Below are 1,153,433 nucleotides of genomic sequence, written 5' to 3' on the forward strand. Positions count from 1 at the left end.
TATTGCTCGGAAAACAACCGGAGCGGCCCGCGGGGAGACGGGAGCGCACTGCCCGGCCCAGACCGTGATGCCACCGCCCGCCCACCTCTCCATTTATTTGTTTATTTTTCCAAGCGGGGCACATTCCTCAACACTCGCACCTGGGGGCAGGCGCTCGGGAGGCGTGAGGGGCCGCGCGCCGTGCACGCCCCGCCGCCGCGCGCCGCCGAACCCCTCGCGCGCCGCCCGCCTGCGGCCGCACGCGAACCGGCGCGCGCCTCCCGCGCCGCGAATTTTCCCATTGGGCGGCGCCGCTGCGATCGCGCTCGGCAACCAGAGCGCCATTGGCGCGGCCCCGCCCCGCCGCCGCGCGCTGCAGGCCGCGCCGGGCGCCATTGGCCCGCGGGCCTGTCCGTCACACGCGGCGGCCCCGCCCCCGGTGGCCGGCGGGAGTGGCCGGAGGAGCGGCCGCAGCCGCGGGGCACCGGTGGTGTGCGCTCGGCAGGGGCGGCGGGGACCGCGCTGTCACCTCCCTGCACGGGAACGCGCCCCCGCCCCGCTGCGCCTCTGGAGGGTTTCTGCGCTCGGGAATAAACGGCGCCTTGCACAGCTGTTCGCCCGGGGGTGGCGGGCCCAGCTGGTGGCTGACATGCTGTGGCAGAGGGCCCGTCAGGTGCAGCCAGCCAGGTAATGCTGGCACGCGATCCGCATGGATTTGTCTAACTTGACCTTCTCGCCCTTTGCAGTGGTCTGTGCGCTGCCATCCTCGCCTCTTGGCTTTGTCTTGGGTAACCTGAATAGCTTGAGCTTCCTACGCCCCTATTTTATATTGTGTTATCTCCTTCATTAATGTTCCTCCTTTTAATAATTTCCTGTGGTTTTCCTCCCCCCTTAACCGTGGGTGCCAGAAGTGGTGAAGCATTCCAGTGTCCCTGTGCTGTGGACAAAGACAGTGTCACTCTCCTGTCTCCCCTATATATTCTGTATTTTATACAGTAAATGGTTAGAGTAGTCCAGTTTACCAAAGTATTGCCCTGAGAGGTTATACTGTAATAGTAACAACTAAATTCTTTTTTGAGGTACTTTTTGCCATTCTAGCCCCAATCCCTGCATTCTTTATTTCCAGATGCATTTCCTCACTTTTTATGATATTAAAAATGCAATTTACTGGACTGGGATGGGCACATCAGATGATTTTGTAACCAGTTGTGAATTATTACTCATTTATTAGGCTACAAAATCTACTAATAAATATCTTGCATCATCTAGACAATTGGTAAAGATATGAAACTAGATCTGGGCAAAAACCCATCTCTAGAAAACTGTCAGGGTCCCTGATGTCTCCCCTTTAAAGCTGCTTTTTGAGACCTCTCAGGGAAAAGATATTTAATTCATCTAAAGTGTGCTTTATGCATTCCAAATAATATGAATTCCAGCAATCGAAGAACAAACTTGTTAAATAAATGTCAGGACTATTTCTCTTTTAGTTTTTGAAACCAACTCAGGACAATTCTACAACCTTTTAATTATTCTTCTGCTTGTATTTTAGCCTTCTCCAAGAGAGTTTCTGCCCTGACAGTACCACTCTCTTAAAGTGGATACAGAATCAGAGCCTGCTTGGGATCAGTCTATTCAAGTTTGACAAACAATGGGAGCTATACACTGATCCCCAAGGACAGGGTCTAGAAGGGGCAACAATAACCTAGCTGGTTTAGGCAGAACAAAAGGTAGACACAAGAATAAAAGGAAGAGTCAAAATGGCCACCAAATCCACTATTCACAATTTCTTGCAGTGGACTCTTTTTGTGCAGCCTCCTAAAAGGCTTTTGAAATTACTCTGAACTTATTCTTACTTCCCATATGTATTAAAAATAGAAACAAAAAATCAGGAAAAAACACTGTTCAGTTTTAAGCCTATGGACACTTTCTTCTTCCCGTAGATGTGACTGCTGTTGAAGGTACGCAGATTATCATCTGCAAATTTTAAATGAGAATTGAGCCTAGAAGCTAAACAATCTTTAGTGATGAGTCTATACTTTAAGACTCAAACAGAGTGCCAAAAAGAACAATACATTACATTTAATGTGCATACATTTTACCAATTTCAGTGTAACAGAGATTTGTATAATTTGTCTATTTAGTCACCAGATAACTGCTTTAAATAACAACTCTGTACCTGAAAACATTAATACATTCTAGGTTTATATGTCTCACGGTAATAACTGCAATCTATTGTTGTGTTCAGAAGCAGTAGTACAAAGAATGATGATCATACACTCACCCAGTAATTTTCATCAGTAGATCTCAAGAGACCTTGCAGAGGTCAATGTGATCATCCCATTGTTGATGATGGGGAAGGAAAGCATTGAGATGAACTTGCTCAATGTCATATGCCAGAGCAGTGCTAAACCTGACAATTGACTTTGGGTTTTCTGTATCCAGGATAAAAGGTTTTGCCTGACAAGCCACCTAACACATCCATATACCTCTGGGAATTCTTTTAATTATTGTTTCACATCTTGTGTGTATTGTGTTTATTAGTGTTAGAACCTGGAAGAACACTCCAGGCTTTTATGGTCTTTCCTTATAGGCTTCACTATAAAACATTTTGTAATTTACAGGCTCCACTGAAACCCTCTATTGCCACCCATGAAAAAACAAAGTCAGAAATAAAGTTTGAGATCTTTTTTGAAAAATGAAATAATCATATTTCAGTAGGACAAAAAGGTGACACAGATCCAATCCCAACCCAAATCTGCAGATCTAGGTAAAATTACTTAATGTTTGGTTATCAGTTCTGATCATGCTGTGCTAATAAGTGAAATCAAATTTGATGCTGTCACTTTTGTTTTCCTCAATCCTCAGGAAAACTGTCCTGACTGGAATTCATTCCATTGCAGGCTCAGGGCTCAGTGACTTTGGGGCCTTCCTGGAAGCAGAGTCTCAGCTGAAGGAGGTCAGGGGAGCAGCATCCCTCAGAGGGGCCTTGTTCTGAGGGGTCAGAAGCTGCATCCAAACCCACTAAGATTGTCAGCAGCCTGGGAGTATCTGTCCTCAGAGGTATGAGCACTGTGAAGCTCAGATCAGTAATATTATTATTTCACACCTTCACAGAATCACAGAATCAGCAAGGTGAGGAGAGTCCTTTAAGATCATGAAGTCCAACCTCATTAACCACTGTAACCTCTATAAACCACTAAACCACATTACCAGATTTAAACACCTCCAAGGATGGCGGCTCTGCCACCTCCCTGAGCAATCTGTTCCAATGCCTGACCACTCTAACAGTGAAAAAAATTTTTCTAGTGCCCCAATTTCTCATCTCAGCTTGAAACCAGCTACGCTGGCAGCAGGCTGAGGCAGCCAAGAAGCAGCTCAAGCACTGGGAGAGGACTCCCCAGTGCGCTGGGGGATGCCGGGCGGTGTGGCACCGGGCTCTCGCACACGCCCCGCGGAGCTGCAGGGCCCCGGGCTAGGGGCACAGGGAAGGTGCCGGTGCCGGTGCCGGTGCCGGTGCCGGTGCCGGTGCCGGAGGGCCCCTGGCTAGGGGCACAGGGAAGGTGTCGGTGCCGGCAGCGCCGGCGGGAGGAGGAGCCGGGCCCAGCCCCCGGAGGGGCGGTTCTGGTCGGCCCGGCCGCCCTCCGGAAGCGGCGCGGGGGACGGGCGGTGCGGCGGCCGTGGGTGAGTGAGGGAGGCGAGGGAGGGAGTGAGGGACCGGGGGTCACCGTGCCTGCAGGGCGGGCTCGGACACAGCCCGGGGCCGCCTGAGCTGCCACCAGCCTCCGGGAGCCGCCGGGCTCCTGCTTTGGGGGCTGTGTGTGCCGTTCCTGGCCCCCGCCGCAGCCCCGGCCCTCCCCGCCGAGGAAGGTGCTGCTCCTGAGCGCCATTTGCTTAAGGTTTTTTATCCTAAATTTATCCAGCAGCACCTCTGGGGATGTTTTCAGGTGTCAGTTCGCACCTGTTTTCCTTGGTTATGCGATGGCATTTCACTCCGGCGTGGGTGGTGGCTGGTTGGTATTTGCGTCACGTACAGGAGTAATTGTAAGTGTACAGGAGTAATAAAGTAATTTTTAAATTAAGTTTTCATATGAAGTGACCCTTTGAGGTCAAGGAATAGTCATAGTTGGACAGTGAAAACTACTAATGTCTTTTGGTGGTTCCTCCCTGAAGAAAACCTAAGAACTGTACAAGCTAAAAATACAGCTTTTATCTAAGGAACAGGCCCTGCGAAAGGCTCTGAGTCTGCAGATCCGTTGCTGATCGTGCTCTTAAGAAACTGGGGCAAAGGCTGTTTTACTCCATTGTTGTAAATGTTTCTAAAACATGATGTGGTGAAAGGTTATGTTTACTGGCGTTTGTTTCTCATGGGAGCTGTACAGTGGACCTAGTCTAGTAAAACGCCAGAGAGAAATCAAGCAGCTGAAAATAAAATTAGCCCGTTAAACTTGGGAGTGCCATTCACCTTGCATATTACTTTCTGTGTTTTTTAAGTGTTGTATTTTTGCTTTGCTGTCTCTTGCAGGAAAGACTGACTCCTCACCTTGGTAGGGTTACAAAGCCTGGGTTACTTACAAGTGCTCTTCACAGGGAACAACCTGGAAGTCATCAAATTATAGATCTATCTATTCCACTTCATCTGTAGTTATTAGTATTGCTACTGTGGAGCATATGGTACATAAGGGAAGTGCAAAAATGAAACAGTAAAATGCTTTAAAAATGCAGCCAGGAGACACTTTTCTCTGAGGGAGAAAAAGAGATTACTTTAAAGAACTAATCAAGCCTGCCTTATTTTTGATGATTTTTAAGTTTGCTATTAAAAACTTCATTCATTTCAGTAGTGTAAGAAAATGCATCCAATTTTATGGTTCTACGGGCATTTGAGGACTGTAGAGTTCAGTTTCATTTAGACATACTCAAAAGAGACAGTAAAATAGTTCTGTACTCTGCTGAACACAAGTTATTGTTGTAGTATATAGAACTAGCAGATTCCAGTGAATAATGTTTTTTAGCTGTGTTTTAGACTGCACCTAAACAATAGTTTTGGATGAGTTGAGATCACTGTGGTAACTGACAGATGTTATTTATGATGCTTCATTTGTGAATACAAAATACATTACAAATGGCTTCCTTTTTCAAAGCCTGCTACTGGGAGTTATTAAGGGTAAAATAGTTTTATGCCAAATTATGAACTGATTGCTTCTAATCAACCAAATGATGGTAGAACCCTATGGAAAGAACATACACAATCTATCATGTTTGGGTGTCCTGAAAGTCCCTCTAAATGCTACCTTATGCTGGCATGTATCCACTCAGGCTTTTAACAGATCCTTCAAATAAGCAAAACAACACACTGTGCTGTCTAACAGAAGTGTAGCACAGAACAAGAATGTTAGTTACTTTAATGTCATTTCCAAATTAGCGGTGCCATTTGGAGCAGAACGCTTAATTACAGGATGTTTGTGGTTCTTGACAAGCTGGTTTGTGTGTATTAGGCATAAGTTGGACAGCAAACTAGAAACATTACAGAAATAGGAGATTGTTGCTATCATGTCATCCTTGGTAACTGTTGTCTTATTGAGTAGGAATAAGCAAACTAGAATTTATAAAAGCTCATTATCCAGAGAGCAGTCTTCACTGTCTCCAACCTAGAGCACAGGATTTCTCCCCCCTTCCTGCAGACCTTGCCATGTTTCATAGTGTGTATATTCTGGCTTGTAGTCTCCTCAAAAAGAAAATCAGAAAGCGAGTGTTGTACCACAACTTAGCTTTTTCTATTTGAACTCTTTTAAACTGTGGCACCTCCTTCATTTCTAAGGATGGTTCTGAAGACACATTTTTCTGCAGAAATGGAGATTGAAAATCAGGTTTTGATCTGGCTTGGACTTGCTGTAGGATCAAGTTGCAAGTGGAAGTCAGTGCTGGCCTAATCTTTTTCACCTTCTCCTCTCCTTGGTCTGTGGGGACTCAGCTGAGTTGAGCACATGTGCTTTGCAGCTCCAGCTCTGTGCCATGTGCTCATCCCCGTGCTTGCAGCAGCAGCTTTTATGTGAGTATGAGCTCAAGAGAATGGTACCTGCATGAAGACTTCTTGATTGAATGTCTGTGTACTTACAACATCTATGACAGCCTCTCTTCAGTTTTTTTTCCTCTTAGTGTTTTGTTAATTATCATGAATTTCAGAATATCCAAATTTGAGTCTGACTTTCAGTATGCTTCTATTTAAGAATTTAAGGGTAATATCCACAACAGGTGTTTCAAGTGCAATGTCAGCTTTAAACAAAGAAGGTACCTACATACATTGCTTGCCTCCTTTGCCAGTTAAATGTTGCTGCTATTTTAAGGGGTAGCTCTGTTTTATCTGCCTTAAACATTTCTGTCAAAAAAAAAAAGGTTGGACTGTTACATAGGACCTATAAACATTTATGCTTGTCTCAAGGCTGGCAGGTGGAGCCTGAGATAAAAAATGCTGGTTTGATATTTCAGGTTAATAAAAGCATAAATGTAACTTAAAGAATTCTAATAACAACAGGCAAGGTTGATGGGGGGAGAAAAAGCCTTCTGTCAAAGCAGTAGTGCCTAATAATAATGACTGGGGATTCTAGAAAGGTACTGAAGTGTTCAAAATATTTGTTCTTCTAGATAATTGTGATGAGTATTGCAAACTTATTCTGCAGCTGTTTTCTGACTGGCAGTTTTTGTTTAAGCTTTACGCTGGCCACTAACTTGCATGAACAGCTGGACCTACTTGATTATTTGAAGGGAACTGAATAAATCAGGCAGTGGAGCCTGAAACCTGTTTATTAAAATATTGGTTTTATGAGTGATTAATTGCAAACAGTTTTCTATCAAGTAATCCATTTAATTATCTGGCAAGGCACCTAGCAGCCATATCTCCATAGTCAGCAAGAGTACTCAGTGACAGTTGTCATTAAAATTGTATTTTATATCCCTGCTTTCACCAAGTGAGCTTCTTTCCACTTTGCCAAAAAAAAAAGTTTTTAGGATTCCCTGGCATATTCACAGTAGTGCTGTAGATGGGAACCTCTAAACCCACAGATTTGAAGGTGATCTCTTCTGAGCTGTGAGTGTTGTTTCTGAAATAATCTGTGTGTAGAAGATCCAAGTCTTCCAGCACTGGCAGTTCAAGTCCAGTATGATTGCAGTCTCCTGAAAATTCAGCTGTAAAAGTCTGAGAAGGGGCATATCACCTTCTCAAAGTGGTTAGATTTTCTCTATAAAGCTGGCTATGGTCTTTTTAAAGACCTGGCTAGTCAATCAGTTATCCAAAATTCAAGACTGCATCTTCATTTTATGGTGAATTTCTAATGCAGTTATTTTGGGATTGACTTGATAGAGGCAAAGAAAACCAACAGTGTGTGTTATTGTGTAACCTGTTTAACACAGAATAGTTGGGATAGCTCTGCTATTGCTGCTTTTAGCTCATGGATTATGAGTCAACTTGGGAGGGAAATTCCTTTTGTCAGCGAACAGAATTTAAAATACTTTGAGGTATATTTATATATATATACAGACACACACACGCTCCTGTGCACTAATTTTCTTGTCAAGCATGTCAGGAGTGTTGCACCTCTTTCTGAGTTATTTCATGTCCTGCAGCAGAAGAGTCTCTTTGCAGGATACTGGGCTGCAAGACTGAACTTGTTGTGCTCTGACAACAACAGCAGGCTGGTTGTGGTGCTGAACTGTGACTTAACAGGAGCCAGCAGCTATGGGCAAGCTGTTAATTTAAGAATACAATCTGTATAAATGCTTCACTTGGAGTTCTGGTTTTGGTAATGTGAATGTAGTCGAGATGATCCATTTCCTGATATCTCTTATGACAAATTATGAAGCAATTGAAGGGCAAGAGAGACACTTTCCACATATCTTGAAAGTACAGTTAAAAATCCTGGGTTTTGTACAGAAGTTTTTTCAGTCGTTGAGTTGCTTAGAGGGCCTTAGAGTTGTGCTGTTGAATTCTGCCTCCCTCTCCCCTTGACTTACTTTGAAAGTCCTTGCATGGCAAAAGCTCTCAGTAACAATAAAAATGGTTGTGTGTCATTGGATGGTGGCATTCTGATAATTGTTTAAGCAGCCTCAAAAAGTAAAGATCAGACTGCAGTTTTATTAGCAGAAAAATGTTAATTGGGCAACACAAAATATTTGAAAGCTGTTTTGTTGATTTGAAATGGAAAGCACATTTGTCATTCCATCTGGATGGCCAGAATTTTAAATATAGCACAAGTGCTGGAAACTCCTCATCAAAATGTAAACTCTGGACACAAAATGTCCCATGTGTTTCTGTTTGTTCCTGACCTTTTACCCAATGCTAAAAAATAATAATTTCTCCTGGACATTGATAGTAGCTTGGCCTAAGTTATACTTTATTTGCAGGTCTGTGAGTGTCTTTAATGAGGCTTTTTCTGTCTTTTGCAACAGTTTGAGTGTTATTTTCTCCTTTATTCTAAAAGAAGCATTTTGCCTTCCGTAAGAGAGGGAAAAAAGTAAAGGTGCTTTATTGGTAATGAGCAGAAAATTGCCTGGTTTTTTCATGTATTGCTAGCACTCTACATTTTGTCAATATTTTCCTGATGCTGGTTTTTTCCCTAAAAATCTGAACTAGCCAGGCATAACTTTGAAAGTACTTCCATAAGAATTTGGTTAGTAAATCAGTCTTTAGAACTATTCTGTTTTGGTGGTTGTATTTTATTTGTGTATTTGTATTATGAGCTATTAGTCAGTACATTGCAATCCTTAAGCTCCAGCGCAGCAGCAAGTTTCTCTTTTTATAATTTGCAGTGTAATAGATAATCTTTATTACCATTTTAGGCTGTTACAGAATGACCTTGCATTGAGCCTTTGTGGAAGAAACAAGATTTAAACATCAGTTCTTCAATGTGCATCCTTCTATTCAAATTTGACCCACGGCCAGTTTCAAAAAATGCATACAGGTAAGATGGTTGTAGTTGAAACAGACCTGTTGCTGTAATATTTTACACACTTTTTTTTTGTAGCCAGTGTGTGAATTACAAACTCAAATCAATATTATGTGTTCAACTGTGCATTTGTAGTGTTTAACTTCATTGCTTTCCCCATTGGAAGAGTTACTGTAGCCTTTTTAGAACCCTTTGGTTTTAGACTATATCAGATGTTTTGGGCTTTCTAATCATGGACCTTTTTTGCTGGTGTCGTGCTGTGTAAGTCCTTTAAATATTGTACTCTAGTGCTTGGAAGTCCTGCCTTCTACTTTATTATTTCAACTAAGTGGAATCCTGTTTGTTGGGCATCCCAGTTGTACCTGTCCCCTGCTTTCAGTGTGGTAGACATGTTTAAGGCTTCCAGTTTGCAACCAAGGAACTTCTAATAAGTGTCCTAGCCTTTCCCCTCCCTAAAATCTGTGTGCAATTGAAATTGTAGGCAATAAACTAAGTTGTGTGTATGAAATGCTTAGCTAAGAACTGAAGAAAAAATAAGCTTGCAGGCTTCTAGGTCAGTTTCTAAGAATTTCTCAATGTCATGCAGTGAGTTTCCAAAGTATTAAACATCCTGCAATCATTTTCTCTCTCATTGTAGCCTGTTCTCTTTAAATTTCATTTCCAACATCAGTGTCTTTGAGTACACTGAGTATGTAATAAAAAGACAGCAAGCACTTCAGGCTGTAAACAGACTATGAAGGTTTATTGCTATGTTTATATATACTGTATAGGTTCCATATTACTTTGTAGGGTACAAATATTGGTATTCATCCAAAAACCATCAGTCTGCTCAGTAAATCGTTGTGCCTTTCGCTGACTTGTTTTCTTGTCCTCTTGTATTAAGAAGCAGATGCCATTCTATAGAAAGAGAGGAAACGAGAATGGAAACCTCAGTTGTCCAGAGTGCATTCCTTTCTGCATCTGGAGCCTGCCTGAAAAGGGATTTTTTTTATGATGTGACTGGTGCTGAATTAATATATCCATTTATTTGGTCTGACTTTCTTTGTGTTGGTAGTTAGCAAAAGACAGATTCATCAATTTGATGCCTCTTGGGAAAATCCTTTGGATGTAAACTGCAGTTGCTTGCCAAGTGAACTTTCTGCCATGATCAATATTTAAAAGTAGAACTTAGAGTAGTTTGCTTGCTATAAAAAATTGCATCAAGATTGAAGTTATTAATTTATATCAGAAAACAACTTGCTGTTAGCATCAGAATAGGACAACACTTTTGAGATGTTGGCCCAAATTCAGGAGTATTTAATTGCATTTAACTTTCTTTATATCTTTTGTTAAGCAGTGCCTTGCTCTATACCTGAAATAAGTCACTCTGAGCTACCTGTTAGGGTGATAAATGCCAGGCCACAATGTTCTTGGTGTCAGATTTTAACATCAGATCCATAACTTTAGTCTTTTAATTATCTTAACACCAGCCCTCTTAATTCCAAGCAGTGTTATAGCCATTGGACCAAGTGAGACATCTCTCTCCGAGTTCTTGCTAAGGGTGATTTTTCTTGACAGTTCAGGCATCACTGTGCTGTATCTCTGTTTATTTCATGGTGAGGTCTTGGAACAGTTTTCCCAACTAAAAGGGGATTCCTGTACCTGCAGACACTAATTTCTTTGTCCATCACAAACCAGGCAGTTTAACTTTCCTTGCTGTTCTCTGCTTTGCATTGCTAACTGAAAGAAAGTGTCAGTAATAGGCATTAAAAGTTGAAAAGACAAACACCTTGTCATTGGCTGAGTTTACTGGCTAGAAGAAAGTAGCCAAGCTAAAACATGTTCTCTCTAACACTTGGGAGAATTTTCCAGCCAGGTAGACTCTGGTTTCTAGAGCAACATATTGTTCAATTTTCTTGAGCATCTAATTAAGCAAAGAGCTCACTCTTGTGACACACTAACAAATCCATCTGCCTGTAGGATTGCAACTGGTTCTGTTTTCCCTCTTGGGGCTTGTTTGTGGTAAAGTTTAGTGCAGTGTAACAAGCACTTTACTGTAGTCCATTATTATTGTCAGAGGTAATATGCTGCCTTTACATCCTTCTGAATAGTACTTTGTGCATCTTACAAATAAATTAATGTTTCAAGCTTCAAAGCTATAATCACAGGCTCTTTTCTGGAGCTGAATTGCATTGTAGGAAATCACTTTAATGGAATGATTTCTCATGTTTTCATTTCTCTCAATATTAAATCTTAATGCGTAAATCCTAATACAGTTGAATTATTTCAGCTATGAAAATAGCTGAATAGGCTTTTTGCAATTTATTAGAAGATGAGGGTTACTTAATATTGCTCCTTTTCACTATAATTATGTGTCATAAATGACAAAATAAAGATGTTTTTATTATTATACTTTTGTATACTAGCCTTGTGCTAAATTCAGGGGTCTGCATTAAACTTGAGATGGGGAATATTAAATCACACAAAAAAGACTTTGCTTATTTTTAGGATTTAGATACTATAAACAAATAGTAACTATGGAGTTTAATGTAATAGAAACGATGCAGTTTCGTGTTAAGAATTATTGAAGGCAAAGTATAATTGAAGCTTCAGGAGATGAGAAGTGTACTTCAGGCAAACTATTTTTTAACAGTGGAGATACTCATTTAAATAAAAATCAGTGAAAGGAGGCTGCATCCTGTTAATGGAGCATGTTGAAGTAAGGTGGCAGAAATTTGGTAAACCTGCAGAAAGCCTATAGCTCAAAGACTAGAATCAGCTAGAAGAAGAGAAATTATGTAATTTTGAAAGGAACAATATTATATTTGCATTGGAAAGATAAAATTGTACATACCGTTTGCTTTCCAACAGATGTTATCTTTGTTGGGGAAAATACTAAGCACTTACCTTACAGAAAGGATGCCATTGAAGTGTCAGGTTTTTCTAGTTTCTCTATGGTTGATTATGATTCTTTTTCTGTAGTTTTTTTAATGTGCAACTTGTACCTTGCAGTCCTCTTTTAAAACACTGCATTAGGGAAGAGATGAATTTGCAGGAAAGTTCAGAAACCTGCAGAAAATGAAAGTACATCTGAATGCCAAACAAAGTAATGAGATGTCATTGGAATTGATTCTTGTGTGTTGTGGCTAAAAATTAGAATTAAAATTGTATGGTCTGTCTTCAGTTTCCAGTAGCAAACTTGTCTTCTGCTGTGCAGCTGTAATTGAGATGCAGCTGGCAGGAGGAACTGACAGTGACGAAGATAACTGAGGTTAAGGAAAACTGGTTAAGAAAATCTGCAGGTTTTTGAAAGATAGCATTTCATTAAAATTAAATTAAGCAACATAGCTGGAGAGAAGGGGGAGCGTTCACTGTCTTGCAGATGAAATAAAGGCAAGTCATGTTGTGGGTACTGATGAGCAGGACTTTGGGAGCTGCCCTGGAGCTGTGCAGGTCCGTGTGCAGTCACCTGCTGCCCTGAGCCTCCACACAGGGCTTGCCTGGGGTCACCATTGTCTTCTACCTTTACTTGGATCCATTACCTGCTCCTCAGGTGAGGATGTTCTACCAATGAAAAACACTTTAAAAAAAAGAATTCAAAATAATACTAATAATTTTCTTTAATTAAGCTGTAACTTTGTGCCGAGGAATCTTAAGGTTGTTTATGTGACCTTAATTCAGTGTCTTTTGTAAGAATTAGTTTTTGAAAACAGCAGTTGCCTCATTCACTCACCAAGATGGACTTGCTGAGTGTCTCATGGCAGTGAGAGAGAAGGCTGCTGTCAGATGTCAGTCGAACTTTACACTGAGTGATAAAGGTGAGGTGGGAGATAAAGGATAGTTTCATGCTTGAAATGAGTTAATGCTCTGGAAAAAATTGGATTTTGCTCCTGCCTGTACTGTGAAGTTCCAATTTGTAAGTAATAGTATCTTTTTTCCTCTTGTGTTCTGCAGGCTTATTCTAGCAGCTAATAGGGATGAATTTTACCACAGACCATCCAAATCGGCCGAGTTTTGGGACAGCAGCAATGAGATCCTTAGTGGTATGTATGTCTTGCTGTTTGGAGTGGGTTATTATATAAGGGAATCATGGCATGGGTTTTTCATTATTAGGGTGTTGCCTTTCTAATAAGAAATTTTCTTTTTTCTTATACATCTAAGGAAAACATGTTGTGAGTTTGAAACATTTTTTAATTTTAATGTCTTTAATAACCTAACTCTTGCTTGTTCCATTAGGTCTGGATATGGAGGAGGGAAAAGAAGGAGGGACATGGCTGGGAATCAGTAAGAAAGGCAAGATGGCAGCCCTGACAAACTATATGCAGCCAAAGATTGATAAAAATGCAAAAGGAAGAGGTATGGAGGAGTTGAAATTAAAATCAAAAAAGGAAGTGGACAAACAAGCCCTGATGTTCCAGTAAAATAGTGATGATTACAGTATTAATTTTCTTAACACAGCTTTATGGACAAAGAGAATGTTTATGTGCTGTAAACCAAAATTTTTGACTGCTGAGTTTGAGTACATATGTGAGGAACTTGACTTGGGATAATGTTTTCTTGATCAAGCAGACATAAGTAAAACAAGATGTAGTGCTTGGAGCCTGAAGTCACATTCATACCAGCTATGCAGCAGCACCGTCTCCTCTACAAAGTAATTCTAATTAACAGGCAGAAAAATTAGCCAAGCATTGAGCTGGTTTTAGATTACAGTAGACTTCTTAAAGTGCATATTCATATTCAAACACCTTTGTCAGGGAATGCAACTTGGATTATGCTGGAGGTGGCCTAAAAAGATTCTTCTTCCCCATTGATAAATCAGAGGAGGAGAAATAATAGAAAAAAAAACTCCTTCAAAGAGGATGCTCAAAACAGCACATCTGTGGGTTTTTTTAAAGTAAAAATAGATTTGTGTGTAAACTGTCAAATGGTACTGGATTGGGAATATATTGCAGTGACAAACCATGTTATACAGAGACACAAATGAACCATGTCATTTGTATTTCATTTTAGGGTCATATATCAGGGAAGTGAAGCAAGACAAGAAAGAATTTGTAAGGTGGGAGGAGAGGAAAGGTGCATCCAGTCCAGAATAGTTAGTAAATGTGAATTCCTAGAATTTTACCAAGAGCTTTAGACTGAGTTCTTCAGAGTAAAAGTCATGCTCTTAATGTGAACATGATACAATGATGTAAGACTTTGAAAGGTTGGTTCATTATTTGGGTTGGTTTTGTGGTTTGGGGTTTTCTTCCACTGTTACAGCCTGTTGGCAACAGGAATCTTTATCTTTCTGTTTGTTTTACCAGGGCTGTCAGGATAGTGAGCACGCACATACAAGTTGCTCTATGTACTTCTCTTTCTTAGGTGCTCTTGTAACAAACTTCTTGACTGCAGATCTGGACAGCTACTCTTACTTGAAGAAAGTTTCAGTAGAGGGACATCTTTACAATGGATTTAATTTATTAGCAGCTGACTTGAAGTAAGTCTATAAAACATCACAGTTCAAATATCAGAGGGAGAAAGATAATAACAGTGCTGTACATACAAGTCATAGCACCAAAGTGTAACAATGCAAAGTCTGTCACAAACTAAAGTTAGAGCTCATGTGTTTTGCTAATTGGCATGCAAGGCCCCAGTTTTATTGTAGTCTTCCTTTCTTTTGTTATTGTTTATCTTTCAAACACTGGAGAGCAATCTTGTGTTCTAACCATTGCTTCCCATAAAACTTCTTGCAACTGCCTGATAGGCTGTAGCCAGTCTTTATCCTGGAGGCTCTGGGTTTTGTATTTTCAGAAGACAAAACCTCAGCTCATAATTTCTCAGACACCTTTTTTTTTCCTGAGAGTTGACATGCTGCAGCAGGATTAGAACAGCTGAAAGCTTTCAAGCTATTATTCCTGTCAAAGTGTCTGTGTCATTAATCTTTCCTTAAACATTAAAAATCATCACAAGACAAATAAACATTAACTTAAAGTTTCTGTAGCTGAAAAAGGATGTTGGATACTTAATAATAATCAGTGTGATTGGCACAATCCTTTCTACTGCTTGTGCATGTGTCTATGCACAAGTACATCTGCTACATTGCCTTTGCATTCTGCCTGATAGGGAAGAGTGGAAATCCAGGGCTAAGGCATCTCCAGGCCCTGTGTCAGTTCCCAGTTGGATGCACACTGCATGACTGGGAGCACATCTAAACTGCCAGGAGCACCCTGCTGCTTTGACACACTTGGTGCAGAAGCATTTATCTTATTAGACAACCTGATGGTGCAGGGCCTTCTCCCACTCAGCTTTCCTGCATGCTCCTGGGAATGCACTTAAAGCAGAAGGCCAGAGTGTTTACTGTTTTCAGTGGAAATCATTTCTAGCACCCTCTCACTAACTGGCCTTGTATTTACATTTTTCACTTTCTGTATTAGACCACCTTCAGCTGATGGCTCAGACTTACCAGTCAGTTCTGGGAAGATACCATGACTCTATTTCTGCTTGGTAGGCCTGCTTAGAGATAAATATATAGGTTATGTTTCCAGAAATTCAATCCAGAAGATGGCCAGGCAGTTAGAGGCTTTGATACTTTTTGGTCTTTTTACTGTCTACTTTATAAAGTTCATCATTTCACCAGAGACTTCCCAAAATTTTTCAGTTGCCTAAATTAATTTTTACCATGGTCAGAGGATTTGACTGTTTGAGCTTTCTGCTGTATGTTGCTGCCTGGCTAGATTGCATAAATTGGAAGGCTATCTTTTACTGAAAAGGCAACAGAAGAAACAGATGTTTTCAAGCAAACATCGTATCCAAGGTGTGACCTAGCAAGCAGTAAGTTTGAGTTTCTTCTTTTAATGTAGGAAAAGAGAATAGATATAATGGCTGGTAGTATGGTGATATTAAAGTAGGTTTGATTGATTTTTTATTTAAGGCAATCATTCCTGTGTTGGGTTTGTTTGTTTATTCCTCCATGCTCGGGTGATAGAGAGTTGTATGCTCAATTGAATAGTCTTTCCATGGTGATAGAGGTCATAATTCCTTGTTGAGTATCACTCTGAAAGCTGTGTGTGTTGATTAACTTCTCTGCTTTGACATGTCCTTAGCCTTGGATATTCTGATGAAATGAAATTCTTGGCAAGCTAATGATGCAGAGCAATTTCAATAATATTTGTAAACTTGTCATTTTAGGAAATTAGAATTACTCCAAAGAGAAATGTGGTATATGAACGGGAGCTGCTTTTCTGTGTAAATAGAAAATGGTATTGTAGTTGATGCTATTTTGTTGGGCCATGTTGCTGTTCAAAACAAAGACTGAGGTCTGTCCTTAATGTGTTCTTCCATTGTGTAACAAATAGTGATTGGCTCTGTTAGAGTGTGTGAAATGGAGGGGAAACTCAGATTGAAAGTGTAAATGAAGCACTGGTGAAAAGGGATGTACCTGAGCACATGATTCTGCTGAGTGTAAGCAGCATATTTAGAGAGATTTACAATGTTTGAATCTTCCGGTAAACGTTTCAGAAAAAGAAATTTTATCTTCTCTCAGTATGATTATGATGACAGTATGCTAGATGACAGGTGCAGTAGTACAAGAAAGGGAGCTGGAAACAACTATACAGGTTATAAAAATCTCATTGTTTATTTCCACAGCTTAGTGTGACTCTTATTTTTAACATGCATGGGTTCTGACACTTTCAGTGTAATAATCTATTTACTCTGTGGCATCTCTTTATATCAATTTAAACACTATTGATTTGTTGTTTTAAGAAAATTACTTAGTACTTTTATTTTTCTGATTTTTCAGTTTATCATCTTGGGTGTACCTGCTGAGTATGAGAGTCATGAATATTTATTCACTTATGCTAAACATACTTTTATGTTGAATTATAGCATGTGGCAAACAGTGTCTGTTTGAAATCTTGTGCAGCTGCAAAATTGGCTTCCAGGAAGGCAGTGTTGCCACTCCTCTCATTTTTGCTGTCTGTAGGTCTGATTAGAAAGGAACAAAGTTATCAGAGGCTGGACTGTTCTGTAAAGTAAATACCTGCTCAATATTCAAAGGGGTTTTCCTTCTTTCTCCATTTGTGATAATACCTGGAGGCAGTGAGCTGCTTTTGTTGATGATCAGGACATCATTTCTGTCCTGGGGAAAACCTGTGTTCAACAAATCTGCTGCTACATCTACTCAGGCTTTCATGGGTACCTCAGACTTGTGTCAGGGCTGTTGTGGCAGCATCTTACTTGTGTTCCTTACTGCCAAGTGTGGAATTCAGAGTGCCCTGAAGGACAAATTGGCAGCTTCTTGTCACCCACCCAGCAAGTGTAGTCTCTGACAGGCTGTCAGTTAGACCCCATATAGTTTATGTGCAATAAGATCCCTGTGTAACAGGAATGAATCACTTTCTCCATGATGAATAGACAAATTGTGCCTTACAAACAAGTCAGCTGGAGGGGATTACAGAAAATTGCTTTTTGGGTGAACTTGTCTGTTTCCCCCTGTCACAGGCAGTTTTCAATCCCTGCAGGGAAAATCTAGTAAACTATACCATCACCTGCAGGCTCTCATTCAGCATGGTTAATGTGACCTGGCTGGGTGGGAAGGATTTGATTGCTCTCCAGAGATTGGATTTAGGTGCCTTTTCAAAGTAAGATAGGGTCAGAGTGCTGGTATGAAAAGAACATGGATGGTCAGGTCCCTGGGATTGTTCTGTAAGCTCATTTCCTTTTCTTCTCATGCACTGTCCTAATTCAGTATCACCTTTTGCAGAGTATACCAGTCTTGCTTCTTGTGGCTCCCTCATGAAAATGAGGTATTTCTGCATAGATCTTTAGTCACTTCCAGTGGATGGATGGACAGTCCAATGTCAAAAGAAAGAAAAGTGCTTCTGAAAAACTTTCTTATCTCTTTCCTGTACTGTCAGCTTCTACCTGGCCCAAAATATTAGGACAGTGCCAAAGAAATGTTTAGACACTAACCACAAAATCAGAGTCTATTTTAAGGCAGACTTTGTATGCTGTGAGTATCCAGCATAATTCTCTTCACCATTTTATTTGATGGTAGGTGGTACATGTTTGGGCTTTATAGTTGGTGGTTTGGTGTTTGCTTGCTTATTTTTAGCTTCAGAACAGAAAGAGTTATCTGATTAGCTCATGAACATTGAAGAAAAGAAAATGAATCTGTGAGCCATAATACTTATTAGAAACTACTGTACAGCATTTCAACATTGCTGCCAGTTTCATCTTTTGTCCTTGCACAAAAAATACATGCACAGATTATTCATAAAACAATCCAGTGTCCTTGTCTGTAGCAGAGTAGAGTTCAGTGCCCAGGGGAGTGATCTCTTGGTGATAACCACACTCTGTGTAGCTTTACTGCCTCGCTACTTCTTTCCTTTTTTTTTCATCCTGAGTTTTTGTTGGACATGACTTGGAGCCACCTTGAAGGTGAAGCAGGGCAGGAGTGCAGAAGGACATTGCTTATATTTCATCAACATTAAGAAGTGGTTGTGGCAAACTCTGTGTGGCTTTCATGTTGCTTTGAAGCTTCTATTACTACTGAGATTTGTGCTGCCTAGAATATTGCCTAGAACACTTATTATTGCTTACATTTTTTGACAGAATGATGTATCTAAGAGCATAATTTTAGTTTCTTTCTGCTGCCAGCTATGGCTGGGATTTAAAAATATGTCTGTTGGGTCCTATTGTCATCACTTTAATTATGCCTTTATTACTTCTGCAGTGAAATTGGTATCTGTACTTGTAAGGCTGGGAGGGAAGAGAATCTTGAGTGCAGGCCAGGGTTTTGAGGCTATTGCTGCGATCAAGCTTACAGTGATTTTTTTTCATCTTGGCTTCTGCTTTGATGTTCAGTTCTGCGTACCTGTAAACAGTAGGAAGGGAATAGGCAGAGCCAAATGATAAAAGAAAGAGTAGCTGACTGGCACAGTGAACTAAATTTTGAAAGTATCCCCATTTCAGAAGTCTCTTGGGAGGCTTTAATCTTCCTTTGACAGAAGGCAGCAGCAGTGCTGCAGTGGAGGTAAGTGAAAACACTCCTCTGGAGGAGTGTGCATGCCATAAAATACGGATGTCCTGAATTAGTGACCCTGCAGTTTGTATGTATTCCCCATCTTCTTGATAAACTCCAGGGGATCTTGTTACTGAATTTGTCAGTGACACACATCTTGGAAGAGATGCCAGAGGATTATATTCTTTCATGAAAAAAACTGTTCTGAAGGAAGTCAGTAGTGCCAGCTTACTCACCATGCAGTCTCATCTGTGACAGGCCTTGTCTTAAAGCTGTGTTCCAGGGCTTGCTTGGGCCATTTGTCCACCTTTCCATCTAACACTGTCTTGTGAGACTTCAGATTATAACAATTGCTCTGATCTTTTCACAGATCTTCTAGAGCAGGTATTTGAAAAGAGAGTAGTTAATGCACCAATACGATAGTTTGTGTGATTTCTGATGTCTTAACTTAAGACACCTGAGGTGGGCTGTTGTCTGTGAAGAGTTCAGGTGGTCAGTAGGTCTTGGCATCAGCATAAATAAATTTGAACAAGGATATTAAGGATGAGAAGAAAAAGATAAGGAAAATAAATGTCTTTTAAGCTGCTAGAGGAAAGATTACATGTTTCTTTTAACAGTTGATAAACTGCGAATTGAGTAACTGATGTTATCATAGCTGATGTTATGTCTTATATGATATTTAACAACAAAAATAGCATACACAATATGCTTGCTGTGATTGCTGTCTTCTGCCTCTGCTGAAAAACTTGATGATCTTTCTGTGTGGTATCAGCTCCTTGGGTTTGGGAGGAGGAAGAGTAGTGCACAGAGAAAGGCATTTCTATTTTTGCTTTATGTGGGCTTTTTTTGTATTCCTCTTCTTGACTCCTCTGACTTCTATAATTAATAAGTTAATATTTCCTTCTTCATTTGGCTGTCTTGCAAAGGACACTGTAGAATGTCTTTCATAATGGCTTTTCAAGAAGAATATAAACAGCTAAATCAAGACTGTTTTGCTTGTTATTAAGGTTTGAGTAGCGGATGCTAAGTTATGCAGAGCAATTTAAGTTCCAGTACATCATTAATGAGATTGCATTTTATATACTCTGATTTGCATCAGCACAGAGATACTCCTTTTTATCTTAGGAAAAAAATGAGGAGTTGGAAATAGTTTCTCTTCTGTATTATGCTTTGTGCTACTTAATCCAAATTCAGTCTTAACTGCAAGTTTTGTCTTTTGGGTTTTTTTTTTGTTTGTTTTGGGTTTTTGTTTGGTTGTTTGGTTTTTTTTCCAATTTGGAAACTCTATCTGCTGTCTAAGGAGCTGGAGCTTGGGAAACAAATTAAAAATTGAACTATGATGAGAATGTGTTTGTTGGTAACTGTGAGCAAGTAAATCACTAGGGGGAAATACCGAATTAGATCTCTGCTGTATTCTGGCAAATTAAAAAAAAGCCAAACCCCATAAACTGGAAGTGATCTGAGGAATCACGACTCCATGTCAGCTGAGTGAGGGATGTTGAGAGTGAGCCATCTAATGGCAATCCATTTCCCACAGGACACCCACCCAAGGCTTATTGATGACGTACTTTCTCTTTTTTTCCCTTATCAGTTGGTTTGGTGTTTGTGCTGTCAGTATCAGTGTGACTATGTGGGTCCCTGCTGTTTGGATGTGCTGATACCATCTCTGTCAAATAAGAGTTGTTTGCAATGTTGGAAGTTGTCTCTGAACCTTGTGCAAGACCCTCCCTGTACTCTGTGCACAAGAGAGAGTGCTGCAGCCAGTGCCTACAGCTAGAGAGAGTCAGTGACTACAGTGATTTGAAAACAGCCAAGAAATGCACAAAGGACCCAGCTCTGCCCTGCAGCATTGCTGGAAATGGGCCTGAGATGCACTTCTGCCATCTAAAGTGGCCCACAGTAGTCAGTGGCTTAGAATGCAGGAAGGATTCAAAAGAAGTGATGGGAAAAATGGTACTTGCTGTATGGACAGTTCCTTTGTTTCCACATGCCCCCTTCTCCCAAGCAACTAAATCTCCAGTTAATCAAAACCAGTTTTTTGTTATTAAGCCTGGCTACTTCCATGCAGAAGTTATGGGTTTTACTGAATTTTACTGCAGTTATGTTTAAAAATGATAATGCTACTTCCTGATAATGCTGCAGTGTTTTGAGAGGAGGAAAGTAATAAAACACATCAATGTCTGGTATCATAGGAGCAACAGTGGGAGAAGCATCTTAATGTGCTCAAAGATTGCATGAAATTAAAGCATAATCAAATATAGAAGCTGATGGCTTTTCAAGGAGAAATTTGTATTTATATTTTTCAGTACCACCAAAGGAGATGTAATTTGCTACTATGGAAACAGAGGAGAACCAGAACCTGTTTTCCTAAATGCTGGTAGGTTTACTTCAGAAAGATCTGAATATTACTTTTTCTTATGCAGCTGTGTATTGTTCTAGTAATTTAGCTACTTAAGCATTGTCTTCACTGACTTTTTCTTTGCATTCTTTAAAAGAAAATATTATTAAATGTCCTTGAATTCATATAAGTTTTTGTTAATAACATACATTAAAGAATCAATAGTTCATTAAAAGCTTCTGTCCATGTATGTGTATGTACCCACCTGCAGTGCAATTAGTGGAATCCTGCTTAGGTAATTAAGGCAGAAGGACAGAAGTCTGTCTTGAGAATGGAATTTTCAAAGGGTCTAACCCTAACTCCCCTTACCCAGCAGCTTGAAGGTCATAGTATGACTATGCTCCCCCAGGGACAGAGTTGGCTTTAAAAAAAATACAATCTGTCTTATCAGGTGAATTGATTTAAAAATATTTCAAATTTAGTTCTTTGCTAGCTAGCTACAGAGAGCAGTGCTCCAGAAGTCATCATCAAAAAGGCAGTTTAAATGAAACCAGGAGACATGGAAGGCTCTGAGCAGTGTAACTGCCTGGTAACAGTTGATGGCAGAGCCTTACTTTGCCTGCTTAGGTTAATGGTCAAATTGTGGCTGCCAGTAAACAAATTGTTATTGTAGCAATTACAACATAAATTCTTGGAAACTACTGTTAGATTTTGTACAGCTACAAACATAAAACAGATTTTAATACAGTTGGGTTTTTTTTAAGATCTGCCCATGTTGTAAGGAGAAACTGAGTCACAAATTCTAGGTATTTGCAGACTGTACCAAAGATGGTCTCTGTGTTTAGACAACAGACTCTTGTGTATGTGGCTCCCTTTAGGAGGAGAGGGTGTTTGGTAATCTTTCTTGTCTGACTTGTGGTGAGAGGGTGCCTGTAAAGAGAAGGGTCCTTCTTGTCTTGCAGTGCTGCTTCGCAGTGTTTTTCGAGAGTAAAATCAGAGGCAAAGATAAATTATCATTATTATCCCTACACTGGACAGACTAGATTGCAGAAATTATAAAATTTTGTTATGCCTTCATGGTTTAGCAAATCAGAAATTTAAACTAACTGCTGTAGATGTGAATTAGAGTACAACTAAAAGCAAGTACTGAGCATTAGCATGAGGGGAGTGCTTAAGCACAGCCCAGCATAAGATGGGAGCCTGTTGTATTCTCCTGTTCAGTAATGGGGCTTGTGTGTTTCTGGCACACCTGAAGGTAAAGGTTAGCTGGGGAGTCACTTAGACTTCATTAAAATTTTTTTAATCTGTAACGACAACTGAAATCACCAGAATGCACTTTCCAATTAAATTGGGCTTTTGTGTGTGTATATGTGTGTAGGAATATATGGATTGAGTAATTCTTTGTTGGATACACCATGGAAGAAACTTCAGTATGGGAAGCAGCTTTTCACAGAAGTGGTCAAGAGAAGTCAAGACCTTACCAAAGAAGACTTGGTGAAGGAGCTCCTTACAGTGATGAATAATCAAGAGCCGTAAGAACGTGATAGCTGGAATTTACTCCAATACAATATGACCCATTTCAAAACATGCATCTAAAAACTGTTTTGAAGGAAAAAAGCACTTTTACCTTCATATTAATTGAAAACAGTGTTCTCACAGAGCCTGACTTTCAACAGTATTATTTTTAAGCAGGAGACGCCATTAAGGCTACTGCAATCTTAGACCTCATCAGCTGTGCACTGGTTTCTCTGTGCCTTTTTTTTTTAAGATTGCACTTCTCTTAGTAAGGGCAATGAGTGCATGACTAGGGATGTGCAAGCTGCTTGCTGTCAGCTTTTTGAAGGCTCACATAAGTTTGGTTATTTCACTTAAAGAAAGCACTTATTTACATAGATCATAAAATGATTTGGATGGGAAGGGACCTTAAAGATCTTCTGGTGCCAACCTCTGTCATGGACAGGGACACTGTCCACTAGCACAGGTTGCTCAGAGACCCATCCAACCTGGCCTTGAACACCTCCAGGGATGGGGCACCCATAGCTTCCCTGGGTAATCTGTGCCAGGGCCTCAGCACCTTTGCAGGTGATGAGCAGGTTTGTGTTAGTAGGTTTTACTGTTCTGTATTGCTGCTCAGAGTGTAGACAGAGGGTGGAGAAGCAGCACTTGAAAGTTTAACCAGCTGCCTTCCTCAAAAGTGAAGTTGTTTCAGGCTGAGTGGGGGAAGTAGAAAAGGAAGTGTGTGTACAATTCAGTCAAGGAAGTTCCACTCAAGGTAGTCCCCAAGAGATGAGTTTGAGATGTAAGGAAGGTTCCTGCACTCACAATTGATTGCACAGTGAACCTGAGCCCGTCAGCTGGATGCTCAGAAGGAAAGGAAGTTGATAGCACTACATTCTACACACATGGAGTTGGGTACAGGACGTGCTGTGGTCTAAATTCATATCATTGCTCACCATCTGGAAATTTTCACTTTTACCTTGACTTTTATCTGTCCTGGGAAGTGATTAGAGTTGAAGCAAAGCTGTTTCTGGTATATAGATTCAATTTCCCAAATTTTACAGCAAATTTTAATGCCAGCATTCATGAATGTGGCATTTTTCAGTGGTTCAAAATAAAGTTTTGTATAAGAACTCAGACATCTGAGCAATGAGTAGTAATTGGGGAGTCTGCTAAGCTGTCTTAATAGCTTGTTTCATCTGCTGTCACATCAAGTGATTTTTTAAAAAAATTGTTAGACTTTATACTTTTTACTAGTAAGAAGACAAGGGTATAAGATACAATATAATCAAATGGTCCTCCTTTAATGTTCAGTAATTCCATTTGATCTCATCTGAAACCATCTGACTATAAAAGGGAAATATTTACTTACAAAAAGCAATATTTAAAACTAAGCCTGTAATCTTTCCAAATCACACTTCAAGATGAAATGATCTTTTCATAATAAATATGAACATGTGGATATGCACTAGCTTTGAACTTTCTTAGAATATCCTGTTTCATATTACTTTATGATCTCTTTGTGTGTGCATATTACAGGAATGTAGTGGGTACAGCAGTTGGTTTAATCACAGAATTCCATTCTTTCCTGATGGGTTTTTGTCCTTTACCCCCTCTCTTCTGCTTCAGCCCTGCCTTTGACTGTGATCTCAGGGATGTCCTGGAACTCCTTCCAGATCAAGAGGGATGAATGTGTTAATATTGGAGATTGTTTTTTTTATTTTTTTTTTACTCTTTTCCTACTTTTTTCAGTCAGTTACCAGACCCTGCAATTGAAGACCAAGGGAAGGACTACATCCGCCCCATCCTGGACAAGTACGCGGCTTTGTGCGTTCGCTGCCCGGGTTATGGAACAAGGTAAAAACAGAGCCAGAAATAGATCTGTGCTGCATCAAAGCACACCTCAAATCAAAGTTGTGCTACTATAAGGTTAAATTCCATAGTGACTGCAATAATTTTTTTAAAGATATTAATCTGGTATAATTCAGTCACGTATTTCCTTGGTCAGTATTTGAGTGTCTGGGATTTGCTGCTGAAGAGCATTTGAAGCTCACACTGTGGTTCATCTTTGATGGGAGAGCACAGCATAGCTTTAACTTGTCCCAGGCAAGATAATACAGTTCTCCTGCTTCCCCAGTGTAATAACAGATCTGAGCACATCTAACTTTGGTTTTACAAGAGATTTGCAGAACACATTTCTCCTCCACGAGCAGGAATCCTGTCACCTGCATTGCTAAATCAGAGTTTTCCTTAGACATTGCATCATAAAATGGATCTGCCATTTTCATACATTAAGAACCTATTGCTCTTGTTCAGCAGAACCTGTATTTCCACTTCTCCCCTAACTGATGCTGCTGTTTTTACTGAGATATTCTCACTCTCTGCTCTGACTGTTCCACCAAAGCTGCAAGAAGAATAGAATAATGCAATGCAAATCTTCATTTTATCTTCAGTGGGACAAAATTGCTGGTGAACCCTGTTGCTGGTGGTAGGGAATTGCTGCTCTAGAAGTCTGCCAATAATTTTGTCAGATTGGTGTGTGGCATGGTCCAGCCATAGTATTTCCTCTGTAGAGATGGGAATTGATAAGCAGAGTGCTCACTGCTGTAGGCATTTTAAGTTGGTATTCTGAAAGAGATACTCAGAATTTATAGTGGTTTCTTTAAATGTATTAAAAGAACATTTTAAATATAGGATAATGAAGACTTAACATGGTAACAAAGCACCTTCCTCCCCTTGCTTCACAGATAGGAGTTCAGCCATTTCAAAGGAAACGGGGATAACTTGGTAGAAATACTGACCTTCTACTGATGAATTAGCACACATTTCAAGTCTCCCTACTGCTATAATTGTGTGCTCACACTTACCTTTACCTTAGCAACAGGGCTTAGTGAATAGAGGTTGTTAACTGGGCCTCACTTTCTTATGAGGAAATTAAGTGCTTTTTTGTATGAGTGAACAACTGTGAAGTGACTTGGGAAAGGCCACCAGATGAGGATGGTGCAAAATTCCTACTGTCAGTCATCCCTTTGTGGAAGGGTAGTGCAGTGTCCATGGAGAAATGACAGCTTAGCCAAGGCAAAGTGGAATAGATGCACAACTGGCATCTGCTTCTCATGAATACAAATTTCCTTTTTGGAAGGTTCCTAGAGAGACACCTTGTTCTTGATCATATATCAATGTCCTGTGATAATAATTAACATATACAATTGATTTGAAAGGAAAGGATGAAGGGAGTACTATTGATATCAATAATCCATATGGGTACATGTAGGGTGTGAAGAAAAACTTAGTTTTATGCTACTTCTTTCTGAATGGAGCACTTTGCACTAAGTTTAAGCTTTTACCACAGTCTCTGCAATGAGCAGGTTTGTGTGTCAGCTGCTGCAAGTGCAGCAGGGAATCAAAGCAGTGGCACGACAGAAGAACAGACTGAAAATGCCCATTTGAACTTGTCAGGATGATTTCTGCCCTGCTCTTGTGTTGATGATGTGCTTAAAGGAAAAAAAAAAAAAAAGGTTAAAACATTTGGGAGTGAGGGATGGCAGGCTGGACGTGTCTGTGGTGGAGCCCAGGTGTAACCTTGTGCTGCTGGCTGTTGCAGGACGAACACGGTGGTGCTCATCGATTCCGAGGGGTGCGTTACTTTCACCGAGCGCAACATGATCAATGCCGATGTCAACCAGTGGCAAACAAGAACCTATGAATTCAAACTGCACAGTTAACAACTTTCCACACGAGTGGTTTGTAATAATAGCAATGAGACAACAAGCCATTAAGCTCTAGTAAATGTTTTGTGCCAGCCTCCACAAACTAAAAATAGCAAGGAAAGCAAAAGTTTCAATAAACTGGTATCATACCCTATCAAACTCACAAATGCTTTGGATAAAGCCAGATGAAGATGCTTTTTTTTTTACAGGAAGTAGCAACTTATAATCAGAAATATTTTATTTAATACCACCCTGCTTTCAGGGCAAGGCCATCTTTGTCCAAGACAAAGTCATTGCTTTTTTTGTAGGTGTGGATTTTTTAAAAGATGTTATTAGTGGACATAAACTTGTTTTTAGTTCTAATGGTGAGGAAATATTTGCTGCTTTTATTGTTCTCAATGAAAGTTTTACTAAACTTTGCTTTACCTTCAACATATGCTGTTAAGATTGTACAGTTGATGCCAATGTGCATTAAATGAATGTATGTTATCCTGGTAGTATTAAGTGCTTTAGTCTCATTTAAGCTTTTCAGTGCCATGGTGCAATGTTCTGCCTGGCGAGGGCAGAGAGGGGGGATTCTTTACATTTGTTTTTCTATAGATAGTACAGCAATAGATCTTATTTCTAGAACTTGATCTGAGAATCAAGGTAGGGAATTTAGTTCAGTCTCTGTTCACTTTTCTTGAAAGAACCATGGGAGCAGACTTGCTTATCTTTGACCTGAATAAAATTGTTTATGCTGTGACATCCTGTTTCCTGATAGTCTAATTAGCAGTATTGTTTTTATTATTTTCTTCTCCAGTAAGCAGGTAAGGAATAGGTACCTGTTTGCAAACAGAAGCTGAAGATGAGGTTTTCATGTATTGCCTGTTTTGTGCATATAAAATTTTGGATTCATTTCTTTATTGGTAGAATGTGTTACAGCCTGGAGTGGATTCCATCTCATGGATTATTAGTAGAAATAGCTATGTGTTGTAAGGTGACACTGTTGCAGTCTTATATTGCTGAAAAAGTTGAATATTAAGGGGTACTTCCTATGTTCTAACACCTGTGAATTAAAAAGCTATTTAAATGCATGCTTTTTTCAATTATTCAGTGCCACTGTGGGTAATGGAAGATTCTAGCTAATATCAGGATATTTGAAAATCCTAAACTATTTTTGTTTCTATTGGTGTTCTGTTTTGATTTTTTTGAATACTGAATATTAGGTTAGTAATGGATCACCACTATTTTTTTCCTTTAGGTATGCTGACTGTATTTTCACAAGCCTCTGATTTTAATTAATTACTGCAAAGTAGTCAGATTTTTGATACTCTTTGGAAGATGTGCAGCTGTGTTTCTGTACTCAGGCTGGTGTATTTTGGCATTCTCACGTGTGTGTGTAATGGGGGCAGCAGTAAATGAGATTTTCCATTGAGGTGAAGTACTGTGAAAGGCCATTCCCAGATTTGTATTTGTCAGGAAATGCTAAAGCAGCATTTAGTCAAATCTCTTTTTATATTTGCATATTTAAATAGCTTCTAGATACCAGGGCTGCTTACATGACTAGTCACAGGTTGTGGATTCAGTTCTGTATAAATGACTTTTTGACCACCTTGATTGCAAGACAATCAACCCAATTGTGTTGGGTTGTACATGGTTTGGAACTCAAAGCCTTCCAGACTGTCCTTCTAGCTGCAGGAAATGGTCAGCCCTTTGTAATTTTTGGATGACTTCTTAAACCCTATATTTTTATGGCTAAAAATGTTAACTGTTATTTTTAGATGCAAAGTAGCTAAAGCTGTCTTAAATTTGAGTTTACACATGCATATCTAGAAACAAAGCCCTGCCTCAATAGCTTGCTCTGAGAGTTTGCAAAGCAAACTATTTTATATCCACTTACAAACAGTGGGTATTTCAACATGACATTCTCTTTGAAGACATCAGAAAGGCAAGCAAAATGCATGCAGTATCATGCTAAAAGCATTTGTAAACTTCAGTCTTTATAGCAATCCTGTAATAATGAAAATTTATTCTTAGTTTTTACATATAGGCAAAGAAGGGTGAGTCAGACCTTAGATGTAAATATGGATTATAATCATGTATTTTGATATGCTTGAATCAAAATTCTGAATCTGGGATTTGCTTTTTCTGACAATTAAAATAAACAGGAAAGAGCCCAAACTTTGGATGTTGTTTTTTATCTCATCAGAATAGTTAATAAAGTAAGGTTTTTTAGCTTTTTTGGAGGCTTTTGTAAGAGGTGTGTCATTGGCTTCAGTGGAAACAGGATCAGGACTGCTGTGCAGATATCAGCAAGTGGTGCTTGTCCATACAAGTGATAAGGTATTTGTGAAGTACATGATCTACTCTGTGCCAATTAGAGTTGCAATGAATCCACTGGAAAAAGGATACTGTACCTACAGTTAACAAAGAAAGTGTTTTATTTTTATAGAAGTATTTTTAATAATAAAAGGGAATTTTAAATACCAGTTTTAAAGGATATAAAGGAGAAAGGTGTATATAGAAAACTACTGCATGGCATTTTTATTAAGTTTGCTTATACGTGTCATCTCTTCAAAGTCATACATTTGCAAGAGATTTTTGTTTCCTGATTTTTTTTCTATTGGAATGGTAGTAGAAGAAATTTTAAAATGTGTAAAACCTCAGCTATGTTTTTTTGCTTAAAATTGTGTCATAAATGTTGTTTACGTGTGTATTCAAAACTAGAATCAGAATAAAGTCAAGCTGGTGACCAGTCTTTGTTGGCATTAGTAGATTGTGCATTTTTGCACATATGCTTTTGTTCATTTGCCTGCAATTTGGTGTGATACAATGAAGTAAAATCTTTAATGCCATATTAATGATGAAGGAGCTGTAATTTAAATTCTATTTCTGGTACTTAATTCCATTTTAAGAGTGCTGTATTTTTTCTGGGGTTTTCATGTTGTTGTGGGTATTTCCTAATTCTGTGCTATTGTATGGTTGTCTTATACAGGTAAGAAATTGGAAAATATTTGAAAGGTAGGAAAGAGCAAAATCAATGCTTCCTTAGGGAAAAGTGGAGCTTCACAAAATTCTACTGGAGGATGGGAATCCATGTTCACTGTGGAAAAGGTTTGGATCCTTGGCAGACCTGAGACTCTACTGTTAACTGAGTAGAGCCTGCATTAATGTTCTGCTGTACTGGCCCCTGCTGTGGAGGTGCAATTGTCTCATTTCCCTTGTAGTAGCTTAATAAAACACACCTGAACAGATCAGAGGAGGAGTTGGGCCTTTGGAGGTCCTCACTATGTTCAAAGCTTAATTGATATTTGTTGTTACAAATGAAATACACCAAACTGAATAATTAAGATATAATATTGATAAGACTTGGAACACAGTTTTTGTAATATCATAAGGAAATAAGTAATTTTGGAATGAATCTATGAAATACTAAGCAGTAATAAGGCAATAATTAAAGAATCTCACATTTCAATTTTAGGCTGTAGAACTTCATGCACATTTATGGCTTAGCAAGCATCCCTATTTATATGGAATATTAGCTAGTAGGAGTTAGTTTTATTTCGTTCAGATTGATGTAACAGGACATGGCTGATGTTCTTCATCTGATTAATTTTCTGCAGAGAAGTCTTGTTGATAGCTTCTGAAGATCTAGGAAATAGTCTTGACTTGGTGAAAATAGAATCAGTACTGTGATCAGCTGGAGAGACATGGACTGTGAGAATTACAAAACCCATCAGTGTGACTCATGCTGCAAAATGTAAGTTAAGGTGAACAGAGTGAAGAAATGTTGAATATATTTCAAATATATATATATATATAAATTATCTGTGTAACATTGTGTTATCAAGAACTTAGAAGCTGAATTTAAAAAAAGCATATCATATTGACATGCTTTAAATTTACCATATCTTTTAAAACAGAAGATGTAAGCACTGAACTTATGACCACAGATGAGGGAGAAATAATAAATATTATAATATTAAGCAGGATAACCAAAAATGACAATGCATAAATCACACACAACAGGAATGAGGAAAAAAAGCAGTATCTCTGCTGATGCACATTAAATTTTTGTGTGTTTGTACTAGAACGATAAATGGAGAAAAATAAATGAAAGCTAAATGCAGATTGAAAGATGGAGAAAGGAAAGGGAAAGCAGAGAACACAGAGTGATGTTCTGGTTTGTGATCCTGTTCTCTTTGAGGCCTCTGAGAATGACAGTGCCCACTAAGGCACTCAGGTACCTTCCAGCTTCCCTCTGGTGATGCAGGAGCGTTTTCCATCGGTGTCTCAGCCGACACACGGAGCCAGCCCTGGTCAGTAACTTGCCAGACTGGCTAAACACATTGCTTGCTTCTGTTCTGTGGAGAAAACCACATCACTTCTCAGATGTTAATTAACATGTATTCAATAATAAACTGGAAAATATGTGGGGCCAGCAGTCTCTCTTGTAGTACAACATTAGTATTCAATGATTGAGGTTTTTGCCTCTGTTAAAGGAATGTACTCTTCCAAGAAAAAGGTGAATGAGAAAGCTAGGTTTTTTTTTTCTTTCCCCGTGCTATCTCTGCTGTCAATAGCTATTCAAAATAACTATGTAAAACCACATCTTAGTCAGATGCATTATCCACCTCCTGTTTACCATGTCTCACTGGAATGACTGGCATTTAGAGAGGAATTAACTGTCCTCTCAATTACAGATGGGGCTGCATTATCACCCTGGTTTGATTAGTGCCCTTACATGGTTTTCCTGATTGTCCCTGTTTACTGTGCCTTGGCTCACATTTCAGGGCAGCCTCAGGTGTCAGGGTCTAGGCTGGTTTCAGATGGAACAGAACAGGTAAGTGTGGGTAAGTGTGCTTGAGGAATGCAGCAAGTGTTCTCCAACAGGTAATGAGTTTAACCTGAGAAAAACTGTCTGAAATGTACCTTGCCTGAAGATTTAAATTCTCTGCACCAATTGTTTTGCTGCATAAATCTTCAAATGTTGGCCTGTTGTACTTCTAGATGTAGCATGTATAGATGTGTTGTATCACTGTCTTTGAAATATGGCAGTTGCAAATTTTTCTGTTTTCTTTAGCGATATATTGTGCCAGTCAAGTCTGAGTTCTCTCTTGTAATGTGCATGAGTTTAGGCTGGCAAAGCAATCCCGGGATGGCAGTTGCATTAAAAACAACCCTAGCAGCACAACTGTGCTCTCAGAACTGTAATTTATTTGGCCTCTGTCAGGGAAAACAAAGGTACTGACATTTATGGTTTTACTTATATAAGTGCAAGTACACCTGGATTTTTGACAGCCAAAGATTATGCTCCTGATTCACGTCTGTGTGCTGCCAGCCCTGTAGGGAGGAGTCCAGGCTGAGGGATTGCAGCAGCAGCTTCTTAGCTGTACTTCACTCAAAGTGTGTACAGCAAGTGTGCTTTGTTACCACAGCTTTGAGTTACAAACATTATGGTGTAAGATGGCTCACAAGAAAAATTACCATGCAACAGCAGCTGGGGAGAAGCCAGAATGTCTGAAGTAGTCAGTGCAATACTACCACAACTCTGTGAAGTGACTAAGATTGACTTGCAGGGGTGGTTTAACTGGTGGAGATGCAGCATGTGCAAAAGCCACGAGACTGACTCAGAGGATGATGTTTTTTTTAAAATTTAAAAAAAGCAGATAAATATTGCCCATATCAGCACAGTGTTCTGAACTATTTGGATGACAGGACCTATAGAAAGCAAAGTTTGAAGACTATTATTCTGTCCCAGATAGATACTATTTCTTCTTTTCTAATATTCCCCGTAGATAAATTGAGTGTATTTAGGAATGCAGGATCTTCAGCCATAGGAATAGGTTTGTTCTATGTATGAAGAATAAGTAAAGAAAGCCTCAGTCACTGTAGGATAGCACCAGCCCAGGTACAAGTGGTGCAGGTGCATTTGAACAGAATGTTCCTTCTGCGTGGCTTGTGCAGCTCAGTTTGTAAGGTGAAGGTAACTTGGCTTTGGCCTTATTTTTTCTTGTTTTAACTTCCAGATTTCAATGTAAAGCTGTTATTTTTTTATTTTGACCACTTGGACATCATACCCCTCTTTAAGCCCCTCTTTAGAAAAATGTCTGCATTATTGGGAAAATTCTGCCAGAAGTCTGGAACTTGGCAGAACCATTTGGCTGAAGTATTTCCAACAGGAAAATCAGAAGTCATATGTGATTCTGTAGACAACACAATTTAGATTATGTTAAAATCTGTGAATGGCAGGAGCAAGATTAGTAATTCTGCGGTATCCTTGAGCCAGAGAATCTGTCTACTTTGATTATTTTTTGTAACAATCAACCACCTCTTTTGACATTCGAGAACTGATCTGAGATTGCTCATGGGGTCCTTTTGACATCTTTCCATGGCTGTGAAGTGATGTCTGACAGAGACTAGATTGGGGAGAGCATATTGCAGCAAAAAAAGTGAAAGACAAAGACAGGTAATGCAAGCAAATACCAAGTTTACCAATGCCCCAAAAATTGTAAAAAGCTGCAGTGCCACTTATTATTTTACTGAAATAAAAGTAATGAAGGCTTAGCAAAACTTGCCTTGCAGCAGCTTTTGCTGTTGGAACAGCACAGTATGTGCTGCAGTTACTGACATAGGAAGAATATGAAAAAGCCACTGGCTCCACCTAATTTTCATTCTGATGAATGCAGCCTGTGAACTTTATTGGGAAGCTCATAGTTTTGTCTTTATAGGCTTGATGGCTGTCTTTTGTGTTGACAGCAGTAGTTTCTATCCAGCATTCAATATCTTCTATGTGAAAATCTTGTCATTAGGAACTGGTTTTTGTTGATAATGACACTTCATGGTACTGTGGTTAATCCTGATTGCACCATGCAGCTGGAGCCGTACACTTCTAATTCAAAAGTTGAAGATTTTTGTGCATGTTTGACAAGTCTTCCATCAGAAGTCCAAGTGGTGAAAATTTTCAGATGAATTTTGCACCTTATTAGACAGAGCAGATCAGATCAGGTTTAATTCTCCAGGGGTCACATCAACCTTCTGGTGTAAAAATTTAACTAAAATCTGAGCATTTTTAAAATGAAAACATTGTTTTGTTAATGGAATATTATCCTTTTGTTCATAAAAGTTAGAAGTCTATTTCCTCATAGTGTCAGTGTCTCAAAAAATCAGCTGTTGCACCATTGGTTTAATACACACTATTACAATTCTCTGAGAACAGATGCACAATGGAAAAATTAAAACTGTTTTGTTTTCATTTTCTAAGCACTGCAGGCATTTTGATTCTCCAACTCCATGCAAAAATCTGTGTGTGTGCATCATCTGATCTTAACTGAAGCACTGCTGTTCATGTATATTTAAAAAATAAAACCTGTTTTCTGAAGTATGTGATCTTCTTACTGCAGTAGTTCATTTCTGCAGTCACATTAATGGGATGCCAATGAGTCACAATACTTGGATTTTGATAGACCCTTTGCGAGGGACAATCTTCTGTCCCAGTGTTAGCAATTTGAGGTGACCTGACACAGCAAATGCCAGCATCAGCTCAAGCAGTTTATTAATTATGAGATCCTTTTTCCTCAGCTTCGGCAGTTCAAGTGCGATGTGAGTGGCTGTTTTGCAAACCGTGGGTGTTCATTAAATGCACATTCTGAAGTGTTTTGTTTTAGCATTAATAAAAGCAGTCATAATTTAAAAATCACTAAAATAATGGCTTGAGTGCAGAAGCCTGTTGTGAGGAATTAAAAATTAGAAACTGCTTTTAGTGGAAACTGTGTTCAGTGTTTGAGGACAGCTTGGAGTGATTTAAAGCTGCTTTGGTAACCTGATCTTTGTGTTGACACAGTACCGTGATGTTATGTCCAAATTATCACCCTGTCATTGGATGTGTTGGTGCAGCGAGACAAACACAAAGATGGAAAGACCTAACGGCAGTCTTCTGAGTAAGTTTTTAAAGTTTTATTAAAATATTAGTTATGTTTCATTGCAGTATTTGGGGACCTCAGCGACATGAGATCTGTGGAATACTGGAAGATTCTCATGTCCTGAAGGCACACATGAAACAAATACAGACATACTGTTGGTGACCAAACAGGATGCATTATCACAATATTTTGTGTCTGATGTTGATTTCAAACCAGTGAAGAACAAAATAATTGACCATATAAATAAGTACATCAATAAAAGTTCTATATTGCTCGCAAATGATAAAATAATTGAGCAAATTAGGACAGCAAATGTTAACACTTTAGAAGAAATTTTACATAAATTGTGTAAGATATTTTCAATAATTATTTAGTAATCCTGTCTAAACATTGCAGTCAGATGTGGGACTTGTTCTGTGAACTGCTTGGTACAACAGACCAGCAGAAATGGCCATACTTTGATTTATCCTTTTTAGGTGAATCAGTCTTGTAGTAATGCTGTAGTTTTCCTGCTTAAAGATACAAAGCAGCGTTTGCAGGAAAAGTCGCTTTTTTTGTAGCCGGTCCGTGCAGGGGGAAAAGGCCCGAGCGGTGCCCGGGCCACACAAAGGATGCGCCCGCCCCGCCATAGCCCGGGCCTGTGAGGGCGGGCATCTCTCGCGTTTCTATTGGCGGAACGCGGTGACAGACACGGAAACGGACCAATGGCAGCCGGAATTTCAAATCGGCGACCGCGGCTGCTGCGCACGCCATTGGCTCAGCGGGCTCGGGGTCCCGCCCGCGGGCAGCGGAGGGGCCCAGCGCAGGCGTTTAAAGATGGCGGCAGCGCGGAGTGTGGGACGGCGATCGTGAGGCGGCCGGACTCGCCCTCACCCGCAGCCCCGGCACAGGAGCGGCGGGGCCGCCGGGCATGGCCCAGGTGGGTGCGGGCCCCGCGGGGTGACGGGCAGGGCGGGCCTGCGCGGGCACCAACTCCTCGGCCCCACAGGCCGCAGCGCCAGCGGGCCCGCCGCGCTCCTGCCGCCTGCCCGGAGCGGCCCCCGGGCGCGGAGCCCAGAGGAGCCTCTCCCCGAGCACCGACGGCCCATCGCTGCAAGGCGCCGCCCTGCCCGGCGGGTATTGCCGTGCGGCGCTTCCCCTGCGGCTGGCCTGAGCGGCCTCCGCTCAGAGCTGGTGTTTTGTTTTGTTCAGGATTTTTCTTTGGTTGTTTTGTGTTTTGGGAGACTTTTTTTTTTCGTTTCCCGCCAACCCCCTCCACCTCCCTACTCGGCTCCGTGGGATTGTGGAAGGGAAGGAAACGCCATGTCTGTGCCCTCGGCCCCTCCTGCTCGGGGGTGACGGGGAGCACCGGCTGCGGCCGTGCCTCCGCTCCGGGTGTGTCTGGGCGAGGGGAGGCCCGGGGGGTTCCGCCGCTCGGAGCCCTTTGTACAGGGCCCGGAGCGTGGCTCGGCTCCGCAGCACAGTCGGGAAGAAAAGGCTCCAACGTGTCTGCGGGCACACAGGGACTTTTTTAGTTCTGCTACATTGAAGGTAACGTGATGTCTCTGTAACTCTCAGGATTCTTCTTAATGTGTTCTTTCTATTAATAGCACATCATCCCCTACAGCCTCTGAAAGGCTAATTCTCCCAGCTTTCTTCACCTTTTTTTTTTTTTTTTTTGGTTGGAAACAGTTCGTTCTGTTTTACCTCCGTTTCTTAGGCTTCGGGTTTGTCTGCAAAGTTTGTTTGCCCGCTGAGACCTGAATACCCAGGCGTTGCTCGACCATAAACTGAACTTGGGTGAACACACTCAATTTCTTTATTCTGTTAGGTTGCGAATTAAAAGTCTTAGAATTAGATCTTTTGTTTTGTGATTTGAGAGGTTGTTCTGTCTGGGTAATTAAACCTGGGGGCTCCTATTTTTAATTCTCGATGAGAAGTTGGGTCGCTAGGCAGCTCCTTTTGATTATCAGGATTGTTTTGCTTTTTTAGAGAAAGAGAAGGGATTTTGGTTCCTGGTGTCTGTTTTTCTTTTTAAGGAAGAAGCTTACGTATGATGGGAAAGGAAGAATATATTTTCTCTTTCCTAGGCTGTGATTTTTGCCTTCTGTAAATCAATTTGTTGTCTTACATAATTAATCAAGCCATCTAAACCTTGCCAGAAAACTGCTCAAGCTCTAAAAGCAACTGTTGTTTTGCCATTTCTGAGGATGGCTTTCCAAAATGATGTACTCTGTTTGTTCTGAAATGGAATGAAGTGTTAAGAACTAGAGAAGTTCTTGAGCCTTGTATTTGCCAGTGATAATGCAGCCAGAGCTCAACAATACAATATTTTAACTGGCCTTGGTGACTGACTTACACAAAATGGTTGTTTCATTCAGAATCTTTCTTCACTAAAGTTGGTAATGAGAAGAGCTGAGTTCTTACATGCAGTATCATCTTGAAGGATATTTTCTTTTGCTGCTTTCTGTTCAGGTTTAAAGAAAATAAATCCAGTCTTCTCTTCAGGTTTTGTTTTGGGTTTGTGGGGTTTTTTTTAGCAGTGGTAACAAATAGGATTAACTTATTTCTAGAGTTGTATGTGTTGAAAAGACACAGTAGGTATGATGAAAAGAAGGTAGATGACTGAGTGGGGAATTACTTTGACATGGGTTAATGGATCAGCACCTGAGTTGCCATTTGTGGCTGGAGGATGAGGAGAAGGACTTTGTATTTGGTTAGCAAATAAGGACAGTTTGCTCTGAGCCACTCTTCCTTTTGGGGTCCACTGAATGCGAAGTAAGCAGTCTCTGACACAGCTTCTTTTCAGAAGTGACATTTTGAAGAGAGAATCTGTTCTATGCTGTTCATTGCTGCAGCTACATGTAAGAAAATATTTGTAAAGAAAATATGTTCTTTATTAAATTTATTTCTAGACTGCTGACCTGCTGTAATTGAAGGAATTTTTCTTTGAGGTTGGGTGATGATGGTTCCAAATTTTAACATTCTGGGGTTTTTCTGCCTTGAAAAAGGATACCCTTTGCTCTGTGTATTTCTCTCCCATTTTCTGTCTGATTGTGGGAATGGGCAGTGGTACTTGCTCATCTAACTCATCCTTTTGCCTTTTCTCCCTTCTGTCTTTTCAAATACCTGGTAGCTCAGTGGTTTTGTTGCTTTGTTTTGGTTTTTTGTGGGGTTTTTTTGGTTTTTTTTTTCCCAGCCCTTAATAGAAAGGGCATATTGTAATGTCAGCTGGCAGGGAAGTTGATGGGAATTGGACCTGTGTTCCACTGCTTCTGCCTTGCTTTTTGTGGTTTATAGGCAGGTATTGTAGTCCAGTGGAACTGTACAGCTACTGTTACCTATAATCAAAGGAAAGAAAAAAACCCTTGTTTTTTAGGGTTAGAATAGTAACAAACAGACCTTTCTTTGGAAGCTTTCAGGTGTCTGGTCACGATGGGCACACCTGGCACCAGATTTCTACTATTACAGGGTTAATTAAATAGGGTATAACAGGTACATCCAGGAGATTCTGTTACCACAGTAACCCATCCCTGGGTCAGCCCCTTGGAGTTGGTCCAAGGGTTCTCTGCCCACTTCTTATGTCTTATTGTAGGTCCCCTACTTAGAATAAGACTAAACAATATTCCAGGAATGTGTTTAGAAGGTCAGCTTATTGTTCTAAAATCCAAGGGAAAGGGTAGGAAAAGTACCAGAGTTAATTAAGGCGCTATATAACTATATAATAGTAGTCTAGAGAGCTGCAAATATATGAAAAACATATAAAAGGCAAAAATCTTTTTGGCATCACTACCAGACTGTTATCTTACCCCAGGGATGTGGCAGGTTCATGGCTAGAAATGGAAAAAGCTCATTTGAACCCATCTTGGTGTAGTACTTGTCCTGACCCAGTGTGTGCTGAGGAGCAGACAATCCTGGCTGTGATTTCCTGGTCATCATTCAGCTATTCATGGTTTCACAGCCAGCAAGAAAGGGAAGACAACAAGAACATAATTGTTAGCAGTGCTTGAATAGAATAACAAGACATCTTTCCTGCAAAGAGCAGAGGTGTTGTGTCAGTGAGCTACCCAAGCTGGGCAGGTAAAGGTTAAGTTCTGTTTTGACATTGGTATTATTAAAACACTTTAGCATAGGAGCAGGACATGTATCGGGGTCTGGAAGTGGCATTCACAGTTGTGTCTTAGACTTATTTTTGATAAGGCTTTCTTGTTGGACCAGGGAGCTCCTTGAAGACAGGGGAAGGTTTTGCTCTTACAAATTCTAGAATGCTGACTTCAGTGTTCCATTTCTGTGGGAATTCTGCTTGCTCTTTTCAAGAGTCTTTAGAAGACTCTTTGAAGATGGAAAGATTAGATGACTTAGGCATTTAGTTTCCAGGAGTTACTGAACTCGTGCTGTGACTTTTGATTATTTTGTTCAGAATTAAGACACTTATGATTTACTGTGAAGAATTTAATAATTTGTCATTCACTTTTTTTTTACTTTTTTAATCTGGATATGGGGAAATTTATAGACAAATTTATCTCTAGGGGTGTTCTCTACATTATCTATTCCAGAACCTGTTGAAAGATGAATTGGTCGTTGTATTGAGATCATCTTGTAGGATAGAATGGAATTAGATATATAGAATTGTCTTACTGGTGAATGAGCCATTTACCAATCTGAGAATTAATATGTGGTATCAGAGAAGATGGGATTATTTTAGAGTTCTTACCAGTTCTTTTCCTTATTAATTTTATAATGCATGTCAAACTCACCATGCTGGATGTGTCACAATTTTGAGAAGGCTTAAAAAACTCCTATCAAAAAAACACCACAAAATATTAATTCCTCTGCTGCCCCAGCAAAACTTGCTTTGTTGCCATATTAGAGTTTGTTCTATATTATGCTTTCTTCCAGCTTCCAGGTAGGTAACTTCTGCATATTGCTGAATTTTAATTGATTCCATTACAACTTCTGATTGCCAGCTTTGTGCTTTGCCCCAGTTGGTGTTTGGATATTGCTGTTGGTTTGTTGTGCCTGGACTGGCATAGAGATACGTGAGAGAATTACTCTTGGTTTCTTGAAGTCCCTCGTGACAACCCAGACCTTCTGCCCTGTTCCTGCAGTCTTACACAGCAACATTAGAGATCTTGGAGCTTGTCTTTCCAAAATACTTGGGAAGACTCTCTCTGCTAGCTGGGAGTACTTTAAACATAGAAGATTCATCCAGCTGGCTGCCTGGGGGGCAGAGTGGCAGTGCTTCATTTCTAACTTGTGGGAAGATTTTAGCCTAGTTTGGGCTGGCATGGAGGGACTTGGAGAAACCAAAATCAACAGGTAAGAAATGATTCTTTTCTCCAGGTGCTTATGGTCCTGCAGAGATGACAAAAGTATAATTGAAGAAGCTGTCATAGACATGGTAGAAAGAACCACCTAATGGGGAAAATAAGCCTTAAACAAACATTCCCCTTGCCCTGTAAAATTTCCTAGAGGAATTGAATACTTTTTCCAGGTTAAATTCCCTAAAACATTGGCTTCTAAATACCTTCCAAAATTATTTTGAACTTTAAAGCTATGTATCTAAACCTGAATTCCTTGGACATAATGAATAAATAGTTCCATAATAGTGCAAAATACAAGATCAAATGTCTAATATCTGATTATCTAGAGAGTAATTTTCTGTGTTATTTTAGTAAATTGTGAGATTTCAGAAGTAGCTGATAACTTAAATTTTGAAAAGCCATGACCATAGTCTTTAAAATCTTGTTGGTTTTGCAGATTGTCTTAAACTGTAAGCTAATTATCCTTTCTGCTGTGTGGGTAAGTATGGCTTGAATACCATCTTGTTTCAGATTATGGGAGAATTTTCCCAAAATGCAGTTTTTAGTCTGTCACGCTTAGTGCCCAGCCTGCTAACAAAGCAGAGATAGTCAACTAATCATAAAGGCAACTGTTACTAAATTCTTGTGCTGGTGTACAGCTCAAGCAATAAAACCACTCTAGTTTTGGCCTCACTCAAGATGGTATCTGGGTACCCTGCTTTTCTTACTGTAAAAGTGTCACTCCTCTACTTGAAATTTATGCTAGAAGGAGTGACAGGTTTTCTTTCTGCTTGGGATACTATTTCTCATTTTTGCCTCTGACAAATTTTTTTTGTTTGTTTTGTTTCCTCTTGTAGGTTGAAAGAAGAAAAGGAGACCAGCTTGTCCAGTGAAGATGCGCTCTTAGTCTTCAGCTATTTAAGCTGAATGCATTGTGATTTCCAATAATTGAGACAGTGATTCTGAAAGCTGTCTACATTAATGAAAAGAACAATGTAGTCAGCTTAACTGAATCATCAGTGTTGCATATTGAATAGGACATGATAAACCAATCCTGAAGGACTTATGCATGTTAGGAATATAGGGATAAACATTTATTAAAGCATTGTTTTTTTTAAAACAGTAGTTTTAAAAATGGAGAACTATGAAAATGTACCACCCCTCCCTAAAGAACCTGCAAGAGAAATGAATGTGGAGAATCACACTTGTCGCCCACCTCTGCCTCCCAACGAACAGCCTCCACCGCCTCCCCTGCAAACGTCCAGTGACGCAGAGGTAATGGACGTTGGCTCTGGTGGTGATGGACAGTCAGATACCCCTGCTGGGGACACGCACAGTCTCTGCAGAACACAGCTGCTCACAAAGGGATCTGCCTGCTACAAAAGTCGTCTTATCATAGACCCCAACAGTAGTGACCAAAGCCCGAGAACTGCTCGTCACGCACCGTCAGTTCGAAAGTTCACCCCAGATCTTAAGTTACTGAAGGATGTCAAGATTAGTGTTAGCTTTACAGAAAGCTGCAAAAGCAAAGATAGGAAAGTTCTGTACACTGGAGTTGAGCAGGATTATAAGGCAGATACAGAGTTTGGTATTAATAATGTCAATGGGGATTTGCATGTTTGTCCTTTCGGTGGTAGTAATGGTAAAGCTGCAGGGATAGGGGGTGAAAGTGATGACAAGAAGGATGATGAAAATGATATTGATCAGGAAAAGAGAGTCGAATTTGCAGTTCTGGATGAGCTAGAAGACTTTACCGACAATTTGATGGAAATAGATGAAGAAGGAGGAGGGTTCACATCTAAAGCAATCGTTCAGAGAGATAAAGTGGATGAAGAAACCTTGAATTTCTCCTATGAGGTAAGTAAATCCACACGTCTTTGCTGGGAAAGAGGTTTCCAAGTGGCTAGAAAAAATATGCAAAGAAATAATCTCTTCTAAAAGTGCAGTACCTGAGTGAAAACCACAGATTTTTTTTAGAGACAGACCTTTGGCTGAGAAACTGTAAACTATTTTAGTCAAACTTCTGAGTTGTGTTTCAGCTTCTATAGTTTTTTGTAAAAACAGCCTTTAAAAGTCTTCTCATGCAATTGCAGTTCATTTTATCATCACAAACTTACTTTCTTATTTTTCAGTCTTTTTACTGGAATCATTGGAAATTTCTAGTTTCTGTCTGTGTGGAAGTGCATATAAAAGTGTCTGTTTTCTCTTTGCAAGGGAAAAGGGAGGTTGGTAGGCCCAGAAGGACAGTGTCTGATGAAGTCTCTTTCAGGATGACTTTGATAATGATGTGGATGCTCTGCTGGAAGAGGGTCTTCGAGCCCCCAAAACAAGGAGACTAGATAATGAGAAATACGGTGGTGAAAGTGATCACCAGTCTGATGGAGAGACAAGCGTGCAGCCAATGATGACCAAAATTAAAACTGTACTGAAGAGTAAGTTAATGTGCATTTAATAACTGTAGGTCCTGTTCATGGCTCGTGTCTGTAGAACAAAAGTATATACACAAGCCAAGTGTGAGACAGCAGTTTGTGTGAAATTGTTAATGTGTTGGAGAATTTTATTGTTGGGAGGCTTCTTATTGTGGAATATGATTTTTCGTGTTCTTAAACAGTGAATTTGACTTTTGCTTTTGATCTATTGTATGCTAGAATAATACATTTTGGTGTGTGGATTTGTGTAAAATAATGAGGTGAACAAGGGTGATCTAGGGCTTTTGTCTCTGGACATTCTGGCCTTTTTCCTGCTTCAGTTACATAAGTTGTGCTGTTGGAATTGCCCCATGTGAGGTCTCCATGAATGCAATCTAGGTTAAATATAATAACTAGAAAAGTCAGTGGTTTACATTTAGCCAATTTCATTGTGTTAGAAACTGCTAATAAAGAAAAGCTGAGAATGCAAACCCATCCAGAAGAATGTAATGGAAAATATTCTGAATTAGAATTAAAACTTAAACATGTTCCAGAGGAGTATTTTACAGCTTCACTGTATTCTGAAAAAATAAAAACCAAATAACTTTTTGCTTCAAAATTGTTTAGTAACATAGGATTGCCAGGAAACTTCCAGCAAAGGTGAATAGTCTCTGATTTGTGATTTAGGGAGACCTGAGACCTTGGCTTAGTGATGAGCCCTTTGCTGGCTGTTGGGGTCTGTGAATCTGGTGGTATTTCTATGCAAATTTATTCCTGATTGTCAAGTGAAAGATTTTTAACGGAAAATGAAGTTGTTTCTGAAGCAAGTATGACTTTTCCAGTAAATACTTTCCAGTGGTGCTTGTGATAAGTATAAAAAGACTAAAGAAAAGAGAATTCAGTGATGAAACAAACAAATCAGTCTTTATAAAAATTGTTGCTACGATTGCCTTTAGCTGAGAACGTCACAGAATCTGTAATTTTGCAGGATTAGTCTGGGTTAGAGGCATATATCTTGTTATTAAACAACATCTCTCTACAAAACATTGTTAATCTTGTTTCTGTGCCATTTTATTCTTTGGGACACAAAAAGCAATAAATAAAAACCTGGATTTTATTTCTATTCTTCTAAGCAGTCTATCCAAGTTTAAAGCCATTATTTGCTTTGAAGGTCGTGGCCGCCCTCCTACAGAGCCTTTGCCAGATGGATGGATCATGACATTCCATAATTCAGGCATTCCTGTATATCTGCACAGAGAATCTAGAGTTGTTACCTGGTCTAGACCTTATTTTTTGGGAACAGGAAGCATAAGGGTGAGAGCTGTCAATTTTTTTAATACTTAACTAAGATTAAAAAATTAGATACATTCCTGAAAGTCATTGAATATTTTTCTGCTTTGGCAGGCTTGTTTCCAGTGTTTGAATTTATTTAAAAAAAAAAAAGTATTTTGTGTTTGAAAATCTGATATGATTTTTTTTAGGTGCTTTGTTTTTCTGTTTGGGCAGTTAAAGTGAATGAGATTATCTTGTTTGGTGCCTTCACTTTTCTAGTATGGCTGCAAAATTGGGGGTTTATTGCACCATGACATATATCTAGGGATCATTTATTTGTAGCTGTAAATTAGTCTGAGCTGTGGCTTGTGGCCCACATTTGCAGAAGTAAGGATATGACATTCTTGCACCCAAGGAATCTGCAGAAATTGGATTTAATGCCATGGGCCTATGCCTCAGGAAAGCTCATTGGATTTTATGAAAGCATGCAGTATTTGCATGAACAGGTTGCAGTCTGGAGCTAAACCAGCAGGATTGTGTCAGTGTCATGCAGTGTGAAGGTCCCCCAGGAGTGGCCCTGCTCAGCTCTTGAGTAGAATGACTTTACTGACCAAAGAGGAGCTTGAGCCTAGGCTGGATACAAATAGCTTCCATCTTGCTTGTGTCTTTTGGGTTTCAGTTTTGCTTTTGGTGACCCTGAGATACTGAAACCTTCTGTATTTTTTATATTTGCAGAAACATGATCCTCCCCTCAGTAGCATTCCCTGCTTTCATTACAAAAAAATGAAGGAAAATGAGGAAAGGGAGCAAAACAATGACATAACCCCAAATGGGGAAGTATCACCTGTAAAGCATCTAGATAAATCCTCAGAACTGGACTGCCAAACAGAAGAACCAGATTCCACTGCTGCTGATTCTGGGCCTTTAGATGACAAAGATCCCTCTGGGGGAGATGCAGCACAAGGAGCTTTGGGACAAGTTAAGGCCAAAGTTGAAGTATGTAAAGATGAATCTGTAGGTATGTATGGGAAGTAGAGTCTTTTCTTGACTTGAGTTGGGGTAATGCCATTTGGGAAATTTTATTCCAGACTTGGCTACTGAATTAAAATCTTTCCTGAAGCTCTGAGAGTCCACATGGAAAGGATTTACACAAAAATAGTGAACATTTTGGTAGTTTAGTCCTGTAGACTTTATCTCAATATAAGAATCAGTTATGTCAGTGTGTTCATTTGCTGTTGTCAAATGTGTTCATGTGACTTCCTCAAGTAGGCTTTTCTATGCACTCTGTATTGGCTGAGTTATATCTATTTTCAGGATGATCTCTTAAGATAAATGCTGTAGTTAAACTGTATTTCTGTATTTGCACAAGTCTAGCAGACTAAGTCGTGCAAATATAATTGCACTCATACAGAGGGGTGTGATGCTTCTTTATTTTATTTATACAACTCTGATAGCCTCTACACAAAAAGTTGTCTAAAGACATCATGCCAAAATCACCACCCAGCAGAGAGGAACTTGAAGAGGAAGTTCGTGTGTTACTTATTGCATCTTACCACATCTGCATACTCAAGAATCCCATCCGTGTAAATTTCTGCTGCTCAGAGTATTGGTCATAGGCTGCCATTTGTCTTTGTAGTGCTCAGACATAAAACTTGTCCTTGTCACTACGTGTGTCATGTCCAGTCCAAAAACCATTCCAAAAGATGTAAAAAAAGCCCCAAATCATCAATATTTAGCTGCAAAATTCAAGCCAGTAAGCGCTTACTTTTCTACATGAAGTTCACCTGTCTATCTCTCTCTTTAAATAGGATCTGTTGTGTATTACTGAAAAAGATACTGAGTGATCAAGTATAAGTGTGACTTGCATTTGGAATTCCTTGTAGAAGGAAACAATACCAGCAGCTTGCTTTTGTTTGTTTACATCTGTGGATGCCACTCTTTATTTTTGTTGATTATATTTGCAGACTAATGGAGAAGCAGCTGTACTGAAAGGGGGCAATCTCTTAGTACTCTGTATGTGAATTTAATGTGTTAAATTCTGCATAGAGGTTGCAGATACCCATGGAGTTGATGGAACATCACTGTACAGTGTTTCATGGTAGTCTGCATAATAATAGGTAGGCAGCAGCAGTTGGGTTTGGCTTCAGGGAAGTGAGGCTGAAAGCACAACCACTGTACTCACTGTGTACCTTCAGGTAAAGGGAAGGGAAGGGGATTAGATGTTCAAGCAGACCAGTTACTGGTGTTTTGTTGCAAATTGTGTATTAATGCTGGTTAGGGATTAGTAAAATCATCAAGTGACAGAATAAAATGGTGTTTTGTTTTATTTCCTTTTCTTTGCACTAACATTTTGCATTTAATCTAATTTAATGTAGTAATAGGAGAACTTAAAATTACTTCTGTTAGTCCAAAACAGCATCTTTAACCTTTTGCTCCAAGTCTTAAGAGAATAATTACAGCTTGTTTACAAGAGTGGAAATTGAGAACTTAATGCTTGTTCAGTGGTGAGGCAGAGAGAGTAACCTGGCTATGTTTCTCAGATCTGGAAGATTTTAGACGCTACCTGGAGAAGCGTTTTGACTTTGAACAAGTGACTGTGAAGAAGTTCCGGACCTGGGCCGAGCGGCGCCAGTTCAACCGGGAGATGAAGCGCAAGCAGGCCGAGTCCGAGCGGCCCATCCTGCCGGCCAACCAGAAACTCATCACCCTGTCTGTGCAGGATGCACCTATAAAGAAAGGTGAGCCAGTCTAGCTCCAGTTCAGATAGGCTGTGTTGAAGACTAATTGCAGCTCTAAGCTTGACTGAAAATAAAAAAAATCCTATAATAAGTCCCCTTAATTCCTGATCCAGTATTCTGCGTTCTTTGACCCATTGTATATTACATAGGAAAGGAAAAATATTGTCATAATATACTTCCTATTCAAAGACTAATTTCTAAACAAAAATAGTTTTATTTAAGGTTACAGTCCTGGTAAGTAATGGCTACCTTCAGCTCTTGTTACTGCTGAGTGTTGCTCAGTATTGATTTCTTTGTCACAGAAATTATCTTTCAGAGGCTGGAACTAATGAGCTTCTTCCCTTCCTGTCTTTTTTGCAGAGTTTGTCATTAATCCCAACGGGAAGTCTGAAGTTTGCATCTTGCATGAATATATGCAACGAGTCCTAAAGGTTCGCCCTGTTTACAATTTCTTTGAATGTGGTAAGTCTGTTTCCTTAAACAGTTCTGTCTTGGTCTTAATGCTTAATCAAGAATCCAAAGATGTTGCGTATATGAAAACTAGAACTGGAATCAGGTTAATATTGGGGGGTTTTTTGAGGGTACCTTATAATTATTCAGAATTATGCTATTCCTGTATTGCAGTATATAATACAACTGAAATTTCTATATCAGAGCGTGTAGCTCTTGTATTCACAGCATAATGCAAAAAATTTGGAATTAGTGTTTGAGTTCTGGCAGATTACCGGTGGTCTCTTAAAATATTTTAAGTTATTTATTTGGACGAATGAAGTATATGGTGGTAAGTCTGTTAATGGAAAACGCTGTTAGTTAAACAATTTTTCAGTCTTCATGAAGAATAAACCATTTTTATCCCTCTTGAAGCTGAAATGAAGAAAACAAATCTTGCTAGTGGTGATATTTCATGTATGTCAGGAGTTCCAAAAAGCTTTCTTTACTTTCCTCCTCCATTTCCAGAGAACCCAAGTGAACCTTTTGGAGCCTCAGTGATTATTGATGGAGTAACCTATGGGGCAGGAACTGCCAGCAGCAAAAAACTTGCCAAGAATAAAGCTGGTAACTTATTTTTCTTTCTGAGTACCAACTGCTGAATTTTTTCTGTTTGCTTTTTGTACCATTCTGGGGTTCCAAGGGCCGTAGTGATTCAGTATTGGGGTTTGGCTGTAAGAACTAGAGGGTGATTATATTGTTTAATTTTTGGTCTATGTTACTTCTAAAATGAGACTAGAATATTTTTCCTTTTGTAGGCACTTTTAAAAAGTAGTTTCTTCTTATTTTAATTAGTTATCAAGCTGAACTAGTAGAACTTTTTTTCCCTTGAAAAGTGTAAATGAATACATTTCTTACCAGAAGAAAATGCCTGACAATTTTTAGATGGGATATTTTTGTTTAAAATAAATCTAATCAAGATATTTAATCCATTTCTGCAGCTCGAGCTACACTGGAAATCCTTATTCCTGACTTTGTTAAACAGACCTCTGAGGAGAAGCCCAAAGACAGTCAGGAACTTGAGGTACTGAGCTCATGCTTCCTGGCTGGCATAATTTGAATTTGTTTTTAAAACATTGCACATTTAATATCAGAAATGTTACTGAAAATTATTAAGATTGTTTTCTCAGTCAAATAGAAGTGTAAAATCCTCCATTTAGAGCAAGACTTAGGGCAAAGAGAATACTTTTTTTCCTATTGGAATAGATCAGAAAATTCACTCTGATGCAGAGAACTGGGTCTTTATTGACCAACAGGTCACTGAACACCTGAGATGTTCCAAGGCACCAGGCTCCCTGTACTGCCCTGCCTTCCAGAGTCCTCTGGTTGATGCCAGGAAATGTTTAGAGCTAGGTGCTGTTTGGTTCTGTGTGATCATCTTAGGACACCTCTTAAGAAGTATAAGTGCTCAGGCTTCTGAGATGTTTTTATTTTACCACACAGTCAAATCCCATAGTTTAGGCAGTGACATTCGAGAAAATCAAAGGAAAAATTCTTTAGGAGGAGAGTTGTGCTATTTTCTCAGGTACTAGGAGAATTAAATAGCTCATTGGTCAGTGATACCATCAGTAAGGAGTAAAGGAAAAATCAGTGATCAGCCTGAAAGGAATGTTTTCTAAAATGAAGTAATACACAGGAGTTGTTTGTACCCTTGCTTTAACTTAGAACTGTATTGTATGCCCTGCACTACTGAAACGGTCATTAAGGAAATGCAGACAATTTTTTCCATTCTTTTAAAAGAAAATACCAAATGTGCCAATAGCTCTTCTGTTCTCTTTTAGTAAACCATAGCATTTTGGTAAATGGAGTTTCATAATTTGCTAAAATAACCTTGTCCTGAGGGAGAAATGATGATAAAGAATTCATAAGATTGTCATTTTAATGTTCATATTGAATATAAGATTGGAGTTAAAATTTCTCTCTGCAAATGTTTGATTAGGTGTGACAGTTTTAATGGTGTTGCTTTTAACCCATTATGGATTTAAAAACACATTTTAAAGTACTAAGCACAGAGCAACAGCATTGGTTTAACATAGCAAAGGAGAAATTAGGTTTAAGGACAATATTGGGGTTTTACTTGCACAAAGCACAGTAACCCTTTTCAATTCCTTTGCAGTATTTTAACCATATCAGTATTGAGGACTCACGGGTATATGAACTCACCAGTAAAGCTGGACTCTTGTCTCCATATCAGATTCTCCATGAGTGCCTTAAAAGGTAATGCTGCAGCATGGGCACCTGTGTGTGGTGTGAGGTGTTGGCTCAGGACCCATTGCTGGTGATGGTCAGTGACCCTGCCTGAGCTGCTGAGCTCCCTGGGCCTGAGACACGTGGTGGGGGCTGACCTGGGTAATGCTGAGTCCTCATTAATTCACATGTGCTGTTTGTGCCTCTTTGGAGATCAGGATGCAGTTGGTGGACAAATGTATTTTGTTTTCTCTCATACAGGGTTGGTTTTTCGTCTAACTCAAGTTGCTGATATAAAAAAATTCTGTTAATTTTTCTATTGACATTTATTATTAATAGATCTAATTCCATTGCAATGACTGTCCAAGATGATAACTGCAACCATTTCACTTGTGGTTTTACTTAGTATGTGATCTTGATTGTGTTTGTGCTTAAGAAACCACGGAATGGGTGATACATCCATAAAGTTTGAAGTGATTCCTGGGAAAAATCAGAAGAGTGAATATGTCATGACTTGTGGCAAGCACACAGTGCGAGGCTGGTGTAAGTACAATAATTGGTGTGATGTGTGAATCTCCTCTTCCTCTCTTCCCGTTCTCCTTTGCTGTCCATTCTGAGGATGCTTGTTCAGCCACCAAGCCTGTTGTGTGCTTTTGTGCTCTTCTCTGGTATCTCAGTTTTGACTAACTCAGGTGAGTATTTGTGGCTATCATCACATAAGGAGCTGGTATTGACACACTTCCATGGTTATTTTTACAGGCAAAAACAAAAGAGTAGGGAAGCAATTGGCTTCTCAGAAAATCCTTCAGCTACTGCATCCACATGTGAAAAATTGGGGCTCTCTCTTGCGAATGTATGGCAGAGAGAATAGCAAGCTGGTTAAACAGGTGAGCAGGCCTTTGTTTGAGTATAACCTACCCTGTGGCTGGAGCTCTGCTTCTGGTTTGTAAATTTGGTTACAACAAAACTTTAAGGTGCCTGGATTTCACTGACAGTAATAATTGTGTTAATCTTGCATCTCCCGTGTCAAAATTAAAGAACCTTTTGAACTAACTCATGGAAGTAGATGTTCCTACTTAAGGAAGTAAACTAACTACAGACTAACCTTTGCTCCACATTATTTTTTTTCCATGAAAAAGTTGATCAGTTGTTGCTCATGTTTCTATTGAATAGGAAACCTCTGATAGAAGTGTGATAGAACTTCAGCAGTATGCCAAAAAGAACAAGCCAAATCTGCACATCCTGAACAAGTTACAGGAAGAAATGAAAAAACTGGCACAGGAAAGAGTGAGTATATATTGTCATGTATTTACAAACTGCATGAATGTAATGGGTCATGTGTACCAATGATCAGGGGTTTTTTGCATATTTTACACAGTATTTGAAGTAAAGAGAGCTCTTCAGAATTTGATAGGGCATCTGCTTCTGGGGAGATTGCCATGCTGTCTTTTAAACTGGCTCATAACTTGATTGTACCTACTTCTGTACATTTATTTTTAACATTAGCCCTAGTTAGCCTCTTGCAATAACTGACATGTTTGCTGCAATGGTTCAGAATTTTACCTGGTTTATGATTCTGTTCTCTTTATGACTGCGTGGTGGGGGCTGTTTTGTATTTTTTAGGAGGAAACCCGAAAGAAACCCAAGATGACAATAGTGGAATCAGCTCAACCTGGTAGTGAACCTCTCTGTACTGTTGATGTTTAATGAGAAAATGTGCAAGTGGGGAGCAATAACACAAATGGAGGAACTAGATTTTCAACAATTATTTAAAAATTGTTTGCTGCAGAATGCAAGATAACTTTTAAAATCCAAGCTGCTTCAGTTATGCATTGTTCGTTTTGCATCATCAGGGCAATATTACTTTTTCCTAGTTTCTTTTTCTTTGTTTTTTTTTTCCTTGTTTAATACCTCTGAGATATGTACGTTTAAAGAATTGATCATCAAGATCTCTACTGGGGCAAATGCACAGAGGACAGGCATGTTCACACAGGATAAAACCAATCAAGCACTTTCTCCTGGAAAGCCATCCATGTTGTTTGGAATGGATGTATTTTAAGTATGAAATTCAGAATATCTATGTACAGGTTGAAGCTGATACTATATATATATATACACATTCACATATATGTATATGTAAAAGAAGTATATGTACATCTTCTTGTATGAACATGCCTAGAACTATTTTTGTGAAAAGTTTTGTTGCATTTCAGCACATAATAATATGCACTGATAAGACACTTTGGTGACAAATACAGGAAAGTGATGAGCAATGTTTCTAATGCCATAGGATTAGGCCAGTAACGCTGTTTCTTTTTGTCTTGTTTCTTGTCTCCTGCCAGGCCTAGTTATTTGAGATTAGAGGACGCAGATTTTGTTATTACTTGAAAAGAACAAGAATACCTGGTAGTGTTAAGAGTAACAGGTTGGAGATTCAAAATTACTGGGGTTTATTTTAAGTGAAAAAAGCCTGTGTTAGTTTACAGATCAGTTGAACAGGGAAAATATGGCCCCGCTTACACGATTAAAATAAAAACTGTAATTTGAAAGGCTGTTTTCAAAGCTTGGAGCCAAAATGCAGCTGATGATGGTTGATAGTCTGAAAATATTTTGCCAATGACTTTCCACTCCCTTTCCCCAGCAATAAAACAATTTCTCATTTCTTTGGTGTCAGATTGCATCTGACTTGATCAGTTAAGTCTTAATTTGCACCATAAAAGCAAAGACTTCAGAAAAAAATCAACAAACCTTTAAGTCTGACTGCAGCAATTTAGATTTTTTAACAAGTTCTTGTTTTTACTTTTTTAATTACATTTTTAGTTTTTAAAGAAAGTGTGGAACTTCTGCAATGAAAATTAGAATGTAGATTTGGATTATGACATAGAGTAAATAAGTAGAATGAGACCATAACTGGTTATACTCATAAATAAGAAAATCACAAATATGCAACTACCCTAAAATACAATCCTGGCAAACAGGCAGTACTCACTGTGTCATCTGAGGCTTTATGAAGCCAAGCACAAAAGAGCTAGTTTGGCTGTGTGAAAGCACTGCTTCCTGGGTTTCGTTCTTCACAGGGTTCACTGGGTGACTGCAGGAACTCTTCTCTTGCAACCATTTTTTGGTTTGGTCTTAAAGAATAGAGCGAAAGCCAAGCTGGTGGCAGGGCTGCAGTGACTTATCCAGGAGCTGCACTGCTCCATTTTTACACTCCTTCTGCTCCTGTTGGGAATGAAAGGTCAGTTCTCTGTACCTGCTGCAGCTCCTGGTACTTACATTGACAGGGATCTGGGGGCTTGAGGGTTTTTTTTCTTTTGTTGTGTTTTTATTCTGATTTTGGTGTGGTTTTGTTTTTTAATTTACCATGTTACATAGAGAGTGCTGCATTATATTGAATTTAGTGCCTACTGGATTTTAAAAATGTTGGCATCAGTATTGTAAGACCTCCTTTTAACATCACACGTTACTTTGGAAATATGTGGATTTTAATTTACATTTCGAACTAGTGTTCTCTGATGTGTTGCATATAATGTTAGAGGTTAAACAGGAGTCATGGAGTTTTACCTGTTTCTGTATTTAAGTGATATGCTTGGAGGTCTCTGCAAATATGAATCCACCCATTTTTTATATTTATATTTAGCTTTTTAGTTCCATGAGTTGTAATCCTGTTACAACAGGATACGGGTAGTTGGAAGACAATATATAAACTATTCTTTAAAAAGTGGCCTGTCTGAAAAAAACCCACAAAAAAACACTGCCTCTGCTTTTTTTTGTATAGCTTTAATAAATCTCCATCTTTTGAAGGGTATATGATATTGGTGCAGTAGTGACAAGCAGTGATTGCTGTTTGTCTCTTTTCATTGTTTTTATTGGGACTTTTCTGTTTTCATGAAGACAGGGCTTTTATCTTCTATGCCTAAATGTATTACTCTTAGATAGTTTTTACTTCAGCTTGTGTTTTCAGCAGAAAAATCTGTACTTGGATGGCACTGTAAAAGACAAATCACCCTTGTAGATCTTTTTATTTTTCTGAAATCAGAATGTCAATGCATTTGCAGGTCACCTGCAGAATATCCATAGATGCCTCACTTACCAATTTGTTTTCATTAATTTGAAGAGGATTGCTGTATTACCTCAGTCTGCCACTATCAGAATCACAAGGTGACCATTGCCCTTAATTAAAACATCCAGAGATTTCATTGTGAACCAAAGCCTAGAACGTATATTATGCATTCTAAACAAAAACAAACATAAAAAGATGGTATTAGACCTTGCTGCAGCCTTTAACTGGAGAGTTGTCCAGAAAATAGCGCAATAACTGCTGGAACAAACAACGTAACTGCTGTTTATGTCATTGTGAAGTATTCTTGTGTTTTAATGTTTACTATTGTTTGGAGTGTAACAGTCTTGCATTTGCACATAAGCACGAGCTGCTGTGATAGAGGATAGACCATTGCATTAACTTCAGCTTCTGCATGAACACTTACAGTGTGATTCAAGATGTATCCTAAACTTGTCTTGTAACTCTTGTGTGTTTTCTAGGTAATCGGCTGTAAAGGTTTAGATCTGATTGTATGAATGCATAAAACTGCTGCTTTTGTCACTGATACTTGTTATTTATCCCTTCTATATCCAGGGGAAGATGGGTATTTTTATAGGGATGGAGTGTATTTTTAAGAACTGTTCCATCCTTTGGGGATTAGACAGATTTTGCTTTGCATATTATGTGCTTCTCGACAAAAGTGTGGTATATTGACTTTAAGGATTAAATTTGTGTGCATTCAAATCTTCATGGTACTGACGGAAAACTTACTGTGACTAGTCAGATGCTACCTACTGAAACACCAGTCATCAGCTTTTTTTAAACATATTTATTAGACAAAACTGAATTAGTTGGGTACTCAGAACTTTGGAAAGACTATTATGCATAAACTTTACTGTTGTATGTAAACTTCCATTCTCCTGTGATGCTGTTAGGCTTTATACAAATAATATTTGTAACGTCCAAGTATTTAAAAGCATCATGATTATCTTATTAATTCACTAAACTGTACTTTGGTTCTGGAGTGAAATTCAGGAAGTGATAGCCTCCTAACTTCGTGGGAAGAAATGTGAAGTGCAAGAAGCCATGCTGTTATTAACCAAATAAAATTATCGGTGACAGTATTTCAATGTGTATCTGAGAACATGGGAAGACTAAGTTCATCCTTATTGCCCCAGCAGGTACCAATGGTTGCTGTTTTGAGTTGTGTTGGGTGCAGTTGCTTGGTGCCAGTGCTACATTGGTACAACTATAAAGCCTCATTTTCACTGAGCCTCTGCTTGCTTTTTTTCTGCACAATCATGTAATCCTCTGTGTTCGGTCTTTGAGTACTACATGTGTATTTTTCAGACAATTAGTTTCGAGCAATAAAGTTTGATATTATAAAATGTGCCAGTGTGATCAGTATTATGATAGTGTAAGCATTTATAGAGAAAGGAACTCTTCTTCTTCAAGTCCTCTAGGTATTTTTAAAGAGAAATTAGATCAGTGCAGCCTCATTGATTATAGAAATACTGAATTATGTTTTTGGTGAGGAATTGAATGTTTACATGGTTAAACACTTGGAATGAAATTAAGTTACCTTTTTTTGAATTGGGATTTGTATTTTTACTTAAAAGACTGGAAATGCTACAACTCGAAGTGCTGGTTTTGGTACCTGTTGGGTGCAGGTACCAAACACGGGAAAGGTGAAGTACAATTCTTTTGTTGGTGTTAGGCCATATTAAATGTATATTAGAAGTTGAGATTTAAGGTGGTCACTCCTTCCAGCAGTGTTGCTGTCTGGATCACAGTCCTTTAATGGTAGCTGCTCAGCCTCTGGCTGCAGTGAATCCTGACTGGAGAGCAGCTGGTGGAGCTCAGATGCACTGGCAGTGCAGTGTTAGGTGCTGGTGTTGGTACAGTTCAGTTCTGGCTGTCAGTTTTCAGTGGTGAGGGCCTGCCTTGAGCAAAGTCCTCTCAGCTTTAGCAGCAGGGTGTAGGAACTTTACAGCCTTTATTGTCTTGTCAGTGATGCTACAGTCTGAGAGTAGGACTGACTTCAACTTGGAAAGTGCAGCATTTTTCTTAGACCGAGTTTGTTACTTCCTAATATTTAGCAAGTAAATTATTTATGAAAGGGTTAATCTTAACTTGCATACTGAAAAAACACGGCACAGTTTTGAAAGGGGGTCAGAGTGATGAAGTACTGACAGGTAAGTCCAGGTCCCTGTAGCAAGATGATCTGCTCTGGGAATTATGGGTGTCTGTATACAAATATATGTATGTATCTAGGCAGGAAGAGAAAAGCAGGATTTGGGCTAATTTTAACATCCTGTCCCTGGAAGTGTTCAAGACCAGGCTGGATGGGGCTCTGAACAACCTGGTTAGTAGAAGGTGTCCCTGCTCATGGCAGAGGGCTGCTAATGAGATGATCATTAATGTCCCTTACAACACAAACCCTTCTGGGAATCAATGATAATGAAACTTAATTCAAATTAGGATGATGAAATAAGTTGGAAGCCTTGCAATTACTCTGTTGTACAGAGATTTATTACCTGGATGTTACAGAAGTGATCTTACTGATGCACTTGAAAAGCAAAAGTTTCTGTGAAGTCTCTCAGGAGTTAAGGTGAGCCCCCTCCTGGACTGCAGTCCCCATGGCCAGCAGCTGCCTGGCTCCCCTCGCTGGCTGCTGGGCTGATGCCATCGGTGCCCTCGGTGCCACAGGCTGCTGCTGGGATCTCGCTGGCAGCAGGTGCTGCTGCTGCAGAGCTGCCATTGGCGTATTCCACCCTCTCAAAGAAGATCAGTAACTCACAGTGCCTGGTCTGAGGAAACAGATCCACAGCCATGGCTCTCACGGGCCGGAACGAGGCTCCTTTCACCCTGTTGGAAGGGGCCCGGCACAGGCTTGATGGGGAAGGGAAAGAAGAGCAGGGAGAAATGAATTCATGTTAGAACACTGCTCATGCCTGCTGCTCTTCTCAGAGAGGTTTTTCTTCCCCAAGCCTGTTCCATGATAGACTTATTCACTACCCCCAATAGTTGCATTATGACTTGTGTATTGGGCAGTACCATTCCAAGCCAGCTGCTGCAGCTCCCAGCTGTTCCTGGTGAGAGGTAAGCCTCAAGGAACATGGCTTGCAAATAAAAATTAGCAATGGTACCCCCTCCTCAAAAAACATTGTTTTCTTCTTACTACATTTAAGTAAGTCAATTTAATGCAAGAAACACTCACTCCACAAAGTTATTCATTGCAGCTCTGGGATTGCAGGAGACATAGATGAGCTTCTTCAGATGTTCAGCTCTTCTAAGGGCAAGAATTACCTTGGAATCTAGATGATCAAAACCACAACAGCTGTTGACTGCTTCTGTGTGCAGCAAGAGCCTCACAGAAAAATGCCAGGTTATACTCAGCGTGAACAAAACTGCTGCAATGCTGCTCCAAGCTATACCTGAAACCTCCACTGAGTTTATCCCAATGGTGTTTTCTTTGGCTTCCCACCCAACACCCATTAGGAGAACAGGCTTAAACCCCTGGGGAACTTACGCAGCCCTGCTCGTGGTGGATCTACAATCGTGATCAGGTTGTGGGGAGCTAAAACGTTCATCAGGGAAGGAACAATATCTTCTGCCTTCCCACAGTAAAATTCAATATTATTCAGTTCTGTAAGAAAAAGAAGAAATGTTACCTGTGTACTTGTCTAATCAAAGCATCTTTCAGTTCTTTACCTTGGATATTAAGTTTTGATGCCTCAGAAACTCCAAACTGTTTAGTCTACCCAGTGCCATTTAAACAATCACTGTGAGCTTCAGACCATTCAAACAACAGTAACTTGAGCATCTTCCACTATCTGGACTAAAGCAAAAGCCCACAAACACCAACTATGTTAATGCTTTCTTTAGGAGGGTAGCTAGCTGTGGTTTCATTTCATTTTTACACTGAAATAAATGGTTTACTTTTCAAGCTGTTCAACTGGAAAATGGATCTCATGGGCCAACAAGGTGTTTGTTTTCAAGAGGGATTAAGTGTTTAAACAGGACAAGATCACTATCAACAACATGTAATTCCAGGCTGCTTAGATAAGCTAAAGAACAACTGGCTGCAACTACTGCTTACCAAACAAAGGCTTCAGAATTTCAGCTTAACTCACCGTTAATCTGGGCATTTGCTTTGGCATCCTGCACAGCTTCCTGACAGAGCTCAATTCCAATTACCTTCTTCACTCTCTGTGGAATCAAAGGAAAAAGTTCCCTCTGTGGTCTGTATGTGTTAATTTAACCATTTTTCATAACATCAGCAATTAACAGGGACTTTCACTCCTACCTAGGCTGCTCAAAATAAGGGTGAGCTTTCATAATGATATGGTAAAGCAGCTGCACACAGCGGAATTACAAATTACTTCAAAAAATTAAGATCTAATCTGTTGCATTTCACATACTTTAGGTATTTTCTTCCCTTGCAGCCACAGTTAAAAACAGGTAAGAAGTAGTTTCTATCCAGGAAAAGAAATTGCCAACCTTTGCTAAAGAAATCCCAATGGTTCCTGTCCCACAACAGATGTCCAGCACAGTGCTCTCTTGGCTCAGTTGGGCCCACTCCCCAATGGCAGTGTACAACACTTCTGCAGCTTGTGTGTTCACCTGGGAAATTAAGTTTCCAATAGATCTACTTCTTCATAAACAGTAAATATGTTTTAATGAGTCTTAGTAAAGCATGTTTCCTTGTTTCTGATAAACAAATCATTATATGCTAAAACCACAAAGTGTTGAAAGGGCAGAACTAAGTTTTTGAAAAGCAAACAAAGATTAGTAATACAAGACTCTTGAACTGTATTTCTGCATGTTCAGTGTTACAAAAGGTTGCCATGAAACAGGAGGAAAATTATAATGAACTAGTAAATGAAAAAAGTTGTCTTCAATATGCTCCCATCAAGCTTACATTCACTGCTTTTACAGCCAAACATAACACTGCTATTTAATCATACCAAATATATAAAAGGTTACATTTCTAGGTATGTAACATCTTGTTCCACAGCATTAGTCAAGCTCCAGAGCATTCATGCAGATCCAGTTAAATGAGCAGCTTCACATCATCCTTACTTGAAAAAATGCATGAGGAGAAATTCTGAATTTTAGGCCAAGGAGTTCTTCATATATGTACTTATCACCAGCCACATGCTCCAAAGGCAAATCTTCTAGATTGGGAGATTTCCTGGGGGTAGGGGAGGAATGGAGAGACAAAATAGAGGGGGAATCAAAACCAAAAAAAGAAGACAAACATGATTGCTACAATCTTTACCAAAGCTGTAATCATCCTAAAAACTGCAGTGCTACATCCTAAGCAGCACCAGTTATCATCTGCTCTTGGAGACTCTCCTTGGCCATTAATGTCTCAGAGTGTGCAAGGACCTCCACCATCTCTAGATGAAGATGGTGTCAGCCTTGTGCTCCATGCAGGATGGGGAGATTGAAAAATTCACATAAATAGGGAAGAAAGGCAGAAGTTACTTGATAACAACAAACATTCATCTACTGCAGTAAACACTTCTATAGCTTGACAGCCAGCAATGGCCAGTGGGTTCACTCACTGAAACTCTTGCTGCCTTTATCCAGAGAATGGGAAATTTCAGGAGTCTCTTGTAGTAAAGGTGAGTAACTTAAATTAGTAACAACTGCTGCTACTTCTACGAAGTAGACAAACAATGCTATGAAATTTGCAAACATCAAAAATCCAGACACCACCAAAATCCCCCAAAGCAAAGTCAACTTGCTCACCTCTGTCCTTCCTCCACAAAGTACAGGGAAGTAACACCACTGCTCTTTCCCATCCCTTCTGTGAAGTATTTTGCCAGAGAGATTTTCAGGTCAGCTAGCTCTTCTTTACTCAATTTCTAAAGTTTTCAAGTGACAGAAGGGAGAATAATCATTTTAGTGACTTCAAGATATAATTTAGTGTATGTTTTACATAAGAATAGTACTTGTTCATTTCCATGCATCACATTAGTCTAAATAGAATTAGAGCAATGTAGCAAGTTAAACCACACCAAGTAATTCTTCTATTTCTGTTTTGCATGCACAATTCATAAATATAATAAATAATAAAAGTAATTCTAAAGCTGAGCCTGGGCTGCCCATCACCCATCAGGTGAAATACCTGAGGATTGAAGTAAGCAATGGCCATGATGTGGCCGTGGCGGCTGGTGCGGACCGTGAGCTGCTTCCAGTGCCCTTCGTAGGTTTCGGGGCTGTACACCGAGTAAGGAGTTGACCTGCAACGTGCAGAAGCTCGGTCACTTACACAGAGAATTCTTTATTTGTGTAACATTAAACAGTTCATTGAATCAAACCAAGTGATGGGAAAAAATGCCACGTACAAAAAGAGGATACAGCGATTGGTCAAACAAAGAATGACTTCCAACTAAGAAAGACTGATGGGTAGTATCTCCTAAAGCCAAATGACCTGTCCCTCCTTCACACAATCCTCTTGCCCGTTTTAACCCATGCAAAATTACAGAGGTAAGAGGCAGCTTCTCACTGCATTCAGAGAATGCCATAACTTTTTATAATGCTTTCATTAGCTTCTCTGCTTCACACCAAGTTCAAATCTTCCATCTTCATGATTCTTCTGAGGTTCTGTTTTTGTGCATTTAACTGCCTTCTAAAGAATGCATCCCTTTTTCTAAAAAAGTACTCCTATTAAAATGTGCAACTTTTGGTTTATTCCTTTCCATAGGATGATTCTTCTCATCCAAGAAAACAACGGACCTTGGTTAATTAATTCCTCCTTTCAGAAGTGTTTTTCTGAGTGCCTCTTTACAGTTAGTGGAAGAAGCTCCTGAGTAACACACACTTTTACTGCAGACTTACACATCCCTTTGCTTGCAATGAAGCTGTGTTCAGCTGGTACCTGACCCCACCTCTGAGCAGCTGAGCAGGAGCAAGGGCAAAACTCCCCACGATGCAGGCACAAGGCAGAAACAAAGAACTGCTAAAATATGAGACTGGTATATCTTAGATCTCAAAGCTCAGAACAAACACTAATTAAACTTAGAAATATTTTGGATTAAAATATCAAAACCTTTATGGATAACTCATTTTACTTATGCTCACCTTATGTAGTCTTGGAAAGCTTTTACTACTTTTTTGGCAATAGCAGGAATGTGAATAGTATCAAATGGCTCCACTACAGCACATGTACCACCCTTATATTTGCCAAGACGACAACCCACAGTTTTGTCTTCTTGATTTACACCAATCCCAATCAAGAACTCACATTTGTTGCGATATTCAGTCTAGATTTAAAATAAAGTTATGTAAGATATTTACACAGCATTTATTTGTACATGCCAAGTTTCTCCTGAAAAAAAATCCCATGTGGTTAAATGCATTTGAAAATGGACATAGGACATTTAGCTCATATGGACAATACTGATGGATTTTGATGTGTGTGAACTAACAGTAATAATGAAAAGGTATTAGTAAATCTTGTTATTTAATAAGCAAAATATTGCCTCTGTTGAGGAATGTATTAGCTTACAACACAGGCTTACAAAGACAGCATATTAATTTTAAATTCATTATATTCTCCAGTTATCAATTTTTCAGCTTCCTGTTAATATTTCCACACAGTATTTACATGAAAGACAACAACATCTAAAATTCATCATTTATTGCAAGACTAAGTCAAATACTCAGTTTGTCCAGTGTCTTCTCAAGACCAAATAATGAACATAACCCTCTGTTCATTAACCCTGTTCCACACTTTACCTGAGATTACATTACCTGCAAGGGTGATGCTTTCACTCCCTCCACTGGGCAACATAATTTATTAAACTTCTGCTTCTGCAGGAACAACCAGGGTAATAAAGCTCTGTTGTTATTTCCTATTTCCCTGCCCAAATCAGAAACAAAAAACGTAAAGCATACATTTAGAAATATTGAGGTCAAGAGTTGCACAAGACTTCTTTTCTGTATAGGGCACAAAAAAGAACCAGACTATCACATGGAAGAGTGTTTCTTCCGGATTTTTTTAACAGGCAAACCCTCTCCAACTTTGTAAGAGCTGTGACCTGAAAAAGTAAGGGTTAAATGTACTGGTTACATTATGGTTAAGTACTGGATTTATCAATGTACCCATGCATGATAATTAATACCAGCTTTGTCGATAGCAAGAGACAGAAGTGATACTTTGATCTTCAAAGACCAGGCATAAAATTTTGAGGGGATTTTAAAAGATAAAATCCTAGTAGTAATTTGCCATCTCTACAGACTGATTCTCTCTCACACCATGTGACAAAGCCATTTTTTTACAGGCACAAACACCCTTCTGCTTATGGAACTAGAGACTTTAAAACCAATGCCCCTTCACTATGCAATCTTTTGAAGGTGACCAAGAATATCAATAGCTAGTTTTGTCAGATGGAACAGCTTTTAAGCTGTAGCATCGCAGATCATCTTGTAATTACTTTGACAGGAGATCCGAGTTTTGCCCTACCTCTAACTCACTTCAGTTTAGAGGTATCAATTGGTGTGAATTTAGCTATATCCCATCACAAGGCCAAGTCTTGTACACATTACGTTACAAACAGGAATTACTTTGTCAGCTTCTGCAGCACTTGCTCGCACTCCTGCTTCTTCTGAGCCAGCTGCGCCTCGTAGGGCACGTTCCACAGCGGGGTCACCACATCCGCGATCCGCTTGCTCAGGGGCTCCTCTCCGCAGGGAGCCGGACGCTTCGTCTCTCCCTGCTCCGAATCCTCTTCTTGCTTCCTCTTCTTGGCGATGGGATCTGCCTTGGGCTTGGCCAGGCGCACGCTGAGGTGGCGGCTCTTCCAGAGCGCGCCGTGCAGCACCCGCATGGCCTTGTCCCGCTCCTCCTCGCTCTTGAACGTCACGAAGGCGAACGTCTGCTTCCCGAAGAGTTTTATCTTGTGAGGGCTGAGCCCGTACTTGGCAAGGAACTTTTTTACATCATTAAACCCAATGTATTTGGGCAGGTTCTGAATTTCTACTTTGTAAATCTCGGAGGTGAACAAGTCTCCCTTAATGTATCTGTATACGTCGGGGCTCTCCGCGGGGTCTTCCCCGGCCTGGCTGTCCGGCTCAGTCCCATCTCCATCCTCCGCCACAGGAGCCGTGTCGCGGTCGGGGTCGCAGCGCTCGCCTTCCTCCGCCATGGTCCCGCCACCCCCTCAGCCACCCCGCGCACCTCCCGAGGCGGGGCTGTAGCCTCACGGACGGGCCGCTTGCGATGAGAATGACGGCAGAGGAACGATCTGGTTGTTTTTTAAGCGCTGCCCCTCAGCGCTGCCGCTCCTCGCGCCCGAAAGCACCCGCGGCCCTTAAACACATTAAAAGCAGCAGCTCACACATCACCCCTTCCCTCACGCAGGCGCCATCTTGGGCCGGGACGCGGGCGGTCGCCGCCATGGCGCGGGGGGTGATGGGAAAAGCGCCTGGGAAACGGGACAACAAAAACGCTTCTCGGGGGGCGGAGGGGCCGCGCCGGCGGTCGGTACCGGCGGTCGGTGACAGGGCCGGTATCGGGGCCGGTTCCAAAGATCCATGGGGGGATGAGTGTGACGGGACCGGGGCGGGCGCTGCTCTGCCCGCGCCGGGGGCGGGGCGCGGGGCTGAAGGGGAGCGGGCGTTTCCCATCGAGCCTTGCGGCGGCGCGGCGCGGGCTGCGGGAATGAGGTAAAGGCGGGCGGGGCGCGCGGCAGGAAGCGGCGAGCGGAGCGCGGCGACCGGGCCCATGGCGGACACGGCGGTGAGGGGCGGCCGCGGGCCGGCGGCTGGGCCGGGAACAGCGCGGGGGCGAGGGCGGCACCGAGGGCCGGGGTGGGAGAGTAACGGAAACAGGTGGGGCCCGGGCGGGGGGAGCCGAGGTCGGGCAGGGCCCGGGGGGGACGGACGCTGGGCCTTGCTGGGGGCTGGAGTGGCGGCGCCCGCTGGGCCTGGAATTTGTGGCCGCTCCGGGCACGTGTGGCCGCTCGGCCCGGCCCCTGCACCCGCCTTGGCCGTTCCCCGGCATGAGGGAGCCCGGGCGACCCGGGATCTTTCGGCTAGTCCTTCTCCCCGTTTTCCTCCTTTCTTCTCCTCCTCTTCCCGCCCCTCCCCCGGGCCGCTGGCCGGACCCCTCGTGCTGCACCAGTTGCTCACGTGCTTTCTATCGCGGCTGGGCGGGATCGTGTCGTGATAACGGGATCCACGTTCTCGCGTGTGGCTGCTGTGAATTGTGCATTTCTGATGGTCTGTGTAATTATTTGCTCAGGCGCAGAACGCGTGATGAATTACCCTGCGGGATGTGCTGCTTGCACACATGGATACAATGTATAAAAGTTTGGCTAACATTTCCTTTTTTTTTTTTTTTGAAACAGATGTGATGTAATTCCTTTCTCACTTTTTTGCTGGAACGCTGTTTATATAAAATTAGCGATAGCTTGTGTGACGTTGTTGATACAACTAGATTTTATTTTGCACCATTTTTACCTAATTTTCCCTTGCCCCTCTCTTTTTTCTCTTGCTTACTATTTAGTAAAAATAGACTGCTTATTTGTGTTGCTTTATGCACACGTGGTGTATATCTACTCTGTAAAGGACATTGTGACTAGAGCCTGTAAGAGTGGACTCTTCCATTTGTAGAGTAAAAATATTATTTAAATGTCTTGTATGTGTAGACTGTCTTTCCTTTCTGCTGCTTCAGCAACAGAAAAAAAACCCCAAACACAAATCAGTTTTCTAGACCTGAGATAGCTGTTCTGTGGCTTTGTTAAACTTGCATATGAATCTCCCTCCTAGGCTTGTGGGCTGAGTGCTTCTTAGCAGTCCATATGTATGAAGTACTAGAGATGTTTATCATTTACCTACTAGTCATGGTAGTAAAAACCATTCTTAAGCTTAATGAATGCTCTGACAGATTCCTAAACAGCTTAAATAGGAAGTATTATTTCGGCCATTTAGCTGTAACCCAAAGCTCCTTGAGGAATCTTAAAGCAAGAAATCTAAATTATTTTATGACCATTACAGCTGTGCCTCAAAGTATCTTTGGTTGTGTTGACTGTAGGTGATTCTAATACATAAGACAGAATGATGAACTCGGGATGCAGCGTGTCCCTTAAGCTGGGTTAGGTGGATGTCGTGTGGGTTTTTTTCTCGTTTTCCCATTAACAACAGGTCATTAGGCACTAAGAAATAGTAGGGTGTTAGTAGCACAAAACACATTACATAGGAAAAACTGTTGATGAAATTATTTTTCCATAACCCAGAGCTATTACTCCAAGGCCAAGGCTGTGCACAATTCATGAGTGGTAGGATTAAAACACCTAGCACTGCATGAGCACTTTTTTGTTTCTTAGTGTGCCTGTATGTTGACTTGGAAGTCATTTGTTTCAGGTAGAATCATATTTCTTTACTTTTATGGCATATTACAGTTATTAGGATCTAATTGCTGAAAATCATAAATATTTTAAAGGCAGATATAAGTACTTCAGTTGGGGTGCATAGCAAGTTTGTGTTTTCTTTTTTTCTCCTCAGGAAGCACACGAGGAGCATGATACGTCTACTGAAAATGCAGATGACTCTAACCATGATCCTCAGTTTGAGCCCATAGTTTCCCTTCCAGAGCAAGAAATAAAAACTCTGGAGGAGGATGAGGAAGAGCTGTTTAAGATGTGAGTAGAATGCTTTTCACTATTATCTGAAGGTTCATTAGGCTTAAATTTGACAGTGTTTATAAAAACTGCAGAACTTGCAGCAATCTCTGTACGAAGGCTGACTTGGTTGGTCTGCACTGTGATGGCAGAGATTGAGGGGGGGTCATTGATGTTGCCCCAAGTAAATGAAGTCTGGAACCATAGAAGGGAGCTGATAATGTGACTCTGGCTTTAGCATTGTTTGGATAAAAGAAGACAGCAACTTAAATAATAATTATTGAAATTGTGATCACAGAAGGTGAAACCAGTGTCTTGGGAGGAAGGAAATGAGATGTATGTGGTGGTGCTGCCATGCATCCCTGGGTAAAGGGTGATGTACAAGATACTGAAATAATAAAAGCAACAGCTGCAGTACTGGGGCATTTGTGGCAGTTCCTGCTTGTTGTCTTCAACACAGTTTATCTGTAGATTATGCTTATTGTCAAATCAGGATGGCTTGATCTGCCTGAAGAAAAATGTAGCCTAAAGGCTTAAGAAGCATTTTGAATTTGATCCCTGATGTGCTGGCTTGAAACAGGTTTTAAAAATAATACTTTTGCTTAATCACAGAATGGTTTTGCTCATCTGGAAGAGAGATTTCAGTTCTCCTTGTACAGATTCTGGTAGTAGCTAAAGTGATGGTCAGTTTCAGACAGGTAGTGTGGGGAACTCTGGCTATAGAAAAACCTGTTAATTAGCTACCTGAATTTAAAGGATTGCCTATACCTAATATGTATATGTATACCCTAAGAGTGTTCAGAAGCTGTTGAATTTTAGTACAATTATTACATAATTCCTAATCTTTTATTATTCAATTTTAATTTATCATATCAGTTTCCGAATGTGAATATTGAAGCAGAGCAGGGGATCTTATTAAAGGAATTGTTTCCTTCTTGTGTGTGGTGTGGCTTTTAAAAAGAACTGTGCCCTTTGGTCAGGTGTGGTATTTTAATACATGCAGCTAATTAAATTTTCTGTTCTCCAAGGCGAGCAAAGCTCTTCCGGTTTGCATCTGAGAACGACCTTCCAGAATGGAAAGAACGAGGAACTGGTGATGTGAAACTCCTGAAACACAAGGAGAAGGGAACCATTCGCCTCCTCATGAGGAGGGATAAAACCCTAAAAATCTGTGCAAACCATTACAGTATGTTATACGTCTCTATACTTATTCTTGATTTTAACAATAAGCTTGCAGAATTTAAGTATTGTTGTTTCTTGCTCTTCATACAAGGCTTCAGGCGTCAAAAACCATGAGGAGTTATTTTTATTAATGGAAGGAAGCTGGAGGTTTTTTTCTTTAAGAGTCTGATAGTGCTGTAAGACTAACAAAAGTCACTCTAAAATTTAACTGTGATAAATGGGCATTATGTGATTGTTTCCAGTGTGTGTGTGTGCTTTATTTGAATGATTAATAAAGTGTAGAACATGTAGGCCTTAATACTGCTTGAAATACAGCTAAGAATTTAATGTATGCTGGCTTGCTTTTGTAAAAGAGGGAGAAGAACCATGATGTAATAATTTACTACTTTGAGCTAAATGTCTGAATTTCCAAAACCAATCCTTAACCATCAGAAGACAGATACTGAGGTGCTAAGCAAATCTGAGTCTGCCTTTCTCTGCTTGTGAAATAAACTGATAGGAATGTGTTATATTGGGCTGACTCATTCAAAAAAGCATCCTCTTTGAATTAAAAAAAATGCCATTAAAGAGCAAGACAGACTTGAAAGTCAGCACAGCTTGCAACAAGTAGACCAGTTTGTGATACTTTGCTTGCTTTGCTGATACTCAGATTTTTTTATGAGAAATCTATAGTGTTCTGTGGAGTTAAAATTCATTTCAATAATTTGAAATAAGAAATAGCTTAATGCAAACCTCAATAATGCCACCAACCAGCAGGAATAAACCTTTTGTTTAGGGAAATAAATGTTGCACATAGGAAAACAGAATTAATGAATTTACAGTATTCATGTCAGAAGTTGTTTAGTTTTTTTTTGCCTGGAAAAGCTGCTCTCCATATAGATTTGTTTATTGAATTTTTGCTGACTCACAGTCAGACAAAAGAACTCTCTTCATTTTTGCAAAGCATTAAATGGAGCGAAATGTATTTTGATCTCTAGATGTTAAAAATGCAGGGAAGGGAGTAGACTCTTCAGATTTTCCTGAACTAGACAGGGCCCAAAAGAAAAAAAAAGCCCTGCTTAGACTTTGCATGTCTGTAATGTAAAAAGTCTTAAGGTACTGTGGGAAGTAACATTTCAACTTCTCCAGTCAGTCAGGTGAGGTAATTGTAGTGTCTTGGAGGGACAGGGCCCCATTTACTGGGAGGGAACAAATAGATTGACAAGACAGTGTGTACACTTTGCAGCACCACAGAATTCTGTAATATCTTGTAGTACAGCTTTAAACTGATGGGACAGGTAATTAACCTGATGATTTATTGAAGGGAAAATGCTTTTTAAAATTAATTTTGGTAGTTTTGGTGTGCAGAAAAAGAATGAGTGTTGTTTGTCTGTCTGGGTGCCTTTTCCTTCTAAATCATTTTCTGTACTGCAGGGCTGTGCTCAGTGACTGCATCTCTTAGTATCACAGTCATCTGTTTTAAGCAAAAATTGAATCCAACTCTTTTTCCTAACATTAGTGAATCCAGCATCCTCTCACACAGTAATGGCTTTGCATAATTTTGACAATGTAAGGAAAAATATATATGAGCACCACTGTCTTGTATTCATCCCTCAGTAATTCTGCGTCAAGTGCTTTATGTAACCATCACAGTCCATTTTCACTGAGATTTACAGAGGCTGGTGTGGAAAACATTTGCTATTGTGCTCTGTACATCTTTTAATGCTTTCCTTTCAGTCACACCCTTAATGGAGCTGAAGCCCAACGCTGGGAGCGACAGGGCGTGGGTCTGGAACACACATGCTGACTTTGCAGATGAAAGCCCCAAGCCCGAACTTCTGGCAATCCGATTTCTAAATGCAGAGAGTGAGTGGCACTGGCACTGAACTTACACTGATTGTAAACTGTTATGTTACCCTGCTTGTCTAAATGCTGCTCTAAACCATTGTTGGAGATGTGCTGTATTTCACCCCTGCATGGTACTGTTAGCTAATTAATTCTTTATCTGAGAGAAGTCTGTTAATCACTTAACCATATCTGTTGACAAACAGTGTAGTAATTAGGTCTGCAGTAATATTTGTACAGTTTCTGCCCTAGGCACTTACTTACATTTCATGTAAGTGCTGTGCCAATTAGAATAAAACTACAGGCAGTTACGAGACTCACAGCTTACTGTCATGTAATTCGGGTGCTCAGTTGTAGTTAAGATTAGATTTTTGCATTAGAAACAAGGAAATCCTGATATTTCTGGTCCATCTGCATTAGCAGAATATCCAGGTTGGTTTTTCTTTTTTTAATGAAGTATGTGGTATCTTCTTTGTTTTGATTAAATGGAACCCTCAGTGAAAAGTGCAAGTCATACCCATCATACTAGTTGGTGGGTTTTTCTGGAGTGACTCCACTGAGTACCAGAAAAGGAACTCTAATAATGGATCACCCACTATTGAATCCAATAAGTGTTTGGAGGCAGAGGGGGTTTATGTTGTGTTGTTTTGTTGTTGGGTTGTTTTTTTGTTTTTTTTTTTCCCTAAAGGAGCAAAATGAAAAAGTTTTGCATTTCTTGCTTTAAATTTGCCACACAAGTTTAGTGTGGTAGCCTCCTTTTCTCCTTACATACTAGATGAATCATAAAGTGGTTGAATATTTTAAAGCTTGATTGATTGGGCTACATCAGGAAAGAACTTAGTATATCTTGCCTTTTTCCTTGGCCTCAAGTCTCCAATGTCATTTTTATTTAGCCAAATAAACCTTTCTGGTCCACCTGCTTAGTGCTTGCTTCATGATCAAGTAGGAAGTGAGGGGGCAACTATTTGCTAATCTCTGAAAAGTCTTACCCTCTTTCTGGTCGAGGCTGTTCAGTTTATTGAATGGTCTGTCTTGAGGGAGTAGTCCTTTCTTCCTGTTTGCCCTTTGCAGTACTGACTAAGCAGATGACAGGTGAACAGACCTAAGTTTGTCTTTCAGGTGTCTCTCCTGTTTGAGATGCTGGAAAAGGAATCGATACACTTCCTGGACTAGTTATTAAGTGCCTTCAGAATTCCTGTGGGGCAACAGTGACCTCCTGTGGTCAGCCAGACCAGCCTGGGATGCCAGGCTAGGACTGCCTTGGTCATTGTGGTGGCAGGAAGCTCATTGCCCAGTCCCTTATTGCTGGTATTACTTGTGTAGAGACATTATTGGAATTTGATCAGCTGCTTGGCATGGTTGTTGAATCAAGTGGTGGCTTAGACCAGAAGGTAATGAAGATTATGCATTGCTGACGCTTGCAGTGAGGTGTAGCCCTCAGGTACAGAGTCTGCATGCTGTGCTGGTGAAACAGGCATTATCTTCCTTTGCTGATGCTAAGACCCCCCAGTTATGGTCAGGTTGTGGAAGACTCTTCAAGTGTAGCTGGCAAGGATAGCAGTTCAAAGCTAATCTTCAAACTTTTGCATGTAGTTGTATTAGCAGTCTCTGACATCATATTCCTATTCCTTTAGGCTGCAGCCAGCTGGGAGTTGCAATAACTACAAAACAGCTCCTGCTGGCATTACGTTTTGAATATTTTGCAAAATAAACTGCTTTAGTAACTTGCTGAAGAAGATGAATTGCTTTTGCACAAAGATGTGATTGAAGAATTTTGCATCTTGTATGATTTACTAGATTACTTCATAAGTCCCTACAAATTTTGTTTACACAAAGCTTCCCCAGGGTATCTTTCTTCAAGATTAGAAGTATTCAATGTTGTGAGGCAGGAGAAGTAATGAAAAAATATTTTATCTTCACTGAAACAGATGCACAGAAATTCAAGGCAAAATTTGAAGAATGCAGGAATGAAGTAGGCAAGACAGCAAAGAAAGGTAAGGTAGTCTCAGTGTACTTGGTGCCACATTTCTGAGCTGTGTGAGTGGTTCTGGTACCCTGGAGTGTTGTGTTCCAGCAGACTCACTCTGTGCTGAACTGCAGCCTTCAGTTCAGGTGCTTTTCTGTCTGCGAGAGTAAGAGCTCACAGGAGTGACCATGGCCTTCTTTCCTGTGGAAGGCTGTTACTGTTGCTGTTGGGACATGGCTGCTTTGGAATGGCTGTCAAGGAAATATTTATGGCTTATAGTAAACAAATGAGCTGTGAACACTGCAACCACAGTGCTCTTTCTTCCTTCCAGGTCCCTTTCCCAAATTTTGCAAATGTATAATCATGCAAGTATAATATTTAATGTTTGTCATAGTTCTTAGTGTGTGTGAGGTTGTTCACAAGTCTCTAATAGATTATTGCACCTCCCTTTAGAATTGCCTTTGTGATGAGGTATGTCACCATGTAAATAAAATAAACATTTCTATCTTAAGTACAGACTACCAATGATCTGCAGTCAGTATTCTTCAAGATATTTAGATTGGAGTTTTCCAGTCATAGGAATTCCTATGCCCCAATTTCAAACTGGGGAACTTGACTTTGGTTTTTTTGGTTAAGATGCCAAGAAACTAAGGGCTTGTCTGGATACTTTATTGGTAGCAGCACAGCTGGCCAGATGCTACACGTTCCTCAGTCCCTGTGATTAAGCCCTTGTGTAGTGATTAATGTATGTGACTGGTGTTTCTTGAAATCTGACATCTGAAGTAATTACCAGAGGAAAAGAAATGGAATGAGTCACTTCAGTGGTCAGTGAAGAATATTTTTGGCCAATCCATTACTGCTTGTATGTAATACTTGTCCTAACCAATCTTTTAGCAGGCACAGACAAAAATGATAGTGCTGATAAAGTTGCTGAAAAACTAGAAGAGCTTTCTGTAAAGGAAGAGAGCAAAGAATCTGAGAAGAAAGAGACCAAGGAAAAAACTGAAGAAAAGCAATAAATTCATCCTGGGCCTTGCAGTTTTTCCTTTACTTTTTTCTTTTTTTCTTTTTTTTTCCTTTTTTTTTTTTTTTTTTTTTTGTTTGGTTATTTTTTTAATTTTTACAAGGGACTTTATATGGAACTGCATTCAACATTCACATTGTTTTTTCTAGGCTTTTGCCCTTTGGAAGGTGTCTTCAGAAAAATTCATTCCCCAGTCATGAAAATGTACTGTGCTAACTTTCTTTTCCATAGTGGAAACACTTATTTACAGTCATCCAAAAGAGTGAATAAAACAAACTTGAAAACAGCATCAGGGGACAGAACTGAGTTTTCTGTATACTGTAAAGGCTTATGAATACACTTGTTTAACTGAGCTGCATATCATCATTCCTGTGGATTAAGTAGGTTAATAGACTTTGTCAGCAGGGAAGATTAGGATTGCATTTGTGCTTCTTATATGGCTTCTAAATTGTAATCTAACAGACCTTTCACACCTATTGCTGTGTGTACCTGAGCAGGGAATGTGCCTGTGCTTCTTGAAATGCAGCAGACTTCTGGAATTAGGCAATAAGAGAATTCCTGGCACACTGCTGCTGCTGATCCATCAGATGGTGAAAATAAAGGTGGGGGACAAAATTTCTTGTGTCAGATTTGAGAGAAGCATTTTCTTCTCACAAAATGAAATCTGTGCTTTCCCAGCCTGCCCCAAATTTTAATATTAGGAAGGTTTGGTTCTAGCAGAAAGCTCCTGCTGTTGTCCCAGATCTTCCATGGTGCTGCTTGCTGACTGAAGGCAGCTGCAGCAGCCTGTTATGCTGAGGTGTGTGCAAAGGAATCTGAGCTGTTTGAGTATCTTCCTGTGAGAATCCCCTTGCCAGTATATTGTTGTAGTCTCAAGAATGTATAGGTCTAAAATGTGTAAGCTTTTTTCCCAGGGCTTTGGAGCTCGTGTTTTTACAAACTGGAGGAGTTTTGAACTTCTCAGATGTTTGGTAGGGAGGCTGTCCTTGGAGAGCAGCAGGCTGGAATTCACTTTGGAACGGTTAATTATGATGCACATGCTTGAGGGACACCCTCCTTGCCAGAATGGGCAAATTGGTCAAATCTCTTCCCAGCAAATGTTTTTTGTTTGTCCAATTTCAAATTAGTGCTAGAGAGTAAGAAAATAAACTATAGTAAGCAATAAAATCAACACAATTAAGTCTGGTAGATAAATTGAATTTTGTTGTTAAACACTAATACAAGGATTGTGTTAGGAATAGAGATGAAATTTTATAATAGTTTCCAAAATAATTGAGAACTGGACAAAACTTGCTAAACTGAATGATGTTAACATGGGATAGCAAGACCTTTTTGTCTTCATAAAGAGGCTTTTAACTCAGATTCTGCAGTCTACCTAAGGAAAATATATTTTTTAAAAATAAATCATGTCTTTCTTCTTAGCACTGCCTTTTGATGCTACAGTGCATGAGTCTTAAATCTGGAACTGTAATTAAGGTACTCACTTCATTCAAACAAAAGAATTCCTTTGGTGTTTTGCACGTTCCCCTTCAACTACAGCAGATATCAAAAGTCTGTTAATTAACAAAGATGGTTGAAAGGCAAAATAAAATGCTCTTTGGTGTTTCTGGTTTGGAAGTAACAAGACAAAGCTATTTTGAAGTATTTAACATTTGAATGTAAAAGCCAAATCTTTTATCCATGAATCACTGTAAATGATCTGATAATGTCAAACTGTGTCTAAATTGATAGAAATGACTTAAAAATTTCAAAATAAACTTAAATTTTCATTTAAAGGATTCGCTTTTTATTTTGAGAACTCTTACTGGGAATGCATTTTAGTGTGCAGGGGTGAAGGGATGAAGGCAGCAACATGGGTGAGTTGCATTTCACTGTGAAACATTGTACAAAAGGGAGGGGGCAGCACCTGAATGATTTAAATTGTCTTTATATTAGTTATTGATGACTCCTGCTTAATGTTATTACCATCTCTTCAGCATGCTTAAATGACTTCAAGACATTTCCATTCTTGTTTAGGTTAACTGATCTGTGTTTACAGTTCCTGGATTGCAACCATCCTTGCAAGTCTTCAGTCTCAAAGAGCAGAGTTAAGAGAGAGACACTCAGTAAAATAATTTCTCTGGGTAACATTTGGCTGAAGAATGTTTTAGTCCTCTAAACTAAAGGATGGTCATTCAATGTTCTGGTCACTTTAGCTGTTCTACATATTCAAAAGCAGTAAGTATTTTTAAAGTTATCTCAGTGAAATAAGATTTGTTGTTTTGTGCTAGTCATTCTAATGATTTAACTTGCCTATAGGCAAAGTAGACTGCCAAGTGAAGATTTTTTAAAAGTCCTTATCCATTTTTTATAAAGAAGGAAAATACAACAGGGTTAATAAAGCATTGTTGGGTGCTAAAGTCTGCAATTCTTACAAATTTTCTGCTTCAGGTTTAGAAGGATGCTACATAGAGATGCTATATAGCCAGGCTTACTGATCCAGTCTGGTGGTGCAAATGGTTTTGTGTGTATGTGCTGAATGGATGAATGTCTGAGGACTCCTGAGTGATAAATTCAACTTAAAAATTTTTACACTTTGACAAGCATCAAAATAGTGTCTTCTTAACAGCAAGTTCAGGTCTTAAAGAAGTCTACTTGTATAGAAAATAATTCAAACTAGTTCCCTCTAAATCCCATGTTAATTATTTTGAAGACTACATTAATCTGTTGGGGTTTTTTTCTCCAGGAGTAAGTTTGCATTAGTAACACTGAATGTCTCATTCACAGATTGCAAGCGCTCCCAATTTGCTGTGTTCTAACACTAAATGTTGATTTTTTTTTTCCCCTGTAAAATAAGGTAACTTGTATCAAATACAAGTTCTCAGTGATACCAAAACCTCAGAAAATTAAAATTCTTCTCAACACTATGCAGATAGGAGAATGTTTAAATTCTTAATTTTGATGCAACATGCTCAAGGAATACCTGTATGTAAAGGGAAGAAATATGAGTCTGAGTAGTTCTTTGGATTTTGTTGCTACTGTTGTTACCAGTTTGAGTGTTGTGTCCTCTGGTGGATGCTGTGTGTGGCTCACAGTGAGTTATGCTGAATTCTGATGTCCCTCAGCAGTGCTGGGCCTTGAGCTGCTCCATCTCAGTGCAGTCCTTCACATAGCTCAGTGAAAAATGTGAATGTTATTGGAAACCTTTCTCTAAAGAAAAGACTGAATCAGTCAGAAAACTCAGCTTGACACCTTAGTAATATTAAATGGAGACAGTGGTGGAGATTACATTCCAAACTGCCCTGCTGGGTTTTGATCTGTACAAATTGCCATTGGCTTTCAGTGCAGAGCCCTTACAGAGTGGGTGATTATTTAAACAACTCCAAACCTCTCCAGTTAACTTCCCATTGCTGTCTTTGTTTATGCCCTCCTGTTCCCAGGACACCCATCTGTCCTGACTGCTCCAGGTTGCTTCTAGCAAGCTGTATTTTCTGAGGTGTCCATGGCAAGCCAATGTTTGAATTTTGATTAGCCAAAATAATTTCCAAGTGTTTTTACATTGCTGAGGTCATGTGTAAACTAGTTGAGTGAAGTGAGCTGTGTGTATATGATTTTGTTTTATTTCATGATGGTTTATGTAGGGCCTACTTGAAAGGTCTTCCTAATTAAATTTAGCCAGAATTACTCTTTAAATAGAAAGAAGAGGAATTACAAGTTTTTTACCAACCTGAACTAAATCTTTGACAATGTATCATTTTCAGAGTAAGGAGCTAAGGAAAACTTAACTGCAACAGATCAGAATTATTTTGCTTGAGGAAGAAAAGTTTGAAGTAATGAGCTGTAGAGTGGATTCCACATGTAAGTGATTTCTCCAACTCTAGTTTGTGTGAAAACAAGATGCTTCTCAAGTAAGCAGTTTATGCAAGTAAGAATAAGGAAATAAATATTGAGGTTGTGAAAACTGACAAGCACAGTAGCACAAATCTTCCTAATATTTAAGAGCTGAGTAGCGTTAGTATCTACAACTTTGGGTCAGATTTTGTGACCACTATATTTTTATAATTGTAAATTTAGGTATGGAATATCTTTGTCCACTTAAATCACATTAGACACCAACCACTGACTTAAGACCTGTTCATGTTTGTAAGACTTGTCAAACTAGTTTGCTGTAGTCTAGTGAAAATATGACCTACATCAGATCCATAAATTACATTTGTAGAAATGCACCTTTTTTTAGGTATTAATGGTGCAGGTAATGTTTGTGGGGTGTATTTTCTGTTACAGCAATATAATGTTTCAAGTACAAAGAAGGTACTAGCACAAATCTGGATTAGATGTTGCATACTGCATATTTTATTTTGTGGAAGGTGTCTGACTACCACAAGTATTTCATCAACTTTACAGTCTTAAACATGTTTCCAACTTTCAAACTGGGAAAGTCCAGCTCATTTATCAGTCTTGACTGTACAAATTTACATCAGCTGATTCACTGAATTGTAGATATGAACTGTTGTATCATGATGTGTAATTTACTGACAGCCTAAGAGAGAAGCTAACAGTGTCATGAGCTCTTGCCTGTTCATGTTGTGCTGGCTGGCCTCATTTCAGGTAGTTTAAATTTCATCATTTTCTAATGTTTTTTTTCCATAAAAGCAATTACAGCTATTGTAAACATCAACAAAGATGGATTGGACATTAAAATGACTGAATATTTTGTATGCTTGGAGGATATTTCTCAAGACTATTCTAACAGGTATAATTAAAGTTACATTGCTTCATAGAAATAGTGCTTAGCAGTTTTAACATCTTGTTTGCTGGTTTATGAACACTGTTGGCTTGCAGAGTTTCAGCAGCATCATTTAGAGTGATATTTCATTTAGAGGAGGAGAATTGCACTTTACTAATGGTTTTAAAGAGGATGGTTAGTGAATCTTTAAAACTGCTTGGAGGCCTACCTCATTCTAATGTAAGTAGTTTTTTGTGGGGATCATTTAGGATTCAATATGCAGAGTTACTAAAGTCTCATAGTAAATGCAAATGGACATGCCCCATCACTACTGTTGGGAAATACACCAGATCTGTTCTGAGCAAATGCCATCCCATGAAAAATATCTATTGGAATCATCTAGAAAATTTTGTCATAAATCTGTTAAAGCTACTGAGAAGTCGTTATTAGGCAATAATTTCTTGCTTTATTGGGTAAGAAATGAACAACTAAACTAAATTGTCATATTAAATTTCCAGTTGGTAGCCTACTAGGCCTGGCTTGTACCCAGAACTGTCTGGCCCTTGCTTGGACTTTTGGCAGCACTGTGCAGCACAAGATGATGCAGGTTTCTCTGTTCTGAGTACTGTAAATTTGAGGGGAAAACCAGCTTTTATTAAACAATGAACTGTGATCCTTGAGAGTTCTCCCAATTAACAGTTTGCAGGTCATCACTTCTACATGGGCTGGCAACATTTTTAGTTGTAGTAAGAAAATGCAGTAAGAAAAGTATCATTATTTATTGTGGTCACTGTTAAATGGCAACAGCCAATACAAGCTAGGAGGTAACTTGCAAGTGACCGATATAATATTCCAGGGATACTCAGTATTTTAAGTGTGCAAAATAAAATAATTTTCTTAATCATTAAGCTAAGATTTCCAGCTCAAATTAATGCTGTGACTTGATATGAAAATTGCTTAGCTTTCAGGCTTTCTTGATTCTTGCTCTTTTGTAAGTTTCCTTTCATCTTATGAGCTCTGAGGGGTACCCTGCCATGTGGCTCCAGCACAGCTTCTGTGGTTGGCCCTTCCTCCTTTGGGGTGAAACCTCAGAGTGAAATCTTGCAAGAAGACATGCAATTACTAGCCATGCTCTGCCAGATTATTTTTAGATTGTTCTTTGTGGCTGTCTTTGTTCTTTGTCATTAAATCTTTCCCTAACTCATGCTGCCATTGCTGTTTACCTCAGTGCTGCCAAAATCTTCTGGCATGCTAATAAGATAGTGTGAATCCAGAAACTGTAGTCCTTGAAATAAAGGTGTTCCAGGAGAGCAATTCTGAGACATGCCTGTTCTGCCTTAGTCAAGTCTTCCTCAGACATCCTTAGTGTTTGACAGGTAGAGTCATCTGACTGCTTTAAATATACTTGGCTTGTAATAACAAGATTTGAGTGTTGCTCAGCAGTGCTTTGTGCTGGCTTGAAAACAGAGCGTTCTTGAGAACTGGAGTGTTAGTGGGAAGGAAATGAGGTGAGCTGTGGGAACTCTTGGACACAAAATTACAGAAAATTACTGCTTTGTGATAGGTAATCTACAATGTGCACCAGAAAAAAGCAATCCCAAAGCCCAATTGAGCATAACACTGTAGCCTTGTAACATGAAATGTCTCAGCCCCCTTTTGGAAATGCTGGGTCTGCATGACTGCACAGCACAGGTGTCATGATCCACAGGATGATTGTGCAGCCCCAACCCAGCTGGCACTATGATCTTCCAGAGATCACAGTGGAGATGTACCTCTTGTTGCTATGAAAGGTACAATTCTTTGTGTCCTGATAACTCACAGTTATCTTTAGTCTCCCTCTAGAGAAGTGTTATGTGATTGGGATATTAAAAAAAAGCCAAAGTTGCTTGCTGCTTAGAGCCTCCTTTCAGAACAGAAATGGCTTGAAAGATTGGCCCAACAAATGGGGGCTGATACAGCAAGATTGGATCAGCATCAGTGTGTCAGAGTGATGAAGGGAAAACCATTCTGAGGAGTGGAATGAGCAGAAGTGCTGAATCCTCCCCACTTGCAAAGCTGTCTTTGAGAAGCATGCTTTCTAGAGAGGAAAGAGTCCTTAGGGGAAAATACAATTGAAAATAATGAGGTGCAGAGGAGGCATAGTCTCCTTAAGAATAACTCCACAATTCACATGAGGGAATGTTAGTGTCCCAGAAAGGCTTCATCTTTAAAAGGAATGAAATTTAAATAAATCTTCAGACTCCAGATTTGTGCCTGTTGCTTCCCAGCTCATGCTAGAAACTTGACAGGATGCTTTTGTGGCTCACCTAGAAAGGAAACTTGCAGGTCCATGCTAAAAATGCAGATATGACTGTCACTTGGGAGAGAACTTTTTTTACTATTTTTCAAGACTTAAGAAATGCATTTGAGTAAATCTCATGCTGCCCATTACAGAACATTCACCCAACTTCATAGACAGTCTATAATGCTGCTTAGGATAACATTCTCTAGATTAAAATAAAAATATCACTAGAAAATTGTCCGGAGTTCTGTTTGCAACTTAAATTCTTTATCCAGACTGTTGCTCGAGTGGGAAGGAGGAAGATGATTAAACTGATGTAAGCGATGAAGTCTCTGCTTTTGTCAAGTAAGTGGTGCTAAACTAACTTGTGGCCCAGAGCATTAGGTGTGCTCCTGAAATGGATCTTCCAGCCCAGTTTGGTTGAAAAGAGACCCAGCTGATTCCTTGGAGACCACTCAGGAATACACATCAGACCTGGTAAGTGGAGGTGGTGGGGAGATTTGCTTCCCAGGTGTGCCTTTGATCTGATTTAACATGCTCATGCAGCTGCACCTGAAGCCTTTCAGCTTTGTACAGAGAGCCTCGTTCTGCATAAAATTGTTGACCTTTTGGTTAGTTACAGGGGGTTTGAGAATAAATAATTCCAATAAGCTGGCATGACAAGGAGTAGTGAAGCATAGGAAACATTCAGTCCCCCAAGCATGCAAAAATAACTAACTTTAGATAGATGTTTTCTTTCCTGTTCCTTAAAAATCTAAGTCTGGAGATTATTTTAGGTTGCCTTGTGGCTTTAGTCCCTTTTGGATTAGACTTGTTTTTCTGTGAAGCAGGGCATTTGTTAGTAAAAGCTGAGATTTCACATAGCCATATATCCTCAGGCTGGAACTTGCTGGCTTTGCTTTTTGTTAAAGCTGATGCTCAAAATTTGGGGTTTTGTTTGGTTTGTGGTTATGGGGGTATTTTTTTGCAAACTGCAAAGCTGAGGACCCTTACAGATTTTTGGTCAGGTTTTACTTGTTCTGTTCTTAAGACTTCTAGGACTGTGGATCTAATCAAGTCTGTTAAAATGAGAAATTATAAATGTCCTTTCTGAACAGCACTGCAGTGTATGCCTTCTAGGGCAAGCTTGCTTTTAACAACACCCAGCAGATGCTGCAAATGTGGCTTTTGTGTTAGGCGGGGGTTACTTTATCTGCATGTTGGCAGCTGCAGAAAAGGGATTAGCTGAGAAAGAAAGCAGGAGGGAAGGGAGCAGGATGTATGCAGCTCCCGGTCTTGACTTCTAAACTTCCAAGTGGCCTTGAACCCTTCTTTCCAATCGGAGGGTTTCCTTGAGACAGGCGAGCTGCTGGGTGGTGCCCCCGAGTGTGAACAGAAGAGCCATTCTCACTGCTCTTGGGAAAGCAGATTCGGTGAACTTTCTGTTGTTACCTTAAATTACCTCTTCTGTCTGCATCCTGATGCTAATAGATAGATTCTAAAAGAACAGAGTATAGTGTAATTTCAGTCGTGTTTGCACTCAGTTATGGATCTTGGAATAAGCTAGATTTGGCAGAGTGCAGCAGTTCCCTTAATGCTGTGACTCTGGGTGTAGCAGAATGAAAAGTAGGGTTTATTCCTGAACGAACACGGCAGGATTCGCTTGCAGCTGGCCCTGTCCTGCAGGGCCCCGCTCGGAGCCGCTCCCTGCGCGGACCCGCAGCGCTCCGCGGCTGCTGCGGCGGTGCCGCGTCCGCAGCCCCCTCTAGAGCCCCGCGGTTCAGGGAACTGCTACAGGAGCTTCGGCGTCCCACACAGCGCCCTGTGCAGCTCACTGCATTGCCATTTTTCTTTCCGGAGAGGGGGGGAAGGGGGGGAGGGGTGTTTGTCTTGTAGATATAATATGATTGCCCCCCCCCCCGTCCGCAGGGGCTGCCCCGCTGCGGGCGGCCCGAGCAGCCGCGGCTCGTTCGCCCTTCCGTGGAGCTGCGCTGGCTGCGCGCCCCGCTCCCGTCTCCCCGCAGCGCTACCTTAAGGGGCTGGTTGACATCAGCCGAGTGGGCTGGGCGGTGTGGGTGGGATTTCCTGTGCTGGAGGTCAGCTGCTCCCGTCCCTCTCCCGTCCCTCCCAGCCGCCCGGGTCCCGGTCTCCCCGCGCCGGAGGGACCCGCATCCTCCCGGCTCCCTCCTCTCGGGTTGGATTTACATAGTGATGTGTAAACTACAGGATGCCCAGCAGCACTGGAAAAAGGTTTAAACCTACGAAATACATCCCGGTCTCCACAGCAGCTGCCTTATTAGTGGGTTCGACTACTTTATTTTTTGTTTTCACGTAAGTACCGCTCTGGCGGAGGGGGGGCCCGGGCTGGGGCCGCCCGGCCCGGCGGGGGGAGGCGGCCGGGCTTGACAGTCCTCCAGGCCCTGCCGCTGCTGGTCCTGCTCCCTCCTGCTATCCCTGCCCGGCTTTGCTTTGCAGAGGCTCAAGATCTCTCCCTATCATAAAATGTGCCTGGTAGTCAGATCCACCATTTCATGGCACGTAAAACCCCGTCAGCCTCCCGCAGCTGCCGGCTGTGTGCATCAGAGATGCCCGAGCCCCGCAGCCCCTTTGCCTGTCTGTGCAGGGCTGGTGTACGGGAGGGAAATGCAGCCCCAGCCGCCCCGCTGCCGGCAGGCGTGGATCCAGCCTGTGTCTCAGCTGGCCGGAGTCTCTTTGCTCCAGGAGGGAGAGCTGGCCTCTCCGTCAATCAGTGTCTCGGGGTTTATCCGGCACAGCCTTTTGAAGTGGAAGGAATCCTATTCTAAGCATTACTGATTTTACATATTTTTATGTTCCTGAAAGCTTGAGGACCTAATGAACAAATTTACATTTGCTTGGAGGAAAGACGAGGAAACTTTTCCCCTCTCTGTTTCTTCTCTCATTCCCTTCTCCCTTAAATGCAGAATGGAGCCGTGGCTGTCGGCTTGCAGTTCTCCTGTAGTTATATTAATATGTGAGTGCTGTAGTGCTTCGGCTGTTTCCCTCTCCATGCACTCGAGTTCTGTAGCTCGCTAACCCTTCCTGTGCGGGGGTAGCGGCACCCTCCCTGCAGAGGTGTCCAGATGCTACAAAACTGTGCTCTGAAAGGAGCTTTGACTAAGCTGCCTTTGGGAAGGTGAAAACATGGCTATTGCATATTAAGATTTATTGTTTCACTTATTTTGGAACTCTGTTTTCCTTGTTTTGCCGTTGCTATTTTTTAACCGAGCTTAGTGAAGCTGTTGGAAGCAGAAGGCTCTATAAGAGTGGGAGTATGTGTCTGTGTCATTATCTTTTGTGGTTTGGCTGTGATATGATTCTCGATGTTTCAAAATGCTTGTCACTGGTATGGTAATCTCAATGTAGGATTTCAGAATAAAACGTAAATGTTGTTTTGTCTAACAGTTTCTTAAATCGGAATGGATTTTGACACTGAGTTTTGCTCAGTGATTGATTTAATGTGCGTTGATTTTTTTTCCTTGCTTGTTTTCAGTGCATTTGATATAGTTTGGTGCTCACAGGCAAACATAGGACAGAAGTTGGCTTTTGTGATGAGCTTGGTTGACACTGGAGTGGTGAATATTAAATGGTGAAATAAAAAAGGCGCCTTTATGCCAGCATTTATTTTTCTGGCTGCTTGGGGAATGGATGTATGCTAAGGTTGTTTTGGAAGCTGTATATTTGTTTTCATATGATACTTCCAGTGTAGAGCTGCAATAGTGATGTAAGACTTTCCTGGTAACACAGTTGTTGTTGAAACATCCTTTTGGCAGCAGGACATCAACTGAGATGTTAGCTTTACAATTTGCACAGAAGAAGCAATTGCCTGTAATCTGTTACCGAATCTGAAACTTCACTCTGCTCCCTCTGTTATCAGTGAATAATTACATGCAAAATGAAGTATTTTAAGGATCTCTCCATATTGTAACTTGGCCTGTGTATCTCGAAGTGCTAGTAAATTTTTCGAGGATTGTCCCAGACATACGTTCTCTGCTGCTGCCAAGTCTTGTGTGTAATAAAAGTAACACATAATTGAGCAACTGTTGTCAGGCAGAGTCTGAAGTCCTGTCCATTCAAAAAATACTGAGATGAATTTGTATGGGATTGGTGTTGTTTTTCATGCTGAGCAGTGTTAGTAAAATCTATCTTTGTTGTGAAATCAAAGCAAGCCATATGCATGCGATTACTTTCTTTTGTGTGGCAGTGGGTTTTTTTCCCCTTTCCTGAGCATTTCCATTTTTTATCTTTTTCCACCGGCAATGTTTTATCTCCTGAAGATCTTTTTGTTGTAATATGTTATTAAAGGCTGAGATAGACCTGAATTTTCAGGTGTGTTCATTTGTTCAACTCTTTTGATGTTGGATAGGGCTGTGATATACAGCAGTTGAAACACTGGCCTAAAATTGTTTTAGCAATTTTAGCAGTGCTTTTGATACAATCCATGCTTGCTTGTCATAGCACAAGAACTTAATCAGATGAAGATTTACATGTGTATTTATTAATTACTTATTTGTGTCATTAAGCTCTAAGGCTGCTGTGTCTGTTAATGAAGTAACCTGTGTATAAATACGTGAATCTGATGAGATTCCTATCAAATTTTGGGTGCAGATCACCTCAGTGGGATGTCAGGGATTAGAGCAACTTCAGTGCAGTGGAATTGAATAATAGAAGATAATATATGTGGAAAATTTTGATAATAACTATTTTTAAACCACTTACTGAATAGAAAAAATAAGCTTTTTAGGGCACTGGAAACATTTCTGAGTAACACATACAAAAACAGCCTCTGACTTGGCTTTTTCTTTAGACACGTTTGTGGTCTCATGCCACACATTATGAGTGTCTTCTGCTGGATGAAAAGCTCTTTGAACTTGAAGGCCAGGGTTAGCTTTTTAGCAATGTGGTCTTTATTTTTAGCTTTTTTTCCAAACACCTTTGCTAAAAAGCAGCCCATAAAGAGTGTTTGAAATACACAGTGTCTGCTATTAGTTCATCATGGTGCTGATCACTGGTACTGTTATACTTTAGGAAAATTCCATTTTAGAGTCTCCTTTATTAATTTTTTTTCCCTCAGCTAAGCATTTAGGATTCACTGTATCACTGCTATATTTCTTCTGGTTTTATGAGCGGGAACTAAACTATTTAGCTATCAAGATTATTGCCTGGAAAAGCAACTAAATATTGGAGTTGTATTATTGCAGGCTTTTAGCACTCCATGTGTGTTCCTTCACTAATAAATACAGTGTCTGAGTAGGTGGTCTAATTTGTCACAGTGGGAGAGTAAATAAGCATTAACTCTAAGCATTATGAAGGAACTTATCAATAATGTTGTATAGAATGATTAAGTTAATTTACTTATAGGAGCAAATCAAATGGTGTAATGAAGGAAGAACTAATTCTTCTTAACATAGGACAAATCCAGTGATTCAGTTCTAGCAAACCTGAACTTATTTCTACTAAAATAATTTTTTCTTCATAATTCTCATAAGACATTTTGTTACAGGTAGCAATTTAACCTATTTAAGTGAAGTCTGGGCTCTTATGCCTTGGACTACCAAGTGCTGTGATGTAAACCTAATTATGTTCATTCAAAGACCCTGAGTTTCAAGAATTTCCCACCTTATTTTTGACTGTACAACTTTAGTGTTACCAGAGAGTGCAGCTTAATTATCAGCAAGCAGAATGTCACCTGTGAACAGTTGCAATCAATGATCTAAAAGGACTGTTCCAACCTAAATGATTCTATAATTATTCTGGAGCTAGTAATTCTCTTCACCTGCTTAAATTGGCTACTTGCTGTAGGTGCTGGTGCTGAGAACTTCTGAGGTAGTTCAGCAGCTGCAATGCCTGTGTCTGGAGATTACACAGCCAGCTGAAAGCATATGGTTTTAAGGGGAAACTGTGGCTCATTTTAGTAAGGAGAAAAATGCTCATCATTCTCTCACTGAATATTGTAGGCCTGAAGTTTCTCATAAAATACCCATTTTCAGACTATTTTCTGTAGCATGCAGCCTCTTGAGCATCTTTGAAATACAGTGGAAACATGTAATTCATAACAAAGGTCTAGGTGCCACTACTTCTTTGATATAATGGTAGCAACACTGCTGTATATTATTTCTTTAAATGGGATAATAAAATGGGTAATTTTCTGGGTGAAGTGAAAGCACAAATAAGGTGAAAACTCATTCAGTCAGTACTGAAAATACAAACAACTTTGTTCTTAAGAGTCATAATGGGAGATAATCATAGATATACACCACAGACATCTGCACTTGGCACTCTGATGCAGTCTGTGGCACAGGGAGTCTAATACTAATAACCTTCAGGAAACAATTGAGCAGTGATAAATTGGTGTAGAAGAGCAACTGAAGTTGAAGTCGCAGTAGGGATGGAAAGAAAATAGAGAACTAGCCTAAACCTGTGCTGTTCAGGTGGCAGAAGGAGGAAGAATGGCTGGCAGACTGTGCTCCATAGCAGGGCTGCTGGATTTACCTTAACAGGGCAGAAAGCTTGGCTTTGGTTGATGAATATTTAAAGAAAAATTGGTGCTCCCCCTACATTTGTATATCACGTTACTGCATTTCATGAACTAGAAAGACTCAGCATTTCTGCAGTTAGACATGTATGAATCCAGATGCACTTATGATGCATTCACCCCTTAAATCATAGGCACTACTCCTTCCTGCAGTTAGTTGATCCTGCACTGGAACAGCTTAAAATAAACAGGTAACAGCACTTTAAAGTTTAAAACTATCATAACCATCCTGGATTAGTTAATGAAAATATAGTGATATGTGTACCTAGAGTTCTTGAAGTATCTGTTAGATCTTTTCCTCCCATGACTTGCATATATTCACAAAGGGAAAAATACAGTCTGCTGTTTTCACTTGGGTTTGTTAAGTCACTAGCAAAGGCCAAGCTAATAGAAGATCATCTTTGCTTTAGTGAATTTGATTTGTATCCAAAGATGTTTTCCTTGCCTAAAGTATTTAGTTCCAGATGTGCAGATGTTCTCTTCTGCCAGTTCAGTGTTCTGATTTCAGTTAGATCAAATGATAAAATGTGATTTAAAATGTATATTGCAGATGTTATGGAGCTTCATCTGTAACACAGGTGTGTTTTATACCAGCCTAGAGGAAATAGAACTGAATGCTGAGAAGTAGATGCACAATAAAGAAAATAAAGATAAAACAATCTGAGCTACAATTTTATCTTGATATGCTGCTGGACAGCATCAATTCTGTCTTAGAGTGTGGTCTTACATCCATCTTACAGTTTAGCTTTGCCCAATATCTTGCTAAAGGCTACTTGAGGATTTGGGAGAGCTCTGGTGGCAGTTGCTTGTGCTGTGTGATGCCAGAAGCTCCAGGTGTGCTGTGGTCTGTATGAGAGCACATGGAAACACTGCCACTCCACAAATCCACTCCCCCCCATCCTAACCAGAGGATCATACCAGATATCCTTGGCATTCTGAAAACTTTGGAGCACAAAGCTCCTCTACCTTGTCTGTTTCTAGCTAGGGGTCCATGTGACAGTGGTAATGGTAATTATGAAACAGAACAAATTCCCCCCTCCTTGAATGTTCTCTCCACACCATTCTTCACTACTTGGAATAATAATGTATTTCTGATTTTTCTGTTTTGCTTTCCATATGGCAAACAAATCACTGGAACTGGTAGGGAACAGCTTCACTGAGAGCCATGCAGGTAACACTGTACAGGGGAAAAAGAATGTGCAAAAAGGTGTGGATTGGTTTAATCAGGTGAATTTTAAAACTGACTTCTGTCATATACAGATTTCAAGCAGTGCAGTTTGGCCTCCTGGGATACCTTAACATTTTCCATGTTAAATGCATTTTTAATGGCAGGTTTTTCCTGTCCACTCTACCTGCAGCCCAAAAGAGGCAACGCTTGCCTGTTTGACCTGAGTCATCTCAGTTGTCATGTCTGTAATCTTCTGAAAAATTTGATTATGACAAAGAAATGTCCTTTTAAGCTGTGCAATTTCATCTTGCTATAAAATTTTTGGAAATAGAATCTAGACAAACTTGTCAGTCTAGATAAGATGGGCAGTCTCAACAGGAAAATATATTTAACTGAAGTGTGAAAAGTTTTTGTTTTGTTTTTTTTTAATGCCATAAGAAGCCTTAGTTTTACTACTTTTAGCTAATTAATTTTATGATCTTTGCTTCCAACAGCAAAGTTGGCAATACAGGGCCTTTCTGAAAGCTATTAAAATTCATTCCTTTAGGAAAAAACTTTATTTCTTATTTTATTCTTCCTGTAGTTTGAGAGAGTAAAAAGGAGAATCATGTTTGTTGAGGGCAGTAAATGGGTACACATGTTCAGCTGTGGATGCAGAGCTTTCTGCAGCCACTGCAGGGGCATTTCAGTGCTCACTGTAGACCCACTTTGAAAAAGGCAGAAGAGCTACTGGAATGGAAGTTATTGCTGTGCATGGGCTACAGCTGTAGTCAGTGTGTGATTTATGCCAGTAGCAACCTCCTTTCTATTTTTCCTAATAGGCAGAGATTAAGGTCATATGGAAATAGGAAAGAGAATGTCTCAGATTAGGGTGGGCCTCTCAGCCTTTGTACAAGAATATACAAGCAATTTTTCTTTTTTGTCTAAAGTCCTTTTCAAGATGCTAATTTAAATACTGTCTTTTTTTGTCCAATATGCCACATGTGTATCCTTTTATAAATAAAAACAATCTCTACAAGATTGTTCAAGCTCATTTGGTTTGTTAGTAATGTCAACTAAGGAACGTTATTGTCAAAACCACAAAACTTACACTGAGAGATAAATACATGTGGTGACCTTGGAGATCTGATTTTTGAGATTCATTACCTGGGATAGTCTCTAATTATACACATAACATTATTGTATAAACCACTTATTCTGCTACTACCTGCTTCTCAGCTGAAATCAGCTGTAGGGCCCTGTGGTGTGGGGATCTCTGGGGGACCTGTGAGAGGTGACCTGGAACAGGATTTCTGTGCTCATGTAGTGTATAAGCTACAAGGAAACTTTTCAAGGCCATGAGCTTTGTTCCGTTTGCACTGGAAGATGTCTGAAATACAGCAGTAAAGTGGTGTAAGCCAATTTAGAGCATGAAGGAGATGCACACTGGAGTGGGAGAGAAGTATTATAAGGCTACACGAGATACACTTGTGTAATCAGAGCAGAAGTGGAACACTGATTTACTGTCCTTTGGTTCAAGCCAGTCAATACAACACTTATTTCTCTATAATCCAAGAGTAATGTTCAATTTGGCTGCACTGTTAGAGATAGTATTAGTTGATCATTTGTCACTGGGAGCAGCTAATGAAATTGGGAGGAAAAGGCATGGAGGTTGAGACAGAAATGCTGCAGTTTTTAATGGAAATTCTGTATTGTTCTTTTGCAAAGAATACCATAGATTGGAAAAACCTACTCAGCCTTGATCTTATTTTACCATGGAGAGGCAATTTTAGGAATCCTTGTTTGGTGATTGGAAAAATTAATTCCAGTGAGTACACCACAGTGTAGTGTCTACTACATAAATCTTCAGCCAGTAATCTGTATCCAGAAAGAGGATTTAATTAGACACTGATTGGTTTTTTGCAGTTACTAATGCAATTTAGCTAGACTAGCTTCAAAGCTGTCCAAACTGCCTAAAATTCTGCACTTGAAACTATTGTGCAAACATGAGTGAGTAACCTGATTCTTTGTTTTTCTCAGGATGGATATTATGGAATAAACTGTACAGTAACCCATATTTAGATATTGCAGTGTTACCGTGGTTCTTTGTGGAAGTGTAAACACAGAATTTGTGCACTTCAAATGTGAAATCCTTATGAAATACCTGTACTCTGCTGCTGTGTGTTGAGATCATCCAGTAACAGAAGACAGGGGTGCCAGGTGCAAGAAAAATCTCTCTTGAATTTGAAATGTAAACACCAAAGCAGCTGTTTCCAGTGTACGTGTGCACCATGAAATGACTACTCTTCAGAAAAGCTTGGTACACTCTTAGACTAAAGTAATTGCAGAATATTCTTAAATGAACAAATTACTTTTTAGGTTGGAGCCCAACAAAGCAAACTTGAGACTGCTTAAATATATAAGGGCTTTCATAAATAAAGCCAGACAAAGCATTACTCTCCAAGGATTCTTAAAACTAAATTGGCATTTACATTAGCTCTTATTCATGTCTTCAGGGAAATAATGTAATGTAATATCTATATCAACACAATTTAAGTACAGTTCTGGGAATAAGGAAAGCTTGAACATTTCTATAAACAAGCGTAATTTTAATTTAAACTTGGGTCAATCATAGAAATGCTTCAAAATGGAAAAGTTCAGCTTAAAACTTTTCTGCTTACTATGATCCCAGTCAGCAAGGAGAGGTAGTTATTTTGTTATGGAAAAACACTTCCTCTCCCCCTTTTCAGCCAGTTCAGTTTCAGAAGTTATTTAGGATTATTTTCATTGTGTAGGACTTTCAGTTCTTCCTCATGAGTGAGATCTCATTTTGCATGTTTAGCTTTCTCTGAAGATTAATGTTTGCCCCAGCAATAAGACTCTCCAGATGTGTTATGATCTAATAATGCTGTGGTTAGCCCTTGTCTGCTGTCAGCAGCTTGCTGAACCACCTCCTGTGTTTTACCAAGCCCCAGCATTTGATGATGCAGTTTCCTGGCTCCAAGCAGCAGGAGCCATGAGTTGTGTAGGTGGGCAGCTCTCCCTCCTTGGGGTTTGTATCTGGCACTGGGCTGAGGAGCCACTGCCTCGAGACTTCCCTGTGGAAGCACAATGTTAACTTGGCTTATCCTCCAATATTCCAAGGCACAATGATGGAGCAGGGTCTTGAGGATGTCTTTATGGTCACCTTCATGTGCTCAGACAGGTGGCTTTGACCAGGAACTCTAGATCTCTAGGTTCTTGTCTAATTTCTCTGTTGTGTGGTGCTTAAGTCTCACATCTTTCTTTTCTCTTTGAAGCTGGCTTTGCATGTACTGTATCTTGTGTAAATGGCTAATGAGTCTTTGTGGCAAAACCAGTAAGAGCATCAACATGCACTAGATTTTTTTTTAATTACTAGGTTTTGAGAATTCTGTACAAAGAGGTATATAAAATGGCTGCTTTCTGATACACAGTACAAGTCAAACAGAAGGAGGTATGAAGCCTCTGAATCTGATGACTTCTAAATCATGTATGGAAGTTGTAGCATCTGCAGCAAAAGGAAATTAATATCTGCTACAGAAATTTCAGTACAAAGAGACAATGCAGGATTAAAATAATAGGACTTTCTGGGTGCAGCCATTGAGTCAATGTGATATATTTTTTTGGTTGTGAAACAAAACTTCTAATCCATGTCTAGATAGTTTTGTATCAGAAATAAAATGCCAGGACTACCTCAGCTCCTCTTGGCAGAGCTCTGCTGAGAATGTTCCCTCATCTTACGTAATCTATTAATTTTGCAATCAAAGCCAGTCTGTATGAGCAGTGCTCTCAAGAATCTGGTGGACAGTGGAGGAGGACAGGCAGATTCAGGTTTTTAGAATATTGGAAGGGTTGGTTCCTTGAAATTAAGTGGTTCTCGTTGTGTCATCTTTGTGTATTTTTAGAATAAGGCATTTGACAAATAAATTGCAATGATAATAAGTACAAGGTCTTACATATGGCATTGAAATTTGGTCTGCTGATGATAATAAACAGGTTGGAAAAAATCTGCTTTCCTTCTCTGCTTCAGTTGAGAAGACTTTGCTGGGGCAAAGCTGTGCTACTCCTTAGGAAGTCTCCATCCCTACTGGGCTCTAGTAGTGCAACTTTTGAATAAGGTCATCAGTGCTATGATCCCTGTTCACTTCTTAAACTGAGGCAGAGAGGCGCTGTACAACTGGAGTGCTGGTGCTTAGCAAGTTTTGCACAGATGTGTCAACTCCAGGCTGAAGCCCTGGCAGCCCAGGACTGGATGGAGATCATTCTTTCACAGAGGGCTTCTGAAGATTTGCTCATTTCTCCAGTTTCTACTCTACCTAATGTCATTTTGGGCCATCCATCATGCACCCATCAAGGATGTTTTGTTTCTTGAACACTGCATGAATGTATGAATAGAGAAATACATGCACTAAAGCTTTGTTGTCTCTCTTTAAAAGTTTAATAGTAACATTGTAGTCTTTAAATTTTTATTTGTATGTGATTCCACAATGACTAGTTACTTTTGCAAGTAATTTTTCTTGCATTGTATTACAATGACTAGTGGGATAGAGCTAAACATGATATCTATGGTTTGAGAACTGAAAAATTAATGATTTCTCCTCTAGCCTGTTGTGTTTGATTTATAATTCATATCTGATAAGAGACATTCTCTTCTGAGCCAGCTATCATCTCTCCATTTACATCTAGGTGGGGTATTTTTTTAATCTTCCTGTGGTGGGTGCTGGGGGGTTGTGAATTTTGAGCCCTAGAGTGCTCCTGAAGAAGGTTTCCAGACACACATTTTCTCCACCTCTCATTTCCCAGGAGACTCTTTATCCTCTGTAGGATCTGGCACCAGGGCTTGTGTTGACCCCAAATGTCACGGCTGCTGTCCCAGCCCACTGCCATGACCCATAACTCAAGTACATGGTTTACCTTTCAGAGGCACTTGTCAGCAGAAGGAAATGGAGAACTATGGGGGTTTTAAGTGTCCTGAGTAGCTGCTTCCAGCCCCTCCACCTCTCAGGGAGAGGCATGGCTGAGGACTAAGCTATGAGCCCTTTACAGAGCACACCTCTCACTTCCTGTGTTTGGTCTTTTCCATCACTCGGGATCTTCCTGGGCTTATCTGGCTGCATTTTGTCTGTCTCTTGTACTGTTGTGGTTTTTCTTGCTGTTCTGTCTCTCTTGACAGGTGATCTCCAGTTCCGTCTGTTCAGCCCTTTTGCCCAGTACACACACAAAGGGTGATCCACTGCTTGTTTACCCTCTGAAATGCCAGAGTAGAGGCCTTACAAGATGCAATTCAAAATCTGAACCCATCTGTTGAGCTGGGGTGGCTTTTAGGGGTTGATGAAACAACTCTTCTGTATTGAAACTGTAAGTGCTCTCAGTGGGCCACTGTCTTTAATGTGACTCACACACATTTGGCATCCTCTCCAAAGAAGCTGACCAATATTTCTATCTTCTTGCCCACTAAGAGGTTTTGTATTCTTTATGAATTTATTTGCTCCAGAACAGTAAGCTGAGTCGCTGGCTGGTCAAAAAGGAAAGAAATGTGTAGCAATTTGCCAGTTACATTGTCCTCCTCTGAACACAAGAGAGCCCTGTTTAGTGGAGTGAGGCACTGATCCTGCATTTTTGTGATTAATATGTTTCGTGCTTTTGTTTGTGTCTTTGAGAGTGACGTTATTTATTTTTATTGCTTCAACTGTTTTGGAAATGAGAAAAAGCTATTTTGAGTGTAATATCGACTTGGCATCATTAAAAAAGTGTCTCTTCTTGCCAGTTTTTTTTCTTGGTTCCCCTAGAAATACATTTCTTTTGGGCTGCTTCTGCCATTGTGTATGTTGTGATAAGTCTCCAAAGCAGCACACTATGCATGTGTGATGGGTGGATGCTTGCATGTCTGATGAGGGATTGATTCCCCTGGGCATGTGAGTCCTGCCAACTCCTTGGTTAGAAAACTTGAGGTTTTAATATACATTCTGTCTTTTAGTCCCAGTTTGGCCTCTTCTTTTGGAAGGCATTTCTTTTCCTTTTTAATAAAAAAAGCTTACAGTTATATTGAGCTAGTTAATTAAACAGCCTGCATCTAATTCAGCTCTCTCTTAGTTTCCTTCTCACTTTTCCTTAACTGTGCCTACTTAAATAACCTGATGAAGCTGTGTAAAAATTACTGAGATGGGTTGAAGCCCATCTAAAGCTAGAACCTGAATCTGATCTCCTGACCTGCCCATTAAAATCTCACTGCAAAGTGAGATATTCCAAGATATTCAAGGGACTGCATGCTTGGTTTAGATCCCTTGGAGGGCTCTCGGTCATCGTGGCTTGGCTGATTGTGTTCCTTCAGCAGCCTTTAGCATGCACATGTCCTGGGCTTTACCCTTCTGAAAGATGTCTGACTGTGGCCCAAGGACAAGATCCTGTTCTGTAGCTCTGAAGGGATGAGCTTTTCCACAAGAGAAAAGAATAACATTTGTCAGCTTCCTCTTGGAAACATCTGAATCGTTTTGGTTAAAGCTGTAATTGGGACAAATACTTTGCTTGAAGGGCAGAGGTAGCAGAAAGGTTGTAGCCTAACAGTTAATTTGGCAAAGTGATTCAGAATGGAAAATATGCAATATTGCTTTATACCTGTGCCTTTTCAGTCCCATCAACAGATATTTAAACACATCCCATCAGCTTTTCCAGTGGCTGCTAGTATTCAGATGCTTCTCTTTGTTCCTTAGTTTTCAAGTTGGTCTTTCTAAATTTCAGGATATATTGAGCTTTCCCTTTGAAAGCCAGTCCTCTTCAATTTGCTTCTTCCATAGGGTGACAGTCTTAAAAATGTATTGTTTACTCTTTTGTTCTTCTGAGTTCAGAAAACAGTGATTTTAAGCTAAATTATCTCTTTTAGAAGACATTTCAGACAATTTACAGTCTGCACCCATTTAAGTGGTAGGGGGCTGGATGGAAAGACAGGAGAATATAAAATAGTGCTATTATGAATTATTGTGCAGTAGGCAAGGATTTCTTTCATTCCCTCCCCCCCACCCCCCCATCTTATGTATCTAAGGAAGACGTTTCAGGGTGAGCAGGGATATTCTGATTTCCATAGCAGTAACACAGAAGGAATTTTCTGTTTTCTCCAAGAGTACACAAACACTTCACTATCACTTTCCTGACATTACCTGTGATATTTTGAAGGCTGTTGGAGAGAAGGTACATCAAGGGAGGCTTAGACTTCTGATTCTTGCTTTGTGTTTGCCTAGCCTTGACTAGGTCCGTGTTCAGAAAGCAGAAACCTGTCAAAAGTCAATACATCTACACTGAATTTCCAAATTACTGTTAGTATTCTACATGCAGATAAGCTTTTTGTGCTTATTTACCTGTATCTTGGAAATAGCCTTCTAAAAATATTAGCAATAGATGAATACAGGATGAGTGCTGTGCTAGGCACACTTAAAATGCTCTCATGTATATCAAATCTAAAATTCTTTATTTCAAACTAAAGAAAATAGAAGGGAAAGAAGTCAGAATCCCTAAGGGGAAAGTACTGCATGTTCAGGTCTCTTGTCATGGCCTATTTGATTTATAAATATAAAAAAATGTTTGTGTTCTAGAGCTGTGGCTGGTCCACTGTTCTTTGTTGTTCTCCCACAACGTGACAATCATCCAAAAAGCTTGTGTCCATGTGGATACCATGGGGCTTTAGGTGCATTATGATATAAATGCTAAATCTGGATATAAACTGTCAATCTCCATATCTGGGTGAGCCTTAAAGGAAGGTTCAGGCACAGTAAAATAGACTTGTTTAGTGACAGTTCAGCATCACTTCCCTTGCCATGTATGATCATCCTCTCAAGAACTGCATCCTGCTGTGATGACAGTTTGCTGGAAACTCTCCACAGATTCATTGGAAGTTGGCTGAGCCCCAGCTCCACAAATTACTGGTCAGAAGAGACTGTTTGTAGGGCACAAATCTATCCAATTTGTAGTGTTGATTTGATTCTTTTTTTAATTAACACTTTAAAAGTGTGTCAACCGAGTGCCAAAAAGACAAGAAATGATCAGCTAAAACATTTTACTGCAGCACATGGTGCTGTTCCATATTATTATGGAAACATGGCACTTAGATACAGCAATATTTTATTTCCTGTTACTTTTGTTCATTTTTTGGTCAGCAGTAATTTTAAATAAACAGTCTTCAAAACAAATGCTGGGGTTTTGCCCTTTTTCCTTTTTACTTCTTCTTGATTCTTATCTTCTTTCCCTGTATTCTCATCTTATTGAATTTAAAGCTAAAAAGTTGAATTTTCCCTCATTTAATTTTTTTTTCTGTAAGACTGCTTTCTGTCTGGTGTTTCTGGCTCGATGAGGTGATTGGCAGGAATAACATAAGGAGTACACTAGTCTGTGGTCCTTTGGAGATCCTGCAAGTACAGTCAGGATTAATAAAATCTGGCTGGCTGTTTTTTGATGAAATCATCTTTCTCCTTTTTTTTTTTTTTTTTTTTTTTTTTTAAGCTGTTGTTTCCTCAGTGCTCTGTGTGAGACCTGTCACTCCTCCATGCATTCCTTCAGTCTTGGATTGTGAGGGTAGTGAATGTCAGCATGAAAGATCAGAGCTGGTGTTGACAGCAGTTTAAATGCACCCTTGCTTATGTTTCCTATAGCATCGCTGGTTTATAGCTGCAGATGCTGGAAGTATTCTGTGCAGGGAGTCTGCTGCAGGTGCTGGAGCCATGGCTGCAAAGCAGAGTTAGTGCTGTGTCAGGGCTTCATGCTGCTCGCAGCCCAGCGTGGAGCCCCTGGGCTGGTTCCCATTCCAAGCTCTCCCTCTGCCCTGCCCTTCCCGGATGGCCTCGGCTGGCTGCGTGCCCACCCAGCCACTCTGGCACTCTCCCCCTCCCAGGACAGAGAAAATGGGATGAAAAACCTCGTGGGTTGAGATAGAGACAGGGACGCCACTTACCAGTTGCCATCAGAGACAAAACAAACTCAGCTCGGGGAAAAATTATTTAATAATTATTAAATTACATTTGGATGATGAAAAGCAAAGATAAAACCTAAATACCTTCCCCTCATACCCTGTTTTTTTGCAAGCTCAGCTTCATTCCTCTATTCCCAACTCCTTTTCCTCTTCCATTCCCCGAGCAGGGCTGAAAGGAGGCGGAACATGGGCTGTGGTCAGTCCATTTCAGCCCCTCTCTCGCTCCAGTGGGGGCTCTCCATGGGCTGCGGTTCCTCTCTGCTGCCGCGTTCCCTCAGGAAATACCTCCTGCTTTGGCACAGCGTCTGCCACAGGCTGCAGTGTGGATTTGCTCTGTGCTGGCTGCCAGGGAATCCAGCACAGCCACTCCCAGGGACATTGCTCACACTTTTCCCCTCACTCCAGGGACATTCCTCACACTTTCCCCCTCACTCCAGGGACATTCCTCACACTTTTCCCCACTCTCCGTGCAGGTTTTGGCCTTTCCCGAGATGCCGCGGCCTGGCTGAGGGCTCCCCTCACGGAGCCCCAGCAGCCCTCAGCGTCTGGGAACAGGCACCCAAACCCCAAAGAGTAAATGTTTCTACATACATGTTCCAGCAGTTCTACATTTAAATGAGTCTTGACATACAGGAGAAGGAGACTGTTACCAAAAAACACGGATTTGACCTTCATCGTCCCCACCTGTTCCTCAAGGTCAGTCAAACAAGTTGGGAGGAAAATGGATTTGCCTGTTTTTTCTGCCTGTGAATGACTTGTTTTTCAGTAATGCTTAACAATCTCTCTTCAGGAAAATTGCTGAATGTCAGAGTGCAGCAATGGCTCACTCTGATTTATGAAATTCCTCAGAATTTCCATTGTGATTCTGTGAGTCACGTTAATGTGGCTTCTTTAGCTCGAGGATCCTCCATTGGCGTGTTCCACTGTAGTTTCTCTGTCATGGTCTGGGGGCTGTTGGAGGCCAAGCACAGGACACAAAGCCCATCTGTTCTTGTGCTCTACAAGTTGCTAGTGAGGAGGGTTCACTGGTGAGAGGCTGTGGCTGAAAATGTCCCCAGCAGTGGAATTACACCAAGGGCTGGCAACAGGTAATTAATTCTGTGTAGCCTCATGAGCCAACTGCATTGCTGCTGAAAAGCCTTGTCCCTCCTGCTAATCCCAGAGAAAACTGGATGGGTTAATTTTAACCCCTCTTAAATACTGGGGTTTGGTTATAGGGCTGAGATTTTTAGAGGAAACTTTCCAGAAAATAGCTGCCTCTTCTCTGGGGACTAAAAAAGGTTTTAAGGTGTGGAAACTTCCCACACTAATATCCATGTAGTAGAAGGACAAAATGTGAAACATTTACCACAGTTTTACAGGGATATGTTTGGGTAACTTTGGCAGCTGTACCCTATTATTGGAGACTACATAGGAAGAGCCAAGGAGAAGTAATCATCTTCTGTCAATGTCATGAAAAGTGACTAGGTCAGAAATTCTGAGAAATGAAGTTTCCAGAGCAGAAACACTAAAGCTTCAGCCCAGTTCGCAGTTGTCTCTTTTCATGTCCTGAAGCACTCCATCATCATTGCCTTTGCTCATAATCCACCTGTCAAGAGATGACACTGTTATGCATTGAACTTTGTAGTGTGACAGCAATGCGTTTTGCCCTGCCAGAGCAGAGGTGGCTTGTGCCCATCTTCTAGTACTTGCTCAAATCTACCAGTTTATTTCCCCCTAATTTAGAAATAATGCCAAACAGTAACACATTGTGTGTATACCAAATTGACTGTCCTTCCTGGGCCCCTTTAAAAATACTGGAGAGCTGCTTTTAATGCCACTGTTTATTTTGGTACAGCATCCAGACTGCTGGAAGTATGTTTATAGCACAGTCCAACAAGCTGAGGCTCCTCTCTAAGATTTCAGTGCCTCATGGCTGGGTAAAAAAAGCCAGTGCACTCTAAATGTGTATTTATGTCAGACTCTGGCTTGCAGTAATAGTTAATGCCACCTAAGGTAAGTTTGAGCAGCAGTTTTTCCTTCGCACGTGATAGAGTGATCCTTGTTACTGTGGTGCTCATTAGTCAGACTTATCAACACCTGTGGTTGTGAACATCACCAGTTACATTAGGTCATCTGTATTTAAGCTTGATGACTTGATGAGAAACCATTTTAACTTGCTTTCTACCTGTGCAGCATGAATTCCAGGTTAACTTTGAAATCTGGTAATGTTTTAGATGCAAGAAATACAAGTATATTAAAATAGTGTTATCTACATTGAACTGAAGTTAAAACTCTGCTGTGAGTGCCTGGAGTGAATAAAAGTGAGATATAAGCTGCTCTTTACTGTGCTGATGGCCTTTCAATCCACATTAATGCAGTGGGTTTAATCTCCTACTCTTCACACTTTTCTTTCTGAAAGGAAGTGGCTTTAGCTTGATGCACAAAGACTTCATTAACTTGAAAACAGTTTTGAAAATGTTTTATTTCTGATAGAAATATCTTCCACACAGGGAGAAAGATTGAAACATAAAATAAATTTAAAGTTTGCTTTGAAACGCAAGAATTATTCTCAACGTTGACCAGATAATCCTGCAAGAATGCAAGATTGGAGTTGTTTAAATCAAACTTGTTGCATAAAGTACGTTTGTTTCCAAATGGTTTAAAAGCCAGTTTGCCACATCTGCTCTCCCTGCCTATGTGAATATCCTCCTGCCCCAGTCACTCATGGCTGGCGAGGAGTTGGTGCTCACTATCACTTTTTTGTTGAGGTTCAGACCACTGAACTTGTCAACTCTTTCTCATAGCCTGGATGATACAGAAGAGTGATCATCCTTTTCCCTTGCTGTCCCAAATTTAAAGCCACTGCAAAAGCTTTGCTGCAGCTGATAGTTCACTGACATAAAGTGTGGAGAATGTTGCTTCAGTGCCTGTTGGAAGGAACCAAACTTTTCCAGTGTGCCTCTGAAAAGTGCCTCTCTTGTGTTCACTTTTAAAATCTCATGCAGTCCCAAAGCTAATATTAGCAATGAGCTTTAAAGGCTGACTGGAGAAGAAAATTGATTTGGAGTATAGAATAGCTCTTCTGTCAGTGTTTTGGCCAGCCCTCTGTACTATGGGCAGTAGTTAAATCTTCCTGAATTTCAAAAGAATGTAGGCATTTAAATGATTTACAGGTTATTAAAAACATTGTTATCATACCATGACAGCATTTTAATGAATTACTTTTTAGAATTACAACTGGAACTAATATCTGCTGGAGTAGGAGCTCCTTCAGAATGTAGCAGAGTTGTTGCCAGGAATATATTGAGTATCTGAAGCCCAAATTATATGTAATGAGCCTAGTTGGCTCATTCAATAAATTATTAGCATAAGAATCCTCCTGTAGCAAACTCATCCCGGGCTTTCGAAGAACATTCCTGTTCCTTATTGACAGACTGAAGATTGTTTAAGCAGTTGGGGGCTTTGGGGAGGAGTGTCCTTGTGCATGCTTTAACAGCCCACTGTCTGTCTGGGGGGTTTACAGTGCTCAGCTGTGTGCTGCAAAGTGCTCGTCTTCCTCACCACGCTCCTTCCCCTTTCCTGTGCTGAAACTGCTCAGAGAGCAGCAGCTCCTCTGAGGCACAGCCCTGGCTGGCACCTGCAGCACCTGCTGAAAGGAAGGACAGTATTGCTAAGGGATGACTCACAGGAACCTTATACCTACTCTGTTACAAGCAGGAATTGCAGCTTCCTGAGGCAGACAAACATGATCCCTGGGTACCAAGTTGCATCTCAGGCTTCTGGCCTTTCCTGAGCACCAGGCAGTGCCCCAACCCTATTGTTTCATCCTGGGGTGCACTGGACTATCCCTGTTTCACCTGAGTGGGTTTTGCTTTAGCAGGTGAGGCCCGAATGAATACATTTTGGGGAGGAGTGACTGGGAACCGGTGGGTATTTAATCTGTGCTTTTTCAACAATGCTGTTCCTCACAACAGTGGTTTTTGCTGGCTTACAGAACAAACCTGCACAGGAGAGAGGAGGGTGTGAGAGGTAAAGGGAATCTGAGTGCTTTGGTCACTGTTGTGGATTTTCATTTAGCATTGGCAGTTTCAGAAAGGTGCTCAGGGGCTGGCAGGGAGACTTTGCTCCCCAGGACTGAGGCATGAGAGACCTTCCTTTGAAGTCTTTGGGCAGGAAGAAAGTGAGTCTATCCTGCTGCCTCCTGTTTTGTTTCTGGGGTGAAATGTGATCCAGAGTGACCAGAGACAGGTGGGCAGTGTCAGAAGCCCAAAAGAAGAGGCTAATAAAAAATTAGATCCTAAGGCTTAAACGTTTTTTTATACACATGCCAAGCTTTATAAAAAGCCTGTCCTTCATTAGCTATTTTAAAACATATTAGAAAAATGAAGTGACTCTCATGTGCCTGTTGGTGACTTCAATTCTTTCTGTGTACAAGCAATTTCATTGATTTAAGGTAGTGCAAAAGCGTATTTGAAATTTTAGTGGAACTGATGTGTCTCTTTGTGTCATACTGAAAGAATTATGAATACTTGAATGAGCAAATAATGCAAAGGACTGAAGTTGTCATGGTATTTAACACAAGAAAGGAGACCTAGTTACAATCTGGGTTCTTTGCATACCTGATCTGTCAGTGAACAGCAAATATGTACAGAACAAATTAATTTTTTTTTTGTCTCATTTTCTTTCACCTGCAAAAAAAAAGGTGATAAACTGCACTACGATGATTACCAGTCTCATTCCTGTAGCTGTGTGAACAACTAATCTTTGTAAGTGGGTGCTAGCATGGATGGAGAGCAGAACTGGAAATTCAGTGTTGTAATTTGCAGCTTCTTTGATCACTGGTGTTTACTGCATGATTTTATATTCTAGTTACAAATCTTAAAAATGCAGGTTCTCAAAAAGTTACATTCTTAATGAAAAGTGCAATTTACTTGTTGGAAGTTTATCTGTCCTTTTTATCTCCTCTGTGGTGAAAGGGAGTAAGTACTTGGCCTTGATAAACTCTTGTGCCAAGTGTTCTTTTGAAAACAAAAAAGACATTATGGCCCATAGTTATTTTCAGCATAGTCTTGTTTGGAAAGCAAACAGAACTTCAAATTAAGTAATTCCTCTTCATAGATTAAAGACATGTGGGTCTTCTTCTCCCCTGTATATTGCTTACTTGTTCAGTGCTTTAGCTTATACTAAACTCTTCAGAGCCAGGATGCTGTTGGGCTAATTAATGAAAATGGTTTTCATTGATTGCTGTGGAAAGAAAAGAGCTAACTGGTTTAATTAACTCAAGACTATGCATATCTAGAAGAGTGACTATTGATCTGCATGTGTTTAATTAAAATAAAGGACTTGCAATTTTTGCAGACCTTTTCACCTCACTCTTTGAGTAGGACTTCAGAATGTGGATGTGCCCTTTTACAGCAGCTCCATTTGCAGACCCTCCGACTGCAGCAGCTGGGACTGGCACCTGGGCATGAGGGAGCAGAGTACCCAGCTCCAGAGAATCACAGCAGTGTGAAGTGATGCTGAAATTTCTGCTCTTTGTCCTCCCATTTGAGCAGCAAGCTTGTCTGGAAATGACATGACTAAAGCTGTAGGAAGCCACTGTTTGTGCTATGTACTACTTCTAAAATAGAACACTTTCAGAGGGGGAACCCTTCTGCCTGACATTCCCAGGTTTCTCATAGGTTAATGAGACAGGAGATCCAAGGTATTATTTAATGTCTCTTTTTACTGTTTTTTTTAAGCTTCTATATTTATTTAGCTCTGTCAAAGTAGTGCAGATTACTTATCCAAATCAGAGCTTTCTGTGTTGCCACCAAGGCTTGCATTGGATCAAAAACTGCCCAGCTTTCTATTGCTGGACTGAAAACAGTAGTTGTAATGTAGTCCTCTTAAAAGCAAGTACTTTCAGCTGCTTCTTAAGCCTTTGGTCAGTATTCCCTGTCTTTAAAACTTGTTTTCCTGGCTTCCATCTGGAAAGCTTCCAAAAGTAAGGAAACGGAACAAATAAAATATGTAGGCTATGATTCTAACTTTTGCTGGCCACTTTGGGTACTATGTGAATAGGAGGGAAAACATGGGAAAGCAAGACTTCAAGCAGTGAAATGGATTCTGACATGAGTGGAAGACAGAAGCAACCAGTGGAATCACTAAAAGCTGTGATAGTTTTTGGGACATTGTTTATGATTGCAGAAGGTGACTTACCCTGTGCTGGTTCTGAAAAAGTTACCAGACCATACACCTTATGGCATCCCTTTACACCCATTGTGTGCCAGCACTGATGGTGTGCTGTTGTGGTTCAGTTCCTGTGTAGCCAATAGCAGGGAGGGTTGGTTCTGTGCTCTCTCTGCTCTTGGCATCAATTTTTTGTGAAACTGTGCCCTTAGTCTCCCCTGTGCATGAAATCACTGCTTTGAAATTTAAATTGCAGGTTGCAGTGTACCTTAATCGTAATTATCCCCAACACTTGCACTATGAGACCTTAGCTTTAGTTCGGTGAAATTTGCCATTTGGGTGAGGAAATACACTTCACACCAAGGGGTTTTTGTGTGCTTAGGCTAAACCAGAATGATTTTTAAAAAAACCAGTTTTGCCTATCAGAATCTTCAAGTTCAGCAGGACTAAACCCTAGAGACTTGAAATGGGACAGGATTGATTTTGTGGTTGGACTTTTTCTGCCTCTGCAAGAGCAGTGGGGTTTGTGTTCATGGGCAGAGTGCTACAGTCTCTGGATGTTCACCCTCACAGGGCATGATCTGGTGCCTAGGGCCTCTGCCCTGCCCTGAGGAGGCAGCTCTGCTCACTGAGGAGGAACATGGGACTCTTTGCCCATGTTTTGGATCCTGCAAGCAGCAGAAACGAGGGCAGAAGGAGATGTTTCAGAAATAGTCGTGTGTTTTCTTGGTGCTTCTAAGGTGGGCAATCAGGGAGCTGGGCAGGGGAAGGCAAAGAGCCTGTGAGTGCCTGGGTGAGCTGGTTTCAGTCATCTCACAGTGACTGCAGTCTTGGTTTGTTCGCAGAGCAGTTTCATCTTGAACTTCTAGCTCTGAGCGATACCAAGTGCATGTTATGTTGGTGGTGCCCCTTTCACTGCCAGTGGCCCTGAAAAGTCACGTTCTGGGGGACACACAGCATCCCGGGTTCCCATCTACAAAATCCAATGAGATGGAGAGATGATAACAACTCCTGGGGTGTTAAAATGATAACTGCTGATGTTAGCAAAGCACTCATATGAGGTTAATTATAACAGAACATCCCAGAAGGAGAACAATTCTATATTGAGTACAGAATGTGCACAGCATGCAGTGAGGATGGCCTGAGGCCACATGTTGGCGGGGTGCAGTGATCCTGAGCAGTACCTGCTCAGCCAGCATGCAGAGCAGCAGCAGCCCTCTAGGGAATACAGGCAATAGAGAGATTAAATTTGGCCCTCTTGTTAACATGCAAGTGGCTTTAAAGATTCATGGACAGTTTTATTCCAGCAGTCCAATTTTCTGAACACTTGTCTTTATGCCAGTGTTGTCACTTTAATGTATTTTAAAAATATGATGGTGAATATGAACTTACAGTGTCAAGTTGCAAAAAGAAGTGTTGGGCTTGGGGCTGGTTTTTTTTCCTTACTCAATTATTAGTCTGAGGAAGATGAGAAATACAATATTATATCTATAAAGTGGAAAAGCTTAAAGGTTATAAATAACTTGGGTTCCCTTGGATTGATCTGGATTGTTTCAATGCATTTTTCTTCTTTATTGTCAAAATCATCACAGCTGATCTTGGAGCAAGTAAAAGATGTTACTGCATGCAGAAATATTCGGAAAAATGCTTGCTTCCCCAGGAATTACAGTAAAGTCTATTAATCTTAGCCTACAGCCTATTTTTACAGATAGAATTATGGGTTTCAGTTTGTTGTGGTCACATTTCTGCAAGACTATCTTGGATGCTTCTATCTCTCACTTCTAAAAAGGGATGGTATGATGTATTAAGCAGTATCATAAATACAAGTCTTATTTTTAAGAATAAAACCTTAGGCCTCCTTGCGTTCTCCATGATGTTTAATATTTCACAAGTTTGACTCTTTTGCAATCCTTTATGACTTTACAAGTTGTGGTTTTATGGATTAGAGTTCAAAAACTGGTGGATTTTTATAACTTCAAATAGATTGGGTGAAAGTAATTATTATTCTTTGAAATAATTACAAGCATGGCAACTATTTGAGGCAGAAATAACTGGGATTTCAAATTCTTATAGGCAAAGCTATTAATCCATCAAATAAATCAGTCCCTGATGGGAAAGGGAGAAGGAGTAATCACCATGTTTTTGTGGCACAATAAAACAAGGAAGGTATTGTGTCCTAAAAGTCCTACTGCACAGATTTAAGATATCTTTTTTCCTCTACTACTTTTAAGGATTAGGGAAAAAGAAAAAGCCAAACTCTATGTCTCTCAGGCTTTGAGATAAGTATAAATAATCTCTTGTCTAAATGTAATTCCTACATTCTCTAAAAATCTTCAGAATTCTTTTTAGAATAAAAAATGTAGTGTGTATGAGAAGACTAAACAGGCTAAAAATCTGGTAACATTTTGGGTTCCATGAAATTGCAATCTTTAAAAATGGCTAGGAAAGGAGCTTTATTCCCCCAGGAATCAAACTGGGCTTAGTAGCAGCAGTGGGAAGGGTGTACAGGAGTAGAGTGGGAGGACTTGCCTGCTGGGAAAGTGGTTGCAATTCCAGTCTGGAATAGTATAATCAAAATTTCTTTATTCTATAGCAAGAAAGAAGCTTGGGAAGAAAAGAAATCAAATTGGTTTATATTTAGACTTCTTTATATCCTAATGTTTGTTGGTTTGCATTATGAGAATTGTGGGTTTCTGTCTGTATTGACAGCTGTCGCCTCCGTGTCTCCTGGCTGCTTGAGCAACCAACCATCTTCTTAAAGCTTGTTCATTTCCCAGAGGGCAGGAGAAAATATTTGGACCATTTATTTTGAAAGATAATTATTGCTCTAAGCAACCGCTTAAAATTGACACTATTACATTGATTCGAGTGTAAACATATGAAAAATGTTATGATACTGAAAAAGAACATTTAGACTGAGAACGTCTGTTGTGAAACAGTCACAAGTTTTAAATCACTGTTGCTCTAGTAGGAGTCCTGTTTCTTTTCTCTGTAGGATTATGGGTAAAGAGTTCAAATTTTGATTGTTAGAACTCGAGCTAGAGGAGCAGTTCAGGGAAGGATAATTCTACTGTGGGATGACTTTTCTTGGAAAGAAAAGTTCCAGAATGAAGCACAATATTCTGTAAGATGCCAAGCCACCCTTTTCATAGTTGTGGGATTTTTCAGTTCAACTCCTGCATGTCAGGAGTTTGCTGGTAATCTAAATTTCATATAAACGTTAAACCTGATTTGGCTTTAGCAAAAAAAAGCATAATGAGCTTTGGTCAATGACAAGATGATCTCCAATACCAAATTAAGCATTGCTTTCACTTCAGGAGGGTTTGTAATAGTTTCATGTGTTTATTGGTTGTCCTCCTCCCTCTCATGTAATTTGTTTGTTGAAATGTAAAAGCCCTGTAAGTGTTGAATCATCTCACCAGAAAAAAAAGCTATTCTAACCTCTTTTGACAGGGGAAGAGGAGGAAAAAGGAAGAAAAAGTCTGCATAGTCTACACTTAGGAAAGGATTTTTTTTGCCAGCTTTGCAAATGGAAATGATGCACATGGATCCTTTTGTCTGCTTCCTTGTCTTTCCATGCTGGGTACTGTATGTGTAGAGTTGTTTTAAAGTTCAGCACTGCTTAACCCTCCCTGCCCCCAGTTATGCTTTTTTTCATTAAGTAATAATTTACAACAGGATCCGATGAGCTTGTCCAGTCTGGCCACACCTAATCTGTGCAGGGACACTGACTTCATTCACGGGTAGGTGTGGTGCTTGTTAGACAGTTTGTCACCGCACCCTGGAGTGTTTTATTGCAACATTAAGTGGTTCAGCTAAAGGAAACGTCCCCTTTTCTAGCGGAAACAAATGGCAACTTTCTACCTCTAAAAGAACTCATTCCAGGAATGTGTAGTGTAAAAATTTCACAGCCTGGAATAATCATTGAACTTGTACCAAATTTACAAAGAATTGCATGGCTTTTTCCATTGAGTAACAGCATACTGCAATATTTTAAAATAATTATCCTGGTTTGTACGGTTCCAAATTTTCATCAGATCTTGTGTAGAATGGCTGAAAGGAGGGCTCATACTTCTTTTCTTCGTCTGGCATGCAGAAAGGCTTATTTTATTGTGTGAACTTCTTTGTGGGCAATCCAGAAGGCAAACTGCAGAGCTTTAGAAGTGGAAATACTGTACTTTTTTAGCTGGTGGGTTGTTCATGACACAGAGCAACATTGGAGGGTGAAAACAAATAAAGCTCATGGGTATTTCTGGTGAATATCAATGTTAATTGGGTTTTGAGCATCAGTTCAGTTTACAACACTCTTTTGCTTGCTGTTAAAAGAAGCCTCTAACTTAATCAAAAATTATAAAAAGAAGCCGTTGTGCCTTGCAGAGCAACAGAAATGCCACTGATGAATGACCAGTCTGAGGTATTTTTAAATTCAGGCTTGCTGGAGGGAACTGAACTTGGAGTCACTTCCAAGTAATTAAATTAGAAGGAAAGACTTCTTTAAAAGTCGTGTAAGGGATGAACCATATTAAGATGTGCTAGTTTCTTAATGTGAATGCAGCTACGCTACTGAAATGATTTCCCTGGGTTATAACTAGGGGAATTGCTTAATACTAACCAGCTGGAGGTGTGATTTCCTGTAAAAGTAGGAAAGGACAGAAAATCTAGTTTAAAGCTGATTTGTGACCTTGAGGAAAACAAGATGAGACAAATGATAGAATTTCAGGAAGTGATGATCTGCTCATTCCAAGCACGTGGCCACCCACAGGAGATATTTTCCTCTGTCTTTTACTCTGTGCTTCATCCTGTCATGTTGTAAGCCAATGCTGAGGTTCCAGAACAGTGCAGGGTAGCTGGGCAGCAAGAGCTTCAGTCTCCCTAAAGCAAACCTGCTGATCTCTATCTAAACTGAGTTTAAAGCATGATAGTCAGGTAGTTGGGGATAGAGGCACAACTAATAAAATTCAGTGAACTTGATAGTCCTGTGTTTGTAAAGAGGAGTGAGAAGGGAAGGGCACTGTCTCACAAAGCTGAGCTGTGATGATGGTTGTCCTGGAAAATGTTGTGTCTTTGTAATAATTTTTAGAAAGGGCTGACAGCTTTGATGGCAGGGAAATCTTTCATTTCATTTATGCTGTCGTCAAAAATCTTTTGTGGATGCTATGCTAAAATATCCTTTCCCAAGTCCTTACATCTGTAGTCTCCTTTCCCAAAAAAATTTGGACTGAAGAGAGAACATGCTAAACTGGACTGTCTTGCTGTTTGTCACCGATCAGTCCCATTTCCTAATTTTTTGATTATAAAATGAGATGTAGAAGCCAAATATGTTTGCCATGCACATTTGGCATATTGAAGAGGCTATTTTTGTTCTGAGTGGAGGAGTATTAAGAAATCGTGATGGAAAATGTAGAGAGGCAGCAACACTGCAACTGCTTTGAGGCTCAGTAGTAGCATCTATGTGCTGTTGATTTCTCTGCATTTATCTACGTAGTGATTGTGGTCACCACCATTCTAAAGCCTCCCTTTTCCTTGCAGTTAGTTTTTCCCAGCTGCCAAGCTATTTCATGTGTCCCTATCAATGGGAAATCCCTTTTCCTATGCAGGGAATGTAAAAGAAGCCAAGGTCTCCACCCCTTTCTTGCAGCCATGAGGTGATGTCCAGTTCCTGTGCTGCACTTCTTCCATCAGAGGAAGGAAGTCTTCTCCGTGTGAGTCTGCCAGGCAGAGTCTGGGAAGGAGTACAGCAGAGGATCCTGAGAGGCATTCCCCTGGCCAGTTTTCTTTTCAGGAATCTTGAGGTTGGAGGAACTAAGCAAAAGATGCTTGCATACACCTTGAAGATGAGATCTCTTGGGTGCTGTGTAGTATTTTGGATTACTGACATTTTTTTAATGCTGGAGATCCTGTAATGCCTGAGTTTTGGGCAGTTTGATTAAAAAATGGACTCTTGACAAAGGTGTCTGTCTCCACATCAAGTGTTTGGGCTGCCTTCTTGTAAATCACAGACATTTCCTGAGCTACCAGTCTTTAGGATAATTCATATATTTCCCTTCTCTTTTTATTTTTATTGTCTTTTTTAAAATCACTTTGTACATATTATTTCTCCATAAGTGTAAAAATATTGTCTGGAGAGCAATAAACAAATTAGGAGCTTCTCTGTGCTTGTATACAGTAAGGCAGGAAATGAACCTCCTAAATGTGTGTGCAGGTGTGACCATAAAAATGCTAGAATGCTATTGTTCATTGGAAATGAGTTATTCTGGTGAAAACCCTGGAGTGCTGGAGTGGTTTGGAACCAAGAAAAAGCTGAACTTGGCAGGGCTGTGCTTTACAGACCCTATAGCCCCCCCTGCCCCTTCTCTGGCTTGTTTCTCAGCTCTGGGTTACTGATGAAGATTTTTTTCCTTTTGAGTTACTGAAAGTGGCATGGGCCAGAGAGCTCATCTTTCCTCTCCACTTGTGAATTTGCCTTATTAGGAGGTAGTCAGACAATTTTGTACAAGTGTGTGACTAAGTTTGGACTCCCTTTTGTAATGCTTTTGTCTATAGAAACAATTAAACAATTCTTCAGGCACAAAAGAAGGAGAAGGACAGACATGCTGTTTTCCTGAAGTCCTTTCCAGTGTGTGCCTAATTAAGGGCTTGACCAAAGCATTTTGCATTGCTGTTACACAGCCTAATTGTGGTAAGGGTCTGATTCTGGTTGTAGTGAAATGATCCCCCTAAAAAGTTGGCAAAAGCAGGCTGGCAGCATCTCCCATTTAGACTTGAGGATTCTCAGAAGACCTTGCTGCTGGACATGCTTCATTTTGCTTAGAGATGCAGCTGCCAGGCTGTTTCACCTTGCATCTTTCAGTGGGAGAGCTTTTAACTGGTTTTAATACCTGCACAAATTGTGCAGGTAAGAAACTCTCCCTCTTTTTGAGGCTAAGACTGAATATTTTGTCCAAGGGAACAAGAACTTTATAGCAAGAGCAGTTTCTCTGGCAGAGCTGTAGAAATAAGACAGCTTAGCAGCACTTTTTTTTTTTTTTTTTTTTTAAGTATGCTTTATAAAACATTTTGTGGAGGGAAACTTCACATCAGCAGTGATTTATCTTCCTCTAGGGGAAGGACTAGAGGCAGTGAAATATTTTGCTGTTTAATATCCAGTGGAAGAAATGGCTTCACTCTCATACTAATGATGTTGTGTTAGTATCACTGAGGTCATATACCTCTGTGCCAGCCAGTCCACTGGGCAAAGTTCATTGTGGGTTCTTATGGAAGCTAAACAGTGTTTTCTCTTTTGGGAGGATATTCTGTCTAGTCTTTGGCACTTGACTTTGTATTGGAAACATAACAGTTCCTTCCTAGTGCACACATGTTTTACAGTAATATCCTATTCTTTAGGTATGGAGCACAAGAATGTGTTTGCAGGAAAAGGCCCTGCTTTAGTAGGACTGTAAATTATGTGTAAAGGTGCATTATGGGGAGGCTGCTTTTTCAAATTTCTAACAGACCATAGTTGTAAAGCTTTCTAAACAAATAAAAAGAAAGCCACTCTATATAAGTGGAGCTTTTTGTCCAAGTTACAGCTTGGAGAAATGTTTCATTGGGATACTAATTTTAAAGGATTTTTACAATTCTAAGTTTTCAAAAATTTTATTTGTATTAATAAGTTCTTATTTATTGCTTCAATTTAATGGCAATTTTGCAGTCAATATGCTTATAATAGTCCTAAAGAACAGATGCACAAAGATTTTTTTGTGTATTCCCAAGCTACAGTGAGGGGACACCAATGAATCACCCAACAATTGCCTTGGTTATTGCTTTTTCAGTAGGAACTTTGAGAGTTTAAAAGCTGTCTGCCCTTACCAAGGAAAGTATGTATTTTGAAAGCTTTTATTGAGCTTTGAACAGCAAATTGTGAGTTTGCTTTTGGCCCAGTTAAAGGTCTGATCCAAAGCCTACTGAATTTAGGTGGAGTGATTCCAGTCATTTTGGAAGAGTTCTGGATCTGACCCATATTTTTAGCCAAGAGATGAGGAAGGGCGGTACCTCAGCATCTGTCAGTTCTTTCTAGCAAGGCCACATCTGGGTTCTTTTGTAGTTTGCTTCTGCTTTATCTTAGTTCCATTCCTGTGGGCCAGGAGCCCAGGCTTCTGTTGTTTTTTATACTCATGTCCTTCCCCTCTTCTTGAACACCCATCATGAAGCAAGCAGGACAAAGTACCGGTGTAAAAACTGTAAGATCTTCCAGACTTTGCATGTTTTGGCTTTCTTTGTGTGTTTTTCTTCAGTTTGTTTTTGCCAACATATCCCTCCTATGTCTCTCACATATTTACTGTTTTTCTGAGATACTGGAGGAGTGTTTCTAACAAGGAACAGCATAGCTGTAGCTACAAAACTGGCAATATATTCCCTTGCTGGAAAAAAAGCTATGAAATTTATTTGCCCAGATAGGATGTTAAGGGAATGATTTTTCCTTTTCCTTCATATCAGATTGTTTTGCGAGTATAGTGTAAGTGGGAGGATGTGTTTAGGACATATGTTTTAGGAAACTGTTTTCTTATCTGTGTTGGCCTGACTGACCAGGCCAATTTCATACTCTTGATAGTTTTTTTGCAGTCAAGTAGGTTTGGGTATGAATTAGTGCATGTCTTCAATGTACATCTGAGAATTACAATTTCATAAGGTTTGGGTTTTATCAGAGGTGATGCTGGAATACTGGTGTATATTCTCACACATGTCATAACTATTTAAACAATGTTGGATGTAAAATTAGCTTACAGATGTGTTGGACTGGGGAATCAAGAGCTGCTGATGCCTCATTCTTCTGGCAGCCCTTGTGATCACTGTGCTTATATAATGCTCTTTGAGGGAGACACTGTTGCATAAACACCTCTGCATTGCCTTACTGAAGGTTGCTGCTTTTGAGCCACTCATTCTTAGTACCCTGCTCAAGAGTCTGTTGGGCAGGATTAAGATGTGGCTTTGTACACTTGCTGTTCAGCTGCTGGGAGGAGTCAGGTGGGAAGGAAGGACAGAATGCAGAAAAGATCAGAAAAAAGCTGCAGGGAGAATATTGCAAATTCATAAGTGTTAAAAGCTGTCAAAACCTTTAAATAGCTTGCTGTGCCAATGGAGCATCAGTAGAAATGCATTGCTGCAGAGCTCAGTTCCAGGCAGCCTCAGTATTACTGAAGAATGAGGAGTGATCCTGTCTCTGATGTCTCTCTGTGATGTAAAAAAGATTGCTAGATCCATTTTTTGAGGTCTAAATGTGCTGTAAATAGGACCCTGTTTCTTGTGGTGATGTTTCTGAAATTAAAACACTCTAAGAAAATGTAATTTTGGATACCTTTTGGCTTTCTGGGACTTGTTAAGATGCTTCAGTAAGGGTTTGAGGTAATTGGGTAGGGAGCTAGGAAAATGAACTTCTCTCTATAGTGTTTTCAATGGTTTATGCAGCATTAGCATACATATATATATCTGAAATATATGCATACACACATATATATGTAAATAAAAATACCCATAATAGAAGTAGGACAATTACACTTGCTTCAGAAGAGTCACCAGATCAATTTTTTCTTCATCCTGTGCAGTTTCAAACCCATGAAGCAGGACCTGCATTTCTCTCTACTTTGTTCCTTCATTGCTGTGTTTGATCCAGCACAGTTTGTTGTTCCCTCCTTCTGCTGCACCTAAATGGTTTTTTAAAATAATTTGCTTATGAGGGATGTGTGAGTGAAAGCCATGTCCAAACAGGAGATAATGTTTTGAACGTTTCAGGTGTTGGACTAGTACATTGAAACTACTCCAGGATTTTGTTTGGTTTGGAAAAGGAAACTGTGGGGTTTTTTGCTCTTAGTAATAAAATCTCCAGGGTGAATTTTGATGGCTGAGGTCTGTTTTTCTGAGTTTAAGCATTCAGCCTGCGTAACTGAGATTTTTGCCAAGGCAACTGGAGCTACTGTGTTGATCCTATGGAAAATTTTAAAGTGAGGCTGTACCGGAGTGTTAAAGGTGTGTTCAGGGGCTCATCCTTTTGTAGTTTGACTTTGGTCCAGAGAGGTACAAGAAGATGTGGGTGTCTGGACAATATGTTGGATAGGAAACTTGACTGAAAAAGCTCTAACACAATCATGTTACTGGACATAGCCAGGAATTGTTTCTAATATCTTTATTTTGGATTGTGCTACAAGTTACTTGTTCTTTATGAGTGTAACTAATTGGATCACTGAATGAGAAGGATACAGAGAGAAAAGAGGAGTAACAAGTTGGCATGTGCTGTGGACTTGCTCTCTGGTTGAGGAAAGGAATGGAATCCAGTGAATGGATGTGCACAAAGCTGTCTGCCCGTGGCTGGGAGCTGGGTAACTGCTAATCCAAGAGCTGCATGCTGCTGGCTCTGAAGCCACAGGCTTTGCTTGGCAAGCAGATTTTTAAAAGAATGGGACTCTTCTTGTGTCCTTGAGGATGGACACATACTCTTTATCATGGCTATTCTGTACCAAGACTGAGAAATCAATTCTGAAGGAGGATAGAGAAATTTGAGCAGGCTTGAACATGTAGTGGAAATGTAGGAGCTCTACCTGTGTAAAAGAAAGATTAGAGGACAGCATGCACCTGGAGCACTGCTTGGTGGTGTTCTTGGTCAGGTAATTTATGGCTCTCCAGTCTATCAGCACATGCAATGGCCTTAGGGTTTAATTGTGCTGTACCTGGGGAAAAGGCAGGGCTTTGGCCAGACACTCAGCAGAACCATAGTGAGAGGTCTGGGCTGTGCTGCTGGGGTAAATCCTCTCCTGCTCAGCTCTACTCTGAAATGGGCTGCTTGTAGCTGTAGAGGGAATAATTCATAGTGAGAGGAGATCTGGGAACAAGTTAGTTTAAACTCCTAAGCCATTCTTGTCCTATCCATGAGAAATTGGTATTTGAGCTTCTGCAAGAATTGAAATTACCTATAAATAACAGGATAGGGTGGCTTAAATCAGAACATGTATTTCTGTGCTGACAATGCACAGCATCTGCTTCTGCTTTAAGCAGGGACTGAAGAGACTTGGCAAAAAAAAAGCCTTTGGCATCACATGCAGGGGGAGCTAATAAAAGGCTATAAATCGAGCAAATATATGGCCCTCTTCACATTGACAGTTGCCTTTGAGAAAGTAATTAAGGATGGGGATGAAATTTTAAAGAAAACACATGCACTGGGAGACTGAGTGGATCTCAAACAACAGAAGAGCAAAGAATGTATCAGTACTTTCTTGTGGAGTATAAAATAACCAGCCTTTAGAGGTTGAGCTGGAAGTCAGAAATTTTGCCCCAGACTCTGGTGCCTAATTGAGGAATGGCTTAGCCTATGGTATGTCTTCCATTTCTGATGAATCTTTGAAGTGAACTGTGTTGCTGGATAAAACACATGGTATTTATGTTTCGACAGCAAAACAAATACCATGTATTCATATGCTTGGACACTAATCTTTTGAAGAGAAAAACAAAACCCAAACTCAGCCGTGATAAAATCTTGGCAGCAAAGTAGACCCAGATGAACTGCATTTTGTATGCAATACAAAAAAGCTTCAGTTTTTTCTTCCCCTTCCCTGGCTGACTGGCCTTAACACTTTCCAGTAGATAGTTTGCAGTTGCTTCCAGGTTATTTCACAGGCTGTAGTTATCTTTGTGATTACATTCAATATTCTGTCAGTGATAAAATTCCCCTGATGGTTTTAAGGAGAGTCCATGAATGTGAGATGCTGCAGGACAACTAAGCAATGGAATTCTTAAAGAATCACTCTTGACTATGATTCAACTTGTTTGCAATCTGTCCTAAAACACACCAGGACTGCATATGCTTCTGCAGTGGCTTTCTCAAAATGGTATCGTTTGATGGGTAGTAATTTCAGGTGTGACTGCAATGAAGGTGGTTTTACTAGACAAAGTTATAGTTAGAGAAAAATCTGCAAGATTGATTTTTCTGTTTTGGCAAGAGTGTTTTTATTCAAGGAGTAGCTGAAATAGTGTTGAGAAAATCTGAACTTCTCAGGATCAGTGGGAAGAAATGGTGATAGAGTGGGAAATGGCTCAAAGCCACCTCATGTTCTTTCCTGTATTTCCCTGATACAATCAGGGCTTTGAGCTGAAGTCTTGGTTTCTAGTGGTAGGAGGTCTTCTAGAGGGCTTTTTCTGTAGTGAGATTTTTCTCAGACTGCTGTGCAAGGCTGATGACATTCCAAGAAAAAAACCTGCATTAAAGGAAGACATCAGCAATACTTGTGCTTCTTTTAAAGTCTGGATTCTGCTTCCTTAATTCTTTGCCATATTTTAGCCCCAATATTTCCAGTGGGATTTAAATAGACTCTTCACTCTAACACAGGGCAGACTTGCTGGCCTTTGGTTAGCAAAAAGCAGGAGTTGAATTAATATCTTTTCTGACAGTACCTTGAGAGTTTGAATAGCCATTAGCAGTAAATGACTGGTAATTACTCTGCCTTCCTAACCTAGCAGAAACCCTGCTGCTGTATTAATCTCCTGGCTGTGGAATGCTGTAGAAAGGTGTTAGGCTGTGAAGGCTGCCCTGTGCAAACTTGAACCAAATCTCAGTCAATAGATGAGCATAACCAGCTGCTGCCTTTTGATCTGGAGAAATACAGGACTTCATTGGCTCAACAGCAGGTTATGCTCTCATTAGGTACCAAGTAATGTTATTTCTTCATCAGATTTCTGTAGAAGTTTGCCGTTTACACTGCTTAGTATTGGTCTAGGGAGAGATTTTACAGGACTCCTGTATTTTCACACAGCTCTAGCCTGGGAACTGCCATTCCAGAGATGTTTCAAAAGGAGCTCTTTTCAAAATGTTCCTTTATTGTGGTGGCAAAGTTCTGCAGAAGAGCTCAGGAAGGTGTATTAGTGGGAAGGATTTGGCTTAGAACTGCTGACCACCATTTCAGATCTTAGTGTTCAGGAAATCAAATGTATGCTTTATGAGTTAGCACAATTGAAGCTGTATATAATTTTATAATGAACCATGTAATAAAGGAATGAAAGGTTTCATCTACAAGGAGTGCTATATTTAAAAGAAGGGCTTTTAGTCAATTTCAGTACATTGAAACAAACCTGTGGATACTTTTTAAATCTGCAAGCTTCACGCAAACATGCAGTTATGCTCTGTAGATCATTTGCTGGCCAGGGGTGTTTTTGCTAACACATTCAAGATGGGTGTTTGGCAGTGTTTACTTTGAACTGCCCGCATGGCTGAAAGGCCGAGTGCTTTGTTCCACATCTCATACTGGGACTGCTCTCAGTGCTACCAGAGCCGTGTCAGCATGTCAGTTTTTCTGTTGGTAAAGTTGCTAGTAAAAGTCTTGGAGCATGTTTTGGCCAACTAGAAAGCATTTCAAAATCTCATCCAAGAAACAGAATAGTGCAATCTGTTATTTTTGTGGGATGGTGGGTGGATTTACAATGCAGTTGAACTAAATAAGATCATGCATAGGCTTCTGAGTCTCTGTAGTAATTCTGCTTCCTTCAGAGCTCAGCTTCTGTTTTGTCTTTTTTGTAAACCTTCTCAAACAGTATGGATTTAAACCTGTTTCTGGAATTGAAATTATCAATTTAGATCTGGGAAAAGCTGATCCAACAGTAAATTGGTGTCAGTCACAGCCAATGTGTTCAGACCAAAGGCTCTGACTTATTTGCCTGCTGAGACCTGGACCATAGGGAATCCCAAGTGTTGCAGAGCTGAATCAGTGATACACTGGTGTCATAACTCCAGAATTACTGCTTACTTAGGTATCTGTATATAAAAATAAAGATATTTAAACTTTTGAAGCAGATTAGAGTGAACTTTTAGGCCATTTTTCAGTGGTACTTATCAAGATGTCTGGGTAAGATTCTACATAACATTGTATGTGCGTTTGGGTGATGGCAAAATAAATTGTTGTGATTTACTACTTTCTCCCCCCTCTCCCTACTCACTGGGCTTGAAATCTTGAAAAGTGCTCAGTAAATCCTTGTTAACATCTCAGATGTTCTAAAACTTAGTCCCAAATTCTGTGCTTCAGTCTTGTGGAGTACCCACAGCATGCAGCAGTTTCTCCAGAGAGAATCTCTCAGTAATTCATTCCTAGAAGACTGTAAATCTGTTTCTGAATTCCATAAAATACCCACTGGGCTTTCCTTGACACTAAATATTGATCATACACATAATTGAATATTCTATTTCTGGAGTTTAGGTCTGAAACAGTATAGAACAGACTGCCTTAGTTTAGCATTCAGGTATTGAAAACTTGGCCTGCCCTTTAAAACTGCAGGCCTTATTTCCCCAATATTTCCCACAAAATAATGAAATAACTTGGGCTTTTGAAGCACGTGATATAAGGTGTGATCAGATGCAGTCTGCCTAATGTTTGCTTATTTACCCCAGCTGTTTCCTTTCAGGGACAGGACACTGGTGGACCTAATTTCTCCTTCCCAAGAAGTGTGCCTACAAAATACAAAATCCAGCATTAGGTGATCTGTGCAAAGTCTCTTGCCAGCAATGTCTAAATGTAAATGTAGAAATTGAGAATTTAGTGAGTCTTATTAGCTGAAAGCTGAAGTTTGTTATTCTGTCAATAAAATAGGTTATGCTCAACATAAAATTAGCTGTTACCAAGTGTGCCACAGTGCCACTTTTGAAGGAAATGCTTGTTGTAATTGACTGTTGATGTTCTGAATCAATCCTCTGCTTGTACCCCTCTTAAAGCACAGGAAAGAAAGGTCTGGAAAGGGAGGCAGCATTTAGTCAGATGGACAGAGTTTACAGGATAGGTACTGAAAATGGAAAATAATATGAGAGGCAAACACCTGAGAGATTTTCAGATGGTTTATGTGTTAGCACATTGTCCTACTAAGCACAGATGAGTAGTAAACCCCATTCTTTCTACTCACCACCTGTTTCTTTGAGGTTTCTTTTCTTCCTTCCTCCCTCCACTGCAGGAAAAACCCTACTCTTTGTTGATGGAAGTACAGCAAATAGGAAGCATTATTTCCCCATTTTCCCAGGAGGTGATTTTCTCATGAGCAGTAAAACCCTGAGGTGTCTGAACTGCAGGTTTACCCAGATCCCAGGGTTCAGTTCAGTCCTCGTTTTGATTTGTAAAGAAAAGCAGTCTCTCGTTGAGAGGGTTAGGAGACATCCTGCCTTGCGTGGTCTTTCATAAGAATTGAGATGCATTTGAAATACAAAACAGATGCATTTGAAATACAAAACATTCTCTCTTCAAAGTATCTTTTCAACTATGGATAAAAGTCATCCCTGATGGGGTGGATTAGCTTTATCTAGGGTGAGATTTACTCTTCAGCTTAAATACTGGTCTTCTTCTCTGGATTTCCTGGGCTTGAAACTGAACTCAGAAGAAGAAGGATTTTGTATAGGTGGCTGCTGATTTATTTTACCTCCTCTTCAGAGCAAAGTGCCACCCTGTAAATTCAAGTGGCTAGAAAGTGCATGGTGAATTGATTGTAATGGGGTGTTTTTCTACTCTCTGCTCTTTCCTCTGTGCCTATGCAATCCAGCCAGGCTTGCAAGTGGTTGAGAACATGTCAGTTCCTAGATTCCATGGGGCATAAGGCAGCCAAGCAGATAGTACTTAAACCTACCCAGTGATTTGTATCCCCACTTAAACTGAAATTCTCAGTGTCAAGCCTTTAAGCTGGAGGTTGATCAAAAACACCTTTGTTTTTGTGTTAAGTTACAGTGTCAGTCTTATAGAGCTAAGTTTTTTCACCCCTAAAATGCAGGTGCTATGCATATAGACTTATATTTGAATTAATTACTTCCATTTGTCATATATTGGCTGTATAAGTCAACAACAAAAAAAATGAAAGGACCTGTCCAAAGCCTTTAGGGAGCTCATCTAATGTCTCACATAAATATTGACTTACAGAAAGGCTTATCATTTACATTAAAGGGTGAGTATAAAATAACCAATAAACCATTTTCTAGAATTGTGATTCAGTGGCCAGCTAAAAGAACATAAGATTTTCATGGAGTTTGATGTTCTGCATCACAGGAACTAGAGATCCCAGGGGTGGGTTACATCTTTAGTATGTGAGTTTGTGTTTGGTGCTGTTGGATATTGAGAGGGTAAAACAGTGAAAGAATGCAAAAGAAATATCACTAGTTTATGAGCATTTGAAAATGGTCTAAAGTTTTGAGGGCCTGAATTTGACAATGTCCCTTTTTAAATATAATTATCATTTATCCTGTGCCTAATAAGAGGTAGAATATGCTAAGCAGTACATAATCCTTGCCCTAAAGAATTGTTCTATGCTCAGGGCACCACTGAGAGCCATGGGGGTGTCATTATGGATGTAAGAGGTGCAGTAGGTGGGATTTGAAGATGCACAAAGCACTGCAGTTATAATGAAAAATCCATCTGAATAAGAAGCAATGCAATAAAAGTCACTTGCACCAACAGATACCAGGGGTCAGAATGTGCTGGTTTAGAGGCTCCAGAGTCATGGTGACACTGACACAGAGGGTACCAATGTTTCTTGTACCTCAGGTACAAGAGGAGTGGAAAAAAGAAACCCTTTCTTTATAGGGGGAGCAAAAGTAGCTTAGTAAGCAAAACAGCTGCCAAGAAAAGATCTGTGACCATCTCCTGCATGCTTGACTGCAGGTAAGAGGCAGCTCTGAGATTCTTTCAGAGAACAGTAATATCTCTGTATATTTTTAGCCGTCATAAATGGTGTTCAGGTGTGGTAGAACTGAAGGGGAAACAGCCAAAACAAAGAGATATTACAGACAGTTTTGAGCAATATGTAAATGGTTAAGCTGAGGGATAGACACTTAGAGAGGCTGTAAGGAACGAAGGCTTTGTAGTGGCTTGAGTGCTTTAAAACCATGGGGGAAAGAAGCAGCTGTGTGTAAGTGTTGTAATTGTTTATTAAGTAGAAACTGGCTGTTTGTAGTTAGTACCTCTCAACTGAACTCTGCTTCCCAAAGACCTAAAAGCCATTGGAGCTTGGAGCACGTGTCCTTCTGGGAGTTGGGAGCATTAGAGAGCAGTTGGAAGAGAGTTTTGTCTGGGAGCCTGGGCAGAAGGAGGTCAGACTTGTGTTAGTCCCTGTCAGTGTGATACAGCTGCATTTGCTGTCTCTGCTGCACTTTTCAAATGGATCCCATCCCTGGGCTGTGTGGCCCAGGGTTGTGCAAACAGTGCTTTTCCATTTGTGGTTCCACAAACAGCACTCTTTTTTAGAGCTGAAGGCAGAGATAAGTGAATGCAGCTCCAGATGGGAACTGACAAGTTTGAAAACATGTCAGCATGTGTATATTTTTAATTTCAAAGGCATCACGCTAGCATTAGAGTTGCTTTAATTCTAGAAGACACTCTGTGGAACTATACAATTCCTAAACATCTCTGCCATAGAACAGGCACGTTGGCAAAAACACAAGCTCCTGTGAGCCAATTAATCTGTAATGAAAGTGAAATATTCTTATTCTGGTCTTTTGGACTGATCAGCCACTTATTGAGGATGTTGTTGTTTGGACGTATTCTGACATTACGTACATCAATTGCAGAGAACTGAGGAGGAAAAATTTGTTATGGATACCTAAATAATCTTGGCTTTTGGAATTCAGTCCACAGAGTTCGGTAAGGTTGAAACTGAAGATTAATCTAAACAGATTCTATTAATAGTGGTGCTGCTAGGAGACTGAGCCTGAATTCTCTGTACAACAGCTGATGTGTGCTCTGAAATATGTTTGGTGTTGGTGCTTGAGATGTAGATTTGGAGGTGGGAAAGATTCTTAATGCAAGATTTCCTCACATGGGGATTATTTTATTTCCTAGTTGACTCTACAAAATGACATTGCTCTCCAAGGCCGTTTTTTTGCCAGCAGGGATGCTCAAAGGGAATGGAGGGTGTGCCTTTTGATAATGGAAGTCAACATATTGGACTATTTACAACTGCTTCTCACTTCCACTGTGCAAGACAGACGCAATAAGCAGCAGCTCTGGAGGTTGTATCTGCTGTGCCTTGTGTGTTGGCAGGAAGGCAGTGAAAGGCAAGATTGCATGCCCAGTGTCTGTGGGTATTTGAGACCTTTAGGAATGCCAAAATGTAGGGTACAGTGAGGTATCTAAACAAATAGACATCTGAGTTCAAGCTTCCCTCCACACTACACCTGACTTGCTGAGCTGTAAGCTAAAGTGGAATCTGGGTGCCTGATTCCTACACAACTTCTCTCCTGAGCTGGAAAATATTTGGTTAAATAAATTGTTAAATAGTGTCCTATTTCAAACAGAAAGAAGGTTTGGGGTTTTTTAATTTACCTAGAAAAAAGGCTGATGCTGCTTCATCATGGCCTTCACTAACAATGGGTTTTGTTTCTTTGATATAGTTTGTCAATGTCTCTGTTTTGCTGCTCATGTGCCATAAATCTTAGAACAACGACCTGTGAGAGTAACTGGTACAAAATGTCTGTGGGCTTAATCAGTGCCTCCATCAACTGCTTTCATCTCAGTGAAAAGAATAAAAGAAAAGAACAGAAATAGCCTCTGCTGTAGTGATAACCTGAGGTCCTGAGGCAGCCATTGCTTTCTGACCTGCTTGCACAGTTTCCTTCATAAAGAGACCCATTTCCAGAGCAGGACTTTGTTTCAGGTGTGTGGAAAGCCTGGAGGTGCTTGGTTAGTGGCCCCTGGCAATTGACCCTGGAGGCCTTTGCCTTTTCTGCTGGGATCATTTTATTGCCTTCCTGCCTGAGAACAATGAGCTTTTAGTTCTGACACTTAGTGAGATTAGATGTTATATAAATGGCCCTTATATAAAATGCAATTGAATAGTAAAATTACCTAATTAGTAACACACCAAACAGACTACATAATTGCATAAAAAATGAAAACTGCAGATGTGAATACCTGGCCATGCTGTGTGGTGTTATTGTAGGAAGCCTAGTTATCGTTTCTGGTTTTTTTAATGAAAAATGTTTATTGAGCAAGTTTTAATCATCTAACTCTGTAGAAGAGATTAAACCAAAAGTGACCTTAAAAGATAAGAGAAACTGCTAAGATACTGTTAGACCAGGTTTGAAATGGCTTACTAAGGGCAAGCTGTGTTCACGTGGGTTCTCTCTGATGGTAAGAACTAACCTGCCACAGGTGTGGTGCTGAAAACCACTGAATGTTACAGTTAGAGCTTGCATGCTGCTGGGATGATTCAGATATTGGTATTTCCCAGCTTCACAGATATCTGCAAATGTTACATTCCTACTTTCTGCTTTTAAAAAGACATTTCTATTTAGCAATTTCTTATCTCTCTTTACTATTTTTGGTATTCCAACCAAAGATGCCCAGATTGAATTTGAATACTGTATAAGGCTATTTTGCTCTATTTTGACTGCTTCCTAAGGAAATGCCAGGATTTTGCAATTGCCCTGTCAGCTGAATAATTTCTGCATTCATTGGTGAGCTTTCACATTTGAGAAGAGAGCTGGAAGCCTGGAACAGCATTGCTCTTTCTGAAATGGAAGGGTGACACAAGTGAACATTTCTGCTCAGGAGGAAGCAGCAGCATTTAGCTGTTGCACATCATTTGGCAGGAGCTGATCAGTGAGTTGGCCAGTGTGGACAGGTCATCTTTACTTAGATTTGTCTCTTTCTATATGAACTATATACACATATATCTCTAAAACAATGGGAAGAGCTGTAAGAAATACCTGAGCATGTCAAATGAGACCAAATGACAGAGAGGAGACTACCTCAAACCTGAAACACATTTCCTCTGAAATATAGCTGTGATCCTTGGGTTGTTTTTCTTTGGGGCTCATCTCAGTGCTTGAAGTCAAAGAAAACAAAGTGCTGTTTGATTTGATATTATTGCTGGGAGGAACTTCATGGGTCATCAAATCCAGCACTATGAAAAACGTGCATTCAACCAAAAGCACAGTTGATAGATGTACCTGCCCTTCATCTTGTGTCTTGAACTGCTTCAAATTTCTGATAGCTCAGATGTCTTGCTTTGAATGAGAATGGAACATTTTACTGTTGGTGCTAAATTATGAGCTTGCTGGCTCTGCCTGCCCTGAGCTTTACTGTTAGTGGCACAAGAATGCTGGAATAGATAAGAAGTGATGAATGAGTAGTTCTTAGGGTTTTTTTCCTAAGCATCTGCTGTTGGCTGCTGTCAGAGACAGAAGCCTGAGCCTGCTGAACTCGTGCTCTGGTATCAAACAAGTGTTATTTTCTTAAGAATTTTGAAAATCCTCTCTCCCTCTGAAGCAGAGGAGGGGAAGGAGGGGGGTCCTGCATGACTGGGCTGCTGTAACGCATCATGCTTGGGCCAAGGAGGAGCAGGGCTGCAATTCCAAGCAAAGCATTCATGTTGCCTCATGTTGGCTGTCTTCACCCAAGGACTGATGGCTGCACATTGTTCCTGTCAGCCACGCTCCACTATCCCTTGGACTTTCTCAGGGAAGCAGCTTGGGCAAATGGTTTTTTCCTCCATCATGCTCAAGTGTCAGAGAATATCTGTGGAAATGGGAGGCTGCTCCATCACACTCATATTTTGAAGGAGACCTGGAAGCTGTGCAGAGGGATGATCAGAGGTTCATTACACACCACCTTGGAAACAAAATGTTTGGTTTTATCTTTAACTTTGCAAAGCTGTCTGTGTCTTAGCCAGAGAGTCTGTTGTTTTGTTTGAAAGGCATGACTGAATGTGAAAAAGACTGAATTGGGACTTGTGTATACAATGTTTAAGACTGTAAATGATTGAATCCACCATCTATCTAATATCTGAGTTTCTAGGGGGATCTGTAGGTTTCACTTGTGCAAATGTGACCAGTTTGAACATCTGAAATTGCAAATAAACAAGTTAAGCTTGGTGCTATGAATACTAATGTTTTCACCATATGATTTATTGGTTCACTGCTCTTCCTCCCTCCTTGATTAATTTGAATGTCTGAAATTTCCTGACTTTAACATTCATGAATTTAAAAAACCTGATCTTACAAACACTTGCACAGACACACATATGGGGTCACTTTATCTTTTGACATTAGAGCTTCATGAGCAGTAAAAACATTGACATAATCCTGGTGCATCTGTTTCTACCTGGATGATGAGTCCACTCCTGATTTAATAAGGAAATAAAGGGAAGCAGTGTTTTGTATCTTAATATCTAGGGCAGATATGAGTGGAATAATATCTCAATTAAACTTTTAATTTTTTTTCTTTGTAAGTATTCCAGTTTAGTAGGTTTGGGTCTTAAACTTTTCCATTGCTCCTTAGGGGATTGCATTGGATGAGCCTTGGACAAGGAACATGTGATGCTTTTTAATATTGGCAGGTCTTGAAAGCTCCTGAATAGATTAAATGTCTTTTTGCCTTCTTAGAGATGGCCTCCTTGCCCTTTTTAGAGTTTGGATTTAATCCAAGAAAAGGCTAGGACTTAGCTCAGCTGCAAACAAAACCTGACTACTGGCTCCTGAATTATGAATTGAAACTTCACATAATGGAAATTGGAGGCCCAGTAGTCTAAACATAAAAGTTGCCTTGCAGTATTGTTTTTGAATGAGTGCAGGTAGTTTTGCTGGGTTTTTTTCTGCATAGCTTTTGCTTCCCTTCCTGTTTCATTCTTACTTGTTTTAATACCTAATTGTAGGCATACAATATATAATTAAGAGGCTCTGGTACAGGAAGCTTTCAAAATGCATGTGAAATTTGGAAAACATAGCTCTTTAACTTAATGTTTAAAGGTACAGTGTGATAAGGGTCTAAGGGAATGACTGCAAGATTAAGTAAATGTGTATATAAAATCCAGCTAGCTTTAATTACCTTCTTGTTCCCTATAATGTTCAGGGGAGATTTTAATATTGATTTGGTATTCCCAATTGCTAATTTTGGCTAGAAAATGCCAATATTAATTTAATTACTTAATGTTTCTATCCCTGTCATCATCATAGCCTTGAATTACTTCCTTTTCTTTCTCCATTCTCAAATTTAATATTGAAGTAACTCAATATTTACTTCATATTCAACCCTTACTAGAATGATAGAGGTGTGCATGCCCACAAGTATAGCTGAAAGTCTGTGCAGGATCTGGCACAGATGTAAAAAAGGTACAGCTAAAAGGAACAATTATCTTGTTTCACCATCTCTCACCCATGGGCATTCCCATATCCTTGTTGATTAAAGTACATTTTTCTGAAAAGCTGATAGTTTTGATCTAATGACACTAAGTGAAGAATTTGATGTTTTACTTCTTGTTTTCTTCCAGTAGTTAATTTGCCTCACCCATAAATTGGTGTCGTATTTCTAATTTGTCTTGCTTGAACTGTGCAGCAGCTTCTGGGACTGAGCCCCACTGTGTCAAGAGTCCTTTAGCATTCCTCAGGATTACTTCTTGCTGTTTGTAATTGTCACTTCCCAACAGAAAGCATGTTTAAAGCCTTCTATAGAAACCTTTAGTTTCAACACAGATTTTTTTTTCTTGGAGGCTTCTTTTCTGCCACCTTCAATTTTCCAATGCAAGTTTAAAAATTTGGATACTAAGATTTGAATGTAATACATCAGTGGTGCCATGGAATCACATCCTGACTTTCTGTTCCCTATTTCAGAAAGCTGAAGGCTCTGTGAGTCATTTATTCATTGTGCTGTGGCAGTGGCTGCTCCTGAGTCACTCACCTGCCATGCTGCTGAAGTTCTTTAAGACATCCTCTTTCCTGGAGCAGTTGCCTCTGCTCTGTGTTACCAGAGGAGCAGCTCTGTCTCTGGCTTTGCCTGTTTTAACTGATATTGCCTGAATATGTGCACATTTTTCTTTCTTCTTTATACTTTTATTTTTTATTTCATTCTGCCAATCTATGTGTTAGCAGAACATTTCTTCCAAGGAGTTGCTTATATCTAGACTTCAGCATTTTTATGTATCTGCATGAGCATGTGACTAAGTCTGATAAATGCAAAACCAAACTAAAGCAATTTCATTCCCCAGTGACTTTTTACTGTCAACTACTTTGAGATCTGTCAGTTAGCCAACCCTTAATCCATTTAGCATGTGCTTTATTGACACGAGCCAAATTTGTAGTTAGACTATCATGTGGTGTAAGTCACGTGCCTTGAAAGTCTCAAGTACTCAATCAACTCTACCAGCCAAACATGTGATTTCAAATTCTGAAATCAGGTTTGTTTGAATATTGGTATCATAAACCCCTTGAGATTGCCATTAGTTGCATTCCTGTCCTTTAATAGAAACCTATGCAAATTTTTCAGTTTCAGTCCATCACTGGTTTTGGACAAATGAAGTTCCAGTGGCCAAGGCATGAAGTTAGCAGTCATTTCTTCTTGGAGCCTTGGAGAATTGCATCCAGTGAGATTTACATTTAAAAAGGAACCCATTACAGGCTGAGTATTGGTTAATGTTGTTAAAAACAGCAAGCAGACTGGAAAATATGGAGCTGATATATTAAGTGTTGGGTGAGGAAAGTGTTTCAAATAGATCACAGGCTGCTGGCTTCCATCAAGACATTGGTGACTCTTGTAATTGTGCTTCTGTGTTCCAAGTGCCTGTCAGAGGTCAGCATCTCTGGGAACGACAGTGTTTGTACTTCATGTCTTTGTTTATACTTTGATTCACAAGTCTAGTTTCTTCTTGTGTTTTCTTCAGTGGAAAGAGATGTTGTTAATTAATGTTCCCAGATAGGAATGCCCATCACAGATTAGCTAAATGTAGCATGCACTTCTTAATAGGAATGCTCATCACAGTTCAGCTAAAATTAACATGCATTTCTTAAATCTTAGAGCTCCTTGAGTGGAGAAACTGGCCTGGCCTCAAAACCAAAAATTACACTGGGGTTACTGCAGATTTCACCTTGATCTCTTGCTTTAGATTCTCAAGTTCAGTGGCTGTTGCAGCAGCTTCCCAGGACCCAGTATCTCAGGAAGAGGATCTCACTGTTAATGTCACACACTGAGGGTTTGGGAGGAGAAGTAGAGCTGATTTGATGAGATAACTTTTCTGCTTGAAAGATAATATTGAGGAAGTTTCAGAATATTCAAGGGCTTCCCTCTTTGCAAATTTATATCACTTTACAGTCATTTTGAAAGAAGAATCTATTACGTTGTGGGAAGAACGTCATGGAGTTTAAAATCAAGTCTATTTTAGTTCTGCATAAATCCATCCTTACTAATCTTAATCTGCCTTTACTAATCTTGCTAACCTTCTGCAAAATTGGAAAAGGCTTGTTTGAAATCAAAATTGTGCAAACTTGAGTCAAAACCCACTTTCTGAAGCCAGCTGGTGTGCAGTCACCAGTCCTTTACGTGCTTCTGATGGAGCTTCTGATAACTTGAATTATCCATGACTGATGTCTTTATCACATCCTCCATGCTGTAAGGTGAGGGAGAGCCATCTGCTCACAGCAGGGTTAATCCAATTGATGGCCCATGAACACAAGCTGCTGCTTCACGGATCTGCCTCTCTGAGTGATGGGAGAGCCCAGTTGCTGTCATATCACTGTAGACACAGGCATGTGGCTCACTGCACTTGAAAAAAGTCCCCTAGGATGCCCAAGCTTTGTTTTCTACATCAGCAGCAAAAGAAACACTTGTTCAGGGTGTTCTCACCTACAGCTTGTGCCTCAAGAAAACAAGGCTGGAACTAAAACCCATAGTATGCTCAGTATTGAATCATGGATTAAATCTGTTTTTGCTTAAGGAGTATAATAAATATTTATTTTGGGGAAATGACAATGTCAGCAGAAGACTTAAATGCAAAAAAGTAGCTTGTGATTTTCTTCCTTTTCCTTTTAGTTCCTTTGAGCTTTTCCTTTGGGCTTTTGTTATTAACAATGAAATAGCAAACCTGCTCAAGGGCAGAATTGTGCTCTGAGAATCATAAGTGAGGTTATAAAAACAATTTTTTTTCCTCCATAGTATACCAGATAGCTTAAATTTTAACCCTGTAAAGCAGTATCCATGAACTGGGCCATATGAATTTTTGCTGATAAGGTTTTGAATTAATCCCATTTTGTACTGACCTGTGGTTGCAGAAGCTTAAGGAAATTCATCACAGTTGCAGATTGTTTTCCAAGTAATATCCTCATGGACTATGAAGCCTATCATTTTATGATAAATGCATAAAGGTTTTGCTTAACTTCATTTTTGAGCCGCTCCATCTCTAATCTCCGTTGCTCAGTTTTTAAGCAGGCTTTGGCAGTCTGGCTGAACTACAGTAGTGCTGACATTGAAATTGCACAGTACCAGGTGGGGGGAGGGATGTTAGAGGAGGTTCACTGTAGACACAGCTTGGATTTTTCCTCCCCTTTGATACAGCTGAAACTCTTACTTCCTGCACAGACAAGCAGTCAGCGTGATTTTTGAATATTTGGGTAGAGGATAATATACAGCAAAGTAATTCCACTGTAATCCCTAAAGATGGGATAACAAATAACATCCCTGCTGCACAGGCAGCTAGAATTATTCAGAAGGTGTAAAAGGGCTTTAATGTTGTGAGGAGCTGCCTTTAAAGGGTGCTTTTGAGTAGGCACATCTGTAACTTTGCAAATGAAGTCAGAGGCAGGCACAGACGAGGCTGCTGAGTTGTTTGCTGTGCTGAGGAGGTGACTAAGCATCTGCAGCTGCTGGCAGGTGAGCTCAGAGCTGCAGGTGGGGCTTCCGAGGCCGCTCTGCAAAACAGGCATTTGCTCCCAGTGATCGAGGCATTGTTAGCATTGCTCGTTCCAGAACAATCGCTGTTGAGATTACAGCATTAAGTAAACATTTTCCTTTATATTAGTGCTAATATCTTTAATCTGCCTGGGTAAGGGGGAATGACAGTAGTTCTGGGAAGAGCTGTAGTGGGGAACTGCCTCTCAGGTATTTGGCTCAGGGCTGGTCTGCTCCGTGGGGCTGTGCCAGGGCTAGAACAGGGGCAGCAGGGGGATATTTGGGCAAGGATTTAAGCTGCCACTGCCAAAATCTAGGCCGAAGCATGAATGGCTTTGATAATCAACATTTGCATTTTAGACATGGTTCCCTCATGCTTACCATAGCAGCAGATACTAAAGTTTGAATTTCTGCAGGTTGAACTATTTTGAGATAACTGCAAAGGGGAATGATTGTGTGAAGAGATACTGAAATGCTGTTCTTGTTTGTGAGTACACCTGAAGAGAGAACTCTCCAAACATTTTTTGTTATCTGTGGTCTGTGACATGAATTTGCATTACATATCTGCTTCTGAGGCAGATGACAAGCTTTTACTAAAAAAACTCCTAAAAAGCCCCCAAATCTTCAAACTCACTGATTGTAACATCCATCCAAGGTAATGTTTGTTAAAAATGATTGTTAGTTGTACAGGAGTGGATTGGCCTGTTCCTTTTCTCCTAGTTTGGGTTTTACAGCCTGTGGTGTGGTGTTAAGCTGTGGCAGCGTGGGAAGTGAGCAGGGTGTTGGCAGGCAGGAGCTCCATTCCCCATCCATTCAGAATCAGATGGCCCAAACCCACCCCAGGTTTATTCATCTTTCTACAGGCTTGTTCATATTTCTACAGGTTTCTGTCCAATTCCTTACTTCTTACTGTCATCTAAGTTATTGTAGTTACAGTATGTAGGCTTATATGACAAATAGCAATGAAATGAAGTTATGCACAAGTGGGTGCTGTTAATTTCAGTTATAGTAGTTGAAAGGCTTTGAAGAAATTAAAAGGCTTGGGGTTTGTTGTTTTTTTTTTCCCTAAGAAGGTATAAATGAAAAGTGCACCTTCTAAACAGATGGATGTGTGAATGATGAGGAGGTAATCTGATCTATAAATATAAATGGAATTTTGTCTACTGGCTTCAGGCCAAAAAGCAATAGGTTTAAAAATAATTTTGAATCAAAAACCCTTGCTTTAACTTGAAAGTAGTTTTTCCTCTGAACAGAGTATTTCACAGTGAATGACCAGAGAGGCTCTTGATGGGAATTGCTGTTTGACTGAGGAGCTCTGTGAGGCATGCAGATCTCGAAGTCGCAGCATGCTATTCAACCCTTGTTGCCAAAGTTCTGCAGGCCAAATTATTCCCAGTATGACACCTAAAAACTTAATCTGTGTTGATGTGTATTTCCTCTTACAGGGCTCTTTTGAAATTATGAGTTCAGCTGTGCTGGGTCCACCTAGCTCTATATCCTGTCTGTGACTGTAGCCAGTAGCAGTTGCCTGAAAAGGAGTGTTGGAACAAGCCAGATGAGCTGCTTGGCCAAAATACTGTCCCTGATTCCCACAACTGCAGCCCAGAGTGCTCTTAAATCAGCAGTGGTGCCTTCTTTGCACAGTGTCAGGCAAGGATCACAGAGTGTGTTGCAGAGAGTGCCCTGGCAGCACAGCTCGTGCCAGGGCTGGGGCTGCCAGCTTTGGGCTCCTTGTGGAGGAGTCAGGAGATCCATCCCCAGCTGTCTCCATGGAGAAGCTGTGCTGGTCCCCAGGTTGGGAGGGACAGTCTGCTCAGGTGAGCGTGTGGCTCCTTCCTCACCAGCAGGAAGAAGAGGCAGCATCCCACACCACAGCTACTCCGAGCAGGCCTGGGAAGGGAATTTGCTTTCCTGAGCTCAAGCAATATTATGTTTTGGGCATAATTGAAGAATAATGGGTTCTTAGTCTAAATAATTTCTGTAATAAAGCTAAATAAGTTAAGAACACCTTCTGTAATCAAAAACTATTCAGCCAAAGCAGAGACTTGAAATATGCAGAGGAAAGCCTCCTCAAATAAAGTGAAGGGCAGCAGAGGTTATTAGGATCTGTTTTGCTATCACAGAAGTGCTGATCCCAACTCTCCATTGCATTTCTATGCTGGTGCTTTTCTTCCTGGGAAGGCTGTGAGGGTCATATGAACTGTGCTTCCTGCTAACAGCCCTACTGTTGAAAACTTAAGAGAGCTTTTCAATTTGCCAGACTTCTGGTGAAAGCCTCTGATCTGAGTTACACAATCGAGCCTCAGTTCGTGCCTGTCGGAGGCCGGTAGCTGGTAACATGTGGGCAGCTCCAGTCTGCCTCTGAAAGGTTTTGTTCAGTGTGTGCCTCTGCTCAGCCCCATCAGGCCCTTGTACTTTTCAAAATGTTAAGTACTCAGCTTTGCTCCAGTACATCATCTCACAAATCTTCTATTGTTTGGCCCTTTTCTGAAGAGCACAGTATGTGTGGTGGCACGAACCAGGCCAAGCTGTGACTGCAATGCATGCAAAGGTGCTCTGGGCTGCAGCTGGTACCACCTACCATTGGGTGGTTTGGGGGTGCTTTGAACTTGTTTTTCTTGGCCTAAACTTGTCAATGAAAGCATAAAGTACTGTGGCTTTTTTCAATGGGGACAAGCAGTGACAGGTACATAATGTTCCTTTTCTTAGAATTGTCAGATGGAAGGGAGCTAATATGAAAACCCATAATACTTCTGTGATCTTGAGAGATAGCTGTGCTTACGCATCTGATTTCCACTGGAGAGGGTTGGAGGAAAGTAAAACAATCCCTGTTAAGGCTCAAATCCAGTCTAGCTAAGCTGCAGAGTTTTCATCAAAGGCAGGAAACAGATGGATGGGCACAGCTGCAGGAGGAGCTGCAACTTCTTTGGAAAAACTACCCAGGCATGTACTGCAAGCAGGGACACCAGGACAGCACTGCTGTTCTGCACAGGGCCTCAGCTCCATGCCAGTGGGTGGATGGTCCCACAGCCCCTGCAGCTAAGGGAGATGCCATTTTGGAGAGGAACCTGCCTGGAATTTCTCCCAGCGCTGTACACTTGCCTCTTTTCAGGATTTGCTCATTGTAGTAGAAGAGAAGTGCATCTAAGACTTATTTATGTTTCCAAGTCTTACATCTCTGGAGTGTGCTGCAGGCCCAGTCCTAAGGAGCTCAGCCTTACCTCCTTTGCAGCAGCACCTCATTGCCCTGTGTCCCTGCTGAATTCTCAGTTTTGGAGTAGACTGTTGCGTGATAAAGAGTTCTTGTACCTTGGTGGGCTCACAGTTCTTGTACCTAGTTACCCCAGAGGCAACCAGAGAAGCCTCTGGGTAAGCTGGGGTGCTGTTTCTTATGTTCTTTGTGAGACAGAAAGGAAAAGGAGGTCCAGCACCGTGTCTCTGGTGTGTGCCCAGCCACTCACCCAGAGCCAGTCTGACAGTCAGTCATTTCTCCTGTGAAAAATGACTCTGTGCATGTTCTTCATCTGGCACCTTCAGGCCTTGACTCCTCCTGTTTACTTGGAAGGTGCAAATATTTAGATCTCTTCCAGAACAGATCTGTGTTATTGTTATTTAGAAGGTTTCTTTTCTTAAGCAGTTTAGGTTTTTTCTTCTTGTGTGTAATCAAAGATTTTTCCAAGCAAGAAGCCTATGTAAGCACAACTGTGTAGTGGGGAGAACTTTTCTTAGCTTGCTTTCCCTTTTCTAAAGACAAAAGAGCCTTATTGAAATGTGCTTCCTTTCTGACTGCTAATGGCTTTTCCTTCCTTCCTCCTTGAAATGATCTTAACATTCTCCCATCCTGTTGGGTATAAATTTCAGCCTGGACTGTTTTCCCTGTTGAGGTGTTGAGTCACTGGCCTTGAATGGGAACCTGTGATGCATTAGGGAGAAGAGAGGGCTTGGGAAGAAAGAGTTTTTCCAGCAGTTTGGTGGTACATGGGATGAATTTTTTTTAAAAAAAGGGTAAGGTGCTATTCATTTTAGCTTGCCCATATACTCTTTTCCTAGTTTTATTTCTGGATGCTTTCTAATGATGGATCTGGATAAATTCCAGGATATAATACACAAAATACATAAAGGAAGAGCTGGTTCCTGCTCAATAACAATGTTCCATTTTAAGCTGTCTCAGGTTAAAGGAGAAAAAAATATGATGCCATATCACTCAAATCCATTTGTCTCCTGGAGGAATGATGCTGAAATCTTGTTTCAAAGGCTCTGTGGGGGAATTATGTCCTGGAGCCTGGATATTCTCCAAGGCTTAATTAAGCTTATTCATAGAAACCCTAAACTTTATGAACTGGACAGCAGACCTCTAAATTTGGCTCTAAGTGCAGAGAGGGTATTGTTTCTGCACACTCTGATTAGCAACACTGAGCACAGACATACACTTTGGAATAATTAGTAAAATGGACAGGAATTAAATACAGCTTCCTATCTGTATTTTTCTCCCTTAAGTAAGGTTGTATTTTGTGTGGTGTTGGGTTGTGTCATGTTGGATGTATCTTCTGTCTCTTTCTTCCATCCAGAAATTCTTTCTGATCTAAAGTCCACATTGGCAGATTTGAGACAAAAATCTGCATCTCCTCCCATATCTTCTTGCTCTGAAAGATGTAGAAAACAAGGATGAGCAATGCCATTAAACCAGCAAGAGTAAGGTTAGGTTAGTGCCTCACATACACTTTTGATAAGCTCAGAGAAATCTGAACCCAAATATCTTTGTTTCTACTATTATCTATGCTTTGGAGATTTCTTTTGCCCTTTTTTCCTCCCCCAAGCAATACGGCTGAGAAATTAACTTCTAAAATCAAGACTCGAATTATTGTTGTAATTATTGTAAGGTATCTGAGCTTGTGTGAAAGCAAATTATTGTTCAGTTGGCTTAAGAAAAAAGGGTGGGTTTTTTTGTTTGGTAGGAAAGGAGGTGAGACTTCAAAACCAGTTGAAACCAATGTGTACTGCTGCTTTCATGGATTGATTTAGTTTGCAGTCCTCTCTCTGGAGAGCCAGCAGTGAAAAGGGTCACAAAACTGGTTTAGAGGACTTTTTTGTTGGTGTTTGAGGTTTTTTTTTTTTTATTGTTCTGCTTTAATTGCAGATCAGTTTATAAGAGATAAGACTCTTCAGTAATACTTCCTTTTTAGAAAGCTCCCATATAGGTGAAACTGATGGGTTTGCTTGGGGTTTTTTCAGAACTCTACCTTGAAGGAATATTTCCTTATTTTGGTATTACTTAGGATTTATCAGGAAATTTTTTTACAACTTTTCTCAGAGCATCTTAAGTGTGAAAAAAAGTCTGAACAGAAGTATCATTTGGACAGAGTGAGTTGTGTGCTTTGCTGTTGTCACAGTTTTGTCAGTGTTGGGGCAAATAGCAAAATGTCTTCTCTTCAGAATTTTGTCCACCCAGAATTCCACTCAGATTAGTTTTGAAACTTGCTGTTCAAAGGAATTTAAGAAAAAATATCCTATGTAAATTTTTTTTTTAATTTTGTAGTGTTAACAGATAGAAATGTTGATTGACTTTATTTTTTTAATGTAAGTCATAACATTTAGACATGTAAAAATGTAAGTGCTTTTTAAAATGTAAAATAGCTCCATGAGACTGCCTAACTCTCTGTGCATGACATCTCCAGGCTGCTTAAGTACTGTTTGCTTTGTTAGTGAGATGAAACAAGGGTTTGAGAATGAAAGACAGTCATGGTCTGGAGAAGCAATTGTTATCAGTGAAATTTATCTCTTGGAGAATGAGGCTCTTAGAGCTGGAAACTTTGGCTTTGACACTTGGAGCCCATGTTTCCCACAGATGTGCAGGTCCTGTTCTGTTGACCAGGAGTCACTGTGGATTTCAGTGAGCTATTTCAACTTCCATCCTGCTTGAAATTGTGCACCTTCCTCCTGTCTTGCTTGAATAATGAGGAAAGAACCACAGGCTGGAAAGCAACTTAACTAATCCAGGTTAAAGAGGCTGCAGTTTGGGATAGCTGAGGTCTCCTTACTATGCCAATTGCCTACCCAATGTGTAGAGTGTGAGTAAAGTGTCATTACAGCATTCCCAAATCTTGTGGCTGCTGACCTGATACTGGAAGATTTTAATCTAACATAGAACAAATATGATCATCGTCTTTCATATCTCTGAAAGCAGCACTATGCTCTGTATCTTTTATGTTTGATCCTTGCAGGCACTTTGAATGTGTATCTTTTGCCCAGTATCCTGCTTTTGAATTTGCAGTGCAGTATCATAACATTCCATCTTTCAGTGAAAGAGCCAGCTGTAGGATGAAGCCTAGGAAAAACCTGAGGGTTACACTCTCTGTCTGAACTGCTTTAGAGATCAACCCAGCTGAATTCTGATTTAGAGAAGAAAGCTTCCCATGCTACATTTACACTGTAAACATTTAGGGAGGTTTGTAAGAGTTGAAGTGTCCTTTAGGCTGATGGTTCTGTTTTTATGAAAATTTTGTTTGTGAGAGCCCTTGAATACACTCTAGGGAGGAAAGAGGTGAATAGAAGTAGACCATAGAATTCTGAATCTAGATAACATCATATATCAGGAGACTAAACTTCATAATTAAATATTGAACGATTCTATCCAAGCCTTTTCACAGCTTACATTTGAGGTTCAGTAGTGTAGTGCTAGCCCATCTTGGATCATATGTCCATCAAAAAATTCAAGCTCAAGAAGGCTCAGATCTACCAATCAGTTCCTTTTTGGTTGGGAATGCTTGTAAGAAAGCTCTTATTTTTAGTGTCTGACATTGGAGATTGGAACTGGAGTGGCTGGAGGGATGGAGGTCCTTACAAAAAACATCAAACCGAGCAACAAGGCTGCTTCCCTGAGGAAGGACACGATGATGTTTGGCTGCCAGAGTCCTGGACAGCTGCTGGCTGAGCAGCGTCTGAGTGGAGATCAATGCAGGGGTATTCCCATTCTTTTTATTGAGCACAGTTCTATGGGCAGAAGTAATTTCAGCAAATCTAGGATGGTTTGGGTTCTTTCTCTGCCCTTTGGCTTAAGGCTCTAGTTATCTGTAAACTGAAAACACCATTGTAAAAATCCAAAACCACAACCCTCTGTAAGAGGTCACCAACCTGTCTGTAAGGAAGTGGCCATGTGTGAGAGGGACAAGTCTGTCACCTGGGCAGGCAGCAGGGAAGTCTCACTGACTCCTTGGTTAATGGCAGCATCCTGAGATGTCAGGCTCATTAGGGACACGCTGCTAATTTGGTCAGGCAAGGGCTGCCAGGCTGCATTGTGTGGGGTTAAGCAGCGTGAATAGAGCCCCTGAGCAAAGCTGCTGGAATCTGCTTTTGTGCTCCTTTTGGATGCCTGTCCTCTGCTCTTGGCTTCTTTTCCAGTTCCAAGTGGCCACGTGGAGTTTTGGCACAGTGAGTGCTGTCCATGGATGAGTTACAGATTGCAGAAGTGATCCAACTTGTGCTGAGAGGAGTTACCCGGCTTCTCTTCTCAGCTGCTTTTGCATACATTCACTTAGAATGTCAATTCGCTACTTTGTGGGACTTAATTAGAAATGGATTAAGCCCTTTCTCTTTAAAACCCAATTTGAACTGCTATAGGTATTTTCCTTATCATCCCTGCTCACATGTTCTAGGCACTGCCTATATAGCAATTAAAGTTTGCATTTCTTCTCTACCATCAAAAGATAACCTTCCTCCCCTTCCCACGTGCCATGGAGTCCTGCAGGTGGGTTTGCAGGTCTGACAGTTGTGCCTTCCACACACACTCCAGTCCCTGGAAGAGCTGGGAGATTGTGGACTGACCCTTTGGACCCAGGAGATTGGTGATGGGGAAAACCTGCCCTATGCAGCCTGGCTGGGTGGGTGTGCTGGCTCTGTGTGTGTGCCTAGCTGGAGTAATTCCTCATGGGATTGTTGTGGAAGGCTGAGCAAGGAGAAGAGATTGTTTTCATCTCATCAAGGGAACAACCAGATTGTCTCACTGCTGCCTTTCCCCAGCGTGCGTCAGAATATTGTTAATTTAGGAGCTGGAACCCAGTGGAGGATTTTCTGATTCTCTACATGTGTTTGCCTTTGTGACTCCAGTTTCTTTCTCATCCTCTGGGGTTGTTTTCCTCTGACATCTTCAGCCTTACCAGAACTTATTTTTGTTTCTGCCAGAGAAAACACTGAAATTAATAGTTTTTGGTAACCATTTTCTACATCTTCGTCTGATTGATCTGATTATGTTAAGGCTGAGTCGAAACTCCATTAAGAGTTTCAACTGCTCTCAGAACTGAAGCAGGAAGAGGTTTCCCAGGAGACTGACTGTGTGTGACTGTGTGGAACAGACTTGGTGGGGAATTGGCCTGCACAGTTCCCTGGCAGAGCAGCGCAGCTCCAGCGCTTCTGTCACCAGATACCCAGGCTGGGAATAGACACCTGCTGGGTCAGGCTTTTTTATCACACTGGAGGCTGCCCTGCCCTCCAGAAACAAGGGAAATTCATGCCTCTGCCTGTTCATGTACAGGGATATTGATGTAATGCAGCACCCCATTTTGGGAAGCAGTGTTTTTCCAAGGGTGGAAAAATGCTGGCTCTGTGGGAGGGAATACTTCTCGCAAACAAGCACTGAATTTCTTCATTTTACTTTAGTAGGGATTTCTATTAGAAAATAAGGCTGGAGGGGGGAAGTTTGGAATGATTCTGGGAAGCTTTGACTCAGAAAGGGGAGAATGATTCATATTATTACTGTTATTTATTAAGGAGAGCAGACCACAAACCTGATCTTTTACTTATCTTTGGAAGCTTAAAGCACTTATGCAGTGACCCCAAAAGAGTTTTGTGGGTTTGAACCAAGGTCTTTCAACATAAAAGCTAAATCCCAGCTGTGGGAGCTGGCCCACAACATTTTAAGAAGATTTATTTGTATTACCTTCATACTTGTTAAGTATTTTAATACCCTCAGTGCATCCCTCCTCTGTTTGTGAAAAGGGGTAGTAAATAAGGCTTGAAAGCTGACCCTTTCTGTGCTGGGACAATGGTCAGTTTATCTCTGGTTATTGCTGGAGTCTTGATGTAAGAGGGCATTCATTTGAGACTCAGTCTAGTTTTGATGGGGACAGTTTGATTACAAAGAAAAGAAATTTGTTTAGTAGCAGCATTTTTTGTCTTTTTAATTTGGAAATAAACATTTACTTCTCCAAAAATAACTTTGCTGTTAATAATCAAAACCTAAGATAATCAAAGGTATATGTTAGAAAGAAGGTTTTAAGCTCCATCTTAAGATAATACTGAGAACTGTGAGGTAATTTATATTTGTGTTTGTGTTCTGGTACTATGAAAAAAAGATAAGTGCAACCTAAACAATGTTTTAATTATATTTGGCAAGAAAATTTAAATAAGGAAAAATCAAAATGTGACACAGTCTTTGTCCCCGTTGTAACTTCATTGTTGTACTTCAGAAGGTGGTATAACTTAATCTTTTAGCTAATTCCCTAGGTCAGTTCTTTAAAGAATCAATCAGACAAGGTTCTGTCTACTTTATGAAAATGGAAAGGCACTTGACTGTGGCCACACAGTTTTATCTTCTCCACTTGTAGTGTCATACTGTACACCCCTGATACTTCTGGTTGTGCTGTCACTGGCTGAGAGTCAGAGAAGTTAAGAGAAAGTTTTAACTTGTAGGTTTTCATTTTTAGTGTTTGAGACTGGAACAAATATCTCCATTATCCTCCTGAAAAATCCTGTTAGCAAAGCAGTCCCATCATATCTAAGTTACTGCCTTGAATATTGCTGGTATTGTCTGTTAAAGTATAGCAGATTAATCTCAGCAGAGATTGAGAAAGCATGCAGAGACTCTGCTAGCAAGAAAAAATGGAGAGAAAGGACAAATTGTCACAGCAAGTATAGAAACTTGAACTTAGACTGTATTTTACTGTCTTGGGGAAGGCAGAAATCCTCAGCTTCCACAACTGAATCAAACACTTCTGACCAACTCAGCATCCAGCCCAGAAGGATTTCCTTACAGGCTCAAGAAAACTGACTTATGTCAATTGGAATAAACACACTGTGCAAAGTTAAGAGGTCTCCAAGGGTTTGGATAATCAACAGAAATCTTAATTATGTTCAACCCCAGATAAGAATTTATCAGTAATTACAGACATTTAGTTGACATGTAAGCAGTCCTGTGAGGTCACCAAAAAACATTTCTTGGCTCATATCTATTAGTGGAGTTGAAAGTTTTCTTTGCTTAAAGGTCCAAAGTAATGCCAGCCACATGGCCATGGAAGAGATGTGAAGGCATTGAAAATCCATCAGTGTTTTCTTCATAAAGCTGCAAAATAAACACATTGAACTCTCCTGTAGTCAGTTTATGCCTGAAATCATCTTGTCCTGTGTCCTGTCAGAGAGTCTGAGGAACTGTTATGGTAGAAATAAGATCCTCTGTCAGGACTGTAAATACCTTCCAAAAGTGAACTCAAAGAGAGAGCCATGCACTCGAGTACTGGAGTCTCTGGGTGCCATTACAGGGAGGGGCTGTGTAAGAACAAACATATGTCAGACATACTGTAGAGGTTTCCTCCTACTGGGCTTGGACTTTGTAGCTCACTCAGGTTGCCAGAATTGAACATGGTGCAGAGTTTGTGGCTTTTGTGTCAGATTTCTCAATGCAGTGCCTGATGTACAAATACTGCAGCAAAATATAGGGATCTATAGTCACCCTGCCACCTGGCCTGACTCCTGTCCTTGATTTGACCTCTGGAGCTCTCCTTGGCTATTCTCTTCTCCCTCCCCAAATTAGCAATCTCTGCATAAAGAAAATGAGCATCAAGATCATTCCCAGCAAGAAGTATCCTCATAATAAGACCAAAAGCTCCATTTCATGGAAACATTTTGTGAGTCAGCATGCTGACTGAATCCACAGTTCAGGCAGTACATCCCAAAGATCATTATTAAGTAGTGTGGCTAAGAACTGTTTTCCTGGGAGTGATTTTGCTGCTTGGGCAAATCTCTCACAGGTGCAGCCTATTAGGAAGTGTCCAGACTGTTTCCTATAAACAAGCAAGAAAAACAATCCAAAGGACAGCAATGATCTCTTGCCTTGCCAGCAGGGAAAGTCCAAGAGAAGACTTGGACTTCAGTAGAAGTAGAATCTGGGGGGGGGAATCCATAGTCTATAATGGGATTTTTGGAAGGAACCATTTATTCTGTACAAAATTGTCCAGTCAAAAGAGCTGATAAGTTTAAGGAACAAGCAGAAATACCCAAGGAAAAGCTCAGGCAACCCAGCCTGGTTATTGAATTGAATGCAGCCCTCTCTTTGTATAGTACAGATGGGCCTGAGAAGAGATTTAAGTCATCTGCTATGCAACGTGCATACTTTGCCACAGCCAATTTCATCTGCAGCAGCCAACACTGATTGTTCAAGTGGGTTAACTCCAGCATTTGCAATCTGAGAATGCAGCCCCCTTTTTTTCTTTTTTTCTTTTTTTTCTTCTTCTTCTTCTTTTTCTTTTTTTTTTAATTGAAGATGACCGAAAGAACCCAAATTACAGGGACCTTCCTCACCTGAGAGGCACAGAGTTTGGTAAGTAGATATTTTTGAAAATTCCCTTTAGAACACCCCCAACTTCAGCCCAGTGATGCAACACTGATATGTTCCTCTTTTCTCCTAGGAATGAGAATTCAAGTACCAGCAAGAAGGTAAGCTGTTAGTTATTACAAATTTCACATCCATTCCAAAAAGAGTCTTCCTAGAAATCCTTTGAATATGAAATTCAAATACTGTTTGAAGTAACTTGTCTTGGAAAATTTTCTGGTCCTCTTTTCTACCCAGTTCATGTAGAATGTGATAATTTATTCTTTTGTTTCCTTGGCTGAGGGGAATTCAGTGTGTATTTTTGCTTCACCCCACTAGTTTGAGTGATTCATCTTGCCTTCCAAAGTGATTACATGTCCATCAATCCAACCAAAAATCCCTTTTTGAAAACTCCTTGCTGCTGTTATATGTACTGAATAAATCCCAGCCAGACTACCTCAAATATATGTTTCTGTGACACAATAAAATGATTGCAGGGATTATAGCTCTCTGTAGCTGCAACTGAGAGCTATTTCAGCATTGAGCAAATAAACCAAACAACCTTCCCATTCCCCACCCCACTCAGTAAAACCACTGCAGAGTGTGTATAACCTGTATTTCATCTTTTTCTGCAGCATCCAGAAGGGTCTGTGGAAGCAGCTACCTGGAACAGCCCTCTCACTGTTTTCCACCTGCAGCCTCATGAGCCTTGTCTCCAAACAGCTGCACTGGGCCTTTCTCCTGGCACTGAGTACTCTGCATGTTGTTAAACATTTTCCCATTTGGTTTTGGTTCCACAATGGATTTCTCCTGAAGCCTGAAAGCTGTGAATTCTTTTGAATGAAAATGACCTGAGTGAAGCAGAATGCAATATGAAGAGTCTTCCACATGTTAGTGCTATATCCTGGAAGCCTCCCTTCAGGATTAGTGGTTCCTCAAATACTGCAATGGCCAGGGCTGGCAGTGCTCTCACAGGCAAGGCACCTCTCAGGGGGCCTCCTTGACTCTGGCTTTGCCTCAGGTTATTTTCACTTCTCTTTCCTCAGAGCTGTCTTTCCTCATCAGCTCCTCTTCTTCCTTTTTTACTCGTGGGTGTTGCTCTTCAAGAGCAAATTCTCATAAACTTAAATCATGGTTCCTTTGGCTCCACCTTCTGCTCTTTGTATTTCAGTATTACATTTCACTTGTTATGGTTTATTTTTAATCAAACTATATCACGTTACTTTTTGGGGCCACAGCAAGTGTGTTTGACATGTTTAAGTTGCCACTGTGAGGTTCTTCTCCAAACAGAATTCAAACCATTGTGTTGCAATCTGTACCAGAGCCTTTCTAGCAGCTGTGTTTATACAGTTTCTAGTAAAATGGGTCCCTGATTAGGATTTTTGAATAGCTCATTCACTGAAAAAATGGTGTTTTGAACCAGCTAAAGCTATTTTAAAATTTGGGATAATATATGATTAAAAGTTTTGGTTTGAAGGAATCAGTGGCAACACCCTGCCAAATTTTAGGCCCCAAACATCATCACCATTAGTAAAGATTAAGTTACTGGATTTTAACTGGGCAAGAACTGTTTTTCTTTTGCTTGTTAAAAAAAATTAGCTGAAAAAGACATTTGTCACAGATTGAAAATTTAATGTTCAGTCACCCCAAAATTGTTGAAGTTTGGTACATTAGATAAAACTGAAGACCGGTTCTTTTTTTTGGAATTGTCAAGCAACAGTGATTTGAGGGCAACCTGATGTAGAACAGAAGCTGAACATGAGGCAGTTCTGGGGTTGCTCCACAGTTATCAAGACAAGCTGTCTGAGAAACCAAACCCTATCCTCAGCTGAGTGACACTGACACACAGCCCAGACTCTGTGTGTTGGGCAGGTGGGTTTTCAGGAGCCTGTCTGCTCCTTCCGTGCCAGGCAACCTCCTCAGGAGGATGGAGAAGCAATAGCTGCTGTGGCAGCAGCAGTTTTCTGCAGGGAACCCTGCAGGCTCTTCTTCCCACTGGTGAGGCTGGGGGGGAGAGGTTCCTCATCTTTGCTATTCCCCACGGTGGGGGTGGCAGCTGCATTCCCACAATTCTGCAGGTTTGGTTGCTTGTGTTCATGCTGCAGACACTGGTACTGTACAAAACCAGTAAGTGCACATTAAGGCAGGGAAACACAAGTGCTGCTTCTGCTCCATTAAACTGGAGCTCAGGATTAAAGGACCAAAAGCTGCTTCGACTGACAAACTCCATATTTAAATGTTTTTTAAATCCTAAACTAAGAGCAAAGATTTATAAGTTTGTGTCATGATCCATAAATCTAAATCTCGTCCTTTGCCTCTAGACAAATGGCTTGTAGAGGAATTTGTAGTGGTTTGGATAAGTCTAGGTTTCAGCAGTCAGCCCTCTTAAGTCAGACATATATGAAACATCTGTGATTGTTTGAGGAATTTGGCAGACAATCGTATACTTAAATCACATTTTCCCCTTTGAAAGTTGGAAATGTCCATGTATGAATTAGACACACAAGCCACATAACTCTGCACTTGTGAATTAGACAAGGGATCAACCTGCTGTTACCTTGCAAATCCTACTGCAAGATAAGAGCAAGTTCATACTTTGCTATAGTGAAAGAGACCAGCTTAAAGTTCTTTAAAACTGTGTACCTTTTTTGTGCCTCAGAATAAAATCTAAGAGCTTTAAGGGAAGTTGCTGCTAAATGGCAGGCTACTTTAGTGTTCAGAATTTGCCAGTTACCCAAAAGACTAAGACTGAAATCAAAAGGTTCTTTTAGTAAAATTATACAAACCCTCCTTTGCAGGCAGAATTGCTGAGTTACGTGTGTAGTTGTCACATGCTGGGCCCCTGAGTGCATTCACCATGCAGTTGTGCAGAGTCTGTCTAGAATCATCTCATCCTGTAATGAGATCATGTGAACTTAAAGCATATTAAACTTAATCCTAGTTTTCAGGATTATACCTTGTAAATTTAAAATTGCAGAGTATGAAAAACACATAATGTTCTTGACTACTTACTATAAAAAATGGGGCCCAGCTCATTGTGAACCAGCTTTGGTTCTGCCACTGAAAGCAGAATTTGGTGAAGGGACTTCAGTGGGAGATTCAAGCTGATGTCTGGTGACCTTTGTCAAGCAGAACAAATGATTGCTATGTTTGCTAGAATTGTATTACTGCTGGATGCTTCTGGTACAGCCCAAGCAAATGAAGTTTAAAAGTCTGGCTGTCTATCAGCAAATTTTGCCTTTTGATTGAGTCTGTGCTGCAGCATGGACCCTCCAGGCAGGAGTTGAGGCTCTGCTTTATTTGATGCCAGGTCCTTCAATAGTTTCAGAAAGTAATTTTGCTTGTAATAGAAACGCATGATAAAAACAGACATAATCCTAAATAATGTGGTAAAATCAATTCCTGTGTGTCGGATTCCTGCATAGCAAATGTCCTTTGGTACACACAGGAATTGCCTGAACAGCCCAAGGAAGAGGGTGTCGCACACATACAGGCTGCACCTCTGTGAACTCCAGCTCTGGAATGACAAAGCAGAGCTATCAACTATTTAAGCATAACCTAGCTCACAGTGGACACAAAGCCAAAACTAGGCAAGAGAACAACCCCAAAAAAGAGAAGCCAAAATTTGCAGCTAGTCATTGAATAACCTCTAAGAGGTTACATGATTCTGATTTGACCACTGAAATGCTGTACATTTACTGTGGAAGTGCCCTTGGAAGCTTTGAGCTTGAGGATGTACAAGATTTCGTAGCAGCATTCAATGACCTGTCTTGTGTGATGCCAAGCCTTTCCATGTTTTCCTCCCTGTTTTATTCTAAGGATAAGCTTAGTTGGTTGCCAGTAGTCCTTCTGAGGCAAAGGTTTTTACTGTGCCTGATTGAGCAGCATCACACTGCAAGGAAAGAAGGTGGAAGGATTGTCTTCCCCAGCCACACTGGCTTCAGTATATCACTGGGGAAAACAGGCTCATTGTTTTCTTGCAGCTCTTTCTGCTGCCTCCTTTACCTTTCTTTCCTTTCTGTCTTCTGTACTTTGGCCTCACTGTTCTCTCCTCTACATCTCTCCCTACTGCTCCTTTACACACTTAATCCAAGGCAGTCAGTTCTAACTGAGGTTTTTGCTTTATTCCCCAGGAAACATCTATATCCTTTCTGTTCCCTTCCCAGGGGCTTTTTAGAATGCCAGCACTGGTGCATCTCAGCCAGCTGCAAACTTCCCCTTCCTCCAGCTAATAGCAAGAAGTTGATAGCAACAGACTGGGTGCCTGACTAGACTCAGCTGAGCATCTCCCTTTGGATATTCTTTGGTGGCTGCTGCCATGCTCCCCACACCATGGCCCAGTTTCTCTGTCTGTGGTGGAGGTGGCAGGGAGGGTTGGCACAGAAAGTGCAAACCAACCTGGCATCTTCCACAACTGTATTTTTTTCCCCCCTTGAAGAATATAGGTGTCCTTTTAACCTGTTTGGAAGGTATTCTTGACATCTATGGGGTAATGCAGTGTAGTATTTCTCTTGCCAGCCTATCTGAACCATTTCAGGAGGTTGTGGCTGATTGGCAGCTGTCAGTCACTGGGTGTACATTGTCAATGTTTTGCTTAGGCAGGCTGAATTGCCTGATACAGCTCTCTGGAATGTAGCAGGAGGCAGTGCAGCATTTTCATTTAATTGCTTGTGGAGATAGCTGCAGGATTGTGGTGTCAGAAAATATTGCTAAATCTCTGGGGATTTCTTGGCATTTTGTTGCCACAATAAAGTCATAGTTGTCACAGTGGCTTAGTACAGTCACCAATATATGTTCACTTATTTATGCAGCCTGAAAATGTAGTGCAATAATAAAATACTCTATTTACATTTCTGCGACTTGCATTCATTTGAGTCTTCTAATGCTGCTTTTGTTATTCACTGTATTGTCTAAATGCATATTTCTTATATATGAAATTTATAATGATGTTAAGAAGAGTTGTCAGTAAAGTCACATTTTGCAACCAGTCTTAAACATGATCCTACTTGTGGGTTGTGTCTCTGCTGTTTTTATTACCTAAGCATTTCAGTTTTGAAAATCCATATTTATAAGGAATTTGTTCCACAGTTGAATTGCCATGGCATTGTTAATACCAAGATGACAAGTGGCCTGAAAATGAAGTGTTGAGCAAACACAAGCAGTTTCCACTTGAGCTCTTTTTGACTGTCCTGAAGCCCAGCCAATCCATGTTGTGGAGCATTTGCAAAGTAAGATTGATGCAGTGCAGAGCTGCTGCTGAGTTACAGGAAGGCAGTCAGTTGAGACCAAAAAATGAGGTTCCTGTGTCTCCAACTGTCCCCCAGCCAGTCAAAAGTTTGCTTGCTTTGAAAATGTAAAGGTATCTGTTTTTCTGTATGTCATGGTTGAAGCCTCCATGTTCAGGGTTATGTTCACTGTATGTAAAATATTAACTACATGAAAAATATTAGCCTGCAGGAGGGATGGATTTTTCCAGTAGAAATTACCTTAGTTGCACAAGTGTGAAAAACACTTGCTTTGTATGGTGTTTTTGAAGATCCTTTTCTCACACTGTATTTGTGTCTGTTCCTCTTGTCTCCAGTTAGATGTTGCACTTAAAGCATTATGGATAAGTCAGAAGAGCATCCATCCTGTGAACAACATGGAGAATATTCCAAATTATCTTCTTACCCATGTCTGTGGGACTAAACCATGGACTGAACATCCCTGCCAGGTTGCTCAGTCGTTCTGGCCCAAACAGGACTGCTTGCATGAGTAAAAAAAAAATCAATGTGATCTTGCAGTGCTGTTTAACACTGGTCATGATAGGGTGTTATTGGAGGAGCTTTCCTCATGCTTATCTGTGCTTTTACTCCTTCCATTTGTCATTGCCTTGGTGCCTCTCACTTGTGGGTTTTTCTTTAGGAGGAGCTTTATGTCTCTGTTAGGATATATTTGTGAATTTACTGCTTTTTCTTACAGAACTTAAACTGGAGAGAGATTTTGAGTATGTCTAACAGAACAGATGTGAAATCCAAGCTAATCAAACTAATCTGATAAAATAGGTTTTAGAATTAATCTAACATCAATCTGCTGCTCTGTAAAAAGCACACATCAGCAATGCTTATTGTCTGTAGCCATAAGAGAGGGAGAAAAAAAAAGTCCACATGCATTCAGCTACTGCAGCAGCAAAGACTTTACTTAGAACAGTGAACATTATAATCACAGTGCAGTGTGTTAGCCTAAACTTGCTAATAAAGGTTTGTGCTCAGACCCAGCCTCTCTGAGAGAGACTGAGCTGAAAATCATCCCTGGAAACCTGGCAGATTTGTGAGTTGGGTGAAGAGGAGATAAAATATGATTTTCAGGCTGTAATGAAAGATGGCTTTGGAGGACATGTGCATGTGCAGGGAGCCTGAGGGAGGAAGTGGAAGATAGGAAATTCTATGTCTTTGAACACTGACAAATCACCTGGCTGTGCTTAATGATCTGACAGCATCTTCTCACCAGCTGCATCAACATTTGGGCTATTCATCACCTTTATAGATTCACAGCATTAGGTAGCACAACTTTTCTATCAACACATGATTTTTCCTGCCTGCTGAGCTGCAGAAAAGCTTCTTACAGTTCCTTTGGTAGGGGAAGCACACAAACAGGCAGGTAGTACTCCATGTCAGATTATGGGATTTATGTCTCTGAACCATTTCTGTCTGCCACAGCCATTTCAAGTTTGAGACATTAATTCCAGAAACTGGTATCTTGCTATTCAACATCAAAGATTTGGTCAAAATTTTCTTCTTTGATTGAATTATTTGTCTTCATAAACTTGCCTCTCAGTAAGACTTCCCAGTGTCCCCTGTGATGAGTTTAGGAATGACTGAAGATCATTAAAAAAACAAGTGGAGAGGTTTTCATAGAGATAACATTCATTTGGGGAAGCAGTGGGATCTTTACCATTTATTACTGGGAAGCAACTTTGTCCTCACATTTGTTGGGAGACAGCTGTGTACAGCTGCTGGATGGAACTGGTTTTTGGAAAGCTGGTTTATAAGAAGTGCCATTCATCACTGATCCACTGAAGGGCATAGGTGCTGCCAAGACTAATGGGTACACTGTAAGATCAGCAACCCTATTGAAATAAAAAAATGAGAGGTCTTTCTTACAGTGTTTGGGGGTTGGATTTAATAACATTTTAAATGTTTCTGGTTGAAGGTGGTGTTGATGGTTCTGGTGGTGATGTTATATTGGTCACTCACGTGATTTGCCCTAGATAGAAACATAGATCATAGAATTTGGGAAAGATCTTCCAGCTCAAACAGCAGACCCAGCCCCTGCTGTTTATAGTATGGAGTTTCTGTCCTGTTTCTCTAGCACAGCAATAGTGAGGAGCCAGTTCAGGAGCATGTTCTGATTTGACTGTGCTTATGAGCTTTTTTGTTTTCATTAATTTTATTTGCATATCTGAATTTGCCTAAGAGAGACCTACTAAGCAGTGTTTAAATTAAACTTTAGCATTTGCCAAAATAAAAAGGAACGTTGTACAACTGATGACAAAAACTACAGTTTATGCAAGCATTAAAGAGGACTTTAGCATAACTAACACAGTACCCTATGCAAATATTCTTAGTTGAAAAGGAATTAATCCCTTTCCAAAGGGCCAGCACAAATCTTTGAATGGCACATAAGCCTGCTTTTGAGGGAGCAGGTGCTTAGCAAGCCCTGAGGATTCTGATTTCCAAACTGTACACTGCATTGACACATGCAAATACCTTAAAAACAAATTTCCAAACTTTTATTCTCTTACAGATTTGCTGTAAATTCTGTGTTTTGTGAATTCAGATGTGACTTATATGGCATGCAGAAATTCTGCAAGAGCAGGATCATGTCATTTTGGGACTGAGCAAAATCATCTTTAAGTTGGGGTCAAACCAAGCTGTAATTGAGGATTGGCCAGGTTCATTTGCCAGGCTGCTCATTTTGATCATTCATAGCAAGACACTCTTATTTTGTAAAAATCCTTTTGTGGGTGAAGACAGCAGGCAGGTTCTATTCTGTCCTCGAAGAAGGTGGCTTGGTGCCAGTGTTAGCAGCCAACAATCCAAAGTGTTTTGTTTAATCACAAGATTAATTTTTCCTTTTATTGGCTTTTCCTTTCAATATCACCAAGCATGACATGTTGTAAAACAGAAACAGTGGTTGAACAAGGGTTGGCGAGCATCTCTAAGCCCCCTGGCTATGTTGATAGCAGAGTGAACATTTGGCTTGGTGTACAGCCATTAGAGACTCCCAGGAAACCAAACTGGGAGAACTCTCCTGTCAAGGCATGGGCTGTGTGCCTGCTGAGGAAGGAGGGAAGGGGAAGCAAGAGCTGTGCTGGGGCTCACGTGCTTTTCCTCCTTTCACACTTCAAGCATCTGCAGTTTCCATAGCACATCAGACACCTGAGTTTTTGTGCTGTAGATCCAGTCCATGGATGGTCTGTGGTTCCATTAGAATGTATTTTTTTTAGCCTTAGTGTGGCCATATGCAAGTTAACTTCTAAAAGGAAACGGCAGAGGATCCAAATCGAGTTAAAAATTTGTACTCATCCCACTGAACACAAGGACTTGTGCCTTGCATTGAATCACATAGAAAAAAATTACTTTTTTTTTCAGAAGGATGATGTTAGATTCTAAACTTCTTTATTCTCAGAGTTTTCAGCAGTGACTGGATTAGTATCTCTGGTGTTCTGAGCCATCATGCAGAAATCTGGTCATGGGTGGAAATGCTTATGGTGGAGAGGCTCTGTCTGTCTGCTCCTGTATCTGCAAACAGCCACATCTGTTCATCTTGATTCAGGGGACTCTGGTGGTCTTGGAATGGAAAATTTAGCAGAGTTTGGTGTGAGTGCAAGATTGAATAACTGCTTGGCAAAGAGCTGTGAGCTTCCAGAACCCTGCATTTTGAGGCTTATTAAATATTTTAAAATTTATATGCTCTGTCTTTCTATAGTCTATATTATAACCTATGAATGAATATTGTGTTCCCAGTGGTCAAAGACAGATGATAGAACTTTACTGAGTTTAGAGGAAGGTAAGTGTACCTTCAGGGTAGTGTCCCTTTCAATTAAGATTTCTGGTTTTGGATTTGACTTGCTTTACTGACCTCTTCAGTTATAATAGCATTGATTTGCATGTACCTTTTCCAGCCAAATTTGATTTATTCGCTTTTCACAATCAAACAATAGGGCAAACAATAATGTTAATCTCCTGTATGAATATTACAGCTGCTGAAGGATCAGGGATCACTTCATGGTACAGTCAGATGCTGCTGGTAATTTGTCAAGGTCAGGTTCCCCTGAAAACAAAGGTTAAAGATTGCTGCCCTGACCTATGGTTGTTCCAAGTTCCTGTGCCACAAGGGCTGCTCCTGTCAATTTTTTCTTCTGCTGACATCCTTCTGCAGTGAGACTGTTCTGTGATTGATAATCTTGTGAAAAGATTTCAATAACTCTATAGTAAAAATTTACAAATGTCCCTTTTTCGAACGGACACCATGTGGCAGCTCTCAAGGAAGAGACCTAATTTTTTGTTTTGAATATTAAACTTCTAAGCCCCAGTTTCCACTTTTGCCTGCTCTCTCAAGGAGCTGTGACTTGAGGGTGGGGGGATTATGTACTGTTATGCATTTGTGTAAATATGAAACATTGACTGGAAATTGCAGGAGGAGACTGCAACCAAACAGCTGTCTTTGCAAATTTAATATTTATTGCAGAGTTAAACAAAATGCCTTATTGTTTAGAGCATTATTTGCCTTGGGCATTGGCTTAGACAGACGCGTTGGCTGAAAAGAATTTCCTAACTCCCTTTTCCACACAACAGAAGATTAAGCAGATAATAGCAACAATTGGCTGTTTTGATCTGGCCTTGACATATGTTCCAAGCATCTACTTCATGATTCAACTACATTAATTTTCTCTTTCATGGCTGCAGCATTTTACTCCTACTTTACCATTGCTGCCACTTATGAGCCATCAGGGGCTTCTTTCTGAGCCTTCTTTCTGGTCAGAAGTAAACAATTATAAAAGATTCTTGCTGCACAGTATGTAAATTCTTTATGCACAGGGAGTATTCCTGACACATTATTAGTATGCAAAGTTTTTCAGAGTTAAGAAAAAGCTTGATTGAATGAAAAAAGTTCAAATCAAAAGTTAGAGGAATTGCACGAGGAAAAAGGCCCAGAAGAGTTGTGATGCTACATGGTGATGGTAATGAAAGTTGGAGACAATGAATGGCAGAATATTTCTGTGCAGAGCTTTCCCCTGAAGTTTCTCTGGCTGTCCTCATGCACCATCTCACTGTGTGCTAGGAGGAGGCTTCTGATCAGCAATATAAGTGGGTCACATAAGTTTCCTGCATCTTGCCAGGCCCCCAGGCAGCTGTATTCAAACCTTTTTCAAAGTGCTTACTTGGTTTCTGAACAGAATTTATCAGCTGGCACAGAGCAGAGGTTTAACTAGTTCACTCCTTGATGCAAATGGGAATTGTAGGAAAAAGTGTGGAAGTCCTGCTTTCCTTTCTGTGTGCTGCTCTGTAGACAGGGCCAGCTGGTACAGCGGGATGGTGGTGACAGTGTTGGTGCCCATCTTCTCTGGAAGGCAAAGGTTTGAGGCTTCTGTCTGTCCTTTTGACCAGGCTCAAGGCTGGCTCCAGCTGCTGCTCAGCTCCAGCTTTGCTGGAAGGTAGTTTTTTGATTCCTTTGCTTGTACTACAGTCCTGTTCCTCTCAGATCTTGGATCAGAAGGAAGGGATGCACTTACACTTAGGAAAAATTGTCTTCCTGTGTGCTTAGGCACCGTGTTAGTCTCTTAGTCTGTTTTATGTTATCAATGAATTGCAAAGTCCACATTGTAACTGGCTTAAATGTGAATATGGAGTAGAGTCTGATGCAGTGGAGTTGCAGTGAGTGGTTGCCAAAGCTTTGAGGGGCCAGAGTTTGCAGCCACATGAAGACAGGACATAACTGGAAGTATCTGAAAGTTGAGGGCGTATCTTTCCTTGACCCATTTTCCTCTCACACAGCTGTGGTGGCAGGAGATGAGGGAGCACTAAATGATTGTAATACCCACAGCACTGTGTTTCTTTATGCTTATTTAGTTGCTGTGTCTGAGTCTGAGCAGTCTGCACACACTGCAGGCACTGTTTCAAACATGGATGTTTCAACACAGAGCACTCGGTGACCAAGAGTTAAGGTCAGTTTTGCAGAATCTGCCACAGTGTGGAAGATGCTGAGCAGCAAACTGGTAGTGTTGCTTCAGTTACTGAAATTAAAATACTTAAGCAAACTGACTTAATAGGCTTCTGCATCTGCATTGCAGATTTGCACTGACCTGGTAGATCGATGTTAAGCTTGGCTGTGCTCATACAATTTTTCTACCAGACTGCAGTTAATTACCCAATACTGGCTGGCAGCATCCACTTGTGAGGGTGTATCCACTCTGCAGAGACGGGATGCTTAAGGAGCAAAACATTTCAAGGTGACTCTCACAGCCTGGCCTCCACTTGTGAGTGTTACAGTACAGGAAAGTCCATATAGCACTGGAGACAACAACACTGATTGGCTAAAATGTGACTGTGTGGAAACTGAAAACCGAGGGGAGGGTACAGTAACACAGTATTCTTGTGTTGGCTTTCGTGAGTATATAGAAAATGCCATCATAAAAGACAAAGGTAAACCATGTTTTTCCTGTTCACTAGAAAAAGGACTTTGTGCCTACTGGAAAGTCCAGAAATTTCCAAAACTCAGAAGTTTCCAGAGAAATAATGAGCAAATTTATGTGTTCTTTGTGAAAACAGTTTTTGATCCAGGAGGTGCTGTTCTTATTATGCCTGTTAGTCTTTGTGAACTTCTGTGAAGTCACACAGCAGTTAGACTAGGTGTCAAGCCAAACACAACTGTTTGTAATATTGTTTGCACACAAAGCAAGGTGTGGTGCTAGAAGTAGTTTTCAGCACAAAAGCAAATGACAAACAATAGATTTCACTAGTAGAAAAAAAAGAATTGGAGTGGTTCAGCCAACAACTTTGCTAGTTATAAAAAATAGCCTGAACAAACCCTGTCCTTTCCAATGGAGGTTATCCAACAAATCTTTCACATTGTTATCAGTCTGCAAATCAACTCGACACAGTCATTGGTTCCTATAGTTTGAGATCAGGTGGTAACTGCTGGATTTTAACTGGCTTAGGACCCACTAGCAGGGCCCCTTGGGACTGGCACTTTCACCATTTGCCCTTTCTCTGAGGCAGCTGCAGGTCATTTACTCTGCCTCCTGAGTCACAGTCAGGGAACCCTTAATCCAAAACGAATGCTGGAAATCGTCCCCTGTGGACCTGGCAAAGTCATCCAAGCTGAAGACAGATGGGAAATTACAACAATTTGCAAGAGAGATGTTCCAGAGAGGTTCTGCTTTTCGTGCTTTGTGCTCCTAACTCGTGGAGGGAGACCTGGAGGTTTAACTCTCTTGCAGACACAGTGAGCCTGTGTGCAGACTTTTCTGGAGCGTCCCGAGCTCCATGTGGTGTGTGTGTGTGTGTGTCTGTGTGTGTGTGCATCGTGGGGTGGTGGAAAAACAACTCACGCATTCTCTAGCCTGTCACCACGGGCTTTCTTCCTGTTTGAAGGGCACTGAGCACTTCGAGTTCTTTTCTTTGTCACTGGATGTGCTGTTGTAAATGAGCAACACAAGGCTGTGTAATTTGAACAATTCAACGCCCGCGTGTTTGTGCAGGCGAGGGCTCGCAGTCCGATCAAACACGTAGGAAACAAAATCCTGGTAGAAAGGGAGTCTGTTCTCCTTGGCTGCTCCTCCCCTCTGCCCAGGCAGCCCTGCTGCCAGAAGTGCACACCCAGGATGGCTTTTCCAAAGGGCACAGCTTTGCTGGGATGGTTTAACTGCGTGGATACAGTTAAACCATCACTGAGAGGCCCCTCAGTGTTTGGAGCACTGGCACAGGGGCTCCAGTGCGAGCACACCCTCTGCACAGGCTCTGCTTTTTCTACATCTATTAGGATGTTCTGAATTCACTTAACCCCTTTTTTGTTTTGCTGGCACAAATTGTGAATAACTGAAAACATTTCCAGTTCAAGGCAGGGTTCTGCTGTCTTGGCATCTGTTCCTATTCAAAATGAGGATACTTGCATTTTCTTGCTGGCTGTGTTTACTGCATCTTTAGCATAACCATATCATTCTCTCTAGCTGTTATTTTTTTCCAACATCCACAAAAAGTCCCTGGTTAAACAAAGCCATGGTTATGTGAATTTGAGAGAAGCAAGGAATACCAAAGGAGCTGCTGCATAGCAGTTACTAAAGAAACAAGGCAGATGCATTTTCTCATCTTGCACCGTTCAGACAACTAACATGGAGCTTTTATTTTCTTTCTAATAACCTTCTGAAGAAGGGCTGTGTTCTCTACAGCCTTTGCAAGCATGGAGTTTTGCAATTCAGAAATACTAACAATTCCTAAATAATTATTAATTCAGCAAAGCTGATTGCTTTTGTTCGTGGCAGGAAGGGATGCAGTCAAGCCCCAACCTCCAGATGTCCCAGGGACTGTGGTTTGCCTTGAGCTGTTGTGGGGAGGGAGAAGAGAAAATATGATGCTTTAGAAGTTAAATGCAGAGTTAAACTGCTGTATGGCAGTGCTCCATTTGAGGGAAAAGACAAGATCCAGACAAGCTTATGTTTAATTACAAAAAATCAAAGCAAAGCACCATGAAAAGCAAGCACATTTGTTAACTTGTCAATGACTTGATGGATCTGGTATTGTAAAAAAAAAAAAAACCTGCTGATATCTCTGTTTATTGTTGAACAGCAGATGTTGAAGAGCTGATAAAATGAGGGTGTCAGTCATGTCCAAGGAATAAACAATGTTAAAGGCTCTTTTCCTCCCTGTAGTGTCTGGAAGCAGGCCTGTAAGCATGGCAGGTTTATCAGAAGCAAGAAGCTTTGTGAGGGCTGTTGTGACAGAAGATGAGGAAGAGGATGGGCCCCACTCCTCACCTGCATCTCCATGCCCAACCTGCAGCAGTGTAAATCTCTTGTTTAAGGATGTACTAGTCTCTTGCTGAGAGTCATTCATTTCAGCCATTCTTTTAGTAAATCTCTGTCCCTAGTTGTTGAACTTCTCTTGGGACAGGCTGTAATACTTTCCAGTTAATTTCTATTGACATATCTTTGTATTGTTTTAAATTGGAAACTTCCCAAAATTGCTGAAGTTAATGTTAAAAGTGAGGTGTTTCCAGAGGAAAAAAAAAAGTGCTGAATTGTGGAATATATAAACAAACTGGTGAAAAAAATACCCACCCCCCCACAACCAGGTCACTCAAAATACCTGACTGTGCTTCTTCAGGTAAATAAGCAAGGGCCTGGTTTTAGTCCTTTGGGTGAGCGAGAAAAATATTATCTGGATGACTCAAATGTGCATCCTGGAATTAAAACATAAAAAAGCCACTCTTCTGGCTCTGAAAAAGAAATTGCTTTTCATATTCACCAAAGGGTACTTCAGGGATTTAACTCCCCAGAACATGGTTCATTTCTACCTTGTTCTTGACCTGTGGAATCAGGTGCACTGTACTATAATTTCAGAAATTACAAGTTTTCTTCAAAGTTTTCCTCAGAGTATGAATTGCAGCTCTGTGCTTGGATTTGCTGATTACTCTGATTTTCTTTTGTTTTTTTGTTTTGTCCCCCCAAGTCAAAGGCGATGATGGGGAAGTTTCATCTTAGCAAGTTTTGCTTATGTCTCTGTGGCTGTTCTCCTGTGATGTGCAGCTCCACATTCTCCTATCCGCTGTGGCTGACTCATCTGCTTTTAAAGAGGAATGCAAAGGGCAGTGAGGTATCCTAGAGTTAAAGAAGTTTTCTAGTATAAGCCAAAATTAGTTTGCTGGTGGTTTATGGCTTTCAGGAAGTATTCAAGGAAGAAAGGACAGGAGGGCTGAGGGATTCATTCAGAAAAACTGAACAATAAATTGTTTTCATTACACTGTGACAGCTGTTCAACAAGAAGTAAATGTTCATTTTTTTTCTGAAAAGCAGAATGATGTTCCCTACTCTTAAAGTTAAATCAAGGGAAAAAAACATTAAGTAAGAACTTAGCAAAGTTCAGGAGCAGCTGGGTATTTAAAAAGTACACATGTTAGAGCAAGCTATTGCCACTGGAAGCAAGAACAGAACTCCACAGACAAAACATCCCACAGTTCAGGTCTGTAGCCAGACCTCTTGCTTGAAAATTTGGCCTGGAAATTTCTCAACAGTTAAATCATAGGATGCTTGACACTCCTCATTCTGGTCCCAGCTGGGAATCTGGAAAGTGTAATGTTTAAGCTGAATATTCACTTGGAATTCTTGGAAATGGGAATGAGTTTCATCAAGAAATTGTTTATTTTTTTAATTTTTCTTTTCTTTTCCATCCCTGAATTGGTTTGCCTGTTGCATATCATTAGCAGATGGTGGCACATATGTCATTTCCATAGTCTTCTATTTTGGTGCAGGAGCTGCTAATTGTCCCATTTTGACTTGGGAGTATTAAGCTTTGTTAATGCATCTCAGGTAATTGTAATTAGCTTATGTTCCTGAATTCTGGCCACAGAGTTGGAAGGGTTTTCATTCATCACATCCAGTGCATAAGTGTACCTTTTCTGGTTACTCTGTGATTCTGCCTCAGAAACACATTCCAAAACCCATGGGCTTTTAGTGAACACTGAGGGATTAACAGGGAAAACAGCTACCCTGTGTCCACTGCACTGTGTGAGCAAGCTATTCTTCTGCCTTTAAAAGTTCTGAGTTTGGGGGTATAGTCAATAATACAAAAGTAAGCAGTGACACTTCCCCACCTTTGTGGCTGCTGGGGGGCATCCTCGTCTTGTGCACTTTGGAGTGGGATTGACAAGAAACAAATCTATACCAGCCTGAATCCCATTTCCCTGTCTCTGTAATTAAGATGCTATCCCCTCATAGGATGTTTTCTAAGAAAGTAATTTTGTTTTCTGTCAACCTGAATTGAATACCTGTGCTCCAGCACAAATATTGGAAGACTGGCTTTATATTTTGTCTAAGCTGACAGAGGTGCTCAGACCTAAGGTGGTGATGCTGCTAGGTTTCATCATTTAAATAAAAAAAAATTACTGTTAATGTGACAGTCACTGTGGTCTGTTTTAGGTTTTTATTGCTCCCCAAAAGCATTTTGGTTTTTGATGGGTTCTGTAATAAGATTTTCCCTGCAGGAGAGGCTGCCTCCAGAAGCCTGCCCTAATCCTGTTAGATGGTAAGCAGAGATGTTTCAGTCATTGATGTGCAGGCAGGGGAGTCTTGGGACAGTGATTTAATAGTTTGAGAAGGCTGTGACTGTTCTCCCTTAGTTGTTATTCTTGATATCTGTTGAGAGAATGCTTGGGAAGAGCCACGAGTCCTCTGCATGTGTCATCTTTGCCCTGAGCCTGGGACATCTGTGTGCAGCTCTGCCCATGGGCTTCCAGACCCGTGGAGGCACCTGAGAATGCCTTTGAGTGGCCACACACCCAGATTAAAGCAGCAACTGCATCGTGCTGCTCTGCTGCAGGAGGATGTGTGGGACTGCTCAGTCATTTGATTTAGAACAGGACAAAGGGAGGGAGAGAAGATGAAACAGTGTCTGAAAGTCAAGGAGATCCAAGAAGAGGAGAATAGTTCCACTGAGGGAAGGAAAAGGCAGATTTCTAGAAGAGATGTTTAGAAAAAGGCTCTTTTGACTCTGCTGCTGCCTGGGGGTGTCCTTCCCAAAATTAGAAAGGGGAATGAAGATGACATTGTTACTGGGGGAGGATGGAGATACTGAGAACAAGCTGAGTTTGTGTGTTTCTTCATTTGATGAAAACAAATGAAGAAATGTGTTTAGTTTTGTAACATTTCCACCAGGTTAGGCAGTGGAGTTGTGGTTTTGCACCCTTGGTTAGGTTTGAGCTGCATGTATCTCTCACTTGCAATAAAATCTTACACATTTGCTTGCAGGCTAGTGTGTCCCACTACCCTCTGCTGGAAGAAATGAAGATTTTTCAGCTCTGTCCTTGAGCCCCAAAACAGACCCAGACTTCCAGCAGAAATGGGCTGGGAAGCAGTTTGGGAGGACCCCAGTTCTGCCCTGTTGTTGCTGCCATCCACCCTGCAGGGAAGAGGCTGGGGTATAAAAATGTGTTGCTGGGTTTCAGAACACTGCATGGATGGTGTGTCCTGGTCAGTTTTGTTACATTGGCCATAAATGTTAGGTCTGTTCCAGTTTGTGATTAAAGATGTTGCCAAAATAGGCTGAATCACGGATGATTCTCCTCTGATGCCCAATTTCTAAAGGTGACTGGTACCTTCAAGCTGGTGGCTTGAAGAAAGGGTGAAACATCCCAGAGCAGGTGGCCACAGGAGCATGTTCTTTCCAAATGCAAAGTTTTATATGTTGAAACATGACAGTCTTTTATATTTTTCTTAAATCAGCTAAAATAATTTTGATTTTTCGTTCCCTGCTTAAAATCTTAATATATTAAGGCTTTATGCCTGCTGTGCTAATGTTCTTTTTCAGTGTAGTGAGAATGAGGTATAAAAATGTCATGCTCCCAGTTCAGGTTTCCATAAAATCCCTTCAAGAGGATATTCCAGAGGGAAATTAAAGATGGGATTCTAAGAGAGACTTTTGTTTTATTATTATATATTTGCTCCAGTACTTGATATATGAGAATGTTTATACTTTCTACCCTGTATTCTGTATCTATTTGCAGTAGAGGCGCCTTTATCTCTTTGTTTTGTTCATCTCTTCTGTAAAATATGAAGTCCCTAATCATTTTGGTTCACACAGGGGAAGGCTGCAATAACTGCAGTAGTTTTGCTGCTCCATGTGTCTAGAAATCTTGAAACAAGAGAATTCAGATTGGAACTGGTTTCCTTTCCCCACATGGGCAAGCGACTGCATAGATGAAGGACCTTGTGTAGCAGCTCTGAAGCATGTTGTTCAGGCCATGGACAGGTATTGTTTCCAGATTTCAAAGGAAATACAAGGTCCAGACAGGTCTGCAAGAACCTCTGGTCTAAATTAGTTGTAAATTTCCTGAAGAGCATTTTCCAGTCATGGAAGAAATTTAACTGTTATCACCCACCTGACAGGATTTTCCTGCCCCTGCCTTGTCCAAGTCTCTGCAGTGCCCCAACCCTGCCAAGAGCAGCTGGCAGATCTGTCAGAGCCAGCTGGGTTTGGGGTCCATTGCTACATTTGGTACATTGGTACATTTGCCCTGCCAGACTCCTGGGTGGTGGAGGCAGTGTCAGACCTCACCTGCAGTGGATGGTCTGTCCTGTCCTTCCAGGGTGGTCATGCAACATCCCTGGCAGGGCCAGCTGGGCTCTCACTGCTGCTTCTTGGAGGGGTGGGATCCTCCAGTGAGATATTCCCTGGCAGTGCCACTCCCCTGGCAGCCCTGTGACTGCACCAAGACACCAGGACACCCAGCCTGCCCAGGATCAGCCTCAGACACCTGGGCTGGCTCTGCTGGTGTTCCTGCTTTTCTTCATTTGCCCTGCATCTTTGAAAGCACGCTGTGTTACCCTGTTCTCTGCTGATCCACCAAGGACATGATCACAGAGTTCAGAGCTCACACTGACTGCTTCTTATGCACATTGGCTCATTGTTAATGTAAGTGGCACATACTTTCATCTAATAGATGCTGTCTTTTAGTTAGGTAATTGCTCCAGTAGCTGTAAAGGGATGGTATCTTGTGAAGTTTAATTTCTTTCCACTGAGCTCATGTGGAAAAGGAATATCTAAAAAATCAAATTAACTTTTCAACTAGGGTCATGTAGACTGCCTTTTCACTGATGTCACCACCTCCCTCCTTATATCATAATATTTCTAGTTTCTCTCTCTCTCATCACCACATACTTTGAGCTGCCTTGTTTCCACTACCCCACTATCTCAGGAATTCAAACACTGAATGTGTACTAGAAGTTCTGCCAGTCTGTGGTTGGGGAATACAGTGAGCAAGTGTACAAATCCTTGAGTGCCAGTAGCTGGGATCACCCCGAGTGTCTGAATTAGGCTGCTGATAATTTAAACTTGCTTTAAAAAGCAACTCTGTAGCAGCAGCCCGCCTTAGCTTTCCACATTGCTGAATTCATGTGTGTATTGACAAGGATGAAGACAATAGAGAAACAGGAGAACATCCTTCAGCCAGGGAGGAGCTCTCCTGTGCCTTTTTTCCATCTTGGGATCTGGCAAATGCAATTCCTTCTGTCCAACAAAAACCTGTGTAACTGATTGCTTGGAGGTCTGGAAGGTCATGAGAGTCACTCTTGGTGACCAAATAAACCATGTTCTTCATTACTCAGGGAAATGGGATCTGGAGGACTCAGGATGAGGGGCTGTCCTTTTTAGCACTGCTGTAGTCAGTGTGACATTCATTTCATAGTTCTGATGTTTACAAATTGGAAGAACAGGTTTGCATTCCAAATGGTGTTTTGAAAAATGCTCAGAAAAACTCGGCTTGTGTAGTGTTGTGTCTCCCTTTCAAACACTGTGAGGTATTTTCTGCCCTCCCTGGACACTGGCCTGGGCAGCTGGACTGTCATTGCTGAAGTGGTGCACAGGGGAGCACAGACAGGGCAGTGCAGCCTCATGCACTGAACTCTGCTGTGTTATGAACTATTGGTTCATACAGCATCTTTTGGAGATAATTCTCTGATTTCCCATTTAGCAAGATTTCCATGGCTTGATGACTCCTGTGACCTTTGGAATGGGCTGGAAGTCACTCAGCTGTTGCACTGCAGGGATGCCTGTGGCCAGCCCTGTGCAGACAGGACAGCACAGGAATGTTACTGAGTTCCTTCTTTTGCTAACCAAGTGGATTTAAACTTTCAATGTGACAGGGCAACTAGTGTCTCTCCTGCTGTGGCTATTTTGCAGTTACTCCTTATTGCCCTTCTCTTCTGTCATGAACCAGCATCACCCATACACTCAGCTCTCTTACTGGCTGCTGGAAAAAGCAGAGTTCATTTCCAGCTGCCCAGCATGGTATTAATAAAAGGTTGATGCATGTCTGAGAAGCCCTGGATTACACTTGTCCTTGCCTCTTCCAGCTTATGTGGCATTTTAGGCTTTGCAAAGTCCAGGATTGAAAAAGCAAACAAAATGTGTTAGACTCTGGATTTGTGTGCTCACTCCATGTGCCTGCACCCAGAATCTGGTCTGATTTGCCCAAGCACTGGGAATTGGCTCCTTTCCTGAGGCACCAGAGCATTCTCTGCTGCTTGGAGCGATGCTGCTCCCAGCCCATTAGACATTTGAAGTGCCATGAAGACCTACTGCCTCACTTTGCTGTGAGCATCATCCTTCTCCTCATACAAAAATGTTCCCAAGTGCTCTGAAATGCAGCCTGGCTGTACCCCAGATCAGTGTGCAGTGGATGCCTTCCATTTGAGGTGCAAACCAAGAGCTGGGCCTTACAAGTGCTGCTGCCCTAATACAGCATATTCCTTTACAGGTACATCAAAACCTCTGTCCTGGGCTGCCCTGTATGTCAGCAAGTGCCAACTGACTCTGAGCAGGTCCTTAACTCCCTGCAGGACAGTGCACATTTCAAAGCAGGATTTTGCTGGGTTGCTGTGTATTTGCAGGTGAGCCCAGCCCCTGCCTGCCCAAGCCCTGCTCTGAGCAGCATGAGAGCAGCTCCTGGCAGTAGCCAATGGCTTGGCTACAACTGGGGTGGCTCTTTCAGGTTCCTGGGCTCACTGAGTGTCCAGAGAGCATCTCTGCAAGGCCTGAGCACTGAGTCCAGCCCAGACCAGGCCTATCCGCTGGCTGTGCACACCACGTGAAGTCACACAGTGTCACACAGCACCTGCTGCCCACTGGCTGCAGGGTCAGCCTGTGCCTGGACTATAGGTCTGGGGTGGCTGGACAGCTTCTGAATGTGAAGGTGATGGGTGAGTTTGCACCTGTTGTAGTCTCACTCAGATTGGGTTGTGGGTATTCTTGTTCCTTCTCTGTGTTTCTCCCACATTAGTTCACATGACAGTACTGGCTTTTCTCAGATATTTGGAGACTCTTAAAAAAGGGAGGAAGGGAGCATGATCCAGAGATTTCAGGCAGCTTTGTGAAAAGGGTAGATTGTGTTTTACTTTGGGGGTGATGTATAGCCCGGATAAGATTTTTCACCAAGGACCATTACATCTCAAGTTGGCTTTTTAATTGATTTAGCTCCTCTGATCTGTAAGTTGCCAGACATGAACCACTAGTCTTTGGATGGAGTCCAGAGTGTAATGGAAAGTTCACTGAAACCCCATCAGCTCTTGTTAAACCTGAGTGAATTCCAGCCCAGCACATTTCTTGTGAATAATTAAACACAGTTAAGCAGGTGATGGATTTGAACCTCCATCTCTAGTGTTCATCTGTATTTCAGTGAGCAAGGGACTCATGAAATCAATGAGGTTTTTGGTGGTGGGATTTGGGGTGATTTTTTGCCTCTTCTGCTGGATAACTGCACCCGAAAACTCAGGGCAGATGTTTTGGTAGGTCCTATTTATCACCTGCGTGAGCTGTTCTATGTAGCAGTCAGCTCTCATCATTTATTGCTTTTCAGTAATAAATTTTCCAGTATTTACTTGTCCTTTTCCCATTTTTTGGTAACATTTGGATTTGTTATCCTTTACTTTGATATCACTTTCTGTCAGTACAACTGCCATACTCACAGTGAGAGTGTAGTGCTATGGCAACGATGTATTATCTGCAGTCTTGCCAATGAGTAAGATATGGTGCAGAAATTAGTTCACTTATCAAAATCTGATGTGCAGAGCTGAGCAAAGAACCTGGCAGTCCAGAACCTCCTGCTATTTTCACAAGACCTGCTGTTCTGTTTCACATTGGTTATGACACTCACATAAATTCTCTTCTGACTGTTTCCAGTGATGCCTTGTTAAACCTACAGATGTCTCAGCACCTTGGAAAATATTTTTAGATGTACAATAATCTTCATACTGTCTTTGATAGTCACAAAAAATGGAAAATGAGCGAATTTTTTTTCTTCTGTTACTATTCCAGAAAGGTACTTTGCTGTAATTTCAGGTTAGGAAAAAGCATATAAATAGAAAAATCTTGCCCAGACTGGGAAATGTGAGAAATGTTTTAGATTAACACTGCTAAAGACTAAGAGAGCTCTGCCCTTTTCTGCTCTGTGGTGCAGACTGGGCCATGCACAGCCTTCAGGATGTGTCTTGCAACTTCTCTGTTCCACATACAAACTGGTGTAATGGTCTTTAAAGTACAGTGTTTACATCCAGCTCCAAATCCTTCTGCAGTGTGGGTGTTCAGAATCAGACAGTTGATAGCCCTTTCATTTATGTTCCAGCTGGTGCAGTGCTGGTTGAGGGGGACTTTTGCCTCTCTGGACCTGTCTCTGCCCTGGTGTGTCCTTTCAGCCTTCCTGACTGTTTTGTCTTACAGGGTAGGGCAGCTTTTGGACAGCCCAGGATGTTGGTTCCAGCTGCTAGGGTTGATATTAGAAATGTTAAATCTTTGGTCAGATGATTAGAAATTGTTTGTATGGATTTTACAGTGCAAACATGTTCTTAGCAGTCAGGGTTTGGCTAGAAACTCTTGGAAAGGAGTCAGGGACAGGCTTCTACAGTCTTTGGACATTGTTTGAAAGTTTCCAGTGAAATTAGTATTAGTTCTTAGTCAAATTATGTTTGCTTGTTGACCCCTCTTATCTAATTAGTCCCTACTTTGCTGAGCTGCTTCTACTTGCATGCACTGAATCAGCTATTCCACATTACTCTTTTACCACTGTAAGGGCAGAAGTACATTTGGGCTGAGAGATGCTTTCTTTTCTATTTTGTAACCCATGCCTTGTGATTCATGGAGAGATAAATTGTTTTGTGATGCATCAGCCATCTGTTTGGGGCTGAGGGGAAGGATGTGTGGTAATCTCAGATCAAATATTAGGTGCAGCTGAGCAGCCAATTAGACAATCCTTGTCGGTCTTCTTGTTAGGTGTGGAAAAGTGTCCAAAGCTTGGATGACCATCTCTTGAGGTTCCCACATCTCTGTGCACTGCACAGGCAGCTTCAGGAAAGGGCAGGGTTGTGGTCTCTTGCCCCATGTCCTGCTCCTTGTCTCTGGCCTTCAGACATGCCCACATGTGCTTGTGGAGCTGCAGGCAGGTGTAAAATGAACCAGCCTTGTTTGCTGGGTAAATCACAGACCCATCCTCATCCCATGCCCTGTTCAGGGGAGGCTGCTGAGTACCCAGAGCTGCCTCCAGGGACACACGAACACCACAGCCACCAGCCTGGCCCTAACAGAGATCCTTCAGACTGTCAGACTCTCTGCCCTGCACTGGGGAAGGTGGTCTGACAGGGGTTTGGTCTCATTTATAGGATATGTAATTGGGGTGGCTGGGGGGAGTAGGTGACTTTTGGTGGCTTGTGGGCCAGTGTTAGAGCCAAGACTAGAACCTTGTTATTGAAATCCCAGGCTCCATTCTCTGTTTCCTACTGTCTCTCTAACAATGTTTTAATGAAAAATGCAAAATACTAATTTAGAGCAGGATTCAAGAAAAATGTCCAATTCAATTACTTAATCATAGGTGAACTATAATTGTAAGACACAAACATGTCTTGCTACAAAGCACCAGGCAAAAAGCAGAATGGATTATTTGTTGTTTAATTTAGCAGGGGAAGGCAGCTGATCATGCTAAGTCTATCTGACACCTAGCAAGTTGTGTGATCCTATTTGTTAATCTTTTTAACTTTCCGTTTTATTAGGATAGGGTTTCAAGAGCAAATAGGATAAATGAGATTAAATCTGTCGCCCTGAATTACTCTCCACTGAGTTATGAACAGAATCACTCTGTGTCAGAGAAGTATAATTATGAGGGAAATGGTGCCTGTGTAATTGTGTGCTTTGTTTGGGAAAATTTGAGATCTGTAATTATCCTCAGCGTGCCATGGTGGCGTGTGCTGGCTCTGAATCTCTGCAGTAAACAAAGCCAAGGGAAGTTTCTCTTTGGAGCAGTCCTTGATGCAGTATGGTTGGTACCTGCAACATTACCCTGCAGGTCATCTGGTTCAAGGGAGGGATCCAAATTAACTTGGAATAGGACACACATTGTATGTAATTTTCTCTGAGACAATTACTTTGTCTCAGAGAAAAATCTGGTGGTGCTCCATTAGGGGATTATGCACTGGTCCTGGCTCTATGTAATTGATGTAGCCCTATAGAAGTTGTGGTACCTTTCCTGATATATAATTCCACTGTGAGATGAGTTAAAGATACAAAACTGTAGCCTCTTGAAATTTTGGATTCACCAGCCAAAGAAAGCTTTAAATCCTATGTGCTGTTTGTCTGGATTCACAACAACTTCTGTTAGGAAAAAGGAAAGGAAAAGTTCAGCTGTAATTATTCATATATAATAGGCACAATTGCTCCTGGAAGTAGATCTCCTGGAGAGAGAATATGCACAAAGTAAAAAGAAACTTGCTACAGGTCCTGCTTCAACACTTCTGCAGGTTTTTTCTTGAGGCAGAGGGGCAGAAGCCAGGCTTTCACATGATGGATTAGTGATAAAACAACCTGCTAGGCTCAGATTAGAATTTCTGTTATTTTGCCAAAAATCATATGTGCATTAGTGAGGGGCAGGGAGGCTGCATCATTTTGGTGAATCCTATTGGAATTTTTTTTTTCAGACCTCTTTACAGTTATGCGCCAGGACTGGATCTCCACATCTGTTTTTATTGGCCAGCCTAGTTTACAAATGAGGCCCCTTTTGTCCCATCTAATTTTATGTAATCTGTGATGCTGCATAACAATTCTGGGAAGAAGAAATGGAAGGATTGTGAGCTGACCTTGTGGCTAGTATGTACAGTGACTCACTCTATTCTTTATTTCAACTTCCGTGAAGTCTTTTCAGATACACTGTTTACCCATTAAATGAGCTGTGCAGTTTATCTTATGGCTAAAATTCTTCCTAATATTTTGATATATTTGTTGGGAACATGACAAAATAAATCACAAATGAGAATGTTAAAAAATGCTTGCATTAATCATCTGAGAGTCTCTCTCATTATAATCTCGTTCAGAGTAACTAGTTATCTGTAAGAAAGGGTTTCCTGTCCCTTGATTTGCCAACCTACGTGACTTTACTGCCAAGGACGTCTCTCCTCCATGCTTGACAAGCAATGGGGAACTTCATAATCTTTCTCTGTGTAGGCAATTTCTTCATGGGAAGAAATTAAGTCAGTCATGCCCATTACTGAATCTAATTTTACTATAATTTAGAGGGAAGAACTCTTCCCTGAGTAGAATTGATTTTATAACCGCTTACTTCAGGACTTACATTGCTTTCCTCCAGAGGATGTGGCAGAAGCTGTTGTTAGTGGCAGGCCTGCAGTTTGCTTGGCAAGGTCACTGCAGCAGCCCCTTTCCTGGCAAGTGAGAAACTGGTGCCTTGCTTTGGTTTGCAGTCACCAGCAGCTGCTCTGAGGCAAACTGAGCAAGGCAGCAAGTCAGTATGAGCTCACTACTTGTTGAAATTCCACCTTTTGGGAAACATAATGTTCCTAGGGTAGGTAGGACTCCTGGAGTCAAGCTGTCTTTGGCTGGCTTTTTTAAACTTCTCCCTTAGTCAGCCTGGAGGTTTGGCCCTGGCCACAGACGTGCCTTGCTCATGGCTTTACAGTTCATTCACCCTGGGTAGGACTTGTCCATCTTCTCCTCAGTCCAGGCTAGGCTGAGTGAAGCACACACAAGGAAGGGTCCTTTTAAAAGCAGTTTGCAGCCATGCAGTGATAAAAGCCCAGCTGTGAAGGGGTGGGGAGTGCAAAACAATCTCTTTTTGCCTGCCCACAAAGAAACAGGAGAAGAAAACGTGGTGACTTCCTAACACTGGTCACAAGAGCATGTTTGACAGTGTCCCTTCAAGGTCAGTAACACCATTCTCAGCTGTTCAAAACAGCCTCTTAGCAGCAAACCCAGTGCAAATTCGTGGAAGAGGGCTGCCTGCTCATTGTTTTCCCCTTGTTTGCTCACGCTTCAGCCAGGCAGACAATCAGACCCAACTGTAGATGTAATGCAGGCAAAATACCAGAATACATGGGCCAGAGTGTGCTTTATGCTAATGGCAGCAGGCATTGCTGAATGTCTGCCTCCTCAGCAGCCTTGGAAGAGTCCTTGGCTGTCGAGACAAGTGGAAATCTAAGGAGCAACTCAGTGAGGGGTCTTTTCTTCAATTACATACTTTGACCCACATTCTTCCTTACTTACATTTGCAAGTATCATGAGATTGATCAGATTTTTCTCTTCATTGGCCCTGTAACACCAAACCTCCTCCTGCAGACAGGAGAAATGCATTTGGTGGGGTGTTCAGAGGCTGTGAATGGCTGAGTGAATGCACACTGCTTTTTGTTTGGTGAAGCTGCCTGGAAGGGAGGTTCTTTACTGCCTCATCATGCTCTTCTCTGCTGGTGGGAAGTGTTCTTTGCAGTTTGAACAATTTTCCTCTAATTAACAGGCATTTCCCAAAACTCTTCCCAAAGTCTCCTACTCATTCTCCTTTACCCTTTATTTTCAGTTCCTCTCAGTTACACTCACTGGGTAAGCAGCAAATCTTTCTGGTGCTTCTGAACATTGTTCACATGGCATATGCCATCTACTTTCTTTTTGATATTGCATTTTCTGCTGACACCTGCAAAGCCTGGTCTGACAAAACTTTCCCCCAAGGAGAGGTTTTGTAATGTTGGTTCTGAGTGTTAAAAACCATGGAAGCTTAGTGAGAAGCAAATGTGATTCTCTTTGCCCCTGCTTCAGGGATCAATGGTTTGAATCCTATTGTGCTTTACACCAGGGAAAATTGAAAGTAACCCCAACTGCAACAAGGCAGTAGAGAAGGTAAAAGAATTGCAACAATGGCATGAAGCTGCTACACAAAGTAGTAAAACGCCAGGTTGCAGATAAGGCAATAGTGTGGCAAAGCCCTGTGAGCCCTGTGAACAATCAGGGCTTTCTGTGCTCTGGAACAAAGAGGCTTTACAGAGGGTGTTGCAGTGATCACTGAAACTGGCTCCGTGGAAATTTCTGTTACATTGCAAATTCAGCCTTGCTGCATGGCTGGGTGGCCCAGAGTACTTCTCTGTGTCAGGGTAGTGAGTGGGAAGAAATCATGTGTTACAGCTGGAAGAGCCTTACCCGTAACTTTTCTTCTCCACAGGTGCCCTTGGTTGACAAAAGCCATCTCCCCAGCCATCCCAGTGTACAATGGACTCGTTTTCTTGTTTGTGCTGGCAAACTTCAGCATGGCAACTTTCATGGACCCTGGAGTTTTCCCACGAGGTAACAGAAATGGGACTGTTGCAGGGGTGGAGGGAGGGGGGACATTGAAAAGCCAAACCAAAGGAGCTGCCAGGTATCCAAACACACAAGTTCCTGATTAATCTTGTAGACTTTATTTCTTTATTTACTATACTTGACTGTCAGTAGGGGTGGGATGGCAGTGAAATGCTGGGCACCCTCCAGCTCCCTTCTGAGCTCCTGGGTGTCCTCACACTTGCTCAGACTGGCACTCGAGGGCACGGGGTTGTGTAGAATGGTTCTCCTTGGATAGCTCTCCTGAGTGATGTGATTTTGATTGCTATCCCCTGTGTCATGCTGGCACACTGGATTTAAGTCACTGTCTTCACAACAGGTAGCAGAGCATGGCAGAGGGGAGAGGCTAAACTTCCTGCAAGTTTCATCAAAGCAGTCCTTCCAGAATACCTTAAAAGAAATGCAGAAGCATTGAACGCTAGAACTGATAATGATTAAGGCTTGCCTTAGAGTGTCTAAAAATGTATACATTTAGAAAGATATTCCTGCTTAAATTAGTACTGATTCACAGCTGATTAAATAGGATAGAGATCACTCAGCTTTTGTAATGGGAACCACAGTGCAGCAATCTTTTTTAACACATCCTAATGAGAGAATTATCACCTCATTTTATCTGTCTTCCAATAATTATTCACACGCAGTTTGCAGCAGAGACTGCTCTAGGCAGTCTGTCTAAGCCAATGGATCTGTGCTGTCTGCAAGCTGTGCTTCTTCACCTCTATTCACCAAGTTCAGTGTCTGTTTTGAATTGCTACCTGACAAGAGCAAGGTGCCAGTCCTGCTGGTTTCCCTGAATAGCAAGGCCGGGTTTCTCCAGGTAGCATGGTCTAATAATGAGCATCTCTCTGCCATTCCTCTCAGCTGAAGCTTCTGAACCCCTGATTTAGTGTTGCAGCACTCCAGTTAAGGAAATTTTTGTGTGTGAAGGCGATCTAAGGCAGAGGCAAGATTCAGTCACTTGTGTAAGATCAACTGATACACTGTATAGGTACCTAAAGCTACAAATGCTAGTGACTGTCAAAAGAACTTACGCAGGTGGAGTTTTAAGGAGTTTCCTGGACTTGTTAGTTTCTTTATCACAGCAGAGATAGCAATGGTTAATTAAACATTATCAGTCTGAGAATCCAGTGTTTGTGCAGAGCTGGACAAAGAGCAGAGCTGGACGTCACCAGGCCCTGGAAGTGATCAGTGCTGAATGTATTGTCAGTTCATACCTTCCTCTTGGCTTCTCTAACTTCCTTTTGCAAACAAGTTCTTCATTTTGGACTTTGCATTTAAGGAAGAAACACATGGGGAGATCAAACAGAAACTTTCTCATCACCTTCCCTCCCATCCCATCTCCCTGTACGCAAGGGAATCAGGAGCAAAGTAGGAAGAGGAGGAGTTCCTAAAGTTCACCCCTCTACTGTCTCTCACTTCATTTGTGGCCTTGGCCTTGCATCTCTGTGCCTGTGCCTTGTCAGGAAGATGCTGGGAGCAAAGGGAGAGAAAAGACATGGCATTCGTCCTGGGAGGAGGTAATGGAGTAGGAGTTTAGATGTGTGAAGGAAGCAAACTGATAAGGGAAAAGATGGAAAAGACTATAAATACCAGTGCTGGGAGGAAAGAGGAGCAGATGTTATTTCAGATCACAAGTGTGCATGTGAAAAAAAGCTTATCACCACCCCACGCCGCCCGCAGAGCTGCCAGCGCAAGGAGTTCAGGAATTGTAGGAGTGACTTAAAATGAATACCCAATCACTCTGTTTGCTTTCTGCTGTTGAAATTAGGTTCAGTCTTCTCGGCTTTCAAGCTTCTTAGCTCATTTCTGATAGTTAGGAATTTATTTCAAAACCAAAACAACAAATAAGTAGTACAAAAGCTGAGACTCTAATGAAATCACACAATTCCTTAAGGAAGCCATCAAAAATCTGTTAGAAAAATATGAGACTTGGCTGCTCCATGTCAGTGGATCAGTGTGTGAGAATTTGTGTAGTAAGATACATTCCTTTGTCAATGTATTCTTCTGCTCAGGTCTCTGGAAACTGGAAATAAGCACATTTCTAGCTATATTATATGAGCTTGCAGGTCTGGCAGATAGAACTTGGCCTGTGGGGGGAAATGATAAAAGTTGGGCTGCAGAAACTCAGCTTGTTGAAGAGGAGCTTAATCAAACTCACAGCTCTGTTACTCATTTTAATTTTTTTTTTTTTTTAATTTGTTGGCTCTCTGAATCTTTCTGGTATGAATCAGTATTGGCTCTGTGTGTGTGAATTTCTGGTAATACACCAGAATGAATGAGTAGGAAAGGAAATATCAAGTAACTGAAATTGGGGCTGCCTTGAAAAATCTGATTTACAGTCTAGGCTGAGACTGGCAATGTTTTTTGCTGGCTAATTATACCAACTACAATCAGCTTTCAGTATTTTTGATGTGGATCTGTTTTGTACAAACTCAGTGTTTGAATTCTGCAAAAGGAACATGTTTAAATGCATGTAGGTATATATAATGTACAGACTTTTTGTCAGCATAGTCAGATTTTTTATGAGAGCTTAAATGGTTTGACTGTTCTGGTGTCTTGTTTTCATCTGCCCACATGTATTACACAGCTTGGGCAGGTTTATAATGGTATTGGAGAACCTAAAGACTGTATTTATAGAAGTGCCTAAGGGATTTAGAGTCTGGCTCTCTCTAAGAGTCCCACTGACTAGTTAGGAAGGAAAATTATAGGGAATGGTGCCAGTACAGCACTCTGCTTCCACACACAAACGTTAATCCAGAGAATACTCTTGCAGATAAATACTGTAGCTGAGCCAGATCCTAAGCTCATCTAGGTGAAGGGAGAAATTCCCTCTGAAGTCAATGGAAATTGGATCATGATAACACATCTAGAGAAGATTTAATATAGAACTGCATGACAGTAATTGATGCTCCTCTGGGACAACATTATCAAATTCCACCTAATTTGGAGCCAGTCAACCAATGCCAGCTGCACTATAATGTTTAACCAGGTGTTAAATAGATGTGAACTTCTTAGATTTTCTGTCAGGAGGAAATAAATAAAGATCACAGGAATCTAGAATAATATTTTTTCTTCCCAGTATATATTTGTCTGTTATAGACTGGCATTCTTTTTGTGCATTTATTTTTAAATGGACTCTTTTCTTAAACAGGTCAGCAGTGATAAACCATCTGTCCTGTGCATTGTCCCCAGGAAGGGCACTGTGCAGTGTCCCTGTGTCCCAGGCACTGACAGGATTAGCTCTTTTCTCCTTGCCCTGTGCTGCCTGCACTAACTCTGAGTTTTGCGTTGAGCAGCAGACGAGGATGAGGATAAGGACGACGACTTCCGCGCGCCGCTCTACAAGAACGTGGAGATCAAAGGAATCCAAGTACGGATGAAGTGGTGCGCCACCTGCCACTTCTACCGCCCGCCCCGCTGCTCCCACTGCAGCGTCTGCGACAACTGCGTGGAGGTAACGCTGCTGGGCTGCCCCACCCCGCCTCTGGGCTTGCCCCTGCTGCTGGGAACGGGCTGCTGGGCTGCCCCAGAGTTCAGTTCTGGGGAGTTCACAGCTGGACTCCTGTGGCCAGCTGGGGGTTTATGTACAAATCACAGACGGGATGGGATGGCTGAGGAACGTGCCTTGTGCTCTTTTATTTTCTAGCATCAGTCTCATTACATGGTTATGACAATGGGAAGATGCCATCAGCTCATATTCTAGGCAGCAGACTAAGAACTTAATGTTACAACTTGCTTTGTAAGTTTTTTGACTAATGACACAAAGCAAAAGCATGTCAGGGAGTTTTGGGGAATTCACAGCTGGACTGCCGCTGAGCAGTGCCATTCGAAGCACAGCCCTCAGTTATGTGTTACAAATGCAATGATGCTTGTTGTCAGCCCTGTCGCCAGTGGTGATTAAAATAAAAATTTATGATGCTGGCTGCATCTTCCTTGAAGTAGCTAAGGGATTGTGAATGTAAAAAAAGGAGTGAATGGGAGAGTTGGTGCCGAGTTCAAGAGAGCAAGAAATTCAGGGGGAACCATTTCAACTTGTCATGTATGAGTTTAAGGTTCATCATTTAATTTGCTGCAAACTGGTGACAGCATTAGTGGACCAGCGGAGAAGCCACAATGGTGTGTAAGCTCAGGAGAGCAAAACTCAGAGTTCAGCAAATGGTTCTCCAGTCAATAGAAGGAGCCTAAGTCTTTGTCAACACCCCAGCTCAGAGCATGAGCTCATTCATGTTTCTAATGTTGATTGCTCTGAATTAGGGGACTTTCTTGATTCTTGTTACCCTTGGGGTCTTGGTGAGTCACACGGGATTTTTAAAAAATAACCCTAAACAGTAAGATGTGCTTTTGGGCTATAAGCATCTCCCAGACATGTAGGTACAGAGCACTGTATTCACAGCAGTGTGTTGCCAGGGGACTTTTTATTGCTGAGCTAAAAATTCTACTTCTAAAGGATAATTTCTGCTGCAAGGTCTATTTTTTTTCTAAATAGAAAGATGAAATCTTAATATGTCTAAAATATATTCAGCTGTGCCATTAAAATGAAAGGAATTACTAATCAGAAAGGGAAAAATACCAGAATCAGCTGGAATGCTGTATACACTACCTTTGTCCTAATCCTCTTTGCCATAAGCAAGGGAATAGTCCCAAAGAGAGCAGCACATTTACAAGTGAGAGAAAGGCTGCCTGGATTTATCTTGTGTCAGTCCTATATCTAAGTTATAATTATCTGGAAGCAGTGCTAGTAACCATTGATAAATAGGACAAGGCTGTCCTGTTTTGGAAGGCTTTAGAAGGATGTGGGATTTTAGAAGCCTGAGAGTGAGGAGCTGCTAAGGTCCCTGGGTAGAGTGAAGTAGCCATAGCTATTTGTAAGTTGTGACACACAGTTTGTTTAGACTGCTGTGAATTGTTGTATAGAGCTGGATTTTTGGTAGAAAACTTGAATCATTGTTACTAGTTTTAAAACATAAATGTTTTCACTAATTCCAGGTTCTGAGGGTTGTTTAGATGATGGCAAATTCTCAGTTGTCCCATGGAGTTTCTTTCTTCCACCTTCCCTGGTGGCTCAGCATAAAAATTCATTTTCAGGAAATGAAGTTTTCTCAGAAAAAGATTGCTTAAAACTCAGTGGTATAAACACTTGAAGTTTCATGCTGATCTAAGGCTTCCATGGGAGTCAGTTCTGCAGCAGAAATGAAAATGGGAGGGAATCCAAAATGAACCTGCATAAAATAGCAGAAGGCAAGGTGACTCTGGCTAGCTCTTCACAAGTTCTATTGATAGGTCACTTGAATGTTCCCTACTATTCTGGTGCACAAGTAAAGAGCTCTGCTTGTAATTAAATTACTGCTGCTGTGGAGGAATGTAGGCAAAAAGTGTTAATGACTTCTGAATCAATAAATCATGGCCTTAAACATGTTTTATTGATTCTTGTGATGCTTATTTCCCACTCACCTGTCATATTCTAGAAGAGCTTTGAGACAGTAATGGGAGTGACTCTGCTGGCTTTCCATGTAGGATCCACTCAGGGTTGTAGTTCACATGTTTTCACTGTCAGTCTAGAATGTAAAATCAAAATTATTTTCCCAAATATAAAACTTTTGAACCAATTTGATAAAAATGAGTAAACAGCAAAAGCAGACAACACTTGCAGAAATAAAACAAATTAAAACTTAAAGCACGCTGTTACCAGAGGGACCCAAAAATGAATCTGTGACAAAAGTAGTCAGATTTTTGTTTTCTTAATTGGAATGTTTGCAGTGAGTATTAACATAGTTTCATAATTCATAGGTATTTTGGGCTGTATACAGCCAGATTTGCATAACAGACAGATGTTATGTCAGCATTTCAGATGTAGCCTGAAATGATCTTAATATTTAAGTTGCCCCTGTCCTTTTCTAATATGCTTTGAGAAGGCTCTAATACATTTTTTTTGTATTTTGTAAATTTTTGGTAAATGCATTGTGCAAAACTTAGAAATACAAAACCCCCTGTGTCATCACTGAGCAGTGCTTAACATTGAGCAGTGCTTAAAAATAGCATTGCCACAAAGTGAAGAATAAACAGTTCATTTGTCAGTGCAAGGAATGTGTAATATCTGCTCTGAAGAACACAGAGGTAAGAAGGGTTTATTTCTTACACCTGATCTTGTCTTCACGTCAGGAATAATCCCATTGGAGACAGTGGATTTACATGCTTACAAAACTGTGTAAAGGCACTTGGAGGGTGTCTGTGGCTTGCCCTCATTATTAAATCTCCTGTTTAAAGTGATCTGACTTTGTGAGGGACTCTGGACTTGTGACTGAGACAAATAGTTAGGTTTGGATTCATAATTTAATGGACCTGTGCATAACTTTGCCTCTGTCTGATCCTGCTGTTCTTTTTCTTTGTGACCTGCTTGGTAAAAAGGTACTTTTGTGTTCAAAATGGACTCATTGTTCAAAGTGGACTCATTCAGTGATGTGTAAATACTGAAATGTGGGACAAGGCATTCTGCAGCACTATTGCATCTTCAAACCATTCTAGGCTATAATAACTTCATTGTAATTGACTCATGGTAAGGATGATAAAAATGAGGGCTTCTGCTGCTAGCAGATAAATAGCCTGTCCTTTATGTTTGATATATCCTCTCTCTCTTCAAACCCTATAAACAGTCAAGTACCTCTCCATTCATGGATAGAGAAACAACTTGGTCCTAAAAAGTTTTATAAAAGACAGTCAAGCATTTTGTAAAGCTGCAGAACTAGTCTGATGTAATTTTACATGACAGTGGTTCAGATTCCTCTCTGAGGCAACGTATTTTCTTTCACTGTTTGAATATTTTTCCCTATCTCTCCCTTTCTTTACAAGGATTTTGACCATCACTGCCCATGGGTCAACAATTGCATTGGACGGAGGAACTACCGCTATTTTTTCCTCTTCTTGCTGTCCTTAAGTACACACATGGTTGGAGTGTTCACCTTTGGGCTCATCTTCGTCCTGAACCACATGGAAAAGCTGGGAGCAGCTCACACTACCATTACGTATCCTTCCTGCTGGTCTTTCCAGACTCAAGGTGACTGAGGAAAATGGGCAGGAATGAATCTGAATATTTGTCCTCTGGGAGCTGGTGGAGCCTGTCCTGATCCCCCACTGCTCTCCTCCTGTAAATGCTCAGTGCGGGATTTCCTCTGTTCCCGTTGTACCTGTGTGAGCATGGATTGCTCCAGAAACTGTAGGTGACCCTTTGTCTTTCTCAATCTTTGTCATGACAGCCCAGCAGAAGGATGAGCTGCCTCCCTGAATTTAACTTACAAGCAGGTGTAGCTCTCAACTGCTGCTTGCTGTATTTAAAACTCTGTTGCTGTGCTTTGGAGCAGAGTGTGCTCTGGAAGTAGCCCCCTGCATGCTATGTAACACATGAATTGCTGGCTCTGATGGGGTGATACTACTCTTGATAGGTCAGTGCAGAATATTCTTTACAAGGTAGAAAGGTAGAGCCAGAATCACTGAGTTCACATTACTTTTTAACCATCTCAAGGGTGAGGACCCAGACTAGGAGCAGATGGACTTAACTTTGGGACTAAATTTAGTTAGACTTTGCTAAAGGTGAGGAATACTTTGCACTCATGAGACCTCATCTGGAGTGCTGTGCCAACATCAGAAGGATGTGGAGCTGCTGGAGCAAGTCCAGTGGAGCAAGTCCAGTGGAGGCCTCAGAGGTGCTCAGAGAGTCCCTCTGCTCTGGAGGCTGGGAGAGTTGATGTTGTTCTTCCTGGAGAAGAGAAGGCTGTAGGGAGACCTTAGAGCCCTTTCCAGTGCCTAAAGGAGCTCCACAGAAGCTGGAGAGAGACTCTGGAAAAGGGTCTGGAGTGAAAGGATGAGGGGGAGCAGCTTCAAACTGAAAGAGGGCAAGTTTAGATGAGATATTAGCATGAAATTCTTCACTATGAGGCCCTGGCACAGGTTGCCCAGAGAAGCTGTGGCTGCCCCTGGATCTCTGGAAGTGTCCAAGGCCAGGTTGGACAGGGCTTGGAGCAGCCTGGGATAATGAAATATGTCCTGACAGCAGGGGTATTGAAACTAGGTTATCTTTAGGGTCCCTTCCATGCCAAACCATTCTATGAAACTGTGACACTCCCCTGTTTATTTTTTTTTCTCCTTTTCCTCTCCCTGTCTTTCACAGACCCTTTTCCCCTTCGCTCATCCCAGTTTCTTTAACTCTTGGATGCAGAATGGCTGTCATGTGTGTGGCTGGGTTATTCTTTATCCCAGTCATCGGTCTCACTGGCTTCCACATTGTTCTAGTGGCCCGAGGGCGCACAACCAATGAACAGGTAAGAGCAATCCTGTCTCCATGTTTGTGGCTTAGGTGCTGAGGTGGGAAGCTAAAGATGGTCCAAATCTTACCAGTAATGCTCTTATTGGTGCTTCTGTGAAGATCTAGGAAGGTTGCCTCTTTTTTTATTTTCAGATTTTTTTTTAATACACTGCAGGCAAAGATTTCCCTTTTTTAGCCATAGAGCATCACCCCAGACTTATTTATTGTTTAAAATCTACTCATGACCTTGAAATAGGTTATATGTGGTAAGTACCATCAACCCCAGAAGTTCAAACTTTATGAGTCAGACTGAACAACCCATGAGACTGAGTGAAAAAGAAAGGAAAATATTAAATCATTTGCCCTCTCTCTGGTGTTTGAACTACCCCAGCAAGCCCTCACTGCCCATGATAGGGTCTGAGTTAGCTCTTTGTCTCCCTCTGTGTCTCTCTCTTGTTCTCATGCTTATGAACACACACAGAGTGCAGTTGGACCCAGCTTGCTTTGCTTCTCCAAACCAAGTGCCAGCATGACACCTTGTGCCAAAAAGCCTGGAAAACTCCAGTTCCCCTGCAGTTGCTCCAACGTCCATGACCCACAGTCCCTGTGGTTGATGCAGACCTGCATTCATGTGCACATTAATGGCTTGGTGTGGCTGATAGAGATCAATGTGATGGGATCCATAACAGGTCACTGCCACCCCAGGGGACAGTTTGCAGGTGTGGCACTGGTCTCAGCCTTCATCCCAAGGCTCATAAATTCTGTGCATTGCAGTGCTTTACCCTTCTGCAGCTCCAGCTCCCAAGTGCCCCTCATATCTGGGGGTTTTTTCACATTTTTCCCCACCATACTTCTTTTCCCCTGTGGTTTGGGGTTTATTCCAGACGGGTTTTTGCTGCCCTTGCTCCCATGGGTGCTCTGCAGCTCCCACTGAACTGTTTTAGCTGTCCTGGGGGCTGATGGCTCCATGCTGTGGAGCTGTCTGGCTCCTGGGCAGGCTGTGAGCGATGAAAACATCTGTCTGAGGCCAGGCCCTCGTAAACTGAGATGACATTGTCTCCATCCCACAAGAGACAATAAAAACTCTTATCCAGAAGAGTGTGGGAGGTTTACATAAGCAAGGATTCTGAAGTCATCCTGAACAGTTGCCTAACATGGCCTTTGAACAAAGCAAGCTTCCATAGCTGTCATCTTCAAATGCTTTTCTCTGTCCTGCTCAGAATCATCTGCTCTTCATTTTAAAATTAATTTTGGCCAAGTATTAGATTTGATAGTGCTAACAATAGTAGCATGAAACACAGGGCATTTTGGTCTCATAGCCCAAGTCATGGTTTGCCTTAGGCTTGTCTTTGTGCAGTGATATAAACTCTCCATGAAAATTTTCGGCTGAGAAAGAAGGAAATCTTTAACTTTAAAAAATGTAAAATTTAACTTCCTGTGTTTGTGGCTGCACTAGAATTTAGAAAGGTTGAGGATTTTTTTCTGTGATCAAAATAACCATTGGAAAATGTATCCTACCTTGGTTTGGTTTCCTGAGCTACCAAACCACTTGAGATTTATTACATCTTTCCATGCCATTTTGAAAATTAAATATAATCTGGTCTTAATTTCTGCTTAGTCATATGTAGGGGTTATCTGTAACTGAAGGATGGATGTTCCCAGCCCTGAAGTCCTTGCAGAGGAAGCATATCTAAGTAATTAGAGCACCAGACCAGGAGAGATGGATGTGAGATCTGCTCCTGGCTTTGCCACTGTTCTAAAACATTCTCTTTTCTCCTGCAGTCTCAGTGCTGATTCTGTTTTCTCACACTGGTAGTTATCTGCTGTCAGCTTTGCAGTTGCAATATGCTCAGCTTATCTTGTTCTCTTTTCCCAGTACATTTTATAGGCCAGTGGTACAGACATTTTTGGGTTTTTACTGTAAATTTTTGGTATTTATTTGTTCTGGAGTTTGTAAGTTCTGAGCATTCATAGTAGGCAGATTGTAATTGAAAAGTGCATAGTGGCTGGGTTTAGATGTTTACTGAGCTTTCTGAATGCCTCTGAAATTCTTTTATGGAATGAAAATAACCCATAACCCAACATCTGCTCATATCCTGGTATTTTTAGTTTCTGAATAGAGTAAATAAATACCCTTCCCTCTTAGATTGCTTTCTAGCAGTGATTTTCAAACTACTTTAGAAACCAAACTGATATAATTAGTACTGTAATCTGTGAGTTGGAGAAATTTTATTTTCATACTGTGTTTGAGAAAATGGGCACAGAGATCTGAAATGTTTTGCCAGCATCTGGCACAAGTCAGTGTGAGCCTAGGATTGAATGCAGACCTGCCAAATGTCCCAGGCCCATGTTTTCATCAAAAGGTTGCTCTTCCAAATCTCAGAACTTCCAGCCTCTCTCTCTTGGCCTCTTAAAGAGCTTTATGTTATATCAACAAGGCCAGCATAATACATTGCAGAATCATTTGATTGTTGTTATTTTATGTGCAAGTTATGAAAGTATTTCTGGTGCTCTATATACTTGTTGCTAGATCAGAACTATGAGCTGATTAAAATGCTTTACTTGCAAACAACAACAACAGTAATGCTTTTAATGGCAACCACTGGTAATCTCCCTGGCTTTATTGGTATTTATCCCCATATGGTGACTTTTGAGCATGTGCCTGTAGAGTACTAACTCTTTATAATGCTTATGAAGCCTTGAATGGATCCCGCCAGTCTAATGAGGCTTGGCTTTTATTAAACCTGCTCATTTACAAGCAGACATTGTAATCACCAGGGAGGTCCTGGCACCCTCCCACATAAGGCAGTGGTTTGTACTGATTGCTGCTCAGGATGGGATCTGAGAGAGAGAAACATTGCTCTCATCCAGCATTTGGGAACGTTGATTCGACTTTGCTGTTGGTTTGGAGGGGACTCGCCAAGGCAGAGGAGGGGAAGTGATGGGAATAATAGAGACCAAAACAGGATGTCTGGCTGGGAGCACAGATCCAGTGAAGGAGCAGCATGGAGAGGTGAACATATCACTTTGAAGCCCAGTCACATTCAGCAATGTCCTTTTGGGAGGGGTCTTGAGTTGAGTGCCTCCTAGCTGGAATTGGCTGACAGAGGTGGTGTATTAGAGCTGGAGAGAAAAAGTGCAGCATTCAAAGAAAAACAATCCTTTTGGGAAGGACAGAAGGGTCAGACTTGTTCTTGGCTTTCTGAGGCTTGGATGATGACTTTTATATAACCAGAGGTTTGAGCAGTGTCCTGAACATGTTTCCAGGTGACAGGGAAATTCCGTGGGGGAGTGAATCCTTTTACCCGTGGATGCTGTGGAAACGTGGAACATGTGCTCTGCAGCCCCTTGGCTCCCAGGTAAGAGAAATGCTCTCAGCTGGAATGAGGGAGCAAGAGTCCCTGTTGGGCCAGGGGAAGAAATGTGCTTGGCTGGGCTCACAAGCCAAGAATCATTGATGGAATAAGAGGAAAGCAAAGCAAAACAGTCCTGAAGGTAGAGCTCTGTGATAGCTGCTTTCCTGTTGCATGGCTGTAACCTGTAATTTACCACCCTTATCCCAGAAATATTTTTTTGGAATGAGCTTGTCAAATTATGTTGAGCTTGTCTTCACCAGCTTGTTTATCCAGTGGATTTCAGTAACAAGGTAAATATCCATATGTTATCATGTTGCCCACACTACTTCTTACACTGTACAGGCAATGTCCAGTCTGCTGGGAGAAAGGAAGGAAGCTAAAATCAGCCTTTCTCCTTAAGACTTAAATCTAATTTAAGGCTGCTGTGGTTTTCAATCTCACTGGCACTTTCATTATCATAAAACAGATTATCAATGAGATCTACATCACGAAACTTGGGATTTTATTTATGGCTTTCTATTTTTGGGGAAATGGATTTATTGTTTCACATTTTGAAATCAGGATCTTAATGCAGTAGATCAGATGGACTATAAATAATTCTAGGTGCTGAGCTGTCTAGCCTGCAAACATGATCATAATCTTACTACAAGACTTATTTGAGCCTTTTTAGGGTGTTGAACAATTCCAGAGCCTGACACTCTTTCTGCCTTTTTTTCCCCTTTGTTATACAACAAATAATTCCTAAAGGACTGTTACATGTGTTAAAGACATTGGAGTAGCTGCTTCTCAAACCTTCCAAACATGAAAGTCAGGTCAAGGTGGATGAGAAGAGCTGGGTATTAAACGCTGTGAGACACTTGTGTTAAGAGAGGGGTTGTGAGTGCCATCATCATGGCTATTCACAGAATTGGAACAAGCAGAACATTTGTGTTTTGTGATGACCTGTTCAGATTGTTCTCTATATTGAAGGCCCCTGAGCCATCAGTACTAGAATGTCCTGTTCACTACATAAAACAGAGAAAGCTGGTGTGTGTATTATTGTACAGACACTGGCCAATTGCACTTAGAGAATTCTATTCCACTGGAGGGAAATTAGATATCTAAAATCAGCCATTTCCTCTTAGATTTTTTGCTTCCTATAGACTTGGCAGTCTCTTTTACCTCCATTTATTTGAACACTAAACATGCTACAGAAACAAGTCACCATGTGGTAAGTTAGAACTGGCAGCACATCATCTTCTCCATAGTAACTCCCCATGTGCTGGGTCTTGTTCCCCAGTCGCTGACTCCCACCACAGGGCAGCTGTTTCATGTTAACTGGGAGGATGTAGTCAGTCACTTCTGTTGGTGGCAGGCCTCTCTTGCTCTCTTTGTGCTCTTGTCCATTAGTGCTTAAAAAATTGCTGATTTTTTTAATACATCTTCTCCTTTCGCTCACTAATTTATTTTTTTTTATTGCTGCCTAATTATTACATACACTGAAATAAATGGAGATTCTTACCTAGATTCTGACACATTCTTAAATCATTACCTGGAAATGGGAAGATTTTTAAGCCTTGTTCTTAGGTTACTGTTTATTTTAACGAGGACTGTTGCACAATTCATCAGGTATGTGGTTGAGCCCAAGAAGAAGCAGGCTGTGAGTGTGAAGCCTCCTTTCCTGAGACCGGACTTGTCCGAGCGACAGATCACGGTGAAGATCAGCGACAACGGCATCCAAGCCAACCTCAACCGCAGCAAGGTGAGGGAATCTCCAAGCTCTGCTTTTGGAGGGCATGGAATGAGCATTATCAAGGCTGGGAATGAGTCTGTCATTGACAAATCTCTTTGAGATGATGCAGAAACTAGGGTCTGAGTCCTTGTCATACACTTCATGCTACGAAAGTAACGCAGGTTCAGTAACAGCAGCTCTTGATCCAGTAACAGGCATCTCTAGCATGGAGCCCTCTGGGCTTCTTTTGGAAGAGTTGCCTGTTCTTTGCAGTAGTTATTTTCTGTCCCAAGAGCTGTCGCCTCTTGGTGTTCAAATTAATTTTAATGGACCCTTGTACCACCAGACCAGGTTAGCTGTCCTACTTCAGAGAATGCTCTGAGCTTCCAGGCTGCAGAAAGACTTGTGGTCCGGGGCAAGGAATATTGACTCAGGAGTTGAGTTCTCTCCTCTTTTCAGTTTCTCCTGGTATGAATAACAGAGGATTTATTTAGTCCCATAAAAAGTGGTGGATTCAAATGAAGCCAACTTGCAAGATTTTTGTGGATAGCTACTTCCTTTGGAAGTAATTTTGGATAGTTACTTGCTGAGAGCTACCTGGAAAGTTGCTGAAAAATGCTAGAAAGCACTATTGTCTTCTACCACACATTAATTAGCATGATGATTATAGTACTTAGCCTGCCAAGTAGACCAGGATAGTGCATTAAAAATTCTACTGGCTGGTTATAACAATGCTAATTTTACTTGTGACAGTCCTTGCCTGCAGTGGATGCTAAATCCTGTTTGTCATTTTAGGTATAAGTAGTTCTAGTTCTTTGGTACATCCAGCACTCTGCCACATGGTGTTATTTAACCAAGTTTCATGTAATGATTGATTTTTTTGGATCTTTTTCAGTCTAAAATCAGCCTGGAAGGTCTGGAGGATAAGAGTATGGATGTGCAACCACCTCTTCCACCCAAAGGAGATCCAAACAAGTACTCTGAGCTAAAAGGGCAGCTGGGCACCAGTGAAGGTATAGTTGCATGATCGGCATTTTATTTTTATTTATAAGAAACTATTTTAGCCTCTTTAAAATGTTTCTTGTATTCTTTCAAAACATGGGATCTGGGCAAAGGATTTTTTCTATTTATAAGATTTCCATACTAGGGGAATTAACAGCAGGAAAGGGAGAGAAAAGCCAGCTTGAAGTGGTTTATTCAAGCCTAGGTTTAATTTTTCATGTCAGTTTTGCAGGGTTTATAAACTCTTTTAAACCCCTTCTTAAATCAATTTTAAAAATAAAAACGTCTAAGGAATCTAAGGAAATCAGAAATATTAGCATGAAATTCTTAGGCATTGCAAACTATTTCATTCATAAAAATGTGAACTTTATGCTTGATACTATTAAAAAAACCTTTTTTTTTCCAGACAGAACTAGTCGCTGAATTTCTTACAAACATTTAGCATTTCAAATTAGGCAAAATTTCTACTCACCAAAACATGTACTGCAAGTTCTGTTCTCTCCAGAACAGATCTGCTTGCAGAACATGATGGATGGCAAGGAATTATGGCTGACATATTTCTGTCCACATACATTTTAATAGAAAGTTGTTTTTTTTTTTTCTTTTGCAGAAGGTGGCCTCTCACCCAAACTTATCAGCCCTCCCACTCCTGCCATGTACAAATACCGACCAGCTTTCAGCAACAATCCCAAAGTCCACTACCACGCCACGGCCGAGCAGGTGAGCGAGTTTCTGCTCCCAGCTAGCACCAGGCAGTGTGGGGCTGAGGAGGAATTCACTGCAGGGCTCCAGCGAGTGCCAGAGTGTAAAAGTAAATAACAAAGCTTGGCACTGTTGTGTGGCAGTGTATTATTTTCACTGTGCTCCTTATGGAAACATGTCTGGTTTCACAGCTTCCCCCTGCTGACGCGTCTGTCCCTCTGCCAGGCGTGCGCTGCCGCTGCTCCGGTGTCTCGGTCTGATCTTGGGGTGCTGAGAAGTGTCACCTCCTGTTGGCTTCTCCTGGCAGAGGTGCCACCTCACATTCCCTTCAGAGGGAACTGGGTATGCTGAGTGCTTCTCTGGATCAGACCCTTTGGTCAACACTCAGTGTACTCACTGATTCCTTAAGACGTCAGCTTGCAGAATAGAAAGAACTTTTAAAGCATCCCGGGAGATATTTTACTGAGAATTAACAGAGGACTCCTCATGTTTGACCTTCCTCAGCACCTATTCAGTGCATTTGGGTTATATGGAAAAAAACACCTTCCTAACTCTTGGCATCATTTTCACCTATCAAGAAAACTGAGGTCAAAACACTTAGACAGATTTGCTGTGGAATTTTAACAGTTTTCTCTTTTGCTTAGAAGTTATGAAACTTATTTCTCATGGATTTATTGCAAATATTCCTTGGCCCCCAGGACCTGAGAACAGCATTTGAAAAATCACTGGTCTAACTTGTATATTTGCAATATGTATCCAAATCTTCACGCAACAGTGGAGACAGCCTTAAAAAACCCATACCACACACAGTGTAGTTTTCTTAAAATTAATTTCATCAGGTCCTTCAGTATCACTCCTGGAATAACAAGAAGGGGGTTATAGGAAGGAGTATTATGAAAGAAGTTAGCAAAGGAAAATATGGTAGATGAAAACAATTGACTGTAGCAACACTGTAATAAGACAGAATGTTCCTTATATGATGAGGAAAGCTTCTCCTGAATCCTTCTCATTTTGAAAAGAAAGATGGTGATAGATAGTGGAATTGCAGCTATGACCAAGTTTAAGTTTTAGTCTTGCTGCGATAATGGTAAATCTTATTCTCTGGATATGTCCACTTAATGAAGAAATGAGTGGCTTATGAGAGGGAACACAAGAACAACAGTGTTCATGTTCACTGTATCCAAAAAGTTTAATATCCTATCATTTTCATTTTATTGCATGAAAAATGGCTTGACATCCAGTTCAAAATAGTCTATTTACAGGCATCATCTAGCAATTTTGAGCTGTGGAAGCCACAGCATTCTGAGTCATAATGCCAAAAGTCAGAGAGCCAAGGAAGGTAGGCTTGTTGTGTTCATTCAGGGCATAGCCAGAGATGCAATATAGATACAGGGCAGGTTCTGATTAGGCCAGGGGACTGGGCAGTGCTGTGAAATGATAACAGGGAACAGCACCTTCACTCTGAGGGTTGCTGTTTGCTGTTGCTGACTGGTGTACAAGCTCTGGGGCCTTGTTCAGTTTTATAGTAGTCACAACTCTCTAGTAGTCAGCTGGGAGTATCATAAAATGGGGTTCACGTGGTGAGCTGATAGGAGGGCATGGATTTGTCTGCCATGCCTAAGTGGGAGGTACAGGGGGAAAGAGACTGGGCTGTGTGAGGAATGCCATGGTGTCTGTTCTGTATCAGTTCTTCAGCCTGTCAGTGCAATTCTGCTTTTGAGCAATGAAAGCTGCTAGGAAAGAGGCATTGGGACACAAGGATAAGTAGCACAAATATCCTTAAAAGCTACGTCATTGCTCTCATCCTCCTTTACAGGCTGTCACTTGGTCTCCTTTTTCCAGAGAAAGCCAAATTTAGCACCATGCTCTAGAAGAGAGTGAGCTGTTTTGCATATTTCTCTATCTTCTAGCTGAAAGGAAAAAGCTTTTTAAAAACATCCACAATAAATCAGGGATTTGTCATTCAGTTTATTTTTTTTCAATAGTTTTTCTTTAAAAGAAACTAAAGAACAAGCTGTGCCAACTGCATTTTTGATTAAATATGTGACTGATAATAACTCTTTGTTTGCAGAGCCAGTGTAGCCAATTTATTGTGCATTATGGCAAACTGTTCCTTAAAAAGAGCAGTGAAAACTATTTGCTTAGCACAGAGTGGCATTTTAAGTGAACAGAACTCTGAGCAATTTTCACAGAGTAAAACAAAGTGAAATCCTATCTGTTTTCAGAGCACATAAATAAACTATGGGCTTTGTTTCCTTTTCTGATGTGGCCACTTTCTCCTACACACGCAATAAAAAAGAGAAAATTGCTTCATTTCATTGTCTAAATGGTGGGAAGGAGCCTCTCTGCTTTAATTAAGGTTAAGTGCCTAATTTTGAAGACCTATGACCAGAAATTCAGAATTACTGAATATTCATAGTGCAGAGTAGAGTGGATAAGAGTGTGCTGGTCCCCAGCATGTTGAAATGAAGCTCAAAATATTTCTGTCTCAGCACACAAGACCAGACATCCTGCAACTCGAGAGCTATTTGTAGAAAATGTGAAGTGCAGTGCATTTTCCAAGGGCAGTATTATCAGATAACAATCTGATTTACCTTGACTGAGACTTGAGTCTCAGCTTGGGTCTCATTCAGTGTTCATGTATTAACTTACTTTTTACTGTCAATATTATTTAGCAACTCCTCCTTGGTTCTAAGGTGCTAATCCATATGTTGAACAGGAGTCAGGAGATTTTCTTGTAATGAACCTGGGCTGACAGTCAGAGGGAAGACCTTCAGCTCTGTCCTTCCCATGCACTCGCTGAGAGACAAAACCTGTACTTACGTGTCACTGCCTTCTGTTTCTCACATTCACCTCTGTTTTAGATCACCTTGCAGGAGGGACACAGTCAAGGGGCTCTGATAGAAGAGGATGGCAGGAGCCTTGATTACCAGTCTGAACCCAGCTTGGACATCCCCAGCTACCGGAAGAGCTCCCTCCACAAGACCTATCAGTCTTCCCCACTCCAGATAGATTCCTTTGCCATCAATTCACGATCCCTGAGCCTGAAATCTGCTGGCAGGAGGGGGACAGACAAAGTGCCCCTTCATCCAATAAAGTCCGAAGGAGCAGCTTCCACCCCTTACAAAAGCATCTTTTCTCCCAATTCCCTGTCAAACAGAAATGGGAGTCTTTCGTATGACAGTTTGCTGAACCCCATGTCTCCCTCGGGGAGGAAGTGCATTGCCCATTCTGCAGTCAGCTCTGTTGGGTACCACTCCCCATATTTGTCAGCCAAAATGTGCCACCTCCGGGGCAGCGAGCTGCAGCGCCAGCCCCCGCAGAGCTTCAGCCCGGTGCTGGGCAGCCCGGCCCCGCATCAGCGAGACCCCTCCCCAGTGCGCTATGATAACCTTTCCAAGACAATTATGGCATCCATCCAGGAAAGGAAAGAGATGGAAGAGAGGGAGAAGCTCCTCCACTCGCACCCTGACTCAGTGTTTGCAGACTCAGGTGTCTATGACACACCCAGCTCCTACAGCCTTCAGCAAGTGAGCACGCTCTCGGAAGACCCGCGCAGCATGGCCATGAGATACGGATCCAGGGACAATCTGATGGCTGCCACCAGCTTTAGCACAAGGAACCCTATACTGCAGTCCTCAGTGTCTTCACTCTCAAGTGCAATGACAAGAGCCCCAAGGACTTCCACAACCTCTCTGCAAGCTGATTTAGCCAATAATAACGTGCAGTCCCATCAAGCACTACAGGGCAGGGTGAGCAATGGCTCCTACAAATCCCCAGGCCACCAGGTCCCATCGTCCCCCACAGGGATGCCTAGGTCACCCTCTTACGGAGGCCCGAAGGCTGTGTCGTTTGTAAACACTGTGGAAATTACAGAGGTGCAGTCAGTGGGAGCACAGAGGTATGTACTGCTTGAGGGGCTGAGAGCACTGGAAATCTGCTTCTGAGCAAGGGCTGGAGCTGGAGCTGCGCTGGAGGCACACCCTGATGAGGTGTTTGCTGTGGGCCATGATGGTGGGAGGTTTGTGGGTGCTCTTCAGTTCTGTCACACCCCCACAGCAACGTCATCATGACAAAATGTTTGCACTTCTGCTGTACTTTGAATTGCAGGTGGTCAGTTTTGCTGTAAATTCATAGTGATATGGTCATAGTCATAGCTGAACTGGGGAATTATTTCCAAGGTGTGAGGCGGATTATTCCTTCCATTATGCACAAAAGGGTGTAATTATTCTACTTTGTAGCCTGAAGGGAGGCTGACCCAGACATTGCGTGGATACAGAGGCAGAGCTGGGATCCTACTTGTGCAACATACTCTGTGCTGAGGGAAACAGGCTGAGATCCTGGTGCTTGGCATTGACAGCTCTGTATTTAGCAGTGTTGAGTGTCCATAGTACAGAACTGCTGCTAAAAGCATAGAGCTTCATGACATTACCTTAAGGCCTTGCTGCTTCCTTTCTTTCTGTGAGAAAGCAAGGAGAGAAAGGATTTGCTGTGCTGAAAGCCTCAGTAACTGCCACCTGAGCAAGATGCTCAGCTGCAGCTACTGCATGTGCTTCTGTTTTCCTTCTGGAAGCCATGGAGCTTGCAAAGCCTGAAGAGATCATGATCCTGCTGAGGATGCAGTATTTCAGTTTAGTTGGGACCTTGAGGGCAGCTCTTCAGAAATATCCAAGTTTCCTTTGTATCTGGTACTTACTGTGCTGTGTTAGCCTCTGGTTTAGACCCCAGGCTTCTCTCTCCTGTTATCCAACAGTTAGGGAAAACATTGAAATGTGGAAGAACTATTGTTGTAGATCTCCTGAAGTTAAGTGCAAACAAGTTGTTTCAGAGATGAGCAACAAAGTTTTGTTTACCTGGTTATTCAACTGGGAAATGTTTTTTCTGCTAATTTGTTTCTGCTTTTAAAACACAGTTTGGCTTAAGGTCAGTGGTGAGCAGTGGTAACAGTTAAACTCTCCTGTGTCCTACAAATGCCTATGCAATTAGTTTGGAACAACAAAGCATTTAAGCAAGTAATTAAATTAACAAATATTACTCAGGCGTGGTCCACTAACCTAATGGCCAAATTAGTTCTCTCATTTCAGTGGCTTTTCATCAAACGCACTGGCTTCAACCAGCTTGCTCCCAGGCTTGAATATTTTGCAGTGCTGGGAACTCAGGGTGACAGGGGTGACTGTTTATTCTGAATGAAACCATTCTGTATCACACTTTGTCACTAATATTGCATCTTTTGATATTTCTTTTGATGCAGGGATGACATGCAGTTGAAGACACCTCACAGTAAAATAAATGGACAGCCAAAAGGAATAGCCAGGTTGGGTTCAACATCAAGTTCCCAGGGGACACCAGTCAGCCCTGCTAGACATTCTAATGTTAAGAAGGTGTCTGGAGTTGGTGGAACAACCTATGAAATTTCAGTGTAAAATAAAATGAATTAAAAACAAAGAGCCATCCACTCAGCCAGCCATGAAGCTAGGAGCACTGTGAAGACTCAAACAACAACAAAGAAGGAGCAGCAGCAGTCGGCCACTCTCCTTTTCTTGTTTTGGGTTTGTTCTGTTTTCATCTTTCTCTTTTGGCCAAAAACCAGCTGCAGCCTTATTCTTGAGGGAATAATAAAATTGTACAGTCTATCAGACTCTTCCTGAACCGACAGGCGGGAACTGGCTACGACCTAAGACCACACCGAGCGGAATTCCTTCCTGCAAGAGAGCGCTAAAGCCATTGTGCGCGTGTCTGTCCAACCACTCTGTTGTGTACCAGTTGTGCTGTGAAACAGTTCAGTCAGTCCAGGATCAGTCAGTTCTCCCATGCCCCTTCCCAGTTCTTCTGGCCAGCGATGTGTCTGGCAGGAGCCAGAGGACCAACTGCTGTTTTCCTGCTGACATGGAAAATAGGGTTCTTGCGCTGGGCAGGAGCTTCTCCTCGTCCCCTGGGCGCTGCAGCTCTGGTTCCTCCTCCTGGGAAGGAACAAGGCAAGGCCACTTGGGCTGCAGACACCATGTCTTCTTTAAAAGCCCTCCTGGTCCCAGATGGGGGCAGGAGAAAGGATAGCAACAGCTTCTCCCTGTCTGCCATTGGCCTCCCTGTGTGTGAAGTTGTGTGTGTGTGCGTGTGTTTGTCTCCATGGAAAAGGACCGCAACATCGGCGAGGATCTGCCACTCTGACCTCCTGCTCCCTCTGGGTTTGAAAGGCTTCTCTGACCCAGCAACAAAACCAAGCAGATAAGAAAGGAAATGTTCAGATGGAAGCATATTCTAAACAGCCATCAGCTGCTTTCCCTGCACCCTCCTTACCTGTTGGATTTAGGCAGTAACAGAGTTTACTGCCTTGCCCTGGTGCCGTCAGTGTAATCCCGCAGCAAGGTTATCATAAGCTGTCGAATTTGCAGTGTGTGTAACTGAGCCAAGCGTGCATCTAAAGGATATAAATTTTCTGTCTGCCTAATTACTAGCACATTCCCTCTGGTCTTCAATACTGTTAGACAAAGGATTTTCAATTTGGGTTTTTCCCCCCTGGGGAACAACTTTTTAAAATAATATCAATCAAATCTATTTAACATTCTGAGGTTTCTTTTTCCTGTCTCCAGAAAACTACATTTACTTTGTTGGATTTAAAGACAACTTTACCGTAAAAAACAAGAAAGGGGTGCATTACTTTTGTCAAAAATATGAGGACTCTGGCAAAGCTAATTTTGGGACAAATGGATTTTTATTTCTCTATTCCTTATCTCCTTTTCTTTACCATTCAGTTACCACCTCAGAAGTCAAAAGTACTGAGATCTGGACCAATGCTAACTTGCCAGATCATGTGTGCAATTAAGAATATCCTGAGCAACTGTTGCCAAAGTCACTAAAAATTATTATTTATCACTAAGCCAGTCAGCATACAAGACCTCGACTTCCCACCTGGTTCTCATGGTGAATAGTTTTGATTAGAGATCTAAATCCATTTTAGATTCTTCAGGATATTCGTTTCAAGGGGTTAAATCCTTTTTAGTCCTTGACTATAATGGAAAGCTCTCCAGGTATTTGGTAGCAATTCAGAATGTGTTCATAATATCTTATTTGTTTTCATGTATGTTGAGATTAATTATTCCAGAAGGCAAATATTGACCTTAATTTTGCCTGGTTACAATTTATATTTTGATTTGATGAATCTTGACATCTGCTGCAATACATGGTTATTATGTCCCTTGTATATCACATTATTTTTTGGAGACAAAGGTTGAAGAGAACATAAGAAAGTTAATCATCTCTCTGTGTAATGCTCTATGTTGCCTGAAGGAAGAAACGTGGAAAGCAATGCATCTGCAATAGGCTAAAGTTCTGAGAGAGTGAAGTAGAAATCAGTGTGCATTTTATTGCCTTGGTGGTATTTTAAATGCCTGGTGTAGGGATATTGCAGAGCAGAGAAGCAATAGTCTTTCTGTGCAGATTTGCTCACTGCCATGTAGAACATTGTCTTAGTTGGAGGCGCTATGGTACCAGAAGGATGCTGGCAAACTGGATCAGGTATAGATGGAGCAATATATATTAAAGAACTGGATGGGCTGGCTAATGAGAAGATTTAAAGGGCTAAAACATGCCACTGGCTAAGCAATGAAGTGGAAATGAGTATCATAATTTTACAAATATGTTACTTAAAAGTTGTAAAACCAAAGGTTAATCCAAGGGTTGTCACTGGTAACCAATGCTCTACATTTAGAATGGGGCAGAAAAGATGGAGAGGAAGGGGCAGTGAATAGTCTTCCAAGCAGAGTTTTGGACAAACTGTTTAGGACAGTCAAACTGTATTTGGACAAGTCATTAAAAAATTTCTGTGAGAGGTGAGTCTGTAGGGACAAGGGGTAGACCAGATGGCCTTACAGATTTCTTCCATCTTTAACTGTTATTAATCTGCAGTCTACCCTGATGTTAACTCCTCAGGAAGATGCAGTACTTCTTTAAGGACTGGAATTCACTCTGGTGCATAGAGTATCACAAAATTACTTGTTTTTAAAGTATCATGTATGCCATATGTAAGCCCTGAAAAAGAGGGGGTAGGAAACACATGGGATTAGGGAGTGACACAAGGGCACATTTTATCATGTATCTTTGAATACGTACATGAAATTCATGCAAGCAAGGCTGAAAATTTGCACCAATGTAATATTTGAGATTTGCATCCCAGTGATGCTCCACTTTGATCGTTCTTTCTCTTGCATTTATAAATGAAAAAGCTACTGAGGAACTTGAAGGGCCAAAGAGCCTTTGAAGTTAACTACATTAGTTCATGAGAGAATTTCTCAGTAAGACTAAACACAGTATTGTGTGTATAAAGCACTAATATCCAGGGTTATTTTGACATAGTTCACAAGGGGTAAGGGAGAAAAATAGGATGCACTGTGTCAGTACAGGTTCAACAGGAAGGATTATGTATTTTGTGAGTAGTTTTGCCCACAGTTGAGAGACATTCAACTTTTTCATAGGTTTACAATGGTACCAAAGTATTTTTTTTGTTTTTTTTCCTTTTGAGGTTTGCATTTAATTCAGTGCACATAGCCTGGAGTAAATGATTCAGATTTTCTGAAAGAATAATCTAAGCAGAACTGTTAACAGGAGATTGCATGCAGCAAATCCAGCCTCATTTCCATCCAAGGCACTGAACTTGCAGCTATTTACTCATAAATGTAAGTGTCTGTTCCATAGTTCCTGTTGTGGAACTGGGGACCTGTTTATTAAATCTAATTTTTTAGCAGAATCCAGCCCATATTAAAGCATAGTTCTTTAAGCAGTTTACAGATCAGCAGTAAGGTTCTTCTGTCAAGATACCCTGTTTTTACAGACACTGCAGGCCAAATCTTCAGCTTGTATAAATTAGTGTGGCTCCATGAAAGCTCATTTAATTGATGCTAATTTATAGTAGGTGGGGATCAGCCATGAAAATCCAGCACGAGTTAACACGTCCTGTAAAGTAGCTTCTTTATTTTTGTCATGCTTATTTCATGTTTCAAAAGTCTTAAATATTTTCAACATGTTTTTATTTGTAGCTGTGGATTGTATTACTTATTTAAAAAAGAGCAATAGTTTTTTTTAGTTTACGCATCAGTTTTCATTGCATATTGCATTTTATTATCCGTTTGTTCCCTGTTCATATGCTCCCAGTTAGCCTCCAGGTTTTCATTGTAGTACTTTTCTGCCTTGAAAAGTTGGATCTCTATATCTTTAGTTGTATAATATATTGAGTATTATGGAATTAAATGTACCTTACTACATGGGTGGGAGAGAGAGAAAATATTTTTACTTGAAGCCTTAATATTTTCTTTTTTTACTACTTTCTTTGTTGACCTCATAGGAAAGTCTGAATAGCAAAGACTTTGAAACTCTGGGCCAAATACTGCACTGACAGACAACCAGCATTTGGCCCCCCTGTCAAAACTGGATGCAGACATAACCTGAAGTGAACAAGGGAAAAAGCCTCAGGGTGGCATATTTTCCTGAAGATCATTAATACAGTTTCTAAACATGTCTGTAAGCAAGTACATTAAAGAAGTCTTCAAGTCTTGAATTTTTAAGGAAGGTGATAGCAGGAACTGCCCTAATATCTTACATCTGCTTTTTTGGGTTTTTGTTTGGTTGTTTTTTCTTTTTTTTAATTAAGCAAAACAAATGTATTTACTCAGTTTGGTTCAGCCAGCTCGGGGGGTTGCACAGAGCTCTGTGTTGGTAGCCATGTGCAGCACAGGAGCTGTGGGGTGTTGCTGTTCTCATTCTAACCAAGCGTGATGTTGTGTCAGCTCGGCCCACGAGGATCCCTCCCGGGCCTTACAGTGGACGTTCCTCAGATGATGCCTACTCTCCTACAAGCCTAATATGGAAATTGCAATGTGGTTTTCTTTGGACTATATCTGTGGTCCAGACTAGAGATATATAGAGAGATATATATATAGTCAATATTTTTTTGTGTGTGTGGGAAAGATGGGGTCAAGCTTTTCTGTCTCTGACAGTCTGGAAAGTTAATGTCGAACCGTTTTTATGGTCTGTATTTCACCTGTTCTGCCACCTTGAATTGTTGGAATGTATCCGTGCAGGCTTTGTGGAGCTCTGTCTGTAACCTTTTTTGTGGCTCTCGTAATACATATATATTTTTTAAACCTTTGAGTCACTTCAGTATTTTCAAGTGTCTGTTTCTGCCTCAGCTGCATTCGTTTGCTGAGATGGTTCACGGTGCGCTGCCATTTCTCACTTGCACTTGTGCAAAACCTGAACTGGAAGAGCAGAACTGGAAAGGCCAGTTCCAGTGCAAAGGAAAAAACTGGAAAAATATTGAAAGAAGTGACTGCACGTTAAATCTCATTTTCAAGATGCCTATGGTAGAGTAGGAGATATGGTGAGTCTTTATTAGAGTGTCTCCCAGTTGTGACCAATGAATCATGTTTGGGAGGTCACTGCAAGTGATCTATGAAACAACACTAAATGAAGTTTTCTGTACTGTTTATTTAAGTTGTGGGGTTAACAGGGATTCTGTGGTCCCACACAGTTTTGAATCACTGCCACAGAGTAACTGGAAAAATTTTTATATTGGTATTTGTTGAATACATTCTGTCCAGGTCATGTGGGTTTAAAAATCCCAAACATGCGCAATTCTTAATCTGTCTTCATCTGTCTATCTGTTTGTAGTCTTTGGAAATATGTCCATTTGATCTGTCAGACTGTCTTACAACATACGCAGCTGCCAAGCCCAGCAGCTGCTGCAGGATTTCTGATGCCATCATTTGCATATATAGGCTAATTGCATTAAGCAACGATCCATTCGAGCATGTTCATTATAAATGCCAGTCATATTTGTGTGCTGTTGTGTCTTCACGTGGCAGAGATTACCTTTTATATAAAATGGCCCAAACTGTAATCACCAGGCTCCTTGGATTGTGGCTACATCAAGCAGGATTATATAAGGCCATGATCAGTTTCAATAATTTTATTTAAAGATATCTTGGCTTAGAGCAATCTCGGCTTTCCTCTCTCTAAGTAATGAGTAAATTATACAAGTTTGTATTTCATTTTTTCATTGTTGTTATTTTTCATTCTGCAGGACAAGTTTAGGTTCACATTTTGGAACATAATAAGAGGAGACAAAGGAAACTATTTATACAGGTGAATATGTCTTTTAAAAAGAGAGAATCAGTTTTACAATAAATAGATTAGAATTACTGTCAAAATTGGTTTTGTTCATCTTGTCACAATAACTTGAAATTTAACATAAGGCTTATTTCAGAGCTGATATCTCTAACCCTGAAACATTTTTTAAATGTTGAAAAACATTTCAAATTATGTGAAGAAATATGATCTACTTTTACAGATTGAAACAGTCCTGGTAAAGTGGTGGTACATTTTACAGTGCCTTATATATATGTGTATATATTTATATGTATATATATATAATGCCTATATGTATATAGTGTATATGTAATTGTGTACAGAGTCAGGTAAAACTAGTTACAGGTGTCTCTCTGTGATATATTTTAAATGGAACTGATCAATCTTGATAGAAAAAAAAACGGTTGTAGCAGCACCAAAATACAAAACCGAAATTACTTTTAAAAAATGTAAGCAAATAAAGTAGACTGGAAATTGTGTTTCTGCCAGTGGTTATGCTCCAGGCTATGGAAGACTGGTAGACAGACACACCATTTTAAGGGATATTCAGAGAGGAGAGAGGCAATGCTAGAAGCTTGGAGAAAGTAGAGAATATGTAAGAGCAACTTGCCTTAGAAGTCGTGTTGCCATCCTGTTCACCTTTTACACATCCATCCCTTGTGTGGATTTTTCAGACAATAATGTATAAAGCACTGACATAGCCTGTCCATTTGATATTGGATGTAAAATACCCCTGGCCTGGGATGGACAGTGAGCACTGTGGGCAATGCTGAGGTTTCATAACATTTCTAGTCTGTGTTAATATATTCTGTCAATCTGCTCCTCATTAATGGAAGTAATTTCTGCCTTTGTGGGCCTGGTCCAGTTTGATCAGACTACATGGCAGAAGTGCACAACATGGCTTAGGCAGCAGATTCTGCCAGACCAGGAGCTTTTCTAGGGGTTTAGTTGCATTGTAGAAAAAAAGGAGAACCACTGGTAAGTCTTTTATTTTAAAAAACATCCCCTTTCTGAAATAAAATTCTTTAATGAACATTAGTAATTCAAAAACCTTTCTTTCAGCAGACTTGGTAAAGTATCAGCCATAAAGGCTGTGTGCTGCCTTCTGAGGTGTATTTCACATCTTTTAACCTCCAGCCTCCACAAGAGGCTTGGACTATCCATCTATCTCTTCAATATGGGGTAAGAGCAGGGTTTTCAAGGATTTATTTGAGCATTGTCTGTGTGTGTGTGAAACCCTGCCACCGAGTTCAGTGGTAACTGAAAGAAATAATGGGAAGAATATGTGTGGTTAGCCAGAGAAATGGCAATGCCTGGAACGCTCGAAGGGAAAAGTTGCCTTCCATACAAGTGAAGAACTGTCCTTTAGTTAGCACTGTTGTTTTGGAACTAAAGCATGCTCGTGGGTTTGGCTTCAATAAACCTCACCATTGCACACAGTCAGCCATGAGGACTCGAAGCAGGGCTTTCAGCACAAAAATCACAAGATTTGAAACCCCAAATGAACACCTAAAATGAGAATTCCTGATTTCAGAATAACAATAACATATCGAGCTCATGAGTGCCATGCCTAGCTCACACTGAAATCTTACTTCCCCTGAAATCAGTGGTAGTTTTTCCTTTAAGATTAATGGTGTCTCATTATACTTTACATGCCATTAGGAGTGGCACCCACAGGAATTTGCTCTCTGCTGTAGTTCATTAACATTAGGACTTCTTCAAGCCTCTGACTTGGAGCATATCAAATACTTGCCATCTTTTTTTTTCTCACAACAGCACAAAGGGAAAAGTGGAATTTCATAAATACATCCCATTCTGGGATCAACTCTATTTTTAATGGAACTTCTGTCCCTACTCTACAGAACAGAGACAGTCTTCATGGAGGGATTTTTGAGTGGCAGGCAGCAAGGAGGAATTTGGGATTAGTGGTGGAGCAGCAGTGTGGGCTCTTCTGCCTTCTGGCTTGTCCTTTCCTGCAGTGTGCAGGGGAGTGGCTCCTGGGCAGTGGTTTCCTCCTGCATTCACTGTTCCCATGGATATGAGGTGGATGGCTCCTGGTGTGCCAGTTGCACACTTATATATCTTGAAAGCCTCTTTCAGTTACATAAGAGCAGAGCACATGGGGATCTTTGGGTCAGAGCTGACTGTGGAAGCTCATAAAATTGCATTATATTCTGGTTCTAGTCACGGGCCCAGGTGGTTTAGCAGAATACAGCTTTGCTGTCAGCTTTTTCTCTTGTACAGTCATTGGAACAGATGGTGAACGGATTGTTGAGGGTCTGTTTTAAATACAAGCAATGCTGCTTTTTCTTAGGAAAAGCTCTTGTAGAAACTGCAGTGTCTGAGTAAATTCAGTGAGTAACAGCATAATCCATTTTTTGCAGCCTGTATATTATGGATCCATCTGGCCTTGGGATCAGCCCTTATTGTCTCATTGACAGATACCTAAAACAACAGACTTAAAAAGAGAGAAGTAAGTAGTTGTGAATAGGTGGTACTTGGTTATGACTAATTTTTCAGGCACACTGTGACATAGTGGAGACAAACTGCTCTGTTGTTGGCCACAATCTCCTCCGTCAGAACTCACGTGCTTTGCACTGCTGTTGTTGGGAGCTTCTCAGCTTCCAGCTGTGACTCACAGTGACAGAGGTACCAGCCAGATGTTCTTCTCCAAACATGGGCTGCACGTGAGGCACAGGAATGGGCTTCAGGCCTCCTGGCAGCAGTTCCTGACTCCACTGCAGATTCCTGCTGCCTCATTTGTCTTTCTGTGCCTCTGCTCCATGTTGGATGGGGATGTGACTTCCTGACTCACAAATGTGTTGTGTTTGTGAGAGGCTCAAGCCCTCCTGTTCTACAATCAGCTCTGTAGCTGAAGACAGGCAGGTGCCTCCCATAGGTATCCTGGAGCAGTAGGACATATTTGGGGCACATTTAGCCTCAAATGAAAGCATTACTTAGGTAGTGTACTTGAGGAAGTTTTTGGGTGTTTGTGATGGGTGTTTTTGACAATGGTCTTGGTACGTCACGCTGACTTTGGCAAGCTGTTTCAGTAAACAGATAAAGACATTTCTGCCTTGATCCTTCCATTGACTCCCTGCATATTTCCCTATAATCCAAAGCCTCTGCACATTACCCACACAGCACAATCCTCATCCAAGAGACCATATGCTTCATTGCCTTAAGCAGTTCTGCTCTCCCCTGCCTGCTCCTTGGAGCAGTTGCACATATGTATAATAATATCCAAAATGACTGAGCAGAAATGCAGTAAAAGAAATGGCTGTAGCTTGGGAGTGACCTCGAGAAGGGGGGACACTGTGATGTGCTGGTGAGGCACAGAACACATCAAGAGCTGAGTTCCACAGCCATTGACATGTCGTGGGCAGCTGAGGAAACCCAGGCTTTCACATCTCTTGAGGGCAAGGACTAAGCTGCTGTGTTGCCATATGAAAAATGTTACTAATTTCTGTCTTTTTTTTGTGTCTGTTTCAGTGTTGTACAGAAATACTGATCCATTTATCTACATTGTCAGATTAACAGCACATAAAACTCGTCAGAGAAAGAATAATGTCTATTAGTGCACAAAATTACTACTTTTCTAGTATGGTCTTTCACTCAAGGAGCAGGAATAAGATGGAAATCATTAATTCCTGAGATTTTAACACAGGAAAGCACATCCTGATTAGGGAATAGGAAAAAACAGGTGTGTCCATGTGTAAACAGAAGTCACATGAGTTTATTTAACTGTAAAGGCGAAAAAAAATGTTTCCACTTATATTGAACCACAAAATAGCCACATTTTTAAAAACATCATATGAATCGATATCATAGAAATTTAGTGTATTTCTCCCTTATTTTAAACAGCATTTTTAATATGGTTCTCTATTAATATTTTAATTTCTTTTTGAGAATAACATTTTTAGTATATGTACTCAAATTCTAGGGGTATTTATACAGCTTCTGTTTATGTATCTCTGAAGCCCTGGATGCTGCAGGACTGCATTTCAGCACTGTGACACAAATGAAGGAAAGGGTCCTTTTTGGGCATAACAGACTTGAGGTGTGCTCTCTGCTTTTGGTTCAGTTCTATATGTATGAAAATATATATACACTCTGCTACTATTATTAGCAATCCCCTGCATGGGTTGGGAAAGCAATGCTCTCCTTAGCCTGGGTTGACATTGCTTGATTTTTGAAGCTGAGTTCCTTGGATGCTCCACGACTGCCTAATCCTAGGCTTAAGGAGAAATTAATCACTTGAATCCTACAACTAGTGAATAACTTACACTAATGTGGTGCTCATACTGGCTCAGTGCAGCAGGCTGATTTTCACCTGAGGGTCCTCAACATTTCCCTAGGAAATGCATGAATATATTAGTGGAAATTCGATGGAATAAGTTCAGTAACATAATTTGGAAGAGAGGAAGAGCCACAATGCCATTTTGTCTGATCTATACCTATAACAATTTCCAAGTTGTTACACACACACATATAAATATACATTTACATATATATGTATATGCCCAGATATTTATAAAAGCAACCACAGCCTTTCAATTGTGTGTGCTGTGATTCATCAGCAGCAATCGTTTTTGGCAGGGACATAATTTCAAATCTTCTGCTGAGGATGCCTGCCAAGACATTGTTGGACAGAGATAGGATGAGGAAAGTTATTTATAAATGGGGATAATTAGGTCCTGTGCTTATTAGTGTTGAGGATGAGACAGAAAGACGGCATGTGTAGTAATGAGTATTGTAATATGGGAAGATGCTCTCCATGATTTTCTAATTGTTGAGAGAAAAAAATTTTTAAAAAACCCTCTCAGGTGAAATAACATCATTATGTGCTGCTCCCAGCTATGAGATTCAGACTGGGAGTTTGTGTACTATGCTGTAGGAGAGGTCTCAGACTAATGGAAGCTTGGAATACTTCCACAGGATCCAGGTGCTGACTGTCATAACTGAAATGAGATTCTGTTTCCTCGGTCCTGGACTTCACAGTTTGTGTTCAGGCAAAAACAAACCCTGCTCAGACATAGGAACTGCATTAACTCCTTTTATGTGGAAGCAGTGCTCACAACCACACCGTCAGGAGTGAGCATTGTGCTGCCTGGTGCTCTGCTCATCACCTCTGTCAGCAGAGGCAAGGCTATTTCTGTGTTCCAGCAGTCATGTAGATGTGTGTTCCATCCCTTTTTTTCTTCAAGAGATACTGTCACTGGGACAAATTCACCTTTCCACTGGTATTCTCCCTAGGGGTATAAATGCAGTGAGCACAGTGTGAAATTCCTCCCTGCAGGGTCTGGAGGGCACCTGTGCTCACAGCAGCCAGGGCAATGCTCTCAGCCAGTTACTACAGAAGAGCAGTATGAAAGATTTCTTAGCTCCTGGCTTTGCACCAAGCTTACTAGGTAGTGTGACTAATGTGTAGGAGACACCTAAGCACACATCTGTGTTGAAACAGTTGAATATCCCATTAACTTTTCTTACTTCCAAGCTATTTGGACTGGTCTCACAATGCTTGGGATTTTTATGGCCTGAAGCTCCTGCAGTCTCAAGTAAATGGTTGCTTTGGGGGTTTCTGAGTTTTTCATTAGACGTGAGGGGAAGAAATTGTCTTCAGCATTGCAGCGAGAAGCTTGAAATACAAAAATGGAGTCTTTCCAAAGGTCATTATTTCCCTGCACAGTGTGGGTTTTTTAAACTCTGGCACAATACTGACAAGGTCCAGTGCCTTCAGAAAGATTATTCATGTATTTAAAGGTTTGTGCAGTGTAAGCAAGTGCCTGGCTTGGCCTGGGCCTTGGTCTCTCTGAAGGGGGAGTGTTGGGAGAGCTCGTCTGGCTAAATCACTGCCCCAGCTGCTATTTCTGCCCTGTGGCCAGCACAGAATGTCACCTGTGTGGCTGAGTCTCTCCCAGGCTCTCCAGACCTGGAGCTAGCATCACTTCCCCCAAAACTATTTCATCCCAGGGTTTTGCCTACACATCCTCAATGCAGCCTGTATGTGAAAACACTGCATTTAAATGCTGTTGCCAAAAAAAGAATCAGCAGGGTTTAGACAGCCTGTGCCAAGCTCATCCCTAGGGTGATTTTTTGAAGTAAAGCAGGGAATATCTAAAACAGCTCCTGGCAGAGAGATAGGAAAGAATATTTGAGGGAGCTAGAATTTTTCCTTTGTATTTCTTGTAAAGCATTAAAGGGATCCTTAGAACTAGAAATCTCTTAAAGTGTGTAATTATGTACGTCATGGTGCCTCAGATGGTTCTGCAGGCAGAGCACTCTCTTTCCTGCTAAGGGAATTTTGCAGAGCAGGTTTTTTTGTGGTTTGCAAGGGCACCTAAAAGCAGTGCTGGGTTTACAGACTGCAGTGCCTAAATATTAAATACTCAGTAGTGACAGTTACTATCAAACACAATAGAAGTTAACACTGTCAAGACCATAACAACTATATATTTTTCTTTCTAAAACAGATAAATAAAGGAAAACTGTGCAAAGGGAGATTAGTTGAACTTTGCAAAAGCACCATGTGCTGTTGCAAAAGCAAATTCTCACTTGCTAATCAGGATTAGAAGAAATGCCTGAGTTGTTTCATTGTTGGGAGCTATCAGCAGCACCTGTGCTTCATTAGCAAAATCAAAGTTTACTGTTATCTAAGACAAAAACATTGGGGGGGCAGGTGGTCCTTGAGGCAATAATATAAAATCCCCTTTTGTTTCCTGGAGAATGATTACAGTGAAATACTTTGCTTATGTTTCCATTCTTTAGACCATCTGTTTCAAATTAAGCCCTTCTGGCAGGATACATCATCATTTATTAGAGCGTTACATTAGATAATGCCGTGTTAGTACGGCTGTTAGAAACCCTGAGCTCTGTCAGTGTGACTTCAGGGACAGAACTGAGGTGTTTGCTTAATGAAAGGGCCAGAGACTGTTAATAAAACTGGTTTTCCAGTTCAGAAATGACTTTTTTTATAGGTCTTTCCCAATTACATTTTTGGTGTGTCTTGATCTGCAACTCTGAATGCGTTTGGTAGAGGGAAAACTTCTGGATTTAGATGACTGAAAGCAAAGGTACTGAGAAGGACTTGTCAGTGACAAACTCTGGGACACCTAAGGCTGGAAACACAGTCCCTGCACGTGATGGGGTGACAGCCATTTCCAGAAATCTCCAATGCCCTGTAGCATTCAAGGCACACCCCATGTGACTCTAGAGCACACAAAGATCTGGCAGGTAATACCCCTGCATCTGAAGGAATTTTCCACACTTTCATTCTTGTTCTCTGTAGAAACTTCTTTTTAAGCTTTCTGTCAGAGGCAAAGCTTCACATGTCAAGAGACAGAAGACTGGCCTTGGTCCTAGAACTGTCCTGTCCCTGCAGTCTCAACCATTTGGGGACAGTTTAAGAAACACAAGACCTTGCAAGGAGACTTTTGTTTTTTACTTCTCAGTCCCAGTGTACTGAAGAGGCTCACTCACTCCTTACTAAAGGAGTAGGGAAAAGGATTCTGTCCCAGGAAACAAGAGCAGTTCTTTATAGGTGTATTTCAGATACTTCAGTTTACCAATGATGCCCACTGTTACTAAAAAAAAATCTTTCAATCTACTTCAGTTAGAAAGATGGTGACTGTGAGAGCAAAATTAAGAAATAGATTAATCATTCATGATATAAAGACTTTGTATGCTTTAGATAAGGCAAAGTCTGCTTTTAAATATGCTTATAGAGAGTGTGCCTGGGGAAGAGGACAAGTCTTTCATCTTAAATGTGTTTCTCATTTTTTTTCTGGTCAAAGTAAATCTGAAGAATCTTCTAGTAGATGATTCATACCACCTAGATTAAATTCAAGATCTGAATCATGGCTACAATATATATGCAGAGTTCCTTTCATGCCACAATCTCCCAAAATTTTGTGTATTTAACCAACACAGTATTTGTCCTGGTTACCCTTCAGCAATGCAGTCAAACACAGTCAGGAAGCCAGCATCTGCTTCAAAATATTTTGGGTTTTTTTTAAACTAACCAAATCATACCAACCAAAGTTGCTTAAAACCAGTATTCTCTGTTGCTCCATTAAAAAAAAAAAAAAAAGAACTTAAGTAGCATCATTTTATAACCCAAAAGTTTAGTGTATCATTTAAATGTTGCAGGATCTGAAGCAGGCCAGGATGACATCAGTATTTCCTTTAAGAAGGCCAGCAGTAAGTCCACAGTGTATGTCTGAATACATGTGGTTCAAATGACATAATGTTAACTTTTTTCCTCTCTCTCTCTCTGTTGTTCTTTCAAGAATACATTTACACTTTTTTATTTTGTTTTTTTTTTAATAGTGGAAAGGTGATACATGGTGAGTAAAAATTTTTGAGGTCACAGAAGAGGCTTTTCAAAACCACATTTTCCTTGTTTCAGATGTCCTTTTATTACTCTGTTTTGTTAAAAAAAAATAAGCCTGAAAGTTCATAAACTTTGCTTGCCAGTTGTAGGCTAGAGACCTGCCCTTGCTCTCCCTGTAGCTAATGGTAAAACATCCAAACACTGACTCATCCCTGTGCTGATCCAAGTCCCATCTAGAGATGGTTGTTTGTATTCCTGGTGAAGTTAACCCTGAGGGCTGCTGTGGGCCTGCTTTAGCCACGGGGTTTTTCTGCCTGCCAGGGGAAACCATTTATTTGGCCCTACCTGTGTTGACCTTTCTGAAACCTTTTTCTGGCTTTCTGACTTCTCTTTTCTTTGTTCTGGTCACAGCACAGTTCAGAGGCTGCCCTAACCTTGGGCATCCTCCTTGGAGGTATCTGCATCAAACCACAGAAATGGGATATCATCCCTGAGGACTGGACCTATGGCATCAGTAGCACGAGCATTTACTGTTTTCACTAACAAAATAATTCCATTAGTGGGCATCAGTAGGTTGTTATCCTCTTAGATGGATTTTCTGCTTACAGATGAAATACAACACAATAAAACTGGATTAAAATAGCAGCAATATAAATACATATGAAAAGAACAAAGAGCAAGAAGCTGGGTAGTTATTGATGGAACACAGGACTGTATATTCAAGCTAGTGGTAATCTTCAACAAATTATTTCTGAGGGTTTTTTTTACCTAATTGAATTGCAAGTTTTAAAGAGTGGTAAACATAATCTAATTAATAACATTTTGGACATACTGAGGAAAATCTAAGGTAATCTCAAAAGACTTTTGAACATAAATTGCCTAAGTGTATTAGTACCTAACCCAAGCAAAAATGAACTGCAGAATGGAGCACAGGCACAGGACATTCCTGATGGTGAAGTGTTAAGGCAGAAGAATGACAGCCAAAATGCTGCACTGAGGCAAACAATCAATATTAGCCATTTTCATTTTCTAGCATCATGAGATTGCCCAGATTTTCAGCAATACTTTTTTGTGCTGGGGAAACAGTTTTGACTATTGCTTAATAACAGTTTGAAACTTCTGGTGGTGAGCAGAGCTCAGCCCTGGTGCGTTTGGTGACACTGTCATCCAGAAACTTGCCTGTGTTTATTACTGGGATTTTGACCTCAAATGGCAGGTACTTGTGTGAGCAATGCACCTCAAATAGCACTGAAATTTCAAATGGAACCATTTGATTTTAGAATTCAGTTGAAAATACTGAGGGATTTATCAGGAATAGTTTTATTTGTCCAATCCAGCTTCAGCCTGTCTCCAAGTGAGCAACAGTGTCTGGTGCAGTTTTTTCCTTCTTTTGTGAGATGCTGGAGGTCAAATGGGATTCAGGTTAGAGGGCAGGATGGAGAGGAAGAGGTAGGACACAAGTGGGAGCATTTAATGGAGAATAAGTATTACTAGGATAAAAGAGAAAAAGCATTATGAGAGAAAAGATTTTGAAAGCATTTGCAGGACTTTGGGAGACAGACCTGGGGAAAAGGGACCCTGCTACTTTAGGAGGAATTGGATGGGAGGTTTTGAAGCCAAACATTTTTCTTCTGGGCTCTTGGTAAGAAAGAACATGCACAGTATAAATACACACACCTGCCTATATAATAATATAAACTGAAGAAAATGAATGAAATTAACATTTTAAAGCTATATAAAAAGAAACAGAAAGCTGAGTATCTTAAATACAGAGAATGAGCAGGCAAGAAGGATGAAGGAGGGTGTGTGGCAGATTTTCATCAGGCTCTGATTTACTTATGTGACCCCTGGGAGCCACTGACGGTCTGTGAAATGCTCCAGAGCCAAAGGACCTGTGCTCCGGTCAGATGTGCCTCTGCATCGTATATGTGTGAGACAGAGACACGGAGTGGTGGGCAGGGGAAAGACACTCCGCTGGGAAAGCTGGAAGGTGGCTGAACTTTAACAGAAAGACCATTTTCTTTGGGCAGGCACAGCGTCCTTGTGTACCCCTGCTGTCCCTGTTAACTCTGGGCTCAGGGGAACACATCTCCGTGTGCTCGGCAGGGGCCAGGCTCTGGTCTCAGTGGCTCTGGAGTCACACTGGTTGAAATCTGGCAGTTGGAAACTGTCTGCCCAGCTGGCATGCCAGTGGAATAGCAGGAATAGTATTATAGAATTTGTGGTGTGGGGAATGTGGGAATGGAGTTGGAGCTTGAACAGGTGGACAGAAGTGGTAAGAATGCATAATTAAATAAGCAAAGGCTGGATAGTGGAATCTGTAGAATCTGCTGGCATCCCAAAGTCCACATTCAGCAGCAGTTCTGTCACCATTTGCAAACCACTGAATCTGACAGGTAGAAACCAGTGCTGAATTTGGGATGTCAGCTCAGAAAAAGGGGGCTCTGTTCTGATTCTCTCGCCTCTGCTGTAAGGTTAAGACAGCATCACTGGCCATCTACAGGTAATTAACATTCCAGTGTGAGGTAATTAACATTCCAGTTCCACTGTGCCTTTATTCTGCACAAGGCAATGTGTGGAGCTGTAATGAGCTCTGTCTTCTGAAGGGAGTCTCTGTGTGAAGAGGGGAGCAGTGCTCAGGCCAGAGGCACAGGAGGTGGGATGGGAATGCCCAGGTGGGTGCTGCCAGCTGGGCTCAGCTGAGTCCACCTGGCCGGTGACCACTTTTATTTCCCAAAATGCAGGTTCCTGGTTTCCAGTGCCAGGGACCCAGTGCTGCCTGAGAGAGATCTATTCCTGTAGGACAGAATCACAGAATCGCTGGGGTTGGAAGGGACTTCTGGAGATCATCCTGTCCCACCCCCAGCCAAAGCAGGGTCACCGAGAACAGGAGACACAGGAACACATCCAGGTGGGTTTGGAACGTCTCCCCAGAAGGAGACCCTGCAACCTCCCTGGGCAGCTGTCCCGGGGCTCTGCCACCCTACACGTAGTTCTTCCTCGTGTTGAGGTGCAACTTCTCTGTTCCCGTTTAAGGCCATTGGTCCTTATTCTGTCACTGGGCACCAGTGAAAAAGAGTCTTCAGACTAAACAGGCCCAGCTCGCACAGCCTGCCCTAAGAGATGCTCCAGACCCTTCATCAACCTTGCGGCCTCTGCTGGACCCTCTCCAGCACTCCTGCTCTTTGTTGTATGAGCAGCTGGGCACAGTGATAAGGCTCAGGGCTTATAATTAAATATGACGGCCTCGGCAGTGCCGGGTTAATGGTTGGACTCAACGTACAGGTCTTTTCCAGCCTGAAGGATTGATTGATCACGCATTAGGCGATTAAACCAGGCAGAGCTGGCGGGGATCCCCTGCCCAGCCCTACACGGTGACCCGCCTGGAGTGGAAACCGGGTTGGGAGCGGCCAGGCAGGACCAGCCCCTGAGCCCGGCCTGAGGCGGGCGCAGCTCCGCGGGCACCGCGGCTGGGGCAGAGGGGCCCGGCCCGGGCCCGTGAGGGTCTGTGGGACCGAGGGGTCGGTGGGCTCCGAGCCGCCCCGTGCTCCCCGTTCGCGCAGGAATCTTGCCCCGCACCGCGCTCCGTCCGGGGCGGGGCGCAGCGGGGCGGGCTCGCCGGTGAGGGGCACGCGGCCGCCCCGCCATGTCGGTCCGCCGCGCCTTGGCGCTCGCCGCCTGCGGGCTGGCGGGCGGCTCCGTCCTGCTCTCCGCCGTCGTCGTGGGCAAGCAGCCAGCCCGCGGCGGTGGCGACAGCGAGCCGCGCCCGGGGGGCTCCGCCGTGCCCTCCGCCGTGCCGCCCAGCTTGCTGCTGCTGCCGCCCACCGCCTCCTGCCCGCCGACCGCCGGCTGGATCGAGAGACCCGCCGGCAGCGGCAGCTACTGGGACAGCAACTGGGACAGGTGGGCGCGGCCGGGCTGCGGTGGCGGGGCCTGCTCCTCGCCCGGGGAGGTCGCGGCTGTCGTGAGGGGCCGGGGGGGATCCGGGCGGCGGCGGGAGCTGTCCTGATCCCCTCTCCGGAGCCCCGGGGGGAGCGGGCTCGGGGCGGGGCAGGGCCCCTTGGGGGTCGGGAGGCCCCGGGTCCCCGCGGGAGCAGCCCCCGGCCCGACGGAACCCGTTTCCCGGTGAAATTCCGTGTGGTGACCCGCTCAGAGAATCCAGGTGAAGTTCGTGAACACCCGGGGAGCACTGGAGCTCTAGAGGGATCAGCGGGCTCTGGGTTTTGTTCAGACAGCTCGGAGACTTACCCTGTGCTGAGCCCTTTATTTGATGCTTTCCGCCAGCAAGACTGCCAAGCTTCAGGCTTGTGATAAATGTAAGCTGGGCAGAAGCTTGCCTTTTTTTTTTTTTTTGGTTTTCCAGCCATGCCTCGATGTTGCTGTGTGTCTGCACCAGGGTTTTTCAGCTCGGCAGCAGCTCCCTGTGGATGCCAGGCGCTCTCACGTGCTGGGCAGGCACTGGGCCTGCTGCTCATGGAGCTGCCTGGGCTTTAATCCTTGTAAAGGCACTGTGGCTTTGAACCCAGCCCACTCGTGTTCTTCAGCGTTGAAACACATTCACACAAGGGTTGGCTACGTTTTTTCTGAATCTTTAATTAGAACATGCAGATATCAGCATGGAGCTTCGGCTCATTTGGCTTCAGTCTGGTAGAATTATCTCCCAGGGGAGACTTATGTCAGGCTCCAGTTTAATCATAGTAAATCCAAACCTAAGCACTAACAGATTTTTATTGTATAATGCGTCATTTTGATTTTTCAGAGGCTACAGGATCAAATGCTCCTGTAAATAGGGCTATGTACACCCCAGTGATAAAAATACCTTTATTAAATAAGGTTACAGCTGGTTACACAATTATACTGAGGGAGGAACTAAAGCTGCTTGTTTAACTGCAGCTCCAGGCCTTCCTGGTTCTGCTAAATGGTTGATTTTCTTCAAGGATTCTACACTACTTTCAGACTCGAGTAATTTTTTTTAAACCAGTCCAGGAAGTAGAGATTGTGCTTTAGCTTACAGAGCTGTCACCACTGCCTGAGCAAACATGGCCAGATAATACTTCCTAGCAGGCCAGGATAGCCAATCACCATTTGTCACAGTGTGCAGACAGTGGCAGTGGAATATATTACTTACCCCAGATCAATTTGTTTTCTGCTGCTTGTGGTCTACCAGTTGTGGCTTATGTTGTGCCTGCTTGAAATCTTTATCTTGACTTTTGGATGTTATTGGCAGAAGCAGTTAATGTGCAAAGTTGTTAAATGGTTTATAAATACACAGAATATCTGACTACTGTTCTTTGGGTGCAGGGAATGTTTAGAAAGTCAAGTCTTGAGCAGATAACTAGATACTACAATATTCTTAACAACCAATGGCTTTTCAAGTTTGAAACAAACAAAGGCAAATATTCGACTTGTTATTGGTCTGACAGGGTATCACATGTGGAATGTTGGTCTCTGCCACTTGCACAGGAATTGTGCAGCTCAGCTCTCAGAGAGGACAGATCTGGTTTCATTCATGTGGAATATGTAATGGCAGATATCAGATGAGTTATTCCCCTTGCTGCTTTACTAATGTGCTTGAATTGATTTTAAAGATTTTTTTTCCTATTGTATCTTGCCAGCAGTATAGTTTCCAGTGAATCAAAAGTATCCTGTGAAGTAGCAATAGAATTTCTTGTTACTGGCCTGTTGTTTCATTTTTAATGTCTTGCTGAGGAATTAACAGCTTGAGGACTGTGTAGAGCCTCATTGTCTAATGGAAATCATGTGTTCAGTAAAGCAAAATGGAGGCAGGAGGGCTTTGCATGGCCAGTCTTGCTGTGAGAAGTAGGTGTGGGAAGCAGCAATTTTCTGTGAACAAATTACTTTGTCCCAAACTGAATAAAAATTATTTTCCATTTAAATAATCTATCATCAAATAAACAAGTTTAATACTGGAAGAAGTGCGGTGTGGTATGAATAAAATAGGCTCTGAGGTGGAGTGACATAGAAAAGGATTTGCATTAATGGGGTGGAGGATCAGTGCAGAGAGGGGCCAGACTAATGTGGGAAGGTTTGGGCAGGGTTGGTGCTGATGGTGCAGGGTTGGTGGAGGTGGCAGATCTGTAGCACTGAACCTGTGACAGCAGAGAGGGGGAGATCCCTGTCCTCAGGAGGAACCAGGTCAGCTGTCTGGGTGATGTGCAGAGCAGGGTGCTCCTGTGCACTGTGACAAGTGGAAGAGAGATTAAAGTGGCATGAGGGGAGAGTGCTGAAAAGATGAAAGGATAAATAAAACACTCCAGGCTGAAAAAACTTGTTACTGGAGAGACCTGATGTGACCTAGTTTAAAGCAGAAAATAATTCTCAATGTGCACTGCAGAAGGTTGGACTCTTTCTAGGGTGTTGTTGGGGGGGGGTGATTTTTTAGTCATTTTATGTAAATGGGATTGATAAAGTGCAATTTTTGTAGGTGTTATCACAGGGCTTTTAAGATATGAAGCATTTTCTTTCTTTAATGGTCAGTCAGCACCTTTTCCTCCTTCCCTGGGCATCCTTCCTGGTTAGTTTTTCTTGTCAAAAACCCTGCTGTGATACCCTGCAAGTTTTTCTGTTGCTCATTGCTTTTTTTTCCCCCAATAATTAATTCAGGTAGCTGGCACTAAGTGGCAAATTTACTTATGTCAAGTTAGGCCTTTTAACCCATGACATTATTTTTTTTTTCATGCAGGCAGTTATTTTTACTTTTCACACAAAGGTTTGAACCAGTTTCATGATACAAGTGACTAAACTGTCAGTTTTAGTTCTTCAGCTATGTCTGGAATTAAGGCAAGACTACATATCTGTAAAAATCCCCTGCCTCTGTCTCCCCTGTCTAAAAATGACTCTTTAAATGTGTTTGTTTAGACGTGAGCCACTGGCTCTTATCAACCTCAAAAAGAAAAATGAAGAAACCGGGGAAGAAGAGCTCGCCTCTCGCTTGGATCACTGCAAAGCAAAAGCCACCAGGCACATATTCCTGATCCGGCACTCCCAGTACCACCTGGATGGCCGGGCTGATAAGGACAGGACTCTGACCCCACTGGGTAGGTATCACCAGCAGCATCATGCCTGGCATCTTGAGGAAATGATTTTTTACCTGATGAGGTCAGTAACTCAGCACTGGGTCTTGCTGCCAAACCTCAGTCTACTTTCTGTTTTCCTGTTTTCCTTTGTGGCAGAAAGATGTCATGAATAAGTGTTTTCTTTAGTTTTGATCCAGACATTAAGATGTGATTTAGAGAGTTCTGAACACGTTCAGTGGTAAAGAAACTTGTCAAAGGAAATTCCAAATTATCTTAACGTTGCTTTAGCAAACTTTCATGCCAGCTGATGTAAGTCCTAAGGGCTGTGGCTTATAAACTTCATTGAGATGGATTTTTCTTTTGTTTCTCTTAACTTAATCTGCTGATTTATTAAAAAGAAAATGCCTCTGACTTTCAGTTGGAGTGCTTATAATTAAATACATTGCACTTTTGTCACTGTTTCTGGGAGTACTGCTAATCACTCCCATGAATTGAGGATAACCTTTGTCTATGTTAATCTTAACTCACTGATCCTGTGACTAGGTCTCAGATGCTAATTAGTATTACTTTAAATAATGTACTTGAAGAGCAGTGAACACTTCCTTGATGATATATTTGCCAACACTGTTTTCAGAGGGGGAAGAATTATTACTGTAGACTTTTTTTCCCACCCACATCTCAATTACTGGTGTGCAAACAGGAGTGAAATGCTAATTGCAGGCCCCAAGTGCAATCTTAAACTGGTAACAAAGCATAATGTTAATCCTGTCTCATCCTGTGCCTTAAGTAAGTGACTTAACCTGTCTGTTGTCTTTTCACCTGCCTGCCTGAAAGGTGGGCTGAACCTTCCTGAGGCTGCCCAGGTGCTGTGAACTGTGCCAAGCTGGTGTTGCCTTTATGAACAACAGCACATTCAGGCCTGAGGGGGATTGTTGCTTCCTGGGGATGGGGCTAGCAGGGATATTGAGTACTTCAGTGAAAGTTGCTGAGTAAGTTTTGGGTTTTGGGGTTTTTTTCCTAATTGAAACAAAGCATTTTTTTTCCTACTGATGCAAGTATGACTTGAAATTGTCCAACCAGTAAGCTTGGCCTGAGTAGTGGCTCTGATGAAAATGTTTTCCAGTTGCTTTTTGACAGGAAAAAGCCCAGCATCGATGTAGACCTTTTATGTCTGCTGGACAGCTCTCTTGGTAGCTTGTGTGAGGTTCTAATGGGAGTGTCACCAGTTTATATAATGAATGTGCTTTTTAAGGTCGAGAGCAGGCTGAACTGACTGGACGCAGGCTGGCAAGTTTGGGATTAAAATTTGATCAGATTATCCACTCCTCCATGACTAGAGCAACTGAAACAACTGAAATTATAAGCAAACATCTCCCAGGTGAGAGACTTTCCTAATTTTTCATTGTCTTCTGATCCTTAAAACTGCTTCCAGTAGAATTCTAGGCTTTTCCTTAAGGATGAGATGTTATTTAGCCATTTCCCAGCCCTGTGTGAATGTCTGTATTTATAAAGAAACCTGCAACTGTAATTCTGCTTGTTTCCAGTTTATCTTTAAAGTACAAATACACTTTTTCAAGGTGTAACAGACAGGCTGTTCTGTTCAGTTGGAATAAGTTGTCTTGCTGATGGCAAAACAGTTTTGTTGGAGAGTAAGCCTTCCTCAAAGAAAGACTGTGAAAAATGTATTGATTGTGGAGTTGTGGGGCTGTCTGTAATGGCATGTGAACAACTTGTTTCTGACTGTGTATCTAATATTTCAGGAGTCAAAAAAATCAGTACTGATCTGCTGAGAGAGGGAGCACCTATAGAACCAGACCCTCCAGTCTCCCACTGGAAACCAGAAGCTGTGGTAAGTTTTTCTTTAAAGTTTTTTTTTATTTATGGTTTGGAGGTTTTTTCAGTATGCTCTGTATGGACAGTAGCAATAACTTGCAGTGATTGAGCTGATGTTTGTTATCACAGCCCTTAGATAATTGCCTTCTTTCCTCCTCCTCAGTAAGTGTGCAGAACAGTTACAATAACCTGCAGTCCTTGAGCAGTAGTTCAGCCCCAAGAGTGCACCCAGGGGGCAGGAGCTCTTGAGGAGGTGAGGCCCAGGGACGCAGGCAGTGCTGCTCTGAGCTGTGTGTAACTGTGACTCGCTGCCCTCAGCAGTATTACGAAGATGGAGCTCGCATCGAGGCCGCCTTTCGAAACTTCATCCATCGAGCTGATGCCAAGCAGGAGGAGGACAGCTACGAGATCTTCGTGTGCCACGCCAACGTCATCCGCTACATCGTCTGCAGGTACGGCAGCCCTGCTCGCTGGGGCTGCTCCAGGGAGGGCTCACTCCTGCAGGGCTGGCTTGTGCCACCACTGGGGGAGGACGTGTGTTGATTTCACTTCTTTGAAGTGTTGGAGATCAGTGCCTGCATTGTGAGCAGCTGCTTCTGCAGCTTTACCGAGGTACATTTGATAATGAGAACACTTTCATTCTAATTCTAAAGCAAAAGTGGCTAAGTCAGTGAAACTTAACCTTTTTTGTACATCTGGACAGTTACTTTAATTACTATATGCTTCTGCTTCCATAAACCTTAGGGTAGTGCCTGTTGGAAAAGATTATAATAGATGCATTACTGGATGCATCTCTTTGAGGTGACATGAATTTGAGCTTGCATAATTAAAGATTGTTTCCGTTTTGGGAATTCTTTACTAATAGATATTTTTGAGTTATATTGAAGTTGCATCAGTGTGTTTTTGCAGTACCATCCAGTATTGCATTAAAGGAAGAGGGAGAGTGGATCTTTCTGATAACATCAAGGTTGTTCATAAAGGAGAAAAAAGTTCTGGATCTTTGCCTCTCTCTGTATCCAGTCAGCTGAGTGTATTTTATTCCTCTTCCCCATCAACAAAGCACTGTCTGTAGAATAATTTGTCATGAGCAGGACAGATGTGATTAAACTTTAATCTGATCAATACCTACAACAGTTTCATTTAGCTTTATTTAGCTGAGCTAGGTAAATGCTAGCCTGTCTGCTCTATGGGCTGGTTTAGAGCTTTTCAAAATTGCTATACTTGCAATTATTGATCAGATAAACAGGCTTTTCTTTCCTGTGCTAAAAAATACCACGTTGTTCTTGCCAAGGCTTTATCTGAAATACTTACATACCTTTTCTTTTTGCTGTTACCTTCCTCTTCATTTTAATGTCTTTTTTGTGCATTCGATTGCAGTCAATCTGATAGTACAGCTGAACACAATCCATGTAATATTTCCTTCAAATCTAGCTTGGCTGTAGCTGGTATTTAATTTTTTGGGCTTTCTGCAAAACTGTCATAAGAGCCAAAACTAAGTTATTTCTGAGTATCAGAGGCAAAAGCTGTTTGATGCAACATGGTATTTTTTCCAGCTGTTTAATACAATTGATGGAGCTCCTGAGGCTTTTGAGTTAGGAAATTCAGAATGGCTGCAGACCAGCTGTGATGCTGTGTTTCTGTGGAAGGTACAATGTACTTGTCCTTGTCCTTCCTGGGGAATGATGTAGCCCATTGAAAGTAGTTCCAGTGAATTTCTTCCCTAGGCACGTGCAGGTCACCGGAGGGAATCCCGTGTCACTGCCTTTGCTGTGGGGGTGTGGCCGAAATGGAGTGTGACAGTCACTGTTTGCTACATCCAGGTCCTCTCTGCTCAGGCAGCCCTTGGGTGCTGAGGCAGCTCTGCCTATCCCACCTGCACAGGTGTTGTGGTGCTGCAGCCTTGCTGGGCCATCCCCTGCCCTGGCTGTCACGGGGCTGCTCAGAGCACTCCCGGCAGCCTCACTGCATTGGAGCTGCTGCCTTCTGTCCACTGGAACTAATCCTGTCAGCAGTAATCACACCCATCTGCTGGACTCTGCTTAGCCAAGGGCACTCCTGGCCCTGCTCCAGTTACCAACGCTGCAGTTTCACAAGGCTTTTTTCCAAGGCTGACTGGGGGCATTGGTACTCAAGCTGCAGAGTGCCCACCAATTTTGAGTTTCCCCTTCATTCTCCCCCTTATCTGGGACAGAAGGTGATGCTCTGAGGGCTTGTTAATCCCACTGTTCCTGAACTCCTAATCTATGTGTTTTTGTCACCAGGGCACTGCAGTTCCCCCCGGAAGGTTGGCTGCGCCTGTCTCTCAACAACGGCAGCATCACTCACTTGGTGATCCGTCCCAACGGCAGAGTGGCCCTTCGAACGCTGGGTGACACAGGTTTCATGCCTCCAGACAAAATCACACGCACCTGAGTGAGCCAAATGGATGGAAGGCTGTCCAGGAGCTGCCTCTAGTCTCTTTGCACTAGCACATTCTGCTACAGTACCACTAGATTTTTATTACATTGGGGTGTGATGCTGTCTTAAAATGTCCTTTAGCCCCTTTCCTCCTTCATATTCATATCTGCCTTTCAGTCCAGAAAAGAAGAAACCTTTGTAAGCCTGAACATGTCCAGTCCTTAAGTATTCCCCAAAACTCAAAGCTGAGCTGTGGAATACAGGTTGAATGTCTGCTCAGCAGTTGCAAGAGCACTGACTTTTCCCTCACCCTGCTGTGAATTTCTCTAACCAAAGCTTGCTCCTGTGGGTATTTTTCTTGTGCAGGAAAATGACTGGTGTGGGAACAGCCTTGTATCACACTGCAGCTAAAAGAAAAGGTGAGCCAGCGTGTTCCAGCTCCTGCAGAAGTGACAAACAGGGAATTCTGCTGTCCAAAGGACAAAGGGATAAAGCTTCAGTTTTTGTAAGCTGTTGGGTGTGTATGTTGATGTTGTGTCATTGTTCCCCTCTGCCCCCAAAAAGCCCATGTAAACTGTGCCTGGAGGTTATGAGCATAAAGGAGAGGGTAGAGTAACCATTTGCCTCAGAGCTGTGGTGCTAAAACTAACCACTGCTTATATTAAGTGTTCCACCATCCTCAGGATGTCCTTTAAGCTGTTTTAAAGAATATTTTTCCGTCTTGTAAAGCCTTTAACCAAAAAAACGTGGTCTGGAGAAGGCTGTAGGGGTGCGATTGTAGCAGGAGGATGGGAGGAAAGGAAAGCAGCAATCTTCTCAAAGTGCTTTCAGTTACTGACATATTTTTGAGTGCTCTTTGCCATTGATTTGTATTTGCTGATACCTTACTTTCAGAGTAGAGCAATACCACCACTGAGTTCAGGGTAGTGATGCTGCAGGTCAGAGGTGCTGCAGCACTGGGGCAAACTGCTGTTGCCAGAATGGTGAGCAGGTGGCCATGGGGTGGCTGGTCTAGGGCGAGTGTATAGGACAGGCATTGGGCAGAATGCTTCAAGGGCCTCCTTCATACAGCTCTGATGCTGCTGGGCTTGTGGGAGGGGAGGGCTCAGAAGCATTCTGAAGCTTGCTGGCTACCCTGAGCCAGTGTAGAAACTTGGCTCAGTTTATAGTAGGACAGCAGACATAACTAACTTGTTTGACAGAGTCTCTGATCAATAAGGATGTTGATGAGATGCTGAACTTACTCCTGTCAGAGCTGTGTGAAGCATAATCAGGGCACACTGCCCATGGAGAAGAGGATTTAAGGGCTTGAACTGCTGCTACATCAGGATAAGTTCAAGGGAACAGGGTAGGGAACAAACTGATTATTGTGTAGTGGAAGGTGTGGGGGGCAAGAGGAAACCATCATGACGTCTCTCATTGATGCAATGAGAATAATTTATCAGTTTTTGTCTATTAACTTTTTTTAAAGTTTTGAATAAAATACTTGGTCTGTCTTTCCTGTCTCTTCAGCTGAATGGCTGCATGGGCAGCTGTAGCAGGTGTGGCTGGAGCTCTGCAGGGACTGCTGGTGCAGGACCTGGTGTGTCCCACACTGCTCAGGGCAACAGCTCTTTCACCAACCACCTGAAATATAAACTGGAGCTGGGAGCCAGAGCAGTTAATTGTCATCAGCCACAGAGCTGCCCAGGAGGGGAACAGCTGTAGCCTAAGCACAGCCATTTGCAGGACTGTGTCACCACCATGAGGAACCAGCACCTGTAAGATGAAAAGTCTGGGATTTTTAGTGTTGTGTGGGTGCACATGTACCCCCTCACACACATCCCCTTCTACATCCCCTGTGTCAGTGAATGAGCTCTTGGTGGGCAAGCAGAGGACACAACACCTCTTTGCACAGGTACAGAAGTTAACAGTAGTTTTGGTGGCACTTACGGTGGGGGTGGAAAGTGTGAAATTTAAAATGATGTCTTTTTTACCACAGTCTGAGTTCCTGTCTCTTCAACACTGTCAGACTCTTCTTTTAAGTCTTTGGTGGTGTAGTCCATTGTCACTGTGCACACACACAAAAGCTGCAGCTATTGGACAAGCAAGGCCTGGACAAAGCAGAGTTGCCCTGTCATGCCCAGCTCCTCCTCCCCACATCCCATAGTCAACACAGCTATTCATTTCAGCTAGTCATTTGATTTTAATAGAAAGTAGGATACTTCTGTATTTTTAACATGACACTTTACTAATTGAAAAACAACCAACAAAACCACAGCTATTTTGCACCTTTAAAAGTGAACTTTTGGCCAAGAAAACACAATTCAAGCACTATCACTCTGATTTAAAGTGTCTCCACAGGCTCAGTGTTGGAAGGGCTTTCTTCACAAAATCACAAATGATCGAATTGTTTATAAATTGCTATTTTTGTCATAGCTGAAGTAACACATTGTTAGAAAAAATGACCTCTTAAGTGAAGTACAACTGGACTAATGCACATTATATAACACAGTTAAAAAAATACTCTCCTGACTGAACCAAAACAACATTACAAAGTGAAAGGCAAGGGTGTGGTGGGTGTGTGGGGGGTGTCTGGCTACATGTACATACCAGTAACATACATTTAAATATTAAAAAAATAAAGCAAAGCATAATAAAAGTAAAAAAGGACAACAAACTCGAGTGTTAGTATCAGTCTCCTGGCTCAGTAACAAACTCTTAGCCAAAGGGCAATGCTGCTGTACCACAGCTGTGAAGGACTAGGGTGGAGAACAGCAGCTGCACCCACAGCAGCTTACCCCAGCAGTTTGGCTCTAACATGGTATTAGACAATTACATCAGCTGATCAATTTCTCCAGAACGATAAAGAAGTAATTTACAATTATTGAAAAAACCCAACCACCCGGAGTAAAACTCTATGTGAGATCTTAAAATATTTTGAGACCATGGAGCCTGCTACATAAAAATAAAAAATTAAAAAAACAACCCAACAAAATACCCTTATTAAGTCAGTTAACATACTTATTAGCAGAAGGTTATGGTTTTGGTTCTGGGATTTTTTTAAACGTTTCCTAAAGTATGACACCCCCCAGACCCCTGGTACTTGTCTGGAATATGACTGAATGAGAGGCATTTATGTAAAGTAGCTCCTCCTAATGTCCAGCTCCATAGAACTAGGTTCAATTTTAACAAAAGAACCTTTTTTTTTTTTTAAGAGTAATTTCTAAAAGAGGAGTCTCTTCCCCCATGGAGAGGTGTTGCACCAAATAATCTTAGACATTAAAAGACATCCTGTTCAGAAAGCCCAGAGGAAAACTGTTTTTTATCTGCCCATAGTAAGTGGATGCCACTTTATTTAAAAAACTTCCAAAAGAACAAAAAATTTAATTAAAAAAATATATTACAAAAGGCACTACTGAGCTTGCAAAAGCATTAAGTGCAGTGTTTAGGTTTGTACCAATGACGGAGCTGTGAGGGTTTGTGTAGAACAGTCACTGCCGTGGGAGAGCCGCGGCTCTGGAATGGCCCCCGAGGGGTGGGTGGCACCCTGCGGGAGGCCGGCCCGGCCCCTCCTGCCTCCCACCCGTGTTTGCTCAACGTGGTGCCCTTCTCTTCCAGCCCTGCCACGTGGCTCTGAGCTCTCACTGACTGTGTGGCACCAGCCCAGCACAGTCCTGCAGAACTTCATTTTCTGATCAGATTTATCTTGTAACAGTAGATAGGTCTTTTTTCTTTTTTTTTTTTTTTTTCGTTTTTTTTTAACCTAGAGAGCTGTTTCTGGAAGCCTTTCATGCAACATTACAAGCACTAGGCTTGATATGGAAAACTCTCTGGAGTTTTGAAAAGCTTTCTTATTCTCAGCATCACGCTGTCAAAACAAGTCATTCTTACAGAAGGCTGCAGAATAAAATTATTGACTGCTGTAACAAAAACTCATTACCACATCAACACTAGAGACACAGTAAAAGCTCAGATTTCATAAAAATATTTTGTCCTTAGTCCTCTCTCTTTACAGCTGGGAAATAGCCACCTCCTGGGCCACTGGCTACCATGCTAATATATTACAAACCAGACCATTAAGATAAAGTATCTTGCTGGTAAATTTGCTGAGTTATTGCTGATGTGCTTTTGTGTAATAGCTATTCAAATCTGCTAGTGTTAATAGCTTCTCTGGGGAAAAAATAACCAGCTAATTTTTAAGCTTTTCCTTAAATCTTCCCACTACCACTAAAGGAATCCCAATAGCTTCTACAGTGCCCTGTTTCTAAAGCACTTGGTAGATCTCAGTGTCTGTAACAGCCTCAGAACAAGCAGAGACTCAAGGGTCTCTGTGCAGATCTGTGCACACACACACGGACAGACAGGTGAGGGTGGGTGTGGGTATCAACTGCCCAGCCCAGCTGGCTGGAAACACTCTGCTTCTGCACAGGGTCTCACATCCCTGCTCCACACTGCCAAGCTATCCTCGCATTCCCAGACATGTTTGAGGCTTTTCCCCCTGCAAGCAGGAGAACGTTTCACTTTCTGCCATCAATCTCCTCTCCCACATTCTATTTGCTGATGATACATTGCCTCGACTATCCAAGGTCAAGAAAGGCAGTTGAGGGCTGTGTGTTCATTACAACGAGGATAAGTAGTGATAGCAATTACCACCATTGCTAAGGACAGTTCAGCCCACTGTGGTACTGGCAACAAGGCTTAATTCAGCTACTGGACAACTGCACTCACAAACTTCTTGCTTATCACCAGTAATAATCTACCTCGTATGTGGCGTTAAGACATATACTCCATTGTTTAAACATACAGTTGTCCTCAACTGAGGAAAAATAAAATAGCTGAGTACAAACCTCATGTCACCTCAGTAACAGTGCAGTTTTTCCTCCACTCTAAGAATGAGAACAGAACTGAAGTCCCAGGATGAGGAGCTGCACTCTAGTGGGCAGGAGGCTCTGCAAAGTAGCGCAGGACGCAGGCGGGGCTGTAGCGCCCGGGGCTGCCGGGCTCCCGAGGGAAGGAGGCAGCGCTGCCGTGTTTCCCCGGACTTCCTGGGATGGGACTGTTTCTTCCTGAACTAGGATACACTGAAGCATTTGGAAGACCAGCAGCCATGGACTGGGACTGGAATCTTGCCTTCAACGCTGGACTTGGCCAACTGAAACAAACCAGAAGTCATTGCACACGTTTTAAAGGAAACTGCAATAATGAGAGCAGCACTTTTAACTCAGAATCACTTTTGATTTAAGAACCAATGCACCAGCTGAGAAAAATCCTCTCTGGTAAGAGACAGGTCTGGAAGAAGAGAAGGAAAAGGAAGAGCACGAAATATTCTATATAGATTGTTGCCCAATATTCTATATATTCTAGATTCTATATAGATTGTTGCCCAATATTCTATATATTCTAGATTCTATATAGATTGTGTTGCCCAAATCAGTAAGACATCCTTTCTTTCAAAATGGCCATGATGACACCACCATCTTTCACATGAACAATTCTTTTGGACTGGGGTAATAAAGGGTAAAAATAAAAACTCATAAAGAGATGCATAAAGATATTAAATTCACCCTAATATCCCTCAGCACAATCTAAGTACCACAAGGCAACAAACACAACATTCCTGCACTGCATCAACAACAGGGATGAATTACAAACCAACAGTACAACTATCACTGAGTCCAGTGAAGGATCCAAGTACCAAATCAGTAAAATGAGACACTGGCCAGGTGGAAAACAGTCATGTCTGATTTGATTGTGGAGACATGCTCAAATTACTTGGGACAGCAGCAGAATGGTAAGAACAGGACTGCAGCACCAGGAAACTCCTTATCAATAGACACCAGTCAAAAATGGCTTTGGTGATTAACTCCAGAACATAGTTAATTCTGCTGAATTTAAAATATGGGTTTAGGGGCAACAAGGCCTGAAATTCTGCTATTCAAGCTGACCCACTAAAAATGTACTTCAGCTCCTGGGACTGAGTTTGCAGCAATACCTCTGCCTGTCAGATGAGGAGTAGGATTGCACTGCGTGTTTCCATTTGTAAATCATTGGGAATTTCTGGGGATCAATCTCTGCTCCTTCTATAGCTGCTAAGACATCACCATCCAGCTTCGAGGGCTGCTCCCTAGAATGGAAACAGAACTAGATGAAAAGAGAACCATGTATCTGTTCAGGCAATGAAACACCCCAATTCCAAAACACTTAGTTTTATATCAGCAAAGAGATTGTCTGTGCAAGTAAGAATTAAAAAAGACGATTCTTACCCAAGAAGGAATAACTTTATATTGTCATTTGTGGGAGAAGTCTTTGAAAGAAACTTCTGGGAAGAAAGTTCCTTACGTTGTTGTGGCTCCTTAGTCTGAATTCCAGATTCTCTGGACACTCTTTCCTTTTCTAATGATATTCTGTGGTCTGTCCTTAACTTGGTCTCTCCATGTTTTCTTGTACCACTTGGCTCAGAAGAACTTGCCAGTGACACTGCAGAGCAGGTCTTGTCCAGAATTCCCTCATTGTCAGTTTTTTCAGTGATTTTATGAGATACTCCTGCGACCTCTTGTTCTTGGAATGACAGGCCTTCAAATTCTGACATCAAATTGGAAACAGGTGACATGAGGCATTCTGACCCATCATGCAGCTGCTTTCTGTCACTGATGATCCTTTTACTGGACACAGGACTGCAAAACCCATTTTTGCTGGCAGCAGCCCCTTTTTCATAGTGCCGAGGGTGAGCTGAGGTCTCGATGATGTTTCCTGCACACTCCATGGACAGGATATCACACTCAGCATCTCCAATGGCATCAATGCTGGGCTCCTTGGACACCAGAGAGGGGCTGATATTTCGTGCTGCATTTTGCCTGTTTTTAATTTCTTCTAAGCTCATGTCATCATCATCCTCATCCAAAAATGCTCCAACAGAAATGGAATTGCAGGACTTTTTGCTTTTGCCTGTAAACAATTTTAACAAGAGCAACACATAAGAAGACTTTAAACAGAATGTCAAGTACATAAACTAGGAAAAAATACACATTCCTTATGCCTTATTCTATTTCCTGAAGACACCTCTGACTATATGTAACAGCGTGAACTAAACTGACTAAAGTTACAAATGCAAAATACACACATAGCAAGCAGTGGTTTAAGGTATAAAAGCTTTCCTGGATTTTGCTTCTTGTGTCTTTTCAGGTTCACAGTTGTAAAGAATTATTCTTTTATTTTTAAAATGTTATTTATTCCATATCTGTGGATTACAAAATTCTACGCTTTAAGATGAATGCCCAAATGCTCTGAGTGAAAACATACTGAAGACAGAGGTTTTCTTTCAGGGATTTCATTTGGGGGCTACACTCAAGCTACTTCCCATGAAAGATAAAGTCTGTACTTCTACATTCACAGTTGGCTCTTTTTTTCATGCTGTACTCAGACTCTCTGGATAACAGAATAATAATAGCAACCACAACAGGTGAATACTGCTTCCCCTGGGCACCATGCTTTTTCTGTCTCTCTTCTCCCCAGGTACAACCCATTGTTTGCAGCATTTGCCCTTTTCCTACCAGAGGGATGTGGAGTTTTATATCTGTTGCAGGTTTCATTTTCCCCTGTTTCTGGCTGAGCCTTTTCGCTCATTTCATGATGACTCAGGTACTCTTCTAATTTTCGCAGCCCCTCCTGGGAAGACAGATCAACAAAACAGCCCAGAAATTCCCAGTATTCAACCCACGGGAACCCCAGTTCATGAGCTAACTCCCTGCAATAAATAAATAAAATAAAACGAATCATTTGTGAAGACATAAATATCAGTTTGACAACAACTTTTCTGATCACATTTTAACAGCTACAAACAGGAGCACAAACGAGCAACCAGGCAACACAATCCCACCCAATCAACAGCCTGCAAAAGCACACACACATCCTTAGCAATCAAAGTATCACCTCATTTGTTCTAGAGCATTTTTCACATTTCATCTACTATTTTTACAGTTGGCAGCATAAACATTGCTATCTTTGAGCTGACTGTATCTAGACATCAGACAGAAGAATCCCCACTGATACTGCATGCACCAGCTTTTTCTATTTGGGAATGGGAGAGGGAGGAGGAAGTGAGGGATTGTTTTAAAGAATGAAATGCAGTCAGCTTTTAACAAAGTATTTTTTCCATATGTTGCTGATAGAAGGTATTTTAGCTGCAAGGACACATCACACACACGGCTTTTATAAAACAGCAGATTTGTATTAGGATCTTTTCATTCTGCTCCCTTTTAACAATCCCTCACTTTCACAGAACAAACAGGCTATGCAAAATTTTTAGATCTGACAAATGAAGCAAGTAAATGTCTGTGAAAAGTATTCCATACATACCATCAATAATAGCTAAAATATCTTTATTGCCAAAGCTAAGAAAGCCAGGTCTCACAATTTAACTATCTTATTTACACAAAAATACAGTAAAAATCCAACTGCAAAATATTTCATTAAATATTTCTGCAATAGCTTTTTCTCCAAGCTACTGTGCAGTGAGTAATAACTGTACTCTCAGCACAGTCTTTTGCTTTTACATGCTCTATTATTAAGTTTTTATATTGACAGTCTTTTAGATACCTTCCAACTCTTTCAACACCTCTCTCCAGATCAGATTTCCTGACATTGTGAAAGAAGCCAGCTCTCTCTCGAGGTGGAGTCTTCCACAGCCTGCGAAATTCTTCAGCCTTTAAAAAACAGAAACAAATTCAAAAACTACCCCTCACAGTATGAACTACCTCACTGCTGGCTACACATCTGCCTACAGGCCTGGAAGGTGGTCAGCTGTTTGCTGTCCACAAGTGCTGCTCTACTCCAGCTATGGAGGATCTCACACTGGATCTAAAGTTACTCCTTTCACTACTGGTGGTTACTCTGATCTCTTAACTGCTCATGAAAGAGAAGGACCATAATGTACAATCATCTGAAAATCAACTGCACAGACACCACATCTGCCTGGTTTTAATGTGTGTGCAGCAGGAAACAGAAGTGTCTTGTGATTTTGCCATGTCATTCTATTTAATTACAAATGCCTCCTGGTCACTGTTTTCTAGGATGCAAAGGGGATATTTTTTATGTACAGACTTGCTACAATTCTTAGAATAAATTCTTGCTGTCTATTTTGAAGTTGGAATGTCTCAGGGGAAATTTTTTGCAAAATCCTGCACTTCCCTTTATATGACAAAGATCACAACGATGACTAAGAATTACATTCAGACATTAAAAATACATGTCATCAAAATTATGATCTGTTTATACCCTAGTTAATATTTTCTGGAGTATTTAAATTTCTGTCAGTTGAACAGAAAATTGATCAAGGACATTTAGGAGAAAAAGCATTAAGCATTTTGGTAGAACTCAATCTTAAAGAATGCAACCATGAGTCCTCCACTGTATGTATTCACTGTTTCTAAAGCTGTTATATTTGCAGCATGTTCACATTAAATAAATGAGTCAAATAAACACCTGTAAGTTTGGAATATATTTAACAGATATCTAAGTATTCCTTCTGAAAAGTGAAGACTTTGCTTTTCCACTATACAGTCAATTCTCTTCCAAAACCATCCCAACACCTCCTACTTGGTTGACAGTTTTTCCATCTAGAAAAATATATTTATGTTAATTCATCAAGCAGAGGTTAACATTCAGTGGCAACTTCTAGAAATGAGATAACAATACAGTTAAGGTTTTTAAAACTGATTCATATCTGCTTTGAAAGGCTTTGCTTCAAGTTAGAAAGTTACAGCAATCATCTGTAAGAAATGAAAGGTTTGCCAAAGGTGCTCTTTGTATAGATTTTAAGAGGAAAAATAAAACAATTTTTTACTGAACTTCTACTCTTATTTAAACCACATTTCTGTTTTCAGCATTCAAAAAAAAAATATTTACAAGTTTCTGTGCTTCTCCATGGAGGAAGATCTATCCTCAGCAAAGAGAGAGCCACAATCTGTACCAAGAGCAAGCTACATCACACAAGGAACCCTGTGGGGATCTTCTTTATTCATAAAAAGGAGAAGAATAGGCACTGGAGTCACAGGAGTTCTCTCCTTACCTTGGAGGGGCTCATGGGGCCTGCAAAAGCCCTGATGGACAGCACTGGGTCCTTGGGGCTGCCAGGGTATTTGGGCCAAGTTCTCTGGGGGCCGTCGTCCGTCTGGTCGGGCGACCACGGAGCCCCAATGACCGGAGCTGAGGAATTGTCTTCTGCCCTCAGGAGTGGGACATAATAGTGACCTAAAATAAACCAGACAGAGCTTTCTCATTCAGTTTATGTTACATCAGCCTGCTGCTTCTTCCTGCACTACCAATGCACCCCGACACTGAACCATCTGACTTTACTTCATTTGTAAAACTGCTTGTAATTCAGACTCACTGCTTCAGTGATTACAGATCACATTTCAGTGTAGGTTCCCTTTTCTTTCAAACACAAAAACACTTGCAATAATTCATAAAGCCCTTCCCTCAGGCTCTTTAACATTTTTCACAACCTCCTTTTACGAACACACACGTGACAAAACAGAAAGTTCTTTGTCAAGGAAATTATAAAATGACAGGACTCCTCAGCATGACAGATACACCTCTTGCCCTGCAAAAGGATTTGTTTCTTTTAGACTGAACACTCTGCTCCAGGCTTACTGAATCAGGGCCTTGCCTCCATTACAGAGCCATGAGGGGAACCCTGTGATCCATACATTCAGAGTTGTGACTGTCATTTAGAAGACAAAAAGTTCTCTGTCCCTGCTCAATGTTAGAATTTCCCTTTGGTTTTCAGAGTGCTGTACAGCAGCATCATTTATGAACTCCAATGCTACAGAAAGCAAACAGGAGACAGCCAAGAGCCAAAATACATCCTTGATATAGTAAAAAATTCTGCATACAGACCTTTCAAGTACTCTCTTATCTTTTCTTTCAATTCAGCAGATTTGTTCTTGCTTCTTTCACAAACTACCTGTTAATATAATTGTACTTGTTAGGGCAGCATAATAATCTCATTTTCAAATCAACTGCAATGTGTCTTTTTTCAGAACAATCACATTATTGGCCCCTACCCATCTCACCCAGTACTTTCAATTCATAGTAGACCAACTAAAACACATCCACCTCCATAAATTCTAAAACTTTTCCACAGACACAATCAGCATAAAATATTTTTAATGTTATACAGAATTTACTTTTTAATCATTACACTAGCACCTTACTACAAGTCTTCTATCTATGGTAGTCAGTAATGTCTGAATATGAAAAATATTGATCAGGATAACATTTCTAGGTTTGCTGTGGCCATGGAGAGACTTACTTCTGCAGGAGTTTGATCATATTTGTTTCTTGGATTTTTTACAATGGCTGGGTGTGAGGTGAGCACATTAACCACATCCACATTCCCAAACTTGCAAGCAAAATGCAATGGAGTATCAAACCACTGCAGTGGGAAAAAGGGAAAAAATTCACATGCACTTAGAAAGATTATACAGTCAGTACAACACATTTAATTTCGAGACTGAGGAAAGTAAATACATGTCATGACTAATTATCTCAGCTCTTAACAAATCTGTTCCCACCATAGTGCAGAATAATGATTACCAAAATCCAAAGAACTCATGGACAGCTCCCCTTCTGTTCTCTTTCAGTCTCCCTTACACATCCTTAACCCCTTCCAGTAGTAGTGGTAGTAGTAATAACAACAACAACAATAATAATGTAAACCAACAACAACAACAACAACAACAACAACAACAACAACAATAATAATAATAATAGTAATGTAACCCCCCCCAAATCTTACCATTTTATCTGGAGTGTTCAGGTAAAGGTCAACAATATACTGGATGCGTTTCTTCAACATGACATCGTTATCATCGGGGTACATCAGCCGCATAAATTCTGGATTTTCCAGAGTGTCCAGCAATAACTGGCAGATAGCAGGCTGATTCTCCTTGGCAGCAACATGCATGACATTGTACCTACACCCTTCCTGGAAAAAAAGACCAGTATTAAAATGGTCAATCTAAATAACTTTCTTACACCCAGAGATGTAACTGATTTAACTGTGAAAATTCATGGGTTCCTACACTGAGTTTTATATGGATATTTTTGTAAAGACTTATCTTTACACCCATATTATTCTCATAATTAATAAAATTATTCTTACACTCAGAGCCTTTATTTAAGGAAAGAATGTGGCAAAAAAGATACATTAAGATACTATGCAATAAAGGGAGGTAGGAAGTTCAGTTTAGATAAAGAGCAGGAAAATGGGTATAGATATAAAAAATTCAGCTGCTTTGCTATATTACATAAAAAATTCCAACAACTTCACAAAGCTGGTCTGATACAAGTTGAAGTAAGATAGTCAGTGTTTGCTAAATGACACCTTATACATGGTTTTGGAATTTAATAGAGGTGCTTAGGTAAGCAATGCTGTAGGAACACCTAATTACAGGCCCTACCCTGATCCTTAAATTTAGTCTGTTTTAAAAACATTGCAATTACTCGGAGGAGACCAAAGAATAAGAAGACAAGACTATTCCTGACCTACTGAATACAACTATTTCTCCCCTGAAGAACTGCACACTCAGTTCTTTTAACTCAGCTGGAGCAAAGGGAGCTCTCAGGGTGACTTACAGAGAAGTGCCCCAGCTGCTGTCAATGAACAGAAAAACCCTGCATTGGGTGGCACAAAGTGTCTTGGGGGAGGAGCAGGAAACATCACTCCTTCCACTTCTGGGGCTTTCAGGCCCCAAAAGCTACATCACTAAACCAGAACCCAGATTTTCCTGTTTTGTTGCTGGTTTTTCACCTGTACAATGGTTGGGTTGTCTCCTGACCCAATCAGGTAACGAGGGTTGCTCCAAATAAGGTCTGAGAACGTTGCTGTGTCTCCTTTCTCCACAGCTTTCCGAAGCTTAGCTGTGAGATCTTGAGTCCGTGGACTTTTGTAGCTGTTGGCTCTCTCCTTACTGGCAGTGTCGCTCTCGGGGGAGCACAAACCATCTATCAAAACACAAATCATTCCTTTCTACACACATTCTTTCCAGTGATCACCACCTGCACACCCAGGCCATGAAAATTATGCTTTTAATCTAAACCATGTATTAATTTGGCATCTTTAATAATGCAGGAGTCAGGAAACTGAACTCAATAACAAGACATTTAAATACACTAGTAGTTAGTAATAGGGAGGGAGAGGAAAATGATGAATCAACTTGTAAAACTGTTTCAGACTTTAATAGGGACTGGTAAAATTTGTAATTACCAGTCTGCTCCAATCCAAATTTAAAAGCAAAATTCAAAAAGAAACAACACTGTTCTGATTATTGAAATTGCTTCTGCAGTTCTGTAACTCCTAAATCACTTTAATCTAGCAACTGGGAACACTGAAATATGATCAGTGCTTACCCTTTTATTTCTGAACTCACACATTTACTCAAGAATTGAGTACAGTTTGAATGTACTGTGCAATTTTATCAGCGTCTTACTAAACCTGAAAATCCTGAAGTCCACGAGTAAACTCAAATCCTAACAAATATGACCATGAATACTAAACAAGGTATCCATGCAGACCATTACCTACATTTCAGCTTTAGAAGAGTAGCAATGGTACTTTACATTTAAAACACCTTCCACATTTTCAAAGTTTCTACACTTAAAATAAAAGTGATTTTAAACTTCAATTTATTCAAACTTCAATATATTCTTATTCAGTGCTCCACCTTTGAATTTTTTCTGTTATTAGAGTATTGGTAAGACAGTTGCTGCTTCTCTCACCAAAAAAAAAAAAAAAAAAAAAAAAAAAAAAAAAAAAAAAAAAAAAAAAAAAATCAATGCTGTCTATTGCATCTACTGTAGAGAGATGAAGTTCCCCACTTACCTCTGTTAAATGATCCCATTTTCACTGGAGACAAACATAAAGAAGACTTGCCTGGAGATGGGAAATAATCACAGATTCCTTTAGCAAATTTCTCAGCATCCTCTCTGTTTGTAAAAGCTTTAAAACGGGAACCCTTAATCATCTTAACAGCCTGGAGAGCTTCCTTCCTATCTTCATAAACATGTATTCTCTCTGCAACAAAGAACCACCAAAGTTACACTGTTTCAATAATCTCAGATTTCAATTCCTAGACAGATTACAGAATTCTTAAAACTATCATTCCAGCTTTGGTCTCACATCATTTCTCTTCCAAACATGACATGAAGGTCAAAAGTCCTTTTAAATTCTGTCTCTTGGAAACTGAGTAGGAGCCTCCCACACACTCCAGGTAATGTCAGGTGATCCCTGTACAGGGCTCAGCCATTCCCTTCAATCAACACCCTTTTAATGGACGGGCCACCTTCAACAAAGCATTTCACTTCCAGATGGAAAAGCAAACTCAGAGCTTATTCACCCTCCATTACTTTTGATGCTGCCTTGTTCAGAAAGACCATTCTGTAACTGATCCACAACTTTAAAATCTCTATAGAGAATCTCAGACAATAAACAAATCCTTCTTCTTCTCCTTTAAATGATATTGTTCAGATAAAGATAATTTAATGTACCTTTTCTTAGCAAGAATTCTTACTACTGTCTCAGAGGAAATAATCCTGTGCACTACTCTACCCCTGTCAGGAACAGAAAGGAAGATGTGAAAACTTTTAGAAGGGATCATTTAAGCTTCAACTGATGACAATATAAATAGTTTTTTGATTGTTTATTTACAGGATTACTTTTTGTTCTTGAGAAGGATTAAAGGCACAGGATGGATCCAAGAGTAGCAATAAGAAATAATTTCTTCATCTGAGCTACACAGAGTAGAGGATCCTCATATGTAGTGGCAACTGTAATGGCAAACACCTGGGATGTCTTGAACTGTTATTTCTTTGCCTCAGAATAAATATTATTTATAGGAACAAAGAAATACTTCAAACAATGCTTACAATACTAATGCAGTGGTGTTCAGAACACCTGCTACATGAAAGAACTCTACTCAGACATGACTAAAATGCCTACCACTGGGAATAAGGGAAGCGAGTATTTACCATTCCTGGCCAGTATGTCGTCATAAACTGGGCAAACACCATAGAACAGTGGAGGATCTCTGGATGGTGTCTGAGCAGTGATTTGTGCATCAGCACCACAGGCTGGAGCTGAACAGTTCAAGGCTGTCACAGCATCTTCTTCTGGAGGGTTCAGGCCCACACAGTACCCAAAGTCTACCTCCTCAGAAGCACTTCCACAGCCGTTGTGATTCACTGGGACATTTCCAGCAGCCTCCTCTGACACAGCAGACCCTTCCTCCCCCAACGGTCCTTGCTGCTCCAACAGTGCCTGAGCCAATTTTTTTTCAAAAATAAACCTTGTAGTTGCAGTAATGGGCCCACATTTCAGTCCTGCTCTCACAATCTCTTCTCTAAGCTCATCATGGCTGAGCTTCTTTAATCGGGATAATATTGTATCCATTGTTACTCCACCTACAGGGAAGGCAAAAAAGGAGAAAAATTGTAAAAACCAAAACTACTTCTTCTACTTAAATGGTGTATTAAAGCAAAGGAAAAAAAAAAGCCTCTTAGCAATTTCTTGCAATTCTGAAGAGATCCTTGCAGTGCAGAAACAACAAAACATTTTTCAATTCAACATTTTTAAGCTACCAGACCCATAGCAAGTTTACTTCTTCCTCTCTTGACTACTTAAAAGAATATTTATAGCTAACATTTTGGTTTTGGTAGTCCTTTTTCAATTTCTTCTCGAGTGAAAATTCAATCTAGAGCATTTATTCATTAAAATTTATGACAGGCTGAGAAATATTTGATTCCTGACAAGAAGGCACAATCTACTTGTGCAATGCAATACAAGGACAGGAGCACCAGTCAGCCCCAAAACAAGGGGCTGCACCTCCAGCTAAAGGCACAGAACTATTTCTAGTATTTCCTCAGGACTTTCTGGCTGACAGAAGTCATGGGGACAAGCACAATGCAGCAACCAGGGCAGGCTTTCTCTGGCTGTGATGCAAGGCTGGAAATATGTACACAGCACGTTGTTTCCCAGGCCTGTTTTGAGAGCAAACAGCCAGAAGACAAAAACAACTGATCTTTTCAGATCTCTCTCTCCAACAGAAAACAGAAGCTGGGAGAATTTCTCCATTTCCAAAGGAACATCCTTCTCTCTGCTATGATACAATTCCCCAGGCTCATGTCCCTCTATGTAATCCACACTGACATCTTCCAAACTGGTCAGCAAGAAGATACTAAAACCAAGCTGATGCCAACACAAATTCCTTGCTCTGAAAAACACAGCTGGAAAATACAGGATTTGGGCAGCTCAAAAATGTAAGAAGCCTTCACATTATTTCATCAGTACTGCAGCCATGTACCTGCACACAGGCTGTGACTCCCCTGGCACCACTGCTCAGGAAGGGAAGCTCCAGACAGGAATGATTCAGCTGGGCTATTCCCTCAGCTTGCCTTCACTCCTGCCTTGCACTGCCCCCTCCTCCACTGCTGAGCCATTTCAGGAGCCTTGTTCTGCTTTGGAGAGGGTGTATGGCCATTTTAGTACTTTATTTTCAATTTTAGGTTTCATCCTCAGGTAATGAAACTAAAGACTACTTTTCATATATTAAAAAAACCCAAATGCAAACTACAAAAGCTTTTGTAGTTTTCAGCAGCAATCAATAGAGCACCACATTAAGTTTCACTGCCATCTGAGCTAGAACAAACACATTCCTAGCATTAGGAAACACTGTGAAAATGTACTTAATGCCAAATTTCAATAGTCCTTCAATTCTTACAAGTCAACAGTCATGTGAGTTTGAGGGTTGTTTCCTTGGAGGGGTATTTCCTTTGAGAGCTGTCTCTTCTTTTATAAACATCTTATTTTGAATGCCTGTGGTTAGAGAACAACATAACCTCAGCCTCTGAACATTTCACAAGTATTAACTGGAATTTCACTGAAACAATGGGAAATGAGAGTATTTCCAATTAAAAAAACCCACCAAAGAGCAGCAGAGCCACAGCTGATGCTGCAGAGCCACTTCCCCAAGGTATTGTAGCTCCCCTGTGAGGCCTCAGCCTCCAAGCAACCTCACTGTTTCGATTATCTGACTTGCCCACAAGACTACAACAACAGATATGAAAGATCCTCTTGTTTTCAATTCTTAATCCTCTATTTTTTAAAATAAAATTGGATACCAGTATGTTTTAATTAAGGGATGTGCTCCTAAGATCAATTAAAATATCCAGACTTGCTATTCTGAGGATTTTCCTTTTGAAACTGCATAACTGTAAAATAACAAGAAAGATGAAAACTCAGGGGTGAGGAAGTTCATTGCAAAAACAGCTCAATGAAAACACTTTGAGCAGTCAGCACAATGCCTTAAAGAATTAGCTGAGAAATGCTCCTATTTTTAGGGTTCAGAACTAGCACAATCATTCTGCAGAAGAGCAGACCTGTAGATATATATAATTCATATATGGAGAGCAGACAGGAACATGCAAAAATCCTTCCTGCCTTGTGGTTAAGCAAAAAAATGCCGTGAGGGAGTAATTTCTCTGCTTTCTTGTGTTTTGACAGAACCTGGTACCTAAATCTTAGTGCTCAAAATTTTGTCTGTTAAAAAAAAAAAGTTATTTATTTTGTGTGTCTATTACAAGTCTGGCACAACTGAATCAAAATGAGATGGCAAAGCAGACCAGCAGTGAAGAATCAGGTTTAAGATCTGTTTAAGAGTTTTCTACAGGGCATTTGGTGTGGAAAAAGGGAAAAAACATTGTTGGAGTGACAACACAGAACTCTCACAAAATCCATTTGTGTTCTGAGAAAAGGATGTCAGCTAATTTAGATAAGCATTACTGCGTTTTAATTTCATTACCTATTTTAATCTGTCCAAAACAAAACATGTCACTTGCAAACCTTAGAAACAGCAACTGCTCATATTGAGACAACCCTTCGACCGTTTGTTACATGCAGGTGCAAAATGAGATTATTTGAACTGTAAAATGTATTATATAACTACAAATAATCCCGAGCACAGCCAGCACTGAGGTTGGTACTTCTAGTTCAGCATGTAAGGCCTTGTGAGTTACCTTTGCAAATATGAATAACTGCTTTAACAACAACATGTTCGAGGGTTCTTCCATATCAATCAAAACCTGGAAGAATGGGCAAGAATTGTATTTTCTCTTATCTCACTGGGTCAGAATGAAACAGCAGAATCTGCTTCAAAAAAAAAAAATTAAGACTAAACCCAAGACAGAATGAACGACCGACTTCTAAGGATGGCAGTATTATTTTACTCTACTACTCTCATCAAATCTTTCAATAAATGAATAATAGAAGTACTCTTTTCGGCTGGGGTTGTTTGGTTCTTTTTTCTCCGAGGCAGGAATGGAGAGTCACATCCCGTCTTTGGCTGTATTCGGCTGATAGGATTTGCATATGTTAGAGCAACCGTGGCTCCGCGATGGGGTGATCTGTCTGTACCGCCTATGGGCAAATGAGCCACCAGTTATGAACTACGTGGCTAAAAGGGAACTGCTGAACAAACTTGAAATAAGCCACGGGAAAAGAAAAAATGGAGGGGAAAAAGGGACAACTTTTCAGGGAGGAGAAAGGCACACCTATGCCTAGACCCGGCCCGGGCAGGGCGCGGGAGGGGATGCGGGAGCAGCCGCAGCAGCAGGGCCGCGGGAGCGGGACCGGGCGGAGCCGCCTCTGCCGGAGCCGGCGGGGCCCGGCCGTGACAAAGCGGGAAGGGGAACGGGGCGGCGGGGCCGGGGCCGGGCCCGGCGGGGCCCGCGGGCGCTGGGGAGGCGGGCAGGGCCGCGCGGCCTCCCCGGGCGGTGCCCGGTGCCCGCTCCCGGCCCTCCCGCGGGGCGAGGGGCAGCACCATCCCCCGGCCTCCCCTGAGTCTCTCACCTGGGCGGCTCCCGCTGCAGCGCTGGCTCCCCGCGGCGAGCGGCGCCGGGGCCGTGTGGGGAGCCGGGGACGCGATGGGGGTCGGGGAGGAGATGGCGGCCGCTGCCGCCCGGCGGCCGCCCGGCCTCCTGTCCCGCAGCCGCAGCAGCCAGCCCACGGCGCCGATGACGGCGCAGGCGGCCAGGAGCTCCCAGCACGGCCATCGGCCCCAGCCGGCTCCCCACAGCGAATCCCAGCCCCCGGCGGCCCCGACCCACCGCTCCATGCCCGGCCCGCGGCCCGCCCGCCGCACGCCGGCCGTGCCCGCACGCCCTCAGGGACGGTACCTCCGCGGCCTCGCGGCTTCCACCTCCTCCGCCCCGCGCCCGCCCCCCAACAGACGCGGCGGCGGCTCCGCCCGGCGCTGACGGGGCTCCGCCGCCTGCCTGGGCCTCACCGTGGCCGCGGCTCCGCTCAGCCGCCGCTGCCGGCGGCGGGGAAGGGCCGGGCAGGCGGAGGGAGCGCGGCGCCGCTGCTCCGGCGAACACGCGGCGGAGCTGCCGCAGCCGCCGGGCGGGCGCTGCCCAAGGCCGGGACAGGCGGGCAGGGTTTGAACTGCAGCAGCCCTGGGGACCGGGAACACACGGGCACTTCCAGAGGCCGCCGTAGAAAGGTTCCGTCCGGGTATTAACATTAAAATGTTGCAGCAGTCTCGTATGAGCCATGAGAGGTGGAAAACCAAGGAGCAGGAGGCCTCCAGTGCGTGAGAACAATTCCCTGCAGAGATGTGAGCCAGCGCTCCCAGCAAGTGCAACATTCCTGCCTTAGGGGTACGGGCACCTGCACTATGTGCAGTGCAGGCACTTGGTGGTTTAAGTTGCTGTCCTTAGAAGAAAATAGTATTGCTTTAACTCACACTGTTTAGTATTGCAAGGAAGGTGCAGGAATTTCTCTCCTCATCATTTTAATTGGCTAAATTAGAATGAAGATGACATTTCTGCATTCTTCCATTTTGTACACTCAAACTCCACAGGCTGACAAATTCAGGCCAAGGAATTGTGTTTCTTTCCTGATGAGTTCAGCTGAGAAAAAGAAAATATAATGGAAATACAAACACAATGAAGTTTAGATGTGTGAAAAAATCAATACACAATAATGTTGTCTTTCAAAATAAGATTTTTTTTTTCCTTAAAGGTGGCTACACAGCATATTCAGGATCCCAACGCAAGAATTACTGTCCAAAACTGAAGAGAAAATGGCAACTCTTTCGAAGCAGAAACAACATGGGGCCCTTTAGCAAAAATAGTTTATTGCACAAAACTTTTAAAGGAATCCCTATGCACAATTTTTATAATCAACATGCTTTGTATGATCATAAACATTAATTGTACATAGTATAACTCCTCCAGCCCCTGGGTTATCCATTCTTCAAGAACATGGAATTATTAACTTCTATCTTTACAAAAACGGCCTAAGCAGACATTACTGAATGTCATACATGAAATAGAACCCTTTCATTTACAATATCCAGAACATCTTTCCCTCCCCTAGAAATCTGTGCATGTGTATTGGAAATGAGGCTGCCCAAGACCCAAGTGTTGCTCATAGCTGGAGGCAGAGTGATCAGATGACAGCTGATGAACATTAGTAATTCCTCTGGACAGCAATTGTTTTCATAGGAAAATACTTAAAGGCTCTGATCACAGCAAGTCACATGCAACTATTTCCACTTTCCCCACAAAGTTAATAAAATGTACATCACAAGCTTCTGCATCACCAGGAGTGAATTTGTCATCTTTAAGGTAAATTTATACTGGTAATACCACCTGTCCCCAGCACACCTTTCATGTTGTCATAGCTAACACTAAAATAGCTGTGCCTCTGCAGTTCTCTCCCCTAAGGAGGAAAATGTAATCCATGACAATATGAACAGTAGAACATTCATCTTGGATATTACTTTACACATGTGAAAATTCCATAGATTTCTGCTAGAATATTGCCTGAATAAACACAATGGGATCAGATCCTCCTGCTGCATGAGTGGATAGGAGGCTCAGCTGATCCCAATACACTGCACAAATATTTCCAAGAAATCTGGAAGACAACGGAATGGAGCATTATGCAATATTCAGCAATGCCAGAGCCTCAGTAACATTTTATTCTATTGTAGGGTTTGCTGGTCTTTGTTGTGATATTCATTTGAAATGCACAGTTATTCAAGAGCCCTCAAAAACTCAACAGCATCTGAAAAAATAATGCACCATTTACCAGCCTTCAGCACTGGGGAACATTCTCACATTGCAGTGACATTTCTCCTTCATTAACTAGATTTGGTTTAGTACATAGCAACCACTGAAGAAACAGAAAATACATTCTATTGCAGTGCTTGAAGAAATAAAATAAAATTTTAAGAGATTATTCTTCAGATTCTCCTGATTATTTGGCAGTGCTGTGACACACAGAGGGGAGAATTTTCATTCCTACAGCTAAGTTATTTTATTGCCTAGACAGCAGACCTGAAGCTTTGCAGACTGAGCATGCTCAGCCTCAGGGTGAAGCTTTTTAATAAAGCAGCAACTATTTCTCTGGGTCATTAAAAACATAGCTGATGAGCTTCAAAGAAATGGCCTTGCCTGTATCACACACTGCATGCTCCTTCTAGAAGACCTCCCATTGACTTCTGTAACTTCTCTTAGTACCTCACCAGATTGAGACCCTCTAAAGTCTCCCTGTCCTTCATTTAAGTAAATGACACGGTGTTTGTAGAAAAAGCACATGGTGAATATAACAGGACAATGCCCAGTGTCCAGGTACTGCCAGCAGCAGTTGGGCCAATGCAGGAATCTAATCCACAACAGCTCCCTCACCTTGGAAAGGGAAACACACATCTAAGGCTACTTGATTGTGCAAGCTCAGATGTCTTCAGGAGCTAGTGAGAAACTGCAGCAGGAGGCAGAATGGACACAAAAAGGAGAGCTGACACTCAGAACAACTAGGAAAGCGTCTAAAAATTCTGGCTTCTTTAATACCAGATAAAACCTTTATCCATACAACCACTGCTGAACTAACAGATTAGAACATAGTGGATTCTGAACTGTAGGCAATGTATTTAGTAAAGTGAACAGCAACATTAACGCTGCACAAGTAGTATTTTAAATCCTGGACATTTGGTAGTTTTCTTGTACTGAATATATTATTCATTACAGTTTATTTTTTTCCTTTAACAATACTGTGGTTTGGTTTTTTTCTTCTTTGAGCTTAATATACAGGCAACTTCAAGAACATGACAACAGCAAGATAATCAGTACCATTTACTCTACAAAGCAGACTGCAGCAGTGTGCAGACATGTCTTAAGCTAGTTTGTAAAGCTTTTGATTTTGAATTGTTTGGTAAATCCATCTGATGGGCATCTAATGCCACATCAATGCATTTCTTCCTTTACCAGTTGCAAAGCTTGACTGTCAGCATCACTTGACTTTGATCCAAATAAAATCTAAGTTAAAATCTAATAGCTGCAGGGCATGAAATCATTCAGTAAAAACACTTATAGTGCAAAGTGTTCAATTGGACAAGAGCTTGAAGTGGTAGCTCCAAGAAATCAGACTTTGGATAAATATAGGGGGGTTTGGGAGTTTTGTTTGGTTATTTATTTTTTGCCTTACAGCTAAACAAACTGCAATATCCTTCCCCCTCCTCTGCAACAACCAAACCCAAAAACAGCGACAACCTCTTTGGAAAAATACATGAACTGGAATTTTTTTTCCCAGCCTTTGAATCCACTTGTACCTAATAGATTTTTTTTTTTTTTTTGTGAACACCAAACTACAGTGGATATAATTTACTTGTTTTATGTTTCAAGGACAAAAACATTCTAGTATATGAGTAACCACTGAATGTTCCAAATACCCTAACACTGAATTTTAGAGTGAGGAGAGGACTGGCTTGTCACTGCACTATGAGCCACATGGAGCAATGGGACCAAAGATGAAGGAAACTAAAGTGAGCTGCTTTAAAAATAACTTAGTCAAGGTGCTCTGCAGAGGGACTGCCACAGTACCAACACTTCCATTCACCTTGGAATAGAGGGTGCAAAAAGTAGAGGGAGTGTGTGGGAGAAGATAAAGCTATTAAAAATAATAATTTTATAGGCATTATGTCTTTTAAAGTAAAAATAATTACATTTCTAAAAGCTCTGGCTTTAGGGGCTGATTTCCCTAAGCCATTTGTACAGTATGTCAAAGAAGAGCAAACTTAAACATAACATTAAAACAATGACAGTAACAAAACCCCTCATTGTAGCCTTAACTTACAGTGTATAAGCATATTAAACCAGATATTCAAAGTCAGAAAATTATGATTTTTTCTTATGTATATATATATATATTTTACACACATACTTTTAAATGGGTGTCTACTTCAAAACTTGAAATAAAAAGGTGCAAAGTATTTGTGCAGTGAAGCAAAGCTCACTACTGGCCTGTGACTGTAAGAGAAAAACATCAGCAAACGTGCCAGGCAAATCTGCCAAAGATACCAACTGCTCTGTGTTGTTTGTCTTTACAGTCTTGTTTCTTCTGCTATAGGTCAGAGGTCATCTTCAAAACTGGAAATGGCTTACAATAACTTATTTTCCTTCAAATACAGATATCTATAATCTGCATTTCAAAAATAAGAGATTATAGGAGGGACAAGAGAATACTCAGCATATCCAGTTCTCAACCACTGCTAATGGCTGAACATGAGAACTTATTTTTCTATGTAGTTTGGCTACAATCCAAGATGAGGGAAAAAATGCATCCTACTCCCACAAATTAAAAAAAAAAAAAAACCCAAACAAGAAAACCTAGATGTTACATAATTAACAGTAATGCCTTAACAAACTCATCCAGATTGAACAATTACATACTTGAAACCAGATGCTCCTCTTGACCTCATTTTAAATCTTCATCTCAATCTCTTACTAAACCCTCAAATGAGCTAGATTCACCACTTGGCAGTACCCAACGTGACAGAATTGTTTCAAACAAACCCTTAGAATAGCACATTCTGCATCTGCTATTCCATCAGTTTCTCAAATCAGTGCCCTTTGCTTCTACGGGCAAAAGCACAACTTTGAACACCATTTAAAAAAATGAAATAAATAATTTTTTATAAAGATTTGTTTATATACTTAAAGCAATAGGAAGAAAGACAACTGATAAGGAGGTTATAGTGTCAAAGCTTCCTTGTCACTAACACTACAATTCTCTTTCTTTTCATCTGCAGTAGGAGTCTCCTGCTGGTCTGATGCAGCTGTAGGACTTGTAGAAGTAAGGTCCATTAACTTGCCCTCAATCTGAGTCCATGAAGACATTGATTCGTGTACTGTAATGGTGTGCTCCTCCATCTGGCGCTGAAGGCTGTCCATTTCTTGCCTTTGGATGTATTGAGAACAAAAAAAGCCAAAATTAGCAAGCAGAAAACTGACTGCTAAATGCAAGACCAAAAAATTACTTTTCTAATTCTTGATATCTACTCCAAGACTACCTAAGATATAGCTGTATACAAGAGAGAGAAATCTACAAGAAGCTTAGGAACTGTCTTAAGAGCAAAACAAATACAATGTGCTTAATTAAAAAATATTAATTGCTGCTTTTGATTTTTTTCTGTTGTGTACAATTCAGGATGGACATTTTGTTTAGTTTATTGTAAAGTCTTCTTTCACTATGGCAATGACCATATAAGCAAGCACTTACAAAGAACATCCTACTGTCCTAAATATAGTTCCAATAAATAATTAATTTTACAAATCCTTTTTTCCTCATGGTGGCAGCTGGTTTCCTGAAAACATTTTTGAGATTCCTTACTATGGTTTAAAACAACAGGCCATACTTTAGCTGCCGGAGACAGCTGTTCAGGTTCTTTAGAGGCTCCTTGCTCACAGCTGTTGGTTTCAGCAGTTCTTCCAGCAAGGCAGCAGGCACTGGACAGTCAGGAATCTTGACTGGAGTCACTGGATTGGAAGAGTTATTCTCGCCTTTCAGTTCTTTCCTCTGGTTAAAGGAAAAAAAAGGAGTCAGAAACACAATTTTATTTCATCAATGTAATTTTTCCCACCTAGAAAGAGTCTCACATCACACTACTGGTGCACATCTGCACTAAGGAGCAGGAATCACAGGCACATTCATGTTAGGTTATTTAAGAGCACTAGCAGAGAACTTTCCTGTACTTTACAAAAATTGTTCTATTTAAATACCTTCTTCATCTTGCCATGCTTCAGGTCCAACTTCAGCTGCTGGTTTTGCTGCAGCAGTGACTTCATGCTGTTCTTCAGTTCAGTCACTTTAGCCTGCAGCATAAACTTATCCTTATGAGTTGCTGACAGGTCTTCCCTCACCATCTCTAACTCAGTCTTGATGTTCTAAATGGGAAGAGAATCAATGTGATGTAGAGAAACAGCATAAAAATTCCAGCCAACTAATGTTTTTATAATCTTTTCAGTTTCCAGAGGAAACTAGAAGAAAAAAACAACACACACAAAAAAAAAACATACAGCACTGAATCAAACTGTTTGCTGTTTGAAACAAATTTGCCAGATCTAGCAAATGGCAGAAAATCAGAGGTTAGGTTAAAAGAAAAGTCAGTAGCCTATTTTAATGGCATAGAGGTTGAAGAACTACAAAGGCAACAGCACAGTTAAAATAAAAATTCAGAAAAAAGTGTAATATGCTTTTAAAAAATAAAAATCTAGTTTTAATTATCCCCCTACAGCAATCAAAATTTCTATCCATCAGAATTGGCTTGATTAAATACCTGCAAGACAACTTGTACCCCTTCTAACTCCTTGTGGCTGCGCTGTTCAGTCATGTCCAGCTGCTGCTTAAGTGTTTCAATTTCTCTTTCTTTTCGTTCTACTTCCCACTTCAGGTCTTCCACCTACCAGGGGAGAAAGAAATATATAACTGGAATTATCTACAGGCACAATCAACCACAAATCCAAAATATATTCTTATGTTTCATGAAAACCTTCTTGAGAAAACCTAGCAAAACTTTATTAAATATGCTGAATAAAGACAAACTCATACAATGCAATAGAAATACAGATAAACACAGTAAAAGTGTTCACTTTTTACCTCTTGGCTTACTAGAGGCTGTTCACCAAGTTTGTCATCCAGATTTTTCTGCAGAACTTGGAGCTGAGACGTGGCTTCTGCCAGCTCTTGCTGGAACTGAGATACCTCCTGGGAATGTTTTTCATCCTGTACCCTGCACAGCAAGATTAACAGACACAGCAGTTACTCAATCTGTTCTTTAAAACAAGAACTCTGGGTTAGCCAGTTAACTATAAATGACATGACTGTGCACATGGAACCTGCACAATCACAGCTCTGACTGAGGGCTTTGCCAAAACATTAATAGAGCAAGAGTTAAATCACAAGAAGATTTTATGAAATATATGTATAAATATTAAATATTGGAAAAAATTATGAAATTCTTGAGCACCAGTAATAGTCCAATTACAAACAACAGATTATGCAGCAAAAACTTAAAACAAAATCTCGTCAGCAATTTTTGCTTTGTTTCTGGAGGAGCAGAGTTAAGCTTATATCCATTTTCATGTAGGTCAGATAGTTTCTTTTAATTAAGAAAAAATTTTATATATGAGCAAACTGAATTTTAATACATGTGGAACATAGTCAATAATCAAATTAATTCTCTATTCAGTTCCTCATAGTCAATAATCAAATTAATTCTCTATGCAGTTCCTCAGGGATGTAAAAGAATAATAGTATGTATATAAAGTGCTAATCCTTGCTAGCAAAGTGAAATAGTAGAAGTGTGTGGTGAAAGTGAAAAAAAAGCAGATAGTGAAGCCTAAAAACAGTGTACCTGAGGGCTAACTGAATTATAAAGAGAGAAAAATGCAGGTATTTGTTCAGAGTCCAAACAAGCATCCATGGTCAAGTTCTGCTGAGGAACATTCAAAATAATCCACCCCAAAGAGGCAAACCAAAAAATTCACTGATGTATGGCTTTTTCAGAGGATTTGTTTTAATTACTGTTCTTTTTGAGACATTTACTTACTGCAGCTTGTCCACCTCAGCCTGCAGGGCCTGGACCAGCAGCTCTTTGGCGTGGAGCTCCTTCTTGATCTCACTGAGCTCCAGCATCGCTGCCCGGTGGTGTCGCCGGTTATGGGCTGCATCCGCTTTGGCTGCGGCTTCCTAACAGGACAAAAAGATGCAGATTTACTTTGTTTTTTCTCTGCAGGTGAATCAAAAAGGGAGCTTAACACAGGACTCAAAAGAGGAGGCATCAACTGATCTTTCAGCCACTGGCCATCGTGACAGGCCCCTGCAGGAAGCAGGATGTTATAAAACATAGATTTCATTTCAATATACTCTTTAAACACCTTTAAATTGCTTTGTAATTAAATAAAAGATGAGCCATTACCTGCTTCTGAAGGTCTTTAACTTTTAACTTTTCCTTCTCTAAGGAAGCCTGTAAAGCCTGAATAAGTTGTTGCATTTGCCGATCCTCTTCCTCTTTCCGCTTTAGGACTGCCTGAACCTGTAACACATCACAAAAACAAATGCATGCTTTGTGTGGGCTCACTGGAAGTAGAGGAAATGTAAACACAAGCCAATGCAGGGATTGCAGAACAACTCTCTGCTGTTCACTGATTACTCTTTCCTCACAGTACCTTCAACCTTACAATGGTAGCTCATTGCCTATGTCCACATGAATGTATTAGAATAAAAATTCTTTATCTCAATGAATCCATATGTAACACATATGGATTTGGTATGTTCCAAATACCTACACTTTCACTATTGCAAATATTGTAGTATTAATTTTTTTTCTAAAGTAAAGTCTGTTTAGTGCCAAGTCCCATTTCTGATCTTTTGTTCAACCCCCATACTGATCCTGTTACACAACACACAGGGGACCCTGAGCTGAAGAAAATGCACCAGCTTTGTATCGTGTGAGCCAATTCCCTTTCCTGAAGTTATTACATCAAAGTGAATTACCTGGAGATTCAGTTGTACCAAGTCTGCCTCTCTTTTTGCTAGTGCTGTTTCAAGGATATTATTGTGCTCCCGCAAAGCAGCGTTGGACTGGCTGAGACCTGTAAGTTTTCCACGTTCATGTTCCAGTTCAAGGGCCAACTTCTTATTCATTTCTTCTAAACGTTTTATCTTCTTCCTGAAGCCTCTAGATTCCTGAAGCTATAGTCAAAGAAAAACACAAATCAAACAAACATAACCAAACAGCGTCAGGCTACTATCACAAAAAAATTGTGAGTGAAACTCATTAAACTTCCTGTTTTTCCAGAGTGGGATTTATTTTTTCTTTTCTTTTTTAAATGAACATTAAAAAATAAGTTCACTTTGGTATTTTTTCCTGTTGGAAGACTAAAATGCTTGCTAGAAAGAAGAATTCAAGAGTACTGTTCAGGTGCAGATCCAGAGCAGCTGATATATGTAATTTTTTTTGTGCCACTCTACAACTGAACACCATCACCTGGCCCCCAGCATCACTGATGATCCATGACTCCCAGTAGTTCCAAAAGCTAATGGTTTATGTATCCTCATTGTCTCATGACCAGACACAGCTGGTATCTAATACAGGAACCATTCTTCTCTCTCATCCTCTTGCCCTATAGGACAATGACTCATGAAACCACAAAGAACCAGCACAAGGCAACAAAATTTGCAAGTACCACTGACATAATGTTTCCCATCCATGATTCTCATTTTCTCCACCACTGGAAAAAAATTTTGGTACTAAAATTCTTCCCTGTCTCGCAGGCACTTTTTACTGTCACATGCCCATCTACCAAGCAAATTCAAGCCATCACCTCATCTTCAAGTTCCAGCACTTTCTCTCTGTATTCTTCAAGCTCCTGGCTGGTCAGTGAAATCACTTCTTGCAACTCTTTTTCCAGCATCAACTTACTGCCGCTCACAGCTCGCAGTTCTGCCTTCAGAGCTTGGATCTTCTCCTAAAGACAAGGAGGTCACATGTGATTAGTGCATCACCCCCCTTCAGGAGTCACTTCTGCTTTGGTAAAAAACCCTGCTTCTCTAGCAAATATGAAACAAGGTGCTAGTGTTTAATTTAAAGGTCTTGCTCAGAGTTTTCCACCTCTGCATCCAGCTACTGCTGTAGGTGTATTTGATATCTTGCTCCATTGGTTCAAGAAATTGGAACTTCCTTTAGTAAATGAATTTTTTTATTACAGGCCTAATATATAAGCAAGCTATGGCTACCTTGAAAAATTTTTAGCTGTCAATGAGAAAAAAGCAGTAAGAGCTAGAATCTTGGAAAACTTTTAGATACCAGCCCTTAAAAAAAAAAATTAAACAATTCCACCAAAAAAACAACCAACAATAAAAATTTAATCAGAAACTCTAGGTTGCCAAATCACCTCTCTCAAACATAGTTAAAGAAGTTCTCAGTGCTCAGAGCCCTGACACCATGCTCTTATCTAGCTTTATTTTCCAAATATTTTCATCACTTCAGGGTGAAATAGTATTTCAAGACTTACAGCTCTGTCTTTGTACAATGTCAAAGCACATCGGCATACCTGAGCAATCTGGTCATTGCCACCATCAGTAATTTGCGCTTTTAGTTTGCTCAGCTCTGCCTCAGCAGATTCCTTTGCAGTAAGAGATTCCTGCAGCCTCCGACTGAGAATGCTGACTGCATTCTCATAGGCTTTGTGTTTTGCTTTCATCTCTTTCTGAGCACTCGTCAGGTCTGACCCAAGACGCTTCATTTTCTGTTTCTGCTCTGTAATGGCCCTGGTGTGAAAGGAAAAAAAACACCAGGTAAAAACAAAAGCTGCTTGACAAATAGCACTACAAGATTAATTTTTCACATGACCCAACAAAACCCAGTATCTGAAAGCCAAATATGAAAACCAAATGCTGTAGTTCTTTTGTCTGTGCTAGAAGAACACTTACTTTTTTGCTTCTTCTTGCATTTGTTCTACTTGTTGTTTTAATGCCTGATTTGCCTCAGCAAGAGATTCCATTTGTTCCTTATCAAACTGCAAAGACTTGACAGGAAGGAAAAGAAGACCCATGAGTGTAAGACCAAAAGCATGTTTGCTGTGTATGTTTGATTATAAAAGAAAAAACATGAAATTTCAAAATTACTTTCATCTCTAAATATAAATTGCTCTCCAGTCCTCCATATTGTCTTTCCCTTTTATTTTGTATTTAACTATTTCCTTTGAGGCCACCACTGTTAACACATATGAAGAGTGTTTGGATCTTGTTTTCTGATGGAGTTCACTGTAAGACCAAGCAAACTGCTTCCACATCAGTCTTCTACCACTCCTGTAGTGCTTCTCCCCACTTACTTACACAAGATATTAATAAGCAGTCATGCCTTTACAGAATTTTGGTAGGTATATGTTGAACTGTCTAAACTATTTTAAATATATAACCAAGACCATTAACTTGCAGGTGGTCATTCTGTTTCTTTACAAAGTTACCAGAAACAGCAGTGTGTCCTCGATGTAACACTCTCCAAAGCCTTACACCTTCCATACCTGCAGGCGTGTTTCCATTTCATCTCGTTCTTTCTGCACTGACTGGAGGTGATTTTCTAGTTCCACCATCTGCTGGTGAACCTGAGATACTTCCTTCTGTAGTTTTGAATGCTCAGATTGGAGTGACTGTTTCTCAATTTGGATTTTCAGCAGCTCTTGTTTTATCTCCTTCAGCTCCAAGTCCAGCCGTTTCTTTGTAGCTTTCAGCTCACTGATGAGCTGGTCCTTGGAGCTCGCATCTCTTCGATAAGCTTCCACCATGACCTTGCACACAAGAATTTCAAAAGGACAATGTCACCTCTGTTTCAGCTTTGCAAATTTTTGACTAATTTACTAGAAAGTATTAACTGATATTCTTTTAGTTTGAGTGGGTGGGGGTGTCATACAAACCAGCACCAGCTTCTGTAAGATATTTACTCTGGTTCAAAGGCTTTTATGCAAGCTCAGATATCAAATAACTGTTCATATTAACAGGTTATTAAATGAAACACCTCAGTGTTCTCTGCAGTAAGGGATACTCTTCTTCACACTCTTTATGGAAACTACATTATGTGCCACTTTTAAAAACCAAACTAATTGTAGAAAATTAACTATCCTACACACATAATTAGTAACTTTTGCCATGAGAAGAGGGCTTAACTATGACTGACAGTTTAAAGAGCCTTCCCAAACTTAAACATAACAAGCTAAAACAAACTTTGACATTAGGCTAATAAGCAATCAAGCAGCAAATTAATGGTGCCACCTTATAAATAAGACACGTATATGTGCAACACTAATGACATATCCATTTCAAATTACTGTTTCACAACTGTGTAAATTCAGAATAAAATTTGCAGTAAAGCACTTATTTACCATCTAATTACTGAAGCAAGTATTATTTTTCAAAGCTGCAAGGAAATGACAACACTTGAAGATTTACATGAGTGCTTTTGCAAAAGCAAACCTACTCAACAAATCAAGACAGATTTTCTGTGGTGGATCACTTGGCAAAGGCCAAAGCCCTATCAAAGCATGCATTTGTTGGTGGATCAGCTTTCACATTAGTTACAGACAGAAATCCAACTGAAAGTTATACATTTTCTGTATTCTGATGTCACAAAGTTCTGTGATACAAAAAATAGATCTAAATATCCTCAAAACCTCCCCAGAAGTACACGCCTTCACTGTAAAAAAAAAAAAAGTGTATTCCTTGGGTTTATGTATCTGAAATTTCTTTGGTTTTACTTACCTTCTCCTTCAGGAACTGTTCCTTCACTTTTTGAAGCTGTTTTTTAAGGCTGGCATTTTCTTGTTGCAGATTTTCCACCTGCCAGAGGGGGAAAAAGCAAACATTGCTTTATGTGCCCAATGTCATATTATACCTGATTTCTTTGGTGAGCTTATCTGTCTGATTTGTAACAATTGTCTGAACTAACAAGGATCCTGTTTCTGACTAAGCATCTCATTGGTTAGATAACATTTTATACAGAAATACACTCACCAGGTCACCACACTATGAACCAAATTACTGCATTAGAAAGATGTTTAGCCCACAATGCCACAGAAAAGAGCACACTACAAAATTACTACCCAAACTGTGACCTGTACTCCAAATTATTGTGTTTTAAAACTGGTTAGATTTCAGAAAGATCATTACCTGGCTTGACTTGACTGCCATTTCTTGCTTCAGCTGCTCCAAGATTTGTGATGTTACCTCTGTACCTTCTCCAAGGCGTGTTGACCCTTCATCAAGTTGCTCTTTACTTGCTTTTGCTGTCTGCAGAGCCACCTCCAACACAATCTTCTCGTTCTGCAAATACTGGATTGTGTCATCTTTAGAAGCAGCATCACCCTGGAGCTCTTCTAGCCTGGCCTTCAGCTCATCATACTGTGTTTGCAGGTCATCCAGGGACTGCTCTTTGGTGTGCAGTGCCTCCTGGGTTAGAGTCAATTGTTTCATCAGGTCGAGGTGCTCTTGCTGCAAGGATTCAAGCTGCAGATCTCGCTGATGCAAAGTCAACTTGACCTGACAGGAAATATTTTAAAAATGAATTAATACAAAACAAAGGTTATCTTTGTAAAAGCACTTTAATCAAAATCAAGTATTATAATTAATATTTCAGCCTGTAGGAGAAAATAGCAGAAGGTGAAAATATTTTTAACTTTCCTAGGCCACTTGTATTTGCTCTGTTAATTGTATCAGCTGCCTTGAGCAGCATCTGTTACCTTACAGGCTAAGCAATGACCAGAATGACAAATCTAAAATATTCATAATATTCATTATATTCAAAAGTTTTACTTGAAAAATGTGTCCACAGAAAATTCAGGTAAATTCAGCATTTTTAATAATACCATATCATGACATGGAATATAGTACTGAGCTATCAAATACTTCGTGTCACTGCAGCCCTTGACATGCTGCCTGCATAAGGTTACAAGGTTAAAGCAGGGCTCTGTAAGTGTAAATGTAGGTAGTGATATCCTGACTGCCTGACAACTTTGAACATGGATCCGTGGTTTTTGTCTATGCTTACAATAATCACATACTGAATTCACTAAAAAAAACCCAGCATCTGGCAAGACAGTAGTTATGAAATTTTTAAAAAGTATTATTACTGACATGAAAAAAGACCTTTTCACCTGGAACAGAATGACTTTAGTATGCACTTCATTTTTGCAGCAATCTTTCAGGTTTCAAAAAAAAGTTTAGAGGTCAGTATCAGTTTACCATTGCTTTTTCTGACAAACCAGCATTTCCCTTGGAATTCCTGGGAAGTTGATTAACAACAGTCTACCTGTTCCAATTCTTGCTCCAATGTTGCTGCAGAATCAGCCATTTTCTGGAGCTGTTCTTTCTCATCCTCAAACTCCTCTAGTTTTCTCTGCAAGTCTTCTTCCACCATGGTTTTAGCCTCCTGGATCTGCATGAAGGCAGCTTCCTGATCTAACATGTCAGCCTGCATAGAAAAAGCATGGAATCAACTACTACAGTTTCAATGGAGGGGAAGGAGTGGGAAAAAAATAGGAAAAGAGAAAAGTAAATTATCAAGAAAATTTGTAGAGGAAAAACTCAAAAATAATTCTGATGTCTGCCTTACACACCTGTATGCCTTTATTGAAGTCACTCATTCCTATACTTAAAACACCTTAGAATAATAGTGAATGTCTTGCATACTTGTGACAATCTGAATTCCTATTAAATAACACCTGGTCCTTTCTCAGTTGATGAGCAAGACATGAAGAAAAAGAATCTTTATTAAAATTAAGCTGTCTGGGAAAATTCTAAACCAGAAGGGACTCCCTGGATGCTGTAGCTACTCAGGAAACAGTCCTGTCATTTACACCAGCTATCAGTAACACTGCAGATGGGTGCTTCCACTAACCTGCTGCTTTACTCTCCTTTGAGACTCAGGAGCAGGAATGTCACTGAAAATCAAGGGATTTTAAGGCTCTAAGAGCTTTGGAAGTGACTGTACCACACTTCAGATTTTACCCAACTTTTCTTACTGGAGGGAAGGAAGGACAAACCTGATTACTGAGCAATTTCACACACTTAAAAAAAAGCACATTACTGATTTAGATTAACTTCCAATTAAGTTTCCTCTTGAACAAGTTCATGGATGGGCAAAGGACAACATTTACATTTGCCTTCAAAGTTCAATTAAAAACAAATATCAGAACTGAAAATGCAAGAATCACCTTTGAATGGGAAATACATGGCCTTGTTCCCTCTTATTGTTCATAATGCCATGCAAATTTATTTGCTCTGAAATATTTACTGCTTTTATAATGCAGGCTTTGAACCAATTCATGAGAATTCTATGTTACTTTGCCAGAATAACCTTGATTTTGCAAAACATAAATACACAACCTAGACAGAACATAACTCATGAAAACCCTCTACAACCATACCTCAATATTTTGTAGTTGTGCTGCAATACGTTCCTTTTCTTTAATGGACCTGTGCTGGGTTTCAGTCAGCTGCTGAGACAGGGCCACATTCTCCAGTTTGAGATGTTCCAACATCCCTGCCTGAGTCATTTGCCCAGCCTAAAGGAAGGAAAAAAAAATCACAGATAATGCCAACAAAATTTGAGAATTTCAGGAAAAAAAACCATGTTGAAACTGTGTGTGCCTTATCAGCTACTACTTTCATGGCCTGGTGCAGTCAGGCCACTGTAGAAGGCCACTAGATGTCCTGTGGATAAAACTGACAAAAAGAGATTTTCAGTTCTCCCATATGCAGTAAATCACCATACCTGTATATTGGCCATCTCACTCTGCAGCCTGACACGGGCCTCCTGTGCCAGGACCAGCTGCTGCTGGTACCACTGCCTCACATTTTGGAGAGATGTGATTTCTGTTTCAGATGCCTTCAGCTTGTTGGTCAGTGTGGTCCGTTCCAGCTGCACCTTCTGAAGCTGGGTCTGCAAGGAAGCCAACTGCTGTCGCAGGTCATGAACTAGAAAAACAAAAATAAAGAGCTTGGACTAACACACCCCACTGTGCTATTTTGATGCACACTTTTTCAAGGATTACTGCTGTATTTGTAATTTTATCTGTTTTCCTTAATTGTTGAACAAAAGCACATATGCCTAATTATAGAAAGATTGGTTTTTCCTGCCAAAGTGCTAGAATCCAAAGTGCCAGGTCATAAGCAGAATAAAATTAACTAAATTAATCACTCCTGTAAGCATTCACAGTTCCTTAGAGGCAGAAAATATGAACTAACTAAACATCAGGAAGTAGGTGTCCTGGCACATAGAGTCATCATTACAAATCAGCATTTGTACAATTTTCCAATAAGACAACTAGGCCACTGTCTCCACTAAATATTTATGCCTCCCTCTCCAGGCTGGCAGTGGCAGCTTGCAAACTGTGACACTTCTGTGACACAAAATTAAAACCAAACATCTTAAAATTGAGACCATTTCATTAGTATGATATCAAATAAACACAAGTTTAAATTTCTTCTTCTTCTTTGACTTCAGATTCAAGTTGAAATAAAATGATTTATGGAACAACAAATTTTAAAGACTGGCATTTTCATCATCCCACCTGTACTGTCTCTGGTGAGAACATTTTTTTGCATATCTTCAACCTTCTGCAGGAGTCTCTGGTACTGCTCCTCTGCTAACTGCAAATCATTGTTTGAAGAAGCCAAACTGGCATTCTTTGCTTCCAAGGCATTTTGCAGGTCAGCCATTGCTCGTTCCAGATCCCAGCAAGACTGCTTTAACGTGGCCACTTCTGAGCTCAGGGATTCCTGCTTCTGCTGGCTGTTTTGGCTGTGTTCCATCTGTGCCTGAAGTTTCATGTTCAAAGCTGCAAGTTGGGCTTGTAGCTCAGTCTTCTCTTTGAGAGCCTGAATGTGTCCAGAAAAATCAAAATGCAGGGGTTTCATGAGAAAATGTATTAGTGGCTGACTAAAAAAGATGCCCAGCAAAGTGGCTTTGATAAGGCAAAGACCAAAGGAGGTGCCCCATGCTCTGGAGCTGAGATTCCCCATCTCTCTGTCCTTATCTCAACCCACAAGCCTTTCATTGTTATTTCTTCTCTTCCCTGGCCAGCTGAGGAGGAGAGGGACTGAGCAGCTTTGGTGGACACCTGGCATCCAGCCAGGGTGAGCCCACCATGGCATTCTTGTAAGACACCTCATTCAACAATGTTTTTACAAAACACAATTCCACAAGTAATGAGCAAGATGTTCTTGAATATTAATTAAAATCATTTTTTGATTTGCTGAATAAAGAATTCCAAATTCATTTTCTACCTGATTAGCTTCTAGTGAGAGTGCTTCTAGCTGCCCTTCAAGTCTCATCTTCTCCTTCATAACCTGCAGCATCTCGTCATGAGTTCCTGCGATAGAGCTTTCCATAGAAACACTGGAGACAGAGACAGCACAAGCACAGTTACAGGGCTGGAATACAACACTTGTCTAATTGAAGAAAAGTGACTCTGAAATTAAGAGGTACTCAGAATCCATGTGCCTTAGACTGTAGGACATTTTTTCTGATTTATGATAGATCCAGAACACAGTGTAACAACCTCTGGTAAAAAGAGAAAGAAATTATATTCATGCTAAGGTTTTATACTTAATTTCCTGTACTTGCAGCATCTAGAATCTAGTGTGGCACCATATATTTGTTATTTTTCAGAACTGCAATCAGTGACTTCGTCATATTCTGTATTTACAGATCCGATTTTAAGCAGACAACTGGACAGGATGGGATCACAAAAGCTTCACAATTTTATTCTCATAATTGTCTGCTTAAATGTGCCTGAGAAATGCCATCAGCTGCTGCAAAAGAAGGAATAACAGCTATTTGGCATAAGGGATTCTTTATGCTGATTCCTTGCTGTATAGCCAAGGCATCTGGAGAAAAAGATCTTTTCTCATTACCATGAGAAATAAATCTAAGCCAGAATAATCATCAACAACTGATTGTACACCTCAACATATTTGGGGATGTCACTTTATTCCAATAAAGCGGGGGGAAGTAATTTCAAAAGTAGGACACATAAAATATACATCTGCAGACAAATGATAAAAAGCACACATTGTTAAGGGCTTCATCAGTTATGCACTTGCTTTCTGAATCAGTTTAATATCTGTCATATACACACAAGCTTGGGAAACTAAATCTCATTCTCAAAGGACTGAAGAGGATAAGATATCTAGGACAAGACTCTTGGCATCTCTTAACTATGTGAGGTCTGAAAGGTACATGCATAGGTTAAGAAAAAGACAATACTAAATATCATTGAGACAGTCAAGTCTATACTTTCAGACTTTGTAGACAAAGGCTCATGAGTGATTCAGTGAATTAAGTCCTTCTATACAGACAGAAACAACTGCTTGCAGTACACTTAACACAGCCAGTGGCAAAAATATCTTTCTCTAAAGATATACTTAGTAAATAGGTACTCAAGTGAAGTGACCTCTCAGATTGTTTTAGAATTTGTAAGCTACTAACAGACTCAATAACTGTGTAAGTTAAAACTGGATCTAAAGTTAATAGGAGAGAAAAGTAATAGGCTGCCTATTCCAAGAAAATATCATGAACTAACAATAGATATTCTTACCTGCTAGAAATACTGTCTCTCCTGCTCCGTACCTCCCCATTAACTTCCTGCTCTTGGGCCTGGTGCTCCACTGCTGCAGCCTGCAGCACCTCACTGATGGAAGGAAATTGCCCCATTGCTTCAGGATGTATCTTCTGGCCATTTATTGTATATGGAGTGTCCTGTCTGCCTTCTGTATTCTGCAAACTGCTGTACAGCCCTTTCCCTGACACACTGCTATAGGTAGAGCTGTCGCTCTCATTCCCATCCAGCCTCATTCCCACTTCACTCCCATCAATCTCTGAAATGCTGTCTCCTGCCAAGGACGAATTCTCTACTCGATCATCCACGTCAGAGGGCAGACTGATCTCAGACACAACTGATGTTGGGCCACTTCTGCTTTGCATTAGAGCCCCCCCAGGTAAGTCAGTAGCCACAGAATTCCCAGTAGCATTTTGAGCATCTGAATCTTCAGTTCTGTAGTCAGCCAAGGACCGGATTTTGCTGGCCTTAGATTTTGAGCTTCTTCTTTCTTTTGAGGATGCTGGAAGTCCCAGGCTACCCAGCTTTGGCCCCCTGGGGACGCTGGTCCGCAAAAAGGAGTATTCTTTAGTCATTGCTACAGTGCTGGCTCTTGGCAGGATTTCTGGATTTAACATCAGCTCAGGATCCAGGGTGCTGGAGGGACGGGTTTTGGATGTAGACTGACTTGACTAAAAGAAGCAGAGTCAACAATAAATTCCAGAATGTTAATTCTGAAATAGCATCAAAGACTTATTTTGCTGTAACTTAAGATATAAAGCTCTACACTTTGACACTGATATTAAGCATATGTCCTTTCATAAACAAGGTAAATTACATCAGCAATGAACCCTTCAGCATATAGATGCTGAAAATGTTCATTTGAGACTCCAAAAGGTAACTGAAAAATATAGGCAAAATTTAACATTTAGGTTGCTTTAAGTTTGGTGTCTGTTTTTTCCTCCCCTATTTTAAGTAGCACAAAATGCTACATTACTGATGAGGTAACAGAACCAAATTTTGCCTGTCCAGAAGACAAAAATGCTTTCTCTCGTTTGAGAAAACTACTGAATGTTTTAATTCAGGGAACAGAAATGGTAAAGTTTTCAAGCTTCTCAACAAAACACACTCTAGAAGATGTGTTGTGTGGTACTCACTCTTTCTTGGTGTCTCTTCACTCGATATTGTTTGAGCTGCTCTTCCAGACGCCTTCTTGCCTGAAGTCTGATTTGCTCTTCATTTTCCAGTGGCAGTGAAGACTCTCCTGAGCCTATAAGGGAAAGGCATCTTCACAGTCAAACAGAAAACTCCAACACAGGTAAAAGGGATGCAAAAGGTAAAAGCTCCTTCTACCATCAGCAACATGCTTCATGCTTAAGCAAGGAACAAAAGGAAAGCCCACTGACATGCACCTCAAATGACCCTCTTCAAATACATCCTTGTGTAAGCACTGATAAAGCCTGTGGACTTCCACTGCTCAGTTTGCAAATGCTATAGTTCCTCCACAGAGGGAGGAGATGACAAGAGATTATACAGCAAGAAAAAAAATATTGCTGCCACTTAATCTCACTTGTCCTGCATTTCTGACAGTACTAAAATTATAAAACTAAGCAGGGCCTACATAGTCCACTCACTCCCTATAAGTAGTGGAAAATGGTTCCCTAGATATATTTTCTTACCTTTTATTAACTCACATTAAACTTTAATTCACATTAAAACTTTCCTGTAGTAAGACTTTTTAGACACCTTAATATAAAGGCTTTCCCATCTCCCCCCCTTCATTGCTCTTCTCTTCTTTCCTTTTTTTCTTAGCTTAAAATCACCTGGTTCTGCTGTTCTTTTTTTTTAATGTCACCTGTTACTCCTAAAAATCAAGAAGATTAGAATAGCTTCAGCCCCAGAAAGCCTGAATTCCCCTGCAGTGAAGAGCCAGTTTTAAATGGCAAGGCACGTGCCTTAGCTGTAGCAGAGGGTGGTTTACTGAAAGAAAATGAATAAGTAAAAGTTTACTGCAAAAATGAAGTTTAGTTCAAGCTTAAATGATGTTACAGAAGTCCAGAGCCAGGCTCAGAGTAAAAAGCTTTATGCAGCAAGAGGAAGCAGGGGCACCATCATAAACAGATGCTTACACAATTCAGTTTCTTGCATGGGAAGACTTAGTTTGAGAGACTGCAAAGCTTCTTTTCTAAGAGCTATGCCCTCAGCACTAGTTCCCTGAGACTTCCTTAGGCTGCCATGGAAACCAGTCACACCTGGGGATGACTCTTCACCCTGCTCACTGCTGGTAGGATCAAAAGACCCAGGAGAGTCAAGGCAGAGTGACTCTGGCCCATTCTGGCAGGCATCCACTTTGCTGTTTATCTCCAGACTTCCCTCTTCATTTGGCACTTCATTGATGTTATTACTGGTAGCTGGAAAAGAAGAAAGTTTTACTGAGCTACAACTTCAAGCCACTTAATTCATCTTCACAGCTCCACCCAAATACAATGCCAACACTACTGCCTTTACATTGTGTGAATACAGAAACTGCTACTGACAGCAACTGGCAGGAGACATTTCAGAGAGGATTTTTGCTTCTTTACTTCAGAAGACCAGAACAAGTACTTTTCATTTGTTTTACTATGTTGCCCTCAAGCAGGACCTCGAAAGTCATCATAAAACATATCGTCAAAACTTCATGGAGGTTTTTAAATCTTGTTAGGTTTAGAAGCATGAAACACTGAGTGTAAGGAACTCTGAGGGACAATCTACTACAAGTAAGCCTCAGCAGCTGCAGGCCTGTGCAGAATGATTCAGCTCTTTGATGTGCAGCTGGGCACTGGGGAGAAAGCATCCACCATCCCCATTTCCAGCCTGCCCCAAGCAGTTTCTCAATTTTAAACTGAGCATACATTTTTTCAAATAGGATATCTTCATCAAAAGCAGAGTAGAAATGATCATATGTATCAAAATAATAAACCTACCAATTAAAATGCAATTCAAGAACCACTTCAACACCAATTTTATCCCCACTTACAAGTATTTTTCTTTTCCAGCAGTAAAAATGCATATTCAAAACCAGATAAACATTTCACAGGTTTATACTCCAGATTTCTCATTTCTATTTCACTTGGCTGGGGACTACTAACCTGAATGTATGAATTTATGAACCTGCTGTTGCAAAAAACCCATGTATCTAACTTTAAATTAATTATTATATATCTCAAATGAACAGAGCACTGAAACAGCCACTGCCTTTCTGCTCATTCCCACAACATGTTATCACTGAAGTAACTGCAACTCACTAGAATAATATGCAAGATTTAATTTTTCTTTTCTAAAGATGATGGAAAATATTTTACATTTATGATCACAAAGTATTTGCAAGTGCAAAATCAAGTTCCCACCTCTGCAGTGCATCTTCCCTCAGGCCAGCTCAGTGTGAACCAGCATAGAGGAAACTGAGTTTGAATAGAAATAGAAAGCTTTCAGACTTGGGCTGCCAAAAGCCATCAGCTCTAAGATTTCAATAAAATACTTTTGAGAACCTTATTTGTCATGCAGACAACATTTCAGGCCATTTAGCCTTAATCACTTCTCTGATTTAGGTCATCATGTTGTCACAAAAACAGTCGCAGGCATGATGGAAGGGGTGAGTTCAACAAGGATGTAAAGGAGGACAGAAGGAAAGACTGCTTTTTAATGACCAACATTTTAAAACTAGAGTATTGGCAAAACTGAATTTGAAATAGGTGTCAATGCTAAGAATAGCCACAAGAAGCCAAAAATAACAAGAGAACTCATACATTCAGAAATATTGTTTCTGCCCATCTCAGAAACTGCATCAGGTTTATACTTTATTCACATTTTTTCTTCCCAGCAGTGAGTGGTATACATATACCAAAGTGATGCTGGAGCAAAATTCTGGAGGAATGGTTTCCTGGTGACTTTTTGAGGCCAGGAGACACTCACAATCTAAACACTCCTTGAACTAAAGTAATTTAAAGGCAGTAGTGTCAATACAGCTGCAGTCTTTTAGTAACAATGGGCAAGGAGATGCAATTAGAATAAAAACAGTAGAAAGACAAACTATCTAACTCTAAGTCACAATTTGATTGTCCAACACAGGAGATGACAGGAATGTGTGATCTCCAGCTTCAGAAAAGATGAATGAATCATCACACTCTGCCACTCTGATATCAGACAGAGTAAGAAAAGCAAATAAAGTGTCAGGGCCTCCTCTCTGCTGCCTGTGACAAGGTGACAAACCTGTGGTACCAGAAGGCCCCAACCTCACCACGTCACCTCCTTTTACACAGGGAACCACTGTGGTTTTGTGTATCTAGGCAGCCACAATGTACACACCTCTCCACCCAGCCACCCCCACTCCTTACACACCAACATATCCTCGGACTCCTGCCAGGAAAACATGGAGATTTCAGTTCAGTGCAGGGAAAACACTTTCACAATGAAAGCAGGTAAATACTGGAATGGGCAGGGAGGCTGATGAACCTCCCTCTACAAACACTTCCAGAATTCAATAGGATGAGGGCCTGAGCAACCTGATCTTGCTCCAGAACTAGGTGTGCTCGGTGCAGCAGGTTGAACTAGAAAACCTGCACAGCTCCCTTCCAACTCAAGTTTGATTCTATAATCTACTCAGATAGTGGACTCCAAATAGTTTCTCATAAACAGCTGCATGATTATTTTATTATAGAGCTTGTCTGCACATAAAAGTTACTTTGAGATAAACTGGAGAGTACATGAAAGCATCTCTCTTTCATAAAGGGAAGCACAGCCAGACGTTTTGGGTTTTGCCTGAGTGATTTAATTTATTAGGAAGATTTCTTCTGCCAGAATAAAGTACTCCAGTCATAAGTTTACTCTGGCACAGTCATTTCAGAACTGCTTGTTCTAGAGAGCTTCAGGTGTACAGTCTTGGAAACATTATCTGAAGACGGACTGACACCCTGAACAATAAATACTCACCTGACAGCTGATAGTATTTAAGTTAATAGTTTTGTTTTGCTTTCAAAAGAACAAGTTCTACATGCACACAGAGCTATAGATTTCACCAAACTTGCTTAAAACTGCTGTACAAAAAATTCCTGACCCCAAGGAAAAACTTCACCTGAACAACAACACAGATGATTATATAAAAGCCTGGGTAAGACTAGGAAATTATCTGGTGCATATTAAATAACTTACTGTTAATTTCATCTGTAGTAACTAGCTGTGACTTGGCTTTCCAATCTGAAAGTTCTTCAGAGCTGCTGGGAGCCCCATCACTGCTTCTGCTCTCCAAGTTAACATCCTGCTGGTCAGATGAGGAGTCCATGGTAAAAATGATCCAGATCCCTGGAAAGTTCTTCTTGTCAACAATTTGCCACCAAGTGAACTACCAAGTCCTGTTTCTCTCCATCAGCAAGAACAGCATCCAGGTGTCACACAAGAGCACAGTTCTGAGCTGAAGAGCTGTTGGTGTGCAGCAGGCAGCTTTAACTCCACATCATGGAAACAGCTCGCAGCCGAAGTCACAATCACCAAGGAGCTGCATCCTCTAGAAACAAAATGTAGTGAATTTACAAACATTTACTGGAGCTCTGAAAATAGGAGTTAAAAATAAAGTAGTGGCCACAGACAGAACCAGGACATGCAGTAACAACAGAGACAATGAAATACAACCAAGTATCCATCTCTGGGGATAAAAAGTGATCTGTTTTATGCTCACTATTTTAGCAGCACTGATACGCTGCAGAAGGATGCAACAGATATTTAGCAAGACAGCTGATTTAAAATCATTGTCCCCTTTAATAGAAAGATCTCTTTGGCCTCTGCTTTAAGAACAAAGACAGTAACAGAGTAGTATTCTCCTCTGTAAATTACAGTATGTATATGGAAACATACCATATATTTAATCTAAATAAATATTTTGTTAAAATGAAGTATGGAATTCAGATTTAACTTTTTAAAAATTAAATTACATCATTACTGTTTACTTGTCTGCAGAATAACAAGTGTGAATCACTGTACAGACTCTGAACTACTCATTACAGCACAAGCTGGCAGTCAGAACACGGCCTGGACTGCAGCTAAATATTGCCATCTCCTGTGACCAGCCAAGAAAAGGATTTCCAAACACAGTTTATGGAATTTGCAAATGACTCTTCAGGTATTCAGATCTAACTCCTGAATGCCTAATCTAACCGCCGGGGGTGGGGAGGTGTGGTAGTTGGAGAATGTCAAATCAGGAATATTTTGACTGCATTTTTACATGAACACAAACATTATGAACAACATTCCTTCCATATCTCCAGGGAGCACTTGTGTAACTGCTACTGTGCCACACTGCTGTGGTCGCCCTGCAACACCACCATCACCTCCAAAATGTTACTGAAGCAGCAAAGAGCTCAGGACACACAGGAAAACATGGTTATGTAGGTGATCCTTACAGAGGTGAGCAGTGAAGGAGCCAGAAACCTGCAGCGCCTTTCCAAACGGGAAACCTCCCCAAAACAAAAAAATTAATACCTTCACTGTGATTTGTTACTAATTTTTAACGACTTTTAGTATAATAAAGCTTTCAATAAAACTCCTAGAACTGCCACTGTACAGCAAATAGATGCTGAGTGACAGGTCACCAAGAGGAATCACGGACAAAAGGCAAGCAAGATTTTGGCTCCTTACACCTTGTCAAAATCCAGCCAACACGAGATGGTTTGTTGTCCTTGTCATAAAACGCGTTTAAATGATCAAGGTGATGAAGAATGGCTTCCTCCTGCACAACCCATCCCCAGTATTAAACGGAGGAGTATTCTGGCCTCCGAGTCCTTTTGTATCCCTGTGTTGTGCACAAGCAAACACACATATAAATGTAGGCACGCCACGGGGACACAGCAGTAAGTCCCTATGGAAAAAGCTGTATCAAAGACATTGATTTTACTTAAAACACGAACAGTAAGAACGACAACGAGTCCCGGTCACAGACCGGGAGGGACCGGCAGACAAGGCCGCGGGGTCTCTGGGCCGGGCACGTCCCTGGGCGCCAGCAGAAGCAGCGGGAGGCCCGGGGCCGCAGCCCATGGGGCCGAGCCGAGCCGGGCCGGGCCGGGCCAGGCGGTTCCCCGGTCCCCCGGGCAGCCCCGAGCGCCCCGCGGCCTGAAGCGGCCGCCGCTCCCCCGCCCCGAGCCGCCCCCGCCGCCCCCCATCCCGGCCAGCCCCCGCAGACCTGAGGCCGCCCGCCCGGCGCCGGCTCCTGCCCGAGACGTGGCGCTGCCTGCGCCGGGAAGGGGCGGGCGGGGCGGTGCAGCGCGGTTCTCGCTCCGCCGCCGGCCCGGCGCTGCCGCCGCTGCCGAGCGCGGCCCCGCGCGGGCCCCACGGCTCTGCCCCCGCGCGCCGCCGGCCGCGGCCCCCGCCGGGCACAGTCGCGGCCGAGGCCCGGGCGCTCCGAGGCGGCGGCGGGGCCGCCGGGCCCGTGGAGAAGCGGCGGCTTTTCCGGACGGACTCTTCCGGCAGCGCACGGAGGGGGAGCGGCTCTCGGGCCGGGCCGCCTCAGTGCCCGCCCCCGGCTGTGCCGGGGCTCGCTGAGGGCCGGGGGTGTGACCGCCTCCTCCGTCGGGACCCTGGGGCCGGCACCGACGTGCGTAAATTAAAATTAAGTTGTGCATAAATTAATAATTAAGATTTCTTTGTGAAGGTGGTGCGCCCCTCGCAGCTTTGTGTATCTGCATCATTCCTGTTCCTGCATTAGTGTTGCCTTTTACAGGGTCTGAGTCAGGAGAGTCCCGTGACATGTCTGTAAGTGTCACGTTTTCGGCGTTCCCGATGGTCCTTTCCTCATAAATCGGTCCTTAGAGTTTCCAGCGTCTTTCTGGAGCCGGGCATCCCACAAGTCCTTTGGGATAGTGGGAGCTGGTGAATCGGAGCACATAATTTCATGATGAAAAATACTGCCACCCTTAATATAATTGCCAGGTAAACAGTGTTCGCTTTGCCAGATATTCCTCTGTTATCAACCTTTCCAAATTATCCTTATTATGAACATGAATCCTCTGAGCTGTTTCTCTAGGAAGCTGGAAGGCTGTTCCACAAGTCCAGAGAGTTGATAAACCAAAACACCAGCATGTTGTTTGAACTGCAAACCTGTTAACCGAGCTCCTGGATCCTGCCAGCAACTGGGTGTTTTCCTGCACACATTACACAGCCCTCTAGGCATTATTTGGAAGAGACCATTACTTTGCAAAGTCAGGAAGAGGCTTGTTCTCGAGTGCAGATGCATGGATATCGGAGAGGCTCCCAGCAATGATGACCAGAGGTATCAGATAAGTGGATCTGGATTCACGGGACAGCCTCCTGCTGTTCTGCTGCCCGAGCCAGATGCCAGTATGAAGGGACAATCCCAGGCTGTGGCTCAACAGCACTACTGAAGTTTGACCTTGGCTGCATGCACATTTGGCACTGGGCTCATAAACCATATGTGGGATTTAAATGTGTGAAGGGGAGCTGAGTGAAAGAGGCTCTGCTGAGATATGAGAGGAAACCCTGAGAATTGCGTGCATGAACAAGTGTTCCAAATCTTTAGCAGTGACCTTCACTGGCTGCTCTTACACAGAAGATGTCAAAAACAATATGGTGAGGAAGACTTGAATGCTTGATCTTCATTTGATCTGGTTTTAATTTTCTTGTAAGAATGTAAAAGCTTGGAGTTTTGCCTCTCACAGAGAACTCAAAACCAGGAAACAATAACTAACAGAGAGCTCAATTGTTGAGTCACTGAAGTAGCTTTTCTCTTCAGTTGGAATATTTGTCTATGTTTGCTTCTTGACTTTGACCCCATCTCTCTAGAACAATGTAATGCTTGGGTAAAGCTCCAAAGTATCTCTTTTTTACTTGCTACTCTGCCACATAGCACCAAAGCCCCAGCTACAGGAATAGCCTCTTGTTTGGAGACTATTGTCCAAGAATGGCACAAAGCTGCAACAGGCTTACCAGGCTGCCTGAAAGAGAATCCTTCATACTGAAATCATCAGTAATGTAATTTTTAGCACAACAGAGGAATGTAGTGGTTTAAAAAGCCAGAAAAAATGTCAAACACTATCACAAATGAGGCCTTTAAGGGAGGGAATTCCTGTAAATTTGCAGGAGACAACTTGTATAAAGTACAGTCCCTGTCTCCAGCAGTGAAAGAGCCCATGGCTTATCCCAAAGCCTGTTAGAGTTCTTGTTGCTGAGCACTCTTTAATTCTTCAGGAAGAAAGATCAGAAGGTGCCACAACAAATTCTTTAACCACAGCCAGCTGCAGCATTCTCTCATCCTGCACCTATATTGCATACAGGAACTGCCATGCTGCCTTCTCTCCAAGTGAGCTCTGTCACACCTTAATAGAAATTGTCTTTTTCAGGGCCTTGTTCCTAAAAGGGAAAGGGAAGTTTATTCATCTTTCCTCTGAGGGAAAAAAAAAAAAAAAAAAAAAAAAAAAAAGGTGGCATATAATGCAGTTAAAGAGATGACCTAACAAATTTACCAGGGAATACTGGCCACTTGTAGAGTTCCTGTCCAGCTGGCTAATTTTGTAACTCACTGCATGAGAATTGCACTAGTGAAAGAAGAAGAATCAGGAAGAAGAGAAAGGCTCCATACTCTGCAGGAGCAGAGGGTGGCACTCTCTGCACAGCACAAAGCCCATGCCTGGTGCTTTCCACTTATAGCTTTTACAGCTACAAACACATTTCTCTAAATATTTCCTTAGGGAAGTTCTTGCTCTCTAACCACTGACAACACAATGTTCCAATTCCCTGTACTTACTGCATGTTTTTCTGCTTACATATTTCTGTTATTTGGTGTCACTCAGTCTGCAAAAAATTCATCAAAAAAGGAACCTGTGCTAACCACATATAAATAGCTCTATTACTGGCAGATTGCAATCAGACTCAGGCATCCAGCTCGCCTCTCACACCCACTGAGGAAAAAGATGGTTTTACATTAAATACAGACAATGGAACTAGAATGCAGGTCTTCAGAAACATGCTTTATTAGACATTGCCTGAATTTTTAATTTGTATTTTATTTACCCATAAATTTTATTTATATATGTGAAACATTTTTACAGCATTATACCTAAGCAATTTTTAGCATGTCTTTTCTAGCATGGATAAGTATTTAAAATGTTGCTTTCCTGACTCATTGCTATAAACAGTGAAGACAGATGCAAATGTGGTGTGTCTGATAAAACAACAGAGCTCAGAATGGATTTAATCAACCTTTACTATACCTAAGAGAAGGCTGGGAAATCATAAAAAGCCATGTTGTGTAACCATAAGGTTTGCATATGGGAGCTCTTACGTACAGAGAATAAACTAAGATTTAAGGCCTTGTTACTGAAAGTATGTTGCAAATGCCCTCCTCCTGTTTAAATCTGGATTCAGTTTGGTCACAGCAGCTGTTTTAAAAAACAGAAACTGCTAAGAGCTGCATTCATTTCTGTGGGACATTCTACAATAGTCTCTCTGGGCAAGGAGAGTTACTTTTGGTATCAGGATGCCTAAATATTCCAGGAAATTAATTCAGAAAGTTCTTTCCATGTATCTGTGTGTGTGTGGTAGAGAGAGAGTTGATGGAAATTACTGGGGGTTATTTCAAGCTTAGATTTCCCACAATAAATGATTTTTGCTGCCAGTCTGGAAGCAGTAAATTTCTATTTATTTTTTTTCCTGGAAATTACTTTCCCAGCCTGGAGCTGCTGGTTAGGAAAGTGCTGCCATTACACACACAAGTCCTATCCACTAACTTCATAAATGTCACTATTCTACTGAAATTGGTGCTTGCTTCAGCATTTCAGGAGCTCTCAAAATGGCATGGTACAATAGGAAACATTATCCTTGGAAGGACTTTTCATGCTAAAAGAGCATGAAAACCTTGAAGTTTTCAATGGAGAGTCCAACACAGAGACATTTACTTTCTTAAAGATGTCTCAATGACTGTGGAAGAGGCTTGGCCTTTGTTCAGGGATGTGCACAGTTGTTGCCCCTGTATCTCCCCTTCCCTGATGGGTGGTGAGAATGGGCTACAGCTCTGATCTGGGCTGTGTGGCAGCTCTGTGAGGTGTTGCTGTAGGGAGTGGGAGATGGGGAATAAAGATTAGGCAGGAAACAAAGTGCCTTTTACCCTTCTTTCTTGATCCTCCCAGTAAATCCTCCAGCTGCCTGACACATCTGTCTAACAGGCAGCTATGACACTGGGGGAAGGCAGCTCACCTGGAAGAGGTTTGCAGGTACCACTTGCAAGCCTGGCTTCATGGTCATTACCTCCAGTGGGCAGTCAGATACCTTTTGGACCCAGTCTTCTCTGCTGCCTTCTGTGGGAAGTTGTTCAAGCCCACACAGAGTCCTCCTGCCTGCTCACAGAAGGAGATCATAAATATAAAACATAATCCTCATTAAAATATGAGCTGAAGATACTTTATGAGCAGACTACTGTACGTTTGATCCTTAATTCTAGATGCTAAGTCATTGCTGAGCTGTAGTGATGAAAAGTGGTGTGGACAGGCTCTGCTAGCAGAGGGATGCTGAGATAAGGGAACAAAGACATACTGACAGAGTTTGCCAGGCCAGCAACAGGGCAAACACAAACATGAGAAATCAGCACACAGTTGTCTGTGCTACACACCCAAGGTCTACAGCTTGGAATGGCAGTGTGGCCTACAGAGCACCTTCTTTGCCTCCAAAGGATTACGGGTGCATGCACTCAGATGACCCCTGAAAAGGAATCCAAATAACAGGGGTGTAAGATCCTTAAAAAGAGAGCTGCTAGACTTGGACTTGTTCTTTCCCTTTAATTTAGATATTTTTATATTATTATTCCAGCAGTGTCCGAGTAAAGAAGGGTTTTGAATGTCCTTTTCTGCCAGCTAGTCTTTGACTTACATCCTCAACAGCTGTGCATCAGCATAAGGAAACAGCAGATGGAATCTCTGCATTTACTTCTTGTCACACTGAGCCTCATGTGGCAAAAAGTAGATTTCTTGTTTCGGGGATTTTTCAAAGCTTAACAAACATTTATGGTGACATCGCCCTGAGATTTAACTGTGAGTGTTGAGAAAAGCATTGTGCTTTAGTGCTATGCTAGAGAGACCAGACTGCCCTTCAGGCACAAGTGTTCTGCTCAGAAAAACCTTCCTGCCAAGGATGCCAAGTGCCCTGGGTTTTGTGTTTATTCAGAACAGATAAAATGTAGTTATAAATTCTCTGATATATGCTTTTTCATCTGACAGGTAAGTCAAAGAAATATTACCTGGGAGAAGCAAAATGTAAATTCAAACACAGGCAGTCACAGTAAATAACTGACAAGGTCAGAGCCCACGAACGCCCTTTACAACAGTTTGCCCTGAAAAAAAGAAGGGTGAAATAAGAATTGGTCACACTAAGAATTATTTGCATCTTCTGCTTTCAGTGCAAGAAGTATAAACAAGCCAATTAAGCTATTGAGACATTCCTTATGTGTCCTTCCTTCTAAATTAGCACATGTACATTTCCCAGGGAGGCAGCCTGGTCCTGGCGGGCAGTGAGCAGTCCTGTCCCTGAGCCTCCCTCAGCCTTAGGCTAATCATGTTGTTACTTTTTGTAGGTGCCTAGTAGAGGCTACAGGCAGCTTCATCCCACGAGCGCTGGAAGGATTAGGTGGAGATCTGTTTCACTTCTTTGGGATTCAGGCATTATCTCCTGCAATCAGGACATCAAACTCATGGAGCAGGTGAATGGCCTGGACTAGACATGAGGTCAGTGCCAGGATACATTCAACACAAGACTGCATTTATGAAGAAAAAAAGTTTTCTTTGACAGCAGCCCTCCAACTTCATGCTTGTTATATGCATCCACTTGGACACCAACTGAAGGTGTTATCCATTTTTCCCATTGATTAAATTGTTGTCTGACACTCACTGCAGGATATGGTGTGAGTCAATGGGGTACAGGAGAGTGTAAACCAGAAAGGTGCATCAGAAGCAAGGAGTGTCCCTTGCCCTCCCATCACCCTCAGAAAGGTAAAGTGACTGCTGTACCCTGACTCCTGGTTTTTGTGCAGGTCCTGTGCTTTGGGCTCCCCAGGATGCTTGTGGATATTCTTCTCCCGTCCCTTGCTTCGTGCTCAGATGAAGCCGGGTTGCTTTTAGCTATGAAAGACCTGAGCCCTTTTCCTGTTTCCCATTCCTCTGTCCCTTCACTCCCCTGACTGGGCAGGGGACTGGAGCAGCGGCCGGGTGCGCTGCCCAGGGCAGCCGCCCTCTCCAGTGCCTGCACCGCAGCCCCTCCATCTCCCACGGCCCCGAGGAGAAACTTTTCCCGCAGAATCCGCTCCCGCCGCTGCTCGCAGGGGCTGAGCTGCCTCCAGCCCGGCGGTTCCCGAGCCCGCCGAGGTTACAGCACCCCGGGGAGGGCTGCTCGGACCGGGCTACCCCCGCTGCCCCCCAGCCCGCTCCCCGCCCGCTCTCCGCCGAGCTCCGCGCCGCAGGTGACCCCCCGGGGGAGGGCAGGGGCCGGGAGCGGCCGGGGGAGGGGGCGAGGGGCGGGGAGGCCGGGCTCGGGGGGTCGCTGTCAGCGGCGCCGCTCGGGGCACGGCTCGGCGCGGCAGCTGCGCTGGCTGAGCGCGGCGCGGCACGGCTCGGCACGGCTCGGCACGGCGCGCCATGCTCCGCAGCGGCCCCGGCGCGGGGCTCGTCCTGGCGGCGGCCGCGGCGCTCTGCCTCGGCGGGGCGGGAGCCAAGGTAACCCCCGGCACCGGCGGCACCGGCCCCCGCCCGCACCGGGCAGGGCAGCGCGGCAGCGGCGAGCCCGACGGGGAGGGGGAGCCCCGGGAGCCCCGCCGGGAGGAGGGGAGGGACCGGCAGTCCCGGGGCGAGGGGTGCAGCAGAGCTGCCGGCAGCCCGGGTGAGGGGTGCGCCGGTGCTCCCGGGACCAGGGATGCGCCGCCGGCACCGGCAGGAGGGATGCAGCGGGGCGGCCGTGGCGGGGGCGGCTGCGGGTCCCTTCGGCCCCTGTCTCTCGGTGTTCGGGGTGTGGGGCTGGCGGGCACTCGCCTCGGAGTGCGAGAGGCACCGCGAGACGGGATGCTCCGGGACTCCGGATCAGCCCCACCGCTTCGGTACAGCCGGACCCGAAATCCGGTGAAAGCCCAGTGACTACGGATTCCCAGCAGAAATGAGAACCCTTGCCCAAAGGCATCCCTGCCACGGGCACAGCCGGGCTTGGGGAGTCCAAACCAAATACCTCGTGCTGTTTTACTGTCACCGCTCTTGTGCACCTCGGCTGTAGCAGGGGGAGCAGGTAAACTATGCAAGTGACAGGTACAGCTCCCAGGGCAGGGATCCGGGCAGAGCTGAGAGCAAGTGGGCACGGGGAGCTGAGAGAGCGGCTCCCGAGCTGCGGTGGAAAGGCAGAGGAGGAAACACGGAGCGCCCCACAACCAGGAGCAGCTGCAGAGCAGTCGCTCTGAGATTTGGGAAGGATGAGCAGTCCTGGTCCCGCTAAAGGGAGTGGGACTTTTCCTATGGACCCTGATAGAACCACGGTTTGACACTTCTAGTAGAGATTCTCAATTTTATAAAACATGAGCCACTAAAGTATAAGGAAATATTATTCCATACATTTATGTCTTGCCGCATATATATGTATATATAAAGAAATAAAAGGTGTGGGGTTGCTTTCTTTGCTGGCAAACAGCATTATAATTCTGCCTGATAAAGTAATTCCCTGCCACAGCCCACAAACATACAGCAATGACTGTGGTTGAAATGAAGATGTTTTATCTCACTTTGGTATCCTAGTGAAGATAGCTACAGTGAGAACTTAATTAAGCCACATTTCTGGCTCTGAAATACTAACTTTACCAAGATTTATTGAATTGTATGGTTGTGGGTCTTTGTATTTTGTTTCTCTCTCAAGTCAGGATTGCATTGCAGAATGCAAGCTTACCCTCATCCAGTTGCATACCTCTCTTATTAAACTACATAACTTGCTTGCTTCCCTGAATTATTGCATCCTTCCTGTGCTGCTTCTCTTCTGCCTTTGCCTGTACAGTTGTGAGGAGCAGGTACTGGCTGTGTGCTGTGCATTGGGGGCTGAAAGGCAATAGTGGGACTCTGAATGCATCAGCAAACTCTCTAATTTTTGCTAATTTTTCTCTAATGTTTCCTAGTCAACTTCAATTGTTCTGTAACTCTGAAATCAGGAGTCTTTGATTTCACACCAGGCAGTAACTGAACTAAAGTATTGACCAACAGCACTACAGAAAAGAAAATGCCTCCTCAATGAAGAAGTCTTCTGCCTGCTTTCCCCAACTTGACTTCTTGCTGTGTCAATTATTCTTTTGATCACCTTGTTTATAGGCTCTTAACATACTGGACAATTCCTTTAGCAGAATGAAAAGCATTTTCTGTTGCTTATCTACCTCAATGTGACAGGGAATTCTGTGTCCAAACAGACGTGTGTGTACACCTCTTGCTCCCTGTTTTTATTATTTCTTGGAGTAAGTTGCACTTGCTCTTCACTCATCAAGGACTGCACTGAGCTGCGTAGGCGTCACTATTTTTATCTTTTTGGCTACACTGATAGTGTTGCTATGCTAGTAAAGAAATATACATCCCACTCTAAGTTAGTGGTTCAAATGTAGTTCAATTTATCAGTTGGAAAAAGGCATTCAACGATTTATGAGAAATTTTTTGTCTTCTGGCTTAGAGTTAACAATGTAAACACATAACAGAAACTCCCTTGGCAAGGGCAAAATCTGAATGAGGTACAGGGAACTGAATTGTTCTTTTCATCCAGGAAGGTGGTCTCTGCCAGTAAGAGCTGAGAAAATTTGTGATGCTGTGAGGTAGCGTGGATGTTTGCAACATGTTTTGTGGCAAAGTAGAGCCCTCTCTGTAATCCTTCACCAAGTACTCCAGCAATTTAAAAGTAGGAGTTAGATGAAATGAAAGAAAATGTGAAGATAAGGTGCATGATGTTTCCTCCTGCGTGTCTGTATCAAATGGAACAAGATGTGCAGATAAGCAGCTTGTTTATCCTGAAGGAAGAATGTAAGCCTGATGAAAGAGTAACACAGTCAAAATTATGTCTCTGTATGTCCATTAAATATTATCTGTTTAATCAAATCCCTGTGGAGGAGTTCTGTATGCCAGTGCCATCCTTCAAATGGTATTCTTCTGTTCACTTGCTGGCTTAAAGAAAAAAATCAAGCCTTTCTTGTTCTGTTTAAGAGAAGAAATCTTAGCAATCCTAGACCCTCTAGTGAAAGTCTTAGTCCTTTACCCAGCAAGAACTATGGCAAAATTCCTGCTGGTTTCAGAGGGAGCAGGATCCTTCCCAAGATCAGTGAAAGATTTAAAAAAAAATCAACTACTAAAATATGCACCTCAATTAGCAAAGAATGTGGCCTGATTAGTAAAGTGTATGAAATTTCAGCTATTAAATTCTACAGCCCTGATCAACAAAGCACGCTGCACAGTTGGCAATGTATCCAGAATCTCAACTACTGTACTAGTCTCCTACCAGATCAACCAAGCATGCAGCTGAATCAGTAAATTATGCAACTGGAGCAGCAAAATATGCACTTCTGATTGGGGCAGGAGGATAGGGAAGGTCTCAAATGTTTTAAATTGGCACACAATAGGTCTGTCAGTGGTCAGCATCTGCCTTGAGAAAAGTAGGGACAAAATAAGTAACTTTTGCTATCTTACTGGACTCTTGCAGGACTGGAAAAGTATATCCCTCAAACAGCTCAGTGTTTGTTAGCAGCAGTTCCATTCTTTACCAGATGTACTGCACATCTGGTTCCAATCCCAGCAGCTGCCAGGTGTGGTGGTTATTTTAGTAACACTTTATTGGGATTTTTAGGTCCAGGTAGCTTTTGCTTTATTCCTCACTGTAAAGCACTGAGTATGCACACCAGGCTGTATTTCTGTCTCAAGAAATGAAGCCAGTCACGACAAATAAGGCACCTTCAAAGAACCTGAAAGTTTTGTTGGCAGTGGACTTAATATCTATTAATCTCTTCACTGTTTGTGAAAGTACTTTGTGCTTGAGGAGCAGAGAAATGATAGGTCTTTCCTGTTTTCTTTGTATCTTGATTAATTGCCATAACTGCATCCTATTGTGTTTACAATGTATCTTGGCAGATCAGATGTTTACCGTGCACAGAGTTTGGATGTTTGGCCAGTTTGGGGAGCAGCTATCTTCATATATTCTGAAGCAGTAGAGCTGTTTCTCCCTAGCCTCTGTGTATGTGCTTTAAAAATCCAGTCACAGTGGCTGGTTCTGAACTTCAGAAGCTGTTTTTTCTTTAAATTATTAATTTTTCTTTATACAGAAGACCTGCAGGTTGCTGTATTTTAATAAAGATGCAGTTCCAGGGTTTCTATAAACCACTTTTTGGTTTTTTTTTTTTTTTTTAATGTCTGGAAGGAAACAGTGTTAAACTGCCTGGGCTCAAGGAAGGCATGAGAATTGCTTTGTTTTATTGCACTGTTCTCTTTAGTACCCAGGAGCCTGAAACATGAGTCTAAAAATTATCTGGACTAGGGTTTTTTTTGTTGTTTTGGTTCATTTTTTTTCTGACTTTGGTTTGGTTTTTCTTTTTTGTTGTTGTTTTGCTGGTTTTTTTAATCCACTAAATTTGGTTCATAAAGCTGGCTTGCATTGGATTTCTTATTTACCAAATTTCTGCCTCATTTCCAAGTCAGTTCAATGAATGATCCTATTTAGTTCCTTTTCCTGTTTAAAATATTTCCTACTGAGTCCAGAGCAGTGCCCTTAAAACATAATTGATTTGGGTCATTGAACCCTTATTTTTCATGCATGTTAGTTTACATCCCGCCACTGGTCTGACTGGTATTTAAATTAGAAAATTGCAGGCGGATTTCTCCTAGAGGCTAAAGTTCACGTGGAGTCTCTGGCAAAATAAGATCCTGGAGTACATATCCCTGGAACTGGGCAATGATTTGTAACTCTTTTTTAATTCTGTCTGGCCAGAGTGTTATAAATCTGGCGCTCGCTTGTTAGCTTCACGCTAAGCAGTAATAATGTCCGCAGTGTTTTAGTCCTGATAATTCTAATTACGGAAGCACTGGAGGAGCTGAAAGCTGAGAAGATGGACAAGGCTGGCCTCAAGTCCTGCACAGCACAGGGGATTCTCTCTTTGTAGAGCTGAACCATAATTCTCTCTTTCACCAAGGCCAGCAATGGAAGCAGCAGCCAAGGTAAGAGAAACAAGGCAGTGGCAGAAGATTTCTGGAATTATATGGGTAATCTTTGTGCAGAAGGAGCTAAAAGACTGTAGCTGGTAGTGCTGTTAGAGATACCAACCATCCTTGGGGTGAAAATGCTGAAATAATTTTTTTCCTTACTATCTAAGAGGTTGGAGCAAACAATCCTGTTGCTCTGGTTTGCAAAGACCCAGCAAACAAACTTTCCTGTGGTAACCAATAATTACTATTCTCACCTCTGCTTTTTTGTGTGACAGACCAGGAATGGTGGTAAAATATTCAGGTCTCTTGCTTCCTGCCTCCCTTTCTTCATTAAAAAGAAAAGGAACTCATGGCATGTTTTGTACCAGAGAGTGGCTCCCCAGCAGCAGTGTAGCTAGACCAGGTCTGGTACAGCAGTTCTTGCCATTACACACTGTCCTTTGTATGCACTGATATCCCAGACCTATAAATAATAAATATTCAGCCTGCTGCTTAGATACTTGCTTGAGTATGGGAAGTACTAAATAGAAAAGTCACCCTCTTGTACAAATTCATGGCAGGAGAAGGGTGGAGCAGGGACAGGGCACTGTAGGGACTTGCATTAATATGTGTAACAACTTTACAGCAGTAGGAAGAAGCCTGAGTGTCAGCCTTGGTTTTCAAACTCAGTGTTAAAACATTATCATTCCTCTTACAGGCTCTCAGGAGCAAATGGCCCCATGGCTCATTTTGAATATCCTTGCTCATGTCATTGCCATGGAAAGGAGGTTCCAATTTTGAGAAGAGCAAAGGCTAATTTGCCTGTATTTCCTTTCTAGAGTTCTTGGAGCCCTACTGGAGCTCACAGAAGTCATCTGAGACTTCAGGAGGATTTAAATCAGGCCATAAGTACTGCTGGCTTGGATTAGTAATGATGTGCATTGAGGACAACATCTGTATTTGGGTTTGGGTGGAGCCCTTTCATGGTGGAAGAGTTGGTAATACTTTCACCGTACCTTTCATCAGAGCATTTCAGAGTTTCACAAATATCTAATTACAGAAACTATTAAACTAAGTGAAATCCTTGGTCCTGGGGGAGTACAGGTAGTACCATTATGCTTCAGTAGAAAGCAGGGGTGGGTGGTGTTCAAAGTGGCAAAACAAAAGCAATTTTTCACATGCAAGCCATAACCTGCTACACTATCTCATTTTCATCCTGTGTTTTACTCCTCTCATTTCTTTATATTAGCAGCCAGGTTTCAACACCAAATGAGCTCAACAAAATGGGCTGCCACAAGCCTCCATTCAGAACTACTGTCAGCTCTTAGGAGGGGATTTTGGAAGTTCACCCACCTCTTACTGATCTGTTTTTGAAGTATTTGTATTTCTTTATTCTGTGAAGGTGTAGCAGGACTTGGCTAGGGTCAGGTGCCAGGGAGGCCAGTAATGACAGATTCCTGGGAGCAGGAGCTCTGGGATGACATGCCTCTGAAAGTCCAGCCTGCTCCAAATGCCAGGAAGTTGGTCATTCAGCCTTTCCAAGGACAGTGTGCCTGCTCTGTACTGTGCTTCATTTGGGATTAGCAGTGGGAGATCTAATCCATTTATTCTACTTAAGTCCATCTCTCTCCTGGTCTTGGTTAGTAAATATTCCACTGTTTAGAGACTGAGTTTTTATTAAAGGGATTTTTTGACTGAAAGTGTGAAGCCTTTCCTGGTAGCACTGAGGCTCAAAGCCCGGGCTGCCCATGTCCTTGACTTCCTCCTATGCTCCAGATCTGCATGGGTGGGCACTTCAGGTAATTCTGAGCTCTCACTATTTGAATACGAGGGCCCCAAGGAGTTGCTCATCAAGACTAACTTTAAACGCGAGCTTAGCAGGCTGAACGCTTTGATTTGCCTCTAAAGTCAACAGTAACTTATTCCAGGTTTCCTGGTTGGAACTTGAATGGGAAGAAGAAAGGATGTCTGCAAAGCAGATTTATTTAGGAAAACAAACTGCTCACTGGTTGGGACCCTGTAACAACAAACCCAGGCGAAGTTTTTTCTTGGTCTGCAGTATCTGTGATAATTTTTTCAGCTTTCTCCCAACCCTCCCTGCTGTGCCCTCATGGTGTCTCCTTATGTGTAAGCAATAAAGTAAAATTTACAAGCATTCTGCTCTCTGGAATCCTGGCAAAGACAGAGTCTTGGAAATTTCCCTTTCCAGAGTGCACAAGAGGAGACTAATCCTGGGAGAACAAGGTGGAGAGAAGTGCTGCTGTTTGTGTACCATCCAAAAATAAGGATGATCACTCAGACCATAGCAGAGCCCTGGATGCTCCAGCTCCAGCTGCAGCAATGGCTCATGTGGAAGCCCAGCTAAAAAGCTTAGATGAAAGGGAGAAGATTTTTCTTTGCTTGCATTTGAAAGATCACTACCCATGTCCTCTGCACAAGCCCTCCTACCTGCTGGTGACATTTAGTGACACAACAGCCTGGTTCCCAACAGGCTGGGGTAACAGCTCTGCAGCAGTAATGGTGACACAGAATATTTGCAGGTTTGGCATTCTCATATGGAACGTTTCCTTCTCCATGTGTTTGTACAATAGGCTTCCAGCACGTGAAACATCTGAAGTGTCTGAAAGAAACAACTGGGTCATGTAGCTGGAAGTCCAAGCACAAACAGCTCTTCTTTTCCAGGCCAGTTTACATGTACATGAGTGTGTTTTATTTGATTTTAAAAATCCAAGTTTATTTCCCAAGAAGTGGTCAGCAAGTTTTGGCTGGGATTGCCTTTCAATTCTCCTTTCTCCTGTTTCTTGTCCTTTCAAAATGAAACAAAGCAGCTCTGGGCACCTAAGGTGCATATGGATTTCATTATTTGTTTCTCCCCCATGTATTTGGGAAGTGATATATCTGAAGTTAATTTGGGAACATTCATTTTACAGATTCCTATGGATATACATAACTTGTTCAAGGCTGTTCAATTTTTATACTGAACTCCACAAATCACCTTTTGCTGCAGGACTATTTTTTTTTTAGTTTTTGTTTTGTTATATATTTCATCTGGTTGCCAAGCAGTAGAAAACAATCTGACCATGTTTTCTACTCTTCAATTTGAGCTGCTTTAAACTGCTCAATTTATAGAAAATGAAAACCAGATTGATCTTCTGGAAATTGTGCCATCACCCCTGTCAGTTCCCACCAACCCTATCATTTACTATTAATTTTTCTATGGTGTGTTGTGTACACTTTGTTAATGAGAACTTGCTCCAGTAGAGAATAGACCTATGTGACCTATTAAAGCCCTGAAGCAAATGGCCATGGCATCTTGAACTCTTCATTACACTGCCTTACTTTTATTTACCATGGTCCCATCATATTCAGGATTATTTGCCTGAGGAGACACTCTAAATGATGCCTTTGTTTCTCTTTCTAAGGCTTTACATTTTTTTGTATGTTTGAATGAGGGTATTTTCTGAAAAAGGAGCCCAACAAACTAGAATATGGATAGCAGCTTTGTGTAGATGAAGGATCTTATTTGATAGGGCATCTTGCAACTTTGTTGGAGAATCTCTATTTGTTTGCTGAGTGTCCAGTCACAAGAGTTAGCTTTGTTCCCCCCTCACCCTGTGAGGGTTAGTCAGAAAGGTCCACAAGGAAAGGCTGGGAATTCCAGCACTCCCTGGTGGATGTTATGTCAGATGTGTTGTATGCTGCCTTGGGCACAAAAGCTGATGTTGTGATGAAAGGGGAAAGCCAATGTTCAGACTGCTCTCCTAGGGACATGGATCACATTTGTTGCAGGAGGATAGCACAATAAATTTATGAGAGGTTTCTGCTTAAAATAGTTCTGCTTTATGGGTGTAATGGTTACAGTCCCCAAGGGAGCACTGCCTAGTCAAGTGGGTCTTTCCAAGCACTGGATTTGCATATTTTAAATAGATTTTTCAAATTATTTGATAGAAAAACAATCTGGCTTTTGTCCTTTCAGACTGAAATGAGAAGAACGAAATTAATATTGTAATGTAAATGAAATTAAAATTTTAATGAAATTAAAGAAAAAAAGGTCCTGTGCCTTGGCCTAGGTCTCTTCCAGAGCACTTCTATCTGTATTTCACACTCTACCAACATTTTATCCACTTCATAAGCATGTCTGCAGCTTGACATGCAACAGCTATTGAGTAATCAGTGAATGCTAGGATTACTCCTGTAATGGTAACTTCAGTCTGAGAATCTGACAGGTAGCAAATGTACCCATGAGCTGCCAAGCCCAGAGAAAAACTATTCATCATAAGCATTTCTAGTTCTAAAAATATAGATCATAGCTGTAACTTGTAAGAGATCTTGTAGGTGAATCCAAGTCAATCCTAACTAAATAATTGAAAGGGGAGAACTGAAGCTTCTCCCTATTTGTGATGTGGTGGAAGAGAACAAGAATTCTTTTCAGTGTTCTGAGGCTTCACCTCTGAGCCCTTATGTAGCTGAGCTAGCAATGAGCCTCCTGCAGTCCCACCTTTGCTGAGAGGGGGACATACCCTTCCAGACCATCTCTAACTCTTGCTCTGAATCTCCCTCTGTAGGAAACAACTCTGGCTTCTGCCTGCAGAAGGAAATGAGCTAAATTAGCCAGCATTCCTTGCACCCAGAGCTGGATGTTCCTCATCTAATATAGGAATCTTGCAGCAGATACTCAAAAAGGTCTGTGGCTGCTGCAGAAAATTCTGCCCACTGCTCGTAATTGTGGTGTAGGTTGGCATCTCTGGCCTAATGAGGATGAAGTGGTTTTCCTCCTCAGCAGAACCTCCCAAAAGCAGCAGAGCATTCTGCTGCCTTTGCTCTGCATGCTCTGAAGGCGAGCACGAAATGTCAATGTATGCTCAGAGTGCATGTACTGCTGATCATGCTATGGAAAGCTGGGCTGGTCCATGGGTGATTGTTCACAAAACAGCCCCTGCTTGTGTCCCTGGGAACAAGCATTTTTTTGTTGTTTGGGAACGAGCATCTCTGGAGTTAAATGAGGAGGGCTGTTGTTCTCCACAGTGCCTGGTGGTTGTCGGGGTGCCCGTGTTTGTTTTTTTGTGATTTTCCTTTTCCCCACCTCCTGCTCGGAGCGAGGATCAAGGAGGAGGGATGGTGACCTCATGGTGCAGTTATGCAATCTGCCAGAGCCAGGTATCAAAACACGCTGCAGCTGTGGAGCTGGGACCTCGCTGTGGCTGGGGGCCCTGGCCTCCTGGCTCTAATGAGATCACTGACCTTCTCCTGCCACTTCTTCTGCAGCTGCTTTGATTCCCAGGGATTTGTTGTGGCCATGCCTGCCTAACGGTTTGGAAAGCTGCTGCAGGGAATGCTGCATCCACAGGCAGGCTCTGGGAGCTGGCCCTGGAGACCTACAGCAGGTGAGGGTACCTTGAGCCCTGCCAGCCTCTTGCCATCCCAGCAGAGCTTATTTGCCTCCATCCAAGGGTATGAAAACATTTCTTCCCCCCTGATTATTCTTTTTTTTGGTAGGAAGTGAGGAGAAGGTTGCCTGTTCTCCAGTGAAATAAAGCAGTGCCTTCCCAGCAATCTTCTTGTGATGCTTGAGCTGCAGCAGAGTCACATATGGGGGGAATAAGAGAGAATAGCCTGTCTGCAGTCTGAGGCATATTTGGGCCTCCAAGTCCTCAAGTCTCATTCAGACTTTGCATTCTTTGCTCTAATTGCTGAACTGCATTCCTGCTTCCCTCCCCTACTCTTCTAGCAGTATTTTTGTTTTCCTTGTCTCCTTCAGTAGGAGGCTTTCACAGCCTCCTTTCCTTCCTACCTGCATATTTGTTCTCTTCAAATGTCCTGCAAATTATTAAAACCAATATAAAACTCAGAGATAAATGTGAAAACAGGGCCCTGTGAAGCTGTCTGATGTGTGCCAAGAAGAAATACAAGACAAGTCCATTTCCTGAAAATGGGATTTGCAGAGTGGAAATGTCACATCCATAATCACTTTCATGTGCTGGAACTGCTGCTGCCCACCACTAAAATAACAGAGCATCTGTTAAAAAATGTGGGTTTGGTTTTGCTTAAATCCAGCAGGTTGCACTCATTTAAAGAAGTATTAGGTCCTCATTTAAAAACATGAGTGCAACTGCTCTGGTACCATAAATGTATTAAAATGTAGGATGGCACTCTGGTACCATCCATGTATTAAAAGCAAATGTATGCTCAGCCCAGCTTGAGTCCCACACTGAGCCCTGTTCAGAGCTTGTTTGTGTGAATGGGCTCAGGAGCAAGGAGAACATACATGTGTGCAGGAGGTGGGTTTGTGTTGGGAGGGCAAGACCCCTCAGCAAGCAGGGTACTCTCAAAATTGATAGAAACTCTTTTGGAGATCAAGCTGAAAAAATAATTACAAATAAAGACTAAAAAAAGGAGACAGGGGAAGCTAATAACCAAAGTGTCAGCAATTTTTGTTGTGCTCTGTCAATGCCATGTCTGATCTGCTTGTGCTAACTCTGCTACTTTCAATCATCCAGAGACTCTTGAAGAGTGCCCTAACGTGGGATGAGAGAGTCTCCTTTTGCTGTTGCCTCATGCTTCAAACAGCAAAGGCAATTTGGCAGCGAGGGAAGTGATGATTCCAAGGCATTTCTAGGAACTCTGGTACTGCCAGGTGGGAAAAATAGGTTAGATGTGCTGCAGCTGTATCTAGCTCATTCTAATGGGAGAAAATAAACCTTGCATGCAATGATGAGCTGAAAATGCAAAACTAAATAGAGCACTAATTTTCCAAAGTCTCTGATTAACTTTGTCCTGTGCTTGGAAAAGGTCCTACCAGCTTTGATCTCTAGATCAGTCAGCTAGTGAAGGAAATGTGGTCATTTCTTAAACCAACAGACTGGAGTTTTCTATCTCACTCTTGGGATAGTCTTTCCACAGATCTTGTATTTGATGAGCATCCAAAAAGCTCAGACTTCCCTAGCTTGGAAATACTGTGAGAGGAAAACTTGGGGCTTTTGCTGGGAACCACAAGAATCGTATTTCTGGTAGCTTTGCAGGGAGTTCCAGCCATGTCAGCAAGTAAAGACTTGTCTTTATTTTCTTTTTCCCTTGTAAGCTGGGATTGTGGAATGACAACTTTCCCTTTTTCCTTCTCATTTTCTTTTTAAAACCCCAAGTTTAGCATTTTCTCTCTGCTCTGGCTGAATGTTTGGGCCACTTCATATTTCAGTCCAGGTGGCTGGCTCTGTTCAAATGTCCTCAGGAGCCCGAGTGATCTTTAACTTGGAATGAACTTCCCAGGTTTGGAGGGGAGAAGGGGGAAGTAGCTGGGATGCCATACCTCTCCCTCTGTGTTTTGAGCAAAGCTGTTGGTGTAGCCAGAGTTTTAGAGGTCCCTTGGGCAGGATAAATGTGAAGGAGCTGGTGAAGGAGCCTTGAAGCAGTTCCAGCTCTTTGAAAGAAGCACACGTGTGTGTGCATGTGTGCACATAAGATGTTTTTAATTTCGGAGGGTGAGTGATCCCAAATAAAGCTTGCTGGATTTTCATCCCACTGATGCTATGTTGAACTCAGATGGCTAAATTTAATCATCCAGGCTGAACAATCTTGGATTCTAAGGCTGCATCCATCTCTGTGCAGAAATTATTTGCTTACTCCTGTGGCTTCTGTGGAATCAACTGTAGGCTGACCAGATAAGGCTGCTGGGGGATGCCCAAACACTGTCCTGTTCTGGCTCTAGGATGTGCAGTGGATTTTGATTTTTAAATTAAGCAAAAAAAAATCTACCTGTAGAGGAGTTCTTTCTTTTCTACTCTTAGAAGTGTTTAAATAGTGGGGCTATTTTACAGGAAGGGACAAAACATAAAATAATCTTCTGATTCAAATCGTGGGATCATAACCAAATATCCTTTCTTCAGAATGAGTTTTTAAAGGGTCTGCATGAAAAAGCTTCTATCCTCACCTTACTCCAGAACTAGTTTTTTTCCTTTCAAGCAAAGACCAAAAAGCCCTTTTACTTGGATAAGGAGTTAATACACATCTGTGCTTGAAAAGACTAATAAATGCAGCACTTCTTAATGTTCAGTCAGTTTGAAATATAGTGGATTATTCCTACGCTTGTTTCTAAAAAGAAGTGGAAGTGACATTTTTAAATCTGCCTGAAACTCGAAATACATGTGAGAAATGCACAGAAGTTGAGATGTGCATAAAGCATTAATGAGGGCAAAGTGGGTTAGGAACTTTGCACATCATTTCCTTGCAAGCCTGCAGCTGGGTACCTCTATGAGGTGAGTGTTTTGGCCCCAAGGATGTAGTGGAAATTCAGTGGCTCAGCTGTGTGTCTCCAGTTCCCTTTGCTGAGCTTTGACTCAGGGTGTGCACCCCAAGAACTTGCTATTCCTTGGGTGTTTTATAAAAGAAAACAAGCTACATGGAATAAGTCCCAAGCCAGAGAATCTGAGATGGTGCTCACAGAGGAGTATCAAACATCAAGACAGGATGTTCTCCTTCCCCTTCTTTGAAATAAATACACTTTAAAAATAAACAGTCTCTGGGATGCAAGTGAGGCAGTGTCCTCTAGGATGTTGCAACCAGCAGCTCCTCGTAACCAGCAATAACACGAGTGGAGAAAGAGAAGCAAAACCTAAGAACACAAATGGGCTGAGGATTTCCCTGCCCAGGGCCTTGCATCTCTTTGTTTCCACTTCTCTTCAGCAGGGCTTGTATCTTTACAGGCTGAGCCACATGGCCATGGTCACCTTCTCTGTCACAGCATCCCCTCAGGCCAGCAGCACTTCTCTCCTGGAGGCAGGACAGGGAAGCCTGAGAAACCAAGCCATGGCTGCTCCCTGTGGTTCAGGCAGAGGCTGGTACCCATCACTGAAGAGGCTGGGGGCCAGCTAGTGGCTGCCACAACTTGCCATTCATGGCTTTTTGTGTGACCTCTGCAGGTTTTGAGCATGAGCTTGCTCTGAGCTGCTGCAAGAACTTATCCTGTCCTGGCAAAATGAGGAGCTTGCTTCTGAGCATGCCTCTGGCCCTGCTCTAGCCTGGTGCCTTCTTTGGGAGTAATTGTGACTAAAGGGTGATAATTATATTATTAAATTAAATTAATCTTGTAGAGAGTGGGATTCCCTTAGAATGTGTTGATCCCCTGACAATGTTCCTACAGGAAGAATGCAGAGGCTCCAGGCCTACATTTGTAGGTGTTGTGTGAGTGGAGAGCAGAGTTAAGAGTTTTATTATATATCAGATGATGATAACTACTCTTCCCAGTGCATATTCTTGGGTGGGCCTTATGGTAAAATCCCATCTGGCCAAAACAATAATTTTCTCCTTTTTATGCATGGGAATTCTGCTTCTCATCAGTGCCTCCTACTTCTTAAGAGCTCTTTGATGCACAGAATCCAGTTTGAAGCAGGGACACACTGGCTTTGTGCTGCACCCCTGTATAACACAGCAGGGGCTCCTCTGTCTTTGGGAGCTGGTGCTCCTCAGGAAGCAGCTCAGATCTGGTGTCTGCAGTGAGATTCCTGAGCAGTGTCCTGCAGTCACTTCTGGCCACATCTGTTCCAGCCCAGCACAGCTTTATGTGTAAGAAAACCTCCCTACAACTGCATCACAAATGGGTTTGCTGCAGATGTGCTCCTCAGAGGGCAGCAGGGCATTCTCAGCACCACCAGAGCACCACTTCCACTGTCACCTCGGGGGGACAGCCACAAGGTCCTCCTTGTACTCCTTAGCCCTGTGTTTCCTGGTGCCCAATAACTCCCTACACGTGTGTATCTTGAATAGCTCAAAGCTGATGTCAGTATTAACTTCTCAGTCCAAACACCAGCACAGGAGGAGGTCACTACATGACAATGGGGCATTTTTTAGTAATGGCACAAGATTTAAGCTTTTGAGAGGTCTGTGTAGTGTCAAAGGAGGAAATTGAACATCTTGGCATGTTCTGAAATAGCCAACCATTGTGTCTATGGCTGAGCAGCAGTAGCTGAGGTTTGAGTTACTTCTAAACACACTAAATGCAGTTCCCCAGTTCCCCCAGTACAGAGAGCAGATGGGATTTGTCTGCCCACGATGGACTGGAGACACAACAGTTGGAAACATTTGGAATCTCTGTCCAGAGAGGAAAGCAGACAAACAGGACTGGTAATCTGGTTCTCCCTGCTCATAATTCACCTAATTGGTGTGGGCATATATCAAGTGTTGTTTTTAAAAAGACAACAACCTATCATTTGCAAAGATTAAAAATGTGCCAGGTTTTTTTTTTTTGCACGCATCTGTCAAAAGCCCACGAGTCTGTAGCTTGCTGCAGAAGGGAACATCTGTGTCTAATTGGCAAAACTCAGGGTTCATAATGGGTGATTCAAATGAACAAAACCATTTTGTCATTCAGTCAGTTGGGGATTATAAACTAATCAGAAATCCTTCCCCCTCCCGTTCCCTCAGATCTATCTTGCATTTCCTGTCCCTTGTGGATTTTTTTACCCTGATCTCAGAGCAAGTCTTGAATCTTTTTGGTCTCACAAGCCATAATAAATTAACAATTCCCCCACTGCCACAACCTTCCAGCCCTATTTCTGGAATTCACACATTGCAGTTCCCTCTCTGCCCAGATTTGGGGGTGCAGGGCAGCTCCTGGGGTTTTTATTGTAGCCAGCTGGTGGCTCAAGAGGCACCTTGCATCTGAGACTCCCTGGGTGTACACAGAATGTGCAAGATGTTCCTCCTCAGATGATGACAGTTTGACAGATCTGAGTGAAAGGGAAGGCAGGAAAGGGAGCTTATCCTCAGGGTGGGGTGAGGGATCTGGGGGGATGCACTTCCCCATTCAGCACTCTGGTGCTGAATCCCACAGGACCCTCTGATCTGGTGGCTGCAGCTCTGGGGTGTTAACAAAGGCTCCTGGTAGTAGAGGAGGGGCTGTGAACGTCTCCAAGTGCCTTCTCAGGGTCTGAAAAAAGGCAACTGGATCAGTTCACATCTTCCCCAAACCAAAATCTCAACCCTCAGTCACTGCTAATTTAAGGAGGTTTGAGCCAATCTGTGATCCTCCCACATCCAGGAGTGCCACCCTGCGAGAGCAGCAGTGCTGGTGCACATTCTGCCTCCTAAACTGGGCACATATTTTAGTGCAAAAGTTGGGTGCTGTTTACTGTTTCTTGCTATGCAAGTGCTTGTTTAAAAGTGAGCTCAGAAGATTCGTATGGAACAAGGGCAAGACTGCACTGATAGGCTTTGATGAAGGGAAGGAATACAAGAGAAGGAACAGAAAATCCCTCTATTCTTCTTCCAAGTGGAAGAGGCATCCTCTCCCTGAGGAAAGAGGAGCATATTCACTGGAAATCAGTAAAATCCAAGTGGCAACAACTGTGTCTATAATTCTGATGGGAATTAGTGAATGGATCTAACTGTTAGGACCTGTAGCCTCTTAAATTGACATAAAGATTTGCTTGTTTCCCTTGGATTTTTACAATAATTTAACTAATACAGACTGAGCCCCAACATTTTGCCGCCTGGAGAAAAGATCAGTAAATTTCTATTAATATGTTTTGGTTTTACATGTGGGACTTCTAAGGCATTAGACAGAGAATAATATGTGTGTGACAATGAATGTGGTTTCTTTTCCACTTGAGACTTCCAGCCATAATCCAGCCCAGGTGCCTTAAATGAGCAGCCTATAGTTTATTCCACTATAATTAACGTGGGCTTTGATTTAGATGACACTTTTACAAGTCAAATATTGGATTCCAAGTTGAATACAGAACACAGTTTCCACCCACGTTACTGTTTTGGTCCTTTTCTGTGGCCATCCTCTATCCACCCTGAAATCCCCCAGAATATGAGCAGCACCTGCTGGCAAACAAAGGATGTGCCTTGTAGAACAGGTCTGGCTTTTTGTTTCTATTTAGGAGCTTTTAACATTTGGCATTGCATTTTTTTTTCTTTCCATTTCAATATGAGCCAAGGGGAGGGACCAAGAGAAAAAAAATTTGGAGTATTTTGATCTTTGTGGCTTTATATGGACTTCATAAGCTTCGTTTGTTCTACTGCCAAGTTCCTTTGTGTTTAAATAGATAACAGACCAAGACAACTAATCATTTCCAATAAAAAAACCACACCAAACCCAAAGCATTCCCTTTCTTTTCCAATTAATGCTCGTAAACCCATGCTCCTAGACCAGGCTTGTGACCTAAGCACTTCTGGATTTTTTTCTTTCCCTTTTCAAAAACAATTGCCTAAGGCACAGACTGGGCTCTGTGCTCTGCAAGTTTATGGAAGAATTTTGAAAAAAGGCTCTGAGAGTGGCTTTGGGAGAAGGTAGTTGTAAATATGATGTGCAAAAGCAGCCTCATGCACCTTTAGAAAAGCACAGGATGGTGGTTTTTATGGCCACCATTTATGGACTTCCTTCCTCCTTGGAGGCTGGAGGCTATTTGTGGAGAAGGCAGAAATAGCAGATTTACATGGAACTGTCACTCTGTTATGTAAAATGCATGTTGGTTGCTGGTTTACTGGTGAGAGCTGATATCTGCTGTCACTATTTTGAGAGGCTTTGCACTTGAAAAAGAGACAATTTGCCCAATCAAAAGCAGCTACATTTTACTGAAGTAAATAAGGCTGAATGCCCTTGAAACAGAAGATGAGTTGGTTGGATGAATCATGGGTGATCATCAATGCAAAGGTTCTTTTTTTACATGAAAATGTTTTTGTAATGAAAATAACACAGAGTTTTAAACGCTGTGACACATTTTTCCTTTAGCTTCTTAAGGTTTTTCTCACACAACCAACTGTTTAGGGCAACATATTTGTGTGGTCAAAAAGTTGTATGTTTGCCAACAGCACAAATTATCAGTAGTAGGAAGTGAGAATTATGTGAATTACTTACGTGGGTTATATTTCTCTTGGAGGTTGACCATCCAATATACACTTCCTTAGTTTCTAAGAGTGGCTTCCCATATTAGATTGATGCTCCACAAAAGTAGGAGCTGAGACTTGCACAAGATTAATGAATTTCCCTGTCTTGGGGTATCTTAAACCAGTCTCTGAAGGGAAAGAAAAGAGCTGGAGCTTCCATTGCTCTGGCAGACTGCATCCTGGGTGTAATCCATGGCAAGGTGTAAGATTCTCTGTTTTATTTCCCAGGTGTATTACTCCTGTGGTGCAGTGGTGGAATCCATGGAAAGAGGCCTGATTTTGTCACCAGGTTTCCCAAACAACTACTACCCAGGGACACACTGCGTCTGGCAGTTCTTCATTCCCATGAGGACCCATCTCATCTTGGAAATATTTGACTTTGACATTTTTGAGAGCTCTAGTGAAACTCCAACCCCCTGGGATGGCTTTTCAGCCCCTGCTACAACAGAAAATAAGGACATGCCTTCTCTTGAGGAAAACCTGGGCTTTGCTGTCCACACCACAAAACCCTCTCTCCAGAGCTCGACGTTGAAGGTGGCTCAGAACCTGAGCAGCACTGGAGACCAGCCAAAGGACCTTGCTGGTCACCTGGATGAACTTCCAGGAACCATCTCAAAAAAGAATGAAGCCAAACAAGCATCTGAAGAAAACCAGTGGAAGCAGATGAAGGAACCCAAAGCAATTACCAAGGCTCAGCCCGAGGAGCTGCCATTCCCTGTGGCTGGTAGTGCCTCAGTGCAGAGGCAAAACACCAGTGGCCTGGAAACAGGAGAGGATGTGGAAGGGAAGATGTTGCTTGCCCACCTAGCTGCTAGTGAGAGAGATGAAGTCACAGCAGAGAGCTGGACTCTTCCCTCAACAGCACTGCCCATGGAAATCTCCTCCAGCCCTCAGGCAGCAGGGGATGTCTGTCCCCATGATGTATTGTACGTTTCCGACCTCATCACGTTCTCCTCTCGCTTCTGCGGCCCAAATTCCCCTGTAAACAAGACCATGGTGTTTGGTTCATCTCTGGAAATGGTGGAGGTCATCATGGAGCTGATCACCACCACGGACCGGGGCCGAGGCTTTGCCATGCTGTTCGAGTTCAGGAACATCAGCGAGCCCAGCCCCATGGGGGCTGTGCGGCAGGAGAGGAGGGAGAACACCATGCTGCTGGCAATTGGAACAGGGATTGTTGTCTTTGCTCTTGCTCTGCTCTCTGCCCTCTGCGTAGCTTGCAGGTAAGGTGATGCCAGAGCCTTGGAAGCATGTGGTATTATCCACAGGGAAATGACCAGAAAAGAGTTACATTTCCAGAGAAGGGTGACCTTTCCTTTGCTCTGCTAACTCCTGCTGTCCTCCAAATGTGGTGAAGTGGGTACAGAGGGGGTCAGTGCCCCTCACTGCTCCTGCCCCAGGCTCCTCAGTTTTCTTTCCTACTTCTACAACTCCTGTACCTCGGATTTATTTTCTTTTTCCTGCAGAAATACCGGAATAGTCAGGACTTTCCTGGGCATTTTTGTGTTTCAATGGCAGTGGTGCCTTTGAATCTCAGCTTTTGGCTGATGGACAAAATCAGCAGAGAGAGATCACCCTTCCCTGAGTCTCCTGAGCACTCTGAGCTGACAGTCACTTCATCTTTTCACAGAGATCCCACAGTTTGGCTCTAACTAACCATCACTAGCACTCTGCAGAAAAGTAAATAATAACCAAAGTATTACCACATAAAATTAAGATTTAAAAATATTTTCCCATCTGTAGCATATTTTATCCAAGAGACTGTGCAGAAATTCTAAATCCAATGCATTCAGTGTGTTGGGAAGTCATCTGCACATCCCTTTGATGCTGGGGAAGAGCCCAGAGCCATGCTGCAGTAGCTCTCATTGTTCCCAAATGCAATCCAAAACAATCCAGTCAAACGAGCTGATGGTCAGGCTGGGTTGTGGATTTCCAGGTCCTGATGCTAACTAGTTAAATGCTAACAGTTACACAAGCAGCCTCTCTAGTCAATTGCTTTTCCTTTATGTATTTCTTTCCTCTATATCTATCCAAGGAACACTTCTCCGCCCCCCAGCATATGTTTGCATTTTTCTAACTCCCTAGTGAAAACATTTTTGTAGAAACCGTGATTTATTTCTCTCTCTTCCAACAAATTCAAAACAGAGGCCCTTCTCCCCAGGTTTTTGTCAAAATAAACACCGTTTTCCAAATGATTTGACTTCCATGAAAACATCAGGTAGACTGAAACAAGCAGTGCCCCTTGCAGGGCTCCACTCTGGGCTGGGTGTTGGCAGAGTGTTCATTTCCCAGAGCCATCAGGCAGCTGCTCTGGTTTCTCCCCTCCTGCATCCCCTGCCTCATCCAGTGTGAATCCTCCAAGCCCAGAGTCTCAGCATTCCCAGACACCCTCGACACCGGGGCTGGCTTGGCAGAGCAATTTGGTTTTCCTTGTCCTGGTGGAGGCTGCATTTTAGCTCTGGCAGAATAAACACGAAATGCAGGCCAGTCACACTGGGCACCAGAGAGCATGGGCACAGTGGTGAAGCTTAAATATCATCTCTGTTCTGTGTATATAGAAGTTCCTGCTTTAAGGGTCTCAGCTTTTTGTAGCTGTAAGAGTTAAATTTGCATGCACTACATTTAACTAACCTTTTTGTTTTTAAAGAGCTCGCAGAGCACTAATTTAGACCACAATTTTTTGCTAGCTCTAAAGGAAAAAGTCTGGTGGAAAATGTCTTCCAGATACCAAATACTTTATTTTTATACCCTTGCCAATCTCCAAAAGAGACAGAAACAGGCTCCCTTGGCTATGGCAGCAGCCTGGGCTGATACACATGTTGAGTAGGCTGTTCTTGCTCCAATACCCCTATTTAATTTCACTGTAACGATCCATGAACAGAGCATTATTCAACCCAAAAAGGGCACCAGCAATCTGAGGCTCCACTGGCTGAGGTTTCCTCTGCAAAGCCTGTTTAGAAAGCCAGGCCATGCTGCTCACATTCACAGTTTGGCTTTCTGCTTGTTAGATGTTTACAAAATAATGTTCTGCTCTTGCTGACCGACAGAAAAAACAGTCCACAGGCTTCGGCCCCCCCCAGCAATGTTTGTGTGTTCTGGTCACTGGGAACACATCCTACAGGGGTCCCTATGGCACAGGATTAGGCTTGCATCTTTTAACTCTGGCATTTATGCCTCTTCATTGCTATACAACTCTTTTTTTTTTTTTTTAAGACGTTATCTATACCTCAGCCAGCTATTGACTGAATATAAATAGAGTCTACCCCTACTCCTTTAGCCTCTTAACAGGGTGTTTACTATCCCAGCCTCCTGTTTTCCCTGCATGCTGTTCCTGGGAAGCCTTGATTACACCACTCTATTTTTTATCAGACTCAGAGCCCTTAAGTGAGACCAGGTGGAAGTGATGCCATGGCCTGTGCTGAGCTGCTCACCTGTGTTGCACTGGAAGAGCCTTCTCTCCCTCTTTCTGTGCTAACTGCTGCAGGGGCATTGGTGTCTGGCCCCAGAACCACTGGCACTGGCTGGAGCTTGCCTACCACTGGCAGCTGTGGGTTTTTAATGCAGCTCAGAATAAGACTGCTGAGGCCATTAAGCACTAAGCATTAAACTTCTTTTAGATTGAGCCCATCAAGCTCTATTTTATGCTTCTTGTCCTAAGTAGGGGCTTGAAACGAGGTGTCAAATGTGTATTAGCCACAGTCTCTCTTCTCTGCTGAAAGTGTCAGGATGGCACGGGGTGGGCAGAGGGGAGATGATGCTGCTTTACCAGTGCAGCACACTCAGAACTGGGACCAGCCCCCTGAGGCACAGGGACACTGCCCTGGCTGGACTGGGCACTGCAGAGGATGCCAAGAGGAACCTGGAAGCTCTTGGCCTTGTAAACTTGCCTTCAACTTTCTTTTCTCTTCATACTTTATTTATTCCTCTGGTACCAGATTCAGCTGTTGATTTTTTTTTTTTTTCCCATTTCTATCTGCTGCTCTTGCTTAGCTAAAAGTAGCAGGCTCAGCCTTGCCAGGAGTAGAAATGGCCTGGGATGGGCTTGGCACCCACTGCCACTCCAGTGCACCAAGTCATCAGCAGTATCTGCTCAGGCTCATTGCATTGAGCAGGGCAAAGCTCTCTGGGGAAACTCCAAGTCTCTGCCACACTGCAGCTTTTGTTTTCTACTTGGGGAGGGAATGAAAGCTTCAGTTGTTAGTTGGCCAATAATTCTAATTACTTTTGGCCATGAAGCCTGGCTCGAGTAATGGGGGATTTTTTATTTTCTTTCCCAAGCCCCAGGAACAACAGATACGTCCATCTTATTTTATTTTAATCCTGTTCCATGCAGTCAAACTTTTGCTGTGTGGTTGCAATCCATGAATTGCAGCTGCACTTTAGGTCTGCATAGCCTCCCCACCCTTGGGTGTGCAGTGACTCCATCCAGCCTTCGGTGCTGCCATCTCTCCCCACCCAAGCTGCCCTGCCAGTCACTGCCTGCTGCCCATCCATCACCTGGGGTGAGGATTTGCCTTTGCAATGACCTGGGTTGCATCCCATCAGTCAGTGCTTAATGGTCCCCTGAGTCTGCCCTGTCCCCTGGAGAACCATTGGGCACAGACTACACTTGTTTCAGCCATTATCAGGTCCACCAGTGCCAGCCTTTCTTTGTGATGTCTTTATTCATCCCAAAGTTTATAACACTAGTTGTTTTGTAATCTCAGTTTTAGTAAAAGTGTGAAAAAATGGCTAAGAACATGCACATGTCTCCCTTCAGCCAAGAGGCACGTTCATCCCATCATCATCTGCCACAGCACTGCCTTTTACTGAAACAGTCACACAAGTGAGCAGCATCTGATGCTCTCTGCTTGCTAAATATAACCCAGTGTGCAGTGTTAGCTATGCAGATGAACTATTCTGTCTAGCAGGAGAAGAGGGATGTCACTGCCCAGACTGAAGGATCTCAGTCCTGCTGTTCAGTCGCTGATGTGAAAGAGCAGCTGCCAGGGGGGAGCCTGGTGGGACTTGGCACAGGTCTGAGCTCTGCTCCTGCTTTTGCAGTGAGCAGAGGAAGAAGATGACAGCTTCTTCTCTTCTTCAGCTGACTTTCCACCACATGAGCATATCATTTTCTCCCCTTGTTTACAGGCCTTGCTGCCTTGAGTCTTGGCAAGTATTTTGGATGCTCATATCCTGCTGGGTTCCCCTCGCAGGATGAGCAGAGCCGAGAACTTTCCTGCTGTGGATCTTTAACTCACTCGAGGGCTTGTTGTTGTTGTTGCTGTCTCTCCTTTCCAGGCAGAGAACGTGCCCCAAAAGGAGCTCATCCAACGCATGCAGTGACCAGGAGGTTAGTGCTGATGGCTTCAGCAATTTCTCTTTCTCTCTTTCATATTGGCTGTTGCACTGTTTATCTGACGATGTTTACTGGGGCATGTTCTGAGTTGTAGAACAGGATCCAGAACTCCACTGTCGATATCAATGAGCTCCAGCTGGTGGTGCCAAGCCGGGAGAATGAAAACAACAACCACTCTGTGAGCCGGGAGCAGGCGGGTGAGTGCGGGGCGTGGGCCAGGGCAGCCCGAGCCCCGGGCCACTCCATCCGGTCCTTCCTTCCCTGCAGCCCGGGCACAGCTGGAGAGCTGCTCCTCGGCAGAAAGGCTTTGTTGTGGGCACTGTCCCTTGCTGCTCCCCCCTCCCTGGTAGGGTAATTCCCCTGGCAAGGAGCTCGTGGAAGCGCAGCTCCAGCGTGCTGCCAGCACAAGCTGTCACAGCACATGGCACTGCAGAGACTCTGGGTTAGCAGAGCAAACGTGCTGGGCTCAGGCTGCTGCAAACAGCCTGCACAGACCCACCAGCTGGGGAAGAGATGCACCTGCCCTGGGCCTAACTTTGTCCAGAAAGGAGGGGTTTTACAATGCTCAGATTGTCTTTGGCCAGCTCCAGCTCCCAGAGCTCCCTGTTCCTGTGGGGCTGTATGGATGGAGGTGCTTTGGGTGGCATTTACCTCACAGTGCCCTTCCAGGAAAAATCATCCCAGCCAAGCTGCAGAGAATGGCACGTGCTGCAGTTTTGAGTCACAACACATGAACTGTCCCAGTGCCCCTTTTGGTTAGTGGAGGCCAACAGGGAGGAACTTGTGCTGTGACCCACCATCAGTTTCCCAGTGAGCCATCAGCCACTACACACTCAACTCTCACGAGGGTACCTCCACAAAAAGCTAATCCTGTACTCCCAGCCATGACAGCTTCCCATCTCCTTCTTGAGGAGCTTGTGGCCAGAGTTCTCCTTGCCTGGACCAGGTGACAGGCCTTGGGGACACATGCAGACACACATCCCCCTCCATGGCAGTGCCTGTAGGAGCAGATTCGCTGGGGTTTAACCAAAAACTACAGCTCCCAATATCAGCAGGTGTGAGTAAATAAAAACAAATAATGAGTTGAGCAAGTTTGTGAGTTTCTGATCTGCAGCACAACCTCATGTGTTTAACACAAGGGATTTCAGTTCATGGCTGTTTTTATTAGAAAGCAGCCCCAAGGGTGTTTCTCCTCTTTTGTTTCATTTTTAAAAGCTTGCAGTTTCAGGAGAATAAACTGTTGACTTGAATTTTGTTCTGGCTGGTGCAACAGCCAGCCAAAGGCTGTTCTAGATTGTCTGGTGAGGGAGGCAGGAGCTGGAAACAGATGTCTTGGACTCTTGCAAGCAATCTTTATTGATTTTCTTCCTTTCTCAGTCACTTCCTGCAGAGGCAGCACAGAACGGTCTCCTCAGGACACTGACCCAGATGTGCCCTCCTCCATCTCTGCAGTGACCACTGAGACTGGGAGTGATGAAGTGTTTATCATTTCTGCTGGACCTGGGACCAGTGGGCTGAGCTTTACCACCTACAGGATACAGGTACATCCTCCAGCATCTCTAGCAGGCTGCAGGATGTCCCTCCTGGGCAGCACTTGTCATACCTGTCCATTTTTGCCTAATGCCCATTTTCTAGAAAGGCAGGGACTGACCCAGGCAGTTCTCCTTCCCCTCAAGCTGAGCTGCCATCAAATGAAGTGGGCTGTGATCCCCTGAACCAGTATCTTCCCACCTTTGGGAAGAGCAAATGCAGAACCCTACCAGGAAATAATGGAGATGTTTGCCAGCAGACAGTAGGACCAGCCTGCAGAAATGTTAATTGGCAAAGCTGATGTTCCATTAAAATTACCACCTGTGGCAACTGAGAGACCTGAGAGTCAGACCTACCCCTGCCCACCACTCCAAGTGACCAGGGAAGTTACTCAGCTCCTCAGCTTGGCAGAAAGTGTCTCACCAAGCCGATGTGAAAATTAACAGCTTAGGCTCCAAAAAAATCAAATACTTCAAGTGAAAGCACTGAGGACCTCACAGATTCACAGACAGAAACTTGAATTGATTCAAGAGGTTGTCTCTTATTTTAGCACTTTCCCCTGGGCTCCTGGTCCTTTATTTGTTAGAAAGAGATGATGGCTCAGAAGCTTCAGGTCTGGCTGCCACCTCTTCAGCCTCGAGTGGGTGCAGACAGAGCACATCCATTGCAGGTGTCTGCTAAAGCCTTTCCCAGGTCAGTGCTCTCTTCTCCAGTGCCCTGTCTCTTTTTCCCACAAGAGGATAAACAACCAGCACAAGGAACTCACATGCCCAGGACAGGCTGTGTAATACTTCTGTCACAGTTTACAAAACAAAAGCATTCTGTATCCCTGCACTTGATTAGGAAATTAGCCAGGAGGCCAGGCTGGTCAGGATTTTCCTACACTGGTGTAAGACACGTGCTGAGCTTTGCCTCCAGCTGGCCACCCTGATGAAGAGAAAGAGGGAAAGAAGGAAAACAGCTCTGGAGCCTTCCCTTGCCTGAATGTGAACTTCTGGGAGCTGCAGCCAGACTGGGCACCCTTGAACAAACCTGGTCCTTTCCAGAGCAGAGAGCTTCACCTGGTGGCAGCCCCACACACATCCAGCTTCTAGGCAGGAGGGAAAACCATTTTCCTGCCCCTTTTCCCCACTTTAGTCAGAAGGAACAAATACACATAACCCCCCCATTTCTATTCTGATATTGCTTCTGCAAGCAACCTTCAGAGGGTATTTATACATAAAAAAATAAAAGGGCATTAATACAGTGAAAGTAACCAAAGAATTAAACACATTATTAAGTCAGAAAGCATCTCCTCAGTGATGCCCATGCAGCACACAAGGGAGACAATACTCCCAACCAAATTCCTCAAGGAACCAAGGCTGGAAGCATGGCAGCACCTTTTTAAAAGCCCTGGGTCTTTCCCCACAGCTGAAGCCCATCCTCTCCAGGGCTGTGAAAACTGAGCACAGCAGACTAATTACAAACCTGCATTCAAAGGGGTTCTCATCAGGCCACTTGATACTGAGGGCTCCTGGGTGTCTGATGTGTTTACAGCTGAATTTTTAGGTGTGTATTTTTAGGGTGTGAAATGCTGCTGGCCAGCCATCCTCCAGGCCTCACAGAGGCTGTGGTGTGTGGCTTTGTGGCCAGCACCAGGCAGTGGGATGAGATATCTGCTGGAGCCCAGCCCGTTCCTTGGCAGGAGCTGAGCAGTTCTCCCCTTGTGAAAACATGTGTGAAATCCTGAGCCTTCCCAGTGCAGTAAATAATGCCAGCAGACTCACCTCATGCAAAATGCTTGGCTAGAATTTGTTAAATTATAAGGAGCTTTCATTAAAAAAAATTATCTTGACCTTTTCCCTGAGAAATTGTGTCTGGCTGCTTGGTCCTGTGCTGCCCACCGAGTGTGAGCCTGAGCTCAGCTGGGCCTGAGCCAGTGCTTAACTGGGCTTTGCTCTGCAGCTTTTGCTCTGCAGCTTTTCAAACCTATTTGAAGACACCAGTCCTGTGTTATAAGGGAAGAGCTGGGAGAGTAAAAAACCTCTCTGTTTGTGACTGGTGTGAGGAAACAGAGGGTGGGATGGCTTTTGGGGATATTCCAGGTGTCCTCCAGTAGTCATGGCTTGCTAAATCCCCTTTGGTTCAAGGCATCATTCACCCTCTGGCTGACTTAGGACCATGATTTCTGATTTCTGATCAGACACTGCAGGTTTCAGATGCAAAGGTTTGAGTAAAGAGTATGATAATGGAAGTTTAACAAAAATTTCTTGCCAGAACATTTTCCAAAGTCAGGAAAATACACTGTTCATCTTCCCAGCTACTTCCAGTGCATCTCAAAACCAGAGGCTAATTTTTACATCAGTTTGGAGGTATTTATAATAATATTAGAATAATAAATCCTAAGACAGCCTTAAGGGGCCACTAAGGAGAAGACAGCCAGCTTAAAATTTATAAATAAAGATTGTCCCTTTAATAAAAATCTTAGACTAGGAGCTTAATATTGAAACCAACTTATTCAGAGCCTGATGCCTCTCCTGGCTTCCTACTGAGTTTCTTTTTCTGATCTAGTGCTAATTTCTTGCCTCTCTGCCCATCCATTTCCAATATGACACATTCACTAAATAGTTTCTTTGATTTGCAGAAACTTGGGAGATTCAGATTCTCAGAAATAACAAATTACATGTTTCTGGTTTCTCAGGATTTTAAAATCCAGGACACTCTGGGATTTATTTCAGGCACTCTTTAAAGACTAGATAAACTTTGGAAATATGGATTTTGCATTCTTCTCATGACAACCATATTCACACAGCTGAAAATTAAAAATATATATGGAGTTGTGTAACAGGAGGCTTAAATAACAGGTGAAGCATTAGTAAGAATGAAAGGAGATTCATAGGAATGTCAGGAATTCTCTAACTTTCCTGGCTCTAAGCTCATATCAATATTAAGGACAAAAACTGTGATTTCAAATGCAACATCAGAACTTATAAAGTATGGAAGAGATATTTGTCTATAGTTCATTCCCCTGGCTGATCAACTCTGCTCATTCACAGGGCTGGTGACAGCAGGTTAATGTAGTCTCACCTTCTGATGATGCCAGTTTACAGCTGTCTGGATGTCTTGTTCTACTCCTAGGGCATGTTGTCCACCTGAAGAGCATTTTTTATGTGAAATGCAAATCCCCTTGGCTCCAATCCAGTTCTTGTTCTATTCAGCACAGACACTGAGAACAGATTATTTCCTTTCTCTTTATTTTTCATTATTTTTATTTCTTCCCTAACATAGGATAAAGAGCACCACTTACTTCAGTCTTTTCCCCCAAACTGTGCATTTTTGAGACTTCTAATTCTCTTCTTGCTTGCTTCTGGATTTGTTTCAGTAGGCTCCATCCCCCTTAAGTTTTACTTCCCCAGACAGACACACCTGGAGCCTTCCAAGAGCCAAGCAGAGGGGAAGAACTCTGTTTTACACAGTGAAGTTTATGACTCTGATCTGTCAAATACTTCCAGTAAAATTAAGCTGTAGATATTTCATTTATTTAGTGAGGGTTGTAGGACTGTATCTTACAGAACTGAAATTTCCCACTTCAGCTTTAAACCCAAAACTGGGGGAGCAAGTTAAAACTTTCCTCCAGGGAAGCCAGCAAGCTTCAGGCAGCACACTGGAAGAGAAATGACGAGAAGTTGCATTCCTGAGTCCTCTGAGAACGACTGAATCTAACTTGACTGTTAGTGCACCAACAGCCTGTTTCCAAAGCGTTTTTAAAATGTTTTGATGAAAGATGCCTATAAACGATCTTTATTTACTCTTTTCAGGACAAAAACCTGAAAAGAAGTGTCACAAGCCCGGGCTCTGTGTCTGACTGGCTGAGCTCTCACCCTGCAGCTGCAGGGGCAGAGGCTGCAGAGAAGGGGAACGTGCAGCTGGAGAATCCCTGTCCCCGGCAGCGCACCTGGAGCGCCCGCACCTTCCACGACCTCCTGGCTCCAATACCACAGCTGCAGAAAAAATGGTGCAGCTGGAGCACCAACAGCCCCTTCACCAAGCTGGTTGACAGCAGTGTGAGTCCTGCAGGGAGGGGAGGATGTATTTCCCCACTGTTTGCTGATGGAACAGGTTTTCCCCTTGGCCAGTGCCTCGCCTCTCTGTCCTGCAGTGCAAACACATCTCAGTCCATCCTCCTCGGTGCACGGGAAAGTCTCTGGCCTAATTATGCTGTAATTTAGCCAGGCTTTCCTAAAATACTAAGCAGCTGTATTTTCCAGCAGTTGGCACCTGGTTAAGAAATTATCCCCAGTCCAGAAGAGCATTAAAAAATGCCTTCAGACGGATTATTTCATTGAGTCTCTGGTATGTGCTTTTTCCCCCTGGTTATGCCTTGAATTTATTAAATTGGTGTATTATTGCTCTGCAAGGAATCCATAGGTGTGGCAGGGATATCTGGGTCTCACTGTCTGTAGTCATCAAACCAACAGCTTGCTACAAAGCTAATCAAGGATGTTTCTTCCTTTTTAAGGTAATAACATAGGTTTTTGCTAACGAATGCATCTTGCCTCTAAAAAACCGGGAATTTTAACTTTTAGTTAAGTTTCGAGACAGAGCTGCTTTTCATGGCACATCTGCTAATTTTGTACCATTTTGTGCAGGGTTTTTCTACAGCTGCAAGACCCCAAGGTGTGCCAACCAGAAAGGTCATCTCAGCCACTGAGATAGAGGGAGCATCAGAGACTGTTTACTCCGATTCATCTGCCAGTAATGCCTCGTATCCCCTCACTCTGTCTGCACAGAGGCAGCGAAAGTTAACCTCCTGCAATTTGAAGAAATCCAGATTTGGAAACCCTTATTTTGGCTTTTTATCCAGTTCCCCTGACAGCAAACATATGAGGTCCTTGGATCCCTCAAGACATCTAGGGGCAGCATCTCCAGTTAACAGCCAAAGCCCCAAAAATCTTCTAGAGAGCTCAAACCCACTGAAAATCAACTTGGTCAATGGTTCAAAAACAAAGGAGCTTATGGTAGAAACAGATAAAAACAAACCAGTTTTTGTTATTTCTGAAGAAGGGGATGATCAGCAGCCTCTGGTCCTGGCAGAACACCTTAGTCAGTGTGGAGATCACCTGTCAGAGCAAAATGCTGTGTATGCTCCAGCTGTGCCAGAGAAACAGCCAGTGGTTCTGACTGTGGAGAGGAACAGCTCTGCCCCCTTCACATCGAGCCTTCCCCTTTGGGCTAAATCCCCCACGTCATACAAAGGTCATGGGAAGGCTCCCAGCTCCTCCAGGGACCAGCAGAGCTCAGCAGGTGGAGATGCCAGCACTACTGAGCCCTCACAGAACTGCGGCACCCCCGCTGCTCCCACGCTGTGCCAAGCTTCAGTCCAGTGATGAACTCAGAGAGATTGAAACATCAGTTCCCAGAGCCAGAGGGAGCAGGGACATGAGCAGAGCAGAAGCTGTGCCCAGCAGTTGAGTGTGGCAGTCACATGTGGCAGCTTTGTTGAGAGCAGTCTGCCTCCCACACGTTGGGACTGAGATTTCAAGGATACAAACCACAGCACAGCACAGATGCCATCTCCCCTTCAGCTCACTAACCTCATCTCTCTTCTCCTGCATGGGACTTGGATGTAGTTGGTACAAGAAAGCATCCTCTGAAAAGGTACTTCAGACTGCAGAACTCCTTTTCTGGGATGGGAAGGAAAGTAACCTGGGGTGGTCACACCATGGTTTATATCTGAAATGTAAATCAGTCCCCTGTCCCTGTGGCATCACCTGAGTCTTTCTGTTGGGAGCTCTGAGTTAGCTTCTGTTTATAGCTCTGCCTGTACAATCCAAGCCTTGCCAAGCCAAGGGTAAGAATTCAATCATGCATGTTTGCATACAGTTTTGTAAACTTCATTTTAAGTATTTCATAACTTCTGCAGCCTAGCACAAAGCTTACCAATCATTAGCAACTCTAATATTAAAGAGCAAGATTATCTCATCTCCTAACTCTTTAGGGAAGTGTACAGACAAGCTGAGCAACCCATAGCAGATGCTTGTTCTATTAAAGTCTGATGTAGCTTTATCTTTGTTAGGTCTACATAGGCTTAGAACACCTCAGTCCACTACACTAAATGACTCCTCATGGCAACAGGAGCATGTGTACAAACCACTGAAATACTAGGAATAGTCTTCAGCATCCAGCACTTGGATATTTGCAGCTGCTCTGATCTTATATTCACCAGCTGTTTATTGCTGGTAATGCACACTGACTAGAGAACTGCTCCCCTTCCTTTAGTAGGCAAGACTTGAAAGACAAAATTAAGGTGGGGCAAACTTTGAGTGCTCACTTTCTTTAGAAATGAACCCTACATGGCTGTGCCTCCCTGAGTCCAAATCCAGGGCATTCAATGAAACACTGAACCAAAGGGAAGCCTGCTAGTCCTATTGCCTTTAATAACCCCATCAGTATTTTAATTTCCTCCTGGTGATATTTTCCTATCTTTGCAAGAGACTCCTGCATGTTTGTCCCACAATTCAGAATTTTCTTTCTTAAATGAAACAATTCCCTCTGAAGCTGCATTTTGCAGCTGAGACAGCACATTGTTTTAAAGCAATAGTATGTCATAAAACAGGTGCCAGAAAGAAATCTCCTGCACAAGTCTTCCCTTGTATTAGCTGCAGTGTGCATCCAGTTATCTTAATCCTTCTCTGTGAAGGCATTTAAGACTGATTGCTGAAATATTTAACTGAATTATTTATGACTTCACCTGCTGTTACAGCTTCCATTTGCCACCATTAATGTCTGAGATATGCAACACAAGACTATAGGTTTTGCCTTCTATTTTCTCTGTGTGTTTACATGTCTACCTAGACATAGAAGCTGTGCAGCTGGTAGCAGTGGAAGCAAAAACACATTTGCCCTTTAGCAGTTGACTCAAACATGAACAGCAAACAAGTCTCTGCATTTATTATTTCCAGACTCTGTTCAGTGCCAAAGTCTGGCTCCATGTTGGTTGGTTCTTTTTTGGTGGGTATGTTGTTGTTGTTGTTGTTTAAATTAATTCTACTTGATTCAAAGGGAAGAGATTAATATATTTATGGTTTTAAAAATACTTAGAAGTCTTCAGTACTCTAACAATAACTTCCACTGCATTAAATTCATATACATCGTAATTTAATGTTCTGTTACTTATTACATTTCTAAAGTTTGAAATACTAAAATCTAATTTTGAAAAGTACTTGTGTTCAATTATTGACAATAGTTACATTTGAAGGGCTGGAAAAAGTGGCTTTTTCAATAAAAGCATGTTTAACCACTCATTTCTATGGTGTAACAACACTTAATTTGTTTTGCTGAAAGCCTGAGTTGTGCCTCAGAGCACCAGGAAAGCGTGTGGGTTACCCCAGTGGTGGCAGAAGAGCAGAAAAGCAAACAACCCTTTTTAGAGCCTACCCAATTTCTCTGAGACTGAAGATGAGGTGGTTGTTTACACCAACCTCCTCCACTACCTGTTGTGTAACCAAAGATCAGACTTTGCTCACCTGGTTTGTCTAACTGCTGCCAGAGGAAGTTTCTGTGGGAGTTTGTGTTTCCTTTCAGGTCCATCAGTGCCTGCTGCAGCAGCATATGGGCAAATATTCATATTCACAGGACTGCAGCAGACACCCTGGCTGCAGCATGGACTGTACACACACACACACATTTTATAATTTTATATATATATATACACACACACATATATGTGATGAGAGAGGCCCTGCTCCTGATGACCATGCACTACTGAACAGTGCTGCTTATTCTCTGAACAGAAATGATTTACCAGCTATTTAAAGGTGATGCCTTCTGGCAATAGAAGATGCTGAAGCCCAGTGGCTGCAGGTGGGTCCTGCAGGTACCCCAGAGGAGACTTCAGTCCCTGACCTGCCTTTTGAAGTTTTTTTGGTTGATTAGGGGTTTTTTGGATTTTTTTTTTTTTAGGCAGATCACTAAAATTAACTGCTAAAAAAGCATTTGTGTTATATTTTGTATCTTCAAAGAATGTATAAATTTTTCCTCCTCTTACAGCTAAAGCAACTGTTTTGAAGTTCTCATATTTTAATATTTCCCCCCCCCCCCCCCCCAGGAACACAAACAGCTTCTACCTAAACTCTTCCAAAAAGTCACAGTGCAGAGTTAAGAAATTCTGAAAGCTCTGGGTGGAATAAAGCACTTTAATACTCTCAGCTGCAAATATTGACTAGGATTAGTTTTTAAATAGTATTACTTATGGCATTTATTTTGTTCCTAACAGCTCTTATTACTTTGGAGAGCTATGCTGCCACTTTTAAGGACAGAAAACCTCATCCCTCATGCATGGGCTTGGATTCAGTTTTACCCTTGTGCAGTGCAGGTTTGCTGCTGTGATTCTGTGCTCTGTAACCAAGCAGCAAATGGGATAAGCACTCCAAACACTCACTGAAGAGGGGGGAAAAATCATTCCAATCACAATTGCATGGGAGAAAAATGTAAAAAAAACCATAAGGAGCTAGCAAAGAGAAGTATTCTTTTCAACAAAACTGAGTACTATTCACCTTTATTTTCTTTAAAATTAATTATTCTGGAATATACTAGTCAAACCCTCTAGCCAATGTGTTAGGTAGGCTAAATGGGACAAAAATATGTGGGCATTCCCTATTTTTTCACTGTTCAAACAGTGCTTCAAAATAAAAGCTTGAAGCTATACAAGCTGACAAGAATCTCGTGTGCTGAGGTTCTTACTGTCAGGTACTTGAACTGGTTGGGAATGGAGGCTCAAAGGGAAAACAACAGATTTAACATCCAGATAAAGCATCCTAACTTGGAAGATTCAGAATAATATTTAGCAAGAAAAATCCACTTATAATTTAGTAGAAAAACGTGAACTGAGGTTTCCTTTCAGAACTCTAACTTTTTGTTAAGAGCAGTTGGTTGCAACTCTTTCTACTCAGAACTGTTTTGTTGGGGTTTTTTCCCTCAGGAGGGCGGCACACGAGCCCTAACAAAACACATTTGACTCAAACAGTCCAGTCAGGAGATTTTATTCTAAGCAATTAAAGATTAATTTGAATTGCAAGGCAAAAGAAAAGGTAAGTCCTAAGCCAACACTTACCTAATGAAAGCAAGTGAAACTCAGCAGCACTGAAGAGAATACCCAACAGAGACTAAATACAGCTTCAACATATATTCATGGTCTGTCTAGAAATGTCTTTGATGTTAAACCTCATATGGCACACTTAGCATTTTTTATAATTCATTTCCTATGGAAACTAATGAGCTTAAGGGTGAAATTACCTCATTGAAAGTCAAAATGGAAGTGTGAAGAAAAGAAGGATGACCTGGAAAGCAGATTTAGAAGCAATCTTTGCATATTAAGCATTGCTGTGGGAAATAGTATAATTAGTTTTCTTCAGAACTTATTCCTTGGAATTGCATAAGTGGTATTTCAGCTCCCAAACATCATGCAGAAGGAATGTTAGATAAAATAGGTGGAAAAAATGCAGAATCCTCACATGTTCTTCAAATCAAGATGGTTTTTCCTAACTTTCCGTGACTGTTTACTTATTTTTAAGAGGGCAGACCATAAAAAATAAGGCTCCTTTCCAGCAGACTTCTAAGGGGCCATAAGAAACCAGATTATCAGAGCATATTTTGGAATAAGCATTCACTTCCCAAATTCCTAACTCCTTTTACTTGAATCAACTTATTTCCCTAAGCTCCTGCTGCAGGCTAAACCATCTGCCCTACACAGTTCTACTGAAGACTAGAAATTGGTACCAAATGCATGTGTTTTGTTTGGTGACTGAGAGAGCTAATGATTAACCTTAGACTGTCAAATACCAAGTTCTTCCTGTTAAATACAATGAAAGCAGTTTCAGAGTTTAAGCAGAAATTATCCTGTAGAGTTTGAGTACCTGAGCCACTCCAAGGGCTCTAGGAGCTGCCAGTGGCCATACATTTGTTCCCCTCAGTACCACCAGCATTTTTCTTTTTTCTTTATGGAGAAAGTGCTTGGAAGAGCTTTGGCTGTGCCAGACCTGATCTCTCAGTACTGCATAAATCCCAAAGCAGCAGCTTCCTCCAACTAAATTAGTTACAAGTCATTTGTGGACATAATGGAGTATAAAACATTTAAATCCACCACTGCAAGTGCAAGGCCTGCCAAATTACCAGTTTTAAAGCCTATCAGCTCATCCTTCTGGTGCACAGAACAACACTGTGCTTTCACTTTTACAATACTTAACCTGAGTTTGAGTTTCACTTAAATTTAGCCTGACAGCTGGTTGAAGAACACAACATAGATTAGCTACAACATTAAAGGGTATCCAGCTTCAAGTATGGGAATGGCAGCAGCACAAAAATCCTGGGATGCTAAACTGCAACTTGAAGCTTAACAACTCTGACATCACTGTCTTCCACCTCAGATACAACAGGGTGCAGGCAAGTCCTCCTATTGACTCAGCAAGGCTCAAGTCCTGTGCAGAAAAAGTTGTACTAACAGCAGTCCTTTGAAACCTTGTAATTTATACAATTGTAATAAAGATGAATACAGTATTACAGTCATTTCATCCAGGCTGCTGTTAAATCAGGTGGTAAAATACTTGTCACTTCAGTGTTTATGGTGTTGCAAGAAACTGAAATAGTACCTGCTTTTTAAAAAGTAGCAAACTTTTGAATTTGTAAGCATCTTGGAGCCCTCTTACTTCTATTTAATAATCTCTTGCTCATACAATTTATTATACATCCTGTAGGGATACTGATGATCCTTTGCAGTATCATCTGACACTTTTAAGGAAGCTTGAGAATGACACAAAAACTCATGTCATTTTCAGTTACTCCAAGTTCAGGGATGGTATTTGCTTGTAAAATCCCAAGATTCAAATAACTAAAAGCTTCACTGAGTATTAGAAAGTTTTGCATACATCCATTTCTGTGGTGACAGTACATGCCACAGAAGAAACACAAACAGACAACTTCAGTAGCTTTTTTTTCTTTTTTTAATTAATAACTTCTTAGTTCAGGAAAAAAAAAATAAACCACAAAAGAGAACTGGAAGAACTACTCTCCACCTTCTTTATAAAAGAATTTTTCTCAAAGAGAGAGACTATATACCTTGTTCACCACTATGTTTCCACATCTATTCTACCACATTTCATGCTCAGCTTCCAAACATCTCTTATAAAGGAGGTGGGGATGTGCTTTAGACAGGTTAAAAATATGCTGCACCTTTAAAGTATTTAAACAATTACACCAAGCATAGTTCATACATTAATCACATTAACTATCACCTGGTTACCATACATTTAAAAAGGTCTAATGTAGAGTATGTAATACCCATGACAGATACTCTTACTTACTTAAGAGCATATAAAGATCAGGATTTATTCACCCTCTCCATCTGCAAGCCAATTTCTGATCTCTTCCTGGTACAATATAAATGACCCAAAAAATCCCTTCATTCCATTGCACTACTGCAACCCTATATGCATAGAAAGGCAGATTAATTACCTGTGACAGGGAAAAGGAAGAGGGGTTTAGAAAAAGAAGTTGAAGAACATCTACTGCACAGGTACTTTAGATGTTAAGCACATGAGTTCTGCTGTTGGGGCTTTTTCCCCCATTTTTTTTTTTCTTATGGTCACACAATACACCCCAACACAAACGTAACTTGAGTAAGTGCAAGTTACTCCTGACCAGCAAAACAACTTCAGCACAAGAGGCTTGAACACCAGCACAGTGACAAGGCTGTGCTGAAAGCCCATCTGGGCTGTGGGAGTGGTGAATGAGAATGTAAAGCACATTTCTGCATATAATGTGCAAAGGCTTGATCTCCACAACTGCACTCAATTTGCTACATGCACAGCCAGAGATGAAATGAGATCAAAACCAGCTGGGAATGGTTGTCCTGAGAAGATACAATAACCATTAAAAAATCTAAACATAAAATACAAATACAGAAGCAACAGAACATTGTTAATACTAAAAGACAGAAACACACTGTTGTTGTTAAAAGAAGTTTCAAGTAATATTCCAGATCCAATTTCAATCCTACTCACAGGAGAAAATGCCCAGAGATTAGGAAGAGAAGTCCACACCAAAGTGTATTTTTAAAAGCATAAGGGCATGGTCAGCAGACCCATCCTTGCGAGAGCTATTTTCAAAAATAAAAAATCTAAACAGAAAGACATCATTCTAATTAGCATTCTTATTAAGATGTGCATTACTGGAAATAGTTGCTTGATTCACTGCAACCAGTAGACACGATGTGCTGCATCATTTGTGCTCCATTATGTCACAAGATACTGTGTGTACACTTTTTAACATCCAAGTATAAATCCTGCTCATAAAATAAGGCATACTTAAAACAACATGGTCTCTACAGAGGTAACTTTGTATGCTTTCTTCTCATTCTGCTTCACTCTTCTAGGTATGATGAGAACAAAATTGGTCCCAGTCGAGGTTTGTCAACATTAGCAAGCAGACTATGAGGATATCAATTTGTAGGGAAGGGGGAAAGTTGGGATTTCTTTGTTTTTAATGACACTTGGGACATCTCCTGAATGAGCTCTGCAGAAGGCATGAAAATAAAATGTACATTTCCTATGTCAGTGACACCAGTGTGCCCCTTTCATGAGCCCTATCATCTCTATCCCTATCTAGAAATGCCTCCATATTGCTACAATTTGTCCAAATTCACTCATTTTCTGCAAGACTGTTCCTTCCAGTAAATCTGCTATATTCTGTTTTAAATTATAGCTTTTTCTACATTTTTACCAGTGTATGTATGCTAGAGAACAGCTGCATTGGAGAGGTACATATTTAGCACATGGTATCAAACCAAAAAAGAAATTTAAAAAATGAACCAGTGTGTCCTACTGGCTGCTCTATGTCAAAAGCACTGTTTGGTCTTCTGATAGAAAACACTACAGAAGTAATATTAGCAGATGTCTGTTCTGCTTCAAGTATTACCCCACCTTTAAATGTGATCTTCAAATTTTTGTGCAATTCTTTTTGTAATTTCACGTGAATAAAAACATCAACATGTCTAAACTAAGAAAGGAAACTGCACTACCTCCACTGTAACACTGCACATATGGCAGAAGCTTTAAGGTGAAACAGCTGTTTATTGGATGGATTTTTTAAAAAGGAATATTAATGTGGTTTCTAGCCCAAATGCAATGGGTAGCAACAAAACATCGGACTACCGCAAAATGCAGTTACAATTATACACTGACAATATCCTCCTTAAATATTAATGGCTCTTGAAATACCCATCAGATACTTTTACAAAACTTCTCTATTTTAAGTCTAACGATTTTTCTTAGTTTCTTCACAAGTAGTGCAAATACACTCCTTATTCTTAGGTCACCCCAAGATATGGCTGGTTTTTGTGAGTGTGATTTGTTTGTGTTCTTCACTGAAGTGACACAGGGACACTGCAGTCATGAGCATGGAATGCAATGCTTGCTGGACTACCTTGGAAAAAAAAAATCTACCTTATTCATGTACAGCTGTAAAATTCTACAAATTAAAAATGTCACATCAGGTTGCCTAATGGAAAAGTTAATGATTCCCTGCTATGGGGAAACTGAGCAGATCCCCAGAAACCTTAAACTGTTCAAGCAGTGTAACAGGCTTTTGTCCCCTTTCTACAGACTACAAATTTTCAGTTCTTGAATCTTGTTTGCTCACAAATGTGATTGAATTTCCTAAAATAAAGAAAAACACAAGAATATTAAAATGTAACAAAGTTCTCACAAGTCAGGCAACAAAAGCATGTCAGCATTTTGCACAGGGTATTTAAATGTTAAACAGTCTAAAGCAGACCATTTACACACTAAAATCTCTTTTTCAGAACCTGTTTAGATCATATTTACTGTCATTTTACACGTAGCAGGATTTTCAACATCTCTCCTGCCTAAGCCTCATTAGTTTTATAATGCACACAGAAAACCTGTTATTAAAAAGCATTCCTCTATACTCCTGCATACTTCAAACCCAGAAGGCAATTAAAACAGGAATCAGTGATTTAATTTTCCCCTGCAAGGTATTAGTAACTTTTAGTAGACAGCACTACACAAGTCATTAAGAACTAGAATTAACTAGGCTAATTTTATATTTCAATATAAACACATTTTCTCAGTGGCTTAGAATCTTCTGGAAAGAAAAAGTTTTTCTCAGCCTGTATTATGTAAGTTTTACTGTCTTCATGGATTAAACAGATAACATAATTTAGTACCAAGCACTTCCTCCCACTTCTCAACAACACTTCACTGTTCACTTCTTGTTTTTCTCTTGCTTGGGCCATGTGGCCCCTCACACACAACTGAAACAGAAGTTGGGGGGCTGAGTGTGTCACTACCTGTGGAGGAAATGGTGCAAAGGAGACCCTGAATTTCCCCCTCAGCTGTATGAGATCAAAGATCAGAATAACCTTGCTCACATAATCTTCCTACTTAGTAGAACAATTTAGCTCAATTAAAAAAATTAAAATATTATCTGGATATAAAGGAGTGGTATGACAGGACTGTTTGCTTTTATGGATTTTAGGAACTAAGAGTAGCAGCCAGTAAAGTTCTAGGAAGGACTAATGCTTGGGAAAAAAAAGAAAGAAGGAAAAAAAAAATAGGAGAAAAAAAACCCCTGAGTCATTTTTATTCTAGATGGAATTACCCACATCATGAACAAAGATGACTGGAGAGTACTTTGATATTGAATTAATGCTAACATTTCAAAACAAAATCTCCTCTGGGAACACAGACTGTCCTATAATGTGAAGTTACAGATAGCAGTGGTACTTCAAATTACATCTGCAACTTAAATCCAAAATTATTTTTGAAAGCTATTTGGTAAAACCCTTGAATTTGTAAGAGACTGCAGATGAATATTTTACAAGTCTGTCTTATGATCTGCTTGCCTGAGCTGCACAGACTGGTTATTTTCAACCCACAGTACCTGAAATATTAAAGGAATTATGCTAAGCGGGTATGTACATTGCAACATTAGAAAGATACTGCAGAATCTTCTATTCATCAAGGCAATTTCTCAAAAAGGGGTAACAGCTCCTCTATCTTAAATTACACTGAAAATTTGGAGAATTATTCATAAGGCAAGAAGGATTTTTCAACCCTCCCTGAAACCAGTTAGTTCTTAGGGAGAAAATTTTTGTTTTGTTTTATGAGTCTTTAATGTTTGTCTTACTACATATGCATCTTTTTATAAGAATAAAACTGCATTGGTCATCAGAGGCCTTGATATTTTTACTCAAGAAGCTTGATTTACTTTGGAAGGACATTTCTTACCAGACACCAGGAGTCCAAGGCTGGTATTAAAACTCCTGACAAGTAGAGGGTTAATCTCTTTTCAGGCTCAGTATTTAATTTTTGAGGCATGCCAGATTCCTTGGGTCAGAGATGTAAGATCTAGGAACTCCTCAGGAACCTGCTGTGGCTTATGTTACATACTTCAAGCTGCTCCTGTTGCTAATTATTCCCACCAATTGATCCTTTCAATGGAAGCTGCACTTCACTAAAAGAATCCTTCCACCCCAGTGGGTGGAAAACCAGACTCCACAAGTGTCAGCCATGGGTTACATGAACTTACAAGTGCTGGCAGTGCCCCTGAGATGCACGGAGGGCTCATTTCAAAGTTGTGTTAGGAACAAAAATAACAAAAAATTCCCCAATGTTCACCCAATCCTGCTTTATGCTGCAAGTTCTGACACTTGAAAGGCTGCATTTAGATGGTTGTTGGCTTGTTTTTTTTAGGGAACACAAAGCAAAACCACCTTCTGAAGTGTACAACTCACATGGCGTGATGTGCTTTGACCTGAGTTCGACAGTTGCGTCCCCAGTAGCAATCAGGACGTGACGTGACAGTCACTACAAGAAGAGCAAATGAAATGTTGCATTTATCACAAAAGTCATTAAAGTGACCCAGATTATTAAGCCACTGCTAATGGTGGTTACTCAACAGAAACAACACATGATTGGCAAGAAATGACTGTAGAACTATATTGTTTCACCTTCCTGGAAACAAAACAAACACTCCATGAAGGACAAAAAATTATTTTAATGTTAATGTAGACTTATGCTGAAAGTATTTGGTTCTCAGTGCTGTCAACTGATGTTTTACCATTTATTTTAATAGAGATAGATGTGATTAGACACTCAGCATTTGCCTAGATGTATTTGCATACCAAAGAAAAATTATTAATTTGGGTAGAGTTTGCTGCTTTCCCCCACCTTCACATATATTACAACTCAGCTGAACTGAAAACCAATGCTAAGGGCAAACCAGGTACCCAATTTTTGCTCATTATGCACAGGAGCACAAGCAGGTTTCTCAACAACTTAAGACTGGGAAGCTGTTGCTAACAGCGAGAACTAAGTAATATTTCAAAGCAAACTGTTGGAACAGCTTCTGTCCCAAACAAATTTAGGTCTGAATGAGGGACAGTCACTTGCATGCCATTTTATACTAAAATTGTAAATGCAAAGATTTAGAATCAGTTTATGAAAGCATTCTTGTTCCCAGTTGAGAGCTGGTAAAATGTTAAATTGTTCAGAAGATGCATCATTTTATGTATTTAAAAGGGAAAATAATTAATTACAGCAATTGGTCCTATATTGCTAATTGGTTTACTATATTCTGATTTTACTGAGTTCCTCTTTTCACTCTGCAGATATACTTAATCTACAGATGAGAAATGATACTGAAAGAAAAGGTTCCATTAGGGAGCCTGAAAATAACTATACAAAAGCTTAGCAGCTGACAAGTAAAGCAAGGAACTAAGACATTAGCCCTGCAACAAGATTTGCAATGGGCTACATGAAAGAACACCAATACAAAGATAAAACTCATGTTAACTCTTTAAATTACTTTTCCCTTCCTTACTGAGGGGAAAAGGAATTTAAACCACTCCCCACCTGGCAATTCAGCAACAGGAATATTCTGCCTGTACTGGTAGGCAAGTTCTCGAAAGCTGCGAAGGCCACAACAGTAGCAAAGCACCGTGTTCCCAGTAATTCTGTAATCTGGGGAGAAAACCAGTTTGTAAAAATGTAAGGCTTAATAAATCAGGTTTAACTAAAGAGCCAGGACTGCACTGGTTCTGTACACAGAACTCCCAACTTCTTGGTAACATTGCTGAGTTATATCCAGACAAGGAGTCATGCACGTGCAAACTGAACACAACACATACCTGACAACATAAAAACTCCTCTTTGAAGAGCTAAGAGACTTTCATTTAACATATTTTTCCATGTCAGACCCCTGGATGCCAGGTAATCCTGAAAAGAGCAATTTAAGTGTTTAATCTAGAAAAATCTCCAATCTTAAAGAGTAAGCAAGCCATTCATTCTCAAATATTTCCAAATCTATCAGTAACTATGTTTTCAGAATGGGTTTATGCTGATGACAAGTAAAAATTAAATACCTGTAACTGAATTAGCATGATACATTTAGACCACCAATAAAACCTTCCACTAAGTATCTTTAATTCAGATCTCCACTTTTGCCAAAAGTTTACAAATAGATTCATCCCAGTCACATTCTTATTCACCTCAAATCCAGATTTCAGCTAGATAACCTAATTTAGGCAACCCTATTATAGTATGGGCAAAATATTTTCCATACAAGTTAGTGTGAAATTTAACTTGTCTGGGACAAAATATTTAACAAGCTTTGCTGTCCTGGCATGTTTTTATTGAATTATTTTTCTCATAAATAGTATTTTGGATGATCATTTGGAGCTCAGTTAATCAGCCTTTTAGAATCAGGTTCTGCAAGTGACACAGTGCTGCCACTGTAACTATTAGGCAGCACATCACTTCCATTAAATCAGTGAGTACATCTTAAACTTTGTACATTTGTTATTATCACACACAGTGATTTTTAAACATACCTTCAGGATATCTGATTCATAGTGGTTGTTATTCAGGACGCCATCTAAACACTTATCACCAAGATTTATTTCTAAACAGAACAATAAGAAGAAAAGTTACTGTTTCTTGCCCAAACCCTGCGGCCCTCACACACTTTCTGAAGGTTCTTCTGTTTCCTGAAATAACATGCACAGGCTCATGTGAGCACCAAGTACCTGTCTGCATTCAACATGTGCTAATGCATGTGATTTGTAACTTCTAGTGGCACAGACAAGATACTGAGATTTTAAAATTTCAGCTTCAGTCCACAAACACTACCAAGCTGCACAAACCACCAGTGCTAATAAAGCATATTTTATTAGCTCCAAACTGCAGCCAAGCCATTCCAACTGTTCTAATTTACTTTTTTAAATGTCAAAAAACTTTGAGTTTCAGAAGTCTGCATGTTTAAGAGGGCAAGATTCTTTTCTTAACCAATACCATCAGATGTTCAGTGCTTTTGCACTGGTTTCTATGATTCTCTTACTAGACTGAAATACACCACGGTTTTTTATATTGGAAAAAATTGTGCTCAGCAAGTGTAGTTTCTAACCCCCATGTTGTATGAAGACACAAAGTTAAATCCTCTCAAAATTAAGACATGTGCCACTTCAATTTTTTGTGTTTGTGATGTGAGGACACAGGCCTTGCTTCTTTTTGCATGACTGTGCTACAAACTAATCTGTCTCTTTAAGTAACAAAGTTCAAGACAGGCAGACATTATTGCAAAGTGAACAGGCTGATAAGCAAAAAATTACTCCACAGTACCACAGAATGGTGCCAAGCAGCCAAAACACGCCATGCGAGTGCAGCCCCAGTACAAGTGACAGAAGGGCTGCAGACAAACTGTGCCTGTTAAATAACAAAGAAAACCCTTGTAAGGACAAAACTCAACAGTTACCATTCTCATAAATCAGCAACAACAGAGCCCTAATAAACTTGTTTTAAAAAAGGTACAACTTTCTCATTTAAAATACATTCTTTAAAGGACTAATAAATTCTTTAAAGGAAGATTCTTGGATTCTGTCACTACAAGCATCCATATAAAGAGGATTCATACAAAAACCAGTCTTCTAAGTAAATTTAAGTTTAATAATAAATAAGGAGAGAGTTCTGTAGAAAATAAAAAGTGTACACACATTGCTGAGGAGCAACATGAGGATTCTGTTCACGCTCTGCTCTACGGTCAGGCATTGGCTGAAAGCAGCAAGTGCATATTACATGACTTCCTTGAGCAGGACACACATATTCCTGAACAGCTGCAGGAGTTAAAAAGGAAAAAAAAAAAAAAAAAGGTTGAACAATTTACACAAGCGCAATTTGGATGAGGAATCTTAGTGAATATTAACAACATAAAAATCTTGAAGTAACAAGGAACCTTTTTACAAAGACTCTATGAAGCAGCATTCAGAAAGAAAAACAGCATTCAGACTTCTGAACTGCACAGGTGTGTAAAATATTTCCATATGTAGAAAAGGTTAAGAACTTTTCAACCATCAGCAACCCATTTTGGACAATCACAGTCAAATGTGGTATTTGCAAAGACATTGGTGTGGACTTGCTCTCACAGTCCTGTGAGAGGGAACTTGCTCAGGTCTAACTTAGTTCATTGTTGTAGCACAGCTCATTGCTTAGCTCAGGGGAGATGGAGATGATACTCAAGGGTCCCTTCCAACCCCAATCATTCTGTGATTCTGCCCTGAGTGTCTGAGTTGCAGTATTTTAGTGCTGCACTGCTGGGGCAACGTGACACTGACCTGCAGGGAAGTTGGCAGAGGTTGATGGAGCATCTCCCAGAGCCTGCATTCCTCCTGCCTCTGTCTCCTGGCCTGTGCCAGGCACAGTTGGAACAGAGTGTCTTCGGTACCCTGGGCACTGTCTGCATACTATATATGGTTGACTGAAAGAACAAAATGAAATTACACCAAACAAATGCAAATACAACTTAGGTCACTATGCTAGACAAGGTTGGTCAGACTCTCAAAGTTTAAATTTAGGATTTCCTCATTCAGTAACAGATGAAAGCTTATGTAACTCAGCACCTAGCTCTGCTGTAGCTGTGACAGATAAAAACTTTGAATTTGTAGTATTCCTCAAGAAGTTTTAAAGAAAAGGTAAAGTAAAAAACGAGCAATGTGACTGAAAGAGAGAGGAACAAAGCTGGAATAGTTATCTACCAAGAATTCTTCTGTAGATATTCAGCAAAAAAATGTTTGCTGTTGAAAATAAAGAGGAGGTATTTTGGTACTTGGAAATTCCTAGAGCATCAGCTGCTCTGGTACCATACACCAAGTGAAAGCAGCCACATAAGAAAGCACAATAATTGCAAACACATTCACAGGATCATGGACTGCTTTATCTCCCAATAAGATCTTAGCCAGAAACTTGTCTTTTTTTATTGCACAATTCAACATAGAACTCTTGGTCACAAACTGAATCTTTCTGGATTTCTAGGAAGTTCCAATTTCTGCTGATTGCTCAAGGTTCAAAAGGATGGCCAGCAAAACTAGCAAGTTAATTACTGTCAAGAGTCAACTTAATCTGCAAATAGATTCTGGCAATGACCATGGAAACACTATCAGGAATAAGAGCGTTTGTGAAACTAGCTCAGTTTGTGGGTCTGCGCATTCAAACACAGGCATATCTAATTCAGCATACAACTTAAAAACAGACATACCTGATATCTGAGGATTCACTATCTACATCAGACAATTCCAGTAAATCTTCAGAACTCCCCTCCTCATCTGAAAAGGATCTCCGCACCTTAGGCTGCAACATGTCTTGGGTAATTTTGTTTCTGGCATCCATGCTCCGAACATCCTCTTCATTGCGGCATTTATCTGGCAGGGGAACCAAATTCCAATTTCAAGAGAAAATGACACCCCACATCACTTATCTGCACTCTGCTTTCTTAATGCAGTTACCACTATTGTGTTTTCATTTCCGTAAGACTTGTTTTTGGATGAGAGAGTTCTAGATCATCTGAGTGAAATTCCCCTCTCTGTTAAGGAGGTCCAGTATCGGGCATCTTGAGTTTTGTTTTCAAGAGGCCATGATCAAAGTTAATGAAATCCACATTCAAGTATGTTTTTCAAAAGTATCCTTCTCATGACTAAGTAACAAATTAAAATGAACCATTCTTAGCACACTTACATTATTAAATCACCTTCCACAGGTTATGATGTCATCTTAAATGCACTTGTTTTCTGACAAGCCATGTCACAGAAAACATCAGGGTAAAAAACCACACAGGTATTTTATAGACAACAGCATGTCCTGACATCAGTTATGCAGCCCATGTGAGAAATCCATTGGATTCTGCCACAGACACTGTTCAACTTGCCTGGATGCTGAATCAGATAAGCTTCAACCAAGTTGTTCAATATGTGATTTTTACAAATACGTTCTACTGGACAACGACAAGTTGGACACAAAGAAGATCTTTCCATCCATCCTGAGTAGCAGGCAGCACAAAAAGTATGCATACAAGGCTGCAAGCTGGAAAACAAAGAAATGGAGTCAAAATACAAATCTTTGGTTTTTTTCAAATACATCCATAACCCTGAAAAAACTATTTAGCATTGATTTGACTACCTGCATAGGGTAGGCAAAGGAAAATCAAGAGGGCTTGTGAAAATGCTGATTATCCTGACCTCCTCAAACAGCTGTCACTGAATGTCTTGCATTATTACCACATGATTAAAGCTTTTGTCACTCTTACATACCTTACACAGTCATGCAGCAGTTCTTGGCAGATAATGCAAGTTAACGTCTCTTCCATCTTATCTGGTTTCACATTTGATGTTTTTGCATCTTCAGAGCCAATTTTAATTATACATTCACTTGGAGCTGCTGGTGAAAGATTTGGACAAGTATCTTCATCTACAAAGACAGAAGGAGATAGTTTTTAAAGCATTTTTTAACTTATTTTTATTCAAGTATTAAAAAAATCCCTGAAAGATCTGCACTGATTCGCTGTTCACTGGCAACAGTCCCAAAAGAGGTTCTTGCTTTACACACTACAGCTTCTGCTACTGAAGATATTATTTTCATGGGACCAGAAATCAAGTAAGTGAGACACAAGAAACAAGCTGAAGGACTGATGACAGCTGTTGTAATTCAGTTTGGAGGGGTGGGGCTGAGGGTTAAGTTGCAGAATACTATAGTATACTAGCCTCCTTTTAGTTTCTTCTTAGCAGGTTCCAAACCTTCCTCCTCCCCTGTTCTTTGAGAATCTGATTCTGCATTTTCTTTGTCAGTGATTTCTGGAGCAACTGCAGAAGTTTCAGCATTCACATCCACCTTTTCGTGCTTGTCGTGCAGTGCTCTTACACACATGGATTCCAAGATGGGGAAAGCAGGCACAGGAGTGACAACGGAGGACTGGGATCCTATAAAACAAAAACAGAAATATGAACATGGCTGCACACAGCTATAGGATGTGTAAAAACAAAAGGTACTCAAAATGATGTGGCACACACATCAATCCAAACATCTGAATAGGAAAAAGTGGAGCAGAAAAGCAAAGCCTGCATAACTTACTAAACACACTCTGAACCAATCTGCTAATTGGAAAACCTGTGGGAAAAACAACCCATTAGTTGTGTAACCTTACTTAAAATCCCCATTCCTATTTGAATTGGGGAGTATTTATTCTTAAGAGTATTATCCACACCAGGTCTTCCTGACAAAGATGCCAGGCCGGGGTTATGCAATACTGATCATACGTAACAGGTTGGGATCACAGCAACGGGACAGCTTTGTTTCCAGGAGCCAATGAGGTCCCAATGAACTGCTGACAAATGCATACAGGAATTCTCACAATTCCTTCACTCATCCATCAGGATTTACCCTGCCTACCCATAAAGTTAAACTGCATATATCTACCTGATATTTTTACTAGAACTTTACAAAGCAAATTCTAGAGATAGGGGTAAGAGATCAATCTGTTTAAATTAAAAACTGGAGCAACAGTTGATGAGTTGGACTCAGTGATCCTGATGGGTCCCCTCCAAACTGAGCATATTCTATGACTGTATGATCAAACTTTAACTACTTGACCCAAGCCTCACCAGATGTAGATGGATTATCCTGCTGAACAGATGCAGACTCAACCGGAGAGGTAGGAGAAGCATTAAAGAGGTTTGATGTAGAAGTAGATGGCTGTGGTTCCTCATAGCAAGACTGAGTAGCTGACAGTGATGAGGTAATTTGGGTCTCATCATTACTTCTTCCTGTACTTGAGGTATCTTTGGTCACATGGCATTGGTTTTCTACATTAACTTCTACAGTTGGAAGGGGGGAAAGGAAAGAAAAATATCTTTGTGACAGTCACCACATCATGGCTTCAAAATTCCAAGGAATCAAACTCTCTCAAGGGGGTTACATTAGTCATGGGAGCTTAGCTCCTTTCCATGGATCTTGAATTACTTCCTTACCTACTGGTTCTTGAGCTGCATCATGTTTTGTGTTTAAGGATTCATAAAGATAAGCAACATCTGAAAGAGATTTTAAAATATTAATCATGGTGTTTAACCAAAAATTCACTTAATCCCACATAAACAACTTCTATTCACAAGTGGCTGCATCCCTAAAGTGTTTGACAATGGAAGAGGCAAATGAGGGGTCACCTCAATAGTACCATGTTAATACTCCTACTTAGAAGGCAATTAGGAGCAGCACAGCAAGATCTTTTCTTCCCAGGAAACCAGGCAGAGCAGCTTTTGTGTGACGTTTAACTTGTGCCAGCCATGGAACCAGACGCTTAATCATTTCTTAAACCTAAAATCTGCTCTGTCAGAACAGACTGTATTTTTACTGATGCTTGAATCAAAGTTCTTCGAAGAAGCTTATTATTTCTGAGCTCACTTCTCAACCTCTTCAATCAATATTATTTCATTTATTTGTGAGATACATGAACTCTCAAAAATACACACTGGGACATGCCATAAGTTTCAGCCAGAAACCAATTTAGAATCTATTAATAAAACCAACTGGATAATATCCTTTTCTTTTCAACCTTACTTGAATTTAATATTGTTCCAAAAATTCCTCTACCTTGCTACCTTTTTGTCATCTCCAGCCACCTACAAGCAAATAAGACTGTCTTAGTTTGCAGCAATCCTTTTTCTGATCAGAAGTTAAAATATTGTCCCCTTCAGTAGGACTTAGAATGGCCAAACAGGCATGCCCTATCTAAATTTTTCTCTGTGTTTAAAGATGGAAAAGCTGAAAAAGCAAATCTGGAGGCTTGGGAATTTAACTACTTATTAACCCAAATGAAAATCAGTGATTCAGTTCATTGCCTGGAAAATTCACCCAAGTGATTCATCTAAGTAGCATCAAGTGCAATCGTGCCAACTCAGAAAGGATTTGTGAGATAAACTCCACAGACAGAAAAATACAGCTTATCACTGCTTCATGTAGCATTTACACCAGACAGCATAAATCTGTCTGTCTGTATATAAATTAACAGCAATTTCATAAAGGAAGGATTTAAAGAATGAGTATGTATCTACATTTTTTAATTTAACAGTTTATATGTTCATTACTGTATGAAAACTGTAAATACAGCATTATTCCAGGTTTACCAATTCTACTTGCACTGTAGGGCTTTCCCCATCTCCCCCCCATTTTGTATCTTCCCTCTTTAAAACAAAAAAAGCCAACCTACACACACAAAAAACCTACACACACAAAACAAAAAGCTTCTGCAGCCTTTCCTGCTGGTGCTAAAAACTGCTTGACTGGGATATATAAAGTATCACTAACTACCCCAGCAATTTGACTTCTAAAAGAAGCACTGGACATGTGATTAGAACCTCATTACTTCCCATTCCGAGCATTAGTTCTACCAAAATTACTTCTAGGCACATTTTAATTTCAGACAGTTGCTCAGATTTGTCTCTGTAAAAACTGGCACACCCATGACCTCTTCTCTAGAGACTTGTTTTTAAACACATTTCTCTTTAAAGCAGAACTACTCAATTTTATTATACTGATATTTCTTTTCCCTCATGACTCAAAAGAAAATGACTAAGCACACCATTTAAAAAGTATTATTCACTTACTGTTCTCTGGCTCATTTTTTCTGTAAACAACATAGATCACATCCCCAGTCTGTAATGGGTATGTCTGCTTCTTAACCACTTTCAGTTTATTAATTACTGTTCCATTAGTACTGTAAAGAGAAAGAAAAGATAACTTAGCATAAATGTTTTCATAATTACATGGGAGAAGGAAGGGAAAACATAAGATACATTTAAAGAAGAAAAGCTATTGGCTGCCCCCTAAAAATGTAAATGGACTAAAAAATATTTCGAAAAAAAGGAAGTCTAGAAACAAAAAATTTCTCCCAAAGACAGAAATGCAGAGCTACTGGAACTTCAAAGCTCATTTGCACTGCTGGTACAGAGATGGCAGCTGACAGACAAAAGACCCCTGATATTTGGTTAATGCCTCCAAATGATTAGATGATTGTTTGTGTACAATAGTCTCTACCCTTTAAGTATAAAACCAAAAGGACAATACGAGTTCTATTCAAAAAGTTCCAGGCTGTGTTTTCCATTTAATACTGCTGGAAACCCCCTGAGATGTTCTGTGACAAAGGAACTTCTCCTGTACAGTCAGGGATGTCATGCAGTGTTAATTTTTTTGCCCCCTCCTCCTTCAAAAAGGAAAAAAACCAAAAATTATGAGGTTACTTGGACTGTTAGCAATTTGAAAGTGAGAAGTTAACAAGGTGAGAAAAGTGGTATGTAATGAAAGATGAATTGGAATGAATTATTTTGATATTGATAAAAATTTCAATACTTGTAGAAGAAATTAAACTAGGGAAAATGAAAATGCAGAGCATTGCTATTAATATCCCCTTAACTATGGGTGATGTATACACAAGCCATTAATGTTTTATAATCAAGTCAAGTTATTTAAGTACTGAATAATTCCAGCTCACTTGCAGTAAGCATCCTTCAGGGCTGCAGCCCTCTCGAGTTTCAGACTTCTGCCACTCAAAATCTCAGCAACTGGTACCAAATATGAATGAACAGAAAATATCTGCTTTTCATCCTCCGCAGAGCAGCTGCAAGAAATAACAGCAAAGCGGTGCTGCCACCTCCTGGAGGCACGGCCCATGCCCAGGGCACCGAGGACTGTGCCTCACTGCAGGGGAGTTATTTGGAAATAAGCACCTTCCCCCCTTCTCTTTTCTAACAGAAAAGTATGAATTAGAAGTCCAAAAGGAAAACCAAGCCCTTTGGAAGCACTACAGCAAGTCGTGATCAAGGTATTAGTTCTTGGTCTTGCTGCTGCAGCTGCTTCCACAGTCTATGTGGTTGAATCTACTAATCCAACATTAATGAGGTGCTACTTTAAACTTTTAAGAAATGAAAAAAAAAAAGTTGGGCCACATTGATGAAACGTCAAGCTTCTCCTAAAAGCAAGAAAACTCCTCAGAGCTTATCCTTTCCCCCTTAGGCATACAGATGTTGACTAGGCTGAAAGACATAAGCACTGAAGAGCCAGCAAAACAGAAGAATCATTAAATGATAGCCAAAGGTTAGCAATTAAGAGGAAAACAGAATTTTAGTCATCTGTTAAAAGCAACACTGATTTTTTACTTCATACTGATGGTAGTGATAACATTTAGAAAGATTATGTTGAAGCAAAAATTTTATCTCTTCAATTGCCAAATAAATAGTTAAGTTTAAGCCAACCTCTGAAACCTGTCAGAGGTCCTTTAACAAAACTACGAAACATCAAATTTGACCTCCTCAGTTTTCCAGAAGGCATCTCCCATCTGCCCCAAGTGTTCTAGACCTTCTTTTATAATAAATCAGCTAAATTCAAGTAACAAGACTTGTCTTTGACTGAATTTTAACTTCTACAGGCAATTCCTAGCCCCAACATTTCACTAAACAAAGGGGGCGAAAAATGTCAAAATAATGTGTTTTATGAAGTAACTCTGTCATGACTGCCAAGTTCCAAGATTATTCTGCAGGACAATAACATAAGGTATTTCTGGGGAAAGGAAAAAGCCCAAAACATCACACATCTAGTAACCACTCAGGTTTGGTTTCACAAAGCAAGATGCAGAAATAGCTATGCAAGATCCTATTCATCAAATTGACCACAGCCAGACAAATCTTTTCAGTTCTGTAGTTACACAGACTTCAGTGAGAGCTGACTAATGAATTATTTGGCACACATGGACCCAAATGAAATGGGAATAAATGGATATCACTTAACACAGAAAGTCATAAGCTTTTCTTCAATGCATTAGTAAATGAAAGCAGTTGTATTTATCTCTCAGCCAACAACCAAAGGGGAAAAATTATTCAGCTATCCCAGATAATTGTATCAGCCTTTCACTTCCAATTCCAGGCTTTATCATGAGGCTTTTAACAGATATGGTGACATTCTAGATTAATGTTGTGGGTAGACACACATGATAAATTATGACATTTATACATTCTTCTGATGTTTCAAATTAAGCTCCCCATCAAATAAGCAGAAAGTACAATGAGAATCCAAAATATGAAGGCCATTCATTAGGACTAGATATTGAATTGATGCCAACTGGCTGTACTATTTTTCAAGTGGAGAAGAAAAACAGTACTATCAGATATAAAATGTCTTGTGAAACTATGTCACAAAATGTTCCAATGTCACTTTTTAAATCAGTGAACGAAAAAAGTCAGGCCTTGACTCAATTCCAATGTGGTTGATGACTCTACAGTTTCATTAATGAACCATAAATTCTGTTTACTTCCCAATCCCATCTGCTGTGCAGAATTGATATGAACAGCTTCACTCAGAACAGAGCTACTTTTGAAGTAGATGAATGATCTATGTCTTGTAAGAAACTTTCATATCCTTCCAAGAAAAATGCCAGTCTAATAATTTCTAATATTTATTTGCATCCATCCAGGAAAAGAATGTAGTTTATGTTAAAGCTTCTGGGTTAACAGTTATCTGATATTAGAGTGCATATAATCCTGAACACACTGTAAACTGAAATGAGTTTGAATTCTATTAAGGTACAGAATCCCTTCTGTACTGTAATTCTCCATTCTATTAATGTTCATAGTTTTGGCTGGAGGGTGAGGAGAATTCAGTAGCAGAAGGGACAGTAGCACCAATTGCAGATCAACCTCTGATTTACCCACAGAAAGGGAGTATCTGCCTCCTGCCATGAGTATCAGCCTTGTCTAAATAGTTTCCTGATCAGAAGCATCACCTACTACTTAGAATCCTAAAACAACAAGAAATTACACTAGTTGCCTTTAAAATTCCTTTATCAAAGTGGAGAATCTTACAACTGCTTTTACTGGGAGAAATCCAACTGCTGCCTCCACTGTGTTAGGTCAGCTTGTACAATTTGTTTTCTTTCAAGCAGTATATAGCAACTACTGCATGGTTTGGAAAATAAAGCAGAAACATATCCCAAAAGAGTTTGAGTCTGAGTATTTTATTTTACTATTTGCTAACTCTTAGCTTTTGTAACTTCCAAACTTGTATTTACTCAATAATTTTGAATGCTCTACACATTTTCTTTCACCTGCAAATTTTGGGTAATTCTTTTGAAGTACATTCAAGAACTCATTATGTTATCAGAAGACAAAAATGTTGGCTGTCTACATATATTTGATTATATTCTTTGGATTAGACACAACAGAGAAACAAAGTCCGCTCAGTTTGACTGTCCCACACTCACTCCCTCCTTCAATGCATTCCTATTCACCAAAAAAATCTGAGTTTGACCACAGCAATGTTTCCAAATTATTTTCCACTTCAGCGAAGTAAAAGCTGACTTTGCAGTATTTTTCTGTGACTCTGAGCATCTGTACTGCCAACTCAAACATTCAAGAACCATCTTCTTTCAGCCTGATTTTTAGGGACTCATCTGCTATTTGGCACAAACACTGGAAGACCCAGAAGAGTTTTCTGCAAGCAGTTATATCAAACCTGTTTGGTTTCTTGATTCAGCAATTGGAGCCACACTTCAACTCACAAGAGGGAGAGCACTTCAGTGATTTACTCTTTGTTAGATACACAGAAGTGTAACAGGCACAAGCAGCTCCCTGGCAAAGCTCCACGGTGCAGCCTTTCTGCTACACTACCTTGTAACAAGCCTCACCTTTTCATGAATATACCACACACAAAATTAACTTTAATTTGGCTTTGCTAGTTTTCAGCTGGCTGCACCTTCTGCCTTGGGAGGGGGGTGGGTAAGGGTAAAAAAAAATTGGCAGGAATGTTTCTGCATCACACACAATTTATTTAGCTTGTTCTGTCACAACATTGGTCTAAACCAATTCTGCCATGGACAGTTGCTCAAGTGAGATTTATAGCTACACTCTGAGACTGCCATGACAGGCAAACATGGTTTGGTTTGTTGTCTGGAACATCCTGAAATTTAGGAAAATACTGGAGAATGACAACTATAAACCTTTCCCAGACATCCCAACGAATCTTTTTTTCCCCAAAAGTTAAGCATTCTATCCCACAGCTTCTGGGAGTATAAACCCTGCAGGAATCTATCCTGGATATCCTGTATCTACCTCTAATTACAGCCTCGAGGAGGAGAGGGAAGACACCCTAATCAGGTTTGCAGATGACAACAAAGCAGGGGCAGAGCTGCCATCAGGGGCACTTTGGCAGGCCAGCAGAACGTGCCCATGATGTACAAAGACAAAGAGGAAAGTTTCACATTCGAGGTTGTGAAGGATATTATGTTCAATCCCTGTTTCAACCCTGAAGGCAATTAAATGTGTTATTATGGAAACTCAGGGTTAGTGTTACCTGCTGAGCTTTTAACAAAAGTCCCTCCAAGAACATTCTGAGAAACCAACCTTGTATCTTCCAATGACACTTGACCAGACTCTTCATCCACTATGATTTTACAGTGATCTCCAGACACCAACTTGTTGCCAGGGAAAGATAAGTCGCAGCCTTAAAAAGAAAGATTTTCCAGCAAGCTTAAAAATACACATTACACAGTCAGATCAGCATTCTACATGGCTATAAATGCAACATAAACTGACTCATGTACATCTGCAATAGTTCAAAACTTCTGCTGTCACACAGCAACACAGCCAGTGTAAGACACATAAATACAAGTGGTGAGATAGCCCCATGTGCTGATATAACCATTTCAAACATGTGAAAATGTTTCAGTTCCTTTTTTCCCCCAATCCCAGCCTTCAAAGCTGGAAATCAAATCACAATTACTCTGTTGTAGAGTGCTACAGAAATATCCACACATATCTGAGGTGCTCAATTTAACTCCTAAAGGCACACATGTCACAGGTTCTTTTTCCACATCACTGTAATGCTGTTTAATTGGATTTAACTTCGATTTTATTCTGGTGTATTGGGGGGAAGCAGTAGGAGCCATTAACTGATAAAAAAAGTAGGTAAAAATTATTATCACTGTTCTTTCTTACAGGTTTTTGTTTGTTTTCAAACAGGAAAGTTCTCCTCATCTCTGTTGACATTGTTATGTTAACAAAGCTGAAGAGAATTATAAATCCAGGACCAAGATTTAGGGATACACAGGAGAAGTGTCATGACGCTGTGACAAAAACATTCCTACCTCTAATTCAAAGGCTTTGAGAAAATCTAGTCTTTTTGCCTCACTTTAACACTGAATATTCAAAGCAACACCCAAGGTTCTCTACTGATCTCTCACAAAGGACTCAAAGCACTAGCTTACACCAAAGTTATAATTAACAACCATGACTCCCCTCCACCTATTCACACTGTGAATGAACTGATCTCAACAACAGATCCAGCAGGAAAGCAGCAAGCACTACCTCATATTGCTTATAAAGTCACAATTTGGTATTCTAGTAACCATCCATTTAACTAATCCATTAGAAAACAGCTATTGAAAGCTGTTTGCAACTGAACAAGAAAGATTTCACCTTTTTTTCTGCCAGACAGCCCTCAAACAGACATCAGCTTGAAGAATTTACCCACAGCTTAATGATAAGCAATCTCAATAGATATCACCAACTGTAAATTTGTAAAACATTTTTCCTACAAGACACCGCCATTCTCAGAGAGCTATAGCATCTGGTGTTTGTTCACAACTATTTACAGGAAGTGACTGATCAGCCAAACAGCTTGAACTGATGAACAGGAAAAAGAAAATTAGCACTGTCAAGGCAGTGTAAAAGAAAGTTAAAACACTTCAGTCCTTGTTTCAAATACAGTGAGCATCAAATTCTTTAAAATAAAGGCAAGTAGTACAAGTCCTAGACTCTGGGAATAAAGCTTTCAAATCGAATCTCAGAGAAACTTTCAGTACTTGTTGGCAGGCTTTATAAGGCCAGAAGAATTAAGGGCTTTTATGTGGGTGTTTTCCTCTCTGTGAAGCCAAAGCATTTTGCATTGCAGTTCCAACTTATTTTAACCACAGAAACGAAACTAGAACGTAAACAAGACTGAAGCACAGAAACTTCTGAATCAACAATGGAGTTTCCTTATTTACAGAAACTGCCACAGACTACCTAAAAAGGCACACTGACTTTAAAACGTGTCACGAGTTACTGATAAAGAGAAGGTCAGCATAAAACTACTTATTCACACAGCTAAGAGGTAAACTGGGAATACGGGGGGCCTAGCAAGCACCTCCAACAGCTGTAAGCACCAAACCCAACTAGTTTCAGTCCAGCTCCCAGCGCTGTAAAGGCCAGGAGGGGGGATGGCTGCTGTCCCCGAACACCGCCCCAGGCCAGCGCAGCGCGTCCCGGTCCCACCTTTCTTCCGCCCAATGGTCCATTCTCTTTTCAGCAGCAGGACGTGCGGCTCTGCCTCATCAGCACCCAGCCGGATCAGCTTCCCCCAGGGCTGCGGCTGCTGCTGGCTCTGCTCGCCTCCTTCCGACTGCTCCATTTGGATTCACATCTGACAAAAACAAACAAAGCGAACCCAAACCCATCACCACACGGCGCCCGGGGCGGCACACCGCTCCCTGGCACCCCCGGAGCCGGGCCCGGCGCGCCGCTGCCCCGCAGCCCCTTCGCCCCCCCGGGGCTCTCCCGGCCCCGCCGCTCCCTTTTGTGCGGCCCGCAAAACCCTCCCTCCCCCTCGGCCCCCCGCAGCCAGCCCACCCCCTTCCCTGCGCCCCCACCCCGCAGGGCCGCTCCCCGCCCGACGGGGACGGAGCCGGGGGAGCAAGCGGGGGCGGCCTCCGTCCGTCCACTGCCTTCCCTGGAGCGGGGCGGGGGCGGCCGGCGAAGCCCGGGGGTGCGGCGGCCCCGCAGCGCGGCCCGTCCCGGGCCCCTCACCCCAGCGCCGCGGCCCGGGCGGCTCCTGTCAACAGACATTGCCCCATCAGCTGATGCGGCCGGGGCGGGCCCGCGCGCCCATTGGCCGGCGTGCCGCGCGGGGCGGGTCTTCCGCCGCCCGCCACAGAGTAGCGCCGCGCCGGCCGGAGCGCCGCCGATTCCGATGAGGCTGCGCTGCGCGCCGCCCGTAGGGAAAAGCGGGGCTGTGGAGGGGCTAAGCCGGCGGTGACGGCCCGGCGGCCATCTTGGGTTTGGGCAGGAACCTTGGGTGTGGGCGGGCCCGCCGGCCGGACAGGCCGCGCGCCGCCATCTTTATTACGGGCAGATCGGTCCCATCGCCGCGATCGTGTGTGCTAGAAGCCGGCTGAGGTCGTTTCAGCGGTCTCATCCACTAAAAAATTGTTATAGTTTAACTCTTGGATGTTGAGCACGCATTGGTTTTCCCGCAGCAGCTAAATAAAAAACACACCCTGATGTTCCAGGGCCAAGCTTTCAAACACAAGCTCGGACTGAGGAAGGATCAGTGTCGAGTGGTGAAGGGGTCACACATGGAGGGGGCACCACCAGTTTTGCTCAGAAGAGTCTTCCAAGTTAACCCTGGGATTATCGGGGACAAGAGCAGGGGACAACGCTTAAGGAACTTTGACTTGTCTCTTTGTTATAACATCGACCACCTCATTACCAGGTCCTCCATTTGGTGGTCCTTTGTGTAAAGCAGTATCACTGCTGTGCATTTGTTGATCTGCTCGTTTATACAGGTTTTGTTCCTTTTAGTGGACAATCCTTTTGTTCCTCTGGACGTTTGCCCAGAGCCCCAGGCACACTGCAGCTGCAGAAGGTCTCCCAAGGGGAGCACAAAAGTGCCACAACGTGGCTTTCTGCACAGCTTCTTCCTTGGAATCAGCCATAGCCTTAGGCTGCTTTTACTGCCTGGGGTTAGGGTTTTGAAAAGCACAGAGCCCAGAGCTCCAGGCACACTGCTGCTGCAAAAGGCCTCCCAAGGGGAACATAGAACTTCCACAACATGGCTTGTTTCATATTTTTCTCCCTCGAACCAGCCTTAGCCCCAGTCTGCTTTTACTGCTTGACTTCTCAGATTTTGGTGTTTTTGCTCTTCTGGGAGCCTTGGGGATCCCCTTGGACACACAAATTTCATAGTAATGCCAGCCTGTGCAGATCTGTTCAGAGCTACTGCTAGAAGAAAAATTTTTCAAATATAGCCATGTTTGGATCTGCACTTTTAACTGATACCTAACCGAGTATTGTTCCAGTGTCCCAATGACATGATCCCCAGGTGAGGGAAAAAATATAATCACAGCAAGTAAAAATTGATGCGTGTACTTAAGAGCTTTGTGTTATTGACCTTAGTTTTTAACTCTTCCCGTAGTAATAATATTATTAAGAAATTGTTCTTTGATACCTGAATGTGTACATCCCTCCAATAGGATTTGTCTGTAAAATACCCTGCTTGCTTTCAACTTTGTCCTCACTGAGGAATGGAGCCTTTTATACGTTTGAAGAGAGGCACATCAATGGAAGTTACAATCACTCAAAAGCATTGTCATGCTTCTTCATTTTTATTACTGCTCACAGTGACTGGTAATTGTTATCTCTGAGTGACAGAGGAAAATACCAGCACATGGGAGATGCAACTAACAACCCAACAACCAAAGCTTTTGTGTAAACTGTAGCATTAGCTAAGAGAAGAAGTTGTTTTGTTATATTGTGGCATTGAGAAGACGAATTTTCCAAATATTCCTGCCAAGAGATCCCTCTGCAATCATACCAAGGAATTACTGCACCTCGGTGATAGCACAAAGCAAGCACACCATTGGTTCAGCTCCTGCAGCTCTCCCATAGTATCCATGTAAAAAGACAGCAAGTGAAACATACAGCTAGCTTAACGAGTCCTGTGTGGATAGGAGACTCAATTAAAATTAAATTATACAACAAATTAGGTTTTAAATGCTGCACTGCTTAGCCAGCCAGACAAATAATAATTAGAGATGTACTGATCTGCTGTGTGCAGTTGACTGCTCTTACTGCTCTCCATGTACACTCACCACACTTCCCTCCCAGCTCAGGGTCGTTTTATACCACATTCCAAATAATCCATCTCTCAACAGCCCCATTTTGTATTTGTCACCCTCCAGAGCTGGGCAGAATGGAGAGGATCTCTTTCTAGAGATCACCTTTCCCATCTGTTCCCTCAGTTAATGTTTCTTTAGCAATACACCTCCCTCTCTTTGTTCCTAGCTTTGTTCAAGCTCATTCTAGATGGAATTAGTTTTCAGGCTCTGAACTGTGTAGGTACACGTATACCAGGAGAAAAAGAAGCTACAAATATTACTTCTTTTTTTCTCTACAAATAGTGATTCACAAGCCAGCAGTTTGAAAATACCCCATCATGGATGGAAGGGTACAAGCTAGATACTCTGATAACTCATATCACCTCTGATACTGGTTCTAGCAAAAGAAATTTAGGACATCCTTACAAAGTACAGCATAAAAAGGAGTTCAGTTGAAAAGGACCTGAAGGCAGCTACTCAAATCCTACTGTAAATGTTCAAATGCATTTGTATTGCATTAATGTTTGAAGCTCTCTATCACCTTGTAGATAACATTCAGAAAGACTGGTGCTATTTCATTTTCTCCTCAATTTTTTTTTCACCTCTGGAGAAAGCAATATCAAATTCTTAATATCAGATCTGGAAAAAGTAACTTAGAAAACATATTTCATGATTAAACTAATAACTATGTGTTCTGCATGGAAAATAAAGTATTTAAAATCATCCTAAGCCAGCAAGAGTAATGCTATCCCACAGCCATCTTCAGCTATGTTTTCTGACCACTGGCTGCTTGTCTGTAGGTAAGGAAAAAACTATTTTGTAGTGCAAAAGAAAACATACCAAGGACATGCTTTTACTCAAGCATTTTCCCAAATACTGATAGCCCAGTCCTGCAGATAATCTATGTTCTGCTATATTGTAAATGAGAATACACTATTAACAGGAAGGGTTTTCCAAGTCAGGCAGCCAGCCCCAGATTTCTTCCTTATTATGTGGTAGAGAAAGGGAGGCAGCCAGAGACGTCACATGAAAAGGAAAGAAGAAAAGTCTCACTTATGCTTTTCATCCAGATATCCATTACTGACCACTGCTAGTGTTTGGGACACTTTCAGAGTGGGGAAAACCAGCATGGAATTATCCATGAATTACAAAGTTAAGCAGCAATGAGTCTAAGTACCTCCAAAGGATGGACTCCCTGGGAAATTAAGAGGACCTTCCAGGAAAGCAAACAAAACCAACACACCAAAATCACACACAGCTAATGAAGGAAGCAGGATGCAGTGCAGTTGCCAGGGAGAAGATACTCTCAGCAGGGACCACAGGTGAGTTTTGTTGCTGGGGAAGAAGGAGCAATGAGGAGAGGCTGGTCTGTGCTCAACTGGCAAACAGAGATCAAAAATAATGCAACTCTTGTTCACACTTCCACAGTGAGCTTCACTGGATACAGCACTGATCAATAACACTCCCAGTTGTCTTTGAAACCACTTTGTAAATGCAGCCAGGTATTTCCCAAAGAGAGCTAATAATAATAATTTAAAAGAAACCTTATTGACACTTAGAAATTGCTAACAGCTATTTTATTACATTCAAATGGAATTTTAAAGCTGCATTTGGCATTATTTACTCCCTTCTTCTCCCCAGGCTGGTGTGGGAAAGCAGTTCAAATTCTTGCCTTTGGCACTATTTAATTTCCAAACATCAAACTCTATAGGTAGCTTGCAGGCCCCAGCAGATGGTTTCTTCTGTCTAATAAAGAAAGCAATTCCACTTGATTGGAAAATTGAACTATTCCTAATAGCCTTAGGATTTCCAAGACATGGGTTTGGCTTTTTCTGCAGATCCAGGCTCAGCCCTACAGTAAAGTCTTCCCCCATCTTACCTAGCAGGAGCCCACCCTAGCCACAAGAATATGGACATACACTTACTTTTCTTGGACCAGACTCACACAGACCTTTTTAATGGTTCTTCTTGTCATTTATAGGTGACAGTCCAAGTTTTCTTCTTGATCACGTAATTCATGAAGTTTGAGAAGTCCTCCAACACTACATCAGTAAATCGTAGATTGACATGTTTAGTGTAAGGAAGAAAAAAATTGCACGTGTTATCTCAGGATGAGAAACTGCCTACAGAAAAATTACATTAGTATTTCTGCAAAGAATCCATAGAAAATTGGGAAAAATTACAGTCTGGTTGCAGAATTGATTGCATCAAGGGGGGTTTTTAAAATGTTTCTTTCCTTTGAGTGTTTTGAAATATACTTCCTCCAGGGGGTGCCAGATTAACACCAGTGGAAAATGAAAAGCTGTGAGTTATCCACACCAAGGACAGAACTGTCCATCCTGCACATTTCAAGAGCCTCGTGAGTGATGCACCCCTCCAGTCTGAGCCAAAGGCTCCAGTGTCCAGAGTGAAATTTTTCAGCTGTTCACTTGTAAAACTCTCTTAAAGTCAGAAACTGCTGACTGGTCCTACAATTAATGTCACACACATGTTCTGCCGAGTTCAGACAGGCTACATCCCTCAGAAAAGAGCTTTAAGAGTGGCTGAGTGGAGAAATACATCCATCTTAGCCTTTGAAAAAAAGAGACCTTGGGGAAGGAAGAAGTAACAAATGCAGTGGCAGCTGTATGTAGCTTCAACCAGCTTATAAATAAGGACAGAAACCTGGACACAAGAACTAAAATGACACAGAAAAGCTGGAGAAAACATGGTCAGGAGTGTCATCAGGTTTTCTATAGGTCTGCAGGGAATGGCAGCTATGAGTAGGATGTCTGTAAATGTCATTAGAGCAGTGAAGAAGTTTCACTGGCTCAGAAAATAGAAATCTGTCACTTAAAACAGAAACTTTGCCTTGAACTGGCGACTGCTTTACTCTTAGGGAAATTGATCTAATCACTAGTTCCAGACAAAGGAGCAAAAAAAAAAAAAAAAAAAAAAAAGAATTGTTGAGAAGTCATATAATAATATCAAAACCTTTTCAACATTTCAATGCTCATGTTTTTCTTTTATCTACACAGCAGCTAAAATAATCACACAGTCAAGCCATTCTGGTTCCCACAGAAATATTACTGAAAAAGTGCCTGGTTATCTTCTACTTGACAGTAAAATCTCTGCTGAATAAGTATTTAAGGAGACAATTTCTGTGAGACTCCAATACTAAAAGACAAAATCTCTGTTATATTCTTAATTTGACCTCTTGCAATTTTATTTTTCTTACTTTGAGATTAGCAACAACAGTCAACACTAGCAGTGAAAACCAACATAATTAATCCATAATATCATATAAGTGTGGACATTGTCAGAATGAAAGAAGACCCTGAATATTATATAAATCCATTATTAGAGTGATATTGGACCCAGGGCTGTCAGTTAACACCCTACTGAGATGGAGAAGAGCTGCTTATTATTTCAAAAAATCACCTCACTTAATTCTCAGCTGCTTATGACAGTGAAGCTCCAGTGCAGTCACTGATTGGCAACTTTGCATCAGCTAAAAATATGATCACTTGTGTAGACTTTGAATTGCTGTGGAAGCACAGCAAAGTCATGAACCAAAGCCTTGAGTGCTGGGAGTGGTTTCTGTGACCGTGTAGGGAGCTGTGCCTCGTGTAGGCAGTGAGGCAGAGACAATAGATAATAATTAAAAATCACTTGCAGTACATACCTGGAAGTCTAGTAATGGTTTTGGTAAATGATAACATGCCCTAAATAGCATGGTCTTCAGACTAGACACTGGGATTAATGGAACATTTTACTTTATTCCTCACTTTCTTTCAATGCCATCTTCTAGAGACATGTTTATATTTTTGTTTGGCATTACCTTTGTAGACCCAGACTTGTGCAGTTGGTTACAAACTAACCTGGTTTACACTGAACTGTCCCCTGAGACAGGCAAAGCTCTCTCTTTTCTGTCCTGTACAGAAACAAAAGGTCCCATAACATCTTCTCTGGCTTATTATTGGCAGGGAGTCAACCCTGGGGGATGTGGCAACATTTTTTATTTGTTATTTGATTTCTTAAAAATCCCTGCTGTGGATATTAAGAGGAAATCGGCCATAATTCAGGAGCAGTAGTTCTGATGGACAGTGAGATGGAAGGCTTCATATTAAAGCCTTAGGAGGCCAAAAAGAAAATTGAAAATCTGGAAGTATTGGTTGATGGGCACTATACTTTCATTATAAAGAACACCAAGTTCTATAAACCTCTTGGTGGGAGGGATAAGAGGAGAATGAAAACAGTGACCTTGAGATCAGTGTCAGGCTAGAGAATAGTAGGTTTACAACAAAGGCCAGGTAAAGGAAAGGAAGAGGAAATGCAGGTCAAGACATCATCTTCAACTTCGACCTCATTCTTGGCACTCCTGGTCAAAAGATGCCCACATTTATAGCTCCTTTCTGTAAACCAAATCAGATACATGCTTTCTGTCCAGCCATGAAACTGGAACCCATAAATATGTTCTCTGTGCTTTGCATCTCCACTGCTGCATTATTCTCTCTGTTTTTGTCATTTGGTTTTTTGCCCCATTCCTTTTCCTAGCCAGTGGCCTATTTTGACCAAACCACTTTCTATTTACAACCCTACTTTGATTCACCATTCTTTAGTGCAGTAAGGAAAAATTAAATTCTGTTAATTTTCCAAGACCTGTTTTGACCCAAGTGTATCCATCCTATCATTTTAATTAACTTTTAGGAGTCAAAGCTCACCTCTTACATGCTACATTGTCAGTCTGTATCACCTCTTTGTTCCATTTTCCCACATTTCCTCCTAAGTCTGGTCTCAGTCTAAAGAAATCAAATTGTAGACCATTATTTGGGGTAGGTTTTGAGAAGCCAAAAAGCCTGTATTATCTGCTGGCTAACTCTGGAGGCAACTGGCTCTGATTTATGGGGGTGTTGGAACACCCATAGCTCAACATCCACAGCCACTGAGAGCATGGGACAAGGGGTGTTGGCACACCATCACCATGTGGTTTTTCATAAGTAAACCCTGGCTACTTAAATACCCTGCATTCAGCTTTGACAGACTGTTAAGTACTGGAAGTCACAATCCCAAAACATTGGTCTTGTTACTGGTTTTATGGCATTCTCATCTTTTACAGCAATGTGTTTGTGGAGAAGCAATGGTTCAAGAGCTCACCTAAATCATTGGTTTGCAGCTTATGGTCTGCAGAGTCTGGCAAGCCCATGAAAAACTTCTAAATAATCTGAAAAAAGAAGTGATTGAGGAAAAGAAAATTAATATGTGCCAGACAGCAATCTACATATGTGAAATTCCTAAAGGAGTCTGCACTGCTGCTGGAAATTTTTTAGGGGTCCACAAATCAAAAAAGGTTGAAAAACCACTGACCTAAATCTTCTCCTGCAACAGCAAATGGCCTAGAACTGCAGCAATATGATAACTTGGCACTAAGAAATGGCATGACAGCTAAGCAGCACAAGACTGCTGCAGCTTCTCACAGATACAAGTGGAAGGGAATAAGACAGGCACATATAAGTTTTGCCTTTGTATTTGTTCAGGGATTAGTGTTAAAACAGACACAGAGAATAAAAAGGGCAGTCTGTCTCAATGCTAGCTAAGTAATCTTAACTACAGATTATGGCATGCAACAAATTTGGAGATGGATATGTTCCTCATACAGATTGGTCATTTCAAAGGGTGAACTTTCACTAATTTAAAAAATAAAATCAGACAAGCACAAGCCCTATTAAGGCATCACGTCATTATTTCAGTAGATTCTCTGGAAATAAGCTTGTTTCTGTGCTAATTTTTCTTCTGGCAGAACCAATTCATTCTTGGCCTTTACAAGCTGGTCTTTTACATTTGATTCAAAATTGGATTTGGGCCTCTGGAGATATCTGATGTCAGCCTTCCTAATGTAGTGTCAACATGAAGACACAAAGAGATAAAAAGTCAGTTTCACTTAGAGTTTCCTTTTTCCAGGGTCTAATCTGGATTTTTCACTCTCTTTCACATTTGCAGGCTGGATCATTGCATCTTCTTGTTGTGAGTCACATTAAGCAAGAGGGCAAGAGAGTGCTCAGCCAACCTCCCTGGTTTACAGGCAGGGTCACTCTCACAGCTGGAACACATACTTATGCTTCATGATATCACCTCATAAAACGATCACATAGCAGACAAATTTTAAGTGCATATTGGAAAAGCAGAAACTCTGGGGTCAGGGTGGTGCAGAGTGGAGGAAGGGTAATGTAGGCTACAATGAGAAATAATGAGACTCACTTTGCTGGAGGAAATGGTCAAACATTAGCATTTCAATAGAAGAGGTCAAACCATTTCATCCAATACAGGATGTCATTCCCTGCAGACCAAGCTAATACAACCCATAACATCTGTACTCTGTATCATACTTTTAAAATATGACATCCAAACTGTGGGTTACTCCCCACAAAGGCTTCTATTATCCCTCCTGCCTCCCTCCCTGGCCCAGCATGCAGTCTGTCCTCATTTGGAGCATATGAATTAAACAACTAAAAAGGGGACAAAAAGGAAAAAGAGCAAGAACACAGAATATCTCAGAGGTGTTAAGGAAAACTGTGTAGGCACACAGCTCAGGTCTATCATAACACACATAGAGAAAGACTGAATTACAGTTCTTTGGACAACCTTAGGTCTATCCCATCCAGGTAGGTTCATTTACTCTTTTCTTGGAAGTGCAAAAATGCTGTGACCAAAAAAAAAAAAAAAAACACCCTAATAAAACCAGAACAGAAAACCCCAAACAAACCAGAACAAACCCCACAAAACATAAAAAGCCAACCAAAAAAAAAAAAAAAAACAAAAAAAAAAAAAAAAAAAAAAACCCAAACCCAAAAAACCAAGAAAACAAACACAAAATCCAACCAAACCCTCTTCCCCTTGCATTTCCCAACCTGCAGCATATTCATGGTTCCAAACAACTAGAGACTCAAACTTTTGCTACCACCACCATCACTGCAGAGCAGAAAGTAAAGTTGCTTTTTGCAGTGTCTTGCTTAGCATGTTATATTTCTCAAAAGCAGTAGAGGAGATATTTTGTTCCCGGTCTCACATATGGCAATTGAGACAGGCCACATCAACTTTCTACTATATTGCCTGTCTCTTACCAAGGTTAGGGAAATCCTCATGTTCAGATGAGCTGTACAGCTGTTCAGTTTTGCAGAAGCCTTGTGAATTTTCCTTGATGCTGTTTTCTCCTTTGCTTACACCAATGGATAATTTAACACCTTCTATTTCACTGTTTTCCCACTGCCCAACAGCACATCCTCCCATCAGCCTAGCAGTGTAAACCAGCCAAGAGCACACTAAACATTTGATTGGATTCAGCTGGATCTTTCTGCATTGTGGGAAGAGCAGACAAGCATTTGAATAGAATTTCTGGGTGTTGGTCTGGACATCCACATCAATCCCTTGCCAGAAAGAGAAAAAGCAGCATCACATTTTTCATAGTGCTTTTCTTTAGCGACATTTCCTTCCTTCCATTAAGCAAATGTCCAGGGGAGATAAATGAATTACTTTGTATATCTTGAGGATCTTTGAAACCCTTGATCTAGCAAGAATGAGAAAAATAACAGGGTGTTGCCACATTTCTCTTCACAGAAAAAAGCAAGGCACAATTCTTCCCAAGAATATTTCTGGGTTTCACATTCTCTGAAGCTCAGAGAAAGAAAAAACAATTATCTCATTTACTGCTCCGGTGTTGTTCACAGGTGGAATGCATCATGGGAGATTGTTTACCTGAAGAGAATTGGTAATTGGATTCTGGTGTGAGTGTTTTGATTCACTGACCAATTGGATCCAGGTGTGTGTGTGTCAGGACTGTGGGCTGACAGTGATGGTGCTGTGCAGGGGAGTGCAGTTGAGTGCTTGGCAGATTCAGTTTAGGTGTAATGAAATATAGTATAATAAAGTAATTGATTAGCCTTCTGATAAGATGGTGTCCTCCCCATCATTCCTCTCCTTTGTTGAGGGGTGAAAATATCTACTATAACAGGGAGCTGAATGGAGGAAGGAGATTTAAACACACAAATTCTCAGACAGAAAAAAATAATAAAGAGCTAGAAAATGGAGGCATGCCACAAGAAAATAACTCAGACGCAGGGATACTCCAAAAAACCACAGTTGCTGGAGGAGAAGAAAAACCAACACAAAGGGACCTCATGCAGCAAAGGAGAGTTGATGTTCGGCACTGCTCAGAAATTTTAATACTGATGTGTAAAATTAAACCATGACAGCAGAACAGGCTTATCTGCAAGCGTCACGTTACTTCCCCTGGGATCACTACCTTCCCACTGGTGCTTCTGTCATCTTCTCCTCCCCCCTCCAAATCTCACTTGACCTGAATTCTCATGATTTGACTCCATAATCCTCTGGTTTCCACTGTATGCACACAAAAGATTATTGTACAAAAGCGAATTCCCAGGGCCTTGGGCTTTGCTTTCCATTTAGTTAAAGAATTATCCTACAGTAGTTTAGATGCTGGGAAACTTGTCCTGTAGATTATTGCCTACAGGGCAAATGCTGAGGAGGCTGCTAACGAGAGAACAGATGTTCAGTGGCTTATGAGCCTTGCTGAATGTAAATATCTTCAGCACACTGCCTGTCAATAAGCCTCTGCCTGAGAATCACAAACCTTATGGACAAAATTCACCCCCCCTTGTAAATGTATGGGCTTAGGCAGAATTACATTGAGGAAGAAGCTGTTCCTTCAACTGCACCAGAGAGCCAGAGTTTAAAAGCTTGTATAGACATTGAGACTGAATGTCATGAAAAGTTAATATTTTTAAACAAAACGTTGTCTCTTTCCAAGAGAAAATGCAGCTCTTGGATCTGTTATGACCCAGCAGGCCTAAAATAAACAGATTTTAGTGAAAAATTGATATGAGGGGTGAAAGATTTTACAGTGACTGGATTTCTAAGTTTGCTTTTCTCCATAAAAGGATGTTCTGCTGACAGGCCTTCAGTAGGTGATGTTTTTCCAGAGAGCAGTAACTTAAGGGGAGGTGGGTGCCACTGGGCTCTCCTGAGCATCACTGTTCATCCCTGCATACCCCTCTGTCTCCCCCTGTGACACCTGTAAGACCTTAGACAGACTTCTAGGCAAAATGTGGAAAGAGTTTAAGCCCCCTCTTCCCCCAATCTTCTGAACACCTGCAAACATTCAGCTACCAAACCAGTACTGTTTTCTCCCTTTCCTTGCCTGATGAGTGACCCTCAGAGCACATACATTCCCGTGAGGGCTGAATAGCTGATCACAATCAGTTGATGCTTCTGAGTGGCTTTTTCTTTATGAGGTTTCCTGGCAGAAGACCAAGATATACAAGGAGGACTTTTGCCCTCAAGCTTCACCCCTTCCAGCCATCATTCCTGGGCCAAGAGTAGGCTGATCTTGCTCTGCACCTCATCAGTTGTACCTGCATTGTTGGAAAGCCATGAGCTCTTGCTGGTCACTTCACTGTTGAAGTGCAGTAGCTGCACATTGTCATGAAGGTGCTTGGTACAATTTTCAGGAGTCCTTACAGCTGAGTGTGCCACATCTCTCTGCCTTTGCCAAGTGGTGCTCAGAGTTCCCTGTCATGGCATGAGAAGGGAAGGCAAGTGAGTAGAGTCTCCCCTCTATCATTGAATCCATGAAACCATGAAGTGGCTCTTTTTTTCTGGGAGTCCTCTGTTACAGGGGCATAACCACAGTCTTAAAAATAAACAAACTCCACCATGTACAACATTTAACTGAAAAGACTGGCTGGCAAGCTGAAAATTGGGAGACCTGGGTCAACTACTGAACTGTTTTATGATGTGGAACAAAAAACTGTGCTGTGTTCACTCCTCTGTCCTGTCCCAATCAGATTGCCAGCTCTGCACAGACTAGCCTTGAGTTTTATTAAACATGCATACTCTACTGAGCACACTGCACCCCTTGTCTCACCTGAGGCTTCTAGGTGTTCTTGTAACACCCATAATAACCCTTTACAGTTCAATCTCTTATGGTGGGAAGTCCCATGAGAAATACTTAGTATGTGCCTTTTTGTGTATAAAAGTGATTGGCATGGAAGGATACCACAGAAAATACTGTAATTACAGTCTTGTATTTTGGAGATAGAGATTTACTGCTGTAGGGGGATCGAATATAAGAAAATAAAGATGGGGTAGAAAGTAATATTACCCCTAAGGAGTTGCAACTGGGCCAATTATCAAAGATTAGGAACAGACCTGACTTTAAGAGGCCACAGCTGTAAGCAATGAGAAGAAGAGTGCTATAAAAGAGTGGGGTGGCTGGTTGAGAAGGGAACTGGAGTCACTTGGCTGCTTTATGAAGGTGAATGAATCAGTGCTCTGAGGAGCTGCCCACAAGAAACACCAAGGAGGTGTGAAATTTTTGTGCTAAGGAGACAACAGTATGGAACCCCTGCAATAAGATGACAGCATACTGCTGCAACGTGCTCACCTCTGGGTGGAGAGCACAGGAGCAGCAGCAGCACTGCCTGGACAGACACACAGGGTCTGCATCAGAAGCAGGGTGGGACCCAACCTGCTCAGCCTGTCCTTCCCCTCACCTTCTCCCTGCAGGCAAACCACAGCTGGCAGGGCAGAGCTATCGCAACTGGATCCTGGCTAGGGCACCGAGGTGAACACCCCAGTTCTCACCAGAACTGTCACCATTTAGTGTTACTGACCAAAGTCCTCTGCAGCACCTCAATGCTCCTGTGGGCACTGAACCCACAGCCATCCAGCCCTGCTTGGCACTGAAGCAGAGCAGGGCCACAGCAGCCAGGCTTGGGGGGGGGTAGGTTAGAGGTACATCACCATGAAAATACAGAAATATTCAGTACTTCAAACACTGCTGAACCTTACCTCATTTGCTTCATTGTTAGGATGAGCTTGTTAGTAGCTGCAATATTTTGCTCTTAAGCAAAGCTGTTTGCACGTTTCTTAAGCCCTTCAGTGTCCGTGGGACAAAGCAGGGTCTGTGGCAGGGCTGCACGTGGACTTGCTGACTTTTGGCAGAGCAGCCTCAGATTTACGGGCCCGCCTTGCGCTTCCGCAGCGAGGGGAGTTACGGGCTCCAGGGCGAGCGGCCCGGGGCCACCTGTGCGATGCCTGCCGGCTGTCCTTGTACTCTGGCGGCACTAGATGGCAATGTGGGTCTTCAGCAGCCCTGCCATGGCAGTCTTGGGGGGGGGGTGGGTACCCCTGGGCGCCCCTGAGCATCACCGCGCATCCCTGCACGCTCCTCTGCATCCTGCCCTGTAACCCCCGCAAGAGCTCAGGCAAAGCGTGGAAAGAAATGCTGCCTGGGTGGCTGTCATTGTCCTGTGCCTCCACTAACTGCTTCACTTCCCTAATGAGATTTTATCCTTATCCATCTCCGGAAATAAAAGCTGCAGCCAGCAGCAGGGCCCTGTAGTGCTGGCCACAACCCGTGTTCCCGCCGAGGGGAGCAGCATCTCGCTGCCCAACCTGCTACTGCTGGTACCCACGGTACCCATGGAAGACAGGATGGGGCACAAAACCCATGTGCCAGCATTGCATTTGTGCCCAAGTTGTCACCAGGTCACATATCTGCAGCTCTGCAGGCAGTGCTGGGGCACACCAGCCTGGGCACCAGCAGGCACTGCCACCACTAGCTGCCTTCTGCAGATTTTCCACTAGAAAAGGTTAACATTTCCTTTCCTGAGTCCAGAATAACATTTCTGAGAGTTGGCTTCTGGACATTTTATTAATCACCCTTAATCCAGTGAATTTTTCTTTAAAAGGAAAGCATTTTTCTTAATAAAAAGTCACAGACAAAGCCTTTTCTATTGTTGCCTTTGGATGGAGTTTTATCAGTGTCTCTGTCAGTCATGGGCAGGTTTTTAAGAGGAAATTTTCAGATGAATGTTAAAGGACACCCTGAACTCTGCAACACAGAGATGATCTGCCGCTGGGTTTCTAGTTTCTGTTTAGTTTTTAGGTCTGCCATGCCACGGAACATTTCCGTTTCAGAATTAATGGGCTTATCCCCTGTCTCACACCTTACTTCTTAGGGTTGCCTTCCCTCTGAGTTCTCTCTGTGCCCATGGCACAGCTAGAATTAACATTTCACAGCAAGAGCTGTGCTCTGCAGGAGTATGGGATGAACACTGGGCTGTCAGTCCATGCAGACAAACTCCCCAGCCTAATTTGTGCTGCCTGTTGCACCAGGGACTTACCATTAACTCTGTTGTCATTCCTTGTCTGCTTTAACATGATTGCTTTCAAGATTTCTCTCTCCAGGAAAACATCTGTGTTTTGGATTAGTTTTCCCTAGACAGATTTACTTACAGTTTTCCACATTAAATCTCCCTATTTTGTTGCTTTCTAGTCTATCTAGGTCCTTTTTTTGTTATTATTCCTCCAGGTGCATTAAAAAATCTCCCCATTTAGTGGAGTCAGCAGTGCTCTGGTATCCCAATTTACTCTTTGTATTCAGCTATGAATGAATCACACATTCCTGGATGTCCTTCTTTAACACAGTGCATTCACTTCCTGCAGTCTTTTGTTTACAGTTCATGCTTTTGTCATCTGCATGACTGTGCCAATACCCAAAAGGATTTAAATTACTGTTTCCATCAGTCACATATGAAAAAGCTATAAAAACCAGAATAACTACCCCAATTGTTCTGCTTATCAGCCATAATTACATTATCTTTTGAATGTTAAAAGATCTTCCTCTTAGTAGCTGCATTATTTTACTAAATATAAGCTTACAGTAACTTTCAGATTACTTTTGATTCCTGTTTGAAAATTGTTTGGATATTTAATTTTCACCCTATTTTCTGCCAGTATAATATCAATCTTCTGTTGCTTAGTGGTAGCTAGCAGAAAATATTTTGTCCTTTAATTCATGGATATAACATTATAAATAAGGCCCATAAAAGAAATGAAAATTTTTGAACGGCAGCAGTCATGTCTAACAACAGAATGAAATGAGATGGGGAGTGAATTTAAAGAGTGCCTTTTCCGCCCTTTTTTTAATCCACGTATTGAATTCAGGATGAAAACATATGTAGACAGTGTCCCCAAAATGTGCTTCCTCTTGTCAGCATTGCTGTATTTCATCCAGATATGCTGTTATTTTCAACCCTCATGCTCTGAGGTCAAATGCTACACAACCTGTCTTGAGAAAAAGGAGCGGAGCTGGAGGTTGTGGCTGTGCCAACAACTGGGGCTGCCCCAGCCCCTAAAGCTCCCTGTTGTTACAGCCTGTGAGAAAGCTCCCCTTTGGGACACACAGATGGCAGAGCTGCCCAGAGCACCAGTGCAGCCCAGTGCATCCCAGCAGCTGCAGCACAGCCCCTGTTGCTGCTCTGTACAGCTTTGCTTGGCCCTAAGTGAGCAGAAGGAGGTGGCTCAGTGCTCACTGCCCGGGCTCCCTGCTGGTGAGCGCTGCACAGCACCATCACATCATTGCCTGCTTTGTGCCCCAGCATTGCTTGCAGCCAGAGCTCCTTCCATTTCCCTCTGCTCCTTTCTTAATGGAGACAGACCCCACATCTTATGTTCGCTCTTATCCCTGGTAGGTTTGCAATTTGAGCACTGCACTGTGATTTTTCTCCAAGGTCTCATTCTCTCAAGGCATTTCACTGCTCCTTTTGAAAGCACTTGAGAGACAGGACACAGGTACTGTGTCCTTCTGATGAGTCACAGGAAGAGGATTTTTACCTCTTCTACAGCTGGCCTCTTGGCCTATCAGGTTGTCACGAAAACCACAACAAGGCTCCCCAGTTTGCAATACTTCTCCCCAAACTCAAGTGCTCCATTGTTTTAATATCACCCAGACACAACTCACTCCACCCCACTTCCTTCTGCAGGACTTTTAAATGCTCCTAAGATTCCTTTGTTCATTATTATTTTAAAGCTGAGCGTGGGGTCAAGCAGCTCAGTTCCCAGCATGCTTTCTGGATGATGTGGCCAAGACACTGGTGCCTTCTGCTGCCTACCACAGAGTGTGAATTCATCCTTCATGAGGGGGAGGATGGCAGTGCTCACCTAAGGACCTTGCTTAGCCTGGTACTGATCTTGGAGGTCGTTGTGCTTTGCCTTATGCCCATTTTCTAGATTCTCCCACTCTTGCCCCCTTTATTTTCACTGCGGATGATGGTGAAGTGTGAGCACAGTGGAAGTTGAAGGTTCACTGTGATCATTTGCAAGAGCAATTAGCAAAAGCCTGTGCTTGTGCAAAGCCTCCATGGCATGACAGAGTGTAGGGCATGTCCTCCAAATCCCATCCCTGCTCCAGGCTGTGCAAAGTCCTATAGGATCAGAACTCCCAGCTTAGCATTGCTGACAGGCAGACAAAGGCAGAGACAGACAGTCCTCATCCCTCATCCTTATTCAGCTGTCCCTCCTCCTCCTCCTCCCACCTGTGAGGCTTTTGCTGTTAGATCTTAGAGCATTCAGCTGTCTTCCACCTCCATCATTGCTTTGATAACTGATAGCAGGGAAGGTATTACTTAAAGAATCTGGGTGACTGTTAGCAAAATAAACAGGAGATGAAAGATAAGGCAGTCTCCTTGGTGCGTAATTACCTTAAAGGAAGGTCTGTTTGCTAATACTGTTGTTTTGATGTGCTAAATAGCTTGGGCTTAACGCCCCAGCAGATACCAAAACTAACTAATTCCCGATGATGTCATCCCAAGATTACAGAGACTGGGGCGGTAAGGGAGGAGTATCCACAAGGCAGTGGTGTGTATGGAGTGCTCCCAAATCGCCCGATGTGGCAGACGGGAGGAGTCTCGTCTTCACAGACAGCTCTGCTGTCAGCACAACAAAACCCCACCAAGCAATGCCTCCAGGGTGGCTCTCTCAAAGTCACCTACTCCCTTCCCACCAGCCTGCTCTTGAGGAGATGCTTTCAGGTGTGCAATGAGGAGAGCATTCACTCTGCAGTGCTCTGCCTGGGAGCTCTTGCTCCCCAGTTCTCCCCATAAGGGGGATTCTCTCCCTCTGCTCTGAACTGGGTTGAAAGGAGCTGCAGCTGGCTTGTAGGCAGCTGGGTTACCTGTGTGTGTGCATCATCTGAACTGTGTGTGATTGCAGGCTTCCTCTCTTATTTGTCTGCCTGGAAGGATCTTCTGACCTAATTATGCCTGCAGTTGTGTCACTTGGCTTGTCCAGTGTGCCGAGTGGCACCGAGTGAGCAGGGCCCGCTGTGCACATGCTGGCACACAACTGAGCTAATAGACACTGACAGTGGGTATCGGCCTTTTTAAGACTAAGAAGTCTCCTGGGGTGTTAGTAATCCCCTAGAGGTGCCATTAGCTTATGATAACCACACCTTTGAAATTGTTTTATTGCTTTAATAATGCGGTGGTGATGGAAAATGGGGAACATGCCACATTTATTATTTATGCTGGTAAAAGATGAAAGTTAGCAATTAGAAGCTTTAAACCACAGGTTCAGCAGAACTACATGACTTACATTTATTCCTTTTTGGGCTGTGCACTCCAGCACTGGGATGCCCTTACTGTCCAGGTTTGTTATGTTGAGCTGCCTGCAGAAACCACGGCAAAGTGGCAGGGCCAGCACAATTAACATTGTAAGATGGATACACATCTCACTGCAGGGATGGGTGGAGATTTCCTGGTGGGGAGCTGTTGGAACAGTGCTTTATGATATCTGAACTAATCTTGTGCTATGATAATTCTGTCTTGCTTAAGTGCTTGCAGCCTCTCTGTGCTGCGCAGTCATGCTGTGGCAGCTGCTGTGTGCATCTGATCCAAACTCGCTGCTTCCCCACACACTTAATTGGTAAAATTGCCACATATTGTTTATAAAAAAGTGTGGAAAGAGTGAGCAGAATCTCGGTCCCAGGACTGTAGAGCAGTGGCTCTGCTGCCACACAGCTGGGAATCACACTCTGTCAGCTCAAGGCAACACAGAGAGGATGTGTGTTGTACCATATGTGTCATGACACCTGCATCTGGGTAGAGCAGCTCTACTGAAGTAAAAGAAGCTGGTGCAGCTGATGTTAGAGTATAACATCAGGCCCTTCAAGGCTGCCATGCTTCCCAGGTGTGGGGTTTTAACCTCAGCACCCAGAGAAAGGGACACCAACACCACAGAGGAACTGAAGGGAAAGGCAGGAAAAGTTGGGCTTGTCATAAAAGAAACATGCTAAGACAGCAACTGTCCGTGCCTGGAGCTGTAATGGAAGTGATTTCACTAATCTGCCTTGCAGGCCACTTTCTCATTCTGTGTGATCCTTCAGCAAGGCTGCAAGCGTGTTTGATCGCTTCACCTTAGGATCAAACAAGCAGAGGGCTGACTGCGTGTTTTATCTGCAGCTGGCAGAAAATGGAGGTGAGAGAGAGCAAGCAAGTGAGTTTCTATTAAGAATAGAGAGATTAATGCACCCAAATTTAATTGGAATTGCACGAACAGGCAAGAGGTGTCAAGCTCTGAGTTCATGCATAGGTTGTGTGGGTGTCCTATGGACTACATTTTGAACATCTGCAGCATGATTCTCTCTGCCTTGTACTTTGGTCCTTGCTATGAGCTTTCATGTTGGTTACTGATGTTGTACATCCTTATTTCTGTTGTACACCCTGGTGCCCTTTGCCTCGTTGCACTGCACCACTCCCGCTGATGGGCTGTGTGCAGACAGAGGTGAGCCAGGACCTTGTCCATGGCTTGATTTCCTCCTGGCTCCAACAGCCTCAAAGTTATCAGTGTCAGAGTGAGCCAGGACCTTCTCCATGACTTGGTTTCTTCTTGCCCCCAAGAGCCTCAAACTTATCAGTGTCACACCTATGCCCTTACCCCTTCCCTGAAGCAAACCCTGAAGTAAACTTAGGCCAGCTATAGGCTATGTCCAGAGCCTGGTATTGTGAGTGAGCAACACTGGAGTGCAGCACCTGGCTGTGCAGGGCAAAGCAGGACCCCTGAAGTCATTAACATCCTTCTATTAATTGGAATCCATGTTGCTCCTTTTGAAGGCTGATTCCATGGCCTAACACAGGAAGATTGCATTAGCATCAGTCACTGGCACCCACAGTACTCAGGCAAGAAGAAACCACTTATGCAGCCTGCGGTCCCAGCCTGCATCCCTCACCTGACAAGCTCTCACTTTGGAGGACCTGATTCACTTTGTGTGGGTCTCTCTTTCTCCAAGTAAAGTCCTTAGGGCTGAACATCCCTTCCTAAAGAAACTGCAGATGGTTCCAGCCAGGCTGGTGAAGGGCTGGAGCTGGTCAACACTGCAAGTCTGGGCTACTGCCACTTAGAGAAGGAATTGGGTTTAGGCCCATTCACTACCCTCTCACATGAGCATCACCCTTTGACAGACCCCATGCTTTTGGTTCAGGTTATTCCTGTGAGGCTGGAGCTCAGCAATCCCCTTGGGCAAAGCTCAGCCAGGAGACAGGTTTTGTTTCTTTTCCTCAAGGCTGTTGTCAGCCTTGGCCATGCTCAGGGACCTTCCCTGGCAGCACCAGCGGGACAAGGAGCCCACCCTCACTTGGAGGATTGTGCTGTGCAAGGAAAAAATGTTTCTGGCTCTTCTCATGTGTATTTGGGGCAGAAAGAAGGTGTAGTTTAGATTAGAGCACTGCAGCTTTATCAGTGTTTATCAGTGTAGGAGTTCTGCTCCGTGTAGCATAACAGCCTCAAGTCCTTTTAAACCCTGACATCAATATGTGGTGATAAGATAACACTGGTTATCCTGTACTGGTTGCTCTAGATAAGATAAACCCTTTTATGCTTTAAAACTGGACTCAAAGTTTCTGCTATGTTTTCTTTTCCTTTTAATGTAGCAAACTCCAGAAACATTTTATTTCTAAGGGAGTTGTATTTGTTAAGAGCAGATAAAAATAGTACATATCATAAATGAGACTTTGCCTGAGGAGCATGAAACATTTTCTTTCCAAGACTAAATAGAAATGAGCTAGTAGGAGGTAGATTTCAATGTCTTAGAAAATTGTTGGATTAATTAGAAGCTAAAATTATTCCAAGTAAATGGTCATGCCTACATTTATTTTGTCAGAAGTATGTCCACACAGTGATATTTTAGCAACAGTGGATGTTAATTTTAATTAACATGAAATAACTTTGGTAGTATTGCTTGAGACAGCAGTAGTTTGCATTTAAAGCTGGGACTGAATATCTCTGTGCAAGCTGGCATATCCATAAATCTACAGCACTGACTCTTCAGTAGAGACAATATCTTCAGAGAATTTAGAGATACATCCACTCATTAGTGAGTTAAAATTAATAACTAGGTCCTCTATGAAATTTAGCACTTTAGTCTTGTTTGTCCCAAATGATTTTAACAATGGAATAACAGACTATTCACATTTTCCGTATAATTAAAATTAATTGAAATGACGTGCATTAGTTGTAATTAAGCTATGCAGCTAAGAGTGGTTGTATGTAATTGCTATGATTATATAGGCTACAAATAACCTCAAGGAATGAAAGTGGAGTTGTTATGACACAAGAACTCAGCCTCTCAGCACCTTCCCATGACTGATGGTCTGCACAAGGGCAAGTATGTCTCTAGGACCAGGCAGTGCCCCATCAGGAGGGGATGCTTTGGGAGATGAGCTGGCTCAGCTGCCCCTGTTTTTAAACTCATGTGAGTGCCCCAATGTAGGGGGGTAGAATATAAGAAAATAAAGATGGGGTAGAAAGAAATGTTACCCCTAAGGAGCTGCAACTGGGCCAATTATCAAAGATTAGGAACAGGCCTGACTTTAACAGGCCACAGCTGTAAGCAATGAGAAGAAGAGTGCTATAAGAGAGTGGGGTGGTGTTAAGAAGGGAACTGGAATCACTTGGCTGCTTTGTGAAGGTGAATGACTCAATGCTCTGAGGAGCTGCCCACAAGAAACACCAAGGAGGTGTGAAATTTTTGTGCTAAGGAGACAACAGTATGGAACCCCTGCAATAAGATGACAACACCCCAAACCTGAGCATTAAGGGCTGCCCCTTCCCTCAGTTTTAGGGTAGCATTAGTCAGGGGCGCAAACTGAAGTGGAATGTAACCCCTGTGCAGCCTTTGGTACAGGCTCTGGCACAGTCTGTAAATCACTGAAGTAGCTCCAAATTCAGCTCCACATCCACCAATCCATCCCAGTTACACCAGGCATGCCCTTACCCCAGCACCAGGTGCACTGCAGGAGCTGTACAGTTCACAGAGGGTGACCTGTGGTGGCAAACTCCTGGCTTTAGCTCCAGTGATTTCCTTGTCCCTGTGGAAATGTTCTGTGGCTGCAAAGCACCTCCAGTCCACTTTGTCCAGCTGCTTCACACCAAAGCTGCCCACAGCAGGGCCAAAAAGGGTCAAAGAAACGAAAAACATCCCCCACCATTCCATTGCTTGGAAAGCTCAGTCTGAAGTGCCCAAGCCTAAACCACAATTCTGTAGGTCACTGCAGGGTCAGGTTGAGGGATGTCATACCCATAAAATCACCTGTTTGTTTGTTTGTTTGTGCTCTGTTTAGGCTTTTAGAGCAGTGTCTTTAAAATGTGGCTCAAATTGTGGGTTCCTACATTTTTAATTATTGTTTGGGGAATAACAATTCCCTAATATTATATGTATTTTAGCTGGAATGACAATTCCCTTTTATTTTATTTATTTTAGTTGTTTTTGGGGTTTTTTTTCACTGCCTTGGAAATACTGAGCTTCATTTCATGGAAAACTCAGGGAAAAAAAATATTTGTAGGGTTTTTAAGGGAATAAGCCCAAAGATTTGAAACAATGCTGTTGTAGTCTGCCCTCTTGCCATCTGTGCATGACAGGCCCCAGAATGCAGGGCTGTGTGTCTTGCAGGATGTTAGAAAAATGAACATTTCAGCAAGGTTTTGGCCTCTACAGCACATAGGAGAGGGAGGGATATGACTCTTCTCTGCCAGCTGTTCACAGGCCCCTTCCCAAGGCAAAGCAGCCCCCCTAAAGCATTTGCCTGGTACACCAGCAGGGCAGGTGCAAAAGTCTGTGCTCAACACACAGCAGGCAACAAAGAATTATGGAGTGCCCAAATTTCCCTTCTCAGAGTGCCTTGGGAATGATTGACAGGGCTGCCAAGCAAAGCCTCTTGGAATGTGCAGCACATGGAAACCTTCCTGGTAATTAATGGGGGATTGTGCTGTGGGCAAGTGGCTCCTGGAGCCTCTCCCACCTGGGTCTGTCCCTAACCCAGGGCTGGTCTCTGCCAAGGAAGCTCTGTTTATTCCCAAACACTCCAGAGGAGGATGTAACCTTCAGGCAGCCACTGGCTAAAACCTCCTGGCATGCTTCAGCCTGCTCCACCATGAGATCCCAAGAATTCACTTCATGGCCCAACACTGCAAGATCAGTTTTATCCTTGAAAGACTCAGCTGTCTACCTGCAGGCTTAGCAACAGGACTGCAAGGAAATATTTATTTACACATGGGTAAAATTAGTGACAAGTATGGCAATCTGACTGATTTCCCTCTTATAATTTCTTTGATAACCTGCATCCTGTGAAGATTAGGGTACAGATTTGGACAGCCTAGGGGTAACCACATGGCCCATGTGTGCTTGCACTAGCATTGTTACCATGGGGAAGTAAAGTCTTTTAAAAAAAGAAAAAAAGCAACCCAAAAAACCCACTTAAGATGGGCAGACCATGGTATTGGCTGGGGTGTGGGTGAAAGAGTGCAGGAAAGTGAGAGAAACCATTAACATTTTGCACCATTAGTCAGGAGCCTGGAGACCTGCTGTAGCAAATAAAAACCCCATATAATTTAGTCAAGGGAATTCAGCCAAAAAAATTAGAAGTTCCTTTTTTAAAATGTAATAACTTTTTACTCCATTTAATTTCTAGTTTAGCCATCTGAATAGATAATAGAAAAGTACTGTGAGCTAGGGAATAATCTGAACTGAGGGAGAGAAAAAAAATGCTGAGAAACTTTCAGGCATGTTCACAAACAAGAGTCATCCAAGATACCAGAGAAACCAGGAGGCAAGTAAATCAGGAGAAAACCAGATCTTCCTTCCCATCCCAAGAAACACAAGGAACCTGCTGTGCATTTCCATCTGGCAGGAATGCAGACCAGAACAGGATCTGTGTACACAAGATCCCATCAGCAACCCCTGGGCTTGCAGGTTCAGTAACTCCCAGTCTCCAGCTATTGCTGCTGGAGAGATCAAGTCACAAACTCAACAACAGGTTTTATTATTTATTTATTTATTTATTCTGTTTAAAAGCTAAAATACTAGCTTTTGTACAACTTGTGGCTATAGTCCCATCATTTTTGCTAATAAATATCCTGGAATGGATAATGATATCCCCAAGATACTTTCTTATCCTCCTCAAAACATTGAATACTTAAGAGTAATCAAGAAGCCACAGCAACTGCTCCTGGCAGGAAGCTGCCAAGCTGTTATCCAGAAGCCTGACCAGCATTATTTGGAACAGATGCTCTTTCAGCTTTGTAATTTTCAGCCAAAAACAATGGCAGTAAGTGAAAGTAAAGCTGTGGGTCAAAGGAAGGCTAAACTGTATGAGAATCATGTGAAAATATTTTTGATTTCACACATCCTCTCATTTACAGCACATGCTTCTGAAATGGTCTGGGAATGTTAACGTGCAGCTGCAGGTTTGACCTTCATGTCCACGGCCTGGATGTGCCAACAGCTGAGGAAGCACAGGGTCACTGTCCTGCTGGAGCCCTGGCACAGCCCGGGCCAGGGAGCAGCTCCTGTGCCTCCCCAGGCTGGGGATGGGCCACACCTGAGGCTGTTGCCACCTGCAACCCCTGCCTGGCACTGTGGGCCGAGCAGGGGGTGTTGGTGCAGCCAGCAGCCTCTGGCTGGGGAAAGTCTCCAGCCCTACCTGTGAGGATGCAGGCACACAGGAGGGAGCTGCTGCCCTGCACAGCCTCTCAGCACCAGGAGCTCACCTGGCTCCAGGGAGGCAGCTCCCATCCTCAGGAGCTCCCAGGGACAGGGCACAGCACAAGGCCTGCAGAGCAGGATGGAGCTTTCAGTTGTTATGGCCAGGCAGGCAAAGCCTGATCTCCCCAGCTGGATGAAGGTTCTGCTGGGCTTGTGCCACTCCCTTCCTTTGCTAGGCAAGCTCAGTTTAACAGAGCTCAAGAAACAAGCAGGGCTCAGGAAATAAATGCTTTCAGTCTCTCTTTTTTATTGCCTGTAAAATAGCAGGAGGCTTTCAAAGCAACAGCAAATCCTGTTAAAAAAAGTAGAGAAAATTAAAGAAATGTTTCTTGTCTCAGATCCAGCCCTTTTCACCTTAACTTTCCATCATGGTACATAAAATTTTGTATATTTTGGCAGAGCAGAGAAATAACTTTTCCCCTTTCTCTTCCTTGCACAGCCCAGGAGCTCTGAGTGAGCTTTAAACCAGTTTTGCACAAACAGAGAACGGCCAAATAATAGAGCAAGAAAACAGCATTAAACTTTGTAGACAATCAACTTTATTCTGTGCACAGCAGCTAGTTTCTCCTGCTCTCAGCAGAAATAAAAAATTTACAAGTGTTCTGGGAAAGCATTAAAAACCAAACACATCCAGACAAAGTCTAGTGCAAACTACTTGGAAATAGATCTGTGCATCACCTTCTGAAAGGCTCATTCCAGCTGTGCTGGTGTAGCCAAGCTGATGGCGGCCAAAACAAATACACCCTGTGAGTTCAGGACAGGATTGGAGGGTTGAGATTTGGGTACCAGTCATCCTTGTCTCCCAGAGAGGCAGTCCCAGTCCTCTGCTTGTGAGAATCTCCTCATGAAAGAGGTTTTCTGCTTCATTCCTTGCACACTGGCACAGAGTAAGGATGCCTATATATTTGGGAGAAAGTGGAACCTCCCAGCTCCAGGAGGAAAAACCCAGCTACGGCAGAGAAGTGATCAAAGATAAGAGGGCAGGATGCATTCCCAGGCCCACACCCCAGCCCTTTCCACAGGGACCATATTAGGTTTGCTGTACGCTCTTATTGCACTGAATGTCATCTTCCAAGCATAGCAAATAACATTTTCATAAAGCACTGCTTTTAATCAAGCACAACCCTCACATCCCCAAAGGAGCTATCTGGAGTCTATCCCTTTTCTCTACTGTTCTTTTTTGCCCCCTTTTAACTCCCTCCCTTAGAGGCTTGTGCCTCCAGCAAGGAGGGCTCCATGTGGTTCCCTTCGGAGCTCATTAACTCGGGTCCATCCATCAGGCCAGGAGTGTGAGCGGGAGCCGCACGGAGCCGGGGCCCCTCGGGGCTGTGGCACAGCCAGGCACGGGGCTGTCACACAGAGTGCTTTAATAACCCGGCTGAGACGGGGAAATGCAGCCTGGTGCCTGATTACACAGCCCCACGCAGGCTGGGACACTTGAGCAGGATGCCAGTCTTGATGCAGCAGTGGGATCCAGAAAGCCTCGTGCTTACGCAGTGTATTACAAACACTAAATTCAGTGTCATCCAAGCAGAGTGGGTTATTTGCATACCCAGACGCTGTTGCAGCTGGAGTTGGGTTTGAAACCACCTAAAATGCATTTCAGAACATCAACCCAAAACAATACTCTCATTACAGCAGTGATGTAGCCCCTTCCCAAATCCCGTCCCAGTCCATGACCTCCTGTGTGATCACGAGTTGACTGGCAAGCAGCTTGTGTGGCTGAGGGTGAGACCAGGTCCCCAGAGGCAGACAGTGATTTCCTGCAGGGCAGATGCTTCCTATTCAACACAAAGAAAAAGCCTTCCACATATATTTGTTTCTTTATCAAGAACTAATGCTTGGAGCGAGGGGTTGAATCCCTTTTCATGGGCAGTTTGCAGCCTGTGAGTTCTGAGCAGAAAGGCAGAGCTGCCTGTACAGAGGATATACTGAAGGCTGATGAGCACAGCCAGGCAGCACTGATATAAGCACACTCTTAGCTAAACACAGAGAGCTGATGGTCAGATTTACCTGCCCTCCTGGCTGGCTCTGGGCAGAGCCCATCATCTCTGAATCTCTGAGCACAAGGATGGATCAGGAATGAAGTAGACTGAAGGCTTGTGCTCTTAGGTGCAAATGGTTCATTATGGGCTTTTTCAGACTGTGCTGATGAGAGGAATCATTCTTCATTGATGAGAAATCCTGCATTTTCTTCTCTGGGAGAACACAGCTTTGTTCCCTTCCCCCATTTAATAATGCACAATTTATCAGGCTAAATTGGTGAGCCTGGTAGCAAGTGATTCAAATCAACTTCAGTGGCTATGAGCAATCACATGTACTTGAAGAAACCCACTTATGCCACTTTCAGTAAAACCTGAGGAAAGCTGGCTATGAATGCACTACCATATCCTATTAATGCTCAAGAAAACCCATTTAAATGAACCTCTAATGGCTGATTGAGACTTCTATAATGAAACTCCATAAAAAGTCAGCTCCTTCCTTCGGGCTGGGCATTCCAAGTGCCTCCATTGCTCTCTTGTTAGCTGTGGGTAGGAAAAACAAATGGATGGAAGCACAACTGTGCTGTGGGCACAGAAAGGAGGGAAGGCTCCCTGCTTTTCCAGGGTTGACACTCTGAGCCTCACCAAGAGGGGCACAAGGTACTAAGTCTCAATTTACCAGACTGTGATCACTGTGCTCTGAAGAGCTGCTCAGACCTTTCCCCTACACAAAGCACAAACTGCCTCCAGTCTATAAACCCCAGTATTTCTCTGTTGGAAGAAAATTTTCTGTGTCTCCTCATTTCTTATGTTAGCTCAGTGTTTTAAGCCTGCCCAAAACTGGAGAGGTTGCCTAGGTTGAGGGTGTGGAAAGAGAGGGGAAGACAGTCCCTGCCAGCCCTTGTGTCCTGCTCCTTACTGTCTTAGGGAGCATCCAGCAGGGACCTGCTGTTACCCATAGCCTGGTCAGCATGCAGCAGGCTCCCACACTCAGCAAAACAGGAAACAAATGGCCACGAACCTTTCCAAAGCATTTACATGCCATCCACCCACCTCCCTTTCAGGGCAAGAGGACCCTAATGGGGAAACGCCCCTTTGTTCTGGAAGGGGAGCTGCTGTTCCCTCTCCACCCCTACAGACCCACCAGGCTTCTGATGCCTCCCAGGTGCCCCTGTTCTGGGCAGACTGGCCCTTGCCAGCACCTGGGGGGGTTTGGTTTGCCAGGCACTGTGCCTGCAGGCAGCTGGCACCAGGGTTTGGAAAGCCTGGGCATGAGTATCCTCCAGAGCCTGGCCTGCCCGAGCCCTCCCTGGGCAACAGCCACCAGCCCTGGTGTTCCTGAGGATTTGCATCACCCTGCTGGAGAGTGGGTGGTCATCAGAATGGGGATGGGGCATGCTGGGGCCCTCGAGTTGGAAAGGCCATGGGTGCCTCTGGAAAATGGGGACCATCCTTCCATTGCTGCTTTTGTAGTAGCAACTGCTGGGCTGAGATAAAAGCTTTTGTTTGCCTTTTCTCTCCTACATTCCTAATCTCCCTCTGTGCTGGTCTCCCCTATAGTCCATCAAGCACTTTTAATCTCTAATTGCATATGACTGATGAGCCTGAACTCCATACACAGCGTTGCCAAGAACCACTTTTTCGGAGCCTGCTTTAGCTCTTTAGGCCAGTCATAACACACTGCAGGACCATTAGGAGTTTATAGTTTGTATACATAACACCCTGGGAGTACCAAAGGGTGGTTTATCCAAACAGAAAAGAATTGAGATGAATGAATGCAGAAATGACTTTTGGCCAGGAAATACTTTAATTTTAATTAGGGGGGAAGGGGGTGAGAGAGGAATGAAGAGGCTTTCTTCTCTCACAAAAGACAAGACTAATGAGTTTACAGCTGCAGGCGCTGACCTTGGAGCATCCCGTATAATGCTAGTGCTGAAATGTTTGGATGTGATGTTAGACCCGATAACCTTGCTTCTAAAAGGAAGAAATAAAGGGAAATGGCTGAATGGGGAGGGATTCATTTCATGGGGATGTACGGACATATTTATTTATTTTTCCCCCTATTGCATTCCCGTTCAACAGCCTTTGGCGACACAGCCGTTCACCCAGCTGCTGAGCTTCATATGGGCCTCATCTCTTCTGCAGGAAAAAGAAGTCTGTTGTGGCAATTTTCCCATATTTAGGACTGTCCCTCATCCCAGAGCCTGTCTCACAAGCCCCCACCTCTCTGGGGCCTGTGGCTGGAATGAATGGGGTGCCAGAGCCCAGGGGAACCCCACGCTCAGCAACCCGTGCACAAGGGAAGGTGCAGCCAGGGCTTCTGATGCAGTGGCTTGAAAAAGGCTGAAAGCCTGAGCCTGTCCCTGTGCAAGGATGTTGTCACCTGCTTCAGCTGGTCACTGCTTTGTGGTGCTGGGTCCTGTGCTGGTGCCTGCAGCGTGGGGCTCACGGCATTCTCCAGCCCAGGAGGCTCCTGCTCCTGCCCTGGCAGTGTCATGGCTCTGCTGCCCTGTCCTGGAGAGCAGCAGGAGCAGATCCTCTACCACGGGGCTGAGCTGACACCAGCTGCCCATGGGGTGTTCCTGGGGCGTGTGCCAGGGCAGCAGGGATGTGTCCCTGGGCCTGCTGGGCTCTCCCTCCTGCCTGGAACATGGCTGCAGGGGTGATCAGGGCTGATCTTGCACCTCCATCCCCAAAGACCGTGGCTCACACGTCTTCCAAAAGCTGCAAAGCTGCTGCTCCCACCCTCCCTGCCCAGCCTGCTCCTTCTGGGCTATATTTTCCCTTGGAGCTTCCAGGCATCCTGACATCTCCTTCCTTCCCCAGAGCTCTTTCCATGGCCCTGTGAAGCATCATCTGGCTCCGTGGATCCTCCCATGGGTGCTCCCGTGCTACAGCCAGAGCGATTATTAAACTCTGAGTGTGAAGCTGCTGTGGCTGTGGAGCCAGCTTGGCCTCCAGGGAATCAACACCCCTGCCCTGTGAGCTGGCAGCCAGAGGGCTGGAACAATAGTGCAAGTTAACGGAGCAAAACAACCATCGGTGTTTCCTATTGAAAGTATTTTTATGATGTTGGTTATTATTAATATTATATAGGGGCTGTAATTTTCTCCCGACTCACTCCAACATCTCGCAAAATAAACAGTTGCTGTATTATCCCCTTGTAAATGAGACCACAGGATTGTAAACTTTAATTTGTTACTTTTGGCCGCTCTCAGGTTTGGCAGACAATTAAACCAATTCATTAGTTCACAGAGGCACATTTTTGGCCGTGTCTGGCTGCGTGAAGTCATCCAGTGAACACATTGGAGGCAGGGTGTAAAAAAACCTCGCTGTGCCTCTGCCACAAGATCTGTCAGTAATGGCCCAAACAGGCCACTGTGGACTTTGCAGACCCAGGTGGGAGAGGGTGTCCTTGCTCCTGTGGCTCTGCTGTGCCCTGGGCATGGGCCATTAGCAGCCCAGTGCCCCTGTGTGCTGGCCACAGAAGTGGTGATTCTGAATCTGACAGCAAAGTAGCTGCATCGTGCCTGAGGCTTAACCTTTAAATTCTGCAGAGTTGGACAAGTGAAACTCCACAGGCCATGGCAGAAAATGCTGAGCTCTTGGAAAGGCTAATCTGGCCATGTGTGATCTCCAGAGCCAGCCCCAGCAGCTGAATTAATTCCTTCAATAGCTGGGCTGCTTTGGGTCCCTGCTTTCCCAGCTGCAGACACATGGTTAACCTGCAGAGCCCCATGACAGCAGAGCACAGCTTTTGGCCTTTTCAAGTATGTGCTGGGAGTTAGGGTGAGTTTCTTTTAAATGGAAGCTGTAAGAGTGTGTTTTATGGTACTACCACTGCCCCTGTCCAGAGTGGCTTAGTGCAAATCACCCCTCAGATGAGGTTCCCTTGTCAGACATTTTTCACTCTCTATAGTTTCTTAGATGTCCATTAACAAACCAAAAATCCTGAACCATCTCAGTTTTGAAAAAAGCTCCGTAAAATTAATCCCTTTTCCTTTGTTCCCTCCACAGGAGGAGGCTTTTTAATAGCATTCAAAAAGGAAGGAAAGATTTTTGAATACTGAAACCTAAAAGCTTCCCCAAACTAGTTCCTCACCATTGTGTTTTTCTCCAGCCAGCACTTGAATCTGGATTTGCAGAATTCTTCTGCTTTGCAATTTCCTCCGAGTGATCCCACCACCACCAGCGTGTCTGGGGAACATCGCTGGGCTCTGGCCCTCCATCAGCTGGAAATGCTGGAGGGAAGGGAGGCTGTGGAAGGGATCGGAGCATTTTTGAAAAGCTGGTCACTTCCTTCAGTGTCTCGACTGGTTTTTCCTTTTCCTGAAATAATAATATTAACAATATTATTATTATTATTATTAATAAAAATAAAACCAATAATAGTAACAAAAATGTTTTTGATAAAACAGTGAGCAAACGCTGCAGAAGAGCTAATTATGACTTTGCATGTGATGGCAACTCCTGTGGAAAGCAGCTGCAGAAACCTGCCCGCCCCGCCGAGCCGCAGTGGTTTTCTTCCAGGGTTCCTCCTGCTGCTGGTGTGTGACCGAGGCCGGCGTGGGTGTGAGCTGGGCCCCATCTCCTTTGGGTGTCACACACATCCTCTGCCCCTCAGACTGCCATGGGGGGAGATGAAGGGCTTCACCCTGCTGCGGGCAGCTGCACCTCGCTGCGTGAATTCCAATCAGGAGCTGGAGGAGGAGGAGGATGAAGCTGGCTGGGTTTTGAGTCAAAAAAGAAGCCCTGTATTTTTCTCCTTTCAGCTATTTATCAAGACTCAGTGCAAAGGGCCTGACACCCGGCCAGCAGAGCCCGGCTGCTGTGATGTGTGTGACACACGAGCGAGTAATGAGGGACCTTCTGCAGAACGGCCAATTGAGCAGCCGGTGCCTCCAACAGCTTCATCTCCCAGGGACGGCGGGTGGATCTCTATTTTGACACATCCTCGCTGAATGAGGAAGAGAACAAGCAGAAAATGGCTGATGATAAATGCAGCAATTAGGGAGGCTTAATGGAGCAGAAGGTTTTTTGTGAGAAGACAAAGGAATTGCCGTGCCGACACCTGCAAGGAGGTCCCAGCCGCTGTGCAGGGAGCCTCCAGCTGTGCCGCAGCAGCAGGGGCTGGGATGAGGGGAGCCGACCTTTTTACTTCACACACACATCCCTCAAAGGCTTTGGAAAAATATTTTCCAAGTTAAACTTCAAAACATCATTTGATTTTTCTTTTTCACCATTATGTTCAGAAACGGGAGCCTGTAATTTAGGCCTGGTGTAGCCTTCCCCCACTCCTTGCTTTTTATTCAGTTTCACATAATACAGTGCACTACTAGGAAAGGCATTTTCCTGACAAAGTATTGATCTTGGTGCTGTGAAAGAGCTGTGGCCTCAGCAGGACACATCTTGCTGGACACAAGTGGACAAGAAGTGGCTCCCTGGACAATGCTGCTTGCCCGCAGCGATGCCCAGCTTGAGGCTGAGCCCTTGACCTGCCCTGCTCTTCCCAAAGCCCTGTGCTTCTGAGCTAAGCCCTGGGCTACCAGCTCCCCAAGATTTGAGCAAAAGTGCTAAATTTATTTGCCCAAGCCCCATTTTTCTTTATTTCCTTAGCTGTTGGCTTTCTCCCCAAAGCCAGCTGCCAGTGCAAAGGGGCACCAAGAAGCACTGGAGAGAGTTCTGCAGGGGGTGTTGGCATGGGGTAATGCCAGTTTGGCCTCTCACAAGACTCTTACCAAAATCTCCCAACACTGCAACACAACTATTTTCTGAGACTTTGGCAAAAATTAATTTCCTGAGGGAGGTAAGGGAAAGGCTTCCTTTTTTTTTTGGCACAAGCCAAGGAAAACACACATCTTGTTTTCCCCTCTGCTGACGGTTTCTCGGCTGCAGCCTGAGCTGCACAGCACTGATCTCTAGCCCTGCTCTCATTCTGGCACTTGGGCTGCCCGAAGCACAGCTGGTGTGTCTCCCTCTTCCCTAAGCTCTCAGGACACTGCATTCCTGACCAGTTGGCTCCTGTTGCTTTCCCTCCTCTGGGCCCGGGTGGGGCTGGTGTTGCAGACCTGACCCGAGTCCTTGGGCTCCCCTGCATCAACCCTCTGTTTGTCTGACTCCAGGTCACCAATAGCTAACTACATATTTATGGTATCTATATAGGCTAGAAAGGACAATTCCCACATGCTTATTTTAGGCTATAAAGCTGGCTTTTTAGGGAAGCACTAGATCTTTTTTGTCAAGGAACAGTTAATATTTTTGACAAGTGATCTGAGGATGTGTTACAGCTTTACAGATTGGCTTTTTCCCTCACTCCCTGGTATCCTGGCTATTTTATTGACTGGGCCAAGAGTGACCCCCATTAACTGAAGCTGGTGCACCCATTTTCCATGGAGCCCCAATGGGCATGTGGCATTTTGGACAAAAGGTAATGTAAGTGCAACCACTGGTCTCCCTCCTTACGCCTTCCTGAGTATGTTTTTAAACACAGGTTGCCTGAGGCAAGCAATGAACTTTCCAAATCCCATCTTTTTCCTCCCACCCACTGTCATTTGTTTGCTAGATTCCACTCTTTTTTGGTGACTGAGGGAAGTCTTTAGGGAGACAGCCAAAAGTAGAATAAAAATGGTGAAAACGGCACAAAATGAAAGCTGAACAGTGGCAGAAATGCATAAAACCCAGGAAGTCCTTCTGTACCAGTTCTTTTAGCAAAAGGCTGCTCAGCTGGGGTGGCTTAAAGGAATAAGGCTGAATTAATTAGTTTCTCTGTTTAGGTAATAATACCATTAATCATGATGAACCATTTTGTGAGAAGGCTGATACTCGACACTGTGCAATTCCACAGGAATCCCACTGTAGTGCAGCATTATTGATGGGTCATCCTCCAAAGGCGTGAGAGCAATGCCTCCTAATACAGTAAATGGCAAACCACTGATTTTCATTTAATATTCAGACCACCACAACATCAGTCATGATGAATTCTTCTGGCACCAGGGTGGCTGCAATAAGCAATCCTTCAGGAATGCCAGGGGAGCATAGCATTGATTTAACGCTCACTTTTTAAGTCATACACAGACCAAATGCTTCCAAAGGGTATGGCCCATTTTTGCATTTCTTTCTGAAGTTTGCAGTAACAACCTCCTTGCTCACATGTACCTGCATTAGGAACATGCAGCTGTGGACTCTAGCAGAGGTTAGGGGGGCTCATTTATGCAGATCCACGTCAGAAGTGGTGTCAAACAAGATCCCATGTTGGACACTGGCACCAGGAGAATTGCAATCCCCCTGAGTCAGCATTATGAATCTTTATGCTGAGTCCAACACGCTTCTCACATCCACCATGTGTTCTATGTTCCTCCAATTTCAGCTGGGAGAGCAGGTGCTGATTTTTAATGCCTATTTTTGTTTTAAGCCTCCTTTCATCAGATTAAGGACCCTGCTATTTTATTTCACTTTATTTTTTCACGCTCAGTAATTCAGTCACACGCAGACTTAACCCCAGAAGCTGCACCATGCTGCTAAAGCCCCGTCAGCCGCGGAGCGCGAGGGGCGCGGGGCACGGCTCCATCCCCGCAGACAGCTCAGCCCAGGGAAAGGCTTGGGAAGCAAACGGGAGGTGCAGAGCAGCGCTGGAGGTGATAACCTTCCCGTGGTGATGCTGGCAGCAGGGTCCCTCCACACGAGCTGCTGCACACAGGCCATGCTTCCTTTGCTGTCCTTCCTTCCCCTGGCAGGAGAGGCTGGGTCAGCCCTGGGGGCTCAGAGCCCGAGGTGCCCCCCGGGCTGTGGGATGGAGATGCTGCAGGGCTGGGGGCACTGCTCTGCTCTCCTCCCCAAACCCCCAAACCCCGACCTCCAAAGCGTGTTCCTTCTGCTGGGAAGGATTCACAGGCAGAACAAATCCCTGTCCCAGCACCAGCCCCTTCCGCCAGCTGCCTCCTCCCAGCCGTCAATAAACCATTAGCCTCGAGTCAACAGCGCTGGCTACGACACACAAACACTCAACTGCCTTTTTCATCCAAAATCAATGTTGTATTTATCTTCATTGATCTACAAGGAAACTGAATGTTTAAAATTACAGGGGGTGCAGGGGGGAGGACGGGGAGGGGGGGGAAACAAGAGTTACAGAGCCAAGAAAATAGTAGCGGATGGCTGAATTAACTAGAGAGAAAAAGCCCAGGATATATAAAACATGGACACTGAAAAATAAAATAAGGGAAAGGGGGATGGTACAGCAAGTAAAACATGGCAAAATTTACATATGGATGAAAAGTAAAATTGGAAATAAAAAATAAATCATGCCAAAAAGCAGTTCAAGGCAGAACCACACTGAAACAAACATTTGCTTATGGTCTTCATGTACTATAGATAATATATCAGAATTTCTTTTTTTTTTTTAATCAACCATTAGACTTTTTTTTTTGCACTCCTAAAATTCTACTTTGTCTTGTATACAGATTCCAATAAGAACACTGCACAATTAGCACAAGGGGTCCACGGAAAATTGTCCTTGCTTGCCAGCGATCCTGCCCACAACACAAAAAAAGAGAAAAAAAAAGGAAAAAAAAATAAGGAAAGGGTCTGCCGCATGGTACTGTGCCAGTTCCATCTGCTTTTGCCAGCTTGAAAAGTAGGAAACCAAAATTCCCTTCCAGGAGCGTGTGTCTTTCTCTTTCCTTGACGAACTGTCCCTTGTGTTTGTACAAAAAAATTCAGTCTCTCTTTTTTTTTTTTTTGTTAAACACAAGCATCCTTCTTCCTGTTCACATGCCATTGCCATTCTGTCTCCAGAGTTGCGAGTTGGTTGTTTTTGGGTTGTTTTTTTTTAATTTTTTTTTTTTTTAAAACCTTCCTCCCCCCAACATCCACTAAGACCTGCCTCCGAGTTCTTGCATAGTTGAAGTATATATGCCGTACTGAGCTTTCTGAGTGTGAATTTCTGACTGTGACAAGAGTATGAGTTGTAACCATGTTAACAAATAACCAGAGTGGTTCTAGAAACCATTTTTATAAAGTCTACCTATGTTAAGAATTTAATATTGGTGTACATTTATATTAACAGAATATTTACAGTTTGTTTTCTTTTTTTTTTTTTTGTTTAAAACAAGAAGTCAAAAAAAATTCCTCTTAAATTTCTGCATAATATAATAAGGCAAAAAACAAACAGTTTTGTACATTATTATTATTATTAATATTTTAATATATATCTGTAACTTCGGTTCCAAAGTACCAAGGTAAGTGATCAATTGGCCTCAGAAGGGAACCTCACAGTGGACTGTAAAACTACAGTATTTCCATAAATAATACTTTTAAGAAACCCTGGGTATTTTTTTCTTAAGGATCTGAGGCCTTTAAAATGCAAATTTAACTAAAAACAAAAGCAAAATTTCTTCTTTTTTTAAGTGAATAAAGAGCACAAAATTAAAAAAAATACAAATCCATTAAAAATGTTTCTCACATTTGGGAAAAAATGTACAAACTTGATATTCTTAACTCATTTTTTTTTTAGCACAGAAACAAAAAACAAAACCAAAAATCAATACCTATATATTAAATTCCCATTCTCAGCAACCTTCTTGTTGGAAAGTCCCCAACCCCGTTATTTATGGAAATGTGCTTAACTTCTACAAATTTTACATTAAAAAAAAAAAGTTTACAGCAGTGCATTTTGTAAAAGGTTTGTTGTTTTCTTTTTTTGTTGTTTTTTTTTCCTGTTTGTGTTTTTTTTTGTTGTTGTTGTTTGCTTGTTTGTTTGCTTGCTTGTTTTTTATGTACAGGTGAGTTTAAAATTCAATGTTGGGGACTATCGTGCCTCTACTTCTTTGGGGTTCCTAGAGGGGGAATAGTCCCTGGACTCAGAGTTTGTGAGTGGGGTAGTCCTGCGAGGGGAGGCAGGTCTGGTGCTGCTGGCTGGTACGAGAGGCGGCGGCGCGCTCAGCGCTGCGGTCGGCGGGTTCCTGTTCAAAATCCCGTTGTGCATGGCAGTGGATGGACTCAGTCTGGGGTAATGCATCCCGCTCAAATGAGGCATGAAGGATGGCACGTGTGCCAGGTGGCTTTCGATGGGGGACGAGTGCAAGTGGTGCATTCTGGCACGCTCAAGTTCTTCCCGTAAGTGCAAGCGCTCGCGCTCCTCCACTTGCCGCAACCGCTCCTGCTCTCGGCGGGCTTCCAGAAGGTTCTCGTGGTTGTAGTCGTGGGGTTCCCTGTCTCTGTAGGAACGCTCGTGGTCATAAAAGCCAGAGGTGGTAGGAAACCTATGGATAGGATCTGTCCGGAGCTGGAAGTCCATTCGACGGTGCAGGTCTAAGCTCCGGTAGGCATCTCGCAACGGGTCCCTCATCGGGTCCCAGGAAAATCCGGGATGCGGCAGCCTCTCTCTTCCTGACAAAGGGTTCATGCCTATGAGCGGGGTCATCATCCTGCTGCGGTCCAGGACGTTCATGTTGTTCATCTGGTGCACGCTGCCCATGGAGATGGGCATGGAGGCAGCCATCGAGTGAGGCAATGATAATCCATGGAGAGTGGGCGGTGGGGGATGCTCCACTGACCGGGAGTGCTGGGAAGGCTCAGACCCAACCACTAGCACATCACTGTCTTCCTTCCTCTCCTCCTTGACTTTGATGTCATTCTTAATCTTCTGGAGGTCGCTGGGAAGCTCTGTCTTTCTCTCCATGTCCTTGCTCATTAGATTGGTAAGCTTCAGGCTGTCACTTAGTGCAGGTTTGCTGTATGGGGATACAGACTGGATTACTGGCTTTGTGTTGTCCTCAGAGGGTCTCTTATCATGGCTTGGAGTTTCCTTCACTGGGGAACGGCTCTCTTTGATCTTGTGTTCAGCTATGGGCGGCTCTCTCAGCCGGTCAGGGTGCTCTCTCTCGGGCTCCTTGGACCTCTCCCTGTCCCCGAGGCTGACCTGCCTGATGGGCTCGCTGGAGCTCTGGCTGTTGCTGCGGATGAGATTGCTGATCTGGTGCGTCACCGGGGCGGATGCTGGCGAGGATCTGTTCGAATGCCTGTTTTTATCCATGAGGTCTCTGTAAAAAGACAGAAGGTACAGACTTGGTTATGTGTGCTGTTGGGCATGTACAGTGCTGTGCCCAGTTGTGCCCTCTGGGATTGCTCAGGAAAGGATTTGGAAAGCTCTACAAACGATGCTATGGTAAGCAATATGCACAATCTGCCTTTACATACTTTAAAGACAAAAAAACTTAAATGTTCACAAATGTAGGACTAAACTGGGGATGTGGCTGGAAGAACACTATATTCACCCAAAGACCATTTCACTGAGAAATGTAAGGAAAGAAGAATTCTAGACAGCTTATTTTTCTTTTAAAAAAGCTTATTGTGTGCTCATGTGTACATCTTGCTGCCAGGCAATGACCTTCCCAGCTGTAAAACTTGGGCTCCTTTCCTAAAACACTGATCCAGGCACACAAAGCAGAAGCCTACAGAAATGTATGCAGGTCCTTCCCAAGTCAGCCTCATTGACTGGAAGCAGCCATAAGGTGAAGCTGATTTTCCTACAGAACTGCAACACTTCTTGTTGTTGGCAGTTCCTGTAGGTAAGCCAGATGCTTCAGGAGAAACACCCTTGAATCAGCCACGAAACTGAGCAACTGAGCTGTGTTTCAAGAGGACCTGCTGCGATAAACAAGGGGTCTGATGACAACATCCATGGTTTAGAAAGAGAGGCACAAAGGTTTACATTTCCAATTGCACCTCTGCCTCTGAGCAAGCCAATTAGTCACAGTTAATCCCACCTTTTTAACAGGGGAATAAATAATGCTCACCTTCTAAAAGCACTTTGCTCTGAATGAGAGACACTTTAAATGCAAAATATGATCGTGTGATTGAGAGAACTGCATTATGCAGCTGAGAGGCTCACTTTGCCTAAGTTTTATGTTGTGTTTGCTTTTGAGAGCTGTAAGACCTGAGTGCTGAAAGCTGGAGATGTTTTGGGGAGCTGTGTAGGTATTTATCCCTTATGATTACATTTGCTAACCCAGCTTTTTTCCTCTGTGGTAATCCTGATTGCTGGTCAAGGATGTGGTTTATTAAAACCATGGCCAAATAGGGATGCTGGGGACAGCTTAAGCTAAATTAATAGAAGTGTAATAGAGCTGTTAACCCCTGTGTGAACACTCCTGAGAGTAAAGTAACCTTGGTCTGCAAATGAATTCCATTAGAGCCAAGAAGGGATACCTTCCCTACCTGAACGAAATCTGTGCAAGGATGTCAGACAATTTAACATGTAAAGCAAGAAGATTTTCAGCCTATTGCTTCCATCTAATCTTGTTCACAGGTACTGCCTGAAGATCTCATTAAAAGCACTCCAGCAAACTCTGAAGCCCTATCACTAGTCAAGCACGCACATCTAAGGCTTGCAGGCTGTTATTGCCTACAAAGAAGTAGCCTGTTGGAGACAACTGGGCTCTGAAATACAAAGGGCTTCACAGCTTCAGAATCATATAACTGGGAGCTAATGAAGTAACTATAGCCCAGGTGATACAGGCCTGTCATCCTTAATAAGGATTTGCCCACAATGCAATTTTTTGAAATCAGTTTTGCTAATGGATTCATGCACACTGCTCCAGATACAGGCATCTGCATTGTTATCTCCTTAATGTCCAGCTAACATTTGAATTCATCAGCATACCTGTACATTAATGAGAACATTGACTGTCTCCAAAGGACCTGTCACAATTTCAGAATACACAGCAATCCTAAAGCAGCTGCACTGACAACAACCAAGTTTTCAGCACTCTGAAAATACAGAACACACTCAATTTCCCAGCCTGGTGTGATGTGTCAACAGACTAGCAGGGACTAGGTTACTCTATTTCCACAGAAGACAAATCCTAAAAGGCAAAGAGGAATTTTTTTGGTGTTGCTAGCACTTGTGCTTATCTGAGAAAAAGACCCATCATCTGCTTTAAGGATCAGCAACATTTTAGGGAAAACAGAAAAAAATACAGAGGAAAATCAGTCCCAGGAGGACGTGGTCAGGAGCCCACAGTGCTCACCTCTCTTTGTCTCTGTCGTCCTTGCTCAGAGAAAGGTCCCTCTTGTCGGGCTCCCGCTCCCTGTCCCTGTCCCTGTCGTGGTTTGTCACCGAGGAGCTCCGCTCCGAATCCAAGGGCTTGGGCCACTGGGGAGGGGTTGGGAAGGACGGCGGGGTCCGGTGCAGTCTGTTCCATGGCTCATGGGGGTTATTGAAATTCTGCAGGTTTGGGCCATCTTTGTGAGTAAAAATGTTGTTGTGAGCTAGAATAATGGCAGGGGGAGGAAGAGTTAAAAATAATTCAAAGCCAATCGTTATACAGACATTTTTCACAATATTAGTCACAACCAGAGCTGTCCTTTTAAGGCTTTTTAATGGTGAGGGGGAGCTGCTAGTGAGTGGAGACAGATAATTCCAACACTGGGTGTAAGATCCACCAGCTCTTTAAAGGCTGTTGTTGGAGGAAGCTTTATACATTTCAATAACTCAGAGAGCACTGAAAATGCCCAGCTTCTCTTCTCCCCCCACCCCAGGCAAGGGCTCCAGCACAAAAGCAGTATTTTTCCTCAGCTCCTCTCTCTGGCAGAAACTTTAATTTGTGGGTAGTTACAAGCAATCAGCTGCCTGCAGCTGAGGCTTCAGGGACTTTTTTTGTTGAAGAACCCAGACTATTTGGTGGTATGTATGTGTGTGTATAAACACAGAGCTTGGCTGTAGGCTTTTCAGAACAGTCACTCGATTTTCCTCCATCCATCTTCAGCTGATTCCTGTTGCACCATGAGATGCACAAGCATGCTCTCTTATGTGCTCTCTTATGTGTGGCTCTCAAGCATGTTTCACCTACAGGTAACATGTTTTTGAGGTAGAATTATTTTACACAGGTAATTTAAACTTCAGCCAACAGTTACAGGGATGTCTACACGAATTAGAAGTATCAATAGCTGCTCCACTGTGCATCTTCGCTGGTGAAGGGTGTTACTTCAGGTGCCCACAGGGTCCCAGAGCTCAGTGGGGTTTTGCAGCTCCAGTGCCTCTCTGAGCACTCAAGGTACCAACCCTCAGCAGTGAGGAGGCACAGAGCACAGCTACTGATCTCTGTGACATGCAGAGAAGCTCCCACCGCAGAGACCTGGAAATCTTAGGTGCAGTGTTTTCAGATAGGAGAATGGAGGTTAGGAATGAAACTTCTTTAAAAACTACCACCAGCTGCTGTAAATATTAGCATGTGGCTTTTCTGGAAGGGATGTTTGTCTGCAGTAACCCAGCCAGTACTTACTCAGAGCATGACTGCCTAATCCTCCAAAGGCATTGCTGCCTAAGTTCCCAAGGCCGCTGAAGGTGCTTGACCTGCTAAATGGATCTGGAAAGGCAAACAGGGATTTAGCAGGCATTTAGCCAAGAATGTTGGAGAATGAAACACACCCCTCCCCTTCTTAACGGTTTGAATCCAAGTAGGATTAGGCCAGACTTTAAGCTGATCCTTCTCATTGCAAGGTTCTTTGCACAGAAAATTCCCATCATGTTAAAATGGAGAAGGGATTCAGTGCTCACTCTGCAAACAGGTGCTGTAATAAACTTTTGTATGTGAGTCAGAAGTGAGTTAGAAATTAGGGTCTAATAGCTGAAATTAGGGTGGCTGCTGAGCTATAACTCTCTTTCCTTATCAGTACTAACAGTAGAAACATTGCAATTGCCTTGAAAGAAGAATCACAGCAGGCCCCTAGGCCAGCACTGAGGAGATGACTGCCTTGTTTCTGCACCTTTTTCCCAGTAAAGGCACCCATCACCAGAAGAGGTTCCTCTCTGAGAGCACATAGCCCATCTCAGGTTTCCACACTCCAGAGACAGTTATGGGTTAAATCCTACCAGTGTACCTGCTTTTTCCTACTGATCATCTCTAAACAACTCCTCCTCCTGCCCACTGGCTTTTTGACTGTCTCCTTCAAGCCCTTAGCTTGCCATGTTACAGGAGGTAATGCTGCTCTCCACTTCCTCACAGATATCACATTTAAAATATCAAGGCAAATGGCACAAATAGCTTGTATCTTAAAGCAAACAGCTATATGCTTATTTACTTATTTAAAACAGTTCTTGCCCTTCCTCTTTGATCTTAAGTGGCTGAGTGACTCGGTAGAGATAGTTAATTTTGACAGAATGTTCAGGAATTGATGTAAATCTGGGTATTTGCAAGAGAAAAAAGTCTACTAGGTCATGTGGCATGCCACATTTACTGATTGGATGAATGTTACTAAAACATTAATCAACAGAGCTTGAACTTTAATTGGCAATGAGCTGCTTGTGAGCTTCTAAAATGAGGAAATTTGACAGAATCAGGCTCTACTTACTGCCAATTAGGAAACTGAAAGTCTGGCAAAATGTGCAGAACATCTACTTGCCAGGAACTGCTCCCTGAACTCTTTTAAAGAGCCTAGTCAAGACCTTTCATAGGTGGAAAATGATACAGGAGGAGCTCATTTTAAGCTGAAGCTTGTCTGAGGCATCTCTGCATAAATGTCCCCCATTTCTTCAGGCACATTCAGGAGCACAGGACTCTGCAGGTCACATTTTGGCTCTGGTGCAGTGTCCCAGCAATGACAGATGTGCACTGCCCTCTCCTTTGGGACACAGTGAGGGCATGTGCTGGGAGCTGGCAGGGATGAGAAGCTGGCCAGCTTTGGGATCCTCAGGCAGTTTAAGCCTTTCTCTCCCCTAGTGCAGGTCCACAACACTGAGAGCCAGGAAGGGGGCAGAGGTACAGAGGGGAAGGCAGGGCTACTTACACTTACCTGCCAAGTGGTTTGTAGGCAGGAAGCTGCTGTGGTGAGGTGAGGGACCAAAAGGGGTGGTGGCTGGATGCGTCGCACCTGTGAGAACAAGGTCCCTTTTTAGTTCAGGGCAAGTGACTCCTTGCAGACCCAGAGCTCCTGGCCATCCCATTCAAGAGTGATGGCCACATCACCACATTTAAACAACAAAGGCAAGGGAAGACCCCAAACCTTGGCTGAGTGAGCAACATGGATCTCCCTGAGAGCCCTGCCAAGGAGTCTAACAGGGCACTGGAGGCAGGAGGAGACCTTGCACTGAGAGCTGCTGCTCACCTGCAGTACCAGGGAAGCCAGGCTCTCTGTTTTCAGTCATTACTCCATGTTTACATGAAAAAGGGCCAGCCCAGGTTATGGACCCAGCCAGAAGGTGCTCAGAGGTGACTGATTAGTCTGTGTGAAACACCAGTTAATGACAGGCACACAGGGAACATCAATCATGCCTCTCCCATGAGAGCTCCAGCTACACTCTCACATCTGTCTCTGCATCCACAGGCTCCCCCCTGGTATTTTTTCCCTTTCCTAGACACTGCTCACTGCCATGGTGCCACACTTCCTCGTGGGAAAGAACACCACTGCTGAGCATGCTGGATTACACCAGGCTGAGGAGATGGGAAGGAAGGGCTGAAACAAGCAGGTCTGCCCTGTATTTCAAGGTGGACCAGGCTCATGCAGGAAACTCTGCTCTCTTTTCAGACCAGAAAATGAGTTTTTCTTCCTTTGCAGGCAGGCATGTGTGAATCTGAACAGGCTCACAACTTCAGAGTGAAAAGCACTGGTGTCACCTGTCACCGGGGTACTTGGTCAGCCCCTGACCTGGCCTTCCCTGGGGACAGAGCCCAACCCCTGATGGCTGCTGTGAAACACACTCCTGTGTCCAGAACATGAGCAAACTGTGAAACCTGAGAGGGAGACAGAGCTCTGTATCCCTCACCAGCCTGGGCACCTCAAACCCAAGCAGCCAGAAAATGAGTTGAAGAAACTTAAGAGAGACCACGGCAACGAGACCTATCCAGTACCTCTCTATAAACATTCCGACTGCTCCAATGCTTCAAGATGGATGGAGACTGTCATCTTTCTAATCCTTTAAGATTTCAGAGGGTGTATAATGGATGGGAGATTTCTTCAAAGGAGACGGCTTACAAACTCCACTACATGGGCTGATAATAAAAAATCCTCTGGAGGAAGGCAGGAGCAGCATTGCAGGCTGTCAGGCAGTTATTAAATAGACTGTCTGCCAGGCAGCCCAGCATCCCTCCTGGAGACAGGTGGCCCTAAGATAACTTATGTCTCCCCCAGTAACCAGGCAATGCAGCAGAACCAATGATTCACACCAACTGCACACGTGCTCAGTAAGGTGAAAAGAATGCCTCAGATATTCCAGACTAAAAGCTTTATTCCTCCACGTATTCCAGCTGCAGTGTTTGCTCACACTGACAGCACTCTTTACCTGGATTTACTGTGTGATGGCTCTTGTGATTAATATACTCACAGGCAAGTTCTTGTAAGGTTGTTTCTCTCTACTGAAAGTTTTTTATTAGTTTGCCTTCTTTAATGTTTCTATTTCATACTACTTTCCCTCTTGCTTTTACAAATGAAAAGCAAGCCATGCTTGCATCTCTTAAGGGAAAAAACTCCAGATACCAACTGGACTGGTGCTTTTCTGTCTGTTAGGGTAATTCTGTCCAGAAGAGCCTACAGTAGCAAAACCAGATATGAAACAAAGTTCTTGTAATGACAACACAGGACAGTGATAAGGAAACACTTGCCACAGGAAAACAGCCAGAGGTCTGTAAATGAGCAATGCTTATGCATCCAAGTGGATGCAGTAAGTATCTTGGCTTTGTACTATCAAAACACCTTTATAGAGACCAAAATACAGGGTAGCACCCTACAATGTAGAGCTGGTACCAGCACTGATTACTTGTGGTAGATGTGCATTTGATGCTTTCATTTCCATCCACAGACAGAGCAGAAAGACAGACTGAAGCACTGGTGGAGTTCCTGAAGGCATCTGCATGTGGAACTCAATTCTTAGAGAAACTTCAGCTCAATTGTCATCTGTTGCTTTTCTGTCATTTTTGGGACTGAGTTCAAAACTAAAGTCATTAATTTCCACAGGGTTGAACCAAGGCTGAATATGATCATGTCTGCACTGAGTTAAGGTGATTGTGCAATATTGCATCATACAATCAGAGTAACATTAGGGAAGAAAATGACATTATTTTTCAATTAATTACATACATAAAGAGCTAAGTTACATCTCTTCAATTGATGCAGCTCATTCAGAATGCAGACTCTGGCATCTCAAACACAGACAGAAAATGTGAAGAAGTTGAGAAGAAAGTTAAGTTTGAGAATAAGAACAACATTTAGCATTTGGTAGACAGATATCCACATGAATCCATGCTGGCTCCCATGGTCAGAGCCATCCAGAACAACACAGTGAAGGTTACTGCCCTTTGGTAATTGTGTAATTACTTCTCCAACAGATTGGAAAACAATTGATCAGTGTAAACTGTATTTAATTCTTTGAGGCTCTTTGTAAATTCAGTATATCATTTTAAGCCCTGGACTTTGCTTAACTTTGTAACACATAGAGGAATTTTCTATTTAAAGAACAAACTGCAAATATTCGGTGATATTTTCAATGCTGTTATTGAAGTTTTCCTTTTACAAAAAAACCTTGTTTTCAGAAAACAAACAGAAACTTGGTGAGTGGAGGAGCTGAGAAGAATAACATGGCAAATATAAATGCAAGAAAGAGACTGGGGTCACTTCCAATCCTGTGCAATGGAAACATTTTCAAGTGTTTTGTCAAAATCGCTTTTAAAAAATCACTCTATAGCCTACTAATCAGGGACATAAGAACCAGCTGCACACAGAGGACTGTGGGCCAACTGCTGCAGCTCAGTGATGTGCAGAGGATCCTGCACTGGAGGTGGTGGCAGAGCCCTGGTCACAGCAGTGTCTCTGCACCCCTTGAACCAACCTTGCTTCTGTTTTTGAGGCATATATAGCTGTAAAGTCATGCATGACATACACTGACTGTTTCTTGTTTTGTTTTGTTTTTAATCAACAAGGAATAATCTTCCCTTACCTGTAGTAGAAAACAGAGGCCTGGCAAGATCTTGTGGATAATGGAAGCCTGGAAACACTCCAGGGGCAGGAGGTCTGCTGAACAGGTCAAGTTTACCACCTATCTCTAGCTTGTGGGGATCCAGCTGCATTTGCTGTCAAATGATATAAAAACAATCTCATTACACACTTCCTTTTTTATGGGAAAACAAGAGAGGGAGTTAAAGCTCATTCCTCCTTAGCCCTGCCAGGGAGTGTTAGTGACAGTGACAGCAGCGTCCCCGCTCACGCAGCGCAGCCGCGGCCGTGCTCTGCCAGGCTCTGCAGGGCCACCCCCCCCTGCAGCCTCTCAGCTGCCTGCCCATGCCAGGCTGAGGTCAGCAGGGAGCACTCAGCCCCCAGCACAGGCTGCAGCAGCAACAGGACACACTGAGTGCACGGCACCCCAGGAGCAGCCGTGCTCTCTGCCTGACAGAAATGCTCTGCAGGCACAGAGCTGCTGAGAGAAGCCTCGAGAGCTGGGTGAGGGGCTCTGGGTGATGGGCTCTGGTGATGGGCTCTGGGTGATGGGCTCTGGGTGAGGGGCTCTGGTGATGGGCTCTGGTGATGGGCTCTGGGTGAGGGGCTCTGGTGATGGGCTCTGGTGATGGGCTCTGGTGATGGGCTCTGGGTGATGGACTCTGGGTGATGGACTCTGGGTGAGGGGTTCTGGGTGATGGGCTCTGGGTGATGGGCTCTGGGTGAGGGGCTCTGGGTGATGGGCTCTGGGTGATGGGCTCTGGGTGAGGGGCTCTGGGTGATGGGCTCTGGGTGATGGGCTCTGGTGATGGGCTCTGGGTGATGGACTCTGGGTGATGGGCTCTGGGTGATGAGCTCTGGGTGATGGGCTCTGGGTGATGGGCTCTGGATGAGGGGCTCTGGGTGATGGGCTCTGGGTGATGGGCTCTGGGTGAGGGGCTCTGGGTGATGGGCTCTGGGTGAGGGGCTCTGGGTGAGGGGCTCTAGTGATGGGCTCTGGGTGAGGGGCTCTGGTGATGGGCTCTGGGTGAGGGGCTCTGGGTGATGGGCTCTGATGATGAGCTCTAGTGATGGGCTCTGGGTGATGGGCTCGTCTGTTCTGCCTCTCCAGTTTGAGAGAGACGTGCCCATACTGTTCCCTTCCTGCAGCCAGGGCAGCTCAGTGTGCAGACAAGGGGCAAAGGATGAAGGAAGCTATGAGGCTCCTCCAGAGACTGATTTTATCCTTGCCCTGTAGAAGTGAGCATGGCCAGAACTGACTCAGTCACAGAAGCCTATGAATAGCTTACAGGTTACGTATTTGCTTATAAAAATATATAGACATACAGCCCTTTCAGAGACACCTACTTAAGCAGAGAATAGCCTTCATTAATGGGACAAAAAAACTACTCTAGGAGCTGTGAAAAAATAAAATCTACACAAGTCCTTTTATCAGCTATTCTACCTGCCATAGGGAGTCTAAAGGCTGCAGCAGCACCCCAGGGTACCTACATCCTGTTACTTCTCGAGTGTTAAACCCCCTCCCTCTGCCCACCATCACAGGAAGCCCTATAACCTCTAACACTGATGTTATCAATCTACTCTGCTGCTCTCTGCTCTGTAATGTTCTTCACTGCATTGGCCATTTCATTACCTCCTCCACAGGAGGTACTAATGCAGAAGGGAAGCGACATTAAATGTGCATGCTTTGTGGAAAAAAAAGATTGACTTGGGGAGATTACTCTGCCCCTCACTTTCTTCCCCTCTTTCTGGCTGTACACCCTTCCACCCAGCTCCTCTGCCCTCAGATAAACTTTACAGTTGCTACAATAAATGTTAAAGGACTGTAAGTATTAGTTAATCAATAAAGGCAAGCTTGAGAATCACCACAGTAACTGCTTCCTGCCCATTACTCACTCAAATACAATCTGTAAGCTAAAAGACCTGGCTTTGTTCCAGAAGCCATCTGAATTACCTTTATCTTTTGCTGGTGATGGTAGATCTGCCAGGCGATCTGCACATGAACCGCACACCACTTCCCGGGTTTCTGTAGTGGAAAGCACAAGAATTTAGATTAATTTATACGTTAGCAATCTACATCAGATAGAACATTTCATTTCCCTCACTGTCAACCAGGCAGCTAAGCAATGAGAAAGGCTGATTACTGAAATGGCACAATGGGTGATCAACATTTTCTGCTGTACTGCAGCAGATGATGTTTAAATTAAGAAGGAAACAGGAAGAATGTGGGATATCTTCCCCATCTCATGGACATCTGAGATCCTGCCTTGTTCTTTCCTACTTGCACTCCCCCCTTCCCAAATTGAAATGAATGGCAGCAAAGAACAGTATGCCATGCTTAAGAGAAAGCAACTAATGGCTGAGAGTTCTGTTTCTGAAAAGAGCCCTGTTCATTCACCCCTGCTGCACTGCAGGCTAAGTCATGCGTGGTTATTATGCCTACTGGCTTTTGGGGAGGGAAAGGGTAGGGACAAACAATCCCCAGGATGAGCAGTGCCACAGCTGAACAAGTCCCTATTTTCAGCTGAGCCATGGTACTCACTGTTCCACTGCTTATGTGGAACATCAGCACATTGACCTGAGCCACCACGAATCTGTTTGCTGGTGAATGTCTGCCCATGCTCACAGTCATTTATTTCTGTGACCCTCATTTCATACTGTGAACTATTAATGCACACAAATGGATGCAAAATAAGGCCGGGATTCAACCTAAATGTTATTAATCAGAAGTGGCAGAGAGCTAACTGACATTTTGCTTGAAGTAAAGGATGAGATTTTCTACTGGACATATTAAATTTCAAAAGCACATGCACAATATTCCAAGTGTCTGTGTATAAATATGTATATAAAATCCCCCACAAACCTTACTTACTCTTACTGGAGGCCTATAAGGGTCTGACACCTATGGAAAAAGCAGAAATAAAACAATCAGTCTTTCTAAAACTAGCCAATATACAGAAAGGTGGGGAACTTCCTTCCTCTGGACAAGTGAAAGCATTTAGAAAGCAACGTTCCAGAGAAGTCCCCTGTGACACAGGAAACCTAAAAGGCTTAAAGAAGGCTTAAAACTTCTCTTTCATTCCTTGAACCAAACTCAGCAGAATTTTGTTATAAACAAAGCAGCTTCAGACCAGCAACTGAACAGTGCCTGGGCTTTTCTGAACCTTGTAATTATTCTGAAATGGAGAGCATGGAAGTACTCTCCAAGCAATACCTACAGGAAAGACATGGAAGGGGTTTCCTGCCCCACGTTCCTCTGACATTTGAAAGAAGCCAATACATCCCTCTGAATTCATGACTGCTGGAGATTGCTGTCTCACCAGAAAAAGACAATTTCTCTCCTCACCATGTTCCCAGTCTAGAAGACCAATTTGCTCACCAGCCTACTCTCATTTTTTATCAGCAATCACTGTGTTTACTGTACACCCAGATAAGCTGAAAAGAAGTTTATATATTGTTGCCTACCCCTGGAGTCTTCTGCAGCAGCGTATGGTGGACTGTGCCTGGTCTACCTGCTACATCAATAGGGTTTGAAGTCTGAAAGACAAGAAGAGAGCATGAATAATACTGTATCACACCAGTGGCACATTTAACATCTCTATCTGATGTTAACAGCATTAATTAGTCCGTGTTTGCACTGTGCTTTGAGCACGCATATTGCTACATTAGTGCTAAATGTTATCTCTTACTGACAGCCAACAGCATTTAACCACCATGTCATTTATTATTACTGAGCAGCAGTAACAGTATTCCAGTAGCACCCCTAAGCCCCACGGAGATCACATCCCCTTGTGCTGTGCATGTGCATGGGAAGGGACAGTCCCTGCCCCCCAGGCTTATTCTTTAGACAAAACAGGCAGGAGGTAGGAGAGAGAATAAGAGAGCTGGCCTGACTTCCTCCATTTTCCAGGCAGCAGACAGGAACAGAATAACTTGAGCATCCCAGTCCCATATTCCACAGACTGGACCACAGCCCCTCTCTGACTGGGGCCAGGTAACACAATGCCTGAACCAGCAACAGCCCATCTATTTGCTTCGACAGGGCAAAAATGAGAAACCTTAGAAGGTGCTTGTGGGTCTTTTATAGCCTTGCATTGTTTACTCCATCCTCTTCCAGCAAGAATTAAACACCTCATTGAAGGAATCCCTTCAATCTCTGGATCCCACCTGCTGTCCTGTCCTAATGATCCCCAAGAACTCATCCATCTCCTCACTCTGGCATTCTTCCATCTCCCACTCCCAGAGCAACGGCACCTGGTGTCTTTGCACAGCTGAGTGCAGAGGGGTTAAACCTCATTCCCCAAGGGATTATTTCCCTCATGCTTTAGGTCAAATTATAGCAGATTTCAAACAGTGTGAGGCATGAGTATAATCCTGGGTGTAGGAGGGAAGGCAGGTTTTAGTTTGTCTAAGGCTATGTAACTTCCAGACTCATTAAAAAGTGAATTCTCATGTGTGTGTGTGTGTAGGTAAGTCAATGCACTCCCCAGGCAGATTTGAGCTCTCAGGGCCTCTCTGACAGCTGAGGTAGATATAAGGTGGCAAATAAGTTACAGCTTTCATACAGGCAAGAGCTTAAAGATCACAACATGTTAATAGTATGGTGTCATCCTGTCCCTTTGTCCCCTGGAGAAAGATGTGGATGCTTCCTCCAGCAAAGTGAACTGAATACTTCTGACCTTTTCAAGTTCTTAGCTTGTGAGAAATGGCCTTGGGGAACCTCACTGAGAAATTTACCGTCAGCCTGGATTTATGTGCTGTGGACTCACACGCACAGCTGTAGGCAAATGACATGGGAAGGGGAAAAACAAAACCAAGATCTCTGCTTTGGAAAGCAAGAAGTGCAGGAGTCAGAGTGCTAAAGCCAAATCATCAGGTCTGTAGTGATTATGCAAGCTTTAGTCAAACAGCTTGGGAGGGAGAGACCAGGGAAGAACAATGCAGTAACGGTGACTGGAGTGGCTTTGCCTAGAGCTCAGCTCTGCCTCCTCTGGGAAACTGCAAAGTAACCTGCCAAAGCAGCAGATACATTTTTCAACCTATCCCTCTCTTTTTTCAGATGTTAGATTGCATGTAAATACTGCACTGTGCAAAGATCAAATTATGTCAGTGATTAACCACAGCACCAGAGTGTGACCTTGCACTGCTTAAACTCAAGCTAGCAAATGCTGGATGTATCCAAAATGAATTAAAAGGTAGTTATAACAGCATTAGGAACTGCTTAAAAATGTAAAGGGTCTGTGCTCACTTCTTCTTTCTCACTATGTAACTGCTCCTTGGCCTACTGGTATTTTACAGTGAAGATGGAAAGTAGAACGTGCCACTGGTGTAGCAGCAGCTCCTCATGAGCAGGAGGGAGCCTGATGGCAAAACAGCCCTGGCTGCACGTGAGCAAAGCTTGTCCAATTCCACCTTATTCCTACAGCTCCTTTTCTTGGAAAATCAAGTTCACACCCTGACTGCTCAGGGTGTGTAGGGACTCCCTGCCATCCCTTGCAAGAGTAACAACAAATTAACGCTGGCAGACAAAGTCCATCAAGGGATGGCCATGTTCTGTCCCTCTTGCTCCCTCTTCTTCCATGAACTGCTCCTTCTCCAGGCCTGCAGCCACCACATACAAAACTGCCTCTGAACAAAGCCATTTTAGAGACTTTGCTATTTGTAATGTACCCCTAAAACAAAATAATGTCAAGGATTCAATGGGCACTGAGGAAATAATGTGGCTTCCATTAAAAGCATTAGGTTAAGGGGGAAGGTTGCAAAAGGCCTTATTTGCAGTTGCTAACTACTGACTTCCACTGACATCAGTGACATTGCTGAGGGAAAGCACATCCCTCAGACCTGCCTGGTGTGGATGTGGAAATCACCTTCCAAATGCAAACAGGAATGGCCTGGCTACAGTGCTGCTCCTTCAAGCCTTCTTACACAGTAGCAGAGTTCTATGGAAATGCAGTTCAAGATAAGAAATCTCTAAAATCACAGCATGTGAGGAAGCTGAACATGTCACCTTACAAATGGAGTACGTGCTCCATTTTCAAACAAATGCTATATAGATACAATCCATTATTTCTTGTTTGGAGAGATTTAATGGTTTTGATACATTTAAAAATAGTTAATAAAAATAACACGTCTGGGAGGGAAAAAAAAAGAGCAGTGCACACCACAGAATTTGCCAAAAAATGGGGGTTATCATGGCAACATTTCCAAATGCCAATCAGTGCTAGTTGTAATGACATGTTACAGCTGCAGTGCACCTTTCAAACACATTATCTCAAAGAAGCTTGCAGGCATTAATCAACCCTTATAAAACCCACTGCAAGATAACTTTATAGATGAGGAAGCTGAGGAACAGAAGGTTTAAGCAACTTGCCCAAGGTCAGACAGTGTTGGAGCTGGGAATAAAAATTCAGCTCCTTCAAATTGCTCTACCCATTTCCAGCAGTCTCTCCCTATTGTTCCCACACTTGTGCAGTCAAATTCTCTTTGTTTTTTTCTGGGAATAAACATAGTTTATCTTTTGCAATCTCAGACCATTAGATTTATAAAATGATTTGGGACTCATCGGTCTATTATGAGCTGTAAATATTTCAATCAAAATAAAGCACTTCACTTTATGCTTCTCCTCCAGTTTCAGCAGACCTCCCAAGTGAGCCACTACATCCTTTCCAAGGAAGGATCTGCAGTGCCAAGAGAAAATTTCTGCTAAAGTGTTGGCTGCTTTGTGCAGAGGATGCTCACAGTTCTGCGGGGTGATCCTTTCCAACCCTGTGCTGCACTTCTGCTATTCAAATCATGTGCTGCAAAATCACCAGAGACGAGACTCTGAACACAGTTTCTCTCCCAGCAAAAGAACAAAGCCTTCAGAAGAAGAAGTTTGTACCTTCGGTTGAAATGCTCCCTGAAGTGACCCAAAGGGACCTGAATGTGGAAGCATGGGTGGCATTCCAGGCATTGCTGGAGGATAGGTTGGAAAGAACTACAAAAGAAAAAGAGATGCTTATGTCACAGGATGACTTGAACAATAATGGAGGTAGGTGCCAAGCCTGGCACATACAAAAATAGTACTGTGCTGAACAAGTGCCACAGTGAAAATACACGATAAATTTGCTTTCAAAATTTTTAAGAGCAAAGCCAAAACTTGAAAAATGCACTCATCTGATAAATTTTCTAGATAGTGCTGAATGAGTGTGCCTTTAAAAATTGTGGACTATTGCAGGAAGCACAGAGCATAATTTGGGGTTTATGTTCACTTTCCATTAACTTTGCATTTTTCTGCTGTTGCAAACAAATCGATCCTGTTTTGAAATGTGACCTGCTTTAATTTTTAAAGCAGAAGGAACCACAAGATGCTGCACTGCACTCTAACCACAGGCAACATGCACACCACCTTGTAGTTGTGTAGGCTGGGTGAAATTTTGCTTAGGCCTCTCCTGAGCACACACAGCAGTTTTACAAGTCCCAGAACGTGTAGTTTTTTTAGTGCTTTGGAGCAGTGGGGAGCACCAGGAAGAAACCACCAGTCTGACTTACTCCTGTGACCTGAGCAAAACCTTGTGAAAGAGCCATGCACTCCGGGCTGCTGCACTGGGAGAAGCACCAGCTGCAAAGGTACTGCAGTGACCACTGACTGAGCAATTCCTGCGCATTCCCTGCCATCCCAGGCACAGCCATACAGAGCCGCAGCAGCAAAAATGCAGGAGACAGAGAATTAAAAAAAAAACAACAACAAAATAAAGGAAAAAAAAAAGCCCAAAGAAAACTTGGTACCTTAAAAACATAAAAAATCAAGACGGAAAAAAGAGCTTTAGAAATGAATGGATCAAAACACTACTCATCAATTGAAAACAAGCAAAAGAAGAGCAAGCAGAACCATTAACAAAGAGACCAAGGAGGAAGGCAAGCACTCACGTTGGAATGTCGAAAGTAAGGGTTGTCTAATTTGGGAGCGTACTTGTCAAACTGGAAAGAAAAGAGAAAAAAAAGGAAACAGGTGAGTTTGGTTTTGGCAGGAGCAGACACATCAGGATTTCAACACAGACAAATAATCATGGCCCGTGTGTAAGCGTTTAACAGAGCAGAACTGACTGGTTATTCCATACTCGCTCATCAGGGAGATGACTGATTTCCCCAGGATAACACAGAGGAGCCCCCAGGCCACGCTGGGCACTGCCAAGGCTCACTGCAGAACCCTGTCTCAGGCACTGCATGACCAGGCTGCTGCTCTGGGAAGAGAGCAGTCCTGATACTGCAGCTCAGTGAAACACAGGGAAGTTCAGCTCCAGGTCCACAACTGGGATCTGCTGAACTAGATCACAGACTAGCAGGTAAGAAACATTTTCCATTAGACCCCAGCATCTACTTTGGGGCAGGCAATTCCAATTCCCAGTTTCCTGGGTTCCTGTAAGCACCAAAATTCTTTGGGAAAGGGCTGAATTACTTTAGACACACGGATCTCGATATATTCGCCCTCCCCTGCAAAAGGGAGAGTTCCCCAGAGAAAAGGTGACTGTAAATTTTTTCCATTCCAGCATGGGGTTTTAACACCTCCATGTCTGTAGTCTGTGCCCTGTTTGTCCTATACCATCCTGGAAGAAAACTCAAAGCACACACACGTTGCATTTCTAAACAGTATGTACATTCTGCTGGGGAGGAGGGAATGGGAAGGAAGGCAGGGAAGGGAGCTGTAGGACCCCAGGAAAAGCTGCTTATTTGGCAAGTCAGCTGCTGTTTCACACTCCTTTATGTGCAGGAGAGTAGATTTGTAATTTCATTAATTACAGTTATTACTGGAGCCATGTCCCCTCCAGTGTAAATACCGTAAATTACCAAACACATGCAGCTGTAATTTCAACACTCTTCTCTGGTGTTAGGATTAGCAGACCTGATCTGGTGGAATATAAGATGTGAGTGAAATACAACAAAAGAGCCTTGCAAGTTGGCTGTCATCAATGGGCATGGGTGGGAGGAGAAGGAGCTGTTCACAAGCTTGGGTTTCACAGTTCTTAAATAACACAGGAGACTTCTGAGAAAAGATTCAGGATTGTTTTACACAGACCAAGCAAAGAAGGGAAGGTGTTTACATACAAGTACACTGAGCAAACACCTGGGGCTGGATTTTGGGTGGATGATATTGCTTTTAATTGTCTCACTGCTAAGCAGATTACAACCCAATAATGTCATTGAGCAGTCAGCAGTGGGAAAGAAAAGTGGGAAACATTATGCTCCTTGAGTCCTTGGTAGTTCTTCCCAAAGGCTGCTTTTGCTAGCCTTAAACAGGGTTGTTTCTGCATTTTGGACACAGTGTGAAACTGAGAGGGGGAAAAAAGCTCAATCTTGTGCTTTCAATCTCACAAAGTAATTGCCAGAAATGGGGAGAGAGTGCATTTCAAAGTACTGACAAAATCCATTTGTAGCAGAGCCCTAACAATTTTGTAACAGCTGCAGTAAAGTCCCATTGTGTTACAAGCAAATTCAATGACCAAATGCTTATTACACGGCCAGGAGGATCTCCCAGCAGAACCAGCCACACACAAATTAGTGCTTGTTGATGTAATCAAGTAATAAAATGCCTGAATCAATACAGATCAGGTATTAGGAGGAAGAGGGACAGAACTGGTATCAGATGAGATCACTGTGGTGAGAGCTCTGGGTAAGCCAGCAAGGTCTGCCCTGCACCCAGCAGCTGTGGAGAGTGTTTGGGGCTGGAAGCCACCCATCCTGGTTGGTGTCATCTTTTGATGTGTCAAGGCAGCTGGCTCTGGGAAAGGGGGAATAGAAATACACAGCAGGACACACAAAAAGGAAAATAAAGGGATTCTGGACTTGTCTCGTGGGTGCTGTATCTGCTCATGGGTAGCAGCACGGGGGGACCAGGAGGCTTGGTGTGGGGGCTCCGGGTGGAAAGGGGTCCCTTTGGGAGTGCTGGCCTCCAGGTGGGAAGGGCAGGGACAGCACCCCTGGCTGAAATGAAGAGGGCTGGGTTTTGTTTGACAAGAGTGGGTTAGGCTTTTTGACCAGTTGCTCTACTTATCCTCACATTTTGGGCTGGGGTACGCACCATGGGAGGTGCAGAGGGCGGCATGAGCGGCGTCTGGGGCAAGCTGGATGGAAAAGGAGTGAATGTGTGCTGGTGGGTGTGTTGGTGCTGATGCGTGTGTTGGTGCTGGTGAAACTCCGCTCTCAGCAGCGGCACCGGGCCAAGTGAGGCAGCGGCCCGGTCCGAACTCTGAACCAAAAACCGGTTGTTCAGCTCTTGCCTGAGCAGTTCGTGATCTAGAGGAGAGAGAGAGAGAAAAAAAAAAGACACAGAGGCCCGTGGGCCTGTGAGTACCACAAAGACGGAGGAGAAAGAGTCAATATTCACCTGGCATTCCCTGTTTCTGCAGGTCATGCTGTGGTGGTTTTCTACGTGAGGACTCATTGGTGGAGGTAAGAGAGATGCCTGTGACAAAGTACCAATCAGAATCCCCGAATGAGGCTGGCAATACATGATTGGTTGGTTGAATGATATCAACAGGCTGGTATCTAAAGACAAGAGAGAACACCATGAGTCATCACAGCAGAAAACATCATCGGGGCTCGCACTCCGCCCGGCCCGCCCGCCCGCCCGCGCCCGCCCGGCTTCCTCCCCGGCACTGCTGAGCCAGCTGTGTCTGGGAGCACAGCCCAGAGATCCAGCCTCACCTCTGGGAGCACAGCCCAGAGATCCAGCCTCACCTCTGGGAGCACAGCCCAGAGATCCAGCCTCACCTCTGGGAGCACAGCCCAGAGATCCAGCCTCACCTCTGGGAGCACAGCCCAGAGATCCAGCCTCACCTCTGGGAGCACAGCCCAGAGATCCAGCCTCACCTCTGGGAGCACAGCCCAGAGATCCAGCCTCACCTCTGGGAGCACACCTCAGGGGTGCAGCCTCACCTCTGGGGTCACCCCCCAAACTCACGGGAGCTGCACCTTCCTGCACCACCAAGGTGCTGAGGAGTGCTCTGGAGGCCAACAGCTCACTTTGAAATGAGCAGTACTGATCTTCATCCTCTGGGTGTGTGACAGTCAGAGGCACACACACACTGTGAATTGATGTGTGTTAAGCTCTGACATACAGGCACTTCACAGGTAAAATTTTGGTAAAATCTGCAGTGCAGTGAGATAACTGTGGGTTTGGGTGGCTGGAAACTGCCTGCTCAGACATCCATCCCTGTGCCATCCATCCCTGTGTCATCCCCCCCTTCTCAGCCCCAGGACATGCACGCAGTGACCAGAAACATCTGTCCTATACATCAAGGCCTTCTCTGCAGTAAGCAGTTTTTTTGAGATCTTAAATAGCAAGCAGTCCTTTCCTCAATTTGTAACAGGCTGTGATTCTTGTTTCTTGTCGTTTCCTCCAGGGCTTTCTCCTCTGAGAAAATACAGAGGAGGAATCAGTGGGGAGGGGGACAAACACTGAAGTGGCTCAAGATCTCATCAAGGTTGCAATGACTGCTGAAACAAAATGTTCCACCATATGATGCGGCCTCTTCTCAGCATCTTCCTCTGGAACAGCAACTTGCATTGAATGTGAATTGGTTTAGGGCAGGGGAAGACACCAGTGCTTTAGAAATGATGTCACTGAAGACAATAAGGACCAATGTCCACTTCTCCAGAATGTCTGCTGGTATAACAATTAAATCTCTCTCTGGCTTTGCTTAAGAACTTCAAGCAGGGATTAGCATCCAACATGTTACATATATTTTTTAAGTGGATATCAACTGGGTCCCCAGCTGTGGATGACACACACCCAGTCCTGACTGATCTACTTGCTTCTGAATTTACATGAATTCACTTCTTTCACTGTAACAACCCCTTTAAACTACAGCTCTGAATATAAAGGGGCAAAAGAACACCTGCACTTTAAAGTTTTATTTCATGTTCTGCAGGGATTTCTTTCACTTCAATTTTTTACAGTAACATTAGAAATGTCTAAATCAATCACTTTCTGAAGTGACATGGTTAAGATCTTTAAAAACAGGCACTCTGATGGGGAACTTCAAGGTCTCTACTACCACTTAGAAGCCTACAATTGAAAGTCACATTTGAAAGCAAATTTTGGGTGCCTAAGTCATTTGCTTTTCAGTAATAAATGTACTGCTACAATCCATATAATAATTAATACAAAAGCAGAAAGTATATATATTTGTGATACCGAAGCCTAAGGCTCTGGAGCAAAAGAGTCTGTAATGGGTTCTCCTTGGATTGAGCAAATAAGAAAAAAAAAAAACTATGGGCTGAAAGCGCTTAGGTCCAAAACCTAACCTCTTTAGAGAATATGAGCATGATTTCACATGTGTGTGTGTTTACACTTTTAAATCTGGCATGGCTTAAAGAAACTGAATCCTTCTGTTAGCATCAAGATAATCCACTTTTCTGGAGGGAGAGATAAAAGCAAGTTGGCAGTTGTAAGTGCTCTGATATCCAATTTCTTTAAGAGACTGGAAGTCAGACTGATAGATTTGCAGCTGGCTCCAGCCCATAGCCCTCTACCACAACTTTGGCCTCCATCAGGAAAAGAAAAGGCCTGGAGATGTTTGGAGAAGCTGAGTGGCACTTGGAGGAGTGGCTGCTTCATAGTAAGGATGGAATTGCAAAGGAATAGCCAGCTCTGTGAGGGGCTCTGAGCAATGTCTGGATCAGAACTAAGTTCTTGTGCCTGCCAGTGATGTCAGGTCCAGTCACACAGTGACACAACCAGGGGCAGGGCGCTGAGCAGCCCCTGGGACCTGCCACCACTGTCCTGTGTGCACACACGAGCTGGGCAAGGCACAAAATGTCACTCCTGCTCATGGTGCCCTCACCTTCAGGAGAGGAGAGACACAGACGACTGTTTCCTCTGGGTACCCCACATCAGGGCAGCCCTTGAGCAGACAGCAGAAGCCCAGCAAGGGCTGCTCCTAAGTTACTTCTATTAGCTTTAGGTTTCAAAAGGAAGAAATGCCACCAGAAGTGCATTCTTGTCTCACTCTTCAGGGCTGCTCAGCAATATTGTTTGCTTTTAAGGAAGTTTTATGTGTATGACAACAGAAGCTCCTGGCTCTGCAGCACTCTGTATTGATTTTATGATGTGCCATTTTGCAGGCATTTCATATAGTGCAGACAAGAGGCATTTCACTGTCTGCAGGGTTAGACACCCAGACCTTTCCCTCCACTAACTTCAGCTTCTCCTACTTAAATTGCAGGAGAAATCCTTTTAGTAGGAGCAAGACTGTTACTGTTTCCTGGCAAGCTGCTGAATGTGAATAGGTCACTTGATCTTGCATCTCCTGAAGTTAATGGTGAAAACATACTTGCTTTCAGTGACTGCAATATCATGCTTTTAGTGAGAGCTCTGCTATTTCCTTCAGCTATGCTTTCAAAGTCTCCATCACAGTAGTGCTTCGCCTTAAACAGGGGAAGCAATGAATAGGTCTCCCACAGTGCTGCCAACATCTTCCCAGCCATGTGGCTGAAATTCTAGATGGTGCCAGGGCTTGTGACAGCTGCCAGCCTTGGCCTATGTGGTCCTGTCTCTGGCAGGGAACCCACAGCACTATCATGGCTCTCAGAGCTCACTTTGGACCCATTCGTACTTTTGTGTTTTTCACTCAGAGAAGCAGTAATAAATAATGAGACATTATTTAGCTCCTGGAAGCAAAAAAGGGGGATGGAAGACCATCAGATTTTTCCACAGCAAATCTGTCATTTCCTTATTCCTTTAACTGACTTCATAGGAAACAGAGAGTGTGTTTTTTGCAAAATGCTTGTCCTGTTTAATCCCTGCTGAGTTAGTTGTGGATTCAAATGCCAGATCAAAAGGAGGCCCCAGCAAGTGAAAGTTGCTGGGAAGTCTCCAGCTGCCAGGGTCTCTTCCAGGGACAGCTGTAGGCTAATGGATAAGCTATAAACAGGGCATTTAGGGCAGAAGTGACAATAGAACGGGGGCCAGGATGAACAAAGGAAACTTTTTAAAAGGATGCAAAGATAGTGAGAGTAGAACAGCAGAGCTTGTCAGCTGAGCTGTCTCTGACAGACTGAAAGGCCAGGGAGCCATGGGCACAGAGCAGTTGTGCTGCTGCAGGCAGAGGATCCTGCTCTGCCAGCAGGATGTGCTGCTGGTCGAAGGATCAGGCAGGGGATTCAGTGACATTCAAGTGCTTGGTTAGAACAATTGTAGAAACAGTATTTTCTCAACAGCTCTAACACCAGCAGCTTTCTTTGGAGAGGGGAGAGAGAAGGGGAGAATGGCAAACCGTGCACCACTTCTCTGTTAATCTAAAAAATGTCTGATGATGTGGAATGCCACACTGGACAACTCATGCCCTGAACAGGACTTTTTTTCTTTTTTTGAAGCATTTGCTTTGAAGACTTCCTATAGGAAGTGATGTGCCTACAGTCTCTCATCTGGTAAAGCACGTCAAGGTCTCCCACCTGTTTCACGAGCATTGTCTCAGTTCCAGCACACACTGAGGGGTCTGTGCCAAGGGATTTCACCTGCCCACCAGCCAGCCCACGTCTCAACACCCTGCAGAGCATGCACGGCCGGTTAGCCCTGGAGGAGGAGGCACCTACCCGCGGGGTGCCCTGGTATCACGAGGCTGTTGGTGGGTAGCGCTGGTGGAGGTGGCAGCGTGGGAGGGGTGGCGAACATGGCCGGATGGTGCTGGTGCTGGGCCTGCGATCTGAGAGAGAAGTGCGAGGTAGCAAGATTAGAGATGGAGAGGGGCAGAGCTGGGCCGGAGGAATGGTGTGCTGGGATCTGGGGAGACAGGGGCAGGTGCTTCGGGAGGCTGATGCTCGTTGCACTGCTAGCACTGCTGCTCCGGCTGCAGAGAGAGAGATGGGAGGGAGGGGAGACAGACAGACAGACAAAGAGCGTGTTACAATACAGGACTGGAACAGTGCAAGAAATACACTACCAGAAACAACACAACTATGGAACACTGATCTCCCCAGGCTCATGCTTTTGCTGGTCTTAATGGCAGTGGAGATAGTGATTCTTAATGAACGTCTCCAACAGGGCAGAACGGGCCCTGGGCTCTCTGGAGGGACATCTCCTCCAGTGCTGCAATCCTCAGAGCTATCTCTAAGTACTGACGAGGGCCACAGAGGCAGCTGGATTGTGCACCTTTATGGAGCCTCTGATGACCTTGCAGTGTCCATGTGGATCCCTGTGACCAGAGGACACAGTGACACCAATTCCTTTTTCTGCTGCTCTGGGTGTGCAGAGCTGCACAGCACGAGTGACTGGGGCCCTGCTGGATCTGCTGCACACGTGCTGTGCACTTGTAGTCACACAAGCATGCAAATGCACACCATGTTAATAATTTTTCTCATAGTAATTTGTAATTTACATCTTCTTCTATTGTTATTACTCCATTGCAAATGATCTAAATTTTGTGGGCGGAAACACACTATCACTGCAGTTATTAGTTGTGTAATTCCCACAATACTGAATATCTGTTGCAAGCTAAACCTCAGAGAGATCTTGAATAGCTTGAAATATTATTCACCATTTATACCATGGTGGCATTTACAAGGTAAAACCACAATAGAGCTTAAGTATGCAGGATACTGTGAAATACACATTAATGGCAGCTCTCTGTATTCATATTCTGACCTTTGTGCAGTCAAATAATATGCTTTAAATCAGTTTTCTCATCTTGTTTAAACTAGTCTAGCTCTTGCTTGGGAGGCAAGGCATGTTTTCTGTACCAGCAAAAAGACTATACAGGTTCCAGTTGACTGACTAAACTCTTTTCTCTAGAAACATTTTATCCATACCATTTTCACCCACCCTCCTGACTGGATGGAGGCAATTTAAACAGCAGAGCTAAGGCTCCTGCAAGATCTGAACATGTCAGATTGAAGCAGATTTTTCAGCCCACAAGGGAGCCCTGGTCTCCAGGGACACAGCATTTTCCAATACAGATCACAGGATATTCTGATCTGGAAGTGACCCACAAGGATCAGAGTCCAAGACAGATATCCCTCTTTTCATGCTGGTGAGCCAAAAAACCTGAGAACCATGAGCAATGGAAGTACTTCTGAATATGGAACAAAGGTGTTGCTTAAGCTCAAACCACCTTAAATTTCTGAGTCGAGAACTAGCCAGCTCAGACAAGACCATGCAAAATCTTACTTGAAACTGGACTGAAAGGAACACGTGCCTTTCTCCAGAAGGTGTGCATTTATCCCTCAAATTCAAATTGCAAATGCACTGCAATATTCAAATGCACTGATCCACCACAGCTGGAAAAGCCAGCCTGGAGTCAGCCCGTGAAGTCCAACACCCAAAGCTCGGACCACCTCGCCCCAGGTGAGCGCTCACCTTGCCTCCCAGCAATTTCTACCCACTGGAAACAGGCTTTAGCCCTGCGGCAGCCTGAAGATGACGTGAGCATCCCTTCCCCCTCCTGACCTGATGTTGTTGAGTCCGTTGTGGGCCACCTGGTGATGCACTTGGTAGTTGAGAGGCGGAGGGATGTGGCTCGGGGGCTGGCTCCGCAGCTCAGGGATCAGCTGGGGCTGGGACTGCGGCCGGGGCTGCGGCTGGGACTGCGGCCGGGGCTGCGGCTGGGGCGTGAGCCTGGGTGGTGCTGGTGCTGAAATCACTGGCTCCTTCTTCAGCAGGGGGCTCGCTCTGGCACTTGACGTGGGCGCTGAGGAAGTCGAGGTGACGACGGCAGCGACGGGCTGGGGGCTGGGGATGGGCAGGGCGAAGGGCACGTCGGTGCTCAGCTCCCGGCTCCGCTCTAGCCCAGACACCTTTGGGACATTGGCTGCTTTCGCTTCTGGCTTGTCATTCAAGGTGGGACCTTGTGGAGCGACAAGAAAAAGAACAAAGCGCGTGCTGAAAGGTTTGTGTTTCTCTCTGTGCTTGGTAGAACGTGTGCCTGGGAAAAAACAAGTCATGTTTCAGCTCGTGGGAGCGCCGTGGGAGCGCTGCTGCTACAAGATGGATGTGTGTTTGAGTCTGTCCTTCCGCTGTCCTTGACTGGCCGGTCCACAGCACCTCCAGCATGTGTGCAAGAGACTTAGCTGTCGTTAAATGAATGCATGCTACAGAGAACACACAGCTTTGTGACTTCTTCAGGGGCCCGAGGTTATGTACAATAGGAGTGTGAACATGTCTCAAGTTACTGCTACAGTATTTCCTGCTCAATCTAAGTTCCATGTTCATGTGACACAGGCCTCATCATTAAGACATTTCATTTTCTCAATGCTCTTTCAAGGTAACCCACATTGGAGTGAGGCTCACCTCTAGCTCCAATGCACCAGGACCCAAGCATCAATCCTTAATGATAACCCTACCTGTTTTCTAGGATGGAGACTACCTGGAATCTCTGTGACCAAGGATGGGACAGCTCTGCAGAGAAGCTGTGACGCTGCTGTCCCCTGGCCACACACTCGTGCGGAAGAACAGAACAGAGAACGCTGGAAAAATCCAGTCAGAAGTTCAGGGGGCACCCCAGTGTAGTTCTGCTCACCCTAAACAGCAAACATCTGCATGTTCAGTATGCTGAAACTATCAGGAATGCTGCAACCTTGCAAAATGCACCTACAGAGAGAATTCCATGTGGAATTACTCATTCTGTGGTGCCAAACCCTGCCATTTTTCATAATTAAGCTAAACAAAGCATCCCAAAGAGTTAAAAGGCTGGAAAGGAAAAGGGAGGAAAGAAGAGATATTTCAGATCAAGCAGTATCCAAAAGGTTGAAGACAACTGAAAAGACCAACATGAAAGCAATTCAACTCCCACTGCAACTCCCTTTTCACCCTCCTCTGTGTATCCTCAAGTGCACACATACCCACAATTACAAGAAAAGCTCTTCATGGGCTACGAGGTTATTGGTGTGTTTCACACACATCCCACTGTGCACACACAGCACCTCTGCCTTTCAGGAGACACTTTTGTTACCCACCAAAACGTGCTGGGGGCTGCTGGCATTTCGCTGCCTTGCAGACACGCAGGAGATGCTACCTACACTCATTAACATGCTCCCACCACCCTCACAAACAAATTCCACCTTTGAAACTCTCCCGTCTCATCAAAGGACCGAGCCAGTTCCTGATGTAGGAGGGTGTGGAAATAACACACAGCACACCCCATGAGCTAATTCTGGCCGTGCAGCAGCTCTGACCCTGCGAGGACAGAGCCCCAAGGCCACTTCCACAGCCTGAGTGGTGCCACCATGCTGGCATCAGGTGGGAGGAGGACAGCACTGAATCAGAGCCTGCAGCACACCAGCTCATGCTCTGTACCCACAATGCCCACGTGGTGATGGCATCTCCTCCCTGAGATAAAAGGCAGCTTCCCACACTGCTTCTGGCTCTGCCTGCACTCTCACCACTGCCCCACTTCCCTCAGCCATCAGTCACTCAGCTCATCACTGCACATGAATAAATTCAGAATGCAAGAAGAGGATGAATGGAAACATATGAACTATATTTATCAGCTGAAAATGTCTTGAGGTCTTGGGGCCTCAAACCCACAAGTAACAGGAACAGAAGCCTTTCCAAACACCAGTGTTTTGGCTGGCAGCAAGTACTATCAACACTGTACTTTCCAGCACCTTATATATCTTTACAGGTTTGACACAATGTCTGGAGATCCTAAATTAATCTCTACAATAAATACAAGCCTCTCATTTCACTGAATTTCTTTACCAAATATGAATTCATGCATCACAGGTAACCTGGCTGTGTGCTGTAGCTAGACTTGGTTCCAATGCTATTCAGAATTTATTTTTGAAGTAAAATTCTCAATGCTTTTGCGCACCATTATTTTTTATAATATGTTTGTAAATTTTCCTCAGTTTTTACTGCTAACAGTTGAAAAATTGTCATTGCCTAGTCAAGCCAGGGCTCCCCACACTGCATTTTGGAGCAAGTGTGCTCACAGCTGTAGATTCCACTATTTTTCAGGAGCTACCCATTAAAAGCAATTGGGTTTCATTCCTGAGCATAGGTTTCCTCAGAGCCCATTAGCTCTTTGCATCCAACAGGCCTCCTCCTACAGAGTTAAACTTCATATTGTGTAATTATAGGCAATGCAGACTAATGGTGTATATTCAAAACACACTGGCACCACCAAAGTTAGTTGAGTAAAAAGTCAATTAGATCCAAAACAAATCAATAAAGTCCCACATTAAAACCAGCTGTTTGACCAGTTTTATGTGCAACTATTGATTCCCTGTGGTTTCAGCATTAGCTCTCATTTGCAATTTTCTCAAAGCAAAAGCTCAGTCTCCCTTGCTGACTGAATTGACCAGCCAAGCCTGGTTATGCTAGTTAGTACCAGGGGTACACAACTAATTCCTGCTGCCAACTTCCATCTCTCAGGATGCAGTACCACAATGTTTTTGCATTTCATTCTCGACAGCAATGAAAATATCCACATGCCAGTTTCCCCCTCGCCAGAAAAGCTACAGGCACGAGTGGGAGTATCTTCTCTCCTTTTGCAGCCATGTTGCACAAAAGCAGAAGCACTGAGAAGGGAAAGATGTGATGTGAATACAAGGGCAAGAGGGGAAAAACATCTGAGAGAGCAGTCCCCAAGCCTTCTCAGCCATACACAGGAAGGGGAGAATCCTGGTGTTTGGTGACTTTGTCATTTTTCCTCCTGATGGCTGCAATGCACACATGGAAGTCTCTGAGCTATCCTTCCTGAAATTCCTCAGAAAGTTAATGATTTCATGAGGGATGTTGCCCATTCTGATCAGGATCTTGCACTTTGTAGTTTCTCTGCAGGATACTTGAATATCCCCCCTAAGAGAACTACACTCCTGCATGCCCAAGCTCTGACCAGGCTGACTGCTGCTCACATATGGAAACATCCCAAGGAAAGCAACCAAATACTCCCTTTTGTGCAAGCTGGATCAGGTTGCATTGAGATCCTTTCAGAAATTTCTGTTCTTGGCCTGCTAATCCAGCCCTCCTGAGCAGATGGACCCAGGGAGCTGAGCACAACTGCCCCAACAAAAACACAGACCCACCCGACCACACCACAATGTTCTAGAGGCAAAAATGTGTTTATTTTTACCAAGTCCTAGAGTAATTTTCATGCTTAATGATAACAGGCTGAGCCAATTTGCCTAAGACTTGACAGTCAGCTCCAATAATTCAACCTTAATTAAACCTGAACGCATGTCAGTTCAGCTTGTCCCTTCACAGGAAATCTGACATTTGTAATGATTCATGTTCCAGCCATGCTATGGGAAGGCTGGATCACATCTGCCACTCTCCACCGTGCACAGCACTACCCCTTCTGAGCATGCCAACTTTTGTTTGTTTTCTAACCAAACACCTTGGACTTCTTCCATTGAGAGGTTTTCTTAAATGAACAGACAGTGAAACACGTCTCGATCTCACAGGGATGAATGATGAGTGTGAGAGACAGGGAAGAAAAGGCTGGGACTGCTCTAACAAGAAAAAAACCCCAACAACCTGGGATTAGTAATTCTTGCCTCCCTGATCGACTAATTTGTTCATTTGGAGTGTTGCAAAAGGTTAACCTCCCCTCGTCTTGGGCTACATCCAATTCCAACTTCAACCGGTAAAAAAGAAAACGTAACAATTTTTAAAAGCACAGAGAGCTTTAGCTCCTGCTGTGTAAATCTGCAGAAACTGGAGGTGAAGTTTCAGGGAAACCCCGAAGTCACCAACAGCTTAAATTACTGTATAAAGTGTGCTTCAGGAGGAGTTACCCAAAGCTGAGGGACCATCAGCCAAGACCCCATCCGAAAATACCCTGAATTCTGGATCTGAGGCTGGAATAACCATCTGAGGCTGGAGTAACTCTGCCCATCCCCAAGGCTGCAGAGGGTGACATGCCTGCCAGTGTGTAACTACACAGCACTGCACCCTAGGCACAATACAGAAAGTCCCAGACACAAATTAAACCTTTCTGCTACAGGAATTTGCTTTCAAGCTGATTAAGAGTAGCTCAAGTGCAAGGGATTAAACATGTAAAGGCTGCTTTGAGAACTCCAATAAGCAGTTACTGTGTTATACAAACAGTACTTAGGGCAACAGCAGTTCCAGCCCTGCCTCTTGCTCTTTGCAAGCTGCTGGTTGCTGCTGAAAGGGGACTGTCAACACACGTACAATGTGATTGGAAATAATCTAATCTTGCTTGCACGCCTTTCCTTTGTCTCTTGAAAAAAAGAAAAGTGGAGTCATTCAGACGTCTTTCTGCAGCCTCCCTCTGCAGTCTCCCTTGTTGCATTCAAACAGCAAGGGTGATGGGGTGATGTGAGAAAGAAATTCCTCTCCTACATCCATCAATGACATCTTTACCAATGGCAATTTCCCAAGAAACACAACAACCACCATCTGTAGCCCATCTATCCGCCCTGTACATATCCTTGAAAACAGACACAGGCCAGACTGGCTATGGTGAACCCTGCTCCATATTCCAGCAAGAAAAGCAGCACCACAGGAATTACACATGGCAAGAAGCTGAGAATTTCAGAGTGAGCTGATGAGTCCCAGAGAAGAGTTTTGAAACACCAGCAAGGGGAAAGAGTAAAGAAGAGCAGCATTTTTCAGTAGGAGGTCAAAACAAAGAAATAACTAAATAAACGTCAGTAAACTTTTTGTGGTTTTTGGGTTTTTTTAAAAAAATATTTTAAATTGAACTTTTAGGCTGCTGCATAATGTGTTGTGGATATGGAACATATAATAAGCAAAAGACAGAATAAAGCATTTTGCTTTGACAATGATAACACTGATGCTGGTAGAGTGCTTACAAGTGAAAATCAATATTTAAGTGCTAATTCTTTATCCCTAGATGGCTTTTGCTTTTATATAAATGGCTTTTTCATTGCATTTTAGGAGAGTAGCACTACTTAAGGCTTTAAGCGATTAGGCTGTTTGCAAAGGTAAGGCAAGCAGAACTACAGCACAGAAGCTCCCCAACAAAGGAGCACAGAGTTCCTCCACCTATTCTAATGCAAATCAGCTCAAGATAAGACATAAAGACACGGGACTTGCACATAAAACTACTGTCTGGAAGGGTCCATGGTGTGCAACACGATGATTTTTAACATTACTGAGAAGCAAAGGCCAAGTTTCCATCACAACAGCAGTACTACACACTAGGCTGTGTCAAAACAATGTTCTCCTGGTGCCATGGGCTCCTCTGAACATCATGGGCTCCTGGTGGATTTTCCACAAAAAATTACAGTGTTTTCTCACAGAGAGAAGCAAACTGAGTGTGAGCACAAGCCCCTGTGCCCGGCTCTGAACCCATGTGTTGAAGAGCTGGCCTTTGTTCCCGGAGTGGCTCCCACAGCATTCCCAAGACCAAGTGGGGAGCTCTTCCAGCCGGCCTGGGCTCGTCCCCCATCACTCAGTTCATTTGTACAGAGCTGTCTGTCAAGGCACATCGCCCGCTGCAATCTGAAACACCCTCCCAACAGCTGCCACTATCAATTACTCTCCCAGGCAGCCCTGACTATCAGGAAGAGAACTGGAGCGAGCACTTGCCAGTTTTAATAAACTGTGTTGCCCAAGTCATTTAACCTGCTAGATTGCTGTATGCTGGGGCTGTAACAAGCCTTCAGCTTTTCAACCTAAAAGAAAGCAACAGTGGCAAAAAGCTGTCAGCTTGGTCCTCAGAATTAACTTCCAAGGGTATCTTCCCCCACCCTCCCTCCCGAAGTGCCCAAGTTTAAAAAGTGAAATATCTTTCGAGTCATTTTCATCATGTCACGATACAGAAAGCACCTCTCATTTTTATCACAGAGCCAGCAACTCCCAGGAACGAAGGGCTGATGTGCTCCTTGATTTCCACATTAGGGGCACAGCTGGACAGAGAGTTCCTCTCTCCTGCACCCACAAGGACACATCCAGTGGGCACTCCCCAGAGCCAGCTCTGGGGCACCAGCGCCCAATGCTGATGAAACCCAAGGGCTTCAGGGTACCCCAACCACCTCAAGGGCTTTGCAGTCCCCCACTCTCAGTATAATTAAAGTTTCTCCCACAACCAAAACCTCAAGCATGGCAAATTTGCATTTACTTTGATTCTTTCAGAACTGGTAGGAAAGATTCCTTAAAGAATACTTATTTAAAATTAAAACACTTCCATCCAGATCAGTGTTTTCAGTTTCAGTGGCTCAAATATATACCAAGATGTTTGTGAGTGTTAATCAATAAGAAAAGGTCTGCCATCACTAGAATTTATTTGAACATAGGAATCTGCCATCCACCAGAAAGCTTACTGGACTCTACAAATCAAAAAGAAAATTCAAACACACCACACTGCACGTTTTCCTCACCCAGCTCTGTAGATAAGAGCCTTTGTTGAGAAAGCTTGAAGCACAGAAAGCTTTCACCCCCTCCTGCAGAAACTGAGGAGCCCAGCAATAAGATCTATGGACTTGATGCCTATTTGCTGCTCTGTGGTTCTTTAATGGGATGTTTTATTCCTAGAGATTTGGGAGCTTTCCATGCTCTATCGAGGCATGTTAGCTGTAAGCATGCATGATGACACACCAAAGCTGCAGGAGCTGAATGAAAATGGGTGCCAAACACAAGGATTGGGGCCACAGCATAAAGAAGAAGGATCACCATTCAAATCCCCCCAAAGTAAGTCACACTGCATTTTCCTAGCAATGCTGCTTCTGGCAATATCTCAACGCAAAGCTGGAACTGGATTTGCAGCTAAATCACCTACTGTGGATGCTGGCGTTGTAATGAGATTGAAAGTTTCATACAGGCTTTTTAATCCAGGGCTATAATGCTGGATCAAATGGGTTAAATCTCTTCAGCAATGCTCCTAAACAGATGCTGAATGCCTACAAACCAGTGATGTAGGAGCCACTCTACTTCTCTGGCCAGAAAACATTACTAAAGCTTCTTGTAGTTGTATACTAAAGGTGTGTTTGTCTTGTTCAGTTTTTAATGTGTAATGGCCTCTTGTACACCTAATCTGAGTGACAGACAAGCAACAAGGCAAATAAGTTATTTAGAAAGACATTCCCCAATATCAAAGCAAGCAAGCACACATCCTCAACTCCAGCTGTAAGCTTTTTAACAGACAGAACTGTTATAAACCAAGGAATGTTTTGATTTTAATTAGGCAAACAAGGGCAAATAATAAACCATCAACTACTACATTACCAGAGAAAATGTACTACTTTTGCTGTTTGAAATCCATATCGATTCCCATCCAGCCTGTGAGTGAGTTATTAATCACTCCAATTAAATCATGAACACAGGTCTTTACACTGAAATTGAACCCCCACCAATAGATCGATAACTCAAACCTCCAAGAGCAATTACTGCTCAGCATAATAGAGCAGCCTGTAACACAGAGCTCCATGCAGACCACAATTCTCTCTGTCATATCCTTCACAGGCAGTGCAAACAAACTGGGAAAAGAAAGATTTTATAACTATTATTTTCAAAATAAACAGACATCTGCTTAGAGTTACCTAATCTCTCACATCACAGAGGCAGATCTGCCAAGGTCACATTGGAGACATGATTACATTTTTTCACAATTTGTTATTCTAGCAAAGCCCTGATAAGATTGAACTATTGAAGTTCACACTCTGGTTTAATTTCAAGAGGTTAAATGCCAAATCCTTTTCTTATTGCTACAAGGAAGGGATCTGCCAGGCTGCATAATACCCTGTGTGGGCTAAGACAACAATTTTGTTTCATCTGCACAGTCTTATGAAGGTTTTGATTCTTTTTTTTAAATGACATCAGAGAGCTCCAAGCTCCCAAAGAATGATTTAAAGTAAAATCAGAAAGTGAGACTGTTCCGGAGGAGCGTCAGTGACCTTTCGCATCTTCCAGCCTGGAGAAGTTAAGTCAACGTCTGGCTGAGAAAGCACACTTGCTAACCAAAACCAGAAAAAGGCAAGAAAGAACATTCTGAAAAACCAGATCATCTCTGCTGGGAACAGATGATTGTCCTAACCAGCCAAGCATATGCAGGGTCACAGAAATCCCCATCTCTGCCTTGGAAGACAACTGATGCCTGTCCTGAGGCAAGGAAAGAACTGTCCGTGCTCAGGCTCTTGGCTCGCTGTCCTTTCCAGGTGAGATGTGTTTTTCTGAGCATCCCTGCTTCTGACAGGCTGGCCCCCTCCCACAGCCCTGGAGCCCCATCCATCATCCTTCATTCGGGAGCTATTGGCAGCCAATTAAGTGGTGATGGACCCACACCTCAGAGCTGATCAAGACGAGTTCATACCTTACCCTTCAGCCCCTGCCTCCCTGCTTCCCCTTCCTGCTGGCATGGAAAAATGCACCAGATCAGGCACCACAGGAAAAGCAGCAGGCAGGGAGGCAGTGTTACTGCTGGGATCTCACCATGGCTTCCCACCACCAGGCAGCTTTTACCAAAGGAAGGCAGAGGGATTATCTATTCCCCACTGCAGCTGAGCCAGAAAGAGCCCAAAAACCAGTTTTCTTCCTCCCTAAAGGGCAGCAAACAGATCTGTTTAGAAACAGTGAGAGTGACCTGAGTGAGGTCCACACCTGATGTTATGGCTGGAGCTGTGAGAATGCAGAGTTGTGCTGCAAGGTGACAGAGTCTCTGCTAAGCAGGAACCGAGAGGAGAGACCGACCACGCACGAATTAGCAAAGTCCCATCTTGTTTATTTGTTTTGTCCAACCCTCACAGCTCAGTAGCTGCTGTCACATTAGCACTAATATGCTCATAATTTGTGAAAACAACACTTGAGGTCGAGTGCTTGTCAAGTGGGGCCACTGCTTTCCAGCCAGCAGCTCCCCATACCCTGCATTCTCCCACCGCCCTCCCTCTTCATTCCCAGGCACAAGGAGGCCCCTTTCAGGCAGGATCCCTCCATGGATTCTGAATCCATGCTGCTACTAAATCCCTCCCATGGATTTAGTAGCAGCACTTTACTGCCCTAAACCAACATGTTCAGCTGTTACCCAATTGCCTCCATTCTAAATAGCAGCTGTGAAGTAACACCTCTTTCATTAACTTGGTGAGAATGTAGGGTCAAGATGAGGAGAACCTGGAAGAGTTTTCCTGCAAGTCTAAAAGCAATTCTCTTTGCATGGTCAAAATCCAGCTACTGACCTGCTGGAATGGCATCTTACAAAAAACTAACAGACTAAATACATTCAACAACATTTCCAGTTGCATCATGGATAATTAAAATATTTAAGGGACAAGCTGCAAGTTGTTAATCAGGGTACATTTATTGAATGGTGTGTGCCCTTTGGATTTGGTCCCTATGGCAACCAAAAATTCACTCCAAAAGGATATGCTGGAAGAAGCATGTCAGGAGCTGCCTCAACATTTTAATTCACAGAGTGAGCAATGAATAAATCCAGCTACTGACAGCACAGGCAAAACAATGTTTGTAAACAGCATCAGGAAGTCACAGATGGCCTTTTGCTTGTTAAGACTGAAAAAGTTCACTCTGCCTTTAAACATGCCCACTATCAAGAAAACTGGACTGTGCTGCACATGAGTCACAATTATTAACTACTGATAACAAAAGTTCTGGAACAGAGGAGCTTTTCTTTACTTCAGTTCTCAATCCTTGACTTTTTGTGATAGTGTTTGCACTCCTCACATTGGAAGGTGTTGCATCCTCTGAAAAGTCTTTCTGTCCCACCTGGTTCAACAGGAACCACACTTTAAAGAACTCAACAGCATCTGAGGGATGGCTTTGCAGAATGCTCAAGAAGGAAAATGTGAGGGATGATTGGTTTTTCCTTCTAAACAGGAAAGAGTGGTTTGGTATGCAATAAGGGAAAGAAAAGAACGCTTCACTGCACTGCAGAAGGCAAACTCCTTCAGCATGATCTCAGTGTGTGAAGTGCAGCTGCAAAGCTCCTTCCAGCTTTCTCCTTTGATGAAGTGTGAATTCTTCAATGGGCAGTAGAAATTCTGGAAATATTTTAGTGCTGGATATGCTGGAGGATAATGTATGATCTGGCATCTAGTGAGACCTAACAGAGGAACACTGTGCTGTGCACTGCAATGGAATCACACCCTATTAATGAAAAGGTACTCTTGAATCTCTTCTTGTGGGAGGCTTTATGGCTGTGGAAAAAAGTCTTATGAGGCTGGAGGGTGCAAGGCAGCAAGGATTGCTGCAATGCCAGCCTGGATGTGCAAAAATCCTGGAACAGTCACTCAGCACTTGCAGAGCCAAATGTGTGCTCTACACTCCTCTTCCCACTGACTCCTTGAGGTCCCTTTACATCCACTGCAGTGGCCCTGCAAAGATCATCAAGCACAACAATTTCCACAAGGCTGCTGGATGGAATCTGCTGCAGGTTGTCAAGGCTATGGAAAACCCTTGTGATCCTGACATGCATGAGACTACTCACTGTAGAGAGGGAAGTTGCTCAGGAGAGTATTCACTGCCCTACTGACTGAGGCATTTGGCTTTCTTGCTGCCTGGGGTGTGCAGGAGCCCCAAGAGCACACAGCTCTGAGCTCTCCCCCTTCCCAGGCAGAGCCACAACTCTCCCAATGCCCACGTCACCCTCTGAGCTGGGACTGGGCAGGCACTGCCACATCCAACCTCTGTGCCAGCCAACAAACAGGTACAGGCTCAGGCTTCTGCAAAGATCATCACAGGAACAGTCTGCTCTGAAACTGCTGCACATTTTCATTTCAATATTGGGTGAAAGAAAAGAGACAAGTAAGTATGTGGGCTTAGCCTGCAGATACTTTTCTGAGACAGTAATTGCTGCATAATTCATAATCTTGTTTTTACATGTTTGCCATGTGTACCAACAATCCCACTGAAATCACTCTAAATTTTTCCTTCAAGTCCTCTCCATGTCACAGTTTTTCCAAACTGCACACACACAAACATGCCTAGTGTCCAGTACTAAGCAGTTACTTGGGTTTGGCAAATTCCTGTATTCCCAGATTCTTGCACATTAGGAGAGGAAAGTGGGGTCTAAGCTAATTCTTGGGAGTTCCCACTCCCCATTAGCACAGCAGACAACATCATTCACTCATTATACCTGTACTTCCTTTCAAGCAGTCCTCTGTGAAGTCAGAATTGAGAGTTGCATCTCTACCCAGAGCCACCTGGCTCCCCATCAACTCCAGACCCCACTGCCCTCTGCACGAGGCAGGGCTCAGAAATAGAAGTATTTGCAACTGATAGGAAATCTTAGCCCAGGAAGAAGCAATTCAGAGCTGCTGTACCAGAGAGGCTCACAGGGAAGTGCAGTGATGCAGTTCCTCATCTCAGCCCTGCAGCAATGGTTTGAGGTATTTTTGTTCATATTAAACTAACTGGAGATGACATCCTAGATCCTTGCAGGGAGGGGAAATGCATTCCTTCTAATGGACCTCAAAATGGTTAATCAATTCAATGATTACAAATGAAATGCCTCATCTCTCAAGGGGCAGAATCCAAGGGCTGGTGCCACTGGTTTTGGTTTTGAGGACACAATATGGTTTTGTTTTTGAGGACAACACTCCAAAGTGCCAGCAGTTGGTTTCAGGGAAAACCACCTCCTCCCACATTAACATATTCATTTGCAAAATCTATCACATATGTTGCGTGCAAACTGGCTGAGAGTTGATTCAGCTCTGACAGCCTGAGAGCCTCTAGCCCAAATATCTGAAAGTAATAAAATCCACACCATCCTCCTGATTCCTCACCCTACCAGAGAAGTGACCTATGCTTGCTTTGCATGGTCAGTGCTCCCAGAAGACAGAAAATAGTAGCACTGGTCCATGCTGGGGTTGTGGACCTCAAAGTGGGGTAACTGTCACAAGAAAATCACAAACAACAGGGCTTTTCTCACAGGTTATGCTCAGGCTAATGGCAATGACTGGGCTATCACATTCTACCTCCTGGTCACTCCACAAACAGGAGTTAGGCCAGGAGGGACAGAGCACCCATTATTTTATATATAGAGATGGGAAGCAGGGGAAATTATGGAACAATCTCTCACAGACAGCAAGTACTCCTGTGTTTTTAAGAGGGCTCTCCTCAGCCCTTTGTTTTGCAGGCAGGCTGGCTCTGAGCTGGGCTGCTCCCAACGAGCTCTCAGCCTGCCAGAGGCTCAGAGAACATGCTCTGAATGAGTATGTTTCTTCCCATGAATTTGTTAAAACCAAAGCCAGATTCCCCTTATGCTGGGTGCTGCATGTTTCTGAAAAATCCTGTCCTCTTTTAAGGCTGAACACAACCAGGAGTGGCAGGAAAGAAGCAAAGATATTCCCCATTATGAAAGGAGGGAAAAGACACTGAGGGAGCAGTCAGCCTCTCCAATGCCACACCACATCTCTGGGGGCTAAAGCTTTTCTGCATCCACCAGATAAATCCACCTTCTCCCCCTGTTCCCACAGCAGCAGAGAACAACTCCCCAGTTACCAGTGCTGGATGCCAGTAAAGGTCTCCTTTTTCTTCCTTGTGTAAGGCATTTCCCTCCCCTTCATTTTATAAATTACCAGAACAGACATTTAAATGTTCAAGAATAATCTTAACAGAGTATTCATGCCTTGGGCATTTTCATGCTCTACAAGGAGTGAAACAAAAGGGCCTCATTTAATACTTCCCTACAGCATTCTCTATTCCTGCTCTTCCCTTGTGAATCTCCAAAGGCAAGCCCTCAGTGGTTCAAGGCTCCCTACATACCCCATCCCTCCCTTCTCCCTTTTTAAGATGAGCTTCTAAAGCAAATCTTGCTGGCTGACAGGAACAGGTGGTAGGAATCCTTCAAAAGGAGAGAAAAGCCATTTGTAACCAATAAAAGGAGAGGAAAAGTCTGATCCCTGTGGTTTTACTGAGCAGCCCTGGGAGCTGCTCGGATGGCAGGCACACCCTGCTGCCCTGTGTGCTCCGTGCCCCCCTGGCACCCCAGCCCTGCAGCTGCAGGACAGGCAGGATGGGCATCCCTGGGATGCCAGGGAGCAGGGTGGCTCTGCCTGCTTTATGGGGGATTTCAGGCACACTGAACCAGCTCCAGAGCCTGATGGGACAGGCTAAGGGCTGGGCCTGTCTTCTGCCCTGGATCTGAGATCTAGCTTTACAAAACCAGCAAAAGCCTCTATCCTTTTCAAACGTATAGAAACCATCCAAAGTTTGAACAAAGTTTTGTGCTAGATCAAAAAGCCAGACCTGCAAAGCCCTCCTTGGGGCTTTGCTTTTATTCTTTAGCAAAACCCCTCTACAGTAACTTTCTGATCTTCAGCCTTGGAGAGAAACATCACAATACACTGAGGTGAACAATATACCTTAATCTCTCGCCTTATACTTGACAGGCAAAGAAGTCTGACTTGGAAAGGACCCCCAGGACATGGCTGGCAAAGGCTGGGCTCGCTGTGTGGCACTTGGAGACAGCAGCTCTCTTGGAAAGGACTGCAGCCCAGGACAGCAGCTCGCTGCCCAGCTCCCCTCTCCAGCCCTGCCATCCGCCTTTTTCCTTCCCTTCTTGTCAAAATGGATGAAGGGAGAGGCGACAAGCTGGAAAGGCATGGCCAAGACTGGAAAGCAAGCTTTCAAAGCACCCCTGCTGTGCTCCAAAGTGCTGTTATGGCTGCTCCCTGTGTGCAGGGAATTAGGATATGGTCTCCAATCCAGCTACAAGCAAAGGAGGCAGAGGAATAGATGTGCTTTCTGCAGAGACCTCAGGTATTGCTTCTTTCCTGTATATGCTGGCAAGCACAGGGTGCAAAAACATCCATGACCAGGAGCAAATGCTGGAATCCAGGTTTATCTGGATGTGATCTAAGGGATACTTCACTATGGATGTGGCCAATGCAGTTGTTTGTTCAAGAGCTAAAAGGAAGGGATATTTCTTCCTATGGAGGAAGATCAGGAAATTAAACCTGGACTTGACTCAGCTCTTCCTCCGTTCTCATACGGGTTTCTCTCCACAAAGAGGGGGTGGCAGTGGGTTTGAATGTGCTCCAAATGTGATTTCCCTTTCCTCCACAAGAGATGTATAGAGAAAAAGGTCTGAAGTCCTTGCAGTCTTCTACAGATATGCCACATGGACTCCTCCCCATATCTTTGATTCTCCGTACCAATTCTGCCTGTTCACAGCCTGCCCACCCCACCCCATGCACTGCACACACGTTTGGTGAAACTCCATCACTGACCAGCTTTTCAGCAGCCAGCCCCATACCAGTGCCAGAAAGTCCATCTAGTCTGTAAGACTACAAAACCCAACACACTCCTTTTCACAGCCTGGAACAGCACTGCAGTATTTACATCCCTTCCAAAGAACCACAGAAACATTTATCACTGTATGGTCACGCTCTGCTTGTCACACACCAGCACTGGCATCCTGGAGAGGACTGTATTACAAACAAGCGCCCACCTCAAGTACCTTTGGGGTATTCAGCGTGTTGTGGCTGCACTGAATTGGTTTCTGACCAGAAAAAAGAACACTTTCTTCAATCACCCTGTAGAAATGTTTTCCTTACGGGCCAGCTTCAGAAATATCCACCGCCTGATACTGAGGTTGGTTTTTCTAAGAGCTAAGGGTCGTAAAGTAGCCACGTGTTTAAACAAGAGGTCATTATCCATCAGCACCAGGGTTCAGTGCAAGCTTCTAAGCAAGAAGCAATTTGAAAATAGAGCTGTTAAAGCAGTAACAGTAATTTAGTGTAATTTAAGTTTCTGTTTTACTGATTTTTCTGGCTAAGATTCATAGTGCTATCAAATTAGCATCTGGTTATCTTGTTGAGGGGAGTGAAGTCAATAGTCTAACAGGCCCATTTTGCTTCTCTTTACTGCTGCAATTGTGTGACTTCATCGATACTAAGACCTGAAGGCAAAGGACAAGGACAGTGCCCTATGGCAGATGCCAAGCTCCTATTTTGTGTGTGATACAGCACAGTCCAACAGATGAGTTTTCAGACACAGTAATCAGAACAAACTATTTCTACTCAAGATGCCATAATATTAACTGGTTAAGACTAAATTTATTAGCTACCACCCAATTAGGAAATGAGATTTTTCAAATGCATGAAGTCACCAAGAGATTGAGAGTTTGACCCAACCCTTTAAAAGCTTTGTAGTAGTTCACCTGCACCAAAACCTGGAAGCACTTCAGGACCAACAGTAGCATATAGTAACTTTTGTTATTTAAGCAAATGTGCTCCCCTAACTCTGCAGAGAAATCTGCTTTACCCAGTACCAACCTCCTGAGTCTCTCCAGCTTCATCTACCCAGTGTGGTAAGAAGAGAAGCTCCTCCACACCCTTCCTTCCTCTCCCTCTCCTCCCCCTCTGGACAGCACATCATTTTCAGCGCCGGTTTATGCTGCCCTCAGCGTTCCACACTGCCAGACTGGTCAAACCCACAGATGGAAGGAAAGATGCCTTTCCAAGCCCACCTCTGGAAAGATGCAGCTGTGGTAGGAAAAGCCCTGCAAGCTCCCCTTGTTCCCTTTGAAACCCGAGGAGAAGAGATGAGCAGCACATTTGAAATTAATTACAGCAAAACCTACTGCATTGTTCTCTCCTCCCCTTCCTTTTCCCCTGACCCCCCCTCCTCGCAGAGCTTTCACTGGAACCTCTGTGGCGTGTATATTTTCCTGAAGTTGCCAGGGCCAAAATGGTACAGCTGAGACATTCACAGGAGTCAAAGAAAGTGCAGGCCCAGGTTAGTGCACAGGGGTACAACAGTTCCTTAAGAGCGAGCGTCTCCCCCGCTGCCGCCCCCCTCCTCCCAAACCTTCCGTCTCTAATGAACCTTTGGTGTCTGTCCACAAAAAACAAACATCAATCAGGCAACAGGCTGTTCCTTTTCCCCTGTTGCTAGTCTGAAATAACAGGCATCCCCCGCTGGGCTGGGAACGCCACTTCCCTCTCCAGCACACATACGGGATAATAAGGGGGAGGCGAAGGAGGGAGGAAAACCCGCTCGGAGGTGCCAGAATACACAGCGAGACGTGCCTCCCAGAGCCAGAGAAAACTTGGGAACACAACAGCTTTTGATTCCTCCTGCCCCACTGGGTACGTTAATTATTTAATAGTTGGCTTGTGAATTGGTGGTGGTGGTAGGAACAGGGGGGAAGGGAAATCAGGCTTTTCCCCCCTGCCCCCAGTCTCCTTGTGCTGGCAGAATTGTGCACGCACACACACACACACACACACACGTGTGTGTGTGTGTGTGAGGCTTTGGGCACACCTAGCAGCCTCCTCTGCACCCTGTCCTCTCTCCACACCCACACAAGACCCTCCTTGTTGGCCTGTGACCACAGGGGCCATAGACAGTATGGGACAGCATCTGGATCAAATGATGCTCGGGGCAAAGAAAACCCATCTGCTCTCCCTTTGGAGACAGATATTTTTCACTTATTATGCTTGGGGGAAGGGCACTTCGAAGTTTATATTGGATTTCGACAGAGTTGGAAATGGAGCTGCAAATCAAACAGAGATCAGCTTATGATTTGCAACCAGGGCTTTCTAGGTGTCTGAAGCAACACTTTGGAAGGAGCGTAGGGAAAAGGAGAATGTAACTACATCTCATTTGGATGGAGAGGACTCACAGATGTTAGGAATATTTTTGATCAACAGCTTTCCTGGCACTGACTGTGGTGGAATCCACAACCTTGACGGCTAGCTGAGTAAGAAAGAGCTGGCAAGCTCCTGACTGCATGCAGGCAATTTGCAATGCTGCCAGTCAATATTTCAGTGAAAACAAAATTGCAGGGATCATATTAAAATAGAAGAAAACAGAAAATAAAACAAAACAAAATCCAGCCTTTCCTTTTGAAAGAAACTCCGACACAAACTGATGGGAAAGTCCCTTCCAAATCAAAATGCAGTCTTTGTTTGTTTAAAATTAACACGCTGTGATGGGAGCCCTGCCGTGAGCACGCAAGGGCAAGTCTGCCAGCAGCAACAGAAGCAGACACAGCAAGAAGTGGCTTTACACGGGGACACCTGGGTGGCATGTTTAGTACAGGCCCGCAGGAAATGATGCAGAAAGAGGTTTATAGTTGTGTCCATTTGGTGGAGGAAATGTATGCAGCAGGCAGGGGTCTGAGCCAAAAACCTAGACCCAGTTCTCTTCAATCTTTGGGAGGAGAGAATTGATGAGAGAAAAGGAGAGAGCTTCTCTGGCAGTGTTTTCAAGCTCTGGCTCTTCATGCAGCCATGGTGGCTTGTTAGTGTGAAGCAGTGGTATTACTGTGAGAGACTGCAAGCAGTGTAGCCTGGGCAGTATCCCTCACTGGACCAGCCTTGAGATGACTGACACGGACTCTCGGGGGCATCTGAACTCCTGGTACAGCTCACAGAGCCATCTGGAGAACCTTCAGAGGTCTCTGAATTACTCCCACCTGCGTGGCTGGCAAAAGGGTGCTCTGCTGCTCACAACCACTGAGTCAGGCCCTCTTCTGCCCTGGCCTCAGGATTAAGCTTGGCTGAGTGTGCTGCCAGTCAGTGGGGAGTCCCCAGATGTCTGCTGAAGGCAGCTTTACAGCACATACTGCTGGAATGACATAAAGAGCCCAGAGACTGGCCTGTAACACAAAAATATTTCAGGCCAAAAGGTACATTCTGCTCAGAGAACATTTTTGTTGATACAATGAAAGGCATAAAATAATCTGCTCTAGTTTGGTTACTAAATTGATCAGTACAGAATGCAATGAACATATTCTAGTTGTTGGTTGCATGTCTCTAGCTCAGTTTCAAAGACTGGTTCAATAACAGAAATAATGACATGTTCATTATTGTATAAACATTCAATGCTCACCCTGTAAATTTCTTCCTCCAGCCATTAAGCCTGTATTAAATCAGGTTGTCTCTGCAGAGCTTGCACTGTGAGCACCTCTCCTGTGCCCAGAGAAGGCCAGCCATGTACGAAAGCAAGTGGCTGGGGACAGCTCAGCTGTTTGGAAGCCAAATCACATAATACTGAGAAACATTAAAATGCTAGCTGCTTCATCCAACAAGGCTGGCCCTTTTCTGCTACCCTGCCTAGCACAGAGCTTACCAGGGAGCAGCTCTGGCTTTGCAAGCCAACACAGCTTGGGGTGGGTTTGCAAACTCTGATGTAAGCTTTGGTGATGCTGCCTGGTCCTGCACTTCCCAAGATGTCCCAGGGATGAGGACTCATGGGACTGAAGGGACAAAGTAACCTTCCACAGGTTTCACAGTATGGGACACCGAGCGTTCAGGCAGATCTCTCCCAAAACTGGATCACCAATAAATATGGAAATACAGAACAAACCTAGCAGACACCAGCAGCAGATGCAGGTTCATAGATGTCTGCTCATTACCAAGCCTCACTCCAGCTGAGACTTAAATAGGCTCCTTTATGCACAACGGGAGAGGGAGCGGAATTGAAGGAAACTGGCAATTACACAATTTTATTTCCCTGCTAGCCCGTTTGCTGTGCATCAGGTGGCTCTGCACTCACACACCAAAGGGGCTTGTGAGCACTAAGTGAAGCACAAAGCCAGCTTGATGCTCTGCTTTCACTGGGAGGAAGTTTCTGTGTGCTTTTCTGGATGTGGTGTGAAAGCACAGTGAACACATTATTTTGCATTATTTAGAAAGCACCATGAGTGCCTGAGACACAGAGACTTCCAGGCTTCACTGTGTCTCTTTCTGAGAAGGCTGCAACCTCTCTTGAACATGAGGGTGCTCAGAAACAGATGCCAGGGTCTAAGTTTAACACCACACCAGGGTTTATCTGGTTTATAGATGCATCTGCAATCTTCTTCCTTACCTTTTAATACACCAAACTTCCACTTTCTAAAATCTCCACCCTAACTCCAGTGGGGTTGACTGGCAAAGCACCTAACACATGATGTAGTGCTTGATGATGTACTTGGGTGCAATCACGCTCTCTCAGCTCTGCCACTCACCTTGCTGACACTTTTAAAGAATCTATCTCCAAGAGGGCAAAACATCAATGTCCACTTCATTGGAAGAGATCTGGAACTGTGACTATTCCCTTATGGATAAGCCTTTGAGAATTTATTAGTGATGAAACCAGTGTGTTTCTTCAGAAACTTAATAGGTTCCATAAAATTACTTCAATAACTTTAAAAATTTAATGGTGAACAAGAACCTTTCCAAAGGCTTTTTGAACTGTCCGACAGAATCCCAGAGTGGGGATATAATTCTGCAATAAATTTTGCAGGATGGTTAAAAGATTTTAATTTCCTATTACCTCCTGCAAGTCTTTGCCATCCATTTAAAGCAGCTACATGAACTAAAAGCACTGTAGTCACTTTTCTCTCCCAGCGATTTACAAGAAAATATTTACTGTTGGGGGAAAAAACCCAACAAACTAGAACAAGTATCCTTTTCAGAAACACAGACACGCAAACACAAACACTCTGCCAAGCCCTGCTCTTATACACTGGTGCAAACCCAAATAAACACGGGGAAGTCAATGGAGTCAGTATGGCTTTACCTGGCTGAACCGAGGCCGGGAGCCGGGGCCGAGTGCCCGGAGCAGCAGAGATGGAAGGAAAGCCTCATGCTGTGAGTCCCCAGGCAGCTCAGCAGCAACATTAACAGGCTCCACGGGGAATGTGTTCAGCCCTTGTTAGCAGGAAGGATGGCCAGAGAGGCAGGGAGGTGAGGGAAGCAGCGAGCACACGCGTGCATGGCTCACACGGTTATTAAAGAAGAAAACGGCAGGAACCCCACGTCTGAAAGCAAACCCCGAACCTGGCCTCCCTCCTCCCCTCCCACAGGACAGGAACAGAGAGCTCCGTCACTCACAGCACTGATTTCAAATGAAACTAACAGAGAAAAATCAAGCCCAAAGCAGAAACAGCATGAACTGCTAGAGGCTGATCAGGACAGCAGGGTCCTGTCGTCAGCCCCAGCCCTGCCCCAGGAGGAAGGAAGGAAGGACTCAGCCTCCAGAGGGGCAGTGAGAGGAGCAGGAGAAGCAGTGACATGCTGACAGCATCCTCTGTTCCTGAGATTTCTTGCTGGGACTTACAGACCTCGCCAGCACTGCACACAAAAGAGTAGCCAGATCCATTTGCAATTAAACAGCACGCCCTGGTCTCATTGATCACTCCCATTGATTGCCCAGAAGGAAACACCAGCTGACCCGGGGTCAGATCCAGCTGCCCCCTCACCAGCACCGCCTTGTCAAATCCCAGGTGGATGGCCAGGCTGCCCTGTTCTGTGCTGGTGACCTGCAGGGTGAGGGGCTGCTGTGCCTGCAGCAGTCCCCAGTGGGCTGTCCCAGAGCCCAGCACAGCTGCCCATGGTACCCTGTCAAACTGCTTCAGAACACAGGAGCAGAGCTCAGGCTGCAGAGCAGCTCAAAAGGGGCATAACAGAGCTGGGAAAACCTGCACAAGCCTGGGCTGAGCAGTCTCAGGCTGGGCAGCTGGAGAGAGCAAGGACTCTCCTCTGCAAGGAGCAAGGCTGATTTAAATCCTGGGATGTGCTGGGCACAGCTCAGACCCACACCAGACACCTCCCCTCATCCTGCACTGCTCGCCCCTTGGAAGAGGGAATCAGGTTTATATCCAGCGTTTAATTTTCTCAGAAACTGAAGCTTTACAAAATCTTCCATGAATAAAACATGTATCTGAGGTATTTTAAAAGCAGAACTGAGAAGACCCAACGGTTTTGTGGGGGTTGCAACTGCTGCTCCTGACATCACCCCCCTACAGCATCCTTCTGTGCTGAAATGCAACCAGGGACCACAGCTGGAGACAGCACTGGGACTTTACCCACTGGCTTTTGCTACTCGAGAAAAAGGAAAAACAAACTACAAACAAGGAGTAAAAAGATGGTATCTTTCAAACGTCCTTTAAAAGCCTAGGCAATGTAAACTACTACAGGCACTTGGAAGGAATTTCTATCTTTTTCTTCTGATTTACAGTTTGATGGTCCTTTTATCTACTTTTACATGAACTGAGAAAAGCTAGAATGTGCCTACTCAATCAATATGAGCTTGTGCTGGCCCGTTCAGGATATATAATATTTTGCTTTTATAGTTTATTTTAAATAAAAAGTATAATTAAAGAAAATAAACCACCCACTTCATAACATTTATACAACGAAGACTTTATTTATTTTATTTACGTTTTGGTGGGCAAGGCACAGCATGCTGTTAGCTTTCTGTGATACTTAACAAAGCCGCATTTGAAATTTAAAATCTTTAAGGAAATTAACAAATTCTGTGGAGGAAGGGCAGTTGAGCAAAGAGACTTCTTACATTACCCTAGATAATTGTGCATATATATGTTTCTGTGAGTCTCTCTCTACTCCAAAAACATATCCATGACTTGGAAGCTTTAAATCAAAAAGCAATTTCAGTCTGTAATTCTCAAATAAATAATTAAACACATTTTATCTCCTACAGTATTGCTTCTATTCATTCTAATCCCACTGACAGGAATGCAGCAACATACTCCACCACATCCTTAAAGTAAGAAAACAAAACACAAGATACCAACCAGAAGGCCTGGAAATGTTTATAATTCAACTTTTCAACTCTCCTGGCTGCAGCCTGAAGCTACAAAGAAAGCTCTATGCTGGCTCAGTGCAAGGGGAGAAGCCTGGAGATGGCTGTGCAAACCACATGGCCACGGGTGCAAGCAGAGCCTGCTGGCCTGCACGAGGCAGCCCTCACTCTGGGAGGCACACAACACTCAGTTTGTGTCAAAGTTAATAAATTATCCACTTTTGCAGCCTGAGTTCTACCAAACTAACTGGACAGTGTGGTTACATTGAATGGTCTCTTGCTTGTCCATCATAATTTCACAGACAGCTGCTGCAGGTAGGGGTGGCTATAGCCTGGGCTAATAAACACACACTAAATAGCTAACTGGGGAGACACAGAGTGTATTCCCATTCCCAAAGAGAAGGCTGAGCTTTCCAGAGCCTAGCCTGAAAAATCAGAAAACTACAGTACTAAAAGGCTGTACTTACTGCACTATTTTCTGTGTTTAGTTTTGATTTGAAATGTGGGTAACTGGCTGTGACTTGGGTGATTATCTTGGTTACCCATGCTTTTTGAAAATCAAAGTCCTCCTTCTCAGACCACTGTATAATTATGTTTATACACATGCAAGAAAGCTAATTTGCTCATCCTGGTGGCAAAATTAGATGGAACTTTCCAGAAAGAGGATGCTGAGATGGGCTCACACGCTGGATTTATCATTAAACTCAGGGCATCCAGTACTGTCAACTCCAGAAGCATTTACAGATCAAAAACTATCTTTAAAAAAAGGTTGAAACCAAAGTATTTGGGCTTCTTTATGACTGCCTGCTGGCTCTGAAGCACAGAAGAATCAAAAATTCTAGGCTCTTCTCTGTAGTCAGGAAGACTGAAGTCCTGCCTAAATAACGAAATTAAATCTTAGATTTTGGTACAATCCTCTGAGGGCTTGGGTTTCATGAAAAAAACAGTCTTGTAAGCTTGTGATAAAATCACCAGAGATGCAGCATGGGGAGCAGAGCAGCTGCAGAGCATCCTGAGCACTGTATAAATCATAGCAATATGGCTGCTATCTAAATAAATGCATTACTTATTTTATTTATTATTACAGATGCTGCTGTGGAAATTTTGCATGCCTGTAATCATGGTGGACTCTTATCCAAAGCTTCAGCAGTAAATTATCATCCCCCTTAAGCTCCCTGGCTGCGCAGGTAATCAAGCACAAGATGGTGACCTCATCAAAATCTAACCAGAACATGGGGATAAAACTGAGATCAAGAGACAGGATGTGATCAGATCCCACTGTGGACCCCACACAAGAAAACTGGGAAAATTTATGACATCTCTCCTGACCTCCATTCATGTAAAACACAGCTGACTGCCTGGCCAGGTGCAGTGAGACTTGTTTGCTCTGTCTGTGCAGACCCTGCAGGGATGAAAAGCTCACTCTCCTGGCACAGCAAGGTAAAGCCCTGAAGGAGAGGGGGACTTGATTACAGGAGATGCTGTCCCAGCCCAGACAAGGAGTCTCTGACCCTGACAACCGGAGACAGAGCACTGGGGGACAGGACCAAAGTGTGCAGGCAAGCCCGGGAGACACTGGGCTCCTGACTGCCCTGCCAGTGCTGAGCATCCTCTGAGCTGTGCTGCTGCAAACCAGTGCCAAGCACGGTATTCTGAGCTCAGCTGCATTCAGGTTGTTTTCTGCTTCAGCAGGCACTCACAGGTTCCTCCTGGAGAGCTGACTTGCTGCTCTCCCGTCCTGCTCCTGCCCCCCTTGCCCCTCCTTTCCCCTCTCACCCCATCTCACAGTAATAACCATCAGTTTTTAACAGCATGTCCTACACTGGAGGTTTTGTAGTTCCAGCTTTTAAAATGATTTAGTGTGACAGTTTAGTGCTGAATTAAAGAGAAAAAAAAAAAAGAATAAGAAAAGGGAAGAGAAGAAGCAGAGAGAAAAAGGAGAGACAGTCCCCTTAAGGCAACAACATTACGGAGCAGTGATCTCAGAGGAACAAGGGTTCTTCTCTGGTTCAGATGTGCTTGTCAGAGCTCAGTGTCGTCTCTGAACAAGAAATCTCTCTCGCTGGCCCAAGGCACAGTTTTGTGGTCAAGAGGACAGAAAATAAAGGGAGGGAACTTCAAAGAAGCATAAGCTGCATTAGCCCGCTGGGGCGGGTGGCTGCGGCACATCCCATGGCTGACAATTATGACCTGCATGCCGAGAAAGCTTGCCTCCCTCTTGTCAGAGGGATAAGACACAGGCTGTGAGCTTTAGAGCTTTGAGGATGTGTACAGTTCATGATGAAAGATAGCACTTCAAAGCCCTCTGCCTAGAAACCCAGGGAGAAGTAAGAGCGGAGGGTAAGCAATCTTTTTTCCTGGGGGGTGCGTATGCGGGGGAAGGATAAGACTTACTTTCACTGTCATTTATTATTGCCATGAAAATGAAGCCTTGCACTGTTTATGGAATCTCTCATTAAAAGGATCTCTTGATAAATCGCTTGACAAACATTCATTAATTAAGTCTCTGAGCGCACTTGGCTGACAAGCATTAGTCTTCATTTTGCAGGAGGGGGAAATAGAGGCATGGAGCTCAGCGAGCCCCCAGCAGCCAGGGCAGGGCTGGGTCCTGGCCAGCCACTCTGTGCCACCAGGCAGATGGATTACACTGCTCCCTCCGTGCCCAGCTTGATTTGGATCCAAAGACAGGAGCAACATACTTTTCTCAACAGACTTCAAAGCTCTTTTTCCCCTCACTGCTGCCCAGTGCCTCCCAGGGCAGACAGGGCTGTGCAGGTCTGGCTCCTCCATGGGCATCTCATGCCCCAGGGGCTCCTGGACACCTCTTTCATCTCACAGGCACCTCCCCACCCACAGCCTGCCTGGGGTTATGAATGGAGAAACCCTGGCTGCTGCCCAGGCTCCACTTTTCGATGGAGGTTTTCCTCCCTGGGGCCTCTGACCTATCAAACCAAGCAAGAGAACAGCTCCTTTAAGACATCCATTACACTCTCACTGCTGCAGTGGCCTTGGGTTCAAGCACTGGGGACTCAGCAGGTCACCTGGGCTGCAGCTGCAAGGCTGTTGTGGTACAAACCTCTCCTGCTTTCCCTGGCATACAGCAGCTCTGGAGCAAGGACTGGTGCAAGGAAGCTCAATTGCCTCCAGCCAGACCCACGAGGGAAGCCCACAGCTGGAGGGAGCCAGCAGTGAGGACCCAACGCTCAAGTCCAGCAAATACCAACTATCCTACCCCACACACTTCAAAATATGATCACAGCAGGCAGGAGGAGGTCCTTGCAGTGACTTAGGGGTGACTGTCCCTCTCACCTCCTCAGCCCCACAACTCATCTGACCGTCACCCCTCTGCCTTATCCTCCTACCTGGAGACAGAGGGACAGATTTGGGTCTCGCCCATGCTTCCCCTGCCTTTCCTGGTACTTGCCCTTCAGAAAAAGGAAGGGCTGGCTGGCAGATTCCTGTGAGAAAGGAGCTGCATGAGAGAGCAAACAGACCTTTATTATTTGTTTATTGATTTATTCTCCAGGAGGATGTAACACCCGGCCCTCGCCCTCGGCAGCAAATGCCCTTGTAACTCTGCACTGCAGCGACAAGTTGGCCAAACAAACACTTTTCTGCATCAGAAAACAAAGACTGTCAGCAGAGCAGATCAGGGCTTCTCTGCTCTTACTTTTAATTATTATTTCCTCACACAGAGGATTTAATCTCCTCTTCTGCTGGAAGCTCAAAGTGCCCCATTCAGCCTATTTCACAGCTGTGACTACCGAGGTCACCCCGGGTCAGGACACCTTTCTCTGCAGCATAATAGTGCCTGCTCCCCGAAGTGGACATGCACGCCGTGCATCTGCTGCTGCAGATGAACTGGTGTCAGCAGGAGGAGCACGGCCACCTCCGTGGCCCCACCGGGGAGGGGGCAAAGGCAAACGTTACCCAGAGAGCTCCAGACAAAAGACGCTGCTCCTCCGGCCCTTTGTGGAGCTCTCAAATGTGGTCAAAGGTTACATTTTACAGCTGTTCCAGCCTCAAATAAGCGTAACCCGCCTATCTTAATACTTAATTGCATTGCTAAGCTGCTGATAAACTAGGACAGCATAAAACAAACACACAGGGCCAAACACATCCCCAGGGAAAGTTTGTGGGAACAGAGGGACTTGCACCAAACAATGAACTGGGAACACAGGGAGTTGCACCAGACAATGAATCCACTTTACGTGTTTTAGAAGCCTGGCTACCCTCAATAAAAGCTGCAGCATGGATGCTGCATGTTTGCTAGCTAATATCTCTCCAAAAAGGCCGCCAGTGTTTACAAAAGAAGGGCACGGTGCAAATGCCCACGGGAGAGGATGAGCGCGTGCCGCACCATGCGTGTGCCCATCAGGAAACCGCGCTGAGCTAATCCCCTCCCCACAGAGCCACCAGGGCTCCAGCCCTGGAGAACACAGTCTTAAATCAACGCTCTTATCTCACAAAAGGAATTTAAGTGCAATGCTTTGAAAGTCACTTTCTCCCGGCCATATGGCATCCCCGAGCCTGGTCGTGTAGGAGCGGCGTTCATTTGCATGTGCAAGAGACAAATCTGGCTCTTGCATCGCGGGAGTGATAACAGGGCGAGGGGTAAAATTTAGCACTGTTTGGGTTTCTGCACAATATCTTTGCTGAGGAGAATTTCTCTCACCTATCAAGCCAAGTGCCAAATGCTGAGGTAGCCCCAGGAGAGCCTGCCCACGATGGCAGGCCATGCCATAAGCAAGGTACAGGGGCCAGGGTAAAAGAGAAAATGAGATAAAACCCATGATCTGAACCCAAAGCTGGCAATGTCTACACCCACATTAAAGCAAATAGGAACAGGCTGAAATTATAGGGATATAAACAGCACTGAACACAAACTTCAAGACAGCAAATTCACAGGCATTCGCACATTTAACTTCCTGATAGGGAGGTATTTTGAAAACTCATGTTGCTGAGCTGCTCCACGATATGAAGGAGTGGGGGATCTTGGGCTTCAGCACAAGGAGGAGCCAACAAAGCTGCTAACGCTTCAACATAAGCCTCTCCAGCAGATCTCTGTGCCAGGCATTATGCAGGATGGCAAGATTTTTGTTTTGCCGAGGCAGTGCCATATGGGCAATCTGGTTTGCCTTATCAGCAAGCCAAGTGAGAGAAGAGAAATGTTCTTCCCCACCATTTGTTTAAATTTCCCTCTTTCCCCCAGATAAAGCTGCATACTTTTGTAAAAATATCTACAAATGTAATAACATAATGGGCTTGTCATCGGTTTCCACATTTGGCATTGAAAATCTGCAAAGCTTGGAAAGAAAGAGAATTCCTAATAGTTACTGCTGCTGAAGAGCCCAGCTAAAAACTGGGCCTGGATCCAGGTGATGGAGCACACAACCACCAAAACGCCTTTCCACGTCCAGCACCTACTCCTACACAACTGCAAATTGTTCCTTTCTTGGCCCCACTGAAATAATGCAAGAAGTTTATTTCATCACTTCTTGTTGATGGGCCTCATCTCCCCTCTTTGGGGTATTTGCATGCCCCTAACATCCACTACTGCTGTGAACTGATTTTATTTTGCAGCTCAATGCAGAGGATGCTGCAGACAGCCACAAGCCCTGGCAATTAATCTGGAGCCACACAACCCTCCTAGCATGGCAAAGTGGAACCATTCCCAGCACAACATTTTCCACTGTGTACCACAGTTTGCCTTCTCCAAGGCTGTTCCTTTGGCATTTCTGCCCGGTATCCATCTCAGTGACATTATCCCTGGGAACACACAGAGCAGCCCGGTTTTATGGCTGTGCTGAGCCCTCAGAGGAGGGCTGGGCATATTTAGAGATCTGTGGCTGTGCCCCCCAAGGGGCTGTGGAACGAGGCAGTCTCTTAGCAACACCCAGTGCCTCTCGCAGGTGACTGCCATTAACAGCAGGAGCGGAGCTGTGCCGGGCTGAGCACCCTCCACCATGTCCTGGAGAACCAAGATGTACAGGCACAAATGCTCCGTGGGCACTGGCAGGGGAGGGATGTGCAAGCCCTTGTCAGGATGACACAGACAGCACTGAAATACTGATTTGTTTAAAAGAAATGAGGATTTGATTGTATTAGAGGGAGAAGCACATCCCCTACAGTAAGGACTCCTTTGTCAGTAATCCCTCTCTCCAAGACTCTTGATACAAATCTTACTGGAAGGGAAGAAGTCCCACCCCACACTGAGACAATGCAGCTCTAAATTTTAACTTAAATCATCACAAGCCTGTAAAGCTGATCTTTATGACAATGTGTGTGGCCAAGCTACAGGCTCTGGCAAAACTGATGTCCTGCTATTCGCACGACACGGATTCACAACCCAAATCTCTCGCTGTAAGATAAGGAAAGCATTTCTCCAGATCACTTACCTTTATTTGCTGCAGGGGAGAACAGCTTCTCAGAGCCTACAGAAGCCTGAAAAAGGAAGAGAAAGAGAGGGTGAATAAACGTGAAGGAGAAACTGGGAAGGCTTGCTCACAAAAACACAGCTCATAAAACAAGTGGGTTATCTGGAGACCTGCAGTTGCGCATTGCACCTGGAGGGTGCAATGTTGTGCCATTAAAGAACGAGCATGCATCCTGAGGAGATGAAAGCCAAGCAAGAGGACTGTCCTGATCTCACCCAACTACATCCTCCTGTCTCGTTTGTTTAGGCAGCCATGCAATGCACAGCTATTTTATCCATGATTCCTCATATAAAAACAAAACCAGTGAAACTGCTATCAAGCTGAAGGAAAAAAAAAAAAAAAGAAACCAAACCAAAACACATTTCAAAGGCTCTCTCACTGAAAATAAGCTCAATTCTTGCTGAACATGCAAAATGTAATTTGTGTATTGGAAACACAAGTTGCAACTGAACACATCTGTATGAAGGAGGGTGTTGTTCAATATTATGCCAAATGATAGGTACATGCTGCTATGCACTTAGTTGAGTATGAAATAAAACGACTTCCTCTTGGAAGAAGCCCGTATCCTTGCAGACTGGGTTGCACTATGCTGTCTGAACTTCACAGCAGTGTATTTGTGCTCCTCACAGCTCTGGGAAACAGTTAAAGAAATCCAATTAACCTAAACCTTGTAAACAGCTTCATGATAATCAGGGTCACTGGGTTACAGACAAGATGATAACGACAGACAGGGAAAAAAAAAGTCCATTCATCGTAACTAAAGCTTTTATGAGTTAATTTGATGGCTTCCTTTCCTCCCCCCACTGATATCAAGCAGTCAACCGATTTCAGCATAAGCTTTTCCTCCTCGCTATCTGATAAAATAGCAAGCAGCCTCTCCAGAATCAAAGCTGGTCTGGGAGCAGGAGCACGATCAACATTACTACCATCTACAAGAAAGTATCATCAACGTGTAGGCACTGACTGCTGCATGAATAAAATGGGTGAAGAACAAAGCTGACGAGCAAAAGATACTGAAAGTGAAAAAAGCCTTTTTCCCCTGGCTCTGCTTTAAAAACAATTAATTAATTCAACACATGGCTGAACGAAGTTGTTTTTATTTTTGATTTTATTGATTTTATTCTAAGGTGCCTTGGGAGATTTGCATGATAAAGAGCACTACAAATTGTATTACATTGCTATATATTTTAAATGACGACTCAGAAGGAAAAAAACAAATAGTAAAATGCAAGAAGTTCTGCATGAGATATAGTAAGAAGCAAGAGTGATCCATTAATGTTACTTCTAAGAAAAGTGGCACTGCAAGCACTGAATGTCTTACTTAATGCAAATGTATAAAAAAGAGAGGAAAAACAACATGAAAAATAGGTTGAGGCTGAGACACATAAAAAAATTCTGAATTATGTCCACAACAAAGCTGCACGTGTAGCTGTGGCATGTATGATCATTACACAGCTCAGCAAAAAGATCCTAAAATCTTAGGGAAAATCAGTTACCTGCACGATCCCTTCACTGCATGGATTAAAAAGAGGAAGAACCAGGATTAAACAACGTTTTGCCTAGGCTGGTTTGCAAAGAAAGTGTAACAGAGTCACACAGCAGCAACAACAGTGGTGCATAAAACGTTTGACAGCCAACTCTGAATTTACAACCCATTGTTAGGAGATTTTTCACTTATAATCAACACCAAGTCACCACGGATGCAGAACACATCTGCAGGCTCCGGGAAATCACCCATGCTAAGAGCTCACACAAAGCCAGGGCCTACTCCCAAAGCACTCCACAAGCCCTGGGACACGTGGCAGGTGGATAAATAAGATTCCCCCATTTTACAGGCCATGAAACTTCGGCATGTCTTGCCCTAAAGCCCCAGCAGTAAATCGGCCACTGAGCCACAAATCCTACGTGCCGGGTCCAGACGCTGGAGGGCTGCTGGGGTGTGCAGCCCTCCAGAGGAGCCTGCTTGGGAAGAACCCTTCCTGGGGAGCCAGCCACGGCCCGAGGCAGCCACCCCAGCTGGGAGAAGCTCTGTGCTTCCCCTGGTCTGGAGAGTCTGGGCTCATGGTCACCACCCTGTGTCAGCCACCAGCTCACTGCCCTCCGTGCGCCTCGGCAGCGCGGGCTCAGCGCTCAGCCGGGAGCCAAAGATCTCAGTGCTACAGGTCCAGACTGCATAAAAACAACGTTTAAGGAAGTCAAGCCAGAAAATTCACTTTAAAGACCAAGTGAAACAGCCGGATTATTGCTCAGTCTTCTGCTATCAGCATGTGCCACCGCCTTCCACAATCAGAGTCAACATTTACAGAGCAGCGTTTTCAACATCGCAGCTTCAGTTCACAGACACAAACCTTCACACCTAGAGTTTACAGCAACTTTTGCTCTCACTTCTGGTGATTTCTAGCTCCAGATCTGAGCAGTTTTTGGCACGAGCACCATTCTGAAACAGTGAACGCCTGTGCTATAGGATATTCTGCGAGCTGCTGCAAAGGCAGGAGGGAAGCTGGGGGAGGAAGAGCCTGAATACATCATTCAGCCCTATCAGTCACCCTTTAAAGAAAGCGTACAATAAAACCTATGTGTCTGAGGGAGCCCACTAATGAGGGGAAAAATCCAGCAAACCAACACATCTGCTAAAACAAGTCCCCTCCCAAATACTGCTGTTCCAAGCAAATCATTTGCATATGTTGAAGAAGGGTTTTAAAAATAATATTAATAGAGTGGAATTCTTCCCTTGTGAACAAAACCAGGCATTTGGAGCCTTTTATGCCGAGTTCAAGCCATCACAGGAAATCACATGTTCTTTGATTGCAAAATGAAACTAAAAATTTCCTTTTTCCCCCCTCTTGCTGCCTCCTGCCTGTCTCCATCTGAAGGACCATTTCACAAACCCCTCAAGTTCCTCTTTGCTGCTGCATAAGGCAGCGAGACCTGCCCAGCCTGAAGCTCACAGACACAAGACACCCTTGCTTGTTCATGGGCTGCTCATCTCCCTTGCCCCAGAGCACAGCCCACAGCCACAGAACCCACCCTGGGCTTGTGCTCATAAAAATCCTGCTTGCACAGTCCCACCTGTCCCCAGGAACAACCGTGGCACTTGAAGCATATCTGACATGTGTCCCCAGAGCAGCAGTTCCTGAGGTTACCTCATGTTGCTGAAATCCCTCAGACCCAGCACCCTTTCGATGACACCAAGCCTTCCAGGTCCCCTCGTGGCCTATTCAATGAAGTTACCAATCCTTTGTCACATTTTGATTTTCTTTCTTTTCTACTCTAGACCTAAAGGGGAAAATGCCTCCACCCAGTTCTGTGACAGCTTGAAACCAGGCTGAATGCACTGCAGGGGAAAATAACATTTCTGCCCTTTTCTGCTCTGTGGAGAGCAAGCAGAGGAGTGGTGCTGCAGTCCCTCCCCCTTCCTCCCCTTGAACCCAGCACGTATAAACACTGATTCAATTTTCAGCACTAAAAGCTCAGCAAAGGCAGCTTTTTCCTCAGATGTGAGGTGGTAACCACAAAGGATGCAGCACACCCTCGCCAGTGAAGGTGAGCAGCAAGGCATAATGAAGTCCATGCCTCATCCATCCTGGTTCCCACCAACCCAAGGCAGCTGAAAGGTGCAAGAGCTCTTGCAGATTAATAATTTAATGGTTATATATAACAGAACAACATCATCTGACAAAGACAGCACTATAAATTATGCCAGGCCTCACATCAATTACTTCTTTTTGTCCCCTTTATCTGTAGCCTATAAATGGCTCACAGGGACTAGAACTGCTCCTTATCACCAACAGCAGAGGCTCTGTGGACCTTCATGGCATCTCCTGGAGCCCCAAATGCCAGATCCAAGCCTGATACTCCAGGAGCCTGACAGCAAGACACTGGGAAGCTGCTAATAAGGCTGCAGTTGTGGGTCACAAGGAACAAGCAAAGTAGTGTTAGGGACCTGGTGTGTGAAAAAAGCCAAGCATTCCCTCCAAGTGAGTCCAGTACAGTAGGCAGAAGGAGACAGTAAAATACAGTTTAAATTTTAGATCTGGATCTCTGCCTATCTACTAGACAGCCAAGAGCCAGTCTCAAGAGAGACTGTTTGCACAATTACTGAACTTAGCAAGCACTAAAAAGCTCACAAGAAAACCCTTCTCTGGGAGATTTCCAAACTAGAAGTGCTGGATATGCTTCAAGAAAGTTTTAGCAAAAAGCACAGACAATACCTGAAAATTCTGGATTGATTTTCATTCTTCCCTTTGATCTGTATCCCCTGCTTTTCCCAACCACTCCAACGCCACTCGATCGCTTGTCCAGCAGAGAATTTCAGCACGTCAGTACTGCTTTACTACTCTGCAGTTCACTCTGCAAGTCATTCATACCAGACCCCTCAGCCAGTAATATGAGAACAATAACTAAAACAGGAAGGTATTGTTTGGGTTGTGATTCTTCTGTAGGAAATGGAAATTGATACATATGGAAAGGTGCAAGAGAAGCCTAGAAATAGCACACATGCACACAAAAACCCAATGTACAAAATCCCCCTTAAGACCAACAAAGTACTCTACACATTTCAGGATATAGGAGCAGACCATGGGTAACACTGCCTGCATTGTGAGGAGATGTTTCAAGGTAGCCCACAGTCTTTCCAAAACCTGCATTAGTTTTGGAGAGAAACCACAGCTCCGTCAGGAAGACAAAAGAAAAGTTAGACCTGCAATTCAGCCATTTTTGTGAACCTACTAGGAATATCCAGCTTTGTGGTACACAGCTGGCTGGGACACAGCATAGCCCAGCTGTGTGAGGGATTAAGCAAGAGGGAACAGGACTTCTACAAATCCACACTGTGATTATCTTCCCACGGAATTTATAGACTGGGCTTTCAAGAGGGCTCAACACTCAGCAGCTGCCTTTGGGGCATCAGCCTGACTGGAGCTACTGGGTATAGAGCATTTCCAAAAACCCATTTAGAAAGCTGAATGATGAAAAATCTGGCTACACCTGATAGTTGGGATCATTTATGAAATTCTATCTGTTGACCTCCAGTGCAAATAAGGACTAATAATAAATAAAATTCCCAAAGAAAGAGTCTCCACCTTTCCAGCAATCCTAAAGTCACACTTGTACCTTCAATTACACCATAACACACCACAGTGAAACACACAGCACAAACACCCCAAACCAGCAACTACTTATTGATATGGCAATGCTTTAAATGCCACAGATACTTCTAGTTCAATTATGATTCAAGGCCATCTCTGAGAGGTAGTGATGGTCTCCTGTATCTTTCATGAATTTACTCTACAGAAAGCTCACCAGAAACAAAATGTTTCTTGGACTGTACTTCATACAGCAACACACTTGTTTAGGTTCCCACCTACATCCATTTAGCACACACATATTCAGTACTGCTCTGCTCCTGGAAGGGACTGTCACCATGCACTCGCCTCTTTGTCACTTTTTCTTCCAAGAATGCTCATTTCTCTCAGCAGTTTATATAACCATGACTGTTTTCTGCAACAGCCCCTTTGAGAAGCTAGCACGAGTCTGGGAAGACAGATTAAATTTGGCCATAGAGAGCCTAGAAGCAGAGATCACTGGTCCTAACTCACCACTGGATTACACTGACTTTACACAGTGGCAAGTGGAATGGGAGGGAGTGGATGAGGACTGGAAGGCACTGAAGGAAACGCTGTTTGGAGCCTGGCTCCGTGCAGGGCAGTGAGGAACCAAGCTCACTGCTCCTCCACAAGCTCGACATCTTGTTTTGGTCCCCTTTTGGCAAGACAGTGGTAAGCTTAAATTGACAATGTTTTGAACCCTGAGCGTGTTCCTCATCATTTTACAACCATCGTGGGACTGTACAAAGTAGTTTCAATCGAGCAGCAGCAGCAGTAATTCTTAAACACAGGCTGCTGTGCTGTGTTATTGCACAGATGTGCCTCGTCCCTGACAAAGGGTGACTGAATCCTGACACAGAGGGACATCTGACCTACAGCATGTCTGCCACCAGAGCCTCGGGGCACAGGCCTGCTAACTCCTCTTCCCTCTCCCCTCAAACCATCCCCCCAGCCCCTGGGGAATGGCTGCAGCCCAGAGTTCTCCCCTTCCCATCCCCTCCATTAGCGATGCTTTATGATTCATCTTCCTCTGAGCAGTTGCTGTCTCCCAAAGGAAAAGATCAAACTCCCTCTCCTTCCCAGCTCAGCTCCAATAAATAAATAAATAGATACATGTACTGAAAAGAAAATTAGTGAAGGAGGAGAAGGGAGGAAGCTGGGGAGTTCCTGGACCTCACCTCATCAGACAGCTGCAGAAAGTTCCTCGGTTGTTTCCAGAGACACCAACAAGGAAAGAAAATTTCCAGCTGTCCCTCATTAAAATCAGCCAAAATACTTGCTTAATGTTAGCGTGCCTGTGTGTCCTAATTTAAATTAGGGTGCACTTGGTCCTTATCTCAGGATCTTCCTCCTTCAAACCTCAGCTCCCCAACCACTACCAAGTCTACCTTTGCTTTACACTCCTGCTATTTTCCACTTTAACCAGCACTGATTTCCCCGTAACACATGTTCGTATGCTCCTGGGTGTTCTGGTCTATGAATGGCATCCAGAGGACAGTCCTTTCCTGTGCCACTGGATGAGGCTGCAGCTCTCAGTGTAAGTTGGAGGCAATGATGTGTCCATGTTCAAGGCAACTGATACACACCACAGCCAGAGAAACGCAGTTCTCCGTGACACACTGAGAAAAGGGCTTTGTGTGGCCTGCTTTAAAACATCCAAACACCAGAGCCCTCATGCCTTTCTCAGAGAGTTGACTCCTTCCCAAAACAGACTTCAGCCTACACTTCCACATTCAAATTTTTTTCATTACTCAGACACTCACTTGGGCAAGCAGAGATTTGATTTATCTTTTGCTAGAAATGTAAGGGAAAACCTACCTTCAGGTAGGAAAGGTTAGGAATGCTGTGTAACACACTGCTACAGCAGTTTGTATTATTGTCATTACAGCTTGATCCTATCTAGTCAGCCCATCTATTTGGCAGGGATATGGCTTTTTATTTGCACTAAATCAGGGGGAACGGCGAGTGCTCTTTGCAGAACTATCTAAAACTTCTTATAATTCAAAGGCTGCGCTGTGGGAAGAGCGATGGGGGAGAGCAGGGACTGTGCTGCGAATGACAGGTGGCAGACTGTTGTTTGGTACCTACCAAATTACTCTGCTGCTCCCAGGGCTGCCTTGGCATTTCATTATCCCAACTCTCTCCTGGAAGGATGCGGACATAAATTCACACCTCATGTCCTGGTTTCCGTCAAACTGAGTAAGAGTGCAAATGCTGGCACCAACTGGGAATGCCAAGCAGGGCTTGGCATGCTAGAACAAACTCTCAGCTGTGGTCTTTGCCAGCTACCTGCATTTATCATTGTAATGGCCTGCCAGACAGGACTTGGCAAGCGACGGAGGAGGGCGGGAGGAGGAGGGCCAGGCTCTGCACTGCCAAGCAATTCATTCCTGTAGCTCCTGCCATCACTGTACCAGCAGGGCAACCTTCATTTTATTTTATCTTTTAACCAATTATGTGTCACCCAAATCCCACCTGCAGCTTTCTCCAACACAAATGGCTATAAATCACAGTTCAGAGACCAAGAGGGTTTTGCAAGACATTTGATTTCATAAAAAGGTCACTGTCTGTCTGAGGATTGCTGCAGTTCAAAAATGAACTGAATAACAACCTGCGTTGGCAGACAGGGAAGGAACTGCTTCCATCGTCTGTTGCATGTTGTCAGATAATATTAGAACAATTAGGGAGGCCAACAATGGCAGGATCATTAGGATTCAGCTGAACCAAAGCACTGATAAAAATTCAGCGAAATATCTCCTCCTTTCAATTTTTGAAGAAAACATAATCAAATCAATAAAAAAGGGAAAATTCCATGAGCACACCAGAAACATTCAACATAACCTTCTTGAGCAGACAAACAGAATACATGCCTGTCATCACTGCAGCCTTCTCCAATCTGCCTGGATATTCCAGAGCTTAACCCCCAGCTTTGCTATTTCTCAGAGCACTACTCTGTGGTCTCAGAGCACTCAGCATGGTCTGCTCTCTCAGGAAAATGCTGTGTTCTTGTTTTTAATCCATACACAGTGAACTCTGTATAGAATTTAATGTGAACCATATCACAGAGCAAACATTTAAGGGTGCTCAGAAATCGTTTGACACTAATGCTGTTCTGGACACCCTCAGTGTCCATCCCTTTCTTGCAGGTGACATGTCATGCCAGACAGCCCTGACAAACCAGCATCAAATTCTCTGAAAAGCATCAGGTTAACCACAGTGAGTACATGAGACACAGGGAAGATGGCATTGTCCTCCTAGCCCAGACCATGGCAGTGACACACGGACACCCCTCTGTGACACAATTTCCCACTGTGGATGCAATCCTGACGTGGCCCTTTCCTGGGCCTGAGGGGTCAGGGAGCTTATCAGGAAAGCAGCTCTTGTCTGCTGCCATTGAAACTTGCTGTCTTACCCACAGCAACCTCAAAGGAGTGCCTCTGCAGAAGGCTCTTTTGTTGTTGTTGTTTCTAATTCACTGCTCCAAAATATTTCTTGGCTGCATCCCAGGGCTGAAGCCTTATCTGCCCATCCCCCCGGCAGACACACAGCAGCTGCAGAGGCTTATCACAGTTGCCTGTCCACTGAGTTTACAAATTAACACCCTATCGAGGCTGCACGAGGGCTGATTAATCAGAGAGAGGCAGTCTGAGGGCCTTTATCACCGTAAGCGGCTGCTGGGAGAGAAGTCACAAATCTCTCAGGAGGCCAGAGATGCCTTACAAATGAAAGAGCAGGAGGCCAGAGAGGAGGAGGGCCCAGTGGTAGGGGAAGAAGATATTTTAGAGATAGTGGCGGTGGAGGTAATGGAGCAGAGGGAAGGGGGGAGCTGCAGGCAAACGCCAGTACATTATGACAGCTAAAAAAAAAAAAGATAATTAACAGCCTATACCTCATGATTCTAGCTTTCCCTCCCTGGGCTATAATTTAGCCTATTGCTCCTTTGCTCCAGAGGACAATAAACATTTATTATGTTAAACACATAACTGTGCTGCACAAAAGCACCGTTCTTTCCCAGGTCCACTCCTTGCACAGCTGCGCAGCCCAGGAGGATGGGGCTGCTCAAGTGGGCTCCCCTTTCATGCAGAAGATTATTCAGCTTGGACACAAAGCACATCCCTGGCTTCACCCACAGCTGCAGCGTGCTGGATGTGCTCATCCTGAACGTGAAGGCAAATCCCATGAGACTCAGAGCTCTGGGATGGGGCCACTGGCCCACCAGCAGCTGACAAGGATGTGCCTGGGCACAGGAGCACGAGCAGGCAGAAGCAGCTCCTGCAGAGATTGTGTGATTCAGGCAGGCTTCACCAGCTAGGAAGTATCTCCTCTTTCTAATTCAGCAACCTTGCTAAGAGGTTTACTGGGAAATTTTCATTCCCACCAGAATTATGTGTAGGAGAGATTCCTATTACAAGATGAATATTACAGTCATGTGAGCCATACCAGAGCAGTGCTGGCCCTGCCCCCTCCGAGCACCTCAGCTGCTGTAAGAGCACAGAGATTTAGGAGATTTATCTCTGCCAGTGGACTGTGGTTCAGGGATTGCTCTCCTCTGCTTCAGCGCTAGACCTGCTGCCCTCCAGCTTTGTGCTTGTGGCAGGACAATGCAAAATAATTATAAGAACCAAGGGGACTCACACTAAAAAGATTTAAAATCTAATACAACTTTAAAGGAAACTAATTTGGACATCTGTCTACATTTGTCAACATTAATTTCTAAATTCAAGTTTTCAAGTTTAATCTTCGAGACCAAGGCACACAGCTGGATTTTTCCTTTGAAGTGTAAAATGTGTGGAAGCTGAGATTCCCATGCAGCAACAAGACTCCAGAAGGTAAAATTTTAATAAAAATGTTACCAACATGAAGACATTCATAAGCATACAGTGCAATCACCTCCTCTCCAGTGCTTTCTATTAACACACCAGTAAAGAATTCAACAAATAACCTCTGGATAAAAGTGTCATTCATTGCAGCTTTGCCACCAACACTGCTGGGTGCGTGCACGATTTTGGAAAATGCCCATTCCCATTTTGCCCATGGAAACTGCAGAAATAGAGGGCTGCCACCTCCTAACTCAACATCTTCAGACTAGCTCTTTTCAGACAGCACAGGAAAGCAAAATCAAACAAAAATGAATGATCATCTGCCTTCTCCTCCTCTCTTGATCCAATGAGGAAACTCTTTCCCAAACCACCTGGATTATTGGTCTATGAACCCTTGCAGATGCCCAGTTTTAACACCATCCATTAGGTTAATTAGAACTGGGCAAGTAGATGCTGAGTATGAGTCCAGGAAGGGAACGACAGCTTTTTTATTTGAGAACTCCCTGCCAGGTTCTGTGAAGCAGACAGCTGCCCAAGGTCTTCTCATGGCTCTCCTTCGCCAACAGACACCAGATTAATTTGAGCTGGACTGGACCCCCACTCATTATGCTCAGCAGACACTGGGTAATCAGATGGAGAAGCTACAGGACTACAACACCTCCTGTCACCCCCATCACGTAACAGCAACTCTATACATGAAGGAAGCATCAAACATTCATTAGGTAAACAATACCAATGCGGTAATCCCAAAACATGGTGAAATTCTAGCAGCTGTCTCTCTGGTGTTTATTAGATTGACTCTTTTAACTTCATTATCAAGTCTGCCCATCATCCCTTCTCCCTCTGTCTCAGGTCTTGTGTTTCTACATTTTAGGGAAAAAAGTCTCTGTTGGACTGGCTGTTCCCACAGCTCTGTTCCCGCTGCTGGACTCCCTCACCCACCACAGAAGGCACACCACAGGGCCACGTATTTAAACACCCAAAAGAAGGGATTAGGAACGCCTTAGAAAAGGACAGCATATAAATTTCCCTACAAATGGAGGCTTCAGAGGAAAAAATATGGAAGGAAGCCTGTGGTTCACATCTGCAGAGCATCTGGCTTCCTATCCCTCACGCATTCAAGGGCAGTGAAGTGCACTCACCTACTTTCTACAGGAAAGGGTCACCAAGCTTTTCTCCTGTGCTATACAGCAAGTCAAGAAAGAAGCTCTCATTGTTGTACCTTGATGAAATATGGCATTAACTGACCTCATCTTCTGTATAAGGTGGTGAATGGGGCAGTCCCCCATTTGCAGCCAACATATAGTCTGTCTTCTCCAATTAGATATGCTATGCAACAAGTGTGGTGGATCCATTTATTTCCATACTGCAATAATGCAGATAAATCCAACTTTGGCTCCAGTCCCACTGCTTTCAAAGCTGGGGCTCTGCATTTCCAATTGCTGCCCTTTCTTTTTTTTCCCTTTTTTTCCCCCCCTTTCTGCTGCAAAATGTCACCAATTTACTTTAGCCTGGGGGCCCATTTCGAATTTTACCACCAATATACGAGAAATGCATTTTTCAAGCTGTTACCACTTAACTGTACTGATATCAGCCACTCAGGGGACACAATATTGTTTACACATCCTGCTCTATGGAATAAGCACGGATGCCAAAACTCTGCCTGGGTTGTGAAGGAGACGTTTACTCTCTGTTTTATGAGATTTCCTCGATTTGTGGCTGCCTCAATGGTCGTAAAAACAGCTGTAAATCAAAAGAGCACCACAAAATTGCAATAACAACTGTCGAACTCGGCTCTAAAAAGCATAACTCCCAGCACCAGAAGGTGGAAGGCTTTTCTCTGATTTAATACCAGGTGTGGGGGAGCCTGATCAAGCCCGTGCGCAGCACTGTGTCTGCCCACAGCCACCCAAACCCCTCTATTTTGGCTGCTCCCCTATCGCTCACCCCTCCTCTGCCCCACGTAGTTCCTTCCGGCCCCTTTCCTCCTCTTCTCTGGAAAACAGAAGTCTCTTTCAAATGCCTGGAGAACACTTACACAAATAATGCTGCATGCACAGCCCTGTTTAAAGCATTAAAACAGACAGACAGTGAGCATGGCTGTGCTCTGCAGGACAGCGATGGCTTTAGCAGGTGACCTCAGACTGTCACCCTGCTGCTGGCCTGCCCGGGAGAGCCCAAATTCCTGCACAGCATCCCAGCCCAGTTTTTAGGGAGTGGAGTGAAGGAGGAGAGGGCTGATGAGACATGAGTTATTAATGACCTTCTTCTGGGAGCTGATTTGAGCTAAAATGGTTCCAGAACAGGCAGCTCCATTTGAGCCTCCAGCGAGGACTGGCCAAGCAGCAGATGCATGAATTCAAAAGTTTCTGTTACTCTGTGCCACTGGCTAAAGTCCAAACCAAAGAGAGAGTTTCACCCGTGGGTAAAATAGCCTTCCTGGATTTTTCCATGCCCCATTCCAGTTGCTTTCACAAACAATCTTCTCATCCTTGTCTCCAAAAATCCTAAAAGACTCTCAGTTCCTGCATCTCGCCACCCCCTGCAATCTAAGGCTAACTTGGCCAACAACAAACTCCCTTCAGCACCTCCCAGCTCTGAGAAACCAGCTGTGGCACCAACAGCCACACTGTAAACCCTGGGCCAACAGAGTCACCCAGGCTCTTTGTGCCCTCTGCCCAAAGCACGAAAAGCTTTCCTGGCCTCACCAGCCAGGCCTTCACTCTCTTTTCAAAACTGCCTCTTAAATCAAACTTCTTTCATGGCATTTAGACAACCCAACTTTCTCCATTACAGAAAGAGGTCTGTATGTGAGTAAGCCAAAGTATGTGAAGAAATGATGAGAGAGAGTCCACGGGAAGTAAGTTTAGCCAGTGCTCATCTCAGTTTTTATCAGCTGCAGCAGACTAAAATACACTCGAGTTCCAGTGTGTTACTGTATCTCTGTCTGGCCCTGCGTTTTTTCAGATGCACATCCTAATTATGCTCTTCCAGCAAATGCCCTGTGGAGCAGGGTAGTAGAAGAGAAACCCTCTTTACAGTCACCACCATGCTGTGATCCATTCTGGACAGGAACTCCCCCCTGCATTTAGAGGACAATTTAATTTCCATGGCCCACTTGATGCAAAGGGAAAAGGATCTATATTCTTTTGTCTGAACCCCACAAAGTGTCAGCCCTTCTTTCCCCATTCTTCTAGTAGATGTGTACATTCACATTCTTGAGAAAATTCCTAATAGATGGGAACAGTCTTTCACTTCCAATACATTATGCCTCCCTGCTATAATCTTTTCCTTCTTGTACAATGCCTCTTGACTTTCCTTTGACTCTTTTCTTTGCAATTTTCCCTTTATGAATACAATCAGAGAGACAAAACAAAAAAATGCCCCAAACCTAAATGGACAAAAAATGTCATTCAGAGCCTTTGCCAATGATGTTACTGGCAATTCCAGTTGAGAAACCATCTGTACAGACATGAACTGATCTGACATAGGGAACAGCTAGTTTCATTTCAAAAAGCTGTGTGTTCCTAATGTTCTGGGTACAAGAACTCTACAGGCCAGCTGAAGCTAATAGGGTGAATATGTGATCAGCTACACACAAGCAGTTCCTCCAAATGTATTTCTTTTGTACTACAGCGAGTATTTGGGTGGGGTTGCAAAAACTATTAAAGCAGTCAAATGCATACCATGCCAACTGCTGACCACAAAACCAGGCCATTTCCTCACGCACAAACTATAAGACACATCTCCAGTAATTGGCTTGTATCAGTAACCAGCTATTTCCAACAAAAACATGGCTCTGCTCCACTTGGAGTCTGGTGGTTCTCAAGAAGGATGGAAGGCTGTAAGTGCAGATGCATGACTCGTACTGGGAAGGTGGTGTAGCAGGACACGCCATCTAACAGCAGTTGCTTTGATGAGGCATAATTGCAGGGCAATTACTAGGTTAATTTTCCATATATACCAGTACAATTTCACCCATAAAGTTTCATTTGCCTGTGGCAAGCAATAGATGTCTGTCTGTTTTGTGCTCTAAAACTCTCTACTGTGTTTGCTCATGGACCTGGGAATGTGCAGAGCACCACTGGTCTGGCTTTGCTCTTCTCCCTTCATGGTGATGACTGAGGGGCAAATGTTTTTTCAGTCACTGACTAATGCTTGCCATGCTCAGCCACCAGCTGGAGAGTTTCCAGCACACTCACAGACATGGCTTGCCTTGTTGTTGCCACAGGCATGGCCGTGGCTCTGGGCAGGAGAGCTGTCCAGTTGGAGGAGGAACATCACTGGTGAGTGTTCAGCCACCACTTTGCACGGGAGATGCTTTTGGAAGGAACAGGGGAGCAAGCTGTACTGGACCCTTCCCTGGCTGACCATCTGCTCGTTGGCCAAGGCACCAACAACTCCATTCAGCTGTCAGGTCATTTACCCCAGACATCTGCACCTCCAGGAGCTGAGTGCTGGGCTCCTGTGCTCTGCTCCGGGCTCATCTCCCTTTGGACTCTTTGTGGCTGAAGCCACTGCCCTTTCCCTGCCTCTCTTCCCAAGTCCCACAACTGCTAACAGCTCGTTTTACCAGAGTTTATTTCTAAACTGGAAGCACAAACGGAGCATTGTAAGAAACCTTTGTGATTTCAGCCCAGACATGACTGTGCTTGCTTAGTAAGGAGATGAAAAGCTTACAGTGAAGAAAGAGGCAGAATAATCCTGCATGTTAATACACAGTGACTAACACTTTCCTGGTGACAATCTCCTTGTAGTCTCTGCAGAGGGATGTGTGTAATGATCCTCCAGAGACACTATCTTGAAAATGCACAAAAGGCTCCCATCAGACCTCAGCATCTCCCGATTAACTTAGCAAGAGCAGTGGAAGGGACATCAATTTTCTAGAAAGTGCATTCAGAAAAGCACTTGATCAAATGCTTAGTTCCATGTATGTGCTTAATCTCACTGTAGCTGAAGCACTTTCCTAAACCAAAGCTTTGTTTATTCCTCCTGTGAAAAATAAAATGGTGGAAAGACCTCCAAAAACCAAAAATGTACACCTGAACAGTCAACAGTTTAGAAAATTTCTGAATTTTTGTGGCTTTCAGCTTATCTGAAAAACAATTTAAAAGTGCTGACTCTGGCAAATTGGAGGAGGAAATCAATAGAAAATAAAGAAAAATAGCCAGAATGGATGCAGGTAGGTTATCATAAACAAAGCCTAGCTTAGTGCAAAGCAATGTATGTCTCTGTTGTTGAGTATAACCTTCCTGGGATTTTATTGGTGTTTTCCCTTTGCTCAAACAACACCAGATACACCTCAATGAACCTGGCATGCTGCAGCCAATCCATCAGCTTCTCTACATCGAGCAGACTGCAGAAAATGGAATTTTGCTTTCCCATTTGCCTCCCATTTGTCTCACTGCTGCTGCTCCCCACGAACACAGTTGCAAGCCCTTCCCCTGTGCCCTGGCTGGTGCAGGCTCCTGGACTGGGAGCAGATGGCTGATGGAGCTGGGACTGCTGCTGCCTACGCACTCCAGCGCTTCCCATCAGACCCTGGTGTCTCCTGCCTAGCCCTGCAAGAGCACAAAGCAAACCATACAGCAGGGCTACACCCAGGGAGCCAAAGCCACTTCTTAAGCTCATTTAAAATATCTATTTGACTGGGTACTTCTCAGAATAGGCACCTCTATGCACAGGCTAAATGAGAACAGCAAAAAAAAAATCTACGGCACCTAAATACTTTGGATTTTAAATTTTTCCCCCAAACATGTCTGTTGCAACTTTATCATTCTGGACAGCACAATTTTGTGCAAGACCATAAGCACAATTCTACCAGACTAAGGAAATGTTTGGTTTTCTACATCCAGCCCAAAGCTTTCAGGTCCCAAGACTTACTGGTGTATGCAAGTAATGCAAAGAAGTCAATCCCTATGCCTCTACCTTAATCTCCAGACATGTAATTCCAGAGCCCCAGGTCCTCCTCCAGCAACAGAGAGCAGCCTGAAGCATGTTCTGAGCTGGGTACTCACAAAGAACCACTGTGGGTTTTGTAGTCTTTATTATGAACACTTCAGGGCAATGACCACATTAATTTGTGCCTTCCATAACATCAAACATGATATTAAAACCTCAGAAATAGTTGGGCTTGTGCACGATATCCTGAAGGCTTTTTTTCTCTAAACCACTTCCAGCAAGTACAGACAAAAGAAATAATATCATCCTGCTTCCAACACTCCCAGCCATCAGAGGCAACATTAACCATAACTTTGCTTCTGTTCCTCATGAGTGTTTCAGTGCATTACAAATAAGCACCTTATTCAAAGCTCTCTCCCCAATTTATTTCACTCCAAAAAAGGAGACAGATGGTAGAAGACAGAGGGTTTTACAGTAAGAGGGGTTGGATTTTTTTTCCTCTTCATTTGTTCCCTGTGCTGTTTCTCATCCTTGGGGACCTGGAGTTTCTTTTGATAGCACTGTGCTGCCTAATAAACACGCATACAAGCACAGTCACAAGTATACATCTATCATCAAAGAGCCCTTCTTGTCTCCACTCCCCACAAAGTTGATTAATGATTACGTGTTTAACACATACATTATACATGGGAGGGGGAGACGAAGAGGGTAAATCCAAGCCCCTGTATACATTTACATATATTTACATACTCACATATAAAAAGCAGAGGAAAGCAAAAGAGGGCTATTCCCATTGGGACAAAAATCCATTTTGGTAAACATACCTCCTAGCTCCCATTTTTCAAAATACAAAGGCAAAGGAAAGGCTTTACCTGGTCTAAGGAAGAAACTGAAGCTTGAGCAAGCAGCCTTGTTTGGTTCCTGCAGTCCAATCCCAACATGGAACTGATAACTGCTATCAGCAGTTGCATTACTTATGGTTTGTAAATGTGATCTAACAGCTGCAACTCAGTTTGAGAGAAAGGAAAGGGGTTTAATTTTTAAACTATTAATTCATACAGCTAAAATCCCAGTTCATCTAGCAATAGATTAGGTAATTAATTCAATGAAACGGCACCTTTATGTACAAAGAAAAAACAGTCTGTCCTGTCAGATCAGTCAATACCTAGAGATACTGGGAGCATTAATGGACTCAACGTGATGTGTAGTCACTCAATGGGGTGACTACACATCAGCCACAAAGCCAGGCCTTCCAGATGTGGAAGGGTACAACACAGCAAACTTCCTTCTGCATCCTTCCAGGCTGAGCCAACCCTTGGACCTGGACAGCTGCCCTTGTAAAATCAAGCTGCCTGAAGGCTGCTTTAATCATGCTGACTGCCAGTGGTCTCAAGCAATTGTTCCAGCAGCTGGGGGAGCAGTGCCATGGCAAAGGACTCCCCTGACAAAGTCCCTTCTGGCAGCTGGGACAAAGCTGGCACTGAAACTGCTATTGTGGCTCTCTGCTCCCCAAAGTGTCCCTGTGCAGAGTTAATCTTCCAGCCACCCGCTCTGCTGGCTTTCAGACATCTTTGCAAGGCTCAGATTTAAATGGGGCTGTCGTGGCACACCAGTGGCATTAACCTCTGCTGAACTGATCCATCCCAGCTTTCTGCTCACCCAGCTCCACCAGCTGCAGCCACAGCACAAGTGCTGGTGAAGACAAGGCGAGAGCAGTGGCCACTGACAATGTTTCTAAAACATATTTGCCTAGTATCAATCCTAAAGAGTGGGAGGGATAAACTGAGGGATCAACTGGAAAAGAAAAGAAAACCTTCCATACACAAGGCTGGTTACAGTCCTAAGCCTGTGGCAGCTGGCCAGACAGAAAACTCAACTACTTAGAAGGCACAAATAAGGAACTCTATTTTTTTTTTTAACTTCTTTTTTACCCTGTAACCTTTTGATGCTGAATCATGACCACTGACTCTATGACTTTACACTTTCTATTACAGTAAGGCTCAGGGCTGGCACTAAGAGAGTCACTTTCTTTCACCTGCTCATCCCTTACTCCAAATATAAACATTTCCTTTAGCTGTACAAGAGTGGAAGAGATTTGTCTTGAGTTTTTCAAACAGAAAAATTCACAGCTCTTCTGGAAGTCCCAGCTAAGACATTCCATTGAAATTCAGATAATTGCCAGCATTCATTGCCTCATCTGTATCCCCTCCTTTGCTCCCTGATCTCTCCAAGTCCTTGCAGACCAGGTTCTTTCAATACACTTCACCACACCAAAGACTGAAGTGGATGCAGCCAATTGCCACAAACAAATCCTAACACAAATCTGCAGCAGCCACTGTAAAGTATCCAGTTCTTTTGTGCTGAAATGAAGGAGTCCAGAGCAGAACTGGAGTCATAATGCATGGCAGCAAATCCTTCTGGTGTGCAAGGTCACCAAGTATGAACACCAGCTATAGGGCCAGGGCTTGCATCAGGCACACGTGTTTTTAAGGGCCCATTTTATCACTGTCTCATAAACCTAAATATACTTCTTTTGCATTGCTACTGTAGCATTTTGTGGTGGATATGTCACATCTACCTGGGCTACAGCCAGGAGATCTAACCTTTATAACAGGGAAGTAATTAATGAAGAAATACAGCTCTATCAAAGCACTCTTTGTTCATCTCCACTAGCACAAACATACACTTGATCTCATCCAGTGCTTATCTGTTTCCCAAAACCATTTTCACACAATGGAAAGAAAAGCATGGTAAAACATAAAAAATACTAAGCTATCCTTTCCCAGAGGGAGTGAGCCATATTTGGCTTGTCTGAGTTCATATCTAGGTGGCCTCTGGACCAGAGCCAGACTTCTGAGATGACAGGTAAGAATTTAGACACTTTTGTTTCTGAGACAGGGAAATGATCACATTTAAGGTGTCGTGGCTCAAGCAAAATACCAGGTTCCTTCTGCCCCTCCTTGGCAGATGGAATTCAGAGTGCTGTGCTCCAAAAGCAGCAGCCATGACCATGGGTTATGGTACCAAACACGAGTTAAGTGACCTATGGCTGAACACACTGCCTGCTTCATTATCTCGCCTATGCAAGGGGTTTGAAAAGCACTGTAATCAAATTCACTTTTATCTTCCCTGCTTCTAGATTTCAAGTTCTTTTACTTCAAACTGACACTCACTCTGGAGACTGTTCAACAATGCATGGCTGAAGCCTCAAGACTCTCTGCTGTCTCCAGAGGCAAACCTCTTGCACAACTCTGGCAGCAGAAAATGACTCAACTTGTAGACTCTGGGGACTTCGGGGTTGAAGAAATGACAAACCATGCATGAAAACACTGTGATCACTCTTTGCACCTTTTAAAGCAGGGAGATATCACAGAACAAAACTGAAAGGCCAACAAGAGCCTCACTGAAGAGTGTGCAGGACAAGGAAAGGACCACAGCTACTAAACAGGTACCAGCACTCCTGCACCTGCCCTGACGACAGGGCTACACCTCCACCCAAACAAAATGACATTTTTAAATCAAAGACACAGATTAAGGCACAGATGTCATGAAAATATGAGGCATGACTCCAAGATCTCCAAATACTGTTTGAAACAAAGATTTTGCTCTCTAGAGTAACTTTAGGGAGCTCTGTTGTACCATCTTGCCAAAACATAAAAGCCATATAAACCTGCAGGTGGGATAAGGGCCATCTTCATCCTGCTCTTGGGTAGGTAGCCAGGAATGATGCTCCACAATAACTACACCTAAGACATGTTTCAAGAGGCAGCAGTGAAAAGCAGGGCATGAGAGAGCAAAAGGGGTACATCAAATCAATGCAGAGAAAAAAATTGGGTTTATCAGATTCAGGGTTTGGGACTATTTCACATTGTGCACAGAGAGAGGGTTGTGAGTTCACATTAAACACAACACAAGGAAAAGATCCTTCCATGGTTTGGGATCTTGCCTTGGAGGGAGTGATGTGGGTGAGCCCAAGGTGAGCAAGAGAAGTGTGTTCAACCCTTCCCTGGTGCCTGAGCCACAGCTTTGGAGGGAATGCCAGCAAAGGCATGGGAACCACATGGTGTGCTGCCAGTGTGGCTGCACCTCTGCTCTCTTCAGCCATGAGAACCCCAGAGACTGCTGCAGGGACCTTCCTCACAACCCCAGAGACTGCTGCAGGGACCTTCCTCACACCCCCAGAGACTGCTGCAGGGACCTTCCTCACAACCCCAGAGACTGCTGCAGGGACCTTCCTCACACCCCCAGAGACTGCTGCAGGGACCTTCCTCACACCCCCAGAGACTGCTGCAGGGACCTTCCTCACAACCCCAGAGATTGCTGCAGGGACCTTCCTCACTACACAAACGGAACTCACGAAAACACAGGGGGGATAAAAAATTAGTGCCTCATGAGATAGGAGGGGCAGAAGTTGCCCTGCTGTTAGTGCCTTGGGTGGGCAGTGAATCCAGTGCTCTGCACCAGAATGAAGTGGAGCCAAGCTAGTAAGAAACATGGAGCATACAATGGAGCACTGCTGCTGAGATATCCGAGAGACCGAGCAAGGTTTAAAGCTCACAGATTAGAGCACAGTACAACACAGTCAGCAAGGTACTCCAGTGCAGAAGTGACTCCAACCTTGACATTTTGACTTTGAAATTCCTGTTCAAATATGAGTTTCTCTACAGCTACAGAAGCAATGAAAAAATGTCATAGCCATGTCTCAAAAAACCCCCAATCTGCAGCACAGAATCCTTTTTTTCCCCACCATGTTTGTACAGAACCTAGTGTGGTGAAATCCTGGTCTGCCACTCAGGTCTTCAGGTACAACTAGATTGCAGAGAGCAATAAAAACACCCACCCTTGAAACAACAATCTTGAAAAAAACATTGCCCTTGGTACTGCAGATACCCCTGTAATAATCTCCACCATAATACGAAAATGTTACCATTGCACCAGGAAGTGGTGGAAATATTTAGTGCTACCATTATCAACCTGGGTTTAGTTGATTGAATGAAGAACTCATTCAATTCTCTGTCTCTGCTAGTGGTACCCTTCATGGGCTCATGGAAAGCACACATAAACCCGTTATCTCTGACAGGACTGGACACATGTGTGCATGCCCCAGATTTGCAAATTGCATTGCAGCGAATGCAGCCTTCGTGTCACTCAACTGCATAGCTTAGAATTTTACATTTTAATTTTTTTGATGTCTGGGGAGATTAAAATGGAACTGGCAGAATGTGCAAGGGATACTGCACTTTGAATGCCTTATCTATAGTGATTCAGGCTTCCCGGAGCTCCAGATGAAGCAGGTTTTTCACGATGGAAGAAACCACATTACATTGCTCCCTAGGAAGTGAAACAAAACAATAAAGGACGGTTAATCTCTTCTCTAATTCTGCTCTGTGGGACAACTCCTTCAGCAAGCAGCGCCTGGCTGTATCTACCTGGGAGGGGGTCATTTTACTTCGGCTTCCTCTTCTGCTTCCCTCCGTCCCTGGGAGCGCTCTGTCTCCCTGCTGCATCTTTCAATGGCTTTATCAGAGCTTGCACCAACTCAAGCGTGAGAAGTAGCTCTGGGCCCAGCAGGGAGAGGTGGGGGAGTGTGTCTGTGTGTGCCGCGGGGGGGTGGGGGGAGAGAGGGGAAGACGAGGGAGGAAATGTTATTCTGTCCTTTGTCTTTTCAACAATTTCTTTTTAATGCAACTTGCAGAGCAGCATATAATTAGGGGTCTTGCAGAGCAGGCTTAAACTCAGGAGTAACCCTTCTAACGACCTCGGGAAGGGATAATCAGGTGCGCGGCTGCGGGGCGCAGCACGGCTCCCCACCCGCCGCGCCGCTCGGCCTCGTAATTAGAAGCCTCCACACTCCGCTGCATAAAGGCAGATTGCAAGGACAGCGTGAAGCCCTTGTTTGAAGCTGGGGGCACAAAGATTGCAGTGCCTCTGATGGATGGAGACAAAGACTCCGGTACTGGAACGCTTCCAGCAGCCTCCGAACGCTCGCTGCGTTTCTGATGGACATTTTCAGGATTTCTTAGAGCGACGAGGTTTATTCTCCTGCTCTCCGTCAACCCCCCTGCCTCAGAATTCCTCCACAGCTCCCTAAGCCAGGGATGGGGATGTGCCACTGTATGTGCACACGTCTCCAGAGATGCTTCCATGGTTGTATTATGAGAAAAACACATTGCCCCCTTTCCTCCATCTATTTTTGTTAGTTCTCATTCCTGACTGGGAGACTCTTTAAAAATGCTCAGAACATGGGGCACCATCCAACCCCCCACCAAGAAATTCCCAAGCTAGAATGGTGTTTTAGCTAAGTTCACACTGATTTGAAACTGGTAGCAAGTACCATGTTTAAGTTGTAGCTGATGTTAGCGTAATTCCCCTCAACACTCTAGCATGAATAAAAAAAAAAATCCCCTTCTTAAAATCACATCTCTCTTTGCTGATCACAACTTGCTTTTCTCTATTTACATAACTTTAGGCACAGGACTAAATGAAAATTGACACTGCGGTGTATCCTAGCTACAAGAAGGAAAGAGGAGGGGGAAGAAGAGGATGGAGGACAGGACCTTTGGGTGAGCAGAATCTAAGAGAGCGAGGGCAGTGTCAGTCTGTGTCATGTAGCCTGCTATAAAACAGTCACTGACTTCTATTTTACCCCGATTTCACCACCTTTTTGCATCTTCTGAGCTGCTGCCACGGCTTGTTTGTGGGTTCCTTTGCACCTGACCCTCCCCAGCAATGCTGCAGCGTCTCGTCCCACTGCAGCAGCAAATGAGAGAAAACCAAACAGCTCAGGCAACCTGAACACAGCACAGCAACAGACTGACAAAAAGCAGCAAAGCCAAAAATGCTTGAATAACAAAACTGAGGAAAAAAAAACCAGTAGAGCCACTCAGAAACTGTGAATTCCCAGACAAGCTCCCTTGGAAAGAGCATAAGAGGCAGGTTCAGGGAAAAGCAATATCCATAAGGCAACACAGTGCCAGTGGTTTTTTCCCTCTATGTATAATGACAAGTTAACAGGGAAAAAATCAGGACACTGTACCAAGGATGGCTGCCCTAAACTCAAGTTATCCATGAACTCACATTTGTAAGCACTTAAAACCTAGCAAGATCATTAACAAGCTAACAAGAACCACCAGTGAAAGGAACATAACCTGGATTCACTAAAGTGTTTCATTCTGAATGATGAAAGGGCAAAGGCATTCAGACACTGAGTTGCCACAGCTAAAAAAATCTAACAAAAGCTGTGATGCACACTACCCTACCTTTCCCATACCAGTGCAAATGCTGCTACATCAAAGTGGTCTCCATCCTATTGCCAGTCTGTCTGTCTTGTGCTCTCCCCGCTGTTCAAAAAGCACAGTAATTTCCTAACTGCTACAACATCCTCCAAAAAAACAGACTGGAACAAACACTGTACAGCTCAGCTCAAGAATTTCCTTTGTCCCTCTGCACAGACTCATTGAACCACTGAGCTCCATGACCAGCCCACTGCTCTTTGGAAATCAGCAGTTTCAAGGGAGCAAGGCAGCCTTAGAGTGTGGGATCTGCAAGGCCATCTCTTGACTCACGACTGTTTCTCATTCACCAGGGTTTGAGGAGATACACTATGGGTAGTCCTGATTTGGCAGGTTATGCCAACCTTGAACTCTGCAGTGGTTCTGCTTTGGCTGGCAGCACACAGGGACAAACCTGTTTATGCCTTCTGTCTGAAACGATCTTACAAGCTTCAGATCCACTTTTATGCTGGTTGTATCACATATTTCAGCAAAGAGGAGCATGGTTTCATCTGATTAGATCTGCTCTACTTTTTCCATAGCAAGACGTGTAGTCACCTGAACAAATCTTTTCACCAGATCTTTCTGGGGAACTGATGATGAATACAAATCTGGGGAACTACAAAGAGGTAAGCTGTAGAGAGCTTTTGAACGTTTACAAGCTGATCCAGATCTGTGGCATTCAGAAACTACGTGAAACCACCTTCTCTTCTTCCAACTTCCCATGCTACGAACAGTTTGCATAAACTACTTCATAGATCTTAAATTTACTTAAGAAAGCACCTCTGCCAGCACCTTTCTTCCAGCCCAGTTCACACTCCCTGCAGCTCTGTTCCCAAGAGGACATGCAGTAAATCCCATCAAAGCAGAGGGAGAGCCCAGCCCGGCCATGGAGCATACAGACCATTTCGGCACGGTTAGAAGAAAGGCTCCTGCCCATTGTGGAGGGGCAGGGGAGCAATCCTTGTCTCCTAAGCTCTGGCTCGGGGGCTCCCAGCCTCCCAGAAGAGCAGGCCTGCCTGTGCTGCCAGCAGTGAAGCCAGGCAGACAGAGCTGGCACGGCTCCTGGTGACCTTGGAGATGCGGCTCCTCGGCATCAGGGGGAACTGTACCAGATCACACAAGGAGGAGAAGAGAAAGGGAACAAGAGATCCAGAGGGCTCTTCTGCCTCTGAATCTTGTTACTGTTGACTCCTTTACTGTGATTAACTCCTTGACATCCTCCTTCTGTGACAAGTGGGGGAGGACAGACTGAACTCAGTGATTAATTTATCAGTGAATTGCCTCCTTCCCTTTCAAACCTCGCCCCCACTGATGATCTTTATGATTTAGCACTACCTCACGAGGGGTTTACAGCTTGATACAGGTTTGGCAGTTGTCACTTCACCACTGAGAAACTCCATTTGGGACACTGTATGTTCCTTCAACAGACCTGGTGGTAATAGCTTGCAAGCTTCAGCCTACCCCACAAGCTCTGCATGAGGAAAAGAAATCCTCTCCTCCTGAACCTCTTGCTCAAATGACAGTAATTAGGGAATCTCATCACTCTAGACCTGGAGAGAGAGGGGATGTTCATGGTAATTGGAGACATTATATGAAGCCACACTGTGCTTATAAAAAAAACAAGAGTAAAACCACACACAGAGGAAACCAGCCCCCTTCTCCCAACCTGGCTGGCATTTCCTGAATAAACTGCCTTTTTCCAGGCACATCGTGTGCTTTTTAATACTGGAGACTACTGGAAGGACTCCTGCAGCCCGATTAAGTGTAATGCAGTGTAAAAAAATAGGAAGGAGGGGGGAAACCCTTGGAAAGGCAATCGAAGTGAAAAATCTATCAACAGCACGGGGGCTCCAGTGGAGCCAGGAGTCCTGTTCTGAACATGCTCTGACTTCCCAGTCGTTTGCTCTGCCGGACACTCCGGGGACCCCAGCACAGCAAACTACAATTTCTAGTAAATATATCCCAGGGACACAATTAGTTTTTCAGCTGGGGGCATGATAAATTGGTCATGCATAATTCAAGGCCAGCACAGGCTGAGTATAAACTGCTCGGTGGCAGCTTCCAGCTCCCTGACAGGAGAATGCAAATGTGCTGCTGCCTGCATCTCCCTGCCTGCTCCCCTGCCCAAAGACCACTCCAGCCCTTCCTCCTGTGCATCTCTGGGTGATTCTAATTTCACAGCCATGTATCCATCACTGTCCAGTGGCCTTTTGGGACCCAGTGCACATTGTTATCACAACAAATACCACTCTCTGCTCGATCTACTCTGTTTTTTCCATATGCAGGCACAAGAGAATGGTTTTGGCACAGAAAGAGGCCGAGGGACTGTGTGGTCTATTGTCAGCACTAGATGGCCTGGGGCAAGTAATTTCCAATCTGCTTCAGTGTTCCCATCTACACAATGGAGATAATTCCAAACGCAACTGCAGAGTTAGGGAGACACGCTCAGTTTGGAGGCTGATAAAGGTCTGAGAGATCCTGAGGATGTGCAGCCTCACAAACAACAGTGTCAAGTTCTCTGAGCCTGTTTTAGGTATCTAAATAAATACATCTGCCTGCTCAAAGCAGGAGCACAAGAGAACTTCCTTCACGGAAGCTGGCTCAGTGATACATGAAGTGAAAACTCCAAAGAAACTTTGGGAGACCTTCAGAATGATGTCCTCAAGTTTCTCAGTGCATTCCAGTACACACTGGAAAATTCTGCAAGAAAAACCATTACACATACATTCTCAGATACAGCTATGTAACTGAAGGCTGACAGACACGTTTCACCAGCTGCAGTTTTCCCAACTAGCAAAATCATGAAACCACTTCTCTGGATTCATTGCCATTTTCTGGCATTTTAAGTCCAGCTTGTGGGAAATTTTCTCAAAAAGCAGGGCTGAAATGGAAATTTTTCTTAATAAAGAAAAATTTTGTTTAATTTTGGCTGTGTATCTGCAGATACAAAAGCCCTTTGGTTTCATGGTCAGTTGCACATACCCAAAGGGGTGAGTTTGATTTACCTAATAATGAAAATAATCCAGGTCTGTCTGTCTATTTTAACAGAAATACTCTTTGGGTTTTTTTCTGAGCATGACTCTCTTGCATAGAGCTGGGTTTTCCTTGAACGAGATGAAATAAAATCCAAGCAGAGACACAGAGGGTACAAATCCATGGAGCATAAATGTTAACCATGGTCAAGACTGAGCATCCTCGTTAACTGCAGTCACACTATTCTGCCACTACTCAAAGTAACCCTATTATTGAGTCCAGGAAAAAGCCAAACAGTAACAGTGAGGATACTTCTCTCCTCCCAATTTATTTTTAAACAAGCACTTCTTATCCAAGGAGTCAGGACCCTTTTGGCAAGACCAGCACAGAGGAAATCTCAGTGCTCAGTTCACTGCAACCTTGCTTTGAAAGGGCCAATGCCCTCTGTCATCCTCTTGTAACAGGAGCTCTCTGAGCTCTGGTGACCAAGCAACATGCCACCTTCTGACATCCTTTGTGGAGAAGGTAAGAAGTCTAATGTAGCTGAACATTTCACTCAGTTTTTCCCTTCCTAACTAAACCAGTGTGCACCTGTGTGCACATATACACACCCAATTATCTAAAAAACTATCACAAGAGTAAGTAGGCCAGACTGAATTTCATTTTGGACTCGATTAACTAAATTAGTGCTTCAGAAATAAACCACACATTTAAGTGAATTTCCAGAGTTTTGATTCAGCAAGTCTGTCTTGTGTGGGCACCTTCCAGAAAGAGATCCTTCAATGACAAACCATTTATCAGGCTGCATTACAGGGACAAGGATGATGGTGCTCCTGAGGCTGAGACATTTGCAGGACCGAATGTGAAGACTGGATTTTGGTCCCAGAAGGTTTTCTAGTCACTAAGAATATGAAGCTCTGACAGTTTCTGATGTTTGCCAGCAGACTTTTGAGGAGCTGCTGAGTGCAACAATTTCACCAACAATTTCAAGTGATGCCAAACTAAATTGTGGGCTGGAGCTTAAGCCATTACAGAGCAGGAGCTGAGGGGGAACTGAAGGATCACTCACTCTTGGTAAGAAAAACACTTCCTGCAAGACACCAAGCCCCTTCCTTTCCTAATTAAACAAAAAATATACAAACCTTTTAAAATTTAAATAGTGTTTCAAAGGTCAGCTCTGTTCACATCAGCCCATAGGGATTACATTAACAAAAAACTCCACTATGAACATTTTTTTTTACTTAGTGAAAACAGCAGGAACTAAATAGTGCTAATGAGGATTGTTCTTTTTACACACATTGGTAGGCTTTTTATCTTCACACACCAAAGTCTTCTCCATCAAAATTTCCTGGCACACATGGCACACTAATTGTTGTCCCAGCTACAAGGGCTGTCCATCTCACAGCAACTCACAGAAACACAGAATGGTTTGGGTTGGAAGGGACTTGAAAGCCCATTTAGCTCCAACCCCTTTGCCATGGGCAGGGACATCTTCCACTGGACCACACTGTTCAAAGCCCCATCCAGCCTGGCTGTGAACACTTAATTCCACCTGCAGAAAAAATGTGTGCTCTCAGCTGGGCAAGGTGAAAAGAGCAAGGAGGAAGCTTCGAGGTGCCACAGCAACACAACACTCCTCTGGGATAACCACTGCAGAAGACTGTCCATAAATATGGTGATGCAGGGAGCAGCAATACCTGCGTAGTCACCATCCTGCAGACAGAATTCTGCATTTCATTTACACAGCTCATATCTACAACACACAGGAAGCGGAGCCTCCCAGGCATTTACAAGGCTAGAAAATTAAAACTGCAGTTTGGTCCGAAATACTAAAACACCCTTGGTCGTTTCACGGAGCCGAGAGCCTCTGAGAGAGGCTGAACCAGCAATTCCTTCCTGAGCTTCCACTGGAAAAAGATTAGAAGAACATTACATATAATATACCCATATGCTTTGTTTTACTTGCTTTTTGTTTTGCCTTTTAAGAAACTTCCCCTCCAGAATATTAAAAGTAACAAATTTAAAAATTTTTTTAACAAACACTAACCTCAGATCATTAGCCAACCTGGCAACAGACCAGAGAAAATTTATAGCCGACGTGCAACATCAGCTTTCATCCAGAAATGCTAATTTCAGTAAAATGAATAGTGTGTGGGCTTTTCATACTGCTTTGCATTTGGCTCCTCACAGCCCTGTTTAAAGCCTGGGAACCGGCCATATAGTTAAACTGCACAGATGTTCAACAATCTGTACTTGTGTTAATTACCCTAATGTGAGCAGAAACTCAACAGATCCCTGCTAATGAAGGAGAAAGTTTTCCAGTGTGACTACCGTATGTTTCATTGTCACTGTATTACCAAGCTTCTCCCCCTCCTTCCCCTGCCCCCCCAGCTCCCATTCTCTGCAGCTCCTTTGCATTCACATCACCCTCCCACCTCAGCATGCATGAATTGGACCAACTAATGACTGTGTATTCGCAACATGGCAGACACCATTAGGCTGATCGGAGGTGCGGCTGCTGAATTTTAACAGGCACTTTTAAACAAGGTAAGAAAAACAGATTCATCACGCTCCCCCACTCTCTCATCCCCACCCATCTGCCATTCTTCTGCCCTTGCCACAGCTCAGAAACACTCACGAAGTGCAAACACACTTCCCCCTCCATAAAACACGGCGGGCGTAAAAAGCAAGGCAAATAGATGTTGCTGGGCAATTACTGGGGGTGGGAGCCCAGAGCCGGGTGCATCTGGGAGGCCAGGCTAGCGAGGAGGAAGGCTGGCTCAGGAGGAGGAAGGCTGGCTGAGGGACTGGAGGGAGCAGCACGCTCTGCCTCGGAGGGCAGCAGAACGAGCTCCTGCCAGGGAGGGAGAGCAGCAAGGAGAATGTTCATCTGCACCCAGGAGGTAAGACAGGGCTCTAAAGGGCAGGATGGGAAGGGTAAGGCAACGCTCAAGTGATCAGTGCTGCCAGTAGCAATGAGCCAATACTGCTGTGCAACTTAACCCAGCATTAAAACGTACTCGACCTCCGAAGAACTGCCTTTCCCACTGAGGTTCTCACTTTCTCTTCCAGCGTCTGTCTGCTCTGCTCCCTGCTGCCAATCATCACCTCCAGCCACCTCTCTCAAAGCAATCTGCTCAGCAAGCAGCAGGCAAAGGGGGCTGGGGAAGGGCAACTGACTTGCCCCAGTAAGCCCCAAGTGACCTCTGAATGATACCAGCCCTGGCCCGAGCCAGGGTTCACATCTCCCAGGTGCCACCACTTCACAGCCAGGCCAGTCTGCACCAGCAAATTGTATTACAATGACCCCCATGGGAACAAATGTACTCGCCGTGCTTGACTTGACTGGCAGACTCCCACCACAGAGGGAGGGGGGGAGGCAGTCAACTTTGCTCATTTATTAGATCCACCCTGCTAGGTCAGTCTCTTTGTTGTTCACAGAGCCAACAACTGCAAACTCAGAGATGGGGCAGCAGCTGCCATCCAGAGAGCTCAGCGTGTTTCACCCACACCGTTCCACCCTCTGCTCAGGACTGGGCACTCGCTGCCAGCTCTCCACCCGACAAAGCTCGAGCTCCCTCTCAAAAACCTTGCTGTTCATGAATTGAGGAGATGGAGGAGAAACGGCACACAAAAAGGTGGGGAGGGGATCCAGCATAACCCAGAAAGAGGTGAAAATTATTTAGAGAGCACTTGGCTCTTTTCTCCTACCTCTTCATCATTAGCACTGGAAGCAACACAGCTGTCTAATGGCAACTTCAGACACCCATGGGCCAGCAAAGCGACATTTTCCACACTTAAATAACACTGAGCTGATTTAATTACTGCACTTAATAGTAACAAAAGATGTCTCAATTTAATCTTCAAATGGCCCTCCAAGATCAAAACACAGCTGGCTGGATAACAAGATGGCCTAGGCCAGCAAACAAGTAGGTCCAATTTGTTCAAGAGCTGCATCCACTCCTGGGTATGAAAGGCCAAGGAACACTTGTGTGTCGAACGAATCAAAGGAAGCAGCGCTCCCATCGCCCCCTCCCTCCCTCCCCGACTTCTGCTACAGAGAGGAAAAATAAAAAGGCAGCTGATTCATGGGCAAAGAAATGCAACATGATAAAAGAACAAATGATTATGTTTGGGAGAGGAAGAAAAGAAGTAAGAATCAAGATTTAACAGGTTTTGCTTTTATAATCCTTCAAGATGATTAGGAATGAATGAATCAGATTAAAATCACATGGAGACAAAGGGAGGTCTCTAACTCTTTTGTTTTTCTTTCCATACTGGACACAAGGAGATGGCTCATTAAGGAAAGCCCTCAAGACAAAGCTACAGTGAGGAACAACCAATCTTCTTTTTTGAGCAAGAAAAGTGGGGAAAAATTAACCATTTACTTCTAATATTCTCTGATTGTCCATACTAGGCTGTGATTGTTAATTTTTGCAAACTATTCTAAGAAATGCCCCTCTCTTGGACAGCTTTCAATGCATACTCCTGCTGACACAAGGGCCAGGCCTCTCCAGGCACCTTCCAAAAATTTTCAAGCTTTTGCACGTTCCATTACAGCTAAACACAGAAAGGTTACAGCCAGTCTTTCTGTCACTGCCACATTTCTGTGATCCTGAGTGGCAGGGAAGTCTAAATAAGCTCTCATCATATACCTGGGATGTAGCTTTCCAACTCCCCCTTCCAGCTACTGAGAGCAGCATCAGTGGCACACAGCTCACATATTCGACCTAATTTTAGCACTAATTAAAAACAAGTTTGCTATAAACCAGGTTGCTGAGCTTCGTGGGGTTACTCTGGATGAACAACAGACTGTGGGATATTGTTGCTGAAAGCTTAGAAAGTTTTCTCTAGCAATTTTTCCTTAACTTTTTCTCTTGATGGAGAACTAGGATGAGGCAACTGAAGTGTAACAATTTTCTTGGAGCCCTGGATCACGTTTCTGGGGAATGTGGTTTCTTTGGGCTTTGTTTTTCATTAAATACAGAGCTTATTTCATCAACAGCAGTTCTTAAGCAACAGATGATGTCATTGGCCACTGCACCATGAATGTGGAAGACTGCGGATATGGGGGAACTTCCCTCTAACTCTGGTAACTCCCCAGCCCTCTCCCTGGACTGTGACATCACACAGGATGATAATGTCCAGGTTTATAACAATCAGAGCCAGACAAACCACTGCTTTGCTCAAACCCCTTGGCAGGGATGAGACGTCTAATCAGAGTCACTAAGTAAAAGGGGCTGGGAGAGGTCCTGCGGCTCTGTCTCCTCCTCAACAGGGCTAAATCTATGTTCAATTGGGTTCTAAAGGGCCTGGGTTATCTGAATCTGCATGCAAATTTCAGACTAATTCCCTCACTGTTTATTTAACTACCTTTCTTTCCCAGTGACTTTGACCCTGGACAGCCCTGTATTTTCAAAACCCAATTATTTTGCAATAAACTACTGAAGAAATATTCATTGCTTCAATTTACAACCTCCCTACTGATCTGTGTTCAAGCTCAGGAATCGAACCTTCATACTTCAAACTAGCTGGGTTCAGCCACCTGAATGGCAAGTACGAGTAAAATTTCTCATCTCTCTGCCCAATTGGTTTCATTTAAGCATGACTGAACTTCATCTTAGAGCCACTTTCCCAATCAGTTTAAGTTCTAGATCAGTAACAAGAGATCTCGAGGAGGCACTCGCCGCTGAAGCCTGAGCAAGTGCACGTTTCCAGTTTGCATGTTTGTTTAAGTAAGTGACAAAGATGGAGGGACCAAAAGCAATTCCCTTAACTAGAATTCACAAGTGCAGCCAAGTAGAAAATCTCCCGCCTGCCCATGAGGAGGGAGTCAGGGTTTCTCAAAGGCTGAAAGGCGGCTGCGCTCAATGCCCGGCACAAAGCGCCAAGCGCGGAATCCTGACCCCGCTGAAGTCAGCGGCAAAATTCCCAGAGATTTCCTCAGGGCCAGGATGCTCAAACCTGTTCAGACAATTCACAAACCACCATTTCAAGGGCACACCTTCGCATGAGATTCCCAAGGGCCTTTTGAGTTTTGACTTAAATGCTTGGATTATTTTTACAATTCCAGTTATGGGTTCTTTGTTCGCAGGGAGTTAAGCAATACAAAGAACACAGCGAGAGAACAATGAAGGCATTACCATGCATGATTTGTCTTAAAAAAAATTCTTCTTCTTTTCATGAAGTTATAGATCCAATTTCAGTCTTTATTATCACTTTGCCATGTGAGAAAGTGGTTCTTAATTTTAATAAAGGAAGGGAGCTTCGTATTTCAACAAGAGCTTAAATGCTTCCTGCAATACAGGAGGTGGAAAGCTCTTTTGCTAACAGTTACCGCAGGCCAGATTTATGGAGGGAAAGGGAAATAATCTGCCTACACCAAGTAAATAAACCCTGTCTAGGACATACCTAACAGTGGGCAGTAGCCCAAAGACATCTTGTCCGATGAGATCATTTCTGCCCCCTCCATTTTAAGGGAAATTAAAAGCTTGCTCTGCCAAGCACATATTAACATTTCACTTATCACTAAACTCGGGGTCCGAGCAAGTACATATGCTACTGCAGTCTGTAGTACACGACTGGACTGATAAAAATCTTTCCACCACGTTAACCCATCTGGAGAAAGAACCATATATGCAGCTTTCAATGAGATTACTAGATAATTATCTTCCTCAAATCTACTTTGCCCTTAGAAAGGAGTCTGCAGTATATCTAAGGAGGTTCTCATCTAAAACTTAAATGTATTCTATTTCATGTGAAGAATGACAAGTTTAACCCAATTCACAAAGTAAGTGCCCCAATTCACAAAGGCTTGTGTAGTTTACCTTTGAAAAAATGCTACAAGTGGCCCACTGTTCCACTGCATGCTACCATACAATTTTAAATCAGAAATGGTAGTTGGGTTTGGCCAGCCAAACCTTCAGAGCTATTCCAGTTTGAAATCTACTATGGAAATTTCTTTCTCCCCAAACATGACCAATAGCTCTATTATTTTACAGCCTTTCCCATCAGACCCTGTTTATGTTAGCACTGGAGCCATAATACCAAAATCTGTCTTTAAATATGGTCCTCACTGGTAAAAAGTAAATATAGCTTTGCAAAATTGTTTTTAAATTTTGTTCCATCTCTGTTCTGGCAAACGAAATGAAGCCAGTTGTAACCTCAGTACCAAGAATCTGGTTTAAACACAGCCCATGCTGGAAGTGAAATAAAAATTTGATGCAACACACATTACTTGGATGATCTATGACTCAACTTGGGCTGTGACCAAAAGACCTGACCTGGGCTGCAGCTACACGTTCACCCAAACAAACAGGACTGTGGACAGTGCCAATACTCCCATTTTTCACTCGAGAACCTCAAGATGCACAGCCAGGTGAGGTGCCTTGCCCATCAAGGGCATGCTGGAGAGGAGCACACAGCACAGGTGGGTGACCTGGCCACTGGGACACACCATCTGGGTGCTTCCCATACTGCATCAGCACAGAGGGGCAACATGTTATTCGTTTCATGTGTCATTCATTATTAATTCCACACTCTGAATCTCTGTATAAGGGGGAAAAAAAAACCCCTAAGAAACTGAGAGCCATGTATGGAACACAGTCCTACTGAGAGAGGACTAACAAGAATGTCAGTAAGACACCTCCTAGCAAATTTCAAGCCAGAGCCAAAGAGAGAAATGGAGAAAAAGCAGCAACAACTAGCATTTTTATCTTCCAACTTGCTTGCATACAACTCCCAGCAAAGGGATTTAGCTGTGATAAAAAGGGCTGCAGGATACCAAAGGGAGATGTGGTGGTTTACGATTCCTTTCAGGTAGCTGAGTACGAAATCCCTGTGCCTTCTTCTCCTGGGGCCATTCATCTTGCCCAGGTGATGGAAAGCCAATCTCCCAGCAGGTGGGCCTGCTCTCGCAGACCTTAATGCTTAATTGCCACAAATCAATTCCAACCCTGATGCTCAGGCTGCTGCTACCCCATCCCCGTTTCCACCCCTTTCTCCTCACACTGATTGCAGCCTGGGATCCTCTCATGTTGCCAAATCCACCTTTGGACACAGCACCCAGGAAAAGCAAAGCTCCAGACACTGCTGACTGTGGCCAGTGCCATGAGCTGACCTTACACAAGAACAGCCTCAAAAAAATTTCATCTCTGTGTCCCTGTGCATGTGTGCACACACACATGCCTTCTGTTTTATTTTTTTGTTCAACTGGAATTAATCAGGAATGATAAACACTGTTTGTTTCCTGAAAGCAGCAGTGGGGGGATGAAATATGCCTCTTAAGCTTATCAGCTTCAGCGCCACTGAAGAGAAAGCTGGCTTCTAAGCCCAGGGATAATGGGCTGTCCTTTCAGGAAGGTATCAGAGGTCTCAGGAGAGAGAGACAGCACAATGGTGTGACCTTCAGCTAATAAAGCCCACCCTAGAGTCCAAAGAAGCTTGGGGAATATTGACAAAAGTTCATATTTACAACAGCCTGGACCCTTTCCAGATACCATTACCAGTCTAGAGAGCAGCAGCCCCTGTGTGTACACTCACACAGGCTTTTATTCTGCCTCCTCCTTTCTTTCTTTGTTCCCATGCTGGCAAAAAAAAAAAAAAAAATAGTCAGAAGATGGCAATTCTTCTGCTAACAAGGCTCCAGCAGCATCCTTCTTAAAGAAGAGAATGATTTAAAATTTCAGTTTCAACCTCAGCTCTACCCTCTACTTGAAGGAAACTCAAGGCCTCTTGCAAGGATTCTTGGTGCATCATCATGCTCATCAGGAAGAAAGCATATGTGTATTTGTGGAAAATCTGCTGATTTATTTATAATTCTTTAAACAAAAAGGCAGCCAACATATTGTAAAATGAGAATGTTGTAGGGTTTTTCTTCAAATAGGCACTGGCAATCAAGGCAGCCCGTCAGAAATACACGCCCAAAGCATTTTCAGGCAGAAACTGATCTCCCCCAGTCTGCCTTGTGGTTGGCAAAATGACGTTCAGCCCATAACTAGAGTGCACAGGCATGACTGGAATACAAATAACAATAATATTTTAAAAATTGTTCATACAGTGAAGAAAGCCCATTTCAAAACATAAAAACTGTTTGAAGCTGGAGTTTCATTTTTCTGCCTCCTAAAATAGTTCCAAAACAAATATATTAAAAAAAAAGGTTTGGAGGAAATCTGTTTTCAAGGTAATTTCACTGAAATCAATATTAAATCTCAAAACATTTAATGGAAATAACATCGTCAGTGACAGAACTTCTTTGACCGCACTTTCCAGTCCAGCTACATGCCAGTCTGCCATTTTTATTTATCTCCTTCATAATTCATCTTTGCCATCCTGAAACTAATCCTGTTAGGGATCAAAAGGGATCCAAGAACTGGAACAGGTTAGAACTTACCCCAATAACATCCTCTAAAAGATGCCTCTGTGTCGTGGTGGTCTCGTTTGCCATGCCAGTATTTGACAGGCAGGAAGTGGGCTGAACAAACATCTATGAAGACCACACACTTCTCACTTCTGCAGCTTTTTTTTTCCCCAGTGAAGAACATGCTTCCACCAAGTGCTACAGTTACACCAGCTACACAGGCTCACAAGCAGTTTTCCAATTTCCTAGAGTTATGGCCCAGGCAGGCATTTTATCCTTTCTCCTTAATCCCATCCAACCATATTTGCTATCAGGAGAGTTCAGGTGATGGATTGCAGCCTGTCTGAATCCAAAGTAGTCAAATTAGCTATTAATGTTGTGCTTAATGTGCTCACACAAACAAGGTCATTGGTTGCATTGAGACTAATAGAAGATGACACACATTGGGACTGCACAGTCCAGGGGACTGCAAAAAGGATGAAAAAGTCTTTGGTTTATTGCCACTACTTCAAAATCAAGCCTGATGCTACAGACATCCTACCCGTGCTCAGCAGTCCAGCTGGGATCCACTCACAGCACACACCTGGGGGGGAGCACTCGGTCCTCCACCACCTCAGACAGAGGTGCTGTTGGCTCAACTGCAGCCACATTTTGATCCCTGTCAATATTTACCATCCTTCCTCCTGGCCCCCAAACACTGCTCCAAATTACATTCATCCTCCCTCTTGAGGTGAGCTAACAAAATCCATCAGCAGCAAGCAGCACTGAACTCAGGAAGTGGCGTAACATATCCAAAGGAAAACAGAAAGAGTTAACAGTGCCATCAAAAAGAGGAAGCCATGATCATCTTGGAAAAATACCAGCTAATTCACCTGTGGGGAAATACTCCTCAGGACAAGCAGGAAAAGTGAAAGGCATTGGGTTCCTCCAGCAGGAACCTGGAGCCCACTAGGGCAAAATACCCATTACCAGACCCATTACCAGCCCACCTGAGGGCACAGGGACACAGAGATCTGCTCAAGCAAAGTGAAACACCATTTTCTATGAATAAGAGAAGGTGCTACACATGATAACATGAAACACTTGGAATCAGTTTCAATTTCTCTACACACTATTTCAAGGATGAGAGGTGACATCTCCTGGCTGCCACCAGAGCCCTCTCTAAGGGCTTTTCATTGCCTAAACCTCTACACCAGCACTGTTTTACTAACTATAACAGTGAGTTCCTATTGAGAAGCTCCAGAAACAACTATGTCTGGTAGTAATCTTATACCTGTTTTCCATGGCAGAACCCCCTGGTTCTCAGGAAACCATGGGATATAAAGTGTATCCCAGAGAAACAGACAGATCCAGGACACGTCTTCTGCTGCAGTGGATGGGCAACTGCTCTGAACTGCTGCCCTCTCTACTTCCAAACCACAAATACTCAGAAAATGCCTTGCTTTTAGGGTATAATTTTAACAATGAATATTGGAGTTATAAGGCTGAAAAAGCAAGCTCCATTCTGAGAGGGTGTAACAATCCCACCTGTGGCTGTTCCCAGCACGCTCTCCTTGAAGCACAAAAATGGGAAGCATAAATGGCCTGCTTCTGATGCTACATTATATGGCACAGGGCTTTGTCTTTCTCGAGTGAAGAGGTGAAAGAAAAAAAAAGAAAAAAAAAAACAGGGCTTGAAACTGCAAAGAATTAAGCCTTAATATCAGCCAAGCTGGTGACTGGATCTCGGTAGCCTGTTTCCCTCTGAATTTCTCCTTGCTGCTGTGACGTGCTCACACTGAAAATTTTCCCCTGAGCAACTGCCTGACTAAAATACAGCACACCCTTACCATAAAGCCCTTTGTTAAAACATCTTTGCCATAAAGCTGCAAAACCTTGGCTCCCAAGTACATTAAATCGTTATAAACCTGCCTTCGTTTTAACCGCGCAGTATTTCAAAACACAAAGCGCTTCTTCTGAGAGACAGCACTTTAATGAGGAGAGGGGTAAAATATATAAACCAAACCTCATTATAGCATAATTTCCAGGAGACAAGCATGCTGTTAGAAAAGGAATCCATGGCAATAGCATTTCACATAGCTTGAAGATTTAATACTTTTAAACAGCCACTGCTACTTTCAGCCTTTGGTGGTGTTTTGTTTTGAACGTAAGAGAAACAACCAAAATTATGGGTCCGCTGTCAGCTATGTATTTTATATTCTGTAAATTGTTGCAAATGGTGGATTCAGCTAAGGCACGCTCAAAAAATGTAACGGAGTCAGTAAGAGACTGACTACAAGTTACTGTGTATACTTTTTCCTTTAAACTTCTGCATTCTTAAAGGTTGTTGCTTTAAACACCGTGATGCATACCCACGGACAGGGTAAATTACCCACACCAGATCCAATCCATACTGGATTGAAAGTACTTATAATGATACAGTTTGTTCATGTATTAACAGTGAAGCCAAAGAAACCTATCACACTACAAGAAAAATCTGGAGCATTAACAGACAAATGAAAAGAATGGATCTAACGCCATTTAATACCACCTGTCAGATAAATCAGGGTAACTGGCACATCAAAGGGACTGCAATTAGTTTCCAAAAATGAGAATACTCATTTTTCTTGAAATCTGAAACTTGATTGCTTTCTACAAAATGACAAGTGGATCAGCCTCCCCCAGCCAACGAGAAAAATGTTACTGGAGAAAACTGTTCTTCCTAAGAACAAATTACCTATCAAAGGAGCCTCCTGAATTACACTGGTCTACAAGACTTTTAAACTTAATCTAATAAGAATTGCCATTATTGATTACAGTTCTTCCACATTAGTCTTCCAGCTGTAACTTCTGAAATGAAAGCTTAGCAATGATTAGGTATTTACTACAGTCAGTAGAGAAAAATAGTGAAGAGAAAGATGACCGTAAAGGCCACCAAAGGAACAATGTACCTCTTTTTTTCTGTTTTGTTTTTTTGAGAGAAGGAAAATAAAACAAGCAAAAAACCCAACCCCCGCCCCCCAAATAATCCCATCCCAAACCCAACATCAAGCAAGGGGAGATGCACTTCATGGCAGCTTTGACTTAAAGCACATGTAACACTGATTGATGGATACTGAAAGCAGAGACACCTGTGGAAAATTAAATCCAAGCAAGCACCAAAATTGGGACAGGTTTTTTATGTTTCTTGGTTCTACTTTAGAAAACTACTCAAGAAGGATCAGAATTTCAGGAAATGATAATTCTAGCTACTGTCACAGATCTGGGTCAACAGCAGGGTAAAAGTTGACCTGTAATTGATGCCTATAACCTGGTTAGGATAAGCATTTCCTCTTATCTCTTTGCTGCGGCTTATGACGAATGATATTCTGGACTGAAGGGTGCTTATGCTCCCTGATTACCAGAAGGTTCAACACTTACTACATGGCTACAGAGATGGAGTGGCACTTCTGACTGCAGTTCTCAGAGAGGTATCTGAACAGAACACAACACACCAACCCTTTTCCTAAATCCAACATCCATGATTTTGCCACTGAAGTCCTGTTTCCGAGGTACTTCTTACAATTTTCATTTTTACTGATGTGACTCTTGTTTCCAGGTTTAGAGCAAAAGGATAACAGATTCCTCCTTCACCGTCATCACTCCCTTGTAAATCACTAAAGATGTTTGCAGCTCTTACCAACTTTAGCATGGCAGAAGACAGCAGGCTGGACAGTCTGAGGCAGCATGTCAGCACACAATGATAACAGGATGTCTGGTGCTAAGGTAACCCAGCCTAGCATGTGCCTTCCCCTAGCTCAACTTTAATATTTTTCTGTTTGGCTGTGCAACTAAACCTCGAGGAAGACGGCTGCAAGCAACTGCATATGCTACTTCTGTTTTACAGTCTTCCCACTTCCTCCATTGATAGCTGAGGGTTTGGGGTGCTAGAAACAAGAAGACTTATCACAAATGTGCAATGAGACCCTGAGCTAACGGGTTAGCTGACATGGAACTGTTAACAGTGAATTGGCTTGGAGACAGTGGGGGGGAAAAAAAAAGGGGAGGAAAAAAAAGGGAGACAGAGTGAGAGAGACAGAGACAGCAACCAATTCAGCTGCAAGAAATCAAGCTAAATCAGTCCCAAGTGCCCATGTTGGAGAGACTTGATCTCATACCTTGCTTGTTATCAAGGCACTCCTGATACGAGTCAGCTCCAGTTCCGTTGCGGTCTACAGACAAAACAAAAAGTTTCATTCATATCAAACATAAATATTAGAAACGTCTCAAATGGCAGCCCTGCTGGAGCAACATGCTAGGTGCAAGCAGCACTGCTGCCTTCGGAGGCCAGGCTGGTTGGCTGACAGAACCTGTGAGTGGTCACAGACAAGGTACAACAGACTGACACCAACCCTCTGGGAGGAACTTTACTTCTTTCAGTCCTGGGCAGGAGGTGCTCCCAGCCCTGCCCATCTGTCTCCACACTGCTGGCAAAGGGGAGGGGGCTACAGCTCCAGCTGCTCTGAGCTCCTTAAGCACATGGAGGATGGAATAATTGGAGTTAAATCCATCATTGCACTGTTCTCTGTAGGCCCTATGAAAGCACTGGTTTGAACCAGCAGAACTTAAACTACAGTCTGGAACAGACTTCTCTGTGGCTGGTGGTGCTGTGGTCCTTTCTGGGTTTTGGCTGCTACACCATATTAAAGGCAGCTGAAGATACAAGAACATGCTTTCCAAAGATTACTGTTCCATGGATGCAATGTTACTGTAGGTACCACTGGGGTTATCTGACCCAGCAGCAGCAGGGGAGCTGGTCTGTGCCGTGAAAATGGAGAGAAGCTAAGACTCTTGTACACTTGTGTGCTCCACAGAGAGAAGAAAACAGACAGCTCCCAAACACAAGTGTGGTCATACGAGCCCTCTCACATCCAACATGGATATCACCTAACAAAGCCCTTCATCTGCCTTAGAGGTGCAGTTAGAGCTCAGAACCTGTGTGTGAAAATGGTTTCACCTGCAGGTTAGCAGAATCAGGTTACAATGTGATTTGACCTTAAATGCAAACCAAAGAATTTCCCAGCAGTTTCTGCTCCTGCTTTACAATTCAGTTCAATCACAAAAAATGCTTGGATGGTCCTTGAGAAAAAAAAATTAATACATCTGTAAACCCAGGTAAAGGAATGTTCTTTCAGCAGCTGACATGCACCTTACACACCGTGTTACACATGAGGACTAAAGCCATTGAGCCCATGAGGTGTCTGCACAACCTCAACAAGTGAGGTTTTCTACACCACACATCTAAGAATGCACCTGGTGCTAAAATCAGTCCTGTGTGTAACTACCAAACCATTGGATCAGGTCACCCATGGCACATGCTCCTACCATAGCAACCCCAGTGGCACTGGAGACAGCTCCTCTACCAAAACAGATCCCAGAGGTGACCACCATTAATGAAGGAGCCACTCCACCAGGCTGCCCAGGCCATCCACAGCAGTATGTCAGCATCAGCATCCAGGGAACCAGCACAACAACGTGTTAATTTCTTTCTAAATATGCTGTTGTTTAGGGCCTGAAGTTTATAAATATTGTTCATAAGAGGAAAAAAAGACACTAAGGAGAACCCTGCCACCCAGGCACCGACAAACAACTGCATTTCTATACCTCCAACAAGCACTGGTCCCTGACTGTGAGGGCTTGCTGGCACTGCTCCTGTGTGCCAAACACATTCCCTCATCAGCTGCCCCTCTTATCTTTGCTCAACCATCAACTGGTGATGGCTCCTTGAAGAGGAAGAGATCCAGATCCCAGTTAAAAGGCTTCACATTCAGCAATAGTATTTAATGAACAAAGAAGCAAAAATTGAAGTTGCCCCACTGTTTGTGTTGTGTAAATCGCAGATAATAGATCTCCCTAATCCTAATGAGGCCTTCCTATTAAAATCTTTATTAGCTTTCAGTTCTGCAGATTGCCCAAAGGCTCATCAGTTTCCCTATCTCTCAGTACCAAGATCTGCTTTAACTTTTACAAATAGCTCTAAGATATTTCTCAGCTTATCAGCATTGCCAAGCAGTCTGTCTTATCATTACTATTGCAGATAAAATAAATGAGCTCACGATGATATGAATAATGGCATTTTCTGTAGGCTGGTTTCCCATTACATTTTCAACAGATTGTAAACTTAAGCACAAAAGAGAGAAAAAATAAAAAAGAACACAGTACGTGTATGTGTGGGGGGGGAGAGAGGCTTTTTTTTTTCCTTCCCATTTACCTTCAGTGCCTTAGAGCACAGGCTGCATTTTTAAGCTCACCTGATGAGAGCTAGTAATTAATTTTGAAAGGGAGCAGAAACACCTCAGCTCTGCTTTCTCTGAAGACCAAAACCCCAGTTACTTCTGGGATGTTTTTTCAGCTGCATTTATTGGAGAGAAGCAAGGGCTAAACCACGCTCTGCCTAATGAAGCCATCTTCATTAGCTCGCTCCTTTCCCTCGCAGCCTAGGAACACCAGTCAGATTGGGAATTGAAATCATGAAAAGCAACAGAACTGCATTTGAATTAAAAGCCTAAGCTACAAAGGTCTCCGACGGCTGCTCGGGGCTGATTAGCGGGAGGCGCGTGTGGCACCTCTGCGGCACAGAGCGAATTCTGCTCGCTCGCGGATAAAGGCGAAGCGTCCGCGGGAGAGCCCGGAGCCTCACCCGGCTCTGCCTTCCCCTGACAGCCAGCAGGGAGGTCATGGTTCTGGCAACCATTTTCTGCCTGGTCCCTGCAGCAAGCACTACAGGGTTAAACGCCTTTCCGCTCCCCCCCTCCCCCCAAATTCCTCGCCCTGTCACTGTATCAAGGTTATCTATTATTGGCAGTGACAGGTGAAAATTAATCTCCTAATTATTTCTTGCTGCGTAATCTGCACTGAAGGAGTAACGTAAAAGGATTACAGTACACCCTCTACGGAAGGCTTTGCTAGAAAGCCAATCATCCAGGGAGATAGAGGGGATGTGGGAAAGAGATATTTATGACGGATTTCCAACCATTTTGAAGGCAGAATGCACCATAACTTTATAACCGACAGCTCTGGAGTGAGGATATTCTTGCAGGTATCTTAACAGCCTAAACACTTCTTATTGTTGATTTCTCCAGGAAAAAACTCCTTAAGATTTATATGCATTATTGTCCCTGATTCTCCTCTGGAATAGCAGTTACTGCAGGAACAGCATCCATGTACAGATGTTTTTTACCCACCACAAAAATATTATGGCAAACAATGTACCCAGACTGCTTCAACTCAATATTAAAAATCTTGCAGCTACCTTCCACAGCAATTTAACTGTAATACTTTTTCCGCAAGAACAAAAGCTAGAATGAGTATTTGCAAAAATAAAAGCATTTTTAAAAAAATCTCATTTTGTAAGCAAGCTAGAAATATCTTTGGTAACAACACAAACAGCCACCTTGAAATGCTGGCTTCGTGTAAACTCCAGCTCTCCTCTTACCACCCACCATAAAAGAAGGTTTATTTTTATAGTATTGAAGATCACACATTTATCTTTAACCCTTCCCATGCAGCCATATAAGGCACAAATGGGTGTTTTCAAGAACCTATTTGTCTATGTCCATGCCAACAGCACTATTCTAGTTGAAGTTTCCAAGAACAATCAATCACAGGTTGTGCTAAATTACATTAGCTACCTTGAGAGATGCTGTCACTACCTGTGCCTCTGAGATGGTTAACGGAGGGGTCTCTGTCTGAGAAACCCTAACAGGACAGGCAGCAAGGAAAATCACCACTCGCAATCAAGTCCTGACACCGGTATCACTCATGCTTATCTTCCATTTCCTTGCTGACAACAGTGCAGAAACAGTTTCTACACGCTGCAGAAACATCACTAATTCCTTTATGCAAACTCTCGGTGCTCAAATCCAGCACCACGTTCCTAATTCTTGGAAAGCCAAGCCCTGACACAAACCTGGACAGTAAGACACATGTCAGTAGTGAGTGGCCAGCACTGTGGTTTGTGCTTCCAAGGACCAGGATCTCATGGCTGAGGACAGGTAAGTGACACAGGTGACAGTGGCGCGAGCTGAGGCAGGGTCTCGCAGCTGAGGACAGGTAAGTGACACAGGTGACAGTGCCCCGAGCTGGGGCAGGATGGTGCAGCTGAGGACAGGTAAGTGACACAGGTGACAGTGGCCCGAGCTGGGGCAGGATGTCACAGCTGAGGACAGGTAAGTGACACAGGTGACAGTGTCCCGAGCTGGGGCAGGATGTTGCAGCAGAGGACAGGTAAGTGACACAGGTGACAGTGGCCTGAGCTGGGGCAGGATGGCGCAGCAGAGGACAGGTAAGTGACACAGGTGACAGTGCCCGAGCTGGGGCAGGATGTTGCAGCAGAGGACAGGTAAGTGACACAGGTGACAGTGGCCCGAGCTGGGGCAGGATGTCGCAGCTGAGGACAGGTAAGTGACACAGATGACAGTGCCCCGAGCTGGGGCAGGATGTCGCAGCAGAGGACGGGTAAGTGACACAGGTGACAGTGCCTCGAGCGGGCGCAGCCCCCGCGGCCGGGGCGGCGCTAGGGGCGCACCTGGGCGCAGTGCGCGCCCTCGGCCACACGGTGGCGCAGCCGCGCTCCGAGCGCGCCCGGCCCCGCACCTGAACCCCCAAAAACTCCAAACCCCCAAAAACCCCAAACCCCCAAAAACCCCCAAAGCCCGGGCTGCGCCCACCTGGGACCCACCCCCGCCACCGTCAGGGGTCACTGCGGCCCCACAACCCGACTGCTAGAGGGAGCCGCCAAGCTGGAACGCATTTGCAAGTCCAGGGAGAGAAGCTGGCCGAGCCATCCGAAACGCGGGCAAAATCACCAGCACTCGAGGTTTTAAATGAGCAGCTCAAATTAGGCAAATTCCCCAGCAGTGACAGAGGTGCTAAGGTTGTTCACCTTTTCCTCTGTTGGTTTTAACACCTCTGGGGCAGGCTGTGGCTCCTGGAGCCTCCCTGGACTCCGAGCATCAACAGTGCTGAAAGGCAGGTGTGTGGAAACGGATTCTTTACCTCCTTAAGGCAACTGCTACTAAAAGAGTAAGACTCTGTTGAAGTAACTTTTAACAAACGCTTGCTTCTCCATCTGAAAGACGACTCCTAGGTGATCCTCAAGATATCACAAAGACTCTGAAAATAGTGTTTTGCCAAATCGAAGCTATAAATGTTTCTATATATTTCATTTTCATCAGCATGATGGTAAGGCAATTTGAGTTTCCCCCATTAGGCTAGCGATTTACTTCTCCTCAGGACCTATTTTCAATAGACAAACAGACAAAATAATTTAACAAAGCCTAGAACAGAACATAAGCCCTTAATGGTTTACCCTTGGTGTTAAGTAGATGAGGAAATCATTCACTGGCATCTCTCATTCTGCGGATGTTTCAATCTTAGAGTTACCTAATCTCTTACACAGTAGTTATGAGAACAAAAGAAATGTGTATAGAGGCAAAGCACCCACCTACTAACATATCAGTACTACTTCTAACAAGCCTGTTTCCCAGTAATATGTTTTCCTGATGGAAATCTGAAGAACAAATTCCTATCCATAGGCATTTTCCCCAAATGCTCCATCATCAACCTCATTATGCGATACAGAAATTCTCCCAAGGGATATTATGTAATGGCAATCCCTCCTTCCTCCCCCTGAGGAGTATATTTCTCATTACATCTCCTAGTAATTGATCAGTCTAGGAAATCATTTCTGGTAAAACCATATGTTTCTTTACCTAGTTTAGAATTTCCATCTTTATTCAGAAGGATAAAAAAAAACCTTCCAGGAAATCCTAAAATTTCCATTTCTGATGTGTGATGCCAATCTCTCCTCAAACATGCTATTAAGCAAGGAGTAACACATTCTTATACATGCCTGACCTCAGATCTTGCAAATTCATAAAGTCATTAAAATTAAGCATCTTACAATTCCTAACCTGATGATACAAATAATTTTATTTGAATGGATTTTAAAAGATTGTTTCGTGTTCCAGTGTATCCAGACACAAGTCCTAGATATTGTGGGTAATTAAACATAAGGATGTAGGGAATCAAGGAATAAAAAAGAAAAAAAAAAGAAAGAAAGAAAATATTTAAGGCAGAAAATGACATACACATCTGTGCTCTCCAAAAGTACCATACAGCACAGACCAGCCAGCTGAAGAATGCAGCCCTTTTCACTGCCACTTCTGTCAACATATCACCACCAAACATCCCACCAGGTTTTACTTTAAAAAGCAACAGCAAACACTAATATTTATACCCCTTGTTCAAAGTTAACACTTCAAGATGGCACATTCTTGAAAATCAGAGGAAAATAATTGTCAACTACTGCTAAATATCTGTAGCTTGTCACTGGAACCAGAGACATACTCCAATCCCTTTTTAAACCTCAAAATTCCAGAGCTACGTGTGACACTGCTAGTTGATTTAGCCAGCCCAGGCCACAAGGTCCAGCAGATGACTGCATGTCCTGATAGAATAACACTGGGATATATTTTACTGCTTCGTTTGTTTATGAGAACAGACTGCCCCTCTCAGATAAACAAGGCTTAAGGTTTCACTCAGAATAGCCCACCTTCCAAACAAAATAAAATTTAAAAAACACCCCACTGTATACTAGTGAAAACTTGGTATCCAGCTAAATAAAATACTGCCCGCCTTGTCTTACAGAATTAATCTCCACTGGAAAAGAAAATCAGGCATCTCAAGCTGGTGCCTTTTGGCTTGAGCACAGGGCAGTTTTAGGGAACTGCTGTCAGCAAAGAAGAAAATTCTTGAAGAGAGCATTAGGAGGCTGCCACTTGTGGGAAGTTAATGCCGTGTGTATAATTCAAGCAGCTCACCCTTGTAAGTCTGTATGTGGGGAAAATCGGATTTACACATAAACATAAACCTCTGAAGTAAATTCTGATCAGGGATGACCAAAGATTTAGCTCTCTAGAAAGAAGAATGGTAAGACTCTGTTTTTCTGTAATACCTTGGCAGCCTTTTCCAGTTGAGCAAGGCTTTCTTTCAAGAATTGATAACGAAGTAAATAATTCCACTTTCTGCGGCACAGGGGAGACCAGTTAAGGACGCTCTCCAAGACCCAAAGCAATCATTCAGAACAGTAACTTACATAACAAGAAATTATCTTTGTTACAAAATTAGGTTAAAAGGACCTCAGATACTGTAACGTTACAAAAAATCAGGACATGCCTTGAGAAGATTAGCTGCCAAGCAGCCTCCTGAGATAAATTCGCAACTTCAAGAAGATTTTACAAGCCTAAAAACCAGTTTAAATTCCAGAGAGAAAAACAAGCCTTTGCCATTTAAAAAGGTCCTTCTTTCCTTCCCTCTGCCCTCACCTTATTCCCGAGCTCTTTCTCCAAACCATCTTTAGTAAACCAGTGACCTGGAAATCTTATTTCGCCTCCCCCTCCCCTTCTCAAATTTGTCACTTTAAACATACAAGGTTTAATTTCTTAATTGGATTAAATTTTTCATTCAGGCTAAGCAGAGGGGCCCCGCAGCAGGCGCGGGGAGGGGAGCAGAGCCCGGCAGCCCGCACCCCGCGATCCAGCCTGGCCCGCACAACCTGCCCGGTCCGGGAGCGGCGGACATTTCTCATGCCAAAAGACACAGGGAAAAAAAAAAAAAAAATCCACGACGACCATTTTCAGACTTGCTATTCTTTGCGAGTAGAGGGGCTGTGGCCGCACCGAAGGGGTTAAACCGCCGGGCACGGATTTTTGAGTTTGTTACCGTTTTCAACAGCCAGAAATCCCAGACCAACACCGGCCTCATCCGGCAGCCGGCTACAGCGCCAGCCAGCCAGCAACACCCGACAGAGCCAAGTCGCGATATTCCGCTCGAGGGGACCACCGAGACGCCCAGGGAGCCGCGCTGCGGGGCTGGCACGGCCGCGGCCACCCCGGGTGGGTGGGAGCAGCCGTGTCCGCCGGGTCACCCGCGCTGCCCCGGCTCCGGAGAAGGCAGAGCTTCAATATTTATTATTCACCCTCCCCGCTCCCGCGAGGGTGGGAAGGGGGATGCGGTCGCACTGGAGGAATGTGCGAAATGGGGTGAAAAAAAAAAAAAAAAGGCAGCTCGGGAGCGCATCGCATCCAAGCAGCTCCGCGCTGCTGCACCTCTTTCTTGTCTTCTGTTTTATTTAAACACACCCAGTTTCTCCCGTAAAAAAAACCCTCCATAATTCTGCTCGGAGAGCTCCTCGGTTCGCCTCCGGGAATGGGCAACGAGCGGCTCCTGCCCCTCCGCATCCCGACCCCCGCTCGGGAGAACGCGGAGACAACCACCCCGAGGAAGCCACCGGGGCTGGCGGGGGCCGGCAGCGCGGCCGGGAAAACCGAACCAACCTCTCCGGCTGCACCGAAAACGGCGCAAGAGGGAAAGAAGAAAAAGAGAAACACACAGAGACCGCACGCACGGAGCCACCACCACACCGGCGGGAAGCACGGCGATTTCCTCCCCTCGGCTGACCGCAAAGCCGCCAGCTCCCCTGCTGGAAAACATTTCCCCACCGAGGAACGGGGCTCGGGGAGGGGACCAGAAGTCCCCGGGGGTGGGGGGTCCCCGGCCCGGAGGGCTCCCACCCGCCCGCCGCTACTCACCGCGCGGCGCGCAGACCATGGCGAGCCCCGCCGGCCCGCCGGGCCCCCGCGGGATGATCCTCCGGGCGCGGCCGGGCGGGCGCGGCGCGGAGCGGAGCGGAGCCGCTCGGGGCCCCCCCGCAGCGGCACAACGCGGCTCCCGGCCCGGAGGTGCCCCGGGGGTCCCGCCGGCCCCCGCCTCCTCCTCCCGCCGCGGTCCTCCGCCGCTCGCTCCTTCCCTCCGCTCTTCCTGGGGCTGCAGGCACAGCGTCTCCTCGCTTTTTTTTCCTTCTTTTTGTTTTTTCCCCCTTGTTTGTGTTTTTTTTTTTTTTTTCTTCTCTCCCCCCGGTCGAACCCGGGGCTCAAAGTTTGCGCCCCCGCGCCCGCTCAGCTCCGGAGCCGCCGCGCAGACGGCGCTACGGGTCCATCACCCGAGGGGCCAAAAACACACGAAGGGGTGAAAAGCCCACAGACGCACCAAAAAAAGGCAAAAACACAGCAAAAAAAAAAAAGCAAGCGACCCAGGCAGCGGCTCCGGCCGGCATCCAAGGAGGGGAGCAGGGGAACGCTCAGCTCCGCAGGCAGCGCCAGCCCGGCCCCATCCAGGGGCTTCCCCCGGCGGCGGGTTTCTTTCTTTCTTTCTTTCTTTTCGTGGTTCACGCCTCGGTAGCCATTATTCCCAAGCATGGACGGGGAGGCACCGCGCCGAGCCCGCTCCGCTCCGCGGCGGCGGTGCCGCTCCCCGGGCGCTCCGCGGCGCGACTGCTCCGCGCGGCCGCGGCCGCCGCGCCCCGCCCCGCTCCCGCCCGCCCGCGCCGCGGGGCCAATCCGCCCGCGAGACGCGCGGCCCCGCGCCGCGCCCGCGCGCGCGCCCGCCGCGCCCCGGCCCCGCCCCGCCGCGGGGGCGCGCGGGACCCGCCGTCGGGGCAGCGGGCGCGGGGCGCGCGCCGAGGGAGCGCGCGGGCGGGGGACGCGAGAGGCGCGAGAGTGAGCCCGAGTTTAGCGCGGGTGCGTGAACGGCAGCGACCGTGAGCGTGTGCGGCAGCGCCCGCTCCGTGCCCCGTGGCTGTCTGGGCGCGCACACGGGCACAGGTGTGCAGGGGCCGTGCGGACACGGCCCACGTCCAGGTGCACGGGGTGTGTCTGCGCGGCAGGTGTGCGTGAGCCGTGTATGCGATCTGTGTGTGTGCACCGTCCTTGTGTGCACTGTAGGCGTGCACAGTCTGTGTCTGTGTGTGTGCATAGTCTGCAGCTCCGTGCCGTGCATGTGCAGTGTCTGTGTGCACACCTGTGTGTGCACACCTGTGTGTGCGTATGTGTGTGTGCACAGCCGTGTGTGTGTATGTGTGTGTGCACACAGCGCTGTCTGGGTGTGTTCGTGGTGTGTGTATATGTGTGTGTGCATGTGTGTGCACACAGCGCTGTCTGGGTGTGTTCACGGTGTGTGTGTGTATGTGTGTGTGCACAGCCGTGTGTGTGTGCATGTGTGTGCACACAACGCTGTCTGGGTGTGTTCACCGTGTGTGTGTGCATGTGTGTGTGCACACAATGCTGTCTGGGTGTGTTCGTGGTGTGTGTATACGTGTGTGTGCATGTGTGTGCACACAGCGCTGTCTGGGTGTGTTCACCGTGTGTGTGTGCATGTGTGTGCACACAACGCTGTCTGGGTTTATTCACCATGTGTGTGTATGTGTGTGTGCACACAGCGCTGTCTGGGTGTGTTCACCGTGTGTGTGTGTGTATGTGTGTGTGCACAGCCGTGTGTGTGTATGTGTGTGTGCACACAGCGCTGTCTGGGTGTGTTCACGGTGTGTGTGTGTATGTGTGTGTGCACAGCCGTGTGTGTGTGCATGTGTGTGCACACAGCGCTGTCTGGGTGTGTTCACCGTGTGTGTGTATGTGTGTGTGCACACAACGCTGTCTGGGTTTGTTCACCATGTGTGTGTATGTGTGTGTGCACACAGCACTGTCTGGGTGTGTTCACGGTGTGTGAGCTTTCTGCCTGTGTGCACACAGTCGAAGGGTGCATGAAGCGTGTCAGTGCTCTCTGAATGCCCCGGTGTGTGCATCCCTGGTGTGCGTGTGTGTGCATGCTCCCTCCCCGCCACCAGCCTGTTGATGGGCTGAGGTTGGGCTCCTTTCCCTCTATTTTCCATGTCAGTTGCAGTCTCCTGTGTCCCTGAGATGCATTTGGACCCCCAGAGGATTTGGATCCGGGCAGAGGGGAAGAGAAAAGCAAAGGAACTGTTTAATTGTGATTAACCTTCCCCATTGCAAAACAGTTGTTAGGAGGTATATTTAAAATATAATTACTATTGCTGTGATTCACAGGTGCTTTAATAAATGGTTAATCAATGGCCACAGGGCCGGCAATCCCCGCTGCTTGACATGCCTGGTTAGCACCTGCTGCAGTGAACGTGATTCATGGGGACAGGGCCAGCCCCTGCCCTCCTCTCCCCCTGTGGGATGGGGGTGTCACACCCACGAGCCTCCAGCACAGCCCCTGCTCACTCAGCCTGCACCCCACAGCCTGTTCCGCACCCCAACACCCCGCTCTGCACTGCTGGCCCTCACCCAGCAGGATTTTGGGGTGTCCCTAAATGGCCCCAGCACTGTGACTGCCTCTGCGGTAGGGGAAAGGAGCTGCCCGAGCCTGGTCTTCAGCTGGCCTGCAGAAATTATCTGAAAATCTTCAGGGAGAAAGGCGGTAAACATCTGTATACTATTAAATCCATTAGATGTGTTCATTATTTTATATTGATTGGAATATCACTACACAAAGTTAATATATTATGATTATTAGTATATTGTTAAATCATTAAATACGACAGCAGACACAATAAATAATTTCCAGGGGATCTCAGCTGACATTTAGAAATTGATGGGTATGTTTTTCCCTTTGCATCCTGGCTGGCTGCAGGACTGCAGCGACGCTCTGGCTGCTCTGACTGATCTCATTCCCCAGCTTTCCTCTGCAAGTGAAGGCAGCAGAAGGAGCCTGCTCTGCCATGCCCAAGTTTGCATTTTAAAAGATGAAGCTGAATTAATAGGAGCCCCAAAGAAACCTGTTGGACGAGGATATTCAAACCACTTGCGTGAAACAGGGAGCCACAAGAAGGATCCACACTGGAGGCTGTACCTTGGTGCTGCTCAGGGAGAAGAACGCCTTCTTGCAACACCAACAAGATTTTCAGGTGAAAACGCAAGGATGGAGCTGCCCTTGTGTCAGGAGAGCTGCCACCTGCCTCCTGCAGGTACCCACCCTGACTGGGGAGCACAGGAGCATCCCCAAACCCTCAGCCCAGACTGCAGGTCACGGGGGGGTTGTGGATTTATGGCACAGCTCCTCACGAAGCAGCAGATGTTGGAGAGCATGCACATCTGTATCTTTACAGCAGGGGAGCTGGATGCCAATCAGGGTTAATTCGGGCTAAATTTACAAGAGCTCACAGCATGACCCAAGGTACCTCTTTATTGGCCTACTACAGGCCTGCTAAATGCATTGGCCGACTACCACACATTAAAGCCACATGAGCTTGTATGTTCAAAACGTATTTTACAGGAAGACACAGGGATAGAAGAAGGAGGAGAGCCTGTGTCACAAATGACATCCAGATGTGAAAACACTGTAAATACAAACATCAAAAGGCTCACCCCTCCACATTCTGCAAAGACAACATTGGAGAAAGGACTTGCTGCATTTAAACAAATATTCTCGGCAAGGAAGCCAAGGAGCCTGCTGTCCCTGGTGCACAGCAAACCCCCACGGATCTGAGTGGGAATTAGCCATTTGTCAAGGCAAATATGCAGCAAATATTATGCCATCCTCTAGACAGTTCAACCTTGGATCAGGGGCAAGGAAACAGGATGGAAGGGAAGGTGTTTTGCTAAGAAGACCAGAAGTTTAAATCTAATAACTCATATCTGAAAACTGCACTCCAGAAAGCTGTGATTATTTAGATAAAGTCTCCAGGGCTATGACATACTTCTTACTAGAACTGAAACCATTCAGGGACAGGACTTAAGCCTTGCCAGTTGCATGAAATAACTAAATAAACAGGTGCCTTTTTCAGCCTTGTTATTTGCTGCAGTGAAGATACAACTGGAGTGGTAGCCTAGAAAATCTGGGATATCTGGTAAACCACTCATTAACATTGTTTTAAGAAGATGTGGGGAATGAAAGGCCATTCCCTTGAAAGGGTTCTGAAGAGCTCCAAACCTCTGTTTGCATGGACCTACAGAGGAAGTGGCAGTGAGTCACCACCAGTGAAGGACAAGTGTTCCTGGAGCCAAGGACTCATCCCACCAGTCACCTGCCACACCGTCCCTTTCCCCTCTTCCCTTCTTCTGACTGCAGTAGAACACAATGGGGAACAGAGGTGGTTTGAAGCAGCACAGAATTAACCTAAAGTAGCATCAATGGCAGGGGAAACCACTTAACACCCTTCCAGAAAGGCGGGGATTGGTGACTAAGTGCACACAGGGTGCAATATCAGATGCTCATTTTGTGTTCTCGGTTCAGCCCTCAAATGTGCAAACCACGATGACAACATTGGGTGTTACTTGCTTGAACCCTGAGAGCACCACGGCCAGGCACGGGGCTGGGGCAATGTGAAAGCCACGCTGAGATGGGGTGTATTCTTGTTTTCTCCTCTTTTCAAGATGCTATCTTGAGCACCAACACCTTACACACAGCCTGAGCAGACCACACGAGGGACTCCACACCGAGCTGGTGCTGAGTGCTGGGACGCCAGGGTGTGGGGCCAGCATGATTGTTCTCAGAGATGAGATGAGATAGGCTGGGGCTTTGTTTTCATTCAGGCCTGATTCAAGGCTGCAGGATCACAGCCATCCACTCCACCAGCATATCTGTCTCAAGTGGAGAGCTCTCCCTCGAGACAGGATCCATCAGACCAGACTGATGCTTGAAGAGAGCACGGAAGACTCTCACCCTGAGACAGAGCACACTTCTTGTTTTGGAGCTAAAAGCTTCAAGCAGTTTGATACTGGCAGTGCTGACAACAGACGGAGAAAGCACTTAACCATTGTGTTGCATAAAGATATCATGAGGAAATCAGGATTATACAGTAGAGAGAGTAGGAAAACACTCAGGAAGAGCTTGGATAAACTCCGGGCGAGATTCAATAACAGATGCTGCCTCCTCCTGCATTGTGTGTCCCCACCTGGGCTTCAGCTGGGAGGCAGCCGGAGAGGAGTTTTATTGAATCTGTTATTGAGCCTGCTCCCAGGCTGGGGCTGTGCTAGGTACCCTCACAGGGCCTACAGCAGGAGTGAAGTTACACAGGAATTTGAAGTGCAACTGTTAAAATGTGGTCTGATTTGCCTCAAAGACGGTGTGTGAGGGGAGAGGGAGTGTGGTGGGGATGAGGAGTGCCAGGGCTGAGCAGACAGCACTGGGGCAGGACTGCAGCTCTCCATCCATCCATCCATCCATCCATCCATCCATCCATCCATCCATCCGTCCGTCCGTCCGTCCGTCCGTCAGTCCGTCCGTCCATCCATCCATCCCAGAGCCTGCTGGTGACACACAGCTCCACTCCCAGGCCCAGCAACACTCCAGAACTATTTAGCCATTGGAGGATCACATTACATGCAAAATCTATAGCTGCTCAAGAGCTTAATTTTGACGTACAGTTTTCACTTGCTGTACAGAAAAGGGAGGGGAAGTCTGAAACTGTCTAAACAAAAGAATGTTTTTTTCCACTGCACTTTCAAATGTTCATAAACTGAACAGAATACATTTAGAGACGGCCCTTCGCCTCGGGGCATCCAAGGCTATGGCTCCAATTAAAGAGAACAAGGATACAGGAGGTGGTACCTCCAGTCTGATTGCTCTCGCCTGGGGCAGCTAAGCCTCATGAATAAACACTGTTGACTCTAACTCTCAACAAAACAATTACACGTTTGTTTTTAGAATACATTTTCTTAGCCTTTCCACTTGCAATTTTTGCTACTATAAACTAGCCAGGACAAGAATAAATACCTTTGTGATTCTCTAAACATCCTTGTAATTGCAGTGCTTCACTCATGAATGTGTATTTCGACATCAGAAAAGATCCCGAGCGATAAGACAAAATGTTTCTTTGAAGTAACCTTTCAGAATTAGATGCAAAATATTTACAGCTAATTATTTTTACAAGAACTCCTGTACACACACTGCCAGCCACAGGAGTGAAAACCTTATGTGCAAATCCAGTTACCTTTGAAGACCAAAACCACAAGGAGACGGGTGAGACTTGTATTTTTCTGGACTCTTGCCAAGCGTGGTGCAGCCCCTGGGGTTCCCCATCTCCCCATGGATCTGCCAGCCCTCACAGACCTCCCTCCTGGCAAACCATCCCCAAAGGGATGCTCCTGAGACACTGGCGGTGCTTCCACACCTCAAAAGTGCTGGCTCAGCTACCTCCTGGATGCAAATGAAAGGAGTGGCAGGATTTCTACTGCTGGGAGAGTCTAAACAGAACAGGTAGTGGATGAGTCGTCCCTGAACTGTGTCGGAGACCCAACACAGCTGTTACAGCAGCTAGGACAAAACCTGCAGCTTCCACAAGGACAGAAGAAGACAGCTCCAGCCAGCCCTTCCTTGGCTCAGATTACTTGTAAAGATGGGTGCAGAAGAAAGCAGAACTCTGGTTTCCTGCTGAGGATAGTGATGGAAGGGGAATAATTATTTACTCAACTTTTAAAGGATTTTTTTCCAGAAAGCCAACCTATTGCTGCAAAGGAACAGCCAACCACCAGCCACCATTTCAAAATGGCAAGCCTTAAACTGCTTAGCACAAAAAATTTTGGCCAATAAATACCACTTTTGTTTTTTTCCTTAGAAACGCTTCCAAACTGGATTATTATCCTCCTTCTCACTGTTAGTGTGAGGATCAGAGAACATGGGATGGGAAAGAAAGGGAGAGCCTGCTACCCTGTGGGTTTGGGAGCAACTCAAGCTCTCCTTGACAATGCTCGTTCCACGTTCCAAGGCAGACTACAGGAGATGTTGCCTGCTCCTATATGTTATTTATACATTGTGTTAAGCAACAATGTGCAAATGAGCTGGAGTACAACACGTCAGACACGGCAAGATGTTGCAGTGCAGTACAACACAGCAGAACACAGGGAAGCGACTCTCCCTATGGGGCCCTGGATCCTAGGAGTGTTTATACTCCATTGGATAATTGGGAGCACAGCCAGCTCATCCTAAAATATACAGCATGAGTATGGTTAGGCATCGCATCTGTAACATATACAACTTTAGATGTCAAAGCATCTTTGTTTGAAGTCAACAGCAATAAAAACTACATTTGTACGAGAGCTTAGCATGTGGGAATACATATTGCTAAACCAGGATGTTAACACATGGCCCTCCTCAGTTGGCTGCTGCCAAAAGTATGCCTTTCAAAATTGGGATCAGCATGCCAGTAATCTGTAGGATATTTTAAAACTTGGAGAAGTCTACAGCTATCATCCTGTATTGGAGAAAACTCTTTTTTGGGCACATTTACCTTTGGCAGAAACTGGCATAACTCCCTCTACTTGGAAAGATTTGGGTCCTTAGCATATATGGACATGTTATGTGTAAAAAACACAGAAAGATTCTTCTATCCTGTTTCATTTTGCAGAAACTTTGCTCAGTCACTTAGTGTCAAATTATTCACTCGTGTAAGTGAAACTTTCAAATGTACACAAACTTTCAAATGAATACAAACCTATCTTACAAGGTTGCTATCTTACTATTACTTCATTAAGGCACACCAAAATTACACTAGAACTGTGTTAAGCTTATGGGATTTCAATGAATTTCCTTTCTGTATATTAAACTTTAAACAAATATTATGATTGTATTCCAAAGGCTTGAATGGGCTGATGATTTTGAAAGTGCTACTTTGGCATCACTGTACAGCTCCATTCTTTCATGTATGTTTTGTTGTAACACAAAGAAGCTCTATTTATGAAAAGCCAGTCTTAAATCTATAGTTTGTGAAGCCATAATTTGTGGTTGCAATTGTGGTTAATTTAACAAAGCAAGCCTTTTGGTTCACAGTGCACCATACTTACTATTTTTCATAAACTATCAGAGCAAAAAAAAACCCCTTCAACATGTCAGATATATGATGATCCAGCAATGTTGCAATTTTCCAACTCCTATTTTGTGGTATACCATATTATATGCACAGGAATGCTACATAATTTATTCTGGAGCACAGCCCTGTAATTATTGCTGGCAAACTACTAATTACATACCGCCATCAAATCTAACCATTTTCCCAATAAAAAACCCCTACTTTCGTGTGGAATACAGCAAATCCAGCCCTGAGTGTACGCATGTTTTTATTTTAACACGCATGCCATATGGTATTGATCCTCCACTCACATATACTTCACCTAAAATATCTGTACTGACTGGGGGATTCTGCAGGCTTTGTGCTGTGGCACGGTGCCATGCAGCAGAAAAGGTCTCAGCTCTGGTTCTGCACCAGCATCTTCCCCCTTCTGAGGGCCAAACCTCTCAGCTCACACGATTTCTGGCTTGGTCTAAGTCAGATTCAGGCCCTGCTACAAAATGGGAGTCTAGATCTTGAGTTCCCCAGACTACAGGACTGGGGTGTTTGGAATTTTAGCACCAGTTCATCTTTAAAAGCTACAATATGGCTCTGCTTGTGGGTCGCCCCCCATGAGTACAGTGGTTACCCTGTCAGCTGGCCACAAAGCTGCTCTCTGCATCCCGAGGAGCTCTATGAGCCGTGGCACATTTCAATTGCAGAACTGCACAGCTTTGAGATCCTTCTGGGGAAAAAAAGGAGGGATTGTGGGGAAGAGGGAGCACGCAACAAAATTCCCCAAAGATACTGCCCTACATAGACTGACATTTCCAGAAATCGGCCAGCCTGCAGAAGCCCCAGTGCTCCCATGCAGCACGGGCAGAGGAGCAGCAGGGACACATTGAAATTTGGGTTTCAGCGTTTCTGCTCGAGGCTGTGCCTGTCTGGCACACTCGAGGGGCTCAGGGCACGGCTGTCCCGTGCCCAGGCTGCCGTGGGCTGCCAGGGCAGCTGGGGAGAGTGGTGCTGCAGCTTCCCAGGAAAGCACAGGGCGAGGTGGGAGCTGCCTGCAGCGCTGCAGGGAGCCAATTATGGATCTGAGGCTGCAGGCTGCTCTGCTCACCCGCAGCATCTGCCCGAGCGGCTGCGGGGCTGCTGCGCTCACAGCTGGCAGCAGGATCACCTGCAGGGATGTGGCCGAGGCCAGCACAGCTCAGCAGCACAGGGCAGATGGGGCCGTGGCTGCAGGAGCTGCTCTCCCCCAGCAGCATTCCCTGGAGGGCATCCCAAAAGCTCTGGGCAGCCAAGGACAGGGGGAGAAGCCCAAGTGGCATCAGCTTTGACCGCATCATTTTAATTCGTTCACAGAACCCCCTCCCGGCTTGGGGGGCTATTCTGTCCCCCAACATGACTTCCCTGGACTCTATCCTCCTGAGCAGTGCATTTCTGACTTGGCAATCTAAACACCTGTGAGACTTGCTCCCTTTTAAAAACATGACAAACGGCATGGGTATGTGAGACAATTTTCTTAATCTTTCTCCATTTTCTCCTATTCCCAAACTGCAGTCAGAACTGGCCGTGGAGCAAACCCCCTCTCTCACTTGTCTGAAGGTCTGGAGCACTGCAAGGAGGTTGTTGCACACTTTGATGATAATGTGTGAAATGAAGCAGCCAGGGGCGCTTGTGAAGGATGTCAGAAAAATCCCACTGGAGCACAGTAACCCCAGCGCCTCCGTGGCAGCACAGGGCACGGGCTGCCAGCACAGGGCTGCAAAGAGCTGCAAAGAGCTGCAAAATCTGGCCCAGTTCTGGTAAAACATGGACTATTTGCTTAAGTTTCTGGCATTTGCTCCGCAGTATCCTTAGCAGCTTTAACAAGAATAAAGCGTGCTTTGCATGCCAAGCAAGTTGGCTGATCTTAGTCGTGGCCTTGGTCAAACACAAGGAGTTGCTCGACAAGAAAGAACTGCCACTAAAAACATTAAAAAATGTTAACAGAACTCGCAGCTTGCAAGCTTAGTGTTGCACCTGAAGGTCTTTGGGAACTACCCTCAACATTCATCTCAGCAGTTTCCAGACACCAACACTCCTTTTCCTCTTTATATCTCTGTTCTTATTTATTTCACAGCTACAGAAATGGTCTGTTAAAAAAAAAAAAAAAAAAAAAAAAGTGACAGGTATAAGACTCAGCTCATATGGATAACTCTGGAAAAAGAGATTTTCTTCCCTGAGACTACTTTCAGGTTTGCTGCTATCAGCCAAGGATTAGTCAGCTAACATGGCATCTCTGTTGACATACATTTTCTCCCCACAGCTAAGACAGCTTAACTACTTTATGCTCCAGAATATTGCAATGGTTAACCAGATATTTTCCAAAAAAATAAAAGCATCTCCTACTTATTAAATTGTAATTCTGCTTTTAGTATTGAACTGGGATCCACAGACAAAGAAATAAGCACCTGAACACCCTTTTGACTCTAAAATATGCTCAATTGAAAAGCTTGAAATATGGTTAAATAAATAAATGAACAGAAAAAGTTGTTTGGCCATTCTTACAAGAGCACAGAATCCACTTAAAATCTTGCATAAGTTTTCTTCTTCAGCACATACACATTACAAGGATTAAACAGAAAGGGAAACTTACAGCTTTAGACACACTTTGTCTCTCAATACCAACTGCAGCACCAGCTTCTCTGTAAGGATTATCAAGGCTACAGCCCCATGCAGCTGTCAGTCCCTGGGGCTGTAATTCAGCTATCCTGCTCTCACTCTATCCATCACATTTACACAAATCCCCAAGGTGGACTGCCTTCTAAATGTCTTTACCTTGTGCATTATCCTGGGGCTTAACAATCCAATATTGGTGCAGCCAAGGATAATTACTCTCCATTGATGATAAAACACCCTGAATCCTGTCAGGCATGGCAATTTGCATCTTACAGTGCTGAGGATCAATAGATACAACAAAGGAGTGAAACCTGATTAGATACTGCTGCCTCTCAATGGAAAGGGAAGAGCTGATTGTTTTGCAGGGTTGAAGTCCTGGTTAAAAGGGAAACAGAGGTCTCCCATTACAACACAGTCCCCAAGCCTGCTGTTCACCTAGAAACTGCTGCAGGGAGTTTGAGACTCCAGGAGAAAGTAGTTGAATGAACAACCAGGTCTTACAGGCTCCTGGTAAAAAAGAAGAGTTATTTACTTGGGCCAGCATGGCTCACGCAGCTTCACTGGAACCCAAGGGAATACAGAGGGTGTGGATTGTCTGGAGCTCCAGGAGGTTCTACTTTCCCCCTGGTTTTATAGATTCACAGCATAAAGAGGACAAGTAACTTGTTCACACACTGCTTCAATAGTGAGCCTGGAAAAATTGGCAACTGGCTCTGCAAAAGGATCTCTTTCTGAGGACTCCTCTAGGAGTGTGGGCTCAGCCAAGAGCTCCTGCCCTGTCGAGGCAACAGAAATGTCATATATATTTAAAATAAGGGATTGCAGGATTTTCCAACCACAATTAACCAGGTAAGCAGATGCATGAAGGTGGAGGTGGAATAAAAAATTATTCCAACAGTCTTCAGTCTTCTGACACTAATCTAACACAGAATCTGATCGAAGATAAGAAGCGTGGTGGGTGAACTTCGGTTCCCACATTTAATCTAGAGAGACATCACAAGCTTCCTCCTCTTCAAGTCTTTATTTGGAGGCCAGTAACACATTGACAGAAACCCATGGTTTGGCTGACAGCACTGCTGGGCTGCAGGCAGGGAATGCATTCCCATTTGGACGTGATTCTCCACCACTGACACTCCCTGGGCTCAGCTGTGCCCATCTCCCACAGCCTGCCCAGATTAGTGATACCAAAGCTCAGCACCAAGAGCTCCCAGAAAGGATGCAGCTAACTGTGTTAAATCTGGGCTTTTATTTGGTTTCTGGTGGCAGAGCCACATTAAACAGGGACTGCATGTCTCCATGTTCTTGCTTGATTGGAAGAAATGCAGAGTTTTCTTCCATGGAAATTAGTCAGCAAAGGAAAAGCTGAATTTGGGGGATTCCCAACCATGTGAAAGATTATGTTTTAAAAAAGGCCTCAAAATGTGCAGAAAATAAAACAACATCAAGAAAAGAGCTGGGCACATCTTTTCAGAATGCGTGCTCTGAGGCTGATGAAGGGCTCAAAGCAAGAGAGAAGGAAAACAGAGAAAAAGAGAAAAACTCTTCAGAAACCAGCTGGGAATAGTCTGTTCTTATCAAAACACGTTGCTGACACAGACCTGTCATGGAGCCAACATCTGCTCCCAACTCTCAGTCAGTCCAAGCAGGCTGAGTGTCTCCTGCACAGGAACACCAGGAGTTGACTTGGCACGATGGACGTAAATGAGAGGAGCTTCTGAAAGCACCACTGAGCAAAACGGGAAGGAAACTTGTTCCTTTGATGAGAAACCTTTTCATTTTGACCTACAGGCAAACTTGCAGATTTTTTTCCTGCAGAAAGGCATCTCTTCCAACACGGGAAATGAGAAAAAAAGCCTGATTCTGGACATCTGACGCATATGGTAGTGTCTGCTAAAGCCAACGGGGGGTTGCATATGGCAAGCCTGGAAACCTGAGGCTCATTAACATTATGGCATTGGATTATCACTATTTTATGGTCATAAGGATCTGTCTCTTTCATCCTGATGCCTGCTGAGTGATAGTGGATTCAGATGCCCCACATTAACCCCTAAGAGTAAATACAGTATTGGTGAGATGTACCAAGCCCACATCTAAATTCCTTTGTCTCCACTTGTGCAGTGGAGTAGAAACACGCTTTCCCAGCTTGATCTCCTCCTGAAACCTATCCCAACCCTTAAAGGCTTTCACTCCCCCTGCCTTCTTCAACCTCCAGCATTTTTGGGGTACTGGAGAAGATTTGCAAACAGTCTGAGACAGCATCACTGTAGAACAGATGGCAGCTATCCCACCTAGGGCGAGACACCACGCAACATCCGTTGGATTCTCACATGAGCATCCAGCTCCTGGCACTGCTGAGCCTCCGCAGCAGCACTCGGAATCTCTCCTGCCTTGTGGGAACCCATCTCTCCTCACAGAGAAAGGGACGTTATGATGGTTTCCCATCTGTCAGTGCAAACTGAAATGTAACTTGGTATTGGGCTCTCCACTCTGCACTCAGCCATGGAAGATTTAGAGCTTGCTGTTCTGTACTTGAAATGGGAAATTGGAGTGGAGCTGCTGAGTCATGAGAACAGGGGCTTCTATTGCCAGCCGTTTCTCCCTGAGGAAAACCTCTAATCCTCCCTGCTGCACCTGGGTGCTATTGATTCCTCAGGATTCCTGCACACTCACACAGCCTCTGACTGTCAGAGGTGCATTGATTTGTTCAGCAGTGGAGAACAGAATGGATATAATGGAGGTGATTTTTAAGGTGATGATTGCTATGGGTGGGTGAAAATAAAAGCATATTAAATAAGCAGCCATTAGAGCTTAAAACTGAGCAGTCTGCTCCTGCCTTCTGAAAGGAGGATGATAACACTGTCACATGCTCCAAGAACAGGTGAGCAGGAACCTAATGAATTCACAGGGTGTAATAATCCTGGTGGAAACTGGCTCAAAATGCCCTTGTGGTAATAATGCATCCTCTTGCACCACAGTGCACTCAAGGACACTGTCCTCAACTGAATGATGTTATGTGTGGAAGAAAACAGGAGGAAAACATAAATGTAGGAACCTTATACACAGCCATGACCAAGTCCCAAATGAGAACATCCTATTGAAGACAACGATGCTGAACCCTTGAAATCAAATGCAAACCTGCAGGTCAGTTTGCCAGGAAAGTTTCTGGTGATTGTTAACTGCTCCTTGCAATTGGAAGGGAGAAGAAAAGGGTCAGGGTAAAGACCTATTTCCTTGTCATTTCATCACATCACTCTTCATATAAGCACCCTGCTGACCAGCCTTCTCCCAGAACTTCTCAGCGATTAGCACCATGCTGTTTCTTACAGTGAATTCGAACAGGAGTAGCACAAAGCTATCAGCAGGGACTTCAGTGATCAGAAACTGCTCAGCCAATTTTCACTATCATTTTTTCAATGTCAAACAAATGCCTATTGTCACCAGGCCTGCTCCTGTGGCATGTTGAGCGCTTCTGCAAATTGCAGAGCCCCCTGTCTCTGATTTTAAATCCCTAAAATGTTAGCTCCCACCTCATGACTAACAGATGAGCAAAGGACAGGGAGCCAGGAGCTGCTGGTGGTAATTCTGGCTATTGATGCACAGCATAAAATCCTGGGTACCCTGCCCCTGCCTCAACCTTCCCTGCCTGCACAACAGGGATGGAAAATATCAGTATCTGCCACAAGGCAAAGGGAAGACAAGTTTTTTAAGATGCAAAGTGCTAATTACTAGCTCAGACAACAGGTCTTGGCACTGGAATTAGAAGCAGCAGAACTATGTGAGCTGCTGTTGCACCACAGACAACAGGCCTGCAACAGAGACCTCCCTATGATCCTGTGCTTGTGAGATCCCCATCAGCTGTGATGGGAATGTTCACATTGGTGGGATGTCATCATTCAGCCACAGGACTCTGGAGGAAGTGGAAAGAGAAGGAGCAGGCAGGCTATGAAGTGTATAACCCTGATTTAATGCCATTAATGCAATTTGATAATTAGCAGAGGTATTATAGGCCTTACAGGAAAACAAGGGAAAGAGAAATGGATTTAAGCAAATAAAGATTATGTTTTAGAGCTTCCTCCAGCCTGCAGATTTCTTTTCAACAGCACATATACAGCATTTTTTCTTACAGCAGTGACTGTAGGGGCCAGGGCATTGTATAACAAGAAGAATGGCCAAACACAATTTTAATGTGTCTAGTAAGGCAGAGTGCAATACTTATATATATCAGAACAAGCAATGTGCCAAAGTGCCTGATGATAAGGAAGAAATGTGTCCTCGATCAAGAAAAACCAGTTTAATGTGCACACTGGGAGCAGAGTATTACACAGATACAGCTTTCTCTTGGCCATGTGAATTTAAGGAACCCCTGCTGGTAACTGAGATTCCTTGCAGACAATCAGACCAGAAGCAAAATGTTATAAATTCTTAAGGTAGTGTATGACGTGAGATACAGCCTCACATTTTATACAAAACCAAGAAGGGGAAGATAGCATGTAAGCATCTGAACTCCCATACAACAAATGCCATTTCAAGCATCATTTATTATGCTGCCTTTCACAGACTTTTACAATCCTCAATATGGTTAGCAATTTCAGCTGACTCGTAAAGAGGTTTTAAAATTCATCACTGAAAAGAATGTTTATCTCTGTGTTTCCTCCAGTTCGGGAGTAAAATTAGACTCTTAAAACCTGGGGATGGTATGTCTTTAATTTTGTTTAGAACAGAAAATAACTGTGATATGAAAGGTTTAATGAGGTTAGAAATCTAAAAGGAAATGGAGTGGGAATAGATTATCAAGAGAAATAAAGCCAACCGCTGGAGAGTACACTAATATTAAATATTAGGTTTCTAAACCAAATATATATAATCCATTTAGGGACTTAATGGTGGTTCTCAGAAGCACATTTATCTACAGCTTATGGTTCAACAACCAATATTATAACTCCATTTGTCATTGTTAGGCGAGGGGGATGGATGTCGGGGAGGCGAGGGTCAGCGCACGAGGCGGAGCTCGGGACACGCCTCGGGGGGAAGAGCTCACCTGCACACTTCTGGCTCCACACTCAAGACCTGCCCTGGAAACATCTCCTTACAAAAATACTCCCACTTTGATTTGCCTCAGGAAGAACAAAGGCAACACATTCGAGCAGGGATTTGTCTTAAATTAGGCTTTATACCCATTTTTCATTTAGAAAGATACTTACACGAGTGCCTAACTAAATGTGGGATTACGCACTTGATTAAAATTAGCGACATGCTTAAACTACTTGATGAATTGGGTCATTAGATACCTAAGTCAATACGAGATAAGGAGCTCTGAAAATCAAGACAAATTGAAAACTCAAAAATGGATTTTGGTTCTAAGCTTTTTACACCTATACTAATGAATTTACAGTAGAGGCAAAGATTTAACTAAACCTCCTGATATCAACACCCAAAATGAAATCCCTGCTTAGGAAACACCTGCTCCCTTTCTGGCCCTGCTGGGACTCCTGGGTAGGGAGGTGACCAGCTGTGGGACAGCTCCGCCCTCTGTAACTCCACTCAAGCAGCTGCAGAAAAAAACTTCCACCATTAAGAATAAGAGATTTAGGAGACGAAGTATTTAGGGAAAAAATAGAGAAAGATGCATGAGTTGTCACATTTCCATTTTAGAAAAAGCCACAAGAGCCCTGTGTGGAGACAGCAGCTACCTGGCAACATGGAGGGAGAGCTGCTGGGAGACCTGCAATTCCTGGTTACTTTAACCCCTCCGTGCCACCACAAGCATAGGGTGAGGTCTATAGGCAGAGGTAAATTTTTGTTGTTGTACTGAATAGTTGCACAGAACATACAGCCTCTGCAGTGGCCTTTTTGTGAGGGCTGTGTGCCAGAACTCTTGTCCTTCTGCTGCAGTTCCATCTGCTGGCCAAACATCAGGCACCCTCTGCCTCCCTCCACATCCTGCCTTGCTCTATCCCATCAAAGAAGAAGGAGGCTGATGCTCCATTTTACACTTGGGATCACTGTGTTATTTTGGTTATTCTTTGTGTTTTCCCTGCCTTTTCCTTTCTGAAAGCATGCCTGCTGTCAGGGACCCACCACTTCCAAGTGAGCGCTCTGCCTGCCAGCTCCAGGCTTCTGGATGCAGCCAGCAGCTCTCTGAGGACTCCCAGACAAGCTTCCTTTCTCTTTTCACAGGACAGGAGGGAAGCTGAGCTGGGAGGATGACACAGTAGGAAACATAAGTGTGCTCCTTTCTCTTGAAAGGCTCCAAATCTGCTCCCTCTCCAGCCCCAAAGCACTTCTTGTGCCAATTCCTGGTTGACTGAAATCTCGAAATGCCACCAAGATCTGGAGAAAGCCAAAGGAAAACACTTGTTTGAAGTGGTCAAAATGAAGTAAAACATACTCCACTACAAACAACACTTGGCTAATTCCAGCTCGAATGCTTTTTGCTATCAATGAAAATCTGAGGAAACAGGGACTTCAGGCAGCACCATATGTTGGCTATCACTCTGCTCAGGCTGGCTATTAGTGGGTTTTTACTACTAACACCATCAATAACAGCAACTGAATTAGCTGTAAGAGTCAGAAATCCATCTTTTGAGTGGTATGACCAAAATCTTTCACATAATTTGCCTGACTGACAGAAAAATATGTTGCTAGTGTCAAACTAGTCTGGAAACTTAAAATGTTTTTAATTCTGCAAAAAAATAATGCAGAGCTTCTTGACTCTAGAGAGCTTCAAACCAAGACCTCGATTCAGAAAAGTGCTAATTCTGATGTTTGAGCTGAAATCAGTTTTGCTGAATGAAACCTGCAAACCTTTCTTCACAGCAAACACAAGGAAGCAGTTTTTCCACATTGACATGTCATTAAATTGTGGAATTCACTGCCACAGGATGTTGCAGAGGCCAAAAATATAAATGAGTTCAAAAAAAGATTAGACAAACTCACGGGGGATAAGTCCACCAGTGGCAATTAAACACAATGGTCGGGATACGACCTCTGGCTCAGGAAGTTCCTGAAGTGCCGATGGCCAGACGGGAGGACGAGACTGGGGCAGGGTTCACCCTGCACAATCCTGCTTCTCACACTCCCTCCCAAGCCTCTCCTGCAGACCACTGATGGAGCAGGGATTTCTGTGCTAGACAAACCATCCCCATAGGCTGATTCCTCTGATCTCCACTACATTTGCTCTAAAATTTGTTGCAAAGCCGGGAATTTGGTCACATGCAGAATGTTGCCATTTCAACCCCCCCCAAAATCTTCACAGTTCTCAATAAAAGACAAGCTTTACTAATCATTTCAGTGACAAAATATCTCACACTTCTTGCCATCCCAGTTCAAAAAGAAGATCCAAATAAGATATTAAACGGAATAAATTGTTTATTCCTACGGGTACCGTGCAGCTGCTCTATTACTGTGATCAAATTCTGGTGAAACAGCTGAACATATTCAGCAGAGTTTTTTTGACTCCTATTCCTCTAAGTAATTTAAACAATGCTGTGTCCAAATGTCTTGCAAAAGTAGAATTATTACGGCATTTTATGCAGGAGGAGTTTGCTTCAATAGGGTGCAGATGAACAGGGACATAATTCTGAGGTCTAGATCTCCTTCTCTGACTTATATTCACAGTGCAATTCTTAAGTCTTATGATTGTTGTTGTTTTTCTTGAAGCCCATCTCTAAGTGTAATTCTGTGGGAATCTTGGTGTTCAATGAAACAGAAAATGATAAATTTCTAGCACTATGAAGCTTAAAAATGTGATCTAAATGCATTCCCTCATCACCCAAAGGCTAGGGTAAGCAGAGAAAAAGACCTTATTTAAAAACCAAGACATCCCTGTTAAAAACAAAACATTTTCTGGGAAATGGGATGTTTGAGGAAGTGACTGAAATCTATTTATCAGACTCAACCGAGTCCTACATTGCAAGCACCCAGATGTAACTTAAATTTCATATTCTATGAAAATGGCACAATTCTTAATCCCATTCTTTAATCTCATATCTCAAAGCACAGCCCAGATTTGGAATTAACCTGTATAAGTTTGCTGCAAGACATAATGAAAACGTCATGATCCAAAATCCTGGGCTAACAGTTAGCCAAAGCCATCTAATTAATTAAATAGCTTAATTCACAATAACATCCTGTCTATGTACAAATTTCCACTGTTTTAAAAAACAATTTTGCTAATGCATGGCAAAACTTAGATCAGTTGTTTCAAATTCAATTTGATTTAAGCCTAGGCAAATTTAAATTAAGATCAAGATAAATCTATTTAATCCTGGTTTAAAAGGGAAGAAGAAAGTCCATGTTGAGTTTTGCACAGTTTACGCTCAATGATTTAAGTCATGTCCTTAGTTAGAGACTAGTACAACTGTGAATACAAACAGTGCTTAAGTCAGATTGTATTTTACTTCTCAGCACTTGTAAAAGTAATTCTTAGAAAAGATTTTTTTTAAAAAAAAATCAAAGGCTCTTTTGTGCTTTTATTGTTACCTTGTGCTGTACAAAGATGGTCCAAAACATTTTTTAATAATACACGTATATACCTACTGAGATTTTATCCACTGTACTTCTTACATAAGAACCTTCAGCAGTAGAAAGCCTAAACAGCTTGAATAAAACTATTTTATTCTTTTAAGCTTTCCATCTGATGATCCTTCCTGGGCATGTAATTTCATGGATTCCATAAGTCCTTAGGTGTCAGCTGGACAATGCACGACTAGCAGAAAATTTACAGATCAAACCAAGGTTTACAGACCAAGCAGAGCCCCTAACTCCCCTAGTCAGCCTTTGGCTATCTTCATAAATCCAGGAAAACACTTACACCTCTTTTTTTTCTTTTTTAAAGCTACCACCTATAAACAACACCACCATTTGTTCCTTTCAGTTTCTATTAGTCATAAATTTTGCAAAATTAAAGAAAAGGCATGAGCAGGGCCTGAGCATGGAAGCCAATTTGAAGACAGACATCAAGATGAATGCTAACACAGCACCAAGTTCCACACCATCAGCATATTCTTTAAGTAGATCTAAATTATTTTTCAGTGCTGTTTTATTCAATTTGTTGCATCAGGTTTAGTTGTTTTCAGGTCAGATACCAGCAACTATTTGGTAATTGAACACCTCCTTAATTTCAATCAGAGCCATGCTATGCTAATGCAATTCTAGCTGGTTTAATTTGTTGTTTTTCCCTAATTTGCTTTTAGTCTTCTAGTCCCACAAAAAGTCTGTAAGACATTAACATTTCTTCTCATCCCTGTCAGTTGGGAACATACTGGAATCTGTAAGAAGTTATCCACCCTGTGCTCAAAAGCATCAGAATTCAGTGTGGTGACCCCAGCAAAAGCCAAGGAGAGGCAGTGGTCCCCAACAAACCACTCCCTCTGGTTTTCTCTTTTTTCTTGTCCCCTCATGAGGTACTTTTATTTCTTTGGAGGCAATGGGAAGGCAGGAAGAGGGCTGTTGGGTGTTTTTTAAGAAAAGTTTTGTTTCCAACCCATGGCAGCTTCCATTAGAAGAGAAACAAAGAGAATGAGCAGATCCTGTTGTGGTGACGTAAAGCCTGAGAGATATTTCAGGGTCACCAGCTATCTTATATAGACAACATCTGGCAAAGCCATCCAGCAGCAATATGGATACCAGCCCCAGGAAATACTACTACACATAGCCACAAAAAAAATATACTATTCTGGGTTTTATATTCTAAAAAGAAATCTTTCTTTTTGTCGAGAAGAAAAAAGTGACATATCCACAAACGGCAGCGGAGACTTCCCGGCGCAGGCAGTGATAGATGAGGACTTTTGCTCACTCTCAGATGCATGGAAGAGAATAGTTTTTTGTGTTAAGAGATCATTACAGCTTCAGCCCTCCTACTGCACAGTTTCCTCTGAAATCAGGGGCAAGATTAAATCTGTTGTAGCAGAGCGCTCTGTAATGGCTCTGACAGACGTTGTTTTTCCTCGGCCTCACATCTGGGACTTAACCAGCAGAGTGCTTGAAACCAACCAGGTCAGCTCTTTAGTTGAGTTTCGTGTCTAATCAGCCAGGAAGGCTGAGGCCTCAGGTCACACATGGAAATCACTAGAGCTATTTAAGTCGCCAGAGGTTATTAATAAATCTCCCACTATTTCCTTAAGTAAATAATTGGAGGCCCATCTTTCAAACAAGTTATGTCTGGCCATGTTATGGTACCAATTTTATCCTTCCTTTTTTCCCTTCACCAAGCAGGAAGAACAAATCTCTGGTGACAACAATGGCAAAACTGTGAATTATAAACATCCATGTGTCTCTCATTTGAATGCCTCCTCAAGTTTCCTTGACAGCTGGGGGAGAGAGAGGCTCTTAGTCTTTCCACCAGAGCCTGAGCCACTGAAACTGCTCTTGCACCAGCAGAGACTTTGGGGAAAGCTGTGCAGCTCTGGCTGAAACAGGAGCCCTGCTCTCTCCATTAGGTGCAGTTAGGTAGCCAAGTTCAGGTCTTTCTGGGCTGCCACCAGGGAAACGAGGGGAAAAGCCTGACTGTGAAACATGGCCAGAGGCAGAGCTCTGGGGGTTCTGGAAAGGAGGAGAGGAGCTGAGGGAGATGGGGCTTGTGATGCCAGATCCTCCCTTCAAGCCACGCACAAGGAGCTGCACCAGGCTTGACACACACAGGTCCTGTGAGAGCCACAGCCACTTGTCCCATGGCCAAATTCATCCACACCACAAACGACAAGCCCTGCTTTACCAGAGCCCCAGACCTTCCTGGATATGTCCCTCTTTCAGCTTTGGAAATAACATTTGCTCACACTAAGGTCGGTGAGCACGTTCTCACACACAGAGATTAACACCAGCCCTGACCACTGGCCATGGTTAAATTGCACCAGCAATCCTCTGCAGGACGTTTTTGCAGCAGGACTCCTGCTCACCCCATCTCTGACAGAAAATCCAACACGAGATGGTTCCTGCCTGCCCTCCTGCCCTGCCCACCAAGCTACTGCATCGGGCTCCTTGCAGGTCTCGGGGATATTTATGGCAGCTGTGATAACCCCAACGCATCTTCCAGCTGCCAGATCCCTTCCACCCCTGTGCTGAGTTATGGTTGTCTTTGTTTGAACTTCTTTCAAGATGATGCAGAGCCTCAGGCATTAGGGGTACAGAATGGGTGCTTTAAATGAAGTGAAAGACCACATGGAAACAAGTACCTTGTGCATATATACGTGTACACAAATACATCTGTCCCTTTACAGCAAATAATCTCAAATTTGCCTCTGGACAAAGAACACCAGCTCCATCCTTCAAATCACATCAGCAACCAGCAGGTTAATAACCATCACAACTCTCAAACACATGAAACTATTTTTAACTTGCAATAAAACCCTTTTCTCCCCATTTTTAAGAAATTTTTCCCTCTCATTAGCACACATTCTTTTTTTTTTTTTGTGATCTAAAAAATGTTCATACTTGAATAATGTTTTCGTTCTTTCTTTCTTAGATTTTCCCTTCTCTCTCTCTCTTTCTTTTCCTCTTTCTCTCTTTCCTTCCCTCATTCTTGCCAAGATTAATGCTTCCAATCTAAACCCCAGCCTTTCTGAGGGAGGATTCTCCTCACTCCATCATTGCTTTGCAGCATTTCTAACAGGGGCTATCGACTTAATTAACTCTAACTTTAGGTCTGAATCTCCCAACGGAAAGCAAATGTGAGCTGGAGCTGCTTTAGCCAAGCAGTGCCTTTCAAGCAAGCAACACTGAAATACAATCCTCCCGTGCCTGCAGAGAAAGGTGGAGGGAAAAGCAGCCCTACCTTTGGGGCGTGCTCGGGCTGCAGGAGAGCACGTCAGGGCTGGACCCCAGGAGTCCCCAGGCAGGCTGGCAGAGATCTGGGGGCCCTGGCAGCACAGCTTGGTTCCAAAAGTGACATATTGAGGCTGTGTGAGCAGGAATGTGTGGGTGGGAGAGGTGCAGGTAGTGCAGCGCTCCGGCGCCCGGGCTGTCGCCCAGGCATCACTGATGTGGGCACTGGAGGGAGTTGCTTGCCAATCCTTCTGGCAGAAGAAAAACTGCTACAGATGGCAACTGCCAGCAGGGAACGAACAGCAAAAACAGAGGAATTCATGACAGAAATTATGGAGAGGAAGAGGAAAAAAGCGTTTCCAATGTACTCGTTTCGTCTTTTCAGTCAAAGGAAAACCTGTTATCAAGAGCCCAAATGAGCAGCTCCACTAAAGCTCAGGGTGGAAATCACTGCAGAGCCATCAGAGCCATGGAATGCCTCCAATTAAAAATTTACCATGTGTTTGCACAGGCAGCACACACATGTAACATGTACATTTGCTTGTGAAGATGTGCATGCACCTACTGAACGACAGTATTTAGGCACATATATATTTTTGCGTCTGTGGCTCAGGAAGTAGGTTGAAGACAAGCAAAATCTATGGAATTTGCACATCTTTCTGTGTGACAGAAGGTGCCAGAAGAAGATATTTGCTGTCCTATTCACTTAAAACAGCAAAAGTAAGGAGCAGGAAAGGAAAAAAAAAAAAGAAGGAAAAAAAAATACAGCAAGCAGAAACACTTAAAATGAGTTACTATGTCTGGTCACTCAATCCTTTAAGCCCTGCCAACACTTTTCTGTGATTAGTTAGTAAATCTGACAAGGCCTGCGTTTGTTCACAGCTTATTGACAGAACTGTATTGATAAAGCAATATCCAAGCCTGGGGAAAGAAAGCCCTCAATCTCATTTTACTTTCTCAAGTCTTTATTGCACAAAGGTGTTTTTCCTGGATGAATTCATTTTCCTGAAACTAAATTTTGAATTTTCTCAGAGTGCAGCTCTTATATCATTGCTTAATAATTATTTATTGACTGGGTAGCCATTAAACACAGGAGAGAAAAACATGTCACACGAATTTATTTGTGCAGATTTCTGACCTGATGATGCAGGGACATTTGTTCAGAGATCATGAGAGACAGAACAACGGTGGCTGTGGGGGTGATAATTCTTCCATCCCCCAGAGATATCCTGTGCTTTCCTGTTCCCTATGTCCTCACTCATCCTGAGGTTCTTCCTAAAACCAGCCCCAGTCTCCCCTGGAGGTTTGTGTTGTGGGCATTGCATCCTGGATGAGGCTCCTGATGGGGTCCCTTGAGGACCCATTAGTGCTGCTCATAAATTAGCCAGATGGGGTTTGCCCTGACCCAGCTGCAGCAGGTTTGCTCTGGAGGGGATGGCTCCCACCCCATGCAGAGGGAACTACATCTCCAAAGATAAGGAGCAAGCACTGGGATATGAAAAAGCAGGAATGGACAGGATTAAACCAGTGATGATTTCGTGTTAAAACCACATCTATTACTGAAGCCTAATTGCAGCATTTCACATCCAGTTAAATTTTATGAGCTTGATGCATCTGGAGTATCAATAAAGAAGTGGCAGTGTGGGATTGTTCAATTGGGGCAACCCAAAATGCAGGGAATGGGCTCAGTAACCACCACTGGATACAAACACCATCAGAGAGCAAAAGGTGCTGAAACAACTGTGCTCCAAGAGGCTGAAGAAGGCACCAAACACATTATTATGTGCTCCTACTGGAGACTGTTCAGTTTAAAGAGATCTAACAGCACTGCTGAAGCAGGTAGTTGAAAGAAATAGTTGAAAAAACCCCTATTTGTTGGTGTTTCATTTACTTTTTCTCTTTCTTTTTTCTGTGGGTAGTGGAAATTGGCAGATATAAGCCAGCAAAGAAGTGGAACATCATCACCAAAACACAGAGTGATAGGGAAAATCCCTTTATCATTTGAGTTAAACCATCACCAGATATTAATGAATCATATCACAAAAGCCTATTTAGGCTTTCTTGGCATTACAAATCCAGAGTGTTCTCTGGGCTCCTCTGCAATTGCTATTGATTATGACTTTAAAACCAAAAAAGTCCTCCTTGCTTACAATAAAAAAAAAAAAAAAAACAAAACTCCTTCTAAACACAAAATAAAGTAGTTTTCAAAAATGGGCTGAAAAAGGGTACACACATGTCTTTAAAGGCTATTTCCACTACTGCAAGCATGCACATATTAAGTCTTCTAAAATTTATGAAGGAGAGAATAAGTAGGAGAAATTATAACCAGTTGAAAAATGGGCTGTGCTAGGAAGAGGCTAATAAAGTATATATACTTCAAGGGGTGACATGTTTATTACTAATAATCTATAACAACATTGTCCCTTTATTCACCAGTGTTGTATTAATAAGGAAAGTAGTTAAGAACCTACAGATGTTACATGTGTTTTGAAAGGATTAGTTCACGTACCAATGACTTTCTGAAAAAATGCAAGTGTTACTGCAGCTGTATTGCCCTGGGCTCCTGCAACTCCAATTCAGCAGTGAAACTGGAGAAAGGAACCACCTCCAAGTGTGTGTTCACAGCGAGTGCTGAGACGTGGCAGAGCTCAGCACTGCTCTCCCTCCCCAGGTGTTGCTTCCTCAGGAGCAGATTCCCTTCAGCTGATCCTCTCCAAGGAGAAACCCCACTCAGACAAAGTCTGTCAGGAGAGAGGTCACGGCAGGCTGGAGACACGACCCGGCCATGTGGGGTCTCAGAAGTTTTCTTATTAATACAACACTGGTGAGATGCCACAGCTCTTGCTGAAGCCAAGCAGGGTTGCAGTCTCACAATTCTCATTTTGACAGTAAACAAAGAGCCTGACCCTCTGTGGTAGGGATCTGGGGATGACTTATTGTCAGAGCTGCATGTTGGAAATGATTGCTGTGGCAATACTTTGTTCTGCATCGAATGCCATTTCATAACATAATCAGCTCAACCCCACCACAAACATGGATTATGCTCTGTTCAGGAGAGATCTGAACAGTTTGCCAAATGATGTTTTACATCAGTTACCTCTGGTCTAGTCTGCTGTTTCATGCACACTTGGACTGGACAGAAGTTGGTATCTGAAAAGTCTGTGGCAGCACTGTGGCACTAAAACCAGTGCAGGCTCCTCCACTGCAGCCAGTTCTGAGCAATATAAATCAGAATCTCCTCACTACCAGCTTTTCAAAGTACCTTCAGATTTAGATTTCCTGAAGCAATTCACTATTGTGGTAAAAGACTCAACATTCTTGCTTTCTAGAAAGTTTGAAGAGTGTAGACTCCAGGAAGTGCTAAGTCTGGTTCCATCAAAGTTTTTCCATATGGCTCTGGACACAAATCTCAGAATTACAACTTCTAAGAACAAAAGTGGCACAGTAGTCCAATGTCCCTGAATTTCTGGATATACTTCTTGAAACCTCTCTGGCCCAGCTTGGAGAGGAGCTGGGCACTTGCAAATCCCCCAATAGTCACAGCAGAGTTGAGTGCTCAACAATCTTAGCCCCGGGTATTTTAGAGGACAGGCCTAAAAATCAATTTCTTTTTGTTTCTTGTCAGTCCTTGCGTTTCACTACATTCTTGGTTGACACACCTATGCCATCCTAAAACTTAAGTAGCTTAATCTCCATCCAGGGTGTATCCTCACTGCAGACAGACAGACACAGGCAGTGCACACCTGCTACCGCAAAGCGCATCGAGCCAAATGTGCCAGGCCACCATCATTATATGCTCAACTACAAGTTCTGCTTATAACAATAAATATTCACTAATTGGTAACATAATTATTCACAATGCAAGAAGGAGGAGGGCTGCAGAGAGGAGAAATATGCCCCTTTTATTTTCACAGTCTCTCTGAAGCCATGACACATCTACACATTTTCCTACCACATGTGCTGATCTAGAACTAAGGACGAGATGGATGCTGAAGAGAGCCATTTTCATCATCCCTGGAGAGATTTGTAAAACAAGAGGGAGGGTTTCTTATTCCCCTCTCACTGAAAGAAGCATTGGCTCCTTTCCACTTCCAATTTCACCATGGCTGCACACGACTAAACATCCATTTTGACACTAATGCGGAGTGGTGCTCTCTGCTAGGCTGGGTCAGCCAGCTCGCCTGCCTGACTGGCCAAGTGATTGTAAAATCAGTAATGGTATATTTTACACCCCATATTTCTTAAAAAACATAATTACTAGGGAAATTATTCTTCTTTTACTCTAGGATTTTTTTTCTTTTACTTTTTTTTTTTTTTCCTGAAGACACATCTGCTCACTCTCTCATAACATTCAAAATGAAGTCAGAAACTTGCACATATGTGGCTGTGTGTGCTTTCTCCTCCAACCAGAAATGACAAAGCAGAGTTTGGCAAGGCAATAAAGGAATGGCCACAAATCAGCCAGGATTATCTGACTTCCTTTAAGAAAGCCATAAATTGTTTACAGCAGCATTGGTCTTTAATGGCAGAATGGGGCGTGATGGAGGAGAAAGCTTTAATCTAACAATTTCAACACATTGCCAAAGTCCTTTCCTGTAGTTTACAATAAAAGAACTTCCAAAGCATCTAACTTATGTTGGCTGGACTTTTTAATTTCAGGGAAAAAAACCTTCCCATGCTCCCTTCTCCTTCAATACAGAAATAGACTGGAGTGTAATGAGGTTAAGTTTTAAAGCATTAGGCATTTGACAAAAATGCTTGCAAAGATTTTAGCACCAGAAAACCTCTAGAGAAACTGGACAGAGCCTGGGATAATACACAACAGCCTTCTCCAAGCTTAATGCACTGGGAATTGGAAGTGCATTAGGATTTTGGCTGCAGCTGGGCTTTTTACGGCCACTGGATTCTCGGCACCACTGCTGCTAATGTTACATAGGTGAGGGGACATGGAGACAGACAGCTTGCTGTGATTGCCACTCACTGTACACCACAGCTCCTAACAGGAGAAAGCAGCACTCTAAAAAATTATCCTTTGGAAATGGAGGAAATCTGCACAGTTCCTGTATATGAATTTCCAGCACTTCCTCCTTGCCCCCACAGTGCAAATCTACATTCAAAGTTGTTTGGGCTTATCCTTTTGCTCTTGTCCTAGAGGGCAATTGTGAAATCCAGAACCATCACTGGAATTTGGACAATGAATATTTGCAAAGTTTGAAGGTGCCCATAAAGGCATTTTTAGAGGTAGGGTCTATGGCTCCTGTATTTCTTTGTATGTTTTGCACTTCAGGGCTATTTCTCAGAGTGCACCATTGTGCAACGTGCATCTAGCCCAAAAAATGCAAACTTCTCCATTGCCTGGTATGGAAATCCTCTACATCTTTTCCTTCTGGGATCAGCCCTGCTGTGGTACTGCACCTCTTTGTTCACATGCTACTTTTGGAAAATGCATTTCTGCTGAAAAACTGATGTACATAAATACAGCACAGCTCACATGGTTTGAAGAGTTTGTAAACAGAAAATATCCATTCCAGACTACTGGCTTCTGAGAACTGGAATGTTTCCAAATCTATTTATCACATCACTTTATAGAAGCTCTTTTCTCCCTCCTCTTGATATTTCAGAAATTTATTTGCCTCCCATTATAAAAATAAATACAAGTGCTTTCCCTCCCCAATGCCCAAACAGTAATTAGTTATAATGATTGTTATTTATGTTGTGGCAGTGCTGTGGAGCCCCAGACAGAGGCAGGGACCCGATATGGTTACATGTTTATAATCCCTCCTCTACATGCTACTTAACAGCATATTGCTTAAAAGCCAGTGAAAGCAGTTTCTTCAAGTATCACAAAGGAGACTGCCAGCAAAGTTTCCCCAAAGCTTTGGATAAAATTCCCATGAAACTGAGTGGTTCCCCAAACTGCAACTCCAGCTCTAGTGAGAGCCAGTCATCCGAGCTGAATTTTTTGTCTGGCTCAAAACAAGCTCACAAGGCTGAAGTACAAAAAGGCAAATGTACAGTCTTTCCAGGGCAAGAGGGAAACCATTCCCCTGTTGAAAAGCTTTTCTTTAATAATTAGGCCTGAAAAATTACTTGTATTTTCCCATGCACTGATGAGAAAGTTATAGGAAGGAAGGAAATGCAGGAAGATCTGAACAGCACAGAAGCATAGGATGAAGTACTTTTATGGATAATTGCCATGCAACTCTCTATTTTGTTCCTGGTGCTTAGATATTATTAAGTAAAACTAATTAGAAATGCAATAGATAAATGTACTCTGAATTCTTCATATCCTCTAAGTGGTTCCAATACCACCCATCAGGGACTCTGTGTTTGCTGGCTAGGCAAATGATTTTCTCATAAAAAGCTGGACGACTCTTACCATGGATCATTTTCTCCTTTAACCTGCTCTATTACTGCTCCTCCTCTCCTCCTCCTCCAAAGTGAAATATAATATCCATCAGTGGAGTAATGATTCCTGAACTAGAGACACAAGTAAAAAGCAAACCCCCCTCCCCAAGCCCTCAGTGCAGAAGGCTTGATGAGCACAGCTAGTTATCCCTGTCTCTAATTAATGCATTTTGCTTTTCCTGCCAGGTGTGGCCCCATTTCTCACTCATTGGTTTCCCTCCCCAACAATTTACTCTTGAAAACAGAAACAAGCAATGGAAACAGAACCTGTAAAATACAAATAATGGAGCGAATCTGTGTTGTTGTATTTTTTTTCCTTGCTGCTCAAGAACTTTAAAGAGGTCTGGGGGAAAAAAAAAGCAACAACAAACCACAAAAAAATCCCAACCAAAACAAAAACCTTTCCACTAAGTAATTGAGTCTGCACTCTTGTATCAGACATTCAATGCTAATTTGGAGTCCTGTCTTATCGCATTACAGACAAACACAGGGCCCCTTACATCAAGTGCAACAAAATAGCTACACTCGGCATTATTAATGAAGTAGATGGATTAATTTCCTATTTATGAGAAGCTAACCAACTGGCTAGCTTGCTGACAGCACTATTAATGATCCTTAATGCCCCACAGGCGGTAATGGGTCCCGCTGGGAGATCTAGGAGCGCTGCAATTTGTATTGAGGATTTAGACATAACAAAAAAAAAAAAAAAAAAAGCAAAAAAAAAAAAAAAGAGCAAAAAAAAAAAAGCCCTCCTGGGAGCAGGCAGTTGATCAGCGGGCGCCCCGGCGGAACACAGCAGACAAATAATAAATGACAGCCTTGCGATTAAATCAAACCTTCTACTTTAAGTGTTAAAGTGTCTGACTGTCACTAACAATCTAGTGGTTGTTAAAGCCTCCCGGGGCCGCCGGGAACAGACGCAGTGAGCTGGAAGGTAAAAGGGGGGCGAGCGGCCACGGCAGCAGCAGGAGCCCTGCTGCCTTGGGAAGGGAAGCTGCTGCAAGGCAGGAATTTACACAGCCACCGAGCCCCAGCTCTGCTTTTTGAGGTACCACAGACCCAGGGCATGGGACCCCCAAAAGTTTACATGAGCCCTAGAAGAAAGATTTTACCTGGGAATGAGACAGCCTAGAGATTCCCTACCCCCAGCTCTCCAGCCCTGCTTCCAGTGGACTCACAGCCCAGTGGGAGTGGGAGTCCCACATATAACATCATGTTTGTTGTAAATGAACGTCTTGGCTGCTGCTATCTAGGAATTTTAGTTTCCATTCACCTGCCTGTGCATGCAGGATGGAAACCAGAGGGCCATGTTTCCAGATTCAAAGGGGACAGGTCGAGGTGTGAACAGAAGCCCTGGAGGCAACATGGATTTCATTCACTTAGTCCTCCTGATAAATACAGCCATAGACACCCTATCTTCCTTATATTTAGTTTCCTTGCTGCCCTAGACCCATCACATCCTGAGGCTGGGTGACAGCTTGGAGAAATCCCAATGCCTTCTCTTCTGGAGATCCATGTTCAGAGATAGAGATGAAACAGGAAAGTAGGTGAGATGAAAATAAGCACTGAAAAGGTCCTTTGCCCATCACCCTCTATCAAAACACCAAAGCAAGAGCCGAGGCTTAGTGAGTTAAGGAGGCACAAAGCCAACATTCTGTTCTGTAAGAATAGTCTCCTTTCTCTTTGTCGTCTTCTCTTTGTGCCATGACCAAGTGTGGGCTTCTGTCTTCTTAGATCTTCTCCCACCCCACTTAAAAGTCCAGAGCTACACACAATTAAGGTGAATAACATGAATATTTCAAACAAGGTTAATCTATCTTTAAAGAAACATTTAGAATATCAAGGGGAGCTGGATGTTGTATATCTGCCATCAGCAGTAATAGAAATAAATTCTTATAATCCAACTCAGGTAGTGTCAAATTCCTTTTAGGTGCTTAGCAAAACCTCTGAGGAAGATTTATGGCTCATATTAGGTTTCACAGGCACTTAAAGGTGGACATGACACAAAGGGGCCATGTAGTGGCTCCCCCAGCCCATAGAGGAGCCCTTCATACAGCACATAGCTGTGAGGAACAGCAGACCAGGAGAGGGAACTGGAAACTCCAAGAACCCATCAAGGGTGTGGGATGATATCTGGTCTGCTGTCCTGCAAGAAACTCTCATGCAATTTATGTCATCATCATACCTTGACAGTGCAGCATGGGATGAGAAGCATAAATATTCAGCTCATACATATCAATTAATTTTATTAGCAATCCATGTGTGTTTTCTGGCAGAATTAGTATTTTTCAAATACAACTTCATAACAGGTTGCTGAAGAGAACCCACTGGAAAACACAGCAGCCAACTGGAATTTCTTCCCCTTACGTGAGCTTCAGCAAAGAACACGTAATAGAAAACATGCAGTGCATGATGGGGAGCTCTGGTGAGCACTGACTGCCAAGAAGGTGGCATGGATAGAACCACACTTATTTATCTATCAATTCGTACAAGCTGCTCTGCTATAGCCTCTGGGTGGGGAAGCATTGATTTTTAAACATTACAAGCTAAAGAACAATGGATCTGACAAAATGTCAGTGTGGAACAGAGGCCTCCTGATGCAGGGAAGGCAATGCACTGCCTTTGCCCTCAGGCAGAAGCCTCAGTCCAAAGGGTGAGAGATGTGCCCAGAGGCACCTGAGGGCAAGGGGAGGCTGCTGGGGGCTGAAGCTGCCCATCAGACCACAACCAGGGCTTGTCATGGAGGCAGCAAGCAGGAGTGGCAATTGCCACGCTTTCCTGGCTCCAAGCCAGACAGCACCTGATTTAAAGCCATGCCCCAAAGGGCACAGGTAGGACTGGGCAGTGTCAGAGTGGTGAGGGGGTCCCTGGGAGCTGGTGGAAGCAGCAGCACTGGAGGGTAAGGGCCTCTGAGTGGCTGTAGAAAGGACACAAGTTTTGGGCAATGGTCAACAACTGCACATCAGCTTTATGAGCCTAATTGTGAGTTCCAGCTTCTCCTGGTAAGACCACCAAGTTTTGCTTCAGCAGGTCATCACCTTTGGACACGTGGATCACTAAAGGCAGGGCTGCACATGTGTCAGATGACAACAAAGTCATTATGTACAGAGAAAATGCTCTTTGTAAGGCACCTTTCTCCCACTCATCACACAAAGAATTAAGACATACTGGTAATTTCTTTAGCTGTCCCCTCCTGTCTTCCTCACGCTGGCATAAAATTGGATCCTGAGCCTTGTTTGCTTGATCATGCTTCCCCTCCTCCAACCTGTCCTCGCCCCTTGCACCTCCCACCAATTTGCCCCCACCATCCTTGCTTGGATGGGGAAGGCAAAAAATAATAGTGACAGCCCCCAGGGGAAAGCCAAGGGCCCCTGCAAAGTGCACGGCGAAAAGGAGCGCGCCTGCTCACTCATCACATTTCGCATTCGTTCTGCCACTCGCTGTCAAATTAAAACGTGGCCAACAACTCATTTCTCCTGCTCTCACAGTTACAAATTAGTCCATTAAGCTGTCTGCAGCAAGCCTTTTTTCCTCTTCCCAGTAATGGCCTCCGAGAATTCCTTCATAATCGCCAAGTCCTCCTGGGATGCCCACCGAAAGCAGATGGAGAAGCTCCCGGGTAATACAAGGCACTTTTTAATGACACAACATGCTGTGGGTCTTTTTTTATTTGGGTTTTTTTTTTTTATGTCCCTGTTCTCCCTTCATCATCTTTCCCCCTTCCCTGCTTTCTTCCACCAAGATGATTAGGAATTGAAAAAAATAAATAAAAGACAAGCGTGGATGGAGGGACACGGATGCTCCCGCGCAGAGGCTGACAGCTACAGGAAGGAGTGTGGGGGGGAATCAGCTTCAACTCCCTAATTAAAACCTCCTAATTGAATTATCTTTATTGAAAAATTAGATCTTCCATTGGAAGCATAGAGATCTGGGAAGACAGACAACCAAGTCCTCCTGTAGATGACTAATCTGTTTCATTTATTGTGCCTCCTCCTCCCCAGGCAGAGGCTGCACAGATGACGACCGTCTCTTCCGCGGGCCAGACCCGTCGCAGAGCGAATCGCTCCTGACAGAACAAGTTGCTTAATGCAGAATCCCCTCTCTTAAGGGATGTTTTGGAGAGCCAAAAGGACTTGAGTGTTATTAGCAAGTAAAGGGCTAGTACCTGCTGGGAGTTGTCTTTATTTATTTAAAAGAGCATCTTAGAAAGTGAGGCTGTTACAGCAGCTTGTTCGTGCAGGTGGCACAGGGAAGGGACTGCTGACCCCAGCTTTGGTGAGGGTTCTGTAACCCCCACAAAGCTGCTGTGTGTAGAAACATGGCATTTAAAATAAGGCAAACAACATTTTCTGTACATTGCTGATGCACAGGACAAAAAAATACACTCGCTAAATACAGCCAGCTGGAATTCTGCTGTATGTTAAATAACAGCAGCTCCAGAGAGATCTTTCCTGTCCACTTGTTAACCCAAAGTTAGTCCTGGAGATGCTGCTCTGCTCACCCACAGCCCATGCAGCAGATGATGGTGGCGAGCACCTGGACTGGAACATGGCTGTGCCCAGTTGGGACTTGTTCTAAGCTGGCATTAGTGCCCATTCCCAGCACAGAGCTCGGGGGCCTCCTGCCCTGATGGCAGCAGCTCTCAGGGCATCACCTTCCACACTGCCCTGTGCTGAAGAGCCTGGCCAGGAGGATGTGAGGCTTTATACTGTTCAATAAGAAAAAACTTCTGGGGAACTTGGTCCTTCCTTTCCAGGTTAGTGACATAAATTGAGTTCAGCCTCTATTTGATGTTTATGTGAGAAGAGAAGAGGCTGTGAGAAGAGACTGGATCCATCCCACATGTAGCATTCACCTCCCAAAACCACTGCTGGCCGTTGATGGAAGGCTCTGGAGACAGAAGCAAGATTAGTGGTGTGTGAGAAGATCCTATACTAACTCATTTTTTACTTTTTCAAAACAAGCTCTTCTCAGTAGGAACTACCAGAGGCATGACAGCAATTCTTTTTTCCGATGAACCACCAAAGGGTAGAGAACAGAAATCCATCTTTGCCTGTTTGCCTTCCTCCCTTTCTCCCAACAAATCAGAAGATTGGCTTCAAACTTGGGAGACGAAAACCTAATTAAATAAATACAGTGGGCATTCCTTCTATTTGCTCGTTGACTTTGCAGTGGGGTCCCCCTTATTGCCAAATCTCCTTAGTGGCTGCATGGGTTAATTCATCTTTTGTAGCAAAGCCGAACTTCCTTATCTCACTGCAGATATCCAGGAGCTGTGCCTTTAAGGATACATTTTGCAGCAGAATTATAAGGTTTGGTGACACTCCAGTAGTCCCTCTTCAGCCTCCTCCCACACCAAGCAAAATTCAGCGACTCGGCTGTCACCCTGCCGCTCTGCTCCCCGCTCTGCCGTGAGTGACAGGCATGCTGTGCTCTCCCCATCCTGGGGAGCAGCCAAAGTATTCATGGATCTCATTGCTAGACAGGCTGTGATAAGGCTGTTTTCATGGCTACACACCCCGCAGACAGGCATAAAGAGAAACAAGAAGGCGGCAAAGCAGAGTAAAGTCCTCTCAACACCTTTAGGAGATGCTGTGTGCTGGAGGGGGAGGGAGGCTTTCCATGGGCAGGAGCTGTGTTATGAATGTATGCATGTCGAGGTGGGGAGGGGAAGGAATAAACCAGTTTCCTGGAAGTGAAGAAAAATTGGCTGTCCTTGCAAGTCTGAGGCCAGCTGGGAATACAGAGGCGTGATTCAACTTTTTGTTTAAAGCAAAGCCACTCCAAGTGGCAGAAATATCCCAAAAAACCCACAAGCAGCCCGAGCCCAAAACCCCAAAGTCCTGCAGCAGGAGAAGGAAAAACACAACTTTCTCTAAACACAGACAAGTCAATATGAATAAAAAGTGTCCTTCATGCATCATAAATGATTACTTTACGAAGAAAACAGACAGTTTTTCTTTGAACAGGAATTTACAAATATTCCCACTGGCAGAACACAAAAAAGGAGGAAGACTGCAAGTAGATCACTGAACCCTTGAATTTTCTTACTGCTATCTGCTCATTTATCCTCTTTTCACAACATAGACTTTCTGATTGTATTATGTTTATAGCAAATATGAGACAACATCCCTAGGCTTTTTCATGGTGTTCTTTTCTTGTTTTTACAATAAATTCTGTGAAAGACAGAACTTTTATCTTCCCCATTTACATGTGTACTCTAGACAAAGACAACAGCTAGAAGAAATCAGCCAGTAGCAAGAAATGAAATAGTGTTTAGTAGAAGGTGAGGGAAATAGGTACATTTGAGCTTGGACAAAGCAGGAAAACATCCATCCATGTGGGCTCTGATTTTGGTGCAGACAGCTGGAGAAGGCTTGGCCAGCATTAAAACAAATTCAGTGGCATTTGCAAGGATGTCTGCTAGCTCTTCTCTATTTCTGTTGCACTGTTGTCCCAAAATATAATGAGAAGAGACGTGCTACTGGAAATGCTAGTTCAAATAAAAAGAAATCTCAATCATTGACACTAGGGTTGTACAGATGCTCATTTTAATGCTCCTGCCATATTTAAAATGGCACGAAAAATCCAAGTTAATCAACTGAAGTCCCACTCACTTTCTGTAGGAGTCAAGTTAACACCTTTGCCTTGGCCAAGCAAGAAGGACTCTGGTTTAGCTGCTTGTGACAGCAATTGTGCACACGGATCTATTTGCATACACATCTTTTTTATCTGGCTCACTGCTCTGTTTAAAACATTTCCTTGAAATAACCTTGAACCTACAGCATACGTGCAGTGTGCATGCCCAGATATAAATGCACGTGTGAGCTCAGTGTTATCATTATAAAAATATTTCAGTAGAGCTGTGCTTCAGTTAAGCATCAAAACTCCATAGCTTATAATTTTATTTCACTTCTTGGGGCAATTTCTGAGAAAATACTTCAGTATTTTTAACAGTAGATATACTAGAGACCATATACACCACTGCTGGCCTCTTGCTTCCATAAATCTTTCAAAACCAATATTTATACTCCCATGAAGGAGTGCTGGCTGCTTATTTTCCATCTCCGTAAAAGTGGCCAGATCAATAGCTCTGTGTATGTTACTTGGAAACATGTCACAGCAGCCTCTAAAACCTCTTTTTCCTTTGTCTGAAATTGATTTCTGCAATATGCAAATATTAAGAAAAAGGAAGCTTTAAGTTTCCTCTTAGGATCCTTTGTGAATCCTTCGGTATCCAGACACCACTCCAACGGAAAATTAAAACCCTGCCAGCAGTTTACCGTCTCCCCTGAGCGCCAGCCGTGCTGTGATCCTAACACTTTGCTCCAAGCTATGAAATCCTGAAATTTGCATATTCTTCACTTTGGGATTGTTTCAGGAAAAAGGTAAAACACCACGCAGCTGCCTGCCTGCAAAAACAGCCCTCTCCTCCGACAACCTTCCTCCCTCTGAAGATGACAAAAGAGGAGCAGGAGGATTTCCTCTGCTCCTCTATGCCAGTGGAAAGATAACACCACTCACTCTCTTGCTTTAGATGTTGCTGCACACCCAATTTTTTAGTTAATATGCAGGATCAGGAAAATTAAACTTGTGTTATGGGCTCTTACTTTGAGAAGGAGCAAAGAGATGTGCTATTCACTGGAGCTTTTTTGTGAGAGACTTGATCACCCCCCCCCTTTTTTTTTTTCCCAGCACAGCTTGAGCCCTGAAGCTTTTATTAAAAAATAAAAAAGGGGAAAAAAACCCCAAACCAAGCAGTGTACAAAAGTGGGGGGAGTAGAGAAGGTTTAACAAGCTCCAAGTCATAGATTATAAGCCTCTGCTAAAAATTTATGGCTGTTTGGATCTTTGCCACACTGAACAGATTGGCAAGCTGATCAGAATCGCAGCAGGCTGCCTAATGAGTCCCACACAATTTTTCACCCCATATTTTTCCAATAAAAAAGCAGTTAAATACCAACCGCAGCCACAGCAGAGCCTGCCATCTGGCTGCTTTTTTCTCCAGCCATCATTAAAATGGTTCTTGGCAGTTTACACCTCGCTTTTTTTCTGTACAGATGTGGAACGAATTTTCTGACAACCCTTGGATGAAACAGGGGGCTTTATTGAGCTTTACAGATTAACTGCCTAACTTCTGGTCCTAATTTTAAGTGTCTTAGCACACCGGAGGCATCATTTTAAGTGAGCTAATTGTACAGATCTGAGCCCACCAGCAACATTTGGTTAAGTTAAAGTGAGATTCAAAATCAACATTTCGAGGAGCTGTGTAACCCACGCCACCATGGTCACCAACATCCAGCCCGTGCTGTGAGTTCATAGGGATTAAAAATAATAACTACAGGCACAGTGTTTGAAAGTGTCTGCAGAGGAAACCAAAGACTTATGGTTGAAACCCATTTATTGCAGCCAAATGAGTACGAGCAGCTTTATTTTTTGTTCTTTGCCTTGCAGCAGTTTGGTTAGGGGTGTGAGGAGCCCTGTATTTGTGGTGACTCCACTGACCTGGCACAGCACAATGAAGCTGCAGCCCTGGTGTCTGGTCAGATGAGTTTGAGCCACATGCAAGCAGCTCCCCTGGAAGATGAGAGTGAGCAGAAGGAGAAGAAAGTTGATTTTGGGGCACAGTGTTTACACACTGAACATCTGTTTTTCTACAATCCGTGTTCGAACACAGAAATGCAAAGCAAAGGTCTTTTAGAAACCTGGAAAAATCAAAATATAGGCAAGAAGCATGTTTAAAAACGGCTTGTGGGCCAAGCAGAAGCAGGACAGGCTGGAGATGGACACAAGTGGCTGAATGTCTCTGGACAGTTTTGATTGATGCAGTCTGCGAGGCCGGGCAGTCTGGGGGATGGGAGCAGCAGGGCAGCCAGCTGAAGTGCAGCTAAGATGCTTTGAAAACACTGTCTCAGTCTTTCCCTAATGACTTGTCAAGACCACAAAAGAAGCAGTGGAAGTGCAGGGCCTGGTGCCCAGGTCCTCTGAGGGCAAAGCTGGAGGGCTGTCAGAGCCCTCTTTCTCCCAGAAGGATGACAAACAGCAGCAGAACATCAAGGAGGCTTTTTATGGTTTCGCTCTCCTTCGCATCCCTAACACAGATTATTACTTATGCCAATCATCTTATAATGACCAGTGGATTTAAAAAATGAATAATTTATAGGAATGTTGATAACATTTATTTGTTTTCAGCAAGGACTTCATAGAATCATAGAAATGCAGTACAGAAAGGGACCTTAAAAGGTCATTCTAGACCCCCTGCTTTGAAAGAGATTATGTGCATAATAATGTAAATGACCCTATAACTGTACTCCAGAATCAACATTTTCATTAAGAAATATATTGCCCTTGTAATCCTACTGGTTGGGTGGATAACCTTGGAGCACAAGCTGACGCAAGCACAGCTATCCAGGCTGGAAACAGGCAGGAACAGCGACCCTGAGACAGCACGAGTGGGCATTTATACAGAAACCTACCAAGCACAGGCTGGAGAGGAATACAACTGGCTGACTGTGCAATGATAGCTTTAATTAATTTACACTTCTGTGGCTGCCCAAAAAGGATGGCAGTTTTGGGGGACAGGAGCAGCAGAGCAGTCAGGTGCAGCTGCGAGTTGCTGTGTTGGAGATGAAGGGCTCCACACTCGTGCTCTGCTGCTGAAGGCATCCTTGGCCCCCAAACTGTGATGTGCCCTATACCCATTACTGGAAATGGCTGTGCAAATTGCTGATGAAAAAGAGGAAAAAAATTACCTCCATCTCTTTAGTGGGTGCTGAAAGCTCCAATTTATCTCCTACCGATCGACCTAAAACACCAGTTCACCCTAACAGCACTGATGTACTTTCAATGCACAGCCCTGCAGCCCGCTGCAAACCTCATGGCAGTCATAAAAAGAATTGACTTGATCATCAGTAGTCAGGTCAGACAGTTCTGGGGTTCCAAGCTCTATAATTTGGGCCCGGTGTGCAGGCTAGGGTAAAGGAACTAAAGGAACTGGTTTTACAGCAAAGTAAATTAAAGACTAACCAAATCTGTCAGAGTAACTTTTTTTTTTTTTTTTTTTTTTTTTTTATACTGTTACACTTCTGGTAAATTTTGCTTCTAAGAACTATTACTGTATGAAGAGTTATTCACATACACACTGCCTTGACATTTGCACTTTTTTATATAAACATTTTTACAATATTCCATTACCACAGAAGGCACCAGCTAATAGCCAAATCCCTAAAGCTGCTAACAATCAGGGCTGGCTCAGAGTCGCCTCTGAATAACTTCCATTTCTTCAATGCTTTTGCACAGCAGGATTGCTAATAAACAATTGGGCAGTAAAACTACAAGTCAGCCAGCACTGCCTCTGTCTTCTCCAGTTCAGGGAATTGCTCTAATACAATGTGGAAATATATCCTGTGACCAAGCAGCCTCTGGGAATTCTTACATTTCAGGTTGGATTGTCTTCATTTGGGTTATTTTGGGATATCCACAAAAATGAATCCCAATTCCCTTTCCCTTGCTCTCTACCCCCCACAGTCACACACTCCACCAAGCAAAACATTCTAGCTACTTAAAATGTGGTCAGGGAATAAACTATTTCAAGGAAAAAAAAAACCAGTCTCATCTTAAATGGTTTCCATCCAATCAAACAATTTAGCCCAGAGGCTAAAATGATTTAGCCCTTACACAAGTCTCACACAATAGTGTTTGCATAACTTACTGAGCTTTCTCTGCCCCATGGAGAGTTCTCAGCCCCCTGAGAAGACACAAAGGTAACTGTGCATTTGATCCAAGGCTAGTTTTCATTCTGTTTAGGACTCACCTAAACTGCAGGTCTGCTAGGTTACCTATGCACAGCAAAATGTGTTCCACAGGTCCATCAACCACCACATCCTCTGTGGTGCAGCCCCAGCTGCATTTTCCAGCAATGGGGCCAATGAAAAGCAGGAGCAAGAGCTTCCAAACAAAGTAGGGGGCAAGGTGCTAAACAGCAGGTGTATCTTCATGCAGAAACCCTGACAACAGCAGCACTGGTCAACCACACCATTATGGAACATTCCAAAATTCACATTTTAGGCTTTCATGCTTGTTTCAGCCTCGCAGTATGCTTTATTTTTATTGCTTATTATTGTTAAGTCAGTGTAACCAACAAGCAGCCTTTACAGATAATGTTCTTATGGTGAGTCTCAAAACTAGTTTTAAGGTTATTAATGATCCTTTCCTCCTCACTATTTTTAAGGGTTTATACGTTAGATTTGAGATTTCAGCTGTAGGCAGAAATATGGTGCAAACTGATCCTAGAATTTTTCCCCTCGATCCTATTAAAAATAAATTTGCTTTATTGCAATGGCACAAGAAAATTCACAGGGAAAAAGGTAAGAAATGGATTAGGGGTATTTTCAAGTCATTAGTTTTCACGAAAAAATAATATATTGAAACCACACTTTATTCCTAAGAAACAAGGCTTTGCTTTTGTCATTCAAAAATCTCAGCACTTCAAATCCATGGGACGTGTGTGAAAAAAGGGAAGTAAATAAGCAGAGAGGCTCTAAGAGCTGGGCTCAGAATCTTACAGCCAGCCATTTGGATGTCTTGGGGTTATATAGTTTGAATTCCCCATTTATAGGCATCAGCAGGAGTTTTGCCAATGACTTAACTGACTTTTATGCTATAAAGCTAGAATGATCCATTTTGATTAACTGCTCTGACCTCCTGCATAACACAGGCTTACAGCACAGGGCCAAGATTTCATCCCAAATCTGGACAGAAAAGAGATGCACAACATATGAGTCAGCAGGACAAGCACAACAATTTTAATTTTAAAATGCCAGATCGTGCTGGCAGGGGAAAACAGGGTGGATGATGGACAGTTCTGGATACTGAGAGGTTTCTTGAAATATTGGGAGATACTTGGCTATGTCAAGCAAGCTGACTGAGCTAGCTTTCATCTCTTGTTTTTAATTATCTTTACTCTTTCAGAATTTCCTTGTTGTGTTAAAAGTTGTCCTGGTGCAAGCCTCCTCCCCAGAGCTAATCTCTTTGCTTGAGGCAACTGGGGCAGGGTTATTTTGACACGCAAAAGAAGAGGACATATGTTGCATGCAAATGAAAGGGCCACAGCTCAGAGCAGACAGATTTTTTTTTTTTTCCCCTGCCCCAGGCACTTCTGTTGTTGCTTAACAGGATTTCCTGGGGATCTAGATCAACACTTTCACAACAGGGTCTCTAAAGCCTGGCTCCCCCACCCAGCCATCCAAGGGCAGCCTGGGGAGGGGGTCAGAGCCAGCCCAGCCAGGGTTCCTGCCTTTGCAGGGGGAAGGACAGGGAGCTGCTGCTGGCTGCAAAGGCTCAGCCCCACTGAGCACTGAGCTCACCTTGAGCCAGGCTGACTGGAGAGACTTGCCTGGGGGAAAGCTGGCCCAAGGCCACCAGCCTGGGCAGCCTCAATCCCCATTTGCTGTTCTCAGGTATTAACATTGGAAAATTGGCTACTGTGCACTGGCAGTAACTTCTCAATGTTATTTAATACATGTTATTGTATTCACATTGTAAAGGGCCCACACCCTGTTCTGATTCAAGACCTAGATACAGAGTCATTATGGTGCTATAAACACCACTTTTCAAAGCCTGACTATGTATTGACACAGACTTTAGTATGTGCAGAACAGACTCTCAAAACCACTCTCAAACATTGTGATGACATTTTACATTGGGCTCATGTGTCCCCAGGATGGCATTAAATGAAATAGGACCGTGAAAACTATGGAACAGCAATATCTGTGCAAAAAAATCCAGCTTTGGAGATAAGAAATCAAGGCAGCTTGGAGAGGAGGCCAGGTCCTGTGCTTGATCCATCATCTTTGCTTGCCAAGATTGTAACAGACATCCAAGAGTGAATGTCACCAGGGGAAACTTTTGAGAACTTGCCTTTTGCTACTAAGGAAGGTGCTTAAATTTCAAAATGCCAAAATGGTAGGCTGTCCATACCCAGACAAAAGTACTGAATACATGAATATTAAAAAAAAAAAAAAAAAAAAAGAAAAAAAAAAAAAAGAAGTTAGTCTCAAAACACTTGGCAGAAATCACACCATTCATTGCAAGGAATCACTTCTGGCCAAGCTATCCCCATGGGCTTCGAGGGCTGTCAGCAAGCAGCACAACCAGAATGAACTTGCAGGTCCCTCCCTTTGGCGGGTCTGCTCCAGCCAGGACAGGACTGCTGGCTGCTGGGGATGGGGCTGCCTTCTTCAGGATTAGCTAATTATATCAAAATACTTGTCCACCACCCTCATAAGGCAGATTTGGAACAGAAGCAGAGGAAGAAAGTCTTACAGATGGCACTGTCACTCGGCAGCTTACAACAAGGCTTGGGTGCCCTCCTGACCTTTGCTGGCTCTCCCCAGAGAGCAACCCCACAGGCACAGGCAAGAGCAAGTCAGATGGGGTCAACAGATGGCTGAGAATATGGTGCACATTAACACACATTCTTCATGAGCCTGCCTCTGGCCCAGGAATAAGCAGGAGAGGGATTTGGCCCCAGAGCATTCAGCAAAGCCATGGTCAATACTGCACTGAAACCTCTCCTGGCATCCACGAGGCAGAGAAGTGCTTGCTGCCAGAGTAAAATATCTCATTCTTAATGCACTATGGCATGGCTTCTGTGGTTTTGAGAAAGGCACGTTATATTCTCTCAAAATGTGCTAGGAAAACCCCTGGTGCATGATCTGTGTACAAATGGATGCTGCAGCATCAAACTGTGTGTGTGGGTAACTTGATAATCAAATAATTTGCCTTGATGCCTCTCTAAAAAGACATCATTGTCCCTCTAATTTTGATTCCTTGTAAATAACCAATCAATTAGCTAATCTGCTCAAATGCTCCCCCCACCCCTTTATGTTTTCAATTAAAAGTGTGAAAGGCAAGTGCAGACAGATTTACATGATGTGCAAGAGGCAGTAATGGGTATTTTTTCACTGATCTTATCAGGTGCCCTTTAAATACACTTGGGGTTTCTTGTGATCTTGGCTGCTAAGCAATTCTGAGCATTCATTTTTTCCCTGATGGAAGACATGTCTTTATGAGGCTGTCTTTTGGAAAACTCCATATATAGGATATCCAGCAAACTACTTAGGAAATGGTATTTTCCTTTCAAAAGCCTACCTGTGTTTTCCTGAAACTCTTGGAATGTGCAAACTGATCCTTCTGAGACTACTCTGATTTGGCAGGACTTATGCAACTTTTGTAGAGATAGCAAAAGGCATTTGTCTTCCACAGGGCTAAGTCCTGGCCAAATTTCACATCCTTGCTTCAAAGTATGCAAGTGTGCAAGTTCTCTAGCAAACTATTTGCAAGCACTTATGACCAAACCAATTTATTTCTCCCTTCCTTATTTTTTTTTAGGCAGCCAAATCTTTCTATTTGAACTTTCAAAGAAAAGGAAATCAGCTGCAGGCAGGCACATGACATGGAAAATTTCAGCTCCAACAGTTAAAAGTTTGGCAAAGCTACAGGCAATTGTCAACAGCCCTGCAAGGGAAGTGCCAGACAATCCCCACACCGGGCTGGGCTTCCAGCTCCACCTGCAGCCTGGCCAGGAAGGCATGGACATGGTGTCAGCTCCATGCCCTCTCCCAGGCAGCCCTTCCAAATGAGTCAGGAGCAGTGATTTCTGATGGCATTGTGAGTGGATTGCTAACAATGTGGAGGCTGAAGTGTAGAAGGCACAGCCTTACAACTGGGGGGCTTTATAGCAAGGGAAGATGGATCAGTCATGGCCACTCCATAACACTTGAAAGACTCACCCATTATTCATACAGATTTGGAGTCTACTTTAGACATTTTAGGTGACACTTGTTGCAACACAATGTTTACATATAATGTTAAATTATATTTTCAATCAAAGGGAAATGTTAATTCCTCAAACTGTGAAATAACAAGTCAGGATCTTGCCAAGATAAAAAAATCAAACAAAGAAAATGAATCAGAACAACACAAAACTGAGCAGCAACTGGAAAGGCACAACACTTTTCCCCAAGCCAAAGGCTTACACATGTATATCATATGAAATAATTCTTTCAGGAACTGGCCAAATTTTTAAAATTGAACACAATCAAGCTTAATAATAAATTTTATCCTTCTGTAAGTGGCAAGGATATGCTTTCTTAGCATAAAGCATTAGTGATCACACTTATCTCTGTTTTTCAGATGAGAGGTGGCATTGCCCCGTGGACTAAAAATGGCAAAGCAGGTGAGGCATTCACATCCCTGTGGGGTTTTTAATTCCTGGGAGCACGGAGGCAATGCCACACTCACTTATTTCTGCTGCATAACTACCCTAGTATCCCTTCTGTGACAAAATCATTGCACTGGAGCTACAAAGTGCCACTACTGCCCTCAGAGCAACAGTCAGACACCTCAGTTATTTCAAGAGAAAACCTAGTGGCAAAGGAGGGGGGGGTCTGTAGGAATTTTAATGCACCAAGATCTCACCTTTGGTATCATTTTCCCCTAATAAAACAGGGATGATCACACTTGCATATCTGTTAGAGTGGGACAAGGACAAGTTAATGTGCGTTCTGCATTCTGAATGTGGAGCATAATAAGTGCATGAATTATTTATGTGTATAAATTTAAACTCTTTGATTGAAATGTAAGACTGGTTGATTAGAAATAAACTTCCTTCATCTTTGATACCTGGATGCTCTGCCACAGGAGCTTTAAACAGTGTGGGCTCCCTGACTATGGGTTGCACATTCTCATCCCCTCTTCAGTGCCAGCACTGGAACTCATGAAATAACACAGAAACCCAGAGCTGTCCCAGATGAAGAGAAGGCAAACAAAAGTACCCCAAACCTCCTGAGTTTCCTGGAGCAGCTGACTGCACAAACACAGAATGGTGGTAGTGCCAGAGGGAACACGTGGCTGCAACTCAGGGGCCATCAGCTGCCATCAAACCTCACACCAGGTTAAACACCAGGCACTAGCACATCCACCTCCTCCTAGAAATGTTTGCTTTTTCCTGAAAACATGTCTCTGTATCTCTAGTTATCTCTCCCAGTAGTACAGTAGCTTAACAGAGGCCCATCGGTGATCTCCTGCACTTAATATTTAAACCACCTCATTTAATAATCTGTAGAAAGGAGAAAGTCCCAGGCAATTAAGTGACACAGTGATTTCTTATCAGGGAGTCTCAAAGGTAGAGCTGCAAGAATAAGAAATATGTATTGAGAAAACAAAGTGACACAACCAACAATACTCTGTGTAGATAAGGCCTCTCAATTAAATGTGTTCTCTTGCTGGTGTGGATTTAAGTCAGAGCTTTCAACAGCTCTTTCCTGCAGACACCAGGCAGGTATCAACTACAACGTGGCTTCCTGTAAGAAAGGCACTCTTCACCCCTAATCTGAAGAATGACCTCTCATTACCCCTTGGGCAGCAACTTTTCCTGCAAGTTCAGATCCCATTGATACAATTTATTTCCTCAGTACTGCACTAAAAGCAGTACCTGAGTACCCATCCTGCCAGAGCAGCATGCTCAGTGAGGGATTATAAGCAATTTTGTAATTTTGCCTGGTTTAGTTGCAGATGCTGAACAGAGAGTTTGTATATAATATGAAAAGGAGTAAGAGAACATCAATTATTAATGCAGCCTCATGAAGCAATTAATTTGCCGGGTCATTAACTCACCATCTACACAGAATTCTAAAATCCCATGGCAGAAAAATGCTGGTCTGAGTATGGCTGAAGGCATTTCTCTGTGGGGCAGTGTCTCCAAAGCCCAAGGCCAAGAGCTGCAGGATTTTGTGGTAAGCCTGGTGCTATGGACCACATGAATTGTAATGACATTTATTCCAGGAGATGTGCATGACCACCTCAGTGGAGATCACCATCCATCACTGCTCTGCTTTGCTTACAACCTTCCTCATTAATCTCAATGCATATTTAATTCCAGTTCAGTCAGTCCATGCTTTACAGTAACCAGAGATGCCATAGTGGGTTCATCTTTTGTTTCCAAAATACATTTGGCTCACTGTTTTTAAGCAACACAAGTGGCATTTGTGCACCAGCACACCAGACTGGACTTCTAGTACATGTTAGGTCTTTCAGAACAGCTCTGCAGCACAGCCAACACCATCCAGAGCTGCTGGTGTCATTGTCATAGCTGAAATATTTAATTTTTTAAATTATTTTTCAAAAAAATTATGGTCTTCACACTTTCCTTGACACAAGGTAAGACATGCTGTCTTCCTTGTACCTAAGGCAGCTTCCCCTCCCAGCCAGTACCAATAATCACCGTTCCAGCAGACTGATGCATATGCTGCCTGGCTTTGCCACATTAAGCCTCTCTCTGCTGGAAGAGGCATTAATTATAAGCAGGCAAGAAGAAACTTCTGCAGCATTGATGGCTGCTCTGCTGGGTGCTTTTCCTTGTACTAAGCTTGTTTTCATTAACTTTCCAAATAAATGATAAAAGGCACAGGCATGGGCTACAGAAAGACAAAGCCACAATCAATGGAGGAGCTGGCTGGCTGCCTGTGTGTGTGTGAGGAAGCTTTGTTTGGATCCGTGCAAGCACACACACACACACAGCCTTTCCTGCCGAGCAGTTTAACTAATCCAGCCAGGAGCACAAAACATCAGCTCACTGGGAACTCCAGCACTTGGCTGCACTCTTGGTGTCGTGGCTCCAAGCTCAAACCAAACTTGCTCAGGGTAAGATGCTTCGTGTTCTGTCTCCAGGCTTGGTAAGAATCAGTCAGCAGAGAGGTGAATCAATGCATTCTCCTCTTACTGAAATGCAATTCTGACAACTCTGAGGATTTTAATATAAAATACCGATGACTTTTATATTGATTATGTTGATTAAAATTGTGATTATTAACCGTTTTGAATAATTACCACATTTTATATACATGTTAGAGTTCAGAGCATGGACCACAAAAGAGACTTCCCTCCAAGTGCTGCCCAGAGAGCAAGAAGAACATCTGACTAAAGTTCTGCTTTAAAAGTTCTAAGTTTACAAGCTTTAAAGGAGTGCTGTGCTCGAGCAGGAGTCACAGCTTCCACAGGCAACTGCAAACTAATCTTCCAGACCCCACAGATAGGTTAAAGAAAAGCTACTGCACCTGTCAGCAGAAACATTAAAAAAAAAATTAAAAAACATACCCCCAGTCCAATGTGTCGTTCTAAATAATGATTTTAAAGAAAAACCACATTATTTTCTGGAGCCTGACTCATGATTTTTAAATGTTTGGGGTTTGCCAAACTGCTGGTACAAATCTGGAACCGCTCCACCGACGCCGCTGAAACTGCACCAATGTAAAAATGGCATCAGGGAGAACAGAAACAGGCTGAGAGAATTGGACAGCTGTGACCACTAACACAGGCTGCACATTAGGAAAGATCAAAGACTAATTTTTACAAAACATTTTGGCTTGTTTTTTATTTTACTGAATTAGGGTAAAACATGGCTCACATTTGCTCTCGGTAGCTTGACAGGCTAAAAATTCTTCCCTGACTTTTGGACACAGCACAATACCAATGGACATTTAGCCAGCTATTTTTCTGAGAGGTATTTTTATCTCCTGTTAGGAGGCTTCAATCACTTGAAATACAAGACTGTCTTTCCTCCCAACTGCATGACTGTGGTGAGGATGCCATAGCAGATAAACACAACCTTCTGGTCCAAAGTCCCACCCAGCTCCTGGACTTCATTATTCAGAAACATCCCCATCCTCTTGGCAAAGGGAACAAAGACCAACAATAATGCCTCTAAAGGTTAAACACATGAACCTTTTGTCATGTAGAAAAAGGGGAGGAAAAAAGAGCACAGGCATTGGAGAGCACTACAAATCAGGGCAACTGACTGCTCAGCAGAAACAGAGGGCAAAGAGTGGGTGCACCATTATCCAGCAGGGATTGTGCCCTCCAGAACCACTGCTCACACCCATCTGCAGAGAAAACAACCATCATCCTCAAAAGCCCCTCAGAGCTGGCAATTTTTAGGCACAGCCTCTGTATCAGGAAATGCCTGATCTTGGCAGCAGGCATGTTACTGATAGGAATGATAAACCAGCAGGGTTATATGAACATGTTTTTCTCCAAGGCCAGAAGAAAAGGAAAGCTAAAATCCCCAAGGCCCTTTTGAGGGAATAATCATAAAAGCTACAGACTGCATTTCCCAGTTTTTCTGTATCGTGATTAAATCTGTTTCTAGCATTACACCTTTAAGAAAGATCAAAGAGAGGCAGTGAGGGAAGGAGGTGCACAATGACTTCCACTAATTGAAGCAAGCTGAAACCTCCAGCACCTTCTGGGTTTTCCAAAGTTTCCCCCTCTATCTCAGCATTTCCTCTGCCCTCCCCTGCGGCCTCCCTGCCCCAGCCTCTGCAAAAGCATCCAGATGACTGACACAGCAGAGATGCCTTTACAGCTGCCTGGGTACAGAAACAGGGGCAAAACCATCCCAAATCTCAGTATAATCACTGGTAGAAACTCACTGCAGTTCTTCCATTGTTTCACTTCCATGACTCCTCTTTTCTGTCTTGAAGAAAGGACATCCAGGTGTAGAAACTCTTAACAACTTGTGTGTATTAATGCCAGGAACAAAACCTATCAAAGCAAAGCTGTACTGAGAAAAAAACCCCTAGCTTCTCAGCATAACTGTATGTGCAGCAGGAGTTTCTGCCAATCTCTTCCTAGCCCAGACCAACCTAATTAAGCTGCTAGAACTTGTAGTGTAAAGATACCCAGGGCATCCCAAGTGGGGCTGTGTAATAACCTGACTGACTGAAGCGCAATAATGCCGAGAGCATCGTGGGTTCTGCACTCAGCCAAACAAACGCTCCTGGATACCCCTATCCTCACCATTTACCTTCTCCAGTGTCTCTGCTTCCTTCTCTCATCCATCTGTGCCTTGATTATAAGCTCTTGGGGGACTCCTGGGAGGTGCTGGCTTCACAGGAGAGGCTGTGAGCCAGGGTCTGCACCCGCCTCGATGGAGGCTGCAGTTCCACCCACTCATCCCACGGCCCCTGTGCATGAGCAAGGAAGAGAGCAGCTTCTAAATGCCTCCAAGGGTCAAGTGCAACTTTGCCTTTGATGCTTAATAAAGTTTTGAAATCAAAACCACCATGTAAATGTTGTTCTTATTATCAGGAAGGTGTGCTCTGGTTTTCTTCCAAGGGAGCTCAGCTGCTGAAAGTGGCTGGTGCTACGAGAAGGTCTTGGATGTTCGACATTCAGCTTTGCAGGGAGTAGACTGACATAAGAGCTTGGCACACAGCAATGAAAGAGGATGCAATCTGATTTGGCAAATTAGCCCCTGGGATGATGCAGTTGCCATATGTACCTTGGTGCCAAATTTCAAATGGAGCAGAGTGACCTGACCCTGACCTTTAGCTCTGAGCGCTAAATTCCCTCTCCAGGGAGCCTCTCTAGCCTGAAGCGTGTTTCAAAGCTGTGAAGAGAAAAAATGTATTCACCTGGGGGATATTTACAGCAGAACATTTGTTTTCACTTATGCTGAAATCTAAGGAGAGTTTTGGTAGAGTCCCTGCATGTCATTCATTCCATCAACAGGTTTTGCAGCTCTTCTTATGCAGGTGTCTGAGGCCTGTGCAAATCTCTCTGACTGACCACAAGTATCTGATGAAATCTTTGTTCTAGACAATAATTTCCTCAATTTGGGGTTTTTCAAACAGAAGCATACATTGTCTTCTTTCTCCCTGTTTGCCAAAGACACTGCAGGACAAGATAAGGAGGCCACCAGCTAGAAAAATTCATCATTCTTAATAAATACACTCAAAAAGTATTGTAAATAACTTAACCCACACTTTCAAGAAGCTAAGTGTTTTGTTTAGTTTGGGGTTTTTTTCTAATCATGGCACTGCAAACTAGTAGTTAACTTGCTAATTAAAAACAATTGCCTAATGGGTCATCAGGCAGCAAGTAAGACAGGTTAGAAGGAAGAATGAATGTTAACTAGAGGAAATGCTCAGAACTTTCTGAGCATCGGACAAGTGTTATGATACCCAAAGTACAGGTATGGCAAAGAAAGGCAAGCAAAGGTTCAAAGACAAGGCAGATTAGTTAAAATGGTTCTACAACTCAAAAAAACTTTAGGCCTTTACAGATCAGCTCAGTCATGAAATGTCACAAAAGGCATCCTCCATGTGGACATGCTTTCACTTGGCTTTTGGCTTTATCATTTCAGTTGACTTGCATTAATTTTTCTGAGTAACCTGGTATGGACACAAAGCCAGAGAACATCTCAAACATGCCTGCTCTTCTGGAAAGCAGTGTCAGTTCTAGAAAAAAATGCCTTGCTTTTTGCCAATCCACTCAAATATTGATGGTTTGTAAACTTATCCAAACATTCTTTCAGACAGGTTGGCATGAAAGAGATTGTGGAAGTATTCAAAGCAAAGCTGAGAAGAGCTGCATGCAGTGTTATGGGCCATGTAGTAGCTTTGAAAAAGGCAGCTGTACAGATGAGCCAGGCCTCCATCTAGTCAGCTAGCAGAAATTCATCTTTATTTTAAGGAACTGAGTCACTTCTGAAATGCACCATTTGTTTAAATTACAAGAAATAAAGGTTTACAATCAGGGATGAGCACCGTAAACCTTGTTAAGAAAAAACAATGGTTTGCACCATCTGCAGAACCTGATTTCTAGAAGGATGATACATCCCTAAAAGCAGCAGCAAAAGATGAGAGAAGGATCTGCTAAACTTGTGTTCCTATCCAAGTTTCACATCGAGAACATCTGTTTGCACCCAACAACATACACAGGCATTTGATAAACACTTTCTTGCTTCTCACTTTAGGATGGCTCTCTAGCTCATACAAAATGTAACACTGCTTTTTATACAGTCTCACTTATTTCAAGTACCATAAAACCAGGCATGAAAAAAGCAAACGTTTAAAGATGTAAAGTAAAGCATTTCAAAAAATCTGGGGAAAAAAATACTTTGGGTTGTCCATGCAATCTTAGTTTAGCTCCCTTTTGCACACATGCTTTAGTTGTGTCTTGTTTTCAAAATCTGGCTCCCACATTTCCTCAGCAATCCCTTCAGAGGCTCTGGTTCCCCAACACCACATCAGGCCCACACCTCCAGCCTGCAGCACCTGTCATCTTCTTCCACACTGCTGGATGCCAACAGGAAAAGCTGTAAGTGTAAACGGATGTGCTTTTGCCATCTACCATATTCACTGCTCCAGATCTTTGCTGGCAGCAAGGAGAACTAAGCGGAAGATCTCACTCTGCTGAAGTGTTTCAGCTGAAATTCACCCAAATAATTCCGTCTGAAGAAGACACTCAATATGGAAATACACAATGACAAAGTCTGGGCAGATTGTAAGCATGTAAAAGCAGGGCTTGATGGTATAAATTGCAGGATAACCTTGACATCTGGCTTTCCTTCCCATCCTGTTTACAGGAGGGTGGAAGAGACCTCTGTGTTCTGTGACTTTGAGCAGAATGAAGAGAACACGTCTCCAAAGCTATTCCAAAATAAACAAGGATAATTTGTGTATCCAGGATGACAGCAAAGCTTACCAGTGAGAAGCTTTGAGCAGAGAATGAAGTCAGCTGCACATGACAGAGACAAATGCTGTTTCAAGGAAAAAATTTTTGCAGAGATTGGACAAGATTTTCCATGCTCATTTTGCCTTTAGAAAATAACCCTGAACTTTGGACTTACAAGAACACACTGAGAGACAAGCATCTTTTACCTTGCCTTGGGAGCTTCAGAAGAATGCTAGGAATAAATCATAGGAACAAAAAAAATAGTCATAAAACCCCCTTGCTGCATGACACAGACTGGAGCAGAGGATGTACTCAGACAGTGATTCATGGGCAATGCTCCTGAAACTGCTATGGTGTCATTTCCCAACACCTCCCAGTTCCTACCAGCAGGCTAAAGCAGCAATTAAAGAAGGGGGAGTGCTCTGCAAGCCTTCCCTGTCTGTAACAGGCCCACATCCAGCTATTTATTAGGTAATCCAATTACTATGATGTGACCTCCCTTCATGCATAAATGTCTAGTCAGGCTGCAGGACAGCCTATCTGTCTGGGTGTTTTCCTCAGGACACAAGCTTCTCTTCCTCTAATGACAGAGGTTGTTACAAAACAGAGCTACTGCACACAACACTGCACCTCCTCTGCATCTCCTCTCATTTTCCAGGTCTCTGGAGAGCCCAACCACAGTGGGAAGAGGCTGAGACCAGTCTCCTGCACCCACCTCTTGGACCATCCTCTCTTCCTTGCAGCTGGGAGGAGCTTCCCACTGACTCCTACAGACCTGCCTCCTTATCCTCCTCAACATTACCTTGATGGAATGCCATGGCCAGCTGTTAGGCCTGTCTGACAGAGCCACTGCCCACCTTGCTGGCTTGTGGGACCTCTTCAGAGCCCATGCACACTCTGCCTTCTCCCTGCTCCATGAGCTACCTGCAGGGGGGACAGCCTTTTTGTGACCTAAGTATCCTAGTGAGGATGTGGTCCTTGGCCAGAGCTCCTGGGGGCTTTGATACAACACACAGGTGATTTCCAGCACCACCAGAGAGATATCTTTGGAAATGAGTGACAAAGCTGCACGACTGACTATCAGGACCCAGGAAAGTGGCACTGAAGAACCTGGATTCCTGGCCAGAGTGTGAGGCAAGTCCCTGCTTATACTTCATTTGAAACAGGCTTTTTTCAAGGGATGCAGGGATTGTGCTTGGAAATAAGCCAAGGGAGGACCTTGGGCTGTATCCATTGACCTCTGATGACAGAGATTAGATAACAAGTGAATGGAAGTACTTTCAGCAGTGGTGCTGTGTGCTGAGAGACATAATAAAGAGCATGTATCATGGCAATACTCAGCATATGTAATTCCCTGGAGAGACTACCCAGTGAGAAAAAAAGGCTTTGGTATGTCCCTGTTTGTTACACTCATTTTCCTGACTTTTCTGAAGGACAGAATACTTTCCAGCTCACTCCTGCTCTGAAAAATGCTACAGCCTCTGCAAACTCCAGAAGAAAACTGCAGTTCTTGACGCTCAAGGGTCACTTCAAATCACCCTTTATTTCCTTTGATTCAATGTTTTTCACACTATGCTTCAACACGAAATATCTGATAAAGGAAGAAGCAAAAGTCAGAGGCATAGGAGAGGAAGATAAGCAGGTGGAAGAGCAGGTACACACCTCTGGCCAAGTGAAAATGATTAATTCAAAAGCACTAAGGGAGCTTCTAGACAGAATAGATCACAGCAGCCTGTCCAGAGGTCTGTCAGGGAGGGTTCACAGGCAACATCCAAGCCACAGCCACAGAGCCTAAAGCTCCTCTCCCTGCTCTGTGTCTCCTTCACCCTGTGCAGGCAGAGGCAGCTGCTATGAGGAACAAGGGACGTCTCTTCCCTGTGTGAAGCTTTACTGAGCCCTGGAAACATCAGAGAGCCTTGGTGGAGCAGCTGATGTGGACAGGAATCCCAGCAATCAAATCCCGGCGGTGGCTTCAAGGCGATTGCCGCAGCACTGTACGAAAGCCACGGGCAAGGATCACCCAGGACAATTTGATTATGTGTGAAAACAGCTGCAAAGCTTTATGGGGTTTAGGGTTGTTGTTCTTTGGACAGGAGGGGGGAAAGGAGAGGGAATCAGACATGGAGTGAGCTGGCTGGGAATGACCTGTGATGGCAGGGAAACACCCTGCCATACACACGAGCTGAAGATTAAGGGCTGATATAGACAAAGCCAGTTTTTCTCAAAGGCCAAGTCTTTTTCATGACTTGTCACCTGGAATGGGGTCAGTGTGACCTGGTGCACCCCACATCCCCAGTGCCACGAGAGATGACTGCTCATTTCCTGCACACACCTTCATCCAGAGAAAAGCCAACTTTCCTCCTGCTTACCTGTGCACCCACGTTAAAAGAACACGATGGCCTAAGGGACAGTGAGGTGCACTCTTGCTGAGACTAGCTGAAATCTTGGTCTTACTTAAATGAAACAGGATTTTATTGCTGCCTTTGAACGGGCCAGAGATTCACCCATGAGAATACAGTGTCTGGAGAACAGAAGGTAACAAGGTCCAAGGAAAAACTACACATTGTCTTTTAGACCTTTTCCCTCCTTGAGTCCATTAAAAGGTCCCCGTGCCTTGTAAAATATCTGCAGAGGAAAACAAGCCACCACAGAAAATACTTCACTGGGTATTACTTTCCTCAGGCACGATGAGAGCTCATCAATGCAGTCTGTAAGCTGTTTGATTTAAGGACTCCACCAAACATGTCTCACACAAAAATTACAATACATATGGTATTTGTTTGTTTTTGTTTTTATTTCTGGATTCTACTTTGCTCTGTAAGTTATTTTTCTTGCATGACAAGCAATATCCAGTTATTCATGTGCTGCCTTTTTTGTTTTAAGTTTTGACATTCTGCCCAAATTGAAGACAACAAGATGCTTCCTAGAGGTTCTCCTGGCTTCAATGAGGTCTCCCACACTCCTGGCTTTTAAAAACTAGTACATACTAAACCTAATACACATAAAACCAAGGCACAGAGTTAGTGACACCAGCCACAATTTCCATTCCACATCCATGTATGCTCTGTCTATGCACAATGGTGCTTCCCATCTGAAAACAATGCATTCAAGGAAAGAAATATGGATTTGTGTGATGGGATTTCCAATGGAGCCTCAAGGACTCTGGTATCCCTAGACTATAAAGAAAGTCCAGAGAACAGAATGCTTAACATCTCCAGCCTCCTTTGAATTCCCAGCCTTACTGAACGAAGAATAAAGAAAGCAGGAATCCACTAATTAAAGAGAAATGGGGCTTATTTGTCTTGGTTTCTGAAGTCACAGTTCTCCACTTCTGAAAACACCAGTTTCTCACCAGTTCTCTTCTGCCCCAGGGCTGTGACCTAAGCAGCTTAAATGATACACAGATTTTGGTCGAAATCTGCTCCTTATTTACTGGACTTCAAATGTGCAAGCAATTACTGAATGGGTCTCGTTTATTGAATAAAAGTATTTAGGCATTATGTTTACAAAGGCCTAGAAACATTAAAATCTAGTGAAAAACAATTACTTTTACAGAATACATCTGCAAGCAATATGAAGTCATTTTGTTTTTGTAAATTTCTCCGTAATAGACTTATTGTTGATGTGGAAAATGTTCACATTGCAGCAGTGAATAATTTTGAAATGCCAAACTTAATAAAGGAGAAATTATTGCAAATAATATCACAGCCCTAAAAAAAAAAAAAAAGAAAAAAAAAAAAAGCCAAAATACCAGCGGTTTCCTGACTAGTCAATCCTCTTCAGATTGGCAGAACCTCTTCAGACTAATCAGGAAGAGTTAGACAAATAGTTACTTTATTATGGAGGCTGTCAAATAAATCAGAATCTGGCAAGCAACTGTTTTTGAGCCCTGCAGCCGGGCTGGCTTCTTTTCCTGTAAACCCAAGGCAGTTGCAACAGACCCAGGGATGTGTGTGTTTGTCTGCAGAGCAACGTGTAGGCTTCAGGCCTCTAAACAAAACTTCTTCCAAATCTGGGCCAGCATTTTTCTTGGCTTCCTCAGGTTTTGTTGTGGAACATGGCTGAGAGAAGAAATGTTTTCTAACCAATTAATTCAAGTCACTGCTGTTATTTTTAATGGAGAGCTCTGAAGCTCAGCTCACAAAGGGTAATGAGAAAATAATGTTTTAAACAACATCATCAGAGGAATTAGGCCATGGACTTGAACTACATTATCCAGTTCTCACCACAGAGTTATTCTGCCCCCCCCAATGTTTGCTCTTTACAATGGCACGCTGAATGGGAATTGTGCCTAAGGTACAAGCCTGAGACAGCCACAGCTGAAGGTCAGAGAACAGCGAGTTTCAGCACTCAGCCACAAGAAATGGCTCTGGTGCTGCTACAGCCCCGACTCCAAGCAGATCCCAGTGCCCCTGGGCTGTGTGTGCTTGGGAGGGAGTGAAAAACGAGATCTGGTTTTAGCAGGGCACTAGGGCACAGGCTTAATCCACTTCTCACAGCTCTCCAAGTATTTAAACTGATGCAGAGGAGACTTAGCTACATGATGAGCATTGCTCAGTCATTCTGTTGAACAGAGGGAAGAAGAGTAACTACACTGAGAGGTAACACCACCTTTCCTACCTCCATTCAATCCTTTTTGTGTTCCTTATCTGCCTTGGACAACATTTACTTGAAAGGAGCACAAGGCAGAGGGAAGGCGAAAGGGACACAGGGTAGGGAGGGAGAAGAAAGTTTGAAATTATAAGACAGAATGGATTTAATGATCACTGGGGCTTACAGGCCTGTTGGAAATGTTTTCAAGCACTGCTACTTTACCAAATATATCCACCAGCTAAACAGCTAAGAATTGTAGCTGGAAACTGCAAGATTGCCCAGGCAAGAACTGTCCTTCCTCCTACCTTCTTTACATCTATGGCAATGCAAACTGGCAGCACTGACAAACCAATTCAACACCAGTGATCATACAGACTAAGAAGGTGGGATATAATAACTTTTGAAGCTAATAAGATGGCTTTAAAAGATCCTTTTTTTTTTTTTTGCACTAGATCACATTAAAAGCAAGTAGCACAGACAGACTTGCACCTGCTTCCAGATGAAAGTGGTAGCTAGTGCAGTGCTATTCTTAATATGAATTAACTTCTAATACACATCTGCTTTAGCTCTAATTGACTTTACAGGGCTACTAAAAATAACTGGCAGGCACACTTCTCCCCTTGCCTGTGTCTCAATATGGATTCTCTCTTATGGATCCTAAAATGCAACACTCGCCATAAATACAATCACTACCTGCATACCATCCTATATATAACATTTTTTAGGTTTTGTGGGGAAGAGCCACAGATTGGTCCTTGAAGGCAGCCTGTCTCATAGAGAAAACCACCAGCAAGAGATTGGCATCTCACAGCCCAGGGCCAACAGCACAGGCAGAGCAGAGGAGGTGCCACTGATGCTGTCAGACAAAAACTGAGAGATGGGAAAAGGACAAGAAACTCATGTTTCACAAAAGAAAAGGGAGACTAAAAATACAAGGATAGGAAGGAGACCTTTTTGGTAGGATATATGTTGTTTTATGGGAACAAGCTCAATAATCACAGTACAAAAAATCTTACTTCCTTCAGCTTCACCTTCTGCAGGCAGGGTGAGGTTATCTACAAATTTAAAGGGGTGAAAGTGGCTGCAGTCACTCAGTAACTGGGATCTGAGTGTCCATAATACATAGTGACATGTATAGCACATGCTGGTCACTTCAGCCACCTCTGTGGCAATTAATAAAAAGAACAGACACCTTAAAATCTTTGTTGGTTACCAAAGGTTACTCTGTGCTTTTATCCTTGCATGATACCTTAATTGAGTTTATATATGAATGGGATCCCCTTCAATTTTAGGCTAATATTCTTTTATATTTATAATATTCAGGATAGCGACACATGCTTGATTACCTTTAAAACACTTATCATGATTCCATTTAAAAATAAATGAATCCCATTTAAAAGTGACTTGTCCCCATCTTCTAGTATTTATGGACAAGGACATATGGGGCTGATTTCCCTCATTATTAAGAAGCACGTCTGAGGCTTAAATAATTTAAATTATTCATTGACAGCAATTGGGCTACTCATACAAACTCCTACTTACATGAGGAGTCCCACTGATAGACCAGTCAAGTGGATGAAGATGGCTGAACAGATTTTGGGATGCACAGAGCATCCACAGACACTGCTGACTATGATTAGGGTGAGGAGCACTTTTGAAAATGGGGCCCCACCTCCACTAATTAATGTAATTTAGCTGAGACTTTCAGCATGGTTGTTCTGAATGACTTTTTCTTCACAGGTCACCATGACTGAGGTCCTGAGGGGTGATCAGCAGCAGCTGGAGGAACAGGAGTGACTGTGCATCAATTACCTCAACAAAACCCCAGCCTGCTACCAGACATTTACCCAGTGTTTCTAGAGCACTGGGTTAGATGGGGCTTCCCTTTTTGGTGTGGCTTCACAGTGATCCTGAGAGCAGCCAGACACAAGGTGGACATCTCTGCCCAACCTGGGCAGAAAGAAACCTGAAAGATTTCACCAAAAACAAAGCCAATTCTAAGCAAATAAAGAAAACCATCTCCAAGCAGCAGAAAATGCCCATCTCTAGTGTGAATTTTCCTCTTCCTGCAATACTGAAATCAGGGACAGGAGGTGGATAAATCAACTGCTGAGCTTGGACTGTAACAGTTCAAGTAACAAAGGCTGTAAGCATTTAAAATTCTGCTATGAAGAGACTTTCCAGCCTATCACAGACTACTGTGCTCTCTCACCTCAGCACTGGAAGACCTTGAGCTAACTGCTAGCGTGTTTCCAACCAGGGCAGTCAGTGAGAGGACAGGAATCATCCTTCGTGGAGAAAAGTTATTGTTATTCTTTGCAACGTTTTCTTTTTAATTAAAAAGACATGTTTCTTGCTCTCCTCAGAATGAGCCAAAGGAACATTCTCAGTCGTTTTCAGGCCACATCATATTGCACATATTGCAGCTGATTTCACAGCTATGTGGGCAATTATTATTTTTCAGCACAACTAAATCATTATCAAGGTAAAAGCAGACAGTGAGCACCACCAACACCTAGAGGAACAATATATTTTAGGAAAACATGGTCTAGCTCTTGGAAGAAGACACTTTCACATTTCAGCCATTTCTCTCTTCCCTGCCCAGCCCCAACTCTGATCCCCAGCATACTCTGGACTTTGTTCCCATATGTGATCTTGATGGTAAAGATATTTTTTTGTTTCTGTTTCCCCTAAGAAAGGCAAAAAAGGTTAGCAAGTCTTTAAACTCTCAGTTCTTATGGCTGTTAATATTTCACATTGCCAGCAGGGAAAGGAATTAAAACTGCCAGTAGCTATCCAGATAGATTTTAAAATCCCCTTCCCTCCCCCTTCTCTCTGCCTCCCTCAGCTTCAGAGGATATTTTCCCCGCAAATTGGTTTTAAATTAAGGAAGGTGATGAAGGCAATGTGCCGTCTCAGCATTTTCCCAGGTGCACTTAATCTAATTTCATTAAGGAGATCAGGACAGATGATCGCTACAGTTGAAACATTAAGTCTGTCCATTTTTGTATAAAAAAACCATTAAGTCTGTCAAAGTGTCGGCGGGTGGGCTGTTTATTATTGGAGATGAAGGCACGCTTTGCTTCCCCAATAAACTGTCAGGAGTAGTAAACCACAAATTAAGTCAGCTGCTGCCAAAGATTTAGGCAAAGATCTCCAACTAATTTTGACACAGGTGTGGCAAAGGCCAAGGAAAGGCTTGGAAACCTTGGAAACTGAGCCTGTTATGTGAGATATTTCAATCTGACCATCCAAGAGTGGAAGACTGAGCATCAGTGGGTGTAATCAAGACCTGCTGATGCTTCTGTCACTCCAGACACAGAGCTGATGGGAGCTGTGCTGCCCATGTGCCCCAGAGCACAACCTGCAGCGCTCACCTTAAGCAGACAAGAACTCATAAAAGCTTCATTCAAGCCACTGCTCTGTTTTGAACTTATGCACAGCTTTGACTGAATGTACATTCCTGAGACAGTCACACAGGTATCAAACAAAGCTAGAGCAAACTCATGAAAATGCAGAAACTTTGGAATACCAAGAGCCACACAAAACCAAATGTGAGTCATTGGGAGAGCATTTTTCTTCTCAAGAAAAATGCAGCTGGGTAGAACTCAGTATTAAAGACCATCAGGAAATGTTAGAAAGTATGAAGTATTAACTAGAATTACACAATCTTTACAGTACACACAGAGAAACTAATAATGACTAATGTGGAATCAGAAGTGACATTCTAACTTGAATTTCGTGCTGAGGGGAGAGTACCATGTTTGCAGATAATGTGCTTTGAGGATCAAGGGTGGGCAGGGCAGAGGAAGGTTCATTTTCCCACTGCAGATGCAGCCAGGGCAGGAGCAGAGCCCATGTGAGCTGTGTCCTTTATTCCTGCCCAGGGGACATGGTGCTGCACACTGTGCCCTTCTGTGTTACCTAAACTGGCAAATGATTTTGGAATACAGGAATGAGAAACTCTGCAAGCCAAATGAGGGCCTGCAGTTGTGGCTGTTGGAGCATGCATCCTCCAGAATTCTCATCTCCTTGGCATCTTCACGGTTAATTATTTCATTCGATTTAATTAATTGAATTGCCTAACTCAGTTGCCAATTCCTATCACCTGCCTACTCTGTTATGTTCTATCACCTCCCAAGGAGTTCCAGCTATTGCACAGGTAGCCCTTTGGACTCAGGCTCCCTTACAATGTTATAATGGTTTTTCTTGATGTGGGCAGACAGCTGTACACAACTGCTCTCTTCTCTGTTGCCTCACATCTGAAAAGTTCCTTCACAAGGTCCCTGGTAAGATAAGAAAATGCTCCTGGATGGGGAACTGGAACAGGGAGATGTTAAACAATGGAGAAAGCAGGGAGCCAGGGACATGCTGACTGCCAGCAACAGAACTGGTATTATCCTGTTGTGCCCAAGAGCTCCACATAGGATCTCGTCAAGCCTTTTATGTGAATTGATGATGGATTTTTTTCCAGCAAACCAGAAGGCTCTTCTCATTGTTTGCTCTGAAAACTCTTTTCTACATTTTCAAGAATGAGTGTGGGCACCACAGACTGATGACTCAGCTTGTTATATACAGACTAATGCACTTAAAATTTGAGTTTTTGTCTGGATAAGAAGAAAACACAAAATCTCAGTAGGAGGGGAGCACATTGGCGCTGAAGCTTTGACTCTGTTTCATTTTTTAACTGCATTCTTGCTTTATTTAAATATAAAGGTCAAGAAGGGCTATTATTACTAATAATATTTACCAGAGCTGTAGTTGAGAAGCACAACTTGGAAGGCTCCTCTCCCTCTGGAAGGACTTGCAGGGCTTAACTCAGCTGCCCCAAGTCTCAGTGGGAACCTTGGTGTCTGCTCCCTGCACATGGTGGGTGGAAGGATGGAAGCCCGGGGCATGCCAAGCCTCTCCCCCATCTGGCATTTCCCAAAGAGCAACTGGGTATGCAGTGGGCTTAGAGGATGCTATTTTTCTGGTAAATCTATTCATGGATAATGTTGAAATAAAACAAATTCACTGAGTGGTGAATTTTTGTCTTCCTGTACTGGCAACAAGATTACATTTGCCTGTTTATAGCACCCAAATCTTTCAAGGGCTACAAGGTTATTTTAAATTCAATATTTTGATATTGTTTAAAAAGCAGATCTGTTTTTAATAACAACACACAGATTGTCTGTAAAACAGAGGCTTTCTTCCATTAGGAGAAGTAACAGTCTTTGCCCAGTTATTACTGTATGGGAGAGGGCTTTCTCACTATTTTTCACTCTGTATCACTGGGTTTTCAGTCTGTAAGAAAGAAACCTCAGCAGAAGCACTGATTCTGTGCATGTATGTGCATGCACATGCATGTGTGCAACACTACTGCAGGATGGCAAAGCCTGCAGCAGAGCCCAGCCACACACTTCCACAAGGACATTCAGCACTGCTGTCCATAAGCCAGAGCATCCTATGGTAAAAACCACTTCAGCTCTGCCTGAGAAGCCAGCTGGGAAGTAACTGGCAAATGGAGATGTCTCACTATTAGCCACAGCTGAGAACTGTCACAGGCTGAAGTGCAATGCTAACAGAAGTGCAAATACTGCCATGTGAAAGCCCTCAGTTCAATTCCATGTTTGATCTTCCCCTTCTGCTGCAACCAGTATGAATCTCAATTTCTGGGAAAGAACCAAGTTTAATTTCTCAGAGAAAAGGACAATCAAATGATGGACAAAACCAGTCTGGGGATCTTGGTCTGGGTAGGCTTCAAAACCAGCAAATAACAGATTACCTAAAGTGGGAACTAAACTTCCAGCCTCCCAAAAACACATCAGATGGAACCCACCTTTTCCATTGCCAGATAAAATGTAATGAGCAGAGGAAGAGAAGAGAAGGCTTCAGCAATAGCACTGGAGGGGGCTTTTCTTATTGCTGGGTAATCTCACACACAGAGTGACCATTCCTGCTAGAGCAACTCCCAGGCCTTTCTTCATTATTGCATCCCTTTCTCCTGCTGCCTGAACTGTGATTTTTCCTGTGGGCTTGTGGATATCCTTTCAAGGTCAACATAGCTGAAACAACAGTGATAATTTCATCCCCCAGATCTTCCATACAGTTTATTCTTCTCATTGCTTCTACTCTTATCACCTCCATCTCTCACTCAAGCCCACAGTTCTCAGCACTCTCTTTGACTCACAATACTCCTGACATCAAAATATTCAACCTATGTTTTAAGTCCTCTGTATTCTTGTTCTCTAAAACACAATGAGCATCCTCTGTTTATCCACACAGCTTCATTCTTGGTCAAGCTACATCACCCTTCCCTCACCCTTTTGTCTTTCCTTTGATGACAGCAGATGTAACTGTGTCCTTGTGCCAAGGAAAAGTTGCTGCAAGATAATTTTCCTAGCCTGTGGCTTTTCTTCCTACACAGCTTCTCACTTCCTGAATGGGAAACTATCACTCTTTGTGTTTTGAGTCTTTCACAGCTTACATCTTCTTCCCAACACTGGCATTCAGCATTGCTGCAAACTTCCATCTCTCACTGGTCTGGTTCAATCACCCCCTTGGTAAACTTTCAAATAAGCACCTCCTCACTACTTACCACTGTGCCTTTTGCTACAGAGAATAACTTCCCATTCATGGCCATAAAGCTGCCTGACTTTCCCTCTCAAATGCCTCCTAAAACATTAATACCTACAAACACCCCCTTTAGATTAATGCCTACAAAATCAGAGCTGGACAACAACGAGGCTGCTGGCATACTGAAACAGTGCTGCTGTTAACCCACTCACCTGGGTCCCTTCTCCCTCATCTCATCCTTAAGCCATGAGCTGTTCTGTGTTTCTACAGCACGCAGCAGGATGGGAACCCAGCCCCAGGAGGAGGGATCACAGCCCCACTGTGCTGCTCCCCTCCCATCTATCCCAGGCTAAACTGCACCTGCTCTCCTGTGGCTGCCAACTTCCAGCACCTCCTGGGACGCTGGATTAGCAAACTACAGCATGGCAAGGCTGATTCACTTTGCCACAAGCACAGCCTAAGGAACTCACTGGGCTGCTGCAGAAAGTCGTGAGAAAAAAATGACTTCAAAAGTTTTTGTCTCCACCTTGGATTTAACTTTGCCTGTCTCAGAAGTTGCTTACTATAGCTTAAACACAAACTATAGAATGAATATACAGTAAATACTGACTGAACTTAGAAATGCAGTTCCAGTTTTTGCACATCTTACTTAGCACCACATTTAATGAAGAATGCTTGCTATCTAACCCCTGATTTGGAGAGCTCACTTCCATGGTGGGGCCGTGTAATTAAGCTGACAACCCACAATTTCACACAGAGCAGACAGAAGTCCAAGACTGAAAGAACATGAACACTTTTTAAAGAAAGAAACAGGCGCCTTTTTAATGCAATCTTGAACACTGTTATTAAAAAAATGAGAGCAACATTTTGGAGTAACGAGCAGAGATTACTCATTCCCTTGTTTTACACAAGTTGACTTTTGGCTTTCTGCAGAACACCATTTAACAGAGCACATTACCAAGCTGCTAGCCACTTTTCACAGTGATGCTAAAGCAGGTAAGAGACAATAAGTGGAACTGTTGATGGTTTATATTACTCTATTATGTTAATGTTCACTAAAGTATGCCATAAGCTCTCTCATTACATGTGTATAAACCAATTCTCTGTGGTGTTATTCCTGTGCTAAATGCTATAACTACATAAATCTTGAATTAATGGAGACTTTATAGTTCCTGAAAATGAAGGGTAATTGCTATCTGTTAATGCTGTTGTTGCTATTAAAGGAAGTATATATTTTCAGTAACAATGTTTATGGACCGTGAGCTTCACATCCCAGCTAGTGCACAGAGAAGAGACAGTGTAATACAAGTATCAGACTGACTCCCTTTCTCTCCCTCCTCCCTCTCAAAAAGCACAGTATCACTTCCACAGCTTCAGCAAGCAACACTGCAATCCTCCTGGCAGCTGCAGAGCCCAGACCAATGTCCTTCACTGAGCACAGAGTACAGAAACAGGATTTGCATTTCCATCTCGGGGAACGCATGATTTGCTAAGTTTCTCGCTTGGTTAAATGGCTGGACAGCTCACTTTATTAGTTTGGGTATCTCAAACAGGTCTGTGAGAAGCACATGGTGACAGAATGATAGGTGTGAGAAAGTATCATCCCACTTACTTCCTCTGAGATTTCAGCAGTGATGCAGAAGTGAAAGGCTATACTTGGCCAGAGACAGTTCTCAGAAAGTAGATGGGATTGACAAGTCCCCTGCCTTGAGCTCCTCTTCTCCAATTATTAAAAACAGCAGCGCAATGTTTGGAAACACTCACAATCTGCTGTGAAACTGTACCTTGCACTCAAGTAATGGCTCCTCTTTCTGACACACTGTACATGTGACTGACTATGCTCAATTGCTTTTCTCCCCTGGAGCCCTGCACAAGGAAAAACACCAAACCATCAGGAGGGTGTTTATATTTTACAATGCAGTGAAGGTAAAACCTTAATTTTACCCTAACATCTATGTTTGAAAACATTAGGAGCTCAATAGCCCGTACACCTATGAACAAAATAAATAGTGGATAATTACTAGCATGGTACAGAGAGAGAAGTAGGAGGTGGAAAATTTCAGTTTTGCTTCTAGCTCAGTCGCTGACTCAGTTTGTGCTTGAACACGAACTTTTTTTGTCTGCCTTCCTCGTGAGTTCTAAGCAGACAACACTGACCCGCTGTTTATGACTAAGAAAAATGTTATGCAAATCAAAAGTACATTAGTAATTCCTGCCCTGCCCTTCCTTAGTGCCAGCATGTGTAGGTGTACCTTGAAAAGGCTGGTTCTTGCTGACCAGGCAGCATTGCTCTGCAGCAGTGGGGAAAGAAGCCGACCCATCACGTAATTTGGGAAGGCTGGTGCTGGGCTGGGCACTGTGCTGAATCCTCCACCTGGCTGCAACAGCCTGCAGCATTATCAGGAGACACATTTTGCCATCACAGGGAGCAGGAAAATGAGTGTAGTCCCTCAGGACAGCCACACCAAAATTTTTACAGCTCTTGGTTGCATCAGTAGGCTAAAGTTTTAGACAAACACTGAGTGAGTTTCCAGGGGAGTGCAGAATCTCAGGTATCAACAGAGTGAGTCAGGCTGCCCCTGTGCTCCCCAGCTGGAAGGCAATGTTGCACTTACATTATCCCCATGAAAGGTTTGAAGCATCTTCACTTCAACCCTCGTGAGTTTATGTGCATGTGCCCACATCTTTGCTGACAAGAAAAACAACCCCACTTAATTCCAGGGACCTATTTAATAGGACTGTGTCATGTTTCACATCTCTGCAGATCAGGCAAGAGATAGAAAGATGATGGTCTTGTGCTGCTCTCCTTATGAAGAAAAGAAATGTTATTATTAAGGCAGAGTCACCTTAAGGAGAAGGTAGCTGGGAAATAGGTAAGCCTAGAAAGTCAAATTACAGTTACAGAAATGTAAAGAAATGTCATATTAATGGTAAGGAACACTATAATAGCCTTTCATTTGCTGTAAAGGACAGCAAGTTACCAGCCAAACACAATGCAGCTTCCTCTGAAGGTAACCTCAGATCCCACATTCTGAAAGCTAATCAATGTTGTTCAGATTTCAATTTCTTCTCTACAAGGTGAAGTCAAACCTAATCTAACAAACGTCAGTCTCAGATGTAATGCCGCTAGCTGGGTCTACCAGTGTAATTTAGATAATCATTAATAGCATAGCTGTATAATAAAACTACATGTCACTTACAACTTCATCTGAGGTTTGACTGGCAGATCTTTAAACAGTTTTCTAAGTGATTGCTTTTACTTCCTTTGATTGGGCAGTCTGAGAAACGTTTTAACCCCATGGTATCTAAGCTTTTAGGGAACAATATTTCACCCTCACCACCCCTGCTGTCAGCTCTGCTGCTGTGTAACCTTGTAAGAAAGAGAACCTGGGGAGAGGGGTGGCTTCAGCAAGAGACTTTATACATATATACTCATATAAATTTAAAATAATTTAAAATAAAATACGTACAGTATCTTTCATTCAACACACGATTGAAATGTTTCTCTTCAATCAAGCTGTCGTCTTAAAACACAGCTTGCCATACTCCAAGAATATTTAGTATCTCATGTTATTTTCAAAAGAAGAAGTTGAAGAAACCCTAATGTTTCTAGAGCTCTAACAGTACTAACAAAAAGCTTTCAGAGAAGACTCTTGAACTCATGGTAACCTCTGATGCAGCCGGGTGTGCTGCTGAGGACACAGGGCTACCTGAAGTCAGCCTTTACTTGTGTAATGCTGATCCAGGAGAAAACTCTGTGCCACAGCTTCTCAGCAATGAATGCAAGAGACTGGACAGCCCAAATATAATAAAGGTTTGATGAAGGGCTGACCTGAGACTGACAGGTTTGATCTGCCAGAAGCTGGCACGGAATACTCAAGTCTTTTATCTATTTGATGTTCAAAAGCATGGTGCCACTGGTGCTACACAGTGGGACTTGTCTGTTTTCCTTGCAGAGGTGAACAAGAAATCCCCATACACAAACTACAACCTTTCAATGACCAACCTCTGTATTCAAAAGAAGGTCAGAAAAATCATTGCTCTGTGATAAATATGCATGCAACATGACAAAACACTCCTTGACAGTTACCACACTGCCTTGGGAGGGCAGGTCCTATCTTCTAACTGATTACAAAGCTGACATCTTCAAAGGTTACTATATATAAAATATTGGCTCCTGACAAGTTATCAGTGGAAACTTCCTCTGAAACAGCACTAATGCTGTAACTCAGGTCTCACAAAATGCTCACATAATAATCAATAAAGACTATTATGTTAACAGGACTCTCTTTCCTCTAAAGAGAAGCTAGTGAGGATCACAGAGTAGCTGATCTGATGCTTTTTCATTCAGTTGTAGATATTTTTAAATTTGACACGAAGACTGGAGGAAAATGTTATTTTTAAATTCATTCTTATTTTGACTATCAGGGAATTTCCAAGCATATGAAATAAGAAAATTCAGTCTTACCTTATCGTCAATATCGCTCTCGCTGTCACACTGTGGATTAGAGAGAGAAGAAAAAGATTTTGAGAAACACCTTTATGTATAGGGATCTTTTGCATCATCCTCTTAAATCTTTAGGATAGCTGTTTATGATGTTCACAGTTCAATGAAACACACTTCTGATGGCTGCAGTAATGCCTTTTACATTGCTAGCATAAACCAGACAAAGCCAGATCCTCTCTCATACAAATTTATGGTATACTCTTACTTGGATGGGGAAAGCAAACTTTAAACAAAAAAGACAATCAGTGATCCATGATAACAACCACTGTAACACGAGTACCACAACAAAAAGCATGCCTTTTTATCATCCCAAATCATGGAATATATAGTAACAGTTTTGCATTGCTTCACCTTGATAAGCACTTTGTCATCTAACAAGGAAACTGTGAAACTGGCAATCAATTTCTAATTTAATGAGTGGTACCAAGAATAGTAATTAAAGTACATCATAAATTCTGGTACATTTTTTAGTTTGAATGAGATCACGATCCCAGGAGGAAGTGTTTACTTAAAGAGTTTTGGAGTGCAATCTCTTTCAGGCTCTGAAAATGAAATGCTGTATTTTCACAGCACAAATGATGGAGAGATAACTTGAGAACTGAACGTTTCAGGACACGCACATCTTGCTGGCTGGAGCTCAGAAAGATTTACAGCTGGGAGCAGCAGTAAATCTCTTGGTGTCTGTTATGCTGACAGAAGTGGTCAGTGTGTTCTGTAGCCTTGGTGGCCAAGGGGAATTTTCTCCTTCAGCCAGCTGCTGATGGGGATGGCCTGGTGGGTTTCTGTAACTGGCATCACCCTACAGAATTCACTGGGTCAACAAGAGGGGACTCTGCAAGCCAGCAGTGACAACCTCCAAATGTGGAAATGGTCCATGAGAATGCACATGGTTTGGTGTCATGAATGTGAAAGAAGGAATAGATCTGTTTGGTCATTTTGTCCAGATTTTCTCCTGGAGTGGGGAAGGGGGATCTCTCCTGTCACATTGTTTTATCCTCAAGTCACACAGCAGAAATTTCAGCTGTTACATTCTTAATTTTCTGCTGATTTATGAGAGAATATTTGATCTCTTCTTCTTCTATCTGAACCTTTTATTTTTAAATTCTCTGAAACACACTGAGCACACAAACAGCCCCAATATATTGGAGGAATCTCCCACAGTGATTCTGCAGTGAAGAGTGCTCAGCTTCCCAACTGACACCTTATGCCCATTTTACTGCAGTGAAAATGCTTGGTTTAAGGAATCTGTTTTTCTATAGTCTTGACTAAGCAGAACTCTTTTTCTTTTAAAAGGAAACCATTTTACACTGCCCCACCTGATCCACAGCATGTTTTTCACAGAGAAATCTGACTGCTTAGCAGGATGTGCACAGATCTAATTGTAAGTGTAACTATTCTGGAAAAGAAAGAACCTGAAGAAAAATGGAAGAAGTAATGGGACACTGGCTTGCAGGGGCCAGGAGCTGTGGGTGGGCAAGTTCTACAGGAAAAACCAGAGTTTAATACCAGCAAACTGCACAGAGTCCCAGCCAATTGCTTTGTAGTAGGCAAGAACATCAGGTAGCCATGTCTTTAGTAAATACCTTGCCATAAGCCATTTGTGCCTTTTTTGTGACTTTTATTCTGTCACTGACCTTTATGAAAATTATTATACGAAACACAGGCTCTGGTTTTTTTTTTTTCACAAACCAAAAGTAAACTCAATCCTGATAAATCACCACCAGCAGCCATCTGCTGACTTCCCCAAACCCCTGTGTGTCCTGCAACCACAAACAATTAGAAGTGTCTGCTCTGGGCTTGGAATAGGACTAATTGTCCATCACATTGAGACAGGCTGAAACAGGTTTGCTGGGCAAAGGCTGCCCCAGTACCTGCTGCATTTGTGCTTGCCCAAGACAGAGATAATTCATGCTGACAGAGCAACACATTCATCAAAACTGAGGTGGGGTGGGGGGAGATGCAGTCACAGCAGTCCACTTATTATTTACATGCTCCTGAGAAGCACTGGCTGAGGGGAGGAGAGCCTTTCACCTCTACCCAGGGGGAGCTCAGATCAAGCCCTAAAGCTACAGGGACTGTGCATTCCCCCAAATTATTGGCATAACGGAGTGGGTCACAAGGACCTTGTTATTTTACCCTTTAAAGCCTGTCTGCACTAAAGTATCCCAAGTTACCATTTTAATCTTGGTGCTCATTCACATGAACACTCATATTTTAGAGGGAGAATATTTTGACTCTGATTCATTGTTCAGACTAAAGCATGTTACAGCAGAATTACAACTATTGCAGGAATGGCATAAAAATAAGTTAGCACACTCAGCCATGAGTGTCTTCAAATTGTATGCTTAGGCAATATCAACACAAATTGCAATTCTAAAAGGGGCTTAAAAATTATACACTGCAGTAATAAAATAACCAAATAAATTAAACTTTGAAATCCATTGACTAGAAAGCATTCAAAATTATCACTAAATCTCAGATACTTTTGCCTACGAGTCCTGGCTCAATAAAACCTCAGTACTGTAAATATCACCAAATTTAGCTTAAAAATATTTAAGATGTAAACAATTTTTTTGAACTTTAGTAACCATTATTATTCAAATACAAGGTAGTATTTTAGTCTTCTCTGGTCTTGTAACAAGACTTGTCTAATTCTTACTGCATTATGACATCACAAAAAAAGACAAGAGGGTTTTTCTTGTTGAAAACAGATTTTACCTCCAAAATTTGTACACCTCTAATGAGTATAAAAGCCTTACAGATGCTTTACATTACTAAAAGGTGCAGAACTGCTTTATTTAGGTGCCTAATTCTGCTTTGTACCAATATGCAACTTTGTCTCATGTAGATAAGTGAAAGTTGCAAAAAGCCAGTGAACCATCAAATCCACATGCTAGACTTTATAAACAGACATATGAATGAAGCAAACATCTGCTCTCTGAGGATACATTTTTCCCCATTCAGGATCTGTAAAGACTTCATAATTAATTGCTTTTAAAATGGAAAAGACAGCAAAGAATTTTGTTTCATTTTAGCTTACATCTTCCTTACTTTAATCATGATTGCATCAGTCTGGAAACTGCAGAAGGCAGCAGGGCTGAGGATGTGAATGTGGCTCCGTGTGGACACAGAGCCTTCTGTGAAGCTGTGACTGCGAGATGAGTGGTTTAAAAACTGCATTTGTGGCAGTGAGTTGCCCAATTTCTTGTTTGCCTTGTGCAAGCAAATCCTCTGCCCCCTCTGCAGCCGTGTAGGATCACTCACACACACACCGTCCCTTCTATTGGTTCCTACCTGGCTTTAAACCACCAAAACACTTCTCTTAATCCATGTGAGAATGTTCAAAACTGGCCTAAAGGATGAGGGATTGTGGGGAAGAATTAACACATTGATATTTATAAAACTGGGACTTCTGCTTAACATACAAGAAAATAAAAACTTGAGACTCATGGCTACCAACCAATGCTAACCTCCCACCAACCCCTAAAGAAAATACAACGAGATTTGGTGGAAAAGCCCCCAAGCTTCAGAATTCCCACGGGTTTTCTTTGTTTCCTGTAAAAGGAAGAGGCTCCCACACTTGCATCAAGAAACAGGAACCCAGAGGCTGCTGAACGAGCAACAGCACAGAAAAACCAATGCCAGCAAAACCAAACGGGCCCAGACAGAGCTGTGAAAAGCAGAAGCACTGCTGACCCCTGTCCCTCCCCTGGCCAGGGTGTGCATGTTGAAAAGCCCCAGTTTGGAAGGGCTGGTTCAGTTTTTGTGGGAACTCCTTCAGCCTCACATGCCTGCTCTCCTCCAGCCTCCTCCTCACCCCTGCCTGCAGAGCCCTGGCTCAGCACAGAGGCTGAGGCAGGGACCTCCCATCCCTGGGATGCTGGAATGAATAATGCAGTCATGGGAGAAACTCTGCTTTGGCCACAGAGGATTTTCTGTGTCTTAAAAGCCACCTTATCCTGAGTGAGGAGGAGGAGGAGGAGGAGGCCATGCTGAGAAGGCTGAGGCCACCACCCGGCGAGGCTCACCTCCCACGCTGCTGTTGTTGAAGGACAAAAGCCCTTGTCAAAACAAAAAAAGTTAAAGAAAATGTGGAGAATGGCAACTGTTGAAAGCAACGGGGGCTCATTGAAAGACAAAAGCTTCAATTACCTGGATTTTTCTAAAGTCCTGTTAACACTCCTGGTCTATAAGCAGGACTGCAAACAGCCATTGTAGGGGGTTCATAAAGGCTCCTAAAGGGATTATTCACTGGGTTGTGCCAATTGCATCCCAATTCCACCAAGAATGTTTGCAAAGTCCACCCCTAATTGCACAGCTTTTTGGAAACAATTTCTCGCAGTGACAGATTCCAGCTGGAAGGAAGCCTCCCATGAGGTGAGGTTCAGCAGGACAACACCAAACTCAGGAATCACAGATGGAGCATCCATGTGTGTAGACTAGGCCCTGTAGTTTCTCATTTTTTGATCCCTAGGGTGAAACTCTCTTCACAAGACCCCTCTCCATCATGGCTTTCCAACCAGGCAAGGAGCTGTGATGTATTCCATCCACCTACAAACCTCCTCAAGAGGGGACAAAGATGGACTTATGGCTACTGTAAAACAGGCAACAGCATATTTGGCAAAGGATCTTCTCTTACCATTAGACTGGCATTAAGCTCCTTACAAGCTACATTAAAACTGTACTATGATTCTCATTGTTTTCTGGTGGGTTTAGGAACCAGGAGAATGTCCTTCAACTCTTTTCTAACCCCAATATTTTAACTACTACATCATCCAGCTTTCCTTCACATAATACAAACTCTGCATTGATTAACTGACATCACACAGTCATGTGAACTGTCTCATACTAGGAACAGGAGCTTCCAGAAATGAAAACAAAACCAACCAAGTCTCCTAAGACTGCAACAAGACTGGCAATACCTGATGCTATGTCATGATGGGTGCAGAGAAATGCAGTTATTTCAAATGGAGCCACTTCCTCCAAGCTTTTGAGAAGTCACCTCAGCTTATCCACACAAACATGGTTATCCCCTACTTCACCCAAACCCAGTGGTTTTTGATTTAGGCTGTGGGCCCTGCTGTGCCAGACACTGCACAGCACAGGACTTACTGCCCAGACAGCTGAGAGAAAGGCTTGTTTTTTTCCTCTCCACATAAACACACATACCTACAGATATTATTTACATTATGATCAAGCAGAGGGTGATAGACATCTAAGCTAGCCATGTGAAGAAACAGATCCCAGCCCGGAGGGACATGCAATCTAAGCAGTCCACCTGCAACTAGAACTGTCTGGCAAAGTGCAAGGCTGAGAGGACAGGAGGCAAAAATATTAAATATACTGCCTGTAACATTACAATGGAAGCTGGCAGGGTAGAGTGTGTATGTAGAAAGCTGCACAGAATATCTGAACAGTGTAGACACCTATGCAGCCTGCACACCCCCTCCACTGCCGTGTTACCGCTATCTTATTATTTCCAATCATACTTAGTTACTGCATTTTCTTTTAATAGGAAGGCTTGGGGAAGCACTAAGCTTAAATCCCAGGTTGTTAATGTTTCTTTTAAAGGAAGGAGTAAAATCAAGGCTGTTTTTACGAGCCCTCCCTTCTCCATGCCCTCTGAGCTGACTTCCCGGGAGCAGCGGCGGTGCGTACGGATGCGCGCTTGGGTGTGCAGGGGAGGGTGTTGTTTCCTATTAAGTCTGGCATCAGATTCATGTCTGCAGGGGCTTGCTTAAGATGATAGGAAGAGAGAGTTTTATCATGAGCCAGACTGACAGAAAAGCTTGCTAATGGGACTTGAGGCATACACAGGAAAGAAAGTGCCAAAACATTAAGCTACCGCCAAGTGTCAGAGGGCCACTGATTTATTGCAGCAATTTTGCCACTGTGTCCTTTATAAGGTCCCACAAGTCCTTCCTCCTGGCAAGAAGCTGTGAGCTGCTGCAGCTCGGGGAGAAGTTTAGATACAGAGCACAGAAAGTGTCCAAGCGAAAGGCGGGGGCCGGGGGGAGGACGGAAATCGAATGTTGACTTGAACTTGCCCCAGGCAGCAGAGTCCTCTTAGCTCCACTGCCTCCCTGACAGCTTGATGAAATGAGTCAGGGCCTCCCCATGGCTAGACCAGCTCAGGCTTCCAAGTGCCGGGGTAGAGCTGTAAGAAACAGATTGAGCCTCAGGGCAGCAATTTTTTTTTTTCCCTTTCTCTCCTCAGCATTTGGCTGGGGGAAGGGGGAGGTTATGAGCACTACAGATGTATAGGCTGAGCCTTTGTCTGCAGAGGGGGAGGGCGACGGGGAGAGAGAAGAACAGCAAGAGAGTATTAGCTATGGCAGCTGAGAATAGCCCAGAGCACTATAACTAATTTTGAGGGGCAGTGATGCATTGTATGGGCTATGTGCTGTTTGGTCTGAGGGGGCCCCTGTTGTGAAGCAGCAATCAAGAGGACATTTTGTTAAGTGACCAACAGCTGTCATCTGCAAGCCCAGAGTGGGGAAGGAGGGAGCAAGGGGAAGGGAAAAGGGGAAAAGGAAAAAAAAAAAAAAAAAAAGAGCATTTGTCCCTTGGAGGCAGAGCACATTAATCCACCAATGTGCCACAGCTTTAACTCTAAACGTGCTCAGTGCCTCCAAAGACCCGAGCTCCTCTCCATCAGCCACCTGGAGAGATGGGCACCTCCTGCCCTGCTCCAGCCTGCTGGATGCAGGGAGCTCCTCTACCTCTGTGGGTTGAGAAACCGACGCTAAAAATACTGTTTAAGTCTCTTTTCATTCCATAAAATTGAGTTGATCTGCTGCAGCTTAGGGTCAATCCCTCAAGGACTGTTTTTCCCCCCTTCCCTTTTTCATAGCACTCATAAATTAATCAGGAAGACCCTGACTAAGTCATTTCATGCTGTACAACATAAAAGAAAGTCCCCTGATGATCCATGCAAGGATCTATTAAAAGCGGGAGGAGGGAGGGAGGAAGGGTTAGGGAAGAGGGAGAAAAGGGGGGGGGAAGGAAAAAAATCTCAACCTTTTTGATATTTTAGGATAAAAGCTGGAGGACTTTGTTACGAATTCTAGCCAACATCAAAACACCTTAAATAATTCAAAGAACATGTTAAAGGGAAGAAACTGAATGTTGCTCTGATGTTCAGTTGATGCAACGCAGAATATTACCCAAAACAGCACAGCCTGTTAAGGGAGACAGCAGCCTTGAGCATTTCAGTTCTTTAGAAAAATGTCAGAACCTGTAAAAATCATAATTTCCAGCAACTTTTTTTTTTTTTTTTTTTTTTTTTTTCTTGCATGATATAAACTCAGCGAGACTGAAATGTAGGTTTCTGACAAGCTGTTAACAAGACAACTTTAGAAATCTGTCTGGAGCTCTCAGGGAGATGGGCTGCCATTTCACTGCTTCGAAGAAGTTCATGACATGACAAGCAAAAATCAGGGAACAGAGACCTAAAAACCACGGTGTAATTTTCATTTGCTTCTGTCGTGAAAGAATTCAAGCAGAAATATTAGAAGGCTGCACAACTAAAAAAGCCAGGAACTGGAAAATCATTGCTGTGGTTTGACAAGCACATCTTTTATGCTGAAAATGGTTTCTTTATTATTATACCTATACACAGGAAAGCACTTTGGAGAAAAAGGGATTATCACAAATTATTCCTTGAGATCTACAAAACAAGATCTACAGCTGCCTACTTTCCAACCAAGTCTAAAAATTACCTGGTTCAAGGCAGAGAGTGACCAACCCATCCTGAAAAAAGCTGTAACAGCCACCAGATTTCTCTTCATTTCCCACATCCTTGCCCTTCCCCCCCCAACAGGAAAGGTAAAAAGATCTTTCCATAGTGCAGTCTTTTACTGGAGCATACACAGATGAATGTTACCTAAATGCTTAAGAAAGACACATTCATTAAAAATAGAAAAGTCAGCATCCAATGCCATCTACACACAGGAGTTTGGTACCACACTCAGGAGAGGCCTTCTGGCTGGTTTACCAAATTATACCTCCTACTTCAGGCCTTAATATACCAGTAGAGTGCTTTGCCATAATTTTTGGATGAATTAATGATGCTCTTTCCAGAATCAATCTATTCTACTCAACGGTCAGTAAAAAGTAGATCAATCTATATCTATCTATATCTATATCTATATCTATATCTATATAATCTATATCTATATCTATATCTATATCTATATCTATATCTATCTGTCTGTCTATCTTTCTATCTATCTATCTATCTATCTATCTATCTATCTATCTATCTATCTATCTATCTATCTATCTACCTACCTACCTACCTACCTACCTACCTACCTATCTACCTATCTGTCTATCTATCCCCCTATAGTACACTTCTCTCAATATATAGTCTTCCTCACTTTCACTATCTGGACTAAGTATTTAATGGTAGGCTGATGTAGCTGCCTGGAAGTCAATTTACTGACTGTGATTGACTCATTATCTATGGTTGCAGAATCTCAGCACCCTTGGGAAAGCTTGGGAAACCCAACATACAATTTTATGCTTAATTTCAGCCCATATTTCCCAAGAAGGAGAGTGATGGGACAACGCAGGAGGTAATTTTCACTTGTACTGTCTATGACTACACCAAAGGGTAATGTGAATTATGGACCACACTTAGGCCAGCATTTGCAGGGATCACACAAATAATGAACTGAAGCCTTTTCACCTCTTTCCTATCTCTCCTTGTTTCCACACCATCTCTGGTGGTGCACCCACAGCCACACTTGGGTAATTGAAAGAACAGTGCACACAGAGTTGAGTGGTTGATGCTGCATTTCACCAATTTACAAAACAGAGGAAACTCTGACAAGAAAAGGGATGCAGCCTGCTTCTCTTCTGAAGTGCTCACAAGCTCTTTTCCCTCTTCCCTCGCTTGGGCATTGTGTCACCTGTCACTCATTTTCTTTTCATTAGACAGACACTCTTGGAGACGTTACAGAAGCTGTACATGGGTTTTCACTAAGGAACCAAAGAAACACCCATTACTTTCTAATTCTCTTGTTTTAGGCTATGACTAACACCATGTGCTTGTCAGAGACATCTTGCCTTGCTGCCTCCCTTTTACCACAAGTCTGCCTGAACCCCTGCCCCAGCTGCTTTGGTCCCTCATGCTCTCCTGGGAAGAGCAGAAACCAAGATGGGATTTGCAGTGGCTCACTGCACAGAGCAACTTTAATTTTGTTTAATGCAAGGATGCCTAGATGATATGTCCAAGAGAAGAAAAACGGCTTAAAGCCATTATTTATAACAATGAGAGGCTGCTGCTGTTTGGAGAGGGGGCTGTAAGCTTTCTCTAAAATTAAGGAGTTCAGGACTTAATATGGATATAGTCAAAAGCCACTTTAACCATAATGATCTGTCTAGTAATTTCCCACTTACTATAAACATCAGTTTTCTTCTATTTGGATTGCAAATCTAGTCTATTACTATGCCATGTCCACGTCACTGTGGAGTCACCAAAAACTACTGGGCCAGTACAAAACAACAGAATTTGCTGAAGTACCCTCCTCTAATGGAAAGCATTTAGTTATTCTCAGCTATGTGACTCCATGCTATGTGACTCTGTTTGGGAGCTCCATTTACATATTTATTTAGCAGGGAACATGCATGGCTGTCTTCCCTCCGTGCAGAACCATTATGAGCTGCAGGAAGCTGTTACAGAGGATTTCAGCATGGAACTCAGGAGGAAAGGCATTTCCAAATACCTCCCTATCCTGCTTAATGACAGCCACCCTCTGGAATCAGGGTGATGGATTTCTGGTTATGAAACTTGCTGTGGTTTCTTACAGCTCATTCACGTGAATGCTTATTTCATTTCATTTATACATTTAATTTCTTGGTGTATATATTTACACACACAAACTTTTTCTCATGCTGCCAACTTCCTTTCCTCCTTATTTCTCCCTTTAAGTCCAAGTGGTGCAGCAACAAAAGAACACACCAGGTTATGCACAAAGACACCCATCTGAGAACCCTAAAGTTCCCCCACAGGTATATTACAGCTTTTTGCATTCAAATTCAAGCTGAAGGCCCAAAAATGCCTAACATGAACTTCCAGAAGAGGGGACTAATTTTAGAACCAGAGCAGACATGACTCAGGTATGAAGGCAAATCTCTGCTGTGCCTTAGGCTGGAGCTGGCAGAGTGGCAGATGCCAGGCTGAGTTCAGGTGGGTGAAGCTGGGCTGACCAGCTGCACACCTGGAAATACACCACCACTATCCTGGTAAATAGAATATTTCAGAGCACTTTTTAATTAGGGATTCTGGACATGGAAAACAATGATAAAGCACCTACTGTGCTCTCAAAATACATTAATTCAGTGAAAAGAACTTCAGCTCATTCTTCACTTAATGAATATATGAAGGTTATGTGAATCAGCTGCTTTGTTTTGCCAAATGACTTTAGTCACTAAAAGTCCCTGTTGCTGTCAGGGACAAGATTAACTATACTTATATATAATTAATGTAATAATTAATGTTATTTAATTCCACTGCTATTTAACTCATAGCAAGGTTTATGTTGTTGTGGATAAAAATATTAAGCTTACTATAGCTACCATTAATGTTTGCATTATTGAACATTAAAATTCATATCTGGTAAAATATTTAGCACAAGAATTGAGACATCTACAGAAGGCCTATTCCTCCAAGGAAACCCAGAGCATGTGCTTACAGATTTCAACCACTGCTTTTAAAATAAACCTTAAGTGATGGCTGCCCCACTCACCACAGGCAAACTACCCTGGAACAAAGAAATTCACCAAGAGAGAAATAAAAAAGATTTTGAATATGAAAACTAAAAACCACCTCTGCACACCCCCACACCCCCAATATCCAGCAGCTGTCATTAGCATTAACACAATACAAATTAAGTCTACTTTTTTTCTTTCATTCCATTTAGATCTTAGAAATATTAAAGAAGATAAGTCTTGGACCTGAAGGACAAGCATTGCCTAGGACATACATTGGGGCATCTCCAATGGAATCTAAGGAATACAGCAGAGACTTCAAGCTAATTTGATAAGAAAATAACAACTTGGTTATTCACTCTTACAGAATTATGCCCCATCAAAGCTAAATATAAAAGCTTCAAGACCTATGCCATTACCTGGAGAATCCTTCTTTGGACCACTAAATGACAAACTTTAAAACACTAAGCAATGTTGAAAACATATGTATCCTACTCCAGGTAAAACTGTAAAGGCTTCCCCCTACCTTAGCATGTCTGCTCCTCTCTTTCAAAGCCCCTAGATACTCATTTGTTCTTGTCAGCCCCCAAAATGCCCATGATGGATGGAAATGTAATGATTTACAAATGGAGCCTCCTACCTCACTGTTCTGCTTTCAGACTGCCAAGGCAGCTTGAGCAGCACTGACCTCAAAGACCAAGACAAGGGCTGGCTGTACATGTTGAAAGATGGGAATGTGAGTATCCTCAGCTAAGCCATCCTGAAACTTTCTGAACAGGCTTGAGCAGATTTATGCTTTCTGTTGTCACTTTTTAAATTTGTATTTTCCTTCCAGAGCTGATGAGGAAATGCTCAGCTCTGTGGATAAATGTCATTTATGAACAGAAGTTCCAACATGTCAGTGTTCCCTCAGCACTGACGACCCCCTGTATGTCTAATCCAGACTCGAGCAATTAGAGAATAAAAGAAAGAGAAAACATCTCAACAGGAGGGGAAAGAAGAGAAAAAGAACAGACTGAAGAGTAAAAGTGGAAAAAAACAACTTACTGCTCTGTGGACCAATAATGAGATGGGGCTACCAACACTGCTGGGAATGGACTCTATCACCTTTCATTAGCACAAAGAGGAAATAATAATTAGCTGGAACAAGCTATTATGTATTTGTCACAGAGTCAGAACACAATGAATTATACAAACCTTTTATTTTCCAGTAAGTTATGATGAACAGAGGCAAATGTGAAATCTATTTGAAGAACTGGAAACTACCTTGACCAAGATATTTTAACCCCTCTCAGTTTGTGTGCACTATGAAGCAGGCAAGTTTTCCTGCTCCAAGGGGAGCTGTGGCACAGTGGGCTGTTCTTTTTTCACTTGTGAATGTTGCTGTATCAGCTGTGATACACCAACCAGCTCAGGTGTGGTTTGCAGCCACACTCAGCAGTAAAATGCATAAATTGCAGGATAATGCTATTATTAGTACGTGTCCCTGCTGCACATCCAATAACAACAGGGGCTTTCACAGACTGCAGAGCAATCAGGTGGCTTTAAAAATGCTTCAAAGCCTCTTCATGGAGTGAGTGAGGGGAAGTTCTTTTCAGAGTTTATGCAAAGTACTTGCACAGGTAACTGAAGGCTCAAGAGCTTCTGGGCAGCTTTTGGAAGCACAAGCTGAGAATGACAGTGCTAATAATCAATGTAATCAATGTACAGCAAAAAATATTCCTTTAAATTCACACCTAATACTTGTTCATGAAGCAGAAGCAGTATTCAAAACAAACCACTGTGTTAGCTCAGCTGGCTAATGAATAATTGCCACAATTACAAAAACAAATCTTTGTTTTCAATTTTCAGTAAGCAGAGCTTTAGAAGAACAAACTGCTTTTGAAAGCAAGATAGTTTTTTTTCCCCTAAAAAAGGAAAGAAAGAAATCCTTCCTAGCAACTGCAATTATGATACTTTCATGTCAAATGAATTATATTACAGGAAATAAATCTTTCTAAGATGCACAAGAGGGTTATCTGGCTCCAGTCAGACTTATGCATTACTGGTTTTATATGTTGTACTCTACTTGATTAATATAGGTAATCAAATTATACTGCCTTCCACTGTGCTCTCAAATTCAAGGCTATAATGTTTTCAATGACAAAGTTCATAGAGTTGTATAAAAATGTACCTCATGCTGTACCAGCCCTTTATTGCTGTAGTAAAACACCATTTTCAATTTAGTAATAAGTGATATAAAACAGAGTGTCTTGATTGGCAGGGTCGTATTCATTATGCAGTGCCCTGTGACACAGCACAGCTCCCAGGGAAAATTTAAGGACAGAATCTCCCACAATCTCAGATGTTGATACTTAAGGGAATTGAATGATTCCTTTCTCATGAGTTCTCCAAAGGAAGGGCAAGAAATTGAACAGAAACACACACACACACACACAGAAGTGTGGATGGAAAGGAGAAAGGGGCAGGAATGGGCCATCATAACATCCTGGCTCTCTTGCACCAGAGCCAATCCTACACTGTTGCTTCCCACCTGGAATAGGAAAGAGGAAGAGGAAAGGACAGAAAAATAGGAAGCATGACACTCAGGATAGCAGCAAATATTGGAGAAATCTTCCTGGCTCTTCCAGGGGCCTGACCAGTGACCAGAAGAAGAGACTGTGAGTGTTTAACTTGAGGGGCCTTAATGAAGTTGTGTTATCAAGTGCCCTTCATTTTATGAACATCAGGATTCTCTTAAGAGCTGTAAATTAGCCTGTCAAAACCGGTAACATCTTAACTTTGCAGCTATCTTTGAATATGTAAATTGTAACCCTTCCCTTCCTCCTTCTCCCTTCCATAAATCAGGAATAATTTACCTTATCTGTGAACAAACCAACCAATCTGTGGATTCCACAGAGGCCAAGTATTCTGGTGAGCCTTGTCATCACTGTGAACACTATCTAGAGGAGCAAGAATTATAAAGCCATTTTCTGTTGAACTAAATGGCAGAGATATTGTCAGCTGGTATCTTTTCTAAGCATGTACAGTGAGCAAATGATATGATCAGGAAAGACAACTCTTGGAGTCAGGAATTAGTAATGTTATCTTAGTTTTGTTTCCTTGGCAACTTGACCTTTCATAATTTGCCCAAAGGCAAAATATGGGCAGCATATCCCTTTCAAATCATACCTCAATAATCTTCTGATTAAAAGCATCACCAGAATGTGGCCTTGCCATAAGATGGAGAATTAACGACTCTCTACTAAATGATCCACTGATGTTGAATCTAATTTAAGTAGCCTTGCAAGAATATTTAACACTTAATGATAGGCTCTGTATTAGAGTAGGTTTAATCTAGGATGCAGCCACAGATGTCATAAGAAGGAATTAATCAGCATTGCTTCCACTAAAACAGAAATGCAAAATTGCTGAACAGAATGTATTAGAAACAGATTAAAGAACTGGGACTTAAAACATAAAAGAAAGAGAGTTGATACCACCCTCAGAGAGCTAATTTTAAATACAGGAAAACTTAATTTGCCTTTAACTGAGGAATTGGGGTGTTTGAAGTTACTAAAGAGAAGCTTGCGTTATCAAGAAGCAAAGAAAGGCAGATAGTCTTTTCCTTCATCAATTAAAAATGAAAGCCCAACCCAAATATTAATGCCTGCCTTAAAATCCCAGCAAGATGAAGTTATTGATGCTCTTGGGACTATGGCTGCATCCCACATGACGCTCTGTACTCAATGGAGTGCTGTGGAAGTTTCATTGGTCTGAAAAACTCCTGCCTAATTTAGATAAGTTACCTTTCAGAAAAGCAAATCTTGGAAAAAGAGAAACAGACCCTATGGTTATTGAAATGTGTGCACTTGGGGGGAAATAGGAAATACTGTGTTTGAAAGTTCACTCTAAATGCCCAGTACTGAGAGAACCTGCCCATCCAAAAGTTTGTGAAAAGATCTTCATTACAATTAGTTGCTGTTGCATCATTCAATTTTTGTTCTCCCCTGTTGTTTGAGGACTTCATGCTGCCCACAGGGTTTGCCCTGCCCAGGGTCTTTATTACAGAAGACATGTTAAAGCATAAAGGCAGAAGGGAGCACAGAGCATCACTTCAGAGCATTCATCTAGCACAAGTCATTACACTTCAGACAGTAACTCTCCTCTGTTCTTGATCTGAAGATATTCAGAGTGAATCCCCTAATCATCTGAATCTTTAGAAGCACATGTCATGGACTAAAAATTGCATTCTTAAAATTTTTTAGTCACAGCTAACGTTCCTGGTAATGGCATGGAAAACCTCCATTCAGCACAACTTTCTCCTGAAAATATCAAGGTGTGTGCTGAATACTCCAATGGCCTGATTCAACAAGTCCAATTCCTGATTTAGTATCATGGCTATTAAATGGTTTTGGGCTCAGTTGAGTGGCCCTTCCTTGAAAAATTATGAAACAATCTAGCTTTGGTCCCAAATTTCATTGACAGCCTAATAGAACATACAAATAATCCCAGTGCTTGTTCCCAGATGAATGAAAAACTTATATAAAGCTTTGATCTCGATGGAAGAATCCATCAAGACTTCCCATTTGTCTCCCTAATTACTTGCTTTGATGCTCATGGCTTGCAATCACTGCATAAGTTAATGTCCTGGGGTTGCCATGGCTACCATCAGTGAAGCAGAGTGAGCCATGGCTCTGCACATCAGCCACCTTTGCTCCAGCTCTGCCTCCCTTCCCCGGCTGCTCCTCCACCAGAGATGGTGGGAAGCTTCTCCTGAACTGAGCCAGAGTTAATAAAATAATTCCTGCTGGTAACATCCACGTCACCCTTCTCTCTGCTGCTCACACACTGGAGGTCTGGGAAGCAGGGAAGTGGCCAGAAGACAAGAGTGCAACCAAGGACTGGATTCACTTCCTAACTTGAACCACAGATTGCCAAGTGGTTCTGAACCTTGATTTTCTGACTCTTGGAGGACAACAGTGGTGCATCTTTCACCCCACAGAGAACACAGTGCTAAGAGAAAAGGAGCAATAATATTCAATTTTCATTAAAAATTTGCTTTAAGTGAGTTCCCTATATTTTTACAACTTTCTGATTATCTAAAGACCTTTCATTAAACCCCTACAATTCTTTATTAATAAAGGACACCAAATAAGTAATGATGCATAATATACTTCAAGATTACTAGTAATTGCTCACTGAAAATAAGAAATGAGAAAGCACTTTCTTATTTGCTTATCTGATGACCTCTAAAGACAATGACACACATGATAAACCCACAGTGGGATGTATTTCCTCATTTATTGTATTGATCTGATTTAATGTAGTGTCCAGAAATGCAGTAGTAACCCATTAATTGTCAACAAAAGTTATGCTTTGCTCTGAAGTGTATTTGTAACTTAAGTCCACACACAAACTTTTGTACTTTGTGCAATTCACAGTACAAAGTTCATATAAGTTTTCAGCACAATCTGTTCTCAGAAATTTCCATTCTGAAAAGGATGACAAACAAATGAAATATATGAGTGGGAACCATCATCCTACCATATTTCAAATAACTAACCAAGGATGACTGAAAAATTCCTACAGCAACAACACAATGCTGCTTATTTCAGTTATTAGGAAGATAGATTACTTCAATACTCCTTCCTGCCAAAGTCTTATGCATTTTTTTAAGTATATGAACTCTAAATCTTTTTTGTTCTGAATACAGTATTTTCCTCTGGGAGGTAGAGTACATGGTAAGTATGAAAAGTTAACATGTAATTAGCAGGGTAATGTCTAAGCAAATTGCATCATGCTAGAGTTATTAGAGGTTCAGATCAGAAATACTCCTCTGAGCACAGGCAGCAGGAATTACAAGTTTCTATAATGCTCAGTCACCTGAAAGCCTTCAGGATCCTAAAGCACCTGCCAAACTCCCTGGCACCTCAGATGCTCTGCTGCTCCTTACCAACCTCTGGTGGTCAGCACAGCTCCCCAAGGATTTGTCCTGAAGTTTGGAAACCATTTGGACACAGCTTTTGTAATGAGCAAATGGTTGGTGGGATGGTGGGAAGTGACACCACTGACATGCTGCAGGACCAGGCTCTAAATATTTACCCACAGTATGACACCACGACACTCTGATTAGATGCTCTCTTGCTAATTTCCCTCACAACTAAATTCACTTATTTTACTCAAGGAGTGACTATTAAAAATAAATCTACTGCATTTTTATTTTTGGTAGATGTTGTAGTTAAGCCACGCCTGACAAGATGTGAATCAGAAGCATTGCAGTAGTAACAGGGTTGCATTTGTGACAGACAGCCCAGCACAGTGCCAGTGCTCCCTCTGAACCCACCAGTACTGGTATCCTAACAAACTCTTACTATTTCATTTAGAGACAAATAGCAAGGAGCAAGAGAGAGATTCCATATTAATTAAATGGGCTTAGGGAAGAAGAATCAATTTGGGCACAAACACTACTTGGTGTATTTTTTAAATTAAACCAATGCCACATTCTACTCAGCAACTCCAGGACCTACACAATGACAGAAAACAGCCCAGTGAAGCAACAATCAGAAGCAGCAGAAATCAGAGTGAACAGATCAGAGCAATCATAATTGGACAATCCATAGACATAAGTATTTTTTCAAATGACTACTGATGGTGCCAAATGTTAAAGACAAGGAAGAAAAGCAGCAGGAGCTATTTTGAGACAACTGCCTTTCTTCTAAAGAACACAACACTGAGGAGCTTGGATTCATCTCTCCAATACCATGGCTCATAGTATGATGGCTGTAACACACAGCACATGAGAGAGAATACATAAGCCAACAAAAAATTCAGCATGATTAATATATGATTAGTTCACGTTTGTACAATGCTTTGAAGATGTAAAGTGCTAATTAGAATTTCTGGCTTAGGCTGGCTGATGCCCCAATGCAATCCACATCAGTAAATAAGAAACTGCAGAAGTTTAAACTATCTGCCCAAAGACTGAAGAACCCACGAGAGGTAAGGAAATGCTTTAAATTTCAAGTGAATAAACAAATGTATAAAAGGGAGAGAGAAGGAGTATTCAAAGCCCTAGTGAAGATATTTAAGATAGATAGATGAAAATATTTAAGACAGAAGGATGGAGCTCATAATTATTTGAAAAACACTGTTTTAACTCCCTGTACCATCAACAGAAATACTCTCATTGGTTTGTGAGATACAGAGATATCTCAGGAATCAGTAAACATTTGCTGAACTTCAAAAATCTAATGGCCTTAGTGGAACATAAACAAATATCTTCCCAAGAGTTGTTCTGTAGTAATGAGAATGAAAAAAAAAATTCAGTCTGACATATACCAAGAAAAAAAAAATTAGATGTACCCTCAGAATGGAGAGTGGAAAAAGAAAAAAAGAAAGGAAGAAATTCCTGCCCAGCTTTCATCAGAAATCCTGAAAATGAACTTCAATAAGGTGGTAGAGAATGACATCTGCCTTAGAGGAACAGTGTGTGGCAGAATATGTAAAATCATCTACAGCCAAAAGGCCATCCCAGTACATCACTCTCGTGGGCCCAGTGCAGAGCCCAGGATCAAACCAGAATGCCATCCAACAGAGAGATGTTGACTCTGCTACTGATCTGGCCTTTTCCTGCTTAATTAAAGCCACTGAACACTCGAGCTGGAAACCTGTAATCCCCATTAAAGTGCCATTTTAGCAGTAGGTGATCAGACCTTTCAAGCTACACTAAGTAATTATGCTAGCAGGAACCACGAGTGGTATAAATGTGGCCACGGGAAGGCTCTTAATGCCCAATCTGGTAACCTCTGAGGATTACCAGGCAAACTAGTACCTGCAGCTCCAGCCATGTCTGAATGGAGACTGAGGTCCCAGGAGGCAGCTGAATCCAGTGCAATGCAGGGAGCTCGTGTGGCTCTAATCCTATAAAAGTACTGAGCAAGATTGGGTAACCACATCTGCAGGAGCAGGCACTGCATGTAGGGTTTGAAATAAAATGAAGATGAAATGTACCAAACAGCAGGGACAAAACAAGGAAATAGTGTGTGAATATTTACTTTTGATCTCTATTATGATGCAGAAATAGACATGGAGGCCCAGAGAACAAAAACTGGGGTTTTTTTAATGGAATAAGAAACGTGACCAAGGAAAGTCCCAGTAATACAAAAACCATGCAGAATTAAAACCACTACAGGTGGATCACAATTGCTCTTCAAGCTTAGCAAAATCTCTGTGAGCTGATGTCAAAAATAATATTTGGGGACCAGGGAAAGTGGGGTCCCCTAGTGATGCCCCAAGGTTGGAAGACAGATTGACATGATGCAGAAATCACATTAAGCCAGTTATTCTCCTGTGCCTGAGTTACTGAAAAGAACTGAGGCAGAAGAAAGACAAAACAAAGCAAACCTCCTAATTACTGTTAAAATGAAACAAAGGCACTTTCTCATTATGCAGGATGCACATTTGTCTGTAGTGGGCTCTTGTAGAGGTCTAGGACTATCACTCACATAATGTATGAAAAGATGTAATCCCTAGGTATATACAAATCTTTGCCAAGTGTTTTTAAAGCTAGAGTCTGTAGCAACACATATTTTGCAGCAAATATTTAGAATGAAATATTTCATAAAGTACTTCAGCACTTCTTTGAGTGTTTAATTTATCTGACATAAAAGAACAAGAGTGTATAGCATTTTCCTGTAAGTGGATGTAAAATACGCATTGCATGGATCCCTATAATTAAAAAAACAGCAAATCATTGTCATTAATGCACAAGCAAGATCATAAATGAATACATTATTAAGTCCTACTGAATTAATGTTTAACTGCAATAGAGTTGAAATTGAATGAGGCAATTAATCAGAGTAAGAACTGAAAAAAAAAAAGCCACATCTGTCTCACTTTGAATACATTGAGCAAAACGACCTTCAAAAAGGCACTGCCAATCACACCACGCCACCCCCTGATTTGACAGCCTTGGTGCCACCACAGAGAGAAAGTTTAGTCAGTGTAACAGAGACAAGCTTTCCATCTGAGTCACTTCATGGGTACATCTCGCCCTGAGGGAATAAAACATTATGTCTCAAGGGTCTTATTTCATAAAATCATGAATGTTCAGATGGTGAAGATCATGCTGGTTATAAATGTGAACTACATCTGCTCAAAGTCACCAGAAAATGAAACTGGGGGAGTTGACATACATTAATGATAATTTTTACAGGCTTAATGCTCTTCAACATCTAGGGGAGGCTAAAAAAAAAATAATGTTCAGAAGCTTTTGTTCCATGGATTGTGCTTTGATCAACTAAAATACATTAATTTAAATTTCCCTTCATCAGTTTTCAACTCCGTAGTGGAATTTTCTCTAACGGGTTAATTAAACTCCATCAGGTTCTTAACTGTTGAAAAGTCTTAGTTCAATTTATTTCAGAGTTTAAGGAGGAGTAAAATGATAATACTAATGATGATAATGACCCTTATCCTAGCTAAAGCTTTTTGCACTTCCCATGTAGAACAGTATCTATTGTTCACCAGTCCTACCTTTGACAGATCAGTAGGGATATGTACTTTTCTTCTGTGTAACATATTATGAATATTAAACAATATTTAAAAAGAAAAATCCATTGGTATTTTTGTAGCAAGTTCTTAAGCAATAATTATCTTTGAATAAAGATTTTTTTTCACCCTCAATGCAAATGAACTGCAAATTTTCCAAGCCACAATTGTTTTACTACATTGCATTGATGGAGTGACTGGCATGAAGGTAAATCAGCACACTCCCTTCCCTTTCAGCAACAATAAGGACTAGGTTAAGGATTTTCTGGTTAAAAAAAAAAGAATTTCTCAGATATTCATTGATAAAGCAGCTAATTAGGGGTTAGAAAAGTTTGCTAGAGAACTGAGGAGTGGTTAACTGTTCCTACACTCCTGCTGTAGGAACTATCAGTGAGTGTGTAAAGTCATCATATTACTTTACAATGCACAATAATTTGTCATTTATCACAATACATTGTTTTTTGCACCAAACAAAAGCCAAGCCAGGCTATACTCTTATCTTTCCATTAACATTTTACAACCACACGTTTGCCCACAGTGCCAGAAATGGGGACTGGAGGTCAACATGACTGGATCTGTACAGCACCTCGGGTCACCAGGGGAAGCTGGGGTCTCAAAGCCACTGCCACAGGCTGGGAGGGAGGTCAGCAAAACTAAAAGTTCATTTCAGCTGCTGTAGGAAGCCTGAGGAATACAGACCTCACATGCCTTCTCTCTGGTCCTGTTTAGTAATGACTATGGACCAGAGAAGGCCTGGGAAGCATCAGGTCTCCTTTCCTGAGAAAAGTGACAGCTGGCATGTGCCAAAGCTCTCACTGGATAAACATTATTCCCTTTAAGAACAGGGAACAATACTCTTCCATATTTTAAGGGCATTCAGACAATTTCCCAGGACATATTTTCAGGCTGGCAATCTTTTCTTTGGATACCAGTGTGAGATCTAGGCATGAGCTGTGACACAGGGTATGACTCTGGAGGAGCACAGCAGGATGGAGCCAATGCTGCTGGAACAGGAGTGTTCCAGTCTCAGCTGCCAGGTCTAAGATACCAAGGCTCGTATTAAACCCACCACAACAAAAGAGTTTATCAGCACCTAAACCCCAAGGAGGGCGTTGATAATGCCAGCTTCCTGCAGGGACAGTTAACCCACCCTGCTCCATGGGAAGATGCAGGATTCAAGGCTGAATCCTGACCTGATCATAGCCAGTGGTGTGTGTTTTGTTGGCTGCCATGAGACTGATGTTGGGATCTGTAACAGAAAGGGTGAGCGAGGAAGGAGGAAGAGAAAGAGGAGAGCACGAGTGGGGCCTTCACTGACACCCACAAACCCAAAAGATAAAATCAACACAGCAATTAGGCTTCAACAGAAACAAGACAGTTCTTTTTGTTTTGGTTTGGGTTTTTTTTTTCAGTGTGAATGTTAATTACCGTGCCTTACAGCAGAGATAACGAGAGGGTTTTACTGCCTAGCATTTTTCAAACAAAGACATGAAAAATTCATGAGCAGGGAAGACCTTGGCGTTGAGCTTCAGTTTTCTTGTCAAATATTTCAGCTCCCGAGGTCCTTGGGAAGGTTACACAGCAATATTCAAGTCTAAAGGATGCCTGTCAGCTGGATCTAAAAGGAACAGGAGTTTTATAGGCTACATGTGACCTTGTCAACGTATTTTCACTGGCCAACGGCGTCTTCCAGCATCATTCACTCAGTTTACAATAAAAGAGAACACTGAAATGGCTGTTCTGCTAAGGGCACAGCACTCACTACACCAACCTGTCCAAAACACAGCAGCTAAGATGGTTCATCTGGTGTCATGAAATGCTGATGTCTGCATATTGCTCTGAAAATGGTCCAAATGTACCTTTGTGCTGACAATCAGATATTGGGCTCCAGGGAAACTTTGTCCATCACAAAAAAAAATTTATCAGGACTCTATGCTGTCCAAAATGTCACCTTTTAAATGGGAAGCAAGATCCCACTATGTCTGGCATGGCTTCTAAGATCTAAACCTTCCTTTCAAGTAACTGGCTTTAGACACACGAATGCTTTGCAAGTTGGCTGCGCCTTTATTAAAACTCAGCTGAGGTGTTTTTTTCCTTAAGATTACAAAAGGAATTGCTGTTTGCTGACATGTAGGTCAGGCATAGATCAAGTGCGAGGAGAACAAGGCTGTTTAGTGGACTAACAAGAAACAAGTGTAACACAAAAGCTTTTGGGATCATGTGAAACTCCTTCCCTTCCCTAATCAAATTCACCACAGCAGAAGCAGGAATTTGACGAGGCCTTCAAAGTCTGAACTGCTCAATGTTTTCTTTCCTTGTTAGTTTAATAAAGAGAAACCCCTCAGGTGAGTCACTAAGAATCACACTTCAAATCAAAAACTTCCCTAATCCGTGTTCCCATGCTTTTAAAAATTCTTCTGCATCAAAATTCTCAACATACCACCTCTTCCAGAACAGCCTATTGGACAAAGACAAGCCAACAGCCTCACCACAGTCTGTGTGCTCTACCTGTGTTGATCTCACAAAAACACCACACATCAGTGCCATGGAACATGCTGCAAGAAGAGATGCCTGAATTGTGAATTTGAGGTAATTTCTTAATTAATCTCACTTCCCAGAAAGCTTTTTTGGCAAGTAGGCAGATTTAACATATGCTTAAGTCTCTGAACTTAGGCAAGAACCTTCAGCTAAAAATATTACTAAACAAGGAAAAGCCTCTCATAATCATGGCAGTGTGTTTAAGATCTCAGTGGAGCCAAAACTTCACAAATGTATACTCATTCTCTCCCACAGCACTGTTTTGAAGCTAGACTCTCCTTCAGAATCCCAAATTTCCTGATCTGAATGGTTTGCAGAATGGTTTGTACCTGTGTTAGGCATAGTTTCATAGGTAGCACCATATTGCTGCTTGTGACTCAAGAGGCTGGGAAATATTTCTCTTCCCAGTATTGGTGCCACTAAACCCAGAAGGGGTTTGGCAGTCACAGAGGGACTCATCAGAATTTTCTAATAATGACAGTGGAACTGGAAGGCAACACTTGATTAGGTTTCCCAGTCCTGAGCCTTAGGAGTAAAGCTGCAGCCCATCAGTTAAAGCAGAAGACTGAACACTCACGAGTGATGCAGTCAAATCCCCCAAAGTGTCTGCCACCAAAATCAGGAAGTTTTAAGTTTCCAAGAACTACAAACCCCTACAAGCAGCAAACTCTTCAGTCCATATACTTTCTCCTTCACATCTGCTAAAATTTTACTCAACTCTTGCCATCATGTCTCTGCCCGGAAAAGAAATGGGATTCAACTTCTACTCTAAAAGCAAAAAGTTATTAAGAATACTAAGTCTTTGTTTTACAATTAAGTGACAGGAAAGAATGCTAGCAGCTTCTTTCTCTTCTTTTATAAACTGTTGCTGATGAATGCCACCCTGGCCTTTGAAAGATAATCTGTTGATGCTTAGAGGAAACACAGTAAACAAGAGATGAAAAGTCAAAGGCAAAGTAAATAAACACACTGGCTTCATCAATTCTGTATCTTAGCTGGGTGATAAAGAAAGATGCAGTGCATTTAACCTCAGCATGCCTCTCTCAAGCACCAACACTGCCCTGTGTGACAGCCACAGGCTCTGAGCTAACCACGCTGAGCTCCCACATCCCGCTCCAGGGCACGCAGCCCTCCAGCACTGCTGCCTCAGCCAGCCCCTCTCAGCTCCTCTGGGTGCAGCAAGGCACAGCACTGCTCTTCCCAGCTGCTCCTCTCCATCCTTTGCTCCCTGGCTGCACTCCTCTGAGCAAACAATCTTCTCCTTCTTGGGACGTTATTTTTGTTGCAGGAAGTATCTTTCAGAGATTTGCCTTCCTGGCAAAATTGTGAGGATGGATTCTCAGCTGCATTCTAAATCTGCTGGGAACAGCGAGTGGGGATAGACAGCTGATGTAAAGTGACTAATTTTGCTTTTCTAAAGCTGACACTGTACTCACTGTGTCTTTTGGACAGCCTACACTTGCAAATCCCATCCACACACGGCTGTTTCAGTGCTTGGTAGACACATGGAGAACTCAGCACTGGGTGTGGAACATTTTGGAAGTTTCTGGTCCCAGTCTGAGCCTGACTCCAGCATGACTCTAGCAGAACAGTACTTTGTGACTGCTAAGAAAACACCTGGCCTGTTAAAAACCAGAAGAATTCAAAATCCATTTGCTGCTCTTGTGACCTGAGCTTGCACCTCTTCATCATGCAACGCTGTGGTGACCCGCAAATGAAAAAGAAAAAATAAATATACCTCCATAATAATTTCTGAGTCTGCCCTGGGGAGCAACAGAGCAGGGTTCAGGTGTCAATCCTGCACTGATACCGAATTTCCTCCCTCTCTGAGGTTACTGAGATCCTGACCAGCTTCCTTCTGAAATGAGTCTTTGGGCTCCACCACTCACTTTCAGTCTCAGTGAGCACGAATCCTTCACAAACCATTTTGTTTCAGTCCTCACTCCTGCCAAGTGCCTTCTTTTTTCTGTTTGTTTTATACCCAACAAAGCTGTTGCTTCCCCTGCCTGTTCCTCCCTTGCACTCCTGTCTGGTCCTGCCATGGTGGGAAGTGCTGCCTTTCATTTCAGATCACCACAATGCTGCAGGTGAAATCTGTTAGATCACAGAGCAGCTCATGCACAAAGAAGTTCTGACTAGAGAAAAGTGTCCTGTAGATTTTCATATCAGTATCTCAGCTGGACCAATTTGTAGCTGGTTTGTGCTCTGGAGCTCCTCACTGAGAACATAATGGAGCAAATGAGGGCAGGTTTTGTCCATTGCTGCTGGCCCAAAACATTCATCAAACCTGAGCTGCACCCCAGCAACTGCACCACTTTGCTCCAGTTTTAAATAAGAAAATGTCTCTATGTGAGTCACCAGCACTACCAGCATGACCAATTTGGTTTCTACTTTACCAGACATCCTGTAACTAAACCTCCAAGGGAGAAGACAAACCTAATGACTGTATATAAAAGAGTGGATCCCTCATGTTTTTCCCAGATTGTCCTAGAAACAAGAGAGCTTGAGATGAAACAGTGCTAGTAATGCCTTGCAAAAAATTAAAATGTTCTTGTATTCAAAAAGTAAACAGGGAACTTAAAGTTGGCCTATCATTTGCCATGGAAAAGGCATTTACTTTAGGTATAAGGGGAACTTCCATGGTACCAAACCACAGATACTCTTTCTCTGCTTATACCTTCAGACATCTCTGCTTGTGTATTTTTAAATTACTACCCAGCACATTTATTTTTCTGGTTTGGGTCCAATCTACAAGATAAAGTCTGATTGAAGAGACAGAACTTAGAAAGGACAAATCCTTCACCAAAGAGAAGAAGATCTAAAGCATGTCTGCTCCCAGATTTCTTTCCTCTAAGACGTTTGTTTCTGTTTATTACTTACTAATATGTTTAAACTCTGTTGATATCTTACCTTGGCATTTTAAAGATCTATGTTTAAAAAACGATCTGTCTCTACTAGTAATGCAAATAAGATTCAGAATATCACAGACTGATCTCCAGGGAAGCGTGTCCACGTCCCCAAGACACGAGACACCTCTGTCCCCCTGGGGCCACGGTGGCTGCAGTTAAGCCCTAAATAGCTGGGGCAGTTTCAGGGTTATGACTGAGCTCCCCAGCAGCACCTGCATGTCCCATGCTCGGCTACCGCTCGCTCTCTCGCTTTCATGAGAACCAAAATTCAGCCTCCTACACATCCACCACAAAGAGGAAACTCGACACAGACGCAGCCAAATCGATCGTGGCCAATGGTTCAGCAGAGGGGAGTGTACAGGGCAAAGCCACCAGAGCAGTGACTAATCTGCTGGGTGAAACGTGGCCAACCTCCACCATCCTGAGCTGTGAAATCACGGCGTCCTCCATCCCAGGCTGATTTGCCCGAGAAAATAACGCAGCTGCAGGGTCAGTTTTATCATGGCTTAAGCTCTTTTCCTGCTGAGCTTAATAAAAGATGGAGAGTACTCAAATGATTGAGGCATCTCTTACAGTGGGTTGGTGACTCATCTGGGTTTAGAAAGAATTCAGGGTTTTTCCTTGCTCACAGGCCTGTATTTCAAACAGTGTTTTCTTTTGACTGTTCTTGTTTTCATTTCATCTGGTTTCCATTGAGTAAAATTAGAAGCATAAAGCTTAAACTATATTGTGGACTGGTGAAACATTCAAGCACACAGAGGAGTTTGTATTGAATGCAGGCCATTTGCTGAGGCTCATTATCAGCTAAGCATCTCCTAACGAAGGCTGCCAGATTAACTGTCCTCAGCCATGCAACAGAAGAACATTTCCCTTGTCTCCAGCTGCCTATCCAGGATTTTTTCATTCACAGATGTGGCTTAGAGCTACATATAGAGACTACTAGACACAAGAGCTCAGAGGCACAGGTGGGCTGCTTTGGTTGTTCTGAATGCAATCCTGAAGGAACCTTTGAACATTTGGTACTTGCTATTCACCAGCATCAGAAACATGGCAAGGCACAGGTAACACAAAAGGAAATTATTTGGCAATAACAGTAAAGGGAATAAAGTAGATTTGTTTTCAATATACTGAAAAATAAAGCAACTTTCTGAAGTTTAGAGACATGGCTCCTCTAAAATCCAGATGCTAGATCATCTTCATACTGAGCTAGATGGTCTCAGTTCATCCCACATTCAGATGCCAGAACCTAAACCCTAGATCCATGTAATTCACTGGAAAGGAGACTGAAAAAGACTTAAATAAGAGACCCTATCCAGTATTACTGCCTTACTCATGCTAAGCATTGCTCTGTAAGCTATGAATACAAACTTTCTGGCAAACTCATTTGAGACTTTACCAACCTGTAAGAATGCACTTGTGTGCATTCTACTGAACTTCTTCAGGGTCCCATTAATGGAAAAATGGCTGAAAATGGGATTCATTAAGCCCTGTAGGGTGCAGAAAACTCTTCCTGTTGAGAGAACTTTGTGCTGCTGCAGGTAACCAGGTACCCATTTGGGAAAAGAAAAGCCAAAGAAGAAATCCAGCATGACTGCTCAGATACTTGTCTCAGCCATGGCAGCACTCTGCAGGATTTGCCCAGCAGTCCATGGCCTAGCAGAGCCTAAAGGAAATCTTGCAAAAGAGCACCTGAGACGTTTCAGTCATGGTGGTTTTGGTAATTTTTGTTTTGTAATTGACATCACAAACCTGGAACCTTCCTACTGCTAGTAGTGGAAGTTGCTCTTTTACCAAAATATTGTATCATTTCTGACATAAGCAGTATGGGAATTCACTGTAATAGAGATCTATATTCCCAGGCTGCTTTTAGATTGGGTTAGCAAACAATGTAAGAATGCTGAACTATTCCAACAGATCTACTATTCCAACTCTTCTGAGAATAACAGAAAAAAATGCAGTTAGGCAGGCAAAATCCTCTGTTTTCCATATGAAAAAACCCTGTAATGAAGAAACACTTTTTTTTTTTTTTTTAAAGGCTCTGGATTAAGTCTCAAAAACCATCCTATCAACACAATATAAACATTCTTGCTAATTAGGAAGAACTTCTTATCTATTTGAAGAGAACTAAGACTGCAGTCCATATTATCACACTATTAGGAAGGATGTTATGCCACGATTCCCACATGGAAATGCTTTTTTTTCTTAATAACACCACAACACTTCTTTAAAATGGTGTGACAAGTGTCATGGCTCTTAACAACACTTTGTTATCTGAGCAGCTGGCTTTGGGAAGGAGATGTGGCACCAGGAACTCGGGCGGCAGAAGCAGCCTGTCAATCACAGGCACATCCCGTAGCCATCGCTCCATCTTTGTCATAACTCGCCCTTGCCCTGTTTTGAAAGAAGGCAAAGGACTGGAATCTGTTATTTAGATGGTATCTGACAAGTCTGTTTAACATTCAAGCCATTCTCCAGGGAATCAGGGCTCTGGGATCCAGCACAGCCACTGAGTCCCTGGCCGCTCACTGGGGTCACAGCTCTGCCTTGGTCACAGATTGAGAGGAGCCAAGTGCAGGCATACAGCTGAACTCATTATTATATTTTAAATGTTTCAGGAACCTCAAAAACACATTAAGTAATGCAATAATAAAACTCTCAGTGAACCTGTGCAATAAAATCCATCAACAGAGGAGATGGGTAATATAATCTCTTTAGAAAAAAAAAATCCTCTGCTCTATGCCTGAATTACCTTGTGCACCACAAGATAGAGGATTTAGACTATGGCAACGGACTGAAATCTCTCTTCAGGGACATCCTTCTCATAATTGTACATTCATGCCTCTCTCCCCAGTAGTAGCCTAAATACAATTTACCGTTGCACACATTTTTATAGGGTTTCTGCAAATCCGCCACTTTATTACCACCCCAGTTATAAGGGGCCACACGGCAATTCCTAAGGGTTCACTAACTGAGCAAGATATTAAGCTTGAATAAAAAGAATCAAAAACGTCTATCTACAATTTATAGTTCTCTATAAAGGACCTTGGGGAACCGCAATTTGAAGGTGAAAAGTAAATGGAAAGCAGATTTCAGCTGAAAAATTCCATATGATCGATGGAAGACTTACTGAGAATTATCCAGAGAGGTTTTTAAGGTGTGCTAGAGGTAAAAACATCCAACTCCAAATTACACACAAGACACACAACATCCCGCTGTGGATACATCTGATTAATCAGGTCTATTCAGAGCTCGGTAACAGCTGCCTTCTTTATGCACATCTCGTGAAAGCAACCCTATTTTACACCTTTCTTCAGAAGACAGAAAGGTAAAAAGAAGATTTGAAAACCCCAGTGAGAGCTCAGAGTACCTATCACACTCCCAGTTTGTCTGGGAGATCCTGAGGTGCAGAGGGGAAATCTCTGCTCTGAACCAAGCCATGACCCCTTGGGACTGGAGCAACTGACCTAACTCAGGTGTGCCTTGCTTCCCCTCTTGGTGAGTGAGGCAGTTTCAGATCTTTCACCATTTCTATGCTCTCTGAAGCCGGCATGAAAATGTTATAGGAATGAATATTACATCAATGTTTTTTGTCTTCCTAAAGTTATAAGAACAATAACATACAGTCACTGTGACATCTAATTATAAGTAGCAAAAATGGAGGGGAACACTACGCAGTTAATTATAATTACCTACAGAAATTAGGAATAAATTCAAGTATTTAATATGAACGAAAAGAAGTGAGGTGTAGATAATGTGGCAGATGCATGCTCTTGCCAGACTCAGAAGGTCTGAACGTGGCAGTCCATCACTAACACCATAATACCTTGTAACACTTGAAAATCAAGATCGGATGTTTTAGTGAAAGATAAACTATCTCTAGTGCTCCAACACCCCCTCACGTTTGGCTGAGTGCAGCCCCCCCTGGAGCACACGAGGAACCAGGAATGGAGTCCTGATAAATGGCTCTTACTTCTGAAGAGAGGGGCCAAAACCTCTGCTGTCTTATTCCTCAGCTGCAAAGCATCCACTGGTGTGCTTGGCCCACTGAATTTATGGAACGGAATGTGCCTACAGGAATGAATCTGCACTGAAATGTTTTGTTTTTCCCTGATCCCAGCCACTGCTGCACTACAGGATCTTGTAGGATGGAGGGATGGGATATTTCCAGGCAGTGAACTTTCTTGTTGATGAGAAGCAAAATATTTATCTCTGAATCTTTGGCAATTTTTGAATAGTGTCATAATCCCCAGAATCTGTGGAATCTGAAACACTGACATATGGTAATTAACCCTCTTTTCATCTCTTTTTGATTCAATTGCACAGGATAAGTATAGTAATGCATAACAGGTGGGAAAATCTGTATTTATTTATTTATTTTTGCTTTGAGGTGATGGAGATAAAAATCATAGACTGCATTTGATGCAGAATCAAATGAAGACATGGTGCACTCAGGCTGCTGTATATCCATTCTGCCATGATGTTTTTATTAGTTCTCCTCCTAAGGCTACTGTTAGGTGCAGGAATAATGGCTCAGAAGCTGGGCTGTGAAGGTGACACTCTTCTGCATGTGCTGTGACCTTTATGCTGATGCTCTGGACAGCAGCACAGCTCCACCAAGTCACTTCCCATTATTTATGACAATTTGAGCCTTAATAAATCACGCTCAGAGACAGTGTGATTTCCCAGCTAAGGAAATGCATACAAGGAGGAGGTAGGTGCAATCAAATGTCTTGGGAGTCCATGGATGATGGGCTATTAGAGGAAGATGTGTGGGGAGGCAACCTTGGTTTTACATTGGCAGACTTTCAGTGGAGGTTTTTTCTGGAAATCACATTCCCTGCTGGCGCTTGGTTCGTCATCCAACCCTCCTTCCTCCTCCTCCTCCTCTCCCATCCTGCTTCCCCCCTCAGCTATCGAGAAGGCTCTTGGCAAAGACTGTCTCTAATATGTGCTTGCATATGGCAGAACATCTAGCTGGATGGAAGCAACCACACATTAATGTATAACACAAATAATGAACAATGATTCATCTGAACAGGCTTGATAGGAAGGGCTGCTTTTTTCAAATCTGGGCCTCAGTAAAGCTTTAAAGGATAATTTCCACTAAAAATTGGATCAAGTCCATCAAGAAGAACACAAATCCCTGTTTCCTCCAGATTGTTTCACTCGATTCACTAAAATGTTTATTCTACACTCAGAAAAAAGTTGCTGGAATTTCTAAACTGCATTAAAATTAATCCTTTGCTTCTTTACAGTTGCCTTTTTCAGTGCTTCCTTTGTTCCAAGCTGGCGCTTACAGGAGCTTTCATAACCAGCAGGCAATCACATACATCCTTCCTGTTTGCAGTTTTTACTGTACTTTACACAAACAAAAAATGTGGAACAGTCCAAAGTACATCTCAGACATCTGAGAAAGAAGAAGGTAAATGCTGCTAACAGTTCCCAGCAGAAGACAAGATGAGGATAAAGCCACCTAAGACTTGAAATGGAGCTGCCTTATTAACTCACATGTACCTTGTGAAAGTAAGCTCGTGGGATAACCCAGCAAGACTCACACAACCCCACAGTGCTCCTGAAGCACAGATCTGCTCTGAAGGGACCATTCAAACACCAGGATAGTGGCCTTACAAAGGGAGGTGGAAATTAGTACACAGAAATTCCACACCAGATCATAAAAGCATTGGTCCTGGCACCTAGGAAAGGACAAGGCTTGCCCTACAGCATATCTGACAAATTAATATGTAGAACACCAGAAGCCTTCACTCCCTGCAGTGCTCTTCAGCTATCTGGCCTGTATAAGGCTCTCATTCCAAGTGAATTTTAATTAAAGACTCTTTCCAGTGCATACCTCCAGCAGGTTGGAAAAGCTTGATTTCAAGGTACTGGACAGCCATGAGAAATGGCCAGTGGCCAGTGACACTTTTCTGTCCCTCTCCTTAACACATGGAGACCAGACTCAGAGAATGAGCAGCGAGTCACACACTGGCTGACAAATGTCCTTCCCCATCAGCTGACACTGAAAACAGACACCCCCCTCTGCAGCAAGCACTCCAGGATGGTTAACAAACCCTTATTACCTTTTGTGAACCTGTGTCTCATCAAAATTTAAGCAGACACGTTGTCACACTTCAAAAACATCCTATTTCCTGCCAATGAAACTGGGAATTGCTGCTTAATGTTCTCCAGCAGTATTTGTTATAGAGCAGGGGGCCGGCTCTGGTACCCTACAAAACACACTCACTTACCAACAGCCCTGTGCATCTGAAAATAGACAGGGCTCAGGTGTTTTCACTACAATGCCATGAGAAAAACCTTGTCTACATGAGCATTTGATTTTGTTAGCCCTGGTGCAGCTGCAGGACAGAATATTCAAGCGTGCAGGGGCCTTTGAGGAAAAAAGAAGCTGTATGGTTTTATGTACCTATCTGATACACCTCAGTGAGAAAGGACTGGCTGATTGCCACAGCTTGAAAGAGAGAAAATACTTTCAGCTGCATCCTTATCCTTCTACCTACTGACTCACCTATCTACCTGTCTGGTGATACAATGGGAAAAAATACTTCTTCATTTGTCCTTGCCCAAGATTTGGCTACGTGCCACACCAAAACACCATAAAAGACATTTGCTGCTCCAAAGCTAAAGAGGCAGCAGGGAATGGCCATGTGCAGGGTTGTGGAAGCTTTGGAAGTGAAGCTGAAGGCTCTCAGTCCTGCTCCTCTAACAGACTCACCAGCACCACTTCATGCCCAGTGCTTCAGAGATGGCTGCTCATTCTTTATGGGACAAGAGCAGCAAGTACAGAGGGATGGAAAGAAGCTGGATGCCAGAGTGTACTAAGCACCTGGATGGAAAGCAGCATCAGAGGGCAAAATTGTCTTTGCTCTTGCAGGAAAGGTCTCTCTGAAATTACTGTCCCACCAATGAATAGGGTTTGCTGCCACACAGCTACTGCTTGACCATCAGCCACTTGTTGCCTGGGGAAGTGGTGGAATTGCCATCCCTGGAGATATTAAATACGTGTGGATATGGACATGAGGTCATGGTTTAGTGGTGAACATTTGGTGGTGGTGCTACATGGATGGCTGACTTGATGATCTTGGAGGTCTTTTCCAACCTTACCAATCCCGTGATTTCTATACTTTACTCTCTTTGGAGGAGGAAAGAGAGTAACGTATAGAAATCACGGGATTTAATTATGGAAACAACAGTTAAAATGTCATTGCAAAAATAGGAGAAGAATAATAATGCATAGTTGCAGTGGACTAGAGACAATTCTTTGCTAAGAGGCTGCAGTGGGAACAATATGCAGTCTGGATGCCTTTTTTCTTTTTATTGTTTATTGCTTAAATGAATGATGTTCATAAGGTTTCCCACAGCCCCACAGAGTACTGACTGATATCAGTGCCAGCCACACAGGTCAATAAAGAGAATTTCTCTATTAGCACAATGATTCATGAAAGTCATTACTCCCACTTTGACTTGCTTCCCAAAAAAATCTGCATGTAGCAGCACACTTGCCAAATGCTCTGTGTGCTCTTGGTGAAACTGGTGCAGACATGGTTTTGTGAAACAGGACTGGAAATACTGAGAAAAGTGGAGGACACAGAGCACATGCAATCCCTGAGGATAATTTTCATGCTGCTGGAGTGAGCAGGAGCAGCTGCACAGCGGGATCTAATGGCTCCCCAGTCTGTCACACCTCCTGCCATGAGGAATACAGAGAGATGGGATGAAGTCAAGGGCCACTGAGGAGCTCCTGGCTCTGTCTCCAGCCCTGCTTCAGGATTTCACTAAGAAAAACCATCTCTACACAGCTGGAACCCAGACCCTGCCCACCACACCCAACATCTCTGTCTGTCTCACACACACTCAGGCTTACTTTCTTTTTTCCTGCTGGCAGGAGACACCTTATCTAGACGGTTATGCATTACTGTGATACATTTGCTTTTGAAGTACTGAGTGGCTTTTAGAGTCTGGCATTTTGAACTTTCAGGAGGAAGAATGTTACTCTCACAGCAAACTTTGAAGTCTGTTTCCTGAACACATTAACTGTTTACTCTCTTTTTCTCTCTCTTGGCCACTTTAAGCTCCTCTAGAGTAAACACAGTCCTCAGACCTGAAAAATCTTATCATCCAGGTATCAAATAACATCCTAAACACAAGAAATTAACCCACCTATTCAAAACACATGCAGTCTGAGAGAGGAATGACACCACATCTGTAATAGGGGCCACAGTCCCCTCTTCACATACTTGTCATTTACATTCTATGGACGTGGCATCTTTTGCCAGTTTTAAATGCACACCATAAGAAGCAAAAGCAATCACCAAATATTCTTCCTTTTCCAAATCTCCTCAACACAAGCAAATCTGGACCTCAACTCCTCTTTCAAGGCCAAGCATTTTGGTTCCTAATCATCACCTGTGTCCTGAGGATTTTTAACAAAAGCTTAGTTGTGTGTTTAAAACCTACAACTGCAAAAAGAAAAAAAAAAAAGGCCACATCAAAGAAATCTTTGGCTGTATTTGTGTATTCAAACACTTCCAAAAAAACTAGGTCATAATTTCATATTCAGTTACACAATCACTAAATCCAGCAACGACTACAGAAGAACCTGATCCTGTAATTTATTCTATTCCAAACATAAGTTTAGGATAACAAAGATTCAGCCTGATAACTTCCCTCATTTAATGTAATTCTTTGTCATGAAAACAGAAACAAAAACAAGTTCTTTGCGTTAGGCTGTGTTGTCAATTTAAATACCTTTGAAAAGACTTTTGTGGTTGAGTGACCTGGGCTGTCTACGTGCTCAAAACAACCAGCCTTCCATTAAAGAACAAAGAGAAGTATGCTTTACTTTTCATCTGATAAACTTACATCCTGATCTTAATTGCTAAGACTATTTTGCAAAATTTGACTTCTTTTGCATTAAAGAAACAAAATTTCTGACTAGAGTTGGGCTGTTTATTTAAAACCATCAATTTAGGAGACACTAATGTTAACAAGCATAAACCTGCAAAACTCCACCCAGCACAGACAGGGGAGTTTTGTCAGTGAGTCACCCATTCCTCCTTAGCAGAATTAAAATATATATTGATTCTTTAGCTTCTTTGCAGTAAAACACATTTAAAACAAGTGTTAATAAACATTTCTCAGTTTCTACTTGAACCTGATCATCTGCTTCTTGCTATCCTTCTAAGAAACAGGAGGAAGAAACTTGCTCAACTCACTGGAAACAAATGGCTTTTGCATAACTGTAACTTCAAGAGAAAACCAGTGACAAAATCACCCCACAGAAGCCTGGGTGAAGGTGCAAGCCAGACAACTCCTGGTGCTGCAGTAAATGTCTGAGCTGAGGAACACAGCAAAAAGGTGCACCACAAGAGCACAGCAGAGAAAACACAAGCCCACCTTGCTCATTCCCCCTTTTCCCTCTGCCACAAGTGCAGGGAATGAGAATTAATCAAGGAAACACATGTACCCAAGATCTCCCTCTGGAGTGCCTTGATCTTAAGAGTACATTCCTTCCACATGTGTATCTTCTCAATCTTACCATATTGTTTTCCCTGTGAAAGCTTATGAGAACATTCTGTGCCTCCTTTTGCTCCCACCCTTCCCAGGAAAAGAGAGATCAAGAATCTCAGAGCAAATACTTGCCCTCCACATTTGGGCAGGATTCCTACTGCTGATTCAGGAGCTTCAGAAGATGGAAACTAGAATTATATATCTTTTCATATGCTGGACACAAGGGCTTCTTTGCTTTAATCCAAAAATAGGGCCACAATGATTATAAGCTAATCACTGCTGTTTCAAAATTTCCTTCACTGGGCTTGAAGAGATTTATTGGTAATGTAATTGTTTTTATTCCTGGATGAACAGAAAACTTAACAAGAAATAGTGAGATGGTAAAACTGGACCAATTCAGAAATCTGGTGCAAGATAGTGGGTCACTGCTGCTGCTGAAATATGAAAAAGGAGAAAGAAAACCAGGGATTTGAACCATCCTGAGGACAAGGCTGGAAGCAGCTGTGATATGCAGTATGCACAGGAAAGGAAGCCAAGAGATATCTGTCCAGCTATCCTCCCAGAACACTCCCTGCCCATTCCCTGGCCTACCTGCTGTGGTTCATCACTGCTCAGAGTCTTCTGACCCAGACCAGGAGAGCTGAGCATGACATGAACTGGCCAAACCCAAGTTATCAGCCTCACAAGACTGAAAGAATAAAATTACCTGGTTTGGGTTATACATAAAGTGTGAAAGGAACTGGTTCCATCTGGCCCTGAAAACTACCTTTTTATGAAAGAATATTCTGTACTTTACTATGTTGGCTTAAAACTCCCTAAAGCTCTTAGCCACCTGTATTTGATCACCTGCAGTCTGACTGCGAGCTGTGCTGCCTGTGCTCAGCTGCTCTCACACCCACAAGCCCCCCATTTCACACCTCCATGGCTGCTCTCTGAGTCACAGGGATCCCTTTCGTCCCAAAGTTTAAACATTTGCTTGAAAAATTGGGATGTGAAAAAATGGCAAAAAGAAATAATTAAAAGCTGGCTTGAGAATCCAGAATTTTACGCTTGCAAATGCTGCGCTGGCTTGCCTGGTTTTCCTTAAAAAGCCATCCCCTCTGCCCCGAGAATGTGGTTTTCCTAGAAGGAGACTTGGAGGGCTGTTTCCTTTTCCAAAGCCTCAGTGCCACCAGTGCTGGTGGCTGCTGCTCCTTTGCAAGGTGACAGCCCTGTCCCCTTCCCGTCACCGCGTGTCAGACGCCGCTGCGCTCAGCCTGCCTTGGCCTCTGGCCTAGAACCTGCTCTCGGCTCCCTGGCTGCCATTTGGCATGTTGGGTCTATTTCTGTTTTAACTCCTTTTCCTTTCTTAGAACATTTTCCAGGCCGGGAAATTCGATCAGAGGCTGCCCCCAGTGGCCTGGCTGCCAGCAGGGAGGATTGCCAGCCCGGAGCTGGCAGGGTGAGAATTGGACGCTTCCACTGCCGGCTCCTCATGGACCTCGTGCCCCCAGCTCAGCCTGGCCACTGCTGCAATGGCACTGAGAATATGGGGTGTCTCTGCCTCCCCACTGCCCCCAGGGAACATGGCCAGGGCTCCTGGTTTTTCAGCAACATGGCTATTCCAGGCAATGAGAGCAGCTCACCAACTGAGAGGCACAAGGGAAAAACATGTTAAAGGAAGATGGGGCATGTTTCTTTAGCCTTGAAGAGGCTGTTGAAGACTCAACACCATTGAATAAGTGTCAAGAAGGTGGAAATAAACCCAAAAGGTCCCCAGTGTGTCACATGCCTCCATTACTTCACCTCCAAGTTGCCACCACTTTGGTGGTTTTGCTGACATAGAAAGCTTGGACACTTTGTGCATGAATGTCTCTCTTTTCCTATGACAGATCTACACACAAAAGGTAAAAACCTGGGGTGGAATCGAGGCAGTGCCAAAGGACATGGCCAAGAGGGAAGGGAAGCTGGACTGCAGTTTCAATGCTGCCATGTAGGTCACAGAACTGACAGCACGTTAGGAGTGAAGAGTACGGCACTCAAAAATCCCAAGTAATATAAAATATTGGAATTTGTCCCTTTGGCAAGAGAACTTACTGTAAGAACATCAAAATCTTCAATTTAAATGAAGTTTCCATACAATTTTGAATCAAGTTCAAAGCCTTGGACCTTATTGCTACGGCACTCCCCGGCTTACATCCAAGTTAGCCAAGAGATTATTGAGTGCTCTGGGATGACAAAGAAAATGTTGACATATTTACAGTTAGCTTTCTATAACTTTTAAGATATGGAATTGATGTCTGGTATCTGCAGACAATGTGCGTGATACAGACACTGAAAAAAAGGCATTTGCTCATTTGCTCCTTAGACCTTTCACTGCAAGCATTCACGATATAAATAAAAGCTACAAATATTATTTCACTCCCAATACAATTATTTACGTTCCCCTACACAGCCTAATAACAAACATATTTCTTTTCAGCCAAGAGAGATCTCAAGTGGTTTAAGGGCTACGCTGCTTTTATCAGAATGGCAAAATGAGCTGCAGCCGTGTCGTAGGGCAGACCCAGCCAGGATAACCCTGTGGGTTATTAGAAGAGTTATAAATACATTTAGACCACACAAAATCCATGTGTGTGTGGATTTCTTTTTTGAAGAAAAAGAGAAGCAGACAATAAGTTTTGAAGGCCCAAGATCAGAACTGAGCTTCTTTCCTGTGACTGAGACAACTCAGGAGAGCGCGGGGTCCCTCAGGAGGGTTTGTCCTGGGGATGCTCCCCTGGGGACAGGCCAGGTCACCACGTCTGCTCCCAGCATGAGACAACTGCATCTTTCCTAACATGCTCATTTCCTGGATTTCCTTTGGCAAAACCCTGGTGTGGCATTGCTGGCCCTTCTGCTACTGGTCCCTGGGAGGGGAGTCTCCTCCACAGAGAAAGGTGACATTCCCACCTCCTGCAGGCACAACCTAAGTAAGGGAACTACTGTGACACAAATACCATTTTTTCTGCTTAAGTCATGAGCTGCTGCCTATCTTGCTTTAACTGTGTGAGAAGCAAGAGAATTTAAAATAAATTACTGAAAAGCTTTTTACTTTTCTCACAGAAATAAAAAAAAAAGCCAAAATAAAAGCCCCGAACACCAACAGTTTGACAGCAAGAGTAACCTCCAGTTCAGTGTCAGCTTTAATGGAAAAGAAAACATAAGGAAACGTTTTCATTTTGAAGGTCCCAAGAGACTCTTCCAAACAATACCAAGAAAAAACATTGCAGAAGTGCCAAGAATCAGGGGAGTGCTCCATTTACTTATTTTTATGGTCAGTCACTGATCATGCTGATATTTGTCTTTGGCTCTGAAATCTTAGCTGTGTTAAAATAAAGATAATATACAACTCAGGGTAAATCCAAAAACAAACTGAGACAGTCACAGAACTACTGTTGCTATCTCTGAATGCTGTTTTGTATTTGATATTTTATATTTTTACCTTACCGATTTCTAGGACAGTGATATCCTTCTGTATTACATTCCATGCAGTGGATAATTTTCTGTTAGATTTCCTATGCAAGTAGCTAAAACACTTATTCTTTTGCCAGAAGAACAAATCTGAATTTATAAATTTAAACCATCAAAATGCTTACCATAAGTTGTAAGACTCTCAGTGGCATACAAAGGCTTCCAATAAAGTACAGGATGCCACAAAATAGAAAAAGTAAAGGCAGGAGGCCAAATAAAAACACTCCCAGCTTTCCACAGGGTCCTTCAGACTATGGCATTTCCATACCTTCAGACAACAGCCAGCACTGGAACTATCTTTAAGATATCAGCTGTCTCACTTGCTCAAGCTTCCACAAACATTCCACCTCTGCAGTGCCTGGGAAAGCCACGGACCCTGGGATGGTGGCCAATGGCCACTGGAACTCTGCAGAGCCCGTGGGGTGAGTTACAGAGGCAAAACCTGTCACAGCAAATGGGCTCTCCCCTTGTACCTGGTCATGCATTCTACAAAAATCACCATTTCCACTGCACTGCTGTCCCTTGGAGCAATGGGGGAGATCTACCAGGGCTCAGATTAGTTACCACCCACTGAACAAAGCACTCAAGGTGGCACACTGCTCACTGCTGAACTGAAGAGCTCTATTCTAATTTTACAGTGTTCCTTAGACGAAGCATCTCATGCTATCTCAGTGACTCTGTCTGGGTTTATTTGATGCTGCCAAATTTCCTCCTCCAATCCTGTCTACCTCCTCTCTCACTGGCCTCTGTATTAATGAGACTGAGCTAACAGATTGTGGCATGTCAACATGCTGAGCTGACATCCTGCTGCCCCCTCCGTGCCTGTCTGACTTTTAAGCTTTTTCTTTCCATTTCCCTTCTGGATTATGTGTAACATGCTCTGTAGTCCAGGAATGCCTCTTGCTTTGGCTGCCTTGCCTCTCTTTTTGGCATGCTCATGGAGCCACAGGGAATCTTGCTGAGGCCAGCTAAGTCACATGTTTGCCCTTTAATGAACATTAAAAAGAAAGCAGAATCTCTGCCATTTTGATGTTTCTATTAATACAGGCCACAAGAAAGCTCAGGTTCCTGTTACGAAGATCACAAAAAAACCAAAGGCTTCTGTAGCAGCTGATGCAGAAGGGCTTGATCATATTGCAAAGAAAAGATCAATTATCAGGCAGTACAAAGCACGTGCTCAGTTGAAATTTGCTCAGCACAGCAATTTGGTAAATTTTGCTGTCGCTTTCTGGCATTTCTGAGCTTTGTCTTGAATGACCTTTACTTAAGGATTTATTTTCACTCACTGAACTAAAGATGCTCAGCACAATGGAAAGATGTCTTTGGGAAGTCACTTTATGGGATACATCTTGAGATTAGGAGCTGAAACAGTGACGTTCCTTCATAACCCTTTCCTGCCTTCTCTTGGATCCAACAAAGGGGGAGAACACTTGGGGAATTATAACTTGCTTTTCCACAGATGCCCCACACAGGGACATCTCTTCTGGAGAACAGCAAATGTGCAGGTGTGCAAAGACCAGGGGGAGGCAGGGAGAGGGAAGGACAACATCCCCAGCCCCTCAATTTCAAGTTCACACATGCAGGAAACTCAAACTCCATCTCTCTAACAGTGATCTGCTGTGTAAAAAGCAACCACCAAACCAAAAATATGACCGTGTTCAGCTGGAGTGACCTTTGCAAGAAATCTAGGGGAAGAGAAAAGAGCAGAATCTTTCCTTCCAAGGGAGGATTGTGAATTGTCTCCCAACTGCACTCCTGAGCGTGAATCAATTTTCTTCCAGTCGATAACTAGCGCAAAGGTTCTAACCTTCATTTGTGCTCCAAATACTCAATCGGGGATGTAGAACACATACCAATTAAGCAATTCAGCTAAAATAAGAAGGCCGTGAACCAACATCGTTGCTGCAGCTGCCCCTGAGGGATCGAGGGTTAGCAGCTTGGGGAAAAGGTAATTTATTGAGCTTAATACTCTGCGAAATGTTCTCATGATAATAAGATTGTAAGATCGTTTTAATATCTGAAGTCATGTTGAAAAGGTCATTTCTCACTTTTTACGCCTACCTAAGTCATGTAAATTAGAGCTACTCAAACAGAGTTGAGGATGTTTGCAGCCTAAGTTTTTCTACGTTTTTGGATGACAGAGAAAAATGTCAGTAATCCCATGTGGTGGACACAACCAGCCAGTGATCATGAGTTTCAGAATAGCAACAGTAATGGAAGCAGCTACTTTTGCTGTGCATAAGGCCAGCATTTCATCTTTGACCTAGCTATAGCTATACTGTTCAGACTTTTGTTCTCCTTTTTAATGTTGTGATTTGTTAAAAAGTTATTTCAAACACACTACATGTAATCTGAAAGGGGAGGGGAATACAGTTGATGTCTTTGCCAGAAGTTTTATAACCCAGGGAAATGGGACATTGGCAATTTCACAAAGTACTTGCCTCTTTCCCAACATGCTTTTTTCCACAAGAGAATTAACTTGGAGATTCTTTTTTCTTTCCTTTTTTTAAAATGCTTTCTAGGCAGAAACTTTGTAGACTTTGCCTCCACATCTCCCAGCCAACATTCCTAAATCACAACTTGCAGCTGCCCTTGCTGTTGCAGCCTCAGAGCCTCCATTTGGCAGAGCACCAGCATCATGCCAGGATGTGATGTTTCTGTGATGTGCACAATTACCCAACAGGGATGGAGCAGAGATCCCCAAATGCATTTCACTAAGGCCCCTGAATCATATTTGAAACCAAGTCTTCAAAATTTATAACAGCATTAGGCTATCTAGGCCCTTAGTTTCATTTATGTTTTGAAGCTTCAAATCCATCACACAATGGAGCTAAACGAGGGCATTATTCAGAGCAGTAATGCACTTGATCCCATGGAGGCTAAATGATAGAAATCCCATCCTGCTCTCTTCTGTTATTTTCCAGCATCTCCTTTCCTCCTCATTTTTCAGCCCCAACTCTCGTCCTTTACACAGCCACTATAAAACACAACCCTCCCAGGAAAACCTCCCTTGCCACCCCCCTTCCTAATAATTTTTCCATCTCCTTTCTGCTGAACCACTGCCCCATTTGTGACTCCTCACTGGTCAGGCCATAAGCTTTTCAGAGGAAAAGTCTCCTGTTTTTCTCTGCTTGGCAGCATGCTCCAGAGGTGCTATGCAAACGATTTATTATAACAGATTATGGCCCAGAGTAATTTAATAGACTGGAAAGCCCAGCTGAGGAGAGGCAGCCATTCAGCATTCACAAAGCGTGCCACGCTTGTATTTTTCAATACATAATACATAAATCTCTCTGCTGCTGTGGCTCTGTTTTCAGATTTGCTGGGTTTAGTATGTGAAAATTTTCCGACTATTTATCAGCTTGATCTTCTCTGTCAGCCTTTATCATCCCTTACAGTCCTCCTGAAAACTCCCTGAAACAGAGAGATCAAGGCAGCTGCCAAACAATGTCACAGCCTTCCAGGGGTGGGGCTCTGCAGAGGGCTGTACCCCTTCATGACAAAACTGTCACCCTTATTATGATACCAGCAATAATAACAATAACATCTAGCTGAACCACTCTATCTCAGCAGAAAATCTGGGAGGGAGAAGAAACTGCATGCTTGGCTTCCTTGGTTAGGTCCAAAGGGCTGGGGGCAAGACACTTGGGAAAAAAGAATCCCCCTCTGACATTTGGGGGATTCACTGAGACAACTCTTCCATGATAATGCTTCACCCCATTATGATCTGTTTTGCTATTAACTGGCCACACCTAATAACAAGCCTGCCAGGAATTTGCCAATTCCCATGGGAGACCTTAGCTGACAAGAAGTTCATGCCAACATCCAGGTAACTCCCTCCTCCCCCAGCTCATCAATGCTCACTTTGCTTTTCAGGCTCAGTTTTGCTAAGGAACACTGCATCCAGCTAGAAAGTTTTTCCACTATGAACTGTGCTTTCAAGGAAGGTGATTCACAAATGAAAGATGGAAAATATAATCCTGAAAAAATGGAGATCCTGAGCAAAAGTGAGAGAAGTTTTCATTTGGCCAATGGATTAAAGGTTAAACCTGAAACCTGCCTTGATTAGATTACCTCACTCAGTTAGATAAATGTGAGAGTGCATTGGCATGCAAGGCAAAAGAACCACAAGGAGCTTCAGTTTAGAAGAGTGTCTTCAATGAGAGGTTCCAATCAGGATGTTGACTGCTCCTAACAGACCATCACAGAAAACTCTTGATCACGGGTGCTTACAGGGCTGTCTCCTTTCCCCCTCTCCTCAGCAGCTATGGAGCAAGTGAAGTTTCCTAAACACGAGCAGGACTTAGGCAACTGTGAAACAATAAATCACGTTTGCCTCGCCTTGGCAGTCTGTCTGCTTTGCAAATTTGCACCCTGCTTGGGACGAATGTGGCTGTAGGTATTTCATGGGCAGGGCCAACAGTGGTTAACGGGAAACCTGCTGTCTACTCCTTCCAGCACGTGCCAGGCACTGCAGCCTGAGCATTAATAGATGATGAATTGCTATTTGGGAGAAATATATGTTTTACATATAGCTTAATATGCGTTCATAAAGAAAGGCTGAAACCTGTTAATTCCCGGCATTTATGCCTTCAGCCAATTTTAAAAATTCCTGCACAGTTTTGGAGGAGCCAATATTTCCTTGTAGACTGGAAAAATCTCCACAAAAGGGAAAAATAAACCCTTGAAGTACATGAATAGTACAAATTACAGAATACATTTTCTGCAATTCTCTAAAACTTATCTGGAATGCTACTTTAAAAAAAGGGTGAGGGTATAAAGTTACGTGGAAAAAAATACACACCTTTCACACATGTTTTTTTAGTCAGCATTTTTGTAGGGAATTTTGCAGCATACATAAAAGAAGCGCAGAAAAAGGCAAGGTATTTCAAATAGTTTCATTCTTTTCATTAGGACCACTCTTTCCTCTAATTCTTTTTATAACAACAGCAAAGTCTCTTCCTGAGTTTTTACAAGTTTGGTATGGCACAATCTCTCAAGAACTAAAAACAATAAGTGATGGTCTAGTGGAGTTACTGCAGTCAACATAGAAAAGGAATGTTTATTGCCCAATTAGTGACTTCAAGAAATGCCAGGTCTGTGAGAGACAATGAAGACAGGATTCATCTGGCTATTGTAATTCCAGGCGCCTGGTTCCTAACTCTGGCCAGTCCTTCCTTTAGCCCCAGCCCTCCTCAGGATCAATAAAAGGATGAGGCCACATCCAGCCGGATTCTGAGCACTAGAAAACCACAGCCACACCACCAGCCAAGCCCTTTCATGCTCCAGTGTCTCACAACACAGCAGCAGCTACGTGGCAAACTTCTGCACGTTACACACAGATGGGTTTTAAATAAAAGCACACACCAAACCAGATCTCCAAGAACCTCTGCTCCCAGGAGGCCATCCAGAGCCAACCTACGCCGGAGGGAAGAGACTGGTGCTCTCCTTCACAGACCATTCAGCCCTTTGCTAACTGAAGCCTGTACAGAGCACAGCCAAGAAAGCAACCATAGACAGTGCTGAATCTGGAAAACGTGAAGCATGAAAGAAGTGTTTAACTTCATATATTCAAGCTGATCAAAGATTTATAACTCAAACTTTCTACGCATCAAACTTCGCAGCTGTTCCCTTTATCAGCTCACTAGGAAAAAGTCTCTGTGGATTGGTACCATTCTTCGTAAAACCTCAATTGCTCTGCAATAAAAGAGGTCTAATTTTTACAGCACAGTTCTGCTTATATTTAGTATCAACATCTGACCACAAGTGCCAAATATAAAAGTTACTGGGACTCACTTTAATTGCGTTTCGTGCTCTCTTTGTGCACCAAATCCTTTAGCCTTAGTCAGTGAATGCTTAGGCAGCTGACATTTGCATCTACCAGTAAATACTTAACTTCCCTTCAATGTGGAAATCCAGCATTAACTTCCATTGCTTTAGACTGGAACCAAAATGTTCTTCACATGTAAAAATCTATATGTAACATTACACACGAGAGCACTATTCTACCTCAGCTGTCCTCCCTTTAAAATTTTCTCTAAAGCAAGAATAAACATACTAAAAAACGCACCAATTCCTTTCTTTCTGGCTCTCCTCCTCTTGAGGAGTTCTCAAAGCCAATTAAGACATCATTAAACAGGCAGGCCCAGCAATGGAAGGCAGAGCACCATGGAGCACCTACAGCAGGACTGCAGCCGCTCGTTAGCTCGTCACCCCAATTAGGGATGTTCACTGTTTCAGCTGCATGGAAACTGCAATCCTTTTGGCATTCAGGACTGTGTGACCCTGGCAGGGATGAGGGTGCTGTGATCCTGTTTGGGAGTGCAAATTAAGCTTCCTACAGTTGGGTGCAAACAGGGTTTCCATTATCTTCATCCTTTCCCAATATTTAGTTTAACTACCTGTGTTAGAGCCAGGGGGACTTTTACTGCTAAGAACATTCATTTGCAGGCCCATCTCTTGCCCAAATACCTAAAGCAGTACAGCAATAGTTTCATGTTAATGCACATCTTGGTTAAATAAACCAGTTTTCCAGGCTGCTGGGTTTTCATTTACATTTCTGGTAGATTAGTCTGAGCTGTGGAACTGAACACCACTATACCAGGAAATGGGAAGAGGTAAATCAGTCCTTTCTTGCACAGCTTCCCACCTAGAGCCAACTGGCTCCACCAAGCCCCAGCCACTTGAGCTGCCCAAGAACCTCTCTGCTTCTGGGGGCAGTACACAAACCCCCTTGGCCATGGAATATAGGCACCACCCTCAGCTAATGAGATATACTGGGGCTCCTTCCCTGGGCTTTGAACTGGGATGTTTATCCAACCTACCTGAGGCAGTCACCAAGAGGGAAAAAAAAAAAAAAGAAATGATAATAAAAGGTTGATTAATTATGTGCAATAACTGGGACAGCATATCATGAAAATTCCATTCTTGTTTACTCAGCTAATTCACTTTTTATGAGTGTTTAGGCTTTAAAGCAAAACAAAGCACTAATTACCCAATTAACGAGCAATTAAGTTACTGCAGCCTAATAGCCTGTACAGTGGCTGCCTTTATGAGTCTGATGGTGAGTTAGAGACCCATTAAACAAATTTATACACAGCTGTAGCAAACATTACATTTCCAGAGATGTTACATTACATGCTAATATTTTCACAGCCTTGAAACATCATTCACTGGTTTAGTGAACAGTTTGCCAGTTTACTCAGCCAAGCTCTGACAAAGGGAAGGTCTCTCACATTGTACCAGCAGCTATAACCCAGGGATGGATAAGAAGTGGACGTCTGTATTTCAAAGCCTTCTTGAAAAATCAGGTGGCTTTTAATCAAGGTGAGTAATATTCACCTTAAAATTTTAAATTTTGCCTTTATTTAGGGAGAAATCATGAAATGACAGTTCAGTCATTTTCAACAAATAATTGCAGTTACTTCAGGAGTCTAAGCTGCTTTCTGCAGCAGGTGACATTGTACTGGAAGTTTTAGGTTGGCAGCTGGGTTGTGAGGACATTTTACTTTGTGGAGAGACAAGATGTTTCTGTAAACTCCTGAGACAGATGGGATTACCTGAGACAAAGAACTGCAGCCCTGAATGATGGTGTACTATTAGAAACAAGCTCTCCCCTCCTGCACACTGAGCAGCCACAAAGCACAGTGGCATGAAAGCTAAGCAAGAGTTTGGTCTTAGCTCCAATGCTCTCTTCCCTTCAATAACTGCACTGAACCCACCATATTATATCTGTATTTCAGTGTGGTTCAATTTTCACATCAATAATGGGTGTATCTTTTAGTGCAATTTTGATTGCATGGAGAAAAAGCTCTATTTGTAAAGCAACCATTTCATCACAGTTTAAGAAAATATTTTTTTTTCTGAGTGAGACTAAATGAAACTCAATATAGATCAATCATTTCTTTCTGCCCATATGAGACAGGTTTCCAGTTATCTACTAGCACACAAAAAAACCTTAGTTCACCTCTTTCACAGGCATAGTAACACTTCAAAGCACAGGCTGCACTATGTAAATAAGGACTGTTTCATAGACCAAAATCATGTAAGCAGTGCAGCATTTCCCTACCAGGCTGCTGCATTTCCCCAGGAACTCCATGGAAACATGCTGTAAACAGTAAAGATTATTGGGTACAGTGGTGGCCTGACTTCAACCTGATATTAAAGACAAGCCATTACTTGGAAGTCCAGGAGCTGGAAGTATATAATTTTTTCAAGTTGCACACACACACACATCAAACCTTCAAGCTGGTATCATCACAGTCCCACTGAATTCCACCAGCTGCCCAGGTCTGGTTCCTGTATGTTCATTAATAAATACGAGACACACCTGTGCTAACAAATGCAAGAGGAGACCTCATCTGTCCTATGGATAAACAGAGTTCTGCTCACATCCTGTCCCCAGACACTTCCCCAGGCAGAATTGCTAACGAGGCCCCATTGCCTTTGGCCTGTGCTTAGAGTTCCTTCTTGTGTAAATTCTCTGATATTTAATAAGGCATAAGCTTAAGCTTCAACATTTTCCCTATGGGAATACTGAAGATGTGTTCTTTTCTTTTTTTCCCCCACAAACACTGTAAGTTTTCTGGGTTTGAGATATTTATTGTTCCATCAAATTTGATAGACCAACTTTCTGATGGGATTTAAGAAATTATTAGAATGGGGAAGTACAAACACACACACACAAGGACATGTGATCTCACAGATTGTGCTTTCTTAGGAAACCAGGCTAAATGAGAAAAGCAACCATCTCCTTTGGTGGTAGATGGCTGCATGGATAAGTGTATCAAGGCAGGTTTTGTAAGGTATTTAAAACCAGCATGGCATGGAAAAAGTATGGAAAAACATCAGGAGAAACAGCACAGCGCCAGAACAACCCTCTTTTTTGTGATCATAAAGAGTGTAGGAAGGTAAATGGACAGGCAAAGTGAAAAATGTGGAAAACAAACCTGAGGGCAACAAATGAGAGTCAAAGCAACTACATCTCACCTAAATAGGGACATATTTTAATCATGTCTTTATTAATGCTTTCTTAAAAACTTCATCACCCATCAGCCACTCAAACTGGCAGCCCAGCAGCATCTGGTTTTGATTGAATAATGTCTCCCAATTTATCTTTAGTCTTTCATTTTTTAATTTTAATTTTTATTAAAGAAAAGGTCTTACCTGGCCTGTTTTGTATTGTTCTCTCTGCTCTCTTTTTTTTTAATCTAAAGTAATTTCAAAGAGTGAGCGTCAGATATCAAACCCAATATCCTTTTTCTCATTAGCACTTTTCCCGTGCAGACCTTCAAATGTGGTAATAATTAATGAGTCTGTGTCAGAAAATGAATAAAAGATGGCTCAGATGCTTCACTGTTCAGGGCTGACCTTTAGCTGAGTCTACTGTATTAATATATTCTTGTGTTGTCAGACTCAAAGAGCTAACTGCCTTATGAATTATTTATCAACACAAAAAGTCTTAACCAGAAACAGTGTTAACATTAATTTCTAACCCTCTGTGTCACAGCAAAGCCTGCCTGCACTGCATAATTGAATTTTAGTTTTAGACAAGCAATCAAAGCACAAGTCACTGTTGTTGTAAGTGTGGCTGCCTATGATAGCAAGAGGAACGGCTGCTCTTTTTGCACATCTGGTGCATTACAGGCAGCTCAGGTTTCTGTGGGCAATAAGCCTGACTGCAGACGAACGTGGAATGGGTTTGCAGGGATGAGGAGAGCTGTGGCTCCCTCCTCCCCAGCACACTTCTAGATGCTGAGCTGCTTTTTACCCTGCTATTGCCATTTCTGAGCAGGGCTGGTATGGAGGCGTGCGAAGCCTTCTCTGCTTTGGGCACCCTGAGGGGCTGCCTGCTGCTCCTGAACCATGGGGAATGAGGCTGGGAAGACTCTGCTGGCTCTTGGTTTTCCTCTTCCACCTGCTCTCTCCTAGCTGAGAGCCCATCTATCTCCCTGCTCTCCCCTGTGTGCTCCCCAAATGCATGAGCTTCCACAGCCCCATCATTTGCAGCTGCTGTAGAAGTGGGTTTCAACTGCTATCCCCAGCCAATTCTGAGTAACTGGCAAATTGATTTACAGGTTAGGCTTAATTTGTATCACACCAACCCTACTACAGCCTAAGATTCAAGGGCTCAGTCAGGACTAAAGGGCTGCAATCACAACTCTTCCCTGCAGGAGAGTCTTGGGAAATTATGCTTGTGCTGGACCAAGAGCAGAGATGTAACAGCACATGTGTAGGAGGAAAATGACTCTATTCCCTGGTGGAACGCATCAGCCTGTGCTCACAGCTCCTGGAAAAGCAGCACCAGTCCAGTACCTTTTTTTCAGTTCACACTCAGTGACTGAGGCTTGTTCATCCCTGAAGAAACAGTTCAGAGATTACCAACAGAGCATGAGGGCCTTAAAGAAATGAGACATAGCTTTAGGCTCTAAATCCTGCAACAACTCAGCCAAAGAGCAGCTTTGGTAGCTTTCCCCCTCTGTTCTCAGAGTCAACAAGGGCAAAAAGAGAATTAAATCCCTTTGGCTCGTTCCCATCTAAGTAAAGAATGAAGGGGAACTCCTCAGTCCTACAAGATCTCTTACTTTTCCTGGGAGCTAAAACCCAGAGGCTGAATGAGAACCAAGAAAGGCCAGCACAGAGAGAAGCTGCTGCTGCTGGACCTCCACAGGAACTCAGGTCTCAACAGGGATGATGGAGAAGCACCAAGAGCTCAGACAAAGGACCATGCAGCCGAGGAGAGGAAGACAGACACCCTGTGAAGCACAAATGCTGCAGCTCCTTCAAGGGAGAGTAACCCCACCCAAAGAGGAAAAGGAAAGCAGTCCTGTCATTCAGCTGTGCATCACTCAGTGCCTGACACAGGGAAGGACTCTGACTATGTTTGCAAAACCTGTTGTGGCCTCACACTGAACCCAGCTCCTGCTGGGAATGCCGGGATCCAGAACAAAACCCCTGAACTACAGGTACACTGACTCTGAGGAAAAAAAGCTGTTTTTACAAAGCTACCAGCAGGATCTGGATGCTTAGTTCAAATGAATGGAAACTGGGTGCCTTAATCCCCGAGAGCTTTGTGAAATTTTAATAAAGAAGATCCCTACTGTCTCCAAAGTGAGGAATGAGCACTTCCCCTTACCTAATGACTGACTTGGTAATCAAAGGTTTGCTCTTCCCAGGAGCTGTGTGCATCACGCCTTTGCAACAAGAAAGCAGACGAGTGTTTTAATCTGAGCTGAAAAGTGCTGAGCTTTGCGGGTGTTAGGCTGTGTGATTCTGGGTTTTCCATCCAAGATTGCCAGCCAAGTTTCAATGGAAAACAAGACACGACATTTTTCAACACTCTGCTAACTCTTCTTAAGACTAATCTTTTATAGGCGCTGGGATCTTCAGAGCAGATTATTTTCTGTAGTTGTTTTTATTTTTACTCTGGAGCCAATGACGGAATAAATCAGTCTTTGCCAAACCAGATACTTTTCTTTGGCAGACATTTGCATATTAAATCTAAAATTGTTTGCCATGACACAGTGAAAAGCAATTCTTGAAAGCCACTTCACATCCTTCCTGCAAGATCTCACTAGCACCTCTGTAAGTAACACCAACCTGTTTTTTTGGAGGCCTGATAACCTGGCAGACTCAGCTGTTCCTTGTACTCTTAGTGCTCCAAGCAAAATCGATGATCAAAGGTCTGGAAGACACGCACTCCTGCAGTAAATCCCCAAGACAGCTCAGGCCTCCCTTCAATTTGGTATTTATTAGCTTTTTCCCCAAATACAGCACAAGATGGTGACGACTAATTCCCATCTGTACACGCCTGCTCCCAAGCTATGGAAAATGACTCTACAGGCCAACTGGAAGCTGAATAGTTTATCCATGAGCCAAACAAGTGAGATTTAAGGATGAGTGATACGCTGGGATTGACTCTTTGCCCTGCCAAAGGCTCTGGGAGGGTACATCCTCTGCAGCACGTTGGCAAACAGATGGAAACAGCCCCTTGCTTTATGGCTCTTGCAACTGCATGGTGACCTGCTCCGGATCCTGCTGCTTCCCATGTCCCAAACTCTCTCTGTTGGTTGTATGAAATATGTTGCAATTGGGGATATATATATTTTTTTAATCTTCCACTTCAATATACCAGACTAAGCTAGTAAAAAAATGAGACGGTCATGCTCTTTTAAAATAACAAAACACCCACCCTGGCAGTTATGACATAACCCGGCAGATTTTTCTTGTTACTTTGCTGTTTTAAGTGCCTCACTCAATGTGAATCCAATTACCAAGGCCTTTGTTTTCCCTAACAAAGGGACTGTGTTTCGGGGCTCCGACTCATCTGGCTTTAATCATCTCTCATGAGGGGAGCTCACTAACAACCACCTTGGGATACCTTTTATGACAGATTTGGGAAGGCGCATGAAAGAGGGGGTGGTTGGAAGAAAAAGGAGATGAGGTAGATCCCCTGCTCCCTTTTTTTGTTGGCTTTTTTTGACAAGTGCATAGGCTTTCCACAGCGCTCCAGTAAACTCGAGCATGACATACCCCCAGCCACGGATGGAAGTGATTTCAGAGTGGCTATTTTCTTGGACTGAACTGTGGTTTATTTTAGAAGTCTCCAAAGTATTCTGAAAGAAGGAAGGAAGGGAAAAAGTCCAGCTCTGGATCTTCCCTGGCCCATGTGGCTGAAAATTACCCATTTTACTACTACGCAGGCCTGTGCCAGTTGGCCAGTCTGGACAGACATGTTTTCTTTTCCCTTTTAGGCTTATTCTATAACAGATTTTTCCTCATAAAAGTTACAACTGGTGCAGCTCCTCTCAAGTTTGAAAAGCAAAACTTTTGAAATCCATAGGGCTCAATTCATGTGGCTGAGCACCAGAGATCCTTCAAGTGACACAAGGAACGAAACTTTGCTGTGGTAGAAAATGGGAATTTCATTCTCTCCCCCTTCATTGCAGGAGGCAATCAGGGTTGCTCAAGTCACGCTTTAAAAGTAATCACTTCAATACCAGACTAGTAAACAAAGTCTTATTCCATCCTGAAATGTTGTATTTAAAAGGGAAAACCCTTCCCCAAAGCAATCTTTCCCTGCTAATTGCAGTGTAAAAGACCATCAAACATACTGTAAGTATTATTTTCTCAATGTTGCATGGAAAATTTACGGTCCAATTTCCATTGTATTCAATAACCAGCACAAGGACTAGTGTTAAGCTTAGAAAAGCTTGTTTTAATCACACATTAATATCAGTTGTTTTGCTTTCATTGAGCTTAATAAATTTTTTTGCAGGGCCATGAGCCGGCTACAGCAATTCCCAAATACCTGATAGGGAAAAGTATTTAAGGTTTCTGGGTCAGTCCTTTTTCACTGCATGTGACAAGGACAGGAATCTGCCAATTATCCCTTCTCTCAACATTTTGGTAACCCCAGTAAATGGTCACACAAAGTCTTCTGAAGGCTGGTCTATTGTCTCAAAGGTTCCTGGCTGTTGCAGCACTTGCTCTCACACCCTGTTATCCCCCTTGTGTACTGGGGGGGATAAAAGAAATCCCCAGCTGCAATGGTAAAAACCTCATTTAAAAAAAAAAAAAAAAAAAAAAAAAAGGGAGTACAGTAGAGAACTATCCAACTTTGATGAGAATGCCAAACGTTTCCTGAAGGCCCACAAAATTAGAAGAATGAGGCCAACAATGAGAAGTAGCAGACTCCAGGCTCTACCACCCAGCCTTGGTTTTTGACCTGATAAACTGGGATTTTTGGGAAGAACTTCACCCTGCAGTGTTCACAGCACTCCAGCTCTGGACAGGACCATCTAGTCCCTCCTTTCTCTCCTGTGCTCTTTGCTGGAAGGATGGTGACCTACCCCAGCACCTCTGCTTTTTCCAAAAGCTTTGGGAAGCCTTTCATGTGCTCAGTTTGCCTCTGCCTTTCAGAAATCATTTTAGATTGATACAACCTTTCCACAAACACAGGGCAGAATTTCTGCTCTGGGACAGTCTACTCACAATTTCTTTTTTTTTTGGGTTGGAAAACAACACTCATACCTGTACCAGGCACAGCACTGCACTGACAACCCCATACAAATCACAAGAGCTACTGTGTTAGGCTAATGTGGGCAATGACCCAGGCAACATGATTTACCAGTACAGTAACTATCATGCATTTCATGTTGATTTACTAAGTCCTTACATGAGTGCTGGAACTAAAACTTACACTGGATGTTGCAGAACTCAAATGAGAATTGTTTTGTTCTGCTCAGAGTGCAGGGGCATCCCCAGGGCAGGTCTCCAGCTGAAGCCCCTCCACTCCAGACCCTTCCTCCTACTGATCCCAAATGTTCACTGTGTGTTAAACACAGGACCATACAAAGGCAACTGAGTGAATCACAGACAAAAAATAAGCATGTTCCCCCAGAGGAAAAGGTTTACCTAGTTATGAGCTTTCCCACCCAGCTTAAAAAGTCTGCTGAAATGAGATTGCTTGGCCAGACTTGCAGTAATGCAAGGGGATCTTCAAAATTAGCTCTGAAGGTTCAGGAGCTGAGAAACATTCAGTGATCATGAGCTGATGGATGCAGTTGCAGGTTTCCTGATGCTTCAGCCAAGAGACCACGCTGCTTGCCACTGCTTATTATTATTATTATTATTTACTATTACACAAACTAATCTGCTAAGCTTCAATGGATTAGCTTTCATTTTAAGAATTTTAACTTCTCTTCTTGAGAAACGAATCTGCAGGGCTAAAAGAACCCCAACAGTAAAAAAACAAAACCCTGGGATACCAAGAGTTTACCTAAGATTTTGATTAAAGTTCCTACACGTCCATCTCTCCTGGTTTTGCCCTAACCCCCTGTCCTTGTACATAGTTGACATCAGCTGGACAGAGGAACCATCTGGGCACAAGGTAGTTATGCCTTGGTTTTGTGGGTACTTTACTATACAGAAAGATCAATGCAGTTTCTCCATAAAACACTAATCATTCCAACTCTCACCATGAATAATTAAGAGCATTAATCATATTTCAGGCAAATATTTCCATACAGTTTATTAATATATGCCAATCAGATCAGAAAGACTCAAGCCCAGTAATAACTGAGATTCTAAGCCCTACTAAAAGCAGCTTTTTAAGACATACTGTGGTTCCAGATGTTTTGCACAGCTATTTATTTAGCTTGTAAACAAGCCACCAAAAACATTCCACATAATGATGGGAGAACCGCAATTACATTGTTGTGGGGATTTACAAAGAGCTCAGCATACTTTTGTGATTTAGAGAAGAGAAATCTCTCATTCTTTCTGAGAGCTGATTTCCAGATTTATGTCTGTGCTGTGAAGTGCCCTGGGAATCATTAAAATGGTGACAAAGAAAAGTGATTTTCTTTATTAAAAGAGGAATGAAGGAGGGGAGGGTGAAAGAAGAGAAGCCTCCCTGCTCTCCCCCACAACAGATTACTTTCCTCCTTGTCACAAAATTTATGTGGAGTCAAATGATCATGAAGTAGCACTGATACTCTTTTGCTTCAATTTTTATGCATATTTATTTACAACAAACTGCTAGAACAGCTGCACTCCAGTCTATCCTATGACAAACTCCATCCTCTGCCTTACCAGGCCCTGCTCAAGGCATGGCACCAGCAGTGTGCCCACCCCAGAGCCTCTTGCCCACGTGGTACCTTTATGGTGCTGGTGCTAAAAATTGGAGAAGTGGCACAAAACTCCCTGCACACCACGGGAGGCTCTTGCTCCCTCGCTGCCATGTGGCCACATCCATGCTGGGGGTGACCTCAGCTGCTCCTGCCTCAAACCCCCATCCAACCTGGCCTTGCACACTTCCAGGGATGAGGCAACTGCTCTGGGCAACCTGTTCCAGTGCCCCAGCACCCTCCCAGGGAAGAGTTTCTTCTGTGTATCAGTGAATGCTTAGAGAGCAGAGCCCAGGGGCTGCCCTGGGGCCAGTGGCACTGCCAGAGTTTGTGGATAACACAAACCACCTGCTGGGACACACTGTGCTGGCACCCAGAGCATTGCATTTCAAGTGTGCAACATGCAACAGGCAGCTACAGTTTTTAACTGATTCTGATTTGAGCTGCCCAGTGAAAATGGAAATTTCTATATGCCACTAGCAGTTCCCTGAGCTGCAAAGACCTCATGATCACCTTATCTCATTTTGTCATTTGTAATACAAGCTAATTGCTCCAAGTCAAACTGAGTTCAGCCTTCATCTCCAGGTGCTCTCTTTGGTCCTGCAAAGGGTCAATTCAGTTCAATGTTCAAACCTTATTCTACTTCAACAGCACAAAAAATAAAACCAGATATCCTCTATAGAAAAAAGACCAAAGAACGAAATCAGCATTTTCAGCACTTCATAGATTTGCTGCTTTCATTCAAATCCAGCCCAATGGCTGTGACTCCAACCTCCAGCTCTGGGAAATGCTCCTCTTTATGCTCCAAGTCACACGTGGGGATGCCACACAGCTCACCTTTGTGCCCTGACCCTGCCTGCCACTGCCAGCAAGGGGGGACAGCCCATCCTCAAACCCTGCCCCGGGGTCAGGATCTAAAGGCAGCCACCTCCAAACACAAACACTGCTAAATCCTGCTTACAAGGACACAAAGGTGCCTTTTTGCATCTAATTTGTTTTGAGCTATTTCAGTAAAATACTTTTATAACTCCTGGCTATGTGGTGATAGCTGAAGGTGAAGATTTTAATCTTGACAAGGGTGCAGAGCTCCAGGGCAGGAGAACAGCTGAGCTGCAGGTGACCTGTCCCAGGGCTGGGGCTGACCTGTGCCTGTCACCCTGCAGGGCATGTCCCTGTGTCCCACTGTCCCCAGCCAGCACTCACTGCACAGGTAAATCCTGAGCCTGCTGTGGTAAATTAATGAAGAAGTGACATCCTCAGCATAATTCCTAGGGAGAGAGTGATGAGAGGCCTTAAACATGATTGCTTTCCATCTGTATATGTGCTTAAAGACTGTAAAATAAATTAATGGGGAAATCTAAAACATAATGATAAGGATTCCCCCCCGAACAGGTGTTTTTTCCATCCATGAAATTACAAGTTGCCAGGAAAAGACATGGGCCCAGCTCAGCTTTATTTCAATCTCAGCTCCTTCTGTTAAAATAATAACAGGCTTTATGTTCCTGAAGCTGTAATTAAACAAGTGCTTTGCAAGGAAGACCTACAGCTTATTGTACTGGAAATAAAAGGGAAGCTACAGCAAACTGCTTGCATTGGTCATTCCCACTTCTTCTCCCTGCTTCCTGATGTGACTTCCTAGACCAAGATCTCATTTCATGCTGCTGGGTTTATTGGTTTGCCATCATATTGTTCCCTCCCCTCCTCTTTTAAATGGAAAATATGTAATCATTGAAGTACATTTAAGATCTAGCCAGAACACACAAACTAGAAATAAAGTAGGTCCTCCAAGAGCTGCACAGACAGTCTCTGCCTCCAGTATCTGTCAGGGACACCCAAACAACTTGTGCACAGCACTGAGCATCCTTCCAGTCACTCAGAGTGTAAATGATGAATTCTGCTCTCAAACATGTAACATAATGTATGGTGTGAAAAAAGAGAAAACCCACGAGTGCTGTCGCTGCATATTTATGATATAAAATAAGAATTAGCATATGGGAGAGCTCTAAAGGGAAAACAGAGCACAATTTTCTTCAAATTTAGGACAATTGGATCAGTCTTAGAATCCAAGACTTCCAAAGGAAACATGCATTTTTACTAAGTCAGAAGTCAATTAACCTGTCTATAAACCCCTTAAATAAAAGATTCCCCCTTCACCATGCATGACAGAAAAATAATAACATAAGGTGAGATGCAATTTAACTTATGATTTTTAGTTTTAAAATATAATTTGGGAAAGAAGATGAGGAGAATTTTTTGACTCCTCTGCCCATCCACTTTTCTAAGGAAATACGTTTATGAAGCAACAATGAAACAGAAAGAACACAGGCCATAAAGTGATGATAATTACTAAGAAGCAGCTACAGTGAAATCTTTACTTGCATGCTGAGTGCAGAGCTGCACATCACCAAATTGAACATATTTATGACTGGAACTCTCTACTAATACGTGCAGCTGACCTACAAACATCTTGCCCAACAGAGACTCTAATTATTAAGGTTTACATGATTTAGCAATACGATTGGAATACAGAACAATTTAACATTGGGGGAAGAAAGTGGCAGAGAGTTCCTGAAATACTGGGAGCCCATGGCTGTGGAGGGGAGAGGTCATTCCACCAGCCTAGACCCCCAGGCAGGACTGACCCCCACCTCCAGGGGGGTTCAAAGTCTTGTGTGGGAATGTTCTGCAGCCCTTTCTGCCAATACCCCAGAAATAAAACCAGAAAGAGTATGGACTGCTGCAGCATGAGCACTGCCAAGGCTCTGCAGGCAGGGATGGAAAGCAGCACAACCACTGCAGACTCCAGCTAAGGAAACACCACCACAGGCAGAAAAACCATCACCCAAACCAAAACTCAGGACTGGTCAAGGCAAATTCCACATCTGCTGTGTGCAAGTTTTCTCCACCCCTGGGCAAAAGGCAGAGGGCAAGCCCTTGATCTGGACAATGTACAGTCCTACAGGGACATAAATGCACAGACTTCAGTGAAACACTGAGGAAATGAGCCCTGTCTGCTTGCTGCAACTCTGCCATTTCAGAGTGCACAGAAAACCACTGGAAGTTTTAAAAATATTCTCTTCTGGTGCTTCCTTACAGACCCACAGCACGAGGAATTTCCCCCCCTCTGACTGTATCTTAATTGTCGCCCAAATTGTTTCCTAACAGATATCTACATGCAAATGCAATGTTTTGGTTTTATCTTTCAGCTCCAAGATAAGGCTTCAAATTAAAATGGCAGGGTTGTGTTCCAGACTTCAAGAAGTGAGGTATAAATAACGTGGAGGTAATTAGCAGCGTGCTGATAGGTGCCGGCACCACAAAGACAGCCCTGCTGCATTCTGTGCTGGGTGAGAGCTCCTGGGCTGCACAGAGCACCCTGCTCCTGACCAGCCCTTCAGAGAGGGGCACTGATATGGGCTATTTGTGAGGGCCACGAAACAAAGGTCCCACAGGCTGATAAATGCTCAGCATCCTGGAGGAAAAGGCATCAGGAGGCCAAAAGTGAATTTATCAAAGGGCCCTGCAAGCTTTGCCCACTTGGAAAGGCAGGGCAGGCTCTTGCCAGATGGGAGGAGAGGAGGAGAGCTACTCCAACTCTGTAATTTAATGTTGTCTTTTTCAATAAAAGTTAAAGATACTTGGAAGCTCAGGGTACATAAATGTTGGAATTTATAGCTGTCTCAGAGACAGCTGCATGATATACAGTTCAACGGGAAGGCCACCACAATTAGGCTTCCAGGATTAGTTTACTGGAGGAAGGGGGTGATAGGCACTGTTTAGAAAGTGGGAAGTAACAGAGAACAAAGTCTGTGTTTAGAATCATTTTACAAGCCTATGCAAGGATAAGGTGCACATACAGGCAGCTCCTCTGTGCAGGGAGAGTCCCTTGGAGAGCTGACAAGGGAGGGGAAGCAAGGCAGCATTTGTTGTTCTAAAAACACAGTTTTCTGTGGCAGGATTATCACTCTTTTCTTGAGCTGTCCATTAGAAAGACCTGCACTGGCAAACTCCTTTGGGAGGGTCAGACACAACACAGCACAGCCACGCTCCTTCCCTGGTGCCTGCAGAGGGAACACAGTGTGCTGCAAAGTATTTAGGAATCTCCAGGCCATCAGAGCACAATGAAAAGCATGTGGGTCACATAAAATAATTATTTGCTAGAAAGTTGCCCTTGTAAAACTCACCCCCCCCAAAAAGCACTTTGCAAATACTGTCAGGATGTGCATAGGAGGTAAGGAGGAACAGATGGTGAGTGCCCTGTCTGAGGTCACACTGGGAAGATTTTATAGTGTTTGCAACTGGGGAAACACAGAAGTGAACACCAAGATAAAGACTGTGCATGCAGGACTGGGTGTTTGACAAGTCTGCGTGTTTAACTTTATTGATTTTCATAATTCCATTAAATTAAATTTATATTCCTTTATGTATCTAGCTATACAACTTTAAGTACATTATAATGGAGTGCTACCTGCATCATGTTCAGTGCTCCAGTACAGACCCCACACCAGCAAAAAGGGGAGGAAGAAGGTATCATGGCCAGGGAGGAGTGTGGTTGAAATGCTTTTTTTTTTGAAAAATAGCTATTTCAGCATGCATAACAAGTACTTTCTGTGTCACTTAACACTAAGCCACTTCCCTGTCCATGCTAGGATAATTATTCTGTTTTCATGAAGAGCTGAGCCCTCACAGATTGAGGCCAAGTTGAGAGAGCTTTGAAGAACGTGGCACACGTTCTGCCTGGTGTTTGTGTGAAATACCTAATTCCTTCTAAGAACACAGAACCACCTAGCAAGGGAAAAACATGAGCTCCCACATGACAAATTAAGCTGCATTTGCTTTTGCTTCTTCATATTTTTTTTTCCAATAAGACTGGAGGTGCTTGAACATGACAAGCTCATCCCATTTACCCATTCCTAAGCTGCACTCAGCAGGAAGTTTGACACTTCTGCTCCAGACCTAAAGAAGGGCTTGTCTGTTTTCTCCAGCTACAGCAGTTTGTCCAATAAAAGATTGTCTAGGTACCTCACCTCTTCCATAACCTTTCCTGAGAAAGCTTTTTACTGACATCTCAATGGTAGGCAAAGCGAGAAAAGGATAAAGCTACAGCTACTGACTTTTAGAGGAAATAATTGCACAATCAATTTTAGGGGAAAAAAAAAAAAAGGTCAGGATTAAGCTAGCAGGGCTTCAAATCCAAGAGCTGATTTGTGGTTAAGCATTATCATCAGGAGATGGTGACAGGTCTGTCCTCTGAGTGAAGTATCATACCCCTGACCTCGTCCTCAGCTGCACCAAGGCCATCCCTGCTACACTGAACATCTTCCTTATTTTAACTCTGCTTTTCATAATCATGATCCACATGTGATAACAACTCTATTTGTCCACAAAACAGGATTAGTCTTATCAGTCCTCCTTTGAATCTAATTGATGTGATAATACTTGCAGCATGTTTTGTCTCATTACCTATAAAGGTAAGAAAGAAACCAGGATGACTGAGAGCAGCTCCCAGCACCAATGCTTTTTAGCTCTCCCACAAAAGAAGCACTGGCAGAAATTTCACTCAGCTCATGTGAAACTTAAGGGAGGAGTAAATGAATTGCTCTTTTATCATGTCTTATTAAGAATGCTCAGTATATAATCCATTCTTCAAATTATGCTCTGTTGAAACAGTCAGATAATCATATTAAAAAGGTGAATGGAAGAGGAGAGCAGCACAGTTAGTACCTGTCACTTTAGTAAAAGCAGATGTAGGCATGCATAATACATTTGTTTCTTAACCAGGACTCTAAAATAGTGTCTTTTAGAGCCTTACATTTCACTAAGTAATACCATGTACTGTGATAACACACTGTAACATTCCTCAAACTGCTGTCACAAATGAAAACTAGAGCTCTTAAATACTGGAGAAAAAATTGGCTACTATACTGCAGTAGCATTTCTTCAGTCCCCCACCCCAGATCATGGCAATATGAGGAGGTAGCAAGGCACTGGGGGAGAGAAAAGAGCTCACAGAAGGTCACATGAATGCAGTGGCACCATGGAGAAAGCACTCCCAGTCATTTGAAAACAGAAATTTCGAAGCTGGAATAAAATATCTTCACCTTTCATTGATATACAAGTATCAAACAGTAAAGTACATCTACATAATATGTATTATGCAGCTTTATTTTTATCACAGGGTTCTTCTTGCTGAATGCACAAACTGCTTTGCCTCTGCTGTCATGATTTATTTTATCACCCCAAAACCCCATACCAGGGAATCTTTTGTGTGCCATTTGACAAGCTACAGGCTCTATTTATTTCAGACTACAGCACAAGGATGGTGTGCTGTTCCTCCAGCCAGGAGACCCAGGCTGAGCTTTGTGACTCTCTAGTCTCTTCTCATTTCTGCACTTCTCCATGTGAACACCTGCCATGGTCCTGCTGACTGCTCTCTGATGCCCAGCACAAAGGGTCACCAAGGGACTTCACCCTTCTTGCCTCTCCCCAAAGATGACTTCAGTCACAGTCTCTACCCAGCAGGCTAATGAAGAGCTGCATTGCACTGAGGTGCTGGATCTTTTTAACAAGAAAACACATTCAAGCCTCACACATTGGCTAAAACTCCACTTACTGTGCAATGCCACAGCTCTCACTGTGCAAGTGAGGATTTTATAATGTGATTTCTCACCTACGTCCTCAGAACATCTGGTTTAGGAAGCAAGTGTACTTTCCAGTGCTTACAGGAACGTTCTGACACCAAAGGGAAAAACAAGCATTCCCTTATAAAAGTTAAGGACTCCCCAGATTTTTAAATTTCTCACTTTGCATGTTCCATCCAGGCTTTCCTTATGTCTTTGCACCTTCCAACAGCAGAGTTCCCTCTCCCACACTTTGATTCTGACTGAGGCAGCACTTGTTTCTTATCCTACTTCAAGAACTTTCTTTAAATGATCACTGAATCATGAAATATCATTTCTGCCAGTCCTGAGTACTTCACTGTAGTGTTCCCACCAGATCTGCTTATCAAAGGTCATAAACCTTACACTGCTGCTAATAACAGCAGCAGCTCTGTGCTATTGTTCTGTCAAATTTCTGTATGCAGCTGCTGGCTGCAGTTAAACTTCTGATCCCATTTACAGTAGATAACAATGTGATACCATTCCACCTGGCAACAGCTGTTCAAGTGCTGATGTTTTGGGGCAACTTTTTTTTTTTTTTTTGATTTAGCTTATTTCTCTTTTCCAAAGAAAAAGCTTCTTTAGTTACAGCTCTGAAGTGGGAGTCTGGACTTTTGGGTCCTGTTCCAGTGCTGCTCAAACCCCAAATTTCCACGCTAAGAACCTGTGGTTGTAGCACTAAGGTTATCTACATACAGAACATATGCATTACCACGTAGATTTGACATGTGCAAGTATACCTGTGTGAACTCAGACACACAAAGCTGGCAGGTTAGAAACAAAGCTATTTGTCTTTTTTGTCTAAATCATTGACAAACCTCCTTAAGAAGTTGCCAGTAAGACAAGTAAGCTAATCAGTCCACTGCTAGTATTAAGTCTAAAACAATCTCCAGCTGAAATGTGATTAATCCATGCATGACAGCTTAAAGGTCAAAGCTAGAATGCAGAGCTTCTTGACTGCAAAGAAAGAACTGACTTATTTTTATCTCTTCTTTAAAAATTACAGCAGCCATGAAGTGGCTCAAGGAGCAGAGTAATGAACGTCATAAACCTGCCTCATAAAAGTGGCATTCATGCAGTAATACAGCAGGTCAGATGAGCAGGGAACATTTCATTAAAAATTCCCCTTCTTGCCTACCCAAGAGAGACTTAAAACTAATCATATAAAATGGCTGAGTGACACCATTAACGAGCATTAATATTTTAAAGCTTTAATAGTACAACAGAGCTAGGCTGTTACATCAAAATTATACAACCTTATTAGACAGTGCACTTGGCTGCATTGTACTTGAACTGTCACTACCCCTGATTGGAAATATTAAGGTGGCCATGAACCACAGCACAAATACCCTGTTGACTGTCCATACTTTGAAGATTTGGTAGTTTCCTCACATAAGCCAAATTCTGGATGATTTTGTGAAGAACAAGCTGATTTATCTTACCCATACCAAAGGAGGGAGACCTTTACTGTGAGAAATGGGAAAGGCTGCTTTCAGAAAGCTGTTAATTTTAAAAGGTGCTGATTAGAATTCAGATTCTTGTGACCTGCATTACAGTTTTGCACAAAATCAGAACAACCATGTGAGCAGAAAAACGCCTAAACTTTCCGTCAGCAGCAAGATGTGAAAGGGAAGATTGGAGAAAGCAGAGAGACTAAAATCTGAGACAAAGGTAAATGTCACCCACATCACTCTCCTGGGGACAACTAAGGATAGAGTTGACAAGGTCAACTGAAACTTTCATTGGGGATTACCTGTGGTCACACAGTAATTTTGTGAGTTACAACCATTCACTTCATAAACAACAGTTTCCAACTTTGCTTCTTTTCCTTGTGGCAAGATCAAATCTCAATCACAGTTTCTGTACATGAAACACATAGAAGGGAAATAGAGGGATACAGACAAACAGAAGGCTTAAAAGAAGTAATTTATCAATATTTTATGAGTAGTGTAGATCCCATGAAACCTCCCAAATGTATGAAATGCTCAGTGCCTCCATTGGTGCTCTCTTCCTTGATGTTGCACTTCTAAGCACATTCAGAGCTGGTGGCAACTAGCACTGCCCCTCTTTTAAACTTTAATGACTTGCAGGACAGTAATTAACCAACTGTGACCAATAACAGAGCCTTACACTGCAGCCTTAGCAAGCATCCTACTTTAGGATCATCTGAAAGATCAGCAAAGTTATCATTTAAGAGAACCTCTTAATTACTCTGGCATTATAATGAATGTTTCTGATAGGCACCCAGCTGTTTTGTTTCCTCTTGCACAGAGGCAGAGAAATGAATTGCTCAACAACTGCCTGAGTGATAAGACACTGGTATTCTTAAGATTGAAGAGATAATGTTGATGACTGTGAGCTATTTCCCTCTCCTAAATGCTATAATTTTAGTGAGCAATTCAAGAAAGGATTTCTCAAACAAAAGAGAAATGGAAGAGTTGGCTCAGTGTTGGTTACTTAGGCAATGTTTAGAGTAAATTGATGCTGTGATTTTCAAGGAGAAAAGAGATTTTAGAAAACTGCAGTAATCCAGTACTTGACAGCCTTGTCTTTCCTAAATACTGCACATAATTTTCATCAACACAGCTTTCTACACTTCATGAATGTGGAAATTGAAAGAAATACTAATACCTCGCATGTATGAATGCTGTTTGGCTCAGGTAACAAATTTTCTTGGCCATATGTAATTACAGATTACCAGTCCTTGAGTCTGTTGAAGGAATCACATCTAATAGCATCCCTCTCAAAATTCAGGAGCATCTGACAACATGACAATTCATGGGATCAAGCAATAAAATGATAGAAAACCAAAGATGCTGCAAGAGACCTTTCCCCAAAACAGAGGAGACAATAAAACCAGGAAATGGGCAGCAGTAAAAGTGGGTTATAGGGCTTATATTCAGTCCCAGATTTTCAGCACACACCTGTGGCAGCCTCACAAAATTCTATGCCTTTGCTCATCCAGAACAGGTAAGTTGGACACATACACATAATGCTGCAACATCTTTGTCTTCTGTTGCCAAATAATGAGCATTAACATCAGTCTTAGTTAAGACCAGCTGGCTGGGTCATATATTTTCAGCTCAATACACTGATTGAAAAAACTTACAGCAATGATGTATCACTGTGACGTATGAGCAGGCACTGCATGACAGAGAAGGAGAGAATCCATCATTTGGTGTCTAACAGCTTTGACACTGCTCAAAGACCACGGTCAGCAACAGACCTTCCTGAATTACAGTCATGCTGCTCAACTGGAGAGAATCAAACAGCAAAAATAATTAGGGAACTGAAGCAATCTCTTCATGACTTATGACAGAATGAAGTGAACGAGAAGGCCTTGACAGCAACAGCCATGCAAAAATGCCATGCTGGAGGGGAAGTGTGTTGTCATTAAATCATGTTAAGAAAAACTACAACTAGCAATATACCGAAACATAGCCACCTAAAGAGGGGAAACATTAAATCTCTTATTCTGGCTTGTCTGCAATGGAAAAATACTAAGATTCATTAAATAAATTACAATTTAGAGCAACTGTAGGAGTTCAGCAACCTTCCCAGGGGAATGCAGAAAGGCTGCTGCTGCTTTGGCCACCAGCAGCCAGGCTGCATGTACCCAGCTGGGCACAGTCTGATCACCTGCAATGGGACAAACTTAGACAAACTGTCTTTTCCATCTCTATTTTCCACCACCATTTGAAATTCAAATCTGACCTGCCTGTAAATAACCTCTCTCCCAGCTAGAAAATAAAAAATCATAGAAAACAGAACTTTTCATTTATGACTGCCTTAAGATTCAGACTCCCCTGGGCTTTGTGTACTTGGTTACACAAGAAAGCTGCAAAAGCAAAGAGAAACTGCTGCTAAGTGAGCTGACAGTAGCTCCACTCAAACGTCAAAAGGAACATAATTGATAGGACTGTTTGGAAGCATACAGGCTGAGAAGTATCTTTGACAACTGAAACTGTGCTAGAAATATGCAGTAATTTGCCAGATAGAGTTTACAACCCATAATCATTTCAGAAGTTCCTCTTTTTCAATAGAGCTTGACTGAAAATTAGTACAAGACCCGCAGGGAGCAAACATCCATTATTAGTAGCACATAAGTGTAGGGTAATTGCCACAAAGCAGGAGCATGACTGCTTTGAACTGCTCGAGGGGATGAGGGAGGTGGGGTAGGACACCTGAATTCAGGAACCAGTGCAAAATGCCTGGCTTTAAATATGACATTTCAGCCCCTGCCAGGCTTGCCCTGTGTCACTGATGGATTTGCTAAGCAGCTGCTCCTCACAATTCTCCCCAACACCTCCAGGTTCTCTATGCCCCAACTGGTGAAGAAGAAATGGGAAATCAGAAAGAGAGCAAAGAGGCAGCAGAGAAAACAGGCAAACATAAAAATGCCAGGGCTTTTATCAAGTGTGCAGACTTTGGGAATCATGGCATCTCACAGACTGCTCTGGAGGGCAGGGATGTGGTTTCAGTCAGCCTCAGCAGACTCTGCTCATCACACAAATGCAGAGTAATTTCAAATGTTGTCATGGGGGCACAGTCTTCCTTGCTCTTCAAAATACTTACAGAATAATACAGGAAAAGAAATATTTCTCTAACCTCTTTTTGTTTTTTAAAGTACTCATCAAGTTAACTGAGGAAAGATGTACTTCAACCTGATGTACACCCTCAAAAGGATTAAAAAAACAGAAGGGAGAGAAAGTCATCACAGCCCTGCTGCTGTTAACCAGGTCCAGTTTATGGCATTTCCAGCTTAAGCCTGTGTTTTATACCACATATTCTGAAAGGCCCTCCACACCTCCACTTCTCAATTTCACCTTTGCTTCTCTTGCTTTGTTCCTAAACCAAGTGACAAGAAAACACAAGGATGGTTTCAGTGACAGAATCATTATGGATGGTATTGCTTAAAAAAAAAAAAAAAAAAGGCACTGAACTGTTCACTTGCCTGAATAATTATTGAGGATGAAGAATCCCCTTCGTGGGATGTGTTCTCTGTGGTGGTGAGGACGGGAGGCAGAGACAGTCTATCAATCAAGTCAGACAGAAAGTGTCTGTCCTTTTTTATTCAAAAAGGATTTTGCATTTCCAAGTGTGTTGCTCCAGTGTAATGAAACCAGCGGCTGCGAGCTCCCATGTAGCACTTCAGCTCTGCAAGGACATGCAAAGCCTTCCAGCCTTTTACACAATTTATTTCTTTATCTAATAAATCAAGTCAGGCCTTTTTGAGTAAAGCATCACTCCTCGTGAAGGAGTGAAGAACCGCCTCATTTGACAGTGCAAGGAAGGGGAAAAAACCTAATGGGGGAGCCAGCTTCATTTCAAGGTGACACTAAGCAGAGAAGGAGGAGAGGCAGCAGATTGGTATTCTGTGAGGCTCCACGCAGGCGTTGGACAAGAGATTCCTCTGAATTGAGGGAGTCTCACTCCATTAATTCAAAAACCGATTGAGGTGGAGGGAAAGTAGAGCAATATGCATTATGTATTTGTTACAAAACTATTGTGTCAAAGCAATATTTAGTGGTAAATTATGGCACTATCAGGAGTAGGATGCCACATACATAAATCAATTTGTCTCCTCTGCTGGCAGGAGTGTGACAAAAAGATAAGAGCTCATCAGTGCCATTATTTCCCTGGGCTGGAGGAGGAGAAAGGACGAGGGGGTGGGGAAGAGCTGCTGGGAGAGCCCAACATACCAGTGATGTAAGTGACAAAAGGAGAAAGGCCTTTAACTTTGAGAAGCAGAGTTAAGATGCTATCGCTGAGTTAAAACAAAGAAACCAAACCCCCACTAAGGGAAGGTTGTTTAGTACAAATAAACTTGACTCTTCCCCACAGGAGAGGGAAGGGGAGGACAGAGACAGACTACTCAGTCATCCCCATTTATTTTCCTAAAGTCAGCTTGAAAAATTGATAAAAATTGGAACAATAATATTTTCTGTGGCAGAAGGATGAAATAAAAAGAGGCTTTATTAGAATAAAGGGAAGTACAACTAGCGGCCTGCTAAATGGTAATTATGCCTTTATGGAAATATCCTGTTAATTACTAGGTCATTTTTTGTTTTACAATTGAGTTGTCAATTTGCAGTTAATTTAGGCCATGCCAGTCTAATAGCTATTTACAGATCACACAATTGCCTATACGGGAGGAGCATGTGGCCTCCGGGCAACAGATGCCATTTTGGGAGAGCTGGAGGTAAAGTATCATTGAACAAATGCAAGCCATCAACCCAAGGCGGCTCCAGAGGGGGGACACGGCACAATAACAATAAACACAGCGAGTGCAGTGACGGGAGAGGCTTCTTCACTTCGCTCAGTGCTCAGTTTATGGTAATCAGACAGAGCAGCATGGTAGAGACGCTATTAAATAAAATCATAATTATCCTTCTCCTTAATAGCACCAAGCAGTTGTTAGCTCTTCTCTAAACATAACACATCTGAAGTTGCAAACCCAAAACAAGGGCACTAAAAGCTACTGAGACATCACCACGATCTGTGGGGAGATTTGCATAAGCTTGGCCCTGAGACAGGTGACAGCATCGTACTCCTGGCACCTGCTTGGCACAGGTGCCTTCACACAGGGGTAATGGGCACAGAGCAATAGCCTGAGAGCCAGAGATGTGGCTGGGAGGTGACAGCTGAAATGGCTCAGAGCTGCCAGCCAGGTCACCATGAAAGCCTGGGCCAAATGACCAATTTGCCACAGCACCAGGGAGCACCACTACCACCGAGCTCTTGGCTGCAGAATGAAGTGCACATAAAGCATCTCCCGAAATTGCTTTCCTCTCTGAAAATACAAAGATTCTTGAGGCATCCATAGGGACTACATCTACAAGCCATTTAGAAATGTAAAATACAACCCCAATACTCAATGCTTTCCAGCAGGCTCGTTCCCCTGTCCCCAAATACAGCTTTACATATTTCAAAGGATAAATCGCTACCCTGTGTCCGTGGAATGACTGTAAACAAAAAAGCCCATTATTGTCTTGTCATAAACTTCAAGGAAGCCCAAGAGTTCCTCCAGATGTTCCCTTCCTCAATGTCTTTGAAGGACAATGAAAACATGGAAACACGTTTTATTGCTCAGTCCCAGCCTTCAATTTTTCAGGAATTTAAGACAAGTGAAGTGAGATGGTTTCTCGCCAACATCTGTTTGAATAAAAGGGATCTCACACACCACATTTCACATAGAGAACTTTTCCTAAGACCTCCTGAGGTGCTGTCATGTATATTAAAAGTTAAAGCCCTGGTTTTGTTTGATAAAGTGAAGTAAGGGGCTCTATTCTTAGTAACATGTTGAGGCAACAACATGAATAGTCTCGACAAGCTGTTCCACTTCCAGCTTAGTCCAAAGCATGATATCAACTTCCCATAATAACTACAGATGGAAGTAATGAAGGGCAGAGAGGAAAAATACAAAATAAAATACAACAAACAACTCAAGCAGATTAGCAGGCACTTTATGAAATTATCAGTTTGCAACAGTATAAACAATTTTAAGTCAATTTATAAAAAATATTCCCAGAAGGCAATCAAGTAAATCAGGTAATTATATCCTGTAAAGGGAGATAACATCAGGAAAATTAGAAACACTTCTGCACATAAATCAGAGGAAGGAAAGCCTTCACACTTCATTTACTCATTATCACATTTTATGTATTTCTTTGCAGAAGACAGGGAGCTGGCATGGTTAATGTTGGCTGCTGGGTGCCCCAATTATCATCTGTACTTATGGAAATGGCTTGAGGTCAGCTTACATAATGTTGTCAATCAACAAAACATGGAAAAATTGACAGACAGATGATGGAAGAGAGTGACAAGACTTTATTCCATAGGAATAGGAGTTTACACTCTGAATACTGACACAGGGAGAGAGGCTGGAAGTGCAAATTAGAGCCTTGATGAGGCAGGATTGAAAATAACCAAGGTTTTGGAGGAGCTTGGGATCTCAGGCTCTTAATTTCACTTCAAGTCCTGTCAGCAGCACCTGCACTATGTCATTTTTCTCCCTCTACCTCCAGTCAATCATGGCACATCTCCATGTCTTTCAGCAACCATAACCATGGGGAATTACTGTTTCTCTTCTCACCAGAAAAAGAACATCAGTGTCATGTATCTAAAATGTAGCTCTCCACTCAGCTGAGCTGCTAAGCATCTATTTAAAGTTAGGCACACGCTTAAATTTCATTAAAATTAACAGGACTTAAAGTGCCTGGAGCCAAGAATGTTTTAAGTGCTTTGTTGAATAAGAATGTACTTAAGCAAATGCTTAAATGCTTCCATGAATTGGTGTCAAACTTATATTAAATCAGTTTTTATATCTGTATGTCACAAGTCATGACGAAGAGAAAGTGTTTAACCAAATCTTCCTTTTTTTTTTTTCCTTAGGATACATAAGAGTTGTCCTATTTCCTGCTGCAAGCAAAATATATAAGAAATGTCAATGGGGAATTACTAGTTGCTGAAGCATCTCTAAGATATTATGGCAGATAAGCCTTTTAGTAGTTAATATTCGTCCCCAGCCACATCCCTGCTTTATAGATTATAATTTCTCTTTAATAAAGGAAAACCCTAAATCCCGCAGCTTCAGCTGGAGATGGATTTTCATTTATTTGGTTGCAAGAAACCAAATTAAGAAAATTACTTTCTAACTAATTTTATAGTGCTAAAGAACGTCTGATCATATGCTGCAGAAAAGCTTCAAGCTTTCTGGACGAAGCCGTTAAGACATGAGTAATAATTGGAAATTTACTGTGCATAAATCTTGATGAAATTAAACTGCATTTAAGTATGTTCTATAAAAACCAGGTCAAATGGCAAATGACAAATGCCCCGTGTCACTTGGTGCAGGGAAAGGTATTGCAGAAAATCAGAATAACTAATTCTTCCAAGCACTAAGCACAGGCAAAACCGGATTTTTCCTTGTGTACAAGAAATCTAAGCAAAAAGTTGCTTAGATTTATTTATTTATTTATTTATTCTATTTCTTTATTCATTTTAAGTTGCTTAGATGTATTTCTCTATAATTCCTGACTCATACTTGGCTCTGGAGGGAAATGGCTGGAGCTGCACATGGCACAGGAGGACAGGAGACACAGTCACCCTATAAACATCCCCACTGTGATTACCCAGGGCTCACAGACTGCAGTAAATCAGCCCAAGAGCTCTTCACACAGAACTGGGACTTAGTTACATCAAAATTACTCCACAATCATTTTCATAGCTTGGTTAAGACTCTTGACTCGTGTGAGCAAGAGATGAGACAGCTCAGAGATCCCAGCTGCTGACCTGCCCTACTGTACAAAGCCCAAAATCTCCCAAGGATTCCCATATAACTTGCAGATAATGCACAGGTGCAGTGCAAACCAAAACCCAAACATTTATGGCAGAGGTTTAAAGTAATAACTAAAAAGGAGAAGCTCCTGCTCAACTCCCATGGACTAGGATTTTACTGGCATCTGCAAAGCATTATCACCACAAAACAAATATTCTGAACACAGACATCTCTCTCCTTAAGAGAACAAAAAAATAGTTACATTTTTAGAAAGGACAAAAAGATAATTCAATCATGAGCTACCATCCTTCTAAAGACTGTCACAGTACATTAAAACAATAGAAAACTACAAATGTGATAATCAAATGTTTTTGTAAGTTAATAATTTCGGCTTACAGGACCAATTTTTCACTGGTGAAAGCTGCCACACTCCGTTGAAATCAATGGAGCTATGACAATTTACTCCAGCTAAAGGTCTGGCCCATTGGTTTTTGAAATTTAAGCTGAATTGGAGGAAGCAAGCATAAATTTACAAGCAAAAAAGATTGAGAGAGGCAATGAACCATCCTGACCTTTACTTTCCAAGTCACACACCAGAGAGCACAGCCCAGAATAAGGCAATGGGGAAGAACCTGTGCTCTTAATTTACTTCACTTGCACAGGTTGCATCATCAGCCTCAGCTCAGCATTAAGTTACAAAGGCATCTTTCTAGAAATCCCCAGTCAGAGCGATGGAAGCTGGGACATGGGAATACCAGAAATGAAAGAGAGGGCATGGGGGAAGAAAATCAACTACCAGCATGAGACACACCTGCATTTTGATGGAAAAGACAGTGAAGCTGTGACCTGCACCTTCTTCACTGAGGGACTGAGGGCAGAGAAGGGGCAGGCCAAGGACATGGCTCAGAGACTGACCTGGGCTTTGTTTCCTGCAGCCCTACTGCTGACCCAGGCCTGGAGCTGAGCTGCAGGGGAGGGAAGAAAGCTTGGCAAATTCTCTGGACACAGCTCAGACTTCAGCATGAAACAAAAATATTCTAAGTTAGCATGAAAGGGAAGGTAATTCCCAAGGAAAACATTGATACTGTCCTTTGATGAGATTATGCAGCAAGTATCTACTCATAGGTATGTGTTAAATACCGATAGTTTTTCCTTCTCAGTATGTTGCATTTACTCCTGTGCAGCTAAAAACAAAAGCCCTGCTGGATCCAAACCCTTTCAAGTAGTGTCTGTTGTGTTTCTTGTTGCTACTATTTGTCCAGTAATGCTTTGCCACAGCAATCAGGCAAACTTGTAATGGAAAGTGTCTAAGAAACTCCACGGAGACTGGCCCAGAGCCCTGTCCCTGCTCTCACAGCAGCTTGGGTGCCCACCCAACTGCAAGGCATTATTATTATTTTAATCTAGAGAAAAGGAAGATAGGACTGATGCTATTGATCAGCTCAACAGACCATCAAGACCCACCAGATATGTCTGCTGCTAATCTGTAATTTCTGGTTCACAGGAAGGTAACTGCACATGACGTATGCGCCATTCATCTCTGATAATGTGCTGAGAATAATTAGCTTGTGACATTTCTTTGTTCCAACTTATCTTTGTGTCTCTGCCTATCTCTATTTCTTTTTCTGAGACATCCTTTTAGACTATCCTATTTCTGATATTTATTTGCCATGAGCACACCATTGGCAGGCATTGTTAACTTTAAGGCACCAAGAAGAAAGAGCTCTGTGCTATCTGAATTATTTGTCGTATTTCTTGGCTGAATGTGGGTGTTTAAAAAAATATATTTCAGAGCATCAAACAGGAGAGAGAAGGATGAGTTACCTGAAAAGACTTTATAAGGGGTTTGGGATTTAGTAACATCTGCTCACGAGGAGACTGCAGATCTTTTAGGGAAAGTTGGAAAGCAGCAGCCAAGCCTGTGAATTGCACATTATACCCTCGTGAATACAGACAGCTTTGTGGAAACAGAACATCCTGTCAGCAGGGCTATTTGACAGCCTCAGGTAGCACTTGCTAACAAGGATAAGCTTTATTTATTTATTTTCCCCGAAACTCATTTTTGTGATTACTCCAAACCAAAGTGAGATTTTGGGATTGAGTTTGAGAACTATTATCAAGTGCTGCACAAAGGCAGGGACTCTTCCAGGAAGGTCACGGCTCAGTGAAACAGGGAACCAATTATACACCTGCTCCCACAGTGTGTGCTCAGGCTACACAGAGATACAATGACAGTTTCTTCCTGTAAAAATTGTGGGGAAATCAGATCTGGGAACAGAAATCACCGTGCCTTTAGACAAACAGGGCTGCAGTTCCCTGGACCAAACTGTTCAAGTCTTGTTTTCTTTAGGGGAAAGGATGGGCCCTGCAGCTTCCCCTGGGGTCAGTGCAGCTGCAGACCCAGGAGAGAAGGAATACAGAGCTCTTGCTGTACCAATGAGAAAATGGCTCCGGCTTCAGACTGAAACGTGTCTTGGTGACATGAAACAGCAGCTCTCACTGCCTTCTGCCCAATTATTCATCAGCACCTACCACCAACCGAGCTGGTCAAAGGCTGCCTCCGACTGTTTGTTGTCCTCCAAGAAGTCAGCAGCAGGGCGCCGCTTTTACACTCCAGGTTAGGTTTCCTCTCCCATCTGGCCTCTGCTATGTCTTCAGAGAGAAGATTTCATTTACAGGCTCTCTGCCACGAAGGAAGGAAACAGCCTGCTACTTCTGTTCTCTGCAGGGATGATGATACAGCATGCCTGCATGCCTGCTCTCTAACTGTCTGCTATGCCTTTGTGGCACACACAGAAAAAGCCTATTGACTGCCACTGCCTAGTAAAAATACTCAAGAGAAAAACAACTCTCTTTTTCTCCCATGAATATGCTGCTCTTGAGCTCTCACTTGGATTCAAATTGGTATTTTCAAAGGCAGCACACTGGCATGGCCAATGGGAATGAAGAAATACAGGACTCCCTGTTACTTGCAATTTGGCTTTGTATGGAAGAGATGAACACAAGTTTTTCCTTGTGTTCTCTTCAGTCATCAAGTCCAAGGGACTCCATCATGGTCAAGTAGATAGCAAATGCTGCTGCTCATTCTTTTTCATTCTTATTTCCTCTGAAAAACACTTTTAACCACCATGCTGCAACTCAGTACCCTGGATAGGAGGAAGGGGAGGAAAGAAGATCTCCAGCCAATGAGGGTTCATGCATGTGGTACAGCCCCATCACAGATCTCCTAAGGAACTGGCACGATCTCCCTGTGGACATCAGACAGCTGTGATCCTCTCCCATCCTTTTCAGTTCAAAGTATGTGAAACTCTCCCCTCAGCTACAGCTTCCCATGGCTCTGATCCATGGAGCCAAATTCACATATGCATCCTGCTCCATTTGAGACAAAGGGATTTTAATGATTAAAGTTGTGAGAATGCAGCAAAGGAGGTTAATCATTTTCCCAAGAACCTGAGCCAGAAAATCTAACATTTATGGTTTGAATTCAGGTTTGGGCTTGTGGATTTTTTTAGCCCTCCCTGAGGCCTGAAACCCTCGAACAGTCCTGTTATCCTCAGCTGAGCTGAGGCGCCTGCTGTAAGCCATCAGCTCCCTCCCTCCTCCTTCCACTTCCACTGTCTCCTTTTAATCGCACCAAATCCCTTTGGCACTTGCCTCGGGGTAGTACATAACTCTGCAGGAATTCCATTGTCATGTAGCATTAATTTAATGTCCACTTATTACAAAGTGTTATGGAGAAATAATACACTGCTCCTGGATGAATTAGAAACCTGCCTGCATAAGGAAGATGCCGTTTTGCAAGGTGCTGCCTATTGTTCAGCATCTTCGGCTCCGCAGAAGGAAAGCGCTGCTTGTTTTGACAAGCAACTGAAATTTCCGTTTGCTGCTTTAACAGCAATGTTTTAACTGTCATTCTGCAAGGATAGAAATGTTCTGTAGTTCAAAACACACTTTTCAAGGATTGATTTGGACACACTTACTTGCCTGGTTTTATATCTATCTATATATATTTAAATGTCTAATTATCTCACAAGTTTAATTTTCTTACCCTGGCTGAGAAAGGATTTTAGGGCACAGGACCCAGCAGCACTTTAGACCAGACTGTTACATGACTAAAGGGCAGCCTGCAGCTCTCAATTTGATTTTCCTTTAAAAGACAGCTCCCACCATCACATTTTAATAAATGTACTTAGTCAAAACAGGTAATTGGGAGAGTTTATAGCTGTGCTACAGGATAATTATGCACTGATACAGTGGCACACTTAAAACAAAATGCTTTTTTCTGAAGGGGAGCACAAGGCTCAGAGAGGGCCCCTGCATGAGAAAGGGAGCAGGGTTTACCTGGCAGACACAGGGCTGTGAGTCCATGGCTCTAGGAGCAGGAGAGCCTTGCCACCAGCACACACCTCACCCACAGCTAGCCAGGAACACCATCCTCAGCTGCAACTCTTCCTCTGCTGGCAGAAATGGAGCTGCCCACTCAGTGGGTGCACATCCACCTGTGAGGGCTGTAACAACTGCCCTAGATCATCATTTCTGGACCAGATTTGGTGTGTACTGGAGGTTATTTGGTTCTTGGATGACACTGATATTAATTTCTCATCTGTGCCCTATCTGCACTGGCACAAGAAAAGCAGATCCTGGTACTTCTCTGACCATAAGCAAACAATTATTAAAAGATCCTAATGTCTCTGGCAGCCAGTTTGAGGAATGTCAGGATTACCAGTGGAAGTTCAGCAGAACTGAAGAGGACAGTGCAGTCCTAAACAACACAGGACACAGCAGTTCATGCAAGTGTGATCGTTCCACACTGCCACAATATACACAGTTACTAAAAACAACAGGAATACAAAAATAACCAAATCCACAGGCAACATCTAAATAAATACAACTGAGGGAGCACTGAAGTTGCTGGAACAATGCTCCTTCATCCTGGATTTTCTGGTTTTTATTTGCAATATCACCAACAATGTGAATTTCACAACAACAGGCAGGAGACTGTCATCCTGCCAGACAGAGGACTTTCATTTTTGATGCTGTGAGATATTACCAAGACTCAAGTATTTTGCATTAAGATGCCCGAGTTTGAAAGCTGGAAGTGCTTTTCTAAAGCAAAATCTTTTAATGATCAGCATTTCAGGATGTCACAGGATGAAGAACAATAATCACACAACAAACCCACCACCACTGGCTTCCAGTGTCCCCTCTTGTGCCTATCAACTGCTTGGTTTAGTCTCAAAGCTATGGAACAGAAATGAAAAACCACAAACAGAAGCAGGAACTAATTTAATGTCAATTTGTATTTAACCCCATGGGTCAGTGCAGAGGAGAGGAGACTGCAGGCATCACCCACTGGGACACAGCAGAGCACGAGTAATGTAGCATCTGTTCACAGCAGGGATATGTGGCTTTGGTGGCACTTAAGTCATTTTGCTTCCAAAAAACTAGAAATAATTTTTTGTCTTGTTCCAAAGATCATAATTTCTCACATAATTTTAAGGTGTTTTAACATAATGAAGTCAATGGTGTGAATAATTAAAGTTACCTGATAAAAGAGAAATCAAAACCACTTTCCTCCCAAGTCTGAAGCAGTTACAGGATATTAATTAAAAAGTAACCAGAGGAAAAAAAAAAATGACATTACTCTCAGATAAAACTCCCTGAATATGAAGGGCTGAAGTGTAACTAAGAAGATCCAGACAAGACAAGGCAGGTAGCTCACCAGAACAGTTTTTGGACAATAAAGGAAGTGCTGGAAATGCAGTGCCTGCAACTTTGCTAACACCATGACAGTGACAAAGAGCATATGTCTGCTTAGCTTGAACAAAAGCTCAGTACAGACTGATGGCAAATAGATGGTTGTCTGAACAATTAAATCAGGGGCAATCATGACCAAACCCTCTGCCAAAGTTAAAGCAGAATGAGACAGACACTCAGCCCCTCTCAGCACTCCTCTCTGAGCATTTTGCTGGGTGGATGCAATTCCCCTGCACCACAGCCACAGCAGAGAGCACAGCATGGAGAGATGATGACTGACCCATAGGATGGTGACAATCCCAAACCATGGAGCCTGTCTCTGCCACCTGCCACAGCCTCTCTTCTTGCTGGTGCACCAGCTTTCCTCTAACTTAGGCACTTGACCATGGAAATAAATTCCTGCCCAGATCCCTGCCAGGTCTGATGGCAGCACAGCTATCCCTGTGCACTGGCTGCATCCCAGCAGCACGCTGAGCCTGGGCAAAGCCCTGTCCTCAGGGAAGGCAGGGGCATCTGGGGAGGCTTTCAGGCTCACACAGCAGCAGGACTTGGAAAGAGCGTCTCGACTGACAGCTTCAGAGGCTCACTGACAACTTACAGTGGCGTATGGCAACAATCCACCAGCACAAACCCGATGTTGCAAGTTATCACAACTATTTAGAGATGAGTGGCAGCCAGGAGAGCTCCCAGCAGAAGGGAGGAGGTAAGGGAAGGTTCTACAATGAGAGAGAAAACACAAGATGGGGAAACAGAAAAGGAAAACAAAAAGATATTCCAGTCTGTTTTATCTCCTCTGTTATGACTGTTACCTCTTTCTTCTAAAAATGCAGCAGGCTGTCAGAGACTCATAACTTACTGGGTCTGAGGGAGATCTGTGTAAGTCACCAGGCACGAGGGTATGTGCACACAAGCTGCTGAGGACCAACAGCTCTGCTTGATCCCAGCTACATGGGAGAATTCCCATTCTATCACAGGGAAGGAGGTACTGTTTGGGAGCTTGTTCCTGTTTTAAATTGATGAGACAGTTTCACCCTAATCTAAAGACCCACCCAAAACATTTTAGGAATCCTTCTCCATTTGGCTTTTGCTATCACCGAGTAAAACAGCTCACACAGGAGCAGGAGTGAACTGGAGAAGCAGTGAAGCTGATGGCAGTGGCTCTGGCCAGCAGCCAGGGAGATGAATTCTCTGTCTCACCTTACCAATTTTCTGCTGTTATTGCAGGACTCTCTACAACACACATGCCTTGTGCTCCACCAGTTGTACCTTGGCAACGCAGAATTCACACCCTTTTTAAAGGTCAGTCTCTAATGGTGCAGCTGTGCAGCTGTAACTGTAATGGTGCACAGAAGGTCCACAGTGTTCTCCAAAGAGAGTAAATAGCAGCCAAAACTAAATATTTCAGAGTTCAAAATAAATTATCTTCTTCCATACTCACTGGGCTACAGTCCAGTAAAGTCTTTTTCAACTTGAATTCAATACAAGATTCTGCAGTGGCTTTTTCAGCACATCTTGAAAGCACACGGGTACTTGCCAGAATAGTCTGCTCCCATGCATTCCCTGTGTAATAATTTCTTTCTAGTATAGATCACCCCATAAATGTATTTTTCAGTGCTACAAGGCAAGATTCTGATCTCAGTCACGCTGCTGTAAATCTGTTATAATTCCACAATCTAGCCTTTAGCATTTTTAATTTCTAAGAATGCCACTGGGGTATATTTACTTCCTATTTTCTACAGCCTGTTAGGTGAGAATTATAGTCATGTTGTCCAAAGCACACTCTAATCTTATATGCATCCATTAGTGGCTAAAGAAAAAATAATCAGACTGTCCAATCAGGCTAACAGATAACACACAAGCCATCATTTACCTGTTATCCCTTTCTGCAATATTGTGATTTCCACTTGGCCCCAGGGTAATATACTATCGGTATTAGCAATTTTCCTTGTAAATTAATCAGAACCACCTAGCAAATAATTACAAACTTCTCTTCCAAATCTATTATCTTCAAGTTTAAATGTGGGCAGATGGTAGGCCTTAGGGCATGTTTTATTCCAGGTATGGAATTAATTGATGATTTCTCACATTATAAACAGAGAACTTCAAATTATTGTTGAACCTCTAATTTTTTTCCCTCTCATCCTATTAATGCTCATCCTAGGTAAATGTCTGCCAGCAATGAAATGTGCATTTTAAACACTTGGCCAATTTTGATTCAGGTGTGAGAATCACAAGGTTCCTTCTCATCCGCACACTGATATTCAGAGCTTCTCTGTAACACTCATCCATTGATAGGCAAAAATCAATTTATTCCTCGGGCTGTCTGCCCTTGAGTGGAGTTGGACACTTTTGTAAATAGGACTTTGACATGCACAGTAGTTTCAAAATATAAATAGCCTAAGACATTTGGGTTTGAAATGGATTTTTTCCTTCAAATTGATACCCTTGAGCTGAAAACTGATTATTTATTAATTAATTAGGCTTTCAATGAGCACAGGATCTTTGGAAGACCAGAGGGGGAGGGGAACTTGCGGAATACCTGGTCCAACACACACATGGAACATCTGACCTTTATGATTTAGGCAGCCTCTTCCCATTAAGCCAACAAACTGAGATACTACCACTCATAAAACCAGCATGTAAAGAGAGGTTCATGCAAAAAGCTTCTCCTGTTTGACAGGTTCTGAGTCTCAAGGGTAGACACCCAGGGACCTGGGAGTCCCCACTCAATTTGAACACCCACCCATTACAGAGTTCTTCAATTAGGTTTGCCTCACAGGCAATAGCATTGTTCTGCATCATTTAAAGCCACCCGATCAACTAAAACAGTTTTGTAATTAAGAATGGGTCATGCTCAATACCTTTCCCTCAGAACAGTGTGGTACTTGCTATTCTTTACTACTCATAAATGGGGATATTAAAAAAACCAAAACTAAAGTCTGTTGCCTAGACTTTGAGCATCAGGGCTATTGTCAGCTTAGATATACCTATTGTATCCTAAATAAAATGAATGTGAGCAGATCACAGGCAGCCAGGAGCCGGTATGGACACTGAAATACTTTATTTTTAAACATTATTATTATTTGTCTTACTCTATGCAGAGATGTAAGAAATAAATAAATACCTCTTTATAAATCACAGCCACACAACAAAGCACTGAGAGTTGAATTCATTGCTTCCTTCCTTTATTATTTTTCTTTATGACTTCCTCATTTGGAACTTCTCCTATTTCATCACTCACATGAATAAAAACGATCTTATGCAATCATACATCACATTTCCCACTCTTTCCTGGAAGGAGGGGGAGGAAACCAGCTCAAAACAACTGAAACAATCAGAGAGAATTTCCCAGTTGAGACAAGTGGCAAATGTGTAGCCAGCACAGTGTCCCACTCACTGTCATCTCCCTACAACAGCCTATCAGCTCTGCACATGGGAATCCTAAACTCCTACTACAGCCGAGGAGAAACCCAGCAGAACAGCTATTGGAGAGCATTTGTTCTTAGACATTTTCAAGAACTATGTCAGTATTAATAAAAAGCCTGGGTAATAGAGATGGTGTGAATGCAAAGCTTTGTTCTGTTTTCACTCAAGAAATGCCTGTTCTTTCTCAGCAATTCATGATCAGCAAAACAAAATCAGAACAACTAACTGGGTAAAAGACAAAAAGACAAACAGCTTTTTATAATGTAGAAAGTCGATCACAGCACACTCACAAGATCCAATGCCTCATATCCGGTAAACAAACCACCATGGTTGTGTTAATAGAAGGCTCCTGATGCACAAGGAACATGATTAATTTTAAACAAGTCACTTCACTGAAAAAGGTTCTCAGGAGCAATAAGTCATGTCAGAACACCCAACCTTTTCCTCACTCCTGTCTACAACTCAAGGTGCTTTAAGAGAAGCCCTAATTTCAGAAGCTTAGGAAGCTTATCTTGAAGTACCTGGAGCTGTAGGTGGGAGGGAGGGACTGTCTGGCAGTCAAAATTGTTCCTGGTAGCCAAAACAAGAAGCTTTCCTTGCAAACAGGAGGTACTGGGCCCAATGGGAAGGGTACTACAGAAACACTCACGTCATGCTGCTCAAAGCAACAGCCTGAAGCTGCACGACCAGACACATCTCCCAGTGAGAGTGGTGAAGGATTCTGTGATGGCAAATAACTGCTTGCCAAGCTGACTGTGTATCCCAAGGGGATGGGGAGGGATGCCCTAAGAAGCAAGAAGATCAGGGTTTCCATACACCAAATTCAACTTCCTTGAACAGGAAAAAAACTGATTTTGTTTATTTAAGTAATGAAGCTTCTACTGTCCCTCCTGTCCTCTTCACTGATCATAACTGTTTAGGTAATGCTTGGACAGGGAAAGAGAGATATAACCAGAATCCATGAACTGCATTCTCCCAGCAACACATTAGGCTCTTTGAAGAAAACCAGGAACTCTTAAGAATTCCTTTTTAAATTAAAAAGAAGGATGGATGCAACCTAATTCCATGATTAAAGGGTTAATTATATGCATGATAAAAATAAGTTTTATGTTTTACCGTGCACACCCAATCCCTATAATCTGGTCATAAATAAAAGGGCTGGTGATAAGGAAAGCTGCAGGCAGGAGAGCAACTCACCATCTTTAATGGGCAGTTATATGACATGCTGCTAGTACATTGGCAGTAAATCAGCAGAAACATCTTTTATAGAGTTCTAGTTTTTATGATGTCATTAACTTTCCTCCTTATACTTAAGGGATAATGAAATAAAGTCATGAGGAGGGATCAAAGGATGAGCCCGAACTGTGTAGTTTGAAACAGCCACAGGGGAATGAATTTTGCCCACGCTTTCCTGCAGACATTTTGAGGGCAGAGAGCAATGAAGAGTGGAGGAGGCAAGACAGACCACAAAACTTTTGGCAAACCCTGAATATCACACATATTAATGAGCTGTTTTATGAGAAGAGTTCTTTAAGCAATATTCCTGTGGCTTCAAAACACTGCAATTTAGCAATAATTTAAACGCACGAGGTGGTGGGATCAACACCACGTTGAAAGAAATGGCAAGGCAAGCTGAAACATTAGCACACCCTTATTGCGAAGATCACAGGCACAACAACACTGTCTCATCCTCTTGTGTAACCTGCAATGCTGAGCAGGTGCCATCAGCAGGGTAATGTACAGCACCCAAGAAGCACTGCACACCTGTGAACTAAGGCAGTAATAATGGGAACACTTGTGAACCATTTAGATCAAGTCAGGCATCCATCTAACACAAATGGAGGGAAATGCTGCCAGTGGATCTGTATCTAATTAAAAAAATTTAAGCAAACCTCCCCCCAGTCACTGTGATTAAAATACTTCCATGAGGTACCTATCAGACAAGCCTTAAAAAGCAGGACAAAGGTTCTAGATTTAGCTGATTGCTGGCTGTTTCTTAACACACAAATTATATGTAGGCCAGGTCTCCTCCTCCTTACAGCCCACTGTTTCCTTTCACTTGCTTTGCATAACTCTGTTCAGTGGATTTTGCCAAGGAAATGAAGATGGAGAAGTTAATTAGCCCATCTTAGGGATCTGCACGAGCACGTGGGAAGCTTGAGGTCAGCGCATCTGTCTGCAAACACAGTGGTCAATTAGCACGAAGAACATTTATCAACAAGTGCTGTTCCATTTTCCACAAGCAACCTTTCAGCAAACCCCCAGCTACATTGTACAGCAAGGCTCAGACGTGTTAGTTAAGATTCTGGAGGCTGCTCTCCCTAAGCACCGACTCCACTCATCTCCCCATTCAAATTGAAGCTGTCTTTTGTCTGATGTATGCACACAGCGGGGCGATGGAAGAGGAACCCATCCTGGCTGCCATGGAATAATAATGGCTGTGTCAGTGTGCCTGTCCATCTCCTGCCTGAGCATCTCTCACGTGCTCCCCATCCTCCTCGCAACTGCAGCGGCGATGGAAGCTCAGCCCTGACAAGGCAGAAGGGAAGCTCCTCTCTGGTGGTATTAAAAGGGAAGGGAGGGAATGCAGGAGCTAATTGTGCACACTGCAACTCCTTCTGAAAATAGGAAACTGAGTTATCTCAGTGTTTCTTATAGGGCTTTATGCATTCAAACTTCTCTAAATGAGGAACTACACCATGCATTACGCATCGCCATAGAGATGATTGTATACCATTACCCAAAATTGAACTGAGTCTGTTCAACCTACCCTGCACTCCAATTTGTCACAGAAACAGTTTCCCTGGCCCATTCATGTAATGAATGTGGATATGAAGTTAATGCCAAGGAAGATAAGCACCCTCAGGGTTATTTAAGCCTACCCTTCTCTGTCATTCCCTGCAATATTTCTTAGGCAGCATTATAAAGGAGTTTTTTTAAAAAAAGAAGCAGAAGTGGAAACAGGGTAGTGGCACATCATTCAGATCTGATGCCAGCATTTACAGTGACCTTGCTGGGTGGAAACTATTTCACTGTTACCTATTTCAAAATCCAACAGGATCAATCTTAAAATGTTTTGTTTTTAGAGAAGATACTGAAGGACATAGCACAAAAGCATACTTTGTCAGGCCAATCTCTCTCCTGTTTCTACAGAAAACTTCCCAAATTCTTCACATAAATCACATCCATCCAGTGAAGTGTGAAATGCAGACCAGGTTCTACAAAGCAACAAGTCATGTTTCAGAAGCTCTGTGCTTTGTTAGGGCACTCTAGATGAAGTCCTGCTGGGGTGAAAGGAAAGACTCAGCTCCCATGAATACCATTCAGGTAAGAATTTAACTCTCTTAATTGACCCTTTTAGCTTCAACACAGCCATACAGGCAACGAGGCGAAGTAAAGCCCAGTCTAGTGACTGCAGCAGACTCAGGAAGGAATCACAGCTCAGCCAGCCTTTCCAGCCATTGCTGAAGTCCATCATCACATCCCACCCTGAGATGATGCCAACACTGCAAAATTTTGCAGGATTCTCCATCACTGAAGCAGCAGCAGCACCTGTCTGCTGGATCAAGCCTGTACTTGGAAGACAGCAGTGGGATTTAGGTGCCTTGAGATGCAAGGCTTGTAAGCTGGGAGGTTAAAAGCAGCATTAGAGAATTAGGTGTCCAATTCCCACTGAGAACTACCGGTAATTAGTATCTACAATAATACAAAGACTCATGCAATTAGTATGCAAAGATGCTTGTGCAGAGGGCAGGCTGGCTGAGATTTAATTTTTAGGGTTTCCACAGCAATTTTATTTGTGACCTAACACTTGATTTTTACCTTCAGTATTCCTCTATATCCCACCTACCCTATCCTTACAGCACAAGCCAGCAAGATTACAAACCAGGGCTTATCTACAAAGAGTGTTGTCCCTCAATTTAAATTGCAATGGTTTCTTCTTTGAAGGATTGCTAAGTGGCAAGAACAAAACCTATGACTGTCAGGCTCTAAGCATCACAATTTCTTATGGCTTTACAGCAGAACATTAGGACAGGATGAAGAATTAGCTGTGTCAAGGAGAAAATTTGCTACTGTCAAATTTGTTTAGTTATTCAGAGTTACAAATATGATTTGCTGCTACCAAAAAATCAACCAGGCTATATTAAAAGTGTAATTTGATACCCGGCTATAAATCTCTTTATTAAAGGTGTGGTGGAAATGATGTTATCCATATATAAAGATTAATCTCTATTTAAATATATATAAATTCAGGAAGCTGAACGATGCCAAAGCTGAGAGGTGTCTTCTGAAGTGCGAAGGTGCTTTGTTACTGCTGGCAAATGCTAATTCTTTTTGCTGCCGCTTGGTTGTACTTTACATTTAACCACACAGTCCTATTTATTATTCTCACTCTGAACTTTCACGGCATCCCTTTCATCACTTAAATTCCCCCTTTCGAAACAAACATCTATTTGAACAAAAACAGTCTTTAAAAAAAAAAAAAAAAGAGAGTTAAAAAAAAAAAAAAAAGAAAAGAATCAAAGCATTTTTAGTGAAATGAAGTTTTCTGGACTGAATTACCCAGCCTACACCATAGCATGCTCAGCCAGTGGAAATTATTTAGGAACAAGCGAGGGATGGGGCCAGAGGCCCGAGGCCTTTATCTGGGGGATGATTGATGTGCTGCGGGCCCCGCTGTGGCCAACAGCGATTTTTATCTGTTGCCAGCAGCAACAGGCCCGGGGCGCAGCGTGAGGCCCGCGGCCGGCGGGGCGCGGCAGCGGCCCGCACACAGGGACACACAAACGGCCTTTTCAGCCGGACAGCTCTCGTGGGGGGCTCTGACATAAAGGGCCCTTTGCAAAGGCTGGAATTGTCAGCCCTTTGATGGCCGCATGCTGGGCCATTAGCTTCTGTTACTAATTTGCGGTGCATGTGAGAGGGCAGAGCGGCGGGAACACCTGCGAGCGGCTCGGGCGCATTGTGGGCCGGGTTTTGTCAGGAGAGACGAGGAATAAAGGACAAGGCATAACCCTTCCCTCCAAAGGGCAGATGACACAGGCTATTATCGTTTCCAGCCATCAAAAGGACGGCTCTGAAGTAACATCAAGCCTTCTAACTCAAACCTGGAAAGGCAAAGGAGCTAGGGAAATTCAGAGTTAACAAGGGGCCAGCTGTAACAAAACGTGCCGGGCTTCTGCAGGAACCTTCTGGGGAGAGGCACCCTTACACACCAGGATACTGGAGAACAGCACAGAGAATTCAAGGATAAACCATCATCTGTGGTTGTACTGATTCTGAAAACCAACATCTGCTCGAGCTCCTGTGTGCAAAACATATAAGGGGGAGAATAGTAGTGGAGATGGGGGTGTTCATGGCAGATGCCAGCCCTGGCCAGAAGTGGAAGAAATGCCACTTAGAGGAGCACATAGAATTCAAGGATAAACCATCATCTGTGGTTGTACCGATTCTGAAAGCCCACATCTGCTCGAGCTCCTGTGTGCAAAACATATAAGGGAGAAAATAGTAGTGAAGATGGGGGTGTTCATGGCAGATGTCAGAAATGGAAGAAATGCCCCTTGGAACTGCTGGGGTAACTTCTAAACCCACAGATTCCTGCACGCTGAACACAATATGACATTTTTCCACCAGCAATCCCATAGAGCATCAAAGCTTCCACACAAATGGGCCAGTGAACACACCCAGAAGGTCTCCCTGCCCCACGCATGAGCTCAGCTGAGGCACAGCAAACAGCACGCCCCAGATCCCAGAGCAAGATTACGGCTGCGCTGGGAATACAGCACAGACCTCCTGTCTCCTCCTCCTGGCTTTGAACACAAAACCTCGCTTCCTTTGTTGGTTAATATTCAGGATGCAGAAATTACAAGCATTCAAGGCTGAAACTTTAAAGATTAATATAAAAGCAACTTTTGTATTACATTTGTGCAAGCAACCAGAAAAGTACATATTGTAAAATAATCCACAAGTTGTACTACTGTGGGCCACTGCAGTGACTAATGAACATGTTAACTTTCAGGCTGAGTTTTGCTGGAAAGCAATTTTTCCCACCAAATTACAAAGTCTACTTGAGTAAAAGAATAATTTACAACTCTCACAGCACCATGGTGTCACAAAAACACCACTCCAGCAAAATTAAATAGGCGTCAGAAAGCACCACAATATCCAAACAAATCCAACCTCAACTCCAGTCAGAAGGAAGAAAACCCACTGTGGTAGACAGAGTCTGCACTGACGCTGAAGACATACTTTTATTGAACAAAATTTCTGTAAAACATGGTTTGCACAGTCTCTTTTCAAGCTACAGCAGAGCCAGGAACCAAAAACGGGGCCCACAGCTTTAAGCTGCTGGTTTTCAAGCCTGGGACATGACCTCCAGCTTTGCTGAGTACTTCTTAAATGAGCTGTAAAAAGGTAGCTAAGAAAAGCAAGCCTGTGGTCAATATGGCTTTGCATTCAAAATATAGGGCTCTGCAACTTTAGTGGTGTTTTTCTTAGGTTGTTTGCAAATTGGAAGAGGTTGAAAACCACCAGCAAGACTCCAAGTGAGCTATGAGAGAAACCTACCACTATAAAAGAGGTTTGGGTAAAATGGCAACAGACTTTGACCAAACTGAAACCCAAATAAATATTATAAACACATTACTACGAGTCTGGAATCAGAAAATGCCACCAGCAAGGCTCCAGGAAGTTCGGAATCTAGCTCCTTACCATGCAACTTTAATTACAAGTCTTTCCTACCTGTGCTTCACAGCAACTGAAAACATTTAAATGTCTGAAAACCTCAGATCATGGGATCTTGATCAAACCACTCTAAGTTTATTTTCAATTACATGTTTGTCTTCAGTTTCACAACCACCGATTAGAATTCATTCCTTTTAAAGCAAATTCTGACAAAATCAATCAACTTGAGAAGGTACTGGTGAATGAAAAACACCACACTCAGTAAAGCCACAAGTCACAGCCATGCTGTGGTCCTGCTGAGCTGACAAAGACCCACTCTCTTCTCCAGATTGTGTTTTCTTGGGATTCCTGCAATTTTCTACTGCTGTCATTGACAGAGATGAAAATCCTACTGTTCTCCCACTCATTGTCCAAGGCCAGTGAGGTAAAGAGCTACCTGAACAGAATACCCACAAGGATGTTTGCTCAAGGCAGATAGATCAGAGATAAGATTTTGGTCAGATCAGGTGTAAACCGTCCATGATGTGAAGCAGAAACTAGTCCTATTGAGGATCTTTCTTTCACACACCATTTCTCAAGTAAAACAAAGGAAAAAATCTCTAAAATCCCTTTCCTTGTCCTCCCAAAGCTCTAGATAAACCAGCTGGGAGTGCCAAATGTGCTGTTCAGAGGCTGAACAATTCACACACCTCAGAATGATCATCCTGTCGGCCCCACACCTCAGAGTTGTCAGGCAGCCCCCAGAGCAGCTTTGATTCTGCATGTTTTCACATTACTCAATCCCTCCACACAACCATCTTCTGCTCTCTTTCCCTGGCTGTCCAGTATAGCATTGAAGAAAATGAATGTGAAAGCGTCTTTCTAATTTCTGTCTCTCTTTGGGGAACCTGCCTTTCCCTTTGATCTGAGCCTGTTTCCATGGGTGACCCAACCACCTGAACAGAAACTTTGAAGCACAAGTCACTGAGGCAGCATGTCAGAGCACTTTGGGCCAACAAGATGGGCACCATGCTGACACTTGAGTTAAAAACACACCAAACTCCTCCTTTCTAAACACCAGATCAATCTAAAGTCCACTTGCATTGCTCTTCATGCATGTTTGAACACATCCTCTTCATTTAAACTGCATTGCCTAAAACCACTTCCATTATTTTGATCATTTCTCTGCAGTAGTACTGGAAACTTTTGTGGAACTGATTTCCTTTACATTTGCAAATTTCATTATTCAGTTCCAAAAGCCAACTATCACATTGATTCTGCCAACCCAACAGCTCATTGGCCATCATTCAACTGAGGAACTCAACAGAAACACTTTCCAAAATCCCTGGGCTGAGCTGCTGCTTCCCCCTTTCCCCAAGATGATTTAAAACACCCTGAGGTGAGGGATGAAGTTGGGCTTGACAGGCCACTCTGCCCACACCTGTGCTCTCTGCACCAACCAGGTGCAGCCCATCAGTGCTGCAGAGGGTATGTGTCAGCTTGTGCTAACATCCTTCAGATAAAACCATTATCTTTACATCATTCATGGGCCTTTATACAAATAAAGTCACTGAACTAAAGCACTGCTGCAGAATCAATTTCTTTTGGTGTTGATAATGAAGGCTTTGGCTTTTATTTGCAACACAAATGTGTACTTTATTTCCAGGAAGGAAGGAAAATAAGAAAGGAAAGGAACAAAAAAGGAAGGGCCTTTCTTTTCAGTAACCATTGTAATTTCCTTGAAATATCAATTAATTCTTACCCTTCCTTCTCACATGTGATCAGATATATGTATCTGTGAGAACAGCCCATTTAATTCCCTCCCTGCAAATGCTCTAAATAGGATCCATGAATAAGATTCATATAATGAAGCTGATTCTGGCATGCCTGAAAAAGTTCTACTTGTTAAGAAAAATATTTAAAGAATGATGTACTGTGAGAAGCACCATTATTTGTGAGTTCTGAAATGCAAATATGCAAATACAGACATAATATATTTTTTAAAATAAACAAAGTCTTAAATAGCTGCCCAAAAATAGTGCAGCCAAGCTTGAGAAATAGATGTAGATATGAAAGTCATAATTATCCAGCAGTAGGACTAATCCAAAGAGATTAGCTGGAAACAGAAAAAGAACGAAAACAAGGGAAGTGACAAACACATGAGATGCAGCATTTGGTTTCAAAGTGGGCCAGGTGGCTTCCTTGGCACTCTGGCAGCAGGGAATTCTTCAGACTCTCAGCACATTCCAAGGGCAGAGAAGCTGCCTGCCCCAGCTCCAGCCCATTGGATGGGCACAGGTTCAGGGATCATTCTCCCTATCCTTTAAAAGCAGCTGGACTGGAATGCAACCACAGAGACCTTCATACTACCCTGCTGCCTTGCAAATCTGGGCAATAAGTCATGCCACTCCAGGCTGCAAGCTAATCTGAATTAGGCATCTGATATTCTAGTTCCAGTCATCACACAGTCTCCAGGAGAGCAAGACTCCTGGACTAGGGATATGCCTCAGGTCAGGACGAGCAGTGGGGAGTACTTGGAGAGAGCCACCAGGGCCAAGGGAAATGCCAAGGAGCATTTGGTTCTGTAGCTTCACAGAGGCATGGTCTGCTGTCACCAGAGCTGGTGACTCCTGGTCTGTCTAATGCCAGTGCCTTGCCCTCTGAGGTTCAGCTTATGCTCCACACCATCCCATCCCTTGGAACCCACTCTGGGGCAATTTCAGATGTTGTCAGTCCCTGTTGCTGCCAGCCTATATAAACAGGAAAGGACACTGACCTGATATTATCCAAGACAAAGGGCTGGGAAGAAGAGAAAAAAGGGGGAAGGAAAAAATAATAAAATAGTTCACTTTGTGAACCACATGTTTCAAGAATGAAATTTTCTCAGCTAGTCCCTTCAGGTGCTCTCCATCCCCCAGCCTTCAAACAGGCATGATCTGCTGCAGCAATGAGCTTCACAAGGTCTGGTGTTCTAGGAAGGGCAGTGGTTTAGCCACCTCTTCAGTGTACTGCACAACAATTAGTAGGAGGTTCGTTGCTATACATCAAAGATGTAGTCTGGCTGTGGATAATTTTTCATAGAACTCTTAAAAGTGGTGAGTTAAAAGCATTTATCAGAAAAACCAGTGTAACAACAACAAAACCTGCAAAAAATAAAACACAAGAAACCAACCACTCAGGCACACACACAAGCTTCCAGACATTTAATTACAAAATAAATGCATATGACAGACATCAACAAGCCTACAGGAAGATTCCTGCTTCAGTATTCAATGCAGCCTCAATAAATATTTCAAGGTTTCAAATGGATGCTTTGCAATAGCACAGTTTCCATTTGCACAAGTGCCAGGAGGAAGAATTCAAAACAGGCTTAAAGCAAAACCAGAGTATTTTCCTGTAAAACTTTAATTGGGAAACTGACACTATATAATCTGTACATCATTGCCTTCGAGCTGTTGTTAAAAAATTAAAGCTGTATCAAAAGAACTGCTTTGTTAAATTAACATGTTATGCATACCAGACATAATCTGCAGTGGGAAAGGAAATAGCTTTAAGTCCAAAATGCACTGATTGCTGTGGCTGTCGTTGACAGAGGCTGAGCCAAGCAACGTCAGCAGACTAAAGCATCTCTCATGCCTCCTGTATGGACACACGCCCTTACAAACACCCAGCCTTGATTTCAAAACCTGGACAAAAGCAGAGTTTCATCATGGTGACTGTTACAGCTACAAATCACACATTGTATTGTGTGAATTCAGTGTGAAGTTTTGAGATGTGCAGGTATGGAGTGAGGCTGTGCTGATGGAGCCTGGCTGCCAAGCCCACCTTTGCTTTTATTCCAAGGCCAGCAGTGAGGAAGGGGCTGGAATGCCCAGGGCTGGTGTGAGGGGCATGAGGGCTCTGGACCAGCCACAGGAGCCTCTCTCCCAGGGAAAAAAAGACCTCCCAGCCCCTTGCTCCAGCAGGAGGCAATGCCTTACCCACACCTGCTCAGCAGCAGCACAGCCACTCCCAGGACAGGCACCTGCAACATGGGGAGCTTGGCTGCAAACTGTGGCCTGGGACAGGAGCTGAGGGGCTTGGTTTGAAGAGAAGGGTGATCAGACAGGGACATGGGACAAGCAGCTCCTTGTATTTTAGGCACAAGACAAAAAAAAAAAAAAAAAAAAAAAAAAAAAAAAAAAAAAAAAAAAAGGTGGATCTTCTGAACTACCTCACCTATTTCAGTAAATACTCAGTAAAACACTCTCCCATCTACACACCTCAAAAAAAAGACCTGAGTACCACTAACCCATTTTAAGGCTAGAGGCACTGAAGCTCAGAGGAACCCGCCCAAGGCTCTTTGAAAGTACTAATTTAAAATCTCATTTACTTAAGGTTTCTCTCTGAAATCCATCCTGATGCTGAAGTCTGCTCACCAAACACATGCCAAAAAACCCAAGTGCCCAAAGTCATCCCCAGGATATGACCACCTTCTCTGTTTAACCTTTGCAAGCCTTTGTCACAGTCACCATCACTTTGGCTTCAGATCAATCCAGGCTCATCAAACAGGCTACACTTTGAAAAGTGATTCATCACTTTGCATGCCCAAACTCCTGACAACATGACAGACTCAAGGAGGCCAAGTTTTCTAAAAATACAGAGCACGCTTCCTCAGAAAAGCCCGGTTCTCTCACATGTTTCAAGTTGTTCACCTCTGAATTTGAAGTGCCAAAGTAATTTTGGAAGATCTGAACGATAATGTTTCCTCAGTAAGAATTTACAGCTCTGCACACAACTTCACTCTGTGCACTGGGAGTCTGAGGCAGTGCTGTGGTCTGCAGTGGTGAAGGCGGGTTAACAGTTTTGAGGCTTTCAAGATAAGCAAAATTTCCCTTGACGTCGTAAACTCTTCAGGTGGTTAGAGACAACAGTTTCTGCTTTTTTGATGTCTTCTCAGAAAAGAGCTCACATAATTTTATCAGTTTCTGAGGTGACCATCAGATAACCAAGCTATTCCTGCCGGAACCACTCAATGCATCTCCCCCTTCCTGTCACTGGCAATCCACAAGACGACCAGGGGATTCGAGCTAACCACAGGGCTCACAACTTAACTGATTAAGTAGGTGGGAACTGATGCCAGCTCAGCTCAAAGTGTCTGTCTCTGCTAACCAGAAGCCAGCCACAAGCTGTGGAGGGGAATGACCACAGATAACACACTGATACTGAAACCGTTTGGTGAAGCTGCAGCTTCCTGTTCGAGCGCTCTCGCAATCTCTTCGAAATGAATCTTCAGCAGGAAACTGGCTGCAGTTAAATGGGCTGTTTGGGTCGTCCTGTGGCATCTATTGCTGCCTCTTGTTTTCAAGGGACCATTTATTATTCTCTCCTGCCCTCTCCCCCAGCTTTCTAGAAATGAACTGAATTAGGGCTCCTCAGAGAACAAGTCTTTAGAGGAAAGGAATGATACTTAGGCAAAGGCTGAGAGCACCCTGCACGGTTACAGCTCAATGCCTGCCAGTTATACAGCCTGTGTAGCCTCGGGCATCTCCACTGTAACATCCTAATCTTCCTGACTAGAGCTCGTTTTCTCTTGAACCAGGATGCTACTAGATGCTATTAAGCAGCTTTGGAAGAGACATGAATACATGGGGAAAATGTGTTCTAATGTGTTCCGTGAACTGGTTTGATCTAACTTTGGTCACGAGCCTTATAACCTCGCTTGTGTCAACATGTGCTCATATTTTGCTATGTGAAATGCTTGCAGAGAAAGCCTTTTAGACAAGTGATTTTTGAGATCAAATTTTGAATCTTTGGTTCATTACAAGTATCCCACTAAGTTTAGCTTCTCAGCTGTTCAATGCTGCTGCTACCCTGCAGGTGATGGCAGAATTTCATCAATCCAGTAAAACACATATGTGCTTTACCTAACTCAAATGCAACATTTTTTTCCTTTGGTGATTACCAACTGGTCTGAGAATGCTGCTGCACAAGTTCAAAGCACACACTACACAGTCTTTACCATCCCTCATCTACAGCACTTTAATTGCTACAGGATGTCCAAAAATTGTCCTGCTTTGATTAGCTGATTTCAAGGGCAGCATGAACCATTTCAACCCCATTTCGAGAAAACCCAAGAACCACACATGACAGCTTCTTAATCAACTCCAAAATTTCTAATTGTTTATAAATAACAAAGTACCAGTCTAAAAAAACTGAACTGAGGTTTGCAAGTACCCAGCAGCTACATCTTACATCTTCCCAAAAACTGCCAGCGTCCTGAGGGTTTCTGGTGAACACATGTGGTGAATTAATCAGACAAGAAAATTCCTCAGGATACTACTACACATCTAGGCTGTAAGTGTTCAGACACACAAAGTCTTATCCATCATATAGCACAGAGATGAAATGCAGACAGTAAAGGTATGAATCAGGCTACATTCCTGTAGAAAGCACCGCAGCCATGTCCACAGTGATGTAACTGTATGCCAATTTTCCATCACTCTGGTTGCAAACCTCTAAATATTCACAACCAGAAGCATGGCATCTGGAAAACATCTATAAATAAAGCAGTTAATTCTATTAAAATCTAGCTGTGATACCACTTGAGTGTGTAACTCAGCAGCACTCTGTAAGGATCGCTACTGCTTGCTGGATTTTTTATTATATTTTTAAGACACATACTAACTCCATAATCAAAAGCAATTTTGAGCACAAAACTGACCTCAAGGTCACAAGACTCTATGGCAGACTGTTCCCTTTCATTGGAAGTACATTGTACAGCCAGGACATCAGCACATCCACACCGGATGGGCCACAGGCTAATTAAAAAGCAGCTTTGGTGGTTGTATCTGTTCCTAGAGCAGGTTAGTAAACCAAACTTTATAACAAGCAATGAAACTGAAGGTGCTACAGAAGCAGACAATTCCCACAAAAACAAAGCAGAGCTCAGAGTGATGAACAATTGTTTTACTCAACCTCAATGCCTTTGAGTTTCTGACCTGTGACGAGCTGAGAAAAGAGAGAACAGCTACAATCACCTGAAAACTATGCTGAAACACAAGGTATTCTGAACTGGAGCTCAAATATTTCTTCATGAAACTAAGTATCATTGACCAAAGGGTTTTGAAACAAATTTTGGATACAGCAGTGCTTGCATTTCAGAATTAAACCACTGCCTCCCTAAAGATATTAATAAAACAAAGAGACAAGGAACAAGCAGAGAGTGTTTGGCCTTACTACTTGCCAAATGGTATTACAAAGACCTCTCACCGCGGTGTGACTCCTGTCTCACACCCAAGTTACCATGGATTCATTGACATTTCTGCCCTTGCCCTGCATTCCCTGGCTTTCTAGAACTGCAGTCGGTCTTTTTGCATCATATAGGAAGGCTCTTACAGTTTCATTTATTTATTTGCTATAAGAAAGAGAAAGGACGCCTTCTAAAATGTGACCAGCAGGTCATGGTAGCTGGGGCTTGTGTTGACCATGAGTAGCTGTGATGCTGAAATGCTGAGGCAGCAGGAAGTTAAAACACTGACCCTATGTAGAAAACATCTCACAGGGTTTCCATCTGAATGCTCCTCTTCCAGCCCTGCAAGTACTGCAGATCAAAAAGTTGCTTTTCACCAATTGTTCTGCTGTTGCAGCAGGAGCTGAACAGTTCCTGGAAAGGCAGCCCAGAACCCCAGGCTCCTGCCTGAGCCACCTGCACAGGGACACCAGCACAGAGCCCCTCTGTTCTCTCACCCCACAAGGGATGGAGGAGAGCTGCCTTCCCACTGCAGAGGAACCACATGGCCCTGTATATTCACATTTTAGCAGCCAGCTCAATCGCATCCAGGCTGAAACACGAAGTGAGGAGAGAAACCTCAGCCTACAGCAGATTTCCACCCATTTGCAGCTTTCACAGCAGAGCCCCCACACCTTCAGCATGTTATCAAAAGTTTTCTTTGGTGTGAGAGCTGACTTAGGGTTGCATCTGTTGTTTTGCTAAATTAAAGTTGCATTTTTGCCTTCTGTTAGGACAGGAAAGAAACTAAAGATCTCTCTCGCCTATAATAACAAATCCCAATTTAAAAAAAAAGGTGACAAGGAAGAAATACAAGTGATGAAATTGAGTAAATCCCACCAACCTACAGGAACCCTTCCCTACTCTCTGGATGTGCAGTGACTAGTTTTACCATCACCCAAACAACTTGCCCTGCCTAGACTATTTTATTTCAATATAGTCCCATTTTGGGATTGATAAGCAATCAGGGTCTTCCACTGAGCTACACAATTAAATATTTATGATGCCTCAAGGTGACAGTCAGTGCTCTCTAATGCCAGTAACACCCACAAAGTTGATGCAATCGATCCCTTTTCCTTGATCTCTCTTGTTCACCAACTACCAAGGCCAACAAAACATGTTCATGTTTTATTTCTACAATTGCATTCTGCAGTGGCACTTTTATTTCCTCTGCTACTCCCCTTACATGGCATGGTTTTGGGTGCAGTGAAATATGAAACAAAACAAGAGAGTGTGAACCCTTTTTCCACCCACCCTCATGAGTTTCTTCTGAGGAACCTACCAGAGCATCCAGCACAACAAGCACCAGTGCATGGGCAGCCCTCAGAAATGGACTATTTTAACCCTCTCTGTAACTATAAAACACCAGAACTGCCCATTCTCACTGCACAAGACTATCAGAGAATTAAACAAAAATCAAAAGCAAATCCCCCAAGAGGCCCCACACTTAACCCCTGCTCACTGTGGTAGTTAGGTAAGGAGCCCTGATCCTAATCAGCTGTCTGCTTTAATCATCTTTTTGTTGGCTTTGGTAAAGGGAAAGGAAAGAGAGTTAAAACAAGGCAATGGATTCTAAGAAAAGAGAGTCATGAGAGCAAACAACAATGTGAAAACAGCTGAGACAGACAAGCAAATACCCTGCCCTGCTACACAAAGAAAGCTCCAGCACATATATGACACAACTGCTTCAGGACAGTCTTAATCAAAAAGGTCCAGAAATAAAGACCAGATATTCTCAAAATCCTCTGCCTTTCCTCTTCAGCAGGATGTAATCCTTTCCAGGCTGGTGAATTCAAGATGGATTTAGGACAAGTTTTCATTTTAGCGTGCAAGGCCGGTGACAGCGAGGTTACCCCAGCCCAAAAGCTGAGGAGCACTGGGAATTTCGGGGATGCATCTGTTTAACAATAGTGCCTTTCTAGTCAGATTAGAGCTCTGCTCCCCCCGGTGCCCCGAGCCGAGGGCAGCGGCAGGGAGATTAAAAACACGGGCAAAAATCACACACAAGTCATATGTCCTGTCCCTCGAGGGGCTCACGGTGTCAGCTGGCTGTGCCTCCTGCAGCTGGGGGGTTTATGGAAATCAGGATCAGCCCGTCCCTGCTCTGGCCACAGGGACAAAGGGGCACCACTGCTGAGCCTCCGAGGCAGCCCCTCTGCCAAGGCCACTGCTCAGGCAGGGGGAAACTCAGAGAGGGCCCTTTGTGCTTGCTTATGGCTGTGGAGATGAGTGAAAATCCATGGGACTTTTCATCCTAATTAAAAGCAGAGGTCATCTAAGAAGAAACAGACTTTCAGAAAAGGGAACTTCTAAAGGAAAATGTGTTGTAAGGAAGTTCATGGACTTCAATATTTGTAAAGCTGAAGTATGTAGTTTATTTATGTTTGTACTTCTGCTTAAGCTTTTCATGGAACATTTCAAAAACCCTCAGAAGAGCTCCCACGGATCTGGAATAATATGTGTACTAATTACTCAGCTCAATTTGAGCTCATGGCTTATGGGACAGTCCCTGGAGCCAAGGGTCCAGCTCCTCAGCTGGCTTACAGCAACCTGGCTCTATCCCACACAGCACTAAGAGCAAACAAAACTCAGTTTATTCAGTGACCTCAGCCTGTCCAGGTGAATTCAAGCATGGGGATAGTTTTTGTGAAATGAGGCTGTTTAGGAACATGGGAAAAGAAAACCAGCAGAAGTTAAATGCTTTGGACTGATACCCACCATTTTATTCCTGGCTCTCTAAAACTCCTGGTATCTTACAGGGAAAACATCTTTCAAAATACTTAATGCTTCTATTCCATATTATTTGTCTCTCTTTTAAAATCCTTTGTGCTGTCATTGCACTTGCAGACCACATCACTTTTTTATAGTCCCTTTTTCTTTTCTCTGTCTTCAAAGAAGACAGAGTATTGTTCCACCTGAAGGGGACCTATCTGCCATTCTTTTTCTTGTCCACAAGAAAAAGACAATTAGAGTCCCTCTCTTATGCTTGGCATCATGGCAAAAGGAGATCGATACTTATTTTGCAATTAATACTCCTTTATTCACAAATCTTGTCTAGAAAGTCTTGCTCACATTGCCAGCCCACAGGCACACTATTGTAGGAAATATATATTAAATTCAGTTTTATCATTTACCTTTGGCTTCAGCTCAAGGAGTTTTAAAGTCATAACAAGAGCCCTGTTTCCAATATTGATTTTTGGCACAGAAAAATGCTAATTTATCAGAGGCCCTAAAATACAATGAATTTTCCAGCCCAGCCAAGAAATGTTACCCACCTAGAGAAGATATTTTTCATTAGTGTGTGACAGAGCAGCAGGTGGAAAAACCCTGTTTGTCACAATTCCAATGTGCCTCTGGTCACCGAGCGTGCTTCCACGCCATGAGGGAAGCACGCTCAGGAATTCCCAAACAGAAGTATGACATGCTTCATTGCAATAATTTTTTAATCTTCATGTAGAAATTTATCCTTCTCAGGACATCTGTTCCTCCATGGCCATCTCAAAGATGTCAAGGTATACAATCATCCCTGGGATCCATGTGGGAAACAGCACTGACTCTAGGTCTGTTCAGAAAAGATGCTGTTGAAGGTACTTTTCCAAAGTGATAATTTGGTTCCAGCCTAACTGCACAAGAACATCCTGGAAGCACAGAGTGGACTGGGAATGCTGCTGGTGAGATCTTCAGTGAGCCCCTGTAACCACTGCACCAAAGGCACGAACCTGCCCATGCTCACACCAAGGATTTCTGGCCTGAGAGCAGCCTCCTTAGCAGGCACCATCTGCTTCAGGGTTTCACAGACCTGCACTGAGCTGGCACAAAACTGAGAGAGGCCATGAAAAGAGCTTTACAGGGGATATAAACCTGCAGAGTCAACAGTTCCTCTGCTGATGATTTTCCAGCACTTTGCAGCCATTTGTACCTGTCCTCCCTCCTACTGAGGTGGCCACTATCTCTGTGCTGCAAACCAGGGGAATGCAGCTCAGAACTGCCTGTCCCAGCAAGTGCACTCATGGGCACAAGCCAAAGAGATCTGACAGGGGCAGGGTGGTTGTGGGCAGCTCTTTTGGGCAACAGCCTCATTATACAGCAACACTGAGCACACAGCACTGGAGAGGAGTCCTGCACAGCTGTAAAGATCTTTGCCAACAAAGACCCAAACTGTCTGGAAAGCCAGTTCCAAAAATGAACAAGATCATTTGAGAGAACAGCCAGGAAGGGGCAGACTGGGGTCCAGGCAGACAGTGCAGTGGGCTCAGGGTGCTCAAAGCCCACCCAGCACTTGCCTGAGTCACCTCAGGTTCAGCTTCACCTGGGGGATGAGATAACTGTTCTCATGCTACATCACCAAGCAGGAGGAATGAAGGTTGCAGATAGCACTGAGCTGACTCTGGATGACCCAAGAGTCTCTGCAAGCCTTATGGTGTTCTGCACATTTCTCTCTATCCATGAGCTCCAGCCTGAGTTATCTGAGACACTGGTTTCCTGCGCTCAACAAGGAAGATGTAAAATCAACAGAATTTGATCAGCTGCCAGGGATTTGACTAGGCTACAAAAGACTTTGATATTTTACAGAAGCTCAGAATAAAAATCAGCTGCTGCTGTAGCCAAGTGTATGTTACTGTTTTTATTTAAAAAAAAAAAAAACCCTTTCAAGAACAAATAAAACCAAACAAAGACGTCTCATCCTCCTGTACTTTTGTTCCAAGGCACACTCAGACAGGTTGGCTCACTGGCAATCCATTTGCCATATGCTTTCAAGTTTATTCTTTCATTCACTCCCATATTTTAGCCCCTTCCAGTTCAGAAGACGAACAGCTGCACAGATGCTCTATAAATAAACTACATAATTTATTGGAAGAGGTTTTTTGTTTATTTTTTTAAGCTACCACATATTCCCCAGCTCTATCCCTTTCCATCCTTTCTACAAAACTAAGTCAAATTCAGCTGCAGCCTGGGTTTGTCTCTACAGTGTGCTCAACCTTATAAACAACTGCAACTTTTTAGCCATTAATAACAAAATGTATGTATTATCCTATATTCATTGTAACTACTTTATAACTATGTTTGGTTCTGAGTTAACTACCAAAAAAAAAAACTTGACAAACATCCACAGGGTGGATATGAATCAGTGATGTATCAAAACCTCAATTAGTTCTAACTCTGATTCTCTGTGTACTTTTTAACAAATCAGTGCATTTTCAGGTAGACAGGCCTCTCATCCTGTAACCAAAAAGAGAATCTGTTTTGTCTGCTCAGAAGACAGACAGACCTCTCTGACTAAGATCACTAATCTCGTTTGTGCATGCAGGAAATGTGACAAATGGCTGGAGTAGTTTATCACACAAATGTAACCATCAAGTCATAGAGGGAATGAGATATTAACCTCCATAAACAAACTTGTGTTCCATTTCTCAGCACAGAGGAAGTATACATTTAGTGAGATAAGGATATGAAACACATGCTGCTGAGGAGAGAGAGAGCTTGCAGCAGCAGTACAGACACAGAAATGTCTCGTCCTATCCCAGTAAAAGTAAACGCCATTTGAAAATTAATTTTGGGAAATAGCGTTTTAAGAGATTTTGTCCTGCTATGTACAGGAGACTCTGAAACTATGTGCCAGGTCACTGTTACTGCTGGTTTTGAGGCTCAAATTAAATCTAGGTGCAACTGGAATTCATCAGATGTAATTTCAATGAAACCAAATTTTCACAGCTATTGCAAGCATGATCCTTATTGAGGTACCTAAAGTTCCATGGGAAGCCTGAAGTCAAGGAAGTTGCTGGAATATCCAACCCTCAGGAGTTAGTTATTTAGACACTTGCATTTAGTTTTCTTCCTGCCTCTAGCTGCAGAGCCTGCACTTTATGGATGAAGTATTTGCTAAGGTTTTTCACCAATGAGCCTGCTCTGACTGCCTGGATGGGCCTTGATGGCTCAGCTGGATGAGCCAAACCTTGGACTGGGATTTTTTCATGCAAGATTCCTACTGCAGGTTTTAAGATCTCTCTTGGCAAATGCTCATTTCCTTAAAATGTGCATTTTCTACAAATGTTTCTGAAATCAAACATCTCTGCAAGGACAGCTGACGCAAGTGAATGGAGAAGAGTGAGGATTCAGAACGAGGTAATTAAAATTGAGCACGCACAAAATAGTTTGTGGTATTGAAACAGCTGCTGATGGAACCCAGTACAAGAACTTCACCAAGTAACGATACAGATCATCATTCCACAAGTCTTCCACAACACAAGCCATCAGCACAGCTATCAGGAGGAGCACCCAGCACAGCAGTGTCTCCAGCATTCCTCCTGCTGCCACTGCTTTCACCATGTCTGGGGAACAACCCATCCCATGTAAACAGGGGCAGAGCCAAAACAGAGCCATAACAGACTTAATGTTTCATAGACAGCTGCTTTCCTGAGAAAATGAGAACTGTTATAGATGCTATGGACAAGTCCTGCTGTGGGGCCAGTTGTCTGGATCTAGTGGTTTGAACATCTCTGTCCCACCTGCAAGAATCAGCTTCCCATGGGAGTTTGGGCCAATGGAAGTGGCAGTCTCTGACTTCTGCTAAATCAAATTAGAGCAGCATCAGAGTCTTGGGGGAACAGCCTGCCTCAAGAGCTGGCACATGGTGGGGCAGAAGGCAGTTTAACAGAGAAAATGACAATCCATAAAGAAAAGCAATGCCATTTCCCACTACTCATGGTCTCAAAATACTGCCCTGGCATGCAGAAAGCTCTTACCTCCCTGGAGAAGTTATGGCTTGGCAAAATAAGAGAACCTTGTCCCCACACATGAACAGAGAAGGAGCTAGTAATTTTCTCAAAATCATTTTTCTGAGAAACAAAAGTAAATTTCTGAATAGCCAGCAATGGAAGAAAACAGTCCTATGATTTATTGGCCTTGAGACTCAGAGAAGAATTCTTTGGCCTTTTTCCATTACGATTTTGCAACCTATGTTATAGCCACTGGGAAATTGCTTAGCTCCCAAACCAGGCCCTCAGTCATAAAATCTGTGAAGATGATTCATTATTATTTATGTGATGCCATGGGCATGCATGGTATTTTACAGACAAATAGAAGATAAAGCATCTGCTTTTAGAAGCTTAGGTGAATCTGATTCTCCAAGTGTATGGAAAGCAGCACTTAATGGGTCCTAGAGCAAACATTCCTCATCCCTCAATGAATTAAGCAATGATACTCACCTGGAATACTGGAGGATACTTAGTAAACATGTAACTACTGTCTAAAAATTCGAGACATTATTTCATTTAAACTGTGAGACTTTTCAAGTCATATGTTATTTTGTAATGGTTTTATGATGAAAATGTACTTAATCTTGTATTATGAATTTCTGATAATATGCACGATACCATGGGACAGTGTTGCTATGAAACTGGACCATAAATTCTGCACTGCCTGGCAATTTTTTTATTTTGTGCACTGGGTAGAAGCTCAGCAAGTTCCATCATCCTAAACTTACAACATGAATTATTGAAAGTAAATCATTCTGGTGATTATAGTAAAAAAAAATGTTTTCCAGGCCTCCACATCAACTTCCTGAAGTACATAAAATCCACCCTTGTTCTGGTTCTATAGAGAATGAGCAGCTTTACTCTTGGTGTGAAACACTTTGGGACCACTCACCTAGAAGGCAAAACTTTATCATGGCAGAGGTTGTGAAAACAGCAATTACTGTCAGTCAGTGTAGGCAGGAGTTGCTTGCTGGACTGACACCATGTTCAGATTTGCATATACCTTCATCTAGAACCTTTCCACTCTGCATGACTTACTGTCTGAACAACCAGGGTATCATATCTCCCCACCATACATTTGTTTTGAGAGTCAGATATAATGTGATTCCAGGAATTTTCATGTTGACTTTGCTAAGCCTCTCACACCCTCTCCTATTTCTGTATTACTCAGTCATGTCTGTGCCTGCCTTTTGGACAGCTGAGCAGAAAATATACCCAAAACAAACAAATTAATCCACCTCTATATGAAGAAATGTCATTATTGCACACACAAATAAGGTACATATGAACAGACAAGGACAATTAAATATGTCTGGTACATTGCATACACAGGCAGATGTGTCCTGACCCTGTAACACCACCCTTGAACATTGTGGCACTCCTGTAAGGAAACATCAGCAACACCCTCCCCTGAAAACAAGTGAGCTTGTTTTGTAACTCAGAGGCTTGTAAATAAGAGAACATTGACTTTCTTGTTGTTCACAACGGTGAGGGCTGCAATTCTGTGTAAAATGGGAGTAACTGTGTATTTGATTCTTCTATTTAATACACAAATGAAAATGTGTGTGGGGGAGGGAGGAGGGGAGGGAAGCATCTCCTGCTGGTGTTGAAAACTCTCTCCACTCAGGTCTTGTAATTCTCCAGAGGTGACTATCTAGCTGCAATGCACCATCAACTGACCAAAAAACCCCTCCCTATAAGTATAATACTAAATTAAGAAGCCCCCAGGCTCTTAATGCACTCCCACATGTCAGGGCTGTCCCTCTGCCAGGTGCATGACAGCCCTGTGCTCTCACCCTGTTTCTGTTCTGCATTTCTTCCATGTCAGTGGCTGTGCAATAGGTAGTGTAAACCTCTGCAATCAACATCGACAGAAGTGAAAGAATTAGCTGTAAAATGACTTACGGAGTAGCCTCTTCCTGAAAGCGATTGAGCAGAACTCTGTGGGAGGAAACAATATGCCACAGTAAGTAATGCAAGAGATTCTGTGTAATGTAAGATAAGAATCATTTTGCTATTCCCTCCCCCAGCCCAGTATTCCTTAGGGGAAAACTCCACAACCTCAAATGATCTCCTGATACTCTGTGTGCTGCCACAGGAGTAACAGGCAGAGAGCACTTCCAGGTGAGGGCTCTGGGGCTATTTCAGGCAGGGTTTCATAAGCCAGAGCAGGGCTTCAACAGCTCCTCCTGACCAAGGTAAAAGCTCTCAGCGTGGGACATGTCTTCACAGCAGCAGGACACACACTTTGAACCATCCCTCTTCAGGACGTGACGGCGCCTTCCTGGGAACAGCACGCACATGTAAAGATGCTCTCCAGAACCAGGCTTGCACATTTTGCCTCATCGACTCCAACTCTCAATCATGTAACCAAATATCCCACTTTCCATTCCCCTCCATGAATCTGTGAGCCTCCAGCCTTCACTGCTGCAGCATTACCATATGACAACTCTATCTGAAATAACAATAGCAGCAAAGCACTAATTTATCATCTCTCAGAGCTTTAATAAGCACTCTGTCCCTTTTGAATAAGTTAAATTACATTGTTTACTCCTGCTCTTCATTTCAGCTCCTCCTGCTCCTTTCTCTACCACATCCTTACCTCTTTCACATGCTGCCAAATCATTTGGTTCTTTTCCTTCTCATTACACCAGCTCCAGTCACTTGGATCCCTTTCCTCTCTCTACAACCAAAGACTGTCGAGCTGCTGGGTTTTTGCTGGCAGTGGCTTTCTCCAAGCAGCTAAATGAATTCCACCTCTAGCTCCAGCTGCTGCTATATGCCTTCTTTTCGGAAATTAAAAAGGAGCCAGCAACACACGACACCACATAACCCAGCAAGTACTCTGCAGGCCAATTTCCAAGTGTGATTTATAATCATGATGCCCTCACTACGTGATTTTATTAAACAAGATCCAGGGAGTCTTAGCAGTCCTGTTTCTAAGACTGATGTTCTAGTGGGTACCAAAAATACCAAATTGTTGCAGGCTGATGGTGAGGATTATTTTGTCTTTTTGCAGCAGTGCCAGAAGTTATCACGTTACTAAATCAGCACAGCACAATACCCCAAAGAGATTGATGCAAACTGATTGCAAATACTTGTAATTTTTCACCAGCAAGATAACAATCCCTTTGTACTAGCAGTTTGAAAGCCTTTTGATCAGAGGATACCTAGATATACACAGGAAACCTTTTCCAGACTCCTGCTCTCAGTGGAAGACACAATTGTCTTGCTGCTCTGCCCATGCAAGCTCTGTGCCACTGGCTTGCACTTGCCTCTGACACCAGACAGGCAGTTCTCCAGCCAAGGGACCATGGAGGAAAGCTCCCAAAGCAAAGAAGAGACAAGAGCAAAGTCCTGCAACTATGTGGGTGTGGGAGGGCTCCCTGTTAACCCTCTCACCAGCTGGCACAGGAACGAGGGTGCAAGGCAGAAAGAGAGATGTGACCAAGCTCTTACACACAGGTCTGCAGCCAGGGAGTGACTGGGTGCCAGTCCCCACCCCTGGCATGCTACACCTGCACCTCTGTCCTGCTGTAGCTCCAGAGACCTCTGTGCTGCAGGAAAGGGACAGCTTCCACAGGGGAGCCTGAGGCAGCAGGACACTGATAACAGCATCTGAATGCCCATCTTCTGCATCCTGAACACAGATTTGGCCATTGCCTTCAAACATCACAAAAACAAGCTGGGATTTACTTATAAACCTCCTAAATATAAACTGCCCAGAAATAAAGCTACAGACCAGTGAAATGAAGGGCAGTGGCATTTACCACCATTTTTGAGAAACTATGACAAACTTATCCCTCTCTCTACATACTCTATATCCCAAAGTACTCATGGAATTCTGCCTTGTATAGAAAAAGGTTAATAACAATATCCTGCTATCCACATAAGTATGTCAAACAGCTGAACACAATTATGTCTTCCAACACTTTGGAGAGCTTGACCAGGCAGTTCACCTAAAGTAAACACAGAAATGACGAGGAGGCAAATTACCTACTGAGAAAGGCGGGAGGAGGAGAGGAAAAAGGGTGGCAGTTCTCACTCCAGCCCTCCATCAACTGAGATTTAACCAAGAATGACAAGGTCTAACAAATTGGAAATAATAACCAAAAACAGAAACAAGAGGTTTCATTAGAAGCTTCTCTCTAGGGAAACGGCCTCAGAGCATTTTCACTCTCACAGTTATTTTCCATCTTTGAGCTTTGTGCACACACAAAATGTTTTCCTAGGATGGAGCAGACTCTTGGACAACAAACTCAAGCACACTAACAACAGACCTGCTTTTCTTAAGACAACTTTGAGGCATCCCAAGCTGTCCAAAAACCCCAGGAATCTGCAGACCACTGATTTGAAACCACTGAGTAGAAAACAATAAAAACAGTTGTCGGGTAAAGTGTTACATCAGAAATAATGAAAACTGAATGGCAATTGACTCTGGTATTTTTCACATCCAAGAGCCTCTTCTCTCTTAAAAGTTTTAACATCAAATTTCCTGAAAAATCAGTGGTGAAAAAGGGTGGGGGTTTTTCCCCTGCCTCAGAATTTTTCTTGCATATATAAAATTAGTAACTGGTGAATACTTTGGAATTAACGTGTAAAATCTTTTCCAACAATTAGGTTTATGCACAACCATGCCCCACATTTTTCAGGGCTGTTTGCATGCATTTTTCTGCACATCTAACAAACCACTATTGCTTTTTTGGTTAGCTGGGAACACTGCAGCTCTTTAGGCAGATCCATACCAATTGTCACATGCAGCAATTCTGAAAAAAACCCCAGCTAGCATCAGCTACGAGTGCTAGAGCAGAACAGTTTGCATGCAACTATGATGGATGTTCCTAAAGAAAAAAAATCTTTGAGGGTTAATACAAACACAGCTCAGTCTGTATGTCTCTATATCAAGATCAAATAATGAGAAAAGTAATCAATTGTGGCTGCAAATATAAGAAATCTTAGTGGAAGTTTAACTTGGCATCTACCCAAAACTGAAGAAACCTCCTTTCACAGTGAATGAGTGCTTGTCTGGCAGGAGTAATTACAGGGGCAAGCCTTCAGCTGGAACAACTTACCCAGGCTCTTACCTACAAGGACAGGAGCACTTACATGGAGGGCTGTCAGACAACTCTCACTCTCCAAAGAGGCTATTTGCTGCTTTGGTCAATTTTCTCCTTGTCAGAAGGGCCTCAAGCAGCAGGGGACAATGGTGCCCGTGGTGCCCAGCCAGCCACATTCCTCTTGGTGCTGCTCCCACCTGCACAGCACCTGCCTGAGAGCTCTGGCTCACCTGAGACAAACCCAAACCAGCTGCAATGCAGGCACCCAAGAAGGCTCAGCTCTGGCCCTCAAACACTACCTGGAGAAACCATGGCAGGCAGGAAAAGGGCTGACAAACCCACAGCTCAAAGCCAGGACTGTGACCCCACCCAGCCAGACACTGAATCCCAGACCTCTGCTCCTGCTGCACAGCAACCCTGAGCAGAGCCTCAGGGAGGGCAGCAGCCTCTCTGCCTGCTGAGCACCAGCTTTTGCCTCTTCCAGGCCTGTCTGGAATACCCAGCCTTCCTAGGGGAGACTGTTATTAGTTAGGGGCAGAATAAGTACGGTTTGTGCATTTAATGATGCAGAAGTGGAGCTGCACTGCTAGGTGGTATTTGTGCATAAAGATAAATGGCTTATAATATTTTGCAGATGATGTGCTCTTCTACAACTAAAGATTTTTGGTTCCTTTTAAGCCCAAGGTTAAAAACAAAACCAGACAGCACAGACAAGACATTTCAGTTATGTCACAGAGTGAATTATTTCTACCCTGGGATAGCTCTTGTGTTAATTACAGTGGATATAAAAAAATACACCTTTCTGGAAGCAAAGGCAAAATCTTACTGCTGAAAGACTCTACTACCCCCCCACTAACGTCCTTGAGAGCTTGAGTTACACTGCTATCTACAACTGTATTTAAAAGATTTCTTTCTTTCTTTGGGATAAAAATGGCAACTGCAATTTAGAAAAGAAAATAATGAGAAAATCTCACCAATAACCTGCAGCAGGTTTTCCAAGATTGTCTATTAAATTGACAGAAAAAGTTATTTCCCTTATATAAATAAAAGCATGGCCTTCAACTGCTCTCATGATGCAAAAGAAATTAAGACACCCTCTGTTCAGTTTCTTAAAGCTATTGGGCTACTTATTGAACTTGAAAGACAGCAGGAAGGGCTTTAAAATCCAGTAATAATCAAGGTAAAAGGGCACCTCAAGCCAATTCCCCACTCTCAATGGGTCAGGCAGGTTTCAAGTTGGATCTTTTGTGTCCTTGACATAAAACCTTACTACAAGAGGATTAGTTAAAAGCAGGTGATGGCAGCACAACCACAAAACTAGGTCGTTTGCTTGCTCCCTTCCATCCTCTTTGGCTAAAGGACACAAATTAACATATTCCAGAAATGTCAAGAGTTCATTCCTGCTTTTATGACATGTGCCATTTCATTGGCTGAAGCCAAGAGTGTATCAAGTACCTCCAAGTCAGCTGTTGAAATGGCTGTTTTCAGCCAATAGCTATTCCCATGTGCCACAGGGCAGTCCCCAAAAACAGCCTCCAATCACTGCTGTTAATGCCATCCTCGTGTAAGTGTAGAAACTGAGACAGGGAAAGACTCAAATGTGCCCAGTGGCACCTGAGGAGCCCCCAGCAGAGGAGGGAACTGAGGCAGAATTCCCAGCTCCTACTTAGTACCAAACCACAGGCCCAAACTTATCATATGGCCCAGTGCTGCAAAAGCCTGATTTGCTTGGTTAGCACTCAGCAGAGGTAATCAGCAGTATGTACAGAGAGATCTGATTTTGAATTCTGCTTTACAGCATTGCAGGATGACACTCACCTCAGCTGTACCCACCTTCCACTCTCCCAATTGCACAGTCAGAGAGGGCAGAGACACCAGGAATTGCATGTTTACCCTCCCCTTGGTCATTTATAGAGCATTCAACAACAGAATATGGGTTCAGCTAGCATACTGGGGAAGTCTCATATTTCCTTCCCAAACAAATCCCTTATAAAACTCAAATATCTTGGAACGAGAAGGGTAAGTGGAGAGTAGGGCAAAAAGAGCCAAGGGCAGGAGATATGCCAGACCTTAACACAGAGACCCTTAATGCCATTAATTTCCACAGCCACACTCCTGCCTGCTGATACAATGAGTTCCATAGACGTGGCAAAGGTCACCAGTGCATCTCATGTTCCAGATTAGAACCTGGACCTGAGAAGATAACCACAACACATGATGGACAATCTGCATGTCCTGCAAGGCTTGAATGTGTTCCTTCTTGAATCCACTGACTTTATTCTGCTGGATAAACAGAGAGTGTGATGCTTAGAAACACTGCAAAACCAGTCTGGTTAGACAGCAAACTACACAAGGTCTGAACATCTGTAACTGGCTTGGTAAGCTACAGAACAGCTTCCACACAAGACACTTTTATTCCTACAGCTGATGGCTGCAGACAGCAGAAGGAAAGATGCCCACTGCCCAGGAATGAACAAACTGAGGGCAGTTAGCCAGGAACATCAGGAAAAGACCTCACAGAAATGCACAGAACCTAAAGCAGTGCTGCTCCCGTTCAAACCATCACCTCTGCCAGCTTCACAAAACTCCTCCAGACTTTCTTCTGTCTTAACTATACCTCACTGAAACTTTGTGCCAGTCATTAGAACTTAATTTCTGATGAAATTGTTTCCATGCAAGCATTTGGGGTTTTTTGGGATGCAGAGAAAAGCAGACAGCATGCTGAAGGGATGGGAATTTTTGCCTCCAGATGAATGGGATTTACAAGGTTTCATGATCCTTCCAGGTATATTCAAACCAGTTTGCCAAGAGTCATGGTTTGTGCAAGGGGTCTTAAAACTATCCTGTTGCTACTCTTTTTGACTAGGATGGTCTTACTCCACTCTTCAGACTGCAGATCAGAGCCCAAGAGTGTCACACATGAGGAACAATGGACAGCACATGCCACAGAGAGTTTGCAGCCCACACATTACTACCCCAGGCCTTCCGAAAACTCCTTCAATGTGCTCTGTGACACCCCTGACCATGGCTCTGAGGTCCCACTGCCACCCTGCTGGAGCCAAGAGCAGACATGCCACATGCACCAAAGTTTACAGTGTGGATAAATGTGGAGATGTGGTGTGACTGTGGTTCAGTTCTCACTTCAGAGGTTCAGAGGCTCATCTGATTGTGCTTCTGGCAAGGTACTTCAGCCTGAGGCACACAAGAGGGACCTCCAGCTTTGTACCCTGCTGCTGCTCTAATCCCTGTGCCCCAGGAGGGGAAGCATGGTACGGGAAGTAGGAAAGAAGGGGAAGACAGTGCCTGTGATGGCACACAAAGAAAAGCACATCACAGTGAACTGCCTGAACTAGAAATCACAGAAGTTATTTTGTATTCATCTACCAGAGAGAGAATTTTATATCTAGCCTATACAATATGCTAAACACTTATCAAAGAACATTTAGAGGGAGGAAAATCTTTGCATTTCCTAAAAGACTGCTTTTCATTTATTATGTTTAAAGAAAAACAAACAAACATATGAGGATAGGATGATGAAAAATTAGAGAAGATAGCCTGGGGGATGAGAGGAAAAGGCTCTCAACAACTTAGTAGCAGTGCTTGCTGGTTTTATGCACAGCTGAAGCCAATCCCTTGAAAAGGAGAGTTTTGACTCTTAAGTGGCCAGCACCTCTTGCAACATATTTCCTAATCAGCGAGTATTTATGGTCGATATTTTATATTTCCAATTTCCCCCTAAGGGCTCCTGAGAAAGCAGCACACCTGCCAACCTTTTCAGCTGGGCCAATAATTGCCAATTTGCTCTTTGCCTTAGTATATCACTCAATTTAGCCCTGGCTGTGCCCTGCATACATCCTCATTCATCTCTGTGCCCCCATGACAATTAGAGTGTTAGCTTCAGCTAACTAGGGCAACTATTCTACTAGGGTTGGAAGACAATTATTAGTCTATTTTCCCATCTTGTGGCAACAAAATTGAGAATCCATGACAATTACATTCAGCAATTCTGCACTCTGCCGCCTGTTCCCCCTCCTTGCCCCCACCTTCCGAATATTTCAAATTATCACAGCTCTACTACCACATTCAAATTTTCCATGTTCACAGGGAGTGAGGCTTCTATTTAAATGATAATGAGGGACGATCCATTCAATTTAGTGAGGGAGAAAATCCATTAAAAAGCAGGCAGTTCTTAAGCTGATGGGTCAAGAAAAAGATAAAAACCCTTTTTTCAAGCCATTATACAAGGCTCTGTGTGGATTTTTGGACTGTTCAGGACATCAGAAAAGATTAGGACAATTATGGAACATGGGGAAAACCAAAACAAAATGCCCAAGCTTTCCACTTTTACTTGGGTCAACACAACAAAATAGTAATATGGCTTATCTGGCTCTTAATTCTCTGGCAACTTCCAATTACCTCACACTGAAAGGCAGCAGAGGAAAATCCCATTTTGGAGAAAGGCTGTTGACTGTTTTGGTTGTAGAAGACCTGAGAGTACATGTGTAAAAAGGATGTTAGCTCTGTAGTAGTTTTTAAGGGAATTTTACATCAACACTGGGAACATAAGCGAGTGGCACATTCCCATCTGCTCTCTGCACCACAAAACCTGAGCTAAAACTTCACTGTTTTTCTGCTCTGAAGTTTCATCATCCCAAAGAAGAGCCCAGCCTCAACAAATCAAACCTCTGCAGCCAGAGATGATTTCACTAAATCATAATAAGCATTTTTTCCCCCCAGTGACCCATAATAAATGGCACTCGGTGTAATGTCTGGAAAGATTTACTATACAAGCCAGACAATTACTGTCTCACCATGAAATTGTACCATTCTCTCCCCACAGAATTTTCACTTGTGGCAAGGAAGGAGCAAAATGCTCTGGGTTTCATAGTGGATGAACCAATGGCTGTTTGTGGGTGTGTGTGTGTGTGTGTGTGTGTGTGTGTGTGTGTGTGCACAATATAATCAATCATTTGCCTCAGTTTTCTTTAGAGTGCAATTATTTCACGACAGACCAGGCCACCTCTTGACTTCATGGTCCATTAGAGACTAATGACATGCATTAATGTAAATAAAGAACAACTTGCTGGCATCCCACTGAACAAGTCACCTCAAGAAACAAATGGCACAGAGGGGCTAAGCTGTTCAGAATAGCACCTCTGAAATGGGGACCAGTGAAGCTGGAGGGAGGATCTCGTGCTCCTGAGATGGCACCACTACAGCTGACACTTTGATAGGCACATTCCCTACCATACCTGCTGTGTGCTACCCTGCAGCAGCCAGACCTGTCATCTCCTGCCTCATGCACTCCATTGTTCACCCCCCTTAGTAGGGAAAGGCAGCACAGAGAGTCCTGAAGGCCAAATTCACCAAGGAGCAGCAGGAGAGTGAGAAACAGCCCAGGTGCCTCCTGCTGCACAGCATTTATCTGCAGGGACACTGCCAGGTGCTGGAGCTTCTGTAACCACCAGCCTTGAGGAAACACCATCTCTGCCTTCCCTGGACATCCTGACTGCCCTGTGCTCCTGCTCCTGAGGACATGTAAGGAGCTGTTTAAACTGTGTGCTGGGACACACAGTTCCAGAGCCAACAGGGACCAAGCATGCTGGACAGAAAATTCTGCAGGAATCAACACTCAGTAGAATGTTGTTGTCTCCTCTCCCTGTCCCTGCTCCCTCTCTACAGTGAGAGAACCAGTCTGCTTCCTCATCCCTTTGCACAGAACTGGGGAAAACCATCTGATTGCACCCCTGGGACTTCCTAAGACTTTGAGGCAGTTGCTAAATAGGCTACAGAACATGTACCAGGACGTGAGGCAGTGTTATATGTAATTAAAGCTAAATTGCACTCATCAAATAACGAACGAAGAGCATTCCGTGATTCATGAACCTTACTTTTCAAACTGTTTAATTACTAATTTGAAAAATTCTCATTTGTGATGGGTCGCCAGGTCACGAGAGCAGCTTCAGCAAAGCTCTGAAGTGTGCCCCGGCCTCCAGGCACTGCCCAAACGTCTCCTCTGACTAAAAAAGAACAGAGTGCCTATTTCCCACTGAATTTCACTAGCTGCTGAACAGGCTTTGAAGATTTTGCAGGAATTAGGCACTCGGAGTCAATTCCTACAGGCTCAGCCTGCAACTTTGGGGGCAAAGGGAAAGGGGGAGAAATACTGGAAGTGCATCAGCTTAACAAGAAAAGTCTCCAAGACCACTTAACGCTTTGACCTGAGCTAATGGCCAAGCTGGAATATGTTATTCCTTTCTTGCAGCCCCACTCTACAGCTACAGTGCAGCTCCCAGGCTCTCCTGCTCACATTCCTGTCAGGAATGGCCGAGGGGAGGGGAAGCAGAGAATCCCATCGATGTGGATATGGGATATTTTACGTGTACACAAAATCACCACCATTCCTGACTGTAACACAGCCCAAGATGTCCCACAGCAAGGGGGTTTGTCCCGGGGCCCCCCTGGCTGCCTGGCCCCAGGGCGGTGTGTGGGCTGGCAGTGCTGGAAGCAGATCACAGGACATGTTATTTTTCTCTTCCTCCCACTGCGGCGGCTGTTTACAGCGCCCCATTCACACTCCAAACATGTAGAGAGAATTTTCCCCCGTCACATTTCCCTGTCAGAGCTGTCAAGCTGAATCCCGCTTTAATCTGCCAAAAGCACTTTTCTGCTGACATTTTTAATAAATACTTTCAGCTTTTAAACACATTTGTGGGAGCCATTTTTTTCCCCTTTTTCTCCCTTTTCCTCCTGTAGAACGGGCTCTGAAAGCCTTAATAGCAAATACATTACACTTATCAAAGGCTTTCCCCCCCTCTTCCTTTTGCATCCTGAAGCGGAGGTAGTGTTTTCAATTTTAAAGCTAAATTAACTGTCCAATTGAATTTAGCTGGTGTGAGCCGTTTTCTGTGACAGGTTTTAGTTATGAAGCATATTTTACATTAATAGAACTCAACATGAAAACCACTCGCTCTGGGATTTCTGTGGCTTGCCATTGAAATGGCAAATTTAATATTTCAGACATGCTCGTGCCAGCGTTTGATTATTGTTCTTCATTTAAATCTCTCCTAACGGGAAAGGTCCTAATTAGTAAAAAATCATGTTTTAATGAAGGCGAAATGCTAATTGCTAACACAAAAAGCCTTCGTATAAAATTATCCCAGCACTGCCATTGATTTCTTGGTGACTCAAAAGCCCATTTGTGTGTTTACACACCAAGGCACCATTTGCTTTTGTTTTATCATAACATTTCACTCAACGTACCATCGAATTTCCTGAGAGAAAGACAGCCTTCCCCCAAAACCCTCTCATATCTTGGCGGCAGGAAGCATAAAATTAGATGAACTAACTTTGCACCCAAACTACGTGATTACGTGCAGCAGTTAAACCCAAGGATGCTGTAAAAAGCTTTTTAACACAACTTCTTTGAAAAACACAAAACAAACCATCAAGCCATTTTTCCCCAAGGAATAACAATTCCATTTTGTTTTCCCATCTCTGATCTTTCGCTTATCATATTATTTGCACCATGATTATAGTGTTTGCAAGGCAGCTCAACCACTTATGCCGTAACACTCAATCATGACATAAAAAAAAGTTATTACACAGTGACCTCTGGATGCCAACATTTGTTCAGCAAGATTTATGAAAAGCCATGTCAGCAGCGGGAATTGCTGCAATGAAGCGATGCTTTCTCCTGAACGGTACTTACATCACTGAGACGGTCCCTTGAGCTGCTCCGCTGAGAGCTTGTGGCCTCCCTGATGCTGTCTTCCTCGCTATTTCTGCCACTTCTGCTTGTAGGGACCTTCATCTAGAGGGAGAAGAAGGAGGGGGGGAAAAAGGAGATTTTCAAGCACTGCTCTGCCACCTGTTCCCGAGGTTGCCGACAGCAGTTCAGTCAATGTTTCACTCCTACGCCCACGGCACCGTGGGAGGGATGGAATGCAGGGGGCTCCTCTGCAGTTGTGCTTGACCACCTGTGTCCACACTCCTTTTCACCAGCATGGCAGGGAAGGTGCTTTTGGCACTCCTGGAAGCAGGCGAGGTTGTGTCTGACACGAGGGGGGAGTGGACAGACAGACAGACCCCCTTCACTCTGCTCCCAGCACTCCTCAGCTGGGACACTGCTGGGGCTGCCTGACCCATCCAGGCCATGCTCCCAGCCCAGAGATGTGCCCTGGGGCCACTGAGAGGTCATGATGGCCACTGAGGGACACTTGCTGAAACAACTTGCTTGAGATACTACACAGAATTGGGAGCACATCAGGATTAACTCTTACAGCCAAGGCTGGTGCTTTGACTGCTAAATCATCCCACTGCCTTCACCTGAAGTTGTGCTTGTGTTTGGACAGAAGTGAGAGAGCCAATGTTTGAAATCACAGCAACCTTCCTCTTACATCTGCAAAGAGTGTTACAGGGGGAGGAGAGGGCTAGGATAGATGTCATTCACAGCTTCATTCCTGGGCTCATTTACTAACAAATTATTCTGCTAATTCCCTCGTGAAATATTGGGTGGAAAGAAGTGTTTAATTTATTAATAGGTTCTATTCATATCAGTTTGGTTCCATTTAAATTACACTATTTAAAATGTCGGCTTGTACAAATTGGTATTTTTAATGGCAATAAAATCCCTTTGTTTCTTGCTGTTCTGTTCCATGGTGGTGCTGGCAGCCAGCAGGGTTTGCTCCTGGTGCTGATGTAACCCTTGCAGCCCTGCCCCTGTGGCACTGGGCACACTGGACATGCTGTCACCATGTGGGCACAGCAATCTGAGTGCTGGGAGCACTGATCACTGCACTCCATGGATGTTTGACAGTGCTGCCAGCTAAGTGCCCACCAGTCTGTCAATATTTTAATGAAATGTTCAGGGTACTATGTGGAGAATGAGCTCCAGTTCTCACCCAGAGTGCACAGCCCTGTATGGGCATGGGCAGCAGAAGTAAAAGGAAAAGAAACAGAAAGAAAATATCATGCTCATTAGATTTCTCACTGTGCTTGCTCTGCATGACTTTCTGCCACCTTACACCTCACCAACACACTTTCTTCTGCAGGACAAGATTTTTAGACACATCTAACTGATAGAAATCAAAATTTTTTCATGGCCACCTCATCATACAACCACCATTCTCAGTGCAGTGCTCTGTCTCACTCCTTGTCCACCACCTTTCAAATATGTTGCCCACCTGAAAACTTTTATCAAGACCAATATTTCATCTTTGCTCCTATGTCAAAATGTTCAAAAGCACAGCACAGCAATGAGAAGTAATCCTTGCTGGGATCTGCTAGAGGCATTCCCAACAACAGGGAGCTTGCATTTGCAACTATCCACACTGGGTATCAAGGCAAGAAATAATCCACTTGAAGTTCATGATGTTCAATCCATATTGTCTGTTTCCTTAATAACTAGGTCAACAACATCGAAAAGAAAAATCTAACTATACTACATCAATATTGGCCATAAGCCATCAAATTTTAAATTCCACATATAATTAAGTAAATTTGGTAAGACTTTTTTTCCTAAATACATTAAATGATTGTCATTGGCTTATTTTATTCTTTTTGAGGTCTTTATTAAGCAATTACTACTTCAGCTATGCCATTATCTTGCCTAGGATTGATGCCAAGCCAATAAGACAAATGGTAATACTCCATTAATTACAGCCTTTCATAACACTGGCACTCCAGCTTTCTTCTGTCATCTGGGTCTTTCTGCACTTACTCAAAACCCAACTCCACTGGTTTCCAGTCATCAGTTCTGAAACTCTTGGATGTAAAGTATCTGACCTGCCAATTTCAATCCTTCCAGACACAGCAGGTGCTTTGTTTCACCCTGAAATAGGAACCACTTAACCATTACAGGGCAGAATTACAATTTCCCTAATACAGTACAGAAATGCCCATTGAATTCTGCAGCTTTCTGATTTCTGATCCACAACTTTCTCCCTCCCACCTAGGAACACATCAAAGGCTGTCAAAATTATTACACTTCTGACCTAAACAACTCCTAGACAGCTGCAAATTAAAGGAAAAATAAATTATGCCATTCCAAATCCTTTCACCTTCTCAAGTGCAAATGGTTGCTAGAATTAATGCAAAAGGACTAAACTGCCAGCTGTTTAAAGTTAGCACAGACTCACCCAACCTGTTACCAGACTGGATCCTTTTGCTGCTTTTTCTTAAGTTACAGTCAGCTCCAAACACCACCTGTTTCTTTTCTCCAAATTTCATTAAAGGAAAACTACACCTACACACACAGTAACAAATTGAGACAATTTGACCTGACAAGGTCTTGCACAGGCAAGCAAATTAGAAGCATCACTGCTGCCATTAACCTTTCCAAGTAAATATCAATTATTAAACTTGCTGCACTACCTCTGTCCCCAGTTTGCTGCTGTGAATTAAGAGGGTCATCAGCCTTTTTGACAGATCTTGTTCATTTACACCTGCTGCCTGCCAGCAGGGGAGCCCGCACACCCGCAGCCCCAGCGCTCAGCCAAGCTGCCTTAATTCATCAGTAATTACCCTAATGAGCCACATGCAGGACCCAAGGAGGAGGACAAGTTGTTCTGCTAAATGGATGCATTGGTTTCAGGGGCACTCTCGGCAGACCTAGGTATTAGCAAACTGGCCAAAAGCTTCTTTCCCAAAGTTGCCACTGGCTCTGCTGCTTGATTTCTAGTGATTTTCTCTGGGTGTTTTTGCTTGAGTTCCAGAAATTCCTCCTGACCACGTTCTCTGATCGAGTTTTACTATAAAAACTAGTACTCCTCTCCCTTGGAAAAAGTCACTGCTGTTCCAGAGGCAAAGTGGGCTCCTGGCCCTGCTCCCAGCCTGGGGATGTCATCTCCAGCTCAGCCCAGACCCAACCAACCAACTCCCCAAATCCACAGGCAAAACACTCTATGTCCTCTCACACAACATATTGCCAGGGACTTCCAGAGGCATTAATGCAACACCTCAAGTGGATGAGCCAAATATCCCACCTAAAACTTGAGCAGCCCATATTGATTGTCCAGGGTATTTACACACAGTGGCAATGGCCTTCAGCAACCAGAATTACATATGCAATTCAACATTACAGGCTGTTCTCAGCTAAAGCCCAACCCTCTTGAGACACACACTCTGCATTACCCACTGAGCATACCCAAGTCCTTGGGCAAAACCAGTCCCGTGGATGGATTTGCCCTGTTTGAGGCAGGACTAATCCAAACTGGAACTGGAGGGTCCCAGCCAGCGCAACAGAGCCAAATCAGAGCCTGGGGAACAGCAGGAGGAAGTGTGTGGGGTAAACCTGAGTGTGTTTGATAGCTGCCCTTAGGTCTGTTCAAAGTGTTTTGGCAGCCATCTGAGAGGCAAAAGGTCTTAAAATAACCCTGATGCCCAAAGCTCTGCAAAGAGGGGCTTGGAAAGGTGCTCCTCAGCCTCGTTTCCTGAGGGCTGGAGGTGGGAGGGAATCTTGTCCTAGACAAAGACTGACTACTGTGTCACTTCAGGAGAGCAAAGCTGGAAGAAAATAAAAAGGCATATGAGGACAACTGAAGCTATTTGTTAATTTATCTCTTCCAAACCCTAAGACAGCAAGACATCAATGTCCATGCATATGAACAAACACTGAGTAGGTGCTGAAGTTTTTCTCCAGCAGAGCCTGTTTCATTGTTGAAGGGAATTCTCCAAAATTAAACCCAAAGCTGCTTAAAAACCAGACCAATGCAGTCTCCTGCAAGATAAATAACACCCCAGACCCACCACACACCGCAGAGCAAAGCTGGTGGCAGGCAATCCTGGCATTCTGCAGTCAGCTTTCCCCAGGAAGGATGTGTTTGGGAATGTGGAAGAGACCATTGCCAGCTCGGTGGGAGCGGGCCAGGGCTGCAGGCAGGGAAGGACCAGGGGCAGGTACAGAGGGTTTGTAAGGCCATGATCAATTTGCATCCTGCAGGTGCTCATGGACAGTCCCGAGCCACGCTCGGAGCCAAGAATTATGAACTTTGCGCTGTTGGACATCATGTAGCATGATTAAATATCATAACTCATCCCAGTAATAACTCCAGCTCTGCTATCCTGGAAGGCTGTGCCTTTCCATCTCTCCCATCCAACTTCCCCCTCCCTCCTTCTTCCTGTGGGGTGGGGGTGGAGGAATATATGAATGGGCAGAATGGGCCTTGCTTCCCTAAAAGGGCTTTTTCATTACCACTATGTTGGCTCTCAGCCCCCGCTTTTTAATCATAATAGATCAGCCTGCTCTCCATTTACTTAAGCTTTTCCGATGTCAGAGGGAAGCACGTTTTTATTTGGCACACCTATTTTCACATCGTGGGCACGCTGCCCCTGCTCATTATTAATAAATACACTTCGATTTATCACAAGCTCCATTTGAGTGCCACGGGGAGCCTGGGGCAAAAGGAGACAAATTCTTTTCTTAAGTTGTTCTGAAAGGTGCTGGGCTTGCCGACCCTCACCCCCATTAACCCAGCACAGCTAGTGTGCTCCTACTGGGAGCTCCACGGCCTGTGCAGCGGCAGACTCGGACTGATCTTGTGCCATCTCAATATATTTGTTCATTATCTTGCGCACACACAGAAGCATTTGGAAATGTACTCGGGGCACAGGCCAAATTGAATCATCTGCCTTCATTTTCCACACGATCTGAAGCTACAGCTGCTACAACAGGCTGTGGGATTTTTATTTTCCTTCCTTAACAGTTTTTTTTCCCCTTGCTCTTAAAGTCACAGCAGTCTCATTTTAAACCCCGCGCTGTTGCTTGGGTTTGTATCTGTGTTGTATAAAACGGGTCTTGCATCCACACAGGGTGGGAAAAGAAATTCCCAGCAATCTCCCTCTCCACAGTTCTGAAGGAAAGACAGAAAGCAGAAGCCTCAGGGAGAGACATAATGAAGGCATTAATCTCAGACATGCCTGTTCTGGTGGCTCAGATGGGTCTATTAATCCACAAATCCTGTCACCTCTGCCAGTGGACAGGCACCAGCAGGAATGGCACCCACTGACTTTGTGCTGCACTCTGGAGCCAGGAATGGTCCATGAAAACAAAGCTGCCCTTCCAGATCAGAAGGGCAAAGAGCTCCACACAGCACTGAGCCAAGTTACCGCGTTTCAGGAACACATTAACTTTGAGAAGAAAGTTTAATTCCTTTTTAAAGCTCTGCAAGATCCACTTTCATTTGTCTTGAGAGAGAGGACAGACCAAACACAGCCTTTGGATTTCCATGTTACTGACTTCATGGTAAATCTATTTTGGCAGGAGCCACTTGGAGATAAGTGGGTAGAGCTGAGAGGCGTCCAAGTCCCAGAGTTTGGGTCCAAGCTTTCAGATCACCAGAGACAGGGATGAATCAACCTTATCAAGCTCATCTATCTAAACTAATGCTGCTGAGCACCACTTTACATCTCATCAGCAGGTAATGACTTTATCATCAGCTCTGCCAAAGGACCCTTTTCCAACTCTTTCTACAGGGTTGAAGAAAAATTTCCTGCAGGTAACAAACATCATTCAACAAAGATCATGATTTCCTATGGCTACAGAATTGATAACACCAACTGTTCCAAAAATTTATCAAAAGTACTCGTATGGCCTGTCCCCTTCCTAATAAAGGATGAAAAGGATGCTTAAACAATATTTTGGGGGACTTTTTTTGCTAACATTTGCTTGCATTTTATTATGAAGTCCCAGATAAGCTCATGTTTCTCTGGTAGACTACCAGCAGTAGCAGCTTTCTGCAGCAGGAGACAGTAAACTGCCTTAATAAATACAAATGGACAATTTAATTAAAATATATTGGAGACTTGGAAAAAGTAGTATTTGTGGATAACACAGTCTGTTAAGGGACTGCATTCAGGGCTTACTTAGTGTATTCTAGGCAGGCAACAATAAGTGGCAGTGAAAAAGTGCACAGAGCTCTACCCCAATGATTAAAGACCAGCCAAAATTATAAACGTCTGTTTTCCAGAAAGTGGGGGGAGGAAGTCACTCAGTTGCCTCTGGTTTTAATATTTGAAACAAAACAAACCATTTGGCTTTAAAAATGTACTTCTTTAAACCTGAAAAGACCCACGTATCAAAACAAGGTGGAATCAGCTAAACACATTACTTCTGATTTGTTTCCTTGAAAATCCAGCCTTAATGCATTCTAACAAAATTTATCTATCCCAAGCATACCTCATAATGAGATCAACTGGGAAAAATATCAAGCTTGTTTGTATATTTTATACTTGCTCTAACTTGGCAGTTTGGAGATTATGTATTCCCTAGGTCCCTCCTTAAATCGTTTCACACGCTACAATTTGATTTTCTTTGCTTGCCCTTTTCCACAATTTTTTTTGATACATTTTATTGAGTTCTGGCTCAGAGGGAAACGTTTCCTTTGAATTAAGGGTGCAATCATTTCTTCTCCCCTCTAAATAAGGACATATGGCGTAGAAAGCAATGTTATGGTTTGAGTATTTTATGATTGAAGTAGGGCTCATTTAAAAAAAAAATGACAGTAGCATCAGGTTGGATTAGAGTAGTTTTTCTAATTGGGTGGTGCTGCTGTGGATACTGTGATGGGCTATCTTGGCCATAACTCATTTTAAACAGGACATGTCCATTCATTCTTACTGTGATGAAGAAGCAAACAGCAGCAGAGTTATGATACTGAAGGAAAATTGTCCTTTTTTTTTTGACAGTCGCTCAGTTCCACAATGTTTCCAAGGTTAGTGTTTGCACATTTACCTGCTATGCAGACTACTGGTTCCCTAATCCTGGTTTACCAGTTTCTTTTGGCCAATTTACATCAATAGCCTGTGTTGCAGTCAAGAAGTCTGTAACACAGTGGTTCGTTTTTACCTCTCCCTGGGATGCAGAGAACTTGAATTGATGCTAGCAAAAGATTTCTGAGCTTAGACTGAGTCAGCTGCTAAAGCAAGCCAAGTACAACAACTTCCCCTAAATAAAAAGTATTATCAGTGAAAAAACAAAATATTCAAAAGCCACTGATAATTTCTAAGAGACATGAGCAACATTAACTACTCACTAACAACCTAACTTTCCATCTTAATGCTTGCAACCAGACATGAGGGTCACCTTCACTTTCTAAGAGCAAATGACACCCAAGCTCCTTTGGTCGGGGAAGCTGCCTTTGCAGTTTTGGGAAGAACTCCTGGTGCTGAGATTAGCCAGGACAACATCCTGCAGTGAGCTCAGCTTCAGCTCTCTGGGAGACACTTCTGCAGACCTGGTGCCACTTCTGCCTGGGGAGGAACTCTGTCTGACCTCATGGCTCCTGTGAGGTGCCATGGAAAGAGCAGGCCAGCGCCTGGGGGCCTGGAGAAGCCTTTCTGCCCAGTGCCCAGCACACGAATGGAGCAGCAGGGCTGGCTTTTCTGCAGCTCTGGAACTGCTGCAGTGATTTTTCACAGCTTCTGGGCTGGCAGGTGGCCCCGGCTGCGGAGCAGAGCCGGCCCCGCTTCCCCAGCCCGGCCGCGCTCTCAGGAGCAGGAGCCTCGCTGCCATGAGAGAGCTAATGCTTATTTTGGAAAAAAGCTGGTGCTTAAGCAGGCAAAACTGCTCGATTTTACAGCTGCCATCAGGCCTGCATAGCAAACTGCACTCTGCATGCCCCCAGCCGCACTTGGCAGATGGCAGCAGACAGCTGGGAGAATCTGGGTTTGACATACGTCAGTGACAAACCGTGTCAGCCCAGACCTGCTCAGGTTGCAGCCAGGCAGAGTGTGCCCGAGCAGGACTGGGACTGCCCAGGGGGAAACAGCATTCCCAACCTTAACCCCAACTGCCTTCCACAACAGGGCATGCAGATGGCACCTCTGAGCCCTTGGGGCTGGCTGCATGAGCCAGGCAGGGCAGCAGAGGGGCACGGATTGGGTTTGTGTGGCAAAGGCTTGGGGGCAGGGTGTCTGCTGTGAGAAGCTGCCAGAAGTTTCCCCCATGTCCCGTGGAGACAATGCCAGCTGGCTCCATTGCTGGCCAAAGCCAGGCCCATCAGCAATGGTGGCAGCACTTCTGGAACAACACAGTTAAGAAGGGGAAAAAGTTGCTGCACAGCAGCATTTGCAGTCAGAGAGAGGAGTGAAAATATGTGAGAGAAACAGCCCTGCAGTCACCAAATCACTGAAGGAAGAGGAGGAGGAGCTCTAGGCAGCAGAGAAGTTACCCTAGAGCCTGTGGTGAGGATCATAATGAGGTGACAGGTCTCAAGGAGTAGCATCCAATAAATAGCCCATGAGAGAACTGAAAGCTTCTGAGCCTCTGAGAGCTGAAAGCCTCCGTGCCTCTTGAAAATAAGATTTGTAGCTTCAAGTTTCACATAAAGATGATTTGGACCTGTGACTCTCGGTTATAAAATGCCATCCAATATGCATCAAATAGAAAATTGATTTGGCACGGGTTTTTTTGGTAATGGGAAAGAAATGGATATACTGAAGATGAGCTCAGAACTCTTAGAGCAGATGCATCAAGTGTTACCAATCTGGTGCAGTGGACCATAGCAAAAGGATCACTGTAAGGGAAGTAGCTCCAAGCAGGACAGGGGGATGATTGACTAAGCATCCACTTAGCAAGGAGAGAGCTGTGTTCAGCTGGAGCCAACAGACTAAATTGGGCTGAGCTTACACGGTGCTTTTAAACACCATGTAGGAGGCAATCAGAATTGACAGCTTTAACATTGCTGCCATCTATGCACACAGATACCATCTATTAAAGGCTAATATCAACAGCTGTGATGTTCAAAGCAAACGTAGATTTAATATACATATTAAATTGTCCAAAGCTGCAGGAGATGTTTCAAAATATATTAGGAAATTCCACCAAGAAAAAGATCTCTGTATATTACAGTAGTTCTTTCTGGTAATGCTACTCCTCAAAACTGAGGACTTTGATTTCAATGTGAAAGGTGATGATAACCTTCAAAAGTGATTTTAGTGAAAGAAGACCCCAAAAAGCAAGGTAAGCTTATTACTAATTATGTCAGACAGGCAAAGCATTCAGTGCAGCTCAGTCTCAACCCTGGGAAGAAAACAGACATTCCCCAGCCTTCTGATAGCTAAAGGAAGATATCAGACAACATTTGCCAAGAACAAAGTCCAGACCTGTGGCACAAGTATAGAATGGGAGATCATGTCACATAGATGCTGATCTTGGAATATCCACTGAGAAAACAGTCAAAAGACAAGTATTGGAGACATGTTTCAGAAGAGCAGCCAGGCCTGGCTGGGCTGCTATGGGCACAGTGCTGTGATACCAGGCTTGAGCAGCAGAAGAAAAGAAAACCAGAACTGGACTAAATTGACTCAAATTATTTCAACAAGGTTTTCTGGAAAATTAATCTTCTTGAATAAGCTAGGTTTCATTTCTTCAAAGATTTTGGCTGAATAGGAAACTTGATAAATGTGATTAATTTAGGATTCTAGATGCACTTATACTGATAAAAGTTAGTGCTATATAAATATCAATAAAGCATATTTTAAGTGGAGACCAGATCAGCTGGGTTCTCAGAAAGTAGTGTCAATAAATAAACATTAAAATTTGCTACAGAAGGTAAAAGGATTTAAACAAGGTTTGAAGCTATTCAATAGTCACATCAATACCTGAGAAAAAATGTTATCAAAACCATTGCAGATAAAATTCATAGATGCCAATGATACCTTTTTAGAATAAATAAGGAAGAGGAGGGGAAGGCAGCTTTAGGCAGCAGCTTGAATTCTGTGGAAAACACACCTCAGGAGAAAAAAAACATGTCCCAAAGCAGGGCTGCACTGTGGTCATGAGGAATGAGAGCAGCTCCTGCAGAGGAGAGGCTGTGCTGCCAAACAGAGCCTGTTGGGAAAGGCTGGGAGGTGACACTGGACTAGTGGGTCCTTATGGCCTTGTGTACAATGCTACACCCAAAGGGAACTAACCCAGCCCCTCAGCAAGGCAAGAGAGGCCACTTTCTCTTGGATACAGCATTGACAGGAATGGTTTTGGAAGGTCTTCAGCCTCCCCAGTGCACAGCAAGGCACAGCTCTACTGAACAGACAACCCATGGTGGGTACAGCCTAACCCAGGGGACAAACTTGGAGAATTATCCTGAGCTGAGAGACCAACTGAACCACCACTAAAAAAACCAAAAATTGCCAGAAGCTCTCCAGGTGTGAGGCACTGCAGGTCTCTCCTGACCTAGAGCTGGGCACAAAAAGCTGCCCCCTGATGCTGCCCAACAGCGAAGGCAGCCTGCAAAGCCCTTTGGGTTCTTGTCCACAATTGAAGGCAGAGACAAAAACACCCACATTCTTGCTCAACAATTCACTCAACCCATCCAAGTGTCCCATGTGAAAAAGCTGTGCTTAGTACAGTTGGGTTTCAAATTCATTGCTAGGACTCTGAGGCACCACAGTAACACAATTAAAACACCACCAGATGTGTGTCATATAATACATGTTAAAAAAAGAAAAGACATACTGTGTGCAGATACAACAACAATTTGCTGTTCAAATTAATTCAGGAATCAGTACCATCCCTATAAACCCGATATATAAAACATATGCTACTGTAGGCATGCATAAATTGCATGCATTTTTATCCAGATAAAGCCACACGTGCAACTAATAAACCAGAGTGAAAAAAGAAAAGAGACAAAGTAAATAAATAAATGCAAAGGCTGCCTAGGGAATAATGAATTTTGCAGAAACTGCTGTCAAAGATCACAGTGCTGAGCAGAGCCCCAGCCCTGCTGGTCCCTACCCACAGCAGGACAGTCACAGCCTGGCCCTGGGCCATGGGAGCAGGCAATTCCCATGGAACAGAGATGGAGCCCAAACCAGTTCTCCTGCCCAGCACTGGCAGTGGCACAGTTCAAACCACAGGAGAGTCTCCCCTGTGCCCAGGATCTGGCTGGCATTGGGTGTTTTCAGCCATGCCACAGACCAGCCCACTGTCACCTCCCTTTTATGGCTGAGAATGCCCTAGAACCCAGAGCAAGGCTCCAGCCTCACAGCACCTGGGGGAGCTGCTGGCATTAAAGGCAAGAGGAGAACCACCAGGGCAGTGTGGAAGGAACTGGTGGCTGGCTGGCACAAGGGGAACTCAGCAGAGCAGAGACAATTCCCATGCACACCAGCAAGAGTAGTTTTATTCCAGCTCCTACCTTGTTCAAGCCAGACCTACAATTTGCTTTTATTACTAATTCAAACTCTACAAAGCCTCTCCTTGAACTCTGTCTAGGCTTTTGGGATCTGTCCTTTCCCTGGCAGAGGTCTTTGTCCCAGAGCCAGCTGTCCCTGGTCTCCCAGAGGCACTGGAGAGCTGAGCACAGCTGCTTCTGTTCCACAAGAGCCAGAGCCATTTTCATCTGCACTAGCAGATGAACCAAGAAACTCTGGCAAAAATCAGAGCAAACCTCACACCTCTGCAGGTCTGGGCTTGAAACAGAGGCAACCTGAAACATCACTGCATGTCTGGCTGTGTCATCCATTGTGATCAGTCACAACTTTGGAGTAGTCAAGGAAACTTTCACTAAGGCCACGAGCTCCCACACCACCAGGGCAAGTTTTCTGATTTGAGAAAAGTGTTGAAACTACCAGAGCAAGCACGGCCAGCTCCTCAAGGACACACAGAAGCAATTTCCTCTAACTGCCCAGGGGACATCCTGTTTGCTGATTGCCATCCTGAAGAAAACAAAAATCTCAGAATAATTAGACGGTAAGTGACTAAGGTGAAACCCTTTGGTAATTTTCAGTCCTGAGTAACTAAAAAGGGGTGACAATTATTTTAGCTAACGACCACTGAACTTTGAGAATAATGTTCACAGCTGAGGAAGGGGATGCAGCTCTTTAGAAGGCAGCACTGCTGTCAGGCTGAGCCCAGAGCTCCTGGAAATACCTGGTGGATACTTGCCACCATCAAGGGACACAGGGCACTTCCCAAACACGCAAGGAACTAAAACCAGCACCAAGAGCTCAGTGCAGATGGACTGGGATCCTGCCCTGCCTTCCTGCCACAGATTCCAGTAGTTTATGGTAGAGAAAACTGCTTGTTGCTGGCCCTGGCTGTACACTCATGATGTGCAGCACAGGAGTGGCTCAGCAGTAGCTACACATTCCCTAAAACAGTGGTTTTTTACCATTTCTCAGTCACTAAAGGACTGGCTGACACTCTGTAGCTTTGATACAGCTGAAAGGGCAAACTGCAGAGGTAGACACCAGGCAGACACTGAGGGTTATCCAGCTGGCCTGAATTTGCTCCCTGTGAGTTTAGACAGCCTCTCCTCACTGATTCTGCAGAGAAAAATGTAACTGGTGCCTTCCAGAAAGGGGCCAGGCTGTGCTGGGGATGAGCTGGGTCCAGAGGAGGGGAAGCCTGCCTAAGGCAGGCCCAGAGAAATGAGAACCATTGCACCTGCACTGTTTCACAGAGGACACAAAGGCTTCCTAAAGCCCAAAATAAACAAGACCACCAGTTCAACTAAAGCCTGATTTGAAGCTGATTTAAAGCATTTTAAATGCTTGTCAAATTTTAAGCTAAACCTTCATTTTGTTCAGGTTAAATAAGTTATCAGTCAGTTTAACTTGAGGTGGAACAGGAAGCTTCTGAAATGAAATTAAAGTAACAGCCCAGTTAATTGAGCCTGCTGCAGTCCTTCCCATAAGGAAGGTCTTAGCTTCAGGAAATGCTCATCATCCTTGTCACATTTGGTGCAGAAAGGTATTTTAAACAGTAATAAGCATCTGCTTTCTCTGCTTGTTCAGTGGGAGAGTCTAGAATTATATACACAGCACCTTAGAGGATGCTGTAAGAGCAAGATGCATTTATTAATGATCCCACTAATGTTTCCTGAGAGCATCTCCAAATACTCTGCAAATACCCATCAAATTTAAATAGCAGGGATGTGCAGTGGGTGGTATCATCATCCCTTCTCAGAAGGGATGAGAAGACCAGGTAACTTTGGGAACATCAAGCAATGAACCTAGAATAAGGCTGGGACTACAACTACAGAGAAAAACAGGATGGCAAAAAGCACTGCAGCTTTTAACAGCAACCATCTTGCATCTTAACCACAAGATCATTCTCCCCGGGTGACATGTAAGCAAATATTTCTTAAAATGAAAACATAATGTTAATAGAGCAGAGATTGCTGAGAAAGCAAAAAAAAAAAAAAAAAGAATTGCTGCTTTCTTGGATACCACATGGAAACCCTACACCTCCACAGGAAATATTTTAGTAAAAAGAGACACAGAGTTACAGCATGAAAAAATGAAGCCATCAGATAAGGCAGGTTTTGTGAAAAAGCAATAAGGGAGCATGGCCTTGGCTACTGGGAAGGTTTGGTGGGATTCAGGACTGCTCTTGAGACACGGGTCAGTGAGGTTTTACTGTGGCTCAAAGATCTGTGTCTGAGTGCTGCCCAAGGCAGAGGCTTCCCAGCACTTGGATACAGATCTGGGAAGTGACCAAGGTCTGTCTCACCACGGGATCTTTAACAGCAGCACTGGGGCCCTGAAGCAGGGGGAACAAAACTGAGAGGCTCAATCCAGAGACCAGAAGTCAGGAAAAGGACTTCTCTGAACTGCAGCTCTTCCTGAAAGAGCAAGTGTGGGACAAGGAAGAAATCCCAAAATAACAAAACTCATGAAGGCTCTATGGGTAGAGCTAAATAACCAGGTAATTATCCAGATTTTATGGCTCCTTTGTTGCTGCCTGCAGATGAGAAGCAAGAGAACAATAGAAGTAGCAAGCAGGGATGGCCAAAGCCTCTAAAATATTGATGCAGAAATTGAACATTTCTTCTGGAGATGTGAAACTGGTCTCACATGGAGCTTTTGTGCTAATAGTTGTCTCAGTCAAGATGCAAATTCTTTATAACAACACACATCCAGATACCACTGCAGTGTAAATACCCTTGCTCAAAACACTTTGCATCTTACTGCTGCTCACTGCTGTACCTGGCAGTTTCCTATTTAAAACAGGAATACTTGCTAAAGGAAACCATTAACAGAGGGCTAAAGGAAACAATCTTATTCACTGAACCAACACTGTTGTCTCAGCAAAACAAAGCAATTAACATCTGAGTTCACAGGAAAATATATTAGCACAACAGATGCATGTGCATGTATTTTGGCCCTGTGGTAAAATGTGCTGTTTTGGGGCCAGATGTTTCTGCTCATGCCAAAGAAGAATCCAGCTGCATCAAGCTGTGAATATTTCTTCTGATCTGTCAAAATCTGCTATGAACTAGAAGAGAAAAAAACAGTACTGAAGTTTGAAATAGAAGTCTGTTTTCCACTGGGGATTTTACCACCATCTGTATTTTAAAAGCTTTAGTACAACTTGACAGAGCCTGAAAAAGTTTGCAGCACAATAGGTAAAGCACATTGAAATACCATTCAAGTAAGGTTTCTGGTAGAGCTGAAACATATGGTAAAAGACTAGTTTTATGCATTTTTCCCCTTAAAAATCAATTTATACTTATTAGTTGGATTTACAACATGTTTAAATTGTAGGGCCCTTTTTGAAATGTGTTGCCATTATGAGCTGAACTCTCATTATTGAGATGATAGAGCAATATTGAATTACTGGGCAAACAAGGTCCTTTTTCAAAAACACCACAGCAATTGCTTTTCTCACGGTTTCTAAAACCAGGTGCTGTTTTTTCTTGCATTAACAGAATTACTATGGATTTGCACTGATGCAAGAGTAAAATCATATCATTTTACCAAAGCCATAAAAAAGGAGCCAAAATGGAAACAGAACAGCTAAGCAGAAACCATGAAAGCATCTCGTAATGCCATTAGTTCACAAACCACAACAGATTTGTCCAAACTCGGTGTTGTCCCTCCTAAAAATCATCCACCCAGCAGGACCAGCATGCTCCCACCTCCCAGGCCACCTGTGCAAAAGCCTGTAACTCATCCCACAGAAACCTCTGCTGTTTTATCCCCCTAAACCACCTCTTCTGCCCCAGGGACAATGCAGTGGCAGGAGCAGCCTCAAACTGTGATAAGTGGCTGCACCATTATTTTCTGGCAAGTCCTAAAACTGAGATTTTCTAACCACAATTTGACTCCTACAGGCATTGAGATTCCAGTCCCTCCTGGTCTATCCCCAAAATTTCAGCTTTAACTAAAAAATTAAAGCTTGTGAAACAGACAAACATATATGGTACAAATGAAGCAGGATGTAGCTGGGTATTTCTGAACTGAACTCAGTTTTCCATTCTGCTCTTCTCAGCTCTCCACATTCATCTGCCAGCAGCCAGGCAGCTGTGCTGCCTTCCAGGTGTGCAGCACAGCTTTGCCACTGACAGGGTTATCTATTTTACAAAGAATTATGCTGGCAGTGAAAATCACAGTAGAATTGTTTTGAAAGAAGCAAGCCTCAGATGGACAATTTAGATTTCACAGAAGTTGAAAAAGGATTTGCAGGTTCAAATTATTAATCAACACCCTGCCAGGCAGGGGCCAAGAGCAATCTGCTGGTGCTGAGTTTTCTTGGACTTAGACTGTTAAATCTGGATTTTAGATTGGCTCAGTGAGGAGGATTTTTGTGCCTACAGCCCTTTGCCTCTGCAATATCCAGGCAAAATGGATCCCTGGCTTTTAGGGGCAAATATGAACTTAGGAATGGTGGGGTAAATTTTTCAAGGAAATTAGGGATTTGGAGGCTTTCTGGGCCAGAGGACACACTGCACATGACAAGGTTACTTTTCTGTTGTTAAAATCATGTTCCAGCTGTAACAAGACAGAATAAACTGCCCCTGGGGTCACATGGGGCCTTTCCTTTGTTAGTAAGAAATGTGGAAAAAACTGCCCAGAAAAAAGCAGCTTCTCATGGAGAGTCCAACCTTTTGCTGTAGCATTTCAGCTCTCCCCCGTGCCAATCAGGATGACACAGGCTGCTCTGGAAGGAGGAATTTAATTGTAATAAGCACCTAGCAGAGTGTAACAATGGTTAATCACAGAGAAGCACACAGTGGGTGCCTCCAGTCACATCAGGCTACCTTCAGCATCCTTTTGGCTTTACCTGTCAAGTTACATGCCTTCAAAATTCTTCAGGGCCAAACTTAAAATAAAAAGGGGGTGGGGGGAGAGAAGAGATGGGGGAAAAAGGGAAATTATCCATTAACCATTGTAAAGAAAATGCTAACTAATGCTCTTCTGCAAACAAAAATGTAAAGCAGGTAGAGAGACAGGCCACCATTAGCTGCCTGTTTCTATAAACACCACCACTATCTCCTGGGGAACAGCCTGTGACAGCAGTGAGCAGCTCCTCCTGCTCTCTCATCTGAAGGCCCTGAGTGTGCAGGGTTGGATGTTTCAGGTGCCAGCAGGACAAGGACAGGGGAAGGTGAATGGACAGGACAGGATGCCCCAACACGTGAGCCAGACAGCACCTGGTCCAGCTCTCCTCTCTCCTGCACATCTCTATCACAAGTGTTGCAAGATGAAAATTGGGAGAGCTTGAGGCCAAAATCAAAATAGAAAAGAAGAGGACATGCTCCCACAGACCTGTGTTGAAAGCAGTGATGTATTTTTATTTTACATTTACCTTCACTGTGTCTCAGAGAGGCTGTCCACAAAAGCATCACAGCCCAGCTCCTGTTGCACTACATTATAATGCTGCTTGTTTCCTCCTGCCAGCTACTCATCAAGGGTTACCACCAGCACAACCCTCTGCTCCTTCAGATCTAGTCAGAAGGCAAATTAGTTGCAGCCTGATGGGGGAGTGCTAAATTTTTCATTACAATCTTTCTCTGGAGGTTTGGTGTTTAATAATTTGTACTGTATAAAATTTCACATATGGGAAAACATGGCACCACACAGCCTCTCCAGATGCCTTTTTTTTCCTTGCTGCTAATCATGTGAGCCCCCCCAAGCTAAAGAAGTGGATTTAGGGCATAATTAAAGCTTTATACTTTAACAGTAATATGGGTAAAGCTCGATTTTCTTTTTGAGAGGAACACACCACATTTGTAAATTCCCATTTCACTGAGGATCAGTTTTCACACAGGCTTTGCACCCGGGCTGCTTTGTGGCTGATATACCATGGAACATAAACCATGTAAGCAGCTCGTGGTGCTGTGAAAGGCACACACCCCTGCTCAGCCACTGCAGAGGCTCTTTAATTCCTTATGATCAATCCAAGAGCACTGGTGGCTGTACAAGGGACACCTCTAAGGAGCCTTCACATCATCTGCTCTGGTTTTCATCACATCATTTGGCAGGGGAGTCTCTCAGATTGGTCACATCAACTTCTAACTTCTGGAAGGTTTAGCTACAGCCCTAAGCAGAGCTGAAGTGATTTAAACTTGCTGCTGCTCTCCTGAAAGCCAGCACCCTCCTTCCCTCCCCACAGGGCTGCTGTCATGTGTGGGAATGCTGAGCCCTCTCCCAGCTTCCCAGCCCTGCTTTCTCCCCCTGTTTCTGGTGAGAACAGCAACCTGGAGCATGCTTTTGGGATTAGCTCCAGCTGCACACAGAGCACAAGGTTCACATGCTGGCTGAGAGCCCTGACAGCCTCACTGAGAAGAGGGACTGAAGTGGGACCCAGGCAGGGGACAGACGGGAGGGTCAGTGAAAGGGAAGAAGAGGTGCTGGCAGAAAGGCTGGGGACATTCCTTGCGTGGCTGAGACAGGAATAGTTGTGCCATGGTCAGCATTCTGAGGACTAATTTAAATTATTTGTTGAATTCTGGAGTATAATCCCCTTAAAAAAAGGAAGCACCCCAGGGATTATACTCCCAGGATGGCAACTTGGTATTTTAAATCCTTTCCCTCTTCTCCCAAACATCCTCCAAAGTAAATTCAGAAAATGCAGAGAGGAGTACAATGACCACCTTTCACAATATGGTTTTAATTCAATCCAAGTTCCTCCCATCTGCTCAAGAGACCTACACACTGCCTTAGAATGAAGTCCTTTGGTGCTATCATGGACTTCTCATTTCCCAGAGGAAAACCAGGGGATAAAGAGCCAGTTCCAACCAGCATGGTAGAAATCTACACTGTTCTTTGACAAACCTCGTGCTTCAACAGAAAGCAGAGATTCAGCTTTGCCATCAAACATCTCTGTGCCCCTCCAAGGTGGTTGAAAGCCAGGTTTTACTCTGCCCATCTGCAGCAACACTGGGTAGGGTAAGGTAAAACTGTTACCATGGATAAGCATCTACTCAGCTCTCAGAGCCTGCAGTATGCTGGCAAATAAATCAAATGACCTAGAACTCAGAAATAATGACCTTGGAAGTGGGAGCTTATTTCTGTTTTTATCCATCTTTACTATCACAGCTTAAACTAAACCAACCGTGCATTTTAAGATCTATATTGTATCCTTCCAAATCTGTCTGAGAATGCTGAAGTCTTGAAACACCCTTTGTTGAAATGAAGAGCTTATTACAGGTCAAAATTTTACTTGCTTTGTAACTGGTTATGTGTGTTAAATCTGTACAACCAACCTCAGTGAACCTTCTTGGTGGCCATGAGACATCCAACATAAAACTGTGGTAATGGAATTTAAATACAGGGAAGGAATGTCAGTACTTAAAAGTGGTTTTTAAATGCCCCAGAGTTCCAGTTTCACTGACAAGTCTGGGTGCTGCTGGGTGCAGGCTCTCAGCTCTGTGATGCTGTTTTTCAGCACAGCTCCATGAAGGTTTGAGTGGTGCCCAGCTGTGAGTGCACTGTACCTGCCCACAGAGCAAAGTGACCTTGAGGAGCCTCACCCATCCCAATGCCTAACACTCATTTCCATGAAATCCCTGGGCAGGAAAACACACATATGGAGAGATAATAGAGGCAAAGCCTCCATGTCAAAGAGCAGATTGGACTCTTGCCATCAGGGCTGTGACAGCAATCCCTAATTCTCCGGGACATCTGCTTATCCAGCAGAACACAAGCTGTCTGTCCAGCAGCCAGGACAGCACAGTGGCTGGCACTCAGGCAGAGTCAGGTTCTACCCCAGCTCTGACATCAGGCACGTTCATCTCCACTATCATCCTCCCTCCCTTTTCTTTTTCCCCCCTTCCCTAAATAGAAACCAGTTCTACATAATGTCATTATGCTCAGCTTGTGAGGCTGAGTTTATCTGTGACTGCCAAAAGCACTGTAATCTTCAGCACCAAGTATGATTGCTCTGTCATCATGCATCTCTCCAGAGAGCAGTTCTCAGGGGATCCTCAGAAGGGGGAGAGGTCAGAGCACTGATGTTAAACCTGTGAGGCCTGAGAGCTAAGGGACGAGCTGCAATATCAGTTTTTGCCAGAGGAAACTCATCCATGCTCTGATTTGTCAGGAGAAGGATTTATATCAACTTATAGCAGATAAGGAACATGGGAAATAAATACCTAAGTCAGAACTTACTAATGGGTATTATTTCTCAGATAGTAGCAAGTTAATGCTATATAGCTAGGCAACAAAGCCATCCCATCCTTGATAAAGGCATAAACACATTAAAGGAATAATCCCTGTGTGACATGAGGTTACTTGTGCATTCATAAAATTTTCACTGCTTCTGCCAGTATTGCCTTTAAAAAATCACTGCTCTGTCCCAGCTTGATCAAGCCCTGCAGCCCATGATCTGCTTCTCCTTCAATATGCACAAACATGCAGAGAATCCCATTATAAATCCTTTCTTAAAGGAGAAAGAGAAAAGCCTCTTGTATCACAGACAAACCAGCACTGACCTAATTTCAGTGGTTCCACATTATTTCCAGTATCAATTTCTCTATCAGTTACACTCTGCCAGGAAACTCCAGGGTCATACTTTGCTCCCAGCTGCAGGGAAGGAAGAAACCTTCTTGCAGAAGATCCAAACTAGAAATGCAAATTCTCATTATAAAATAGTTTAAGATATTCTTTTTCATAAAAGAATTAAGACCATAACTATCTATCATTACAGAACACATATTTACCACACTAAGACCTCTTGAAGGGACAAGGTATTTTCTAAACTCCTGTGCAACAAAACAATTCAAAACCTGACCATTTCCAAGGTTTAGGCTCTCACCTCATTAGTTATTGCAAAATATCAAATTGATTCATTAGTGGCATGCACATTTAAAATAAACACCCTGCTTCCTCAGAAGTTCCAGAAAGCCACAGGAGTAATAAGCCAAGATTCACACATCAGGAGCTGAGTTGTCAGAGCTCTGCCAGCATCACTGACTGGTTCAATTCTAGAGGGACAGTAATGAAAAGAGAAGCCAAAACAAGAACTCATCACACAACAGAAGAGCATTATTGTGAAGCACCTTTTTTTTCCTCTAAGGATGATTAAGAAAAAATAAAAACAGGCAAATTAACATTACATGGTCTGTATGTAAAATGGAGAGAGGGGAAAAGAGGCTATGGCTGAAAAATGCATTCCCATCTCCATCTGCCATCCCTTCACCTCCCTGAAAACAATGATATCTTGGGGCAGAAGAGAAACTTCTGTTGAAATTTCACAGCAAATGGTTTTACAAGCTCTGGTTGCTCTATCAACTATTAGCAAATCACTTCAACAGGAAAATTTACCCCAGCTTGTAGGAATTGCCTCATTTTAGGCCAACTCTGAATGACAGTGGTTTACTGAACAGAAAATGTAAGGGATCTAACATTGAATATGCCTCTCTCTTTCAATAAATAAACTGCTAAAAACAAAACACTGATGCCAGTTTGTAAGATTTAATGAATATGCAGAGTGGTAAATTAATAGACTGTGCCCCAGAGCTGCTTATTTAGAATTCTGCTGTTATAATAAAATTAGGTAAGTGTCCAATGAAACCTCAGGACCCTGGGCTGGTGCCATCTAATTGAAGTTTACAACTTTATTGGGGATTCCTTGCATCTTATATATTTGCTTTGTAGAGTTCAATAGCTGGTGGCCTTGGCTCTAACTTAATTACAAAGCAGAAAGGAAGGTTGTGTCAGCATGATAGCATTTGGCTAGGCTGAAATGTCTGTTTCAGGCATATTTCACCTGTTCTCATCTTGATTTAAGTGGACTAATAGGTACTAATCACACAGAAGAAATGGGATTTTAAAGTGAAGACAGGAAATTAAAGGGTCAGGTCCTGCATGTCTTTGATCACAGTGAGAGCAGAGTGGGTGGCACCAGTGCCCATCAAGAGCTGAAGATAAGGACAGACAAGGTTGTGAGTCACCATCAAGAGAGCCAGGAGGGCAACAAGCCCCAGGTGAAGCCTTGTGAACAACCATGTTTGAGCCTGGAGACATCCTGAAGGGAGAAAACATCAGGGGTAAACAGAGGGAAAGCAGAAGGGTAAAATGGCAGGTGAAAATGGTGATTCCAGGCACCTGCCCCCAGTTAATTCTCTCCAGGACCGAAGGAGAACAGATTTCACCTGGGACCTGCTGCAAGGGGCAGGAGGGAGAGGTGGGAGAGCCTGAGGCAGTGCATACCCACAGCTTTCACATGTGTTTTTCCACAGTATAACAATAATCTGGTGGAAAGACTTGATTGGCAGATGCCAAGTTAAACACTTCAAAAAGATTTAAAAAGCCACAGGAAAGCAAGACTGTATAACTTTCTAAAAGATAAGATGGAGCACGTTCACTATAAACAAACCCACCTCCACGTGCACCGTGTGGCAGTCCATTAACACTCAGTGTTCCACTGATTAAAAAGAAAATTTAATACATCTGTCAGAACCCAGAGACAGAATAAATATCCTTATCGTTCCATTTACTGTAAATAATGCTTAAGTGCAAGTCAAATATTAGCTATATTCAGCACAGCATCATAACAAAACAGGCACTGCTGACATTATGGTCCCAAACTGTGTTACTTGTAATTAACATCTGACATATATCTGCTTTTGCAATCACCCATTACTGATTAAATGACAAGGCACAATGTCAGATGCATAATCTGATTGGTTAGTACTCAGTTACCAAGGTGTTACATTTGGAAATTGCCTGTGAATTGATTTCTTTTATTGAATTAATAAGTGTTATCATACTGTACAGAAGGCAAAATTGCTACTGAATGTGAGCGATAACATATAATTACAGAAAATCAAATCCTAATCTGCAGAGCCAAGCCAGGTGTCAACATTTTAATTGTAGTTGGGGAAGCACAGTAACACCACAGAGCAGGGGGAGGATGGGAAGAAATCTCTCAAGTGCAGGAAGAAATACATTGCAGAAGGAACCAACTTTAGTTAGGCATGATAGAAACCTCGAGGGATGCCAAGCACTTGTGTGCAGAAAAATTAGATTTAATTTTTCGTTTCTGACTATAACCCCACATGCTGGGACACCTGACTGTCATACAGACCCTAATCTATTTCTCAGTGTCTTAAAATTTGCATTTTGGGGAGAATGTTTCTGAAAGATATTAGGAGATACATGCATAAAATATGGAAGTCATGCACTTCCACTATTCATACCATAAAAACTAAGAAAACAATATCCCCCTTCTGTCCCCAGAAAGATCAAGTCCCTTTGAGATCATATCACAAGTTTCTGTTATGAATAAAACCACAAAGGTTTTATTAATTTTAGTAGCTTTGCACACTTTTTGAGTGAAAAATGCCTCTTCATGCCATTTCCTAGTTGCTGTCCCTGTTAGCCTGCAAGCACTGCACTGATGCAGCTGCTGGCATTGGAATTGATGATGTTAAATTGGTGTAACCCTGTTGCATGGACACTCTCAAATTAGCTGGTTCCAATACATTTGCTCTATCCCAGCCACTCCTAAACCAACTGGAGTGTTCATGCTAAGGAACTGCACCACTCTAACTACACGTGCTCAGAAAGTGAAGTTGCTAAATTGCTGCCATTTCTTTGGAATAAGGAGGCCTCAGAGAGCCCTGGCTTCCTCTGGGGGATGAGCCACTCCAGCCAGCACAACCAGCTTGGCAGGCTGTGACTCTCATCACTGCACATCCAAAACCTTGCCACATCCCCCCTGTCCAGGCACACTGTGAAATTCCAGTCCCAAACACCTCCAGCCCTTGCTCCTCTCTGCTGCTGCCTTCCCACCACGAGCACCCAGACTCCTTCTCCCACTCCACCCAAGCTGTGCTGCTGTACCTCCTGACAGAGCTGCCCACAATCAGGCACAGGCTGCCAGCTTTTCCTGCCCTGAAGGTCTCTCCCTTGGGCAATCTGTGATTTCTGTCCTTTGGAAAAGGACCTGGCCAGGCACAAGGTGGGGGGCACAGACAGGAAGCACCAGGGCCAAGTGACAAAGCTTGGTTCAAAGACCACACCACTCCCCTAGTGCACCACAGCCAGCTCCTAATTTGCAAAACATCTGCTCAAATCACCAGCTTTTTCTTTTGTTCAGGGATAGAGAGGAGAGGTTAAGTCATCCTGTTGGCATACAGAGAGAGAAGTTAAGCCCCATGCTGCCACCACCCAGCTGGCAAGGTACCTTGGCAGCAGGGTGGCATATAAACATTTTACATGAAGCTCTTCCCAGATTGATTCCTTTTATGCTTCTGTTTTCAGGGTAATAGTGAAAGTTTCATTCTTGAGTTACAAACCCCTGGGCTTAGCTGTGAGATGACCAGGCCAGCAAGTGCCTTCCCAGCTCAGTTACACTGCTGGGCATGGCTTTGTGCCTCAAGATCCACAAGTGCATCTGGCACATACAGCTGGCCAGCGTGGTGAGGAAAAACAGCAATCAAGGCAAGACTATGCAGCATGATGAAGTGAGGTGCCTGGGTAAGCAAAATTTTGGCTAGGTACAAACAAACCACCATTGCACAGAAAAGGGAGAGAGCTGCACCTCTCCAGCCTAAATGCATCTTAATTCTGTACATTGGCCAGTCTTCCAGACACTAATAAAGTTGTTGGAAGAAAAGAAAAACCCAAACAAACACTTATTACTGGAGCTGAAGTAAGGTATTTTTAAAAGAAAATTTCTACAACATGAGATGTATAACTTGGCTCTACAGTGATCACTGTGGGGAAAATAACTGGTAGGAGTTGCTCTATGCCTGAAGAATGTGAATTCTGGAGAGCAGGAGGAACCAGACTCACAGGAGAAGTCTGAACTACTACAACAGGGAAAATCCAGCCATATGGAAGAGAAGCCTTCTTTCAAAGACTTTTTTTCTGCAGTTCAAGGCAGTGCTGGGGAGCAGGACTGCAGGAGAGTGAAAGGCTGCATCGATTGAGATGAACTGCACCACCCTGGAGCCTTTGCTGAGACGAGCAGCAGCATGACCTCCACGCAGGAGCTCCGGAACAACCACAAGCAGCTAATTGGGTTTCCTTTCCAGTCACTCAATTTACAGCCACTTCCTGACCTCAGCTTTACAACATTTGGAGCCTTGGTGGTTTAATGAGCTCAAATTCCTGCTTTTCCACAAATGGAACCTGCCCAGGTACGTTTCTGTATCTTTCCTAGGCTGTGGCCACCGCAGAGCAGCAGCAGTTGCTTGTTGCTCCCCAGCCAGCCCAGTTTTTTTGGAAGACCATGGGGAGGATGCTGCTACCACTGCTCCTTCCCTGCAGCAGGCCTGGAAGAGCATGGGGAGTGGTCAGCCAGAGCAGCACCAGGCTGCCACACGCCAAAGGAACACCTCACCCTGGCCTGATGCACTTCTTCCATTGCAAGGAGACAGAGCCATAAGAGCCCAGACGTGACAGTCCCAAGGCAGCTCTAGGTGATGTGAGTTATAAACCACCCAATTCCCACTCCTCTCTTTGCCCCCAGCCATATGTTCCCACCTTCTCTCTTGCACCCGTACCTTTATGACTAAGTGGTGAGACAACTCAGGAAATTAGCCCAAAAAACAGTAATTTTTTTTCCCCCATCGTGTTAGCTTTTGGCTGGTTGAGCTCTCACCAGCAGTTATGAACACTTGGCTGAGGGAGAGGGAACATGTGGCCAGAAGCATCAGGGAGGGAGCTGGAGACCCCTCTCCCTGTAAGATGGGACCATGCTGGAAGCACAGCAAAGGGAAAGCTCTGCCTGCCCTGTTTTACAGGGATCTTCCAAGGTTCAAAGGAGGATGGGCTGGAACCCAACCTGGTTGTTTAGAAAGTATGATGTCAAATAGACAATTAGCTGTTTTCTGCAATAATTACTTCAAATTTTGCTGTGCAAAACCACAGTCACAGCTACTCGAGATCTTGCTGTTCTGTGGGAGAGATTCCCAGGATGCATTTCCCTTCAATAATCTCCTGTATATTGCTGCAACTGACTTGGGCACCTACTTAATCTGTGACCTTACAGCTCCTGTCAAGCAGACTGTGACCCTCTCTAGACTTGTATTATCCATTACCAAATTTTCATTTTTATTAAACTCAGCAGAGACTTTCTCCCTTCTCCTCTAGGAAGCATGAATTCTCTTTTGTCATTTATTCCACAGATGATTTATACCAAGAGCCTGTCAACTATAGGAGGTACTTGCTTGTGCTTACTATACCTGCAAGTAGCTCTGTCCTTTCTGGGTCATTACTAATAAAGCACTTATCCCTCATACAAGCACAAATGCCTCCCTGTGCTCTCATAGGTATTTATCTGAGCACTTCAGAGTCCTCAGTGGATTTATCCTCACGGAGCTCTGGCGAGCTGGGCACTGCTGTGATTTCTGGTACACAGATAAAGAACAGGGCTTGGAGACTGAATTCAGCTCTTTGCTGCTCCAAGGAGACTTAATCTCCTGCTTCAGGATGCTGTAACCACCGAGGATTCTGCCTCTTGGGACAGCAGGAAACTGCTCCTGGTTCATCCCACATTCCCTCCTGTAGCAGACAGCCCCACTCCAGCAATGCTGCTGCTCCAGCCTGCAGGAGAGAAGCCTTCAGCCTGGGGCCATTTCTTATTGTTGAAGTGCTTATGAAAGAGAGCATCAAACCCCACCTCCCAGCCTGCATGACCCAAATCATCACCCTCCATCCTGGCTCCCCATCCACAGATGACTCACGAGATGAAGTCTCCCTGCTGCTCAGCACCATCACTCCTCAGCCAGCCACATTTCATGAACAACAGTAAAACAAATATATTTGTCTTGCAACTACAGTGCCAAGACAAGCAAGGAGCAAAGCTGGGGGCCAACTGTAACACCACAGATTTTGGCAGTCAGCCCTCTTTCCAGCTCCTTACATATTTTTGTCCCAACTTTCCACCTAGGTCTCCCTCTTTTTGGTATTTCTGGGCAGATCATAACACCCACCAAAGAGCAGCAAACGCCTGCGTGGCTCAGTGCTTGCCCTTGATGAATTAAGGCATCTCCACACTCTCTCCTCTCCCACTCTTTCCAGCACCACTTTATCACAGGCAAGGCTGACAAACCTGTTGCTGCTGTGTTTCTCTTTTAAACCCTAAAGCCAACTGGCAAACTAGAATTTAACCACACAGCTGCTGAATGCAGTTACATTAATGCATGGTGGCCAAACAAAACATTGCTTTTAAAATGCAATTTGTGCTTGGCACTGGACACACTGGGAAAACTCAGAGCAAGCTGCACTACAAACCAGCTCATAACCCTATGCAGAAAGTGCTCTGATGGCCCCAGTTTACATCTGACAGCCTTAATGCATTTTGGAAAGAGGCAGCAGAGTAGAAAACCCCTGCACTAATCACAACTGATGTAAGAAAACTCTCTTTTGTTTCTACTTGGTTGTAAAATTCTACGTGTGCACACACCCCATTTTCCAAAATCTTAAAAAAAAAAAAAATCACAGCAAGATGCTGGAAAAAAAATTGAAAAATTCTGGCAAGTTATACTTTTTAGCTTGAGAAGTCCTCCTTTATTGATCCAAAATATACCTTGCAGTTTTCTGGTGGCATGGGGGAAAGGAGCCTGTAACAAAAAGCTTTCACCTGTGATTATCTTGCCTGACCCTCCTTCCTGCTGCACTGAGCTGCAGCTGTGCTCATCTGCACAGGTATTTATGGTCAATCTCTTGCAGACAGAATGCATATTTCCCCACCACTATAAAAGTTAGTTCAAAGCAGGCTGCTCCCATTGAAGTTCATAGGAGATTTTTTTTCCTCCATCAACGTGAGCAGGAGTTGGGTTGGGCCCACTGGGACAGTTTGCTCCAGGAAAATCCTCACTTGTTGATTAGGGCTCAGCAGGAACAAACACAAAGAATATTTTATTTTCATTGGTAACTCCCATTCCCCAAATAATTTGAAATTAATCCTCCAATTTAATTCCAAGCTGCTTTTCTGCTGTGCTTGGTTGCTGAAGGAGAAAAGATTCTGGAGAAAGCAGCACAGGTGAATCACATTTGCTCAACGTTTTCAGCATTAAATAATCTGCACATAACTCAGGCTCACTCAAATGGTGCACTGCACTGACCTGACATAAAATATAGCTCTGCTAAGCCAAAAAAGATAAAACAGGGATACCTTCATATTTAAAGGAGAAACAGTGAAGGATTTCAGACTGTAATGAGATACAGATGCCGACCACTGAATGAATCACTCTGCCCATAATTAAAGAGTCTTCTGATGTCTGAAGACTCTTCCTGTCATGAAAACTCTTGGATGCCATTTCATCTCCATCCTAAGCCTGATTTCAGACTGAAAGAGGGGAATCCAAATGTTGATGTCACCCCAGACACCACTTATATTCTCCACTTCCCTTTTGAAGAACTTGGTATTAATTTCTGTCTATTTGGGTTTTATGTTTTTATAGGTCTTCAGGCACCCTTAGAGCTAGACAGGAGATATGAAAAATCAACAATGAACAAGGAATTTCCAGGCACCACACTTCAGCATTTCATGCAAACCAGCATTTAAACCAGGGATTTAATCAATATTTAAATCAGGGATCTCTCTCACTAACCCAGAGTACAAAATCAGAAAATTCCACTTTCGTGTACAAGAACACAACAAAAACATTTTACAGTTCTGTTGATGTTTCAACTGTAACAATTTAAGGATTCCAAGGAAGTGAATATTAATAAAGCTCCAACTTCTTGTGACTTTATTATGCAGCTGGGCTACCTGACAGTAAAAATGAAAAGAAAGGAAAAAGCAGTGTCCAGGTACACAGCATTTACGTGATAAATGTAAAGCTTTACAGGTAAGCTTGTGTCTTACCTGATAACTTGCATGCCCAAAAAAGGCCCCTTTTTTTGCCAACTAGGTTGGAATTCTCTCTTTTCATTTACTTACTATTACTACTCCCTGGGCATGAATAAATCTCTCAGCTTTTCTGCTATGAGGTAAAAGAATGACTAAAAATATAATAAATAATTCACTCCTATCCTGAGCTGAAAAATCACCTGAGGGTCTTCCTGCTTCACTGCAGCTGCAGCCTCCCCAGGGCAGCTGGCCCCATGCTGAACTGGCCCTCGTGCTGCAGATTTCTGCTCATGCCTCTCCTGGCAGCCTGCATCCTCCCTGAACAGTGATGCTCAGAATGAAACCTGCTGCACCCACCACCAGAACTGAATAAAGGGAAATAAATGCTTTGAATCTGTTAAAGATAACCATATTTCCATTTCCTGATGACTTCCCCCCCTCCTACAAAAAGATGCCATTGCAGATCCCAGGGCATTCATTGATCAAGCTCCTGTAAACCCCAAACCCTAAACTAACACTTTATTTTAGCACTTCTGGTAGAAGAAGCACCTGACCACTTCTGGTCTTGTACAGTCCATTGCTGCTTTGCTTAGCACTGCTGAGCTGGAACCCACCTTTTTCAGCCCTTTTCTATTATTCCAGGTCCCCTGGATCCTGCTCCTGAACTTGGCTGTGCTTGTCTCAGCTTGGCACAGCCTGCAGGGTAGCTGTGATCACTAGAGTGTCTTCCAAGTGTTAATGGAGATGGAGAATGCTGAGGGAGCTCCACCTCTTCCAGGGACTGCTCCTACCATGAGCTTAGAAACAACTTCATCCTCTTTATCATACTTTCCTGAAAAGTATTCCCTAGGCATTACAGATTTCCCAGCCCACAGCTCCTCCCTTCCTCCCTTTTTGAAAGATATCCCATTAAATTTTCTTTTCTGCAGTCTTCCCAAGCCTCATTTGTCCTCCACAGATTTTCAAAGATTATCACTAATGGCACTGAAATCACTTAAGCCAGTTTGCTAACTATCTGGAGCTGAATTCCTCCCGGCTCTGCTAAGCATTCAAACCTGTTCCTTCCCTCTTTTCTGAGAGCATGCTGGCTGCAGCTGACCCTCTCAGGAAGAACAGAAGGAATAAAAAAGTCATTTGGTACTTCTGCTTTCTCACTTCCATCTTCTGAGAGCTTTTCCTTTCCTCTGAGCACTGGAGTAACTCGTTCCCTGGCCCAGCTCTTGCTGCAAACACATTCACAGAAACCCCTCTGGCTGCCCTTTTTGTCTTTTGCCAGTTGTGGCTCATTTGGACCTTGGCTTCTCAATTTTCTTTGCATGTTCATGATAAAATTATTCTCAATAGCTCTACCTACTCTCCAATATTTTTATGTTGCTTTTGAGTTTCAGGTCATTAAAGACCCTGTGATTTAGCTAAAGTAATCTTTTACTGTGTTTCCCATCTGTCCTCTCCATTAAGGGAGTTCTACTTGTGCACTGAATTTGCTTCTCTAAGAAACCTTTAACTCTCCCAAACTTCCTCTTCACTCAGAGCAGCTTGCCAAGCCTGCAGCTCTGAGCTGCCTGAAATCCACTTCCCCAAAACCCATTGTCTTCCCCACTGCTCTCCCTACTTTCCTTCTTAATAATCAGCAGTCTGGCAATCCAGAAATGTTTTTGTTTTAGAAAGGCTATTCAGCCCAGGTGGACTCATTTCCTAAATTTCCCATGGACTGAATTCCACTTACAGATCAGTTTGCATCTGTTCTGCTTTGGGTTCTGAAGATGAACAAAGGTGTACTTCAAGCACTTAAAAGAAATTTTCTTGCCAAAGCATCACAGCCAAACCTGTCCTGCTACAAAGCATCACCCCAAAATAGAGGAAATGGCAAAGAATGAAGGGAGGGGGATAAAATAAAATCAGATTTCTCTGGAAGGACAGACAACACATCCTCCAAAGCATCTGAACCTTCAGCTCAGTGTCCTTAGAAAAGGCTGCAGAATCCGCCTTGCTGCTGGCAGAAGATATAATGAAGGATTTAAGTACAGGTTATAAAATTCTATGTGCTGTCCTAGATAATTTATACCTTTCCAAATGATGCCTCTCCATTCCTCGGATACAGGAGATCACCCTGGAGGAGTCAGCCCTGACCCCAGTCCTTTCAACATCCTCTCTCTGCACAGGGGATACTTATATCCTGCAGTCAATGGGAAATAGTGACTGAGACAGAGGAGCTCAGAAAGAGCAGATATTTTATAGCAGCCCCCTAATATTCCAGCAGGATGGGGAGACAACAGCATGTACAAGGGAGCCATTGAAAGCAGCACTGCTCCTGCCATGTGCTTGGGAAGATATCTGTTATCTGGGGCTTGCCAGCTGGCTCCTGTGTGCACAGCATCACCCTGCCTTTAACTCTGTTTGCTTTGCCCTTCCCTCAAAGGCAGTCTTTGCCCTGCACAAAAACCCCTCCTGCTGTCAGCTGTGACTCCCCAGCCCCAAGGAGCCCCCTCCAGCCAGGCTGCAGCAGGGCTGGCCCCACTGGAAGCACAGCTACCCCAAACCACCCCCAGCAGATGAACACTGCACTGAGAAGGAAGCAAACTCTCTAGCCAGGTCTGGGTTGACCCCACCGTCCTTCCCAACATCAAATCTGTCAATGGCTGCCTTTTGCAACTTCACATTGAGCATCCCTGGGAGCACCTGCACCCCATCTCCAGCTCCACCTCAGCCCCCAGCAAAGCTGATTCTCCTGCCCCACTCCTGAAGCCCAGTTATCACCCAGATGAAATCATCCCTGACCCTTGCAGAGGAGCAGGAGACATCAGCCACAGGATTAACAAAGTGCAAACAATGAGTTATCCACAACCTGATCCACACTACCAGCTCAATGTCTGGCTGTTTCCCATTGGGCCATACAGCTGCTCTGAATGTCTTAAGGTTCATCTTAAGACAGTTGAGGTCCTTGCTCCCATGACAATTTTTGGCCAAACTCCACTCTTAAGAACACCTGGACACTGTCAATTTACCCTCTCTCGCAAATCAGGACTATTACATTCCCTTACAGAAGCTGCATTTCTTCAATTAATTTGCTTTTACCCAACTATTTGCACCTCCATCAAACACCCTAAGCTCTCTTTATCAATATTTGGGTTGCCAGTTTATTTTTCTTTCTAGCTTGTTTCCATTTATGGCATGCTTCTCCATTTAATACTAAATCGACAGTGACAGATCACCACCCTTTTTCTAAATTCACTAAATGGTTTAATAATATAATTTTGAGAAACAGATTTGTGCCTCGCACGCACACACCAAGGCAAAATAAAGATGACAGCGCATTTGAACGAGGCAGCAATAAAACAGTGATAGTAATAAAGAATAAAAATGCTATATCAGGTTGCCATGGGAACCAGCATTCAAGGACTCCAGGTAACGTTGTAAAACATGCCACTGAGCATAAAGCAGCTAAGCAGGTTAAGAGGTTATTTATTAGGCTGCGACATGTTGCGCAGTGCCCTCTGGTGAGAGCGCAACAGAGGCACAAACGGGCTCAAAACCAGGCACAAGATCCAAGGGTTTGTGCCCCAGGAGCAGCAGCCAGGAGCTGGCAGACCGGCACAGCTGGGAAGGAATGGGCCACGGGCACTGAGCACAGGTCAGGCTGGAGCAGAGCTCGCAGGGTGACACCAGGACACGCACCCACGGCTGCTCTAATTTGCTTCCTGTCCCAGCCACGAGCACCACAGCACTCAGGAAGCCACCAAGGGCTCCAGGAAACATCTCCATAGGTGGGATGTGCCAGCCTCCCCAAGGGCTGCTCCTCCTCCTGAGGGTTATGGGCCAGCTGAGATGAAAGCCACAGCAGGTATGATTCAAGTCAGTGAGCACAATCCTTGGGCACAGCGTGTTTTCTTAAGGACTCCAAGTGGAACTTGTTCCATGCCCAGAAATTTCACTAAAATTAGCAGCAGTTCCCCATGTGGAGGGGTTCCAAACCCAGACTCAAGAGTCCCTGGAGCTCAGGGACAGGCACCACCTCATGAGGAGCACAGAGAAATGACTCAACAGGGTAAGGAGCCCATGTGCAAACAACAAAAAACCAATTCAGTAATTCAACTCAAGGTTAAACCAGCCTGAGGTGTCCCATCCTACACAAGACAAAAACAAACGGTACCAATCAAAGACAAGATGTTCTTGAGCATCTTGACAAGGTAGAACAGCCCCCACACACAACAGAGGATGCTGCAAAGCCTTTTGAGTGCCATGTGCTCCCCTGCACCCTCCCCATGACTCTCCAGGCTCAGGGGACGTGTGGCTGATGGCCATGCCCATGACTGCCAAGAGCAGACATAAAGCCTGTTTCCAGGTTCCATTAGTTAACATTAGGCATTTATCTGGGGGAGCAGAATAGACTGCTCACAAACATCACAGCACAGGGTTTTCTTTTTTCCCCACAGGCCTTTCTGTAGGGAAATCAATACAAAATCTAGTTAAATGATTCTGAATAAACACTGTTAACGCTTCGTATAGATTGGCTCCTCCAAAACTGAATCAGAGCTACCACCACCCTGATCCATCATCCTTCCTGCTACACCTAAAATAACAGAAATCCTAACAGAGACAGGATGATTTTGAAGTCTGCCAAAACCTGCTAAACACAAGGCATGGCTGGATTAGCTTTCTCTATTAGCAAAGCCTATTTAGCCTAATATTCTGCAGTGCTTTCCATGCAGCTTTCCTGTTGGGATGAGGGTCAGTGCAAGCCCAGCCTGCCAGCACTACTCTGCCTGCAGCCAGCTCCCAAACCCACCACAGCAGCAGATTTGGATTTGTCTTTAAACTGCAGGAATACTGCTGGGAAGTGGAGGGGGGCTGGAATATGAAACCCATCTCTCCTTGTTTTCCCCTGCACCATTAAAGCTGTCAATTCAATTCTCCTCCCACTAAGTGGCACCAATGCACCGCAAACCACAACGAAAACATCTGTACAGACAGCTTATAAATAAATATTCCCCTGTCTTCCTGAGCCTGGCCCGCAGCAGGGGAAATCAAACAAGCAGGGGCTGCATCCAGGAAGAGGCAGTGGGGCTGCCATGGGCCAGCTCTGCCCTAGCACAGCCCTCCAGGTATGGCTCTCCTCCCTCATAAAACCTTTAATTACCTTTCCATAAAGGAAACACAGCTTACAGGGACACAAGGAAAGGGAAAAAGTCAAAGAGGCAATGTTGTGTTAGTTGCACACCCAATACCTGCTCTCTCTGTGAGGAGAAAAGCAGGGCAGGGACAGTAGCAGACATTGAAACCCATGGAATGTTGAGCCGAGCCCAACCCAGAGTCCCTGCAGCTGAACTGCATACAACCCACACCACAAATCCCATCCTGAATGCCAGGCACTGCAGTTTTCCTTCCAGACAGCCCTTGTGAGGCCCTTTTGTTGAGGAGAGTTGTAAGGACTGCCCTGAGATCCTGGCTGAATCAGCAGAGGCTCTGCCCAGCAGAGCCCAACACTTGTGTTTCTGGACAGCAGGTATGTGGGGCAGAAACAGCTTTGCTGGAAATCAAATCTGCTGCAAAAAAAACAGATCCATGGCTCAAGCTTACTGTAGCTGGGAAAAGGTTATGAAATAACAAGCCCCATTTCTGTTAACCATCAGGCAGGAACAGAAACTAGAAGGGAAAAATGTCTTTTCACCAGTGCTCTTGAGAGAAGTGGCAATTAGCCAAAAATACCAGTACAAATGCCAGCAATGAGCAGTTTGGGACATCCCAGTTTCCCTTGTCATGGCCTGTCCTTTGCAGGAGTGATGCCCCTGGTCCCTCCAAAGTGTGGAAACAAAGCTGTGTGTTTGGCAAAGAGCTGAGCAGAGCCTGGACAGGAGGAGCAGGGCCCAGCAGCAAGGGACAATTGGTCTCAGTGGTTTCACCACCATCTGCCTCCCATTTGCTCCAGCAGAAAGCTGCTAGAAGACAGCAGCTCTGTAACACGTTCCCGTGCAGGCCAGCCTGGCCAGACACACAGAGCCAGGGCTGGAAGCTGACAGACATGGACTCCTCCAGCCTAGAACTGCCTGTGGCTGACAGCCACCACACTCCAGACCAGACATACCAATCTGCCCTCCTAAATTAGCAAAATGCAGTGGCCACAGAAGAATAACTTGCCTTCATCTACAACAGAGCTGAACAACCACAACCACCACCTTTTCATACAGCAAGCCTGAGCAGTTATCCCTAAGGGGAAGAAGATATCCCTAAGGAGAGGGGAAAAGAGTTCACAGGCACCTCCTGAGTTTGTTTTTAAAACAACACTCACAGATGTAGGACTGACATTAAACCTCCTGTGCACTGGAACCAAAACAGGGAATAAAAGAATCCCCTCGGTCTTGAAGTATTCCAAATATCCTGCAATGAGCACTGGGGCATCCAGTCACTGGCCAGGCATGTTGACTTGCTTCTTTATGCTCCCTCCACCTTTCCCCATGCAATATCCAACAGCAGATTATTCTGTTGTTTGCAGTAGACTGAAGTAATTAAGCTTAACCCTAGTCCTGTGGGAGTCCCAGAGAAGGTTAGTGATCCACAGGCATGACACGCTGTTATTTATAGCTGATTAAGTTCTATTTATCTACATTTAAATGTTGCAGGAGATGGGAAGAGATCCCAAAACACATCTGTGTCTTATTAGAAACACCAGCTGTGTGTGGTAGCTTAAAGTTTGCCTTCCTTGAGAGGTTATAAGGAAAAGAAAAACCAACCCTGAATAACTCAAATTCTTCACTGTAGCTAAATAAATTGGTGTGGTTTAGTCATAATCTTCAAGATGTAAGCCTGCCATCCCATGCAACTGACCTGCTTCTGGGGTCAAGCTCAAACCCAAAATTAGCCAGGCTGCTTTGAAGCTGTTCTGAGCACTGTAATTGCATTTAGTTTTTACTCTAGGACTGTTCATGTCTTAAGAGACATGAGAAAGGTGACCAGCAGGTCACAAACCAGATCTTTAGAGCATAACTTCTGAGCCTCCATGCATTTTGTAACAGCACTGTGGTTTCACTAGGCAGACCCTCCTCATGTACATGCTCCATTTTCACACACACACACAGACACACAGAGAGGAAGACAAGCAAGCCTAGGGGATGCATTTCTGTCACCACCCTTTCCTCCAGAGAGATGTGGTGCTAGGGCCCACAGCAACCACTGAGACTGGTATTAAAACCTTTGTGCAACTGGAGTTACTGCCTTTCTGGTGGTAGAGAACAGTAAAAGAATTACTTGCATGTAGGATATGCAAAGAGTTTCATTAATACTATCATCATAACTCAGGGTCAGCCTCTAAAGGAAGGGACACCACTCTCTTGTCACTATTTTCACCAAATCACAGAGGTAATGCAGAGTTTACCCCCTAATTGCCAAAGCAGAATGTGCTGAAGGAAGCAGTAAGCTTAGATCTCCTTCTGTAAAAAGTCCTAGTTGAAACATCCAGACAGCAACAGGGGGATAGAGCAGGAACATCTAGCTCTTGTGGCTGCAGAAGTGTGACTCCCCCTAGGATGCTTCTTAAGAAGGAGAAGATTGACATGTCACCTTTGCCTTTTCCCACTGCAAATCATTTGTGAGCTGCAAGACCTTTGCTGGTAAGTTCCAGCCCAGAAGAGCTGGCTGAGTTTCACTTTCAGCATCACCTGAAATGGAGCTGAGATTCAAAATGAAACTTAAAGGTAAAAAGCAAAACTTCTGAGTTTTGCAAAGAATGCTTTGAAATGCCTGACCTTGGCTTTGACACCCTCTTCTTGCACAGGAACCAGTGAGATGTGCCCACAGGAGCTCTGTGAAACCATCTTGAAAGGAAGATCCACAAGGACCACATTCACCCAAGCCACTGACTGCAATCTTCTGATGGACCATTTGCTGTCAGTCACCCCACCACAGACCAAGCTGCAGCTCACTTTGCAACCCTCACCCACAGCTTGACCTGGGGGGTAAAAGCCACCCTGCTTTTCCTGGGCAAGTTCTCTCTGAGCTCCTGGCCCTCAGCATCCCCATGCACTGCAGAGCTCCTGGCCCTCAGCATCCCCATGCAGGGCAGAGCTCCTGGCTCTCAGCATCCCCATGCACTGCAGAGCTCCTGGCCCTCAGCATCCCCATGCACTGCAGAGCTCCTGGCTCTCAGCATCCCCATGCAGGGCAGAGCTCCTGGCTCTCAGCATCCCCAGGCACTGCAGAGCTCCTGGCTCTCAGCATCCCCACGCAGGGCAGAGCTCCTGGCCCTCAGCATCCCCATGCAGGGCAGAGCTCCTGGCTCTCAGCATCCCCATGCAGGGCAGAGCTCCTGGCCCTCAGCATCCCCATGCAGGGCAGAGCTCCTGGCTCTCAGCATCCCCATGCACTGCAGAGCTCCTGGCTCTCAGCATCCCCATGCAAGGCAGAGCTCCTGGCTCTCAGCATCCCCATGCAGGGCAGAGCTCCTGGCTCTGAGCATCCCCATGCAAGGCAGAGCTCCTGGCTCTGAGCATCCCCATGCAGGGCAGAGCTCCTGGCTCTGAGCATCCCCATGCAAGGCAGAGCTCCTGGCTCTGAGCATCTCCATGCAGGGCAGAGCTCCTGGCTCTCAACATCCCCATGCACTGCAGAGCTCCTGGCTCTCAGCATCCCCATACAGGGCAGAGCTCCTGGCTCTCCCCAGTCCCAGCCCACATTTACTCCAGGGATGCAGCCGTGGGCTGATGTTAACAGAGCGTTAAACCTCAAATTGGAACATGGCAGAAGCAAGCCTGGGATATTTCCAGTTTCCCCTAGGAAGGCAATGCTGCCAGCTCTTTGTTTTGTAGTGAGGCATGTGATAATTTGGCATCATCTTCTAAGTTCTGAAATTTGCTGGAACAAAAGAAATGTTGAGCTTTCATTAAGAGGAAAAAACAAAGTGTACAGTCTCAAGTCATAAACACAGACTTGCAAATACAGCCCATGAGCGTCTGAATACAATTAAGAAGACTCTAAACCAGTGCTCATTAAGTATCTCAGTTGCTGGATACCTTATTTGTTCATTCTCATTATTTGATTAGATTTGATAACTCAAATAGTTTGGAGTGATATTTCTGCTGTGGTTCATCTGCTGCTAAATTCCTCTGCCACAGGCCTCCTTTACAACCCTAAGGAATTCAGGTTGGTTACCCTGCAGTGATATTTTAAAACTCATGTTTTGAGATATACTAATAAAGAGAACTACCAATCCCTTAAATTTCATTTACTGGTGCTTTTACATGACATGTTTCAGCAGTTGCAGGCAGGCATGGGCATACATTCAGTAAATCAACTGCCAGAAAATTCCTCCTATATTACAGGAAAAATAGAAGCATTTCAGTTGAAAAACAAAGAGAAAAAACCCAGCAAAACCAAAGCCAGCAATGAAGCAAAGTCTGGTTATTCCAGAGTACAGTTTCCCCTGGTACTTTGTGTTGCAATTATTGACATTTCCCCAGATAGTCAAACTCATGTGGTCCAAAGTTTTGTTGAGAACTTTGCAGAACATGTTGTGCCTGAGCCAACTGGAGCAGACTTTGTGTGTTATCAGGCTGACCAGGGGAACAGGGGACACACCAGATTTGCTACTAAAGAGAAAAGAAAAAAATCATTGAGCTACACAAACCACAACCAAATGCAAAACAAAATTCAAGCACAGTACAAGAAGCAGGTTTGAGGTGCAACCACCCTGACATCTCAAGACTCTTGGTTGGATGAACAGCACAAGTAACCAAGATCAGGGAGCACCAACAGCTTCCACTCCTCTGTAACTTCAGCTCCTGGCAGAGCCACCTCTCACAACCACAGGACAAGAGTATCTCCAGGTACAGACAGCAGCAGGATGAACACCTATCTAACAGCAGCAGTGTTTCTTCCTCATGCTTTTTTCATAATGTTTTAACTTTATCCTTTGGCTGGACAGGCTAAAAACACACAAGTAGAGATGGAATGCCTGGATGCACTGCTTTACTATTAATCCTAATAGGAACAAGCAGAAATCTGAAAGCAAACACTACAAAGGGTTTTCACCACAAAAAATTCAACCTCAATTTCCATTTTCTAACCATAGTCCTAACGACTTCAGAATTTTCCTTGTTGTACTTATGAGTTCCTCTGCTTCCTCCTTTCAAATTATATTTACACAAAAAACAAACCAATTTGAATTATTCTGGAAAACTAAGAAGCATATGCTTTCACATGTGCAAGAGCTGCTGATTGCTTAATTTATTAGAAGAAAAGCAGAACCAAACTACAGCCATACTGCCATGCTATATAAATCACCTTCAATAGGAACTAGACAAAAACACCACACTGGTTTCTGTAACCCTGTTTCTGTCCCCTTCATTGCATGCAGATGGGATAAGTTCAACTGGAGGCTTGTTACTAGTCTCTATTTAAAAATAACTCTACAAAATCACAAATCCCAAGAGATAACACAGTCAAAACCAGTGTGAAGAACACAAACGTGCTGCCACAAGCACAGTGTAGATTTTTAAGTGCTGGTGTTTTACATCCCCATCCAATGCATTGCTGTAAAGGAACAGATTGTTACAGGAACTCTGGGGAAGTACCCAGCAGAAAGCTCCCCAGCCTTTTGTATGCCCCCAGCTTGGGAGACTGCCCTGCTCAGAGCCTGCAGTGGGATAGGATGGCAAGAGGGGCAGCAGTACCTTGTTGTTCTTCTCTCCCTCAGCATTCACCTGCACTCCTCAGCATGGGTCCCCTGCTCCAGCACATGCACCCGTTCCCAGAAGCGCTCAGAAGAGGCTGCGTGGCTCAAAATAAGGAGGATCTAAACCAACAGCTCAAGCACTTAAACAAAAACATGAAACAAAAGGAGAGAAGGGGGGCGGAGGAAAAAAAAAAAAATGTAGTGGAATAAATCCAAGTGTAGCTCTTGCAGCTCAGAGCCCCTGGCAAGTGCCAGCAGTTTCAAAAGAGCTGTAATCTCTAAACTCTTATCAAGGCTTTATCGCACTCCAGTTCTTATCTAAACCAAACAATCACTAGAACAGCAGCTGATAAGGCATCCTGACAAGGTAATTTCAGCAATTTAAATCCACTGCTGCAGCCATCATACACTGAGAATATTTTAACACCCTTTCCAGTTTAACCTCTAATCTCTCTTCCTCTGCTCTTTCCAAACACAAGGCCAGTTTTTCTCCCCTGCAGCCAGGCACACTTCCTGCCATGGTTGATGTCACAGGCAGGTGCCCTTTGAGCCCTGCCCTCCGGTGTGCAGCCCAGCCACCAACACCAGCTTGCTTCATCAAAGGGATCATTATTTTCCCTCTGAATTCAAGTGGCCATTTTCCCCAGCTTGACAAAGGTCCCGTTAAAAGTGGTGGCTGCATGTGTCACAAGCTGCTGTGTGGGAGAGGAGAGGGGAATCAAAGGCAGCAAACACGAGGCAGGACCAGCCCCTGGCGTGACTGGGTGTGACACAGTAGAAATATGTTCTTTGTAGTCCTGTGGGATTTTCACCTAGAACATCTCACCCACAAGGCAGGATTAGCTCAATGCCTCATCTTCCAAATCATTCACTGGCCACAACACCCAGTGTCTCTTTTTACATTTCTTCTTCCAACAGACTTTTTACATCAGGCTAAACCTTGCTATTGGCACATCTGAAAACATTTATTCATGCTAAATGTAGCTGGCAAATGACATACAAAACCAGAACAAAACCAGCTACCTCCACAGCACAGAAGCATCAGTCCATCTGATGCAATGTCCTCTGGTCACTAGACAGTGCCTTGACACAATTCCTAATTACTTCTCCCTTTATGCTGCAGCAGAGATGTGATGTGAAGCCACTGAGACAATGCTATGACTCCAATGCTGAGCTGCCTATACCCCATAATGTTTATGAACACAGCACAGGGCAGAGCTTTGGAACCAAAGGAGTTTGCCCTGGGCTTTCCCCAGCTCCCAGGAGGCTGGGGAGCCGAGCTCAGCTCTTGTGCAATGGCCCTGGGCACACCCAGCACCTGCCAGTGCAGCAGAGCCACCAAAGTCACCCCAATGACCAGGGGGAGGAGCTCCTGGAGGAGCCTGGGGCCAGGTCCCTCCTGGGGTGCTGGCACTGAGTGTGCCAGGGGTGTTGTCTTCTTGTGAACACAAAGTGAAAGCTGCAAACTAGAGAGATTGCTCAATTCCCTCAGGTTGGCCTTCCAAAATCAGGAAAGGGAATCCAAGATTTCTTGGTATATGCACACCAGGGGGGGGAAAGAAACCAACCAGATGCTGCAAACCCCCAAGAAATCCCTTTGCTAAAGATGGAAAATTATTTTACACCCTATTTCAAAATGTTTCTTCAATCAAAAGTTAATGATTCAAGAGACATACAGGATGCAAACCCCCATTTTCCTCTATAAATCAGTGTCTCATGTGAAATGGAAACTAATTTGTTGACATTACAAGACTTAAATGTGGTTAAAGAAATATAGAGTGTCTTCAGTTTTAATCAGAATACATCCTGAGTTCCAGAAAAACCATCCAGCACGGGTAGGAACAGAACCATAAATATAGCATGGTAGCCTTCATTAGCCCAAAGAGAGAGGAGTTATTTCCTTTCTCTTACATTGAAAAAAACAGTATTTTTTTCATCCCTGAATACCTTGGACTGGGAAATCCTTGGGTCTCTTACATCAAGGAAACCCACCAGTTTGATTCACTGGGCATGAAAATCTGGAAGTGTATGAATATTGCTCTAAAGGAGGGGACATCAAGATCAGTTTGCATCAAAATACACATCATCTTTGTGTTCCTCCTGCAAGGCTTTTTTGGGAGGTTATTTGGGCTGGATATTGTGCTCTAATAAGTTCCTTTTGTGTAACATGTGCAAGGGCCCAGCTGCTCTGCTCCAAGGAGAAATGAACATCAGAGTTGAACCTGTTTCTTCAGCCAACCTGAGTGCACAGCAAGCTCCCCTGTGAAAGCACACTTATGATGCAGCCACTCAGCATTTAAAACATCCAATCCAACCCACCATAAACTGTCACTTCAGGCATTTATGGCAGACAGTAAACACATGCTTATCAGAGAACTGCACCCTGCGAGCTCAGCCAATGGAGCAGTATTTCTTATCAAATCAATGGCTTATCAGGGAACTTAACAAAAATAAAGGTTACACCATACGGTCTCCTCCTTTTCACCTCTGCTCCATCAAGATGTACAACTCCAATTAAAGCTACATTGCTCAGGCTTTGTAGATTTGCTTCCTCCTTGCCTGCCCTTGAAAGGAAAAGGCTGCCTTCCCAGCAGAGCCCATGGAAACAATTCCCTGCCCAGCTGTGCTGAGCCGCACAAAGAGCGCGGCCCCGCCGTGCCCACCTGCTCGGGTCGATGGCACTGGGGACTGCCCGTCCCCCTGGGCTGCTCCTGCACCCAGGGACAGCACCAAGGTCAGGAGCCAGCAGGAACCAGTGGCAGGGCTCTGCACAGCCACTGCAGCACAGGGAGGCCACTGCTGCTGGTTGGTGGTGATTTGGTGAACTGAATTAACAAAGGAAAGGGAACACCCGTAAAGAAACAGAAAAAAACTCAGGTTCCCTTTTACTGTCTGAAAATGTGAGGTCACGTTGCAGGAACAAGGGCATTCCTGAAGCAAGCAAAAGTGAGCATATTTGTTTGACTAATTATTAAAGCTCCCTCAGAAGCTACACTTCCTCACACAAAATGAGTTCTTGCTCCTTCTGTGGTTGCTCTGTCCCAAACCACGGCCTTACTCTCTCACTGGCAAAGTAACAACAGAATTAACTACTCTATATTTCCCTCAAACAGAATAGGTTGGATGCAACTTACTTAAAGGAACTTAATTAATGATCTTCTAATTAACTGCTGTTTAAGAGTTGATATCATTATTAGATCATCTTCCATAAATAGTTTTACAGCAGAGGCACTGGAAAGCACCCACAAAAACAGCAGCCAGATGGAGGCTGAGGAGCAGCTGTCTTGAGTGGTTATTCATGCTGTTACCTGAAGCAATTGTTATTGCCTTCACACATTCACACATGAAAATTCCTAAATTGCAAAGGATCAGAAGAATTTCAGGTGCTGAGCTGCTGAGTTGCCAAGCTGATCTTCACACTAACCAAAGACTTCTCTGCTTCAGGGAACAAGGCTGGTGAAGTTGCTCAACTCAAGAAAGCGACCCTCTTGATTTTTTTTTTTTTAATTCAAATCAGCTTTTTCAGATTACAAAGCAGCAGTCAGTTCTATCACAGTGAAAAATGACTTTTTAAAAATTCAATAGAAGCAGCCCAACTACTCACTCACCACTTTACACTACACAGTTCTGGTCAATCCAAGCTTCTAATCTTGACATGTGATGGCTCCTTCTAAAAGCTCTAGCTCATCAGATATAAATTAACCTGGAAAATGGAATTACCCTGCAAAGTGCTCTGCTCTTTCCCTCTACTTTTTACAAGATCTAAGAATAAAACACTTGGGGCCTATAATCTGTTGCTGGCAACACTTGATTTTGCTGAGCTGTACAGTCTGGAACAAGAAACATTCATTTCTACCTAAGAGACAGAGGTGGATTTTCACCAGTATTATCCAAACTGCTGCAGCCTGAGCTCCTCCTTGGATGACTAGGAATGCTTTCCATCTACAAGAGCTTTCCTATTGATTAGCTGTTGTTTGGGTTTTCTTTGTGGAAATCTTTAAAAAAAGCTACTCATCTATTTTATCAATACTACTGACAACTTCATCCTCAAGTAAAAAAAAACATTAAAGCTCTCAAATTATTTTTTTTAACTTCTTTAAACCATTACCATATAAATCTGAACTGTCCTTATGGATTACCTATGCATGCTGCTGTTACCAAGCCAGGTTAAATTTAGTTCTAATGTAATGCATTTACTTCTCAGAGAACTCATAAACACAAACCCCCCTTGATAAGCAAGCAATAAAACCCTGTCCTTTATTGCCACCAAGGTAATTCCAACTTTAATATTTCTATTATTTCAGTACTAAGATTATTTTGCTGCAGCAAATTGAATTCTTCATGAAGGAAATAAAAGAAAATGCATGAGAAATGCTGAAACAAAACTCAAGGTTCTGTGAGAGACTAGAGAACAGAAGATTTCAGAGAAATTGAAATTAGTACTGATATTACCAGAAAGAATAACTCAGAATAACATTACTTCCCACAGTGTTGCTGGGATAATTTGAAGAATGTCAAGACTAAGCATTTTTATACTGCACTTCATCTGAGACTACCAGAGAAGAGGCATTAAAGAGTTCACTTCCACACTGCCTCAAGGACAGAATTCCCAGCTTCCAGCAAACCAACATGCAGCAGGTAAAATGCTGCAAAGTGGAACCTGAGGTCTTATTTCTGACTCACACTTTCTCACTGTTGCAAAATCCTTCTTTTTCCACAGCCTGGATCTGATTTGCAAATTACTCTTTTCCTAGCATGCAAAAAAAAATTGGGAATGGGTTGAAAGATCATGGGTAGTCCTGAGAATTTACTCAATTTTAGCAAAGATTTAGAAGGCAAGTCAGCCATCTGCTCTATGTTAGAACAGCTGAGACTCAGAACTCTTGTTCCCCTTTGTGATCTTAACTCCACAGGCTCCAGAAATGTTTTCATTAACACCAATTTTGTATTCAGAGAGTCAGACCCGACCATCATCATCCTAAACCCCTGCTCAGGGCTTTGCACCACACAAGAGTTTTTAATCAATACTAATATGACTCACAAACTGATAGAGGATTTGGAAATGTGTGCAGAATCTCCCTTCAGAACATGAGTCTGCTGCCATTGAGCAGTTCAAGCTTCTCCTTCAGGGGCAGGTCTGCCATGAGCAATTAGAAGAGTTTGCACTGTATTTTCACGTTCCAGTAAGATAACTAGAATGTTTCTCAGTAAAAACAAGGACTGAAAACAGAACTGGGGTCTCTAGAGTACAGCAGAGTGCTGTGTACACCAACTACCACCCCAACAAAACCAAGTAAGTTGGAAAATAAGGAAAATAACAAGAAAAAACCCCAAACTTCTATCTTCCACCACCTCACCAAACTGAAATCAAAACATGCTGGCTGCACCCACACAACAGAGAAACTGAAGGGAAAGGCAGGACCAGAACTATTTCCTTCCTACCTCCCACCTTCAGCTGCCCCAGCTCCCCAGGTCTGTTCTCCCTGACTGCCATGGAAATCCCACCTTGCCCAGCCACAGCCTGGCTGAAGCTGTGGTTATTTGGGCTGACACAACCCTGCAGGGCCCCCAAGAGCCAGGGAAAGTTTGTTCTTCACTGCAGTGAGAACAAGAAATGGTGGAAGTCAGGAAGGTGAGCAAAGAAAGAAAAACGTAGAACTGGAGAAGTGAAAGCTGCAGTACAGGACAGTTAGAGAGGCAGGGTAATTATTAACCCTGAACACTTGCCATCCCCTAAATCTTTAAAAATGTTTAACTAGCAGAGCCACAGTAAGGAAAGAGCATGGTTGGTCTTCTCTCCATTTTGCAGAGGAGGAAACTGAGGTGAGCAGTGAGCTCTTAATGCCACAGAGGAGAGCACAGCAAGCTGAATAAAATGTGTCTGGCTCTAACCCTGCCTGCTACAGGGGCACTCCTCTGCTCTGGCTCATCCTCTTCCCAGCCTCGATCAGGAAAGTGAGTGTCAGGATCTTTAAGTAACAACATTCTTACCTGTGAATTGGAAAGCACTTGCTAGGAGGGACAAAATAAAAAAGCTGACCTTTGACATTTTTGAAAGCTCAGTAAAAGGCAATAGGAAGCAAAATTGTATCGTGCACCAATAAACCGTAAATTATTTTATGATATGAGAGGTTACTTAATCTGAAACTATAACTATTAAGGAGAGTGATAAGAGATAAGGAAGGTAAAGACTCAGGGACTTTTCAGCCTCCTATCTTATCACTTCTGGTGTATTATTAACCAGCTTGATTCACAATATCCCAGTTACTTTGTGATCTTTCCACAGTTGAAAACTATTACCAAATGTGAAGTATCCAGAACTTTGTTCAGTTGTGCTACTAAAACAATACAATCTTGGTTTTGATCATGCATTCAAGCTACAGTAGCACCAACACAGAGTTGTAAATCCTGTAGGGTTTTTTTTCCTTAAGCCTGGGTAAACCTTGTTTTGATTTTACTCTGAAAAGGACAGTAGGAACACTTACTACTCCTCTCCAGTCAACACACTTTTTAATCCACTTTGCAAAGATTAGAAAACTGCTCTCTAATATATTGCTTTGACATCTCTCTAACCAATTCCACAAAGTTTTCCAGCAGGCATTGATTTATGTTAGATGTCCACAAGAATACTCACATTAATAAAGCTGATTGTGTCTCTCACCACAGAAATTATTTAATGACAGAAGCACCAAGATGCACATTCACCTGCACCCAAAGGAAATCAATTTACCAGCTGAACCACCCACCTGCTGTTAAATCTTTTATTTAGCTTGCATTGTTATTGATTTTAATTGAAAAAAATCATGATTTGTCAAAGCTTGTACTGCCTGAAAACTAAAAACTCTTTAATGTGCTGTTAAAACTGCAGGTTGTCTTGTCCACAGTGGAAGAGTATTGCTCAACTCACAAGCCTGCAATCACACTGCACCTATGATTGTTTTAGCTGTGTGAACCATTGTGGTGGGATAAGGCAGCTCCAAGCAGAATACTGGGGCTTGGAGAGAGAGAAAGATCTATATTTTATCAAATGCAATTCATCCCCATTCCCCCTAAATCCTCAATCCAATAGCAAAAATCTCTCAACTTCAAGAGGTTAATGAGTGTAAAATATTGGTACCCACTACAACCTTGGGGAGGTGATTTTACAATACAACACAAACCTCCAGAGGCCAGCAGTGTGGGATCCTCTCCAGGCCACTGCTGCCCCTGCACCTCAGCAAAGGTGATGGGGACATCAGGAGACATCATGGCTAAAAAACCCCAAAACATGGAAGAAAAAGACAAAACCAAACTAAACCACTGAGAGACAACCCAGCTGACTCTGGTCCTAACCCACAGCTGGCATCAGGGAGAAGCCAGGTGGGAAGAGGCAGCAGTGCTGCCTTAGCAGGACCAGCTCAGTGCCTAAACATCACCTTGCCCAGAACTGTGGGCAATGAATGGCCCCTGAATAGCATGAAGGAGAAAACTCTTTCTGGAGGTGGCTATTAGGTGGCTATTTTTGGCCAACAAAGCAAGAATGTAATTTTCTCTGATGCCAAGAGTGCTGTGTTAAAGAAAAAGGCCAGGCAAACAAAATACAACCCAGTCTCTGCTCTTCTAGCACAAAGCTGTCTCCAGCCATTTTTCATCTGGCAGCTGCTTGGCTGATCCTCACCCATGCTGCCCAAAATTAGGTATTTCAACACACACTTATGTTGCAAACAACATTCAAAAGCTTTTCCTTTTGTTGCAACATTGAACCAAAACAAACTTTGAAATCTCAGAAGCTGCAACAAAGCAGCTTTGTCATTCCCCCAGCCAGCTTTAATCCTCACCCTGATGGCAGAAGCACAGACACAGGCAGAAATAGGGATGGATGAGCCCTATTTCAGGCAGCTCCTTCACACACTGTGCCACCAGGAGATGGGGGAAGCCTCAAACACTTTGCATTTCTCAAGGGAAAATAACACCCTGGTTTTCCCCACTGAAGGGTGGATGGGGAAAAACAACCTGTGAAGGTGGTTTGCAGGCAGCATTACACATGCAAAGGCACAAACATTTCCCACCCACAGAGCTCACCCTAACCCCCCTGTCCTGAGCAGTTCTCCCATTTATCTTACTGCATTTCCTTCTTGAAGTTCCACTGCCTGTAATTATGCAGCTGATACACAGAGATGGATACATTACACTGCCTCATTAGATTGACAATAGGTATTTTATAAAAAACATTTTAATGCAGCTGCAGAGGAGGCAGAGGGATGAGAACTGACCTGCTTAAATATTGCTGCTCCCCCAGCTACCTTTAGCTCTGCACAGCAATAACCATCACATCTATTTCTCTCTCTCTCTCTTGGTATAAATCCTAATTTAGACCCAAAAGCCTGGTCAGATTTGAGCTGCTATTATATAACTTTTCATTTGACACACACACACACCCACCCACCTCGTTGAAGCTGGGTTTTTCCTCTTGACAACAGCCCTAGGTGCTGTGTGTGTGGGGAATTACAGAACACCCACCTTTGCTCAGCTCCAGAAGCTCTGCAGGGTTTCAGAAAAACAATTCTCTGCCAGCCATTTCACCCAGCTGCCACCAGGAGAGCAGGGAGGCAGGAACCCTGAAAAGCTCTGTCAGCTCCCAGCACTTAATGCTCTCTGACAATGCCTGCCTGGAGCAAGTGGCTGTAAATAAGAGGCCATGAGACATTCTTCAGCTTGGAAAGAAACAAGGGGAAAACAGAGCTGGAAGTGTCCTTAGGCTTTCTAAAATGTAAAAAAAAGTCTCCAGCTTGAAAGAGGTGAAAGATGGAAATCTCCCAGCATCCTGCAGCAGCAGCCAGATGGTGTTTCTTCCCTTATGGAGGCCCACAAGAGCCATCTGAGCTAGAGGGCAAAGACAAACAAGCTGCTGTAATCACACAACTTACCAGCACCTGGCAGATAATAAATGCTACCACTTAACAAAACTAGAGAAAATCAGCTACACTGTGCTCAAGAGCCTCAGCTAAAGGTAGCTACAGGGTGCCAGCCTGTGACAGCAACTCAGGGTGGTGCTCTATATCCTTCTATATCCTTTCCTGCTATCTTGGATAAGGAAACAACTGGGAGGTCTTCTGAAAACCACCAAAGTTAAGGATTTGGTCAGGAATCTTCTGCTTAAGAAATGTGACCAATTCAGGACAGGAAATAAATATTTACCATTTCCATAAAGGCCCTAGCTGTTTTTTGAGCCCATGTGTCATGAATGCTATCCAGTATCAAAGCACATAAGACATCCTGCTTTTTTTCATCTCACAGTAACCAGGAAAAGAAGTAAAAATGTGGGTGGAGAAGGCAAAGACTGGAAATGAAGGGTCACATAGGAGCAAGCTGGGCTAGCAGGAGACAGCAACAAGGTCTTAATCCAAAACAAGCACTAAGAGGGTATAGGAGAATTTTCTTCTCTTCTGTCCCTTCCCTACCTTCCACCACCTCCTCACTGCAGTTTGGTTTCTTGTTCTCTAACTTTGGTTATGGGAACTCTTCCCTCTTTTTCTGTTTCTGCAGCAAAGACAAAGCTCCACTAGAGATGACCAACCCATGGGTCTTGCCTCTGCAGCCAGAGGTTTCAGAGACAATAGCTCTGCTCTTGTCACATTTACAGACAGGAAAGCACAGCAGGAGGCCTGAAGGTGTGAATTTCCCTGACACACCGGCGTGGGTCTCCACTGACCCAGCAGCAGATCCTCTGAGGGTCAGACTCAGCTTCATCCTCTCTGCTGAAGGCACCAGTGGCTGCTCAGCCAAGAGCAGGCTGGAGCCAAGGAGGGCAGATGCTGGCACTCTGGGAGCTGGACTGCATCCACTGCCTGGCTCTCTCAGCCACTGCACAGCTGTCAGACAGAACAGTTATGGCCATTTCTGAGCTGGGGGGAGAATGGAGCCAGATAAGCACACACAAGTGTCTGTGTTTTATAATCAACTTTGAGCCATATGCTGGGATTTACTCCACAAAAGCATTCAGAGATACTCCAGTGTGGAAATACAGACCAGCAAACTAAAGATGCTTCTTTGTGAGACTCACTTTTCACTGATGTTATTGCCTACCTAAGCACACAGACAGCAAAATGATGCTGAAACTTCACCTGACTCCACTCTCAACAGGGAAGTAAATAACTTGAACTGAGGATGAACTCATGCCTAGTTGATTGAGAAAGTTATCAATTTACTGATCTCTAGTTCAGCCTCTCCAAAACTAAGATTAAAACCTTAGTCCAAGGAGGGGTTCTGGGCCATGCACTGGGATGCTGGGAACAGGAGTGGGGACATAGCCCATATTTGATTAAAATGTGGGTTTCTTTCATTGAAACATCAGCTAATAAGCACTGAATGTTGCATGTTACCTCTGTTCATCAGTCATACCAAATCCAGAGGACACACAACACCAGTTGGAAGGCTTTATACTTTTTGATTCATGCTGATGTAAAGAAATCCACAGCATCCCCTCAGTGTCCCTCACTTGTGCAGCACATTTGGTTTTTTGAGTAGAAATTGTTTCCCTTGTTAGACACTGCTAGAAACAGCCCTGTGTTTTATGCATCTGATTGAGGGGTACATTTCCTCTGGATTTCTGTATGCAACTGGCAACAACTACAGATTACCGCAAGCATTCTCCTCTTTACCACTGCTTAAACAAATACAGAATAAAACTAGACTTTCCATTTTTCCTCCCTAGAACTCTCTACCCCCTCTCTGTTTTAAAGACCCACAGCTGAAGGTGGGCACAGCCCCACCCTGGCCTGGGCATGGCAGCACTGGAGCTTTCCTTAAAAATAAACAAACAACAATGTAAAACCCACGGTGGAAGGGTGGCAGATTGCAGGTAACTGCCAGCTAAAGAGAAATGTCCTTGTTCATTCAAGTTCAACACAAATCCAGCAGAAGCTTAGGGACAAGACAGTTGAGACAAAATGTCTCTGCACACATTTGAAAAACCTTATGAACTCTCTTTCTTTCTATGCAATCAGACTAATTACACTTGTGTAGAAGTCTAATTACACCTCTGCATCAGCTACCAGTGAAGTATTTCTTGGGTTATTTCTGAGCAGCCCACAGTTAAACCAGCCTCATCCATTAAGTGACACTTTGTGTGTGTAGTCTCACTGCTCCAATTATGTACCTTCAGTCAGCCCCTGAAAATCCTCCTTGCTGCCAAAGATATCCTGCTGAAAAATGAAGGACCTTGGAGGTGGCTTGAAAAATACTTCCAGCATTAAAAACAAATGCTGTTATGCAAAGCCCTGCATTTTATTTAAATTTGTGCTGCTTGAGATGCAAACAAGATTCATTTCACTACATGGTTGTGCTATCCATTTATTAACTATTCTGCATAAAATCCATTTCTAAGTGATTTCACCAAAGTTCATAAGCCATTTTAAAACTCAGAAACTGATGAAAAAGGAAATGATCCAGCAGTCACAAGCCTTGAACTAAAAAGCCTGATGGAAATAATTTTATTTCTTAATTTAAACAGCATATGAAATTGGATTCAATCCCAAAATCACTGCATGCTCATTTTAATTAAAACTCATGAAGGTTATAGCAAGTGGTTCTACCTTCAGAAGGAAGGAACTGAGCTTACTGCTGTAGTAGCCTGTGACTAATATTTGGCAACAGACAACAAGTGAGGCACACAGAATTAAGCTTCCACATTTTTACTTTGGTGATCACACTTTGATACCCAAACCCTGCATTAACAAGCACTGTGACTCCAGCTGGTGATAGCTAATTTCTCCTCTATTTTCTAGGCATCAGTAGCTCAATGTAAACAAGAAAATCCCCCCTGCTATAGGCTGCAATTTGCTCATCAGCTCCCACCTCTCCTAGGGGGTTCTGATGCACCACCTATAAATAACACTGACAGTCATGGCTGGTGCAGGGTGGATGAAGTATTTTTTTACACATTTATTTACTTATTATCAATATCCCAACTCCATTCATCAGGTTCCTGAGCAAAGCAGAGTACAGATGTTGTCACATGCCCCAACACCCAGATCTAAGGGCATGCTTACAGGAACAAGTGATTCTCCAAGCTCTTCCCAGAGAGCCATGAGGGGAAAGCCACATTCCTCACAGAGCTCAATGGGGCACTCGAACCACTTGAGCTAGAAGAGACACATTTGTGCCTTGCCTAGGTAAGCAAGAGAGCTGGATGGTGCCTCTGCAGAGCTGTGTGCCCTGTCAATCCAGAAGGATGGCTCTGAAGTCAGCTCAGAGTACCACACAGAGCCATCATCCCAAAGGCTTTGTGCCTCCTGCATCCCTCCTTGCCACTGAACCCCAGCACCAGCCTGTCCACAACCAACACACCTTGTATTTCCTTGACCACAGTGGTTCTGGAACACATTCTGCTTCTCTGTACCAACACCTCTCTTTTCTTTCCATGCAGGTGAGCACTCCCCCAGCACTGGCAGTGCCCTGCACACCCCTGGCCCCAGGACACCAGTGCCATTTGCTGTCCCTGTCACTGCAGGGCCCCAGCACCCCTCCTTCAGCCACTGCCTCAGCCAGGGCTGCTAACCACGTGTCATAGGTTGATAAGGAAGTGAGTTTTTTGGGAGTTTGTGGTCAAAGCAATCAGTCTTGAGATTTGAATACTAGCACCTAGTTTGGCTACTGAAGACATAAATGTGTTTTTGAGAACACAGGGGGTTAAATATTAGCACCAAACTGAACATCTCCTGTCCACTCTCAACACCCCCCAGTCTCCCCATAACCCATGTGCTCAGCATGGGCTCGTTCATGCTGCAAAAACCCAAATTATACCACCACCCAGTGTGTGTCTTGGAAAAGACCCACAGCCACCAAGTGATGCATTTATTCCATGTGTATTTGTGCTTACAGAACAGGAGGCTGCCACAATGCTAATTCCCTCTCTCAAAGAAATTAATGGCAAGTGAAACAGCACAATGCTGAACTTGTGTGCTGTTCACTGAGCTGCAGCTCAGGAGGAAAGACACATCAGCCAAAAAGCAACAGAAGACTCAGCCATGAGCCCCTCTTTAAGCAAGTATTCTGTATGCAAATCAAATCCAACTGAAGATATCACTACAATGTTAATGAAACCCTGAGCACTGAAAAACTAAGTGTCAAGGGAGTGTAAATGCACATTTTGAAACCACAGTGTGCTATTACAGAAAACATCTTATGACTACCACGGTCACCTTCGCCCAACAGACTTTGCACAGCACAGAAACATTTGCCATCTGCAGTATTACTGAACAGGCATGTTCTCACTGCTCTATTAAAAAAGACTGAAGCTTTTCTGGGTCAATAAGACAGCTGTTAAAAATCATATCATGCTTTCAGAAATAGACAGAGATCCTTTCAAGACCTGGTTTCTTCAAGTAACTTGGATTCCTCTGTGAATGAGCAGCTGGCTGTAGGCCAGAACCAGTGCTGCCAGTTCCCTTTTGCAGAACATTCCATTTGTAACTGGACCACCAAGGAGCAGATGTGAAGATGATCTTGATCCTACATTAGCACTTCACTATATGCACCATCAATAATCCCACTGAAATTACCACCTGAAAGGTAAACACTAGAGTAACTTCTGCAAGAGTTCAGTGCTCCACAAAAAGCTTCAGTGGACAGGATTGCTGGTGCAGTGCCAGAAACAAAGGGACTTTCCTTTAACTCTTGGTTTGACTTAACATCCACCAAAGGCTCCACTTGCGTCAACTCTGAAGAGTGTAGGGTCACGCACCCGCCTCAGAATGCAGAAGGAGAGCCTCTCCTGAGGTTCTGACAGCCACCTCCCACCCTGGACACGCTGAATGACTGGGTCTGAAACTTTCAGAGTGAATGCAATGGATAACCAAATCCCAGAAATGATACAAAATCCTTGTGGAACCTAGGACCTCTGTGATATGATTACAAGATGAAGATCATTAAAAGATTAAAGTCAGGGAGCTGATAAAGGTAAAGCAGAGAAGACAATTGTTTGCAAACTGCTTCAGCTAACGTATTTGAGGCTTTCCAGTGACTGAATAGGTGACAATAATGCTCCTTCTACAGCTGGTTTTGCACCCTCCTATGCTTCATAACCTGCTTTCTTTATAAAATGTCCTAAGCAGTGCTTTTTTACTAACAGTGCAACTTACCTTGCAAAATCCCTCAGAGAATAAGGACCAGCATTTGAGTAGTTTCTTCATTCTACTGCAGCACAAAATGATCCAAAACAAACAGCAGTAAATTTGCATTTCAGTGTGACAGCAGTGATCTCAAGAGCAGTGCCACAGAGCATGAACAAGTGGGTTTGTTTCCAGGTTTGGACAAGTATTGTAAATCACCTCTGCAAAATGATGACTTTACAGGAACTTTGCTTTTAGGACAAAATCTCCATAAAATGTGCAACCTGGGTACAAATGCCAAGTGGGAACCTGCAGAATTCTTTCCTCTCTTCCTTGCTTGACCTCATTATCTGCTCAGAGCCCACTTAGCAGCTCAGTCTAACCACTGAAACCTCACAAATTAATAGCACTTACAAGAGTGCATGAACCATAAGTCACCTGGGGCAACCTTCCAACAAAAAGGAGCTGCCACAAAGTCTCACAGCACAGCCTGAAATGAGGTTATTCTAACAGCAAGGAAAAAACCCTCTCAGAAAGCTTTTCCCAATTCTTACCAGCACCAATTTAAAATAAAGTTATTCACATTAAAATTAAGTGAGAAAACAAGGTTGGTTTGGCATACTAATAGCTTTCCTGAGCTCAGTGTTTCTGTTCAATAATCAGCAGCTTTAGAAGGGTTTAAGCATCTTGTTTTAACACTGCCCTGACAGTGAGGATCTGCCTGAGATGGTGCTTAAGCACTTCACCAGTGTGGGATGGGTCCATGGCACAGCTTTCCCCTCTGCAGAGCAAAGCTCAGTAAATCACAACTCTGCTAATCCTTCAGTGTTTGCAAATACCAGTTCAACCAGCAGGAAACCAAATCCCCAAATCTGGACTGGTTCTCAGCAGCACTTCACATTCAACAACAAACAAGGCCCCAGAGCCAGGCCAGGCCAGGCAGCAGAAGATGCTCACCAATACAGGTATCAATAGGTAAAACATAATTCCAGAAACACCTGGCTCATTTTATGCATAGAAAATAACTCAGGCTAAGTTTCTTAATTGGCTTCACGCTCAAAGATGCTTAAACTTCGTGTTACATTTCCTGCTTTCTTCATTTCACTTGGCAGGATTCTTTGGGTAAGTGATGACCATTCCCCCAGAACCTGAGCTTTCTAGGCACATCACAACCCCAGGACACTCCCTCAAACTCCTGTTCCACTGACACTGGAATACAAGGCCTCACCCAGAGCAGGTGGTGGAACACCTCAGTGCTCACTTCTCAAAGTGCTTGAGAAAGGAGAAGCCAAGGAGCAGAAGCAGGAGCAGCAGGGATGAGCTACAGGCAGTCAGAGGGGGTCAGGAGAGCAGAGACAGAGCAGTGCCTGCAAACAGAGGTGCAGCTGAGCAGAAGGAGACCTACACTGCACCTTGCAAAACCTTTGTATCTGCTCATCTTTGAAAGTCCAAACCAAACTCACAGCCTGCAGGATGCTATCTCACTGTCTCCATGCCAAACAAAGCAACCAAACACTTCCAGCTCCTTTCTCTCTGCCTCCCCACCTTCATGTTTTGCTGCAGACCAATGGACATGTGGGTGACAACCCACATGCTGGTATTAGGAATGCTCTATCACAAGCAAAATCTGTTATTTCACTGTAAGAGGAAATTCCTAAAATTTAACTTCCTCATAAAGTTTATTTTTAATGACCAAACACTATCAAACATCATGTACACATGTACACAGCAGGAGTTCTTATTAGGAAAAAAAAAAAAGATCTTTGAAAAGAATCATGATCACAATAATGAAGACTGCTGCATGAATTTTTATTTTCCTTCCTAAAGCACTGCTGAAATATGAAAAGAAGCTCAAGCTTCTTAAAAAACAAACAAACCAGACACACCGAGAGTACATGGCATTCCTTTCTATCAGGATGGCCTCATTTCATCAGAAGATGGAAAGATGAAAAGCACTGGAAGGAAGAGACAAGAAAGTCTGACCTCAGCAAGTGCACAGCCCGGAGCTCAGGCTGCCCTCGCCTGCCCAGCAAGGGGCAGAGAGAGCAGCACATCCTGCCTGAGCTTTCAGGCATTTTAGAACTTGGAACTTCTTTGAGGAGCAATCCCATGCTGAAACACTGACAAAAGAGCAACCAAGTGTGGCTTTTAATCTGTTTCTTTGTACACTGAGACAAGCAGTTGTTTCTCCATGCAGAAGTACAGGAGTGAGGTGCAGAGATGAGAAACACCTGAGCTGTCTTCAGGGCCTGCTTATGCCCAGAGAATTTTGTTTGTTATACTTAGAAATCACCAACATGGGGAACAACAGGAAAGGAACACTCTGCCTCACATACAGCTCCCCATCTTGCTAATGAGACAAATTAACAAGGAGTCATTTCACAGACCTTATTCCACCACCCATGCTGAGATTGCAAGGCAGTTCCCTCAGCTGAGCCTGCTTTCATTTGCTGACTAAACACATACTCCAAATCACTGCATCAATCCCTGGAAATGTAGCCCCTGTCACTGAGGTGTGAAGGCAAAGTGCTGCTTCTCCAGAGGAGAAGACCCTGTGCACGTCCCCCTCCCTGGCTGCACACCTTCACTGTGAGCACAAGCACTCCCTGTCCCTTTTCACCAACTCCAGTGTGGACTAAGAGGCCAAACCCTGCCCTGGTCCAGACCCCTCAGCAGCCTCTGACACGGTTTTGCCATGGTTTGTGCCATGCCATCACCACCTGGCACTCTCCCCAAGCACACCCAATTAACCTTAATTGAGGCACTGAGCTGCTAAAGCTCTGCTTCTGCTGGGAGGGACAGGAGCTGGGCATGAGGCTGGCACTGCCCCAGGCACTGCCAGCTGCTGCTTCTCCCCTTTGGAGGTGGAACTGGCTCATGCCTTGCAGGCAGAACACAGAGCATCCAGAGTTTGCAGAGTGGAAGAGGAAGGGCAGTGTGCAGCAGGGACACCACTCCTGAGGAGCTTTCAGCAGCAGGTGCCTTTTTACAGAAGCCCACCATAAGTCTCTCCATTGACAATGATATCCAGGGGCCAAACTGAGAACCAAATCCCTCTGAAAACATCACTGCCACTCTTACAAATGCACCAAACATTGCTTAAAAATAACCATTATATTGTAACAACACGGGGCCTTTTCTTTTTTTGAATCTCAGTTTTCTGATTTATATTCACTACCTGGAAAGAGGAGCATCAATTTGTAGGTTCTCTGTTAGAAATGTGCATGGAAAAGCAGGAAGAAACTGGACTGGATTAAAAAGTAACTATTACAAAGTCACTTAAATTCCCCACTTCTGAAGAAACCAACTAGAACCCTGCATTCGTGGCATTTGAATTTGCATTTTGTCTGCAGCACACTTCTCCATTCCTCCAGCTCCAGAAAGGACACTCCTGAATGTCTGAATCCAAAAGCTGATGACAGGATGAAGTGCCAAAACAGACCAACAAACACCCAGTAACTAAGAAACCAAATAGCATTAGGAGCATATGTATTGTGTAAATACTTCCTGTACAATCCACGTTTTGCCCAAGTACATCTTGCCAAGCACACACCACACTCTAACAGGCAATATGACATTTAACTGGTGGTAGGCTCAGAGATAACAGCTCTACACCAAACAGAGGCATTTCACATAGTTTAAAACCACCATTTCTTGCTGTAAATTGACACAGACAGAAATCATGCTGTCAATTCAATGCATTGTTTGAGCTGGGCACCAAACCCCCGTTCCTGAATTCACAGAATTTTGGAGGACAAGACTTAACTCTGCATTTCTTCTGAAATCAAATCTGAAAAAAGGCCAAATGATTGCTGTGTACCTGAAACACCCAAATTTACTCAGAAATCCACTCAGAGCACCGGCAGGAGCGTAAGGGGGTAATTCAATGGTATTGGGAGAAAGGAATGAATAATTCACTGGGTTTAGACAGTCAAAACTTACCACTTTTGGTGAACTTCACCTCTCAGATTTTAGATTCACTCAAACCCAAACCACAGCTCAGCAGGTGCAAATTGATAAAAGCAGGGAGTTTGCATGACTCGCTTCTAACTGAAACTCCCATCTTTTTGCAAAGCAGCAGCTGTGGCAAGCGCTCCAAGAGAATAAATATTTATTCCTCCTTAAATAAAGCTGCCTTCCCACCCACGAGTGCAGGCAGAACAATCAAAGGCTTCTCAAGGACAATTATAGGAAAAACTCTTGCCTGCCAAAATCAACCAGTGCCAGCAGAGTGAAACCTGGGACACTTGCTCCACAGCTCCTTTGACAAAAAAGGCTTCCGTTACAAATCCCAGAGGATTTCGAGCTTGTTTCATAGCCACAAGGATTATTTCCCTCCTTTCTTGGCCAGCTCTTCTTTCAGAATTCATCAATATCACTCCTTGCTGCTATATAACATCAACAAGATGCATCATACAGCAGCTTCTCTTCCCAAGGGGCACAAGCAGCACACCAGTACTAACCGTGTTTTTAAAATCAGTTTAGCTATTTGCTCTGATTTCTGCTATTTTTATATCTCTGACTATTCATCTTCTAAAACAGTCTTTTGTGATGACAAATAACAAGATAGATCAATTCCTTTTTGCTCCAGATGTTAAGATAAATTACTTTAGATAAGAAACAGCCCTTGTCACTGAATTGCTAAAGAAGCTCAGAACAGAGTACTAACAGCTGAAACCTTGTACACTTAAGTTGATGTTTTTAATTGGATTTTTATTGTTCTCTGTTTATTTTTTTCAATAGGATTTTTATTGTTCTCTGTTGATTTTTCTTGCTTGTGCTTCTGTGCACTTACAGATTGGAAGAGCAATGCCCAGCTGGAGAAGGCAAGCAGCTGAATTTGTGGGAGCTGTGTTTTTGCAAACAAACAAATAGTTCATTTCATGACAGTTCTGAACCACGGGACATGCATGTAGACAGAGCCTTCACTCTCCCTAAATTTGAAGATTTCCAGGCTGCATGCAGCTTTGCAAGAGCAGCAGGAATGGACACTCACAGAACCCCATGAAACCTACAGGAAATGTCCCAGCTCTTGCCTCCTGACTCACTTTATGGACCTCACACGGCCCTTCACCCCAGGAGCCCCCTCTGCAGAGTCCCATGAAGGAGCAGATGGGAGATGCAGAAGCAGCACTGGACTGAGCAGCAGAGAGCCCATGAATATTCCTGCTGGGGCAGCCAAGCCCCCAGCAGGGTCAGACTGTGCCAGAGGCACAGGAGAGCCCCAGAAGAACAAGGGCTCCCTGCAGGGCTGTGCAGTTTGGCACAGGCACCACGTGTTTCATCAATGCTGCTCACATCAAACAAATAAGAATTAAATCAGGGCTACTGAAGGCTCCTTCCCAGCTCCATCCCATTTTATCACTTTTTTGTTTGCCAAGGGTGATGCTATCTGCACAGGATTCACATCCAGATTCTTATCCTTCACGTGGCAATATTGCAAATGCAAATTGCTGTTTTCTGCTCAGGAGGAGCAGAGCAGTGACTGAGCAACCACACACACGTGATGTCAAGCCCTAATGAAATCACAGACTGCTCCAATAGCCTGGGACATGTTCAGACTGCAATCCCGACAGGGCATGTAATGGCAAAGGCAACTGCTGAGAGCATCCTGGACCACATCCAGCCTCTTCCCCAGCAAGAGGGTAATTAGGCATTCGGGGATGGTCTGGAGAGGCTCCCTCATGCAGGGTTTTCCCAGCAGAGGGCACTTTTGATTCACAGACCACTTCGGAAGCTGCTTTTTGTTCTTCTCCATCGCCATCTCAGAGAGCTGAAGCAGAGGTGGTGCTGTCTGCTTAAAAATAAAGACATCGCTGCTTTAGCTCCACTTTCCTGCCTCCCTCTCCCCTCCAACAAGTTTTATTAAGTTCTCATCTTTAATTCATGCCTGCAGCAGAGCTGATGTCACTTTTTTTTGCTATTAAAAAAGAATCCACGAAGCACAAGCCAAGCTTGCAGTGGTAATCTCACCTACTTTCCTTCTCTATTTTTATTTTCACTTCCAGTGATTTGTTAACATTCATTACCCTCAAAAACTGAAACGGTATTCCAACAGAAACACAACTATAGCACTCGGAAAGGGAAAGCAAACAAACCACCTATTAGATTACATGCTCCATCCCCTGCAAAGGCAGGACACAACCCACCAGAGACATCTCGCAAATTAAACCCTCCAGCTGTCTGCAGGAAATTGCAGGGTGTTAGGGACCAGTGAAATAAACAGCTTAGCAACCACTAAGGTGAATTCCCCTTTGGGAAACTGTCGTTTCACAGTGGATGCAAAGTGAGAATGAGGGAGGATGTGTGATAACATTCGTGGGGAAGAAATCTCCACCAAAAGCCTTGGGAGTTGAGATGTTTTCAACTGCTACAATAAAAAGCAATAACAACAACAACCAAAGAACGTCTGAATCAACTAACAGACACATCTGTTCTAGGTAAAACACTGGGATAACCAGTCACTGTGGGTTTGCCATAATTCTGCTTCATTTGCATACAGCTGGGATGTGGGGTGTAGGCTGGCAGCACCGTGTAGCTGACTGAAGTCTTAGGACAGTAAAGATGCCAGGAGTGCTGTCCTGGGGTTTCCTGCCAGGAAATCCTGTGCCTGTGCCTACCAGGGCACTGTTCTGGAGACTAACAACTCAGAGAGCTGGAACCTGACTGGAACTCCACACCTGCCATTCCAGCCTCTACCAAGAGCCCTGAGGAACCCGTGGGCAACAGGGATTCTGTGGAGTTGGTCAATGCCATGCTGCAGATGAAGAGAAGCTCATTCAGTAGCAAGCAGCCCAACTGAACAAGTCACTTCCTCTATGATTTATGTAATTTAGAATCACTCTGGTTCCTCTTGGCTCAGGGATGAACAGTTTTGTTTTTTCAGAAGTCAGAGCAGCGGGTGGTGTGGTCGTGTTGTGTAAGATAATACAAAGAGCAGAACAATTACTGCCAAAGGAAAAGACACTGTATCACAGGCTTTGTGCTTTTTACCACGTTTTGTTGAGCAGGACTTCTTGCAGAATCACTTGTTTGTTTGTGTCATGTTTTACTGGAACACACGGTATTACCAACCATCTTCCCAACCCAGGAGAAGCTGTCATAAACATGCTTAAATAAAGAGCAAGAAAGTAATTGAAGATCAAAGGGATTGTGTAACATTTGTGTAATAGTAGACCAGGGAGGAGGGGTATGAAAAAAATCAAACCCCAAAACACAGAGACTGTTGCTTTTGAAGTAACAAAGAATGAACCCCAAATACGTCAATAGCTGCACTGAAGTCAACAGGGCTAAGCCACAGCAATTCCCCAAATATTTTCTTCACCTGCTGCAGGAAAGAGACACATTATTCAGCTTCTGCAGGGCACTGAGCAGAACTGTACAAGGCAGCTAAGTTGAAGTGTGGGCTCTAGAATAAAATAAAAAATTTAAAAAAATAAAAAATTAGGTTCTTTCCTTGGTTCGATACTTTGCCTTCAGGGCTTGTAACAGGATATTTAATTACATGATTCTGTATTATCTTTTCTATTATTTTATAGAAGCTGTAACTGTTGATAACAGATACTTGAAGTTACACCACACATCAATCCCATTCTGTGTAAAGCCCAGCACCAAAACATCTCCCAACATGAGCACCAGCTTGCAAATCATTAACAATTTGGGAAAAGAGGATATTTCCCTGTTGGCTGTTAATCAGTAGCAGGCCTGAACATATATCCAGTAGCAATCATCTTAAGAAAAAGTACATGAAATCTGCAATAAAGTGGTGTTTGGCTGGCTTCCAAATCCTACATAGTCCACAGGCACCTTTTCTGCTGCTTTCAGCACACTCTGAACCACACAGCACCATGGGCTGTTCTGATGGAGATACAGAAGAACCACTGGACTGTTTTACTGTCCTTACACAAACTAAAAACCACCCAGAAAACCCTCACATCCACAAAATTCAGTTCACACACAACACACATATGAGTTTCTAAGGTGAATATCCAATTAGCTACAAGAAAGCCTGGTGTCCATACCTGAATTATGGAGCTCAGGCCAATGAGGCAACAAGGAACAAACTGGTCCCAAGATTCATGGACTAAGATGGGTATTTCAATGCAGACATCTCTGTCAGCTGCATGGTCCCACAAACTGCTCTGCCATCACCACTGAGGACACAGTACTGGCACTATGGCCAGAAGGAATTTTTATCACACTACAGGCTTCTGGAGTGATAACAACAACAAATTTTGTGCAAGAACAGTAAAAGAGTTTTTAGGAAACCTCCTAACACAACTTTCTGCCCCAAGCCCAATCCTCCTGCTTTGTTCTCCTTCTCCCTGAAAACGTGGCATATCCCACCAGCTGGCCAGTGGTGCAGACTGAACATAAGGAAAAATACATCTGATCTCAGCTGCTCCAGGACTGCAGCAGCCCAAAGGCTTCAGCTGCTTCCACCTAGCAGCAGCTTCCCCAGCAAAGGGAGAATGAAGGGGTTTTGCATCTCTCCACAGCCCTGAAAAGCTTTGTGCCACCACTGAGCTTTTGCTGAGCAGAACTGTGCCAGGAAGTCAGAGCCTGTGAGCTCCTGCTTGTTTTCAGGCCTGGCAGTGATGGATTACATACAACCACGACTTGGGCACAAACCAGCTGTCTATCTGTCTTTTCCAAACATCTTGCTCCAGTTCCTGTGCTATAGAGGTGCCAATGCCTTGTTTCAGGATGCCTACTGGATAAAGAGCACATATTTCTCTGAATATTTTACTGTCATACAGAGGGACTGGACTGGTTTTGGTTTTTTTTTAATGCTGTTGCTCATTCCCCATAATAAAAGTCTCTCTGTTCCCAGAGGCCTGAAGCTGCAATGACAAACTGCACTGGAGCTTTTCTCTGCACAGGAGCCCACAGGCAGCTCCTGCTGTCACATGAGGAACCTGTGCCCCACACAGCCCAACCCTCCTGCCAGGGCACTGTGTCTGCAACTGCAGCACCTCGTGGTCCTGCTGTCTTTCCATCATGGACTAGAGGGGTGAAAAAGGAGAAACACAGCCAGCATTCTCCTCCTGGCCCTTCACACAAGCACTGAAGGGCAAAGCACTGCAAGAGCTTTACAAGAGTCCAAAGCTGCCCTGCCCAGGACTGCACATGATGCTCTGTGGCAATGCACACAGACACTGCGTGCACGAGCACGCACACGAGTCTCAGGACGTCTGGGAGAAAGGCTACAAACAGCAGCTACCTTGGGAGGGGGAAACAAAAATCACTACTTAGTGAATTCAGGTTATCAACCACCAGAATGAAGTACTGAAGGTACTTGGAAAACCTTTCCTGTTTTGTGGGGAAAGCTGTGGTAACACTACTGTGCCGTCCTGCAAAGTCAGAACAATTCCCAGGGAACAGCCTGGATCTGGCTGCAGCACTGCCTACATAGGAAAAACAAAACCAAAACACAGATGAAAGATGTTTCCCCTCTTCTCTCCCTGAAGGGAAAAAAAGAAAATCTCAAAAACATCCTTCTTAGGTTGAAAAGGAGATCACAGGGAGGAAAACATGTAGGAGTCCAGACGAATGATAGAGCTGCAGACCAGGCACTGCTGCATCTGCTCCAGCTATACACAGTTGTTTAAGAAAAGCATTATGAATTTTTTCTCTCTCCTTAGATGTCTTGCCTGGATGCTTTAAAGCAGCCTCAGAGGAATGTGCTCTTGGGGCTGAATCCCATAGGAAATTATCCTTTGTGGTGGATGGTCTCCCCTTGGGGCCTGTCTGTGTGTTTTGCTTTCATGTAATCCTCCCACCTTGGTTTTCTAATGTAATGCTATCCACATTATTATAGCTCTTTGATACTCTCTCTCAAATGGTACTTACTCAGGCTGTCATATTTTCAGCTCTCCCAGACTAGGTCTGACTGGCTTGGATGGCCTGTGGCTCATGCCATAAATATTAAGTCACCAAAAAATACCACGGAGTGTTTGTGTGCCAGGGGCAGACATCACGTACAGGAGAGCCCAGGCCATTTGCTCCTTCCAAGTGGGATGTGCTCCACAAGAATAACAGAAACCTCAATCTCTCAGGGTTACTGACTAGCTTTTTGTCCTAGTTCCCTTTTCTTTCTACAACTTCTGCTCCAAGAAAGTTCAGCAGACTACATGCAAATTTTTGAGACGGTTCCTGTGTTTTAGCTCAATTTTACCAACAGCCCAGCAGGTCCAGCACCCTGGACCTGCAGACAGGACTCCCTCTACACTGCCTACCACTGAAGCTTTCTCAGAAGGCACGAATCTTCACTGCCACTACTGCTCTCATTTGCACAGAGCAGGGGTTTGTGGTTTCCTTTCCAGTTCCTCTGCATCACCCAACCTCAGAGCTCGGTTTACATCACCTTTGTTGTCTCCCCGATGCACCACGGGAATTGAACCATCCAGCAAGCCTCCACTTGGAGCCTTCTCTTTTCTTCATTCTGGCATGAATTTACACCCTGACAAGTTGGATCTTTAATATCCCTCCTACACACACGCAGAGAGACAACTTGAGTACCTCCCCCGCTCCCAGAGCGGATCCCCTTAAACACATGAATCAACGTTTACCCGCAGCTTTCCTACAGTGCTATCTAACTACAGCACTTATCACCATGTGGAGGAACAAACTCAAACACCACTGCATGGCTGACTGCTCTCCTGTGGTTTTGCTCTTCAAAGTTATCTCCACTCCTAATGCAGGCTCACTAGCAGGGAGGAAATGCAGTCCACCAGAGCAGCTGAGAGCAGGGGGATGGAGGCTGCTTCTCACCCTGCCCTGTTTGTTTGCTGGATACCCACGGTGAATCCAGCCCCAGCACAAGCCTTCATCTGCAACACTGCAATAAGAACTCTCCTGCAGAAGACTAAGAAATTGACAGCAAAAGGTAAATTTTGTAGCTACTTGATTATTACCAAGAGTTATGTCCTGCACTCAATCATCAAGGTTTTCATCTAATGCAGGGCAGTATTTCACAAACACAAGGCTGATAAAATTCACTGCAGATGTGAAGAGGTGACAGTAACCATGCTTATTAGTGGCATTTACCCTTAAATTTTGAAGGCTTCTCTGAGGAAGAAACTCAGTCTTGGCAAAAAACCCTCTGATCACATCCCAATTAAGTTGGCCCACTGCTGTATAAGCTTCACAGTTACAGACAGATGAATTTCTAGCCTGAATTGTTCTAGCATTAAAAGATGCAGAGAAGAAATACCAGGTCCCTGCATCACTGCCCACCCTGCCACCTCTTTCAAATTTTATATTTCAGAATACATAATATATTCTTGTTATAGTATTTAGATTATTATTTTAATTAAATACTAGAACAATCCACAGGATTGGTAATAGGAGCTAAGCAAAACGTTTTTTGTTATTCACTCTCTCCCTTCCCTAAGGAGGGCTGGTACAAAGGAGAAATGGCTCAGTTCCCTTTAGCAGATCTGTCCTGAGCTGGTGCTCAAACCCCGAGGTGTGGCAGCCACCCTCGGGCCATTTCACCAGAGCAGTGCTCCAAGAACAGCAGCACAGCAATTCTGCTTTGTCTTACTGTCAATTCTGTTGAAAAGCAGCAAAGTAGGAAGGTTTTGCTTCATTCTCCACTGCGCAGCAATAAATTGACATAGCACAGCTGCAGTCTGCTCAAGCTGAAGGAAGGAAGAAAACAATTTGGGGCTCACATCTGTGCAGAACTATTAAGAGAAGCCAGCCATCTCTGTTCCACCAAAGAACTGACCCAGCCATGCAGTTCACTTCTGCTGATGACATTAGGTTTAGGAAATGCTCAGCATGTTTATTTTGCAAACAGCCTTCTGCTTGGAAATTACAAAAGAATCAGAAGTGCCACTTGCTGTTAGACAACATTATAATGCAAAATGAAGCACAACCATTGTGACAGGAGAACACAGTCATTAACTCAAGAGAGTTGGCAGTCTTCTGATATTTAGTAGATTTTTCTCAAATTCAACACCCTGGAGTCTTGGGATCTGAAAATCTAAATTTTCTTCCTTTCATAAAGCCTTTTAAGCAGCCCTCCTAACTGCAGGATTTGAAAGTTATGTACCTACCTGGCAAGATTTAAATATTTTACACTGAAATATCATCTATTTTGAGGACAATATTATGATTCTGAACACTAGGTTTGATACCTCTGAACAACCAGCATACAGGACCTCCTTATCTCTAGATCACAACCCAAATCCTTCATCAGTTTATCTTTTTAAGACAGTTTATGACTGCTTACAAAACAAAGTCACAGGAATTCTCAAAGCCATAGGCCTAACTCCCAATTTTGTTAGAGCTGCACAATTGTGATGACTTGCCAACAGTTGTGATTGATGTTAGAATAATGCAGAAATCACAATCTACTAAGTTTTAGATGATAAAATCATCTTTTAAACTTTTTAAATCCATCTCTGATCTGAAAATACCTCTGTACTTTGAGGATATTCACAAGGGCTTTGTCTGTGTTACTGTACAAGCACCCAGCAGTACTCTTGAAAAACTTCCTGCCTGGAAAACGTGTTTTACAAGTAGGGCCCCTGAGAAGAACACAGATGGATCTATGCAAAATCTGGTACTTCTGTAAGAAGCCAAACAGGACATGTCAAGTGGCAGAGGAACAGATGGAGATGGTCACATCCATGAAGGTGCACCAGCTGAAACCACTGAAGACAACACAGGATTGGCCATCACTTACTGTCTTCATGCATCACTTATCCTAAGAACCAGTAGCTCAGGAAAAGTCAAAGGAAAAAAAAAAGAAACTAAAACAAAGATAAATAATCCAAGAGTTACCAGCTTGCAGTATATTTGGAGTGCCCACCCTTCCCAGTGATACCCTGGGTTTCTGCAGCATATGGAATCTCCTCCCTGGCCAGGCCACTGATGGGAAACATCAGCAAGTTGCCAGGACTGAGATGAATGAAACTTAAGGACAAATGGGGAAAAAGTCCAGACTCTTGACTCTGGTTTCTTTCTGCCTTGCCCAGTTTGCCTGCACAGTGACAGAGCCTCAGCCCTGCTAGTGCTGCTCTCACTAATTAGATCTGCACGGCTAGAGTGGAACATATTAAGGTTAAGAAAAAAAATTACCCTCTGAACCCACTAGCACATATCCAGAGGAACTATTCATTTAAACTTCAACTTAAATACGTATTTATCTTTGTGCTCTGAAGTCCAATATACCTCATTTTCAATTTAACCTCTCCTCTTTTATGCCTTGTAGAAGTTGTGCAAGATCATTTATGCAGAGACTTAATATTTATAAAAAATTCAAGCAATTGGAAGAGCCAACATTTCAAAGGGTCAGCAATCAATGCACACAACCCTCACTGCCCTTCCAGCTGGAGAGACAGAGACACAAACTGCCAAGTGCATGTTAGGAGAGGTTCTGGATTTCACATCCCTGGCACGGAGAGAAGGGAAAGCTGCAAACAGGGGAGCACAGGTCAGACCCTCGGGCAATGTAAACTGTGAAAATATCTCCTCTGACTGCAAGCAGCACATGGTCAGTCTCCAGCACTCACTGGAGTCACTGGGGCAGCCTGCAAGGCAAAGCAGCTCTCAGGAGGAGGGGGCAGACGGGAAGCTGTGGTGGGGAAATCCAGCATTCCAAGCTGGGAACAGCGATGGAGACCTGCCCTGCTCTTCTTCCCTGGAGCTCCACCTCAACATGCTGCTCTGTGCCACCCTTCCCTTCCCTTCCTGCTCACCAGAGAGAGCACAGACCAGTGTGTGTCAGGCTGATGGACCTACCCCCTCCTACATTTTTTTATGTTAGGGTAAATCAGGGGTCCATCACGCAGAAATATCTTCCAAGTACAGACAAAAAAGCCTACATATTTGGCATTCAGCCCACAGGTGCAGTTGTAAAGTCACCACCTCTCCTCTGCTAAGCAGCACAGAATAATCCAAAGCCAAAGCCCAGCATGAAATCCCCACACAAACCTAACAAAGTACTCTCAAAACCTTCATTTTTCAAGTTTGATTTTATAGAACTTTGACAGGATCCAGAGACTGCCACCTGTGCCCTTCCTCCACCAACATCCACCATTTACATTATTCTGTAATCTGACATGCAGATTTAATAGCTTTATACTAGGTGTGCCCTGAAGGGAGTCTGAAAGTCAAATCCCTGCTCCTAGCACGTGGAAGGTTAGAGTGGTTCTTTTTATAGCCTATCCCAGCCTCAGCAATATTGGAATATGTAATGGTCACAAAATGCCAACCTGCAACTCCTGTGTGCAACAGGAAGGTGTTATGCCTGGCTTTAGACATGGAACAGCTGTGAGCAAAGCACCTGAAATAACCTGCTGAAGGTCATATGTGGATCTAGAGATGACCCACACACCTTCTGCACCTCACTCGAGAAACCACCTTTCTTCCTGCTATGATCAAGGGGATTTTCATGTAGTAAAAATCAGGGTGAAATATTTCTTTCCAGTGGAAAGACCCCAAAACTACAGGCACACATAAACATCAACTTTTAATCATTTCAAGAAGCCTTGCTTAGAGGTAATATTGTAGCCACTTACTTGCAGTAGTAAGACATGGTATAAATATGCAACAGAACAAAATTACTTAATTAAGGAGGAAAGCAGCATATGAAATTGAGAGTTGCCTGCCTCAAAATTAAAGATTAAACCATTTCAGCTTGACAAACAATACTAGAATTGTACTTTAGTAGAAGCTTTCTTAATTTCTTTGCATCCTCTCCTTCATTCTTTCTCCCTCCTATCGCACCCCAAATATCTTTTTTGTGCTGATATCCCCAGAGAGCTGTAAACTCTCATTGAAAGGCCAACAAAAAAAAATTGGAAGAAATACAACGTGAAATTTCAAATACAAATTGCAAATATTAATATGTAACAGCATTTCCTTTTCTTGTTTGGATTTACACTGAGTAGAAATCCATTCCCTTTCCTGAAGGGAGCCGAGCGAGCTCTCAGTGTCCTATGTGACAGCAATCATAAATTAATAAATGACAGCAAGTTTACAAAGCTTATATGCAATACTTTATCCTAAAGGTCTTTTCCAGCGTGAGTAAAATTAAAGAAAAGTAAAGAAAAGTAAAGAAAAATTAAAGCAATATGCCCACTTTGTCTGAGCAGTTGCCTGCCCCAAGAGCTGTCTCTGCCAGGGCCGTGGCAGCTCTGGTGCTGCAGAGCGGTGTCAGAGCTGCTGGGCTCTTGTAGCCCAGAGCTTACTGAAGCTTTGCAGATGGGAGATAAGCAATACTTTATATTTCACTCAGATGTAGATTATGAGCCAGGGAAAAGAAAGCTTAAAAGGTGAATGGCTTCTTTTGGCATTAGCTGCAATCTCTGTATAGTCTCCAAAGAAAGCCGACAGCGAGGTCAAGCTACAGTATGGGAATTCTATAGTCAATAAAAAGCCCTGTTTTTTAAGCTCTGAGTCAGAAAAATTCAATGTGGATGACCACTTATTGAAAGGGTCATCATCCAACAGAGAGAAAATTGCTAGAGCAACAAAGAGCCCAGAAGTATTGCCCAGTTTATAGAAACCACAGAGAAGGATGAATTCTAAATCCGTCTCCTCCTAGTATTAATCTAGTTTGCTTCCAAGGATCAATCTGTTCAGTAGAAACACATTGTGATGGTGCAATCAAGCTCCTTCTCCAAAATCTGAACTTGAACTACAAAAAAAACCTGTTTTATGACGGCATGCTGACATTTACATATTTATTTAGTACTGAAAGCACAGCTCCAGCACTGCATTGACAACCAGGAAGGACAGATGGGGGTTCTTGTCCCAAGACAGTGGGGTTTTTTTCCATTTTCCTCCATGGAGCAACTTTACTTCAGCTATTCTCTGGGTGACTGCTCTGTGTGTTGGCATTCTCAGGATGTTTACAGAAATAGAGCTGAGGAAGACCACTTAGAGATTTCCTGGGGCCCTGAGGATTTCCCTCTCTGGGAGGAGTTTCAATGCACCTGTGTATTGACTGTGCCCAAGAGGCTGCACCTGCACCACCAGAGAAACATTGATCCCAACACAGAACTAACCTTGCCCAGGCACTCTCCTACCAAGAACATCAAAGCAACGCCTGAATAGGCTCCTCATGGATCCTGTAGCAGGACTTTCCATGCATTAAATGACTCACTGTGAAACAAAGCCAGCTCAACAAGTCTTGTAGCAGAATGTCCCACTGCAGTGAAATAAAAACCTTTTGTACCTGCAGGCAGAGATCCCTCCCCCACAAGAAGAGCTTCCTGCAATTGCCTCCCTTTCTGATTCTCATTCTCAAACCAGTTATATCCTTCTGCTCCTCACTTGTTCACACTCGTGCTCCCAAAGCAAGGAATTTGCTTTGCTAATTAGTGCCATTAGGGAAGTTGGGGAACATGAAGCACAGATTAAAAAATTGTTCAGGCTGGGTTCTTAGCACTTCACCCTTGTGATACATCCGTGTTGTAAGCTCTGCACTGAACAGCACTTGACTCAGCCTCAGTTTGCAGCAGAGAGAAATTAATTGCAATCTAATAGGATTCAAATTGGTACAAGGGATGCCATCATTACGGGACAAGACAGAGTAAAAGCTCAGTACATTAGCAGCCAGCCAACGGCCCCGGTCAATGCACTGGAACAGGCAACCCCATGCCTCAGACATGATGGATTGAGACCTCAATAATTGTAATTCATTAGCTGGTGCTGCTGAACTGGCACAAGGACCAGGTGGGAACGGGCTGAACCTACGCGGTGCTTGCGGAAGGAACGACATTCCTTTTGCAAGGTCTAACTTGAAATCATTTTGCACCCAAGAGAAGATGTGTCACGCCTTAATTCAAGCAGCAGTTATGTGTACTGAAGGATGAAAGTGTAAATCAGCAGCAGACTGGGAAGCAGAAGGCTCCTGATATCAAATGTCAGTGGAGCTGCTCCCTTGCTTTGCAGCCTTTGACAAGTCACTTGAACCTCTGGTGCTTCAGTGAAGGCAGGTACAGCATGGGGTCAGGAGCAGGATTCCATCACAGGCCACATTCATCCTCTGTGCTTGGATCTGAGGTAAACTGCACTCCTTTCCTCACTGTATTTACACTGCAGTTAGCACATGAGACTGGCCCGTGGATATTTAGAGCCATGTGTGACAAACAGGCTTTATGTAATGAATGATGGCTAAGCTGCAAGTAAACCTGACAGACACGCACATGCATCCACACTCACACAAAGCCCAACTGCCCCCCTTCCACATGAGCAGCTCCACGGGAACACGAACGAAGCAAAGCCAAGGCTGGGCTGTGACATGGATGAATGCACCCCACGTTTCCTTCCAGGGAGCACACATGAGGTAGCAGAGCCCAAGGCAGCCCAGGTGAACAAGCTGGGATCCCCATGGGCCTGCATTCCTGCTCCTCCTCCTCTCTGCTGAAGCCTGTGCCACTGAATAGTCATTACTTGTTGCTAAATGAGGCAACCATTCCCATGCCTAGGAATGCCACACTCCCCATGGATTTTGCTGGGCAGGCAGAATTTTAAGAATTTGGAATATTTTCCAGTTAGTTTCAGCAAACAGAATGTAAGCCACCAACACCGGAGGTGCCAACACAACCCACCAGCAGCTGCTATTTCCCTCCCATCTTCTGGAAGGAAAAGTCTCTTGGATGCCAAACCCCCTGAAGCACAGATCTGCCACCCTCACACCCAGTTAGACCTTGACAACTCCTTTTGCCACTTCCCACCTGAGGTCAGTGAGGAAAGCAAAGGGCTCCTGCACTCACTGCAGGAGGAGCAGACGACCACATGAGAGGTGGAGGTCTGGGTCTCTGAGCTAAGGGCAACACATACCCAAATGCTACTTCTGAGAAGAATAAAATAAATGAATTAACACTGAATTGCAGATTTTTTTTTTCCCTTGGCAAGCCTGTTTAGCTCACTGCAATCAGCTCTATGTACATTTCATACTCTAAGTTCATAATCAAGGGGGCTATTTCAGAGCAGTAGATACATGAGCCCTATTTCAAGCTTCCTTAACTGGATCTATTCCTTCCTAAAGCTACCCAAGAAGCCAGTTACCAAGGACAGAAAACCACAAAATTACACATTCAGTACTTCTAACTAGCTCTTCACCCTAGAAGACTTTTAGAGGGCATATAATTAAGAAAAATAAAATGGTTAGGCTTAAAAACTGGCTCAGCAAGTTTGCTATCAAGATCCTTGCCTGGGTTTGTACTGTGGAAACACCCTCAGCACTCACACCTAGTTCTCAATCATGAGATGATGATTAATACCAGCATTAGATCATCCTCAGCAACTGCCAGAGCTTTCTGCAAGGTTCTTGCTGGATTAAATCATTGAATGGTGCTCAGCACCTCTAAGCATGTCCTTGAAACCTGATGCTGGCATCCATCCTGGGCACCTGACCTGGCACATTCATCTGGCATGATGCAGAAATCCTGACTTGGATGGAGTCACTTCTCTCATGTCCTCCATCTGAACCAGCTTGCTGTGCTCTGAGTCAGCTCTGAGCTGATGTGCCAGTGCTGGTTCCAAATCCAGACAAGTCTATGGATGATGAGGTTCCACAACTTAAGGCTGGTCCCTTACACCCTGCAAGACCCAGACTCCTACAGCAATGACCTCCTCTCTGCCTTCTTTAGGTTGAAAATACAGTGATGTATTTTCCTGTATGGCAATACAATAATCATCATGTCCCCTGCTACTTTTCTTCTGTGTATTGCAACCATTTAAAAAATCAAGTAAAAATTATTTTCTCCCTTTTACAGATAAGCAGCCACACAAAGGGTGGCTAAGCAATTCATCCTCTTGCCCAATAATCTAGTAGCACAACTTGGTAGCAGAAATCCTTTAAACTCAACAACTTCACCAACTAGCATTACTGGCAAGAATATGGCCTCTCCTCCTCTCCCAGACAGAGTTATTTTTGGAGGAGAACAAAGAGAAGGGGTTTTAAAATTATGTGTCTGCAGAGTATGGAAACATTAAAAAACCCCAACTCAGATACCAAGTACCATCATGCTAGAGATCAAGATTCATATTCAATACAGAAATAAAAATAGCACAGAGAACTTAATTCCTTACGGAGTGACTACTAGGGTAAAGACACTATCTGACAGTGAAAAAGAATGTATCTGTTGCTTAGTTTTTATTGTAACATATACAATTCAGCACTGCAAACAGCTCATTTTTTGGATAGGTAGAAAGAAAAGATTGACTTCTGCTGATTAAATCCTAATTCTGTCAGAACAAGCTCCAAGTCAACAAGTGTGTCAATACCTAACTAGGAATTAACTAAGGGCTCCCATTTGTGTAGTTGTATGAACAGCCTTAGCTGCAGGAAGCAAGTGAAAAAGCCCTTCAGCTTTTCAGCAGGTTGAGCAGATCCACCTGAGGCTGTGAGAGCTCATCTCCACAGGCCCCTGAACAGCAGGATACACCTGATCAATGTGGCCACGTGGTGCTGAGGGCTGCAAAAATCCTCTCCTTTTCCACAGCCTGCCAATGAACACAGCTGAAGCAGTAGAAATTCCTGTTATTGCCTATATAAGTTACAGACATTCTGCTAAAATAAATAAATAATAACCATTAGGAAAACGAGCACGTGATGCCACAGAAGGAAGCCTCTGGAATGATCAGAAATCCTATTTTGAGTCTCATCAATGGAGCACAACAAACATCTTAAAACAGCTTGTGCATTTTATGTGCCTGGATCTATCAAAGTAGAAGGAAGATTTATTCTAGTGAAAGGTGTCAGAATATGAAATTAGAAATCAGAGTAAACTTGATCTGTGGGATTTGTGCACATGCTGAAGTGAACAAGGGGCACATTGCACCAACAAGTCACTGGGATTTGGGCTCTCAACCAACTGAATCCTTATGGGGGCAATTTCAGCCCCACCCAGCCTGGACTTGGACACTTCCAGGGATGGGGCAGGCACAGCTCCTCTGGGCAGTCTGAGCCAGGGCCTCCCCACCCTCACAGGGAGGAACCTCCCAGCAAAGCTTATCCTCTTCTGCATTTTTAATTGATAGGAAGAACACATAGACGTGTTCAGACTTCACAAGCACCAAGTCTCAAGCCACTGAAACACTCTCATAGAAAAATAATCATTTGTGATGACCAGCTATCATGGGACTGTAAATAAATTCCTGTTCTTAAAGTACACTGGCAGGTCAGTAAATGCTGAGATCCAGAGTGGTGGTAATTGTATAACTGGAGAAAAGTTAAGAAAAATATGTCATTCAAGCAGCTAAGACTCAAAAGCTGCAGCAATAAAAATGGGTCTTTGAAATCATCTTTACAAAGCTATGTGATAGCTGGATGAACACAGAGCACTATAAAGATAGCTAATTCCTGAAAAATATTCTTTCCCTGCTTCTTGGGTCAGTGAAACCTCTACTAACTACTAACACATCTGCTTTTGGCTGTGCCTTAGGCTCATGCTTATTTGAGGTGACCCAAGGTTATCAGACAACAATGCAGCTCCTACTAAATAACACACACACAAAAAACCCCCACCAACACCAAAAAAAAACCCCACCACAAAACTGCTGCTGTTTTGTTTTTTTCTCTGGGACAATGCAGACTTTATTACACCTGCTATTACAACGTGCCTATAACAATGTTCTCTAACAAGCAGCCCTAAGGTCAAATATGTTCCTTGATCAATTTACCAAAGGTCCCTGGTGCTGCTGCTGTGGGTAGACTGTCTGGGGAAAAAAAAATAATCCCTTTATTCCTTTGCTTCACTACAAGGAATAAAAAAAAGCTGTCACAAAGACATTTTTCTTCTCCCTCTGCTCTTGACAAGTCAGGTAAACAGGGAGGAAATACCCAGCTGTAAGAGACCAGCATTTTTACAGGAATATAAAACCACACTGTTTATTTACTGAGCTCCTCAAAGCAGCAGGATGATTCAGAACAAGGCCATGGGGATTTGGAAGATGTCTTAGCAAAACACCTGCAGTACTTTGCATGAGGACAAATAAAAGTCACTCTGGATGTGAGAGTGGTGTGGTCATCTCCTTACAGGAATTTACCAGTTCAGTACATTGCTACAGTCAAATAACTCTGACAAGCACCAGCACTAACTCTCAGATGCTCTGAGCAGTGCAGTCATCACATTACCCTCTCCTAGCTTTGTCAGTAAAGCTCTGACTGTTGGTCTGGTTCTGCTCAACACACCAGTATCAACCAACAAGCAATAACTCTACCCAGAAAAGCAGATTTGACACTGGCAAGCTTGCTACAGAAATCACTTAAGGCTTGCATCAAGCAGCAGGAAGGAGTTAATCTCGCTGGCCACAATGCTGAGTACCACTCTTACTCATGCCTGACTGTATGACTTTTGTTTCATATGTTGTGATTTCTTTCTTTTCATCCTGTGTGATGGTTTGAGTCACAGACTGGTGCCAGCATTAAGGAGAACCATCCCATTCATGCCCCCAACCTGGAGAGAGCCTGGACTCCACGTGCCTCTGGTTATTTGTGGGTGATTCTAGGGATTGCTTTTGCTTGCTCCCATCACTCCTGAACAAACATGTTAATTCCTGCAAACAGCCCCTTTAAAAGACACCCCCCTCAAAAGGAAAAAACCCTTTGCTAATGGCCTGTAATGGGTCTAAATAAAGCCTGAGCTGTTCCTTACTCATGCATAACTTCATTGCTTCTATTCCCTTCACACCCTGCCCGGCTGGCATAATTTGCAGAAGGGTTTTAGCATGGACAATTGAAACACCCACATGCTGCCTGAGCTAAAAAGCCTAATCCTGGAGCCCCTTTCTTCCTGTCTGATAGCTAAACGTGGCTTTTATTTTGATTACACCAGTCCCATCTGCACTGTCAGTTTCAACTCATGAGCTGAACTCCAACCATACCCCCACACAGATTAGGACAGCATCTCACCCACCACAATGGCAAGAGAAGGTTTAAAACCTGGCAGAACTCCAACCATCACATTTCATATGGCCAGAACAGAAGTCCCCCTAAAGTAGCAGATTCCACATGCAGAAACCCCTATGTCACCACGCCTGGTAATTAATTAGCACACACCTTGGTGCACTCAAAATCAGGACAAAGGATGAGCAGGGGCCACAAAGAAAAGCTGGCAGCTTTTTCCAAGACCACACATTCCCCTTTGGGTGCCATGCCCTGAAACAATTTTAATCCATCTTTCTCTTTAAGCAGAGACAGCTCTGCTACCGACGATGATACGACAGTGACAAAGGAGGGCTGAAATTCAGACCCAAATTGTTATTCCCCTCAGCTAGGCAGTTATGCACAAGAAACACTGCTTGTAAACACTTCTTTGTCAAACACTCAATTACAAGCTGCTTTATGAACAAAATGAGGCAGTGGCAAGGAAAGTGAGAGACGAGAGTGGGGCAGCAGTCTCCAGTGGCTCCCAGCCATCCCACCACCACGGCCCAGGAGCATCCCAGGTGACCCTGCCAGCCCCTCTGGCACAGGGCATGGACACACAGTGGGGAAACACCAAATCCAGCTCTGCAGAATGGGGTTTGGGTTTTGAGGGCCTCAGCTTTGTTCAGCTGTTATGGTTATTTCCTATGCAGTAAGGAAGGAATAACTGCTTTATTTTTATATTGTCACTTTTTGCAGCCTGAACCAGGAAGGAAAGGAGCACATGTACAAATGTGGAACAAGATCAAAGCCCTCAGTTCAGGCAACACTCTCAATATGACTCCTTTTGTCATCCCCATTTACACCTTTATCCACTGAAATTGCTCCACAGGAGCTAAAAAGTAACTGGAAACTGGAACATTCATTTTTTTCAGGTTAAAGCTGCAGATGTACTCCACAATGTCCAGCTGAGCTACCTCCAGATTCCATCCTAAAAGGACTGAAGCTCTAACTCCAAAGAGATATTTCTGACTGACACTACAGCCAATAAATGTCATGTCAAGTTATACAATATTGTCCTATGACCACTTGAAAGTTTTGAGAACTACCAGAAAAACAACTTCATGAGATCTAGTACCACTTTCCAGGAGGCTGCAATGTTACAGCATCACAGGGCTGCTCATCATGGCACTGCTATTCAGGCTGCCCTGGACAACACTCCCTTCTTGATCCTTTTCCTCCTCACTGGATTTTTTTAGCTACATTATTCCAGTGGACAAGATTTCCCCTGGAAAGAGTTTTTTTCCTTGGTTTTACTGTTCAGTTCAATGAGTCAAGCAGAGCTGTAAGAGGAAATGTCAGAGAGCCAAGTGAAACCCATTGCTAATCTCCAACTTAACTGGCAATGGATCTGCAGATGAAGGAAGATTCAAGCCTGTGCTCCTTTCCCTAGAGCTGAACTGAAACCCTTTAACCAGAAGAAAGTGGAATGGGGAAGAAAAGGTGAAGATAAAAGATTTGGTTCTAAATGAAAAACCTGCACTCATTTACACAATTAACTTTAGACACCAAAATTCAGAATCCAGCAGCTACCCAAAGAATACTTTGCTTTGTGTCTCAGTAATTCCAACTGCAGAAAAAAGCAAAATTGAAAGCTACCAGAAAGAAAAAAAAGCCCCAACTTTTGCATATAACAATAACAAGAGCTTACAAGTATAACTCCTAAATTTGTCACATGAAACCTTGCTAGGATTTTTTAAAAATAAATTAATTTAAAGGCTCAACTTCGAAAAAATTTTAGAATCATCTTGGAGTGCTAATAGCTGGAAAAACCTACATACAAACACAACATATTTCACCTCTTGAGTTAAAAGATACACACCCAACTACACCTTAGGACTCTCCCAACCAGTAAGTTTGGAAGAGCTTTACATCTATGACAAATCCTTGCTGGCTTTACTTAATTTTGATGTTTCTTTAAGACAAAACATTAGGAAAAATAGACTGATGCTGCCAAAACAATTGTGCAATGGCATTCACCTGAATAGCTACTAATAACCTTGCTTGAAGGAAAAATGCAAGTGCTTATTTTACCTAAGAGATGCCTTGGAACCAAAGATGTGCTCACTCAAGCTGGGTATGTTCTCAACAGCTCATGTAAACCATCCATCAGGCAGAAACATGAAAATTATCTCCCTTAAGAATCCACCCAGAAAGAGGCTGAGAGATGTGGGAAACACTGCCCGAGGCTGCAGTTTGGGAGGGAGAGGAACTGAGAGGTGCAACACAGCTCAGCTCTCACAGGCTTCATCAGGGACTGAGAGGTGAACACAGCTCAGCTCTGAGAGGTGGAACACAGCTCAGCCCTGAGAGGTGGAACACAGCTCAGCTCTGAGAGGTGGAACACAGCTCAGCTCTGAGAGGTGGAACACAGCTCAGCCCTGAGAGGTGGAACACAGCTCAGCTCTCAGAGGCTTCATCAGGGACTGAGAGGTGGACACAGCTCAGCCCTGAGAGGTGGAACACAGCTCAGCCCTGAGAGGTGGAACACAGCTCAGCTCTCAGAGGCTTCATCAGGGACTGAGAGGTGGAACACAGCTCAGCTCTCAGAGGTGGAACACAGCTCAGCCCTGAGAGGTGGAACACAGCTCAGCTCTCAGAGGTGGAACACAGCTCAGCTCTCAGAGGTGGAACACAGCTCAGCTCTCACAGGCTTCATCAGGGACTGAGAGGTGGAACACAGCTCAGCTCTGAGAGGTGGAACACAGCTCAGTTCTCACAAGCTTCATCAGGGACTGAGAGGTGGAACACAGCTCAGCTCTGAGAGGTGGAACACAGCTCAGCCCTGAGAGGTGGAATACAGCTCAGCCCTGAGAGGCTTCCACAAGTTCTGAGAGGTGGAACACAGCTCAGCCCTGAGAGGTGGAACACAGCTCAGCCCTGAGAGGTGGAACACAGCTCAGCCCTGAGAGGCTTCCACAAGGAAAGCCAAGTCAGCTGGAGCAGTGCCACTGGATCACTTCAGGCAAGGACTGGCAGCTGCCAAAGCAATCCTGGCACACTGGGTACCCCAGAGCAGGCTCCTGGAGCAGCTGAGATCCATGGCCAGCAGTCAGCAAGGACAAGTTCTGCATGAGGAAAGGAACAGTACCTCATGGAGAAGGTATTTATCCTGCCTCAACCACCTGTGACATTGGGATGTCATTTTGTTTGGTTGGAATCAGCTCAGATTTAGACTGGTGTGGAGCAGATGGTTTAGTCATCACACTGATAAGTGTGCTAGGAGAAGAGCATTGGCTGTCTGCATCAATTGTGCTTATTTCACACCAATAAAAATACCTGTGATCATCCCAAATATCACTGCAGACGTAGTGCAAGCAGAGGCTACAATCAGGTGACAGATCCCAGCCTCTTCTGCAAAGTTAGCTAAAATATTGGGCAGCTAGTGCTTGAATCAACATGAAGTAACCTTTTAGATGCCTCTTGTCCAAATCAGAAAAACAACATCCAAAAAGACTGTGGCTCCTTCATGGTCCTAGCTCCTCCTGCAGCATCCACACTGAACCTGGGAATAATGTCTCTCCACATCTCACAGGACACCTGGAACATGTCCTGGCTCACAGCTATGAAGAGATGCACAATCAAAACCTCCAGCCAGGGCTCTGAATCTATTCAAACAGCCCACACTACTCCATTTCTCAACTTGCTAAAATCACAAGATCCAACAGAAATGCTTTATCTTGGTACTTTCCCAAAAAATCCCCACAAAATAAAACAAAGTCAGAGGAAGGAAGAAGGAAAAGAAAGAGGACTTAGTGCATTGTGTCAACCAATTATATTCAGCAGAGAATAAGATACAAGTGGTTATAGCTTCCTGTAAATTACTTCATGTAATTAAACCCCCTTCTCTAAATTACAGACCATTTAGCTCTTCTTTTATAACAATGTAACCAATGACCACCACCGACCTTTTTTATAGCATCTAATGCCACATAAGTTGTTAGCAATGAAATTTCCTTTTTATTTCTCCCTTTCAAAAGGAGCTGCTGTAATGAGATTCATTCACAGCTACTTACAGGCTGTCGTCGAGAAGAGAGGATTGCCTTGTTTCCCTTTATTCTGCTCCTCTCTGAGGCTATATTTAAGGAATTGTGACCCAAAATCCTTATCAGTCATCTCAACGCAGGCAGAGAAGTTAAAGGTGATCAGCAAGAGTTTTAAAACAAGGAGCTGATAACTGGTGTGATTCTCCACACACATACAACATCACTTCCTAACACTGCACCAGCGTAGCTTAACCATCTTCCTACCACCTGAATTTTCTGACCTGTCTTAACTTTGAAACCACCAGGAACATCAGGTTTGCAAGCCCCTGTTTGCTGGGGATGACTCCTGCCTGATGGGGGCTGCTTCCCCTGGAGTGTCAGGAAATTCCTGACAGTGTGTAAGTGCAGTTCCAGAGCTCTGCTCAGCCACGCTGCACGGGGGCTGCAGCTGCACTGGGGCTGCAGCTCCTACCTCTGCTGCCATGGGGAGCCCAGATGGAGACCCCTGCAGCCACTGCAGACAGCCCAGCACAGGCAGCACTGGGAGCATCCAGTGCTTTCATCACTGGGCTCTCCACATCTGCTCCAACACGTCCTGAAAGTGCCAGCAGCCATCTGCAGGCATGAGCACCCTGCTGCTGCCCAGATGCTGGGAAGGGGAGAGGTGAGTGGGGACACACAGGGGTTGTGGAGCAGGGGAAAAGCAGGGACAAAGCAAGCAGAGGGCAGTGCTGCAGGCAAAGCCTTGGGGTGTAGCTGTGAGCACAGCATGGTTGATGTGTAACAGCAGCAGTCTGATCCCTAAACACACAGCAGGGAGCAGAGTGCACTCACTGCATCCCCATCCCCACGGCCCCCCAGGCCCTGCCTGCTCTGACACCCAGGAACAAATCCCCACTCAAGTAAAGCCCGTGGCAGTGAAATGCTGTCCAGGTGAGCCCTGCCCAACCCAGCACAGGCAGCTGAGCCTCTCGGGCAGAGTCAGGAGAGCTCTGTGAAAGCAGAGACAAGTGGGGCCCATGGAGCAGCCACACTGGCAAGGGAGGGTCAGCTACAGAAGGGGAACCTACTGGTCCAAGTGTTTCACTACTCAGTGAAAAAGTCAAAGCCACATCCTCTTATATATCACACTTCCAGCAGCCAAAACATGTCTTACACCACTGTTCAGAAAATAATATTTGCAGTATAGTGAAATCCAGCATATGCTTCTGTTTCATTCTTCAGCATTAGTCTAAAAAGAATTGGACACCCCACAATTCTAATGAGCATGATCTCTTCAATTTATGTTTCCCTACCAGAACTGCAGAGGGTTTTGAAATACATTTTTTCTGGCTGAAGCAAAGGCTGCCTCCTGTCACAGTTCCCAGAGGGTTTATGGCACTGTTTTGCACTACTCCTGAAGCAGTGTGTCACAGAAATCTGTTATGGAAACTGTGCTCTAGCTCTCCAAAGGTGGCTGCAATCCCATGATGAAGTTACCTGTGCCACAGCTATAATGCAGACTTTAATGGTCTAGTGTTGGTACAGCATTTTAAACAAACTACACACACTGCAAAGTTCTCCCTCTGCTGCAGAGCAGGCTCTGCAGCCACTTCAAGAATCTTGATGAATTCTTGGATAAATTTAGCAAAAACAACAGCACTTCTCCGTAATAGCAGGGTTTCATTTGGGAAATAAACATCCACTTTTTATTTACAAAGGATTTTTCCTCCTCCTGCCACTGCTGTGCTATGCCCACTGCTTCCCTCTACTCTGATCCAAAAAACAGAATACCAAGTGCCTAACCAGGACTTAAAGCAGATTTTTAAATTAGCTCCTGACAGTGCAAACAGATTGCTATTGATTGAAATGAGGCTGATTTCAGGCCTTGGATTAGCAAACCTAATGCCTGGATGCTGTGCTGCCCATTTCAGTGCTTTGCACCGCTGCTCCCCAGCGGTTTCCCAGGCAGCTGTGGAGCTCTGCAGCCGCAGATTAGCGTGAGAGAGCAGGGCAGGGCCATCTGTGGCTGTGCCTGCAGCCCTGCTCAGCCCCAACAAGGGCTCCTCCCAAATCCCCGGGGCCAGGACCCTGCCCTACACCCTCATCAGGAGCTTTGGAGCCAGCCAGGCTGTGCAGCAGTTCAGGAGGGAGCTGGTGTTTGGGAAGGCTTTGCTGGAGCCCAGCACCACAGCACCAGGGACCTCTGCTCCAGCCACGTCCACTCTGGATGGAGCAGAGCACTGGGGGCAGCCCCACCCTGCTTTTCCTGTCCAGACAGCCTGGCCAAAGTCTGGGACAGAGGCTGCACACAGGTCATGGCACTGCCTTATCAGCCCTGCTCTCCCCCAGCTTAAAAAAAATCGGTGCAAGAGCTTTCATGTCCAAACTGTACAGTCCTGTACTTACAAAGGTAGAAATGGATCCTGCTTTTAAGCAACGTTTTGCTGATTAAAAGAAAATGGACTTTTTTCCTCTTGCTTTGTTGTTTAGTTTCAAAGAAGGTTTAAATAACAATATCTGCTAACAAAAAAAGGGCAACATCAATTAGAAACAAAAAGAAACTAGTTTGTATAATTTCAGTGTTCAAAAGTAGTGAAATGCAAACACCAAAGCAGCACACACCAAACCAAACCAATCCCCAAAACCCACATTAAAGGCAACCTTTTTTCTCTTTTTTTTTCCCCTGCAAGCTGACTGCCTAGAATTCAGTGAGTTTTAGCAGCTGAGACACTGAAGGTAGCAGAATAAGTTACTGTTATATCTAGACCCTCTTAGACACAATTCAGCTTCCAAATGCTGCATTATTAAGCCATGGAAGAAGAGCATATCCATGTCCTCTGGCTAAAGACAAAGACTCCAAAGGTTATTTTTCAGACTCACTCTCCTATGTGGCTGCTGAACCTCAGCTAAGAAAGGGACATTTCAGCCTCTGAACCGTGCTCCACTAAGCACACACTGCCTCCAGCCCACCGGTGGCTTCACATCCAGGCATGATAAACACTATTTACCATTATCTGAAAAATACAACTCCAGCAGCTACACAGTCCTATTGCCAGCACCAGCAGTATGATACCAAAGGAAATTTCCCACAGTATTTCATTATCCAGGTGAGTTTCTAGACTGTTTGTCTCCATCTTGGGAAAGGCCCACACCACCATGCACAAACGGGGCCAAGGGTACGTAAATGGTTTGAAAAGGAGCTATCAATTTTCACCTAGACATCAGAAGAAACAACCTGCATCCTGGATGGAAAAAATGACTTAGTGTATCACCTTTAGCTCAGCTCAGCAGTAACCCAGAGCACAGCCCTCCTGGGGGGCAGGGAGGGTGTTATATCCCTTAATGAATGTTGGATAACGAGATGATGAGCATCACAGAGAAACCACATGAATAGGTAATCAAACTTGTTAATGCAATTTAGCAGTTCCAGTCCAGCAAGAGCCACGGCAACACCATCCATTAATCGCCAGCAGCACTCAGCAGTTTGGGGAGGGCTGGGCAGGGAATGAGGCTGGGGAATTAGCTGTGCCTTCCCTCCCTCCAGGAAGCTCTGCTCAAGTCTCAGAGATGTCACGCCTCCGGAGCAACAGGACCGTGTTAAGTCCCCTGCCCTCTCCTCCCAGGCTCCAAACCCAGCAGGCTATTTATGAGCACTAAATACTGCACCACCCTGCTCTCCTCAGCTTCTCTGAGACTCTCCCTCATCTCGGGTGATTTAAACAGTGGGTGAGAAAAGGAAGGAGGAGGTGTAAGACACTAATCTTCGTGACAAATGACTATCTGCAGAACACTGTGTTATTACAGCAGCATTTAACAGCTAAATATATTCAACACACCATGATGCTCCCAAGCTGACTAAACAGAGAGCTTGAGGTTAAACTAACTGGAAATAACAGCAAATCTTTCCTATTAGCCCCAACTCTTTTCAGAAGGTGGTGATTGTACAGAAAGGGCGACGTGTCCCAAAGGTCAGAAAAAAAGGGGAAAAAACCAAAACCCCAGCTCTTCCACATCCATGGTGCTCAGACATTCAGAGGAATAAGCAACTCCAAAAATGAAACCAGAAAAGAGAATAACAGCTCAGCTCAGGCTAATCAAAGACTGACTCAAAGTTCAAAGAGTGACTCTCCAAAAACTAGAAGAACAACACAAGACACAGAAGGGAGCACAGGAACTAAGGGGTTTCATCATATATGTCCCTCTTACTTAATCTAATCAAATTATACTTCCAACCCTTTAAATCCCTTCAGGGGGGTGACAGGCTGCTCTCCCTCACCAGAAATGTCTGCAGTTGTGGTGGGGATTCCTTTCCCCCAGCCACTGGGTTAGCTTTGGACACTGCCTTATGCAAAGGCAATGAACTCAACTTTAAGGAATGCTCCTGTGTTGGAGGCAGTCACAGCCTCTAAGAGGGGCTGGATTTACTGCAGGCCACTCTGGCTACACCAGAATACACCACAGGTCTGAACACCTTCTCACTCCTTGACACACCTGATCCTGGTGATTGCAAGAGCTTTTGTTGATCCCCATGGTAGAACAGCAGTTTGAAGTCAGCACCTTTCCCTGTGCACACGTGTTGACAGCAGCCCCAAACTCTGACAAATCTTGGACAAAAGGACCATTTGAAATGCCTTTTTCTCCCTCTGCTTAGTTACAGCAAGAGATAAATGTGTTTGAATGATTTTTATACACAGTTGGGAGTAATAGGCTGGAAAGGACAGATTGGTTCTTGCAGCCCTCTCCCCATAGCCTGAGGTACAGAACAACCAAATATTCAGGAGCAATAGCAATCTGGATGCTTTGTCAAATGGAGTGAAGTATAAATCTAATTTTCTAAACAAAGCAGACAACCTGGCACTGAAATCAGCTTACCACTTTGCACCTCTCTACGAGGATTAGCAGAATGCCATAATTATAATGCCCAATTTGATTTATTAGAGGAGGCTGCATAGAAAAGATGACAATTCAGTAGCATTGTGAAGAGAAGGGATGAGAGTAGAAGCAAAGCTTCAAATTGAACAGTAATTTCTAAGCAACATCTCAATATAGTTAGCATTAATTACAGAAAGCTATCCAAATTAGGTATAAACCTATGTTTAATAACCCTGAGATGCAAAATTCACCCCCCAAATTCCAGGAAACTTAATATTACAGCAAATTTGTCCAGACAGCTTGGCAGGAAATGCCAGAACTCTAGGTGTGAACTTTGTGATTACTAAAAATTATTGAATTTGTCTATATCATTTGCATAATGAGTTTGAACTAAGAAAAGCATAGTTTATGTAGCTTAGATTTTGCTGCTACTTTCATCAAGTTTACAGACCTCCAAACTTGTCTGGTTTTCACAACTGTATCATCTAGGATAATAGCAGGTATTCAAAAAACCTCCCTTTCAAATGAGAGAGGAATTCTAAGTGTAACTTATTTAAAGAGGCACCATGTATTAATGAGTCACTCATCACAGGTTTTCTTTTATACCCTTTGTGCCAGTTCCTCACTCTTTTTAGAGTTTGTTACTTATCCTTACAGGTTAAAAATAAATAAATAAAATTAAACAATGGAAGTTGAATTCAGGTTTTTATGAATGTGGCAGCAAATCCCCTGTTTAACCACTGATGGCAGCCAAACACTATTCAGAAAAAATAAGTAAAAACGTCCTCATTTTTCAAAGCTGAATTACCAAGAAACTAAATATTTGGTAAAGTAACACAGCAGAGTATGAGAGAAATCAGAGTCTGCCAGTGCAACAAAATCTCCTACCCCAGAGGCTTCTATGAAGTGCCATGAATTCCCTAGTGGACACAACTATGTGAACCAGAGTTTTAAATTTCATGCAGAAGATGTCTCTGTTAACAACCTTTTCCTCCTGCAGGAAGGGGGAACCTCCCCACTGTCTCACAAATCCACAACTATGCAAATCCCTGCCATGCACTGCATTTCCTGCAGTGTAAAAGAACTGAAGAAACAACTTGCACCAGTCCATGAGAATCTCTAACTTAAAATGTGATGAGCCCTTCTAAACTAATATGCTGAAACACAAAAGAGTATGTGGTGGAGAAGTTATAGGGGAGGGTTACATGACATAACCTTCACCATATTTTTAAATGTTAAAGTATTGCAAGTCTGAAAAAACATTTCCAGTAACTGGACAATTCAATCTTTGGCTGTCTGGCACACACACAGGATTAGTTTCACAGAACAGAAGGTGGCTTGAGTGAAACAGCTCTTTTTCTGCTGGAGAAATGGAGAATAAAAACCACTTTTTCATCTTCGTGTGCTTCCTAGCTCGGAACAAATGCTGGAAGGTCAAGAACACTGGTGTTCCCACTGGCTGCCACTTGGCACCCTGTTAAGGACAACTGGGAAACTGGGAAAGTGTCCATGGAGAGATGCTGCTGTGCCATGGGGACTGCCAGCCCATGAATGCACACTAAGTCACTGACAAACCTCCCTGCTGAGCAGCAGTTAGTGATAAAGAGCCTGCCAGCCTCAGTGCCTTTTCTCTGTCACCTGCCCCTCTGCACACACCCTGGCTCAGGGAGTCTCTGGAATAATTCCCTCCAGCATCACAACCCTTCATTCATTAATGCTCTAGCACACTGTAGAAGGGTACACAGGGAAGACTGCCCAGAGCACAGCTGCCTGCAAAAGGACTTTCCACTTCTAAAATACGCAAACAGTCTCTCCTCCTCAACACTCTGTTCTGGAGTAAGTCAAACTCCAGTCATGAGATGGACATAGAAGTCTGCAACTTCCAGGTGCACACTGCCCAGCACAAATCCTCCAAAGGAGGTCAGGATCTGATGGATGATTCCTGCTTGTGTTCAAGACCACCAGGGCCACAGATCTACTGCATGAATCACTGCACTGTCTCAAAGCTGCAGGCACCAGGGAGATCTGCTCCTTCCTTCCTGTACTACCCAGTACACCTGGCTTCCCCTTCAGCTTATGGAACCTGACCTCAACACAGGATCTGTGCACGTGGCCACAAGTCCAAGAGGCATTGTTTCCACCAGCACAGGTAACCAGAGAAGCCAATTACATGGACAACCTCACCTCCCAGCAGGGACAACACTTCCCAGTGCCCAAGGCCAAGAGAGCCTCTTCAGGTGAGGAGTGTTTCCCTACCTGTTTGGACAGCTTCAAGGGGAGTTTCTTCTTCATCCTCTCCTTGCCTCTCTCTGCCTCTCTCTCGGAGCTCCCCGCATCGTTGTTGTGGCCATTCTCACTTGGCTCAGCAGACACACAGTTCTCAGATTCTCTGGGTTTCTTGCCTGGATGCCTCTCCCATTTCTCCTTCCGCTCCTGAGGCTTTAGTGACATGTCCTTCTGTAAAGGAGATTAAAAAAGAGAATGGTAAATTCTTTATGTTCTTTGCAGCTACCTTTAGGCATTAAGCTGTATAAATACTGAATAAAAACACAAACAAGACAGTAGGTATCTTCCAGAGATGACTTAAGATGAATAATTAGGCATGCACAACACAAACAGTCATTTTAGATTAGATTAGGATGAATATTCTCCAGGCTATGTGTTTGATTAATTTCAGTGATGCTGAAACTGGGTATGAAAATGAGCTCACTTCAGATTAACTCAGAAACCATACCTCAACAGCACACGAGCAAATCAGCATCCTGAAGGGAAGCCTTCAACTGTTCAAGTGAAACAGAGGTGGGTTTTGTTTTGTTTCTGATCTGAGAAGTATCAGACCCCCCTTGGGGCTGACAGTCTCTGATTCACAGCAGCATTCATATGGAGAAAGGCACTTCTAAAGCCCTACCACAAATTCCCTGAGCCAGAGAGATCAATGGCATCCAAACACACAACAGAGGTTGAACACTTCTAAGTGTTAAGTGTCTGCCCCAACCAGGCTGCAGCACACCATCTAAGCACAGTTTAAAAGCAGGTATGTCATGTCATAATGATTAACACTGGAAGTGAGATCAGAGAAGGGAATTACTCTGCTATCCCTGGCATCTCTGAGGACTGGAAGCTGAACTCCCAGTGACAGTGTACCAAACTCTCTCTCTATGCACACCGTGTGGAAAAGGAGTTGAAGAAATAATATGACATTGGGTCACTCCAGCTAGATACATTTTTCCCATATGTCTTTTATTAACTGCTCAAGGATAAAAACTGAACTCTTATGGGAATGTTTTGCAGGATATCTATTGCAATCATTTTTTTAATGTGAGGTAAATAGATCAGGAAATACCCTAAAAGCACTGCTTACCATGCCAAAACTCAGCCAGAGATATTTTGCTAAATGCCTTCCTTTTGACTCAAGCAGTTACATGACAGGTATTTGTATCTTACATGAATGGAGATCACAATACAACTGCTCACATCAATGCACACACCTCCAGTACTGCAAAAGAGCTCATGAAAATCATTAGCTCTCTAGTCTCTCAAAAACTGAAGCCCAACAAAAAAAGAAAATTAGGAACTGGAATGAAATGCCCTGCTGATTGCTCCAGATTACTTCCTCCCCCTCTCCTTTAATTAGTGAATTGACTGCCTCAGTGTGCAACATGCTGATTCCACTCCAAATCACTCACTTGTTTAAAGTTACCCTTCCCTGGGAAGTGAGATGATGCACTGGCACTTTAGGGTCACAGACACATTGAAATTAGAACAAAGGCAATAAAATTCTGCTGTTTCAATTCCAGCCCAGGCTCCCAGAGGAACAGCCAGCACCCAACCTCTGTACACCTTGCACAGGAGTCCTGGGGGGCTGGAGGCTCCTCTTGGGGATCTATCAAGTAGATATACACAGATATATCAAGTTGAAAACCCCCAAAGATACAAAAATTAAAATAACTAGCACTGTCTTGGAGGCACAGAACACAGCTCAGCTTGCCAAGTCCATTACTAGGGAAAGAGCAAGGAAAATACCTGTCTGGCATTATTCTCCATGAATGATAAAGGAATATAAATCAGTGTGAACTTCTCACTTTGGTTTTTAGTTTAAAGATAACACTTGAAAGCAGCAGTTCAAGACACCAATCAAATTGTGCTGTTTACTGGGAAGCTACTGAGATAAAAATCAAATTGCTAATCTTCAGTAACTAATCAAAAACTTGTCACATGGCAATGGTATCTGCTAACTGATACTCAGCAAAACATTACAAACAGGAATCACCACAAGCATGCACTTCTTCACAAAGCCAGATGCAGCTTGTGATGTGACAGCAGGTGCAAGGAAGATGCTGCACGAGGTGACATGGACCCCTGATGGGGGAGAAAGGAGGCTGGGGCAGGGAGATGGCACCACCTGAGAGCACCAGCAAATCATGCACTCCTGGCTTCAGGGCCAATACTCACTTCTAAGGATGCCTTCAAAGCCAATCAATTACAATTTTTGTTTAAACTCTATCTGGCTTCACATGGTGGTTGGGCCTCTGTTAATGCTTTAGGGAAAGTCTTTCCACAGCACATTCACTGCAGGTTTTCAGATGATTCCTTTCACCACAGAACTGGTGTGCAAATCTCTGTTTTTCTCCTTCCTGAATCCTACAAAATTCCCTACTTCCAAATGCAGCTTTTCATCCCTATTTTGTCTGGAGATTTAAGGCTTGTCTCATCGCTGAGCTGCTGGCAAAATTAATTCATGAAATACAGCTATAGCTGGATCAAAGCCAAGGAAATAATTCATTCACTTGTAGTGCCATCCAAGAATCTCAAGCACTTTCCAAACAGCCGTGAATTAAGCCCCAAGGCTGCTCCTGCCTCCAGTGGGGGGACAGTGGAGGGAGACCTGGGGCAGCCACAGGGACAAAGCCACGTCTGTGTGACAAGGAAACTCACTCCAGAGTCCCTTTTCTCCCTGCTCCAGCAGAGGACACAGCCCACAGGAGTTGTTCCTGGGAAGGCAGGACACTGAACTCAGCATGTCCTCGCTGACAGAGGGTGACAGCAGGCTGCTCTCTGCTGCTAAATGCAGACCTCTGCAGCCCCAGGCACAGAGCAGGAGGGGGCTAATGGCGTTTCTGTTCTTGCCTCCTTTGTTTCCTTTCTATTTCATCCACTAAAAGAGCCTTCCAGTGATTGCTCTTTTACCAAAGTTTATGACCTCCAAGTTGGGGACCTCACTTAGCACAAAAGCTTACTATTTTTGGATGTGCATCTGGGCTTGTGCACAGGCAATTGCTGGAAAATTTAAGCACATCCAGAATATACAGTACATCACAAGAGGGGACATGTATTGATGCACCTTGACTGATTTCAATGCAGAAATCCCAGCCTGAGGGTGAGACTGGCCTCCTGACAAACTGCCCCACTGGAGCCTTCCCCCAAGGCAAGCCCAGAGCAGCAGATATTTTCACCCTCTGCACCTCAGGTAAATCCTGGAGATTCACACAGTGACAGTACCTGAAGTCAGACCCCAAAGTCAATAGGTCTTCACACCAGCCTTGTGGTTTCTGCCCACCCCAGGAGTCTGCAGACCTGACCACCTTTGCTGTCACAGGTGCAGTAAATCCCCTTGTCCAGACCCTCTTCTCAGTTCCAGAAACAAGACTGCTAAATCTTGCTCCAGAACATAGAAAACTGTTTTGTTCCTTACTGCTCATTGCTTCCAGGACTGTCTCCTACCTGTCCTCACTTCAGAATTTCTCTGACACCTTCCAGGGCAGGCTACAGCCTCTCCATCTGCAGCCCCCTGTCTGTCTGGGCTGCAGACGGAGTGCAGATGGTTCTAACTGGCTGCATGGTTACAGATAAGGAAGAATTGGACCTTTCTTCAGAGCCTCTTTCCTGGCAGTTCCTCCATGAAACATACAGATTCTATCTCCCTATTTGTTTCTGTGCATGTACAGACACCAAAGAACCCTTCATCTGGAGATGGGGTTGTGGTACCTCCTCCAGCTCTCCCTGAACACCTCACACAGCAGCAGCAGCTGTCAAGATTCACTCACAAACACCTGGCAAAGGCTGGCAACCCAAGCTGGCCCTGCAACAGATTCTGGGCGTCCACAATAAAAACCTTTGTGATTCTTTTTCCACAATAAAAACCTTTGTGATTCTTTTTCCATCACTACCAGCCCAAGCTAGTTATGCAATTGCACCTCTGGTTGCAGCAGATCTGGCAGGAAACCTTAATCACTTGGAACACTCCATCCTGAAAAGCCACTTTTCTTCTGTCACCAAGGCACAGCTGCAGTCTCCAAAGACACTCAAGGTGCACACTGCCCAGTTTATAGGTAAAACTGGGAATAATGAGGGTGCACAGCCCTCAGCTCTGCAATGAGACTGTTCTTACCCCCAAAATGCCACAGCAAGACACTTCTGCACAATGGACTCCACGTTTTCTGTGTGATCAGGAAATAATGATCAGCCCTGGAGGAGCCTGGCACCAGCTCACATCCCACAGCCATGCCCTGGCTGGAGTTATCACTGCCTGTTTGCTCAGCCCAGCTCAAACTCAGCCTTAATCCTCTGAATTTACACAGCTCTGAGATCTCAGAAAGCATGCAGGGGAAGGCTGTGGCTGTAAATACCTTTCACACACAGGGAACACTTAAAGAACCTGAAGAAAACATCCAAAACCCACACAGGCAGATGAAAACCCTTGAGTCTGCTGCTGGGATGCAGAGGGTAAAAATAACACCTACAGATAATAAAGTAACTATCCTTAGCCCTGGAGCATCAGTTCAAAAAGCAGCCCTGGTGCAAAATCAAGTCCTTCACAATCCCCCATCCCCAGGGCCCATCGGACACTCAGCCAAGGACTGGTTACCCTCCACTCCTGCCAGACTGCCTCTGCCAACTGCACAAGATTATATGGGCTGATTTCCCAGAAGGAAGACAGCCTCCAGCTTCTCTCTCCACAGCTCTTCACTGCAGCACTTATTCCTCAAGCTGGGCAATGTGAAATATCCTACTGAACATCAAACAGGAGAAGGATCCACACAAAGGAAATCAAACACACGGCTGCCTCTGAAACTGACCCTGCTTGCCCATGTTTCTGCCTCCAGCTTCTCTCAAAAAATTGCAATGGAAAAGGCCCTGAGGATCTGAGCACCATCTATCCTTGTATCAACTTTATCATGCAATTAGCAGTAGGGTTGTCAATTGGTTAATAGTTCAGGGAGAGATCCTGGCTCAGAAAGGACCTGAAACAGATTTATTTTTAAGTAGGTTAATTTTTAAATATTCCTATTGACCTGATACTCAGTTTCTAGAACAGCAGCACAAACAATTGCTGACAATGTTCTTGTGCTTTCTAAGCAGACAAAGAACATTACAAATACTAACACAAACCTACTGTCCATTTATTTGCATAAAGGGGACACAGGAGACAGCAATTCAAATGGAAAGATAATGCTGGAGATATACATGAGAAAGGTACATGAAAGACTAACTTTAAAGCATGGATTTGAAGACATGTCTGTAGAGAGAGAGAAACCACTGCAAGAACAGGAGCCAGCACAAGAAGAGATAAGTAGCCAACAGGCAAATGAAATGAGGTGAATAATAAGGAAAGGAAAAAGGGATAAAAAAGGACCACTGAAGGGCATCAGGTAGGACCACACCAAGGTGACTGAATTTGAACTCAGCAGGGTGAACAGGCAGCAAACACAACTGGAGACCTTGAAAGATAGTAGAAGCACATTTAAGAGTGGGAGAGGGGAGAAGTCTGAGCTCTGCCTGGCGAGCTGTGGGCAGGGTTTGCTGCAGTGAGGGCAGCCAGGGCAGGCTGTGCAAGGAGGGCTGGCCATAGCTCAGCACTGCAGCTCCTTGCTGGAAGCCCCCATGGCAGGAGGCCAGGCCAGACTGACTCTCCAGAGCCCAGGGCACTTTGGGAAGCAGTCTGCTGGCATGCCCAGCTGGATTCCCACCCATGGGGAAGTTCTCACTTCTCCTGTAATATAACACACACTTGTTTGTTTTACTTTCCAGCCCTCTCTTCTCCCCCACTGCGAACTTCACTGCAAACATAACTCAAGCCCCCCCAGCCTCTCAGCCAAAGACACTAAAGCTGTTTTAAAAGGCAGAAACAAGAGTCTAGATCTGAAGTGACTTTTTTGCTTTGACCCGACATTCAAGCAGCGCAATCAATATCAATTAAAATGATTGCAAATGAAATCCTTGCTTGTTTAACCTTGGACTGCAATTCTCCTTTCACAGCTGACATATTCCAGATGAGTTTAGGTCCTGCTTTTTAAAATGCATCACATTTGCTCTGACCCTGTCACGTGTTTAGCTCAAGAATAAGATGACTTTTTGACAAGACAGATTTGGAAATGCTAAGACATTTGAAGCTGACACTGGTTTGCAGGTTTATGATACACGACTTAACTTAAAAATACAAGTGGATGAACCAAGAAACTTACTGTAATTGAAACACTCCAATTTATTACCAGAGGATATGTTCCTGTCACCTATGAATAGCTGAAGAGCAAGCTGCCATACTCTGCTGAACACCCACTTGTTATGTCTCCCAAGAATTAAGACCTTTGTTTCTAGGACCTCAAAGACACACGACCAAGTACAGAAAGCTTGGACAAATGTTACTTCAACAAAACATAGTCAAAAATTACAAAAAGGAAGGTCAGTTCACTATTCTTTTAAATGCATTTCAATCCATGTTGAATTTACAGTGCTTTGATTGCTCTTTTTGTTTGCACATGACCTGAATAAATAATGATACAGTGCTGAGCAATAATTGCTTTTAAATACTGAGGAGAAAGGGGGTGTTACTGTTCCCTCCCTTTTCAATCGCTCAAGGAAAAATCCAGTCCTCTCTTTCCTAATAGGAAGGAGAAGTACCTGGAAACAGAGTGTTTAACACTCATTTAGGGGACAATAAAAGTAAGAATGCACCTTCAACTTTAGCAGAGGCCAAGGAAATCTGCAGGAATCCGAGCACACAGCTGTCCCTGTTTTTGGTATAAACCCTTGTCCACCATCACCCACGGGGGAGGTGGATACACAACATCTGAAGCTGCTCCAGGGGCAGCCAGGCGTGGTTTTCTCCCTCTCCTCCGATTTCCTCCTCAGAGCCTGCAGGGGCCTCGCTGCAGAGAGCTGCACCATCTTCCCTGCTGCCTCCTCACAGACACTGCACAGCTATTAGGACTCCCACAGGTGCTTGCTGTCCATCAGAAAGGAAATGATCCCATTTGAAGCCATCAGTATTTCCTCCAGTGATGGCAGTAAATGCCCGACGAGTGCTCACAGAATTACTGTCAGCGGAAAGTGTGTCAGAGAGCAGGGGAGCTTAAATGATTGAAGGGAAGCTGGGGCACCATTTTCAGGTGTAGATGAAATGAGGCATATTGCAAGTGCAGCCTGCCCAGCTTTTACAGCCTGCAGGAGTGCTGAAAGGTGCTGCTGCCCATGCACCAGCAGGCCACCCTGCCCAGCTTTCACTGCAGATAAAAAGGACATTTTGGCTGAAGCTGCTTTCAGCCAAGAGTGGGAGCTCAGACTGTTTGGTTTGTGCAGTGTACAAAGGAGCTGGAAAGTGTTTGTGCCTGTCAGACAGCACCTTCTCCAGCTGGCAGGTGTGAATGCTGAGCACATCCTTCCTGCTAACTCCCATCCTCCCCGGAGTTCCTTCCCAAGGGACCCATCAGGAATGGCAGCAGCACCACGCACTGCCCAGGATCCCACAAGTGACAGACTATCAAAACATCCCCATCCTGAACAATGGCCTGGGGCCATCAGTCTCAAGTAACTTAAACAGGTATCCAGCAAGTAAGCTAAGTGACACAGTCAGGCACACACTCCAGGTCCAGTGTTTTGGGAAGACATTCCTCAAGTGTGCCAAAATCCAAGGACACTGCTGAGCCCTCACTGCTGAGAGCCAGCAAACACATGCTTCTTGACAGAACAGCCTTTAAACACTTAATCTGAAGTCATTTCCCTCTCCCCAGATTATTCAAACAGGCACTCCTTGAATTCAAACAGCTCCCACCAAGTGGCAGAATTAGGACCTGAAGAAGCAGCTCCTTCCCTAAAGCCAGATGTGGGCATTTCATCCCTCATTTCCAGTCTTGCCAGGATGGCAACACAACCCCCAGTCCCCAGCTGGCCCTGAGCTGCCAAAGGAAAAGGCATGAACATCCTACCAGGACAAACTGGCATGGCAGCTGGATGCATTCATCATGACCAATTTTCAGCTAAGCTAGTCAGATAAAAGCAGAAACACAATGCTGAGTAAAAATGCCTCCACCCTATTCATTACTATAGACTACTAGAATACTACATCTTAGAAATACCTTAGTTATTCTACATCTCTCTTTAAAATCAGAAACAAAAGGAGAAAACCCAACTGTTTCTACCTCTGCTGAGGGGGATGTCATGCTTCCGTGAGCTGGACTCTGGAAATGGAGTTGAGCCAAGCTGAGGCTGGGCAGATGGACTGGACACATGGCTCATTTACCAAAGGCAGGGGCCTAAATTGCTCTCCTCCATCCATACTCCTGCATTTAAAGTGCTGATCTTCACAGTGTGAAATACACAACAAGCACAGTCTGATTGTCCTGACTCCCATGTGAGCAGCTCCATATCGAGACTGCAGAGCTACAGCTACAACCTTAGGTAGCTTGGTCATGACTTCAAGAACCTCAGCCCGATTTCCAAAGTAATTCAAGGCTTCCACCTGCTAAATACAAAGTTTTTCTCTATTTTTAAGGATTCCACCACACACTCACTTCGTGGCACATACTTTTAAAACACAGCCATGAAAAATGTGCTGCTCTCAAGGCAGTAGCACCTAGAGCATGGAAGCTCCAGACGCATCTCCCACACGGTGACAGCCTCGAACACATTCACTCCACCAGGAACTGCAGACGTTTTTGGAGGCTCTGCTCCCAGCCTACACTCTTTATTCCCCCCCTCAGGAAGGGTGCAGTTCCCAGAGCTGCTGCAGAACAGAGGGTGAACAGCCAGCTCCAGCAGAGCAGGCTGTGAGCTCTGCAGTGTGACACAGCCAGGAGAGACGAGCGCTCGCTAACTCGCTCTTGCCAGCTCTGCTGCAGGGGTGAGAGTCTCCAGAAATAAAAACAGCCATATCCTGATCCCTGGGGCTGAGTTATAAATTAATTTATATTTAAGCACCATGACACTAGAGGCATTTTTTACCAACTCTGCAGTTGCCCTCAGTGGTAGGCAACAATTTTCAGTTCAGCTGTCATGAGCTCTAGAATGTGTATTCAATAATTAGTCCTCTGGTAGTTTTCTTCTGGCTGGGAAACAAAAGACAAGAAATAGAAATGGTTCAACAAGAGGAAATATGTAGAAGCCAGCCTCCTGCAGAAACAGCTGCCCATAGCACATCACTGCAGCCTAAGGGGAAAGCTCTGAGCAGGATGACTTCCAGCAGAGAGAGACGCCTTTCTAACTACCTAAATGTCACATCTGCTAATGAAAAGCCCAGGACAGTGCATCTGTGCCACCCTGGCCACCCCTGCTCTGCTCCTGTGCTGCTGGAGAGATGCATTGAACAGTGCAGGCCTGCAGCTGTGAGGGTGGCCAGCAGAGATGTTCTCCCACATCCAGGGGCTGAGCACACCCCGTGCTCCTGAGCAGCTCTTCTATAACTGGGTTGCTTGAACAAACAATGAGCAGCCAAATGTTTCAATATATCCTTAGGGCTTCCTAGAATAGTTTCAAATAGTCTGATATCTGTGGCAGAGGCAAAACATTCATTTATATCCTAGGCAATTGCTGAGAAATGGGAAACACTATAGTAGCAGGCAATTTTAATGTGTTCTATGTTACAAAACATTTTCAGTCAGAGAGCTCAAAGGTCATTAATAGATTTTCATATGTTTACAGACAGCAGCAATTTCAAGCTCTGTAATTTTAAAACTGCATGTCAGTCTCTCAACTTCCAGCTGTTATTTTAACATTAGATAATGAACACAATGCAAAGGTTACACAATCACTTGAACCAGCTTATGCAGTAGATCCAGTCACACAAATAATTATTAAGTTCTAATTACACATATATTATCACTCTTATTAGAACAGCAGGGCAAATCCTCTTTTACAGATAGATCAACAGTTTAGAAAAAGAGGCCAGCAAGGTTATGCTTTTAGAGCTGCTCTTCTCTCTCCCCCCATCACCTAAAGCACTGCTGATTTATGAGTCTCAGAAATAACACCTTGTTAACACCTCACCAGCCAGTGCACATCCAGCCACCAGCTTCTGTTTTACTTAAGTCCTTTGCAGACCCCTAATACAGACATTGATGCCTACTTAAAATACTCATCCTTGATCAGAGGGACAAAAAAGCATTTAGTGGTTACCCAGTGTCCTGTTTAAATATGCTGTTTTTTCTTCATACAACTACTTTGATACTGAGAAGACATCCTCCAAAACTTAGAGATTTCTCCTAAGGAGAGTGCTGTTATCTAAGCTAAAGCTTTGCAAGACATCAGGGTCCCGTAACACAGATTTTTATTTTATTGTAATTTTGGAGCAGATGAAATTATTGAAATCATCTGACTCTTTTATCATGCAGCCAAATGAGCAAAATCACCCAGCTGGTGTCTCAGGGAAATTTTGGATGTGCACTACCAAACTATCCTCTTACCACATAAGAAATTCAGCAGATTATGTTTTGCTCATTTCCCTCATTTTTTCCCCGCTCTATTCCCAGGCAGTGCAAAGTGTTACTCACTCTGGTTTATTCTGCCCCAATCCAGCTGCCAGTCACACAGCATGTAACCTCAATGGGAATTGAGGAATCTCATCCCCAAGACTCAGCTTTGAAGCAGGACAGACCAGCAATGTCCCTTTGTGTGGCTCAGGTCTCCTGCAGTGACAGCAACGCTACCCTGGCAGAGTGATGTCTCTCTAATCCCCAGTGCATCCTCAGCCAGCCATGAATTTCACACTGGGAAATTCCAGGCTTTGACATTAAATAATTCCAGCTGGGATTTTCAAAGGATAAGAGATAGGAGTCCAATCCCATCACATTCCAATAGGAAGCCCTTAAGGTTTGGTTTATTTTCTTTTTAAGAAGGAAACCCATATTTCATTCTCATTTCCAGCGCTGTTTCCTCTGGGACATGAAATTGAAAGCAAGAAAGGGAGGGCAAGTGCAGTGCTAATAGGAAGAGAGACTGACAAATGACACCACCAGATCCTGGGTACATCAGCTTGCAACAGGCCATGCAAGAAGGAACAGATAAATCAGCACATCCATTACTGCTCCTGTGCAAAAGGAGCCTCTGTACTGTGCCTGGTCACTCCCACTCGCCATGAAGGAAGAAGTAACCAAGCAAACACCCACCCAGGACAGCAGACAACTAAAGCAGAAAAGCAAACAAACCCAGCGAGCTGCAGGAGGAGAACATGTGCAGCATGGCAATGATGTGATGCACTCAGCCAAGCATGTCAGATAGAGCCCGGGGCAGGCAGAGCTGCCAGGACAAAGAGCCACTGCAGGGACAGAGCTCTCACTGTCACTCACTCCACGCCCTCTCACCACATCCAGGGCCAGTGCTCCAGGTTTTCATCAGCTTTCACACTCCCTCTCCATCATGCTTAGAAGACCTCAGTCTTCCCCCAACCAAGAGGTGCTAAACTGTGTCTCTCTGCAACCATTTCCTCAGTTCCCACGTTAAATTACAAGTTTCTCTTATGCTTAGCTTCAATGTACAGAAACATTTATCTGCACTTCCCAGACCCAAAACTGAAGCCTGGCTGGCTGGCTTGTAGGACATTTTTCTTCCTTTCTGGAACAAGACTTTGCCAGTCAGAGACTAGAGAAAGGAGCATTCATGCAAAGTTTTCCATTTGCTGGTAGCCCTCAACTTTGAAACACAATAGGGAATTAAAACACGGTACAGAGCAGCAACTTTCATCCCTGCTGACCCATTCAAACGAGTTAAGAGCACTCAAACATCTGATTCTTGTACATCTCAGAGTTCAACTTCGCCTCTCATTTACTCATTGTCAACAGTAAACATCAGAGAGTGAGAAATACAGATGCAGCACACAGCATTTATTTGTTCAAACAGGCATAACCCTTTGGCAAGAACAAAAAACCCAGTCAATGTGAGAAGGTTAAGATGGAACAGATGCAAACAGAGACTCTGGGGAACAGCCTGTGTGGAAGCAGGGTTTCTTGTGATTACTTCTGTCTTGTAGTTCTTAATAACCCACATCACAGCTGACATCTCCACCAGCTCTCTGCTTCTTTATGCAGATAACCAGAAACAGAAAAGCTGACATGACAATTATATCGTACACACACAGTGCCTAACAACCCTGCAGCAGCACAAGCCACAGAGAACAAGCACACCTCACATGTGAGATACTTGGGCTAAAAGTTATTTCAAAACCTGCTCATAAAATCAGGAAATGACACAAAGAACTTCCAAGACAACAAAGATCTATAAAAGCATTTTGCAGCTCCTGTCTGTTAATGAAGCTCAGATCTCCATCACAGCTGTGACCCAGGGGACTCTTGGTGCCCACAGCTCATCCCCCCCAAGCAGCAGCACCTCAGCAGGAGCTGAGGGACCCCAGCCAGCAGAGCAAGGAGATGCTGGGGAGCATCTGTGTCCCCTCTGCCACCTCCATCTCAGGAGGCTGTTGCTAAGAGACCAAGTGCCAGGGGATGCCTGCAGAATCCTGCAGCTCTGCCCCTCCAGTGCTGCTCCCAAACCCGGCACCCAACAGGTCTCTCCTGGAGCCTTTGATAATCTCACTTTTGTGTGCAAAGCAGCTCTTGTCAAGGAATTCAGGGAGCCCTATGATACTAAAAACTGCTGATACAAAGATAATATCAAGAGTACTCCATTTCAAAAAGCTGATAGAAGGGCACAAGGGGAAATTTCACACATCAGAACAGAAGTGTTCACTAAAGCAGAAAGGGGTTTAAAAACACTGGGGTTTTGAGGTATTTGTTTCCAGTGAAGGATCTGGATTTCCCAAGTTCCCCACTGTGACCGAGCCAAATTGTAAGCAGTAGTTCTCGGATTTCAGCAGAATCTGTAAAAGCAGGTGACTGAGACACCAGCACTCTTTTTGCAAATATATCAGAGGCAAGTGCATTCTTAAACCTTACAGATCTGGGCTGAAAACAGAAAGGCTTTAAAAACCAGAAAGACCAGCTTCAGTGTGCACCCATCCCACAGAAGGCAGCAAGCCGGGGAGTGCAGGGCCACGTTAATTAACACGTGCTTAATGGCACTTAATTCCCCATCTCTCTCTCTCCACACGACTCTCTTATTGATACAGATGGGGTTTGTGGCTTTCACATCCCATTAGCAAAAGTCTGCCTCTAGGAAAAAAAAGGAAAAAAAAAAACCAAGAAAAAGCATGCTGAGAAGGTGAGGGAAAGTTCTTTCATAATTTATAAATAACATCACAATTTGGCTTTTATCAAGCTTTTCTCATTAGCAATTCTTAAAGCACAACACAAAGGGAATCAGCATTTTGACCTCTATTTTTACAGAATGAGAAATTAACAAATGCAAAGCAGCTCGCCCCAAATCAAACATCAGCTCTCTGGCAAATCTACATCTCCCAGCTCCTAATCATACTGTGCTGCAGGAGAACCAACAGTCAAACACTGTCAAAATCTCCTTCTGGCACTGGGAAGGGTTTCATGGTGGTGGTAGAGAGCAGATTTTTCTAGGACACACAGTATGTGCAAATGCAGATATTAGCTCCAGAGTGGGCAACAGGTGGTGTCTGCACAGCTCCAACCTTAGATCCCTTCGAGTGTCTCAGATGAAATCAGCTTGAGAATAGCAAGGACAACACGATCAATATATTAAGTCAAGCTGTTTTCTACCAGAGGAGCAGAGCTGGCAGCACTCCTTGGCTTTTGAAACACGACACATAACCTGGCCTTTCTAATGCTGGGCTCTGGATGGCACCCAAATCCAGCACCATCTGGCCAGCATGGGCATGTGTGTACAACGAGGACAGAAGAGACTCCAGGCTGACAGATAAGTGACATATCAGTGCAGCAGCACAGACTCCAAATCTCTTCAGCCTTTGCAAAGCCAGCTCAGCATGCAGCAAACACGGGGCCAGTTAAGTGACTTCAGGGCAATAGAAGGGCTGAGAATTTCTCATGAAGATAAGATCCAGGTAAGCTTTTGTTTTGTTTGTAGAAAGCATTGCCAACAATAAAAAAGAAACAAGCAAAACCAAACAAAAATGCAAAATGCTTTTCCTGGGGTAGGTTTGAAGCAGAGGGAATCACATTTCTTCTCCTGCCCCACAACTAATCCTCAAGTTTAAAAGCCCGATTTTCCCACTTCTATTTTCACATTCACTCTTGCATGACATTCTCCTGGCATCACACAGCAGACAAAACCAACGTGTTATTCCATGGCTTAGAACTTCTTACAGCTTGGCCTCCCAGCCATGGCACAGGCCACTCCTTCCTTCCCTCCTGCTACCAGGATTCCATGCACTAGATTGTTCTAGTTTCAGTTTCTAGCACTTCAGGGATGATCTGGCAGTCAGGAAGTGAGAATACTTAGGTAACAGCATGAATTGCAATCTGCTCAAGAGAACAAGTGGGATGTCTCATATCACATCTACCATCCAATTCTGCATTCACCTACGTGGTTTTATGCAGCTGTGAACTCCACTGAGACAAGGAAAGGCACAGTGGTGGAGAGGAGAGAACAATCATGATCTTACTTTATGCCAACTCAAAAACCCCCAGGAATCACTGAGGAACCATACCAAATGCCTTTTACAGTTTAAGAAAATACAGACAAGCCATCCACCTTTTAAAAACCCAGTATCTTACACGGAGTAGTCCAACCTTGTTCCGAGCCTGACCTGCTCTCATTCATTCCCAGAGATCAGCTGGCTTTCCAGAACAAGCCAATTATCCCTTCCTCAATTCTGCAGTGCCAGCACAGTGCCTTCTCCCAGCTCCAGCCCCTAAAGCCTGGCCTGGCCTTTCAGGATCCAGCACTTGCCTCAAGCCTGACAGGTGACAAGTGGTTCCAGAGCCAAGGGACACGGGGACAGAGCCCAGCCTGCAGCCAGCACTGTCCCCCTGCAGAGGCTCCATCCAGGCAACCTCCAGGGCTCTCAGCACACACTTGCTACTTCCCCTTATCTAATCTCACTTGCAGACACTTGACACTATCGCAGGTCTGGCATTTAAAGCATCTGGGAGAAAAACAGCCTGCAGAAGCACCCGGGGAGATTAGGAGGAGGGTGCTAATTGTCTCTGTGGGCAGTGAGGAGGTGCAAGGGCCATGTGCCATCCCTGCCACCCATCCCAGCTGTGGCCAGACCTGCTGAGAATGACCTTGACAAAGCCTTTTCCTTTATCAGGGGTGATGGAGGCACCCGTGGGACAACTCAGAATTCCTTGATCAGTCCCTGCAGCTGCAGCAGCACAAACATCTGGGCAGCAGCACTGAACCAGAGCAGTTTGCTGGCCCAGGTCAGCAGCACTGGCACCAGGCAGGGACAGCTGAGTTTGGCAAGCAGGGGACGAGGTGTCTGTGACTGCCCCAGCCAGCAAAGGCACTGACAAGGTCTTTAACAAATGCTATCCTGAGCTTAAGTTGAAACATATTGTGGGATGAAGGAATGAAGAGACAGAAGACACAGAGGACCCAAAAATGACAGAGAAAGTCCCTTGTTTCCCTAGCACACCAACGTAATTAAAAAATAAAAAGACATTTTAGGAGGATGCAAGGGATGCACAAGGAAAAAAAAATTCAAACAAAACAACAACTACAAAAACAACCCACAAAACAGACCACTAAGTTCTGTTCAGGTTTTACACTTCTAAAATTTGGTAAGTCAGGCTACTGATACAAAAATGCTCGTAGAAAACTCCCAAAACATTAAAATCAGACATCAGTCACAAAGCCCCTTACTTGCATAAAACCAACCTATTGCCTTCTGTACTTTTACACATCCAAACCAAAGTACTTCAGTAATAAAGGATTTTAAACCCCACCATTATCAATGAGCCACGAATTCCCAGGACCCTCTTTCACTTTTTGATTCCACAGAACCTCTAATTCTTTAGGGCTCTCCCATTTTTGCCATACCTTCCTCAGCTGGTTTCCCTGTCCCTTGCTATTTGCTTCATTACAAACAGTTTGGAGGATTGGAAAGCACAGTATTTAACATTTTATAGAAACATCTGCCAACAGAGCTGCTAAACACTCTTGTAAGAGAGACAGAGATGTTTATTTAGACATGCTGCTGACGTTTCCTGTTGCATTTTGATCCTGAGGCATATGTAGTCCTTCCAAACAATTTAGCATGTACTGTGGAAGCACAGTTCTCAGACAAGTGCAGCTGAAAGTAATTGAGATTGAAATTTCAGGCCCATTTCAGGAAAACCACGACCAAGGCTCCTCCCAAGGCTCCAGGCAGAGGCAGCACCTGGCAGAAAGGCAGGCAGGACACATCAGGAGCAAAGTTTGGGGCTTGGGCAGGACAATTCACTGGTTGGCTCAAGTGATGCTGGTCATGCTGGCTGATACCACAGGGCTGCCAGGGGCAGTGAGCTCCTTCCACAGCCCAAACTCCACCTGTGCAACAAAAGCTGCAAAATTCACACCTGGGGCACTGCAGGTGTCCTGCCCTGGGTGCCACTGCCACTGGTCACCGTGCTGGGCCACCCCTGGGCACTGATGGCTGCAAAGGTGTGCCCTTAAAGCACCTGTCCCTGTGACCTCAGCCAGGTTTCACCACATGGAGAGCTCTGCCCTGGCTCCTCCCTGCCCTCCTGCTGGAATTTTCCACCCCACAGGTGCAGCTGAGAGCACAGAGCTCAGCCAGCCCACAGCCCCTGGGGTTCATAACCCGATGGATTACTGCTAACCATGCATTGATCACAGTTAAATCACCTTCAGCTGCTGCAGCAGAAACCCTCAGGGACAATGAACCCACATCCCTTATCTCTCTGCCCTTGCTTCTTATGAATTAAAAGAGGAGGAACCCCTCATTACCCAGTTAAAACCATTATGCTGGGCTAGAGTTTTCAGACAGCACTTAAGGAAGAGAGTGGTTTATCCTACATTCACTGAAGAAAAAACCCTACAGTTGCAGCAATCTGAGGAAAAAGAGAGAATTCCAAGCACTGCTTTTGACATCTGATCCCTAGAAGCAAAGGATAATACTTTCAACAACAGATTATAAATCTGTGTATACAGAAAGGATTAATGCAGCTTGTTGGTTACAGAGATGAAGGAAACCTTAAAAAAAAAAAAGAAAAGAAAAGGAGAACTGTAAATTCAAGCTAACCACACAAAAATTAAGGGTTTATTATGGGTTAAAGACTTAAACAAGCAAGCAAAGTACTGCTGTGCACAAAAGGAAGAGGAAATAATCTACTCCAGCTGAATTTACTCATTCAGACCTGTGGACTTCATTCTCCTCCTAAGAAACACTTCTGCAAAAGTAGCTGATTTTACCTTGTGTTTGGGCTGACAAAACAGTGAGGAAACAGCATTTCACTGTTTTAAGACCCTCATAACTTTTCCATGGGAGAAAGTGGATCTTTGCCTGCAAAGATTAACCCAGCACAGTAATGGATGTCCCATACACTGTCTTTTCTTCTGATGCATGTTTTTAAGTTATTTGTGTAAATAACCATGCTGGTTGTCCCCATCTGGCTTCCATAGGGAAGCATTTGAACAAGGAAGAAAACAGCCCCCAAAAACTGGAATACTGTGAAAACCTGCATTTTCTGCAACTATTTTCAACAAGAACCAGCCCAGGAATTTTCTTGCACTGGAGCCTCCTTTAGTAGTGCTCATATTCTGCCTGAATTTGTGTGGAGCACATTAATTAAAAAAGAAATGGCACTGCTAGATCTAGCCATATGCTTATAACTACTCTGAAAGAAGTAGGTTTTTTTGGATTCTTCTTCTGGGTCCAGAGGTTTTAAATTCTTGATAAAGGTCAAATCATCTCATTCAGAAGTGATGATGAAGTTCCACCAGTGTCTGACTGAAAAAAAGGTCACCAAATCCAAGTGCTCTCAATATTCTTTAAATAAACTCATAAGCCTTTGCTCAAGTGTTAAGGGTATTTAAGGACACTACAGTAAAAATGTATATACTTTATTTCTACTCTTATCAGCCAGAGGTTGCATGAAGTGGCTGGAAATCTGAATAAGAAACTCCTACCACTGCACCTTTTTCTAAGTTCCTTGTTCCACAAGGAACCAAAAAATCCTGATGCTCTGAGTATGCCGTGGTGAGTTATGATTTTAGTGAATGGAAAGATGCTAAGGGGAGGTAAAAGAACAATAAACAGAACTCCATGTCTGAATCTCTTTATAACAGATTAAAAGGATTAACTAATAGCACCAACTCAGAGATTCACAGCAATAACTAAAGAGCAAACAGTTTTAGAAGCAGCATGTGCACTCACTTCATAGCACCTGATGCACTTCCCTTTACAGCAATCAGTTCACAGGTACTTCTACATTTTCCTTTTTTTGATCACAGACACCACCTGGAGCAGACAAGCCCAGAGTATCAATTTTCTGTTAAATAAATGAACCAGTACATGCCCAAGCTCAAGAAACACAGGGCTGAAATTTGTTCTGTCCAACAACTAAAAGGAAAAACCTGGGTAGGTCAGTTCCTAAAGATCTCCAGCACACATCTGCAGTGAACCTTTGAGCCACAAAGACTTGCAAAGACTAAAGGCAGCAGGCACAGGTAATGATGTCAAACTAGTGATGTTTGCAGGTTACAAATTAAACCTGACTGAACTTCTGATCAGCCTCAGAGCACTCTGATCCCAGTGCAGAGCACAACTGAACCAGACACAAAACTGCAACTTCAAGTTGCCAACAAGCAACTTCCAAAATCTGTTCTTCTTCTTCACTACCTGGCACCAAGCATCTGGATTGATACCACGGGGTTAATTTACAGAGTGACAGGATTTGGGGATTTGGAACAGCTCTGTGCTCACCTCCCTGCAGCAGAGGCGGCTGTTTCACAGAATTTTTAACAGAGCCAGTCAGTGCAACATACCTTCCCTTTCCTTGCTGCTTGATCCCCAGAATATCTCATTCTGGACCTTTCCATGATATTGAAGTACATAACTTGAGGCTGCATGTACACTCACACACACAAAGTTAATCCCAGCCTTTAGCCAAGGTAGAAATAGGTAAGTCAGTGGAAGGGAAGTACAGAGAAGAAGAGGATGTAGATATTGGGAAGGGAATAGTAAAAGGAAATAAAGTTCATTTTTCAAACAGCTGGGCTAAAAACATCATTCTTTTGAGGACAGTGAGTAGTTTGATGCACACATCCCCCTCCAGCCTTCATGCACTCTAAGGAAAAGAGATCTGGGCTCTCCAGCAAGTCTGCCCACACAGAAATCTGCTGCTGAGCAGGCAGAAACACAGACCCCTGTGCAGGGACTGGGGCTGAGCACCCTCCATATCACCTCTCCAATGGGAGACATCAGTGCTCCCACAGGTTTCACTTCTCTTGTCCCTAAAGCTCTTTCTGGCATGAATTATTGTAGGCACAATTCAAACGCCTCCCTCTGAAATCCCTTCAAGCACACAGAAGCAGCAAGCCCCAAGCAGGCTCTCAGGTGAGGCACTCACTGGAAGGAGAGAGCAGCAGCACAAGGCACCTGCCAGCTGAATTATTCAGGAGCCATGTGCATGGGATTTTCAACCACTGCTTATTGCTGCTGCACCCCTTTACCTTCAGGACAGATAACAGTGCTGGGCTCAGACTGACAGAGAGAGAGAAGGATGCTTTTGTGGAACAACAGAGTCCCTCTCACGTGGCAAAACTCAGGAGCTGAAGGACAGAAATATAGCTGTCAGAAATACAGAACTGACAGAAATACACTGTATATATCAAACAAGAGGGCACAAACACCATTGCAGGCTGCTAATGACAGACTGATTTCCTCCACAGCAAATGATAAATATATCACCACTAACTGTTGCTGCCCCCTCCCCCCCTTTTTAAATAATTTCTGCCAAATTTGGTGTTTATAAAAACAAGTGGTGGAAAATTCTGCAGAGCTTCATCCAGACACATTTCCCCATTAAGGTTTATTAAAATATTCTCTAATTCAGCCTTTACTCAGGGAAGATTTCGGACTGCCAGACGAGCCACACATCATTTGTAACATGGACAAAAATCCACTAAGAATTAGTCTAAAACCAAACTCATTTCCTTGACAGGCTTGGGCCAAGATTTGCATCAAAGTCTCTGGAGGCAAAAATCCTACAGCATTATAAAGCACCACTAGCTGCCTGTTTGCCTTCCTTGCATAGTTTCAGATTTACTTGAAATCCATATCTGTGTAACACTAAAAAATCAGTAGAATATTTCAGATTCAAGAGACAAGAGCAAAGGGCTGCTTTGAAGGTCTGTGAATTGAAAGTTTTGTACTGTTTGCATTCATCAGTGGATTTGTTGTAAAACAAAGTCCTGAAATGAATTCGTAATCATTTAATCACAGCAGCTTTGATTCACCTCTCAGTCACAAAACACAAAGGTATGTCATGATCCTGTATTTCCAGGACTTAGAACACATTGAAATCCCTGGATAAGCATTAACACTGTTTTATTTTGCTAACTGAACTAGTAATTTCACTTAGAAAATAGTCACAGGTGCAGTTTCACATCTCTGTATATTGTTTATAGGAGCAAGGGCACTTGCCAATATTAGCAAGTCTTTTTTATTTTATTTGCAAGGTTAAAAACTACCCCAGATATACACTAGGTAATAAATTTTAATAACTTAATCACTTAATTTATAAACCTCATATCTTTCCTTTCCCCTGTAACTTCAGATGGGAGAACTGAACCATACACAGACTACACATCAGCAGACAAGTCAGACCCAGAATCACAGTTTGCAGAGAATCCCATGCCAACCCTTGCTCTTTGGGGCATTCTCTCTGAAAATTTGGCTTACATTTTATCTACCCTATTAGCTTAGGAAAGAAGGCCACTCCCAGCAAGAGAATAAAGCTCAGCAGTAGGGGAAGCCACTAAAATCAGGGAGCTGTTGCAAACGCTGCTGAGCAGCTCCAAGGCAGGGGCTGGCTGGGGCAGACAGCTGGCAGGGTGTGGGCTCCCAGCTGTGGCTTTCTCTGGGTCTGGACTGAAGGCACTTTGGACAGTAGTTCATGTTCAGACTCAGGTGTTTATTATTTCTCATCAGTAAAACAGTCTCACCACTGTGAGTTCAGCAGCTTTTCATTAGAAGGCACAAAATGGCCAACAATCTCTTGTTCCAAGGGCTTTTAAGCCTAAACTATCCAGTTAAGAACTGACACCTGGATTATTTCCCCTTTTAACCCAGTAACTGATCCCAAAGCGCTGCAATGCAGACTTTTCTGCCCAATTACAAAATGCCACCCAAACCCATGGAGAAGGAGGAAGAAGAAGCATGAAGAAGAAACCCAGGATGACACCCTGTGCCCTCCATCTTGCTTTATTCCACACACTAAAAATAGAAAACATATATATAACATACTAAAATCCCAAAACATACTAATTAATACTATTTCATAACATACTAAAAATCCCAAAAACCTGTATTTCTCACCCAGTGACACACCTACACTACTCTCTATAATCTATTTCACACTTTGGTGGATTCCAGTCTATCTTGAAGTCTAGCAAACTTTCTCCTAGGAAGTTCCTAGTGTGTGAAACTTTCTCCATGAGTGAGGGTCACAGTCAGTGCTCCCTGGGGGCCAGGGCACCCCGGAGCAGACAGAGGAACAGGATGGAGGATGGAAAGAGCAGGGAGGAAGGCAGAGGAAAAGCCAAGGCCAAGGTCCCCCTGCTACCTCAGCGCTTCCCAAGCTGTCAGTGCCGAGGCTGCTGCTGTCACTGAGCCCTCCCTGGTGCCACCAGACACCACAGCAGGCCTGTCACAGCCACGGGGAGCGGGAGGCAGAGATGACAAATCGCAGGGAGCTCGTGTCAACACAGCCGAGCGGCCCCGAGACAGACAGCTGGTGCGCGAATTCCAGCACAGACAGCATCCTTGGGAAACCATTCCAAGGCATTCTCAGCTCTCAACAACGGCCCTGGCTGCTAAAAATAGCCCGCTGGAGACTTGCTCCAGCATTAGCAACAGCGCTGGCTGAATTTGAGTCATGACCCACTTGGTGACATGTAAGCAAAACAAGCACAAACCTCATGGAGAAGTGAGAGATTAGAGTGCTCCGAGCCCCAGCAATTTGAATGCACCAATATATATTATTATTACATTTATATATTATTATTATTATTATTACAATGTTTCCTCAACATCATCGATGTCAGCTGTTAACATATTCCCCCAAAAATCTTGGACAGGGAGGGAGGTAGGCAGGATTCTCTACAGCGAGGTCAAAAGCAAAAATTCAGGTAACTCTTCATCACAAACATCAGTGTAGTTCAGTGCAAACCTCCTCACTCCCATGGCAGCTGCACAGGACAACCACTCTCTGCAGCCCCACTTCAAGAAAAGGAGGTATTTGAGCTTGCTGATCCATAGCATTACAAGTTATTTTATGGGGTTATTGCACAGTTTCTCCTAAATCCTAAATCCAGGCAGGATCCTCTACAGCGAGGTCAAAAGCAAAAATTCAGGTAACTCTTCAGCAAAAATATCAGTACAGTTCAGTGCAAACCTCACTGCAAACAAAGGGACCAAGGCATCAAAGGTGCCAGGTGTCCCCATCCCTCCCATTTCAAAAGCTCCAACAGAGCATTCATCAGTTAACAAAACATAACTGCAGTGTCAGGGAAAAACCAGCAAACATTGCTTCCCCAAAGGTTTTGAATCTTGAGAAGCAGAAGCACGACAGGGAAAGAGATCTGCTTCTCTCTGGTGTAGAACTAGCCTCAAAATTGCAGTTTTCCTAGCAAGAGCTGTAGCAGCATCTGCAAGTTGGAACTGTTCAAGATCTTTGAGAACAACATACAAAAATGGTAAGTGCACAGAGGACTCTTAAAACTCACATACCTGGGCAGCAGCTTTCTCTCCTCAGGTGTAAATTAATTCCCAGACTGTTGTAAGAGAAAAATCTATGGCCTCAAAACAGCAGGCACACTGCCATGACACAGGCCACCAAACTTATCTGAATTAATCCCAGACTCAAACACAGCCTCTTGTTTAGAAAGGTTCTGTTCAGAGATATCCAGGGTTGGAGTCATCACAAACCCTTGGTAAACTGCTACAGTCATTAATTATTCACCCCAGTAAAATTTTGCAGCTTATCTCTTGTCTAAAAGTATCAGTGTTAGAGCCTTCCAGCCACTGGATCTCCTTACAGTTTTGACTGCCAGACAGAAGAGCTCTCTATTATCAAATTTCTCTGCCCTGCACAGGCTGTTATAAATTGTAGTCATGTCACCCCTTGCCCTCCTACAATAAAACAGACAGAACTCCTGGAGTCCTTCCCTGCCAAACAGATTTTCTGAATCTTTAACAGTCCTCACGACACTTCTCTTGAAGTTTCTCCAATTTTAACCAATGTTCTCAAACTGCAAGCATCAGGATGGAATACAGATCTCAGGCTGCACTTGTGCCAGTGCCAAATAGAGGGCTATATCCACCTTGGACCTACTCAGCTCAGTACTTCCCTGTCTACACATTCAATCTTGGGCACAGTTAGGCTGGGAAAACTCCAGTTCAGATGGTTATCTGCCTTGACAGCCAGCCTCTTTCAGGCTAGCCATTTCCCAGGAGACAGCTATCCCTCCTCCATCTCCTCATTATACCAGAAGGGCCCTCATTTTGTCTCCAGAGTATGGCATTTTATTGCATCAGAACACACTGTTCACAGAGCGATCCCAGCCACTCGGGCCCTGCCTTATCTTGCACTCCACCTAATCTGTGTGTTATCTGAGAGCTTTATGAGTAATGGTTTTATTTTTTCTGCTCCAGGTCACTGATTAAAAGAAGTTAAATAGTGCTATGCTAAGAACCTAGTACAAACATACCTTCTGGAGACTGCTTTTGTCTGCCTGGTTTTGAAACCTTGCAGTGGGACAGTTTGGAATGCAGCTCTCATGCTGCTTCTGTTCAGTATCTGCATTAACAAATAATGCTGGGAGACAAAACCCCTCAACTTCAAAATACATTGAACCAAGCTTTCAGATCTCAGAGGAAAAGAGCTCCCAACTACCATGTAAACAGCTTAAAGCTAAGTGTCCAGGAGTGTCCACACTCTCTACCTACAGTGTCCCTCTGGAGAGCAGAGCTGCACATTTGGGGGTGTCACAAAGCTGCCAAGGGCCTGGGAGGAGCCCTGGCAGCACACCCAGCAGAGGAAGGGGAAGCCCCTGCTCCCAGAGCGAACTCCTCAGGGCTGTGTAGGGTGGCCTTTGAGATTAGAGAAAGCAGGGCTGTGCCTTTGAGGCACAGAGCAGCTGAGCCCCTTGGCTGCTCTCAGTGGGGTCCCCAATCCCACCGTGACAGAATCAGACTGTCTGTAACAGGAGGAGATTTAAGAGCAGTAAGGACAAGGCTCTCCAGAGGAGCAGGAGGCTGTGCCAGGTGTGCCCCATCCTTTGCACAGCACAAGCAGTGCCAGAGCTCAGGCAGCTCCACCGTGAGCTCCCAGCCTCACCCACCCGGGGCAGGACAGCCACGCTCGGCAGCCCCACTTCAAGAAAAGGAGGTATTTGAGCTTGCTGATCCCTAACATTACAGGTTATTTTATGGGGTTATTGCACAGTTTCTTCTGAATCCTAGAGAACTGCAACAGGAGGTCATCCAGACTGAGATGCACTCCCCTCCTCCCCCATCTCCACAAAGCAATGTATCAGGAAACCAGCCAGTATATCTACCTGCCACCAACCAGACTTCACATCCCCATTTTGGGCTTAAAATAGATTTCTCTGTATCAAAATACCGTAATTGCCAAGTCCTTCTGCTGCTCTGCAGTCTCTTTGAGAAGCCACAACCACAGCCAACATCATGTTTCTGCAAGCCCTGCTGGAGCTAAGTCCCTTACAGACCAGCAAGCATGAGAAAAGGGATGCAAGGAATGCATCTAAATAATATCTAAATATACACAGCTGACTCCTCTAGGCCTGAAACCCAGAAATGGTCCTTGTGACAGCAGGGCCCACCACTGCTGTCCTCCCAGCAGCAGCACCACGCCTGCACAGTGCAGAAGTCAATGCCAAATTCCACCATTTGTCTCTTGCATCACTGCTTGCTCTCCATCAAAGCCAACTCTATTCTTTCAGAAACGCTCCTGATGGCACAAAACCATACATACCTAAACCTCTCAAATGACCCTGATCTTGAGCCACTCCAGATCTAAGATCTGGAAATTACATATTTCAAATGCTGCTAAAAAGCCAGTGCAAGGAAAAATATGAAAGAACTTTTTGCTGCCTCTGTGTGCCACAAAGAAAGATGCTTACTTTCCACACTAGTGACACACTTTTAAAGGATTTCTGGTCTGCTCTGAAGTCTCACCTGCACACAAAGGCAGGGACAACTCAGGAGTGAGGCACATCCTTTGTCTTTTTAGTCCTTTAATGAATCAGTAACACCAATGAAAACAAAAGCAACTTCACCTGCAAAATAGTGAGGTTAGGACTTTTTGGTTCTTGTCAGTGCTGAGATTCTGGACTAAGGATGAGAATAAAAGGCACAGAATTACATTTAAGTGCAAAGAAAACCTAAGATTAGCTGCAGAACAGGTGTCTCTAAATCCCCTCATCTAAAGAAATTAAATCCATGCTTAGATTCCTCTTCCCACTTCCCAAAGAGCTGTAAAGATAGCCCTGGATAAACTTCCCAGGGGCGACAATCTGGAATTTCTCATAAGAACAGCATGATAAAGCTGTTAATGATAAATTCATGCAGAGGTGTAGGAAATCAATGTAAAATGGCAGTTTCATGGGCAACACTGCATATTACACAGCACTGAGAGCCTGAAAAGCACCTTATCCCCAGCACTGAGCACATCCCGAGGCTGAAGGAGGGTGCTGCCTTCCCTTGTACTTGGCAGGAACAGCCTGGCGTAGGGCAGGGAGCCTGGGCAGGCAGGGACTGGGAGCTTTCCTACAACATCCAGCCCAGGAGAAGCTGACAGCTCCCTCCTGTCAGTCCCACACAGCTCTGCAAGCAGCTGCAAGCTCACCAGGGGTTTGTCCTCCTCAGGTTCTGCCCACCAAGGAAGGTACTTGGCAAATGTGGCCAGGTCATTTTGTGTCACTAGAGCTGACAAGTCCCTTATCCTGCCTGGCAGGAACAACCACGAGGACTTCTTGAAGTGAATCTGCAATCAGACCAGGCAAAGCTCCTCCTGCTCTACTCCTTTAGCAGCTGTAACAGCTCTGAGAATAACACAGCTCCATGTCTTCCCCATGCAGAGTTTTTGTTTAAACACTCCTGCAATTATGATTTGACTCATCTCTGCAAAATGAGGTTCTGGATATATTAATAAGAAGAATTATCATGAAAATTATATAAATGAACTTTCTCGGTGCTTGCCAATGTTTTTAGCCATGTCAATGTAAAGCCTTTATCTTGTCTAGCAAAAGTTGGCAGGTCAAACCCAACCTAAACCCTTGAGACTGAGCAAATGCCTGCTGCCAGTCAAGTAGCTGAAGCACCAAATCATTAAGGGCAAGCATTCTCTCTTAATCATTTAATACTTCAAGGCAAACAATTAACCAGCCTCATTTCCCTGCATGGGTCTCCCTGAAACTTTGCTGGAATTTGGCCTAATGTCATCATTTCATTTTCAAAGACTCTTCCTTTCACTTCCATTGCCAACAGACTTCCCAATCCTCTCAATGTCTTTTCATTGGTCATTTGTTTCAAAACAAGAAGAAAACCCCCTCAAAACCCCAGGTAATGAGTCCCTAGCACCTCATACGACTTTTTTGTGTAGATCCACAACAAATTGAAATCTGCAAAATAAATTGAAAATGATACTGTATGATGAGAGTAGCGTATCATCTACATAGCATAGGGAAAACCCATGAATAGAAAACTTACTCTGAAGAGAAGCAAGTGGAAAGAGTATCAAAAGCAGATCAAGTACAGCTCAACCAAGAAATACAATCTTTTCAAACTTTTGAAGGGAATTGGAGTGGCCATAAATATCTAGCTAATGAAAGCTTTAAATGGGATCTGTGCTCCTAACTCCTTCAAACTGCTAGGAAAAAAAATTATCTCTGAACGTCAACAGTGCCAAAATCTTCAAGAATTTTATATTTGCCCTGCTTATGCAAACGCCAGAAATTCTTACAACCATCCATTCCCCTTGCTCATAAATATTTATCTAGTTGGAGCCAAGTGCATAAATGATCCTTCTATCCTGCTTATGGCTGTTCTCCCTTTAATCCTTAATCCCTTTGCACTATCTTTCTTGTCTCTAACCTGCAGAGGACTCTGACTGTTTGCATTTAATTCTTCTTACACATACCCTGGAGCACAAATGGCTTGTCAGGTTAAAGATAAAGCAAACATGTACTGCCACCAGTAGAGGAACCAGCCTTTTTGATATCAGAACACCTGCAGCCCAGGCAGGCTGGGGAAGGGAAGAATGAATAAATAAGTGATTTGGCCGAGATCTCCCCACTCAGCAAGCACACAGACTTTTCTAGGACAAGCCTCTTGTCCACTACTCACCAATTCTGAAGCTGGTCCCCTTCCTCATTTTAATCTAATGCAGCAACACCAGGGATGGCACAGCCAGAGATAAGCCTGAGAGATTATGTCTAAATTGCATCTTGAACAACTGAGCAGGCAGAGCAGAGAAAGGAAAGGTAGAAAATCTCTAAGAGGTCAGCAGTGAGAGGCTTGAAGCCATCAAGAGATGGGAAGGACCTGGACAGTGTTTCATCAGCATAGGCAGAAAGGTCAAGGCAGGAGGAGCACTTGGAAAAAACATGAGTATTTAGTCTTGGAGAGGGTCAATGGAACAAAAAGACAAGGGTTTGTCAGAGTCAAGAGCTTTGGTTCCTGAACAAGCCCTTTCCATTTTCCTACTGATCTACATTTCCAACCACAAAGCCTTTCAGCGTTTTGGAAGCTACACTTAAGTTACTCCTCAATTTTAAACCCAAGGCACAAATGAGGCCCCATCAGTTCTCCTCAGTAACAGCCATGTCTCATTGGTGCTGAGGACCTGAGAGCTGCTCACCTCCCTCCCGTGCTGCCCTGTGAGCCATGACCCTGCCAGAGCTGCTGCAGCCCCTGGAACCCCGACAGGCCAGTGCCCAGGACACTCGTGGGAAGGTGCTGCCAAAGAAAAAAGTTGCCAAGGCTCTGCCCACACTCACTCTGGGACTGAGAGACCATGGAATTTTTTAATGGGTGTTTCTTTCTGTTGTTCTTTCCAATCAATTTGTTACTGCTTTTCCTTCAAAACAGGAAAATTAAAGGTTTTGGAAAATTTATCTAAGCATGCAAGTGCATCATCTGGCACATGAGGCATTTGAGGGTAAGGATAATATTACATAGATCATTGTGATGATCCTATTGAAGCACAATGTTTCCATCCTGTTTCTATCCTGAAATGTCAGACATGAAAAATGTACCAGATTTTGACATAATTTGGAAAATATTTATCATTATTCCTCTTAAAAATCCTCCTTTAAATCAAGGCATGCACACACACCCCTGCAACACAGAGAACCATAGCCAAAACAAGATAAAAAGTTGGGAAAGTGATGATCAAAAGAGAGTAAAGTGAACATGAACTGCAGGGGCCCCTGGACAGCAGGGCTGGATTTGCAAGCAACACCTCCAGTCACAGGCTGAGAGCCCTCAAACAGAGATTTGGAGTAAAAGTACACTCTTGATTCTCTGATATAATTAACATTGTTTGTCTCAGCAGCAGTAAAACCAGGCTTTTGCCTGTTAGCAAGATTTTGGCTATGCCCACTATTGTTTACTTGAATGGAAGGCTAAAGGACTAACTGAAGCTTTTCTCCCTCTGTTGTGAGAATTTCAAATACTGTGGAAAAAGTATCACTTCAGGAACAAACCTTGTGAATTGACAAATATAAACCATACCCCTTGAAAAATAACAAACAAACCTCCAGAAAACCAAACCTGATCTAAACATTTTCTTCCAGCATTTCTCAAAAACTTCCAAACAAAGCACACAGCTGTCACTCAACATCCACTTATAAAAGTCTTTCTGAAGCCTTTATGAAAATGCATCCATGTGCCTACATCCATTATTGTATTTTTACAAGCCTTCTTGGAAACCTTAACCTTGAGTAAATAAACACATGAAAATGTCTCATTTTGGCAGGAGTGCTTGCTGCTGTTTGAGCCATAACAGAAGAAGAAGCTGTGATGCACCTGCTGGAAGCCTGCAGGTAGGAACAGAGAGGTGATGCCCAGAACAGGTAAGGCAGAGGCCCCAGGGAGCTCTCAGACTGGCAAATACCTGCTGGAGCAGAAGGGGTATGTTCTTCTGATTGCTGCAACAAACCCACTGAAAGCTGCCAGAGGTGAGCCAACACCTCTCTGCAGTCCACAAACTTGAGAGAATATCTAGATAAAAACCTGCTGAGTTTTAACTCACTCTTGCTTGAATTTATGCTTTTGTTTGACTGCTGCTTCCTCCTTAAAGGTGCAGATTCAGGACTAGAGAAATTTAGGGTGAGAAATGGCTCTGTGAAGTCACCATGAGCTTGGTGGAACAAGTCCTCTGCAATTACTGAGGTGCAGAGCCCACAGAGCAGAATTTATCCCCACTGGGATCACGAGCATCAAATCCTCCCTGCAGTGGCCCCAGGGCCAGCCTGGCCAAGCCCTGCCTCACACCTGAGACCCAGGGGCAGCAGCAGGACCCCAGCAGGATCCTGGAGTGCAGGAACTCATTGGGAAGACAGAAGCAGCAGGTTTATTTGCAGAGGCAGGACCTGCATGGAGAGAGATTCTAAAAGCTGGTAAAAAAAAAGCTAATTCTAAAAAAGCTGATTCTAAAACCCACAGAGAACTGGGACTTTGCAGAGGCATTTTTTCCTCTTTAATCAGTACCTGAAGTTACCTGTAAGAAACCCAAAACAAGGGACTGCACAATCCTAATAATAAACCCTGACTTCACACAATTAGGCAGCTGCTAAGTCCTCCAGCACTTTCTAACTGGGTAAACACAAAGCACTAACTACTCTTGCCCTTATGCCTCAGACAGCTGGCACAGGAGTTCCCAGAGCTTAAGCCTCCTCTTTCATAGCCATGGCCCAAATTTGAGGCTTTTCTTTACTTTTTTTTGCTCCATATAAAAGTACTTTTTAAAATCACACATCCAGTAACCCCAGTGAGCATCCTTTCACTGACACTTCATTACAGGCTGAAACAATCTGAGGATGGCCTGGTTACAAATTCACAAAGGACAAAGCATCTGCTGCTTTAGCTACTCCCCCAGCCTGGTTATTAAAACTCCCAAAAGCTGAGAAGGCAAAGGTCCCAGGACACTGCCTGCCCACAGGAGCAGCCTTTCTGTGTTTAAACACCACAATCTGCACTTCATGCCTCCACCAGCTGCTTTCATTTAGATGCAGGTCACATTCACACAGACTAGAAAGCACCACAGACCTGTACAAATTGCTAACATGGGAATTCAGGTCCTTGAAACTCCTGCACTGCAGCCAATGAACAGTCTATAATTTCTCCATTAAATATTTAAACAATACTAACAATACTGCTATTAATAAATAGAGCACCTTTCTCTTTTAGTACAGGTTCCTGATGTCTGGGATAACGGTGCTATAGATTTTTTTAATACTTATTTTAAACAGACTGAAAAATCTATAAAGTGGCCATAGAATAATAAAGTTCACTCTTCTGAGGAGACATGAATTTTCTTGCCAATCCACCAGTCGTTCTTCATAGAGGCTTGCAACATTTCAGGACTGGGGGAAGGAAATTTGGGGAAGAGCATCAGTTGAAAGTGGTTTCCAATGGCAGATCAGAGAGCACACAAGGCAGCAGCAGAGAAACATATGTTTGAACCCCAGCCAAAAATCTGGCTTCCTTAAGAAGTGTAGGATGACAAGCCTCTTGTAGCAGTAATAGTAGGCTGAAAAGTGGGGGTGGAAAAATTCCCCTCTCTTCATGCAGAAGGCAAATTCTGTAACATCTACCTAACAGCACTTAATTTAGAACAGCTGAGGTTTGGAAAAAGCCTTCAAAATGACCCATTAAAGACAGTCAAAAGCTTCACACTTTAATGCTTTGCTATTGCAGTCTCTTCACCCACCACTGCTTTATGAGATATTTGGGGAAATGGTAAACAATACACTGGTATCAAAATCCTGAAGCTCTTGGCAGAACAGACACCCCTCCATCACTTGGTTGAGAGCTGATAAGTGCCTGTGCCTTTCCTACATTAACATTTCCATGGAATTGGGCACATGAAAATTGATGGTGATCAAAAGTTAATTACAGTGCTTATGTCAAAAACCAAAAGAGCAGAACAGTGACTTTTAGTTTGGGTGTTCCCTTCACCAAGCTCAGCTACTTCCAGCAAAAGAGGCTCCCAGGGAATGGCATTTGCTCTGACCAGCAGGGCTGATGGTCTGGTCTGTTCTATCCTGGATAGTTCACAGGAGACTAATGGTACCAGCCTACAGCTGACAAATATTTTTATGACAGCAGTCCTTCTGCTGTCACCAAGAGAAACTCTGCATGCACCCAAGTACTGGAAAACTGCATAGTCAGGAAGATAAAAATAATATTCCAAGGAAAAAAAAGGAAAGAAAATTAAGGGGAAAATAAAAAAGACACAGACCCAAGTTCCACTGTTTCAGATGGCAACAACTGCAATTCCCCAGGGACCCAATACCAACTTTGGCTGAGGTCATGGCCAACATCTGTAGGCTCAGTAAAAGCTACTGCTTGGCCTTTTTTCCTGCTGCATGGCCTCCTCCACCTCGAAACAGACTGTGCTGACTATCAGTTTTGTGCCATTTGATGAAAAGATACTCCAGCAACTGGCTTGCATAGCTGCTTATCCAGCAGCAAATGCCATGTTTGTGGAGTACAGGAGAGCAGAAAGACATCTGCTTGCTTGACTCCAGCAGGTACAAGTGGCTCCTTCTTGGGGACAGGCTTGTGCTTTCTCTGCCTAAGCTGCCCTGTCTGGGATGGCTGAGCCCAATCCCTTTTGCATATCAAAGAGCTGATTCAGCAGGATTGCAGGCAATGCAGAGCCTGCTGTCCAAGGCTTGGGAGATGCTCCTGTGCACCTGCCTGCAGCTCACACACTGTTTGCTACCAGCACTAAACACAGCAAGTGTCACTGAGATATTTTCTGAAAAATGTTTCTGTTAGGATTTTTTTCTCTTGGGAAGCTGGGAAGCTTCATCTTCTCTATGTTTTGCTCTTCTAGAATGTGATTTGGAGAATTGTTTATTCAGTATGTGAATTGTTTTTAATTAATGGTTAATCAGAAGTCCAGCTGTGTTGGGACTCTGGTCAGTTACAAGTTTTTATAATTGTTTTCTTTGCTACCTTCTGATGAAATCTTTTTCTTCTATTCTTTAGTATAGTTTTAATATATCATTTTCTTTTCATATAATACAATAAAATAATAAATCAGCCTTCTGAGACACAGAGTCAAGATTCTCATCTCTTCCCTTGTCCTACAAACCCTCAAACACCTCCACATTTAGTGACCCTGAGTGAAGAACACAACACACAGGGAGTTCCTACATCCCACCTCCTTCAGCTGCTTACCAGCTTTGGGACTTCCACACAACTTTTAAAGGGACTCCAGAGCAAACACAGTCACAGTTCTTTAAAGAAAAAAAAACCCCAGTGGATTACAGCCACCTCTCCAGCCCTGAATCCAGCTGCAGCTGTCATGGTTTTTCATGGATTAACATCCTTAAAAAAAACCCCAAACCACTGAAAGCCTAGAGCAGGCAGCTCCTCAGGTGGGAGGAGTGTCCCTGTGCCAGGGATCACTGAGCAAGGGAAGGAACCTCACTGGAGGTTCTCCTGCCTGTGCATTCCTGCTTCATCAGCCTGATCCACCCCAAATCTAAAGATGTGCTTTTTAAAATGTGCACAAGTTCTCAGCTTGCTGCTGCTCTCTGTGTTCCTTGAAGAACAAGCAGCACTGATGGCTATCTACAGTTCAAGACTGCCCAAAAGCAAATTATCCAGAGAGAAAGATTGTTTTCAGGTTAGCACTCATGGAAATAAACAAGCAAAATGGAGAGAAAAGCAGAATTTTTATTTCTGCTAGACACTAAAGCTTTCCACCAAATGTCAGCAGTTCTGGGTTTGCAGGCTGTTGGAAAAAAACAAAAAGGAAAAAAAAAAAACCCAGCCTTAACCTGTTTTTTCATGGCCTCAGAGAAAACCCACATGCAAAATGAGACCAGAACTGAGCTTGTCAGGTATTCCTCCATCCAAGAGATGACCAGGATGAAGCCTGAAAATTAAGTCTTCATAAAGAAGAGTTTTCCAAAACTGCCAATTGTCCCTACTTCAAATGAAAGCAGGTCTGACAAAGCAAACACTACTCTGCTTTAGCAGGCACAGCCACTGCCAAAAATTAAGAGAAATCTTTTTTTCTTAAATTAAAAGTGTTTCAATTCTCACTGTATGGAAGTCAAAAGGAATGCAAATACAAGACAGGAGAGGAATAAGAGCACTACTTTTTAATGGAAGGGTTTTTTCTTCATTTTTTTTCTTCCCCCTGACATAAAGGCAACACCTTTTGGTGCAAAATATACATGGACTGATTCTTAGAGGGGTCCCCTCCCCATGAGCAGTCCAAGGAAAGCTGGTTTACTCCTCATTTTCTGGGTGTGTTTTTCTTTTTAAACACAGTAACATTTCATCTGAATTTCAGCTTGCAAAGCTAATGTGCATGCTCAACTGCTGAATAATCCATGGATTTAAGTGTCCCTAAATACACAGTGAAAAGATGGATTACCCATTAGGATAAAATAATATACACAAGCCTCTAAATACACATGTACACTGTAATACACATTTTAAATAGTCTCTGTGTGTGAATTTAAATGATAATATGCATGCTAAAAAGTTTCAAAAGACATCTTGACAAAGAAGCCATTACCACTGTGTAAATAATACATCATTTAAAATAAATTCACTGTACTCCCATGAAAGATTCTTTTGGTCAACATAAAAAGAATAAAAGAAGCGAACTCAAATAAAATACAAATAGCACTGTGGGATCAGTTTCAATCTGTAGCAGAGTGCACATGTGAGGGCAAGGGGTTGTTAAGTTCCTAACTCAGCATATTTCACATTCCTTCACTTCTGCCCAGAAATCTTGAAAAGAAAAATAAAAAATAGGGCTTTATTGATTAATAAAGTGATGATTTACAGTCTTTGCAAAGTGTGGCCTCTTGCCAGTGGACATTTACTGAATTTTCACATCCATCCACTGCTCCACAGCACACACACACTTGGGATTTTCAATCTGCTGTCATGGACCCTTGATAATTACCCACAAATTCTAGACCAAAAAGGCTCAAATGTTCCTTCCAGGCATGCAGGGGAGAAACCCCATCCCCACTGCTGCCTGGAGGGAACAAAACCCAGCACTCTGGAGGGGGGGAAGCTCTGACCTGGAAGGCTTGGGGAGGTGTGATGCTTGAGAGACCAGTTTTAGGAGGATGAAAGAGCTATGCAAACCAGGCAAGTGCTAAACACAAATGGATCAGGTTTTACAACTTTTTCAATTTCAATTTTCAATCAAGTCTGTTTGGTGAATGCAGTTTGGGCAAGTCTAAGTCTGGCATAATACACTGGAATATGCTACTTAAACTTCCTTTGCTGAGCACTGAGTAGGGAGGGAAACAAATCAGTTTTCTCCCTTTCAGGGATAGGAGAGAGATGAAAACAGTGCCCTGGGGGAAAGGAATAGACAGAGCTGCTCCACCGTGAGCCTGCCCAGCTCAGCTCTGGCATCAGAGGAACTTCTGCAGGGTTCAAAACTGCAGAATTTGTCCCAGGATCCTGACACAACCCCATCAGAAGTGGCATGTGCTTTTCCAAGTCAAGATGTCACTTGCCAGGAGATGTGCCTGTGCCAGCTGTTGCTGCTGAAAGCTCAAGCCTGCAGCTGTTTGGCTTCATTTTCTCGACTGCTCTTAAGTGAGTTTTTATTCTGCCTTTCCAAAAGTGATTTAAAGGAGAATCAAACCAATAGAAGCAGGGAAGAGCTGGCATGCCTTCTTCCAAGGGAAGCTAAAGAGTGGCAAGCCCTTTGTTCTAAGCACTGCCTGTCACAATCTGCACTCTAAATCCTCCAGGCTTGCCTGTGCCCTGCACCCCCCACTTGCTGGCAGCTCCCAAGTCCCACTACCAGCAGTTATTCACATTTCCCATCAGCTCAGGGTGGAACCAGGGGAATCCCACTCCACCCAGGATCAGCATCATTTGCCCAGTGTTCCCCAAAGGGCTGCAGCACCTGAGCTTGGTGGGGAAGCAGCAGGAAAGGCCCTGTTCCCACTGGTAACCAGGGATGCCTTCCCTGCTGAGCAGGTGAGACAGATCCATCTAAACACATATTAATACCATCTGGTCTAATGGTTAGCAGTTGGTTAAATAGTTGGTAATAATGGTATTAATACCATTTGGTCTAATAGTTAGCAGTTGGTTAAATAGTTGGTAATAATGGTATTAATACCATTTGGTCTAATAGTTAGCAGTTGATTTTCTTTTTGCTGACCTAGCCTGAGTGCTCAGCCAGAGGAAGCCCAGTGATCTCATAAGGACACATTAAAAAGCAACAAAAAAAAAAAAAAAAACCAACAAAAAACACACCCAAAGAACCAGAAAATTTGGAGCATGGCAAAGGGAAAAACTGACACAGAGTGTCTGCTCTGCAAATTCTTTTCCAGTTGCCATTTCTCCTCAGCCCTCCCTGAAGACTCCCATGCAGTCTGTGCTGTTTGGGCTCCTGGAGCAGCCAGCCCTACACAGGACAGAGCCACACAACCCAGGACAGCCCTTTATTCACAAAAAGCACTTATTTACAGCCCTGAGCAAAGGCTCTGGAACAATGTATTTGCCCACACAGTGCTGCTGAGAGGCACGGAATAAAGCAACTTTAAGGGCTCTTTAAACTGGAATGTAGACGTAGCCAAGGTGAGCTCAGGCTTTAGAGTCAATAATCTGCTGCTCCACTCTTCCCTCTTGACAGTTTGGCCTGAACCAATCCCAGGAAATTCCCCTAAGCCAAGCACAATTACTTTATGACACCATGCTTCAAACTGATTACAGTTTGAGCAAACTCACAGCTCCACTCCTTGCAGAGGGGAACAAGTCAGCGCTCCAAGCTCTTCATCAGCACAGCTTTGGGGGTGCTGGGGAGCATCCTCATCCTCTCTGGTGCTCCTGCAGCTGAGCTGGGAACAGCTGCTCCCCCAGGCTCAGCTGAAAGGCTGGGACTGCACTCTGCCACACACGAGGCAAACTCTGCAGCCTCTGCTGCTCCTGGCAGGGGAAAAGTGAAACCTCTCCTAGGAGTGAAAGGGCAAATGCAGAACAAGCAATTACAAGTGAGATTAGAAAGTAAAAGCTGAAACAGATGCCTTAAACCTTTGCCTACATTAGGTCACGAGCGTCAGCAATATTTTTTTCCCACTTAAAACCAACCTAGCTTTGTTTATAAACAGAGTTCTAATATACATCATTCATAACCCATGGGATTCTAATACCAGGACACCTCAAAAACAAAAGGTGATTCTTTTGCTAAAGCAACACTGCCCAGGAAATGAACACTTTAATCTACTTTCTTTCCTTTGCTATTATTCATGTGTAATAACAAACTTGTGTAATTTAACTTTAAAAAAAAATCAAACCAAGATGCAACAAAAATCTGGTAAATTAAATAAATCATTAAGGGAATTTCTAAATCTCTGTTCAATGAAACATAATGAATTGGGTTGTTTCTGTTCTTCACTTTTTTTTGTAAATTAAGAGTGACTTTTGTTTTTTACAGATATTTTTATTGTTTCTGTAATTCCTAATGCAGCAAAGCTTTGCACAGAAAATTCAAACTCCTAAAGCATCCAAATTCCTGCTTAACCAGGTGGAAATCTGAAGTGCCCAGGTCTCAATTCCTCCCACTGAGCACTGCCAGGACCAGCCTGCAGCCTGCTCAGAGAGGGGTGAGAATGGGATGACCCAGCTGAGCCCTCTCTTGGGCGACAGCTGCTGCTTCTTCCCTGGAAGAAGCTCTGAAAAATCTACATTTCCTCCTTCTGCCTTAGTACATGGATGCCTTTGCAGGCAGAGCAGAAGAACAGAGTTACCTCAGTGCCATCTCAGAGGTGCCATATGAATTCACTGTGGTCACCAGGTAGCTCTAAGAGATGACACCAACCTGCAGCATTTCAGCTGCACTATGATTTCTGCTGCAACTCTAAAGCACACATTGCAATTGTGAAATTACTAATAAAATTCATAAATGGGGGGGGGGGGGGGGGGGGAGTTGCCCAAAGTTACACATCTTTCTCCAAGCAGTTTTTTTTTTTGTTTGTTTGTTTGGTTTTTTTTTTTTTTTTTTTTTTTTTTTTTTTTTTTTTTTTTTTTTTGTGGTGCAAAACTCAAACAGTTTTTGCAGCCAGAATTGGTGAGTTGATAAAAGTAATAAATCATGAACAGGATGAAACTTTAGCCTAGAAAACAAAACTCATTCCCATTTTCCATGAGGACAGGAACTTGCCATCTTTCCTCTCTAAATCTGACTTTTGTTCAGCATTGGAAGAAAATCTCACTCCATATTCTCCTGTTGGTTTTAGGCACCAAAGATTAATTGCTGGGTTTGTTTTTTTACAGCAACCATTTGTATGGATGCTTCCCTCTTCAGAGATGGAAAGCACAAAAGAAACTCACTTGATTCAGAGCTTGTCTTGTGCTGCTTCCCTTTATCCCTGGAATAATGTATTGTTTTTTTAAGCAAAGCAAACAGAGAGGATTTAGTAGAATACAATTTCTTTTGTTTTATTGCTCCATTAATTTTATTTATGTTCAAATATGCTGCTTTTATCAATTTGGTACGAGCAAGGGAGATGCATCAGGAGGAAGGAACATGACTGTACTTCAGAATGAGGCACTGGGCAGAAGAGGAGAAGGAGATGCCTGAACCACCTCGGGTGATCACTCATATTAATGCAGCACAGCCTTGATAGGCAGCAATTACAGGGTAACAGATAGCCAAGCATTATTCAGAAATCTTCTGCAACCATATGTTTAGACCCCTGCCTTTACATCCCTTCCTGCAGATATACAAGCAAGCTATCATTATTTGGGAAACAAAAAACAACCCAAACCTTCCTTAGCAGAATATTTTGGATTTTCTAATCTGTGGTTCTTGAAAGTCTGCCACTGCACAAAGTCACCTGCTTCCCCAGAGTTATTTCCTTACACTGTTAATTTCTGATCACTCAGCTGTGCCTCAGTCAGCAAAACAATAAATACTCTTAAGAAATTGTAACAATAACACCTCAATAACACCTATTTGAAGACTAACTTAAAAAAAATTCCAGAATCAAACAGCCACTCTTGCTAACTGAGCCCACTGCACAGAACACTTCTGAGTCAACATCCCAGCACAGAGTTTTTTCTGATGTGACACAAAGGAAAAGCTGCTTTTTTACAGCAGCATCCTTTACAGAGTGAATTGGATAGAAAAGGCAAAGCACTTGGCTACAAGAAATGAATGATGATGGAAACCCTGCAAAAGGCCTTTCCTAATGACAAGATATTACTCCACAGGTTAATGAAAACCAAATACCAATTTAACATGCTAACCTTTGAGCAAATTGAGTTCAACTAATCAAGAGCCCTCCAAAAGGGTATTTTGAGCTAAGAGAAAAGACTGGAAAAATCATTTACATAAGATGGCTGGTAATGGTGCATTTAATGGCACTGGTGATAGGGAATTATACTGAGGAAATGAACACATCATGTATGACCTATTCCCTAAAGCATTTAATAGGATGTCTCCAAAGAGCCAAATTCTGCCCACTGGTAGTGAAACACAATTTCTGATAACGAGGAAGGCAGTAACACACTCTTCCTCAGGACACCCCCTTCTCAGAATTTTACACAGAAATGGTGTCTACCATCAAACCCAGACTGGATTAAAGGATCTCTACATCAATTTTGGTAACTAAAGGACAGTTCACCTCTGAACTGCAACTCCTCCAGCACAGAAGGATATTTATTACCCATGATCTCCTATTCTTTATGGACCCTTTATGTAAGGAGGATGGTTCAGCAACCTCTGAGTGCCTCTGGCTGAAGACTACTGGATAAATAAATCCTCCCACCATTCTTTTTAAAAGATTACCCTGACAAACATACTTGGGAAATATCCTGAGTTTGTGCAGGCACACACAAGGCTGTCTATGCACCTGCCTTCACCTTGTCCTGAGCACCTTCTGAAGCTTTTTTTGATGCTCATTTAGAATGGCTCAAGTACAAGAAAACAAATCTCCCTGATTCCTCTCCAGAACTGAAGGCAGTGCAATTCTAAGGCTCAAGCACAGGAAAACAAACCTCCCTCATCCCTCTCTAAAATAAAGAATTTTATACATACAGCTAAACAAAAAGTGCTATTTATATCTTTTGTAACAAAAAAGTACCTCCCATAAAGATGAAAAGATGTAGCTGGCTTTCCAACCTCTAAGCACACATACAGGAATGGCATCAAGGCTTTTCCTCTGCTCTTTCCCTCCTAACCCCACCAAGTCTCATAGCCCCAAAACCCAGATCTGAAAGTCTGCTTTGCACCACCCACCTCCACATATTCTGAAAATTGCTGGAAACAACCCAGCAGTCCCCAGCTAAGCACCACACCTGTGATTTATCACCACTCACACTGTAGGTATTCCTGTTTGTCAAACAAAACAGCATCAAATTACACAGTTGGGAATGTGTCCAGCATCTCATAACAATTCCAGGACTTGATAGATCCAAGATGTTGCATTACAATAAAATCAGGACACATCTTTAGGAAATATACTTGAGAAGAGTATTAAGCCCTGCAATATAGTATTTTTTATAATATCAGATTATGCAGCCCTTTTTGAGGAGGGCAGGCATTTCTTCCCTGAAGACTTCTAATACAGCAGGGAATAGCTGGCAGCTAACAAATGCTTGCTTTGGCAAAGGACATAATGCTGCTGGTTTGTACATTTGCTAATATTTTCAAACTCCTTAGAAATGACCTAACCCAGCAGGCACCTCTGGCCTGACTGCACAGTGCTGCTGTCCTCAAGCACTCTCAGTCTGGCCAGACAAGTGCCCAGGGGAAGGACAAAGAGACTGTCACCTAGATGGACATTAAATCAACAGATTACAGGAAATATTCTGTACAAATAGAAGGGAGGCAGCTCTAACTGAGCACACTCAGTAAGACAATGTGAGGCCTTTGCCCAGGAGAGCATCAGTGAACAATGGGCTCCAAACCTACCACAAAAGCACTGCAGATACTCCACCCAGCAGCAGTGGTGACTGTGCTCCAGGGACACTCCCAGCTCACTACATTTAAGTCTTTAATAAATTGGATTTTTTTTTTTTCATTTAAAAAATGCCATCTGCTGACTTTCACTTTGAAGAAGTCCTGATCTATTGTAACAGCCACTAGTGGATGAACTTTAGTGATTTCTTGAATTAGAGAGATGCAGAGAAGTCATCAAAAAAGACACTAGTCACAGGTACATTAAACTACTTAAATCATCTTACATTTCAATGTATCATGCTGTAAGTTTATGAGTCAGACACCCTCCTCCCTTTCAGTTCAGCTAAAGTTTAAGTACTGTGATTCTTGCTGGCTGCACTGAAGGACTAACCCCAGACTTTTGGCTAACAGCTGCCCTTCAATCTTTTCATTCTTCTCTTCATTACTCACTCCTGTCTCACTGCCTGAAAATCAGAATCACAATAGCAATCTGCAGTTTTCCAGTATTGGGAACTCTCACATTCCTTTGGAAAAAGATCCCATGGAAATGTGCCTGCAAGTTAATGAACGACCCAAATCTTTTGTGGAACTATACCTTGCAGTTAAGGGATTCCATAATTAGAACATAATTACTGAGCCATATAATGTGTCAAATTATGGAGAATGACTATTTGTAAAGCTACAGATAAAGAGAAGAATTAATAAATCTGGAGCCACAGATAAAACCAATTAAACTGAAGTCCTTCCCTTCAGCATTCCTCTAACACTTTGGAGACCATCTCTGTACCCAGTACTAGTTTACATGCACAATTGCTGTGATAAAACTTTTACACTATATACACAGCATAAATCCCAGCAGTAAATAATTCAGTAGAAGAAAGAGGGACAGCTGGTGCTGACAACACTATCAGCATCTTTGCTACTACATGACACACAGTCAGTTATGAGTGGAGTAAGATTATGGGGAAGACAACACAAATTTCAGGTGAAGACTGGAGTTGTTAAAGGATTTCACTTGTTAGTTGAATAAGAGCCAGCATCCTTTAAAGCACAGCTCAAAATTAAACTACCTGTCTTCAAAACACACTGAGAATGTCTTTGCATAGGGATTCAAAGCACGCAAACATCACACTGAAAACATGCAGGCAAAGAAAACACTCCTCTTCCTTTGGTGTAAATCCTAAAACTCAGCTATTGCAGAGAATAAAATGTAGGGATTCAGTTCAGCCCATCCTATAATAGATGGAAGAGTCCAAGAGAGGGGAAGAACCCACAAAGGCCCAGCTCTGATGCCCTGCAGAGCGGGCAGGGCTGGGGGGTCAGCACCACAGACACCTGCTGCCTGTCCCCAAGGTCTCACCAGAGCTCAGCACAGTCAGGACATCCAGGGAAGCTCAGCAGAAACAATGAGGTGTGACAAGAACAGAAGATTGAGAAACAGACCAAGAGGAAGCACTTATTTCAGGTTAAAAGCCACACACACACAGTTTAAATCATCACCCCTTAGTTCTTCTGATTTCTAACTTCATCCCAAAAGAGAGCCTTCGCTCCTGTACGTGCAGAATTAGAAATTTTTCTATTAGATTTTATTGCAAATGCACCTCAATTTTTTTCCTATTCCCCCAAAGCTCATTCAGTCACAAGAAGAAAATATCACTTTTGCTTTTTGATCATACACAGGGCAGTGCTTTTCCTCACCCAGCAGAACAAAGTCACCAAGAGTTCTCGCAACTTCAAACAAAACCAGACCTCAGGCACCTGCTTTTCTCTGCCCCTTCAACACAACAGTACCATTCCTGTCTTGATACAACTTCAGCAAGGCACCCTCCTTCCAGAAACTGAAGGGGGGTGACATTATATGTCTGTAAGGCACAGATAAATATCAAGAAGGGAATTAAGTAAAGTACACTGAGAACATAGCTGGTGATAAATTAGGCATCCACCATCTAAATTAGTACCAATAATTACATTCTCTTTGAAAGAGACTGAGGTGTGAGAGACACTAATGTCATTTTTTCCTGTACAATAATATTGGCTTTTTTAACCAAAAGAAAGCAAACTGTCTGACCAAGTCAGAATATGAATTATGGCCACTTTAGAGGCCCTGAATGTAACACCAGGCCACACTGCTCACATTGTGGCAAATTTAAATAAAGACAAATCCAGTCAATGTAATCTTTTAACTGAGCTGTGGGATTGGGAATCGATGGAAAAGGCTCCTAATCTCAGCACCTGACCCAGAGGCCTAACAGCAATATTTATCTAGCTTAAAGAGGGACCAAGCAAAACCAATACTGTGTAAAATAGATGTATGCAAAATATAAAGTTTTATTTATATAGCTGCTTTGAAAAATACATTCATTGCTATTTACTATTTAGAGATTATACTGACTTTTCAATTTGATAACACCTACAGCAAAGTCCCCCAAAATCCAAATATGTGTTAGCAAAACGTTGATCTTACAGCGACACAAAGCTCCAAAGGCAAATTCAAAGTGAGTAAACAAGAACTCAGCCATGCAATAAATGTCCAAACCAGGCAGAAGAAAACAAAACCACAAGGGAAGCACTGAGAGCAGAGCTCCACCCTTCAATCACTGACAGAGGAGTGGAAATGTGCTGGGGCAGTGTCCCTGAGCCACAGCAGCTCTGGGACAATCCCTGCCCAAGGGCTCTGCCAGCAGCACTTCTGGGCTCCCTTACCCACCCTGCACTCACGGGGTCCCTGCCAGAGCCCCACACTGCACAGGGTGCATTAAACCCTCCCTGCTATGGACAAGTAAAAGCCATTTAGAGAAATGTTGAGCTTAAAAGCATTTTAAAAAATCTTTTCCTAAAGAGGTTTTTCAGTGCTTGCTCTGCTGACCACTGTCATCTTCCCACACCTGAAACCCCCAGCACTGATTCTTGTTTTCAGAGAATTCCTTCTCCAGTACCCACAAACAGCATGGGACATGACAGAAAATGCTGAATAGTTCCCAGTTACTTCTAAAGGATCTTAGAGAATTCATGTATCCCGGGCCATAAAAATGCACTTCTCATCACTCTGGTTAGAATATCATCAAAATACCATTTGCCTTTTTACAAGCCCAATTAGCCCCCAGATCCCTCTCATGTCTCTAGCTTTTCCTGGCTGCTATCAGAAATCATTATATTTAAACCTGACACAGTTCAGAAGGAAACCAGAATGGCTGAATCTTTATATTTATTAATATTGAATAAAGACATCAATACCTCAGCAGCATGTAGTTATTTAAGATTATCTGTTATCCTTATGCAGAAAGCAAATCTGCACTATACCAGAAGTGTACAAATGATCCACTACATGGCTGCTGAAATTCACATGACATTTAGATATTTTACTTAATGTGAGAAAAGCAGTGTTACAAGCTAAAACAGTTAAATGCCTATTACACAACTTGTGCCATAATATAGTATCAAATTCAACAGCACTGAGCACACCCATCCAAGCTTGATTTATTGCAGCTAATTGCTAATTAGGGTTATTTTTGAAGCACTGCTGTTTGCATTGCACCAGATTTGCACTTGGGGAGGAAACAGGATTTACAAGGTCAGAATGAAGTTTAAACATTTGTATACAGACTGTTTCCCTCCCCTCAGTATTGCTGAAAGGTCTCAGCAATCTGAAGACAACAGTATTTACACATGTGATCTTATTAAATCCGGGCACTCCCAACTTTGTACAAAGCACTTATTAACATGCAAAAATTCAAAGTAGGATTGCAATTGTTGCCCAGACAACTTTCTAATTAAATAATGGCAGTAATATCACTATGCTTCCATGTACTACATTAAAAATTGAACAGTGCTTCACTAATAATGCATTGGCCATTTGCATAATCTAAAGATCCTGGCTGCCAGTATCAGCGACAGACCTTCACACCATTAAGCACCAACAGGCACATCCCACAGCCCCTCCGTGGCCAGCAGGTCCAAAGAGAAACACAGCACTAATGCATGGGGGCCCCTGCTTCCACCTCCTGCCTATTCAGACCCATTGCTGGCAGCAGGATGATCCTCAAGACCAAAACTTGCCTTTTCTTTTAGAAACCAAACCCCTCTGTGCACTCTCCTACCCCCAGTTGGTCCATCAACCTTCTCATTCCCCTAGCAGATTTCTGACTGGTGTTTTAGGCACCACAGGAGTGTGCCTGCAACCAAAATACACCAGAGTAAGCCCAGCCCAAGGCCTGAGCTGCTGTGCTGGATGGATTCCCCAGTGCTCCTGCAATGCCTCTGCCAATACCCAGCACAGCCACGTCCATCTGTCCTGCAGGTGAGCTGTGCTGGGGCACAGAGAGAAGTGAGGAGGAATAACCCACCTTTGAAAACTCAACTACAGCTGTCAGTAACTATAAAAGTAACTGGCAGAGTGCTACAAAATTTAATCCTTGAAAAGGAAACGTTTCAGCTTGGTTTTACTGGATACAGGACACTAACACAGAGGCTGTGCAGAATTAAGTGACTGTAGAAAGTATGCAGGCTGAGTGACCTCTAATCAGGAAAGCATGACGTGCCTAGACTTTCCAAAGGTTCCTCTTGAATTATGACCTCAGTTCAGATTTATTTTTATGATTTGCTATAACTCTTTCCAAATCTTCTCTAATCATTAGCTATATCAGCAGTATGAGAGCCCTATGAAAAATGGCTCACTGTTATTTTTGGTTTCAAGAGACCAATTGCATTTCCAAATATACTGCTAGCATAATCCAGCCAGGCTGTGGTTTCATAAATCCAGAGAGTTTTCCTGGCATATTATCCCAGAACCAAAGACAGCTAGTAGAAAACCCCAGGGAATGGGGATTCACAGCTTTGACTTCATGAACTGCAGCACAGGGTCACGCTTCAACGTTAAAAGAAGAAACAAAATGTGGTTCTTTCTATGCCTGCCCAAGGAGATGGCTCAGAGAATGTGTTTTCAGGAGGAATTAAGAATGTGAATTTGTCCCATGTCCCTCTAAATACATTCATATTTTGGCAGCATGCAGGAGCCTGAACGAAGGAGCTGCCAAAGTAGAGTGCTATGGAGACAGGATAAGGACACTTTTCCAGCCTCAAACATGTACATAAACTACAGCATCACATCTTCCCTTAGTGTGGGTACATCGTTCCCAGTTGTGCCTTAATGGAAAATCCACTTGCATCAGTGGACAGCTGCTTCCAGAGCAGCTGTTCCTTCCTGCCCCCGCTTTGTTTCTAAAGGAAAGCTGCACTTCTCCTTCCTCTCATCCCCTGCCAGACTTGTGCAGGCACAAAGGGACTGCAGCACATGCCAAGGGTCAGACAGGAAGGGCTGCATGCCACAGGAGCTGCTGCTTCCCTCTGCATTACACCACATGCCATACACATACATTGCTGCTTTATAATAATCCTTTCCAGTCTACAGACGCTCTCAGAACCCTGCAATACAGCAAATTTGGCCTCCCCGCTGTTCAAGATGTTTGTCATCAGTTACTTCAGCTATTTCCAGTGTTGATCAGGATCTCAAGGCACAGAGATCCCCACAGAACTCTGCAGCAGGCCAAGCCCCACAGCTGGTTCCCACCATAACCACACTGCCCTGAAACAGCTTTGGACACGCTGTGGTCAGCGGAGCTCCATCCTCACCCTGAAAGGCAGAGCATGGTTTTAGTCCCTCACAACACAGAGAACCCTGACTCAGGAGCACCCAGAGGACCTACAAGGAGGTCCTCTGGGTCCTCTGGGAATGGGTAGAGAAACAGATTGTAAGAAAAAGGTGCTCCCTTGACTTAAGGAAAAAAAACCCAGCCTTGTACGGAACTGTGAAGAAGGTCTTAAAACTCATTTACTTTTGCTTACTCCACTCTGCTGCACAAGTTCACACAGCATCCAGCAGCATGGACCTTTTTTAAATCTTGTGGGCTTTGCTACAACATAAATGTTCAGACTCAGAGCAATTACTTCTGACTGCACTAATGAGACAAGCATGCTGTTTCTGTACTATATATATACATTATACACAAATTTCATTTAACAACTATCTTGGCTGTGATGTAAACCCATCCCTACTTAATTTATGTTTGCAAACATTTGGACTGAAAATTAAAATTAATAGAAAGCTAAAATAAATAAAGGAGCTCCTGCTGCTCTGTGTGAATGTTCAAGAAAGCAAAGTGCAGAAACACTTCCCCCAAGCAGAGAGTCTGCAGATCCCTGATTACTGAACAGCCCTGTCAGACACCACTGACTCACTTGGTGTGGGGGGTGACAGAAGGGGTGCAGAGAATAGAGGAATTTTCTCCTTTCATCAGGCAGTCCCTCTCTGTACAGAGTGAGGACTAATGCACGTAAATCCCTGGTTCATCAAGAAGTGAATAGAGCTTTTGTCGCAGTCTATTACAGTTATAAAGATTCTGGCCACGCTTCTCTCTTACCACCACCATCCCCTCCACCAAAATCAAAGGTACAGCTTAAAAACACAGAGACAGATCAGGATTCAAAACACGCCAGAACAGCCTGGCTGCACGGAGAAGAAGAGAAAAAGCCCTGCCAGGCCCCCTTTCAGGGCCTTACGACAGCACTTTTGAGAAGTTCTGCTCGGGCAGCTGACATCCAGCTTTCGTCTTCTCCTGCAGATGTGCGGCTTTGGTGCACAATGGGCGCCTGCAGCCCTGGCGCTCCTCCAGGTCCCACTGTGTGACAGCAACAAAAGGCCAAGCTGGAAGCCCTCAGCTACAGCACAGCTCTAAATGATTTAGTGACCACGGCGTCCAGACCTTGGCAGCAGCTGCTGCTTTAAAGGGACATTACCCAAGGAGTCAGTAAACCACAGAGGCTGGCGGGTTTTCACACTGGATTTGAAAAGTTCTGTTCAAAACTGAAATGGTCCTGCCATGTTTCTTTAAAAATCCAAGGCAAAGAGCAGGGAGATGGGAGAGGACAGGCAGGGATTGTCATTGGAAGTTGTTAATGCAATCTCACAAAACCTAAAGACCATCCCTTACAGCATCCTTCGCTTAAGGACTTCAAGGCACTCTGCAAACATTAGTGATGGCAACCTTCTATCTCCATAGCCATGTATTATTTTCCTTTTGAGTTAGAAAAATAAATCTGTGAAATTAAACCAGCCACTAGTGACCAGGACAACTCAGACCCAGGATGACACTACATGGACACCTTTTCTCTTAAGAGTGTGGAGAAAATTACCTCTTTGCATACTACACCACATCACATTAGGTATTTTCCTTTTTTTTTTTTTTTTTTTTTTTTTTTTTGGTGCATAGTTGTACATCGCTAGGATGCCACCAAAAGAGCTTTTACAGAGAATCTTCCACTACATGCCATCTCTAGCTTGTGAAGGGGAGATATTTATGAGCAACAGCATGCTCATCACTGGATATTAATGCATTCCACACCTCAGCACATGCTGCCCTTGCAGAATTGTATTGTCAGTCCCCTGTAGAACCCCACAGCAATTTCTGAGTGCCTATTCCACAAGAATATAGGCTAGAAGAGCTGGGTTGGTTTTTTACAGGGTACAAGAGCCAGGCAAATCCACAAATCCCTTCAAGCCCTGTTAGATATTTTACTTCCTCTCCAAGCCAGGGAATAGCCTAGCTTTTGCTTCAAAACTTCTCACATGTATTAGAGGATTAATGAAAGTGGCAGTGCAAGCTTCCAAATCCAGCCAGTGAACACCAGGAGTGCTGTGCTCAGCATTCAAGTCCTTCTGCCCATCATTTCTTTTCCACCTTCTGATAACACACAGAGTGGAGGCCGTGACACAAAGTGGGTCCTTGTTTAGCTCTGCAGACATGTCAGACACCTTCCTTCTCCAAGCCCTCCCTGCAGCCACCCCTGGGGACAGTCACCCTGTGGTCATGATCCAGGGCTGCAGGTCCAAACCTCTCTTGGTGGAGCTCCAAAAACAGGTGAGCCCAGCTTATTGCCAGAGCTCAGCTCTCCTGCTCTGAACCACCACGGTCTGTACTGTAAGTACAGCCTATGGCAACCCTGCAGGGCAATGGAGGGCAAATGACTAACCAAAAAAGTCACCAAAGGTCTGGTGGCAAAGGGGAATCAGTAGCCAGCTGTACTAAGTCCCATCAATAACTTAGTCCAAGAAATAAACATGTAAATTAAAAAAAAAAAAAATTACATGAACAGTAACTACTGTGCAGCAAATACTCAAAATAATTTCTGTCAACAGAGCACTAATTAAGATGGATAAACACTCCTTCTGCTAATCTTCCTTCTCCCTCCAAAGCAATTTAGTTGCCCACACGGGAAAAAAATGTACAAGAAGAGACTGATAAGAGAGACAAATCAAAAAGGTGCACGTAGCTCTATATGCCAGAAGCAAGTAACAGCTCTGCTGGAAGGGGAAAAGGTACAATTTTATATTTCTTTGTGGAGTCTGAAAGTAATTTTAAAAGGACCTTTTAAAGCCATCCTTCACCACCTGCAGTCAAGTGGTCATTAAAAAAGACACACTGTAATCAAAGCACCCACTAACTGCTGAGAAACACTATTAATCCAGCAAGCAGCACTTCTCCATCCCTTCCCAGCGAGGAAAATGAAGCTCCACTCACCGTGTGGGGCTTCAGTGCGAGCAGAGGTGATGGGAGGGCAGTCAGACATGTCTGTGCAAACCCACAAACAATGGCAGATGTCACCAGGGCCCAGGATGGCTCCTGTGCTCACACCTTGGGCCAGCTGCCTCGTCCCAGAGTTTGGGTGGCTGTGACAGCAGCCCGTGGACAGAGTTTGGTTCTGCACCTGTGCTCGGCTGCTTTTCAGTCCACAATACTGAAGTGATGTGCTTGTCAATGACTCTAATGTGCAGGGAAGGGAAACCAGCAGGAGCTGGTACATGTTCTGTTGGGCCTTTCCTGCTCAGAAGGGTGGGAGGGAGGGAGAAAATGCCTTTGCAAAACATATGGTTTGAGCAAGAAGGGGCAGTGAGTGCTCTGCTCTGCCAGCACGCTGCTACACACCAGCAGACATCAGTGAGAGGCGGGCAGCACAGTAGCAAATCTGGTACCAGGAAATGTCACACAATATCAAACACAGAGAACAAAAGAATGATTTCCTGCTCCCCCAATGGAATATATCCTATGTAGCCTTAGACTGTGCTCTAAAACACGACAGCTGCGTGTTCAACCCAGACATCATCAGCTTGGTAGGATTACAGATATTTTTTCCACCTCACTGTAACAAAGGTCAGATAAATGGGAGCAGCAAGACCAGGAGCACCAAGCTGGGAATTACAAATCAATGCATCTTCCACACTCCTGCTTGCCAGACACATCAGGAATGTAAGCAACTGAGAGCTGGAATGGGGAAGGGGGAGGGAAAGGAGAAGGATTCACAACAGTTTTCAAGCAGTAATTTGTCTTTTAACAGTTCTGGATGGGGTGCTGACTAACCAGTCAAAGAGGTTTCCCCCTATGCTTGGAGGGGAATAGGAACAGTGCAAGAAATCAAGAGCAAGGAAAAAAAAAATTTTAAAACCTACATGAGGATCAGCAATTCTGCCTTGCTAAAGAAAATAATTTTTACATTGCACAAGTGCCTGTGTCTTCAGGTAACTGAGGGTCCAGCCTGATGCTCTTAACAATGCTAACAGCAGAAATTGCTCCCCACAACACATGGACCAGATGTCCCAGCTGTTCCAAAGGGCTGGGGCTGTGGGAGGAAAGCACTGCTGACCATTTGGGCACAGACAGTGCCTGCCTGCTGCCAGCCCCACTGCTGTTTGATGGGCAGTGTGGAACAGCAGAGCCATCGCTGGCATCGCAGGCATTTCTGCACAACATGGGGCAAGAGACAGGTTTATCCAGGGTAATTTCACGGCATTCTCTTGCTCCATTTCCTGGTTGTTTTCCAGGTCCACTTTGTTCTGCTGTAAAAGCATTACATGCCTGTGATCATGGTGACAAGACAAACCATGACGGTAGTGCAGTTAAAGGCAGCAGCTCTGCAAAAACAAGCAGACAGGTCTGCCTTGTTCTCAGCAGTCAGCTCCCAGTCCAGCTACCAAGACACAAAACGGGTTTCCAGGGATGGGGTGCCAGGTATCTCATGCCTTGCCAGTGACTCAGTTATCTGGTAGGAGAAAAAAAAAATCACTATCTGCTTTGTACCACATTTACTTTTTTTCTGAGCCTCCTCATGCTTACATGGAGAAAGGTAGAAAAGGCTTATTTTTAAGAGACTTTGAACTCATTTGGTTGAAGGACCATGACTGCTCCTGGACCACAGTATTATGAAACTCTCATATTTCCAGCATTTGCTAGGATCCCAGCCTGACTGCATCAGCTTAAACTCAGCCTGGAACACATGCAGAGACTCTCAACTCACCACCCACTCCCGGAGCTGAAAGGAGCGAGGACTCCAAAAGGTTGAACTGTAACAGGCAAATGTATTTTTAACAAATTCTGTTTCTATAAATATTACAAAGCTTTCTGCTCTTCGGAGGCTGCTCTGCTCCCAGTGCTGCTGACATTATGGTGACATTTAGGAGGCCTTCACATTGCCTTACTGCCTTTCGTATGCTGGTTTTGTTCGAGGGATCAGAGAGACATATGAAGACACAAGGGCTGCTTATTCAAACCCTGCTCACTCGCTGACCTGCTGCTCAGGAGCACAAAGGGGCTCTCCATGTCAAGTGTGCTGCCTGCTGCCGTCTCCACAGCTCTGGAATGCATATAAATGCAAAGGACACTAACCCCGAGGTGCCACCAACAAGGCACAGGGGTGAAGGGATGGGGAATTCACTCCTGAAGCCCCATTAGTGCTTCACACAGACCCAGCTGGTACTGTACCCAGTCCACACACCATAGACACTCTCCTTCATTTATTAATTCCTGCATTTGCCCTCTCCTCTCCTCTATTTTCAAAGCTGTTTTGCCTGCATTCTGTGTCCTCCCCCTCCATTTCTCCACTTTCTTGCACTCTCTGGAGCCCGCTGCCAGCGCAGCATGAATGGCACCGAGCTGGCACGCGCCCCAGATGCTGACATCACCTCCTCTCCTGCCTCAGCCTCCAGATCCCACACCTAAACCCCAGCAGCCAATGCCCCTCTGCTGCCTCTCACCAGCTGCCACCTTCAGATGGAGCTCTCCTGGGATTAAAAAATAGGGTGGGTACACAGAAAGAGGAAACATATACAAATATCTATATACACACACATACATATACATATATACTTGTATAGATACACACATATATATGTGTGTATATATGTATGTATGTATTTATGTATATTATGTGCATATAGAACCCAGTAACATTTGGGTTAGGACCCTTTACATACCATTTCACACACGCTCCAGTCCAAAAAACACCCTACCCCATAAGGTAGGAAATGACCCCTACACACCTGAACAGGTGCTAAGTGATCAGTTAGCAGGATCACATCTGTATTTTTGGGGTTTTTTTTTAAATGCTGCAAGTGTTAAAAATCCAGCTAATTAAAGAAATAGGCAAATAAATAAATATCAGAAACTCTCTTAGTTATCTCCAGGATCCAGCTGTTCAGTCTCATTCAGAGTGAGCTGCCACTGAAATATCTAGCAACAGTTTGAATTAAATTTAAGGTTACGTGTTCTGCACATCACAAAAAATGTAGTGTTGTGCATATTCTGTACTGTTACCTTCTGGTTACTCTTAACAGAAATTACAGGGTGATACTCGGGGTGAAGAATCCATGCTCTCACTTAAGCAGAAACTTAATTTTAAGGATGAAGAAAGCCCTTGAACAAACAGAACAGATCCAGGATTCACTGTACCGTGTGCTCCTTGGACTTTGTTTTATTTTATATATGTATTTGCTGTTTTCTTACTAGGAAACTTCAAGAGACTTCCTTTTCTTATTAGAGGGCATGAAAGTCTCGACAATGGTGGTGTTGCAGCTCTAACAGAATTCTCCCATTGCAGATGAAGAAAAAATAACACATCTCACTTCACTTTGCACCAGCAAAAACAGTTTGAAGACTTGTTGGTACACTTCCCAAGATGATTTTGGCCTCCTATGACATTTAACATAGGTATTGTCATGCTAAGAGGATTGTGATTCACAACAACTGCATACTTGAATAGGATCATTGCACAAAAATTCCCGACTACCTTAGAAAACTGCCCATTGCTTTTTGCAATTCAAACCCCGAGCACAAATACAGTTATTTAACCTTTCATCAAAAACTGTGAATATCTGATAATAAGTACAATCCATAAAGGCTTCAAGTCAACACTTTCTATAAGCAGACTCGTAAAGTAATAAATTTTCCATGACTTAACGATCAGCTTTGCCTATGAAAGCCAATGTTGTAATTCCCAATTGATTGTAGATGTTAATCTCACAAGACTCTTGTTCTTATGCTGTGATTTATTAGCTGAATTAATGACAGATTGCACTGTTTAAAACAAGCTGCTGCTTTACACAATAACCCAGGAAGATCCATCCAACTGAGTCACGGCAAGGATGGGAGGAGGGTGGTGTGCAAGGTGAAACTGCTCACCATACCTGAGCCAATTTGTCTGATTGCCTTTGAAATGCAGCACTAATTGTTTAACAATTAACCCTATGACTGAACACCAGGAGAGCTGAATGGCAGCAGCTATTCAGGCTCTCTGCAGTTTGGGATTCACATCCAGTCTCTGCAATTCATTTACATTGAGGCATTTTGCTTTCTCATGGAAAACAAGAGAAGATTTCCCCAACCCCCCTTGCCACACACTCCTTTGGGTTTGAAGAAAGTGGAAAAGAAAATTCCCTTGTGCTTCCTGTATATGTATGTGACCAGAAGAGGAAAACTACAGAGTAAGGACAGACCCAATTCCTCAGGCCTTATCTCACTGCTACCACAAAGCATGTGACATTATGTGTAATAAAAGTTAGACCCTTCTCTCCAGATTATGCATTCTCTACCTCTTCAGCAGCAATTCTGGTGTATAGAGAACGTGCCACAAACACGATGGAAACAATGCAGTCAAACAGAGAGGCAGCATTGGAGCAGAAACAATGACAGCTCCTCGGATAGCCTGAGTCTGCAGGTTTTACCAATTGTGATGTTGTAACAAACTCAGACCTTTTACTGTCACCTTTGCCACAGAGACCCAACACAGGAGATGGGAGTAGGAGCTATGAACTAGAGGGATGTAACACAGGGACCAAACCCTATTATCTCAGGGCAAGCACTCAGAGCATTTCACTCTGTTGAGGGAGCCTCGTGCTCTGCAGTGAATGGTTTCCCCCTTCACTTCCTCTCCTCAGAAGGGATCCCTGCGTTTTGCAATGAATTTGAACTTGCTTCTGTGCTTTTCCTCAAGTGCTGCAGTGACGGGAGGCACCTCCTGAGCCGTGGAGAGCCGAGTGCTGCCAATTCCCAGGGAGCCATGGCTCGCAGCTCCCAGTTCCCACCGAGCCATGGCTCGCAGCTCCAGCGCTCGCTCGCTCTTCCCCGCGCCGCCCTGCCTGGCATATGCTGCTCCATGCTGGGCCTCCGAGGTGAGCAGGAGTCAAGAATAAATAAGGAAACCAAATAGAGGAACCAAAAGTGATAAAAAAGAGAGCAAGCTCCCAGTACTGAAGTGATTTCAGCTTTTATCACAAAAATAATAAAGGCCTAAAGCAGGGGGCCCACGGGCTGAGCAGGAGCGTTCCCTCGAGGATGCTGCAGCGATGGCCCCGATGGAGCAGCACAATTCAGTGAGTCAGAAGCCCCTTTTCATCCTGTTTTTTGTCCCTTTGGATTGGTTTCTTTTTGAATCCTTTATGTCCATGAGGGTTTAAGGGTTGATTGGCCATTACAGCTCTGTCCAGCCTGGCTCATTTCGCTTGGGGCGTGGTGCACTTCCCTTAGGTGTATTATGATGCATTGAGTACCATATTTCTTATAACTACCCTTTTACCATAACCAAACTAACAGTACATGCTTAACAATCTCTCAACTATTTTACAACAGTTTCTAACCTATTTTTAAAAAGGATGGAGCCTTGTATCTTTTGAACAGGTGTAACTCCCAGGGAGTCACCCCAAATCCCCAGGACCGCTGCTGTTATTGGTTTTCTTAAAGGTCTCTTCCAACCTAGAAATTCTGTGATTTCCAAAACTGGCCCCAGCCATCTGCTGGTGGTCAAGCTCCATGATTTGGCAATCAATTACAGCTGTTATCTTGTCCCAGCTTTGACAGATGTTCCTCTCTTTCATTGTATAGTAATTACTAGTGAGCTGCCAGCAGGCTTCACACTTTAATTGTGGCGCTAATTTGAGACAAAGAGAGGAAAAAATAGAGAGAGACAGACAGGGAAAGGCAAAAGCTAAGACAGCTATGGAAATTGGAGCATCCAGGCATTAAACATTTCTTTACAAACAAGAGGTGAAAGGAACCAGTTACCCCAATAAGACTTTAAAAAGCATCATCCAGCCACACCATGGCCTGTGGTCCTGCTTCCTTCTGCAGGGGGAAAGAGGGACACGTCCCTTCCCTGGCCAAACAGGCTATGCTAAAAATACCTGCCAGCCTTCTGGCAAAGCATGGCTTCACACTGCCACACAGCATGGTGCCAGCCCCCTCACAGGAGTGAAAATTGGATGGCTAAGAACACAGGATGGGGTTTTGATTTGGGAAGGGGAGGTGCGTGTTAAACCTTCTTGGAGAACAACAAATCAATTTAAATTGCAACACAGACGAACTCTTACTGTAAAACACAAGCAAAAGCACTCCCTTGCCTTGCTAGAGAGTGAGAGTCACAGAGCACCTGCTCTGCAATCTGCTGTTCATGGAGAGCCTTTGGAGATGGGCAGGAGAGAACAAGTGCTGATGAGACCAGGAGCCAGCAAGGTTGGAAACCTGGCAACTCATTTCTTATGTAACCTGGGGCTCTAAAGAGTCTTCAGAAAAGGGACATGATGAGATTTATCCTTTTTCCTCTTGGCTGGTTTAGATGCAGAGTTTCAGTGCAATTTCTACAGCCATATTTTGTTGTTAGTTTCTGTGCACTCCCTAATGATGCACAGCCCATACCCCCATGAAAGGACTCTACAGTGATCATAACCACATGCAAAGCTCCACTGTAAAACCCTCAACAGCTGCTTTTTAATGACAGTAGTTTAAGAAGTGCTTATTTCCTCTATATAGACTGCAAGAGAATTTTTATTTTAAGGTGTTAAATAGTCAAAAGACTCTCTTTAAACAGGCTCCAGAAACCAAATATAAAACTTCCACTGGAATTCTGAACAATAAGCAGAAAAATATTCAATCCCTAAGAGCAATTCTGCAGCAAGCTACAGACACCCTCCTACCCGATGTCCAAATCTGAATTAACTATTTTCTTTACAATTTAATTCACAATGGACATATCTCTGCTGCTGAATATTTATTTAATCTTTCAGTAGCACTTAGGCTGTGGTTCTGTAATGTGTCTGGCAGTAACAGAGGCTCACAGCAGTTCCTGTCTTGCTCTCCTCCCTTCCCTCTGCTGCCCACCCCATGCCCAGCCTCATGCCACTGGGTGCTCCCTGCTGCAAGTTGTGGCAGTGCAATGATTTCAACATCCATTCAGACCAGGAAATGGAGATGGCAGAAGGAATTAAAACCCTTATTTAAGATTTAAAAAAAAAAGGGGTGGGGGGAGGGAAAGAAAATGGGGGGAGGAGACAATCTCGTGCTGGCACAACTGATACTTGGGTTTTGCAAAACAGCTCAGTGCCACCCCAGGATCAGCCAATTCCCTGAACTGGTGAAGGGGAGGGGAACCAAGGAGCTTCCACCCGTGTGGAAGAGCTCAGCCATGCCAGAAACCTTCAGCTGGCACAGCACATCACGTGTAGGAAGGAGAAACGCAGAACTGCTCGGACCGGTATGACTGAGAGCTCCTTCCATGCCCCCAGTTTAATTGGACACCATCAACTGGAGGCATCTGCACTGCAGCTCAGATTTCTGTGAGCTCACATCCACTGATGTTTTCTATCCAGAACCTGTTTGGTTTTATGTGCTCTCAGATTTTACATTTTAATGCCGCATACTGACTTTTCCATTATTTTATTTTTCTGTCCTGGTCTGAAGGAGTGTTTGTTGATTTCTTGTTTTATTATTACCTTGCTGTTGGGAGAACTTCTGAGATGGAAAAATGAGGTTTTGGTGGCTGCTGAACACAACCAGCCAGGCTCCTGCCAAAAATGGCAGCATACGTTAACTGTCTGGGATCACCACACAGCAGCTGTCAAGGCACCAGAGGGGAAGGGATAAAGCTGTACATTTCTGACATGTTTCTAACATTGTAAATAGCAGAAGTAGAGGTTTTACAGCAGCAGAACTATGTGGTTCACTGACCAATGATTTGAACTAGCTTCAAAGCAGGAAGTGCCATTTATCTGGATAACTGCTTTTGGAGAAGGGACTTAGGGACAGTGCTGTAAACATCTGCCAGGCAGTGAGATGTTGTGCAGACGGACAAGTAGTCTGACCAAAACTCACTAGGGTACTGCTACCTGATCAAGTCAAGTCAATGACTTGGAAAATTGTATCACAGCAAGCATAAGTACCTGGAATGAGCTTCACAGTCTGCTCATCTTACTTGTCAATTTCCACATGACCTACAGGTAAACTGTCCTCTCCTTTTGTTTCAAAAGACAAGTCCTCCTCTTAAGAGACATATTTGTGGGGACACACAACTATGTTCCCCATCAAATGAAATTCTGGATCACATCCCCCATGCTACCTTGCCAAATATGAGCAAATACCACCTTTAAATCCCCAAGTAACCCAATTGCCCATGATCCCACCATGATTCCTCTTGGATGTGTGTCCCATGACAATGTTCCAGCCAAGCAGCCAGTGAGGATCTCTCAGAATCCCACTCTTGTCTAGGACACCAAAGCAGTACAGCAGGCACTACAAGTTAACTGCACTGCTCTCCCTGCACTGTATCCCCCAAAAGAGAGGCACACATTCCTCAGGGAGCAGATCCCAGGAGTCAGAGGGTGCTGACCTCTGAGCTCCATCTCCACCAGAGAGGACTTGTTAAATGCAAGGCAATTTCTCCACTGTGCTCAATGCTACAGAAGCAATTACTATGCTGATTGATTGATTACAGCTCCCTGCCTAAATTACATCAGGAGAGCAGGCAAACCACTCAGAGAACTAGAAAAATCACAGCCTGACTTCAGGCAAGTGCAGAGGTGGGTTTTCAGCAGTCTGAGTAACAGGCAAGTGGACTGGAGTCAAATCATTGCCCTGAGCAAACAGTCCTGAATGCTGAAGGATCCCTGAGCACAGAAAGGCTGGGCAGGGATTGCAAATCAGCCATGACCATGTCAGGCCACGACCTTTTGTGGGAAATTAACTGGAAGGAAAAAAAAGGAAAGAAAAAAGGTCTCCTGAGCCTGACAGTCCCGACGTACCACAGTTGTGCATCCATTCCCTGCATTTACTGCTGTGGAAGCAGCCTCACTCCAACTGGAACTAGACCCCCTCCTCTCCTGGCTACATTTTTTTTTCTCTCTTCTATTTTTTTCCACATTGTACCACTAGCTTGAGTAACTCTGTGGTTTCCTTGCATCAACCATGACCAGCAGCTGGCAGGCAGGGGTCACAGGTAGGGCAGAGATGGTTTGAAACCTGCTGCCTTTTCCAGGAGGCACCACAGCCTCCCAAACCCTGATGGGACCCCACCAATTCCGAGACAAACAGCCCTGCTGTGTCCCTGCCAGGACCAGAAGCCCTGGTTCCATGTTCTCAGCAGCACCTGCCAGGGTTTCACCTCACACCTCCACCTGCACCCACCACTTCTTTGGGTCTTCATTTCCCAGCACTGCTGCCCCTCCTTCCCTCCTGCTGGCACAGCCGTGCTCCAAGTGCCATCCTCAAATAAAACCCTGGCAGTTTTCCTCACCAACTCCTTATTCCATGTCAGACACTGCTCCAACTCACCTCTCACACCTTGCTGCCCACTGCTCCCCTGGCAGGTGAGGCAGAGCTGGGCACTGCCAGGACTGTCCTGGGAGCCCAGGACACGGCTGGAGCGCTGGGCAGCCAAAATTCAGTGGGGTCAGGACCTGGGGCACTGCTGCTGATGGGCACAGGTGGTTCAGGCTGAGCTCTCAGCTCTCAGCTCCTCCCCAGCCCAATGTGCCACAGAGCTGTGCAGAACCCACCCAGGAGAGGTGCCCTGCCCTGGGCCCAGCCCAGGCTTTTCTGACACTTCAAACACACCAGTCCTGCTGCATGTCCAGCCAAGCTAACCAGACCAGCACAGCCCTCCACCCATCACCAGACACAAATGCTGAAGAAAACTTGCTGTGAGAGCCAGCCTTTGGTCCTTTGCACCAATCCCTTCCCATTCAAGCACCAGCTCAAGGGGCAATGTCTCCCCTTCCCCAGCGCATCCCCCACACAAGACCCCCCAGCAACCCGTGCTGGCTTTTGAACCACATCCACAGCAAGAATGAGCTTTCAGTTCTTATTGAGGGCTCCCTCACACACAGCAGGGAAGCCTGTTACAGCTGCCTCAGCACGGGGCACTGCCACTGCCACTCACCCTGGTGCCATTCAGCTGCAGCCACCCCAGCGCTGGGGACAGCGAGTATGGCCACAGCTCCCTAAGGAGGGTTTTTAGGGGCAGGGAAGGGAGCAGTGGATGAACTCCAGCTGCCAAAACTTTTAATTTCTTCTCACAGGATCAAGGCTGAAATGTCTGAAACAGTTTCCTAACAAAGCCAAAAGAGGCTGTTGAAAAGGATGACATTATGACAGCAGCTGGGAAAGTCACCAGTGGGTGAACACCACTCACCTGCCATCCCATCCCTGCACCACTGCTCACAGGAAGGAAGGGGTTTTACATCCTGAGCTGCAGCCTGCACTTGTTGTTTACCTCCCCCTCTCTCCCAAAGCCACCCTGGCTCCAGCTCTCTGCTGTCCTGTTTCCAGCCTTCAGGATGGCTTTCAGCAGTTGGAAAGGAGGCAGATTTGCCAGACACCATGCTATGTTTGTACTTCAGCACTGACCATCCATGGCCACAGGACACAGGCACACAGAGGCTGACCTTGCACAGGCTCTAGCAACAAACATGAGACAGATATCTATTTATAATTTCCTTTGAAGCATTGCTACATGAATGGGAAGTTTGGTTGGATCAGACACATGAAGAACTCTTTCCTGCCAAAACATTATCGAGTGGAAGGTGTTTTCTTCAGAAAACTTCACCCTCTTTTCAAGGCCAAAAGCTTTGCTGCTCTTACATTTCAGAACAGACTTGCTTGCTCTAAGTACACTCCCAAAGAAAGTTTCCCCATAGAAGAGAAAACAAGCCTGTGCTTCATTACAGAAAAAAAATAAACAGAGTTGCAAATGAAATTAAGTTAATTATGTACACCTAATGACAGGTATGTGCTTTTAAAACAACAGATGTTGCACAGATGTGGTTCAAGGTAAAGATGACAACAAAAGCCCTCCCAGTGCTTCAGAAAATGTTTCCACAGAGCACCCTGCACTGCACCACCTGCGCCTTCAACCAGCTGTCAAATCCTGTTTCTTACCCAGGGACAGCAAAACCTCCCTTGCCCACTCCATTCACACCACCCTGTTCATGTCTGTTTACCTGGGGGTGGGGGCTGTTTGCTTTTAAACAGTCAGCACTGACAGACTTCCCAAAGATAATTTCCTGATCATCCCCACTGCCTCCAAGGTTATTCAACAAGCTTCTCCTGCCTCATCACCATCTAGCTTGTGCACAGAAAGCAGAACATGTCAGAAATCTCTGTCCTGCCTTGCATTTCCCCTTGGTCAAATATTTTTCAGGAAGTAGTAGATCTGGCCTGCAGGATATGAAAACCAAGGTCAACCACAGCGCTAGATGGCTGGTAAGAAAAGAAAATAACAGCATGTCTGAAAGGGGGCCAAGAGAATTAATTTGAAGGGGAAGTTATTTAGGATGAAGCTTTACAAAAGGGGAAAAACAGAGCTATTATGTTTCACAAGACCATTGTCACAATGAAAGACACTGTGGCACTAAGATACACGCCAACAAGGGACATACACATTCCTAATAAACACATTTACATACTGTTGCATGTGGTAATTGCTTTTATTCTACAGTCACTGGCTACATTTCCAGATCCTTTGATTTCTGTCCAACACAAAAACCTAGCCTGCCCTTGCTCATGAATTTTGGAAGCCAGCATGAAAATATTCCAATGTGCAGAATGGGAGCTTGTACAAACGTGCCAGCAAAACGTAGCTCTGTGTGATCTGATGCATTCTGAACATAATGCTTGCTTTTCTTTTAATGCACAGGAGCACACGGTCACTTCATGAATCACAGGAGAAGAAAGAATAAAGAGGAGAAAATACTGGGGGAGAGGTACCTTAGAAGTCTGTAGTTTTAAAAGAGGATTTGAGGAACACGGTGACATTTCAACTTGCATTTGGCAAGATCAAGTTTGATTGCAGTTTATAGCAGCTCTCAGCAGTGCACTGGGAAAAACAGAGCCAACTGCTAGCAGGTGAAGAGGAGCAGAAGAAGAACAGATCAGGGCTGTAACTCTCCTCACTCTATCAGAACTCTTCTCTGCCCCCTCACTGTTTGATCTCCCTGCTTGAAAAATCAACCAAGGGACCCAAGGCTGTGATGCTGCAGCAGCTCTGGGCTCCATCTTCACCCCTCACCAGCAGACACCCAAGAGGAGCAGGCAGCAGCAGGTTTGGGACCAGCAGGCTGGGATGTGTAGGGAGGAGCTCCATCCCTGCTGTCTCCCACCCCGAGCAGAGCGTCTCTCGCCAGGCCCTGGCTGGAGCTCGGTGCCTTTGCCTCTCTGCAGGCAGAGATCTCTGTGCAGATGGCAGGACAGACACGCCTGCTGGTGCTGCAAGGCTCTGCCAGCTCTCAGGAGGTGGCACCGAGGAAGGCATTAGCAGGGAAGGGTCACCAAGATCAGTGCTCACTTCCCTGACCTCTGCCCCCTTCCAGAGACTGCTGGGAAGACTTGGAGGAAGGGTGGTCTCCACTCCTGGATGCCACTATCCAAGTATTTAAAAGATCTCCCCACATATCACATGTCCTGCTTGATGAATGATTTTTTTATCTCATCTCTGAACAGCTGTTTATCTATTACTCCTCTCCCTGTCCATTCCTGTTGATTTAATCAGTGCTCCTCTCAACATTCTCCAAGGAAACTGATGGCTTTGGTGGTGACTGAAAAGTGCTGGGTAACTTGCACGACCATTTCCAGTTGAGATTCTTTGGAACACTGCTGTCAGTCAGCCTTGTTTTACAACAAATTAGCAAAGCACATGAAAACGCTCAGCTATTCAGAGGCACAGTCCAAATGTGCAATCTGAAGAGATGATACCCTTCCTCCAGCACCACTTGTACTGCACTTCCTGCAGTCCTACACCCTACTCCTGTTCCACCAGAACACAAATTAGACTGCACTACAAATAAACAGAAAAGCTCCACAGATTTCTCTTTGTTTATCCTCCACAACATCTGCCAGAGCCAAACGGGAAGATCAGGCTTTGGTTTCTACTGAGATACTACAAGTCCTCCAGAGCCTGAAAATCACACAAGGGAAAAATCAGATTTTAAGGCACAATAAACATGTCTTCATGAGATATTAAAAACCCTAGCAAAATAAAAATAAATGTTCATGCAAACCAAACACCAGACATCATGCATTGCATCAGCTGTAAGCCCGCATGCCCAGGAGAAAAAAACATATGCAATCCTATGGAGTACCAGACTGGGTGTTCAGGCAAGGCAGCTGCTATTTGTGTCTCCACTCCCCAGCCTTTTTGGAAATGAAAATTATCCTTTCTTTCTCTCCCCACTCCCACTCCTAAACAAGTATTTCCCAACTCCCATTCTCCCCCACTATCTGTAATACGAGGAAAAGGAAACCAAATCCTTAAAAAGCCTCAACACCCAGAGACAAAACACACTGGTAAGACCCAGGTACTATCATACAAAGTAAGCTTATTTAGGTGCTCAAGGACTATTTTTTGGGGGCAGATTTAGTCAGATATCAAAAGCAGTCTTGAGAGAGCCCTGCACTGCACCCACGCTGTGAATCTGTAAACTTTTCGGTAGCTATTTGCACATTATAAAAAACATGTTTTAAAAATCCTTGAAGATCAAAGCACATCAGAACAGAGTTTTAGATAAAAGCAAAGATAACATGGTCTAGAAATCCCTAGAGTCAACCCAGCGGCTTTCATGACATTTTACTCACATCTTTATTCCTTCCTACCTCAAAAACCCCAAAGGTCAATTTATTTAAATTGGTCAGAAATAAGCTGGAAAGTGAAAAAGACTAGAAGCAAATAGGGATTGACACACAGTGCACCTAAAAGATACTTTTCAGAGAAAATACTACTTCCTGTGTTTGTCAGACACCTGAGGCAATAAATGCTATTTCAAATTATTACCCAGGTAGGTTTGTAGAAGTCAGCTCAGGTGCATCAGTGACCAAGTGCTGCTTCCTTGCTCTATGATAAAATGTAAAATTGCTCACATGAGCCAGAACTCTCATCTCCTACAACCTTTCCTGAGACAACAGTCTTCTGGGCAGGTGGCAGAACAGAGCCTGAGCTGGCCATGCCAAGGGCAGTGGTGGAGGATCAGCCCTGGGCTGGAGCACCATGTGCCATCTCTAAGGACACCAGGCCAAGCAGGTTCCCTTGCTGAAAAGCACTCACGGGAACAGAATGTTCTCTCCCTCACAAAGAACATCCAAATCAAATCATTTGCCTTTGATTCTTTCCAAAATCTGGCTCTGAACCACCATCAGGAGTGAAAAATGCTCCCAAACTCATTAATTTACAGTCCCACTTTCAAATTCAAAATCTTATGGACAGCTACAAACAATCAGTCAAACAACATTACTTTGCATTAATCAAACCACTGCTGACACTTGACAGCAGTGAACACATGAGTTGTCTAATCTGTTTTAATAGAGAACACTGTCAATTTACTAAAATTAGTTTATTGAGCTCTACAGAAAAGTATGATGTTCCTTAGGAACCTTCTGGATCCCTTACAATTAATTTTGCTGCCTTGCCAGTAGAATTCTTACCTCAGGTCCAGTAAAATAGAGAGAGACTTGCCCTGATTTCAAACATATTTAGCTGAGACACAAAGGACACAACAGGAAAGCTCAGACATAGAAACTGAAAGCCAGACACTCCATGGACCCATCAGCAGAGGATGCAGTATTTAAGAAAGCTATTTTAATACCTGATGGCCATTTTCACCAGTTTTAAAACTTCTCTTTGGCCCTTAATACAACCTGGGACCCAATTTGCTGAAAATTCCTGCCATGTAGATCAGTTCCTAAAACACACCATGAATTGAGCACCTAAACAAAATGCATTCATGAACATGAAATGGTGTTCATGAACCATCTGTCACAGTCACAGGTCACTTCACAGTGCTGGTTAGGACTTCAGAAAGCAGATGCCTGATGGTGTAGAGGAGAGCTATTCAAATGGGGCTGGGGATGGCCCACGACAGGGCAGCAGTTACTGTCTGTGCTATATTCAGGACTGTGAGGCTTGGGGCACAGGCACCAGGAGAAATCTCTGGGCAGTTTGCAGCATGTACCATCAGCCATCTCCTGGCTGTTAGCCACCTTGCATTTTGTTGGGGTTATTTTTATTGCAGTAAGTAATACTTAATTTTTACCAGATGTTCATTCATCAGCATCCCCAGAGGCTGCTTCAAAGACATTCATTTCTCCCTTAGCCTTCCCAAACCTATCAGCAGCCCTTTCATTCCTCTCAGCCTTGCCACAAATCTGAAGCTGGAATGGATGAAGAGATGGTGGGGACAGCCTATCCCTCCCTGAGGGTACCAAAGCTGTGTCACTGCAGCCATCATCTGAGCCTCCCACTGCATCCATTTCCAGTTTGCAGTATTTTGGTTACTTCCACAAGAGTCTGTAAAAGGTAACTATGAACAACACAAGCCAATCACCAAGTAAGGGTCAGTTCCCTCCACTGGGAAAAGCACCTCAGTGGTTTCTTTTTACTGTATTTTTTTAAGGAAACTCAAGGAGAAAAATATTGAAAGCTACTATTTCTTTTGTAACAGAAATGTCAAGAGGGCAGTTAAGCAGCCCCATGGGAGAGATGGCAAAACACAGGCCATACAAAACTTTTTCTTCTCTCTTGCTTTCAAGGTAAAGTGGGTGAACACACAGTGTTTCTCTTGGAAGTAATACCAGTTGGCTCAAACTCTCCCAACATAAAATCACTGAGAAATGTATGCAAGTTGTACTATTACTTCAAATGCTTACAAGATGGCTGGAGTGCTGCTAGCCAAGTGTGTGGGTCATGTGGTGCTTTTATTTGCTAATGAACATTGAGGGTGGGTTGGCCCTGGGAACAAAAATCTGACAAGAATCATAACTTGGCTCAGAGCATGTTCTGATAAATGCTGGGAACATGCACTTTAAAAGTCTGCTTGGAATAAAGCTTCCTCTCATACCAGGAATTCAGGCAGAGCTTTTCCCCACTTACCACCCCTGTGAAACTGGGGTACAGTTTCTGTCTGCAAGCTGATTTAAGACATCACCCCTCCCCAGCACACATGGAAAGAGGGATCTGTGCAGTCCTCAGGAGGCAGGGGATGCATGAGAACACACAGGTTTTCTCCCAGGCAGCCATCAGGGATTGCTACAGCAGCTGAAGGGCTCTGGTTAAGTCTGAAACCTCCACTCTGCAGCCCAGACTGGACACACAGCAATTCCACCCTGGACTGTGAGATCTGCACGTCTGTGCTGCTGAACTCACATTCTCACCCTCCAGCTCCCTTCACTGTACCCTCCCCTCTTTCAAACCTATTTTTCTTTTGAACTACAAAAGTTTGTTCAAACAAAAAGACACTCTTGGCCTCAAACACATTTAATGTTTTTTTCCCATTCCCTCCTCTTGCCCTTTTCCCAGCAGAAATCACCCTCACGTGCAGAGTTTGCTCCATGTGAAGGAACTTCCCACTCCCCAAGCTCACCCCTCCCCACCAGGGCTTCAAATCCCAGGTTTAATGCTGCCCCTTGCACTGCAGCCAAGACTGAGAGAGGAGGAACAAAGCAGCTGTGAATAAATAACACGAATAGTAATGGTGCTGTTATGAACATTCATTATTAATACATTTTATTTCTAAACTCCATGACAGTCTAGACCACCCTGCAAAGATGAGGTACATCTGTTACTCTCTCACTGAGAGCAGTGTTAGAGGAGGTAGTGGATTTGGGAGATTTGGATGCTGTCAGCAGGCAGAAAATGCCCCACTTTAGATAAACTCAGATTAACATCCCAGTGGCTGGTCAGCAGGCAGCACAGTCAGGAGTCCAGGAAAGCAAAAAGCTTCCTCCAAAGCATGGGGGTTATAAGTGCTCTCTGAACTGAGGAATACAGTGTTTAACAACTAAAATTTAGGCTGGAGATGCCACTAGCCTAGTTTTGCTCAACTGCAGTGCACAATGCATGATTCTGCTGTTGTATTTTCAAGAGATACTTAAACCATAAGCGTTAACATTTCAAAGCTGACAAATATTTCTGGGCATAAAAAGTGATGAGCAGCAGGAAAGCACTGTGGTGAGGAGATAGATGATTTTTAGGTCTCGCTGCTCTTTCAGCAAGGTGTTAACCACAACCAAGCCTCAGCAGCTGGGTGCAGCCTGTGTCAGTCTGCTCTCCTGGCTGCAGCCCTCAGTGCTGACCAGCTTTGTGGCCAAACAGCAAAACCAGAGCGCCCGAGGACACGCTCAGTGACACAAGCCAGTGTCAAAGAAGAAAGGAAAATGGGTTCAAAAGCAGCCAGGTGGTTTTCCTTCCTGCTGCATGGCTGGGCCTGGGCATGGCCAGTGCTGGCCCCAGAGCCTTGGTGGGGTCTGTGTGCCAGAGGTTTGGCTTCCATGGCCGGCTCTCACACCCGCGCCTGCCACGAGTGACCACTGTGTGTGTGCCTTTACACCAAGGAAAAGGCTGCTCTGCATCCTCCTCCTCAGTGCCAGGAACTGCCTCCTCCCTCAGGGACTCCAGAACCAGAATTTCACAGCCCTGGGATCTTCACAAGTTATATCTGCTCTGGAAGGAAAGGACTCTGTTCTTGCCTTTAGAGCCCAGGCAGATCTGGGCTTCCAAGTCTCTTTCAGACACTCCTAAGAGGCACAAAACCCAAACAAAACCAAGAAACTCACAGAGATTTGACAGGAAAAATTACAATTCAGAAGACAATACATTTGCCAGTATATCAGCCTTTCACTTAAGCATTTCCTCAAATAATTTCTTCCTACCTTCTGAAGGAAGAATACAGAATACCTTCTGAATTTTTTCTGTTTGAATGAAGGCCTTAGGAATATGCAAATGTGTAAACTGTTGGGGAAAGCTGTGATGTTAGTCATCACCTTACACTTAATTTCATCGAAAGGCAAACTGACATTTAAAAATGAAATACATACAGGCAGAATAAATTAGATAGAAAATACTGTAAACACTATTTAGACCAAACACTAATGGAAATGTTTTTCAACACGATTTTTAAAATAACTCCACTGTTATAGAAAAGCAATTAAGTTGTATCTTCCTTCTCTACAACACAAAGTTAAAGATGGCTAAATTGACTTTTTCTGAATGTTTTTGATCCATGACTTGTCAGCCAGTGATCAGTGGGGATGCTGAAAGCACTTCACATGTCTAAGACAAGAAGCCTTTTCTCAAGTACCAGAGACAAAACCAAGGCCCACAGAGCTCCAGGCCATCACTTGGACTGGACACAGACTTCCTTGGCAGGTGGAGGATAACTAGAAGGCTCGACCCAGCCATGTGGCTCCACCTACTCTAACAGAAAAGTGGGATTTTCCAGTAACTACCTGCAGTCTCCTGTGGACAAGCTCTCAAAACACTTAAAAAATGGTTTGAGCTTAAGTGGCCTCGTAGGTGGGGATTGAGCTGGTTTAGAATGCCCAGTCAGAAAAAGGATTTTTGCATGTTCCTAAACCAGTTGTGTACATGCAGCTTGGGCAGCTGGAATGCAAAAAAAGAAGGATTTATCCCTAAACAGTTACCAGCTTCTAAGTAAGGAAAAGAAGGTGCAGACAGTAGGGGGAAACCAATGTTAAATTTCCATTATTTGGTATAACAGTTGATTGCAGTGACATCATTTTCTGTCTTTTTTTGAGCAACAGGCTGTCACCAAAAGGAAAATGCAAAATCTCTGCAGAGAACAACATGGAAGCATCTATAAGGCTTTTTTTAAATGGTGAATTCTGTTCACTGAAGTCTTACCTGAACTCACAAAGTTTATGGTAAGAGACAGAAATCCTGTACTCTGTGGAAGTATCACTGCTCCGTTAATGCGTGTTTGAAAATTATGTTTAATATAAAATAAGTTTATTTCCTGAAATAAACTTGACATCGTTGAATATTAGAGACAGCAAAGACTGAATCTACTTGTTCAGCACACACATGCTTCTGACTGTGCAAAAATACTTCCCTGTCCTTTCAGAGCATCCCGTGGCCAGTGCTCATGGCCAGTTTAGTAGCTGCTTTTAATCATCTTTACTGTTCTAACCCGTCCTTGCACTAATTCAAAGCACACAATCTTTTTCACATCCTTTTTAAGGGGCTGCAAGTGGGATCCAGACAAGAATAGCTGAAATATAGAACAGATGCTTTAATGTTAGTGATCTTTAATGCTTCTGAGTTTTCACTACCATGTAATTTTAAGGGCTAATTATGAAATTACTGTCTATGCTCAAAAGAATTCTCCTCCAAACCAACATGCAATCTCCTTTACCACCATCCAAGTCACCCACAGAGATATTTTAGCAGGGGTAACAGCCCCATGTTGAGCAGGCTTCTTGGCTAACCCTCACCCCCACATTATCTCAGTCCCAAAAGCAAGATGGCTTTGGGTAATTTTCAATCACTAAAGCTGAGACAAAACAGATGCCAGCCTGTGTCAGTATTACAGTAAGCATTATAACCCTTAACACAAAATAGCAATAATGTGGTAGATGACATTGGCTTGTCTTCCTGATGCTTGCATTTGAAGAAACCAAACTAAATAAAAATCCTCTTTCTTTAAATTGAACTTGACAGCCTTAGTTTCTGGGCTGGTCTGATCTGCACTTTGTGGAGACACAGTTGGTGGGTTCACACCAAGGGAGCCAGCAGCTCTAACTCACATTCAGGAGGAGCTGAGGGAAACAAACTCAGTTTTATTTTAGTTTCAAGAAAGCTAGAACATAGAAAAGCTCAGAGTGTGGTGAAGGGGACAAAAACCTTGGCCTGCACCTTCACTTTGGGCTAAAAGATGGTTCATTTGACCTGTAGGTTCTCCTTCTCTGCTCTCAAACTCTCCACTCCCTGCCCCTGAGCTGGGATTCACTGAAGGCTTTACACCAAAATTTCTCAGCCTGCAGCTGCAGATGAATGATCGCTGTGAGAAATGCTCAAAATCACACTGTTATGATTAGGGACACTTTTACTGCCCTTTTAGTCAACTTTTAGAAGCAGTTTGTGATCTGTAATCATAGTCTCAGCTAAAAGTTTTCAGTGAAAACATTTTTAACACCTCTGTTTTAACCAGTATAACTATACCCAGTCAGCCAGGCACTTGCTACCACAAACTTCACACTTCTGGCATTGAACCCAAGAGGTCTTTAATGCAGGTAGAGCCCAAAGATAATAATTTGCAAGAAGTGCAAACCCAAGGATTCTGTAGGGTGCATTAGCAGCCTGCTGCTTGCATCCAGCTCCTTGGAGCCAGCACACACTTGCCAATCCCACTAACCACGTTCTATAAACCAATTGTTAGCAACAGGAATCATCAGCTGCATGCACACACAAAGGACTCCACAGCTCTCAGAGGCAGAAAAGAAACTCCAGCTTCTCTTATGCTATGTGAACTTCATCAAACATTTCTACTGTACTTGGAGGTGGCAAGGAAGGAGTAGGAAAGCACAGAGCAGTGCTCAGATCCATCTCCAACCACCTCGACTCAAGGCTCCTGAACATCTGTGACAGTGATCATTTTGGTTAGGAACAGAATTGGGTTCCTCCCTGTGAGCATGGTGAGATACAGGGTGCCCAGAGAAGCTGTGGCTGCCCCAGCCCTGGAAGTGTCCAAAGCCTGGTTGGACAGGATGTAGAAACCTCCAGGTCTAGTGGAAGGTGTCTCCTGCCTGTGGCAGGGGGGAAGAGGGGGCTTGGAATGACATGATCTGTAAGGTCCCTAGCAACCCAAACCACCCCATGGTTCTACAAATGTAGCAAAGCCAACTATTCTGAATGTTCATCTAAGTAAAATAAGCTGCAAAAGTAAAGATTCCTTGGTCAGCCTCACTATTACATCTTCTTTTGGGATCTGTAATTACACTCCACCAGATGTGTGTGCAGTCGCTGTCACACTCACACTGCAAAGCAGCTAATTGTGTCAACAAAGATAAAGCTCACTTCCAGCCCTGGAGAGCTCTCACAAATACAGACTGATACAAGGGGGTGAGGGAGGAAAGATTTGAAAGCTCAAAAAGTAACTGAATTTAGAAAATGCACACTTTCCAGTCTGAGGGTGTATGGCAACCCACAAAAACACGTTTAGAAATTCAACCAAACACACAGAGGGGAGCAAAACTCACCCAGGTACAGCAACGTGTCATAACATGAGTAATGGTACCACTAAGACTCAATTGACAGCAAGACAATGACAAACAAAATATATTACTTCATTTCATCTTTCCCTCCTGCTCCCTCAATAAATCCGAGGCAATGAAAGCAAGGTTTGAAAGCATGGCTTGGTAACAGAGAACAATGAAAAAAAACAGCACAATCAGAGGAAAACACACAGCTAAGCAATGGAAATAAATTTCACTTTTATCTCTGCAAACCCATGATGGTGTGCACACTCTGCTCACCCAAGGAAAGCACCACCAGTGCAACCATCACCACATTGCTGTGGATGTCCTGCCCAAATCCAGAGGGACCCATCTCTGCAGCTGGGGAAGATGGACAGGCTTCCCCATGCTCACTGCACACAGCTACTTATGGGATTAGCTTGGAAAAGATCTTTAAGATATCACAGGTATTTCCCAAGTTCTTGCTCTAACTTGTTCCATGTTGATTTACTCACACTCCTGTGTCTCAAAAGTTTCTTCTCACCCTTTTCCCTGACAGGATTTTTACAATTGTTGGTCAGCTTTTGCTCCATTAGAGCCCAAAGTTATTTACCATCCCTTTCCCACCCCATCCCAGGGATGAGGCTGTCCAAGAGAGTCACCAGTGTGCTGCTCTGTTATAATTCTCTTCTCCCTTCAGGGAACAGACAGCTGAGTTGGGAACACCTCAGCTGTCCTTAGTCACATAACAGTTTCAAACTTCTCTCTGCCACCCCTGTTACTTTAACACATTAAAAATGCTGCTCCTGCACATCCTGCGGTGTAAAATAGGGAGGGGGAAAAACCACACTGAGCTTTCAATGGAAATAGTTTCAGTGGATTTGGCACGTGATGCTTTTGAAAGGGTCACAAAACAAAGCTAATCCATTGATTTCAACTTCCATCTAAGGGTTTCTGCAGTAAACAAGTGCTGGTTACAATTTACCATGAATTGAAAAGTTAAGAAGTAGAGCAGGAAGCGACTACAGTGTCTTTCACTTCCAGGCCATCCCAAGGGATGTACTTTCTCAACTGTTTTGGAAAAAAGTAAAAATTGCCATATTATTCTAGGAATAGTTAACTGAAAAGGTTTGTGTTTCTCTGTTTTCCTTCAAACTCTAGCAGCAAAGGGAAAAAAAAAAATCCAACTTTCTACCCACCCATCAATTTAATAAAATGTCAAAAACACACAGGATCACTTGAGCATGTGGATTTGACTCCATTATTATACCATATAATTTCAACAGCCTGTGGTTTTATTGTCCACAAAAAGCAATAACTTATTGAAGTGAAAACAACAGCAGTATTGCATTTGTGGTACAACACCCTCACAACCTTAAAGCTAAAACTTGCTTGCATTTCCTCCTGTGCAAAAGTCATCAAGGCTTTTTGGGACAATTTCCTTTTCTCAGGAAAGCAAGCAGGTGACAACACAGCTTAATATTTAACTAAATAAAAACAAAAAGCCACCATACACATTACAGGAATTGCCTTATCTGAAATGACTCAGCTGAGACCTGTCAGAGGCCAGCCAGCACTGATACTGCTGCATCAAAACCAGATTTCATTCCTTCCCTTCCCTGTCCCACATATCTCTAATATTTATGGCCAGCCTGGTAATGGAGATTAGGCTATGACTTATCAGGCTGCAATAAGACATGTTAACATGGAATTATGGTCCTTTAGCATAACCACTAACGATGGGTAATGTTATTTACCTGAAGAAAAACATCACTGTCACAGCTGCAGCTCATTCTACTGAGTGTAATTTAGTTCAATCATTTATAAATGCCTGCCTTGCTTATACTTTCCATTTTAATTTCCTTGTACTCCTTGTACTAAATCTCACCATATTTAGAAAGACAGTTTGGATGTCCTACATAATAACCTATGAATGTAACAAAAAGGAAAGGCTGCCAGACTCCATTCTGCCAAAGTGAGTTCCATTAACCAGTCACATCAAGTCAAGGCTCACAGTGCAAACAGAGCCCACACCTGAGGCACAGCCTGTCCCAGGCCAGGGCTCACCCCCACTCAGCAATGTTTGCAGGACAGACAGACACACAACGTGTGCCAGCAGCTCTGAGGTCACACTTCAGCTCCCCACCTTGTTTTCCCCTCTCTTCCCCTTTGCTCAGTGCAGCAAAATGATGCAGTGAAAGCTGCAGGCTGCCCTGCAGCAATGGCACACACAGCCACATGCACCATTTCTGACAACTTCTGTCCTTTCTTCAATCCTTCAGCTTAACTCAAGACCCATGTCTTGCTCATCTCTCATAAAAGCAGCCAAACACCACGAAGAGAAAAAGCACTGCCAAGCAGATATGGGAGCTGTTGAGTCAGCCTCCCAAGCCCTCCAGCCTGGAGCATCTCTTCCCATCCCTCTGCCACAGGATGGTTTCCATCAACTGGGCCTGGTTTGCAAAACAAGAAAACCATGGCAAATCACAATGTAACAATTATGCTTCTAATAAGAATCACAATTTCTCTCCCTCCTGTGGATTTTTTCCTCTCAGGCAATGCCAGTGCTGCTTATGCTAACATGGCAAGCACTGGGGGGCTGCCCTGCAGCACTGCTGTGAGTGAGACGTGCAAACCAGGTAAGCAGGCCAAAACAAATTCATAATTATCTGGCATGATTAATACAGCAATTCTACAAACACCTCCAAAGAGTCTACTACATTTTGAGATCCAGCACAACAGGTTTCACAGGAGAAACAGGTGGACAAGGAGTTCTTCCATTAAAGAAGCACCTTGATCATGAGTAAAACGTGATAAAAACTCTAAAAAAGCCATTTAGATTTTTCTTTAACTTCTCTGGCCAATTTTGCTAGTGATTAACAAAAGAAGCCCTTCAGAAGCCTGCTCATTCACAAGCCCACTCATTTATTCTGTGTATGCATGATGTGATCTTGGCACATATGTAGACACTTGAAAAGAGATTATATTCATCCGCCAATATAGTTATGACTTTGCTAATATGTCTTTCCAGTCCAGGATATTTTTAAGCAATCTGAAGATTAATGAATCATAGTAAAGAAGAATGTTACTGTGCAGAATACATAAGGCATGAAAAAAGATGACAGACAGCTGAACAATTAATTTTGGATTACAATTAAGTGAGGACATTTTCTGAGAGCATTTGCTCAGAGAAGACATCACTGGGACTGTCATCACTTTCTGTGACGTGAGCAGCATCACTCAAGCTAGGCAGGGTCACATAAACAGAAAATATCTGGTGAATTTCACAGACTAAGCAAGTTAATCTTGCATATAAAATATGAACATGCAGAGAAGAAAACCTAATTCTCACAACTGAATAAACTGCACACCTTAAAGCACAGACTGGATATAAGTGTCTGAGCCTGAGCTGCTCATCCCATAGGCTTATTCTGCTAAAGCATAATTATCATCATACACCATCATCTCATGGGATTGCCCTGAAATGCTCTCAAAGTGGTTAGCAGAACTCTGGCTGTGCTAAATCATTTTCAAATTGGTGCTACTCTTACTGAGTAACTTATCATCTATTCAGAGAAGGGGAAAGTTAGATGGCTCTGTGTGACAATTTCCCATTTTACTTCAATTTAGTTAATACAGGGAGAAAAGAAGAGGGGGATTCAAAAGCCAAGGAATTTTAAAGAAAACAAAAACTGGATTACACCCATGAGATACTTAAAAGACAATACTGGATTTTAAGCTCAGAATTGCAACATTCAAAGAAAAGCAGGCTGGAATAGACCAGGAAAAAATCCAGCTATGAGCCATTAAGTCAGAAGTAGCAAAGAAAAAAAAGTGCATTGGAGACCTTTTTAATAACTTTACAAGTATTAATCCCTATTAACTATTAATTATGGGGCTGGGGTTTTTTCCTGAAGTTCATCACAGGGTATAAAATACTGTCCAACGAGGCTACTCTGGTGGGGGAGAGGAAGTTTTGCACATGGTTCCTTTGCTTTTTCAGTGCCCCTGGTTCTCCCAGGCTGTTCTGGTGTTTCAGTCACCAGCCCTGGTGAACACACCTGGTACAACAGGAGGAAAGGGAGACACAAGTGCCTCTGATTACAAGTGCATGCAGAAAAAAATAAGCTTTACAGAAAGGTTCTGTTGTAGCTGAAAATAAATTCTGAATAAACAAGAGAGCTGCTAACTCGGGGTGAGAGCTCTGCACTCCCTAGCAATGCTGCACCCAGGCTTCACAGAACCACACATGAAAGGACAAACTCTCTTTAAGGACGTGCCCTTTGAAATCTTAGTTTTATAAAATGCAGGGCAAAGATGCTCCTGAAAGAGAAGAGTAAATGCCCATAGAAGAAGGGGAATTATAGGGTTTTTTATTATTGTTACTGGAAGAGACTTTCAGTGACTGAGGGATTAATTCATCTGCTTTATGCATTCAATTTATTCACATACACATCATGTTTGTTCATTACACCACTCTTTCAAACCACACACACACAGAATTCATTCCAAGCCTGAAACACCCCACCTCTGAGCAGATGCAAGACTTGTAAAAGATTAATAGGCACAACAAGCAATCTCGGCTGCAGGGGGAAAAATATCCCAGATAAATATTTCAGTGCTTTCATCAAACATCTGTCCTCTAGGCTGTGCTTGACAGAATGGCAAGGTAGCTGCTCACTGTGCTGGGTTTGTGCAGTGAGGCTTGGCCCTGGAGGGGCTGCAGGTGCTGCAGGGGTGGTCCCTGTGAGGAGCTGGCAGAAGCTGCCCCCATGTCCAGTGGAGCCAAGGCCAGCTGGCTCCAAGACAGACCCTGGCCAAGGCTGAGCCCATCAGTGCCAGTGGGAGTGCCTCTGGGATGAGGGATTTAAGAAAGGGAAAAGAAAACCTGAGCAGGTTTTAAGATTTGAGTTTATATCTCACTACCCTACTCTGGTTTGAGTAATAAATAAAACCAATTTCCCAAGTCAAGTCTGGTTTGCCTGTGATGGTGACTGGTGAGTGATCCCTCTGTCCTTATCTCAACCCACAAATCTTTTGCTGTACCTTCTCTTCCCTGGCCAGCTGAGGAGGTGAGTGACACCTGGCATCCAGCCAGGGCCAGCCCACCACCCTCACAAAGATTAGCAGACATCTGCTCAACCAAAATCAGCTCCTTGGTGCAGTGCCAGCCAAGCACAGCATCTTGGAGTAACTCAGCACCCTGTTGTGAGCCTGTGAAGATGTTCCAGTATTAGCTCCCTTCAAAATGCCTCCCTCAGAAGATAACAGCACGGGTGGGGTTCTGAGTTAATACAAAATCAGCTGGGCTAAAACATGTACACCACACTGGGAGCCTGCTTCCTAAGGGTGGGAGGCAAAGGGAGGCACAAATCCAGAGCTGCCTCACTTCTTGCTCTAACAGCCATTTGTGAAGGCAGCAAACTGCAAGCAGCAGTAAGTCTCACTGCCAGACAAACAAGGTTGCTTGGAAATGGCAGGGGCTTGTTTTTCCTACCCTCTCTCCCAATGCTATAATATAGAAAAATAGGTGAGTAAAACACTTCACACGTATTCCAATAAAAGGGAGATGTGGAAGGACATTGCTGCTAGAGGGAGATGCTGAAGGTTATATTTTACATGTGAAGTGAGTAAAAAGGAATAATTACTCCAGCAGTTTCCCTCTGCAAGAGGTTTTTGGGCACCACTGGCTGCCACTGCAGTTCATCCTTCCTCCCTCCTGGGAGGATGTTTGCTCACACCATGCCCACCTGTCCTTAGCACAGCAGTGCTCTCAAACATCTATCTCCATCACAGAGGGACTGCTCAGGACTACCCCATGCCCAAAAAACACTGACCAGCTCCTCCTCAGGCAGGTCCCTGGGCAACACCAACCCCACTGCACACAGAGGAAAGCTGTAGGGCAGGCCAGGCATTTCTGGGGCACAGCCCATGGCAGCTCCATTCACAACTCAACCTGGAATAAACTAGGAGCAAAATAAATAAAAGCCTAGAAAAAGCTCTGACCTCTTCCACTTGAAAAACAACATAGCACTGTGGATGTTAGATAGCCTTGGGACCTGACAGGCTGCCAGGACATCCTCAAAGCAATCACTACACTTGGGGTTTCCAACTCACCTCACCTGGCATGCCAGAGCACAGGGAAAGGTGAAATGCTCTGCACTTCACTCCCAAATCCAGGGAGAGGTCACATCTGCACTGCTGGCCCAAGGACAGCCAGCTGCACCATCCTCCCCTTCAACAACAAGTCACTGTCACCCCCACACAATCACCTTCAGCTGCTACAACCCTACACAGAATCAGGGCTTCAAAACACCCATCTTTTCCAGGGGTTTTTAAAACACACATCACAAGCTCAAGTGAGACCCCAGGCACCTGCCTGGGAGAAGCAAGGGAGTAAAAGGAGACACAGGGCATGCAAGCATGGGAGAGCTATTGGAAATGCCAAGGGGGAGCCTTTCAAAGCAGCTTCTGCCCCCCAAGAATGGTGCTACCAGCCAGAGAAATAAAAGGCTGATAAAGCTTGGCAGCACCACTGATCCCTGCTCCAGTGTCAAATGACTTCTTGTGGCACCGCGTGACGCTTCCAGCATCTGTCACTCCAGAGCTGGGCTGGGGCACAGCTCTGCCTTTGGAGGAACATTCAAAGCCAAGGATTATCGACACACACCTTCATCACCTGGTGCCTCTTACCCAGCACAGCCTGAAGGGATTTCCCTGAAGCTGTGAGCAGCACAGGAGTACAATTACCCTAACAGCAGCCTGCCTCCCAGAAGAGCCTACCTGCTTTCCAACAGGCACTAAAAATAAAAATAATTTTCAGTGAGGCACCCAATGAACAAGCTGCCTTTTTTCTTAAATGAGAGCAATGAAGTACTTAGCATGTGTAACATTTAATAATATTTAAAATACAGAGGCAATAGCCAGGCTTTAACAGCTCAGAGCTGCCATTAAAATTAATAGGGCTACCTACTAATTACCTCTGAGGATCAGACCACTGGGTGCCTTGAGGATTTGCACTCCTCCTGTTTAAGAACCTGACTTAATCTCTGTTTTGTCTTCCTCACCATTTTTTTAAATAAGCATACAACATAATGCTCCTTTTTTGCCCTCTTTTTTTTTTTTTTTTTTTGAGCAACTATATATTTCACACTGTCACCCACAAAACAAAGAAACCACCAGGCAGGACCACAAATGGTCACTCTAGCTGGACAAAGAGCAAGTCAGTGAGTCAACAGCCCCTGGCACACCTGTGTCTCCTGCAGAGACCAACATTAAGTGACACCAAAGGCCCACACTTGCTGCCTCACAAGGATTCTTCCTGGAAGCTCAGCCTGTGTGAACATTCAAACATTGCTCCCATCCTCCAGTGGGAAGCTTGAGAGTCCACATCATTAATTTGGCCTCAAACCCAGAGTGTTTCCTCAACTCACACTGCTGAACATAGCAGGTCTGATCTGCAGGAGCATCTCCATAATGGGAAAAGCTGCAGTGAGTTCACATAAAACAACTTAAAAACCAAAGAAGGTCCCTCCCCAGGCCTGACAAAGCACACCACTGGCTCCAGAGCACAGCTGCTGAAGGGGGAGCACAGCACAAAGGGTGGTGGTGCCACCCCTCCAACTCAACAAGCATCTCACAGCCAGAACTCTGCACCTCCAAGGGGCAGACAGGTCTCCCCTTCTCTGGGAACTTCCAAATGAGGTTTCATACTTCACTCCCAGCAATTTCACTGAAAATTTAATTATATCTTTATCCAGTTAAGGTCTGGCACTTCATCTACATAGAAGCCATATGTCAAAATACCCTGCTGCAAGTTCCCCACAGAAATAGCATGCAAAGGGATTGCTTTCACGTCTGAGTGGCTCTCCTCCTGTGCAGGACAGGGCTATCATGTTTTCCATAACTTGCTCAGTTTATTGTCTGCAGTCAAACAGCACTGCTAGCATTGTTACTGCCAAGTAAACCATGATATTATTATTCTCCTGAGAGTTAATCCACAACTCACTGGAGACAATGGGAAGCCGCCCCTTTGCTTCTACAGCCACGCTGCTGGTTAAGTACACACTTGTGACATCAAAGTCATCACCAACACCAGGCACAGAGGGCACACACACAGCCAGCCCCAAACACAGCTCTGTGCTGGCTCCTCAGCCCACCCATGGATTTCTGTCAGGCACGAAGATTTGGAGATCCCTCTCTTCACAGCGCTCATATCTGAATATTTTCAGCTCTCAGATCAAGCCAAGCCTCTCAGCAAACTGAGGGTTATTGTCTCCAGCCTAGGGCAGCACTATCCAGCCCACAGAGGGAGGACCCTGTACCCTCCTGGGGACCAAATGGCTGGGGTTGTCCCCAGGGGAGCACCACAGGCATTTAGCAGCATCACTGAATTCATTAATTAAGCCTTTGTTCAGAGTCACAGGGGAGCAAAAAGAAAACCTTCCAAGTTTTGCCATGGCTTCTCACTTTTGCCCTGCTAAGAGGCCACACCAGCACGTTTTAAGGCAGCAGGGAATATGCACATTTCCACCCTGAACCCTTTCCTGGCCATGCCACTCTCTTCAGAGCCAGTTTTTTTCTACAAACCATCTTAAAGCAGAGAAACACAAGCTTCCTCCTTCAAATACAAAGACCAGCTGTCCCTCTGTCTGAAATACACTTCCTTCTGTATTTTCCTATTATGTAAAAAAGGTGCAAGGAAATATTTAAAAGGCAGCAAATTAAAGACTTATAATCATCCCATGCAAAGCAAAGCCCATGAGACTCGATTCAGGGCGTGGAAAGTTTAGAAAAATTCTTTAAAAGACAGAATATTTATATCAACAAGAGCATCCAGATTTATAGCAGCAGGAAGGAAAGAAGAGGGGAACAGTATGCAGCAATGCTTGGAAGGAATATAAATCTGCCTGCTTCGAGAGAAATTTAAGCTCTGAACTTATATATAAATACAACAGTTGGAAACTTTCTGTGTCAACACAGTCACTCCCTTCCCTCAGTTGGTGTTATTTCTCCTTCAAACACCATGACAGCAGAGCTGTCCCTTCTCCCCTCTCTCCCCAAGGCCCTGCAGATGCTCCCACCTGCCCTGGGGATTTGGGGCACCCCATCTCCAAGCCCAGTGCTGGCTCAGGGCACCCCAGGCTCAGCACTTTCAGGCTGTGCCTGCCACCAGCACCACAGCAAACAGCACATGTGCACTGCACAGGGCTGTGTACCTGCAGATGCAACTTTCCAGAAAATTCAGCAGCACTGCAATGAAAGGATCATTTTCAAAGCTTCAAATCCAGGTGCTTAGAGTTAATTAAGTCCATTATTTGACTTCAAAGGGAAAAAATACATGAAAAAAATCAAAACGAAAATAATTTTCTTTCCACAGCTAAAGCACTACAAAATCCATTTTATCTTTACATATCCACATCCTCTTTACAATATTCTTGAATGCTGGGCATGAAATCCTATTAATTTATAGGTACTATTAAAGGCATCTGAATTTAATATTCACATGGCCAAGTCCTTTTTGTCCCCTTTCTGTATCTGAGCAGAAAGCAAAAGCCCCTCTCATGAAATGTGCCCAGTGAAAACACAGCTAGGCAAGGCCAGCACCCATCTAGCACTTGCCAGGATATTTAAACATCTATGACAATGTTCCTTGAGCCCTAAAAACTGACACCATCTCTGCCTTAACCACCTCCTGCCTTGTGCCATGCAGTGGATTATCCTCTGCTCCATGGAAGCCAAGGCACACCCCAGAACCTCCTCCAAGCTCCCCAACCCAGAGGTCTGGGTTTCACATCACTCTGTGGCTCAGCTGCTCCATACCACGGATCAGCCCTTCCACCCTCCCAGGAAAACCTCAATCTCCCCCCTCCCAGTTGAGCACCATGACTGAATTCCCCTTATGGATCCTAAATTCCAGTATTATCCAGTGACTGCATAATTATTGAGAGAAGATAGATGGGAGAAGGAATCCATAAATCTTTCATTTTTCTCAGGGAAATGAAAGAACGCTGCAGGCAAACTTTCCACTGATGTTTTAGTTGCTTCATTGAAAGCAACTGTGTGTTTTCCTCAGACAGTTGTTTTGCATGATTCATTGTGAGGCCATTAGAACAACTGTACTCTTGAATTTTAAGACTGTTTGTGCTACCACACATAGCCATTCCCCCTCTTCTCTCTCCTCAGCACCCACAGCTCTTTCTTTTGCTTGTCTCAGTGAGATGAAAGAAAACAAGGCACAGGAGAAAAAGCACCCACACTGTCCCATCCATGAATCAGCCTGGCAGGATATAATTCTCACAAGGCAGGGAAGGGGGGGAAAATTCAGCTGCTGGCAAGTTTTCAGCAGCCAATATTCCTTAGAAACATATAGATTTGATTAAAAACGTTTGTTTTCTGTCCAAATCTGGTAGGAGAAAATGAATGGTGCTCTTTGTTAGCCATCAATCTTCCCCACTTGTCCGTGTGCCAGATGGCACTGCACTTCATAGGAGGAGGAACAATAAGCAAAGAGTCAGTTGTGCAGTAAGTTTGCTTATAATCATTTCATCTCAAACAAGCAAAAGGAGAATAAGGATGGAAAGATGGAAAGAAAAATATTAACCCAGCATTCATTCACTTTATTTCTGCTTTTATAACTAAACCCCCACTCTTGACAACGCTAATTATTGACATGTCTGAAACTTTTATTCCCCCCCAATGGATTTTGCATTTTTAAGAGAGTTTCAAATGGAGCGTGACCAACTTGTTATTAAACAGCAAAATGGAAATATTTGTAACCTGCAAGGGCAGCCTGACTCCTTTGGCACTGACAAATGCCCCCCTCCCAGCCCCAAGAGCTTCCCTGCTGCACAACTGAGACAGAAAGCGGGTGGGTGAGGAGCTGTGAGCAAGAACCCCACCCCAGCTCTGCCATTTCCCTAAAAACCAAATCCAGGTTCCAGGTTTGGTTTGTCAAGAGAGCTGTCAAAAACAACCAACCATCATCTTTCAGTTTCTAAGAGAGAACTTCACATGTAAGTCACCGAGACCTGAGGAGGAGCCCCACGGTGCCATTTCACAGAGTCACACTTCAGAGCAGAGCTGCGCCTTGAGATTTGATACTGCTCAACAGCATCTGCTGGTATTGTGCCAATAGCATATGCTGGGAGCAGATATGGATTCCAATGCCAGCAACAATATATATTTTAAACCCAGCTACAGAACAACACAGCAAGGGGAGCAGCGAGGCCTCTCGAGTGCGAAGCAGAGCCTGCCTGAACTCCCACAGCCAAACTGCAGCCCAAAATATCGCTGCAGGTCTGTGATTAATGGGGGAGCAGAGCCACGGAACAGCTACATCAGCTCAGAGCCCCAGGAGCCCAGAGGGAGTGGTAAATGAAGGGGTCTGCCCAAGCACAGGCTGCAGGAGAGCGGGAAGTTCCCTGGCTCTCACCACCAGGATGCACAACTGGCTGCCTCTGCTGTTTACAGAGCCACAGAGCCCCAGCCCCACTGCTCCTTCCAGACCTGCTGCAAAACACCACCAAGGGGATGGCAAAGGTGGTTGGCACACTGAGCTCAGAAACAGCTCGAGGATCACTGAAACAGCCCTCAAGTGTGCAGAGAAGCATTTTGGCTTTGCTCTTCAGGTATCACAAAGATGAGACATGCTGAACAAGGGGCTCTCGCAGAGAAGCTCTCGCATCTGCAAAGTGTTGGACATACACTCTCTCACTATGAGGATTTCATTCAGTCACCCACATACTAAATAAAAAATAAAATAAAAAAATGCCTTGAAAATTTTGGCCCTGTAGTCCCTGGCAGATGAAATAATCCTAGAGGAAAACATTACTGCCTCAGCTCTAACAGATCGGATTTAGACAGCCAGGATTCATTCTTTTGGCTCTGCTGTTGACCTACTGCTTCAGCCTATTCATCTCCCCTCTGTACTTCTGTTTGCTCATCTGCAAAATGAGCAAGATACTAATCTCCTGTTCAAAGCCTTTTAAAACTGTGGCTGGAATAGCTAAGTGCTGCCGGTGTGAAGAATCACATCCCTGGCAATCTTTTTTCCAGCTGTTAAGTAGTTAATTGCTCAATCTGAAGTGATCAGATGGTTTCCTCCTCTAACCAGTCCTTTCTATCAAACTGAGATCTTGACATATCACTGAAAACATCTTGTGGAATTAATGGTCTAATTTCTCTACCAAATGTATTCATTCCTCATCTGACAGTTTGCTGAGGTACAAAGGCAGGCAGGGAAAGAAGCCCTGGGAAAAAAAGAAGTGGCAGTAATAACACACAGCCCCCCAAAAAACCCACAGAAACCAATTCACCTGGACACCAAAATGCCAAGAGAAATTACAGCTGCCTAATATGTTACAGAGAACAGCAACAAGCCCATGGCCACTGCATTATCCAGCACCAAACAATTTCATGCTCTGCAACTACATCATGGGGAGGGAAAAAAGTCACAGAGAGCCTTGGCAACATCTTAAGTGGAACAAAGTGAAAACCAGCCCCAGCTACAATGCGGGAGCTGTTCCTGTTCAAAGTAACTTAATCTTCTAATAGGGCTGTGTACTTTAAATGCACAGGAGGAAGGAGCTTTGAGGCATTATCTGCTGCAGGCAGAGGATCCAGGGTAAGCAATACTGGCTGCTGCTCAGCTCAGTGCTGAGCACAGGGCACAGTCAGGGCTGGCAGCAGCTGCAGAAAGTAAACTATATACCAAGGGTCAGCATTTTGTTATAATAAATAAATTGTTCTGATTGGTACAGACCCCAGTTTTAGGGGTGCAAACTCTGAGCCAGCGACAAGGCTTGCTGCACAGCCATGGTGTGTAGGTGCACTCAGTAAAAACACACATAGACAGCACTGCTGGGTTTAAATGTTTTTTAAATGAAAAAGGCAGAACAGATGCGAGTGACAGAGGGAGTTTTTTTAGTCTTGTTGAAAGCCTTGGTAAGGGAGGCACAGGGAGATTAACCTGTGAAACATCAGAGCTGAGAAGTGTATTTAAATCCCCATCTCACACATGTAATCAGCCTCTCTCTAGTCTATTGAGTCTGAAACTGAGCACTGCTCAACACAGATCATGAGAGAGATGCAGTTTCCCAAGACACCACCTCATTTGCTATCCTCACACCAACAAAGCAGCAGCATCTCAGGCTTTCACACTAGTTGCTAGCATTCCCACAAAGGAGAAACTTTTTTCTTTTTACACTAATTTAGTTTTAATAAGCTCAGTTTCCATTTCAGTTTCTCTGCAAGACACAAAGTTATCACAGGAGGCCTGGTAAATTATGCACCTTTAAGGATAAGGTGAACTTCAGACTTAAAAAAAAAAAAAACCCAAAAAATCTTAAACCAAGATAAAGCGTTTTGCAGAGCAGAACTGCTGAAGACATTTAGTGTTACAGTGGGACACCTCCCTCCTCCTGGAGCGTGAAAAGGAAAGTATCAAAGAGTGACAAACAGAGAAGAAAGGGAGTGTGCCTATCTGGCTGTCAATCTGCCAATAAATCCCAGTGCTCTGCTAATGCCTTCAGCTCCCCACACGTCTCACACTGTTTAAAGACACTGTGATGTGCACTCTGAAGAATTCAAGGAGGTGGAAGCAAAGCCCAAGGCCTTTATGCTTAACTGCTGAGGAAGAAAAGAGAAGAGAAGAAAACCCTCAGCTAGAAGGATTTAAGAGACTGTGGTGCTGAAGTGCACCTGCAGCCTCTCCCATTTATCACCTGCTTTTATAATGTATAATTTATAGATTTGCAGTAATGCTGATGGCCTGACGTGGGGATACCTGTGCATGGCACAGGCTGAGGGTCAGACAATCACACCTGCCTGCCCAGCATTCACCAGCCTGTGAAAAAGGACGTGGTGAAAAAAGCCACTGTTGGACCACGAATGAAAAATTCAGTTTATTTTTTTTCTTGAGTGGAACAAAACGCACCAGATCCCAAAAAACTGAGCCCTGGGGGTGGAACTCTGCCTCATCCAGCTGACAGGGCTTGAGGCTGGCTTCAAAGCAGCACAGCTCATCAGAGCAATTTCCCCAAACGCACATGGCAGCATTCCTGCTGCTCATCTGCACCACCACCACTGGCTCACAGTGCCCAGCCAGGTCGAGACCTTGCTGCCTTTTTTTGTTCCACAAGACTTTTCATACTTCTTCCTAAGACTGAGCAGCCTGCTCCAGGGTGAGCTGGGCACCTGGCTCTGCAGGGGTGGATTAATAATCACAATAAGATATTTGTAAGGCTGTCTGAATGAACCATGAATTCCCCAGCTCCAGTCCCTTGCATTTTCCATTTTAAATTTACCAAAAATAGTTCAGTTCAGTCTTTCACAGCATATTTTAAGCACAGCACATGCTGTATTTCTTTAGCCCCTTATCCTTATGTTTAAGAAACTGATCAGAAATATTTCTGATTTTTCATTATTTTTTCTTTTTTACTGATTTTCAAGTGGCATTTATTTTAAAATACTATTTGTTTTATTTTATTTTTATTTTACATTTGTTTTTCTTTAAATCTATTCACATTTTTGAAGCTGACCATTGACAGCCACCATGTACAACTCAGGCTGTATAAAACATACACCATGCTGTGGTTTCTGCCCACTGCAGCCAGCACTGCTGGAACGTTCTCCAAGCACAACCCAAGTTTTCCCATGGAAAGCCTCCAGAGCAAGAAAAGCCAGGCAGGAATCAAACACCATTATTACAGCCAGACCCTTTGATATTTGCACGCTGTATCAAAGCCAAAGAACAATTCATTTAAAAATACCCACCATGGGCTATTTTTAAATTAAATTTTAAATTTATAAAGCCACAGTGAGAAATTGAGATTTCTGTTGTATGAGGTGTATTTTTAAATCGTGGAAGCCGGGGAGGGGGTGGGGAGAATAAATTTCTCCATTTTAATAAGGATACAATTGTAACTGCCAGCAATGCATTGCATTTGTCTGATGAGTCTCAGAGCAACCCTTAACCACCCTGCCCTTCCCGACATTGATGGATTGTGTAATTCCAGGAAGTAAAATATAATTATGGAGACAGATGAACAGACACCCAAGAAACAGCATAAAAAGGTATTGCATAGCCATAAAAAGCAATATTTCATATATAACATTATTAAAACTAAGGAAATGTTATCTAAGAAAGTGTTATCTGCATAAAGACTCTTCGCCTATTTAAACTCAAAAGGAATAGATGGAATTTTGTTCCATGCATGGTCTACCCAGAATTTATTTATACAGTCATTTTAGAGCAGTATGTTAAGATACCTGTATCATTATGCAGATACACTGTATGAACTTCAAAAAATAATAGATAGCAAAGCTGTCAGAATTTCTCTCTCCCCCCCAGCCAACCTCAGAACACCTTCTGCATTACCCTGTGAGTAGGTGATCAGGCTTCAATTTCCATGAGGGCAGACAATGTCTTGGGAAGGCAGGAAATCCCAGGGGAGCACATCTTAGGCTACAGACACTTCCCAAAGGTAATTCCTGAACTGATTTCTAAGTGATGGCACACATTCCTTGGCAAGGCAGAGCACAAATATTTCCTGCATGCATGAATTGCTGGGAGCCACCACCAGCCTGCTGCTGCTCACTGTGACCTATTCAGTTTGCCAACCTTTCATCCCAGACTGTGAGCACTTTAAAACAGACAGTATTTGTTGCTCTTTTCCATTCCTTAACACAATAGGGCTAATCCTTGTTCAACATTTAAAGGTGCTTCCAACAGGAATAATCTCCTCAAAGCACAGTTGATTTTTACCCTAGCACTGGAGTTTTGATGTGAGTAGAAAAAAATTTCCATTTTCTCACTAAAGAATTGGTCTATAAAGCTGAATTACCAAGTGCATTTTGCTGTCTGCATTTTTAATAGCTTTTAATAACTTACAGGGTAAAAGACCACTGAAGAAGGAAAAAAACTTGAAATAAAAAGTCCCAAGCAGCAAACCAAGCACCATGCACATATATCTTACGTACACAGCCTCCCCTTTCAAATCATTTAAGAAAAATGGTTTGTAGACAGATGGTGTTTTCCCTGTCTTGACTCCAGTTCAAACCTCCTTTTTGGAGAGACCAAGTTTTCCACTGAACTGCACATTATACACCAACAAAGAATAAATAGGCTAAATATAGCTTGCAGCCAAATCGCTGCAGTCTTGCAACGCAGCATATTCCAGAGTCCTCTGAGGACAGCCAGCATGCTGGCAATGCAGCCTGCACTATGTTTAGGTCCTCCACTTTATAAATCATTACCTCCACATCACTCAGTGCCATCCCCTGCAGAGTGAAGCACACTGCTCTCAAAAGCAGAAGCACTGGGATATGGAGCCATCCCTCCCTTGGCTGCTGTCTCCTTTGTTATGTTCTCCCAGCCAGCCAGCAGTGCCTGAAATTCGTTATCCCAGCGCTGCTCTCCAGGGCTCTGCACCATCAGGGGATGCCCATCCTCTCTGGAGCACACAGCCCACTGATGGTGTGAAGAGCTGAAGGTGGGGAAGGCAGCTGCTGCTGATCTCACCTCTCAAAGCATCTCAGAGTGACAGCTGAGGCTGTCAGACACCAAGGATCAGCAGCGCTGCTAAGAACTGAAGAAAAATCCCCAAACAACCGCTACACGCACTCAGAAACATGGCTCAGGGAAATGCTGAGTGTCCATGCACTTTCTGTGATGCTCCCCAAGAGGTGTGCATTTCCATCCTCTCCCCTTAGGAAGCACTGCTGAATTTGTGGTTTGCCAGCCTTGTCTGTCCTTTAAGTTTGTGGCAGCTTCTCTAAAGCACAGGTCACATTACACCCTGCAGAGCACAGCACTTCTGCTCCACAAACAGCAAACTCATGTTCAGAGGTTTGGCCCCCTCCTGGTCCCCTCAAGGGCATTGTTGTTCACTGCTCATTTTTTTGGGGGTAGCAGTTTGTTACATGACCCACTGGGAGCCACCTGAGCCCAGGTGAGCTGCTGCTTGTCAACACATTTATTTATTTAGGTTTTATTTTGGCAGACGAGCTCTCTGTCGCGGCGGCAACACAGGAAAGGCTTATTGTTTTACATGTTTACAAACAGCCCCTTCAGATCTCCCTTCCCTCTCTGTCCCCTGAGGTAATATGTATTGTAATAAATTCATAATTCGCATTAGGATGATTTAAACAGCTTTGGAGTGGCATGTTTTAGTGCCTTGATTCAATTGTGTGCCTCTCACACTGACAGCCCCGCTCGCTGCAGCTCCCGCCCGCAAACGGGGATAAACAGGCAGGGAGAGTTACACCTTCCAGGAGGGGAATTTGGAACAACCTCGTGTGATCCCTTCACCAAGGAGATGAGATAAACCTGCTGTCTCACATTGGGGCTGTAAAGCTTTCTGTTTGGGGCTGCTTTTGGGCAGTGCTATCAAGCAGCAGCTTGTTGTCGCATTTATTATAAATTCTTACCATCCAGGCAAAAAATCCTAGCAGGTTTATTACCACCAAGCCTCCTTCAATCCATACACCATCTTGCAAGATGTTTGTAAAGGAAGGAAGGCTGGGTTGCCACAAGGGAGAAGGAGATAAAACTCTTTGTCAGAGGGAAATGCCCAGGAGTCACTCCCTTTGTTTAAGGATCTTGAGCAATGAAAATCCACTGACAAAACACCAGCACTGCTGCTGTTGTCACAACACAAGGAAATTGTCCTACAGTGTGACAGCAAAAGCTGGCTTTTAAATATTATAACCACTGCCTGGAAAGGTAAACAGCTGTATGTAAATACATAATGGATTTTGGATAACTGCTCAGTGTTTTCACCTTGTACCAACCCCAAACCACTCTCTAAGTACTCACCAGCTGTTAGTCACTGCCTGCTCTCCCTACAGATGCAAGAATATGCAGATGAACAACAAAAGAATAAAAATCAATGTCACAGCTTTGCTTTGATGTTTTTAAAACTGCACAACTCAGTACACATCCTTTCTATATTCATGTTGCAACTTTTGTAAGCCATGCTGGGGGAAGTATCAAAGCATCAGCAATTACAGTTGTGACAAGAAAACCATTATAAAAGGGTCACACTGTGATTAAAGCATATTTTGCTATTACAATCTGGATGTCTTTTTGTTGTTGTTTTTAATTAGGTGCATTCTAGTAAAGATTAAAAAAGAAAAGTTTTATTTTCTTGTCCTAGCACCCAGCATAGAAGATGCTGCAAAGATTTGCTCCATATGGTTGGACTCAAATCTTGAAAGTCTTTTCCTACCTAAACCATGCTATGATACCCTACTTGAAGGCACTACATCAACTATGAGGATCACTGATACTTGGGGTTAAAGGTGCTTTCTTTCCTACTATCAGCCAAAGGAATCCAGTGCACTTCCATAATCCCAGAGGAACACAAGGAGCTGTCTCACACTGACCCAGCCCCAGGTGCTGTGTGACTAACAGAGGTTCATGAAGCAGCAGCTCACCCTGGAATTACCATCCCTGGCTTTTCTATCACCTGCACATGTCTCAGGGGGCCTATTCTTTCCTGCATTCACTTTCTTTTTGACACACAGGACACACCATGTCCCAGCTGCAACCTCCCAGCCAAGTGCAGATCCAGCCTAGTGGTGTTTGCTGTCTTTCCCACCCCTCCTATCCCAGAGGATTTACCATCTCTGATCAATTATCACCAGCACCTTTTTCTGTCTTTGCCTGTGTCATAATTCCTCAGTTTGATTCTGTTTCTAGGCTCTAATCACAGAGTCTGGTGCTATTATGTTTTACCCTATTTCTGTTACACTTCTGCTCTACTCCAGATCAAACTGTCATTTCAAACAGCAATAGCAACAAAATTACTTACTGTACTGCAATCAGCCAACTACACAAAGATAAAACTAATCATTTAATAAGTCATCCTAGGGGCTTTTTTCCTTCTGTAGCAAAGGGCAGTAATACATGAGATCACCAATCAATCAGGCTCTAAGACATCATCCTTGCCCCCCTCCTTTCAACCATGGACATACTGTTTTCCACTGTCTCACATACTGCTTAATACATGTACTGTAAATCCAGCTTCAGAATAATTTCAGAATAATTTTAAATCCAGTCTTCAGAATAATTTCAATTACAGAATTCCTCTTTTGTCTGTTACAACCCTCACAGAGTTGAAGCACATCATACTCGAAAACACCAGGATGTGACACCCTTCAATTCCATTAATACTCAATAAAACACAGCCTCAAATTTTTTTCCTCCTCCTGGTTCCAGAATTGAGCCTGGTAAACACAAGGGACTGCTCTGCCAGGGAAGCCATGCACAAAACTCTTTAGAACAGTGACAAACTTTTCATCCCTGCATCTCAGAAAATGCGAGGTAGATACTGTATTTTAGCACAATCTCCAAAGCTCAGAGCAAGCTGTCAAACTATATTAGTACAGATCTGCCTCATAACTCACTTGGGATGCACTCCTCAAAAATTCAAACCTCAGAACATATGTACCCATTGAGATAGGGCATAAAATAAAATAAAAGTTAAAAAAAATCGACAGAAAAGTCAACAACAGTTTATAAAGAAGGATTATGGATGCAAAGAGATTTGCATCTGATATATAACCAAATCCCAGTGATCTGGATTAAAGCAGGAAAGCCTCCTTTAGATACCCAGAAAGTCAGGGGGGAAAAAAGAACAATTAAAAATTCTACAGGGGCATAATTTAGCAGCTAATACAAAGCAGAGTTTCATTATTCCAAAATAAAATTCAGTGGACGTAATGCCTCCAATAGTTTGAAAAAAGAGGCTGGGAAATGCCAGGAAATGAGAATTGGTTTATGCAAAGAAAATTAAGGAGATTATATGAGGTTGGGGAAGAAGGATAGGCCACACAGCCCTTTCTCCTTCCACCTTCTGGCATCTTCCATTCCCAGAAAACCAAGCCACAGCAGAGGCTGGGGAAGAAATGGCCATAAATCTCCACGCTGGAGCACGCCCCCACAAATTCCAGCTTTTCTCAGAAGCTGCATTTTAGCCAATCTCTCCAGCAATAATTCAGCCCTGCTCAAAGGCACGAGGTGCCCAGCAGAAGGAGGGTCAGGATCCACAACCCCCAGAGCCCTTGGCTGGCAGCAGTGCCCAACTGAGCTGAGCCCTGCTCAGCAAACACGACGGCACTCCCCCATCAGCTCCCACTGCAAAGGGATGTTTTAATTAACACAGTGTCACGCAATAGAGGAAAAGCATATTTCGACCTGGATTAGCATATGCTTCACTTAACAATAATCACCACACTCACAAAGAGCCTGACAGCTAAAGTATACACTGAGCTGGGCCTAAACAAGTTTCTGACATCAGCAAAAAATGTATGAAATAAGAAAAATATTGTCTGTAGCTGACTTTAATGCCTTTTAAAATCGTGTTGCTGTTCCCACATGCTATGGAGAAGACTTCTGTCCAACTCTTGTGGTGCAGACCAAAGCAAACCCTGAGTTTCCTTTAACAAACTGTATGCTCTGTAACAACTGGGGTTTTTTGTTTCCTAAGCAGAATAAAACTAGTTCCATCTGCACTGTAATGAAGAAAAGACTGCAGAGCTGCAATCCAAGGATGTCAATTGAGACTTTTTAAAGGTACAAGGTCCTTCAAGCTGCTGCAACCTCCCCAGTGCCTGAGGAGGGGAGAGCTGTACAGGGCAGCTGAAGCAAACCTGAGCTCCAAGTGTTCCCCTCTGTTTGACCTAGTACTTGGCTACCAAACAACTCATGAGCACACAACTGAACTTAGAGAAAGGAAATACATTTATTTTCTGCTTGGCCAAATAGTGAATTAGAAGAGTTAGAAGTTATTTGATAATGGCAGCAAGCAGTGCAGTCCTTAACCACTGACAGTCAAAGGCAGCTAAGTAAGCATCTTAAACCAGGAAATTCCTAATTCCTTGCAAAAGAGGGGAAAAAGAAAAAAAGAATCAATCAGAAGCTGTCACGATATCCCATTGTTCAGCACTGTTAGCATTAGGAAACAGTCACAGGGGATTAAGGCAGCAGAGAACATGCAGTAGTTCCTGACTGCTAAGCAAATGCAGGCTGCCTGGTAACACATGGCACGGGGCCGTGATTAATCATTACGATGCGACAGAAGGCGAAGCACTGCGAGATAATGTCAGCAGCTGAACTGTGCCCTGCCTCTAATGACAAGTTGCTTATCCCAACATGCTCCACATTTGTATGACTAAGAAAGCATCCCCAGCTTGCTCAGTGCCTTCTGACCCACGGCCAAAGAGTGGAGGATGCAGGCAGGGTGAGGGGGCAGGTAAAAGACTCAGGGCTCAATCATTGCAGGTCTAAAAGCATCTTTGATAGGACCTGGTGTGGAGTGTTTCTCCAGGAAACCACTGGAAAAACCACTGGAAACCTTTCACACCCATGTCACACCACTAAAGGGGCTTCTCTGGATTTACAGCAAGACTATTTTTCCAGTTACACAGCAATCGGTGGCAATGTGTTGAAAGCAAAGGTGATATTTTTTATTTCTACTTTATATCAAGAAGGAACCTAAGCTTCAGTACTTCCAGGAACCAACATCCACAAAATACCTGGCAAAACAGCTTTCCCTGATACTCACTGAAACTAAAGTTCAAGTGACCTCTGAAAACTGTGCAGGTGGTTTGATCTGTTCCCAGAATTGATTGGTTTCTGTTGCTTTGTTTGGGTCTTAAGCACAAGGAACAAGAAAAATTCAAAAGCTCTGCACCATCAGCAAGGGAAAGAAGGAAAACCTACTGCATCCTTCATTCTGCCCACTGCCATAGGCCATTAATGAGGTTCTACTCTGCAGTAACCAGCATTTCATGGGAACAATTATTTATTAAGGGTATGGACAATAGCATTGATTGTTACAAGTTTGATTGATTAAACAGACAAATTGGCACAGTTTCTCCCTCCCTGCCTGCCATATGTTTCTTCTTAAACATCTGGCAAAGTCTTTGTTTTTCCTTGAGTAACCTAACAGGTGTTGAATCAAATCCTTAATGCTTCAGTTTTCCCATTGGAAGCAGATGGGTGGAGGAGACACAAGAACACTGCATTTCCAACATCTCTCCTTCCTTCTTCTCTGTGGTGGCCTCACTAATAGGCTGAGTTTAAAAACAGCAGAGAGAATTTCAGATTCATCATTAAAGTGATCTTTTGATGTGGAGAAGACTTTACATCGAGACGAGGAAGTCAGACCTCGCTCCATCGATGCACTTTCCCCTGCTCCTTTTCACAGCTCAAAGGATACAAAAACAAAGACTTTTAAAGATGTGTCACATTCTCCTCCCATCTGAAGGGGGTTATTTGTACTCTGTTCCTGGGTCTCTACAAGCCACAGTCACCGAGTGCCACAGCCAAGCTCTCTCTTGAAGTCCTGTGTTGGGCACGGCACCAAATTTGTAATTCAAGCTGAAAGCACAGAAACACAGGTGCCTAACACTGAGAGGGCACTCTTTATTTTGAAAAAATGCAGCACCACTTTGGCTAATTAGGTCTTATCTGTTTAAAGCTACAGGATAGTTTGATAACAATTAGGAAGGACTCCCAACAGGCTGCTGGGATCAAAGTCCCTTTCTGCTACGACGTTTAACAAGGAAATTAACACTTTTGCCAAGTAATTTGCACATGCTGCCAAAGTTGTTTTAACTTGCTGCAATATTTTAGCTTTAAATATGTACCTGCAGAGATGCTGCTTTAATTCAAGTGTTCTGTGTGCCAGCTACAGGCTCCCTACCACACCACCAGCTCCCATTTACTGCTGGAGGGGAGCTTCACCAACAGGATAACTCAGGTGCTTGTGTCTAGTCACTTCAAGAGGTAAAATAAGAAAATCAAGAAAAAAGAGTTTGGAGGCAAAAATTCCCTCACCATTTTCTTGTTCATGAAAACTAAACATTCCCAAAAGACTGCCTGTGGTATCTCAATCCTTAATGTCACAAGGACTAATGAGAACTGTGATGCCAAGATGCCATGCAGGCTTGGAAAAGTCCAACTGGACTCTTCTGATGGGTTTTTAATACTTGAGACTGGGGAGAAATCACGGCCCCAGAGAGCTGTAATGATGAATGGCTGAGGGACAGTGAATATAATGAGGGAAAAATCCAAACTGAACAGCTGTATTTCATAAAGAAACAATAAAACCATGCATAGCAGTTTTTCTTTTCTAATTCAGTGCAATGTTTAAAGAGACATTGTGATACCCAGTAAATTATGCTCACATATCCTCTGCTGATTACTCTTTAATAAGATCAAGCTTCCAGCAGAGTAGGGTACTTGTCTCCTGGCTCCCAGGGATGCAGGGCTGAGCAGCAGCACTCCCAGCTGGGCCCTGGTGTTCCTTTATTTGAGTCCATCCTGGGCACCCTGGCAGAGCCACCCTGCTGTACCCTGAACCAGGGGCATGCCACAGCCACTGCCCTTTGTGCTGCTAAGCAAACTGCAGGATTGATCCCTGAAGGAAGCCTTTCCCCAGCTGCTGCTGTGCAGGGATGATTCATTCATTCAGCATTTCTCAGCTCAGGTTAACAGCCAAGAAGCCAGGGTTTATTGAGTGCACCAACTCAAAGCCAAAATTACATTTATTTCTTATAGTAAATCAAGAACAGACCAAATTAAGAGAGACAACAGGGCTGTAGCTAAAGCCAAGCAGTTAAATTTGGAGGACAGGGGACAGCCTGACACTGCTTTACTTCAATTTCCTTCCATAAGGAGGGCAGTGATGGCTTTCCTTGGGGGATGATGGCCAAGGGTGAACACAACAAGGGCCTCCAGCCTTCACCATCACCCACCCACTTTCTGACCAGGCAGTCCAGACAAAAAGGTTTCAGCTACCCATTGATCCTAATCAGACACTGGTCCTATTTCATTGAAGCATTCCATCAGTGACCCTGTGGCACCAACAGCCCTGAGCCAGCAGCTCAGGAGAGCAACTTCTGCAGCACAACAATTTAAAGAGAGAAGATGAAGTGCCATCTTTGGATCTGGAGGCAAAGGGAAAACTGTTTTCAAATCTGGAACCACTAAACACAGACTCTCACCATGCAAACACACCACTTGCACGGACTAGACACTGGCAAAAAGCACTTTATTTTTACCAGCACTTGTTTTGTTCTCCCCAGTAACTCAGCCACATCAGTCAGTGACCCACGGCAGCCCTGAGCAGAACTAGCCAGGTCACAGCAAGAGCCAGTGAGTCAGTGAGACACTCCCTGTGTCAGAGCCCCGGGCTGGAGCTGCAGAGGTGCAACCAGCACAGAGCCACATCCTGCCCTGCAGCAAACCCCACCACACTGCCACAGCCCTGCTGCCAGCTCCCAAAGCCACCTCCAGCCCTTCAGAGAAAGCTTCAAGCTCTCTACTGCTTTTAAAGAGAGCTCATAAAGAGCACCAGGTTCTCCAGTTTTTAATCACATAAGCTTTGTGAATTTATTATCACAACAGCAGACAGCATGAGAAAAGGAATTAGGAGTATTTGCAATCCTTTTGCAACTTCTGTTCAAATGTTGATGGGTTACATGCCAAGAGACTCACAGGGCTCAGCTTTACCTTGTTACAGGAGCCACTGTGCCCTCAAATCAAAGGCTAAAGGCTTAAATCAAAATCAGAGGACTAGGTGCTATAAAAGGGCTGGGGAACAAAAAATAGCTTCTGACTAGTTCTAAGCAGACAAGGCCAGCAAAGAATAAGGAGACATCAGTAGCTGTCACGTACTTCTCATTTAACCTCAGGCAAACTGTTTACTTTTTGCTTCAATGTCCTATCTCTAAAATCTAACTGATAATACTGACTGCAGTCAGAGCTCCCGGCTCCAAGCCTTAGCCAATACACTCCATTTCTAAAAATGAAAAATAACATCAGTCAAGTAGCTATTCATATTTTTGGATACAAAAGTATCTGCTGGTTAGTCAGGGTAACTCTTGAAATGTAAACCAGAGTTTTATTAGAAGAATTTTCTCCCTGAAGTTAATTATTAAACTGGACACAATAACCCAAAGTAGTATCTTATTTCAGAAGCAACATTTAATATTGCATATGAAGTGCAGGTACTTTCCCCAATCCTTAACTACAGCAGCATCTCTGACAAAACCAGAGCACATCAATCTGCTGTTATACTGGAAAAGCTGCATCCTAGATTTGGCTCAATACACACATCAGGAGACAGAGACTCCAATCACCAGAAACCTCACTCTTCTGATGGCTTCTTGGATTTCTGAGACTGAAGAGCTTTTTCTGGCTCATACATGCAGTAAGTGAAGTATAGCCAGGAAATTACTCACTTCTGAGGACAGGTCTTTTTTAACCCAAGCCAGAGAAGGTCTGGAGCTTTATTTCAAATGACAACCAATTTAAACCCAACCCAACCCTTCCCCAACAGTTGCAAGAAGCCAACCCCAGAGCACGGTAACTGGAGCCAGTTTTGCAAGATGCTTTCTGAAAGGTGGAAATTTGGCTATGCTCCCAATCTAAATTTTTCCCCAGGTGCTCACATGAAAACTGCAAGCCCAGTGAGCCAGGTGCCCCCCCACCTCTGCAGAAAACCCCTTGTACAGGGAGACTCAATTTAGTAAATTCACTCTACTTCAGTTTTGTCTCACTTCACTCCCAACAGTTCCTGTGTTACAGAAAACCATCTCCTGTAGCCCTCCAAAATTAAGGATGTTGTTCATGTTGTTAGAGGTGTTAATTACTGGCATGGCCAGCACAGGCCCAGATAACACCACCACAGGGCAGACACACACAGGTCACTGCTGCAGTGGTCACAGGCTCTCCAGAGCAAAGATTAGAGTCAGTCAGAATAGGACAAAGGTTTTCCAAAGTCAGTTTGATTTACTTTCTCTTTAAAACCCTGGCTTAACCCCAATGTTGAAAATAGCTTGGATTAACCCAGCAGAACTGTTCAATCGGGTACTGACAGTACCAAAAAAGTCACCAGAAACATTAGCTGAGAGTAAGAAGATAAACTTCTGGGAAATAAATCAAATTTATTTCCTCAGAAGGCTTATTTCCATTTCTAACAAAAATAATTCACAGGGTAAGGAACACTCAGGTGCAGCCAAGTCTCACTGATTTCCCAAAACTACTGGTGGACATTGAAGACTCAGATTCAGCAGCAGGATCTAGCAGCACAAGATTCTGACCCTCACCTTCCACTGACTGGGAAAGGGGGAAGCCACACAGAAAACAGAATTCAAGAACAAAGAGGCAATGGCAGGGGGGAGATCCTTCTAGCATCCCAAACAGCTCAAACCCTTCCCTGCTGCACCACCACACCATTGGGGACAAGTGCCCTATTATTGCCCCAAGAAATAAAAGGAAGTTTAGTGAGTATGTGGTGGCAGGCAATGCAGTAAAGTGAAAAGCTGTTGTTGTAAGCCCTGGTGGACCCCTCAGCCTTCCCATTTCTGCCAGAAAAAGTAAGAGCTTAGACAAGCAGGCTTGGTGTGGTCATTAATCACGATCAGCAGCAGAGCAGGTTCCACACCAGAGGGATGACCAGGGAGGCAGAAGGGGAATTTCACTTGGAAAGAAAGGGACTGCCCAGACCACAAAAGGCAAGCAAAGAGGTACAAGGCAACAGGAGTAATTGAAATACAAGTGTCAAGTGAAAAAAAAACAAAGCTTGAAATACGAAGGCCAGCAGAAAGCATAAAAGCACATTTGGAGCAGGCAAGACCACACAATTGTGCTTAAGGACTGCACACCTTGTTTTCTGCTTGATCCAGAAACACACAATGCATCCCCACGTTTGACCTGTGCAGCATTACTTTAAAACTGCTCCCACCAGTTAATTCTACAGTCAAAATCTCACCAGCCAGTTCTAATCCTTTTAAATGGTGGGGGATTTCTACTGATCTTCTATATCTAGGGATCAAACCAGCAATGCAGAAGCAGAAAGGGGAAAAAATGAGTTTAGTTTGATTTAGCACCGGGATATTTTGTGTTGAGCAACAAAGTAAACGTGACATAGCTTTAAAATAAAATCCATAATGATCTTCACTGCAAGCAACTTGGGAAGCCTCCTCTAAGCATTAATAGGAGCAAAAGGACCTTCTTTTACAAACCTTTCCCATTATGCTTTACCAGCCCAGGCTTACGTGAGCTTAGGAAATCCCTGCTGGAGACTTGGATAAAATGTCTCATTTTCACACCATTTTCCACCTAGAAGTGCTGCTAGAACACAAACCCATTCTGCTTCTACTGACAGCTCTGAACACCTCAAAAAGGGGAGCTCTGATATAAAGAGCATAATGCTGCCTGACCAGGACTGAGGCAGGCTGCAAAGGGGCAGGTTCCAGCACTGGCAAGGGAGTTTCATTGTGGATATTTTAGCTCCAGATGCAGCAGAAACAACCCCAAGGCTCCCCCCTTAAAACACTTCCAGATCTGTCAGTAACTTCTAGAGTGACTGGGCTTTTCTCTGCATAGATCTCCCATGCACTGAAATGTCAAAATTGAAAATAATTGAGACCACATGAAATAAGTAGGATTTAATAACAACTGTCAAGAGAACAAAATTAATAGTCTTCCATTTCCACATTTCTATAACGAAAACTTTAATTTCTGGAAGAGCAGAGCCTCCCTGGTGTATCTGATCTGCTTCATTAGTTGCCAGTTTGGAATCGATGCAATCAACCCATGGCAGGTTCTGTTATTTAAAGATGTGAATCAACACAGCAGCCAATGGTCCTGCTGAAGAACTCCAAGATCCCAGGCACAGGAAAACACACATTAAAGTGCAACTGGACACACTTGTCTCGTGGGACCTTGGGAAAGGCTGGTGAGGCAAGGCTGGCTGCAGCTGGACTTTGCCCACTGGCAGCTCAGAAGCCAACTGCCAAGTCACTCCTGAGGTTTTACTGACACTGCACACTGGACTCCAGTCTGATTTACAAACACTGCTCAGCAAGTTTGGGGATACACTTTAAAGTAATTACACAACCCCATAGACTCCGTCTGAAATTCAGCTCCACAGTCCAAACAAGTTTGTTTTTTTTTAAATTATACTGTTCCAAGACTATGAGGACTTTGATGCAATTCAGCTGTGGGGGACAGCAAGCCAGCAAAGCACATCTGTCACTAATAAAAATAACAAAATGGAGCCTGGGTAAGGCCTACCTGTACTACTGCATCAACTTCCACTCATTCCTACCAAGTTAGGCTATTAATAGCACCATCAATGCAACAATTAACTAAATACTTTTTAATAGATGTACTAGAAAGTTTACCAAACAAGCAACAAACTGTGCAAGGGCAGCTATTGCACCAGAGCAGCAGAAAAAAGCTTAGGAAAACACAAATATTGCTGTGCTACTCACTCTCATGTGTTTTCTTGCAACTAACAGAGCTTCATTCATCACCAAAGTCATCCTCAGGATGATTTGGGAAGCTCCCTCTTGCTCTTTGAGGGAACAGCATAGATATGAAGACTGCAAAAATACAGTGGAGGGGACAGTGATGGGCTGAGTGAAGTCAAAGCTCAGAGCCATGGGGCCATCAGGGAGCTGCAGCAGCCAAAATCACACCTCTGAGATCTGGCAGAAATACAAACACTGAGATGTCATTCAGAAGCAGCAAACTTTGATGCACTTCACCGTGGTTGAAGTCAAGAGAGCTTGACATGTCTAACCTTGGGGGAAAAGGGCACATTCCTCACCTGCTCTCCCCTCTAAGCCCAGCTGTGGGAATTGGGAGCAACACAAGGGGAACAGGGATGTGCCTTCAGAGGAGGAGGTGGGAATGGCACACTGCAATGTGAAGTCTTTCCCTGCACCCAGCTCACACTGCAGTCTGTCACATACAACATAACACCACCTGAATTTGAAATCAATTTCTCATTTGCAGCTCTCCTCTGACATTTCAAATTCTTATTTTTTCATCATGTGAAAAAGGCCAGTAATTGCATGAGGGAAATTCCTCAACTGTGGGCATGGCAGAGAAATCAATTAAAATGTTCTAGTTTCATTTAGGGGAAAAGGGTCATTCTGCTTTAACCACCTTAGCACAGGAGTGGATGCAGAAACCAAAGTAAACCCAGTAGGACAGATCACTGCCATTAGGAAGTGCTGGCAGCACAACGTAGCTGCCATCCAAAGCACTCATAACAAATTTCTTTTCTTGTGAAGAGGTTTGGTAGCATACAAATCAACAAAACATAACATTCTGCATCCACAAGAAATTTTTTTTTGCATCTCCCAGCTGACTTCCCAAGTCCCCCCATCAGACTGATTCATACACAGTAAAGCTAAACAGACTGAGAATTATGCCTGGCAATTTCACTTCCTTTCCAGTTTCCATCCCTTATGATATTCTTACTTCACTAGAAATACCACGTCTCTCAGGCATGCTTCTACCAATTTAGCTTCTTCCCCATAAGCTGCAGGCAAAGAAGCACATTCACCCCCACCTGACAGCAGAAATATGCTGCAAGAGCTGGTGGTAGTAGGGTTTGGTTTGGTTTATGTGCACACACATATAACCAGGACATAAACAAGAGAGAGGGTTCCAACCTCTGGGAAGCCTTTCACATGGCTTTAGAAAACTACACAGTGAGGAGCTGAAGCACAACCCCTGCACTTTGGGGTTAATCATCTTTCATTCCTTTTTGTCCATCACCTTTGCTGTGCAGACCCTTGGGGCACAGCTCTTGGGGCTGTTGAGTGAAACAAGATTTAGCACAGCACGAACCTCACTGGGATCTCCCACAGCAACTAAATACTCCAGTATTTATTTATCCACTTAAATGTACATTTTGAGCCAGCATCTGCTTTAAGAGATATACACATATGCAAGTCAGCAGCAGGAAATTGGGTCTTCTGGGAGATCATTATCTCTCGGTGCTGGCAGAGAGAGGATCCCTTTGAGAAAAGCACCAGATCCTACAGCATCATGCCAAGCACTGATGATGCTGGTGATGCACCTACAGGAGGTGCCTCATTCCACCTGCACAGTTGTGATGAGCAGTAAGCAATGCCTGCTGCCCCCAGTCACATGTGAACACCTCCTCCTCCCCACGCTGCAAACCCAGGACTCATCTGTGAGGAAACAGCTCCCTTCTCTCCCACTGCTTTGGATACAGGAACTGACTCATCTGGAGGGGGTTTTACCCACCCCCCCCCCCTTCCCTCATTCCAATGCAAATATGAAAAATAATAGTCTTCGTTTCAATATTTAATCATATGCTTCATTTAATAATGAGTCCAAGAATAATTTAATCCTGGCTATCAGCATAAAAGAGATATTGTTCTTTTCGCTTGATTATGTACTAAAATAAAACCCCCTCTGCTCTCCAACTTCTCACAGGCCAGAATTCTGCTCCTTCTAACTTAGAATATAAACACAAATTACTTTATAAATTTGATTGCACACACAGCACCTTGACCTGCATTTGGAAAGGGACATGGGATGCTTCTCCCAGCAATTTCACCTGCCTAATTACAAATGCTGCCGTCTCCCTTGAATGAACAAACTCGCTTATGAAACACAGAGGGAGCTGACATTTCATGGCACATCTCCTCGTGCCTCACTGAAGAAAAACACATCACGTGCCTCAGATTTCTGGAAGCATCACCACTCCCTTATGGTACATGATCTCTTGCCAGGAATAAATAGGACAGAGTCCAGCACTGGAATCACATAACATTTGGCTCGCACACCATTTTTCTGTTACTGTGCATTATTAGACCAAAGGCACTGTTCAGGTACTGGCCACTCTGGAAAAATCTCATCAGCTATGAAAAACCTGGACTTAAGTATGAGGTGATTAATAATCTGGAATGTCTTGCTTAGATACCCAGTGAAAACTTGAAAAGACTCCAAACTTCTGAAGAGGGCAAGTGCTTTTGCATATTACCTTTATGTGATTTAAATGATCCCCAAAACGTGCTCTTTTGAGGACAAATGGTGCCTGTTCTCTACACATTTGTTAATGCTTTAGAAATGGTCTCCAAATATTTTAAGCATCTATAAAGCACAATAATGAAAACGCTGCTGTTTTGCATTAAATATTTTACCAAAAAAATTACTTCTACCTTGGCAATATTCACACACCTAAACTCCCTGCTTTGTTTTTCTCTAAAGACCATTAACTTCAGCTCCTCCATCTTTTTCCACCTAAAACCTTTCTGCTCAGTATTACATGTGTGCACTCCCACTCTTAAATCCTCCTTCCTCCTGTTCCTCATCGTGCATACTTCCTTTGGAAACATTAAATAGGATTTATCACTTCTTTCTGGAAAAAGAAAGTGTTTAAAATTTGAATACAAGTCCTTCAGAGATAAAGCATCCCAGGTTAAATTTAATGATGTCCAGGGGAATACTATGCAAGTGATGAGCTGCCTGCTAATATGTCAGTGCTTTAGGGAAGAAAAATATCAATTAAATTTCATAGCATGCAACTACATACTGACCTTGAAAGCTATTTGTAACTTAGTTTAAACTTGAAAATTCAAAGTCTAAGTCAGAACTTCTGCCCTAATTGGTTTTAACATCACTGAAGAAAGGCACAGTTCTGTAGAGACTACAGAAGTACTAAGAGAATCAATGTGGAGAAAAGAATTCCCCCAAATCCTATTAAGTGTTTAACCATGACATTTGTGTGTGCATCTGGTCTCCTCCCGCCAGTCTTGGGTTTTGGCCACTGCTTCAAGAGATGTTGATGGTTCTTTTCTCTTTCAGCCTTCTGATAATGCTAAAATAACCCAACAGTCATGAGAGCCCAGTCTGCCAGCTCCACAGCAGTGTCCCCCCAGTGCCTGAGTGAGAATTTCTGACTGAGCAGTTTATTACCAAGAGAACAATCCAGCAGCAAGGGCCACGCAGGAGAAAGAAATCTGCTGTTACTAACTGCTCCACCACTCAAAGGGAACCCAAATGGGAAACCTCTCACCTGCAACCAGACTTCATTTTAAAGCCTTTGCCACAGCAGTGCCCTTTCCTAAGCAAGCTACAATTCGCACTGTGCCACGTATTCCACTGCAATTCTAATGGCAGGGGGTAGCTTGGGGGGGTTTAAATTATTATTTTTATCTGCACTGACCTAGCTTCTCAGCCTGAGATTTCACCATCAGGAAGAAATGACAGTAGAATATGCACCTGTCTTTCCTACTACAGAGCTCAAGCAAAGAAAAAAATCCCATATACTTATTCAGAATAAACATACTTAATTTCATCAAATATGTGTAAGCTGCATTTCCAAGCCACCAAACAGAAAAAGCAAAAGGAAGTAATTGTGTATTTACCAAATATGTCTAGGAAAACCCAGCTCCTTCCAGCTGCAATCCAACTTGCCTTCTGAAGAAGTTTCCAGAGCACAGGCAGCAAGAGCAGGACATAACACATGTGTCATTAGAGGACAGCCAAGCATGTCTTCTCACTGAATTCTTCCGGACTTTGTATTAGCAACAAAGGATTTTGAAATTCTTCCAACGTTCCTTGGAAGTTGAATTAAAATTTGTGATGCCAGAGCTGATGAAAAAGCACAATGGTGATACAGCACAGCTCCTTCCTCCTCAGCTACCAGCATTTATTCTGGCCAGAGTGAGTGGGATCCATTTATTTACTCTGAGACTTAATGTGGTAACTTTTCAGGTGAGAAGCTCATTTACATGATGACTAGCAGCTGGTCTGAACACCTGGTGTCCTGCACCAGCTCAGGTGAGCAGGCAGACTGAGCCACTGGCCTATCAGTTAACCCTTGTAAGGGGGGTTTTCTTCCCCTTGCAGCAAGTGGAATGTAAAATCCTGCACTATTAACGAGTTGCCCAAGTCAGCTCTGAAATCCAGAGCTCTCTGAGATCCAGCTCAACTAATTTTGAAGTTAAAAAACATGAGAAAATAAAGGAGTTCTTCTGATCAGGGCTCACAGACCCATTTATGTGAGACACTGCAAGCCAGCTCAGCCTGAAGTTTAACAAACCTCTACCTGCAACTTTTCTAGCACCAGACTGTGGTGAATTCTGCAGCAGCCTGAGGCACCTGGGGCATCCACATCCCATCAGACCCACAGCAATATACACACAAATACACACACAGCTCTTTCCTCTGCTTTGAAACATCCTGCAGAAGCCAAAGCATGAACCCTTCCTGCAGAACAGCCTGGGCTCTGTGTAACATATGAGGTTCCTTCACCATGAAATTTGCTCTCAGACTTCTTAAAGTCTGAGTAATTATTTGAAGAGCAAAGGACAAATCAGACAGCTCCCAGCATCGTGTTAAGGATCCCAGGAGCAACAGAGCAGCTCTTTATTCATGGAGTGTGAGCACCAGGGCTCAGCTCAGAGGGAAGCCTGTGAGCAGACTGAAAAGAAATGCCAGAAATCTGCACCAGAGGCTGAGGCAGATCCTCCTGGAGCACCAGTCCAGTGCAGCCCCAGCTCCTGCAGCCCTCAGAAGGCTGTATCTTCCTTAAAGGGATCAGATGAGATGCTGAGGTTCAATGACACAGCCCAAAGGGAATTAAGGTCTGCCACGTCCCTGCTTAGAGGGGATAGAGATAAACCTGCAGAGAACTCTGACCTAGAGCAATGCCAACAGGCAAAGCTACCACACAGCTTTTGGGCTGCTGCAGCACTTTGGGAACAGGAATATTTCCTGTCAGCAGCCTGCCTGGTGCAGACACACAGCAGGGCTCTCCTCTGAGTCACACTTTGCTCCCAGGGTATTTCCCTGCACTGCTCAGGCTGTGGCCATGGAACAGCAGGGACACACCTACTGTCACACAGGTGCTCCTGCCAGAGGTCCCTGGTGGCAGCACCTGGAGTCCAGCCTTGCTGACCCTCCAAGGTGAGGCTGCAACAGCTCCCACCTGGGGCTGACACCAGCTGTAAAACAAGAGGGGAAAGAGGGGAATGGGCAGAGGGGGATGCTAAGCACTAACAAGCCCCAAGATAAGCTATGTTTGTGGCAAAAACTTTTACAATAGAGCATCTGATCACCTAGAGCTTTCACTTCAGGATTGTTTCCACTGCCTCTGGCTCAGGAAGTCTTGTGGCTTTGCTACACTGCTGGGCCATTAGCCTCCACGGAGAGTTCATTCCCTCATGGCCCAAAACTGGTATCAGGAGGGAATTTCACACCCTCCCCAAGGCACCCATCAAATTGTGCAGCAAAACAAAAGCCTCCCCGCAGCAGGAATCCAGTAAATTACACTCAGGGTTTTTTTACACAGCTAGTTGTCTCTGGGATCCAACATTGGCATCTCAAAGGGGACATTTCTTTGGAGACTGCTTAACCCTTTGGAAGGGCTTTGGGTTGGTGGTAACAGCCTCAGGTATTTTTCCACACCCTACACAGCCCAGGAGGGGTCAGACCCAGACCCTGCTCCTCAGCAGCACTTTCACCTCAGCAATAAAACATGTAAAGTCTGGTTGCTTCTAAAACACATACTCAAGTTCCAACCCCCTTCCCTAATTTGCCCAATCACATTATCAGTTTAACCACAACAGGAAAAAAACCCCACAAAAACAAAAACCCCTTTGAGCATTTCATAACTGGGTGGGGGTTTAGTATCACTAAAGCCTCTCACTGGTTTTCAATACAGCTTTATTTTAAGAAAGCATCTATTATATGAAGCCTGGGCTTTGGCAGGCAGAGCAGAAGCCTGGCCAGAGCAGAGAAGGAGGACAATACTCAAAGTGCACTATTATTGTGTCACTTTTTCATATTTCTTAATACCAACTTAGTGAAAAAGTTTACTACTTACTGGAAGTTACTTAGCATATGACTTCTACATTATTCTGTAGCCATGATACAGCCTCTCCCTTTCTATCCTCCTACACAGACTTAGTAGAAACATTTTCTAGCAGTTCATCTGAGCCAGCTATTTAGTTTTTGCTTGGCAATATTTTCAACTAGAGGCAGGTCCAGCCTCCAGGAAAACAAGTTATGCAGCAAGAGGGTGGGACACTATCAGAGAGCACATAATGAAGTAAATACTAAGTATGACCCAGGAAAGGAAAACTAAGAGATTTTGTTTCCATAATATTGTAAATTAAGTCATTGACACTGATGTAAAATGTGATATTCCTTGTGTGCTGTTTTTTTATTCATGGGCCACAGAGGTGGAAAGCCAGAGCCAGGTCCAGAGAAAAGTACACTGTGAAGGGCCAACAGCAAACCCAGCCATGACCCAACATCAAAACAGCAGCCCAGCAGGATTAAGGAAAAGATCCTCAACCCAGCTCATAAACCTTCCACTTGAGTCATGGAGTAGGAAAAACGTCACAGCCTTTTTTCCTCTGCTGCACTCAGGGTTCAATGGACCTAAAGCAGCTCCTCCATCAACCAGGGTCCTGCTGCTATGGATGAAGAGATATTGCTGTGCATTTATTGATTAACTTCCACCCAGCATTTTCCAGTTGCCTGAGAATCAATTTAATATCATTGCTGAAAGCAATAAGGATAAAAAAGCTGGATGGGTACCTTTGATCTGCACAGTTTTACCAGGCACCAGCAGCTAAAGCATTGCTGAGTCTCTCCTTAAGACATTTTCCCCTCCTCAGAATTATTTTGCAGTTCATTCAATAAAGCAGCAAAATAATTTCCTGACAAACTAGGAAATGACTCTTGGACTGAATTCAAGAACTTGGGAAAATATTAGAAACAGAGATTTAACAGAAAGTGCTTGGATCCCACTGACCTTACAGACAAGTCAGGCTGTCATTTCCTCAGCCATCAAGCCCAACCTGCTCAAAGACTGGAGGCAGGGAAATAATCCTCACTGTGAGCCACGTCCCACTGCCTTCCACCTCAGCCACACTTCCAAATGCAAGCCTGAAGGAGTCACACACACAAAAACCCTCATCCACCAAGACCCTGCCACCAAACTTTGCTGCAGAAAGGATGCAATTGGTAGAAAGTGTATTTAAAAGTCTGAGTTGGGCAGGGGAATCACACCACTGAGCTCACCCTGCAATGGCAGACAAGTTCCTTCAAGTCCATGCCCACACTCTGCCCTGTGGGAGCAGGAACAGCAGCTCACCCACACAGACTGCAGGCTCCCTGGGAGAAGCTGCCCTGTCTCCAGCAGCACAGCAGGCACAGCTGCAGACAAAGCTGCACCTCCCTGCCCCAGCCCAGCACCCTCTGCTTCCCCAAACACAAAATTGTACCACCCATGGGCAGTGCAAGGCCCCCCACAAACAGCCCAAACCCAACACTGGGCAAGTTCCTCAATTCTTAATGGTCCCTATGGCTTCTCCAGAACACACACCACTGACACCAAGAGAAAATCCCAACAAAAAATGAAATAAAACCCCCAAGAACCAAAACCAACACTGGGCAAGTTCCTCAATTCTTAATGGTCCCTATGGCTTCTCCAGAACACACACCACTGACACCAAGAGAAAATCCCAACAAAAAACAAAATAAAACCCCCAAGAACCTGAGCAGTCAAAGCTTTTTTTTACCTGCTGCAAATTAAAAACAAGAGCTCCTACTAATTTCAGCTCTAGCAGCTTACTCTCCATCTACTTTTGACTCAGAGCAGGGCACCAGTGCTGCTCTGAGTTGAAGACTGCCTGATAATTATCAATTATTACAATTGATTTAATCAATTATTACCACAATTGATTGAGGTTATTGTTTTGCTGTCAGACTCATCCATCTCTACAGTTACCACATGAACGTTTCAAACCATGGAACCCAAAAAAAGCTTGAGTTCTTTGGGGTTCACTGCTCTGGGACTGCTGCTGGAGGAAGGAGGGAAGGTGCTCTCAGAGAACACACAACCTCACTGTGTTTTCCTGCCAACAAACTGCACCATTTCTAAAAGTCTCCATTCCACCTGCAAAAGCCCAAGAGTGCTTTGAGCAGTGGCCAGCAGAAAGGCTCCCCTCGGCTCAGGGAGTGGGTAAAGCTCCCTAAAGGGAATCAAAAGATTACACAGGCTCATTTACAACAATACAGTTTGGTTTATTCCTCTTCAGAGAATAACTGCAATGTATGGCAAACTGATTTTTTTTTTTTTTTTAGAAGGCAAACCACATTCAAAGCTGTCACTCCCTGAAAGCTGCACTATGGACTTTGTGCAGGAGCATGGGGAAACTCCTGACTCAGCCAGAGGAGAGATGGGATCTGGCACAACACACACACACACCTGGGGAGAACAGGCAGCTGGGCTGCCCTGTCCCACTTGGGGGTCAGCTGTCACAGGGACACTGGGCTGGCCCAGGCAAACACTGGCTAAAGCAAATTCTTGTCCTCTTGTCTCACTACCAAGGTTTGTGTCAGCAGCAGTGAAATGGGAGTCACTTCAACAACTTAGCAGAAAATCTAGGGTCTTGTGAATAAGAAATTAACTAAAAGCACTGCTGTACAGTTTTCTTGCAGATTTTAGGGAGGTTTTGGCTAGCAAAATGTTAGTAGAATTTAAATTAAAAAACGAGTACAGCATTAGCCTTGATCTAGCAGAGAGCCACAGCATGTTTCCAAGTATTTCCCCCAACCTCCCATGGGACTTCCCATTTCCTTAACTGTAAACATGTGAGAAGTCTCTGCACAACTGAACTAAAAGTAGAACATCTGCTTTCTCAACAGTTACACTTGCCTATTAAAATTTAAACTCAGTTCCTAAGTGTGTGAATATTTGTGTGCCCAGCCAGGAGCATTAGATTCCCCTGCAAGCCCTTCTTTCTGGTCAGATGCTCCAAGAGGAACAAATGGAGCTGCTGGGAACTGCTCAGCAAATTGTTTTTTCCAGAAATACACACCAACCATTTCCATCCAGAGATTCAATGTTTCCTTTAGAGAGGAAATAATTCAAGGGTTTTTTTTTTTCAGAAGTAAAAATCATTTCAATATTTAAATTCTCAAGCTGGTGTTTAGTGTCACCAATTGGGGGGTGGGACACATTTGAATTAACCAACTCAGTGAGCTGCTGCTACCTGGAATCTCATCTCTGGGACAGGTATGAGCATTGAAGCAAACACAGTAATAAATCATTTACTCTCTGCCCTTCCTTCCCTTAGTTTACAACCAAAGCAGTTTCAATGTAATGTGTGCATCAAACAAGTGTAGCTCTACCCACACCTGTGTGGCCATAGTCAAGCAGCAGCCTCCAGGATTCAGAGGGTGTCATTCACAAGGGGAGATTTCCTAACCTTAGGAAAAATGCACATTAGAATCCCAGCACTGACATGAAGAGGACACTGTGAAAACACTGCACTGCATTCTGCTGGAGCTGAAATCTCAGCTGAGATCTCACCCACACCAGCCACCAAGCCCACCTCAGCAGTGCAGTGACCACCCAGTGACAAAAAGGAGATAATGTGAAACACCAGTTTTGCAGGAAGATGGTCATTACTGATTCTCACAGCTAGGGAGACAAAGAGAATAATTTGAGCCAAATACATCCTTAATTTTTCCCCCACTGAGATAAGATTACAATAGGCTTCCAATCTTTAGCTGCTCTCTTTTGTGAGTTGCACATATGTGCTTTTTATTAGCCTTGGGCTTTGCAATTAGATGGATTTTCAGTTACTTCCAGAAATGCTGCAGGATGACTGAGCTGCAGCTAATCTTTGCATCTCACTAAATGGGAATATGAAAAATGCAGTGGGGCTCCCCAGCACTACAGCCAATGCATCTCAATTCTGCACTTCCACACAGAAATACAGGAATGCTGTATTTCACAGCTGAACTCTCACACAGGCACCAAGAAGGCAACCACAGCAGAAGGAGAAAACTAGTTATAATCATTGATTTGTAGGGAGGAGAAGGAAAAATAACACAGACATTGCCTGCCAGGAGATGACCAATTTTCCAATAGTTCTGCCACACAGAAACTCTGTAGAGATGAGCTTCCTTTTTTTATTTTACTTTAAAACCATTACAGCAAAACAGAAGATTACAGCTGCAACAAGCTATCCCTTAACTCTAATTAGAAAGTATTTTTGTCTGGATTTAAAACTTCCCAACGTGGTGTTAATGAACTGTAACACTGTAGCAAAAGGTTTTAATAAACATGCCAGACTGGGGGTTAGATAACAGATCTCTGCTCCCTGTTCAGAGGATGCTGCTGGGGGAATTTTCTCTGCTGCTGCTCCAATGCAGAAACTGTAGAACAGGGAATTCAAGTATTTAAAGTGAAAGACTGAGGGAAACTGTTTACCTTGCAAAATTACATTTAAACATCTACTCCATATTCTGTTTTGAGAGAAGTAAGTTTCTTCTAATCTACAAACGAACACAAATTATGTTTTGGGGTTTTTTTCCTCCTGGAAAGAAAACAAGCAATAGAGCAATTGACAGGAAAGAGAACACAAGACAGTTTTCAAATTGTTTGGGGTTTTTTTGTTGTTGCTTGTGTGTGGCTGGGTTTGTTTGCTTGTGTTTGAAAGGGGGGTTGGTTATTTTTCTTGTGGAGCTGATTTTTTAGTGTGACTTATCTCCTTTTAAGATTCCAGAGAGAAGCAAACAAAAAGTGACTTTGAAAGCCACAGAGGCTGAGGGGCAGTGCTGCCCAGAATTTTTAAGATTTTCTAAACCTTCTGATGTTTATATCATTGTAACTAATTTTTTCATACACTTTATGTAAATAACTTATTGTTTTGCATTTTTTTATAGAAGAGGAGAAATTTGATAGACTGTTGGATTGTTCATTGCCATTGAAGAGGTGGCACTTTAACCCCCCAATCCACTGTCACTTTTGGAAATATATAAATGTTGCAGTCAGAAAAATAAAAGTCCCTTTTTTACCTTGGAGATTCCAGGGTCCATAGTTTTATTTTGTGTCCTAGAGCAACAGGGCAGCAGCAGTAGAGGATGCACAGAGGGAAAGGAAGGGGCTCTTTCCACCCACCAGCAAACACATTTTCCATCCTCCAGCAGACCTCCCTAAGCAGATCTTCCTTGTTTTCTAAGGCATTCCTCTATTTATCTTCCACCAGGGCCTTCCTTCACTCCTGCCCTGGCTGTGATCAAACCCTGGCGTTTCAGGACATGATCTGTTCAATGTGCTGCATGCATGCTGCTGGCAGCCGTGCCAGCCCGGCTCTCTGCACCTCTGCAGCAGCTCCTGCTGCCTCTGCCAAAGCTCTGCTGGCCCAGGTCACTGCACTGGCCCAGTCTGGCTGTGCCTGTGAAGTTTTCCCTTGCACTGCTCTGAAATACGAGCAGCACTCTCTGTGCCAGGAGCAGCACAAGGGGCAGACTCAGATCCTCAGCAATGTGCAGCAGCCACTGAGCTGCTGGAGATTATTTCACCAGCCCAGCATCTTCCTCTCAGGGCACCCAGGGCCAGAGAAGTCCTCCAAACATCTAGGCAAAAGGAAAAGAAGGGGAGAAAACCAGGAGAGAGAAAAAGGAAAACCATTTACTGGTCACTGAATCCGAGCTGTAACCTGACCCTGGCTGCATCTCGCCACCAACAGCATTAACTACAAGCAGCTTCCATTCAGCAGCTCCTGCCAAAAATAAACAGTGCTGGCTTTCCTGGCTGCTTGCTTGGGTTTGCTCTCAATGTTTTTCTTCTTGCTTCTTCTGGCTAATTGGGATACGCTACGTTTCCTCCAAGTAGTTTCTTAGCTTCTACCCACTGCATTACTAAAATTGGAGCAGTTTCTCACAGTACAGAATGAAAATAAAAGCTGTTTGATCAAAGATGGCCACAGCAGGCAGCCTGGCATTTTAGGGGAGAGATGGGAGGAGGGATATGAGGGTTAGAACAGGTACACAGCAGCTGCTGAAGGTAGTGAGGATGCTCTAAAGGTGTCACACCAAGACATTTACCTGCTGGAAAAAGAACTCCAGCAACCAACAGCACACACCCTGGACCTGGTCTGAGCTGCAGCAAAAGGATTTAATAACCACCAGGGCAAAGTAAGAATGAAGAAATACATGACCAGTGCTAAAGAGTATTTGGGAAACACCAACAATAAGCCCAAGTGATTTAAGCTTTTGGACAAGCTTGCTTACACAAAACCTCCTTTCTTGCTTCCCCTAGACCCAGCAATGCAAGCAAACAAAAGAGGAAAGAGCAGTTTTGTCAGGCTAAACAGCATGTTTCTGACCCAGCCACTGAAAAATAAGTTCAAAGGCCCTTTAAAACTCCTATTTTAATATGCTGTAAGTAGCACTCTCTGCCTTCTAATTTGTTCAGCTCTTTGAAACACCTAATTTCCTCTGCACTGTCACTGCACAGCACTCTGAAGCCTCATGGAGCCCTGGCTCTTGATTCAACACCAACAGTCACGTTTCAATAGGCAATTCCACTTGAAAGGTTATAAATGAAGAGAAAAAAGATGTCTTCAAACCAGAGAATGCAATGCAACACCATTTATTTATATCCAATCCTCCTTTCTGTTGCTGGCTACTGTAGGCAGGCACAAGAGAAGGGGTGCTTTAAAGCTCAATAATTAATTCTAAGTGGTTTTAAAATGGCTAGAGATTTAAGGTAGGCAAGATGCAACACTGGAATTAGAGTCAAGCTGCTGTGCTCTTTGCTCTGCTCTGGAATGCACTGTTTACTCTGGCACCACACGAAATACATAATTGATTTCTCAAGGAAAAGAAATGAGAAAAAACAGCCCCATAAGCCTCATTATTCTATAAAACAAAAGCAAAAGGGTGTGTTCCAAGCCAAAGCACAATTGTATTTCAGTAGGGTAGGAGATTTGGAACAGAATCATAATTTCATATTTATTAAAATTCATTTACTACAATTGCCATCAACAGGACCCCCAGGCTGCTAGCAAGAATCTCCCTAGAGTCAGAAGCATCAACTTCTACAAGCATATTCAGACTTAAAGAAAAATTAAATTAAAAATAAATTTAATAATATTACTTTGGAGAACATTTATCATTCTGACTGTGGGGATTTTTGAGTTGTGGGGATTTTTTTTCCCTTCCCAAACTTTCTCATTAAGATTTTGTGAAATTATAATGAAACTTGACAATAAACCACATGGTGCCTAAGTACACTCCCAAATTAGTCAGTTGGTAATTGCACCAGATACACAGCAACTATTTGTGCATCCTCAGAGAGCAAGTGCTGCTCTTCTTCCCAAGGCCAAGCAGGATTCCAGGGGGTTTCAGAGCATCCCTGGGACAGAGCAAAACACCAGGGACAAGAAATGCAGCGTGCTGTTCATGGCTGGACAAGAAGAGCACTTTGGGGACTCACAAAGCCATCAAACCTGCTGGGCCCCTCCAGACCCAGCAGAGGAAGGGCAGCTCATGAGGAAGGTGAAGGACCCACCTGTGCTGCACCCCACAAACTGGCCCAATTTTGCACACACAAAACAAGAAAAATCAGTGTTTGTAGGTCAGCTGAGCCTCAGCACTACAAAGTGAGCCAAGGCCTTCAAATGTTCAAAAAAGAAAAGAAAAGATCTGTGAAAATGCAGCCAAAGAAACACCACCGAAAACGACAGCAAATTAAAAACCAAACAAAACCCACAAATAAATGCAATTAAAGCAGTGAGCAACTACAATGCTAGCAAAGGGGAGGGGTCATAAGGAGAGGGACTTGTCACAGTCTTCATCTTTTTCATATGTTCAGGAATAATTATTAAAGGCAGAACACAATGAGATCCAATTTGTCACACAACACCTGCAATCAACTGAGCGAAAAAAACTACATAAATAAAACTCCAATCCAAAAAACACACTATTTTACTCATACATTGAAAAGTATACTTCATGATTGTTTAATTAAAGTCATTTTTAGCTTTGCATGGCTGCAATCACCAAACATTGTCTCCCTGTCAGCATTTGAGGGGCTAACATACTGTTGCCAACAATTAGCACAAATCTGGCTGACATTGTTTTCTCTAAAAATAAACCATGCATGTTAAGTAGCTTGAGAACAAACATGAAAACAAGATTTTAGGATAACATTTTTCTTCTCAATGGAAACACAGTAGTGCAGGAAGTCCAAGTAATCACTGCAGGATCTAGTCAAGCCACCACCACACCTTTGCTGCTGGCGAAGCACCACCAGGATATTTAGTGGGGGTTCTGAACACCTGTGATTAACAAACATTTCTAAACAGAGGGAAAAGATGAGGACCAGTGTCTTGGCCAAAATCCCAATTTCCTTTCTTTTCCAGCAATGGTCTGAGCATGGGCATCATGGCAACAGAAGAGCGTGCAAGAACACAGCCTTGAAAGTTCCTTTCTTTTGGCAAACTGACTTGTCTCCTAACTGGAGCCATCAAGAACAACAACACAAACAACACCACAAGCATGCAAGTCACTGGGCTGGGGAAGGCAGCAGCCATCTGAATTAGGAGCAAATGAGAAGCAAGCATGCAAACACATCCAAGGGCAGCTTTGTCCACTGTCCAGCTTCAATTTTGGGACCCTGCAGTTCACCCAGGGCACACTCCACCCCAGATGTGGTTGCCCAACAAAGATGGTTAGATGTGACTCAGAGAACAGAGATGACTCTAATTCTCCTGAAGAAATACTGTATTTAAATACAGACTGAAACTGCCCAAAAGGGAAGAAAACAGTTTCTTATTGTTTGCAGCCAGGACTGTTCAAACTCCTGCACTGACAATAAAAATCATGAACCTACTCCAAGGACTGGAAGCAGATACATATTCCAGTTCTGAAGCCCACACATCTCCTTGCCTGTGCTCACACAGCACATGGAAGCAAAGGTGACTTTGGGTGACAGAGCAATAGGCAGGGGTCTCATCCATCCTCTGACTATTCCCTCTCACACTAAGTTACACTCTGCCATTACAAAACTAATGCTGGAAACCCTTAACCAGACTGAAGAAGTTAACATATTCTACTCAGTGGATAGCAAGTCTATGACTACTTATTTTATACCCTGTTCTCATCTCTGAAGGCTTTTATTCTCCAGAGCAAATTAATCAGGCAGCTTGCATTATATGTTCTTTCTCCAGGCCTGGCTCCTCTAGGCATCTCTATTGATCTTCACTCAGCAAGCCATTAGCAGGAGGTTTTGAAAATTTGCTGGTTTTACAGTTCCCAGAGAAAGCCAAGTCCAATTTAGGGGGATTGCCAGGTTCAGATCTGAGAGCTCAGTCCTTCAGGGGAAAGATCACCATTTCTTGAAACACTCAACAACACTCAAATCCTGTTCTGCTGCTCACTCTCATGTGCCTGTGCTTCTACTGCTCAGGGCTGCTGTCTGCTAAAGGAAGGCTTTTTCAGATGGGCAAGGAGAACAGAATTCAGACAGAACAGACAAGTACCACATACCTGGAGTCAGCAAATAAGCCAGGGAAAAAACAGTCTATGAGATAGATGCAGAAAAAACAACAGGAGAAAGATACGGAGAGAGGGGTAGGAAGGTGACAACTTTTAATACATAACTGTAAGCTTTTGGACAAATTATTTTTCCCTTTGACACCAAAAGGTCCTCTCTTCAATATACCTCTCCTTGGTTCCCATTTCCCCTCTAGTCCAATAAAGTCACAGTGGTAAAGAAAATTGGTGCACCTGCAATGTATTTTTGCCACATTTTTTGTCGTGTGTGTGAGATGCCCTTTGCTCCTTCTTTTGGAAGTTGTTTTCCCTAGACATGCATGAAAGCAACCCAAACTAAACCTGATCACTATTAAATATCATAGGAGACCCTGCCTGAGTGCTGAGCCCAGCAGAAGCCAGGCAGGCAGAGGGAAGTGCTGGCTGTCCCCAGGGCTCCCTGCACCACGTGCGTGTGCACACTGCAATTCTGTTGAGCCAAGTCTCCAGCTGACTTTCACACTGTGCAGACATTATCCCCTGGCAAACAATGGGGCTCATTCTCCCACCCCTTCCTGCTGTACACCGTGTGTGCCCATGAATCCAGAGAGCACAAATGTCACCCTGGGGTAACGTTCTCTGCTCGCAGCCTTCGCCCAAAGCCAGGCTCACTGCTCCACCCAGGCTACATGAGCTGAGCCTGGCTGGGCATCCCCACACTCCTAGAGGGAACAAAGGGGTGGAATGAGAAAAAAGAAGTTTCTGCAACAAAAAAAACCCCTCAGTTTTAGACCTGAACTGGCCCAAAGTGCAGGGATGTAGAGATTTAAATCAACAAGTAAATGTATTTGAAATTATTTGCCCTTAGTGACATCTAGAATATCACACTAAAAACAACCTGGGTGTGTAATACCAGTGCCAGCTGTTCCTCTTTCCCCCATGCAGCACTGTGCTGTATCCCAGCCCTGACTGCTGCTCTGAAGAGTGCATGATTTTAAACCACCAACTCAAATTTAGGTTTGATTCCCTTAAACCTGCTGCAAGAGCACCAGGAGGGGCAGAGCTGTGTAACCAAGCTGGCCAAGCCCAGCAGCACAGCCATGCCCCAGCTCACCTGACCTCTCATGGCAAAACTTCTTTGTGGCCACAGGAAACCAGGACACAGACCCTGACTTGCTCCTGGCACTAAGCAACACATTGAGGACAGATCTGCTCATCTACAGCTCAGCCTGAGGGACAGCAGCCACCAGGGGACCACTCCTCTCTCCTTGGCTTGCTGCAGCTCACAGAGCTCCACCTGAAAAAGAAAAACTGCCTGGCACTGTGCTGCTGCTGGGAAGGCTGGCCAGGAGCTTCCCTGGAGCTCCAGCACTCCAGGCCCAGCTCCACTTCCACTTTTGGACTGCAGCTGGAATGTTTTATTCAGTGGGACCCAGCGGTGAGTCAGTCCTGCCAGCCACTGACCCCGGGGTGAAGGAGGCATGGGTCAAGCATGGCTGGCTCTCCATCATTTCAGTATTGACTCCAACTGGACTCCCTGCCCTTGTTTTCAGTCACAGTGGGCCCACGGGTGCCCCAGCACACCCAGGTGTCTCTGAAGCCTCCCCAAGCCCAGCAGCACAGCCCTGGGGAGGCAGCAGCAGATGGAGGAAGCACAGCCCTGCCATTTCCTGCAGTTTGCTGGGACACACTCACCAACCCACCAGCCCCAGTCTGGGGAGACAGTGCTGCAGCTCCTGCATCCCAGCCAGGAAATCCCAGCCACAGCTCAACTGTGTCTTTTCCAGCCCTCCTGAGAGTGAAGGGCTCAGGCTGTGTGTGATGCAAGCCCAGATTGGTCTGGCCATGCCACAGGGGTGATGACTGGCCCTGGCTGGTCAGCTCTGGCCAGAGGCTGAGTGGCATCACAACCAATTAATGTGGTTTAGAAACATCTCCACCCTGCACCTACTCTCCACTGAAAGGAGGGGAAAAGAGAAATAAATAAAAAAGGAAGAAAGAAATAAAAAGGCAAAGTGCACCCTGTGTTCCCACTGCATGCATTTCCCCCAGCAGCCACCGGCTGGGAAGGAAAGGCAGAATAAATCCCCTCCACAGGGGTATCCAAACTCAATTGACAGGGGAGATAAATCTGTACCCAGGAGGAAATCAAGCTCCCTCCACTACAGACCCAATATAGATTGTGTAATGAGGTGCTTCCTTGCCCACACCACCACAAACACAAGCTGCCTGCATGCAGAAAAATAAGTATATATAGTTTTCTTTAGAAATCCACCACCCATTTCACCTCCCCCTCACTTCAAGCAGTGAAAACAGCTTCTGTCCAACTGTCACGTGAGATTTAAGCAGAAATGACAAGAAAGGCAGCTTTGTGCAACTCTCCCTGCAGTTTTCCCATCTACAATGTACATGGAGAGATGGAGAATTCAACAAAATGCAGAGGAAAAAACAAAATGACCAAGTAACAATAATACTGGACATAATACAACCCTGCCCTGACCCACAGACCAGCCACCTGCTTCTCCATAACCAGGTATTCTGCTGCTTTTTCCTGCAGTTTATTGAAACAATATCAACAAAATAACCAGAATACAGTCCCAAAGGAAAGTTTTCCCCCTGATGGTCCTCTGCCACTGCAAAATCCCCTCTCTAGGCAATGATGCAGAGGCAGTGCCCTAGCCCAGCCTCACCCTGATCTCATGTAAACACATTAATACCATGCTATGGATATAATTCTCTTGTAAAGGGATGCAGACCAGCCCGGGCAGCAATCCTTGCAGCAGCTCCACACATAACTCTCCTGATTATCCCAGCTACAACCCTGTTAATGTGGCCCTCTGCTCCTTTTAAAGGAGCCTTTCACACACCTGCCTAAACCGTGATTTGCTCATTTTGCAAGATCTGAGGCTTGTACCAGAAAACCTCTCCTAGGGGTAGTTAACCCACATTATGGGTTAAACAGTGCACCAGTGTGAATTCTGGGGAAGAAAATGGCTCACAGTCCTCATTATATCCATTACACAGTTTGGGTGGGTTTGGTGTTGGGTGTCATCAGGGTTTATTATTTTTTTTTTTAATATTTTAGTTTAGTTTTTCATCCACCATTGAAAAGCTTCCCAAGACACCTGCCCCAGTGGCCCATTATTATTAAAAAGTCCCCTAAGCAGGTGTGAAAAGCCTTTGAGATTTTCTGGCCCAAAACCACAAGGGAATGATCGATGGCACAAGACGATGAGCTGTGTTTGTGCAAGGGGCTGGGAATGAAGAACAACCCACAGACACACATCCAGAAATATCTACATGTACAATCTTGTGGAGAAATGATCTTTCAGTTTTTCATCTTTCCCCTTGTCGAAGATTAAATATCAGTTTTGAATCTTGCCAGCAAAAAGCTTTAAGACAGTGGATCCATCAGAGAGAAGCAAAGACATCTCCAGTTATTAGTTATAAAACCATATCCCAAGGCTACCAAGCCAATTTCCCTCTCCAAAATTCTCCATCATCCACACAAACCTCATCCCCCTCCCCAATATTCCCAATATATACACAACATCCAGAAGAGCTGGGAGGTGGGAAAAACAAAGCAGGGCTACTGTTGGACTGGGCAGAGCTCTGGAAGAGGAGCCAGAAATCCCAAGGGCGGATGCAGGGGAAGGGCTGTGCTCTGCAGGGCACTCTGACGTGCTGCAGCAATCCTGGTGTGATTCCAGAGCCATCAGCCCATGAGCCTTCTGCAGGGCCAAGCAGGGCAGGAGGCAGGGGCTGGGAGCAGGATGATCATCCAGAGCACCCCACTGCCCTGCCAGGCTGCTGTCTGCACTTTCCAGCTGATTAAGCCCAAGGATTGGGGGGAATTTCACAAACTAAATCCTTAGAATATAGAAAAGGGAGAGGGAGGAGAGGACAGAAACGGCTGGAGGACGCTCAGCAGCAAAAGATGCTTTTTCCTGTTAGAGCAACAAAAATTCACAGTCACTAAACAAGTGGAGAGAGGACCTTTTAGCAGGAACAGCTGAGAGACTGATTTGAGAATGAGAAAAAGACCATTTTTACAGAGTGAAAAGCTCTACCCCATGCAGCTATTTGTAGCTGGTAGAATACACTGGATTTCTTGCCTTTATCACCACAAACAAGAGGCTGTTTGTACTGCAAAGCTGCAAGTTACACAGCCAGTACCAATGTCTGTTCCTTTATACTTCATCCCCCAATTTTATCATAAGCAAACATGCAGCTTACAGTTGCCTATAAATTTCATCCTCAAACTCTTCAGAACAAAACACTGTGTACTTTAATCTTAATGTACTCCCTATCAATAAGATCCTGCTTGCAGGGTTTACAACTACCAAGCAGTAAAGTACCAGGAGATAAGTTATCCTTGTTTTACAGAAGAAACAGAGGGACAGAGATTAAATAACTTATCTAGAGAGGGGGGAAAGTGACGTGCCCCAATTTTCAACTCTGATTTTTCCAGCTTTGCCCCAAGCTGTGCTCAAAGTGCTTTGGAAGGGCTCTTGAGAAGCTACTGCAGAGAAAATTATTTGCAAAAATTAAATTTCACACCCAGTTTTAATAAATCTTACACCCTGATAATTCAATAAGCAGGATGTAAAAAAACCTCACAAGTTTAAACAGCTCAGAGAATTTAAAGCTAGATGTTTGTTCATCTGCAATTATTTTAATGGAAGGCTTTATGCAAGACCAGGACACTCCACAGGTGCTGCTCCACTCAGAAAAAAAAAAAAAAAAAAAGCCCCAAAAAACACAGTACCATGAGTGCTCAGTCCAAAAGAACAGAACAAACAGGAGTTTACAAGCAACCTAAGACAGGTCCAACTATTTCAAGCACATAGAGGAGAGAAAGCACATTTGCTCACACATGATGTGCACCCACAGACACTTTATACTGATCATATACTGGCTGGGACATGATGGAAAGCAGGGAACTCCTTCAGCTCCCCCTGGAATTGTGTAACACCAGGCAGGTGGATACAGCTGCCTCCCTGGAACCTGCCTTCAGTTTAACACGAAGCTGTCACAAGAAAATAAACATATAATTTCCTCAAAATACTTCTTCACATGCAGCCTTCAATCCCTAAATCCTGAATGATTGACAAGGCATTGTTCCACAGACCCTTGAAAAGGTTATGTTTATAAAAACCTCTACCTCTCACCAAAAGAGGAAATGCTCAAGCAGTGTAAATTTGGTGTAGCAAGAAGCCTGCATACAGATTAGCCCATTTATTTGCTATGATGTTGCAAGATACTGTTTTATTAGCTTAATTTGTCTTTAGGAGCACTGGAGACCAAGGTAACTACAGCTGCATTGCTGGAGCCTATATAAAAAACCCAGCCTTTGAAAAAGCATCTTCTTATTCTTGTACTTGCAACTCAGTTTTATTTGCTTTTTAAAAAGTCTGACTTATTTGAAGGAAATGAAGCTTTAAAAAGCTGGGTGGCTGTTGGCAAATATTTTATACCATTTCTCCACTTCAAAGACTGTTCATATCAGAGATTCTACAAAGTCCACAGCACGCTAAATTGACACAAATCCCTGACAGAAACAGAGCTTATATGTAACCTACTAGTAAAATTCAGCTACCTGAATAATTAATATTCTTCAAATTAAGACTTCACTTAGCTCTCTAGGTGTACAATATTAAATATATTACCATTTGTTAATTTTCAGCTCCAGATCAAAATCAGAGAGCAGCCATGGCAATTTGGTACCAGAGAGGACAGAATTTTGACACTTGTTTCAGTGAGGCACCACTTCACCCCTGGTCACTCCAAGCTGCTTCAGTTCGTATTTCCTTCTTTCTTTTAGCTTTTTAAAAATTTTTCTCCTTTCACATCTCTTCTGAAATGCTCTCCAGTGAGTTCCCAGCCCTCAAACAATGTGTTCTCAAAAGGTGCAGCCAAAAATGCCAATACAAATGAAATCTGTGCTGCAGCTTCTATGGAGCTGGGACCACTTTACATCGTCTTGTCTGATATTAAAAAAAAAAAAAACAAACAAAAACACCAACCTACAAGAGTGAGCCATCTTGTTTCTTTCAAGTCTGAAGAAGCTTTGAGAGTGCAAAAACAAAGCAGCTACCAGTAATGAGTTACACAGAACCCCTCATTCATGTGTTTTGCTTCCAAGGGAGCAAGACGACTATGCAACATCAGATCCACATGAAATTCTGCACCTAATCTGCAAACCAGTTACCATGACTGCACATGCAAATTGGTCAGATAAAAGCCAGTCAGAGGAATAATTGGCTATTTGGAGGTACAAAATGACTAATTTATCACAGCCACCACATAAGTGGTTTTTTTTTTTCCTCTGCTTCATAATTGCTCCACTTAATTCTCCAAGTCCAACCTGGTATTTCAGATGCAATATGGTACAGTAAGTGCCAAAACAGATCCAGATCCATCCAGATCCCCACCACTACTGTGACACTGGTCCAGACTTTCACCTGTGCCCCACAGTTCCTGGCAGGAAGTCAAGGCACAATTCTAAAGGTGACTGTAAAACACCACCCATGGCCAGCAGCCTTGAACACTTCTTAGTAGGAACTGTGTAACCTCTGAAGGAGCCTGAGAAGCCACCAGAGCTGAAAACCCCAGCACGGGCTGCATCTCTGTGGTGTCACCAACACCACTTGTGAGCCTGAACCTCCTGAACAAAGAATCTCCAACAACCAACCTTCAGCATCATTTTCCTGATGCTGTTCAGACTGTGCTTTCTCTAACTCACAAATTTGCACAACTCTCATTTTCCTGCCAAGCAAAAATTTAGCACAAATATCAAACCCCATCAGCACCCAGTCTTCCAGTAACTTCAACCAACTACAGCTTCATTCTAGTGCTCACAACTAAGGCAGGACCAGAGCATTGTCATTTCTCTCCTCATCCAGGAGGTGACTGGGCATCAGTGACAAATTATGTCCTTTACTGGCAAACACAAAGACCACAGAGCTTCAACTTTAATGCTTCTTCTGCCTACTAAGATACCAACTACTCCTGCTGGAAGTGTTGGTCATTTTCTTTTAATACCTTCTTCCTGGGGTATGAAATTAATTCAGCTAAGGCAGAATTGTAAAAGAATACAGGAGGCAAAGCAGAACAGATCTGTATAAAATCTGACACTGCAATGCTTAGACTTCAAGGATGCCATGGCATCAAGCTTTCTAACAAACACTTCATTCAAGCAGGAAAGCCAGCCTTAAATGTTCTCTCCTTTAGGCACAGAGCAAATGGATCAGTTGCTAGTAATTATCTGTTTTCCCTGTACTTCAGACACTACCATCTGTGAATTGGGCCAAATATCTTGACACAGTAATTGTGAAGTCTTACATGGGAGCAGATACACCACTCACTCCTTCTGAGCTTTATAACAAAACATCATCCTCTGCATCTTTTCAGCCCAATAAAAAAGCATATCAGCCTCCTTCCTGCATAAAACTGTACCTCTCACACCAAACCAACAGCTGCAGGTAGGATGCAAAAGTACATTTGGACCTGCAAAACCATAAGGGAAACCTGGGCAAAAAGACAGTTCTGTGCTCACAACTATCTCATTATGAGATGACCATGGCAAGTTTGTAGGGTTTTATGGTTAAGTTTCAAGTCCACCTTGTCCTCATTGGAGCTGGGAGTCCGTGGTATAACCAAGTGCTCTTTCTCTTGCAGCTGGGGCCAGGAAAGCCCCTGGCTCCAGACAGGCTTCTCCCTGCTCTTCTGGCAGGTGCCTTCCCATCCCCTCTCTCCTTGTGCTCTCTGACGACTCCATGTGTGCTGCTGGAGATGGGATTTGGTGTGCTCAGGCTCAGAAGGAAAAACCCTCTGCCCAGATGTGCTAATCCCCTGTGGCAACCCACTTCACCACACATGACCTCCGATGGCAGGGCTTGACAAGGTCAATGACTGCTGTGCCACAGAGGTTACTTATGCTCACTGAAGTCTCCAATGTGCACACAAGAGGGGCCCTCCCCCTCTTTTAGCACAATTAAATGCTTTTTATTGAGAAATTTGCACCATTTACGTGCAATTTTCTCCCCACACAACCAAGCTCCATTAAAGCCATTTTCACACAGCAGAGCCAGCATTTAGCTGGGCTCAAACACTGATCTTATCCTCCTGACACTTTCTTCAATCCCTCTGTGGGATTACAGCTGGGAAAATGACACTGATTAGAAGAGCTCCTTCTTCCCCCACTCTTTGGATTTAATATCCAATACAGGCTTCTCCTTAATACAACACATACATGGGATAGAGTACAGAAAGACAGGAGGAGAAAAAAGTAACAGAAAGCTAAAAAGGAAGAATTATTGTGTGAACAGAGCTACAAATGCCATTTACAGACTGAACTGCTTTTAACTTTCTGCCATCAAAAGGGTTAGATACCTCATCCAGTCCGAGCAACCAGCCAAGCACAAAAAAGCTTGTCTCTTCTTTCTCCCTGTCACATTGAAACTAATCACTGAAAACAAGGTAGAAACTGTGTTCTCAGAGCAATTAACTTGCAAGTGAGGTTTTATCTTTCCCAGTAATCCCTTCTACCCTCAGCCACTCCCCATTACCCCATATATGACCAACTTCAGAAGCTTAACCAAGACCAGAGTCACTCCAGCACAACCATCATTCTACACTCCCCATTTCAGCAGACTTGGAAGATGACCTGAAACACAGGAAGAACACGTAGCTGCAATCCTGCTCCAAAGGCTCTGGCCATATTTGCAGGGTTTTTTTAATCAATACACATCTGCTCTGCACGCCCTCCTCCCCTGTATCCTGCCTGCCCCGTGCCAGAAGGGCATTTGCGTGGCTGTGCAGCCAGCCAGATCAGGGAAGCAGGGAATTCGTTTTCCTGGCAGCATAAATGCTAGTGCTGGCACAAGGGAGGTAATCAGGACAAGCAGCCAGGGCAGGAAAGGACCATCCCCTTCAGCAAAAACACATACTTATGTCAGATTAAAGTGGTCACAGCCCCAGCTCCCTGCTCGCTCTCCCCCTGTTTCTGCAAGCGTGGGAATTACCCAGCAGCGTGGAAGATCAAGTTGTTTAGCTTTGCAAAAGGGTGTCCATCTAAGCACAGAGCTATTTTCACAGCTTGTTTCTTCTCTCACCAGCTCCTACTCCCTTTAAAAGCCAAAGAACAATGGAACCGAGGGGTTTGGATGCCATCAGTCACCGTGTTCCTGTGGCCAGGGAGGGAGCGAAGGCCACGGGGCTGGGCTGCGAGCAGCCCTGGGCTCCTAAATGGAAGGGTGCTAACATTTTCCTCTGGCAAGGTAAACAAACCCGGCAGTACAAAGATTGAATGACTCCATGGAACAAAAGGGAAAATAAGGTCAAACAGGAAAAAAAAAAAAAAAAAAAAAAAAAGGAACAAGAAGCAAAAGAGATGAGAGAGATATGACAGATACAAACACACAGAGCAAAACCCCCAAGAGGCTGCTCGTTAGCTCTGAAGCTGAGCACATGGAAAAAGAGAAGAATTTACTTCTTCCTCAACTGGAATGTTTGCATAATTGTCACTTTCAATTCTACATAATTCCCCTTTCTACACATTTGTTTCATGTCTAGGCCACCATGCATGAAATAAATCCCTGTCTCAGAGCACGGCCTGTCTGTGTGACTCAGGGTGCTAAGGAGATTGGGTTTCCCGTTTATTCCTGTGTTACATTCCAAGAAGGTGTGAACAGTGCTGTATCAGACTTAAAATATCAACCAAACAGACATCCACCTCGGCCAGCACCACTTTGCCTAAGCAAATTTTTCTAAAACCATAAAGCTAAGTGAGCATGGTATTAGTAAAGCATTAATTAAATACCATTTCCCCCCCCCCCTCCCTGGGACACGCTCCAAGTGTTCCCAAACAAATAATTCAGTCTGAACTTTAATGGTTATTTCTTCCCCCATCCCCAATTAAAATTACATGCACTCGCTTTTGGGATAGGTTCAATTTTCTTCATATTTAATGCTGATACCCAGGTGCCCTATTAAAAAAGCTAAATTATAAGCTCAGATATTGAAATATCAACACTAATTAGGTCTTTTAGACACACATTTTTAGATGCTGTTTAGAAAATCTACATTAAAAAGAGCAGGGGCAAAGAATGAACTTTCAAAATTAAAAGGAGCAGCACTGGGTAATTAGGCACCCAGATTCTCATTCTTTTTTTAACAATAGAGACAAACACCATTTCAGTGACCACAGTCCAAAGAGGACACAATATTATTTCTTTTTTGAGACTGAAGGAAGTAGAAAACAAAGTTCAACTGCTGCTAAACAGAGGTGATATTTAAAGTTCATTCAACTTTAAAGCTTGGCAATGTATCATTAGAAGAATGAGAAAGTCCAAAAACATTTTTGCACATCACAGCAAAGGTTTTACTTTGTAATTCAGCTACAACCCAAATTCTGACCTTCCTCAAAAGCACCTGCAAAAAGACATTCCAAAGGTTCTAGTTTGGCAGCTGCCTGGCAAGGCAGAGCCAAAGGGATGCACCAGGTGGGAAAACCTCTACAGCCTATTTTTGTTCCTTTCACCAGCAACAGGAGCACATGGCAAAATGCCAAAATTCACTCTTTTGAAAAGGCTTGATGCCCATGAAGACACAAAGCCAGGTGATTTTTTCCCCCATGTTTTCTCACCTCCAGAAGCACACCAGTTAAGGTGCACTGCTGGGAGCTGTCACTGTCCCCAGGAACACAGATTCCCATGGTGGGAAGGGACCCCCACACTCCTCACTTTCTGCTCCCTGACATCAAAATACCAGTCTCACACATGATTAACTTCCTCCTAACTCAACATAAGCACTGGAATGCTCCAGTAAAATTGGTAAAAGAAGCTACACTTTGCATTTATCCCCCATGTCTGTATTCTAACTGCATGTTTTATGTGTCTGGCTTTATGCTTTAGGCACAGACCCATTATTCCTACAGTATTCAGCAGAGACTCAGTGAATAATCACATTCTGCTTATGTTCACAACATCATAAAGGTAATACTGGGAAAAAACACCAGCGACTTCATCTGCTAAACATATATAAACAGGGGAATGGGAATTTTAACACACATGAGCACAAAAGGAGGAAGACATGAAAGAACAAGGAGAAATCATTTTTTGTTTGAGACAAAAATCTATTCCCCCTCTTCAGTAGCTGTTCCTTTTTGTCCAGGTAAGAGCACTGAACAGTGAAAATTCACCTGCAGGTAACTAGCAGATAATCAGAAGTACACAAAAGAACAAACCAAGGAGCACCCCAGGGGAAGAAAAACTTTATCTGCCTGCAGGGAACACCAGAAGCTGCCCATTTACCAGCCCTGATGCTGAAGCATGCTCTGCATTACAGCATCTCAGCACGCTGCTCAAGACCACCCCAGGTGCTGACCCCATCCCACACCACAGGAGGACAGCAAACCAAATTAATTCCATTTTGGACAGCCAGCACATTGTACTTAAGACAAATAAACACTGGCAGTTTATGCTCTGCCCCTTTTTAGGTCAAATTAGTATTTTTGCAGGTTGTATCAACCTTACAATTATCATCCAACATGGCCCTGTTTGGGCCACAGAGCTCCATGCCAAAACCCCACTGCAAACGTGCCACCAGGCGTGGTGCAGGACTGCAGACACCATATCAGCAAACAGCTATTTAGTAGCAGTCACAGCTAGCTGACCTTCAGGCAGAAACTCAGTAACCTGATGATGATGACATTGCTGGCCCTGGATTGTCTGCAGCATTTATTTTGGCAGTGGTAAAGCAAATCCTCGGATCCATTTGGAGCAGGAAGCGCCGGTCAGGAGAGCAGAGCCCTCGCTCCTGCCCGAGGGCCAGGCTTGAACAGCCTCCCCTGGAAAGCCACACGTGCCTGCTCCACCTGAGCAGCCCAGCACCTCCCAACAGCCACAGGAAATAATGTTAACAATCTCACAGTCCAGGAGCACGGCTGGCCTCAGAGCTATGGCACAAGAGCTACAGTGCTTGGAGACAAGCAACTTTATAATTATAAAACCCTGAGCATCTCTTGGGCAGAGGAAAACCAGGCAACACACTCAGAGACTCCACACCCCATCCATGTGTTTCTCAGGACATAACACAGCTGAAGGTAAGAAACCAAAGATGCTTTCTCTGGAAACAGCTTGTGTAAACCATTTCCTTTTTTTCATTTTTTTTCCCTTTTTTTTAAAAAAAAGTCCAACTTCAAAAATAATTCTTGGGAACCTACCAAGTGCATATAGCTGTGTAAAGTGTCACCTGGGAGTTTACATTAGTCTGCACAGGCCCAGTTACAGCAGTTCCATAACCTCTGGTTTGGAAAGAGCCTGTCCTACCCCTGCCAAAACACAGGGTCATCTTCTAACCAGGGCAAACCAGCCTGATGTTAACATGGGGCTCCTCTATCCAACAGCTGCTAAAAAGAGCATCTTTCCTTGCAAAAAGCCTAAAGGTTGTACAGGTGGCTTAGTAATGAACATAGGAACATTTTCTGATTGAGCCCTGCAATCACTTTTGCCTAGATGCTGCTAAAATTTTAATTTCCCAGTCACACCCTCTGTGTGACTTAGCATCTTCCAGCAAGGTGGAAGAAAAGTCACATATGAGTATGAAAAAGCTGTGTGAAACCAAGTGCCAGGCCCTGTGCAGCCCTGAGGCTCTCACTCACGTTTCACCACCCCTCTTCCCAACACAAACAGCACTGGGAACACCAGTGCCTGTGTCCCTCCCTGCACAAGTCACACTGGCCCTGCAGCTGCAGCCACAGCCAGGGACAGGAGCTGGGACAGAGCTCCACACTGCCAGTGAGGACAGGCTGGGAACAAACCCCCACTGCCAAACCCAGCCCAGGGGCTGCCCAGGGAGTGGGAACAGGGCTCCAAGGGAGTTATCAGTTTGTTTGATGTAACCAACAACACTGCCATGTGCACACTGACACCAATGTACAGATCTCTGCGGAGTTTGATGGATGAGCTGATGGCAGGCACGTTATAAAATCCATCTGCTTGGAAAACCATTGTCATTTTCAGCTAAAAATCACACCAGCAAACTCGCATCACAACTTTGTACTATTCAGTGCCAAACTAGAATACCAGACTAAGTGGTGGTGTTCTTTCCTGAGCAGATCTTGCAAAATACTCAGTAACTCAACGTTAACAGCAGTATGACAGGGGATTTTTTTCCTTTTTTTGAATGCACCAAGTGCTTTAGTTAAGCCTGAGAAAAAAATGGAAGGCGGTTTTTGCCTATCTTGCAACAAAACCTCTCTTGAGATATGTCTGTTCTGCATCAGGAGAGTTTCCTAGTAAATGCATGAATGAGTGCTGCTATGAGAAGCAAGATTATAAATCCAGAGCATCAGTAAGGACTGATGAAGCTTAGGGCAACTTAAGAAGCCTGAAGTCAAGGCTTGTATTTCAGCTCAGAGAAGAGAACTAGAGCTCAGGAAAATCTCAGGCTGCATTTGCACCATCAGCAGTGCCCAGAGCAGGACATGCCACTGGAAAGGCTCTCCCACAGCTGGCGTGGGGCAGAGGAGAATCATTTCCCTGAGAGTTTGTACGAGGAGATTTTGACCCCAGAGGCTCTCCCATCACCTCCTGGTGATGCACAGACACAGCACTCACGTCAGGCTTGAGGCAGTTCCAACACGTCACAGGGGTGACAGGAGTTTCCCTGAGTGGCACTTCCAGCTCCCACCAGGCAGCCCAGCAGTGGCACAGCCAGGGTGACACAGGCAGTGACGAAAGGACTTGCCCAGAGCTCCGTGAGAGGAAACTTGTGGCGGAGCCAGAGAGAAAACCCCGTTATCTCAACTTCCGGACCCCTCTGCTTAACCGCCAGACCACAAAACTCTTTTATTGTAGGATAACATTTCAACAAATAGCTGTTTTCTCTCAGCACAAAACCCACTTTGCAGTTTTACTTTTAAAAATCCATTTTTACTCCAACTCCCTAGGACTTCAAGCCAGCCCTGTGACTTGGCATAAACAATTTCTCCCTCTTTTGCATGCCCCAGTTTTATTAAGTAATCCCCATAAAAGCAATTACTGAGCTTTGGACTGAAAAATAACTAGGGAAAAAAAAAAAGAGAGAGACAGCAAATTCTGCATATCTTTATTTGCATACGGATTCCCTCCCTCCCCCTTTCTAAGGGTTTTGCCATGAGGTCTTTTATGTCTCTTTCAATAATCATATAATTATATGATTCCTAAAGTACACGCTGGCAACACTTCAGGGGATTTTAGTCATTACAGGTGACAAGACTTTTCTCTCATGTCTAATGCTCGCTAGGATTTCCTTCCACTTCATTCACAGATAAGATGAAGAATCAAGTGACACCCAAAACGCTCTCACAGACTGATTTTGGGGGGATCAGCCCTTTTCCTTCTCCATTACAGATGCAAGGAAATGGGCAGAACTGAACTGGAATGAACTTCAATTGGAATGGAGCACTTTTTCAATTAAGCAGCCCATCATTTTTCCCAGGCCCCACATCCAACTATTTTAATGCCTTTCACATTTTTCCTTTAATTTTACAATCTGAAAGAAATGCCAAGGTTCCATCAAGGACTGAGAATGCCATCATTCCATTTCTTCCAACGGCTGCAAGTTATTAACAAGATGTCAAAACATCATAATTATTTTATATCAAGTATGACTGATTCCATAAACATCTCTTAGCTGCACACCATCCTGAGTCTCACTCCCCCTGAGTGTAGGTATATGCTCAGGCTAAATGGAGTTAAGAGGCTGCACATCCTCCTCCACAGCATTACAAGAGATATTTAAGAGCCACCAAAACATCAACAGCAATAATGCATTTTATTACCTGATGCACTTGATGCCATTGTAAGCTTTGAGACATTGCTTTCCTTGAAACTCTTTGTGGGTTTTTGCTCCTCTCTACAAATAAGAGCTCCCAGGAAAGAAGCTGCAGCTTCACAAAGGATGAGGAGGGGTTAAAGGAACAAGCTTGGTGTCCTTCAGCAGCCACCCAACAGCCAGCAGCTCTGAATTACCATTTGTTTCCCAACTTGGGCTGCTCCTAACTTCAGCATCTCATCACTAAGTACAGGTTAGGTCAGGGACACCCTAGCACCAGAGTGAATCAATCTATATTTAAAATTGGAGAGGGGGAAACAGCAAAACACCAAACAATTACTCTCTTATTTTTCTGAAGCTAGAAAGAACATCTATTGAAGGGCAAGGTAACACAATGATATCAAACCACAAGCACTACAAGCTTCACATTCAGACTACAGGCACAACTGCATCATGCATATGTATTTTCTGAATTCCTCTCTATGACAACCTGTGCAGAAGAGAGAGCAAGGCAGGCTGTGGGCAGAGGAGAAGAGCCCAAGCCCAGCTCCTTGCCCTGCTGACCGTGCACGGCAGCCTCAAAATAGAACATTTAACTTCAAATTGCCACGTTTGTGTGGCACTATAGATAGCCAGCTCAAGATTAAAAAAGCTTTGCTCTGAGCACAAAGGAAGAGACAGGAATGGTGCCATAAGCCCATGTTTTGCAGCCAGTGGCGCAGGGAAATAATTTTGATCCCTTCAATCCCCTTATCCATGCCAACCACTGACCTTGCAGATGCAACTTTTGTTCAAGTTCAGTCCCTTTTTGGCTCCAAGCAAGACAGAGCTACAAAGGAAACACTCTCCATTCATCCTGGATCACCCAAGCACTGTGCCCTCAGCTGCCCCACGCTCCTGCCAGCCAGGTAATTCTGCACTTCACATCCAGTCACTCAGTACAAAATAATTAAGCTGCAAAGGGTGACACTCACCTCTCTGCCTGTCACTGGGGCTCGCACTGCTGGCCTGGCTGGTGCAGGTGGGAGCCCCACAGCTGGTGCAGTTTGTACCTGCCCAGCTTTCACAACTCTTGCACCAGAGGAACTGGACCGACAACTCGGCACAGGTCGGTTTTGCCTGGGCGGCTCGGGAGCCGGTTAACCCTCGCCTCCATGTTCAATGTTTCTGGGTTTGGAACGTAAAGACTGATTCTCCTTTCAGCATCACAGCAGAATTCTTAATAGGTGATTAGCTTTGAGAAAGAAAATTTCTCAAGGAGATGGACCAGGGCTGGTAACACTGTGCTCCAACTCTTTTCTCCCTGAAGAGCATGGCTGGAACAGCCACAGCCCCCGTTGTGCTGAACACAGCAGAGCCAGGAGATATTTAAACAGCAAGAGCCACTTCACCTACATAAAACTCTTTTATACATTTACTGTGATAAACTGGAGGCATTAAAGTGCAGTGAATTGGAAATTGTTCTCACTTAGAGCTGGATGTTCACCTACAACTGATACCAAGATGCACACCTTATTCACTGTATTTCAGATCTTTATTTAAAAAAAAACCCCAACTGCATCAAGCAGGAAACAGCGTTTCAGTTCTGCTGATACTGTTCTCTTTCGAGTACTTGCTGCAGCACCACAGACTACACCATATTCCCTCATCCTGCAGCACCAGGACAAAGCCCAGACGCTGGAGAAGCTGAAGCAGTAAGCACATTGTGACAAGGCTGCACCCAGACAAGGTGCACACAAGTTTGGGATCTGTGTGCTGGCAAAGCCTGACACAGGGGAGCAGCCTGCTGTGGCTGTGCCTGGAGAATTTCACACCTCACCCAAAAAAAGCAGGGAAGCAAAAGGGGAAAAAAACCAAACCTCCCCAAAGCCATTCTATCAATGTGTCTCCAGCCACAGTACTGCACCTCTGTACCAAAATGAATTTTTTCACAAGTGCAGTTGCATGACCATCAGCCCTTCTGCAGAGCAAGCAGGGATCTACCAAAGAAACAACATGAAACACCAGGCTGATCTCATCCTACCCAGCTCCCTTCTTCACTGCTATTTTCCCAGAAAGTAGCATTGTGACAGTCAGTCTCATTCTGTGAAATAACTGAGATAAATGATAAAAACTGCATCTTCTCAGCATACTGAGAGAACAGTGAACTTTTCAGTTCTTACTAGGCATGAAGTCAAATGTACTACTGCAAGTAAACATTTATTAATTTATTATCTGAATGAAGTGGAACACTCATTCTATAAGGTCCTTTTTATTACAAAAAAAAAAATCTTACCTGTGCAATACAGAGTACCTTGTTTTTTTAAAATAGTATAGATTCTAATTAATTTTAAAACTGAATATATCTTCTGAATTGCTTTGTGATGGTTGGTCTACTTGATATTTCAGCCAACTTCACCTTATGTTTTCCCTCAGGCATCAGAGTGCTCAAGAAAGCCTGAGCAGTTACACTATAGGAAACTACTTCGGAAAAATTGGTAGGATATTAAAAGGTCTTCCAAAACACCCCAACAGACAGAATCAAGTGCAGTTTGAGTTAAAAATGAAACCTCAGGTAGGGATGAGTGTGACCCCTGAGCTTGGTTGGGATTTCCAAGCAATTTCCTCTCTTGAACAGCACTGCAGCCACTTGATGTGCACAAAAGGTGCCCTGACCTTGGCTGCAGGGATGGCCCCGGGCAGGGGCTGCACTTGCCATGCACCCCATCACTCCTCTAATCCTGGCAGGTTTCACCCATGAGGCAGAGAATCCCCCACCCAGCACAAGAGCTGGATCCTTTCTCACCACAGCCCATCACTCCACCGGGGTTTGCAGGGAACATTGCTCCCCCCAGCTCCTGGCCCAGCTGAGCAGATCCTCCAGGCTTTCCAGAGCTCTCCCCCTCTGCTTTAATCACCTCTGATTCCTCAACAACAACAAAGATACCTTAAGTACCTGCTTCAGACAAGATGCAAAAAAAAAAAAAGAAAATCAACAGCTAGAAGAACAAATCAATGGAGACTAGCAAGCCTTCAGGAAAACCAAAAGGCATTTAGAGCCTTTAGAGCATCATCCAGAAAATCATTAGCTTTCCTGGGGTTAAAAGCACTTTTAAAGAGGACTAACTGGCCATCAGAAATGCTAGCTTGATACACCATCACTTGACAATTAAGTAGAAGGAAAAAATACTTAAACATCTAGAAACTTGCTTTAAAACATAAGCTAGCTATGGAAAAATCTAAGCTGCAAAGTAGAGAGAGAGAGAGATGGTGACAAATCAGAAGTTCCATCGCTAGGTCAGTGGAGCTAGCACAAAACCTTTGGAACAGGAAACTGCAGTTAAATACATTGGTTTTCTTATCAATGAGAGATCAGAGCAACAGTAACAGGACAGTGTACAGCACACATGTGAAAACAGCCTTATCAAGATGACAGCTGGAGAACTCATGGATTCTGTCCAGAAGTCTACCAGGAGCAATAGGCTCTCTAAACTCTGCTGCACTGAGGCAGGAACAGCAGGGAAGGGGCTGCGAGGCAGCGCTGCCAGAGCTCGGGATACAAACAGTGAGAGGGGGTAAAGCATTCATCTCCTTGGGGCACAGCTGGGCCCCAGCTCAGCTTGTAAGGGCAGCATCTCCACTTCAACACCACGTGCACCGAGTCAAGGTCTGCCCCTCTGCAGCCCAGGGCTGCTTCTACACAACACTCCACACACGTCTGAGCAGGGATTCTCCACAAGATTCTATAAACAGGTTAAACATTGCTCAAAAAAACCCATACACACACACACACCCCCCTCAACAAAGTTAAAATTTCCATTCAGGGCTCCAAAGCTGCGCTGGAATCTGTAAAAATGATAAACAACAGCCAAAAAGAAAACACAACCCCTTGTCTTTTCAACTACTTTGGGAGAACAATTGCTCTCAAAGATCGCATTCATTAACATTCTGATGAAGTTCCCTTTTAGCGCTGTTTTTCATACTTGAAAGGAACAGCTATGATCAGAGAGAGCCCTCAACTACCGACTCACTCATTTAGATTCTCTCGCTCTGATTCACCAATCACCTTCAAGAATAATTAGCAGCTTCATCTGAACGTAATGAATATACACACATGCTCACATCCACCCCATTCATTCTGGAAGGAGGGCAGAAATCCCCCTTTGCTCAGCCCTGGCACAGCACCCATCTCCTGGGCAGCACCAGCACCTGGTGGCTCTTCCAGCAGCTGACAGTCTCACTGAGCACCTCAAGCCAAGGGGTCAGAGCAAACTACATTTCCAGGGTAAGTCCAAAGTGGTGGTGAGTGGCTGGGCACTAAAAAGCCCCAAATAAAACACCACACACACACCAGCCATAACCTGTGTGAAACCTGAGCTGGATTTATACAGGAAGATCCAGGGGAAGGAAGAGAAAAGAGAAGTTTTAACTTCTTATACACAGAAAGAGGCTGCTGCTTGTGTGTCTGTGGGGGGTTTTTTTCTTCTTTTTTACTTAAGTTAAAAAAAAATATATACAATCAACTCAGTCTTTATTTGGAAGATGGTAAGATAGGAGATAAATAAGTCACAAGTACTGCCACATGGTTTTCAGATGACAACTGCCAAAGGAAACATTGCCACATGAGTTAAAATCCAAAATGCTTAAAATTCACACCAGAGAGCTAAAGGAGACCTCAAAGCCATCCCTCAGTATTAACCCGAACTGCTCATACTCCCAGGTCAGCACAAAGGAAGAATACATATATTTATTCTATAAAGCACCCTTTATTTACAGGAACACCAGCAGTGAGAATTTCCTGCAGTGGGAAGGGGAATTCACAATATGGTGAGATACAAAGAAAAACAAACCAAAAACCACCTTACCTCTCCCAAATGATTTTACCATTAAGTTCTACCTAAACACTGAGAAATTTCATTTCCAAGGGGAAACCCAAGCCCTGGTTATTCTATTAAACATAGTCAGAGACCATTGTAACATCAAGAAACAAACCAACATAGAATAACATAATGAACTACCACATAGGCAACAAAAGCTCCTTTTAAGGATTAAAAAAATTTAAAAAAATACTTTTTTAGTTCAGTACTGTCCCTAAGCCATACACTCACTTCTACACTTTCTTCACCCTCATGGGCATAGAAGGTTTCAATTCTTATTTATTTTTAAAAAAACATTGCAGCAGATTTTAAATCCTCTTAAAAAACCAATGTACACCAAAATACAGATTTCTTCCAAAGCAGAAGAAAACCACCTGTTGCAGTCAAGTTCACCAGAGAACACAGTTCCACACGACACAAAATGACCTTGCCACTTCAGTCATTTCCATGGGTATATCCTGCCTTAAAATGCTTTTGCCCTTGCCTTGCTGCTGCATGACATCTGCCAAACATCCCCCATGGTCCAAGGCAGTGCTGCAGGGAAAAAATCCACACAATGCACAGTATTTTCTTCTTTTTAGTTTCACAGGGATTTAGGAAATGCACACCATCATGACCTCCAAGAACACAACCTCGAACATAACACACCTGCTTGGTGTGAAACAGGTGAACTCTGCCCACACTTTTCCCTCTGAGGTGCCAACCACCATGGCTGCAGAGGTGCACACATGTTGTTTTCTAACCTGTTGGCAAATACACTACATATCAATTAATTTCAGGTGGTGTTCTCTTACATGTTGGTAAATAGAGTAGAAATCAGTTAATTTCAGGAAAGCATTCTAGCACGTGTTGGAAAATATACTAGAAATAGGTTGATTTCAGGTGGTATTCTCTGACATGTTGGTAAACACAGTAGATATCAGTTAATTTCAGGAAGCTGTTCTGTACATGCTTGTAAACAAAGTAGAAATGGGTTAATTTCAGGTGCTACTAAAGTTTTTGGCAAGAATTTTAAAGCGAATCATTTTGTAAATACTTTTTTTTTTCTTTTTAAAGAAAAACCAGAAGTGCTTCCACAAACAGAAGTACCTTGGGGTGGCAGATATTTAAGGTCACTTTTTACCCTTGTGTACCTTATTGTCAAGGTTTGGCTGATTCAATAACAAGGCTCTCCCCATCTGAAAAGCCCAGAGTTTTCCCCGTCAGCCTGGAGGGAATGCACTATCATTTGAATTCTATTTCCTGATAATGTGCTCATCATGGTAGAAAATTTCTGCAGGAAGATGAATTTTACTTTCTTCCCTGACAGCTCAGTAGAGACTCAGGGGTTTAATTGGACCTATCTGCTGATGCATATTTGACTAAGAGCGTGCCCAAGAGAAAAAAAATAAGGTTATACAGACAGGTCTAGGGCTTGGTTTAGAGGCACAGGAGAGCAGATTGCTTGCTCATTATCAGCTCTGCATACACAAAGTAGTCAGCTTTCCTGTCAGGACAACACCCCACAAATGACAGCACAAAAAACAGCCATCACCAAGCTAACAGAAACCTTCTTGCCTCTCCAACACCTGCACACCCAGAGCTGCTCAGGGACCACTGGGCTGAACGTCCCTGCTGAGCAGAACCCCTGGCTCCCCCAGCAAGGGTCCTGCCACCAGGGCAGATGGCCAAGGCCACTTCTGACACCTCCATGGGCACACAGGGACCACCTCTGGGACTCTGAGGAGTTGGTCCTACAAGCAAAAAACTCCAGACAACCACGGTGCCACCAGAGGCCTCCATGGCAGGAGGGGTGGGCTGGGGAGCAGCAAAGCCCAGGAACAAAATGGGACTTCAGAGTCTGAGCCAAAGACATTAAAGATCCCAGAGGAAATCAGAGAATTCATTAGCCCACGCAGAACTCTTCACTGCTGTAACACAGGTTAACAGATACACAAGTGGCAGGAAATCCAAAGCAGGGAGAGCACCCAAAACTTTGCCCACGTTTCCACCATGGTGTGTCAAAAAGTGGGCAAAAGCACCAGAATTGCTCATATTTACTGGGAATTCAAGTTCTTACACCCAACAAGCAACTTGTGAGGTGCTTCCTCTCGACAACTCACTTCTTCCAACTGCACACAAACAAAACAAAAATCAAAAGCCAAAGTCATAGTTTGTCAATGCCCCTCTGAAAATATTAAATTTCCTGCTCTGCTTAACTTAGCTCAGACAAGGCAGGCAGTATTTGCTCAGCAAATATTGTTTGTAATAAGTTAGACAAGCAATATTTTTTGCCAGCCTATTAACACCAGAAAAATATGTACAGTCAACAAGAGATGAAGAATTTGTTCAATTACTTCAAAAATGGGAATTACAACCGAGGGATTATTATCCATTTAAACATCTCTTTTCCACAAAATGTCAAACACTAGCCATTTGCTAACAATCTCCGGAGACAGATAAAGTAACATTTTGGCAATGCAAACACAAACTCCCGAGCTGGAGGAGGGGGGAGAGGGAGGAAGGAGGGCGGGAGGGGGGAAGCTCCACCATTCACAACAATGCCGGACCATCCCAACACGCCAGGAATATTTTGCAGCCAATTAAAACCCCAAACAAACATTGGACTTGCCCGAAGTGATGGCGAGCACCGGCCGGAGCCGGGCACAGGAGGGGACCGGGGGAGGGAAGGAGCAAGGAGAAGGGGGGGCAGCAAGTTGCCAGCGGAGCCGCGATCACCGGGGCTGGCCCGGCACCCTCCTGACCGCAGCCCCGGGATCCCCCCGGGCTGACACCAGGATTAATGCACGTTAATTGCTATTTGCAAAATTCAGCAGCCTGAAAGCGCCGCGCTTCCTTTCTCAAATCCTTTTTTTTTTTTTTTTCCCCCCCCATTCCTTCTCCCTTCCAACCACCACCCCCCCACCTCTCCCCGCCGCCCCAGCCCCCGCCCCGCTGAGGGCAGAGCCCCCCGGCGCTCTTACCTCCAGCGCTTCCAGGGTGTTGAAGCTGGCGATGGCGAAGCCATCGATCAGATCCTCTTCCTGGGAGCTGGACTCGCGGCGGCGGCGGCGCGGGGGCCGAGCGGCGCGGGCGGCGGGCGGCGGGCCCCGCGGGGCGGTGCAGTTCTGGCCGCCGTTCTCCTTGCCGGGGCTCGGCTCCTTCTCGGAGCCCGAGGAAGGGCTCTGGTTCCGCGGGTCGCGGGCCGCCGCCTCCCGCCGCCGCACGCGGTCCCGCTGCGACCTCGACCTCCGGCTCTGCCGGATTTTCCCATCCATCGCCGAAGAAGAAGCAAATTAAAAAAATTTAAAAATAATAATAATAATAATAATTAAAAAAAAATTTAAAAAATGAAAATGAGAAGGCCAGGAGCGATGGGGGGGGTGGGTGGGAGTGGGGGGGGCGCGGGGGGAGAGAAAAGTCGCCCCCCTCCAACTCACCGCTTCCCCTCTCCAAACCCTGGAGCCCTTAAAAAATAATAGTAATAATTAAAAAAAAAAATCAACAACAACAACAAAAAAATCCTGCTGTTCAGAGCCTCGGATCCAGGCGATGATAATCCACAGAGCAAGGCTGGGTGGCGGTGGCGGTGGGGCGAGCGGCACACACACACAAAAAATATTAAATCCACGGAATGACCTTGACAAATTTCCACCCCCCGCCTCCCCCCACCCCCCAAAAAAAGCAACGACGGGAAGAGGAGGGGAGGAAAAAAAAAAAAAAAAAAAAGAGAAGGGGGGGAAGATTTATCTGGATCAGGACGAGGACACCTCGGATTCACTCGGCGCGGAGGAGAGAGGCAGATCCAGGAGGCTCGACCCAGCTCGGGATAATCCAGGCGCGGCGCCCCCTCCCCGGGGGCAGCGCCGCTCCGGGGCCCCGCTCCGGCCGCCGCGCACCGCCGGGGGGGCCGCCGCCGCCGCCGCGCTCGCCGCCCAACTTTCTTGCCGCGGAACGAGCGAGACAATCCCTGGGCAGCCCCCGCCGCCGCCCGCCGCCGCCGCCGCCCGCCGCCGCCGCCGCCGACCCCTCCTCGCCGGGCGCCGCCGGCGGCTCGCAGCCCCCCGCCGGCGCGGCGCGGCGCCCCCGCCGCCGCCGCCCGCTGCCGGATGGCGCTCGCCCGCCCGCCCCAGCCCGGCCGCCCGCGGCGCGGCGCAGCCCCGGCCCCCAGAAGCCGCTCAGTCGGCGCTGCCCGGATGCCGCCCCATTCTCCCCGAGCTGGGACGCGGCGCTAGCACCGCCCGGCCGGCCGCGCATGAGCAGGGCTGCCAGCTGCGCGTCATTCCCCGGCGCAGGCCCGGCCGTGCCCCCGGCCCCCCCCCTTCCTCCTCCTCCTCCTCCTCCTTCCCGCCCCGCCGCCGCCTCGCCTCCCCTCCGCGCGGGCCGGGGGCGCCGCCGCCCGCCCCAGCCCCCGGGAAAAGTTTCCCCCGGCCCGCGGCCCCGCGGCCGCCCTGCCCCGGGACACGGAGGGGGCAGCGCCGCGGGCCGGGACAGGGGATGGAGGGGCGAGCCGAGGGCACGGAGGGGAGCCGGGGACGGGGGACGAACTGAGGCGAGCGGTGGGACCGGGGCTGAGCTGCGGGATGGGCTGGGGGTCAAACGATGAGCCCGGGGGCGAGGAGTGAGCTGGGGGTCAGAGGGTGAGGCAGGGACAGGGAACGAGCTGCGGGAGGAGTTGAGGATTGAACGCTGAACCGAGGGTCAGGCTGAGGGATCGTTTGGGGGTTCAGGACAACTTGGGGAACACAGGAAGGGCTGAGAGACATGGAGAGAGCGGAGGGATGAGCTAGGGAACAATCCGTGTGTCAAGGGACAAGTTAGGAAATGAGCCAGTGATGAGGGTGCAGGACGCGGGAGCTGGACATCAGAGCTGTAGCTGGGACATGGAGCGGTGTAAGAGAACCGAGGGTTAAGGCTCATGGAGATGGAAGCAGGAGACCCTGTCCATTGCATAGCCCCTGCTCCTCATCCATTCATCTTGTTGAGGTTTTACTCGGGCTCTGCAATGCGGTAGGGGGCTGTTTCCTTGATTCCCTGCAGTTTCAGGCCCTCTCCTCTCTCCAGGATCACCTGGCCAAAGGCTTGGTGCTCAGCATTCCCTTGGGACAGGGACTGCCCTGGTGGCCGACTGCGCAGCTGTGCAGTGCCCAGTGCCAAGGACAGGGCTGAGGAAGGTGTGCCTGGATCAGGGCTCCTGCACAGGGCTGTACTACATAGTACAATGGTAGCCGGACTTAATCCTCCTGTTATCATCTTTTATTGCACAAAGTCAGATATTGCAGCATGCTACCATCACTCCTGGGTACTCTCTTCCTTGTGTGGGGCTGGCTTTGCTCCGTTGGACTGACTCGCTCTAATTCCTTACTTCTTCAGCTGCTTTCACCTTCCCTGGGGGGTGGCTGTTAGAAAGATGTTGTGAAATAAAGTCTAAAGAAATCCATTGAGATTCATGTATAAGGGAAAAAACCCCATGAAGGAGAGTTAGTGGGAGCCGTGGAAGTAAGGAAGCCAAAAAAATCTCCTGCTATCTGTTCCCACTGTGTTCCAGCTCACCCATCACCAGGGACGGTGGTTTCCTTGGGCTGGTGTCCTCAGAAGTGGCAGGCTGGCAGCTGATTGTCTAACACACTCATCAAAGGTTTCCATGTGGGCACTTCAATGCCCATTTCCCCACCGTTTTCTTATGTTCTTGATCTAATTGTAACAACAGAGTAGTCAAAAATTAACCTCCTTCTACCTCGCCCAAACAGGCTCTTTGAGAAGGGTTTCTGGTGTCTGGCAACAGCGTTGCCCTACCATACTTAGACAAGTGCTAAAACGAATATCATCCTCTTAAAATGTAGCATAGAAACGTCATTTAAATTTAAGCCATTTAAAACCAAAGGTAGAAATCCCATGTGTAGTGCAAAGCCTCTTAATGCAAATAGTCAGTCATGCATTGCATGCCTCAATCACGCTCATATCGGTGTCATTTGTGTCCTAATAAAATCCTATAATCTTTTGCGTGCCAATTAAAGAAGGAAGATAGCTAAATCTAGCTGCTTCCTCGGGTAATTACAGGCTAGTGGGGAGCCAGACACTTATCTGCCCTGGGTTTTGCAGGACTGTGGATTTCCAAAGGGTATTTCCTCTCCTGTTTCATTGAGTGACTGTACAGTATTTTTTTAAATGTGTGGTATTTGAAAGGCACAACCAAGATCCCGGAGATGGGATGGGATGTTAATTAAAGGTCTCAGTTTAGATACACCTAGTTTAACAATGGATGGGGTTTAACAACTGCATTTGCTTTACCAGTCTTTTAAGGGACACTTTCTAGAAACAAGCATTTGGACTGAGTTCACTGAGTTATTTTACACTGGTGAGCCTGTCCTTTTATTTACAAGGTAATTCCTATGTTGCTTATAAGTACATCATAAGGGTAAGTCATTAAAAAGACAAACTGGGGCATTTTTAACAGTTCCTCTTGCTAGGACCCATCTCAGTCCCGTTGTGCTATAGGCCCTTATCATTAATATGCATTTCTAGTTCTTTCATTCACTTCCAAATTTGCTGACCAACAAGGACAGTGGAAATTGCCTGTAAAGTTTCTTTCTTTATTTCCTGTCAGCAGGGTCATCAAGATTCTCATCCCATGTTTACGTACAGGAGTTTAATGTCACTGGGAGCATAAACCAAAGGTGCCTTCTGGGGAAAGTTGTGAATACCATTATTTTTTTCAGTTAACTCCACAAATTCAGCAGCACTATGATTGTCCATAGTTATTCTCATTTTTGTATATATGTTTTTTCTTGTCAAAAGATGCAGCGGAAGGGTCATCCAAAGGAATTAACAAAATCAAGCAGTCCACATGGGAAAGGATGCCTCTGCTTGAAACAGCATCTCTGAATCAATCATGCCTTTCCTTCCACCAAGGCAATTTTGTGTTTTCAATAGAAGGCAGACCTACAGTGGTTTTGTTTCCCCCCAGCATCAAATGTCATTCCGTACAATGATATTCATCATGTTATAACTCTAGGTGAATGATAATGGATCAGAGGGAATGAAAACAGATGGATGTTAAAACAGACAATTCCCTTCCACAAACCTGGGAGCCCTCCACTGCTGCCTAGTCCATTCATTCAGTGGATAATTGTATTAGACATTCCAACAATAGAGAGGCCTTCTTCATTAATCCTGAATTTACTGAAAAGAAGCTTTGCAGACTATAGCTCTTTCGGTGCTTAGACAACATCAGGCAAAATTTACCACGGGCTTAAATGTCTAAAACTCAACTGGATGGAAACTAGCACAGAAAATTCCAAAAGCAAGGGAGATGGGTGAGTGAGGCCAGGGGACAGGACAACCCAGGAGCAGCACTGCAGGTAGGCAGGGGACACGAACAGAGCTGCAGCTCAGGTGATGCCAAGGAAATCTGGAATATATTGAAAAGCTTTCCTCTGGCTAGAGTACAGGCACAGCTGAACTTAGCAATATTGGACCTGGGTTTGAGCTGATTGTCCCTTCCCAGGCTCCAGCTCACCACATGAGCCAGTGAATGCCAATCCCTGCCATGTGATGGGGCACAACCGTTCAGTAACCCTGGTGTGCATCAGGTGACTGGGGCTAAGCAATACAGATCAGGTCTCTTACCAGCTGTCCTGTGAGTCAGACCTTGATTACAATATTGACATTAACATTTTAATCACATGCACGCTGCTGCGGATTTTAATGACAAACTTGCTATGCCTTTGCCTTTTGAGGATCAGAAATTGGACTCTGGTTCATAGCTGGAGTGAGTGTGGCATCAGAGCAGCAGCAGCCACAGCAGTAAACATGGCATTGCTCTTGCCACGAGCCTGCCCCTGGACATTAACCTTGCTGGCACTGAGCACCTCACTGGAACTGGGACTTTGTTCTCAATTACTCTGTTCCTGTGTCTGGGGCAGTACTGGAAGTTATGAAAAAGGAGAAAGGCGGTGCTTTTGTATCCTCTGTAGCCTGAGGCGATGTGAAAATCTACCCAATCCCCGTGTAACTATCATTTTCGATTCACAGGTACTTTAATCAGGGCAGAATAATCCAGAGACATTTCCTTCTTCCAGTGGAGCTGGGAGCAGGGTTGCTACTATACTTTTTCTGCCCAGTGCCATCAGAGTGAGGTGAAGAAAATTCAATGCAGATGAGAATCATGCCCCAAATCTGTGTTGTTCCTCTCACCCCAAACACGCTCCACAATCTGTTGCAAATGCTGCAAGCTGAGTCTGCAAGGCTTTGCTGTGTTAAAGACTGTCATGTCCAAGGTGGAAGGACAACCAAAAGGTCACAATAAATAAACTGAATACAAAATTGCTTAAGGCAATAAAAGGAGACCACAGACTTTCATTACAGCTCTGACATGCACCAGGAGACACTCCAGGATGTTAAATAAGCTGGGGTTTGTGTCCATGGGCTTAGTTGTTTTCTGTTGTTTCTTTCCCTGCTCCACCAATACTTTGCCAAAACAATCAGGCCTTAACTGCTTGGTATCCCTTTCACAAACATGGGCTGCCTCTATCACTTGCTTTATCATGGTCATTTGCACTGAAAATACATAATCACTGTCAGAGTACAAAGAATCATTACGAATAATTAGTTACTTCCAATATGGCAAGTCAGTCTCATAAATCTTGAATATTTGGCTTTGGTTTTGGAAAGAGATTCCTTAATGGCTACACTTGTGAGACACTGTTAATTGATATAAAATTGTATTCAAAATTAAATTTGTTTCAACAGATCTAAATCACCCCAATAAATCAGCTGCAGTCTATCTGCTCTAAGGGTTCAAGTACACTTTTTTTTTTGCCTTTGGGAGAAACTGTGAGCTTGCAATCAATGCTTAGAGAGCTGCATCTGACCCTCCCCTCGTTGACTAATTGCTTCCATATGCTGACACGGGGTAATTTTGCTGGTCTGAGGAGTCATAAAGGAGGGGGTGGGAGGTGCAGCCCCTCTGCCCAGCCCACCCCTCCTGCCAGGCTGGTGTGTGGGGAGCAGGGGCTTCTGTCCCAGTTCACCTCCCTGCCAGGGTGTGAGGAAGGAACTGCCTGCCTCTGTTCTGAATGGGCAAAGGAGAGGGAGTTTTAATAAGAAAGAGAAGGAGTTCAAGTCTATCTGTAATAGTCAGATATTGAGGATTTATGCTATTACAGGTAATAGCAGTGTGAATGGTAGCTCTTATGATGCTTTTTTTCCTTCTTCAGAGAAACTGTCTTTTTCATCTGATATCATGGGTGAGAGAAGGTGAGAGTTAATAACAATAGCTTAATTTTACTTGACTGTATATACTCTATTTAGCTCCTGAAATTGTTTCAGGACAGGATGTTATTATCTTTATCCTCGCTTTAAACCACACAAATGGAGCTCAAGAGACAAAAGCCCAGTGTTCCTCTCCCATAATGTCTTTAGTAGGCTGTATTCCTCACCTCTGCAGCAGTGAGCCCAAATGCTTCCTGTGATCCTATGTAGTAAAAATCTGTAGGAAGAATTCATCCTTTGCATCCTGTCTGCATTTGCTGTCTGTTATCTTAAATATCTCTCTAATTTTTTTTTTTTTCCCTTTTCCTCCAGAGATTCTTTTGTACCTACTTCATTTCAGGAGAGCTTTCCCCACCCCTCTCACAGCTGTGTTTCTGCCTGGCTGCTCTCCCTGGGGTGGCAGCCCTGGGAAGGGGATGCTCCATGTCTGGGGTTTCCATGGCATGAGCAGCTCTGGAGAGGCTCCGAGCTCCTCTTGCCTCACCTGGGAAAAGCCTGCAGAGTGCCCTGCCTGCTCTCAGGCCCTGCTAATGCTGTGCCTTGCTTGGCTAGGGATGCCTAAATCCTGTTAGGCTCAGTCATCTATTTAATGATGTTTTTGCTGGCCTTTAAAATGTTGTGAGTGTGCAGCCACTGTTCTCACTGCTGGCTGTGTCCTGGTGCAGGGTGTTCAGGGGTGAGTAAAAGTCACAATCTTTTCAGTTTTATTGGGTGCAAGTGTTAAAAATTGTTCTTGGGTAGAAGTTGCTTCTGTTTCCAAGTGTCTCCTGGTTGTGCTCAATTTATTCTTCTATTTGTTAAAGCAATGCACTTCATTTTAATCCCTCAGTGCATATTATTAATCAGCTAATGCTGCAAAGGAAGAAAATGTTAAAAATTCCCAAATGAACAGGAAAGAACCCTCACCCACCCATCTTGGGAGACCTGAAGGTTAAGACTGTAGGTATGGTTTTGTGTCCTGAGCCTGGAAAGTGAGGGGAAAGCTAGTAACAACTGATTCAGAGAAGGTATATTTGGCAGTGTACAACTTGCAGACCTCTCCTAATAGAGGCTGGCAGGGTGTGCAAATGGAGCTCAACACATGGTCATGATAAACAGGTGCTGAGACATTTCTGCAGCATTTCTTCCCCTAATATTTTGTCTCTTTAAAGCAATAGTCAGGAAGTTGTGTCATCTTAATTACCGAATCTGGGAGTGAGCTATTTACTAGTAGCTGTGCAACTTGTTAATAAAGGCTTCCCTGCAGTGGGATTTTGGCTCTCTGTGTACCAGCAGCAGGCTCAGCACTGAGGGAGGCTGGCAAAATCACAATGATACATAATTCACACTGGGTCAAGTTACTGTTCATGGCAAGTAGATGAGCTGGACAAGTGTTAAACAGGGCTTCACCTTCACTGCTGCCCATGCCTATGAGGTGAAATTTATTCCCAGAATGGATGAGGCTTAACTAATTACTGCACAGCTGTATGTCCTGATGTCTTTGGGTCACCAGACCAACTTTGCACGAGCCAAATCAGAAGTGGATGCAAAGAGAGAAGAATATAATAGTCAAAAGGATTGGCTTGACTGCCTGGAATCATTTTGCAAAGAGAAAGGTAGAACTGGAAGTTAGATGAAAGGAAAACAGGAAAGATGGGAATGGCTCTGTTAGAGTGAGTGTGTAATAAGGACTGAATTATTATTAACACAGAGAATTTTTACATGCACCTTATACTATTGCTAATCTTCTGTTGTCCTTCATCTGATTTGCTGATTTAATTTCACTTCTGCAAATGAAGCAAGGAGCCTCAATTTATTGAGGGGGCTGTGAGGGCCTTTGGAAGGGAATGTATTGAATTTCAGAAAGCGTTTTACAAGAAGGTAGCCTGCCACAGTCTTGTGCTGTAGGACTTCCTTTGGAAGCATATATTTCTCCCCCATAAGTCTTTTGAACAGTTTAATACCACACATGTTTCAAGAGAATGAAATCAATAACAATCTGTACCTTTCTAACCTGAAATGCAAGCTCTGCACGGCAGGAGATCAAGCTATGCAATTAACTGTTGTCCTTTCAAAGGAATTCTGACAGATATTTATAGTTTACTGTATTCCATTTTCCTGCCATTGGAATATAACAGTACAACTGAATGCAGCTGACTGGAACTATGAAATAATTATAGCAATAACTATTTCCTTCTCTACTGGGGAAATCTTGTAAAGTGCTGCATGTGGGAACTGCTGATGTTCTTGCCCCTCAAAATCCGGTCCTTACCTTCAGTTTATCATCCCTGGCTAAGTCACCCAAGAGAGAGTTTTTGTTCCATTACCTTCAGCTTTTTCTAGAGTCATGTTCTGAATCTCACGTTCATCTTGATGTGGAATGAATCAACACTGTAGAAATAAATGCATTTTAAAAAGCTTTCTATATTTGTGCACGGACAGTGTATGAAGTAGAAAGACCTCTCTGTAGTAAAATAAGTCATATCTTTGTGTGGGAGTTTGGAGCAGTCTATTAAGAGGAAACTATGCAATATTACCAGAAGTGAATAGATTGGCATTTGACTGCTAAGCACTTTGCAAATTTTGATATAAAGGCACTTATTTTATACCCTGAGCTGTCACTGTAACTTATGTGCTCGTGCTGGTGACTTAGTAGCATAATGACAGGCCATTGTTACTGAACTAATTAGTTTTAAGCAATCTTTCCTAACAGTATGCTTGAGGATGACATGCATTTGCTGCAAACTTGCGAGACGTTGATGCATCAGGAAAATAGTGACACTGAATCTTTGTGGTGCCTCTCTTGCTGGCTCAGTATCAGTGTCTTATCAGGGGACAGTTGCTGTGTTGGACAGCTTAGATGCCTCTTGCCACTAGTAATACCCTCAGCTATTTAGCTAAAGGCTGTAAACTTCCAGCTTTAGGGCTGTAAACCTGCAGAGGAGCACTGCAGCTCCCAGCATATGGTGGGATTTAATCGTTGCTTTGCCACATGGCCATTTTCTGTCACTCTGGTTGAATGTCTGCAGATGCTTCCCAGGCCTTTGCAAACCAGGATCAGATACAGCTGGTGCTTTGGGGGGCAGTGTGGAAGGGGATTGTGGTGTCATTTAAAAAACCCAGAAGTTCAGAGTAGGATAAGTAGAAGTGGAAAAGTCTCTTCAAATAAAGTATTGGAATTATTTTCCTGACAATGTTCATCAAGGTATAGTAAAGAAAAAGTGTCCAGATGCCCTCCACCTCTACCCACGTGGAATGGGCATGAAGTTAATCTCTCCTTCCAACATGAAAAGAGTGAGAATAGGGAAGAGAAACTGTTCTCACTTAATTCTCACAGGTGGCACCGACAGCTTGTGGCTGTTGAGTAATACTGTATTGTGCAGCTGCCTTAGAAACTGGTGGTACTGAGTCATTCCCAGGTAATAATGTTGTTTTGGAGTCCCCCCAACTTGTATTGAGACTGGGTGGATAAGTGGTGGTACTGTAGTGTGAGGATAAATTCAACAATCACCCCCTCCCAATTTTGCACTTCCTGGAACTGTTGTCATAAATGTGAAGTCCTGGAAGGAAAGAAGTGAAGGAAATGGATAAGGTTCTCTAAATTAACCAGATGTGGGAGCTCCCCATGTTTTTCTATAAGGGGCTCTGGAATGCAGCTGGCTGACCCTCTGGTGCAGTAAAACCTGAGTCTGCACCCCAGCCTGTGTGACTCAGCTTCTGGAAGTTTGTGCACAGAGGGCAGATTTGGGGTTTCTCTACAGGGGGCTGTGTGTGTGTGCAGATCAATACCAGAGCTGAGAACTCTCCTCCTGAGAGGCCTGCAACAAGCAGTACATTATTTATGTGCTCCTCTCCTCTTTCCTGTGCATTATGTAAATACTAATCCAGGTGAAATTGGACTCAGCCACGTCTAATTTTGACTTTGGTTTATTTTTGCAATATCCAAGCAGAAATCATTCTAATGGTCTTCTGGAGGGGTCCTGAAGTTTTCTAAGACTTGGCATGGGCTTCAGGCAGAGTCCCTGAGTAGGCTCATAGCCGACTGCTGGAATCCCAAGAGCTGGTGCTCTGTTGTTCCCAAGCCTTGCCCTGTCCTTTGCCTGCAGTAGGAATGTGAAAAAGACCATGTCTTGTCCAGCCACTGTCCTCTGACCACAGCTGATGGCACTCATTCTGATAGGCAGCAGCAGCTTTTATTCCATTTATCCAACATTTTGTTAGCTTTGCATCCTCTACCCCACATCCTTGAGTTGTTCACTTTATGTTTATGACTCTCTCAGTGAAGTTTTTTTTCCAGTTCAGCTGGGAGCAGGGGATTTCTCTGGGAATGTTTCACAGCTTTCAATTTGTTTTGTGGTTTCAGCAGTCTGGTGTTGGTTGTTTGTATTTACTTACAGCACTGCTGTATTTTTTCACCTGTCTGTAGGTCTGGGAAAAAAGGTGCTTTGCTGGCAGTGTTGCTAACCAAAGTCTCTTGTTCTTCTGTGGTGAGAGCTGGGGCACTGCAAGGCTGCCACGATGTGCATGGGTGTGCCTGCTGAGCAGGGCAGCTATTAGTTCTGTGCATGATGATGGTTTCTGTGATGTGCATGACTTTCTCTGTTGGGAAATGAACTGTGAACACCTACTCATTTTTCATAGGCCAAATTGCAGTGCTGTTTCTGCTCTCTGAATTGCCTACACCTCAAAAAGAACGTCCCTAGGATCCTTTAGTGCAATAGTAATGAAATAGCTGGGGCTGAGCAGCTCTTCTGTTAGCAAGAGCCACCTCTATAAATTTAGCTATTTGCTTTCTGCCTGGCAGACTTCTGATGCACCTGATGTACTTCTTCACCCTTTTATTTTTTTACACTCAAGGTAGCCTTTGTGTGCTTGTTGCTCAAGCTTTAACTGTGATTAAACCAAAGGAAGAGATTTTGGAGTGAAATTTTACTTAGGCTTCTGTGTCACTCTGAAAGCTCAAAGGCAGTGGCTTAGGGAAAGCAAATTAAAGTAGACGTTACTATTTTTTCTTGAAGGAAGGGGAAAAACATTGCCAGTTGCATTGCTGCTAAAATAAATAATACAAATTCAGACCTTGGAAACAAAGGAGCACAACTCTCAAAGAATTCATTCCCAAGTTGGAATTCACATGCTTCCACACTTGCATCTTTGGATGATCATTAAATTCTGTTTGTGCTTTTTAGTCTAAGAGTTCCCCAGTGGTACTTAACAGCTCAAATATTTGTGCATGAGGGTTTTTTGTTTCCTTCTTCTCTAGTTTTGGGGTTATTCCTGAATTGGTGTAGCAGAAAAAAAAAAAAAAGATGATTAGTGGATCTTTTGACTCTCAAGGTAGCAGGACATGGCCAGTAATAAACCAGTAGTGGAGCAGAGCCCAGCAGGTGGAGGGGACAGGGCCCTTGATGAAATGGGAGCTGTGGGAGATCTGTCTCATCAAGCAGCTGTCAGAGCTGCCTTCCACCTCCAGGCTGACCATGGGGAATTCATGCCAGTGCATTACCTTCTCCCAGGGAATCAGGTGTGTGTCTGCATACAAACATGGCTTCAGTCTCTCTCTGATTTTCCTAATGTTGCATCTCAGCCTGTGTGTATACACAGCTGTCTTTTGTTGTCTTCAGGAAATAAAAATCCATTTTTTCTCAGTATTCTGAGGTTCGGCCACTGTGGTCAAAACTGTGAAAGGCTTTCCTTAAAATCAAGATTTCCAATGCAGCAGGACAGAAAGAATACTGCCAGACAGTCAATTTGAGCTTCAGAGCTGTGCAGGTACTTAGAAGTGCAATCCATCAGGTGCTCTGATCTACAAGTCTGGCTGAAATCTTGCAGCCGTCAGCATGACATTGCTCCCAGTCACATCAAGTGTGACGAATTGCTAATAGATGTTTTGAAAGGAGAACTTAAATTAGCTTCCCAAAATTCACCTCAAGAATACAGCCTCTGTCTGCAGCTTGGATGTTAAGGTATGATTTTAGCCTATTTTAAGAAGTCACTAACACCAGTGTTGTTTGGTTTTTCATTCCCCCCTCGCCCCCAAAGCTGCCATTTTAACTCGTGTTTAGCTGGCTCTTAAACAATCCTGTGTTCTGCTAGAGCAGACAAACTGTTGGCAGGTGACTAAGATCAGAAGGAAAACTAGATACATTTCTTTCTTCTTGGTGGCTGTGGCTTTCAGTTCAGAGCAAAGGCAGGCGTGCCAAGCATGTAATGTGGGTGCTATAGGATGTGTGTAGGTCTCACGTCAGCTCCCATTAACTTCGCTTGTACGCAGAGTTCAAAGTAAACTGCCGCGTGATCAGCAGCCTGAACTCAAGCATTTGGTCATCCTGAGCAGGGAAAAAGAGCATGTTCTGGTTCTGGACTCCTCCTGAGAGGGCAGAGGATGTTCATCATGTGCTTCCTCAAAGCAGAAAGAATTTGAGTTGGCATCTGCTGAGGGCAGAGTTCTTCACTGAGACAAAGTTGCTCAGCTTTATGCTGAGCAGCTGCCCCTGAGAAACAAATGAGGATGAAAAGGGAGATCATCCAAAAAGTAGTATGACTGTGCAAAAGCAAATTTCCAGAGAGGGTGGGTGTAGATATTTAGCTGTGCTGCTGCTAGTGGGTTCTCATGGCCCAGACTCAGGTTCCAAGCACGTGTGCCCAAAAGTCCAAGTGTCCATTACCTGTCAGTCATTTCCTTGCCTCAGTTGTCTTTTCCCCCTCATTTGGATTGCCAGTTCAGCAGGGAGCAGCTGCAGGGGACAGTAGGACAGAGTGCTGGAACTCATTTTTAAGTACCTGTTTTATGCTTTGCGAGAGCAGCTGGAGAGAAGGGATAAATTACTATAAATTGCCAGTCTATGCAAAAAGGTGTTTGCATAAATTATTGGAGAGCCCACTTGAACTTGTTGAGCAGTGCTCCCACCAGCATTAAGAGGTCACTTAACCCTCTGTGCAGCCCTGCAGCGGAGCCCAGTCATGCATTGCAGAATTCAATGAGTTCCACCATTTTTCTTCTGAGCATTGCCCAGAACTGATGCAAAGTGACATCTGACAGCCCAGGCAAAGCAGTGACAATGCTCTGAGACACTAATAATAGCTGTACAGCTAGAGCAGTTTCCCTCTATCCTTATTTTTTATTAGATTCTCCCCCCTTTGGTGAGGAAATGTTGTCATCCCTGGCACAGTTTATCCTTGGAAACCACCTTTGCTGAGCCATTTAATCACAAGGCTGGCTGCACAGTGGAGTCAATGTGCTAGGAATGCTCCCACCATAATCTCTTTAAAGAACAGCTGATACCTCATTGAGAACTTTGAAAAAAACCCACATTCCTCTTGGGTGATCCTTGCCAGAAGTTAGGAGCAGTGAGGGGTGCTGGGGGAGAGGCTGAATCATCTCTGGAACGGCGTGGCAGCAAACACCCCTAGAAAAGCAGGCTGCAAATCCTGTGCAGACTCCTTCTCTTCCCCCCTCCATTTCCTTTGTTACTAAGGAGATTTACATTGAAACAAGCTCTGCAGGAATCCTCAGGTTCCTTGCAAGGAGATCTTAATATTTCTACTCATTTATAATTAGTAAAAGAGAGAGGATATTAAAAAGGCTTCCTGTGAGGGATTCTTGGGACCAAGTTAGAGTAAAAAGGGAAAAATTATGAGTAGCCCTCAAAACCTCAATTGTGTGGCTGTGGTCAATTTGATGGGAACCCAAAGGCAATCCCAGGGGCAGAGCAGTAATGTGAGTTGCCTCACTAGGACAGAAGTAGATCAATCTTTGTTATTGTTTTTTTTTTTTGTTTCACGATCTCCTGCTGTAGTTGTTTGCTCCTTGCATTCTTGCTTATTTCTGAAGGTTGTTTATCTTCTTATCTATTTATCTGTTATTTCTCTTTTGTTTAACTGTTGGAGTCAATGGTCTTAAAGGCCTTTTCCAACCTATACATTTCTGTGATTTTATGATATCACCCTGCTGTACCGAAGTTGGCTGCAAAGAACAAATGAGGTTCCAGGATGCCTGGATTTATTCAGAGTCAGGTGTTTTTAACCAGTGCTCCATGGATAGGGAAGACAAGGGGCACTGACTTTTTTGTTTTGTGTGGTTGGTTTTTGTTTGGTTTGTTTTTTTTTGGTTTGTTTTTTTTTTTTTTTTTTTTTGAGTGCTGGAATTCCAGGAAAGCATGGATGCCTAAGGAGGACCTTAAGGAAGAGTTTAGGCACCTAAATCCTAAAGGATAATCCTGACTGCTCCTGCCTACTTCTGTAAGCAGCTGAGTATCACCACCAGGAGGGTTTCTTAGGTACTTGGAGCTCTCCTCTGCATGCCCAGAATTATCCAGGTCTTGTTGATGCTGAACTGCTCCAATCTGATCTCCCTCCTAAGCCTGTCAAGATTACCAGGCCAGGCTTTCTCCTGCCCCCTGTGAGGCTGTGCTGGTGGCACAGGCAGAGCACAGGCAGCTGCTAGGGACATTCCAGAGCAGGGGAAGAGTCAGGGGTGTCCTGCTGCTGTGAAACAGCACTGAATATTAAATGGCAAACAAGGAGCTGTTGTCCAAGCAGTGGGGGTTTGTCCAGTCCTGTGTGCTCCTCTGCTGCAGCAGTCTTGGCAGACATTTTTGCTTTGCAAAAGCCTCGTCTCTCCCATCTTCCTGATTTCCCTATTGTCATTTACCTCTGATATCTTCATGCATCTCTGCCATTTTCCTGTTCTCTTCCCAGAGCCCCTACATTCAGCTGTGTCCTAGCTTCTGCTTTCTCCTGTGTCCTCTGGCTATTGCTGGGAGGGATAAAGCCCACTGGCTCGAGGGTGGGCTGTAGGGTATGGTATCTGTGCTGGGCAATGTGATATCCTGTGTGTGTTGGAGAAGTTCTGCATGCAAGGGAGTGCTGAGCAGTTTTCCAGTGCCATCTGTCTGAGTCCACGTGGCCATGGGAGGTCTGGAGTTTCTTTAAAACTAAAGCAGTCTAAAGTGGTTTTGATGCAAGGCAAAAATTGGCAGAATTTAGTGCATATGGTGGGCAACATGGAAAATGCTTTGAGAATGGAATTGTTGGAGATGATTTGGTGTGAAGGTGAATGGAAAGAAAGCACAGAGAGGGGAGGAATTGGTAGGTTCCTGTAAAAGAGCAGCTGAAATCTTCGAATGATAGTTTCCTCCCACCTCAGCCCCCATCTCATCTGCTGGTGTCTTCGTGTGCATTCAACAAGCTAACAGCATCAGGTCCTCTTTCACCTTGGCAGCTCCACTGGTGATAGTATTATCCACCTCTATGGTTACTGATTCTTTTTGCCAAGTGTTCCACACCAGTATTTTTTTCCCATGTTGATTATGCAGAATCTTCTGACCTTTAGAAATATGGCACTTGTGAGTGCTGCAGTGGAAACCAGCCTTTCCCTTCACATCTCAACTCCCTGAGCATTGCTATAAAACACACATCTTTTTTTTTTTTTCCCCTTCCAATATATTATATTCTTGTAGACTTAACCCTCAGGAAATCAACATCTGGTAGCAATTATTGTTCTTAAGCTGAGGTGGCTGAATCTCCTGCCTTACAGCAGCGAAGGTCTAGAATTCCTTTAGCATGGGGAGTCCATCAGCAAAGGCAGAAGCTTTGCTGTGAGATGAGGACATTGGCACACTTCCCAGCACCTGTTGGTAGCACAAAGGGCTATGTTACAGCCTGGGCTGTACAATCCCAGGGTAAAGAAACACCATGAGGCCATTAAACACCCACTTTAAATTGCACCTTTGATCAAATTCCTCACCAAAGGCAGCATTGCTGTGCAGTCCTGTGTTCCTGCTTTGCAGATTACATCCCCAGATGTACAGCTCTCAGGAGACCAGAGGGGAAGGAATGTCATGCACACAATAGAGCTGGAAAAACCTTCTGTCTTAATGGTGTCCCATCAAATCTTATCTGATAACCTCTCATTTTGAAAGTATGTGGAAAGCCAAAAATAAGAACAAAGCAAACCATAGACACAGACTTGCCCTGACCTGTCTTCTAGGCTGTATCTCTGTGGAGCTCTCCTTGCTTGCTCTACTTGTCTTGCTGTGACCTCTCTCTCTCATCTTGCTATCAAACTCACTTGCTGGTGTGAGAAGCTCCCCCTCCCTTCCTCCTTTCCAGCCTCTCCTGTTTGTAACAGCCTCCTCATGCTTGTCTGCCTTATCCACTTTGTCTAATATTTTCAGCAGAGATTAGAAATATCTTTTCTTCTGACTCTCAAAGTTCTGAATTCCTCTATCTTCCTGCCACTGCTTATCTTGCTGCTGTATTTTTAAACTCTAATACACTCCAGGATATGGTTGTCATCAGGGACACTTGACTAAAGTAAAAGTAGTGTAGCAACCTTCCAAAATTCTCAGCAGAAGTGCTTTGTCAAAATAAGAAAGTTCAAGGTGTAAAAATCTATATCTGTATTTTTTTGTTGTTGAATGGTGACAACATATGATAGCAGAATGATTTTGGAGCATGTCAACTGCATTCAACCTCTGCCTGGGATATCCACAGCTGCTTTTGTGGTAAAATCTGTTCTGCTCTGACCCATCATGTATTGTATCACTTCTAGTCTGGGGCCTCTGTGGTACTGGGAGTCTTGCAGCAGCCAATTACCAGCAGTGTGGAAGGCAAAGGATTGCTGTTAGCCCAGTCTTTGACTGCACAGATGAGATGTTCAAGCAGAGGAGCAGCCATGGCTTGTAGCTGGTATCAGAGCAGGGAAATGAGCTCTGACTTCCCCATCCCATAGCAGCAAAGGCTGTGGGCCATCCTTCCTCTCCTCTGGGGCTCCCTCCAGAGATGAGCTGTGAGGTTCTCATCTGGCTGCTCACTACCAGGGAATCCCTTGGATGCTTTGAGCTTGATGAAAAGGCCCCAAAACACCTCAGTCTGCAGAGCCTAAAGAAGAGCAGTACCAGATCTTATTGTCCCTCAGCTGAGGAGGTTGCAAACAGTTTGTGCTACAGGCTATTGAAAGTTTTACCCTTAAACCTTGGGCTGACACCCATGTGGCTTTGGAAGCTCCTACTGAACACAGACCCAGGTGCTCTCCATTTAAAACTTTCTGGTTGGTCCATAAGAGGCCTTTGAGTGTTTTATCTCAAATGAGGGCCTGTCAGACATTGTGGGGGTGGAAAATAACAGTTTCCTTTATTACTGCTGCCCACTTGGGATCATGAGTTGCCATATTCAGAACAAGATTATTTTCCTTCTCTTTGTTTGCTGCATTATACCTGCCCTGAAGACAGCTCTGAGATACATATCTACCTTTTGAAACCATGCCCTTGCAGTGTCTGATGTTCATTTTCACATTGCAGTGCCCACAGCTGTTTTCAGGGATTTTTCTAGGACTGGAGCATTAGCAGTGTGCAGCACAGTGTCTGCACTCTAAGTTGTTTACAAAACCTTTTTACTGTCTCTCCCCTTTATGTCTGTTGTTCATTGTGGGTTCATCTCTCTCCTCATTTCAGGAGGCATTATTACCTTCTTTATGGAAGTGAAATACTTAAAAATGTGAGACTTGGCTGTTAGAGAAAGGCAATGATGTTGTGCCTCTGTGGGCACCTAAAGAGAACCTCCCTTCCTCAGGGGGGAGGATGCCCAGTGCCTGCTCCAAAACTGGCAGCTCCTAATCAAGCAAGGGCCAAGCTTCCACCTGATGTTAACCCTGCAGCTGCTGTGAGACAATTCAACAAATCCCTTCTAATGCTGAGTCTATTTACTAGGAAATTAATTACACTTTTTTTTTTCCCCTAACTGGTTTTATTTTAGGGATAGTAAGTTGTTGCTTTGCCATAGGGGGGGAGTAAAAATCAAAAGAAAAGAGGCACATGATTTCTGCTTCTTCTGAAATCAGTTTTGTTATTCTGAATAGCTGCAAACTATTTGCATTACAATGTACTGTAAATAAGAGATGCCACCAACTGAAATGTAAACTGAGCAAAATGTGGGGAGCTCTCAGCACAACGGAATTTAAATGGTTTCAGGTGAGATGGGACAGAACTCCAAGGTGAGAACACACACACAAGGTGTTGGGTTTGGGGTCTCAGATAAACCCTGTGGTCAGCAAAAGTCCTTACCCTAAGATGCTCAGATGATCTTAATTTTCAGTGTAAGTAATGTAATGTGTGTGGTATAGGTGCCAAAACCGTCAGGCAAAGAGGATGGGAGGGAATATGAAACCCTGTAGAACAGGATTAGGCAGGATTAAAGTCTAAAATGATCATGCTGCACTGTGTAGCAGATACTGCCACAGCCAGCTCAGTAAAACTCAGTGGGACACTTGACATTGCACATTTTCAAGCAGCAAGTCTTAAATCTATATTCATGTGGAATCTTCTGCACTCAGTCTGGTGGGAACAGGAACACCACACAGCTTCAGGTGCTGGCTCAGGGGAATAAAGCACAGGCTGCTGCCTTGCAGGGACAAGGAAAATGGAAAGCAACTGAATGATGTATGTAATTATGTTTGTTTGAAGGGCTGTGTAATTTCTACAAACCCACTGAGAATCCCTTAAACCTGAGATTAAAACCAGCTATAGATATATTTTTAACAACAGTTGTCTATGTACAATTATATGTATGCACATAGCAGTTGGTGTAATGGTGTAATACCTGCCAGTTCAACAGTTCAAAGCACATAAACATTTACCTTTATAAATTAAATCACACACCTAAATGCTTTGCTGGACAGGGAAGTAGTTAAGCATTTTGCTTAAATGTTGGGCTGAGTCAGGTCGGAATGAATTCGAGTTCTTCCCATCTCACTGTTGGCATGAAACTGCTCTCCTTAGAGCTGGCCAGTGTCAAAAAGGTGTTTGAGAGATGTGTTCTTGCATCAGCATTGTGTGTCATCAGCTCTGTGTCCGTGGTGCCGTGCTGCTGGAGCTTTGGCAGAGTGGGAGCACCAGGATGCAGGATCTGTGCAGCAGAGCTGGTTGCAGTCTGGAGCTCTTAACCCCGCTGTTCTTCAGGCTTTGCATCAAACAGATCTTTGAACTGCTGCAGACTCCAACCTCTGCCAGCCCCTAACCATGAGGTAAACCTTTGCTAGGCCCAATATGAGTCATAGATGGGGAGGGTATCTCTGGTTTCCAATTAAAAAGAAAGAAATGGTGAAGCTCATAATCGTGAGCAAAAGGTCTCTGTGTGGTAATGGGAGCCAGCTGGTGTGGCAGGCCATTGCAGGCTCAAACCTTTGTTCAAAACGTGGCCCCACCATTATCACGGCTGGAAACAGTCCTTGGTGCTGACACAGTAATGACAGCTTCATGTTTTAGACACATCTAATGGCACTAAGTCCTGATCTTAGCCGGCATTTATCAAGATAAGTGAGCCAGTCAGGCAAGAGCATGGTGGGCTGACTGCACTCCTTTTGATAACGACGTGCGTGTTTCCTCTCGTGGAAGAATAATGAACAGAATATGACTGTCAAAATATTTCTCTCTGGAGAGTTTCCAAAATAACTGACACTTACATGAGCTCAGTACCATCAGCACTGTGAGCTTCCTCACAAACCTGGGAGCAGTGGAGCTGTGACCAAGAGATGTGAGGATTTATCCTCAAAGCCTGGGAGAATTGTTTTCTCACAACTCCCTGTTGTTCCCACTTGGAATTGGACTTCTCTTGGGAACAGCTTCACTTTTGTGGACACTGAATGAGATAGTCTTTTAAAAGGACAATCCTGGTGATTTCAATGAGGTTGGTTCTTGTGTAGTATTGTCTTACATTTGCTTTATCTGGAATTTTCTCTTGAATTATCCAATCCAGCAAAGTCAGCCCCTGCAAGTTTGACTTCATAATTCTGGGATTTTCCTTTCTAATCTGACTGGGAAATAGCTCAGCTAATGACTTGTCTGCAGAATACAGTGCACACACAGACTGATGCAGAGCTTAATGTGCTTCTCTGGTGCAGACAAGCCCTCTCTCAGCTCCTTGCCTTTGAGAATTCTGGGAATTCATCTTGCCAGCAAAGAGGCTCCTTCCAGGAGCAGTGGTTCTTTTAGGGAGAATCCATTAAAAAGGCATGGCTGGGAATCTGAAAGGCATTACTGAGAGAGCTGCTGAGCTGCTGTCTAACCCAAAGAGGAGCGTGGTGGGGCAGTTTGGAGTCAGCTGTGCTGTGGTGAGCTGGAGAGGGGCGATGGGCCGTGCCCTGGGATCGCTGCTGGGACGGGGCCGTGCGCGCTAACGGTGCGGAAATGCTGCAGCACAGGCCAGGGCTGGAATGTGGGCACACAGGGCTCTCCCTGCACAGCAGGGCAGCTCATGCTGCTGATTAAATGTGTCCTGCCCAGGTGGCATAATGCTCTCCAGCCTGGGCAGCGGGGAACTAGGAGAGCAGGGTGTGCAGGACTGGATTGAGGCGAGTTTATTTGCTTTTAATTCTTTCAGATGTAGATTTGTCCCCGTGAGACTGTGATGAACTTACTTTTTGCTGTCAGCAAAGGGCTGACACTCATGCTGATGGAGTGACTCTTGTATTTTTGCTGACCTCTGTTCCATGCTATTCACTGTAGTTTTCATGAATTTTCTGTATGGGCAGCCAAGAAAGTGTCTTGTAGCTGGGATTATGGGGTGTGTGTTTGTGTGTGCCTGTCAGCTTTTCAGTTGCCAAAATCCCCCTTCTCCTGAGTGTTTCAGGGTTGTCTGGGGGATGGTGAAGATGACCAGGACAGCAGTAAAATAATATTTATAGAGCTATGTGTTTGGGAAGGTGACTGTGAGTTTTCTAGGTAAATAGTGCTGGATTATGCAAAATACTGTGTATGTCCATCAAAATCCTCGTGTCATGGGGAATATCTCCCACACAGTTTTGTAGAGAGCTTCTTTTTAAGTGCTGGTGGTAAACCTGTGATGCTATGTTAGGTTTTTTATAACTTGCAAAGGTCCCTGATTGATTTTTCACACGTTTATTTCCACAGCAATAAGGTTTTACATACTGAGATGTGGGAAGGAAATTTAAAAAAAAATAGTCACAGGATGTTGAATGTATTTCAAAACCTGAGCCTAAGTGTCTGTCCTTCAAAGGCTCTCAGACTGCAGGATGGGTAAACTAAGCAGATGAGAGGTGGAAAGTTTGCACCTTCTCACTTAATTTCCTCAAAGATGAGGTCATCTGAGTGAATCCCTGATCAGCCTGGTTCACTGCAGTGCTGGTTTCACACTGGCAGCAGAGCTTGGCTGTGCCTTGCTGTCCCATCAGCTCAAACACCAGTTGCTGCAGCTCTCCCTGAATTGTCATTTCATGTTATTTCTGTGCACTGGCAGGGAAGAGATAAGGGGTTGATTTGGTGTGTGGGAGAAAGGATCTGGTGCTGTGGGCTCAGACCTGGTGCTCCTGCTGTGCAGCCTCAGCCAGCTCCAGCTGTGCTCTTCTGCACTGTCCACTCAGGCTGGAAACCCTTCCAGCAGCATGGAAGGGAGCACCTGATGGGAAACAAGTGACAGCTGTGACCCAGAACCCACCCCAGGAATTGTCCTGACCAGTTACATTTCAGGGAGCTGCAAAGCCTTGATGAAGTTGAATGGGCTGTGGGCAGTTTTGTCATTTGCATAGCAGACATGGTTATTGGGGTATTTCCTTCCATTTCTCACAGCAGCCTGTTGGAAGGCTGGAGTCCAGCCTGGCTCTCTCAGAGCCTCTGAGTAAACAAACAAGCATGCATCCTACTTAAAAAAACCAGACTGGCAATTAAAAAAAGACATCTTGCCTTGTGCAAACAGGAAGGGCTGTAAAACACACTTTGCAGGGAGTCGGTGGAAATGCATTCAGTCTGGTTTATAATCACAGCACAATGAAATACCCAGAACATAAATAGCAAGAAATCAATTTTCCTTAGAAAAAGTAAAATAAAGAACATTAAATGATCATTTGACTGGATAACTGCAGTTTGCTTGGTGGTATAACTGTCATCTTGCCTGTGCACAATAATGGAATTAATGCAGAGGGGGTACGGTTTCGATGTCTCCTTCTTTACAGTGACAATAACTCCCTTGTTTTCTCTAGTGAGTAGATGTTTATATTCTAATTTTGTCTCTGCAGGCTACACAGAGCCTTAAACTTGCAAAAGGGATTTGTGAGTTGCCTGCTTGTCAAGAGCAAATACTGGTCAAAAGAAATGTGTGACTTATTGACCTTGGGTTCACTGAACCTTCATCTTGATGCTTCCGTACCTCTAAGGAATCAGCTCCTCTGGAAATTAAAGTTCCCAGATTAGAATAGAAGCTTCAACAAAGGATCTGTGTGGCTTTACAAATACACATCGATTAGAGGACTTTGGAAGAGCTTTGTTAGAAAAGAGGAATTATGAAAAGCAAATGTTTGAGAGGTAAGAAACCAACTGAGGTCAAAGTTGATGAAAACCAGACTTCTGAAAATATAGAATTTCTTGTTTGCATTTTGGCTAAAAATCTTTACTCATTATCCTTACCTGTTAATTTATTCATTTGGAGGTAGAGTGAGAGTCTGGCTGCCCTGTTCATCTTGCCAGGATGGTGAGGGGCCATGGCTTTCAGGAAGGCTCTTTCGCTGTGTGCCCAATATTTGTGTTGTGTTATCTGATTCAAATTTGTTTGTTGCATCTTCCAAGTTTTTATAAGCTTACAGAAATATTTCAAATTCCAACTCTTAATGTCTGTGTTTAATAATTACCAAGCCATGACATCTTTCTTTTTTTTCCACTTGCTGAAGAAACATATCTCAAGAAATCAGCCCAAAGATTTCTATGCAATGTTAGTCTTAACTTGGTGCTCAAATTTTTGGAAGTGCAGAACCCCTTTCCAAGGCACCAGGATGAGTCTTTATGCTGAAATTAAATTGATAACAGATTAGGATTTCCTATACAGAGCTATGCAAAGGAAGTGCATTCTTCCACTGCAGAACAGTGTATTTGTGCACATGTGTGAGCACGATGTGGATGTGTTAAATACTTCTCTTATGAGGGTACATATCCACAAAACCTGATGGAATGCTGTTTAAAAGCATATATATAATAAAGTTACTTGTGCTTTTCATATGTTCAGGAAACATCTTCGGTGTGGACAGTAGTTAGTTTTTAAAAATCAGTTTACTAGATTTGTTCTAAGGTTTTAACACCTATATATTTTACCTGTTTAATTACAGAGATATTTGTATGATGAGAAAACTCAGAAAACTGAGAGAACTCGTTTTGCTTACCCCATAATCTGCAGTTTGCTTTGATGATAGTATGTCATAATTCCTCCTGTGTGCCAGTCAAAACAAAGACTTTGCCCTGTACACAAGCAGTTCTTGTTTGGATGGTTTTGGTATTTTGAAATGTGGAGTAAAATCCAAGACAGATTATTTCCCTTCCCATAGCAGAATAAGGATAAGGCTGAAAGTGTGAAGAATTTTCAAGCTTAAAGGAACACAGTAACTTTAAGTGTGTTAACTTTAACTTTAACCCCTTAACACAGTGCCACTGTGACACTGGGCTGCATCATGGATAGTCTGAAAGCAGAAGTAGGAGGAAAAAAGCCCTCAAACCCTTTCAAACTGTCAACTTTTTTTTGCTGAAGGAGGGTTCTTCAAATGCTGTTACCAATGAAACGGGATGGAAAAATATTTCTTCAATATTTGAAGCTTCTAGAGTTCAAAATTGCATTTTAGAAGTTCTCATATTATCAGAAATATTTTCATATTTGTTTTTTAACTACCTTACCCCTGGGGACTTGAATTATTTGGGTAACTGGGTTTGTCCCACCATCAGGAGTTGGTTGTAATGGTACTGTTGGATTATGTGACTTAAACTGCAGTTGTTGTACTTATGGGCACTCACTGGTGTTGAAGAATGCTTCAATTTTACCATTGAAACTTTTCAAACTTAGATGGCTGGACCAAACAAAGTACTCCATGAAATCTTATATCACAAAACCTGACAGTGAACACTGTGAAATGCCATTTCCATGACTTGCTCATGACTCTGGTTCACTGCTGGAGCTGGTTACTGCCTGTCTTTATGTTCCTGCTGGAGAATCAGTTGTCTGAGCCTGAGATTATGCTCATGTTTAAAGACAAGCTCAAGGTTTCTGATTTGGGATATCAATTAGAAGGCAAGAGAAGGGAAACGTGTTTAGCTGCAGGGTTGGAGGGCAGCCACTTGCTGTGTGTGTTCCCAAAGCAGTGTGGGGCCAGAGGGGGCTGGGGAAGGGCTGCCAGATCAGGGGCTTTATCCCATGGTCTTTCTCTTCTGCCTTGTGGCAGCTTTCCTCAGCCAGCAGTTGAAGCTTCTCTGTCATACCTTGACAGCCAGTGGTTTCATTTGTCCTTTCTTGTCTGGAAAGCAGGAGTGATTTTTATTTTCTGGTTTGGTTGAAAAGGCTTTGCAGTTATCAGGATTAACTATCCCTTTAGTGGGTCTGGTTTTGACATTACTGAACCCCAACCACCCAATCCCTTGCTTTGCTGTTGAGCTCAGAAATTGCTGAGAATTAATTTTTCGGCTGAGATAGAGTTTTACAGCCTTCTAGTAATCTGAACTGAGATAATCCACTGGCTCAAGTAGAGGATGAGAAGAAGAATAGTGAATGGCCTCAGACAGGACACACAGTGAAGCTTCCAGCAATGCTCCTGAAGTGCCTTGGGAGGGTTGGAGGTGGGCACACAGAGAAACCAGCTGCAGTTTGGGCTGCCCGTGGTACCCAGGAACTGCACTGCCTGTGAAGCTTGTAACCAGCCAGGCAGAGGTGAAAAAAGGTCAGGAAGAATCTTGCTGTTCCCAGTGTCTGTCAGTAAGTAATCATGCAGATAAAAATCACACCACACCCTCAGCTCAACAAAAAATTTATCTATATATCCATATAACATTACAATACAAGCCTCAGGGCATCTCTTGTCCTTATCTAAACAAAAGTCTTTTCTGGAAACCTTAGTCATGCAAGTTATGGCATGAAATCACCCTTTCAGCAGAAAAATGGTAATTTTGCATCTGGAGTCCAAGGAGGACTGGCTTGGTGTACAAAGCTATTATGTTTCTCAGATGCAATCACCCTCAGTAATTCAGGAGCAGCTCACAGATCAGTCTGTGAGGGTTTTTATTCAGTGCAGGTATGCATCCCACTGAACTGTGCCTGGGTTTTTCTTGGGGTCCTGCTGACACAGGAGCTCTGTAGTGTTATCTGCCTTCTCTGTGGAAAGCATAAGAAAAAATACAGACAAAAGAAATTAGATGTGAATGACCTGGCAAACAGATGCAAACCCACAACACTGGATCATTGTGTTGTCAACTAAAGTGAGGAAGAAAAAAAAAAGGTTTTTCTAGGGAAAAGCAGGAGTCTGCTTGCTGAATATGATTATCAGTTGCCACTTTTTTTTCTTTTCCAGATTTGGTGCAGAGTAACAGATGTACCTTCCCTTTGGTGTGCTGGGTGACTCTTCTGCTTCATGACCCCACTTGTCTGTGGGCAAACACACAAGTGAAAAAGAGGAGGAGGAGGGAGCTGTGTGCCCTGCTTGGGCAGTGTCTGCACAGCTCTGGGTAGGCTGTGGAGGATGCAGGTAGGCAAGCAGATACAGCAATCTCCTGGGAGGCAAATCTGTGTGTGAGAATCCTTTCCTAGACAGAGAAACCTCAGTGGGTTCCTCAGTGTGTGTAGCATTAACTGGCACAGTTCACATTGAAAAGGGTGTTAAAACAGTTCTTTAAAATAATTACACATAATCATCCTTTTCTCTGTCTTTGTGCTTTAAAAATAATTTATTTGCCCTGATTAGTGCAGGTAAGACTCAGAACTGAGCTGAGATAATCCTGCTGCTGGGTGGCTGCATTGTTCACCCCAGTCTGTTCAAGAGGCAGCTCAGAGGCTTGGTTTCCCTTCCTGACACCACTAAAATGAAGCCTGGAGCCTGTCCCCGTGTGGGTGGTGGGATGCTGGGCAGGGGGAAGGGGGGCTGTGCCTGGGGGAGGAGGAGGAGGAAAGGCTGGGAAAGAGAAGGAAAACAGAGCATGACCCATGGGGTTGCTGTTGTCTGTGATGGCTCTGGTACTTTTTCCCCTCCCTGGCACTTCTGCAGTGTGCATTACTCCCTGGAAAAGATCCTGTATCATCACCTCCCTCCCTGCTCCAGACAGATGATAACTGGTAAGCTTTGATTTCTTTCCTTAATTACAGTGTCTCAGTGCAAAGCTTCAAGAAGATCTTTAAAATACTGCTGATTATTAAGAACTGCACTCCCTGCTTGCAACGTTATTTCTTGACATTGCTTCTGACTTGCCTTTTTTACCTCTTGGAGAGGTGAAAAGCAGGCTTTTGTAGTTTTCCTCTTCTGACTTTAAATAATACTGTGTTGCTTCTGCTCTAATTTTAAATGTTTGCTTTCCCTCTCACTGGAGACCTGGTCTCCCACCCCCTCCTGCAGTCCCCAAATGCAATGGGGGTTTTGAAAGTGCTGTTTGTTCTTCTCACTTCACTGTTTATGATGCTGGGCAGTGATGCATTCAGATTATCACAGCACGGGTAAAATAATACCCAGTTCTTCACTTACATCCTATTACTGCACCTCAGAGAGCTCTCTCTCTTAGATTACTCAGGGGAAAGTCAATGACATACAGTCTTTTGATTTCAAATACAAATTGTTGTGTAGAGATTTAAAAGATACCCTAATTTATTTTGAAATGGCCTGTAATGTGCTGGTGCTTTTTTGATTGTTTTATTAGACTGTGATTTTTCCATCTAGCTTCTATTCCCAAAGCCTCCCAAATGATCATGATTTACTTAGGGCATCTGTTAAATGCTGGGCTGTCTGGGGAACAAAGCAAGGGAGCTGCAGTCCTGATGGGAATATTGGAGGCAAGCAGTGAAGCAGACTGTGATCTCCCAGCCACAGGGCAATTGGAGCCAAGCCTTACTGCAATCCCTCCAGCCTGCATGGCTTTGGCACAGAAATGTGTACAGCTCCAGAAATGCTGGGATTCACTGCTGGTCATAAACAGATCTGTCTCAAGACCATCTCAAGACACTCAGATCTACTGCTTTGATATGTTTTCTTCCACAGCAAGGACAAATCTGGAGCCTAAACGGGAGCACTGTCAGGATGCTGGGACCTGCTTGATTCCCCCACCCACAAATGCTGAGGCATTTCTGTTTTCAGCTGTCATTATTAGTGTTTTCTCAGTTCTCCTCCCCTCCACCCCCAGTGGAGACCAGTGCTAAAAAGATTTTTTTGATTGTTAGCTAGCAGTTGAAGCAAACCCTGCTGCATTTGAGCTTCCTCCTGCAGGACAGATTTACTCTCTGTGGTTACCCTGTGGTTGCCACATGTTAGTTACATTAAAGGCACTGCTCCCATATCTAATGAAACAGAAATCCATGAGATATATAAAAACATTCTACTATTTTCAAGAACATTTCCTGTCCTTCCCTCTCTCCCCTCAACAATTTCATTAATATGGGCTCAGTCTGTTGGAAGGGAGCTTTTTGTTCAAATATATCCACCCTGTTTGGCTCTCAGCACTTGCAATCACCAGGAGCATGGGGGTGATATTCCTGTTTAAAGAGGAGGGATAGATATTTATCTATGAAATATGAGCCAGTACCTAGGGCTCTTAATGGTTTGATGGCATTGCAAAAAGCACACTGTGAGTCAATGCAAGTTTTACCTGTGCAAAGATGATTGAAATCTGTACAAAAAGGGGCTTTTTGTGTTTGATACCATAGCCAGAGATAGTGAGATCTGCTCTGTTTGTCTGTTTGCACCTGAAGAACAAACTATAATCAGAAGAGGGGGCTACAAAAATACTCAGGACAATTTCTAAGTGTGTTGAAGCATCAATCCTCACAAAGTGTTAAAGGAAATTTATAACTTCAGCCACAAAACAAGCAGCACTCTCTTGGAGACTTGAAATGGTCTGTGCTGCTGCATTTATAAGTTTTATTGTTGGTATAATAGGAAGTTTAGGAACATACAGGGCATGAAAAAAGTTGGTGTGGTTGTGGGTTTTTTTTCCTGCTTATAATTTTTCAAGTGGGTGGATCAACCCTGTGTGGGAGGGTTCAAATGACTGTGTGAGCTGGGAACTGGAGCTGGGAATTCTGTTTCCCTCCAAGTGCTTGAACTCTCCATAGAGTCAGATCATTTTGTATCTGGACTTCAATATAAGGTTTAGTCAGAGAGGATGGCAACAGAACTTCATCATGAGTCATATTCTTAACCCTGCTCCAGAGGGCTCTTCTTTTGCTGCATTAATCTGTCTGTAGCTCCCTTGTCTGGCTCTTAGATGTGTTAGTTATTGCTGGTTTGGGTTCTTTCTAAATTAGGTTTTTTTCCTGTGCTTTCAGTTCTTGTGCTGGTGGCATTTTCAGCCATGGCCAGGATTTTTGTTACCTCTGCAGGGTAGCTCTGTCTTGTACCATGCTCGAGCAGGTTTTTTCCAGTCTTGAAGGGAAAACTGCCTGGGAGGTTTCCCATGAAGAAGCTGATCTAATTCCTTTGAGCTGGTAAAATATTTCTGAGCTTTGAAATGTGCCAGACTGTTCCTTACAAGGAATTCATGTCAATTCTGGAGCAAGGCAACAATAATTTAAAGAGAGGATGATATCTGCAGGTCTGTGACCAGAGAGAACCTCTGCCAGTAGTGGCTAGAAGTTTCTATCATGAAATCCCAAACCCTGTGAGAGATCCCAGGCTTTGGGGCCAGCCTGAAACCTGAGTTAGGCTTTGGTAGGTCCATGAAACTTTCAAGAGAACCGTGGCCAGTTTTTGATTTCAGCTGAGTTTCACAGCGGTGCCATAGGTTCATTTAAATGCTGAATATGTGGAAATGAGCTCCTCTCCTTCCATGTGAATGTTAATTTAGTACACTTTGTTTAGCTGCGATGGCAACACAGTTTTTGGAAGCGTTCTGTGTGCATTAGTCATCAATATCTGAGCCATGTTTCTATTGTGCTCATCTGCCAATGGTCCTAAAAAGCATCAGCAATTCATCTATTCCAGCTGGGACAAGAAAGCCTGACAAACTGCAGTGCTGCATTGAAAAGCAACTAAAAATGGAATCATAGGGCATGTTTATTGTATTTTCATGACTGCAGCAGTCAGGGACTGATTTTCTAGCACACTGCAGCATTTGGGATCACCGCTGTGGGCTGTCCTGTTCCATCCCACAGGATGAATCAGCTGGAAGTCTCTGCAGCCCGTGTGGAGCACCCTGCACATCAGCACCCTCTGACTGGTACTGAGGGGGCAGAGAGCTGCACTGAGTGCAGCTGCCTGGCAGGGTGCTGCTTCTGCTTTGCTGCCTGGTGCCAGGGTGGCAACTCCCATAAAGGTGAGAGTCAGGGCTGCCACTGACAGGTTCAGACTGAGAGGATTACACTGGGAGGTTCACCTGAGGTCCTGAGCTAGAACCTCATGAATCCAGCTTTGACTTCTGCTCTGGGAGCCTTGCCTGACCCTGTGCTCAGTGTGTTACCAGAGGTTCAGTTTGCATCCACAGGGTGAAGATGTTGTTTCTCCATCTGCCTGTTCTTTGTTTCTCTAATTAAACTGATGAGTGAGGATGGCCCTTAATCAATGAAACAAGAGAGGGGTCTCACAAAGCCAGCTTTAGCTGGCTAGTTTCTTTTAGTGTCTGTATCTAATAGGCTTTTCCAGAGGCTGAATCAGGGCTGCTAAATGGCAATTCCTGCTCTGAATGCCTTGATTAAAGCTGCTCTTTATGAATCCCCCTTTTTCCTTCCCACTTACACCAAATGCCACGTCTGCCTGGGTTTGGGGAGCTATTTTTGCCATCTGTTTTCAAGGCAGCCACCTTAGAGAGAGCTCTGTGTACCCCACTGCAGCCCGTGCCCTGCCTGGTGCTCCTGTACTGGTGCCTGTGCTGCTGATACTGGGAAGCACCTGCCCTCAGATGAGTTGATTTATCTGCAATTTATCACGAGGAAAACAAGGCATAAGAAAATGCTGCAGGGCAGTGGTGCCCTGCATCTCCTCCTGGCTGGAAGTGCCCTGGCTGGCTGCTCCATCACATGCTTGTGAGGAGGGGGACTGGGACTGGAAGGTTTTTAAGGTCAGCACCATCTATTCAGAGCAAGAAGAGGAGGTGTGACCTTTTTCAAATGGTAAGCTTTGTCAGTGCTCCCATTGGGATTTTCCCCCAGGTGACTGCTTAAATGTCACTCGTGGTAAGCCAGGGCATTGGAAGCACTGTGAACTTCCCTTTCTCCTTGGAGAGGCTGCACAGGGAGATTCTAATTAGCCACTAAACACAGAACCTCCTGTGCTTTCCTAAAGCCAAAAGCATCAGAGAAGTGAATAGCAATGTATTTTTCATATCATCTCTGTTTTGTAAAAGCCACGCTTCTTGAAGATGTCAGTTTCTCTAGCAATGAAAAGCCCCTCCTGTATAGCTGCAATTAACACTGCAGCAATAACTCAGTGGCATACATTCCTCGTGTTTATTGATTAGTGAACAAGCCCCCTGGGGTTTACACTGCTTCCAACATATTTGGTTCCAGCTGAATACCTGCAGTGTGCATTGATCTAAGAGTGTGATTTCCCCTAAATATCAGCCATCCTATTGCACCAGCCCTACGTGTGCTGGTGTAGCTGCACAAAACAAGTGGCTGAGAATGAAAAATCGTGTGAAAAATGAAAGGGCACCTGTTCCAGGCTCTGCTGACTTCCATGAGCTCTCGCTGTCACATTGAGGTTACACCTGCATAACTCACTTGGCTCCAGCAGTGTGATTTCTGATTTGTATTTGCATGTATGAGGAGAAACTGAAGTCCCTCAGGGGCTTTGGCTGCTCAGGGCTTCAAAGAATCAGGTCCCTGCTGCAGAGCAGGACCAGATATCAAACGGATGCTCACTTCTGTACAGCTCTTGTTTTCTTTGTATGAGCTACAGATCATTGCACAGGCATTTCCAGTATAGGTGTGGCTGCAGTAATTACTGCTTACTCTTTTGAAACCTGTGCTTACAAAACACAGCAGGCTGTGAAAGCAGATGAACAAGCTGTCCAGAAGGGCCCAGGGTGGCCAGCTGAAGTTCAAAGATTAGGAACAGAGGAATGAGTTGCTTGGCAAGAGAAGGGCTTCAGCAAAACCTGTGCCTGGTGGGTCCTGGAAGGGGCAGGTGAGCTCTGGCTGAGCTCTGCTGAAAGGACAGGGCAGGTGGCAGAGGGAGCCAAAGGGGACAGATGGATGTGAAGGAGAGGAAGACTGCAGGGAGAGGGTGGTGCTGGTGCTGTAGGAGTAACAGGCTGGATGTGTTTCAGCTCATCAGCCTCTCATCTGTTTTAAAGTTGATAATAAAGTATGAAATAGCGTGTGGCAAGCAGGATGGAGGTACAGACAAGCTTTCAAATCAGCATTTAGGGCCGGGGTAATTCTGTATTTCTATTCATAGCTGTGTAGCAGAAAAAGCAGAGGCTGCATGTACAAGAGTGAGAAGAGCCTGATATGCAAACGAGGGAGCATTAATATACCAGATTTGGGGATTTCTTCCTTCAGCTGCATGCAGTGTTGGCTCCTACCAAGTATGAAGATTGCACACACACATCTGGCACAGCCTCTCCCAGAGTTTGCTGTGGAGGGTGATGCTGTGAGGGTCTGGCTGTGCTGTTCTGGATCTGAGGTGGGCTGTCCTGTTCACTGCAGAGCTGCTCCATCAGGGTGCCTGTGCTGGAGCTGCTGGAGCCCCACAGGGATGAGACCTTCACCTCTCAAGTTCACCCCCAAACCTGCTTCTCTATAATCTAAGGTGTCCCTCTCCCTTTGCTCTTCAGGATGTGATCTCACCATGGCTTTCTGCAAAGACCTGAAGAAATGGCCTGTTTCCAAAATGAAGTTTTTGGGGTTTTTTAAATGCAGCTTTCTTTATCTTGTGCTATGTTTTAATGAATGCTGCAGCAGCCATAGTGGAGAAAGCTGTGGCAGGACTGCAGATGAGTGTCTGAGGATGTTATTCTTGTTCAAAGGCAGGGCTGAGGCTTTGGTGGCAGGAGGCTTGGCTGCAGAAAGCAGGGAGGGCTTCACCCTGAGCTCACTTAGCCCTGCTCACCCAGAGCAATCCCAGCTGCTGCTCTGGGCTGTGCAATAAGAAGCAGTCTCCAAGGTTCATTAGGCCCTCGCCTATTAAGGGCTTTAAAAACTCGGGTCAGGACCTTGAAACAGATCTGCAGGCTGGGACTGAGCAGAGTATGTGCAGCAAGGGAGGTTTGGTTCAGCTCCAAGTGGATCAGTGCCTGTGGAACAAACCCACCTGGAATTAATTGAAAGTGCTGGTGGCCACTTTTGGCAGAGAGGCAGGACCAGGCCTGGAGGCTGGGAACACTCTGCCCTCATCCCCTGGGCATGCTGGTGGAGCCTCTGGTGGGAGGTTTGTGCTGGCACTTCCCACACTGTGTGTGCTTTGTGAGCTTTCATTTCCAGAGCTGTCAAGGAAAACTCTTTCCCTGTAATAACAGACATGTTTTGTTTTCTTGTAGTACGGTTGGATGCGTTTGTTTCAGGTGCAAGGAAGAATTTTTTGTTACAATGAATAAGGTAAAACACTGGAATACATGGACAGATTGGTGGTGGATGCCCCATCCAGGGGAACATTCGAGGTCAGGTTGGATGGGGCTCTGAAGAACCTGATCTCATTGAGGTCAATGCAAAGGGATTGGACATGATCTCTAAAGGTTTAATCCAACTCAAACTCTGCTATGATTTATTTCCACTCTAACCATGCAGCCCCAACAAGAAGGCACTGCTTAGAATGACAACTTCTTAAATGTAGACATGGCTTTTCTGCTCTCAGGTACCTCTCTCCCCACGGGCCACGTGCATGGCAGAGTAATTGTGTGGGGTACAGGACTCTACTTGTTAAACCCACGGACATGAAGCTCACCAGAAAACTCTCAGGTTTGGCCAGGATTTTTAGGTGAATTCCAAATGTCATTAGGAGGATTTATGGGCTTGTGTCTGATGAACAATGTGCTTTGTTTCCTTTCTATTCTTTGGCTTATGAATATGAACGAATATCTAGCTGATGAGGCCACTGATATTTTAGTATAGAGAACAGAGTTGGGATGCTCTGAGTATTCATAAATGTAATCAAGAAGAATTATCCAGATGTCCTGTGCCTGTGTCATTTGGGAAGTAAAACTAAGTACAAATAATAAAACCAATACATTCCAGCATTGGTTTTTGTTGGCCTCAGAATCCTGGAGGAGATGAGGGACCTCCTGCTCCAGGAGAGTGGCAGCTGGAAACTCAGTGGGGCTGCAGCTGCAAGTCTGAGGAGTGTAAGGTGGAGAAAGGATGCTCTGGTCAATGCCAAGGGGAATTGATTGTAACCTGCACTGGAAAAGTAGATTTAAGAACGGAGACTGACCTGTGCTGAGATCAAAGTCCTGCTGCATTGTGTGTCTTGGTGAGAGGGAGGGATGTAGCAAAACAGGGTTTGTCATGCCAGTGGCAAAAGAAGGAAGTGTCTTGGTTCCAGCTCTATCAACAGTTTGTTCATGGGCAGGGACAGGCTACTCTGCCCCAGATTTTCAGTTCTTTCATCTATTCTCTCCTCCCAGCATCTCCTCTGGCTTCTTGCCAGGCTGTGTTGTCCTGCAGGAGAACTTGGATTCACTGTTCCTCTGTGCAGCTGGCCCTTTCCTCTCTGCTCTGCACTTCTGGCAGCTCTTGCAGAGCACCCCTGGTGCCACTGAACTTTCTGAACAGGACAGAGATCTCCTGCCCCTGGTGCAGCCACTTTTCCCAGTGATGCCCCTATTTCAATTAGTGCAGGTTTTCCACGTGCAGTTTTGTGGTGTTTGATGAAATCTGAGGCTGCAGCTCATGCATACACAGCTGCTGGACCCTATTTCTTCTGTCTCCTTTTCAGCTCATTGCTCCAAATGAAATCTCAGGAAACTGAAGTTCCAGCTCCAAGAAGTAGGGTAATGATTTTCTTGTTTGTTTTTTCTCCTGTTTTGTGTTGTTCCACACAGGTATAGAGGCTTCCTCCTTGCAGCAAATGAAATAGGGACTAAGTTCTTCAAGGGGAAATTCCAGTTTTGGATAATGCAAATGAAAACACCATGTGTGTCCTTTTTCATTCAAATTACATACAAAAAAATTGGTGATACGAGACATGAGCAAAGGCAGAAAGGAGCCTAGAGTCTTTAATCTTTAAAATCTATTTTACATGATTAAAAGGATCCTGCTTAGAGAAAAGCAAGACTGGCTATTTATATCTCCATTCTTCTCCCCACTGCTCCCCCTTTTTTTTTTCCCAGAAAATGCTGCACAGTCTCACATCTGAAAGACCACGGCTGGCTGCCATTAATTTTAATGCTAAATCCTCATCAGCATTTCAAAACATTATGAAAATGTCTAAGAAACTGTCTTCTAGTAGCTTGAAAATATCGCAGGCAGCAGCCTAAATAACATTGTAAGTGCCCTGGTAAGTACAAGAGCACATGCTGGAAAGGAAAAGAGAAAAATAAAAGGCTTTAGACCACCAAGCCCACGTCAGCTCCACAAAGCAGGCCTAAATGGATTGCAGGATTTCATGGATGCTGAGAGTTTGAATTACTGGCTGAGCTACCCCTCACTTACAGAAAATGTGGTTTTCTTTTTTAGAGAACGCATCAAATATTGAATGCTAGCTTGCTTGTCCACGGACAAGTACATAAATAACCTTGCATGGAGGGCTCTGTTTAGGCTGACAAATGCAATTAAATGAATGGAATATGGCCAGGCCCCCCATATTAGTGCTCTGCTACACTGCATTGGTGAGGATGATGGATGCCAATTAAATTGAAATGAATGGTCATAGGTTAAACAAATGATGGCTCTGATCAAAGCACTCCTCCCTCAGCAAGGCATTCAACCTGTCCTAAGCTTAAATACATGGTTTTAAATCCTGCTTAAAATCAAGCTTAAGTCATTTCCTGCTTAGGGAAGGGCTGGACCATGGATTTTTGGGTTATTATTTAATACCCATGCTTACCTAGTCCCTTATGCATATCCCAAATTTCGCTGGGCTTTCAGAACCTGCTACTGCTGTCTCATGCTGCTTTGTGTTTATAGTGCTCCAGTGGGCTTGGGGAGCTGAGTGAGGATTGCAAAAGCTCGTGTTATTTGTGCTTTCATTGATGGTGCTTTCACTGAAGCACTGCCCTGCAGTGGGTTGGCAGCAGAGGCTGATGTGTGGCCCTTCTCTGGTGGTGGTAAATGGATGTTGCCAATTGAACATGATTATCCATATCACTGGTTTTCCTTTAGTGAGTGTTTTTAAGTATTGCCACATCTTTCTGCTTTTAAACTGATTTTTTTTTCTCCTTCTCTTTTTAAGAGGTTGCAATCCTAAAGCCCCATTTTAATAATTATTAATCCTAAAGCCCCATTTTAATAATTACTAAAAGTAGAAAAAAAAAAAAAAAGACGTGCATTTTTTCAAGAGCAGAGGGCTAAGAAACCCACTTGTTTTTCCCCAGTTTGCACAGGAACTGGGACAAGAACTCTCCAAGCAAATAGTCAAAATGTCAGGGATTGCTGTGAAATCCCAGGATTTGGGGGGAGAAGTGTAGAGCTCAAAACAAAGGCATAGATATGAAACTTCCTTCAGCTCCTGTGCTGCTGCTTCTGTCTTTGATTAGACATCAAGTTGAAGTATCATCAACAGTGTGAATTCTGTAGAATACAAGAGAATGCACTCCAGGTTAGAAAGTCTGTCTTTTATTCAGATATCAAAAAAAATAAGAAGTCACTAGACTATTCTTGAAATAAATCACTGAGAAGGGTTAGGCAGGGGCTGGAGGTGCACACACTGCATTTTTCACTGCCAGCTCCTTGTAGCCAAGGTGTGTTGTCAAGACCAGCCTGGAGGAGCACTTCCCTCCCTCCCTCCTCCCCGTGGCTCTCCATGGTGACATCATTAATGCTGAAGGCTGTAATTGACCACAAAGCACAGACCTTTAGTCCCCACCTGATCTTCCCCAGTGTTCATACACTGCTGGCCTGACCACACAGCAGCCTAATGAGCATTACACTTGACAAATATTGTCATGCCTAAACAGGAGATAGTGATTCTGCTAGGACAAGCAGCGAGCCCGGGGGCACGTCATGCCCAGAGAGGAAAGTTAGGAATTATTATTAATTCTCTTCCACTCACTAGGGGCCTGGTCCAGATCCCTGGTGTCAGTTAAGTCTTTCCCCTGTGAGCTTTGATTCCCTCCTATGAAGCAGCCCTTTAAAACAAAATACAGCCAAGGAGTATAATAATAAGTTTGACAGTAAAACTGATGGTGCAAACTGTTTTTTATCTGGGATCAGGACTGTTCCAGTAGATGGACAAGGTACTGATTTGAGATGAAAAAACACAGGTCCTAATTCCTTCTAGATTTTACTGTCTGGAGTCTTGACATATGTTGGATAGCATTCCAAATTTTATGTGCTAGACAAGACATGGTGAGCAATTTAGAAGAAATGAGAACCTGTGATTCTCTTTGTGGTCTGTTTGTCTGTTGTGTAAAGCCCTGTGTGGCTGCTGTACCCACTCTGCATGCAGAGCTTTGGGAAAACTCCCCTCTCCCCACACCAAGGCTGCTCATAAATCCCCAGGAATTGTAGTACCTGTGCTGCTGAGTTGCCTTCTCCCTGCTACCTTATTTTCATTTTTCTTGATTATAAACAGCATCAAAAGTTTTAATGACTACTTGAGGTTTTCTTTCTAGATACTATAGTTTATTTTTATTTTCTATAATTTAAGATAGAGAGCAATTATTGCAAAATTAATGAGAATAAAAATTATGCTTGTGCCTAAATATCTCCTTGGTCTGTTTTTCTGGTGCCTAGGCCTCACTGTAGTTTTTTTTTTCTTGTCATAACTTGCCATGATTTACTCAACTGCTGCCTCCTTTTTTAATCTATTTCTGACAAAATCCTTAATATCAGGTAGAGTCAGATATTCCTGATGCTTTGGGCTAAATTAACTCACTTTGCAGTACAGCAGAGAGAGGTGGTGCCACGTGGAGGGGGTGGCTGTGTCTCCAGCCTGCTGCTGGGAGCTGGCTCTGCCAGGGGGTGATGGCTTTTTGCTTTGCTCAGGAATGTTCTAGCACAGAGCAGCAGATGGGCTGCACCTCCCAGCCTGCTGCCTGGGTCTGTTCTGCTCTGCCTGGCCCCGTGTGAGAGCAGATCTGGGACCAGCAGTGCCTGCCTGGGAGTGCCTGGCTTTGTGTGCCTGTCTCAGTGCTGGGTTTGTCACCTCTGCCCTGGGTCTGAGGCACACAGCCTCATGCTCTTGGCCAGCTGCTGTGTGTGCTGGCAGAGCCTGGGTCAGGGTGGAGTTCTGGGCACCCTGGAGCACTGCCTGTGCAGCTCCAGCCAGGCAGGGAGCCCATTCCCAGCCAGCAGGGCAGCTCTGTGCTGACCTGTTTGCTGGAGCAGTGTGATCCTGTCAGACAAAGCACTGCTGAGCATTCCTGCCCCCAGATCCCCCTGTCTGGGGCAGCAGGAGGCAGCCAGCCCCTCTGGAGGGCAGGAGCCACTGTGCCACCAGACTGACCTGGAGTCCTTTGCAAGCCTGTGCTGCTGACAGGAGCTGATTTTCTGGGATACACAGCCAGGGCCAAGTCAAACTGAGCCAGCTGAAGCAACTGGATCTCAGAATAGGTCAGGCCTAAATGCAGCCTGGAGAATTTGGCCTGCCCTGGCTGTGGCTGCTGGTGCAGGGAGCAGCATTTGAAGGCACAGTCCTGAGCCCCAGCAGGCACTCAGGCTGCCCTGGGGGTGCAGAGCTTCCCTGGCCATGTCCTCAGCCATTCTCCTCTGGGACAGATGTGATTCCTCACATTAGGATCTAATTTTGTGTTCAGAACACTTTGGGCTGAATTAAGAAAAATAAGCAGTTTATCACCGAGGAGAGCAAGGACTCCTCCTTTGCAGGCTTTTCAGCAGCCCTGCTTCCTTCCCTGTGGGGATGTGCTCAGTGCACCCATCCCCACCCCCAGACCCCTGGGCCAGGCCCTCAGAGCACTCTTGGGGCTGGCAGGGAGCAGTAATTGAGCTGTGCATTGTGGCAGGACTGTCTTGATCCATGATGTTTGCTGTCAGGCAGATCCCAGTGGGAGCTGCTGCAGACATGTCAATGTTCTGCTTCCTCTGCACAGAGGCTCCAAGCTGCCAGGGCAGTTTTTTATCTCAATATCACCTCGTTGCTTTCACCTGTGTGCTATTAAGCTGTTAATATATCAGGGAGAAAACTCATCCAGGCAAGTGTATTAAGGATACTTAAATGAGGTAGCAAAATATTATTGTTATTAAATGTTCCCACCAGATACTTGGACAGCTTGCCTTGCAACTGCAAAGCTAACATTTAATTACAGCAAGATATATATTCATAATGGATTGCAATTTACCAAAATACACAGAGGGCCCTGGATTTATCAGTGTGCATTTGCTCTGCAAGAAATGCATCTCACTAAAAACCAGATGTCAAAATTAACAGTGGAGCTTTAGCAGTGCAGGGAGGGAAGTGACATTTCCGAGCTGGCATTCCAGCTGTGTTAACAGCATCAGGGGCTCTGTGTCCTTAAACACAACGTTTAGCAGCAGAGCTGCATTAATTGGTTTGAATTATAAGTGGTGGGAAATCACCTACACTGTGTTGGTGGCAACAATTGCAATCAAGAGAGATTCTGGATCCCCTCCTACGCCCCAAATATTTTTTCCTTTTCCATTCACTTGCCACGTTCTTGTCTAGCAAAATTGCAGAAGGTTGTAAAAATTAGTTCAGTTCTGAGGAAATTGCTGAGGACCATTGTCAGGGTCAAGATTTGGAGAGGGATGAGGGAGACAGGTGTGTGAAAGCTCTTGTAAATGTCTGAGTAACTGTTCTGAAACGTAAATTATTGATTCATATCCTCCTGTTTTTTAATGTGCTTTATCTTCCTGGTAATTTAACCTAGTTTCCAGAGTATTTTTATCTGTAGTTTTCTAGAACCTGTGTTACCCGTGTATTTTATCTCATCTCTTTCTCCTGTTCTTAGATGTTAGGTAGTGAGTCAGGGCACTGATTAGCTTGACTAATTTGTTGGCATAGTTTTCTGTCAGGGGAAAAAGGATGCACATTTTTAAAAGTGAAGATAATTAACTGTTGGAACAACACAAGCACCGGTGCCTCCTCCAGTACCAGCAATAATAACATCAGGATGTATATTTTCCTAAGAAATGTCTCTGGTTTTCCACTGTCATTAATCCTTGGAAGCCCTGAGGCCTGTACTACATGGAAGATGGATGATCCTGATGGGCCATCATGTTTTGGGACTTCCCAAACCTGGTGCTTGGGCACTGCGTTCAGTTCTGCTCCTTGCAGGGAAGGGTGGCAGAAAGGGCTTGGTGATGGGTTCCATCCCTGGAGGAACGTGCACTGTGGAGCTGAGATCTGCATCTCAGCCCTGTCAGGGGAAGGACAATGAATTCCTTGAGAACTGGTGGGAAATCTTGGCTCCTGGGAGGCTCCTGGGCTCTCTAATCACTGATTGAAATGGGAATTGCAGTCTCCCAGAGCCTCTGATGGTCTTTGCTGGAGCAGGAGCCACACCAAGGGGTGCTGGTGTGGGATCCAGCTGCTCCAGGGAAGTGGGAATGTGCTGTGGGCACCTGTCTGGGGACACTGCTGCAGGCAGAGGTGCAGTGTCCTGGGGCATCATCCCCTCCCTGCTGGGCTGGGAGGCTGCACAGGGCGAGCAGAGCAGCCGCAGGGGATGGCAGGGTGGGAGGGTGTTCCTGGGGAGCCCTGGGGGAGCTGATATCCCACTGATAGCAGGAGCTGTGGGTGCTGCCCACTGGCATTGAGCTGCCCCAGGGGCCCAGCCTTGCTGCTGGCTGGGGAGGCAGAGCTCCATTTCACAGGCAGCAGGAAGCCTTCCCTCACCTGTGGACAAGGGAGATATTCAATTTCAAGGCAAGATCATATTTCCTCTTTAAAATCCAGACAGATAGAGATGGCTGTTGACCCCAGCAGCGTTATGTGACCTTATCTACCACACAGATATTTTCCTGAGGTTTTCTATTAGAGAGGCAGGCCTGGGGCTCCAAAGGTGAGGTGGGGGTGATGCTGGGGTTTGAACCACCCACCATCCCTGAGCAGAGGTGGGGCACACGAGGTGCTCTGCCTGGCTGGCTGGGGGAAGCAAAGGGAGCAGCATCCAGAGGAGAACAGCTCCCTAAAGCCAGTGTAGAGATGTCAGTAAATCACTCAAGTGTGATCTCGAGCATCTCTTGAAATGTTTTGCTGAAGGGGGGCCCAGCAGAGGGAAAAGTTCTCGGGCAAATCACAGTGTATAAATACCTCTGGTGTGGGTGTAATTAAGGCCACAGCCCTGGCACACGAAGCAGTCAGCAATAAATAGGTTCCTGAATTAGAGAGAATCTCTGCTGTATTTCAGATGTGACTGTTTGAGTTACATGTATAAAATGGCCTTTGAAATAGCAGCTGTGTCTGTGTTATCTTCTGCTGAGAGATAAGCAATTATGAGAATGTTATAATGATTTCTTTAAAAAAATGGATTTAAACAGCAATTGCTTTTCAGTGCAGGAGATATTTAAACATCAGTACCTTGAATTGATTAAAAAGAGCTGTACTGATAATGCAATTTTGCAGCTTGTGATTTGCAGTGAGCAGTGCAATGAATCATGATGAAAGGCTGGAGAGGAGGTGTCTGATGGGACCTTCAGCCACTTTGGAGGCTCTGAGGCGGTGTGCTCATCTCACAAAGGAAGCTGCACTTGTATCAAACTCCTCATTAGTGCTGGTGTGTGTTTAGTGGCAGGTGGTTGTTCATTAACAGTGAACATGGGAATACCTTGCCTTGCTGGAGGGCCTCTTAGGAGAGCCTTGTTTCTGAGGGATACTCTGCATTCCCCTGCACACTGATGCCTTCTGTACTTGAAGGATTTTAAATATCACGCTTTTACAATTTGTATTTCTCCTGACTGTTTATTAGTCAGAGTAATTACGTGTGTTTTCAGACTTTCTCGAATGCAAAATAGATTCCTTCCACTTGGATGGCTAACTGCTGCAAAACAGTCTCCCAGCTAACAGATAGTATCACTGAATTCTTGGATCACAGAAGAATTTGTACATCCTCCTTGAATCACGAGGCATTTTATTTATTCAAGCCCTCTTGGATTCTATTCTCTTGCAGCACATAACTCTGGTGCTGGATGAGTAAGGAGCAGAGAGATGCTCCCTGTTTGAGAGTGTTCATCTATCTCATGGGCAGTGGCACGATGCTGTGAGTAAAAGAGCAGTTACTGAGGTGAGCTGGACCCTGTCACTCTGTTCTTTTAATTCCTTTTTGCACTGTGTAAAAACCCAAACAACAACAACAACAAACAACAGAAAGGGGGGAAGGGTGTTTCATTTCACTGAGCTACACTCTGAGCATCATTAATTTCACTTCTGCTCGAGGTGACACTTGGGTCTAGAATCCTTCTGTACCCTGGCTCCTGCAATTAGTCTGCTGCCTCCTCAATGGGGTCTCAACCATCTAAATCCTTGTCTTCAAGCAAGTACTGACAGCCCCCTCGTGTTAAGTTTTGTAAACACTAATTTGTGACATCTCCCGTGGCTTAAATCAAAGCACTCAAGTAAAAGTAATAATACCACTGTTAAAGTGAAGGTTACAGAAGGAAATGCCTGTCACCTGATGCTAAATGGAAATGACACTGAGCATGTTTCAGGAGAGCCTTCTAATGAGGAGGTGCTGGGGAAGCAGCGCCGCAGCCCCGGCTGTCAGCCCGGGCCCTGCTGGGCACAGAAAGGGGGAGCAGGGCTGATTCCAGCCTCCTCTGCATTTTACTCAGGTGCCTGGAAAAGAGGAGAATGCCCTGGTCCTGGCAGCCTTTGTGTGAATGGCAGCTGTGAGGTGCAGGGGTGCAGGGGCTGGCAGAGATGTGATCTGTTGCTGCCCTGCCTGGGCTCGGTGCTGCACACCAGCGTCTCCTGTCCTGTCAAATGTAGCTCAGTACCAGCACCACTCTTACTTGAAGCTATGCTTGGACTATAGAGCTCTTTTCTATTTATCATTTGCCTCTCTATTTTTTTTTTTTTAATCCAGCCTTTCAGTCTTTCTTCCATAATCACATTGTATAGATTGAATGCATCTTTCCCCCCTTTTCCTTTCTTGTGCCCTGAACATTGTTGTTGTATTATATGAACTTTTCATGCCTGGCAATACTGGAAACAATAGGAGCCCTCAAACCCAAAACTGTGTGTCACACTTGGTAATTTTCAAAGAAACTTCTGTGAGCATTCACAGTGCAACCATAATACAGACTTCCCACAGGTAGCTGAGCTGGTTGTACCCATCTGCTGTGTTTGAGCCTCTTGAAGGATGAAATAAACCTCTGCCAGCACATAAGAACCCCAAGCAAACTGGAAAAGCAGACAAGATTATCAGTAAGAGAAACATCATGCTGTGTAAATTCCTATCCCGTGAGAGGAGCAGGGAACAGGGGAAAATTCCTGAGGGTGTTGCCTGTGCATGAGCTCTAGGCTGGGAGGGGGTGGGTGTCAGCACTGGCTGCCCACTGGGTCTCAGCAGCAGGAAAACTGGACAGGTGCTCTTGTGCTGAGGGGTTCTGCCTTCTTCCACGGGCATTTGTCTGAAACTGCACAATGCAAGGGTGGTGTGGAGCACAGAGCTGGAGTGGGGGGCAGAGAATGGAGAGGAGGAGAGGTGATGCCCAGGAAGCAGTGTGGACAGCTCAGCAGGAGCTGAAGGTGAGAAGTGAAGGCAGGATACAAGAAACACCTCTGCACCTGCAGAGGAGGAGGAGGTGCTGGTTTTTGTTTTTTTCCACATGAGCCATGAGTGCCCCTGTGGCTCCCAGAGACACTCAGGGCAGTGAGCTACTGCACAGAGGTACTGCCTGAGGGAATGGGCCTGGCCACTTCATTTATTCTTCTCCTTCCCTAGTTTATCCTTCTCTTCCCCAGGCTGCCCAAAGGGTGCTGTGGGGCCCAGCTGCCCCCCTTGCTGTGTCACCCTGCTGGGGAGGAAGGCACTGCTTGTGGAGCCAGCTCTCAGCAGCCTGGCCCAGGGGCACAGGTGGCACTGGCAGCACTGGCACAGGTGGCACTGGCAGCACTGGCACAGGTGGCACTGGCAGCTCGTCTGGTGGATCCACAGCAGCTTCCCTGGGTCAGCCCAGCTGCACCAATTCCCCTCAGTGAGTGGGTTTGGCCTCCCAGGGCTGGGGTCTGGCTCAGAGCTGGGGTGCCCTGCACTGCCCAGCTCCTCCCCTTCCTAGTGCTCATTAATCCTTTACTCATAAAAGCATAGAGTTAGTAAGGTTGGAATTAAATCTTTTCAGGCCCTCCTCTGTCAAGAACGTTTCTAATGTCTTTTATTTCCTTTCTAATTTAATTTAACTGGAAAAAGCACTTTTTTCTCTCTTATTTCTCTATTCCTTTATGATTAGGGGAAACCCCATCTAGTAAGTCTAAATGCTTCTGCCATGGAAATATTTAGTACCAGCTCTGGCATATTTATGTTGGCTCCCTGATTAGACAATGTGCCAAGCTGTCCTTCGTGGCCTTAATTATCACAACTTCAGGCCAGCCTTGCCTGCTTACAGCCTAATCCCACGGCCTAGAGTGAACCCTGAAAATGCTTAATTAAGTGACATTCCACAACAGATTAAGGAGTCAGAAGCCCAAGATAAAGAAAAAGGGAGACTGTGACCATAGGAGTGGCAGGTGCTCTTCCTTCTCAGGATAATGCTCCTGACATGGACTGTTTAGTTTAGAGCACATTCAAAGAACAATGTTAGTTGGTAACAGTTTGGGGTCTTCCCTTGGTTTCTTGTGTTTTCAGTGGACAGTGGATCAGAGAGATCCTGCCTTGGGATGCAGTGTGAGTAGCACTGGTTTTACACCAGCTGAGGATCTGCTCTGTGCTCAGAGCATTTGCTTTGGGTACCTGGGTGAGGCCCTTTGCCAAAGTCAGTGGATGCTTTTGCAGCTCTGAAATCCAGGGTGAGCATTGGGGTCAGACACCACAAATTTGTTGCTTTAAAAAAACCCACCAAAACCCCCCAAAAAAGCTACAAAAAAACCCCCAAACCAAAGCAACCCTTTTCCCCCACGTGAAACCTGGTGTGCAGTTATTTAGAGCAGACAGGATCAGAGAGTGTCAGGGAGCCCTGCGGGAGCCAAAGCCCACGTCCAAGCACAGAAGATCAGCACACAAATACAAATGCTGAGCTAATGTTACAGTGCACAGATTAGGGCTCAAATCTTCAGCAAATCTGTTCAGAGCAAGGAAATGACAGCACGTGGGGCACGTGCAGCACACTGAGCACGTCTCATTCAGAGGCCCATCAGTAAAGGCAGTTATTGCTGTTATTGTGTTTTATCATATTATTCCTCAATTATTTGCTCCAGCAACTCTCTTGTCTTAGCTAAACAAACTGGCAGTGCAGAAGCTGACCTGATGTGATTTCTTCTTTGTGAAGAGAGTGGGCTGTGGTTGGGTGTCACAATGATTCCAGGGGTTTGGTTTCTATGGTTTGTGTCCCTCTCCAGCTCTATAATGTAATTTCAGCAATTAAACTACAGGAGAAGGGAGTGAATTAAATGTCCCTGCTAACACAGGGACAGTCCTTAGGGGGGAACAAAATACAGAGGAGCTGAGTGAGAGTGGTCCCTGGCTGGTGCCTGTGGTCAGGGGGAGGTGGAGTGGCCCCAGCCCAAACCCCAGTGGGCACTTGTTACCCACAGTCCAAAACACACCCCATGCTTTGACACAAATGGAATCTTTGGGTGCACAGAAGCAAGGAATATTTTATATTTGATAACAGCAGTGAGGCACATTACTCCTAAACCCCATCAGCTCAGCTGTGCAAGGGACCATAGCACATCATTTCCCTATCTCTGAAATGGAGGCTTTTTTTGCTGAGCTGGGCTATTCAAGTGATGAGTTTTTAGTGTGAGGGAGGCCTCTTGCTGCAGCTCAGAGGCTGCATGTGCTTAACCCTTACCCTGTGGCTGCTCAGCTGGGTGCAGAGCAGCAGCCTGGAGCCTGTCCCAGCCCTGAGCCTGATCTCCTCTCCTCTGAGTGCTTCCACAGAGCCATCCCCTGCCTGGCTGCTCCACCACCTCACCCAGCACACTGCATTTACCAGCACTAGCATTTATCATCTTCTCTGGCTGCTCTCCTAGCTGCAAACGAAAAGCAGAGGGGTTTTAAAGAAGGAAGTGAAACCTGACAGCAAAAACCTCTCTTTAGGTATTCCATGGAGGAATAACCCAGGGCAATATGTGAAGCAGAAGGATTTTTATTTTCCTAGAGGTATTCCATGCTTGGAGTCAACAAGACTGCACTGATTCCTGTTCAGAGCTTTGTATGTGATATAAAGCACCAGCTCCAATTTGTTTTCTTTATTCTATGTTTCCTGGACTCTTCAAACTGAAAACTTGTCTTGTTCCAGTCTCTAGATGCAGTTCTGCAGGTGTTAGAGCATCCTCAGGGTCTCCCATCCCATCTCCAAGTCATCCAGCAACATGAAACTTTTGGATGCTTTGCTCTCCAACTAGTTGGAAGGTCAGAGAGCCCAAAATTGGGGATTTTGCCCAGTTTGGTCTTCATGAGGCTTCTGTGTGTGTGTGTACGAACTGGGACCCCCTCAGCTGCAGCAAAGCTTTGTGCAGGTGAAGCCCCAGCCTGAGCAGAGCCCAGCTGAAGGCTTTCCTTGTGGCTGGAGCAATATAAAAGTCTTTAGATCCAGTCCTCAGCCTTGAAAGTGCTGCTTTGAAGTTTCTGGGCCTTCACATGTCCTCCAGACTTTCATTTCATGTACTGAGGGTTTTTTTGTAGGTTTGTTTGGGTTTTTTTAAGATTTCAGGTAAGATTTCAACAAGCTGGGGATGTATCAAAGTATAAAATACTTTGCTTGAGTCTTAATCAATCCAAACTGTTCTCTTAAGAAGGAAAAATAAAGGCTGTTGAAGCTGCCCAGACACAAGGCAGCAGATGTTTCTCTTTAGTGTCAGAGCAGCAATCTTTATTAAATACCAAAGAAAGCCCTGTAAATCCAGGAAGGCAGTTGAGTCTATGCTGAGGACACCTCTTCCTGAGGCCAAACAGCCTTTCCTGAGTAATTTGTTTTTCCTGCTGATCTTTCAGTGGTGTTTCTGTGACATAAAAGCAAAAGGGGAAAATGAATATTTAACTGTGGAAACAACCTAAATATTTAACTGTGGAAACAATCTAGTTTGAGCTTAAAAAGAGAAGGGAAAGAACTGGGGTGATGCTGCTCCCACCTGTGCTGGCTCCTCCTTGGCGCCAGGACTGAGGTGGGACCATTCCAGGGGACTCCTGGAGCTGCCCCAGGAGGAGCAGGTTTGTCTGGTCAGCACACTGCTAATGTGCAGGCATATCTTCCCCCAAGAACATTCTGAGGGGAAGCAAACAGCTCGTTCCTATTGCCTGGGAAGGGCAGAGCCAGGTCTCTGTAGGATGGAGAGAGCTCTTTCAGGGCTGTCTGCAGAGCTCTGCCCATAATGAGCCTGGTAGTTTTCATTAGCATTGCTAATGGCATCTTCCACTTTTAAGAAATAACAACAAGGTTTCATGAATTAATAAAAGGAAGATGGTGATTGACTGAACAAAGGGTGTGCCAGCCTGTGCAGCTGGTCTGCTTTAACTAGGTAATGTCCATAGATACGGCGTTAATTTAATTCTCAGTTGAAATACTCCAGAGGAAATGTCAGATCAATAATGTAGGAAAGGGCAAAGATTTGCTAAGCCTGGCTGGCTTGTGTATGTTAACTACCATGAGATAGATATGGATAAATGCTGAACATTAAGGTGAGTAATCACAACTGTCTTGGGTGTCTGAAAAAATTTTCTGCGTAGACGCTGTACAAAACAAACATGTTTCAGGCAAGAGCCTGGGTAACAGGTTGTTATTTCATGCACAGCTCTGCAGTTTTAACATCCATGGGCTTGGTTTTTTTTTCTGGAAGAGGAAAAAAGCTTCGTTTCAAACACTGTCCATTCCTCCCTAGTGTGGTGCAGAATTCCAGCGCCCATCCCTGCTCAGGGTCCTGCACCAGCCCATCTTCGTGCCTGCACACATGTGGGTGCCTGCTCTAGCTCTTGGTGGTTTCAAATTCTGCTTTGCATCTGAATTTAACCTTTTACCACATTACTTGTGAGATTTCCACTGGACTGGGTGGCAGAGGTGCTCAAGCAGCAAATCCCACCTCTCCTTGTTAAGAAGCACTTCTGTTGGCAGGAGCTGTGCTCAGTTGTGGTCATGGCTGGCACGCTTTCACTGCAATGAAACAAGAACAGACACCTTTCATGGCCTTTGGGCCTAAATCTCAACTATTTGACAGTTGCACGGTAATTTTTCCATGCAGTCTTGGCTAAAGCACTCAGAAACCTTGAGGATTTATTTATTTAAATCACACTATCTCCTCCAGCACTGAGAGTGAGGGCTCTCCCAGGACCCATGCGTGTGTGTGGAGTTTATGGGAACACTGTGATTTCAGAATTGCCAAAACAAACAACAGGTGCCTGTGTTATTTTGCAAGTAGGAGCTGCTCAAATATCAGACTTTGGCAGAGAAGAGGCTTCCTCACCACACTGATCTTACCCCAAAGGCCCCTGGGAACCTGGGTGGTGTATTTATGCTAAAAGATGCCGAGTTGGAAAATAGTTTGAAATCACCTTTGATGAAGAAGCCTTTAAAGTGCCTTCCCAGCTTCTTGTTCATCTGCTTAATTTCTGCTTTTAACAAGAGTATGGATCAGTATCAGGTTTAAGTACAATTGGAGAAGGCACAGGGTGACTCAGAGAATCCCATAATAGCCTTTTTCCTAGGGGCTTGGCTTACCTTCTCCAGGGAGCTGAGCATGGGTGTAGCTGCACTGAGGTCTGTACCAGCACAAACCTGTGCTTCAGAAACAGGGGGGATTGGGAGAAAGGCTCTCACCAGTGCAGGAGCTGTGCAGGTTGGGGGGTGTCCAGGCAGAGTTTGTCATGCTGGTGGCTAAAGATGGCTGTGCTGTGGGAGTGAGACTGTGCAGAGCAGTCCTTCACGTGGGGCTCCTTCCCTTCTCCAAGGGATACAGTCCCAGCTGCTGGCTTTTTTGGGATCTAGTAAAACCAAGGCCCTCCAAAGAACCAGCTCCTGCCTCAGGAGCCACCCACTCCACATTTGCCATATCATGGCACTGGTTTCCCAGCAAGGTGACAAAGGACAGGGTCTGTCCCCTGAGTGACAGGGAACCCCTGCCTGGGCAGGACAGTGTGGGAGGTGTGTGCTGCTGCTTTGGAAAGAGCTGTGAGCAGCCCAGTGCCTCCATCCCCAGTGTCAACCAGCCTCTCACTGGGGCTTTTCCCAGCTGGGCTTTAAAAGGAGGAAAGAAAAGAGCTGACAGAGCTGGAACTGCTTTAAGGTGGAACTGAAACAATAGCTTGTGGCTGTCTGAATCAGTTCCCTTGTTCCATGAATTTGACTCAGAGCTGAGTACTTCAGAGCCTCAGAAAGAAAAGGCTCATTTCAATTTTGGTTCTAATAATGGGCAAAGGTCACAGCAGTTGGGAGGAGAGAGGAAATGAAAGGCATGGGCTTGGCTGTTTTCTCTGAACCAGCTTCACCCGTTCCTGGTTACGATCTCAGCAGAATAATAGCTGATCCTGAGCAAAGCCAAGAAATGAAATTAACACATGCAAAATTGCATTACAGCCGTGTCAGGATCCTGCTGCCCAGCAGTGTGAGCAATGCCTCCTGGAGCACGTGGCAAGGGCAGCACAGGAAAACTGCTGGCTGGGAGCAGAGCACCAGGCTCTGCCAGGCACAGCCCATCCCTGCATCTCTGGGCTCTGGGGCACCTGCAGCTCTGCCCTTGGGGCTGGAGATGCTCTGCTAGCCCTGCACCCACAGCTCAGCCTCTCTCAGTCCCCACGGTGCTTTAATGTGTTGTCAATCCAAACCTGGAACCCGCCAGGAACCTCGAGGCTGATGCTTGAGCTTCTCCAGGGACTTGGCCAGCCTTCAAGGGCAGAGCATAGCACACCATGAGTGCTCCTGGGAGGAGCAGCCAGGCCCCCTGGCCTTACAGAATACCCAGCAGCAGCAGGCACTTCCCTGGCTCTGATCCCCTGACCCAAGCCTGTCTTGAGGGGTGGGTGCTCATCCCTCGAGGCTGGTGTGCCCCTCTGCCTTTGCTGGGCTGGGCTGGGAGCACAGTGTGTGCCCGGCAGGGCTGGGGAGATGCTGGCAGGTGGAGATGCAAACACTGGCTGTGGGGAGCCCTGGCCAGAATCTCCCACTGCTCCTCCATTTCCAGCTCCACGGGAGCCAGCAGCAGGGTCGGGCCTCACACAGCAGCTGGGGGCTGCTGAAAGTGTGCCAACACAGCCAGTGTGACCCCCGTGGCTCTGGTGCAAAGGCAGGTTTGCTCAGAGCTGGGAGATGAATATGACTATTCCCACGATGTGCTTAACAACATCATTTACTTCAGGGGCTCTGGGGACGGTGCTGACACTCGCTTTAGCAGCTGAAGTGTTTAATGTGTTCTCCAAGGCACTCTCTAAACACACAGAGCTGAGTGACACAAATGTATTTGCAGAATGTTTTAGGGTTAGCACGCTCCAGAGCCATGCAATCAAATGATGGTGAGCCAGGGAATGGATCATGATTCAGCAAGGGGTCGTGATTATTAAATACATCACAAGGCTCCCTCTTGGTATTTTTCATACCTTGTTCTCAAAGTATTACTCATATAATTTTCCCTCTGAAAGTTATTACAGGTGACTCACCTTTAGCTCGAGCGAGCAAACATGACCAAGTGTTTATTCTCTTCACAGCTGAGCAATTTTAAGCCCGGATTCTGACCTTAAAAAGGTCCCTGAGTGAGGCTGGTGGGTAAGACAGTACACCACTGGTCCCTGGAGCATCGTGACTCAGAGGCATATTTCTTATTAAAATGCTTCTGCCTTTAACTCCAGGCAGGCACATCTTGCTGACCGACATCCACTGTGAATTTCCCGTCCCACCCCGAGCAAGTGCTGGGCTGAGCTCCCACCAACTCCCCAGCTCCCTGCTGCTGCCAAAACCCATCAGCCTGCTGCTGTCCCACCCAAGTGCTGGAGGAAAATATGATAGGAAATGCCTATTTTCTTCCATAAGTAATTAATCTAAGTCAGGATGGGTCCACTTGTTGCTCCAGGGAGGAAATAAAAAGGAGCATCCCTGGGCCAGGGGGAGACTGGGGAGCAGGGGCTCAACTTCCCTCCATTGCTGCCCCATCTGAAGGCTGGTTTGGGTGAGATTTTCTCTTTGGATCAAGTTCTGTGTCTTTTTTTTCCCCTTGGCACGTGAGATCAGCAACTTCACTCTGCAGTGACAGTGTAGGGAGGGCAGAGCATGGGCTGCTGGCCTGCCTGTGAAAGCCTCTTTATTGCCTGCTGTTAATCTGAGCAGGTTTGCAGGCTCTCAGTGCTTCTGTCCCGAGTTTTGTTTTCACTTTGGGTCTCACCACCAGTCCCACACGGTTTCCTGGCTGGCAGAACAGTCTCTAAGCTCAGCAGACTGCAGGCTCATAGCGTGTCCAACGAGCAGGTGAGGGAAACCTCACACCCTGCCAGGGGGGAGTCCCTGCAAAGCAAAGGGAGAAAGGCAGTGCAAAGGCTGTGTCCCAAACCCTCTCTGGGCTGTTTGCAGAGAGGAAGGGACTTTGGCAGGGGACCAAGCACTCTGGGTCCTTGAATTGATGCTTATTGCAGCAAGGAGAGATAAAGGGAGAGCAGTGACCGGGGCTGGGCTGGGCTCATTGCAGCCCCTGTGCCAAGAATCACCCTGGAGCCCTGAGAACAGAATGCATCCTGAGCTCAAACCTGTGTGAAAGTGGCTGGGAGGAGGCTTAGGCTTGGGAACTGGTGCCCTAAAAGCTTCAGAGCCTTGGCAGTCAGGTTTAATTATTAGCTAATTGGCTGGGATGTATCTCATTTGTAACAAATGAGGAGGGGAAGGTTGTGAGGCTGTGGCTGGTGGAGGCAGAGCTGGTTAACTCCTGGTTAAGCTGGTAAAGGAAGCTGTTATCCTGCTCTGTGGTGTGGTGATGCCTTGTTCAGGTGTGTGTCCACCAGAATTGGTGGATGTCACCTGCAGGCTGTCACCCACCAGCCTCTCTTGCTCGTGGACAAGGCTTTGGAGGTTGCCTGCCCCAGTGGTTCATGGGCTGATGGCTCAGCAGGACAGCAGTCAGGTAATGTGTGTTACATCCTAGTGCTTTATAACCTGGGAAATTGCCTTGTGAGAGGGCTGGGGGGAATAAAGCAGAGTAACTAATTCTCAGAGCCCTAAACTCTGTGACAAAGCTGCTGTGGAGAGACTGAACATTTTTGTCAGGAAAATATCAGTAGCCTTAATCTCTCATTGCCTTCTTTTATAACACATGATTTAAAAACATACTAGTGTTATCTTTGTGTGATATAGGAAGCAGCCATGTAATATTGTCTCTCTGAAGATTGTGCTAGAGCTCACTATCTCTTCTCAAGTAGCTACAAGGTCAAATCCCAGCTGATATCTCAGAGGAATTATAGAACAGATGTTGAGGTTCTGACTTGGGGTGTCCCTCCCCTGGCTGTGCCATAGATGCTTGTGATAGCAGCTAACCAAGTTAATTTGTCTGTGCTCCCCTCCTGCCTTGTGAAATTGGGATAACAGCACTTTGTTATCTTGGGGATTCTGTGCAGATCAGCCCAGTGATGAGGGAGTGAGGATGGGATCCATACCAGAGCATGGGGAAAGATGGGGGGAAGGAATCAGCTGAGTTTAGGGTTGACACGCAGCAGTGAGGGTTTCAAAATCTGTAATTCTCTGGGGAAAACTGATTTAGAAGTTTCGGTGTTGCATCTTGTTGAGCAGAAAAGTTTCAGTGAGGGTGCTGAAATGCAATTAGCAGAATAATTCCAGTTGAACTGGCTCTGCCACCGGCTCCCATAGCCTGTTCCCAGTGCTGTGTGCTCTGGACATGCTGCTGGGAAGGTGCAGAGCCCTGAAGCTCCTACTCTGCCCCCCTGCTCCCCAAATCAAGCAGTGTCAGCCCCTGGCACTCGGTGGGAAGTGCTGGCCTCATTTGCTAACAGCTTTGGTCTCTCCATAGCTGAGACAGGATTATTAATATGCCTTTTCCTCCCAGGCTGGCTGAGGTTAATTGAGATTTGTGAGGTGCTGAGAAGGTGCAGCAATGAGCAGGGCAGAAATGTTGGTATTTGAGGGAAGATTTTTAAAAACAAGTCTGGAAATCATCAGAAAATAAAAAGAATCATTTTAACAGCAATTATTGGGGTGGGGGAAAGTACACTTTTAAACAAGAGCCTCTGCTTTTACTTTTATCTGATGGCATAGCAGATCAAACAGAACACTTTCTGATAAGGGTGATGTATTTGCCAGTTGTTTAAATGAACACCTGCAAGCTTACCTTCAATATTTGCCTGCAGAGATGGCAGGGGACAGTGGCTGCCAGTGCCCAGGAGCTCTGCAGAGCTGGGGGAAGAGGCACAGAGCCTGAATGAAAATGGGAAATCCCAGGAGAGTATGTCCACGTGGAGGTACATGGTGGTAGTGGTGTTAAAAACCCATGGAATGGGGAATGCTGGGTTGGAGGGCACCCCGCCAGCTCCCAGGAGGGAGAGGAACACAGGACACATTCAAAATGCCAGTGCATGCTCCATGACGCTCTGGGGGGAGGTTCCTCCCCAGCAGGATGGTGTCTCCCTGACAGGGTAATTCAGGATGGTGCCCCAGAGCTGCCCTGCTGCTCCTCCTGACCCCCAGGCACCTTAATGAACCTGGTGGTGAATTTCTGCTGCCTGAGCCCTGATCCTGAAAGAAACCTGGAGTGGGCCTGGAGCACCCTTGGCTCTGTCTGTTCTTCCCCATCTCAGGAGCAGGGCCTGCACTGTGACTTTGTGGTTTGCTTACTTGGCTCATTTGGGGTTTATTTTTAAGGAAAGAGGATGCTTTTGATTTGGAGCTCAGAACCAGGCGTGCAAGTGAAAGGTTTGTGCCTGATAAATGGCACTGAGAGCAGTGTGTGCCTGAGCTGCTGGTGTCAGGTTGAGGTGTTCTTCAGGAGGGTGAGGGTAAGGATGAGTTTGCACCCACTGCTATCTGTCTGCCTCTGGTTTGCTCTCTGAGAGAGAAGAGACATGAGATGGAAAGGTAAAAGGGAAGCTGGGTTGCTTGGAGCTTGTGCATCTCAAGTGCCAGTCCTTATGCCATAATCTAATGGAAACCAGCAGTGCAGGAGGTGCCAGCAGAAAATGCTTCTTGTCCTGGCTCTGTTGCAGAGCCACTGGGTAACTTTGATTGATGTTTCACTGCTCCATCCTCCTGCCTCTGCTCCCTCCGTGGTCCTGTGCCTGTTTCTGACCTCATGCAGCTCTTTATGGGGGGAAAGGGAATCCCCTCCCATCACACTCCCTGTCCCAGCCTGGCTTCACCCCATCCCAGTGCACCCCTCCCAAGGTTCCCTCACTGCACTGGTGATGTGCAGGAACAGCACCAATTGTTGGGGTGCCCCTGGCATCAGGTAAGGGATGGAAGGCTCTCCCCAGCCAGCCTTGCCCTGTTTGGGTCTGTGTTGCTGAGCCTGTGTGGCTGTGCAGGGTCACAGCTGGGGTGGTGGTGCTCGGTCACCAACAGGGCAGAGCTGGGATGAGCCCCTGGACATTTTGGGTCCCCTGTGAGTGCCTGGCTGGCTGAGCAGCACCACCTGCCCCTGGGCTTGGGGTGCTTGGCACTGTGAGACGTCACTCCTGGGATGTTTGGTGGCCTTGAGACAGCTCAGCAAAGGGCTGGCTCCACATCCCTGGGGATTTCCCTGGGGTGGCACAGTCAGGAGAGCACCAGGCTTTGTGGCAAGGACTGGTGGCAGCAGCAGCAGCAGCAGGGGCTGCAGGGCTGCCCAGCCAGCCTCTTCTCATCCCCATTTCCTCCTCTTCAGTAGCACAAAATGAATCCCTCAGAAGTGAAGTTAACTAAATAAACAAATATGGAGCTATTTATTTTCTATTGTCAAAGAGATGCTGTGGGCTCAGGCGGGATTTTGTATTCACTGTTCACATCTGCAGCCCTGCTGTGGGGTGGGGGAGAGACTATCCCTTTTATTTGCTCTGGCCCGGCCAGTAAATCAGATGGGAAGGACCCCACCCTGAAGCCACCCCTCTCCAAACACCCTTCCCTTTCTCCCCAGTCTGAAGGGAGTGGAGCTGCACCATCCACACAGTACACACTGCAAGAAAAACAAATGCTTCTTCCTCTCTGGGTGGGGGGGAGGAGAGAAGAAAAGGCATTAGCAATGTCGTTTTTCCCTCCAAGCTAAAATAACACAGCAGTGAGAGCTAAGGATGCAGCTGTGGTTCAGAGGGGGGTTATTTTTATTTTTTTAATACACCACTGGGAGTTCAAACAACGTGTCAGTGATACGTTGCCTTTTGTAGAGAGTGGCTCCGTTGTCTCCACCCTCTTTGGGTTTCTTCTTGGTTGTTTTTTGGTTTTTTTTTTTCATTTTCTTGAAGCATTTTACTCACCCTGTTGAACACATAGCTCATCTGGATAAAAGCCTCTGCTGTGACATCCACAGGCTGGATCTGCAGAGTTGTTTGTTTCAAAGCAATAGTCTGGGAGAATTTATTGAGCTGGCTTTGCCTCCCCCCACCTCCCGCCTAAATTAATGAAATGCATGTTCTGTGGCACTTGTTAAAAAGCAATAAATCCTTTCCTGCATTTATTGCTTGGAAGGTAGGGAAAAGAAGATGTGATTTAGTCTTGAGGCAGGGTGGCTGGAGTTGCTCTGGTTCCCCTGGTGCTCTGTCTCAAAGGTAAAGTGCTTTGTTTCAGCAGCCAAAGCAGCTTGAGAACCCAAAGGTGCCCTGGACCAGGGTGGCCTGATGCTGTTGGCTGTCCCCCTGCTGAAGCCCCATCCCAGGTGCATTCACATCCCATGAATTCATCTGGAGGCATCAGATCTAGTAAATCCAGCTCCAGGCACACAGAGATACTCCAGGAGCTGTGGAACAGGGGGGCTTTTGTGGGCTGAGTGCCTCTTCATGTCTACAGGCAGCTCTGTACATCTTGACACTCGGTGATTCGAGATGTTGGTCTGCACTTAACAGTGCCTGAGTATCTCTCAGTGCTTTGCAAATCCTGATGAAACAAACCTTAGGTAATGGCTTTTTGATTTTTTTAAATTTATTTTTTTTTTAAATCCTTATGTTGCCAGGATGTGGAAAAGCTGCTTTCCTAATCTCTGAGCTTGCTGAATCCATGGCAGTGCTGCAACCAGAGCCAGGAGCCCTCAAGCTGACCACAGCACGAGGGCTGGGTGGCTCCTGTCCCTCTCTCCCAGGGCCTGGGCTGATGGGTCTGTGCAGGGACCTGGGCTTGTCCCTGTTCCCTGGGCTGGGAATGCCCCAGGGCAGGGGAGAGGTGGGAGACATCCCTGCAGCCCTGCTGGGGTCAGATCTGTGAGTGGGGCAGTGCTGTGTTTGGGGGGTGTCCTGATGGATGAAAGAAGGAAGGATGAATCTGACTCCATGTTCTCAGAAGGTTAATTTATTATTTTATGATACTATAAATATGACAGAATGCTATACTGAACTATACTAAAGAATACAGAAAAGAGAGTTACAGGATGCTAAAAAGATAATAATGAAAACTCGTGGCTCTCTCCAGAGCCCCAACACAGCTTGGCCCTGGTTGGCCAAAGAGTGAAAACAACTCCCAGCAGAATCCAATGGAACAATCACCTGTGGGTGAACAATCTCCAAACACATTCCACATGTGAGCACAACACAGGAGAAGCAAATGAGATAAAGATTGCTTTCTTTTTTCTGAGGCTTCTCAGCTTCCCAGGAGAGAAATCCTGGGCAAAGGGATTTTTTCAGAGAATGTGAATTCCACGTGGCAGCTCACGCTGACAGAGGCTCCTTGGTGTCCCTGTGTGGGACACACGGGTGGGGAGAGGAGCTGCTGGCACCTTGGGCAGAGTGAATTTATAGTCAGAGGGGAGCTTTTGTGTCTCTGAGAATGCTCAGCAGGTTGGAGACAGGACAGGATGGCAGGAAGGGGGATTTGTGACCACAAACAGCCTCTGCTGCACCATCAGCCTGAATCACACAAAAAATGAGCACAGGATGTCCCTGGGTCTGCCTTAGCCTGACCACCTTTCTTCTCAGTCTTTGGCTTCATCTTCTTCCTGCCTGGCTGCCCAGAGGTGAGTGCAATTCCATGGGCTGTGCCTGAGGGATGCCTTGGGGAGCACTGGTAACATTGGACCTTCCCAGGGGGAGAGGACACAAAAGAGATGGGAACAGCAGCCCCCACAGCACCCTGAGCAAGCCTGAGCCCTTGGGTGGGACCTTGCTGCAGGGGCACTGTGGGAGGGCCATGTGAATTTAACTCCTAGCAGGAATGAATGGCTGGGAGGATGTGGTCAACAGGCACTTAATGCTTCCTTTGGAACCACAAACCCCAACATGCTTCTGTTTTTCTCTGGAATCCTGCAAAACCAACCTGGCTTGTGGCATTTTCAGTGAAGGAAACTGAGTGAAGGACTGGTTGTACACACCAAAAATTCTGGTGAGGGGTTCAGATGCTGGGCTTGGAGGTGGTTGTTTGGAGCACTGCAGGTTTTTCCCATTCCAGCTCCTGTGGTGGCTCTGATGAGAACAGGAACAGAATGACCTGGGCAGAGCTTGTTGGGCTCTCAGATTGGCTCAGAGTGGGTCCAGCAGGGTGGTGGGATCCTTGCCACACACATTAGATTAGACAGTGAAAATAGATTAATTTCTTATCACTGCATGCAGCATATTTTGCAACTGGGTTTTAAGTCCTCCTGTTGCAAAGTGCCCTTGGCTGTGTAAAATGTGTGTACGTGCTGAAAAGAAAGAGACCAGACCAAATGTCCCCCTCTCACCACCACCAGTGCAGTTGGCATCAGCATTTGGCAGTGAGGATCTCCTCAGCATCCTCAGCAGCAGCTTCTGCAAATGTGGGCTTTGTGCCCATAAGGCTCTGGGCTTCTCTTTAGATCTGGTGATTTGGAAAGCACTCACTTGCCACAGGAAACATCTTAATTCATGTTTCCCTGCAATGGAGCAGCCACAGAAGGGATTTTCTCTCCTTCTCTGCATCAGAGAAGGCCTTAAATGGCCATGTGAGCTGCGTGCTGCCTTTCCCTGCCAATAACCCCTGACAGCAATCCCAGCACGTGCCTGTGTCCTTGGTGGCCGTGTGTCATGCTGGGCTCACAGAGCCTGGCTCTGCCCTTCAGCTGCAAGTTCAGCCTGAGGAGAGGTGCCAGCTCCAGCTGTGCTCCCTGGGGTGGCTGGGGCTGTGTTCTGTCAGACAGAGAAGGGTTCCAGTGCAGTGCAAAGGCACTGGCTGCTCCCAGAGGGGTTTGATTCAGTGTGAGGATGGGATGTGGGGCTCAGTGGGTTGGAGCACTTAATGAGGAGATGTCATCATATCACAGACATGACCCCTTATTGTATTCATGGGGCTCCCCAGACCAAGGGAGGAGTGATGAATCTATCTCCATGTTCTCAGAAGGCTCATTTAATATTTTATGATACCATATTATATGAAATAATACTCTACTAAAGTATACTAAAGAACACAGAAAGGATACTTACAGAAGGCTAAAAGATAGTAATGAAACTCCTGACTCTTTCCAGAGCCCTGACACAGCTTGGCCCTGATTGGCCAAAGAGGCAAAACAATTCACATGAAACCAATGAAACAATGTCTAAACACATCCCAAAGCAGCAAAACACAAGAGAAGCAAATCAGAGAATTGTTTTCTCTGAGGTTTTTCAGCTTCCAGGAGCAGAATCCTGGGTGAAGGGATTTTTCCCAGAAAATATAACTGTGACAACCCCTCTCCCAGGAGTTTGGGATGCAAGCACCAAACCCTGCTTGGCTCTGGGATCCCAGTGCCTGCTGCCCTTGGAGACCCCAGGCAGGACATCTCAGCAGGATTTGTCCCTCTTTAGGAATGCTCTACACCCAGCAGCAATATGCAAAATGTGAAAACTGATTTTTTTTTTCTTTACTTATTTTATTTACCCTGGGAAAAGACCCATTCCTTGTATTTTTATGGAGGCTAATTATTAGCACCTGAGGCCTTAAAGCAAAATAAATAATAAAACCCAAAAAGGGTTATTTCTATTTCCAAAACATTCCTGTGTTTAATTCGGCAACATAAGTATAACTCTTGACTCTTTCTGTGAAACAAATTATTACCTGGTAACAGCAGGGAAAACCATTTCAAAATCTCTTCCAGGTATCCAGAAAATCACAAAGCAGGGTTACAGCCTGAAACTGCAGCCCCAAACCACTTCTGAGTGGCAGTTTAAAAGCAGCTGAGGTGAGAAGATGCCTGAACATGCATATTTTGTAGGTGGATAAGCAGCAATGAAGTGTGGTGTTTCCTGCCTTTTGGAAGGCTTTTAGTGGGTTGGCTGATCCTGATCTCCCGAGGTAATGAACAGGGATGGGAAATGGTGCCTGCAGCTGGAGAAAGGAGGAGAAATAAATGAGCAGGGATTAGAGACTGGAGGTGTGTAGCTCCTGAAGGGCTCTGGGGTTATTGCCTCTGCTGATCTGACAGCCCTGAGTGGGGGCTCTGTAGCCACCACAGACCCAGGGACAGCTGAAACCCAAAGATCTGGTTTAAACCAAAGATCTGGTTTAAACCAAACATCACTGGCCTGATGCTTTTCTGCATTATTCTCCAAGGTGTAAAAGAGCTCTGGAGGCAATAACTTTATGATATTGTGGGCAAAAGGCATGGGATGAGGAGCCTGATTTCCTCTTCTCTCCTTTGCTATAGATGAACCAGGACTGTTCCTGCCCAAAGCTGTTTGCTCCAAGAATCCCCAAGGCCTGAGCAAACTTTTGGTAGTTTCCCTCTGAAGCTCTAGCCTAAGAAAGTCTTTATTGGTTTCACAACTTTTTGGGTGCTGAGGCACAGGGGTGGCAGCACCTCACAGGGTCTGGGCTCCCTCCCCTTGGCCAGGATGGGTAACACCAGAAGTGTTCTTGGAGCCTTTCCCTGGCACCACATCTGATGGAGACCCTTGCACTTGAGTAAAGACTAAAGCCTCATCTCCTTTGAAGTGAGATGCCCGTGTTGTGTTGAGATTTACAGCCTGCTCAGGGCTGCCATGATGCCAGGGTGTGTGATGAAATCTGTGCTGGGCTCCCCTCAGCCCCAGCACAGACCCTGGGGTGTTCAGCCAGCAGGAGGCTGCTGTGACAAGCAGCACTGCCCAACCCTTCCTCGGGCTCAGTCCCTAACCTTGGTCACTTGGCTGGAACCTGAGCTGCAGAATTTACAGTGATCTGCAGTGCATGTGTCTCGTGGAGTAAATATTCCAGAGGGAGAAATAAAAAAGCTTTCTGAGCTGGTTGTCTCCAGCAGCTTCAGTTTGCCTTTTTTTTTTAATGCAAAGTTTGAGCTGTAGAAATAAAATTAACTTGGAGGTTGGTTTGGGGTTTTTTTTTGTTTTGTTTTTTGGTTGTTTTTTTTTTGTTTTGTTTTGTTTTCCCCATCTTTTTGGCTTTTGGAGTGAGGGAGACCTGTATGCTTTGCCAAGAAAGATGGATGTTTGTCAGTGACACTTCCCATATCCTGTCCTTTGAGAGCCATTGATGACCCTTGGGAATTGATGCCTTTGAACCCCAGGAATTAATGCCTCCCAGCTGTTCACAGCACAGATCAGCCCCTAGATTGCATGTTTTAACTAAACTGGTTACAAAGCAAATCTGTCTAAACTGGTGTGAGCCCCTTTGTGTGGACACTCCTAAATCAGTTTAAGAGTGGCTGGTATTGATTTTAACTTAATGTGGTTTGTTACTGAAGTAAGCTGGATCAATAGTGCTAAATAGGTGCCATTTCTTGTGCTGAATATGCTATGGAAAACATGCAAAGAAAAGGTGAGCAGAAAGGGAAAAAGATTGAGTTTCTTCTTTTGTTGCTTCCCAGTGATCGTTTATCAGTTTTTATGGCCACTTTGGGGATTTTCCCCCAAAAGATACCACTTTAAACAGCACTTTTGAGGTGGTAATAAAGATTCCAAATCCACCTTAGCGGGGGATTTCTGGGAATGCAAAGCTTTGTTTCACTCATTTATCACATTTACCTTTGAGCCAGGGACCCATGCAGGAAAGCAGCACCTAAAGTTCCCCAGAAGCTGCAGGGAGGATGCTCCAATATTCATTTCGTGCCTGGGGCTGTGCTTTGCCATAGAATTTCAGCAGGGCCCTGGGAAAGCCATCAGGAACCTCCATCTCAGCACCCACAGGTACTGATGGCTGTGTTTGGGCAATGCAGAGATTCCCTTGCGCTGATGAAATGAGCAGGAGAGCACAGAAGTGCCTGTGAGGGTTTGTGCTCAGGCCTCCAGCCCTCCTGCCAGAAGATCTCTGCCCTTAGGTGAGCCAGAGGAGCAGGATCTGGGCTGTCCTCAGGAAGGATGGAGTGGAGGATGGTGTAACGAGAGTGAGCTGCCCAGTCTCCTCATTAGGACTCAGATTTTACTGATTCCAATGGGATCTTTGCCCTCCACCTCTCTGTAAGCACACTCAGCCCTTGCTGCCAGTGCCCTGGTTTCCCCTCATGCTTTTTGCACCAGCCTTGCTTCCTCCTGCCCTGCAGCACTGCTGGGCTCAGTGCTGCCATCACAACCCTCTGAGCTCAGCTGCTCAGTTTCATTTGTTGTAACTGTCAATTGTGGATCCAGGGACTGGTGCTGAGTCCCTGCTGGTCCCTGTGCAGCAGCAAGAGCTTCCCTGCCCTAGCTGGAGGATGCCTGCAGTGCCCCAGGGCTGCTCCTTGGTCATGGGGGCCAGGCTGGCTGTGACTCCTCAGCCCTCCTGCTCTCACAGCCTGTGCAGCAGGAGAAATCCAAATATCTACACCCTTGCACCTGCACAGAACACCTCTGAACCTCTGGTTTCCATTAGGTCTTGGACAGGTTTCCCTTCCCCCCCCCTTCCAAATCTCATCCCTGAAAGACAGATGATGGAGATGCCCTCACACACTGGGCTCATTGCCATGCATATTGCAGTCAAGATCTCATTTTCATTCCAGAAACAAAAGGTCTGTCAGCTCGTTTAACTGCTCAGAAAACACCCAACAAGAAATAAAGCCCAATTAAGGATGAAGAGAAGGAAGAGGCTCAGTGTAATAGATTGTTTTGGTAAGTGGTTTCGTCAGCTCCATTTGTGAGCTGCTGCTCTGTGACCCAGTGGCCAGGGCTGGGCTGGGGGCTGTGGAGATGAGCATGGTCTGTCCCACAAGAGGCTGTGCCCCCAGACCCCAAAAGCCCCATTTTTCCTGCCAAGGGAGGGGAGCAGGAGCTGGGGTGCTGCTGTTTGACCTCCCTTTGTCTCCCTGTGGGAGCTGGAGCTGCTTTGGAGGCTCTGCCCACGCAGAAGGAGGAGGAGGAGGCCACTGTCACCACGGCTGTGACCTTGCTGAGGGCACCACCAGGCTGCTCCTGGGGATGGCCCCGTGCTTGCAGGTTTCTCACAAGCTTTCCCCCTGGCTTTTCTCTTCTCCTCAAGAGATGACCACTTCAAACAACAGTTCTGCTTTCTGATGCATTAAGACTTGGAAATTTGCCATCCATCACAGCTGTGTGTTTGAGCCTGTGTGATTATTTTGGGAAGTGAACCATGGTGATTTGTGTGTATGTGCTTTATTGGCGAGCAGGATGTTCCCTATCTACCTCTCCCTGGCTGCCTGCATTTGCATTGGTTAATAAAATGTCTGATGTTCAATGACTTTCTGATGGGTGAACAAGATTTGGCATACAGGATGTAGTAGTTTTTCAGGAAGGCTAAAATTTCATCCTGGGAGACTGAACCCTCTGTGGCAGCCATACACAATCCATAATAACAGAAGCTTTTAACCCATCCATAATTGCTTTCATATAGAAAATGATTGCTGTAAGTTAACTTCATAATTCTAAATCAGTGGCTCTCAGTAGGAGTTCAGATGCTTTAATTTGCCCTGAATTATCTTTAACTCACAGGCAGTTCATCTATGCTCTTTTCTGATTATGTTCCTTGTCACTCTGACCCAAACTTTGTCTGTTTAATTTTTGTTTCCTCTTTCTGAAATTGGACCAATTTCCAGTGATATTTCACCAGTGGGGACGATAGTGAGTGGATGAGGAACTCCCACCTGCAAACCAGCCCCTGCTCTCAACCTGTGCTGTGTTACTGACGTGGCCAGATGGGGTTCTTGGCTTCTTCCCCTGGGTTGGAGTGTGGGTTCCCCCAACAGAGAGGGAGAGCACCCCAAGCAAGGCCATCCCAGAGGTGGTTTCTGGGCTGGTTCCTGCCATGGTTCCCTTCCTTTGGCTGTGGGGAGAAGGGAAGGGCATTGTGGCTGTCTCTGTGTGCACCCAGCACCTGGAGGTTTCCTGGGCACAGCGTTTGATGAACTGGGATGGCACACACAGCACAGATGTGGTGGCAGTCTGGGGGTGCCTCCCTAATGAGGACAAAGCTCCTGGCTGGGTGGTTTGGCAGCCCCAAAACGAGCAGGGTGGCCACTCCTCCCCTTATGGCAGCAGGCAGCCTGTGTGATTTTGAGTGACAGCAGATGAAGGGCTTGCATTACTCCTTGTCTCTGGAGCTGCACATCTGTGTCAGCTCCTTGCTAAATCAATAAACAGGATGCTGAAGGAAAAATACTTTCAGGCTCCTCATGTCTTTATGCATCAAACTGATTGGGCAATGAGAAACTTGGGTGATAGCAGGGATTGTGGTGGCTCTGGGCTGATGAAGTTCTTGTCAAATCAAAGGTGAGGGCTGGCTCCTGGAAAGTGCTGGCAGGTTGTTCCCCTGGTGGTGTGGATTCCCTTCCAGTGGTAGTTACTTAGCAATTTGGATAGAAATCTTCAACCTAGGAGCCTGTGGTACAGCATCAAGAAGTGGAGAAAAATCACTTTGCATGTTCCAACAGACTAACAAATTACCTATGGAAATGCACTTGGGAATATTCCTCAGTAATTGGATTTCAGCTGTTGTTTCAATGTATGTGCCCCTGGGCTGTGGAGGTAAAAGGACTCCACTGAAGTGCTTTGAAATGTTCTCTGGCACCTACAGAATGTGTTTACTATTAAAAAGTGAAACCTGCAAGTCAGAACGCCACTAAGTGCAGTTTAAAAACAAAATTGCACCCCTGCAGCATAGCTCAGGGTGCTGAAGGATCTGGTTTATCCAGACAGTCTCTACCCAGAGACATTCCTGTGACTTGAATGGAGAAGTCGTGTCTGTGTCTTCTGCCAGGCTAACATGGGCACAGCTGTGTTGAGCAGCAGGGTGCAGAGCAGGAACCCTTGAACCATGGCTGCTTTGAGCTGGGGAGTCCACAGGGCCAGGAGCAGGCTAAGAAACACCTAGGAGGCTTTGAAGGATGAACTCTTCTAGTTTTGGTATCTCTTGGATGCACTGGTCCTGCCCCTGGAAACAAAAGTGCTCTTACAGGCTTGAAATACAGAGAATTTGCTGCCTTTGAAGAGCATGAGGAACAATAGCTCCTGAAAGTACCTGCAGTGTGTGTGGTGAGGAGGAGATGTGCTCTTGGAACTCTGACCCTGGATGTCTGGCGCCTTTTCCTTTAAATGCTGGTGACATCTCCAGTCCTGGCCTTGATGCTGAAACCACAGATGAAATAGGGAGGAAGAAGCTGTCAGTAACATCATGTGACCACTGAGTTTGATATGGAAGAATCTGAAGTAAGTTGGATAGAATTGAGTCTGGATGCTGAGAAAAAATTCTTGAATTTGGGAGCAGAAGGGAAGCAAAGCCTTTTTCCTTAGTCATACATATCATAAAGCTGAAGAGATGGTGGGAGTTTTTGTTGTTGTTGTTGTTTTGGTTTGGGGGTTTTGTTTGGTTTGGTTTGGTTTGGTTTGGTTTGGTTTTTTTAAGTGGTGATCCCAGTTGTCCAAATTCTGATTCCCAGTGGCCACATGCTGCAGCTGTCTGCTCACACTGGGCATCACTCAATCTTTTCCAGTGGAGATGTATACTGAGATAAAAAGGACTTGCACTTCAAGAGCTGTATGTGCAGTTCCAAATCCAACCATGAGTTTAAAACACAGCATCCTGAAAAGATGCTGATTTTGAAGTGGGAGGGCTCCCTTGGGAATCTCTCTTCAAGGGTCACCTTCAACTTGTTTTGCACAGAAACACATTTCTAGGATTCTACAGAGCAATAAAGCCCAAACATCCCTAGTGTGAAAAGTAGGACTTTGTTTTTCACAAGGTTTTGGAGTGTAAACCAGAAGTTATTATGTGTGTGTTACATGTGTTGAAGAGCAGGGAAATGGGATTTTCTCTCCTATTAAAACCGTGTTTAGCCAGGTGACTTACAGAGCTGAATTACACACCTGCCCGTGGGACAGCCATAAGCAGAGGCAACTGAAAGATCGCCACCTTTTCCCCCAGATTTACCTTTTCTCTCTGCAGCTATTGAAAGCCTCCCATCTCCACCTGAACTCTCCGGCTCTCCCTGCCCTTTGGCAGGAGCCGAAAGCAAACTTGGCCCCGCCAACCGCCCCGCTTGGCTCCGTGGGAGCCACAGGGAGGGAAATAAATCTGCTGTGCCGAGCGAGGCAACCAGTTCTGTGGGTTTCTGAAGGCTGCAGTTGAGTGTTTTGACACGGCAGTCAGACACAGTTAATCTTTCCGTGACCCTGCGGAGCGCGGCGCGGGCTCACGCCGCCGCTTGGGCACGTCCGTCTCCTGTTGTAGCATTCGCGCTCCAGCGCCCCGGCTAATCAAGTGTAATATATCTCTGGCTAAAGCACACTCGCTGCTTTTCACAGCTAGTTCAACAAAAAGCAGACCTTGGCGTGTTAGTTACGTACACAAATCGCCCAGGGTTGCGGTTCCTGCGGTTGGCAAAGGAGTTGGATGGGCTGGGCTTGTTCCGGGGAGGAGGTGTGGGAAAGGTGTGGGAAATGTTTGCTTCTATCTGCCCAAATTGCAGAAAAAAACACCCCAAAGCATGCTTGGTGTCATATCAAAGGCTTTGAATCCCGGTGAGGGGATGGTTTTGTGTATGGGTATGGAGAATAGCTGCTTGGTGTCGTCCCAAAGGTTGTGTGTCCTGGTGGGTGATGGTTATGGGCCCAGGGTCCTGCACCAGGAGTTAGGAGAGGTGGGATTGGCTCTGGGTGACATCAGGAGGATCTTGTACAGAGGCTGCACAGCTTATCTGCTCTCAGCGCCTGGTATTGATAAGCCCCTCCTACAGCAAAGGGTAGCTCAGGAGACAGTCAAATTTGGTCAGGACAGTGAGCAACAAGGATTACAGGCATAGTATTGATTTAAATTGCTGGGATTTTCTCTTGTCAGTACAGCTGGGTCTGTAAAATGTGCTGCCCACAGAGGTCCAGGGATAACTGGTATCTCAAAGCAATCTCCCTTTGCAAATTCAGTAAGACCCATTTGCCTTTGTTAGACTTATTCATCCCACCTTTGAAGGGAAGAAACTGGGGATGTTTTGACAAGAGGTATAGGAAGGGATGCTCTGTTTTTAAAAGCCTGAATAGGAGCAAGTCCCTGTGCAGGGAAGCCACAGGAGCCCTGATCTCAGATGATGGGGTGACATGTGGGATGGAGCCTGGAGGTCACTGAGGGGAACAGCATTTTGTCTTGGGCTCCTGTGGATGGTTTTGATGGCACCTGCGACCTTGGAAGGTGAGGCCAGGTGTTCACAGAACTTCCATGGTAGCTCAGAAGATAACCAGGAAGGAATAAATCATGCAGGAGATTAAAAAAGAAATCCAAAGAAGAAAAAATGTGTTTCAGCATCGGTCCAAATCCTGGTTAGGTTTGCAAGTGAGGCAGCTGTGCACAAAGTAGTCTGTGGCTTCTAGATTAAAGAGTTAAGTGATTTTTAAAGGTTTATAAACACTGGACTGGATGACCTCTTGATACCCCATCAAGCTTTATATTTTCCTGTGACACTTTGACAGTTTTCCCCCAAAGGATCCCAGATGCTTTCTCCTGTAATTTTTCTAGCCCCCTGTTTGATCTCCCTGGGATCTCAGTGTGGATTCATTGATGTGTCTCTGTTAAAATTCAACAAAGCTTCTGCTTGAGAACTCTATTTCACAGAGCAGCTCATCCTGTTGGATATTGAAAAATGACACAGCTCAGGATAAAATACACCCGAACCCACCCAAAGTCTCGGCCGCCCAAGCGCGAGGCTCCTCCAGGCAGTACAATGTGCAAGCCCTCTGTGTGAAAATAAGATCCTTAAATCTCTTTTGAATCCCGAGCCCTTTACAAAGCCAGTCCACGACCTCTGCTCCTCCTGCCCTGCCAGCAGCGGAGCCGGGCTCTCCTGGGGGAGCCGGGGGTGATGCTGCCCGCTGCTGTTGGCAAAGCCCTTTGAAGGTGAGTGCCGGCGGTACCTGCGGGCTCGCCGGCGCTCATTGCCATGCAGGGCATGCTCGGAGAGCAGCTCCGTGGCGCTGTGTTAACTGTGCTGATAAAGCTTGTGTAAAAACAACACTCCGCCGCGCCGCTAAAGCTGCCTCCACCTGGGAACATCAAAGCCCGGCACAAGCGCGGATTGATGCTCGCAGCGGCTGCTTGGAGGGCCGGGGGGGGCTCTGGGGACACCCCTGGCTCTGGCAAGAGGGACACGCAGCTCTTGGGGTCTCTTAGCAAGGGGCTGCCCACCCCACAATAACCAGCTGACCCCAAGGGTCTGTAAACATACCAAAAATATGCTGCTGGGTGTCACTGACGGATTCTATGAAAAATCTTTTCTCCTGAGAAGCTGGCAAGCTTCAGCTTCTCCATGTTTTGCTGCTTTGGAATGCGATTTGGAGAATTGTTTACCCCAGTGTGAAATTGTTTTTACTTGATGGCCAATCACGGGTCCAGCTGTGTCGAGACTCTGGTCTGTCACCAGATTTTATATTCATTCTTTTCTAGCCTTCTGAAGTCTCCTTTCTCTTTCTTTAGTATAATTTTAGTATATTATTTTCTTTTAATATAATATATATCCTAAGATAATAAATCAACCTTCTGAAACATAGAGTCAAAATTCTCATCTCTTTCCTTGTCAGAGTTGCCTACAAATTCCACAGCTGGGAGCTGGCTGGTGTTCACAGGAGGAGGAGGGCAGCCTGTGAATTGCTACAAGCAAGTTGGGGTTTTAGCATTAAGAAAAAAATTAATATAAGGCATATTTTAAGTCTGTCTTCTGTGCTGTGAAAGGTAATTGGATACTATTATAAAATCAAATAGCAATGGATAGGAAAGCAGTGATGCCAGCTCTGGAACTGGGTGCCTGCCTTGTGCAGAGTGTTGCAACCTGTGCCCTCTGTTAAAGGCTCCAGTGTCTTTTAAATGTGTTTACTTCTCCTAAAGCTTTGAGTCCAACACAGCTCCAAAATAGGAGGCACCTGTTATTAAACTTTCTTCTTCTTGAGAGTTGCAATAAATTACTTCTCTTAAAAGAGATGGAAATTTCTCCTAGGGAAAAAACACCAGATCAAAAAATAATTTAGGTTGCAAGGGCCCTCAAGAGGTCACCAAGTCCAACCTTTGCTGAAAGCAGGGCTGACCCCAAAGTTAGACTGGGTTGTGATTTAAATGTGATGACATTTATTTGTATAGTGATAATTGTATAACCCTTGGGTGTCGATTTATGTTCAGTCTGGCTCTTCTGAGTAAAGGGATAACTGGAGAAAATGGACTGGGATTTTGAGATTAAAGTCTGGGTAACAATCTAACCATCACTGCCTTGGGATAAGTTTTTCCCAGCCTGGCACAAGGCAGGACCTGAAGGATGCTGTGCAGGGCAGGAGCCTGGGCCAGGTCCCAGATATGGACATGGCCATTGGGACCCAAGGAGGGTCCTGAGATTGTCCCCAAGTCCATCCCATGGGCATCCCTGTGCCAGGTTCAGCTTCCTACCCTGCCTCTGGCAAAGCAAGGGACAATTTTACCCTGTGGATGACATCAGCCCAGCTCCTGCAGCTCTGCTGCATCCCCTCCTCTCCCAGACATGGAAGAGGAGCTGAGGAAGAACAGAGAAAGTTTTAGTTCAGCAAATCATTTCATTTGATGATTATTTATGAGCTAGATCAGAAGCTTATAACAGTAGCTCTTAAGAAAGAGTTCCTGGCTGCTGAGCAGTTGGCATAGTTGTCCTCTGAGAACATTAAATATGCATTTGCACAGGTGACTCTGGCTTCTTCCCTTAACCCTTGGTTTCCAGCTTTCAGCCATTCCTGCACTTTTTACACACAAGCATGTTAATACTTTGTAATTCTACCCTAGGGATTCATTAGGAGTGCAGTGAGCATTAGGAGTGAGGTGTAGCAAAGGTTGTTTGTGTTGTCTCCCACTCAGCAGTCCTGCCCTTCCATTCTGAAAGCTTTTCACCTCCAACTATATTTATTGCTTGGGGATGGAAACTTCTGCAGTGGGGCAGGACCAATGCAAGTTGCTGCTCTTTGCTGCCAAGTAAGGCAGCAAAACATGACCCCCCTGTCAGCAGCTGTCCTTGCTGCTCCTGCCATCTCTGGAACGTTTTTCAAGATTTTTGCTGGGTTTTTTGCTGATTTTTCCACAAGAGGCATCCTCCTGGTCCCTCTCCAGGGAAGGAGCCTGCAGGCCTGCACACCCTCCCAGCTGCTCAGTGAGGATCCAGCAGCCACAATGCACAAGCTGGGTGGGAACACAAGGGGTTAATGCTGAATGCAGAAGGGCTGCAGGGATCCTCTGCAGCTCCTGGGCAGGTTTGGCACTGTCACTTCATGGTGCCACTTGACAGTTAAAGCAAATGCAAGCAGTGTTGCAAAGAACAAATTAATTAGATTGGACCACAAGACTGGGAAAAAACTTTGGAGTAATCTGATGCAGGAAGGGAAAGTATTTAATTGCTGGCTTTTTGGCTTTTTGTTTAAAATCAGGCACAGATTTCCAGCTCTTGTGTGGGAGTAGGCACCTTTCTGGTGTCCAATAATGGTTTGAATAAGTGAATGTTTCCACTGCTGTGGAACTTGTTACTCAGCATGATCTGGGAAAAAATTACTGGGTTTCTTTAGTATTTAAGAATTCTGTACCAAATGTCCTCACTAAACTGGGAAGTTGGGTAAATCTGAGCAGCAAACTTGCCTGGGTTCCTGCCTTCCTGCCTGTCTCCTGCTGCAGGGCTCAGTACCAGCTCCTGGTTTGCCCCTTTGACTTCAGCTGAGTTTGACACAAAAGCTTCTGATTACCACAGAAAATCTGGGAGATTTTATTGCACTTAAATCCAGTGGTTGTTCTTTTCTGGGACCATTTTGCACTTGGTGGCTACAGAGATACATTGCCAGTTTCCAGGATCTGTAGTAAGGTGGGCACACCTTGTCCAGGTACAGCTCCCCAACTTTGCTGTGTTACCTCTCCCACAGCTGCAAAACCCTGAAAAGACTCAGAATAAAATCCATTTGAAACCTAGAAATTCTCTCCATTTCCTCCTTTTACCAAAGGCCTTTATGCAATGAGCTTTCCTGTGTAGATCTACTAGGCTGGGTTACAGCTCCAGTTTCCTTTAACATTGAATATTAGCATCTATTATTTATGTAGTGCAAACAATGCACTAAACTCAGTGTAGCTGTCTTAGTTACAGGTGATATAAACCCCTGATTGTTATTTTTGTGGCTTCATAAATCCAGAGTTTCTGATGCTCCAGTTATGCACCTTTGACATATGGAATCTGCAAAGCTCTGGCAGTATTTGTTAAAGGTGGGAAATTCAGTTGATGGATTTCAGGAAGACTGTACCTGAGTCACCCTGCCTGTAGGAATAGACTTGAATGACACAGTTGCAGCACTTAGGTGCATTTCTTGGGGATGAAGGATTAACAGATGATGGATTAGGCAAATTAATCTATGCTTTGTCAGGACTACATTACACAAAGTTCAATTTAGTTTGATGGATTAATTATTTATTATTTATTATTTGCTGCTGTGTGTCAGTGAGTGGCTCTTCCTAACGTGATGATGTATGAGAGCAGCCCATGCCTGAGCTGCAGTATATAAAGGTCATGGTTTCTGTAACTAACCCCATTTTTCATGGACTTTTAATGCCAATACATTAATTTGTGCTGGTCTGGAATGTGGCAAAGGAATGCCTTTCCTGCAGTTAGGTTTTCTTCAGCTCCAAACCATGGGACTATGAGAGGAGTCTTTTGGGGTACAAACACAGCCTTTCTTCAGGAGGCTGCCTGTAGCTGAATTCCTCTGACCCAGCAATATTTTCAGGGAGACAGAGAGGAATTGGGTGCCTGCAGTGCCAGTTTTAAAAAGGAATATGAAGCAGGGTGATAGAGCAGCACACACATGGCAGTGCAAGGTGGGGTTGGCACCAGAGCCACTCTTGAATTTCTCCAAGGCCTCACGCTGAACCATTGCAAACAGATCTTTGCAGCAGAGCAACATCCAGGCCTTACAGGCTGCAGGGCTGTGCAGCAGCTTTTTCAGTGGCTTTTCTAAGGTGTGATCCCATTTCCAACCCTCTGAGCTACCTGACTCCTCTCCTGCAGCCTGCTCATTCCTGCTGAGCTGGGTTTTCAGCATGTGCTGGGGGACAGCGGTTTCTCTGCTGGGACACCTCCCTGGATCGTGCCCAAGGCTTTGGAAACTGCTGCTCCCATCTCATACCAGCCTCCCAGCCAGAGTGGAGTCCTGGAGGTGAGGTCACAGGGCTGCTCCAGGTGGGAGATATGCCCTTGCCTGGGTACCAGTGTCCATGTTCCCAGCAGCCCCCAAAAGCAGGGAAATGCTCTTTTTTCCTGGTGCAGGAACAGGGGCCAGCCTCTCCTGCAGAGCTGAGCTGCATGTGCAGCCCCCTCTCCCCACCTGCCTGCAAGGGCAAGGCAGTGGCATGTCCTGCCTGCCTGGCTGCTCCCCACAGGCAGCAGCAGGCTCCCCTCTGAATTTGCCTCTTTTTGTGGCTTAAGTCAGAGCCTTGGGGCTGGCAGATTGCCTGCTTAACAATACCACGGGCTAATCATTTACAGCAGAATGCAAAGGCAAAGGAGAGTGGTTTTAATCTTTACAAATGTATCTAGATAAGGCAGGAGACAGACTTATCTTTTGTATTACAAGAATGGAGGGTAAAAAAATCCACACTGCAGAACGTTTCAGTAGCGTCCTTGGCCTTTTCTTCAGCCTTTGTCTTTTCCTCTGTATCTTGCACTGTCGAATTAATGGGATATGAACTCTGAATACTTAAGTGATTTATTCATTTTAATTAGCCCCCTAACAGCTTCTGGACAGTGATGGAACATAGCGTCGGGGACTGGGCTGTTTACCTCCCAAAGCTCAGGGCACTGTGAGTTCCCTGGGCACAGCTCCTGCCCCGCCCGAGCCGCCGAGCTGCCTCTGGGACCGGAGGAGATTTGGGCAGGTTGCACGGATGGAGGATGTGAATGTGAGGGGGCGGAGAAACACAGCTGCGTGTGGTGGTGCCTGGGAGTACCTCCTCCTCCTCCTCCTCCTCCTCCTCCTCCTCCTCCTCCTCCTGGGAGCCTCCCCATCGCCAGCGCTGAGCACGGGGGGGATCCCTCGGCTGCCGGGGCTGAGCCGGGGGGATGCTCAAGATGCAGGATCAGGGCTGGGATGCTCTGGGTGCAGGAAACATGGCTGGGATGCCTTGCCTGCCCGGGGCTGAGCCAGTGCGATGCTCTGGAATCACGGGTCGGATGGTTAGGATACAGGAATCAGGGGTGAGATGCTCAAGATGTAGGATCACGGATGGGATGCTCAAGGTTCAGGAATCACGGGTGGAATGCCTTGCCTGCCCAGGGCTGAGCAGCCCAGAGCAGGCTCAGGTCTGGATGGTGGGATGCTCAGGATGCAGGAATCACGGGTGGGATGCCCCTCTTGCCTGGGGCTGAGCAGCTTGGAACAGGCTCAGCTCTGGCCAGTGGGATCCTCTGGGTGCAGGAATCACGGGTGGGATGCTCAGGATGCAGGAATCACTGGTGGGATGCTCTGGAATCACGGGTGGGATGCTCAGGTTGCAGAATCACAGGTGGGATGCTCAGGATGCAGGAATCACGGGTGGGATGCTCTGGAATCACGGGTGGGATGCTCAGGTTGCAGAATCACAGGTGGGATGCTCAGGATGCAGGATCACGGGTGGGATGCTCTGGAATCACGGGCGGGATGCTCTCTGGGATGCTGCAGGGGCAGCGAGGGCTCCTCCCCGCCCGGACAGCTCCATCCGCAGCCCCCGAGGCTCCGGCCGGGCAGGAGCTCGGGCAGACGGGCCTGTCTGGATTGTGCCCGCATCCTCAGGAAGCGCACGGTGGGAGGCTGGGGCCGGGGGGTGAGGAGCCAGCAGCGCTCCTCGCCTTCCCTGCGCGCACCAAGCTGTGAATGGGAGGGAATCGGGAGCTCTGGAGCAGCCAAGGCTGGGGGCAGAGATTCGCACCGTTCCCGTTTAGCGAAGCTGTGAAGGATGTGATAGATGAATCACTTTTGCAGCAACCTTCTCTGCCTGAGATGTTGAGCTTCTCTGTACACAGCGTGTACTTGAGGAAAAGATAGAAGGGATGTTCTCTGAATCAGGGGAGAGGCTGACGCACAGAGACGTTTTCAGGGGAATAATTTACATATGCATTCCCTTTCTAAAAATATCAGTCACAGCATTGCCTCTATTTTTGCATGCAAGGCTCTCCAGGCTGCTAGATGGATAGAACTGGGAATTTGCACTAACATGGACCCAAATACCAAAGGGCTGTTGGGATGAGAGCATGGGATGCCTTGTGCTTTGCTCAGGAGGCAGAGTGTGGAGCTGGCTAAACTCCAGAGGGGTGGATGTGGGTGTGTTCGGGGTGACACTGCCCCAGATGTCATCTGTGCATGGTCTCGTGAGTGTGGCCTGATGGACAAGGGGGGAAATCAGTATTGGCCTGTTCCCTGCTGGAGAAGGAAGCTGGCATGACTGAGCAAAGGCAATGACCCCTTTGGAAGGGGCAGAGAAAAATGTGGGAATGCTTCATTTCCTTGCTCAAAGAGTGAGGTGGTAAAAGAGGGTGGCAGAGCACAGTGATTGTCCTGGAGGCTGGTGGGTAGACATGGAATTGCCTTTCCCATGGAAAAGCTGCTCCTGGCCTGAGCCCCATGCTGAGGGAGTGGAGGGATGTCAAGGCTTTGCTCTGGCCCTGCCTCCTGGCATAGAGAGGAGAACTGAGTTTTCAGCTGCTTTTGACATTGTCCTGCTCAGCTCCAGCAAAGCCAAAGATGAATTCCCTCTGACAGCAGTGGGAACACATCTGGGTCTGCACTGAGCTCAGCCCTGAGCTCAAACCTGCTGGACTTTCATCTTGGTGGGGGAAGGCTGATGTGGGGCCAAAACATATCCTGTCATTCCTTCATTTGAAGTGTGTCTGGGAGCCCCAACCAAAGAGTGTCAGTCTAAAGGGACAGGACTGTCCCTAATGTCCTTCCTGGGGACCTGTCCTGGGGACTGCAGGATAGGAACAGCCAGCCCCTGAGATCCTTCAGGCAGAACCTGTGTCTTGGCTTTGTAATAAATTAAGTAGCTCAATAGAAACACACATTTATCTTGAACTTCTATCATGTAACATCCTACAGAAACAAAGTGGAGGAGTGCTTTGATGTCACTCCAACAGCCTTCTCCATCCCCATCTGGAATTTACCTTAACCTTTGCCTTGAGCCTGTTAGGGACTGGTGAGTAAAGAAAGGAAAAGGAGGAGGGGAAGTAAAGGTACAAGCTGGCCATTAATACATGTAAGCTGGAAAGAAAACAGGCATTGCTGCCACCAGAGGGTTGAGGTTATGAAACAGCTGTGCAGCAACCCTGTGTCCGAGTGGTTTTATGATGGAAGCTGATGAATTTATGGAGGAGATTATACAGTCCAGACTTTGTGTTAGCAGGGACCAGACTCTCCCAACAAACTGCTGGGAATTTTGTGAAGTCAGAGCCACGCTGATATAAAAACTGTCCTTGTAACCCTGAGCAAAACCCACCCTTGGCCACAGCTTCACTGCAATGGCTGATGTGAACCAGGGCTGGTGCTCCCCTGCAGTGTCACAGCATCCTCCTCAAACTGGGCATGCAGGGCTCTGGCTAATGGGGACAGAACAAGCAAGGCTGCAGCTGGAACATGGAGGAAAATTTTTTTTAAGTGTTTTTTTCTCTTTTTCTCTGTGGGTTTTGCTAGTACTCGCAGGAAGTCCCATTAACGCCCACTCACTCCAGTAAGACACATCATTTTGCACCTTATTGTGTCTTCTATGAAAAGCTGGTACTGAGGAAGCAGTCTTGTGCTTCTTTGAAATCGTCTGTCAGAAAAAAACATCACCCGGAACAAACAAACAACCGCAGCCTCCCCGAGCACGCCGAGATTGATTTGTAGCACTTTTCTCCCCCACCTTCCCTGTGCAGAAGTGTTTTGGCAAGTCGTGAAAAATCAGAACCCTTTACTGTCAAATGCAATCTATTTCTGAGGGAGCTGCACGGAGGGCTCCGGGTGGAGAGGAGGGCTCTGCCAAGGAGCTGAACAATTCCCATCACAGGGATGCTTGTCCAGAAGAGCAAACTCAGCCAGGGAAGCGTTGTGCAGCCTGTGAACAAGGACAGGAGAGCAGCGAGGAGAGCTCCCTGTGCCGGCTGCAGGGAGAGCTCCGGGAAAGAGATGCCACACCAAATGTAATACAAATGGGAGACAACCTGCCTACTCATCCATATCTAGGATTTTTCTAAGTGTTGCTGTTTTTCTGCATCCCGTTAAGCTTTTTGATTTGTTTCCATCTGTTCGGTATAGATCACTTCTGCAGTTTACTTAAAACACAAATACCCTTTATGAATCTCTACAGATGGTTTTCAAAGACTTATAGAAAGACAAAGATAAGATCAAGAAAATCTTGAGTGTTTGCCTCAGGGGAAAAAAATGGGACAGTCGCTTTGCCTTGCAGCTGCAAGCCACGTCAAATCAGACACTTTGATATGTTTCATTTTCTGTCTGAAGTCTACATCTGAAAGGCAGCCTGGCTTATTTCAGTCAATGCACAATTTTGGTGAGTCGGGGCTCTTTCTCAGCTTCTAAAAAAGATGCTCATTTGCATCCTCGAACAAAGACAGCACTTTCCCCCCCTGCATTCCGTGTGTCTTCTCCAAAACCCAATCGTGCTGCAAAGCCTGTGTGGGTGTGTGGTTTTTTTGAGTGGTTCTCTCCGGCCTTGCTGCTCAAACTGCAGGGATGGGGGCTCATCCTTCCCCAGAGAGCCTCGTCCACTCTGTGGTGCTTGTCCTGGCTCTTGGTGGCTCAGGTGGAGCTGGGCTGTGCAGAGCCCTTGGCAGGTGATGGTGCATCCTGTGGGATGCACAGGGACTGTGCCAGTGCCCTGCAGGATGGGACTGGGAGCACTGGGAGAGGGAGCAGTGGAAGGGGCAGCAGGAGGGAGAGCACTCTGCTGGAGGACCCTGCTCTGTTCAGCTGCTCTTGGCATTAACTTCTCCTCAGGCAAGGCTGTAACTGCATTAACTCTGCTGGCCTTGCAGATGCTAAAGCCTGTGTCTGATTGTGAGTTTAAAAACCCAATCATTTCCCACAGAAACCCCCTGAAGCAGGGTAACTGGTAAATTTCTGCTACTACACTATTCTGCTTTAGACTCCTTGCTTGGGAGGGAGGGGAACTCACATTTCTTGTCTTTTCTTTTCAGCCCTGCTGAGTCCACCCCAAAGCCATTTGACATCAAAGGCACTCTGCCCCTGGGCTTCAGTAGACTCATGTGGGCTCTCAAAGATTGGCCAGAATCAAAATCCTTGCAGAAATTTGAGTATTTGCACTGCAGACAGGGAACAATCACAAAAAACCCACTCCACCTTAAATGCTCAGCATTACTTAGAGCTGATTAAAACAGAGCCAAGCCACCAACTTGTAGGAGACACTGCAGGTTAGCACTGGACTTTATGTGCAGAGACAAGGTGTGTATTGTTTGCCCAATTAAAGAGATAAAACCTGCAGACCACAGTCAGAGAAATGAGCTGTGAAATGAGTGATGACTGGCTGAACAGGCAGGTGCAGGCACAAAGGCGTATGCAAACTGTTCCACTTATCTAAAGACACTTTTATTGCCTGATCATCAATTTACAGAACTGTTTAGTTGCTCCAGAACTGCCTTTGTGCTGGGCTCTCAGATAAACAGGACAAGGAGCAGCATCCCCCGTGCTTTTCTTGCCGTCTGGAGCAGGAATGATCATCAGGAGCAGAGAGGAGGTAAGAGAAAAATGGGAATGTCAGGGCTGGGCTGGGACACTGTGGTGGCACCTGTGGCAGTGCCCAGCCTGGGGCTCAGTCAGTGGTGTTGGTGCTGCTGAGAAATTTCCTCCCTGAGCATGTTCTCCACTGGGAGAAATGCATCCAGCCCTGAAATGTGGGGATGTGAAGGGGGTGCTTCCTCTGCCCTTCAGTCCCAGACATAAGGAACTCAATTTGGGAGGAGGAATGAGCAGTTCAGCTGTTTTGTCTTGACCCCAGAAGAGAAATTTGAGAACAAAATGTTTAAAACTTACAATTCCTGTCCTATATGGATCCAGCCAGCTTTGTGTAAATGTGTGCTTGTAAGAAGTATTACTGGACAGAAGATTGCAAACCTGGAGCTGAACTTGGATTTGGGGCAGCTTTGCCAGTGGTTTTTTGTGGGAGCTGCTCACTCCAGAGTTTTTGGAAAAAAAGGGACATCTCCCAGGTGTGCTGTGTGAGGAAGAGGTGGCTTAAGCCAAAATGCAGAATTTAAACCTTGGTATGATAGAAATATCAGCAAGTTCTATATAAATATGGGTACATATTCAGTGTAGCTCAGTGTGGTGTTAAAATGGTTTTATAGGGAAGTCAGAAGACAAGAATGTTGCTCTTGATCTTGAATGCTGAATTTGCAAATGAGGAAGCTTCCTCTTTCCAGCTTTCTTTGTAAGTCAAAGACTGCGTGCTTCCTGCAAGAGTTTTACAACCTATAAATCAAGCCTTTCCAATGAAGATCTAGGATTTGCCTCAAATGGATAATTTTATAGTTTGCATCAGAAGTGTGTGCTTCTAGAGATTAATAAATGTCATGAGCTCAGCTGTGAGACTTTAACAAAAGACAAGTTTGGGTTTATTACAGAACATTGACACCTGGAAATGATAACTATATTAGAGTATTTTGCACCCAGGTAGTGAGTCTGGAACCAAATAATTGTTGGAAAGTTTCAAACTGCTTGAATGGAGCATGTATTCCATGATGAATAACCTCATCTGATGAGACTTCTCAAGAAATAAGAAACTCCCCAACAAACAGCTTCAGCTTGATTGTTAGCTGCTGAATTCAGCACTCCTGATCTCGAGTCATAGAGACAGATGCTTTTTAACCAAGAGGCTCAGGAAATCCGAAGTTCATAAAGCCAGCACATCTGGTGGCTGTGCTTGTGATGGATTTCACACTCCAGCCTGGCTCGCTGACATTTGTCTCCAAACAAGATTCATTTCAAAAGCAAGGGTGAGAGCATGGCTGTGACAAATTGGTTATCAAATTAGACTGATTACAGATTTTTTTTCTTTTTTTAACACCCATTCTGTGAAATTTCCTTTTCTCAGTCTTTAGAGGGACTCATACTAAAGCTTCAGATCTAAGCCCTGCCAAACCTCCAAGTTTTTTCCAGCTCTGCCCCCTCTCAATTAAAGGGAACTGTGGTTTCCCCCTAAAAAGACCCTCCCCTAATGCAAGGCAGCAGAGCTGCTGGAAGCAACTGCACTTCTGAGACAGGGAGAAGAAAGAGGGATGATCAGCCAAGATGGAATTCCAGGGGTTTTGTCCTTTGGCTTGCTGAACAAAGTTTTCTCCTAGGACAAAGAAAGGAGTCCTGGCCACTGCCTGTGAGGCTTTTTAAATGGTGTGGATCAAGCAGGAGTTATTTTAGACAGATGAGTGTGTGCAATGTGCCCACATGCATGGTGCAGGGGAGGTCTCTAGAGACTGACACCCTAGGAAAGAGGGGAAATACCAAATATTCATTGTCAAGTTAATGCCAGTTTTTAGTACCTGTATGATGGAAAAGAGGAACTGTTGTCATTGCTCTCTAAAGGGTTCTGTAACATCCACCCACCTGTCCCTCAAATGCTTATCCCTGTGAGTGGGGGAACAGCCCCCAAAACCCCCTGGAATGTCCTTGCCTGGGCACATGGATGCAGGAGAACTCCATGAGGCCTTAGTGAACTGAAGTCTGTGGAAATGTGTCACATGTTGTGCCAAGTCTGTGGGAGGTCTGCTGTGACGTCCTTGTGTGTCACTGCAGACAGAAGGGTGATTTTATGAAGTTCACTTTGGAAAGGATTGACCTCATTATCCCAAGGGAACAGCTGCTAAAGCACATGGACTGTCAGGACTCACTCCTGGCTTCCAACATGTCTCTCATGCTGCATATTGTTGTTTTCTGAGAGCAGAGCAAAGGATGGAGAAGAGGGAAGACAAGTGGGACTGAATGTGGTATGGCCCTGTGACAACAACAGATCCTGGAACTGCTCAGTCTGGGAGCTGTGCCTGGTGTAGCACAGCCCACAGGTACCTGCACAGCACTCACCTTGCACTTCCATGAGCTGTGCCTGGTGTAGCACAGCCCACAGGTACATCCACAGCACTCACCTTGCACTTCCATGAGCTGTCCCTGGTGTAGCACAGCCCACAGGTACATCCACAGCACTCACCTTGCACTTCCATGAGCTGTCCCTGGTGTAGCACAGCCCACAGGTACATCCACAGCACTCACCTTGCACTTCCATGAGCTGTGCCTGGTGTAGCACAGCCCACAGGTACCTGCACAGCACTCACCTTGCACTTCCATGAGCTGTGCCTGGTGTAACACAGCCCACAGGTACATCCACAGCACTGACCTTGCACTTCCATGAGCTGTGCCTGGTGTAGCACAGCCCACAGGTGCATCCACAGCACTGACCTTGCACTTCCATGAGCTGTGCCTGGTGTAGCACAGCCCACAGGTGCATCCACAGCACTGACCTTGCACTTCCATTGTTATTTGCTAATTTTTTAAAAAATGTGTCCATATGCAAAAGAGTCTCTGCTTCTGATATATCAAAACTGCCATCAAAATTAAGAAAATCAAAGCCCCCAGCTTTCCTCTTGACTTTGCCCACACCTGCCTGTTGTCCCTACCCTGCACAAGAGCCTTTGACAGTGACACACCGTTGCTACTGCTCACTCCTCACCACTGCAGGCTGTGGATGAAGCTGAGTTACGACCACAGCTGCAAGACACCGTATGGTGTTGATGATGTGGGGATGTGGTTCTCATAATGAATTCAATTAGAGGCTGTGTTAAAATGCACAGAGTGCAGCTCCACATCCCCCACTGCTCTCAGAGCTCCCAGCAGCTGTGTGCTGTTGACTCTGTGCCCTTATCCTTGGAGGGTCGCCTCACCTTGTCTGTGCTTGTTCCCATCTGGTGCCCTCTGCACTGCAAGGGGTGCTGGCAAAGGATGCAGACCTAGGGAGGGTGAGCACAACAGGGCCTTGCTTGGAGGATGGAGGTGACCTTGTGTAGTAAAAGCAAGGCAACCCCAACAAAGGGAGAAATGATGCATGTGACTCCATTGATATCAGAAGGCCAATTAATTACTTTATTATACTTTATTATTATATTCTAATCAATTACTTTATTATACTCTATTATTCTATACTATATTTCATTACAGCTAAACTGAATCTGCCAAGAACTCAACTGCACTCCCCTGCACAGCACCATCACTGTCAGCCCACAGTCCTGACACACACACACCTGGATCCAACTGGTCAGTGAACCAAAACACTCACACCAGAATCCAATTACCAATTCTCTTCAGGTAAACAATCCTCCAGGATGCATTCCACCTGTGAACAACAAGAGGAGCAGCAATTGAGGTAAGAATTGTTTATTTCTTTCTCTGTGGTTCCTTGCTGCGATTCCCAGAAATCTCCTTAGGAAGTTGTGCCTTGCTTTTCTCTGAGAAGAGAAATGCCACAGCCTTATGTGGTGGAGAGGATGTTTGTGTTCTCAGCAGTGCCAGATGAAGGATTTGGGGGCAGGCAGCAGTAAGTGCTAACTGGAGGCAAAATATTCATGCAGGGAGACAATTTGTGAGCTGAGATTTTAATTTTTGCCTTTCTATTCCTGATCTTTGCTATAGGGAATTGAGCAGAGCAGTCATCAGTCCCTCCCTCCACATGCAAGAATGCAGTTTTTGCAATTACCCTGAGCTTTTAGGACCTCTGGGGAGTCCTCACAGCAGTGTTTGAACCAAGTCCCTCATGCATAAAGCAATCAGGTTTTTCCAGTCACCTTTTAGAAACCCCCTCTTGGTTCCCTGCTGAGTTGGGATGCTCTGCTGAGGGGCTGTGCCCCAGGAGGGAGAGAACAATAATAACACAACTGTTCTGTGATCATCCTCTCCTCCTTTACCATATGCACTTGTTCACCTGGTAGAGGGGGACTACCGGGCCTCAGGGGAAAAAAAAAAAGAATTAAACTTGAGTCCCACCACTGTGGCACAGGGATTTTGTGGCTCAGTACTAGATGGTGCTTGGAACACACGTTCACTGTAGCTGCAAAAGGAGGAATGTGTGGCATGTGTATTTATTTTTAAGGAAGCAATAACGTACCTAGAAAGAAATGTTTTAAAATGTTCTAAAAATCCACCAGCTGTTTGCAATTTTGCTCAACTGCTAGAAATAAAATGCCAGTTGCATGGCACACTGCTGTAAGGAGTCAGCTCCTTCAAATGTCCTTCTGAGCCTTGGTGCTGGCTTGTTCAACAGCCACCCTCAGCTGAGAAATCCCTAACTTGAAAGATCACTTCCCCCCCTGTTACTGAACACCAGAATAACCTTTCACAGCCTAAGTCTACCCTCCCACATATGAGCTCAGCCACTATTCCCTGAGCTCAGATTTTCTTAGAATTTCAGCTCTAACCTACGTTCCTGGGTGATTTGTAGCAGGTCGCTTGATATCTGTCTTGGAAATGTTTTGGTGAGATGCAGTTGGATGAAAGATTGCTGTTTTCAAAGCATTAGCTTCAGCTGACCCACTGGAAGAGCTCATACTCCCAGTTTTGTTATTTTGCCTCCAGCAGTTTGCTTTATTGCAAGCTCTCGAAAAAATTCACATCCCTAGGAAACATCTCCATTGGGTCAGACAGCAACTGAGCCTCATCCCAGCCAGACACAGCCAGGCTGGGGCAGGCAGCAACTGAGCCTCATCCCAGCCAGACACAGCCAGGCTGGGGCAGGCAGCGACTGAGCCTCATCCCAGCCAGACACAGCCAGGCTGGGGCAGGCAGCAACTGAGCCTCATCCCAGCCAGATCCAGCCAGGCTGGGAGTGCTCCCACAGGAGGAATGTGGCCCTGGGAGCCCCCTGCCCCACTGTCACCAGAGCCCATCCAGTGTGGAGAGCCTGGCCCTGTGCCCAGCATGAACACAACAGGGTTTGCTGGGTCTGAGCTCTGCCTTGCACTCACAGGAGCTGGGCAGGGCTTTGGGCTGGGCTCCAGCAGCTTTTCCAGTTTCTTGCACCCAGTTGTGCAAGAAGCAGCATTAGGAAGGCAAGGTCTCCATCACTCTGCTGTAAAACAGGAACAGAGTTGGTTTTTTCAAAAGCTTTGAGGGTGATTGGACTTGCCAAAGTCCCTGGGTCACACACAAGTCCTGCTGCCAGCCCCAGGTGACCCTGGGCAAACTGATCTGGGTGTTTGACATGTCAGGGGTCTGCCTCAACCCTGGTCCTGCACACACGCTACAGGGATTCTATCCTAAATCTTCTCATGTGAATAAGCAAGGTTAAAGTGGTTTAACGTGAGAATTTCTCACTTCAACAAATGCATTTCTTTCCCCTGGTCTGAATCATAGAGGAAAAAAAAATTGTCAGCGTTTCAGCTAGCAAGGATATAAAGCTGGTATTATACCTCATAAAACAAGTGGTGCAAAGCAGAGCCCTGTATAACGCTGAGTGGGCAACTCTGCAGCTGAAGTGCAATAGATTATCTCAAGCTCAAGCAGTCAGGACCATCAGTCATGTGGTTTCCAAGAAACTGAAGATTTAGACAGAGAAACGACTGGCAGAGAGAAACTCTGTGACTACCTCAGGAAAAAAAAAAGCACATTTAGTCAGATCTGCTAACTAACGTGGCCTGGGCACCACACTTCTAAGATAAGGGGGTTTTTTCTTATCCTAGGGAACTAGATCTGTGTGGTTTATCTAAATTCCTGTCTTGCCTCCAAAGATTCTGTGAAGAATATTGAATGAGAAGCAAGTTAAGCCCAGGCTGTAAGTGGCTGCCTTACAGGATTCCCAGGGCTCTGGGGCCCTTGGCTGGCAACCACCTCTCCTCTCCCCTTGCAGAGGCAGGCTGCACAGCAGAGCAGAAGAAAGGCTTTTCCCTAACAATTAATTTGTGTGACAAGATGTGCTGGAAAGAAAAAAGCAGCAGAAGAAAGGAGTTTTCCTTTGTTGCTTGTTTATTCTTGAAGCACGCTCTGTGCACCTGACACGTTTGCTGGCTTCATTCTGGATCTAATGCAAGAAATTGGCACAGCCTCACTGCTGTGGTTAATTTTAAATGCAACAAGATCATGCTACAGTACTTGACACATCTCTAAGAGCAACATCATGACACTGTTGACACTGAATGTTCACTAATGGCATCCGCTGCCAAACTCCGATGTAAAATGAGTGGGATAACAACAGCAGCATTTAAAAAACTTCATTCAAGGGAGCATTTAAAATTTTATCAGGTCTAACTGGCATGGTGGATTTGCAAATGTGGAGAATATCCAGTTTCCTTTGCTTACTCACAAGCTTCTGTGTGCAGGCCAAGTACAGCTCCATCCCCCAGGGCAGGGAAACCCAGAGGTGCAGCAGCCACCCAAACATCTGTCCTCACAGCATGTGCTGTCTGGCTGGACTCCTGCAAGGACAAACCCCTGGTATGTCTAATTCTGAAGAAAAGCTTCATTATTGGGTTATTAATGGCCCTAAAACGGTTGCGTGGATAAGTCAGAATGTAACCACTCCAGCTTTTCAGTCAATAAAATATCACATAATAAGATGAAAATCAAAGTTCTATAAATAATATGGCTGAGTTAATCATTAGCTAATGATCTGTTGGTGAGGATGTAAGCAGAAAAGAATTACTGGTTTTCTGTGTGATTGCTGTGAACATTTCTGTGTGTGGATGCAGTTATATTGGCTTAAATTTTATGCAAATACAACTTCATTCACACTTTTGCTAACACAAGCTACTTTCCTAAAAAGTACTCTTATTTAAATATTTACACAAAAAATCAGTGGGTTTTAAAACCCATCCTTAGTTTGGACACTAAGTCACTCATTTAGATTGTCAGGACTGGGTATAAACAGGGCTCCTATTTTTGGAGATGGTGAGAAAAGAATTGTAGGGAAAATACTTTTTGGTACTGATGTTTCAAATCCTGCTCCCTCCCAGCAGGGAACTGTGGTGGAACTAATCAAAATGTTTGTCCCAATGGGCTTCCAGTATCTGAATGTCAGTGGCATTTGAAATTTAAACATCGTGAATGTTGAAATTTTTATTTGGGGGTAGGTTATAGGTTTTAATCTTTTTAAAGTGGTTTTACTCACAGAAATAGGGTTTGAAGGTCTTTCAGTAGTCTGGGGCCAAAGCAGAAAGGGAATCTATTATTCTCTCTGTTCAACCTGCAGTGGGAATCCTGAGAGGGGCTTTGCTGCACAACCTCAATGCAGTGATGATGATAATAAGTTCCTCCAGTTGTTAAGTACGGCTAATAAAGTTGAAAAACACCTTTTGAAAAATGATTAGGTAGATAATAAAGTATGTCAACTTGAAAATATGCATTCTTCATGTGATGACTGGAGATAGTTTATCACTTTGTGAGTGACACATCCATTTATAAATATTTATTCTCTCCGGTGGTACTGATAAATCTTTTGAGCCTATAAGCCCATTGATACATACACAGTAATATCATTTGTCTTTCCAATGCATTTTATTTATTATTGACTAATTGCCTGCCAGATTGTAAATATGATAGGGGTGGCATTGTGCTTTGATTAACTGTATGTTAAAGTACCCAGAGGAATTTAGTTCTAGCTCTGAGCAAAGACATCCAAGGCAATAAATTGTATATTTTGAAATCAGCTATGCAGTATGGAGCTGCAGCACTAGTTAAACAAGCTGAGCAGAGGCATTTTCCAGAGCAGTTTATTTTGATTAATGGGTTCCCAAAAGCCTCTTGCTGCTGTTTACAGTGGATTTGCTGTAATATTTACAATAAACTGGGGTAAGTCAAGAGAGTTTTAATGTACTTCGACAGGTTACTTGCACTTCACAAACCCAGGGCCAGGAGAATGGTACAAAGTCAAACAGGTAAATGTTTTGTCCTCTTTTTGGCACATGTGGGGATTTTTTTCTTGTCCTTCCTCCTTCAACTCCACTCTCAGACATTTTCTTAGCTAAATGTTTAAAACTGGCTTAACACATCTTGAACCATCTCAGTGATGACTGGAGATAATTTATCACATTAGACCTGACACACCATTTATAAATATTTATTCTCTGTGGTGGCACTGATAAATGGGCTGAGCAGTGTCAGCAGAGGCTCGTGGAGCTGCTTCCCTCTGCCTGGTTCTCCTGGAGCACAGGGCTCTGGCACCAGCACCTTCCTGGGCTGGCAGGGACCCAGCCCTTCTCTTGATCAACCCCACTTCCAATTAGGACACTCAGGACCTTGTTAACCAGCTGCTCTCAAGTGTCCCTGTACTGAAATTCCAGGTTTTCAAGCTGCCACAGCAGCAGTTTTGTGCTCTGGGCAGCTCTTGATGCCCACCACAAACACACACGCTTGCTCACCTCTTGGTTTTTGTCTCTTGAAGTCATAAGGGACAAATGTCACCGTCCTGCCCAAATAAAAATCCCTCTGTGGTAGCTGGCTGCCTGAAACACAGTGCAGGATGAGGGGGTGTTAATGTTGGAGACGCCTGCTGGCACTGCCAGCCCCTCTGCTCACCCCCTCTTCCCTAAAAAATTGAGCTAGTTTGTCAGGCTGTACTTATGCACCGTGTAATTTGACAGGAATTCTATTGTAATTAGCACCCACTAATCACTGCCAGCCATGTTAGTTAGCTAATTGCACCTTGGGCATTCAAAACCCAAGCAAACCCAAACCTCACACATAATTTTGTTGAAATAGATGAAATAGCCAAATGTGTGTGTTCTTGTGAGGGATGTGGCTCCTTCTGAGTCCTGCAGAAACATCTCCCTTGGGGACTTGTGGACCTTCTCCACTGGTCCCACAGCTGGACCTGTGGGCAGGGTGTGGATAGTGCTCTGTAAGCAGGCAGGGGAGGGGGAACTTTGTAGGACTGGTGCAAGAAATCCCCAGGGTTAGAGAGTTCCAGAAGCAAAACTGAAAGCAGCAGCCCTTGACAGATGGGCCAAGTTAAGGAGGTATTTGGCATTTCCAGCTAGGGGAAAGGATCTTGCTTAAATTTTTTTATTTATTCTGTTTTTAACACTTCTTCCTTTACAGTTAAAGAAACAGGGAGTGCCATCACCAAGGGCTGTGCAGCAGGGAGGCAGAATAACCTAACTCTCTTTGATTTCCATTATGCTTTCCAGTGGATCTGAGATGTAATTAATTAATTGATTTTTGCTGCCAGTCCCCTAATTAACACTAAATAAAAATTCATGCCAGGGTTAATAGCTTTAAAGGTTGGAGGCAGGAGCTTCTGGTGCTCAGGTCTGTTGCCCGTCGAGCAGTGCGTTTGGGTTATATTCCCTGCCATGCTTTTAATTCCTAATCAATTGAAAGTTAATTTTGTTCTTAACTGAAAGGGAGCCAGAAATAGGTTTCTGTTACACAACTGGTTTTGGTTTATGGCCTTACAGGGCAATATTCACAACAGTTATAGGACCACTGGGCAAACTGGGATAGCGTGGTAAGGACACGACCCTGGTGTAATATGGTCCCTAAACCAGTGAGATTTATACCTTGTGGTCCCAGTGCTTCCCATAAATGCTGCACTCTTTGCTCTCTAGTGTACTGGAAAATTACCAACACTTGGTATTTGTATGATGCTTTGAAGCTCTGAAGTGCTGGTTAATTTTATGTGTGGCCAGTGGAATTTTACTTACAAAAAGGTCAGGTTGCTTTAGTCCATTATATCTTACTAGATAATAAAATTGAAAACTGGACAGAATTATTGAAAATATTGCTTTATGTGTTCATAAAATGAATTATCTGAACCATCTCATTTCCTCTCTAGAGCAGGAATGTTAAACTACCTCAAAGACCTCGACTGAACCTGAGAAAGGTGGGCTCCTGGATTTTGGTGGTCCCTTAAACCTTTAAAAACATCTCCATGCAAATGATGAGGAAATTGATAAACCTTCTCTAGTTATCTTGAAAAATGGAAGAGAAGTAAGAATGAAAGTTTCTATCTGACTGCTGCTTTCACTTTTATGCCCCTGTGGCTATTTGGCTCAACATCTTCCCTTCCCTGGACATGTGTGGTGCAATCCTGAAGGGTATCAGGAAATACTCAGAGCCAATATCAAGAGCAGTGAAACACAGCCCTGTTTGGCAAAAACGAGGTTTGATAAAAGCCTCTGCAGGGTGGCTCTGAGATGGTGTATTTACATTCTTTTCTACCAATGAAGAACTTGGTTTAAGAAGTGGGATTGAAGCAGGTGAGGTAGGAATGTGTATGTCCAAGGCAAACATTCTGTAATTCCAGTTGTTGTTCTTTGTTCTCCTGAGAACATCCATGCTCAACAGGGCTTTTCCTTCTCCTAGATTTAGTTAGCAGTACTGTCCTCCTGAAATATGGAAGTGTTCATCTTGATAATTTCTCTTGCATTTTCCACTGCCTTCTGTTCTCACTTGCCCTCATGCCACCACAGTGTGAGCAGCTGTGCAGTTGCTGTGCTGCACCTCAGAGCTCTCAAGGTGCCAGGGCTCAAACTGGTGACATGGTAAAGCACGGGGGAAATTGAGCTAAAATCCCTCTTGCTGTCTCTTCTTTTTGTCTGTGTTTGGGCATTTGCAGCACTGAGCAGCCTGGAAAGAGAAAGGAGCAAAAAAAGGCCATTTCAAATAAGTGCATAAAATACTTTTTTTTACTAGTCCATCCCTCCTAGGTTTTAAAATATTATAGGTATTTTTTAAGCTACAAGGTGGTGCAAGCTGCAAGGTGTTTGCCAGAGCACAGCACGCTCTGTCTGAGCTGGGATCACTACAGCTAATCCCTGAGCATTCAACTCTGATTTTATCTTTTTGTTATCAACTTTGTTCTTTGATCCAACTGGAGTATCAGTTCTATTCTCTTCCTTTAATGATCTGCTGCTCATTTGCTTCTCTGCTCAAATCCCAAGCTCTGGATACCGCCAGCCTTTAGCCCTGGCCACACTAATACATAATGCAGATGATAAAAGGCAGTGTAACAGAAAAGAGGTCCCAGGGAGAATACAAACCATGACAAAATAAGAAGGAAGCAGATGGTTAGGTATTAAACTGCAGTAATAAAATAACATCTGGCAGAATATCACACACACACACACTGATGCCCATCTGAGGAGTGCACTGATTTAAGTAATATGTTTCTCATTTTGGTGCAATTAACACAAAAATTTGCATAGCAAACAGTGGCAGAGCACACAGAAACTTCTTTTGAGCAATGAAGTCCAAATATGTCTTTCCTCCAAGGAGATTGGGCATAGCAGACACTGATGGATTTCTGTAGTGTGGGGTAAAGCAATTAATGAGTCATCCCTTCCTGCTGGCCAGAGAGCCCATCACTCTGTTTACAGGCAGCCTGGCAGATGTACTCGTTTGCAGGGCTGGAAATTAAAAGATAAAGGGGGAATGGGACTCGACCACGTGGAGCATCACTCCTCCCCTGGCTGTAGAGAGGAGGCTGTACAGACTAGGTAGGTCCTTGAAACCCTGCAGAGGTAAACCTGGCTGCCTCAGCTCCTCTCCCAAACTTCCCTCTGTGTGAGCTAGGGAAAGAGAAACCTTGGGGCTGCGTTTTTCAAAGGAAGTTGGAGGGAAGCTGAAATCCCCAGTGGTTTGACAAGGCACAGGCAGCACCAGGTACCCTGCAGGCAGGGAGGTGCTGCCTTCACAGGCCCTGGCCTGCCCACAAACAGAGCCCAGGGCCAGCCCAGCCTGCTGAAAAAATGTTTGTTTTGTGTTGCTGAGCACATTGGGATGCTGAGGAAGGGGTGTGCTGGGGAGGGCACTGGGGGCTGCAGGGTGGTCAGGACTGACATCAGTGCAGGCTGCTTGGAGCTGTGCTCTCCTTGGCCAATAGCTCAGAATGGGGCTGTTCCATGGGGAAACCCTTCAGCAGCAGTGTTCATAACACTTCAGTGACCAAATGTACATGAATATTGTAATGGGGGGGATGGGAGCTCTGGACCCTCTGGCTGCAAATACCTGCCCAGCCCTGGGGGACACCTCAGCCAGCTGCTCACCCCACACTCCACGGGACAGGAGTGTTTGCAGCTCAGAGATGGAGAGATCCTGCATCTCCTGCCTGCTGGGAGCTGTGTCTGAGCCCTGGGGGTGCTCCACAGCAGGATGTGGAGTGTGATCCCTCCTGAGGGGCTCCAGCAGAGCACTCAGAACTGTCCTGTGGAAGCACCTGGTAAAATCAGTGCTTCATTCATCAAAAGCCCCTGCAATTAACAGCAGGTTGCAGATAGCAGGTTGCCTGTGTGTGACAGAACAGATGCTCTGTGCTCTGCTCCAGCCTAGAAAGCTCTGGATTTCCACTGCTCAGGGCTGGGCCACACTGCAGCCTGGCATGTGCTTCAGCATAAATGACATTTCCTCTGGGAAACTTCCAGTCTAGCTTGGAATAAAGGCAGCTTTGTTTTGGAATTCCCTAGGAAGTAGAGCTCTGAGAGAGAAAAGCATGGGAAGAGCTTAGCCTCCATCTACCTGCTTGTCCCTAGCAGGAGGGAGGTGGATGGCAAATGTTTATCCTCAGCTCTGCCATCCAGACAGATCTGACCATCTGAGCTGGGCCTGGCTGCTGGACCATCCCATACACTGAATTTTCTCAGTGGAATTGGCTTTTGTGACGTCCCAGCGTGCTGCAGCTGGCACAGCATCGCCTGTCTGTGCAGGGCAGGCGGGCTGGCCAAGCAGCAGCAGTATTCCAGGCAAGGAAAGTGGATTCCTTTCTGTTTTGGTGTGTTCAGTGAAAGGCCTGATCTTGCTTCTTTTGAAAATGGTGACAATAGCCCCATTGATTTCCTTAGAAGAAAGGAGTGGGAACATGTCTAAAGTTCTTCTTCTTTCAACAAAGTGGAATAAAAGGGGTGCTTTCAACACACCTTTATTCCAATTCCTTCTGCCTTTTGTGCAGGGGTTACCTGCTGGAAGCCTGCATTGCCTCATGCACAGAGAGATCCAGATTTTGACATGAGCCCTGAATGCCATCACATTTGAAGTGAGAATGCAGTGATTTACTTCCCTTCAGTGCAGCATTTAGATCATGGGGTATCTACTCTCCTGTGGCAATGTTTACAAGGAATAATAAGGATGCTTTCCTGGCAGCAGATCTAGGACACTAACAGAAAAAGCTGAGAGGTGAAAGCTAGAGGGGTATTTATGGGGGGAAAGAGTTGTTTGTATTAACACAACTATGAACTAGCACCGGACCTCTGAGGGATAAAAAGCAGAATTTTGCAGTTTCAGGGGCTGTGATGTGAACAGCAAGCTTTTTGCAGCAGTTAATTGTCTTGAAATCTGATTTCCAAAGGCAGCAGCCTTAATTTCATTTGTTCTTTGCTGGGGATCCCATGGGAGTGTGAGCTTCAGTCTCCAATAAATCAGGAGAGCAACATGCACTGTGGGCTGACTCTCAGCTCACTGGGAATCTCTCCTTCCTCCTCACTGGGCTTTGGGTGGAGTCTTTAATTCTAAAATTGTTAGAATAGCCCTAATTCTTATTTCTAAGGAAGCAATGCTGCCAAAACCAGGCAATGAAGGAGAGCCCTGCACTTTGCCTGCTCCTGCCCCCTCCAAACTGCACCTCCTCCAAACTGCAGCATCCTTGAGGACAATTTGACCTCTGAGAATCAGTGTTCACAGGGTATGGTGGTGCCAGGTATTCCCAAAGCACCTGGCTGCACAGGCAGAGCAGGAGAACAAGCCAACATCCTTCCCAGAATAGCTCCAACCAAATCTGTACAAGCAAATCCCTGACCCAGGGACCCCTGCAGTCAATGAGCTCTTTTGGCTGCAGAATCTCACACTGAGCACATAACCTTTACTTCTGCTGCCTTTCTGCTGGGTTTAACCATTCCACTGTAGTGCAAAATGGGGCTCTGATGGTGCCTGAGGAGCAGGTGGAGGGGTCAATGTGGAAACATTTGCAGAAAAACTGCCTGCTCCAGCTCATTTTGCCAGCATTTTGCATTTCCCTGAGTTCCTTTCTGAAGATTGTGTAATTTCCTCTGTGATGCCTGTATTTTGCTTGCATTTCTCCTCTTCAGCCCCCCTCAATGATATTCTGGTGCCTGCCTTCTCCACAGTAATAATAGCTGCAATATATTTAATAGCTACCCACTGCCAGCCTCTCTCAGCCTTCTCCATGGATTCCCCAAGGTACCAGATGCATAATGCATTTCCCAGCTAGAAATCAGAACTCTCCAGGATCTGCCTTCTCAAAAAAAAAACAAACAAAACCTCCTTCCTGGCAGGTTCCCCAGCTCTGTGGGAATTAGCAGTGTGTGCAGAGGCACACAGAGGTGGTTTCCCTTCTCTGTTTGGGTGTGAAGTGCAAGGCGTGGAGCTACATCAGCTGCTGCAGACAAAAAGGCTGCCCCACACCCAAAGCAGTGCCCAAACTGTGTGTCCTCCCTGCAGAGTCCCTGATGGGACACCTCATCCTGTCCCCAGCCATCCCAGCACTGAGGAGTGGAGCTGCAGGGATGGAGCTGGCTGATGGGAGGGAGATTTTGGTATCAGAAATAGGAAAATGCAGAAAACAGTGCAGCAAGAGCCTAATTGCAGAAAACCTGTGAAATATTCCCAGAACTAATCCAACTAACCCAGTCTGACCTGTCAAAGGCCCTGGTCTGCTCAGCTTTGCACTCTATCCTAAAAAAAATGCTGGATGTGACAGCCATAGGGGCTTATATTTAGCTTAAATTTTAATTTCTTCAGGAAGAAGCATTTCATTATTTATTTGACTTTCTATACAAGCAAAGAATGATTTAAAGCAATTTGCTTGTATGAATTCCTGCACCTCCTGGTGTCCTTCAGGACAGGCTTGTATTCAGAGGAAAAACTCATCAAATGACTTGAAGAAGGTTTAATAAAAAAAAAAAAAAAAAGAAGAAGAACAAGAAAAGGCCATGGTAGAGCTGGGAAATGAACCCAGGAATGTTGACTTTGAACTACATGAAACCAGTTGCACTACAGTAGCATGCTTGGTAGTTTTGCTTGGTTTTCAGCCACAGCTTTAAAGTTTGGCCAACAAAGTTAAGGAGTCAGGAAGGGGGTAATTTTTATTCCTCAGATGAGAAGACTGAGAAATCTAAAAGCCTGGTGCTCACAATAACTTATTATTGCTCTTTATTTGATGGAGTGACTCATATAGCACATAGCTTCAGGAGCAGGTCTGGGGAAAGCTATAGCTGAAAACACAGCCAGCTGTAAAAAGCTAGCCATTTCCTACACAGCATCTACTTCAAAGAATAAAATAGATGTCTTCTCTTTTCTGTCCAAAAAGTCACTGCAGAAGCAGCTTTCTTTTGTTATCTCCCAATAAATGTGTCTCTGTAATAGTGGAATTTACTGCTGGGGGTGTGTGTTTCTCACCACTGCTTCCCCTTACAAAGGAGCTAATCTATCTTGTGCTGGGAGAAGGCAAATGATGTCATGTTTCCTGTATTTCAGCCTACTTTCCAGCTGCTGCAGAAAGGCAGGGCTCGAGGTAAACACTTCCCTCTGCAAGGGCAGAGCAGGAGCTGCTGCCTTTGCCTGGGCAGGGTGGGTGCTCCAGGAGCAGAACCACGGTCAGGGCATTTCTGGCACCTCCACGCCAGCCTGGCTTGGCTTTTCCTGCTGCTCCCCCCTCGATGGGCAGCCCAGGCACAGGGGATGGATGGGAGGCAGCATTCCCACCCCTGTGCCCTGCTCTGGTGGGGCTGGAGCTCTGCAAGTCGGGGCACTCTGCCCTGGCACAGCCCCACGCCCGGAGTTTGCAGAGCCCTGCCTGAACTGGTTCTCCTTCCAGCAAGGGAGCCCTTGACATTCATTAAGGCTAAATCCACTCTCACATTTTAATCAATGAGATGGAAAAACAACAAAACAGGAATGCATAAGCAAGTCTGACTTCTTTTTTATCTTTTTTCCCCCCCCCCTTTCTATCAGCAGTCTAACTAGCCCAGGATAACACCAGGCAATTATCACCGGTGCAGATTGACTCATTATGCATGCAAAGGCCCGGCTGGTACCTGCCACATGCAATGACTCAATCCCTGGGCAGGTGCATGTGCAGCAAGGCCAGGGGAGCAGCTCAGCCCATCAGTCACTGCCCTGTGTCCCCAAGCAGTGCTGGTGGCCATTCACTGTGCCCTCAGCCCTCCAGAGGGACAAGGAGGCTCCTTGGTGTGCTGGGACCCTCTGTGCTGGCTGACAGCTGATTCTGCAGGTTTTCCATTAACCCCACTCCAGAGGCAGTGCTGAAGGAGGGGTGCCATCCAAAGCCTGGCTTTTCCCCACTGGCAGCAGACCTTCCTCTGTGGATTTACCACCAACAGTGCTGGCCCTTCCCCAGGATTGCTGCCTGCAGCCCCACGGCTCTGCTGCCTGCAGTTTTCCACTCTGTAATTCTGCCCTTTGCCTGTGCACCAGCACAATATTACTTTCTTCATATATTATACCTTGAGTGCAATACAAGAAAATAAAAATGAGTAACAGCTTGTTTCCCAGCCCTGGATGGAGCAAAAATTTTGATGAATGGGCAGACTACTTGCATGAAAAAGAGCATGAATAATTTGTAATGAATAATATTCAAGTGTTACCTTTTTTTTCCACTCATAAATTGCTTGCAAAATTTCCCCCCCCCCGAGCTGTTAGTCACCAGAGCAAATACAGTGCAGCTTGTTGGAAGCATTTGTTTTCTGCTGCTCTGAGCTGTGGTTAGATGTGCTGGTCACTCTGATGGATGGGGAAACTCATCCTGGCATGTTTCTTCAGGTGACACTTTGTGATTTCCAGAGCTTTGCATATATTTTTTGTCACAAGGAATGGCAGATGCTGAAAAAGCTGTTTGCTACTGTTAGTAATTTATAAATTATTGCTTCCACAGGTCTTAACCAATATTGGAGCTTGACAGAGACCTGGGTTAAGAATGAATTATGTTATGAAAAATAGATGTAGATATTTATGCTGCTAGAGAGGCACAGTTCACCATTTCCCCCCATTTTTCTGGAGTTTTGCTGCTGAAAAATAACACTCCTATATTTGTGGAGAAGTTTTGTGGAGGTGGAGGGTGAGAGAGGGAGCAATGGGGCATGGGTGAGGTATTCCTCAGCTCTGGCACTATTTGTCCTGGTTTATTAATACAGCAAGCTGCCTCTTCTGACCTGCTCCCTCATGGAACAGCTGGGAGCTCAATTTCACCCTTCCACCCCCTGCCTGTCCTCAGGTTTGGGCAGGGACACATGATGTCCCCCAGGGGTAGGGTCTGTCTCTTCCATATTTTCACCTTTCACCAGGCCAGCATGGGACAGGCTGTGGGGAGGTGAGAGAGGTGTCCCCACTCTGTCCCCCTGTCCCTGTGCATCCCTGCCCTGTGCTGGCAGCTCCACCCAGGCCAAGGACAGCCCTGACCAGTGGCTGGTTATTTCCATGTGAGCTGCACCTCACCTGACACTTTTCACTTTGAAATTGGGATGGTTCTGAAGAAAACCTGGGCACACCTGTGTAAGCCTGCCCTGCCCTGCCCTGGCTTCTCTGGGTGAGCTGAGGCCAGGAGAGGGTAAGGAATGTGCCAGGGGTGGCAGTGTCCTGACCAAGCTGCCCTGCTCCTTGTTCTGGGCATCATGTGGACACTGCAGCCTAAGTTATTTTGGGATCTCTCCCCCACCTCTCCCATTTTCTAGTCCTTTTCCATAATCAGCTGAGATACTTTGCTGTTTTCCTTTTTCCTTGAACTCAAAGCAGTATGAAGGAATGACCTCTCCTCCATGCACATGATTGCATTTTAAACTTTAATAGCTTCCATACCCTTTTCCAGGAGGTGCTCTGCTCAGCTGAAGCTCTGTACATTGCACTCACATTCAGGGATCAGCCAGAGGATGATGGCAAAGTAGAGTTTCTGTATCAGATCTCCTTCTGCATGATGGACACTTCAAATTGAAGCTACACTTCTTTCTAAGCTGAACATATGTGAGGCTGAGGTTCAGCTGATATTTATTGACATTATTCAGCTGTAAAGAGATCTGGTTTGTTGATGAAAAATTGGAGTGTAATGCAGTTAATGCTAATTAAGAGATATCTTAATAATGCACAGTGATTTTTTAATAGATGCCAAGAGAATAGGCTTAAGGGGAGATAGGGAAACACACCCACAGACCTGCTTGTGCTCTGTCACAATCCCTGCTCTGAAGTGCAGAGGAATGTTTGATTTCTGGGTGTGTGTGTCTGGCAATGGAAACCCAAGCAGCTGAGAATACAACAGTTCTGTTTATCCTAAACTGGACCTGGGCTTTTTTGGATATTCTGAGTTTAATGACTGATTTCCTCTTAGCACCCAAGGAGATGGCTTGGATACACCAGGAATGACCTGGGAAGAGTGGCTTGCTGACATGGATCCCAGAATGGAGAAGTTAGACCCCAAATTGCTTCCTGGTTGTGAGAAAGGTGATCAGCTCCTGGGTAGATAGCTCTGTTAGGAACTTTGATGTTAGGAACTTTGATGGGACAGTAGCTGTTCAAAGTGGGGGGAAATGATGTGTGAGAAGTCTGCAAAAATCAGAATACGGGCTTTTAGCTTAGAGATGTTGTCTTTTTGTCTCTTGGTGGAGTTGTTTCTACTCAGAGGTAATTACATCTAGGACAGGGATGAGCTGGAATCCAGCTTGCAGCGGATAAACACTGGAGAGGGGAGCTGGTCCCCACAAACCCCTCCAGACCAGCTCTAAGAAGTAGCTGGCTTTGCTTCCAGCCCCAGCTGAGCTGTCACACGCCAGCCCTCCAGCAGCCCAGTGCTGCTTCTCCTTTCACAGCTGTTCCCTGATTACATCAAGCACTTCAGCCCCTCGGGTTTGCTTCTGATGTAAATCCAGCCGGGAGGGCGTGCTGGGGTGGGGAGTGAGGATGTGAGCTCACCCCACCTTCCAGCGTGAGAGCCCAGCACAGGGTGAGCAGCAGCAAACGATTCTGTGACCTCTGCTTCCTCTGCCAGCAGAGTTTGCATTGTGCAGCCGTGAATACATAATCCATTGCCACCCACCGGGAAATGCCCTGCTAGCACGGCACAGACATCCTCAGCACGGAGCTGCAGGAAGAAGGGAGGTGCTGGTAGGAGATTTAAAGACACAGCCCTGCAGGAGGGATGTGGGAGATGGAATCTGAGTGGGAATGGAGCAATATGCCTGCTTGGCTGTATTCTTTGCAACTTTTTTTTTTTTTTTTATATATAATGCAAGCACTCAGCCCTCCTGATGGATTTCCATAATTTCAAACCACTTTTACTTCTTGTTTCCTCCACAAACCAGAAAGCAGAAGAGCTGAGCTACCCCTTGAGAAGACATTTCCCACCACAGGAGTTCTGCCATGTGATCCTGTATCTCTCATTGCTGGAGGAGCTCCTGTGTCAATCCCAGGCCTGGGTGAGGATGACATTCCTCCAGTGGCATTGCTACAGAGAAGGCAAACCCCCTGTTCAGTGTTTGCTGCAAGAACAAGTCAATCCTCTCTGGAAGCATCCCTGTGTGCACTGAGACCTTGTCTTTGAGAGGTGATAATGTGAAAAACATCCTGCCACGTTTTGCAATGAAGATCTATTTGCATTTGTTATCTGGGAGCTGTCCATCATTTCTAACACTGCGACTTCTGGGTGATTCTTCTGTGCTTCTCTCTGGCACTGTGGGCCAGCTTTGTGCCAGTAATCTTGGATGACAGTTATGGTGGTCTAAATTCACCCCTCATTTCTGTTATATATTGCCTGTGATTTAAAGCCACTTAAATATATATTGCCTGAGATATAAAGTCACTTAATTGTCTTGTTCCTCATCTGTAACATAATACTGCATTTTTCCTCCCTGTCGTCTGCCTGCTCTCTGTGGATCACATTGTGGTCCAGGCAGGGTTTTCTTGGGTGCAGGAGTCTCAGCAGACTCTTTGGAACCAATAAAGTACTTTAGGTGACTGACTTCTGGGTTTGGAACATGCTTCAGTTTTCCCCAGTTCACTGCTAACCGGACTGAGATCTTCATGAGATCTGCAATATTTAAATCCCAACTTCTTAACTTCACTGATTTTTTGAGAATCTTGGCTCCTGGGTTCTCTGGACTTTTTTTCTTTTTTTCTTGTCTTTTAAAAGAACATCACTAGCACCAGTACAAAAAAAGATCCATCCCCAGATGGCTGGAATCTGCTATGTCTTCAAATACAAAGAAAGTTGGGCTGATATTGTGATTTTCTCCAGGCTCAACTCATCAGTCTTGTGCATGGGGATGTTCTGCTGTGCAGAACCAGCATTGGAGCCAGGAGAGAAGCTGCTTTTTCTGCTATAGCTTGGAGCAGAGTCCCTTGGAGCTGATACTGTCCACAAAAGCTGAGTCTCAGCAGTTTCCTTTGGACAGCCTGCTGCTGTAGTTTGTATCTTAATAAATACTTCTCTGTAGTTACCTGCTGCTACAACACATATGTTGGGTATTAAGAAATTCCATCTGGGAAAAGTGATATGTACATATTTAATGGAAGCATTTTAGAGCCCATAAAAATCAAACCCTTTTGTTCAGGCATCCCTCTGTGTGCTCCAAAACTGTCACAGGAGTTCCAGCAAGTTATGTAGGCGTGATGTCCTGTATTAAAGGAGCTACATGCATATCTTCCATTCTCAGCCTCCATCTTCTCCTATTCAATTTACAGTCTAGACTCTTCAAAAATGCCTTGTTATTGCTTGGCTTTTGGTTTTTGTTTTTTTTTTCCTGTGGGGAAAGGGCACTTGTGAGACAATGCTCTCAACTGGAGATTACACAGAGTTGTTGCATGTTGGTGCATGATAACAGGAGAGGTTCCAGCAAGCCCCAATATATAATAAACTGCAAAGGCATAAATTGCATATGATTAAACCTTTGATGGTGGGCTGTTAGGAATTCCCAGTGCAGCATGTCATGCTGCCTTTTACATCAGCCCTTACAAGGGCACTCCCAGACTTGTTGGCTCCAAGGGGTTAATTAGACATTATGGATTAAAACAATGAAGGATGCTTGTTAATACTCAAATCACTGCATGGCAACCCTGGGTGACTCCCTCATCACTGCTGCCAATTTGCAACACTCACCTGGGGCAAGACAGGAAAAGCTTGTCATTTCTCACCCCTTCCCCTCTCTTTCCCTCCTCCTTGCTGATTTGTTTTTTTTTTTTTCTCCCCATCTGCAACATCAATTTGCTTGTCAAGGTAGGTGACAGGTGAAAAGCCTACCTGATTATTGGAACTGTAAGGTCAAAAGCAATTGGATCCATCTGCCATGGATGGCAATTTACAGCCAGTGCTGGCCCAGTACACAGATGAGGGGCAGGTGAGGCAGGCAGGGCAGTGCTGATGGGAGTGATAAAGCAAGGGCTGATAAAGAGGGGCAGAGAGGGGCTCTGGTTCCTTTCCTGGGGGTGAGGTGTCTCATCCCTGGGTTTTCAGTCAAAGCCTTGGCTGGAGAAGCTGGGTGGTGTCCTCTGAGGCACCAAGGAGCTGCTGATTGTTGTCCCCTCCATTTTTTCTTCTGACTCTAGAAGTTTGAGTGCCTTTTATCTGCCAGAAACCAGCATCAGCATCAGAGAGGAAAGGTGAGGTAATGTGTCTGTCTAAATGTTAGATTCTAAGTGGAGATGTTATGACATAAGGAACGCTTCTAGAACATCTGAGTTCTCTCTTGTTGCAGAAGACCTCAACAAACTAAGTTAGCATCCTTAAACCTGGGATGGAGTTATTCTTTCAGCAGTTGCAGGCTTTGTATTTTTATTCTTCTAAATGATAGCTGGAATAAAATGAAACTCTCAGGTTCCCCTCCTGCTCTGGGTAAAACCCACGCCACTGTATGATCACAAATCTGAATTTGTGTTCTTTGTTTGTCTTGTTAAGCTTTCCTGCCTTCAGCCTGAGGGTGACAGCTGGTCTGAGTTAGTGAGGCTCTCTAAACACTCCAGCAGATTTTGTGCTGGGTGAATCTTGGATGCTGCAGGTGAAGCTGGAGTTGAGGAGTTGTGTGATGCAGAAAACCTTGAAGACAGATGTTGCATCCAAGGGTTTTCCTTTTCTCTCCTTTAGAAGGGTGTGAGATTTGTCTGGAAATCTCCTGCCTGGTCCTGGGGAGCCCCTCTGCTGTGGGGGTGTGGGAGGCTGCTGTGGGGGTGTGGGAGTGCAGATGCCTGCTGGCTCTGGTCAGCAGTGATTTTCCTTATGCACTTTACAGAGTGGCTCTGTGTTGGTGTCTGTGTGGCTCCAGCAGAGTGAATCAAGTGCCAGTGTGTGTGAGGATCCCAGGGAATAGCTGGGGAGCAAGAATTAATCTTCTGGAAGTCAAGCTAATTGAGCAGTGATGGTGTTTCTGTGTCCCCATCCCCACGCAGCCACTAATCCCTGCCAAAACCCTGGCAGAGCCTGTCTTACAGCCTTTGTACAGGCTGAGGGATGTTTGATGGATTAAGGAAGGGGAAAAAAATAAACAAATCAAAAAAAACCCAGCTGGGGGGTAGCATATAGTAAATAAGACTTTGACCTTATCTCAAGTATTTCTGTGCACTGAATCTAGCCAAGGACTCTTGAATAAAACAAACCTGAAGTTTCTAGGTCAAGTAGGTTTTGAGATATGGCTCCAGGATAAATTGTTAGAGGAATATTTCAAAGGCTGAATTGCACCTCATTTTTCAGAGTTCCATATCTCACAAACACGTTGTCTGATCTGCCACAAACTTTGTCAATAAACTAAACCCTGACTACTGATTGTGTATGCAAAGTTGTGAGGAAAAAAAACCTGCAGAAATCTTCCCTCTTATCTTAAGTATCTCCCTTCCAGGATACATCTCCCCATCCCCTAAATATTGGCAGAAATTTGGGGGTTAATTAAAAAAAAAAATCTGTAAATTCCAAAGTGGTTAGTGCTTAATGGAAAGGCATAGAGCTTGCTGTTTGCAGTTTCTTAATTATAGAAACTTGGATAAATAGGAAGTTTGAAACTAAGTACTTTAAGGTTTCTTTATGTTGTGCATGAACTGCAGGAAATAAAAGTAAAGGAAAAAGCAAGGGGATTTGAGGCAGGAGCAATGAGTAAGTCTAGGACTTAGTGCTTAGTGTCATTCTCCATAACTGTTATGGATAATTATTATTATAAATGCTCTCTGGGCATTAGGGCTCTCTGGCAAATGCATTTTTGGAAGAAGGGCTTAAATAAATAAATCTGTGCTTCTATTTCAGAGGTGTGGATAAACACTTTTGTGTTTGGTTTTCCCCATTTGTACACTTGCAAAGACAATACTTTTCCAGTGTCTGCATTTGGATCCATGAGAGAGTTATCAATTACTCTGGCACCACTAGCCAGTAGCAATGGGACAATGACCCTGTATTCACATTAATTTGTTGTGTGATGTTATAAGGATTCAAATTGTTTAATCATTTAATCACAGACTAAAGGTTCTTTGGATGTCTAGGCTTATGATTATTATTTCTTTTAGCATTGCTTCCTTCCAGTCTCCCTTTGGCTCCTGAGGAAATAGAGGAATCATAGATTTTATTTTTCTTTATAGCTAGATCCTGCCTGGAGCCCCTCAATTTTTCAGGGATAAAAATTTCAATTAAGCATGACAAAATTAACAGTTTCTCAGACTCAGGTATTTAATCCACGCTCTTCTGTGTGTGACACTTGTAATAAATATACAGAGAAATATTTGAGGAAATACCCACTTCACTGAAACATGAAGGAGGAATTTGGGATGCTCTCTTTTAAGGTCTCAGTAATCTGTTAATATGTTTCAAGTCTACATTTCTAAAGAAACAAAAGTAACTGAGTTGTGGAAGTGTTTTCATGTGCAATTATTTCAGCACTTGCATTAACTCTCAAATTGAAATCCTATCCATCCTCATTATACAGATATAATCAATATCAGTAATTTAGAAGTTAGGGAATATCTTCATTAATATCCCCTGTTAAGTGGGCTTTAAGTCATTACATTATTATCCAGCTATTATTTTGTCACAGTGTGAAATTTAAAAGTAATTTTTCAGTGTGTTGCTACGCCTTGCTAACCCATACCAAGCTGATAAACACCTAAGAAATCAGTGAATAAACAAGCACCACTTTAAATGCTTTTTTTTAATCAGACATTATTTTTTTTTCCAAGATGCTGCCTAATAGCAGCACTTCTAAGAAGAGCTATCACTCCACATTTATTTAAAACACCATTGTGCCTTTTTTTTTTTTTTTTTAATGTGTATTTCCCTTTCTCCCAGCTGAAGCTGCTGGGCTAACCCTGGCAGATCCAGGCTATAAAACCACACTGCAGGCAATGGCTGCTCAGGAGCTGGGCTGAAATAAATGTGTGGGTGCTCAGGGCTCTCTCTGTGCTGTTGAGGTCCAGCTGTTGCAGGACTAGAAGTGAAAATCATGGGGATGGATTGCTGGTGAGGGCTCTGAGCAGCACACTTTGGGGTTTGCTGCTGCCACCCAAAAATCCCTTCTGGCTCCCCTTGGGCTGCAGCAGTCACAGAGTGACCATGTGTGGTAGCAGAGGGGGCTGTGCTGGCAGAGTGCATCTGGAAACTTGTGTGGAAAACTGTCCTGCCCTGCTGGTGAGACACAGGGAGACCCCTGATGGAGTGGGAGTGTGGTTTTCAGGGAAAGCTCTGCATGAGTGGGACTCCAGTAATGGCCCTATCCATCACAAGTCACTGCTCTTATCTCTGCAGTGCATAAGAGATATGGTTTATTAAAAAGCTCTAGGTGATTATTTGTTTTCCTTCTTCTCTGCATATGTGTCAGGAGTTGCTTGGAGCAAGCTTTGTGTTTGTTGGTGGCATGTGAAACAGTATCTTCCAGGAAACTTCAGAAATATTTTATGAAGTGTAGTAATAAAAATAACCATGTGGTACAGCCCATGCAAAATAACACTTTTGGCTTGGAGCAGTGTATGCAGTTTCTGTAGTGCACAATGCTTCCATGAGAAACACTTGCAGATGGATTTCATCTCCCTGGTATTTTAATATCCATTACTCAACCCCAGAAAGCTTTCCTGGGGTGGGTGTAGGAGCAGTTCTCTGTGACAGACCCTTCCAGCTCAGATCAGGGCTGGTTTGCACTCGGGCTGGCCCTGCCAGGTTGCATCCAGCTCTGTGCTCCTGGCTCTGCTCCTGCAGATCCCCCAGCAGCCAGGCTGATCCCATTAACTGGGGGCTGTAGGGCCCCTCTGCAGGGCTGGAGCTCTGGGGCCAGGGTGCTCCTGATGGGAGTTGCAGGGCTGTGGGAAAACTGCTCCAGGCAGGGTGGGAAAATCCTGCAAGAGAGGCTTTGCTTCCCTCTACCAGAGGGATGGCCTGGACCACCTTTGAAGAGGAAAAGATTAGAATAAACTCAAGATGTATCAGCTAATTAATGGAGCTCAGATATGGGGTTTGCTTTGTAGCTTCTGCTGCTGTGCCCCGTGAGGAGTTTGCTACATGCTGGATGAGGATCCTCCTGTGGCAGCAAGTACCAGCTCTTGCTGCTGGTCTTTGAGGTCTATGAGGTTTGACAGGATCTGAGCAAGGCTAGTATGCCCAAAGGACAAACTGGGCAGTTGTTCAGGGCTGGCATTTCTAGATCTGATGAGGGATTGCATGCAAATTACCACTAATAAATACTAATTACTGGGAGAGCACATATTTTGCTTGATTCCTTTTTGGCAGCTTGTGCAACTGTGTTTTTATATACCTGCTACTTGAAAGGTTTGATTTAAAAAAAAGAATCCTCTGTAATTACAATGGCTTTATTAAAGGTTGAAGGGCTTATATGATTTCTGTAGTAAAACTTTATGAATTTTTCTATCTAGATAGTGATCTCCTGGCTCTTGCTCCAAAAGAGCAGTGCAGGGTTTGCTAACCACTCATGGATTTATTTGCCAGCCTTTCCCAGTTTGGATCCCATGATTTCTAGTAACTGGAGCTCATGAGGACTGAATATTTCTGCCCAGGATGTCAGTGGGTGGAAGCCCAACTATCAGCTTGACTTAGTCTTGATGGTGACAGTGGAGGTGACTTCTCTCTGTACAGCTCAGCTTCCCATGATTTGCCTCATGAGCAGCTGGGACATCAGCTGAGTTTGAACCAAACTGCAGAGGAGATTCCTCCTGGGCATGGCAAGGCAGCAAAGTGCATCCCCGAGATGAAAAAGAAGCAAGGACCTGCTGCTTGTGGTGCTGTGAGGAGCAGGAGGGGCACTGCAGGAACTTAAGCTCTAGTGGGTGTCAGGGTGCTGCTTCCAGCTCTGCTTTTATGCTTTTTGTGGCAAACCCAAGCCATGGCTCTGCTGTAAGAGCTGGGATGACCCAGCTGTCTCAGCTGGTCAGACAAGATTCCCCACAGTCCAAGTCCTTTTGTGCCCAGACTCAAAAGGATGATGAGGTTTAGGTTCTCCTTTGGGGTACAGTTGCTGTACATCATCACCTCAGCGTTGTGGATGGGGAGGAGGAAAGTTTTGCCCTTAGACAAGTTCTGTTCCCAGCCTTCCATCACAGCCCCTTAAAAAAAAAAACCAAAAAACAAAAAACAAAAAAACCCAAAAAAGCTGTGCCCTAAACTTGCTGTTTTTCTGTTTAACTGTGTGACCTGAGAGCGCCCCAGCTGTGCTGGCTTAACCGGGCTTATTTTTGTGGTCTATTTGAGCAGTTATGTTTCCTTCTCATAACTCATCTGGAGGAACATCTGACTTTGTGAGGCTCTCTGTGGTGAGCTGGTCCTGGGCAGCTCTGCAGACAGGTCACACATTGTGTTTGGCAGGGCTGGCAGTGATGAACATGCCAGCAGCAGCAATTCAGAGCCTTGTGCCCATTTCCACTGCAGCTACAATCACTGGCTCTGGGACAAGTTCCCTGTCCTGACTCATAGTTGCTGAGTCATTTTTTAATTTTATCTCCTTTTGAAGGGAAATGGCACTTGGTCTCAGGTTTCTTATGTTATTATTTTTAACATATGGCAAGGTTTAATAGCTTTTGGTTCACACTTTATTTTTGCTATTAACACTCTTCCAGTTTCAGGCTGGCTGCTGCAATAGCACAATTGCATGTTGGGCTCTGAGCTGGGGTAACTTGTTGGAATAACTTTGTAGTGTTTTGATATAGCAGTTCCTGTGTGTCTTTCCTCATCTCTGGCCTACGATAGATAATCTGGGAAGATTTTAAACACCTACAAAATGCATCCATCCCAAGTGTGCATTCAAAGGACTTTTTTCTTTCCCCACAGCAGGAGCTTGTGTCTCCCTTATGGGGTTCTGTGCTTGTTAGTCACACCAATGTTTTGGGGTTTTTATTTGCATTTTAGCAAAACCTTGTACATATTTCCTCTTAAAAGAATTACCCAGCTCATGCACATGATCTTCTGCATGCTTTGATTTATGACAGTGCTGTAGTGAAAGGACCTCTCTATTGCCAGTTGGGTGGGAGGAAGCAGTAAAGCCCTGCTCAGATGAGCCTTGCCTGGTGATTTGGGGCACTGTATTTCCATGATGCTGTGTTACTGCCAGAGGATACAGTGCTGGAGCTCAGCAAGTGAGTGGAAACACTTTCTTGGTTCAGTGAACCCTGCATCAGGCACATAAAGCTCAGCAGCTCCAGGAAGCCACCACGGAATTTACCTCTGTAGTTCAACACGGTGTATTTTTCAAATGGCAGCCGTTTTCTTCTTTTTGTTAGTGTTGGAGGCACGAGGCACTGAATTCTCACTCCCTTTGGGCTTGTAGCTGAGATAAGGTGTGTAGGTTTTACTGTTGCTCTCAGATAGTAGGTAAACTGCTCGAGATGCTTAAAATGGGAATATGCTAAGTATTCAGGAGTGAAGAGCCCTGAGCTCCAGGGAAAGTGCTTGGGAAGTGGAATAATTCAGCGAGTGGCAGAGCCAGAGGCTGAGCTGTGCCCCAGCTTTACCGCAGAGCCATCTGTGGGCAGGATGAGCCGAGCGGTGCAAACAGCAGATGGAGGGGAGCGCAGATGGCAGCAGCCAAGGTGAGGCCATGTGGGGGTGAGAGGACAGGCTGGCTCCTTCCCAAGGGACTTGGGTGTCTCCCAGACTACCCGAAGTTGTTAAAAGCCTGGCTTGGCTGCCAGCCTTGCTCCACAGAGCGAGAGCTGGAGGTGGGAGCAGGATCAGACCCTCCCTGCAGAGATCCCGGCTGGGCTCAGCGCCTCCCCAGCAGCGGGGCTGGAATGGCGCGGAAGGACCGGACCGTGCCTGTGATGGGCACAACAGTGGGGCTGGAATGGCTCGGAACAGTGATGTGCACAGCAGCAGGGCTGGAATGGCTCGGAAGGACCGGACCAGACCGTGCCTGTGATGAGCACAACAGTGGGGCTGGAATGGCTCGGATGGACCGGACCGGACCGTGCCTGTGATGGGCACAACAGTGGGGCTGGAATGGCTCGGATGGACCCGACCGGATCGTGCCTGTGATGGGCACAACAGTGGGGCTGGAATGGCTCGGATGGACTGGACCGGACCGTGCCTGGGCTGTGCACAGCAGCAGGGCTGGAATGGCTCGGAACAGTGATGTGCACAGCAGCAGGGCTGGAATGGCTCGGAACAGTGATGTGCACAGCAGCAGGGCTGGAATGGCTCGGAACAGTGATGTGCACAGCAGCGGGGCTGGAATGGCTCGGAACAGTGATGTGCACAGCAGCAGGGCTGGAATGGCTCGGAAGGACCGTTCTGTGATTTGCACAGCGCCTGGCTCCCGGCCAGCAGCAGCAGCAGCAGCTTTTCTTTCCTGGCTAATCGCTGATAAAACAGGAAGACCTTGATCATCCCTTTTGACATGAATAACGATGTTATCTCCTGTGATGTATGACCCAGAGCCAGATAACGTCCTCTGGCAGGCCTTTTTTCTCATGAGATGTAAAATACAATGATTATGTTACAAGGGGGAGATAAAGTGGCACAATCTTCACTAGTTCAAATAACTAATTGAAGCAGGAACTAGTGGAAATGGCTTCTTTTGTTCCCCAGCCATTGTTGATATAACAGTGCTTATAATGAAAGCTGAAACTGTTGCCCTCTTTTTCTTTTTTTTTTTTCCTTCTCTATTTTTTTTTTTCCTTTTCAACTCAAGTGCCTTCAGTTGTGTTTCCCCCTCCCTGTTTCCCCGGGGAGCTGAGGACAGCAGTGATTTCTAGCAAGGGGTCCTGTTTTCCAGCAAGTCTTGTGTGTGAGTGATAGGAGGATGAAATCAATAAGTAGCATTCATTCTTTGTCTCCCTAGAGGACTTTTGAGAACAGAAAAATTTAGACCAATGCTTTCTAAGTCATAATTACACTTTTTAAATTTTATTTTCTTTCTTTTTTTTTTTTTTTTTTTGAAAGCAACAAACCTAATTACCTGGCAGGAATGGTGGCCAAGGGTATATTGATATTTCAGTGAGTGTACAATGCTTACCACAACTGAGTTCAGATATTAAAAAAACAATGAAGCAACCCCCCCTAAAGCAGGCTGGTGTAAAAAAGCAGGAGGGGTGAGAGCAGAGTTTCACCCAGGGGGTGGTGCTGCACAGTTATGGTACACAGTGATTAAAGGTGCTGGGAGGTTGCAGAGCTTGGTTTGATCACTAAAAAAGCTGTGATACTTTTCCTCCCAGGTGGAGCAACTAAGCCTTTTTGAACCAAAACTGACTTCAAATGTGAAACAAGAATTCCTTGCTTTAAGAAGCCTGAACATATTCCTTAAAATGATTTAGTAATGTCCACACTACACAGAGGCCAGCATTAAATATGAGCTCGCTGTGGAAGGCTGTGGTTGGGGGCTGCACTGCTGAGCAACAGGCTGTGCTCTGATGGCTTGGTAACGTGCACAGATGAAGTCAATAGAGATGTATCCTATCATGTGCCAGAGACACAGAGAATTGAAGAGACTTGCTCACATTCCTAGATGACTGTACCAATTTCATAGTGAAATTAGACTTCATCTCTCGTGATCCCATTACAGTGTCAAAGGTCTACCTGATATCTCTCAGAATCACTAAGCTTTAATCTTATCAGTTTTCATTTTATGGCACTTCTGGCAAAACATCTGGTTTGTGTGATGCACACTCATTCTAGCTCCTTGTCCTTGGATTGTAGAGGCTGCAAAGCCAGGAGGTCTGCAGCTGGTTCTCCCTTCTTTCTTGGGTCCAGACCTGTGAAGTTCAACTCCCACAAGCTCCCACAGCTGCAGAACCCAATAACCTTGCTTTGAGACCAAGCAGGTGAGGTAAAGGTCACCCTCAGCTATCTGAGTGTCTGGGCTTTGCAAGGCATTTGAAGGACCCAACTTTGTATTTCATTGACCATAAGATGGTTTGGATTGCAAAGGATCTGAAAGTTCATAGAGTCCCAATCCCCCTGCCATGGGCAGGAACAGCTTCCACTAGACCAGGTGCTGGAAGCTGGTCCCATCCAGGCTGTGCTTGGCTGATTTTGGGTGCAGAATTTTCAGATGTTACTTGGGTGCTGGGAAGATCTTGCCCACAGGTTATGTGTAATAGTGAAGCCTTTCATCTGACAGCTGGAGTTGTGGCCTCCCTGGTGGGAGATATTTGTTAGGGCTGCACAAGGATGTTTTTCCTTGCAGATTTCACCTTTCACTTGCTTCCAGATGACCCTCTTTATGCACTTTTTTTGGGTCAGTGTAAGGAGGACCCTGGCAGTGCAGCAGCAGCAGCATCCCCCCCGAGCTGCTGTGGTGTCCATCAGCCTCCCTGCTGTGGAGATTGTGCTCTTTGCCATCCTGAAGCAGATGCAGGACAGGCCAAACATGGAGTGGCTTCAAAACCTGTTTGCAGCTGAAGCTATGCTCCCAAAATGCTGCAGAAGCAGCGTGAGGAAGCTCAGAGCTGGGCACCTGGGTGCTATTTATGACTGAGCTGCTGTGTGACCTTGAGCAGCTCCCTGCACCCCTGAGTCCAGCCCTGCCTCCCAGCTGCCGGGGGAGTGGGATGGTAACACCTTCTTCATTTGCAAGGGTATCATGTGGTGCAATTTTGCAACTAATTGAATGTAGGAAAAGAGGTTTTTTTCCCCTCACATAAAGGCTGCCCTGCAATGATCTACCCTCCCAATGCTTCTGTGCAGGCTGGGCGTGTGGCTGAACTCCTTGGCTTCTAGAGGGTGCTTTGTTCCCCGTGAGTTCAGGAGGAAATATTTGCAGAATTGGGACTCCTGTGAAAAGTTTTATGAGTTACCACATGGCCACTGTGCAAATCAATTACTGTAGTAGGTCTGTAATGAGACTAGCCCACAAAACAGTTACTGATTCTACAGCAACTTGAGCAGATGCCAAAAAATGTGGCCAATAATTAGTGACGGCCGGGCGGATCCAGGGTTTCCAGCAGCACTTGCTCAGTGCAGGGCTCACAACACAGCAGATCCTGGAGATGGTCCTGCTTCTGAGGTCAGGTTAGCTGTTGTTTTTTAAAATGTTTGGTTTGTGTCAGTCTTTTTTAGAAACCTGGTTTAAAACCCTTCAGGTGTAAGTATAAAGCTTAAAAGCTTTTCCACAGCTCCACCCTTAAGAATGGGTTTAATCCTTTTAACAAAGCTCTGATCTGACAGTTTATTTCGCTCTAGGCTTTAGCTTCAGTGGTTGCAGCCAAAACCTGACAAGTTCTTCTTGTTAATTCTGAATGTATTATCCAGTGACAAATGTATCTCCCACTTATATGTGACACTGAGAATGAAATGCATATGATCAAATTTCTTATAGCTGGAGTGGGGCTGGTTGTTAAGAACATCTCCATATCTTTGCAGTATGACAGTCAATCTAAACCCATTCTTTTTCGGCAGCATATCTCAGCCTAGTTTGGGATACTCATGATGGGTTGCAATCTGCTGCCATACTCTGCAAAGATTAAAGAAAGGCTAAAAATAAACCTGTCACTTTCCCTGGACACTTTCTTGTGAAATGCAGAGAGATACCTCACTAGAATGCAGAATAAATTCATATAGAATTTTTTATGCTGTGTTTTTTTTATGGACAGATGGAGTCAGTGTAGTTTCTGATTTCTCATTTCTAAATACAGTGGTGTTATGTACGGCCTTCCACCTGAAAGCTTATCTTGGAAGCCAAAAGAGAATGAAATAGATTTTTACAATAAAGCCAAAAAAGTCCTTAATTCTTTGAAATTTGCCAATATACAGGATGCATATAATGTATTTAATGAACTCTGCTCCGAAAGCATTGGCATGATGATGAAATTTATTTTCTGGAATGTAGTAGTCTGTCTCAGGAGGTTGGGGTTTTTCTTTGTAAGACTGATCTTTTGGTAGTGTAGTAACACCTCAGGAGGAGAACGATGCCTGCGTGCCATGGACAGACAGCCAGATCCCTGCCCCCAGCCTGTGTGACCCCGTCCTGCCCTTAATCCCCCTTAAGCAGCTCTCCTCCTGCTGTACATCTCTGTGTTTGACTGGACACACAACCCACTGCTATTTTTTACTTTTATCGCTGCTCCTCTGCTTTCCTGAGGCTGCTGATTGCCAAGGATGCAAGCGATCCATCTCTTCTCAGTGTTTATCTGAAACCAGCTGCGTTTTCTGGGTCACTCTCCCATTTCCTCTTCCCCCAGACTGTGTCGGGAGCTCTGTGGCTTTTGCGAATGGATGCCCGAAGGAGGAATGGATGCCCGAAGGAGGAATGGATGCCCGAAGGAGGAATGGATGCCCGAAGGAGGAATGGATGCCCGAAGGAGGAATGGTGGCGGCAGGAGGAATGGTGGCGGCAGGATGTCTCTGGGCAGGCCGGCCGTGACACCGCAGCCAGAGCGCGCGGCTGAGGGCGAAAGTCAATTTCCTGCTAAATTAGCTCGGCTGTTTCTCTAAGAAAGGTGGAATTTTAATGAAAGTGCTTATTAATGGATGAGCCCAGAGGGAAGTGGGTTTGTGGTGAGGCCCGAACTTTATAGGGAAAGCCTTCCCTCGTAAAAGGCCACAAAAGATCCTTGCAGGCCTGAGCTCGGCCTGCTCGGGAGCTGGCTGCTTGTGCAGGGGACAGTCTTCCTTTTCCCATAAAACATGCATTAAGGGGTGCCAACTAAGTTGGTTCTCTTTTATATCAGTCACAAAAACAGTAGGAGGTTTAGTTCCTGTCAGATTTTATGGGCCATTTACAAGGAGGCCTTCCCCAAAGTATTTCACAGGCCAAATAAAAATAAATGGCACTGAAAAAATTTTATAACACAATGCACGAACTGTTGTGGCGGTGGGAGAACATGTGCTGGAGACCTTGTCTCCTTCCCCTGTGCAGAGGAATTAAAATGGAGTTTTAATTATTGTACCTTTTATAGGCTTTTTCATTTTCGAGCATTACTGTAGTCTCATGGGTTGCCTTTGGGAGAAAGGGATTGTGACTTTATATAGAGATGAGAAAATGTGATAGAGGTACAGTTTCATGGCCCTGGAGAGTGGCATCTGCCCTGCTGAGAGATGAGGAAAAGCACGGGAGGGGGGGAGTGATGACTTGAAGGGCTGAGAGGGTGGTTGGATCTGGGTTTGATGTCTGATATGTTTGGGTATCCTGTCTGGGAGCTCGGAGATGGGCAGGGAGAGGCAGACATGGGCACACGCCTGCTTGTTGAGCCCATTAGTCTGGGTTCTTTAAAAATCTTAGCTTAAACTGGGAGTTTGGTTCATGGTGATGTGGCTGTGCTGCTGCTGGGAAGGTGCTTCATCCTGTAACTTCATTTTTCTGGTCAACACAGGAGGGCAAAGGGAAGGAGGCAATTTTCCTCGATGCTAGGAACAGATAAAATATTCAGAGAGGAACAGTGTGGCTCAGCTTACAGAGAGAAGCCTGTTAACAGGAGTAGCTGCAGTTCCCAGTGTACAAGCTGCACTTCTGTCAAGGGAGGAAAGCAGCACCTAAAAACCCACGTGGAGAGGGAACAGCTCTGGGCAAGGTTTTTAATAGACATGGGTTGAGCAGTCTATGCTGCCAGGGCTGCTTCACAGCTCCCTCCCTGAACTGCTGAACTCTGCATCTCAGTGCTGGGTTTACCACACCAACAGCTTTATCGGAGGAGTGAAACAACAGCTTGCTTCCATAGGAAGGGAGAGGAACAACCTACCCCTCAGCAATCAAATGGGCAGCAAGCAAAGATGCTCTTGAAAGGGTTTCTCTTCCCCTCTCGTGCATGTGTTCTTGGCAGCCCTGCACAGCAGAGGTCAGGGGTTCAGGCAGAAATGCAATCACACCACTGCTGCTTCAGATTGCACATTTGATAAAAGATTAACAGTCAAATCCCCTCGCCGACCTCACAGTACGAGAACTGCTGTTGTTTTTTTAATTATTTTTCCTCATGAGGGTGGTCTAGCACTGGGGCTGGGGCCCACAGGGCATGTGGGATCTCCATCCTCAGGGATACTCAGGCTGACTTTGTGGTTGCTGTGGTGCTGCATCTGTTCTGGTTTAAAATCGAATTTCCAAACAGGACATGGCATTGAAAGGAGCCCCTGAGGTAAACAGAACTGTAAACCAGTGATGTCGATAATTTGCATAACAATTACATAAATCCCCCTCCTCATATACCTGTGGCTTCGTGATTTTGAGCCAAAGCTTTAAGATGGGTTTACACTAGCACAGAAGATCTGAACGCTGTGAACACACAAGTATCCAATTGCTCTCCAGTTTGGGTGTCAGGCTACAAAAAAAAAAAAAAAAAAAAACCACCAAACCCCAACTACTAATGTAACACAAAAGGCATTGTACTTGAAGTGACTAACTCGATTCATTAAACTTTTAATTTGTGCTGGGTACCATCAAAGTAGCAAAAGTGTTGTTAATCTTCCTGCTCTGAATAAGTGCCTGCTAGCAGGGAGGTGTGAGGGAGGGAGATGCCTATTAAACGCTTTTAATTAAGTGAAAGTGTCAAGTATTACAAGGAGAAAGTGCTGCCTTTTATTCTCTCCCAAGTGCTGTCTGCTTGAAGACGTGTGGCAACGCCCTGTCTGCCCGAGCCCTCCTGGGGCTGCAGGAGCTCAGGGCTGCTGGTTCAGGGATGTTTGCAGCCGGGCTGAGGCCACAGCGTGGTGTTCAAGGTGTTTAATTTTGGGGACTGGCTGGGTGCTGAAGCCCAGGTGTGCTGCAGGCAGCCAGCTGCTGCTGGGAAGGAATCAGTTGTGCAGAGAGCATCAGCAGCCTCTGAGCAGCAGCGAGGCTGATCCAGGTGTTCCCCAGCTCCCTGCAGGTGCTGGGAGATGGAGATGTTTGTTATCCTGCTGCTGCTGTTTTTCCTGCTAAGCTCATCGTCTGCCTGGCACTGATAGGCAGAAGAATGATTTTTTCCACTCTCCAAGATAGTCAAGATTAACAAACAGACAAGAATTTAGGGCCTTCCTGCCATGCTCACACAGCCCCACCAATGACAAAGGGCTGCCTGTAAAAGGAAGTAGAACCAAACCTGCAAGAAGTGACTGGGTGGGAAGTTGCCTTCCTCTTCCTCACTCCCTGTGTGTTTGTGGGAGAAGACTGATGTTTCTGCCTGGTTTTTTAGCCCTGTCTCCATCTAACCAGCACTTTTGCCACAGCAGCAACTTTTTCTTTTTCATTTTTTTTTTCTAATTTACAGCATATATAAATTGGAGGATGAATAACATTATGACCTAGCAGATTTCCTAGTGAATGCTTTTGCTGCATCTCAGCTGGGTGCACCAGGGCTCGTGGTGGCCCTTGCACAGCATCTTCCTCATGGGGAAGAATAGTCCCCTTGATTGTGGTGTGTTTTGCTGAAAGCCACCAAATAACTCAAGGACCTTAATTTTGCAATCTTTACTCTCACAGTTAGGTTTGTAATTAAAATGAGTCCAACAGAGAAAAAAAACCCCAACAACAAACAAAGAAAAAAACCCAAACAAAACACAACTCAAACCAAAGCTGAGCCAACCCAGCCCTCCCAAAAAACAAACTGCTGCTTTTACATAGGAGTTATTTTTAACTGCATTTTCATTTTGCTGAAGTGTCTGGCAAAACTATTTGCTTGTCAGTAAATTGCTAAAAAGTTGTTCTCTGCTGGCAGAATGAATTTAGTTGTGTGTGTATTTAAAGAAAAATAGAGAGAAAAGTGATTTTTAATGAATTTTCTTTTTACTAAAGAATTTTTTCTCATCACAAACATCTGTAAATTCTGAGAGTTGTTGATTGCTGAGCAGATTTATCAGGGCTTAGAGTCTCATGTGAGTACAGTAGAGGCCATAGGGTCAGGTTTTCCTATGTGACTCATCTCTCCTTCCCACAGGAAGCAATACCTTTAAGGCTTGTGTCCAACAGGGCAAGATCTGAGTAGGGCTGTGTGTGCTGTTAAAAAAAAAAAAAAAAAAAAAAAAAAAAAAAAAAAAAAACACCAAAAAAAAAAAAAACCACGTTGGGAGTTAATTTGAGTTAATATAATCTCAGTAATCACTGGATTTATTGCCCAGGAATACTTAAGGCCTTTCAGTCCCTGCATTTGGCCAAAAGCTGAGCTCATGGTTTGTGGGCTTTGCTGCTTTGTACCGACAGGCAGGTGCTAATCACTCCCATACAGCTGAGCCACAATTTGCTGGGTTCTTCTGTAAAACATTCCAGCTTTTCTCAGTGCCCTCTTGCATGCGTTGCTTTACAAGGAAACTGTAAATTCCAATTAAACCAGCATGCAGTATGTTATTTTCTTAGCTGACAGCAGAGTTGTTTTATGGGGGGAGCACATTAATGAGATGCCTGGGGGTGGTGGCTCGTGGTGTCCTGCCCTTCTGTGCCTCAGGTTGTGGAACATACAGCCCTCATTGATAATCAGGCTGCAAAGGGCTCTGTTGAGTAATTGCAGCATAAGTCTTCTCTAAATGAAGCTTCAAAGTAATTTCAGCTTTTTATAATTACAGAGTCAGCGGACTGTAACAATTTCCAAATGTTTTGGAGCTGATTTTAAAGCTGATCTGCAACGTGTAGTTAAGTCTCAAAGACACAGATCCTTTGCTTTTAAGGAAAACTCTGTTGGGGAAATCTTCACTGATGCATATAAGATTTACACTGACCACAAATTGGCCTGGATAAAGTGGCACCAAATGGGTTGGGGGAAAGAGGGAGAAGAGTGCAGAGAGGATACACAGACATGACCAGAGTTTTGATATTAGGAATACCATATTGACAATTTTGATGCAAGCTTTATTAGAAAAAAATATCATTTCTCCTGTCCTTTTTATGTATCTCAGTGGATGATTTTGAAGCAAAGACCATTTCATTGACTAAAACCCCTCATTTTTTAGGAAGTTTGGGTGGCTTATGGGGTTTCTGTGCTCCATATGTAAAAGAGAGCTTGTGGATCAAGGCTTCAGAGGTAGTGAAGTGCTTATAGCTGGTGATGAGTACCTTAAGGGCATTCTCAAAAGCACCTGGACAAGTTGACTCATTCATTCTTGGTATTTGTGCATAAATAAACCTGCAAACTGGGCCTGAGGGACACAGAGGGTGGCCATCACCTCAGTTGTCTCATTGTGGTGACCTAGGCTTAATGTCTTTCCCAGTAAAGCTTTTCACGGCTGAATGTTAGGCTGGATATATTCATGCACTTGACATTCATCCAGTGAACAACCCTCAACTGCTTTTCAGGGATGTAAGGCTTCAATTACCACATCTAGGATTATAAAAAATAGATTGTGATCTCCATTGTTTCTCAGACTGCCTGAAAGCTGTAGGAAATATTCTGGGAGAGAGCTTAGGAACCATTAGAAGAATACCTGGAAAAGAAGGGGGGAAAAATGATGTAACTGATTCTGGCCTGGCAGCCATTTAAATTAAGAGTCTGACATGTGGTGTGGGGAGGGAATTGAGGAGGTTCCTGGCCAGCTCAAGGGAAGGAGATCAGGTTAAAAATCTTTGCATTGGAAATAAAACATAGGAGTGGGACAAAGGAGTAACGTGGAAATAGCAGCTGACTGCAGAACTAAGTAAAACCGGCAAAAATTTGTTTTCTTCCCGTTTTGAGGGTATTATAGGAGGGCAGTGGTGCTGAGCTCTATTTCTTCTGCTTTGTGCACAACACCTTGCAAATCATGTGCGAAGTGCCTTTGCCTCCTTCTCTTCCAGTCTTCCTTGCCTACTGCATCATCTTGAAATTGGAACTCAGGGATATCATCCTGCTTCTCTGTGTATATTTTCAACGTGGAAAGAAACTTTTATTGGAAACAAGAGTCTTACTTAAAATAGAAGAGAGAGCAGAGAATTTTTATCCTTTCATGAAGCTGATCCAAACCTTCAAAGTGTTTTGGTAATTGTGTGTTTATGGCTAAAAGATTGATTATTTAAGTCTGTGCTAGAGTATACTTTTTGGTATGAAGTAATGGCTCATGACAAACCAGTTCAGGAATGCTTTTGAGTTTTTCAGGAATTTTTTTTAAGCTGGATGAGGAGGGAAGAGTGTGAGGCACTAAGTTTAGCATTTCAAAACATCTGGATCTGCTCTATGGTTTATTTTTTAATGTGCTTTCCATGAGTCTAGTTAAACAACCACATGGCTTGATGGCAAAATGAATGCAAGTGTAGTGTTTGGAAAGGGACCCTGGGATGAAAGTTCCCTTGCTAACTAGAGTCAACTATATGCTCTTGTTTCTGGTTAGGTTGTGTGGATTCAGAGAGAGCCCATCTTGGCTGCTGCTGTTCCTTTCCTCTGCCAAAAGCTGCTAAACATAAAGCAGGCAAAGGAAGTACTAAATTACAGAACACCTAATCTTTAGTCCTTTGTTTAATCTCAAATGAGTCTCCCAGATCTCATAACTAGAAATGGGGCCAGCACACAAGGCCAAGAACAAGATGCTCCAGAACCTGCACTGGAGCAGAGAGTCTCCTGTGGCTGCAGGGGCAGGAGCAGAGGGGATGATTCTCAAAATGGCTTTTTTAGCCTGTGCTGTCACAGTGCTGCTGAGAGCTGGGCTTCTGATGGGCTGCTAACACACCAGCCAAGTGTAGCTGGGGCTGGTCCCTGTTTAGCTGCTATTAATTTTGGGCACACTGAAGTTTGGTGGTTTTTTTTTGGTTTTTTTTGTTTTGTTTTGTTTTGTTTTTTGTGGGTAAATTTTTTTTTTTTTTGGTTAGTATTAAAATAGATATGGTTGTGTTGCTGTGAAATTGCTCACTACTGATGTCAGAGGTCAGGACCTAACTTAGATCTGCTTGCAAGTGGTCTTTAGTCATTGCTCTTTGTCCTTCCCCTTGACATCCTTTTTCTCACCTCTATTTCCCCCCCTTTTCCCTCTTCCAAGCATGTGTTTTTCTTCTGTTGCTGCTTTCATCTTGGCCCAAAAGCTTTTGAGGCCCTGATGCTGCACTTGTGTCAGGAGAGTGGGGCTGGCTCAGGTACAGCTGGGGGCAGCTCTTGAGGACTGTGGGGTCCATCTCCATGAGAAGTTTAGAGCCTTCCCTAAAAATCCCTGTCACTCATTGCCATTCTGTCTTAACAGTGACATGTGGTGGCAGCAGGATGGGACAGATGCAGTGTCACTTTCTCCTGCAGACATGTCTCAGTGCATCTCCTGTCCCTGCACTGGCTCTCTGAGGGTTTTGTTGACTCTCAACTCCACAGAGTTGGGCACAGGCCAGTGCAGGCTGAGGGTGGAGAGAGGCACGGAGGTAAAAGGTAATGCCCTTTACAAGTTAAAGATAGATTTTTTTTTTTTTTTTTTTTTTACAGCATATGGCACTAAAAATTCTTGTTCTACTGATATTATTACAACAAATTATCCTCTCTGTTCTTTTTTTTGGGTGATGCTGTTCTCCTAACCATCTCCTCCATTTTATGCATGTGCACACACGTGCAAAACCATTGCAAGTGCTTCTGTTGAAATCCTACCAGCTAAAAAGTGTGAGTTGTTGTTGGGTGCAACTTGGGTTTCTTTGTATCTCAATATGATTTGTAGAGGTCATTCTAAAAGACCTGTATTTGCCCAAAAAGACTGGAAATTGTTTTGAATTGATCTGTAGAGAATTGATCCCTTGCTAAGTGTTTGCAGGAAGGATTGGGTGGCAGGCTATGTGCAGGCAGCAAAGGGAAAAGATTAATTCCTCGGGAAGGAGAGGATACAGCACCAAAGAAATAAAACAAAGGATGTTGAAGGAGAGGTAGGTGGCAGAAGGGTAGAGAAATTCATGTGCTGATACCCTAAAAGAAGTGCTGTGAAGTATCTTCTGTGCTTCAAGGCTGCAGCCAGTCTATATGCCTGGAAAATAAGGGATGTTGGGTGCAGATGTAAAAAAGGATGCTGGAGATGGAGCCAAGGATGCTGCTATTTGTCTTCAGTAATTCATACCGATTCTTGAGCTGAGGAGTTAGAAGGGTTAACCACTCTGTGTATTAAGGCTACAAAAAGCTTTTCAACCAGGAACATAAATTACTAAAGCTGCTATTCACAAAGACACATATGAGACATAAAACAACTGCCACAGCTTTTCACATGTCTTATTGTACTTCATCTCATGGTGATGACTGGAGTGCTCTGGGACTACTTTTCAAAGTATTCTCCTTTGTATCTCAAGAATGCACAATGGCTCAGCCTTGACATCCATCTTCATATGTAAGGAGACTGATAGGTCACCAGTGACACAGCTGCAAACATGTTATCAAGCATCTTCTGATTGCTTCCAAACAACTGTTCTTGTCCTGAATAAGACAGACAGCATTTAGATGTTCCCTTCCTGATTATCTTCCTAGATTTTTATTTACTCTGAATTATGGCAAAAATAGTCACTACATATTTTTTTTTCTACTTTGTGATTTGCAGGGGGTCACTGTTTCCAGCAACTGCTGGATTCCCTCATTCCCAGGAGGGCCTACTCTGAAGTGAATGTGCAGAAATCACAGTCCTAGAGAGCTGCTGAGGGCCAGCTCTGGAGAGATAATACTCCACAAATTAGATATTCATGTACTTCTCTCCTCTCTGTTTAGAAGCAGCCAGATGCTTCCATGGTCTTTAGCAAGTTGAACTGAACAAACAAGGAATTAACCTTGCTGGACCAGGATTTTTTGTTCCCTTCCCAGTCCATCCTTCTGTATGTCCTGCATTTATGGTTGGGAAGTTTCAAAGCTGGGGGGTGTGTGTGTGTGTGCAAAACTGCTGACCATCAAGCTGAGATCTGTTGGAAAATGGGTTCTGGGAAATCTTATGCCAAGAAGAAAAATATCTTAGTGAGTTTAATATTTAGGACTCAGCTAAAGAGCTCATAGCTCCCCTCATGCCTCTGAGCTGAAAAGAAGCCCAGTGTCCTGGAGAAAGTGAAGTTAAAAGGCAGGGCAGGGCTGCTGTTTGTGCTGTGGCAGACGGTTCTGTCTGCTTGTGTTTGTATCAACAGACACAAATTGTTGACTTCACCTCTGGGTGTTTATCTCCTCTGTGCAGGCTGTTTGCTCTTGTTGCCTGGGAGGGGTGACAGGACCAGGATCTGGAGCAGGTTGGCTCTGGTGCCCTGGCTGGGCAGGGATGGGCTCTGTGGGTGCCCAGCTGGGTCAGACCCAGACCTGCAGTGCTGGGCCTTAAGCAGGACAAAACTTGTGTGTGAATATTTGCTTTCTCAGACCAGGAGCTCTGCAAGAAGCAGGTCTGGGAGATCACAGAAACATCCAGCCCTTGCAGCTCTGAGGCTGGTTGGGTCCAGCAATGCCCAGTGGTGCTTGTACTAATATTAAGTATAAGTAGTAAGGTTTTGCCAGCCTCATCCCTCAGGCTAGCCCTGTTTTTAACAGCTCTGCAGTGAACTGTCCTTCCCCCACACCTTTTTTATTTTTTTCCCTTACCATAAAGTAAATCAAAACTGGGGTTAGCCACAGTTAAGTGACCATGAAATGCTCAGAGCTAATCCTAAGGCTCTGGTCCTTTCAGGCATTAGCCCTGCTGTGACTCTGTAGCAATCTCTTCTAGCTCTGCAGTTCTCAAAATTACCTTACTCATGTCCAAACCCAGGATCAGAAGAGGTGCATTTACGCCCCTCACCGGTTCCCTCAATCAACTTCTGTGTATCTGCATGAACCAGGAACAAATCTCCCTCTTCCACCGTTTGCCCCAAGTTTTCCTTTCTCTGAAGTGAAGTATGGTAACACCTGCTGACACAGTTACATCCAGCAGTTTGAGTCCATGGATGCAGCAGTGAGCTGCCAGCTTCCCCAGCCCCAGTGCTTGGATTCAGAACCTGGTGTGGAGCACAGACAGATGACCTCTCCCTGCAGAATAAGCTTTTTATCTTTCCTATATTATTTCCTGTCTTACGTGCTGATATGGCTCAGGCACAAACTGAACTCCCAAGTGCTGACACATTGCAAGGGTCAGTATGAAATCTGTGTTTGTCCTCATCCTGGAGAGATTAGCTACTTGTTCACATTGGTAGCACATCTATAATTTTGGGTGGCAGGGCTGATTTTGTGGGTTCCTGCTCAGAGAGACCCAGTTTCCAGCAGATTTACCATGCCCTGCAATGCTCAGTGGTGAATTCTGCCTTTGTTTCTCCCAGTATTTGATGACACAGTAAGTCTGAAACAATGACTCAAAGCTCACAGAGTTTTCACTGTGGTGTTTGAGGATGAAAACCCTTGGGGGATGTTTTTTGTCTTGCTTTCACTCAAGTACAGAACCAGAGGAAACAAAATTTTATGAAATGTTGCTCTAGCTCTTGTTTGGAGTTTTGTGCTGCTGTCTGGGAGGAATTTAAAGCTGAGTAATGTTGAGATGGGGCAGGAGAGTGGTGGTGTGGGATAGGGATGGCTTTTTCACTTCACAGTCAGCTGCTCCCTGTCTGCAGGGGTGGCTGGTTCTCCAGGAGGATGATGAGGGATCACTGTGAGGAGCTTCTAAGCAGGCTGCTGAGTTAATGACCATGTAGTTGTAAAAGCCAGGGAGCATTTCCACCATGCTGAGCACTGAGCTGAGGTGGCTTTTGGAACAGGCTCAGCTGGTAGTATCAGAACATGATGAAAATAAACAAGGTATTGTGTGGAGATTTGGTTAGGCAGTTGAAAGTCAATTCACCCACCATTCATCTGCTGCATTTGTGACAGGGGAATAAAATAAAATACCCTGAGAAAGAGCTTGGGGTCATTTTTTTTTTCTGGGCTAAAGAGACTAAATCAGAAGACTACACCTTTCATGGAAGGCAGTCAAGCTCTTTTTCATCAAACATTTGGATGTCAACATGAGCAGCTTGAGCCTATGTAAGATTATAGACTTTTTCACGTGTCAGTCAAAATATCCTGGGGAGAAAAATGTCACATTCTTCCTCTGTGCTACTGGCACTCATGTTTTGTAAAACACATAGCTTTTTATTTAAAATAGATCTGCAGATATAAAAGCTGAACAGAAAATATCAGGAAGTTGGCTGGTCTCTAGAAGAGATGCCTGCTGAGAATGTAAAATTAATTTGCTGCATGTGAAAAATGCTGGCAGTGGGGACAGATGACAGGGAAGGTGTCTGAAAGAGAACAGCATGGGTATGTCTCCTCTCCTTGCAAAGCAAAATAGTCCAGTTCTGTTCACAAAGGACTGTTTCTGAGGAAAGCTGGTAACCTGATCTCTGTTCCTTTCAGACTGGTTTACTCCTTTGCTGGTCTCTCTTCCAGCACAAAACACTTGTGTGTATGTTACATAAAGACAGGACAGGTAGAGGTCCTGGTGTTTGTGAGTGGCAGGTGCCTCCCTCAGCTGATGAATGACATTGCTGGTCTCTCTAACCTGCTCAGGGCCTCTGGGTGATGTGTTTGTCTGTGCTTCCCCCCACAGAAGAACTGTCCTGACTTGGTTCAGAGATCCATCTTAACAGAAGCAGAAAAAAATTATGCTGTTCTTGGGATGAATTACTTGTTCCTTCAATTAAATAAATAGAAGCATCAACTTTTTTCCACATGTGTGAGAAAATTGCATAAGTTGTTGAGGAGCACAGCAGAACCAGCACTGCCCTTTCCTCTCAGCTCTGCCTGGGACATCTCTAGTGTCGTGTTCCTCTTGCACCCAACTGCATTTGCCTCAGGTGAAGGGCTGTGCTGGGGCAGGATCTCTTTCAGGACATGGTTTGACTGGCTCCATGATTGGTGTGAGAGGATAAAGATGTGTCTGTATCTCCGTGGTGCTCAGCTGAATTTCACTTCTTGGTTTTGCAGCAGGCTTTGATTTTCCTGGTCTGCACCAGACTGACACACAGAAAATGTGGAGAGAGATGGGTGCTTAATTGCCGATTTGAGACAAGAAGGAGGAAGGAAAAACACATCCCTGTTTTCTTTTCAGAGGATTTGAGGTGCATGCTTCAACCTAGCTCCAGCAGTGGGGTCTAGCCTGGAGGCAGGGAACCAGGAGATCCAAACTGTACTTTCAGGATCCTTAAGCCTTCTGGGTTGAACTGAACATTGCTTCAAATTGATTGTTAAATCAGGGAGTGTGGGCGTAGCTCATTCCTTTATAATCCCCACAAATTGCTTTGTAATCGAAAGCTTTTGTTCCAGTGTCAAGTGGTTAAGCACCAAGTAAGAAGATCTATTTTACAAGACTAGACAAGATCTGACAGACAGCGGAAACTTAACTTTCAACAAATATAACAATCAACATGAGAGAACCAAAAGGTCCTCATTAAGCACTGCTGTTCTTAATTAATTGGTCCTTCAGATTTACTTCTTTAAAGCTGCTAACAGCCTTAAGCCTTTCCTAGATTAATTACAAAAGACGAGCAAATCACAATAATTAGTTTAGCCTCAGGCTCTTGCCAGGCCTCTGACCTATGTGTGTAGGTTTGCTCCATGCTGGGTAGACTGGGGGATGCAATTTGCCTTCTTGTCTTGTTTCTGAATCAGAAATTCTGGCAGGAAGTGTTTTTTTTTTTATTTTCTTCAGTTGTTGGAAAGTGTAATTTTCCTTCCCCTGATAGATTCTTGTCACTTAGTTTAAAATGATCCCTCTGCTGTAACGACTCCCACTTGGGCTGGAAACCCTCCTTCACCAACAACAGCTCAGTCAGTGATGATGACTTTCAAGGCTTGTAATTCTTGGCTTATGGGCCTACAGACTCGGGGAAGTATCATTAAAAATGAATCATGCTGCTCCCCTGGGGATGTGCCTGCTTCCTGGGATGCATGTTAATGTGAATCCATCACCCTCCCCTGCTGCAGAGGGCTGGGAAGTCACCAGCGTGCTGCAGGAATGGATTTCACAGAGCAACACGTGTGTGTTGTACCTCTAGATGTAGGGGGAGAGACTTTGTGTGTGCCTGGAAGGGCAGAGCCATGGCTGCCCCGAGCAGCTCCTGCTCCCGAGGAATTCCTGCTCTGATCCACCCTTTGATCTGTAACTCAGGCTTTTGGGGCTGTCCCTCTTCCCTTCATCCTCCCATGTCAGCTGTCACCCACCTTGATTTGGATGAGTGGTCACAGTGTAAAGGGAAAGTTTGTTTCCTGTGCCTCAGTTTCCCTATCTGTAGAATGGCACAGTACCATCCCTTGGAGATGAGCTACATGTCTTGACTCACTCATTCTGTAAATTGCTTTGAGATCTTAGGCTGATGAGGAGATAAGGGGAAATTATTGCAGTTTGTGCTCTTGATTAGATAATCATCTGCTTAATTTCCTGTGAGTTCAATGAGGCACCTAAGAATTATGCTAAACTGTGGTTTAAGAAGTGACATCATCCCAGTGCTGTACTGTTTGACAAAACTGAGTGTAGCCATGGATAACCACTAAAAAATGCCGTTCTAAGATAATCATCTGTGCCCCTCCACGGTGCCCTTCCCAGCAGTGAAATGAAGTGGGAGGTCCTGGGCTGAGGGCACATGGTCCCTCCACAAGCCTCAGCCCAGAAGCAGAGTGCAGCTTTGCTGCCAAAAGGAGAGGGTTTTTCCACTGCAAAGGTTTTTCCTAAGCACAGCAGTGCTGTGTTAGCATGATGTACTGCTGGATATTTTCTTCCTGAAAATGAAGGCAGCATAAATTTTTCATGGAAGCTTTTGGGTTCCCTCTTCCCACTTACCTGCCCTCTGTCTCACTGCTGCTAGAAGTAGGTTTAAAAGATGTATTTTTATTTATTTTTTATTTTTAATGCTCTTAAGGTGTCTTATTTCAAGCCAGAACAGACACAGATGAGCTCCTGTGTGCTGAACTGCTGGGCATTGCTTTATTGCTACCTGGAAGCTGTAGAGTAGCATCAGCTCACTGCTGTGCCCCAGCTAATAAATCTGTGCTGGTTTTTTTGCTAAAAAAATCCCATCTGCTCTGGCAAAAGTATACAAACCAGTGATTTTTTTTTTTCACCTTAGTGAGTAGCTACACTGAGGTGAATCCCCATTGGGAAGAGGCTTTGCTCACCTTCAGGACAGTTGGTGTCAGACATCAGGAGGGAGTCACAACCCAGGCTGCCTGTTCCCCCTCCCTCTGGCTCCACAGTCAAAATCCTGGCCAACACAGTTAATCCATTTCCCTTTTATTGCTCTGACAAAAAGAAAAGGATCCTTATCTCTCTAAACTAGAAGTGGAATGGGAAGCAAGCAGAGGCCTTCCTCTTCCTTCTACTTATCAACTCTTTGTCCCTCTAAATTTGTCTCTGTCCCTGGACCTTAACCTCCCACTCCAAGGGCAGGACAGGGCAGGCTGATAAGCCCTCTCTGAAACCACTGCTATTGAAGCAATTATTCAGCAGCTGCAGCCCCTTGCAGCTGAGCAGAGATTGCCATCTCTGTTCATGGGAACACTGTCCTCGTGCCTCCCTAATGCATCCTGGCCTCCAGACCTTATTTATGGCACCTTCTGGCTGAGCTCCAAAATGATGCAGCAGGGATCTTTACTGTGATTTCTTTGGACTCTCTCCTCAAAACCAAGGTAATTCCTGTTCACAGGACAGCAGCACTCCTCACTCCAGAGAGCTGGTCCTGTGTGTTTGCTGTCCTTTGGGGATAAATGCAGTGTGACACAGGCAGATGAATGCTGCTGAGAGCTAATACTGCCTTAGTTAGCTGGCTCCATTCACAGCTAATTAAAATGCAGTAGGGGAAATGTGTCTGCAATATTTCTATGGATTTTTAAAAAATTATCTATTTATAGTTTCCAGGCAGAAATCATTGCAAAAAGCAGATTTTTACATTTTAAGTTTTGTAAAACTTAGCTTAGCCCAGAAGTGTGATTGGTCCCCAAGACTGAGAGTGCAACCTCAAATGCTTATATTTACCCTCAATTCAGAGTTGGAAAAAAACTTTATGGGTGTTAGTTTCCTCTGCTTGGGGAGAAAAAAGCCCCATGGGACTATGAAACATTTCAGAGAGAGATTAAAAATATCAATATGTGCAGCAGAGAGTCAAGAAGCCACCAAAAACTTTTAAACCCAAAGCCCCCAGTGGTAATGATGGTGGTGGTGCTGGCAATGTGCAACTGACAGAAAATAAATGTGGTTTTGGAATGTTTTTTCCAAAAAAAAAAAAAAAAAAAAATAGCAGACCTCTGCTTTCATTTGCACCTGGCATGACCTGGACCTGTGCCTCTTTTAGCAGTGCAGCTCCCCTGGGAATGTGGGGTCAAGGAGGGGCAGGGGAGTGGAAGGATCAAGCCTTTTTTCTGAGTTATGGATTTAGCCATAGACAATAACGATTTCCCTTTTATATAAGCACCAGTAGGGGAAACAAAACAAACTCTTTGCCTCATTTCCTGTTGTGTTTTGAGGTTTTTTACCAACACTGAAAACCACAGTTTATTACGGGAAGTTTTAGTGGTCTGGGTCTGTCAGTGTTTTAAATCAGTATTTGGCATCAGCAAATGAGACACTTTTCCCTTGAAGTTGGAGGGGAGTTTCACTCTTTTATGTGTGCTTTGTTTGAGAAACAGCACATTCACATTTCTCATCCAGTTCCTCATTTATAAGCACTGTGTAAAGCTTGCTAACAAAACCAGCAATGTTTTGAACAGTTTTCCTTCAAGCTGGAGGAATAGCACTTCACCATTAACCTGCTGCCTGCCAGGGGCTGGGGAGTGTGGCAGTCACTGGTTTGCTGTCAGCTCAGTTTAACATCACAGCCTCTTTGCAGATGAGTTTTCATCAGTGAACTTGTTCTGGAGGGAGATATGATATGAGCTTGAGCTGCTGGTAAATTTTTATGGAGTGAGCAGGATTATATGATCCATCTGGGATATTGGGATGGTGAGTGAGGGGCTGTACACACACATGGCTAACAGTGTGGTGTCCCCTCAAAACCCAGGAGGAGCTGGCAGCAAAATGAAACACAACTTTTTAGGTTTTGCTCCCTGGTTCCCAGTCTTTAAAAGGAGTAGGAGTGATGGTATTAATCTGATTTTTGGAATATCCTGAGATGCTCAGGTAAGAATAAGGACAAGAATGGCAGCAATGCCACAAGGCCACCTGGATGGGTGTGGCCCTCATCAGTAGTGCTCCTCTCTGGGCAGTCAGGCTTCAAGCTAAGCCAAGCCTCTGTGTCAGACTGCTGTGGGAGCTGTGCACTGTGAGGAACCCTGATTTTACAGTGTTATGCATATGAACTGGCCTGCTCCCAGCTTCATGCACATACCCTAGCAAAAGTCCACCAGAAGGACTGACCCTGCTTTCCTGAAAGGAAGAATTTCTAGGAATTTTAGCTGGGAGGAGCCCTATCCCTCTGGTGGGTGGTTAGCCATGCCAGTAGAGAACTGCTGAGAGACTGTCCTGGTTTAAGTTCTGTTAAACTGAACACACATACAGGTGCAGAGGCAGTTCTTCAGCTACACCATCTCACTCCTCACATCAAGCCCCATGGGACTATGAAACATTTCAGCAGAGAGATTAAAAATATCAATATATGCAGCAGAGAGTCAAGAGGCCACCACAATCTTTTAAATCCAAAGCCCCCAGTGGTAATGGTGGTGATGGTGTTGTCTCTGGGTCAGAGCCTCCAGAAATAGAGAGCTGAGAGTTGTTTAGAGAAGATGAGAGGGAGTGTTGCCTCCCTGTCCCTTTGGAGGTGCAGGCTCTGGAGAGAGGTGGCTTTGCTGCTGTCCTGTCTCTCCATGGAGACTCTGCAAGCCCCCAGGGAATGTGCTCTGCTGCCACGGGTTAAGTGTTTTAGAGGATGGGAGGCAGAAAATAAACAGGCTGAGTGTTCCCATGTGCCCCAAGATCCATTTAATTCAGTAGCACAGAGAGAACTGTGCCTTGGCACCTTCCCCACCTCCACCAGCTTCTCACAGAAGGTATTAACATGGGATTTAATTAATAAACAGAGTGACTTTTCTGTTGGTGGTTTTTTTTTTATTCCTTTGGCATGGTGTGTCCTACCTGGATTGCCCTGAGCTGTTCAGGCTAATGCCCCTTTACAGGGAGAGCCATCCCTGGCCCTGTGCAGCCATGGCACGTGAGTACAGCTCCAGCAATCCCATCTCACCTCCTGGAAGGGATGTGGCCAGTCTGCAGATGAGGAAGGCAGCAAACAGGAGGAGGGAAAGGTCACACTCTAAACCTCCTGCTTTCTGTGATGCTTTTCTTTGATCTCTTTGCTTTAAAAGGGAATCATGCAAATTTATCACATCCCACATCCCTTGAAGTGGCAATAGGCTAAACAACCCCTCAAGTTTTCCAGCTGAAACTTGCATGGTCCTTGGCTTTGGTGCCAGATAACATGTTGCTATGCCACACACTGCCAAGGAATCTGAGTGCAGGGACACTAAAGATGCCACACAGAAGGCTCTGCATGCTTGCTGTGTTTTTCCATAGCAACAAACACGCCTGATTACAGCACATTCATGTGCTCTATATAATGAGTATCCCATAGGAAATTTATCACCCTGCATCCTGCATCATAATTAGAAATCAGACTGGGGCAACTGCAGCTAATTCCCCAGGCATGGGATGTGTTTGGTGTGGAGAGGGCAGTGGGGAGCACAGAGGGGAGGGTGAGAGGCAGCTCTGCTGAGTGTCTGGCCCTGATGCTTGCTGCCAAATTTCACAGCTAATTCTGGAATATTTGTGCTGTCCCTCCTGGCAGTCTGTGTGTTTGAGTGAGGAGAGGTGTTTTCAAGGGTTTTATTTTCTCTTGTTTAAAAATTAAAAAAAAAACAACCCAAACTTTCTAGCCTAATTTCTCTTCTAGTCCCCTCTGGCAGGGAGAAACTGAAACCAGCAGAATTTAGAGTTTAGTTCCATAGGCAAAGTGTGATCTCCTGGGGGGTTTCTGCTGTGGCTTGGTCCAATTGTTACTGCCATATCACTTACAAAGGTTCTTAACTACTTCAGACAAATTCAGCAGCCCTCTAATGAAAAAAATAAAATATGTAGGCAAAGTTTCAGCTGGGAAAATTTAATAAAGAATTTTATTCACCTGACAAATCTAATCAGTTTTCACCAAATAAGGCAACATTTGGCCTCAAGGCTAGGAGTTCACTGCGTGTGCAGTGAACATCCTTAGAGGTTCAATGGACTTGGGTTTTGTGGCTAGTGCTGAGTTCAAAATGAAATGTTACCAGCAGGTCAAAAGCTGTTTTGTAGCACAGCAATTGTGTTAGGTGTTCATACAGTTCAGGCAGTGATGACAGCTATTAAGGTAGTTACTCTTATTTGCTATCTGCACTGCATTAAGGTTTTTTCTTATATGATGAGATCTGCTCAGATGCAGGTAATGAAATTATCTTTCTTCTCCATTAACCTGTGTCACTTCAGTTTATGAGAAATTGCTGCCCTTGACTGTAGCCTGACCTGAGCCCTCAGGCTTTCACTGTACCTCCAAGGACAGAATTTGGTCACCTTTGGTAAGTAGAATACAAAGGGGAGACACAAATATATACCATATTGAAGCCATACATAAATATACTAATAATTATGACTTTGTAGTTAAATTAACTATCTTTGTACCCAGAGGTAATTTTCTGAGACCTCAGTGAGCTCATGGTCAGAAGTGGGTTGGAAATTGCAGAGGAGGGATTTTCCACAGTGAGATTTATCATGTTACATCACCTGCTGTTGCAGGGGCACGTGGAAGTGGATCAGGTGCCCCAGTGCTGGTGTCTTGTGACATTTTTGATGCTCCACAGCATTTGAAACGTGGCCATACTGCTGGAATCTAGGATGCAGGAGATCTGTGCCCATTACAACAGGCACAGCTGAAGGTCAAAGTGGCAATAGATGCTTGTCAGCTACTTGAACTGCTCCCTTCTACGTAGAAATAATGATATTTATTCAACAAATGGGCTAATTTAATGCCCCAGAGATTGAACTGACTTGAGGCATGATACTTTACATTTCAGTGAAATTATTTAGGATGGGCTCACAGAAGTTCACGAGGCTTCTAGTTCTTCCTATCTGCTAAAAGAACCAAAGCAAAATGCTGCCAAATTGAACTGCATTTTGCCTGTGTAATGGCTCTAAGTGATGCAGTTACAGCCTTGTGAGAGTGTAATGTTTCAGACCACTGCTATGGAACAATGCACTGTGCATGTGTGAAGCAATCACTGAGACTTCTTTTATCTCAGTTTCCCCTTGCCTCCCCACTCAGACATTGGCCAGGTTTGAATTTGGGGCATGCAAAGGGCAGCCTGCACCTAACCTTTGCAGTGACACAAAGATTGCTGTGGCCACTTTGCTATTTCATGGGTGCTGGAGTGCACACAGAGCTCTCTTGCAGGTTGCTGTCATTACTGTGACTCTCATTGCAGTTTTCATCTTGGAAATGACTGATTCACGTGGTGGTTTGAGGTAAAAGAAGCAAGGCCAGGTTTCTGGGGCTGGCATTGCAAGTGCTCTGGTAAATGAACTGTTCTTCATTTGCCATCAGCTGGATTTTTTAGCTTAGATTTGCTCTGCTGACAGAGCACTCCTATCACAACAAGCACAGCACTTTGTTCCCCTGTTCTCCAGTCTGGAACAAGTTAAATGCAGTAAGCCTCTTTACTCCTTTCCAGAAGATGCCAGCATTGGTAAGAGTCCCACAGCTCCACAGCATTAATGAAATCACTGGATGGTGTACTATGGATTGAAGTGGCCAAAACATTCTGTTGTAACCTTTGAATTAAGTGCTGCTCCTCACAGCCCAGAGGTGAGACAGCTGGACAAATGGCCTGGCAGCCAGCCCAGATGCCCAGTGGGTACTTGCTGGGCACCAAAGGGTCAAATGTGAGCTCTTTGCCCAAATGTTCTGGCTGCAAAGGCCCTTTTGCACAGTGCCTGCCCCTGAGGAAGCATTTTTCTGTCTCAGGAGAGGATGCTGCAGCAGTTTCTGTGCCATTTGTTACCTGCTCATTCCCTGAAGCAGCCAGGTTAGGTGGAAGTGTGTTTTCATCAGGAGGAGAAGGTGCAGGGAGTGCTGATGTCTTGTTTGGCAAGGGTGGAAAAGCACAGGTTTTGGACAGGTTCTCAGGCAAGAGACAGTGGTTACAAGTGGCTGCCATGTGGAGGGGAAGGGTAATTTCCACCCCCAGGTTGTTTCCCATTCTGGGGGGGGAGCAACAGGCTCCCTCCTGTTTGATGTCAAATCTTGCTGTCATTTATTGTAACTGCACACAGCTCTAAAAGCTCTTCTTTCCACAATGCTGTGAAGCTAGTAAATTTTATTCATTTTGGGGAGATTTACTTGATTACACACAACAAAAAGTCCATTCCTGTTGGTTGGCACACTTCCTGCCAAAGATCCAGGCAGTGAGACAGATCCCTGGGGGCCTTTCCAGGTTTGTGCTGCAACTTGATCTGCTGAACTTGCAGTGACCGAGGGATTAACATCCCTAGTGCTCACTGGGTTAGGTTCTCCTCTGGAAGGGAGGTGGTGTTCTTCTCAATAAAGCATGGGCAGGGTGTTACAGTGGCATCCTGTGTTGGTTTAGGGTGGCTGGACTGACAGACCACGTCCTTCAGCACTCATTGTGGTGCCCATCCGGGCAGCAGGGCAGGTTTTAAAACCATCTCCACATGAAACAAGCTTGGTGCAGCGAGAATAGATCAGAGCAGGAAAAGAGAGATGAGTAAGGAGGAGGGAAGGGGAAATAGGCTGATGTGTCTTTGGAGGGAGGAAAAGGAATGTGTAAAACAGACACAGGAGCAGTAGATCAAAGTAGCCCAGTGGGGAGAGGAGAAAGAGCAAACTAGTTATTGCATGAACAAAAATATCATCATGGCTGAGACATGAAGGGAATGACAGGAGGAAAAGAACAGAGATTGAGAGTAAAAAGAAACATTTTCCTCTTAGAAAATAATAGAAGAGAAATAAAGGATAGGAGTGGGAGGTGAAAGAGAATTAGATGAAGAGAAGGAAGGCTGGAAATAAAGACATTCTAAAATGGTTGACTGTATGACCCCAGGGGAAGATCAGCAGCTTGGAGATGTATCTTGAAATTCACTTTGGGTATCACATCATGAAGCTCAAGCTCAGGCAGGAGCTCTTTTCTTTTGGGAAGGAATAACCCATGCCCACATGAATGTCAGATTGGTGTTGATCCGGGGGTGGGGGGCTGAGAAGCAAATTTGTGGCTGGAGCCCTGGAATAGGGGAAGACAAGAGCCCAGGGAAGCACAACCAAGCTGCTGTGCTTCAGTGAACCAGGCAGCATGTGATGACATTTCCTTTAAAGCCCTGCCTTGTGATGAGCTTGCTGCAGGGAAAGCCCAGGAGCTGGCAGCCTGCAGCAGAGCCACACAGCGCCCTGTGGGATGTGCCTGGGCTCCCTGCCTTCACTGGAGCTCTCACACAAACTCACTTCTAGCAGCTCCTGCCTGGCTCTTCCTCCCTCTGGCTGCTTGCCCAGGGTGGCCAGAGCTTGCCCTTGGGCACTGGAGCTGCTCCTCCTCGTGCTGCTACATCCTGCTGGCTCTTGGGGTGGATTTGTCCCTCCTTCCTTATCCTCAGTGCCCAGTGCTCAGTGGAGCAGTTTGCTTCCTCCCCAGCTGTAAGTGGCATTGTTAGTTCTTTGGCTCTAATAATCTTCATTTGAAGCTCTAATGGATATCCACACAGATAACATGCTAATTTATTAGTTCAGCTCAACTGGGCTGCAGGATGAAAAATGATTGCAGAAGACTTTTAATAAAATTCAAAGGGATTTTATAGGTCTCAAGCCACTTTTAAAATGCAAGAGAAAGCCAAGAGTATTACTTTGTTAACCCACATAATTCTATCCTGCCTAATGAGGTCTGGAGCTAATCTTCAGTGCTCTGCCCTGGGATCAGAATTATTGGAGCAGGTAAACACTGCTAAGTACCACACTGCATCTCTGAGTTGGGCTGCTTTGTCACTGTGACTTTCTGTTCCTTCCCTTGTATGAACTTTTCATAAAGCTCAGAATAGAGATGATTATGTAAAAACAAAGAGCTGGCTTCCTGCAGTGAGTGGCATGCAGCAGCCTCCTCTCCTCTGTTCTGCTGGGCTTGAGGCAGTGAAGGGCAGCACAGCGTGCTGGCTTGGGGGAGAGCACGAGTCTTGACTTTCAGGCTGCTTTTCCAAAGGGATGGAGAGAGATCAGCCCATGACAGGCACCACTCAGCTGTGAAACCCATGCTACAAGCTCAGCTTAGGCAGTGTAGCTCTTTTCCATGACAACTTCACATTCCTTACTCATTTTTGCAGAGCTATTTTGTGTTTGAGGGAAATGAAGGGTGGGCTCTGAGAGATACAGGAGAGAAATGATCTGCTTAAACCTGCTCAGGAGGGCAAATTCTTCTAACCTGAATGTGGAAAGACTGTTTATTCTCCCCTATATATACATATGTTTTGGGATTTTTTTTCTGACAGAGACAATCAATGCAGTTTGACAGAGTCAGTGTTAGAGGACAGAAAATACAGAGCAAGACTGACAATTATGGTAAACTGGTGACCCCACTTGATTCAGGGGAGTTGCTCATCCACACCATCTCAGAACTTGCTTCCCATTTGAGAATCCATAATAAACTCTGTCCCTGTCAGCAGTATTTCAGCTCAGACCTTGCCTCTAAAACCAAACCAAGCATTAAAAGTCAGGCTTGTTGAAGGTTCCACAAGCTGGCCATGCAATTCCTCACACCTGTACTGGTTGTGAGGAAAAATATTTTGATCTGAGTTAAAACCAAGGCAATTGAACACCAGTTCCCAGAATGGTTTGGAGAAGCTTTTCTGGTTTCCAGAAAATTGCACTGTGTCACAGCAGGCTCCACTTTGCTGTTTTCACAAGGTGTACAAAGCCATAACCAAGCACAAAGCAAGCCCCTGTGAGTGCAGAGTTTGTCATTGTGCTTACTAGCCCAATACAGCAGTGTGTGTCCTGTGCTCAGGGCAGGTTTTGTTCAGATTTATAAGAATTATGACATTAGTAATCCTTTTCCTGAGTGTGTAAGCAGAGCTTGTCACAGTCACCAGCAAAGCCCAGCCTCAGATGTGGTTTGGATGCTGGAGAGTTTTGTCCAGCCAAGGGACCTCGTGATTCACTCTGCTCCCATTACTCAGTGATTATAGTGTGACCTGGGGAATATTAGCCACAGTCAAAGCAGAGGAGGTTAAGGTGACCACTTACCAGGAAAATGTAGCTTTCAGGGTATAATCTGTTTACAAGCATTTAATTGCAGTAAATGAGCCAGGCAGAAGGTGAGGAGGATCTGAAACACAGAGGAATAATAAATTGACTCATGTTTATTTAAGCATTTATATCTTCTGAAGCTGGGCTTAGCCTGAGGATGCAAAGGGATTAAGGCATGCTTGCAAAGCCCCTTGTCTTCTGCATCCTACTTTTCCCCTATAATGCCAAATCCTCTATCCCTTTCCAGTGGGGTCTATGCCCTTGTACATTTTTTTTTTTTTTGCTTAGAATATTCTCCCCTGACATCTGCACTGCTCAGTCCTGTACACCTCACTCCCTCTCCCAACCTATTCCTTGTGTTTCAGTAAATACTGCTTTTTGAAGCTGGTTTATCTTCCCCCACTTCCCTTTAATTTCAATGTAGAATTATCTGTCTCCATGCCTGAATGTGTAAACTGGGTTGTATCACTTCAGGCCAGCTGAAAGCTGTACTTTCCAGAAGGGTTCAATTAATTAAACAAATCTCAACCCCAATTTCATTTTGACCTAAGTTCTAAAATGCTTGACATAAAATGGATCATTTTCTGGAGTTTTCCTCTTGATGAATCTGCATTTAATATTAAACTAAAATCTAAATTAGTTTTTTTTTCTTTGCAAAATGTCAACATTTCCATTTTGAAAAATGTTGAAACAAAATGTTCTGACACCTTGGAAAATCCATCTCCTCCCATACCAATTTACCATCCAAAAACCTATCATTAATGTTTTATCCATGAAAATAACCTAATCAGCAGTGGTAGAAAAGCTTCATCTCCTTTCAGTTCCTCAGCTCATGGGACTGCAGACCCACTTGCATTTTTGGATTGCCCTTGGAAGTCTGAGCTGGGTGCAGTGGGACATGACAAATGGGAGATGTCACCCCCCTGGCAGGGGTCACACCTTGCCTGGGGTGGCTCTTGCACTGCAGAGCAGTTGTTTTTGGACGAGTATGTGAGAGCTTCACCTGCATGTGAGTGATGATGGGCTACACCTGGGGTACCAGAGCCTGGTTTGGCTCAGTTTGGGGCCACCCTGCCTCCCTGGAGCTGCTGCAGGGTGTCCCCAGCTCTGCCATGGCCCCACGCAGCCAGGCAGCAGCCTGGGCTGATCTGTGTTCATCCCACAGCCACAGAGGTGCCTGGCTGGGCTGCTCCTGCAGCTGCCCTGCCTTTTACCCCATGGGGCCTCTGTTCCCCTGAGCATGGCCTTGCTGCTCAGTCCCTGAAGATCTCTTAACCCAATAACTGCAGACCCACAGGAGTGTTTTACCTGTCCAGCTAAGGAAATATTGCTACCCTGGCTATCCTTTCTGGATGCAGAAAGGAAGTGTATTTTCCTACTTCTTGCTGATTTTCAGCAGTTTCCTTCGTTTTTATGACTCATTATGGTTCTCATTTTCTGGTTATAGTCAAAGAATCTGCTTTCACTGTGATTCCCACATTCCCACAGCAGAAGAGCCCAGCATGAGCTGTGCTGCACTCTCTGCCCCCTCCCTCCATCCCAGGCTTCCCACGTGGCTCCTGCTGCTGTGCTGGGAGGGAGCCTGGCCTGAGCTGCTCAGGCATGCAGGGCACAAGGCAGCAGCTTGTTTTCCAGTGCCTTACAAGAGCTGTGTTTGCTGCCCAGCAAGCCCAGTAGCACCTCTGAGGCTGCAGGGACGTGTCCTGGGCTTCTCTTTCAGCTCCAAGCCCCCTTTTGTCCCCAGAGCGTGAGACAAAAGCGGAGCGAGCAGCGAGAGCTGTCGGGTGTGTTACTTATGATCCCATCAGCCCTGTTTATGATCTCATGATTCAAGTCCCTGCCATGGGGAGCAGTGGTGCTGCTGGGCTTGTTTTAACAAGCTCTTGCAGGATGGCTGCTGGAGGCAGTTCCACCAGAGAGGCAAAAGCCTCTGCTGGGGCAGCAGAGCAAGGTGACCAGCCAGGTGTCTTGTTCCTGAGATTTATCCCAGACCTGGGCTGACTGCCTCCCTTGACATTGTCCCCTGTGGTTTATGCTGTCTCTGCAGCTGGGGATGAGGCTGGGAGGATGCACCACTGAGGAGATTTCCTGGTGGGCTGCAGTGTGTGTGGTTCACACGTGGGGTGTGTGGCACAAACTGCCAGGGCCAGCACGCTGTGCATCCTGGCACCTATACAATGTGCATCGTGCTCAGGGTGGGTGTGTCCTGTTTGTCTCCATTTACTAATCCACAATATTTAACCATCACAGCCCCCCAGACAGCCTGTGGGACATGGCTCTGCTATGTGTGCTCCATGCTGGCCAGTCAGAGCTGGGAGTAACACTCCAGGGATGCAAAACATCAATCACTGCAGTCCATTCCCCATGTCTGCTGCCTCAAGCCTGGGGACTGCTCCAAAGTCTTGAGTTATCCCAGTGTTTAGTTCAGTTTCTATTAAAGCTCATGAAAAGATTCCCATAACTGCAACTGGACTTCCTCGTTTGACTTTCACTTTCTAAAGACCAGATTAATTTCATGGGATCTGCAGTGGAAAACTCAGCTGTGCCAAGAAATGTAGACAGCTTTGCAGGAGCAGACATTTCAAATTGCTGGGCTGCAAACAACTTGGAGAAACTTATAAAGCCATGTGAAATGAAAACAGTTTTCCAGTTAATCTGCCAGTAAAAAAATAAAAATTAAAAATGTCCCAGTGTTAAGAGGAACAGTTTTTTGGCTTGGGCTGTGATTTCGGTGGGTTTAAGATGATTCATGTGGGGGCTCCTGGAAACTCTGTGCACGTTTCTGTACAGAGTTTGGTTCTTGTGCTGCTCCTTTGGTGTCCACTGTGCTCAGACAGCAGTGCCCATCAGCTCCTGTGGGGTGGCTTCCAACTGAAGGTTGGGAAAAGATTTTTCTGGAGCAAAGTGTTCATGCAGGTTGGTATGCTTGCCATATAGAAAGGACAGTGCTTATAAAGGAATTACCTGGGAAAGGGCAAAGTGTGAATTTCAGCACTTTGACTGTTTCTTGCTTTACATCCTATGGTGAAGCAGATGCTCCTCAAAAGTCCCAGGCCAGGCAGGGGCCCAGGTGTGCCTGCAGTGCTGGTCTGGGTGCAGAGGTGACCCAGGTGTGCCTGCAGTGCTGGCCTGGGTGCAGAGGTGACCCAGATGTGCCTGCACTGCTGGCCTGGGTGCAGAGGTGACCCAGGTGTGCCTGCACTGCTGGCCTGGGTGCAGAGGTGACCCAGGTGTGCCTGCACTGCTGGTCTGGGTGCAGAGGTGACCCAGGTGTGCCTGCACTGCTGGTCTGGCTGCAGAGGTGACCCAGGTGTGCCTGCACTGCTGGCCTGGGTGCAGAGGTGACCCAGGTGTGCCTGCACTGCTGGCCTGGGTGCAGAGGTGACCCAGGTGTGCCTGCACTGCTGGTCTGGGTGCAGAGGTGACCCAGGTGTGCCTGCACTGCTGGCCTGGGTGCAGAGGTGACCCAGGTGTGCCTGCACTGCTGGCCTGGGTGCAGAGGTGACCCAGGTGTGCCTGCACTGCTGGCCTGGGTGCAGAGGTGACCCAGGTGTGCCTGCACTGCTGGCCTGGGTGCAGAGGTGACCCAGGTGTGCCTGCACTGCTGGCCTGGGTGCAGAGGTGACCCAGGTGTGCCTGCACTGCTGGCCTGGGTGCAGAGGTGACCCAGGTGTGCCTGCAGTGCTGGTCTGGGTGCAGAGGTGACCCAGGTGTGCCTGCAGTGCTGGCCTGGGTGCAGAGGTGACCCAGGTGTGCCTGCACTGCTGGCCTGGGTGCAGAGGTGACCCAGGTGTGCCTGCAGTGCTGGCCTGGGTGCAGAGGTGACCCAGGTGTGCCTGCACTGCTGGCTCCTGGGTGCTAAAGTCCAAACTTGAGGTCTGCAGTGTCAAAGGGTAGGGCATGGAAGGGAAGTGAAACAAAAAACCAGAAGCTGGGGGAGTGTTTTAAAGAAATTGGTGTCCCTCTCATGATGCAAGGGGCCATGACTGGGCTGAAGGCAGTGCCCTGCTCTGATTTCCCTGATTCCAGGATGTGACTTCTTTCAGTTCCTTCCAGACACTTGAGAATAGGGAAGAGTGAAGAAGGGCTGTGGTGGGCCTCAAATTCACCTTCAGGAATAACTGCTTGGCCTGACCTGGTGAGAAGTGCCCCTGTGGGGTATAGCTGCCCTCCTCCCCAGGAGACAGACACTTCCCAAATTCAGAGAAAGTTCACCTGAACAGCAAAAGGCCTGGGAAGACCATGTGTCAAAGCTGGGTGATAATTTCCCATTGCCCTACAAGCTGTGTGGGTGTAAGTGTCAGAGTTAATTTCTGAGACTTGCTGAAGGTCATCTGAGCTTTATGTGATTCATTGGTGGGGTTTTAATTCTTTTTGTGAGCAAAGTCCCCACATGGGGAAACTCAGCTGTGCTGCCTGGCACAGCATGGCTGTGACTTTGTCTCTCCATTTATGAAATAAAGGATAAACAAAGGCTGTGAAGGAAAACAGTGCAAGAATTGGGTATTTTGTTATTTGAGTGTGTTTGAGAAAGGGAAGCAGTCTTTTGCCCCAGTGTAGTAGAGCCTTTGAGGATAGATACCTACCTAAAATAGGTAGAAGGTTATTTAAAATATTCAGATATCCCTGCAGAGAAGTAGCAGGAGTAGCCCTGTGAAGGACAAAATTTAGAGGTGCCATTTCTCTTAGCAGACATCCACTTTGCCTTCAAGTATTCCCCTAGCATTTACATGAGCACTTTCCCCTTTATTTATTCATTTGTTTGTTTGTTTATTGTCTGCCTAATGGTTTCAGCCTTATCACAAAGAGTGATAGCAGCACATCTCTGCAGGAGAGCTTACAGTTGCTCTTGCAGTCCCAAGTAAGTAGTAAATAGCTCACTCAGAATAAAATAAATGCTACTTTTATCAGTCTGTCCATGGCACCCATATGTCCAATTTGGGACTGATCACTCATGCAGAAAAGCTAATAACACTAAGTATTCTGCTTTTAGATTCCACAGGCAGAGACAGGTTATGTGACCTCTGTTTGCCCCACAAGCCTGGTATTGTGCTGCTTCATCCACTGCCAAATTTTGTTTTAAAGAGGAAGCAGATGTGGAGCACAATGAAGGGAACTAGATAAAGAATTTCAGGCCTGGTTAAGAGAACTCTAAATGTGAGGAGATCTAGCTTTCACCTTACACACCACAGACCAGGCACAATTCCTCTTGAAAAACTCTGTGTCAGACATGAGGAAGAGGAAATAAAGTAAAACAAAAATCCCATTGCCCAGAGTTTTGCTGTGCAAATCTCTTTGTAAAAATGAGAACATCTGCAAGATTTGGCCCTGGCTCTTCTGACTGGAAGCTGAATGGTTAAATAGCTAAATAATCCCTACCTAGAGCCTTTGTTTCTTGATTTTACTGGAGAGGTTCAAACCTCCAGCTGTTTGTAACAAGGGGTTGTGGTTGGTTGGTGGTTTCTGTCTGCTGTTATGGACAGGGACTTTCATGGCTGTGGGCTGTCCAGAGCCCTCTCATGTGTTTCTTGCTCATTCAGTCTATTCACATGGGTTTAGGGTATTTTTGAGCTCTGAACTGACATGTGAGTCAGATGGGAATTTACATTGTGGTGTTTAAAGGAAGAAAAAAAAAAATAAACCCAACAATAGAAACTCAGCTCTCAGCCCTGCTAGAAGTTGAAGTCAATAATACACCTGTATCAGCAATTTATTTGACAACATAACTACAGGTTGGTGACAACTGTTAAAAAAGGGAAAAAAAAGACATTTGGGTTATATGTTAGCATCTCCACAAATGTGGGGGAAAAAAACACCAGGAAAGCAGATATTGCCTGGATCTTTGCAAATGTTCTGTAACAGCACAGGGCTAAAACCTGTCAAGGTACTTGAAACCCAGGATTTAATTGACTTTATTATAACAATATCACAATGCTGAGAGTAGGAAAATTCAGAGTGACAGGTGCTTCCTATCTCTACAAGGACCAGGGTGCTGCAGGAGGAGGCACAAAGGCACAAGGTGTGAGTTGAAAATGGAAATGCTATTTCCAGCTGTAATAATCCCCTAGAATTTCACCATGTGCAGGGGGGTGGTGGAGCTCCTCCGTAAATGGCCAGACTGACCTGAACTGGTGGAAAATGAAACCAAACAGCCCAGTCCATGGTAATTTTAATGGTAATTGTACCAAGAGAGGGGTTACTGGGTGCTGGCCTGCCCTTCCTTCAGGCTCAGGGCATCACTGCCCAAGGGAAGAGCAGCCTGAGCCCTCTGAGCTGGAGTGGCCACTGCTAAACTGAGGGCTCTGTGCTGGGAAAAGCTGTGTTTTGGCTCTTGCAGGGGTGTGCTGAGTTGTGGAGACCTCCCTGAGCAGAGAGGAAGCCTTGCCAGCACCTGGCTGTCCCAAGCATCCATTTATAGACCTGAAATCCCAGTTTAATTCCATAAGGGTGAGTGTAAGGTATTTTCAGTTTACCCATTCTGGACAACTTTTTGCTGCTGAAGTAGACAGAAGTGCTTTGTAGAGGTTTATAATAGCTCTCAACCTAAGTGTTTCTATTGGATTCAAAGAGCTAATTATCCCTTTAAAATGCCTTTCCAAAATTGTTTTCAGACTTCTCCTCCATTAAAACTGAACCCAAACTTGAGTGCCTCATGTATTTGGAACAGGTGCCCTAGGACACCTTCTCAAAAAGAAGCACTAGCCACAAAGTCAAAGGCACATCTTGGGGACATTTAGTCCCTTTTTTGGCTGAATATATTCTATTCCAGTAATGTTTCCCTTAGACTTTGTTGGTTTATTTTCCATAGGGCTAAATGGTTTGGATGCACCAAGGACCTGGCCTTTTCATATGGAAAAGAAAGATTTAGCACAAAGATTTATCTTCATGAGCTCGGGGAAAATTTCCTTCTTTTTGATGGACCCAGCCCTTTAAAGCCTCTGAAAGGAAACCAAATATCTTCAATTCCCAGGAGATATCTCAGAGGATCAGAGCTAAAACATTACTCTCTGAACTATTACACAGAGAGACCTCTGCATGACCCTTTGTGTTTCAGAGTCTCAAGGCTATGGATTCTCCAGAAGAACCTATTTCTTCTACAACCAGAGGCAGAACAAGAGTGCACCATTATAGAAGTTTAAATAAACCCCATAAGGTCATCTGCTGCTTAAATCCCTGCTACCAGGTCTGTAGATATTTTTGCTTTGTTTCTGGGTGAGCTCAGAGTCCCAGTGCCAAAGGGCAACATGTAAATTGTGCTGTTATTCTGAAGCATGCAAGGTAATAAATGGTGCTGTCAATTGTTTTCACTCAAGTGACAGATTTATTCTCTTCAAAACCAATGACCAGGAATGGCTATTACTGCAAAAAAATTCACTATGTATCATCTTGTGCCTGTTGTTTAACAAATAATGCTAAGTCTAATTGCCTTCCTCTGTGGCCAACTATCTATGAGTTAATGGGGTTTTTTTTATTGAAGACATGTAATTTACCATTGCTTTTGATGTGCCATCTGATTGAATGTCTCTGTGAATCACATCTGCAATCTAGCACTGCATGTCCCAAAGGAATTCCCCTTATCCCATTGTTTTCTCATGATCTGGGTAAAAACAGTCTTGATTTTTGTTTTTCTCTTAAACATGAACTATTAAGCTTCTGTTTCCCAGTTTCTAGTTTGATATTCGTGCTGCTGGCAGATGCACTAAAGTTTAATAAATCAGTTGCAGGTGGGAATGTGTGATGGTTTATAGTACTAGAAATAGTGGGTTTGAATCTCAGTAGCACTTTTACCAGAGTAAACATGGAATTAGCCTGGAATCTGATCCTGCAGCTCTGCCTAAACTCCCTTAGAATCCGACTGCAGCCCTTTTTGATAGCACCCTGTTTTTCAGCAAGAAAAATCTGCAGATTATACACTTTAGGATACAAACATTACTGCTCTTTAAAGATCTTTTTAGTGATTCAGCAATGCCTGTTTTTCTACAAGTCTGTTCCTTTTTTTTTTTTTTCCAGTCAACATTGCAATGTTTGTAATGTTTTAGGTTAGAAAATAGCTTCTAAAACTGTAAAGCTTACATAAAGCTTGCACTTCAACAGCATATTTTAGAAAGAGCTGATGGCAGACAAATGTTGAAGCTAAAGCCTTGCTTCCTCGGAAAACAATGCAGCTTCACATACCAAAAAGAAGGTGATAGGCAGCAAAGGTAAATTTCAAACTGCAAAAATCCTAATTTTTGTACCTACTGAGGTCTGTTGTGGTTGAGAATGCAGTGAAGTGGTCCCAAAAAGGTCATCAGAGATGTGAAGAGGTGACAGAGGCAGCCTGTGGGCCATCCTCTGCCCCAGGCACTGCATTTCAGGATTCCCCTGTTACCAAGAACTGCAGAAATGCAAGTTTTGTGCTGGTCTGATGGGTTGAATTAGACACACAGTGATTTATTCTAAAATTATTCTGAATGCTCAAATTATTGAACTCTCTTCCTCACAAAGATGGCTGATGCTACTGGTAAAGGGATTTGTTGCTTTCAGTTGTGTTTTTGTGGCAGTATCAAACTGGAGCAGTCATCCTGGTGGAAGTTACAGCAGGGTGACTTTTCCATGCAGATAAATTTTTAGCCAACTCTTAAGGCCAGGGATTTTATTTAATGCTCCACTAATGGGTTTTCTCAAGCAGCAAAAGCCAAGGTAGGTGGGTGTTAAGAAGGTGAAATGAGGTAGGGAAATCAAAATAGGGGACACAGGTAGGACAGGAGCTGTGAGTTGCCTTGCAGCCATTCAGAAGCCAGTGGAGGCACTGAGGGCAGTCCCAGTTATCCTTGGCTGGGAGTGGAGCCCTCCAGGAGAGGGGTGTCTGAAACCCCAGCAGTGGGAGAGGGATGCCAGCCTGGCAGAGCAGCATGCTGAGGGGGCCCTGTTGGGATGCTCTCTCAGCACTGTTATTCCCCAGTGACAGCAATTTACCAGCAAACCCCGAGCACAGATTGCTTTGTTCTGTTCAAACAAATATCCAGGAAATTCAGCCACAAACTTTTGCTATCACTTAGCTCTTATCTTGCTCTATTGCAATAACTATTTGATGACCTCAACAGAGGCCTTGAATCCAGTAATCAGTTCTTCAAGTTTGCAACAAAATCCGTTCTTTTTTTCTAAACAACTAAAAGTTACAAGAGGTTGTCTTGGCCTTTTATCTGTTTTGACAAATGAGGGCCTAGACCTCCTCCTCTGCATGCTGATCTGCTCTTGCAGGGTCTGGGAGGAGGATGTGGCTTGGCTCTCCAGACTCCTGCCTCAGCTGGGACTCGCTGTCTCATACAACAAAGCAAAGGAGGGAATTGCATTCCTTGCCTGAAAGGCAACAGAGGCTGCTTGGTTTTTTTCAGGCCTGCCACCAAGAAGTTCAGCTGGTTGATTTGCATAGATAATTTTTAGCTCCTGTTTAGCCTGAACAGGAGTGATTTGGAGAGCAAATGATCTGAGTGATTCACTGGAGGCAATGTTCACCCTGGTGTTTCAGCCCTGAGAAGCCAATGCTGCTGGTACCTTTGTGCTCCAGCTGTGAGCCTCTGTTTGGTGTGGAATGGGTTAAATTTGCAGCCTGTGACTGCGAAGCATTTGTCTGAGGATTGGGAGCGTTCTCTTATCTTTGCAGTGAAATATTATCCCTTCATGGTTAACAACCAGCAGCAAACCTGCTCATTGTGGAAGCAGTTTGGCATAATTAGCCGGTTAAAGAAGTCTGCCTATTGATTAACTGAACTAAATGACCCATAATTAAGAGCCCAGCTGTGGAGCTAATCTATTTGGTGGTGTTTCCCTTCCCTTACAGGTTTGGAACCTGCAGCTCTGTTGGCTGTCAGGGGCTGGGTTGGTGAGAAGCCCGTGTGGGTGGTAATTGTGTTGGTGCACCCCAGGGGCTCTAATGCACACCCTGATGGGTTACAGGGGGATGCTGGCACATTGCTGTCCCCTCTCAGACCTCAGAGGTGCAGCAGGAGCCCTGCTGGCTCTGGGAGGGTTTGCTGCCTTCCTCAGGGCTTGCTGGAGCTGTCTGTTCCATGTTGGATTGATGGGGTTTGGGGGAGCTGGCTCCATCCCTGCAAACAGGCACACGGGTGTGGGCTGTTGGGAGAGGGCCCTGTGTGCTGGGAAAGGGGACCCAGGCCAGGAGAAAGACAAAGCTGGGGCTGAAGTTGTGGGAAGCCATTTGTTTGGTACGCTTGCAGTGTTGTTTCCTTGCAAAAAGTTGTCTATTTTTAGTTGCAATTTGTGTCTAGTGTGATGCATCGTTTCTATAAAATGTATTCAGACTGGAGTTTAACTTGGGTAGTTTAGAGGAGCTCCTGTTTACACCTGAATATTAATAAATCTCTCATTACCCCCTTTGTAAAATACCACTTTCTGCTCACACTTTTTTCCCTCTGTTTTATTTTACCAAAGATTATGCCAAAATGAGTTCATTGCTTTGCCCTCCCTTTGAGGCAATGCCATAAAAGCAGGATCACACTGTAGGGGTGACACCAGCCAGCCTGCATGGTCCCAGCTGCTACCAAGCTGCACCAGGCCAAGGGATTGAAAACATTAAGTTACAGTTTCAAATAGTCACAAAGAAAACAATGGTTATTTTTTTTTGGAACTCAGCTCTTATCTGCCTCTTCTTCTCAATCAATCCTCCCCAAACCCACAAAAGTAGCAATCTGAACAGATTTGGTCTTGAAGAGTTTAAGGTTAAAGGACTTCTTAAGCACTACTCTTTTCTCTGCTGGGCCCACTGAACTAATCAGAAAATATTTTCACTCTCCTGCATGGTGGAAAGCTTTTTTGTGTGTTTCTGGCACAGAAAAGAGATTCTTTCTCCCTGTTTTCTCCTTTAATCTCTAAAAGCTTTCAGCCATCCCCACTGGAAGCTGCTGGTGACAGATTTTGCTGTGCTGGCATCCTCAACCTGAACCAGTGGAGGAGCAATTCAAGAAATAAAGATTTAGATCTTGGTTCTTGCTCTGGCACACAATAGTGAGGGAGGTATCTGCTGATAATGGGGAGGTTGTGCAAGGAGCAGAGGTACCTGGTAGATGTGGTAGGGGGACACAGGTCCCCCTCCTTTGGGCTGGGGACTTCGTGCTCTTTGCTTCATCTCTGTTTTGCTTCAGAGACTTCTGGATCCAGAAATTGGAAATGCACTGGATGTGACATCCTGATCTCTGTGTCTCTGCATCTCTGGATGAGTGGGATGTATCACACATGTCTGGGGAGGCCTTTCTAGGCACAGACCCCACTGTGCTGGACTGAGCTCTGTGTTTGGAAGCTGGACTCGTGTCCCAGCTGTAAAACACCTCTGTGTGAATCTGGCCAGGGAATGGCCATGCCCCAAAGCTGGTCCAGGAGGTTGCTTTGATACAGTGGTGGGAAGCAGGGAGTCAGTGGGCTATTTTCTTCCTCTAGCTGCAAGAAAGTCATGGTGCCATTCATATCACCTTGCCTCCCATAGCTGGAAATCCCTGGAGCAGCTCACACATTTATCTACCTGTTAAGCCTTTTGGAAGGAAGTGAATTAACTCCCTGCAAAGATGCCAGAGACAGCTCAGAGTTGCATGAAATCTCACCAGGATTGTCCTACACACATATGTCCAAACCCTCCAGCAAGGGATCAGACCCTGGGGAAGGCAGGGATCACTGAAATGCCTGGGCTGGCTTTGTGCCAGTGTCCTGCTGGGAAGAGATGAGATGTCTCCTCTCCTCTTCTTACCAGAGTGGTACTTCTTGCTGTATTTGAAAGTTTGGATTTGGTCAGTACCTCATAAGCACTTTTGCTTTGGCAGTGAGAGAGCAGCTGTTTCCAGGAGCTTGCAGAACCCCCAGCAAATCTTGAACTTGAAAGCTTCTATTATTTACATATATATGTAATTATTATTAGATGTATATATAATATCTGCTTATTTAATGTACATATTATTAAAGAGTCCATGACTGTATCAGCAATTGCTTCTTAGCAGATCATGTTATGCTTCATGTGTCACCACAGAGGATGCAGATAATCTGAAAAGTGCCTTGCTTGCACACCAGAGCTTTAATAGCTGTAACAAGACAATTAGTACCTCGTTCCACTTGAACTTTAATGTAATAATTGGCAGTAAGTAATTCCCCTCTGATGTGATACACAGCCCGTGTTGTGAACAAATATCAGAGCACTTTTATTCCCTTTCCTGTGTAGGAAAGGGAAAATAAAAGTCACTGCTGCTGATTATGACCACGGGGGTGGATTTGGGGATGATGTTCCACAGTGAGGGATGTGGTGTGGATGTTGGGCATGGCCAGGAGCACTGGGAGGACTTCCACTGGGTGTGACGTCCTGATCTCTGTGTCTCTGCATCTCTGGATGAGTGGGAATTATTGCACAATTCCTCAGAGGAGGGGACACATTTATCCCCAGGTGTGGCACTGAGAGGTGCAGATGAGGCTCTTCTTTCATTCTCCCTGCCCACAGGGAGAATGACTTTGAGAAAAGGGACATTTGGATAGCAGAGATATTTTTTGACAGTCACTAAATCAGAGCCTTGGCAGAGGCCAGCACATCCTGGAGCAGAATAAGGATTGCCTCTTTCTCAGCATGACCCCAACACAGTTCTGAATTTCCAAACATGTTTCTGATCCTCTCTGGCAGTGAGGTCAGTGGGGAAATACAGGCTGTAATGCAGCTTTGTGATTTGAAGTGTGGTGTCTAAATTGTGCTCTAATGTATCAGGGAAAAGCCTTTGTTTCCCACAATAGATCAAGTGGATGCCAGCAGATTGCTCCTTGTGTGCCTAGGACCTGAGCCCCACTGCCCATGCCTGGTCCTGGCTCTCTGGAAAAAGCACTGCTCATGTCAGGAAAGCTCTTCCAGGCTGCCCTAATGATGTTCACATGAAAAGAAAAAGAGAGGGAGGGAGGAAACATCTTAACCCATGTTGGGTATGATCTCTCCTGTGATCACATCCTGTCTGATCCTCCCTTCTGGCTCTCTGAAGTGTAGGTGGTTGGTGTGTGTTTTCTAGAGCTCTCTGTTCAGTTCTGTGCAGTGCACGGGTACAAAAGGCTGCTCACCATGGGAGTTTGTGATCTGGGGAAAACAGGAAATAACATTTGGACAGTGCTACAGAAGATGAGTTTTCACTGACCCCATGTTTTTGGACAGAGTCATTTGCAGTATTTTCTAGGATCAGATGTGTAATTAATGATTTATCCTAGTTCTTGCAGATTTTTATGATGTAGGTGCCATGTAACTGTTTCCAACTAAGACAGACAAGGACTGTGTTTCCTAAACTTCTGAGGTGACAGTGATAGCAGTGAGAGAAAGCTGCCCATGGGTTGGTTATTTGACATTACATGATGGTAATGCTGACAGAAAGCAGGGTCCCCAGTGCTGGTGTTGAGGCTGTAGCATGAGGGGGGACTCTTCTGGAGCCCCTGCTCAGTGTGGAGTGGGGACAGTTTGCTCAGACCACAGTCTGAGGGGGAAGGTGCTGACCTTTGTGTGACAGGAGCTGGGGAATCTCAGGACCTCACCTCCAAGTCCCTCATGAGAAGGTTCTCTGCTGTGCCGAGGCTGAGAACAGCAGAATTCCTCTTCCAGCACAGGCAGGTGTGGATGGAGGAGGTGTGTCCAGTTGTCACAGCCCCTGTGACAGAGCTGCAGGCCAGGGCATCCTCCCCTCCTGCTGGAGCAGTGCAGGCTGTGCTGGCAGATGGAGGAAAAACCCCAGGGATTCCCTGAAACATTCCCCATCTGAGCATGGCAGGACCTGCTGTGCTTGGCAGCGGGTCAGGGGTGGACATCAGGGGTAACAGTGAGCAGGGGAATGGGAAGGGATGTGTTGGGGGCTCCAGGCACTGCTCTGCTTCCACCCAAATTCCTCTGGAAGCTGCATCTCCTGCTGCTCCTGTTCATAAAAAGCAAATGACTTCTCAGATTTATTAGTTACCTCCAGGTGCAATTTATCAATCCCAGGCTGGGCCCTGCCCAGGCAGCTGGGGAGAAGCTTGTCTTTGATTAATGTGCTCTCCCCCACAATGGTGGCAGATTTCTTACAGGGATTTAATTCTAACAGATTCTTAAAAATAACAAGAAGCATATTCAGCGAGCTGTTTAAGGGGATGCAGAGCTGAAGCACAGTTCATTCTCTAAAGCTTTGAAGTATTTACAGAAGGGGTTGAGGGAGTCTTCATGGAAGCTGGGAGGGTAAAGGAGGAACTTTAAAGGAGGTGAATTGGAATGGGCATAAAAAGGAACAATGACACCAGCTCATAGTGGAAACAGGAGACTGAGGGGTTTCAAAGTAGAAATGAAACAATGGGAGTGAGATCTCAATAAGAATAAGCAAAAAATGTTAAAGACTGGGCTCTTGCAATTGCAGGGGTTTCATTTAGCCAACACAATTTTTGTGTCTGAAATATTTGTGAAAGGGTAGAGGCAATTAAGTGGTAAAAATCAGAAAAACCAGGAAGATAAGAGGAAAATGGGAAGCCCCCAAGTCGTGGGCTGCAGTGTGGAAAACCTCTGAGGCTTCACTGCAGCCATTCCCCTAATGCATCAAGAGGATGCCTTTTCCCATCTTTATTTTCTTCACCTTTTAGCCACAGCTTAAAATGAAAACATTAGATATAGACCTGCCTTTTGGAGACTGAGCCAACAAGAGCTCTTGATCTTTTGACCCTTTTTTCACAGTTGGAAATAAATTAACTTTCCCCCCCCCTCTTCAACAATGCCAAAGCTGTTTTCTCACAGTTCAGGGTCTGTGCTGGAAAGCAGTTTGCTGTTTTCCAGTGGGATGAAGATGCTGGTTCAGGATGGTTTGGAAAACTCCACCAGCATCATTTTGTCCCCTCTGTACCTGAGTTGGCTGCTGACAGCCCTCCTAGGTGCAGCAGCTTAGATTTCAGTGTGACAAAGTGTTTTCACACCCTTTGGTAAGGAGGAACATCATAACCCAGTTAAAGGGCAGGATGCTCCAAGCTTTCAATGCATATTTATACTGTCTATTTTAAGTATCTACTTTCAGATCTTTCTATATGGTCAGTGCAAAAAAAATAAAAATCCCCATCTCTGGAAGGTGACTCATGACACCTAAAATAGACTCCTCTTCTCAGACATCCTCTCTCTGCACTAATTATAGCAGGAGGCTGGAGATGTTTAGCACAGTTTCAGCACGTGAAGGTTGATGCTGCAGGGGAGAGCAGCAATACCCCCTTTGCTTTCCCTGATGCTGGCAGCAGGGTGCCTGCAGTGAGCTGTGTGCAGGTGACCTGCAGCCCAGCTCCCTGGTTTGTGGCCTCCCTGCCCTGTTTCCCTTTGCTCCAGAGAAAGGTGCTGAAGCCCACGCAGGCACTCCCAGGCCTGTCCAGGCTGATGATCTGCTCTGTCTCTGGTAATGCTGAGCATGGTAGAGGGAGTGTGGGCACACTGGGCTGCTGCAGGATGCTGTGGGAAGTGGGATGAGATGCCTGCATCTCCCTCAGGAAGGCCTCTGGAGAGGAAACCCACTGTGGTCTCCCCTTGTGTCACGGCAGCTGTGACAGAGCCAGGCTGGCTTTGAGAAGGGCACACAGCCACAGGAACATGTGGGAGTTATCCCAAGGCTTGGGGCTGCCATTCCCTGGCTTTCCTACTGATGGGAAAAGAGGAAAACTGAGACTGTGGGTGAGCATGGGGTGCATTTGCCCCACCCTGTTCATCCTTCAGAGCAGGGCTGCCAGGGCTCAGAGTGGCACAGCCTGGAGTTTCTCCCTTCCCTCACCCCACTTTGCATAGCCATCTTTGGAGCCACAGTTGGAAATTAAGCCCAGAGTTGGCCATTTGTAAACCAAGCTGACAGGAAATTGCTGGCTTTGTGCTGAAGAAGTCATTACCTTAAGCTTTATTGCCGTGTGCAGAGTTTACTTGTGACAAAGTAAATGTGCAGAGATGTCTGTAAATAGGGCTGGGATATTGCTGCGTTAACAGCTCCTGGTGAGCCATCAATCAGCAGAGCAGTGTGGAAGGAACCATCACAAGCCACTGCTGCAGACACAGAGCCTCTCCCACGCTCTGCACCCCACTGCCAGGGGCTTCCCTGGCTGGGCAAAGCTCCCTTCTCCTCTGGGTTTCAGAGGAGGCTTTGCAGCCTTGATGTGTCATGGGAGAATCACAGGGGGACTAGGTTGGAAGAGACCTTCAAGATGATCATGTCCAACCCATGCCCTAAACACCTTAATTAAACCATGGCACCAAGTGCCATGTGATGCCACCTGGGAACAGAGGGCACTGGGCAGTGCTGAAGGCCCCACCTGGGAGAGCATGAGGTGTGATCTTAGGTCCCTCTGCCCCTCTGGCTGGAGCAGCAGAGCTGGTGAGAAATCCTGGTCTGGGGTTTTGGTTCTGTCCATTAACGTTGTGGCTGTGAAAGGAAGACAGCTTAGTTTCAGTAATGCCAACATAAATCTCATTTAAAATAAACAAGGCAGTGAGAGGCACCAGTTGTGCTGCTAGAACTGCAGAAGCTGTGCTGGGGGGAAAGAGATGTATTGAAAATAAGTTGGTGTCTCTGTGACTGGTGTGTGTCTAAATGATCTTGGTGGTGCCTTGAAGGAGCATCTCCCCTCCTGCTGCTGCTCCCCTGTCACTGGTGAGGAGCTGCTGGCCAGCTCTGGCTGTGGAGTGGCTGAGTTCTCCAGCTCACAGAGCTCTGGCAAGTGGGAATTGGGGGTTTCTGGCTTCTCTGTGTTTTCTCAGGGTGGCCTGCCTTAGTTGTCTGAGCACTTCAGGATGTCTGGAACTTTTTATTTGTTTCTTCCCTCAGACTCAGCCTCTACTCCTGATGTCTTTTTGATTTTTGCCAAAATTGTGGCAGCCCAGTGCAAGCACACATTTCTGGTCTTTTCTGGCTTCTGCCACTTGTGGGAGTGATAAAGTCAGACAGGGAATAAAATCTCATCACTTGGGGGGTCACCACAGGGGCAGCCTGGAGGAATTTTCCAGGCATCGGCTGTGCAGGGCTGGACTGTTGCAGCAGCAAAGAGAGCCCTGTGTTTGCTGTTGATGGCACTGCTTCTCCTGGGGCTTCTGCAGGTGCTGCAGCTTGGGCTGGTGTGGGAAGGGAGAGGGAGGGTTGGCAGGTGGCAACAGGAATCAGATGGTGCTGCAGATTTCCTCCCTCTCAGTCCTCACTCTCACAGCCTGTGCCCTGCAGTGCCCAGAAGCTGGGAGGTTTGGTTTGGGTTGATAAACCCGTGCTTGGCCATGATGAAATCCTGACCTGATGTGGGGCTGCTCCCACCACTTGGCCAGGAGGGGAACACACAGAGCTGTGCCTCCTGCTGCCTCCTAGCCCTGGCAGTGCCCATGGCCCTGTGTGGTGCTGAGGAAGGGTTCATTCCTCACTCTGGCAGTGCCCATGGCTGGGTGTGGTGCTGAGGAAGGGGTTAATTCCTCACTCTGGCAGTGCCCATGGCCCTGTGTGGTGCTGAGGAAGGGTTCATTCCTCACTCTGGCAGTGCCCATGGCCCTGTGTGGTGCTCAGGAAGGGGTTAATTCCTCACTCTGGCAGTGCCCATGGCTGGGTGTGGTGCTGAGGAAGGGTTCATTCCTCACTCTGGCAGTGCCCATGGCTGGGTGTGGTGCTGAGGAAGGGTTCATTCCTCACTCTGGCAGTGCCCATGGCTGGGTGTGGTGCTGAGGAAGGGTTCATTCCTCACTCTGGCAGTGCCATGGCTCTGTGTGGTGCTCAGGAAGGGTTCATTCCTCACTCTGGCAGTGCCATAGCTCTGTGTGGTGCTGAGGAAGGGTTCATTCCTCACTCTGGCAGTGCCATGGCTGTGTGGTGCTGAGGAAGGGTTCATTCCTCACTCTGGCAGTGCCCATGGCCCTGTGTGGTGCTGAGGAAGGGTTCATTCCTCACTCTGGCAGTGCCCATGGCTGGGTGGTGCTGAGGAAGGGTTCATTCCTCACTCTGGCAGTGCCATAGCCCTGTGTGGTGCTCAGGAAGGGTTCATTCCTCACTCTGGCAGTGCCATGGCTCTGTGTGGTGCTGAGGAAGGGTTCATTCCTCACTCTGGCAGTGCCATGGCTCTGTGTGGTGCTGAGGAAGGGTTCATTCCTCACTCTGGCAGTGCCATAGCCCTGTGTGGTGCTGAGGAAGGGTTCATTCCTCACTCTGGCAGTGCCCATGGCTGTGTGGTGCTGAGGAAGGGTTCATTCCTCACTCTGGCAGTGCCATGGCTCTGTGTGGTGCTGAGGAAGGGTTCATTCCTCACTCTGGCAGTGCCCATGGCCCTGTGTGGTGCTGAGGAAGGGTTCATTCCTCACTCTGGCAGTGCCCATGGCTGTGTGGTGCTGAGGAAGGGTTCATTCCTCACTCTGGCAGTGCCCATGGCTCTGTGTGGTGCTGAGGAAGGGTTCATTCCTCACTCACTCTCCAGCTGGCCCTTTGCTGCAGGGCAGTTCCTTTGGCACACAGAGGGAAGGGCACCCAGCTGTAACTCAGGGTTGATTCCCTGCATCCCAGCGCTCTGGGAGCAGGGCTGCTCCTACAACCAGGCACCTGCCTCTGGCTGGGGAGTGAGCCATGCAGAACTTGGCCCAGAATGTGCAAATCCCCTGCTGACACAGAACTTTTCCTTTTCCCCCACAGCCACAGCAGCCTCGTGAGCCCAGTTAGCCTGGGTGCCATGGTGCCAGCCTCAGAGCTGAGTTCCCCCTTGCAGCCTCTCTTCCTGGGCCCTGCCAGAGTTTGGGATGTGGTGCCAGCAGCCTCCCATCCACTCACCCCTTGGCAGAGAGAAGCAAGAGGCTTCTGTGGAGTCTTTGCTGAGCTGAGGCATCTCCAGGCCCTGTTGGCAGAGCCCACGAGGAGCTGTGAGGGACCCAAAGCAGAGCTGAAACTCGGTGGCACTGATAAACCCAACTTGCTCAGCTCAAGGGGGTGTGGGAAGGACAGCCAGCAGCTCCTGAGCTCCAGCCAGGGCAGGGACATTGTCTGGCTGGTGCCAGCAGTGAGGGCTGGGTTCTGCTCCCTGCGGTGCTTCCCTGGGCAATGCTGCCCAGGAAGTGCTGCCCTGGGGGATGTGATGGCAGGAGCTGCTGGGGAGCCTCCCTATCACACTCCTTAAATCAGAAAATGCTTAGCTTTCCCTTCCAAAACTCAGCTCTGTGGGAATAAGTATCCTGATTTGGCACATTTGAAACTGAAGTTGTAACATTAAAGCAGAACTCACCCAGCCAACAGAGCTGTTTTTTCAAATTTGAGTGCTCAAACTTCAACTGATTCTTACCAAAACTGCCTGGAGAATAACCCTGGTGCTCTGTGGCTGCTGGGTGAAACTAGTTTGCTCTGGGGTGGCGTGTCTGGGCTGCTGAGGAGATCAGGAAAACTGTTCCCAGGGTTGGGGTCTGAGTGATCTGCAAAGACTCCTTCCCTTGAGGAATATCTAGTGCTGATTCTCAAGGCTGAGCTCACGTTGCAGCCTTTTGTTCAGCTGAGGTTACTCATAACATCTCTCTCCTTTACGTGGATGTTTATTTTTGCAAACCTTTGAGGAACTGAATTGTCTCTGAGGCTGTTATCTCTCTGTCAAATTTGGCTGAAATTGCTCAATGAGTTCAAAGTTGTTGAGGGAGACACAGCCAGTGTGGATGTATGAGCCATAGGAAATCAGACTGACAGGCTGAAATGAGAAACACTTTAAAACTGTCAAAACAAAAAGTCTTCCCAGTGGTCTGGCCTGACTTGTCCAGATTATTGGTTCCTAAAGCATCACAAGATCCTGCCAGCTACCTCCAAGCCTGAGGAGCTTCTGAGAGCCCTGCTTTGGAAAGCACAGCATCAACTCTGCTGCCAGCAGAAAGGACCCTTGGGATTAGCAAGAGATTTGCCACCAGCTTTTCTTGTGGCCTCTCAAGTCTGGGGAGTGGAAGCCCACACAAGATGCACATCTGTACCATCACCAACCACCCCGAGAGGTGATGGCACACCAGACTCATCTGATTTGTGTTTCCTTTTGCCAAATGACTTTGATGGAAAAGGGATCTGACACCAGTTAATTACATGTAGGGACAGGTTAGAAAAATAGTTGCAATAATGAATCTGCATTTACTGGTCCCTGCTGCTGCTCCAGGAATGCTATCACAGCCCTTCACAGGATGGTTAATCTTCCAGCAAGTGCTTTGAGCGTTTTGTGCAGGGAGCTATGCACCATCAAAAAGAATGAATGACCCTGTTTCTCTTCCCTATCGTGGCTATCAACCAGAGCTGTCTTTGGCAGAGCTTCTAGGCTGATTTCTGGTTGAACATTAGAGGCAGAATTCATCTGTCCAAACGTAGACATCTAATTGTGAATGTCTACATCTGGGTTACTTGTCTAGACTCTTGTTTATAGGAAAGAAATGGGCACCCCAAGGACATGAGTCATTGTATGCTAGAGTAAATGTCTAAAATAGGTCAGATGAATCATTCTGTAAATGGGCCCTGTTCTCTGCTGCGACTATAAAGGGAGCCCAGAGTCACCATGAGGGGGACAGAGATGCCTCTGAAGTACAGAGATGCATCCCAGCTCAGATACATTTCTGGGTATGCACAGTCAGCTGCTCTTTTGTTTGCACATGGTCCTGACATCCTTTGTCCTCTTCTTCTTGCTTCCCTTTATAAATTTACCTGAGGCTGAGATGCCATTTTATCCTTGTAGCTCCCACTGCAGGATGGCTCCCAAGTACCTGCTTCCCCTTCCTCAGGGTCATCAGACTGGAGTCACCTTTGTTCCAAACCTGTGTCTGGGCCTGGAGCTCTGCTTTATCCTCTGGTGAATCCCTCCTTCCCAAAGGCACTGAAGCACTGCTGGGGACCTGCTTTCCCTGCAGTCAGTATGTTCCCTGTTCAGACCATCCACAAGAGCCCCCTGCACACATCTCTGGTGCCCTTGTCTTCTCCAGGCCAGCACAACCTGCTCTGATTTACTCAAAATTTCCTTAAACTTCTGGGAAGCTGACAGAGTCCCTTCCTGGGCTTTGCTTATTGCCTTTTTCCACCTGTGTTGTACCTGCTCTGGGTGGGCACTGCCACCTGAGAGGGACTCAGAGCAGCTCAATGCCATCCCTGCTGGGAAGAATTGCCAGAACTGATGGTGCTGGTGCACAGCCTCTGCTGGGGGGTCAGGGTATCAGCCTCAAGCTCCTTCACAGATTTATTCCCATTTTATTTCTGTTTGCTGAACAAAAGAAATGTATAATACTTACAAATCCTTCCAAATAGGCTTGGAGCCTAGTTCTAGATGTAGTGTTATTTTAACAAAACCAGTGCTGTGCTGATAAATGGGATAGTGGGAGGAGGGAAGGAAGCTATTTATAACACACAGTGCAGGAGATGAGGGAGGGAAGAAAACTGAAGAGTGCAGATAAGATTTTTGCTGCTGGTGTTTTCTCAAGTTTTGGCTTGGAGACAAAGGGAAACCCACAGACCATCCAGATAAGCCCATTAGGTTAGCTGAGCACTATTTCATTACTCAGTAGTGTTATCTAGGCCCTCTGGCCTCTACAAAATCCCAGCTTTATTCTTTCCTCAAATACTATATTATTAAAAAATCCTCTCTGTGTGAGAGGACTTTTTAAAAAGCCTATTTTAAAAAATACATTAGAACATGGGAACTTTCAAATGCTGGCAAGCTGCACCCCTGTGTGACTGTGAATAGGACACAATGTGCCTGCTGTCTCTTGCCTCTGTGTTCCTGAGACTTTCCTTTTCTTTTCTCAGCTGGGACCAAGCCCTGGATCCACAGGTTTGGCTTTGACCAGGTGAGATTCAGCATCTGGAGCTGAGTGGGGCTGAGGGATGTGGGACCAGACCAGGGGTGCTGTGAATGTCTGTGAGGAGAGGAGAAGTTGTCCTCTCCCCTGGACCTGAGCTATGAGGAGGTTGTGAGGCAGCAACCACTGCTCTGAGAAGCAGCTGGGACTGGGAGCTGGGGAGTGAGGGGTACCAGCCCTTCTGAGTGGGTTGGCTGTGTTTTAGAGGGGAACCCAGCTGATCTGCCTGGCAGGGAAGTTAAATTATGTCCCAAAATACACATACTCCTGAGAACAGGGCACGCAGGAGCACCTGCTGGAGGTGAAAGCCAATGGAACGTGCAAATTGGAACCACAGTGAGCCTCACTCTGCTCTGAACCATTTCCCACTAGGAATTTCCTGGCCACAGCAGCCTCTCTGTTTGCTCTGCAGAGCGTGGGCCATTTGGAGGTGGCTCTGTGGCAGGAGGTGCCCCAGGAGGCTGCTCCCTTCTCAGCATCACTGCTGACAGTAAACAGAGCAGGGATGACTCAGAGGTGCTTTCCCTTCCACCACAGAGCTCCCAGATCACACCATGTCAGTAATGAGTGAATCTCCTCATGTTCCCTGAGGGGCTCAGTGCCTGAGGAGTGGCCAGGTCCTGTCTGGTTCTCAGAAGCTGGCACCTGTGACAGCTAGGGTGTAGAAAGGGCTGTCCTGACACTCTGACCAGACAGGCTGACCTTTGCCTGCAGTCCTGCCCACTGTAAGGTCATTCCTTCCACTGGATAATGATGCCTGTGAGGACAGAACATCTCTGCTCTTACACCATTCCACACCTCTTTGTCTAACTCAGCTCTTCTGGTGCCTCACAGTCCCTCTGTGTTTTCTTCTGATACCCAGAGTTAACCTCACAACTAAAGCTCAGCAAATCTCTTTAAATCCACTTGTTCCTGGAAGCTTTCCCCCTGCAATGATACCTGTGTGTGCCATTGTCCTGCAAACACCGAGTCAGAGATTTTCCCTGAGCTAAGAGATATCATTACTAAAACCAAAGCAGATGGTAGAATGGGGTTGAGGTAATATTATGGAGATTTTCCCAAGGTGTCATGTATTTTCTGCAATTATGAAGCACTCAAATGGCTGACATGAGGAGGCTACAAACCCTCCATCTTAGGAAGGTTTCTAAAAAGGGTAAACATTTGTCAGGGATGATTTTGTTACCCAGACTTTCCCTGGGGAAGGTGAGGAACTGTGTGGTTTTGTGAGGTCTGGTCCCAGGAAACCCAACCAAGAAACTTGCCAGATGCTAAAAGTGCTTGTAAGGTTTAGCAACGGAGAGGAAATGTTCAAAGAAAAAAAACGTATCTCAGAGTCAGAGCTGCTTTCACAGCAGTACTGCTGAGTTTGATTAGAACAAATCCTGCCACATTTGGCATTTGAAATGCTTGAGTAACAAATAACACCTACTTCTCAGGGCAGGAGGAAATCAGAGTGCAGAAGAAATCAGCCTCCTTGGGGCAGAGCACGTGGGAGTTTGCTTTGTATTGTCTGACCCACACTGGGGCCAAGTACAAACAACACTTGAAATTTGCTCCCAGCATTTAGATATTTCTTAAAAACAAAAATGATATTAGATGGGGAGCAGTGGCTAGGCTCAGTCTGATCCCAGGGTAATTTGCATTAAATGGTTCCCAATTCTTTCATTAATATTGTTCTCCTGCCTAGCCTGTGTGTGCTCTCATTTCCTCTGCTGGAGGAGTGAGCAGCACATGGCAGCGGAAGCTGAGCCAGCCAATAAAAGTGATGTGGAAGAGGGAAAGAGAGGAATGTTACAAACAATCCCTGTTTTGGCTGATAAAGGCATCCTCAGGAAGCTTGCAAGTTGTAGGAGTCTGTCATTTTGCTGGGCTGGGGAGAGGAATGGAAAAAATATATATATATGCACAAAAAAGGCATTTCCCCATTTGATGCAATTTCCATAATATTCTAGTACTCATTCTACTTTTGCACAATGTGAGGCAGAGATCCAGCTCTCCTCACCCAGGTCTGCTGGTGCTTTCAGAGGGATGCAGGATTGCAGTCTTCTCTTACTGTGGTCTCCAGCTGTGGGAAGCTGACCTGGAGTGAAGTGGGGGAAGAGGAAACTGCTGCAGCTGGTGTAACCTTATTTTCCACATGGTTCTGTTTGCCCAAAACAGGTGCCACACTATCAGAAGGATGTCCTTTCTGAACTTCTGACATTATTTAACAGGCACAGACCAGCGTGGTCAGTGAAGTCACATCCTGGAGCGTCACGTTGTGCACCACAACCACGTGCTGCCAGACCAAGAAGCCACCAGTGGAGCTCTCCATCCAGCCCCCTTGTGCCAGCCCCTCAGAGGGCAGGGCAGTGCCAGGGTGGGTGGTTTTCACACAGTCCCTGGTGCCAGCCCCTCAGAGGGCAGGGCAGTGCCAGGGTGAGTGCTTTTCTCCCACCCCAAACGCTGTGAGCAGCGATGCCACGTGCAGCTGCACCATCGGAAATCCCCACCGTGGCACGGCACACCGAGGTCAGGGCACAGCCAGAGCAGAGCTTGAAACACTGAATGCTCTGTTTGTACACCAGTGGCACTGTGCCAGGATGAATCCAAGATGATTCCATCTCCAGCCCTGTCGGTTCCTTTCACAGCAACAGAAAACATTTCCCTCTGCTCGTCAGTGTGGCGATGCTGTGCTGGGGACAGCGGGCTGGGCTCTGAGCTGTGCTGGTGTCACATCTGTCACTGCACTGCCTCTCTGGCTGAGACATCACTGGGCTCCCCGAGCTCCCACTGCCACTTGGGGAAGATGCACAGCAGTCTCCAGTGGCCACATGGCTCACCTCAGCCTCCCTTGTCACCCGAGCGAGACAAAGGCGATTGGGAGGCAGAGAAGAAAATAACAAACTGTTGACCACATCGTAAATCCAAAGACGTGGCAGTAACAGGGCTATGCTCATTCATGCAGGAAATATTATAAATGAAACTGCAGTGTTTGGATACAGCGGCTGCTGAGAAGGAAATCTCTTTTGGTAGCTTGCACCTGATAGATACAAAGAAAAGAAAGGGACTGGATTTCTTAATTTTGCAGGAATCTATTTTTTTTCTTCAAAAGACTGCATATTTATAACTCTAGTAAAACTGCAAAACTGCTGTATAAAAAAAAAATCCTACAAGAAGAAGAAGAAAATGATTTCTGGAACTGATCAGAGCAAAGCTCCTAATCTTTGCTCCTCTTTTACAGAATTGCTGCCTGGACACCTTTGCTATGGGCCCAGGACCTAATGCTTTTTCAGTCCATGCTGAATGGAAAACTGTCAGGAAAGAGAAAGGATCTTAATTTATTCTCTTTTCTTGATTAAAAAAAAAAAAAATAGAAAAAGACAAAGATATTCAGATGCATTGTTCTCCTCTTTTCAGTGCTTCTCAGGTGACAGGAGAAAGTGAAGACTTGTAATCCCTGAACCAGGCATTTCACAATAGCAGTCCTCAGACAGGACTCAGGTGGGGCCAGAGGTGCAGAGATATGAGCTGCTGATCTTTTTACAAATCAGTCCCCTTGTTTTGTGAACTTGTAGCACAGGGAATCCACCTGCAGCTCACAGACAGGCCTTGGGGCTTTAACTAGCAGCAGAAACAAGTTCCAAGAAAGGCCCTGGAAGCACCTACGGAATCCCCTGAGATGGCACCACCCTGACTCAGACAGAGCTTTGGTCCCCAAAGAACACTGACAAGCTTTAAGTTTAAAGAAAAAACCCAAACAAGCAACTGGATCAGGTTTTCTTAGAACAAAACCAGGGATGTTGAGCTTTGCAAGTGGAGCAAATGCAAAGCAGCTGTTTGCACCTTCCCTGCCCACAGGGGGGTCTTTGCTCCCAGAACTGGATCCTCTGTGACCATCTGAGCTGCAACAGAGAGCTCCTGGTGGGAAAGGGGCACTGTGATGGCACACTTAGGGGTAGAAACTTGGCTGGAACCTCCTCTTCAGACTGGCATGTGTCAGGCAGCAGCAAAAGAAGGGAAATGGGCATCCAGCTTCGGCTGCTGTGGCTGCAGGTGAGTCTGCCAGGTACAATGGTCGTGTCTCTGCCTCAGCCTCTGTCCCCTTGCCTCTCTCCTGGCACCAAGGTCTCACCGATGCCTCCAGCAGTGCCTCTGTGTTTCAGATACCTATTTGTTAATAAGGCTAGAAGCTTTGAAAGCTTTGAAAGGTCCTGTCTGACTTAATCCCTATTGATCACAGAGCCTTGATGTGAAGGAATTTTAAATTTCCAGCTGCTGACTGTTTAACAACTTCTGACTTCAAAAGCTCTAGGAGCCTTCTCCTTTTAAATACACTTTCCACTTAAGGAAAATATAGTCAGCCCCTCATTAATGTGTACTTCTCCCATAATTACACAAGTGTTTGTAGTGCAAACGCTCTGCTCTGTGCCATGTGCACATTCCTCATCCAGGAAATCAATAGGCAATAAGCACATCCATTTCTGATCCTTATAGAAGTCATTTGCTACAAGGGCAACTTTTACTCAGTTTGACAATGTAGATGTAAAATAGATGATCTTTAAAAACACCCAGGTCCCCTGAGCTGACAGCCCCGTGTCCCCCAGTGACCCAGGGCATCTTTCCCAGTACCACCTTGGCAGCTGGGAGGGCTCCACTGCTCCAGGCCACTGGCACCTCCTTCCTCCCAGCTGGAACTGCCTGGGGGCTGAGAGCTGCCAGAGGGGCCTCTCCAGCACAGAGGGTGACAGTCTGAGTTACAGCTCTGAGTCAGGGAGCATGAAGGGACCTGGAAATGATTATGGAGCATACGGGGGAGCCTGAGCAGTGGAGAGACTGCAGAAACCATGCTGATCCCTGGGGAGCTCAAACCATATAATTTACACAGGTCTATGGCTGAACTTACCTTTACAGTCATGCTCTTGAAAAAGAGTTTACTTAAAAGAGAGGGGATACATAAATCTCTGGGGCTGAAAGAGCAGCAGAGCAGAGCCAGGTTTATAGGCAGAGATTTGCATGCCTTCAAATTCACACAACCTTCCTGTGTGTTGCATGGCTGGGATGGAGGCACTGAGGGGCTGGAAAATCTGTCAGCTCTGTCCTGCACTGGTCTGAGCTCTTTGTGACTGCAGGGACCACAGGGTGAGGTGATGCTCAATGGAAGTGGATGTGAGCAGGTGTTAGTGCCTGCAGGAGACAGAGTTGTTCTAAGTGCAAATGCTTGGGGGAGCTTTGTGAAGGTTCTTGCATAAAACTGAGACTTGATACTTGTGAGGGTTTTGGGGTTTTTCTGGTTTTGTCAAAAAAGAAAAGGAAAAATTCTCCCTTTCTCATGGCTCCCCTTCCCAGACCACTAGGGCAGCTGAAGAAAGTGAACTAAACATACATGCAAAGCATAATCTGCACCTTCCAGCTCCTGAAACGGGTGGAGCAGGGTCCCAGACACAACAGCTTTCTTCACTGGCCAGTTCTGACTCACCCTCCTTCTGCAGAAGCCATGAGACATAGTGAAACCCTGTGGTCTCAAACTGTTTACAAAATGTACAGGAAGGCACTAGTCCAACTAACTTAATGCTGGCTTTTGGCACTGAGGCACACTCAGTTGTGCAGCCCGAGACAGAAAACCAAACTCTGTGGGTGGAGTGAACTGGGAAGCTGCACCAAGCTACCCAGGGCTGCATGCAAGCCTGGCACCAGCCCTGGGCATGACAGGGAGCTCCAGCAACCCCAAATTGCACTTTTCTCTGAGGCTGGCAGAGAGGACTGTCACTGAGCTGATAGTGAGTTTTTCCCTCTGATTATGTTATTTTCAGATCTGTGTGACCAAAAGGCAGTGGCACACAACCCAAAGGGCCTTCATCTCTGAAGCTGAATGCTGTGGTTCAGCATGAAATGATTGCTGCACTGGATTTCAGAGCTGCAGGGGAGGAGGCTTCTGGAGTGACACTCTGGATTGTGCCCTCAGTGACAGGGGACAGGGAGCTCCAGCACTCATCCCTGGCTGGCAGCTCAGTGCCAGGCCCTGCAGGGACCAGGCTGTTTGTGTGTGCACCCCTGTGCAGCAGCCATGCACAGCTCCTGCACTGCTGCCCAGCAGCTCTGCCCTCAAGGTCAAGTGTTTTTCTATCATGCAGCATTTTAATCTCCTTTGGGTATCTTTCAAAACCTGAGCTTGATGAAACTTTTGACAGGTAGTGAATAGCAGGAGCATTATTAATTTATGTCAGATGGGACTGAAGCGTTTCTTGTTTATCCTTCCAAAATGGTAAATGAAAAAAATGGACTTTTTCTTTGACCTTGGTTTTGGTTTGTGCTGTAGATCCCCAAAGAAGAAAAGATCTCTGTAGTAAGTGTCTTATTAACAGAAAGCATCTGCAGCAGGAAGAACAATGTGTTCTGGCCCAAACTTGCAGCTGTGGCCACCAGCTGTGACAGCCCTCTTGCTCCAGCTTTGTCTTTCCTGCATTATTTCAGAGGTAGCTTTAGAGAACTGAGAGGAGAGCCCAGGAGAGGCTGGTTTAGAAACAACCTGCTGCAATCTACAGAAAAACTTCTGGGTCTGTGAAGGGTTCCAGCAGCCCCCAGGATAACCTGACTCTTGGCTCCAGGGCCCTTGCAGGGGAGCCAGGGAATGCAGGGAAAATCTGGGTATCTGGTGAGTGGAGATGTATTTAGTAGCAGGAATGGAGTGTGTGCCTTCCAATCACATAAATTATAAAGACTTTGGCCAGACTCTAGACATCCCACTGGAGATCATTACTGCTCTCTCCCTGTAACTTTGGGTCTTTCATACTTCAGCTTGATTTTAGACATTGGGAAGTGTTCAGAGATCTTTGGCATGGGTTTTGTACGGCCATTTCCCAAAGAGCTGTCTGCTCCTCAGGTTTTCTGTGGCTGCTGGGGGCTCGTGCCAGCACTTCCAGTGCTGTCCTCTGGAGCAAGGGCTGCAAAGACCATTTGGCACTGACTGCAGATGGGAATGCCTTACTGTCTGCTGGTGATTTGTCAGTCCTGCTCCTCTGCTTTGTCCATATGCTGCTGACTCTCCCCTAGGGAGCTAATTCAGAGCAGGTACCAGGAAGTTCTGCTCTCCTGGGGTCTCTGTGCTGGTGGCCTGGCAGCTTGGGCTGACAGCAAACAGTTGTCTGCACCTTTTGGACTGCAGCTGCTCCCTAGAGTTTGGGTGTTGTTTTGTTTGTGAGCTGGTCCTTGAATATTCTTAGAATAAAACATGATATAAATAAGTGAAAACACATTTGCCTGACCTCCACTCATATAAAACCTGTTGTGTATAGCTTTCTCTTATATAACCCACCTGACTTCAAGAACAAATGTCCCTAATTTCTTCTAGATGATAGGCTTTGTAGAGATTTAAAGGGCAATTTCTCTCTCCTTCTCTTAGCTCTCACAAAGTATTACAATAAGGAACTGCAGTGACAGACAATACTTAAAGGCATGGTTTAGAAGTGATTCATCTGTGAAACACGGTGTAGCATATTTTATTGTATTTTAGCTAGTAAAAGCTGTGCCTTCTAGCTCAGCTCTGTCATGCTGCATGGTAAATTACACTGATAGGAATCCCAGCCACACAGCTGAAAATAAGTACCCACCATACAAGAGTTAATGTGGTAGATTTGTACTTAGACATGTATTTGTAAAATATTTAAGCTGCACGAGAAGGGTGTCTGTAGGAAGATGTGATTACAGGATCACAGAAGTGCAGCACAGGGCTGTCATATTTTAAGGTTAAAGAACAATCATTAGGCTTTGGTGGAGGAAGGGAGCCCTTTGAGTGGGGAACAGCCTGGGTCTTGCATCTGTTGCCCCAGCTTTGAGTCAGCCTAGCTGGAAGGATGGTGCTTTTACTGGTTTTGGGACCCTCTTGTATCACTCTCTTATGGCAGGAGAAGAGAGCTCCAGGAATTGCCTTCTTGTGGCAGCACATGCTTTATGCCTGCTACCATCCAGGCAGAAAAGCACAGCTGATCTTCCCAACTTTACAGCAGTACCTCGTCATCCCAGGGCAGGGAGTGCCTTAAACACACACAGCACTTTTACAGGCTCTTCAGCATATCTGGGCAGAGCCTTGTAGCCTCTTGGCACAAAGCAGTTCAGTCTGTAGTGCAACAGCCTTCAGGAAAGCAGAAAACCAGCACAGGGGTCCTTATTGCACTGGGGTGATTTAGTCCTGCAGAGAGAAACATGCACCTCTCTGCTGTGCCTGCCAGCCTTGAATCTCCTCTGCTCTTGAGTCTTATCTATTCTCCTAGTGCTAGCAGTTTTCCAGCCAAATGGAAAGGAGGATGTGTTCAGGTACTACAGTGCAAGGTAAAGTATTGGAAATTTTTGATTGCTGATTCCTAAATCACACCCAGTCTAATCACACCCAGTCTAAATAAGCTCCAATTCACTGAAGTGTTTTAGCAGCCTTCCCTTGACTTCACTGAGCTCTAAGCAGATGTTTAAACTTAAGAGCATGCTTGAGTTTTGCTGAATCATACAGCATTAAAATATGCAGAGCTGGTCTTTAATATAACCTCCTGATTCATGTGAAAACTGCACATTTCCCGCAAAGCCTCCTTCGAGTTAATTAATGAGCATTAAGGACTCACATTTTTCTAGTGCAGAAGGGCCCCAAGGGATCACAGCAATTTGTGTTCATACCCTGAACGATCCCAGTACAATCTTCCCATGGAGACAAAGCCCTGAGCACTCCCTCTGTGATAACCAAGCACTTCCATTTGATGCATGGCTTTTGGCTGCCTCTGACACCCCCTGGGTCAGGCGGGAGGACCTGGCCTCTGACCCGTCCCTTTCATCCCCTCTGGCTGGAAGTGTGCCCACTGCATGGCTGATCTTTGGGGGGATGAGGGCAGTCTGCACCCTGGGAAAGCAAGGAGGGGAGTGGAGGGGCTGCCTTCTTGAATGTAAGTTCCCAGCATTTCCTAAATCACACCAACTCCCCTTGCTGTTGTTACAGCCTTCTCCACAAGCTTGACCAAAGGGGCCTGTGATCCGTGTCCACAGGACATGCCAGCCACAGGAAGCCCTGGCTGTAAATTTATTTTGGAGCAGAGCACAATGAATTAGAGCAGCTGGGTGTGACACAGGGAGGTAGACTGAGTGGCACTGGAGTCAGGGACTGCCAGCCCTATGGCAAAGCATCCCAGGACCTCGTTAAGGTGGGACTCGAGCAGCCCCTGGCACAGGAGGGATGGGGGCACTCCTTCAGGCCATAAAGACACAGATTCCCAAAGTGCCAGGAACAGAGCTGGAGCTGAGTGCTGCAATGCAATTTTCTCGATGACCACTTTGTTTGTTTGGCAGCCAAGGTTTTACAGAAATGACCCTTGGTGGCCGTGAGCTCACAGCTCAGTGCCTTCAAGGAAGTCACAAGGGAGTTCCAGGTTGGGGAGACCTCCTCCATCAGCAGATCATCCTGATAAGGCCCATCCCTATAGACTGAACAAGCTCCATCTCAAAACTACATAGGTTGGCTGAGGGTTTTTTTTTTGTCCTTGATATTTACTCCCCACTACTGCTCTCCCAGGCCTGTTCCAGAAGCTTACTCTGCTGGTGAGAAACTGTTTAATTTCCACTCAGACTTATGTCAACATTGCCTGGTAGCTATTTCCCTTCTCTCTATTTATCCTCCTAGAAATCATTGCTCAGCCCCATTCCCAGCCCTGTGTGGTCCTCCTTCAGCTGGAAAAGCAGAGGAAAAGGAGATTGTTACAGGAAGCACTGGAGCAATAAAATCAATGGTTGTGGTAAGATGTTTAGGAGGAGCGAGCCCAGCAAGGACACACACTTGGAATGCTGCTGGCAGGTGGGGCTGGGGGAGAGGAATGTCCCAGGGAAAGGAGCTGTCTGTCCTCGATGGGTGAGGACAGACCCTCCAACCAACTGTTCCAGCAGAAGAGTTAAGGATGTTCCAAATGTCTGCAGTTAGGAGAAGCAATAAGACAAGGTTGATCAGGAGGAGAATACTATGATATTTCATGAAGCACTGGGGCTGGACTTGAAACAGAGATGTTCATCAGTTGTCAGCTATTTGGCCTGAGGAATGACACATTTCATCCTCTTTGTCCCCATAGGTGCAAAAACAGGATAATAATAGCCAGTCACCTCTCCCCAGGGGACTGGGAGGGTCAACGTCTGTAAAGGGTGTGGGCCATTTAAAGCAATAAAGAAATATGAAGTAGCATTATTATTAACCTTCCTGTGCCTCAGTTCCCCATTTGTAAACTCTCACCCAGCACATTTTGATTGCTGTTTCCTCAGGGAGCTCTGCCCAAGGAGATCTCAGTTGGAGCTGAGCTCTCCAGCTCCTGCCACTTGTAAACATGGCCCACTTGTCAAAGATGCTGGGATGTGCTGAGATGGACCAGATCAAAATGTGAAGCTGATGATCAGAGTCTTCACAGGATTTATTTTTTTGTTCTGCAATTGCTGAATTCTATTTACTTTTCCAGTGCCCTTCTATTACTTGTCTTCTCTTTATTTTCCAGTTGGTTTATATATGAGGTCCAAAATAAATTTCATGGAATGTTAAGGGAGTGCCTTGTAGAGGTGTGATTTCACCCATCTCTGCAGCGGCATTTCCAATCCTTCAGGACAGCAGAGGTGAACCTCCTCTTTCAGCAGCACAATTTCAGGTGTGTAACCACCTCTGAGCCACAGAGCTGGAAGTAAAAAATACAAGGCAGAGGGAGAATGCTTCAGGAGATGCAGGCCTGGTGATAGAAAGCTGAGTAATGCTCCAGGCTTGTAGCTGCATGTTGATTTGCATGTCTTCATTGTGCTGCTGTAAGAAGGTGCAACTTTTCTTCTGCACATTTCCTAAAATATGGTGTTAATAATGTTTTCAGTTGGTTCAAAGTCTGGGGAAAGGTTTTGTGGGTGTCAGGTTTTTTTGTTTATCTGCCTCATCTGAAGCCTGACTGCTCTCTTGCAGTGAAATGAGCCTTGTATCTGGTGAGCCGTGTGTCACTTCAGTTCTTCCCAAAACCTCCTTGCTGTCTTAATCTAGCAAAGTTGTTTTTCTTGAGCTTGGTTTGTTTGTCAAGTGAAGCATCATACATTGCCTGGAGCCAGGATGCAACTCTTGAAACCCAGTAGTTTACAAGCTGCTTCTTCAGAAGGCTCAATTTACTTGGGATGAGTTATTCTGAAGTAATATTTTCTTTCCTGTTTATTTTTTCTGACAGATCTTCTGCTTTCCCCATGCCCTGTCACATTAAACCATTTATGCACAAAGTAAGCAGTTTGGGTTTGCCCTTGTGACTTTACTGGAACCAGTTTCTTCTTCTTATCACAATTCTTCCAGCAAGTGCTTCAGCAAAAGAAATTGCAAACTACCCACAGCAGCCACTGCATTTCAGTGCAGTTACAAGTGAAATCCCATCCTAGTTTTAGGTTAATGGTTGGATATATGAATGCTGAAAGCTCTCTGAGTTTCATCTTGTGAAATGCTGCAGCATCCAGAGCAAGGTGCAAGTCTGTAGGAGAACACACCCTGTTCAGAGGGAGCCACCAGCTCTGCAGTGATCTTTCCTCAGAGGCTGATAAAGGCGGTGTCACCACTGACAAAAACACGAGATGCACTCAGCTGATGAAGAAAAACAAATCTTGAAATCCCACCAACTCATGGCTGAGTCTGCCCCCTCTGTCTTTCTTCCATGAGCTGACAGAAACATTTATTTCTTCTTTTGCAAGGGTGTTTGAAGCATTCTCTGAACAATAGTTTCTGTTCACTTTCGCAACACTAGAAATAACTGGAACACAATGCTTGGTTTGTTTTTATTTCCTCTAGATTGCCATATCCAAATGTCTCTTCAATCTATTACATCTTAATACTTAAGCAAAGAATTACTCATGGGACTAACTCTTTTTTTTTTTTTTTTCTCTTGAAGGCAGTCCCTGTTACTTCACAGCATGGAAACCAAGTGGGAAAGTAATCTATGCAAATTACATGTGCTTTTCTGGTTGAATCACGTTCCCTTCACTCACAGTAATGAGTCACTTGGCATAAAGTGGACTGTTACTATGAATGGAGAAAGCACATCAGGGCTCTGCTTCTCAAGAATTATTTCCACTTGCTGCATCTCATTTTGGCCTGGAACCACAAGGGGTGAGACTCTGCTGTCAGCTCCTCTGTACTTGAGGGACTGTAGCTCCTCAGATTTTTGCTGGTCCTAGATCCTGCTAACTGCTGGTGCTGAGGGTGGTGCCTCATGGGCAGTCATCAAAGCTGTCTCACACAGTTCTTAAATACTGGCCACAGGGGCTTTTCCTGCAGTAATACTGAGACTAAGCCAACAACTGGCCTCGTTGAAGAAGACAGAAGTGAGTCCCATCCCACATGCAGTGTCTGAGAAGGGACTGCTCAAAATGCAGCCTGTGTGACTGAGGGACTGACTCCTGCCAAGTCAGCTGCCATCTCAAAACTGGTCCTGTTTGTGTCAGCAGGGCAATCTAAATCAAATTATCACTCTGGAAGATGTTTTTTCTTGTAGTTTTTCCTATATGGTAATTAACCCAATGACCAGATGGTGAGGTCTGGTGCTTAGCCTGAAAACACGGGTGCCACAGAGCTTGGATTTCTTGCTCTTGGCTTCATATAAGCACTACAGCAAAAGCAACTCCCATGGGCATGACATGTTACACCTCCCCTGATCTTACACAGGCTTACATTGCTTTTTCTTGACTAGAATACATAATTCTTATTTATTTATTGTAATGGAAACAGACAACTGACACTGAAGTATTATGACACTGCTGATTGATAGGTGAATGACAAGCTGCAATGTCACTTTCTTGGGAGAATAACTATCCTGAATTACAAGGGTAGTGAATTGAAACACATCCTTTAGAAAGATGCCTAATCCCATTTTTAAAACTCTGAGTGATGGTGAGCCTGCTATCTTGTCAAGTAAGGTCTTTAATTGCCCTCACTGCGAGGACAGTGCATCTTATATCAAGTTTGGTTTTAATCTAATGGCATTGACTTGCCTTGTGACCTTGGAAGAGAAGGGATGGATCAGTTGTTTAAGGCTAAATTGATCCTGGAATTTATGTATTAATACACCTGCTCTGCAGAGCCTCCAGAGTTGTTTTGAACAAGTGAACCCTGAGTGGAGTTTCAAGTTCAGGTCTTAATTTTTGTGTGTGTCTTGTGAGTATCACTTTCCATAATTATTAGCCTGGGGTTTAAACTTTGTTGAGCAGCTTGGTCTTTGCAGTGGCAGGTAAGGCACTTGATCAAGCCTGTGACTCCTTTGTGCTTCCTGAGCTTTAGGAGGAGCAGTGGGGATGAGCCTCTGTGTACTTGTGAAGCTGAGATGTTGTGGTGAACACCTGTAAACCCCAAAGAGAAGAAATGCCACAGTTATGGTTTCACTGCAGCATTACCCTGGTTGGAATACCCAGTGAGAAGGAACAAGTAGAGTCTGAGTGACAGCCCAGGTGAACTGTCACACATCTGTCACCAGAGTAGCATTTAATTAATTAGGAGATAAATGACAATGCCATTAGGAGTGTATTGAGACCAGTGAGAAATGTTCCAGTGTTGACAGAAATCACATAAAATAGCAGTCACTGAAATAGCTTCTCAGGTCTACACTGCTTCTGATGTGTTACTGAACATTGGGGAGCCCCTAAACTTTAAAGTAACATCTCTCTACCCTGATCTAGACAAATTACTTTTGTACCTTGATCTAAACAAACTCTGATCTCTTTGCTGCCGTTGAACTCACCTTGTCTGAAGCCTAATCTGACTACTTTATTCTGCCTCTGTGCTGGGAATTCACTCTATCATTAGCATTTCAATCTATTTAATTCACTGAGGGTCGCTGAGCAATGTAACCGAATCCATGCTAAGCTACCACTGGCAATTTAGCTGTCAGATAGTCTCACCTTCTATTTTTAGTCACACTCAAATTCCTTGTCTAAGGGGGTGCACACTGAATTTCTGGATTAGCTTCCCCCTGACCCCTCTATTGTATCACTGCCAGTCATGTTTAGGTTAGAGCCCTGTTTATGTTGTTCTGTTACACTAATTGCAGCTTGTCCAAGGTATGCTCAGTATTCTGGGAGACTGTTGACAAGCCAGTAACTCTGGGATTAAGCCCTCACATTTAGAGCTGAGAGAAGTCTGTATTAGTGCAGTGGAGAAAGTCTTTGCTAGGGAGACTTGTTAAACTGCAAAGCCAAGATCTCCAGAATCTTATAACCTAACTCTTCAGGCTGGATGGGCAGTCTCATCCTTGGCCCTCCATAAGGCATTCTGTAGTGCCAGATGCTTACACTTGAGTAGGGCAGGAATAGCATTGCCAAGGTTCATACCTTCAGAGACAGGAGGTTAGGTTAAGGCATGCAGCTGCACCATTTCTTTTCTAAAGAATTATTTCAAGCAGCTGTGCTCCCTGGCCTTCTGTGTCTTTTCAGTTATTTTCTCTTGCACAGATTCCACTACATCTTATTTTTATATTTATTTTCTCCTGGCACAGCTGTCTCCCCAAGCTTTGTGTTCTAATGACCTCCTTAGCAAGTACATATGCAGTGGTGTATATTTAGTTTTGAACCAGCTCTTCTTAGGTGCAATTCAGGGCAGGAAGCAATTTGTTCCTGTTAACAGAGCTGTGTACACATGCATGCTCTGCCTGTGTTAGTTACACTTTGGTTGCCTGTTGAACTCTGTATTCCAGTCACCTTGAAGTCTAATTTAAAAATTAAGCAATTAATGTGTATATTAAGCTTTCAAGAAGCATCTTTCTGCCCTGATCTAGACAAATTACTTTAAAACTTCAATCTAAACAAACTCTGATCTCTTTGGTGCCCTTCCAACACACAATAAATGTGCATATAGGCAGAAAGCAGGGTTTATTGAGAGGAAAACAGGCTGGCCATTTAAGGTGTAAAATTCTTATCTGTCCTGTAACTTTGTGGTCACTTCTCTTCCTTTCTTCAGGCTTCAGCTGCCATGCAGCCTCTGAGTCCTGATGCTGTTTCCTGTGATAGACGCCCAGTGCATGCACCAGTGAGTCCTGCTGCCAGCTGGGCTGCCCCTGAGAGGCTCCTCTGGGGGCTGATGCTCAGAGGTGAGAGATACCAGACTGCCCTGCTTCCTCTGATTCCAGCTCTACCTGACACCAAATAAATATTTTCCTGTGCAAAGGCGAGTAAGGAGCTGAGGCTGCTCCCTAGCAGGGTCATGGCTGGGGATGAAACTGGAATGTTCATTGGGAGCCTCTGTAATATCCAATTCAGATTGCTGATGAATACATCCTGACTTTGGGCACATACCTCCTGTTAATACTAATGGGAATGTCACACATGAATGCTGGAGAATATTGCCCATTATTTTTGGTCTCAGAGCTCTGAGCTGAGAGATTCCCAGAGAAAAATGGCCATTTGCTGTATGTTGCAGGCTGCAATTCATTATATACAGTGCTTGGTGACTGTTATTTACCTTACAGAACTGTAATGTGATAAGAAGTCTATGTAAGCCACTTAATGGTCTGTCTACCTTAAAGAAAATGTGTACCTGATCAGCCTCTGATTTATGCCACTTTCACCCCAGTGCAACTCTATTGGCTCCAGTGGTGTTACCCCTGATTTATGCCAGTCTTAGATGGACTTCATGAGTTTATGTACTTTATGTGACTCATGTATGCGAGGAGAAATGGAGTCTAATAAAATATCTGGCTGTGCATCGTAGCTGCAGGTTCCTTGCAGGACTGTTAACAGGAGTACAACAGAACCATGCTCTGCTCCTCTGCAGTGCATATATATTTCAGGGGGTTATATCCCATATCTACTGAGATATAACTTAATGGTCTCATATTTGACTAATGTGCTGCCTCGCTGGCACAGTGTAGAGTTAGAGCAAGGCAGCAGGCAGGGTAAACCTGTGGAATGAGAATAAGAACTGGAAACTTGACTGTGGGTTTTTTTTTTCACTTGGTAGCTGAAGTTCTTTAGAAACTTAGAAAGAAACTTAGAAACAAAGAAGCTGAGAAACAAAGAACTTCCCACAGATTGTGTCCCTTCACTCTGAAAACAACTGTTCTTATCTCAATCATCTTGCTGCATCAGCACTTATCCTCTGGCTTTTGGGTAGGAAAACAGTCATTTTATGATGTTTATATTGCAGTAACAGCCAGGACACAGGGTCTTAGATGCAGGACTCCTTGTTCTAAAAAATGTGTAAACAGACCAGGAAACTGCTCTCTGGCTCAAGCATCCTGTGCTTCTGTGAATGAGGGCTTCTCTGATCACCACGGCAGCTTTTATCACCTGGCCTTGTCTGCAAGGGAAGTAATCATTCCTCTAATCTCTGGAGCATCAGCCTGAGCTCTGGTGAAGTTGTTGGGGTGATATCCATTACCTCTGCTGGATTCCAGGTCAGCTCACCTTCTCTGGTACTCCTGGCTCCCGATGGCCAGAGCTGACACCTGAGCCTGCTCTGTAGCTGATCCTTGTTTCCTTTATCATCTTTCCTTTTAAAGTTTGCCTGCTTTCCTATTAAGCTCTCAGACACATTTCCATCTAATGAATTTGAGTGACAGGTACACTCAGGTGTAAAATACAGAGGCTGTGTGAATTCCTCAGGGAAAATGTCAAAACCTCTTTGAATTTAATTCTGTACTGCAGGGACAGCATGACACCTACTTAAACCTCAGAAAGGTGCATTTTGGAGACACTAGTAATCCTAAACTTGTTTCCCAGTCTGTACAGGTTTGTGGACAGCCTTTGCCAAGTGGTGTGATGGGAAACTGAGAAACTCTCAGATTGTGCTGCACTATTTTACCAACTCCATTGATTTGCTCCATTAAAAAAAAAAAAAGCAACCTGCTAAGTTCTTAAAATGGAAAGTGCATCTTTCTTGGCATAGTAAAACAGCAAGTTGAAGGCTTGCTATGCCTGTACATAGCTGCAATTTATGTTTATGCTCTTGTAAGGGGTCTGCTTGCCCTTGATGCATGTGCCTAAGTCCCATTAACATTAATAGGAGCTGAATGCAAGCAGGAAGGTTTAGCTGGAATATTTGGAAACATTTCTTCACTGGAAGGGTTGTCAAGAATTGGAGCAGGCTGTCTTGGGAGGTGGTGGAGTCACCATCCCAAGAGGGATTTAAAGGATGTGTAGATGTGGTGCTTAAGGACATGGCTTAGTAGTGGCATTGGCAGGGGGTTGGACCCAATGATATTACAAGTCTTTTCTAACCTAAATGATTCCATGATTAGCTGATGCTGAATTCCCTAAATGCTGCCTTGAGTTCTGAAGCCCAGACTGGGTCACTGCCTCTGCAGCTGATCAGTGCCTCACCACCCAGAGCTGCTCCCCTCCCCTCTGGCCACACAACAGCCAAAGAAGGCTTTTTCCAGGGCTGGAGCACTGCAGTCATCCTCCTGTTATGCAGGCTGGGGTTGTGCACAGGGGTGGCTGCTGGGAGGTGTCTGCCTGCCTTGGAAAAGCACCACAGGAAGGAGATTCATCAGCAAGGGATGTTTTCTGCTCAGCTCACACTGTAATGAGCCCAAGTCCCTGGGTGGAGAAAAGAGAGGTGACAGGAGGAGATGGGGAGAGATGGGAGGGGAACAACTTGTTTCAGGCAACAAATCAGTTGCTAACTCTGATCCAAAGCCATTTGCATCGATGATGTTGGCCCACGGTGTGTTGGAAATATAAGGCACTCTGTAGACAGCTGCCCAAGGGAATGCTAATTAGCTGCCAGGCAATTAATAATTAATCAGACTTTTGTTCATTGTGAAGACAGTGTTTTCTTTGGCAGCTTCATAGTGTTCTGAGTTTGCCTTGCCTTTCTTTCACAGGCTGATATCATCGTGCTGGAACCAGGCTTTGTGGCGACATGCTTCTCCCTCCCTCTGGCATCCAGCTCACCCTGGCCACATGTGCAGCCCAGGCCACAACCTCGGCCTTGGCTGGGCTCTGATGGCCCATTTAACAGTCACAGGCTGGAGAGGGAGTTGCTGCTGTGCTATTTTTAACCAGCTGGACAGTTAAATAATTCAGAGGCAGACACACACGGAGTGGTCTGGGCTGTGCCTGGCATCTGGGAGGGGAGAAGAGCATTGTATCGACCCTGCTGGGCTTGCTTGACCTTATCAAGCATGGGTTCTCAGGCTCTTTAACACAAACACAAAACAAAAAACAAACTTTCAGAAGTGAAATCCCTGCCTCACTGACGTCAATGGGACTCCTGGCTTTGACTGCAGTGCAGACTGGATCACACTTAGCTGCAAGGCAAGAACTGTTCAGTATTTCCTTGCTTTCCAATCCTGCACAACTCTTTTTCCATGACAAACTTATGGTGAGTAGAGTCCAGAATGGGAAGTGTCAGAATTTCTGGGGAAAAAAGGATTACTTTTAAGAAATTTCTTTCAAAACAGGATGTCGCATGTATAGCTACTCCCCCTGATTTTGGACTAAGAAGAAATCTACAGAAAAATATTTGCTCCCATCTCTCCAGCCCAGTTCCCCCCCCAGCTGTCCTGTGGAGTGCTCCACAGCTCAGTGGAAGGCTGACCCTCTCAGAGATGCCAGGGAGAGCACAAGAGCTGCCAGCAAACCTTCTCCAGCGCAGAATTCCCATAAGGTCATAGCCTTCTTTGGGCATCCCCCTGCTCCACTGTGGGGTCTTCCCCAGGCTACAGGTGAGCATCTGCTCCACCATAGACCTTTATGGGCTACAGGTGAACAGCCTGCCTCACCACGGTCATCATTCATTATGGGATTCAGGGGAATTTCTACTCTGGTGCCTGGAGCACCTCCTTCCCCTTCACTGACCTTGTAGGTGCCTACAGGGCTGTTTTTCTTGCTTCTTTCTCCAGCTGCAGTTGCACAGGCACTCCCACCCCCATATAATCCCCACCACCCCTTTTTAAATCCCCTTTTTAAGTCTCAGAGGCTTTACCACTGTTGCTGATGGGCTGGGCCTTGGCCAGTGGTGGGTCCATCTTGGAGCCAGCTGGCTCTGACTCCGTCAGACACAGGGGAAGTTTCTGGCAGCTCCTCACAGAAGCCACCTCTGTAGCCCCCCTGCCACCAAAACCTTGTCATGCAAACCCAGTACACTTGTCCATGAAATAAAAGGCACAAAGTCAGTCTTTAGGCACGAGGGAATCCACAGAGGAGCTCAACTTTGAAAGACAAATGCGCAGCAAACCAGGCTTCACTGATCCTGCTGTTAATAGGGCTGCTTGTTTCCTTTGATTCCTGTGTGTTAGCTCAGCTGTGTTTTGGGACCGAACAAGATCTTTCCACTAGTTCAATTTCAAACACGTGGTAAATGACTCTGTGCCTGGAGCACCCAAGGTTCCCGGGTGGTCTCTGTGCAGACACCAGAGCTGTTCCTGCTGCTGAGATCAGGCAAAACACAGCTCTCTGTTCCAGAGCAACCAGCGCCCGCCAGAGCCCGGCTGATGCCGAGAGGAGGAGGAGGAGGTTGCGAGTCCCTTGTGCCTTCCACACGTAAGGTTCTCGCCGTGTCTCCACGACCCAAATCACCACGACATTTGCTAGCAGAGGCGTGTGAAGTCTTGTTGAAAGAATGTGGCTTGTGATGATGCTCGGTGGCTCGAATGAATAATTTGTGGCCAGGGTGACTCAGGCAGCTCGGGCTGGCAGCCAGGAGTGGGCAGAGGAGCCAGCCAGGGGCTCGGCAGGCAGCACGTCCGGACAGCGTGTGCTGGGAGCACGGCGTGTCTGAAAGGCCAGCTGGGTAACCCGTCTTCCTGAGAGCCCATCAGGAGAATACCAGCAAGGAAAAAGGAATTTGGCCTCAGAGGTGTGTTTTTCTAGCCAAAAAGTATAGGCAAGTGGGTGGGAAGGCTGGACATCAGAGTTCAGGTTTGTAAATGGAAGTGATAGTGCACTTGGAAAATGTGACTCTGGATTTATCCTTCCTCACTTCTTTACTCTACATCTGAGCGATGCCTGTCTGTCCTTCCTTCTGAGCTTCAAGAAGACATTCCCTTGGGAGGCAAAAGCCCTGCTTGACAATGCATTCCAAATAGGATGCTATGCCCTGTACAGGGCAGAGGTTCAATTTTCAGATAATACAGAATTGGGATGTCTTATCTAATACTGCTGTCAGGCTCTCCTGAGAGTCCGCACAGCAAAATTTACCTGCTTAGTACGGTGAATTTAAATCACCAGAGCCACACCAGCAGAACTCTCCTGTGCAGAACCTCATTCTGGTCTAAAGTCCTTGAGTAATTATTCTGTAATAAAGTCACTTAAATTTTAGAATAGAGTGTCCATGTGGAGAAGTTATACAGGCACAGCTATAACAGGATAATTATTTTGTTATAGCTATGTCAGTCAATTTCTCAAGGCGTCAGTCACATGGGAAAGTTGAAATTATGTATTTTTTACAGTCTACAGCAATTCTTTATTTTTTAATGTCCATTAGTGCTTGACTAATGCTGAATGATAGTGGAAATTCTCCAGAACAAAGACAGTGCTCAGAGTTTCCTCGTGGTTATCAAAGGAATTTGGATCTATTCTGGTAAAACTAATATGTAATGAATTGGCAGCGATTGGGGGTTTATAGCTGAACTGACTGGGAATTATGAAACCGCAGTTTACTGAATTCAACTGAAACAGCTGAAACTCAGAAATTTGTAAAGTCCCTATTTATGTGCTAACAATTCTCAAGATTTTTTAAGAGTACACACAAAACCAGATTAAGATACAAAATTCTCTTATTCCCACACAGTGTTGGATGTTTCATATTTCAACACAGGACTTTATGACTAATCATACCAATTTTGGGGGTGTCTGAAACAGTTTAGTTCCTGAGTAAGTTGTTGTGAAGTCTATTCATTATGATTCATTATTAACTGTGGTGGAGACAGTCCTTTAGGACCAAACTGTACCTGTCAAGGACAATGGCATAGCTGAGCTTTCTCTGGAGATATGCCAGAGCTGGCTTGAGTCTGGAGATTAAAGCATAGCAAGAATAAGGAGCCTGGCTCCCCTCAGAGCTGTCTGTTGGAATGCTGGATGGAGCAAACAGGTGCCAACTGAATTTGTCACAGTCACATTTGAATCGAGGTGAAGAGTTATCAGAACAGGGAAGGCCAAAAAATCTCAGTGCACGTGAATGCACCATGTAGTTCTGCACGCCAGGCTGGGCACACAGCGAGCTGCCTGGGGAGCTGGGGCTTCTGCACAGGGAAGCAGACCTGGTATGGGCTTAATAGAAAGCATGACTCAAAATGAAACCTGCTGATGGCTGTCAGCTGTCTTACAGCAAAATGGTACCTAATCACATGTATTACATCTCCCTTCCTGGAAAAGGGGCTGGGTTTGAGGTGGAGGATGCCAACGTGCATATCCAGGTGGAAATGCCAGCTGGAGGAACGCAGGGACAAGGACAGAGTGTGGTCTGTAGGGCCACAGCTGCAGGCACATTTGGGTATGCGGATGGCTTCTTGGTCCCCTGGGTGTCTCCTTGGGCACAGCCCGTTGTACCAAGGATGCTCCTCTGTCACCCCCTCCAGTATCACCCTGCCAGAAGGAAAGGTCTCTCCTAACTCAGCACTTGTTGTTGTCACACAAGCCCTACTAGATCTGGTAGGGTAGACCACCTCGTTTGGATTTCAGTTTATCTCCATACATTCACCTCTTTGGTTCTTCATCTGAATTTGGGTTTTTTTAGAGGAGGGGGGAGGCCCATTTTGCACAGGGCACAAGGATAAAAAAAGGACATCTGTTTCCAGGGCTGCAACACAAAGGCTTAATCATGTTTCAGAATAACTGGAGTTATAAACTGATGGGGCATTTAAAATGTTATCTAGTTCCAAACATCAAATGTTCAAATTCTGCCTTAAGGGGACATTAGCTGATTATCAAATCACAATGAGATTCTTATAACTTTATTTTAATAAACAGTTTTCATAAATGTTAACATTTTAATGGATGATTACATTCATATTTAGCTAGCAGATGCATTCATGTTGATTGATGTTATTTCCGCGAATACCAAAGGAATTAAATAATGACTTGTCACTTATGGCAAAGAGCTACTCTAGTATTTTTTAAATAAACAACATTATTTGCGGTGCTGGATCAGATGGCGATGCCGGGGTCAGCTGTAGGTCCGAACTGCCGGGCACTTCCCGATAGAGCGGGCAGACCCTACAGCAACACCCCAAACACGGGGGGCCCGCGGGGAGCGTGGGGAACCTCCTGCAGCCCTTTAGAGGCTGCCGTGTGCCCCTCGCCCGGCCCGGGCACGGCGGAGGGGCCAGCCCGGCTGGAGGGCGAGGGGCCGGGCCCGGAGGGCCGCGGTGGGCCCGGGGAGCGCGGCCCGGCCCGGCCCGGCCCGGCCCAGTGCGGTGCTCTGTCCCCCTCTGGTGGCCGCCCCGGGCCGGTGGCTGTGCGGGACCCGCTGCGGGCGGCCCCAGAGCCCCGGGCCGGCTGCGGGGCTCCTGCCGCCCTCCGGGGCTGGTACTGTGCGGGACCCGCTGCGGGATGTCCCAGCCCCGGGCTCCTGCCGCCCTCAGGGGCCGCTCCGAGCTCAGCCCCGCACGCAGGGCAAGCGGCAAAGCCAAGGCACCCGTGGCCGGCGCCGCCCCGGCTCGGGGTCGGGCAGCTGGGTCGGAGCTCCCTGGCAGGCACACGTGTTCCCAATAAAGAAAAGATTTGGAGGTTTACGTGGCCTTGCAGGGCAGAGGTGGCTGAAGGGCGGCGGCCCCAGAGCTCCCGCAGCTGCCTGCTGCCATGGCCAGCCCGCGTGGGAAGAAAGGGCACAGAGCCCTGCTGTGCAGGCGTTCCACGGCGGGGAAGGCGTGAAGAACCCTACAGAGGGACTTCCATTGTGATGAAGGCATGCAGAACCTGTCCTGTGTGGGTTCTGCTGTGATGAAGCCCGCAGAGCCCCACTGTGAGCTCTTTGGGACACAGGTCTGCAGAGCCCACAGTGTGATCCTCGTTGGGATGAAGGTCTGCAGAGCCTGCTACAAGATCCCACTGGGATGAAGGTCTGCAGAGCCTGCTGTGATCCCCACTGGGATGAAGGTCTGCAGAGCCTGCTGTGATCCCCATTGGGATGAAGGCTGCAGAGCCCACTGTGTGACTTCTGTTGGGATGAAGGTCTGCAGAGCCTGCTGTGATCCCCATTGGGATGAAGGTCTGCAGAGCCTGCTGTGATCCCCATTGGGATGAAGGCTGCAGAGCCTGCTGTGATCCCCATTGGGATGAAGGCTGCAGAGCCCGCTGAGTGACTTCTGTTGGGATGAAGGTCTGCAGAGCCTGCTGTGATCCCCATTGGGATGAAGGCTGCAGGGCCCCACCATGAGGTATGTGGGGTTTTGGCTGTTTGCTCCCAGTGCCTTAGGGAGTGCTGGAGGTTTTGTGGTGCTGAGTTATCTGGGATGATGGTGGATGAGGAAGAGCTGTACTGGACATGACCTCTTTTAGGGTCAGTTCCTGAGGGCTGACTTTTGGGCAGCTTGCCAGGAGAGCCTCTTGGTGTTTTATTCTTCTATGTTTCCTGGTGATTTTTTTTTTTTTTTTTTCATGAGATCTGAAACAAACCTTTGATGCCCTGTGGTCCTTTTGGACCTTGGTGGCTCCTGTGTGCCCACTCTGAGACAAGTGGCTGTGTCTTTAAGAGGCAGAATTAAGCAAGTGTTTTTTGCCTGCTTTCCAGAAGTAGTTATTAGGTTTGAGGGATCGGTTATCTGATCCAGCATGACAGATGGATGCAATGTTTTTGTCTATGATGACTAAACCTATAGAGATTGCATAAATAACTTCAAGGTACATGTTCTGATTTCATTGTAAGCGTGTTTACGTGTAGGTGTATGTATATACTTTAAAAAAAATCAACAACCAAACCAACGCAGAAAATCTCAATGGTGATCCTCTGCCATGAATGGCTTGAAAACTTTGCCCTTTTTGCATCTGTGCCCTGATTTCTCTGAATGTTGCTCCCTAACATAGCTGTGAGTTAGTCTGCTGTCCATGAAGTGTCTGAGACTTTCTGGAAGGCAGCTCCAAACTCATTCCAGCTTGTTGCCTGCAGAGATCCAGGAGAGCTTCAAGTGCCAGGAGTGACGTTTGCTGTCCCAGCCACACTGGCTCACGGTGGGAGGCTCATTCATGGGGTGGCATGGTCCTGTCCCTGGCTGGCAGAGCCTGGTATCTGGTACCCAGTTCTTTGCTGCAAATAGCTTGTGTTGCTTAAAGTATTCAAATCCCTTTAAAATGTCTGAAGTAGAAGACACAGCTTTGCATACACTGAAAGTACCCAGAGCTGTTTGGTAAGTCTTGGTTGCATCCTCCTAGTTAGCAGCCTGGTCGTTTCCTGTGGGATTTTATTTTACCCCACTGTGGACCTGTGTATCTCGTGCTTTTAAGCATTTGACTCCTGTCATGTAAATTCTCTGCAGTTATCCTTGTGTCGTGTCTTTCCCTGGCAATACACCGTGGTGTTTCTGCTGCTCACTGAACTCGGGCACTGTAGGTAATGGCTGGATGAGAAGCTGTGTGCTTCTGGGGTTGCTCTGTGTTTAGCAGGGAAATTTCCTGGATCAGCAGGAAATCTTGGGCTGTTGTCTGCTTTAATGAGCAAAGGTACCTGCTAAGACCCCTGCTGAAAGCAGAGTACCCTAAAGCATGGTTCAATGATGAAGTGCTCCTGGGACAAACTGCAGAAACAGTCCAGGATCACTGGAGCCATTCTTAATCTACTGCAGATCCTATCTAATGCTGGCAGGCTACAATTGCTGTGCTGCAGCTGCATTTCTGCAGTGGCAGGAGTGTCTTGGGGGATTGAAATGTCCTTCTAAAGAGGTTCCCAGGCTGACTTCTGGGATCAGCTTCTGCCATTGCCTTTTTTTTGTAATCAACCACCTAAGCTGCTTGGAGGTTGAGTTGCATTGCACTTTGAGCTAGTTCATAAACAAATACCAGTTGAAATACAAAAAGGAATTTCTAAAACTGTTTATGAAATAGTTTGCCTGTGAGACCAGTTTCTATATAAACAGATTTTACACATATCCTTGTGATGATGATGTCATAGGGCATAACTGAGGATCTTTACAAGAGTCATTAACAAGTCTTGACTGCTGATCTTAAATGGCTGCTTTTAGTCATAAGGAAAGATAGGCTTTTTTACCAGCTGATCAGGCTGTCAATATGGTGTATGCATTGTGGTTTGTGTATTTGGGTTTTTGCTTTACCCCTAACGGTCCAAAAACAACCAGTGATACTGGATGGGGGAGAAGAACTGTTCAAGAGAAGCATGTTGGCCACCCATGACTTCCAGCAGACATGGATATGGGCTTTCTTAGGGGGTGGACAGAGTAAACCTTATATCCAAGTCAACCAAAATAAATTGTAAGCTAAATCACAGCCTTTTAAAGGAAATCCAGCACTGAAAAAAGAGGCAAACAAAATCCCAACCAAAAGTCACAGGTCCCATAGCTAGACAGAGTATGGTGAAGATAAAAACCTGGTGCTGCAATCTGCTGTGGACCAAAAGCAGGGTGGACAATTTGGCTGTGCTTGTTCTGGTGTACTTTTGAGGGTAGCAGGTGCCATTTTGATCTCAGACTTTCCTATGAAAGCAAACATTATTAAACAAATGCTGGCCTGTATTTCTCCCATGCAGAAGTAGTCACGTTTTGGGCTCTCCAGAACGGCCACATGGCAGATCTGTCTGTGCCTTGGAGCCATTTCTGATGGACGCTTTTATAAAAGCCAAGTGCAGAACTCCAAACTATTTCCCACACACTTGAGAGGGATTAGCTAATGCTTCTGTGGCATGCTTCAGTGATGAAGAACAATGTTGTCATATTGCTGGCAGAGTTAACTTTGGACTGGAAAATCCATTGAGCAGGGAGTATTATTGGTTCCTGGCTCTGCTGTACCATTTCATGGGTGCTCTTAGGCAATGATTGGCCCTGAGAGGGGACCCAAAAGGATTTGTACAGAATGGAGATACAACTCCAGTCCTCAAGATCTCTTCTCAGCTTCTGACTGATCCTTATGATTCTGACACAAAGTGGTCTGTGGCTGGAAAACTTCCTGAAAGTGTGTGTAGACTTCTTACTGAGAAACTGCTTTTACCACAGTGAGATGCTTTGTGCTCAGCCCCAACCTAAGGAAACTAAAAATTGAACCAGTTCCAGTCCTTGTACAAAGACTTACTACCCATGATGAGCAGTAAGAGAAAGGAGGGTGGCATGAGAAGAGGGTGCTAAGTACCCAGTCTTCTGGGGAGTGAATTTTGCAGAGATAGGAAACAGGAGAGGAATTGCTGTCCTACCAGCACTTGTCAACCAGAGGAGGGGTCCTCCCCTTAATCCAGAGGGGTCTGCTCTCTGTGGAGCAGAGTGGTCCAGCTGACTCGCTCCAGGACCACTTCTTATCACCTGTGATTGCTTTCACTCCATAGTTTGTGTGGGCTGTTTTTGACATATTTCATGCTGGGAACTCCTCAGCCTGTGGTGGCCAGAGGTTAACTCAGCTGAGAGCTGGCTTCCACTGAAATGTGCCTACTTTCTCAAGACTAGGTTTGTGCTTTTAACAGATGTCTAATTCTCTTTTCCCTCTAGGCCAGGGAGGTTAATTGGAGGAAAGTGACTGTACATCGGGCCCAAGAGCCTCCTACAGAGATACTTGGCACAAATAAATCAGCCTATTTTTGATGAATAACAAGGCCCCAAAGGCTCTAGTTCTTGCTGCCTGCACAAATTGCAGGTATAAATTTCACAGCTGATCACAGGGACTCCAGAATTCAATTAACTCTCAGCTCATTTAAAAAAAAATGCTGCCTGCCTATTTAATTATGAGTGTCACTGATACTACACATGCTGTTCAGGAAAACTCCAATTAATAAAGCATTGCATCATTAATATGAGTGACAGCATGAAGCCTGTGACTCTCTGAGGAGTCTGCCTTGACCCTCTGCAATGACAGACTTGGGATTTAATGGAAAGGAGAATCCTTTTCTTCAGGTTTGGGTGATGCTGACGGAGCTCCATGCTTTGCAGGTTGTTCTGGATGCCCTGTTTTGTGGTTGGGATGTAATGCAGTGCTGGGAACTGATGATTTAGACCTTCTGGTACTTGGGTAAACTTCTAGGGTCTCTGATTGTGGGGATGGGGCTGCACAGAGACACATGGGGCAAAAATCTGCAAGGATTTTTGGAAGGAAAATGAAAAGATTAACGTGAAAGGCACGGTGAGAAGAAGACAGCAACATTCTTCATGCACTGCCTTTACCACATTAAAGCACATTTCACTGCCAGGAAGGGTGTTAACCAAAGCTGTACAAATAACCACATCTCTGCAGAATGTTTCATTTTCAAGTGTTCTTGATTTAAATTTAGCTCAGTCTCAAAGATCTATCAATAAACAGACGCGTTTCATTTTGACTTTCTAACGTGTCTTTCATTTTAAGCCCAAATTGATCTGATCTGGTTATTCCATGCCTCTGCCTGTGCCCATCCTGCTTCTCTCTTGATTTCATACCTTGCAGGTTGTGTTATTGGAAGTGGTCTCCATTTTTGCAGCTGTGTCCTTCCACTTCAGGAGGGTGTCTGTGCCAAATGGCTCTTACCACAACTGAAGTATCAGAGTGATACACAGAAGGTACTTGGCCTGTCTCCCAAACTATGTCACTCTTTCCTCAGTCACTGTGTCCAACCCACAAGGATCACAGACTGGCATTTTCTTTATTTGTTCTACAGATCATGTCCAGTTAGCACCTCAGTTTTCAGAATAATACTGAATTCTGCTTTCTCTTCTCACTACTCCTTTTTTTTTTTTTTTTTTTTTTTTTTTTTTCCTGAGCAGCTCTGTTCCTGACTACAGCAATCTTCTTCCCAGTTGTGGCAAAAACAATCTCTCTGCTCTAGCCCAGAGGCAGATGTCACCCCAGATTAGATGTCATGGCTCCATCTCTGCTCCAGTTCTTGTATCTTCCAGGAATTTCCACACTACTCACTGGTACATTCAGGAAATGTATGTCCAGATGTTGTTGCAAAAAGCTGGTAGTTGCTTTGATTGCCTCAGCTTTCTCCAGTCCTTTCATAGAGTGCTTGCCTTCTTGCCCTGTTCTGTGTGCTGCTGTTCCCTTTTGTTTGTCAGAGCTGCAGCTCTCTCTGCCTGTTTGCCACATTTAAGTAGAATGTCTTCACCATTTGTGTTCAGGCACACGCTTGTCATCCATTAAATATCTGCAGGACCACCTCTCTTGTCCACAGTATTATCTTAAGACCAAAACCAAAAGAGAAGCTTTTCCACTCTCTCTCATGCCTCTGCCTTTCTGGTCCATCTCTAGCAGCTACTTCAGTGCTAGAAGAGCGAGTGGGTGTTTTGTTCGAGTTTATTTTTGCACAGTGAGTGGCTGCACAAGCCCTAGAGCTGTTCAAGGGCTGCAGCTAGCCCAGCATTTCTGACACTAGTGAGAGTTCAGGTTTAAACCTATTCACTGCCATCCAAGGACTGCTCCTTTCATGCTACCTGCTTTCATTTTTTACTTACTTTGTTCCCCTGTTGCTTTATCTTAAACTGAAATAATCTCTGTCCTGGGCTTGAAGCTACCTGTCTGTCTTGCACTTGTACAGCCTGAGGCTTAACAGGGCTCTTATTGATGGCATGGGGCCCTGGGCACTGGTGAAGCACAGCTCTTGGATTCAAACTCTGTAGCCTGCCCTCTGTGTGCAGTGCAAGCCTCCCCTGTCAGCAGGGCTGGTGCTTGGCTGTGACCAAACTCTCCTAGGAATCAGCTGAGCAAACTGTGGGGAGTGATTGTAACCCACCTGAATCAGCAGGGCATGGTGGCTGCTGCTACAGCCCTCGGGTGGCAACTTCCAGTTCTCCTGCTGCAGCTGTGCAGGCCCTGGAGAGCACTGATTCCCACCTTGCTTTCTCAGCTGGGGCTTGGTGGCTGTAGCACAGTGCTCGTCTTGGACAAGTGGCTTAGAGTTGATGGAGGCAAAGGGGTTGGATGCTTCTCATGAGAATGCTGAGGTTCTTCTTTTTGTAGGGAGACCTCCATTCCCTTTGGAGGTCTTCACACAACTCCCTATTTTCTAATTACTGGCTTTCACCTGCAAAATAAGGATATCCCTGTAAGCCTCATGAACTTTAATTGTGAATAGCAAGTGTAACAGTTCAGCAGTTGCCAGTGATTGAGGAGAACAGGGCTCAAGTCCTTGTTTTGACAGAAGTGTGATATTTTGGCTGCCTGTGAGAAGTCTTGCCAACTCTAGAACCTGTTCAAACCATTCTGCAAAATTTTGATTGTTATGAAGTGAAACTGCAATGAAAAAAACCTGTGGCCATGCTTCCTGACCAGCTGCAGCTGGGCTTGGAACTTTTTGCCACATTTTTGTCTCATATGACTACAAAGCATTGACTTTGCTGCTGTTTGTCATCTTCTGGCCACTGTGGGGATGAGGGCTGAGCAAAGGTTGTGAGCCACTTTAATCTGTGCCCCTGGGCCAGCACTGAGTTAGCCAGTGGGGCTGTGATGTTTATCCAGCCTCTCTGCACATCCATCTGTCAGAAAGCATTGCTCACCTGCAATGAAATTCCTTGTGGTGCTGGAGGAAATGGAATGTGAGACTGCAGCACAGAGATGTGCAGGTAACTGGACCTCTCCCTGTGAAAGGCTGGAACCTTCCAGAACTCCTGCTTCTAGCTTTCCTGGATTTGAAGCTGGACTCGTGTGCCAGCCTTGCAAAGGTGTCGCTTCATCCTGAAAGCAGATTTCCTACACTTAAAGGGCTCCTTCTGTCTTCGAAGCACACAAACCCCAGTACAGCTGAAGATGACTCCCACACTGGCTGTAACTGTCATCCCATTTTTGTGGGTCCCATCTTTGCTGGTAAATGCAGCTGTGGACAAGGTGTTCCCCCTCAGCTGAGGCTGCTCCCTCACCAGGGTACCAAGTCCTTCGGCCCCCTTGGGATGACCCTGAGCTGCCTTGTTCTCTGCATTTGTCAGCCTCAGGGCAGCTTGTTCACTTTGCAAGGCCCAGCCCTTTTCTCAGCACAGCCCACAGGCAAAAGGCAGGACTTTTATTTGTCTGTTCTTTTTTTTTTTTTTTAAATACATTTAAAAAACTCTTTGTTCTCTGTATAATAAGCCTTGGCCCAAGGGAATTCAGGAGCCAACTTATGGCACTCATTGTGCATTCTAGGTCTCAGTGAGCTGCTGGTGTAGGGACACCATGCTCACTTTCTCTGTTTTGTTAAATATTAGGTGGGGGGGATCCAGGATGCTTCCTATCCATGAAACTGCTATGTATTTTTCTTATTGAAGGAATGTTCCCCATGCTAAAAGGGATGTGTGGCCACTCAAGATCTGCAGCCTCCTGTTTGGAAGCCTTCATTTTACAGCATGTGGGAGCATGTGGCTCAGCAGGGAATTGAGACCTGCAGCATCCTGGGATTTGCCAGTTTGAGCTGCTGTAGAAATACAGCACTACAGTGTTCTCAGCACTGAGTGGAGTCCTTAGCCCTGGCTTGAGGGGAACAGCAGTGACACATGCTATATCAAGAGCTGGTTGTAGCCTTTGACAGGCTGGGAGGAGATTCATACTCCACACCTAGGTGTTTGTTTTTTTTTTTTTTCATGCTCCACACCCAGATGCTTTTTTCCTTTGGTTTGATGCTCTTCACTACCCCTGATGTAATCCAAAGAACATCAGGTGTGAGTACTATTGACCAAGTTCCACCAGAGCAGCTCCTCTGTGACTGCCTGTATGACTACAGCTGATAAGCACAGCGTAATAAGCTAGACTTGGCCTAACCCCAGAAACCTGGGATTCTGCTTTGGTTTGGCATCAAATGCAGAGGCTGATCTGGACCTGGAGGATGGGAATCCAAAGCATGTGAGTTTCCTGGGGGGGCTCCTAAAACTTCTGCTCCTATGCTGAGCTTGATCTCCAAGTATTCGCTTTTATTTTCAGCATTGGGTTCCAATCCCAGCCTGAAATCAGGTTTGAGTGGTTGAAGTATGACCTCTGTGTTCCCTGACTAGCTGCACACTTGGGCTCTGCATATATTTTTCTTTACATATCTGCTTGTTCTAATTAGGATCAACCTCTAGATGAATGAAACTGACTTGTGTACTTGCCCAAACTGTGAGGATTTGGGGTTTGAGTTTTGATGAAGTGTGGTGCATTTCTCTTTAATATTTCCACAGCTCTGTGGTATCTGGCTTCATCTGGGATCAATAGCAAAGGTGCCAAAATAAAGCAGGAGTGGCTGGGATTGGGATTTTCCAAGCCTCGCAAAGAAAATAAGAAAGTAAGAGGGCCTGTTGTTAGCTGGAGTGTTTCCTTACGTCACTGTGGAACAATCTGCCTTGAGGGAATCCAGCGGTCCAGATCAGCACAGAGCATCTCTTTCCTTCCAGCTCCTTTGGGAAGCTTTGTGAGGAAAATCAAGGGACTTTATTTGAAATATTAATCGCTGTCTTGGAGGCATTTGGCCTCTAAGATAAATTGCTGAGGAAGGCACACAGTAAGATTTCTTTTTTTCCCCCTTCTTCTTGTCTCTGGAGAGACAATGAAATAGCCACTGAGTCCTTCTGCTTGGAAAGAGAGGTCACCCATTGTGCTCCCAAGGAAGATCCCAGCCCACAGAGATGTTGCTCAGGTGAAACCTAAATAACAATTACTGGCATTTGAGAAACATGCATCACTGCACCACTAGATTGTTTGCCAGCAAAAAATGTCATAACTTCTCTGAAATTATGCTACATTTCTCTGAATTAAATTGTAGCAGCAGTCCTTGATGGGTAGGAAGCTTACTTTGTTTTGTTGGTTGGTTGTAGTGCCGTGTTTAAGAGTTAAAAAGAGCTCTCAGGTTTTCTACTCCCTTTTTCCTGGGCTGAAAGCAAACTTCCCCTCCACCACCCTGGCTGTGCCTTGACTTGTGTTACCTGAGGAGTGCTGCTTTGGGAAGGTGAGTGTGTGTGCAGTCTCCTTGATGGGTTAAAATAAATGGAATTCATCATATTACTCTCTATTTTGCCTGTTACTAGAGCTTGCTAGGCAGTCCCTAGAGATTGCAAATAAATAAACTGCGTCAGGGCCTTATCTTGAACAAACTTGACTTTTTTCCTTTGCAGAAATTGCATACTGTAGTGTCAGCTTTGCAGGGGATGACAGAAACCAGGATCCCAAATTACCATGGCTTGTGGCTAATTCAAGTATTTCACTGTCAGCTGAAGCTGAATTTCCTCATATTCTAATTAGAAATCTTAGCTGGCTGGAAGATGGGATGGTTTCACTGGAAGCATTGGCAGTGCACCTAAATAAGCAGATTTTACATCCTGCTGTTTCTCCCCTATAGAATGTTATTAATTATTGTGCTGATATATTGGGAGTGGAGGAATAGTGCCTTGCCCCTGCCAGATGCAGAGGTGGGAAGCTGGGTTATGGTGCAGGCTTTGGGGCTTTGGGGCTCAGGCCTGTTCAGTGTTCTTACTTGTGAGAAGTTGGAGCAAGTTAGCATCCCATGTTTGAAACAACTGTTGGTATTAAACACACTGATTCAGGAATATCTGGTAATATGGGATATGAAAGGGAGGTGACATCCCCTGTATTTCTCTCCAGCTTTTCTCCTCTGCAGGCTTTTGCTTTTCTGTTCAAAAAGGAATGTGAACTTTGCCACATACAACCAGAAATACTGGTTCAGCATGAGTTGCTGGGTCTTACCTGACTCTTTGGTTTTCTCACTCCAAGTCTGAGGTTGACCTTTTTTATAGAAATCTCAGCTTGTATTATTTTGACAGATTCAATCCTATAGATTACTTTTGTGATCCAATTTAGGTGCTCTGGTCCTCAAATTCAGTGACCAGTATCTTGATTTGGTGGTCATGATTTTTTTTTTTTTTGTTCTTCCCACTCAATATCTCCTCACAGGTGGAGGACAACTATGCAGCCTTTAAAGCTGTATTAACTTCTGCAAGACCTTTGAAAAGAGTGTATTATATCAAATTGCATGTGTTGCTTTGCTTAAAGAAGGTTATTCCCCCACACAGAAAAAGTCAGGTGAAGGAATGGGTGCTTGCAGGAGAAACAGCAAGTCTCTGTAAGTCACCCAACAGCAGAGCTGAGGTGAAAACACCATCTGGGAATGATGGGTGTTTCTGCCAGACAAGGTAAAGTGAATATCTGCTTGAATTACACAATATCTGGCTCACTCATGCTGGTGGTGTTGCAAGCATATTCTTGAAAGCTGGACTTGGCACAGCTTGCTACCACCTCACCAACGTGACTTGGTGTGCTCTGGCTCTTGGCACTGCTACTGGAAATAGGGTGGAATAATACTGCACAGCAAATCTTTTAAAGCACAGTAAATGTAGGAGGTGGAAAGGTCTTTAAATGGCTGATTGAACTTGTCTGGAACAGTCATGAAATTCTGCTTGGAGCCAGAGCAGGGTAAATAGTCTAGGTGTCCCTTTTTTCCCTCATTCATATGTATTTCTGGAGGGAAAAATAATTCAGAAATCTTTTAGACTAAACAAAACTCTTTGACCTCTTGTTATAGCCTTTCCTCTCCCCCTTTAAAAAAAAAGCTAACAGTTTGGCCATGTAATAATTCACAAAAGCTTTTTGCCTTGCCAAAATTGTGCACTCCCTGGTCCCCCAAATTCACTCTGCTCCATTTAGTAGAGTTTGTTGGCAAAAAACTGACTTCATGCTGTGGAGAATATTTGTTTCTTAATAGAAGATGGAGCAGAAGTGGAATTGTGCTGGTTGTGTATATTTTGCCTTCTCAAGATTAGCCCCAAGCAATTATCTGACTATGGACTGTGCCAGAAAAACACAACAGAACAATTTTAGCAGTGCCAATGAAAACTCCAGAATGCACTGCACTCAAGAGTGTAATTTTAGATTCTGTTTTCAAGTAGTATTTCTGTGACATCATTGACTTTAGGAAAAATAATACCCCAGGGCTTATTTTACAAACAGGATGGAGCTTTATGATTTGGCAGCTTTCCGTAGGCAGAAAGACAAATGTTCATCACTTACAAACCCCTCTATGACAATGGGCTTTGCTTCCTATCAGCAGTTAAAAGTAATGAGAAAAAGTAAAATCTGATGTGGAAAGGGAGTTGGTAAGCACCTGCCTGCTGCCCTGAGGGCAGGGATGCTCAGTCACCTCCAGGAGAACCTGAGCTGTGGGAAAATTTGTTCTGGGAGTGAGAGCACTTCTGGCTAAATCCCATGTGTAGAGTTGCCCCGGGCAAGATTTGGGAAATAACAGTTGTTCCTGCTTGTGCTGCCTCTGGTCTCAGCTCTCAAATCTAGTGTCAGGATGGGAGGGCTCTGCTGGTCCCCTGAGCAGGCTCCAGCTGCCTCCTGGAGCTCTGTCATTCACATGCAGCCTGTCTGGGGCGTGCTTGAGAGATTGGGAGGTCATGGTGACACTCCCTGTGTGCCTCAGCCAGAGCTCTGCCATCAGGAAATGCTTTGAATTTGTTCACCATTTCTTTTCAGAGTTTTCTGTTGATTGTAGGACTGGTAGGGGACTCCAAGTAACTGTCTGGTCCTTTTTTTCAGACCATGTGCACTTGGGCAATTCTTTGCAGACCTCCAAAGCTGAGGTGCCATGGCATCTCTTATTTACAATTTTTGATCTTTCTGGTAGGAAGGATTTTCTTCATTCTGACTCACATTTTCCTTTCTGTGTTCTGCACATGCATTGCAAATAGGAAAAGGATTTTGCAGCCTGCAAAAGTTGCTCTGTGTTTGACCCTTACTGGGCCTTTCCCTTCTTCCCCTACCCATTCTGGTTCTTTCCTGAATAGTCTTTGTGCTGTCTTCCCCCCTCCCTTCTTTTCTCCTGTAGATATTTTAGAAAGCTCCCTTAGAACCTGCACTTGCAGGCAAATTCAAAGTGAATTAAAGAAAAGGTAATGTCCATATCAGCCTTTTTCATACTGGAAGGCTCCGTAAGCTCAATTGGGTGCCTTGGAGTCAGTGAAATAGCTTGTTTCCCTTCAATAAAGATTTTCTTAGAAAAAAAAAAGAAAGGGTTCTCTGGCCCTAGGGCAAACTATGGTGCAGCTTTCCTTCACCCTGTGCCTCCCAGCACATACAAGTGGAAAACAGGTTATGTTCACTGGGGTGAATCAGTCGTGGCTTGAAGGCAAAGTGATGACACCAGCTCTGTTGGCAGCTGGTTGATTCAGCATTCTCTCAGGAATTCAACAAGTTCATAGACTCAGTCATGTTGCACACAAATTTCTTTCACAATCAGCACCAGCGACCAACTCCAGTGGAGTTGCTCCCAGGGGATGTTGGTGCATCTGGCACAGGATGGCTCTTCTGTTGCTCCACCACAATCCTGTTTGGCAAGTTTGGGCACAGCAGCCATGACCCGAATGAGTAGGCTCATTGTTTGCTGGAGTGGGGAGATGTAGGCATCAGGTTGCCTCTGATTGTGTGAACTAATAGCTCTGTTCCAGAAAACCACGTGTAACTCATGCTGATTTCCATGGAAGTGAGTAATTTGCTATGAGTGTGAACCCTGTCAGAGGGGGGCTGTGTCTTCCCCTGAATATGTGCAATGTCCAAAAATCTTGGGCACTGTTATAATATAAATAACAGATCCTCATGGTCTCATCAGCTCCTAGACTCCCTGGGGGAGCTTTGCATTCTTCTGTAAATATGAGCTTTGTGGGAGAAGTCTGATGCTACACGAGCATGTGAGAATTTCCTTCCCAGTTGGCATGAAAAGACTATAAATCTGTAGAGACACAAGCCCTTCCCCCAAGACCTTCCTATAAAATTAATGGGTGTTCAGTTAAGCCAAAACAAAGAGTGGTTTCCCTCAGGCAAAGTTGTCTTTAAAAAAAAAAAAAAGGCATTTTAGCATACAGATAGAAAACCTTGTTTAAATCCATGTTTAATAATGCAGTAAGTGTCCAGGGAAAGGAATTGTATTTCTTGCCCTGCTTTGGGCTTTCAGCTTCCTGGGAGTAAAGGTTGGAAAATAAACAAGGGCTGATGCTAATGGAGATTAAGGGTGACCTTGGCCTGTGGGGTGACTTGCATGACCCTGTAGGGATTGAGTTGTTGGATAATGGAGACTTTCAGACTACCTCTGTCAGGCAGGGAGGTCAGCCGTGTCACTTTGCAGTTTTTCTCTCTCCTTGCTCCCTACCTCCATGTTGTAGAGATGTTTTAAGGGACAGTGGCAGAAAACTAAGAACAGAAAGTCATTAAAACTTCAGTTCTCCTCTAAAGTCACTTTTGGACAAAGTGGTGGCAGCTGCCAGCATGGCAGTGAGGGGTTTTTTGGGTGAAATCCTGAAGAAGGTGATGGGAGGGTGGAGAGGTAACCACCTGCTCTGCCCCTCCCTGAAAACAGATAGCTGGCATCATCTCAAACTCATCTGGCTTTGAATCCTTCCTATCACTAAATTCTGGAGGAGAAACTGTGCATGATTCTTCCTTTCCAGTGTACCTGGTCTTATATTCCTCAGAGTCTCAGAAGAAATCAGAAGATACAGATCTCACTGGTTAGAAAGCAGATGAGGCTGATAGCCCTCAGTACAAAAAAAGCAATTGAAGAATATTTTAAGTTTGTATCACTGCTTGGCAAACGAGTCAATGACGGCTGTCTCCAGCTTTGGTAGCAATGTGAAGCCTGCAAAATACAGCCCACGCTGGGAGCTGAGATGCAAAATGCCTGCAAGCATATCTGGATATTGAAATGATGGGAGTTGTGAGTCGTCTCTTATGGTGTGGGTTTGTGTTTAATATCACAAGGAATTTTTTTAAGCCTTTGTGTAAATTTTGTTTGGTTTTGGAATATTCAGGTCTAAGTGGATGTCCTGATGGAAAGGGGTTTTATTTATTTACTCATTTTGGATAGGTGAAATAATGCCTTCTGGGGCTTCAGATACTGCTCAATAATTTATAGCAATCTAGAGGTACAAACAATTTCCTAATAGAACTAAAGGCAGCTTGAGGGCAGGTGGGAGCACGGTGAATGAGGAGGTAACTGCACCCAGAGGATCAGAGGCACAGCTGCATTTTGTGCTTGGTAATGCCCTGGGGATGTGATTATCTTTTGATAACAGAACTCTATGTCTCTCTGCCTGGCAAGGGTTGGGAAGGTGCTGGAATAGCTCTTCAGTGAGCAGGATTCCCTGCAGAGGATCCTTTTGAAAGCATTTGGGAACCTGAAACAGCTTTTTATTGTCAGGAGGGGTCACAGTTCTGGAAAGCCCAGTCTGTGACCCTGCTGCCTCTGCTGTGTGGGTGGTAGAGCACCACCATGGGGGGCTGCCTCATTCTCTTGCCTTCTCTCTTTTCTCCTGGTTACAACAAGAGAAGCTCGTCTGCTGTGCCTGGAGCCAGACAACTCCATTTTCTTATATGGTTGCCCTTGGGCCATTTCAATTCAAACCCCCTCTCTAGGTAGAGTGTGTGTGATGATTTTCTGCTCTTTCCCTCTCTCTCCATTTGCTCTGCAGCTGCTCTGAACACAGCTCGCTGCTGGAAGTAGTTGCTGAGAGCAACGTGATACAGCCAGGGTTTCATTTTTGCTGCTGTAACCTTCTGTACCCTGCTATTGATGGAGTTTTGATGTGTTTGACTCCAAGTATGGGATTCTTCACCTTCAGGCACCAGTCCTGCTGGATCCCAAATGTGCTAATGCTCATTTACAGCAACATCAATTGGCACATTGCAACGGAGCTTTGATCCTACAGCAAGGGCTTATCTGCTAAATGACTGCAAGGGTGTTAGTGTCCCTAAGGGTTAGGCTCAGCATATGCTTGCACAGGAAAAGGGCAGCTATCTGAAAATGTTTTTCAGCGTTTTCTTGGATAGGTTAAGAAGGGAGACAATGTTACACGCTGCTTTTGGAAGAAAAGAAAACCCTTAAGCGCTCAATTTGTAACCCAAGGTTACAGATTCCTTTTTAGACAGCTCTGCTCACGATCCAGGGAGAGGAAGCGAGAGGTAAGGTCGTCTGCCTAATTTTCTTTTTTGTCATCCTCTCGCAGTGAGTTTTTGTGCTAGCCTGCAGACAGAGGGAAGAGCTGGGTGGGTGGTGATGAAACAATCATCACTTAAAACTATTTGCTGATAATGAGTCACTCTTCATGGAGTCCCAATCTGTTCTCCCTTCTGTCAAATACAAGTGCAGCAAGTCTGCCTGCTTTCCTGAAGAGTTTTACTGGTTTGGGGTTTTTGTTTTTTTCCCCCCTGAAGGATGGGTTCCTAGCAGGAGGATTTGGCAAGAAGGATGAAAGAATGAGATGTGTTTGTGGGTGAGTATTAATAAAGAGGTTTCTTTTTGTGCCAAACCTGAGGATGAACCTCCTAGCAGCTCAGATGAGGAGCTGAGAGGGCTATTTGTAGTCCATAGGCTCTCTCTTCTCTGTGGCACAAGTCTTGCCAAGTCCCCAGGAGTGTTACGCCTCAGCTAAAGTGCTGAAAGTGGAGTTTAGTGCAGAACCTTCAGCTCAGGTGGTGAGGCACAGGGTTTCTCCTGCTGATGGGGTGGTATTTAAAAAGAACTAAGAAAATTATTGAAGAGAAACCTAGGGATGACCCAGCATAAAATAAAATAAGGCCTGTGTGATCCAGCATAAAGTAGAACAAAGCCTGCATGATTCCAACAGGCCCCTAGACCTTTCCTCCTCCTTCAGTTCCATTTGCAATGATTTATAGTGGTGATAGAAGTATCTTGATAAATGCCACCCTGTGTTAAGAGCTGTCTGGCTTGTGTTGTGTGAGGGTGGTGTCTTCCCTGATATGGTTCTTGCTATAATAGGCCAGTCCTGTGATTTTGATGAAAATTCAATTTTCTTATAACAAGGTTTAACAGAAAGTTTATTGAACTATTGATAATGGGAAATGCAATAGATCCATGTCCCAGAGTTCATATATTGTAAGACATTAAAGGATGCATTGCATGTTTATCACTGTCAAATCCAATTAAGGTTTTAATTATAAATCAAAATAATTGGCCATTCAAGCATAGGAAATTATGATCAGGGAAGGGCTAAGCGTAGGTTCTGGGTCAGATTGGACAGAAAGGAAACTGAAATCAAGAGAATTAAGGGAGTTTGGTGTTTCTTCCCAGAACATGGTCTTCTGCTATAGACTAAGGCATAAATTTAGTTCAGTGACCTGTGAAGTGAGTAGGGGGCTGTCAGTGAAGTGGGCCTGTGCCACACACTGAAATCATCTCTAGGAGGTCTGGGGCCTTCTTCCAATGTGTGAATGCACTGCTGTTAGTGCCAGAGGGATGCACAGCTCTGCATCTGCCCTGTCACAATCCAGTGAAACCTTCCACCAGCATATTTTACTGCTTTTCAGTTCATCCTGATTGTAGTGAGCCTGCTTCAAACACAATAATCCTTCTTGCAGATCAGATATACAGTAATCCTCCTTTACAAGCAAGAGCACAATGGGCCTCTGCCATCAGACATGATGTAATCCTGCTGCATCAGATAGAGAATTTCTTCCCTGTACCATATGAAACACTGTCCTCTGTCTTCTTACCCCAAACTGCAGTCTTTTCCCATCAGGTGATTTTCACATCTATGCACTGTGGTTCTTCTCTAGGCTCTAAGCCATAAATTCCCATATTTCCTTGTCACACTCTGCTGCAGCACAGACATTCCATGTTCCTGGCAATGGTAGCAATGGGTAAAATGGGAATGTCTACATGGTGATTGCATGTGATGTGTTCTTTTGGGTAGGGACTTCTGTCTTCTGCTTGTGCAGGACCTAGAGCAGTTAGAAGCAATGAACCCTGGGTGTTAGGGGAATATACAAACCAGCTGACTGCAGGCTCTCTTGCTTGCAATTCCCTGCACTGTAGAGGCCTTTTAAAAACTGTGAAGCTCATCTTGGAGCTCTGCTAAAAACAGGTGCTGTGGTTTTACCCCAGACACAATGCAAATTGAGCAGCTGGCAGCTCTTCCAGCTGCACCTCCTCTTCTCCTGGTAGCTCAGGTTTGTTTGCACTGTCTTGCACAGACTGCTTTTAAATAATTCTTCTGCTGGGGATGATACAGGAGAATTGTCTTTTGTGTGCATGTTCTCTTTAACCCTTCTCTAATCCTTCTTGTGGGTCCTGAGCATTGCAAATCCTCTTCCCTTCAAGTACAGACTCTGCTGGTTTCTTGATTGGGGAGGGGAGAAGAGGGAGATGCTGTCATGTGGAAGGAAAGGATGTATTCTATCGCTCTCTTAATCCTCCAGTCTGTTAGAAAGCAGCTCCACATCCTGCCTGATTGAATACCTGCCTCGTAATTCAATCTCGGAGTTCCGCTGCCATTCATAAATAGATTACAGAGCTGTGCTGCAGGGCTGAGCCAGGGTTTGTGTGTTCCAGCAGGCAACCCATGGCAGGGGGATTTACCCTCTGCTATGGGGAGGTGAAGCAGCTGAGCAAGAGCTGAGTCAGGGTGTTAGAGGGCAGGGATTGTCAACGTTCTTGGCTTTGGTGCATGCACACCCAAATATTCCCTTTATGTGGCTTGGAGCCACACAGATATTTAGATATGGATGATGAGAAGGCTGCTGTCTCTAGCTGCTTTTAATTTGTCCTGTTAAATAGATGTTTGGTGACTTGAACAGTTCTGACCCTCTACCTCCCCAGAAATGAGTGCACAGTGAAAAGTGGCTCAACTCCTGTGCTCCTCTGCCTTGACCACCCTGTGCAGTGTCCATCAGCACTGGCTGGCACTTCTTTGGTGGCATCAACACACACTTCTGGCCCAGTGGGGCAGAGGGTAACAGATGTGGCTTTCTCACACATGGACGAGCTCCACTTCAGATTGTGTGCTGCCAGTTTGAGAGACAAAGTGATCTATCTGTGTTTGCAAAGCATGTCTCTGTGACCTGAGAGAGTGCAATTCAGAGCTGATAAGTAATAATCAGATAGACTTAGCAACCAAAGAAACTTCCAGGGTTTTGCTGGGATCAGAGCCATGAAATGGTGTTTGTTTGCGGACTTCTCTTGCATTTGTTGGATCTTGTGCTGTTCTAGGGCCATGGCACAATGGACATGAGGAACTGAACAGGGGAAGCTGGTTATGTGCTGCTGTCTTTGTGCCTCTTGGGTTATGAAGTGGGAGAGGTTCATTCCTGGAGCAGAAACTGGGTGGTTCCTTCTCAAGAAAGTTCTTCTAAGGTATCTTTGTGAGCAGAGTGGATCTTGCTGCAGTGTAATTTTTTTCCTGCTCTTTTTGTGTTCATTAAATGATATATATTCTCGTGGAGGCTCTAAAATAAATTGTTGTTGCAGAAGCACCTTTTAAAACTTGTCAGCTGTGGGTTTTTTCCCCAGTACCTTTGCCTCTTAGGACCATAAATGGCTTCCTAAAGCAGGAAAAAACCATTATTAATTACACTGCCTAATGAACTCATTTGGCTTTCTGCCCAGCTTCCAAAAACAGCAGTAGCACCAGGCTGGATACTGTTGTCTGACTGTAATTATGTTTATATGGAAAGTTAATTTTTGTTTTCATAAATTGATTTGAGGCTTCTGGAAGCTATTTGGAGATAATTAACTTTGCCCACACAGACCTATATAAGGGCATTTGTTTACAAGGTAGCGCTCAGTGCTGGAGCATGGAGGTAGGTTCCTGGGATCATCTGGAAATATTCAGTTAGCAGCTCAGGGCAGCTGTTTTCAGACATGATTCCCTTATTTTGGGCAGCAATAGCAGGCAAACACCACAGCCTTGAGATTTTTCAGGCTGGTAACAACCCTCAGGGTGTACCTGCAGTCCCTTGCTGCAATCCAAATAATTCAAACCCTGCAAAAGCTGGTGCTGGAATTACAAACTCCCTCAACGTGAACGACAAACCTGACAGTCCCAAATGGAAAAGGCCTGTAAGGAATGAGACCAGACCTCCACAAATAAGCAGTTGTGAGGCAAAAGCAGATCCCATATATCTTTTATAATGGTGAGGATGGAGAAACAGGCAGCAGCAGTGCCAGGTGATTTAATGGGGCCTTCACCAGCAGGATGCACGATGTGATGCTGCAGAAGTGACTTATTTGTTCAGTCACAGGCATGTGTCTTTGGGTTTCTAGCCCCTGCAGTGAACTCTTCCTTCAAATCAATTCATTAATGAGCTAATTTATTATGCATGGAGATCCATTAGAGAAATGTGTAATAACCTCAGGATGCAGAGCCCTGCTCCCAGCACATGGCTACTGAAGAACAAAAGAGGGAGGAAAAAGCAAGGGCTCCCTGGCAGCTCTAAGCCTGTTTGGGAACTCTTGTCTGACCCCTTTAAAATGCAGGGGAATGCATAAAGTACTGTGGATTGTGTCTAATAAAGAAGTGGATGGCTTGGCTGAGTGCAGCAGCTTGTGTAGGTCAGTGCCCAGAGTGCTCCTTTTAAAGCTGCATTTTTAAAGTTCCTGTGTCAGTGCACCATTGGCTTTCTCCTTAAAGAAAAGAATTCTAACTCAGAGGCCTGAAAATGTACTAATTTCTTACTGCACACTTCAAAACCATGGACAAAGCTGCATCAGAAGGCCTTCAGGGCAGGCTGGTGTAAGATCTCTGCTTTTACTGGTGGAGGGGCTGGGTGCTATTTAGCATTCATAATTTTGGGTCTGCAGAGGATCCTGTCTGTTCTGGTCTATCTTGCTCTTAAGAATGACTTTTCTCAGCCCTTGCAGAAGGCTGATGTCCACACTGTAGCCAGACTGCCAGCAAGCCCATAAATTCCAGCTTTTCCTGTTTGAATCTTTGCGTTCCTGTCTCTTGAGTAAATCCCCAGGGTCAGTGTTTTGCAAGTTTTATCTAGTGTGTTGATCAGGATCAGGAAATTTCTACAGATTGAAGGTCAGCATGCTGGAACAACAGCCATGGGTGAGATCAGAGAAAAAAAGGAACTTCCAGATGCTTGTGGTGTTTCATCTGGTAATCCTGTTGTTGTAAAAGAAGAAGCAAAGCAAAGTGTTAATAGAGATGTTACAGGTTTCCTAAGGTTGTTCTCCATCTTCCTGTTCTTCCTTTCCCCCCACTTCCCCTCTTATGCAGCAGCATGGTTATGAGTTTTATTCCTGATTTGCTACTGCACTTTCTGTCAGTTAGACTTAGGGTCCAACCTCTTTTAACCTATATCTACGACTCTGAGAAAAAAGAGTATTTTTCTGTAGAGGAAACTTGCCCTTTTCCTTTTATTGATGGATATTCAAGCCCCTGCTGGCCAACCCTCTTCTCAAATTCTGTCCTGGGATTAACCAGCACCTTGAGAGTTGTGGCAATTCAAGGCTGACAGCAGCTAAAGTGGAATTTCCTTTTGGATCCCGTGTTTGGACACCAGATGGTGAAATGGGTCGAGTACACATGTGCACTTAAAGCACTAATGTTAAAACAAAAATCCTGGAAGCAGGTGTGGATGAAGGGCTGTGAATTGGAAGGGCTGCTCCTTCCTCCTCCATCTGCTGGGCTTTCCCAATGATAGGTGAAGGGTTTACCCTTCATCTCTCCAGTTATTTGCTTCTGTATTTTATGGAGACTGTTTATTGTGCACTACAGGCTGCTCCATAGCTGTGTTCCCATGCCAACCATCCTGCAATATGGTGTACATGCTCAGTGAAACAAAGCAACTTTAATCCTCAACCTTTGGATGTCTCCTGCCCATCGGGGCCAAGCCTCCAAAGAGGAACCCTGCTGCTTTCAAAGTGGAGCTCCAGGTTCCAGTTAATTGGGCCCAGTCATTAAAGGAAATTCAGTTTATGTCTACTGGGACTGTGAAGGGAGTAGATTTTTTAATAGCAAATATCTACAGTGTGTATTGGTTGTCCTCAGGTTAAAAAAAAAAAAAAAAAATCAAACTCTCAGCAGAGAAGAAATAATTCTAATTGCTTGCCGTTGGCAGAATGGCTGCCCTGCTCTTTAGAAGCTGTATTTATATCCTGTAAGAACCAGCTCATTAGCTCTATTGCTCACACAGATAATCAACAACATAATTAATAATTATTTATATGACACCTATGGCAGAGGGCTTGGGATCACACAACAAAACATCATTTCCTTATGATCACTCAGGCATTTCTAACTGTGGTTTTTTCCCTTTTTTCTGTCTGTTCTTGACTTTCTCTGGCTTTTTGTGCCAGTTTTTAATGTTTGGCACAGGTTTTTTGGTTAACTTTGCACCAAGTGTGTTCTTCCCTATTATAAACCTCTCTGAAGTCCCACTTGATTGACAGTGTGTTTCAAGTGCCACAACTTTGTCACCCTGTAGAGCAACCTGGATTGTTATGATCAGCTAATAGCTCTGTTGACATCAGTTGCATTATTTGTCCTGATTTGTGGACTGGCCCCTTTCTGCTCTTGGATTTCTCTTGGTCAAGCACTCCTGTTCTGCATTTTCCCAGGCCAAAGCAGGGCTGTGGGATGCTGTGTTTGGGCTACACTCAGGACGTCTCTCCTGGGTTGGACTTCAGAGCAGAGCATTCAGAGACACACATTCTTTCTCCTGGGTGGGATTTTATCTATTTGAACCTAAGATTTTATTCTCAGACAAAGCCAACCTTCTGCCAGGTTTCCCTGGCAGTGCTTTGACTCACATTATGCAAGGCAGCTCCCATCCCCTGAGCTGCAGGGTGACCCACAGGGCAGCTTTCATTGTGTTTTGCTAATGTGAGGAATTGTTGCAGCTGCTGGCATCGAGGGTAACATGCATCAGAAATCCTGCAGTCACATCCCATAAAGCCCCTTCCCCTGCAATGCTGTCAGCCTCAGCTGTGTCAGGGTAGCAGGGACAGGTGTGGGACAGCACATGTGAGCCTTGATCCTTGCCCAGCACAGCAGAGAAGCCCCAGGAAAGTAAAGCTGCTGTGAGCTGAGCACTTGGGACAGGCTGACACTGAGAAAGGTGAAGGGGCTCACTGGAGATGGGAAGGAGCGCAGGAAATCAGGGAGCACCCCTGTAATGGGACATTTGTAAGGCGCAGCTCATGCTGTAGAGACTCATTTCTTATGAGCTTTGGAGAGCAGGTCAGGTGTCAAAATGCATTTGGGAGCATTTGAAGACGTGTTTTGGATGGGGAGAGAGGGGGAGGAGCTGGTGTCTGACTGGGGATGTTGCTTATGTGCTGGAGGAAAGGTGTTCTTGCACAGAGCATATCCTTGTACTGAAGGAGCAGAGGAAGAGGGTGCATCTGAATAGGACTGCAGAAGACAGGAGATCCTAAAGCAGGCTGCTGCTCTGTGAAGCAACCAAAAGGGAAAGAGGTGTGCCCTGCTGGTAGCACCTGCCTGCTGTGGGGAGGCCACCCTTGCCCTGCCCCCTCTCTGGATGGCTGTCTGTGGAGTTGGGAGCCCAATGTGCCTTTGCCATATCTGTGAGCCTCAGCCTGAGGCTTGGAAACTGTTTGCTGGCACCAAGTGTTGCTAAGCAGATGGGCCTCTGCGTTTGTACCCACTCAGGTTTTTCAGAGAGGGTGCTTCGGTGTGGCATTTCAGTTATTGTTGCCAGTGCAGAAAAACAGAAGGAAAAGCATCTCCACTTTTTTACCACCTGCATTCCCTTCCTCTTTGTGGCCCACATCCAACACCTAAGTAGGTGCTTGCCCACAAAATGCTCTGTGAGGAAAAGGAGAGAGAAAAAAGCCCCACCCAAGTTGACTGCAAGATGCAACAGGTGAAATTCTGATGTGAGGAAATAGCAGAAAAGTCTTACCTAAGCATGCCAAAAATACACGAGGGTGGGGCAGCTGAGTTACTAGAGGGGAAACTTGAACTACTGAAGGAGCCTGTGAATGGTTTGAGTGTGGCTTGCCAAGGCATTTGCTGATGTCTTTCTCTGAGGGCAGGTACCAGCTGGGGTGTGTAGGGGATGGTAGCACTGTAGGACATGCCATCCAGCCCCTGCCCACAGAGCTGGGTGCTGCAGGGAGGCAGCAGGCTGGATTTTCCATGCCATTTTCCTTATCCCTAGCAGGGCAAGGGCTCAGTCTGTTTCTGTGTTCTGAGTTTTATAACATGTGATATGTAGGGTGGTTTTTTGGTTAGCCACAAGGGTTCCATTTGAAGTGGGATACAGCAGTGAAGCTGCAACGAGTCTGTGGTGTCCTGTCCTTCTTCAGTGGAGTGAAAGAGTTAAGAACAAGGCTTCAGAGTTAAAATATAAAAAATTATCCAAAGTGTTTTGAGAATTCTTACCTTCCCTCATTAAGTTTTCATCTCCTTGGTACTTGAGGCTTCTCCCCCTTGGTTAAGGAGATTATTGCCCCTGAAAAATGCATTTTGACAGATTGCCTAGGCCTCACTGGCTGATTGGATACAAGCTGACTTGTTTCTCTCTGTCCCAGTGAGTGATCCATCTCTCTTACCCATTGATTTTTATTTCCTTGTGTCTTGAGATTTATGGAACTAGATGTATCAAAGCACAAATTCTGTTGCCAAATCCTTGAAAGATCAAAGTGGTTAGTATTTCACATCTTCAGCACCCTCTTCTTCTCCCTCTGTTCAGTAAGGAAAAATAAACCATTATGTGTTAAAAACATGTAGTGACAGATTTCTTCGTCACCCAAAGGCTCTACATACCAAAACCAGTCTTTGTTGCTTTTTTGTGTGTCCGTCCACCCCTTGCCATGGCAGTTAACAAAATTCCATGGTTTGTGAGCTAAACAGGCACTGAGCATATGGGAGAATTGTGAGTTACATAATTTTCCTTTTTTTTTTTTTTAAATGTAGATATTTTTTTTAACCAGATCTCTAGCTGATGAAGAAAGAGACATATTGGGAAAGAAGGTGTGGGTGAAACAAGGACAACATTATCCTTGTGCTTGGCCACATGGCTAGGTTTGTTTTTGGAACGCCCTCTCTTGCAGATGATCTGCCCATAAGTATCTGTTGCGCTTTTTGGTGATATTTTCTCCTCAGCATTGTTTTTCCTGCCTCTAACATAAAAATGCTATGATTTTTTTTTTTGGTTGGTGTGTGACCACATTAAACACTTGCATCTTTTCTTCCCAAGGGAGAAGAACAAGATATCTTCTCCCTCCTCCTTTGTTGTGCCTACTTCCAATTACAGCACTAGGGTGGAGACTTTTTTTTCTGTGTTGATGAACAGAACTCCTGTGTCACTACAGATGTTGCCAAGAAAGAGGCTGATTTAAGATATATTTTAGAATGGAAGTTCTGCCTGAGAAGTACCACCATATTTCTGCTGCTGCTGGGAAATTCAGCCACGACGTTGCTGCCAGAGGAGGGAATGCACTCCCTTATCTGATCCCCACTTCACCCTTCCTCAGTCCTTCATGGCAGCATCCAGTGAACACACTGTGCATAGCTGATGTCTGATATGTTCTGTTGGAAAGCTGAATGATGCATTGCATTGTTCAGCAAAACCAGTTGGTGTGTTTATTGTGAATGTTTGGAGAAACAAAATCAATAACGTTTATGTAACACTCCTGTCATCCACTTCAGCCCCTCCCTTGTAACTGTGGGTGCCTTTCCTGAAATGAGTAATGAGTTGTATTTAATTGTTTGCTGTGATGGTCACAGGACAGCAGCTCCAAAGCTGTTCTGATCACCCTAATGTACAGTAAATACTCCAGCAATTTTCACGTGCAAATGAGCATAAATTAGTGCAGTGTCTTGTTTGTAAATGAGCACAAATAGCTGTGCTGGGTTCATATTTTTACTGTCAAGATTATTATCCCTCTGAAGGCATGGAGCTCTTGTTGCAGCTGTTTTACTGTGCATTCTGCAGAAAAGGTCCCTGGCTGAGCAGAGCAATCCTGTGCAAGGCAAGACAGTTGTGCTGCCACTGAATCATGGTGTGGCTTTTTTGATTTTTTGTGTGTGTTGTATTACATGCCTCAAAAAGATCATCTGCCTGTGTCACTTTAGACTTGCAGGGAGGAGGTGACAAGTGGCTGCAGTTCTCACTGTCCTGCCCAGAGTGGGCCATGCTGGACTCTCAATTCATCACTGCTGTGACAGAGAGCAAATAATAATAATTTTTTCTTTCCCCATGAGCGAGTTCACCTCCAATATCGTTCAATGGAAGTCTCTTTACTTTAAAAAAATGATTAGAAATTTGTTTCAATCTTAACTATGTCTTTGTCACTGGAGATAGTGAGGAACTGATGTTCAGGTCATAGTTTACTAAGTGGATCTTTCCTCTAAAATAAATAGATCACCTATCTAGATGTTTGTTTGGTTTTTTTTTTTTTTCAGTGACCTGTAATAAAGTGAAACTCCTTCATAAATGATAATAAAGTGAAAGTCCTTCATAAATGAGCTAATGGGTTGGCATAGGTCAGTGATGTAGGCCTGTCATGAATCTCAGCCTGCCCCTCAGTTGACTTCCCTTGGTTTGCTCAGAAGTGTTCTGTGTACCACAACCTGAAACCCACTGTGTAGATCACCCTGAGCTCCAGTGACAGGTCAGGGAAGGCAAGGGATGAAATCAGATTACAAATATTCTTGGCAGTCCTCTCAGCTCTTTGAAGAGATTGCTGCCTGTCTCTTTACTACTCATTTTGTCTTCTGCTGCTGACTGCAGGAGCATGTGATTATTATAGGAAAGATGTGGGATTATCATACTGAAGCAACTAAAACAGTGAAACTTGTTCTTGGTGTGATCCAAAGCCTGTTAAAGCTGGTAACAATCTCTGCTTTCATTGCTCAGCCTTTCCTAACTCTGTTCTCCATAAGAAAAGCTGTGTTGGAACATCTGAAGAGCCTGGTGGGTGCGTGTAAAGAGCCACAGGCTAAACAAGTCTGTGCAGTATTTACCAGAGGCACTGAAACTCCTGGTGTAAGTTGAGTGCAGTCAAGCTGGCAGGAAACAGTGTGCTTCCCTGGATTTGGGGGTCAGCTGGGCACTGTCCTGCCACTGGGAGCTGTTGCTGGGCTGAGGGCAGAGTGCAGGATCACTGGCATTTGGGATATGCTGCACATCTGGGTCTGAGGGGGCTCAGGCAAAATGTCCTGCTTGTAGTGCAGACAGTTCTGGCCTCCCTGACTGGAGGAGCTGTGGTCAGAGGGCTGGGGAACAGCAGTCCTGTGGCTGGAGGAGTGCTGGAATGCTCTCCCTGATTGCAGGCTGCAGCAGAGAATGAGGGGACTGTGTGGGAGGGAGAGCTCTGTGTCTTGTCTCTGCAGCCTCACCCTGAAGCTGTGACGGGAAATCCTACAACTCATTAAGGACATTTTCCTTAGCAATGTCCTTAATCACTTCCCAGGATACTACTTTTTTCCTTCCTTTTCTCTTCCTGCTGAGGAGGTGGCTTTCTCCTAAGTGGGTTATGCTAAGAGTTTATCCCATCTGACTCAGCTCTATCCACTGCTTGGTCTGTTCTGAGTCAGTCCCTTCCTAGGAATGCTGTGATCATTGTTACTGGTAGAGAGCTTTAACTCCAGCTGGACAAAGCTGGCAGCTTTGGGCTTGGAGTCATGTTGTCAGGGCTGTGAACACAGCAGGGTGGGAGCCTGTGCCAGGCACTGGGATCTGCCCAGTGGGGTCAGTGAGGAGCTCAGCATGACTGGGAGCACCTGGGAGCTGCAGAGAGCCCTTACAGACCCCCTTCCTGCTGCTGGGGGGTGTCCCAGCTCAGGGTGTGTCTGTGCTGCTGGGTGGCTGCTCTGGAGGTGCAGGTCTGCATGGCACTGGAAGGGCCATCTCCACAGAGGTGTTGGGACAGAGAGGTCACTGTGACCAAAAATAATATTTGAGGCTGTGTGTGTGACAGGCTAAACCAGTCTTCCAGTCTGTGCTCATATTTGCTGAATTAGCTGCTGCACCTGAGGTGACTTCTTGTGCTCCTGCACCATCTGTGGAAGGACAGGCTGAGCTGGGACAAAGCCAAGCAGCACAGCCAGCCTATCCTCACTGCTGTGGCCACCAAGGTGAGTTTGTCCTGGATCAGCACAATGAGAAGAGCAGGGCTGAGGTAACAAAATCTCTAAAGAGCTCCCTTGCCTTGTGGGGAGCTGAGCAGTCCTTGGCATTATTTTGTACAAAATACTGATCATGACAGCTCCTAACTGCAGGGGATTTTCAGAAGCCTCTGGGGATTTTGTGTGAACATCTGTTTCTGGTAAAGCAGTTCCTTCTAAGAGAACAGCCATGCAAACAAGCTATTCCTCAGTGTGTAGGATTACACTGCTTTAACTGCATTTGCCAGGTAAAATTCTCTGTTCTGTGTGGGCACTTGAGAACACTTTTGAGACATTTCTTTCCTGCAATCTGTTCTTCCATGGATCTACAGCCTCTTGCTAGCCTTAGCTGCCTGACATGTTACAGACTGTCACCTTAGCCTTCCCTTAATAAAGATGTTCTTTGCCTATTTGCTCATGGGTCTTCCCTGCCACTCCAGAGGTTTAAAGGAAAGAATGAGTTCAGGTTAAATTACATTAATGTGCAAATATGTACTGATTTCATCTACAGAACTCTCTTACAGCTTCCTCCATAAAGCTGTACAAACAGCAGTAATCCTTCCCTCCCTGGCCCCCAGCAGTCACCAACATTCTCACTCTGAGATGGTGAACTTTCTGTGACACCAGAAAGTCTTGCCCATGGGTGTGTAGTGCTCTTACTGGTGCTGCAGAGGTAGGTGTAAGGTGCTGGAGAAAGCATCTCATTCCTTGTTTCTCAGGCTTGCCCTCATCTACTCACTGAACACTGGGGCTTGGTGTTCATTCCTTTGCTCCAGGTATCAGTATCCAGATGTGCAGGGAGGACGGTGATGAATGAGGCAGAGCCCAGTTTAGCTGCTGAGATGTTCTTTGATAGATAGCTTTCATGTCATAAAAGGCTTTTGGCATGTAGGAAAGGAGGAGCACCTCAAGGACACCACTGCAACCTGACTTCCCTGCTGTGGCTTTCCAAAGCTGGGAGCAGCAGGTTAATTTACAGTGGCTCTCTTTGCCTGTGCTGCTCACCATCTGGCAGGGAACCCCTCTGCTCCTCCTGGCAATGCACAACACACAGGTACATCAAAACCAGGCTTCTGCAGAAGCAGGAACAGGTCCTTACTGAGTGTACCTTAAAAACAAGGCTCTGTCCAATGTCTACTGCATATATGGCTTTCCTGAAATACAAGGCTGTGAGTAAAATAGGGACATCAGTGGAGATGATCTCAAAGCACCTCCCTTTTGGTGTGGAGGCTGCTAAGGCTGTGCTTGCCAAGGCACAGGACTTGCTGTTGATCTCTGCAAAACCTGTTATGCCCTGGAGGCCTTTCATGTGTCTGTTTAATATTGCAATTACACTTGTGTCTTTGCAGGTGAAGGCCAGGGGCTTGTTGCACTGAACTTAATTATATTAGTACATGATTTCTCTTCTCCAAGCCTCCTTAAAAGGATGACTGTGTGTTTCATCCTTGGTGCCTGAGGAAAAGGACTGCCTGCTAAAGATGTTTTTAATGATGGAGGTGAACAGTTCTTTAACAAGATGGGACCTTCCTTGCTGAGACACCAAAACTGGTGACAGCTTTAGCTTAGGCAGCCAGGTCAGGGAAATGAGCTTTGTAGATTTTAAGTTGTGGTGTCTTCCTGGAAGGTCCTGTTCTCTGGCTTGCTTTCCCCCTGTGCATGTGTTTGCAAGCCAGTGCAGTAAATCCCCTTAGAGGGAAAGCTGTAGGAGGGGATCACCTGAAGCCTAAGCTGTGTGGAATCCAGGATGAGGTATTTGTTTAAGCATCTCTGCTGTATTTGTCATGACCCTTGGCTTGATTAGTGCTGCGTGTGACCCTGGTGGGAAAGAAAAGCCACTTAGTAAACAAGTGCATTTCTGGAGAGCAGCAGAAAGATTTCCTCACAGTTTGGCTCTTGTGTCTCTGCACTGTCTGTAAGCTGGATAAAAGCCTTGGAGGAATGATTGTCTGAGCAAGATTGAATCTGGAAGAGAGGCTCATGGATCCTAGGAAGAAACTGGCTGTCAGAATGTAGTATTGACTTGAAGAAAGGAAGTCCTTGGAGGCACTATTGACTGTCATTACTGATGTAGTGGAGACTGCCTAAAGTGCCATTTCTTGAGAGTGGCATTATTTTTTTGCTGTACTTTTTTTCTTTTTTTGTCTCCTCCTTTTTGCTTTTGAAGAGGGTTGGCAGAAAAGCAACACGAGCACGTGTCATGAGTGAACTGACAGCACATGCTGAGCTGGAGCCTGCTGAGGGACTTCTTCTGAAATGAAGGGCAGAGAAGGGGTCCTGAGGAACTGGTTTGCCTCAGTGCATTCCAGCTTGGAACTGGAAGTGTTTCCAGCCCTTTTTTGCAGAGAGTGGACTCTTCCCTGGACTCAGCCAAAGGCAGGAGCTGTGAGGCTTTTTCTTTCACCTGCCTGCATTAGATTTTGCCCTCACAAGGGGGGCTTCCATTCAGGAGATGCAGTGCTGGGTCACAGACAACCTGGGACAAACCTGGTGTCTGTGGTAGAAAATGTAGAGGGAGGAGGGTGAAGGATCTCAATATTAATTTAAGACTTGGCAGAAATAGCCCTAGGGAAAGTGAATAGAGCTGCCTCCCTCCTGTTTGTCTCTGGTATTCCTCCACTTGCTCTCAATGCTGAGCCTAAAACAATAGGGGGAAGAGCTCACGGCCCTTGGGAATGCTGGCTGTTCCCAACTCTTACAATTAGGCTGGGCAGAGCAGCACTAATTGAAACAAGGCTGTCCCAGCCCAAGGGGCCATCTTGGTGTTTGGGATGGAAATTTCAAAGCCACTTGGAGGACATGTACTTTTTCTTTTTAGTGTTTTTGGTTGTTTTTTTTTTTTTTTCTGTGTTTGTTTTCTTTTTCTCTCCAAGGAGGCCTATCCACATTTCTTTGGTGGCATGCAAAATATGAATTTTAAGTTCTCTGGCTCTAGTAACGCATTTCCTGAATTTGAAAAATCCCTCCTTGCAAAAGTTAGTAATTTTTGGTTGGGGTTCTGTTTCCATTTGTCTGTTTTCAGACAACTCAACAACTGCTTCAGAAGATAATGACTTTGGGCTGTGCATTCCACAAAGCTGTATCCAAAAAGTCCTTGAGAAGCACGTGGACATCTATTGGAGCCATACAGCAAAATTCCAGTTTCTCATGTCCTTTCCTAATGGCACAGTCTGAGGATAAGGAAAGGAATAATATAATAGGCTTGTGCATGTTGATACTTTCCTTATCCAGCATTTAGCTTTGTACTGAATAAGTTCTAAAGTCCTTCACCCCATGAGATGCCTTTGGGAACTGAGTACCTGTTAGTAGCCTACTGACCTGTTCTGCTGTCCTATCTAAAACTGGGGTAGGATGGCAATACCCAGTTAGCTACAAGCAATCTGTGCACACTGATAATTATTCTCAGGATGTTAGATAAAAACAGACATGCTCTATTCCCAAAACAATGTGGGAGGGATGGGAAAGGGTTGCTGCCCAGGCTGCTAGAGATAGTGGGTAGTGTGAGGATGAAAAGGCAGGAGAGATTGAGAAAGGGTGATACAAGATCCCACCTCTTATCACAGATCCTCACTCTGGCTGGAACTGCTCCCAGGGGGCTCTGCCCCAGGGGGTGTCTGGCATTGTGGGGTGTCCCAGCTGAGTGTCTGGCTTTTCTCCCCCAAGAACACACTGGCTGGGATACTGAAGTGACTCAGTGTTTGGATGTCTGGACATGCTTTCAGGCAGAAGATTCGCTGTGTTGTCCATGACTGAGATGGTTTTGGATAACCCTAATGTCCAACTGTCTGGTTAAGGCTGAGCTGTAGGTAGTCCTTGTTTTGTTCATGTAAGGAGATGAAGGAAGCATTTTGAGGAGGCTGTAAAAATCACATTCTTGATTTGCAATGCTTTTTCTTCCCTTTTCTCTTTCCAAAAGGAAGATGCTTTTTTGAAAGTGATTTTATGCTTATCCTTGAAATCTCTTTTCCCTGTATTTCCCCATCTGGATGCAGTTAGGCTTTACATCCTCTTCCCTGTGACTCAGCATGCCTCTGTGGCCTCAACCCCCAAGGCTGTGCTCCAGGGCTCTCTTGGAAGCACCATCCCCTGTAGAGTGTGGCTTCCTGGATGCTGCCATTTGGCTTGGGAAACTGGGTCTCACTGACTTCAGCAGCTCTAGCTTATCTTCAAGGTACCTCTCAAGGTTTTAACTCAAAGCATTGGAAATGCTCTGGCATCCACATTATCTGTAGAGCTGGCTCTGCTGCCATGGCAGCTGAGATTGGCTGGACAGGATTAAAAAAAAAAGGAGTAGAACTATTTTGGTCCTAATTAGAAACACTGAGGAGAAAAGAATTGAGGAATATGTGTTAAAAACTGAGCCAGCTCTGCTCATGGCCTGTCTGGGAGTCGGAGAGACACTTGGAAGGATGTTGGGTCTCAGATTCTCTTGCTCCCTGGCAGAGGCTGTAATGACCAGCCCAAGCTGAGCAGGGCTGGGAGGCAGAGTGGGTGGGTGGCTCTGTGGGACAGGAAACCAGGGCACCCAAGTCTGAAGGAGTTTGCCAAGGTCAGGGGGTGGGTTAGTGGCAGAAATTGACCTGAATCATCTGGAGCTTTTTTTTGGAGGAAGGTAGGCTCTGTTCCAGAGGTGTCAGAAAGCAGACCCAGCATCTCATGGTGCCTCAGTCCTGGCTCTGGAGGCAAAGAGGAGGCTGAGGCTTTGTGCCTGCTGAGGAGGAGCTGCTGAGCATGTTTTAACAGCACCCTGATACAAGGCACTTGATTCCCGGGGAAGTTTGCCAGAATCCTGGCAGTGACTGAAGGTAGGAGTGAAAGCAGGGATGGGGCTGTTTAAAACAGTTCTGCTGTTGCCTTCTGGAGAGTGTCACCAAAGGGAGGCAAAGTGGACATTTGCAGGAATTGGATACTTGACTCCCCTTTGTGTCTGAAAAATGTCCATTCTGGATTAATTTTTCCCCCGAAGGGGAGAGCTGTGTGCTAGACTGTCCCATTACACTGCAGCAGACCCGGAGATCTAGTTAATTTAAGTGCCTCTTACTTCAGCTGAAACATATTTGCAATTGGAATACCATTCCTGCTCACTGAGCAGAGTCCTGGAAGCCACAGGCTTTTGTGTGAGAGATCCAATTAAAATGCAAAAAGAGAGATGAGGTGAGTAAAGCTCTCCCCACAAATTCTGGGAGGGATTTCCTGCATGAGGCCAGCCTTGACCTTGAGCATTCCCAAGTCCTTTCCCTGGGATGCTGACCCAGTATTCATAAATCATTTGAAGCATGAAGTGATCTTTTTATTTAATAAATAATAAAAAAAAGTAATTGGATTGACATAAATTAAAGCTGAGTTAACCTGTCTGGAATAATTGGATTGGTAATAATGGGCAGCAGTGTGGATTGAAGTAGGTCACAGTTTAACCCGGAGGCCTGCAGAGGCTATTTTTTTTTCCTACCCCTCCCATCCCTTGCCTTTTTTTCCTTTTTTTTCCCCTCTGAGAGCACAAAGAAATGTGATGGGACGTAGATAACCAGTGTGTGCTCTGTGCATGGGGCTGCTCATATCTGGGGAATGGCTTTAGGGGAACTCCAGTTCTAAACTTGGATGTTCCTGAGAATAATGTTCCCTGCTTCATTGCTGGGAAGTGACAGACAGCTGTGACAGAGGCTGTATTGTACACGGTTGCAGTGATAAATCATTTCACAGGGATTAACCCTCTTTCCTTGCCATACTGTCCTTACATTTCACTGCTACAGAAAAGGCTGGAGGAGCTGCTCTTGAATTGGGGCTTTCCAGTGACAATGAAATGTGTAAGTCACTGGGGTTTGGGGTTGCTCTCTTCCATTATTAGCATATCTGTAAATGCCCCCCCTAGGTATTCTATGTATTTAAGTTTGGACTCTTCTTGTGTCCCTGGGTGACAGCAACAGTGATAAATAACCATAGTGTTTAATCAAATCAGGAGTTTTTAACTCAAAGTAGCTTAAAGCTATTTTACATAGCTCTGCTTCTGACTTGAGACCTTCAACCCTCTTTGACTACTGGTTAGAAATGATGAGTACTGCTGAAGTGCATCCAAAAGGAGTCATTCCTCCAGCCCCTTGAAAAATATCCCAGGCTTGGGAAGTAACTCTAGGATATTGCTTCAAAGCAGTTGCATGGTCCTCTCCCAAGACCTTGGTTGGAAGCATTGCTGCATTTGACACCATATCCTTCACTCCAGTGAAACCCAAATCCATCCAGGCACAGATGTTGTGCTAAGCACATGAGAAATCTCGTCTCCATTGGGATAAAAACATTTCCAAAGGAACCACTTCCCTCAGAGTGGCAAGAGGCCAAGAGTACCACTCAGGCAGTTGAAAAATGAGCTGTGTAGAAATCCTCTTGAGACGAAACCCTCCTCTGATCCTGAAGCAAGCAGGATATTGAGAATATGTGCTAAGGAAAGGTTCCTGTAGAAGAGGTTCATGTCCCTGTGGTGTGCCCTGGGAAGGGGTGTAGAAGGGGGCATGCTGCAAACCATGCTGGAGGTGTGGAGCCAAGCAAGGATGAGGAGGCAGTCCAGCAAGACCAGACCTCCTTTCTCACCCAGGCCATTTGGGTCTTGTTTGCTTTATTCTGTAAGAAATTGGTGAGGGCTCTGTAGTTGCAATAGCTGCTTTGTTAGGGGAAGTTAACTGGACTGTGTTCAGTTCCTGTGGCCAAATCCTGCTGCCTTTCCAAAATTGCCTAAGTAGTTCTGATTGTCACGTTAAAACCACTTGCTGCAAATGGCTTATTTGGGACAGTGGTTGGTGTAGGACATGTTCTTAGCCATGCTCTATCACCTGCCTGGCAGGGAAAATAGGTTTGGAAGAATTACTTGCCACTCTAGAACTTTCTTCTTCAGCCACACCCTGGCCCTGCTGGGCTCAGTGGTAAAATTCCTTGTGTTTTTAGTGGGACACTTGGTACAAGCAACAATTTTCTGTGAGCAGGCAAGTGCATCCATAGCAGGAGCAGGGGCTGCCTGTCCGTGCTGTGCTGGGGCTGCCCCCATCACTGCCCCAGTGCACTCTGTGGTGGGCAGCTCCTGGGGGAAGGATCAGCAGTCCCTGTGCCCTGCCAGGACAAGGGAGGGCTGAGGGACAGGGAGCACTTCAGAGTCACCATCTGCTCAGGAGCAGTCCAGCTAGATGCTTTTCTTTGCCTAGAGCTGATGAAAAAGTCACAGCGTGGACTTAAATAATTAGGAGATGCCTGGCTTTGGAGCAGAGAGTCACTTCTTTCCCTGCTGACCTTGGCTGATTAGCAAATATTTGGTATTATTTGTAGAATCCTATCAAAGCAGCCCAGAGGTATTCATCTGCTTAAAAGCCTCTGGGAGATCTCTCTCCCCCATGGGGGTATTGCCCATCCTGGCTCTTCAAAGCAGTTTTTTTGATGAGCTGATGGGAGATGCATGTTTAAGATCTTGTGGGTTTTTGATGCCTTTTCTTTTCTCCCCACCCCCTTTCAAAGAAGGGAGAAACTTAACATCACACTAGTCCCTTTGTGGCAGTTTGGAAGTTAAATTTACCAGGACCATTATCTTTAACAGCTGCTGCTGTCTGACAGATTGAGTTTATAGTCGGCCTTATAGGCACTAAAATCACTTTTATCCTTGTGGGTCCAATTTCAGAGCTATTCAATTTATTATCTCTAACAGCTTAACAGCTGTTCTCCCCACTCCCTCGTACCCCTCTGCCCCTCACTCCCTCTGGCTCCCCAAAGCTCAAACCTAAGGGTCACCCCTTAATCCTGGAGGCAGGAGCAGGGATGTGCATGAGCTCTTCCAGCAGCACCTGGAGCTTCACTGGAGACAGGCAGCCTCCACTGATGGAGGAGGGCCCTGCTCTGGCAGTTCTTCCATGCAGAGCACCAAGCCATGGCCACAGCAATCTCACAAGAGCTGTTCCTTTCTCAGCACCTTGGCAGAGCAGTCTCCGTGCCTCAGTTTCCTCCCAAGCAGAGATGCTGAAGCTTTGTCTCTTAACTGGTGATGCCACAGTGCACCTTGGTAGCAATTAGCTGTGTTAATGGGCCAAAGGGAGGCTTGTTCTTGCTACAATTATTCCCTGCTCAGCCATGGCACACGTTTCCCCCACCACCTTTCCCACCCGCCCCATCCCCTCATTTTTCTTGCCGCTCTGCAGAAGCATTGATTTATTGTGTGAGTAGACACTGTGATGATGAGATATATTGTGAAAAATTGCTGAAAATTAGTAGTGAGAATTCCAAGATGGATTTCCCTTATTTCCCTGTAATGGTGGTACATGATCTATTACACCTTGGCTGAAGTTAATGGGAGGCTTCCTGTTGACACGTGTAGTCTTCGGATCAGACCTGTGGAGTTTTGGCACTTGTCAAGCGATAGCAAAATCTCAGCAAGTCTTGTGGCACAAAGGAGACTATTCAGACCTGTCACTGAGTGTCTGCTTCATTCTTTTAATCTTCTCCTCGGTTCTATTCAAGTTCTTATGCTGCTCTTGTTCCAGTGGTGCCCGAGTGCCCTCCAATGGTGCTAATGCTCCCACAAAGAGATAATAATGATACCCGGCTGCTTCAGAGAGTCCCTTTCTGCTCTGCTTCATTTCCCTTCCACCTTGCAGACAGTCTGATTATACCCCGTGGCTATTCCTACTCTCTTGTCAGCTTCAGAAAGGAAGAAAGAAGTCATTAGAAACCAACGAAAATGTTAATTGTATCATAAATCTCTGAACAGAGCAGCATTTCAGCAGTTTATTCTGATTTGGGTGTGTGGCACTGCAGCTAAATCTTCTTTTCCTTTTCCTCTAAGTCACTGAAAGGCTCAGAAAAGATGGAGGAGACAGCCTCGTTTGCCAAAGCTGTTTGCAACATCAAATAGGACTGCACAGTCTCAGCATTTAAGCCTCAGACCTAATTTGAAGCAATACTTAAAACACACAGAATTTATTCAGTACTTCTTTTTCTTTTTATTAGGCTGAAATAAGTGTTTGCATGCTCTTTTTCAGTGTGTGTTTCAAGAATGGCTTTAAAGGCTTATGGGACTGAGAGCACATGCAGCACAGTAGCCCCTCTTCAGAAGAGTTGGGCTGATGCATCTTCCTAGCAGAGGAAAGGCATCAGTAACAGTATGACCGTGTGGCTGTGGGAATCACTCATTGTGCCAAAGAAACTGCAGAACTGGATATAAAAAAAGAGGTCTGGAGCTATAGCAAGGGGTGCTGGCCTTGGAACGAAGGCTCCCAGAGCAGAGGGTGCTGCCAGCCCTCCTTGCAGAGGCTGCTGGAGCTGGTGACCTTGGGGAGACCTTAATCCATGGTATGAGGGGTGTAACTGGGGGTGAATTGAAGGGAAATCACTGTAAAGATTTCAGATGGATAAAATGGGTAAGTGTGATCTGCTCAAGCTCAGGCAGCGCTGTTTGCTGTCAGCACTGGGATTATGGAAGTAGAGGAATGCCTTTCTTTCAGGCCAGTGTCCATCCAGAGCTCCCACCTGTGCTGGGACTGTCCTCAGGTGTGGCTGCAGTGAGGAGTCCCAATCCAGCCTGTGCTGCCCTAGCTGAAGCAAATTACCACTGGTTGAAAACTTCAGCACAGACTTGGCAGAGCCAGGGGGGATCTCGGGCTCAGGAGTGGCACACACCTTGCAGGCAGGTGGGTGGCAGCCCCAGGATGAGGACTGCAAGGTCTGTGGAGAGGCACAGCCACTGCTTTGCCTTCCCCATCTGGTTCTGATGAGTTCCTGTCCAGCTGCTCTCTACCATGTGCACAGGTCTGTGGATTTGCTTTGTGCTTCCATCCTTTTTACTTTTCTCCCTATTTCAATCCAGTTTGACTGTGGCCAGTCCCTGGTAGACAGGAGGGAGGGAAGAGGAGGGTTAATCCAATCCTTTTATCTTGCCCTTTGTCTAATTAAAACCACAACAAATGGCGCAGTTTAGGTTTAAATGTAATTGTGTTTAATGAAACATTAAGGGCAATTAAAGGAGTTACCGTGGCAGCCTCTCTATACCCTCCAGGGTTATAATGGTCTGATGAAGTGCTCGTACTGGCTCTCTTGGCAGGGGGCTGTTAATTGTGTTAGAAACTGATAGTGGTTTTCTTTTAATACTGAACTTTCTCTGGATATCCATCTCCCAGGCATTTGCTTGTGATCAGTCTCTGGAAGTTGGGAGCAGCACATGGGCAAGGTGGCTGCCCAGGTGGACAGATGGGACACTGGGGGTGCTGAGGCCTCCCCTCCCCTTGGCTGAGCCCTTGAGCTTTGGTCTGAACAGTCTCTGGAGGCACCCATTGAAGCCCTGAGGCCTGAGTTCCCTTTCTGGCCTAATATTATGGTGGCTTTTTTGTTCATGGGAGACAATGCCTTATGTTTTTTTACCTGGGAAAGGTTGTCCTGATGTAGTCAAGTTTGAGAGTTGTCAGCAAAAGGGAAAACATATTGTGCAAATTGAGATAATTCATGCTTGTAAATATTATATAGTTACTATCGATCTCAGACTTTTAGAAGAAGCACCTAGAGGTCATTGCTGGAGATTTCACAAACACAAAATCTGGCACCTTCCTCCTTAAAATGCAGTCTGAATTTAAAGCCAGTTCCTCACATTTCAAGACTTTGACTCATGCTTGACTCATGCTGTTTTTAAAAATACAGATGGGAGTTGGCAAGAGTGTGATAAACTGAGGCATGGAGGGAGAGCAAAGGCAGCTCCAGCCCTGCCCCTGAGGTCAGGCTTCCCCCACACCATCCCCAAAGGTAACCAGAGGGAGCCAGGAGCAGAGCCAGGAACAGGATGCCCAGCTCTAATCGCTTTCCTGCATCTTGAAGAAATAAGCACTGCCAGGGCAGCAAAATAAATACCAGCTTAAAAAACTGTAAGTAGACAGCAAATAGTCCCTTTGCAGAAGAAATGGGACAGACTGGGCTCCTTCTTTGTCTCTGCTGCCTCTGTATATAGAAACTGTGGCTTGAAAACAAGGTTAGCTGCTGCCTCTTGAACATGGGGCAGGTTTGACAGCAGCTTTGTGGCAGCAAGGCTGCCTTCACATCCCTGACAGGATGACTGCTCTGTAAATCTTGGTAAAAGATGTCACAGCAACACGTGTCCCCCAGAGACTGGGAGGGGAATGCAATGATATATGAGAGAAACCTGTCCCTAGAGTCCTGCCATCTATTTCTCAAATCTTAAGAAAATGCTGCCACTGTGCTTGCCTCCATTTATCTCAAATAAATATGGAGGGGAATTTCTAAAATAAGATACCTTTAAATATTTTTTAAGGCAAAGGTTTTTTTTAACACAAAAGACTTTTTTTCCCCTCTTCTCAGCACATTTTCCAGTTTCATAAATAAATAACTTAATGCACCTCCTTGTCTCCACCTGCTTCCTGCCCCATTCAGCCGGTGCTTCCTGAGGCTGTGGGGGGAGCCAGGCAGTTATCTCAGCCTCCAGCAGCTCCTCAGGATCCTCCAGCCTTTCCACAGCACGAGGGGGAACACATGGACCCTTATCTCCATCTTGCAGGCCAGGAGCCAAAGCTTGTGGAGATCTGGGACTTTCTCATGCTCACTCAGGAACTTGGTGTTGGTCAGCAGCTAAATCCTGTTCACTTTTTTGGGGGGGTAGGGAATTGTGACTTGGACATAACAGCAACAACAACTGTATTTTTGGGTGATAGCTTCCCTTACAGCCATTGTGGACTGGCTGACTGTGGAGGTTTGTTTTACTGAGGTGTGTTTGTTGGCTGTGTGTACTTCAGGTGACAGGTGCCTGGGGCATGTGACAGTGCCACACAGCTCCTGGTGAGCTGAGCGTGCTGTGGTGAGGAGCTCTCAGTAACTTGTGCTGGTCCTCAGTGGTGGGATCCAAGGAAGGATCCTTCCTCTTCCTGCTGTTGAGATAACCAGGGAGGTATATTTGGCACTGGCAGTGTTTTTCAGTAAAAGGTTTTTTTTCCCCCAAACCCAAAAGCATTCTGAAAGTGTTTCTACCTGAGACTTCTGTTAATTCTTTTCCAGACTTTGTGGCTGTTGGGTGCCCAGACTTGGTATCACCCATGCCTACTTGTTCCTAGCAATAGGAAATCAAGGAAAACAAAAGTGTTAACCTGCAGCCTTCCTGCCATGGCCCTTGGTGTGCTCTTGGGTAGGTCTGCCTGTGCCTTGAGGAGGTGTTTTGCATAGCAATATGAAGAGTTTTTCTCCAGTTTCCCCATCCTTTCATGCTTGAAGAGCTCTGTGGCAGCAGGAAATTGTCTCTAAGGAGGATTGATCTTGCCCTTCACAGGGATTAAGGGCCTCTCCTTGGTCTGAGATGAACTCCCTTGCTCCCAGGGAAGCTGCAGGGACTGCTGGGTTTCACTGTGGTTATTATTCTTTTTCTTCCCCCATTTGTGGATCCAGAAGGCTGTTCCACAAATCCCTCACCCTTTGTGCGCCAAGATCTTTCAGCCCACCTCTCCTCTCTCCTCCTTGGATCATTGCTCTCCTGATGATGCTGGCCTGTACAGCAGTAGGCATGTGAAAAAGGGAGAGGGAGGATAAATTAGATCATCCCCACTCTGGGTACACTGCTCCTCATCATCTCCACTGCCCCATCTCTGGCCATATACCATTTCTTCTCTGTGCTGCTGAAGTGGTGCTGCGGGAACAGGGACAGGGCATTCCCACTGCTTAAGTAAAACATAATGATTTAAGTTTTATTTAATTTAAACAATAAAATGGCCATTAAACAAGTTATGCATTGACCACCTTACCATGCCCTCTAGTGCTAATCCTGATTAAGTGTCTTTATTACTTGGCTCAGTTGGCCTTTTTTAAATGACAACGAAACACTTGATAGCACGAGTCCAAACTCTTTCCCTCTTGGCAATTATCTCCCTTCCTACTGAGTTTTGCAGGAGGAAGGAGAGGGGGAGAGGGAAGGAGAAGGGAGAGCGGGTTGGCCAGGGGAGAAATCCAGCAGCACCTGATCCGTTTATCACACAGATATGCCATAGTGGAGGCTTAATGGAGATTTAAATAATTCAGAGCACTCAGCCCCACTAAAGCTGTATAATGAGCCTGCTGCACTGTGAGCCACTGCTCGGCTGAGCATACGAGCAGGGAGGTCGTGTGGTTTTTCCATGCATAATTAAAGGGATAAAAGGGGATTTAGAGCAACAGTGTTACAATGAAGCATGCGGACAGAGGCTTCACTTTTATTTAACTTGGAAATGCCAAACTGTTTTTGACTTGCAGAATAAGCTGCCCTCTTTCCTTTTATCTTTTCTTTTTTAATATATAGAAAAAACATTTTTTTATATATATTTCTCCCATTCCTTACTGACCTGCCCCTGTTCCCCTCTGTCCCTTGAGCATGGGGTTGTCTCTGAAGAGGATTCACAGTGATTCTTGTTTCACACTGGGACAGCAGCTCTCAGCTGTGTGGCTTTTCAAGGTGGAACAAGCAGGCAAGAGCTGAGAAGCCTTTTCCAGCATGTTTCATGTTCCCTTTGTTTCTTCTGAAGGGAATGGCTCCAGATGAAGAGAAGGAAGATGGGAAGAGTATTGAGTGTCACTTTAACAGTGTGATTTACCATTTCCTCCACCGTGTTGTTTACAAAATCTGGGGTAAAATGTGCTGCCTGGATGAATGGGTCTGAGACATCTTGGTCATTCCTTGGTTTTATTGCTCCTTTCTGCTCCTCTGCCCTTTTCTTTCAGGAGCAACCAACCTTCACAGTCCCTGAGATGCTTTGTGGGGCACTTGGCTACCTGCCTGCTGCACAGTGGGCCAGGAGTGGTGTTTCTCACGCTGCCCTTCAGCAGCTTGCTGTGTCTGGTCTGCCCCTCAGTCCGCGCTGTTGACAGAAGGAGAAAATGGCTTTGCATTATCCTCCTCCTAGGAAATGGAAAAGGATGTTTCTGTGCTGAAAGTTGCTATCAACCATGTCTAAAAATCTGTGCAGGTCTATGATGGTGGTGGTGATAATTAACACATCTTTCATTAACCCCTTATCAATGGCTCAGCCTGCTGTGGGAGAGCTTCTCAAAGCAAACAGGTCTGGTTTCATCACAGCTCTTCCCAGCTTGAATGAGTCTCCCTGCACTTCTCCCTGTGGAGTGGGGGCAAACTGGAGACAGCTCCAGGGGTCTGGAGGATCCTGAGAGGGCTGGGGAAGGGCAAGCATAAACTCACCTGCAGTAAGGTGTTGCCCCAAGTAACCAAGGATGGTGATCTCAGTTTGGCATGGCTGCAAAATGAAGTTTATGTTGTGGGTGGAGGTTAAAGGGACTAAAGGGACATTCAGGCTAGCAAAGCAAAGATTGAGAGGGATTCCTGCTGCTCCTTGTAGACAGGGTGGAGAACCATTCTTGCAGGTCAAGATCAAGACAAAACACAGAGTGGTGAGTGGCCAGAGGGAGCAGTGAGGTCTAAAAACCCAACTGGTTTTAAGGAGACGTGATAACTTGCAGAAAGGGATTCTAAGATGTTTCTACCTCCAGAGTACACGGATTATTAAATCAGGAGATCCTTTCTGCCCTTTGATCCTTAGTAACCTCCTGGCCCAGGGCTGTGGGAGGTACTGCAGAAGCTCATGTGCACAAATGTGCCTGTATTCCTCAGGTCTCCCCTGCCTTCACCACTGTCCCCAGGTAGAGCTTCAGAGCTGCTTGTAACTGTGATGTACAGCCAGAAGCACAAGCTGCTGCCACACTTAATCCCTAGAATTAATTCATTATTTTCCTTTAGATAAAGAAAACAAGAAGGAATCTGTGGCTACTGCATTCACCTTAATGGCACGTGTCTGTCAGTTATTTGTGGCTGGCTGGGAAGCCAGGGCTGCTGTGACATCCTGCACGGTCACTGTAATGGAAACATCCATCTTGTCTCCCTCAATGCACACTCTCCATTTAGGAATTTCGAAAACACTTCTGTCAAATATCACTCTCTGCACAATCCTGTTAGCAGGGCTGATGAATGGAGTCTCAAATTAAGACTGATCCCTCTGATAACCACAGTGCTGTAGGAGAGTCATCTGCTCAGTCAGAGCTATTTATTATATTTGATTAGCTGGGATGGCAATCTTCACAACCCACTGTAAATTCTATTAGGGGCACTCTGAGGCCCAGAAATGCAAATGAGCCTTCCCAGCACACATATGCATACATATCTCCTCTCTTTGCAAATGGGTAATTTCCTCACATTTATTTCAATGTTGTTACAAGAGAGATGTTGATGCTTTCTCTTTGCCAGGAGGGAAGGGAGAGGGATGAGGGGGATACTACTGGGTGGTCAGACAGCCCTATATTCTCTTTACTCTTCATTGGGAGGCCCTGCCTGGCAGCAGCTCCAGCAGATATGTTTTGTGAGCCCATGGCTTTCTGCCTCCCAGCTCTCACTAGCCCATATCCTACAGGCCTCCCCATCCAAATGGGTGCTCAGGAGCACAAGTCTGTACAATGCTGGAGAAACCTCATGGGAGACTGGCCTGGGGTGAAGCTGTAAAGACAGGGCAGGCCCTTCGCTCTGTTTTGTTTCTCCTTTATTTGATCCAGACAGGCCCCAGGCAGCTCCAGCTGGCTACGTGCCACCAAGTCAGGTTGGAAGCTCACAGCTGGCTCTCCCCTGGCACAGCAGTGGCCACAGGAGCAGGACAGGGTAGGTTTGCTGAACAGCTCCATCAATAATCACTGGTCAGGTGTTCTGAGGCCTGTGCATAAAAGGCACATTTAAATCAGATTGTTTTAGTGGATGATGCTGGTGCAGGTCACTGAGGTACCTTTGACTCTAGTGGCATTGGCATTAGGTGTGTCCTCTCAGGAAAGGAAGGCTCTGTTCCCTGGGCAGCTCACAGAGTGGTGCATCCACAAGTTACATTTGGTTGTGGTCATTAATTCTGCCTGTAACTGAAGGAATTTATTAAGGGCAAGCAAAGCAAAGGTTATTTGGGAGCTAACAAGCAGCACTATTGGTGGTTTGCTTTCTTCTTTTGGTCATATTTTAATAATAATTTTCATAATGGCTCATTAATGTCTGCATTACATAATCATTTACTGATACACATCTAGTAATGTACTGTCCATTAGTCTACGGGCTAGGTTTATCAAAACTGGTTACTCTGTGAATAATAGGTTTTTAATAAATCCTTTTTTAAAAGGGTGACTAAACCTCTTAATAACACTGACATAAAATCTGATCTTTATCTTTTCCCCACCTTAAGTTCTTATACCTGTTCAGTAGGATGCTTACAACATGTGTCCCTTTGATGTGCTTCCCATTGTGTGTGTTTCCCTAGGATTTTTATTAGGACAAGCTGCTGCAATGGTGCAAGGCTAAAAGGAAATCCTTATAGAGCTGAAGGTACCTGGCAGTGTATTTGAATCTTCTTAAGCAGTTAAAAAAAAATAATTCCCACCACGGTGAATGAAAATCTTATCTGGGCATGATAAGGATCCCTTGGTCCCTGTAATACAATGTAGTTTGTTTCTTCCAGCCTCACAAATGCTTTTGTTATCTTGGCTTTGATTTTTTTTTTTCTTCTCCCCTCTGTATTGCTTTGATTTTTTTTCCCCCTTCCCTTTTCTCTTTCATCACTGTTGCTTGTAAATCCTTCCCTTGGTAGAGATTAGAGTAGGAATGAGTGATAGATGCTGTCAGTGACAGGAGCTAATTTTACCCCTGATAATGGCTCTGTGGTTTGTTCAGACTTTGCTGATGCAGACTCACACCTGGGGGCCTGTCCTGTCTGTGCCCTGCTGGGCACTGGGGCTGAGCTGTTGGGCAGGGTGGGCTCTGTCCTGGCAAAGCCTCACACTGGGAAGAGTCTCTGCCAGTGCTTCTCACCAGTGAAGAATTCCCCCACACTCACAAATACAGCAATAGCCATTTTTGAGTTTTCCATGAGGAGTGTTTTGCCTTCTGCACAAGAGTGTGCATGTGGCTGGAGCAGGAGAGGAGATGATCTGGATTGGGTTCAGCCCTACATGTGGGGACTGGATTTCCCCGGCACCCACACAGCTCCCAGCCCAGCCAGGAGGATTTTGGGGTGTCATGGGCAGGTACCATGGCAATGGCACTGGAAACTCAGGTAGTAACAGCACCAAGCATTGCTCAGGGTGGCACTGCTCACTGCTGAGACCTCCTTTTGCAGTTAATAGCTGCACATTGCAGCTCTCCCTGTGAGCCACTCTTCAGACACTGGGCACTGGGAGCTCAGGGGCACTGCTGTCCCAGCCTTGTCTGCCCAACTGAGTGGCCCAGTGCTCTTTGGATGAGCTCCCTGCTGCTGCTTTGTGCTCCTCTTGTGCCACCAGCTGGGAGGGAGTGCCAGGCCATGGGTGACAGGAGATGCCATAGCCCACGAGTCAGGAGGGACCAGAGCCAGGAAGGAAGAGGGCTGCAGCAATCCTCAGCTTTGCTCTCAGTGGACAGTGGGGTGAGAGCACTGCTGGGCTGGCTCACCAGTGCCCTTGAGCAGCTCTTCCCTGGTCATGCCCTTCCTGGAGGATGGTGTTGAATTTGGCTCTGCTCTTTCCCTGCAATCAGTCAACACTCAACAGTTCATTTTTCCTGGTGTTCTTAGATGGGACTGAGTTCTGGGAGGGGATTTGCACAGCAAATGAAAGATGGCTGAAAGGATGTAGGAAGTCTGAAGAAGTCTTAAAGAACAGCTGTCACAGCCAGACTCCAGTGCAGATGGTTGTGCTCTGCTCATTTGAAATTGCAGCTGCAGTTCCCATGGGGGTAATTCCCTCCTCTGGCCTGTGCTGGTGAGTTTGATTACCATGGGTCATGTTCCAGCCCCAGAAGGGTTGCAGTGATCTTGGTTAACTGCTTGGATAAAGGCTGAGAGGAATCTTTGCTGTGTTTGGTGTGACACAGTCACATCAAGCCTTTGCACCTTCTAACACCAGTAGTAGTGACTGAACTGCCAGTCAGGCAGCTCACTGTGGTGCTGTCCCCTTTTTGCTGCTTCTGAAGCAGAGCCAGGCCATCCCTTTATTTTGAAATATTTCAGGTGGGGCAAGGTTTATTCTGCATGAAGCTGTTACTTCTTAGAGAGGTGGAGGAAGGATAATGGTACAAAGCTGTGACACAGCTGTTCCAGCCCTGTTCCAATATGGGCTGGGAGCAGCTGATGGCCTCTGATTGCTGGTGTTTTTCCTAATTATGGTTGGAGATAAATAGAGGGTGGATAGAGAGCAGATGCCATCTGTGAGGCCAAGTCTTCTGCTACTTGCAGGGTCTGTGGTAAGGAAAGCTCTGCTATGAAATAGTTTGTGCCTGTTGGGAGTGTTTGGGTGTTAATTTAGTGTGGTTTTGGTGCCTTTTGATGGGGTAATGGTAATCTGTGTAATTACAGGGTAGTTTCTCATTAATAACTGCTTCAGTCATTTCTCCCTCCTGCCTTCCCCACCAATTTCTTTTCTTCTGCAACTTAGAATGATATTACTCATCGAATCATATGTATTTATTTTGTCTAATGGAAATACATGCAGTGGTATGTAAATGAGGCACAGGAACTGAATGCTGTGATGAGTTGGTCTCTGGTTCAGGCATCACTCACCCCTGCACTGTGGAGCCAAAGGGTGACTGTGGGAGAGGAGCTGCAGGTGCTTTCCAAGCCACTGGTCTTACCAATTGCTCTCCTCACCCCTCTGGAGTACCACCAAAGGACAGTGAGTTTGTGCACCTTTTGGTCTTATTGTTGTTGTTTTGGACCCAAACTTAGAACCACAGAATCATTTATGTGAGATCACAGAGCCACTGTTAACCTAGCACTGCCAAGTCTTTCATTAAGGGAAATCCAGTTTTTGACCTCTTTTGGATATGCAGGCTCTTTTTTCCTGTGTAATGTTCTGTCCTTCATCTCCTCTTTTTTTTTTAATGGCATTTTTGCATTTTCAATCATACTTTCACGGTGAGCTGAAAAGGAAATCAAGAATCTGCCAAAACATTCATCATCTTTTTTCTTTTCAAAATAGCATTAGAAGTCAGGCCTGATTCAGGGCCTGTGCATTGAAAATTACACAACCCAGAGCTGAGAAATTGAAAAGTACTGTGAACATTGGTTTAAATTTTTAACCAAATTCCTGTCAGCTGCATTTCTTCCTTTTATATATTTTCCTTCCATTAATATTCTAGCAAATGGCTTTACAAGAAACAATGAATTTTAAACAAAGCATGGAGGCCTTTTCCAGAGAATGAATTTCAAGTCATAGATGTGCATATTCTTGCTAGGCTCTGAGAGAAACCACCCTCTGCAGAACAGAGACATGACATTGATTCCTACATCCAAAATCAGCCAGAATATCCTGTACTCTGAACACACCCAGCAAATACCTTAGGAGAAGATGGGTATCTTCTTCTCTTGTTTTGCACCAGTAAAACCAAAAGAGAAGTGGAGACAGAATTCATGGAATAATTTCTGGGGAAGAGACTTTCACATAACTCAGTTTTTTGTCATGAAAAATCTCAATATCCTGACAGATTCTGATAGGGCTTTCTGTTTAGGAGGAAATGGTAGGGTGTCTTTCTTGTGAGCTCCTAGGTGACTTATGAAGCTAAAGCCACGTTGTCTTCAGAGGTGCTCTGCACCTGCAGCTCCTCCCGGAGTCGGTGTGAATCAGGTTGGTGGCACAGACTCTGCTGTCATCTTGAGGGATCTCCTTTTTTTCCTTCTTTCTGGTTGTCTCCTGATGAACTTGGGCGTGTGTGGTTAGATTTTTCTGCTTGGTTTTCATTTCCTTTCTGCAGAGGAACAGTTTGTGGGTTTTACATCCTGCCTCTTCACCACAGGTTTGTAACAGATTGGTGTGGGGAGCCAGCCAGCATCCCCAAAGGCAGCACTGAGCGAGCCTGAGGCTGCTCTGGTGGTCCTGGCACAGATGTTTCCAGCCATCACCCAGGCTTTATTAATTTCCAAACATCCCTGAAGATAATTGTGCTCCCCTAAGGCAGGAGGTGTCCGAAAGGATCGAGGGTACAGCTCGGAGGTGAGACTTGTTAGGGAAGAAGAGCTGCTGAAAGTCATCTACTGCAGCAGGAGAGCTGGGAGGCAGGGCAGTGGGGCATCCTTCCCCAGAGCTCTGTGCCCTCTGCCTGAGCTGGAGACAGAAATAAGATGCCTTTAGCAGAACTATGACTTCCACAAGTACAAACTTAGACCCAGCCCATGGGATCCAGAGTGAAAAGGTGATGAGGAGAAGCAATTACATCCTGACACAGAAACAAATGTGAGAAGCTCAGTGCCAGTGTTCCAGTGCATGAGTTCACCCTGGGATTGCAGGCCACTCGAGCTTTCTCTCTGGGCCACTCACCCCATGGTGCCTCTCCTGAGGCTGTGTGGTGGTTGACATTCACTGTTCAGCTCTCCCACGGAAGAGGCAGTGGGTAAACAGTTCAGATACTTCCCCAGGGTCCTCTGAGGATCTCTGGGCTACAGAAGGTGCAGGTCTAACCTCCACTATCCATTGCCTTCCCAAGCTGTTCTTGTCTTCTTGAAATCAGGCACTGCTGCTAAGGAGAGAGGGGAAAGTTGTGTGGGAGGAGACCTTTCCTCTGCTTGAGGGATGAACTGTCATGAATCTGTGTGAAACCAACTCTTTCTGGCTCTTGGGGGTGAATTTGGGCAACCCCCCCTTCCTTTCTAAGCCCAGCCTGCCTCCTGCTGAGCCAGCCAGGACCAAGTGCTCCATCCCCCCTGACAGGAGAGGCAACCTGTGCTAATGTGATGCAGGTCCCACGCTGCTGCTCCACGGCCGTTCCATCTGATTTGCTGGGAGTCTCCCTGCTTTGAAGGCAGCCGCTGTGTTATCGTGTCAGAAGGTAATTAAATAGACCCCAATTCTTCTAATTACTGCTCTCTCCTCGGTACATGCCTGCATACAGGGGTGAAGTGAAGGGTATGGAAATAATCACTGACAGATCACAGCTGGAAATCCGTGGCACCTTGGATAAACATTGAAGCGAAGGCGCCGCGCGCAGCCCGGGCGGCTCGGCTCTGCAATTACTGTGAAATCTGTCTGAAGAGACTGGGGCATGCAATTGCAAAACAAGGCAGGCTCCCTTCTCCAGAGAGCAGGATGTAACAAGGGGCTGGCTGGTGGTGAGGAGAGGCGTACCTGAGACACAGAATGGGTTTTGTTGCTGTTGGCAGGAATCTTCAGCCAGAGGCGAGGTGAAATAAGCAGATTAGTGAGATGAACCTCACTGCACAGGGGCAGCAAGGTGAAGGAACACCCAGGTCTGGCAGCTTATTAGAGATACAGGTTACCATTACATCCCTTGGCCTTGTTGTGCTGGTAGATGCTAGGAAGGTGGATAAGCCTGGGTTGGGTGTCTTGGTGCTTTCTTTGTCTGGAGACCAGAGCTGGAATGAGACAGAAGTGACACCAGGCCCTTCCAAGTGCCATCCTTTATGCCAAGTGGTATTAGGTGATCAAACCATCTTTGGTTTGCACCTTTGCAGCTGTTCCTCACGTAAGGTGAAAATGTTGTTGCCTTTGAAGTTGTTGGAGGTTTTCCTCCTAAGAGTCAGGGAGAGAGGTTTCATCTACAGTCCAGCTCCTGGTGAGGTGTTCCAAGGTGCTGGATCATAGAGAGTTGATTTGGCAAGGCACAGATGCTCCTGAAATGTCTTGCTGCATACAACACGGTGTGTTGCTTCTTGTTGTTGCATGTTTATGCTGCAGTCTTTGGAAAATCATCAGCTGCTGGTATCTGAATGCATTGCTATTGCAGGGCTAGGGTGGAGGCAGAATAAATGTTTCAAAGATATGACCAGAAGCATCTTTCTGAGGACTAAAGCTTAAGCTTGGTTGTTTGAGAGCCAATTTTGCTTTATTACCTTTCCCTTTATCTGCCATTCTGGTTCTAAAAAGATCTCCTAATGCCTCATGGGGTTAATAAACCAGGAGTGGAGGCAGGAGACTTCATTCTGAGTCCTGTGCAATTGATGGGCTGGGGAAGCTGCTGCCTGCCAGGCGTCCGGAAGGCAGCAGAGCTGTGGTGCCAGCAAAGGCTGCATGCAGCTCCTCTGCTCTGCTCAGGCACCAGCCACAGGGGAGTCTGAACATGTGTCTGTGGTGCTTAGAGGAGCAGAGAGAGAGCAAAAATGGGACTGTTCTCCCCCCCTTATCTGTTGTTTTTTATAAAGGATCAGACCCTGATAAATACCCCTCTAACTGTGAAGCTGTTTCCTCCTTTGGAAGATGAAAAAGCCTTTTTTTTGAGCTCTGGGCCTCATGAAGTTAAACACAGGGCAATAACTTACAGCCAGTGGTGCTGGAATGGGCAGTGAGGGCAGGTTCAGCTCCTGAGTTGCTGCCCAGCCTTGCCTGCAGGCTGGGTGGCCCAGGCCAAGGGCAGAAATCAGCTCAAGCTCTCACCTCTGGGCTGATTCCAAAGCCTGGGAGGGGTGGTACCAGCCCGGCTGCTGCTGGGCAGAGCTGCTGGCATTCATGGATCGTGCTGGCAAAAGCAGTGCTCTTCTCTGTGGGATGCTGGTCTGCTTCCAGTGTTTCACAGGAGATGCTTCCTTCCCTGGGCTGCAGTCTCATTGCCTTTTATTCTTCTGGGATTGGCATTACTCATGTCCTCAGAATCCACTTCCAGACAAAGCACACGGGGCACTTATGCAGGAAATTGTTCCAATTTTTGCCTTGTTTTTTGCTGTGTTGATTGTATTCTCTCCAGTGTTGTTTGCTTGAGGAAAGTGAAACACAGTACCTGAGCCTGAGGGGAAGCTATCCAGAGCAGAGCTGTCTAATTCCCGTGGGAAGTGAGCTGGATACCATGTCTTGGAATCCTGCTAATCTTAATGGTCTCTGTGGGTTTAACCAGAGCTGATGGGATTAGGGCTTGTGCAGATCCTGTTGCTGTGTGCACAGCAGGGGCTTCCTTCACAAACCACCCCTGCTTTTTGATCTGGCACCCACCCCACCCCATTGCATGGTCCCTGAGGAGCCTGCTCTCTTGGTGAAGGTTCTTCCTCCTTCAGAGAACCTTCTGGGATCAGGGTGAAGAATGCTGAAGTGGGAAGAGTCATGAAAGCCATCCCCATTTTTTAAATAAAGCTCTTTTTGGAGCAGCACTGGGTCAAATCTTTTGGGGTTACACCAGTAGCTATGGCAAGAGAAGGAATCGTGCGTTTCCTTTTTGCCACCACAGCCCTCTCAGGTTTTCAGTCTGAAGGAAACAGCCTGATTGATGAGTGTCACAGACCAGCTAGGACCCTACAAGTGACCCTGAGTATCTTGGCACTATTGAAAGAATTCCACAGCATGGAAATAGCATGGAGACTACAGACAGAAAATAGCTTTAGCCTGTCTGACCCCTCACCCCCTGTCTAATTTTCATGGCTATTATTTACTGCTGCAAAATACTACATGCTTAAGTTATAAGCTGATTTTAAATCAAGGCAATTCCATGGCCATCTGTGGAACTACATCAATTTACACCTGCTGGCGATCTCAGCCAGTGTTGATATATCTTCTTGGGTTCCATAAAAAATGATTTTTTTCAAAAGCTGACTTGTTAGCTAAAGAAGCAGCAATGATCTTTTAACAACACTATTAGGCTGTTCAATGCAGCATTTTCATTGATCAATGTCCTTAATGTGGCAGAAGGATGGCTCCATTTTTCCATTACTTCTGTGTATCCAGCCTGGCCAGCCAAGCACTTTGGTGTGTGGCAAGCACTCCTGCTTACCAAAACCTGTTGTTAGGCTACAGACTGGTGTGCCCATGGCAATTGTAGGTTGAGGGTAGAGATTTCCAGTTGTGACTGCATTTGTGCAGGAGCACATTAGTAAAAGCAGCCATGGTGTGCTGACCCACCCAAAAGGGGAAGGAGGTGCTTCCTTCCCCACTCATGGGAACTCTTTTGTTTCTTCTGTCTCAAAACAGACAGGGATGAAGAGTGAATTTGGATGGGGAGAGAAACATTTGCAATAATGTCCCCTTGCCTCACCAGTGAAATGGAAAAATGTTTGGGATAAGTAAAGAAAATGGGAGTTTTAATCATTTTGGGCTGCCATTTCAGAGGTGATCAGTTCTCAGCAGACAGATTGTTTATCCTGTCTGGGCCTCCATTTACACACCAGCTAAATGAGTTTAATAATGGCTCCAGCAAGGCCCTTATGACACAGTGATGTTCTCAAAGAGATTTGAGGTCTTCCTTATGAACACACAGCATGGAAACCAAGTGCTGCTGCCTTACAGCTGCTAAGCCACTTCTGCTTTTGGCTCCAAGGACTCTCAATTATTTCAAGATGCTGAGATGGGAGTGTGTTCTGGTTCAGTGCAGTGCACGTGGACATCAGATATCCTCTTGTGTCAGAGCAAGAGGTTGTAGACAGCAAGTGTCTCTGAAAGGAAGTGCTGCCTGTCCTCTCCAGGTACAGATCTCAGGGAAAATCAGCAGCTCTGTGCTTTGGGTTAGAGGCTGTGATTTGAGAGTAATGAGGCCTTCCACACTGGCAATGCATTGTGGTGATGCTGAATTTAATGGATTCCTTGGGGTTTTTGCACTCTTTCTGCAAACATTTCCTCCTCAGTCAGACATTTAGAAAGCACTGTATGTTTCCTCCACCCCTTTCCTGCTCTGCAAGCGTGATTTTTATATGGATTTGATGGGTTTTGCTTAATGGTCTCTTCATGCTGTTTAAAGGATTTATGTGCCATGGGTTAATACACATTAGTATTGTCATGGATTTGTACTAAAAGAGCTTTTGTTCTCAGCCCTGGACTTTAGGAAGCCTCTTTGAGTAGCTCTCAAATGGTCTCTTATATCTTGTTGCAAACAAGCTCTTCTGATCCCTCCAGCTCTGAGGTAAGATCCAAAAGCAACAGCACCTTACAGTAATGCTGGGCTCCTGTTATGGGCAGCATGTCCTTAGGTGTGGGCTTCACTCTTCAGTTAGTGAAATGCTGGCAGCCAGCAGTGATTGCAGAGAAGCCAGGTAACTCAGGAAAGTGAATGTGTGCTTACCAGGATCAGCAGCCAAGTTCTTGAGGCCTCAACCCGTGGTAACATGTCCTTTCTCAAGCAGGGGGAAGTCGGCACGACTCCTGCAGACTCCATCTATTTTTCTTCTCTTCATTCTCATCTTGTTCTTCTTTTTCCTCACCTCCTAAATTTTCATCTCTCTGCAGGGAGAGCATTAACTGGTGTGAGGAGTGCCAGCAATACTCCAAAGGGTGTCCTTCCTTTCACAGCCCTGCCTCCATGCAGAGGAACATTTGCCTGCAGGTTGGGTGGTGATTTGCAGACCCATTAACATTTGTCTGTTAGCTCATGACAGCACTTTAAGCTGTTTCTTCATGTAGAAAAGGAATACTGAGTGCTGGAGGGACTGAGTGAACCCAAAAGTTACAGATAGCTTTCAGAAAAGCTGGTGTCTGCAGGAGTCATCCATGGTCTCCTTGCCTCAGGCAGTAGAGCTGAGATTCTCTCTCTTTCCTGTGCCACCTGCTGACAGATGCAAATGGCAACTGTGTAGAAATAGCCTGGGGAATAGAAATTTTATGTTTCTGCTCCAGATCTTGCAGAAAAGCTTTTGGATGGTGATCAGGGATTAGCTACCCTTATCATCCATCTGTCCTCAGTGCAGTAACAAATCAGAGCCTTGCTCTGACCAGCCTTGTTCATAAACTGCAGGAGTGGCACTGCTCTGTAGCAGGACAGCCCCAGGGATTCAGATGAAGATGATCTGCTGGGAAGATGATTGTTGTTCTTGGTGCCAGAGATAAAGTCTGAGCCACTTCAGAGGGATCCTGTTAGATCCTGTCTTCTTCCACTCTTCTGCCCCTGTCTGCCTGGAGCTGTGCCCATGTCCTGAGTGTGGGACCATCTCCTGTCAGCTGATGCTGATAGTGAGGACAGGTGGCTTGCTCCAATGATAAATCCACATCTGTGTCTTTTGGGTTATTTGATTTTTAAATAAAAAGTTGTAAGACTATATCTCCAAGCCTTCCCCAAATTTTACACCTGTAACTCCTCTTCACATGCTCTGCAGAGGAACCCTGTGAAACTGGGTCCTCCCTTCCAGTTCTTGGTCATTCATTGTCTATTTTTGCAGCCTGGCTTAGTTAGCAGGTCCAGAGTTCTGGAGATGTGCCATGAAATCAGGAGCCCCTCTGAAGCCAGAGGCTGACCAGGCCTGTGCAAATGGATGGAAAAAGGCTTGCAAAGTGGAGACAGTTTCTAGACAAAGGCGGCATGCAGTAATCCCTGAAGAGTAAATTGAAAACAGATTACGTTTGTTCTCAGATCTGTTCAATAATGGAGCAGCAGGCAGCTGCTGGCCTGCCTCCCCTGGGTCCCTGGCAGGAGCAGACAGCCACTACATTATTAATTGTCTGCTGCTGGCAGTCCAGCGGGACGCAGCGGGGCTTCTGGAGAGGAGCCTGGTGCTTTGGGAAGCAGCCCCTTCCTCCTGCCTCCAGGGCTCTTGGAATAAATGTCTCTCTTGCCCTGAAAACTCCTCCTCATGGCGTGGTGTCACCGTGGCTGTGGTCACAAGCACTGCTGCAGCCACAGGGCAGGGAGTTTACCCAGTGTTCTTCATTCACTGTGGCACCTCCCCTGCCACAGTGAAAGGGACTGGACGAAGCCAAGGCTGTAGTGTCCTATGTGGGGGAAACTGAGGCACAGTTATGCTGTCACATGGATACAAAGACCATGGATGTGCAACACGCATCTTGTCATAGTATTCTTCTTGTTAGAGCTTGTCCTGGTCATTGGGAGGAAATCTGGGGATGGTCACTGTCACAGGTTTTTTAGCAGGGATGCACCAAATCTTGTTGTTTTTCAGTGCTCCAGTTTTAAACTGGGAAGTGTTTCCCTGCTCATGGCTCCAGGCCTCTGCCAGCCAATAGTTGGCCTAAAGAGTTCTTTCTTAGGCCACTGTTTTCCCCTCTTGTCACCAAGCTTTTCTGCTTCATCTTTTGCTCCCATGCCCAAAATTTAGTCAACCACTTTGGCTGCATAGGTGATTCTTGGTCTGACCTGCAATGTGGTTGAGTGTTGGGTGAAGGACAATTCATTTCAAATCTCTGTAATGAGTATTAATTGCTTTATCTGTTTATCTTGAAACAATCCCTGCTGATCTTCCAGCCAAGGAGTGTGCCTTGGCCTCTGCCTTGATCTTTGTGGGAGCACTGGGGGCTCACCTGATTTAAAAGCTTGTCTTAACCAAGTACATAAGTCACACAGGAGAGTCTGTGACTCCAACATGAGCTTAGTTATTGAGTTAAAGGTTAAAACACACATTTGGTGACTTTCACATTGCTCCCCCCAAAAAAGAAAAAGCTTTACTAGGAGACATCCAAACAGAACAATGAAAAATTGTTGTAGAAACTGGGAGTGTTCTTTGGCCTTTTCTTGTGTCCCTTTCTGGTTATGCACAGTCCCTGAGCTGATAACAGTGGTGCATTTGTGTGAAGAATTCTAATTTCCCTTCCTGCTACTGCTTTCTTTTCTTTTCCTTTTTTTTTTTTTTTGTACTTTTTCAATATAATATCGCCTCACAGTGGCTTGCTTGATAATTTTTGCATGAAATTCTGGAAGGTGTCTCCTGTGAAAGCTGGCCTTCTTTCAAGAAACTGCCTTGTTCTGGTCTTTTTGTTTATTTTGTTTGTTTTTTTTTTTTTAAGTGAAACCAACAAAAGAAAATGTTATCTTTTCCTCTAGCACTTGGTGTAATTGGAATGTTGCTGTGCTCACAGTAGGGATGTGGACTGCCTTGGATTACAACTATACCCATGTGTATTTTTGACTGCTTCTCACCTAAGCAGTAGCTCACATTTAGAAAAACACCCATGGATTTTTTTTCCAGCTGGAAAAAAATAGTTTTCTTCTTCTGTCTTTTAAAATTGAGAATGCTTTCCCTCTGGACAGGGATTTTCTTTCATTGTTGTGCTCCTTTCTCATCATGAAGTGACAGAACATATCCTGCTGCCTTTAGCAGAGCTGCAGCCAGAGGGGAATCTGTTGGGAATCCATGCAGAGAGGATTACACCAAAGAAAGGTGATGGGGAGACCAAGTTACCAATGCCACCCTGGCAGCCTCAGAGGGCAGGGTTTGTCATCTGCAGTGTCTGAGGTTAAACCCCAAGATGCAGGACACACCCCACCAGAACAGGACAGGCCAATGTCTGTGTGTCCTTGAACACCTACAGGAGCTGTTGTGGCAGCCTCAGGAGAAAATCACACAGGGACAACCCAGCACTCCAGACCTAAGGAATCTGGGAGTTATGAGACAAGATTTTATCTGCTCTTTGGGTTTTTTTCCTTGTTTCCTTGGTTTTTTTTTTCCTTTCTTTTTCCTCCAGTCTGCCATCAGTTCTTGTGTCTGCAGCTTCCCTGCCATGGAAGGGGAGGCAGAGTCAGGCTCTTTTGTTGGAAGAGGAAAGAGGATCACTGACCCCACAAGGATGCTTGTGTGCTTGAAAGAGATGTGCAAACCCATCAATGTCCCTGAACCTAAGTATGGATGATCCATACTCCTTTTTATTCTTTACTGGAAGGGTGCAGAGTACAGAAATAGAATCAGAGGAGTTACACCCACTGAACAAAAATAATCTGCTCTTCTAATAAGCACTGCATTAATGATACGGTAAGAAAGCAAGGGCCACTCATTATTTTCAGCTCTGCTCCCATCCTGGACAGATTAGTGGGCCCAGCCAGGAACTTTTTATGAGCAAAAGAGATTTTTACACAGCTCCCAGTCAGAAGGGAGAAGGGAAGAAGGAGGCAGCTCAAATGCTCAGCCTAGTGCTGTGCATCTCCAGGGAGAAACAGTTAAATGGAGATATGAGGGCTTGCCTTGCTTCACAAGGAAATAGTCTCTTTTATGTGTATCTTGCCTGTGTTGATATTTGAAAGCTATTTTGGGCCACAACAGCAAATTTAATCCACAGTTTGTTCTCTCTCTAAAGTATTGTACCGTAAAAACTCAGATCAATTTTGACAGCTCCAACTATTTAGATTGGAGAGGAAAGCCAAACAATGAATCACTCTGAATATTTACAGTTGAATTTATCCCAGGGTACCTGTACCCACCTCACTGAAATGAAAGCATTATCTGAGAGATGAGCAGAGGCTCCCAGCTTGCATGGGGTGGTGTTCCCAGGGCTGGGAGGTGAGGGGCAACCCAGGGCTGATGGTGCAGAGGAGTTGATAAATTCAGAGTGGTCCACACACTCTCTTTGGGAGGCCTGGGGATTTATGCTGCACTTGATCTGCTGAGAGTCAAAGCACTTGAACCAGAGTAAATATAGCTTTCTCACTTCCCTGGAGCTGGCTGAAAATGTGGGAAAGTTGTGTTCACAAATAATTACACAGTAGTCAATTTTCAACGGTCCACAGGAAAAAAAAAATCACAATGAAAAAAGCTCTCACAGTCAGTTATTGAATGAATTCTCTTGGATATCTTATCATGTTATAGCCTGTGGCTATGACTTGATATGCAGAAATCAGTGTTCAATTCTCAGCTCTGGTCCCTTCTTCCTGTGGTCTTTACCCAGGGTGCTCCATTTTCCTCCTGTCTCAGCTGGAAAATCTCTTTTCAGGTTTTTGCCTGTTGCCCATCACTGCAGCATCTTCCCCATTAAATTGCTGGCAATTGCAAAGTCCTTTGCAGCTTTTATGGGCCCCATAATACTTCCTCACAGGGAACTCAACAGTCTAGATTGGCTTTCACTGTCATCCTCTGAAATACTGCTGTCATTCACATATGTAAGGTCCCCAGTCCCAGGGGGCTGCAGCCACTGTGCTAACTACAAATAAGTGCAGGGATTGCTCTGCTGCTCAAATGAACCTGTGTGCTGAGTGAAGAAAAGGAACTGCATGGCTGAGTTACCAGCAAACAGCTTTTTGCTCATTTCTTGGAGGAGTGACCAGAGACAGGAGGAGAAATCCCTTTTACAGGCTTTCTACCCCTAATGAGAGCAGGATCTGGTGATGTGCTGATTTTTGGCCAGGCCTTTAGGGCTGTATTAGGTGTTTAGGTGTTGTGATTCACTATGTGAATTCTTTCCTCTCCTCATTTTTCTGCTTCTGTTTCTTCTCCCAGCCTGTGTCCATGTGAGCCTCTTTGGGTTACCTCTGTGTCCATCTGTGTCTCAGTGTGGCCCTCTGAGGTCCCTGATACCCAAGTACTTCTAAGCCCTGGTTTGAAACAGTTGTGTAAGATCCTTCCAACTCATCTCCTGTGTGGCTGAAGGCACATCTGCCCACAAAGCAGGGATTAGAATGGTTAAACTGTGAACAGACACACTGTGGGATGGACAATAGCAGCTTTTCCTTAATCCAGTGCCTGCCTGCAGATGCCATGGATAGCACAGGCAGGACAAGGGGGAGCTCAGCTCTGTGAGGGAGAGGGAGAGTGGCAGCTCAGATGAAAGGAAAGGTGGGGGGGATCCCTGGAAGCATGGCTGAATTACTGCTCTGCTTATTCTGCACTCTTTATGTGGAGAGAGGGACTTGTTCAGCTTCCTGGTGTTGGTGGTTTATAGGAGCTCAGGTCTCACCTCTGCTCTAAAGTGCCAGAAGGGAGACATATACACCTTACCAGGAAATCATAAAAAGCACCAATAAAAGTCCTGTCTCTCCCACAGTGGGGAGGTGGGAGTGAGGGAAGCATCAATGCACTGTGGGCTGAGCAGGGCTGAAGGGGTTTGGATGGGGAACAGGCAGGGAGTGATCCCACTCTGCAGAGGCTCTGTGGCAGTGCCAGCTGGAGGGTTGGTTGGAGGTTGGAGTGCCAGTTGCAAGCTCATTGGAAGCACTAATAGGGATGCTGGGGGTGGATGTTGCACAGCTGAATCCCTCCCTGGGGAGGGAATGCCCCATGCCAACCACTGTGCCACTGACAGCTGAGTGTGGAGGCTGAGTGGGAGATGCAGCCTCTGTTTCTCCTGTTTTTCAGGCTTGGAGCATCCCCTCTCCTTCCAACAGGTTTGGGGTGGTGGGGAGAGAATTTCTTGTCTGTCACAGCCTCAGCAAAGACAGCAAGTGAGCCTGGGGCTCCATGGTAGAAGGTGGTCCCTTTTACCTTTCCACTTGCCCCACTGCTGCATTCATGGGGATCTCATGTGCTTTCCTGTGCCCTCCCAAAGGCAGCTGGAGAGAGGCAGAGAAGGGACAGACTTATCACTGTCCCTGGGAGCCTTCCAGGCAGCACTGAAACGTGCACATGGCATCAGCAAAGGGCTGCTTGCCTGGAGCAGGAGTAGGGCAGGATGGAAGCAGTCCTGTGGATGGATGTCCCCATGTCACTGTGCCTGGCAGGGTGGCACAGCTCCCTCCCAATCTCACTGTGCCAGGCAGCTCCTCTGGGCAGGGCTCACTGATGCTGGCATTGCATCCAGGGAAGAGCCCTGCTGTGTGGAGAGTAAACAAAATGCTTAATTTACAGCCATTGATTTATGGTGCTGTTTGCTGAAATGATATTACAGTTGGCTGCAAACTGTTTTTCATCCTCTGATAGCGAGCTCCCATCACAACAGTGCTGCAGAAGCTCTTGCTGCCCACTGAGAGCAGTGCCAGCAGGAGGCTGGGAAATGCCAGCTGCAGCTGGAGAGGAGGGTCACAGCCTCAGCTGGCACAGGCCAGGGTAGCACTGCACCAGCTGGCATTTGCCCATGCCTGGTGTGCTGCCCTGGAGGGATCTGCTCCTTGCACTAGCACAGTGCACTTGCAGGCTGTGGACGGAGAAAATTCAGTTTAAGTCCATTCTATTGATGGATATTGAGGGAAAATAATTGTCCTAAACGCAAAGAAACCTGGAGGAAAAGGCATTTGTGTTTATTTTGTTCAGTAGAGGTTCTCTTAGTCTCTCTGCTTAGTCCATGCCTGTTTCTTGTTATGTATTTCCAGTTTAGCCTGTCTGTCACTGAGGGAGGGACTCCATGAGCAGCATTTTTTGTTTCTAGTGCCCTCATCACTGTGGAATCCTAAACCTCTCGTCCATCCTGTGCATACAAATTAAATAAAGTAAAAAACCAACCCACTGTGTGTGGTTGGTGATCAAAGGTAGGGAGCTTGCAGCCCAACAGGCATTTAAAACAACAATTGAAATTCTCATTGATCTTTTATCATTGCTGGCTGAGCCTGCCAGCTCTCTGGAAAGCTGTGGTCTGTGTATTACATTTATTGTGGCTCCATTTGTGACAGCTTCTTGGAGAGAGGCAGAGAACTCGTGGGGCAAACACTGGATGGTGGCCAGAGGAAGGCAATACACACCAGGAAGATGATACAACTCATTCAGTGTAATTGTAGTGGCAGAAAAGCAGTGGTGGTGGGAGAAAAGCTTGCTGAGGTCGGTGATGAGAGATGACTTGGCAAACAAGGTCCAATTTGGAGGCTGTTTCTTCTCCCTCTCCCTGCGTGGGCATTGCCCAGGTGTGTGGATCTCTGAAATGTGCTCTTGTGTGACATGATGGATTTGCCCTGAATGGCTCTGTAATGGGATACCTTGGAGAAAAATGGCTTTATCCTTTGAAGCACTCAGGGGAAGCCCTTGAGCTGCAGCTGCACTCACTGAGCATCCTCCTGTGAGTGAAACTGGGGGGCTGGCCAGTCAGACCTCCCTGCCAGCAGTGCAAACTGGTGACAGCTCAGAGCCAACAGCCCCAGGCCAGGGGTAACTGTGTTCTGCTGCCTTTTTATGGGTCTGGGCTTCACCCAGGAACGGATGGAGAATACCACCTGAGCATCAGGGTGTCCTTGGTGAGTGGAGGGGGCTGCAGGGGAGGCAGACCCCTTCCCTTGCTGCCTGCCTGTTGCCTGCAGCCTGCACACTGTGCTGAATCCATGTGTGGGTGGATTTATCACCAGGGCAGGATGCTGCCTTGGCATTTAGTCCTGCAATCTCAGCTAGATAAATTACCTCATTGCCCAGCCCTGTTGGTGCTGCACAGGGGAGCAGGGAGGCAGCAAATGTCTCCTTGCCTGTCAGAAAGGGCTGCTGTGAGCCAGCACCAGCAGGACTCCAGCAAGTGCTGTCCCCTGGATGCCTTTCCCTCCCTGGGAGGCAGGTTCATTAGGTGGAGAAGCTTTGTGGCAGCAGGGAGCCTGGCTGCTGCATCCAGAGGATTGCCTGGCACTGGGCTGTGCTGTGCAGGCTGCTGCTCTTAAATCTCTGCCCTGTTAAACGGGATTGGCTTGTCTGAGAGCAGGCAAAATGCCCTCCTAGCACATGGGCATTAGTGAGAGAGGCTGAGGCTGCCAAGACATCATTGCTGATCATTAAGTGTGTTTATAAAGGCGAGGCCAGGAGCCAGGCAGGCCCCAGTGATCCAGCCCTGCTGCTGCAGCACAGCCAGTGGCAGGGGATGCAGCCTGGGCACCGTTTTCCCCAGCTAGATTAATTTATAAACTAAAAAAGGCTGATGTGAGTCAGGCCTGAGCACTGACTATGCTGGCAGCATTCCTCACTGAGCTCCTGGAGTGTGCTGGCCACCACCAGAGCGGGGACAAGGTCCTGGTGCCCTCACAGGGGACAAGGCTGTACTCTCAGCACCAGTGCCATGGCACAGGGCAGCAGAGAGCTGCCTTCAGCCAGTGCACAGATCCTCTGCCTGCCCACTGTGATGCACAAAGTGCAAAGTTATTCCTTATCTCTTGGAAAAAGCACTTGTTTCCCTCTGTGACTGGCAATGGAAATGAAAAGCTGCTCGGTGGGGAGGTAGCGTGGCTCTGTGCTAACATCTGGGAGTGATGGATGGCACTCACAGAAAAGGTGTCACAACCCATCACATGCCTGAGTCGTGACAACAAAGGGGCTGCTCTTCCATGCCTGTCTGCTCTGCTCTGGCAGTGCTTGCACACATCGTTCCTGAGGTTGAGATCATTCATGCTGGAATAACTTATAAAGCATCAGTGTACCACTGGGATTTCAACTTCTCTTTCTTTGAGCCTTAAAAGGAAGGAGCTAAAGGCAGGATACACAAACTGATGAAAATTACTGATTTTATTCACTATTTTTACCACACTTTTCCCCCAGAATAAAATTGTATCTGGGTGATTTAATAATCTTGAAGTATTCTGGGCGGGGATGCAGAGCTGAAATGCAGTCAGCACTCAGCACTTCAGAGAACTGAGCTGTATTTCTGGTGTCTAGGGACTGGTTTAGGATTGTAACTTTAGCTGATTAGACAACTGGCTCCAACACATTGCTCCTACCTCGTTTTCTTCACATTTTTCATAGCAATTTTTTTTCTGCAGGCAATGTAGTGGAAGCAGGTTGTATTCTCCTGGATTCTATGAAGTGAACTTGCAGAAATGAGACTGGAGCACAGTGATATTTCCCCATCCCCACCTGGGCAGTCAAGGGGGATAGTATTTACTGTACTTAAAACATTTGGGGGTGATATGGGGCTAAACATCCTTCCTGGGAAAGTGAATTTCTTCTGGTGGAGCCTTGTGGGATGCCAGGATCTAACTAAAGCTTCAGATCTCCTAATTTGCATCAAAAGAACTACAAAAAATAAACTCAGAGACTGGTGTGTCTTAGGCTGAGCTGGATGATAGATTTTGGGCAAGTGGGCTAGCAAGTCAGGAATCCAAGACAAGTGGCCAGCCCACCTTCATGGGCTCCCAGCCCAAACCCAAGCTGTCATTTCCTCATTCCTCTTGCAAGTGCTGTGTTCTGTCACTGCCTCTGCTGCTGAGCTGTGTTAAATGCTGCTGCTTCAGAGTGAATGCCTTGGCCTCTGCAGGGGGCAGGTAAAATATATGTTCTTCAAGAGATACTTGCTGCCAGCCACCTTCCCTGAAGGTGGACATTTGTTATTATCCCAGGCAGGTGAAGGATGTGCTGCTGAGGGATGTAATTTACCCCAGCAGAAGCCTCCTGCCCGAGCCCTCATCCCTGTGCTGTGGCACAGGAACAGGCACAGTCCTTGCTGTGGATAAGGAGGCTGAACCCTCAGCCTCTTCTGGGTGGCATCGAAACAGGGCAGTGCTGGCACTGGCTGAGGTGGTAGAGAACCAGGGGTGTGCCTCAATCTGCCTGGCATGGCTGGTTCCCAGAGCCATCCTGCAGCAGGGACTTGTCAGGATGATGGCAACTGAAAACCTTAAGGGCAGGTTTCATTGGGATGACCATTCCTCTATGTCTGAATTGCATTTTAAAGTGTGGCTTAATGAATAACTAACATCAGCACTCCTGCTCCCCCACAATCTCTGTGTCTGCTTGATTAGTGGATAGGAAAATTATTAACTAGGAGATCATTTCCCATCATACGGGGTTTTTTTGTTCCCAAAAGTCTGGGCCTGTAGATTATCCTGGCTCTCTCAAGGGCAAGCAGTTTCTGATGTCCTTGAGAGTAAATGCCAAACTGCTCAGGCTTGGCTGCAGTGCTGGCTTTATTTGCCAAGGACTTCAGAGCATGCCTGAAGAACAGAGAAGAGGGAAGAGGGAAAACAGACAAGTAATTCTGACACACTTTAGTATTCCTGGCGGTGCTGCTGCCATCAGCTGTTCTATCAGCTTTCACAGCCCATGCTATAATTAAGATCTGTCAACACTGATAAAAGGGAGAACATTCAGTCAACTAATTAAGTATCGCTTTAATACTCTAATATTTAAATTCAGGTTCCTAAATCAGCAGAATAATAAAATGTTTTATGTCTGCTTAAATGGCAAGGGAACAGGATGTGAATATCTCAATAGTGGATTTAATTATCAATCTGCCTTTCCCCCATGGAGCACAGGAGGTCTCAGTGCTGGTGCAGCAGAACCAGGATCCCTGGCAGCTGTGGGAGGAGAGTGCAGAGCTGGCTGGAGGGCAGGCCCTGGGCTGCAGGGAGCTGGGGAACCCTCCAGCACGGCTGGGGGGGGCCAGGGCTTACAGCCAACCTGGCTGGGATGCAGGTGTTTAGTGTTGAGAGGTGTCCTTTCCAAATGTGCCAGGGCTGGGATGGCTCTGCACACTGAGGAGCAGGCGGTGAGACATAGCCACGAATCAGGGCATCAAGGGGAGCATCTGGAGGTGGGATGCTTTGCTGTATTGTCCAGATCTGTGAAAAAAGCCAAGCAGGGAGCAGGCATTGAGTTGAGAAAATGCTTCAGCAGGCCTGGCTTCAATATTACCTTTCCTTTGTCCTTTTTGTGTTAGCTTGCTGTGAATATTTTAGTGAGCACGTTTACTGGCAGGAGTGTGTTCATGTGGAAGGGAAATATTTGTTCAATTAATCTCCAAGAGGACTGCAAACTGAGATATTTGAAGTATTTGCAGTAGAAACTTGATGGTGACTGCTGCACTCATCCTGGCAAGGAGCACAAGCAGCTCATGAGCACCACTAAACCAAGCAGGGGAATTGGGGTTGCAGTGAGGGGCTGCTGCTAATGATGGCTCAGGTCTGCTGGGGAGCTCTGGCCAGGCAAGGATGCAGGACCTGGAGTTCTTTTAAGATGTAAAGTTGTTCTCAGAAATTACGTGGGATGGAAAAAGGCTTGGGGGGGGAGGGGAAATCAATTTGGAAAATCCAGCTCTGTTCACACATAATTTGCAAACTGGAAAAGAGGTGAAATTCATCAAGGAAATGAATCGTTACAAATGATTTGTTCAGCTGTGGTAGGGAGACGATTTATGAATATTGATCTATTTGTAATTGTGAATAACTCCCTGTGGAAGCTGTGTGCTGTAGAAGTGTTGGGTATCTGAAATCGACTGAGACAGTGTATTTTTTTAACATTGCAGATACTCTAAAAGGCTTTAGTCAAGATTGCAGCCTCCTTGTGCTGTTATTTCTAGAGGTTACTGTAGGAATGAATGCTTGGCCAAAGAGTTTTCAGAAAATTCCCTGACTTCCATTTTCCAGCAGGGCCCCTGGAATACAAAATGACTTGCCCAAGGTCAATTAAAGTCTGTAGCAGACTTTGGGAAAGAATCATAGTTTATTTTGGTTTGCTTTGGTTTGTGGGAAATAGTCCCAGAGCAGGAATTATTGGCATGTCTGCTGCAGAAACCCAGCTTTGCAAAACTGAGGATTTTTATTGGAATGCTGAAGTTTTGAGGAGGTGGTGTGAAATCCTGTGTAATTCCCTTGCTCTGCAGGAAATGGAGTGTGGGTCACCCCCAACAGGCAGCTCAGCTGCCAGGGAAGTGTGGGAAGGTGGGATGGATGCATCTCACCCAGAGGGTAGGCATGGGCACCTGCAGGAGGTATTTTGAACTGAGCAGTGAAGGAGAAAGCATCTCTGGGGCAGAATTGCCACAAGGATTCACAGCACAGCACGGGGGGGCAGCTCAAGGGCTGTTACCCTTCCTCCTTTCACAATTATTCTCTGGGTGCTCTTACCCTGTGACTCTGGCATGGTGCTTTATAGCAGATGATTTTCTGCTGTGCTGCCCAGTCCTGAGTATGCCACTTGCTAAGTGAAAAGGCATGACCAGCAAAAACATGGATTATTTGTTTTAAAGGAGAGAAATGTGGCAATTTTTCATACCCTGCAGTTCCTTCCTGACAACTCATCCCCCTGCATCACATTGCAGTGAGTGACAGCAACCAGAGGCTATTCATAAGGGTGGCATCTCCACATGTAATAATCATAATTACATGAAATAATAACTATCTAAAGGGCAGCACAGTGAGTGACAAGCCAGAGAATATACCTTGACACCTGCCAAAGATGTACTAAACACACAGAGAAATTTTCCCCAGGATCCTGTCACTTTGTCAACTAACAGAACCAGCCAGAGTTAATAAAATTACTCCAACAAAGTCAGGCAGGGCTTTTTCCCTTGCTGTCAGAGCCTCAGGTTCACAGGTTCACAGAATCATTGAGGAGCCTGCTCTAGGTCTGGAAATGATCTTGTCATTACTATTTCTGGCTGTAATTAATTGGAGAAGTTTCTCTTCATGGAGTTTAATCTGATAATTATTAAAGATAATAATTGATAAAGTGCAGGTGGCAGCAGGCTTGAGGGACCTGGCTAAAAAAACCCCAAAACCTGGAAAGGTTTGACATTTCCTTTGCTACCATTGCTTCTGATATTTAATTCTACCTGTGTGTAAGGGCTAAACCCTGGGATGTGGAGTCCTGTGTGGCAGCTGATAACACTTACAGACTTTATCCTGAGGTGCAGCAGCAGGTGATCTTACATTGTGCAGTGTCTAATCCTTTGTGTAAAGCAAACATGGAAATTATTGGGACAGACCTTCCTTCCTGACAAAATGGTTATGGAAAGGGGGATAGAAGTGGGAAAGGTATAATGTGTGTAGATAAAACATGGACCATTCCAATTAGAGTTAAGGGGCATTGTGTCCCCCACACATTTTTTAAAAATCATCTGCAAGTTATCCCAATTAAAATGAAACAAAACCTGTTGGCTGAGTGCTAGCCTTCATGCCCAAGCTCCCTGGCTTGTACTGTGGGTGGGTTTGGAACAGATACTCCCAATCACAAATATCTAACAGGAGTCAGAACCCCGGAGTGGGACTGAGCTTCCCTTGCAGAGCATAAGGAGCACTGCAGGAATGGAAGATGCAGGGCTAGTTTTTGCAAGGCTCATTATAATTAGATTATGTGCATTCTGGGTGTCTCTTCAGTGCTGTTCTTAGACACTTAAACAGCAATTAGGATTGGTGGCAGGGCTATTTTTGTTCACTGTGGTTGTGAGATGTGGTGTCTGACCATGTGTTACATTGCCTGGCATGGTCCCTCATTTCCCTGGTTTCCTGTGTGCCCAGCCTTGGTCTGTTTTTAGGTACAAGGGGCAGCAGCAGTGTCCATGCAGCACAAAGAGAGAGGCACCTGTGTCCCTAGAGTGGGTGTCAGACATCTCAGCTGTGGCACAGCACACGGGATGAAGTTCATGTGAGAGGTTTATTTATACTCCTGGCGGGATGCACCAGTGGTTTCCATGGGAATGGGAAGGGCTGCACAGTAGGATGGCTGCTCTTCCTGCACATGATAGAGAGCTAATGGGGAGGGCTGCAGCCTCCCTGTGCCCTCATTAATCCAGCCCCCTGCCAGCTCCCAGCCCTCCATACCCTGCTCCAGCCCTGCTGGGCAGGTCATGGGGCATGAGGTGAGAGGTGCAATTTTTAGGAAACAATAGCATGTTCCCGTGGCAGTGAAGGGGTAAAAATAAATTTTCAGTGCACCTTTTTTGGGGGTTATTATTTTGGAGAGTAGAGGTGTAGAGGGTTTATTTGTTCAGTTTTATTCCTGTAATGAAAGTTCCGTGGAGAAAAACAGAACTGCAAGGGGAGTTTGCTTTGTTATCACTGGGTCTTGCTGCTGTGTGGCTGCCCAGAAAACCAGGGGGAGAGCACAGGTGAACTTGGCATCAGCTGCCATGTGCTGGTGGAATTTAGAGGAGCAGCTGCTGGCCAAATCCTGCTCCTGGGCCAAATTCCCTGCAGGCATTTCCCAAGTCAGTAGCACAGTCTCCCCCATGCCTGGTTTTGCAGGGAAGGCATCCTAGAGGGAAGAAGTGGCCACAAACTGGACAGTTGCTGCATCCCTCCTCTAGTGCAGTGGCTGTAACACCTCCCCTCTTGGTCCTTGGAGCTTTTGAGGGAAAGTACAAAATTCACCCTTCCTTGCAGTCAGACACTGTCCCACAGCTCAGGCTGGGCTCCATGGAGGGGTTGGGGTGGCTGCACCTCACCCACCCAGGACCAGCAGCCCTCCTGACAAGGGGGAGCTGCAACCTCAGTTTTTCTTGGGTAGCCCTGGGGGGCTCTCAGGCTTAGCATCCCCAAGATGGTGTCAGGCAGAAACAAAATCTCAATTACCCCACATTTTCTCGGAGGGAGGGGATTTCTGGGAGCATGTGGGTTTCCTGGAGCCTCTGAGTGCCATCTGCTGGGCGAGGGGCTTTGGTCTGGGGGCTGTGGCTGCAGAGAAAACATCCACGGGGAAACACAGATTGGCAGGGAGAGGCCAAGGGCTGTTAATAATACAGTAGGTAGGGGAAAGCAGAGGATAGAACACACCAAAAATTGCATTCAGACAACATAGATGACAGTTATTTTGATTTGTAAATGTCTACCTAGTTGGAAAAGCTGCCATAAATAATACCCAGCTGTCAGGCTGTCCTGATGCACAGGCTGTGTGCTCAGGCGTGGTACTGATGGGGGCTATATTTTTCTCAGTGTATGTACAGGATAAACACACACTCTGCCTGCACATGTTTGTCATTGAGAAATCCCTGCTGCACCTGCCGTGTTCAGTCACTTGAGTCTTCAGAGGCAGCGCGTTGTTGGATTTAATTTTTTTTCCTTATATAATTTTCCTTCTTGTCCCTCATCTAAGGCAAGAAAATCTCTCATCCCACAGCTCTGCTTCTGTTGTAACACAAATTGGCTGCTTGCTTTGGCTGTGCTGGAGCAGGTGGCAATCTCTGGGTACCCAGTGCTGCACTGCACCACTCCTCTCTTCTCCCCAGGCTGGGGAAGCACATAAACCTGAGCCATTTCCAGGCAGGTACTTGGCTCCTGCCAAGATTTCACCTGCTTTTTGGATAAACAGAGCACTTCAGGGCTATCAATATTTATGGATTAATGTGTTTGAAGGCCGAGAGGGAGCATTTATCATTATCCACTCTCCCCAGTGCAGGCTGTGGAACAGCCCCAGCCCACCTGCAGCCCAGCTCTCCAGCAGAGCCTGTAGGCAGTGCAAACAAAACCTTTCTTGCTGATCTCAACTGCAGTTTGGGGTATTGGGATCAATTCCCCAGGAACCAGCAACAAGGACAAGTGTTTCCTTGGTGGGGTTTGCCTGAATTTAAGCTTGCTCTCCCTTGATGTGATGAAGGCAAGCTGCCTCCCTCCAGGAGCTGCCCACAACCACCCATCAAATGCTGCTCAGAGCTGCCAACTTTTTTCCTAGGGAGCAGCAACAACCTGCAACCAAAACAAGGCTTCTGTCCAACAGCATCAAAGGGCTCCTGAAACTGCCTCCTGAAGGTGCTAGATTTGTGTTCAGGTAGTTGGGTGAGAAGGAAGAGAGAGTGAGAAGGTTTTTTGCTTTTCCCCATCAGCTCTGAAAATGCTCAGGAACAAGCCCAGCACCCTGAGAGAGTCACCTTAGCTCAGCTGTGTCCTGTGTTTAGAATCCCATAAATAAATAGCTGAAAAGTCACCTGAAGGTTTGGGATACTTCTGGGGGCAGTCCTGGATGGATTTATAGCTTCCTGTCAAGAACCACATGAGATTCATGGCTTTGTGTGGCTTTGCTTGGATATTTGACTGAATTCTGCTTTGTATTCTGGGCTCAGACAGATTTGCAAGAGAAATCAGGGGGAGACAAAGTCTGCAGCTTGAACTGAGCACGAAGTTCACACACCCTGGGGAAGCAAAGCTGCTGGGTGTTTTGCACAGCTGTGACCTCCAGACTTAGAAGAAAATTTCCCTGTTGAAGATGCACAAATCCTCTCTCCTTCATTCTAGGTGCAAACTGCTACCAGTAAATGCCACATGCTGAAAATGCATATTGCACTGTGGCTGTGTTGTGCTTTGTGCCCTGTTTCAGCTGGCCAGCCCTCCTGGGATCACCAGGCAGAATTTGCTGTTAAATCATAGTGCCTTTGTATTTCCTGTGCCCCGTGACTGATGTGTCTCATCGTGTCACAGAACTATATATAGCCTCTCCCTGCCAGCCCATGGAGTGGCTGCTGCTGGCTGTGTCACCTCAGGTCGGGTTAATTAACCCTGACATCATCCATTTTCATGGACAGAGATCCCATTCCCTGCTGCTTGTCAACAGAAGCAGCTCAGGGGTGAGTGCAGGGGGAGGTGATGGGGAGGCTGTGTAAACACCATCGCTCTGCACCGAGCCAAGGCATTTCCAGTGCCTACTTAAAAGAGCAGAAGCCAACTTTTCATCTCCTTGTTTTTCTTAGGGCTTAGCAAGGAACCAGTAGGTTTGCAGCAGCTCTGATTACAAATATTTGCTCTTTTCTTTGGCCCCTGATGGCTCTGCTGTTGGCTTGGTGACAGCATCTATCCAGTGCTGGTGCTCCAGCACTTGGCTGGGCTCTCCCAGAGCCAAGCTGTCCCCAGTGTAGGAACAACAAGGCTGGGATTCCCTTTGTAGGGGCTGTTTGGGGTGCAGTGTCAGCCGGGGAACAGGGGCTGAGGAGCCTGGAGCAGCTCCAGCCTCCAGCTCTGACAGGCTGTAATTGCCCTCCCAAACCTCCTGCAAGGGTTAAGGACAAGGGGCAGCTCTAGCTCTGTAACGCCCCTTTGTCAGTAGGATCCCTCCCTGCAGCACTGCTGCTGTGCCTCCAGGGTCACAATTGTTCAAACTTGTGCTGCTAGTCTCTCCTGGCAGTGAGTGGCCTCTTTTGAGAGCAAAAGAAAATCTGTGCAGCTGCAGGGGGAGCTCAGGCAGCTGGGGCTGGGGTTTAGATCTTGTTGGTTTGCTGAGTTGGCCCTGGCTTGCCTGGTTGACCTTGGGATAACTCCTGTAGCTGACCCTGCTCTGGCATTACTAAGCTGTAGCTTCAGACTTTCAAAAATAAGCTTTTTCAAAAAAAATTTGGAGCTCTTATTAAGGGAAGCACAAGGGCTTCCGTTTTATTAGAAAATAGTGCTGAAGGATGGCAGGGGGAGAGAGCATGAGAGATTAAGTCTACTCATGGACTGGATCAGAGTCTGATATTTTGTCTCCCACTGTGCTACCAGCTGTATTAGACAAAAATGTCAGAAATCCTGCAGCAGGCAATTAGAGCCCGATGTGGGCTGCTGCTGCCTGACCTCGGGTAGCCTGTGTTTGCTTTCTGTCTTGAAACAAGGAGTCTTTCTCCCAAAGCTCTTTGCCTTATGCTGTCTCATTAGAAGTCTGCACTGCCTTTGTGTCCCTCAGAATGACCCATGGAGAAGCTGGGGCTGGTGGGGAGAAGGAGAGAGCTAGGCAGTGGTGCTGGGCTGGCCCTTGGAGAGCACGGGCTGGTGTCAGCTCAGAGCACTCCCCTTACTGTGCCTCAGCAGCATCTTCCTTTTCCTCAGGCTGCTGCACATGAGATTTATTCCTCCAGCCTCCACGCTGTGCATTAACTCTGCATTTTTTTGGCTGGAATATCATTTTGCTACTTCATGCTAATATTTTGTGAACTTCACCAGGTTTGCTATTTTTCTTCGATTTCTCTTTGCAACACTTCCCATTCTGGAATGATCCGAACTTAATTCATGTGCCATTTGTTCTGTGCACTACTTTCAGCACATTAATAAAAATAATTTAAATTGTATTAGGCTCCAGACAAATCCCTGTGGTATCCCCTGAGTATCTCCCTTCAAGCTGATGCATTTCTGGTCCTTATTTTTCCTTTGTTCCTCGTGCTTAAGGCAGTTTTATACAGGGATGGAGGTTTGTGTAGCTGAGCCAAACTGGAAGCTGATGGGCAATAAAAAATTGCTCTGTATTTTTGAAAAGAGGAGTAGAGTAAAATAGCTCAAGGTAAAAACAGCTGGCCCGTGCTGCAGTCACTGAGCACCAGAGGTATCAGTCCAGCACAGTTCTGTCCCTTTTTGCTCATGTCCACGTGGCCACAAAGGAGGGCAGGGAACCACTGAGCCTGTGCCACCATCAGCCCCAAGCGTGGAGAAGTGCATTTTTCAATCAGCATGTTTTCTTTATTTTTACAATGTACTTCACAGAAAACTATTACACCTAATTTGTTCTGGATTACTGCACAAGCAGCATCCAGATATCACTTGGCACCTTGGGAATAGCAGATGATACACAACGAACCAGCAGCAGCATGCTGGGGCTGAAGGGCCTCATCCTTGTATGTTTTGTCTTCTTTTTGTTTCTAAATGTGACTTGCAGAATAAAAACACACAGATTTTAAGCAAGCACTTCCTTGCACAGATCTGTTTTGATTTAAAACATTAAGTGTGTTCCTTTAGTGGATCAACATTATTTTGCTGCTCTTCTGATGCAGTGCCAGTAGTGTTTATTTTTTTAGCTGAAATTATTTCCTCAGCAGATTTGCTTTTGAAAGGACACTGCTCTGTGCATATCTTGTTTAAACCTAAGCTCATCTAGCTACTGTTCTTTTCTGGTAGATATCTTGCAGATGGGGAACAATATTATTGGAAGGCAAATGCTCATTTCCAAGCCATCTTAGAAGTACATCAAAATCTGTATGAATGAGGCTTGAAGCAAATGAACTTTAAAATCCTGGGTTTGATTATCTCAGAGAATCCCTGCTGAAAGTAATAAGGCAGCATCATGCAAAAGGCATTCCAGGCTCAATGGAATGAGCCTCCAGGTTACCAAGTATTAATTATTGTTATCTCTTTGCCAGCTGATAGCAGTGGCTGGAGCCCTGCAATTTAGCTTTCCATCAGAAAGAATGGTATTGGAACACAACTGAAAAATCAAGCTCAATATAAACATACCAGACCTGAAACAAAAGCTGTCCTGGTGCGCTGTGGCTCCTTCCCCAAACCACAGCCTGGTGTGCCTCTGCTTTAGAGGGGCTTTAAACCCACCCAGGGAGCAAACTGCTGCTGCTCCCCTGGTAGAAACTCTCCTTGGGCTGCTGGGGGTGAGGGGAGGCCAGAGGGTGGGCAGCTGCAAAGTTCCAGGTGTCTTTTCAACTCTACCATGTGCACACTGGATGACTTTGTACAACAGTGACATCTGGTGATACCCATCAATATTTACTGTTTCACTCTGCTTTTTAAGAGGGTGGACTTAAAGTCTGCAAATTTCTTTTTGCTTGAGAAGTCAGTTGGAGCAAGGCACTTGGCTGGGCTGCTCCTGGCAGGCAGCTTGCCCTGTTTTTGGCTTGGGAATGTGGGTGCTTCTTGGGGAAGGGCCATTGGAGGTGATAACACATCTTTCCTCTTTCCTAACTCAATATGGCCTTGCTGTGCTGCTTGTTTTGCACCAGGGATGTGACCTGGGACAAAGGACCTGCTTCCACCAAATGGTGCTGGAGAATGTTTACTGACCCTTCTGTCCCCTTCTGGAAGTCTGTGTGCCACTGAGGTGTATATTTCCTCTTTTCCTCCTTCCTTGCCAGTATTTGTGCAAATTGAAACAGTTTTGAAAAAAGGTTTCTATGGGTTGATTCAAATATGTGAATTGCAGGAAAGAAATTAGATTATTTTCCCCTTCAAGCGATTCTAAGTGGTGTCTGGACCACCTCCCAGGATCAGTGCTTAGCTGAACACTTGATGCCTGCTGTTCCATCTCTTGGAAGAAGAGAGAGCTGTGCTCCTCAGGACAGGGCCTGGGTACTCTCCTGTGCTGCATCAAGCACTTAAATGATGCTTAACAAGAACTAATAAGAAAAAGGATGCTTTGGATGTGCACACATGGGGGACAGCAGGAGAGGTCTGTGGTGAGGCTGAACTCAATTTCTTTATTATTAGGTATTATACATGCACAATAAGCAGCCTTGGTGTGATTATTCCATACCTATTTCTTTCCAAAGAACTAAATCACCCCTTGGAGAGCAATAGGAAGATAATGTTTTCACACCATTAGTCAGATGCTAAAATACCAAGGCAGTTTTTCTTTTCCCTGGTAACATAAAACTAGAAACAACAGTTAAACAGAAAGGTAACACCTTGTATGCTGCCCAAGGAGGTTTTTTTCAGTTCTGGAAACTTTGCTCTAGGTGAAAGCTGCAGCCACTGTATGTTTGTCCCCAGAAAGTCCTGATTCTTCAAAGGATTCTAATTATGGTTGGACTCCTCACAGGGATTCCCTGCAGAGGCTTTGCAGTGAATTTTCATCAAGGACTAGAAACCTTCAGGCTTGCTTGGGGGAAGATGGGGAGAAAACTGATGCATCCTCTTCCAAGAAACTCCTCATTTATGAGAAGTCTGTCCTGCTGGGAGCTCTTGAGCATTCCTTTGGCTCCAGTTTATCTCACTGGGCCCAGTTCAGCTTTCCTGAGCTGAGGTCGAGGTGCTTTGGCAGAGCTGCCCTGAAGAGCTCCCACCCCCTGGGCACCTCTGCCATCTGCAGCACCAAGGGACAGTGACTTTTTGTACAATGAACCTTTGTAGCTGGATTTCCTCAGGAGCCTCCAGGAGGTGCTGCTGCTCCTGGGGCTGTCCCACAGCCTGTGCCTCCCTGTATTTCATCTCTGTAAACCCACTGCTATGCTGGAAACCAAAAGTTCCCTCATAGTCCCTCAGGGATCCTTATTGACTTTTATGGTCTTTAAAAGACCTCTGCATGGATTTGTAATCATTCTACGTGTACGCCGAGAAACACTAACATAACTGGTAATTAATTTGTTTTAATTGTTTTTATATAATCCCCGCGAGCGACCTCATGTTTTGTTTTGCATCTGTTATGTTTCTGACTCAAATTTTAATGCCTTAATGGGAACAGTGCCAACTGCTGTTACTCTGAGCTATGAGCAATCTCCTGGCACACTTCCAGTCCTTTATTGTGGAACTAACTATACAGCACTGTAATTTAACTAGCAAAATGTGGCAAATCACTATTATTAATAACAATAAATCTATTTCTGCAGGTTGACAGCATTAAAATAACAAATTATTCTGCAAGGAAAGCTGGTAATTTTGGGTGCTTTCCACTGTGATCATTGCAGAAGTATAATATCCATTATTAAGAGCCTTTTGGTGTCTCATGAAGGAGCTGTTTGCACATGACAGTGCATCATGGTACTTACTATGGGGGAGGATACAGAGGCCTTGACCATGGCTATTTCAGCAATTCATCATTTTAATTTAAATGTTAATGGCAGGATGGGGCAGGTTAGGGAAAATTGCTTTCCTCCCCTGCTTACCATTCCCACTTCTTTAATAATCTTGTCTCATTCAGTTAGTCAAACCTTAAAGCCCAAGATCTTAATTTCTGCTCCTCTCTTCCCTTCACTCTCTCCAGCTCTCTGCATTCTTCACTTCACAGTGCTCTGCAGTGCCCTGAGGTTCAGGTGTGTGCTTGGTTTGGACAAGTTTTCCACTGTCAGAGCAGTGCCCAGCAGACATTGGTGGGACAAGCACTCTTTGAGCTTAAACAGGAGATAAAATACTATGGAAATGAACACCTGCCTCATAGGTTGTGGGCACCAAAGTGTTCTTCTAGAGTCTGTCTGCAAAGTTACTGTTTGTCCAAGAATTTGTAACATACCCAGGGGTTTTATTCACTTTCTGGTTATTATTTCAGGATGGTTTTTATCCAAACCACAACAGGTAATGGAGAGGTTGTTACTGTCCATTGCCTCTGCCCCTTTGCTCATTTGTAGAAAGCTTCCAGCTGTCATTAATGAGGAGGGAATGGGAGACAGGAGTGCCTGCTGCTGCTTTCTGCCAGCTGATGAGTGTCCCTTGCTCTGTGAGCTCTCCCAGCCTAAGTGGGCAGGTGTCCACAGGGGCTGGAGTGGAACTGTGCTGGAGACCTGCCCAGTGTCTTCTGCAGTCTGTCATCTGCTGTCAGCTCCTCTCTAGGTGATACCAATAAACTCCTCTGCAGCTTCAGCAAGGGTTGTGGTAGTGGGTAACATGGGTGAGCTGCACTCACAGCTCTTCCAAATCCAGCCTCAGGCAGGGCAGCATGTGCTCAGAAAAACGTGGAGAAGAAAGGGGGCAAGGGAAAAGGTCAGTAGGAATAAATACATGATGTGGAGATAACTGGATGCAGAAAAATAGGATGGGAATAGAAGCAAAAATATTTGTGGGGAGTGAAATTATGAGGACGTGCAAAGTTGGTTGATAGAACTACAAGAAATGTCAGGAGTAGGGAATCAGGGAAGAGACCAGGGTCCCAGAATTTGGTCACCAGGTGTTTCCCTCTGCACCAGAGTCCATGAGTGTGGAGCCAGGGTGCTGGGAAATCTTGGGTGAGCAGCAAAATGGCCCAGCTTGTGAAGTGGTGTTTGAACAGAGCAGTAGTGGGCGTGAAGAGGGAGCTGAGACACCTGAAAATCTGCTCCTTGGTGCAGCTGCAGGAGTGCAGAAGCTGCAGAAGTCTCCATGGGGCAGTTTGCAGTGAGCTGCTGTGGTCCTGCTTAACTCCTGGCATGTGAAACAAGTGCCTCAGAGCTGCTGCAGCAGGGGATTGCTGCAGTGGTTTGGTCAGTGGTTTCCCTTATGTTTCTAGTCTCAGTATTTCAGGGGGAAGTGGGGAGACTGGCAATCAGCCTGACTCTGTGCTTGTTAAAGGTGGAGGGGATTCATTTCCTCACCCAGCTGGTGTGCTGCAGGATGGAGCCTGCCTACTCCTCCACTGTTAGGATGTCTGTGGATGGACATTCTGTGTGTGGACATTCTGTGTGTGGACATCTGTGGGTGGATACCTGTATGTGGATATTGTGTGTGTGAATGAGGGCTCCCCTGGCAGAGCCCAGCACCACAGCTCCTCAGGCAGTCTCTCTGCTCAGTCCCTTTTCTCAGAGGTTACAGCCTCTCCTGGTACCCCAGTGGGCTGGGCAGGGTTTAATCCTGGCTGTGTGCAGCCAGGGCAGGTGTGGGGCCATCTGGAGCTGGAGCTGTTTGGAGGGGCAGCCCCTGGCTGTGAGCCAGCCCAAGCTGCCAGGCACACTGGGATAATTCCAGCTTAGCCAGTGCTGCACCAGCTGCTGCTCTCCTGGGCAGCTCCAAGGGTGGCAGTAGGAATGGCTTTCTGAAGGTGTCAGAATGGCCACCCATTCTGCTTAAAAATAAAAATGAAATCCTAGTTTATTCTCTGTTATTTTTGTTCTTTGCATCCCACCCTCTGCTTTCAGCCAAAGATCCTGTGGCACTTGACCAACAAGAGGAAGGCACTTGACCCTTCTGAGTGTTTGCATCCTGTTGATTTGCAAAGCAGCCAAATTCTTGGTCCAGCATGGTGGGCAGGGCTGACATCCCCAAGCCTTGCTCCACCACTGGAGCATTCTGTTTGGTGCTCTACATTTTCTGTGAGGGTTTTTTGACTTGTTCAGCTTAGTTTCTGTTGCAAGTGATCCGAACAAAAAAAACAAAAACCTGAAAATTGTCCTTTTTACACTTTGTTAGAAACTGCTCTGAGAGTGCAGGACATGGTCATCAACAGACAGAGAGCACAAATGTGCAGTGGTGAGAAATGAACCACTGATCTGCACCTGTCTGGGAGTAGCTGCCATGGGTTGAAGCAGCCTAGTTGAAAGTGGAGGGGTGAGATAGCAATCAAAGTGATTAAAGGCTGGACTCTTTCATCTATAGATGCTTGAATAACTTTCCATTACTTTAAATTGGGTTGCAAATGAACATCCCCTTTGATCTGTAATGGGACTTTCCAATCAGTGAGGCCTGAGTTCAAAACATGAAAAGCAGTTTACATTGATGAGAGCAGTAGGAAAGATCTGAACCCTGAAGAACAACCTGCTCCAGCACTGCTGGGGATAAAAGAAAAGTGGAGGTGGCTCTTTGGGAGGCAGGAGGGTCAGAGGGGTGACCTGCATTGCTCAAGGGCAGAGACACCACTGTGGTTATTAGTGACCCTGGTTCCAGGTTTAAATCACTAGTGAGAAGGTCTTAGCCAGGCTTCTGATTTGGATGATGAGAGCATTTTGGGTGGATAAAATGACTGTTTTGTGGGTGGGGTCGGAACATTGGGTGGGTGTTTACTGCTCCTGCTCATGCAGAACCAAAACAGGGAAAAAATAACCTATTTCTGCAAATGCTGACATTATATTGGCTTTATTGAAAACCAGTCAAGTACCTAAATAGTGTGGTTTATTTTATTGGTTGGTTCATATCTAGATGATATTCCTTATCAGGTTTGACAGGTCGGCTTCTTGGCCTAAGTCACTTAACAGCATCTCTTTATTGCTGAGTTCCCAGCTTTTGTTGGTCTGTCTCACAGCCAGGGTGTTATCTAGCCTATGGAATTTGATTTATTTCTGTGCTGGCATGTCCAGAAGAATCCTTGAAAAGAAAACAAACTGCATGTCCCCTTCACAGGAGATCTTGGCTGCTATTTCTCTAGCCACTAAAAGCTTTATCACTCAGCCTTGTTATTACCATGCTAAACGGAACACTTCAGAGCTTAGCAGCTTAACAAGATAAAAACATGCTTTGTGGTTAATGTGGTTACTGCAGGCATGCACCGGGCCGGGAGGGGAGCTGCTCCCTTCCTGCTGGGGCAGCTGCACACTGCTGGGAAATGCCTGGCCTGATAAAGCCTGTCAGAGCAGGCAATTCCAGACTGATATTTCAGCTTTATCAGGCCAGCGTGCTGCAGGCTGACCAGAGGGACAGGGAAGTGTCCCTTCCTCCCCTGCCAGCTCTCTGCCTCACTTGTGTCCAAAGCAGATCCGGGCTGTTCCTCTAATTCTTTCTCTAGTCAGTGCTATTGAGTGCAAGGGGGTTTTCCAGCTCACAGGGACAGACTGGGATTCCCCTTCTGATACCAAGTCTTGAAAATAATCCAAAAGTTCTTTTTCCCCTCTGAGTAGTGGTTGGCTTGTGTTGTCTGAAATGAGCAAATTTTGGAAACTTCCCTCCATGACTTGCTTTTTGGCAAGCTGTGACTTTGGGTACAAGGTGAAGGGAGGTGTCTGGGTCCCCTACTGCTAGAACTTCACAAGTACCTAATTTCTAGTATTTCTTCTTCCCAGAGATCCAGTTTTGCTTCTCAGGATAACATCAGAACACACACATTCTCCTGAAATACTCCTGAACTAAATCTGCAAAGTGTAACTCTAAGAACTTTTTCATGTACCTTCCAGAATTTCTCAGTGTCTCTTGGTTTTATTTAAAGTATAAAAAAGATAATAATTAGACAAATCTGCAGATGATGCTTAGAGTCAGCTTTCTATCTTAAACCCAGGCAGCAGGACACCTTTTGTTTTGTCTCTTCTGGTGCTGTTTGATTCAGTGTTCAGGAGGGATCTGATTTTTCTTACAAGAGCACAGTCAGTCCTCCTTCCTCCTTCCCCAAACTTCCTGGATGTGGTTCTCCCATGAGATCTTTTTCAACCTTCCTTGTCTTTTTATTGCTGTTGCTGTTAATTTTCCACTTTTATTGCCTCCTTTCTCATCCCTACACTTTGTTCTCTCTTTTTTTTTTTGTGCTGAAGGATGAGCTGTCCTCCCACAGTGCAAACAAATTTACTATGCTGAGGCTCTTTGCTTAGACAAGGACCCATTTTTAACCAAATGTTTTGTAAGCAAAAAGAATATTCGTTTTCCAGGACACTGCTAACAAGGACATTTTTGTGGTTGTCATTGCTTAGTGACTTCATATCAGCTGGAATTTCTGTGAGCCCAAAGAGAGTCCAGACTGTTCATGGGCTGCACAGCACTGCTGGTCAGCTCTTGCCAGCCCTTCTCAGCCTGGATACAGGATCAGCAAAAATCCTGAGCCTGAGGATGGGAGGGGTGGTGACAAATTGTGTCACGTTGTGCAATGCCCTCATTTTGGGCACATGCACCAACACCTTCCCCTTGGATCACACACACCACCACCAGCTCTTGGATCAAACACTGCTGCTCCTGCTGACAGCAGCAGAGAGTTCAGTATTGTACAGAAGTGATGGTTAAGTGTTTGAATTAGTACTTGGAGCTACAGTTCAGTTTGGTGTGGAACATGTTTTTCATGCACACAGCATGCAATAAAAAAAGCAGCTCAGCAGTTCCAGAGCACAGTTCCATCCCAGTGGGAAGGGCAATCTTTCACTCCCCAAATGCCCAGGCTCATTCCTAAAGGTTCCATTGTGGAAGGAGTAATAAGCAATTAACAAATATTGTTGATGTTTACAGAGAAGGCAGTGTGTGTGCTCTAAGCATCAGGAGCAGGTGTTGCAGGTAGGAAGAAAGGAATATTGATGAGCAACCTCTTGAATCTTCTGCCTTGTGACCTGTCTGGGAGCTTCAACTAAATTTGATTAGTGCAGCCATTAATCATCTGTTAGTGCTTTTGATTACACTCCCTTATATAAACAGTTTATAAAGTGTATTCAGGTGTTTCATTTCAGCTCCCATGCAGTGCCATGATCCTCCTCAGCCTCCTCTCCTGTGGGGTGGCCTTGGTGGGCTATCTCAAGCTCTGTGTGGTGGCCAGAGCTGCAGCCCAGTCCCTTGGGTGGTTACAGGGCAGCACTGTACTGTGTGGGAGATCCTTGGAATTACCCTGTTACATGTCAGGCTGTCTCTCTGTTCACTCCCATTTGTACAGCTGCTGTGTTCAGAGCCTTGGGGTCCTGAAAACTTCTGTTTGGTAAGTTATGGAGATATCTGCCTGCATAACCATGAGCCAGTTGGAGTGGGAGCACCCATTCTCATCCTGGGAGCTCCAGAGCCCCCATTCCTTCCCAGGAGTGTGGATGAGGAGATGGTGAAGTGCTGCTGTTCCCCAAACCTGCCCAAAACCTTTCCCCAGCACTGTCAGGCTCACCCAGAGCTCTGCAGACCTGTTCCAGCCCTGGTGGCATCACACATGGGGAGTTTGGGGAGGGACATGCTCTGCTCATGGCTTGTGACTCCAAAATTCACATTCACAGGTGAGTCCTGCCAGGGATGTGCTCACCACAGCAACAGCTCCAGTCCATGCATTATGCAAATTGTTTGCAACACAGAAGTGCTTAAACAGCTGAAAAGATTTGAGTTTTGTGCACAATGTACACTTTGCTTTGCCTATACTCATAGCAACATATCATATTTAAATTAAATAACTGTGGAATGCAAATTGTAATACTAGTTGATTTGCAATATTTATGTAAGCCTCACTTTTTGTAAGTATTTGAATTTCATATCAATTTTGCTTTGGACACATTTTTCTATATACTCAATGAAATTTGTCTCACTGGTTGAAAACAGAGCTGGTCTCTGTCTGCATTTAGTTACAGAAAATTTGTTTAGGTACCCAAGGAACACCTTGCAGAGTCAGATGCTCACTCAGGGAGCATCCCAGTTAAGCATGCAGGAGGGCAGTCTGGCTGGGCACTGGCCTGATATTGCAGGGGCTGAGGTTCAGTTATCAAACCTGCATTTTCTGTGTCCCTTGTGCTGTGCTAAAATGTCCATTTCAAGGTGCACTCAGCTCATTGGGCTGAGCCAAGTGTGGCTGTAAATTCTGTGATTGATGTGAGCCCACCCCAGCTCCCATCTCCTGCCCACTGGAGGAGCACTCCAGGAGCCCCCCCAAGGCACCCCCTTTCCCTGTGCTTCACTCCCACCTCACTCAGGGCCTCCAGGAGATCCTGCAGTGAGCAGTGGGATGCATGCAGGTACCATAGAAGGTCTGGAAGTGCTTGGTGGCGTGTAAAAAGGAATTTTGAGTCAGAATTTCAATATTTAATAAAATAGATTTCTCAGGACAGGGGGAAAAAAAAGGCAGCCAAAAATAATATAGTGAAATAATTGCTATCTCTGGAAGTTTCAATTATCAGTCAAAATATCCTGAAATCAAAACCTTACTGACATTCAGCCTCAATTATATAAAAACCATTGGGGATATGGAATATGTTCATATAAATGAGGTCTCTGATAACTGAGGGAATTTTCAATGTACTTAATGGATGTCAAGAGACTTGACCCTGTTTTGAATACCAAGGAGTTTTGGATAATTGAAGTTTGGATAATCTAGGTTGAACTGTAGAATTTAGCAAATTAAGATAACGTTGAGAATCTGTGTGAGTTAATTTTAGTCCTGACAAATGAAACCAGTTTAACTAGCTTGGAGACTGGAGCCAGCAGACAACACAGAGTGTGCCACAAGCTGCAGTTATCCCAGGCATCATCTGCAGCCTCATTAACCCTCTCCTGGCCAGGCTCTGTGTGCACAGGTGAAGGATGCTTTGATTTCTCTGGGCTGTGCTTAGCACACACTCTCAGGAGGGCTTTGGGCTGGTACCAGCATGGATTCTGTGCTGAGGATTTGTGTCTGCTGAAGGGAGCAGGGCTCAGTGAATTCCAGCAGACCAGGGGGTGTGCAGGGCTGTTGGGGGTGGTTTGGCTGATGAGAGCCCAGTGCAAGGCAGAGAAGTGCAATCCTCCCAGCAGTGCTGTCTGATGCCCCCAGAGCACACGTGCCTTCCTCTCCTCTCTTCCCCACCATTCCTCAACATGCATATTTTAAATTAATATTTTAATGTATTTCTAGGTTTGCAGGAAGGAGGAGGAATAAATTATTCAAAATGAATTACAGTGGTTTAAGGATATAAGAGCTGTAAGGTTTGTGGGGAAACAGCCCAGCCTGCATTAAATCAGCTGACAGCTCTTCCCCAGCTCTGATAAGCTGGCAGAAATGTCTTTATCTGACAGGTCTGAACAGACTCTGTGCCTGGAAGTTTATTTTCTCCTGTCTTGTCTTAACAAGAAGCAGTACCTCCTTCTCCTTAACACCTTTGGCTGGAGTACTAGACCCTGGAATATTTCAAGAGGGAACTGCCTGGGGGCAGTAGGGATGTCCATGAAGTGACAGTCCAGGAGCTCCTGGGAGCTGTTGCTGATTTCTTGCTTAGCTGCAGCTCTTGTGCAAAGCAGCTGAGATCAGCAGGAGCTGTCCCCTAAACCTTTTGGCAATCTGGGTCTGTAATGTGCCTTTGACTGTAATGTTGAGGTGTTAATTCTTCTTTTTCTGGCTGCAGAGGGAAAAACATTAGACAGTGCAGTGTATAGAGAGTACTTAAATGAGGATTAGATGAGAGGCACTGGAGGAATTTTGGACAGAGGCATGGATTAAGTATTTGGCCAGAACATTGTGGACAACAAAACCTCATCTTTCAAAAATATATTCTCGTTTTTAATAGAGGCCCCTTTGGCAATAAGAGGGTGGTGACAGTGTGGTAAAGGTTCTTTGTGAACCTTTTCACTTGTCAGAGGCTCCATGTGGCTGCAGAGTATTTATCAGAGAGCAAAACTGCTACACAGCATCACTGAAGGATGCTCTGCAAGTGCTCTTTGTTGGTTTTATGACACTGGCAGCTGGAAACTCCAGATGACATGGGGCTCCATCGTGCTGGGATGTGTGCAACCCCTGTCACCTTAAAAAAAAAAGCTAGACTAAATGAAAGGATTGTCCTGTTTTATAGATGGGAATGGAAGCTGTTGTGATATCAAGTGATACACATAAAGTTAAACAAGAAAGTGTAGAGAAAATCATCCTCCCCAGCTCTGTCTAGGGTTTTAAACTTGTTACTGTCCTCTCTTGGATCTCAATTCAAAACCCACTGCATTAGAGGGGAAGAGAAATTAGCCAAGAAGGTTAATCCTACACTGAAGGAGCAAAAAAAATGCTCAGTTATGGAGAGACTGAAAGATAAGACACATCAGATCTTCAAACAAGTGCTCTGGAGGATACTATCCAGATAGCAGAGACTTGTTGGAGAACTGATAGGAGAGCAGTGTGTATCAAAGCACAGAGGGGAAACACCAGGGGTAGTTCAGATCAAATGTCAGGGGGGGCTGCTTTAAAGAAGAAAAGTAGAAATGAAAGAAGCTGCATTAATCTGCAGGGGTGTGATAGCTGGAAAGATATTCTCACCATTACAGCTTTATTAGAGATAGCTTTCCTTGCAGACAACACCTAAAAAAGGAGACCAGACAATGTCAGCTCTTTTCTACTGCAAAATTGCCATGCAGAGAACCACAGGAAAATGCCTGAGACCACGAGCTGTAAACAAGCTGAGCCACTGTCAGGCTCAAAAATCAATGTTTTTTTAAAGTGTATGTTAAAACCAACTTTGTTTACTTAATTGCAATAGAACATTGTATTTTCCTTAAGAGAAAATTGAGAAAACCTGGAGGGTGATTCAGTGGTTTGCAATAAATAAACACAAATGTGAAATGGAACACTACCCACATTACAAAAGCTAAGTACATGAACACCCCCAGTGCAGACTTGTCACTCAAGTGCCAACTGTCAAGGGTTGGATGCTTTTCATAAAGCATAGTTTTAGCCTTTATCTTAATGTCACTACTTTGTTATGATTGACCTTCTTCTGGCTGGAAGCCCACTTAAACTAAACAATGCTATTCTGTTCTGAAGAGGGTGAATAGAGAAAGCATTGTTACTTGGTAAAATGCCTTTGGACCGAGTCCCAGATGGGAAGGAAGTGCTGTAATTACTGTACTCAATACACAGCACTGTAGGGGCACGTAAGGCAACCAGTCTGCAGCAGGCAAGGAGCAATCCTACACCTCTGCTGGCTGGGAGGCTCCACTGACTGAGCAATTTTCATATTAGGATTTTATTTGTTCTGCTTAAGCAAAAAAATCTGCACTTGATCAGTGGAAATTAAGAATTCAAACCCGGCTCCCTAAGGAAATAGGAGAAAAGACTTGAGAGCCTGCTCATCCCCCAGTGCCTGTTTGGGAATGGTGAGCACAGTCACACTAGGCTGGTTTTTGTTCTTCTCTACCTGTGGAAGGTTATCCATACTCTGTTCCAAATCCCACAAAATTTTCCAGTGATTACAACTCTATTAAATGTAGTCTGTGCTATGAAATGTGTCTGCTAGAATCTCTGCTTTTGAACTTGCCATAAAGTAACATATAAATGGCATTTTAACATGTGTATTTATCATGACACACACTTCCCTGAACACTGTTTTTATGAAATAGCACAGGAAGCACATTCCTTACAAAGCTTTGCAGCATTGTGATGAGAGACTTCTCTTTTAAGTGGAAAATGAACTCAGTTACACTATTGTCATTCAGTTTTATCTTAAAAGCATCTCAGCAGACAAGTGGGGAAGGTGAATTATTCCAGCTGCTGTATCTACTACCCATTGTGAGAGATGCTCTTTGCCATGCACAGCTCAGTCTTAATAGAAATGGGCAAAGGACATGGGAGGAATTATTATTGCTATTTTACAGAGGGGCAGCACAGACATACAACTGCTTACAGTTGCTTGGGAGGCTTGACACAATCAGGAACTGAGTGCAGCCTCCTGAGATGCAATCCAGGTGCTTTCTTGCCCAGCAGACACCTAAAAGATGTCTTTGCCTTGTCCTATGGGGCTTGATCCCATTGAAGACCTAAACCAGGCTTCTCTTCAGCCACCTTTTTTTTGGTCCTCTGGTTGATATTTTTGGTACTGCTGGTTTGTACCAGCCTTGTGATGCCTTTCACTGGTGTGCTTGGGGTGGCTGATGGATTGGGCAGTTCTGTTGGTCATATGCATTAACATTTATCTTGTGTTAGCACCAGGGTCTGGCTATCCTTTGAAAAAGTATAAAAATGTGATTAGTAACCCTCACCTGTCCCTGGAATCAATGCTCTGTCCCCATGCTCTGTAAATTCACCCTTCTGGTTGGAAATGTGAAGCAAAACCTGCAGGGGCTTTGCCCTGTTTTTATGCAAAGTACAACTTGAATGGGTTAACAGCAAAGAGCATGTGACCCAGCTGAAAAGAGCTTCCCAACCAAAACACTTTTAATTTGACTGTAAAAAGTGTTGGGATCTAGTGAATATCTACAGCCCTTCCTAGGGAAAAAGCCAAAGGGGTCACAACTCAGCTCAGGAGAAAGGCATCCTGCCATGTGTGACATCTTCTGTCCTTTCTCAGGCCAAATGCTTTGGCCTTTGCAGATGAAAATCAAGGGTTCCTCATAAAAAAAAATATATATGTGAAAAAGAAAAAACCCTGTCTAATTCCCGCTTGTTTTTCATGCAACTTTATCCTCTAGAAGTACCAGGGAAAACCAGAAAATACCATGTTTTGAATGGACACTTTGTTTCAACGTGAAAGAGGCAGCTCCAGCAGCTTTCTGGATCCCTGATGGGTTTTTGAATAGCATCCAAAGTTTGGGTCAGGATAGACAGGAAGCCAGATGGGGACATTTCTGTATTTTCTGAGTCAAATTGCTTCCCATGCTGTAAGGAGTTTTAGTCTCTGGAGAACCCAGCTGTGATGGAGTCTGAGCTTTTAATTCCTGTGATGCTGACAGATCTACCAGACACTGTGATGAAGACATGCTCATTGCCTGGAGGAGCAGGCAGTGCTATCCTGTGTGTTTGAAGGGGAGTTCAGTCCTGGAAAATTTGTGTGAAGACAAATGTGTGGTCCAGCAGGAGTGAAGGGTTTGGTGCCATGTGCAGAAAGATGTATGTTTTCATGCACATGGTGATTATTTGAGGCAATCACTGGCTTAGTGCTTAGCTTTCCTTGGGGACTATTTTTTCATGATATCTGGTATTTTCCAAAGGCCTGTGTGCTTAGACAGAGGAGCTGGAAGTCAGCCATGGTGATCAGAATGAAATGGAAAAAGATGCAGGGTTTCAGATTTATTTTTTGAGGATATTTATTTAAGCGTAGCAGTTCCACAGAGGTCATCCCCGGTGTGCACAGAGGCATTTCAGCAGGGAAGCATTCTACCAGCATGGCTGTGCTTTATTGCTGGTGGGATTATTATTAGACTAGGAGGAAGATTGCAGCTGAGGGAGGGGGAGTTTGGTGGGATCTGGAATTTGGATAGATCTGAAGGGGACAACTCATTGCTTGAATTGCTGCTGGCAGTGAAATTGCTCTTGACAAGTCAGAGGGAGCTGCTGGCCTCCTCTGTGCTGAGGTATCTGCAGTGCTCAGATTGCTCTTGGAGGAGGATGAGGAAAATCCAAAATTCATTCTTTTTGCAGAGGCTGCAGGTGGGTTCAACTCAAGCAGCAACGTGCAGAAAGGATGTTCCTGACAGCAATGCTGGGGGCATTCAGCACTTCCCTGGCAAATCCTGTCAGCCAAAACGAAGATGAAATTCATTGAAAGCACTACAGAGAGTGAGGATTTGGTGCATTTCATGCCTGTCCTTTGCATTTCCATGGTGGGTGGCTTGCTGCCAGCTCTGCTCCCAGCAGGTCCTGCTTCCCCCAGGCCAGCCCAGCATGGGCAGCTCCCCTTGGCTCTGGATTTGTGGGCTTTAGAGAGCAGTGCTGGACTGGGGCAGTGCCCAGCTGGGGCTGCTCTGGGTGAGAGGAGCAGCCAAAGACTTACCCTCCTTCAGGTGCTGAGGGTTCTGGCAGAAATCTTCAGAATTCAGAATTCTGAAAGCACCACTTGAGTGAAAATTTTGAGAGCTTTGGAACAACGCATCCTGCTCCCTGGCTGTGACTCTTGAGGGGTTTGAGCTCTCAGGGCAGGGTGGATCCTCAGGGAAACACTGCCCCATCCTGAGCAGTGCTGAAGCTGTTGGCAGCAGATTCCCAGGTGGTTTCTTGGAGGCAGAGCCAGGCAGAGCTCTGGGTGACCTGCTCCAGCCCAAGGTACAGGATTTGCCATTCACATTCCAGGCAGGGCAAGAAGCTGAAGGGGTGAGTCCAACAACTTGCAAAATATTCTATCTCTTGCTAACAGATTCTCCTGCAAAAGAAAAGAGTTTTTAATTACTGCCTCCTCTTTCCATTCTGGCCCCTTACAAGCAGCTAATTCCTTTCCAATGGAGAGCATTGCAGACTGTGATTTATTTTTTTTCCCTTCTCTTTTCCCCCCCCCTAACCTACTTTAACTAATTTTCAGGATGCTGGCAATTGACATGCATTATTTATACTGCTGCAAACCTTGTATTTGGGATGAGAAATCCTACTGTCAGGCTTCCTGCTTCTAATAAGCATTCCTTTCACTGCATCATCTCCTCCCAGAGCCCAGGGCTGCTCTTGCCAGGGACCCAGCTGGTGTTACTCGATGGCTTTGTGGCGTGGGGAGCCTGCCTGGTGCAGCAGATCTGCTGGCTCCTGTGCTGCTCATCAGCACAGAGACACAGGCTCCTGCTCCAGCAGAGGGAGGGGGGTGAGGCAGAGGCAGGAACCACCCTGGGACTGAGTGACACAAGTCCTGATTTTCCGTGACCTGCTGTCTTGTGTTGCGACTCGAACCTGTGCAATCTGAATTTAAAATGCTTCCACCTTCCTCCCCTGCCACCCAGTGTGGATGAAAACAGAAGGTGAAACAGGAGGACAGCCAGTGCAGCCCCTGGAACAAAATGCTTTGAGGTTCTCAAATCTGTCTCTATCACACTGGATCAGTTGCCAGGGCCTGTGCTGCCACCTCTTTTTGTTCATTTGAAAGATAACTCGTTCCTTAACAGCTGAAATGGCTTCTGACAAACCTCCCCTTTGAAAATTGTGCTCAAGGACACTGCTCTTCCACTGTTTGCACAGTCAAAATATTCTGGGGAGGATTTTTTCCCCCTCTCTTTTATCTGAGGCAGCATAATAAAATACCTTAGATAAACAAATTTATTCTTGGAGGGATGTTTATTAGGCGCTGGCAATCCCTATGATAAATAATTTCTCTGGGAGGAAAAAAAAAAAAAAACCTAAATAGAAAGTAGGCCAAGGAAATGATGTGAGTGCAGGGGATAAGGCAGGGGGTGGAGGATGCAGAGGCTCCTGTCAGCTCTGGGGGTCTCAGATGCTCCTGCAGTGCCATCTGCAGGGAGGCCCATGGAGAGGGGCACAGGGGCCTGGGGCAGGAGAAGGGCTCCCATATTTACCTGCTCATTTTCTGAGGATTTGGGAAAAGCAGAGACAGCATGTGGCACCAAATCCCACAGTGGGAGAGACTTTACAGACACCTGGTAGAGGGGCACACACAGCTTGGGCTGTGCACCACCAGCTGGGGCAGTGATGCAAGAAACCAAGCAAGAATGTGTGAGAATTGCTGATCTTCTAATGCAGAAAACAGACAGATATCAAGCTGGGATGGGTGGGGAAAAATGGTTCATGTCAGTTTGAGACAGATTTTTTTTTTGTTTGTTTTCAGTTTTTTCAGTGAAATTTAAAACTTTCAGGTCAACCTGGAATGTTGATTAGGTCAAAAGATGAAGCAGTCTTATTTTGATATGGGGTTATTTATCTCCTGCTTTTCCTCTTAATTTAGGTGGCTCTCAGTGAGAGGAAAAACAACCACTTAAAACAGAGAAGCCAAAAAGTTTATTTTTGAAAATATTATCACAGAATCACAGAATGATCTGAGTTGGAAGGGACCCACAATGATCACTGAGTCCAACTCTTCTGTGAATGACCCACCAGAACCCATGACCTTGGCTTTATTAGCACCGTGCTTCAACCAGCTGAGCTGACTTCAGGGATACATTTCATCTTTCCCAAAATGAGGCCTTTGATTTTACCAGTCCTGTCCTGAAATGAAGTGTCTTGAACTCTTTTTTTAGATTTCCTTCCTAGGAGCAGCCTCACATCCCTTCACCCTCTTTGCTAACAACAACAACCATCCCCATAATTTATCTGCCATTCACTTGCATCTCTTTACAAATTGGTTTCTCAGCAATTTTCTGTTAGACCTCTATTTGCTTGAATGAATACAACATTTTACTGGTAAAGAAGTAAGTTACAAAGTGAAATATCCCAGAAAATGTGAAGAAGTGTGTGGCAGTCCCGCTGAGACTTGGCCCTTCATTGTGCTTTCCCACAGCCCCTCCTTCCCCAAGAGCTGCCCACACCAGCTCCTCAGTGAGTTGATGTGCAATAAAAACCAGCTCTCCTGTACCAGGGCTGCATGAGGATGTGATGCTCTGATTGTGGGAGGAAATTGGGTGAATTATTTCTTCTTTGAGAGGTGACTCTGCTAAATGGTGTTTGCTGCACAGCCGAGGTCAGCTCTGGCCATAGAACACAGCCATGCTCCAGGGAATGAGAGGTGAAGAAATTCCTTTCAGTTTTGCTGTTTGTGACTGATCTGGAGGTTTCTGTGTAGTCTGTGGTTGGAGAGAGCTCCAGGCAGGTATTTTGGCATAGAAGAGATTGGTTAGGTTGATAGAGAAGGTGTGAATTCCACAGAGGCTCAGATGAGCAGAAGCATGGCAGCACTAGGACTCTGCATTTTGGGATTTCCAGAGAGGCTGAAGGCATACCAAAATCCCACTGACTGCTCAAAGCTATGCCTAAGTTTAAAGTCCAAAAGGGAAGTGGCTTTGGCCAGAGGGAAAATCCAAATTTTCCAGAGAAGAAGATGAAGTCAGAATGCTTGTATCTGAGCAAAAGAGGAACAGGGGCTGACTTCTTTCAAATGCAGAGCAGTTTGCTTTATGCAAACGGTGTCTGGAGTTTCCTGTGGGTCAGGCTGGCACAGGTCCTCAGTGAAAGTGCAGTAGCAGCTCCTGCTGGTGAGCAGGCACCAGCTCAGGAGGAAGCTCAGGCTGCTGAAATGTTGCTGGTGATGCCAGCTCTTTTGGAAGAGAGCTTTCTGCCTCCATGTGTATGAGAAGCAGTGGGAGGCTGTTATTGCTGCTGAGACACTGCAGGCAATCTTAGTTCTGGGAGTGTTTTGAACCTTCAGGTATTGAGGTGGAGAGGGAATGGAGAGAATCAGAAATGGAAGGAGATTAATTCTTGAAGCCTGTCTGCATTTTTTTACATAAATTCTGCTCCGCATCCAGACGTGTAAGGCACAGGCTACAAAAATCCCTGCTTCTGCTGTAGGCAGAGCAGAGGATAAATATATATGGATGAATAAACAAGGCAAGTAATCCAATCTCATTGCTAGTATTCAGTTCCTGCACTGTTGCTCTAGGCAACCAGCTTGAGTGGGGATATTGTCTATAACCTTAAAAACTGATTATAGGCTACTTCACTGCCTCATATGGTCTTAAAGAGGATTAGAAGAGAGTGTAAAGCTGGCTTAGGCACTATGTTAACAAAGCCTCAAAGGCATCTGCAGATTTCCTTGTTCATGAAGTGATTAACTTATTTAGTAACTGTGAAAAAATGTGCACATTGGGGGAGCCAGGCTGGTAATAATTAAGAGATGTAACTGTGCTGCCCTGAGCTGTGCTGGGCTGGCAGCAGTGTCTGTCCACACCAGCACTGCACTTTTGTATGTGCAGGGATCCCTGTGGCAGGCAGGAATGATGAATCTGATTCCATGTTCTCAGAAGGCTAATGTATTATTTTAAGATATTTTATTGTATTAAAGAACACTATACTATACTAAAGAATACAGAATGCTAAAAAGTTAATAATGAGAACTCGTGACTCTTTCCAGAGCCCCAACACAGCTTGGCCCTGTTTGGCCAGAGTGAAAACAACTCCCAGCAGAATCCAATGAAACAATCACCTGTGGGTGAACAATCTCCAAACACATTCCACATGTGAGCACAACACAGGAGAAGCAAATGAGATCAGAATTGTTTTCTTTTCCTCTGAAGCTTCTCAGCTTCCCAGGAGAAAAATCCTGGGCGAAGGGATTTTTTCAGAGAATGTGAATGCCACACAGCACACCAGCTCAGCTGCCTCTCTGAGCTGGGGCTGCTCTGGCTCAGGCTCAGACAGGTTTCCCCTGTGGTTTTTCAGTGAAGGAGGAGGGGTGTGCATGGGGCAAAGGAGGAGAGCCCCACTGGTGCCTTTCACTGCTCTGCAGGGCTGTCCTGTGTCCTGACAGCTGTGTTTGGGTTCTGCCTGCACTGCAGCCAGTGGCTGAGGCATTTGGTGACCTGTGCCCATGGGAGGAAGCACACACCAGCACTTTGCTTCTTCCTTCAGCTGCTTTGAAAGTAAAGAATAAAAATGGCACTGAAAAACTATACCCTTATCCTAAGCTGGTTGAGGCAAACAGCAAGCAGCCACAGCCAAGGTGTCAGGTGATTTTAAGTGCAAGGTGAAGCCAATCCTGGTTTTGCTTCTTCACAGTTTGACAGCAAATGCTTTTCTTTGATGATAATAAAGCCAGCAAGCTCAGCTGAGTGGGCTGTGATGGAGCCCCCCTCACCTCAGAGGATGCCTGGACCCCGCACCAGGGTGGGTGTCACGAGTGTTGAGTGCCCTGTCTCTGACAAATGAAGCTTCTAAAACTGAAAGCATGCAAAAATGTTTGGGACAGTGGGATACCTTGGCTTGTATCCCTCCAGAAAGTAAAACAACTATAAGTGGTTTGAAATAATGACAAAACCAAGCCTTTGATTTCAGCAGATTCTCCCTTTGTGACAATCCTCAAACATCACAAAGATGAACGAGAGATCTGAAAGACAAACACCACCACCAGTGTGATGGCCACTGCTGGTGATGTCAGTGGGTGGATCTGACATGCATCCTTCATTTTTGTCAGATGTAAGAACTCTTCTATTGATGCACTGCCCACATTTCACATAATGCTTTTAGGGTCAATGCGTCGCTATTTAGTGAGATGATTTCATAAATTCCTACAGATCTTCCAGGAAAATCTGGATTAATAATGGGGGGGAAAAAAAGAGGAGATAAGAGAGTACCCTGTGTCTTTATAACACATTGTCAAGCTCTTTACCATCCCAAGCTTACATGTGTGTGAAGTGACAGGGGGATGAGAATTATGCCTTTAGAAGGGAAAGCAGACGCTCTGAAAGAGTTTCATAAGAACAGTTTCAAATCAGGAATTATTTAAACAGAGGGAATGTAATGCTGCATATTGAATCATCTGGGAAGGTCCAAGAGGTCTGTTAATAGTCCACAAGATTTCTGCTAGTGGATGGAGATGTGTTTTGATCTCAGTGGAATGGCACTTTGTGTCCTCCATCTCTCCTCTTGTTTTCCTGTTACTGCTTCAACCGCAGGTAATGGATGGGATTTTCAAAGTCACACAGCCTTGACCTGTTTGCTTTGTCACCAAACTCAGCTCAAAAGCTGAAAATTCTGCCTGCCTTTCTTGTTCTGCCTCTCCCAGGAGAGGGGAATTCATGAGAGTGAGTGGAAAGAACTATTGATTTAAGGAAAACAATTACAGCCATGTGTGTTTCCCCACTTAGCTTCTCCCAGGAAAATAGGTGCTTCCAAATGCTGCTCTTGTGTTAACAGCTCTTCTGAATCTGTCATTGTAGCTACCTGTGTTTCATTCAGCATCTTAGGAAGAGACCAGAATAGCATCTCATGGATGAAGAATGTCCATTTTAACCTCTACAAGTGTCAGTTGTTCTAAATGTATATGCAGCACTTGGCATCAGGGCTTACTTACAGTTATTGACAGCACCCCTTACTACACTTGTAGATACATTCTTAATACATGTTGGCTGGAAAACAGATTAAGTGCTTTGTAGTTCCAGTCCTATTTGCTTTTATTCCCTCCTCTCCTCTTTCTTGAACCACTGTGCATTAACAGTTTTCCCATAATGATGTAATTTTATCCACTTTCCATCCAACCAGAAATACCGGATATGTTTAGTGGCTCCCAGGGTTGGCATGAACTCGTCTGGATTAATTGATCTTCGTTTTTAAAAACCTTGTGGTAGGCAAAGTGTCAGATTTTTCTATCTTGTTTCACAGGAGCTGTATTTATGTGCAACAAAGACCAGCCTGCTCCTTTCACAAACATCTGAACAATGTCAAAAGGCAGTTTCTGTTTTGATTTGGTCTAAGAGGTGATGAGGCCAAGAGAGATTTCATCTCTCATGATCTGCTTGTGTAAGTTGTGTCCCTGAAGCTGATTTGGTTAGGATGCTGCTGGCAGAGTGTGCTGCCATGGGAGCTGGTGGGAGGAATGCTCACATCAGGTAAGGTGCTCCACATGTCTCCTGAGGAATGGCTTCACAGATCTCTGGGTTTGCACTGGTGTGCTGCTCAGCAGAGGGAGAAAGCTGCCAGTGGCCCTTATGTGTTTCATTATGAGTCCTGGAATAACACTTTAGGCCTGGTTCAAAGCCACATTTTTAATGAATGAGTAATCTTCTCTCTTCCTCTCTTTCTGAGCTGTTAGCTCCTCAGCACATGATGAGAAGAGGCAGGGAAGTTACTTCTCTTGCAGCTGGAGGGCTGAGCAGTGGATCCAGAGGAGCTGGGTGAATATGTCACCAGCCCCTTGCTGAGCAGTGGATCCAGAGGAGCTGGGTGGATATGTCACCAGCCCCTTGCTGAGCAGTGGATCCAGAGGAGCTGGGTGAATATGTCACCAGCCCCTTGCTGAGCAGTGGATCCAGAGGAGCTGGTTGAATATGTCACCAGCCTCTTGCACAGAGAGCCTGCTCCTTCCCTTTGAGAAAAACAGATGTGCTCCCTCCACCTACAAGGAGAGCACCACTGTGAATCACTTCATCCCTGCTCCTCCTGAGGGTCATTTGTGCTGAGTTTTGAAGCCATTCCATGGCTCAAACTCAGCCAACCATCCATGCTCTCCTTCAGCTGTGGATGGAGCTGTGGGGGGAACTGGATACCCTCCAAAACAAACCCATTCCCCTGGTCCAGCCAGGCTGCAGCAGCTGTGGTGGGAGATGGGGAATGTTAAACACAGTGAGCTGGGGTGGGACTGAGCACTGCCAGCTCCTCTCTGGGGCTGAGCTGGTGCTCCCCAGGCACAGCCATGGTGGCACAGCATGTGGGAAATGCTTCCTGTGCTGCTGTGCAAAATCTCTTATGAACTCAGAGTGAATTCCTGTACTTGCCTTGAAGGTTCCACAGGAAAGAGCTGCAACAGGAATGTTTCGGTGGTGTGTTCTCTTCTAGCCACACTTTCACCTCTGCCTATTCTGTATTAGTGGAAATCTTTATATTAGCTCACTTGTGAGCTGTGGCAGCTCCCCAAGGAAAGAAGTTATTTCAGTAGCAGGGGTGTGCTTTGTGGCTGTGCTCAGTACCACTGAGAGCCAGGCTCTTCAGGCTGGGAGAGTTGTCCATCCTCTGTGAGCAGGTAGAAAAAGCTACTTTTGTGCCCCCAGGTGTGTGGGGAAAGAGGTCTGGATTTTTTCCATCTATAACAGGATGACTTTTCATGTGTCATTGGGCATGTCATTCAATCTCCCTTTACAGCATTTCTCCACTCTGCAGTGTCTATTACAATCTCTATCTGGTTTTGTCAGCTAAGAACATGTTCTTTAGGACAGGGGATTTCTTCCTGTGTTTATCTGTAGTTGTGTCATAATTAGGGTCTCTGGGTATTGCCTTAATTCCCACTATAACATCACCAAATTATACTTGAATAAATTACACATCATGGATATTAAACGCTCAGCTCAGTTTCAGTGCAAAATAAAGAGCTCAAATGATGGTAACTTAAACTGGCAATAAAATCGCCAGCATTACACCCTTAAATACTTAATTTGCAAATGTTTAGAGAATTAGGCACCTGCTATAAATCTTTATTGTGGGCTTTGCACCCTGTTGGCAATCGCTGAGCTCCATCTCACTTCATTATGCATGAATGTGTAATTTTCCAAAAGCATAAACGTGGCCTCCAAGGGCAGGCACATTAATAGTGTTCCAATGAACCAATTTGTTTCCTCCCTAACATGTTTATCTCCCAGCTCTTGGTTGCCAGTGCCAGTGGAAAGGTTAATGGCTCACAGCTCCCTGGCAAATGATGCACTGGTTTAACCTCTGCCAGGGCTGGATTTTTCATTGTCTTTAGCCCTCAGCCTGCTGGAAGTTAACAGCTGCACCCCGTGTGCTGGCTGGGATGGAAGAGGAGCTTCTTTAAATTATTGCACGTGTCCAGGATTAAATGGGTTCCTGTTTCCCTCTTGCTGGTTGTGGCCCTGATTCCCTGGGTACACTTGTGCCTGCTTCAGCAGAGCCTTTGTGCCATTTTAAACACACAAAGAGCCCCCAGAGCAGCTGGGGCTGGTCACCTGCCAAAAGTCAGGCAGCTCTGAGCTGAATTCATGCACGGCATTCCCAAGTGGAAATACCTGGGCAGGCATGAAAGGAATATACAGCCTGAAAGGTAATGTAGGCTAATGAAATGGTGGATGTGCCTTCAGTGCTGTCAGAACCACTGGGCAGCACAAGTTTATGCTCAAGTTTGCATGTTTCAATATTATCAAGGCTCAGTTTTAAAAACGGGGGGGCCAAACCACGTGGGGGGGGGAAATTGTAAATTATTTTAATTTTAGGAATTTTGCTCAATTTGGATGAAAAAATCAAATGAAATGTGCTTTTTTCTTCCTGTGAAGAGGTCTCAAACCTAAGCTCTACTAGAATTTGTTTTCAGCCTCTCCAAAAATGAAGATCTTTCTTTAGGTGCTTAAACACGACTGGGAGTGTGTCATTTGCAAGGCAACCTGAGTGAATTAGGGGCAGAGCCATGCTCAAGGATAATGCACCTCCTCAGGCACTCAAATTTAAAAACTACAGCCCAATTAGAAATGCTCCAATTATTACTATTATTTGCTACTTAACAGCTGCCATTGGAGGCTCAGGACAGCTTTGTGCTGGATGCTGTGAATACATAGAAGAAGGAGAAGAAAAAAATAACCTGAAGGCTCTTAAAATCTCTGCCTGAGAGACAAGAATAGATGCAACTGGCTGGGAAGCCAGAGGTGCTGGGAAATAGCTGTGGAACATTTCATCAAGTCTGAAAAGAATCCACTGTTGTCTAAATCTGGACTCTGAGCTATTACATGGAGTAAAGTAGCATTAAGTAGGCAGGAATGGCTGTCTTTGAGCAGAAGGGATATTTATTTCTAAGCTTGAGTAATAATTACCATGGTGAAGTCAATGAGTTTAAAAGGAAATAATTAGCCCACAATTACAGGGGTGGCATGAAAAGCCAAACCATGCAAGCTCCCTCTTCCTCCACTAACCTCTCCCTTTCTTTCCCTGCTGTCCACTTGCTGCTTACCCTGAAATTCCAATGAAAATTTAAGTGTATCTAAATGTAGCCTTGCCCCTGGGAGAGGGAGTGGATCTGTCATCAGGGATCTGTCAGAGTCAATAACATTTCCCCCTGCAGCCCCGAGCCATGCCTCAAGATCTAACATTTCTGTCTGAATTATCAGCTAATGCTCTGACAAATTGCCTGTGATTTTCTTTTTTCTCCCTGAGTGGATGTGCCTGGTCTGCAGATTAGGTAAACACGGCTGGGCTCTGGTGTGGAGCAGGGGCTGATGATTTCCAGCCAGACATTTCTGTCAAGCCGGGCTGGACACACTGAGCTCAGCTTTGGGCTCATACAGCCACCAGCCTGCCCTGGGAGAAACCCAGTGACCCTGCCAGCATGGAATGATGGGGGTGGAAGGTCAGGACCTGACAGAGACTTGGAGTAACAGGGCTGGGAGTGAGGCTTTGCTCCAGCTCTACAAAATGGGTGAGTTGTAGCATAAACCGTGCTGCTAAAATGGGCAGCACTGCTGGATTTATTTACCTGGCAGAAGGAAACAGCTGGCTGAGACACTGAGGTCATCACAACTGCCACGTGCAGTTGTAAAATGAAATCATCTTTGCCAGGAATAGCTGTGGAAAATGCCCCAGAGATGGTTTGTTTCTCTGGCCACAAGGTTCCAGCACCTCTTGGATGAAGGAAACCATCACCATCACCTGCTCTGCTCCCAGCTGCTGGGATCCAAACATCTCTGCGTGTGCCTGCTGTAAAGTGATTTTCCTTGGAGCATGAGCTGGGTTTTAAGCACTGTTTCTGCAGTGGCAGCCTGAAATACTGATCATGAATGAAGGAGGGGCAGGAGGAGTTCTAGGCTCAGCTGTCATCATCAGGATTTACATTCCCTGTAGCAAGTCTCTTCTGTGTCAGTCAGGTGGATACACATTCTCTGCCTGGCCTTTCCCCCTTCCCCTGTTCATGTGCAAACTCCAGACACCACCAACTCCCTTTCCTCCTGCCTGAAGCAGCCACCCAGCCCCTCTGCACTGCACAGGCCTTTCCAGTGCATTTCAAATTCCAGCTGCAAACGTGCTTTGCCCAGCCCTTCCCTTGCTAGTTATTAAGTAACATTATATTATTATTGGCTCTGCTATGAAATATCTGGGACTTGATCAACTCTGCAATCTTCCTTTAGGCTGAGAGTATTGCTTCCCCTGACCATCAGTAGGATTTGGGTGCTGGATTCCCTTAGGCTCCCTTTGCAAATTTCAGTTTATTACAGGACAGTGGAGTAGTAGAAGCACTTTGGGATATGTGACATTTTCTAATCCTTTAGGAGTGCATCTAAAGGAAAATAAAACCTCTGGAAGGACAAGAGTTGTGGGACTAGAGACACACACACTATAAAGTTACTGAGGTGCCTGAGAGATGAGCAGTGGCACCAACTAGAAATATTCCTGTATAGTTTTAGGAAGCCCAAATAACTAAAAAGTAGAGATATTTATAATCTTTCTCAGATGTCCACATAAACATGCACAGCAGCCAGGAAGAGAAATGCAGCTCTGGATTCTTTGTGAGTCTCAGGCTGGGCATGCTGCTCTTTCATTACAGGCACAGCAAAGATTTAAAGAGGGAGGGGTTGAAGAGGAAAGAGGGACAAGGGCCTTTGCAATCTGGAGGATCCCACTTAAAATAAGTGTTAGGTATCTTCTTTTTAATGACTTATGACTATCAGCTCTGTTTGTTAATTGATAGATAATATACACCAATGAAATTATGAAAATGGAAAATAATTGCAGAAATACCATTGCTTTGTAAAAAACCATATTTTTTTTGCCTGAAATGCCAAATGTTCTATATGTAACATTTGAAGTGCTCAGAATGAAATCCCTGTCCTTTTCACAGAGCAGTGTGTGCTGAGGCACAGAGATAAAATCTTTAATGTCATGGAAGATAGATTGCATTTCAGATGGGCTGGAGGTTTGGTAGTTAATAGACACAGCAAAGGCCACCTGAATGGATGAAGAGGAATGAATGGGTTGTTCATTCTCAGAGGCCTTGTGTGTGTGTCCAAGGTTTTTCTGAATACAGAAATAGTGGATGGCTTGGGCCAGAGCCTTCTGTGCCACAGGGAAGCTGCATCCTTCATGAACCCCACTGCTGGGAACCTGTGGGTCTCTGAGGTGGGAGAAAGCTCTGAGCTGAGTTGTTTTTTTTTTTTTGTTCTCTGAAGAAAATGCTGCCTTTTGCTTGGCTAGAGTATCCAGTTGTCCCTGATCTGGGGGCAGGCAGAGGTGCTTGGGTGAGGATGGGAACAGCAGGTGTTGCTGTCCCCAGATCCCAGCATGCTCCAAGAGGGATAACACAGGACAAGCACCCAGCCTTTTGGGTAGACAAGCCTGAAGAGAAGGGAGTTGTGAACACATAAAAGAAATCTTTTCTTGATTCTGCTGCCTACTTCACATGAAGTTAGTGCAGGCAGGATGGCAATAAAGAATTTGCCAAGTGCTATTTCTCTTGCCATTAAAGTTTCATGGAAAAGTTCCATAGACAGGTCTTGCTCCTATTTATAGGCATCTTTCTTGCCTTCAACATTATTATTAAACTCTTTTGTTATAGAAAGCTAGTCTGAAAATGAGCTGGCCTGGTAAATAAAACACTTGCTTTTGCTAGCATACTCATCTCTGCAGAGCAATATACCCAGGAATATTTTCCTCATATGTTTTTGTCAACATGTTATTGCATATGCCTATTTAAGCAGTTCTAATACAGTCCCAGAGCACTTGCTTTTCCTGTCAGTTTGAGGTGGAGTCATGAGCAGGCAGCACTGCACAATTCCAGACCCCAAAATCCAGGAGGAACATGCAAGGGAGAGAAGGGGAGTTTATTCCCCATGCATTAATAGGCAGCCAAAGTGTCTGCTTGGGGTGTTGTGCCCCAATTGTTCCTCCACTTCTGAGAGCCAACCTACAGTCTTCACTAGAATGAAACATGCTACCAAAAATTTTCTTTAAATGCTCATTAATTATTTTGTTAAGCAGGTTTTTCTGCTCTGTATTATTAGCAAGGCAAATTAAAGCAGGGGTCTGTGATGCCCAGAAAACATCTGCTTAACAAAAATGAAACACTAAACCCAAAAGCTCTCCTCTGTGGCTTGTTTTCATCTAGCTGTGCCTCTCTCAGGATGCCTCTGCTCCCCTAAGGTGTACTCAGGACAGTTGTGGAAAATACCTTATATCTGTCTATAACTAGAGTGAAACAATCTCCATGAAGAAAATCCCAGTAATTCTGAGTACTTGGAACCCTAATTTCTGTATTCTTCTGGAAGTTTTTCCAGAAATATGCATGAAAATGTCTCTTTAGTCAAGTCTATATCCCTTAAAAGACAGACATCTACCAGCTCATCCAGCTTTTTAACCAGGATATTTTGGATATTTTTGATGTAGGGAACCATTAAGAGTTTCTGATATTTTCCTGTGTTTATAATATGCACTTAGTAGCTCCCTCCAAGATGTTTGAAAACAAAATTCTTTCTCTGTTTGCTTATTAAGCTCTTTCCTTGTCTGGCAGAGGGTGGATGGTCTAGCCCTGATTTTCTCCTAGCAGCTTCAGGAAGCCTGGTGGAGAGTGTTGACTCTGGAGTGTCTGGCATGGAACCAGATGCAGCAGATAAGGTATCTTATCTCCCAGAGGAGGATACAAACAGCCTGACTGCAGGGGAGGGTGGGAGCTGGGCTTTTCTCTGCAGCTTTAGTGCTTTAATTTGTGTTACTTCCATTCCTTACACCCGTGTGTTTCTTTGGCAAGGCCTTGCAGTGGGCACAGGCTGATGCTTTGTTGGGCTGGACCTGGGAAATGGCAATGCTGTTTGCAAAACTTCAGTGAATTAATGTTCTGTGTAGAAACAGCATTTTCTTAATAGAAAAAAAGTGTGTGAGGACATGAGGAGCTCAAACCAGGCTCCAGAGAGATTCAAAGGAAGTAACTCCTTGGCTCACCTGGAAGCATTTCTGGATTTGCAACTTTTCACAGCCCCCTCTGCTTGATGGGATAAAGCCAGAACCAAAGAACAACTCTCTCTGTTCTGCAGTAGCTCAATTACTGCAGCAAGTGCACTTCCAGATGTGGGCAGAGCAAACTTACCCCCTTTAGAGTCATAAAAAGAGCCTATGACAGCATCTAACCTAAATCAGGTCGTGAAAGATCAATCAGTGATTGTCCCTGTCATCAGTGATAACATTGTCTCACTCCAGCTGCTTTGATGCCAGGGATAATCTTGACATAAGAACCACAGATCTGAATTCAAATGGGGGAATCAAGAGGTTATTTCTAGCTTGATTTTTCCCCTCAATCTGAGCCATGGATATGTTTATTAGAAACTTGTTCCTAGCCTTGATGGCAATTCAAAACTCCCAATAACCCACACTGGTGTGCTCTGTGCCTCATGCTGGATTAAAACAACAAAAAACCAGGTCAGAGGTACTTGGGCTGTCTGCCCACAGTGTGTCCAAGGTTTTTCTGAATACAGAAATAGTGGCTGGCTTGGGCCAGAGCCTTCTCTCCCATAGGGAAGCTGCATCCTTCATGGACCCCCCCTGCTGGGAACCTCATCCAGGGCTAGACCCTTGGTGGGTGGGTCACTGAGGTGAGAGGAAGCTCTGAGCTGAGTTAGTTTTGTTTTTTTTTTTTTTTTCTCTGAAGAAAATGCTGCCTTTTGCTTGCCTAGAGTATCCAGTTGTCCTTGATCTGGGGGCAGGCAGAGGTGCTTGGGTGAGGATGGGAACAGCAGGTGTTGGCAAACAGGGCTGTTACTGTCCCCAAATCCCAGCATGCACCAAGAGGGGTAACACAGGACCGGTAGACAAGCCTGAAGAAAAGGGAGTTGTGAACACGTAAATCTTTTCTTGATTCTCCTACCTACTTTCACATGAAGCTAGTGCAGGCAGGATGGCAATAAAGAATTTGCCAAGTGCCATTTCTCTTGCCATTAAAGTTTCATGGAAAAGTTCCATAGACAGGTCTTGCTCCTATTTATAGGCACCTTTCTTGCCTACAAGAAATGCCCAGTAGCCCAGCCACAGTGGCCCAGCCTCCCTGCCAGAAAGGAGCCCCTTTCCAGGCCTCTTGCTGCTCTCTTGTCCTGAGCCCAGGCTGCAGGACCAGCACCCTGGACACCCTGCACAGCCCCTCACACCCAGCTGGGCTCTCCAGGGGTGCAGGGTCCCCTGGCTCAGCTGGTCATAGGCTGCACCAGCAGCATCCTCAGAGGGTCCTGAAAGAGAACAAGGGAATATAGAACCACAAGCACAAAACAGTTACCACGTGCCTGTGATGTTGTTTATACATTTAGATACTGTGATTAAATTACATACATAATGCATAGTGTTTGTAATACATTATTAATAATAATAATACTGTCTTGTGTTATTCAGCTAGAAGAGACATGCTCTGAGTGATGGTTCATTGGTCTATTCACACACAATTTTCATACATCTCTAAAGATTACCATTTTAACAGCTTTCTGTATGGATACTGCCAGGCAGTTACATTTAACAGTGCATAAATCTAATTCCCTCCACACTCAATTTTCTCAGGCAGCAGAATCAATTTGAATCTGTCAGGATTTTATTCTAAAGTCTATTAATGCCTCCTGCCTTTTTCTGTATTTCCTCTTCTCTCTCTCTCTCACACTTAACAATCTCAGTCTTTCATGAATTCATTCAGCTGCAGAAAAAGATGCCCCACTGATACAAACACTCTTTTATCTCTTTACAACAGAAACCTAATTAGGTGTGAAGGAGACACAAGAAAGGTCACAATTAGCCCTCCAGCAATAAAGGTTAGCAGTTGTAAAATCCTATAATAATGCTGTTGAACTTTGTTATTATCAATAATGACGGCCTTTGACAAGGTCAGGTTCATTATTCTTAGCAGCTATCACCGAGCTGCTGAACATCACTTAACATCCACCTCAGCAGCCCCAGCCCTTCCCCTGCCCCCTCCTGCCTCAGGACCTCTCACTCCTCACGTGGCAGCTCCACCCGTTGGGCACATTTCAAGACAAGCTTTAATATTTTTTGTATTGAGCTGTGCCAAAGGATCCCTGGCTGAGCCTTTTAATTCTTAGTTAAAATATCGCCTGTGGGGATTTTTTCCTCTCTGTGCATGGGTGGAATGATTCTGCCTAATTAAGAACTTAAATGGAGATGGTAACAAGAAAGCAATAGGAAATGTGTCCTGGTAACAGCATTTTGGACTAGAGGAGAGACAATTATGTGCTTTGCCATTAAAAGCCAATGCATCTCTGACATCTTCAGATAGTTGATTTTTGGGTTGCTTTTCTGCCTGTTGAAGAGGGCTTCCCAGGAACCTGACTCCACCAGAAATGTTCCTCTGTAGTAGGGCTCTTGAAGAAGCAGGATGAGCATGCCTTCACTCTTTCACCTACTTGTTGTTAAGCTTTTGAGGGTCAGAAATCACGTTTAACCTTTATTTTCCAGTTCACCTGGAATTTGAACAAGTAATCAGTGATGTGTAAGTTGGGGAACTCCTGTCCTAAGCTACTCCTAGACTTAGTGGAGGGGCAAAGGGAGACAGAGAGAGAAGCAATTCAGATCTCAGGTGGGCTGAGCAGTCCTTGGAAGCTGCCTCTCTCTTTCTCTCTCACTGAGGGAGTTCTGAATAATTATGCTTTTAACTTAGACACCTTGGGAAAATACTAATGCTTAACTGTAAGTGGAAAGCTTAAATTGCAAAGTATAACAAAAAAATGAGTATTAAGGGTAAAGGGCCAGAAATACAAAGTATTTGATCTACATATTCAAAAAAAAGTTACAGATGAACATGGATGTTTAGTTCTCTCACTTTTACCAGCTGTCAAGGCAGATTCTTGTCTTCTCAAGTCAGAGTTGTGTATCATGCTGCCTCCTGCTAGGCCTCCAGATCATGCTGCATTTGGACTTTTACTGGCATTAAAACATATCTCATCTGGTATTAAAAAAAAAATAATTTCAACTCTATCTAACCAGCCAGCAGCAAAAATAACAATAAACCAGGATATTTTTGAGATAATTCATGCTTTACAGAGAGGACTGGGTGCTGGCACAGACAATTGTACAGTTTCAAAAGTTTGTGTGAGCAGCAAGCTCAAGTACAGAAGCAGAACAGAGTTTGTGCTGCCCACAAACCCCAGGATTTGTGCAGTGCTTGACAGGGAAAAACATGTGCTGAGAGCAGTCCTTAATTCACAGCTCCAGGCTGGGGTTCACACGGCATTTTCAGAGTGCAGACACAGATCACTGGGCTCCTTAAGGATGCTCTGCACTTCTCTTGCTCCATTGCCTCCCTGTGCCTCAGGAGCCCTCTCTGAGCTGGCTCTGCTGCTCTGAGCTCTGCTCAGACACCAGGGGAGGCTCTGCCTGGGCAAACACCCACAGCTGAAACTGGGAAAAGGTAGGAAAAGCTGATAACAGAGGCCAAAGCTGCTGAATAACTAAAATGCCAACATCTGTCCTGTTCCTGAATTTCACAAAGGAATTAACAGCTGCCAGGAAAACAGAGAATTATATTGCTTGGGTATAAGATTTGGTAGCGTGGCTCCTGATACTTTGAACTTCCAGTTCTGAGAAAAGCAGAATGTTGCACCTCAAGCTCATTAATCTCAGGACAAGAATCCTGCTGCCTGCTCAGACATCCCTGTCAGCTGTACCTTACACACCCCTGCACCCTCCTGCTCTCCTCTCCCTGACAGAGCATACAATATGCGAAAACTTCAAGAAAGGACATGTTGCAACAGAAAAATGTGACTTTTATTTCTTAAGTGTTTCAGCTCTAGGAGGAAGATTAAGCTCTTTAGCTTCCCTGTGGTCCTCATGGCACTCACTGGGCATTTATCTTGCTAATGTTTCTGTATTGCTATTACTACCCAGTTGGTAGGAGCTTCTATTTGCATAAGGCAGCAGATTTTTTTTAATTTATAAAGCCAAGGATGTGTCCTTGTACTTCAGCAAGAAGTTTATTGGCAGACTGACTTTAAATATCAATTTTATCAAAATACTGATTGGAAAAATTCTTGTGCTTCCATTGTATCCTATAGCTATATCTAATCTCAGCTTCATCCAGCCAGTGCAATATGTTGCTTGCCAGACTAGAAAATGATGTATGAGCCATCTGGGCAATGGGCCCAACCCTGGGCAAGATTAGTGCTTCAATTAGCTGCTGATAGCATTCCATTAGAATATTGGTTTCAAAGAGCACTAAACAAGAATGTTGTGCTTTGATTTTCAGATTTAATTACTTCCATCAGGGCTATAAATGAACTCATTAGTCTTAGTGGCTCTAAAACCTAGAGACAATAGAATGTTATTGCTATTGTTCTTGGGGGCTGTGCAAACACTGCTTTCCAGGGGCTGTGAGGAATGGCCATCAGCCTCCCCTCCCCTGCTCGCAGGGCTGGCCCTCTGGAGCTCCTCTGGTCATCTCTGGGGGGCTCCAGGGGGATCCAGGGCCTGCTCCCAAGTGGCAGCTTTGTTTGGGGTTCACTGCACACTGAGAAAGGTGCAATGGGGTAAACTCACACCGTGGCACTGCTTGGCTGCTTTTCTTTTCAAAGTCATTTTTGCGTTCTCGGTTTCTTCCTCTATTTCGTTGTAAGGTTGGCCAGGACTTCTGAGATTTCTTGAGGCTTTTTTCTCTTTTTAAATCCACTGCATCAGGCTTTCATGACACCTCTCTCCCTAATTTTGCAGAAAATTTTCCCTTTTTATTTAATTTTATGGCCTTTGCTTTTTCCTCTTGACCTAAGCAGGCAGTGCACTGTGTTCCACAGACACCAAGTTTTTCTTTGACCATGATCCTGGCCTTGTTCCTCCTGAAACAGAAGAGAAAGAATGAATGGAGAAGGGTAGTGCAGGTGCTGACAGTCACTCCCAGTGGCTGGAATCCCCTGAGCTGAGCAGTTTGTTCAGGTAAAGAAACTGTCCCAAGAAACTCAGGCTGTCGCTGCAGTCAGCATTGCTTTGGTCAAGACCAGAAGGTCCCAAAGTCCTTCCAAACTAAATTGTACAATAATTATGTGAGGAAAAGGGCAAAAGGAACCATCAGCTCTGATGGGGAAGGGGCAGTGAAGGATTACAGAATCAGAACCTTGGTATTTATTGATATTAACCCCCCCAATACAGTGGTGTTCAGCAGCACATGAGGTTGTTTATTAAAATCTTAAACTTTGCAGAGTTTTTTTTTAATCTGAGGTGAATTTCACTTAGTCAAAGTCCCTTTGTTTTTTCTGGTTTCATTCTGCAGAGGAAGGGTGCCATGTGTAAATAAAGGATATGATGCTCTGCACCACTGACTTTTATTGAATTAAAGCTGTAATCAGTACAGTATGTCTCAACCATAATATTAATGTGGCCAAACCAGTAAATGCTCTCCTGTTTAAAGCCCAACACCTGTTTTCCATTAGCATCTGGATAGTTATTTGGTTTTTCATTTTTCATTTCAATAGAAAATTTTTTGATGAAATCCATAACTCAGCTGTAACTTTTAGTTCCCAACCCTGCATAAATCCCAGAATATGATTGGAAAAGCCTACTCTCACATCTTAAATAAGTTTCTCCTAAAGTTTGCCAGACTGCTGTGATAATGTTGGGAGCTCAGGAAAGTGAGTAAAAATGCTGAATCCTTTGATATCACTCAGAATTTTGGCCCTTGGCTTCCAGCAAGCACATCCTTTGCAGTTCAGATCAGTGCACATCCCTCCTTTCAGGGCTTCTGCTGCTCACACACCTCTTCCCCCTATTTTCCTCTTCACTGCAGCTTGCTGGGAATCTGCAGCAGGAATGTCAATATCCACAGGGCTTGGAGGCCAAATGAAGAAGGGGACAGCAGCTGGGGCAAACTGAGCTGTGCTGCTGTGTGAGGCCCAGAGGTGAGGGCATGGGAAGGGGTAGATGCCAGGCTGGGCAGTGCAGCAGCCTCCTGCCAGGTCTCAGCTCCTCCCTCAGGTCTGGGGCACAGGAGCCAGCCCATGGAGAGGGAGAGAAAACATCCCTGCCTCCTCTGGGGTGAAGCCAGTTGGAGTTTGGATGTGTACTTGGGGGATTTTTTTTACTGAGTGCTTTCAATGCCATTCTCAGTAGTTCTGGAGCCATTCTCAAGTGTTTAAAAATAGAACAAAGTCTCTCTGTGTGTCTCCCTTCTTTCATTTGCCATCTTCAGGGGAACAGTCTGCTGGATGTGTTTGCTTTTCTGGTTCTGCTATGCTGGAGAGATGGGAAGAATGAGGGTGAGGAGTCTTCCTCCATGGTCACTGTTTTGTCTGGTCAAATTTCTGTTCTCTAGTGCCAACTCCTGTAAAAGCTAAACTACTTCTATTTTAAAGACTATTTGGGCTAGAAAAAATCAGGCAGATTATACACAGTTGTCAGAGTTTCTGTCAGCAGATGAAACAAGCTCACTGTTGGCTTCTGGCAGGTATTTCTGACTCAATCCCATTCTGCTGCTGCTTCCCTGTGTGGCCTGGCCCAGCAGCACTGCTGCAGTCAAACCTCACGAGTTTCTCATCTCCCACCATGGCCATGGCCTGGGGTGAGAGGTGCAGAAGTAGGGAACAGAGAATGGCCACACTGGGATGGCAGGAGGGACTTGCTTTCCTTGTGAGCCCAAGCCTGATGGGTTCTTGCAGCTGGCTGGTGCTGACAGCAAATGTCAGATCTGCCACAGAGCAAGCAGAAGGGAGATGTTGTGTCAGCAGTGTTGGAAGTGTGATCCTGCCAAGAAGGGGAGAGGACCATGGTCACAAGGCACATCCCAAGTGCTGTGGTGGCAAGAGGACAGGCCTTGCCCTCACTCTGCTCAGCCTGGCTGCTAATCCTGGCCTTGCAGGAGGACCCAGGTTTAACTGAGTGAATGAATTAGCAGAGCTCCTGTGTAGCTCAGGTTTAGCGTTACCAACCCGAGGCTGGGCCAGAGTGAGCTCATTAAAAACCCTTTAATCAATTAGAACAGACCCAAATCCTAACAGGCTGTCAGTCTGAGATCCAGATTGTCCCAACAGCTCTTGCTCTGTGTGTCACCCATCACGTGAGGCTGAGCAATAAACAGCAGATGTTGGGAACAGAGGTTTCTCCCCAGCAGGCTGTTGCCTCCAGCCAGCAGCTGCTGCTCCCAGTCACGTTCAGCCCCAGGGCTTGGCTGGGCTGTGCCCCAGCCCCTGCAGGTCCCAGACCTCTCCATGAAATCACTCAGGAGCTCCTGTTTCCTAATGACAATACAGCAGTGGTTTATTTGAAGGCTGAGCCAATGTTGTATCAAAGCCAAATATGTCTGGCTTGGCACCACGAGCTCACACTGGAGCCAAGCAGCTGGAGCAGACTGTACATGTATTTAAAGAGAACAAAAACAGAGAGACTCTTGAGTTATCTCCTCCAAGAGGTCAATCAGAGTGTCAGATTGCAGTGCCAGGTTTTGCATCAGGCTTTCTCTGGTCTGTCCCTGTACACCTACAGGCCCAGCTCCCAGGCTAAGGCTTCATTCCTCTCTAATTTCCCACCTCATCCTGGCTTTCTTTTTGCAGTCTGCTAATTGCAGGAATTGTAGTTCTGTTGGTATTTTGCCCCTGTACTCACCCTTTTCTTCTTGGGGACAGGTCCAGTTCGTGTTCTTTGCAATCCACACCACCACAACACAAAGCACTCTAGGGATTTTGGGACGGGCTTGGCTCTGAGCTGTGTCCCTCTGAGCACTCAGGGGGTAACCTCTGCCATCACACAAAAAGCAGCACTAAGTCTTTGGCTTCAGGATTCCAGTCCTATTCTGTGTGTGATCCAGTCAGGGACCTGCTGCTGCCCCACTGGCTCCACTAAATGATGGCCTATGGGATAACTGGTGGTTGTTAAGGCTGTGGCTGCCCCAGCTGGCTGCAGTGGGAGAACACACACTCATTGTGTTTGAATGCAATCAAAAGGATTGCTTTCATTCAGGGAGTAATTCATCACTAATTGAATCCCTCTTCCTTGAACTAAGGTGCTGTTCAGATGCTGGACAAGATGGATCCTCTTCCCCTCTGGGCTTCAGAAATGCTTCAGGTCTGTCTGAACCATGGACTGAGAATGAGAAAGAATCACATTGGATCACAGGATATTATGAACTCCAGGCAGACCTTTTGTTGTCTAATTAACAGTTTTACCCATGATATTAAATCCATGTGTGCTCATAGCTCACCACAAATGAGGAATCTAGAAACCCATTTTCAAAGCATATTCCTTTATGCAGTAGAAGGAGATGTACCATGGTTTTCCAGTAAGTTGGTTGGTAAATTGTTTTCTCTCTCATCTTTATTGCTATAACACAAAAATTATAAGTTTAGGTCTCTAGTTTTGGTTTGTGGTTTTTTTGGGTTTTTTTTGAGGGGGGTGGATTTGTTTGCTTATTTGTGCTCCTATCTGTTACTTTGAATCAGGGAAGTAAAACAGATGAACATGTTTGACCTGCAAACAACTGCATGAATAAAGGGCAAAAAGTAAATCTTGGAGAAATCCTGGTGGCAAGGTAAATTGTCACATCCACACAGTGGTCATTCATAATCTTGCTTCAACATGTGAATGCTGAAACTGCCCTTGGTTTCATCCACAATGTCCTGGGGAAGTGCTCAGCTGCTGACTCCTTGCTTGCCCTGAAATCCCCAGGGACCTGAGGTGCAGCCCAGGTAAAGGTAATTCCTCTGCCCAGGTCCTGTGGAGATTGGATTGCCTGTGGGATTCACAGCCCTTGAAAGGAGAAATCTGAGACCTTTACATAAAATGTTTGTTCAAGACTCTTTATAAATGAGGGAATGTGATTGAATTGGAGCCCCAGTGAGGGTGGGCTGATTTCAGTGGAGCTGCATTAATTTTGCATCAGATGAAGCCTTCACTCTGCTCTGCTGCTGGAAAGCTGATGTCCTTGCACCCAAGGGAGGGAGGGAGGGATGGAGGATGGGTTTGGGGAGCACCTCATGGGGTTATCCCTGGTGTTTGTAAAGCCTGAGCTGTTGGAATGGTCCTGTGCAATCCTTGGTTTGCCCTGGCACTTCTGTTCAAGCTGGGTCCTGTGATGGTTTGTGTCAGCTCAGGTTTCTAATAAATTCCCAGCAAATCACCTGTGTGGAGGGATGGAGCTCTGGGGCTGTGGCTGAGCCCACATCTCTCACTGTGCTTCTCCTGGAGAAGGCTCTTCAGATTGTTACCTTGGAAGAGAAATGGAAATGTCACCAGCCCCACGTGCTTAGGAGGTGAAATACCCTTTCAAGGTTCCTAATTCTGGCATCAGGGGGCTTTTAAAGATCACATAGATCTGCGTGGGGAAATAGAGGAGTAACGTGCATAGAGGGTGTTGAGCATATTTAAATATAGCTAGCATTGTGTGTATTATCTCTGTTTGTTTAGCCAAAGTAAGATGGGCATTAACATTCTGTTTCAGTCTTAATTAGTGGCTGATAAAAGCACAAGGTGATACTTAACAGTCTTGACAGTGTAATTCATCTAAAATTTCCTAATAATATGGTTGCAGCAGTCTTGGAAGGGCTAATTTAATGACTTTCACACACTTAAGGTTTGGTACCCACAATATCCAATATGTTGGTTGCTTAGGAGACAAAATTAAACAAAGCTGAACACATTCATTTTCTCCTTTTTTACCACACTGAGGATTAACTTATTGCAATATTTTTCTCTATTAAATGCCTAAGATTTAGGTGTTTAAACAAACTAAAAGAAAAAAACAAAAACCAAGCCCAACCTAACAATCCAGATTCCCTATTAAATCAGCAGATGGCTCCTAAAGCCAAATTAGGGACCTTTGATAGAACCATAAAAGCTCTGCTTTATACAGTGCACATGTTGAGAGTTGGCAGTGTTAAATGAGACCTCCATGCAATCTGCTCTGAGAAACAGCCTGACTGGCACTGACCCCTTCCTTTGTATAATTCAACACTGTGTCATCAGCTGCAATTGCACAGAGGTCTCTGCAATTTAGCAGACCTTGCAAGGACTGACTTTCCCAATATTTGTTTAAGATGAACTGTATAAACTTGTTATTAGTAGTCTGCCAGGGTCAGGGAGATAACAGTGTTTGCATTAGGCTACAGAAAACACAGCACCTGGGCAAGGTGCACTGAGCCTGTTCCCAGCCAATGTTCTGGTGGCAGGTTCTGCTGCTGATCCTGGTGAAGGCAAAAGTGAAGTTCCCAGCAGCATGTCAGGGCAAGACCATGTCTTTTCTGTGCTGGGCAGAGGCTCTGAGCTTGTGTGGCTGAGTAATTACATTTGATAATTTTTTAAAAGTCTCTGAATTCACCTCAGCAATGCAGGCAGCAGAATGAGGTTTCAGTGAGGTCTGGTTGATCTTATCTCACTTTTATGTCTGCACAGCCCTGCTGATTTCACCCACAGACCCTGGCACTGCTCATCCCCCACCCAGCTTCCCCACACATGTCTGTGCTCATCCTCCTCCCAAAAGCTCTGAAATGGGGGGGTGGGATCCCAGTGTCCACCCCAGGGCTCCAGGGAGGCTCTGAGCACTGACCACTGCAGCTCAGAGCTCCAGCCTGGAACTATTTGCAGAACTCTCAAAGTGTCTCTGAGTTTTCAGATCTAATCTTAGTTCAAGGAGGGACAGAAAACACTCCCATTATTAAAACCACGTTGGTTGTTGCAGTTGATCAGAATAAAATTCCTACTTTTTGCCTCCTGCACAGAAAGACTGGGATAGGGAGGAGTGAGGAAAAAGCAAGCCTGGAACAGCAAGGCTGCTGGTAGCAAATTTATGGGCACTATTTCATTTTTCATTGAGTTTGTCTTTCCTTTCCTTGCTATCTCTTCCTCCCCACAGTATCTCTGCATTGATTTTTCACTCTGCCTGTTTATAAATGTTTATAAAGCATTTAGGGAGCCCAGGGAAAGAAAGGTCTCCAAGTACTTAGTGGAGTAAGAAGTTAAACACTGGGCTGCTGTGTTCCTGCTGGCACTGGGCAGTATTTCAAGCCCTGCTCTGGGGATGTGCTGCTGCTTGCTGGGGATGGCTAAAGCAGGCAGAGTCTTAGCTCAGCCTGTGTGCAGCCACTGGTGCTAAGAGCAGGAGGGCTTGGAACAAAACAGCCATTTACAACTTGAGCAAAACCAACACAGCACCAGATGATAAAGGAAACAAACTCACATTATTCCACATTTACTGTTTGCTTTGGGCAATGAACTTTTTTTCACATGAAATATTAAATGACCTTCTTGTCTTCCCACCCTCTGAGTGAAGCCTCAATGAAATTGGAATGGAGATGTTATTGGGCCAATAAATACATTTATTGATACTATCATGCTGTTTATTAGAGAAATGAAACAGATTGGGATCTTCATGGAACTCACAGGAAAGACTCCAGAATTCATCTCCCATGTTTCTGATACCTGGGATGTTGGTGCAGCTGCAGTCCTGCTCTCACATTAACATTTCTCTCTGTTACTTTTTGTGTATTTCTAATTCCACATCCACTGTGGCAACCTTACAGCACCCACACTCCTAATAGTGTTGGAAATCTGCATTTGAATGTGGGAATGGGCTCTGCCTGGCACAGGAGCAGGAGGTTCCACAAAATGCTGGAGGAGCTGGGTCATCTGTTGTGCATCAAACATTGGTTGCAGTGTGAGCTTTTAGCACTGTTAAAAGCAAAGCATTCACTCTTTCAAAAGAGCTGTGGAATGAGGGAAATCATGAAAGGTTATTTTAAAAATCTTATATTCCTCTTTCCCCTTCATCATCCTTCTTAAACATATCAAACTGGGCAATTGTGAAATTACTGAGGCTTGGCTGATGCTCTGTTCCCCACCCCTTTTCACACAGCTGCATCCAATTCCTCCTTGACTGGCCCAGCAGCTCATCAGGAGTTCCAGGCTCTCCTGTTTGATGGTGCTGCCCTGGGCCCTCTGCTTGTGGATTTTACTGGGCTAGAAATCAGAAAACAGCCGCATATCTCTGCTGGAGTTGAGTGGAGTGAAGGGCTGTGACTTCAAGTTCCTCCTGCTTCTCCAAACCTGCTTGAAATGTTCTGCATCACTGGAGATGCTCAGCAGGACCAGAGTGGGCTAAGTTGTAAAATGAGAGGCAAAGTGCCATCAGGGTGTTTGAACCATGGCCACTGTGGGGTTTTGGAGGGGCTGAGGTTGTCTGAACAAGGCAGTGGAATTCACAGCAATTTCCTTCTGTTGCTCTGTTGAATGCTCATTGTTTTCTTTCTTGAGGGTTCACTTTTAGCAAAGTGTTATTTGTCTAACTTCTGGTGATCCCTCTGCTTTCATGTTGAGAAGTTCCAGTCTTTAGGGGACAGTGTTTTATTGGAGGTCTGGGTGCTGAAGGTGCCCAGATAATTGCTCTGTTCCAGCTGAGGGGTGCCAGAAAAAGCAGGAAAAGCACAACTTCTGAGCCACAGTGGATGATTGTGTGCCATGGATCTGCTTACACCTGTTCTGTGGAGGAAGCTACCAGAGTTCATATCTTTTTTAAAGCAATTTTCTAAAGGAAGCTCTTTTTTTCTTCTGCAGCTGAAATGTTTTGCATGAAGGTGTCTATTTCACCTTCATCTAAAGATGTTTTGACAGAAAACTTTGGAAAGGAGTGTTTGTTTTGACTCCTTTGTTTTGTTTGAGCTGGTTTTTTTCAGTGTTTCAGTGAAGTGGTTGCTTGTTTCTAAACAGAAGCATTTTGAAATTTCTCTTCTGCAGAATGATTGAGATTTTAAGGTTTTGTTCTAATTCAGAGTAGAATTAGACACACCTTGGAAGTGTCAGGGTAGCCAGTAGGTTTAGAATTCATCCATCACCAGGTAGGACATGCCATAGTTTTGTGTGAACTTTGTAATTGGTTCTGCTCTCTTCTCTGTAGGTCTTTAGCTTGGGACTCAGTTGTGAGAATCTGGTTGCCAGAATGCCTACAGAAAGGGTCTTCTGGCCTGAGAATTGCATGGGTTTAGTTATTTATGCAGTTGGGAGTTTACCTTGCAAAAGAACAAGGTCAAACCCAAAGGATTTGGATGGAGCAGTGTGGGAGAGGAGAGAGCTGCATGGGCAGGGACTGAGCCTGGGGTGGGTTACATTCACTTCGGGGTGTTCTGTTTTCTGCTCTTTTCTCAGAGCAGCCAGCACTCTCACTGTGCATAAGTCCCTCTTTTCAGGACAGAAATGACACATTTGGGGCTGTTCTGGTGGGTGGGATTGGGAAAGCTCTGCTGGCAGGAGGCAGAGGAGGAGCTGCTGTCCCAGGCCACCAACACGGGGCACTCAGGGCTCCTCAATGGCAGAATGTGGCCCCTCTGAGATCCCAGGTGTTCCTTAGGCTTTCATATCTTTTCTGTGGTTTGATAAACCAATAAAGCTCAGCATTATCTTGATTTAGACAGTCCAAAACTTGAAAACAGCTGGACTTACACAGTCAATAAACCAAAACTGTCTCTTCAGCACTGCACTGACAAGGCTCAGAAGAAAGACACACAGAGAACCTCTCCACTAATATTAAACTGATTTGGCCATTTTTATTCTATAAAGGAGGCTGGTTATGAGATTTAAAAAGACTCATATATCATGCTGCCTCATTAATTTTCCATTTGGGCTCAGCTGTCAGAGGATACCATATTAAACTGCTGCCTGGAGTAGTCTTTGGTGGCAGAGAAATGATGTTTGATACCCTTTGCATTTCACACAGTCTGTATAAAAGGTCTCCTTGATTTGCCATCCCTATTATTTTCTGTCAGAGAGCCTTGCACAGCCTCTCCAAAATAATATCACCTCTCCAAAACCCTGAAGGTCTATTTGTGGTTTCCATGGTGACAAAATGACCCATAATATTCTTTGACTACTTCAGTAAATGAAGGACACAACTGGGCCTTTGAAGAATAATAGATTTTTTCTGTTTCTTAAGAAAAGATGTACTTGTGAGCTCAAAGAGGGGAGGGGGAAAGGATGAAAAAGATATTAAGGGAAGAGATTTGCCTTGTAACTCAAAGGACTTGCTGCAAGTGTAGCAGACAGCACTTGTTGAAAAATAGACCTTGAGCCATCTGGTACCAAAACAGGAGTGGGATATAGCCCTTGTGATGACTGAGATGAAGGAGCTTGTGCTGTAACTCATTTTTACAATAGCTGTGCTGCTTAATTCTGAATTCTGTGACACGCAGGGCCAGGCTGCAGGTGCAAGTGTGTGGTTAAAACATTTTCTTCCAGGAGCTGTGAAAGCCCTGCTCTGTGCTGTGTGGGAGGGAGGATGGGATTTTCCAGCAGAGCTGGCCTGGGGGACAAGTGGGTGGGAAGGAAGCAGTGAGGCTTTTCTCAGGGTGTCTGTAGAGTTCGTGGGGAAGCCAGGTTTGCAGGTGGAGCTCTGTTAATGAGCTGCCCTCACAGCAGAGCCTGGGCTGGGGGTGCTGAGCAGGGCTTGAGCTGCTGGAGCTGCTGCTGCTCCTTCCCACCACTGTGGGATGTCCAGGCTGCTCTGCCTGCTCCCTCTCTGGGGTGGGAAGCATCCCTTGCTGCATGGAACTGTGAGCAATGTGTCCAATGGCTGCTTTGCATAAAACCAGTAAGAGATGTGTAAACTTTCCAGTCCTGTGAGAGCACTCACAGTGTGCTCTGGAAGCAGGATTTTAAACAAAACCACATCTTGCAGGTGAAGAAACTGAGGCAGCAAGCAGGCAACTGAGCTCAGCAGAGCCCTGCAGAACCTTTGTGGGTATGCTGGGGAGGAGAATCCAGGCTGGTTGCTCCTTCCCCCAGGTACTTTGGGATAATGCTCTGATTAGATGAGCAGTAATTCAGTTTTCTTTAGCACATTCCCAGCCTGCCCAGTGATGCTGTTGGGTCTGGCTGGGTTGCAGTAGCTCAGACTGGAGAAAGGGTGGCTCAAGTGCCCACAATGATCACTGTGAGAGTCCTGGGCTGCAGGAGCAGGCACTTCCAGGTGGTTCAGGTTAGCCTGGGTGGGTAAAATGCAAACAGCTGAATTATCCAAGCACTGAGGGGGCTGCACTGCACAGCAGAAAAGTTCAGGATGTTCCCAGGAGCCTGTCAGGAATTCCTGCTTCTGGAGTTATCAAGCTTTTCTTGTGTTTTCTTTTGGGTGTATTCTAACACTTTACCTCCCAGTTCTGGAAGAAACAGGGATGTAAAAAAGATGACTAAAACTGGAAATTTAATTCCAGAATGTCCTGGTGTTTAGCAGATGTCCTTGAGATGACTTTAACAGCTCTTCCCACCTCTGTCTATGCTAGTGCTGCAAGAGGGGACCAAAGTCTGGTGTACTGAGTTACTCACTATTTATCCCATATTTTGGTGGATTTTTTTTAGATTGGGTATGGTTTTTGGCCTGCAAATAAGTTAACCACATTAAAAAGCCCTGACCAAACAAAAACATTTGCATGACTGCTTGCTTAATACAGGACTGTAATTGAGGCAACTTAATACAAACAAAGGAAGAAACGAGGGCAAGATTCAACCCAATAACCAGCCTGAAACCACATTTACCACCAACCTTGAAAATCTGAGGCAAAATCTTGCCTGGTTCCTGTGTTCCTCACATGCCTTTGGCAAGGATGATTAAAGTCTGTGCTGCTTCCCCTCTAATGTGAACAAAGCCCTTCAGAGCCCTATTCTAGTTTCCTCTTAGCATCGTGTTTGGCTTCCTTTGGGACTGACCTTTTACTGCCCACAGCCCACCTCCATCCTGTTAGAGGGCCTGCAGAGAGTTCCTAAGTTAAACATCATAAATCCCACTATAAATGATTACACAGAGCTTTTCACTAACAATCTTCTGTGGGGATATCAAGCTTGATAGAAGCATAAATCATTTAAAGAACATCTGCCTAATGAGGGGTAACCTGGAACTGCTTCCCTGAGCCTGAATGTACCAAGGGGAAAAAAAATTGTAGGCAGTTGGCCTATTTTAGCTGGTGCCTGCTGGATGCAGGCTGGTTTGTGTTGTCACAACTGGCTTTGCTGGCCACATGGGACTTGCCCACACTCCCTGATGGTGACATTTGCTTTGCCTGCAGCCTATGGCACTGAGAATGAGGAATGTAGGCTCAGTTTAGTGCTTGTTATTGTCAAGAGAGACTGATAATGTGTCTAGACACACAGCTCTACAGAGGCAGATGGGTCAGAAGAGGAAACCCCAACACCTAACAATCACATCTAAGCAGGTGGTTCAGAGGCAGCCTGAGCAAGGACATGCTGAGGTGTGGGAGCTCTGTTTTGTGAAATGGCAGCAGAGCTGGGGAGCTGAGCACAGGAGCCATGGTTTAGGAGGTGAGCAGAGGATGGAGATGGACTCACCTTGAAAGGCCGTGGCAGGACACATGACCTCTGAGATGGGAACATGGCAGGGTGCCAAGCACAGCCCATCACCAGCTGAGTTGGGTTTGCCAGGCAGAGAACAAGCTGCATTTGAAGGAGGGAGTCTAATGAAGTTAAGAATGAAGTCATGACTAATAGATCAGGAAATTGTTGGTAAATACAGGGGTTGGGTTTCCAAGGGAGCCTGATGCATTCCCTAGGATCCACCACGTGTGAATCAAGGCTAACAAGTCTGGTTTTAGATACTAAATCCTACAGGCAGAGAATAAAGCTGGCACTGGAGAGGCTCTGTCTGTTCATTAGGTGTGATGGGAAGGGTTTGGGTTTCCTGTTGACAGTCACAGCTAAGCCAACCTGTGACTTTGACCATCTGAGAGACACCTGACTGCCAAACTGATGATGGAAGGCCTATGGGGTGAGGAGTAGCACATGGCAGCTTTTCCATTTCAAGTCACTGGATCCTCAGGAAAGGTGTAAATAAACAGCAGCAGTAACCTTGGAATGCAATTGAATCACTCCTGCTGTGTAAATTTGACTGCCAGATGCTCATGGCAAGTCTTCATATCATGGTTTAAGGCTGCTGCTGCCTGATGATAGATTGAACAGATGTGACTAGGCAGGAGCAGGATCAGGTTTTTTTCAAGCTGAAGTTCTTGTCACACAGAAGTGGTCATGAGATTTGAGGAAATCCATTGCCTCTCTGCATAAATAAACTCGCTGGGTGTGTGAGTTGTCCATTGGTGGGGTCATTGCTGGGTGTTACTGCTCTCTCTGACCTGCAGAGATGGGGCCTTGGATCTCAGCACTGTGATTAGAACTGAGACAGGGGGTCAGGAATAGTTCAGTCTTCTCCTTGTGCTGTTGAGGATGAAGTCAATAGGAAGTAAATATTATTGACTGCTGTTTTCATTCAAAAATCAAGATTCATTGAGGTGAATCTGAGGTCAGTAGAAGCTCTCAGGGGGAGGAGACCAATAAATCATGACACTGGATAAAACAATATTTGTAATACAGCTAATTTTGGATATTGAATGTTGTTTGATCTAGTGGGTTTTTCTGTAGGTTTTTTTTTTTTTTTTTTTGTTAAACAGATTTAAAAAGACTGGGTAGTCAGGTAGTAGGGCTAATTAATCTTGGATTACATACCTCCCTGGGTGGAGCTCTTTCTCTACATGAACCTTACCTGGTGTAATTGAGTTCTCTTCATAAAACTGCTTTGTGGAGGGTGAGCATTTGCAAGTAGGGCACCTGTGCATGAGATAAGATTTATTTTGGGGAAGGAGGCACAAGCAGAGAGGGAGGGGCAAGTGCTTAAAGTACAATCCTTGGCAAGTATGAGTCTTTAATAGGATCATTTTTAATGTAACTGACCCAGACAATGGGTTGGACAGTATTCTCACTAAATTTGACAATTTCTTTTGGAGAGAGGTTTTGCTTTTTTTCCTATATGTGTGTTCATGGCCTTGACCTGCACCCTGTGGCTGGGAGCTGTGTACCCTCTCTCAAGCCAAAGCAGGGCAATTAGATGAGATTGTCAGCTGCTCTGGATAGCTGCTGCTCCACAGAAGCCAGTGGAGTAAAGCCAGGTTATACCAGCTGAGATCGTGGCCATCGTTTTTCCCGAGTCACATTTCCAGCCCTGCTGTGCTCTGAGATTCCTGAGCTGGAGCCAGCCCGTGGTAGCTGCAGGGCAGGGCTGTCAGGAGCATCCAGCCTTGGCCCTGGCAGCAGGGGCTGTTTGTTGTGCTCCTGCCTCCAGCCCAGGCTCTGATGGGCTGGATTCAATTAGGCTGGAGCTGCAATGCCGAGGAGCTGCTGCAGTCCTGCAAAGCAGGGAAGCTGGGCTGGTTTACAGCTGCTGGGGATCAGCTGCTCCTTCTGCCCACAGAGGAGGGTGAGCAGAGGCAGGGAAAGCCTCCTCCTTTGTTCAGTGCCTGTCCTGCCCTGCCTGGGGGTGCTGGGTTGGGGTCCAGCCCCCTGGGATGGCTGTCAAGAAGCAGCAAGTGCCAAAGGAGTGGCATTGCCTCCTGGCTGGCTGCTGTCCCCATGTCCTGGCAGCTGTTTCCATGGCCCTGCCACGTGCTGCCAGAGCTGCAGGGTGTGCACAGATCCATCTGTGGGCACAGAGCAGGCATTCAGTGCCTGGTTTGCCATTAAAGAGCATTTCAGTCCTCCTGCATGCTCAGCTGCCAGCTCTGCCTGGTGTCCGTGTGGGACAGCAGTGCAGGCTGCCTTTGTGGCTGGGAGCCACTCTCTCCAAACAGATATTGCACTTCCAGGAGTGCAGCTTCT

General features: G+C 44.1%; 11 protein-coding genes and 1 non-coding gene across 40 annotated transcripts; 7 read left to right on the forward strand and 5 right to left on the reverse strand.

Annotated features, from left to right (window-relative positions):
• Positions 1 to 500: 500 nt before the first annotated feature.
• Positions 501 to 29,182, forward strand: TANGO2 (transport and golgi organization 2 homolog). 2 transcript variants are annotated; one of them, XM_059863280.1, is made up of 10 exons: positions 501 to 666; positions 2,880 to 3,039; positions 8,809 to 8,930; positions 12,849 to 12,937; positions 13,131 to 13,250; positions 14,256 to 14,370; positions 21,204 to 21,274; positions 22,614 to 22,767; positions 24,485 to 24,589; positions 26,337 to 29,182. In XM_059863280.1, exons 3-10 carry the CDS (start codon positions 8,875 to 8,877, stop codon positions 26,455 to 26,457), a joined length of 831 nt encoding a protein of 276 aa, XP_059719263.1. In that variant the 5' UTR covers positions 501 to 666; positions 2,880 to 3,039; positions 8,809 to 8,874; the 3' UTR covers positions 26,458 to 29,182. The 2 variants fall into 2 exon arrangements, with proteins under 2 accessions (XP_059719263.1, XP_059719262.1); XM_059863279.1 differs by lacking the exons at positions 501 to 666; positions 2,880 to 3,039 and adding an exon at positions 3,594 to 3,660.
• Positions 29,183 to 35,119: 5,937 nt separating this feature from the next.
• On the forward strand, positions 35,120 to 54,152 carry DGCR8 (DGCR8 microprocessor complex subunit). 2 transcript variants are annotated; one of them, XM_059863550.1, is made up of 14 exons: positions 35,120 to 35,265; positions 40,486 to 41,485; positions 41,898 to 42,060; positions 43,208 to 43,350; positions 44,044 to 44,326; positions 45,849 to 46,046; positions 46,407 to 46,508; positions 47,004 to 47,102; positions 47,477 to 47,559; positions 48,652 to 48,752; positions 49,159 to 49,265; positions 49,482 to 49,609; positions 49,896 to 50,009; positions 50,346 to 54,152. In XM_059863550.1, exons 2-14 carry the CDS (start codon positions 40,763 to 40,765, stop codon positions 50,427 to 50,429), a joined length of 2,328 nt encoding a protein of 775 aa, XP_059719533.1. In that variant the 5' UTR covers positions 35,120 to 35,265; positions 40,486 to 40,762; the 3' UTR covers positions 50,430 to 54,152. The 2 variants fall into 2 exon arrangements, with proteins under 2 accessions (XP_059719533.1, XP_059719534.1); XM_059863551.1 differs by lacking the exon at positions 35,120 to 35,265 and adding an exon at positions 35,432 to 35,876.
• A 1,126-nt stretch (positions 54,153 to 55,278) lies between these two features.
• On the reverse strand, positions 55,279 to 62,319 carry TRMT2A (tRNA methyltransferase 2 homolog A). The gene is made up of 11 exons (XM_059863552.1): positions 61,345 to 62,319; positions 60,532 to 60,640; positions 59,860 to 60,041; positions 58,904 to 59,018; positions 58,525 to 58,640; positions 57,850 to 57,961; positions 57,268 to 57,390; positions 56,901 to 56,976; positions 56,297 to 56,413; positions 55,985 to 56,081; positions 55,279 to 55,656 (listed from the first exon to the last, which is right to left on the reverse strand). The coding sequence occupies exons 1-11, from the start codon at positions 61,923 to 61,925 to the stop codon at positions 55,371 to 55,373; spliced, it is 1,914 nt and encodes a 637-aa protein (XP_059719535.1). The 5' UTR covers positions 61,926 to 62,319; the 3' UTR covers positions 55,279 to 55,370.
• A 58-nt stretch (positions 62,320 to 62,377) lies between these two features.
• RANBP1 (RAN binding protein 1) lies at positions 62,378 to 72,171 on the forward strand. Its single transcript, XM_059863554.1, has 6 exons — positions 62,378 to 62,518; positions 64,285 to 64,421; positions 65,429 to 65,586; positions 67,299 to 67,427; positions 69,335 to 69,400; positions 70,267 to 72,171. Exons 1-6 carry the CDS (start codon positions 62,504 to 62,506, stop codon positions 70,389 to 70,391), a joined length of 630 nt encoding a protein of 209 aa, XP_059719537.1. The 5' UTR covers positions 62,378 to 62,503; the 3' UTR covers positions 70,392 to 72,171.
• LOC132336469 (small nucleolar RNA SNORA77) lies at positions 69,480 to 69,611 on the forward strand. The gene has a single exon (XR_009488870.1). It is a non-coding gene; the product is annotated as a small nucleolar RNA SNORA77 (small nucleolar RNA).
• A 7,272-nt stretch (positions 72,172 to 79,443) lies between the features above and the next one.
• Positions 79,444 to 189,992, forward strand: ZDHHC8 (zinc finger DHHC-type palmitoyltransferase 8). Of its 2 annotated transcripts, XM_059863258.1 has the most exons (14): positions 79,551 to 79,692; positions 137,356 to 137,412; positions 137,501 to 137,528; positions 138,039 to 138,293; positions 164,635 to 164,756; positions 168,086 to 168,243; positions 171,636 to 171,808; positions 172,999 to 173,101; positions 176,353 to 176,444; positions 178,050 to 178,182; positions 179,048 to 179,165; positions 179,765 to 179,874; positions 182,721 to 183,757; positions 185,108 to 189,992. In XM_059863258.1, coding segments are annotated over exons 4-14 (2,220 nt in total). In that variant the 5' UTR covers positions 79,551 to 79,692; positions 137,356 to 137,412; positions 137,501 to 137,528; positions 138,039 to 138,291; the 3' UTR covers positions 185,280 to 189,992. The 2 variants fall into 2 exon arrangements, with proteins under 2 accessions (XP_059719240.1, XP_059719241.1); XM_059863257.1 differs by lacking the exons at positions 137,356 to 137,412; positions 137,501 to 137,528; positions 138,039 to 138,293 and having other exon boundaries at positions 79,444 to 79,692.
• Positions 189,993 to 202,952: 12,960 nt separating this feature from the next.
• On the forward strand, positions 202,953 to 212,090 carry PGAM5 (PGAM family member 5, mitochondrial serine/threonine protein phosphatase). 2 transcript variants are annotated; one of them, XM_059863739.1, is made up of 6 exons: positions 202,953 to 203,230; positions 206,207 to 206,385; positions 207,617 to 207,742; positions 208,125 to 208,213; positions 208,516 to 208,649; positions 210,459 to 212,090. In XM_059863739.1, exons 1-6 carry the CDS (start codon positions 202,974 to 202,976, stop codon positions 210,607 to 210,609), a joined length of 936 nt encoding a protein of 311 aa, XP_059719722.1. In that variant the 5' UTR covers positions 202,953 to 202,973; the 3' UTR covers positions 210,610 to 212,090. The 2 variants fall into 2 exon arrangements, with proteins under 2 accessions (XP_059719722.1, XP_059719723.1); XM_059863740.1 differs by having other exon boundaries at positions 208,519 to 208,649.
• Positions 212,091 to 212,759: 669 nt separating this feature from the next.
• On the reverse strand, positions 212,760 to 229,757 carry ANKLE2 (ankyrin repeat and LEM domain containing 2). 3 transcript variants are annotated; one of them, XM_059863738.1, is made up of 13 exons: positions 229,478 to 229,757; positions 225,604 to 226,035; positions 224,459 to 224,650; positions 223,388 to 223,581; positions 222,374 to 222,562; positions 221,888 to 222,010; positions 221,473 to 221,539; positions 220,643 to 220,824; positions 219,172 to 219,278; positions 218,127 to 218,320; positions 216,840 to 217,521; positions 216,569 to 216,700; positions 212,760 to 215,728 (listed from the first exon to the last, which is right to left on the reverse strand). In XM_059863738.1, the coding sequence occupies exons 1-13, from the start codon at positions 229,740 to 229,742 to the stop codon at positions 215,509 to 215,511; spliced, it is 2,979 nt and encodes a 992-aa protein (XP_059719721.1). In that variant the 5' UTR covers positions 229,743 to 229,757; the 3' UTR covers positions 212,760 to 215,508. The 3 variants fall into 3 exon arrangements, with proteins under 3 accessions (XP_059719721.1, XP_059719719.1, XP_059719718.1); XM_059863736.1 differs by lacking the exon at positions 229,478 to 229,757 and adding an exon at positions 228,646 to 228,769 and having other exon boundaries at positions 224,510 to 224,650; XM_059863735.1 differs by lacking the exon at positions 229,478 to 229,757 and adding an exon at positions 228,646 to 228,768.
• Positions 229,758 to 230,745: 988 nt separating this feature from the next.
• On the reverse strand, positions 230,746 to 255,424 carry GOLGA3 (golgin A3). Of its 2 annotated transcripts, none has more exons than XM_059863751.1 (24): positions 255,275 to 255,424; positions 253,255 to 253,606; positions 250,320 to 250,478; positions 249,225 to 249,337; positions 248,068 to 248,759; positions 246,755 to 246,866; positions 246,040 to 246,346; positions 245,241 to 245,443; positions 244,894 to 245,031; positions 243,777 to 243,938; positions 242,639 to 243,007; positions 242,231 to 242,308; positions 241,000 to 241,263; positions 240,407 to 240,501; positions 240,028 to 240,244; positions 239,299 to 239,442; positions 238,469 to 238,666; positions 237,891 to 238,007; positions 237,522 to 237,661; positions 236,570 to 236,702; positions 236,250 to 236,372; positions 235,693 to 235,857; positions 235,329 to 235,489; positions 230,746 to 234,871 (listed from the first exon to the last, which is right to left on the reverse strand). In XM_059863751.1, the coding sequence occupies exons 2-24, from the start codon at positions 253,382 to 253,384 to the stop codon at positions 234,664 to 234,666; spliced, it is 4,428 nt and encodes a 1,475-aa protein (XP_059719734.1). In that variant the 5' UTR covers positions 253,385 to 253,606; positions 255,275 to 255,424; the 3' UTR covers positions 230,746 to 234,663. The 2 variants fall into 2 exon arrangements, with proteins under 2 accessions (XP_059719734.1, XP_059719733.1); XM_059863750.1 differs by having other exon boundaries at positions 250,197 to 250,478.
• A 6,286-nt stretch (positions 255,425 to 261,710) lies between these two features.
• Positions 261,711 to 293,294, forward strand: LOC132336423 (uncharacterized). Of its 2 annotated transcripts, none has more exons than XM_059863873.1 (7): positions 261,711 to 261,803; positions 279,372 to 280,366; positions 284,424 to 284,475; positions 284,576 to 284,678; positions 285,859 to 286,022; positions 289,809 to 290,054; positions 290,640 to 293,294. In XM_059863873.1, the coding sequence occupies exons 1-7, from the start codon at positions 261,726 to 261,728 to the stop codon at positions 291,375 to 291,377; spliced, it is 2,376 nt and encodes a 791-aa protein (XP_059719856.1). In that variant the 5' UTR covers positions 261,711 to 261,725; the 3' UTR covers positions 291,378 to 293,294. The 2 variants fall into 2 exon arrangements, with proteins under 2 accessions (XP_059719856.1, XP_059719857.1); XM_059863874.1 differs by lacking the exon at positions 261,711 to 261,803 and adding an exon at positions 265,990 to 266,294.
• A 3,675-nt stretch (positions 293,295 to 296,969) lies between these two features.
• CHFR (checkpoint with forkhead and ring finger domains) lies at positions 296,970 to 318,304 on the reverse strand. Of its 2 annotated transcripts, none has more exons than XM_059863876.1 (18): positions 318,209 to 318,304; positions 317,678 to 317,825; positions 315,767 to 315,866; positions 310,985 to 311,094; positions 309,353 to 309,412; positions 308,987 to 309,199; positions 308,090 to 308,305; positions 307,640 to 307,796; positions 307,258 to 307,412; positions 306,592 to 306,754; positions 305,672 to 305,814; positions 305,054 to 305,173; positions 304,683 to 304,766; positions 303,896 to 303,966; positions 303,194 to 303,281; positions 302,919 to 303,026; positions 301,799 to 301,871; positions 296,970 to 299,699 (listed from the first exon to the last, which is right to left on the reverse strand). In XM_059863876.1, the coding sequence occupies exons 2-18, from the start codon at positions 317,811 to 317,813 to the stop codon at positions 299,657 to 299,659; spliced, it is 2,040 nt and encodes a 679-aa protein (XP_059719859.1). In that variant the 5' UTR covers positions 317,814 to 317,825; positions 318,209 to 318,304; the 3' UTR covers positions 296,970 to 299,656. The 2 variants fall into 2 exon arrangements, with proteins under 2 accessions (XP_059719859.1, XP_059719858.1); XM_059863875.1 differs by lacking the exon at positions 318,209 to 318,304 and adding an exon at positions 318,052 to 318,202.
• Positions 318,305 to 352,142: 33,838 nt separating this feature from the next.
• FBRSL1 (fibrosin like 1) lies at positions 352,143 to 858,857 on the reverse strand. Of its 20 annotated transcripts, none has more exons than XM_059863632.1 (20): positions 858,494 to 858,857; positions 721,901 to 722,101; positions 635,885 to 635,986; positions 625,022 to 625,057; positions 522,928 to 522,957; positions 447,448 to 447,501; positions 407,842 to 407,887; positions 379,478 to 379,874; positions 377,629 to 377,882; positions 373,091 to 373,578; positions 370,963 to 371,013; positions 369,935 to 370,030; positions 366,520 to 366,591; positions 365,918 to 365,956; positions 365,009 to 365,080; positions 363,059 to 363,191; positions 359,923 to 360,000; positions 358,413 to 358,496; positions 357,159 to 357,399; positions 352,143 to 355,169 (listed from the first exon to the last, which is right to left on the reverse strand). In XM_059863632.1, the coding sequence occupies exons 1-20, from the start codon at positions 858,785 to 858,787 to the stop codon at positions 353,936 to 353,938; spliced, it is 4,002 nt and encodes a 1,333-aa protein (XP_059719615.1). In that variant the 5' UTR covers positions 858,788 to 858,857; the 3' UTR covers positions 352,143 to 353,935. The 20 variants fall into 20 exon arrangements, with proteins under 20 accessions (XP_059719615.1, XP_059719616.1, XP_059719621.1 ...); XM_059863633.1 differs by having other exon boundaries at positions 373,091 to 373,326; positions 858,494 to 858,854; XM_059863638.1 differs by having other exon boundaries at positions 373,418 to 373,578; positions 858,494 to 858,854.
• Between the last annotated feature and the right edge of the window lie 294,576 nt (positions 858,858 to 1,153,433).

The sequence above is a fragment of the Haemorhous mexicanus genome, chromosome 19 (genome assembly GCF_027477595.1).
Source record: "Haemorhous mexicanus isolate bHaeMex1 chromosome 19, bHaeMex1.pri, whole genome shotgun sequence".
Classification (NCBI taxonomy): Eukaryota; Metazoa; Chordata; class Aves; order Passeriformes; family Fringillidae; genus Haemorhous; species Haemorhous mexicanus.

Excerpts from the sequence above, each read along its gene's own strand:
- ANKLE2 (XM_059863738.1), bottom strand. The coding sequence starts at position 229,742 with ATGGAGCGGTGGGTCGGGGCCGCCGGGGGCTGGGATTCGCTGTGGGGA. Across the intron at positions 224,651-225,603 it reads CGACATACTGGCCAGGAATG|AGAGAATACATGTTTATGAA; the intron begins GTAAATACTCGC and ends TCTTTGTTGCAG. Across the intron at positions 220,825-221,472 it reads GATAAGAGAGTACTTGAAAG|GTCACTATTATGTCCCACTC; the intron begins GTCTGTATGCAG and ends GGTTTATTTTAG.
- FBRSL1 (XM_059863632.1), bottom strand. The coding sequence starts at position 858,787 with ATGGATGGGAAAATCCGGCAGAGCCGGAGGTCGAGGTCGCAGCGGGAC. Across the intron at positions 722,102-858,493 it reads ACACCCTGGAAGCGCTGGAG|AAGGACATGTCACTAAAGCC; the intron begins GTAAGAGCGCCG and ends TCTCCTTTACAG. Across the intron at positions 365,081-365,917 it reads CTCCAGTAAGAGTAAGTAAG|AAACCCGGGAAGTGGTGTGC; the intron begins GTTTGTGGGGGA and ends TTTCCACTACAG.
- CHFR (XM_059863876.1), bottom strand. The coding sequence starts at position 317,813 with ATGGAGCAGTCGGAAGGAGGCGAGCAGAGCCAGCAGCAGCCGCAGCCC. Across the intron at positions 304,767-305,053 it reads TCATGTTGCTCCTCAGCAAT|GCACAGTTTGTCTGCAGCCC; the intron begins GTGTGTACACTT and ends GTTATTTAACAG. Across the intron at positions 301,872-302,918 it reads TCCTGTTGCTGAATTGCCAG|TGACTGTCACGTCACGTCCT; the intron begins GTGGGGAGTGGT and ends CTCTTCTTGTAG.
- TRMT2A (XM_059863552.1), bottom strand. The coding sequence starts at position 61,925 with ATGGCGGAGGAAGGCGAGCGCTGCGACCCCGACCGCGACACGGCTCCT. Across the intron at positions 56,977-57,267 it reads TTGGGATTTCTTTAGCAAAG|AGAGTGAAGAAGGTAATTGG; the intron begins GTTGGCAATTTC and ends TTGATTCCACAG. Across the intron at positions 56,082-56,296 it reads TCCACCACGAGCAGGGCTGC|ATTCCAAGGTAATTCTTGCC; the intron begins GTAAGTTCCCCA and ends TTGATCATCTAG.
- PGAM5 (XM_059863739.1), top strand. The coding sequence starts at position 202,974 with ATGTCGGTCCGCCGCGCCTTGGCGCTCGCCGCCTGCGGGCTGGCGGGC. Across the intron at positions 203,231-206,206 it reads TGGGACAGCAACTGGGACAG|ACGTGAGCCACTGGCTCTTA; the intron begins GTGGGCGCGGCC and ends GTGTTTGTTTAG. Across the intron at positions 208,214-208,515 it reads ACTGGAAACCAGAAGCTGTG|CAGTATTACGAAGATGGAGC; the intron begins GTAAGTTTTTCT and ends CGCTGCCCTCAG.
- ZDHHC8 (XM_059863257.1), top strand. The coding sequence starts at position 79,589 with ATGCCCAGCAGCACTGGAAAAAGGTTTAAACCTACGAAATACATCCCG. Across the intron at positions 79,693-164,634 it reads ACTTTATTTTTTGTTTTCAC|GTGCCCTTGGTTGACAAAAG; the intron begins GTAAGTACCGCT and ends TCTTCTCCACAG. Across the intron at positions 176,445-178,049 it reads TGCAGCCCCTTGGCTCCCAG|GTATGTGGTTGAGCCCAAGA; the intron begins GTAAGAGAAATG and ends ACAATTCATCAG.
- GOLGA3 (XM_059863750.1), bottom strand. The coding sequence starts at position 253,384 with ATGGACTCCTCATCTGACCAGCAGGATGTTAACTTGGAGAGCAGAAGC. Across the intron at positions 239,443-240,027 it reads GCAATGACCAGATTGCTCAG|GAGAAGATCCAAGCTCTGAA; the intron begins GTATGCCGATGT and ends CCTTGTCTTTAG. Across the intron at positions 238,008-238,468 it reads TGGTACAACTGAATCTCCAG|GTTCAGGCAGTCCTAAAGCG; the intron begins GTAATTCACTTT and ends GATGTGTTACAG.
- DGCR8 (XM_059863550.1), top strand. The coding sequence starts at position 40,763 with ATGGAGAACTATGAAAATGTACCACCCCTCCCTAAAGAACCTGCAAGA. Across the intron at positions 49,266-49,481 it reads GCACACAGTGCGAGGCTGGT|GCAAAAACAAAAGAGTAGGG; the intron begins GTAAGTACAATA and ends TTATTTTTACAG. Across the intron at positions 50,010-50,345 it reads AAAAACTGGCACAGGAAAGA|GAGGAAACCCGAAAGAAACC; the intron begins GTGAGTATATAT and ends TGTATTTTTTAG.
- RANBP1 (XM_059863554.1), top strand. Across the intron at positions 64,422-65,428 it reads GAGGAAGAGCTGTTTAAGAT|GCGAGCAAAGCTCTTCCGGT; the intron begins GTGAGTAGAATG and ends CTGTTCTCCAAG. Across the intron at positions 69,401-70,266 it reads AGGCAAGACAGCAAAGAAAG|CAGGCACAGACAAAAATGAT; the intron begins GTAAGGTAGTCT and ends CCAATCTTTTAG.
- LOC132336423 (XM_059863873.1), top strand. The coding sequence starts at position 261,726 with ATGCTCCGCAGCGGCCCCGGCGCGGGGCTCGTCCTGGCGGCGGCCGCG. Across the intron at positions 261,804-279,371 it reads TCGGCGGGGCGGGAGCCAAG|GTGTATTACTCCTGTGGTGC; the intron begins GTAACCCCCGGC and ends TTTATTTCCCAG. Across the intron at positions 284,476-284,575 it reads ACGCATGCAGTGACCAGGAG|AACAGGATCCAGAACTCCAC; the intron begins GTTAGTGCTGAT and ends TCTGAGTTGTAG.
- TANGO2 (XM_059863280.1), top strand. The coding sequence starts at position 8,875 with ATGTGCATCCTTCTATTCAAATTTGACCCACGGCCAGTTTCAAAAAAT. Across the intron at positions 12,938-13,130 it reads CAGCAATGAGATCCTTAGTG|GTCTGGATATGGAGGAGGGA; the intron begins GTATGTATGTCT and ends TTGTTCCATTAG. Across the intron at positions 24,590-26,336 it reads TGCCCGGGTTATGGAACAAG|GACGAACACGGTGGTGCTCA; the intron begins GTAAAAACAGAG and ends TGGCTGTTGCAG.